At 40.2% G+C, this 1153433-nt stretch overlaps 7 protein-coding genes and 2 pseudogenes across 12 annotated transcripts; 2 read left to right on the top strand and 7 right to left on the bottom strand.

Moving 5' to 3' along the window:
• Nucleotides 1-2117, bottom strand: part of LOC107543265 (calcium uniporter regulatory subunit MCUb, mitochondrial pseudogene) — a 2207-nt pseudogene extending 90 nt beyond the window's left edge.
• A 51326-nt stretch (nucleotides 2118-53443) lies between these two features.
• Nucleotides 53444-104422, bottom strand: SLC16A9 (solute carrier family 16 member 9). Its single transcript, XM_087824144.1, has 6 exons — nucleotides 104347-104422; nucleotides 80618-80847; nucleotides 70046-70189; nucleotides 60764-60859; nucleotides 54910-55827; nucleotides 53444-54532 (listed from the first exon to the last, which is right to left on the bottom strand). The coding sequence occupies exons 2-6, from the start codon at nucleotides 80811-80813 to the stop codon at nucleotides 54354-54356; spliced, it is 1533 nt and encodes a 510-aa protein (XP_087680270.1). The 5' UTR covers nucleotides 80814-80847; nucleotides 104347-104422; the 3' UTR covers nucleotides 53444-54353.
• A 14642-nt stretch (nucleotides 104423-119064) lies between these two features.
• On the bottom strand, nucleotides 119065-128645 carry MRLN (myoregulin). Its single transcript, XM_016220749.2, has 3 exons — nucleotides 128562-128645; nucleotides 120955-121058; nucleotides 119065-119282 (listed from the first exon to the last, which is right to left on the bottom strand). The coding sequence occupies exon 3, from the start codon at nucleotides 119260-119262 to the stop codon at nucleotides 119122-119124; it is 141 nt and encodes a 46-aa protein (XP_016076235.1). The 5' UTR covers nucleotides 119263-119282; nucleotides 120955-121058; nucleotides 128562-128645; the 3' UTR covers nucleotides 119065-119121.
• An 11805-nt stretch (nucleotides 128646-140450) lies between these two features.
• On the bottom strand, nucleotides 140451-238877 carry CCDC6 (coiled-coil domain containing 6). Its single transcript, XM_087824410.1, has 9 exons — nucleotides 238545-238877; nucleotides 190081-190230; nucleotides 177615-177743; nucleotides 161900-162003; nucleotides 159788-159948; nucleotides 156836-156992; nucleotides 154209-154309; nucleotides 145738-145862; nucleotides 140451-144701 (listed from the first exon to the last, which is right to left on the bottom strand). The coding sequence occupies exons 1-9, from the start codon at nucleotides 238839-238841 to the stop codon at nucleotides 144507-144509; spliced, it is 1419 nt and encodes a 472-aa protein (XP_087680536.1). The 5' UTR covers nucleotides 238842-238877; the 3' UTR covers nucleotides 140451-144506.
• Nucleotides 238878-307842: 68965 nt separating this feature from the next.
• Nucleotides 307843-836891, bottom strand: ANK3 (ankyrin 3). 3 transcript variants are annotated; one of them, XM_087824408.1, is made up of 44 exons: nucleotides 836797-836891; nucleotides 765666-765704; nucleotides 491886-491987; nucleotides 491417-491515; nucleotides 491106-491204; nucleotides 486130-486228; nucleotides 481542-481727; nucleotides 479670-479768; nucleotides 464295-464393; nucleotides 454898-454996; nucleotides 449486-449683; nucleotides 447567-447665; nucleotides 444806-444904; nucleotides 442980-443078; nucleotides 439727-439924; nucleotides 438010-438108; nucleotides 437626-437724; nucleotides 430465-430662; nucleotides 425352-425450; nucleotides 422862-422960; nucleotides 422679-422777; nucleotides 421812-421907; nucleotides 417047-417119; nucleotides 416819-416881; nucleotides 405383-405436; nucleotides 398442-398565; nucleotides 393345-393447; nucleotides 379157-379263; nucleotides 373423-373647; nucleotides 370525-370679; nucleotides 354531-354742; nucleotides 352845-353052; nucleotides 351801-351897; nucleotides 350925-351153; nucleotides 350158-350283; nucleotides 349342-349464; nucleotides 347756-347837; nucleotides 335233-335307; nucleotides 331984-332115; nucleotides 330962-331105; nucleotides 327727-328432; nucleotides 325209-325587; nucleotides 314636-314713; nucleotides 307843-309293 (listed from the first exon to the last, which is right to left on the bottom strand). In XM_087824408.1, exons 1-43 carry the CDS (start codon nucleotides 836851-836853, stop codon nucleotides 314645-314647), a joined length of 5946 nt encoding a protein of 1981 aa, XP_087680534.1. In that variant the 5' UTR covers nucleotides 836854-836891; the 3' UTR covers nucleotides 307843-309293; nucleotides 314636-314644. The 3 variants fall into 3 exon arrangements, with proteins under 3 accessions (XP_087680534.1, XP_087680535.1, XP_016076238.2); XM_087824409.1 differs by lacking the exon at nucleotides 405383-405436 and having other exon boundaries at nucleotides 327727-328393; nucleotides 836797-836890; XM_016220752.2 differs by lacking the exons at nucleotides 405383-405436; nucleotides 416819-416881; nucleotides 417047-417119; ... (20 more) ...; nucleotides 765666-765704; nucleotides 836797-836891 and adding an exon at nucleotides 399850-400237 and having other exon boundaries at nucleotides 327727-328393.
• Nucleotides 335872-345484, bottom strand: LOC148091535 (ankyrin-3). The gene is made up of 2 exons (XM_087824221.1): nucleotides 345388-345484; nucleotides 335872-343727 (listed from the first exon to the last, which is right to left on the bottom strand). Exons 1-2 carry the CDS (start codon nucleotides 345482-345484, stop codon nucleotides 335872-335874), a joined length of 7953 nt encoding a protein of 2650 aa, XP_087680347.1.
• Nucleotides 466753-467364, top strand: LOC148091534 (hepatitis A virus cellular receptor 1-like; annotated as a pseudogene).
• A 27215-nt stretch (nucleotides 836892-864106) lies between the features above and the next one.
• Nucleotides 864107-875004, top strand: CDK1 (cyclin dependent kinase 1). 2 transcript variants are annotated; one of them, XM_016220840.2, is made up of 8 exons: nucleotides 864107-864208; nucleotides 866108-866169; nucleotides 868012-868168; nucleotides 869227-869350; nucleotides 870368-870538; nucleotides 872336-872499; nucleotides 872608-872749; nucleotides 874661-875004. In XM_016220840.2, the coding sequence occupies exons 2-8, from the start codon at nucleotides 866133-866135 to the stop codon at nucleotides 874757-874759; spliced, it is 894 nt and encodes a 297-aa protein (XP_016076326.1). In that variant the 5' UTR covers nucleotides 864107-864208; nucleotides 866108-866132; the 3' UTR covers nucleotides 874760-875004. The 2 variants fall into 2 exon arrangements, with proteins under 2 accessions (XP_016076326.1, XP_016076327.1); XM_016220841.2 differs by lacking the exon at nucleotides 864107-864208 and adding an exon at nucleotides 864682-864831.
• Nucleotides 875005-933537: 58533 nt separating this feature from the next.
• Nucleotides 933538-994839, bottom strand: RHOBTB1 (Rho related BTB domain containing 1). 3 transcript variants are annotated; one of them, XM_087824406.1, is made up of 11 exons: nucleotides 994745-994839; nucleotides 992611-992661; nucleotides 971012-971213; nucleotides 970364-970467; nucleotides 953314-953499; nucleotides 949753-950732; nucleotides 948071-948189; nucleotides 942057-942207; nucleotides 939058-939146; nucleotides 936308-936413; nucleotides 933538-935785 (listed from the first exon to the last, which is right to left on the bottom strand). In XM_087824406.1, exons 3-11 carry the CDS (start codon nucleotides 971201-971203, stop codon nucleotides 935616-935618), a joined length of 2097 nt encoding a protein of 698 aa, XP_087680532.1. In that variant the 5' UTR covers nucleotides 971204-971213; nucleotides 992611-992661; nucleotides 994745-994839; the 3' UTR covers nucleotides 933538-935615. The 3 variants fall into 3 exon arrangements, with proteins under 3 accessions (XP_087680532.1, XP_016076285.2, XP_087680533.1); XM_016220799.2 differs by lacking the exon at nucleotides 994745-994839 and adding an exon at nucleotides 993638-993799; XM_087824407.1 differs by lacking the exons at nucleotides 970364-970467; nucleotides 971012-971213.
• Nucleotides 994840-1153433: the final 158594 nt, after the last annotated feature.

Here is a 1153433-nt window from a genome sequence, read left to right as displayed (position 1 = left end):
TTCTTTTAACTTGTATTGCACCACATCAAAATGCTGTTGCTTTGATTTCTTATGAAAGAAGTGAAGAAAAAGCCTACTCTTAATAGCTGAGTAAGTATAATCCTGCCGATTGACTAGAAAGTATGCAAAAAAGACCATGGAATTTGCAAACGTGATGAAGTATGTAACTGGGTCCATGATATCCCAGGAGTACACCCACCAAGGGAGCCAGGCCAGTGCCCCGCCCTGAACCGAGAGCAGTGCTAATCCAGCCCACAGGACTCCACTGGTTTTGGCTGCTGAGCGAGTTTCAATTCTAGCTTTCATCTGTCCCAGGGACCGCAGCGGTCCTTTCAGGGGGTCAGTTTCCTCCAGCAAATGGTGCTCTCTCTTTTTCTGAAATTCTTCTAAAGGCAAGGCTGTGAACAGCCTGTGAACCAAGGATTTCACGTTTCCATCTCAGTGGTGTGCTCACTGCTCAGTTTTTCTTTCTTGGGGCACTGCACGTCATATGTCATTTTATTAATGACAAGTTTAAAGTCATTCATTAGCGAAGCTCCCATCAAGGTTGAAGTTGCGATCTCACTGCCATCTGATCTCTACTATCCTCCCTCTTCTGAGCCCGGCTTTCTGGCTTCCCAATCTCAGAGTCTGTTGCTTACGGACAAGCCAAACTGGTCTGTGTAGCAGGCTAATTTTTAAGTTGATAATTTTGCATGGCCTGCAAATGATGTTATAAATAGCAAATGGCCCTTGGTGGGCAACCACGGACCTTGCTCTTCAGGGTCAGTGGTTGCCCACCTTCCACTGTCCTACAGGACCATAGTGCCTCACCAAGAGGCAGCTTTAGTTTGGAGAAGAAATCAGAACCTGCGATGACTGGTAGGAATGGAGCCAATTAACAGCACAGCCTCGCCTCACGGGTTCCAAAGCTGAAATCCCTGTGGACGCTCCAAGCTTTCAGTATGAGGCAGCAGCTAGTACAGACCCAGTGTGTGAACTGTGCTTTACGTTCAGATCAATTCACCTTCTCCATGAAGCCTTAGCCCGATCTCTGAAATCCACATTAATCTCACTGTGACTGCCTTCCTTCCTTCGCCTTCTTAGATTTGGGGTGTACATCTTACCTACGGATTCCAGCTGTTTAGTGTGGCTCTTTGGGGGACAGAGTGGGAGAACATCCTCAGCTAGCGTGGGGCTTAATAGGAAAGAGTGCCATGGCTGAACGGTGCACTGGCTGCCCTGAGCCCGGCGGTGTGCTGCTACACTCTTGTTCCCCTTCCCTTCCCAGGGGGGAGATGAAGTCCTTCAGGCCAGACCATGTATTCTGCGTCTCCTGTTTTCTCCCCCAGCCCCCAGCACAGTGCTAGATACATTAATTTACTCAGCTTGAACTATCCCCACAAACTTCCCGCAGTTCTAGAAGCAGTGGGGCAGAGTCAGCAGGCATCACGTAAGTCTGCTACACAACAGCTATAGTCATCCCAGAACCTCTGAATTCGCGCTCTCTTCCTGGCTCTTCCTCTCTCCCACTTGCTTGCTCTCTGTGTTGGCACAGACGATTGGGCTGACAAAAACGACATACATTAGAGCACATTACCGTATGGTATATAATCAAGTGCTGAACTATGTGGCACAAATTGCAGGAATTCAGAGATAAGGAACATCAACATGTAGACATACTAGGTTTGTGAGTGGGTTCTCTTGTTCCTCTATTAGCCAGGTGCAGTGACAATTGCTCAAAATGATGGTGAGTCAAATTGGCACAGCCCGTCTTACGGCTTTTCCAGGCTCTTCCACTCGCAGCTGTGTATACATAGATGGTTTCCCCGTGTGCAAGAAGCAGGTCTTGCAATCGCAGCCACCTCCCTGAACCACTAAAGGTCAGGAACCTCCGTGTCCGGTTCCAGAATGCCCACTGTTTGATTAGCTTTTCCTATTCTAGAGCTTCATATACATGGAATCGTATAGTATGTGCTCTCTGGTGTGCAGCTTTAACTCGGCATTTGAGATTCGTCCATATCATAGCATGTTGTAGCATGTTACTCCTTTGTATTACTGAGTAGTGTTCCATCGTATGGATGTACCACAGTGTATTTCTCCATTCCACTCTTTGCAGACATCTGGGCTGTTGCCATTGCCTTCTGCCTACCCATATGGGCTTCCTCCTGTGATTAGGAGAATGGTCACTGGAGTCAAATTGACAAGGGTTAGAGCTACTTGCTGAGTCACACTGGGCAAGTTACTCAGCCTCTCTGATTCTCAGTTTGCTCCTGCAGGGGTAATAGTGATAATACCTTAGAGAAGAAAGCAGCTCTAAAATCAGACCTGAAACACAGTCAATGCTTAATAATATGAGCCTTATTTTTTTTTATGACCATTGTATTAGTTTTCTAAGGCTGCTATCACAAAGTACCATAAACTTGGGGCTTAAAACAACAGAAGTGTATTCTCTCACAGTTCTAGAGGCTACGAGTTTGAAATCAAGCTGTTCAGGGGGCCATGCTCTCTCTGAAGGTTCTAGAAGCAGAATCTGTTCCACACCTTTCTTTTAGCTTCTGGTATTGCTGGTAAACCCTGGAGTTCCTTGTCTTGTCGACACATCACTCTAATTTCTGCCTGTCGTTTACATGGTATTCCTCCCTTTTCTTATAAGGACACCAACCATATTGGATTAAGGGTCTACTCTACTCCGGTATGATCTCATCTTAACCAATTACATCTGCAACAACCCTATTTAAAAATAAAGTCACATTCTGAAGTTCCAGGAGGGACATGAATCTGGGGAGGTGGGGTGCTATGCAACCCACTACAACTATCTCCCCTACTAAATTACAAAAGCATTTATTTAAAGGTTTGTGTCTTATACAATATAGCTCTGTGTCCCTTGTATACACTCAGTGGTTAATAAATGTTCGATGAAGCAGAAATTGATAATGATGATGGATTTAGGTTGTATTTTGAGGCTAGGTTAAAAAAAGAAAGATTCAACAGCAGGATACAGCACAGATCTTTAGCTTCACTTTCTGTAGTTTTCACTGTGTCTTTTTGGAAGCTTTGAAGTAAAGAAACTAATACACTTCCATAAAAAATTGGCATTTTCATATAGCTAATCAGAGATCCATGTTGTTCCATTCAGGTTTGATTAAAAATAAAATTAGAAAAAGATTGAAAATGATTTTCAGATTTTATTCCAGCTATAGTAACACATTTCTTTAATATTTGTTCTCAGACACAACAGTACTATGACATTCTACAAGACCTGGCAAAATTTTCCTAGAGGAAGAAACTGCTGAAATATGCAAACACTTTCTCACATACATAATCATTGCCTTCTCAGTTCTTTAGTTAACAAGGGAAAAAAGATTAAGTTCCAATTCCTTGTTTATAGAAGGATAGATATAAATAGAGAATACATCTATTTAATTTCCTTTGTGCCTTCTCTGTTATTTATGTGACTTTTCTTTCATGACCTTAAAGTTGATAGGATAGAGTTTTTCAAGCAGCAGAATCACAATTAGATATAAGTTAGGTGATAAAGGCTCAGTGTTATTATTTATGATGCCCACAGGTAGGATAATATGAAGCCTGCCTGGTTTTTTCTAATGGTCCTCAATAACTTTTTAGGATGAAAAAGCTGCCCAATGGTGCTTAAAGATGCTGGGATATTAAGATTTTAGTGGATCAAAAAATATGATTAGTTTTTCAAATCTTCTGTCATGGATGGCAGTATTGAAACTGGGCTGTGAATACACCGAGGTGAGGCCACTATGCTAGTCCATGTTCCCCCAGTAGAGTTCCCAACCTGGAAGTAGTCTTGATATTGTTCCATCAAGCTCTCTTTCTCATGGTGGTCGGCTTGGTTCACCTTTGTGTCCACCAAGGAAGGTCACATTTTTTAACCACAAGTTCCTCTAAGATGGTGAAAGCCTAGCGGTAGGAGATACTGATCGGTTACCGAGGGGATTCTACATCCACTTCTATCAGTTTGCACCACATGAAATTGCCAATATTTGATGTCTTATAATCTTCATACGGTTCAACCTAAAGGTTCCGGTTTTCAAGACTTTAGGAGACACTTAGGTTTTGCTATTTGGAATTACTTCCATTTGCAATTTTTCTCCTTCATTTGTAACTTGAAAATTCCAGTTAGTTCCTAATGTGGGATTCAAGATCTGGGCATGTATTCTGTAAAGATAATTCTTTTCTCAGACTTAAGCACTAGCTCAAATCTCTCTCTCTAAAAACAAAAACAACCCCCCCCCCCCAATAAGACAGCTATTTTATAAACAGATGAGGAAGTGACTAGTGTATAAAATAACAATAACCTCTAGATGGCATACAATTTGAAGAAATCATAGACTTGATATTGAATATCTATTCAATCAGGACTTAATTTTACCTTGTCCTTAAAATATTTTAATAATGATATTTAACCAATAAAAAACATAGGGTTACACAAAAGAATACATACAACAAATAGCACATTTATTTTCTAGCTCTGCCCACAGAGAGAGCCTAGAAGAGTAACACCCAGGAGCAATGAGTTCATTCAGTATCTGCGTATTCCTCCAATACCCCGTGCATGACTATGAACTTCCGTATGTGTAGCTGTGGCCTAGAACACCTCTTTCTCACTTTCCACCTGGAAAACACCCCCTTCCTCCTGTAGCATCAGCTTCTGTGACTATCCCTCTCTCACTCCCCAGGTGGAAATGACTGTCTGCCCTTTCCTGACTCCCACTGCACTCAGTTTATTCCTCCACGGCAAAGATGCAGAAAAGATCGAGTTGTGCCTGCTGTCTTCTCCCTAACCCACCTTTCCTGTAAGGAGAAAGCCCAGCTTCTGGTCAGTTTACAATCAAGTCTTCTTCATGTGAAAGTTGGATAATGGAAGAACAAGAAACATGAAAACAATCAGAGGTTAAGCCAATCCATCTAACAAAGAGAGGAGCCAGAGGGACTGGACAGCAACCAGAAAGACTGCTGGGTAAGTTCCTGAGAGGGTTTAGTGGAGCTGGCAGTGAGAGAGGAGAGAGCTTTCAACATATGGTGCTGGAATAATGCAAAAAGGGTACCTCTGTGCCTTTAAAGCTACTGCAGGTGCGAGTTATATGGGGAGGGGAGGAAGCAGATGTTTGGTTGTGGTGTATAAATGGGATTGCCTTTGGCATTCTTAAAGAACCTTTCATAGAGTTTAAATTGCTTTTCAGTCATTCTATATGGAAGCTATTGTGTCTTTGAACATGACCATGCAGTGAGGCTGGGGCTTCATGCTAGTGACATCTGTCTTACAAGTCTTAGCAATTATAATCATATTTTCATGTCTGTTTTCTCCTGTCACTCACCCCCCTCACCCCATCTCCAGACTCTCTTTGAGAGCATGAACTATGCCTTATATATTTGTTTCCCCTGCTCCTATAAATAAGTGATTCACTTAAAATAGGATTGTTTCCTGAACCCTACACACAGTCCCCTGGTGGGTTCTGGAGGCATACAAATGAACACATAGGGAATGTTTAAAAGCTCTGGGGTCAAACGGGTTTGGATTCTAGTACCAGCTCTGCCACTCACTTTCTGCAGAATCTTTCACTCCCTAAATCTCAGTACCTTTACCTGTGAAATGATGGACACGACTGTACCATAATAATAGAGATATTATGAGGATGAAGTGAGATTACACATGTTAAATACTAAGCAGTGCCTAACACAAACATATATATCATAATATAGAGATAGAAACATAGCATATCTAAATATATTCAAATATACAGACATAGTATTCAGTTTTCATTTGGAACCTTCCCTTAGAAATATATTTATCTCTTCAATATGCATATATTAAATCTGGCATTTTCTAAAAAAGGAAGAAACACATCAACAGTAACACTCTCACAGTTATTATAAGTATGCTTAATTGACTGAAAGAGAGCATTGGGCACATGAAGCCTGAATGTATACATCGCTTTAAACTATTAATCTAACTCGTTTGCATCATACACGTATCTGTCAGGCAAAGGTTAATAGAGAGTTTATGAAATTCTGAATGCAATTAAGTCTCATAGGAATCTCAGTTGGAGGCCATGCCAGTTTCTATGGCAACCAAAGGGCTCAGGCAAGAAGTAGGGGGAAGGGGAGTTAATTTAAAGGCAAGATAAGCACATAAATATAGCTCTTGTCTACCTTTTCTTCTGAGCTCCAATAGCAGTCCTTGCTGCATTTAAATTATTCTACAAAGGAAAGTATAAATCATATTGGATTTTCACTCCTTAGAACTAAATACATTTTTGTAAAATGTTTAAAGGTGGTTCTGTGTGGGGGTTTTTTAATGTGTCACTTCTGTGGATATCCAGTTTAAGAAATGTGTCAGGTATGAGTGTCAAATTCTTCAGGAAAAATAGGAGAGGAGATTACAAGAACAAAACAAGGTGTCCAGGATGATTGGTGTACCCTGTGACTAACCTCATCAACACCAGCTAATTAGGTTTTACGATGTCACAAGTTGCAGTCAGGCCAAAGGGAGAAAGTGTGGTCACAAGCAGAGTTGGTTTTCCTTTCATGATTTTCACATCACTGAATTAAAGGAGGCTTTAGGAATCAACTAGTAGATAACCTTAATTTTATGGCCAAAACCACTCACCTTAAGAAATCAGCTCCCTAATTTAGCTGAGGATGTAAATACCAGCACAGCCATGGCTGGATCTGAGACCTGACAACAGCTCACTCTGCACTCTCCACACCACTTTCTCCATTGCTTCTTTCTTACATGCAAATTTTAGAAACTGTCTTGACCATTTTCCTTCCCAAGTGCTTTCTAACTGTTGAATTCCCTGATCTCTAGATTATTTCAGACAATCTGGCTTGTCTTGATCAACAGATGAATCTTATTTTGATACACTCCACCTAAGCTCTTAATCTGGTTCACATTTGGCAAGCAACTTCAGGTTTGCTGTGAACATTGTTTTGTGGAAGTTCTGCAATTACTCACCTGTTTTATGCTGACAGTCCAGCAGCTCCATGTTCATTGACAGCGACAAACACCTGTATATATTCCACATAGTCTGTGTAAGGAGAGCCTGAAAGAGAGAAGAGGCTGGAGAAATTCACACAAGAGCCACAAGATATTAATAAAACATAGGTGTCATGCCTGTTCCAAATCCAAGTTGTGAAAGAGAAATCTTACAAGTAGAAGTCATCCCCATGCTTTTAAAACTGCACTTGGACTGCACTCGTCATGGTGTTTTGAGAACCTCAAGGTTTTTTATATAGTAAAGGGGAATGCGCTGCGGAAAGAAAGAACCATCTGTGATAACAGTGGTCATAGTGAAAACTTCAGGCTCATTTGGCTGGATCCCCTCTCAGGAATTTCTCCCCACTGTCTAGCAGTTGATCAGCTCTGGTGAGACGGGGCTGGCTTGAAAAGCTTCTGCTCTTTTCATTAGCACCAACATCACAGAATGTTTAAGACTGCTATGGACACAGACAACAATGTGGTGAAGGCCAGGAAGGGAGGTGGGACCGGGTAGAGGGGGAGCAAAAGGGGGGAAATGGGGGACATCTGTAATAATGTTAACAATAAAAAACAAAAGACTGCTATGGGAACTTCAATGGAATGGACCATTCTTTGCCCTAGTTAAATTCAGAGTCTGGAAGGCACTTGAGAAATTTAGGAAAATCCGACTATATTGCATAGCCTCAGATTTTGATTCTGTAACATCAAGTTATTCCTTTGTAAAGGGAAGAGGAAATGGGATACGGAAAATAGGATAGCATTATAATTCAGCCAGCATTGTTAGAACAGTAAACTCTTGCTACTCTCCCAAGGCTTGTGTTACATAAAATCTGAAGTTTCTAACTTTGTTTCAAATAGATAGATTCAACAGTGGACAATTCATGGTGATCTCCCTGGGTCTCTGCCTCTGTGTAAAGAGAATGGTTGGTGCAAATGAGGGGACAGGTGGCTGACGACTGAATTCTCCATCTCTAATATTCTGAGACTGAGAAAGAATATCGAAAGTACAGATCAGATGCTGTATTTATCTCTACAAATCAACATTCTCTGAATATCTGTCTTCTCATTCATAAAGTGGAGATAATCCCAGCCCATCTACCTCACAACATTATTATGTGGATAAAGTGAGACTGTAACTGGAAGTTCTGACTTACTGTGAAACTTACTCTGGGTGTAGCAGCCACTGTGTTGTCCTGCCTCTACATCCTTTTGTGGAACACTTACCCACCCACAGCCTCTACTAAATAGGCAGGCATATTTTTTTCATGTGATCCTATTGACCTCCACATGCCCACTCAGCCCCAGCTAATGCAGAGGACTACCACTCCCATGCCTGGCCAAAGACCTGTGTGGTCTTACTTAAAATGATAAACGAAATCAATCATACTAATTTTCCCAGAGACTTGGACCAAGAAACATGGAAAAGAAAGTAGCATGTGAGTAGTGGGAACCATAGCTAAAATGTTTGAATGGACTGAGCAAGGTCAAGTTACAAGAAGCAGAAAGAATAAGGAAGGAGGAGTCAGTTGGTAGCTGGAGAGAAAAGAGACATGAGGAAGGTAGTTGAGTCCCACTGACAGCAAAACACTGGAGACCCAGGAGCTGGCATCACCAGGGCTGTCCCAAAGCTTACTGGAAATGTCCACCAAATCATGTTTATCTCATATCCTAAATAGTTCTTTATATCTCCCCCATTACTACCTTGGTCCATTACGAAAATTAATCAGTTAATTGGATCATTGGTTAATACTCTCCATACACATCATTTAACTTTTTTTTTTTTTTTAATTTTAAGAGTTATCTGAGCAAAAACCAACTCAAACTGGGAAGCACCAAACTAGAAGTGGTTAGGAGCTCTCTACCCACAGGATCTCAGGAAGAGATTTTTGCAGAGAAAAGAAGGAAGCAAAGTAAGGCAATTATTGATTGACTATAGCTTAAAGTTTAGTTGGCTGTTTGTAATTGGTTGTCCTTAGAGTTTTGATTTTGTAACCTTTGCAGGCCTAGATTTTGGTTCGCTTATGCAGGCAGCCACAGCGTTGGAGCCACATAAGTCTAATGGCCTCCTTGTTTAAGTAATTTAATAATTCCCCCCTTTTGATGATCCTCTTATATATGAGAGATTGACCAAAAATTTGGTATTAGAGCCATTCTCAGCCATGATCAGAGTTAAGTTGCTCTTATCTCGTTGTGATGTCAGATCCATGGAAGGATCGTTTTTGCTGTTCACCTTGTTCCTGTTTCCCCAAGCACAGTGAGACCCTCGGATGCACTGCTGATGGCTGCAAACACACATTTAAGACCTTTGAGGGGACACAGCACGCCAGGGAAACTGTAGTGATCATTATTAGGAGGCTGATAGCAAGAGATTGCAGTTTACTCTTTAGCCATGAACCAAACCAGTTGGTATCAAATAAATCAAAGAATGATGCTCCTGACCGTTTTAGCCAAGTGGCTTCTTTGTTAATTTCTTGTATTTGCTATAATACTGAGGTGTCCAGCCAATAACTAATCTAAAGCAATCCTGTTATCTAAAATCACCTTAATAAGGAAATCTAGGGAGTTTCATTGGGCAGCTATGGCCTTAGCAGTTGCTTCAGGAATAGTTGCCAAAGTTAAAGAGCATTGTCTTCCTGTCCATTAACACAGAGAGAAAGGAAGTAGCGAGAAAGCAAAAGGAATGAAGCTTTCAAATTGGAGGTGAAGATCTTGACCCATGATCTTGGGAGAGCTGTTCACTGCAGCTCTGCTTCTGCGGAGTAACCTCCCTAGTCCACTTAAACTTTATATCTCCAGCTAGTATATCGTTCCAAGAGCCTGGATGAGCCCTTTTTAACTGGGGGATGCAGACCCTGAAGTTTGGGTGCTGTGTGGATGGTGAGGAGGACTTGGTATGGTCCCTTCCAAAGAGGTTCAAGGGCACTCTTTGTCCTTAGTGATTCCAAATCAGAAGAGTGGGAGAAAATTAGAAAAGTTAGTTTGGGGACTTGTAGCCAGATATTTGGAAAAAAAGAGAAGAATCCTGGATTGAGTTTAGTTTACAGATATATAACAACACATCAAAGACATTGAACAGGATAAGAATCTAATATCCACAAGATTATGTTGTAATTTTCTACTGAAACAATTTTTCTTCTACAAGCACCCTCATTTCTGTCAAAGATAATCACAGTAAGGCTAATTTGTTTGAAAAATAAATCTAGTCTAATTAAACCTGGCCTGATTGTTTATATAAGTATAGCAAGAATAGCGATTGGTCATATAGGCTCTTTTAAAATCTGCTTTGTGCTCCATCTGCTTCCCCGGCTGAGACCCTCCCCACCACACCACACAATCCTTCTCAAAACTTAGCTCCTTTTTGCTATTTCACTTGACCATTGACAAAGTTTTATTAAGATCCCAAAGATCAGGATTTTAGAAATAAGGATTGCTGAAATAGCTGTGGCTCTCGATGGTATTTCAAAAGTAGAAACGTGCTGCTTGAGAGGCTTATCAAGACTCACAGAGCTTCTCTAACGCCAGGTTCCCCAGCCTGACCTTTCACTACTGAGAACACCATCCAGGGTTATCTGCAGGGGTTGACTTCTGTTTACATGTAGATAAAGGGTAATGAACAACTTCAGTTACTACAGCATTTATTTTCCAGTGTTTCCACTTCTATTGCTGTTTTTCTCATATCTTATTTTTAGTTTGAGAGAAAAGGAGATAATGACCATGAACTTTCTGATTTTCTGATTTGAATGCCCCACTCAGTCGCTGCTGATACATTGATAGTTCTTGGCTTTTTTTTACTTTTTTCTCTCCTTTTATTACTCTCGGGATGGTGACCCTCTCCCACAGTTGCTTCCATTTTCCTGCTTTCTCTATGTCACTCACACAACACACAAAGAGATGCTCTCACTTTGCTCTGCAATCACAGATTTGATAATGTACAAAAGATAAGAAAATGATGGTTCTCAAGACATTCAATATCAGGCAAAAAAAAAACCCAAAAAACAAAACAGTGGTACCAATTCTCCCAGTTTACTACCTGGGAAAAGTTTTCAGGCCACAGAGGAGGGAGGAAAGACTCAGATAGAGCCCAGCAATATCTATGAATTAGGAAGACTGAAGTGGGCCTGAGAAGACCAGGGCAGCTACAGTTTGCAAGTCACAGAACAAGACAGAACAGAGATACACACAGAGAGAACTCTAAGTACTTGAAGAGAGTTCCACTCAAGTGCCTGCTGAGTACTGATATGCACATGCATGTAGAAAATTATCTGAGTCAAGCCGTTCAGTCTACTTAGGTTTACATGATACTGCCAAGAAATAAGTTGGAAGAATTCAAGAGATATTTAAGACTAAGCAGGCTTAGTCCCTCAGAAATGTTTAGAGTTTAAGAAACAGACCTAGTTGGCCAGTTGCCTCATCTCTTCAAAAAAGCCTTAACTCCCTGAACTGGTGCTCTTCAAACACTGAGGTGTACAAAAATCACCTGAATAGTTTGTCTTCATTTGTTTCAGGCATGTTCATAAGTACTCACTGAAGCATTTTTAAGATGTCCAGACTCTCCCACTCAAATTCTACAGACACCACCGTGGTAGGGAGGTGGTAAGACACTCATTACCACCAGGTGCAGGTGGAAGCTCAAGCTCCCGGTGGCCTCCAGTGACCAGTGAGAGTGGAGGTACAGGAAGGGGTGCCTCGCTGCTGCAGGCTGGAGACACTCAGGTTCTCCACGTGGCTTCCTCGAACACTGACTGAGCACGGAGGGGGGAGAGCACCGCCCAGGTTTCTCTCTGTTTCAGGATCTGGACTAGGCATCGGGACGTTATTTAATCTCAGGAGATCCTGAAGTGCAGCTAAGGAAGATAACCACTGTGTTGCTGTTTTATTGTCTTCTACCTCAAACGCGTAATTTTAATCTACTTTCTTTAAAGAAAAACCCAATGTGTTTTGCTAATAGCAACAATGAGAAACTGCTGGAAGTAAAATATTGCCTTCTAGGCCCCCTTGATGCTAAGCTTTCGTCACCATTGTGGGATGTTAAACTGTCATAGCGAGTGGCCTCTCTAAAGCAGCCCTAAGGATCAAAGGGTTCAGAGGTAATAGTAAAAGATGCCTACACAAAGGAGTTGAAGTCAGTTGGCCACCAAGTTTGCTACAAAGTGAGCTTGCAGCTGGCAATGGAGGGGGTGGTCCAAATTTGTTACTATATGGATATTTCTGCTGAGGTTCCCAAATTAACATTTTTAAGTTACAAAAACAAGAGCACAGCAGCAATCAGGAGCACAATACTGACCCCAAGTGGAATGAAATGTAAATGGCACATCGATGTTCCTGCAGAGGTAAGAGAGCCACAGGTTCCTATGGGAAAGAAATGCAACCTTCAGGGCGAAGCTGCTCAGCTTTAAAGAGGATCGGAAGAAACGAGGGTGTTGAGTTATTTCTCTGTAATAAGTTTTGATCGTGGTGATTCATGAGAGAATATTTATTTTTAGGTAAATGCCCCACAAGGTCATCATGCACATAAACTCCCAACTATCCGGGTATATAGGTAAGGTTAATAATGTTTAGTTTGGGTTACAATCTGAATTTTTTTCTGAAAAACAAAATCAAATTCTGAGGAAATTCTCAATAACATGCTCTAAATGGAAATAAACTAATTGTTTACTAAAATATTTAAAAGAGAGTTTTGTCATGTGGTTTCTCAAAAATTTGAAACTCATTTCTGGGTTCACTGTTTATGAGTAGAGGCCAAAGAGCAGAAAATACAAGCACTCTGAAGGGGAAGGTGAGACTGGATGCTCCTAAGGCAAGTATTGGAGGCTGTAAGTCTTCCTGCATGTGCTTCTCCCACTCCTTCATTTGTCACCCAAATGTGTTCACTTAACCTGTGTGTAAGAGGGGGATGGAAATAATGGGAGACTTAGAAAGTGATTATATGAGCTTTTAAAATCACTCTGAAAGGCTGTCTCTGCGTCAGATTTAGCCCAGCCTATTGCTTGCGTCTATTTCTTGGGAAATGCTCTATGACCAATAAACTTTCCCAAAATTCTTTTCACCAAAAGCCCTGACTGATTTGTTAGCCCAGGGCTCCTTGAATTCACAAATATATGGGGCGGGGGGGGGGGGGGGGCACTGATCTCCAACATAACAGACTCTATAAATGAAGAGGGCAACTACCAGTATCATTTGCAGAGACACGAAGGGGATATTAGGTAAAGCTGGTGTGATGGAGGCCCTCAAAGAGAAAAGATTCCTGCTATAAACTCTCCTTCTTACCCAGAATGTAAATATTCTCATCATTCTGGGTCAGAAAAACAACATATTATTTTTAAAAATGCAAGTCTTCCTACAAAAGACATGACACAAATACAGAAACTGGACATGGAAAATATCTCATATCACACTCTGCCTTGCTCCAAACCAATTGAATCTGAGTCCTGGTACCCACAGCAGCATCAGCCACATGTTCTTGATGATAAGAATCAGCAAGGTACTTGCTAGATGTAGAAATTTCTATACCCCTCCACCCCCCCACCCCCGTGCCTATCCCAGACCCACCTAATCAGAATCTCCAGGGCCTGGGAATCTGCGTGCTTCACTTTGCCCCAGCTGGTCTAGTGTGGGAGACAGACATTGACTAGATAAGTATATAAATATCTAGCATCACAACAAAAAGAGAACAAGGAGTTATGTGGGCACCTGACTTGGTCTGAGGAGTCCAGGTAGGCTCCCCAGCAGTGTCTTTTGAACAGCCATCTAAAGATAAGTAAGACTCAATTAAGTGTTGTGGGGGGCGGAGGGGAAGGTAGGACATATATAGTTCAGGTATACAGAAAAAGTGCACAAAAACTCTAGGCAGCTTATAGTCTAATAACAGTAAAAGCAAAGCATGCACCTTAAACATTGGAAAACAAGGTAGTGTGTTTTAAGTGTCATGGAGCAAGAGGCTATCCAAAATGCAATAAAAATTCAGAGTCAGAATCGGGTTTGGGAAAGCATGGAGGTGTGGGTGTTGAGGGACTCAAAGAGATTTTCATCAGAGGTTGAGGCTTCTGAGTTGAAGGCAATGGGCAAATTGAGGAAGGGTACTGAATATCAGGCTAAGGGATCTGTTTCTCTCCTGAGTGTTGCATCACCTTGAAACTCCATTTCTGGTCTAGCCCTTGGAATAGTTTTGCCTTTTATCAATATTTTTACTTAAAATCTTCTCATATCTTTCAGTCTTTGGTACTTCCAGTACATTGTATAATCATTTGAAAAGATACAGTTGTGACAGATCTCTCACCAACTGTCCTCAATTTCCCAGGAAGTAAATTATGAACAGACTTATATGGGTGGATGTGTATCCGTGTCAAAGCGGTGGTATAAATGGCATTTGCTGGTTATTTTCCATTGTTCCCTGTATGTATTTAACTCGGCTTAAATTAACTATGATTTTATTTTCAAATTAGTGTTCTCAAAGGAAAATATATTAGATTGAGGCTTTTCATTTGGAAAAACATAATATTCTCATTACCATTTCAATGTCCACTTGGTTATTAAAAGCGATAATTCATGCTCACGGGCAGCAGCCTGAATCAAGGCCAATAACAAGAGAGCAGAGCATTGTTTAGGCTGCTAGGCTTCAGCTGCTAACCTCATCTAACCTCCTCGCCACAATGAGGGTCTATTTCCTCATAGTGCCCAGGCCAGGCACACAGATGCTGTTGAAGTTATCTGGGGTGTGATGCTGCTTACAATAGATTTTATGACTTCAGTGGGTCTCCTATTGTAGCTTAATTTAAATGGAATGAATGACTATTGGCTGAAACCATATTAATTTGCCTGGCTTTTTTATTTCATGAACAGATTCATTCAGGAAAAGGGTTTAGTTTAGGCATCTATAGTCTGGTAAAACTACAACAATTGTTATAATTTGTATAGAAAACATTCAACAATTGAAGTAGATCTTGGGACCAACTGCACCCTCTGTCCCTCTCCTGGGCCATCTGCTCTCATTCGTGTGTCACTATTTCTAGATATGTCCTCTGCCTCCACCCTCTGTCCCCAGCCTTTACAGCTCACCAAGTTTCAGCTTCCTCACATCCCATCTTGCTCAGAGCCCACCTTGGCCACAACTTTCTTCACAATCCTCTCGAAGTTCCAATTCCCGGTGAAAGGTCTCACTATCTTGTCTTCTAGGTATAAATTCTTAAGAGAATATGATTTGTTCAGCTCATCCTATTGTACCAAAGAAAAGTGAATGCCAAGCTGGTGTGACATTCAAATGATAGGATTTAGCAAGTAGCTCAGCATTTGCACTGAATAATCAGAGGCCTGGAGTTAACTTTAATTGCTGGGTTTTAGGAAGATGAAGGGAGAGAGGGGTTCAGACAACCCGGTCAGTGGGAGGTCACTAGGCAGGCTGGGGCAAGCCGTGATTTCCAAAGGATACAGAAGTATTTCAATATTTTAAGAGCCAACATGGTCATACCGATGCATACGGCTCTAAACCCTAAACCCCTGGGGGTGGGGAGGGACACAGACATGATATACACAATATGGCTATCTGAACAGATGGTCTGGGTTTAACTGGCATTTGAGGCTAGGTCTATCCAATACTTAAGAATATATTTGAAAGAGTTATAACCTTGAGGCCAGTAAGAACTTAAGTGTTTAACTATTCATGCTCTCCTACACAGAAAGGAGCCAATTAACTATTCAATGCATTGAGTCATACAACAGAGATACCAAGGTGTCTGCACCAAGCAGTTGGTGCCAGGAGGGCTTAAACAGGGCCCCAGATAAGCAGATGCCCAAGAATTGTGGGCTAGTACCTAGTTCAGTTTCCAAAAGAATACTATTAGCTGAGCAAAGCATAAGCATTAAATTGTAATATCACTGCAGGGAAATCCAAGACGGCAGTGGAGTAGGTAGAAGTTACACTCACATCCTCCCAAGTCCAAGCTGGAATTACAATTGAATTATAGAACCATCAACCTGAATAACCAACTGAAGACTAGCTGAGCAGATGTCTTATAACCAAGAAGAAGCCACATTGAGACTGGTAGGAAGGGTGGAGTCTCAAAAAGGACTGGCCCCGCACCCACTTAAGGTAGCTGTTTTAGGCCCGACCCAGACCTACTAAACCAGATTCTGCATTTTTAAAAAGCTACTTTGGAAATTTTTCTGCACATTACACTTGGAGAAACTGATGTAGTTCACAAACTAATAGCTTAGTCATCTGTCTTCCTTAGTATTGGTTTTCTTACCTGAACAAATGAAGTCCCTAATAATTACTTAGGCTTTCTGAGCACATTGCCGCTAACCCTCACAACAGCCCTGAAAGGCTGGTATTCAGATTCCCATTTTACAAGTCAGGCAACAAAAGCCAGAGCAATAAAACAGCTTCCCCGTTTGCAAAGTCAGCAAGCAGTCCAGCCAGGATGCAGACCTTCCCCGCATGACCAAAAAATATATACCTTTCACTTTCCACAATGCTGCCTCTCTCAGGGATCATTCAGCTCTTAGTCAACAACTGGCTTGGCTCAACTGCTTACTCTATGGACACACCAACCAGCAGTGAGTGTTCCATGACCTCTCTCCACTCTGCTCCAAAGAATCCCTTGCTCCTGCCCAGCTCCTCAGCTGCCTTGGTACATCCCATCTGCCCATCCCTGTGAGGAGGCCCCAGGCTTGTGTGACCTCGGATCAGCAGCCTTCTGATTTGCTGACCTGCCACGTGCTCTCTGGAGGGCTTCACCACCACCAGCTCACCACCGGTTACTGGTCACACTGCTCCTCTTCTGGTGAAGATCCAGCCTCACTTGAAAACTCCCTAGAAAGGGCCTGCCCTTTGCCATCCTTTGTTTTGTTTTGTTTTTTTAGCTCTGAGGGCACTCATAAAGCAGTTTCTCATTAGGGTAGACAGTCAGAGCCAGTTCAGCACATTTTATCAGTGCATCTGACCCATTCCTAGTGAGGGAGGAAATACTGACGCATTTGAAGCCCCATCACATGTCATCTAGCCGAACCTTTCATTTTACAGTGGGGAGCTTTGAGGTCCAGAAAAGGGGAAGTCTCTCTGCTTCCTTCTCATGGTCAGAAGATCTGTGTAATTGTTGCCCTGAGTCTTTTGAGATAAAATTTTAGCTCATCCTATTACATCCCGCAACGTTATCATTATTCATTTATTTTTTACATTCAACAATGACAAGAAACAAAACAAAAACACATAAACCCCGCAACATATCTACTTCTCCAGGAAGCCCAGAGAAGATGAAATAGAAGAGGGAGAAACAGAAAGATAAAAAGAAGGAAGAACTACAAAAAGAATCGTAAATCTGTTTTCACCAATTCAGAAGAAATGACGTTAATTAAAAACTTTCAATAGTAATAGTAAAAATAGCTACTATTTATTATAAATGTGCTATGCATTAGGCACTCTTAAGCATTCTCCAGCTATGACTTAATAATGCTGACAACTCTAATGGGGTACTCTTATCAGCCCCCAAAAGAGGAAAATGAGACTTAGTGGTTGAACGATTTACCAAAGTCAGTAAGAGAGAGGACTGAGATTCAAACCCTGGCCTAAAACCCACATTCTTCACCCTGAAGCCACAGGAAGCAGGAGCTTTCTCTCCATTTACCACAGACTCCCATAGGTGCCCAGGAAAGTCAGCTTTAACACGACCAGGCTGAGCCCAAGAAACAGCAGTGAGGCTGTAAGCAGGAGAGAGATTCAGTTTGAAATAGCTTGACTAGAAAGGCAAGATGCCCTCATCTCTTGGATTCTTGTGCTACCTTGGATGCTCTGGAAACACTGAACACTGTTCAACTCCTGCCCTTCCCCCTAGTTCCACATTAGCTGGTTGCTCACTATGTAAGGAGTCTGAGCCATCTTCATTCAATTTATTGCTACATTAGTCCCAAACCTGGCTACGGAAATACATTAACTTTTAATAACGTGCCTTCGATGACTTGCAGAAACCAGTCCCTGCCAGCTCCCTCTGGAATTTATCCTTGTGAATCAGGGAGCAATGGGGGAGAGTGGCAAATTAAATCTAGTGTCCTTCTGTGGCTGAGGGAAAGGAAGGAATTTGGAATTCTTGAGAGAACTTCTAAAAATATATCTAATGCTTAATCACCTGCTAGAAGCATATGGTAGTAAATAGTAACTTGTGAACAGGTTCCTTGTCTTTTCTCAAAATCCTGGCCATGGTACCAACTAGCATCAGGAGAAGGGGGAAACTTAGAACTTCTCTGAGAGTTACTCTTGCTGATCTCAGCCCTACTTTCTGAAGTAGGGAGCAATTTAGGTTCTATTCATTGCTGTAATGGACCTTAAATTAATTAAGGCTCTAATCATAAGGAGAGCCTGGAGAATCAACCCAGTTTTCAGTCAACATCATTACCATCAGCATCAACAAATGTTTACTGAGCATCTAGGACACTAGGTGCCAGGAACACAAAGAAGCCTGAGTCCCTCTTCCTGCTCTGAAGGGGTTTCGATAGAGAGAAAAGTAACACTTAGTAGAATTCATTGAAGATAAAAGGTGTTGTAGCCTACCTAGCTGGTACAGAAGGGTCAAGGGCTGGGAGAAAGCCTATGAAATTAAATGTTTGCTATGCTTGTTTGATTGATGATGGCACTCTAACAGTGCTTGCCTGAGATGTTTTCCTTCAGGACCAGAAGTTAAAGATAAGAAAATGCTAGAAACCGCCCTTGACCTGTTGGAAACTTCAGTGGCCTCAACGTGAACTTTTCTTATTGTACCCTTATTATAATACTAAAGTTTCTACCCAAGGTAAGGTTTCTTCACCATTTTCAGTACATGTATGTATATCTGTCCGCTTACTGTGCATGCTCACCCCGAACATACCTCAACGTGTTACGATGTAAGCAACTAGCCCTATAATACAATGTGGTCCTTTGTTCTCTGGGGAGCACTGCTTTAAGAACGATCCTCAGAGCACACCTATCTTTCTTGCTTGCAATAAAGTTCCTACTAACAAAATCAAGTTAAAGTGTTCTTTTGGCTAACACCTACCCGAGTCGCCAGACCCCAGTTCAGGAGATAAGCCGGGACAGCAAAGGAAAGCCAGAAAGAAGAGGCAACATGGGCAAAGGCTCAGAGGTCAGAACTCAGAGAGGATGCCTTGGGGGTAAAATTCTGGAGTGGGCATGGGACTTATACAGAGTGCATTCAGGAGGATCTCCAGTGGGCTTGTGCCGTATGAGCTAGGGGTCATTGTCTCCTCTCCTCGTCCCCACTGAGAGCGCAGGTCTTGTTGGCTCTGTATTTATAACATATCCATACTCCGATCAATTCGTACTAACACAACCATCTCCTGCCAGGGTTTCTTCTAAAATTTTCTGATGGTCACCTGTGCCTACTCCTGGCTCCCTCCAGCCCTTTCTCCACACAGCAGCCAGGAGAACTCATTAAATATCCACAGGATCATGGAATTCTTCTGTTCAAAAGTCCCTACTGATGTCTCATCTCACTCAGAACAGAGGAAAACCCAAAGTTCTCCCCATGATGCCACCCGATCTCACTGACCTGTCTCCAACTAGCCCCCACTCCCTGGATGAGCTCAAGGCACACTGGCCTCCTTGCTGTTCCTTGAATCCTTCAAGCACACTCCAGTCTCAGGATCCTGGAACTTGCTGTTCCCTCTGCCAAGGAGATTTCTCCAGACATTCCCAGAGGTCACTCTTTCACTTCTCTTAGGTCTTTGCTTAAATCTCCCTGACCACACTATTTAAAAATAATGCCTCACTCACCAACGGGACCCTCTGCCCATGTGCCCAGCTTTTACCATCGAACGTTTTATGTATTTACCCACAGACTATAAATCACGAGAGTAGGGACTTTGTTATATTCTCTGCTGTGACCCTGGGCCCCGAGAACAGTACCTGGCACACGTTAGGCCCTGAATAAATAATTGTATAAAAAAATCAATAAAGAATGAAAATGTTTTACATTGGTGGGAAACAGGATAAAGATTTGCAGGGCGTGCAGGAGGCAGCTGATCAATGATAACTCTCTCAACATTGATGTTTCTATCTCTCTCTCCCCTCTCCCCTCCTCTCTCTGAAATCAATAAAGATATACATTTAATTAAAAAAAAAGATTTGCAGGGATGGTCCCAGCCTAAGCAAGTCACAGGAGGGAACTGTGTGTGAGATGGGGAACAGATGGGAAAGAACAAGTCTAGAACATGGCAGAAAGTTAACATTAATGCACAGCCCAAAATGGTTGGGTTCAAAACAGATTTCTAATGATATACAGGGTGTCCCCCAAAATGTATACACACTTTGACAGCTGATAGCTAAATTTTGAACATGAAATGCATTTTAATAAACACTGCCTTTATAAGTATTCAAAGTGTGCATATACATTTTTGGGGGGACACCCTATATGTTGAGATGACTACCATCTAGATTATCAGGGAAGATTATCACAAGACAGGCATCCTAAATGGAAAGAATAGCATATGACATACATGATTGCACACAAAGAAACTAGTAGAATATTAATATTAGTTGCCCCTGGTAGGTGGAATTCTGGGTGATTGTAGTTATCTTCTTTACTTTTCTATGCTTTTCAAATTTCCTTAAGCATGAACCAATTTTATAAAAATAATTTTTTTTTTAAATAGAGAAAGATAAAGTCCTCTTTAAAGTCTTATTTTCTGTGTGAAATATGATTATTTAGAAAATGCCATATATATTTATAAATAAGCAAAGATGGGATAAGAGTTCTAGGAGACAAAGAAAGATTTTAGGACCTCTCCAAGAAGTGATTTTGAGCTAGATCTGAATGACCACATGAGCCATCCATAGAAGGGGGAAGAATTTTCCAAATTTTCCAAGCAGAAGAAATAACAAGTTCAAATACTCCAAGGTGGCATAAACTTGAAGTGTTTTATACTTAGCGAGCTTATAGGATCTGATTTACATGCTCTTTCTGCTGTGTGAAAAATGAAAGGAGTGGTGCGGGGGTGATGGAAGGAAGCAAAGCTAGAAGCATGGGGTGCAGTTAAAAGGGCTTGTACATAGTCCTGGCCAGTGTGGCTCAGTTGGTTGGACACTGTCCCGTGTACCGAAGGGTTGCCAGTTCAATTCCCGGTCAGGGCACATGCCTAGGCTGCAGGCTCAGTTCCTGGTAGGGGGCATGTAGGAGGCAGCCAATGGATGTTTCACTCTCACATCGATATTTCACTTTCTCTCTCCCTCCCTCTCTTTCTAAAAATCAATTAAAACAGGGCAAAGGGGGCCTCATATATAAAACTGAAAAGATGCCTTGTTCTGGGTTAATACCGTAGAGATGGAAAGGGTGGATAGAGTTGAGACATGTTAAAGACAGAGCTAACCAGGCTTGCTAATGGATCAATTGTGGGAGGTGAAGAAAAAAGAGAAATGAAGGCAATTACTGCCAAGTCATATGGAGTCTATCCTGAGCTAAGCCACCAGCAGCTTTGCATATGCATTAGCGTTCCAGTTAAAGCATGTCATTGAAACTCCTACATTATTACTCCAAAGAGAGGTACACTCCAAAGAGAGGTGTTGATTACGCACTGTCATCAAGTGTCCTTTGGGTGCTAAAGCACCACTGGGTGCACTGTGAGGCATAGTGTAAAAGAAATGGAAGGGGTGAGTCTTTTTATTTTGAAGTCTATGAACTTACATGTGAGGCAGGTCAAGAACAATATGACTTGATCACATGCTTAGCAGTGACATGAACAAACTCTGATTACTCAGAGGCTGATGACATGCTTACTGCAACTTCATCAAGAATTACAGCTCTAGTAAATTACACTCAAAAATCCAACTCTGATTCATAATTACAAGGTCAAAAAATGATCACAGTTAAAAATATTAATGCTTAAGTGGGAGTCAGTTTCATACGCCTATCTTTAGCCTCTGTATTCATATAATGGCATGTCACTCTGAGTGACAGGATCATCCGTTTATTTTATTCTAGGGCTGGCTTTACCCTGCACCAGAAAGAAAAGGCCATCTGAATGATGTTCACTTGTCACACACGTATTTTGAATTCTGTAATATAGAATAAAAATAAAGAACAGAGGGAAATATAAGAAACTTGCCTTCTAGGGAAGCTACCAAAGACAAATTAATGACACATTTTTTACTGATTAATCACTCGGTTCTGGAAGTTTTTACTTAGGCCCATAATAAAACCAGAGAATGAAAATAATTATCACATTTAGCTTTCATTTTACATAATTTAAACCTATTGAATTTCAACAAGCTTCAGCAAATGATTAATCAGTTAATAACTTTTCCTTCTCTTTCTCATGGTTAAATTATAACTGCTAATTTTCTTTTTCATATTTCATTCACCACCAAGAAGAATAAAAATTTGTTCTGTTGCCAAAGCATCTACAAGGCCAATCTGTTAATGACATCAGGAAGATTTCCTTCCTTGCAGAGAAATAAGTTGTAAATAGACTTCAAGGTCTGGAAGATCTAGGTAGTCCATTCTTTTCTCATCTGGGAGCTGCTAATGATGGAATCAATGCAGGGTAATGGTTAAGAACACAGGAATTGGAGTCAGATATTGGGTTTTAAACCCAGCTACTCTGTGTACTTAGAGTGGAACCACTGGGTTGTTACTTAAGCTTCCTCAGATGTAAAATGGAAGAATTCCAAAATCCAACCCACAGAGATCAAGTGAAATAATGTATGTCAAGTTTCGGGCACAGTGCCAAACACAATACCAAGTTTTACATTGGCCATAAGAATTACTCAAGAAACTCTCAAACTCTCTATATAGTGTACCATTACTACTGCCTTCTCCAGGCTACAGCAGCTCTTCAGATGCAGTATTTTCCTGTTCTTTTGTTTATACCTTCACTTATCCAACAGTGGTTTATTGAAACATGCTTACTGAACCAGCTACTCATACCAGACGTCGGGCCAAATGCAAAAGATACAGTCACAGATCATGTAAATGTGTTCTCTGCCCTTATGATTTGATAGCCTACTTATACTATATATATAATATAAATATAAGACAACACAATATGGTGTTTTCTTGGTGGGAGACATTCAGGCTGTAATTGGATCCCCTAGCACAGGTTAGTTTGAAACCTGGACTTGAGGGTGAGGGAAGGCTTTTTTGAGGACAATATATTTAAGTTGCAAATAACAGAGGAAGCAGGAGTAACCAGAAGGGACGAAAAATAGCATTTCAGGTGGAAAAATCAATATAAGCAAAAGCCCATGTTGGTGCAGCATTCACAGTGGTAAAAGTACAAGAAGAACATGGAAAAAAGGGCAGAGCCCGACCATAAACACACGTATTGCTTTTTCTTCCCAGTCACCACCCCCTCCTCCCACTCTACCTAAACGATTTTCATAGGAACAGCCAGAGTTCACAGACCCCATTCCCTCTCTACAGCAGGCTGGTCCAGCGCGGGCGGCGGGGCTGGGCCAACGACCACCTTCCTGCGGAACGCTGGCTCTCAGTGACAGGGGAGTGCTGTTCTTGCTCCGCTGGATGAAGCAGTAAGACGCACGCTCAGGAGCCGCCAGCTCGCGTTTCATGCCATACGGAGAAAGCCAGTCGACGGCAAGAGAAAGAGATGAAAACTCAGAGAAAATCAGAGATGGGAGGCAGAGCCTGAGTTTTGCTAGAGTCCCTGTTTTCAGCGGTTACTTCCTAAGGCTCAGTGGCAGCGCTATCCTTTGCATGGCTTGCTTTTCCCAGGAGAACCCCAGTATCCTTCCAATAAATCCCTCTTTTTACTTAACCTAGTTGGGATTGGGTTTTTATCAGCAAACAATTTTTAAGCAATGAAAAATACTGGAGGAGGAGACAAGATGGCGCGTAGGTAACCGCTGCCCCCGCCGCCTCCCGCAGCCACATCACAATCACAACGAAAATACAGAACCACCATCGCTCAGAGCCTCCTGAGACCTGGCTGCACAGAAGCCCCGCAACCAGAGGACTGAAGAAGCACCGAGACCGGGAGGAGGGGCAGAGACGCGGGCGGATCGGGGCTGAATGGGGGAGACGGGGCCTGGGGACCACCCCCGGTGCCACGGGGTAAACCCAGGAGGGAATCTCAGCGGTGGGGGTTTCCCAGAGGAGGGAGGGGTCCCAGCCCCACAGCAGGCCCCAGCCCAGGGCTCCAGGGCCGGGAAGAGACGTCCCCACAACTCTGGGCTGTGAAACCAGCGGGGACTGTCCCTGAGGGTCGCGGAGGCTGCGGGAGCCCCAGCAGCTCCTCTAAAGGGCCCGGCACGGACTCACTCGGACGCTCCCTCTGAGCCCAGCGCCGGGCAGCAGCCTGAAAGGACCCGGGACACTCGGGGAGGGACTAACCTGCCTGAGATCCGGGCGAGAGGCGGAGGGCGGCTTCCTCCCGGGCAGAAGGGCTGGCGGAGGCCATGGCTCCTGTGGCGAGTCCTCCTCGCACACAGCCGGCAGGCGGGCGCCATGTTTGAGTCGCCAGCACCTGACTCACCTTTGGCCCTGCCCCATGATTCCCGGAGGCCCCGCCCCTCCCCACCTCCAGGCTCATCCGGGCCATTTCCAGGGGCTTTTCTGTGCAAGTGGCCTCTTGAGCCTCATGCTTAGGACTTTCCTAAAATCTCTCAAACAAGCAGCAGCGGGCCCCACATGGCTTAGTAAGTGGCCCCAGGCCTGGCACTAGCGGCAGCTGCACTGGCTCATAGCTTGGCCTCTCCTGACACCTCCAAGCCCAGCACAAGTAGCAGCCAACTACGGTTTGCTGTGTAGCTCATGCTGGGTGGCCCTGGGCAAGGCACTGGCACAGGCTGACTTTGCACCTCCCGGGAGGCCCCAGAGACAGTGCACCTGGTGGTCAGACTCGACCACGCTGGATTACAACCCCACCACAGCCACCAGTGACACACTCAAGGGGCGCACTTGGTGAACACCAAAGCCCCACTGAAGTAAATCCTGCTCCATAGGGGTGTCTCCAGCACAGCAGCTCTCTGGCTGTAGTTGCAGCTGGTCCTCACGGCTGATTGGCTGGGGGGTCAGTTCCTCCCAACAGCAACCAAGGCTCAACTACAACAGGACAGTGCACACAGCCCACACAGGGGAGCACCTAGAAGGCCCAGCTCAGGTGACTGGGGAGGCTGAGCCACTGCACCCTACAGGACACCTACTGCACAAAGTCACTCTACAAATTCCAGGAGACACAGCAGCTCTACCTAATACATAGAAACAAACACCTGGAAGCAGCCAAAATGTGGAGCAAAGAAACACGTCACAAAGGAAAGAACAGAAGAAATCTCTAGAAGAGGAACTAAATGAAATAGATCCAAGCAAGCTAACAGATACAGAGTTCAGAATAATGGTTATGAGGATGCTCAAGGATATTAGTAAGAGTATGACGAAAATAACTGAGAAAATCAATGACATAATAAAGTACCAATTTGAAGTGAAGGCTGCACGAACTGAAATGAAGAATAATTTACAGGGAATCAACAGTAGAGTAGAGGATGCTGAGAATGAAATCAGCAATTTGGAACATGAAGAAACAAAAACCACCCAACCAGAAGAGCAAAAAGAAAAAAGAATCCAGAAATATGAAGATAGCATAAGGAGCCTCTGGGACAACATCAAAGGGCCCAACATTTGTATTATTGGGGTGCCAGAAGGAGAGGAAAGAGAGAAAGAAATTGAAAACCTATTTGAAAAATAATGACAGAAAACTTCCCCTACCTGGGGAAAGAAATAGACTTACAAGTCCAGGAAGCACAGAGGGTCCCAAACAAGAGGAACCTGAAGAGGCCCACAGCAAGACACATCATAATTAAAATGCCAAAGTTAAAGACAAAGAGAGACTCAAAAGCAGCAGGAGAAAAGCGATTAGTTACCTACAAGGGAGCACCCATACAACTGTCAGCTGATATCTCAGCAGAAACCTTGCAGGCCAGAAGGGAGTGGCAAGAAATATTCAAAGTGATGAAAACATGGAACTACAACCAAGATTGCTCTACCCAGCAAAGCTATCATTTAGAATTGAAGGTCAGATAAAGAGCTTCTCAGACAAGGAAAAGCTAAAGGAGTTCATCACCACCAGACCAGCACTACAGGAAATGTTAAAGGATCTTTAACAACAAGCTAATAAACAAAAGAATCTGATGAACTAAATAGATCTAGAGATATTGACGCATGTAACAGACGATCATATTTTAGAGGGAAGGGGGGTGGAGGGTGGGAAGAGATTAACCAAAGAAGTTATATGTATATATGCATAACTCATAAACACAGTCAATAACGGGGTGAAGGCCTGGGGAGGGGGTGGGACTGAGGTGGAGGGGGTCAATTGGGGGGGAAAAATAGGACACCTGTAATACTTTCAACAATAAAGATAAATTTAAAAAAAGAAAAATACTGATTTATTTTTCATCTAATTTTTCCACTCAGTTCTCAAAAGAAGTCTTATTATGTGTTAAGTTCATGGATATTCCTCATTCAATAATGAAAGTTAAATGATAGACAATAGAAAGAATTTTCCCTCCAGCCTGACTTATAAGAATGACAGAGATTAGAAACTATCTCTACTCCCCATCATCTGAGAAAATGTCTTAGGATGAAGTATGTTAGTTTGTGTAGAGCTGGCAATGAAAGCAATTCCTTAATTATCTGAGTCTTTGATGTATGAATTGGTTATGAGAAAGAGTGGATATTGATTAAAAGGCTCTCTGACCGCATACCATGTGGTTTTAATTTTCATTTCCCTGATGAATAATGAGGTGGAGTGTCCTTTTGTGTTTTTATTATCCATATACATATTCTCTATTGTGAAGTGGCCATTTCTCTATTTGTCTACATGCTTTTGCTTTTTTTTGCTTTTTATTGAATTTATTGGGGTGACACTGGTTAACAAAATTATACAGGTTTCAGGTGCACAAGGCCACAACACATCATCTGTACACTGTACTGTGTGTTCACCACCCCAAGTCAAGTCTCCCTCCGTCACTGTTTATCCCCCATACCCTTCTCCACTGCCCCCTTCGACAATCCCCACACTACTGTGCGTGTCTGTGAGTTCTTTCTCTGTCTTTTTAAAGACAACTTAACTAAACTAGTAAAAATCCCTCTTAAAAACTATTGTTTAATTCTAGGGTCATAAATAGAACAAGAGATTTGTAAGTTGAACTTTAAAACTAGGTTTTAAAATTTCTACTTCTATAAATCGAATTTTAATTAAAAAAAACTTTAAAAGGCTCTCTGACAAATTCAACTGTATCGATATCAGACATTATACATTATCAACTTTGAAAAATGAGTCTTGTTAGGAAAAGATTGGGAAATACATCTTAAGAGATTGACGTTCTGATAGGGTTTTTTTTCCAAGGATTCATAACCCTGATGAATGAATTTGCCTTAATTCTATAAAGATCTGTAAAAATTAACTTTCCAAAATGCTTCAAAATTGATTACTTCAATATGGAATTGACGGCACAATTCATTCAGAGAAGGAGAGAGAAAGTGAAATGTCACAGATTTTCTTCATCTGTCTGTCACCCAATTCAGGCTTTCACATGTTGTTACATTTAATCATAACAGTTCATTTATAGAGGAGGAAACTAAAGTTCAAAGACGTTGATCTGCTTACTAAAGGTTATTTAAAGTTTAAATGAGTAAGATATAGTCTTTTAGATTCCAAAGCCCACAGTTGATCAAGTTCTAATGATTGACAATTTCAATTCACCAATCATCATTCAAAATAAATGGGTCAGTGGCAGGCCTTCAAAATATTTAAAAATAAAGATGGTATAGTACTCTTCAGTAAAATGGGAAACCTTAAAAATGTACAGTTTAAAGGTGGCTTATTAAGAGTTATGATAATAAATCAGAAGTTAAGACCCCAAATGGAGTGAATATTTAAATTAGCAAATGATGACTTTTTTTCATGGAGGTATTGGTGTTGGGGGGGGAGACAACGTTCATGACAGTGTTTTTATTTTTATGTTTAACTTTTTGTCGCTTGTTTTGTTTTAGGTTATGATGTACGTTGCATTAAATCTTTAGGGGGCGAAGATTTAATGCTAACAAACCACAAGAACAAATGTGTCCACTCAGCTTCTCTTTTACTTCTGTCTGCTCTGTCTAAAAGCATTGTTGTCACACTGGGAAAGGGGAAACTAATATTGTGAAGAGGGAATTGAAGCCACAGATAGACAAGGAGGGTGTAAATAGAAGCCCAGGTACTCTAAATGAATTTCAAGCTGGACAAAGAACAAGGGCGGGAATCACAGAGAGAGCTGCTGTTGGTCATCTTCGAGGAACTGAGGCATCGGAGAGAAGGAAAGCATAATCATAATCTCCTTTCTCCTGAAATAAAAGAAAATGGATTTTACAAACTCTAAGGAATTTAAATATCCAAAGGAAAATAGAAGGCTTAATACAACCTACCATTGAGGCTAATGGATGTGTGACTGGCTGGGAGGTGACAAAAGAAATTGAACATGCCCGGCCGGGCGTGGCTCGGCGGCTGAGCATCGACCTCGGATCCAGGCGATCAGGGTTCCATTCCCAGTCGGGGCACATGCCCGGGTTGCGGGCTCGATCCCCAGTCGGGGGCGTGCAGGAGGGGGCCGATCAGTGGCTCTCTCATCACTGATGTTTCTCTCTCTCTCTCCCTCTCCCTTCCTCTCTCTGAAATCAATAGACATATTTAGAAAAGAAAGAAAGAAATAGAACATTCCTTTTCCTCCAGTTAACTTGACCTTTGTGCTTCATGAGGGTAAAGAGGGAGAAGGTTTCACTTGCTGTTTGAACACGAAGCAAAGATTTGGAGCAAAGATTCACGGAAGGGTCTGAGTTGAGCACCTGAAGCTCTCTGGGAGCTCAAGGATCACAAGCTTTTAGTCCCAGTCCTTGGTCGGTAAGGACGGAAGTGCGCCCGTCTCTGTGGGGGATCCGTTCCAAGGCCCCCGGCGCATGCCTGAAACCGGGACAGCACCGAACCCTATGTGTGCTATGTTCTTCCTACACATCCATATCGATGATAAAGTTTAATTTATAAATTATAGTCGCAGTAAGAGGTTAACAACAGTCACTAGTAACACAATAGAACAATGATAGCAATGTATACTACAGAGCAGTTCCGTGACCGTGGCCTCTCTCAGAATCCCTCGCTGTCACATTCACCCTTCCTGCGGGGCGGGAGCTGGTCCGACGCCTACCGGCCCGACCCTGCGAGGGGGATGGCACGGGCTCTGTGTCCTGGTGTCCGGCTACTACCCACCTTCTGGAAACACGTCCGAATGATCACCCAGCTGTGATGATGTCACGCCTTCCACCAACAAAGGGCATTTAATTTAATGCCTTTTCCACCTTAAGTAAGCACTTGGAATACGCCACAGCCGTAACTTTTGCAGCTTGAGGTGCGACTGCAAGTCTAGAACACGTTTCCTTTTCCTTCTCGCAACTTCACAGAGGACTGTCCTGCCCGTAGACCATAGCGACCCCCGCGCACGGGCTTTTTCTTTCCTTTCCTAGGGGACTCCCACCTTTCCACTTGAAGGAAGCGCCTCTCGGCTTCTCTTTGGCATGTTCCGATTGCCAGCGTCACGACTCTTGCGCGTTGGGGCCAACGTTAAGTGAACTCAGGCTCACCTGAACACAGGCGCTGTGACACCGCGGCGGACACCTGACAACCAGGACGGCTGCTGGTGACTAATGGGCCAGGGCGGCCACAGCCAACGAGGCCGGGCAAGGGGATGAGTCTCATCCTGTCCACTCGAGAGTTCACCATGCAGCTCAGAGGGGTTCAGAGTTTAAAACATATGAATTATTTTGGAACTTTTCCATTTAATATTTTTGGACCATGGTAAACTCCAGATAACTAAAATAGCAGAAAGTGAAGCCATGGGTAAGGGTGGATTACTGTAAAGAGTAGATAAAACACTTGAAAAATCAATTGTTTATCCACATATATATTTCTTCCTATTATGTGATATACATATATATATACACACACACATATATATAAATGTACATATATCGCACCTTTTGCTAAAACTACTTTGGATACTGAAAATGAAGGCTTGACATTTCCAGTACATGAATCTCCCGGCATTCTACATGGGAATATCATTATAAGTATGCGACAGAGCCATTTGATGTAAAATACCCCTGAAAGGAGAATTTCAGCAAGAACAAATTGTGTATGAACAAAATTAACAGGAAGATATTGCTGTAAAGCCACATGGCTTTTGGGTTCACCCCTCCAACAAGAGGTCCCAAGTCCTGTGTCATTTGTGCTGGTGGGTGAGACGTTTATAACGTGTAAGACAAATTCTGTTGTGTTCCCGCTTAATGCCGGAGAACTGTCAGCCCCATTTGAAGGGAGCCTGGAGCCTGACTCACGCTGAGAGTTGAAAATTATAACTTTTCAGTAGCACGTTACTCTTCATTTCCCAATTTGTTTGTAGAATTTTCAGACCTCAAGGCATTTTTATAGCATACATATATTACTGTAGCTACATAAAAGTCACATTTCATTCTAAAGTGAAATGGATGATAGGTAGGCTGTCATTTTCCACCCCTAAGAAAACAGATCGTGGAGCACGAGTTTACCAATATAACTTGAGGTACCCATGGAAGGGAGATAAAGAGTGGGTTAGCGACTATCAGAATACTAATACTAGCCAGAATCAAGAGGCACGGTTGTATCCCTAAAATTCACGATATGACCTTGAACATGTTCGTTTTTTTTTATTATTCATCTTTCTTTTTGATAAAATCGTAATGATATTCAAATCTTAGCCTGTCTCCTGGGGGAGTTCTGATGCCATAGGGCTGCGGTGTTCAAGCGATGAGCCACAAGCATTTTAAAACATGCAACACCTGACTGTTCATTCAGGACCACTGACCTCTTTTCCCTTCGATTGTCAGATTTAAAAGGGACAACAGCCAACAGGGCAATAACCGTCTGGTGTGAATGAACCAAAATTATACCTCTTTTTTATGTGTGAGGTCAGCAAAAAATGTATTTTTCAGTGTGCTGCAAGAGTTTTAGTAACTAGCTTATGTGTGCCGTGAGATGGAAAAGGTTGAATATCGCTGCTGTAGGGGGTGAGACCAGAGTCGAGGGAATCAGCAGAGATGCTCAAGGTCTCTGCCTATCCCCTTCCCTTAACTCGCTCATCAGAATAATAAATTTCTCCTTGGTGCTCCTATGGCTCTTACTCCATGTCTTGTATTACAATATTTTCTTAATGATCGTGTGTGTTGCTTTTATAATGACTTTTATTAATGAGCTTTGTTTTCTAACCACGGTCCATTTATAAATTGGAATCTTGGAGGAAAATAAATCCTGGAGTCAGCTGATGCAGAAATCCACTGGGCCTCTGATACCGGTGGCCATACTATGCCCAGATCTTCCCAAACTGCTGGGTTTGTCAACAGTGTGGAAGCTGGTGCCCCACACCCGGTGGTCCCTCAGTGTTTACCATTTCAGGCATGTCTGTCCAGTTTCCCACTGCCAGTGCCTGCTACTCTTTGCCTGGGGCCTTTCTCTGACCACAGGAACCTACTCTGCTCCCCCTGGGCAGACCAGAAACGCCAGGGAATGAACGCTCCCAGGACAGCCTCGACCCAGCCACTGACAGTGATGAACACCCCAACTCCGGCCTTGTTTCCAGACCAGAATCGGCTCTCAGATCCACAGTCAGTCGACTGAAGCCACTGACAGCATTTGACCTGTGATACCAGGGCCGGTACAGTACACATCGAATTGTCCCCCTAATCCCCCCGCAAAAGGGCCTACAGCCGTTTACCCACATAGTTGCACACAGAAGATAAGGGAATGACAGGTCACTTGGGGACTGTTTGGGAGAGGGCCTGAGGAAGTCGCTATAGGGCCCCCCGTTACAGTGGAGGGAGTGAAGCGGACACTAGGTGACAAGTGGGGAGCTGGCCCAAGCCTGTCCCTCAGTAGGTCATTTTCTCAGTTCCTTGAAACCAACTGCAAAGTGGGGACTGTAGCGCCTCCTTGTGGCTGGCTACAAACTTGAAATAGTGTGAGGTACAGTTAACTTGGGGCACAAGTGGATGTACGAGAGGCAAGAAACAATCGCAGAAACCACCGGAACCTTGCCCCTGCCCCCTTGACACTTACCATTTTCTTGGTAGTTTCATGTTCCGGTGCCAGCACCTCTCACTGTTGCCTCAGGATTTTCTCTGTCCTGGGGCTGGTGGGACGTGCCAGGGAATTAACCTACCCCCCCCCCCGGAGCACCCACCCACCCATGCGAAGAGGAATTGACGGGTAAATCCCCAGACCCCCCACTCCCCCCGTGAGATCTGAGTCACAGCTGCACGGTCTCCCAGGCTCCTCAGAGGGATTAAACTCTTATCTCTTCTCGAAAACACGTCCTTTCCTTTTGGCCGCCTTTCTTTTGTTTCAGTTGTCTGCTCTGCAGTGTTTTCTTTGCTCATGTTCCAAATAAATTAAATCCTTGACTCAGGTTTGCTTTAGAAGGAAATACAAATTCATCAAGGATGTGTATTCTGTTGACAACTGCAGAGGAAGAAATATTTACTGAACAACCTCTCTGTAAATAAGCAAATATTCATTCCTCCCCCATGCACGAACCCATTGTTTCCATCCCCCCTTAGGGGCCAAAAATAGCTAGTAGTTCCTCCTTTAGATCCCGAGTTTTCCTTAAAAACCTTGACGAGAGGGTGGGGGCGGCTATGGGATGCTGAAATTCTTCGTCAGGTGAAAATAATGTCAGCCCCGGCCGGTTTGGCTCAGTGCTTAGAGCGTCACCAGGCGGACTGAAGGGTCTTGGGTTCCATTCCCAGTCAAGGGCACGTACCTGGGGTGCAGGGTGGTCCCCGGCTCCGGGTGGGGCGAGGGGGAAGCAACCGATCGACGTGTCTCTCCCACGTCGATCTCTCTCTCTCTTTCTCTCTCCCCCCTCAGCCCTTTCTCTCTGAAAAGCAATGAAAAAATATTTTAAAAAAATAAATGAATAATTCTTTCCTCTAAAAAAATGAAAAGAAAATGTGGAAGTGAATGCATACAGAAAGGAAAGTGTATGATTGTAACGAGTGATGTTTACCCAGCACACCTGTCTACCAGATCCTCCGGAAAGTGCCTGGCAAGCATCATTTCCTCTTCTCCCAGCAGCTTTATGACGTAGTCAGGATTGTTACCCCCGCTTTACTGGTGAAAAAATGGAAGCACGAAGGATCCATGCAGCTTGGGTTCGAGTCTGGGGCATGGCTGCCTCGGAGTTCCATGCATACCCTTTCCCCTATGCTGCAGAGACTCAGTGAAATAAAATAAAACAGACTTGGTACATCTCCTAAGCTCATAGCTTAAAGCACACACCAGCTGTGCAATTCCCAAAACCAGAGCCACTAAAAGGCTGAGAATGAACACCAGTTGTGAGACCAAGGAGGAAAGTGTCTTAGTAAATGCAGTTCCTACTCACCAGGACTCCAGTCATCACCTGCACTGCTCGGCTGCCTGCAAAGCAAACACTCCAAGGTCACCCACGTGAGTAAACTGCTGAAAGTGGGAAAACAGGAAACTTGCAACGGTGCTCTGCTCAGATTTTCCTCTTAGCTGGAAATAGGCATACCTCAAGAAACTAGGGATAAAAATAAAGTGGGACGCCAAAAACATGATCCATAAGAGGAAACATTGATTTAAAGAACACTCAAAGCTCAACAGTAAAAAAAATTAGAAATAAACAATTAGAAAATGGACAAGTAGATATTTCACTAAAGATGACATACAGGTGGCAAATAAGCACATGAAACAATGTCCAACCTCATTAGTCACTTAGGGAAATCCAAATTACAATTCCAACGAGCTATCGTCACACCTATCAAAGGGGCTAAAATAAAAAATAGTGGTAACCCAAAATTCTGGGAAGAAGGTGGAGAAACTGGATTACTCATACATTAGTAGTGGGAATATAAAATGGTACAGCTACTCTGGAAAAAAGTATGCCAGTTTCTTACAAAAATAAACACGAACTTACCATGTGATCTAGTGATTACTCTTGGGCATTTATCCCAGAGTAACGTAAACCTACGCTTCTACACAAACTTATACACAAATGTCCACAGCAAAGTTATTCATCATATCCCCAGACTAGAAGCAATTCAAATGCCTTTGGCCAGCAAATGGTTAAACAAGCAGTGGTACATCCCTGTGATGGAGAAATACTCAGCGATAAAAAGGAGCGAGCTATTGATACATGCAACAACCTGAATGGATCTCAAGGGAATTATGCTGAATGGAGGGAAAAAAAATCCCAGAAGTTTGTATACTGTAGGAGTCCGTTTATATAGCATTCTTGAAGTGACAAAATCATAAAGAACAGATTAGTGTTCACCCTGAGGTAGGAAGTAGGGATGGGAGGGAAGTGGCGGTGATTATAAAAGCTCCTTGTGATGAAGCTGTTCTGTACCTTAACTGGGGTGGTAGTGCCACTATCCTACCCAGGTGAAAAAATTGCACTGACCTGAATACACACACACAAGTGCATGCGAAACTGTTGAAATCTGAATAAGGTCATTGGATTGTATCAATGTTAAGACAGTGTACTATAATGATGTAAGATGTTACCATTGGGAGAAGCTGGGTGAAAGGTATATGGAATCTCTCTGAAATATTTCTTACAAGCCATGTAAATCTACAATTATATCAAAATAAATTTAAAAAAAATTTTTAATATGGTGAAATTGGACCATGAAATGTATAGCAATTTTTATGTTTGTTTATATTGATTAAAATGGAGTTTTACCTTCAAAAAATGATGAGTGGGGAGCTTATTTACATGTTTATGCCAAGGTCGGTCAGTTTTTGTTTTTTTTAGTTTATAGAACAATGAGATCCAGCACTAAATTAAAACATACTGGACCTCCAACAAGAACTCTAAGTTTTTCAGACCTTACATGTCAACAGGGCATGGTGGACATGATCCTGTCATGGTCATTAGGAGCCTCACGTTCTAAGTCTAGTTTTGCCTGTAAATCTAGGCCAAGTTTAACCTTTAGTAATTAATAATAATACAACACAAATATAATTTTCTTTATAACATCAGTTTCTTTAAAACATCAGTATTTGGAATGTCCCTCCTTACTGAGTGTCTTAAAGTATCTTATTTAACTTATGACAGGCAGGAACAATTTTTCTCGTATTTCTCCTCCTAAACTTATATACAATGATCCAATCTTTTTTAAACAAATTATATTAAAAAAACTTGAGACATCTGTGCAAATAGCAAAATGTTCCCCAGCCAGAACCTCTCAAATCTCCTAGCAGACTTTCTCCCTTACATACACAGCTGATATTCCAGTAAAGCAGACTTTTCCCAATAACTCACTCCCTCTTTAGCCAAAATAAAACTCATTTATCCCAAATGACTATGCCATTAGAGGAACATTTGCTAGCTGTGTGCATTGATCTAACTCTACCTTTCAACAAGAGCATAGCCATGATTAAATAGCTGAGGAGGTGCGTGCTGACACAGCCTTGGAGTTTTCCTCTTTGGTGTGTAACTGGACAAAAAGATTACGAGCTTTAAAAATGCCAAACTGTGGCTTTATCTTGCAATTATGTTGCTGTGTTCCTACTCTCATACATATCTGACTGATACTATATTTTCTCTCTTGAGTGTTGAGTGGCAATATTAGCATGTGGTTGGTGGAGGAAAGGGGTTACATCTTGTTTATGACTTTAAATCAGATAGGCTTTAAAGGAACTTTGGGGAAAGAGATGGCCATTCCAAGCAAATATATGCAATGAAAGAGAATTTGGTACAAATCTTTTTGGATTATTGCCCTAAGAGAAGGTTTTTATTAAAATAGTTTGCAGCAAATCATTTTTCAGGTAAGAAAAGTTTTGGATTTGGGCAAATACCATTTGAAACTTTATAAAAGGTGGTAGATACAAAGTGATATTTGAAATAAAATTTAAAGATCAAAACAGAGCAAAGTAAGATTGTGAAGGACTATATAAATAGGCAACATTTTAATGCTACCATCATAAAGGGAATCAAATCTTTAAGTCACCACATAGGGTCTAGCGGGTCTATTTTTTTTTCTTTTGTGTGTGTATGTGTGTGCATTGTCCCGTAATAAGTCTATAATTTTGAAGCAGCCAGTACAAAGAAAAATAACTTAATTCAGAGACTAATGGATCCTTGTCAAACAATTAGTAGCAAATATTTGTCACCATTTTTATTTGCCTCTAAAAATACATAAGTAAGTAAATAAATACATAGGTGTCTCCATGCCACCAAACCCCCCCAAGAAAGTCAAGGCCCATTTGGGATTATTACTTCCTTGGCACAGGCTTCCCAAGGTTCAGCTATATATACACACACATACGTACATATGTATATTATATACAAATATATATCCTTTGTAATCAGGGAAAAATGCTATTTAAAACTAAATTATACAAAAGCACAGTTTTCATATGCACAATTTAGACTATGTAATCCCACAAAGCTAATCTTCTAAAGAAATAGCCATCGGAAAGTGACTGAATTGTCATATACCATGTTTTAGGGCCACCTAAGTGTTTAGTGTCTGTAACAGAACAGTTGTCCCCAAGACTCACCTGTAAGGTCTAATGCAAGATCTCTCCTGAACTCCTTGGCAAAGAATACACTTTTAAAATAGAGTTTACTTTTTAGAATAGCTTTAAATACATCCACCCACACACAGGTTCCTCTATTAACATCTTACATTAGGACAATTACATTTGTTACAATGAATAAACCAGTATTGATAGATTATTAACTAAAGTCACTGATATAGACTTCCTTAGTTTTTACCTATTGTACTTTTTCTGTTCCAGGATCTCATCCAAAACACCATATTACATTTAGCCCTTAAATCTCCTTAGGCCCCTGTTGACTGTGACGATTTCTCAGACTTTGTTTTTGATGACCTTGACAGGTTTGCAGAGTACTAACCGGGTATATTGTAGGATGTCCCACCATTGGGATTTCCCTGATGTTTTTCGTGTGATTTGACTGGGGACATAGGTTTTTGAGGGAGGGAAGGTCACAGAGGTAAAGTAACATCTTCATCACATTGTGTCAAGGGTATAAACTATTAACATGCTATTAACTATTGATGTTGACCTTGATCAGCTGGCTAAAGTGGTATTTGTCAGGTTTCTCCATTCTACAGTACTCTTTCCCCTCTCCCTTTCCACACTGTACTCTTAGGCAGTCACTATGTTAAGGAGTAGGGTGTTAAGCTTCACCTCCGTGAGGGTGGAATATCTACATAAATTATTTGGAATCCTTTATGCACAGGAGATTTACCTCTTCTCCCCATTTATTAATTTGCCCAGTCATTTACTCACACCAATATGGGCTGGTGGATATTTGCCTTATGTTCTGGGCTATAACAGAATGCATTTTTACAGCGCTGTAAAATATGTGTTCCAGAGGGAAACAGGAACAAGAGTTCGGGCCCTGCCTGGCTGCTGAAACAATCAATGCTGTTTATTGGAACAATTTCTTTCCATGTCCGGCTCTGTCCCTCGGATGATGGGTCTCCTGTTATGGAAAATAGGAAGAATTAAAAGGTAAATGCTGAGACCAGCCTTTCTCGTCTCAGCCACAGCTGATTTGTGGCTTCTGCCTGCAATACTCATTCGAGAATCACCAGCGGAATGATTAATCCATGAAAGAGTGAGTCTCTAAATCTCTGAAGGGGGCTGTCCGAGTGTCAGAGAATGTGGTAAAGAACATTTTCCCCAGGATGCACTGTGGTTTAGACAGAAGCCCTTATTTGGTATAAAACTCTTTCTCTTTTATTTTCCCACATGTAACCATTGGGTTATTGACTTTCCAGTAAAGGGGCAGAAGGCACACTTTGTAATTGAACTATGGTACTGAACTAAGAATCTCTCATCTATCTTGTGAAATTCGTATAAGCACATTTGGAGGTTTAGTTCATTACCAAAAAGACAAGGATCATTTGAAGCCAGGGGAGGGCATTCCTGAGACACAAAGCACTCCTCCAAGAGGGTCAGGACTGTGGGCAGGGACTGTGCCTCTCCACTGTGTTCCCCTCAGTACCCACAGAGAACAGATGATAAATAAATATATGGTGAATGAATTCATTAATCCGAAGAAAGAACATCAGGAGACCTGTGTGCCTGCCCTCTAACTAGCCCTGTCCTTGGGTGATCACGTTCTGACTCTGGGTCTCAGTGTTTCAGGGGCAGGGGTAGGGAAAGGCTGTTCATTCCAACTATTAAAAAGCAAAAGCTTTAAAATATGTTCCAGGAACCCTGCTGAGAAAATGCCTTTGCTGGGTGGAAGTGGCAGATTGATTACAATTGCATGACAGACACAGAAGATATTCGAGGCAGCCGCTTCTAGCAGCTGCAACAATTGCTCCTGAGATGAAAGGAAGAGTGAGAACAAATAATACAGCTATTTGTCATAGATATTTTTCTAGATTGAGCAGGATTGCAGGAAAATTGAGAATTAAACAACTGTGCTTTTCCATTCTCTCCTCTCTTTGTGTATTTGGTTTAATAATTTTGAAAACAGCCTTTTAAAAATAAGGTATTATTACAGAAACAGGACAAATGCATTGTAAAAAAAATAATAAAATACAAACAAGTCAAACTTTAAAAACACGTTCTTACTGTGCGGAGACCACCACTGCTAACACCTTAGTGCCTGTCATTCTGGGTCATTTTCTACATGTGTATGTATACATATGTGTGTGCTTAACTGAAATGAAGTCATATATAAATAATTTTTTTCAATCAATGATCTCTAGCTTTTTCAACTAATATTCAGACAATATCCATATTTTCCTGATTGACTCCAAAATGTCTTCAGCTGGTTTGTTGAAGCCAATATGGACAATGATGGCACTGTATCTTTTAATTTAAAAAATACATATGTTTTTATTGATTTTAGAGAGAGAGGAAGAGAGAGATAGAAACATCAATGAGAAACATGGATGAGCTGCCTCCTGCACACCCCGTGTTGGGGATCAAGCCCACAGCCTGGGCCTGGGCCCTGACTGGGAATCAAACCCGTGGCCCTTTGGTGCATGGACTGATGCTCAACTAACTGAGCCACACCAGCTGGGTGTGTCTGAATTTTTTTCCACAGCCTCTTTTACCCCAATTCAGTGGCCTCCTGTCTTGTGAAATAGGTGGCTGCAAATATCCTAGAGAATTTCCTGGCTTCTGGATTTGTCTTTGTTGCTCTCCTGCAATGTGAGTCAGCTGTCCTCGTGCAACAGAAGTTCAGTCTAAAGGCCTGATGAATTCGAGCTGCATCTCACCAGAAGCACCAGCACAGCACCATTGGTACGTGAAGCCTACCCCTGAATCAGTGCGATGACCGTCTGATATCACACTGTACTGTGAACCGTGAGGCCAAGAGCAGGCAGGACCCCACAGGGTTGCCTCCAAACCAGGAGCCCTCCAAGGCAGGAGCTGTGTCTGTTTGTATTTAGTGTCTGGAATTGCAGGTGCCTCCTGACCCTGTTGGAAAACGCTACAACACAGGAAATGATTCATTTGGGGACTGGGTGGAGAGGGTATAGATTGTTTCACCCAGTTAATTACAATCAGTGTTCCTTGCCGTAGTTGGAATATGTAGTCAGAATCCTGCAAGCAGATGTGCATTTCATGACATGGAAGGATCTCCACTCAGGGTCATGGGTCCCCAGGTCACTTGTCGGACACAGTCAGCAAAGCCATGCTCAGCCAACAGTTGTGCAGGGACCCTGCAGTCTACCCCTTCCTTGCTCACTGTCTCGTCTCCATTCCAAGCCTGTCTACCTACCCAAGCCTCTTCTCTCCTCAGTAGCCCCTGTTAAAACTTCCTCCCAGCTAAACCTTGGGAAATGTTAAGGATGAGGTAAATGTGTTGTCCCTCTGAGGTCTTCTCATGTGTCCTGGAGGAATGAAACCAAAATCTCAGAAGGCACAAACAGAGAGGGCGAGACCGAGGCTCTCTGGCTGCCTCTCAGAATGTCTCCTAAATCCACTTGGGACATAACAATGCCATTAACACTCTCAATAGGGCTGCAATGGACTGAATGTTTGTTAAAAATTTCATAGCAAATCTTAACCCCCAAAGTGATGGTGTTAGGAGGTTGAGAGATAGTCATGAGGGTGGAGCCCCCGTGTTGGGATTAGGGTCCTTATAAGAACAGAGCCAGCTCTTCCTCTCTGCTCTCTGCCATGACAGGATTCAAGAGAAGACAGCCATTCGCAAACCAGATGGCCCTCACTGGAACCCAACCATTTTGGCACCCTGATCTCAGACTTCCAGCCTCCAAAAGCATGAGAAAAACATTTCTGTTGTTTATAAGCCAGTCTATGGTACTTTGTTATAGCAGCACAAACTGACTAAGGCAAATGCCATGTAAGTGTTAGCTTCATCATCATCACCATCATCATCACTGGGGCCAGAACCAGAGTGAAGCTAGTGAGACACTCACGCACAGAGTCATTTTTCACCTCACGTAGTCCCAGCCCCGATTATCATCATCAGTGAATCCTCAGCATGTCCTACGAATCACTGAATCAGAAGAGGAAACTGAGGCACAGAAATTTCACCAATGGATATTCTGCTAAAGTTGCACAGCTAACGAAAGATGGATCTTGGATTTAAACTGGTGACAATAGTTAAACAGGTCCCCTAAGGTCCTTTCCCCAATTATATTGAGATATAATTGACAAATAGAAACTGTATATATTTAAGATCTAAAATGTGATTGTTTGGTATGGGTACGCACTGTGATATGATTAGCACAGTCCAGCTCAGGTCCTGATGTTGGGAGAATGGGAGCCTCGGGATATCGACTCCGTTCATCACTCAGCACAAGTACATCTCTGCAGAATTCTGACTTATTTTTTAATAGGAAATGTGTGCGTTGAAGCGGTCAGTCGTTAAGAATGATAAGTTAGCCAATAAGATTCTACCAGTGACTAACAGTGTGACCACAGGCAAATCAATTAGTAAGGAAATTGCAAACTCACACACCATCCCAGGGGAAGTAAATGATAAAGGGATTAAGGAATAAGGATGCAAGATAATGGGAATATATGAGGTTATGGATTTCGGTAAGGGTTCTGCCCCATCTGTTTATTTTCTTGTGTCATTTGCTTTCAACCTCTGCTGGCCAAATCGACGTGCTCGTTGGTGAAATCCAGCTGCAGGTTGGATTGCAGATCCGTGAAGTGAACCCAGCGGTTTCCAGGGTGTACCACTGATGGCCAGGAGCTAATTCCTAACTTGGAGCCACTGAAAACATTAACTCAACATTTTACAGTAACAGCAGTTGTAGAGGCCAAGCTCTCTGGTTGAGCCAAGTCATCCATGAAATGTGGACACAATTCAATTTAAATAATGGAACAGTAGAAGCCTGGATTTATGTTTCTGCAGGACTCTCCGCTTAGTTCAGATGGGACCCGCTACACCTCCTGATTTCTCAGCAGACAGTTCAGCCTGTAGGAGACATGCCATATTCAGTAACAAAGCTCATTTCCTCTTAGACTGAAGGAGACAGCAAAAGCCACATGGCCTTTCAAGGCGGCTAATTATGCTCAGTGATCCCAGGATGGATGCGGCCTACTTCTGGACTTTTCCTCCTAAACCACAAGGTGGTGCTAAAGCACAGAAAATGGTCCCTAAGCTTGAAGGCGACACCTGCCAGGAGGAGGGAAAAAGGAAAAGCCAAGATCTATTATCTCAGGTGACTGAACAGAAAAAGAAAATAAGAGCCTAGGAAGGGTCCAGCAAGGAAGGCCTCTGCTCGCAGTGAATTCCCACTTATCCTAGTAAAGCCACGGGGGCTTGGGTGTCAGGAGCTTGAGGTTGCAGGTAAATTAGGTCTGAAAATCCAAAGGAGCTTAAAGAGCAATTAAGTCAGACTTTGGTTTGGTAATGAAGCCAGCTCTAAGCAATGGGCCAGGTAATTAATATAATTGAGCTCAGAGCTAAAAAAAAAAAGCCACCATGTTTTTGTTGTAAATTCTACACCTCTTAAGAGCTGTGTGTGTTTACAGGCGGGATAAAGCAGTGACGGACACCCCAGGAAGATCCTGCAGGAAATTCTAGATAATTGGGGGGTCACCACCCCCAAAAGGCAGGGCTCAGAGAGAGAGAGGATAGCCCTCCCACTATCTTTCTAGACCTGCACCATCCCGTAGAGTATTCACAAGTGAATGTTGGGTACTTTCTGAATTGAGATGGGCTATAAATTTAAAATACACACTGGATTTCAAAAAATGTCAGTGATCTCATTAATCACGTTGTATATTAATTACATGTTGAAATGATAACAATTTGGATGTACGTATTGAGTAAAATAAAATATTAAAATTAATTTCCCTGTTCCGTTTTACTTTTGATAACAGAGAAAGTAAAATGGAATAAGTGTTGCTAAGAGAGTCATTTAAAATGGAGCTGGAGGCCATGGAGGAAGTGGGGCCTACGCGAGTCTCAAGTCTCAGTTCTTGAAACTCTGGTTAAGTTGCTGATCTGTTGCTAGACAGTTCCAGGCAGAACAGCGAACATCCTGGCCCAATGATTGTTGCGTGGACATATAGGGACTTCACTTTCTCCTCACCATGGTGACCAGAGCATCTGCATTCTCACCTTGAAAGGAGCAAATCCATTTTGACAATCAGCATAGTTTATTTACATAAAGGACCTAACCAGTCCCAGCTGACCCAGCAAACATCCTTCATTTACATGCAGGACCTCAGTGAGAACTGCTTCTCCTGGGTTTGCCCTTTATAAACCCTGTCTTTGTTCCCTTTGCAGCACAATTTAGGTTGCTACCTGAACCTGTGCCCCAGATTGTAATTTCTCCTTTGTTCAAATAAATACTTTTAATTCTTTATTACAGCCTAAACTTTTTAAAACACTCTTTTATTTGGTTCCTAAATTTTTAAAAATTATATATGTGGCTTGCATTGTATTTCTATTGGGTATTGGTGCTCTAGGAGCAGGGCACAAGGTAGTACCTTAAGATATTGAAATACTTCGATACCAGTGGAATGATAACCCATGGTCTTGGCTGCTCTGTCCCTCAGCCCTGAAGTGCCTGTCATACAGCCAGCTCATGGTAAGCCCCTTGTTCCCTTGTGTCCATCCCACCACTCCCAGAGTGGGCCTGGACCCATAGGAGAGTTGGCATTCTTGGCATCGGTGTTGGCCCCTGCAAATTCTCCATTCCCATCTGGCACCCACTTAGTCACCAGGCTATGGTTGTTGGTGAGAAATGCAGATTTTGCAGTGACTACCAGTGGTCAAATATTTTGCATCTCCCCACACCTATAAAGTTTGCACTTATCTCTATCATAACATTTATTAATTTGTGCTCTAATCGTATGTCAGTCTTCCCAAGTAGAATATGAGCTCATGGGTAGCAGAATAAATCCTTACTGGTCCTTTGTTCCCTGCTCCCAGTGCTGTGAACATATGAACATGTACATGTTGCACATATGTCCTTTGTATATATATTGGTTAAAGGAGAGAAATGGAAAAACTGAGCAGTGTGAGGAGGCCACCCAGGGACCCTATGGGTCAGCCTCTCACATCAGAAAGGGCACCGACTTCTCCCAAAGAGTTTCTGAGGTAAGTTTCTCCCTGGGGGTTAAGCTACTTGGGAAAAACAGAGTAGGAAATCTCTAGATCATTTACACAGTCTAGAAAACTAGGATCTAAAGTTAAACTATTTTGTCAGAAATCTCATGGCATAAAATGACTAAGTCACTCATTCTGTGCTTCAAGGTCTCCATCTGATTTGGTTCTTCAGACTCCCATTAATTCTGTTTCTCATTTGTAGATGTCTATGTCTCTCCAAGCTCTCATTTGACTTAGGAATTCCAGGATACCAGACAACTATGCTTTCTCCTCTCGGATTATAGCTCTTACATGATTTTTGCAGCATAGGCCTTGGAAATGAAGCCATTTTCACCGAGATTACTGGAAGAAGAGCTGATATTGCAGCCCTGGCTCAGCAGTGATGAGTCCCTTATCAGCGTGAAAGAACAGGCATTGGATTACTTGGCACCGCGGGGAAGAGCTAAACAGATCTAAAGGAATCAGACCTGTGGCCCAACATCTGTGAAGCCACAGCTGGGCTTTTACTGGTGTGGAAGAAAAGGGCTCTCAGCTCCAGGGCTTCTTCTCAACTCTCTAAACACAACTGCTGTGTAGGTGACAGAGTGTGGAGGGAATGGCTTGCCCATCGGAGTGCTTTGAGCTTCGTGAGATTTCCCGGACTCCGAGGTGCTACCACCAGGAAAAGAGGAAGATTTTCTCCTTAGAGGCATGGGCTATAAGAGTCAGGGGAAAAAAGTTCATTTGTAGTCTACCGTGTTCAGACACCGTAGTAAATATAGCTTAGTGTATAAAGAAGATATTATTCCTACCAATTCTCAGCAAGCACCTGTCAGGAAAGCTATGCAGGCACCCAGATTTCCCCTTTCCCATAGCCTCTCATTGAGAATACATTAAGAGGCCTATTGAGTCAGCCTCCTACATCTCTCATCCTCTCCTCCACTACAACTCGAGTATCTCTCATCTTCTTCCGGATTTGAACTGGCCTTTTACAGCCTCCCTGCCTCCAGTCTTGCCCCTGCCTCCTGCTGTCTCCTTGATATTGCTGCCAGAGGGATATTTCTGAAATGCAAGTTTGACCACATCGCTCCTCTGCTCAGAATTCTTCCATGGAGTGTAAAATGAAAAACTTGGAATTTCTTATAACAAAAAATTCATTTCTACCTCTCAACCCAGCATTTCTGCTTCTAGGTACTTCTCCCAGGAGAAATAAAACATAGTTACAAAAAGACTTGTACGGGAATATTCACAGCAGCTTCATTTGTAATAACCAAAAAAAAACCAACAACAAACCAATCTAAATATCCATTAATGGGAGAAAAAAATTACGAAATTGTGGTGCATTCATACTATAAAGTACTACTCAGCATTTTTTTATGAACTATTAAAAACAACAATATAGGGTAGACTTGCCAGATTTATCAAATAAAAATACAACTATTTCATGGGGCATACTTTTACTAAAAATTATTTGTTGTTTACCTGAAATTCAAATTTAGCATCCTATATTTTATGTGGAAAACTTAACATGGCTTAACCTCGAAAACATTATGTTAAAGTCAGATACAAAAGAGTAAATCCTAAATGATTCCATATATATGAAGTTCATGAGCAGGCAAAATTAATATTTGGTGATAGAAATTAGAAGTGTGACTCACCCTGGGGAGTGTGGATTGAGTGCAGGAAGCCTAAGGAAAATTTCTGGGGTGATAGAAACATTGGATGGGATGGTAATTATACCTTTACCAAAACTCATCAACTTCACACTTTATTTCAATTAAAAAACCAAAAACTATCTTCCATGGATTCTCAACACTTAAACTCCTGATTATGGCATATAAAGCCCCTCCTTTTCTTGCCATTATTTATCCCTTTATTCTCCCTTTATCCTTAATAAGTCCTACTGGCCCCCTGAGGTGGAACTCTCATTGTTCCAGCCTCAGCTTTGGCTCCCTCCTATACGCCGAAGACTTGCTGAGAGATTGAGACCCACTTTCTTCTCTAGTCCATGGAGCTTGCAGTCCGCCTCCATTTATAGCACTGTCCCCATTGCACTATTGTCACCGTCTGACCACACTAAACTGTAAATTCCTGGAGAGGAGGGCTGTTTCCTCTTTGTACTCATGTAGCACAATGCAAGGCACTAGTAACTACCCACAGATGAGGGAGCCAGTCATTCACTCCAACCTCTCTCCTAGGAGCTCAACACGTTCCCTTTTAACATTTTTTCAAATATAATATTAAACACATATGCACATATATAAAATACATTCAAATGGTCAGAAGAAAATGAATGAAAGGCAAGTATCCTTCATTCCCTAGTTGCACAGTGGCCCTAACCAGAAGCAACCAGATATTTAATTCTGGATCATTCCAGAAGTGCTCCATGCATAAGCAAGTATATTTTATGTTATATATCATGCATATATATCCCTCCTGTTTATATAAATGGAAATACTGTACTACCTATTCTCCGTTTGCTACTCACATTCCCAATTCCTTTTATATACTATTCTTTGCCCCCCAGAGGTGCCCCTGCTACCTCATTACCCAGGGTCCCTTGCTGGCTGGTTTCTACTTGGTTTGTCTAGTGGGAGACAATGGAAGGGGGTTGGAAGGTGGGAGGAGATAGAAGTTTGGGTATCTCTTCTTCTCTGCTTTGGCCCCCCGTTTCTGGTGGTAGCTGCGTCCCTCCACACCTATAGCTCCTGCATCCAGCCCCTACTCCAGGCCCCATCCCCTTCAGCCCCTCCAGCTCCAGGAATGTACCTTAGACTAGTTTTCCTGGAAACAGACTGAGATGAAGAGGTGCATGCCGATGGCTTACTGGGGAATGCTCTTGGGAGAGACACCTGTAAGGAAAGGGGAAAAACAGAATTGGCCAGAAGGAGAAGCTAACATGAAATACAGTTCAGTGAGGCCCAGCTGATGCTACAGGGAAGCTCTAGAGCTGGGATGGCCCTTCAGAATTGTGCTAAATTGAGAGAAGGGGGCTGGGCTTTTGTATCAGATAGTGATTGGCCATGGCCACCCCCCGGGGGGGGGGGGTGCAACCTGAATGAAGCTATCATGGCTGAGGGCAACCCAGGGAAAGGTCAGCTGTGAGCCAGCAACAGTTGATATTTCCAGCCCCTGGGAATGGGTGCATCTGCCCTGAAAAAGAGACCTGGGTGGAGAACCAGTTTCCACCAAAGGGTGGTAGTGGCTTCCCACTGGTGCTAGTGTCCAAGTGCCTCCGCCCACACCTCTGCACAGGGTCCATTCATCAAAGTCTCCACATTTGAACCATCTGGGGAAAACTCTGTTTCCTGATAGGATCCTGACTGCTGTACATACAATAGCCACATACCACACACACACCTCTGCACTTCCATTTAATGTCTTGAAACACATTCCATATCAGTGCATCTCAGTCCATCATTTTTTCCAATGGCAGTAATTCATTATATCAATATAGTATAATGAATTTAGCAAATTCCCTTCTTAGACACAGAAGTTGTTTCCAGCTCTGCTCTTACAAACAATGCTGCAATAGGCACTGTGTACACCATTCCACACATCTACAAGACTAGTATAAATTCTTAATAAGGAACCTTTGCTGGGTCAAAGGCTACATACATTCCAATTTTGATAGATATTGCTAAATTGTCTATGATCAGTTTTTTCCAACATCTGTCATCATGAGCACATGCGAGTGGCTGTTTGATTTGAGGGCTCCCAGGGGCGTGCTGTCCTCTTACCCTTCTCTTCCACCCCCCACATGCCTCTTTGGTACATAGTTTTTGTTGGACTGGGGGAAGGACACTAAGACTATGTGTGGTTTCATCACCCATTTTTTCCAGTATTTTTGCCTTTCCTTCATTTAAACTGCCTTATGATACTTGGCCGTCAGGGCTATAATGCCAGATACAGGAAGGATTTCCATCTAGGCTTTCTCCCGTCTGAGTTCAGGGTGTCCTTAGCAATTCCATTAAGTGTCTAGAGCTGGAAAACTAGAAGTTAACTTGGAATAATGAAACCTGTCATGTGTAAATGCACCTTGCTGCGTAATCAATAATCAGACCAGTGCCCTACATTCTGCAAACTCTCAGACACTCAACATGTGTTTGCTGCTTGAGGATCCTTGTGATCGCACCTTGATGACTTTTATAGGTATTTTAGCATCTTAAAGGAGAAATAATCAGCTTTCAGAAGAAAATCAGCTTTATCACCACCACCTCCAATTTTCCCTTAAATACCCTCCCATCCAAGCATAACATATAGATGTATTTCATTTGCTTTGACTAGAAACATTATTATGTGAATTGCATGCTCTAAAATTAGTTCTGGAACATTCTTGGAAATGCAAGCTAAGTTATATAATGTCAGAAACACAAAACGAAGGGCCACCACTCAATCTAAACAGCAAAAATAATGAAACAAAGATATCCAGCGCAGATTGATGGAGGTACACACCCACTAATAAATTTTTCTTACCAAAAAACAAAGCCTGAATGCAATGAAGACTTTAGATATAACTACCAGTTTCCCCATAATGCAAGGTACAAAGGAATATATTAAATGATGGGGGGGGGGAACAGGGGGCAGTAATCAGCAAAATCCAGAATGTGGTAAACTCTATAGGATAAATCTGTGGTTCACTTTCTAATATGCCACTCTTGGAAATGGGGGTTAAAAATAATTTCAATTTTTTTAGAAACTACATATATTATTTTTAAACCTTCCAACAAATACAGTTCACCACTAACAAAAAATGAAGCTCAGACAGTTTAACAAACCAAGCTGAGATGACCCATGTAGTAAGATGGTAACTGGAGAAGCTAGAAAGTCAAAGCCTCCTCTTTGGACTCCGGATCCCATGCCTCCTCCCTCTGTGCCAGGCTATTTTCTCGTTACCACCTATCTCTGATGTCCAGCCTGCCAGGCCCCAGGTAGTTACAACAGCCCTCGCTGCTCCACCAGATTTCCTGGGGACTATGCTCCTACTCACAGAACAGTCCTCAGTGGTCTGTGGCTGAGGACACAGACCCCTCTCCCTCTCCCTCCCAGCCCCCCAAGTTTTTTGGAAGCTATCTATTCCCATTTCCACTAGAACTGGCTCCTAGGGTTCTTGATGCTCCTGTTGTCCCCTTTCCTAGACTCATACTACTTCACAGGGCTTTGAGAGCAAGGCACAGACACAGTCTCTGCTTCTGCTAAAATGCCCCTTGGGCCCTGGCCAGGTAACTCGGTTGGCTGAAGCATCATCTGGACGCACCAAGGTTGTGTGTTCGACCCCAGGTCAAAGCACATAAGGGTAACAACCAGTGAATGCATGAATAAGTGGAACAACAAATTGATATTTCTCTCCCTCCCTTCCTCCCTCTCTCTCTCTCTCTCTCTAAAATCAATAAAGAAAAGAGAAAATAAATAAACAAAATGCCCCTTGGAAGTTAGAGTTGTTTTCAGTCTTGGGCAGAGGAAGGTCCCACATCTTACCTATTTTAATTGGACAAACCAACACTTTACAGTTCTCTCCAGGTACATGAGTTCACCTGACTGTGTGGCGACACGCTCATTGGCCTCAAATGATCTTCCCCTGAGCCCTCGAGCCCTTGCTCACACTTGACCTTCAGGCAGGTACATTTCCTTCAGGAGGGGACCCTTCTAGGCGCTTACAGTTCCGCCCTCCCGCAGCCTTGGACGCTGTATGCAGATGCTGCTGACCCTGCCCATCACCTTGTAGAGGTTGATATCACCAGTCCCACCTGCTCTCCTTTGTTGCTGAGGTTCTACAGGCACTTGGGCTATTCTTAGAAATGCCCTATTAAAGCTGTAGGAGTCTGAGAGTTTTCAGAGCTAAGCTGGAGAAATAAGGACTTGCCTTATCACAACAGGAACTTTTCCTGGAAGAAAAAACAGGCATATCTCTGTGGTTATGTAGTTTCAAGGTGACCTACAGCGGGACAGTACCTTGACCATAGTTAATTATTGCTTATTGAAAACAGCTGTTCACCAAAGGCTTCAGACTATCAGAAAAAACTGATTAAACTTTATATATATATATATATTTGTTTAAATATTTTTTAAATTTTTGCAAGGAGAGAGAATATAAGTCAACGATCCTTTAGGACAAGGAATGTGTGTAGGAAAAAGCAACTAATGTCACTGAGATGTGCTGCGAATAGAATCCCAGAAGACCTGGGGAGGAATCACACTCCCTCAAGAGTAAATCTCGCAGGCGTACTGGGAAAGCAGTGAGGGAAGGCCCCTGAGCTGAAGCCAATTAGTGCTCAGTGAACAAATGGGAACATTTTGTTTTCCACTCAGCTTCAGGCCTGCCTTCCACGAAGCTCGGAGGATGAGTTCCTGAGGAAAAAAAATAAAAGTTCAAATTCCCATGGCAATTCAATTTGCAACGTGGATCCTATTTGATCTGTGGAAGAACAGCAGGTGTTTTGTTTTGAGTCAGAGCTTCTGATGGCAATTCCAGAAAAAATGCGCTGAATCACGCCTCCCTAAGGATAAAAGGTTTTGTCAAGGACATGCTTGGGGGAGGGCTGGAGCTGTGACAGTTGTGCAGGTTAGGGGTAACAGAAGGCTCATTCCTTTTTCTAAATGAGGCCCTTCAATGCAAACATTTACCCTGCACCTGTGCCCAGGAACACTTGATAACTCCCTCAGGTATCGAGGAGCCCACATTAAAGACTAATAGCAAAAATACTAATAGCTAATATTTACTGAGCATGTGCCAGGCATATATGTGGGTTACCTTATTTAACTCCCACAATGCCCTTGTGACATGTTTTACAAATGAGGACATGGAGGCTTTGACGGGCTAATTTGCTCACAATCGCCCAAACAGGGCTACAATTTGAACCCAGGAATCACAGCCTTCACAAGTATGCATACTGCATCTCCAAATATTAACCTTGAATTCATAGATTTCTGATCATTTTACCCAGTTGTGGTTAAACTCCTTATTTAAAGAGGGACATTATTAACTGACATCCTTCAGACACAACTGGCTGTAGAGCAAAATGCCCCAAGATTGCAGTTTATGAAGGAGAAATAGTTTGGCACTGCTAATGTATATTGTGTATTTTACCTGTTTAATGTAATACTCCTTCTAAGCAAATGAAAAAAATGAAACATTCTTTCCTTAAAGTTAGAGCTTTCCTTTATTTCCTGGGATGTCCTGAGTTAAAATACTCCTATATTGATTGCTAGAAGTTGAGGCTCTCTGAGGCCTCAGGACTTCCCACCCAGCACAACAGGACTGACATACCATTCGGTCATGACCTCCCCGTGCTAGAACCGCTGGTTCTTGGGAATTGTTCCTTGAGGGGCCTTTAAAAGTTGGTGGCTGAAACTTATCCCCTGATGACATGGTCACCCTAGAGAAAATTAGGTCACCAACTGGCTGCTAGGAGGAAAGAGAGAGAGAGAAAGAGAGAGAGACTGAAAGGAGTGAGGAAGTATTGAAGTCAGGGAAGAGGGCCCCAACCAGGTTTCTTAGTTCACATCTTTCCCCAGCTCAGCCCCAGGCACTTGGAATATCTAGAAATGCCCTTTGAGTCACAAAAGAAGGATGGTAGTCTAATCAATATAATTTCATTGTGTTTTTAAAAGGCGAATTCTTAAGAAATAAGTAAGTTATAAATAATTATTTATATAAACATGACATCTCTATATACTAAAGGCTTGGCCTTAGCAGCAACCCTCCCAGCTAGGCCCTATATCCTAGCCATGTCAGAAATCAAACTTTTCTCATTTTGCTTTTGGAAATTACTTATGTTCTTCATGCCATGACAATTATGCTTCGAACCATACAAGGAGGATCATAACCCCCTCTCACAGGGCTATTAGTCGGGATAAGTAATATAATGGGCTTGGATTTAAGAATTCCATTAATGACTGAAAAGATCATCATTAAGAATTTTTTTTTAATTTTGAGAGTACGTTTATTAAAGAGGGGATGGTGAAACAAGGACGAGCTCCTATCTAGGATAGAAGAAGCCACAGGAGAGCACCTAGGTGGGGCTGCTTTGGCTCTCTAGAAATGTGGGAAAGAAGTGAGCCAAGGCGGGGCTGCTGTTGGCTCACTGGAAAGTCAGAGAAAAGGGGGCCTTGGAGACAGGTTCAGGGGGTTAGCCCAGAACCAGTTGTTGCTGTCCATTGGTCCCTTGGTTGCAAGTCTCGTGAGGAGCCTTAGAGTTTAGGAGAAAGAAAATTCACCCAAAAAGATTTGAGTGGGCATGCCCCAAGAGGGTGTACCAAGAATCTTGAGGAGGAATCTGTCCACTTTTACTTAAAAGGATTCTGTTGGACTATTACCTTTTTGGAAGGCAATGGTCAAAATAATGTAGCAAATTGACTTTTGCATATACTGATGTCAAATCATCAAATTCTGGAGAGTGAAGTAGGTGGCAGATTAATTTATGTTTTTACATTCAAGTGAGGTGTTCCTGTAGGTGGTTTGGACGTGGGGAGGGGCTGGCTAAGAAGAGAGAAAGCAACCAAAGTGATGCAAAACAAACAAAAATACTTTATTGTATCTTTAAATCCATTCCCTAGACAATGGGTAATGCACACACTGGATGACATCAGTAGACAGAAGAGACGCATTTGGACAATTATCAACATTGATGAATGTGGGGATGTCATAAAAGTTAAACCTTATCAGGTTCTTGGATTTCCTGAATACGATATTGGCAAAAAAGAAATTTCAACACAAAAACATTTCATTTAATTTTTTTTTTAATGTCACTCATTTTCTCTACCAACCTCGACAGTGACTAAAAAATGAGGTTCAGAAAACTTTCCAGAAGTCCGAGTATGGAGCAGAAGTCCAAGGCACTTTGGAGCCCCATTATTTCCTTATTGAGTAGGATTAACTCAGACACAAAACTCCCCGTACTCCAGGTTTATTGCATAGAAAAGCACTGTTTAGCCACCTCGGTGAGGTGTTGTGGGGATTCATGGTTATAAAGTGCTTCAGGTGCCTTAGGAGAAAGGCAGCATAGAAGTATGAAATAATCTCACATACTTCAAAAGAAATGAAAAAACAATTTTGGCACAATAGGAAGAGTGCCTCCTATTTAAAGAACCACACTTGGCTATTTAGAAAAACCCATCGCCTCAATGGTTTCTTGTTTGTTTGTTTTAGTTAAGAGAATAAATGTTTCTGTGTTGCCAGTTTTATAACAGTCATTCTCAACCCAGGCTATGTTATCAGAATCCCTTGAAGAGTCTGTCAAAAATATAGATCCTTGCTCAGCAGTTGAGCATTGACTCATAATCCAGTTCACTTCCCAGTCAGGGCCCATGCCCGGGTTTTGGGCTTGATCCCAGAGGGGGGCATGAAGGAGGCAGCCGATCTATGACTCTCTCATCATTGATGTTTCTATCTCTCTCCCTTCCTCTCTCTGAAATCAATAAAGACATACACACACACACACACACACATATGTGTGTGTGTGTGTGTATATATATATGTATATATGTGTGTGTGTATATATATATGTATGTGTGTGTATATATATATATGTATGTGTGTATATATATATATATATATATATATATATATATATATCCTTGGCCCATAGCCTAGACTACAGAATTAAAGTCTCTCAGAGTGGTTTTTTTTTTTCAGAGTGGTATTTTTTTTAAAAGGACCCACAGAGGATTCTGATGCATACAAAAGTTTTAAAAACATTTATTTAGAAAAATGTCAATTTATTAAACATTTATTTTCTTCCAGAACATTTTTCTTAATAATGAATGAAGTTGAATCGGGGTATCAACTTCTTATTGCTTTTTCCCCTTCCCATGTTCCACACAGACTCAGAGCATCATGCACACACACACACACACACACACACACACACACACACACATATACATTTTTAAATTCTGCCCTTGAATTAAAATGTGATAGTGGTAAAATCTGATAGTAGCAAGTAAATCAAGAAGATATGCAAGGACTTGCAATTTGTCCCCACTGTGCCCGAAACAAATGGATGTTTCCCATTTGCCAGAACGGAATGGTTAAAATATGCATTTCCAATTTGGAAATAGGTAAAATCAGCACTTCCTGGGAAACATCGGCTGAACGGATGCCAACAGACAAAAGTGAGCGAGGTTATAGCGGCCAACCATCAAAGAAAGGCGAGAGGGATGACTCCTCCGTTTGGAGATTGCCTGCATCTCAGCAAACACCTCATGCTTGATGGGCACCAAACATGCGGTGCTTCATCAAGGTAAGTAAAACAGAATAATGAAAACTGGTGACTGTGATTTAAAATGTCTTTAAAAAAAGAAAAGCATCAGTTTGCTCCACTGCAGCTCTTAATGCTGTTTAGTAACCACTTTCAGTTCTTGACTAGCTCAGAGTCTTCTATTCACTAGCTAGTCTAACCTAGAGAAGAGAGTGTTCAGTCCCCAGCGGCCGTCACAGGGGTCTCATCGCGCCGCCTGCGGTTGTAAAACAGAAGAGTCGCCTCTGGGTGTCTTGCAATGGAACTAACGGTGTCTGCAGAGAAATTATTTCTTGACACACAGAGAGTCCTCTGAAGGCAGTCAAAATTCTTACGATGTCAAGAACTCATGAATAACAGCAAAACAGAATAGTCCCACTTCTTGGAAAAAGAAAAAAGAGGGGGGGGGAAATATGGGAGATAGATGCTACATAGAGACTAGGATATGTCTTTTAAAAAAAGTTCATTCAGAGTCAGCCGCAGTGAAATTTCGCTATGAAAAAACAGTCTTGTACTGCCTTCCGATACTGCTCTAAACGTTAGAGGCGACTTTGTACAGAAAGGTTGCTGGAGCTGGCTTGGGGAGCTGCTTGTTGCACGTTTCCCAGGGGGGCAGGGATGCCAGCAGCAGGATAAAACCTCCCAGCAGGACGCAGATGCCACTGAAAAAAAACGCGATGTCATAGGTCTGGGTCCAGTCATAAAACCAACCTGGAAAGAGAGGGAGAAAAAGAGTGAGTTTGATATAAAGAGTATGCCTCTGAAGCCCATACTCTAATTTCATCAGTTTTAGGCACAGCTCGTATTTTTCATCTATTCTCGAAGTGGCCTACTGGGATAATTTCTCAAAAATTTGGACAAGAACAAACAGGCATTTTGGGTTCCTCCCAAATAAAGAATAAACACAAGTCCCTGAGCGAGAATCTTGGCTTTTCAACTATAGCAAAGCGATTCTGAATAAATCATGATCATGACACTTTCCATGCAGATTTATTTTACGCACATCTGTGCTACAATCTGAGTCTCTATGTCTGGAGAACTCACAAAGAAGAACAGTAAAATGGGTGACTTTAAGATAAACGTCTTACCAACAATTGGCGGTCCAATGCTATTTCCAAGTCCAGCAAAGAACATTAGTATCCCATAGGCATGGGCTAATTTTTCAATTCCCACAGTCTTCGTGGTCACATAAGGGAAAATGGACCAATTACCGGTGAGAAACCCTAGGATCCCAGAAAGGATCGCCAACATGATGTAACTTTTGGCAAACGGAATTGCACACAAGGCCAGGCCCATGAGAATCAAGGTAGCGATGTAAAGGTACAAGGTGTTAATCCACTTGAAGTCAGCCAGTATCCCCAGGAGGAGTTTACCAACTGCGGTCATAATGCCGATAATGGAAATCAGAGGCATCACGAACTCTTCCTCCTTCACGCTCGAGCTTCTCGCCACGTCTTCCATAAGCAACGAAGGTGGAAACCCTCCGACGTCAAAAAGGAAGATAGCGATGAAGAGAGCGGAGAAGACTTTGTTTCTGAACAGAGCCGCAGTTTCTCCACAGTAGTTTCTATATAACTGCCACTTCCTCTTGGCAAGCTGTTTGCAAAAATATGTCTGTTCTGCAACTTTCTTTTTGTACGTTTCGGCCTCCTTGGCGTGCGCCGCGGGCGCTGGGGCTTTGCGAGGCAGGCTCTCCCGTTTCCAGTCCCCGCTGGCTGACGCGCTCTTGTAGGTCTCCTCGCTGCCGTAGCTCTTTTCCAGAATGTTTATGTTTTCTTCCAGGCTCTTTTCTTTTTCATTGTAAATGGAGTATCTATGTGGTACATTTTCCAGAGCTGCTTTTTCAGGCAAAGGGCCATCAGAGGCCTGGAGGGGTCTCATTAGGCTGCCACAGGCCAGTATATTTAAGGCTAAAGCGCCCACGATCAGCAGGCACCCGTCCAGCCCATAGTACTCGATCAGCAGCCTCTGCAGAGCAGCGTATATAAAAAGTCCAACGCTTGAACCTGGAAAGGAGATGGGAACTGTTCAGTCTTCATCTCTTATCACACGGGGCTCTCAGGACAAATATCACCAGTATCACAATTCAATTTCTTTTTCACACTGGCGCACACCTGTGCCATCGCATGAAAATCGCAGCAAGAATATTAAAGGTAATGGTAGCAACAACAGTAATAGAAATACTGATAGAATATTTATTTTAAGGATGAGCATTTGTAGTTCCCACAGGGTTAAGCACTTTACATTGCACGATCTTGTTTGATCTTGATAATGATCGTATTGCGGAGGCCCTGTTATTATTGGGGATTGACACGTGAAGTGGCCTAGGGCTAGAAAGGTTGAGAAATTTGCCACCGGTCTCAAAGCTGTAAATGGCATAAGTAGGAGTCACATGCAATCACCTGACTCCTGGAGCCCATATTCTTAATAAATACCTTACTCAATCACTTTTTTTGCACTTATTATGTGCAAAAATATATAGCTCCATGCTATATATTTACTCCCTTTGAAAAAGCAAATATTTATGTTTTATTTTTTGAGATGAAGAATATATTTTTATTTTTATGGGATACTTGTAATGGTGTGATAGTTCAAATCCGTTGCTGAGTCACCAGAATAAATGATTCACGTTACTAAACTATGAAAGGAGTAAACTGGAATTTGATAGGGTATTAGAATTACAAAGTGTGCCTGTTGCACATCCTTACAACACTATAAATTCTCCAGGTTGTTTGTGGTTGTTGTTTTAGCATAGATCACACTAAACACACTGGAATGGCCATGGTACATCAGCCCATTAATTTGCAGTGTTCTTAAATGATTCTGATTTCAATTTTTAAAAAATTGACTATTTTAAAATGTAAATATTATTGGAAAATGTCATGTAAAAAAGCAATGGAGAAATAAATAGATGTGTTAAAAAATAGATAAATAAGTGGATCATACTTTTAAAATGATCTATATTAAATTACTTCACAACCCCAACAGGATGCCATGCTTGCAGCAAAAACCCATCTTACAAAAATTCTTATGAATGACCAATTGACTCTGTCTTAGACTCGTAAGAAAACATTTTTCTTTGGGACACTGTTGTCCCTTTCTAACATTTTTAAAGTTAACTTTTTAATCTCCCCCTGCCCCCAAAATTATTTGCAGGAAAATGTTAATAGCTCACATTAATGTAATAGCAGCTAAAATAATATTGTTTTGTGGCTAGTAAGATAGTATCTTCTTTGCTGACTATTGAAAAATAGTAAATAGACAAATTTAATCCTTTCCGTATCTTTTTAAAAGAGGCACATACTTCAAAAGTTAAAAGTACTTCAGAAAACAAACCGAAAGAATAGAAAATAGCACTATTTCATGCACTTCTGTACGGCATTAACCGCCACTCACTGTTAATTCACATTTTCGTCCAACACCATTTCTTTGTACAGATTCTAACAAACCATTAGATACTTAGAAATCCTCTTGGCGTTTTGCAAATTCTGTATTTTGACCTTACATTGAGGAAAATAAGCAACCTCTCCATTGCTCACCAGCCAAGGTTAGCTCTCATTATGAACTAAAAGGAAGACATTAAATCAGTTCAACCAAAATTTGCTGAACACCTATGATGTGCTCAGTCCGACAGTGCAGCACAGTCCAGTCACACATTAGGCGCTAGTTTCCTCAGCCTGCATCCCGTAAGAATGCAGCCAAAGCTTAGGAAGACTCAGGAATTCTTTCAGGCCAATAAAGAGCAATTCAGAGCTTTCTTGTGGAATCGTGTAAACTGAAAACTATAATTTTTAGTTTTCAAAAAGAAAACCCTCATTTAAAAATCATCAATGTAAAGGGTAAAGTGAAATAACAGATGAATGCTTCCATGCATGCCTAAATTATATATTATCACAAAGAGGGAAAATATTAATTGATGATCAGGGAACCTGAAATAGTAAGAGAGACACCCATGTTTTGATTAACTATTCATACCACGGGTCAATACTCTTTTTCTCTAAAGGGCCAGAGAGTACATATTTAAGCCATAGAGGGGCACACAACCTCTGTCGCAAATGCTCAACTCTGCCCCTGAAGCACGAATGGGGCCAGCGAAGGTCTGTAAAGGAATGAGCATGGTTGTGTCCAACACAACTGTATGAGCCCTGAAATTTGAATTTCACATAATTTTCCCATGCCATAAAATAGTCTTCTTTTGATTTTTAAAAACTCTACAAAAATATAAAAATCCTTCTTCGCTTGTGAGCTGTCCAAATACAGGCAGTAGTCCAGACTTGGCCCAGAGGCATCGGTTTACCAGCCCCTCCCTGTTCACCACAGAGCAAGACAGAGTCCCCAAACCTTCGCTTCATGCCCATGTTCCTCGCTTTCAACTAGGTCACAATATTTCAAGTATTTTCACTACTGGTTTCTTTTCAACTTTAAAGAAATTCTACTGTGAGTTATATTTTGCTTGTCATCTCTTTCACTGAAGTTGAATGAATATTTGTGTCCCCCAAATTCATATCCTGACACCTGGCCCCCAAGGTCATGGTATTAGAAGGTGTGTCCTTAGGGAGGTGATGAGGTCGTGACGGCAGAGCACTCAGGAATGGAATTAGTAGGCTTATAAAAGAGACCCCGGAGAGCTCCCTCTCCCCTTCTGCTATGTGAGGACACAGTGAAATGACAGGTTCTATGAACCAGAAAATGGGCCCTCACCAGATACCAAATTACCTGGTGCCTTGTTCTTAGGGTTCCCGGCCTCCAGAACTGTAAGAAATACATTCCTATTGTTTATAAGCCACCTACTCTATGGTACTTTGTTATAGCCAACCGAACAGACTAATACAGTGGATTCATGCTTCTCACCTAGCTCCCTGCAAGTTGAAATGGAAAACTCCTTAATTCTGCCCAATCTTAACTGTCCGTTGTAGCTCTGCTTCTGACTCAGTGTGCCATGGCCCAAGTCCTTATGCCCTCCTCTCTAGACTGAGTGAAAAGCAAGAGCGGCTCTCTCAGCATATAATTTTCAACATCTTCAGCAAAAATAAATCTGGACATTCAGGGAAATCTAGGTCATAATTATAATGACTCATACTTTTAGAACCCTTGCCATGTGCCTTACACAACAACTCTTTTAATATTCCCAACAACCCAATCTAATAAGGACTATTTTATTCCCATTTTATAGTTCAGAGAACTGAGGCTTAACAGTTAACAAAACAGTTAACTGACTTGTCCATCCCCAGGCAGCTAGTGCATGTGACACAGATAGGATTCAAAACCAGGTCTGGCTCCAGGGTCTGTGCTTGCTGCCAGTATAGTATCTCTACCAAAAAAATACATAGTATAGGTAAGATCTATTATCCTTTCGTCTGCCAGGCCTACTCTCACACCCCTTCCCACGCTTGGTGGGAAATCCTGTCAGGTTCTCGAAACTGCATTCCAACTGCTCTGGGTTTTCTGTCTTTTTCTTTCTCCCATTTCTACCTCGGCCATGCCCTATCTCTTCCAAGACCGTGATTTACATTTCTCACCTGGCAATGTTTCTTTAAACCACCTTGGATAAATAAATATCCAGCTAGATACAATAATTCAATCTGGAATCGCTTTGTTGCCGCTGGGTTGGCCTCAGGAACACAACATTAATTTGGATCTGTTGTCAGATATACTACTAAAGTTATTTGGCTTATCTGAAAGCCTGGCTTCCCAGGAACACCCACCATTAGCAAGTAGCATATGTAAACATACAACATTTAGTAAACTTGGCAGCTTTATCTCCTAAGCAAACTCATAAAATATTGGCTCCAGAAATTTTGATAAATTCCCTAAACAGCTTAGAAAAACATCCATCTGAAAAGTAAAACACCACTTTAAAATATCAGAGAGAGTCCAGAAACTTTTATATTTACATTTCTTATCCCGCAGTGATCATCTCTTGGCTATTAAATGAACAGCAAAACTAAACAGCCTGTCTTTGGAGGTGCACATAGGTCAGTGAGATGTCTTCATAAATCAGCCCCTTTCCACTTTTTTTTGTGGAAATTGTAAGTTTCACAATAAATGGAGGTCAAGAGCTATCAGCATCAGTCTTTCTGACAGTGGCCTCAGGGGTCTTCATTTCCCTTCCATTTCTTCTATCATTCTCAGGGATAAGGTGCTTTATGTATGTGCTCTCGGCAGCAAGGTTCTCACCAGCATGTGACCCCCAATTTACTAGGCCCATAAGCTTTCCTTCCTATATTATATTTGTGGGTGAAAAAAGGGCTCTATGGAAAGTAACCTCGCAGGATGATCTGATCATAAATTCCTAACTGGGCAGGTCGTGGTGGGTAGTCATTCCCCAGGCAGATAACTTTTTAGTAAAAGGTTTATTTTTGCCTTAAGCAAGCCCTGGCCATTGTTGCTGTGCCTCTCTCTAGATTAACACACCTTCACCCTGGCCCAGTAGCGCAGCTGGTTAGAGCGTCATCCTGATGTGCCGAGATTAGCACACCTTTGAAATTACCACCCTCCAGAGAACACGTAATCTTGATTCACTCTCCGGTGATCCAATCCCCGCCCTGCTTCCCGCCCCCCACCTCCGTGTAGTCTTTCTTACATTACCACCTTAATTTAAATGCATTAAAGAAGCTGCAACAGCAACAAAAAAGAGCTTCCCTGCATATGTCATCAGCTTGGCTCAAATAACCTCTTACAATAATTCTCTGGATGTTTCTTACATCAGCATATTGAACATCTAATGCCCCAGTTTTTCATATGTGTATCTTAGGCTTTTCTGAAAGCTACTCCATATTTCCAGCAGAAAATAAAATTTCCTTTTAGCACAGAGTAAAAATACTGTGTGCTACCTGAGTGGTAGTTGGGGAGTGGCTGGTTAAACAAATCTGTGTTTGATAACTTTTCACTTTGATTAGAAGGCTGAATAGTGACAATGCTGTACTTATTTTGAAAATGTACCTGTTGAAATCAGGCCAAGTGCAAGGCCTCGGCGGCTGTCAAAATACTGGCACGTAATGGTTACTGTTGCAGTGTATAATAAACCACATCCGAGACCTAAACATAAGAAGACATTGCATAAATTAATTACATATATTACTTCAATGCAAAAAGAAGAAAAAAAAGAGGAATAATTCCGTTCTGTTACTGATTGGCTAAAACTTTTCAGAGTATGAGTTCCTAGATCCCTTCAATGTTAGTTGTGCAGCTCCCATGGACACATTTACGTGGACTCAGTTGTCACTCTGCACACATCCAAAGGTCAGGGTCAAGTTGGAAAAAATAATCCAATTTATAAAGCATAAATGATTAGTGAAAATTTAAATTAAGACATTATGGGAAGGAGAGAAAATGGTTAAACCACACACCAAAGAGCAAAATTTAATTAAATGTGCCCATTCGATACCTCTGTCTCTCTTCTAAGTTCCTGTCCTTAGCATCGTGTTTTTCTCCTCTGTGTCCTCTAAACGATTTTATAAAATTCCTTTCACTACCCCAACCTAGTTTACTAGAGCTCACAGCTTGCACACCTCAATTTGCAAAACAAAGACCCTCTGTTGTCCTCAGATTAACACATCACAGTAAAATGTATACTTGTAAGTTTTTATCTTTTAGAGCTGCAAACTACTAGAAACAAAAAAAAGGAGCTATGTAATAAATCTGACGAGCTCAGTGACGAAAGTCACCTCACAAGGTGATCTGATCATAAATTTCTATTTGGGCTGGTCATGGTAGTAGTCAAGCCCCAGGCCTATAATTTTCTCAGTAAAACGTTTACCTTTGCGTGAGCCTTGCTGTTGTTCTCATGCACCTAGGTAAACACGTCTTTGAAATGCCAGAGCAATCCTCTTTTCCAGGCCCCTCCTTTTGTAACCACCCTCAAGGGAGCCCATGATCTTGTTGCCTGAATACCATCTCTATTTACTGTCACTGTTACGTGTTAACTATTCTGTGCCCACTAATGTAAAAGGAGCATTTATTTCTCCATTTTTTTTATCCAATCTTGGAGATTTCCCCAACTTGCTTTCTCCTACCTCCTTAATCTACCACCAATAGATGTCATGTAATCGTCCTTCTGTTCCTTCCTTTGATTCCAAATGCATAAAAAGAACTGCAAAACTGCCATTCTCAGGAGCATGTCCTCAGTCTATTGAGATCTTACTTCTAGGCATGTCCTCAGTTTGGCTCAAATAAACACTTCTATCAGTTTGGACGTTCTTACAGTGGCACTACCTTCCTTAGACATAAAATGTCATGATGTCTTTAATTTAGTTGAAGGCATCTTCACAAAAAAAGATGAAACAGATAAAATAAAGTATTACTGACTTCACTTTAAGTGGTGAGCACAGAGTTGTTTGCCATGCTGTTCTCTACTTCTCTGTAAATTTGAACTTCCCTTTCTTGAGACGCAAGGTTCAGCTTTTATCTCCGGATCTTCTCCAAGGTTGTTGTTTGTTCGCTTAATCTTTCCATCCCTATGAAGTACCTGATAACCCCAGTTTGTTTTTCATAAAATTTTCCTCTGGCCTGTAACCCATAACTTTTTGCTTTTCTTCTGTGACATCATCTGTTTTTGAGAATCACTCTATAGACAACACATAAGTTACAGTCTAAAAACCAATTTTTAACCATGGCCCATTAGGTGAGTTATTAAGATCATTTTCATTACTTTGAATTGCTACCTGTAATTAGAAAGCATACGTGGATTTAACAAATGTGTAACATAAACATTCTAGGAAATTCCCTCTTAAAATAACCCAGGACTCAGGTGATCACCTTTGATTGCATAAAAAGTCCTCTTAAAGAAATGAGATAGATTAAAAGAATTACACTTAAGTAAACCTTTTTAAACTAAAGCACCCTTTTGTATGAGTTAGGGAAGAAATACTAACAACTGAAACAGGAGTTGGGTTGATTTACACGATTGCATTACTATACATGGGACACTTTAAGACTTGTTTCTGAACAATTAGTTTTGTGAAGTCAAAAAAAAGGTCACCCTGTATTAGGACTATACTTCAGAAAGCTTTTGGAGGAGGAATGAAATTACTTTCCTGTGATTTGGCTGTCAGGGCTCTTACAAATGTTAGATATTTAGAGACGCATTAAAAAGAAAGGCCCAATTACTAAATGCCAGAGTAGAAAAGTTGAAACAGCAGCTTTTAAACTTTTAATTTTAAACGAAAAAGAAAGAAGTTTTGAAAAATTATTTTAAGGCCATGGATTTCAGATAAGATTCTCTCTCTTTTTTTTTAATGTAACATAAATTCGAAATGCCTTTTCTCTAACCTTTTTAAAAAGCAGCAGGTGGCATGAGGCCTCCCCACATCTGTATCAGGATGACCTTAAATCAGTAGTTATTAAAGAGAGGTCTCAAGAGTCCCTCAGATCTTTTTGGAGCCTGTAAAGTCAAACTGTTTTCACAGTAATGCTAAGATGTTCTCCATTTCCTTTTATTTATTGTGTTCACATTTCTGCTGAATGTGCAAAAGAGATGGTGAGTAAAACAGGGAGAGCCTTAGCACAAATCCTGGTATTGGTTCCAAATTTTACACCTTGTGTGCTTCACCACCACACCCTCACAGTAAAAACAAACAACATTTAAAAAAATGCTTCATCTGAATTACAATTGTTGCAAAGAAAAGCCACTTTTTTTTTTTTTAATATAACCCTGTTTGTACTTGAAGGAATATCTGAAAGACAAATGATGGTTACTCAGACTTGGGTATTTGGCAGATGTTTCCTTGAAAACAAATTAACAAAGGAAATAACTGACAGTCATTGTTACCAATGATAAAAATTAGAGCTCTCCAGAAAAAATAAGAACTTTGGAAATTTGTATCCATCACCATTAATTTGACGTCTTCCCAATACATAAAGACTTTCTGATGAGCCTACTGGTGATACTAACAAAAATGATATTTTTAGATGTTGTATAATGAAATGTGCCATCATTTTAAAATTCTTGCATAATTTAGCAAACCAGTATTTTTCAATATCAATTCATGATGTTACAAAATCAGGTTTGAATGCAGATCTATTCAAAGTACAGAATAAACAAGTTCATTTAATATAACAGAGCACAAAAGTCTATTGATATGGTATCAGGTTCCAAATTGCAATTAAGCTTCAGAAAACTGTCACTTACTGAGTGACAAAGAATATCTACAATTACCTGAAAAGGCTATGAAAATCTCCTTCATTTTCCAACTACATCTTTGTGTGAGACCAGATTTTCTTCATATACTTCAGTCAGAAAAACATATTGCAACAGATTGAGTACAGAGCAGAGGGAAGAATGCAGGTGTCTTCCATGAAGCCAAACATTAAAGATATTTGCAAAAATGTAAAACAATGTTGCTCTTCTCACTTACTTTTGTTTTGCTATGAAAAATAACTATTTTTCATAATAAATATGTTAACATGAATTAGGTTTGTTATTATCTTTAAATAAATTACTAAACAAATATTTTTAAATTTCTCAGCTTTTAAGACCATAAATCTTAACAGGATATATATCAATAAATGTAATCTACATATTCAAAAGCACCTTGGGGTCCTAAATAAAAGAGTATAAAGGGACCCAAAACTAAAAAATTTGGAAAACACTGCCTTAAAACATTCCCTGGTCTCCAATTATTTATTAGACTCCTACCAGTGAAAAAAAATTCTGAGCATCAACCTCCAGTATAAGCATAATAGTTTTAAAGCTAAATATCTGTACTGCTAACAATTCAAAGCCTAAACATTAGTAAACTTTCATTGTTTCCTTTACTTAAATAGGTAAAAACTAAATATACTTAATCGTCTAACATTTCCTTTTCACACCTTATGTTCCATTTCTCGCACCGCAGGGTGAGACCACAACTTCAGAGGCCCTATGTTCCCTCATCTCCTCACCCCAACCCAGACATCAAGCTGCTTATGACACCCACTGCCAAAACCATCACCCCCACCCCCCGCGTTTCTGCATTGCCACTGCCTCAGTTCACCTTCTCATCTTTTCTCATCTGAACTATAGCTTTTCAGTGTCTGTTTCAGCCTCTGGTCCTTTCTTCCCACCATTCTATCTTCTAAACTGCTGCAGCACAGTTCTCATCACATCACACTCCTACAATAGCGTGCATGCAAAACCCCTCTCTGCAACCATGCTTTGACGTATTTGCAAGGCCCGTGTGACTTGTGCATTCCTTAACCAGACGTCCATGAGAAGGCCGCATTCTACTTCATGCCTCTGAGCAGCTGAACTCCTGCAATGTTCTCTTCCCATCACTCTCAATCCCCTTGCAACCTGAGTCCTTCAAAGACTAACCTCAAGCGTAAATTCTCAAATGAAGCCCCTTTCAGCTCCTCTCCACCCCACACATACATAGCACACCAGCCCTGAATCTTGGTTTCAGTTTATTACTGCATTTTTTTTTACTGCGCTACAAGTTACAAACTTAAAAGCCTATTTACCTAACTAGACAGAGTTACCTGAGGGCAGGCTGTGTCTTACTCATTGGAGCATCCTGGTTCCAGGTCTGAGCCTGGTATGGAGCAAATGTTTTAAAAAATGTCTATTGAAGTTGCCATGAAAGGTGATGTTGTAGAAGTCAATTTATTGAATGGAAAGATGTGCATGACAAGTGTTCAAAATATATAAGCAGAATATACAGAACAATCATTTTATGTATGTATGTATACATATATAGTATTTATATGGGTATATAAATAAAATATACATATTTTTAAAATTGAAATAAAGTACCATAATATTGTAAAATGCATCTTTTAAAAAATGTTTTTATTGATTTGAGAGAGGGAGGAAGAGAGAGAAACATCCATTGGCTGGGGATTGGGCCGCAACCCAGGCATGGGCCATGACCAGGAATCGAATTGGTGACCTTCTGGTGCACAAGACAATGCCCAACCAACTGAGCCATACTGGCCAGGGCTATAAAATGTGTTTTAATCAGAATACATAAAGCAAGCACTTCTAAGAACTAGCATATGAATAAATAATCATGCAAGTGAAATTTTGATTTAGTTCTAGGGGACAGCAATAAAACATTTGAAATTGTGTACATATTTTGAAAAATGTCTATGAATTATTTTTTAATATCCTGTCATTATATACATATTTTTTCTGTGGAACTGAACAGACATCTATGGGGCCCTTGCATTTATAACATAAAAACTTCTCCCTGCAGTATTGCTTTCATGAAAATGAAACATTTCAGTAACAGTGCATTCTAAAAAGGCAGTGTTAAGAAGTGCTGAGCGGAGCTGCAGACTCCAGACTATGTGTGGGGGAGGGGAACCAACTCACTCAGATTTGCCCAGGACTTTCCCTCGCTTGACCACTAGAGGCCTCCCATCCAGGAAAAGTCCTCAGTCCTGGGCAAACCGGAACAGTTGGTCCCTGCAGTGTGGGGACCTGTCTCTTGGTCATTTGGGAGAATTCCTGTTCTGTACATTCTGAAACACGCATTTGAACAAATTCTTTAAATACCTGAGCCAGTATATCTTATATTCCTATTCAGAGGTTAGGATTGGCAATTGCAAATAGTATTCCAGAAATATCTATTCTTGGAAACAGGTAATATGCATGGTTCTTAAAAGAAAAAATACCCCAGCCCCAGTCAGGATGTGTGCTGGAGGCAACTGGTGGATGTTTCTTTCTCTCTCTCTCCCTCCCTTCCAGTCTCTCTAAAAATCAATGGAAAAAAGTCCTCCTGTGAGGATGCTTCGAAAGATAAATAAGGTTAGAGCATCCAAATAAAGGGTAGCTAAATGTTGGTTAGAGTAGCTAAATGTAGGTACTGTTATGTTTCTAACCTAAAACACCTGCGTGGGAAGTTTAAAGTCCAAGTAACTGGCTAGTTTTTTTTTTATTTTTTTTTATTGGCATGGCTCTACATTGTATATACTTAGCCTGAGTAACCCAAACATGACATTGATTGGTTAAGAGCACAGGCATAGGTTCAAATCCCAACTCTATTACTTATTGGCTGTGTGACTTTGGGAATTTGAGAGTTTACTTAAACTAATTTTTAGTTTTCTTATCTTTAAAACAATCTCACAAGATAATTAAAAGGGTTAAGAGATGTAAAAAAATGTAAAAGATTTAGTATCTGTACCTGGAACATAATAAAGTACTGAAAAACAGCTATTATATTGATACATTTTTTCACTTTTACCTGAGTATTATGGCATTATGTGGATATAACCTGAGACTAATTAGAAAATCATAGTTCCTTATTATAATTGAACATCCATGAGAGACAAAAGACTATCTTTAATGATATAACCGTTAAAAATCAGAAAGGGCGTATAAAACTCTCATTGCTAAAGCGAATATATAGGAAATAACCTTTATCTCAATTGCTAGAACTAGAGCAGGAGAATCAGATTTTCTATGAATGTGGTTTTTCCCCTCCCCAAGCTCAATGGCCTATGCAGATGTTACCAAGAAAATGACGGAAAAGAAAGTAAAATTTTTCCAAAAATCAAGAAGGGAATATTAAGAAAACAGTAATCAGGTGGCTAAATAACAATGTTTTGAAGAAAGAGAAGGTGAGAAATTGATTTGGAGTTCTACTTTTCAGGAAAGCAAAGAGAAATCATTGGGGAGAAGCTTGAGCAATTCATTAAGGGCACATTTCCTGCACCCCCCCCTTCCCACCCCACCTCCAGTTTCCCACCACACTTTCTTTTTCTGATGTAGAAAAGTTACTGAGAAAATAAGAGCCTGCATTACCAGGTTTGGAGGCATGGTTTACAGTCACTTGACAGACTGGCAAACTGCCACTTATTTTAGCTACAAAAACAGAACAAGATAACATCATACATTCAAGATGTTATTTTTTAAAATCTTGATTAAATGATAAAACAGAATTATGCCAATTAACACACTTCAGTATTCTTTTGATCTTTTATATCATAATTAAACACAATATGTAACTTCAATTTATTTTGTTATATTCTTTAATCTGTTAGATAAATATTTGTGATTCAATAGAGCTTCTTTAGTAGGGAAAAAACTGCTGCTGTGGTCTTGAATGAAGAGGTCAGAAAGAAATCCAAGGAGAAGGGAACAAATATGTATTAAGTACTTCTGTGTGCTTTTCTATATACATTATCTCATGAATAGTCACAATATCTCTGAACTTATAATAGTCTCATTTCATAAAAGATAAAAATAGAAGCCAGAGAGATTAAATAATTTTCCAAGGTCACAAAACTAATAATAATGATTAGTCTAGCTAATATGTGTTGCATTACCGCATCCATCTGCAAAACCCTATAGGCTGGATGCTATTATTCACTTTTAAAATGAGAAAACAAGATAAACAACTTGTCTGAAGACACACAGCTGGCAAGTGGATCTAATAAGGTTAACTCCACATGGTCTGACCCCAGAGCCTGCCTGTTAGTGTTTCCTCCTTCCCTGTGACATTCTGTCTGTCTTAAGAGCCCATTTAATTCATTCCTGACAAATGAAAATGCTTAGAATATGATTCTGCACATTGAACATTGAACATTCTGTTCAATGAATGTTATCATTAGACTGAATCTTTCCTGTGTTTTGCTAAGGAGTTCATAATACAGAAAGGAAAATGCGTTTAGACTGTGTAATAATTTCCTGTCACTTCCTTTTCAGTTGGATGCTCTACTTCAAATGGTGACAGAATGGAAGTGTCATCATTCATTATTATCTCATTTATTCATCTCACAAATATTCTATGAGCCCTATATTGTGAGGCGACTGATGAAATAAAACCACAAAGAAGTCAACCATGGAATGACTGTTAAGTATGTGCTAGCAAGGAGTAAGTAGCTCACAGGGCCCCAGTAATTACCAGAATGAGTGATATATATTTTTTATTAATTGAAATCCAACTCAAATCTTTTCTTTATTGTATGCTTATCTATATTTTGCTTGGCTTCATGTGGTCCCCACAAGACCTATAGGTGGTAGGTTGCTATGCCTGCCTTCTCAGATGAGGGGGCAATCACTTATGGGGGAAAAAAGGTGCTTGCTCAAGCTCACAGAACCTGTATCTCCTGACCCGAAGTCCATTGGTCTCTCCATGAGCTGACAATTTCCTATCGACAATTCAAAACCTATCGCCAAATCAGTCATACACATTCTCCAGACCTGAGCCTGTTTTCTGACCCAGAATCTATTAACTGAAGGAGAGGACATTGCAACAAACACTACGACAAGAGATAATTATACCCTGACTCTGTACTCAAAGAGAAACACGGCGGTATTTAGGTAATCCTTTACTGGGGTAAGTGTCCTCACTATGTTGCTCTGGTTGGTCATTTCACTTCCCGAGCTTCACCTTCCCTCTCTGTAGAACAGGTTCTCGTGAAGTTTAAATGAGATCAGGCAAAGCACTTAGCGCAGACCTTGGCACACGGTAAGTACTCAGTGAATACTAGCTGCTATGTTCCCTATTATTTACTATTGGGGAAATAGCCTCAAGTCAAAGAGGAATATTGGTAGTCAGCAAATTAGGCTCTTTCAGACACTAAGGAAAAACTTTGAAAGCTGGAGTCTTTTTCAAATTCCCTACCGGCAGCTCCTACAAATACTGAGTCTGGTGACATTTAACCTTGAATGTAATTAGTATAGTGCATCACAAAAGCAGCCCCCCACCCCCAAATACGCTCTCAAGCCCAAGCCCTCTACTTCCCTTCTGTAACCAAGATCAGCGTCAATCATCCCCACCACGCAGTTTTCTTCAATCTTAAAAAAAAAAAAAAATTATGTGCTTTACAATCTACTCTTTACTTCTGCTGTGATCGGGGTCCTGGTGACAGATGGTGTCAAAAAGCAGGATGTTTAGAACACATAAAGCTCAACACGGCCCAGCTTAACCGACCGATATGAAAGGGACCACTTCCTAAGTCAGTGAGAAGTGACAGGTGTCAGTCACATTCAAGTCTCCTACTCCCCCGCTCCCTGCTCTCTTTTCCTTTTGTGTGCTTTAGAGACAAGCGCTGAGTGAAAAACCTTCCTGCACCTTGAGAGAAAACATAACGTGCAACGTTAAAACACATTCATCCTTTCCGATATTTTGATTCACTGGTAGACATTTTACTAAAGCACCAATTTTTGGTGAAGCCATTGAAAGAAAATTATTACTAAACATTTTCACTTCTTAGATTAGCTAAATAATGAAGCTAACATTGGTAAAACAATGATTAATTCTTGAAGCTTAGAAAAGTTACAGTAACCAGGTTTCTTACCTACAACAATGCCATAGGAAAAAAACAGAAAGTAGATATTAGGGGCAAAGCCACTCAACATTAGGCCTCCGGCCACCATGAAGCCACTGAAGATCGTCACGGGTCTTGCTCCAAAAGATGAGACACAGAGGCTGCAGATAGGACCTAAAAAATAAATGAAACTTTCACTTATTCCACAATAATCACCTTTCACAATCATATTATCCATCCCATCAACACTAAAATAATAACGAACACCTGTGTATTTACGACGTGCTGGACACTATGTGCTTCATACAGGCAACCTCGTTTCATTTTCATCTTATTGCAACCCTGGGAGGTACATACTATTGTTGTCCTCATTTTTTGATACTGAAATTAAAGTGTGAGGATGGTAAGGTCACATAGTTAAGAAGGGGGTGTTCTGGAGTCAGACTTTCTTCAAATTTGAGCTCTACTACTAGCTGGTTCTTTGATCTCAGACAACTTATTTGATGTCTTTGTGCCTCAGTTTTTTCATCTGAAAACTGGATTAATAATAACAGCCCCCTCCTAATGTTACCGTGAGGACAAATTAGAGCACAGATGTGAAGCTGATCACAAGGCCCAGCACAAGCAAGTGCCCCATCAGTGCTCTTTCTCCAGCCATCGATGTGATTAACGGGGTAAAAACCCCCGAGCCCATGGTCTTAGCCTTCGTATTCTAAGGACTTTTGTCTCCTGCATGTCCCATGCACCTTTCTCACCCAGAGCTCCTCTCCAGCACAAGGCCTGTCATATAACTGGTGATGAAAACAGAGGTGCTGATTGACTGAATACAAACAACAGTGACCCTGTAGAGCAGGAGTGGGGAACTGCAGTCCGCGTGCCACATCGCTTGGTCTGGCCCTGCCAAGGCAACCGCAGGAAGGACTCGAAATTCAATAAATCTAGGAGCTAATTTTTAAGTTGATAATTTTGTATGGCCCTCGAATGATGTTATAAATATCCAAATGGCCCTTGGCAGAAAAAAGGTTCCCCACCCCTGCTGTAGAGGGAAGAAGTGGGGGTGAATTAGTTATTCTCTCCCTAGAGAATATTCTGGCAGGTGGGGCCAAATGGAAAAGCACCCTACCCGTCCAGGTATAGGCCTGTCTGTCCTGCTGTCCCACATTCCTCGTGTAACCTGGAATGTAGGGAAAGAAGCACACTGTTGACTGACAGGTAAAAGTGGCCATTACCTGGTCCTGTTCTATATATAGGTGGGCAACTTCTCATATAACAGCATTTAAGTGCTAGTGAAACTCTGTCCCATTAGCACTGTACCTGGAAAGTACCTACAAGTACAGAGCTTAGCATATTAGAAATAAAAGGATATTAAGGGTTATTCAACCCAATAGTCTCATCTACATGGAGGGATGTAAATGTGCTCATTTCATGGGTGTGTTCAGTCTATAAATTTTTGCTGGGCTATACTCTCATGACATACACACTTTTCTATATATATCTTTTACTTTAATGAAAAAATGTCAAATGGGGAAATGATGATGCAATCTACCCATAGGTTCATCGTTAGTAAGTGGTAGAGCCAGAATCCCCAAGCCTGGCATTCTCACCAATTACAGTAGTCACCCTTACCCATGGATTCCCTTTCCATAGTTTCAGTTACCCTAAGTCAACCGCAGTCTGCAAACATTAAATGGAAAATTCCAGAAATAACAATTCAGAGTTTACAAATTTAATTCATAAGTTTTAAATTGCATGCCATTCTGAGCAACATAATCACATCTCTTGCCATCCCGCTTTTTCCCGCCTAGAGCTGAATCACCCTTTGTCCAGTGCATCCACGCTGTATAAACGCTATCCGTCTATTAGTCACTTAGCCTCTTGGTTATCAGACCGACTGTCTCAGTATCGCAGTACTTGTATTCAAGTAACCCTCATTTTCTTAATGGCCCCAAAGCCATTCATATAACTTTTAATACAGAATATTGTTATAATTGCTCTATTTTATTAGTTATTGTTACATTTTACTGTGCTTAATTTAGAAATTAAACCTTATCATAGGTATGGATGTATAGAAAAAAACATGGTATCTATAGGGTTCAATACTGTCCATGGTTTCAGGCATCCAGTGGGAGTTTGCAACATATCCACCATGGGTAAGGGGGAACTACTGTACCAGAGAATCGTTTAAGTGTATATTTAATTTAAGACCAGGTTATGAGCACTGAGATAGCACATAGTTCTCAATACCTGTGACTCTCTCACATTCCTCTCTGGTCATAAACTGAAATGGCAGGCACCATGGCAGGTTCTCTCTAGTGTGAGCCAGTACAGAAGAATACACTGATATATTTATATGACAAACAGAGGGGAGCATTCTGTGCCAGTGTTTTAAAAGGAAAATCCATTTGAAATACCAAACTTTTCCAATAGTTGAGTTGTCCATATACCCAATGAGAAATACTTGGATACTTTAAGGATAGGAACAATTTTAAGGTTCAAATCTCATAAATGGTTGACACCATAAAGGCATGACCTTTCTCTGTTGTTTAACAAATTGTGTTGACATTGAGAATTAGTGTTTACATATTTAATAAGCACAGTGGAATTGAAATACAGAGATTATTACTGGCATACTTGAAAAGTTTCCAGTTTCATCCTCAAAGCAGGACTTCAAATCTACATTCCTTGATGCATCTTATTAACTCCATAAGGAAATTCAGAGTTTGGAAAGCTCAGAGTGGGGATGAAGGGTATAATTTTCATAGCATGTACAACCAAACCCACTGTTTTATAAAATACATAATTTATTATCAATTATGTTATAAGTTCTTAAATTATTTTTGCCTAATACATGAACTTTAAAAAAATTAAGCTTAAGGAGAAAATGAGTAGAAATTATTTGACAGATGAAAACAGCAAATTGAAAACTGTTTTTAAAAAAATTCTAGCCCTAGTCAGTTTTGCTCAGTGGTTAGAGCACTGGTCCATGGACTGAAGGGTCCCAGGTTCAATTTCAGCCAAGGGCACATTCCTCAGGTACTGGGGTGCATGTGGGAGGCAACCAATTGATGTGTCTCTCTCCCTCATTGATATTTCTCTCTCTCTACCCCTTCCACTCTCTTTGAAAGCAATGGAAAAAATATCCTTGGGTGAAAATTAAAAAAAAAAAAAAAAAAAAATTTACTTTCACACTGCCACCTGCTGCTTACTTAGAGAAAAGCGGACATCATTTAAAAATTTTTGTTTTTATTTAAGTGTAGTTGGTATACAATCTTATATTGGTTATACTAGTTTCAGGTATACAATACAGTGATTCAACATTTTTAAACCTTAAAATATGGTCATCTTACTAATTCTAGTAATCATCTATCACCATGTGAACTTATTACAATATAGTTGACTGCATTCCCCTTCTCCTTTTTACCCATCCTCCCACCACCCCCTTCTGGTAACCATCCCTTTGGTATCTGTTTTTATGAGTCTCTGTTTGTTTGTTTTGTTTTTAGATTCCCAATATAAGTGAAACCATATGGTATTTGTCTTTCTCTGTCTGACTTATTTCACTTAGCACAATACCCTCTAGGTCCATCCATGTTGTTGCAAATGGTAAGATTTCATTCTTTTTCATTGCTGCATTATATATAGCTCACATCTTCTTTATCCATTCTATCAGTGAACACCTGGTTTGCTTCCACATGTTGGCTATTGTAAACAATGCTGCAATGAATATAGAGGCGCATATATCTTTTCAAATGACTGTTCTCATTTTCTTTGGATAAATACTCCCAAATAGGTCATATATCTATTTTTAGTTTTTGAGGCATCCACATGCTGTTTTTTGCAGGGGCTGCACCATTTTTCAGTCCCACCAACAGTGCACAAGGGTTCTGTTTTCTCTACATCCTCACCAACTATTCATTGATTTTTTTATAATAGCCATTCTGACTGGTATGAGGTGGTATTTCACTGTGGTTTTGATTAGCATGCTCCTGATGATTAGTAATGTTGAGCATCTTTTCATATGTCTTTCAGCCATCTGTATGTCTTCTTTAGAGAAATGTCTTTTCGTGTCCTCTGCCCATTTTTTCACAGACTTTGTTGTTGTTATTGAGTTGTATGAGTTTCTTATATATTTTGGATATCAACCCCTGATCAGATGTATTTCATTTGTGAATGTATTCTCCCAGTTAGTAAGGTTGCCTTTTTGTTTTGTTGAAGGTTTCCTTTGCTATGTATAAGCTTTTTAGTTTGATGCAGTCTCATTTGTTTATTTTTTTCTTTTGTTTCCCTTGCTCAAGGGGACATGTCCAAAAAGATATTACTTAGACTGATGTTAGATAGTTTATTTCCTATTTTCTTCTAGGAGTTTTATGGTTTCAAGCCTTATATTTAACTCTTTAACCCATTTTGAGTTGTTGTTTTTTATATGGTGTAAGAGAGTGGTCTTGTTTTCTTTTTTGCATGTACCTGTCCAGGTTTCCCAACACCACTTGTTAAAGAGTGTATATTTTTACCTCCTTTGTCATAGATTAGTTGACCATATAAGCAAGGGTTTATTTCTGGGCTCTCTGTTCTGTTCCATTGATCTATGTGCCTGTTTTTGTGTCAGTACCATACTGTTTTGATTATTATAACTTTGTAGTATAGTTTGAGATCAGGGACCATGATACCTCCAACTTTGTTCTTCTTTCTCAAGATTACTTTGGCTATTAGGGGTGTTTTGGGTTTTCAGAAAAGAAAGATCATGATGGGCCAAGGAAGTGAGCCTTGAACTGGGCCATGAAGTTTGGTCTGTCAACAAAAGGGGTGAAAATACATTCTAACAGAGGGAACAGAACCCTAATGTGGTTTTCCAATCTATAATAATTATTAAATAGCTTTGGGAAAGAAATTATTCCCTTTGGGAAATAAATTAACTTTCATGCCCTTCTCTCTTCCAGAAAGTTTCAGAGTCCCAAAAGTGGAAGGACTGCCAAACCTGCTGCACTGAAGCCATAAGTACATATAGTGAGAAATAAAAAACAGCAGTAACCAGGATGTGTGACTGCAGCAGGGCAAGGATTTCCTAACAGAGTAGACTGGGCCCACAAGGGTCCCATGCCCTCCACCTATAATGCAGAAAGCTCAACAAAAGAGCAAGTTCCTCACTCCTTCCTCCTGCTGAGACCAGGAATTTTAAATCTGTCATCTCCCTGAGAAAGAGAAAGGCACTAAGGAGCTACACCCACTCAAATCCTCAATTCCATGTATATTATTGACTGCCTTGCTTGTTGGTTGGTTTGACAGTATTATGTAGAGATGAAGGAGAGCTTAACTAAAACCTGCCATTCTTCTCACCAATTCTGGAACTGCCCAGCACACTGTGAACTGGCCACTGTAACAGAATCCTTGTAGGAGGCAGAATTTCAGTCCTGCTTGAATGAATGTGTCCTAGCATTCTCAAATGACCATCACACCTTTCAACAATCACAATTGCTCTTTCTCCAGACAAATTTACTCTACTGAAATGCATCATCTGCAGTGCAGACTCCAGGCCTTTGCATACATGGACTCTGCATGGCCTGCCTTTTCCCTCACCATCCACCTTACATGGCCCATCCTCCTATGTCGCTCACCTATCTCTATAAAACTCCAAAGATTGTCTTGTCCTTGCTATTCTCCTTGTAATTTGGGATGTCTCAAATTATCAGTAACCTTTTTTTCTGTCTCTTCCCTGAAATTACAAGTCCCTTTAAAGCATGGATGATATCTTCTAGTGCAGAGGAGAGACTCTATGTGTGGGTATTGTGGTAGGCAGTGAGACAGACTCGAGCAGAGCAAGGACCATGGGTCAGGTACAGAAGGTCACCAGGGTGGAAAGCCCTGGGTGCCTAGCAAAGGACAATTGTAGGGTGGGAACTCACTCTCAGGGTGACCTTTCCTCCCCTAGCATATCGGTGGTCATGCCATTTGGACCCCCTGATCTTTCCTCCCTAGAGATAACATCTAGGCCCAGAAAAGCAGTAAAGCCAGACAAGTGACACCAAGGCTGACCTCAGGACCAGCTGCACTGAATAATGACCCCTGCCTTGGCGCCAAGCAATCAATCAGTGGAGACCCCAACCCTAAAAGAACACACCTAGAAAGCTGCTGAATATTCTATTGAGATTTTCCCCTGGGACAGCCCCTAAAATCTCCATCCTTAAAGCCCTTAGGACTGAGGAGCCAGCTTGTCTCTCTCCCAGGAGTAGGCCTGCACCTTTCCTTTGACCTTCCCCATGCCCCCAGGCACATTACCATTAGCTTCCTCAATCCCAAACTCCAAGGGCCCTTCTTTTACCTCTTTAACTTGTTTCCTAAGCCCATGTCTTCTACAAATTACTTCTTCTACCTCTGTGATTTTCCAAATAAACGTTCCCTTATATATTGAGTCTTGGCTCTGAAATCTTTCCTAGCCAGAACTCAAGTACTGAGGTTGCAGAACCCGGGTCCAGTCTGATCCCACCCGGTCTAACACCTGGTGCCCTTCCCACCACCTACAATAGGTATAATGATGGTGAGCTTGTTCTCAATGTACAACTCACAGAGGTACGCTCCTTGGTACCCAGCTTTTTGCATCCTGAGGGTCATTACCACAAATAATTCAGGCCAGGGAAAAAAGTATTTTCTCCTCAATTACTCAAGTTTCAAAGAGAAGGAATTACAATCATGAAGAATATGAAGTTAAGAATTGCATGTCTTTTCATAGTTCTAATGTGCTACTCTGAGCTACTCACCAAATCTAGGTTTGTCAGAGACAAGTGGTGGCCCTTAAATTCCAGAGGCTTAGATACAATCTTGACAAAGTTCCAGCTCTCTCTCCTGCCCACCCCCCTGGAAATGTCTTTGTCTTTCATCTTGAAGGAACCTGTCCTTTTGTAGATTCTTTGGAACTGCTTCGGAAAGTAATTTTATTTGTGGGTGATTGCTTCTCTACTAACCAATATTTGTAGAGCACATACCATATGCCAAGCACCATCCCAACTGTTCTACACAACAGTCATATAAGGTAGATACTTTATTGTCTCCAATTTAAAGATGAGGAAACAGGCTTACCAGGTTAGAAAAACGGATTCAGTTGCCACATCTTCTCTTAGAGAATGGGCTTCAGATTGGGTAGGTCATTTAATCTTGAGGACAATAATGCCCATCTCAGTGCATTGTTTTTAGGATCAACTAAGATCAAGTAAGTGAAAGTGTCTGATTTAAGCCAGGCACACAAGGGCACTTAGTGAACTTAAGGGACAAGCACATGAAGAACAGAATTTGTATGCTGCTGGGCAATTGTACTTGTTCTACTGTGCCTTATTCAATTATAAAGTTTCAGAGGTCACATCACAGAACTAGTCAAAGATGACTCCTACCGTGACTTCTCTGGACAAAACTGAGGAAAGAAAATAACTCATTTTTTTTCAGATATGATATGGCCTGCCTGTGTCATAATCATCTGGGGAACTAGTTAAAAGAAGGCTCCTGGGCCCACCCCCATTGCCACACCACTGACTGAGGGGTAGGGAATTGGCTTTTTAGATAAGCTCAAATAATGTATACATACTCCTGAATTTAAGAGCAACTGTATATATTTTGCATATATATGTAAAAAACATCTCTTATCAAATATAGATACGTATACACATATGTATAAATTATATTTTATCAAAAAGGATGCAAAGATACCCATTTATGAGTGTTTTTCACCAAAGCTCCACCAGAACCAGGACCATTGGACACAATTTATTTTTCATGATTTAAGTGGCATAAGCAGTGCCACACCTGAGCAGAAACATACAGTAGTTCCCTTTAAAAATAAGTCTAAGCAAATCATACATCAAGGAATTATCCAAAAGCACAATATTAAAATTTAAAGAGAGAGGGCTTAGTTTCCCAACTGAAAAGCACTTTGGGGGCTTTTAAAAATTCACATATCTGGGTCCCAGGGTAGATTGACTGACTTAGAATGCTTGAGGATCAAATCCAAGCAATTATATGCTGAACTTTTTCTATAGGTGATTCTAACTACCCCCCTGGTTAAGAACCACTGACAACCATTTGAGTCAACAACATGAGATACTTTTCCCATTTCCAAGGTATCAACCTGTTCGTTTCTCTGTAGAACAAAGTTTTCAACAAAATAAAGGGTTAATGTGGTACACACACTTGTAGACACCTCTTGCTAATACTATATTACCATAGTTTTCAGGATTTTTCCTTTAATTTATGCTATGAAGAGTCAAGGGAAGCCAATATCGCATATGTTCAGTGGACCTCAACCAAGTGCGCGCACACGCGCGCACACACACACACACACACACACACACACACCCATAAATGGTAGCTCTCCAGCTATTATTTTTTCCCACCATTTCCTCTGAACCCTTTGGTCTCCTTACTCTATGCTCATCTTCAAAAGCTTTGATTAGCTGGTCCAAATTCTTCTTCATCTAGTTGATGACATGAAAGTTAAGTGACCTTAGCACAAGGTCCCTCAGCTAAATAGTGGTAGAGCCAGGACTTGAATTAGTCTCTGACTTAAGATCAACACCCCCTCCCATCCCCACCCCAGTACTTGTCGTCTCCTCTGAACTTCAGTGGGTTCCTCTCTATCTCCAGTCTCAAGCAGGGGTGGCTTCATGGGCTTGTGACCTATGCAATTGCACAGGGCTCAGCTCTTAGCAGGGCCAAACACTTGATTGCTGTTCTGTTGTTGCTGTCTTGAATTCTTAATTTTTTTTTTAACAAGGGCCCTGTATTTTCATTTTGCACTGGGGCTTGCAAATTATGCAGCCGATCTTGCCTACAAGTAAAGGGAGCTTTTCCTGGCCCTTGAGACAGAGTGAACTTAGAGGAAGTACAGAGTTGCAGTTCAGTTTTCAGTCTCAGCGTCAGCTCTGACCACCAAAGTAAATTATATTCCTGTTTGACTTACTATTTGCTAATTGAATGGTGACTAACTGGAGAACATTAAAAAGTTATCTCCCCTTCCTATTAGGTCATGCTCTCAAAATCAGTACTTGATAGTAACATATAAATTATCATCCACTTGTACTTTGCAGATTTACAAACAATTCACATTTTCAAAAATGCTTTCAGATGAGATCATGGTAAAAACCCTTTCAAACAAATCTTGGGCAAACTTTTACTGTTTCTCTTGAGCTCATAATGATAACATAATTTTCATTTGTTTGGTTATGTTTAGTCATCTTATCTGACATGGATTGAGCACTGTTTTTCAAGTTTTGTTTTTGTTTTTAAGTTGGATGTATTTATTTTTTTACTTTATTTTTAATTATAGATGACATGCAATATTATATTAGTACCGGATGTACCACATTGTGATACAACATTTATATACCTTACAAAGTGATCATCACAATAAGTCTAGTAACCATCTGCCACTGTACATAGTTATTAGGATCAAGTCTTGGTTTTAATTTAACATCAGTGGGAAGCAACTGTTTTTGTTTTGTTTTGTTTTGTTTTAAGAAGTCCCCTTTAGGATACAGGAAAGACAACATTTTAAAAAAGAAATGGCTAATGCATTTTGTTTTCATGAAATTATTGTAGAGCTGAAAAATACCTTACAAATCTCCACATTTAATGTCCTTATTTTCCCCATAAGAATAGAGATTGTGATTTGCTCAACAAATCATGTCAAGTTGAGAGCACACAGGAAGAGACCCCAGGGCTGATGACCCAATCTAGGTCACCATTTTAACACACCTGTAAGCTGTGCCAACAAAGTTAGACTGATAATCACTAAATATTACCTCAGAGTTCAAACTATTACCCCAGAAATTGAAGTGTCATATGACTTTAAGTCTTAAAATGAAAATAAAAACTCTCCTGCTGTTCTCTGTAAAGATGATAGGAATCACTATTATATCAGATATAAACATTTATCAAGAATATTACTTTTGGAGACATTATATGAAGGTCACACAAAAATACATCACATATATCTTATAAAAAACACTATGTTAAAATCCTTACTAGCATCATCATTGTGAAGTGGGACTACCCTTTGCCATGTAAAATTCTTCTTATAAAGGTAAATGGCATCCAGTCATTCTATGTACAAGACTCTGAATGTAGGACATGTGATTTGATCACAGTGTATCTGAATTAGAGAGGTGTAATTATGAATCATATAAGAATTTCTTATAGGACTGCTGCATATCATTTGGTCCTTTGGTCACCAGCATTCGGTGGACATACTGAATCACTGCCCTCATTTCCCTGTATCATTCTTACTCATGGAACTGTGTTTCTCACAAGACTGTGAGCCTTTTAAGGACAGGAATGATGTGTTTGCTGTTCATCTTTTCATATTTGGAATCTAGCACACTGCCTAGCACATAGCAGCAAATAAATGAATAAAGAAATGAATGAATGAATATCTTATGGAATTCCTGTATTTTCACACAAATTTATTTACAGTGAAAGAGTTCTATAATCTCAATGAAGGCAAGAAAATATGTGTTATACTTTAAAAACTAATAACCTACTATGCCTTGTACAGCGTTAATGACGCAGCAAAAGAAATTAAGTGACTAATGAGTGAGGAGAGGCATCCATTTATCCACTTACTTGCAAGCAAGCCCACTCCACTTGCGAGGGACCCGACCCAGGCCGTTTTTCCTTTCCCTTCACCAAAGACATCCAGCCATTCTATGTATAAGACCCCAACCGCCACTGGGGACCCGTAGCACAGAAACTGAGTGAAGAAGGAGACCAGCACGATCACCCAGCCCCATCCGCCATCAGGTGACTTCTTCATTTCCATTGTCAGGCGAGATCAAGATGTTTCTATGCAGTTTCTTAAACAAAAACAAACAGAAAAGAAAGGCATATTTAGAGTGTGGTGGGGCACGGTATTTTGGATTAAAAATATCTTCTAAATTAAACCATAAAAGATATTTTCGAAAAATACACGTGAAAAAGCATAAAATATCACTAACATATCCAGTTAACTTTATTTTTTTTTAATTTATGATTTAAATAAGTGATGCATCCACATGGCTCAAAAAATTTTTTTTAATCATAAAAAAGGCAGAGGGTGAAAAGTCTCCTTCCCAATTTTATTCCCTTTCACCACATCCCCAGCCTCACCCAGCCACCGAAATCACTGCTTTTGGTTTCTTGTTACACTTTGGGTTCCCCAGGAAGCAGACTCTTAGCAAGAAGGAGGTTTACTGGGAGTGTTCGCTTCCTAAGCAAGGAGCAGAGAGCAGGGGAAGGTAAGCTGCCAGGCTGCATGAAGGAAGGGAGCTTCCCAGGCTGCAGTGAGCCCTTAGAGTTGCCCACCTGGGAGCTGGCCCGTGTGGATGACCCCGGGATGGGGGCCGCCCAGGAAGGGGCATGCATGACCTTCGGTGAGGGGCTCTCCTCCACCGAGGCAGTCAGCCCCCAGGGCGGTTGCCAGCGGAGGGCCATCTGCCATCAGCCCTTTCAAGGGCTGGGGCGAGGAATCTTTCATTTTTGAAGGGAGTCTAGAGGGCAACTGGCAGCACATCACAATGTCCACCAGTCTGAGTACCTTCCAGAGCTCCTTTAGCCAATACAAGCAAAACCAAGCAAATCACCTTAGAGTTCCCTCTTTTTGGACAAAAAGTACAAAATTGTACATTTTATTCCATACCTTGTTTTAGTCACTTAACACCCTTAGAGATATTTTCCTATCAATACTAGAGGGCATTCATATATATATACATACACACACACACACACACACACACATATACACATGCATACATATGGATATATACACACACACACATAGTTTATATATACACACACACGGTATATCACCATATCACTATATACTTATTTACTTATTGAAAGGCAAAAAAAAATTACAAGATTAAAAAAAATAATAACAACAAAGGTATACGGTCTTAATCCACTTATTTCCTGCCTAACTCCCGCATCTTTCATGGATAACCAATGCTTCTTGCCTTTTTTATATCCTTCTAGAGTTTATGCATAACTAAGTAACTCAAAATATAGATTTCCTTTATTATTTTACACAAAATAGCATGTTTACATACACTTGTATGTCTTGCTTTTTTTTTACTTAACAAATTAGTTTTTTAATCAGAAAAAAATTTTTAGTTTCTCACTTGACAAATATCTTGAAGACCCTTCACATCAATGCATGGAGACCTTCCTTGCTTTTTTCTTTCTGCTGCACTGTGTTCCAGGATAGGGTTTTCTCTGAACTCTTTAACCAGTCCCCTATGGCTAACAATGAAAAACAGAGCTCCAGTAAATAACCTTATATATGTGTAATCTTTTGCCCATATGCATAGCTGTTAGGTAAAACCCCAAAAGAGGAATTGCTGAGTCAAAGGGCATGTACATTTTAAATTCTAATTAGTATTACCAAATTTGCTTCAAGCAATTGAATCACTTTATATTATCCTCAGCAATTTTGAGTGTGTTGTAAAAATTTTGGATTTTTGTCAGTTTGTTGGCTTTAAAAGAGTACTTCATTATAGTTTTAAGGTGCATTTCTTAGCATTCTCTGAGTGTTGTGTGTTGCTTCATAAATGAAATGCCATTTGTAATTCCTATCTAATTCTTGGGTATATAGGGGTGTATTTCTGGATTTTCTGTTTTGTTCCACTGGTCTATCTATTCACTCACCACTACCACATTAATTTAATTACCAAGTCTTTTAAAAAATATTTTTTAAGTTATAGTGGGGCTAAGTTCCTTCTCTCTATATACATATTGCATAGCTTTTCAGTATTTCCTTGGCTCTTCTTGTTTATTTACTTTTTTACATAAATTTCAGAATCAGTTTGTCTGGCTCTAAAAACATCTGATGGTGCTTTTATGAGGACTGAACTACATTTACAAGTTGATTTAAGGAAAATTAATACTTTTATGATGTTGAGTCTAAGAACATGGTGTCCCTATCTGTTTGCTCAAGTCTACTTTTGTGTTTAAAGTTTTCCCCAACATTTATTTTTATTTTATCTTTAGATATTTTATCTTTTTTGCTAACCTTATAATTGGGGTTATTTCTTTGATTTTTCTGTTGATGTCTATATGTTAATTTCGGATCCCACTGCCTTACTAAATTCTCTTGCTTGCAGTAGATCTTTGGATGATTCTTTTAGGTATATACAATACACAATAAAATATAGTTATATAATAATCTACAAACTGATGGTCTTATCTCATTTTGAACTTTTACACTCCCAACTTCCTTCTTTGTCTTTGAACAGGGCACTCAGAATAATGTTAAATAATAAGACTGTACATCTTTGTCTATTTTCTAACTTTAGTTGGATTGTTCTCAAATGTCATGGCGCTGCCTCTGAGGCTTAGATGGGTCTCTTTCACAAAGTTAAGAGAATATTCATATTTTTCTATTTTTGACTGTTATAAAGAATGCTTACTACATTTTATCAACTGAATATCCAGTACACAGAGAGATGATAATGATTTTCTTGTTATAACTTTTAATGTAATAGAAGCTGTATTTCCTACTATTAAACTATCCTTGAATTATTGGATTAAATCTTCCTTGGTTAATGCACTATTTTGATTATGTCAATCTACTTGGGGGAATTTTTAAATTCATAAGTGAGACTTGTCTTTTTTAATTTTTAGGTTTGAGTATCAAAATGATATTTTTTAAAAATTTGAAAATGTTCCTTCTTTTTCTAAGTTCTGAAACAGTGTATGTGGCAATGTATGTGGAAGCCCAAGGCCTGGCAGCCCTGCTCCCAACAGTGCCTCCCACTTAACCTACATCTCCTCTATCTCTTACCCGTGCCAGGGTTATAGTCAAGTTCAGCAGAGTCATCTTTGCTCAAAGATTTTGTAAAGTCATTGCCTTGGTTCCATCAGATAATAGGAAAGGCATTAGGAATATAATTCTTCCACTCATGCACATCCCTAATTAGATGGTGAGATATATGGCCACCTTAGAAGAGTCATAGTTACACCCATCAATTTACTTAAGCTTCAGTAAACACCTTCACTTTGACATTCAGAGCTCTGGGCCAAAATCATGTCCCCACCTGCCATAGGCCTTTGTATAAGTAAGTTGAATATTTAGTAACTGAATATTCAATGTTTTAATATTTAACATTCCAATATCTAATAACCGAACACTGAAAGATGGCACAATCTGTGCTCAGAACTGTGTCTAAAATCTAGTCTCTCAGATCACACAATTGTGTGAGCAGACAGAATACTCCAAACTTCCAAATATTAAAATCCTTTGAGGTAGTTTACTCCCTCCAGTACTTACTCTGTTACAAAGTAAACAATATAATTCTGGTCCCTCTCATTAATTTAGTATACTTTGCAATTTTTGTTCAGAATCCCTTTTAAAGGAAATAGAGTCTTAGTTCCCTAAACTAGATAATGCATGAAAGCAACAGCCAAACATCTAATGAGACTAAAAGGTTGTGCAAAAAAAAAAAAAGCATGAGATTCTCCTTCATTCAAATCTTCACATTACAGCACATTAGGAAAAGTACACATTTACATAGGCAAAAATACAGAATCATGAAAAAGCCAGTATTTTCTGGAGGGAGGAGAGTGAAAGGGTGAGGAGAAGTATCTTCCTTTCCAGTTTTCAGACCTAAGTAGACAGAAATGCCTTTTTATACCAAATACCTTTTCCTTGTCTTGCCTTGCCTTGACTCGGGTAACATTTCAACACATAGGACAGGAGCCAGAAAGATTCTTCTCACATTGAATAGTCTGGAGAACAAACCTTTGGAATACAAAGCTCCCATGTGTATCAACTCTGACTAGAATGACAAGTTTCTATAAAGTGTTGGGTAACAGCTTCTGACATCGAATTATTTCATAGTTTGAGATACATGTAGTGTCAATAGAACATGATGGAAAATACCATTTTGTGATTTATTGTTTTCTATCAGGGTAATACCTTTCACCTGTAGTTTTCTCTATCCCTTAGATATCTCTCACTTGCTATTTCTCTGATATTCTGTATTCTGTAAGGTGATTTCACAAATAGGCTAGTTTTCATTTCCTCCCTTTTGTAATGGCGCCAGTTTCCTTTGGGGGATTTGGGTCATCCTTATAGGTTGATGGGACTATGAATCAAAGTTCTTTGATCCTGACCTGTAGAGTGGTACCTGACCCAAGCAAGGCCAGTAGGATCTCTCTCCTAGGACCTGGAGTATTTAGTAAAATGCTATAAGTAATGAAAGAAAAATATTTCAAGTTTATGATCCCAATAGTATTTCATTGAAGAGATCTTCTTTATTTCCTTCTATCTTGACTAGGGATACCCAAGCCTAGTTTCTCCAGTCTTCTACTTCATTCTATGTGCTAACTCAGTAAAATATTTTGCTAATTTAGCTGGTATTCATCTCTTTTATGTGCAAGAGACTAAACAAATTGTGAGTATGCAGTAATTTCAAGTTGATAATTTTACCTACTCATATCCCACTTGGTCCCAAAACATTAACTTGGGCCAAAAGTTAAGCTTTTGAATAGAGTCTGTGGCCACAAAATATGGAAAATATAGAAATGTCATCTTTTTTATTTTTCCTGAAAATTTCATTTTATTAGCTCTCCTTCTTTATATCTTATGATCAAATATGATAAATCTCTTTTCTGGCATTCTTTTAAATAAAAACTCAAAGTTAACAATTTCTATAATATTTACAGAAATGCAGCATTATAAAAGTAAAGTTTATTCAAAAAGCTTTTTGATCACTTATGATTTAAATTATATTACAATAGATATCAAGGGAAATCAGAAGAAATATGAGAAGTGGATGGCCCTTGGCCTCTAGGAGGTTATAACCCAGTCAGAAAGGTAAGATATGTGCATAAGAGATTATCTGAGGGAGTGCCAAAGATGTGGATTAGTATTAAATGTTTAGGAATCAGAGGGAAATGAAAGCAACCAAGAAAGGAGCAGGAGTGGAGGCCTCATGAAGTAGGTTAGCTCTAAAGAACACTGAAGAGACTCATGAAAGGGTGGCTCTGGCAAGGGGAACACCACGAACCTGGGTGTGGAATCAGATAGGCCTGACAGGCTAGGTGGAAAGTAAAGAGGGCAGGTCCCACGGGGTCCTGGAGGACAACAGGAGTAAGAAGGTATCGCTCTCAGATGAAACTTAAGAGGAAGAAAGTGTCTCCAGAAGCCCGTGGCTATAAGCCCCAAATAGAATTCATAGTTCCGTAATAAATCCTAGCGTTAATAATCCATTCACATTACCTGAGTGGTAGGTTTTTTCCTAAAAAGATAACAAGATATGTAAGTACCATAAAGTTTTTTTAATTTTTTTATTTAGACTAGTGTTCGCCCAGCCGGGCGTGGCTCAGCGGTTGAGCGTCGACCTAGGATCCAGGAGATCGGGGTTCGATTCCCGGTCAATAAAGATATTTTTTAAAAAAAAACAGTATTTAGACTAGTGTTCCATGACTATATTCAAAATTTTGGGCTCTTACTCATATAACTGTACGAAAATACACTTCTAGGAAACACAGACATTATAGTATATTCTAGTACACTCTTTGAGAATTTGGAATCTTTTAACCAGGGTGTTAACAAATTTGGACTCTGCATGACAAGACAGCTTATAAAACTCAAAATTAGAAACTATTTTGAGAGACCATTGTAATCTAGGGGCAAATTTGTCACATTACAGGGCCTAATGAGATATCACAAAATGTTAATTTATAATTTAAGTGTATTTCTTATCTTTAATTGAAATATTAAATATATTCCACATATTATAAACCTCCTTTGGAGAAGAGAGCATAAAATAGAAATAACTATAATAAGATAGTATTATTCAACATAATTTGGTTATCATTAGTATAAAAGATAGCATATCTCTGAAAGCTGGAATTTGCTGTTAAAGGAAAAGCAGAATTAGGCATTTTCCAAGACATTTTCTTCAGAAAATAAAAGGACTGTTGATGAAAAGCTTTTTACTCATGGTATAAAGCTTTTAAGCCCCAAAGGCTTAGGCTGCATTTAGTTCTGTTCAAATAATGCCAATCCTTTGTTATTTCCTCAACTCTACACTGGCTGAAAATTTCTAATCTCCCGGATATGGGATGTCAGAATTGTGTATTTGACATTTGTGGACACTGAATGTTGACACAGAAGCTTTCTGTCCTGGAAATGTGTACATATGTACTATACTACTGTGGCAAATTCAGATGATTTACAATTGTCTGATTTTATTTTCAGTTGACAGTTGTCTTGCCTTTGTTCCACCAACAACAATCATTCTTTAAAAAACCCTTTCTGAATGTTATCCATAAATATCTCATAAAAGATACATTTTCATTTGAATTATAGAAGGAGGTAAAAACAGTCAAGTTTTATTTGAATTTCAGTTGCTACCAAATTACCTGATGCTGAAGTACTTTATTTTAATCAAGTGCCTTGGATCCTGTGACTACATCTTAGGGGGAATATGGTTGATTTCCAGGTTGATTTTTGTCTTAATCTGGTTATCTGTGAGGTGTGTCAAAAATTTAAATTATACTGGGGTTCCTGACCTTCCTCCAGTTTCATTTATGGCCCTCTTATTATAGGGAAGGCTCCGACCCATGGGCCAGGATGTGGAGAGTTGAAACCCTCATCATACGTGGCCGGTGGGGATGAAGAGGCTGCTTGAGTGGTGGGAATGGGGAATGGCTGTTAAAGAGCACAACGTTTCTTTTTGGGGTAATGAACATATTTTAAAATAATTTTCAAATGTTTTAAAAGTAGATTGTGGTACAGTTTACACAACTCTTGAATAAAACCCACTTTAGTGCACATATTAAATGGGTGAATTCTATCGGATGTGAATTATATATAGCTCAACAAAGCTGTCAAAATAAAATACGTTCAAAAGCTACTGAAGATTATGTTTTGGTTCTGACTCCAATCTAGATAATAAATGTCATAAACTAAAAGGCCCACGGGTTCTGCCAGCAGCTCTGGCATTGGCTCTGCTCTCTCCCTGCTGTGACCTCGGCCCCTCCAAACATCCAGCAATGGTTTCCCGCCACTGCAGTTTGGGTAAAGGGATTCTGGTAATTGAGAAAAGATTCTTTGGGAATCCTCCTAAAAATCATTCTTTGGGTATTCTAATAAAAACGAAGATAAGCAATTCTTTGTGAATTCTAATAAAATATAGGCACACAAATATACTAACTATATACTGAAGTTCAGAATTCAAATGTACATTTCTTACACTTCCTTTCATGGGAGACAAGCGTAAGAGAGGTTAAGGGGCAGGTATGACTATCATAAAAGCAGAATCTAAGCAATGAAAACAAACATAATTTCAGGGTTTCTAGTGAAAACATAGGTGGCCTTTGGCTGCTTTATGTGCACGTAGAAGAAGATGTAAAGAAAGTGAAATGAAGAAAGCTAACAATATTTTCAATTGCTTTATTGCTTCCCGTTACTCTTCATTTTATTATAAAGATGAGAAAGAGAGGAAGAGGGGAAGTTTTCCTAGTATCTGGCCCTAGGACGGTAGGCACTGAGTAATGGTTAAGATCATGAGCTTTGATGTTAGATGTATATCTGGGTTCCAATCCGGCCTATGCTACTCACCATGTGTTTTTGGACCAAATTACTTAGCATTACTGAGCCTCAGTCTTCTCATCTATAAAATGGGGTAACAGTGAATTTGAAGTGCGAAGCTCAGTGCCTACCACACAGTGAAAAAGGTTAATATATGTTAGCAATTACTTTAATAACCATAAGGGACTTCTGGTAACTTGAAAGCCACTTTCTAAGGAGCGGTTACTAGGTACTCACACCAGAGTTCCACAGCAACTAGTTACTGAAACATTTATAAGTCTAGGGCTCCTAAGACTTTTTAATCTTTAGTTATTTCTTAATACTTAGAACATTTAAACCAAGAAATACTTAGAACATTTAAACCAAGATCTGAATACTGGCAGATCACAATTTGGAATGGCCCAAAAGAGGAGTTTACTACTAGGATTTGTTTTCCTTTCAAGTTTCAGGCTTAAGGCCGAAGCATTTTTCATGCATTAGGATTCCCAAAATTTGCATTTTAAAAGGACACCCTGTGATTCTGGCCCGTGCCAGCCACAGACGCACTCTGAAGAATGCTGTTCAACCACAGTGGTTCTCAACGCTGGCTGCACGCAGTCACCCGGGGAGATTCTAAATGTCCTGATGCCAGGTCCCCCCACCAGACTGCTCTTCATTGTAACCAGCAGCCAGGGCTGAGAGTGGCTGCCCTACAGGACAGACAAACAACTTCTGACCAAATGTCAAGTCTGACCCAGTGGGGGAAGGGACAGGTGAGGGAGGGAAGCAAAGGAGGGAGGATAAGAGGCAGGTGGGGGTCAAGCAAGGGAGGGGGACCTGGAGCAAGTGGGAGCTCTTCCCACCCACCCTAATGCAGCAGCCAGCACTTGGCTGTACTTTTAGCTCTACTTTCTCATCTACGCAGCCAAGGACAAAGCTTATTTGCCCCCAAATATCTCTATACATCTAGATTTCAAAGTGAAACAAAAGCAAAAATCCTTATAGGAGTGACAACCATGGCAAAAGTTATTTTCTTGATTTTCTATATAATGTTTGGGAAGACACAGAAGGGGATCATTCTCTGTGATACAAAATTTAAAAAATGATTGCACCCACTTGTCTGCAGATTTGCAAAAGTTTTTTTTAATGAAAATAGAAGAAAGTGGCGTAAGAAAGTATCAAACCACTAGAAAAAACAACTTCTAACATGCTAACGCACCTAAGTGACTCGGAAGGCGATAAAAAAGGAAGCACCTCTCCAAAAACATCAAACTCATACAAAACAAGAGAGCAGAATAATTGGACCTTCTCAGGAGAGCATGACTTTCATTTTCCCAAGCACCCTGGAGTGCAGAGCGAGAATAAAGGACTGGATAGTTGCCTGCTCCCGCTTCGCTGGTAACATTTGGCACTGTTTCCGCTGGTGGTGGCCATGGCATGACCCCACGCTTACCTTGATGCGGCAAACCCTCTAGCTGGTCTGGCTAGACAATGAGCTCAGCTTCTTCCTCGTGGCTCCAGAGAGACAAAGGACACACCATCGCCAGCCAAGAGAAAGAACAGTCTTTTCCTGCCTCTTTCCCGTTGTCCCAAACGGCCAAATGGCCAAGCCTGGGCACACTGCCTGTAGAGAATCACTCACCACCCACAGTACCATCCTTCTGCTGTAGAGCAGCCCAAGAAAAGACGCAGGGAGAAGCAGCTCCAAGAATCCCCAGGCAGTCAGTGCCAGAATGGTCACCCCATCTCTCCGGGTCCAGGCGACACGCCCAGCCAGCCTCTGCAGTCCCAGTAGAGCAGGCACGTCCAAACAAAGAAAATCCTAGTGGCGGCAATAACGTTGATCATGACGGTGATAATTATAATAAAGCTGTCAACATGATGATGGATTCACCTATTAATTTGTTCAAATAAGCAAAACCACCTCTCAGTTTGGGGAAGATTAACGGGGGAGAAGCTGGGATCTTTTGGAAATAGTATTATGTGGTCCCAAAGAACTGTCAGAACAATTTCCACTTTTTTTGATATGTCAATAGCTCCAGTTTCATACAAGTACACACACAGATACTTCTATAAATATGTGAAGACATATATTCTAGGACGTTTAGCGTAAGGGACAGGAGCATGGGCTTGGGCCCTAGATAACCAGAGTGCACTTCCCAGGTCTGATACTGGCCAAGAATGTGACCTTCATCAAGTCACTCAAATATCGCTGTGCCTCACTTTCTTCATCTATGAACTGGGGGAACAAGAGCACTTACCTCATCAGACTGCTGTGATGAGTAAATAAATTAGTTTACGTAAAGCACTTAGCACAGTGCCTGACACACACAAATCTCGATATAAATCATCATTAGGTTTTATTCTTTTAAACATAACTGATTGTTATAAAAATATTTTTTTATCTTGACATAGAAGCACTATCCTTATAAATACAGCTGACTAGACACCCATGACTCCCCTGCTTCCCTGCCACAATACTGTGAGCACACACGCACCATTTTTCCCAAATTCCTCCCTTAGGGGGAAAAAGAGAGAGAGAGAGAGAGAGATGGAAATGGCATTTTTCAGCATCCTGGATAATTTCCTGACAATAAGAAAATGTCAGCAAATAGAAAGAGGGAAGTCTCAGTAAGGAAAGCCCACAATGACAAGGACAGCCTGCTCTTAGGTCACCAAGAGCCTCAGGTCACCAACAGACAAGAGAAGACAAAGAGGCAATGAGGTCCAAACAAGGTTAGCTTTCATTTCCTTTGGGTTTGTTTTTTTGTTTTGTTTTTTCATTTTCTTTCTTCTTTTTATTTCCTTCCTTTTCAGCTCAACTCAGGAATCCACCTCACTTACTAGCATCCCTTTCCCAGATGCTGCTGTGCAGCTATTAGAGAACTTGTTGGTAGAATGGAGGTGAGAATTAATTATCAAAGTTGACAGGGGTGCCCTGGCTGGTATGGCTCAGTTTGTGGGGCATCGTCCTGTGCGCCAAAAGGTTGCCAGTTGATTCCCAGTCAGGGCACATGCCCTGGTTGTGGGCTCCATGCCCAGGATGTGGGCTCGATTCCCCGGTGAGGGGCATGCAGGAGGCTGCTGATCCATGTTTCACTCTCACATCTCTCACACCCATGTTTCTCTCTACCTCTCCTTTCCTCTTGCTCTAAAAATCAGTTTTAAACATCTTAAAAAAAAAAAGTTGACAAGGGCTACAAGTGAGGTGTTGTTGTTTTTTTCTCCAAATTATAAGAGAAAGTTTATTTAGAAAGTTACAGAGGTAGAAGAAGTGAGCCATACAAGAAATGGGCTCAGGAAATAAGTTACAGCAAAAGGGCCCTTGGAGCTTGGGCTGGGAGGGGAGAGAGCCTTGGGTTCAAATCAGTTACTTTATCTCTTACGTACTGCATGAAGTCAAGTTTGTCTTCACACTGTTCATACTCCAGTTTTCTACTCTTCCCCCAGTTCAAGGAGACCCCTTCCTTATTCCAAAGACTACTAAGCTCTTCCTTTCTAACTAGATCTCAAGAAAAGGTGGTAATTCTGTGTGCATCAAAAAAGCAAAAGCTTCCCTTTTAAGGTTGTATCTCCACAGGAGCATCCTTCTAATCATCAAAGGATGCACTAAGACCTTCAAGGGATTTCAAACACCATAGGAGCTTAAGAATGACCAACTCCTGGGCCCACCTAGACCATTGAAAACAGGATCTGGGAGGTGAGACCAGGTTGCTAAAGGGCTCGAGGTGATTTCAATGTGTGGTTATTGAGCAAAAGGACTGGAGTATACAACACAATAGACCATCTTAAATCATTGCACATCCACAGAATGAAAGACTTGACTGCTTTTAGTTATTTAAATTGATCTCTTCACCCACATCAATCAGGCTATGGAAAATATTTCAAATGTCCTTAAATCCCAATAATGATACCATCCTTTTTTAAGAATTCCCCAAACAGTGGGATTAAGAACATTTTCTAAGGATTAAATGGACTATGGCTTAGTCACATCTTGAAATAACTTTTAGTTACCATTTTTTATTAACATTTTCTATGTATCAGACACAGTACCAAGAACTCTTTTCGTTTTGTTTTTTGTTAATCCTCTCCTGAGGATATTTTTTCCAGTGGTTTTTAGAGAGAGTGAAAGGGAGGCGGGAGGGGAGGGAAGAGACAGAAATATTGATGTGAGAGAGACACATGGATTGCTTGCCTCTCACACATGCCCAGACCAGGGCTGGGGATCGAACCTGCAACTCAGGTAGGTGCCCTTGACCAGGAATCAAACCCTCGACCTTTTGGTCCACTGGCCGACACTCTAACCACTTAGCCACACCAGCCAGGGCAGTACCAAGAACTTTCAATTGGTATTTTTTGAAAATACATTAGTACCCCAGTGTCCACAGGCTACTTGCTAGATTCTATTTAAGGCTTTTTCCGTTTAATCCTAGGAGTTATCACCTAACTTGAGCTTCTAACTAATGACCCTCAAAAGGACGCACCCATGCACTTACTCATAGCTATTCTAGTTTTTTTCAGTCACTTTAACTGAACCAAACCCTCTTTTAGATTCCATCCCAAATAAACTTTGGTCAAAAAATGCCACTGTCATTGGCTGCATTCGTTCAACACCAGTGACGAAAATTCGCATGGACAAAAGTCAGCCTCTGCCTAACATCCATCCTGAATGCAGAGGCCATTCAAGGAATCAAACCTACCGTGGAGAAATATCCCAGACAAGGCCTCGTTATTTCTTGCGTGATCCCTCCTAATACTCCTGTCCTCCCTGTTAAATGGCAATTTAATTGATATCTAAGAGTCATAAATAACACTAATGCCCCAGCACCCAGTTGTGCCTAACCTTCAGACCTCACTCAGTCACACTACCAGAAAAGAAATTCTTGTCAGTTATAAATCTTTGTTGTGCTTTCTTTAGCATCCCTGCTGATCCTGAAATTCAATTCTTACTCCCTTTCACACGGAAAGAGCAACCATATACTTAGACAGCAATTCCTCAGTGCTACACTGAAAGTCCAACTTACTTTTCCTAAATTTTAAAGGCAGGTATTGCTAATATAAAATTTCCTGACCAGCCCCCCTCTACAGTGATGTGGGTGACCCCCTCCTCTGCTCACCCTCTGAGGAGTCATGGATGAAGACAGCCTCCACCTTCTTCGAGGGGGGAGCTCCGGAAACAGAGAGGGATGTCGACTTCTTTGGGACCCAAGATAAAAACAGTTTTTATGTTTTAGGACTCTTAGAGGTTATCCAATTATCTAAAACTTTAGTAATCCTAAAAGTCCCTGGACATTCAATGGCAAACACAAAAGAAAGTAGAGGTAACAATCTGGCTGACACTGCTGCTAAATTAGCAGCATTAAAACAACCTCAGCCCCTAACTGTGCTACCAACGGAAGCAATTAAGGTTTTAAAAGATAACATTATGAAAGTACATCATTTGGCTGTTCCACAAAATTTTTAAAACATGGTTAGAACAAGGCTGTAATTCTGACCCTAAAAGAACTTTATGGGTAGGTGGGAACTACCAACCACTTCTCCCTGACTGTATACAACATCATATATTACAATATGCACATGGCTTAACTCACTAAAACACTGCCAGAAAAATGGTTTTGCTGGGAGAAACAATACTACTGGGGGCCATCTCCAAAGATAGCTTCCCAGGTATACCAAAAATGCCAAATCTGCCCAAAGTACAACCAGGGAAAACTCATACAGGGATGGGGCATTTCCCTCTGCCTTTAGGGCCCTTTGAAGACTTGAAAATGGACTTTATTTACTTGTCTCCTTCTCACGGATACAAATCTGCGTTAGTAATGATTTGTATGTTTTTTCAATGGGTGGAAGTATTCCCATTCCACAGAGCCACAGCATCAGCAGTGAGTAAAATACTTCTGGAGAAGAAATTCTCTACTTGGGCAATCACCTCAGAGCTCCCTAGTGACCAGGAAACTCATTTCACAGGACAAATTATACAATCTGTAAGATCTGGCTGATTTTACAAATTGTGCTTATCCCTAGTCCTCTGGTCCTGTAGAACAGACGAATGGGGTAATCAAAACTCTGCTGGCGCCTGGCCGGGGGTGGTTCAGCAATTGAGCATCAACCTAGGATCCAGGAGATCGTGGTTCGATTCCTGGTCAGGGCACATGCCCGGGTTGCAGGCTCGATCCCCAGTTGGGGCTGGGGGGTGTGCAGGAGGCAGCCGATCAATGACAACTCTCTCATCATTGATGTTTCTATCTCTCTTTCTCCCTCTCCCTTACTCTCTCTGAAATCAATAAAAGATACATTAAAAAAAACAAAAACCTCCATTGGCAAAACTTGTAGTCTTTCAATCTGCCTTGGCCTAAGGCTCTTCCTTCGGTACTGCTCAACCTAAGATCTGGTCCCTTTGGCAAACATAGACTGCCTCCCTGGCAAGCACAGACTGTCTCCTTTCCAAATTATTACTGGTAGACCCATGAGATTTGATCAAGAAATATATGAATTTGCACTGCTGAAAGGAGACCTCCTGATTTACTGTAAAGAACTTATAAGGACTCTTAAGACTAACTCACAGTTCTTAAAGCAATCTTTCCATAGCATGCTCCTGGGAGACAAAGATCTACAACATCATGATCTCCAGTCTGGAGATTATGTCTATTGAAAATGCCTCTCCATAATGATGCTTGTCAGCCATGAAGGAAAGGGCCATATAATATGTTCCTACTAACCCTATGCTGCAAAACTTAAGGGTATTGACTCATTGATTAATGTTTCTCATTAAAAAAAGACACCCACACCTGAGTGGGCATCTTAGCCTACTGGAGGTCTTAAACTGAAAACCTCTACATAACCCAAGACCACCACTAGAATTCTCATTCTGGGATGGAGGCAGATGGCACCAGATGCAGAAGGCTCTCCCAAGACCCTGGACCAGGCCAACCATATATGCTTCCACCCAGCAACCCTTATACTTGATCTTCCCTTTGACCACCTTTGTTTCATTTACTGATTATATTCTTCCTTTTCCTAGATCTTTAGTCTAATTTCAAGATGAACATACTCAGATTATTATGTGTGCTTACTACAATGACTACCGTATTTGCTCTTCAACAGCCTTTGTTCCCACTATCCAACAATTATCCAACAGTGCCCACTCCACTGACTGTTGGATATACACACCTGAGCTAACCATACTCATGATGTACTAGAATTAGTGGCTTGGCCCTTAAGCCTTGAAAGCTTACAAACCTAAGGACACAACACTAAGGAGATTTTGTATTCTCAAACCTCAAAAAAATGTTGATGGAACACATGACCTTTCATCTATAAGGTCCCCCACAGGGATTACCCATAAATACAATCTGGACTCTTACTGATAATTTTTCTATCTGCTTTGAAGCTATAAACAGTTTAGGCAGAATCTTTGGTTTTGTCTCTTTAAACATGTGTAAATACACTCTTTTGTGTGATTCAGATGACCATGAGTTCACACCTCAATGGGCCTTGAGTGACTACAATGTTACTTTTTACGATGTCTCTCTGATGTGGGGAAATTCTGGAAATAATGCCACTCAACCCTGGAAAGCAGATATCCTTCTGCTCCAGAATACTAGTACTTGAGGACTAGATCAAAAGTCTGGTGTTTGGTGGAAAACCAATGAAATCTATCTCTTAGGGAATGCCAGCCTGAAAACTTGGAACAACAGAATGCTAATCTATCAATCCGGACCCAAATATATAGAAACCTCAGAGGCTCTTTTAATCACTCTCATGATAAATCACATGAAGACTTTAATGTCTTCTGCATTGGCATGATCATCCAACATATGGTGAAGATGAAGTCTCTGCCTCAGAAATAGGACTTAATACTTCCCTCAAGTTTGGATTGAAGGGCCTAGTTACACACTTATTTGAGAGCACCAGGTGTTTCCTCTTATGGAGGAACCAAATATAGGTCACCTTACCAATGGTAAGGCAGATGTGGTATTGTTAAGTTAGTATCTGATGCTGTGACCAAAAAGACTCTCCCTTCCTCTTCCATTATCCCAATCTAAGCTCTTTTGTTTATAAACTTCAACCAACATGAATCAAACAGAATTGGGATTTTGGGTATGGCCTTTTTGGTCCTCTCTCCTCCCAAGACCCCATAATAGAGGCTTTGGACATGTCTTTGCTAGAGATTTCTTCCCTGGGTATGGAGCAGCTGAATTTAAAAAGTTTATCAGAAATATTTTTATTCTTGTAGCACAAGCACTGACCACTACTACAACTGGTCTTGAAGAACAACAACAATCTGGGTGAGGTACCACTACGAAACTGTGTGGCTCTAGATGTGTTAGCCAACCAACAAGGTGGTACTTGTGCCCTATTGGGAGATGAATCTTGTTTCTATGTCAACAGATTGGGTAAAGTGATACAACAGCTTGAGATTCTAAAACAAAGTGTTAAAACCCTTGAACAGAAAGAGCATTACCCTATACATTGGGATTGGACAGACTTATTTAGCTGGCTGCCCACAAGAATAGGGGCCTGGCTTTGTTCTATATAATATAGGCTTTCATCATATTGGTTTTTGTGATTATACTGTTCACTACCTTAATTTGGTGTATTACCAGGTCCATCAAACAACAACTAACAACCACTACCGGAAGAAGGTAGCCTAACACCCAGAGATGTTACAACAGGTAAATCCAACTGAAGCCAGCTCTACAAAAGAACGTTCCATTTGAGGAATATGTTACTTAGTTCTGCTTCTGACAAGCCTCCTATTGCTCAGATGTGACCATAAGCTCTCCTATGGTACACTCAGGAAACTGCTTTCCCTCCTCTGTGGGACAGGACATACCAGGAATGAGCCACCCTGGCAATGAGGGATCCGTGTTGCTTTTTCAGTGATGGACCAATACTTCCTCATGGTTGATCATCAATGCTTTCTAAGAAAAAGTCTAGATCAAAAGGGGAAAATGGGAAAGAAAAACAGCAAAATGAAGTTGATATTGTCAAGAGAGCAATATAAAACAGATCTGGGAGGCCTCCAGGAAGCTGAGCTAATACACTCCCTCCATGTGAAACTGAACTTTTGAACTGGGCTAAACCAGACGGCTACATCCCAGTGCAGTTCCTGGAATGGAGCTGGCTCTGTATCATTGAACTCTCTATTTCAAAAAGTTTTTTTGGCCCTGGCCGGGTTGCTCAGTTGGTTAGAGCATCGCAATACAACAAGGCTGCAGGTTCAACCTCAGTCAGGGCACATACAAGAAGCAACCAATAAACGCATAAATAAATGGAACAACAAATCGATGTTTCTCTCTCTCCCTTCCTCTGGCTCTCTAAAATCAATCAATAAATAAAAATATTCTTTTCACCTAGCCATAGACACAAGCAATTAATCATATACAGCATAAAGAAAATTGGTTTGCCAGCACCAATCGCAGCTCTTTCAAAGCAACTTGTGTAATCCCTTTAGAAAACCCCCCTTCTTATGACTTTATAAACTCCGTTCTTTTCTTTCCACCTCAGAACACAGTTGGGTTCCTATCTGAATCTGTGTTTCTAGAACTGCAATTCCAAGAGGCCCCCTTAATAAAGCTTTTGTTTGCTTTGCAGTTTTTTGTCAAATTGATTGACATCCCTGACTCTAGAGCTTATAACCTACTTCCATCATTGAATCTGAAGGGCTAGCCAAATACATGTGTAAAAATAAAGAAATTGATGTTTTGAATCTCAATTTTTTACCAATATAACATTGGATGGGTATGTCAGATGATTTGATCAAATAATTAGCTGATTCTTTCAGATTAGATTTTAAATGTTAAACATCCAGAGATAGTTAACACACGCTCAGAGGTGCAAGGGAGGGTTGATTCATCCTAGGAGCCAAGACAAGAACAAACTGGCTCAGAACTGTCATTCGGAGCCTTTTGTTTGTCTTCTCCAAGTCAACTCAGTCCCAGTGAGGTATGTGGTTTCTCAAAATATCACTCTCGTTTTATTAACTGGGATGCTTCCTTCCCATTGTCAATATCTGCCCTGAGCTTTTCAGGTAGAGTCAGGCCCACTTGTGTGTAAGACAGTTCATTGACGTAAAGCACAGAATACATTTTAGCCAGTCAAATCCCAAAATTCCAGCTTTAAAAAAATTTTATTAAAGAATTTCACTGCATAGTTCTCTTTGGAGGCAGAGTTATTAAAAATAATTTGAGATTGGAATCTCGTGAAAATCCATTACTTTTGTTTTCATTTTTATTTTTGGATCCATATAAATGTGCTTTTAAAGAAAACTAAACTGCTGTACTAACAGGACTCATAAAAGCCAAGCCTTTGTCTTGTTCTCCTAGTCGCAACTCAAGGACATCCCCAGAGAGCTCTATGTTTAAGGCGAGAGACAGACTAGATGGTGAAATCTTGCCATGGTGAAGATGGTGGAGACTCCTTTGTCTTAGCACCATGAGTCAAGCCCATAAATACACCTTGCCCAAGTGGAAACCAGGATCAGTTCCTCAGCTCATTATCTCCTCACACTGGGGTGAGAAGGAAAAGCAGGAATGAAAATGTTTAGAGAAACAACTCCAGGTCCTGGAATTAAACCATAACCATACTAATTGCCCCTAAAAGGGATAATTAACACAAGTAATTAACTGCAAGTACCTCTGAATGCTGGCAACAGCATGGCCATCAAAAGAAGGCATCCTTTGACCTTGAAGACCTTGTAGATTTATCATACATAGTCCAACACATGACAAAGAGCTCCTCTAAAGTTATCATAATTTAGAAATGGTGAGCACTGGCATATGTTTTAGTAAAGGGGAAGAAATGGGTTAGAGATAAGATGGATTGAGTTTAGGATCACGGAAGTCTGAAGCCAAAAGAAATCTTGGAAAATTGTCAGTGCTCACATCAAATCTGATCTCTAGATCTCTAGAGGTATTTTGTTTGGCATGTCCAATTTTAATTTTAATTTAATTTTTAGCAGTTTTGAATGAATTTCCAATGTTTTAAAACTGGGAAGATTTTACAAAAAAATGTAAGTTTCCAGATTCTCTTTGAAAATCAGAAGTTCTGGCAACACTGGGCCCTCGTTTTTAGGTAACAATTGGCTAGAACTGAGTAACTTTGGCCCTCACTGAATGGGCATACTCTCTTCAGTTTATTCCACTCCCTAAGGTCTCCCTGACACAGATCAAGATTGACTCACATTTAGAGTTTCCCTGTTTCCCTTGTGCCCTCCTGACATCCCTCAGGCCCAATCTGCTTTGCTTACTTATGACGTCTGTCTCCCCTGGGTGAACCCTGTGAACGTGCTGCCACTGATCTTACCAACTCCTCAATTTCCTCATTTGCCTGAGGAAACTGAGGTCTAGAGATGTCATGACAGGGGAGAGACCGATATCAAGATCCCTTACTGATCAATCCAGCGAACAGTCACCTATTTCCAAGTCCTGCTCCCAGGTTCAGAAGAGAAAAATGGCAGAATTTGTAAATCATTCAGAGTCTGAGAATAAACGAAAAGACCTAGAGATTTAACAGAGTGAAGCATAGGCAAAAACGAGGGCCAGACATTTAGATACTAGTTGATTGGTATAACACCTCCCTATATTCCAAACTCTTATCCATGCTCCCTACACTGCCAACCAGGCCCTTGTTGCATCTTACCGCTGCTCCACACAACCGTATCCCACAAAGCTTGGCTTGAATTGTAGTGTTCTGGTGAAGAAATTCTATGATGATACTATCTAAACTGGTGTGTTCTTTTGCTTAATATGATTTGTATAATTTGTACAAGATAATGGGGCATCCAACCAGTTGTCCGAATACACACTTTAATATGTCATGTACAAACTAGTATATTTGCTATATCACTTTCAGAATAAATTAAGGTACATGGCAACACATATGGGATGCAAAATACAAAAAGATCTAGTGTCATTTGGGGGTTTATTGACTAATGAGGAGCCTATTTTAAAATGACACTCTTCCAGAGACTCTGACAGGTCTGGACTTTGTCTTTAATGCTGTCACATTCGTTAATGTTTTTCTCATCTCATATCCCGTCTTCTCTCAAAGAGCTTAAGAGTTTCTTTCGAGTGGGTCATAAATGTACAAGGTTGTATAATAGTTTGAACATGTGTTAAAATGTTGAAATGCGTGATTGTGCAAAGTAAAATTAATCAGGATGATGTATAAGTACAGCTTGATGACTATAGTTAACATACTATATTATATATATGCAAGTTACTAACAGAATAGATCTTAAAAGTTCTCATTGAAAAAATCTAATTGCATGTGATGATGGACGTTAACTAAACTTACTGTGGTAAGCATTTACACACACACACATAGAATCATGTTGTACACCTAAATGTAGTACAATGTCATATATCAATTATATATCAATTTAAAAAACACACAAAATAGTCAGAATGATGGTCATGAGGATTCAAAGAAAAACATAGAGGAAACGCTCCCCCTATAGGTAGCAGGCCCAATTTCTAACTACCATTAATAATAGTTATCATGTATTATGACCTTGTTATGTGATAGCACAACTGTTCAAAGGATAGGCTCTCAAGACTGACTTCTTGGGTTCAAATCCTAGTCCCATGATTTACTTAGCTGAGTAACCTTATTAAGAGTCTCAGTCTAAGATAAAAGTTATGCCTCCATGGATAAAATAAGGTGTGCTGGCTCACTTGAGATATCATGTTTGATAAACATTAGTAATAATAATAATAACAATTATTATTATTATTATTATTGGCCATTGAAATAGAAAATAGAAGGTGGCTTTACTCTGCATATTGCCCCAGGGAAGTAGAGATATTTTCCTACCTAAAGTTTAAATCAAACTAAGAGTTGTTATACCATAAGATTGCAGACCTGGGGGGGGGGGGGGGGAACGGAGACTAGATTTAAATAAAAATTAGATTTAAATAATGGGTCATATCTTCTGGAAAACTAACATCACCATACTATCGTTTCTAGAGATCAGATTTGGCCTGAGCTGAGCATGCCCCCAAAACTGAAGGCTATTCAGAACACATTATTCTTTAACAGTAACATTTATAGGAACGAAATACCACTGAGATTTTATCCATTTACTTATTTTAGGGGGAAGCTCACAAAATTGAACTTCAAGGTATGAACTACAGTTAAGAATGCTAACATTACCGGTGTAAATATAATAATGTTCAATGACATTTTAATTTCTTAGCATGGCTTGTCATGGTCTCCATAATCTAGCCCCATCCTATCTACCTTAACCTCCAGGCTCCAGCCACTCCAGCCACTCCAGCCTGCTCTTGGATCTGTGACCACGCCACACTTCCCAAACACCCTATTTCCTTGTCCCAGCAGGCCTCCACTCCACTGAGGAAGGCCTCTTCCTTCCTCGAGTCCCAGCTCACAGCTACACCCACCACAAAACCTTTCTTAGGTCTTAACCTTAAGTGAACCTCTCCTTTTCTCTGTCATTTCAGATCACACTGTTGATATCACTGCCATATGACCCTGATTGCACTATCTGGTATTGAAGATATTTGTAAACATGCCTATCTTTCCCCATAGGCTAAACTTCTTTTTTTCTTTTCTTTTCTTTTCTTTTCTTTTCTTTTCTTTTCTTTTCTTTTCTTTTCTTTTCTTTTCTTCTTTTTTTCAATATGTCTTTACTGATTTCAGAAAGAGGAAGGGGGAGGGAAGGAGGGAGAGGGAGAGAGAGAGGGAAACATCAATGATGAGAGAGTCATTGATCGGCTGCCTCCTGCACACCCTCCGCTGGGAACTGAGCCCGCAACCCGGGCATGTGCCCTGACTAGGAATTGAACCTCGATCTCCTGGATCCTAGGTCGATGTTCAACCACTGAGCCACGCTGGCTGGGCTGGGCTAAACTTCTTGAAGGCAGGGACCATGTGTTTCTCTCCATGAACTTAGTTTTAACTTAGATTTCAGTCTCATAATCCACAGGGAATATTTTTATGTTTACAAAGAACCTCTCAGAGAAAAGGCCAACTAGCTCAAAATATATACATTCTTCCAATTTTTAATTAAAGTCACTAGGTAATTTTTGGAAAGCTATAGTTATATAAGCAAGACACTGTTTCTTTTGTACTTTCCCCACTGTCCTTCTATACCCAATTGCATTCTATGAATTAAGTTCAAGAAATAACTCATTTAAAGAAAAACACTACAAAAGCTGGGGGTTCAAAACATTGGGGGGTGGTAAGGAAAGAAAGCCTACAAATCTGACCACATCTGTCTCTTATCCTCTAGTTCCAGTTTCATGACCAGATCCACCCTCGAAGCACCATGATCTGCCCTGATACAGATTCAGACACCAACCAGTGCTCACCATCAGCACCGTGTTTTCAAAGTCACAGTCAGAAGCTGGAAGAGATTTCCTAGTGTCCCGACCTACCTCCCTGTATCTTTTGTCCTTGCCTATATTTATCCTATTACTATGAAGGGTCCTTGTTACCCTACTTGCCTACACACAGAAAATAAAAAACAGAGAAGGATGCCCTTAGGCAGTCAGTTGTGCTAAAAGTACGAGTTGTTGCAAAATTGCAGGTTAAACTATTTTGTTTTTTAATTTCCATTTCTCGGGGCCTTAAAACACACACAACCATTTTTGGCAATGACTGGGGCACTGACTCTGTTATTTGCATTCACATGTTATCTAAAAGGAGGTGTAACTGTATAATGAATAATCCGGTGCTTTCACTGCAGAATCTTGTCTAGCTTCCTCAGTTTTCTGCCTGAACCAGCCAGAACAATTTCTCACACCCAAATCTAAGAAATTGTCCGGAGGTACCACATGAACACAATTGGATGGAACATCTGACTACTTGTGGGTAAATCTGCCTACGATCAGAGCTACTATCCGGGTAAATTCAAGATTAACAAACAAACAAAACAAAACAAAAACGCAAACTGTGACATAGGAAACTGGTCCAAAAAAAAAAAAAGTTATATTAAAAAACTTACTATAGGAGTAATATACTTAGTGTAAATCTTGCCTAAACTTCGGACTGACCTGTGCTGGACTAGACCTGGCATCCCAGGCAGCTGTGGCTTGTCTTTAATGACCCACTTTTAAGTGGCTGTCAGCTGTTTCCCGAGCTCTGGGCGCTGCTGAAGCCGGAGCAGTGACCCGGGGAGCCGCGGATGGAGCGCTCGGCGCCCAGTCCTCGCAGGTCCCGCTGGGCGTCCGGGGCCGGGCGCTGGTGTCTCCCCCCGGCCGTCTCGGAGGCTGGGCTCCTTCGTCCGCCCGGGCTGCCCCGGGGGTGCTGAATTTGGGGCGGCACAGCCCACGAGAACCCCGGGCGCCCCAGCTCCGACCCTCCGGGGGCACCTGTGCGCACGACCTCCAGCCAGGGCGCGCAGAGGCCTCGCGGCCCTCCGCGCCCCCACCCGCGCCCCCACCCGCGCCCCGGCGCAGCCTCGGGCGTCCGGGACCGCTCTCCACCGCGAGCCCAGCCCAAGGACACCGCCTTCCCCCCGGCACCCCATTTCCCTCCGGCTCTCCCAATTCCGTTCCAAACGCCACCCTCGGATTCCTGGGGCAACCTGCCCCCCGGGGAAACGCGCACCGTCCGAAAGGGCTGTCAAGGGGCGGGCGCGAGCGCTCCGAGGACACTCGCAGCCCCCCGGCTCGCACCCCAAACGAGAAGCCGGCCCCGAGCTGCTCGGCCGCGGTGACAGCGCCGCCGCCGCCTCCTGCTCAGAGCCCGAGGAGTCCCTTCTGGCCTCCGGGAGGCTGGCAGCACCGGCGGGCGCGGGCCCGGGACCCACCCGCGAGCTGCAGCCCTTTACCTGCGAGCCGGCCTCGGCGGGGCTCCGGGGCGGCGCAGGGCTCGGTGCCCCGGGTGGGCCGGGCCGGTGGTGCAGTGGGGACCTCGGCCGCCGCCGTCCCCTGCAGCTCCGGGCCTGCCGGGCGGCTATTTATCCGGGGGCCCGGCCCCGGCCCCGGCCCCGGCCCCGGCCCCTGCCGGAGTATTGGGCAATCGGTCCCGCTACGCGCGGCCCCGGGAGCCGCCGCCCTCTGCCCCCGCCGAGCTCCGCGGCGGCGGCGGCCACATGGAGGGCGGGAGCCGGCCCCTCCTCTGGGCTCCACCTTCCCTCTCTCCTCCTCGGGGAAGTTCTTCCCGGGTCCCCCCTCCACACGCACACCCCCCTCTCCTCTTTGCGGGGCACCCCGGCCAGTCTGAACCGGTTATGACCGCGGGTTGCTGGGGAAGGAGGCGGAGGCGGAGGCGGGGAAGACGGCGCGGAGCGCGGTGGGGGCGCTGCTCTGCTCTCGCGGCCCCGAGCCCGCCGGGGCCCAGGGCGGGCGCAGGGAGGGCGCAGGGAGGGCGCTGCCCCGGGCCGGGCCGGGCCGGGCCGCGCCGGGAGCCCCGCGGCGGGAGGGCTTGGCGCCGGCGGCCGGGCGCCCTCCCCGCGCGCACCCGAGCGAGCCCGGCGCCGCCGCGCCCCCGACCGGCGCGGGCCCGCGCCGGCCCTCCGGGGACCGTGCTCACGGGGGGCGCACTGGGGTCTCGGGGTGAATGCGACTCGCCCCCGACCGCCCGGGCTCCTGGGACGCCGGGGGCCCTTCTGGCTGGAGCTGTACACTTCGCTGGCGAAGGTGCCAGGGAAACGGGCACCAGAACTCCGTGCAGTTGGTGCTCGCGGGCAGTGCGCGGCGAGGATGCCAAGTGCTGTCCTTTGTGACAGCTCCACGGAAAGGAGGGCACCCCGCGGGGCGGCCGTCTGAGGACGTTCTGTCTGTCCGGCAGGTGGGCCGCGCCGTGGGGACGGGTCGCGGCAGGGGCGCCGCGGCGGGTGGGCGCCCCCACAGAGCCCCTGCGGCAGGAGGGCAGCCCGCAGGCGCCAGGCGCGCGCCTCGCCTCGCGTGGGAACCCTCCAAGGGAATGTGCGCCTCTGGGTTTCCTGTGTGTGCACCTATTTCTGGGAGCGGGCACCATACCTTCTACTAGCTTCTCAAAGGGGAGTGGGGCCACCCATCCCGGGACGGGAGTTCCCTCGTACACCCAGCGCTCTGGTTTTGACTTTCAGACCCTACACCTTGCAAAGGGTTGCTTCTGAAACCCAGATTAAGCTACCTAACCTTCCTGAGCCTCCGTTTTCTCATTTTGCCTGTGAAATGAGAATAAAATAAAATAATAAAATAAATAAATAAAATATAAAATTATATTAAATTAAAAATAGAATAATAAAATAAAATAAAATAAAAAACAACACACCTCTGGACCCTGGCCATGCATGTCAACTTTTCTTACAGAGAGGAAAAGAGCAGTTCATTACTTTGTTCCACACCATTCCTTTCTACCCAGCGTGCTGACTTTCAGGTTATGGGGGAGAGAATGGCCAGTGCTAGCTGATATTATTTTTTTTGTCCTAGGAGGGAGAAAGATTAGGGGGAAATTTTAAGTAACAGTAAGACTAAGAGAGGGGCAGTCCCAGGAATAGTTTCTGGAAAGAAAAATGAAAAAGTGATGCTGTCAACACCAAAAATTTATTTCTTAGAAGGGATACAATAGGCTTTCTCATCATGTTCTGTTTTTGAACATGATGGTTACTCAAGTGCGTTCACTTTGTAATAGTGCATTGACCTGTACATTGATAATTTGTGTCATTTTCTCTATGTTTCAGTAAAAGATATTTTTAGAAAGTTTTTTCTTTCATTCAGATACCCCCTAACCACCGGAGCAAATGTCCTCTTGATAGTTAGTCAAGCCAATCAATGTATATGAAGTTATAGTGGGGGGAGGGGGGGCGCAAGGAAACCCTGCTTGAAAATATTTGTGTTCACCAATTGGTTTCTGAAGTTGCCATGTACATGTTCTCATCTCCACCAAATTGTCCCACATTTCTTTTAAAGAGAGCATGTGGCCAGCACTCCATGTCTGCTCAGGCCAATCCACACCTACCGACTAAGAACTGAGAGGAGCTTATCCTTACACACAGCAGGGACCAACGACTATTTCCCAGAGGTCAAAACTCGGATGCCTGGGGTTCCAGGCTCAGTGTAAGGAATGAAGTGCGCAGAGGGGAGCCCGGAGAACTTTGGGAGCATGGGAGCTGGTTCTGGGGGCCGTTGGCCACGTGGCTTAGGGCACCGCTGCCAGGCTGGAATGTGAAAATTGCCCCCACCCCCTTGTAAAGGTTCATTGTTCAATCACACCTCAGCAGAGCATTCAGACATGCAAGAGAACACAGACATCTAACCCAACCCTGATGCTTTACCTATGAATGGAATTTGACCCAGAGGAGCTAGGGATGTGCTCCTGATCACCCCCCCACCAGGTGGAGTGGAGGTGGGGAGCAGGCTGGCAGAGACAAGACTAAAAACAATCTCCCTTCCATCCCGAGTTTTTACCCCCCATGACATGAGGATGCAAGATCTGCTTGCAAGGTGAGGTCAGGTAAGTTCAATATTGCTGGCCTTACAACTCTGTGCAGCCGCTGCCCTTTGGGCCTAGCTTGAGTCCAGAAGTAGATGTACTTTCAACAGGATGAAGTGAGAGAAAAAGGCTGGTCATCTGCATGAACCTCCCTTGGGAAGAAAGAAATCTGAGGGAAGGCATTTCAAGGAAGGAAAAAGAAAAAAAAAAAGGAGTTTGTTCTTTGCCTTGTATTATTATTATGGAGCATTTATTAAGAAGTTTGTGATTTGTGAAATAGTCTAAGGTCTTCCCTTCTTAGATCATTTGTTGCTTCAGTCTTTTAGCAAATAAGATGGAGAAATAACCCTGAAATTGCTGTGCAGCCCTCGTCGCAGCAGAAACAGGGGGCAGAGGAAGGCATGAGCTGATCAGAGGAGGGTGGGACATTTGCACAGCACCTGAGTTGCTGATCCAGCACCTGCCTGGCTGACCAGCCTTTCCTTTCCGACTTATACACCAGGGTAGATTCTTCCCTTTTGTACCCATTGTCCTTCCCCTGTTTATGAATGACAGCAGAGCTTTATAGGCACCACACTTTGAAATACAAATAAAGAAAGAAAATAGAATCTAGAGTTTTTATAGCAGTTAGCTCAGAGATCTAAAAATCATTCTATTAATTCCATTTCAGTTATTCACACTCTAACAGATAAAAGATCAGAAAATAATAAAAGTGGATAAATCATTCCCTCTTATGTTAGTTTTGTAGAGTTTTTGTTGTTGTTGAAAGGACAAATTTTCAAATGCTAAAAATGACCTTTGTTATTACATGCAGTATCATATTTTTACTTGCAATTTTCCAGAATATTGTTTCCTCTTTTCTTACCTTTGCTTTCCTCATAGCATTGGACTCAAGTGATTTTAACTTTAGGAGAAGGGGGGGAGAGAGGGATAAATGCTATTCTTTGAGCACCTGGTAATTGCCAAGAACTATGCTATTGCATTTATCCCTCAAAGCAGTCTTTTTGGTTAAGTATTGCTTTCTCCATTTTACAGATGAGGAAACTGGAGGTCACGTGCGATAAGCTACTTGCTGAGTCACCCAATCGATAAGAGATGGAGTAGGATTCAGGCCCTGGTCTGGCTGTGCCCTTCCCCTCTACCTTAGAAAACTGATTCAAGGCTGATAAGAGAACTGACCTTTCACATGTATTAACTCACCTAAGGCTCACAATAAACCTAAGAAGTGGGTGTTATTATTGTCATCAGCATTTTGCCAACAATCAAGATGAACCAGAGAGAAGTTAAATAATTTGTCCCCAACCACACAGTTAACAAGGATCAGGCTGGGGTTCAAATTCAGGCTTTCAAGCTACAGAGAACTGTGCTTTAAAACACCACTCTATTTTCTCATGAAAGTGGATATCAGAAATGTAAAATTACATAGAATGTACATGTCCCGTGTGTGTGTGTACACATATATACACTTTCTAGTTCACATTTTTCTGAGTTGCATTACACAGTTTCAAGGCCATGACCAAAAATAACTTACACATTCATGTGTACCAGTTCCCAAAGCACCCAATATATTTCCTTGTATAAGACTCATAGCATCAATGATGTGTTCATTGTCTGTTTGCCCAGAAAAACCTATAATTCCTGAAAGTAGATAGTAGGTCTGTCCTGTTCACTGCTGTTCTCTAGAGCACAATGAATGACCAAAGGAGCAAATGAGTGAATGCATGCTCAAACTGTCAGTAATTTATTTTTGCTGCAACAGATAATTAAATTCTTCAGTTGCCTTACATGGTGAAGGGGAGACAGCATGGCCTCTACTCTATGTGCAGGGTCTATACAGTCCAAAATTTGTGGACAGTCCAAAAACACTTTGCCCCATGATTTCACCAAGTAAGTGTTTATTTTTTAAAAAAATATGATTACCTTAGATCCATCCAACTTGCTGCAACTTTATTTTGTTGGATATAATTTAGAAAATAGTCTCTAACCCATGAAACTAAGTTACAAAGAAAAAATACACACTTGAGGGGAAAATGTAAAATCAAGCGTGTTCCATGAGAATTTGACTATAGACTGAAATTGATGCAGATGGAATCAGTCTAACAGGATAAATGAATTTTACTCAAGATTCAAAGTGAGAAGAAAGAGTGTGACTGGCCTGACTTGGGCAATATAGCCAACTCTCATGTAGGGGAAAATGGGGCACTTTGAGAGCTCTCATTGGGGGAGAGGTAATTCTCCAAAAGCAAACTGGGACGCTGACTAGACAAAACACAATAAATGTCCTCTACAATGGACACGTGAGTTCCCATCTCCATGTGAAGGCTTTATCCAGGAAGCAAAGAGGAGTCACTGAAGAATACTGACAGTGGGGTGATACTCTTGGACTTGTATTTCAAAATGATCACTCTTACAAACCACAGTGGAAGATTGACTGGGAGGGAGGTGAATTAGAAGGTTGATTTAATATCGGAGACAAAAATTTATAAAATGTAAAACCTATAAAATTATTAAAAGATAAGGAGACCAATTTGAGCGATTACGAAGTACCATGCAACTGATGGATTTTGGGATTGTTAAAAAGAAAGGTTTGGGATGTCTTCCAGGTTCCCCATAAGAGCTTGTAAAAAATTGCTGAGAATTAGGGGCATGTGCCTCACACTGCCGCACCCTCTAGAATAGCCCAAATTTCAAATACTATATCTCATTGTTCTAATAAAACATAAAAAACATTTAAAACACCCCGAATCTAAAATAAATCTCCAAGATAATTTTTGCAGCTGGAAATAGTGCAAAATTATTTTGTCAGACTCAAGTTTTCTGACTTGTGATTTCGACAATAAAATCATAGATGGGAAGACACATGCAACAGAAAAAGTGGGAAACCTATTCACTGCCAGTATTGTGAGTAGTGGTGCCTGCAAAGTAAATGCTGAAGTTGCACTAGAAACAGGCCTGTCCTAAACAAGAGGAACCTGGGTTGATTATTAGGTTAAAGAGACCTTAGAAGGAAGGGGCCAGATCCTTTGGCAGCACCAAGCAAATATCAATCAAACACCGGAGGTACAGCTGGCTCAGATAGAAGCATGCCAACACTTCTATTATCCACAACCAAATCCATCACTCTGTGCTTAGAGAAAAGTCATTACATTTCTAAATCTATAGTGGTATGACCCACAGTACAAATACTTGGATTGTGGCACCTGCCAAACGAAAGCTGAAGTAACTCTCGACATCGTGTACAGTGATAATTACGGGCATTCCCTTCCACTGCATCTGGTGGTCCAGACATGCTTAGAGGCTCAAAAGAGGCTGCTTCTGGGTGTTTTAACAGGCCAGGGATACTTTGTGCCTTGATTATTTCCATCAGCCACACATGGTCATGAATGCTTCTTTTGAGACTGCTGAGTTTGAATCAGTCTTAGAACCAGAACAGGCCTTGGAGATTAGCAAGTACAACCTCACACTCAAGGTAGCATTTAACCTACTAATTTTTCAGATGAAAAAACAGGAGTTTCAAGGTTGATTGATAAGAGGCAAAGGGAATAGGAGATTAAAGCGCACATCCCTGAAGCCAAGTCAGCCTATTAGTTTTGTAACCTTGATGAGGTTCCTTATCATCGCTGTGCCTAGTTGCTCATCTAAAACAGTGGGAGAGAATAACACCTGTGTCACGTCGTGGTTGTGAAGATTCAGTGACTTACTTTCATGAGCATACCAGAGATCCCAGTTAGGGTTCTGATCCTCCCTGTCCTGTGCATAGAAGAGAAAACTTCTGTCCATTGACAAATTTACAGTGATTACAAATGGTTGTCATCTATAACATTCTTCCAGGATGTCTTGTCAAAACTTGCATCTGAGTTCTTGAAATGCATTCAAGAAGAGTTTCTATAGCGACAGGCAGGTACAACAACCGGTCCGGGAAATCAACCAAGTCCTGCAACCAACAGTCTGAAAATTAGTCTTTTAACCAAGAAAACTTGAGTCTCAGTCCTCAGATGTGAATTTAGGTCCACCATCTGTCAACAATGGTCTTAATGACCTGAAGGGTTGGATTCTGGTTTAAGTGTAATTCTTGGACAAGCTATTCATTCAACTTTTCTTTGGCTGGTCAAGATTATTTTTCAACAGGTTCTTTAGCCAATATTAATACGATACACCACAAAAGAAATCAAGAAACAAACTTTGTTGTGGGGTGGAAAGAGAAATACCCAATGGAACTCCTATCGTGTGGAAAACTATAATCTGCAATAAAAATTCAATCTGCAAAGGGTCTGCTTGTGGGAAATGAGCTAGCTATAGGAATCATTTGTGCTACACAGCACTCCTCCAACCACACAGCTAATAAAGTGAAACCCCTACAACAGAAAACAGCAAGGAAATTATCTAGCACCTCGAGCATGCCTGGCTAGAGTAGGCATCCAATGAATGAATACTAATTGAATAAATCTTACCTCCATCAGTGAAAAAGTATCTCATGTTAACTTAGATGTTTATTACCTGCCCTAAGATGCTTGAAGGAAATTTGAGAAACTTCTTATGTAATTAATTTTTTGACATGAAATTGGGTAATAAGGAACCCAAATAATCAGCTGTGATTGCTAGATAGCATGGAGATTTAAAGAAAATAGATGAAGTTTGTTAAACTCAAATCAAATTAATGCTTTTATCTTTAGCCTTCATTTCATCACCTATCTACTTGACATTTGAAACTCTGAGGATTGTAATGATGACAAAAATGTTATTTTTCCCCTAGAGTTCAAGAGAAAAACCTTTTTAAAACTATAGATTTGGGGCAGTCGCTTTGTAAAATAATTTTCAGTTCCTCAAAAGGTTAAAAGTAGAGTTACTATATGATCCAATAATGCCATTAATGGGTATATACACAAGATAACTGAAAATATATGCCATCACACAAAAATGTGTACACAAGTGTTCATAGCAGCATTATTCATAACTGCTAAAAGGTGGAAATAATCCAAATGTCTGTCAGCCGATGAATGGATAATAAAATGTGATATATTCATACAATGGAATATTATTTGGCTATAAAGAAGCTAAATACAAAAGGCTATCTATTGTATGATTCTATTTACATGAAATGCCCAGAATAGGCAAATCTATAGAGACAGAAAGTAGATTAGGAGTTGCCTAAGGCTGGCAGGGGTTAGGGCTTTAAAGGACAGTAGGTTGGGAGAAAGTGGGGAGTAACTGCTCATGGGAACTAATGAATATGGGGTCTGTTTTGGGGATGAGGAAGTGTTCTAAAATTGATTGTGGTAGTGGCTGCACAGCTCCGTAAATATACTAAAAATAATTGAGTTGTACACTTTAAGGAGATGAATTGTATGATATATGAACTATATCTCAGTAAAGCTGTTATAAAAAAAGACAGCAGATACCATTTTTGCTTTGCTTATGGTTTTTAAAAAAATGTCCTAAAAACACAGCCTTTAATTTTTTTTTAAACATATCTTTATTAATTTCAGAGAGAGGAAGGGAGAGGGAGAGAGAGAGAGAGAGAAACGTCAATGATGTGAGAGAGTCATTGATCGGCCGCCTCCTGCAGGCCCCTGACGGGGGATCAAGCCTGCAACCCGGGCGTGTGCCCTGACCGGGAATTGAACCCCGATCGCCTAGGTCCTAGGTGAAAGCTCAACTGCTGAGCCATTACTGGCCGGGCAACACAGCTTTTAAATTTAACTAGTAGAATGGTGGAGCAATGAAGCTGCCTAACATTGTAACAGAGGGGCCCGACATGATCAGCCTGGAATAACCATGGAAAAACTGCACCCCCCGGAGAGAGGGCTCATTGTTCAACATAAGTCGTGATGTGCCAGCACAAAGGACACAGAACACCAGAGGTCCTCATATTCTTTTTGTATTCTGCCATGACAATGTCTCCCTAACCACCCAGGTCGTGTGACAAATGTCAGAGAAGTTACATAGATGCTGACTCGTATCAATCCTGAAAAATTAATGTCCATGTTTACTAAGCTGTAGTCACACAGGGCTTGCTAAAGTTTTGCTGAGCTCTCCCTACCTCAGGGCCTTTGTACCTGCTATTCTCTGCACCTGAAGCCCTCACTCTTCTCTCAGGTCTCTACCTCAGTGGCTTCTCACCACTCAAGCCTCTGTTCCAATGTTATCTTCTCAGGAAAGGTTTCTTAGACCCTCCTAGCTAAAAAGTACAGAACCCCTTCTCTCACTGCTCTGTTTTATTTTTGTCAAGGCGCCTAGCACTATCTGAAATTTTTATGTTTATCAGTTTGTTGTCTGCCTTCCCCATCAGAAAGCAAGCTCCATGCGGACAGGGACCACAGTATTTCCCTGTGCCTACAACACTACCAGACAAACAGAGAGTACTTGGTAAATATTTATTGAACAAATGATCTCAATGGTACAAGTCATAATTAACCTCATAAACAACATCCAAAAGGTCATTCTCTGTACCTGGGGATCACACCTTGTATAGGAGTGTAAGGACACTAACCCTCCAGAAATAGTCTGTAGCCAACTCCTGGCCAAAAGGGCACATGGCTCAGACTGCAAACCCAGTTGGCCACCAAGGACTTCCTATGCTCTTACATTAATCTTCCCTCTCATGGTCCCAAGTCAGATGGCAGAGTGAGCTCAGGGGCCTTTCCTGTGGGTTTATAAATAAGTCTGGACTCATTACTGATCCCAGAATGGCCTACATGGCAGCTTGCCCTCAGCTTGCTCAGTTAGTAGGACTGTTCCCAGTAAGGTCAGCAAATAACAGTCATGTAGAGAGCAACCCAGAACAACAACCTGATCTACAGGCCACACAAACACCAAACATTTAAGATCCTCTCTCAAACCCTGATCCCAGTTTCTACTGAAGCAGTTCTTCTCAATCATGCCCCAGAGTCAGGTTTCACTTTATTCACTGAACCCCTGAGTTTAGGATTAAGATGCTTCATTGTATTGCAGACTTCTCACCTTCCAAATGAGGAGCCAGTGGTAATTAACTTCTTGGGCTTGAGATGCGGTAGAGTGACTGAACGGTTAAGAACAAGGTTCTAGTGGCAGATGGTTTTGAGTGAGAGTCTTGGTTCTCTCACTCCCTGTGTCACCATAATCAGGGTGTCCTGTGTGAACTTGAGCATTTTACTCAGTTCCTCTGAGCCTGCACCTCCTCATCTGCAAAATGGAAATACCCCATAGATTTATTAGTCCAAATTAAGTTATGTAATGTATGCAAAACACTTAGTGCCATGCACTCCAATGAGGTATAGCCATTTAAAAAATAACAAGGATTCTAGCAGGCATTTTCTGACCTCTCCTCAAATTCAGAATAATCTCTCCAAGGGACCATAAACCTGCGAAGGTTGCAAGGCCACTTGAGTGGATACCAAGAAATTAATTGTGAAATGAACAGTATGTAGATCCCTGAACTCAGGCATGGCTGGATAGTGCATATCTACTAGTGGGGAAGTTAAGAAACTCGTCCAGCTCAGTAGCAGTGTCAAGATAACAGTGCATGTGGACGTTAAGTTCTATGCAACTCCACAAAACATTGGGTGTTTCATTAGGTAACACCCAATGAAAAATGTGTTACCAACCCAGGCTTCATATAATACAGACATGCCATGAATTTTGTTGCCATTTATGAAAACAATCTTTTCCCAATTCTACTGAAAGTAGTCACAGGTCCCTCACCTCACAGAGCTACTTCTGTCTCCTTGATATTTATAAGAACATCTTCAATTTATATGACTCCTTTCTGCTGTACATGTTCATGTAAGTTTCAGTCCAGTCCATTTAATAGTCACAGCATTTCAGTCTGATATGCCAAGCAAGTAGTATTAATGCCGTTTTAGTTTTCGTCTTGGTTCCACTTTGTTCTAACGCAGGAGGCGTATGAGACCCAGAGAGGTTAAGCAACTTGCCCGGAGGTCACGTAGCCGTTCAGTGGTCAGGTGGCAGCAGGAACATAGTCCAGTGAGCTTTCCTCCACATCAGTGCCCCTCAGACTATAGCATGCATATGAATCACTGGGGATCTGATTACAGCACAGTTTCTGAATTCAGTATGTCTGGGCAGAACTAGGATTCTGCATGTCTAACAAGCTCCCAGGAATTGCTGTTACGGGTAGAAAAATCCTTCTCGATACCCTCATGACACCCCAGGCACGTCCCTCCCAATACTGCCTCAAATGCAGCTGCAGCATGTGGGCATTCACTCATTTCCCCTCAACTAGACTGTGAACTCCACAAGAATAGGAACTGGCCTCTGTTCACTGTTTTGACCTAGCTGCCCAGCACCATGCCTGGCAAAAAGGAACTGAATGGACATTTTTTGAAGAATAAAGAAAAAGCGACCTATTTTCAATTACAAACCAACAACACTTGAATATGAAGACTCTTATTATTTATTGAAACAGAATATTTATCAAGGATCCTTTGTCATTTCAAGTCATATCATGATATCTAGTTGTTATTACCTGCTCCCAAAATAACACAACCAGGAGTTTTGCAGGGTCATCCTGTTTAAACCTACACCTCTCAAAGAACTGTGCCAGGGTCCAGTGCAACAGAATCACTCTTTGGGGCCAGTGGGATGTGTTGCTGTGAGGTCATTCTTTAATTTATTTATTTTTAAATATCTTTATTGATTTCAGAGAGAGGAAGGGAGAGAGAGAGAGAGAAACATCAGTGATGTGAGAGGGTCATTGATGGGCTGCCTCCTGCACGTCTCCTGCTGGGGATCGGATCTGCAACCCGGGCATGTGCCCTGACTGGGAATCGAACCCCGATCTCCTGGATCCTAGGTCGATGCTCAACCGCTGAGCCACGCCCTGCCGGGCACGTGAGGTCATTCTAAGGGTAAGGTAAGTGTAGAACAGGTGGGGCAAATGAGGCTCGCTAACACTCAGCTTGAAGGGAGCCACATCCCCTCTGCTTCCACCTGAGGATGCTGATAACACCGATGCACCACAGACTGCAGGTTTTCCCAGTGTCGAGAGCTGTGACATCCTCTTTACATGCCTGTAACATAGGCACGTATTTTACAGGTAAGGAAGCAGAGACATAGGGTTATTGCACTGTTAGAGGTGAAGCCAAGGTTAGGACCCAGGCAGGGTGGCTTCATAGCCAATGCTTCTAACCACGTTGTCCACTGCCTGGAAGCACACAGGGACAAGAAGCCATTGCCTGAAGACGGGAGTGGATTCACTCCCTGGTCAGTAGCCTGATAACAGGCTCCAACAAATCCCAAATAGAGGGAATTGGGGAGAAATGCATCTCATCAACAGGAGATGACCCATGTATTCAAAAGGAAAGGCCCGACAATACAGTGTAGAAAAAAATAGAATTTTCATTACAGCAAATGCTCAAGTAGTTTAATGCTGGCTCATGGTTAAATATCCAACACCACTAAAAGGTTAAGTAAGAGTCAGTTAAGTAATAAGTCTCAAAGGTCCCAGATTCCTTTCACACTTCATTAGGTCTCTTATGAAACCTTGCATTAATGACTGGGCAAAATCTGAGAAGATGGTCATCACATGGAAGAAATCAGGATTTGGTGAAGCATGTGTATCCAATGTAGAAAGTGAAAAAGTCTAAAGGACAGAGAGGCTGTTTTTCAAACTCTTAAAAAGCAGAAGTGCGACAGTTATATTTTAACTCTCTCAGCATGAGGAATCGAGAAAACGGGGAGAGAATGCATTGTCAAGTTGGATATGAGAAAAGGACAGCCTTGCTTATTATAAAATAGTTTTAAATGTTGAATAAGAAAATAAATAGGAGCCCGGCCAGTGTTGCTCAAGGGTGAGCGGTGGCCCATGCACGGAGAGGTCACTGGTTCAATTCCCGGTCAGGTCACACACCCAGGGCTGTGGTCTTGATCCCCAGCAGGGGACTTGCGAGAGGCAGCTGATCTATGCTGATGTTTCTCTCTCATCACTGTTTCTATCTCTCCCTCTCCCTCCCCTTCCTTTCTCTCTCTAAAAATCAATAAAAACATATAAAAATCAATGAAAACATATTTTTTTAAAAAAGGAAAAAGAGCGATACAGTAGTCCCCCCTTATCCATGGTTTCACTTTCTGCTGTTTCAGTTACAAGGGGTCTACATACTGGGATCCAAAAATATTAAATTGAGATTTCCAGAAGTAAAGAATTGATAAGTTTTAAGGTGCAGCTATTCTGGACAGCATGATGAACTCTCCGGTGGTCCTGCGAGGGACCTGAATCACCCCTTTGTCCAGCGTATCCCACTGTGTAAGCTCCCGCCCATTAGTCATTAGTAGCCAACTGGGTTAGCAGACGGACTGTGGAAGTATTGTAGTGTTGTGTTCACGTCACCCTTATTTTACTTAACAGTGCCCCCAAATGCAAGGGTAGTGATGCTGGCAATGTGAATACGCCAAAGAGAAGCTTTCGCTTAAAATGATTCCTTTAAATGAAAAGGTGAGTACAGTTCAATAAGCTATTTAGAGAGAGAGGGTGGGGGGGGACCACAGTTGTATAACTTTTATTACAGTATATTGTTATAATCATTCTATTTTATTATTTGTAATTGTGATTATATTCTACTGTGCCTTATTTATAAATTAAACCTTATCATAGGTATATATATGTGGTAGTCAGACAGACTTCAGCAGAGCAAGGACCACGGGTGAGGTACAGAAGGTCACCAGGGTGGAAAGCCCTGGGTGCCTTGTAAAGGACAATTGTAGGGTGGGAACTCGCCCCCAGGGTGACATTTCCTCCCCTAGCATATCGAGGTCATGTGGTTTGGACCCCCTGACCATTCCTCCCTAGAGATAACATCTAGGCCTCAGTTGTATTTCAGCTCCAGGCCCAGAAAAGCAGCAAAACCAGACAAGTGACACCAAGACTGACCTCAGGACCAGCTGCATTGGATAATAACTCCCTGCCCTGGCACTGACCAACCAATCAGTGGAGACCTAGATCCTGAAAGGACACACCTGGAAAGCTGCTGAATATTCTATTGAGACCTTCCCCTGGGACTGCCCCTAAAATCCCCACCCTTAAAACCCTTAGGACAAGGACCCAGCGAACTCTCCCTCCAGGGAGAACACCTGTGCCTTTCCCAGGCCCCTCTCCCTCTCTCTCCCCTCAGGCGTTACCATTACCTTCCTTACTCCAAAGTTCCAAGGCCCTTCCTTTGCCTCCAAAACTTGTGTCTTAAGCCCATTTCTTCTACAAATTACTTCTTCTACCCCTGTGATTTTCCAAATAAACGTTCTCTTATATGTTGAGTCTTGGCGCTGAATTCTTGCCTGGCCAGAACTCAAGTACTGAGGTTGCTGAACCCAGGTCAGGCCTGACTCCACTGGTCTAACACCTGGTGCTCTTCCTGCCAACTACAACATATATATTAAAAAAACATAGTATGTATAGGGTTTGGTACCATCCTAGGTTTCAGGTATCCATGAAGCATCTTAGAATGTATTCCCCACAGGTAAGGGGGGACTAATACACTAAAATACAGCCATAGGATCTTGAATAAAGCATTACTGTGAAAAAAGTTGAGCACTACAGATTGCTTTTCCCCACACTTGTTATTATTATTATTTACCTTTGAAGGAGACATGATATTACGGATTGTGAAGGCCCAAGACCTGGTCTCAAGCTTGCACAATTCTTCCAAGAGTCAGTTTCTTCATCTATAAAATGGTGATAATAAACACCTACCTCCTAGGATTACTAAGAGCCTTACATTAAATGACATATTGTTACCTACACATAGATGAAATGTGTTTACAAAAAAATAACTATAAATTATTGGTATATCATATGAAAAGATTGATCATGTGTTAAATCTTGTGTGTTGAAAATAGAACCATATGAAACTTCGCATAAGTATGCAGCCTTAAAAAATCAACTTCATGCATAATAACACCCACAGAGTTTAGTCAATTTACCAAATAACAATCGTTTTAAAAATCAGAAAGTTTTATGACTCAGTAGTGTAGACTTTGGGGTGGGTGGGAAATTCCACTTCAATTTATGGGAATATTTTATAAACCATAAAGTACTAAACAATACACAATATTTTTTTTTATTGTAATGTCCTGGTGGCTTCTCGAAGAATTGGAGATGTCATCAAATTAGAATCACTCAACACATTAAACTACAAATTTTTATTCACAGCAATTCAATTTGAAGTTTACTTGTAAAGTAAAGGAAGTCAGCTTTCTAAGAAGTTACAACAACATATATAATAGACATTAAGTCAACAAAGATAACAAACAAAATTTTTAGAAGTTTCCCCACAATTTCATCTTCCAGACTTGTGGGAGTAGTAGTAGAAATTAATATCCAGTTTTTAGACGTCATATCCAGAATGATCCTACTTCCTAGGGGAAAAAAGAGAGAAATATCCTCAAATGAACATACTTATAATTCAGATTTTTAAAAAACTCAGTCTAATATTTGTACTGTAAAGAAATAGTGATAAGGAAATATCTTTTAGGCAAGACTTGATATATTTGGAACCAACCAATGAACTAAAATGTTTTTACTCCTTACTGAATTAAAATATTTTTCATCCACTCATTTTGGCCACTTTATGCCATAATCATAGATTTGTTTATATGACAAACTTGCCTTTCTTTCTCTAAGAAACAGCCCAACCACTGTGTAAGGTATATAAATGTCTAACTGCTGTATACCTAAACGAATATAATATTGTCTATCAACTATAACTGAAAGATAAATTTTTACTAAAAGAAAAGAAAGCTCCCTTGAGCTGAACTAACAGCTCTTTTCATGTTATCAGTATTTATGAATCTTATCTGCTAAGTCATTTACATTATTTTACAATGGCATCAATGAAATTGTCATTCTTCCAACCTGTAACACAGTAGGTATTACCAGGAAATGAAAATTTGAAAACATGGAAAAGGGCAGGTTAAAAAAAATTTTTTTTAATTTTTAAAAATTAAACAACAAAAAGTTTTTTCATTTTCCTGATTTCCCCCCCCCCTTAAGATCCTCTCTCTCATATTCTGGTCATTTAATAAGACATCAATCACTTCATTTCCTCCACATTTCAGTGTTAATCAAAGTTTAAAAACAGCTGCAATTTCTTAAAGTATAATAGAATTTGTAAAAGTATTAATTTGTGGTCAGGTTAGCATACTGTTGGAGCATTTTACCAAAGGCCAGTCAGGTAGGGAGTCTAGAATCATTCTTAGCTCCTCTTTCAGGAATGCAAGGTCAAATAAGTAGCTTTCAGATACTTACATGAAAGATTTTATAGACACTCAACTTTAAATGAACATCAGTACTTTTAAAAAGTGGCAAGACTGGGGTAGTGCTATTTTCACTCAAAAACCAAAATGCAGCCCTGGGTGGCGTGTCAGTGGTTAGAGCATCGGCCCTGGCACTGAAGGGTTGAGGGTTCGATTCTGGGTCAAGGGTGCGCACCTGGGTTGCAGGTTCGATCCCAGGCCCCGGTCGGTTGGGGCACAGGCTCGAGGCAACCAGTTGAAGTTGTCTCCCTCACATTGATGTTTCTCTCTCTCTCACCCCCTCCCTTCCAATCACTCTGAAAATCAGTGGGAAAAATATCCTCGTGTTAGGATTAACAAAGCCAAACCAAACGAAAAGAAAAAAAAAAAAAAATGCAGGTTGAGTTTTAAGAGAGGAGAAAGAGAGAGGGGGACATAGATGAGATGAATGTAAGTGTCATTTGCTCCCACGTTTAGCCATCCTGAGTCATCTCTGTAATAACTCGCTCATTCCTGAAGGAAGGGACAATGGGCCGCAAATGACACAGCAACCCCCAGCGAAGTAAACTCCTAGAATTTCCCCTCCATCCAACAACTCCCTTTGCCTGTGTTACGGACACAAGGGGTGAGCATGATACACAGGTTTGCCAAGTGACTTTCTCTCCTGTAAGCTCAGCCCCCGGGTTGTTTCCTTTGTGCCCTGAGGGGTACCTTCACTTTTCTTGAACAGCAGGAGGAGGGAGACGCCAACAGGAAGAGACAGCCGTCAGGGTGGAAGAGAAGAAATGTTCCTCACCTGCTTGGGCCCCGGCTGCGGCAGATGAGGGCCCTCTGGTTTTCTGTCACTCTCGCTAGGACGAAGGGCATTCAGCGCAGGTGGTCTCTTAGCGACCTTGGTTCCTGAGTCAAAGCACATTAAAGGGCTTTACTGGGCAGTGAGGTCCGAGTCTGCATAGAGAAACTCTACAGTTCCTCTCAGAGATGATTATAGCCTGGCCTTTTGTAATAAATTCACTCTTTCACTAAAGAACATGTTCTTGTCTCATTCAGAGTGCTCATGAGAAACAGGAACGTGTGTGATTCCTGCTGGTTCTTCTCCTTGATGTTAGATCTGTTTGTAGATCTAAATCATTGAAAGGACACAAATTTACAAACACGCGCGGATTCTACTGTGGGTTAAAATGATGAGTTTCACAGCACTTTGATTTATATTAGCTAGAAGCTCAGTAATCAAGGTTTTTCCTCTGGGAATGCAGGGACATTCTTTTGGGGGCAAACTATTTAACAGCAGCAATTTTTAGGAAAAAAAGATTTGTCATTAGATAAAATATACACCAAAAATATAAATAAAGTTTTAACAAGTTAAGGACACTTCTGAAACATATATATATGTAGTATGACTACTTCAAGATTGTGGTCGTGTCTTGAGTTGTAGTATTTAAAAACCATAGCTAAAATAATATCACCCCCAATTTCTAATATAAGACATCATAGGTTGTTTCGGGCCAAATATATTTCATGTTGAAATTTCAAATGTTTGCAAAATAATTTCCCCTCCCATTTGTATGCCTCTACCTACCTTTTCCCCCTCCTATTTCCAGAAGAGCCTGGGAATCAATTTATTGTTTTATGGCAAAAACAAAACAAAACACACACAAAAACCCATGCAAAACAAATAAACAAAAAAAAAAACCACCCTATTATATAAAATTATTCCTTCTAAGACATAACCCCTTTCTCAGTTTCTCTCAACTCCTATTCCTCTTATTAGGCATGGATGCTTGGTTAAGACAAAGAACAGAACATACTTTGTAAAGTCTGTTTTTCAATCAAAAGATAAACACTTCTGATTGGATTCAAGTTTATAGTCTTAAACAGGAGTCACATTTCAAAAATATTTTCTTTTTTGACAAGAATGTGCTAATCCTACTTCTTGTTTCCATCAACATCTAATGGTCAAGATAATATTGACATAAGTTCCCTAGAGACACATGTTAAAAAATGAGACATAATTGAAATCTGTCCATTTTTGCTAATAGGTCACTTAAATAAAGTGTAATAATGACCCTTTGTTGAAGGTCTAGTGTGTGCCAGGCGATGTTATGAACGATCAGGTATGGACCAGCTTCCCAGGCTGCTCAGTATTCTATGTTGGAGCCTAGATACTGCTCACCTGGGACTCCAGTCCCCAGGTGCCACCCTCTTTCAACTACATGGATTTATTAATGTTTTCCAATAAAAAGTCACTTTTGAAAAGATCTGTATTACAATGGAAACTGTACTGAAATGGAAATATCCACATCTTAACGGCCACTCTTTTTCTTTGGTTCTGGCTCCTTTCTGCAAAAGGGAACTGCTGGTTGAACAGTGGGATGGACGGTCTTGCAGTTACTCCCTGGGACTGATGACCCTGAATTTGCCAGAATATCTTTACAACAGCAGTTGTTAAGTTATTCGCATCCAAACAATCTGCTTTTTGTAAATGGGACATTCACAAACCAGCACTAGGAGGTTATTCTCTAGCAAGCAGTCAGCTGAAAATACAGGGTTTTTTTTCATCTATTTTTTATTAGCTTTTACTATCTGCAGATTTATTCTTGTTTATTAGTAGTTCATTACCCACTCATCAACTTATGACTGACAAGTTTCTCCCCCTGACTGCCTTAACATTATTAGCTGGACAGACAAATAACGAGAATGCTTTTAGGACATGGTGGTTGAGAGATGGGTCTGGAATTAGACAGATGGGGTTTGACTCAAATCTGCCACTTGCCATGAGACCTTGGACAAGTTACATTAACTTCTGTGCCTCACTCAGCACATGTATAAAATGGGGGTAATAATAACTGTACGTCTTGGGGTAGTGTGAGAATTAAATGAGATAATACTTGTGCCTAGCAAGTAAACACTTAATAAGAGATGGTGACTATTAATATTAATTATCATTTAGCGTATTACCTCATAGGTGGTACCCTTTGAAGGACTCATTCTTTTGGGGTTCTTTTTAAGCACCTAAACATACAAAACCGTCACCCACTTATCCTTTGAAACCCAAAGTTACCTCCTCTGTGATCCATCTGGACTTCCTCAGGAAAAATGTATTGCTCGCTTGTCTGTAATGTATTGCAGCTCACTACACTGTCTTATGGTTGTTTGCATGTAGGACTCCACAGGTATTTGTTGTCTTCCTAGAAAGTGGGGATGGCCTTACTTATCTGGGACCCCAGTGCCTCATAATAACTGCATGGGAAGTAGAAGCTTTCTTGGAAGACTGAAAGTTCATTTTGTTCAAATGACAATTACAACAAGAAAAACATATACAAGGGTTGGGCAAAAGCAGGTTTACAATTCTGAGGACACATTATTTTTGTATTATCATTTCTTTATTAATTATTGTATTATTTACTTGTATTATTTGTCTTATTATTATCATTATTGTTTTGTATCTTTACTTATGATTTATCTTTTAGGTAATGATGGCTGGTAATTTAACCTACTTTTGCCCACCCCTTTATATTGTCTATTTTCCACAGCAAATATTTTAAAAATAAATTCCCAAAGTTGGGTGCTTTCAATTTGTCTCCATATGGAAAAAAGTTTCTTTCCCATAAACATTATATTCAATAAAGTTATCTTTTAGAAACTAGAGAAATCATATGGTAATTATGTCTTGTTGATGTTTTCACTTCTGTGGATTTTTTTTTTGCTTGTAATTAGGAAACCAAGTCAAGTTGTTGGAAGGGAACAAAAATTTGGCACCAGCCCTACGGGTTTTAGGCTAGGCGTGTCCTGTTGGGATGGCTACCGTTTCTATGGCATAACAGAGATTTGTCCCCTTAAGACTTCAGAAATGGGCACTGGTGTGGCAGGGCAGGAGGCAGGAACTCCTAACATTTGAGTAATTCAGAAGTTCAATGAAAAGTCAGGCCTATTTAATGGTAAGTGGATTTTTTATGTTCTGTAAATTTTCAGAATTTGAGTTCAAGATGCATTTTCTGAACTAATTAAGGCTTCATTTGATTCTCCCAAAGCTGAGTCATGTGAGGAAGGAGATGTAATGCACAGCTGAGAAATTAATTCATCAATCATATGAGCCTAGTATAGAGAAAGCTTGAATGAAAATCTGTTAAATGGCACATGGCTTTACACTTAAACGACTGCAGGCATGATTGGTGTACCTTGTTTCCTGATTAAAATAGGATTTCAAGGAAATTTTTCTTTGTCCAGCTAAGAAAAACAACAGCAGTGAAAACTCTGAAATATTATAGAACCGTTGGCCCTGGAAAAAACATTTAAAATTTTGTAAACTTCTCATCTGACACATGAGGCCCAGAGAAGTATAGCAAATTGTCTGAGGTTACACAGTTACTTTTCTTCAGAGCTACTGTCATAACTGCCTCAGCAATTTTTCAAAATTTCTGATAAATTGGATTCTGCATTTATTAAGATGTGGCTATTTGGAGATACTCTACCTTCATCATCTCCCAGCTTCTTTGATTCAAGCCAATCTAAGACAGAGAATCCATGATAAAGGAGGTCATAAGTGAAAGCTTAAAAAACTTGGCTGGGCAGACTCATGAGGCTCAGAACTTGACAAGTGGACTTCAACTGAAAAGAACAACCTGGGCTTTGTCACACATGGTCGGTGGAGTGGGGAGAGAATGGAGGTTTTAGGCCCAGATGGAACTGGTTTTAGATCCTGGTTCTGGCTGGTATTAGCTCGAGAGCCTTGGACCAGGCACTTAACCTCCCCTGCTTCCTCATCTGCAGAACAGAGGTGATACCTGTCTTACATGGGAGTTGAAAGGATTGTATTCATAACTACAGTTCAGAAGGGCCCATACGTGCTTTGATTTTAATCTCATAAAACCTTGTGAGATGAGTTATTACTCTTCTGTTTCCTTAGTTGGAGAGATGGGCCTATACATGCTTTGATTTTAATCTCATAAAACTTTGTGAGGTAAGTTATTAACACTCCTGTTACAGAGAAATTAAGTAACGCTATTCAAAATCACACACCAGGGATGACGGGGGATTTGAACGGAGGTCTGTTTAGCCCCAAATCTTAGTCATTGCAGTATCTCAGGACTGGGAAAATGTAAGATAAGGGCCCCGCATGCTGCCTGACACTGGATTAAACAGTGGGTGTTACGATGAAGCAGCAGAATCAGAAAGTCAGCAGCTTCCTTGCAGCCCAAGTACAGCTGAGAGAGATGAGTGATCAGATGGATGAGAGGGAAACCTGATTCTCCAGAGGGGTGGGGGTCCAGATGCCTGTGGAACCACTCTACTCCTTTTCTCTTCATCTGTACTGCTCATGCTTTCTTTCTCAACACCTGCGCGGTTTGGGCCTTCCCAAGCCATCTGTGACCATGCTTCAAATGTTTTAAGTAAATATTTTGGCCCTAAAATGAACTATTTTTCTACACATGAACAAACATCTCCTCTTAGCTATCCGCTACCAAGACTCCCAAAGGCTGAGATTTCCCGCTACTATATTCTGCGCCCAAATAGGAGACTGGGCATTGCCCTTTAGAAGACACAAATTACTCAGTTATGGGGCACTTAACATTAAGACATATTCTAGAACCAAAATAATAAAACTGTTTTCATACTTCTGCCCTGGCTGTTGTGGCCCAGTGGTTAGAGCCTCGGCCTGCGCATGGAAGGGTCGAGGTTGGATTCCTGGTCAAGGGTACGTGCCTGGGTTGCAGGTTTGATCCCTGGCCGTGGGGTGCATGTGGGAGGCAGCTCATTGATGTCTCTCTCTCACATTGACCTCTCTCTCTCTCTCCCTCCTTTCCGTTCTCTCTAAAATCAATGGAAAAAACATCCTCAGGCGAGAATTAACAAAACAAAACAAAAAAATGTTTTCAAACTTCTCCCTGGCAAGTTCCCAACCCTCTCCATGAATCACAGCTGTGGCGCACTCCTACAGGGCCAGGTGAATTGCCCAGGCCCTGGCTGGGCCCCGGTCCCACCAGGCTTCAACAAGAAGCACGAACACAGCAGTGCTGTCCAACCCTCACCTTTCTGTGGCCTGAGAAGTGGGATGGAGGGTGTTTGGTTTTTGTCTGCAGAATTCATACATCCAAGCAAGTGTCATCACAGGTTTGGGGTTGGTGAGTGGAAGAGAGTAGAGAATCTCTGGACATGTTTGAGTTCTAAAAAGCATTTGCCAAAATCTTTGGAGCTCTCTTCTTGGCCTGCAACACACACTCCTCTGCATAAACTCATTGGTGGTGATTTTTTATCCATTGAGGTACAGGTGTGATATCTGCAACAAGCTAAATGTTATTTGGAGTCAAGTTTAGCTGAGAAGATAGATAGCTAGGTTGGAGAACACCATTTCCAGTTAAATGAAAGTCTGTGACCTCTTTTTTAGGCAGAATTATTTTTCCAGCATTTAGCATAGAGCTTGGAACAAAATAGGTGCTCAATTAAAAAAAAAATGGAGTGGGGGAACATGAGGTATTACTTTAAGGTGTTGTTCTTCTATGCCTTACAAGCTCATTACTCAGGAGGTGATCCCCAGGAGGACCCCTGTAAATTACTGAATCGTTCTCCAAGAGTGTAGGACTTCCAAGGGGAAGTCTGACCAAAATGCTCATTTTTTATAAATAATTTTGGGTGTGAAGCCCTGTTGGAATATCTACAGTATCCTATCTGTACTTCTCATGTATCATGAAATAAGCTCACTTTGACTTGTATCATGAAATGTCTTCTATCTTCTACATTTAGAGCTTATGGACCCCTTGTTAAGTTAGCACTGTGTCTTGCACACAATGGGAATTAAATGAAAGTTTGCAGAATGAAAGCTTACAGAGAAAAACAAAAAACTCATCCTGTCTCCTGAGTTATAGGGACTCTGTGAGACAACCTTCCTTTCGGCCTCATCCAGACAGAGAATCAAGTCTAGCAAGGCGGCAAACCAGTTCTCTGTAACCATAACCCAAAGAAAATTTTCAGAATGCTGATTATAGTCAAGCAGATAAGTTTATGAAACAATAGCTTACACTTTGAAATTATTTTGCGAGGTTCCCCAGCATCGCTGCTCTTAGCTGTAGCCTAATGTTCTGAACTGCTAACCATTCACCACCCTTCAATGCTCCCATCCTCAGCACTCACATGGCCTACACCATCCTGAAAATGAAGTTATTAAAAACAGTAAAAGCTAATTATTGTTTCCACAGCTTAGGTTAATGTTTCCCATCAAATCTCACATCGAAGTTTCTAGGTTTGAATTTGAAACAAATGAGAGATGGTTGAGAAGATTCAGGTACTAGATTTATCTGGGTTATCCCTTCATAGGTTAGATAAATGTCTAATCATGGGGTTGTACACCTGAAACTAATATAATATTGTACGTCAACTGTAATTTTAAAATAAAAAGAATTTAAAAATTAAATTACAAAAAAAAGAAGTCTCAGGAAAAATCCAAATGAGGGATTTCTTAAATAATGTTACCATAGTTGGCCACTTCTATACATTGAGTAAACACCCTGTAAAACAGGTGATGACTGTCATTTCACAAACAAGGAAACTGAGGCTCAGAGAGGTTGAGTGTTTGTGTAAGGTCACACTGACTGTGAGTGATCCAAGCCAGGGCTCAGTACCAGGTGGCATCTGCCTCCTTCCAATTCACTGTAATGCCTCCCTTATACATTTTATCTAGATGCCTGACGCACATGGTCAAGGGAACTGAACATAAGTAACCAAGCAGAAAGCTTATCAGTTTATAGTCCTGAAGAAGGGCTGGAGAGTCAGGTTTCATCTCTGCTCATGGGGACCAAGCCGGGCACCAGCCGTTCTGGGCATCAGGGTCCTCCTTCCCAGACAGAAAACACAGTGACCTACTTTGCTGGACTCTCAGAAGCATTAAGAAAGGCTTCAAAGACAAAGCCTTTGGCTAAAATAACAAGAAGGCGATGAATCCGTGAAATAAGACAGGTGCCCTTTCTGGTCCAAATCTCACACATGGAAAAATGACAAGACCCGAGTCCCCTGTCCAGCACTCCCCTGCGATGCGTGCCACGCGGGAAAGTTCTCTTTGAAATCACGGGCGTCCTCTGTTTGGAGAGGAAACACGGGGAGGTGGGGATGTCGAGCACAGCCACAGGCTTGTGCAAGTAATTTAGGGTTCATTAATCCTTGCTTCTCCCCCTGCCTTTATTCAGCTAGAAGGAAACGGAAAGAATGGAATTCTAATTCATTAATTTATCTACTGTTCAGCCTTATAAAAATTGGAGAGGTGCTGAAAGGCAGGGAGGGGAAATCGGCTTTGTGACTCTAAGTTTTCACTTAGACTATTCTCTCTCTACCTGAAACAGACAAGAGTCACGGTAAACTTTCCTCCTATATCAACATTTTAAAATGCCATGCTTGTTAAAAACCAAAACTTACTGTTCAGGGGTTCAATAAGCGAAGTCCAAAGTCAAGGGGATGATCTCTGTCTTTTCTGAAAACACCACATGCTCTTAGGTGGATCGGGAGAGTCACTGGGCTGTTATTAATAACTGGCCTAGAGCTTTATGAAGAAACATGAGCCAGACCATTACGGGAGGAGGCAAGTGGAAAGCAATTGACAGACACAGGTGGGATAAATTATGGCAAAACTATACTTAGGCCCACGCGGGAGCTCAAATACCCCGGGAGGCGGGGTCAGCCCTTTCACAATCAATAGAGCCTGCGTCAAACACTGAGAATTCAACTCAACTAACAAAAACATCCTTACTCTAACTCTCTTGAAAAATGACACGACTCATTTAATGCTATACTGCTCTTTGTTCTTCTGAGAAATGCTTTCTCATGGATATCTGAATATCTTCTCAAATTTATACATTTTAGCTCTGTTTTCATTGACTTCCCCCATTTTTAAAATACAGGAACAAATGGATTTTCATTATCAGTATTTTGAGATTTGTTTGCTTGTGAGCATATCAGTGTTCCTCCCTTAGAGATCCCTAAACAATTCCTGGAAGGGTGCGTGTGCACATGTGTGGGTTGTGTGTGTTGGGGGCAGGGAGGTCGGTCTCGGGGACCTAGAGAAGTGAGGTCTGAAGAGCAGAAGTGTAATCCTGACCAGGCGACTGGTTTGCAGAGGCCCTCCTCTTTTGAAAAGCTGGATTTCAAAAAAGTCCAAGTCTATGCCTCTACTGTCCCAGCAACTGACATCAGATTGTTTGGACCATTAACAGCATGTCTTTAGGTCTAAACTATACTAAACACTGGCTCTGTACAAAGTGTTAAGAGAAAATTGATGATACGATAAAAGTTACTGAAATATATAGAGGTATAAATTGAAGGGAACAAATGCTTGTCATTCTTAGGGTCGCCCTGGCTCAGGCCTGGTAACTGCCCTTTTTTCCTTCTTTTTAAAGTACATCTTTGTTGACTTTAGAGAGAGGAAGGGAGAGGGAGAGAGAGAGATAGAAACATCCATGATGAGAGAGTCACTGATCAGCTGCCTCCTGCACGCCCCCGACTGGGGATCAAGCCCTCAACCCGGGCATGTGCCCTGACAGGGAATCTAACCCAGATCTCCTGGATCCTAGGTCGATGCTCAACCGCTGAGCCACAGCTGGCTGGGCTGCCCTTTTTTCAAACTAAACCCTTTTCAACTAACTGCTGGGGTTGGGGAGGCTGAAGCAATTGTCAAAAAGAAAAGTAATAAACCAGTAACCACCAGTTTAACAGATGGGTGAGAGTGAGAGGAACAGGGTACATTTTTTTAAATACTCTGATGAGTTAATATTTGTGAGTATCCACTGAATAGATGTATCTTTATAGAACATAGTCACATCCTACTGTAAATATATTAAGTTCATCATATAACACAAATAGAAATTTTTTAAAGATAAAATTGAAGGATAAATAAGCGTCCTCTTAGCACTACCAATGGGTCATTTTCACTGGTCCCTGGGGCCAAACACCCCTCTCTGCAGATGACTATGGAGTAGTTTGGCACCATAGCTCCACCACTTATCAGCTATGGTCGGTTCAACTGTGTCCCTCAAAAAGATATGTGCACGTCTTAGCCTGTGAATGTGGCCTTATTTGGGAATGCCATGTGACAAAGGAAACAGGCACTAGAATGATGTGTCTACTAGTCCAGCACTAGTCCAGGACTCTCAGGCAATTCTCAGACTAAGGCCCTCTGCTTGGCTTCTTTTCCTTAAATGTGATTCATAGACTCTCAGAAATTCCAAAGGACTTTAGCAGTCTCCTAACATGGCCCTTAGCAAATGAGGAGATAGGGGCCCAGACATCCCAGTGTTTGAGTTCTGTGGAGACTTCCTTGAGCCAGGCATTGTGGATTTGACATTCGTCAAGAACTCAGCCAACTGGGAGAGACAAAGAAATAGATGAACACACTCAACAGTGTCCCTAAACCTACCATGTCTTGGCTCTGAGTTTGCAAATGCCATTCCTTCTGCCTAGCAAACTTTTCTTCCCCTAGTTCCTCACTGTGAATTTTTTTCCCGTCAGTGGATTCTAGTTTCAACATTACCTGCTGTGGGAGGGCTTTCCCCACAATGGGGTCAGGACTCCTTGACCGGCATGTGTCCTCCCAAAGGGCCCTTAGCTTATCTTTCCTGTAATGATTCTTTGCCTTTTTCCCAAAGGAACAAGATCCCGAGGACCACTTCTAGACCTTGGTTTCCATTGCCTGTCCCATTCCTGACATAAAGCAGCCCCTCAGATATTCGGAGGTGTGCACAGAGCACAAGGGCAACACAGATGGGGGGACTGACTGACGAAGGAGGTGATGCCAGGCCCAAGTTAAAAGGGGAGGTAGAAATCTGCCAGGGAATCAGCAGGGAAAGGCATTCCAGGGAGACCCTTTAACAGGAGAAAGTATGGGATGGGGGGGGCAGATACAGGTGGGGCAAGCTGCATGTGGTTTACATTGTTGGGAGATAAACAACAAGGCAGAAGTGGCCAGAGATAAAATTGAGAGTGAGCTGGATGCATAAAAATCTTTAATAGTCAGCTTCATCCCTCCCCAGCAGTTTAACTCCAACCAAGTTATTTAACCTCTCTGTGCCTCAGTTTCCTCACCTGTAAACTGAAGATGGTAACAGTCATCCTCACATAAAGTTATTGCAAGGATCGAGTTAACATGCGGGGAACATCGAAAAGAACAAGGGTAAGAACTATGCAAGTGCTTGCTATTTTTATCATGTTAAACCCTTCACCCTATAGGCAAGATGGGGTTCACGGTTCTATTCTTGATGCAGTCAGCATTCCTTTAGAAAGATGTGTGGAGATGAGGTTAGTGGAGCAGGTCCAGGGCCAGAAAAGCAGCTGGATGCTATTTCCAACAACAGCCCGAGAGTGATAAGGACTGGACTGCCTTGGGGCACGAGTGGAGAGGGCCAACAGGCTTGAGAAGCATTTAGCAGGTAAAATAGGCAAGATTTAGTGCCTGGGCTAGAGCTGGGTGGGGAGAGATTGCAAGAAGTTCAGAATGCCGCCCAAACTTCTGGTTTAGGAAATTTGGGTGAGTAAGATAAAGAAAGACAAGGAGTTTGTGGGCACTCACTGCGTATCAGGCATAGGGCTAGGCTCTTGATGCCAAGAGATGCCGGTCCACGGCCACAGTGAGTGAGCAAGTGGCCAAGGGAGACTTGAAACACTGTCTCCAGGTGCCCAGTTTGTGCACTTTTCAACACACCGCACTGCAATCTGAGAAATGGGTCCTTCCCAGGGACAAAATTTCTGCCTTTCACATCACAGCTCTTAACCTATAAAGAGTGCCAACAAGGAAAATTCAGGCACTGAGAGATGGTGGTAGTGCAGGAGGGGAGTAACTTTTGAACTTCTAGTACCTTCCACACCAAAAAGAATAAAAGTCGTCTTACCTCAAGTTACTTCATGTTGGCAAATTCCTTCTATTCCGTTTATTTCGATGTCATACATATTATACAAACTCGAATACTTTGCCTCTCATGCCCATTTTTATTGCTGAAGGCAGATCTCTCACGTTTATTTCTTTAGCGTTGCAGCCCAGTACTGCCATTGAGTATAAGAAATGAAAAACAGCATCTCTGCCTCTGGCACCAGCCTCACAGCTAAAGGTGGCGGGAGGAAGTCCCAGCCATGGCTGCCACCCAAAAGAGGCTGCTGGCTGTGGGGGGAGAGCCTGTGGGAGACCTGCCTCCTCACTGCCTTCAGCAAGGACCAGTAGAGGTCTCCGTCCCTACTCTCTTCTGAGAGCTGCATGTTAGACACAGAGGCGGAGGGCGGGCAAGCAGGGGGAGCTGGCCCTGTGGACACAGCAGGGCGGGAAGGCCATGGTCGCCTCTGGCTCTCTCCCACCCGACGGTGACACCATCCTCATCGACAGCCTGGGAAACATTCCTGAGAAGCGGGCTCCTGAGGTGAAACGCTTGTGCCCCCACGTGCCCATCAGCCTCGTGGGCAATAAGAAAGGCTTGAGGCGAGACGAGCGTGCGGAGAGGGCTGGCCTAGATGAATCGGGAGCCCGCTCCACCTGAGGACGGCCAGGACACGCGAACCGCATCAGTGCCTTCAGCTGCCTCGCTTCTTCAGCCAAGACCGAGGAGGGGGTGGGAGGTATTCGAGATGGCTCCTTGGCTGGCCTCCAGGTCCCTGAGAATAAGCGCCGGAGGGGCTGCCCCATTCTCTGAGATACCCAAGGCCTCCCCTTGTTCCCCAGGGCGCCTCCCTCCACAGGGGTGCAGAAACACCCCCTTTCCCCAGCCCCACCCTCTTAGGGCTCCATGCCCAAGGCTCCCTTTTTCATTTCCCTCCAGCCCAGGAGCTGCTTCGAGGTTCCCAAGCCCCAGCCCCAGTGGTGGTGGCGGGAGGCCCTCCCTCACCACAGCGCTCTAGGAACCCAGGGCTACGCCCTGCACTCCGGAGGAGAGCTCTCCCACTGCTGGGGGGGTCCAGGGGCGGGCTCTGGGTCCCTTTGGCTTTTGGCCAAGTGTCCCTGGAGCAGCAGAAGGAAATGTTCCTCGAAGTCCAGCCTCCAAACATCCCTCCATAATACAGCTAAACCAGGATGGAGCCCATTCCTGTTGTTTCTTAGCAAAACCCACAGGGCCCCAGGTGGCTGCGGCTGTTGGAGGAAGGGAGACGCGCTTCTTGCAGGAAGGTTCATCCAAATAAAAGCAACTGGCTACATGCACCCAAGGAACTGCCCTTTGGTCCTTGATAATATTTATCAGGAAACTAACTTCCTGTCCTTAATCAGCCGAGTATTTTTAAACAGATGAGACTGGCTTGGACATGTCAGGGGACTACTGTATTAGAGGAAGTGACAAAGAACAGTCACCAAGCTGTTGTGTGTGCAGTGCCTCCCCCTCCCCCCTCAGTTCAATTTTGGCCCAGGTTCAATTTCTGGGCAAGTTGAAGGAAGGTTGTGTGGCTGATAGAGGCAGGCGGTGGAGCGTTCTGCCCAGTTTCCGGGCTGCCAGATATGTCATCACATTTCCAAGGTGAGAACTTGATAAGAAGACGCGCAGGAGTACAGTGCTCCAAATCCGATCAGATAAAACACAGAAAAATTCTGAAAGGTAATCTGACATCTTTAAGACACAACATTCACACACCACTACTGCCAAGAACAAGAAATGTCCGTTTTGAAGAATGTAATTGTCTTTTCGTAAAATTGCACTTTCATATTGCACAAGAAAAACTTAGGGATGTGACAAGCTAATTTGACACCTAACATCAGAACAGGCCTGGTGCTGTAAAGCCAGGGTTGCAGGAATGTACTCCGTTCCGAAAGCCAGTTTGAGTTCTGAAATGTTCGAAAACCGAGGGATCCACAGCCCACAGCTGGGCCTCAGGGTCCTGCCCTCAGCGGAAGCCACGTGGCATCTTCGACTTCCGAGGCGTGTTCGAAAACTGAAGCATTTGTTTCCAGGTTTATGGCGTTCGTAACCCCAAATGTTCACCCACAGAGACGTTGGAAAACCGAGGCACCACTGTATAGTGGCAGCCCTCATATGTTGAGGGCTTAACATGTCCTGAGCTCTACGTCCCTGTTGTAAGAGCTTTATAGATAGTAACACATTTATTCCACACACTCTACGAGGAAGATGAAAAATGAACTCCTAGTAACGCACACTACCTGAGGACCTCAGGGTCAGAGCCAGTATCTGAAATCAGGCACTTATGGCCTAGTGCCCATCCTCTCACCTGTGCTCTGAATACATTAGTAGCTACAACAAAAGCATGTTTTGATGAAGAGAAAACAAAAGAAGCCACACCTATCAAATGAACTGTTTACTCTGGTCTCCTTGTAATCAGGTTTGACAAGAGGGTAAATCTTGGGGCAATATAATTCTTAGAAACTGATTAACCTGCAGAGGTAAGATGAGTGTTGGCACCCGCCTTATGTACATAGGCTGGACTTTCCTTCGGAGACAGAAATGCTTATAGATAGTTCCTTTATCATGCAAAAACAAAGAGATGTAACTTGGTGTGGGCTCATAGGTATTTCAGGTCAAACCTGGCTCTGAGTTTGAAATGCGGGTATTTTTTCCCCTAACACTTGAAAGAACTCTCAATGCATAAAATGGGCCAATACCATAAATAACCTGCACTTTGTCTGAACGGTAATAAAACTTATTTAACAACTGAGGCTCTTGTTAAATCCACTTGTTTAAGGCACTTGTTTTCCTAAAGCACACAGAGAATAAGTAATACATAAAAAAATTCATTTGGTGTTTAATTGCTTTACAAATGAAATCACTTCTTTTCCCATCCAAGCTGTTACAATTCCCATTCCTCTTGATGGCTGCGTAGAACTGGTCTGAAGTTCCTGATGACCAAGGAAATCAAGGACCTCTTTTCAGATGAAGGTATGAAATTTGAAGACGGGGCTCCTCAGATTAGGGAGTGAAGGTGGCTGGAAATCTGGGCACCAGGAGAATCTAATCAAACTTGTGTTGGTCCCACGGCTCAATTGTCCTTGTCCTAAACTCTAACAGTGTCAAATGAACAAATTTTACCCTTGTAAAGAAGTTAGGAGGAGAGCAGAGAATATTACAGGTTTTCCCACCCTACATTCAGTTAGTTTTATTGAACCATTTGGTTTAACAGCCAAGATTATATATGTGATGATCCTTTTAGAGATGGAGCTCAGAGTATCAGAAATGTGCTTCTCACACCCATGTGGCCATTTAAATTTTTTTTAAAATATGAAACATCGATTGGTTGTCTCCCGTACACACCCCGGCCAGGGGTCGAACCTGCAACCTGGGCATGTGCCCTGACTGAGAATTGAACTGGCAACTTTTCAGTGCATGGGATGACACTCAACCAACTGAGCCACACCACCCAGGGCTAAAATTTTTTTAAATTTTTATTCATGAACAACCACCACTGAGAAAAGGCCCAACAGTTGAACCTCATATTTCCACAAAGAGATTGAAAAGTCAAAGTAAAATAAAGCCCAATGATTTCCTCTCCCTAATCACAATTTTAAACTCAGGTGTACTGATGGGGGTCTCACTCCACATTTGCTTAAGTATAGACCGTTTCTTCAGAAGCCTCACTACCGATGTACCTTCTTTGGGACTCATGAATTCACCTTAACCCTCTTATGATCCCAAAGTTTCATAAGGTCAACCCAAAACGTAATGACAACATTACATCTCAACTAAAAATTAGAACCCCATGGAACAGCAGCAATCAGTGGCCTTTACCAAGTGAAACGGAAGCGCTGACCACACCAGACCTGTTACCTGTGGGAATGTGTATGTGGCAACACAGAGGGAATAGGGAGAGAACATTCTCTTGTTTAACTTCACCAGGACATCAGTCACTCCGATCCAGCTGCCCAGAGTCAACAACTCATAAACCCTTAAATGTATGCTCAGTTCTGAACAACTTCTCACTGTATTTCTCATTTTGAAGGTGTATAAAACACCGGTGCCTTTTTACAAAAATTAGAATTTTCAATGGTGGCATCTCTAGCACTGTCCTTCCTAAGACTCGCTTCTTCTTTTCATTCTTAAAATCTCTTGATGCCCTCCTCTCCATTTCTAAAACTTTTATTAAGGAAATGTTAAACATACAGAAGTAGGGACTAGTACAACAAACTCTCAGGTATCCATCCCCTAATTTAGGGAATGGACATGTCATGTTCTTCTGATTAGCTGGACTTGTGCTAGGAGCTTCCCATGCAGGCCTCGCTCCAAACGGGGCTTCAATGTTTACCTCTCAGCCCCTTCTCCTTCTGCCTTTTCTCTTCCTAATACACATCTACAATCTCTAGCCATGTCATTCCTCCTTCATTCTGCAAATACCCTACGCTAGTGGTTCATAAACTCAACAAAAGCCTGCAGGAACCACACTCTAATCACTTGTGTGATGGGTGGAGTAACCACCCTGCTTGACAGGGTGAGGCCGTGTTGCAATCTTATTTTTCAACAGAAATTAAGAATCTGATTTTTTTTTTTTTTACTATATCTTTATTGATTTCAGAGAGAGGGAGGGAGAGAGAAATATCAATGATGAGAGAATCACTGATTGGCTTCTGCATGCCCCATCACTGGGGATTGAGCCTGCAACCCAGGCATGTGCCCTGACCGGGAATCGAACCTCCATCTCCTGGATCCTAGGTCGATGCTCAACCGCTGAGCCATGCTAGCCAGGAAAGAATCTGAATTTTTAAAAAAAATCAAAATCTCCATTTTTAAGTAAAATTTTCATAAGCTATAACTATGTGAGGTGATTACCTTATCATGGTAATCATTTCACAATATATACATATATCAGATCATTACATTACATACATTAAAATTACACAATGTCATATGTCAATTATTTCTTAATAAAGCTGGAGGAAGAAAAAAAGGAAAATAAAACGTTACAATTTTCCACCCTTGGGGAAAAATGTTTTTTCATGAACACTTCAGGCCAAACCAAATAAACGATGGAAAGAGGTTAGTGCCCGGGCCACCCACCTGTAACAGACCTGGCACAATGCATCACACCCCCTTGACTCACCGGATTTCACCAAACACTCATGCACCCCACAGCACCCCTCATCAAAGCCTCGGCTTTGCTGCCTCAGGCTTCATGGAAGTTCAAGCACAATTCAGAAAATCTGAACGTGGGGGTCATTCTCCCCACAGGCACTTCCCACCAACAGGCGAAGGAGTTGGTGGATCCAAGTCCCAGCGTTCCTGTCCTCTGGAGGGACAATTCTGAGGCCCCTTCTAAATTGTTCCTTGGGGAGACCCCATGGGACTGAGCTCCAGCTGCCACAGGCTCATCAGCACAACCTTCACTGGTCTCACTCCACCTTCTGGAATCACCTCTCAAGGAAGCTTCCTGCACCATGTCCTTGTCTCAACCTGTCTTCAGAGAACCCAGTCTTCACTTGGGTCCATGCTCTTACCTCCAGGTTCTGCACATGCTGTCTGCTCCCTCTTCCCTAACACTTTTCACTTAATTCCCACCTGTTCTTCAAGAATCTGCTTAGAGATCATTTCCTCTGGAAGTCGTCTCTGACCTTTCTTCTCTTCTTGCGCTGGGGGATCCTCTGCACTGTTTCCACAATCACAACGCTGACCACAGCTGTAAACTGAAAACTCCAAAAGAGAGGGGCTGTAGCAGGCTTGCCCTCCACTGCTCTCCCAGGCCCGTCACAATGGCTGACATAATTCGCGTTTTAAAAGTATTTGTAGGATGAATGAAATTATATTGCAAATAGTTAAGAATTTACAATATGAAGTCCCTAATACTCTCTATAAAGTGTAACAATATGTTCATTGGACCTTGATAACCCCATTCTCAGTCCTATTTTGTAGGTGAAGAAACTGAAGCTCAGAAAACTGGACTTAGACCAGACTTGAACTCACTGGACGCTTTCTACCTGGCTAACGTACACCTTGAGGCTTCAAACCCGACATTAAAGTGACTAATAGGAGTAGTAAGCCAGTTCCTGAGGTTAATAATTTCCAAATAGCGGTTCAATCCAGACAGAGCTGTCCCCAAGGGATGGGGGTGGGTTGTGGGTGGGGAAAAGTAGGTCGATGAGACTTAACTTGAATTTCTGGAGTTGCCTTTTAAAAGTCCCTTAGGAAACATTTAAAGAGCACAAGCCTAAATCAACGAAAGACTTAAAGCAAGTTCTTAAACACGATTATAACAACTATTTTCACATCTTTGTCTGCTTATTCTATCACCTGTTTCACTTCTGGGCTGGGTCTTTTTCTCTTTTGTTTTTAAAATGAAATATTTAGATCAATGACTAAGATCTCTTTTTGGGATAATTAGTAACCTTGAAGTTGCACTGTCATTAGTAGGGTATTAAAAATAAGATCTTTAGAAAAAGATCTAAATATATTTAGTTCAATTAGCATTCAATGCAATGTGGAATTAGGAGTGAACTGTAAAAGAAAAAAATCTAAGGGACAGGAAATACATTCCTCATGTCAATATAAACATCAGACACAAACCCTAACCGACCACGCACTGACTTCCTCCTCTGTTTCTAAAGAGAATGTTTAAAAGTTTGGGCCTGGATTAGACATTAGTGACTGAATACAATTGCATTTCCAAAAATTTTCTTAAATAGCCTATGTGTTACTACAAGAACCCAAACGTACTTCGAGTTTCACATAAACACAAAACATTTTCTAAACCAACCGATTCAATTTTAGAACAATGTGGACGGACACATAGCCTCTAAAGTTATTAAAAGGAAAAAAAGTGCACATGTACCTTAAACTTTACCTTCTTGTTAAAGCATTTTGTGTAAATCCTGTTTTCTTCTAGCTACCTGAATCAGAATGACTATCTCCGTTACTCAGGTCAGAAAACTAAAGCTGGCCGATGAAACTGACTTGAATTCAGACGTCCAGGGTCATTTCCTGGTCAATGTTTTGCATCAAGTTGCAACTAAAATCCAGCTCCCAGGAGAAGCATCTTGAGATTTTGGTCATTTCAATTTACCACGTGACTAACCAAATTTAAAACTCACTCCATTAACTGACAGTTAACATGGAATCTTGCTTAAGTCAAGGCTCACTCAAGATTTACTTAGCACTTTCACATAGAAAGGGGCCTAGAGTTCAACAGTTTGAACTCCTAAAATGGTATCACAACTGGGTTCTTGAAGACTATGCTCCCAAGACAGGATCCTGCTAAGTACTGTGTCTCCCCCTCAGGACGTCGACTCTTAACTGCTGGGGCCTTACTAAATGCAACTGATGAGCCATCCGCCCCTCCCTGCCCAACAGGTATAAAAATCACTCCAGTGAATGAATGTGGAAGGGACTTGTCTGTGTCTTATTGTGTGTGAGGAAGTGTACTAGAGGCTTCTGTCTCAATTTTCCCATTTTAGCAAGCTATATAGCATCCTTGGTACGTAGGTGAGGAACCTGAGTTCCGAGAGGTTAAGGCCTAGTGGAAGAACTGGTACCCAAATCTAGAATTGATTCAAACGCCATGCGTCCTAAAAGCAGAAAGAGGAAACCAGACAGATGGATCTGAAATGTTAAGAAAAGCTAGTATACCAAATATAATGTCCAAAGCCTGAAAAAAATATGGATTTGTTTATATGCCACATTTTGGGAATTGAGAGTAACTTTTTCTTTTTCAGAATCTCCTGGGTTTATAGTTTTTAATTGAAATATAACCCAGATAAGGAACAGTGCACACATCATAAGCATATAGCTCAATGAAATTTCAAAACCTCCACTCAGGTAACCAGCGCCCTGATTAAGAAACAGAACAAGCCCTGTCAGCGCGGCTCAGCTGGCTCAACATCAAGTGAGGTTGCCGGTGCAATTGCCGGTTTGGCTGCCAGTCGGGAGCATATGGAAGGCAACCAATCGGTTTCTCTCCCTCTCCCTCACCCTCTCCCTCTCTTTAAGCATGTCCTTGGGCGAAGAGTAACAAAAAGAGCAGGAAATAGAACAATACCAGCCCCTTTTGTGCTCTCTTGTTAAGTTTACCTTTCTAAGGTAGCCTTTAGTACAGTATTGAGAATCTGAGTTAGATATCTATCAGAAGCAACAGGGAGCCCGGCCGGGCGTGGCTCAGCGGTTGAGCATCAACCTAGGATCCAGGCGATCGGGGTTCGATTCCCGGTCAGGGCACATGCCCAGGTTGTGGGCTCGATCAATGATTCTATCATTGATGTTTCTGTCTCTCTCTCCCTCTCCTTTCCTCTCTCTGAAATCAATAAAGATATAAAAAAAAAAAAAGTTTCACACCCTTTAAAAAAAAAAAAAAAAGCAACAGGGAAACTGTTCATTTTCCGACTCAAAGACCAGAAATAAGATTTTAAGGCTCACAAGGTACGTTTTAAAAAATTATCTTTATTTAGGTTTCTGATTCAGCACATGTATCAAAGACTAATCAACATAAAGTAAATAAGACATTAATTGGAAGTCTTACATCTCTCTAAACTCTGACCAAGAATGTCAAGATTGCCACTATTACCAGAGCTCCAACCTAGTCAAGTTGTAGACAAGCTATCATGAACATACAGAGTGCACGGATATCCAGAGGCAAAAGACACGCTAGCATTTGGCTCTCCTCTCTTCCTTGCTGATGTCTTTCTATTTGACAGTCCACTCTTGCTTTCCATGCTCAGTTCCAAATAAAGTCCACAGCAGCCTCAGGGTCAACCTGACCAAATACTCTTCTGGAGGAATGCGTTCTTGAACTGTTGTGCCTGCAACTTTGTTTTCGCCAGGATTAAGTTCAGATCGAGATGTACAATACAATCTAGATGACGGTGCAGACCAAGTCAAGAACTAAAGTTGAGCAGTAACCCGAGTTAAGGCATGAATGCACACACGCACACGTGCACACACACACAGCACCCACGCTATCATGAACATAGGATTCCTCCCATTGCCTAAGAGAGGCGACCAGGGCTTGGCAGTTAACCACAACTGCTGAGCGTTCTGGAAAATGCTCCCCATACTTTTATGCTAACAGCTGTGTATGTTTTATTTATTTATTTTTTAATTGAGAAAAAAAAAAGAAACCTAGAAACAAAAAACCTAAAAACCCCTAATTTCTTACAATGGCTCTTGAGTATGGAACTCATGTAGCAGCGTCAATAGCTGGCTCTTTAATAATTTGGAAATAAAAGGTTGTTTTACTGTGTATTTCTTTGGTAGTCATCACTACAAAGTCTTCAGTGTTAGTTACCTATAAGACAAGTACTAAGACAGAAGATCAAGTTACAGAGATATTTCTTCTGTACTGATTAAGATAAAGATGTTGAGCTCTCAAAGCACAAATTACTACGCTTTTTCTTGTCTTACTGGGCACCCGCTACAAGCAAGGCTTCGTGCAGGAAAAGTTGTTCGTGCCTACCTAACAAAGTGTGATACATATTCTATTTTCCTACAATTGAACAGGTAACAAAAATTCACATTATCAATTATTTCAGGTCAAATCAGAAGCCAATTACAAAGGGGCAGCAGCACTTGGTGTCAAAGCCACATCTGGTCACACATTCATTCCATGGTTGTGGTATCTCAGGAGCTCAGAATTTAAAGCTCCTTTCAATCAGCAAAGGAGCAAGGTAAATGAAATCTTAAATACTTCTACCATCTGCCAAATTTCTAGAATTCTGTCTAAAATGCCAGCATGCTCTTGAGAGAAAGCAGGTCAGAGCCCAGAGAGGTGTCAGGGGTTAGGTAAGTTAATTTGGTTTCGTGTAAAAGGCATGGCAGCCGGGCAATGGATTACTTATCCTATTAGCAGCACAGTGGTAGCCAAGGGTCTCTCAGCAAGACAGGAAAATGAAGCTACTGAAGCTACTAGAGCTCCCGCCTGTCTTCGGGATGGCTACTGATTATACAAAGGCCTTAAGGGAGTCAGTCCCAAGAAACCCCAGGCAAGTGGGCAACAGGAATGGCAGTAACCATGTTCAGCCCCCATGAGAAACGGCTGAGGTAAGTCAGCTTCCCACTGGGAGGGAAGGGGGCTCTGGTCTCTCTAGGCTCGGGGTGGGAAATCTGCCTCGGCAGGCTTCACACGGGGTCATAAAACACTAAAAAGACATGTAACGGCATCAATTCAAAGTAGTAGTGTTTGTTCTATCAATTCTGAAGGTCTGCTGGGTGAGGAAGTTAGATTTATGGTGAAAAGGTGCTGTCTGAAGGAGCCGTGTTTTATTTTGAAATGAAATGACTAGTTCAGGGGACCCAGCACTACATTTCGGCAGAAGTCTGAATGTCAAGAACCTTGTCTCTAAAAGGCATTGATCAGGAACTGTTTGCTCACTCCAAGTGCTCTGTCATTCTCCACAGGGCGATGTTGTGACTTTTGTGCTTTCAGGAGGTAACTAAACTGACAGGAAGCAGAGGGGAGATCATTCCATTAGGGACTTCCTTGTTTGAGTGCAAGACACTAATCCAACAGCACTGAAGACTACAACCTTGTAGAAGATTCTTGTAAACATATACCATATTTCTCCTATTAGAAAAACCAAGAACTGTACCATGAAGGCAAGTGTTTGCCTGCTCTCAGAATGCCTTGGAATGGCAATGTACCAGGAGGGACAGTGAGCTGTTGGTGACATCCCCGGGTTTCACGTGACCCAGTCTAATCATGTTAAAAATCTAAAGCCTCAATAATAATAGGCCAAACTTCTCCTCCTATTTGAGAACTGTTCTATGATTATGTATATTACACACACATTATAAATAAAATTTATATAGATGTACAATTTCTTCCAAACAATTGAGGAGTGACATTCTCGGTTTAGGGGGATGGAAGCAGGAAGAGGTGAGGAATCCTATTGTTGCTTTTACTCTCAAGTTCTTAAAATGCTAGTCAAACACTATTATCCGACAAGACTTTTTTCTTTCTGTAACTCTTAAATATGCATTCAAAGGCAAAAATGGAGGTTTCTATACTGTACAATATTAAATATCTACAATGTCATGGTTCCTTATTTTTAGGAGTGTGTTTGATAAAGAGCTAGCTATTAGAGATGGTTGTCACAAAACATGGACTCTTAAAAATTACTGATAAATTAACTTTTAGTCCTCTGATTATATCCAACAGATACACATTCTCATCATAAAATATACATTCTCTAGTAAGTTATTTTCATCCACAGCATATATAAATATGCAAACACAGGTGGTAAAAATCACTTTACTACCAAAGTACAAAACAGTAACTGCTGAAAAGCAAAAATAAAGATGTTGCCATATTAAGAGTGACTCACAGTGTTCCACCTCAACGTGAAACCAAACGATTTATTTGTGCTAAATGAATGGGAATAATGTATTCAGAATATACTTCTTTGTACACACTGCACTTGCTTATACTGGGTGAAATAAGCAGTCATCAATACTAATGTGCTACTTTCCTCTACACCTCTTCTCTTTCTGCCAAGCAATAAAGTACTGTGTGGCTATTATGCCAAGATATTTCTATAATGTTCATTTCAAATAGTATCTTCTAATAATTTCGCACCTTTAAAATATTTGTTCAACTCTATTTCAGGGGAACACAAATAAAGAACGCAAAGGGAAGATAGCCGTTTTTGTTACAATCGCATTGCCTTCTGCAGCAGAAATCAAATAGCACGCTCTAATCAGCCATCGCAACCACGGTAGGAGGACAACATTTATGGACTCATGTGAGAGGGGGCCAGTTTGGGTAGATTAACATTAAAGACAAAGAAAGAATCACACTTTAATATACAATAATTATCCATCCCGCATAGGTGGGAAAGGTACAGCCACGTGATCCATCACTTTTGACTGTTTTACAAGAGACATGGATGTTGATATACACTGAAAACAACCTATAAAAAGCGTATCTGTAGAAAGCTCTATTGAACAGTGTATTGTCTTGGGCACTGATGCATCTAACTTCCCATTCTGCACTGAAAGCTAGATCTCCAAAGGTCTGAACTGTAGTGCTGAATTATTGGTATGTTTGGTAAACAACATGGCAATGGGGGGATAGTAAGAACAGCTCAGTAATTTTCTGCAAATTCATGGAAAAAAAATATAAAAAAGTTATCCCTTTTTATTTTACAAACCTAAAAGCCAGGAAAATGAAGCTCTGGGGCCAAGCAAAAAACTGCACACTGCTGCTGAATTACCAAACATCGAATAGCAGATGTTCCAGGCGGGGAATGGACGTACGTGTCGATTCAAGTAAAACACTGATGGAAAGGGTCGTCTGATTAGTGTTGTAACCCACAACACTGGCTGCGTCTCCAACGAACATTTACAACAATTAATAGTGAAGCCTAGATAACCTCAGTGCAAATCAGTCAGATCCAAATATGCCAGGGGAGGAAGCCTTTGGCATTGAGTAGACGGCTCCACTGTACGAGTCCCAACATGAGATTCAGACTAAGCACATGCATTAAGGCTGGGAGGAGGGGTGCACCGAATGTTGCGAAGGGGTGGGCTGCGTGGTGGCTGCCGAGGGGACCGTGGGCTGCATGGGGGGTGGGGGTGGGGGCGGAGGCGGCTGGACCGGGGTCTGTGTGTTGGGAGATGGAGGTGGCGTGGGCCGTTTGAATTTGTCAGGACTGTTGCTTCTCCGTGGTGAAGGCCTCTGTAGAAAGGACAGGAACAGTAGTCAGTTTAGGGACAGACAGCTCATTTCTACCACAGCCTGACTCAGAGCTGAGGCCAGTGAAATGCTGACCATCAAAGATAAGAAACCAGCAATTCCCTTATCTATCCCTATTGGTTTCTAAACGAGTAATGGAAACATAAATAGAGTTTACACCTACACCTATGAAAAAGCAAAATCATTATGTAACTTGCATTGACCAAACTAATGGACTTGTCCCCTATCAATGAGATGGTCCTGAAATTGAAACACAGCTGTCACATCCTCCCTTAAATCTGTCCCAAGTTCCTTCTAGCACTAAAAAGTTTTCAATATCCTGAAAGCTTAAGCTCAACCAAAACAGTTTTGCTTTTACATAGAGCCCATCAAACTAGCAGAACAGCTTCAGAAAGATCTTACGTGCTTTGGGATAAGTTTCTTATTTTAAAGATTCCCTTACTGGGAATACCTTCAATGCTCTCCTGTTCTCAAACCCCTATTAAGCTACCTTTCCAATTGTTCTATTAGTCAATGAAATAACCAGTTCTAAAGAAAAAAAAAATCTCCTGCGTGAGGTTTGAACCAGATGCATTTAAGGTTCCTTCTAATTTCAGGAGAAAAAATTCTGAGTAAAACTAGGAACAAGGTTAATTTCAGGAAGAATACTGAGGGCCAGTGAACTATGAAGGTGGAGACAATAAATATTTTAGACATTATGGCAACTAACAATAATTTGTTATGGCAGGGAGTTGGCCAGACTTCAATCAAGGTTTTGGCCAGAGTTCAAACTACACTTCACAAGGGCTATTTTTCAAAGAAAGCAAAGTTGAAATTTTGTTTCAGGGATGGAGTTTAGTGTCAACACCAGAATTCAATGTCAAACTTTCAGGAAGTCTCTATAGTTTTTAAGGTGAACTGATGGAGGGAGGGAGGAAGAAAGGTGAATGTCTAAGAGCATCGATCCTGGTCTCCTAAGGAGGACCAGTGATACCACCATCTGGAGTGAAGTGCTGCTTCCCAGCCCATGGAGACTTACTGTGATACCGTGAGATGCTCCCATATGCTGCACATGAAGACCCGGGGAATTGTAGTAAGACATTCCGGCTCTTGTCAGAGAAGTTGGTGGCGTGAAACCAACTGTGTGACTTGCATATGAAAGACCTGAAATATAACAACATTGTAAGTATTATTTCAAACTCAAATTACCTGGTGTTATCAACCGCCTAGGAAGCTTCAAAATGCAGAAGTTTTCAGTTACCCACAAAAATGAAAACAGATGAGAAGCATGGTGGGCTCACTCAATGGCCTGCTGGATAACAAGGGATGTAAAAGTCAAGTCCTGGAACAGAATAGAGCATCCAGAAATAATTCCATGCATGGTCAAATGACCTTCAACAAAAGTGCTGAGAATTCACAATGGGGAAAGGGCAGTCTCTTCAACAAGTAGTGTTTGAAAAACTGAGTATCTACCACACGCAAAAGGATACAACTGGACTACTATCTTATACTATACACAGAAATCAACTCAAAACGGGTTAAAGACTTGAATGTAACACCTGGAACTATAAAACCCCTAGAAGAAAACACAGGGGAAAGCTTCCTGATATTGGTCTTGGCTATGACTTTTCAGACATGGTACAAATAGCAGAGCCACAAAAGCAAAAGCAGACATCAAACTAAAAAGCGTCTGCTCCGCAAAGGACACAATTAACAAATGGTAACCTATGGAACGGGAGAAAATATTTACAAACCATGTACCAGGTATGGGATTAGTACCAAACTGTATAAAGAACTCCTACAACTCAATAACAAATAAATAACCCAATTAAAAAGAGGTCAAAGGACTTAGGCATTTCTCCAAAGACAACATACAAATGACCAACAGGCATAGAGAAAGATGTTCCACATCACTAGTCATCAGGGAAGTGCAAATCAAAACCAGAATGAGGTATCACCTTACACCTGTCAGGATGACTATTATAAAAAAAAGAAAAAGGTAAGTGTTTGCAAGGGATATGGAGAAGTTACAACCATTGTGCATCTTGGCAGGAATGTAGCCTTTGGAGAAGCCACTATGGAAAACAATATGGAGGTTCTGCCCAAAATTAAAGACAGCATTACCACACGACCCAGCAATTCTACTTCTGGGTATTTATGCAAAGAACTGAAATCAGGATATTGAAAAGAAATTTGTGCCCCCATGCTCACTGCAACATTATTTACAATAGCCAAGATCCACGTCCATCAACAGGTGAGTGACTGAAGAAAATGTGGCATATACGTACAGTGAAGTATTATTCAGCCTTTGAAAAGAAAATGCTATCTTGTTAAACAGGACATGAATGAACCGTGAAGATGTTATAAGCCAGTCGCAAAGAACAAGGAAGAGATAAGGAACTAGTCAATGGGCAAAAGTTTCAATTATACAAGAAGAATACGTTTTAGAGATATGCTATACAACCCTGTGTGTTATGCAGTTAAAATCTGTTAAAAAACAAAGTCAGGCCCTGCCAGGAGATATGAGGCAAAACCACTGTGTGCGTGTGTGCACATGTGTGTTGCAGCCATAAGGCAAACAAAAACCACCACAGAACTTTGCAACTTTAGCATATTCCATGAAGAAAACAAAAGCCCTATATATGCCAGTGGTTCCCAAAACAAACTGATATTTAAGAAAGAAACAAGCCCAAGTGCACTATAATATTCTACAGTCTTCATCTAGGACCTGAGAATTATCTCCAAAGTATTTTATAAATGCACATGCCCCGCCTCTCCTCATTATCAGATACTGCTGGGTTGAGGTCCCAACAGCTGTATTTTTCAACATTTCTAACGTGGTCATCACCCACGTGCAGCTGAAGCAGCCACGGACTTTTCTAGTGAGGCGATGGTCCCGTGGTCCAGGTCACCACTTATTTATCACTGCGTAAATGTGGCTATCTTCACATCTTTGCGTTCCCAGCATCTACCAGGTTATCTAGCACAGGGCAAGCTCCATATGAATGAATGCAATAAAAATGGAAACAAAGGAGGAATGTGGGGAGTTTGGATAGAGGTATCTATTGTCAATCACTGGGTACCTAAGACCAGCTGTTGGATGCCAAGCAACGTGAACTCCACTTACCTTTTTTCTGAATTACATAGAAACAAGAAGCTGTTTTGGAAGCTATCCCATATTGTCTTTGGGCTTCTGTGACTGAGATATGCAGCCACTAAGCCTACCTTTAGTTGTCTTGTCCCCGAATTGCCTGTGCCCTCCACATCTAACATGAAGGGTTCGTTTCATTTCTTATTTTGACTATCAATTAGCGCTGCTTTCTCTCTGAAATATTTCCATTTCTGATTGCGGATATTTGGTTCACATTTACAAAACAAAGGCCTGGGGTAAAGTACAAGGCTTTGGGAGGTAAGTGGCCATAAACTGTAATGTTTATTTGTATGGCAAGGACTTTGTTCAGCTGGGAGAAGGGAAAAAGAGGTTTTCTTTGAAGAGCTTTGGGGAATATACAATCCTAAGCCTATTTCTTATGAAAGTGATGAAATTTAAGAGAAAGGCTATGAAAGGGGATCCTTATTCCCAGATAGAGAAGCTCAGAGAGTTCAATTCATAATAACAAAAATAAGATATAGCCTATTTTCTAATATTACATGGTTATTTATTATTATGTTAAACTGCTAATCAAGAATCTTCAAAGTCTCCCTATTGTCCACCTAAATTAAAAAAAAAAAAAAAATTATCTTCTCTGGCTATTATAAAGGCCTATGCATTTGGTTCCAAACTATCTCCTGATGGTCAGTGGATCTCAAAGCCCTTGACCAACCCAAATCAAATGAATCAGAGTCTATGGGAAACAGGGTCCCAGGTCAGCAGGTGCTAAGAACCAGTGACCTTATTTATCACTCTTGATTCTGACACCCACATCTCAGTTCATACCATGCCCTTGGCCTGGGATACCTTCATTTCACCACAGGACTTAAGTTGAGTCTTCCACCCCCTTACCCCCACCCCTGTCAACCAGGACCTCACTCAGTCTTCTTAAAGAGGCAAAGAGCCAGATACAGAGTCTGCCATGTTATCTCAGACTCGAGTTCAGCCACTTGGTATTGAGTGACTATGGGCTTTTAATCCTTCAACTGTAAAATTAGATTATCGTAGTGACAAGGTTGTTGTGAAGATGAAATGAGTTAATGTCACAAAATACTCAGAGAATTCCTGGCACCAAGTAAAGGCTCAAAGTTTCTGCTTATGAAGGCCTCCCTCAAGACCCATCTCAAAAGCTCTCTAAGCTGGTAGTTCTCTGATGTTTGAACTTCATTTTAAACTACTTAGTTTTTTTAATTGATTATAATATATTTTAAAAGTTTATAATTCATAAGAAACTGCAAAAATACTAGAGTTCTCATGTACTCTTGCCCCAGCTTCCCCGAATGACATCTTACATAGCCACAGCACATTATCAAAACCAGGAAACTGACACTGCTCTAATACAGGCGACCAAGGTACAGACTGCTTGCATGTCACCTGTTTTTACTGTGTTCTTTGTGTGTGTATGTATGTGTACAGATCAATGTAGTTACATCACATGTACAAATTCGAGTAACTCTCCACAATCAGGACACAGAACTGTTCCATCATCACAAAGAAACTCCTTTGTGTTAGTTCCTTTAATCTTAACCCGACAAGGACTAATCTGCTCTCCATCACTGCATTTCTGTTATGTTGAGAATGTTACAGAAATAAGGGTTGCATCATAGATTATAGAACCCTTGAGATTAGCTTTTTTCATTCATCACAACACCCTTGTAATCCATCCAAATTAATTGCATGTGTCAAGTTAGTTCATTTTTATTGCTGAGTAGTAGTCCATGAAGTAGGTGTACTACAGTTTAACTACTAAACTTTTTAAGGGATATAAAATATATAAAATTCAGTTGGACTTGTACTAAGAGTTTCTTATTCTTATATTTCCCCCCCACTTCCCAGACCCTGGGGTTGATTACAAGCTCGGAGAGGCCAGAGACGGTGTCTTACTAACCTTTGTTTTCCATTAAGTCCTAATCATCATGCATCTGACCCTCTGACCCAGGAACATAATAAAGAATACAAATCCAAAAGACGACCAAACTGGGTTGAAACCGTCAACCCCCAAACACCAACCTACTTAAATAGAATACTATGGCTTCATGAAGCTATTGCTGGAATAAATTTCTCTCGCTCTGATACAGAAATGCATTAATTAAAGTAAAAATCTTGACTTCATTGTCCACAAGTGCAAGGCTGCAAATTTAGAAGATAATTAATTAAAAGCAATTCATGACAAAACAAAAACACAAAAAAACCCCACCACTAAGCAAAATGAAACAAGATACAAAAATGTATAATCCATATAAAACCAACTTCCTAAAGGAAAACTGCAAGAAGTAGGGGTAGAGAGAGGAGCCACTTGAAAACTAAAACGTTAACACCACTTTTGGATAAAAGGATTCTGGATGATTTTATTTCCACTTCTCTATACCCTTCTGATTGCCCCCAAATTTTCTGTGATATATGTTTGCTAAAGAAAAAAAAAGTATAAATAAACTAAAGGCAGACACCTTTTTTTTTTAGTTACACAAGTCATACATGGAAACACTGTCTTTGTAAAAATTCATACAATCCAGATATGATTTCCTCGGTAACTCTCGCTGACCTGGCTCCCTCGCCACCACTCCACCAAGACGGCTCTTTCTAAGGTCAGCAGTGTCTGCCTGTTGCCGGCGGCAATTACCACCACTCCTGATTTTACTTGACTTTGGAGCAACATCTCATGGAGCTGACCACTCCTCCTTGAAATGCTTTGTCTTAACTTCAGTAACATACTAACTTTCCTTTCACTTTCCAATCTTCTTTCCCTGCCTCTATATACTTAACCTCTATATATTAGAGTTGCTTCAGGATCAGACGGGAGGCTTTTCTCAGTACCCTCTCTCTTCTATGACTAGGTGCTCTCATCTAACTTCCGTAGGCTTTTGTAAAATATGTTTCTAATTTTAGAATCATTTTAGGTCTACAGAAAAGTGGCAACACTAGTAAGATAGAGTTCCTGTATACCCCACACTCAGAATCCTATTACTAACATCTTATATATTAATATACGGTACATTCATCACAACTGATAAACTAATACTGATACATTATTCAACTCAGGTCCATACTTTATTTGTATATCCTGAGGTTTCTAACTAATGCCCTTTTCCTGTTCCAGGATCCCATTTAGAATACCACATTATATTTAGGTGTTGTCACCTAAGGCACTTCTTGGCTGAGACAGTTCCTCAAATTTCCTTGTTTTTGATGACCTTGTCACTTCTGAGGTGTATTGATCAGGTTGTTTTTTTCCAAAAAATATATCTTTATTGATTTCAGAGAGAGGAAAGGAGAGGGAGAGAGAGAGAAATAGAAACATCAATGATGAGAGAGTCATTGATCGGCTGCCTCCTGCATGCCTGCAACTGGGGATGGAGCCCGCAACCCGGGCATGTGCCCTGACAGGGAATCGAACCCCCATCACCTGGATCCTAGGTCGACGCTCAACCGCTGAGGATCAGATATTCTTAAACAGACTGTCCCTCGATTGGGATGTGCCTGATGTTTACCACATGGGTAGACTGAGGTTCTGGGTTCTGGGGAGAAAGACCACAGAGGCACGCAGCATATCAAGGGCACATAGCACCAACATGACGTGCCATTGTCGATGTTGACCTTGATCGCCTGGCCAATGCAGTGTTTGTCAAGCTTCCCCATTGCAAAGTTACTCCTTTTTTCTCCCTTTCCACACTGCATTTTTGGAAGTCCCTAATGCTCAGCCCACACTTAAAGAGTGGGAAGTTACTTCCATCTCCTGAGGGTCGAGTATCTATGCAAATTATTGAAATTTTTCTGTTACCAGGTTTTTCCAGGTTCACCTTGTATATCCCCTGCCCCAGCCCTACAAACATCCATTTCTCCAAGGAGCCCTAGTTCTTTCCACTGGAGAATGGAATTAGAAACCATGGTTTAGGCAGTGGGTGTGCATGTTGCTAGTGGGGTGCATACCTTTTTCGAAACTTCGTTATTCTTCATCTCTGATGTAGGCACATTAAAATATACTAATTGGAAATGTCTCTTTCTTAGGTTGCATAAAATAATGGATGACCCGAAAAATAATTATTGAAAAGTAATACTTCCCCATGGATAATCTACATATACAAGTCCACATATAATGAATAAGAGGATCTTTCCCAAGTCCTAAGAAATTTATTTTTAAAATTGTGAAACAGGATTCAAATATCTCAAAAAGTTGATAAAAATGCATGATTAGCCAATATCAAATGCTAAGGGAGGGAGAAGAACCAAAGTGCTTAAAATGGAAATAAAAACTAGAGGAACAGCATCATTCCACTCAGGAAGTGATTAGATATTCTTATTTCTGAGAACCACAAACTCTTCCAACAAAAAATGAAGTGAAATTCAGGTTTTGCCGATGCACCATACATAGGACTGGAACGGACTAGAATAGGAGTAATACTGCTGCCAAATAGGAGATAAAAATCTACTTTGGTGCTATTATAGAACTTAAATAGGGTATGAATGTTCTCATTAGCCTGGCTGAAAGGAGAAAAAAAATCTAGATATTACTTATTACGTAGTTTAAGGGAAAACCAAATAGCCTATCTATACAAGCAAGCCCCACGCTACAAGGACAGGGTGCGATGAAAGTCACAATTATGAAAATGGAGTAAGACCTTCTTACAGAATATTTGTTATAATAGAAGTTAATATTGCCAAAGGTCTGACTTTTTTTTCAATGACCACAACACTATATTTAATGAACTGGAAACTACATGCCTCTAAAGATTTCTTTAGGTTTAAATAGTTAGAACATTAAACTACACATAATATGAATTAGCATCACCCATCAACCATAAAGGCTTCTTCCTAACTTATGCCTTCCCTTTTTAAGTCAATAAATCAGAAAGCAGAAAAGGCCTGTATCATGGTAACGAAACCCACATGCTATTTGGGGAAAACTGAGAGGCAGCTAAGAAGGGAAGCTTTGGGAGAGACTTAAATGCCACTGGAAAGTAGGAGAAACAGTTCCAGGAACATCCTTTGGGCAAGAACATGGGTGATGACCATGACATAGATCAAGACAGAGAGTCGTTTGGTTTGCAAACAGCCCCTCTTTATGCTGCTGGATGCCAGGGATAGCACACTGGCCCTGAGTGGACAAATGCTGCCATGCTTGGCTGTAGGACTTTCTCTGGATTTCATCTCTTTAAAAAAATAAATAAATAAATAACAGGACCATGGAGCTTGGCTGGATCCTAAACTCACAAAACCAAGCCATTTCTACCTCACACTTTATCTCTGGCTCCCTGCATTACTGCAGCATTTCCCCTTTACCAACCTGAAGGCATCCCTCGTTTTCAACTATTTTAACAGACAATAAATATGAGATGTCACCCTAACACTAGGCTCTTTTACTTACCACAAAACCTTTATTGTCGCCACCCTTCCAATCAGTCAGTTCACTTTGTTCTGCTGTGAAACAGCTTCTCCACTTTTCCCCACTACACACACACACACACACACACACACACACACACACACACACACCCATTTAAAATCTGTTTACCAGCAAGCTCAAGAAAAATCAGTCTCTTCGCTTCAGTGACAAGACTCGATCTTTGGCCTGCTACCTTCTCTTTCCTCCTCCCTCCACTCCACTCACCAACCGCCCACCCTGCTCTTTCTTTCTGGCTGGATCACTGACTTGCCCTCCCGGCCTGACAGCCCCATGCTGTGCTGGTACTGGAGCCAGAGACCCCAGGGAGAGAGTTTTTGGGGTCAGATAAAGGCAAGCACGCCTTTGACGGAGAGGCTTCTGAGGAGCAAAGCCAGAAGCATGGCCTGGCTACGACGCCCTAGTCCCACTCACGATCACTGAAAATATCAGGATATAAGAACATAGGCTTTGCAACAAGACATGCCTTTCCCCACCACTTCCCCTGGCCATGTGACCAGCAGCTTTGGAATGACCGCTTCCTCAATTTTAATATGGGAAAAATGATGCCTACGTTAATTCTTTGGCGAATAAAAATGAGATAATATAGGTAAAATATAATGAAAGAACCCATAAAAGACAAGCTATGATGCATCTTAAAAATCTACCCATGGTTGTGTCAATGCATCGGCACTAAAAATCAGAGTCAAAGACAGGCTTTTAAAAACAGTTTGGGGAGTTAAGTTCCTTTTAGGTTAAAACAAAACAAAACAAAACAAAAAAACCCTAAAGAAACACACCAGTTGGCACTATAACATTCAGGCTTAAAAATGATTAGCTAAAACTCAGTCTTTATAGTGATTTGTTTTTATGTTTCTCAAAAACACATCACCCCTCTCTCTGTTTACACGTTTATATGCTAGAAGGGAACGTATTCAGGATGCCAGAAACCAGTCCCAGAGGAGCGAGCACACGTACTCACCAGGTGATATAGGCCTGCTTGAGCTTGGAGAAGGAGTGTAAGGGATCGGGCTGGACACAGTGCGAGGTCTCAATCCTTGTGCAGACATCTCGTTAAAACACCTAAGAGGAAGAGGGAGAAGATCAGGACCACCTGCATTTCAACAGTTCTTAAGAGAGCCCCGATGAGAAAATGCCTGGGGCTCACATCTCAAGGTCCAACTCCTGAATGTGTAGAGAGCGATGCTGTACCTGGGAGACATGTATGAAATGGACTCCCACTGCTCGCTGCTCAGCAAACCTCTCTCTGGATGTCCTAGTGTCCTAGCTCAGGATGGGGACCTGGGGACGGAGCTGCACCACACAACAGAGAGGACCGGGCTTCTCTCCCTCACACAGAGCTATGTGGACATTCATTTACACTGTCCCAAGAATTACAGACACGTCCAACATTTAAATTGTTATTTGAAACAAAACTGAACAAGCCCTCTGAGGTTTATGTGATCAAATTAAAGCTTAAAGACATGTCTTCCTGTGAAGTGGATGTCAATCATTTGCAAGTCAAGCCTTCCTTGACAAAGCCACACTTTAGAACATGAGAAAAGACCCTTAAAAGAGGGCTGATGAGGAGAAATGTCTGCCTGAGACTTCCCAGTAAGCTATCCTCCAGAGGCCTTATGGCCAAAGGAAGGAACAGGCTGAGATCTGCACGCTGGGGAAGATCTCAGCCCTGATAATCAGTTCACGAGGGGAACTTCACTGTCCTTTCTGCGCTGGTTTATTCGGCTGGAAGAAAACCAGGCTCCTGAATTTGACGTGCATCTCTCACCTAGGTACCCCGCCACTGATTCTTCCTCTACTCTCCAGAGCAGCCACCACGGTGGCACCGGGCTGGACTTCTTATATTCTACCACCCAGTGAGTGGCTACGTTTTTAAGGTTTTTAAGGAATAAACACACTTGTGGACATCTGAAGTGACTATTTTCTCTCTCCCAAATGTGGCATTTCCAGTAGGGAGAGGAGACATCTTTATTAGGAAGCTGTACCCTGCCTGAAATAATCTGACGTATAAAAGATAAAGCAAACCTGGCCTGAATCCTGAATACCAGTTCTGGGTGAAAATGTTTATCTGGGAGCCTGAAGTAGCTTTAGCACTGTCACCATAGTTGGAAGAAATTCCAGAGCGCATGTGACTCAAGATCAAGCACAGGGTACCCTGTGTGTTAACAGACAGTCTGCTCTGTGTCTTAAGGTTGTTAATGAAGTAGTTAATAGGTATTTAGCACTTGGGTTGATGTCTTTTTTTAGCCAAATGGTTTTCAGAGGATAAGGATTTCAGAGAGAATGGGACAGTCAGAAAGAAATCAATGAAATTCGGACTTAAGAATGATAGTTTAATGATGCAAACTTTTGAAAAAGAATATTCTTTATTCTTTCCAAACGAGGAAGTATATATACAGATATTGTAAATAGGATGACCCATTACTCTGCTTTTACAGTATTTTTAAATTATAAAATTACAGACCTTCATTGCAGAAAATCTCGGACTTTCTGAAATGATCATACCACTGGCCACAGCCAATTGGTCGAAAGCCTTGTGAGCCCTCTGGATCGGCTCAGTAACAGAAATAAGAACAGAGTGCCTCTGTGGTGATAGTGCCCCTGTGTTCTCAAGCAATGTATTCAGACAGCCACAGCCTGCACAACTCATCACAGCACTAGCGGACCCTGGTCTCAGACACTGGCTACTCGGTCCTGATAGAGGGGCCCCTGGGGAAGCTCAGTCTCACCTCCCACACTGCGATACCCCATGTAAGGCCGGGGAGCCCCTGATGCAGACACATTTCCTTGCAGAAATGATCTGGTTCTGACACAGGCTAATTCCCCAACTCCAGGGTTTCTCTGCTGACTAAACAGTTTTTCCAAGTTGGATGTGTTGCTTATCTCAGCAATCACCTTACTCCCAAGTACAGAGGTGGGGTGGAAAGAGGAAGAGGGGAGGGGGAGGAAAGGCTGGATGAGAGAGAAGTGCTGATACCACTTCCTCTAGTTAACCAAAGGATGACTCTTATTTCAGCCCATTTCTCAGCGGGAAATCAGGAAGTTCCATGATACGCTTCAGCAGGTAAATGCACGGCAGTATTTTCTAAAAGTAACTGCAAAAAGGCTCCAAAGTTACTGCGTACGTTAAGGCAAGGCCTCGGGCTTTCAACACCTCCTGTCTCCTGCTGACCCTTTCAACCTGTGGATATGTTTCCTCGGGCTATTCCATGGCCAGCTTACCCGTATCTACGGCTTCAGATGCTCCCATACTTTAAACAGACATAACACAGGATTAGACAAATTCATCAACAAATGTGAACTCTGCCTCTCTACACCTAACCCCGTCTCCACACCTCTCCGGACCAAATAATTCTGGAAAGGGAATTTCCCCCCATCTTTTTGGGTTTAAGGAAAATGGTCAGTCTTCCTCATTTACCCCTTCTCAGCAGCCACTTGGATGCAGTGGTGTGCGTGATCACAAGTGAATGCTCAAGCCCTCTCCTTCCACATCTAACAGGACGTAAAGAGAGACCTCTAGTAGACTTTAAAAAAAATAAAGAAACAAAAAACCAAAACCAGAACACGGCTCCTCAGCCACGTGCACACCTCTCGTCGTCCATTTCCAGGCTGGACTCGCTCTCGGAGAGCTGGCGGCAGAGGGCCTCTCGCCTCTCCATCTCCCTCTGCAGCTTCCTCTGCAGCCTCAGGTTCTCCTCCCGCATGTGCCGCTCCTCCTCCAGGTACTGCGCCATCTTCTCCGAGTCTGAAAGGCAGGGCTCTGGGTGAAGCCGTGTCGAGCCCTCGCACAGCCCTCCGCCCAGAAGCTGGCGGTCCGGCTCCTCGCCACAGACGAGGACTGTTCCAAGACGGGTTCCCCCTCGCCCACACTTTAAATCTGGATTTAAAGTTTACCCCAAGCACCAAAGTCTACCAATGATCTGCATTTAGGAAAAAATACAAAAATCAGCGTTGGGAGTCTGGGCATCTTCACTCCCCTTCCTTGCTTAAGTGCCCGGGGTGGAGGAAGGGTGGGGGGGCAGCTGAGTCTGGGCTCAGCGGCTACCAGGGCTCCCTGCGTTGCTGGGGTTCAGAGGGGAGGCGGCCCAGCCAGGGAAACGGACCCAGCCCACGGGCTCCCCTCTGGGCAACAATCCTGCTGCCCCCACCTCCAGACACGGCGTGGCCGGTCACCCACGGGAGCCCACCAGGCTGAGAGCGCACCCACGCTGCGCTGTGGGGCAGGCGCGCCGGCAGCCGGTGTGCGACAACATGCTCGGTGTAGCTACTACTCTTTTTAAAAAATAGAAATTGACATAGTAAACAGCTTCCGTATTTCAAATAAGAATAATTTGAGTGTGTGTGTGTGTGTGTGTGTGTGTGTGTGTCTCACGACCAGGCTTTCTGAGTCAGACAGCACGTAAAGACCTGGATACGCACGCCAAGCTCTTGGGATGGCATCCTGTATGACAAACACCCCATCCTCAGGAGCTGTGTCATACAGAGGTGGCAACAGTAGGTTTACAGCTGTGATTACGTGAAACGGAGTTTATTACTGTGTTGTTGTTTATTTATTTGTATAATAGTTGTAAACCTAGTATTGCCCACTCCTGTGGGTCAAGGTCTCTACTACGGCCTTGACTGGAGCCAGGCTCAGCGAGTTGGATTCTCTTTTCCAGGAACCTGAAATGCAGAACACACATCTTCACGAGGCTCTAGAATCTCCTGCAGAGTCCCTGGATGGCAAGCCCACGTCCTGAGGTTATTCTGGGCTGGATTCTGGCACACCCCGGCACCATTCTAATAAACGGCATCACAGGGCCTTCCGTTCCTTTTCTGGTTTACCTCAGACAGAATCTGCTGTTACTAAGTAACCAAAATAACCTCCACACAAAACTCAGTGTCTACCCATCTTCCTGCTTCTTCCTTTTCTCTATCTTGGCCATGAATTTGGGAAAAGTGAAATCTCAAAAGAAAAGGTAATATCTACTTCTCTATTCTGAAAACTAGCTACACATTCAGAGTGGCCACGATCACATCTAAGAGAGAGTTCTGCAGCTTACTGCTCTGTATTTCCAGCCCATTCCAAACTTAAGGAAGGTGCTGAATGCCACATTGGCCATTTCTCTCCTACAAACTGACCCTAATTCAATTTCCAAGTTCATCAAGTTAGTGTCCGTTTTAAGCAACTCTACGAAGGTCTGGTATTTTAGCAAATAATGACTTTTGATGATAAATATGCAATGACTTCTAAGACGTCATCCTTACAGAATACATCAAAGCTCTTGACTATCCTTATTTTAAAAATTCAAATAAAACTATCAAAATTAATAAACACTATTATGTACACTAAACACTAAATCCCTCCGCTGTTTTCAACATAACCAAAACCCTGCTGTTTAATCCAGTTACAAAAGTCTCTTTAATTGAAGGCATGCTGGGAAAATATTTACAAAGCACACTTTTAATATAAATGATTTAAATTATTTCATCCCAAATATGCACGTGTGCAGCATTTTTCGCTAGCTCTACAGGAAGCATTAGATTGGCCCCTTGGAGAACTTATTGTTTCCAGAACCAGAAGGGCGGCTGTCAGAGCAAGTTGCCTTTCTTCTTCATAATAGGAAAGAAAGCTTCGCAGAACGGAGGATTCATAAGGCTTCAAAAATAATCAGTTAAGAGGGAACATTGTTTTTCAAAGGAAATGGCAATCCTCTCACATCTGGGGATATCAGCAGGGGGAATCCTTAAACAATAATCTACAGTCAAGAAAGTCCTTCAGCGGGAGTGATGGCTGGAAGACTTCCTGGCAGTTCAGCAATTAATAGAGAAGCCAGCCCTGGCCGCTGTGGCTTAGATGGTTGGGCCTCCCGTGCACAGAAAGGTTGGTTCCCAGTGAGGGCACATACCCCAGTTTCAGGCTCCATCCCAGGTAGCGGGCGTGCAGGAGGCAGCCAATCACTGTTATGCTCTCACATGGATGTTTCTCTCTCTCTCCCTCTCCTGTCCTCTCTCTAAAAATCAATAAACTATTCTTTTAAAAACAATCAAACAACAAAACAGAGAAGCCAGAGACATAGAGAAGGTACCAACCAAGTCCGACACCTCTGGGTGTTACTGACTCAGGCACAGAGAGATGGCACTCCTAGGGTGCCCTCTGCTGGCACACTGTCACCCCTGATCGCAAAAGAGTAGACTTACTCCCAGGAGTCAGCTCTTACCCTCTCTCACACAGAGCTCCCTAAGACTTAGGGGCTACAGCTTACGCGTCCCCTCTCTTCAGCCACCCTGCAATATTTAGTCTAAGAGACAGTCAACTGAGGATGACTTCCAATCAAAGTCCGAAGAGGTGGTTCCCAAATGATCCAAAGGTGACCTATACATTTTACATTCTCTTTCAGGTTTATGGTTAGAAAATACTGATGCCCAGACCCCACCCAAATCAATTAAGTCAGAATCCTTGATTAATACACATTAAATAGCAAAAGTCAGCAAAACCCTGTATTTGTTAAGTAGATTAACGTAGCAGACAGAAGACCAGTGACACCAGAGGTTACTTACGCTGTAACTGAGCAGCCCGCAGCTGCTTCTTCAGCCTCTCTACTTCATTCTTTAAAAACCGGATGTGGCGCATCATGTTTTCTGGAGAGTCGATCTCCATGGAGATTTCTCTAGGTGATGGGGGAGCTGAGACGGGCTGGTCTAATTTCTCCTGCAGGATTCTTTATGGAAAAAAGAAAAATTCCAACAATGAAAACCAGTTTGCCTCTGAAAGACAAAACAGCACACTAGCCGGAGTGTTTGTTTTAGCAGCAAGCCCCTGCAATGAATGAATTGCAGAACGAATTCACAGGGGTGCTTATCTCCTCTGCCCGTTTTACATGAACTTCTGGTCACCCTGACCTGGTATTCAGATCGAAAGGCAGAGCTGAAGGATCCACCCTCCATTTTCTTCCCTTAAATAAGCCACTGGTAATTAAGCATCCCTGGAAAAAATCTCTAACATTTGCTTCTAAATAGTCTGTCTGGCATACAGAAGGCATTCAGTTATCTGCTCACTGAAATGTTTGACATGTTGGTGAAGGATATGGAGAGACTAAAGGAATTTCACTCTCAATTCTTTTAATTGAAATTTATGAACTGATTGAAATTAATTGAAATTTATTAATTTTATAAATTAATTGAATTTATGAAATTTATGTACTATGAATCTCTGTGGACTTTGGCGTAACATAGAGACTCGACTTATAAAATTCCCTTCTGAAAAACCAATCCTGAGAGCATGGCAAACTGGCTGAGAGGCCCTTTGCTTCTGGCCATAGCTAAGGCAAAAAATTAAAAACAAAAAAATTATTAGGTTAATTATTGGGAGAAGGTAGTTCCACCTTCTCCACCAATTATTAGTTTGAAGCACATAAAATGCTTATTTATTATATTCAACAGCTTTTGACTTACAAAATGTCAATTTCATATTGCTCAACCCAATAATCTGCAATAATTTGGTATACATACACATATATGACCTCAACTGCGTCCCTGAAGAAAGACTGAATGGCAACAGATCTCCATGTTCCCTTTTATAGGATGCTGGTATTTTTGGTTTGGTTTTGTTTTTAACTTTTACCTTTAGGTTTGCCAATTGTGAATTAGGCCTGCCTTTGTTGAGTGAACTAGTATGTTAAATGTTGTTGTGGTCCTTACAACATTTATTATGTTAAATAATTTCTAATTCCATTTATTGGTACCACTACAATAATGCAAAACACAGCTGTTCAACTACAGCTTTAACTACTTCCCTATAGACACACAGTACCTCTATTTTCACTCTTCTTAACACCTGTGGTATGTTTCTATTTTGCAGATCTTGAGATGAACACAAAATGATTTATGGATGTTCATCCAAACCCAACACTTAGAGCAAAAGGACTTTGGTTAGCAAACAAAAGTTCCTGGCAAAGTAGATTAATGAACATTTTCAAGAAACTTCCTTTCTACACCCATCCATGCCCACACCCCCTGCATACAGAACTCCTCACCGTTCTTCAAGCCCTGCTCCAGCCACCCCGAAGTATGCAACACTTAGAAATAAGGACCTGACAGTATCTTGCATAGAGGGGTTCAAGAAAAGCTTGCTGTTGAATGACATTTCACATCCATGTACATACATTTAGTGCAAAGAATCCTAATCTTAAATATGTTCAAGCATTTCTTTACAGCAAGTGTTAAAAAAACTATTAGATGATAATTCTTCTATCAAAATCTCAGCCTTCCTAATGAAGTCCATTTTAAAGGTGTGTAATAACTAACGGCACAGAGTACATAAGCTATGCACTTGAGAAAAGAACTGGGGAAGCCAGTTCAATTGGGTAAAAAAGTTGAAACTACAACCATCCTTCAGAACAAGTTAAAGGTAAACAATAGCACCTTGGCTAATTTCTTCATGGCCTTTGAGAACCAAATGGCAATAAATTCTACTGGGACAATACGAAAGAAGTATAAAGAGGTGACCAACATGAAAAGAGGTCAGAAAGCTTTCAACTTTTTTTTCATTTGACAAATTAAATGACATGCATCAACCAAGGAATTAAACATCCCACTGTTACACAGCCACACCCAGAACAGCACCCTAGCCACACACACACACTGGTATTAAACAGCAAGACTAACACAAACCGCTTTTCAGCTTCAAGTTTATCCATTCTTTTCCAGAGACGATTAACTAGTGCTTCTTGTTCTTGTTCCAAAGTATTTTCAAGGTCAATCTTCTCTCTTCTCAACTAGAGGAAGGAAAAAAGTTTTACTGAGAATAGCAGGTCACTTAAACTTCATTAATCAGGCTTCTTGATTGGACCATTAGGACCTGTTTACTTGGAGAAAACGGCAAATGGCCAATTTTCTGGCACAGACACATTAAGTGCATCTAGTTCTTAAACTAAACTGAGAAAACCAAGACAGGTTCAGTGTCTGATGTTAAAGCTTAACTGCTATCTGGTACATCGTCTGTTTCGTCTTTATTCAAGGCACATGGAAAGTCTTCATGGAAGAGTGTTTGGAAGAGTTCTGCTTACTAGTCACACTAGGACTTACCTGAGTTTGCACCCCACCCCTCAGCCTGCCCCCTAGTTCTGCATGTAGTTCAACGTTCAGCCAAAAAGATCATATCAGTGTTTATATAAATAACCCAAACACCTGAAGACAATTCTACATACTGGTCAATGGGCGCACAGAAATGTGTCCCAAGATATAAAAACAGGCATAAAATGATCAACACCAAATTCACAATACTGATCACTTCTGGGGAGGTAGGAAAGAAGGGAGATTTGATTTGAGGGAAGGTATACAGTTGTGAAGAGAACCCCAAACAGCATTCGACTTCATATAAAGAAGCAAACTAGGAAAAACTCATTTAATCAATCAGTATTGAGAAATACGAAAATACTGAAAACAATGTCAGACGCTGGTTAATAAGGATGCAGCAGGGAACCAAGAAGTCAGAAATTTCTGCCTTCGTGGAACTTACATTTTAATGGCATCAAGATAGTAAATGAAACAAATTATATACTTGGTAGAGGGCGAAAAGGACACGAAGAAAAAGAGGGCTAGTGAGAAGAGAAAGTGCAATGAACAATAGGCTGCACACTGACAGGGAGAGGGAATGTGTTACATCACTTTTTGTACTTGTCTATATATCTGAGATATTAAATAACTTTAACAGGAATTTTCTTTAAAAAGAGAGAAAGGCTATGTTTCTGCCCCTACACTATCCCTGCAACCAAAAGCAATTCACCTTTTCCATCACTGAGTCAACAAATTATTTTTGATTGCACAGCTGCAAAAATGCCAAAGTGGCAGATTTCACATTTCCTTAGGAGGTCACAGAGGCAAGCTCCTCGCTGATCCAAGATCCCTGTATATGCAGTAAAGTGAGACCAATACTATGTATAAAATGCAGTCTCTTATAGCAACCAAAGTAGACTTTTCTCAACAAGCAAATGAGCCCAGATCACAGCCAGCTGAAAATACAGTTTCAAGATATTTTCTTTGCATGGTGGGAGGAGGGAAGAAGGGGTGGTGAGATGTCAGAATAAGTCAGATGCATTTTGTGCTGTGAAGCTGGGAGTAGACTAATAACGCACACGCGCTCATCAGAATGTTAAACAGTTCCTACCTGAAGCAATGAGGAAAAACCACGAAAAACCTCACAGAACTCCCATAAAATTTAGTGCTTCTGTGCCAACCACATTTTTGGCCAACCTTTGAAGTACAATTCACAGCCATTTTTTAAAGGAACAAAATTCTGAGAGATTTACTTATTAAGGGCCCTGTTCCTGTGTTTAACTAGAAGCATTACACAGGGTACTTGATAGGCAAGAAAAAACTCAAGCAAGGCCTCATTTTGTAGTAGAGAAACATGCTCAATTACTTCTCATTTTATAGTAATCATGCATAATGCTAATAGCTCTGAAAATCAAAAGCTAGACAAAGCTATCTTTGCCTGTGGATAACTTACCAAACACGTGGCTCTGGCAGGTGCTCACCTGCTGTGAGCATCAACATGCCCGTCTGTAAAATGAGAAGGCTGCCCTAGATGACTTCCGAGGTCCCTTCCAGGGCTGCCCATTCTATCTTTCTCTGTCGGCCTCAAGATGGCACCTGTCTTCAGTCTGAGCTAGCTCAGTCTCAGATGTTTAGATCTAGAAGCAGCGAGACAAATCATCTAAACCCACCCTTTCACTTTAGAGCTGAAGGAACCACTGATTGGCCTGAGATGTAACAGGCAAAGCAATAGCACCAGGATAGGAGTGGAAATCAGACACTACGGTGTCCAAAAGAGCTGGGTCCCGTCCAACCAACAAGTATAGAGGATCTTAAGGGGAAAGTAGGATTTGGGGTAAATTATGTTATGGTTTGTGAGTCTACCTTCTTTGCCAACAGTTCTTGGGAGTAGTAGCAGGGTAGGGGGCAGCTTCATGAGTCAGAGTATGAGGAAACAGATAAAAGAGGGCAGGACAAATGAGTTGAAAATGGACATGAATCTCAGCTTCTTCGGGTACCAGCTATCAACTGACTGCCCGCTTCAGCAAACCAAGGCTTCCTGGGGGTGAAACTTGGGACTGCTTTACCAATTTGCTCTCTTAATTTATTTCTATGAAGCAGGCCACTCAGGAGGCCCCAGCTCAGCAGCCTGGATTTGCGTGTTTCATCACATGGGCTGGCAGTGCTACAGGAATCCTCATTATTTAGCCCAAAAAGAACAGGGTTTCCTGTCTTGTTTCTTCAGCTTTAAAAATCTCAACTTTTCAGCATCGCTGAGTTCTCCTGGACATTAAGGGGCAGAGAAGTTAGAGGAAATGGCATTATTTATGATTATGATCAACTGCCCATTAAATTCTTTATCAGAGTTGCCCCTCCACCTCCTGCTCACTTAATTTCACAACCTATATATTTAGAGCCAAAGCACAGACACCAGTTCTGCCAATTCGGGTAGGAGAGTTTCAGTGCTTATTACATTGTCCTGATATGGAACAACATCAGACCTGGCAGTGTATGGTAAGTGTACAGGGTAAGTCAGAAATTCACGCTTGAATCACAACATCAGCCCAGTGACACATTGCTGTCATTATGCTGGTCTCTCTATCTGTAATACTCTGCCCTATTTCCTTCCCAATAATATCTGATGGCTTTTTAAATTTGGCGTTCATGCAATAGGCATCTGCTCATCCACACCAAACATCAGATTCTCAGGCTAACCCGAACCCCTCTGACTGCTTATTCTGGGAGCACCAATGGATACAGCAGATTTGTAGAACATACTCATTTGAAAGGCTGCTTTGTCATTAAGTCAGTTCAATGGACTGCCAAATTCTTCACTTCTCTTCAGTAGCTTTCCTTCTCATTACAGGTTAATTAACATCAGACCAAGAGTTCTTATTATAGTCCCCAAATAAATATAGAACTTCTTTCATGGATAAGTTTAGTGTATACTAATATAGCTGACTCATGTAAATTCATAGCCCTTCTTCTTGCCTGTGTCTTCTCAATGGGCAGATACTGACCTCCACCAAAATAGCAGAAAAAATAGCAGCTGAGAAATGGCTCCCAACACTATCAGATTTCTTTCACCATAGCATTTTTCCATTTAAAGAGAAGTGTGATGCTGGGGTGGAGGCAGAGGTTGGGGAAAGGAATGCTTGGTAAAAAGCCTACTGAGAACATTAGCCTAACCACTGTACTCAGCCACAGAATTTTGAAAGGTCATAGTGGATCTTTTCCATCTATTTTGAAAAGTGTATAATCATTTCTATGAGGAAATACATTTTGAACCCCAAACATGTGACTTGAAAAACAAATTTTGGGGTGAAGGGGATGAATGAAAAAGAGAAAGGGATTAAGACTGTACAAACTGACAGTTATAAAAAACAGTCACGGGGATGTCAAGTACAGCATAGAGAATATAGTCAATAATATTGTAACACTGGTGTCAGACGGGTACTAGATTTATCAGGGTAATCACTTTGTTAGTTATAGAAATGTCTAATCACCATGTTATACACCTGAAACTAATATTGTAGGTCAACTGTAATTGAAAAAAATTTTTTTATTAAAAAAAATAAAATTTTAGAAGGCAGCCCATTGCAACTAACCCAAGATAATACAGAGAGAGGCCCTGGCTGGTGTGGGTCAGTTGGTTAAAGTGTTGTCCCAAGCACTGAAGGGTCATGGGTTTGATTCCCCGTGAGGGCACAAACCCAGGCTGCAGGTTCGATTCCCGGTAGGGGTGGGTAAAGAAGGCAACCAATCGATGTTCTGATGTTTCTCTCCCACATCGATGTTTCTCTCTCCCTCTGTCTCCTTGCTCTCTAGAATCAATGGAAAACATATCCTTGGCTCACGATTAAAAAATAATAATAATAAATAAGTAAATAAATAAATAAGAAAAGCCCGTGGTGGGACTACCATATAAACCGAACACAGACACAAAGTTTGCTACAACATATAGTAAATAGCACTTAGAATGATGATGATATAAGGAGTGTACCTGATGTTTACAAAAAGAAATAGCAGAGTACTTCCTAGGATCTACATTAACCAAACTCATAGTTGGCTAGATTTTTTTTAACAGAAAGAGGCAAATCTTAAGAAAACAAATGGGTGATGGGGATTAACACAACAACCCCCCAAAACATTCTAGGTTAGGGAGTATCTGAAGACCATTAATAATTCAGCCTGATTTTCTATCAACTTATTATGTAATATCATAGATGTCCAAAGTGGTGACTCTGGAGGTATATCAGTATCATCTGGGAAAATAACAAGCACAATATTCAGAAAACGACATCAAAGTCAGAAAAATGAACACAGTTTTTGCAATGAACTGAATGTTTGTGCCTCCAACCCCTCCCCCCCAAAAATATGTGTATGCTGAAGCCTAAATCCCCATTTTGATGGTTTGGAAGTAGGGCCTCTGGAAGGTAATTAGGTTTAGTTGATATCATGAGGGTGGGGCCCCCAATATGAGATTAATGTCCTTTCTGAGAGTCATGAAAGACTTTGCAGCTTGCTGCTCTCGTGTGAGGATACAAGGAGAAGTAGGGAGTCTGAAACCCTGAAGTGGGCCCTCACTAGAACTACATCAAGCTAGCACCCTGATCTCAGACTTTAAGACTCCAGAACTGTGAGAAATAAATTTCTGTTTTTTATAAACCAGTATATACTATTTGTTATAACAGCTCAAATGGGCTAAGACAGTTTTGTTTCTAGTAAAGACGATAAAAGATCTTACCTCATTCCACCCTACTTTGCCAATACATATGAGTTAATCAAGGTTTTACATATATGGTGAGTCCTCACTTAACACTGTTGATTGGTTCTGTGACTTTAAGCAAAACAATGTAAAACGAAACTAATTTTACCATAGGCTAACAGATATAAACAAGAGTTAAGTTCCTACGGCATCTCATCAACATTATAAAGAACAGAGGTTCATCAAGGACCTGCTGAACATAGGAAAGAAGTGACTATAATAGGATTCATGAGGGAGCTATTGAAATATATCATGTACCACTGAAAAGAGATGAGAACAATGCATAGTGGTCCTTGCTCCGTGGCAAAGCCTTCACAAATTAAAGCAAGAGACAAGTAAAGCAAAACTTAAACACTGCCTCTGTTGGCATCTGTTCAGGTAATCGGTGGAATTTTGTGCAGCCCTGGCAATTCTCCTAGGCTAGAAAACATCTGACTCTCACCTTCTGGAACAAAATTTTAAGAAATCAAGCAGCCAATTTGTGTTACAGATGAGTTACGACAGGTGTTCACAGACCACAGAGTCCCTGAGGTACCCATTTGATTAATCAAGCTGAGGCTGGTTTCAGAATTAAAAACAAGTTCTAGGTCATTACCACAGCTTGTGCCATGCTGAGCACAGAAAGAGCCAATGGAACCTTGTCAGTGAAGGGTAAGAGGAAAGGAAAGAAAGGATGGTCACATTCAAGTGTAGGAGGTAAAAAATTACAGCTGAAATTTATCTATGTACCTCAGAAATATACTGCTAGAGGGAAAAAACATGCAAAAAGATTATAAAGAACTATATGTACAGCAAGATAAATAGGGCTGTCCTTTGGATGAAAGTAATCCGGGTGATAATTTATCTTCTTACCTTTTCCTACCCCCAGGCAATTTTTTAATGAAATTTACTATTTTTAATAAAAGAAAAAATGTAAAGACATCTAATCTGAAAAAATGTCTATTTCCTAATATAATTTAATAGTAATATAGGATGTTAATTTACATATATAAAATACAGAATGAGCCAATAACCTCTCAAAGGGTAAATAATAGTGAAGGCTTAGCTATCTGGAGGACTGAGAATTTTCCAGATTGCCCCGAGTTAAACTTCTTTACCACAGCTTACAACTGTTTTCTTCTCAAAACTTGTGTTCCTATAAAAATTAGATTTTTTTTTAAATGGATATAACTTCAGGACAACAATCTCCCATTAACATTAATGTGTGAAAATGACACTATTTTCTTGTTTACCAGCTCAATAAATTTTGCTTTTGTTCAATGATGTTGAGAAATGAAAGACACACTTATAATTACTCAGGTTTATATAGTTTCTGGACTTAAGTTTTCATCGCTTGGACACCAGCACAATATTAAACAAATTTGCATACTAGGTTTATAATTCTCAGGGACTTTTATCAAATAATTACTATTGGTGGAAAGCAGGTTTCAACATACGGGGTGGACATTCTTTTGCTACCATCAAGAGGGCAGCGGGGCCCGGCCGGGCGTGGCGCAGCGGCTGAGCGTCAACCTGGGATCCAGGCGATCGGGGTTCGATTCCCGGTCAGGGCACATGCCCGGGCTGCGGGCTCAATCAATGACTCTCTCATCACTGATGCTTCTATCTCTCTCTCTCCCTCTCCTTTCCTCTCTCTGAAATCAATAAATACATATTTAAAAAAAGAAAAAGTGCAGTGGAAAAGCCCTTGGGAAAGAAGTCATATTATTGTGTGTTACAAATACACGATTACATCAGTGACTACCATCTGTCCATTATTTAAAATAAGCTTCCTTAACAAAATAACATTAGGGAAACTTTTCTTGATGTGCTTTATCCAAAAGAGAAGTTCTTGGATAAAAGAAACCATTTCTTCCCAGTCGTTACCACACCTGTCCCACTGCCTTACACGGAGGCGTGAGGTTCCTTAGCCGTTCATTCATTTGCCACGGTTCGGCGAAGGGAGAATGCCTCTTCTAAATCATTCACCACATTCTTGTCTTGGTCATAAAGAAACAGGCTTTGTACATTTCAAAATTACAAGCAACTAGGGAGTCTCAGTAAAGTACCTCTGGGTTTTACTGCCCTTACTGCAGCACACCAGTGCCCTTCCCTGTAACAGGCAGTCTCCTCCGCCCACCCCCTGCGTGACCGAAATGCACGCTGTTGAACCATGATGAGGTTCCTCTTTACACAGGAAACACATTTTGAGTGTCTTCCCTGCCATCATGTCACATCATCTAAGAATTGATCCACGTGGCACGCAGTATCTAATGCTTCAAAATATTATCTGACAAGATGGCACACAGTGAGTTTTTGTACTTAATTGAAATGGGGTCTAAGGAAGGAATTCTAGGGATTTGGGCAAGGGGGGTGGGGGGAATCACATCCTGTGGAGAGTTATCTGTGTCCCTGATAGGGTTCAGAGTCTACTTTCAAAGGTCTGGAGTTGGGACCCCTTGGTTGGCTTCATGACATCCTGACAGCTCCTGGATTATAAAACAAATACACTGAAAAGTGAGCCTGCTGAAGCTTCGAGTACTGTGCATTGTCCCTAGTTTACCTGCTTCTAAGGTACCAAATCCCATTTACTTTTCCTTTATGCTCTGAGGCATTTTTCCCCCTTCCAAATAAACAGTAGGCAGAATGCTTGTATCTAAGCTTTTCAAGTTGCCCAAACATCCTCAAGGATTTGCTAGAATCAGATTCCCACCAAGCAGGCTTTGGGGTTTACTGTGTGCTATGATTATGTCTGGCTGTGCCCAGTGTAGCTCATCTGAATGTGCACACACAGGTTATTACATTTTACAAAAAAATTAAAAGCAGGGCATCAAATTATAATACACTACCGTTAAACAAAAAGAGCAGAAAGGGAGAGAAGAAAATGAAGAAAAAATATAAACAGCCATTGTTTGGGAGGTTTGTCGTCTAGGTAACGTTTTATCATTCTTATACTTCTATGTTTTCCAAATTTTCTTGAAAGAGCAATGGGTTACTTTCACAATGCAAACATTTAATAATAAAGATTCCAAGACTCCCATAACTTGAGACCAGTATTTGAAATCAAATGTCAAAGCATGCACAGTGGTCACTAAACTTCATCTCCTCAATGTAAGTGAACCCTCAAGGAACACGGTTGTTCTTTGAAAAAAATGGCACAGAGACACCAGCAGGTGCTGCTCAGAGCTATTGCCACAGACTTCTCCCTCTGCCGGGGGCCGCACGGGCCGCTGTTAGCATGGATAAAATTCTTGAAAATCCAGTCTGGTTACACTACCCATGAATTTAAGAAATACTCTGTTCCACAACAACCAAAATCAACCAAGGATGCAAACCTGAACATGAGCCACTGGCCACTCAGTTCACAGCTAAGTCACAAGGACACATCGATTATCTGTGTAACTCACTAGAGTCCGTCGCTGCAGCTACTAAACTGAGGAGCATCAGCACTGTACGCAGACAGATGTCAGTGTGGTTTGTATTTCGAAGGAACTAACTTCCAGACGAGCAAGGCAGCGCCCATCGTGTAGCCTTCACTAAGAACCACTGTTGCAGGAGCTAGAAACCTAAAACTTCCCTTTCTTCCTCACAAAACTTAAAATATATGCTTCCTTGATTCATTTTAGAAAAAAATAAAAATTAAATTTCGTCCTAAGGATTAAAACTCATCATTCTAAACGCCAGCCTCTGTGATTTGCTGCTTATACACGGTGAGAGACACGGGAGTAAGTGGGGGTGACCCCTGCAATGCCCCCGGAAGCCAGGGTCTGGTCAAGCCTCTGGTCAACTGATGCTGCCTACGGCTAAAGGTAACCACGGGCCCTGTCAGCACCGAGGCCTGCACAGCCCGCACAGCTCCACGGCAGCCTTCTGCATGACACTCGCCACCAATAGAAAGGCAAGCTTGTGCCCCCAAAGACACCATCCACGGACTGCCCCCCCCCTTTCCTTGTCTGCTAACAGAGGGGAGGGATTCAACTTCACATCTTCTTCATGAGTTTTCTGTTCTCAGAATCTCTACGCCATGCGGCAACTGCATTCACTTTTTATTGCATATCTCTTCTTCCATTTCTGTTCTCTCACAGCCCTGCTTCCCTGCAACGAGCGGGACTTAGCTCCGTCCAGCCCATGTGTATCAATTCACAAACAATTCACCCAAGTGCCAAGGAGCTTCGGGCACGTGGTCTGGGGAAAGGGGCTGCCATAGTAACGCTGCTCCTCTCCACCACAGCCCTGCACGGGGCATCTCTCAGCACCGTCCATGGGCTCCCTGGCCTCCCTAGGCCAGGCTCCATGAGGCCAGGGACCTTACTTAGCAGAGCTTGTGGCAGGTGGCAGGCACATAGTAAACGTGTGCACAATTAACGTAAGATGTGTGCCTGACTGCAGCATGGGGAACACGAACATCAAAGGGATGGGGTCACAGATGACATATGAGCACATAGATTCATAAATTAACAGATAACCAGGTGAAGGAAGGTGGCGAGACATCTCAGGCTCAAATAATGAGTATGCACATTTTCCCGGACATTTCTATAATATGTTATTTACCACATATAATAAGATTGTGTCATTTACCATAGACATTAGGTGGGCTCTTTCGTTATTAATGGCAGCAGCTACAATTTTTGGAGCTCTGATTAGATGTGAGTCACCAGGGACATGGCGGTAAGGTCAAGAGTGTGCCTTCCCTCCTTCACCTCACAGGGAATTTATAGGGAAGAAACAATTGTTTAACTTTTGCTAATTACTATTTGTGTGCCAAGTGTTACAAGAGAAGGACTGAAAGTTAGGAAATACTTTATAGCACAGACCCCCAAGTGGCAGGAGGAGAAAGGCAGGAAGACTAACAAGGAGAAAGAAAGTAGCCCAGGCAGAGGGGAAGCGGGTCCGCGGAGATCGGGGGCACGAAAGCACTGGGCACATCAGAGCATATTTTTCAAACTGCAGGTCACAACCCACTGCTGGATTGTGAAGTTAGTTGAGTCAGTTGTGGCCTACATTTTGCTAAAAATGAAATAGGATTGAATGGAAAATCAGTGCAAAGGACATAAGGTTGTCTGATGAAGCCTGTCCCAGTCACATATACAGTTACAAAAACATCGGTGCCCTGGGTTACCACGTAAACTTATTTCTGGCTGAGCAGCCCACACTGGAACAATATGCATGGAGAGTGAGGAGAGGCGCAAGGGAAGATTAATCCTCCCAACAAACATATAGGTTAGATACTGTGTCAGTTTCACAACAGAGATCAAACTGCTTGCCTGAGATCACCCAGCTTATCCAAATGCGAGGAAGATTTGAACCTAGAGAATATTGTCCCTAAAGTACACAGGCTAAAATACTCCCGGTACAAAGGGATGCTAAAGAGTGAAATTACCATTCCAGTCCTAATCCAACCTTTAGAGATGGGTACGTGTGGCTCTGAAAGGAAAGGACATCTCGGATAGGAAAACATACCTCAAATTACAGGAATAACTGAGAAAATGACACTGGAGGGTGTCTGGAACATGGCAGGCAATCCTGTTCATCACGTGTTAGCTGGATTACAGGACCAATTCTCTACTGATTGATTCTGGCATTTTGCTAGTGCACTACTTAATAAATGGTTAAGTATGTAGTGCACCTATTTACGGCTTCCGTTTTCTTCTTTCCCATAAGATAATTCTCTGAGCCAGGTGCACAGAGGGCCCTCATATCCCGAGTTGAACTCACTTAATAAGCTAACGTGTGCTTTCTAATGCTAGTCACCCTTGTCCAGAGAAGAACAAAAATCCTTCCTAGTTGGCAGAAACCATTCAGATCAAGATTTCTTGACACAGAGAACATTCCAAGTTCTAAATGTTCTTACCTCGGAAAATGTAAATATCAAATAAGTATCTCACAGTGAACATATGTGAACAGAAGTTTTCAATAAGGACCATCAGTGTTTGTTCAAGAGCGCCCAGTAGCACTGAAGTCATGCTGACTAGACTAAACCAGCTCATTAGACTAATACTATCAGTGCTGCAAAGACCTCATGATTTTACATTATTCTGAACATGCTTTTTTACATCTGCCTATAAATTGTCTTTAGGAGTTAAGCATTCAGGATGCTAAATAAATGGCCAAAAAGGTAGCTAAAATATTAAGAACTCCTTAGCTGTGTAATTTGAGGAATGCTTCTTGTTCTCTGTCTGGGTTTCCATTTCTGAAAAAGCAGTGTAAGCAGGTCAGGACACTTACAAGCCAACTTGGTCTATCACCAATTGGCGAGTCGCACCAAGCCGCCTCCTCTGCAGCAAGTTCTGGGGGAGAGGCAAGGGGAGCAGGAGGCCACTGTCCCAAATCCTGGGAGGAAACCTGGTGCCCCTGCCTCTGAATATCCTTGTGATTTCCCCATTGTCTCATGTCTCCACTAGGGTCTGGGGAAAAGGGTAGTCCTCCCTGAACACAGCCTTCCAGCTCTAAAATCCTATGAACTCATATATTGCAAAACACCAACAGAACAGCCAGGTATAGCTCAGAGACATTGATGATTATCAAGCTGCTAACATTCCCTATTTGAAGAATAAAAGGATCCCAGATTCTGGGTCAAAGAGAAGAAGAAATGCTATCTGACTAATTAAGTGTCCATGCCAAAGGCCTGACTTCTGGGGAGATAAACTACAATGAGGGCCTTCTGGCATGTGGGTTAGTTGGGGCCTACTTTGAAAAAAAAGCCCAAGACTGAGTCTCAAACCCCATTAAGTTCTGCTTTACAGAGAGTGGGCAGGTGCCTATTTAAAAACCATTACAATCCAAGCTACACCTTTAAAACAAACATGTTATGGTCAACACAAATCCCTGGTAGAAGGCCTTCCAATATCCCTTCTGCAGGTTCAACCCATTGGGTTCAAAATAAAGATTATTTGTAAATTAACAGCAGCACCCACCTCATGCTGAGTGTTTATATAGCAGGCATTTTGTGAATCACCTTGCACTCTCTCCCATTCGTGGTATCTAACACAAGTTTGCTATCATTGCCATTTTATAGGTAAGGAAACTGAGGCTCAAAGGTGAACCAGCTAGGACAACAGGATAGCCAAAGGCAAAAGAATGAATCTGGATCCCAATCTCAAACTATATATAAAAATTAACTCAAAATGGATCAAAGACCTAAATATAAGAGCCAAAAGTATAAAACTCTAAGAAGAAAACATAGGGATAAGTCTTCATAACCTTTGATTTGGCAATGGATTCTAAGATATGACACCAAAAGCAAAAGCAGCAAAAGAAACAGACAAACTGGACTTCACCAGAATTAAAAACTTCTATGCTTCAAAGCAAATTATCAAGAAAGTGGAAAAAAACACACCAAACCCCCACACACAGAATAGGAGAAAATATTTTCAAATGATGTATCTGATAAGGCACTTGTATCTAGTATAAGGAACTCTTACAATTCAATAATAAAAAGACCTCGAATAGCCACTTTTTGCAAAGAAGATATACAAATGGCTAATAAGCACCTGAAAAAATGCTCAACATCATCAGCCATCAGGGAACTATAAAACCACAAGGAGATACTACGTCACGTTCACCAGGATGGCTATAATCAGTATGGTGCAGCCACTTTGGAAAACAGTCTGGCAATCCTGGCAAAAGGTAAACATAGAGTTACCATGTAACCCAACAATTCCACTCCTAGGCATGTACCCAAGAAAAGTGAAAACAGATGTCCATACAGAAAATTGTATATGAATGTATACAGCAGAATTATTCATAATAGTCTAATGGTTAAAACAACCCAAATGTCCATCAAATGATGACTGGATAAACAAAATGTGGAACATCCATACAGTGGAACATTATTTGGTCAGGAAGGAATGAAGTACTGACACATGCTACAACATGGATAAAAACATTATGCTAAGTGAAAGAAGCAAATCACAAAAGGCCACATACTATACGATTCCATTCATATAAAGTATCTAGAATAGGCAAATATACAGAGACAGAAAGTGGAATAGTATTTGCTTAAAGGGGAGAGGGGACTGAATAACAGCTGAAGGATACTAGGTTTCTTTTTGAGCTGATGAAAACTTTCTAAAATTGGTTGTGGCTATGGTTACACAACTCAGAATATGCTAAAAAAATCAATGGATTATACATTTTAAATGGGTGATTTGTATGGTATGTGAATTATATCTCAATAAAGCTGCTACCAAAAAAGAAAGTAAGCTACGACATTAAGCAGAGGGAACAGGTTCACATCTGGTTCCTTACAAGTACCATGCCCAGGCCCTGAACACTACACTGAGCTGCCTTCCAAAATAGAAAAGACGGCTCTTCAGTCACCTGTCGAAATCCGCACTTCTACCAACAAAGCAGGTAGGGCATGAGGCAAATTGAAAAAATCACCTTCAAATAGCTTATAATTTGTCAGATAGAGGAGCAAGGGCATTTACTACACATATAATACAGATGATAATCCCAAGAGATGACCACAGAGAGGGTCAGATCACATCCATGAAAACATAAAGGAGATTTATTTCCACTGGAGGGAAGAAAAAAACACATTTCCCCTAAACACTAACTAAAATTTTTTATAACCAAACAAAATACGGAATAAAATCTGCAACATTTCATCATCCTGGACATATCCAAAACAAAGGGTTTATTTCTAGTAAAGGGTTATTTTTTTCTAGTAGCAAAGCACGTGCTTTATTTCTAGTAGCAAAGCACATATTCCACTGTAGAAATCCATTTCTTTACTGTTGCGGTCTGAAATAATAAAAATGCACTAAGTCACTAACTTAGAATGTATGCCTTGGACCTCATTTTAAAGGGGTTCAGTTACTGAAGTCGCCAAAGAGTCTTAAGGGGGTGCAGCAAAACCACCCTCTCTTGGGGGCTCTCAGATGAGACTGACCTCTCTCTGACGCTAGACCACTACCTCCCCCTTGTGGCCACCGCTACACCCTGGCAGTTACAGCCCTAGTCCCAAGGTCTCCTTAGGAGCCTGTGAACAAGAGCGATGCTGTTCACATTACTGACCACCATCCCTGTGAAGGCCCTGACCAAGTGAAGTTCTCACAACACCACCTACTATGAGAATTTCACTTGGTTAATTCTCTACTAACAAGCACCACTAACAAGTACTTGGCGTATCAGGGACTTAACAAGAATCTTCAAAGCTTTAACCTGAACAGGACTAACTGGCTATTGCCTATCCTGGGAATTAAACAAGTGACCTTTGGAACAAAATGTTTTTAAACTGTGTGAGGAAGAGGAGCCTTCTAAATTTAGATACTGCACCTGAATTCTGAAGATAAGTGGTAAAAATAGATTACTCTGAATATGTATAAAAAAGCGCCAACCCTTGGGAATGGGATAGAGGAAAATTTTTTAGGGCCATTATTCACAGTCATGGAAAACCCAGTAACGTTCGTCCCTTTGGAGTATAGGTAGGTACAAGGATAACACGCAAAGTCAGCCAGGTAACTTTCAAACAAACCCTGACCTCTCCTCAAACCTCACACTCCCATCACCATTCATTCGCAGGCACAATGATGACGCTGGAGTGTTCTAGGAACCAGTCAGCATGGACACATAGAAGGAGGCGCAGAGGGGCCCTAAAGGTGGGATAAATCAGACAACTTTGCATGGAAGGGTTAGACAAATCATCAAAATGGCAATCAGGATCCAAGTTACAAAGAACCGAAAGACATTATTCAATATATTGAATTTTACACGGAAACCAGCTAACGGTACACTGTGGTCAGCCTCTTACCTGTCTCAGGGGAAATCAAGTTTCAGGACACAAGAATGGAGGAAAAGCACCGGGGGGATGTAGGCCAGGGATTTACAGGTGATTCTGTCTGACACCCCAACCTGTGCGGACCAACAGCATCTGCCCACAGTTCTGGGTGCTGCAGTCTAAGGACCAGACTAGACTCCCACGGCAAGGACGTGGCCAAATACCAACGTCTGCCAAGGGCAATGGACAAAGGGATTGTGCGCTTACTGTCTACCTTTTCTACCTTTCTAAGCTGGTTACCATTCCTGATTAGTTCTTCCTTCTCTGTTTACAAGTGGAAAACCTGAGCCCAGAGAAGTTAATGAAGTTAATTCAAGGTCACAGAACTAGTTAGTGGCTGAGTCGGATGCACAACCAAGCCTCTGACTCCATATCTGAATCCACAAATCTAGGTGGGAGAAGACAGGGTTCATATAAAGTTACAAATAACTAAAAAAAGAATAATAATAATAATGCTAATGTTTGTTCTGAGAAACCTTGAAATAGAAGCAACACTGTCTCAGGAACTTTCACAGAAACTATCCTGTGGTTAAAAACACATTCTTCCCCCTTTGCAAAAAGGAACCTAATGTTTCCTGCATATAAGTCAGTACAACACAACACATCTACTGAAAGTTTATTAACTGAGGTCAGAAAAAGAGAAAGTGTGTGAGAGTGAGCAGGTGCTCTGCAGACCTTTGATGCCCGCTTCAGAAATGAAGTCTCCACTGTGGGAAGGGAAAGCTGAAAGATGTTTTTCACTTATATTCCTCGAGGTATCTTAGAGCCTGAAAGAACAGTTGATACGAGGAGGAAAAACTGAGGAGCGAGCTTTAGGTGCTTACCTGCTCTAATGTCAGCTGCTTAGAAATGGTGTCATTCTCCAGTTTTTTAATTTTCTTCATCAGCTTGTTCACCTGGAATTCCTGCTCCTGTTCCAGGTGCTGTTCCAGTTCGGCTTTCTCATGCTGCAACTGGAAAGTGGAAAACACACACATGCGGAGATCAACACGCTCAAAGCCGCGGGAGCCACGGCTCCAAAAGCTGGTGACACCGAGTACGAGACGTCACTGCGATTACGTTCCTCACTTCTGCTCACACTGACGTGGGCCCGGTAACCTGCTCCCCGCTGGCACCCTAACTCACAACCAGCTTACACTGCGCATACACGGGCTCTCGATTTGAGCCAAAGGCGGAGAGATGGAAGGGCAAATTCCTATGAGCATCAAACCGCGATTAAATACAGATCAACTTTATAAAACGCAGGCGGTTGCCTCTGTAGAGAGGAACCAGGAGGCTAGGGAATGAGGTAAGGAAGGAAGCTCACTTTTTAACATATAACCACAGGCATAAAAATTAATAAATTAAGAAAGAAATCTCGTACTGTCAGTTTTTATTAAATGAATTACACACTAACTCAGATTTATATAATGTATGATGTAGAGAGGGAAGAAATGTTAACAATTGCAACACATACTTACTAAATTATTCTGAATGCTATTTCCCAATGTACTAGAGAGCATGCTTTGGCAAAAATAAGTACAATTCATTAGCTTTCTATAATGAGATCGTGCATCACACCTCCTACCATCTTTCCTAAAAACCAAGGCGGAAAGCCTTATTTATGCAATTAAATAAGCTGAAAGAGAAAATATATATATATATATATTAAAAAAAAAAATTTACTCCAACCTTCGAAACTAAAAGGGAGAAACAAATCCAGTGGGCACATGACAAGAGGGGTTTTCATTAAGAACTATGCAGTTTCTGAAGTTCTCATTTTGGGGGATGGGGGGTTCCTGAACCACGGTAAGGACTAGAAGAAACAATGCCCACAGGGCCTGATGTTTTCAGAACCAAGGAGAGATGAAGTCAAAATTATCAAAGGACAATGAGCACATCCAGTTTTATTTAGTTTACGATGACGCTGCTCCCTAGTTTCACCTTCAAATCCATTTCTTTGGGCAGACGCCGTATACCAGGTTCTTCACCCGCGCTAGGCAGGCACGATCACCCCCATTTTATATGTCACAAAGTAGATTACTGGACCAAGGCAATTCAGCTGGAAAGCAGCAGAACCTGGGACCCAAACCCTGTTCTGAACACCACACCTGTGTCCTCCCACCGATCGAATCCTGAGCAAACCTAAGCGAGGTTGACTTCAGACTCCTCCACCCACTAATGCCTAGGACACGCTTGGCCTTGAAAAGCCAAATGATTAAATGCAAAAAAATGAGCCATCCTGGCTTGCCCAGGGGAGGGCTACATCTCTTTGTAAACTCTGCAGACAGTGTGATGGACAACAGAGCAAGCTCATCAGGACCTGATCAGCCTCAAAACGGCTACCTAACCCTCTCCACATTTGACAATTTTGGTTAAATTGTCTGAAAAGCATATATTTGATTAAAAACAATTTTTTTTTTTTTTAATTCAACATTTTCTTCTAACACTGGAAATGTTAACTAAATAGATGCTGGTTTTCCTCCAACTGTTTTTGATGTACAACTCCAAAAAGAAAAGCTGGTCAACCTTGCAGGGACCCAGAAAAAAGCAGATGTGAGGAGGTGCTTACAGTGACAAGTCTATTTTTAGCCAGCTCTTTACAACTCAGGTTCTGCAAGATCAAGCAGTAATTAAAAGAGCTAAGAAGAAGGGACAGAGAACAAGAAGAGTGCCTGGCATTTCAGACACAAAAAACCCAAACGGGAAAAATATGACTTATGAGGGAAAACCCCCAGCAAAACGTGTACATCTTCATCTATACTTTTACTCTTCACACATTATCTATGTGTCATTTACCTGTGGATACTATGCTAATGGTAGGTAAGATCTATAGTTAGTATATTATCCTTACCCTAGAACAGTTTATCACCACTAAGCTCAAATGAACTTGGGTCTTACAACCTTTAAATCATTTGCCAAAGCTTTTTTGTTGTAGCTGTGTTTTCCTCCAATATGTTTTCAATTGCTGCTATTTTTTAAAAAAATGTTTTTATTGATTCTAGAGAGAAGGGAGACAAAAACATCGACACCAACATCGATTGGCTGTCTCCTGCACGTCCCCTGCTGGGGACTGAGCCCCCAACCTGGGCGTGTGCCCTGACCTGGAACTGAACTGGGACCTCCTGGTGCATGGGTCTGCAACGCTCAACCACAGGGCACACCAGCTGGGCAACTGCAGCTATTTTTATTTGAAAGGAAACCCCCCCCCTTTTTTTTCCCAGTTAGGCTTCTGTCCTGAGGGAAATTAACACAATAAAGGATGCAATCTAAAGTTGAAAAATCTCTTCCCCAACAAACAGCATTTGTCACAGAATATTAATCTGAGAGAAGAGGAGGTTTCCATTGGCTTACCAGAAAATATTCCTATCTGGACAGATGGTCTCATACTATCAATATCTGATTAATAAAGTCTATAAAAATCTCTCAATTTTAAGAAGTTTTTTCCCCTCTCAAAAGCTATACCCCAAGGAAAAATTGACAGTAAAGCTGCTGTTACCAGAACTCAAGTAAGGTCCCTGGGTTACACTAAACCATTTGGAATATATCAAGTCATCCCGAGATCTGTTTGCCAAAAACTCGGTTTTCATCTTCCCCCAAAGACAGCTGAAACGAACAGCTTTGCTGCCTGGCGCGTCCTGCCATCTCCCAGGTGACATGCACTGTAGAAGCAGGGCATAAAGTTTCTGAACAGAACACGAAGAACAGAAAATATGCTTCTTCCTTGGAACAAAGAATCCAGCAATAAAAAGAGAAACACAGAAATACCCCCCACCCCTCAAAAAGCAATCGTGAGACGAGAGTTAAGATGAACAAGGGGGGGGGCAGAGCAAGGGAAGGGATCTTGAGGAAACTGATACCCATAGAGTTTGCCTCATTACGGTTTGCCTGAGAAAAAGTCAGAAACTGTTTGTGCTTTAAATAGATGCCATGCAAATTCAAACCATTTGGCCCCACAGGGCTTAAACCAATACCCTGAATTCACCTATTTTAATGCTGTAGTTCATGACACTACAAACAAAAACCCCAAAAGGAAGCCTAGTTTAGGCTGACCCAAGACTATCAGAAATGAACTCCAGCCCGGCAGTGTGGCTCAGCAGAGTGTTGACCTATGCACCAGGAGGACCTGGTTCGATTCCCGGTCAGGGCACAAGCTCTGGTTGCAAGCTCAATCCCCAACAGGGGGTGTGCAGGAGGCAACCCATTGATGTTTATGTCAATGTTTCTATCCCTCTCTCCGTCTCCCTTCCTCTCTCTCTAAAAACTCAATAAAAACATATTTTCTAAAAAAGAAATAAACTCCAGTTTCATCTCAGAGTAGCGCCTTGAATATGGGCGTAAAATTCAAGGCATGATTTTCAATATCTAATCAAAGGTCTTAATGCTTTTATGAGCAATTTTAAATCTTCCAAGGAGGTCAGAGATCCTGGACTAGAACAAAAATAATTCAAACTAAGGAGTAAATAGTCAAGCAAATTCTATTAATGTGTTTAAAATACAACTCATGTGTTTGCCTTAAATATACCAAAAGCAAAATGCTTGCTTAGGCAGATTACGCTTTTTTCTTTTTTTCAAAATCAGAATTTGCTGTAAATGCACTTTTTATAAAGTACATCTCAAACATTATAGAATAGTCTTATTTGTGCAATATATTGTTAACATTAACAAAAAAGGAAGCCCTGTGAAACTGAATCACATTACATAGCAGAGGATCCACTGCGGTACAGCACATTTTCACTGGAAGTAGGATTATATAAATAAAGACTTGTTCCTTCGGAATCAGCATGAAAAATATACTAACATAACTGAAAAAGCCATAAACAAAGATATAACTATAAATGTGTAAAATCCGAATGACTACTAAAACTTGGGGATTTTCTTACTGTATCTGATTATATGTGGAGTTCCAAAGCAAACTTCCAGCCCATTAAAAAATACAAGGACTGTATAGCATTAATTTGACCGAAAACATGCCAGCCATAAGCATCATTCAATCTCAGTAACTGTTGTCTTACCATTTACAAGGGCTTTCTGGAGACATTTCCGTGATCCAGTCCTCTTATATAAGAGTCTCAGGAACTCGCTACATTTATTCTGGACAGTTCTCTCTGGCAGGCGGAGGTGCCGCAGATCGTTCACCTGCGAGAAGCCCCGGAGGTGCACACGCAGGGGCCGGGGAGGCAGGCCAGCGCGCGGCCGGTGTGCCAAGTGTGTCTGCAAGTCTGGGCTGGTTGTCGATCCAGCCCAGGACAAGTGAGGCGCGCCTTCTGGCCACCAGCCTCAGGACCCAGCTTTCTCAAAGCAACTTGAAAATAAACTCAAGAGGCCCCTACCTCTGTTTTCACTCATCAACCCTCCTATTTCTCTCTGTGTACTAACCACAGTCCCACAACCATCTGCACTCGACCAAGTAAAGGCCACCATAAGACAATAGCTACATTAAGTCGTTGGGCTGTCAACAATTATCACGTTATTAACACAAGCTTTGAAGGGAAGTTCAAAGCTATCTCTCTGAACACTGAGTCTCTCGAAAGCCAACTTTTCACAACTGCTCTGCTGAGCAGCCTCCCACCTCACTCAGAACGTCAGCACTGAATGCCTGGCGGCCCACACTGATCCCCACCTCCTCCCCCGTTACCGGTGCCGTTATTCTCAGTCAACACTTCCCATCCCGCCCGCTACCCGATGGCACCCTCTTCTTTCTGTGCTCACACCCGTCTGGAGCAGGGCTCCCATTCCTCCTCACCGGGCCACTGCTGAAGCTCCTGCCCCATCTCCCCAGACCCAGCATCGGTCATCCTAGCAGACAAACCCTACCACTTCCACACCCTGCTCAAAACCCTCCTAAGGCTCCCTATGACTTAACTTGTTAGCATGGCGTTCAAGTCCCTCCACAATCTCGTCCCTGTGCGAGCTTCCAGGCTTTTCTCGTGCTATTTCCACACTCAGCCCAGGTGACAGTCTAAGGTTTGTAAACCTAAGTGCCTTCAGAGTCTAGGCACCTAGCAAACAAAAAATGGATGGGTCTAAGCACAGGGAGTGCTGGCCACTGCGTTTTTAAAGTGAAACCACCATGCTGGCCAACGCTTCTGGAGACTTCTCTGGTCTAAGGGCTTGCGGATGGCCAGCCCCGACAGTCACACTGAACTCCTCCCTCTGACACATGCTGCTGCACATTTCCTGCCCCCACCCCCGGTCACACTGTGTCCTCTGCCTAGAGTCCCTAAGTCCCTCCCTCCCTAAATTTACTGAAACTGGGGGATGGCTCAAAAGATATCTTCCACGGTGCCTTCCCACACACCCTAGCATAAGGAACACGCCCCCTCCTTTAAATTATGACAAGCACATAGTGTACCTAGTGTGCATTTTAATGCCTAGTTCATTGTTTTTTCACATCCTTTCTATTCTAAAAGCCGCTAACACTTCAAGGCACTAGTTGCTATGTACCAAGCACTTTATGTACGTCAATACACTAGATCACCATACACTTTCCAAAGGATGAAACCACATCCTTAGAGATGTAAGGTAACCTGCCCAAAGTCACACAGCTGGTAAAGGGCAGACTCTGGGTTAAAACCTAGGTCACTAGCTTCACAGCCTTTGCCCTCACCTCTGATGTGTGCTGGGACCGGCAAGCACCTGGGTACATTCTCAATCACCTTTACAGGTCTGCCAGCTCTATAAAGGGCAGTGACCAGGACTTAATTCTACTCCAGGGCATGTAGAGGACACCTTATCTATGCAAATACCCATTAGATAAACAATATCCCACTTCCTATGGACCATAAATAATATCCCACTTCCTATGGACCATTTTCCCCTAGATTAAGCCTCAGAATGAGCAAAAGTAGGCAAGCATGAAGAATACATATGTAGTATATATGTAGTATCCTTAGGTGAGTCTTACCATCACCCATATGTAATGTAACACTGCCAGCTCCTCCAAAGCCTTGTGTGTCCCTTCCTGATCATAGCCCCATATCTACAAGCGGTAATCATTCTACTGATTCTTAAGGTATTCACTTCCTTGTATCTTTTTTTCTTAAAAGAAATTTTATTGCCTATTTATTTCTAAACATAAGTTTTGCTTGATTTTATTTTTTGGTTTTGTCTACCTTCTGCTAAATGAACTTGTGATTTCATTCACCCATGATATTGAGTCTAATTGTGACTTCTATTTTTATTGCCTTACAGTATCCCATTGGTGAGTCTCACAATTTACCCACTTTATGAATGATGGGCATTTGGGTCATTTCTGGTTTTTTACTATTATGAGCAATGCCACAAAGAACATTCTGTTACACATCTGGTACACATGTGCACACATTATGGAATATATCCAGGAGTGGAAATGCTAGGTCACAATGAGAATTTCCAGCGTCATCAGACAATGCCCAAATGTTTTCAAAACGGTTGCAACCATTTCCATTCTCTGAGAGCAGTGCAAGAGATTTCCCTAGTAATGTCTTCTTGTACTTTATCTCACCTTTCCTGATTACTAATGGGGTTCTGCACTTTTTCATCTGTTTACTGACCACTGGCTTATTATGTGAAGAGCCTGTTTAAGGCTCTTGCCATTTTTCTTCTGTGTTGTGTTATTAATTTGTGGTTTTGTGTCAGTTATATGTATGTTGCAAATATCTCCTACCACTCTGGCGTATCCTTGCATTCTCTTTACATGATTTCCTATGATACATCTTCAGTTCTCTTCTCTAGACAGTACTCCCAAATTTGGGTCTCTCGCCCAGGCTTCTCTGCTGAGAACCTCTGTCCAGTTGCTTATCAGTTATCTCCACTTGGATGTCTAGACGTCTTGACTAAACTTCTGACCTTCATACTCCCAGTCTGCTCCACACTTGCTGTCTTTTCCATCTTACATAATTCTTCTAGTCACTGAAGCCAAAGCTGCTGTCTTCCTTGACACTGTCTTGCTCACACCCACTTCAAGGCATTAGTAAGTTCTTGTTCTCTGGCTGCACTTGAAAAGAGTTTCCAGGGACTGACATGGAAGTCTCCTTCAATAACCACGATTCACCTTTGCAACTAGAAATGAAACCTCTACTCTAAGTCAAACCCAGCTTCATCTAATTACTTTTACTTGCTTTGTCCCTTTATTGTTAATTTCTCACTACCTGCGTTTTCTCACATTTTGTCAGGAAGTCAGCACAAGAAGCTTCTAAACCCTTACTCCTGCCCTTACATTTTTGGGAGTCCGCGCTGGTATGTCAAATCTCACCACAATGTCAGCGCACGTGCACACACTTTGAAAGGAATTCAGTTATTTCTGAAGACTAAAGGAGGGCATCAGTGTTCTGTACTTTCTCATCATAATACACATTATGTAGGACTGAGAGACATTTGGCGTGCTACTAACATGAAAATTCTGGTTTATAGTTTGGCTTCTGGTGGTTGCAGTATTTAAAATGCATTAAAAACATCCCGGGAGCTCTTGGCAGATGTACCATGAATGTAATGTGTAAACCCCCTGCTCCATGAACAGAAACAAGGAACAAAACAAAGCTAAGAGTCAGATAATTTGGAACAAAAAACATTTAAAAATGAACCAAAAACACACAAAAAAACCTCCCAACTCTGCCCCAACTAAGCTATTAGGTAATAGCAAATTTTTTTTTGACCAAATCTGATAGCACCGAAAAACTAAAAGCCAAGATAGCCACTGGTCTAGCCACCCTAATGAAGAACATATTTCAAGGTCCCCTCCCCTGCCATTGGGAGAACCAAGTTTTCATCTGAAGAGATGCAGTGGCATCTTAGCCTAGGTGCCCATGAAATTAACACTTACATACATATATGTCTCCCGGATGTGATTTTACTGCCTGCACAGACAAAAATCACTTCACTGCCATCTTAATAACCTGGGTAACTTAGGAGGGGAAAAAGGCAGCCTCAGATTCTGGTGAATATGCTTGAGAAGAATGGTACTGGGAGTCCATGCTCACTTCTTATACCTGCAGACACATGCCTGCTACCCAGAGGCACAGCGTTTCTGGGGTTAGGGAAGCATTCATTCCAGAAGACCGAATCCATTTAGTCGGTATTGGAAGGAGAAACTACTCCAGAATTTGAAGGGGGGGGGGGGAAGCAAATGAATAGGCAGATTTGGAGACTTGTTAAAATTCTTCCTCCCAGGTTTTATTCCTGTGCTAACAGAGATTAAAGAATAATACACACTGCATGATATCGTTTTGAACTGCTTAGCTATGAATCGTTGGTAGAGGCAGCTTCAGCAGTGGTTTCTGCCCACAGCTTCTTTCCTTCCCTCTGTATATCATCTTTCTATAGATGCTAGGAAACTTCAACCACTTAAATCCCAGGAGGTATTCTAACCTCAGGCACCAAGCTAATAATAATAAACGTAAGCCATGCCACTGAACAAGAGACTCAGAAAACTTTTTTTCTTAAGCACTTTCAATCAATAATAATGTGTACCCCCCCAAAAGACAGGAGTATCATAATTTCTATTACGGCTATAGAGGCATTATTTTCTGATACCAGATGCAATTTCAAACTTGAATCAAAATTACAATGCTACCAACCCATTTATTATTGTATGATCTGAAATTTGAAAGTTGGGCTGATTGAAAAGCATCAGAGATATAAGTAATCCTCAGTACTCTTCTTACCTCAATCTTGTTCCAGGGTTTTAAAAAAAAGAAAACCATATTCATTAACTTTGGGCAGTGCTACGGTCGAGAAGAATGTAGGCAGCAACTGAGCAGGGTCCCCAAAGGGCAGGAAGTGAACTTGATGTATGAGGCTTACATAAAAGCAAGTGAGAAAATCCACAACTGCTCAAATCACACAGCATCTCTTATAAATTTTAATTACAAATTATGATTAAACTACAACGTCTCTTCAAGGCATTCCAGGGCAGAATTTAGTTCTGATGGAGGCTTGTGCTGAATTTACCAAAAGTACAAGAAAGTTCTTTATAGGACAATTTCTCACTAATCAGGTAATCAATCCCAGTCTGAGCTCAGAAGGATACAACAGATTTTTTAGAGAAGAGTTTCTCCAAAATGAAGATATAATTTTGTGTCTATCTATTGGACACATACAAAAGCAAGGGAGAAGAGCTGCATGTTCTCTTGTGTGTGTGTATATTTCAGTGAGCGTTAACATATTTGGAGGGGATTAAGCTATCTCCCAAACTTGATCTTCTAAAAGGGCAAAGAGATTTCCTCTCATCTGCACTTGAAGAGACTGGATTCAGTTTTTAAAGGTGTTAGATACCAGCTCAGTCAGCAAATGGGAAGGAAGGTATCTGCTCCATAGCAATAATCTCATTTTGTTCTCAGGCCCAAAGAATTCCTTTGAAATGCACATAAAAGCAATGCTCGATCCCTATGAGAGATAACAGCCAAAGCATCATGACAAAACCGAAACGGTTCTATAAACAGCCTCTCAGTGGCCTTTGGGTGAAAAATGCTGAACACTTTCATGGTGAACAGATCAATTCTCATTTTCAGTGACACCTGCAGCACGGTTTCTCTTAGCAGATTTTTCATAACAAAGTCCCATCCAGAAGCAAACATCCTAGAGAGCCATATTAATTACACAGTTGAAAAAGGCTATTGGCACCAATTACTCTAAAAACCTTTCAGATGGAGATCAGTTCTTCCACACTGGGTGGCAGAAAATGCAAGCCTTCCACACAGGACTGGTGGAAAGCTGAAAATACATACTGAGGAGACTGGGTCATGGATAACATAGCCAGCAGTCTTTCTTCCCTGCAGCTATCTGAGATCTCTCCAACTGGCCAATAGAAGAGGGCTTCCTGGGAATTTACCACAAAATGGCATGTAGTGATACCCAATGTCTAACTGAGAGATCACCTACTGTGCCACAGAATAGACACAGGCCCAGAACTTGCCAGACACCTCAACCCCAACTCCCTACCAGCCATCTCCTTTCAAAAGTCTCAGAACCAGAAATGGGAAATAACGAATTATTCATGGGTACAAAGTTTGTCTAGAAAAGTCCTGGGGACAGATAGTGTGATAGCTGCAGAACAATGTGAATGTATTTAATGCTCCTCCATCCTACATTCAAGAGTGGCTGAAGAAGCAAATTTTGTTATGTGTATTTTACAACATATGTACTTCCTAAGAACCAACCTAGGATTCACAAGGGATTATCTCAGAGACATGGTGACCATTCATTTGTCCAAATACTGCAAGTTAGATCACTAACAAGCTACAGGCTCACCTAGAGTTCCCTAAGCAATAGAATCACATCTTCATACTATTCTCTATGTTAAGACTCGGTCACATGAAGACTAGTGCTGTACATTATATATTATATATTACTTCCGGCAAAAAGAATCAATTGTGTTGTTCAATTTATGTTATTAGTCTCTTTAGAAAGATTCAATGCCCCTCAAAAAAATGTATTTTTAATATACGAAAGATCTTTCCTCTTAAGTAAAACTTTTTGTAGATATATGAATTATAAAAAAAAAGAAATCACTATATTTCTCAAGGTTACAGCTTTATTTACAGGATGCTCAGAGCTGAAATTTTAAGTTCAAACTTTCTTATGCCAAGTGTATTACTATAAATAACTCCCCTTTCTGTGGCACGTGGCTCTTATGTTTTCACTCTTATTTAGTATCTTATTTTAAATGTCCTTGGAAAGCAGGTGGGTCGCGATAAGTGAATGAGTGGCTGATTATAAACTATACACTATAGAAGCACTCACAGTGAAGATGAGTCTTCATAGAGAAAAGGAGCATGATCTGGCTACGTTTTGATGGCTTTATAATGTACTCTGGTCAAAGACTCCAAGTACTAAAACCCCTGCAAGTTGAAAACAAGGAATGCTTTTTACAGTGTTAAAAATTAGGACACCTGATTACATACCAAACTCAGAACAAATTGTAACTGCATCCTTTTAGCTTTAGAAGCACCATGGAGAATAGGTCATCTAAGTCTGCCAAGGTTCGAGACATAAACAAAGACCAAACTAACCTTCCCCCTCACTTTTTCTCAAAATCAGAACACACATGGATAAACAAAATGTGTCCGTGAGAAACTCTGCCATGAATCTCTGCTAGACATGAACACCCGGGAACCTCTGTTCTTCACATTCCGACAGCTGTCATATAAATCAAGTATTTTGCAAGACTGTAATGGCATCTTTCTTCAGTAATCAGGGAGAAAAATGATAAAACCAAGATTGAGTAAAAGTTGCCTGGACCACTGTACAGTTTTAACACTGAAGATTCCATACCAAAGCTTTGGGTCTTCTCTTACAGGATCATCTATGTTGGATGGTAAGAAAAGAATTTAGGAAGCTTTTTTTAAAAAGCTTCGAATGTCCTTTTATTATCACCTCACTGAAATATGTATGTCAACCAAATTAATGAACGAAACTTGTTAGTGATGCCAGTGAGTAGAAAAATACAAGGGCGTGTTCCTGCCTTTCACAGCCTTCTGTCAAAATGACCATAATGGTCCTCCTGGGGTAATTTTACCTCTGCTCACTCTTTTGGATACGCCGTGTTAAACAATAAAAACTCAGTATCCTACTAATTCTTAAGTTCATACTAAGGAACCCACAAAATGTTTGCCCTAAAGAAATTTTACTTTTGTACTTTACTAGTAAGCTTTGATGGGGGAGGGAGGGGCAGAAAAACGGAGGGGAGAGAGCCTTTGAACTAAAAAAAAAAAAAAGAAACATTTCTGTACATTTTGTGTAGTGTCTTTTATATACTATTAGTGATTAATGTTAAATTTTAATTTGTTTTAATATTTAAAATATTTACTTAAGTTTTAATATTTGTTTAGTAACATATTACTCACCCATTTTAACACAAGTGACTGTGTTTAATTTTAACCACGAATTATAAATTACCTTTGATTTTTTCCCCTCCAAATGGACATCTTACTTTATAGCCTCATCTTTTAGTACATTTCTGACTGCCAAAAATGTTTATGCATTCATTACAGATTCAACATGAAAGGAGGAAGAAATCTCACATTTGGTATTAATCCTTGTGTTTCCAAAATACTGCACACAGCATTTACTCCCATGCTGAGGCCGCAGGCTCCTCAGCAGTTTCTTGAAATGCTGCTATTTTATGTCTTACCTCCCCTGAGCCGATGAACTACGGGGCCACAATCTTCAGTATGACACTGCTGCCATCTTTACCAGGTATTTTTAATCTCCAAAGGCTGCTAGTTTACAACCTCATCAGCAAATGTTCTGAGCAAACAGCTCTATCAAAGCCATTTTCCCCTAGAGAGGAAAACAAGCAGGGAAGAGGAAAGGGGAGCACAGATAATTTACCTGCATCAATTTTCTGGAGAGCTCATTAGTGAGGAACTCTTCTTCCTTCTCGTAATTTACAGCAAGGGTTTCCTTCTCCTTCTGCAAAGCCTGAATTTTCTTGAATAACGTGTTACTGATGAATTCTTCTTCCTGCTCAGCCCTGGCTTGCTGTTAAAAAAAAAAAAAATTAAGTCAACAAAAAAAAACTCCAAAAAACATACACATGTTAAGGAAACAGGAAATTTACGAATTGAAATACAGTTCTTATTTCCAGAGAGAACACCCATTTTAATTAGAGCACTGTTTTTAACTGTGAACCTACACACCCCAGGAAGCCCAAAACAGAGGAACTCAGCAGCAATCCTACTATTATCCCAAAGGGCCTCCATCTACTATGTATGGTCCCTCTTCTTACAGTGATATTTCAAAGAAATTAACAAAGATTGTTTTGCAGTTTTTAGAAACAATCTCAAATCAATGGCCAGAATACACAAAGCGCCTTCTCGTACGGCAGATAAGTCCAATTCTGGGGTACGTGCATCAATTCATAACTATTTGCAAGTCACTACATCTCAAAAGTTTATACAGCAGGTCCTCACATAATGTTTTGGTCAAGACTGTTTCATCATAATGTTGATGAGATTGTAGGAACTTAACTTCTGTTTATATGAAATAACCTGTTTGACAGCAGTTCCAAGAACCTACCCACAATGTTTAGTGAGGACTTACTGTAATTACAATATCTAGGCAACATTTTTTTTTCTTTTAAACTGAAGCAGAGAATTTCAGCTCACTTTAAAAAGTAAAATTATGTCACCTCTCTAGGATGTTACTGAAAGGGTTTGGGCATGTCATTTAAAAAGCACTACCGATACACATGGAATCATTTACATGTTCACCGAGCGGTTACTGTAAGGCAAGAAACCAAATGGCTGAAAAGTAGTTATTGCAAAGCAGTAGGAATCCGGGGGGGAAGGGTAAAGGTGGACAAAAAGTGTTTCATTTTTTGCTTTATTTATTTCCCCCCTGGGAATTTTTTTGAGGCGAGGACAAGGAAGGTCGGGTATTACTGAAATTTAAAAACAGACTAAAAGGGGGTCAGGTATAATTCAATGGAGCTGAAAATATTCTTCTGTAGATTCCCCAGCCCCCCATCTATGTTTAAACAGAATAAACAGAAAAACCAACCATCCTTGAAGGAAATTAATGTTTTTCAGAAAGAAAGGGCTTGTTTCAGATGGACTCAAATGTATTCAAAGCACTTTTTAAACTGCAGCATTTCAATGCATTAATTCCCACTAATGCATTCTTGTTTCATCTGCCAAGTCAAGAGAGGGAAAGCTACATCAATTCCAAGCCGGGCCTAGCACCTGCCACTTATAATAGGACACGAAAGAGCACCTGCATTAAGCAACTACCACCTTTTATTGTAAAAGGTCCAACCGCCACTCCCAGCTCTGGTGGTTTAGATTTCTGTGCATATTCACTAGCTCCCCCAACACCCACGCCTTAACAGGCATGGTTTCTGGGAGTCCATCCTTCCTGTTCTCCATCACAGTGGCCCAGACGAAGCACGCCAGTCCCTGGAACTGCCTGCCAAGCAATTCTACAAAAGAGAGCCAGCCACATGCAGTAGTTAGACTGAAAAACACAGCTACATAAAAAGTGGAAACTTTGGGAGAAGCTCCAGCACTCTGTTCCTTTAAGAATCCATTTGGGATAGGCCAGGAGAGTTGAGCAATTAGGAACACATCACAGCTAATAAATTTTTACTTCCAGCCAAGAGCATCCACGGAGCAGTCCCCTAGGGTCCCCTGTGGTCCCCTTATACACTTCATATTTCGTCAGTGCTTCTCAATGTCTATTCTTTCCACTATGGTCAAGGAAAATTGCTGAGGATTGGCACTTCCTCTCCCCCTCTAAATTAATCCCCAGTCATCTTCAAACTCACATACTTTAAGATCTCACAGGAGCACAATGGGCAGAAATCCAAAGGATTTATTCAAAGCATATTTGACACATATATCCAAGCCCACAATCTGTTCAAGGTACCTGTTTTTCTGGCTTTGACTGGCAGTCCTATATGATTTAGATTCTGATTATTCTAAAGTTACAGAACAAAAAGGTAGAGAGGAACTTTAATGGTTTTGTTGGCGATTCTGCCCTTAGAATTCAAAAGGGTGTTTGCCTAAATTAATTTCATTATCGAGTCACACTCAACTTCTTGCAAGCTACCACCAGACATTTAATATTTTAGGAAAATTAAATCACAAGCAGTAAGAGAACCAGACTCGCAGGCTCCGCTGGCCACCTTCCCTTTGCACTGGGGCCTAGAAGTGAGAAGTTGGAAGTAAGAGACTAGCCCCTAAGACTGTTCATGTAGCTCCCACCTACTTCCCATTTCATCTAACCAAGTTACAGGGACCACAGATTTCAGTGAAATAGAAAATAGAACTTACGATTGCATACTTGCTATCAGTGGTGGCCGGGGGGGGGGGGGGGGTAGGGGAACAACGGGGAAGGACTGCTAATAATACAAAGTTTCTTCTTAGGATGACGAAAGTTTCTGGAATTAGTGCTGAGTTTATACAACCTTGTGAACATACTAAGAACCCCTGAATTATACACTTTAAAAGGGTGCATTTTATGATATATGAATTATATCTCAATTAAGAAAACAACTCTGATAATGAACAGGGTGAGTATTTCACAGAACACCTGGTTTCCTTTGCAATTCCAAACAAAAGACCTAAAATGGAGTCCCTTGTGATAAACCCCACCAAGATTTAAGTACTAACCCAACTGCCCTTCCAGCCTCTCCCAGGAATGGAATTTTAAAACAATCAATCTGGACGTTCCTAGCCTGGGCTAGTGAGGTAATCTGTAATCTGCCTGATAAAACCCGCAGGCTTCAGGAAGATGACTTTGCCTGAAATAATCCACTTTTAACTTCCTTGACCCACCCTCGCTCTGCCTACAAAACCTTCTGTTTCGTGCAACTCCTCCGAGCACCGTTCTCTTTACTGGATGGGTGCCGCCCAATTCACGGCTCGTTCAATAATTCAATTAACCAATTAGATATTTAAGGTGACTTGAACTTTTGTTCTTTAACACCAGGGACGGTGGCAAAATTTTTAAAAGATGGGGCAGAGAGATGAAGAGGGCTAGATCTGCTCTGAAAGTACCTTTAGAGTAAGGGGCATGTCACCAGTCTTCAGAGACGGAGGCCTTGGCAAACAAAATATTCGCCACTTTCAAATAGGCACTTATTTCTAGACAAAGCTCACTAATAAAAAAAAGTCATTCTCAGGACCCATGACTAACAGGAGGAAGCTAGTTAAACCAATCTAACTAAGAAGGGGGTTAACAGAGCCTAGCAGATTTTATTCAAGGCCTCCTTCAGCTAAGTGTTTGCTGCTACTTAGTTCTCACTGGGGGCTGTTATCCTGCCTCCCACAGCATCTAAACACCCAGAGAAAAACCGCCCATGGGGAGGGCAGGATTCCAGGTCCCCAAAACATAAAGCCCTAGTTCACCCCTTTTCCAATTGGTCACAGGTCATTTTAGGAATTAACAGCATAAATGATGACAAAAGACAAGATGCTGGATCTAATTATAGCCTCAGAGGAAACTGTTTTTAAAAGAACAGATAAGGTATACTGACAACCAGGAGTAAAAGTTAATTAGCAGAGTATGAGCCAAGCACCATAGAAATGCAGTAAGTATCCACTTTGATCTTGATCTTAGTCCTGACTTTTTCTTCCCCTAACTCCAAAAGAGGTCTTTTTATTTAAGCCATAAAATAAATTGCCTTTCCAATTTACAACCCCCCCCCCCCAAGCCAAGAACCCCAGGCACTATTTGCAACAGGTGCCCCTAACTGGCTATACCGTATGAAATCACCCATTTTGTCAGTGTATTTTCCTTTTAATCTGAAATGCTTAAAAATCTCAGCATGCCAAACACATCCAAATTCAAAGATAAAATTGTATTTCAAAAACTAAATAAAATTCTATTTCAAGGTTTACCTGTAACTCCATTAAACTCTCAAAAGAAAATATAAACCAAAACATTAGAAAATTTAGTGTTTTGCATGTCTGTAGATTGAAGATGGGAAAACTCTGGGGGAAATTTAAAAAAACTCTGATTATACGCTCATGTTCAATATGGTTCTAGTAGCTATGTTCAGAAATAGAGTGAATTTGATATAGTATCATTCACTTATTAGTGTCTGCTATTTTGCCCCTCACTGAGCAGTCGTAGCTCAATGTCTGCTGACGCAAGGGCTAGAGTATAAAACCTTTCTCCACCATTCATTCCTCATCCTACCAAAAATCCAGTGTAAAAAAAGGAGGGAGAAAGAAAAAAGAAATAGGGGAGGGGAAATAGGAGAAAGGTGCCAAGTCCACTGGAAAAAAATACAGACCAAAAGAATTATTAGAGAAAATTATTTGCTCCTGAGTCAGTACTTACTGAGGCAACCATACTCTAAACGAGCACAGTTTTCTGCAGAGAAGGAAAACACAGTTCATTCCGACCCACCACTATTATGACCAAGGCACAAATTTGATAGGAAATTCCAGTGAGATTGTTCAGTGTTTCTGTTCTTTATCAGTGGGGCTTGGAGATCATGGGTTAGTAGAGAAAGAATTCAAAAACTCTCAATAGCATTTCACTGCTGAGAAAATCCAAGTGCCAAACCCAAAATTATGTAGGATGATACAACAATCCATGATCTGTCAAGAATTGAAAAAAAGGGGAAAGCTTTTCAAAGCAAGAATTACAAACAAAATCGATTCGATAGCAGCCATAGGTAAATATCATCAAGAAAGTTCAAGTGACTACCAAGATAACACAGTTGCACTTGTTTAAAAAAAAATTCATTTTAAGTTGATTTCTAGCTTGCTTTAATACCAAAAAAAGTCCTAAAACTAAAATACCAAAAAAAAATAAAAATAAAAAAAATAAAATACCTTGAAGCTCTAATGAGTGAGAATCCAGGGAGGTTCTGTTTATTATTTAAATTATGTAAATTATTTAAATTTAGGAATATATTTAAATATAGTATTCTAATTACTTAAATTTACTATTCTGTTGACTAGTTACTTACAGTCCACATTTTCATGATTTTAACATCTCAGTGTGAAATAGCATCTAATACCAAATTAATACGAAGCAAGAACCACCCAACACAAAACCAGGCAACTGAATAAAATCCTGCTCTTTCTCCACTGTCACGTGTTAGGTGCACCACTGCACTACTGATTTTTCTGGAAGATGCTCAGAGTTCAGCAGAACTTGTACCTCTTACAGGATTAGCTAGAATATCGGTCATACCAATGGCTTTTAACACCATAAACCACTGTCACCATAAACCAGTGTCAGTATTGCAGGGATGGGTGGCACGTGATGCTTTCGTTTCTTCTAGTAGAAGTCCTAGGAAATTATTTCCATTACATGCCAGAGGATTACAATTCTCCATTTAGTCTACGAAGCACTAGGTGGTTTTGTGCTTCCTCCACATATTGCACACTATCTTATAGTAAAAGCAATTAAAAGTCAATAAGTGAATATATTGTTCACTGCATTCAGTATTGCCAGCAAATCACTAAGTACTCAGGGATCAGAGCAGAATCCTAATTAGGACTCACAACTGTGCTATTCTGCCCCAGATACTATGCCTAGGTCATTGTTACAGGACTGCTGGACAGGAGAGGAAGCAGCAGCAAAAGGTGACTTTCAGGACAAGAACTCAGAGAATCTTGATGTTAAAAACTCCCCTAACAGCTACCAAGTTTGTTTGAGCTGTAGTGCCTCTCAAACCAGCGTCAGTGAAAGACCAGTCCTCACCACCCATCTACAGTAGACCTATGCTCCTGTGCATGTGCTATTACACAAGGCTAGAACACAACTCTGAACACACACCTCACCACTTGAATTCACCACCCAAGCTACTCCACACCCAATTCAAGATGAATCCACTGGTCACTTGCTTGGACACAGAGCAATGAGAAATTGCTACCGAAGTTGCTAAATGTTTACACTGGATTATGAATTTATCTACTTGTGGGATGTGACAGGAGGAGTACCTGTTCATAGGCCACACTTTGAACAGCACTAGGTTGGGGAGGTTCATATATACCACCAGACTCTGGAGTCAGACTGCCTGGTTTACCAGGTGGCTGTGCTCAACTCCAGCTGTGTGACCCCAGAGGAGCTATGGGACCTCTCTGGGCCATTACTCTCTCCTCTTGTAAAGTGAAAATAATGGCACCTCCCTCTGGATTGGTTGGAAGATAAATTCAAATAATTCGCATGAAGAACTTATAGTACCTTGCATGAATAAGCACTCAAACAAGACAGAAAGGCTTGGAGACAGGGCATGTGTGGGGGAAAACAGGAAAGGCTTCTGGAGTCTGCCTTCATTTAACTAAAAGCAGAAGTGGACAGAATTATGGTACATCCATAGGAAAAAATATAGTGGAACCACTAAAAAGTATATGGTTTGTATGTACTGTCATGAAAAGATGTCCAGCAACAAATGGTTAAGTGAAATACCAAAGTTGGTTTGTGTGTGTGTGTATGGAGGGAGGGAGAAAAGATTCCATGTAGAGCTCCCAAACAAAAACCATACATCAAGGACACAAAACCACTACGATTAAGTTAGCAGAAACCACCTAGTATTTAGGATGCCACTCATACACTAACGACCCTACCCTCACAATCTGCAAAGGCTTCAGGTATTCTGAGTCTCATAAACCGTAAAATAATTTTATCTAAAACAGTACAAAGAAATAAAATATGATAAATGAGCAGCAAGAGACTACAACTGACCAGGCAGGTCTGAAAAAGAGAACTTCTTGAAATACATGACTAAATTCATCTTGCACTTTGAATTTCAACAGAAAATTCAACACAGCTGAATAACAAAGTAAGGACTGAATGAAAGACCTGAGAACTAATTCAAAATGTGGACAAAAAAACAAGATGAAAAATGTGAAAGATGTCAATAGACATAGGAAGGGAAAGGAAAAGATCTAACACACATTGAACTAAAGACTAAGAAGAATAAAGAGAAAACGAGGGAGGGACTATCTAAAGAGATGATAGCTGAGAATATCCAATCCTCATCTATACAAACATACACAATCTGAGAACATCCCAGAGCTAAGGAAAGACAGCAATCTATAGATACAGGAAGCTCAAAGACACGTTTTAATCAAACTGCACATTAAGACAAAATCTGAAAAACATCCTTAAAGAAAACACAGATGATCCACAAAGAAACAGACTGACAATCACTTCTCAACATCAACAGGGAAAGGAGACAGTAGAATATTCTTAAAATGCTAAAAGAAAACAATTGGCAAACTATACCAGGATATCAAAAAAAACTATTTTCCAATATAAACCAAAAATGGAGAGAGTGTATCCAACAGACCTACACTAAGAGGGCTTCTGCAGGATGGGCTTATCCCAGAAGAAATATCTACAATGCACACAAAAATAAGCAAATAAAATGAAAAAAATGTAGGAAAATCTAATAAACATAAAATCTAATAATTTGTGAGAATAGAACTGAAATACTGAACAATAGCAGCAGTCAAAAAGAATGATGAGAATTAAAATATTTTAAGATCCTTATACTTTCGTTAAAAAAATATCTAGCATATTACTTTTAAATATGCATGGTAAAATCTCAAAGATAACTAGTAAAAGGAAAGAAATGGAGACCTTCTAAACCAGTAGAAGAAAAATTTAACTTTAAAAGGTACAAAAAAAGAAAAAAAGATGGCAGAAACAAGAAATATATATTGATAATCACAATAAACACAAGTAGGCTAACCTAGCCAGATTGTGAGATTGGGGGGAGCGAGGCAAGTAACACCTAAAACATATAGACTAAGGGCTGAAAGAAAACTAAAAAAAAGATATACCACACAAGCAATAGCCTCCCCCACCCCGCCAAAAGGGGACAGTTATATCAGTATCTATTTTAAACAGTCTTTAAGACAGAACACATTTTTAGGAAGTTTTAGTCAGCATGGAAAGAAAAGCAAGAGTATGAAGACTGACAAGGAAGGAACTAACTGTCATTACTGGCAGCATTACTTCAAAACTGTAAAGTTACATTGAAAATTCAAATAATTAGGAAAACAAGACAAAGACGATGGAATTTTGTAAATACCAGCCAGAAAACTTTAAGACACCTAAGAATAAGTTAATCAAAAGATGTCAAAGATTTATACGAAGAAAACAAGTCTTGACTGAAATACAATTAAACAAAAATACTTCTGTAAAAACGCCAATTCTTTCCCCAGACAGTCCATAAACTCAATGTAGTTTAATCAAAATATCAACAGCGTCAACAAACTTAAGATGATTCTAAAATTCCCATTAAAGCACAAAGGCCACATGCTGTATGATTCCATTTATATGAAATGTCCAGCACAGGTAAATCCAAAGGGACAGAAAGTAGATCAGTGGCTGATCAGGGCTGAAGGCAGAGGGAAATGAGAACCGACCAGTAAATGGCATGGGGCTTCTTTTTGCGGTGATGAACATGTTCTGCAATTCAATAGCGATGATAGTGGCCTAACTTTACTAAAACTACTGAACTATACATTTTAAAAGACGGGGGTCTCTGGTGGAGACAGCAAAACCATCGTTCCCCAGGGCCCAGGCAGAGGCCCTGCTTCAGGAGGAGGGGTAGAAGCAAACGAGGTTTGTGTGTGGGGCAGGGGAGTAAAACTCTCCTCCCCAGGGCTCAGGGCACAGACCCAGTGCCTTCAGGGAAGGGGCAGGAAGCTCTCCTGCCCAAGACCCACAGAAGATTCGAGTCAGAGACTGGCCACAGAGGATGCTGGCAAGACCACACCTCCGAGGCCCAGGCCCGCAAACCCGCGGGGACTAGACGGGAGGAACCGAGGACCATCCTCATGGCCTATGAGGAGCCCACCAAGGGAACGGCCAACGGTGCTCTCAGGGCGAAGGGGCAGGGCGCGAAGATGCAGCCCAGCGCTCGGGAAAGCTAGGAGCCCACAGGGTGGAGCAAGGACACGCAGGCGGGGGTACCGAGGACCCACTCCAAGTATAAGACAGTAACAGCCCACCACTGGAGGAATTTAAAGCTTACAGTAGGCCCAGCCAGGAGTGGCTCAGCGGTTGAGCATTGACCTAGGATCCAGTTCGATTCCCGGCCAGGGCACATGCCCGGGTTGCGGGCTCCATCCCCAGCAGGGGGCGTGCAGGAGGCAGCCGGTCAGTGACTTTCTCTCACCATTGATGTTTCTATCTCTCTCCCTTCCTTTCTCTGAAATCAATAGATATATTTTTAAAAAATAAATAAAAATAAGTAAATAAATAAAGCTTACAATACAATGGCATAAATAATACCAACAACAAAACTCAAACCCAGCTCAATTACTTGATTAGACTGACTCGATCCCACACTAATGGCCAATAGAAAAAGAAACATACTCATTTCTGGGCATAAATACTATTTATCTCAGTCTTCTATGTACAATGTCTGGAGTCAATAAAAAAATTACAAAATCACAAAAATGCATGAACAGAAAAACCTATTATCCAAGAGACAGCAATCAACAAATGAGACTCAGAGATGATATAAATGTAAGGATGATTATACCATTATTTTAAAATAACTCTGAACAAAATGTTTAAAGGATTTCATGGAAAAGATAAACAACATGTATGAATATATGGGGAATTTCAGTGACGATGGAAACTATATGAGTAAATGGGAACAAAAAAGCCATATTAGCCCGGCCGGCATGGCTCAGCTATTGAGCATCGCCTATGATCCAGGAGATCACAGTTTGATTACCAGTCAGGGCACATTCCTAGGTTGCACACTCGATCCCCAGAAGGGCGTGTGCAGGAGGCAGCCGATCAATGACTATCTCATCACTGATGTTTGTCTCTCTTTTTCTCCCTTCTCTCTGAAATCAATAAATATTAAAAAAACACCCGTGATATTAGATATAAAAAATCCCTCCAATGGGATAATCAGTAGACTTGGTGTAGCTTAGGAAAGATTCATTAAATGGGAAGATGTCAATAAAAATTATCCAAACTGAAATAAAAATTGGGGGGGAAGTGAGAGGAAGCAACAGACAGATCATTAATGGAATAATCTCAAATGACCTAACAATGTAACTGGAATCCTAGAAGAGAAAGAGAGCAAGACAGAATTATTTGAAAAGGGAAAAGAATTTTCCCCAATTAACAAAAGACAACAAACTATAAATCCAAGAAGCTCGGCAAACCCCAATCAAAACAACAGAGAACAGATACATGCCCCTAACAATCACAAACTGCAGAAAAATCAAGGAGACACAGAAAATCTCTAAGGCAGCTAGAGAAAAAAAACACAAAAAGAGTGAAAAGGCAGCCCTGAAACTGCAGGAAACTTACAATACATGTAACAAAACAATGAATAGTATCTGAATAGATAAACAACTACTATAAAAAAATATAACCTCCAATAGAAAAATGACATAAGTAGGAATTTTAGAAAAACAAAGATTTTAAAATGTTCATAACAATCTCATAAGTAGTCAAAAAGGTGGAAATTAAGATGTCCATTTTCTCCACCTGAGATTGGGAAAAATTAAGAAGTCTGATAATACCAAATGTTGATGTGGATCAGTGAGAATTCTCATAATTCAGACACAAGTATGAATTGGTACAGTATTCTGAAAAATTAAATATTATTATACTCTACTATGTACCAATTCTACTACCAGGTATATGCCCTGGAGAAACCTTTCAACATGTACAAGGAGGCAGTTCACTGCATTCTTGTTCTTAATAAGTAAAATACGAGAAATGCCCCAAATATTTATTCAGAAGAGAAACAATACAATCACACAAAAAATTTAAAAGCAGTGAAATCAAAAGACGTACAGCTAAACAACATGAAGGAATCTAAAAAACATAGCACTGAGTGGGGGGAAAATGAAGCTGTACACATATTTTTATAAACTACAGAACAAGGGGTTACATTTGTAATATAAGAGATGAGGGGACAGGACAGAAATGAAATTCCTGGGTAGATGCGATGATACCAGTAGCATTCTTGTTCTGAAGTTGAGTGGTGGGAAGCCAGGAGTTCATTTTGTCATGTTTCATAACTTACATGTATTATATGGTCTGTTTATTATTTTTCTTTAATTATACAATAAAAATGTTAAACAATGGTTATATATCCATGGTGGCTAATCATTTTCCCTCTCAAGTTTGAGACATGCTACAACACGGATAAAACTTCAAAAACATTATGCTAAGTGAAAAAAACCTGGTGCAAAAGATCACATATTATATGGTCCTATTTATATGAAACGTCCCAAACAGATAAATTTAGAGACAGAAAGATTTGTGGTTGCAAAAGTCTTGGGGGAAGGGGTCTGGTGTAGCAGCAGGTAAGCGGGTAGGGGAATGAGGAGTGACTGACAATGAGCACAAAGTTTCTTTCTGGGGTGGTGAAAACGTTATACGGCTGTGAAAATGTACTGAAAACCACTGAATTGTACACGTAGACAGGTGAACTTTATGGTATACAAATTATACACCCATAAAGCTATTTAATAAAACATTCTCTCTCTAACAAGCATGTTTTTCATTTATATCAGAAATACCAATGAAATATAAAAATGTTAAATGGCCTTAGAAAGACAGAAACAAAAGACAGAAACAAATCTATAACAAAATTAAACATGAAAAAGCCCTAATTGTTAGCACTCTAACAATGAACTTGAAAAATAATTATTAGGCATGTCTAATATTTATCATTTAGATAAATTTAGAAAAATCACCCATTTTTCAAATACCTAGGTTTACTATGGTAATAGGCAGGCCCCAACTTATCAATGGTCTAAAGTTACAAATGCTGTAATTCACAAGTTGGTTGTTAGGATAACATTTTCTATTGCAACAACATAAATTGTGCTTCAACTCCCAAAGCCAGCTTTCAAAAACTCATTCATGTCATGATTTAACTTAAAAGAAGTACCCTGAATCTGACTTCGAAGAGCACAGAGATCCTATACAAGTAGGATGAGGGAAAACATTTCCCCCCACTTTAAGTATGGTGCCAATTCAAGGCACAGTTTTCAAAAGTTTCTTTGGTATTTTCTCATTTTTCCTCTCAGAATTACTTTTCTCCTATTGCTACACTTAGCACATCAGTAGTATACTCAAACTGCTCTAAGTCCCTACCCCCATATAGCATTAACTCCCAAACAACTCTTTCCCCAAAATGAATCATGCTAACTTCCTTCCCTGTGGGCTCTAAGTACCTGGCAGCCTTTCAGCTGGCATCTGAGAAGAAAGGAATCAGACTGATCTAAATTATACTAAAATGTGAAAGACTTTTTTCCTAATCCTGACTCTTTTTTGAGAGCATAGGCAGGCATAATAGGATCCCTGCCTGAGTGCTTTCATTCAGAGGCAGTTCATTCTATCAGTTATCTATTGCTACATAACAAACCATCCCAATACATAAGGCTTCAAACAACAATATATTAGTTGTCATCATTCTATATGGATTAATGGGTAGTTCCTTGCCCATTTCACTGAGCTCACTCCTGAGGCTGCATCAGCTGGAGGTTCAGCTGAGCTAGACCATCCAAGATAAAGAGAGTAGGAAACAGACTCAAACAGCCTCCCTCTCTGAATGGGAGGAGTAGTAAAATACTGTGCCTGTAATTCTCAATCAACCACACTCAACCAGGATACTTCCCTTTTTCAAGGCTTCTTCCCTTTTTCTGAAGGCACAGATTTCCTACAATTTCTCAAAGTTTTCCAGTAACTGATCAGCATGGGAGAGGAGCAACACTGAAGTATCATTCACACTTCAGGTCAAGTGTAAGTAGGAGGATTGCCTGAGTTGCTAATGACCAAATGAAATAGTCAGAAGCTTTTTTCTTTTTAAACTTACACGATATGTTGTAGTTTAGCAGTATATTCATACCGCTAAAACATTCATTCCTCTCTTGTTGACAGCACTGGAGAATGTAGAGTCTCAGAGTGGAGTCACAACCCATTTTCCCAATTATAAACACAGGAACTGCTCCTGCAGGGTCATGATGAGTAATCTCAGATTTATAAGCAATATATAAAAAAATAGATTGGCCAAAAACACATCTGTGTCTAACAGTCCCAAGCCACACATGTTTGTAAGAACAAGTGTCACACACTAGACAGAGATCTATGGATAGAAACACAAAGAGAAATGACCACATCAATGTTCTGTGGTGGAGAGTCACATCACTGATTGATGTAAATCACTGATTGATGTAAATCCCTGATCTTCACGTTGTGAAATTACTACCTCCTGGGTAATCTTGGTTCAGAAGCTATGGGGGAAGTTGCCCACTGCTCTTGGAAGATGTGTTCTTAAAACTGAGGTTTCTCTTTTTTTTTTTCCCCACAAGAAAACAGCCAATGCCACACCCTCTATACCTCTACCTACCCCCAACCACCCTAAAGTTTCTAAACCTGGCACTGGAGCAGTGACTGAGGCCTGAAGAGTAGGGATATGAAATGTCTACAGCTCTACCTGCTTGGAAAAATAAGGGTTACTGCTCAGTTGCCACAAGTACAGAGAGGAAGAGTCATGCAAGCACGTCATACTCCAAAGAATCAATAGAGGGCGCCGTGGTAAAGTGACCTCTGTGGAACAGGAAGGAGGGCAGGCTAACTACAGCCAAAGGACAGGAATCCACCTCTCCTCCCACTCTTCCTCCTGCAAGGTACATTCCAAAAGCCAGAGAAATCATGAAGGAACTTAAAAATGACAAAGCGAAACAAAAATTCGAGCAAAGAATAAACTCACTGGCAGTCAATTTCACCCTGGAGGTTAAGTTGATTGCAAATGAATATTACTCCAGATCAAATACTGGCCATCCACCATTCACCATGTGCCTAACTCGAAGCTTCCCTATGCCAGGAACCCTGAATTTCTAAACATGTCCCCACTACTGCTGACAGGGGCAGGAGTGAGCCTCAACACTACTCCCAGGAGGCACCCCCCCATCGGCTTCCCCCCAATAAGTTCTCAACCAGAACAGCTGACAAGTAGAAGCAGCCACTACAGTCATTAAATTTTTAAAATTTAATTCAGCACATACAACAGAGCATCTCCTACGTGGCAAGCGCTATGTGGGTATGGCAGTGAAGACCACAGACATTGTCCCTGCCCTGGAGGGGTTCGTAATCCTCCTAGCAATTAAAGGAAAGTAATGTCATTAATCCATACATTTAGCAACTGGCCTTGGAATGACCTGGGTTGCAGAAAATAGCCTGAAGAATCCAGCGATTTTAAATGAGATTAAGCTACACAGAAGGGAAAAAGCTAAATATTTTTCCCACCACAGTAACAAAAGAAATGGCTCAGCACATAGCACTCCTGCAGAATGAGCGTCAATGTTACAAATACACAAATTTTATGTTACATTATACGTGTGTATGCTTATATGTGTATGCATATATACACATACATGTGTATATGTGTGCATATATTTATAAATGGATATTTAACTCTATGGACTCCATTACTATAATAAAAGATAATGGCAGTCAATGTTTAAGTATTGACTGCATTTATGGACTCGATGTAGTGGGCTCTTCCACACATTATCTCATTTAATCCACACATTTCAGCCCCACATCATACATGGGGAAATGGCCTGAGAGAGGTCAAGCAACTTGCCCAAGGATCCAAGCGACTAAGTGTCAGGGCTACAAATCACACCTAAACCCTGGACTGGCTCCAAAGCTTGCAGTCCTCCTAGAGCCCCCCCCCACCGTTCCAGTTATAATGTCCTCCCCTGCCCAAGGGATGTAGCATCAGGCTGCAGAAGCCAAACCAACTCTCCTGCTACTACCGCCAACATTATCAGTGCTGTCACAAGCACAGTGCCTGAGCATCACAGAGCAGCTCTTCTTTGGGAGAAGACACCCTGTAATTTCCTTTCCCAAACAAAGTGGTGCTGGGTGACCGACAGGCCATCTTTATGAACTGCAAAGAAGCCACTTCTTGCTACTGCTATCACTGCTGCTGCAAGAAGGAGATCACCTATTTCCTGATGGCACACACAGTACCTATTGTTTCTGTGTGATGACAGCAAGCTCTGGCCATGTAGCTTTTCCCCACCTTCTCCCTCCTCTTTCAGACAGTGAATCAAGGTATACCTGGCAAGGGGAAGAAAAGACATGTCAAAGAGACCACGGGGGCAGGTCTGCCATAAGCAGACTAGTGAGAATATGGATTCAAGTCTAGAAAGAAACTGCCAATAAGAAAAGTCCTCCAATGGCTATCCACCATACTCAGAAATAGCGATGCCTTCCCATAATCTACCACACCTCCTATGAGTAAAGATTTATTTAACAGGGATATATAAAATAATTCATTATTGTATTGTGTACACACACATGTAGCTGAGAGGGGATGCCTTGTCTTCAAGGAACTCCCAAGCCCAATATCAAGATTGCATTAGCAGCACCTAATACTCATTAAAAAAAAGATAAACTATTGGGCCAGCTGAGGGGTGGGGCCCAGAAGCTCCGACAAGCAGTCCAGGTAGAGAACCAGAGCAGATGAAAGGCCACTGCACTGCCCATTGGGAGACCTCAGCTCTGGTCCTGGTTTTATGTTAACTCCTAATTAACCTCAGCAAGCTTCCTTCTTTCCAAAGCCTGCATTTCACCCTCTGTAAAATGTGAGATTGTCTAATGTCCTTTATAACACAGCAGCTGAAAAACAAACAAAAGTCATCTCAAGACGAATTCTAGAAAAACCTGCTGTCACCAGAGGACACTGAGCCAAGGAAGAAGGCCAATCAGTAGGGACCTGGGAACCAGAACCCACACCTCCCTCTTCCCCGCCCAGTGTTCTTCCTTCCCCACCGTCCTGCCCTGGGAGGTGGGGGGGAATCTCCCCCTGCTTTGAACTGCAATTCCTATGAGGTATCTGCCCAACTGAGTTGATACTGATATTCTCAGTAAAAGAGAATAGTCCTGTGATTAAATATAAGGGAATACATTCCTCCCCCAGGAGTAAACGGCCTCTGGGTCAAAGGACTTAGGTGGAAGGGAAGAAGTGAATTAAAAAAAAAAAATAGCTTTGTTACAGAAAGGTAGAAAACTCCCAAATACACTTTTTCAAGCCTATTATGAAAAGCACCACTAGCATGTTATGCACCCCTTCTAGAGTCTATGCTTATACATGTGACAAAACTGGTTCACTTTAGAGGCACACTGTATCCCTTCACCCCACTTATATTGTAAGTCTTCTGTGATTAAATGTTCTTCCAACCATTTTTGATGTCGCAAATACCCTATCTCACTGATGCGCCCAAACCAGCTCCCTGACATTCCAGATGTTTCCAATCCTTTCTGCCGTCAGAAGTGTTACAATGAACGTGCTTAAACAATGTCCGATACTGCACTAGCCCGAGGCTCTTCCAGCAGATTCCCCAACCTTGGGTTTCGGCATGCAGTTAAGACGTGCGGATTGAGGCAAACTGTGTCCTACGCTCACGGCTACAAAGCCGTGTCTGTTTCCCGTGCAGGCACCAGTGAGAAAGCGGCAGCCTGTGTTTCGTGTTCGTCTGCTCACTTATCCCAGGGCGTCTGGGCGGCTGGCCTCTACGTGACTTCCTACGGAAGCCAGCCATGATGCTTTGGGTTCCAGGGGAAGACTGGCTTTGTGATTTGGGGGCTGCTGATGTGTGGAGAATCTGTTTTTCTGTGAGGAACGAAGGAGAGAAGGTTTAACTTCTAACAAGGGTTTAACTTTCAGCATAGTTTCTATTCGGGTTGGACACAGGGATGCAGTGGTCAAACTGTATCACCTCCTTGATACCCAGAGCTGGGTCTGTGCATCCAAAGAGGACAACTTCCCCAGAAGGGAAAAAAGGGAAAGGGGATAGAAGCAGGAGAAAGTACACGAGTGGTAACTCTCCCCTGACAGAACTTCCAAGACAGCTCACAAATCTGCTGTTAGGAATTAAGGGGAAAACCTAGCACAGGTACCTCAAGCCTTCAAGCGTAAAGCCCAAATCCAAAAGCCTGAAAACCAAAAGCTGCAACCATCCAGCAGGAAGCCCACCAGCCTGACCTGCATTCATGTGGTGGCGAAGCCTGATCTGAAACCACCAAGCCCGTCTGCAGCTTGACTGACACACTTAGTGCGACTGCTCACACGTTTTGCTGGACTGCTGCTCTAACCCACTGGAAGTGCTATGTTATCGGCAGCGTGTGCTTAGGATTACCTTTCCATACCTCAACCCACTGTTCACTGAATTGTGCCCCCACACCTCCAAAGGATATGTCGAGGTCCTAACCCCAACTACCTGCAACTGTGACCTTATTTGGAAATAAGGTCTTTGCAGATGTAATCAAATTAAGATGAAGTCATCAGGGTGGGCCTTAATCCAACAGGACTAGTGTCCTTGGAAGAAGGGAAAACACAAGAGACACACAGGGAGATGCCATGTGACTGTGGAGGCTGAGACCGAATGCTGCAGCTGCATGTCAAGGAGCATCCGAACTACCAGAAGCTGGCAGATGGTGAGAGGACCCTTTGAGGGAGCATGGCCCTGCCAACCCCTTGATTTCAGACTTTCAGCCCCCAGAACTGTGGGAGAATAAATTACTGTTGTCTAAGCCACCCAGTTTGTAGTATTTTGATATGGCAGCCTAGGAAACTAATATACTGCCATTCTCAACACTAAAAAAACAAAACAAAAAACCTTCATTCTAAAGGTCTATGTAGCTGGCCCCACGGACAAGGAACTGTGCAACTGTATTTTAATGTGTCATTTTATTCTGCCTATTTCAAAGTAACTCTAGGTTTCATCCACTGTTCCTGGCAACTGATATTTATATAAAATTGTGAAGATTTTGTAATAAATTGTTTATGTATTTTAAAAGGAGAGGGGAGGGGAGAGAGAGAGAGAGAACACAGTACACATATTTAGACTTTAAAATTAGCAAGACAGAACAGATGAAACCATCCATCTTAAATGCTTTATATGAGAATAAATGTCTCCCATTTCAATGATGTTGAGGCAGGATTACATTTAAACACAAAACAGCTGTCAACAGGCAAAATGCTGCAAAATTAACCGTGGTTAGTAATTCAGACAGAACATCTATAGAGATTTTATATTGGAAAGGAAACAAAATGAAGGAAGAGCATGCGTGTGTACGGGTCATAAGTGTACATACTCATTTCCTTACTCGTTCATCTAGCAAATATACAACAGCAAACGGGTATGACATGCGCCAGAAGGCACAGAGAATACAATAAGGCTATAATGAGAGGCAGAACCTTACACTCTAACAGGAATGCTACGAAGGGACAAACTGGTCTCCTCCCGGTTCTGAAAATTTCTCTTTGGTGCTAACCTTGCCTTCTGTTCTACCCAACCGAGACTAAAGTTTCATTAATCTGATCTTTTTTGTCGAACATATTAAAATTATTTACTTTGAAACATTCCATTTACAGAAAAGTGGTCCATGAATTGACCAGAGATACACAGACATTGCCATAGGAAGGAGTTTGCTGAACTGCCATCCATACAAATGCAATCAATCAATTAATCAACAATAGGAGACTAGTGTGTGCAGAACAATGTCACTCCCTCCCCAAGAAAAAAATAGCCATGTCCTAAATCCAAGAACCTGTAAATATATTACTTTCATGGCAAAGAGGAGTTAAAGGAAGAGATGGAATTCAGGTTGCTAATCAACTGGCCTTAAAATAAGATTAAACTGGGGTAACTGAGGGGCCTCAATATAATCACAGGGGTCCTTTAAAATGGAAAGTGGGAGGCAGGGGAGGTCAGAGGGAGCCATCTGAGAAGGACCATGCTGCCATTCCTGGCTTTAAGATGGAAGAAGGACCACCAGCCAAGGAATACAGGCAGCCTCTAGAAGTCGGACAAGGGAAGAAAACAGATTTCCCCCCCCAGAGCCTCCAGAAAGGAAGGCAGCCCTGCTGCACTATGATTCTAGCCCAGGAAGACCTGTGTCGGACTAGAAGATAATAAATATGTGTTTTTCAAGCCACTTAAACATATGGTAATTTGTTCCAGCACAAACAGGAAATACAGGCATAAATGTTAATTATCCTAACAATGGAATGAATAATGATGTGGCTATAACTAAGAAAGTGACAACTGTCATAATATACATTCAATAGGAAAGAACAGGCTGGGACCCACAACATGATCCTGATTTTGCTTGCTAGAAAGATTCACACCAATCCTCGCACACATTAGAAATGACTAGGAGCACATAAACTAGAGCAACAGAGGTCATCCTGAGGGGCGGCACTAATGACACAGTGTCTCTGTATGGTGAACCTGTTCTTCAAAGTTTCTACAGTAAATAGTTATCTATCATCAGAAAAAGATGTTTGAAATCTGGCCGAGATCTGCTCATCTAGGGCAGCTAGGACAGGCTCCTCCCTCCTCGGCGACTGAACCAGGTAAGGCGTGGGAGAGACCAACTCTGAGGGGTGAGGAACAGCATGCAGACCAAAAAAAAAAAGGTTCAAAGAGCATAGAAGCTCAAAGTTTCTTGTCCAAATGAACTTCAAATCATGCCCCAGTGGAAAGGTACAAGGAAACACCAGTAGCCAGCTGAGGAGAGACTGACCCAGAGCCTACAAATATTCACAGAATAAGAGAGTAAAGAAGCCAACGTTGTTTAAATCAGTACTCTCTGTGTACTAGGTAGGTATAAACAGCTGAGCGTATGAAGTTAAATGTGAGTATGACCTGATTCTATGGTGACTAGAAGATGCGAGAAAGGAGGGGACACAAATCAGTCATTCCAGGTGTCATCCACCTGAAAAGTGCAAGGAGCACCAACAATAATTTTAGCTCAGCAAGGTGACCAGAAGCCAAACAACGTATTAAAAATATGAAATAAAATCATTCCTAAATATGAGAAAGTAAAATGGAAAAAAAAAAATTCTGACTCTCAATGGGAAGAATAGGGCACCTAGGGAAAAAATGGAGCACCTCTAAATCCTCAATGAAGCAAAGAAGTTTTAGAAGCCTCTCTAGAAGGTTAGAATAAAGAAATATATACTTTAATAAATAAATAGGAGATTTGTAACATAGCAATTCTCCCCAACATAAAATCCCCACAGGATTTAAAAGATGTGACGTGAGTGGGAAGGGGTTCATAATAGTCATGACAATTCTGAAAATGATGTGTTAGAACTTGCAACTTGCATATGGCACAGCAAAACCTACTGAAAAGTCATAATAAAACAGACTTATTAACACAGGAACACAGAGATTATGGAATCAAAAAGGAGTGCATATAACTAAATCTAGGTGTTAGGAAATTTCAAAGCATTTCAATGGGATAAACGGCCACATATTTAGACAAAAATAAAATAAATCAGAGCCTCAAGACACGAGAAGTACTCTGCCTAACAGCAAAAATATTTAGTTTCTAGCTCTTCTCTTTTTTTTCCACCCACTTGCACTGGTTTTAAGCTCTTTTTCAATTGATCCAAACATTCCTCTTCATCTTTTCCCCTTCCTGTTCTTGAACACTATCAGGTGGGATGCTGCCAGGTAAAAGTCACCTTTCTCACCAGCCAGTTTCACCTTCTGCTCCACAAAATCGGATGAGAGTTCATACTCCACTGCAGCTCACAGATGAGGCTACATTGACAAGCATGCCAGTAAGCAAAAAGCAGGTGCCAGAAATCAGAAGGCTCAATACTCTTAGACGAGAAAATCAGAAAAGCTTATGCTGGTCACGGCCCATCCCTAGCTCATGTGAAAGGATCGGGAGCCTAAGGTGACCCACAATGTGACCCACAAGCCCGTAACTCACAGCCGATCAGAACGCTGGCTCGCCTAAGTGCAAGCTTTCCGCTCAAACCCTGCTTTAAAAAGCAGTCACAGTGAGGTGTTTCAGTAGCTCCACGGGCATCCCTAGGTGAAATTTTCTTAAAGACACCCCCTTTCAAAAAAATCTTTCTTTGTGGGCCAGGCGCTGTTTCCCAATTGTGACTGCTCATTTAGGCCAAGCCAAGGAAGACAGGATGAGGAAGGGAAGAGGAAAGGGAAGGAAAGGAAAGATATGGCTGGAGTGCTCAGAGGGAAGACGTATCTTCTCGGCCACCTTGAATCCTGGTGAGAAGCCGGTACAGTATAAATTAGCTGACATCATCTGGTTCTGAGATCGAACCATTACATCACCAGGGGCCATTAAGAAATTTGGGTCACTGTTTTAATTACCCTTACTCGAGAGGTAAGGAGAGAAGGGGCAAGTGTGATTAAGCACTTGCCAGAGGCCCGTGTGACTTCACAAGGATTACCTAAAACCTCTAAAAACCAGTCCAGACTGGGCAACCCCAGTCACTAAGAAGCCTGAAAACAAGGATCAGAAGGGTAATGTCCTAAATATATTTCTGTTCAAATTCTTATTTAGTATGTTAAGAAATAAGTATCTAGTAAAGGTCAATCCTATTTTAAGAACACCCATATTATAAAGCATAGATTTGTGAAAAACAAAAGCCCAGAAATTTTCCTTATGAAAAAAAAAACAAAAACAAAAACAAAAAACCAGCAGCAGCCCCCAACATCCAGGAGCTGATCTGATGCTCACAGCTAAACCTCAATATTATTACAAGGCAATCTGACACTTACAGTAGGTCAGGCTGTTCTCCTCCAGGACACAATCAATTTCATAGAGCAGCCACAGCCAACAAGGTCACTCTGAGACCAAGACAAAATGAGACAAAACAAGATCACCGGGAAACCCACAAACCATCAAATATGCCCTATCGGGCTGCAATGAATGACTGCTGCTTCCTTACCAATTACAGCTTTCCTCGGACTCTATTCTGCCCTCCCTACAGATATGATTTATTGAGACACTCAGAGAACCGCCCTTACTTTTTGAAAACACCCATTCTAGAGAGTACCTGTACTTTTGGAGACCCTCCCAAGATTACCCAACCATAAGCCAGATCCTATAGCATAGTTTCTAATAGCCTCCTCCTCCTTCTCTCCACGCAGTGTTCTCCCTGGCTGCAACGAGTAATATACTCAACTTGTTCAATGACAGGTGTGTTCCTGGCGGTCTCCGGCTAAAGGGCACAAATTTCACACTGCAAATTTACAATTTCTTTTCCCTTTGAGATCCCACATATGCTTCCATTCTGATAAAACCAAACTGAACCTCATTCACAAACAAACTTTTCAGGATCCTGGATACTGCATAAACACATGTTATGTCTATAAGACAAAATGCATCTGGCAGAGACTGAATTCATCAAGATTTTTTACTCCATCCTTTTAAAAAATACTGAAGGCATTTCTGTTACTATATTGAATCCTTTATCCCAAGGACTCTGAAAATCAAGACAGTATTTTCTCCTATAGTTCATGTCATCTCATAGACTACATTTTCCAAATTCACAAGTTTTGAAGATACCAACTGTACAATAAGGGGACTTCACAGCCCTATAGTAAAAATGTCTCTTTGTAGACATTCTAGGTTCCAAGACTCAATCTCAAAAAGGAAGAGATCAACATCATCAATGAACCTCACAGACATAATGCGGGGAGAAAGAAGGTAAACACTGAAGAGGACATATGGTGTGATTCTAGTTAAACCAACTGGATGTCCTGCAATACAGTCTCTGTCCAGAGTCTCCTCTATACAACTTGGGGCAGGGTGGTCATCTCCGACGTGACCCGAAGAGATGGCACCGAGCAGATCAGCATCTGACTGACTCCTTCCACACTCTATCTCCTCCTTCCCCGACCTGGGTCATCTAGTCCTGTTCAGCAGGTCTCACCAGATTCCTCCAGCTACACATGCCTTCTGGCCATCTCCACGTCTGTTATTTCAGATAATACCCATCTCCATTCTCAAAACTCCAATGGCACTCTCTGTACCATGCCATCAATACCCCTTTTGTCTCTGCTTTGTTCTCACAGATGTAACCATTTAAGGGGTGCCCACTTCCCACTGATGTCCTGGCCCCAGGTAACGAAAGTCACACTTGGTCAGAGTGGGCAGCGCTTTCCCTAGGAGATTGTGAGGCTTGGGCCCTCCCCAAGAAGTAGACATGCACTAGAGTGTGACACATCCTGTAAGACTTCAGATGAAAATGTTTTTAAGATGAATATCAAGGCAGCATATTCAAAAGAAAAAAACAAAGTACTGGGGCTTTAGGTGGGGGAAATTCCACCTGCTTTGTCTTGGAGTCCCAGAAGGGGCACAGTGAGGCGAGACAATGATGACCCACTCCTCTTGTAGGGGCCACTTGAAGGCCTACTGCAACTTCAGATTCCCTTTGGGCTCATTTTTATATACCAATTCATTACAAAATTCACTGTTCTTTGCATAAATATGTAAGATTTTAAAAGAGGAAGAGGCATGAATAGTCAGGGGGAAAAATGTCTTATAGCCAAATAGAGCTAAAAGTTACAGATGCTAATCAGTAGGTCTTACACATTTTGAAATTTTAGTTCTGAGTGTCCTTCCTAGCAGCCGAGCAATTTTTGTTGTCCTAAAACTGAGGAGCTTTACTTGGTATTAAGACCTAAGAAAACGATTTCTTCTGAATCCCCATAAAAGGCACACTGTGTGACAGGGTGGACGTTAGCCTCAAAAATATTCTCATTCCCATGTCCCTGCTCCTGGGAGGTGTACACTGAATACTTAGGAATGAAGGGGCCTTGTATCTGAAACCTACCTTCAGATGGATGGACAAAAGGGAACAGAGAGAGAGAGACAGGCAGAGAGGAAAGGAAGGAGGGAGGGAGATGTGTGTATGGTGTGGGCATGATATGATGTGAAAAATTGGTGAATTTAGGTGAGAGTATAAGGGTGTTCATTATACTGATCTGCCTACATTTTAACTGAAAAACAATTTAATTTGGTAGAAAAAGGGAAAAAAAAGGATTCTATTGTTACCCCCAAAGCAGTGAGTAACAGGGATTCTGAAGAGTCATATCAAGTTAGTTAATCAGCTGGGTTCACTGCCCATGGTGATCTCTGGTCTCATTTCTCTGTATGTACTAGCAATGGCCCTCAGGATCCTAGTCTTTAAGTAAAACAGCACGTGTCTTTGCAGCAACCATATAACGTATCAGTTCTATAAAAAACTAAAAGTACAGCCATGGGTGAAATGTGATATTGGAGGTGGAGGAGACGGGGAACTAGGAAGGGAAATAAAGTCTCCCTTTTGTAACTTCCAAGTGAGATGAAGGCATCACTACCCTGTAAAAGATGAAAGGGTAAAAAACTAAGATGTTCTCAGATGTAGCACACGACTTAACTACCATGAGTGAGAGCAGAAGCAGTGCTAGTACCTCTCATGGGAGCCATCACCCCTACTCCTGAGGCTCTGTATTTAGAAATCCAGGCTTTCCTTTTTCTTCTCTTTGCTCTTTCCTATTCTATCAACTACACCCAAGTAAGCACAGGTTAATGATAGGGGGGAAAATCTAATAAATTTTTATTACAAGTTTACTCAAATTATAAAATCCTGTCCAATTGAATGATAATATTATAAGCTTATGTTCCTTGCATTGGTTCGACTTTCACATATTAAAGTGAACTCAATTGATTATGTACTTAATGAGGAAATCCACTTTACTCTAAAACTCCATAAAATATGTTGGAGAACATGGGCTAAGATTCCTATCATGTAAACTGATAGTGATCAGGGCAGAGCCTGTTTTAAGGAAACGGACTTATGTACTTTGTACACAGCATACACCACACAGTTTAATGTGTTGCCAGAATTCAAAACCCTCAACAAAGAGCCCCAAACTTTGAACAAATTTCCTAACATTTCCTAGGATTTTACAAAGACCATTCATTGCTTTGTGGGGTTTTTTTAATATATCTTTTATTGATTTCAGAGAGGGAGAGGAAAAGAGATAGAAACGTCAATGATGAGAGAGTCATTGATCGGCTGCCTCCTGCACGCCCCCTACTGGGGATCAAGCCCGCAACCGGGGCATGTGCCCTGACCGGGAATAGAACTGCGATCTCCTGGATGCTAGGACAATGCTCAACCGCTGAGCCACACCCAGCCGGGCAAGACCATCACCTTCTTATGTGACTTGAGGATGTGATCCATGCTAGCGAAAGAGAGATCTTTAGTGGTACTCCAAAAATACTCCCCAATATCTCCCAATTTGCAGATTCTTACTAAAAGGAGAGTTTGGTAGTAAAAATCATATATCTATCTTCTTACTGACTTCTATGTTATTTAGGCAAAAGAAGAGTATTCAACGATAAGAAAGCTCACTTAGTCCGGGGGGGGGGGGGGGGGGGGAGCAGGGGAGAAGCAAGCAGCATGGTAGTAACTTCTAAGGAAAATCATAAAATTCAAAACTCAGAGAATTAGAGATGTTTCTACCCAAAGAACAAAGAAAAGGCTAAAACAGACAACGGGTTTTATAAAAAGAAAGAACAACAAGTGAAGAGAAGGAAGACAATAAAAAAAATGACTTAATGCTGCCCAAATGAATATAAACAAGAACATTTAAAAATACATACTCCTTGAACTGGTCATTCTCTTCCTAGATAGTTATCCTATAGATAATACAAACTATTGCTAAGATTTAGGTTTTAAAAATTCTTAAAGAATGTTAAATGTGACTTTAGTTGTAGTAAGGAAAGACTGGAAACAACAGAGGAAAAGTTAAATAAAAACAGTGCCCGGCAGGGCATGGCTCAATGGTTGAGCATCGACCTAGGATCCAGGAGATAGGGGTTCAATTCCCGGTCAGGGCACATGCCCAGGTTGCGGGCTCGATCAATGACTCTCTCATCATTGATGTTTCTCTCTCTCTCTCTCTCTCCTTTCCTCTCTCTGAGATCAATAAAGATATGTTAAAAAATAAATAAATAAAAGCAGTGCCCCCGTTTCATGGAATACTTTATAGGGAGCCCTTCAAAACAATGAGGCCGTTCTATAACCACCGATAGGGATGAGCTCATGAGATGCGTTAAGTGAAACAAACAAGATACAGAAGAGCAGGTACAATGTGTTCCCATTTCTGTATTATTTAAGGGGGACAATATAGGCCCACCCTTGGACGTGCATAAAATATATCCAGAAAAACACTTTAAAATTTCCTAAGAAACTAGTAATAGTCGTTATATCCATGAAGATGAACCAGGGTCAAGGATAAGAGAGAATTGCCTTTCACTTTTATATGGCCTGAATTCCAAGTGCGCCAATTATTTAATTTTTAAATTTACCTTTCCTAAAAATACAAAACTACTTATGTTTTTCCGTTTTAAGATGGAACCTAAGCATTCTGTATTAGCGAAACACAAGCCTCAGATGATCTCCACAAGTGAGTAACAGAGGGCTCAGAACTGGGGACAAGAGATATGAGCAGTTAATAATATTTAATGATGGGATGGGGGAAAGAAAGAACACACAATATACACCGGGAAAAATGCCAGTAGCATATTCCTGCTCACCTTCTCATCTGCAGATTTAAGCCCACCAATATGCAAAGAGATGTTAACAGTGTTGGGCAGGAAACACGGAAAGAGCTCTCTACCTTACAAGTAAGCAAACCCTATTCAGGCTTCTGGTGCCCTCTGCAGACCCAGATCACACCCTGGATAACCCAATTCTTCTCTATTCACGGCCCTAGGCAGCTGATCCATGCAGGAGGGAACTTTCCTACATCTGACCCCAGCCTATCTAAGACTCTAATATCAATTGTTCCTCTTCACTCACTTTTCACCTCTCCTCTGGTCCAGCTCATTGGTAGCACCAATGAATCCACTTTCTCTTCCAGGGTCCCTTTCTACCCCCAAATAAGCAGCCAAGATCTGAAATGTGCACATCAAATACTTCAGGGATAACTACAACACAAAAATGCACAGGCCCCGATAAGGGAAGGTACAGAGTCTTTCTCTCATCCCAGGAACAGGTTAAAGGACTCGACATATTAGGGAGATGCCAAAAAATCCGGCTAGGACAGGAAGGAAGAAACCTATTTTGGATAAATTTACTGCATATCTACAGTCCTTCCAACTTCATTCCTTCTTCAATCCCTAGCCAAGTCAGGATGCTTAACAAGCAGTACATCTTTTTGCCACATTTGGATTTTAAAACATAAAAACTATTGGCAAAAACATATCCCAATGAAAAAATAAGAAGGAATGGATTAAAATGCCTTTTTTTCTCCCAGGCCAAATGTATTCATATGAAGAAAGTTCTAGATTGGCATAATCACTAGAATAAAAACCTATTCCTAATTTAAAAGCATTTAAGTTAGATGCTCTAATTACTAAAGGGTGTACAGAAGCTAAAGGATTAGAAGCATGGGCGTTGCCTCAGCAGATCCCACATTCTAGAAGACAGTCTTCCTTTTTGTGTGGTATTTTTAATAAATGTGACTCAACAAAATTCTTAAATGATTTCGTTTTTATACCTCTCACACAAGTCAGGAAAAAAACCACACATCAGAACACATTTCAATTTTTAGTGAGAACACATGTTTTCTCGGAAGAGGAGGTGCAGAGTACAAAGAACAATCTATAAATCAGGAGACCCGGGTTCAAATTTTGACGCTACTGGTTACCAGAGTGGACTTAAGTCATTTGATTTCCCTGGGCTAGCATTTGAAAAAAATATATGAACATAAGACTAGCAATAAATGACACCTAGGGTACTCTCAGCTCAGACATTTGAAAACAGCGAGAGAGAAAGCTAAAGAAAAGGTCTCTTCCCTTCAAATGGACGCCTTACATGTTTTACTAATGGTTCAGGGTTTACTCACAAGCTCAGTGGCATCAGAAAAGAGACTATAAACCCTGTCTAGACTGGCCCCACCTACTTCCAGATCCTTCCCCAGGCCATATCCAAATCATACTCTGACCACTCTCGTCTTTCAACTCCTGAAATTTACCATGCTTCTGCTGCTTTCAAGATTCTTGCAGGGCCTGTCCCCCTGGTCCAGAAGATGCTTGTACCAGTCCTCTGCATGGTTAACTTTTATTCATTATTCAGAATGATGGTGCAGCCTACTGTCACCTCACAGAAGCTGTCCCTGGCTGCCCCAAACTACCTCAGTTCCCCCTGGTCATATCCTGAGAACCAATTTGCATATCTTTCACAATTTTAATTTTGTAACCTGAAATTGTCTGCTGTCTATCTCCCACCTAACTAGAATATAAGCTCCAAGAGGCAGGGACCCTAGCACAGTACCTGTCACACAGAATATCCTCAGAAATGTTTGTGAGATCAACAAAGATGACTGGCTAATTCGTCAATATAGAAGAAGATTAAATTTAAGGTCCAGAGCTTTAAACCTATCTTTAAGCAGGAGAAATGGAAAATACTGTAGAGTAAAGTAAAACCACCAGATAAACTGAGTTGGAAACTGACCAGGAGAGAGAAACCATGCCAATTAAACTTAGGTCCACTTAAGAAGGTTCTGGAGAGAGGAAAAGGCTATGATAATAGTATCCAAAATGCAAGCAATTCAGTAATTGATGAATTTGTCAGAAGAGATGTACCTTAATTCAAGATCTTATATGAAAGATAAAGTGATACTGTAGAGAAAGATGAGGGAAAAAGACACCAGGAGATAGATGCGCTTCTAATATTCAGCTATGAATTCAACTAGTTTCATGCAATTTAGAACATCTAGCATCATTACTTCTATGATTTCTTCTTAAATTCTCTTAAAGGTGCTTCATGTCATTTAAACAAAAATACAACAGTAATCTGTCCTACATTGTTTTTTCAAAAGAGTAAATACATCAAAACAATATTTCCTGTAGATTATAAATGACGTTAAGAGAGCCTAAAGAAACTTCATTGTGGCTTAAAAATAACACCTAGAGCCAAGTCAAAAGATAAGTGACAAGCGGGAAATTTTTTGCAACTCAAAAGTGGAAAAAGGACAAGTTCCTGTAATACATAGAGTGCTGAGGAAAAGTGGATAAGAGAAAGACCAACATCCCAAATGAGAAAGACTATGAACTAGGCATTTATAGAAAAGGAAATACAAATGCCCTTGCAAACATGACAAGATGCTTACTCACCCACCCACCCACTCCAGAGAAATGCAAAGGCTACTCCAAGATGCCCCTTTTCAATTACCGGACTGGCAAAATCCAAGTTTGATAAAACTGTGATGTGGGGCCACACATACTCTTTCTCAGATCCTGCCAATGGAAGTAGAAATGACTAAAAGTCTTATGGAGGGCAATTTGGCAACATTAATCAAAGTGTGTACACACACACACACACACACACACACACACACACCCCCACCCCCATCTGACCCAGCAATGTCTCTTCTAGGAATTTACCCAGAAAGGCAGTATCTCGAAGTGAAGGAATTCCTCTGCAGTCAACTTACCTAGGTGTGAATTCTGGCTCTGCCACTCTCTGGGGTATAATTTTGGGCACATCACCCAATCCTCTTTGAGCCTCAGTTTCCTCATCTGTAAAACGAAGATCATAATACTGGCTACCTCTCAGGACTGATGTGAGGACTGAGTCAATACAGTGGTGCTTCAGTTTTCTAATGTCTCCGTTGACGAACATTTGGGGTTACGAACGCCATAAACCTGGAAGCAAATGCTTCGGTTTTCGAACACGCCTCAGAAGTTGAACTTGCCACATGGCTTCCGCTGAGGGCAAGACCCTGAGGCCCAACTGTTGGGTGTGGATCCCTCGGTTTTCTAACGTTTCAGAACTCAAACGGGCTTCCAGGACGGAGTACATTCAAAAACCGAGGGACCATTATATAAGGAAATGGTTTAAGAGATCATTAGCCAATGCAGTGTATCCCCTTAGAAACACACTCACTCACATACAAAATGACCCATGTTCAAGGTTACTGTAACACTGTTTGTGAGACTAAAGACTGAAAACAAATCTGATGCCCGATGGTTAGACAGCCACACAGGGGATTACTATGCAACTCTAAAAAAGAAAGAGGAAATAATCAATGTATTGTCATGGAAAAAAATCTCCAAAATATTAAGTGGGAGAGAAAACAACAACAAAAAATAAAGAATCACCTACACCACCTTTTGTGTGAAAGGGAAAAGGAGAGCATATCATGAGACATTTTTCCTATTCAAAAAATTCAATTAAGAAATAAAAGAAATAAAAGAACACTACGTAATTATGTGTCGTGATGCAGGTGTTAGCTAATGCAGTGGTAATCACCATTCTGCAATATATACAAGTCTGGCAAATCGACATGCTGTACACCTTAAAACTTATACAACATTATATGTCAATAATTTTGTTTTTGTATTTTTTATGTCAATTATATCTCAATAAAGCTGGGGAAAAATAACTAATGGGAAAAAAATAAAAAGAACATTTTAAAAAGGGCAGCACTTTTCTCAAGCCTCAGGTAAAAATAGTATGTTCTCGCAAATGTACAGACCACTGATTCCCAAACTTTGTTGCTGAGTCCAAAACAATTTAAAAATTACCTGGGAATCTAAAAAAAATACTAATGCCTGGCTCCTATCCCCAGACACTGAAGGATGTGACCCCAGGTATCATGACTTTTGAAGTTCTCCAGGTGACTGTGATGGACAGCAAAGTCTCCGAGCCACAGACCGAAAGGTGAAAGGCTATCGACAGGGGTTAAATTATACCCACAGAGAGCAGCTTTGAAAATAACCAATGTCGCAAGTCCCCGACTCAGCGGCCCACTTTCAACACTGGCTGACACAGGCCAATGAGAGCAAAATGACTAGCCTGTCCCTCAGAGGTCATTTCTACAACCAGGACAGTCCACATTTCTTTTCCTAGACTCATAAGTGAAGGGCTTGGCCCTCCTGTCCCAGCCCTCACTGAGGTTTCATTTCCCACCTGTACTGGCCCATCTTGCTCAGGTCCAGCCAGTATTTGGAAAACTTCTGGTAAAAGGAGACTTGCTACCTTTACCTCATGAATTACCGTCAAAGCTCCATTCAGTCCCCTTTTGTTTCTAAGGACTGAACTACCAGACCCGTTTTCTCTTCTCTGCCAAGGAGCTGACAGAGTGGAAAGAACCCTGGCCTGGGAGTCAGGCCACCTACCTTGCAATCCCACCTGTCCCATTTACCAACACTGTTCCCTGGCCAATAATTTAAAAGCATTTCACCTGAGCCCCAGATCCTTTCTTTGTAGGCAAGGCTCCCACTACCTACCCCACAGACTTGCTGCGAGGCTCAAATGAAATGCTGAAGCTGTGTATAGGTGATACACAGCTACGATTTCAGAGCTGAGGATTCTGGGCAAAGATGTCCCTTTTCTGCCTGTCCAGAAGACACAGTCTGCACACACTGCCCACAGCTTGCTGTCTGGTGCTCTCCAGACCTGCACGGCCTCACACACAACAGACCTTCCTGAAGCCCTTACACATGCCAGTCCATCTTCTTACAGCATAATTCCTCCAGGACGCTCATCAGATATTTCTCAGGTAAAAGCAAAAGATTCTCACTTCACTTCAGGTTTCCTTGAGGCCGAACTGTAAAAGCCAAGATTCTTGCCCCACATGCACAACCTGAGATTCGTACCACTGTGTATCGTAGGGGCTGGGAAGTCGGTCTGCATACCTTCCTGAGGGCAGAACCAGTATGACGGGGATGCCTGGGAGACTAGTACCAAGAAGCAAGGCAGAGGTTAAAAAGTCCCAAAGCCGGTTTGGTTCAGTGGTCAGGGTGTCAGCCTGCAGACTGAAGGGTCTCGGGTTCAATACTGGTCAAGGGCACATACCTTGGTTGCAGGCTCAATCCCTGCCCTCAGTCGGGGTGTGTGTGGGAGGCAACCAATCATGTGTCTCTCTCATCTCCTCTCTCTCTCTCCCCGCTTTCCACTCTCTTGAAAGCAATAAAAAAAAGACCCCCAGGTGAGGATTAAAAAAATGAAAGCCCCAAAGCATGCTGTCAGCACACGGGGGGGGTCTAGATCAGGGCACAGGAGTAAAGGCTTAAAGCAGAGGGAAGCAAGGACAACCTATTTGATTCCAGGAAAGTCTTTGCTGGTTATCTTTCAGACACAAATTCACTAGGGAAAATACAAGTATTTTTTTAAGATGTGATAATGGTATGGTCCTTGTAAAGTCCTTATCAGAGATGCAAAATGAACTATGGGTGAAGCAATATTAAGACTAACCATGTGCCGATAATTGGTGAAGCTGGGTGGTCTGCACATTCATTCACTCCACTTTTGTGTATGTGTGAAAATTTCCCTAATAAAAAGTTTAAACAAAACTATGTATCCAATTTCACAGCAGGGGAATGTGAGAAACATATTCTAACAGCACGATCATGTGCCAGACGTTTGGGGCTAGGAGACAAATGTCAAGCGCCATGATGTCACTAACGTGAGCAGCTGTTTCTCCCAAGGCATGAACATCTTCATCAGAGCCTAGGTGCAATGGGACCCAGGCACCACATGTAACTGTCACTGGCTTCGAACTCCTTCCTGGGGCTGGCAAGTCATCCCAAGCTGTTTACAACTGTTAAATGGCACCCTGAGGGTATCAGGGTGCAGAGCTCCCGGCCTGGCTTTCCCCTGTGAGAAAATTCAGGTCAGCCACAAAAGGCAACATGGATGTGGGACAAAGCATTCTGCAAAAGGGGCTCCCGAGGCCAAAGAAAGAGGGACGGGAGAGACCCCATGTATCCATGTAGCCAATCGAATGCTAAAAGTGGAGCCTGCTATTTCAAGCTGTCATGCCTTTGTCCATGCAGTTCCTTCTTCCTGGCGTGCCCTTCACTCACATCCGCTTGTGGGAATAAAAACCTACGAGTCCTCCAACACTCTGTCATCTGTGAAGTGTTCGGACCGCCCAGGCCAGACATAGTCATTTCATTTTCATTACTCCCTGAGCCAGTGCTGGGTGTGTCTGGCCCAAGATCCCTCCACTGATCTTCCCCTGCTCTGCAAGGTAGGGGTAAGCTCTGCAGGTTGCAACCTCCAGTTCCCAGAAGTCAGCTAAGTTCCAAGTCAGCCTGACCAGAGAGGTGCTGGCAAGAGCCCGGAGGATGGGAGGAGGGTGTTTCTCCCCTTTCTCCACCTCGGGCTGCTTTCCTATCTCAAGGCCCACCACTGTTCTACCCTTCTCTGGGTGACCCCTGCCCCTGGCCTCTGATACCACCACCTCCTCCCATTGTCCCCCAGAGGGGGTGTGGGAGTGGTGTCCTGCTGTTTTAAGCACCTGGGCTGCCTCAGTGCACCTGCCAGTGAGTTGTCTTCTCAGCAATGCCACTACTGGGATAACCAATTCCTTGGAGGACATTCTCCCTCTCACTTCACAGGGTTTCTGTTTTCCTGTGTGAACCCTGACTGGTCAACCATGGTGTGGTCACTGCTTTCTCACCTGTCTCTCCTACCAGCCTTTGAGCTCCTTTCACAGCAGGCCCTTGGCCCAGGGTGGGACATTCAGCTATTATTCATAGCCTGCCTTGCTCCTACCAAGGGCATCTCAAGCACATAGCTGGTGCTTAGTAGGTGTCCAAAAACTGCTTAAATGAACAGCAAGGAAACCTCATCATAAAGGTTAGAGAAAAGCCACAGGAAGAGAAAACTCTCAGAAACACCTTTAAGGGACAGAAGGACAATCCTTTTAAAGGAATATTCATTATAAGGATTCACCAGTCAAGACTCAGAGCAACTGCCCACATGATAGGGCAATGACTTAGACTATGAATTTTAAAAACCAACCAACCAACCTGTGCTATATTCTGAGCTTCAAGGAATGTCATAGAACCTCACAGCTGCAAGAGGTCACAGAAATACAACACAGTGGTTAAGAGCAGGGGACTCCAGAGCCAGGGTGCCAAATCTTGGCCCCAGCACCTACCAGCTGAATGACCCTGGCAGGTTAACGCCTCTGTACCTCGGATCTCTCAGCCTGTCAAGCTGCAATAACTGTGCCCTATGGTTTTGTGTCAAAAGCTAAAGCAAACTGTGCACAGTGGCTTCATTAGTCACTATCTGCAGCACAGCTCCAGGGATCTCAAACTCAATTGCCCTTAGAGCAGGAAGTGAGTAAGCATGTGATAGCCACAGAGGTTGGCAGAGGTGAGAAGCAACAGGCACAGGTGATGCCCAAGCTGGAGCATCTGTGCCTTTCCTAAGGCTCTCTTTTAAAGGTCTTGCCAAACCACTCACCTGCGGGCCAAATGCCAACTGCGAGTTTGCAATCCCTGAATTCTAAACAAGCCTTCTCAGTGAAATGAGAAAACCAAGACCCTAAAAGGATATGTAGGTGTTTGTTGCTTGGCTCCACAGGCAGTGAGAGACCAAAGAGCCCTGTTCTCCCTGTGCCAGTTCAGACTCAGAAGGAAACGAGAAATGAAACAAGAAGGCTGGCAACATGTGGCCAAATAAAGGAAGGCACCTGAGGCATTCGGTCAAAGATGGCCTTCAGAGAGGAAGAAATAAGGAAGTTGGTGGTGGAAGGACAGAAAAAGTGAAAGCAAACTGAGAGCAGTTTGAGAAAGAGGAGGTGACATCCTGAGAAGACCCCAAAGAGCCACGCTAAGGACAGGATGCTTGATCGGCTTTGCTACTGTAAGATTGGGTGGGTGGAATTCCTCTATCACTAGTGTGAGTGGGGTTTTTGGGGTGCCAACGGAATAAGCATTTCCAGAGGCCCCGGGGGACGGGAGAATGAGTGGTTTTTATTTGCGTTGAGTTACACCCCTCAGTTCCAAAGTCCCACTGCCCTTACACCAGTCCTGGAAGATATGCAGCTGGGGCTTTAGTAGAGCTAGAAGCAAAGCCAGCGTCCAGTGTCTGTTCCATGGTGGAGCTGGGTCCGATGCAACATCAGGCTAAAGTTCATTAGTCCACTGTGTGGAGCCCGCATGGCTGTGAGCCATGTGCAGAGCATGCGAGCCCTGCGAGCCAGGAGTCAGGCATGAACAGCAAGAGAAAGAGAAAACTCCCTTTGTTCAGTAGTTTAAATATAAAATCTTCCAGGGCCTGCAGTGGCCACACCTATTCTGGCCAGTGACCTGCCTTCTCCAGGACTGCCAGGTAATTACCTTCCCTCGTCACCCAGACCTTAGCGAGCATGCATCTATTGTCCAGTCCCTTCCCCCAGTAATCTGCGGGGAACAGGCATGGAGAATGTTAACTGCAGCTTTCTGGCAAAGCTGTATAAACATCATGCCTATATTATCTAGTCTCCCCTTTATTCCTTTCCTGTTAATAATAACCAGGTTATTAATGGTATCAGTATCACAAAAGACAAGAGAAAAGGAAGCAGATGGGCAGCAAGCAAATCCACAATCATTGGCTAAAGAGGGACGAAGTCCTGAATGCGTCCTGAGGGCTTTCATAAGTCACACCATTTATCCCCAACACCTGAGAGGTAAGATACCATGGTCCCTTTGTAGAAAAGAAGGCATGGTAGCCTAGGGCTCAGGTAAGCTGCCATATGATTACAGAGCTAGGAAGGAGCAGGACTGAGATTTTTAAAAACCCTATGGGTTTGTCTGTTTGTATTTATAAAATACAGGATGCCCAGTTAAAAGAGCATTTCAGATAAGCAATGCATAATTTTTAGTGTATGTATGTTCCATGCAACATTTGGGACATACATATACTAAAAAAAATATTCATTGCTTATCTGAAATTTAAATACAGTTCCTCATCCTGCGTTTTTATTTATCTGGGAACCGTATCTGGTTTCCAAGTCTCTCTCCATTACACCAAGTTCTTTCAAAGAACCCTGGGGTGGAAAAACAGAAAGAAGTTAATGAGTAAAACTGAAAGGAAGAGTAATTCACACAGATAGCCTAATGGAGAATGCTAATCTGCAACACGCAAAATTAAAAGCATAAAAGCAAAAAAGGTGAGCAGGGGAGCCCACAGGAATTTGAGAGCCAGAGAAACAATACACTGGACTCAGGAAAAGCAGCAGAGCCTACTGGTTTTTATTTGTGGGCTAGCAAGTGAATTCCAATTGCCTCATCACATCACCCATCAGGTGCCACTGACCCAGAGCTGCAAGGCTCTGGGCCAAGGAAGAACCAACCAAATAAGGGACTGAAGTCATTAGTGCTTATCTTCCTTACCTGAAAAAGAGTTCCATGGGAAGGCGTTCAAGGGAGCCTCGGAGGGAGGCAGAGAGAAACCAGACTCCTGGTAGTCTTGGCTATGGCCCCACCTCCCGGGTGGGCAGATGACTACGAAAAGGCTAAGGGCATTCCTGGGTTCAAGGTGGCTTACTTTAACTTATGTATTTACAATGCCAGCTGAGTCCCTGAATTACACAAACTGTCCTCCTTGCCCCCTTTCACCATTCCAAAAGACTTCACGCCAGGACAAGAAAACCACAACACCCCTAGTGAAAAGCATGTTCCTTCAACCTTCAAAGAGTCCCCAGGCTGCCATTTCTGTCACCAGAGAGATCCAGAGGCAAGAGAAAGAAAAGAGGTCACTTGGGGAGTCCCCTGCAAACAGACCTGCCCCTGGATCACAAGTGGGGCTGTCCTCCTGTCATTTGGGTACTGTAAAGGCATGCCTGCAAAGTCAGCCCATTTCAGAGATATGCATGTTCTGGTTTCTCTTCTTTAGACCAACAGTTAAGCAGAAGTGGTTCTTGTGTCTCAGCCACCACAGTCCACCCTCTGGAATCCACACCCCCATGAAACAGAGTCAAAAGTCACAGAACAGAGAACCAGGTTTTGACTGGCTGCTGCCCACAGTGCGAAAGACAGAAAACTGGGAGAAGGCACACATTGGCTCTTTTTTCAGGAAATAATGGAAAGAGCCCCGCAACTGACCCACAAGGGAAAAAATGGATCTTTTAGGAAACATGTTTGCCTCCGGCTGTCCTATTGCTTTTGCAGGGCCACACAGGCTGGTTCAATCCTGACTCACCAAACCCCAGGAAATCGGCCGAATTCCCAGGCCTCCCCAAGGCCCTGAGGAGCCAGGCTGCAGAGCTCCCCAGGCTGAGGTCTCGGAGAGCTTGGTGCCTGCTGCCTCCATCGCCCCCTCTCAGCTTTACCAGACCTTATTTTGCTGCCATATCTTATAAGATAATCAAGAACAGTTTTGATTTTAAAATACATTTTGAAGACCAACAGAAAGGGTTGGTTAGTAATACTCTTTAATATCATTTTCTACAGAAATAATAATTCACAACCGAAATACTTTGATGTGCATTGTCTCATTTGATCTTCTTAACAACAGTGAGATAGAAACAAGACTGGTATTAAGCCTAAAAGACTGTAGCGTTCTTTTTTTTAATAATGTTTACTCATTTTAGAGAGAGAGGAGAAGAAGAGAGACATTGATGTGAGAGAAAAACATAGATTGGTTGTCTTCTGTACATGCCCTGACCGGGAATCCAACCAGCAACCTAGGTAGGCACCCTGACCGGAATCGAAACCACCACCTTTCTGTGTACGATGCTCCAATGAAGTGAGCCACCCGCCAGGGCAAGGCTGTCCTTATAACGGGTAAGTCCTCCAAGGCTCAAAGGCCCTGATTGCAATTTAACTTGGCTAATAAGGTAGCCAGAACTTCAATTAACTGCAGCCCATGTCCTACAGGCTCTGTGTCCTCTGCTGTGCCACTCCTCTCACACTGTCCCAATGCCCAGTGATCAGCACTGAGGGGAGCAGTTGGGGCTACCCAGGGGGCAGAAGCTAAAACTGAAAACTCACACAGTGGACACTACACAGCAATAAAGAAGAACTACCCCTACATGCAGCAACACAGGTACTGTTGAATACTAGCAAGTGTACGAACTAGGAAAACAAGTAAAGAATCTAGACACACAAAAATACATTCTATACACAGCCACTTCTATGAGGGTCAAAAATAAGCAAAATGAAATCTGTAGTGACAGAAGTCAGAACAAGGTTACTTCTGGGGGGTAATGACTGAAACAGAGCACAAGGTAGCTTCAGGGGGATTGCTGGTAACATGTACCTTGAGAGGGGTGGTAATTAAATCCATTTGTCAGTTTATGGAGCACTTTTCAATAAATATGTGCATTCCAAGCTTGTGCACTTTACTGAAATAAAGTCCTCAAACTTTATCGAGCAGCTACTGGGTTAAGGATGTGGGGAAATGCACATAACCCTTCAAATGGCAGGCTTTTTACGTGCCAGTCACTGTGCAAGGCACCGTCAACACTGCCCGTGACCAAATCCCTGCCCTACATTCACTGCAACTTTCAAGAGGCTGCTGAGACTCCTACCCCTCATTTCATCTGCCACAAGGAGATAACTAAGGGTTGCTGTGGCAATGAAATGAATCCCTAAACGCAATGTGTTCAGAACTCTACCAGGCACACAGTAAGACTGTAATATGTAGCTATTATTATCATGGAGTAAGACAGATCATCTTACAGATGCTATATGACAAAGCATCGGTCTTCAAATAGTTTAGAAGGAAAACACAAATAAACATCTGCAATAAGCAGCCAGAGTGGGTTATTAAAATGCAGAAATGCTCCTATTGTTCCCCTATCCCCTCTGTCCCCTCCTCTGTAGTTCAGCCCCTGGATGGAACCTGGGAAACAGCCCACCAGACCTGCCACCCAGTCTCTGCTCCGCTCCCCAACTTCATTTCTTCCCACACATTCAGGTTCTGCACCTGAGTAAGGAGGCATGCCTCCTCTTGCCATGGCCCCCACACCTCCACTTCCTCTAGATCAACTTCAGCTTATCCTTCAGGTTTTAGCTTAACAATCACCTCACGAGAGAAAGCTCTCCCTGACTATGGTCCCAACTCCCCAAATGCAGTCTCATCCCAGTTCTTACATGTGGCACTCTGTCTGGCATACAGCAGGTGATCAATACATGTTTTTAAAAAATCCACTATTACCACGCAGGTCGAACTATTTTTAAATAGAGGTTATAACGTAAGTACCACCAAGAGACTGATTCCAGACTGGGATGGGAGCCCAGATGGCTGTGCTACAGAAGCAGAGGTGGCAACCTACTGGGGTTCGCTGGACAGGGGACAGGGGTGGAAGACACCAAGGCTCAAAACTGGAGGGAGACAGAGCCAGCAAGGGGCGCACAGGCTGTCCCCCAGGCACTGAGGTCACCCTCTCCATCATTGTTTCTTTTCTGAGGCTGGGAGTCTGCGGCCCTGGAAACACTCCCTGGGGCCTGGCATCCTGAGAATTTGCTGTGGTAATAGGGCAGCCGCGATCGCTCTAACTGAAGGAACAGAGCAGTGCAGGAACACCGAAGAGGAAAACGCCCACAACAAGATAAAGATAAAACTGCTCATAAATTAATCTCTATCCCACCCTCCCACAGGCCATGTAGCCTTGTGCTTCAGCTCGGAGGCCAGACCGGGGTTCAAATTCCAGCCACAAGTTACATAACCTCTCTGGGCCTAAATTTGCAAGTCTGTATTAATGGATAACATCAGTACTGATGACACAGGACAGTGGTGAGGATTACGTAAGAAGATATAAGCAAACCCCTCCCAACAGCGCCTGTCCCACAGTAGGCACTGGGAAAACACTGGCTGTTATCACAGCAACGCAAAATAACTTGGAAGCGGAGTGATGCTTGGAAATAAGAATTATTCATTTCTTTCTTAAATTATGGTATATGCAAAATGCTATGAAGGAAATTAAACGCTTACAGCGCATTTAAAAAAAAAAAAAGGCAACAAGCCCTCATTGTGGATTACTCCTTCCCAGGGTTCTGCACATCTGGGTGCTAACACTAAATGCAAATTAGAAGAAAAAAAAGGGGGCACCAAACCCTGGACTGGGGTGCTGTAAATGTCTGCTGAAGACAGCAAAGACCCAGATGCATGACAGCCAAAAAGCAATAAAAATTGAAGTTGAAGCAAGATATCAAAAGCACTTTAATTAAAATGCTTTAGGTCCAAATTCATAACTTTAACACCAGGGCACTAAAAAGCAGCTAGCTGCTTCTGGAGATGAGAGCATGTTTTTTCCTTCAAAAAACAAAATTTTTTTAAATCGCTCGAGATCGAGGTTACCGGGGACGGAGGTAGGGGAAAATGAAGCGTTATTGTTGAATCAAGACAGAGATTCTGTTTGGGGTGATGAAAACGTTTTGGAGATGGATAGTGGTGATGGTTGCCAACACTGTGAATGTACTTAAGGCTGCTGAACTGTATACTTAAAAACAGTTAAAATGGTAACTTTTATCTGTGTATATCTTACCACAATTTTTTTAATCATACACACAAAAGTCACTGACCCTATTCTCTAGAACCTAAGGTGCTTCTCGATACCAAGCTACATGCATTCAAGTTTCAAAATGATGTGAAATAGTTAATATACTTTCTAAAACATAGGGCACCTTACCAGGTAGTGATTTGAACCTCAGTAAGTCCAAACCTCAACTTTATGGCATATGTACTCAATTGTACTCCTTGGTTAGCCAAGACATTTAAATCATCTAGCTGATCTTCCCCCCTCAAATTTTAGTGTTACTATAATCAGGAGCTACTAAATGAAGCAGAGAAACAATGTTTTGACTCTCAGCAAGTGTTTTTGTTTAGCTAAATTAAGGCCTGTCCAATGAAGAACCAAACAACAACAACATAAAACCTCAATAGAATAAAAGTATTTGAGTTGGTATATTAGGACAATTAAAGAAAAACCACCACTTACATGCAAACAATTTCATGAGCTGAGAAGCTCTTTCTATAATTAAACACCAAATAAATTATTTTTCTCAAGATTTTAGCCCTTCTAATTCAGTCTCCAAAAGCTGATAACGCAAAAGACTCTGTTCACTTACTAGAGCAACCCATGAAGTGTTTAATGCAGACACAAGATTTCTAGGAACTTGCTTTAGCTCACCCATACCCCACGTTGCTCTCATTCTTTCACTTTCCTCTTTCCTTCTATGGGAAACTTTTTTGAATTATGACCTATGTCTGGCTGAATATCCCAACTCCGCTCCGCAGTACCGAGTGGCCTCATTTGATCCCTAGTGCCCCGAGATGCCCTGGAGGGTATTAACCAGATCACTCCGGACACACACCTGGCACCCAAGGCTGATTTGCTCTGGAACAGATGCGTGGAAGATTATCCTGTCAATCAACACTGCTTTAAAAAAAACACACACAAAAACTGGCATTTGAAATTGCCCATTAACTAGTATCTCTATTTTTAACATAAGAAGTCTTTGCTTTCACAGATTTCAGATTGAAGAAAATTTTGGTCCATTCCACAATATTCTGTGAAAGGAAAGTGGGTAGGGCCCAGGGAGTAATAGAAATAGAGGGAAAACCACCTAGATAATTTCTATCTACTGGCAGATGCAAACCATGACATTAAAACATCAGTGGCATTTCTTTTTCAATCACCACCACATAAAAATGAAAATTAAAAGCAAACAAAAGCCTCCCATGCCACCTCGACATAGACAAATTGAGCAACAGCTCTCCCCATCTCTGCCTTACAAAATACACTACAGGCTCATTAAACTGAGTGAGTATGAGAAACTGTTTCCCCCTACGGGTATTCACAAAACAGGTGAACTTCATTTCGGAAGGTGGAAGGTAATGGAGCCCTCCCCAGGCATCCCTGCAGGAGCGTGCCTGAACTTCTTTCTTGCTTCCACTCACATGTTGGTTAGCTCTGTACTTCACAACTCTGAGCTGGAAAGTGCTGGACAAGGGAAGCCGGTTCCCTCTACTCTAAAGTCCCTACAGCACCCAGCCCGGGCCAAGCTGAGTGAAAGTAAAGTGCAACCCTTGGTAGGCTGCTGGAGAAGCCCTTGCATTCCTTCTGAATATTTTGGAGTATCTGGCACACAATAAGCCCTTCATAAGTACTTGTAGGTTGAATCCTGCCTATTTCAGGGTGTATTTGTCACATAACTATTTTATGCCTTACTGAGGAGGCAAAGGGGGGGGGGGAATCACAGAAAATTTCCCAGCATTAACCATGTGAGTATTATAATAAATTTTAATCATTAAACTACCTCCCATGCATCAGATCTAGGGACCAATAATAAGGAAGGGGGTGAGTTAATCCTAAATAATCATCAATTGAACTATTAACCCCTTTTGTAGCATTCCCCTCCCTTGAGAACACCTATACAAAGTGAGTTTGCAATTTACTGGTATGACCAGAGGGATAAAATTCACAACTGTGGGCTTTAAAAGGTAAGAAAATTTTGACAGCCTTGGGGAAGTAGGAAGAAACACCACTCCAAGATCTTGATGATTAGAAATATTTTCCAGAGCATTAGTTTCCCTGTCAAGAAAATGTCAATCACCACCAAGCAGGAACACACTGAACCTGTGAACAATCACTTCCCCGGCTTTGACAATGATGCAATCTATCTAAAAGCAACTGCATTGTGATTGAAAACAAAAAGCAACACCTTACCCACCCAGGGAAAAAGGATGGGAGGGAACAAGGAAGATAACTGAGACTCCTTTGCTCCACCTGGCTGTAGTCTAAAAACTGAGATTAGCATTTCTACGTCTAAGTGCAATTAGCTCTGCAAGGCATGATTTAAGGAAGAAGAAAAAAAGGGGGGAAACACACACACACACAAAAACACACGCGCAAGTACACTGTGTGACGCTATAGCAACCTCCCAAACTCCAGCCTGCAGGCCACACGTGGACATCCACAAGGACGCAGCAAGTCTCCTGGTATTTGCAGATACTCCAGCGGGAGCTTCAGGTACTTGCATTGATACATCCCCTCCTACCACAGTCCAAAGCTGTATCCCAGAGGCGGCTGCGGGGCATTTCAACTTTAAAGAAATGCTTGTCACCGCCAGCAAAACTGAGGTGGCAGATCTGAACACTTCTAAAAGAGCCACTTCTTCCCCTGAGCCTTACTCAAAACCCTTGGAAAGGTGAACACTGTCCCCTTCCAAAAGGGAAATGTATCACAAACGTCTAGGTATATGCTACAAGGTAGCCTACAACATCACCCATGGTTAGGAGGCAGGGGCTTGGGGCACACACTGATTGCAGCGGTCCCCCAAAGTATACAGTGTATCCATTCATCCATCCAGTCAGTTGAACCAACTGTAGTGAAGATGGTGTTTGCTTGCTGTTGTTGAGGACACATGCAAGACAGTGACTCTACGAGCTTAGGTCAGAGACAGGATCAGCATCCTTGCCCCAGGCAAAAAGAGCAAAAACGCCTCATCACCCAGTGCCTCTGGAGTCAACCCAAATATTCTACCCACCCAGGCACTGAGGAATGGGGGTGAATAAGACAAGTTCTGCCCCCTACACACACATTTACACATCCACTGGGGGAGACCTATGTGATGGCAATGGGGCAGTTATAGATGGGTCTTGAGGGGACATGAATGGGCACAAAACCCAGTGTGTAGGAGGGGAGGAGAAGAACAGTTAAGGGCTCGAGGTACATCCTAGAGGACCCAGAGAAACCTGCCAAAATTAATTCCGGGAACTAGCAGTTTGAAGCACTGAGAGCTTCAAAAGGTGAAGGGTGTGCCTGTGAAGCGAGAAGGGCCAGATCACAGAGTCTGGTACACTACCAAAAGCTTACTTGGATCCAGAGGGCAATGGGGAGCCACTGAAGGTTTTAAAGCAAGCAATGCCTGCTTCGGAGTTTTGCTTTAGACCAGTCTCTGATCTTGAACAACAATCACCACAAACCAGATACTGGTGGTTCTCTGAACTATTCCCCATACCCAGCAAAATAAATATGAAGAACACTGTAAAAGGCTGTGACAACTCCTCTAAGGTTTTGTGTTTTTTCAATCAAATACAAATAGATTACATGAAACACACATAAGGAACCGACAAATGTGAAGAACTTTAACTGCAGAAGAAATCTAAGAGGCTATTCTTAGGAAGACTGAACTTGTGTACAATCAGACCTAACTGCGAGGTCATATTTTTCTCAAAGTTGTGTCTGAAGCTGGGTGTTTCTACAAAAACCTAAAAAAAAAAATTTAAACAGGAAACAGACACACAATATATCTCTTTATAAGGGTAATATTAATCTCCTATCTTCAGAGAATCTGCTGAAATGAAGTCTTAAAAAATGGAAAATGGTGTATTAGGATTCCAGAGTAAATAACCCAAAATCCACAACATTAACTATATGGTGGCTTATTGGATAATGAAGCCATTACATTGCAGATATTCAAAATAGTCAGGTTTTTCTAATCATGCCATACCAACATGTCTTCTACACTAACTTCCAAATACTTTTAAATTTCTGTAAACTTTTATAATGAAGGACTAATTTTATGGTTAGGAAGATACTTAAATACTAGTGATTTATAATAGGCTTTTTATTTGTGAACCAAGCACATGCTGAAGATCTGAACCAATCTAGAAAAGCGTACACTTTAGGGAACTAGCCATGCCAGGTGTGAGGCCCTGGGTACACTCCTGAGAATACCAGCAACTAGCCCAGAACTTTGAAGCCATCCAATTGCTGCCCACAATTGCATTTCCTCACCTTCCTCAGAGACCACTACTCCCGGACACCTCTCACTACAATGAATTAAGATAACCTCCAATTTTCACCCACAGTACCAAGCCAGATAGATCTAGCCTAACATCTACAAGCTACTCAACAGGGCAACCAGGCACTTGTTTTTTTGTTTATTTTTCTCAACTCCAAATAAGAAATTATGATATATAATCAGCAGCCTGGTTCCATGGCTGACTTACTGGGAGAAACTGCAGAATCACTCCCAACATTCCATTCCAAACCTCTGATTCCCAAATAAAACACTAGGGGAAAGCTCCATGTCCCGGATGTGCTTGCAGACATGGATGAAGGGCCCTGTACATCTGATTCTTCCCCGTAGATGATGTTTACCTCTAAATGCTAAAAACACATGTCCATGAAACCATTCCTGTATTAAGTGGGTACACTGATCAGAATAAGCATTTATATATAAAAGAGGCAGAAATAACCAATAGTTACAAGCTTCTACTGGCTTTTGGACTTGGCTTAAAAAAAAAAGGGAATAACAATGAAATACCACTACACACCTATCAAAATAGTCAAAATTCACAATACTGACAATATTAAATGCTGGCAAGGATGTAGAGCAACAGGAACTCTCTTTCCTTGCTGGTGGGAATGCAAAATAGTACAGCCACTTTAGAAAGACAGTTTGGCAGTTTCCTAACCAAATTAAAAGTAAAAAGTACTCTTCTGTACAATCCAGTGACTGTGCTCCTTGCAATTTACCCAAATGAGCTAAACTCTCCTGTCCACACAAAAACCAACACACAGATGTTTACTGCAGCTTTGTTCATAATTGCCAAAACTTGAAAGCAGCCAAGTCCTTCAGTAGGTAAATAGATAAATAAACTGTAGCACATCCAGATAATGGAATATTATTCCATGCTAAAAAGAAGTGAGCTATCAAGTCATGAAAAGACATGAAGGAAACTTAAATGCCCATTACTAAGTGATAGAAGCCGTCTGAAAAGGCTATAATAGTGTATGATTCCATCTCTGCATGACACTCTGCAAAGGCAAAACTGGAGACAATAAAAAGACGAGTAGTTGCCAGGGGTTAGGGAAGGATGGAAAGGCAGAGCACAGAGGACTTTCAGGGCACTGTATCTGCTCGGTATGATACTAATGGATACATGTCATTACACATTTGTCCAAACCCGCAGAATGTACAACACTGAGAGCGAACCCTAATGTAAACTATGGCCTTTGGGTGATTATGATGTGTAAGTGCTGGTTCACTGGTTATAACAAATGTACCACTCTGGTGGGGGATGCTGATAACAGGGGAAGGGAAGAAGGGCAGGGAGTACACGGGCGATTTCTGTACCTTCCAATCAATTTTGCTGGGAACCCAAAACTGCTCTAAAAAATGAAGTTTGCTAAAAACAAAACAAAAGAAGGTGCCTCTCTCTTCCAGGGTGTAGCTGATTAGCGATATACCTTCCTGATCATGTTCAGGGAAAAGAAAAAGACATCGATAATCATCTTTTGTGCTCATAAACATGATAATATTATAACTAGAGGAACTAATAAGAACCAGGGAGGCAAGTAATAGGATTATAGCTCCATCTTCACTTCAAATCAACTGAAAGAGTGAAAAATATAGAAAGGCCTCATTTAATTGAATACCTAGATCTTAAAACAAACTTCCTAGGCAGCTACCAGCAAGGGCTACGTTTAAGCTAGAGTTGTCAGGGGTGGTTGTTTTTGTCAAAGTTAAGCTGCACAACACAGTGTTGTTCAAGGGATTCCTTACATCCACAGACGCATTTCACGTAGTTTCACATTCTGGGTCCTAGTTCAGTTAATAAAACTTTCAAAAGCTTAAAGGAACCTCTTCTCTGCATTTGCCTTAGTAACACCTGCCAAGTACTCAAGAACCAGGTAAACCACAAGCACTTTTTTTTCTTCTCCCTGAATATATTCAGAGATTAAGGAAGAACTGGGAGGCTTCTAGTACTTGTAAGCTGTCATCTAAAACAATTTTTAAACTTTACTCATAAGGCCACAGAACATTTCACAAAGTACACTTGGTTGGATGTCAGCTTTGGTTGAGGGTAAGTGCTAAGAAATAAAGCCACCAACCACCTCACACACTCTTCAAGCCAAGTGTTCAGAAGGCCTCTGATCTTATACACCAGGAATGAACATGTTTGTCCTTGCAAAACCGACGTGTTTGTGTACAATTTACAGACCTACTTATAATACAGTCAAGTGTTAAACAGATAACCCTTTCATAGTATCTCCACCCCGCAATCTCCCTCCCAAACTAACAAAAACAGCCTGAATTGCTCACTGTATGCAAGAGGCTAGAGATTCTGTTTCATATAAGTTTTACTACTTTCTGTGGTTCACATTCTCCAAGATACTAACCCTCTCATTTACTAACTCAAACCTTAAATAAACTGCTTCCCCCAACTCTGCCCTCTTCTCAAACCCTCACTCAGCAGAGACATCTCTCTTGGCCAAGAAACAGACAGAGGAGGCTTGGAAGTGGCTGCCTATGGAAATTTCTCCCCCTTCCCACCAAAGGGGCACTTGGAGCACTTTACAGCTCCGATTCCATTCAGCAGGACTGGATCTGAGCATCCAAAGTGTCTTTCTACAATCAATTTGTATTTAGGCTGCCGATCATACTGAAACTTTGGTGGAAACCTGCTTTCTAAGCAAATTCACAATGCCATCCCGTTTCCATGCCCGAGCTAGCCTTGGGAGAGCGCACACACCTACTCCCACATTCAATCCGCTCCTCCACTGACGGCTTTCCTGGCCCAGGGGCATCCTAAACTTGCCCACTTCCATTTCCTCAGTGTGACCTTTGATCCATCCCCAAATTCCTCTCTCTTTCTCCACCTGAAGGTTCGGTCTAATCAGCTATTGTGCAGCAGCGAGGGCAATGGATTCCCTTGCTTTCTTAACGTTTCCTTCTCTGCTCGCGGCGGGGAAACTTCTGACCCGAACAGGGTGGTCTGCACGGGGACTCCGCGCGTTCACAGCGCGCCAGCCGGCAGGGGTGTTAGGCGACGGCGCCCGGGGTACTTTTTCCAGTTTTGTTTCGCCTCGTCACAGCTCGGGCGGACTTTCTAGACGCCTGCTGCCCGGGAGGGAGCTCGACACGCGAATCTGACCCTCTTCGGGGGAGCCAGGTGTTAACACAACAGTGTGCTCTCCCGTCAAGTATCTGGACTTAGAGCAAAATACCCCCAGACGCTTCGCCGCCAATGAAACCCACACACGTCCGTCCGCTCCTCCCGCTCGGCAGGGCAGCCGCGACCTCCTCGCGCCCGCTCCAGCCCGTCCAGGCTTCACGCCCCTCACCTGTCCCGGCCAGGGTCGGATGCCGCACCCACCGCCGCGCCGCCCCCGCCCCGCCCCGCCCCCGCCCCGCCCGGGAGAGGACTTCCGAGGGAGGCAGGAGCATCGGCCCCGGTACCCGCCCTTCCCTCCCGGTCCCGGCCAGAAAACTCCACTTCCCGGATTCCCGGCCACTCTCCCGCCCCCTCCCCGGGCCGTCCAGCTGGGGCCGTCCAGCTGCCGGCGGGTGCCCGGCCCAGCCGCGCGCCCCCCGCGCCCCAAGCCGGGCCCCCGAAACAGGCCCCCGCTTCCTCCCTCTCCCCGAGCGCAGGGCTCCCCGGGTCCCGGAGGCACCCCTCAGGCGTGCTAGGGCTGAAAAAGTCCCACCCCGCCCCCCAGCCACGCCGCCAGCCTCCGGCTCGGCCCGGGAGGGGCCTCCTCCCCAGAGGTGAAAAGGGAGCGCGAGTGGGTCGCAGCAGCAGCTTCTCCCGCACCCCGCGAGGGGCCTGCACCCCCGGGAAGGCAGACCCTCGTGGCCCCGCAGGGGCACCTCCCTCTCTCCCACCCTCCGGAGGCCGGCGGGTCTCGGCAGAGCGTGCGGGCTGCGGGACCCCGGGAACCTCGGGGAGGCCGGGGCCGCCGGGGCCGGGCACAGCCCCTCCCGGGCGCGGGCGGAGGTCGGCGCTGCGGCGCGCCCCCGGGGGCACTCACGATGGTCACGCTGGCTTTGCGCAGGTCGCGGTTCTCCTCCTGCAGCGCCTTGCACTTGAGTTTGTAGGTTTCCAGCTCGATCTTCAGCACCTTGTTCTCCTGCTGCAGCGAGGCCAGGCGGTTGGTGAGCTCCTCCAGGCGGAACGGCGAGATGACAATGCCCCCCGACTTCCCACCGCCGCCGCCGCCGCCGCCGCCGCCGCCCGAGGTCGACGAGCAGGACGACTGCATGGCGGCCGGGCCGCCGCTGTTGCCCCCCGCCCCGTCCGTGTCGCTCTCGCTGGCGCTGTCCGCCATGGCCGCGGCGGGCTGGGGGAAGTAGGAGGAGCAGGGAGGCGGCGGCGGCGGCGAAGGCTGGGCTGCGAATGAGTGGGCGCGGGGCGAGCACAGGGGAGCGCCGAGCTGGGCGCCTGGCACCAGGGCGCAGACTCGGAGCGGCGGCGAGAGAAAGAGAGGGAGCTTCCCGCTGCCAAGGGACCTCCTCTGCCAGAGAACAGAGACCCCGCCCGGGCTCGGGCAGTACTGCACGAGGCTCGCGCCGCCGCCTGGCGCGCGGCTAGGCCGCCCTGCGCCGCCCGCCGCGAGCGCCGGGGGCCCGCCCGCCTCCTGGCGTCCGCCGGCGGCTGGGGACGCGCGGGCGCGGCCGCCGCCAGGGAGCCCGGCGGCCTCCGCACCGGCTGCTGGGCGCCGCACGTGCGCCGAGGGAGGGCCTCCGAGCCCCCCGATTTAAGCCCAGGCCGCCCAGCCTCTTCCGGGCTCGCGCCCTCTCCTGGGGAAAGGAAGCCCGGCGCCCCCGCTAGCCTGGCAGGTGCTGGGGACACGTGGAGAGGTCAGCCGGTTCCGGCCGCAGCGGCCGCGGCCCCGTCTTCCGCCGAGTGTGTGCTCGTGCCTCCCTCGCTGTTTCAAACATCCACGCGGCCCTGTCGGTTTTATCTGAGCGAGCGTGGCCGGGAGGCGGTGGGGAGCGCGAAGGACAGAAGTTCCCCTGCGAGGAGAGGGGCGCTCCAGCCACAGGTTAACCTCGTTAGGAGAGATCTGCAGAAGAGACAGGCCGCTGTCTCCACTCCTCATAACCTCATAAACCACACTGTGCTCAGTTTGTTTAAACAAGCTGCAACTTTTCCTTTTTTTTCTCTTTGCATCTTGCAAACAATACCACGACATGTCACGCAATAGAGTTAAGACACTAACGTCTGATCCAAAAAGAAAAAAGAAAATGATAAACACTTTTTGTGGATTGAAAGTCATCTCTTTAAGTGCCAATTTCCCAAAGTAACTGCAGACGTAGCATTTTGCTATACAAAAATGGTGATTAAGTAGGAATATAACATAACCATCACCTTTCCTTACTAGTCCTGCCACTCCTAGAAAACTTTTATAGGTCAAAATAAAACATTAATTACTCTAATGTGGTCTAATTCAGGGTTCTAATTTTGAAGCATAAGACACTCAAAATCAAAAGGTTTACCCCCTCCCCCCCAAATAAAGACCTGCAGGAAATTGACCCAGCAGGTGAAATAATTCTAAACACTTTACACTGTTGACACAAAACAGCTTTCACTTATGTATAAAAATTGGAAAGTGAAACTGACCAGACTAGTTTTATTATCCAAGCTTAGTCAAGGGAAGAACAAACACATGGAAATAAAAAATAGGAAAAAAAATGTAAAATTTTTCTATTCCTTTGAACTTTTGGAAAAGTTTATAATGTGTTGAGAAAGATAAAAGAGGTGGGGAAAGGAATGACTTTTATTCCCACCCCTCCCTTATCTTTAAATCTAAATCTGATGTAATGATTAAACTGTTATTCAATAGCTAATGGAAACTGGTACCTCGGAATAAACTAAAACTCCAAGCTTTCCAAATGACATCATCTTTTACCAAGAGGACTACTTTTAACAGACAGCTCAGAAATGCCAACTGCAATTACATCCCAAATTTCTAGTCATTTTTTATTTTAGTCCTAGAGGACTTCTGAACCTACTCAATGTTGGGGAGCAGGGGGAGATTCATTTGCTCTTCAGAAACATAGAGCCAGTGTAAATAATTCTGTTAGAAGTGATCCAGTTTAATTTTCACTGAAACATTTCTCTCCCCAACTTTTCCTTTTGGGGAATCTGGTACGTGAGACATGCAGCTCGTTAAACTGGAACCGGCTTCTGGAAAACTCACTTGCTGGGTGAAATGGAAGAGTAAGGCTAGCAGGGAGTAGCCCCACAGGGGAAAACAATCTTAACAGCATTCTTTCCACTTTATTCAGCACCGTGATAGAATCTTAAAGGCCGGTCTGCCTTCCATACTTCACAAGTTTCTATTGTTCCCTAACCCATAGTATGTTAAAGCTTCCATGTTTGGAGTTTATTGCAACAGAAACATTCCTTCCAGGCAGAGCAGGGGGAAAGCTGGCTCAGTCTGAGCTTTATCACCAACTAAGTGCCTGGAAAGGCGGACGAGCTGATTCAAGTCAGCGGAGGGGTGGGGTTTAAAGGGCCTGGCTTTCTTAAAGGGCCCACATTATAGTAAGCATAAGAGTATATTGGTTTTGAACAGGATTTGGAGGAAAAGTGCATTTTGACATGGTACTTTCAGGCAGTAATCTTGTTTAGGAGACTTTAGGGGGAAAGCCATCTTCTAAAGCTTCCCTGCTGATACAGATGGGAATAAACTGGAGAATATTTTTTTCACTGTGGTTTTTATTGTTATTGCAAAGCAGAAGCGTATCTAATTTTCTACTTCTTGTAAAAGTGATTCCCTTTATAAACAGACCATTTATCACAACATTGGTTCGGTAATAGCATTACAATGGAAACACTAGTTACAAAACCAATAATATCATTATAGAACTCCTTGTCAGCTTTCTGGGGGGAAATGAATCAGAAGGATAAATGGTAGTGTGTGCTGCCTGGAGGAAGAAGAGACACATTTAGACAATCACTTCCATTTGAGAAATAATGGCATTTACCTTTGCCCTAAATTCAAGCTGTAAAAATGTAACAACAAAGAAAAGGAATACCTTAGAGCCTAATTGCAAGGCACAACATCAGAATCTTTCTTTGTCTAGTGCCATTTGTGCAGCTGATTTACTCTAGGGCCTTGGAGCTTTCAACAGTAAAATTAAAATAATGGCATGAATCATAGGGAAAGTTTGTTTAATTTTTAATGGCTATAAATAAATTGCTGTACATATCTTTTTACATCAATGTCTGGTGTAGTAAGTTTATTCAAACTCTGAATGGATTTGGTGGTTGCAGGACCAACCATTGCTGTTTTGAAAAGAATTGGAATGAGCCAAGTATGAGGGAGATATCACAGACTGTCAGAATGTGGATAGAATCATAGAAGCACGTGCCACTGTGGTGCTATCATTTCTTGAAAGATAGTTGATAGTGTTTATATAAATATACTTTTGATTTAGAGGCTGTGTCCAGTCCCTAGGTCTAGTATAGAGTTTCTCAACTTGGCATTATTGACACTTGGAACTGGAAATCTTTCTTTGTCTAGTGCCATTTGTGCAGCTGATTTACTCTAGGGCCTTGGAGCTTTCAATAGTAAAATTAAAATAATGGCATGAATCATAGGGAAAGTTTGTTTAATTTTTAATGGCTATAAATAAATTGCCATTTATTTGGGGGCTGGGGGGTTAGGGAGGGGGTCTGTTCTGTCCTATAGGATGTTTAGCAGTATCCCTAGCCTCTACTCACTAAATGCCAATAGCATGCCAACCAAAAAGGTGTCCAGATGTTACCAATATCTCCTGGGGGCGAAAATTCCCCTCAGTTGAGAACCACTGATGTAGTTGAACAATTTCTTTTGCAGGGCAAAAGCAAGGCCACTTTGGAGTGCCCCTTCTGGCAACACATAGATTACATCGCACTGAACCATCAAGAGAGTCTCCCTCTCATTTCATATTCCCAGTGTCAAGTAACCAGGAGATCCTCAACCCAAACAACCACATCCACACTTCCTACTACTGCTTGTCTTCAACCACCCCATTTATTTAATATGCATTTTCAATATTTCACACCTATTAATAGTCAAACTAGCCTTTAATCTGCAGCATCCCATCCAGGCAAGGGATCATGCCTACAAGATTAATTACGTGTCTCATCTCTATCTTCGTGTTTGCATTCACTCATCATTAGTTCACCGAATCAAGACCATTTCTACAAATGCTGCCTAAAGAAACAAGTCAAAGGCTAAAGTAAATCAGATGAGAATCAAGTAAGAAATTCAACAAAAACCAAAACATATGATTTACATGTCTGGGGATTTAGCAGCCTACACAACCTAAAACTTGTCTTGACACAGGTCATACAGAATTGCTGACCAGGAAATGCTTCTTAAATTCTACTAAATATACAGCAGAGCTTGAAAGAAAGTAAAGGGAAATCTCAGGCTCCTAAAGCAAGGAGGAAAACTGGAAACAACCCAAATGTTCACCTCCTATATAAATCCTGTTATATTCATGCAATGGAATAATATACAGCAATGAGAATGAACAAACTACAACCACCGTATGTGAGCTTATGAAGCACCATGAGCTTCACAAACATAATGATAAGCAAAGGAAGCCAGACACAAATGAGATTACAATTGAAAATTATAAAACACAGAGAAATAATCCATCTTGAACAAAAATTAGCAAACAATAAAGAACAGGATGGTATCCCTAGAACTTCAGTTAAGACAAATGTTGGCTACAAGATTCAGTATGTTTAAAATAACTAGAACCATAAAAGAAGGAATTGAAAGCATAATACAAAAAAAGCAGTCAGGTTTGAAGACAGAACAATCAAAATTACAAAAGAACCAAATAGAACATCTAAAACTTAAAAATATAGTAGGTTAAAACTAATTAACCAAAGACCAGGACCATATGTACAATAAAAAAGCTACCTTTACCTAGCTTGCTGCAGCAAAGGAAAATGTACATAAATACAATTGTGAGAGATTTATTATAGGATTTGTGCTTGAACTGAGTGATTCTAAGCAGGGGTTAAGAAAGCAGGGGTCAATTCTCTATCAGATGTTAAGAAGTGGAAGAAATTAGGTTATTGAGAAACAACTGAACTTCCACCTGAGCAGTTTTTCATTTTATTAAGTTAAATGTTAAAACCCTTAAGGAGTAAACCAGTGAGCAAACTGGACACAGCTGAAGAGAGAATTAGAAAGAAGAAGACAGATCTGAGGAAATTAGAATGCAGCACAGAAACATATAGAGATATAAGAGCATATAAGATACTATGGTATAAAATAACCAGGTCCAACATATGTCTAATAGGTATTCAGGAATTAGAGACCAGAGAGGGAAAATGAAGAGGCAATATTTAAAGTGATAATGGCTGAGAACTTTTCATAATTGATAGAAAATATGAATGGTCATATTCAGGAAGTAAAAAGAAAATGGAATAGGGTAAATAAAAGAACTGAACCAAGAGAAGTTCAAACATATACTGGTAGAGGTTCTGAAGGACAAGTACAAAAAATAAATAAATAAAACAATCTTATATAAAACCAGAGAGAAAAGAGAAAACAGGGATTACCTACAAAGGATATGAACAAATAGAGTGTCAATAGATTTCTTAATAGAAGAGACAATCAGAGAAAATCAGAATACACAGAAACCACACACATATACAAGATTATAGAAATTTGTGCAAATACATAAGGAAGCATAATAACTATAATTGAACCTACCTATAAAAACACAGAAATAATCAGACTGGAAAAAAGGAAAAAAAAACTATCCATATTTTTTACAAGACTATAAGGCATTAAACTAAGGACTTAAGTAATTTGAAAGTAAAAGAATAAAAAAAGATATACAGATACCTACCAAAAGAAAACAGAAAGCTGGAGAAGCCATATTAAAATGGGCCCCTCAAAGGAATAAAAATCTCTGTAAGATTTTTTTAAAAAATAGAAACATAATAATTAAAGGAACATATAACCAGGAAAATATAACACTTAAAATTTGTATGTGTCTAGTAATATAGCCTTAATATGTCTTTTAAAAATTAACAGAATTAAAAGGATAAATTGACTAATCCACAATCATTGTAGGTGACCACAGCACGTCTCTTTGTTGAAAGATTACACAAACGAAAAATTAAAAAGAATATGGAAGATTTGAACACAATTAACAAACTTAGACAAATGTGTGTGTGTGTGCAGCAAAATATATATGCACCCAACAATTATAAATATTCTAATCAGGCACACCATTTACCAAAACTGACCATGACCTAGGCCACAAAGCAGATCGCAACACAAAATATCCCATATTTATTAGATGCTAATTCTGTGCCAGGCACTGGTTAAATGCTTTATTGCTTCAGATGTAGTAAATTATTTAATCCTTTCAACAACCCCACTAGAATAGGTATTATTATTACGCTTGTTTTAAGATGAGGAAAGTCAGGCTAAAAGAAACTAAAAAAAATTGCTTGAGCTCATCAACTGATAAATTGGAAGACTGTGATTCATATTAATGCAATCTGCAGATGTGTGCTTTTCCTTTTTTACAGAGAAAATTTAAAAAGATGCACATAAGCACACATTCTCAACACCCTGAATTAATAAGTTTTGCCATTTGGTTATATTCTTCTAGTATTTTCTTTTTTTCTAAAAGACATAGAACATTTAAGGTTAAGTCTGTTTTAACTCAGTGTGATTCCCAGCCTCTTTTCCATGATAGACATATATTTTTCCAGTTTATATTTTATACATTTGCAGTGACACTTGCACTGTTAAAAATGTTTAATGTTGGTTTTGGTGAACATGTATATGCAAGTGTACACATATACATGGCATTAATTTTAACAGTCATATGGAGAAGGTAAGGAAGGGCATTTTTAGTAGGAAAAATAGCTTATAATATAGGCCAAAAAACAGTGAGAAGTTTAGTGAGGCCAGAGCATAAACTATATGACAGCAAGTGACTAGTGGTGTAAATGGAGACCAGATCTGAAGTTTTTTTTATGCCCTGGGAAGGGATTTGGATTTTTATCCTATAGGAAATAGATCAGAACAGTTGTCTTTTTCTTTCTAAGGAGGAGACTGTTATATTCAGATACTTTAAAGTAAAATGGAGACAGTGTTTCACCCAAAAATATTTTCCTATATAACTACAATACAATTATTATCCCTAATAAAATTAATGCTAATTGCTTAGTATTATATAATACCCTATTGATATCAAAATTTTCCTGATTTTCTCCAGCATATTTTTTTTATGGTTGGCTAATTCAAGCCATGATCTAATCAAAGACACATACTGCATTGCATTTAGCTCTGTCTCTTCAATCTCTTTTATTTTAATAAAGACCTCCCATCACTTTTTTCAGGTCATTAAAATACTGAAGACACTTGTAGAGTATTGCACTTCTAGATTTTCCCAGTCTTTTTTCTTTTGATATTGTCTTAACTTTTTCTCCTGCCTTTTGTGTTTCTGTAAACCAGTTTGTTGGTCTAAAACTTATTTACATTCAGGTTAAAATTTTTAGCAAGACTGTGTCATAGGTGGTTCTGTGTGCTTCACGTTGTAATACATCAGAAAGCACATAATGTCTGGCTGTTGACTGAAAATAGATGCTAAAATTAATCACAGAGTCAAAGCGATGGCATCCAGGCTTCATTATTGCAATGCTATGTTTTACCTTTTCTCCCAACAAATAACTGGTGGGATGATATTTTGGCAATGGATCCACCGTGTTCCTGTCTCCCATCATCACTCGGCCTAATGGTTTCAACATCCATGGATGAGCCTAGTTTCAATTAGTAATTTCCTTAAGGGTTGCAAAATGGTAATTGTCTGGTTCTGTCATTTTTTCTCCATCAATAAGCTGTCATCCTTTTTGTAAAGAAGAGCCTTTTCTCACTAGCTGAGACCAGTTGATTGCCCTGGTCTACACTTCCTACTGGAAAGGGGGGATAAATACTCATTATAGAGCAAACACTCTTAACAACCATGATCTCTTGCCTTTCCACAGAATCAGTATCAAGCTTTCTGATCATAATGCGATTAAATGAAATATTATGAATAAAATATGATTAAAATAATATAGATATAAATTTCAAATAATTGCTAAATAAACTGTATGAAGTGAATTAAATATGAAAGTTAACGTACATTTATAACAATAACTTAAAATCTTATCAAGCATATGGGATGCTGCTAAAGCAGCAAAGTAACAGACAAATGTATAGTAAGGCTCAGCAAGTAAAAAATATAAAGGGCAGCAAATACCTATAAGCAATTTTATGGTAAGAAAGAAAACATTTAGACAAAAGGTACAGTTTGGGGAGGAAAAAAAGTTTGCCAAAAACAAACAGAAAAACCTGAATGTAACCATTGAACAAATTCAATCAGAAGTTTAAAATGTTCCTCAAAAACAAAACAAAACAAGCCTCGCCCCAAGGTCTGAAAGCTTTGTAAGAGAGTGCTACCAAACAACCAAAGAACAAACAATTCCTGTGTTCTCCAAATTGTTCCAGCAAATAGAAAACAAGGAAATAACTCACAACCGTTTAGGACAGTAAGCGTGATACTAAAACCAGACAAGGACAGTGCAAAAAAAAAAAAAAAAAAAAAAAGAAAAAAGAATGAAAGTTAAAGGCTGTTAGACTGTTAACTATTCACCAGAATTGTTCCCTCCTTTTGAGGGGCCCAGAGACTATCTCCTGACCTCCCTTGCAGCTGGGCGTGGGCATATGACAGCGTTCCCCAGGGTGGAACAAAAACGGAAGTGATGCCCCCCAGTGCCACACAGGGAGAAAAAACAGTTTCAAGCACAGTCCTCCATGCTCTTTCTTTTTAAATGACTGACCGTAATGGTGATCCCCAAGGCCACCACAGAGCACCCCAATTCAAGGATGGTAGACCCCCTGTCAGCCTGGGTCCCTGAAAGACTACATGTAGGAAGGAGATAAGATACTTGCACCTCATGTAACTGACAAAGGATTAGTATCCAGAATTTATAAACAATGATACAAGTGAATAAGAAAAAAAATCCCGTAAAAAAAAGGCAAAGGACATTGATCAGACAGTTCAACAGAAGCAGAAAACCAAACTGCTAATAAACAAAGGGCAAAATTCCCAATTTCACTAGTAATAGGTGAAATCAAACACTACCACTGTGAGATATCCTTGCATAGCCTTTAAACTGGCAACAAAATTTAAATCTAACAACATCAAGGGTTGGTGGGAACATGAAGCAATGAGAACCCTCCTCTCTCATTCATTGCTCACAGAAGCACAAATGGCAGGACAATTTAGTAATATCTAATAAAGTTGAAAATGCACATTTCTTATAATCCAGCAATTCCATTCTTTAGTGTGCATTCTAGAAAACAGCCACACATGTGCACGAGGAGACGTTGACAAGAATCTTTGCGGAGTTGTGGGAAAGAGTAAAACATAGGAACAAGTAAATGTTCATCAGCGGCAGAGCGGATAAATAAACTCATTCTGTAAATCAAGGAAAATAAATTCCCTAGAGCAATATGTATCAACATGGATAATTCTCAAAAACATGTTAAGAGGAAACAAAACAAGCAGTAGAAACATGTACATAGGATACAATTTACATAAAGCTCAAAAGTAGGCCAAACAATAATCATTTGTGCACACTTACATATGTAATAAATATACAAAGGCATTTATAATGAGAAAAGCCCAATTCAAAATAGTGGTTGCCTCCAGGGAGGGAGGCAAGATAACAGAGGGCTTCTACTGTTTTGTAATATTTTATTTCTTTAAAAAACAAGTATATAAAGGATTGGATGTTAATGTAACAAAACCTAAAGATCTGACATGGCTGGATCACGCATGCCTGACTGTTTGATACTTTTTGGTATGTTTGAAATACAGTTGATCTGAATTACTCATGAATCCCATATTTGTGAATTTGCCTACTCCCTAAAATTTATTTGTAACTCCCCAGTCAATACATGTGTTCTGTGGTCTTCCGCAGACACACGCGGTGGGGAAAACCTTGAGTCACCTGACAACGCTTACTCCCAGCTGGGATGGAACAAGGCAACACTCTGCATTTCAGCTCTTCTACTGTAAAAAGTGTTCTTTCCGTGGTCTGTTTGGTGCCTCGTGTTTCGTATTTTTGTGCTTTTTGTTGATGGTTTCACTCTCTCAGATGACCAAGCGTAGGGCGGGCGTGCTGTCTAGTCTTCCTAAGCACGAGAAGGCTGTGATGTACCTTAGGGGGAAAGTAACGTGTGTTAGGTAAGTTTCCTCAGTCATGAGTTACAGGGCTGTTGGACAGGATTTCAGTCTTAATAAATGAACAACATATATTAAATAAGGTGTCTTCAAAGGGAAACATACACAAAACAAGGTTATGTATTGATAAGTTGATGAAAACATTGTGACCAGAGGCTTGCAGGAACCTAACTCTGTATTTTCCCCTGTGAGCAACGGCTCCTAATTCAGTGTTTGCTAATTCTCCAAGTCACTGTTTGCAGAGATAAAACAGACCATAATTACCGTGAGTAACAGGAGTCAACTGTATTGAATTAAAAATAATATGACATGTATTTCCAAGAAAAGTGCAGGCTGTGATATCTCTCTGATAAATTTGGAAAAAATGAAAAGAATGTAAACAAGAAAGAAAACAGTTTTCAGGATGAATCTAAGTACAGAATGATTTGGAGCCTATTTCCTTGTTCTAAGATGTATTTTTTTAAAATGTCTTTATTGATTTTAGAGAGAGAGGGAGGGAGAGGGAGAGAGAAGGGGGAAGAAACATTGACGTGAGAAACATGAATCGGCTGCCTCCTGCATGTCCCCGACTGGGGATCGAGCCCGAAAGCCAGGCTTGTGTCCGGACCTGGAATCGAACCAGCCACCTTTATAGCGCATGGGATGCGCAACCAACTGAGCCACCCTGGGAAGGCAGATGTATTTTTATAGTGCACTTTTTATACGTTTGAAACTGGGATGCACTTTATAATCTATGTGGTCATTTAATGTGGAAGTGTTTTTTTTTATTCCCTCAAAATGTTACTAAACTGATGGGCTGTACTTATTGATGGTGTTTTACAGCAAAGAAAATAGGGTCAGTCTAAGTAATTTTAATAAACTTTATTGATATTCCATTATTTCAAGGAAAGGCAGGCATGTGGCTGGTGTTTAAGAATGTGCCCTGAATGTTCCCTCTGAAGCTCTGCCAGTCTCTGCTCTACTTGGGTAGATGTCATTGAAATTCATCTTAGTGTTTCTCCCCTCGTCCCCCTCCCATGATGGCAGGCATAGGAGAAAAGAAGGAACGACTTTTGAGGAATAATTGTTTCAGATGAGAAAGGTTGAGGGATGCCTTGGCTGGTATGGCTTAGCAGGTGGGGCACTGTCCTGAGCACTGAAAGGTTGCCAGCTTGACTCCGAGTCAGGCCACATGCCGGTGTTGCAGTTTTGATCCCTGGTGGGGGGCGTGCAGGAGGCACTCAGTCGATGTTTCACTCTTACATCAATGCTTCTCTCTCTCTCCTTTCCTCTCTTTCTAAAAAAAAATAAAAAAATTTTAATCTTAAAAAGAAAAAAAGCAAGGCTGAGGGATGTGTCAGCAATGCAGGGTACCAGCAGTTTAGAGGGAGAGAGAAGTTTCATAAGGGGAGGGTGACATGCTATGAAAGCCAAGTCTCAGAAGGCACCTGGTTATACAATTTTTGAGTTTGGGACCATGTAAATGTTTTGCATAATTAAAAAGCAAAAGGTTGTAATTTAAAAAGTGAATTCCTAAAACTAAAAAACTAAAACAAAGGAATACAGGAATCCTCTGTATTGTCTCTGCAACTCCTCTATAAGTCGAAAATTATTTTGAAAAAAGTTTTTTTAACTAACTGAAATGAACTCAACTATATATCAAGTTGGTGGCACAACCATAGAGAGAAGAATGACCACCAACCTTTGGTAGCTACAGGTTCAAGGAGAACATGGAGACTTGCGAGATGGACCTAAACCCAACGGGCATTGTGGAATCTGGAGCCTCTGTACAGAGCTGGGAGACAGCCAAGTCCAGCTGAGTCCAGACAAGCACAGCCAAACCAGAGCCCTTCAAAGATGCCCTCACCCTAATCCCTGGACCTGTGAATATGTTACATTAAAATGGCAAAAGGGACTTTGCAGATGTAATGCAGATTATGGATCTTATAACAGGGAAATTACCCTGTATTATCTGGGTGGGTCAAATCTAATCACACAGCCCTTAGAGCAGAGAACTTTCTCTGACTGGAAATAGAAGAGATGTGGCAGAAAGGGAAGTCAGAGAGAGCTTAAGCATGAAAGTGATTCAACATACTGTTGCTGGCACTAGGAGAGGAAGGCCCATGTTCGTGAAATAGAAGGAGGTTTCTAGAAGTTTACAGTGACCCCATACTGATAGCCAGCAAAGAAATGGAGACCTCAATCTCACATTCACAAGAAACTAATTTATTCAACAACCTAAGTGAACTTGGAAGTGGAGTCTTCCCGAGAGCCTTCAGATAAGAGAGTCTGGGCAGGCCAACATCTTGTGTTTGCCCGTGTGAACCTGGAGCAGAGAAACCAGCCAAGCCAACTGGACTTCTGACCTACAGAACTATGAGATAATAAATGTGTGTTGTTTTAAGCTGCTAAATTTGTGGTAATATATTTTGGCAAGAATAGAAAAGTAACACACTATAAATCACAATATTTTGGCTGTGTATTCCAGGAGGGGTATATTTTTAGGCCAAAAAGAAGTACCATAAATGTGAAACTTCATACTGAGAAGTCTGATTTTTATTATTTACATTGGCATTATTATTTTGAAATGATGAACAGATTTATCAGTCATTGTTCCAGCAAGAAACAAATAACAGTCTCAAATTAAGATAATTTGAGGAGAGTTTAATAAAAACACTGCAGAAGTGTGACCAGAGTGTAAGGAAGCACACACAGAGTGATTCAGGAACCTACCACTCCTAGACGTGAAGGGACAAGGGAGTCATTCCTACAACCTATAAGGGGAGAGCTGTATGAAGGCAGCTACCTGATAAAACCAGTGAATATATATATAACGTCTTTATTGATTTCAGACAGAGGAACGGAGAGGGAAAAGAGAAATAGAAACATCAATGATGAGAGAGTCATTGATCGGCTGCCTCCCTCGCACCCCCAACTGGGGATCAAGCCCACAACCCGGGCATGTGTCCTGACTGGGAATCGAACCATCATCTCCTGGATCCTAGATTGATACTCAATTGTTGAGCCATGCCCGACTGGGCCCCGTGAATATTTTTGAATCAAAAAATGAGCAAATGAATGAATGAACTAATTACATTAAATAGGTCTGAAAAAACTTGACCATACAAAATGCATAAGCAGAAATAGAGATCTATGGATCTAATATGCTTTCTCTAACCTATTCCTGACTCCATCTTTATGCCCAGATATTTTTTAATTGGGTCTATTAGTCCCAATTACTCATTCCCCTCTAATAAAAATATACATCCACCCCTTTGCCATGTACCTTTGCAATGGTCTTTCTCCATGAGCAGAGTGTACTTCCTGTCCTATTGACATGAGAAGAACCTTTAAAGGTGTTTTCATGATTTGGGCTTAGTTTCTTGCTCTCCAGTAATCTAGCAATCAATGGTAGCTGCAGGTTCAAAGACAATGTGGAGACATGTGGAGTGGACCTAAACCCAACTTGCATTGTGGAGTCTGGAGCTTCTCTCTAGAACTGGGAGACAGCCAAGCCCAGCTGAGTCCAGCTGAGTCCAGACAAGCACAGCCAAACTGAAGCCTGAAGCAGAGCTTCTCAGCCAACCCACAAGCTCACTCACATTGACTCAGAAACATTGTACTGGAGGTCGTAGCCAGAGCAATTAGGCAAAAACAAGCAATAAAAGGCATCTGGATTGGAAAGGAAGAAATAAAAATATGTTTGTTTACAAATGAATTGGTCTTTTATATAGAAAACCCTAAAGTATCCACTAATAAATTATTAGAACTAATTTCAGTAAGTTTGCAGAATTCTAGGTCAATATGTAATAATCAGTTGTATTTCTATACACCAGTAATGAACAACCCAAAAATGAATCTAATAAAATAATTCCATTTACAACAGCATCAAAAAGAATAAATATTTAGGAATAAGTTTAACAAAAGAAGTGTAAGATTTATACACTAAAAACTATATCACATTATTGAGAGGACTCATAGAAGACCTAAATAAATGGAATAAACATTCAATTGATTAGAAGACAACACTGTTAAGATGGCTATGCTTTTCAATTGATCTACGGATTCAATGTAATGTCTAGCAAAATCCCAGCTCTCTCTTCCACAGAAATTGTCAAGGTGATCACAAAATTAATATGGAAATGCAAGGGATCCAGAGTACCAAAGAAGAACAAACTTGGAGGATTCACACTTCCCAATTTTAAAATGTACTACGAAACTACAGCAATCAGAACAGTGTGGTAGTGGCATAAAGATAGACTTATATATAGCTCAATAAATAGAATTTTCTAAGAGTCCAGAAATAAACCCTTACATTTGTGGTCAGTTGGTTTTCAACAAGGATGCCAAGACAATTCAATATGGAAAGAACTGTCTTTTCTACAAATAGTGTGGGGACAAGTGGATATCCATATGTAAAAGAATAAAGTTGGACACTCTACTTCACACTATATAGAAAGATTAACCCAAGATGGATCATTGGCCTAAATGAAAGGGCTAAAACTATAGCATCCTTGAAGAAAAAAAAAAAGTCTTCATGAACTTGGATTAAGCATTGGTTTCTTAGACATAATAACAAAAGCTCAAGTGACATAGAAAAACTGGAATTCATTAAAATTAAAAATGTTCATGCTTCAAAGGACACCATCAAGAAAATGAAAGATATCCCAGATGAAAGAAAATATTTGGAAAACATATATCTTATAATGGAATCTAACTAGAATATATAAAGAACTCTTACTACTTAACAATTAAAAGAAAATCACCCAATTAAAAAATGAGCAAAGAATTTAAACAGACATTTCTCCAAAGATGATATACAAATGGCTAATAGCACATGCAAAGATGCTCAATGTCATTAGTCATTAGGAGATTTCAAATTAAAATCATGAGATACTACTTCACACCACAAATAAAGAAACAAACAAAAATAGACATTATCAAGTGTTAGTGAGGGGATGGAGAAATGGGAACCTTCATACATTACTGGTTGGATTGTAAACTTGGCAGCCACTATGGAAAAAAGGTTCGACATTTCTCAAAATGTAAAACATATTACTATATTACCCAGCATATTTATTCCTATATATGTACCCAAGAGAATTAAAAACATATGGCCATACAGAAACTGGCATGCAAATGGTCACAGCAGCGTTATAAGTAATAGCCAAAAATTTGAAACAACCCAATGTCAATGAACTGACGAGTGGATAAATAAATATGGTATATCCATACAACAAATATTATGCAGCCATTGAAAGGATGGTGTTCTGGGACATGCTACAACATGGTGAATGTTAAGAACATATGCTAAGTGAAAGGATCCAGACAGAAAGGGCACACACTGTATGATTCCATTTCTATGAAATGTCCAGAGTGGGGAGATCCACAGAGACAGAAGGTGGGTTAGTGGTTCAGAGGACTTGGAGGAGGGAGAAATGAGGGATGACTGGTAATGGGTGTTGTTCAAGTCCACATATACAAAAAGGAAAGCTTACAGTTTGTTTATTTGTTTTTTAAATGCACGTTCTCATATGATAAACCAGTGATCACAAAGCAAGGTGTTGAGCTTTAATGACCATCTTATCAGGCTTATTACTACTCTGTCTTTTCCTTCCTTCCCTCCCTCCCTCCCTCCCTCCCTCCCTCCCTCCCTCCCTCCCTCCCTCCCTCCCTCCCTCTCTCCTTCCTTTGTTCCCTCCCTCCCTTCCATTTTGAACTTTTCTTTTCACTACAGAAGTTTTAAAACAGATTCAAAATAGGTTGTATAGTGACTTCCTTTGACTTCCTTTTTATTTGAGAAGCAATGAATGGTCACACAGCCCTGTCATCTACCTTTCAACAATTATTGTAATCCATGGCCAATTTTTTCACCACAGCCCCATTGATCCCTGTGTTAGGGATCAATGTAAATGTAAATGTAAAGACAGGATAAGATGGACAACAGATTTATCGGGGAAAATACCTCTGAGGGAAAGGGGCAAGGGAGCCAGAGGAGACTGGGAGAGCTATCAGACTGCAGTGCAAAGTCTAACCCCTGTGGAGAAGAGAAGAGAGGGGTGAAGGTTGGATAGGGAGTCTTTGACCTCAGTATGGTTTAAGAAGCTTTCAGCAAAGCCAATGGGGAATTCTTGAGCCAAGGTGACATGTCTTAAGAACTGGCCTGCCTTGCCTGGAGAGGCCTGGCTCGGCGGTTGAGCATGGACCTAGGATCCAGGAGATCGCAGTTCGATTCCGAGTCAGGGCCCATGCCCGGGTTGCGGGCTCGATCCCCAGTTGGGGGCGTGCAGGAGGCAGCCCGCCGCACTCAATCGTTGTCTGGGAACAGTCCTTGAGAAGCATGGCCTGCGTTTAAACTGATGACGAATCTATTTCAGAGCTCAGTTCAGGTGAAGGCAGTTTTCTACATTCATCTGGTGTTTTCACAGATACTATTGTACATAAACAAACACAAAATCTGCATTATGCTCAAATCGTTCCCTAATAAATCAACTGCATTGGAATAAATTCTCATTTTCAAAACAAGCGTTATAAGTAGAACTGACAGAACCGCAAAAGATATCTCCACCTCCCCTTCAAGTAGCACTGAAAATACACATCAGGAACCTAGGGGCGCCTGGTGAGTCGCAGGCTGCTCCAGGGGAGACTGGGTGCCTGGGGTGCCCCTGGGCTGGAGTTCAACCTCCTTTCCTCGATGTGCACGTGCGTGGATCAGTTTCTACATGTTTGTCGAGAAGAATGAGGTCGCATCAAACATCCCTTTGATAGTAGCTTTCGTGGTGAAAACTGAAAGGCAATTCTCTCGAGAAGTTTCTGTCATCTGGGGAGTTGCCGTTATCCTGTGATTCTTCAGGTTGTTGCTGTGAGCACCTCAGTTTCTCTTGTCTTTACCTTCCCCTCAAAGGGCATCAGTTTTAAAAGAAATTTTACTAAGGTTCTCAGGAATAGCGAACCACTTGGAATACACTATTGTATCTAAGAAACTACTAATCAGAATTTTTCAAGGCCTTGAGTTCCCTATTCCTTGCAGGGGAAAAAATGATAACATATACAATGTTGGCAGTATCAGTATAGCAATTCTTTAGAGTAGCGAATTTATCAGGAAAGTTCTTCAGGCTCGATCCCTGGCCCTGGCCAGGGTGCGTGCAGGAGGCAACCAGTTGATATGTCTCTCTCATCAATCTCTCTCTCTTTCTATCCCTTCCACTCTGCCTGAAAAGCAGTGGAAACAATATTTTACTTTTATTATTTTATTTTATTGTAATACACATATAATTTTAGGTCCCATACCATTCCCTGGAATGAATATTTACTGGAACCTATTCCAAAATAAATTTTAGAAACTGTATATTCTTTTCTACTTAAATTTTGATTTTTTAAAAACTATGTGAAGTGCTTAATTAATTGTTAAAGAAGTAATAGTTCACTTTTTAACCTTCACATATATATATTATTTTCCCCCAAGACTGTTTGCAATTTGGATTTTTAAGTAAGAAAACGTTATTGGACTATTAAAGAGCAATAAATATAATATAATTTTATGGGTAATAACTTTACATTTTTTGCAAATAAACCTCCACTTGTTCCAACCAGTTTTTGATCCCTTTAATGAAGGATATTATAATATGATCCTTAAAGTAATGTTTGCAGTAGTAATATATGATAATGACTTATTAGACACTTAATTACTGCTTTTTGAAACTGTTGTTGAAGATGGTGATTTTTCAGTTTAATTCCTATGTAATGACACAATAATTACAGAAATAAATTGCATTTTGTAGATGGCAATTAAAATTTTGTTTTCCTCTCCTTTTACTGAGATTAGAAACAGTTTCCTGCTTTTGGTTTTGAGAATTTTTACTCTATTTCAAAGAATAGAAACTGTCTTCTTAGTAAAAACCATTAAAAAGTCACATATTTTTAAATTAAAGGAAAGAATTAAGCAATACTCGACCTTTTTAAGGAGGGGATGTAGTTCAGCCACAGTTAATAGGATAAATGCTCCTTTACAAAAAATATCAGCTAATAAATATAAAAGAGATGATATAATTAGAATGCCAGAATTCTACATTCCTCTCCCCCACGAAATAATTGATGTAGGCAAGGGCCATCAGTTGGTGGGAAATAATTTGGTGGATGGTTGTTGAAAAACAGAATACTCTCTCGATGCCAATGCATTTACCTCAGATAAAGAGGAAAAGTATCTAAAGCAACCTAGTAGTCGCTACCATAAGTAGTCACCAAATTTAGAAATACAAATAGTGGCATAGACAGACATTGATAGGATGTGATGGGACAGGTACAATGCCACCTATGAATCAAATATATACGTTAAGCTAAAATTTGTAACTTGCACGGCCCAAAGTCTTTTTGTAAGTGAGGTTTTATTGAGTGAAAATGCTAGTCCAAAGACCGGTCTTGGGACGTGGAATCTAAACTACCAGCAGCACAGCTAGGTCGAAAAGACGGCAGGTCGGACATCCGAGTCTTGCGAGCACTTTCGTACACCCAGTCGGTGGGACAGCAGAATCCGCATAACAGAACCGCTCGCGTGGGTTAGCTGGGGCAGCAGCCGGAAAGCCCACACGTCAACCAGTGGGGGCTCCTGGAGTTAGACGGCGCCTGGCTGACATACTCTGCAGAAACAGCCACCTGGACAGGAACCTGAAACCCCAACAGACAAAGCAGGGATTGTTCCCTAACTGAGCAGCAGCCATCAGCAGCAGGCAGTTCTGTCCCTTTCTCTCATTCTCCAGTCTCTGTAATTTAATTTAGGACATTTTGGAATTTTTTCTTATGGTATATATGCCACAAATGTTTAACCCAAATTGAATGAAGACTTTAGATCTAATTTCCAGCTTATACCAAATGCAAGTGATAAAGGATCAAGCTGAACACACTATATGGAAACAAATTAAATCCAAAAGGTAGAACATTCTACAGCACAAGTGCCTGATCTCATAACATACTCAACATCATCAAAGAATTGGAACAGTATTCTAGACGAAAAAATATGTAAGAGCCAAATGCAATAGATAGGCTTGATTAGATCCTAAGTTGAAAACAAAATAAAGCAAGCAGCTATGGTACACATTTTAGGATTGTTAGAAAAATTTTTAGTTTTATCAGGTGTCGAATGACTTTAGGGTACTGGTGTTAATTTTTTGCACATGATATTGACATTGTGGTTATGTGGGATAATTATTTTTTAGGAGCTGTGCCCTTAAGTATTTAGAGATAAACTGATAAGTTGTCTGCAACTTCTTTTCAAATGGTTTAGCAATATATATGTGTATAAAGGTAACATATAAAATATATTTTAAAGGGCAAAATGTTTTTAAAATGCTGACTATAGATGGTAGGTGTTTGTCTGATTATTGTACACTCTTTCAACTTCCCTGCATATTTAAATTTTTTCATAATTAAAACACTAGTGAGGCGGGGAAAGCTTCAGTTTTCACTTCAGTGAGCTGGATGTTATTTCCTACAACTTTTATAACCATATCAGAGATTTAAGAATATGTAGGAACTCAGCAGCCCAGAGAAAAAGAGGAAGGGAGTTACAAGATTTAGTCTCTTAGTATCACACATACTATGGACCAAGCCTCTTGCATAGAACAAGAAGCCTTATCTGAACTGAGGTAGTTTCTTGAGTGCCATCTCAGGGCAGGTCCCCATAGGAGGAAAATAATTCTCCAAGATGCTAAAATTATCCAATAATATAAATAGACACGAAGGAAAGACAAGCTCAAGACTCTGAGATGTCATCTTCAAATGATCCACTTGCTGTGGGCCCTTGCTCAACTTGTGAGATATTGAGAATCCTGGCAGTTCTGAGTTGAGAGAAGCCATAGACATCATTGAAGCTTACTGAATCCCAGAGTGAAGAGATCTTGATCTTAAATAACATTAAATTGAGTCCTATAAAAATGCTGATATGTGGCCATTTCTGATCAAAAAGAATAGAAATTTGATGTGGCTCAAATTATTACTTGACCCTCCTCTGTGTCCTTGACAAAGGGTCACCCAGTCCTTCATATGCAATGGAAAGATTAGGGAAGCCCATTTCATTTTCAGACAGCCTTAAACTTGCCATTCTATAGGTAGCACTCTTTCTCCGTGGTCCGTCTTTGCCCTTGACTCTCTTCAAATTTTCAAGAGCAGTTGTCATGTTCTCCCATCGCCCCCTTCTCCATATTAAACGGTTGTGGCTCCTTCAGCCATTCCTCATTTGATACAATTTTAAGTTCTTTCATGGTCATCTTTGAATTTCCTCTGGAGTATCTTCTGTTCTTCAATGGCCCAGAGTTGCTCAATCTTGAAATTACTGACTTTTAAAAAAAATATATATCTTTATTGATTGCAGAGAGAGGAAAGGAGAGGGAGAGAGAGAGATAGAAACATCAATGATGAGAGAATCATTGATCAAGCCCACAACCGGGGTATATGCCCTGACCGGGAATCGAACCCTGATCACCTGGATCCTAGGTCGATGCTCAACCGCTGAGCCACGCCCGGCTGGGCATTATTGACATTTTGCATCAGATAATTCTTTATTATGAGGGACTGTCCTGTGCATTATAGGTAGTTTAGCAGTATGCCTGGCCTTTATGAACTGAATGCCAGTAACAAAACACCCCTTCACCCCCAGTAGCGATCAAGAAAATTGCCTACAGCCCGGCCGGGCGTGGCTCAGCAGTTGAGCTTCTACCTAGGATCCAGGTGATTGGGGTTCGATTTCCAGTCAGGGCACATGCCGGGGTTGCGGGCTCGATCAATGACTCTCTCATCATTGATGTTTCTCTCTCTCTCTCTCTCTCTTTCCTTTCCTCTCTTTGAAATCAATAAAGATATATTAAAAAAAAAAATTGCCTACAAATCTCCCTGGGGGCAAAATTGCCCTTGGTTGAGAACTATTGGTCTAGGCACCAAAGAATTTTGAACAAAGAAGAGATTGCAAATGTAAGAAGACAAACTTTCCAATTGACAAACAAGAGACCTTTGCACTTTAGGAAGAGTGGATTGCTCTGCATAATAAAGGAAGGACTATTTGTAGTTCCTAAGGGAGAGGATGAATATGAGAGCTTGGAGATGAAGCACACTCCCCCCCACTCCAAGTGATCTGTGCCTGAAGAGACCTGAGTACAGATATGTCTAACATAGGATTTTAGACTTCAAAGAGGCTTACTATATCCTGGAAAGCTTTGGGTTAGGTTTGTTAAAGAGAAAACCACAGGCCCAAGGGTGTCACTTGTGCTAAAGTCCATGATGCCAAACATAGATTTAATGCCTGATTTAATTGTAGTTTTGACCTCTCTCAGAAATCTAGTCTTAACCAGCCTGAAATTTTCTGGTCAAGCACCAGTGATCTGTCACCTGGGTCCTCTCCATCTGCCCCATGCCCAAAGGAAGAAGAGGCGATTTGAATGATAAAACCTGTTTGTTCCTTTACCCACCCATCCACCAAAATAAAGAGTTGTCTTGGTCTAAAAAAGAATCCTTTCTTTTCTTTTGCTAATAACTCCCCTATCACACCCTTCTTGCTCTAAAAACCTTCCATTTTGTACAACCCCTCAGAGCGCCCTGCTACTTGCTGAACGGGATGCTGCCCAATTCGTGAGACACTTAATAAAGCCAATTAGATGTTCAAATTTACGTGGTTGAATTGTGTCCTTTAACAGGTTGTATGACTTGTTAACTTAAAAAGGGCTTCAGTTCCTCGTCTGGGTTGTTGTAGAAACAGCTTGTGCATAATAGGAGCCTGGAGACAGTGGAATGGACAAAACTCTCGGGGAGGGTTTTAACCTTCCTTGAGATGCAGACGATAGATTCAAACAATCTGATGCGGTTCTTAAGAGCCTGTGAAATCCCAGCTGATGTCTGGGTGCTATGAATGACCTAACCATCAGAGCAGGAGAGGGCTATATAACCCTATAACCTCCCTTGTTTTGGACATTAATTATACCCTAGTATTTTCCTCCAAGCCACATTACACTGATGATTCCTCTGGGTGGGTGTGTGTGTGTGTGTGTGAAGTATTATTTAATAGTTAAAAGCACTGGCTTGAATTCGACTCCCTGAGTTCAAATCATGGCAGTGTCATGTTACCTCTGCCATTATGCTGTTACTTAAACTTCAGCAAATGTTTGCTACAATTATTTAGATGAATCTTTATTCATTTAAAAACATGTTTTCCTCCACATGTGCGAACTTTCACAATTCCTCATCATGGGCTTTTGTTTTTGCTGTTGTCTGGCTCTAAGTGCAGGAATTTACATTCATCTCTTGTTAGCTTCAACTCTTGGTGAGAGCGTGGCAGCCAGAATCAGGTAACTTTTGTTTCGATTTCAACTCTACCTACCTCTTACCAGAATTACATTTTTTTAAATGTGGCAAAAGACTAAAATCTGTGGTTTCAAGTGGGCGGGGGGTGGGGTGTAATTTTACTCCCCAGGCGACATTTGGCAATGTTTTGGAGGCCATAGCTAGTATCTAGTAGGTAGAAGCTAGGGATGCTGTTAAACATCTTAGAAAGCACAGGACAGCTCCTCACAACAAAGAATTATTTGGCCCCAAATGTTAATAGCAGTGACATTGAGAAACCCTGCATTAAGTTGCAAATGTCAATTGTTATCTGTTCTAGCTTCAAACAAGCCTGTTGAAATAATTTTGAATCCCAACTCTGACCTCTAATCTTTTAGTGTCTCTCCCTGCTTTAGGTTAAGCTTAAATTCGATCAGCGTGCCATCTACATCTTCACTCCAGTTATTAATAAGCATTGATAATGTCTAGGGATGGAGCATTCGGGCAGGTTGCGTGCGGCAGTGTGCGTGGTGGTTGAGCATGAGTGCACTGACGTGGATTCGCTCGAGCTCTAGGCCCATCTCTGTCTGCTACTAGGAGTGTAACTGGGGGAGTTATTTTATGAATGTGTGCCCCAGCTTCTTCATTTGTAAAACAGGGAAAGAATAATAATATTCCTATAGAGCCGCAGTGAGGATTAAGAGATTAAAGCAGGTAAAGCATTTAGTCTGGTGACTAAATAGCAAGTGTTCAGTGTTAACCAATCACCACCCACTAACTATTTCTTAGGTGTTGTTGCTCAAGAATTATATATCCCCTGCTCTGTTCCACAATCCAAACCATATTTTACCATTTTGTCAAAATAATAAATGTTATGTCAAGTGCTTTGCTGAAATCCTCTCATTTACGCATTTTATTAAAAATTAACTCCAATGACATTTCTTCCTTCCTTCCCTCCCTCCCTTTCTTTTTGCTAAGACCACTGTGAGTACCTCAGAAACCTGAGCTCTGATTACCTTGAAGGCTCACTTTGAAGTGACTGTAGATGCTTTCTAATTTATTAGTTGAAATTCTGTTAAAATTGAATGAGACAATGCATGTGAATCATTTATTCCCATGCTTGTCACATCCAGTGCTCTCATAAATCTTAACTCTTACTGTTATTGAAAACACAACAATTCATAGTTTATTTTTTAAAGATCACACATGGTCACAATGGATTTCTCAGCCATAGAGATGAAGGCTACCAGGACTCCTTTTGGGGGAGGTGGCCAAAATGCCAGCCTGAGTTTCCTCCTTGAGGGAACTGCTCAGTTTAAGAGTTCTTTAGGAAAGTAGCCAGGGAGTCCAAGGAGGGGATCAGGTGATCAGTGTCAAGAAATGGGGCTTGGATGGTGCTGGCCTCGGTGCCCTAGGGCCTAAGGAAGGCCTGGGCAATATGGGAAAGTAGTCAGAGCCCCACTCAAGGTGGAGTGAGAGGCCGGACAGAGAGCCGTGCAGCCCAGTGGTGAGGTGGAGACCACCCCCAGGAGGCACCGCAGCGAAGAGGCCGCCGGGAAAGAAGGCCTTGCACCTTGGGCAGGTTCTAGTGCCTCGGAGCTGACCCGCAGCTGCTTTCTCCTGGGTCCTGGGTCAGACAGTGGTGAGTCAATACTGTGCGTGAATGAATGTAGGTAGGAGTAAATGAGCATGCAGGGCTGAAACTCAAAGTGCAGGCGCATCCCCTGGGGCGCAGGTGTGCAGCGGGACCTGGCGGGCCTCAGGCCCTAGGGGCAGGTGGATGGCGCCTGGAAGCTTCCCAGCCCACTGAAAGTGCTGTGCCTGATTCTGGACTCCTAAAACGTTTTTTTTTTGTTTTTTTTTTGGTAAAATTCACATGGTATAAAACCATTTGAAAGTGTATAATTCAGTGTCATTAAGTATATTTACAGTAAACCCTTGATTTTGTGGACCTCAATTTAACGGACTTTGGATTTAATGGACTTTGGATTTAATGGACAAAATTTCCCATTCGTACATCAAATGTGAAAATTAACACCCTATTAATTTTAAAATACTTTTAACCAAGATTTGTTTATAATTAAAATAACAGGTTTTTTTGTTGTTGTTAATTCACTGTTATCTTTAACAAATTTTAGCGAATAGGCCATATGTTGGAAAAAACACTAATGATTTCGCTGACATGAATACTGTATTACATATCTACAACTATAGTCTACATACTTAAATGCAAGAGTCAAAACTCATAAACAATGTTCTGGGAATGATTAGCACCTGCTCGCACGGAATTGCCATGGTAATTGGTTCTGTTGACATGTGGCATGGAGCGACTTTCTGCAGCAGCTTTAACAAGGCTGATGTTCGGATATGTACTAAGCCAGGTCCCACCTGTGTGCATTTGTTTACTTGTGGTGACTGGTGAATGCACGTATTTACTAGACATACTCAGTATAAATGTATAATTACAGTAATACATATAGAAAACTTTTCTGTGAAATTAAACTTTTCATACATACTTAATTTTAATTACACAAACATATCTACATAAGTAAAAACAGGCAAACTAAATAATTTGTCACTTCATTAACATATGCATTCAGAAAACTTTTGTTATATAACAGGCTTTCAGCTTTAACAGGCTTCCCCAGCCCCCTTACCCAAATTAGTCTGTTATACCAAAGTTTTACTGTACAACCAATTTTTATTTGTTAAAGTCAATTTTAATAATAAAGAGCATTTATTGAATTCTTACCATGTCATAGTGCAGCACTAAGAATAAAATTCAAAGTTCTTACCGTGGTCTACAAATGAGTTGCTTTGACCTTCAGGAAGGATAGGACATATTCATTCTGTAAATAAGTATATATATTGGTGAGCAGTTGGTCTATGTGCAATGGGGAGAGTATCAGTCATCTCAGAGAAAGGGTGAGAGTGCCTTTTTACAGAGGATAGTTGCGTCTCATTAGGTAAAGTTCACTGTATGGAAGTTTATTTACACACAGTTATAGAGAGATGAATAGCTGAGGAGTGAAACAGTGCAGACTTTTAAACTAGGACTCTCAGCAGCCAATCTGTAAGATCTCAAAGGGCAGAGGAATATTTGAATCTTGCCATGTGTGGGCAGTCAGCAAAACCAGGCTGCAGGAAACTGTAGAAAAAGGCCTGAAGGAAGGGAGGGAACATATATGGGGAATATCCTGTGCCTTCCAGGCAGAAGAAACAAGTGCAAAGGCCCTGAGACAGGAATATCCTGATGTGTTTGAGAAATAGCTAGGAGCTAATGTGACAGAGAGGGAGCAAGAGAGGACAGTGAGGGCAGAGAAATGAGGGAGACTGGGAACACTTGTATGCACGCCACTGAAAAGATTTTGGATTTTACTTCAGGTGAGACAGGAAGTCATTGGAAGATTTGAACAAGGATCCCATTGTGGTGGGAGAAAGTAGACAGGCATATAGATGAAACAGGAATGGCCATGCCTTGAGAATTGTTAAAGCTGGGTGATGAATAAATAGGGTTTCATTGTGTTATTCTCCCTTCTTTTGAATTTGTTTAAAGTTTCCATAATAAAAGTTAAACAAACAAAAAAGAGCCCTTCGGCTGCTGTGTTAAAATAGATGGAAGAGGGGCACATGTAGAAGCAAAGAGCACTGGTTAGAAGTTACTTATCTAGGAGAGAACTGATGGTGGTTTGTGATGGATTCAAGTGAAGGTGCTGAGAAGTGACTGGTTCTGGATATATTATTAAGGGAAAGTAGAAAGGATTGGTTAATGGATTTGGATACAGGGTGGGAGACATACAAGAGTCAAGGATGACTGAGAACTGGAAAAAAAGAAGTTATCAACGGAGATGGAAAAGAATGAGGGATGCAGGGGAAGATCAAATGTTCAGTTTTAGTCCCGTAAAGTTTTAGATGCATATTAAAGTAAGTGCATATGTCAAGTAAACAGTTAAATGTAAAAACCTGAGGTTCAAGGGAGAGGTCAGGCTAGACATACAAATTTGAAGCCAGCAGTGTATAGATAGCATTTAAAGCCGTGAGACGATGAGATCACCAACTGTAATTCTCTAATATTCTGTGAGTTTTTTGAAAAACAGACCTCCTACAGAGCTCTCTCTCTCACACACACGTTGGTTCTCTAACTGTAGGAACCATAGAGTATCTGAAAAATGACTGTACTCAGAGCTCTGAGTGCACACATATTAATCACTTTTATGAGGGCTTCCAAGTGTCATTTAATAAATTGCGTGGTCCTCGGCCACACTAAATGGAGTCCATTTGTTCTGGCAGCATGAGAAGAAATAATTTTACATCTTGAAGGGTACAACGGAAGATAAATTAAGTCATTCTCTTTTTCAATGTCAGTAATCTCAGTGGTTTTATTGAATATAAATTGTTTAGTTTATTGATATGCTAGTCACCTTTCTAATAATCTGACAGTGAAAATGCCTATAATTATTTAAGCCAAAAACCACATGTGAGGGCTAAAGGGGTAAGATTGTGCTTTCTCAGTCTGGGCCTGCAAAGCATTGTGCTCCATGGGGTCTTCTGGCTTTTCCCTCACAGATATTTATAGTATTTTTCAAACTGGCTTATCATTATAATCACCAGAGGTGATTTTTGGGCTCCACCTTTAGAAACCGAGTCAGCATGCCTGGGGTGGAACGCAGGAATTTGTAGTTTTTAACTAGTACCCACGTTTGGGAAATACCGCTTAGCAGTTTCAAGATGCATTTTTCTTCTTTCTCTACAAGTGTGCTTCCCATGTCCCATTTTCCTGCCGAATTCAAGGTTTTTGTTTTGTTTTGTTTTTAAATTTACATCTACTTCTCTTTTACGGTGGGCAGCAGGGAACCAGAATCTGGGATGAGTTGGGGTGGGCTATGGAAGTACTGGCTTCAAGTAGTGGGGATTCTTCTACCCTGACCCCAAAGTCACTCTCAGTCTGGTCACTTTACACAAGGCTAGATTTGTCTTTGAATCTAAGCCTTTGAAGTTAGTAGGCCTCCAGGAGAGTTTAGATTTAAACATTATCTTAAGAGAAAAAAGAAGAGCCTTCTTGTCAAGTTGAGGCTCTTGCCACTATGGCACTTTGGAAGCCAGAAAGGATGGTTTCAATATTTCTAGAAGAGGAACTGGAAGGAAGACAAAACAGAATAATTTTGAGGTTTTTACTTCTTTAAGGGGCTGGGCCAGGTAATTCTCTCCCATTCAAGGTAATGAACCCCTTGAATTCTGTCTATGGACTTTTTGGGAGAGTCTGTGGACTTCATGCTGGGAATCTCTGCTCTAAATATATTTTCCACAGAGCGAAACTTTAAAAAATAGAGATCAGAGCATATTGCTCTCCTGTTAAAACTATCCAGGGGCTTCCTCTTGACTCAAAAGGCCAGACTCTTCTGACACTCCTCCCCACAAGCCCCCCATGATGTGTTCTAGGCTCCCCTCTTCAACCTCATCTCATAACTCTCTCCCCCCAGCTTCCACCATGCGAGAGCCATACTGGCCGCCTCTCTGTGTTTACCCTCAGGCCTCTTCTCTGCACTTGCAATATCTTCCCTCGGTCTTCACTGGGCTGGTTTTATCTTCACAGTTTACTCTCAGATATAATATTGCCATCTTATTTTCTGCATAATATTTATTACGAATTAGTATTTTTCTATTTATTCATTTGTTTACTGATGTAGTGTGGATCTCCTCTCACTGCAATGTAACCCGTGGGAAAAGGGATCTTATCAGATTCATTTACCAAGGAAACAGCTATGTTTAGAATAGTGTTTGGCCCAAGGTGTCCACTCAGTAAATGTTTGCTGAATCAATAAAAAAATAAGCAAGGAAGAAATTAGCAGGGTGAATATGGACCTAATAGATAAAGGTGGTTATCTCAGGGATGGGGTTGGTGAGATTGAAGGGGAGGAGGAAAGGCTTGCTTGTTTTACTTTGTACTCTTTCCCACCATAAAAGGTAAAAATGATTTTATTTCCTTTTTTATTTTGTATTTTCCAAATTTTCTAAAATAAGCATGTTTTACTTAGAATTCAGAAAAGTGAAATAAATATAAATAGTGATTATAGTTACTTATCAAAATTTGCATTTTTTGAGAAACTTGCCTTCACATTCTTGCATAAACACCATTGCTTTTGTTTTCTACAAAGGACCTAGTCATCTATTTTGGTGGAAAGCCATATATTAGAATATCTTCTGAATAGGTGTCTGTCTGTGTTTTCTTGGACATCACTAAGGAAAAGCCTAAGATTTAGATGGTCTCTATGGTAACTAACTCTAAGCCAAGATTGATCCTTGAGGATAACAACAGTGCATATTCCATCCAGCACTGGAAATTTTTTTGGATTTCCCCCAGGTTGGGAGCCTGCTGTATGTTTTGTTATCTGAGCCACAGTCTCAGGAACCTTTTTAAGCCAGGGACTTTGCTTTAGAAATGTGATCTGAATCCACACTGGAAACAAGCTTTCTGTAGTGAAGCAGCTTCCCCTGTCTATAAGATCCTGTCCCTCTTCACCAGTCTCTTCCTATCAGAATCTTACTTGTCCCTCTTCCTCAGATAAGAAGTTAAGTCTTAAACGACACGTGAAACTTAAATCCTTTACATCCTTCATTAGCTCCCTTCCATTCTGCTTTCTAAGTATGATCTTTACACATCTATTCTTCTGTGATATTGATGACAAAGACAAATGCAGACGGAGGAACATTAATACGGCGGTACCTGGGCTTTCGAATGTACTCCATTCCCGAAGCCCGTTCGAGTTCCGAAAACTGAGGGATCCCCAGCCCATGGCTGGGCCTCAGGACCTTGCCCTCAGCGGAAGCCGTGGGGCGTGTTCGACTTCCGAGGCATGTTGGAAAACCAAAGCATTTCTGGGTTTACGGCGTTCATAACCCGAAATGCTTGTCAACCGAGACGTTCGAAAACTGAGGCACCACTGTAAATGTGATGGTTAATTTTATGTGTCAACTTGACTGGGCCACAGGCTGCCCGGCTATTTGGTTGAATATTATCCTGGATTTTCCAGGGGGTGTTTTGGGCGGGTTTACCATGGGAATTGGTAGGCTGAGTGAAGCTGATTGCTTTCCCTGTGGGAGCCGACTTCATCCAATCAGCTGAAGGCCTGCATAGAAGAGGAAGGCTGGGTCAGAGGAGACTCCCCCTACCTGATTGCGTTCCAAGCTGGGACATACGTTTTTTTCTGACGTTGGACTTACACTGAAACATCGGCATCTCCTGGGTTTTAAGCTTGCTGCCATCTGAACTAGAACTACACCATGGGTCCTCCTGGGCCTTCTTAAGCTTCCCCCCCAGGCTGGAACTGCACCATCAGCTTTCCTGCATCTCCACCTGTACATAAGATACATTCCTGTTGGTTCTGTTTCTCTGGAGTACCCGACGGCAATAAATAAGATCCTATTATGTGTCAGGCCCTAGACTAGGAGTTGGGTTCCCCAGCTCTCTAGTTAAACAGACGATAGATTGACTTCAATGTGATAAGTACTCTGGTTGAGTCACATACCCCCAAAATGCCATGAGACCAAGATGGGGGGCTTGATTACATAAGGAATCGAGAGGGCTTCGCTTAAGAGTTGACAGGATCAGGATTGTGAAAAAATGACACCAGATTGGGAAGATTGGAGAAACTGAACTACTGATACTCTCAGTTATAATTTTGAATGGAATAAAAATCAGACACAAAAGAGGACATATGAATAAAGGCGCTATGGACATTTAAAGAACAAGCCCTTGATGCTGAGCTTGGGAGGAAAGTATTCAACATCTCATTACTCAGTGTAGGGTTAGCAATGGATACCTAGTGTATATGACACCCCGAGAGGATCATTTGTTGACATTGCCCTCCTCTAATTAACAATACCATTTTCAATAATAATGTAATAATTAGTAAAATTAATTATTTTCTCGATTTGTTCTTTAGGTGAAAAATAACAATAAAAAAGAATACATTTCAGTTTTATAGGTATTAAAATTCAGCAAAATACTTTACATAGAAACTAAAGTTCACCCTTATCAAAAAATTACACTTCACAGTTCACATAGTTTCATTGTTTTACATTTAACACACAAAAGCTCCTAATGGTCACATAGAATTATAGAATCGAAGTAACTTTTGTTTTTTGGTCTTTACAATCACTGTTCTATTGTTTTATTTTGAATTCACTGTTTAAATGTAGGAACCTGTAATACCACAGAGGTGGACACAACAATTATTCCTGAAGCAAGCTTAAATGGTTCTAAATTGTAGAGAACTCCCTCTCTGAAATGAATGCATATGGCTGAGTCTGTGTGCAGTGGGCTCATTGTAGAAGTGAAGTTCTTTGAATTAACTTTCACATAGAAAAAAATGCTTATTACAGAGAAAGTAATAAAGAGGTGCTAATTTAATACTTACATGTATTACTAAAATTCAACAGTGGTAGCAGTTGTTTAGAACAGCAGTGCTTAAACATTTTGTTCTCAGGACTTCACTGCATTCTTTAAATTTCTTAGCTCTTGGCTTTTGTTTATGTGTTATATCTATTAATATTTACCTATTAGAAATTAAAACTGAGGAAACATTTATATTTTTAAAATTAAATTTCCATCTTAAAAATACTTAATAAACCCACCACATATTAACATATATAATATACATTTATAAAAATAATTAATTTTCCAAAGCAAAACAAAATTTAGTGATGAGTGACATTGTTTTACATTTATGCAGCTGGAGTTTCACACATGCTTCTGCATTTAATCTCGTGCAATATCTTGCTCTAGTTAAAGTATATGAAAATAATCTGGCCTCACAGAAATATGTAGATTGAGAAGAAAGGTTTTTATTTTATTTTTAAAAAAATATATCTGTATTGACTTCAGAGAGAGGAAGAGAGAGAGAGAGAAACATCCATGATGAGAGAGTCGTCACTGATCAACTGCCTCCTGCATGCCTGCAACTGGGGATCAAGCCCACAACCCGGGCATGTGGACCGGGAATCGAACCACAATCTCCTGGATCGTAGGCTGATGCTCAGCCTCTGAGCCACACCCAGCCATGCAAAGAGAGGTATTTCAATAGCCTCTTTAAATAATTGTAGATATCCTTATTTGATACTACAACAAAACTTGACAAGAAGTAGTTTTTTACAGATTAGTTAAAATGTGCTCTGAAACCCTATAAACAAACCTTTTATACTGTTACATTAAAACCTATTGGCCTATCTTATATTCTGAATGAAACTCATGCATGACTTCAGGGTAGCATCATGCATGGTTGATTTGGAAAATATTCCTTTCCTGAGATAGTGCATCTTTTCTAAGTGCTGACACATTTCACTTTATAATAGGAAAAATATCTCATTTGTTAATATCATCACTGATCTCATTATTAGAGTCTGAGAAGCTCATAGTAGCCTCTAACATTCAGTCAATAGCTCAGATTTAAGGTAGCAAATGTTTAAGCTGTTTTCTTGGAAATGCCAGGCTCACTTTGTTCATTTTTGAGAACATGCCTGCTAAATAACCAGGGCTGAATAACTACAGTCTAACAGTTGTTTTTCAAGCGAAAATGGTGTTCCTTTTTTTCAAAAAAATGGCTAGATCAGCTCACAATTCAGTAATCACTGGAGTGCTTCTCCTTGAGACAGGAGAAGTGCTTTATTTCCATCTCATTATGCACATAAAAAAATGGGTGCACAAGGGTCAACATTTAGTAAAATGTTTACTGTTTCATTAGGGATATTCTTAAGTAAAGCTGGGTTTTGCTATTGGTAGCTTCTTGTGTAGTGGTGAAGATTACAATGTGAACTGGTATAATTTGTGCCACTGCCGTGGCTCAAGCTGAGAGGTAAGCGCTTTACTCACCATTGTTTCAGGACCATCGGGGCACATAGTCAACGCAGCGAGAAAGCCAGTCATGTTTTATGTTGCTATGAAAATATTTTTACCCCATAGACTCACTGAAAGGATCTTAGGTTACTCCGAGTCTGTGGATCATACTTTAAGTTCAGAACTTACACCCACAAAAGATGTTTTTTCTAGGTGAATATTTTATTATGATATTATTTAGAATTTCCAGCTCATGGTAATAAAGTACAAACTCATTTTTCGTCAGTTTTATTATTATTTTTACATTCTCCACAGACAATACACTCTTTTATTTCTATACCCAGGGCAGATTTTTCCACTGCCCTGCCCTTTGTATACCACTGTGTGTGTGTGTGTGTGTATATATATATATATTTTTTTTTTAAATGAGTTATTTATTAGATGTATTTATTATAAGTATTTTCTTCCAGTCAGTGGTTTGTCTTTCCCTTCTCTTAGTGGTGTTTTTAATGAACAGAAATTCTTTTTTTTTTTTAAAGAAACTTTATTTTAGAATAGATTTAGATATACAATAAAGTTGCAAAGATAGTACGCAGAGTTTTTACATATCTCTCACCCAGTTTCCCTAACAGTAACATCTTACATTACCATAGGACATTTGTCACAACTAGGAAACCCACATGGATACATTATAATGAACTAAACCTTAGACTTTATTTGAATTTCACCACTAATGCCGTTTTTTTCTGTTTCTGAATTCAATGCAGTATTCCATGTTGCGTTTAGCCACCCTGTCTCCTAGAATCGTCTGTTCTGAGACAATTTTTTAGCCTTTCTGTGTTCTGGATGACTTTGACAGTTTTGAGGAGTACTAGTCGGATATTTTGTAGGATGTCCCTCAGTTTGGGATTGTCTGATGTTTTACTCAGGGTTAAATTGTAGTTGTGGATTTGGTGGGGAAGGCCACAAAGCTGAAGTGCCCTTCTCATTACATCGTATCAGAGGTTCATGATGTCAGTATGACATCACTGGTGATGTTAACCTTGATTACTGGGCAAGGCTGAGTTTGCTCGGTCAGAACTGCTCAACATAATGTTGTGTTTATCCTTTGGTAGTTGTGGTCATTTCTTGCTTTATATATTTTGGAACTATAATGTTAGATGCATACAGTATTGAGATTATTATATCTTACTAATTAATTGAACTCTTTGTCATTACACAGTATCTATTTCTAGCAATATTTAAAAGTTTTAAATCTATATATTTGCTATTAATGTAGGCATACTGGTTTTCATTAGGGCTAGTTTTTTTCCCCTTACTGTATCTTTCCATTTTTTTCTTTTTTAGTGTTTTTATTGAGGTATAACTGACATATAACATTATATTATTTTCAGGTGTACATGATAATGATTTTATATTTGAATTTATTGTGAAATAATTACCACAATAAATCTAGTTAACACTTGTTATCATACATATTTACAATTTTTTTTCCTGTGATGAGAACTTTTAAGATTTTCCCTTAGCAACTGTCAAATATGCAATACAGTATTATTAACTATAGTCACGATGCTGTTCATTACATCCCCATGAATTGCTTATTTAATAACTGGAAGTTTGTACTTCTTGGCTTCCTTCGCCCATTCCCCCCCCCCCCAAGTCTGTCAACCACCAATCTGTTCACTGTATCTATGAGCTTGTTTTTGTTTTTGCTTTTAATTTCTTTTTAAAATTTAGATTCCACCTGTAAGTAAAATCATAGAGTTTTTATCTTTCTCTGACTGACTTATTTCACTTACCATAATTCCCTTGAGGTCTATCCAAACAAAAGGATTTTCTTTATAGCTGAATAATATTTCACTAAATATGCATACCACTTTTTTTATTCATTCATCCATTCATGGACACTTACATTGTTTCCATACCTAGGCTATTGTAAATAGTGCTTCAATGAGCATGGGGGTTCATATATCTTTTTTTAACTTAGTGTTTTTGTGTTCTTTGGATAAATACCCAGAACTGAAATTTTTCAGATCATATGGTAGTTCTATTTTTTCTGTTTTGCGGAACCTCCATACTATTTTCCATAGTGGCTGTACCAATTTATATTCCTACCAATAGTTCCAAGGGTCCCCTTTTCTCTACATCTTTGTCAACACTTGTAATTTCTTGTCTTTTTAATATAGAAACTCTTAATTTTAGTGAGGTCTAATTTAACAGTCTTTTATCATTTAATTTATTCATTAAATCAACAAACATTTATTGAAAGTCAGCTATGTTCTAGACACATTGTCAGGTGTTGGTTATTTAATAGTCAATAAGAAAAAAATAATCTCTGCTCAAAATCTAGCTGGAAGACACAGTGCTAAGCGAAACATTGTATGAGTAATCATTTAATTGTGGTTTCAAGCAAAGTGTCTAGTAGATATATATACCCATTCAATATCCTCAAATTCATTGTGCCAAAAAATGAAATGAACTCCTGCCAAATCATTTCATCCTATAGGGTTAATGGCCATTTCAATCATCCAAGCCTGGCCTCTCTCTCCGTTATAAGTCTCATCCGGTCGGTAACTAGGTACCCCATTTCTGCCTCTACAACGTGTCCTGTAACTGCTCTTTCCTCTCAGTCCCCATTGCTATTGTCTTACTGGCTACTGCCATCGTTCTTGCCTAGATTACTGCAGTTATCTATAACAGGTATTCCTAGTTGTAGATTGGTTTCTTTTCAATCCAGTCTCCATAATACCATCAAAATGATTGTTCTACAATGCAAATAGTATTTAATCACCCCACAAGACTTAGAAGATAAAATCCAAGTTCTTTACCTGGCCCTCCATGATCTGCCAATTGTTCTAGCCTTAATTGCAACACATGAAACCCACTTTCCTCCTATGCCAAGTACTTTTGTTATATATGGCTACATAACAAATCATCTGAAAACTTAGTGGCATGAAACAACTACCATTTAGGACCTATGAGTCCCAGGGTATCACTTTTACTGATCAGGCACGTCAATAAGGCCAGTCCAGAGGAGAAGGATTACACCCCCACCTCTCACTAGGGGGAATAGCAAAGAGTTTGTGGATGTCTTTAACCAACCACACCAAGTATCCCACATCTGCTGAACCACAGGTCTATTTTTACCCAATATCATTCCATTTGCATCTTCTCTAATTCCTCAGCTTGGCAGATTCATGCTCTTCCAGACTTAACTCTGGTGTCACAAAACCTTTCTTGAGTAGGAGGGCAACTGCATGCTGCTTTTTCCATGATTTAGCATGTACTGAGTGCAAGGCAACATGTCCTAAAAAAGAATAAACCAAGCCCTGGCCGATGGGCTAGGCACCTTCCAAGCAGAGTAATCCTTCTTCCTTTTGGGCCATGACTGCATATTATATTTATGCCTATATCGCATTTTGGGGCAAATATATATATATATATATATATATATATATATATATATATATATATATATATATGTATATATATGTATATATATATATATATATATATATGATTGCTCTGCTACTAAACTGACCTCAGATTCTTTGATTTCATCTAAATTCTCTCAGTTGCATGGAGCTCAAATCAGTGTAAGCAAAAAGAAAAACTATGTATGGGAGGAGGTCAAGCTTTATTGCCCAGGGGTCATGAAATTGATTTTTAGAAAGGGTGGCGTGATACTGGTATTTGACATGACTGGATCCAGGCAGCAAATGATGCCAAGTGGTCTCCCTCTTATCCTTCTTACACACCCTCTCCTTTCCCCCTTATCTCTCCCCTCCCCCTCATTCTCTTTCCTCTCTTTTCTCTGCCACCTTCTCTCTGCTTCACTCTGCGTGGTGGCTTCCTTCACTCCTACTGCAGACATTTTCCCTCCACATGATGAATAATTTGGCCAGGGTGGTATTAGATTTCCAGAATGGTGTTCCCAGAGGCAAATGACAGTCTTTCCTGTTAGTCACAGATGAAAATTCCTGAGGAGGCAAGGCTTTGATGGAAGCCAGGGGGTTGGCCAACCCTGTGGTGCTAGAGAAGGGCTTGTGTGTTATTAGAAAGGTGGTAGGGAATTGTCCCAGGTCAAAAACTACATGTAGGCTACATGATATTTGTCCCTGTTTCCCCAGGCCTCTGCTGAGTTATTGGCACACAGCAGGAGCTTCCTAAATGTTTATTGAAGGAAATGAATGAATGAATTCTTGACTTGAAATGCCTCCCTCTCTGCACAGGGATTTTTGCTGTTTAACCGCTTCATGCCCACTCTGTATGAGCCCACATTAAAGGTACTGACACATGAAAGAATATGATTTAAATACTAAATCCCTAGGCTTTATTTGGTTTCATCTTTAGTTTGGGTTTGCTAGGTCAAGAAAGGTATAGTAGGTGTGGTGCGTCCTAGTAAAAGATTTTTCAGGACATCTGAGTTTCAAGGTGAGTCAGTGCTGAGGTTGGGGCTAAAATGCAGCTTTGAGCCTCAGCCCCTCATCATTACCAAGCAACGTGTGCTTGACTTGAAAGCGAAGGCAGTGCCTGGTGACCTTATCTCAGGCAGCAATGTTGGGTCACAACCTTGGCCTGGAGCTTCCCAGGTGTAATTTGAAACCAGCCCTCACAGGAGGGAGGCAGGGACAGCCCGAGAGCCTCAAGATGAGTAGTTTATCGCATCCACTTGCCAAATCTTTAAAGTTTACGTAGAGGCCTTAACTGGGGCCAGTCACGTACACAGGGGCCCTTCACAGGGTTTAACCTATGCAGTCCAGATAGTCTCATCACCACATTTCTATCTCAAGGATGTGTCCTTGGGCAGCTTAGTGTGGGGAAGGCAAACAGACGCACATTCCAAGCACAGGGGAGGGGGTGTGGAGCCTCTAATTGCCAGGGGCCCTTCTCATGGGTCAACCTAGCAGTCACATCTTCTTGATGACCTTCCCCAACAAGCAGTCAATCCGCAATTCCTCCCAGAGGCCGGTGATTGAACAACAAGCTTTATGAAAACTCTTCTTCAGATTTTTTAAATTCACATTCACTGTGTACAGAGAGAGGAGAGGATTTCAAAGACCCTTCATCATTTCATTCTCACTAGAAGCTATTTCTTTTGACATTAGTAAGAAGAAACAGAATCTTATGGAGAAAGAGCAAGAAAGGCTAAATGATTTCATCCAATAGTAATTCTAAACCCATCATCCATGGCCTGGTTCATTTTCTTTTAGGACATGTTGCTTGTGCTCAGAAAATGCTAGACCATAGAAAAACAGGCAATAACCTCCTATTCAAAGAAGCATTGTACCACTGGTATTGCCACTGGGCTCTCACCTCAAGGGCTCCCTGATTCACTGATGACACTAGGATAGTGATAAATAAACCAAGTTCCTGCATTTAGAGCCCTTTTCTCTGACGGAGAACTCAATCAAACCTATAAACAAATACACACATGAGATAGTTTCCATTTATAATACATGCTGTAAATGTGATTTATAATGTGTTAAATGTGATAGGATTTAGGGCAAACTTTAGGGATGATGGTTAGAGAAGGCTCTCTGAAGAGGTGACATTTGAGCAGAAAACTAAATGTGAGAATCCATGGAAGAAGGAAGAGAAAATGCCAGAGAAAGTGAACTTGATGTGTGTGAGAGACCTTGTGAACTTGAAGGTTTTTGTGGCTGCAGTGTGTTGAGCTAGGGGGAGAAGGTAGGCAGAGGCCAGACCATGAGGCACTAGACCTTGTAGGCCAAACAGGGATTTTGTATTTTAGTTAAATTGCAGTGGAAGATTTAAAACAGATAAAGTATGTGATTAGATTCCTGTTCTTTACCTGTGCTGTCTAATATAGTAGCCACTAGCCTCATGTGGGTATTCAAACTTAAGCTGATTAAAATGAACTAAAATGTACTTCCTGAGTTACACCAGACACATCTCAAAGAGCCACATGCCTTTAGTGGCAACCCCATCAGACAGTGTAGATACAGAACATTCCCAGCATTGCAGGAAGTTCTGGCGGACAGTGCTGTTCTAGAGAGAGTGGAAATAGGGAGCCCAGTTAGGAGACTACTATTTTTGTTCAAGTGAGAGATATTGATAGCTTAGACTAGGGGCTGTAACAGGAGAGCTGTTGAAAAGTGATTGTACTTAGGGTAGAATTTGAAGGCAAAATTAAACAGGACTTGCTGAGGAGTTGTTTATGAGGGAATAAAGAAAAGAGATGAATTAGTTTTTGTTTGTAGGTCTGCTTTGGGGGAGGTAGAGGGTTAAATGTGTTTATATGCAGAAGAAATAGATCCCTGCTGGCTCAATGGGATAGAACTCATCCTTCACGCATAAGAGAGCAAGAACCTTTAAAAATCACATATATGACCCCAAAAAACCCCCAAATACCTGCAGGAGTTTGTGGGGAACTGGTGGATTTTGGAACCTATAAATACCTGTGATTGAAAGGTAAGTGGGATCTATTACTACAATGATGGGACTCATTCTCAGGGAATTCTGGTGACTTCTGAGTCCCTGCTGGGAAAATTTTCTGGGGCCCAGAGACTGAAGAAAGAGGCAGACAATTCCAGAATTAAGTCAATAATTTACTAAGGGAGGCCCTGTCTGGGCAGCTCAATTGGTTAGAGAGTTGTCTCAATATGCCAAGGTGGTGGGTTCAATCTCCTGTCAGGGTGCATACGAGAAGAAACTAGTGAATGCATAAATAAGTGAAACAACAAATCAATCTCTCTCTCCTCTCTCTAAAAAAAAGAAAAGAATTTATCAAGGGAACTTATTGGACAGAAGCAGTGTCTTGGATGGCAGCAAGGTGGTGGATGTACACTTCCAAAAGTGCATGGGGTTTCTTAGGTGTAGCCAAGTGGCACTTGTAGCCATATGGCACCTGCTTGTTAAGAGCTATATAGCCCAAGGCAGTAAACAACTTAATGTGCCCACTTATCTATGGAAGAATATTCCTTTCAGGTGATGTGGGCCCACCCCTCCTAGGGTGAACTGGTGGTTAGCTTGCTTCGTAAGATGGTGTTGGTCACATTAAATGCTGGGAATCATTTCACCTAACTGTCAAGTACGTGGATGCCCTGAAAATCTCATTTGTGATTTCAAAGAGAAGAACATCTTTTTCAAATCTGCTCCAAGGAATCTATTTTCTTTGTTGTTAAAAAAAAAAATTGCTTTATTTGCTTTTTCTCAAGTTGACAAGTTCAATCTGACACTGCAGGTATTGAAGGCCGTCAGCAGGAAAGACTTGGGTATTGGGAGACTGATTTTGCACTTTTCTGGGAAATTAGTAATTTGAAAACTGTAGGAGCAAATATTCCACTGTGGCTCATTGTTCCTGTTCATGAAGGGATTTATTTGTGGAGAATATGTTTGCACTGGAGAAAGATTCACAAGGTCAAGTCTTGAATGCTCAGTTGACTGCTTAAGGACTCTGTGATATCAGACAAACCTTTTACCATTTCTGGGCTTTCATTTTCTCCCCTATGAAATGGGATTAGATTGGGGCGGTGAACATACAATACAACATACAGATGGTGTATTATAGAATTATACACCTGAAACCTATGTAATTTTATTAACCAATGTCACTCCAATAGATTCAGTTAAAAATAAAGAAATGAATGAGATTATAAGTCCTTGTTCTGTCTTCCTTATGTAAATATTATCTGCTTTAAATGAGATGAAAATAATAGCGATAACGCCACTTGTCATTTATGGAGTAATTTTTATATGCCAGGCACTGTGCTAAGCAGTGTGATGAAGCTCAGATAGACACTGTGCTAAATAAACTCAGTGCCTTAAAACAACAATCATTTTATGATTCTGTGAGTCAGCAATTTGGGCTGGACTCAGCTGGATGGTTTTCCTGCTTTTCTCGCCTGCGGTCATGCATGTGGCTGCGAATTACCTGGCAGCTCTGATGGCCTAACTTGTTCCCTCCCATATGTCTGGCAGTTGGTGGTAGGTGTTGGCTGGTTGGTCTAAGGGGCCTCAACTGGGACAGCTCGCTTCCCCTCCGCTGACCTCCCAGCCCAGGGTGCTAGACCGGGCTCCGCGTGGGAGTTTCAGGGCCCGGTCCCCAGAGGTGACCGCAGCAGCTGCAAGGCCGAGTTCTAGGCTTGCAAGTCCTACATAGCACTTCCACCACCTTCTGTTGGTCGAAACAGATCACAGGTACAACCCAGACACAAGGGCAGGGAGGTAAACTACCTTTTTATGGGAGGAAAAATCACACTGCAAATGGGCAAGGTTCTAAGGATAGGAGGGGTTATCATAGTCATCTTTGTGACTGGCAACATACAATCTCATGCAATCTGCACAGCAACCTTGTTATCCTCATTGGAGGGTGAGTAAACTGAGGCACAGTGAGGTTGCATAACTTGCTCAAAGTCACATAGTCAATAAGTGTCTAAGCTGGGATATGAACCCAGGCAGCCTGACTCTAGAGGCTGTGCTCTTTTTTTTAATTATTTTTTAAGTTTTTAAAATAGAAATTATGATTAGAGAGATTACCTGTGTCTGCCTATGTCCAGTTCTCCCCTTATAGTTAAAGTAGGGCCATGGAGGCATTTTACAGCAGGTGTCAAGTCTTCATTCTCTTTTATCCCCTAATTCTGTTACCCTAGAAACCAAGGGTTGAAATAGTGGCTATAAGATAGAAGTAGACTCAATTGCTCAGCTACCATTCAAAAGGAAGCTTCCTTGTAGAGCTGCCAGATTGGCAGCAGAAAAGAAAGAAAATTGCATATGTTAACACTGAGATTTTGGGATTTGTTATTGCACTGAAGCCAATTCTGTCCTGACTAATGCAAACCTCACTGTATTTTTCTGCTTACAAATTCATAATCTTATAAAAGTTTTAATTACACAGGAAAGAATAAAGAAAAATTTAAAATCATTCCAAATCCTGTTACCCAGGGTCAACAATTCTTAATCTTTGGGTGAATATTACTCCAGATAATTCTGTGTGTAGAAAAATACATGTGTACTTTATATTTATATAAAAGTTCCACACTCTCTAAATTTCCTGGTAGCTTTTTAAAAGATCTTCAAACAACATAATTTCAAAAAATGTTCTTGGTCAAGTAATAGAGACCTATGTAGGAAGCTCTTTGAAATATATAACATACAAAAAGGAGGTTTTGAGAATATGTAGTGTGGTGTTATGAGTATGGGCTCTACCTCTGAGTGCTTGAAATCCCACCCTCACCCCATCACTGACTTTGAGAAAGTTCCTTTATTTTTCTGTGCCTCAATTTCTTCAACTGTAAAAGGAGGGTAAACATAGTACTTCACAGTGAGAATTAAATAAGTTTGTAAAACACTTTGCACAGTACCTGGCATATAGTGAATACTCAATAAATGTTAATTGTGCTACCAGGGTAGCAAATTTACCCAGTCCACCTAGATATACAAAGGAAATATAGCTTCTTTACTTCCTCTGAAAGATATTTCTCATACCCCCTGCTGGACTGGAAGAACCTATGTTACCTTTTGGTTTTAAAAGACTTCCAAGGAAATATAGGGTGCCCCTCCAAAAATGTATACACATACTTTGAATAATTATAAAGTCAGTGTTTATTAAAATACATTTCATTTTCAAAATTGAGCGATCAGCTGTTACAGTATGTATACACTTTTGGGGACACCCTGCATTTAGTCAATCCAAATAGTCCATTCTCATAATGGGGCTGATACTCCCTCCCCTTATCATTTCCCCCCAAAGATGGTTTAAAGAGAACCTCAGGCTCTCTCCTACGTATCTTTTACTCTCACACTACTACACACCCACAACACTTCTGGCAATAGACATGTAGGGTTTTTTTCACCATCAAGCAGTTGTCTGTGACACTAGCTGGATGTCTTACAATTGAACTCAATTCTGACGCTATCTACCTGAATATTCCACAGGTTAAGGTCTCAGTCCCATGAGACTGCCCCCCGTTCCTCTAACTTCAGATGCCAGTCAAAAAGTCCAGGTTGTCACCTGTGCCTCTGACCCCTTGACTGTAAATCAAAGGTTCCCATGACCCCCTCCTGGGTTCCATTAATTTACTGGAGCAGCTCATAGAACTCAGGAAAACAGTTAACTTACTGTTTACCAGATTATTGTAAAAGAACATGATACAGGATATGATGAACGTTCACATGGAATAGATGCATAGTGCAAGATACATGGGAAAGGGTGCAGAGCTTCATGCCCTCCCCAGACACCTCCATGTGCTCACCAACCTGGATGGTCTCTGAACCCCTTTGTCTGGGGTTTTTGTGGAGGCTTCCGCACACAGGCATGATCCATAATTAACTCCCTGTCCGGACCCTCTCCCCATTCTGGAGAATAGGGGGGTGGGGGGGGCTGAAAAGTCCACACTTCTAATTATGGCTTAGTCTTGCTGGTGACCAGTCCCCATCTAGAAGACCATCCAGAATCACCTCATTGGAACAAAAGACACTGCTATCACCCAGGAAATCCCAAGGGATTTAGAAGCCCTGTGTCAGGAACTGGGGTCAAAGACCAAATGTTAGAGCAAAAGATGCTCCTAGTTTTGTTACCGCTTAGGAAATTACAAGGGTTTTAGGAGTCCTGTGCCAGAAAGGAGGTCTGGGGAAGAGATCAACATGTATATTTTCTATTATCTCCCGAATAGTTTCCCTGGGTAGGAAAAAGCTTATGAGGTCTCTTAACTTGTCTTGCCCTGGTCTGGATGATTTAGTCTGCACTGGCACCCACTGCAGGAAAACTCATTCCATTTGATCTTTTGGTGAACAGTTTCCACTGCTGTCTCTGAGGGACTTGATATGTCCTCCAGCCATTGAAAGTCTTGACCTTACAGGCCTCCTTTTCCAACCTCCAGGCCTCTGGGAGTCCAGTGGTTCTCCCAGTCTCTCCCTAACTCTCCCTCACCAGGGCCACAGGAACTTTCTGGATCCTTTGCATGTCATGCACAGACCTTAGGGAGCAAAGAGCACTGCCTCTCCTTCTCCTTTGGCTCAACCCATCCACCCTAACCCCTTGCCAGAGGTTGACAGAGTCTCTTGCACTGAGGTCTCATTCTTGGATTCCAAATGGGGAGAGGGTCAAAACCCCTTTGAGTTTGGCTTTTTATTCCAACCTATGTTATAACCTTCTCCCCCCCAGGCCAAAGTCAGTTCACATGTCATGCAGCTTACTTTCCACCCACCCACCTTGTCTGTGATTTCCAGGTGTTGACTGGGACAGGCTTTCTCCTTCATCTCGTTGTCGACAGAGACTTGGCTTATACCACTGAGCTTCATGGCTCAACTTTACCAACAGAGAGGAAAACCTCTATGTGATAAACTACATGGCTCTTGATAGGAGAGATACAAGTCGGGTAACTCAAGTCAGGAACCAGAGTGAACTATGAACACAAATACACTTGACACTGTCTATCTGGAGATTGCCCCATTACAGCATATTTGTTATGTGGGAAGTGTTTATTTCTCCCTCAACGCCCTTCCACCTTTGCCACGGACTTGCGCTGCTTGCCCAATTCTGGGATTTGTAGCCGCTTTGCCTGTTAAATGACAGTAGGCAGGCAGTCCACCTGCTGTTTGCCTAGAATGCAGGAAATGAGCGTCATACCATATGGATTCTTTAACACCCACCCACATGGCCCAGACACAAGCAGCAGATCCTCTGGCAATTGTGGGCCACCGCTGGGGTGACTGCTTTGCTTTGGAAAGATACGTTTTTATCCCACTGATACAAAATTAATTTTTGGTATTTCCATTGTTTATAAAGTGACCCAGCCAATCAGTGTCCATAACAGCAGCAGCTGCATGGATAACGCGTCCAAGCAGCGGTGCTAGCTAACCTTACAAAGACTGAATACAAAAGCCTGTCTAGGAGTGAGGGCAGGGGCTGCCGCGAAAACCTCTCCCCATTGTGCTAAGGCCCCAAATATCACATTTTGGCATTTCTTTCTTTCAGTTAAAACACAGTTTTTGTGCCTTTAGATCAACGGATTTACCAGACAGTAGAAGAAACTAAGGAGTCTGGATGAATCTTATTTTTAACAAGCACTCCAGGTGATTAATTCTTTCTTGATGACTGTATATTACTTAAAAACAAGACAAAACCTGTTATTCATTGACTCGCCCCTTAAGATGAAATGATCCTAAGTGAGTCCGTTTAAGGAGACCTCATGGGTTATCTCTTTCGGCTGTGACCAGAAAGATCCACCAAGGCTCTAGGTATGGCATTTCTTAGCTCTTTTTCCTGACGTCACTGTAGCTCAAGTCCTTCATTATGTTTGAAGTTTTGCCAAACGAAAAAATGAAGGTCTGTGTCTTGGGGACCGAGCTGCGGAGCTGTAGCGGACTCTTGCTTTTTCCTTTAAGACAAGGGCCGTCCTGGAGATCAGGGCCCGCCCGCCCTCCGTGGGAAGCCGCCTCAGGCGGGAGCGCGGCCGTCGGAGCCCGGGGCTCCCTGCTCACGCTGCCATCCCGGGTGGGCCGCGCTTTGCGGGGGTGGCCCGGTCGCTGGGCTTCTGAGCCTTTCCTCGAGATTCCAGAAGGCAGCCTTCGGGTGCAAGTTCCAAGGTAAGGTTTATGTCATTTTTTTTGAATTGGTGAGGACTGTACTGAGAACTAGAGTCAGACTGTTTCGGCCTCAGGAGAGGCAGCTCCACACTTGTCCAAGGTTGAGGGCAAACCCTGGCAGGCTCTCGGGAGGGAGGTGAACGTAAAGGCAGTGCTGTGGGCAAGTGCTTGGGTTTAAAAACGTGTGGCTGTGGATCTCCTTTCTTACCCATAAGCTTTTCTCTGTCTGGTTGAAAATTATTCTTTCTTTCAAATGTTGTTTGCTCAGTAGTTTTTTTGGTTAATGTGTTATGAAAGATTAAAATGGTTATCGGGGAAAGAAAACCCCATTGAGCTTCAGTTCCAATAATCAAATCTCAAGTTGGGCTGCTAGGAATACTTGTGGCGTGCATCTTCGTTAAAGTAGGGGTTTCTAATCTCATACTGTTAAGCTAAGTCTTGGGGTGATCAGAAAAGGGGAGTGTGTGGGTATGGCTGTGTATGTGCTTGCAGGGTGGACACATTGCAGCAGCTCTAGATTAGTGGAGGCCAGACAAAGGGGGGAGGGACTGGGACAGATCTTTATTTATTTACTGTTACTGTTAAAATTTTCTTTTAAAATTATAGTTGACATACAATATTATATTAGTTTCAGGTGTATAACACAGTGATTAGACATTTATATAACTTATGAAGTGATTACCCCTATAAGTCTAGTACTCATCTGACACCAAACATAGTTATTGTGAGAACTATCAGCTGTACTTACTCCCTGTGACTAATTTTTTATCTGGCAGTTTAGACTTCTCTTCCCTTCACCTTTTTCATCTAGCCCCCCACCTCCTCCCACCCGCCAGCCACTAGTGTGTTCTCTCTATGAGTTTGTTTCTGTTTTGTTCGTTTGTTTTAGATTCTACATATAAGAGAAACCATATGGTATTCGTCTTTCTGATTTATTACACTTAGTATAATATCCTCTAGGTCCATCCGATCTAGTAAAAATCTCTAGATCTTTAAAATGATAGATACTAAAAAGTGCGAAGAGCCTCTTTTGTTTTGTATCTCCCCACCTCCTCAGCTTTGTCATTCTCCATCTGTGTTCCTTCGGGGACTTAACACAATTTTCTATGATTACATAACATTTATTAGTTTAATTGATTATATTCATTATAGTTATTCTGTTTATTAGCCTGCCTTCTCTAGTTCCACCTCTGAAAATGTATGTTGCCAGAGGGCAAGGACCTTACTTGACTTTATTTGCTACTGAATTCCTAATGCCTAATAGGTGCTCAATAAAAAATTGTTGGATGAATGAAGGATTGAATGCACTAAGCACTTCACATACATCACCTCTCAATAACCTATGCTCTAGAATTTGGAGTAGATATAGCCTTTTTAAAACAAGCTTTGTTGTTGTTGTTGTTATTATATATACTTAACAAAAATCTATGGTTGAAATCCAAGAGCTTAGAGTATAGCGTTTGGAATATGATCACCATGTAGCGCCATTCCATTACCTTTATGAAGACTGTATGCATTTCTCTGATAACAAGGAGTTGGAGACAGTCTATCAAATTTACACCCAGACTATTTTAGGAGGGCTAGTCTGCAGTCTGACCACAGCTGTTTAAATGTGTATGTTGTTTTAGTCTTCATTGTCTTAAGTCTAGCCCAGAGCTGCTCTTCTCTCCATCTGGACAGAATTTCAAGGTAAAAGATTGTACCAGAGCTCCCATCAAGGGCCAATAGCTCACCTGGGCCCGTTAGTGCTTCCTAAATAAAGCACTTGGGAGCTTTACAGCTTGGATATTGGCCTTAAACCTTTAAGTCTTGGAACAGGGAAGGTAGCTGAATCCAGTGTCAGGAAAACATGGGATATTTTTGGATGATATTGGTTCATAAATTTTAACCTTTCTTTATGACTGTAAAGCCTTTAAAAGGAAATCTCTAGGTTTTGCCCTTTCTGACTTTTACCCTCTGTTACAGTTTTGTTTTTTTATAAAGTACACTCTTTTGGAAGAGTATGAAATGACAACTTTGCATCCTCATTTTGATACTCTATGAAACCAGAGTCCTTATTGATAGATAGCATGTCCTTGCAAGACTGCAGTTTCTAAAAGAGTAAAAGGAATTATAAATAGAGTACATTAATAATATTTCTTTTCAAGAGATTTAGAAATAGAAAACTTACATAGATGCAAGCTTTTATTTTTGTTTCCTTTATCAGGTGTTAATTATTCTCTTTCTGAAATTCAGGTTTTAATTTATATGTTATCCACTAAGAGGTAACATGTTTTTCCTATTATATTAGAAAAAGAAAAGTAAGATAATATCAAAGACAGGATCTGTCATATGATAAGTGAACAGTCATATACATATACCCACATGTCGCTGGTGGTGGGGTGACTCAGGAAAACATTTTTGAGAACAAATTCTGCATAATACACAATAAGAGTTTTTCATAGAATTTTGGCCCAATAATTCTACCATTCATTGTGGCACTAATCATAATATTTGGGGAAAATAAAAATGTCCAACAACTGGAGAATATAAATTATGTATGTTGTGCAAATTATATATCTATTGGAAGGAATAGATAAAATTATACATAGAGCTGTTAAAGTAGATTTATGAAGATCAAGTATGGAGAAAAGTCTTTCACTTTTTAATATAAATGAAAAAGCAGAGAGGGAAGTTTTATCACTGTGATTCTAACTGTGGAAAAATATGAATATTACATGCAAACTAGAAGGAAATATGTACTTGTTTTATGAAGGTAGAATTAAATATATGGTCTGTGTGTGTAATAAAGTGCAAAAAAAATCTAAAAAGATACTGGAAGTTTATGTAATTTCTACGAAAAAAATTGGCAAAAAACTTTAATTAAAAACCTGAAATAAACAAATGACCATTGGTTACACAAAATATTTCACTGTTCAACTTCACTTATTCTACCATCGCAAATATTTGTGACCTACCTTTTGTATCTCCACTGTTTTTGAAAGCTGGCCAGAAATATTTGCAATTAGATTCAGTACTGTTCAAGGTGTATCCAACAACACAGTGAATAAAATGAGGGCCCTGATCACACAACTAGCAAGGGCTGCTGCACCTAGAAGTGCAGGTGGAGGCATGCTGAGAGATCAGGGAGGAGACAAGCGAGGAAGCAAACCAGTGGGTCTGAGACCAAAGCTGTATTAGTTGAGACTCTTGTTTGTAAGGGACAAAAAATAAATAAAAATTCAGAGTATATTAAGCATAAAGAGACTGATTAGCTTAGGTAACTAGGAAGTACATAACTTGTAGGAACTCAAATGACTTCATCTGCATCCTCTCTCCCCTCTTCCCCCCTCCTGTCCCCTCCCCTCCCCCCTCTCCTTCCCCCTTCTCTTACCTCTTCCCCCTCCCCTCACCTTTACCCCCTCCCCCACCTCTCCACCGAGCTCTCCACCTCTCTCCCTATCACCCTCTCTCCCCTGCTCACCCCTCTCCCCCCCTTTCCCCCTTTCCTCCCCTTTCCTGCACTCTGTTTCTTTATTCATCTTTCAGATGAACTTTTCTTTGTGCGTTGGCCTCCCTCTCTCCTCCTTCAGTTGGCCTTTCTCCAGGGGAAAAGCTTTGCTACAGACTGTCCCAGGTTTCTATAAGTCATCTTAGAGACCCCAAAGAATAAGAGCTCCAGGGCCTCCTTTCTTGTTGTATTACATGTGCTAGTGGTGACTGGGGATGTCTTATGCATGTGTGGTGGCTGCGAATTGTCCTTAAGAGAGAATGCCCCTGGCTGTGCCTAGGATGCTCAAAGTCAGGGCAACCTCACTGTCACTGATAAAAACACTGATAATAAGAATCTCTGCAAGGGGGGGGGGGGGATGGGGGACATCTGCATTAGTGTCAACAATAAAAAATTTAAATTAAAAAATTAAAAAAAAAATCTCTCACATCATTAGTGAAAAGTTAGCCCGAAAGTAATAGTGTTGTTGCAAAGCTCCCATTAGAAATAGTTGTCCTTTGAAAAAGTTTTGCTTGCTAACCGCGGCTCTCTATAAAGACAGAATTTCAGGCAGTGAAACAGAGTCCCATGAGCAAACCTGGGATGTGCTTGGGAAGATAAGCTCAGCTTTCTTTTGAACCCCTGATCCTCTGAAACCTTCAGTTCATTTCCCCTTCCTGCCCCTGCTGGCTCGCGGGGCTGGTTGGGGCAGTGGCTGTGTCTGCGCCACTTGGAAGCAGAGTGCTCACGAGGCGGGGACCGCACCGCATTAGTCATTTGTATCTCGGCTCTGAAGTAGGTCCGTTGTCTTTTCTCTAATGAGAAAGCATTTGTTCTCTTAGCATTCTGCCAAACTTGCTTATTCTTTCTCCTCCAAGCCTCGCCCGTGAATGTGTTCTAGGCTTTTGATCCTCAGGGGGACACAGAGTAGAAAGAAACCTTGCGGCGGGAAGAGGAACAGGTGGGAGCAGCTGGAGTAGAAGAGAGCCAGGCAAGGGCAGCCAGGGTCTGTACCGATGTCAGCAATTTTGAAATCACTCCATAATGCAGATTAAATGATCACGACAATGAGCAATCAGGTTCTATATGAAAGTGCACACATTTGGTGGCCCTCCTGACTTAAAGTTCTTCCCAGCAGGCTGTTGTGGGCTTTGACACTTTCATTAGTTGTATCCCTTGGGGGTAAGATATGGATGATTTCTTTTTGAAAAGGCAAAGGTACAAAAGTGGAGGTCATCTCTTATTCATTTTTGTACCTCTTGCACCAGCTCCGGTGCCCAATAAATACTGAGTAATGACATGGTCAACATTATCAGGTAAGAGTAGTTTGTTCACATTCAGCATTTTTAGAAGAATAATTCTAGTCATTCATTTAATCATTCATTCAACACACATTTCCTAATGATGAAATTAATAACTTTTAGTATAAATCTAGCATAAGTTAGGCAATGAGCTAAATATTTCATGTGCATTCTCTCAAACCTCACAGGAACCCTATGAGACAGGTACTGTCAGTATTGCCACTTTATAGGTGAAGAAACCTAAGCTTAAAGAGGTTAAATTAATTTCTCTATGCAAATAGCTAATAAAGGGCATATGCAGAACTTGACTGTACCTCTCTCTGATGCTTAAAATCTGTATTTTTATTTTTAAATATATCTTTATTGATTTCAGAGAGTGGAAAGGAGAGAGAGAGAGATAGATACAAACATCAATGATGAGAGAGTCACTGATCAGCTGCCTCCCGAACACCCCCGACTGGGGATCGAGCCCGCAACCCGGGCATGTGCCCTGACTGGGAATTGAACCCCAATCGCCTGGATTCTAGGTCGACGCTCAACTGCTGAGCCATGCCTGACTGGGCAAAAATCTGTATTTTAAATCCCAGTGCTGTTGAGTTGTTAGGAGATAATTTTGCAGTATTATATTGCATCACTTTCTTGTATGTTTTTGTTAAAGAAACTGGGATGTTTGTCCTGTAAACTTTCCCAGAGTCTGCATTTTGCTGATTACATCCCTAAAGTATCACTTATTTTCACCTTTCCTCTGTATTTTTTGTAAATTGGTAATCAGATATAGAAGCTTGATCAGATTTTGGCTCAATTTTTTTTTTTTGGCAAACCTACTCAAGTGGTATTGTGTTCTTCCATATGACAGGAGACATGGGATGGCCTCTCTTTTGTATAATATTAGCAGCCATTCATATTGACTATTTGGTTCAACTACTTTTTAGAGGTTCAGAATAGTGATATTTTTATTACATTGGTTACACGTATGTATGTATGTTTTGTGTGTGTGTGTGTGTGTGTGTATGTGTGTGTGTAAACCTCTTTATGTATTAGCTAGAATACTTCTAGAGAGAGAAACTTTCCTTCATCTGTTATTTGGTTACTTAGCAGTATACTTTGTTTGGGAGATGCAGGATGAATTTCAATTCTTTTTGGTATAAATCCAGAAGTGGAGTTGCTGGGTCATATGGTAGTTCTATTTTTAAGGATCCCTCATACTGTTTGCCATAGTGGTTGGACCACTTTGTGTTCCCACCAAGAATGCAGACAGGTTCCAATTTCTTGATTCTTTAACTTATACATTTTCAAAATAACGAGTTGGTTTCTAGGCTTCTTCCATGGTTATCAATTAATTGTTTTTATTATGATAATGAACTCACAGATTTAAATATATTTGATGGTTTTTAATCCACTATAGTTCTTTTTGTTGATAATAAAATCATCTCACTTTTGATTTGTCTGAGCCTCTCCAGGTTTACTCTTGTGTCATTTGGCACAACCCTAAGTAGTCTTTGGTAACTTCTTTTTAAAAAAATGTTTTTATTGATTTCAGAGAGGAAAGGGGAGAGAGAGAGAAACATCAATATGAGAGAGAGTCCTTGATCGGCTGCCTCCTGCATGCCCCTACTGGGGATCAAGCCCACAACCTAGGCATGTACCCTGACCAGGAATCGAACCATGACCTCTTGGTTCATAGGTTGATGCTCAACTACTGAGCCATGCTGGCCGGGTGATAATTTCTTTACTATTTTGTATGACAAGATGTCCCAGCTCATCTTTTAAAACTTCCTGACCAAACTTGGAATTGTCTATTTCTCTAAGGAATCCTGGTTCTCCTAAGTGGACAATGATATCTGGAGACTCCTGGCTTTTATATTGGTATCTAATTAATAAAACACACACAACATATCTCCTGCATGGATTCAACCTCTGGCTAGTCTGTTAGTGACCACTGATCAGACTTGAGCAATAGCAGTGAAAATTAAAAAAGGGATGGATGACAAAGATATTTCCCCCCCCAAATTTTCTATTTTGGTAAAATACACGACATAAAATTCATCATCTTAACCATTTTTAAGTGTACAGTTCAGTGTTATTAAATGCATTCATAACATGTAACTATTGCAACTATCCACCTCTATGATTCTGTCATCTTGTAAAACTGAAACTATACACATTGAACAACAACTCCCTATTCCCCCACATCCCCCAGCCCCTGACAAGCACCATTCCTTCTGTCTCTATAATTTTGACTAACCTAAGTACCTCCTGTAAGTGGAATCATGCATTATTTATCTTTTTGTGACTGGTCTATTTCACTTAGCATGATGTCCTCAAGTTAATCCGTGTCGTAGCATATGTCAGAATTTCCTTCCTTTTCAAGGCTAAACAATATTTCATTTACATATTACATTATTTTTGGTATAAATCCAGAACTGGAATTGCTGGGTCATATGGTAGTTCTGTTTTTAATTTTTTGAGGAACCTCCATACTGTTTTATGCAGTGGTTGGACGATTTTGTATTCCCACCAAGAATGCAGAAGGGTTCCAATTCCTTCACATCCTCACCAACACTTGTTACTATTCTCTCTCTCTCTCAGTGGGTGTAATCTGATATCTCATTGTAGCTTTGATTTGCATTTTCCTAATGATTAGTGATACTGAGCATTATTTTCATGTGCTTATGGGACATTTTTATATCTTTTTCTTCAGAAATGTTTATTGAAGGCCTTTGTCCATTTTTTGAATGGGGTTGTTTTTTGTTGAGTTTTAGGAGTACTTTATATGTTCTAGATATTAATCCCTTAGCAGATGTATGATTTGCAAATATTTTCTATATTCTGTGGGTTGCCTTTTTATTCTGTTCATGTTGTCTTTTGATGCACAAAATTTTAAATTTTCAATACGTTAAATATACCTATTTCTCCTTTTGTTGCTTATGCTTTTGATGACATATCTGAAAAATCACTGCTAAATCCAATGTTATGAAGCTTTTGCCCTATATTTTCTTCAAAGAGTTTTATAATTTTAGGCCTTTAAAAATTTTTTCTTTTAATTTATTGATTTTAGAGAGTGGCAGTGGGGAGAAAGTGAGGGGGCAGCTAGGTATATGCCCTTGACCGGGAATTGAACCGTGACCCTTCAGTGCAAGGGCCAGCGCTCTAACCACTGAGCCTGTTTAATGGGGCTCTGGTGGCACTGAGCCACCCTTTGTGCGTATCCTTTATGGAGCTGATTGGGTGATGCTCTGATGTGGTCTGAAGCCAGCCATTGGGTGTCTTGGTTCTGGAGCCTCTGAGGAGGGGTTCCAGTTCAGGCCAAGTTCAGCTACCATTTGTTCCCTATTGGCGCTGCCTGGTGCAAGCTCCAAAGTGACCAGCTTGTTGCTGCGTGTGCTAGGCTTGGAGGTGTTTGGGAGAGACTACACTGAGAACCTGATTGAGAGAGATGATGCTAATTGAGACCGGTTGCCACTTGTGCAGGGCTTAGCGTCACTGGCAAGAGGTGCAGGACACTCTGAGGCCAGATGCTGTTTGTTTGGGTTTTTTGGACCTTTGAGAGATTTTAGGAAAGTCAGCAGTGTGAGCCAAGGCGGGCCATTTGTGTGGAAGAGCTCATGGTAGCAGCTTGTGCTGGGCACGTAAGTTGGCTGGGGTGGTGACTCAGGGAATCACCAGTGCAGAGCAAAGGGTGTTATCCAGGTTAATGGTGAGTAGATATTTGGCACCTGCCCAAGCTTGGCAGCTGGGTTGGGAGAGGGCTCAACAAAGGAACAGTGCTGCCTGCCAGTGCTTCCATCCCCAGAGAGCGCCCAGACCCTTGCCCCTCCAGCCATAGCCCCGAAGTTAGTCAATTCAGTTCCTCCCTATATGTCCCTGGAGCTTTTTGAGCGGCTGCCGCTGTGCTGGAGGTAGTTTTCTTCTATACCTCATTAATTTTTTTAGTGTTTTTATTATAAAATGGTGTTGAATTTTGTCAAATGCTTTCTCTGCAGCAATAGAGATGATCCTATGTTTTTTTCTTTTCATTCTGTTAATGTGATGTTATTACATTGTTCAATTTTCATATCTTGAACGATCCTTGCAATCCAGAAATAAGTCTCACGTTGTAGAATTCTTTTTATATGCTGCTAAACTATATTTTCCAATATCTTGTTGAGGGTTTTTATATCGTTGTTCATAGAGGATATTAGTCAGTAGGGTTTTTTGTTTGTTTGTAGTGTCATTGTCTGGCTTTGCTATCAGGGTAATGCTGGCCTCATACAATGAATTAGGATGTGTTCCTTTCTTTTCAATTTTTTAGAAGAGTTTGAAAAGGTTTGGTATCAGTTTTTTCAACGTTTTGGTAGAATTCACCAGTAAAGCCATCAGGTTCAGGGCTTTTGCTATTGTTGGGAGCTTTTTGATTATTGATTCAATCTACTTAGTAGTGATAGGTCAATGTAGATATTCTTGTGCTTTCCTTTCCCTTCTTGTCCATACTATTGAGTATATTGGTTTACCCTTTACAGATTCAAAATAACAGAAGTTCAATCAGAATTAAAGTTTATTTGTCTCATAATGATACAATGGTAGGCAGATGGTCCTGGGTTTGTAGGCAGTTTTGTTCCTTGAGGATATCCAGGGACACGGGTCCCTTTTATTTTGTTATTCTACCATTTCCTAAGGTTTTATCCTGGTCCACATATTTGAAGGTGGCCTACCAGCAACCATGGAAGGGGAAAGGGGAATGAAGGCCAGTGACTCACTTTTAAAAAGTGAAGACGTTTTAAGAAGTTACATGCGTCATTCCTGCTTACATCCTACAGGCCAGTACTTAGGTCAGTTACACAGCCATGGCATGGTGCAAGGAATGCTGTGTTAATGTAATCGCTAGCTGGGCAGGGGAATTATAGTCCAAAAATATAGAAAGGATGAATGCATATTGGGGAGATATTTAGCAATATCTTCCACTCTTCTGGTTCACACCTCTCCCCTATCAAAAACATGCCTTAGAATGCTATTTAAGGGAGAAAAGCGAGTCTTTATTGTACTAAATGAGCCACATCAGACTTTGCAGGAAGGCAGTGTTAATAGTTGTGGAGTAGATCTGGAACATCCTCGGAATAGTACATAAGTCCTAGGAACACACCTGGAGGCGAGGGCGGTAGGTAAACTGGAGAGCTGCTGACAGCGAGATTTGGCTGCTTCATAAAGAACTGCCAAGAGCAAGCTCTTTGTCTAAGCCCTAGTCTAATTCTAACTTTAGGCCTATAATCTTTTCAAAAAAACATTTTGTTTTCCTTCTAAGGTTATAAACACTTGAAGTCAGTGCAAATATCCTTATTATGCAGGGAGAGTGCATTTTTTACAAATGACATTGTGCTTCAGAAAGCAAGTTCTCCAATGTTTGCCAAGGTAAACAGTTCATTTATTAGCCATAAAGAGCCAATATATCTCACACTTAACTAAATTTAAGTGAAGTAAGCTGAAATTCCTTTGTTCTTGCCAGGACTCTGATACGTATTTTCAACTGCTTTTCTGGGCTACTGGTATTTTGAGTGTATACAACTCTTCAAACTTGTTTGCTCTTGCCAGTGAAGCTCAAAGTAATCCAGCACATTAGTCTTCTATATCCATCCTTCACATATGGAAAGAGCAAGAAATCTAGAGAACATTTTTATTTCCTGAGAGCTTTATTTCTAGATCCCTTATTTTCTGTAGAATGAATGGTGTTTGATTTCCTCTAAGTCAATAAGAAATAAAGGGAGAAGTTTTGTAAATGATTTAAATGCTTCTAAAGCTGTGTTGTTGGCCTGCACAAAGGCGTGGGAAAAGAGGGCTGACTGGCTTGGGTTTGATTCTGACACTACTACTTCTTTTTAAAATCTTTATTTATTCTATTAAAAAATTAAAAAAAAAATTACAGGTGATAGTCAATATTATATTAGGTTCAGGTGTAGTGTAGTGGTTAGATATTTATACAACTTACGAATTGATCCCCTGATAAGTCTAGTACCCACCTGCATCATTTGTACTTCTTAGTGCCTTCACCTTTAACCCCCCCAACCCCCCTCCCATCTGGCAACCATGAGTTTGTTATGTGTATATATGAGTTCATTTCTGTTTGTTTTTTTGTTTTTTAGATGCCACATATAAGTTAAATCATACAGTATTTGTCTTTCTCTGTCTGACTTTTTTTTAGCATAATACTCTCTAGGTCCATCCATGTTGTTGCAAATGGCAATATTTCATTCTTTTTTATGGCTAAGTAATATTCCATTAAATGTATGTACCACATCTTCTTTATCCAATTGTTCATTGATGGACACTTAGGCAGCTTCCATATCTTGGCTATTGTAAATAATGCTTCAATGAACATAAGGATGCATATATCTTTTCAAATTAGTAAGCTGTATGTAGTAAGCTCCACGTAAATGTTAGCTTTGTTGCTGTTCTTTAAATATGTAATAGCCACCTGTGTGCATTGGACTTTTTGGGACTTTGACAGGGTAGGAAAGAGTCATTCTCCAGCCTGGGTGTTCAGTGCAGGCTGGAGTTCTGATGGGCTCCTGCATTTGTGGGGCAACATGGAGGCTGTTTAGAGGCCAGAGCTACACTAACTTTTTAATGGAACCGTTGGAGATGCATCTGAGAGAACCTAGTGCCACAAATTTTTGCTGAAAAAGAAAAACAAAATCTTATAATGAGAATATCTTCTTAGGGGCAAAATGCCACAAATGTGCCAATGGGAGTGATCCTAGAAAGAGATTCTGGTGAGATCCATTCAGCAATACATTTTTTCTTATTTTAAAGTCTTCAATTATTTTTTGAGTTTTCTTTCTTATAGCCTTTAGCAATATGAGCCCATCCTCCTTATGTTCATGATTTATTTTCCTTCATCTCTGAAAACCCTTCCTGGGATGAGGGGCTCAAACACGATGCATGCAGCTCTGCCTGTTAACAGGAAATACCAGATAAAATGTCCCACAGGGGACTCCTATCAAAGACTGTCTCAGGAAGATTTTACTCAATAGGCTGCCCAGATATACTCAATTCTTCTACACTCTTGCCTGCAATTTTCCCTGTGTTTCAAATTCAGCATCTTCAAGGACATTTAATTCAAGAAATGGGCAGCATTTGATTTTGGAAAACCTATTTTTAGTTCACAAAACTGTGTTGTCATTTCTTTTTTAACTATCTTTAGTTCTTCCCTTGATCCTGGAAGAAGGTGAAGATTTACTATCGCGTTTTATTGGTACTTTTCTCCATCACACAGATGATAAATTATTGAGAAGGCATTTGGTCTATAAAAGTCCATAAAAATGAAATGCTCAGCCCATCCCCTTCCAGCATGCTGCTTGGACTGGCTCCACCTGCTGTGAACGACTGGGGCCCTGCAGCTGGAAAAACAAAGCAAATCTCTTATACATTTTGGGCTTCATCCTGTGTAGGGGGATAGAGAGAAACAATGACCTGATAGATCACTGGCTCTCTGGATGCCAGTGAGGGCCACAGACACAGTTAACTCTTTTATTGACCCAGAAGGATCTTTTGTTCCTATGAGTGTTGGAGTTCGTAGGTTTTGTACATATATTTTAGTTGGTTCTTGTTTTGGACTCCAATCAGAGATAGTCATAGCTTTCAATAACTGGCAGGGTTTTCATTTGTTATACTTTACTATGGTCAATCTTAACCCTTGTCTGGGTCACATACTCCTTGAGAATCTGATGCTATGAACGCCCTTTCCTTTTCTCCCATCAACTGTGCTTATATACAAACACACAAAAGACTTCAGAGTTGTTCACGAATCCCCTGAGCACCAACTCCTCAACTCTTCACAGGTCCATGAATCTCTCCTACCAGATCATATTTTCTCTGTGTTTTTTAGAAGCATATGCTTGATAATATTGTAATTTATTTCTCATTCTTTCGAAAATAGAAGGTTCATTATTTCACTGAGACCTTGTCTTTTATGTGATGGTAAAATCAGCTGAGGTTTTTACAAAACAAGATTCAATTTTAATTTTACTTTAGGACACCCGTCTTTCTAAAGTCTTAACATTTTATAGCTCAGATTTAGAATCAGACATGGTGTTTGTGTTCCAAAATCTATAAGACTGTTTAAAAACTAAAATCCAGGAAATTCCAGGGTTAGTCTGGTTTTTGTCCAACTTAAATTTAATATACTTCAACTGACCTGCCTGCAGTATAATATAATGCCAGTTATTCTGTCCACCTAATTATCTTCTAGCACTATATTAAAAGTTTTATGAGAACCATAACTGGTCAGATATTTTTGGTGAATTGATGCTAGCTTGTTTGAACTGGAGGAAAGGATTCTTACTACCCATTAACTTCTACATACTTATGTTGACATTGAGAGGCTTGTAAGTATGGTTTCTAGAAGGTGCTTTGTCATTGGCAGGCAGTTATAGCTATCTAAATCTTGCTGCTTATTACCAGGCAGGAAGTATTTAGCCTCATAAGCGTCCACTTAGGTGCTTCATTCTTTGACTTAATGTTTTATGTCTGAGTATTGTATACTTGGCTGCCTTTAGACTCTGGATTCTGTCATGAAAATAGGCATCTGCTTTTTGCTGTTGCTGTGTTGATCTGTTACAGGCTGTCACCTTCCTCTCTGTCCTTGCTGTGAACAGTGTCACCAGGGCTTGCTGACCAAACCAGTGAAGGCTCATCCCTTAGTGCACAATCATCATAAATCTAATTGTCACCACTCTTTTGGCACAATCAGAATCTCCAAACAAGTCACTGTAGGAACTGTGCTTTGTGTGATGTCAGGTGGTTAAAATTCCAGTTTTCCATGAGCTAAGGATGTTTTTCTTTTTTTAATTTTTAATTTTACTGATTTTTTGAGAGAGAGAGAAGGAAAGAAAGAGAGAGAAGAATCAATTTGTTGTTCCACTTATTTATGCATTTATTAGTTGCTGCTTGTATGTGCCCTGACGGGGGATCGAGCCTGCAACTTTGGCATATTGGGACAACACTCTAACCAACTGAGCTACGTTGCAAGGGCTAAAGATGCTTTTCTTTTCTGTAGTTGAGTTGACTTAGTAAATCCACAGCCTAAGATCCAAGCCTTTGGCCTTAAGTAGATGTGAGTTTAAATCTCATCTGTAACACCAAATCTCTATGAGGTTTATCCAACCTGCCTTGTTGGGTTATTCTAAGATTGGAGATAGTATCTGTAAAGCACGTCTTAGGTGCTTAATAAATGTAGGTATTCTTATTATGATCCTTTAGCCATATCCCTATCTCTGAAATGCTAAAGGGAACCAAAAGATTTGATTTACACAAATGTAAAGTAGCAGAATATTTGTTGGACTGGTAGAGCCCATCATGGTAAGTGAGACAGAGAGAAGACAAGGACCTATGCCAACTGGAAATGCAATTCTCATTTTGGAACAGTACCTCCTTGGAAACACACAGTACAAACTTCTAAGGGCTAGATCATCCAAAGTGAAAGTTTCTGTTATTTAGAAAAGACTCAAGTGAGGTAAGGAGATCATTAGCTACAACTAGAAGTTCTCACTGGTTTTAAAAAGTAAAACTCCAATCAAATTGTATTCACTAGTGCAAATAGACTGCCTATGGTGGTTATAGTTAAGGAGAAAATGACTTCTTAATCTTTTGCAGCTTCACAGAATACAGAAGAAAAATGTTTTTTTTGTTTGTTTAGTTTTTCTGAGTGAAACTCAGCATAAAAAGCACAGCATTCTTATCAGAATTGTGTTCTAATTGAGGTTTAAGGTTGATTGCTTGGTCTTTGAGACTTTCATCTGCTTTGGAGAGCTGGAGACAATTTCTTTAACTTCCCACATGGAATTGATGCTGAGCAAAGACTTGTATCGAGGCCTCATTGGATATACTGTTCACATCATGAAAGGTGGACTCAATATCAGGCCTTGGAAAGATTTGGGGCTATACTTATCTGAACTTGCACATGAACAGGCTGTCTCAACCCAGTTCACTATGCCCCATATCTGGCAGAGAAAGGGGCACCAGGGATTCCTGAGGGCTTAAAAGTGCCCCAAAACTCTGTGGCCCACATTTAAATTAGGACTACCTGTTTTGCATTTACTATAAATGGGCTCAATAATACTTGTTAAAAATCCACATGTCTTCTTGAGAAACAACTATTTTATTTAGTGTTTGCTCAACTTAGTCTCCTCGGGAAAAGGAGCTCAGACCAGGGTGGACCGTTGAGTGATCTTGGCTGTAAATCCTGCCTCGCACTCAGCTCAGAGGACTGGGCTGAGGTGGTTTCACACAGGCCACTCAGCTGGCTCATTTCTGAAGAACTGAAATGCTGCAAGTTCCTGTCTGAGCTGTTGCAGGTGGCTTCTTTTCTTTCCTCTCACCCTGCTCTGTGGTTTACACTGATGCAAACTTTCTCTGCGGAAAAAGGGATGCTAATTTCCCACTGATTAGTGAGTGTCTTCCAGGATCACTGCATGTGGCTGCACAGGGCAGAGCTCCAGGAGGTGCTGTTCACATGACTACAGTGTGTTTGGAGCCTGGAATTGAGCATTGCCTGTCTTGCACAGCCATTCATAGAAGCCCTAATATCCACTTTAATTGCAGAGTGGCAGGGGTTTGCGATTCTCTTTCTTATGGTAATTGCATTTCAGATGTTAGCTCATTCTGGCAGGAAAGGGTAGTCTGGTCCTTGAATTCCTGCAGAACAGCAGCAGTCAGAAGTCCTTGCTCCAAGGTTTCTAGAAATTGTGTTATATCTGTTTTCCATGGCTGGTTCCCAGAAGCTTTGATCCATCAGCAGGAGTATAGTTCTGGCTCAGGGCCAAGCTGCTAAAATTTCGCAAGTTTCCTCATAGTTTCTCCTCACTGAATCAGTGCCCTGGGGGGCTTGGATGACAAGGCTCCTAAACTACTAGTTGACTGAGTTGGGATGGGAGATGAAGCAGATTTGATCTGTGATCAGAGCTGGTCCCAGGCAAGTCTGCGCTAGAACTGGTTTGCTTCCAACATCTCTCCATATGCTGTTTCAAACAGGGCTTTTTACATTAGAAGACACAGAAAACCACTCTAAAGGCTTAAGTAAAAATAAAGAGGTTATATTGGCTCATTTTACTGAAAAGTATATGGCTGTGTCTGGCTTCAGGTGCTTGAATGATGCCATTAGAACCTAGCCTTTTTCTCTCTCTTTTCCTCCTCTGCCTTCCTCTCCATCTCTCAGTTCTGCTTTCTTCTGTGTTGGCCTTAGTCCCAGGCAGGTCTGCATCTGGTGGTCCCCAGCATCCCCAGGCATATATCCTACGATTTAGTAGTTCCAGAAGTAAGGAACCCAAAAGTTCTAAAACGTTCTAAAAACAAAATAAAACAAAACAAACAAACCCAACCCAACTCACCCTAAACAAAAACAAAAACAAAAACAAGAACGTAAAAAGTCTGGATCGTGTCTCTATGGTCTGCTTTGGGTTATGGACTCATCACCAAGTCAGTGGCTGTAGCCGAGGGATGGAATCCTGTGATTGATCGGGCCTGGCTCATGTGCCCATATGGTGGTTAGGGAATGTCCATCCCAAACCAAGTAGACTCTGAGTGATGGAGGTTTAGTTCTCTAAAGAGAAATCAAGATCAGAAGGAGGAACATATGTCTGGGTGGGAAAACAATAGTCATCAGATCAGGCCTTTACCTCTCCCTTCCTGCATCTACCATACAGGGCCAGTGGGCTGGGCTTTTTTACCAGGGCTTCTATTTACTTTCGCCTATGCCTTTTCTGAAATACAGTTCCCTGCTTTGGGGTAGTTCCTACCATTCATTAAAACTGTTTATACTGCTTTTAACAAAATGTCTAAAAGCCTTATAAATAGCAAACCCAAACAAGCAAGTTTCTGCTTTCATATATAATCATATGTAATCTTTTGTCCCTCCAGCTACCCCGTGCACCAAGATGGTGGTTAGGTGGATTTCCTGTGGTCCTTTCACCTCTGAGAGGCAAAACCTTAGACTAGAATATGGGTTTTCTGATGACGCAGGCTAAGGCTCGTCCCACCACAGCACTTGAACTCAAGCACTCCTTACTTCTTGGAGAGATGTGGAGGATTTCACTGTAGTACCTTGGCCAGTAACGCGTCAGGATTTTCAACGTTGTATACTAGTGGTCCTTTACGTATAAACCTTATAAAACCGATCCAGGAAGATGAAAGAACAAATTCTAGAAGTCCTGTGGCCTGGGAGAGCCTTTTCAGATCTTTTCACACTACTGAGAATGAAAGAAATGCATAAGAGGAGGGAGAAATAAAAACATAGAAGAATGTAGGGGAAAGAATAACAAATAATTGAAAACATTTTTTTTCCTTTCTCCTTCTAGCACCCCTCTGCTCCAATCTCCTAAGGCCTTTTTAGTCATATTCCATGGTCTAAATTCCTTTATTTTCACACATCCATTGACTCTGCAGCTTTTCTTGTTAGTCTTGTTATGTGTTCTCTGAAGGTAGAGAGAAGATATAAACCATAAACATAAAAGGACACCTTCCATGGGGGAACCTTTGTATTTGGCAGATTGCCCAACGTCTACGCCTCCTCCTGTTTGGTGAGTCTGGTTGGAGGTGGGGGTTCCACCTCCAAATGTGGAAGTTGAAAAGGTTGGATCCTTCTGACCTCTGGCCACTAGGACACACAACTTGACCTCAGCCTGTAAGACCACCCCACCCAGATTGGTGTCACAAAGAAGGAAGGACTGTTTGGAGTTCACACCACTGCCAGCAGTGGTGGCATTGAGTGTCCCTGGCATTTGTTGGGTCTCCCTAACCAAGCTTCTCTCGTGACATGACCCCCGGCTCCAGTTCTAGCCTCCCATTTGCTCTTGGCTTGTGCCTGTTTTCAAAGCTCCAACATTTCCGAAGAGTCTGTGAGCTGTTTGACATGCTTCCAATAAACTCCTCCTTGCTCAGGTTAGCCAGGTGGATTTCCTTTGTTTTCAACCAAGAGCCCTGGCTGATAACCCTTCCTTGCAGCGTTAGAATAGTGCAGAGGAGACGTAGGCAGCCTTACCTGGCGGTGCTTCTTACCTTGGTGTCCCTCCTCCTCACTCTGTAGCTGTCACACCTCCTTTCACCTCCGTTTCAGTTCAAGCTACTGGATTAATTATGCCAGATGCTTGTTTTATATCTGGATCCTGCATAATCAGCTTTCTTTATAGGGGTTTGGCAAATGTGACAAACACTGGAAATCTCTTTAGCCAGAATACAAACATACCTAATATGTGATGCTCAGGGAATGTGTTTCCATGACAACGGGACATTTAGGAGTTTAGACAAATAAAGGGGTACAAACGTACTTGAAATCGTTTTTTTCTTTTTTCCTTTAGTACAGGCAATAAGCATGCCTCTGATTTAATACCGGCCCTCAGAGCTCATTTTTAGAAGTAAAGAAAAATGTACTTAATAATGAGGTGTCTTAAGCATTATGCATTTTCTAAGACAAAAGCAAATTCCTTTTTTCCTCCCTTTGCTGGGGGAAGTAAAGGTGGACATTTTCAGTTTCATCTTGTCAAGTTCTGACGAAAACAAACTTTGTTTATACTTCCAGGATGCCTTTGTCCTTCTAACCTCTTTGTTCCTTTTGCCTAGGCCTCCTTTCTTCACATGTTAAAATCCTACTCATTTTTCAAGTCCCAGCTTATTTAGCTAGTGTTTATTGAGTGTCCAATATGAGCACGACTCTCTGTTAAGGTTTCTCCAGTTTACTTTGTCAAGAGTAACCCTGAGATCGTGGTTGTAATGATAATGAAATAATGCTATTGACGATCATAACAGTAGCCAACGCATGTAGCATTTCCTATGAGTCAGGAGAGTTTTGTGCTTTATACACATTCACTTATTTAATACATAGCACCCCCATATTATTTTATGATCTGTTTATTTAAGAACATATCTTGGTTTCTGATGAAATTAGAGCTTTTGGAGTTTTGGGGTCCCAGCTCTTATTCCTTTTTATTTTTGATAAATAGCTGTATCTAGGAAGGGTATCTATTTATCTATCTATCTGACAGTGACTTGGACATAGTATAAACTAAATAAATAGCATTTGAGTTGAATCTGATATATACCCATACTCATATACACTCATACCCCACTTCCATCCCCTCGTGCAGATTTCCAGTGTTCCAGAAAAATCAAAAGAGCTGACAGTTCACGGCCTGCATTCCTAATATTTTGTTAGAACTAACTAACCACTGTGGTTTTAGTTGGGGCATGTGCTCTCAAGTTTTCCATAGTCCCCACTACTCTGTAGTGCCTTGCACCAGGCTCTGTAGTATCTGATTTTTGGCCCTTGTAAAGCCAAAGGAGAATTTAGATTCTAGCTACAGGCTGGCCCTGCCAGGGTAGGAAGAGCTGCAGCCACCATGCAATGTGGCCACTGAGGCTGCCTGAGCAGCTCTTTCCTGTTATTATTCCACCGGCAAGATTTTTGTTTCATCCAGAAAGATGGCTCATTTTTGTTGTACCAGTTTAGTAGGGACGGTGTTCTGCTTGGGTGATTCAAAGAGTTGTTGGGAGATCTAATGCTGTGACACATACCAGATAACTTTCACAACCTCCCCACCACATGTCCTCAGCTCAAGATGGAAAAACACCATGATGATAACTGACAGTAATGAAGCTTTTAGAAAATGCTGTGGAGGAGGAATTGAGTTAGGAAGCTCTTCTCAGCAGGTCGTCAAAGGGTGGGGGGCGAGGGGTGCACAGCAACCCTCAAAGACAAGCTGACACCTCTTCGAGACTTCACAGTGAGTCCCTGAAGATGTTGCCGTTTTTCCGTGGCATTCACGGCATTCAGATATATACTCTTCTTGCCTGTGCTTCCCTCTTAGCCCATAATTACTTAGTCAACAAGCTTGTGATGAATACACTCATTCATCAAATAGGTTTTGTTCCTGTTGGTACCAGGCCTTGGGCGAGACACTCTGGATGTAGCAATGAAAAAGGACCAAAGCTAGTGCACAAATGAACAAAAAGGTGTATTATATAGTAATAGGTGCTGTAAAGGGAATAAATGCGGTGAGGGGATGGAACAACTGGTCAGGGGTCGGGCTACTTTAGAGAGGGTGCGGAGGGAGGGCCTGACGCGGTGACACTTGGAGGGTGAGATGAGAGTTTCCCTGACAGAGGAGGGTACAAATGCCATGGGGACGAGATGAGGAACAACTTGGCATTTCTGAGGAACAGAAAGGAAGCTAGAAATGTGCTATGGAGAGCGCCAATCTGCAACGAGATAGGACCTTGCACCAGATGGTAGGTCTGTGCAGCATTTCCTTCGCCAGAAAGCCTTACTATATTTAAAAAAGAGTCAACTGAACTAAAGAATGTGCTTAGTAACACAGTCGGTTTACATTCTGGGTCAGGTTGTTTTTTTAAAATATCTCATTGCAGATAGGCACCAAAAATGTCTCAGACTAAGATGAGTCCACGGACTACACTTAATCACTGGTCTGGAATGCAGTGAGAGAAAAGTTAAGATGACATGTGGTCACAGAGGTAGGCAGGAGCCACATCAGGTCCAGGGGTACAAGTGAAGATGAACTTTTCACTAAAATGCTATAAAATGTAAGCAAAAAAGCCAATGATCCCTTTAGACCCTTAATGAGAGTTTCAGCATCTGAAATGGTACATAGAGTACAAGCAAGCTGCTTGAGGTGGGGATGTTAGGTAGGCCATCAGACTCACGCAGGAATTAAGTTATTGGCTTATGTACACCAGCTTCATGCTATGTAATTAAAAATCACACATCGGTAAATCTGTATAGCATGATCCAGGTATGTGTTCGTTCTGCAGATGCCAAGAGCCACAGGCTGCAGTCTGGTGGCCCACAGGCATGTTTTGTTTGACCCACACAGTGTTATTGGGGGATGTCTCCTGTACCAAGGAGAGCATCTGAAAAGTGGCAGGCACTGAACACACGTTGAATGAGACGGATGGATGGGTGGGTTTGGAAAACCAATGACCCATCTTTCTCTCGCTCGCTCCTTTATTCCCTCTTCCGCTTGGCACTGAGACAGGATGAAAATGAGGTAGATGTTTTACCATAAAAAGAAAGATGTTTTGCCATAAAAAGAAAGAACTTCAGTGTAATCTCATCCTTTCGCTGCCTTCTCCCTCTTCCAATCTGATGACACAGAGACTGAGAGTAGAAATGAATAAAGCAGATTGGGTGCTAGAGGGAACAGGAAAAGGGGGGACGAGGGTGACCAAGAAAACACATGCTGGTCCACAGGTGACAGGTGCAGTTTTGCTCCAAGGGGTTGTTATCATAAGGAATTTCAGAAAAAACATTGTCACTTCTTTAGAATTTAATGAGAACTCAAAATTCACTTTTCATCTAAAATCTCCTGATTTAAAAAACATGTTGGCCATCTGTTTTCAAACTCTGTGTGGTCCAAACAAAACATCTCTGCAGGCTGGATGTGACCCAGGGATTTCTAGGATGTAATTTCTGTACCTTCTGGTCTCTAATCAACCCAACAAACACTTAGCAACACCGAGGTGGGATTTTTGAGGTAGCCAGAGTTTTTAAAAATTTGGATTATCGTGTGTGAAGGAGAGGAGACTAATCTGACTCTTTCCCAGAGATTAGGGTTCATGGTGAGGTGTCCACGCTCTCGCCTGGCTTCTCAGTGGCCTGTCAGTGACGACGACAGTAGCTCATGGCGATGGGAACGATGCCCGATGCAGCAGCGTGACTGCTGTGCTGCTCGCTCATTCGGTATTGGGTATCCAAACCCAAGTATTTAAGATTTTGCAGCTAATAAGGGGATCGTGCAGCTGGAAAGGGCCAGTGGAAGATGGTGACACGTTAGTCCTCAATGAATGAAGTTACTAGAATAAAAAATCTGTGCTTTCCTTTGATGTCCAACTTGCTTGAGCCTGTGAGGAAAATGGTGCCTAAGATGGTGCACAGAGTAACACTTCCCATTGACGGTCCTTTGCCCTCTGACGTCTGAGTCATCCATTCCTGTAACTCAACGGATACTTACCGAGCACCTCCCGCGGACACGCAGCAGCCCAGCGCAGCCCCTGCGCCCAGGGGGCAGTCAGCCTAGGAGGACCTGGCGCTGTGCCTCACGCGCTGGAACTCCTGAGAAGCTGGCCGGTCCTCACCGCTTCCCAGCTCTCAGAACTCTGCCGCCGCCTGAGTTCGAGCTCAGGAGAGAAGCCACTGAGGATGGCAGGGAGCTCGCCTCTTCTCTGGGATGCGGACAGGGTGCTTTGCGGTGGCCCTGGAGGAAAAGCCCTGAGAGTGCTTGCTTCTGGGGTACGTCCCGCCGCCTTCATCTTCTCAGCATGTTCACCTCTGCCTTGCTTTGCAGCTCCTTTGGAACTGCTGAGGAGTTGCAGGATGTGGTGCTGGAAATGCAACCCTTGGGGGTATTTATTCCTTAACTCGGAAAGCTCCGAGGTATGAAGAATGAAATTCCTTCACTGCAGGGTCGCCTAGCCGTACATATCACTCCTGGCTGTCAGTCATTGCTTGTGGCAGATATAATGGTAAAGTTCACTTTGGTTTATTTAGAATAGTCTGCATTTAATTGCTAAAGGACTGAAAGCTATAGGACCTACTACTAAGGATGCTAGTCAGAGTCCATTCTGTTATTGATTTATTTTGTATTGGTGCACGGTGAGCTAGGTAACCACGTAAATTAATTATGCCACTGTCTTTTGTCTCTATTACTAAAAGAATTCTTTTAAAGTTTGGCTCAAATCTCAGTGCTAGACATGTTTATTTCTGGACTATCTGATCATAAATTCATGAGAGGAGCGCTGCCGTATGACTAGGAAATCACACACCTTTTAAAATGCTAGAATCAAGAACACCAAGACTCACTCAGCTTTTGGATCAGTGGCTTCTTCAGAGAATTATCACCCTGGCAATTTATATTTCTGGGCTTCTCACATATCCCTCTTGTGACCCGATGCTCATAAAGGCAAACAAACAACTTTTTTTATTTGCCCTGGAGAAAAAGCTCAGCCTTGATGGAACCCAGGAGGATACCAAAAGAACATGTTGGAACATCAGGATGCCACGGCAGTATTTATTAATAATTTTTGTGTTCAGTGAAGTGGATCCCCCTTAGAAATGGCGGAATAACCCTGCAGAGGGTATTGCCGTAACTTGGCAATTTAATAGTGATGATACATTTTAATTTAACGCTCAGGAATTTGGTAGGAATATAAAATAGAAAAACGGCAAATATCAGGAATCTATCATCATAGTTGGTGTTTTTTTATAGCAATGTCAATCAAGGCAAAGCTTAAATACATTTTATAAGCCAGCATATAGAAAACTAGATTAGGGATATATAATGCATGTCCCAGTGCTGGCTACTTCTCTGAGGAAATTTATGAACTCTTGCTTGACCTTATGTTTAGCCCATCATATATCCCTGAACTCAGAATTTCAGGGATACCCAGATAAGTACACTTCATCAAGTTTCCAGCTCAGGATAAACACCTTTCTGTCAAAGACAGTGAGTCAGAAATTCCTAACTCTTAGATGGGAAGTTAGGACGCCCGGATTCTGATCCTGGTTTTACAGAGAGGCTTTTTGGGCGTTTTTAAAAACCTTTCAGCGGGGTGGGGGTGGGGTAGGGGATGTGGTAGGATAATTTTGGTGCAGGGGGAGGGCCACAGTCCATATTTGGGATACCATGCAAATGCAGTCTAGCCCTATTCTTTATGCAAACTAGATTTTCTATACACGTGTTCTGCATTGACAACTCATTCCATCTGGCAATAATCTTTAGTGGACAAGTAATATGTGACACTGCTGAGTGGCTCTAAGCACTTGTTTAATATTTATACGGGACTATTACTACCAAAGACGGTACCTACCACCATAATGTGGTTTGAGGACTAAGTGATTTAATAAACGCATTAAGAACAGAGCCTGGCATACAGTGAGCATTCCTATTTAGCGATGGTGATGACAATGGCCACTGCCACCACTACTGCATGCCAGCCCTAGGCTAGAATAAATATAAACCACCATAGCCTCCGCCCGTTGAACTTAGGCAGTGGCCGACTGCAGGCTTCAGTGCCGACCAGGCTAGCCAGGGCACACTAATATAGTAAGTGAGGCTGGCTGTGGTACCTGAAGACCGCGTGCCTGGCTGGAGTGGCCAACACAGCCCCAGCACGTTGCTGCCTTCTGGCAGTGAGGCCTGTTGTTGCCAAATCTTGCTTTTCAAGAGAAGTTAGAAATTGGGGTTACTGTGTGAAATTTCCTAACTTCTAAGCACTGACAGTGAATGTCAATTAAAAAACAAACAATTACTTTGTGGGCTAAAAGCAGAGGCAAGCAGAATGGTTCCTAGAAGTGCCAGTTTACGGCTGCTGGACATGCTGGCTCTAATAGCCCCAACTCCCCACTTTTTGGGGGGCAGCCCAACGCAGATGTGGGCAAAGTTCATCTTTCATTTGTGGCTCCTCCATGTAATGCTCAGAATTTGTAGGTTGGTAGTTTGCTGGGCAGAACTGAATATTAGGGGACCATCTCTTTAGTGACCACAGAGGCAGAGGCACGAATAGGACTGGGGAGGATCAGCGCAGCCAAATGACAAGGAGTTAGACAGTTCCCTTTTGCCAGAGAACACAAGGACACCGCAGAGCACAGATAGGTGAAGAGTTTAACACAATTTATTTTATGTTTAAGTAATTGACTAGGTCATCCAGTGTATGGTTTTTCATACATATGTCATTAGAGCTATGTGTCCATGAATGCTGATTTTATATGAATATAATCAACAAATTAAAGAATTTCACCAAAACCCAAATAAAAATGCCCTTTAAAACACAGCAGCCTTATTAACCTAATATGACACTGCTAGAATGGTTACAAATGATTGGCTTACTGAAAGGTGTCTACATCTTATAGCCAGTACACGATACAGGAATAATTTTACAGCGTGCTGCCATTCTACTAGCTAAGGATTTCTGTTCAGTCCATTTTAAACACCCCTGACCGGGGCCTCTTATGAGCACCATCCACCTCTAAAGCGGCAAGCATTACCCCCTTTAAGCACTAACAGAGAGCATCCCCCCTCCCCCTAAAGCAACTACTGTATAGGTTATTTTTTTTTTTCATTTTTAGGTCATTTCATTGGAAAATTGGCAATAGCAACAAATTTTAGATGAAGGGCTTTTTGTTTACAGAGAAAATCTTCTGTGTTGCAGTATACTGTAGTGTTTGCAAAATTGGAAAAGATTTAATCAAAATAAGGTGATACACATGCATCAAAATATTAGTATTCTGAAGAAAAAATTTTTTTTTCACAGAACTACAGAATTCCTCATTTTGGGAATTATTTAAATTTGCAGCAGATTTTAAAGATTCGCTTTTTTAAAATCAAGCTAGCAGTTTTGCATATACAAACATTATAATTGCTAATATACAAGAATCAGTGAAGGCCCCTCACCCACCCAGAACCCCTTCCTCTTCCAGGGTGAAGTCCCTTGAGACCTCTAGTATGTTAAATGCATCTGCAATATTCTGTTTGTGTTCTAAGAGGCAGTGCCTTATCAACATTTATTCTATTTTTCTGTTAGAATTTATACAGTGTTATTATTTACAGCAAAACTATAGATGTCTTAAAAAAGAAACAAATAGTGTTTATACCCTGACAGTTTGGGTCCAAGAAAAATAAGGCGAGCTGTTGTGTATTTAGTAATTTCAGTGTTTCTCTGTGATTTCATCAGTCCATCTCCTTCTGTCCTTTCCGGAGGCAGGAATTTCTTCCTTTTGCAAGTGACACCAAAATACTTGAGATAAACTGTTAACAGCATGGCTTCTTGTATATACACTGCATTGCTAATTGCACACGTGCCAATCCTGGGAATGAAAGTGAATTTCCATGCTCTGTAAATTGGCTCATGCTAAATTAAAATCTGGGTGGTTTTCTTTTTCTTTTCTTTTTGTGTAAAAAAAATCAAATAAAAAAAAATCATGCCATTAATGTGTGGAAGCAGCAAACACACACACCCTTCTCCGTGAAATTTTACTTCCTGCTGACATGTCTTCCATGAATTTCTCAATACTGGCAGTAAAAACACATGATCCCGCATGATCCTGTGGAAAGACAGATAGTAGGTAATGAGTTTAGCTTTTTCTTTTCTTTTTTGAAAAAGAGAACTTGCCTAAGCCTTCCTTGCCATCCAAAAGAAAAGCCTCAGAGAAGGGGGGCCCTCTGTTTCCTAATGGGGTGGGTTAGCATGATACTTTGGATTCCGTCTATCTGCTAGATGCCTCAGAGGACCAAGGCCCCAAGGGGGACGCAGGAAAGCTCTTTGAAGGCAATGACCTCCTCTGGGTGATCCTGTGACTTCCGTGTAACTTTGTTTACTCTACTTGTGGTTTTAGAGTCAGAAAGACCCTCTTCTAAATCTGTCTCTGAAGCTCAGGTCTCTTACTCAAGTGCTCAGGAAAGCCCTGGGTCCTCTGGAGGCTGACAGAGGTGCTCTCAGATTTCCACCGACAGCAAAATATGAGGGGCATGAGGTTTTCATGGGCACAACGGGCCAGAGATATGGAGTCAGGATACAGCATCTCAGTCATGTCTGTATGTTTTATGTCTCTCCCCAAAATGCAACTCTTCTTTCAAAAAGGGAGGCCAGTGCCATTGCTTCATTACTATGAAATTGCTTTTCCATATGCAAAATAAAATGAAAGGCTATCTTCAACCATTGGAAAGAATACTTTCCCTTTTCCTGCCCCACATCAGTTATGACAGGCTAAATTAATTTTATGTGAGTTTTTTTTTTTTTATTGAGGCTCCACTAAGATTGTCTTGTCTTACAGGATAATCCCTTCATAAAGTATCTGTTTTACAGCCAGTCTTCATATGTCAAAATAAATCATTCCTTGGCAGAGGTTTTCATACTTCTGTGCAGTATGTATTGTTCTTGGTATGAACTTGTTCTCTATAAAACAAAATTTTTCCTACATCTAGTCCTTCCTCCTCATTTGGTGTGAAGGTGACAAACTTGAATGCCTGCCTGACAACAAGACAGCCCCTCCTAGGGAAAACCTGAGAAAGGCAAGAACAACTTTAGAACAGCCCTGTTCACTGACCAGTAAGCAACAGGCTGCTTTCGTGGGTCTAGGAGAAGCTTCAGAATTATTTCCGTCAAGGCCCCAAAGTGTTCAGTGACCTTGATGTTTCTGTATCCTGAACAAGTTTCTTTCCCTTTAGATGGATCACCCAGGATACCTTGGCTTATGTAAGCATGTTAGTACAGCACTTCCTCTGCCTGCTCTGCTGCGGCTCTGGCTTCCTTTTTTGTATTAAAAGTGCTACTGACCTCTGTGCCCCAGGTCACTAATGCTTGGAGCCAAGAACACCAAAGTATCAATTCCTTCTGGGGTGATTTCAACACCTGCCCCCTCCCATGACTCTGCAGAGGCTCCAGAGAAGGAAAGTGACTCATTTGGGCAGGCCATGTCCCAGAAGGTGTGCAAACCAGAGTAAGGAGATCAGGATTTTCTCACCTCTGTTTTTACATTATTCCTAATCTTCCAGGCACCAGGCTTCTTAGATGGGCCTATAATGTTACCCTAGTGCTCTCATGCTGTTTTCTTAGGGAGAATCCTCAGCAATTTTCTCTAATGGAATCCCCACCCCAGACCCCCATTTTTTACAGCTTAGTTGATACATAATTTACATACCATACAATTCATGTATTATAAATAGTTTGATAAATTTTAGTAAATGCATGTAGATGGGCAACCCAGTTCAACTTCTTTTGTTTTGCTTCATCTCTTCCAAAAACCACTCCAACTTCCAAGGTTAATCTTGCAATAAGAAGCAAGGTCTTTCTCTTATTACCCAATGCAAATGACTGTTATCTCTCTAGAAATAGTGGATATGTTTCTCTAAATCTTAAAAAGAATGCTATTAATTATGCCCATTTATATTCAGGTATGATTTGGGTGGTGGTTTTAACAAAAAGTTGGGAGTCAGTTCCCCTCATAAATCTAATCTCTTTTGTTCTCAATCATGCAATCAGAGGGAGTTGGCCCCAACCATATAAAATGCTGACGCTGTATAAACTGTGATAAGAGCAACATCTGATGGGCAGGAGCCATTAAGATGACATTTCAGAAGAAAGAGTCATCTTCTCTGTCTGGGTTTAGATAATTCCCGGTAGAAACATTTGCATTTAGGAATCTATCTGGCTTTTGCAGGCCTTTCAAACACAAAGGTAGTAGAAACCAACTCAGAAAGTTAGTCATTCCTTTTAGTCAATTCAATATAATTTTTTTTATTTTAAGAAACACTTTTAAAACATAGAAAAAGTTACTCAATGGATTTTCATGGCGGTTTATATTTCATAGATGAATGTTGTCCGTTCCACATCACATTTCAAGTCAACAGTATGCTTGATTTAGAAACCACCTTTCCTTATAGGTCCACACACCAGTGGCGTATAGCCCGTAATGCCTAGCTTAAAAAAAGAGGGGAAAAACCCCTTTAGCTTGATGTCTGAAATTCTCTGCAGTTCAGCCCAATGAACCTTTTCAGGCTTAATGCCCACTACTCTTCACTGGAAAGCTTTGTTTCCCACTCTCCAGTGGTTTTCACATTTGGGTGCACATTAACATTATCTGGGGAGACCAAAAAATCCCAATGTCCAGGCCATGTCCCCTATCAGTTTATTTAGAATTTCTTGGGGCTGGAACCCAGCATAAAAAAAAAAAACCAAAAAACTTTAAACACTGAAATCATCTAGAGGTGTTTTTTTTTAATCAAGTGTGATAGCCACTGATATGACAGCACTTCTCACTGAAGTTTAGTGTACATACTGATCACTTAGGGATTTTCAAATGTGGATCCTGATTCAGTAGGTTGGGATAAACCCAGAGATTCTGCACTTCTAACAAGACTCCCAGTTAATGCTGATACGGCTGGTTCACAGACCACACACACCAGAGGAATCTACAGGGTCTAGATTACATGTGTGTCATCCACACAATGGTGTCCAACTTTTCCTTTGCTCGTGACTTTGTATCCACTTATACTTCCCTAACCTTCCTCTATATCTAACTCCCTCTACCCTTCAAGTCTGTTTCAAATGCCAGCCATCTCCTTGAAAGGGCAGACTGCTCTCCCCAATGAGATCCACCTTGGCAGGTTAACACTCACTCATCTTTAAAGACAGCTCTGCTTTGGCTTAAGGAAAGCCTTTTTTGATAGGCCTTCCCTAGAGCCTACGGAGAACACAGAGCATTTGCTACTCTAGTCCTTCCTTTCCCATCTCTCTTCTCCTTGCAGGGTGAGATTTCCAGAAGGGTGGGGGCATGGAGGTTTTATTCAGGGTTGCATATCTAGCCTTTTCATTCTACGCCAAGTGAAAGGTCAAATATTTTTTGAAGGAATGAATACAATGAGCTAACTTTTTGACTCTGATAAAGTGTTGCCCTGGCAAGCATGGGCACTGTTGCCACTCGTGGCTTCCATATGGCTATGAGATCCTGAGCATTTCCCCCAGAGGCTTGGAATACAGCTATTCCACAGTTTTTTACAGTTATACCTGGGCACCTTCCCTTGCCACAGCCTCACTAGTCAGCCCCTTAATGTATTTGAAGAAATGTTTTATAGATTATGGCTACCTTAAAAACGAAATTTTGCTTTTTCTTAAACATAGAAACTGTTTTCACTATGTAGAGTACGAAGAAATTTACTACGGGTGGCCTTCACACAAACTTTGATTCAAAATTTGCTTTTAGGTCTTTAATAGTCATCAAATACTACTTAACTCTTACTTACATTAATAGTTAAGAGCTAGGTTCTGGGTAAGTTCAAATTTCATAGCTTTTGATCATCAGCTCTCAGACCTTGGGTTAAGTCATTTAACTTTCAAGACTTCAGTTTCCTCATTTATAAAAAAGGATGGTAGTACTTATTCTATAGTAGTATTTGGGGGATTATATAAAATAATATATATAATAATCTTACCTAGTACCTGTCATACAATAATCATTTGATAGAATGACTATTATTCATAAATTTTAGAAAGATAGCTTGGTGTAACAAAGGGACCAGGCAGAGTATTAATAATGAGCTGTGTGACAGCAGAAATGTCACTTGACCTCTCTGAGACTCAGTATCCTCATCTGAGGAAGTAAACAAAGGCTTGGTTGAAGGACTACACAAGAAGAAAATGGAAAAGCACTTCATAAACTATAAATCACTGTATACTATGTACAAATCTTTATAGTGATTTTAAGCCACTGGCTTTTTCCTTACATTAAAAATAGGATGGCTGTGACTTAAAGAAAAGCAGGTGCAGGGCTCAGATAACTCAAAACTCAACTGGTTCTTCAATGGGAAATAAAAATTTGATGTCACCATCTGAGACTCAGTGAGATTTGGCAGCATTCCACTTGAGTAGTTGTTCTGTTATTTAAAAAAAGGGGGGGCAGCCAGCAGGGCTATACAAATTCTCAATATATTTTCAAATTGATTTTTCCAGAGCACACATTCAGTGTCCTGGATTTCCAGGCAGTCTTGGACTCATTTCCTAGGTTCACTATGGAAGGTAAATACCACCCTGGAGAGTAAAATGAGGCTTGCAGTCAAATCACCATTCTTTCCGCCTGACACACACAGTTTGCTCTACACTGAACTTATTTTCATTCATATGAATTCTCCTACTGAGTTTCTCTCTCCTTTGAGTGGTATGTATAGCAAGTTAGCCAAGGCCCTGACAATTTCTTTACAATGTGGATTATTTGTAATTTTAAAGCCTCTTGTATATTTAGTGCCCAATTCATTTCTATGTTAACATTCTCTAAAGGACCCTGGATGCATAGCACTGTCATATAGTTTTTGGTGGCATTTATTCATGGATATTAGGTATATGTGACTCTAGAAAAATGGCTCAGCTAGTGTAGGTGACACTTCTGGTTCTTTCCCATCACCTATGACTGAATGAGATGTTAAACTTTACGGGACATGCTAAAGCTGACTGACCTCTTCCATTTTCATTTCACTTATCACTTAGAATTGCTTAAATAGACCAATTCAAGACAGCAAACTCATGCTTAGTGTTTTATTAATCTGCTACATAATGTCTTTCATCAAATTTAACTGTATGACACGCTCGGCCGGGCGGGCTCAGCGGCGGAGCATCCACCTAGGATCCAGGAGATCGCAGCTCGATTCCCGGGCAGGGCACAGGCCCGGGTTGCGGGCTCGATCCCCAGTCGGGGGCGTGCAGGAGGCAGCCAATCAATGACTCTCTCATCACTGATGTTTCTCTCTTTCTCTCAAATCAATAAAGATATATTAAAAAAAGAAAAATAATAGAGGCGGGGCAAGGTCTCAATCACTTCCTTAGTGAGGCCACTTACTGAGTGTCACAGGGAGTTAAGGGCTGCTGTTGACACGAGCGCGCATCACCGTGACTCACCGTTCGCTGTTACGAGTGGCCCTTCTTCTCCACGTGCCGGATTTCTTTCTTGGTCTTCACCTTATAACCTTCTCCCTGCTTTAAAAGGAACGCACACGTTAGGATTTCACAGCAGGAGTGTTCCTTATGAAGCAGTTCCCGCTCTGGTTCCTTGAGGCTGGGTTAGGATAAGGGAAACACAGTTTAAAGCACTTTGTCACTTCATGTCCAAAAATACAACCTATTGGCTTTAACCACACAGTTTAGCGTCATCCAGGCAAGCTAGAGAGCACCGTCAGAATGAAGGCATCACTGTACTTCACCACATAATTCAGGTTAGTGAGGGATCGAAAACAGGAGCAGCCTCTCCATTTCCTGTCGTGAGCTAGAAGAAATCATCGCTAAAGCTCTCAAGGCACCCAAACCCCAAATGTAAAAAATATTAGTTAATTATAATTTATGCCTTTTTAAGCGAGCAGCACTTTAAGCGATCTGTTGTAATGAGACTGAAAGTTCTCAGTAAACCACTAATCACAACTACCACCATGGAAATGCTGTGGATCTAAGGGACTTTTTTTTAAAGTTTAAATTTGTGGAATTACCACCCCCCTCCTTACTCCAGACCAAGCAGGCACCCATTTTCCATAAAACAAGACCTCTCTTCACCGAGCACCAGGGACACACTTCTCTGAGAGCAAAGTTTTTGAACAAATACTCAGCTTTTACCCTACTTATAATGGAAAACACAGTAGCCTTTCCAATTTTCTGATTGAGTCCTGAGAAATTTCCAGTCTTTTTCTTACGTAAACACAGACTATTAAAGTTTCTGTTTTTAAAACGAAAAGGGCAAAGTTCTGAGAAAAGGAAAGAAAGAAAAAATAAGAAGTGTTTTCTCTGGGAGATGGAGACCCCTGTAGAACATATTGCAGAGGGAACATGTATTGATTTGGTATATGAATCTTGAGCTTTTCCCCTTCCAGCATTCATATCCAGAGCACTGCTGGCTCCACCCGCGCCCAGGCCGGCAGGGGTGGGGCGCTGCCAGGGGGCGCGGTGGTGGCACAGGGTTTGACTTTTTCTAGGAAGCTTGAACGGGCATGTTCTAACCTCCATAAATGAATGCATCTCTCTGAAATCTCTGAGGGTAGTAAAAGTATATAATGTTAAAGAATGTTAGGAAGAGAAGTCTTTTCTTTGACCCTGATCAAATGCACAAGGTATGAAAAGCAGCAAACGCTTCGAGCCGCCACACTGCAGCCGCCAGCCCGTTAGCAGCAGGTTCTAGCGCGCTCACAAAGCTTCCAGCCTCTACTTTCTCTGGGCCGGGCCCTCTCCATTACCGCGTTGTCATGTTTTCTCTCTGGTGGGATAACGATTCGTCTTATCACTTTCCGAGTGATCTGTAGGAAGCAACAGTGAAAAGGAGAGATTTCCCTGTTTTCTGTTTCAAGAGGTGGACACTACAGCAAACACACAGAACGTCTACATTCCAAGAGAAGTATGAAATCCCAGTGACGATTACTTTTCTGGTGACGAGGGTGCCTTCTTCATCAGTAAATTGTTCTTCTGTGACAGATTCTCCAGGAATGTTTTTTGCTTCCTCTCCCTAAGGGATGTGCATAGAGATTAGCAACGTGCCGGGTGGAGGGACCTCCACACCACTCCATACACCACACACATGCTCTGCGGAGTGTTAGCAAAAGAAGGTATGAATTCTACTTGCTATTCCCGTGCAGGGGAAAGGCTGGCTCCACCGATGGTTATTTAGCAGTCAACAACACTCAAAGCATTAAGCCTCAAATATGTACAAGGGTGATGGTTAGCAGCAAGCTCCAAGAAGGAAGAATTTAAAAACACGTAACTCTAGAAGGGAGGGTTACACATTGCTTTACAAAGAAAAAAGTTTCATTGGTTGAAAAAAATTTAGCTCTAGTTAGATCATGTCACTTTCAGTACAACCCATTTTTATGGACTGCATTATGTCTAATTTGAATTAATATAGTACATATATACATTTTTTGAAGCACTGTGAGAAAGTTCAGGAAAATATTTTTTTTAAGACTGAGCCTTTCATAGGTCTTGAATGAGAATAGCATCTGATGAAAACAGTATCCTGAAACTAAGTACTTCCAGCAAAGGGATCCGATGTGATGGCTGATTATCTAATCTCCATTGCCACAGACGAAAAAAAAAAAATCAGTACAAAAGGAATTTAAGATAGTATCTTTCCATTAGTGACTGTTACCTGGTATAGTAGGGGAAAAACTGTCGGAAGACCTTCCTCTAGTGAATTTAAAAAAAATGGAATAAATTCTTTATTCTCCACGGTGGGCTCATATTTTCCTGCTCATAGGAAGCTTGGTAGATTTAGATGGCTCCTTAATATCTATTACTTTTCTGATTGTATAAGAAGAACCACCACTCAGAGAGCAAAAATAGGACTGTATTTGCAATACATGTCCTTCAGCACTGGTATTCAACTTTAGGTTAGAGTCACAGTTTTGGGGAACAAGGACAAACATCCTAAGTACAGACCTATTCTAGAGACATATTTACCTATTAGTCAAATTTTTTTGTTGAAAAGGTGACCTGGATAGTGCTACACAACAGGTAGAAAGGCAGTTTTGGTTTAAGATGACAGCATACAGACTAAACCACTACTGTGTTTTGCTAACAAAATCCTGTTTTCACTCTTCTTTCTTTTTACAAAGTGACTCTGTATTCTTATAGATTGTGGGCTCATAGGTCATGACATGTGACTTATCTTACCTCAATTAGCACAATTAACAGGAAGGAAACTGGAAAAATGTAGAGGTCTCATAACTTACTGCATGAAAATCTGCAATAAGTTTTTATAGGAGTATTATTTATACTTAATATGGTTGGTGTCATATTTGGAGAAACCACTTTATTTTATTTTCAAAGTAAAGATATAAAGATAGTAGGAAAGCTAATAAAAGGTCATGAAAGATTTCACTATAGTGTAAATATGAATAAATGAAATATTTTTGAGCTAACTCTGGGAAATGTCCAGCTCTTAAGCGTTAAGAGGATCCCAATAAAGTAGAATCCTGTTGGATATATCACGAATGGACCCTTTTGTGGTGAAAGATGCCATTTAATTTTTAAATTGTTTGGATAGTCTCTGAAAAACATGTCAAGTGGTATATTCATAAGCATATAGTAAATATATATAAGCATACTGATTTATATTAATAGCCTTAGAAAAAAGCAAAGCCCTACTTATAAGTAACAAGTCGTATAGGTTGTCGAAATCTACTCTGGCATTTTCTTTGTTTCCTACTGAAAATTCATACTGTTTATATATAATTAAAGGTATAGGTATATCACTTAATCTTAAATAGCCATTAAATATAGTCCATTAGTGCTTTAATGAAGACAAAATAACTTGTCTGATTATGTAAAAACTCACTAAAGTAGATTAGATAGTAAGGAGTCACAAAATACATTTAAAAAATCATCCATTTAAAATTTTCTCTCCTTAATGAGAGAAAATAACCTCCAATTAGTTTCTAAAGTTCTTGAAAACAGTCTGTGCTTTTAAGTAAAGACCCCCCCCCCCCCGTCTTATTGATGGCACTATTTTTGGCAACATCCTCCCCCCTGCTCCACCCCAACACACATTTTCTTTCCTATTTCAAAGGAAAATTACAGCACATATGGTGCTACAGTATCATCCCTGGTGGCACCTTAATGAAGACTAACTGTACTTCCCTTTAAGCCCTGCTGGAGAAGTGCATTTTATAATTTTTTATTCTTCTCTCCTTGAACTTTTGAATAAAGTGAAAGAATAATTAACTGCATAAAAATGTACCAATATGCTTTTATGTACACAACATTAAAACTTCAACTTTCCAAAAAATGGGGTGGATATCACATGTATGGCACACATAACTTAGCAAGTTACTAGGCAACATGTATAGTATAACCCATTTTTATATTCTGAGAAACCCACTTGCTAAGAATGCTGTACATGTGCGTATTGACATATGTATATAAAAACAATCTGAAGCTCATGAACAGTGGTTACTGTTGGGCAATGGAATGGGTAGATCAAACTTTATATACTTTGGAATTGCTTGGTTTGGGTAAAACATGCATATAAACTCTTACTCTAAAAATACCGTTGAACTCTACAGTGAAAATTCAGTTGTCTGAATCTTCCCAAACTTCTCCATAGTTTGGCTGTGAGTTGTTTTAAACATTTTACCTTTCCAATCACTGAATTTGCTGAGCAAATAATGTAAAACAAGCTCACAGGATTGGTTAATTTACTTAAACTGCTTTCAAGTATTTGAAACCACTGTGATATTGTCAAATTTTGTAGAAATAAATAGGAGTTTGTTAATTTGATTCACTCCTTAGCAACTTAAAAAATAAAGAGAAAATTATAAAATTACGCTTTCAACCCACTCATTATAGAAATGAAACGGCTAAGAAGACAGATTTGCCTAGATTTATGGTAATGGAATCCTGAGCACACCATTGCCACTTAAGTGGCAAACAGTATAAATATGCTGGTTTAGTCCAAGGTTAGATAGCCTTTATGAAGTAGGTCGAATTCCTAGCATTCCAGCTCCATCAAATAGTTTTCAGGAAAGATAGCCCAATATTGCCCTCTTCTATGCCACTGGGAAGATCTAAATGGCCAAGTGTCTAATTTAGTCTAAGAAAAGATATTTCTTTTTTGTTTGTTCTGGAAGAGAAAGATGATACTGTGGAAAAAGCAAGTAGAAGACACTTCACTAGAGGGCTAGAGATTAGGTTCTGATCCCAGGACCGCTTCTGCCCTGCTGTGATTCTGTATATATTAACTTGTCTCCAATCCTCAGTTTTATCATCTAGCAAAAGAGGCGACTTTAGTACTGATGACCCCTTTAGGGTTTACTATTCTCATTTTATGGTTTTGACAGCGATGGTTCCCACATCACATCTGCCAGATACTATTGTAGTTTCAAGCTCTTTTACATTAGAAAGATACTAATATAGCAGTAAAGAGAAAAGCAACAGAAGTGTGACCCTTCTCAACTGTCCCGAACATCTGAACAGAAAAATGTTAACCTGAACGATTCTCTTATACGTAACTTATAGTTTCTTGTTATACCTATAGTTTCCAATGATAATCACAGCTATTTAGCTTTTGATTTCTGTCACATATAGAAGACATTTTTCAGAGCTTATTGGAGTGATCCTGGTGCTTATACAGTGCTTTCCCCGCTGTAAAACCCGTTCTCTGACAGTTCCACTCAGTCTCCCTAGAATTACACCGACTTCAAGAAGCAGGCGTCTGGGGAGAACACCAACTCCTCGGTTTTATGAAGCCTACACCATCATAGTGTATTACGGTCTTTTAAACTTAAGTTCTTAATTAAAAAGTTAATGTATACAATTAAAAGTTAAACTCAGATATGTAGTAACTGTCACTGGCTTGGGGGGTGGTGGTGATGTTTTTATTGGTTTTAGACAGGGTAACATTGCTCTATCTTCTGCCCTCCCTGTTTTTTTGCAGGATTGTTTATTTCCTTCTGTCCTATACAGGTGTACAGTTGTGAGAATGTGAAACACAGTTTTTCCTGTATTATTATTTATTTGTATTACAACTGTGAACCTACTTTTGCCCGCCCCTCTATAGAGGAAAGTCAGCCTCCATAATGGGCAGCTGTTATACAGGAATAAGGTGGGCTTGGGTGCAACACGAGTGTGTCCTGTGTTAAGCAGAGAAGCGTGTTACACTACGTTTGGTGTGCGTTTCCTGGACGTGCCGCTTCAAAATACCGTTTCTCGAAGACATCGATTATGGGAATAGCAAAGCCTGAGCCCACAGTGTGGCTTTACCTCCTTTGGAAAACTGAATTCTTTCTTTCCTTTGATTCCAGGAAGACTTGGGGAGCGATTATGGAGAGCAGGCTGAATGCTTGCCAATGTGCTGACACCAATAAGGAGTCCGGCCTGCCTGCATGAAATTCTCAGAGAAGTGGTCCGCCCTTTTTCTTGAAAGCTCCCTATTGAGCTCACGGTTGATTGGGGGATAATGTAAGATTTACACAAGGACTGATCTTCTTCTCTAATGTTTCCTGAGTCTTTGAAAAACTGTACTAGGGCAGAGTTTCTTCTCTTCTTTCATCTGATCTACATGGAAAGTACAAGCAGCAGGATTAAGAAGTTTTGGATACCTAAGCCAACGTGTCTACTCCCTGTTGGGTCTCCCGATACTTTAGAAATGGGTGATAATTTGATAAATGGTTTTCAATAGATATTTCCCTTCCTTTCTAGAGCTGCCAACCAAAGAGCCTCAAGTGATGTGGACCACAGCCAGAGGACTGTGCATGGAAAACAGCTTCCTAGTTCGCTGCACTCAATTATTTTAACATCAAGAGCGATCTCTATAGATAGTAATAAAGACAAGCAGTAGACTGAGAAACACTCTGCTGGACCTTATCATGTATAAGGTCAGTGCTTCAAATGGCCTTTGTTGGGGAAATCAAGATTTATTCAGTGTTCAACTGTGCTGTAACAGGTAAAAATTATACTTTTCACTTCCAGTAAAAATTGCTTCCCATACTTGCACACAAAAAAAATCAAGGCTGCATTTTTGTCAAGTTAAAAACCTATTTCATTTATTGGGGCAACACTGATTAATAAAATTATATAGGTTTCAGGTGTACAATTCTATGATACATCATCTGTATATTGCATTGTGTACCCACCACCTAATGCAATTAAACCATGTTACCCCAATAAGTTTATTTCAGAAGTTTTTGCTTGATTTACATTATGTCACATCTTTCCAGGCTGTAAGACCAAAATTCTCAGTCACTGATTGATAAAGAACTAGTTTTCACTTAAAAACTGTTAAGGCAGTAGGAATTTGAGGCTGAGAAGGAAGCCTTTTAATTTTCTTAATCTCTTTCTTCATCTTACCTCATTACAGCCCCTGAGATTTCAATTGGACATTTCATTTGACACGGACTACTTTCTCACCAAGATAGAATCCTTGTTCACACGTATAACACTGCTCCAGGGAAAGCAGGATACGAGTCCCAAGAACTCTCCGATAAAATCCAACTGCCACATGTCAGACACAGGCCCAGACAGCTACGACCAAGCAACACGACTTTTTCCCTTTGGTTGTTTTTATAAGCTTCCAAATGTGCAAACAAACATAGAGGGAGGCGTTTAGTTATCAAGCATGCTGAATTTTCAAAACCACAAGAAAAGACTGTCTAATAATGCAGCAAGGCCCCGTAACGATCCGGCTACAGGATACCTTTATAATCAAACGCCGGCGAATAACTCGGGTAGTGACTCTCCGTTCCTCCTCTGAGCTTGAATCACTCTCACTGTTTTTCAAGTCCTGATAAATGTATTTTTAGCATAATTTTACCATCACATTTAAAATAAAAGACATTCTGAGAAGGGAAATCAAAAAAGAATTACTTTTACTTGCTGGTTTCCCCACTCTAAGGAAAATCATGTGTATTTGTGAAAATGTTTTTAAGTTAAAGAAAATTTTGAGCAGGATTCTAAGTGAATTCACTCTATGTATGTATATATGTTTACATATAATTAATATGTACTTAATTACTTTGATTTTTACCTGTATATATTTATGTATAAGTATATGTAATTATTTTGATCTTTACTTGCATATGTATACATAAAGACCAAGGTAATTAAGTGATAAAATTAAGGGATATTAAAAATAACAATTATTGAGACATTTTGGCATTAGAAAGTAGATGCTACTACTTATTAGTTTGAAGAAACACTGGTATTTTGGCTTCTACTTAAATGTCATGGTGAAGAATATTTACTGAATGATTTTATTCCTGAATTTTAATGATGGAATTCTGAAAATAATTCTGGTAGCCTCAGAGTTAGAAGCTATAGTTAATATCCATTAGAAAAATCAATGGCAGTATTGGTAACAGGGGGAAAAACCCCCAAGTAAAATGGTTATGGGAGGTGTAAATGCTAGCTAAAATGATTTATGAAATATTAGTCAAGTAGATAATAAAGTAGGCCATTTTCACCAAAGGTAAACTTAAATATATAAAACTATAATGTCGTCCTTAACTTTGTAGGAGATTTCACCTGAACAGAACATCCTTCTGAATAACACGGTATCAGATGGAAACAGTTTTCGAGGTGCTTACTCCGTGCAAAGATACTGGCTGCTAACTTTCCTACTACTTTTAAAGCTTTTTAGAAAAAGGACCATTAAAAACTCAGGACACTTAGAATGACCTAATATTGTGAAAGGAGGCCCTGCAGTGTTTCAAAAAGGCAGAAAGACAAAGGTAAGAGGAATTCATATTGTGAAAGAAAAGAAGTACTAATCAGCATTCAGGGATTAGTAGATTAGATGAGGCAAAGGGAGAATTCTACAATTCTGTATATGGTTAATTCAGGTAAACTGGGGAACAGTTTTCACTTGGGTAAATGTAAAAGCAGAAGAACAGATGCTAAAGCAAACACTAACAACAAATCTAGATGGTAAATTATATCATAATCCATCAAGAATCATCTGAGAGAACAGACTCTCACATAAAGAAAAAGTGGCCACTTGGCCAGTGTTTTTCGTTTCCACTCTCTGCCTGGAGTCCATGCTAATCTTAAGGTGAAGGGTAGACAGAATGTGGTGGTAGGATCTCATCAGGATTCCTTTCAGAGAATTCTCTAGGACTTGGTAAACAGGGTTAACTAAGAGGCCAAGTGGAATTTTCTCAGTACTCCTTGCCATGGGTCACTACATGGGAAGAGGTGGAAAATAGCAGAATTTTACCTTGTAACAGCAGACAGTCATCCGTGTAAGAGCCGCACCCGGACTTTTGACCTGATTATTTAGGGAACAAAAAGGGGGCTGTTTTCTGAAATCATACATCAGGTGACTTAGTTGGTTGCAAGCCACAAAAGACCCAACCTGAACATCTTTGGATTTCTTGTGAGGTCAGGCTCATATCTATCAGAAGCTTGAACTCCGTTATAAATTTTTATGTAATAGAGTAGGACCAGTGACCAACACCAAAGGCATAAATTCATTTTCCAAACATTTTCTAGTAGTAATTATTTTGCATTATTGATGAACTCAACTAAGTTTCCTTTCAAGGTTAAGAACTTTGTTTTTAAACCCTCTTTATGCCTTCTCCCTGGTTCCCCAATAGCAAATCTGTACGCACATGTACACAGATGAAAGTGCTTATTTATATTTACAATTTGATTTCAGAACTTTCTATCGATTTTGATAGGCTTTTGCAGGATAAATTTTCATAGTTAAAACATCTGTATGTTATTGTTCTCTATATTTTGTGTGCTCATTTTAAAAGGGAAAATTCTACTCAAAGTCACACTGCTTACATATACTAATAGTTAAATAAAGACAAAAATTGATATTCAAAACCACATTTGTCAGGAAGGAAGTGAAAGAAAGACCTGACAATTTTTACTTCCTCTCACTTTCCCTCCTAACAGGCAGAAAAATGGTCAAAAGATAGTCTGCAGAAGGGAAAAGGAGAGGATATGATTAGTAGATAAGCTGACAAATAGCTTCTGAGTGATTGGGAGTTTATACACCTTTTTAAACCTCAAATTAATCATGCACTCATTATTTGACAAAAGACTTTTTGCTACCTGAAACATTGTGGTGGATCGTAAGTAAACTAGACATTTTAGGGAAAATGGCAAGTGCTACTATTCCAAAGATATAGAACTCTCAATCTATGTCTATTGCATAGTTCATGAAAACACATAACATTTGAGAGCAAAAAAACAAAAATGTAGAAAGTAAAGCTGCTATTTATTTTCTTACATGCGTCTGAGTCATAATTTCAATTTAACTCTTTAAAATATCTAAAAATGATAAACCTCAATGAATAAAATAAAACTATTAGATGGTACCACAAAAGCATACACATACAGAGAGCAAGCAAATAATTCTACGGTAGCAGGTTTTAAAATTATTAAAAACAAATATTAAGATAATTACCTACTTAAGATATAAAAATTATTAAAATGATACTTCTAACTTTAATTTTCTAAATGCTGTCAACCAATAGTGGTATATACCCACCTCATTTTAGGCTTTCAAACTATGTTTCTTCAATTTTTGAGAACACATTTTCAGACAACAGACCTTACAAGGGTAGAACTTTTAGATAAGTTGCATGCTATGAACCCTTTAAATTATGCAAAAAGAACCAGAAAAGGTAAGAACAATTACCCTCCTTGCAGAAGAAAGAAGATTGGATTGGGAGTTAGGAAACCTAAATCCCAGACAAAATAATACTGGATCTTAAATTAGTTACTTAACATCTCTATAGTTTTTATCCCTCCTAAAGCTAAAGAGATGATTATTTCATTTTTCCTACCCTATGAATGAAGATAAGGTCAGAGAGCTTATGTTTTACTCAGAACTTCCTTTACCCCCAACATCAGTGTTACAATTTTCGATCACGCATTTATAATATGGAAATAGTCAAGAACCTTGGGTCAGATGCTCAACATTAACCAAAAGGGGCGAAGCATCAGTACTTTCAGTTTAAAGGACAGCATTCTGAAGAAGTAGATGACGTACCTTTGGCTCAGACCCACTGGACCCCTCTTCTTCGTGGAGGTTAAGCCTCGGCTTGCCATCTGCAGGAGAAGTCCTACTCATCTTTTTCACACTGACAGGCACACAGGGTTTAGGCTCCTCTAGGACAAACTTGCTGGTTTCTTCCAGAGATTTCTGATATGCTGCTAGGGATGATGCTGGTTCCTCAACACGACCATATCCGTGTAGTTTTGGTTTCAGAGCTTCCTTAGTACTCTGTCTCCCGACATCATTTTGGGGTTCTGGAAAGTAAGATTTCGTCTTTGCTTCTGGAGCGACTTCTGCATGGTTCCCGTTTGCTTCAAATTTTCCAGGTTCTCCTTTGAGATATGAGGTAATGGAATCTCTACATTGGTCTGGGCTGCAAAAGGTAAAACGTAGAAATTTAGAGTGGTGACACGTGGCTGAAAACGGGACTACATTTTTAACAGCTATGCTTTGAACTGTGTTTGAAGGCAAAATAGAAAGGCCTGAAAACTCTGGTCACTGGATTTCCAACTGTGAGGGGCAATTGTGGATCTGGGTGTGAGGGTGGAGAAGTGCTGCGCAGGCTCCAGGGAGCCTGGCGCTCCAGCTCCCAGCCTGGCTAGCTGTGCTGTTGTTGTGTTTTGTTCTCATTGCACGTCTATAGCCACTTGAATTCTGTATCTTAACAAGTAACCCTGAGCGGTTCATGGACGGCTCAGAGTTCCAGACCCACTAACCTAAAACAGGAGGATATCTGAACATGCTTTTATACTGCCAGTGAAAAAACTGCTAAGTGAGTTCCTTTGATGAGACCTCTGGCATCCCCAAGAACCCCGAATTCCAGTCTGTGTGTTTCCAACTGTGTCACCTTTACTCGGCTCTCATCTTTCTATGCCCCTGACCTCTGCTGACACTCGCTGGTGATCAGGGTGTTGGTGCTCACCCACTGCTTCGCCTTCCCGTAGGACTATTTTTCTTTCAACTATGAAAAATCTTTCTCTTCCAATACTTTTAAAATTGACTTCTAATTTTTACTCATTTCAGCATAGGCTTTTATTTTGTGGCTTGTATAGTTTTTAGTGTCTTTGCTTATTACCTGTAGAATTCTGAAGGCAATAACTAATGCAGTTTTACATGTAAGTAAGTATATCTGTGTTTATGCTTATAATCAAATTGATTATCTAAACAGTTATAAAAAATATCAATGGCACGCCCTGTTCTGTAGGTGTAAGGACAAACATTCCCAGTGTATTGTGAAGAACCTACAACATAACTATTTTTAAGTCTGTGTCCTGATATACAACTACAAATTATGTGACTGTATCTGAACACAGACATCCAAATTAGTGCTCTTTGCAATTGTCTCTTTGGTGAGCACTTAATTCATCGATGCTACCCTTCTGCAAAATGAGTTTTGTAAACTCCACCTTTGGGAATTTTTATGGAGCAAGTGACTAAATGAACATATTAAATTTGGTTATGAAATAATCTGTTGGGTTTTTTTGGCATCCAACTTAAGTTTATCATTAGTTGCCATTGAAATAAATTTTAGTCTGATGTGTGCATAAAAAAATAATGCCAACTATTACTAAGAGACTATTCGCACCAGTCATTTGGTGTGGATGCTACAAGCTTTCTTTTTCAATATATAAACCTGTTTGAGGAAAGTAGTCATTCTTATTTTTAAAGCTGATTAAAGTGACATTCTTGCAGCTTAGAAATTCATCCAAAGTCACAAAGTGCAAATCTAATGATGGTGAAATTTGAAACAATGTCTGTAGGACATTAAGCTCCCCCCTTTCTAGAGTAAGGCCACTATAAAAAGAACCAGATTAATAATTAGGCAATTATATTGGGTACAAGCAAATTTCTATCATGGCAATATTATTTGGGATAAAGAATTACATATACTATATTGCAAAACACTCATGTAGAAAAAAGGATATTATATAAAATGTGTTTTTCTTAGTATGGTAGGAAGGCAAATGACTTTTCTTTTTCCTTCTTCGCATTTTCTACGTTAAGACATTTAAAAAAATGTACGTGAAAGAAATCCACCGAAATTTTAATGGTGGTTATTGCTAGATTGTGGGATTGCACTGATCTTTTAAAAATCTGTATTTTTAAAATTTGTATAATAAGCATATGCTTATGTTTGCAGTCAGGAAATAATAGAAATGTTTATATTTCTTTAAGAGACTTGGAATTTTATCGATTACATTATTCTGAATGAGCATTAATTACTGGGTATGTGAAAATAATACAAGTACTAAACTAGAAAAGAGTGGTCTTCTGAAGTAAAAAAATACATAAATCTTTGGCATGTATGTAAAACTTTTCGCAGTTCACTTCAGGCTGCCAATAGTCTGAAGAATTCTATCTGAGCTTAATGTAACTTTCCCTCTCCAGATTAGCAGGATTACCCAACCTTTGGAGCATGCACTATCCCCACAGTGGGATGGCCGTGCGGAAAAGCGCCTGTTTGAAAGGGACTGTTAACATGCGACCCGATCGGTCCCCCGCGGCCGCGTACCTGTCGTCCAGCCGGTCCAGCAGCGCCCCCGGGACTCGCCGGGCCGGGCCGTCGGGGCCGCCGCCCGCCTCGCTCTGCCAACCTGCAATTGAAGACATTGCCAGTTCCGCCTGCCGCACGCGCTTAAGAATGGCCTGCACTTTCTCCTCCGTCATCTCCTCGGACACTCCTTCCTCAAGCTGAATGTCCTCAAAGAGACATCGGAGCTGTTCTTCTGTCACCTCCTCATCAGGACCAGGGGTTGGTTCCTCCTGCTGCTCAGAGCTTACTCTCATCTCCCTAGCCTGTTTCAGTGGCTCCGCTGGCGGGGCATCTTTCGGGGCCCGGGGCACGCGTCCAGGCTGCTGCGGGTACTCACTGGGACACACACTCGCCACCTGGCTCCCGCCTCTACCGGCCGCTTCGGGCGCTTCTGCGACAGGCCCCGCGTCCTCGAGTCTGCTGTCTTCTAGGGAGGTGTCTTCTGCAGCCACGACCGGAGGCCCGGCTGCCGAGAGCTCTGCGTGTCCCCGGGGGGGCGCGAGCCCGTCACTCAGCCTACTGGGGGTCCTAAAGGGGGACTCTAGGCTAGAGCTGTCGCTAAAGTAATCGTCCTGCTGGAAGGGGGTGGGCGGCGGGTAGTGCAACCCTGTGGGGGTTTCCAGCTCCGCTTGAAGGGAAGGGTAACCTGGGGAAGACAGCACATCGGACTGACTGGACGGAATGACTGAAATTATAACAGGTATGAAAATGCGATGAGTTACAGACGCGTAAATGTATTGCTTTAGTTCCGTTAAATGTAACACAGCAAAATAAAAGACGAGTGCAAACTATAATAAAATAGAATATTAATTTATAGATGATCAGGTTTGGTAATTCTAATACAATAACTTAAATATAGACTAATTTAATCCAATATAAAGTTATTTGATATAAGATACATTTCTTCCATGGCCAGATTTATCATCTTTCAACTTTTGGCACAGAAAATCCATATTGTGGACTAAATACGGCAAGCCACAAGAAATCAATTTTTATAATTACTTATAACTTATTTTAAGAACAGTGCATACGAGCAATTCTACCTGACTCTTAATTTTTACTTATTTCGCGTGAAATTAACAGCAAAGAAAAATGAATTTAATCTTTGGAAAGAAACGATTATTAGATTTTGGAGCAGTAGCACTGAGGGGGGGGCGATTTAAAAAGCAGATAAAGGCGAAAAGACTCCATGTAATCTTCAAGTGTCATAATGTGTCAGATGAAAGGGCTGTGCGCTACATGGACGTTTTGGTAAACTTGGTGAGAGGGGTCCACTCAGGACCATGAATCGAATGAAGAGAAAAAAGAAATGACACACAACAGAGACAGGAGGAAAACCATTCGCAGAGGGCTGAATATTCACAAGGCTATGAAACACGGAGGTTTATTTCCCAGGTGACACAAAGGGGACGGAGGGAGCAGGTGTCATGTTTTAAACTGTGCTGCAGGGACTAAGGGAGTATTTTTCTCCTTGAGCAGAGAGAGAAGTCAACACCAGTCTGGTCATGGTGAGGAAAGGAAGTTTAAAGAATTTCAACCAAGAGGAGAGACAGGAAAAAAAAGGCAACCCAGCCCATTTTCTGAATTATTAGTCTACAAAACTAATGCCTAACTTTTCCATCAGTCCATTAGATAAATACCAACTTAACTTTTATTGTGAATTCAGATCACTATAGGTAAGAACATTTTCCTATTGCAATCTCCTGTAAACCAGAATCTTGCTGAAAAGCTGGCTAAGATTAGCTGAAGTTTATCATCTGCACAAGTGAAATTATTTCCTATACATATTCCCAAATTTCCCTAAGAATTTTTAAAATAAGGAATATAAAAAATGAAGATGTAGCAACAAAAAGCCCCTGTGAATTTATCTAACATTCTGATTTTAAAATGTTAAAATTAAATGCAGCTTTCTATTCCATTGACTACTGCCATTTTTTCTGGTGATCTTGTTTATTAGAGCTACTGTGCTTAAAATTTTCCCCCAATAAAGAATATTAAAAGATTCTATAAACTATAACTTGGCGATAATTCATAATTTGATATAACGGTGGTGTGTCTTTAGTGCAAAAAGAGTTTGGTTACCAATATATGGTTTCACAAATAAGATAAGGCCTTGAAGAGAGTTTTCCCCCAAGGCTCTATGTTGTTTATAAACTTAAAAGAAACCACTTTTGCCATTTTTACCCATCGTGTGTATGTTATGTGGATAACAAGGTGTGCTTTAAATTTTCTGTCGACTTTGAGGTCTTCCGTCACATAATATGCAGAATCAGAAGTTATTGATTCTTGTTGTTCTAACTTTGCCAGTTTAAAACTGGAAAAAGAATTACCATATTTTTATAAACTTGGAATAGTGGAAAAATATCCCTAGTTCTTTTTGCCTCTGCACCATCATTTGACATTTTTTAGTCAAAATTCATTATAGGAATAAATTCCATTTCTGAAGGAAGACTAGCGTCTTAAAAAAATATGATACTTGTACTTTTCTTAATACTTTGATGAAAAAAGCCCAAGCTTACATAATGAAGGAAAGATTACAATATTATATAAATTGAGCTAATGTAAAAGAGGAATTATGTTACTAGAGATCTATGCTTATTAATTAGAAATTATGCTGCCTTTTATAAATTATAGATCAAGTAGGGTTTTTTCAAACAACAAATAGCACACGAAGTTAAAATAATGCTAAACAACTAAAACACTTTTTTGAGTGATACATTAGATGTTTTCAGTACATGCTTAAATACTTGGTCCTGAAACAGTAATTCAGCATTTTACTTAACAATTTGTATACTACATGCTTAAACTTGACCCAATACTTTACTTACTTGGTATAACAGCTCACAATTTGGTTTTATCTACACATAAACAAACTAGTTCACTAGCTTTTAAGGTTAATGTAACAATGACAAAAGCAAGGCATTCTCTAGATAATAAATTTTTCCCATTCGGTCACATAAAATTATATTTGAAATAGGATTCTTTCAGATAACTTATGCTTTCACACCTCATTATTTATGTTCTACATAACAGACATTTATCATTTGGTCTATCTGAGTATATATTTGCAGACTATGGCAGAGAAAATGCTGTGAAAATGAGAAATTAAGTCAAGCAAATCACCATTTAGTTGGTTTTAACTGACTGCCTTGTTTTACTACACTTTCACATTTTATCAAATTATTAAATAAATATGAAAACAGAACTCAATTACCATCAACAGGGTCATGGAAAACATTGTTCTCATCTGCAAAACTTCTGGTGCCTGAAATATTTCCATAATCAAATATTGGTCCTTCTAGCAGAGTTACTATATCTATTCGATTAATTTTTGTCAAGACCGAAGTTAAGGCATCCGCTGAAAAAGGAGAAAAGAAAGGTTGAAAATCCAATGAAATGATTTTCTTCCTGTCATCACAATATCCACACAAAGGCATGGCTTTTGCGACCCTGCTGGCATTTTAGCTCTTCCTTACAGCAGCTCCAAAAACCTGCCACTACAGGGAAGACAGGCAAGGGCCTTAAGAATCACCCTATAAAGCTGTTTGGTGACAGCAACGTTCATTTCATTGTAAGATGCAAAGCAGATGAGCCTTAAAATAGCTAAACTGAACTCCTTTTAGTTATAAGGAGATCTAATAAAATTTTCAACACCTCCTCCCCTTTTAGACTGTCAAAATAGGTTCCCCTCATATTTGATGCTTAGCAATTTAAAGACTGACTAAGGTCAGGCTGACCCAGGCAACCCCACAATAACTTATTTCACATTGTTGTGGGTTGGCACTGGTCACAGCATCCCACCCCCAATGCCACCCACGACAAAACAAAACCCAACAACAGAGAGAATTCTGTCACCACAAACCAAACTGAATAAAATGATTTGATCCCCTAATTTGTTCCTATTTCTCTCTCTCTACCTCCCTGCACGTCCATCTCTGACCACAGCAGTAACTTCAGAGTGTTTGCGTACCACTCTGTGATTTAGAAGCTAGATTTAAATGTTCACTTCTGATGGTTGCAGAGAGAACTACACACAAAAATGCAAAAAATTCCCTAGCCTTTGCTTTCTGAAAGCTTCCTAAAGATAGGTTAGACTATTTGCACTAAATTAAACAAATATAATTTCAAAAGACTTGCTATTACTTTATGATTACTCTGATTTTATTAACAGTAGGCTTATTGAAAATACTGGACATATGCAGTTTTGAAAGTTAAAGTAATATAATTTCAGCATACTTGTAGCATTTTTTCCGTCTCTGGTAACCCATTTTTTTAATAACATGAAGCTTTGAGAAATTAAAGAATTTGGATTTTCCACACGTATTTGATTGATTTCATCCACTGAAAAATTCAGTTCCCTTGCCAGTTCTGTAGAAAAGAAAAAGAGTTACTAAGATTTCGTATTCTACTTTTATCACACATATTTTATAAAAGTAATGCTCAACTGCAACAGACAAAAAAAAAAAAAAGGAAAGGAATTTTACAGTAAAATCTAAGTACAACCTTGGGCAATAATCTTTATATACCGAATTTCAAAGAAGTAGTGATTATACACAGGCTGTGACTTAACTTTTACTTAGTTACAATTAGATTCCATTTAAAGATTATATAGATTATTGATCTGTACAAAGAAAATATTGCTTGACTCTTAATTCAGCCAAATTATTATTTCAACTTGAGCAAACTTCATCCAAGATATGTAGAGACACACAGTTCATAAGTATATGGCATAGGAGATGCTGGTGTTTTTCCCTAGGCCGTCTTCACGAAGCACATCTTCTACTCACTTATTCTACTCTAAATGCCTTCAAGTTGCATGAACTCCACTTTGGAGGCTAAGTGATGACTCCAGGTCACTGTCTATGATATGCTGCCACTTGTGTAAAAAATAAAAGGGAGATGGCTCTGTTTATCTAGATGTAAATACTCAGTCTTGCTCCTGAAGAGTGTGTCTTTGGAAAGATACATATGAGTAGTAGTGGCTGCCTTGGCAGAGGGAAATGGAGTCAAAGATGAGAAGATTTTTTGTACAATTAAATGTATCAGGTATGTAGTATCTTAAATAATTATAAAAAGTAAGAATGGGAAAAATATCCTTCCATGGAAAAGGAGTTGGTCAAAATTCTATCCTGCTTAAGAAATATTTTTAAAATATTGGCTATTTTTTATTCGATCAAAAGTATATATATATTTTACATCAGTATTATTTTGTATTGGTTTCAGGTGTATAGCATAGAGGTTAGACCATCGTATTTCGGCACTTTGGCAAGATGCATTCAGCATGTCCTTGACGAAGTGATTTTACTTCTAGAAATCTATCCTGACAATACATAGGGTTGTACGCAATGATTTATATATATGAATGTTCATTGCAGGCTTGTACTACTGAAAAACTGAAAACAATGCAGGTGTTGAACAGAAGGAGAGTTAATTAATGTAATGCAGTGGCGTGCAAACTGTTTTGATCACGAGCCTTGCAAGAAATGCATTGCATATCATGGTGTTGATATAAATGAAACCAGATCTTTATGGAGCAAAACTAGCCTAATACATATAATACACAGACATCTTCTTTGCCATTCTATTCCATTTAAAAACAAAACCAAAGCGTGAATTGATTTCATGACTCACTAGTGACCCAAAATTAGAGCATCATTGTAAAAAGTATGTCTATTGGTTGTTATTTTGTAGAAATTACATAATTTCAAATAAAAACCCAGAAAATTGCATAGTGTATATAACATTTTAAAAAGCTTTTCATAAAAAAACAAAGTACATTAAGATTACTTAATGGTGGTTCTGAGGGACATATTTAAATTTTGTTCTTCTAAATGCTAATTTTTCTAGTAATCTTCATTTGAGCATATAGAAATTTGAATTTAAAAAGTTAAAGCTGTTCTTCATCTCTCTGTGTTTTAAGAGACACAACCTATTTACTGCCCAACAAGTTCTCATATCCAAACTGTATTGTTTGTTTAGAGAGTTGATGAGAGCAAAGACACACTGTTGCTAAGAATTTTACCATTTTATGGCTTTATGTCTGGGCTATTCTTGTCACATCTTCTCCAAAGATTTACTCTGACAAACAGAGAACCAGATTTGCTTATGGAAAATCTAATAGTTATAGGCATAACACTGCAAAATCAACATTGGCTCCAGTATATTTTCAGATTACAACTCCTATGGTAAAATAGAAATATTATTTTAAATTTTATATTAGCAAATTATGTTAGCAAATTAACATAAAATACGAATTGTTATTAACTCTCAAAAACCTGCAGGGGATTACGCAGACCATCTGTCTCTTCACAGCTCCACTAGGCTCCTGGATATGAACAGTATGTCAGAGCAAGGACTGGGTGGAAGGAGGAGAGTTTTCTATGTAAGGGGGAGGGACTTATGGCAGTCAGAGGAAAAATATTTAGATGACCTTGTTTGTCATAATCTAGTTTCATGTTCTCTCTTCTAACAGTATAGATAACTGTTTCCTTGAGTCTAGAATGTATGTCACTGATATGACAATAATTGACATTTTCAAACTATTGTTTTTATGGCTGTGCATTAAAAAAAAATACACGCAACCTACAAAACTTAAAATTTCTCTGATTTGTGTGAGATAGCATTTTGGAGGCCCAATTACTATCAAAACTCCAAAGAAAGACTATCCAATTGACACAGAACCTTACCTTCATCTTTAATAAAGAAAAATCAAGCCAAATATTCCTTTTCTACATACTGATCATAAACAGTTTCATTCATTTCACAGACCCTAACTACTTTTGTAAACTGGATAGATTTATTTGTGTATCCTATTTTTAAAATTTTTAATTCAAAATTTAAACTTACTATTCCTTTGTTTTCTTGCTTATATAATTATTGAAAATGATCCTTATTTTACATGATCAAAGTGATATACGATTTCCTTTGAAATAAATATTTGAGCATAAAACTGAGCCCACTTAAAACTATCAGCTAAATAAACATAGATAATATGTATATATAATAAAAATTATGAGGATGACTCATAAATGATGAAAATTTGTTAAACCTAGGCATGGATTAATTGAACTGTTGCCTAAGAGAGCTGCTCTAAGGGCATAAACCACGTCTAAAATTTTTGAATTACTTAAAAGTCAGAGGCCTTAGCTATGTTCTTTTATGCCACAAAATAAATTTCCTTAGATAAAAAGTTATCCTATATTATCAGAAATGGCATTGTGAAGAAGGTGCTTAAATTCAAGGTAAAATAAAATTTAAATTTCTATTCAGTGAATATGCATAGAAAAAGCCTCAAAAACCAGTACACAAGTGCTATCAGTAATTATCTCTGGGTAAGTAGAATTATGGGTGATAACATTTTTTACTCACTGCTTGTTGGTTGTTGATTTTGTGTGTGTTTTGTTTGTTTTTTACATTGAAACGCTTTTGAATCAAGACAAAGAAATGAAGGGGCTATTTGCTTCATTTGGGAGTATACACACTTACCTGTCCAACTAAGTCCCAGGTGATCAGCTACTATTGCCATCCTGATATCTGTCCGTTCACATGGACTCTGTGGACCTACGATTTACAATTTCTTAATTAAAATAATCATCAAGAAAAACAGGACACTGGAAAATTGCTTTTAGCAGTACTCAGATTTTACAGAGAGACTAATGCTAACACTGTACACTTAGATGTGTCCTAATCACCTACATGAACACTTCTCTTTGCACATGACTCACTTGATTTTCACCTGCATCAGGCCAAATGTCAGACTACATGGATGCTCAATGTAATGGAACTGAACATGCTGACGAGCTAGCTACTTTACAACAGTTACAGAAGTGTTGGGTTGGTGGAAACACCATGATGGGATTTCAACATCTGCGCTTTTACTTTGACAGAATCATATCCATTAGCACATTAAAAAAAAAAAATAGTTGCTCATCGTGAATGACACCGATATCTTCAGCATGCTTCCCTAGCTGTCTACGGCGTAGTTTGGTTAAAAGGAAGGAAGAGGCGTATAGAGACAGCACATACAGATGACAATGACAGAATGAGAAACTACGGTTAAGTCACTCCACAGGCAATCACAACAGTTCATGCACTAGGCTCTACGAGTTGGAAAGTGTTTACAAACTATGCTGGTTCTCCAGGGGGTGAGCAAGAGCGCGCTCGAGAAACCTGACTGCCTTCGTTCTCACCAGTCCTCCTACTGCTCCTTTGCTCACTGCCGGCCTTTTCCCTCTTTGATTTTAAAGGCGCTGCCTCTGTTTTCTTATCTCTAGCGGACTTCGTGGTAACTGAAGGCTGGCCACCCCGGGAGCTCTCGGACGACGTGTTTCTCGAGGCACTGTCTTCCTCATCGGACAACTCACACTGCATCTTTTTTTCTTCTTCAGAGAGGCGGTCCACAAGCTTTAAGGTCTCACCACTAATGCCCTTAAAATATTCAATGGAATGTTTGCACACTTCCTTAAGCTGACTTTTCCTGACTTTAACTGTGGTGGTGGTGGTGGTGGTGGTGGCGGTGGCGGCACTGGTGGTGGTGACACAGGTGGATCTTACCTTTACTGGTAGCTTGGAGGGAAGTTGTTTGGCCTTGTCTTTCTCTGGCTGCCCTTGCTTTGGTGGGGTGCACGCTTTTCTAACTGACACTGTGTGATCCCTGCGTGTGTTTTTGACTGGAATTCTGGACTTCACGTCTACACATGAAGAAGAGGGAAGGGTTCTGGTTTTCCCAGATTCACTAACCTGCTTCACTTTACTCGCTTTCATGTTTGGCATATGATCTGGTGGGAAGATATCTTTGGATGAAGTGGCCTTTATGGGAAGTTTGGATTTTCGCCTAATCCCTAGCGATTCCTTTGTCTTTTGCTGCACTCCGAGAACTTTCTGCTTATCTCTTACACAGTGTCCCTGCAGCACCCCTGTCTTTTTTCCTGATGAGCTTTTCACTGGATTAGCTTTCTCTGTGGTACAAGTGGGTGCAGAATGTTCTGTCAGAACTACATTACTTGTCATGTGATCTGTCTGGATAGTGGAAGAATCCAAATTGTTGTTGTTATTAAAGTTATCTTTTTGAAAATCATGTTTCTCTTGGGGCCTAGCGCCCACATGGCTATCGGCTGAATTTGAAACCACTGTTATAGTTTCATTCTCTAATCCCTGACCACTGGTCATCGCAGTGTCTATCTTATCTGTGACTTCTCCAGGGCCTTCTTTCTTCATGGTCATGGTGGACGCAGAAATTCCCATTTTTATAGGCGTGCGCAACTTGGGGTCAACTTTCAAGGCGTGAGTGGCTGCTGCTGACTTCTCCAGGGAGCCACTACTGGATGTGCCTTCCTGACACTCTCCGCTGGTCGGGATGCGGGGGTTAGGTTCGACCGCAGGTGCCTCTACATTTCTCTCTAGATTGGTTTCTACAGTGGTGTCCCCTGACTGTGGCTGTGGGGTGGCAGTGACCATACTTTCATCCCCTTCCCCCTGGTCCCCTGACTTCCCTTCAGAAGTATGCTCACCAATCTGGAAAAATTGGAGCCTCTCTTCAACAAAATCCCTCTTGCTCATGTCAATTGCACCACTGCGAGTCATCTCAAACATTTTTCCTTCATGAAATGGGAAGGGGTTAGGCTCACTAGTTGGGGTACTTTCATCGGTTGGCGTCCTGGCTGGCGTTGTATCGGGGGTTGTTGCTGGAGAGCGGTCTTCCGCAGCCAGGCCAAAGGGCTTACTTTCATCTTCCCTTGATTTACTGTCAAAAACATCATCATCCCCTCGGTTATTAGACCAAGGGTCGAAATCTAGACCTTTGGTAGCTACCGTTTTAAAAGGAGTGGCAAATTCTTCATCTACTTTGTAACTGAAATAAGTATCCGGGAATACCGATCTGTCAGGGTGCCTGCCTTCTAGGGTGAAAAACTGGGCCCCTGACTTCTGATCAGTCTTATCAGGAGTCTTTTCCGATGAAGAGCATTTAGAAGGTGGCTTATCTTCATCCGGTCCCACCCTTCCCTCCTCCTCGATGACTTCAAGTTTACTTTGGCTAAAGGAGCGATCGGCTGGCTTGAGGATGCCCTCTGTGTTCCAGATGTCTTTTTTAATTTCCACTGTCTGACTTGGGAGTTTAGAATCGCTCTCCGTCAAGCCGTCATCTTCGTCTTGCAGGTCGTAGCCATCGAGAGAGTCAATCTCTGTGGCATCTGTATCATGGGAAAACTCTGCCGTGGTAGCAATGGAACACTCTGTGATGGACTGGTCATTGTTCCCGTTCTGGGCAGTTTCATTCTGAGGCGAATCAAGGCCAAATTCATTATCTTTTCCAGATCCGTTAGTTTCTGATTCTTTCTGGCTGGAAGCCTTTTCAGCAGAAGCTTTGCATTTTGCCATTTCTTTCTGCTCACTGTCTGCTTCCTTTAACTTGAAGGTGTATTTTTTAACTGGAACTGGCTGATAAATGGATTCGTCATCGCTCGAATCACTGACGTCTGCCCCAGGAGGAACTGGTGAAGGTGGCTGCACTCTGATGACCGGCTCGGCCAGCTGGTACTTGTCACGCTCATCCTGCAGACTGACTTCAATCATGCCGACCTCTCTTTCAGGCAGGTAGTGATTCTTATCCGACTCCATCTGGTCTGCATCCAGCGGCGGAGGAGGGGGAAACTCGATATAGGCAACTCTGTTAGTTTTGGGTCTTTGGTTAGAGTCTTTGCTCGCGCTCTTGGGCGTTTCGTGGGCGCCTACTATCTCCTCCACCGTAGTCTGCTTTAAGGACGACGACCTGCCCTGCTCTTCCTCCTCAGATTCCTCGGAAACCTCGGGAATTGGGCTGGGTTTACCTGGTATATAAGCTATGAGCGAGTCTGGTGTCTTAGACGTAAACTCATAACTCACTTCCTCTGAACTGGGTGTTTCTGGGGTTAAAGGGCTTTTCCCAGAGCTGTCTAGAAAGGACACTTGCTCTAGAGTGTCATCTTCTGGGCTACCTTGGGGAGAAGGAGGCTGCTTTTGCTGTCTAGTCGTATAAAAGGTCCCCCTGGTCTCTTGCACTGTCTTACATTCCTGGCTAATGATTTTTTTTACACTTCCCTGCTGTATCTCCTTTTCATATTGCTTCCCCACCTGTACGAAACTGACATACACAGGGAGCGTTTTTATCTCCTTCCCTCCCTCTGTCTGGGCTAGTGGCGCAACTCTTTCCACCCCATCCATGGGGCTGTGGTCGAACCCTTCGCTAGAGGGAGATTCCTTCCCGGGGCTAAAGTCTAAAGAATCGGGAGACTTGGTGGGGGAGGTTTCAGTTTCATCGAGAGGCGGGCATAAGCCCACATAACTCTGATGTTTGGAAACTTTGCTGATTTCTGAATAGGTAAATTTTTCGTCTTCTAGAGAATTAAAGCACTGTGTTTCAGCCGTCTCTTTACTGAGACTCGACTGGGGTGACTTTGGTGATAGTTCGTGCTTTGGACGCGGCGACTGATCGCCAAAACCATCGGGGATACTAGAAGACGGGGTCCTCCTCTCCTCGGTCACTCTGACCGGGATGTGCGACACCGCCGAGCTCTCGCTTCTCCTGGGAGGTTGATCCGGAGCTCCACCGGGACGGTCCCCTTCTTTCACAACATATTCCCTGTATAAGACTTTTTTGGAGGGAGATTTTACAGTCATTTCCTTAATTTCTGAGAGAGAGCCATTTGTTAACAATTTGTGTTCTCTCTCAGTCACAGACAAAAATTCACTCCTTTGATCAACAATTTTACTCTCAGGGTGACCAACGTGATTCTCTCTTACATCATGAACAAGTACATGCGAAAGCTTTTCTTTCCGCGACTTATTGTTAGCGGCTCCAGAACTTTCCCATGTTCTAAAGACCTTTTTGTCCCATGGTCCCTTAGTTGCTAAATCTGAGGTGCCATGACATGCCAAGTCTTTAGCCTGCTGCTCAGAAAAATAATCAGGCATTGCTTTACTTGACATCTCAGTTCTCTGCTTTTTCACATCATCAGAGCCAGAATCATTTACAACAATTTCATTGCTTTGCTCATCTTTAGCTTTTAATACCATAAAATCTTTTTGGACAGGTACACTTTCATCTGAGAGGTCTATGGCCCTCTGCTGTTTTTCTCTAGCGAAAACTTGGTAGACAGGAAGCTTGCTCTCCTGGATTTTTTTAACTGGGATTCTGGACTGGCCATCTGGCTTTTTGTCCTCTTGAGACATGTCCTTACTTTTGGCCTGTGTGCCTTGTTCAAATTTTAATCTAATGGAACTGAGTTTGGATTGTTTGAGCTGAAAGCCAGACTGGGGCCCTTCTGGTGCTCTGCTCTGTGAAACACTTCCCTTGGCTTCCTCGCTGGACTTGCCATCCTCGGTCTGTTGGGAAAGAGCCTTCTTCTCCGGGCTGCTGGGCAGACTGGATGCTTTCCTGTCACCGGCTCTGGGGAGGCCCTGTCCGTCACGGCCATGCTGCCTTGCCTTAACCCACTCATCGTTGGAGGCCAACAGTTCCGTCAGCAGTGCTTTCTCAGGGCTGCTACTGGTAGAGCTTTGAGAAGAGTATTCTTTGCCGTTTCTAGGGCGTGCCTTTTTCTCTGGGGACTGCAGTTCATCATTGAGCTTTTCGGTTTTGTCACGAAAAAACTGTGACACTTCAGTCAGTTTTTCTTCAGCTTCCTTCACAGTCCTGTCCACCCTATCTTCATACATCAACTTCTCTCTACCTCTGTCTAATCTGTCCTCAGTAAAGCGCATCCACATGGCATGTTTTGGGCTACTAACATCGCCAGAATAGTGCAACACTGTCACTTTATCAAAATGCTCATCTTTAGACACTTTACCTACACCATTTTCGGACACATCTTTATAGATTTTGGAGAGGATTTCTCTTTTGGGGGCAGTGACTACTTTTTCTCTGGACCGCTTATCAGACCCCTGTAACTCTGAGCTAGGGGGTCCTGCATGGTCTGTGACCGATTCCTCAGTATCGGAATGAGACACATCTAGCTTTTCTGACAGAAGCATTTTCTCAGCAAACCTGTAAGACTCCCCTCTTAGTTCTGACAACTCATCGTCATGGTATTCTATTGAGTGTTGACTCAAAAGCTTCAATGTTTTATAAGAGTCATCAGATATGAGTTGAGCAGAACTAGGGCGGCTATCTTCTTCTTGGGACACAGGAGTGTTTACTCTGGAAGACTCCAGATAAGAAGGCAAGGACTCTTCAGCAGTAAGTTCTTCTTCTTCTTGCTGACCCTGTTCCTCTGAACAAGGAAAAGCATCGTGTTTTTCTGGCAGAAAATCTTTTAGGTTAACATCTCCCCGGGATAAGTCTTTCTGATATACATACATTTCCTTCTCTGGATGCTTTTTGGTTTCTCTAATAATGACTTCAGTGGGCTCAGCTTGGTTACCTTTTTCGATGTGGACTTCTATTATACGCTCCAGTTTGGGTTTCATTTGGTTGTCCTTCTCTGCGTGCTGGGCTGCGGTTTCAGCAGCAGACTTGTGAGCATCTGGGGACACGGCCGACTTATGTTCAAACAGACCTGCCAGTTCTTTGGAAGGGTCCCGCCCGGACTGAAAGGCCTTCATGATGTCGTGGACTGACATGGTCTCTTCAATTCTCTCCGAGGCGCCTTCGCTGCCTGGTGGAGGATGGTACACCGTTCTGGTGGTTGTGGTTATGTGAGTCTCTTCTTTGACACGCATGCCTTTGCTCAAAGCTCGACTGTGGTCGTCGTCGTCACTGCTGGCTTTCATTTGAAACGCTTTAACTTTGTCTTTAATACTAGAAGTGGTGGGCTTGGGTTCTAATTCCATGAACGTAGGTGACGGTTTGGGTGACGTGGGTTCCTCTAGTTGGGGCTGGGGAGCCTCTCCAGCCGAGGGCTCATAGCTCCTGATAACATGAACCACTTCAGTCCTCGTTTCTGTAATGACAGGAGGGATGGGGACTTCGTGAAAAAGCGGCTTAGGACCAGTGCTTTCGGCGCTTTGCGGGGCCGAGGGTGTTTTTTCACTTCTTGTTTCAAAGCCACTGTCCGACAAGGGACTTTTATCTTGGTCGTGCTGAGAAAAGTCGTCTGGCGACTCTAAAATAGTATCTGTTCCAAAAAAGGAATCTGCCATTTTACACAATTCTTTCTCGGAGGTGGAAGGCCTCATGGAGGCCGGAGGCATCTTGAGTTTGTGGTCCTGCAGGGCAATGGCTGGTTTTAAAATTCTTTTCTGTCTCTCTTCACCATCCTTCTTTGCATCCTCAAACTTGTACTTTAAGTTTGTCAATGAGCTACTCCCAATATCGTTTGTCAGGTAATCAATGACCTTGGTCAGGTTGTAATCCTTTTCGGAGGCAGCTTTTGCTTTCACGTGCACTCTCTCGGGCAGAGTTGGAGAGTGGCTCGCAGCAGCCTGCTGTCTTGCTTCTCGAATTTCTTCCGAACTAAATTCTATCCAGTCGTCCTCGGGAGAGTGTCCTTTGTCACTCTTTGGTGATTTGGGTGGTCCTTTATTATCTACACACACGTCTTTTTTGAGGATTTCGCTAACTTTCACTAAGTCTTCCTTCACTTTCTCGACAATTTTGAAAGGTTCTTCGTCGTCCATCCTCCCCTCCTTGGGGAGGTCGGGCTGGAAGGGCTTCTCCTCGGGCACGTCCGTTTGCAGTATCGCCGTCATGCGCATTAGGTCCTCTTTCATCTCAGCCACGTCTTTGAGTATCTCCTGGCTGGAAGATAGAGAAGATGGTGCGGACAACTTAAGGGCAGAGGGTGCAAGGAACAAAGATGACTTAGCTGGAGAGGAAGTCCGGCTGAAGTGGGGCTGGGGACGTGCCTCCGTAGTCAATGTTTTCATGGGGGACAGCAAGGCTGCCGCCGATTTTGCAAGTGAGTTAGAGTCTGGGAGTTTCTTTAATGCTGGTTCGGGCAAAACATTGACTACAGAGTATACTGGCACTGTTATTATTGATGAAGTTACAGATGAGGTAGTTGCAGATATCGACGACCCTAGGGATGTATAGAGTGCACTTGCGGAAGGAGTTCTTAGAGACTGAAAAGCTGATGGTGCTGAAGAAACATAGGACCTGAGTGGGGAAAATGGCATTGCCGTCGTGGTAGAAAACACTTTCTCAACTGTGTCCGTGGCTGCGTTCACCACAGAGCTCACAGAGTTTGTAGCCGTAGAAATTTTTTCCTGTAACGTGGCAGTGGCTTTGCATCCATTAATTAAAGTTGAAGATGATGGATATTTCAGAGGGGAAATAGATCCATTGACCAACGCTACCTCTGCATGTCCAGGCATCTGCTTCACGGGCGATGAGAGAGAAGAGGCCGCGGTAACTTTAGCTGATGAAATGATATCCACTGCGGACTTAGCCGGAGACACCACTGACTTTAAAGGCGAAGATATTAGCGGCGCTGCTGATGTGATAATTGACTTAAATGGCAAACTCGAGGAATACATATTAATGTTTGATTTGGGGGAGGCAGGGGGTGTCATAGTAATGGATGATCTCTCCAAAAGAGACCCTGCTGTAGTCACTGGAGAGGTTCGCGAGGAAAACGTAGAATTGGAAGCCAGCCCTTTTAAGGGCGAGGCCTCCCCCACTGTGGGAGCTCTAACCAGGGTACCAGAGGAGACTTGGATATTGTACGGAGATTGTGACACCACTGTTTTTATGGGCGAAGAAATTGTCCGAAAGGATCTAATGGGAGATGCCACGTCACTAATGGATTTAACTGAAGATGTAGTTGACGCGCCTAATGTGGATTTGATTGGAGAAGGAGTCGAAACGGACCAAATTGATTTTAACGGAGAAGCTGATGGCGTATTAGAGGAAGAACTCGATAAGGAAGTGAAGCCTGACTTGGCTGGCCCGGGCACTGTGATCGGAGCTGCTGTCCAGGACTGGTATGGTCTTGTAGAAAAGAATGGCTTGTATGAGTAAGAGGTGGGGAGGGATCTTGTTGCTCCTGCACTCCGTTCAACTGTTTCTTAAATTTTAAAATGAAATCAAACACAAAAATCAACGAAAATGGTTGAGAAACAGAGAGACCAGAGAAAAAAATTGGTCAGTAAACTTTGAAATATTACAAAAGCAAGTACAATTGTTTGCATGATTTAGAATGGAAGAGGCAAAAGGAACAATTAAGCAAAAGAGGGGGAAAAAAAAAGTCTGCAGACATAACTAATCCAAAGTAAAAAAAACCAACAACACTAAATAAATAAAAAACAGAGCAATGTGAAATGAAAGACAGAAAAAGCGCGTCGCAACCCAATAGGCCAACAATGAAAAATAAAAAACACGAGGAAAGAATTAATGATAAAACATAACCACAATGGAAAACTGTTCCCTTACTTCCTATTGACTTTCTTATGTGCTGGCTTTGAAATATCAGTAGCCGTTCTGTTTTGCCTGTATAGGTTCATGTTTGTTTTGTGCAACCATATAACTCTCATTTTAGCAATTTCTGATGTTCCCTCGCCTTGAACCTTTTGGGTGATACAGATTGCACCTACTAAGAACCATATCAATGTGTGTAGCTATACATTAAATATCTAAAAGTCTTTTTTAGAAAACCACTCAAGCCTAGTTCATGCAGAATCCAAAATAACTTTTAAGTGACAGGCAACTGATGTGCAAACTGTGAAGCCACTCGATTTTAAATCTGTATCTTCCATGCACAATTCGGTTATGCTTCACACCCATAAAAAGCCAATAAGAGCAAGAAATTTTCTGAGTCAGAATTTTAACAGAAAAAACAAAGAAAAGGAATGTTTGCATTTATCTTTTCCATGCAGTATATTCCTTTTGATGAAAAAAGAAAATGTAATATGAAATGATTTTAAAATGCATGTGTACACACACACACGGGGGGAAAAAAACAGAAAATATGGTTCATGGTTACCATAAGCAAGCAAAGCAGCAAAACATTTTTATCATGCGCAATATATCACGGCAAACAAGCCAATGAAGTAATACAATTTTTATGCCATAGTATGCACAATATATAAACTTTAAAAATACTTTCACAAGAGCATTGAGAAAGAAGAGTACACTTTTTCCATGAGATGTGAAGTCTTGGTACCTTTTGAGATTTTAGGAAAATATATAATACTGCATATTAACGATACTCTTACATATCCATGTCTGGTGTTTTCATTATGGATAAAAGCACACAGTTTATCTCATATTTTTCATAATCTATTATACTTTCAATTCTCAAAAGGTATCACGGGGAAAATCTAAAAAGCACATTCATATTTTCAACACCCCTTATTTAAGTATCTATGGTGGGATTCAGCATTTTCCTGTATATAAATATGTCAGTGGCAAAGGTACCAATTCTGGTGCCTTCCAGGAATCTTCATGGGACTCATGGATACTCCAAACACTGGAGCAGCCATGAGGCAGGCCTAGCAAAGGTGGATTTACTATCAGCATTCTTCTGGCAATGGGACAGGAAACACACAAATGAGGTAAACACACACACTTAGTCCTCTCTACCTCCACAACTCTACCAAACAAACCGAGCCGGTCACAGCGATGTGCAGTGCCTGCCGAGGGCTATCGTGCATGTCAAAGGGGAGTAGTCGCTCTCCCAGAAAGCACTGGCGCAGAACAAGAGTGAACCGCGAAGGGGAAATGAGCACCGGCTTCAGCTTCATGCTCCTCTGCAGGCTGCGCTGGTGCCATCGCTACAATCAGCCCTGAATTAGCAGCTACTCCCACAGGGGTGAAGGTTTTCATGCCTAGTGTACATTTCAATTCAAACATTCCGAACCTATCCTTTTCTAGGCTGACATGTTATTCGAAGGAAAAGTGGAAGAACAGAGGAAAACCCCACTCATTATTCCTCCTAGCCATAATTCTCAATATTATATCACTTAACTCTGTTAGAAAGGCCACATTGCAAATGGAAGATTTGGGGATTCCTTCAATTCAGTGATTTGGGCTCAGTCCCCCGTCTCAAGAGAATTTCTCTTTGTAACTACCAGAAACTGCCAAAGCATCTCTCCTTGACCACTGAAGGCTGGCTCCATCAAACAGAGAAGTCTTCTGAACCACATCTATGGCTTTAGACCGTGCCCAAAGCAGCCAACCTACTGCTCAGTTACATGTTACGCTTCAATGACACATATTTTTGTGGTGCCTTTATAACAAAGGCCGTTTCTGGATATCAGGCACTGAATTACACCAGAATCCCGGGGGTGGTGGTGGTGGTGCAGGGACAGTCAGAAAGGATAGGGTGGGGAGAGGGAAGTTGCATTCACTTGGAGTTCTAACACCAATTCAGGGGCCATGACATTTCCTTCGTTTTCCCTTAGCCTCCCCTTACTCCTTTCCATTCCTCTGTTCACCGCCCTTCTACTCTCATAAAACAGAGAAAAGCATCCTCTCTCTTCTATCAAAACTCAAGGAAGGCAAGCTACATACACCTTAACTGACTCTAACCAAAACGTAGCAACACTTTCATAAGTGGGGAAAAATGCAATTGACTTAACATTTACCTGACCTTACAACTCATACTTCCCCCAAAACAATACCTTAGGGACCAGAACCAGATGGGAGCTCGCCTGCCCGGAGTGCCTCTGGCCTCAAGAAGCTGGTTCGCGGAGCCTGTCCAAAACTTAAGGATAGTGTCTTGGAGTCGCAACCAGCTACCCAGTGAGAGTCTTAGCTGGGGGGCAGAAGAGTATTCCAACGAAAACTTCCAGGAGACACCGTTACTGAAAAACCATCCTGCTACACACATACCTTTCCTGCTTTGTAGCACAATGGGAGTTAATTTCAGCCTTTATGGTTCTGAGAGGATTTAGAGTATTTATGCTGGAGGGAAAAGCTGAGATCTGGAGAACACAGTCATGCGTATCGCAGGGCTTCATTTCTCTTGTTCCCTGTTTTGTGTCTGAATATAAAAGCTTCCCTAGTAGTCAAGGAGCTAGACTCCAGAAGATTATGCTAAGACCATCAGAGCTAAGGAGCAGTATCTGTGGCCACACTTTAATATGTTGGCCCCCAGAAACAAGGATTCAGGAAAGGGGAAAATCCAAAGTTGTGGCTCTTACTGACAAATTTTCAGTCTTCCCTGAACTCAAGTCATTGTGGGTAATGGGGAACAGCTAGAAATGATGCGATAATCTGGAAATAATTTCCTGTATAAATCTTTCTCTGATGGTTAAAGTGGCACCACTACATCAATCAAACGCAGTGTTGTTCTCATAGTTTTGGCTCCTGTTGGTGAAAGGGGTTATCTTAAGGACTGCAGTGAGCACCAGAGGTGATAAATATAAGGATGTGGGGAGGGAAAAGCAGAGAGAGAGAGAGAGAAAGTGAATGAACATGACTGAATGAATCTATACCTTGATACTTGCAAACCAGTAAACAATGAACCAAAACAATCACTGAGAGAAGAAAAGAGTCTAACCAGTGTAGTGAAGACCAGCCTTAGAACGTATTTCATAAAGGGCAGGGGGAGGGAGACAGACAGGGAAGGAGGGGAAAGAGAATCAGTAAACAAGTGCTACTCTAAGGAGGCAGGAATATGTAATTCTTTCAAAGTGGGCAGAAAAAGATTCAGGATGAAGATACAGTGACCTACCTATGTTAAGAAAAATGAGATGACAACTAAAGTCACTTATCCTTTCTACCATCCCACATACAAAAAATAAATATTTTCTCTTTTGATCATAGATTTAAAGCAACATCAGTACAGCATTATCTACTAGCATAGTTAACAAAGTGAAATCATGGTTTTTTTAAAGACAAGTAGTAATAGGTGATTCTAAGCGATAATGGTTAATGGTGTTTAAAAAATGTTTGTAGCTATGATCTAGGGGTGTTTGTGCCTCGTATCTTCAACTCTGTACAATATATCACTTAGATTTCATGATAGTTTTCTTGTAGGCAATTTTTCTTTTGCCACTGGGTTTTCAAATGACCCCCAAGTTCTGACTGTATAGAAAAAATGTCTCTTCTTATAAAAATCGACACAGATTAGTGAACGTGTTAGAAACTCACTCATTCCAGGCTCAGTCAGGTAGCTGTAGCGCTTACGTAAAGCTAAAGATGCAAAGCTCTGTCGTCTATCTGCTTTCTCGGCCTGAAACGGAAAAACAAAGAAAGACTATATCCAACACCCTTGTGACATTTTCAAACTTTAGAAACATTTTGTAGGATGTTACGTTGATAGCTTGCTTGTCCTTATTTTTCTTCCTATGGAATTTCCTCATAAAAATGTGATTCTATAACCCCACCCCAATATCTCAAACAAATAGCCATCACTTAGCAAATATATGAGCACCAACACAGCAGACTACAGGGAACTACAGATAAAAGACGAGCATTACGGAGACTTCTGAGGCTGAACAGTAAATTTTCTCCAGTTCGTTTGTCCTGAGAGTACATACATCACAATGTACACTCACTCTATGTGAGTACATTCCAGGAAAAAAGGCACACAAAGTTTATCATTCTGATTACTGCTGCTGTTTCTGTATGTTAATAGGCATAATATATAGATGAGAAGATTAAAAAACAGGTTAATGGTTTTATTAGGAACCAGGTTACTGAGTCTTAAGGCTGCTGATTCTATTACTGAGGTGTGAGTTTTAAAAATCCAATTATCATCTACCTTGGAGAAAAATTAGGAGATAACTTTTAAGTAAAAATTCATTCAAAGCTTAACTGAATAACTATATCCTTAAAAAATGGCCAAGATAAATTTCTTTAATAGAATATAAAATATCAATAGCCATTGAGCACATATTTTACATTACGTCAAACATAAGTTGATTTGTATAATAAAATTTTATATATTACCCATGATCTTGATTATAACAGTTGATACCAGGTGAAACTATGCACAAATGTATATTTTGATACATGCCAATCATATTTAAAAATGTTTAAAGGTCTTTAGTTTGTCTTTTTAAATCATTATTTTGATGATGATTTTACTGAATGTACTGAAGTAGTCTCATGTGGATGAAAAGTGAACTATTCTTTCAGAAAATATATACCCTTTACTCACGTAAGCTAAAAAAATACAACACGTTTCCCACACTTCAGCCCTCTGCAGCTTTTTAGAGATTCAATGTCTAGTCTATGTCTGGTAGAGTAAAAGCAGAAGTGTTCATATTACCTCATCCTCTTGGTCTGACTCTGTCTCCTTTTCGTTCCAAGATGCATTGCAGAGACAAGGAATATTATAATGGACAGCGGGAAAGAACATCGGGATATGAAAAGGACTCAGTAGGGAGCACACAATGCAAGCTGGTTTAGAAGGCAGAGCAAATCAAAAGAAGCCACCAAAACGTATCAAGAACGGCACATCCATGGCAGATGAACGTGTGATGTCCTTTGAGAGCATACAAGTCTATGAACTGCCAGCAGAAGCAGAAGCAATAAACAGAGGACCCCAGCATACGAACCATAGGAATCTGACACCACAGTAACAAGACCGAGCCCCTCGAACACGGAGACCAAGAGAACTTGAGTGTCAAGAGCTGTCACCGTGTGACAAAGCATTCCTTAATTGCATACCAAGGGCGCACCTCTTCAAGGCCAGGGAAAGAAAGCTCAAGTAAACCAATATGAAAAGATACCTTTTTATGTGCTGGCAGGGTGATGTTTAAGTTGCAAACAGCTGTCTGAGGCAGTCCTTTTGTCGTCTTTGGTTCTTTCAGAAAAGACAGACGGCCACAGGGCTCTTGGCTGGTGTCTCTAATCTAGAAGAATTTATATAGTAGACAGTTATAGACTTTTCTAGATTCCTGTCTTTATAAGAGTTAAGCATGGTTGTTTTGTGGAAACCGTCAAGAGGCAGGACAAGTAAAGGGAAAACATGATAAAAATTACATTTCCCCCCAATTGGTCACATTTAAACTCGGCAAGATCGAGAATGTCTGATTCCTAGTCTAAGCACAGGATTGTTGTGTCTGGGTTAAATGCACTTTCTTCCTGTCCAATTTAAATTTCTTTTTCTCAAAGCCTCAGTTTTAGCAACAATAATAACAGCAAATAATAATGACAGTAAGATAACTGCCCTGTGTCCTTCTGTTCTCTGAGGAGAGAGATGGTCTTTCCAGGAGGCCCCTGGGCTCCATCAGAAATGAAGGTGAATCTTGAATACTGAACTTCGCTTTCATTCATCATTTGATCCTGAGCATTAACCAGATATGAGGCATTTTATTATTCTAAGAGTGTTTGGCCTTACAAACACTTGCTTAAACATAAATGGTTATTTAGCTGTTTCAAAGGTAAAGATTTTTAATGAATTACAAATCTTTCCTGGCTAGAAACTACACTTGGGTAGAACTAAGACAAAATCTGACCTTGTTCCTATGACTTCAGGTTTGGTGGGATACTTCAAATGGAATAAATTATTAGAAAATTCACAGTCTCTGTTGAAGATGATTTACCTTGATGGAAAATGGCAGTCTATTTTCTTTGAAAGCATAAAAGTTAAAAACAAGTTGCTGTCCTCCTTTGATAAGTGGAGCCAGATTTCCATAACAATCAACATAAATAGGCTTTCCTTCCAGAACCTTTTAGAGTAAAAGAAATATATAATTTAATGTTAATTTTAGTTAAAAGAATTTTCAGATTTTAACTCATGTAACATTAATAGAATGACATGTTTCTATGTCACACTTGTCTCCTTATTAGGAAATTACTTCTATGGTTCTATTTGTCACAAAGATAACTCTTTTGGCTCACAATTCAACAACTGTGATTAGAAACCATATTATGAACACTATAAGACAAAATTAGAAATTTCTCTTCTAGCACCTTTAAACATGTTTAAGAAAGTATCTGACATCAATCAGATAGACTGTGAAAGGTTTGTGTTTTTTTACTCTTAGATACTTATCTGACGGCTAGGTTTGAAAAAGGAAGATCATAGTAATGTGTATACACAGACAGTGGCCGTGAAATTAAGATGAACTCAAGGAGCTCCAGGAAAGTGGAAACCATGACTTCGATTCATTAGTAGTACATTTTAACCAACTAAGATATAACCTCAAAAACACTTAAAATAATTTGAGAATGAGTCTATATTACATTTTTTAAACAAAAACTAAAACCAATAATATATTTGATATTTATAGTGAGCACTATTATGGTCTCAAAATAAAACCCCGTATGTGGGGAATATAATCGAATGAACTTGTTCTGAACAAGGTACCTCAATATCTTTGCTTCTTGCGACTTCCTCAAAATTCTCTTGCTGCTCTAAAGTTTTGTCCACTTTGTCATCTGTCATGCAGAAACATCGCAGGGAGGATTCTACAGGATCATTCATTTTGGCAAACACAACAAACTTGGCCATATATGGAACACATATTAATTCTCTGTATAGTTGCGTGGCTAACCCCACCGTTTCTAAAACTTGATGGCAGTCTGCAAGCCAAAATCTGATAAAAAGGGAACCAAATCAAAATAAAAACAAAACGTTAAGTATGAAAATGAAGTGATTTAAACGCCAAATCTTAAAAAAATTAGAGTATAAAGGGAACTAAACCAAAACATCGACTTGATCATCAAACAAACAGCAAGATGTTCACTCTGTTTATCAAACACAGAAAATGCTAATATTTTTTTCTTTTACCCGTAAAATCCTTGCTCCTTCCAATGGTAAAGTAAGAGATTAAAAACTTCAACAGGAGTAGAAAGGAAGGCTTATCATGGGCATGTGTAAAATTCTTGTTTCCCTCTAACACATACCCATGATAAGCCTTCCTTTCTACTCCTGTTGAAGTTTTTAATCTCTTACTTTACCATTGGAAGGAGCAAGGATTTTATGGGAGAAAACTCCTATAAGTATGAATTAAAGTTGCTAAGAAATTTTACTGGAAGAATCCAGTGTAGCACCTTAGAGCTTCCTATGAAAACTGGGCTAAATGACTTATCCCAGTGAATTTTAAAATTTCTGAGTTAGATCTAACTTCACCATCAAAATTGTAAAAAATAACCATACTGATACTGAGCACAACAATTTTTACTTTCCAAAAGGTAATAAAACTAATTCCTTACTGCATTTGGGAATCCTTTATTTCCATACCTGGCTGAAACATTGGTTGTAAAAGAGACACAATCCTTTATAAATGTCAAAGGAGTAGTTCCTGTGATGTCTTCCCACTGAGCAGGTGAGGTGCCCCCTAAGAACAACAGCAGATATGGTGACTTTCATCATGATAGATGCTCCTTGTAACATCTGTATCTTTATCCTGTTCTTCCCGAATTGCCAGTAACTTGCAAAATGTCAACACTTTCAATTAACGACATGTACAAGTGGCAGTTTTCCTCTCTACTCTCCTTTTATACTTTTACTGGCTTATAGGGACCTCCTTGTAAGATATTACTAGATTTTTAAAAAATTACTTTTCTGTCTGGGTACTAATGAATGCATTAAAATTAGGCTAACTAGTTTATAAGTGGATTTTATAATTGCAATTTGTAAGTGCCAAGATTTATTGTTTCAGATAGACAATATAATTATTTTATTTTTTAATTTTGAAAAAGGCAGTAACTATCAAGAAAGTTAAGAAGCAACTCATTTGTACTGCCTGAATCATTTAATTTCCCAGGGAAAAAGGGTGAATCTGCCATCAAAATTATTCTTAAAGACAAAACAGACAAACAGACAAACACAACTGCCTTGGACTTTCAGTTAAAAATCACATTAGACTGAAAAAAAAATGGGAATTGAGCTCTGGATTCCAGGTGCTTCTCATAAAATGCATTCTCCCCAAAGTCCGTCTAATTTCCTGTCATCTAAAGGGTGTTGCTAGGTCCACCACCTCTGTCTAGGTCATGAGAGATTACCTAGATGCTCCAACAGGTTCAATAATATCTCAATAACTTTAAAAGGGCACTATTATTAATATTAAATTTAATAGCAGGAAAACTGTTAATGAATTTTAAATGATACATAATAGCAACATCTTGAAATGACTACAGAGATAATAGAAATGAGGTGATGGACAAATAAAAATGTTTTATTTTTACTCATGCTGGCATTGACGTTTCAAAGGTTTTATGTTTTCATACGGAATCACTGCAAATGCAAGCATCAAGAGCAAGTACAGCAAAAACATAGCCAAACCTGTAATGCTGCAGAGAAGGCGCAGATTGGGTGTGGCGTCCCCCTTGTAGCCGTTGGATACGCCTTCTCCCGAGGGCGGGGGCACCGGAATGGTCATTGTGATAGGTTTATGGAATTTCCTTCTTCTTGGTTCCACAGTGACAATTGGGCTAAACGTTGCTTTGTTTCCAAGGATCTTTTTCACAATTTCATCTGGAACAGGCTGAGCCTAGAGACAGAGAAAAGACCTTAGAGGAAAGTGGACATTTTTTATCGCATTGGAAAGTTGACTTTTTAAATGGGAGGAAATAACCAAAAACACATAAGTAGTAAATGTTTTTTTCTTAATCCCTTCTCACTATTTCAGGAAGGCGTAAAGACAAACACACAAAACAAACCCAACACAGTAGCAGGAACCAGCCAGCCTGAGCATTTCCTTAATGTAACCCAGACAGCAGGAGCTTGTGTGACAGAGAGCGAGTCCCATCTCACAGCAGAGACGAGCCCTAGTCTAATCCACAGTAAAGGACGACAAATGCTGCGTCCAAGGTATTTTAAACCTATGCAGGACATTCAGTGAAACATTACACAGGCAACTTGCACCCATGTAAAAATCGAGGTTTTCAGAGTTAAGCAACAAAAAAGCATTCATGATTTCAAAGGATTTAAATTCTAGTCTCCCAAGCTTAACTCCGTTTCGTTCTCTTTGCCGTTTGGTAACATGCTCCACATGGAAGAGCTGAAGGGAACTTCCTATCGCCGGAACGTAAGGTGGTCTCTCCAGCTAGTGTTTACTGAAGCCTTCCCAGGGCTCCGAGTGCTCAGCTCTAAAAACCCAACTCCTTGGGCAGGAGAGGCAACGCTCAGTTAAAATAGTAAGCACTCTATTCATTAACAACACAAATTAAGTTATTTCTGGCTATTTTCCTTATTCAGTAAGAAAAAAAAATACTGGTTAAGTACTGGTTCAGTCTAACTGAAATGAATAAATACATGAAAGACCCCCCCTGCCAAGATTTCCAATCAGCTTTCCAAGCCAAAACAAGGCCCAACTGGTTTGGATAAAGCCCAGCATTTACTTAAACCGAAATGTGAAAGCTTGCAAGTTTCACTATGACTGATTTCTATGATGTGGCATGTTATAGACCAAATCAAATACAGGTTGTTTCTTTAATGGTATATTTGCCCTTGGATGCTTCGGCTGCTCCACATACTGAGACCAATAACCTGTGGTTAAAAAAAGTGATTTCTCATCAGAAATCAGGTAATACTTTTATATAGAAAAACCCTGCCCGGCCGGTGTGGCTCAGCGGGCTAGCGTCCACCCATGAACTAGGTGGTCACGGTTTGATTTCTGGTCTGGGCACATGCCCGGGTTGCGGGCTCGATCCCCAGTAGGGGGCGTGCAGGAGGCAGCCAATGGAAGTTTCTTTCATTGATGTTTCTATCCCTCTTCCTTCCTCTCTTTGAAGTCAATAAAAACATATATATATAAAAAGAAAAGCCCTAAAATATGTACCTTGTTTAATAAGCCACTAAGCTAACTTGTAATTAATGCTTTTCATTTGAAATGATTAATGATTTCCCCAAATGATCTAATGCTGTAATTAGCAACATCATCAAGATGAGTTATGACAACTGTTTCCAGAGCGGAACATGCTCCCGTGTCCTCTACATAAAGCAAGGAGAACTTTCTGTGAATGTTACCTGGAGGCCCACTCGAATTCTTTTGGTAAGAGCACCCTCTGGGAATGATGCCTGGACCAGGGGCACAGTGGTGCTGCTCAGAATCCCACCTTCAGGGCCGATCTGGTTGCTTTCCTGCTTAATCCGTGAAACGACTGCAAAATACTGGGGGAAATCCTTCGTGATAATCCTGCAGATGCGCTTCTTCCCTAACTCTTCTGGGCTATCAAGCTCTGAAAAGACAAATGAATGAAAAAAAGCCATGAGAATAAATCTGTTTCCACAATACCTTGAAACAAACTGGTGTGTTATTTTGATAGTTAAAATTATTTATATTCAGTAGTCTAAGCAGAGATTTTTTTATGATAAAGAGAAAACTACAGTGACCTTGAAATAATATCAAGCTTTGCAAGAATATTATAAAGCTATTCATACACAGTATTTGTAGAAAAATATTTCTACTGAAGAGGAGCAAAATCTTCAAAAACTGGCATTTTACTATATATGGGCAAATTTCTATCCTCCAAAAGGGACACTTCATTCTGTGATTATTTACATCATCTCCTCTCAAGCTGCCAAAAGTAGGAATGACTCAGAAAAAAGTAGGGCCCCACAAGAAAGTGAACAAGAATGTAAGTATGTCTGAAAGGCTCTAGAACTTTATTTGAAAGCCTCTTTAAAATGTTTTTCAATTACCCAAATGGTCAGTAACATCACCACCAGTTCCTGTCTTCCACAATGGCCCTGCCACATCCTAGCTACACGTGGACACCCCTCTCTCCTCTCTGTCCTGCTCCAGCCCTACTCCCCTGCCGTCCCAGCTCCCGGGAAGGGCTTACAGCTTGTTCACTCCTCCAGCCTAACAGCTTTGTCGCACTTTCCTTTGTACTTCCCATCTCAAGGTGAAAGTCCCTGTGATTCTCCGTGTTTTGGAAATGGCTTGCTCTCCTGTCACCCCCCTGTTCGGGCTTGCCTAGATTACGGAGACCCCCTCCTAGCCATCTCCCTGCCACGCGCCTCTCCTTACTCCAGCCTAGTCCATCCAGCAAGAGGCACCTTCTTTCAAAAGCCAGGTTTTATGCGGCTTTGGTAGGTTCAATTGAAATAAATGATTTAAAAAATCATATGAAATAACAATTTTTTGAGACTAGCCAAGAGTATTCTGGAAAAGTAGATTTGTGAGGGAGAATTTATCTTATAAGATTTAACAACTTACCTAGAAGTATCATAATAAAACAGTTATATAGAGAGACATATAAAATTATAAGAAATATGTATATTAGATAAATAGGTCAAGGGACAAGAATAGAGAATTAAGAAAGAGATTCAAATTTATATATATATGGTACATATACACACATGTAACATAGACACATACATAGTATATATTTAAGTCCACATCTACTTTTATATATGCATTATATATTTAAATCAATATATTTAAATCAAAGCCATATATTTAAACTTCAAAATAATCGTTTATTTAAAAGATGGTATTAACATAATTGAAAATCTATTTGGAAAAATGAAGCTAAATCACTACATCTTATATATAAGTAAAAATCCCAGCTGCACAAGAGACTTAAGTACTTAAAAAAATTTAAAATATTACCAAAAAAAAAAGTCAAGAGAATATGTTTTAGCCTGTTTAGAAAAAAGTTTCCTGCCTAAAACTGAAAACCCAGAAGCCTAAAAGGCAGTTTTGACTATAAAAATATAAAGCTTTCTATGACAAAAATAGTAAACTTGAAACACGAAAGGTAGAGTGGCAAAGATAATGAACCACACACCCGACAAATAAGGGATTAATATGTCCAATACCAACGGCAGCCACAAGTCGGTAAGAAACTGAGAAAGCCAGGAGACGTGGCAAAATGTTATAAACAGGCAATTCACAGAAGCTGAAAAATGGCCAACAAACATATATTAAAATGCTCACACTTGATAATTGACATAAAACTACCAATTTAAAACAAGATCAGATCTCCCTCCACACCAGCCTCTTTGTAAGATGAAAGGCTGATAACGTCTTATCCAGGGAAAATTTTCGGAAAACAGGTGTTTTCATCACTGCAAGTGGGGTGTGAATGGCGATAATCTTTTGACAATGTAATTGGGCATCATCTATTCAAAATGAAAACGCGCCTATCATTGGGCCCAGAAATCCCATTTTCTGATCTTTCTTATAAGCACACGCAGAACAGCACTGCTTGCGATGACTAAAGCCTGAAAGAGCCTGAGTGCCCATTGGTAAGGGAATGGCTCATCCACACTCTAGACGTTCCTGCAGCTGGTAAACTGGACGATCCAGGTTCACGCATTTGCCAAGTATTTACCGAGGACCCACCATGCGCAGGCACTGGTCTAGCCACTGCTCACATGGGGAGCCCTGCAGTGGGGTGGGGTGGGGGGGGAGGTGGGGGGTGGGGGGGGGAGGCGGGCACACACCACTAAACAAATATGGAGAAAGTAATCAATGGAGGGCAGGAAATAGAACGTGAACATGGAGGGGGAGAGGGAGGAGAGCTTCTTATTTGAATAGATGGTCAGGAAACACCTCTCTGAGGATATGACGTTCGGGGAGAGGCCTGAGTGAAGCGGGAGCCAGGCAGGGAGTGACTGAGCAGTAGAAAGCTATGAGAGAGGAGAGGAAAAATGACAGCAATATGCATGGTAGGACCCTTTTCAGGGGAAAATGTAATCTGCTCATTTGGATATTATTATAAGAGAAATTGGTAGGAAAAACACTCAAGGCCGTTAGCACTGGCTACTCCCAAGGGGTGAGAAATGGAGTTGGAGGTGAGCAGGTGAGAAGAGGGTGGGGTACAGACAGTGCTACCTTGGGGCTTATACAGCTGCGGTAGTTTTACTTGCTGCAAAATAAAGGGGAAATCCCCAAACTTGGGGGGGGGGGGCTGTGGTTTTGTTGTTGTTTGCTACTCACATGAGCCTCTCTTCACACCCCTGATACATACATCCCACGTGCTACCCTCACTGATCGGTGACGATGTCTGCTCCTTGATCAGATACGGAAGCCTGAGGTATGGCTTCTACTTAACAGAAATTTGTAAAATGGTAAAATGGATGGTTAGGCGATTGGATCAGAGGCATCTTCTCATTTTACAGATTAACCACCAGACTCTGACACAGGAGCACCAAATTAACAGTTGACTGGTGGAGAAAATAGGGTTTAACCCAGATCAAAGGTGGACCTGGAATTTTGGTCTTTTTTGTTACTAACCATTTCTTTCCTCTATGCTCTGTCCAAACCTAAGCACTGAATCTAATAATCTTTACACAAAGGTGTAAAGAATATTAAAAATGTTAGTATAGAAAAACAGGAAGGAATCAGTTTTGCTCAGGAAAATATTCTGGGGAAGTTTTCACCTATTCAGGAATTGACAGAAAATAAAAGGTCCGTACACAGCAGATACATTCCCTACCCACGATTTGGCTTATTTTAAAAAAGTCTCCATTCCCCAAGTTCATAACTCATGCTGCAACTGAGAAAGTTCTGGTAATTTGCTTAAACTGCTATGCAGTACACCATCATCTGCTAAGTAGATTTTTTTTTTTACTTTCTGCCTCCAACGTGTGATTATGTTCCTCTTCGGAAATGGCTCAGGACTCCACACAGGGCAAGCCATTTAAGAAGACCCTGTTATGAAATTACATCCTTCAAACAAGTCAGATTTCCTGAGTACCTGTAACAAGCTGTGTAGCTCTGAGTATGACATTTACTCAAGATCAATCTGGCCCGGCCAGAGGGCGCGAGGCATCTTTGGGGGGACACTTCTGAGCCGCCGGTGTGTGAGTGCTGTGGGTGTGTGCACGTGCATTTGTGGGGAGTTGAGGAAGAGGCGGCTGTGTCGCCCCTGGAGACGGTAATAACAATGGGTTGGGGAGAGCCGCCACTTTGTGTAATGGAGGCCGCCTGGCCGCCTTCATGCTACATGACCTTTGGTAAAGCATTAAAGCCACCCCACATACAAGTGGGTGTGCACATCTCAGATGCGGCAGATGAGAGGTAAATGGAGAAGCTCAGATTTCTAACTCCACACTTATCTTTCAGGATTTGCCAATGGTTCAGAGACGCTCTGTGTTGTAAGCACTTTAAAGATTTTTAGCAATTCTTCTGTCACCATTAAAACTTGCATATTGATTGGCCCTCAATGTATATTTTAATAGGGATTTTATAGATAAGCCTCACCCCAAAAGGAACAACCAATGTGGCGATTTTAGGTATTAGAGTCGCCATGCACCGTTCTTTAAATAGAATCACGAACACATTCGTTGCCTCTTGAATTATTCAAGATTCCCAGGCCTCTGTATGATGAAATGAAGAAAAGATATCTTCCCTTAACCAGGTTATATTCTGTTTATATGTGTACTTAAAATATTTTAAATGTTTTTTTTCTGAAAATAAAAATAGAAATGTAATTTTTTTTAAAAATTAAATATTGGTTTAGAAAAAGGAGCATAATTTCTTTGGTGGGGGAGGTAGGAGAGGGTATTGGGGGGATAAATGGTGACGGAAGGAGGCTTAACTTGGGGTAGTGAACACACAATACAATATACAGATGGTGTATTATAGAATCGTACACCTGAAACGTATATAATTTTAATAACCAACGTCACCCCAATAAATTCAATAAAAAATAAAATAGAAAAAAAAAAAGCATAATTTCTTCAAGAGCTAGAGTTGGATATCTGCATAAGTAAGAAAATAAATGATGTAGAGAGTAGGTAATGTGAGGAGGCAAGAGGAAGAGGTAAACACCAATTAGTAAAGTCACTATGGAATTCTTATGACCTCAAAAATCTATCACAAGATCTTATTGGCTATCAACAGAACAGAGGTTAAATAAACTATGATATAGCCCTACTCTGAAATACTGTGCAGTATTAAAAAGTGAGGTAGGAGTATATGCTGTGATACATAAACCTCGAAGGCACGTTAAATTATAAAGTCACACAAAATATAAAAATTGACTAATCACATCTTTACATGTCTGTGTAAATTCATATAGTTTACATAAAAATTAGGGTAGGGGAAAAGAGAAGAGGAAGATTATAATTCATATTATAATAAATGTATACACATGTATCATTACATGGGTAATAATACTACCATGCTAGTATTAATAATATAATACACACATATTAGCTATTAGCATTTTAAAGTTGACTTAACTCAAGCACATTTTTTTCTCTGTTTCTTGCTTTTAAAAAAACAAGCTGACTCTTCTTTCCTCTCTCTGAAATCAATAAAAGATATATTTAAAAAACAAAACAAAAACAAAAACAAGCTGAAACAAAAAAGTGAAATGACCTTAGCTGAAAGTCTGAAATCAGGTAACTAAAGACTCAGCTGGCTAAAAGTTGCAGGAGGGAATGGAGAAAAGGCTCTGGCACTCAGCTACTGTGAGGCCCTGACTTGTGGCCATGTTACCTGGCAACCTTACCACAGGGCTTTTATTCTACTTAGAATTTTGATATATTATTATGGTGTATTAAAATTAGATTTTCTTTGTATAAAATGTAAAGTAGCCACAGTAAATTACATTAAATTAGATAATGTTTGATATTGAGGCCTGGCTCATTGTAGGTGTTCAATTAATATCCATTGAACAAAAAAATCAAATGGAAATTAATAAGACTCATACTTTTCATACCAAATAACTGAAATAATTCTTTAAACTCTTGCTCTAAAACAGGTGCAGTAGTAGAGACTGGTTATTGTTTATTCTTTCAATAGGTTTTTAAATAAAAAAATTGTATGTGAAAAAATGGATCTAGTCTTCCTGCTTTGTATCCATAATAAAGTCTACTACATCCATGTGTTAATAACTCAGAAACTAGTTTAGTTAATGGATGTTTAACCAAACTGAATTAAAACCTCATGAGAATATAAAACTCTTCTGATAATTCTGTGATACAATCTAAAAAGGCATCTTGAGGTCCCTTTACCCATGGGGGATAAGTTTCCAGATCCTTTTTCCTATTCATACATACCTATGGTAAAGTTTAATTTATAAATCAGGCACAGTAAGAGATTAACAATAACTAATAATAAAATAGAGCAATTAACAATATACTGTAATCAAACTTATGTGAATGTGGGCTCTCTCTCAGATAACCAGTCCCATAACCAAGACGGCATTGTGACTAAGGGGTGGATAACATATACAGTGTGGATGCACTGGGCAAACGGATGATTCACATCCTGGTGGGACAGTGTGAGTTTTTTTTTTTTTTAAATATATCTTTATTGATTTCAGAGAGAGGGAGGGAGAGGGAGAGAGCGAGAGAGAAACATCAATGATGTGAGAGGGTCATTGATCGGCTGCCTCCTGCACTCTCCCTGCTGGGGATCAAGCCTGCATCCCAGGCAAGTGCCCTGACCGGGAATCAAACCTCGATCTTCTGGATCACAGGTCTATGCTCAACAGCTAAGCCATGCTGGCCAGGTAGACAGTGTGAGATTTTATCATGCTACTCAGAATGGCATGCAATTTAAAACTCGTGAACTGTTTACTTCTGGAATTTCTCATTTAATATTTTAGGGTTGCAGTTGACCACAGGTAACTGAAACTGTGGAAAGCAAAATCATGATTAGGGGGGACTACTGTATCAGAAAAGACAGATTTCCAGGCAAACAGTAATAAAGTCTGATAATGTAAAAATGGAACAACATCAGTGTTCTTTCCAGGACTGAATTTATATGCATTCAGATTTTAAAATGCTCTATGACTTAGGCCAGAAGCAGCAATTATCAAGAATCTTTGCTTTGCTCCCACCCTTTCCACATAGAGGTAAATCCAACACGATTATCTGCAGCACAGATGTGATGCCTGTATCACATTCATACTCACCGCGAAGCCAGCTCCTAGTGCAGTGTACCCCAAAAGGCTAGATCCCAAGCAACACCCGTGCTACATATTAAAAGCACGGATTCCGAGGTTTCTCTCGTGGAGATTCTGACTTGGTCAGCCAGGGGCGGAACCTGAAAATCTGCATTTAACATTCAATCCTGGTGACTATGACTTGACTGACACATTTGGAAAGTAGACTGTCACCCTGTACCTGTCCTTACAAATTCAGAACCCAAAGTATTAAAAACACAACAACAGATCCTATAAAAAACAATTCAAGGATGGTTCGGTACAAGAAGAGGAGCTTGTAGGGTAATAATAAATGCCCATTATTTTTAAACAGCTTTATTTTTTATTGAGGATACACTAAACCACTCCATAGCTATACAGTAAATGGAGAAAAGGGCATAAAAATCAAGAGCTTCTACCTTTCAGGGTGATCCTTAATGCCAGAGAATATGAAAGGAGCCCCTTCCCTCTTTTAAATTGTTATTAGTAAAGTTTTCACTCCCCCTTCCAAAAAAAAGAGATTGAAGGGAAGACAGAGGTGAGCTCTGAACAAGGTAGTTTGTCCAGGAGAAGGCTAGAATTTACGCCCACTGAAAGTCTACTCTGTGGCGGGTCAGCTGTTGGACCTACGCAGCATTATGGTAGAGCAGGGGTCTGAGGGTCAGAGGTTACATGACGCCCAAATTGACTTGGCTGGTCTGCCTTAGAGCTGAGATTAGAAACTAGGTCCAGAAACAGGGCTGGGGAGAAGGGATGAAGTCATAGACATGTTGGTAAGTGGATGAATAATGGATAGATCTGCAAATACTCTGGTCCAAAGGGGGCCGTGCCTTCTGACTGGTCCACTCTATGAGCAGAAAGGCCTGATTGCAGCGGCACTTCCTGCTACACAACACACAGAAGCTAATGTTCTACAGCTTTCTTGCCTCACTGATTAAGGATAAATTTCTTAAGCACCTTGTAACTCATTTAGTTTGTATTTGTAAAAGGTGGGGCTGCATTGTCTGCAACTGAGATATTTTCAAACAGAGCAGTAAGAATTATAAAATGCTTTGCAGATATGAATGGTTATGGAGATCATACTACAACGAAGCATAAATCACAGAACTGAAGTCATGTTCCTACTAAACGAGTTAGTCTTAAAGCTTTCAAATGATCATCCTGATCAGTTTTGCCTTACGCTTACGTATACATGACTAAATGCCTCAATAATTTGGGTAAATGGGGCCATGACTCTTTTGCCTATATCAAATTTGTTTTCTGAAGGCCCTTTGTGACCTGGTCATAAGGAGGAGAGCCTCAAGGTTTCACAAAGGGTGAATTCTATATCTAGGGTTTAATTTCTGGTCAGGCCAATGCTCTGCTCAGCTTACTCCTCTAAGAATGGAATATCTGATATTGAGGGGCAGGAAAAAAATGGAAACTTAGAATGTTAGAATTCAGCCCTGGCCAGCGTGGCTCAGTTGGTTGATGGTCATCCCATGCACCAAAATGTCACTGGTTCGACTCCTGGTCAGGGCACATGCCCTGGTTGCGGGCTCAGTCCCCAGTAGGGGGCGTGCAGGAGGCAGCCGATCAATGTTTCTCTCTCACATCAATGTTTCTCTTTCTCCCTCTCCCTCCTCTCTCTCTAAAATTAATAAAAACATATTTTTTAAAAAGAATGTTAGAATTCAAAAGGGCAAGCTAACCAGTATGGGTCTTTGGAAATCCCACTGGTGACAGGTGATTTGGATTCAAATCCAGCTCCCCAACCAGTAAGCTTGGACCTTGGATAAGTTCCTGAACTCTGAGTCCTACATTCCTTGCCAATAAGATCAGGATAAGAAAAGTTTCCTCTGGGTGGACAGGACAAATAAATGATCGAAAATCATCAGCATAGTTCTGTTCACATAATAACTTAGGTTATATATTCTTTCTAAGGCCACGAGGATGGAGAGGAGAGGCAGAGAGTTGGTGGTAGTTCTAAGCTTGGATTTTTTTTTTTTTTTTTTAACTATCACACTATCCCAGTTTTGTATGTCTACAGTGTATAAATCTGAATTACTATCACTTTAATTTCATTCCATTTTTTAAAGGAAAACTTCACCAGGTACAGAAAACTAAATATCAGATAAATTGAGGGAAATAAAGGAAATAAAAGATAAATCTATAACATTCAACTCTAGCTGTAGAATATACAGAATAGAGCACTTGTAATAAATTCACTGCACTATTTCAGAAAATCACTGACATTTCTTTGGAATTAAAATTCAGCTCCACCTGAATATGCAACTTTTGTACCAAGCCCACCTAAGATGCTACAGGAAAAAACACACATCAAAAGATATAACCTGATCTTCCTCCCTCAAAGTAAACGTAAGAGGAATCTTTTCTATTTTTTTCAACTTTTAAAAGAATTATAGATTCATGGGAAGATGCAAGGACGGTACAGAGAGGTCTCATACAGCTCTGTAATTTTAGTAACTTAGCTTATATTCTTAACCAAACCTGGAATCTGCTTTAAGTCCGTGTGGATCAGTATTATTTTACATCTTTACCCAAGGTAGGGCCATCTTTGTTATTCAGATATGCACAATGTATGAAGTGCTATGATGCAGAGTATCTGGAAAAAGTGATATACCTGTTTTTCTTTCTCTCCAGTTTTAGCAATCCATATAATTTCTAACAATCATATATCTTAAAAGTTAGAAAACTAATTTTTAATCACCACGTGCCTTTCCTCTGTCCCCTGGACCTCCTCTCCCCATCTGGTTGTGGCATCCCTTCCTTTAAATAGTTGCTTTCTCTCTTGGGTCTGGGTCTCTGAATTACTATCACCAAAAGCAGGAGCATCACCAAAAGTAGGGGCATCTGCCTGGGTACAGATCATTCATTTCATTCATTCAACAAATTATGATAAAGTAACAGCACTGTGCCAAGAGCTGTTACCTGCACTGAGCATAAAGGCTCAGTCCACGTCAGAGCCAGTCCCTGCCCTCATGGACTTTACAGTCCACCACGGCAGAGAGCAAAGTTCAAAACTGCTTATTACAGAAGAAGACAGGCCGGGTATTGTGTATTACTAGGTGGGTCTAACTCAGCTGGGGTTTAAGGAAGACTTCCTGGAAGAAGAGAACTGAGGGAGCAATGTAAAAGCAAGTTAGTATTATGTTATGGTTTAATTAATAGTTTTTGGTATGCTTTTTTTGGTACCCCAACCACAATTCTGAGTTAAGTTCAGTTTTGACTCTTTCTCCAGAATTTTTCAAGATTGTTAACAGATTTCTCCAATAGGTGGTGCTGTGTACAACATAAACCTACAGATTTCACTTCTCATTGCTCAACGGCTTCTACAATCTAACTTGACACTTTAAGATTACTACTTGTCTCATGACTGATAAATTAAAAACAAGCAAGTTCAACTGAACTGAACCAAAGCAGTAATTTTTAATGGAGAAGTCTGTTTCTAAAATATTGTCGATATAGTTAATCAGTCATGAAAAATTTAATTTCTGTTACATAGCACTGTAAGTATCAATTTTCCTTTCCTGACTCCAATTACAATAGTATAATTTATTAAATCTAAAATGTAGTATCTTAAAATCTCATCTGCTCTCATCTGAAACTTCAGCAGTGACAAGTGAAAAAATATTTTCTTAGAATTATAACATTGTTTGGAGAACTTCAGCAACATTTTGTTCCAATTCAGTGGCGGATTTTAAAATTATAGCATAATTCATATATCCTCAAAGCATTCTTGAGATACTAAGGTAGCAATAATTTTGATTTTAAAACCTAATAGATGTGTAAGACAAAGTCTACACACTGTCCAGAGCAGTGTTGTCTAAAAGAAATATAATGCAAGGCACATATGTAATTTTAAATATTCTTATTGCCACACTAAAAAATAAACAGGTACAGGTGAAATTAATTTTTACAATGTTATATTTAGGCCAGTATATCCAAAATATTACCATTTCAACATGTAACCAACATAAAAGTTTTTAACAAGATATGTATTTATATTGGGGGGCTGTACTAAATCTTTATATATCTGGTGTATTTTACATTTGTAGAATATATATCTCAGTTTGTACAAGCTCCCATTTCCAGTGCTCTATAACCACATGTAGCTAGTGGCTACTTTATTGGACAGTGCAGGATAAAGCATTTCTCAGTCTAATCAATTTTTAAGTTAAGATCTCGAAGAAGGAAGGATTCTCCTACCAATAAACACTCCCAGGTCTAGCATAACTGCAAACTACAAAACACCCCTTGGGGTCTGACTTTGGAGACACAATTTTAAACATGTTTAACTGAACTCTGTGAGTTTAATTAAAGTACGGTTTTAATTAAACTTCAATCTGGTGTACTTTAAAGATGACGTTTTGGGGGGGAAGCAGAACAAATATTTTCTGTTTTGCAGTATCTTTTTCTCGACTGAGAAAACACGAACTGACAAGTGCTAGAACAAGATCTGTGTCTGCTGCCAAAGGGAGAAGTGGCTCCTGCCACACGATACCTTGGTGGTAACAGCAGGTTCTTCACACCCAGACCAACTGCCCTGTGTCATTCTAGCCTCTTCCCAGAGTAGAGCTTTGCTGACACACCTGCTGCATTAGCATAACCACAGATGCTCCGGCTCTGGGCTTGCTGCTGACAGAAATAATCCTTAATTCCACCTTATTTTGCAATGACAATATCCTTTTGAGTCATACATGACCTGAGAGGGTTACCTGGTTAGTAATGGAAAATTTAAACAGCGGCTGACATTTATGTAACATTTTTGTTCCACACAAAGGACTTTCAGAGGCATCCTTCATTTGAGAACATACAGAGGCAAAGGAGTATTGCAGAAAACCAACTAGAGTTAGAGTCAAAAGGCCAGGTTTTGGAAGTCTCAACCTATTTATTATTTCCTGAGAGGGTAGCGGTGATGGGATGATTGTCACCACTATCAACTGTGACCACGGCTTCTACCGGCCCTGGTGGTGTCTGTGTGATTAGAAAAGGGGCCCACTAGGGGTGGACCCAGCCCTGCAGGGACAGGGCTTGGCAACTAGACAGTAGTTTTGAGAAAATTAGGCAAGAGTGCCCCCCTGTCCTGCAGGCAGGCCTCAGAGCATATGGCCTGGCCAAGTGGGACAGGCAAGCCTGCAGCCCCCGCTTGCTCTCCTGCACAACTGTACATGGCAGCCGTGACTACACACACTGACTGCGTGCTTCATGTATCAGACGCCCCGCTAGGAACTTTGCCTCGATTAGCTCATCTGTTCCCCGTTAGTTCCCTACGAGGTATCCTCGCTTTAGAGATTTAAACCAGAGTTTAGAGAGATTGGTCAGAGTCATACAGCTAGTGAAGGGTGGAGCCAGGATGGGGATTCTGGTCTATGTGACGTCCATAGATCATGATCCTAACAACCACATTACTCTGGGCGAATTCTCTTCCAACTTGAACTTGTCTTTCCCTGGAGTTATTCTAACCACTAAATTTCATTTTGCACATGGAAAATTTTTGCAAGTTTTAAAATACTATAGAAACATAATCTAATCAATGATCGAAAGGTTGGCTAAGATGATTTTTAAATACTTGGGTTATAAATGAAGCACACAGATGAGTTATAAAGTAGCATGTAGAATTCATTTATGAAAAAGAGTTTAAAAGGAAACATTTGCAATGACAGGTATTTTCAAGGGTCACTTGCCATAGGTGACAGATAAGGCTTAATTGTTATGAACTGGGACAATTAATATGTTAAGTAAAATAATAGTAGAATGATTTCTTTCTCTTTTTCTTTAAAGTCTTGAGTGATCTGGTCACTGGTTTAGTGGTTTATTTTATTTACTGTTTTTACCCTGGTAATTAACAACTATTCAAGAACAAAAAAGGGACAGAGCTGAGAGGGCGGAGATAACATAAAACCTCCTACATGGTGTTTATACAATGTATACATTGTGTTTCTCTTTCCTAGAAAACTGACTAGTTGGACCTTGAAGGGAAAAGAGGGTTGCTTTTTTTTTTTTAGAGCTAGATTTTTATTTCTGCCTGCCTGTTTTTACAGGGGGGATGTTCCAATAAGAATGAAATTTCTTTGGGAACAGGAGAAGAATGGTGGCAAGAGGAGCTTGAGCTTGGTATGGAATCTGATCAAAGGAGGATCAGTTATAAAAGGTGTGTAGTGGTTCCTTCATTATTGTTATTTTAAAATTCAATATGTGAAGAAAACCACCGTGCCTTGAAAATGTACGCTGCACTGGCTCTCCAGTGCTTGATTCTTTAAACCTGGAAGTATTTACATTTTCTTTTAATTGTCTAAAATGGAACCAAAGTTTATCTGGTCTTTAAAAATGTAGCATAGACACTCTATCTACTATTTCCAAGATAACACAGGACCCGGGACAGAGGGCTATATCTTCATTTCTTTAAAACATCTTAGTATGGCAGTGTTTGGGGAATCATTTGTCTAGACAAAGATATGACTGATTCCTATTTGAAAATTGGTTTATTAAAAACAAAATAAAGACATATCAGCATGAAATCATGGAAGTCCATTCCATACAAATATTTTTAAAATTCTACTTCTGCCTGATAGGACGTACTATAATTTATACTAAAAATAGAAGCAAAATATATTAGAATGTTCAGTGTTTTTGCTAGAACTGCAGTATCCAATGAGGTAGCCACTGGTCCCATGCGACTATTTAAAACTAATTAAAATTAAACAATTCAAAATTTCCTTCCTCAGCTACACCAGTCACATGTTGAGTACTCAAGAGTCGCTTGTGACTAGTGACTGCTGCTGGAAAGCACAGTATCCGTATTTCCATCATTGTGGAAAGTTGTACAGGACAGCACTGTCTTAGAATATTCAATATTCTTGCTAGAATATTGTTCCTTTCTCAATACTTTTCTCAAAGTAAATGCTTCTCTTTAATTTTTTTCCCCCTGGAAATTAACTTTAATGAAGTTGGGGTAGAGTCAAAAAACTAATGAGAACTTTCCTCCATAAAGCTACATCCTATAATGAGGTTCCTCCTTCTGCCCACTCACCGGGATTGGGGGAGTGTCTAAATCACCACTGTGCCTGACCTGGTGACTCAGAGGTGATTAAGACATGTGCCCTGCCCTCAGGAGCTTACAGTACCGACCAGCTATCCATTAAAAGCAGAAAATGCTGTCCAGTAGATGCTACATTTTAAAAATTAGTAGTCAACATTAGCATTTAAGAAATACTGGTTATATAAAAATATTTTAATTTTTAGATTTCATTTTTCTTAAAACAACAAAAACAAAAAAACCTTCTATGGAAAGCCCATTTCTCTTATTCTCTCCAATTTTTATTCTGAATTACCTGTGTTCTCTTATTATTTTCAAAATGCTAATTCAATTCATTCTCTTAGGATTTATTCTTTTTAAAACTTTTGATTGTAAATTCTTATAAATTTCCTTCTAAAAGAACGACTGTATTTCATGCTTTATAAGTTAAGGTAATAAAAATTAGAAATCTTAATTACCATTGCATGTTCCTATCCATGTGAAATCATTTGAAGTTGGAGATGGTATGTGATATATCAGTATTACGTACAGACATTTAAAGTATGGTCATTAAATATATCACATTTAAAATGGCTACATTTCTGGACATTTAAATCTACAAGTTTGTAGGAATTTTCCTCTTTAAGTTTATTTTGTTCTCCACAAGATACACATTTCTAAAATAAGGGGGATACAGTTAAACATTTTTGAAAACAAGTAGGACTAGGTTTCAGCCCGGTGATGCTACTTAGCTGGGGTAACCTTAGTTACTTGACCTGTCCGCACTTCAGTTCCCTTACCTATAAAGTGGGATTAAAACTTCCCACTTCGCAGCACTATGCTTTCATTTCAAATATTCTTATATGAAGACAGTTATCAGTGCCTCACAAATGCTAGACACTCAACAATCATTAGTTTCCTCCTACCTTGCTCTAAAGACACGTTGAAATTCTTGGTTGGATGTAATTTACTGTGTCTTATACGAAACCTTTGGTGTGACAATTTTTTAGTCTATAGAATAATGAATATAATAGCGACAACAGCTGATATTTACCAAGGGCTTACTAAATGTGACAGGGACTGTATTTCATTCATCTTCACATAATTACTTTTTCTTAACGACAACCCTATAAAGTAAGGAAGGTAATCCCCATTTTACAGAAGTAACAAAGGCTCACAGGGATCAAAGAACTTGCCCATGGTCAGCCCTCAAACACCCTTGAGTCTGTGGAGCTCCTCTGTCCACACTCTGAAACCGGGAGAGACTTTTCTGGAAGCATTCCAGAACTGAGTGAACGGGACACTCTGAGTGAGTTTTAGGGTACAGTGTGTGAGTTGTCTCTCCAGTAAAGCTGTGATTTAAAACAACTGCTGAATCTGTAGTTATTAGGAAGTCCGTACAAGGTAAAGGTTGGCTTTATTTTTATGGTGAGCGTCGTCTGTAAAACTGCATCAAGTACCTACTCTTAAAACAGGCCTATTCCCAGTGTCTACTCAGAGAAAACGCCATGAGCGAGGGCCAGCCAGCCTGAAGGTGGCGAGGAGGTGACACGCTCGGCTATACGTCGCTCTCACAGGCCAAAGACTAACACACTCAAGTATCAGGCTCTAATGATTAGCCTGAAGCGTATTTTTTAAAAAACGGATTATAGCTCCAGAGAAATTAAAAATTCATGAAGAACACTGAAAGAACCTGGGAGAAAACCGAGATAAAAGAAAGGGTCCAGAAAGAATACTTCCAAAAATAAGATGTAAATGTATTTTCTTAAAAATGCTCCGCATTCTTTGCATACCTCCCATTATTATCTCACCCCTCCTCATACATTTTTGACTTAGAAAACTTTCTTGGGTTTTGGAAACATTGACGTATGTGATGAAAGGCTGAAAGAATCCCAACAGTACTTATATATGAGTATTATGGGGAAAACGTTTGTTAGATTAAAAGGAACTTCATGCCTTAGACGACAGCAACAGCAATAAATGGTGAGGAACCTGATTCCGAGCTTGACATACAAATGTGTGAAATGCAAGGACTGTTTCTTTTAGTCAAGTTATTCCTTTGATTTTTTTTTCCCTGCAGAGATTTACAGAAACAAGGAATCATCATAATTACCTTCATCCATGCCATTGAGTAACTCAGTTAAATCTTCATTTTTACTGTCAAACTGATGTTCCTTCCACGTTTCTCCATTTTCACTTCGAAGGACAATGAGTTCTCTCTCTTTTTCTCTCATAGACCCAAAGTGAGGTATTTCCACTATGACAGGGCTGGAAAAAAATCCACATTATTTTGGAATCAAATTAACCATATTTATAGTATCATACTTTAAAAAAAATGTCTCATTAACAGTATTCATTTGAAAATCAGAGGTGCCACTAAGGTTGGGAATGATTTCAAAGCTGCAGAATCATTTGCTAATTAATAATATATTAGAAGCTTGAAAACATGCCATCATTCATTCATTCATGGACAATTCTTGAGGACCTACTGTAGGTTAGGCTTTTGATTTAATGGGGGAGTGGGGAGTATTTAGCATGTATAAAAAGAAATTTTGATTCAAGGAATTGAAAAGTATAAAAATAGACCATAAGAAAGTCGGTCCATTTTTAAAAACACAATAGGTATATTATATTATACAAAATGCTAATGATTTAAAAGGACACGGTCATTTCTTTAAAAAAGAAATTCTGTAAATTCCCTATTTTAAAGATTACTGATTTTGCCCCCCTTAGCAAGAAAACAGTCAATATAACAATCCACTCCTCCAACAGTCCGTTTCCATGACTTTCTCAGCCTATGCAGTTAAGACAGTTTCTCTGATTTTCAATTTGTGAAACGGTAGAGGGCAGCTTAATTCCCTAGCTCTAGTATACCCTGCAAAGGAATATTTAAATTTTCTGGAAAAGCACTTGCACTTGCTGGTTTGAAATTATCATATCACAATCTGTTAACTTGTGACAGTGTCCTTTTGCAAAAGAATGGCTGCAAATTGAAGATAGCCAATCACGCACAGGAACAATTTTGTCAAATATAAAAATAGGATAAATGCTACAAAAAAATGAATGGACGTAAGCAGAACACAATCACATGCAGTTCATGTAGCTGGATTGTGCAGCTTTCTTGTGACATTTAAGTAGACAGTATCGTTGCTCTACAGAGGCTGTGTGTAACCTCACCTCCTCGCCGTGTGATTATGCACGTGTGACAACAGAAGGTAAAGGCTTAAACAGGGGGGAGCACAAGAAGGGACAGGAGTTGTAACAATCAAATAACAAAATAAAAACACGAATATCTGATGTATTACAAATGCCCTCACTTAAAACGGGATGACAAATATGATTTTACTTTGGGCAAAATAATTATAATTAATTCAAATTAAGGATTTTAAAAAAAGTTATGCCTTTATTTTCTGACAGGTAGAGGCAAAATCTCCTAACACTACTCCTAGTAGTGTTAATAACTTCAAGTTAAGTTATTTACCATAGTTCTTATTTTTAACCATAGCTGGTGATTAGATACTAAATCTTTTTTGAGAACTAGATACAATCTTTGCAGGTTAATGTATCAGATACTGTCTCTGTAAATATTCGAGGAATGTGACTTTGTGTATGACACTCAACGTCACTGGGGAGAAGATATGACAAGGATCTCTGACCAGGGTGAAAGCCAAGCATAGCTTCTCATGACAGGTTTCTTCATGCAGACTGCCAAGGCACATACACCAGACAAGCGAACAAATGACAAACACCAACACATCAGCTTAAAATAAAACAAAACAATTCAGTAGACTATTCTATCTGTTGCTTATTTGGTTTTCTTTCCCTATCTTGTATTCCCAATATTATTCAAAATCAGTTTACTTATTGATCACTTTTCCTTCTCAAAGCCCATGAAAATTACCCAGTACACATAAGAAACTTTTTAAAAAAAAGTAACTCCACACACATACAAATACATATATACACACATCTCTCACTAATAGTAAATGTTGATTCAAAGCCTGTAAATACCTTCTCCTATACTGGATTTCAACGAGACTGTCAGTCTGTCTTAAAAGCTATCATATTCAGTCGAAACATTTCAAATTAAAGAAAGGCTTGCAAAAGCACACAAAAAAATTATGAAAGCAGAACGCTTGCAGTGAATTCCACATGCTTGAAAAGCACAAGAGAGGGAGCGGTGCTACATTAAGTCAAGCCACTATGATTTTTTTCTTTCTTTCAGTGACACACATCAACTGAAAGCTTTAACAACTGGAAAAAGAAAAATAAACTTAAGACCATGGGTATGACAGAAAAAAATTGAAAATGGAAAAAGAACTGTAGACATTCTGTATCTTGTCTATGAAGAGCCTACCCAATAAATTTTGTTCCTTGAGGCCCAAGCTGCAGGATTCGGCTAACCAAGCTCTCACCCTCATTTACAGGGGGAGGATTGGTGGGAAGATGCAGTTTACTGAATAACATCCATGCAGCAGGAAGAGAAACGAGAAGGGGAAATCGTGAACACACTGTCCGTCACGACAGAGCCTGCCTGATTTGCACCCAAGTGCCACCTCAGAAAATGAAATCAATTTAGCTTCTCTTTTTGTGAAATACCATATCGCAATGGATTGTTTCCCCTAACAATGATCTTTATAAAAGGACGTGTACCCAAAGTAGCCATTTATTCCATTTATTCCATGTGGTGATATAATTCCAGCATCTGTGTGTTTCTGCTAAGAATGGTGCCTTGACCGCTGGGGGGGTCGGGGTTCCGTGCACTCACTGAGCGGAGAACATGCTTCTCGGTTAGTAAAAGCTTTGACCGGCAAAGCGAGTTAGGGCAGGATCAGCCTATGAGCTTTTCACAGAATTACACAGCTCTGTGACATCTGACACTACACAAAAGGTGTCCTCAAGCCAAATGGTCCAACTAAGCAGTTTTAAGAGTTAACTTCTTGAGTTAAGGGTAAAGAAAATCAAAGGTGTGATTATGAGGGCCAAGATTAAAATTGACAAAATAACTTACCCTAAAAACTGGGCCCCTGCAGGACCCATTTCTACCAGCCTACTGGCTAATCCCTCTCCTTCCACCATGGGGGGCGGGTTGGCCAGTTTATGTCTCTTTACCAAGCGGCAGGTGATTCGGGTGGGGGCCGTGCACTTGCGGGGCGGGATGATGATTCTCATGCCGTGGTGCCGGCTTCCTCGCATGGAGCCGCCTCTTGCGTCCACCATGAAGCTCACCAGGAACCTGCGGGGAGAAGACCGGAGGCCCCATCAAGGACAGAAATAAGCCATCTTCAGGAGTAGGTTTCGAAATGAAATGTCCAAGTTTAAAGTGACAGACAATGTAGCTATCATTTCCTCTTTTTAAAAATAAATTGGAAGTAAATACGGTGGAGTCACATCAAACATGCATTTAACTTGTGAACTGGCCAAAAAGTGAAACAAGACAACTTAGTTTTGGTGCAACGTGGCCCCCGGAGAGAAGCCGACCACTTTGTCAGGGGCTCAAAGGGAAGGAACAGTGACTGTTCCAAAGTTGGAATAAAAACTGGCTAAAGGACTCGCATGTATTTGAAAACAAAATGCAAAACCACTGTATGTGGTCTCTTGTGGGTGGTTTGAGCTATACTCAAGGATCATTTGAACTATAAATACTTTTAGCCATTTGCTGACTATGGAATCTCTTCCTGACAAGTAAGATGAAACTCCACAGTATGTCTTAACATGTACAACTCATAAAATGAATGTATATTTAATCATACCAACACTCTAATTTTTACTATCACAAAGCAGAATATAAAAATAAAAGCAGATGACTAGTTTTGCTAAGGCAATTTTGATGGACAGGGATTTAAGCATTTCAATATAAACCTGGCTTTAAAATAACCTACATTTGAGTGTTTGTACAGCAATACAAACATCATAACTTAGACCTCTTAGAAAATGTCTCTAAACTATATTATTCTGTGATTGGTCTTTATATTAAAGCTAATGAGAAAAAGATGAAATTGTAGAAATGTAGGTATGAAAATGTAAAGAAATTAATCGTGCCATATCAGGGTGAAGGCACATCGCAATTTGTGATTCCTGTCGTGTCCTTGGCAAGTCCTCCCACCACTGCCACTGCGCTGTGAGGCACTCTGGTTGACATAAACAATCCAACGAGTCCAACATATGGAGGACTGCAGGTCAGACAGGCGAAGAGCAGCACGGACCCGCGCATTCTCACTTTCACATGTGAAAGATGTGCTTGTTACTGGAACAGCACCACATGTGGCTGATTAGAAAACTGTTTGAATACCTACAGTATTTTAGGGAAAAAATTATCCCATCCATCAAAATCCTCTATTATTTACTCATCTAAAAACAGTTCTAACATCCTGCAAATAGATTTTAGGACTCTGCATGGAGGTTCTAGCTGGGGACCCTTTCTTAAAGAGTTAGCCTCCTGACCTTGGTAGAGCAACCTCTTCGATAAAGCAAATTGACTTGCTGTCCCCATGGACAGAGACATCTGGGGATCATTTTTCAGCCAGTCTGATTTTCAGAACTCACTCTGGTCATCAGTGAGGTGGAATCCACTTCACACCCCTTTGCTCATTTTGGATCTAGCCATTTTCCTCTGGGTTAATTTATGTTTTTTATAACATTCTACCTACTTTGAGAGACTGGGGCCACTATGACATTGAAAGTAAGAGGGGAAGAGACGGACCCCCTCAAAAAACAAAACAAAACAAAACAAAAACCAAAAACACTCCTTCCTAGTCAAAGACAAAGATACGTGTTCACCTGTACAAGTGCCTAAGGATACAAGGCTCACTTGAACCTACTCTGGGGAGCCTACATTTTATAGGCATTTAAATGTTTAACAACCACTTTTAGTCAGTAACGAAGACAATGTGGCAATGAAGTCTAGGACAGAATCTGATCTTTCCCAGCATTTAGTAGTTAAAACCAACTTGTGATTGAGAATCACAGTAAGAGAATGGATTAAAAAACGGTTCAAGATAAACTCTGGGTTTGAAAATTCAGTTGTGTTAATACAAATAAACACTGGGGTGTTTGCACTGAATGGACAGTGTTTGCCCTGGCAACAGGCAACCGAGTCTCAATTACAGAGACAGTCATTCAGATCAGGTCTGCCTTGTTCACTGCTTCCCCTGCAGGGCTGAGCACAGTTCCTACACACAATAAACATTTACTGAACGAACAAATGAACAAAACTATTTTGTTGAGCGTGCTTAGAAACAGCCTTGGTCAGACTTGGTTACTAATATTTATATAAAACATTTGTAGCTGAGCAGTCTGAAGGTAATGTAAAAAGGTAATCGGTGTCAATATAAAAATATCCCAGCTACAAAGAATATCAGCACCAAACAGAAAAAACATGACTTAGATTTTAATGACAAATTGGAAGAGTCTCTTTGTGCTCTGATAGCACCCAGTGCAGAGCTGGAGCTCATGACCAATCCTACATTGTGCTAAGGTTTTCAACTTTCTAGAGCCATCGGACTGAGGAAATGTGGGAGTATATGTTAAGTAGGATATAGGTTCTATTATTCAAAAACATTATGAACTATAGTGATTTGTTTTCTAAACTCATTCTTACCTATTCTGTACACAATAAAATTCCATGCAGTATAACTTACAGAAACAAATCGAAAGGTGATGTTTAATTGTATGTGTTGGATCTTATTAATATATATTTTTTCACATTATAAGAAATAAACAATTGATTACATTAAAAAAAAAAAGGTGTTTCAAGGAAGCAGTACTATGAAAAAACACACACACAAAAAAAACCCCCAAAATGATAATTGTTCCTTTTTGATCTAAAGAACTTATTAGTTGATTAAATCTAAGGTAAGATAAAAAACCTCAGTTATTAACATTTAAACTAAAGCAGGAATTCTACAAATGATCCTAAAATCAACACATGAATATTTCTAGTTTTAGGAACAGCGAGATGACAAATGCTACAGACACTGACACAATCTAACTGCGGGGGGGGGGGGGGGGGAGGATTCACATAAATTAAAAATACAAAAAAAGGATGGTTCACATAAAGGACACAGTTATCACCTTGAATCATACTGAGGAAGTGGAGAAGAATAGCTGCAAAATAATTTAGAAAGCAAATGGGAAAATTAATGTAAGATCATTAGAAGCAAGCAACAGAAAATGTCAATGATAAGCGAAAGAAAAATAAAAACTGTCAGAACATGAAACCGAGGCATTTGGCATTTGTGGGGCCCCCTGGGAATGTACCTGCTGCACATAAGCTACTCCACAGACCTGGCGTAGGTGAACTACATCCCAGTATATACCACGTCTGTATTTTTCTTTTCAAATAAGCGCATATTAGCTGCCATCACTTCTGCTTTCCTGCATATGTCTATCGTCTTTAATAAATTCAAGGAGGAGATAATTTGCATATTCAAATCCTTCATCGTCTCCAGTGTATGGGAAAGTTCTTTTCTGACTGTATTATCCTGTGCTCCCTCAACTTCTCAGTTTAATAGATCAAACACTAGTACTTTTCTTTCCTACGAGGAGATTTGTAACATAGTGGAAGTTCACCACGCTTGATTCCAAGAACTCTTCCATGTGTCTGCCCACCGAATGTATGCCAAGTATTTTATATTTTCCTCCTCAACTCTCACTGTTTTTGCTCTTGCAGTTTTAGACTCGTATATTATCTAATATAAATCGTGTGAATATTTTTAGCAGTTTAATAATTACCATTACTATAATTGAAAGTTTTTCTAATTTAGTTAAAGAAATATAATGTTAATAACTCAAAGACCACCATGTAGTGTATAGTTTATAAAGCACTTTCGTGTCAATCATTTCTGTTCCAATGACATGCAGTGACTTGTTTTTCAGAACTGTGCTGTTCAGAGCTACAGCTCCGTAAGGATACTATAGGGAACCTGCAGCATTACTCTGAGTCTCAGACTTTTCACCTGTAAGATGAGGAAAATGAGTGAAACTTCTCTCACACAGTCATTGAAGGTTTAAGTAAATATTAAAGAAGATAATACATTTAAAACATTTAGCACAATGCCAGGTACATGAGCACAAGGTAAATGTCAGCTATTACAATTTATTTTAATTAAAAGCAGCAGAAAATACTTCATGTCATACATATGGCAACTACAATGTTAATTATTGTTAATTTATTTAATTCCAAATGAATCAGCCCTTGTCCTGGATCACAACTAATTTGTGTCCTAAATGCCAATTTCAGAGGTGAAAATACCTTGAAACCATCACTACCTGAATGTGTTATTTCTATTCCATTTGTAGGAATAACACTTATTCCAAGTTTTAATTACCTATAGGTAAAGAATTCAATTATCTAAAAATACATTGATTACCAATTCAGCAGTCAAAGCAGTTCAGCTTTTAGCCACCAGCTTCAAATTTTGCTGACTGGTGGGGCAACAATGAGGCCTGTTTGTGTGGTTCTCACCACAGCACTTCTCGTGGACATACACTGGTACATTAACTTTTTAAAAGTGGATTTCTCTATATTCTTTTAAAAACCCACTTCCTTTTTCTAATTGTAATTTAACACAACTTAATTATAGTTTCATTTCAGAAATGCAGAAGGCACCAAACTTGATCTCGAGGTCTCAAGTTTATATTTTCTTTTCCAACGAAAATCACACAAAAACAATCATTTGTCAATCTATATATCATATGAAAAAAATATAAGAACACCAGAGTTTACTGCTTATTTAAAAACTAAAGTTTTGAGTGAAATTCTTCTATCATTGGAAGCAAAGCACCTAAGAGTCAACCTGAGACAGCATAGGGAAGTGAGCCTGGGAATAGAAAATACCGGGCAGACTAGGTGGTTGGAAGGAATTCCAGATAAGCTGACTGCAAAAATATCACCACCCCTCCCCTCTGTACTCAAGAACCAAGAGGTCTTTACCTCCCTTCCAGCTGCTGCTTAAACTACATGTGCCCTTGATCAAGCTGTGACTGCACAGGACCTTCCCGGGGGGGGGTAGTGAGCAGTCCGCATCTTGCTCTCACAGCAGGCAGCTGGAAAAGGAAATCCCCCCAACCCTGAAATCGAGAATTCCTCCAGCCTGCCTTTTTCAAAAAGCTGCCCACTTTTTCCCCAGCTTATAAAAGAGCCGAGCAGAGCCAGCTCCCAAGTCAGTTCAGAGGACCTTCCTTTCCTCTATGAGGCCTGCCTCGTGCTTGAGCATAAGCTTAATAAAATCTGTCTAGAAATGTCTCTCAGGTTTCCTTTTGATTTCTGTCTTGGGGAACCCCAGAACCCCAATGCTGGTTAACAAAACAATGAGGTAAATTAATAGAAATACCTATATATTTATTCTTTTATTAGAAAGGAAAATCAGATACTTAGGAAAAAACTTCATTTGACTAAAGTAAAATGAAGAGAAATGGCTATATTTAAACTCTTTAAATTGAAAAGGAAAATTAAAGACCTAGAAATGTACCAGCATAGCCAGGAAAATTTTAGGCACCATAACTTTAATGAATTGCCTTTCTAACACTGTGTTTCTCTCTATTAATAAAAATAGATATAAAAATTTGCTTAGAAAAATGTTTACTAATGATTTATAAATATGCCACATACACTCACTAATGAAGTCCTATAAAAGATCAATATTTCATACATATGAAGCTTGTCAATATGAGTTTATAACTGCAAATATTAAATGTAATGTGAATTTAATAGGACAAAGAAAAGTGACTTTTGGGGTACTTACCCAGAATGAACAGGACTTGAAACAAGATTGACGTTGTCCAAGGTGTCTGCAGCCCAGCTATAGTGTCTAAGAGAATCTGAATCGAATTCTCTTGTGAATGTTAGATGCTGAAAAATAAAAGGGTAGATTGCATCAGGAACCACATGAGACCCTGGCTTCTCTGCACTTACAGAAAACCTGAATGTCTCTATCAGTTCAGGTGGCCTAACATTCAAAACAATTTTCATACACTCCACTACAGGTCTACATTGATGCTTCAAGAATTAGAAAATAAAGGTCATTGATAGGCTATGTTATTTCAATCTTTTAAGAAAGCATCTTGAGTAATTGGCATAACAAGAGAAATAATTCTAACCATGATTTTAAGCACTTCAACACATCTTTAAATTAATCCTATGACAATTGTAAAACTCTTTCCCAAATCTCAAAATGAAAATAAAACATTCAATCTTGATGACTTCTATCTCTAGGTGGGGCAGAGTAGCCTGGAGCTGCTGCCAAGTCCACCAGATAAATATGGAAGTCATCTCTGAGTGCAGCAGAGAACAGCTGAGGCGTGAACCAGAGGAGCTGGACTCTGGAGAGGGGAAGATCTTGAGCAGTCCAGCTGACTTTTTGTTGCCATTTTTAACTTGGGGGCATTTCTCAATGACCAGTGCAGACAGAATTTGGGCTTTTGTACCTGCAGGGGCCACTGCTGGGGGACAGAAAAATCAAAGGAGTTTGGTGGCGATTTGGGAGGCCTCCAGCACACTTTCCAGCAAGAACACTGGCTGAATTCTGGGGCTGTGCAGAACAGGAAGCTGAAAGCCTAACCAGAAAATTTCTGAGGGGCACATGGAGCTTTTTGGCAGTTTCATGAGAAATAGATTTAGAGTTTGGGACTTGTCATGGAGGAGACTTGAAAATCACACCAGAATTTCAAGTCAAGACCGTGAAGGGCCAGGGACACACCAGAGGTCGTCTCAGCTGCAAACCAGCCTCATTGCAGCAGGCTCTTGATAGGATTAAATAACCAGCCACCACTGCTTGCCAAGCAGAGGGAGGGTGAATCCTCCGAGGACTATAGCAGCATCGGGCGTGGCGTGTCTGCATCTGTTTTACACATCATGTCCAGCATGCAGGAAAAATGTGCCAAGAATGGCCAGAGCACATGAACAAAAACAGGGGAAAAACACACCCAGCTACTATAAACAGACTCCCAGGTCATCCTACATTTTGAAATAAGCTAATAAGAACTTTAAATAACTATGATTAGAATGTTTAAGATAATAGGGGAAGAGATAGAAAAAAGAAAATAAGACAAAGATAACTGAACAGAGTGCTGGAATATATGCGAGAAAGAATCAAATGGGCATCTGTCCAGTTCTAAAAACAATGCCAGTTCTTGACTAGACACAACAGAAAATGGGGTTAGTCAATTGGAAGCATAAATGGAAAACTACACAAAATGAAGGATAGATTTTAAAAAAAGAATGGAAAATATGGAAAATAGTATGAGACATGTGCAACAGTGACAAATATTAATATAAGTGTCATTTAGAAGAGGAGAATGAAGCAGAAGCTATATTTGAAGAGAGAATGACTAAGAATGTTTTAAATTTGATGTAAGATATTATCCCCCAGACCAAAAATGAGATCAATCTCAATTTCTGTCCTGTTAAAAAGAGTTGCTTCCTACTGAAGCTCCATCAAATGACAGAACTCAAAGAAAGTAACAAATGTGAGAGCATTAAAGTTGAAAAGAATGCCTAGAAATGAGGGGAAGATTGTTTAAAGTAGAAAATAGTACAGAATATAGAAGAAAGCAGAAAATCAGCTCAGGAATTTCAAATTCCACCCCACTCCCCACCCCCCAAAAAAACACAGTTCTAGAAAAAGAAAAATAGTAAAATAGAGAAAGAAATCAAAGAAATAATGCAAGAAAATTTCCCAGAGCTGAAGACTGAGTTCCCAGAGTAAAAGGACTCACTGAGCGACCATCACTATAGAGAAATATAAACCCCACTGTAGCACATCATGATGTAATTTCTGAACTTTAAGACACAGAAAGATCCTTCAAACTTAGAGGAAAATGGTCACAGATGGCAGGCTCCCACCAGACTTTAAGAGCAAAAGCTGAAGGTAAAGGCAATGGAGCAATCCCTTCAATGTTCTCAGAGGAAATGATTTTCAACCCAGAATTCTATAACCAGCCAAACCAAAAAAATAAGAAGTATAAAAATAGAATTAAGAATAGAATTATTTTCAGATACGTGAAACCTCAAAAAAGATATGTATCTGATACACTCTGTAAAGGAAACAACCGAAAGATGTACTCCACCAAAATGGACTAAACCAAGAAGTAAGACACAGGGTCTAACACAAGAGCAGGGAATTTTCATGGTGACGACGGCGGAGGAAGCAGGACTCTGTTACAGTGGCCCACAAGGAACGTGACAACTAAGAAAGCTCTAGGAGAGATGGATTAAGTAGACGAAATTTACAGAACACCTAACAAGTGTGAACATACTGAGAGGAGATTTGCACAACTGGGGAGGAATTTGTAGGCTGCACTAGTGATTTGTACAGAGACCACCAACCAAAGGAAAAACCTCAGGGAAAGCAAAATACTGTGCCAGAAAGAAAATGCAATCATAATATACTTCACATCTGTAAATAACATTTAAGTAGGCATAATAATAGGAGCGCTAAACACATACTGGTATAACCAAGATAAAATACAGCTGTTCAGGGAAAATTGGGGAGATGGGAAGTGTGCATGGTGAGAGAGATGAGCTATTTAAAAAATTAGAGCTTCATCTTCCATTTTGGTGAGTCAATAAATAATTCCTGAAATGGGGAAAAGCCAACAAGAAGCAATGTACATATTATTTAGAGGCATGAAAGCCTATAATAAGTCATTAGAAGGTACACTAAGCAGTTGTCTCTGGAGAGAAGATATTGGGGGCTAAAGGTTCATACAGGAATTTTTTTTTCCACTACTGAGTATGTCTTGTAAAATGGCATGACTTTTTATTTGTTTGTATAACTCTGATAATAATAAAAGTTAAATTTTAAAAATTACTCTGAATTACTAAGATTTTTAAAAAAGCCATGAAATCAAATTGAAAGAAAATATTTGTAGAGCACTTAGGTGCGAGTCACTATCCTATCTAGATCCTAGGAAAATGCAGAAATGAGTGAAGAACTGCTTTCTCTGCGTTCAATGAGAGATGACACATCCCGTGGATGAATGTGCGATCAGTGGTGTTAATGGGAGTCCGCAGAACCAAAGTCCTAAACCCAAAAGAGCAACATATCACTTCAGAAAATCCCCAAATTCTAAATGGGTAAACCAAAGATTAGGTGTCAATTTCAGTATGGCCTTATTTACCAATTTTATTGACTTCTGGAGACCCCAACTAACCAACCTTCAGAATAGGGCAAAATATTTAATATAAAGTGGGCAGTGCTGCTCATTTTATTTTTTAGCAAACTACAACATCTGTATTTGAGACCCTGAGGTTACTTTTCACTAAGGACCCATTTTAAAAAATGTTCTAATAAATAAGTAATATCACTCTTCTTTGGTAATTACAGTAAGTTATTTACCTTTGGCACTCTTAGAAACACACACTGGTGACATTAATTATTGAAACAATGAATTATATCACACGAAAAGGTATCAGCGCCGCCATGCAATATTTATCGAGGCCAGAGTATGCAGGCACACTGGGATCCCACATCCCTTCGAGGTATTCCCAACTCCTTTCCTCTCGCAACTCTTTGCCACTCACTGAAAATTCATCATAGCACAGACGAACAAATGTAGAATGAACAAATATACTTGTTCAAACAATCAGCTCTATGTCCCAATGTTTGTCCCAGTTATTTTCCTTCATAGAGGTCTGCTTAGGTCTATGGGCAGACCTAACAATTTTAATAACTCAATACAGACAAAATGCTCTTCTTACAGTGCATTCATCTAAATAAAAACTAAGGTAATTCAACTGAACCTATGGTCTTTACAGAAAGAGAATGAACTGGTAGTGTCATTTCCAACCTACCTATGTCCGAATAGAAGTGTCTACAGATTAGGGTTTACGGAAAGCTGAAATGTGAAATTTGAACTGTTTACTAACTGCGATAAACAATATGCATTTCCAAATGTGCATGGCACCATGGTACCAACAAAAAGCCCCCCCCCATTTGGTTACTGAACAAATAGACATTAAAAATGATAAATAGGACACCACATGTGATGATGGTTTAAAAAGATGAAATAGAGTTGGCTCTTGAGTTTCCCACAGCAAGTAGGGTGTTCCCAGGGTTTAATGGAAAAACTTGGCTTTGAAGTTTAGTCACAGACTTGGATCTGAAAATTGCCTTTGCCACTTGCTAATGGAGAACACTTCTTCCCCACTCCTAAGTTTTCCATTTTGGAATGGCAACTCCATTGTGTGACTGTGGGCCTCTCCCTCTCCCTTTATATTCCATTTGGCCCTTAAAATGTGGAGTGATTTATCTGAGCGGCAAATTTGGGAAAGGTAGCTGGGAAGGCTCTGCTCAGAGCCAATTTTCACCCTCTCGGGCCTGAGCTTGGTCACAGAGCACAGAGACCCTCCTCTGCTCCCTAAATCCATCTCTGTGAGGGGTACGCCTGCCCTGGGCCGGTGATGCTGGCCGCTGGGTAGGGGGACTGCCAGTTTCGCGGGTTTAGTTGGCAGGCCCCCTTAGCTCAGATACTAAGCCAGCCCTCAACTTGGCCTCCATTGGGACTAAAGAAAATATTTTGCTTTTGACCGTTCCTTATCTTTATTTATTGAAAGCCCCTTTGGAGATGCCCAGCATTACTTGTGGGTTTTATGATCCTTAGCATATTTCTTAACTTTTCTCAGTCTGCTTTCTCATTTTCAAATTGAGGTTTGGTTGATATGGAGATTAAATAAAATTATACATCAAAAATCTGGCACCAAAGCCAGTGTTGGCCTGAAATTATAATGTCTTCTTATGTGTGTAGTAGTTTCTACTTTTCAAATGACTTTTGTTTATAGTAGTTCATTTGTTAAAATCTGGTAATCTGTTAGGAAAATACAGCAAAACAAAGGTATTCCAGTGTCAGCGTTGATCATTTACAGTTTATATACCAAATCAGCAGAGCCCATTCCGTTAGAAGAATGTGTCTTATCAATGCCTAGGTCTTATTTACTGACTCAAAATGTTTACATTCCCATGTTAACAGCAGTATCACTAGACCTTTCCATTCATTTGTTCTTTGAATCCTCAGAACCCAGAAGCTCTGAGAGGTAATAGTATACCCATTTTACAGATGAGGAAACTGAAGTTCAGAGAGACTTCGAACATTTGATAATACAAGGTCAATACCCAGCATTGGGTGGCTTTAGTAGAACACCATGCTAAGGGAAAATTCATAATGACTTAGTAAGACCTTATACTTCCATGTCAAAAATGATATAAAAAAGCACATCACTTTTCATGTTGGCAGTGATGCCAAGGATACTATTAAAATCAAAATGCACATTATTCTATTGAATCCAAAGCCTGACTAATGATGATATCACTGTCTAAAAGAGCTTAATACTTTCCAAAAATAGTTTCTCACTAGCCCTACTCATCAGAGGAAAGAAAGCAAGTACACACTGGCCTTACAAATGAGGACACACCCGAATGCCCAGGCATGGAAGAAAAGAAGCAGGAGACAAGAAAGTATTTGCAAGGAAAAGAAAGAGAAATCTCATTAACTCCAATATTAGATGATTCTCCAGGTTGCTCTCTGTCAACCCCCAGTGTTATATGACACCACTTAAGGTTCTTGTCTGTGGACTCTGATGCCCCTGGGAGCCAGTAGTTAACTGGTGGCCTTGACAGGGCCATGGCAGGAGGAACCCACGTGGGTGTCAGTTCCCTCAAACAAAGATAGATGACTTGGGCTGCATCACTTCATAGCCCAGTGAATGGAACCTCGTTGCACCTCCATTTCTGCATTAGAGTAATGGGTAGATAATATTAAGTGCCCCAATTCACTGAGAAAATGGAATGACTCAAGTAATATGAGAGCAATTTGGAAATTCTAAATTGCTATGCAAACAAAAACACAGATAATAATCATGCAAATACTCCCAGGGTGTCCTTTTTTTAAAAAAACAACAATGGAAAATAATTTATTTCTTAAATTTAATAATATTCCAGCCATCCATGTAGCTTTTTAGGATACCATATGTCTTATCAGACTATAGAGATGTTAATCCCTCCAGGATTAACAAGCAAAGGGGTATTTTGGCTGTGATAAATACTTGTCCAAACATCAACTCTTCCTGAGGTGAATAAGCTTTGCTCAGGTCTGCCGTTTTCCCTTTATTACAGTGGCCCGCGCCTTAGGGGCCAGCAGTGCAACGGGCGCAAGCAGCTATCAGACTTCAATTCTATTCTCAGCTCTACCATCTCATGCCACCTAACATGACACTGGGCAAGTGAAATGCTCCTCCCAGCCCCAGTCTCTTGGTCTGTAAGGTAACAATGATAACAACTAATCCACAAGGTGGCTAAAAGCACGAAATGAGAAGATCCATTTAACAAAATGCTGTGGCAGGTACAGCACTGTCTTGTAACTATTGTGATACACAGCAGATATCGAGTGAAAGAAATGGCAAACTGGTACCAAAATAGAGAGTAGGTCTGTTTGGACATCCAGCACAACTACTTGGAAATATTCCTTTAAGAAATGAATGTCATCTTTAAAAATATAAGTCATTAGGCTTTTGAATTATCATAGTCACAGAGAACAGAATGGTGGTTACCAGAGGCTGTGTGGTGGAGGAAAAGGGATGATACTGATCAAAGGGTATAAACTTTCAGCTATAACATGAAGAAATTCTGGAAACTCAGTGTGCTGCAGGGTAACTGTAGCTAATGATAATGTATTATATACTTGAAATGTGCTAAGACAGTAGATCTGAAGTGTTCTCATCACACAAAATAAGTGATAACTATTGAAGGTAATAGATATATTAATTAGCTTGATTGAGGAAATCATTTACAATGTGTGTGTGTGTGTGTGTGTGTATATATATATGTATATATATATATATATGTCAAAACATCATGTTGTACATCTTAAAAAAAAAATGGATTCCATAAAAGAACACCCGATTCAAGCAGCAAAATAAAGTAAAACTTAAAGGCTTACTAAAGCAGTTTTTTGTTTGTTTTTTTAAGTATCTTTTTTTGAAGTGAACTGTTATTACCTCTTAAGACCTATTTGAGACTACTAGACCAGAATGAAGCTGAGTTCTTTGGGACTTCCACATCTGATTGATTTCAAGATAACTTAGCTAACAACTTCAACAAAATAAGGTGAATCAAGGTCAGGGTGGACGCCGAGAGTGTTAAAACATCAACATCCCGCTCAAGATGTCTAAATGAACAGTACCACCTTAAGTCACAACACTAACTTCTCTTCCTTAAAAAGAGTCTGTAATCTTGCTGACCAATCTGCCAGAAGTGTTGAACAGGTCACCTGAGTAATGCTGGCAAAGCACTTTGAAGAGAAAAAGCAGCATATTAAATGTCAGTAGTCAAAGGTGCTTATCTTCTAGGGGACTATCTTGAGCAAATCTTTAATCCCAGGCTGGCTACCTTCTGCCACCATGCACATTTTTGAGAGCCCCTTACAAATGAGCTTAACTGAAAGAAATGGGAAGGTAAATCTGCTGATACAGGGGAAGGGGATGTGTGTATGGGGTGTGGGGTGTGTGGAATGGGGTTGACAGGGAGAGGAAGAAACCTATCAGCTTAACCACCCTTCTGGATTAGGCATCTTCTCCCTTTCTATTACTGAGATCATTGAAAATTGCTAGTCTTAAAAAAATAAATGTGTACTTTCTCCTGAAGAAGCCTCCAATTTGCACATGACTTACTAACACATCAAGTAGTACATAACAATATATGACTAAATTATACATGAGATCATCCTCACTTAGCCTCAAAATAGGCCACGTCTAACCCAAAGGATCTGGAATCCTAGGCTGTGAGGTAAATGAGAAGAGTTATAATGTGACAGTTGCCTCCAGGTACAGGAAGGCTATAATAAGGCCTCCAATATTAACCAAAAATTCCCCTCCACAGTTACCATTCAAATAGCCAATGCAACTGCACGCTGCTTTAGTTAAACCTTCTAAACTGGTCACCCTTTGAAGTCCGGCCACTTGTCCTCTTAGGCATAAAACCCTTGGGTCAATCTAGTCTGAAAGGGAAAGTCTGCAAAATGAAAGCAACCTAATCAGAGAGGGAGAGGGCTGGGCAGCTGCCCCATTTCTCTCTTTTCATTGACATATGCCCCTCTATCAACAGGACGGAAAGGAAATGGAAGGTGCTCATTCCTTAGTGATCGGTTGGCAAAGAATGCCTTTCTAAAAGTTTTTTGCTTGCAAACACTCACGCTTACCCCTATTCTCTTAAATCACAGCTCATTTTCTTTTTGTTTTGTTAAAATTAGATTTATTTCTAGAGAGAAAGCATAAAAGAATAGAATCTCAAGGGGGAATGGCATTTTAAGATGCTAGAAGATTATGTACATTGCCCTTGGTATGTGGTTGTTCATACCAGGTTTGACAACCACCAATAGTGAGCATATTAGTGAGGACAGAAACCCAAATTATGCCGGCTTAAGACACCATCTCCCAGGGGTAGGCGGGGATATGGAGATTAATTTACCTGTTTATACAGTGAGAAAGTCTGGGTGATACTAACTATAGGCGTGGCTGAATCCAGCCATAGCTCAAAAGATGATAGGAATCCTTGGTCTTCATGCTCCACCACCCCCTTTATAGCTTTGGGTTCACATCATCTTTATAGCTTAGCAACCCCCCAAAGGCTAAACAAAGTCTCAAATTTAAGTCTCACTAGACTGGCTAAGATTTTACATTTCACCCTAATGTAATTACTGTAATCCAGGAAAAGGAATGCTCTGAAAGGCCAGTTTGGAGGCTCATCCTTGGATGAGAGGGCGGATTTCAACCCCTTCTAAACTACATTGACTGAGAAATGGGTGAGAAATGGGGGCAGAGGTTTGAGCATCAGATCCTATGGCGGCCACCTAAAGAAAGTGGAATTGGTGCACGCAGGCAAAAACAACCAGCGTCTGTAAGTGATTTCTGCTCTCCTCCCATCTTTGAATAACTACCAGAAATCATATTGAATTAAATGTTTCTGCGGGCAATATACATCCCTTGGCCTTACAAATACTTCTAGGGTCATTCAAAGGAAGTTTAATTAATTAGTTAGCCTTCAAAATATTCTTAGACCACTATCATGCCTTCTACCTCATATCCATGTAAAGGTTAAATATTTCCATTCCTCTAATGATATCTTATATGCCGTAATTTTAAGCAGACTCATTTTCTTCATAATTTTCATGACTTGTTGCTGAATATAAGCTGTCAGTTCCTTTTAAAGCGCATTAAATAAGAACTTATTATTAAAATTAGAAATAAGCATAATAAAGAACACATGTCTAAACAGAATCTTTCATGCTAAAAATGGATAAAGATGATGGTACCACACCCACATATATATATATATATTTTTTTTCTTTAATAAGCATGTGTAGTTTTTTAAAAATCCTCACCCGAGGCTATGTTCTTTTTATTAATTTTTTTTTTTTTTTTGAGAGAGAGAAAGGAAGAGAGAGAAACATCAATATGAGAGAGAGACATCAATTGGTTGCCTCCCCTACGCGCCTCAACTGGGGATTGAACCTGAAACCTGGGTATGTGCCCTGACCGGGAGCCAAACCCGAAACCTTTTTGGTGTACGGGACAACACTCCAACCACCGGAGCCACCCGGCCAGGGCGGTGCCACACCCAGAGTAAGAATCCCAACAAGTGTGAAATCCTGGAGGACAGAGAGGAAAGCTCGGGCTCTTTGCTGGCTTCCTCCCACTCACTCGCGCTGGGCCGTGCAGATGTGCAGTGTAACTGTGGACGGGTGTTCAAAGGAGGCAACCTGGAGCCAGATGGCCAGTGTCTCGGCCATTTCCAGCTGTGTTCCCTGGGGTGAGTTACTTAAGCTGTCTGTACACTTCAGTTTCTTCATCTTTTCAGTGGAGCCAAGAAATTCTCTCATAGGATTTTTGTGAAATGTAAATGAGTTAATGCTGGTAAAACTCTTAGAATAGTGCCTGGCACAGAATAGAAGCTCAAAATTAGCTGTTTTCACCACCATCACCATAAGCATCACCGCCGTATTTCCTGACGTTTATGGCCTCTCATGACCAGTACTCCGCTGATGTAATGGGGATTGGCTGACCTGAATCATGCATAGCAAGTTAAGCCATACCAGACAGCGCTTTCAATAATTAAGTCAGAAGATATGACAGAACCAATCTATTCTATTCATCTTAGACAACTGGCCTTCAGTTTAGGGTCATCCCTTTTGTCTATTACTGCCTACTTGGAAAGGAATGCTTCCAAGAACAGAGAGATGTTGCTCCAAGGCTATGTGACATGTGCAAATCTGAGCTCATAAAACAAACACATTAGACGTTGACTGACCAACACACAAGAAGATCCCAGGCAGAGTGCTTTAAGTCAGTGATTCCCACTTAGAGGCGCATTCCACAATCACCTGTGGAGCTTTAGAAGAAACGCACACGCCCAGGGACCCAGTCAGGGAAATGCTCATTCTGTCAGCATCTTGTTTTCCAAGCAGCCACGGATGATTCCAATGTGTGCTCCCACAAGGTAGGGGGTTTTCAATTCTGGGTGCATTGAAAAATGCAATGCCTAGCCCCGCCCAGGTCCACTGAATCAGAAACTGAGCAGTTGTCTTTGCAACAGTTCTCTAGGTGCTTCTCATGAGTGGTCAGGACTGACAGTCACTGCTTTAAATAATCAGATCTTCTGACAAATGCAAGATGTTATTTATTGACATATAACTTTCAGAAACATATCTACAGGTGGCTCTTAATTAAAAGGTAAAGGAGAGGTGAAAGAATAGGCAGTTCATAGATAACCCTACATCACAGTCAAAAAAAAAAGAGTCCACTCTTGACTGGGGGGAGTTAAGTGGTTTACAGACTAATCCTGATTAGGGCCCAGCAAGGACCGAGGACAGGCTCACTTGTCCCAACTCCGTTCCCCAGCCCTGGCCTCCAGCACAGGTGGCGGGCCTGTGGGAATTATCCCGGGTCTCAACTGTCCTGTAACTGTGGTTAATATGCAAACTGATTAATCATCAGCAGGATGATAACAAGGCAACGGCCTTGTGTGGGTGAGGTCTACTCATGTTGAAAAAGCTCGCGGAGAGTTAATTTTTATACATTTTCCGCCTTAACTGGTCAAGGCACCTTTGGGCAATGACAGGGCAGTTTTCAGTGTGACAGTAAGTCCTGTCCCACTGCTCTGGGAATTCTAAGCACTGAAGACCGCTGGCATGCGTTCAGCCAAAACCAATACTGTGGGGGAACTCCGTTCTGAAATTTATATAGATTCCGAGGCATGAGAGGCATAAACTAATAATTTTGTACTTAAATTCTAATATAAAGTGTGTACATGAACTGCTCAAGTAAACGCTGCTCATTAGCCTCGCACAGTGTAACTGGACTCTTCCCCCTGAAGGCCTCTTGTGAGGAAATTAGCCTTTTCTCTCTCTTCTGTAATGAATGAGACACTAGAGACTAAATAGGTTAATATACCTCTTTCAGAATTTGTCTTCCCCTTTCCTCCAAGCTTTTATTTTGAAGGTGTTCATACAAATAAAAAAGTTGAAAAACCGGTATAAGGAATGCCCATATACACCCCACCTCGGTTCAACACTTAACATTTTGCCACATTTGCTGTTTTTTCCCCTTTCTTCACACACATACACACTTTTTTTTTTTGACTGAACCACTTGAAAATAAACAGCTGACTTAATAATGACTTCATTCCTGAAAACTTCAGCATGCATACCCCTGAAATGGACACAGTCCCCTGTATAGCTTCAATACTGTTAACACTGCTAAGAAAATTAACAATTTCCTAACAGCATGGCCAGTACATTTTCAAATGCGCCCCCAACTGTCACTGAGATGTCCTTATGCCTTTCGTGCTTTTCTTCAAATCTCTGGTGAATTTCTTATGAAGGTGTGCGGCCAGGAGTGAGGTTATATGCTCACTAAACAGGCTCTTTCCTCAAGGAATGCTTGTCAGGCCGTGGAATGCTCTGTGGTCATTAAAGGAAGCAACTCCCTGCTTCTGTAGTTATCAGCTTTAGGTTTCTTTGCAAAGGTCTCAAGATGTCCTAAACCCTCCGACCCCTGCCTGGTCAACAGAAGGGTTGTGACATCTGCAGAGGGGCTTTTGAAATGGAAGCAGCAGCAAACTGAACAAAAGAACATCGGTTTTACCTCAACACTTCTCTTTAGCCTGTATTTCTTTTCACAAATCCTCATTGTGAGTCAATGCCGCCCCTCTGCTCTACTTGAGGGAGCAGGTCTAGGTAGAAGCTAATAGAGGTAATAGTGTGAGAACCCTCAGAAGTCTGTCTGTAACCTCACAGCATCACAAACATTTACATTTTACTTTAAGGTGGAGGCACAGAATTTGGGAGGTAGTGTAACTATGGCAGTAATAATGGTGGTAATAGTGGCGGAGGCGATGGAGGCAGTGGAGCGGTCACAGTGGTGGTGGCAATAATGGTGAGGTTCTGGTGGTGGTGGTCCCCATTTCAGGTCCTTGCCCCAAAGCAAATATATATTCAGAAACATAAACCATAATTAGGTTCAATCAAGGATTTGCTATTCCGATACAGAACTAGACACATGTTATATATAAGAGAAAAATGTCACTGATACCCAAAGAATATCTTTTCACAAGTTTTGTGGGGTTTCTTTAGGGCATTGAGAATAACAGGCATTTCTACACTTGTAAGTATTATCAATATACCCACTAACAACTCATTTCAATCGGGAACATGAAGAGATCAGGATTACCTGACTAGGATAGCGACCACAGCCAACCAAGCAAAGAATTTAGAAAATCTCAACCAATACCAGGGTAACACCTTACACTGAAGACCTTAACTTCGTTATTTGAGACAAGTGGTTTTTTAGTGTTAATACCCACTTAAACCATGACATGCTATGGCACCTGTAATCATTCTACAAAGGGTGTTTTTGCCTGAACAAACACTGAATAGCCACTGTATTCACCCTGTAAGGTCTGCTTGCTAAGAATGTTCTAGAGAGTGTAGAGTAATAAAATGTTTATTGTAGGTCCTTGTGAAGTACAATGCACATCTGTGTGCCTGGAAATCAGCATCTCCAGACACGTGGGAGTCCCAAAGATCTGACTGTCTGCTGCTTAACCTCTAGCTTGGTGATAAGTGACTCTCACTTATGTATCTGCTCCAATTTACATTCATTGTGCAGCAAATAAGTCCAGCATCATTTCACCAATCATTTATATTGTTCAAATATTATAAGCCACCATCAAAATTAGTTTTATGGTCCAGTTTCATTCATCATCACATCAGGAATGCAAATTTAAAATCAGGTATTGTGTGTATCTAGAATAATGAACCATCCTGAGCCCATATGCAGCAGGACTATGTCGCTGGGACTTCTTGTATTAAATCAATATCTATTCAACCACAATTATTTAAAAAAAATTGCACAAACACCAAATGAACTTAGTGGAGATTCTGGTAGAAAGCAAAACACCATCACATCTTGAAAAGGCCTATTTCAGGCAGCTTTGAAACTAAGGGATCAAAAATATGACCAATCTATAATCTTTAATTACTTGCTAAAAACAATTCTAGCAAATTTCAACATGCATACAAAGTTTAGCAAAACCAAACATTCAAGTGGATAATGTATGCAACTTTAGCTACCCATTATTATTAACCCTTTTTTTCAAAAATTAAAATAGATTTCACCTAGAAATGAGAAAAAAGATCCATGCCTTGCCTAGGACTTTCTGAGTTTCTCGCTGTGGGATTTTAGGGACTCACCCGAAAAAGAGAGGGATCTTTCTGTTTATGGCACAATTGATTTTTTTCTTTAATTGGCAGTACAGGAAGATTTACAAATGTAAAATCAAACATTCAGAAACACAGTTTTTGTTGTGGGACAAAGATTTGGATTCAAACATACAAGTAAAAGTTTAACAATCAAAGACTATTTTAAAAAGAATGCCTGCCTACCTGCTCTTTGGATGGCACAAGGAGTTCTTCGATCATCATGCTGTCCCGGGCATAGGAGCTTCTGTTCAGGGTGTAAGACCTATCCGAACTGAAGGAGCGGAGGCTGTTGTATTTACAATTAACCATTCAAGAGTGGTAGATGATGATGAGATGGAGAAAAGAAAATTAATGCATGCAACTTTAAAAACAGGCAAGGTGGCTAAAAATATCAACCAACGTTGTTTTTGAAAAGACATCGTCAAAAAGAAAATCCCTTTTATTTGAGGAAATCTCTTAAGCTTGGGCAATCTCATGATCAGGTTTTGTTTAAAATCAGGCCAATTGGTGTTAAATCTGTGAGAAGGTGAAATGCACGAAAACTTTGGATGTTGCATGGTGACAGTCGAACCAACAGGACAACTGAGAAGAACCAGATGATTCCAGATAATCTGATGACCTGAGAGATTTTTCTATGGTAAGACCTTATGTTAGGGTCTCCTCTCTTTCTGGTCCAAATCTGTCTAGCTTGCACTATTATATGAAATTATGTCTGCTATAAATGGTTCTGTTTATATGTCTTTGGGAAGTAGATATGAGTTTAACATATCGAGAGGTTTAGAGTTGCTACTCATGGAAAGCATCAAGTAAGTAAGTAGTGTTATGAATATACCCTACATGATCTTCTCCGCCAGCTTGCTGGCCTTGAAAATTCTAATCCCATGTGTGGTTATTCTTTCTTCCCTTGCTCTCCTCTTTGCTTACGTGCTCCTTCTACCTCTCTCCTTCCCAGCCACTTTCAAACCCTCTACACAGCCCCTGAACTTCCCAGAGTGCAAGCTTTCTTATGTCTTTAAGTGCCACTCACCACACTGATCTCTAAACTAAAAACCAATAGGAAACTGGGGGGTGGGTGAAATGTTTGAAGGTGGTCAAATGGTACAAAATTCCAGTTATAAGATAAGTAAGTCCTGGGGATGTAATGTACAGCACGGTGACTATAGTTAATAATGCTGTATTGTATATTTAAAAGTCGCTAAGAGAGTAGATCTTAAAAGTTCTTATCACAGGGGAAAAATTCTAACTATGGTGGTGATGGATGTTAACTAGAATTATTGTGAAAATCATTTTGCAGTATATACATATATCGGATCACTGTTTTATATCTGAAACCAATATAATGTTATTTGTCAATTACATTTCAATCTTAAAAAAAAAAATGCAATAGAGAAGGGACCCTGGTAACCCTGCACGTGTCCATGTAGGACACGCAGGTGATCTGAGCCTTGGCAGGAAACCTTGTGATGCTACAGGAACACAGAGGATGGAGGCTTGTGGGGAGCGGCTTCAGGCCATGTCCCACATGCCTCCCTATCTCACCTGCCATGGTGGGCTGTTGCCAGGCAGCATTTCACTGCCTCCTGAAGCTTCCTACCCAGCCCTCCTTGCAAGAGAGTGGCAGAATATGGAACCACTGAGCTGCAGCCTAGAGCTGGCTCTGCAGCAATGGGGCATCCCACAGCTAGTGAGGCAGGCAGACAGCCCCTTTGTTTCGGTGTTACAGTTTTTGGAATGGGGAACAAAGGCCATGGCAGTTGGCATCCGTCACTGCCTCTGTAATTAATAAACTGTCTGAATGTAAATGTGGCTGCTTGAATCTTTACCAGTAGATTCAGTCAGACTCTGGCCTTGGCCTTGTGTGTACTAGACAGGGGAAAGAGCAAAGCAGAGGTAAATGCAGAATGACTTTTTGCTTTGCACAAAATGATTTCTTTCCCCCTCTGCACTGACTATACTAAAGGTTACCCCAAAGTGGGTATTTTTACATTAATATGCAGAGGCCCTTGAATTACAGGTATTATTCGAAGTGCCTACATAAATGGGTAGGTACATTCTTCTAGGATTAGAGCCTTAGCTTTCACCAGAATCTTAGAGGGATCTCAGACTCCAAAATGGCCGTTAAGCAAATATTTACAAAGCAACTACTATGAGCTAGTCAAAATATTAAAAACAGGATATAGAAGCAAAAAAAGAACAAGCATTATCCATGTACAGAGGAGCTTCCCTAGGAAATCACGTGACCTTGAACCCTTGCACAGTCGGGCCTTCTGTGCCCAACCATAACTCCTAACTTTTTCTCCCCACCCTTCATTTCAGTTGCAAACATTTCTTTGTTAGTCCTGTTTCCAGTTGCAAACATTTCTTTCTGTTATTCCTGTTTCTAGCCCCCTTACATTCTCTCAAGTATGATACAAGCCTCCTAAACGCCAGAATACTCTTTCTTACTCTAACTCAACACTGTTCAACAAAACCTTTTGCGACGGGATTGTTCTAAATCTGCACTGTCCACTGCAGTGTCCCCTGGCCACGAGCGGCCACCAAGGACCTGGAGGGGGGCCAGGGACTGAAGAACCGAACTTGTAATCTTATTTAATTTTAACTGGTCATCATCTAAATAGCCCTGTCGCCAGGGGCTACACTATCAGACACTGCAACCTCTAAGTACTCATAGCAAGGCTCTGTTTTGTCCCAGGGATGTGATTTGAGAGGCTCACTCGCATCAGACTTTCATTCCTTTAAGCTGCGGTTCCTGCGGTGTAGGCTAATATTGGTGGTAGGTGGGAAGAGCTTTACTGCAAATGTGGGTGAAGACTTAATAGTTTTAAGAAAGAATTACATATTCATTTTAATTTCACTTTTTAAATATATCTAAGGTGGGTTGATATATTTTAGACATCCTCTGTTTCTTTTAACTTATATAGGCGTGCCAACTGCGGAACAAAGCCCAGATTGGGAGCTATCAACGGAAAGGCCTAAAGACGGCTTCGTTTTATACATCTAAAGTCCTTACTCCTGAATGTTCCAGACCGACTTACATCAGGCAGATGGAGCCAATTAAATCCATCAAGCTTCACTGGGAATCCTTAATACATCGAAGTAATTTCAGCTACTAAAATTAGACAGTGTTTGCATGGGGATCTGGAAAGCATTAAATTGTTTTTAACTAAGGTCAGCTATATTATTGGTAGCCATCAGTATGCCCTAAGTGTTAAATAGAGGAAGTGTTAGAAAACCACATGCCTGAGAATTCTTAAAATGATACTCAAGTGCCTAGCACAACTCAAATAAAACAGCAACCAGCAAACAAACAGCTCTTCAATACTTTTTCTTTAAGTCCGGTGAAATTTCTCCAGTTACTTCATGCACTATATGAACTTTGTTAAGGGAAAGAGATTCCTTAAGTATTCAGTCTATTTTGCATGAGTAACATTTCTTCTCATACATTTAGTTACTTGCTAATTTCCTCGGAATTGCAAAAACAGGTTGGCTAAAGCTGAGCAGAGGGAAAAAAAAAAAGCACGTGGCAGAACAACACAGCACAGCACATCACATCACATCACAATGCAGAGGAAAATAAAACTGAGAAAGTGAGTGAGGGCAGGGCAGAGAAGCACTGGAAAAGTGCCGTTTCTTACCTGATCTTGGGACTATTTTAAAGTATTTTTTAGAAAAACAGAGGAGAAGAAGAAAGCAAAAAAAAATCAGACAGGGAAAAAAGAAAAAATGTTATGGTTGAATGAGTTACACATTTAATGTATTCCTTTTTAAATGTTACACTCAGAATATACGTGGCAATACTTAAGAATACCTGAAAACATATTGGATTTATGATTTATTTTTATATTTGCCTCTGAGCATAACATGAGTTGCCAATGTAAAAAAAATGAGTTACATATAACAGCAACAAATAATAATAATGGTGCAATCAAAACCAGAAGTGTGAATACCTTAGAATTATCGTGGGAAAAAATGATGAGACAATATTCTCGTCTCATCACTTACTAGATGTCAGCTGCTATGCTTTTCTATACACAAATGAGTAATCCACAAAATGTTACCTTTAATATACTATTTTAGGAAAAGAATCAGCTAGTTATTGGATTACAAAAGCTATTAAATCTTTAAATAGAATTTTCCCTTGAGATCCTTTAAGATTCTGCAGATTTTCAGTTATAACTTGTTGCTACCCATGGTTACAAGAAATATCACATATTACAAAAAATTATTTCCCCTTCTGGTTAATGACACCTGTTACAAGAAGATTTTAAGGCCTTTTATATACTATATATTTATAAAGCAAAAATTCTACTAAGTTACATGAGGTTCCAAATTCTGTTAAAAATGACTAACCAGAAAACACATCAATTCAGTATCTTAACTGGCCGCATAAAGGATACTGGGAATTAACTCTCAGGTTTACTTTGTGGGAAGTGCCATTTACTCTTAGTCAATGAAACTTTTTACAACAGATACTTAAACTATAGGAAAATGTCCCCAGGGCTCTGGTTTAGGTGGTTTAATTATTAGCTTTAAAATAACTTGACTGTCAGCAAACAAGCTGTTAATCCAAACAGGAAAAAGAAGTCCCCAAATTCTGGACAAGGTCCTGTTTCTTTCAACCGGCGTCAGATAAGTTTGAGCCAAGGTTTTCCACATACCAAGGTCTTATGCTTTAGCTGTAAGGACTGGAGTTGCCACCATTCCTGCCTGTGACTCCTGGTAAGTCACTGTCATACTCCTAACATGCCCCTTGTAAACAATCGAATGGGAGAATTTTAGAACAGATACTCAAATCCTTGGCAAGCAATCCTAATAAAATATAATTTTTTTAACCAAAGATGCCATTTTAAGTCTCAATCATGAATTATCCTTTCAGGAATGAAGAGAGCACAGTGATCAATCAACACAAATATTTCTTACTCTTTGGAAAATAAGATTTTTCTTTCACTATAGAACAAAATTTAATTTTGAACCATGGAACCCAGATCGGTTCTCCCAGTTTTGTCTGTGAGCTCTTTAGCTACTATGCTTGAAGCATGACTGGGGGGGGGGGGGGGGGACGACGACAAACAATTAACACGTTCAATCACATAAAATTAAGGACTGAAAACCACAAAAGAAACAGCGGGGCACGTACGCTGGAGTGAAGAACATTTCACCAAATTCATGTTCTCATCCAAAGAGCACATTTGGGGACAATGGTGAAAATGAAAATGATTTTGGTGTATGACAAATCATGGCTGTTTTAAATTACCTATGAGAAACACAACAGTAAAATACCTGGCAGAACGGGCCCCGAGACTAAAGCCCATGTAGCCCTCGGCAGGCAGGGAATCATCGCCCAGTTCCTTAAGGTCCTGCGGCCCAAGATACTTGTCAGTGTCCCCTGTCATCGCATCTTCACCTGCGGAGGGACAAAGCAAGCCGAAATCAGAAGCTTCCCTTTTGAAAACGTGTCTGTTGTGGAGAAACCCGATCACCTGGTTGTCAGCGAATCCCCCATCTCTCAGTCATCGTCTCCTGTCCCCTGGATAATATTTGTAACCGCCGTTTAGGGGGGGGAAAGCATAAGCAGAGGTTAGCTCGGGATTTCCAGAGTGAATTTAAGGAGCAGGAGAAAAAGCTGCTGGTGTTAAGTATCAATTTTCAAACATTTCCCCTACAGTATCTCCTTTCTCCCCCTCAAGCCCCCATCTGCTAGAAAGAAGGACCTTGGATGTTAATTCGTTTCCCTGAACTCACTGTGATGAGGCAGCTTGTTTGAATGGACGGAGGGGCAAAGCCAGAACCACCTCTTCTTTACTGTCCAGGAAATGATCCGGGGAAGGAAGGGGCTTTTGCTGAAATGGTCTCACACCCGCATTTCAGTCTGGGTGGGGCTTATTGAAGAAACTAGCAAGTTACTTAATCTGAACTATTAACCGCTCAATTGAGGGCCCTTGAATCCCATCAATTTTCAACTGTTTCTACTATCAAACTAACAACCCAGTCCTGCTGCCCGGCTGCCTGAGCCCTACTCGGAAAGTAGCTCTTCCTTCCATAGAGATCAAAAGGGGGTTTCAGCAGTCTGGAAAAGGGGCTACATAAATTGCTCTTTAGCCATCTATACAAAGAGTTAATCACATAAAATACTTTTACTAGCTACATATGCATAACATGACCTCACACGGAAAAACCACATTCCAAGAGTGACGGGGCAGGTTTTCCAGATGCCTTTTGCCCTCTGGGACGGTTCCCATCCTTGCAAAATACAGCACAGGCTATGGAAAAAGTTCCTTCCGCAAACAGGCAAACTCTATCTCCTTTTTATGACTCTCATTCTCTTTCTGGACACAAACTTGGCCGGCCACGTGAGATTTCAAAAGCATGTATGTTATGTTTTCTCAAAGGTAAGTGATTCATCCGTTCCAGCTCTATTTTCCAATTCCTTTCTCAGTACCGTTTATACTTTCCATTCATTTAAACTCAGGAAACCACAAGAGCTCATCTTTTAAACTACCAATCAAGTCTAAAAATACAGTCAACTACTGTTTTTGCAAATGTAAAAACTACACAGATCACCTTTCTTCTGCGACCCAGTACCAAGAGATTATTTTAAGTGACTATTTACAGCTGGGCTAATTCGCACGAGCGCCGCAGTTGAGACAAAAACAGTGCACACCAAGTACAACTTAAAGAAAGGTCTTACTCTGTCGCAAAGCCATTTCCACCAGGCCGGGCTGATCAGACGTTTCCCTGAGGTTTCCAGGAATTCCTTAACCAGTGATTTAGAGTCTACCTCCAAATCAGCCCAAACAAACCAATCCCTGGTTGTATCCACCGTCTTCACCACCACCGCCGGCTTCCTCTCAGCATCTCCGTCTCCTCGTAGGCAACTGAGGAATTACACATCTTTTCCTACTCATCAGAGTTCAAAGATTTTCAATATTTCAGACAAAAAAAAAATACACAAAACCAAGAACAAAACCTGGCTACTCTAATTGAGATTAAGATCCTTTTGATCACTGCGCAGACATCCTTTTAAAGCGCCTTCTGATTGGATTAAAAACTCCTCTGGCAAGCCTCTAGCAAGACCGAATGGTGACATAAATGCGAGCCCTGAGTTATTTGTATGTAAATATGAGGGCAGCTCCAGTGTAGACTTTCGGTAATTTGATCCCAGTGCTCGGAGCCTACCCGGGTAACCGAGACAGCCTTCCACAGAGGGAGAGCCAGGGAGCAAGGTGCTGCGTTTAATTAGGGGGTGACTCTTCCTCCACAGGATCGAAGAGCCGGCCAACCCAGGTAGAAGAAAAACAGAAGAAAACAAAGAAGCGGCCCAGCGGGGAGTGGCAGGGAGCTGCAGGCAAACTTTCAACTTTGTTCTCAGCTGGGAACACCGGGAGCCTCAGTTATTTATGGTCCCTGTCAGGTGGAAGGAGGGGAAAAAAAGAGAGAGGGAGGGCCTGCCCTTGAGATGAAGTTGTGCAACTGTGGGGCAGAGGGAAGCAGCAGTGGTTCCCATCCCTCTCCTAGAAGCCCTCGAGAACGCCTCATCATCGCTGCTTTTTAGCAGGAGTTGGAGAAGTGAGACCAGCTAAGCCAGTGGATATGCTGCTTTATTTTTGGCACAGGTTGTTTCAACTCTAATGCACTCAAAGAAGCTAACTGGCTCTCCCTCTTGGAAGGTCTCTGGAGAGAGGGGCAGGGGTGGGGTGGGGGTGGGGGTGCTAGAAAGGTCTTGCTGCAGTGGGTAGGTGTTTCCGTCCCTTTGCTGTTACACCGTTTCCCTCGCTCTGGGACTCCTGGCAGCCTGCACAGCTGCTCCACCCTGTTTGTGTTGGCAGCGCTGGGAACAACTAAGCGGGACCTCTGCACCCTCCATCTGGGTACACTGCACAGGCTATTTCATTATGCTTTTTCAGAATAAATGGAGACTCAGGCTAGAAAGTAAGTAAAGGGTTTGAAACTGTCCTGCTGAAGGAAGTGGTCTGCAGCACTTTTCATGATAGTGCATCTATCTCTTGGATTGTTATGTAAATATACAGACATTTGAATCTGAAGAGCTGACAAAGTGGGAAACAGATTTGGTTTTACTGGAGAAATGCATAAATAACTGTATCAATGAATGACTCATGGAATAGTAAGAGGATATGACCCCTGGTGTTTTAATATGACCAGCCTGGCTGTAATCAACATTGTAAATACACAGAAATAGAAGGGAAGACATTTATAATGCCTACTACATATTGAAAAATATTCCCAAGAGAAAGAATGATTTCCAACCCTGTAGAGAATGGAAGGGAAAGTCATGGTTAAAATGGAGAGAATGTCTAAAATGTTCATCTGTATTCCATGACTGTCTCTCAAAGGTCCTCACGGGGACAGCAAAGAGAAGGGTCCCTCCTCTTGACTTTGTGGTCAGCCTCTCGCTACTCCTTCACACCCACCTTGCCCTGTTAGACAGAATTCCTGAAAGTCTTTTAGACTTTGACCCACTGCATTGAGTGCACTCTCTTGATGGAACCTTGACCCTCTCCTGCATCAGAGTAATTTCTCCAATCCCTGACTCTTTCTAGAACTCCTCCCACCCTCACTCATAATCTTATGTGAGATGTCCCTCCTGTGGGCTTCCCTTATCAGCGTGTGTTGTCAGTAGAAACATCTGCTTTGTCTCTCCCACTGGATGGTGAGATACCCCAGATTAGGAACTGAATTTTTCATGGACCTGGCATATTGTGAATACTTCGTAAATATTTGAATAAATGTTCATGATTGCTTTTATTAAAGAGGTTGGTGGTTTTGCTTTCTCTCCCATCTACATTCCACAGTCACTTAGCACTCTTTGGCATGCCAAGCTTGATGACTGTTTGGTATACATACAGTAAAATGTCAATAGACTTCAGTTTTCATTCCTCTTTACCCATCCTTCTCAGACTTCAGAAATGGTCACTATGAAACCAAAAGAAGCCTGGGGTGGGAGTGGGAGCTGTCAATACATTTGGTCAAAGATGAATTAAAATAGCCTTATGACATTAAGTAATTAGGCAGTCACCACTTCAGAAAAGTGAAAACATTTCTTACAAGTTAGGGAATTTAGAAATAAAGGCAATGGTATTATTTTAATGCAGTTTTGCACAGTAGGTGTTCTGGATTAAAATCCAAGTTACACCATTACTGCTTTGGTGATCTTTGGAACACTCTTTACTCTGAGTCAGTTTCAACCTCTACAAAACTGGGATAATAACTCTGCCCCCAATAACCTCTTGGGGGGATTAAATGAAATAATGCACAAAGTAAAGGCTTAATGAGCCCTAATTGTTACTATTATTCTGTAACACAGCCTTCTCTAGTGCCCAAGCATCTGGATGTATGAACTTATATAGTTAGCATTTAAATTGCTACTGTTTATACTGGTAAGGGCAAAATCCAACCATAGCAGCAAATTGTCCCTGCTCCCTACTGGCCAACACAGGGCCTGGCTCATCATAGGTATTCAACAAATATTTCTTGATTGAATGAATGAGTGGACAATAATAATAAAGCTAATTCACGTTCCTTTCAATAAATACAATATTCTATAACTACTGTATAGTACAACATAATACTGTCCCAAAGATTAGAAAGGAATGAGATGAACTGTGTTGAGTGACTTATTAACTGCCTCTAATTCATTCTATAATCCACAAAAACTTTGGTAAGTGGCAGCTTCTGACCAATACTTCTTATATAAGTGAGTATAAGCTAACAAAGGTAATTCCATTAACGGACAACACCCACACAACATCAGATATATTTAGTTAAAATATACACAGGGGTGGGCAAAAGTAGGTTTACAGTTATAATACAAATAATTAATACAATAATTAATAATAATATGAGTAAACTGTTTTGTGTACTTATAACTGTAAACCTACTTTTGCCCACCCTTGTATATTACCAGAAACACAAGTTTTCACTTACTAAGAAGTACTTGAGTGGGTTTATGTTTCCTAGAAGTGTGGTACACTGGCTTGACTCTTGAACAATAAAATGCAGGGGAAGTGATTCTGTATGACTTCTGAGTCTGAGTTAAAAGAAACCTTACAGTTTCTGCCTCAGTCTCTTGGAACATTTGTTCAGGGGGAGCCAATCCCAACGTAAGACATTTGGCTGCCCTGGGACCACCATGCTCGTAAAGAAGCTCAAGAAGCCACAAGAAGCCACATAGAGAGAGGTATCACAGAGAGACAGAGACGCCCAGCCGGCCCTCAGCTGCAGCCATCCTGGATGAGAGGACAGACCTTTGAATGAAGATGCCATATTCAACATCCTGCCATGTTACTCCTGCCTCAGCTGCTATTTGACTGTAATCTCATGAAAGATCTCAAGAACCCAGCTGAGCCCAGTCAACTCACACAACCATGGGAGATAATAAAAAATTATACCCCTGAGTTTAGAGATGGGTTGTTACATTGCAATAATTAGTGGAAACAGAGTGGAATGAGAAATGAGAAGGTCCATTTCTCAATGAGAAGGTAAGCCAGACAAGTCACACACTGGTTGCCTAATGCGTCCCTAATAAATTAGAGTTAGCTCCGTAGTGCATTATATGATTAGGGCTGACAAAGTACACTGGTGAATGCCACTAGAGGCCTCATCTTTTTAGTATTGATTTTATGTCTTTCAAAATTAGAAGCACTGGCGTTCTTTTTGTTAATCCATCTCTGACAGTATAACAACAAAGGCTGGAAAATGTTTAAAGAAAAACACAAAACACCTCAAATCTACTTTGATCCCACCTTTAACCAAATAACAAAAGCTGCTCAGAGGCTGTCATGTCCCAGCTATCTCCCCTTCCTATTTCTCCTCTATCATGACCAGGTTAAGAGAAGAGCTTTCCCGTACCACAATCAAACTTTCAAAGATTCATACACTTTGTCTACCGGGAAATAATACAAAATAGAATCAAGGACAAAGGAAGACAATACGCACATTAAATGATTACCAGGACTCTGGGCGGTCAAATATGTGAGCCCTCATTCCTTTTTCGATTTCATGTCAATGGCCTGGTGTTAGTACCTAGTAGGATACACCTAACCCAAAGTTCCTTGCAATCTTTCATTATGTCCACTAAATATCCTTTTCAGGCTCAATAAAACAAACAGTTCTTGTCCTAATATTTAGAAGTGTTTCCATGTCCTAGGAGTTCTTTTTTCTCTTTTTTAATTTTTTTGCATGCCATTTTCTTCTACTCTTTTCCCCCTTAAGCCCATCACCAAGGAATACTTTTTTTGCTTTCCCAGGGGTTGAAAATTGCTTTCCCATCTGAATGGAGACTAGAATCATAAAGTTCCTTAAGGTAACTATACCAAATTATATTGTCAGAAACTTTGCTTAATCCCTCTGCTGTGGAATGCAGAATCTCCCCAAGGTATAAATTTTGTAACATTATAAAGTTGCAATTAATAGTATAAAACACCTTAAATGATTAATAGAAGACCTCCAAATTAAATGGGATTTTTAAAAAGTTAGATTAGAAAGAATAAAGAGGAACTCAGTCTATATACTCCAGTGATTTATTAGGAGTTGGTTTCTTACTGGAACTCAGCAAGGAGTCTTACAGGTAAACAGTTAATGATCAGAATTTAAAAGATTTAAATTTACTATACTTGTTCTAAAAAACAAAAAAAAAAGAGTGATTTTTTTTTTTTTGATCATCACAGAGCAAAGAGAGATGAAAATTATTGAGAAAAGAAATCCTTTAACCATTTCTTGAGTACATTATAGAATAGTAGAATGAGATCACATCATTAAAATCAACACTACTATTTATTGAGCATTTACTATGGTCTAGGCACTGTTTGGTGTTTTACAAGTATTATTACCTCATATAATTCTCACAATAACATTATAAACTAGAACTGCTATCTCCATCTCAAGATAAAACCCAGTTCATACTGTTAGAGTAAGATCACTTAGAATATGGGGGAAATCAAATTCAAAATCAGCTGGTTTGACACAGGGCTCTATTTTTAACTACTGCAATATGGTATGCTATTGAATACATTCTATGAGAAATTAGTAACCAGATGTAAGCTCCTTGAGAGCAGATTTTTTTTTTTTTTTCTATTTTGTTTTCCATGTCCAGAACAGTGCCTGGCACATAGTACATGCTCAATAAATGTGTGCAATGAAAGTCAGTGATTGCCTTTGGAAACGGCAACTATATTACTGGAGCAAGGAGAAGGAGGGAGACTTACTTTTCACCAACAACTCTTGTACCTTGGGAATTTTATACCATGTGCATCTATCACCTATTCAAAAAACAAATAAAATTAAAACAAAACAAAACCAAACACAAGGACTGCAGGTAAGTCATTAGGCTGTGTGTTTCATACACCTGAAAAGGTATTTTGACATATAAAGATCTACCAGGTAGATACTATGATGTGTAGGTGTACCTGCAAATATCTGGCAACATGGAGAAGAAACTCAGTATTTTATCATATTCAACCTTACTTGCATCTTTAAGAAATGGGAGAGAAGAAAGGAGCGGACAAGGCAGAAGGAAGGAGATACCCGCTATTTATGTACTTCTGCTAGCTTCCCAGTGTTCTAAAGCAGTGGTTCTCAACCTGTAGGATGCATTAGGGTCACAAGTTCCCAAGTGGATCTGACGCTCCTGATCTAGGGACCACACTTTGATCACCACTGGTCTAAAGGATCCTTACAAATGAATGGCAATTAACTATTGGCAGTATTTATTCTACAGAATTAAGTATCTATTTTCCTGGTGGGAATTACTAAAACAAGTAAAACATCAGCTTCAGCAACTGAATTCAGTGAATCTAGTGGAGTGTCTCTCAATTTCAATGCATGTGTCACCTGGATACCTTGTTAAGATGCAGATTCTCATTCCACAGATCTAGGGAGACCCTGAGATCCTGCGTGTATAACAAACTCCCAGGTGACTGTAAGCCACACTTTGAGCAGCAAGACAGAAGAACACTGGGCTAGGACCTATGTTATGAGTAAAGCCAACTAGTGCCTTCGACGCACATAGTTTCTAGTAAAAGAGTTAAGACCAGGGCACAAACAATAATACAAAACTGTGCTACTGCTCCTGCTGGCTATAATTTCAGTGCTTGTATATGTGCTAGACGCTGCTGAGAACTTTATACTTTATATGCACGTCTCATTTAATCCTCAACTCTGTGAAGTAGGCACTCTTATTTCCCTTTTATTGGTGGAGAAGCAGACTCATCGAGGTTATTTTGTTTAAACTCACATGTCTAGTTAGTCATAGAGTCTAGATTAGAGCCCACGCAGATTGCAGAACCCAAGCTCTTCACCACCACACCACAATGACGAATGTACAAGAGAAATTATGAACTATTACAAGAGCTCAAAGGAAGACAGCATCCCATTTGATTGAGGAGATCAGGTGCTGCTGAATGGAGGGAGTGTGAGTAAAGACAGGGAGGGAGAAAGGAGAAAAAATGGGAAGTTGGCCATTCCCACCCAGAGAACAAAGCATGAGAGGGAAAGCGTGTGAGAATGCTCAGAGGAGAGGCAACTGAGTCGTAGGAAATGGGCTGGGTGGGCCATGTTTTAGGGTCCTTGAAATTTGATTATAGAATAACAACTGCCATCCAAGTGACAAGTGACATATATATTCATTGGCAGGTAAAAATGCAATTATTTGCTCACCTACATTTCTTTTTACCTGAAGACCCCAAATCGCAAAGCTCTCCCTCTTCCTCCCGCTCTGCTCTCTAATTCTCATGCTGCAGAGGAAGCAGGGTAGGTAGGTGTATGCATTTGACAAAAAAAGAGGGACTGCCATTTACTGAGCACCTACTATATGCCAGTCACTATTCTAAATGCTTCATAGATTTTATTTCTTTTCATCTTCACAACAGCTCTGTGTGGTATTATTAACCTCTTTAGAGGTGAGACAAATTAGATGCAGTATGTTTTGTTTTTTGAAGGTTCAAATAAGGAACATAAAACTGTAAATAGTTTTGAAGAAAAAGTATTTTCCATCAATTCAAAACCTTAATAAAAATACGTTTATCTCCACTAATATTTACAGAATAAATTTTTGTCATAGAGAATCCAAATGACTATATTTGCTCCCATATATTTTCCCTCATTCCCCTGATATTGGCATTCTCAGAAAAGCAAGAAAGCAGGAGTAGAAAGGAAGGGGGATAAGACAGTATTAGGATGCTGATTCACTCCAACTTTAGTTCTAAATGTCTAATTGTCACACAATAGTTAATGGGAAAATCACAGATCTGCACATATTTCACCTTGCAATTTGCACTTGAAATCAAAAACTTATATTAAGCAAGGCCTCCAGTGAATGTTCTGAGAGATGGATATGAGGAAGCTGGGGATGTGCAGATGACGGAACTGTGCCCTCTGCATCAGAGGCTCATGCATTTAGCACAGACACTTGTGTTTGGCTGAAGGCCCGGAAGGTGCTCATGACTCCAGTACCTTCTGAGATGGTTGGAGACTCAGAAAGAGGCTGATGGCCCCACGCCCAAGGTCAAGAATGGAGTGAGCACTCCTGCCCCCTGTACTCTCCCCCTGCTCCCCTGGCAGGAAGGAGCAGATGCTCCGGCCTCACTTTACCACTTGTTTACTAGTATCTCCTGGCAGTAGTGGGGTTCTTTCAAAACATAAACTAAATGCTGGAAGATAATCTTTTCTTGCTTTCTTTCTCAAACATGTGAGAATAAGGGGGTAAGCTGAGAAAATGTTTAGATGAGCAATGAGTGGAACAGGTGGTCCTGAGAAGACTGAAGAAGTGTGTGTCACATTAGGGGACTCATGTGCCTCCTGTGGGAGGACCGTCCTCTGCAGTATTTCTTTCCTTTCCCCAGCTCTACATGCTCAGATCCCGGCTTCATAGGTGGCCAACGAGGAAGGAGGCTTGAATGGCAACGTGTGCACATCTCTAAAGAATAGCAAGTTGTTGTTACCCCACAGAACAAATGACTCTTTTTGCTTAGGCTGATTTTTCTTTTTTAAAAAGAGAACAAAAGTTAAATTGCTTATTTACTCTTCAACATTGTTCTGTTCTTTGTGGCTAGATGTGCTTTTAAAAGCTGTATAGCAGTTTACTACTCCTTCCTTCAGACTAGATATAGTTTCTAAAGCAAGCATGCATGACTCAGGGTTGGAACTTTTCCAGACCCAGCAATGAAAAATGTCCCCTGTGCTCTCGGTTGGGTTAATAAACAAACCCATCCCAGGAAAGAAAAAGAATTCAGTGTCTTTCCTGGGAAGAGGTGGAAAAAAGACAATGTGGTGATAGACGCTATAATTTTTCAGATTCTTTTCAATATTCCTTAATCCTAATCCAGAAATTCCCCTCAGCCGTCGAAATAAGATTAGACGGTCCACTGGCTTGGTCAAAAGAACATCTAAAGGAACAAGGGAATGCAGCTAGGAAGGGGTGCAAGGTTACTTACACCCTTCTGATTATCTAAAATCTATGCCGCTTGTAAAGGAGACTAGGTGATGAATAAATTACGAACCACACGGCCCTGTGAAATCAGGCACTAAAATGTTGCTTCTTACTTGCAGAGAAAATAGGTAGCTAAATTCAAGGGGGCAGCATCCTGCCAAATGGCTCTTTCTTAGCCATTCGTCTGGGTTCAGCTCCATATCCAGACCTTCTTAGTCTCGGCGCCTCTTTACTTAGGGGCATACGGGCCGCATGTGCAAAACAGGACCAGGTGCACCGTCTCCGGGTGCAAAGGAGAGCCAGGGTTGTGTACGCTCTGTGGGCAGGGTTGGGGTCTTCTTCTCTTATATCCAAACTGCCTTTCATTGTACAGGGCAATAAACATCCATATTGGGGGTTGTTTTATATCCCTGAGCTACAAGATGTGTACATACCCACTCTGCGGTCCCCCCTGCACCGCTCACCCACTCCTTCCCCACACCCCGTTCCTCTTGCATGTCAGTGTGCCCCGGGTTTTCTAGAACAGCTTCTAGTCTTCCCCACGCAGGCCGGTGAGCGCTGGGCTCTGCTGTGGAGGACTCCGCTTCCCTGTCTCTCACACTTGGACCAAAAAGTGATCTGAACCTGGATCACTTCTTTCTGATCCCCACCTTCTACCCCCCAAAAGTTCTGTTTGGCCAAATTTTATCTATTCCTTAAAATGCTTCCTTATTGAGGCCTTCGGTAATCTTTTCTTCTTTTGGATTTCCTTGTTGCTTTATCTATCCTTCCCTTACAGCATCTCACTGAATAAAAAGTGGAAGCAGAAAAACTAACTTCAAATTCCAATTTCCTTGGTATGTGAACCTGAACATATATCTTAAACTCTTGGAGCCTCAGATTCCTTAATGTAAATTAGGACTAATAACACTTTAATTTAGGGCTGAATGTAAATTAGGGGTAATAATGGTACAGATAATGCTCTCAACCACTTTGACAAATTAAGCTAGATAAGGCACCTGGTAACTAACGTTTCTGAGATCTCTGGGATCACCCCTTCATACATTATCTCATTTAAAACATCCAATAATCCAATAATTGTGGGACTCTTACATAAACTATCAGGCACCACGGGAAGTTAGAGTAGAGGTTAAGGAAAGGGGTTTGAGTATAAGCCCTGTACTGATATATTATCTTGATCAGGTTTCTTCCCCTTGATGGAACTGACTTTCCATCTAGAAAGTGAGAAAATCAATGGCTCTAACTTAGAGGATCACTCTGAGTGTTAAGTGACATAATGCATGAAATGTATGTAGTTTAAGACCTTGCCCATAGAAAGGGCTCAATAAACGGTTAAGTACATTGTTTATGATGTTGAGAATGTTCATTTATAAGGAATCCTGTGGAGGCACAGAGACAGTAAATGTGTGGAGTCTGACCAGTAACTCTCTCATCCCTGAATGAAGGCCTCTGGCAGTGATAAAGACAGCTCTGCTCCCCTGGGGCTAACAGTCCAGTTTGGAAGGAAATAAACAAAACTACTTACAAGTTGTCAAATTATAGTCCTGGGACAAATCCAGCCTGCACTCCTATTCCTGTAAATCAAGTTTTATCACATAGCCACACCCATTTGCAGAGATTTTTGTCTAGTCTGCTGTCGTTGAGTAGTTGGGAAGACCATGTGGCCTGAAAATTCTAAAATATTTACCATTGGCCCTTTATAGAAAAATGTTGCTGTCCCCTAAAGTTTATGACTAATACATTGAGATGAGCATAAGAAAGAAATAAAAAATGTGATTGAGAGAGTAATGGAAAAGAGGTAGCCAGGGGCCACACCACATAGGACTTATCAACCTTGGGAAGGGATTGAATTTTATTCTAACTCTGATGTAAAGCCTTGAGAGATTTTTATTTTAGTTGTGTATTTGTGCTATTTTGGGGGTGTACCTGTATTATTTTGGGGGGATGACTACTTTTATCATGAAAAACAGCAACCACGCAGATGACTACATAAAATGTAAATGTACATTTTAACAAATTGTTATAAAATAACACCATCCAGGTTAAGAAATAGAACATCATCACTTTAGAAGCCTCCCACACCCCCATCCCAGTCACAGCCTTCTCCACCATCAATCACTTTCTCTATGATATTCTTTTCCTTGCTTTTTAAAAACAAAACAAAACAAGGCCAAAAAAAACACACCCTCACAATATACTTTACACTCCTAGCTGACTTTGATGAATTTTGTCTGTGCATAATCCACAACCCAGAAACTACACTCCTAGGTTTATATCCTACAGAAATGCATGCACATGTGTGCCAGGAAACATATATAAGAAGATTCGTAGCAGCTTTGTTTGCAAAAGCCCCAAACTGGAAACAAGCCTCATTCCCATTAATAGTGGAATGGATGACTTAATTATGGCATCAGACAATGGGCCATTACACAGAAATAAAAATAAACTACAATTACATGCAACAGCATGAATGAATCTCATAAACGTAACTCTAACTGTGCTGCGGAGGGTTTTAAGCTGGGGGACGGAGTAACATGATGCAATGTACGCTCGGGAAGATTGCAGAGGGTGCTGGAAAGGGCCGCCGGCAGTCAGGATTCTATGGGAGCAACGGCAGGGGCGGGGGCCGGATGAGGGGGGTGACCTTGGGGATGCAGAGGAGGGGAGCCGAGATGTATTCTGGAAGTAGAACTGATAGGACTTGTTGATGGACTGGATATGAGCAGTAGGAAGAGAAATTACACCTAACGCAGGTTGTGACTTGGGTGATGGACCTATTTACTGAGAGGGAGACGGTAGGAAGAGATACAGTTTTGGAGGAGTGGTATGTTTAGGGCGTGCTGAAGTCAGGTATCTGTGAGCATCTCAATGGAAACGTCAGGCACATAGCTGGGAAAGGAGATACTGTGAATGAAAATCACTAAACAATTCCAATTCCAAAGAAAGGCTACCAAAGACAGGATGGCCTGTTTTAGAATAAAGGCCTTGGTCCCATTCCACAGATCTTTCTCTTTAGCTGGAAATTCTTTTAAATTAATTATTCTTTGAGAAGCAAGTACACCTTGGGGCAGTCATTATAAAGCTGTTTATCAATTCAGTACACAGCCTGGGGCTGTCTCAGGGAAAACGGGTTTAATGGAGGGAAATAGGAACATGGCAGGCACATTTTCTCCATTCTTCCTGTTTCCAGAAATCTGTAAAACTATCCTTCCCTGAGTATTCCTCCACTTTGATGCAACTGACCAAGCATGTATTGAAGGTCTGCTGGGTGCCAGGCAGTGTCCTGGACTTTGGGGACACAACAAAGAATAAGGTTTGGTCTCTGCTTCTGGTATTTCATTCTGACTTTATCGCTAGGAGTGGCATGCAATTATATAAAGTCTATTTGAAAGGTCAGCAGAGAAATATTAAGCAAAGGGCTAGAGGATTTAAGAGGTATTTGTACAAAGAAAACATTTCAGGTGAAGAGCAATTTCTGCATAACCACCACCACTCCCTTGGACCACCTGGGGGCAAGCTAATCTCCAAGGCCTCTTTCTAGAGCTATAAAGCTAAAAATATAATAGTCTGATTTATTTATTGGGATGACAAGGAGATTAGGATAGCACCAGCATCCCAGGCATTTGGTGAGGAGAGGGCCTAAAGGTGCCCTTCCTGGTGCCCTTCTTGATTTCTAGATTCATATTTCCCAAAGTTATTTCTCCTACTTTTTTGAGTTTCAGATTATGCCAAGTAAAATTCTAGTTATTCTCTCCTAATTGAGAATACTTGGATATGTTGACTAAAGTGACTTGCTTTTGGTTCTTAAAATCCATTCTAAATCATGCTTATATTTATTTTACTTGAACTTGCATCTTGGTTGGCACATTTCTTTTGCCAAAGTGGCTGGACGAAGGTATATTTCTATTGTAGTCTCATTAAGGTCTTCAAAAGACAATTCTTATTACCTTGTGATAATTTTGAAGAGCATGATTTGTTCCCTTTCCTGAACACAAATTTTTTAAAAGAAGCTTAAAAATACATTCTTGGATACTCTCTATAAGAAAACAGATCACGTTAGAGTATCAGGGAAAGATATCATCTAAAACCACAGACTGTCAGATCTGTCTCTTTGCCTAGCTCTGCCCCACAAGGATGTCACCTGGTTGGACAAGCCACTCAACACTGATTTGGGCGTTGCTTCCTCACCAGGATAATGGAGACCGTGAGCTACATGACACTGACCCAGCCCTTCCTGTTCTTTGAAATCTGTGGATTTTAATTTGCTGTGGCTTCTACTCAATTTGGCACCAAGGTGAGCTGAGCATGACTCTCCTCACCTCTCACGTCATTCTAACATAGGATGAAATTTTATTACTTTATCATAGCTCAAACTCATATCTAGTTAAATTCTACCACACGCGTAGTCTTATTTTTTATTTTAATATTTAGTATCTGCATTTGATCCTGAAGAGATTTTGCAGTCCTATCAAATTGGTAAATGTTTAAGAATTAAATAATTCCTCCCAGCAAGAGTTTGCTCACCCAGTTGTCTCAAATCTGTTCAGTAGGGTCATATTTCAGAGTCACCTTTTTAGTTTTCACTTTTCATGGCCTAATTCCATTTCTCATTATGTCCATCTATAGTTCTTTAAACCTGCTACCCAATCCAGTAGAATTACACAAGCTAAAATAACATTTTATACATGTAAAAAAATTTACAAAATACATTTTATAGGAATTTCTAATTTAAAAGCTGCATTGAACTAAAGCTAACTGTGAAATCTCTTGGGAGGGAACCCTGAATGGAAGACAATTTAAAACTTAATCTCAGTTTTCTTTCTCCCTCTCTTTCTTTTCTCTTTGTTATTTTTCTCTCTCTCTTCTTCCCCCCTCCTTTCCTCCCACCCTCTCCTCTCTCTCATCTTTTCTTTCTTTTGAATTACAAACTGAATTGTAAAACATAAGAATCTAACTGCACTAGAACCCAAATATTAATATTGTATGTATATTAACTTTAAGGTATGGAACATTTTCTGGGAAAGAAGACAGTGGGGCATGGAGATACTTGTGAAGCAGTCTAGCCCTCGGAGGAGCTCTGTTTACCCCCTTCCTGCATAATGTTTGGGCTTAGAAAACCACCCTGGATAAGGGGCTGTATCTCCTTTCCTCCTGCTGCTCTGCTTTGCGGAGACACCATTCTTTGTTCTATTCTGTAACTTGACTCCTTCGTTCCCCAAGTCATTGACTGATAACATTGTCTAGACTTGTTTTCCTTATTTTTTTTTTTTTTGAGAAAGAAATCCAAACATTCTTTCTCCTATACTATTTTCTCAAAGTGGACCAAGGAAAGAGCAAAAAAGAAAGAAGAGAGACTCCAGTTCTGTTAATATTCGCTCAATTTTTATAATTTAGAATTACAGTGATATTTCCCCATATTACACATTCATTTCTCTTTTCTTTCTTGAGAAAAACTGACAGTGTATATTGCTATTATTTTTATTTGCTTTAAAAAGCTGCTGCTGTCGTCAGTACCCTGGGATACCAGTGTAATGATCTCTTACTAGATCTTGCAGAGAGATATCTTCCCAACATGTGGTTTCATGGAAGTAAACATTTGCCACAGTTCCCAGGTCTTATGAAAACAGGCAGCCCCAAACCCAGGGAAAGTGGCGAAGTTCTGGCCAAACTCTCAGGCAAATGAGTCAGGAGTAAAAATTATCATTAAGGTTATAGGGGCCTTTCAGAATTGACATTTCAAAATAATTTGTTTGGGGATTTGGAGTATTATAGAAATGCTAGTTTCTGCAGCAAAGAATGATGTATTCCATGAGTGGGGGAATGCGGCTCACTGGAGCTCATATAAGCAAAATTTAGGGACATGAGCTGACAGTAATATTAATATGACTCGAATTAAATGTATATTACAATCTCAAATGTATCTTAATCTTCAATAACAGATTTTTAATGAGAGCCATGGACAAAGCAATAACTCTTCTATAGTCTGCTTGGATCACACCACATCTAGAATATTGTGCTTTGCTCTGGCCACCTCCATTCGAGATGGATTTCCCCTACGCATATTGAAATGTGCATGGAGATTGAGAATGGTGAGGGAACAGTGGAAGGAAGTGGTGATGATGTGCCTAGAGGAAAAAAGACTAAGAAGAAATATGAAAACTGCTTTTAAATATTGAAAAGATTGTCAGATGGAAGAGGTGGATTTTGTTCTAAATAGTGCCCAATATATCAGAGCCTGAATCAATGAGCAGAAGCTACAGAACACTCAATAAAATGAAGAATTTTTAAAGTCAGAGTTGTTCACAATGGAATAGGCAGTTTGGGAACTGGGGGGTTCCTATCATTTGAGATATTTGGGAAAAGGACCTTCTAAGCAGAGGACTCTATGGAGGTAATTCCAGACAGTTGTTGGTCAGGTTGAGTGACCTTTAAGGAATGCCTTTCGACATTAAATTCTACAACATTATGAAATCAAAAGCCACTTGAATCCAACAGCCCACGGACACACCCATAGAACAAGGGCAAATGTGTTTAAAGAAAGATGGATGAAATGAGAATTAAAATTTTCTTATTAATTTCAAATTATCAAACTGAGATAAATCTAAAGGAAATGATTTTCATTTCTAGTTAAACAGCTAGATCAAGTACCTTCAAATTAAGAGATTCAAAATTTCTCCTTTTTTGAAATTATTTGGTTAGCTACCCACATGCATAAGGCTATTATATAGTCCATTCAAACTTGGCTTCTCATCAACGTGACTATTTGGGGATATTTTGTTAAAGACTAGAAAAATTTTAGGTCTGTGATTGTCATATTATATTTCATAATAATTTCATGTGAAAAACACTTTTGATGTCATGGGTTGCATGTGTACACATCTATGTGAGATAATTTTTCTTATATCTCTTGCATATCAGAAATTACTCAGAAAATGTGGCATAAGAAGGCATTGAAATATAATATGACAGGAAAGCATATTACTCTTAAAATCCTAAAGATGATACAAATATTATCTATTTGGGGACAGAATGGACATAAACATAGCTGATGTTATAGAGGAAAAGAAACAGAAATGAATAAAGCCTTTAACATTTATCAAAACAACATTTACAAACAACGAGACAGGTCCATCCAGGTCCTTAATGACCACCGTGGTGTTAGCTCTCTGGGTGTGTGGTCCCTGCCACACACTAACAGGAGGCAGTCATTGGACACCAAAGAGTTAAAGTGACTTTGGATCAGGTAGACTTTTCTACTATTTAGGTTTCCAACGAAATTTGTGCAATTCAAAGAAGGAACCAATAATTAAAATAGCGAAGATTACCTAAAGGCAGAGAAAGACTAGCAACACTAAGACTGATGCAGGAGAAAAGTACATGGCAGATAGCAAATGGAGGGAGCAATAAGACAGAATGCAGTTTTGGAAAATCAAATGATGCAAGAAAGAAACGTAAGTATAATATAAATTCTATAAATTAAACGTTTAATTATTTCAGTAAAGTTCCATGATTTGCCATCTTTATTATATGCATGGTAAAAAATGCCAGTTTTTCAATGAGCCTTTTAAAGATGTCATTAATTAGTATAATCTATATATATATTATGACCTGGTCAAAGGTATTGATTTTTAAGTAAGGCAGAAGACAAATAGTTTCTTTTAAGCACATGAAGTATAACTACGATCATTTACATTTTGATTCCTTTCATGAGTCAATATTGAAAATTTATTATTTTGAAAATAATTTTGTTCAAGTTGAGTTTCATTATTAGTTCAAGATCAAAAGGGGCTTTTACTACAACGCTTAGGAAAAAATCTTAGAATGGGAAACTGATCCCTTATCTATAAGGATACCTTCTCTTGTTTATTTAAAAAATATTTTAGCTATAAGCATTAATCGGTTTTCCCTTTCAAGATTTTCAGATGTACAATAAAAACACCAACTTCCTGCTTAATAGAAACAAATAGAAAGAGACTAATCCAGATAATTAGTGAGACTTGTATTTTCAAGCTGAAAAATGGGTTCAAGAACTGATTCAAGGAGACACAAAGAAGACAATCAGTAATATCAAATGTGTTGTTTAAATGACACACAAATTAATAATCTCAAGATAAAATGAAAAGTTAGTAACTCAAGGAAGTGTTACATTTCAAAGATAAGAAATGGAAGATAAAGATGGTAGTTAAGTTTCATCACAATAAAAATTTGCAAATACCTTCTTCAACATCTGAGATACATTCGCCATCACTGAGCATTTCAGGGGCGTTGGCTTTACGAACTGCATGATTTAAGTGAACAGCGTAAGTGTGTGGAAAAAGCATACTTTTGATACCACAACAACACAGTCCAATGTTTTTTCCAAAAGCATGTTTGCAATGAATTTTCTTCAGGAAACAAATACACAGACACTCAATTATTAGGAACTCAAAGGAGGTTTTCATACCTTCATCATCAGACATATCGAGGACTTCATTCATCGTTTCTGGAACATTCATTTTGTGCTTCTCCGTGACAGTCTAGTGACAATAACAAAAAAAGGCAGTGACTTTAGTGTAAGGAGAGTGCGTGTTTTAATGAGACTGTATTTCTTTCTAAACTATTTGGTTTGTTATTAGCTGACTTAGGTATTGCTTATTCTGAAGCCCCACATGTAAAATGACACTGTCCTTCAGGAGCTCTAAAGCCCTCACTATTTACACGGCAGAGAACAAACACAAGCTGAAACAACTTCAGGGACAAAGCACACCAGCTACAAGATTTAAGTCCCCAAGAAGGCTTTCCAAAGGAAGAGAGAAGGGAGATATGGCCTATACTTTTTCTATGCTTTTTCCTGGTCTGATGAACGTGCCACCTCATTCTATTAAATGTCTTGGTTTAAGATAAACCAAATGAACGACAAGAAATACATGTCTTCACTACTTGTCAAACCAGCCATTTATTTTGTCTTTCCCACCTATGTGTACATCTTAATTCCCAGAATAAATCAGTTTTAAGATTGCCTCATTTACACAATTTAATGACTATATATATGAAGAAAATATTTTAGAGGTAATGCATTTGCAAGAATATCTTAACCTCTGCAAAAATTTTAAAGAAGGGGATAGTGCAGAGAAAAGGCCCTACTGAGTCTCTCACCTGCTCTGATAACTTTTTCCCTGTAGAGACTGTACCCCCCCAAAGACACTGACAGTATCGCTTGTTAGAAAAGCTCAGCGGCTTAAGGGTTTCGTTTCGAAGAGTCCTCTTTTAATTCCGATCACAGGAAAGAGGACGGAACAAGGGAAGGCATTCGCTTAAGGCAACTGAAAAAAAGCTACGTGCTTAAAATTAAGAAAGTAAAATCCACAGTTTCTTATAGTTCTTACAATACTTGGTAAAAGTGATTGCACACCCTGTCCTCAATGATCATGTTGAAATACAGCCCTATTTGGTGCTTCTTCCAGCACCTAATGCTACAATTAAGCATTTTTTATTTTTATTTTAAAAAAATTTTTATTTTTATTAAATATATCTTTATTGATTTCAGAGAGAGGAAGGGAGAGGGAGACAGAGAGAGAAACATCAATGACGAGAGAGTCATTGATCAGCTGCCTCCTGCACGCCCCAGACTAGGGATGGAGCCCGCAGCCCGGGCCTGTGCCCTGACTGGGAATCGAATCGCGATCTCCTGGATCCTAGGTCAACGCTGAGCATTTTTTAAATTAAGCTTTTTATTTTAGGACAATTTTAGATTTACAGCAATGTTGTAAAGAGTTCACCAAATTTCCCCCATTATTAACATCTTACATTATTAGCATGGTACATTTAGCACAATTAATGAACCAATGTGAATATATCCTCATCAATTAAAGTCTCTATTCAGATTTGTTCCGTTTTTGCCTAGGGTCCTTTTATCTGTTCTAGGGTGGCATCTAGGATCCCGTATCATCTTTAGTTGTCATTCCCCTCTTGGCTGTGAGGCGTTCTCAGACTTCCCTTGTTAGTAGGAACCTTGGCCATTTTGAGGTGCACTGGTCCGGGGTATTGTAGGATGTTTCTCAGCTGGAATCTGCCTCATGTTTGCCTCATGATCAGACTGAGGTAATATGGTTTCGAGAGGAAGACCATAGAGGTCAAGTGCCATTTTTATCACATGCCATCAGTGTCGACGGTAACCTTGGTCACCTGGCTGAGGCAGAGCCTGCCTGGTGTCTCCACTGTGAAGCGACTCTATCCCCTCCCAGCCCCCTTTCCACCCCGTTTCCTTTGGAAGGAAGTCACTATGTTCAACCCGGACCTCAGCAGTGAGGAATTATATTCCACCCCCACAGGGTGAAGTATTCTCAAAAATGAGTTGGGATTCTTCTGCCTGAGAAACCTTTCTTCCTTACTTATTCAGTCATTTATTTATCTCTGTGGAATGAGGGCTATTTCTTTTATACTTTGCACTATACTCCAGTACTATTTGTTTTTGCTCAAATTGTTTCAGCTTTCAGCACTGGGGACTCTTTCCGTTGATTCCTGTGTCCCTTTGACATATCTCCACCATTTTGTGTGTGTGCTTATTTATTTGTTTATTTGGGTTGGGGGGTGGTAGAGGGGATTTCTGTATTATTATTATTTTTGGCATTACCAGATGTTCCCAGCTCACCTTGTGTATTTCCTACCCTGGTTCTAGCTGGATTCAGTCATTTCTCCAAGGAGCCCTGGTTCCCTTTATTAGACAGTGGGATCAGAAACATATTTCTGAGTGATAGATGTACTCTGCTCATTGCTACTTAGGGAACTGAGTATTTTAAACACCACAACTTAAACAGCTTCATTTATATCTCTTGAACATCAGCTTCTAGATAGTTTTCTTTGCTGCTTCTTTCTCAGAATTGCAACATCATACATGGTGCTCCTATGGAAGATGCAGCCTTTTTTTAAGGTATTTTTAAAAACTCAAGTCTACCTCTGGAGACCATGGGAGCCCAGTAACTGTCTGTGCAAAGGTCTATGTCTGGTGGAGACAGTGCTGTGTTTAGTGAGTTTAAGATCACAGACTCCACCCTGAATGGCGTCAATCCTCCTATAAACTGGATTACATGTAACTGCTATAGCAGAGGTGACAGGGTGGTGTCTCAGCTTGAAATAGTGTCTCATGTAATCACAGTGCTGGGCTAAGTCTTAGGGACTTGGATGGGCTGTTTTCTAATCAGTGTGAGTGTTCCACGTGGTAAGAGCCTCATTTCTTCCATTAGGCCAATGGAATCATTCCTGTTAGCATGAGTCCTGTCTTCCTTCTCTTGAAGAAACCAAGCTGGCTGATGAGGTTGAGAGTGAAATGGCTTAGCCCCCACATACCTTCTGTCTTTTGCAGGAACCTGTGCCTTGAAATCCTCTTTCAGAAGATTTCCTGAGGCTATCATCTAACTTTCTCTGTCCCTAACTTTATTTTCTCCTACAGTTTCTTTGGTATCAACAAAGCATGTGGAACTTTTGGACTGGGTGACAAAGTCAGTTACATTCAATCAAATAAGAACTATTCTGTGAGTTTCCATTCCCATAGAATTCTATGTATTTGCTGCAGTGACTTCAAATCTTTCGTAGCCTGGTGGCACTTGGCCACTGTTTACCATCTTCTCCTCCCTCTCATTCCCCACCCTACAAAGAGCTATATGAGGTGTCTACAAAATTAAGGTTATTAACATTATTTAAATTCCTTTCTGGAGAATTTAGTAATAAATTTTAAGATAATGAAAAAATCAAGAGGTATGTGAAAGCAACATGTGGGAATTTATCTCCTACACCAACTATATCTTGAAGCTAGAAATGTGCCTGGAAGAGGGAAAAGGAGGGATAAGTGGCGAAGGAAGGAAACTTGACTTGGGGTGGTGAACACAGGATACAATATACAGATGACATATTATAGAATTGTACCCCTGAAACCTATATAATTTTATTAACAGTTTCACCCCAATAAACTCAATTAAAAAAAAAGTGCCCTGATGAATAATAACCATCATGTTAGTCCATTAAAACTATTGTTTTCTCTTTTACCCATTACCCAACTTCTCTCTTGTAATCAGGAGGTCTATTATTTAGTTTCTAAAATATGTAGATAGTCAAATAACTCAACCTGCAGGTAGCTAAAGAGCCCCTCAACTTATGTGTTTTATTTTATTTTATTTTTTCATTTTAGAGAAGGGAGAAACCTCAAGAAACATCAATGTGAGAGAGCAACATCGATCAGCCGCCTCCTGCATGACCCTTATCGGGGATCAAGCCTGCAACCCGGTGACCTTGATTGAACCCACGACCTTTTCGTGCACAGATGACACTCAACCAACTAAGCCACACTGGCCAGGGTAACTCATGTGTTTTACATGAAGCACTGTGTATCCAAACTATTTGCAGATGCTAACTGTGCCTTCTTTCATGTTGGAAGGTGGTAGATGAGAATAGGAGGCCGAGATGGTATTCCAAGTGTGTGCTTGTGTGCTGAGTCATGTGGTCAGGAATAACTCAGAGAAGGCTTTGATTTGGTGCAATATGTGCTCTTGATTCCAAACTTACCAAATTCTGATGCAGTTCAACCAGAAGGGGTTAACAAATGACTTATCTTAGAGGTTGCAGCTTGTAAAGACATATCTGATGCAATAAGGCCTCCTGATAAAGATTTACTTTAAATTTTAATAAAGCAGCTATTGCTTTCCCTGTGAAAACGCCAATATGTGAACAGAAGAGGAGTGACAGTGGTGGTAAAAATCAATGTGATCCTATCTCTAATGTTTTATTTTATAACAATCTAACTTTTTATAATAATGATAATGGTATATCTATTATCACTTGTGAGTTAAAATATTTCAAAGAACCAACTCAGAATTTTCAATTTTCTTATATTGCCAAAGAAGGATGTTAAAACATTTCTGCCTTCATTTTGTTAGAACTTTTCAAAATATTCAAACGAATAAATAAATAAATAAATAAATGTAGCTTTATATGGAACTAAAAACTCCATAGCTACTAATGCAACTTTTAAAGTGGTATTTTTAGCGTTTTAAAGTTTTCTTAACAGTGGAGATGAGAGGGTTGCTATGCTGACTGCCAACAATGAGGTGACAACATCTGGGAACATGGCTCGTAGTCTCTGAACAGAGGAAAGACAGTTCATCTCTGACAAGCCCAGGAAAAATCCACTGCCTGAGAAGTGGCTAAGGTAGCCAGGTCGGGCATCCACTACTCACCGTGGTGGTAATGGTCTCCTCAGTCACCACCTTCAGCGTGTCCACCACTGAGATGTAGCCAAGCCTCCGGGCAATGGCCAGGGCAGTGTTCCCATTCTGGCAAGAGGGAAACGTGGACAGGGAGTTAACAAGTCATCCACGCGTCTCTGCCTGTATGTTTCCACGTGGGTCACCCATACAAATCCTAAAGCGAGTGTCTCACCAGTTCCACCCCATTGTCACATACAAAACGCTGTTCCATCAGAGACAGTTGGCATGAAACCCACCTAACCTATTCCTATGCATACAGCAGAGTCTGAGCTGCTACAGACAGAATCCAAGAAGTTCCACTTTTTTTTAAAAAAAACAACACATTTTCATAGATTTCAGGGTTTGAGAGAGAGGAAGGGAGAGTGAGAGAGAGATAGAAATATCAATGACGAGAGAGAATCATTGATCAGCTGCCTCCTGGCCCCCTACTGGGGATCGAGCCAGCAACCCGGGCATGTGCTCTGACTGGGAATGGAACCCTGACCTCCTGGTTCATAGGTCAACGCTCAACCACTGAGCCATATTAGTGGGGCCCAAGAGGTTCTTAATGTCCTAAGTAATCAAGAAAAACAAATGTATATTTCTTCTTCTTATGTACTTCCTACTAGGTGACAAAGCAATCAGTAGTTTTTAAATGTGAAACACTAATCACAACTCTCTCTCTGGACAGCTCAGAACAATATGATGATTGTCCTTTCCCCTTCATTCTGCTGAATGCTTGCTCATGCCTATTAATGGAAGCAGAAAAACAACATTGGTGCACAGTGAAAAATGTAAGAAGAGACTAGTGCCCGGGCCCCTCGCCTCCCTCTTCCCTGGCCCGCCCTTGGCTCTTACCACAGTGAGTTCATTGGGGGAGGCGTTGTTCTGAAGCAAGACATTGATTATATGTGTATGTCCTTGTTGAGCTGCTTGATGCAATGGTGTGTACCCATTCTGTAGAAGGAGGATGGAAGAAATGACTCATTTCCTCGGACAAAATTGATGATTTTGGTGGATACGAAGGAGAAAGGAGTTTACCTTGGTTTTGGCATTAACTTTTGCAGAATGCTGCAGCAGGAAATTAACAATCTTGATGTTTCCATAGTGGCAACCCACGTGGAGGGGGGTGTATCCCATCTGTAATTACATATTTTTTAAAAGAAGCATCACAAGTATAATTTTAGTAGCAGTTATCCTAAATAGAAGCAAAACTGTCATTTAACCTTTCTTTTTGATCTGACAAAAATAGTTTCTCCCTATAAAAGCACAAAAACAAAAAAACACCCTGGATAATTCTCAAAGCTAAGTCTTAGGTATAAACAATAATACCACCTCAGATGTAAATAGTTATCCATATCACTTCCCCAAGTGCTCTTTCTTGCATTGGCTCATTTTATTCTCATAACAACTTCTCAAGACTGGAGGGAAAGATGAAGCGCTTGACAGCCTAGAGAGACTGGTTCAGCGGCTTCTTGTGGAGCGATGAGAAGAGTGTTTTATGGAAAGACTTGGACTAGAATTTATTGAAAGCTCTATTCTCTAAAAGTGTTAAATCAAGGTTAAAAAATGAAGTGGCTGGAGGTGATTCAAGGCAGTGGGTGATCATCAGAATGCAAGACAGAGATAGAAGGGAAGGAGAGGGCAATACTAAAGCTGAAGAGGCTGTTGCGAGTTCAGGAGGCCTGAGAAGTCCGAACCTGACCCAGGTATATTTGCTCTTGTTCAAGTGCCCTGCCTAGCCAACTACAGTACCACAGCTTGAAAACCGCTGATTTAGGCAAAGCAATGGGTTGTTTCTCAAATGAATATCAACGAATGCCTGAAGGGTTATAAATTCTATTAAAAAATATATAACATGTATGTGTGCTCTAGACAATGATTTATTTATTTATTTACTTATTTATTTTTGAGAGAGAGAGGAAGGGAGAGGGAGAAAGAGAGAAACATCGATCAGCTGCCTCCTGCATGTTTCCTACTGGGGATTGAACCTACAACGTTGGTATGTGCCCTGGCTGGAAAAAAGAGCAGGTAACCTTTTGGTGCATGGGACGGGACATTGCCCAACCAACTGAGCTAGCGCAACAATGATTTTTAAAAATAAGGATTTTCCAGATACCTTTCTAGATGGACACATTGTAATAGACACCACTACACAATTAAGGGACAGAGAGATGCTTTCCTAAGCGCATCACTTGTAAAGGTCAGGAGAGACATTTACTTCAAAAACATTACAAGTGCAAAAATGATTACCGACTGTGATCTGAGTTGGGCTGGGTCAGGAGGAAACCCTGGTAGAGACCCAAGACTCTTAGTCTGAGGGGTCATGTGTACAAACCGGGAGCAGAAGGTGCACAGCACCCTTTCCCCTCCTTCCAACCTGCCCTTGAGAATCACTGCCATACCTCTTGCTGCTGTTAATCCTCACCTGAGGATACTTTTTCCATTGATTTTTTGGAGAGAGTGGAAGGGAGAGGGAGAGACACAGAGAAAGAAACATGGATGTGTGAGAGACACATAGACTGGTGGCCTCCTGCATGTCCCTTGACCGGGGCTGGGGATTGAGCCTGCAACTGAGGTATGTGCCCTTGACCAGAATTGAACCCGGCACCCTCCAGTCTGCAGGCCAACACTCTAACCACTGAGCCAAACCGGCCAGGGCTGCACACCTTTTTACCTGGCTAATTCCTGGCGATACTTCAACATTATCAATACCTTCACTATCTGTTCATACACCTCAGAATCTATATTATACACAAAAATCTCTATATTCACAATATTTAACAAGCATTCGTTTTTATGTCCAAAATGTGACACATAGAAAGAAGAGTTATATTTTAGAGTAGATAAAGCAAGTTTGATATGAACAGGTAACAAAATTAAGCACTGAAAGAAAATGTTCAGGGAAATGAGATTAATATGAAGTCATATCTTTGATGATGACACAAAACATCCATTTTTTCTTATCTAAGCTTAAAAGTGTGTCATTAAGTGAAATAAATCAAATTTTTTTCTGTTTTGAAAAGAGCTATTTTGGCAGAGAGGGAGAGAGAGGGAGATAGAGGGAGAGAGATCAAGACCAACACCACACACACCATAATGGATTTAGCAAGTAGTAATAGTTGAATAAAATTTAATTTATTCTTTTTCATAGACTATGCCTGCACAAAGTTAGAGGTCACAAATTACTGATTTTTTTAATATGCATTTTTTACATCAGTCACAAAAGCTAAAGAAAGGTATAAGCTTTCACACTCTGCCCTTGAAGGGCTGATGTGTTGTAACAGGACCAATAGCATTAACACAGAAGAATATTAATATGCAGCTGGGATAAAATACCCAGGCCATTAAAGATAAAAGCATCTGGGACACTAGAATCAGAGACCTCAGTGTCCCTTGCACAGATATGCACTGGAAATACTATATATAAAATATATGATGGAGGGTTGGTCCTTCCCCTATAAAACTGCACTTGCTTCCATACAGGGGCCACTAAAGGACACTTTGTACGGGCGCATTGTTTTCGTATACCTTTGTCTGGGCGTCCACGTGAGCCCCTTGGTTGACGAGGACTTCAGCCACATTCACTCTGTCTTCTTGAGCAGCCAAATGGAGTGGGGTCAGGCCACTCTGCAAGAGTCAAAGGACAGTCACTTTATAGGAGGGGATGCAGGACACAGAGGCGTGTATGAGAAGCATTTCATAAATTCCAGGAGAAAAAGCCTAGAATTTCTATGTTAAAAAAATTCTAGAGAATAAATGTGCACATTAGCAGTGTGCCAACAATGTTATCTACAGGTTTAATGAAAAATTTCAAACACTCAAAGTGGAGGGAAATGGACTGAACTCTGTACTCATCACAGACTCAGCAGTTAGTGAGTTTCCCTGCACTTGTTTCACTCGGCCCTATTCCCTTTCTTCCCCTTTGCACAGAAATTTAAAGCAAATCACAGACACTATACCGTTTTTCCTACACACTTCAGTGTTCATCTTAAATATGCGAGTTTTTTCAAAATTATGCTACTTTAATACATTACCAGTGATAATAGCTTTGGCGAAAAAAATAAAATAAAAATCATTTGTAAATTGAAAATTTACAAGTCATTTGTAAATATTATTGATATACAATATTTTCTCTATTAAATATTAATACTCAAAACTGACAAATACTTTCTGTATGTTGCTTCTGAGTAAAGATGGCCTGTGAAATGTAATATAAATGCTATATTGTGAGAATTTCCAGGTCATTTGGATGGTGTATGGGTTTAATAAGACTAAATATTTGAAACCGACTGTAGCACAGAATATGCAGACTATGTGGTTGTTTTGATGGGAAAAAAAATTCCTAAGGCCATGCTCTGGTTTAAAAATCTTTGCTGTGGTGAAGTATTTTTCTCATAAATAATAACTAAGAGAAAGTGAGTTTTCGTAAGTGCTTCTAGATTATTTTCTTTCATCCATTATGAACACAAAAGTTAATATCTGGAGGCTTTCTTTCTCCCACTCTGCCATCAGTGCAATGAGAATATCAGCCTGTCCTATTTTTCAGAGAAACGTACTGAACCAAAAGCAGCATCAGGAAGGGTTCAGAACCCTCTACAGCAGCGATTTTCAAGCCTTCTCATCTCACGGCACATAAACTAATTACTCAAATTCCACCAAAAAATGTATTATACTTTTTGCTGATCTGACAAAAAATTAGGCATAATTTTGATTCATTCACACAAGACAGCTATTGTTGTGTTGGCTGTTGTCATTTTTTAATTTGACAATCTAAGGGAATAGAGGTCAGTGCCCCTGACTAAATAGTCAGATATTGCATGTTTTAAAAATCCTTGTAGCACACCGGTTGAAAAATCGCTGGTGTAGATGCTGCACATTATATATTTAGAGGCTACTATTCTGTCAAACAAAGGACTCAGAAAGGGTAATCCGCTCTTGACTTTTTAATAATGTCTATAGAATTTTGGAGGAAGCTCACTCAGACTGAATTAAGGGAACAAGTGAAAAGGAAGACTGATGCATTCACTTCAACTCCAAGAAAAATAAGCCAGGGCCCCAGTGGCACCACCCAACACTGACATCACAGAACAATGTTCCATGTTCTACTCTAGAGGAAACAAATATTTTTACCCGTAACACTTTGTAAAAGTGTCACGGTCACCTATTCTAAGTTCGAGACTTTTCGGAACTCTGGAGAGACTTTACTGGGGTTATCAGCACACTTTGGGACATGCCCCCTCTCCCGTGCTCCCTCCAGGTTCACGCGCTGTGGGTTACCATCTACCTGTGACAGGCTCACTTCCGACGTTCTCAGGCTCCCCCCCCACCCCGCCTCACAAAGGGCCTCATTGTTACATTTATGTGCACACCTGCTCTATAAAGATCATCATAATCCTGCATTTCAACCCTGTTTTCTTGTCTGTCTTCCTCAAACCACTGTGAGCTTGTTGAGGCAGATATTGTATGTTTAATCTCTATATATCCAGTGTCAAGTATCCAGCTTTTAATCCATCTACTAATTGAAGAAATCAAAGGACAAAATCAAATATCTTTTGGGTAAAACAGAATATATTCAATCAAGAATATTTTATTTTTATATTCATGATTTTGGTTAAAAAGATTAAAAAAAAATAACGTGATGGTTAAACAGCTTTGTTTAAGCTCAGAAGCGATCTGAGCTTTCATGGGGTTTCAACCATTGCTCATTTTAAAAATGGCATTTATTAGAAAAAGAGAGACCACCACCAAGTTAAAGTAGCAACAGCTCTGTTTAATATTCTGTTTGCTTTATAAAGAAATATAGCTACTTGTGGTCTACAAAACCCATGTGGGAAAATAGCAACATCAAAAGCAAAAGCAAAGCAAATCAGACATTAGCACTTTAGCAGTAACTCAAGCTCATGGTCTCCTTTCCTTAAAACTGCTGGGAGCTGCTGGTTTCTAATGAGGAAAGAAGAAAGTAAAACGATGAAGTGTTTAGTTCACCATAAATTTTCATGAAAGTTAATTTTTTAGTTAATATTTACTTTTTAGCAAGGAAATGAAGTCCAGTGCTAAATGGGAAGATGGGATGGATAGGTGGGAAAGACTGGAGGGACAGTAACTGATGTTTAAAACTCTGGCAGCTCAGGAAAAACTGACAGAAAAATTCCCAGAGCTCCCTAATGGATAATAAAGTTCTGTTGATCATCTGCTTTCACATCGAGCTTATTTCATATTTTATACAGAAAATTGTAAGTGAGAAGGGAAGCAAAGATTTACAAACGCCATTGTACTAGGCAGTTTCTTGGTTCTGCGAAGTTCTTGAAAGTTCCTAACTACCGTGTGCTAATGGTAAGCCAGCTGACCTGCTCTTTAAAATTTCCTTGTAAGTATCTCTGCTTATATATATTCAGGAAGGTGGCTGGTGGTGTATTATGTATGTCTTTTGGTCTTCAGAATTGCCTTATTGATGTCCATCCTACCAAAGCAATCACTGACAAATTCTTTCCATAGTATTTCAGCCTAAAAATATTCCATGACTCTAAGGTGAAAAAAAATGTGCGTGTGTGTGTGTATGTGTGTGTGTGTGTGTGTGTGTATATATATATATATATATATATATAGTAACAACTTGACTGGAGAATTTTAAAGAAAAGAAAAAGTCAATTACACTGTATTTTGGTATCAAACCTCCTTAAATGTTAACCTGTTAGCCAATTGTTAAGGTCTATGTTGTCTTTGGGAGAGTTAATGAGATACAATATTCTGGGTTCACAAGAGAAAATATACTCTAGTGGATTCCGGAATGTGCTTTGATTTGTGAATGCCAGGATCTCTACCTTGTTTCGATAAGTTGAATTTTGCAGCAAACTCTTAGAAGCCTGGTTTATATACTGGTATTGAACCTTAGAAAATTCAAAAGCTCAAACAAATCCTGATTATAATAACTATTTGAAATTGCTTTGTGATTCCCATTAATGTCAAGACATACATTCCTAAAAGGGATGGTTAAAAAATATGAGAAAATCAAATTGATACACCAGACAAACATGAAATGAAAAAAGTGTTTGCTCTGTAATGATCAAAAAGGATTTTCAAGATACCAAAACTGCATTCCTTGGTCTCTTATGTAAGTCATTTGGTCTACAGAATTTGTTAAATTACAACCTTGGGAATTCAGATTAGTGCAGAATAAGCTTTTTTCGAAACTGTGCAAAGTCCAAAATGAATACGATTATTTTTTTCCACTTAGAAGGTGTTGCATGTTATCTAGTTAATCCCCATGACATCTCTGTGAAGTAACTGCTGTCTTTATTTACAGAGGATGAAACTGAGGCTCAGAGAGCTCACCTAACATGCCCAAATGACACATCTCCAGTAAGAGTCAGATTTAGGGTTCAAACCCTCTGATTCTGAAACACAGGCCACATATGTTAAAAATAAATTACTTATTTGTCAAGTTAAAACTATTCCTATGTTGAAACTCTACTCCAATATCTGAGCTACAGCCGAGAAATGCCACAGCTGTGCCATCACTAACTGGAGAAGAAAAGCTAAATTCCAGGGAGTTTGGATTATCAAGAATTTGGGGGCATTCTTGCAGGGGGTTGTGTTGCTTGAAGACTTACAACATCCGTCCCATGTTCTGGGCAGATCTCAGACTCAGGTATTCTTAAGATGTCAGCCAGCCCTAATTCTCTGATATATGCAATGATACTGCAATAGATGCCTCTGGTCAATTGGGGGCTAGCCCTTTCTTCTCTAATAATAGGAATGTCAAATATGAGGACAGGACTTTGAAGAATTTTGGGAATAGTCTTTACGAGTTCCTCGGAACTGCAACTTACATACGAAGACTAAACGTGTAAGTAACAACCTTTCCAATCTATTGAATCAGAAGGCTACTTTAAATTTCTGTTGTTAAAATGAACTCTCTGAAGGGAAGCACTGCTTCCAATTTCTTCTTGTAAACTAGGACTTAAACTGGGACAGGCCAGGCGTAGGTGCCCAAAACATGTCTGTGGAATGAATCAATAGGCTACCATTTACAACTTCTTACTGGCTATACTCTGGTGAAGTGACAGTGTTGCTCTTTGAATTAACTTCATAACAAAACTTCATGTTTTTATTTTCTTTAATCCTTACCCAAGGATATTTTTTCCATTGCTTTTTAGAAAGGGGGGGGGGGAGAGAATCATCGAGAGAGAATCATCGATGTGAGAGAGACACATCGATTGGTTGCGTGCCCCACAAGCCTCGACAGGGCCCAGGGATCAAACCTACCTGCAACCGAGGTACGTGCCCTTGACCGGGAATTGAACCTGTGACCCTACGGTGTGCGGGCCGATGCTCTAACTGCTGAACCATACCAGCCGGAGCAAAACTTCCTGTTTTTAGATAAACTTTGTGGACTTCATTTTCATGACTATATGCTACTCAAATGTATGACTTTGCAATTACTGACCTACCATTCTCTCACTGTTTGAACAGATTGCTTCCAAGTTTTTGCTATGATAAATAACACCTTGGTGAACATCTCCTTGCAATATTACACCTTACACATTCTATCTGACCCAGATTTTCCGTGACTTCTTAATGACCTTTCCGGGGAGCGAGGTTTTGTTTTATTGCATACTCTTTGCAGAAGGTAAAAGGTTACCTTATTGCTCAGGTTCACGTTGGCATTTCTGCTGAGGAGCAGGGACACCATGTCCACGTGTCCCTCCTGAGCTGCAAGATGGACAGAAGCAATTCCTTGCCGGGTAACTGCGTTTGCATCAGCACCATATTCCAGCAGAGTCGTCGCTATGTCCATCTGGTTCTTTTTGGCAGCGATGTGCAGTGGCGTATAACCATTCTGTCAACACGAATCACTTGATCACATGCCCAGCAACAAGATAAAAATGTGTGCAGTACATTGTGAAGTAGTACACCTCCCTTTCTAGTGATTCCTTTGATGGTTTAAGAAAAATCATGATTAAATAAGCAAACACTGGTAAATCAAGCAGTGTCATTAATGTAGTGCTCTCACGTCTCCCACATCTACCAGGGAAAGTAGGATACTTCTAAACAGTTTAATACAAGAGTCAGAGTACCACCAGTTTTACAAAAGGAATATAGGGTTTCCTCTTACAGGTAGTTATGTTAGTAGGTGCTCAATAATTACTTGCTTCATTTAAATTGGGGGTGAGAGGAAAACCTACCAGGAAACAACAAACAATATGGGACATATTCAGGTCCATTATTCCACCTTGAAAATCCCTTTGATGGCCATTTATTGCTTACATGTTGAAATTTTTAATTTTCCTGGTAGTTAAGATGCTATAATCTACCCCTATTTGATGCTCCGATTGCCTCTTTCACAAAACTCCAGTCTCTGTGCTACACTTCAGCTGCGTCCATCTCCAGAACAACACTGCTCATGTTTCTGTCTTGCCTACTCTACCAAAAATCCTCTTTCCAAACATGCCCTCTGGGCCAGCACCTATCAGTTAAAGATTCAGTTCAAGGGTCCCACCCTCATGAAGTCTTTTACTTCCCTCTCCCCTCCTACACCGGTTCCCCACTTGGCTGACTCCAAAGTCTGGGAGATATTTAGTGTCTATCTTAGATATTTAGTAATATCTATTATTATTTACATATGTGTCTCCTCCTACTAAAATATAAATTTATTGAAGGCATGTGTTGTGTTGTATTTGTCTTTGTATCTCTAGTATCTCATAATGACTGGAGAATCCTCAGAATTTGAGTCAAGCTTACTAGAGCTTTGAGAATATTCTCTGATCTTTCTCTTGGCTGACCCTTAATACTCAGAGGAAAAGGCAACCCAAATTCCTTTGACAAATTATTAATTAGCTGTGCCTCAGGAGCCTTCAGAGTGCTCTGCCCTGAGAAAGAAAGGTCCCTTCCCTTAGGGGACCTTGTCCTGCTCACAGTCATTTTTTTTTTTTAAATCCTAATCTGAGGATATTTTTCCCATTGCTTTTCAAACAGAGTGGAAAGGGCTGGGGGAGGGGGGAGAGAGAGAGATAGAAATACTGACATGAAAAAGAGACACATTAATTGGTTGCCTCCCACACACACCTCAACTGGGGCTGGGGATCACGCCTGCAACCGAGGTATGTGTCCTTGGCTGGAATCAAACCCAGGACCCTTCAGTCCGCAGGCCGACACCCTAACCACTGAGCCAAACCAGCTAGGGCACACAGTCATTTACATTACATTTTGACTTGAACATGAATCTGACTACATAAAATATGTCAATAAAAATTAGACTAATTTCTATAGACAAGAGGATTTAGAGAAAAGAGAAACAGAATCCAAGGATTTATAATTGGGAATATGAGCCAAATCCAGACAGCGGATCAGCTGCAATCTTTCCAAGCCACGCGGGTGCGTCAGAAACAACACAGAAGGCAGCAGGTGCTGCCCCGGTGATCGGCCGGCCTACTGCAATTAACTCGCATATTTAAGTCACCGGCATGTCTTAGCAGGAGAGCGTTTCGCACTTGACAAATGCTCTTTCCGTAATCGATTGTAGAGAGGTAATTGAGACTATTGGGTACCAACCCCTGAAAGTGGAAATGCTACTTCCAGACTCTTCTGAAACCAGCCCCTGTCAAACGAGATGAGCCAGGGTAGGAGACAATTTTATATCCCTATTTTTAGTTTTGACCTATTGCCATGTGGAAGCTCCAGCTGACCTGGGAAGCATTTGGCCCTGTGCTCAGACACACCCTTCAGCAATGGACTTCAGAAATGAGAGCTTTGGACTGAGCCCAACTCTAGAGTGAGTGACAGGAGGGAGTGGTCACCCACCCCAAGCCTGCATTAAAAGGAAAATTCACAAAGAAGTGCTGAAATAGGAAATCTGATTAGTTCATAAGCCTCAGACCAGCTAATAAGAGTGGCAAAGGCAAGATAGAGTTTAGCTTCTTATAATGCACCTTGTCATTTTTTTAAATTGCTTTTGCTACTCATATAACCTTCAAGTTGGTCACTTCTCAAACCCTAAAGGCAGATTAGTATCCTCTGAGATGTGACAATCCTCTTGACTACTTATAAGTTCACCAAAAAAAATCCTAGATTCTAAAAATACGAATCTAGAGAAGCTCTGGCATCTCTGTCACGCAGGCCAATTCCAGACACATTACTCATTACCACTCAGGGTTTACCTGAGCGCCTTACCTGAGATAAGGAAAGAATAAATCAAGGGGAAAACAAATCATGGTATTATTTTAGAATGGAAAGTTAATCTTGAAAGACTTTAGAAACATTTCAAATAACAAACAAATAGCTCATCTTGAGACCTATAATGGGATTTTCTAAATTTCCTTAGTGTTAGACAGCCGTGAGCAGAGGCCAGGTACAGAAAACTCAGGTATGGAGACTCAGCAGGGCAGAAAGCCCTGGATGCCTAGCAAGGGGCAAAACTGGGAAAACAAATACCTTGTCCCCAGGGTAACCTATCCTCCCCCAGCATGTGGCTGGTCATGTGGTTTAGACCCCCTGAGCGGTTCCTCCCTAAAGATAACATCTAGGCCTCAATTGTATTTCAGCTCCAGGCCCAGAAAAGCAGCAAAACCAGACAAGTGGCTCCATAGCTGCTCAGGACCAGCTACATTGACTAGTGACCTGCCCTGGCACCAACCAATTAGTGGAAACCACGACCCTGAAAGAGCAAACCTGGAAAGCTGATGAATATTCTATTGAGACCCTTCCCTGAGACCCTCTCCAAAGATTTCCACCTGCAAGGAAGAGATAAATATGCTCAGGACAAAGGACCCAGCTCACGCTCCCCACCAGGGGAGCTGCCAGTGCCATCTCCTTCCCCTTTCTTCCCTCCGAGGGGACCCCACAAGACTTGAAACCAGGGGAGCAATGGGCAGTGGCAGCTTGTCCTGGGCTTACCCCCCGAACCTATCTCCAAGGCCCCCTTTTTCTCTGACTCCTCGGTGATCCAGAGCAGCCCAGCCCGGGCTCTCCTGTTGCTTCTTCCATGAACCTTCCTTGTCCCACTGTCCTAAGTATATTTTTGCTGCCATCAGAGACCCAATACCCTTTGGCTCAGTGCTGTGTAGCCTTCCCTTTGGGTATCCCCATCCCCACCCCCTTTCCTTAAATAAATTCAATTTTTCTTTATTCACTGTCTGAGGTGGCTATTTAGCCTGCCTGTGCACCCTTCACTTAGTTCTTTCTAATTTCTAGAAAGTACAATGATTCTTACCTGCCACACTAGAGGAGACAGGTGCATTTATTAGAAGAGAAATAAAGTAGTGAGAGATTCAACTGTAGAATAATGTCCGTATTTTTTCCTCTTGATGTAGAGGACAAAGCATATCATTTCAAGAGGAAAACAAAAGCAAATGTAATTTTAAATGATCGGAAGTAATATATTTACATCACACTTTCTGCTTTTCCCCCAAGAATTTCACAGTCTTTGCTGATTCATATTAATAGATACATTGTACATTTTATGGAAGAGATCTGACAAAGAATAAATTAAGGCTCACTATCGCTTCCACAATTAGTGCCCAGGTTGTGCCTAAACTGAAGCCAATCCTCCTGTACAGTATCTGCCTCCGGAAACAGATCAGGCTACAGTGGATTATACAAGCCCATCTACTTTTTAGGTAGCCCCACCCACATTACCTAAAATCACATCATGGTTCTAGGACAAGTATGGCTAAGAAAATATGCTGTCAACCCTAAAAAAGAGAAGAAAGGGCGAGAAGAAAGCATCACGTACTCTAAGAGCGAAGAATGTGAATTAAGAGTTCACATCGTCACTGTTGTCATATCCACATGCTAATCGTGCCCTATTGAGCCCTTGTCCCTCGTTTCTCACTAGTGCCAGAATTCAGAAATTCCTGAGCTCCCTGGAGAAAGGAGGTTATTTGCCTACCCTATCTCCATTCTCCCTCTTTCCTGAATAAATGAAACTTTGGTGTTGTGTCCAGACCAAAAAAAAACTACATTTCCCAGCATCCCTTGCAGAAAGACGCGGCCAATGAAGTGTCAAGGGAAATGTGTGGGTGGAGCTTCCAGGAATACACTACTACAGCCGGTTTTTTCTAAAGGGACCCTGTGGACCGAGCAACAAAAATCTCTGGAGGGAAAAATCAAAAGGCTGCCTACCACCTGACTTTTATGACATGTGAAAAAATTGACTCTCATCAGTTTAAACCACTGTGCTAGGTCTTTTTCCTAGCAAATGAAGACAATCCCTAACTGATAAAACTGCCTTTGCTCAGGATCAAAGTTGAAAAAAACGCTCCTGACCAGGATCACTGCCCCGGAAAGTGGGGATAGTTGGAAATGAGGAGAGATGGCATTCCAGGGGCTCTTCTGAAGGCCACTGTGCTGCGGGAATGAGAGTGAATGTCCCTTTAGAAAAGCTCCTGTTCAATTGACTGTAAAAGCTTTGCCCAAGGCTAAAGGACTGTGCTAAGGAGTTAGTTCAAGAACTGCTTCTTAACTCTTTGTCAAAGACGGTTTGCAGTTACAAAACCATGAATACAAAGTCTTGTTGGACAAATTTAAAGCTAAAAAATCAACTACAAATATGTCAACTATTGACTTAAGAGTCATTTATGGATGGAAAGGTGGATTGGATTCATTTTGTTGCACTTATTTTATAACACGTGTTAATTCTAAAGTGCTTGGCAATAGCTGTGTCAAAATTATTGCCCTCATGTGAGAAATAAATAGTTCACTTATTAATTATTTACTATCTACCAAGAATCTACAACATTAAAAAAGTCACCTAGGCTGAAAGGGAATAGTAAAATGAACTGAAATGAAATGGACAAGAGTTAAATTTCATTATAAATTGTTATTGTTTTAAAAATTGTGGTAAAATATACATAACCTAAAACTTACCATTTTTAACTACTTTTATTTTATTTTTTATTTTTTTAAATATATCTTTATTGATTTCAGAGAGAGGAAAGGAGAAGGAGAGAGAGAGATAGAAACATCAATGATGAGAACGTCATTGATCGAGCCCGCAACCCGGGCATGTGTCTTGACCGGGAATCGAACCCCAATCTCCTGGATCCTAGGTTGACGCTCAACCACTGAGCCACACCAGGCCGGGCTACTATTAAATTCATTAAGTACATTCCCATCTTTCTCCAACAATTAGCATCACCCAGCTCTGAAATGAAACTGTACCCACTAAACATCAACTCCCCATTTCCTCCTCCCCTCAGACCCTGGCAACCAGCATTCTACTCCCTGTCTCTGCATTGGTGGCATCACACCATGTCTGCCCTTTGTGTGACTGGCTTCTTTCTGTTATCATGTCTTTGAGGCTCATCCATATTACAGCATGTGTGAGAATTCTCTCCCTTCTTAAGGCTGAATAATACTCCTTTGTATGAATAATCTACATTTTGTTTATATAGTCATCCTTCAATGGACATTTGGCTTGCTCCCGCCTTTTGACTATTGTCAATGCTGCTGCTAGTTTTTCTTTCTCTTTTTTTTAAAAATATAGTTTTCTTAAAAGTCAAGGCATGGCTTTTTGGTTACAAAGAATGTCAGAGTCTGAAATTACAGAAGAAAAGCTGCATTTCAATGCAAAGCAAGTTTGAGGGCTTGATTTTTTATTTTTTTTTTAAATCCTCACCTGAGAATATTTTTTTCCATTGCTTTTCAGAGAAAGTGGAGGGTGGGGGGGGAGGGAGAGAGAGATATCAATGTGAGAGAGACACATCGATTGGTTGCGCCTGCAACTGAAGTATATGCGAAGTGAACCCTGGGACCCTTCAGTCCGAGGGCCGACACTCCAACCACTGAGCCAAACCGGCCAGGGCAGAGGCTTGATTCTGAATGGTTGATTTCATGGGGTATAATTCTGGAGAGGATGGGGCAGGTAATGTTTGAGAAAGACATAAAACGAGGTTCTGAGGAGAAATTCTTGTCAAAGATAACATATTCTCTAAATGAAAAAGGCACCTAAAACTTGTTCTCTGAAAGTATGCAAAGTAATCTAAGACAGCCCACGTTCATTGACCTGTGTGTACAAGAGGTCTGATCTAAACGAGTTTAAAGAAGAGCACGCAGCTTCCCCAAAGTGGAAGAATAAAACAAAGATATAAAAGAGCATTAGGGATGCTAAAAGTTGCTTCAACCAATAATATTTAGTGAAAGAAATGGACAGCATTTACATTGTGGTTGGATCATTCCAATGTTCATAGCCACTTGCTCAACAAGAGAGAACTTCCTCAAGCAACAGAACTCTATTCACCTGTCTCTCAGTGAATGCTTCTTTATAACTCTCCTCTCAAAATCCAAATACCAGAGGGATAAGAAAGCCATAGACTATGCATCTCTTTTCTGATAAATCTAGGTTGTCTCCTGGTAAAAAATGCCTTAACAATAAGAATAATGATTCTCTTTAGCAATATTCAAAACACATAAGCAAAACCTCCCAACTTATTTTATTAAGCACAAAATAACTCAAAGGCACTGTTTTATGGCCTGGAAAAATGTAACATATATTTAACTTTGACAAATCAGAACTTTCTTACACCCTCAGGCTGCACTTATGTTTTTCATCTCGCTAGATGACCTGAGCTTCCTTTCCTCCCCAGGCTCCAGGATGTCCTGGATTTTCAAGGAAAATTGATTGACAAGTAAATATTTATTGAGCATCTACCACATGAGTTGACTAAATAGACGAAGGCACAGATTTCCTAGGAGCTTATATTTCAGTGACTTTTAGAGGGTGCTAGAGGCAACGCAGAAGTGGAAGTGCATGTAGAGATGATGGACACTGCCCGTCAGTGTCCTCATGCCATCGAGTTACAGGTACCTTTGCAGCCGCATGAGGTGAGGCTCCTTGGTCCAAGAGCAGAAGGGCCACTTTCTGATTATCGTAATGTGCAGCTACATGCAGTGGAGTTAGCCCGCTCTGAAAACACGTGCAGAAACAACAGCCAGTGTCAACAGTGTCTTACCATCGGAGGCCTACGTTTAGGAGATGGGATTAGACTGTATACAACACAGGGTGTAATTTACATTCCAGTTTCCACAACACTTGGACCCCAGCATTCACCTCCTATTTCCGAAGTGTTCATGTCCTATGAGACTTAAATATGGTTGTTATAATTGAGGTGGCTGTTGGTGAATATTAGCAGGTGCTTGTTTTGTTACCAGGGAAGTGGCCTGTTACACAGGGTGGCTGGTGACCTCATACCTTCCCAGCAGCATCGGGAGACGCGCTCTTCTGCAGAAGGAGGTTGGCTACTTCGAGCTTCCCATATTTTGCTGCCACATGAAGGGGAGTAAATCCTTTCTGAAAAATGAAACAAAAGTAATGAACAACAGAAATGACACAGAGGCATCGCTTTTCTGGGATTGATCAGTTATTGTAATGATGAGGAGCAGTGAAGTCTGCATGTAAGGACCAAGACTGGCAGGTAACAGAGTCCCCTTTCCAACTAGAAAGAGCAGGATATTTCATTTTCCTCTGCTGACTGAGCCAAAACAGGCCACTGATGCTGTGACTAATCGGTCCTCAGACCAGGATGAAGTTGGAGAGCTGGATCTGGGGCTTATTCTAGGGCCATTTGGGGATTTCACATTGTAGGAAGAACAGGTTCCAGAGTCCCAGATGCAATTTGGATTTGGCAGGCTTAGGAACATCCAGGGCAAGTCTGGACCTCCCATAACCTCAGACTGGAGCCTTTCTCTTCCCCTTTTGCCATTTCCACATGTATACACATATCTTTCTGTTTGTTCCAGGCTTCAGGTTCTCACACACAGGTGAACTGAATGATAATACATGGTTCTAGCCCAATAAATATGTATAGTTGGACATTGAGGTTGAGTACTAATCTCCCTTGCTTTCAACTCCTACAAGAATCTGTGTATCAAGCAGTCAGTTAGCAACCACCCTTAGGAAGGGTGCCAAACATGAGACAGAGACTGCAGGGTCATCAACATATTTGACATCATGAGATTATAGTCAACTAGAGCCAATGGGCAGCTGCTTGGTGGAAGAGCTGGGGCACTCAAAACCCCATACCCATTACTCTGTTTCATACACTGAACGAGATCCAGAAACTTACATCTTAACTCTCCTGAAGAGACTAAAGAATCACAGGGAATGAAGTTTGAGGTAGTAGTCATTTTTTTCAGATACTTTGCCAAGCATTTGTAATTATTGTAATTATCTTGTGCATTGATTACACATTAATGCTTCTTCTCTGCACCCAAATAAGAGAGTGCAACACCATTTCTAGCTAAGATATGCTGTAGGCCAATTAATCTTCCTATTACACCTCTAAGGTTTATGTAGTATCATAAGAAAAATGAGCTCTAAAATTTGCATTCTACATCTGCAGAGCAACTGTGGAATGTTACCCTTCTAAGGCATCAGAATTGAGATTTAAAAAAAAAAAAAAAAAATCAAAGCAGGAATCAGACAAGACTACACTAACAAAAGCAGCAACAACAAACAAAAATAACCCAAGAAAAATTCTCCTCCTGATTTTAAAGTATTATAAAGTATTTAAAGTATCAACTAACTGAGCTTTGATAATGCGGTTTGTATATGTGGCCTCAGCCAGAGAACTTTCTGGATGCGTTTTTAAACCACCAGTTAAATCTATCAAATAACATGCAAGGAATATCTGACTCTAGATATCAGTAAGTTTTTCATTAGAAGATAATGTACTGAGAGGCTTAAGACAGACAAGCCAGACACACAGATACACACATAAACGTGCACATACCCTAAACTCTTGTCCCCCACTCCAGGGCTTTGCTGACCATGTTGTGACTACCCTGGGATCCCAAGTATAGATGATGATACACAGCCTTTGTACCTGTTACTGGGAATAGGTACTAAGGAATTGTACAGAGGATGTATTTTGGGGGACAGAGCAGGATTCCAAGACTTGCTTTCATACCTTTGTTGTTATAGATAAAGATGCTCCATGATCCAAAAGGAATGCGGCCACATCCTCATGCCCCTCTCGGGCTGAAAGGTGGAGTGGGGTGTACCCAGAAGTCGTGGCTGCATTTGGAGATGCTCCTTGCTGCAACAGCTGTTGTACTATATCTGCCTTCCCCAATCGGGCAGAAATGTGCAGTGGGGTTTGGTCATCCTAAATGGCGAGGCAGAAATGCAAGGCTGATTAGCTGAGAAAAACAACGGTGCCCTTGTGAGACATTTAGCAAACTGCTTGGTATCAGAGGCTCAAGTTCAATTCTTTTACTCAGTACTAAAAAGAATCTCATTTACCTTTGATTCAAGGTTCAGAAAGTGGAGATGGTAGATCTCAGCTCCTTAAATACCCTTCTACTGAACCATTAGCATGAAAAGTATGGAAGACAGTTCTATCTAAAAATTATTCCCATTACCACCTGCCATACTTTATCAGTTTTTAATGTATAACGACTTCTTTTTTGGGGAGATAAGGAAATGTATCCTGGTAAATCTAAAATACCTGGGAGGGATATTATACTTCCACCAGTTATTATGCACTTATATGGAATAAATTTTATCGGTGTTGCATTCCCACTGCCAAAGCTGAGGGAGAGGGGGCAATATAGGGCTCTTCAGGCACCAGCAAAGCGGCTCCCAGCCAAGAGGGCCGGTGGGGGCTGAAAGCCAGCCTACCCTCTGCTTGCCAAGCTGCACATCCTGGCACAGGCTGCATGTGCCTTGAGTGGAGGGGCACCTGGTACAACTCACCCAAAGGCATGAGGCACTCACTGAGCCCTGCACCCTTAGGCCCTTCTCCCCAGGGCGAGGGGCACCTATTCCTCATTTGCCCAAAGATGCCCTAGGTGGTCCTCCGGAGAGAAATCCCCCACTCGAATGTGAAAAAGTTCAGGTAAATACGTCGGGAAGGCAGAGAGAAGGGGGCACAGCACAGGATACTGCTTTGGAAAGGTAAGTAGGATGAGAGTCCAGGTCAAAAAAAGGGGTCAAAAACGAGGCCAAAGCAAGGTCAAAACTTTCTACTGTGTTACTAGCAGGAAGCACAGGAAGCGTTAAGGGAGATGCCACGAGGAAGAAGAGGAATACTAAAAAGAGAAAGAGAGAGTTGCCGAAAGAAAATTTCATAAAACTCTACATCCGCCATCACCATCACTAGACGTGTACTGAGCCCCTCCCTACATGTCCCAGGCTCTGTTCTAAGTACTCCACCTACATTACTTTTTTAAAAAAAATATATCTTTATTGATTTCAGAGAGAAGAAAGGAGAGGGAGAGAGAAATAGAAACATCAAAGATGAGAGTGTCACCAATCGTCTGCCTCCTGCACGCCCCCGACTGGGGATCGAGTGGCAACCCAGGCATGTGCCCTGACCAGGAATCGAACCCCGATCACCTGGATTCTAGGTCAACGCTCAACCGCTGAGCCACGCCCAGCCAGGCTACATTACTTCTTTAATCTTCACAACAATCCTATGAATTGCAACTATCACTATTCTGCTTTTCTATACAAGGACACTAGAAAAGGAAATGTGGCATAGAACTGTTAGTTAACCTGCCCAATGTTGCGCAACTAGTACGTGATGGACCAAGTCCAAACCTGGGCACTCTGGTTGAGGTAGACAGGCTCTTAACCATGATGCAAACTGCCTCCTTAATGAAGTGATAACTATAAATCCTATCCTCAATTTCAATTTGTGGGTAGAACCCTTCCTTTGACACAATGCTTGATATATAATAACAAACACTCATAAATGTGATGTTTCTTGTAATCCTTCGTACAGTACAGTTTAACTTTCCCATTTAACTGATTAAGTAGATTAACCGATATCGTCTAGATCAAGGGTCAGAAAACTACAATCCAGGGCCATATCCAGCTGCCACCTGTGTTTGTCAATAAAGTTTTATTGGGACTCAGTCATGCCCATTTGCTCATGTACTGTACTGTCTGTGGCTGCTTTTACTCTATAGTGGCTGAGTTGAGCTGCAGTGACCACACTGCATCCCTTGAAGCCTAAAATATTTACTATTAGGTCCTTTACAGGTAAAGTTTGCTGACTTTTGTTTCTAGATCTTCTATAAAATCTACCAACTGGCGCCAAAGAACATTGGACACTTGAGGTTTGTGGTCTGCTACTTAGAATGTCACATGCAGACCTCATGCTAACAAAGACCTAGTGATGTTTATTGCCACAGTAGTAATGATCACACTAGTTACTTTACTCATTTGTACTATATGTGCACTAATTACTTAAATTGTACAACAAATAACATGTTAACAGATAAAACCTGAGTATGAAAGAAAAGGCTTTATTTCCCCTAAGTATACTGAGTTGAAAGCTTTGGAAAGCCTTGATAGATGTTGATAAAAAACAATTGGGTGAGTCTGCTGAATACACTGAGAGAAAAGTATGAAAGGCTGGAAATATTCTGCACTCACACTGCTTCACAAATGTTTGTTTCCTCTCGGCCCAAACTAGAGACTACAGATCATGGAAATAAATAGCAAATATACGTTTATGTATCAAAGGTTAAAATTAAATGAGTAAGGCATTTACATGTTTATTGACAATTCCTGACCTGAACTGCCATTTTGATGAACCAGAACAACCACACATCCCGAACAGTGACAGGTAAGTTGGTTTCTTCTGGGGACTGAGCACTGGGCAGAGAGCTAAGCATTCAAATTTAACCCTGAAGTTCTTTTTCTATGCAAAGGCAGATCCCTGAAGTAACTCTGACCTTAGTCTCAGGGGTTATGGTTTCACAGCTTGTAGAGAAAAAGTAAAAAAACTTCCTCTTTCCCTTTGTGGCTGTGACAGCTGACATGCAAGTCAACCAAAAGAGCTCAATTATGCTTCCGAACTGTGCTTGTCCTAGAAGCTTTGTGCATAAGCTCCTCTCTATAGAGTGCAAAGAACTCTGGACCAAGTCTGGGTTTGTTTCTTAATCTGTCCAGGACTAGCCATGTGCCAAGGACACAAAGTTCCTCCTGGCACAGAGTGCCTGCTCTATTTAATTCCGTTAAATAACTGAAAGGACAAATGTACAGGGAAGGGATTTTTTACAATATCACTTGGGTAGAGACTTTTTCCACTGGAGGTTGTCCACTACTTAAGAAAAGTATTCTTGGAAGACAGCATGCATATATTTAAGGTTTTATTAAAATCAAGGGTTCTTCCCTCAGCAGCAAACGCTTTCATGTATTATTGCACATACCTTAGCTTTAGCTTCTACCTGAGCTCCGTCTTGCACCAGATACCGCACGACTTCGGCTTGGCCGGACCGAGCTGCCATATGCAGCGCTGTTTCTCCTCTCTGGGGAGTAAGAGGCAGAATAAATTAACTGCAGCTCTGAAGAAGCGTGGCACATTGTATTTGCATAAAGTTTATGATGTAGGCTTTATATTTTTAATAAAAAATGTCCCAAGAACTTCCTTATTGAAAACGAGGAGAGACAGGAAATGAAATACACAAGAATTTCAGAGAAACCTGACGCGTGATGGAAGGGCCGGGGAATAACCCTAGGGAGCCTAGTCATCAACAGTGTCAGAGGTGCCGTTCAATCACTCGCAGTGTGGCCTCCTTGAGGGCTGAAAGGTGAATGCTCACAGGGGCCAAGGCGGGTAAGTGAGTGGAGGGGGCAGGTGGGGAGTGCTCAGGAGAAGAGCCCAGGGCCTGCCCGAGGGCGGCAGCCATGGCCTGACATCTGCAGGGTGCCAGCCATGTCGTGCCACACCTTCCTGTTCAAAAGGAGCGGCAGCCTGGATATTTGTGTACACTTGAATGCTGACCACAAAATCAGAACTGAAAACAAAACAGAAACCAAAATGCTGCATGGGCCACACAGACACACGTGAGGGCCGGACTTGGCTTGTTGGCTGTTGGTTTGCATTCTCTGCTTTATCTCACCAGATCAGCATCCTAGTCTTTGGGCATTTTCCCAATGGGTCATTTTCTTTGCCACTGAACTCCCCACACCTGCCCCTCCATTTCACCAAGGAGACTTTAATTCAGGTTATCTCTTCATTTATTTACCACCACCACCACCACCAAAATGGAACAGTATAGAAGACATGGATAGATAGAAACAAAATCACAAAAATAAAATATATTCTCTCACACAAGTGATATATAACAGACATATTTCACACAAAACCTGCTAATGTGTTTACTGGAACGGCTTCAAGGATGTAGTTGACCATATTACCTAGAGTTCTCTACACGAAGGAAAAGCTTCTCTCCATGGTGTTAGCACCAGGAAAGAATGTACTTCAGCTGAGAAGCTGCTCTGTTTCTATCTGTGGATGTGCTTATTCTGGTTGCTAGTAGAGAGCCTTAGCCGTGTTGGTCGCACACCCAGGGAACTTACGGCTTGCTCTTTCTGTGCCAGAATATTGCTAGTTTTATGTTTACTTCTTTGGGTTTCGTGAGTCCAATGAGTGTTTTCATGCTTGTGGTCTGGTGTGCTAATATTACTGTGATGCCAAACTTAGCCTGTAGAACAATGTCGAATGCCACTTGTGGATCTAGGGTGATCAGTTACTCTTGTATTTATTCTGAAGTGAGTCTCATGGTTCTGCAGAGTGATGCTCAGTGTGAGAAAACGGCATCGTCTCTAAACTGATTCCATGGGTTTGCTCTCCATGGTCAAGCACACTATAGAGAGAATACTTTGAAGATACTTGAAATCACAATCAGGTAGTGTTTGAACCACCTTCTCAACATGCAACACTTCTTAATGCTTCTATGGCAAAAAAACAAAAAGTAAAAAAAAACACTCACCCTCCATAAACACCTTACTTTTAAAAGCATAATATTCAGAAGTAATGTATACAGTACACAAATCCTAACAATTAATGACCGGCTAGTGATTGAATGGATGTTACGGAAACCACAGGTATTCTCTAATTCTGTCCTTTTAAGTAGTCAAATTAATGGTAATTAATTCACATATACCAACAACAAAAAAAGGAGATAAAAGCAACCTTTTCCAGCTTCTTAAATACTCACAATTGGCCCTTCTCTGCTAAAAGAATACTTACCACGTTGGTGGTGTTTGGTGAGGCTCCATGATGCATTAGCTGTGACACGATATTTACATGCCCCATAAAGGCAGCAACGTGGATTGGGGTAAGGCCCGACTGGGGGAAGACAAGGGAAAGTTTGACTTGTCTTATCATAAAAAGGGTTTCTCTGCCTGTTCAGTCCATCTGCCTCCTGCCATCCATCCGCCTACCCACCTATTTTAAGATAACCCGTTTATTGATCGGATGAGAAGACATCAGATATTCACCACTATGCCACAGAGTCTATAGGGCAAATACATCAATACATACTTACCATTTCCCTAAAGCAAGTCCCATGACTATGAAAGGCCTATGTAATAGTCATTTAAAAAGATTTATTTCGCACATTTTATACAAAATCTGTGAAAAAATTAAAGAGAAAAAACTTGAAGGTTTTTTCTCTTTGCTATTAAACCTTCCTTAGCCATATGACTATGTGTGTGGGGGGGCGGTGGAGTGTTAGTAAAAAGTTGACTTTTATTTCAAATCCTATTCTGGCCTTCAGAAAGAATTCCCATGCACTCAGAATAAATTCATTACATTACATATGAAAGAGCATGGAGACTAATATACAAAGCCATCCCTCTAATAAATGAGCAAATCAACGTTAACAGTCAAATTATTTAATTTTTAACAATATAAGTATTATAAATTAAGGTGATATAATTAAAGCAAATATAATGGTCAGTAGACTAGACCTTCATTTTTAAGTTTGGTTCAAAGCCTACACACACACACACACACACACACACACACACACACCCCATAACACTTCTGCTTTTTATATGAAATGGTTCCCTTTTTAATTTTTCAGAATGTAATTCCACTTACAACATGAACACCCTAATTTGGTAAAAATAAGTAAAATGGCTAGAAAAAGCTGACTTGATTTTTTTTTTTAAAAGGAGAAAGATAAAACAGATCTCAACAGAAATTTGAAAAATGTAAAAAAAAAAAAAAAGGAACAGTAATTCTCTAGGGTATAAGTGAGGTAAAAGACAGAAGAGGAAGAATTCTGGTTTCCCAGACTTCAAGTAGTGGGAACTCAGGAAAAAGGAGACTTTTGTTGTAACTTGGAGCCTTTTTTCCATCAGCAGGGGGAGCAGTCAAAACGTGTGTAAGGTGAAGCCCTCATGCTGGTCTAAACCGCTTTTTAGAGCTTGTGGGAGCACGGGGATGGCAGTGGAACCTTCTCCTCACCGGCTGACATCTATGGACATTTATTCAAACATCAGTCAAAAATCTACTTCTATTTCAGAGAGCGTTCTCATCTTTACAAGGGGTTGCACTGAGAACAAACTTATTATTTTATAATTAAAATAATACTATGAAGCCATAAGACTGATAAGAGTAAATCAATATTAATATTTTCAACCATTTACTATTTTAAAAATCGTGAGTGTTACAAATCAAGGCAAGTATTTCATTTGCAGATAAGAGACTGAGGTAATATAATAATCACTAGGCTAGATCCCAATTTTTATGTTTGCTTCAAATCCCACTGTCTCTGTTGATGCATTCAACAACCTTTACTGAATGATCTCCTATGGGCCAGGCACTGTGGGCACATAAACACTGGTAAGACTCCTGCCTGCTCGGAAGGAGCCTGCAGTTTCTAGGGGGCAGGGGGATGGTTGGGGCATAAGTAAACCAGCTGAATAAGTATTTTTTTTTTTTGGTTTTTTTTAAATATACCTTCATTGATTACAGAGAGAGGAAGGGAGAGGGAGAGATAGAAACATCAGTGAAGAGTGTCACTGATGGGCTGCCTCCGGCAAGCCCCCTGCTGGGCATCAAACCCACAACCTGGGCATGTGCCCTTAATGGGAATCGAACTGAGATCTCCTGGATCATAGGTCAATGCTCAACCACTGAGCCACACCAGCAGGGCTGAATAAGTGCTTTGACGGAAATATGCTCAGGAGTAGGTGATGGTCCTGGGGGTGGGGGGAGGTGAACAAAAGGGTGTCCAGGATAGGGACATGTTGATGGCTAGAATCCATGGGGACCAGCGTGCTAGGATGGGGCGGGGGATGGGATGAGTCTGGGGGGTAGATGCCAGGATTTCTTTGCTGTGTTGAAGGCTCAGCCCTGATCCTGAAGGATCTTTTTTCTGAGTTCTGTATTGGTTTGTACAAAAGAAACCTAGAGCTAGTCCTTCATTAACTTCAGCAACTCTGTATTTCATTAACTCTGAGTTTTTAGAGCGCAATCCTCAGTTTATGAACAGGGGTTCTATTATGCAGGGTTTCTCAGCCTTCACATGTTTCACATTTTGAGCCAGATAATTCTTTGTAGTGGGAGCCAATCCTGTCCATTGTAAACTGTTTAGTACCATCTCTAGTCTCTATTCACTAGATGCCAGCAGCACCACCCAGTTGTGATAACTGAAAATACCTCCAGACATTGCAAATGTCCCTTGTGGGCAAACTCACACTTGTTGAGAAGCCTTGCATTTTAGGATTTCATATAAATCATGCTTTCAGTGATGGAGTCACTCTCCCTGGAGCATGAAGCTGTGTTTGGGGTTATGCTTCCAGTCAGTGATGTAAGTGCACTGATCCACTCACACTCGTGTCTGCTCTCCTCAGGACTGGCAGCCCCTTGGGTGAAAGGCTCAGAAAGTCTGTGGCAATCACACGCAGCAAAACTCGCTGTCATCGGGTGACACTGGGACTCCAGCTGTGGAGGCTATCCTTTCAGTACCCGGGGTCCCGAGAAAGCCTACTCCTCTCACCTCGGTTACAGCTTGGATGGATGCACCGTGTTTCAGAAGGAGTTCCATTACTTTAATTCGATTCTTCTTGCAGGCTATATGAAGAGGGGTAAAGCCATTCTGCAAGGGACAAAGAAACGTATTTACTGGACTGCATTCCATTGAAATCCAATTCCACTGAGTGTGGTAAAATATTTCTGCTGAAGTGATGTTGTGTAAAGATTTGGAAAACAGCAATAACAACGTGGTGCTAAACAGAATGTAGATTCTTTCCTGGAAGCCCAGGTAGTCTAGATGGTCCTAGGAACACAAGGTGCCCTGGTAATTGTGAGTTTTTGGTCATAGTCCCTGGGAGCTAAGGCAAAATGGTCATACTATTCCCTTAGATAATTTCATTTTGGAATTAACACTTCCAAATAATATATCCCTCCTATACCTCATTTCAAACACGGACTAAAAATAGCTGACCCAGACACTTGTTCTCAAAGGCAAAATGTCACCAATGCCTATTCTGACTTCTCTGCTACATTTTAGGGCAACTACAAGATCAGTTCTAGAACGTTTTCATTCCCTCCAGCTTCAAGATTCAAGTAGGTGCTTAATCCAAGGAAGCAGAAAGTTAAACAACCCAACATTACTTGGATCATTTGGTTTAATATTTAATCTGATAAAAGAACCTGCTTTTCAACAAATCACCTACCAAATTTTAACTGCCTCATAATTGAGACCACGAGTATATTTGAGGTGCCACGGAGAACTATAATATACCGAGGTCCACTGTAAAAGCTTCAGTCAAAGTTGGAGCAGGTGCTTCTATGGACACTCTGAGACCATTTACCTGGCCATAGTCCATGCCAGGACGACTGGCTACAGCCTTTAAGTGTTGTGAAATCTTCAGTCGGAGGAAAATGACAGTGAGAGGCTACACCCTGTTTTAAGGTGTGTTTTTTTCTCGTATGGAAAATGAGTCATGATTGCTAATTTACTTTTCTCCCTTCTCAGAATTTTAAGATATGTTTGATATACCCGACAGGTCAAGAGCTCTTGAAATGCTGCTGAGAAAAGCTCTTAGGATTACTATGGCCACGGAGCTGCCTGGGCTCTGAGGGGCTCCTCTCCCGTCTCCCCCCCACTCTGCATTTCAGAGCCAGGGAGCAGGATCCACTCAGTCAGGGCGACCGCAGGCGCTGCGAAGGAGCAGGGGCCCTTCCCAAAGCGCTTGACTGGATGACAGCCTTCACCTCAAAATTACCCGTACACTCTCCGGTTCTCCCTAGCATTTGGTGATTTAGTTTTTCCTAAACATGGGTGCTTATTCTGACCTAAATTTAAACAGCTTACTAAACTGGGACCATTTATTTTTCTAAGACAGCAAACACCATCCTGCTGAGAAAACCAAACTATAATACACAGCTAAGGGTTAAAATAGCTAATTGTCTCAGGAGTTAAGACTACAGACTAGACCAAAATTGAGCTTTGTGTCAGTAGGAAAAGGAGGTGGCAGGCAACACGTCATTAACTCACATGGTTAATGTAAAATTTTAGCTCATACATTCCTAGACTTCCCATGGTCAAGGTACAGTGTTTTGTTTGGCCTCAGAAGAAACTTTTAATTCACTCCATTATAACTTTACTTACAGTAAGATAAGATTGACCACCTCAGCCCTTTTATACCTGTATCGTCTTTGGGTTTCATTTACATAAGAGAGTTATTAGTGTGACCCTAAAGGGTGTTAACGATTGAACCCGATAAGCGTTGTTTATGATGGAAATAGGTTTTATAGATTCCCCAGAAGTATATTTGAAAAAGCTGATGAGAAGGTCACTTTATTTCATTAGACCTCCCATTTTCACCTCCTCAAAGGCAATCCCTCCACACACACAGGTAGCACATTGTCCGCGAGGCAACAAAGGCTGGGCCTGCTGGCTGAGCCACTCACCAGGGCCTTGGCATTGGGGTTAGCTTTCTTGTCCAAGAGAACCTTGGCGACTTTGTAATGGCCGCAGTGGGCAGCCACGTGCAGGGCGGTCAGGTAGTCGTTGGTGACGTCATCCACAGGCACGTTATGCTGGAGGAGGAGCTGGACACAGTTTAAATGATCCCCTTGGGTGGCCATGTGCAATGGAGACAATCCATTCTGGAACACACAAGAAAATCAGAGTTTATTGTTTTACCTTTAATAAAAAATGTGCCAACACAAGATACAGGACAAATATGAGCAGATAAAAAGTCCAGTTTTTCACATGGAAATACTTTCCATTTTTAAAAAGGTTTTGACAACTGTTTAGAACTACAGCTACTTTTAAAACAAGTCCTCTAACTCCTTATACGAACAGAAACAAATTTTCAAAGATAACTTCTTTTTCTGATTTAAAAGGTATGCATTGCACTAAAATCCATTATTTACTGCATTCCCAGTGAATTGGTATTCTTAATTTTGAAGGCTAAAAAAGATAAAACAAAAGCAGGAACAGATTGGTGTTCATTAGACTAGTTTTTATTTTGTCCCACAAGTTACTAATACTTGCTATTCAATACTGCACTGATTCGGTGAACTTAAGTTCTGCTTACAACACATTTCATCTCACTTCAATGTTGAGAGGAGAAGTCTCTCCTTTTCCATCAATCTAGTGCCCCCCTGTGTCTACGGTGAGGAAAGGCAAGGCACCGGCCAAGCCACTAACTAACGCCTGCCTCAGCCAGGTTAAATCGATTGGGTTCATGACAGTTAATTATGAGCAACAGGAATGAATACAAAATTCACTGGGTGAGCTGAGAGAAGACATGAATGGGTTCAAACATAAATAAAACCTTAAAAAGATTAGAGTGGCACTTAGTATTCAGTACATGTTTCCTAATGAAGGCAAAAACAAGGTATTAAGAAGTCATTCTGAAACTAATGTAATATTGTACACCAGCTGTAATTTAAAAATGATTAAAAAGTAAGATGCTAGTCTTTTCGAGCATGTTTCCTTTAAATATGTAAGCAAATTGGAGGAATCTGGGAAATTCCTAGAGAATCCAACGATCAAGGAAGGCTCTGTTAATTACTGTAACATAATTTAACATATTTTAAGGGGGAAAAAGTGACAGAAAATTCAGCCTCCAAAAAAGTGATCATCAGTAAACTTTGAAAATAATGATACGTTAATTCTGCACTGATGAACCAAGTATTTCTGAATCTAGGCCAAGTTATTTCCCCTAATTTATCTATGAATAACATAAAATAGAAGTTCAAGATAAGAAAAAAATGTAAGCCTTCCCCGGCCACTCTCATGACATCATGCATGCACTGCCGTGTATTTCAACTATTTGTGTTCCCTGACAGCAAGTTCATGGGTTATAATTTCCCCATATTGGCCAGCAGAGAGCTTGCATGTATAGAAAGAGCTCAATAAATGTTTATGTAAATTTAAAGACTTCATACAATGTCCGTCAGGATACTTCCGCCTAAAAAATACTCTACAAACACTTTGAACCAAAGTAGAAACTAAGGTGCAAAAAAGGATGGGAATATTTCTCATTTGCAATACTGCCACCCCCGACCGAGCATATGCACTCATTTATTTCCTGCCAAAACAGTCCTTTGCTTTATGTTTTGACACAGTCTTTGAGGGAAACATGCAGTAAACAAAAAAAAACAAAATCTGAGAGGACAAGTGACTTAGGGAGAGTGGAAAAGGAATGTCTGTAAAAGAAGATTTTGTAATGATACACAAAAATAATGATACATGAGCGGGTAACAGGCGACTGGGGAAAGACAAGAAGAAAGTAAAGATCATTTGCCTTGTGGAGAGGGGTCTTATTACACATGGCACCTTCGTCAAGCTGAAAATATGGATCCATTGTGATGGGTTTTCTTAGTTCAGAAAGATGAGTCTTGAAGAATTAGACAGATGGTCTTAAAGTTAGGAGTGCACTTATTCACTTAATAGTTATTCAACAAATATTTACTGAAGGTCTACCATATGTGTTAGGCACCAATTTAGGTGCTTGGGGTACCACACTTAATTAATCAAGGTTCTTGCTTTCATTTTAATGGAGAGAGAGAGAGAGACAGCAAACACGCAAACCGACAAAGAAGGCCTCTGAGAAGACATCTGAGTTGAAAATGTGTCGAGGTTGCAGAGATCTGGGACAAGCTGAGGGAATTCTGTCTAAGAGAACAGGAAATGAGAACAAACTTGGTATATTTTAGGATGTGAAAGAAGGCTAAGGCTAGTTGTCTGGAAGATGGTAAAGAGCCCAAAGAGAGGAGATAAAGCAGAAAAGTGAGTTTATTTTCAGGACTGGGGGAAGCTTGCAGGTAAACATGGTAGACGTGAGGTGTGTTTGCCCATCTTTTCCCAAATGCTCACTAATGCTCAGCATTAAAGGATTTTGAAAGGTAAAATCCACAGGGGCATGTACCTGTGTGTGCATGCACGCACACACTCCCACATGGGAAAGGAAACTAAAATAGATGGGCAATGTCTACAAAATTAGGAATATGGAAAGAGAAGTGTGTAGCTTATCCAGCAGAAGACAGGCCGAGTCCTAAGTGTCTGCGGAGAGGTATAATCAGTGGTGTGCTGATAAATGTTTAATAGCAGTTCTTCAGAAAAGAAAGCCCTGACACGCAGTATCTGCCAGTCTCCTTGATGGAAAGACCTACAGCGACCAGTTTCAAACTATCAACATAAAGCTAGTGGATATGGAGCTGGGAAGAGATGTACACAACAGGCTCAACGTCTGGCTCCAGCATGCCACTTGGTGTACTAAAGACCCCTGATTTACCTCTCAACTGCCCCAACGGCAGGGGCTATGGACACACAGTACCTCGAGAGATAAAGATGAGGCTTAGTGCCCAAAGTAGGAGAAGTTCACCTGTGTACAGAGCTGTCGGCTCTCCAGGCCCTTCCACCCCAGCAAAGCCAGATGCCTGCCCCCTTGTATCTTGCAGGAAACCAGAAGTTTAGCCTCTGGAGAAAGTGAACCAGAGAAACTGGATGCGGGGGCCCAGGGAGAGCAGAGAGCAGTGGTGAGGCTCTGGACTGAGAACAGATGCTCATAGTGTAGGTGTATGGTGCCTACGGTTAGACTGCCTGGGTTCAAATTCTTGTTCTGCCACTAGCTGAGATAGCTTGAGGAAACTACTTTATTTCCTTGGGTCTCAGATTTCTAATCTTTAAAAAGGGTATAATAGTAATATTAGTATCTTATAGAGTTATTGTGAGGATTCAATGGGTTAATATATGCGGTGCTTAGAACCCGGTATGCAGTAGTCATTCTATAAGTATCAGTTATCATTGTCATGATTAAAGTATGTATACAGGACAGGGACACTGACAGGCCCCTTTCCTTTTCCTTACTATAAACCAGCAATTTTTAACCGGTGTGCCACAAGAATTTTTAAAACATGCAATATCTGACTATATAGTCAGGGGCACTGACCTGTTTTCCTTAGACAGTCAAATAAAGAAGTGACAACAGCCAGCAAAACAATAGCCATCCAGTGTGAACAAATAAAAATTATACCTATTTTTGGGGTCAAAATTGGCAAATATATTTTGGCATGCTGCAGAATTTTGTTAATTAGTTCACGTGTGCCAGGAGAGGAACACGGTTGACACTCACTGCTGTAAATTCTTCGCACAGGTGTACACTACAAAAGGTTGGAGGATTTGTCTCTCAAAAAAAACCAGAACTTCCTGGGAAAAGGACACCAAATCCTGACATCAGAGGACTCCCCCCAACCTGCCAGCACCTGACACGCCTGAGCAGAGCTCGCCTACACTCAAACCCTAGCGCCCGAGACTTCGGTTGGGCATAGACATTTGTGAGAAACCCCCACCATGAAAGAGTGAGCCAAAGCCAGCAAGTGAAAATAAGAAGCCTGAGGAATGGTGGACATATAAGAGGCAGAAAAATTACATTAAAGAAGCTACCTTCAATGTTCTCAGAAAGGTAAGATAAAATATTGTTTTCATAAAACAAAAACTGGGTACTTGAAGAAAAGAAGCTATCAGAGGGTGAGAAAATGTTCCTGAATATTCAAAGCACAGAAGAAAAAACCAAGGAGACTTCTCAGGAAAAAAACAAATCCAAATAGATAATGAGATGAACAACAGGAGAAAAAGGAGGAGACAATGGTTTGATTTTTAACTCTGCCTATATTGCTTCGATAAAATAAAAATGAATTTTAAAGAGAGCAACGGGAATTAACCAGAGGGTTTTTAGGCAGGAGGTTGACATGATTTGGTTGACAGTTCATATGGCCACTCTGACTGCAAAATGGGAGCTGGATTGTAAAGAAGCAAGGAGAGAAATGGGGGATCAGTAACGAAGCTATTGTGGTGGTTCAGCGAGAGATGCTGGGGCTCAGAAGACAGCAGTGGGTGGAAAGAAGATAGACATGGACTATAGGAAAAAGAACGAATAGGTGGTTTACATGAGCAGCACTCAAAAGGCCCAGATGTCAGCACACACAATAAAAAACTGTGACTGTTTAATTCTGCAGAATGATACCTCTGGCAGTTTGCCCACTGAAACTCTGCCTTTCAAATGACTGGCGGAGTGGAGACCGCCGCATCCCTGTCTGTCTGCACTGGACACACCGATTAGTGTGCAAACAGGAGCAACATGCACTTTTGTTGTTCTGGAAATGTTTACAGATTAAGGCTCTTTATAAAGCTTAATAGAGCTTCCAAAATCATCTATTAATAAAAATAGTAGTGATTATGAGATAGTTTCAAAGTTTATTTACAAATAGTCCCCTTTTCAAATAGTGTCAAATGGTTTTACCATTAAAAAACCTGGAAGACACTTAGTAAAACAATTTTTCCCCCCAGGCAATCCTCTTGTTCTTTTCAGGTATGTGTCCTTTCCCTGTGGCACCAATCAAAGGGCAATCTTTCCCAAGTCTCCATTCTTTATCAGTCAGATGACATCCTTGGCCTCTTTGCTAGTCTGTAAACTCTCAAGAAATAAACCAAGAGGCTGAGGAAAGAGAGTCAGTACCCAGACTTCAGAGAATTTAGATCTTATAGTCTTTCCTTCCCCAACAAGCTATCATTTCTGAGCTACGACAATTTCGTAGAGTAAAATCAAGCACTAAGTGCTCCTGATAAAAAAGAAACCCACACAAAACAAAATACACACAAATGGCCTTGTGGTAGTGTTTCATTTCTAAAGGCTTCATAAACCCAAACTGAGTTTGAGGTTCTGCAAAGATTTGATGAACACAGACACTCTAACTGCTAAATTGAAACGATGGCATTTTCTACGTAATTCAAAAGGCTGGGTTAAATAACCAGTAAAGGAATTCAAAGCTAAATACAGCCTAAGACCCCAAAACTTAGGAAAAAAGTACCTTGGTTTTTGAAAGAATGGGGGCAGCTCGATCGAGCAGCATTTCCACCACCTGCTCATGGCCACTCCTGGCTCCACAGTGCAGCGGCGTCAGACCGTCCTGTTGAGCAAAAGGCAACACCTTCAATTAGCTTCATGAGAGTTTTTATAAATGCAGAGTATTTCTTCAAGATTCAGTGCATCATCCAACATGCTGTGGACCAGTGAGCTTCAAGCATTTACTTACACAGCGGGTACAATAATTTCATATTTTAATGAGAACTAAATTTTTTCTAAGGTTTAAGTAGTTGCAAAGTGTGCAATTTTCCACATAGTAGGATACTAACATTTAAAGATATAACTGTTCAACTACTCTTGAATATCCAATGGAATCTAAATACTCTAAGTAAATTGATATCCACCATTTAAAAAATACACAAATAAACTTTGAAAATAGGAATTTGTAATAGGAATTTTACATTGGCCATTTTTTCCTCTTGCATTTATATTTCTATACCACTTCCCCCACAATTTTATCTTAATGTAATATAATTTTATGCTTGAGTGTTTTTATTGATTACCATATTTCTCTACCATGAAAATATATAAACTTAAATTTAAAAAAGGTTTATAGGTTTCCTGAGAACATAAGCTTTAAGTATCAAAAAGAAATCTCCTGATTGAAATTATTATAATTATTCAAACACAATTGATCAAACATCAAAAATACATTATAAATTTTATGATTATTAAACAAGGGTGACAACTTATTAAAAATTCCTCTCTTGATGAGATATATTTTTTCACAACTAGTTCACATATCTGCTAATGAATATTACCTATTGCTAAAATGGTTTAGCATCAATACGATCCCAGTTTTTGCTTTGATAAATGTTAGTGCTCAGAAATCTTATCTGCATACATAAGTAGATGGAGTTTTGTTACAGCATTATCACTAATTCTCTAAAGTCCTTCTGAATTACATGCCAAAATCACTTAATAATCTTTCACCAAAGATTTTTTTAATGATCCATCGTAAGACAACTTCATTGAGTCCTTCATTTTTGTTGGCAGCAGAATTTGTAACCATCCAATATGCAGAAGAGTATGTTACCCAATCATCACAGTCATGTAGTTCTTAACAGGACATCAATATTTTGAACCTTCCCTTTACCCCTTTCACAATCCCTTCTTCACCCTCAAAGGTTTTTGCACTCTTGGCGAGAGTTAGAAAGTTAGACCCTTCTATCAGAAGAGAACAATTGAATTAAAGAATAGGTGGGAAAGGAAAATTAGCAAGGAGTTAAGGAAGTGCAAAGTCATTCACTTTAAACTATCTAAGTGGCCCTAAACCCTACGGAGAACTTTTCATACCCCAGCTTATCTATTCCCCAATTTGGAGATTCCTGTGGTTGACAACACCTACCCCACGGGAAGTCACATTTTCCAAAACACATCAAAATGTGATTCACTGTATTCAAACCACTTTCTAGACTGTGTAAGCAGTTCTTGAAAGTAAGCCCAATTATCCTAATGTATAATCAATCCTATTTCTAAACTACTAGCTAAATCTCTATAGAATTAAAATTCCTTAAACACTGAGCATGTTTAAACAGTCTGCCTTTTTTGCTGATTTAAAACGTTTGCTCTTATAAGCCAAGGTAAAGCAACAGAGCAGTCTTTCAAGTTGGAAACAGCATTTTGTTAATAAAATAAAATCTGAGAACAAATAAAAAATGCCATGCAGTCCAAATGTTTTCCCAGTAATGTAAACCTGAAAATACCTGAAGGAAAAATAACAATAGTCACATTTCCCTTCTAACAAACAAAAATATTTCACATTCTCAATGCGATTATCTTTTATGAACTTAAAAGTCAAATTTGTTTCTTTCATTTTTGTCATAAGTAGGCTCTAAGATGTGACAGAATATGTGTAGACATTTTCAAATTATGATCACACAGGAAAAAATTTTAACCCAACTCATTTATCCTTGAAAATAATCTTCCCCAAAGCAAAATGCTACTTATGGAATTCAAAGTATTTGGCAATCTAAGAACAAAATCTCAGCTCCTTAGTCTTTTGAAATATACCGTTCCTTATAGACATACAGTTTGACTGATTTCATCCATAAAAATTGTTTTTTTAATTGTGGAAAATTTCAAACATATTTCAAACTAAAGTAGACCAAACAGTGTAATGAGCTTTTAGGTATCTGGTTCTCAGTGTCAACAATTGTTGCCTAAGGATCAGTCTTGATTCATTAACATCCTGCCTGGCTTGTCTTCTTTCTTATATTATTTTGAAGTAAATCCAAGATATGGTATCATTTTATCTTCACAACTGCCCCTGATGGAAGGTATAACCTTCGTTTTATAAATGAAGACACTAAGTTTCAAAGAGGTTAAATTATTCATCCAAGGTCACACAATTCAGAGCCAGGCCAGCGCTGACTGTGAGAGGCAATCGAGGGATGTCTTGGGAAGGGTTATTAAGACAAAGACCCTCTACTCAAACTTTCAGCCACTCTTAGCCTTCCTTGATCCACATTCTCAAGCTGCTACCTTCGATCTTTATACTTTTTACTTATTAAAAACGTATAGACTCTGGAGACTCGGTTAGGAAAAGTGACCTGTTTCATCAGTGGGAGAGCTGTGAAGTGCTACTGTTCCAGCCACTGTTCCTCGTATCGCCTTGTTTCGATGATAACGTTGGCCAGCTCCCCAAGAGAACTTCCTAGCTGAACTGCAAAAGAGCTACCTGAAGCACAGCGCTTTCAACTGTAGCTTTACTTGCAGTATTTTTAACATTGATTACAAGTGGCTGACGGCCTTTGGATCTTCTGCAAATGTCCTCTGGCACTTTTCAAAGGTACATGGCTCTTCAAATAGCCAGGATCCCCGCAGGAAAGGTGTCACGACTGCCTGGCTCCCAGGCGGTGCCTGCCAGGCTGTTGGGACCTTCACAGGTCAGTGAAAAACTGGTATCTAGAGTTAATGTAAGATCTTTAATTAGCATCACTGTTTTCAGAGTCACTAAGATGGAGACAATTCCAGTTGATCCAGTGAGACTGAAAAGTACCTGCCATTTAGTGATTCACACTTATTTCATTTAAAAAAAAAAAAGAGGGAAACCAGCAGGCACTGACTACTTAATACCTATCTTGGAGGAAAAAAAAATTAAAGTATTTAAATTTTGAATTAATTTCTTTGGCTTTGAAATAGGTGTGACTTATCATTCACTTTCCTAAAGCACTGTTCTGATTTTAATACCCGTGCGTTCAAAAGATCTTCAATATCTATCTCTCATGCCTCAGGCAAAGTCTAAATTCCTCAGGTTATCATGGAAAGTCTTCTAACAAATATCAGTCCCTGCAACCCTTGGCCTGCCCTATTCCCTTCACATCTATCTCCAATTAACAAACTCCTTTTTGCAGGGCCTGGCAAAGCTTACCATTTTCTTGTCTTTCTGCTTTCCCCACACTACTTCATGTACCTGGAAGGTTTCTTTACACTTTCCCCAAGATCCAAATCCCCACTGTTTCCAAGTACAGTGTTTCTTTGAATCTTGTTCCAAAATCAGGCATAACTATTCTACCCTTCAGGATGTCTACCTTATTTTATCTGTACCACTCTGGGGGAACCTATAGCTTTTTACCTGGTATTTTAGTTATTTTTGGGCATGCTTCTGAGGACAAGATTAGTTGTTAAAAGGAGATTTAAATCTCAGAAAGAAGGTAGCTCAGTACCATGTCCATGAAAGTTGCTTCACAAAGTGACCGAGTGAATGAATAAACATAGAGAGTGAATAAGTGGGTTTTTGGTTTAGTCTTTTAAAAATGTTTTCTAGTTAGTTGGTTAAAAATTGGAAGAGAGAGAGATAGAAACAGCAATGGAGAGAGAGTCACTGATCGGCTGCCTCCTGTATGCCCTCGACGGGGCATCGAGCCTGCAACCCAGGCATGTGCCCTGACCGGGAATCGAAAAAAGATCGCCTGGATCCTAGGTCGATGCTCAACCGCTGAGCCACACTTGCTGGGCCCCAAATTCCTTTTCTTGTTTCCCTTTTTGTTTAAGGCTAGACTCATTTTATACTTCAGAAACCCTATTAAAATAACTTGTCTTACCTTCCAGAAAAAATAAAATTTTCAATAGATAAGTGACTTGTAAATTGGGATTAGACTAAAGAATATGACTCAGTCTTTTTAGCTCTTAGATTAAGAGAATAAGAGAAATATCAGAATATTTGCTTTAAATAAGATATTTTCCTTTTTTTAATTCAGAATAATATAAGTTTTTCTAAAAAAGAGCTACTGTGAATATTGTAGTATTTTACAACATAGCAGTGAACTGTTTACTCCTTTCCCTAAAATTAGATCAATGTATTTTCTAATACAAAATAAGGATTCGTATCTGCTCTCAACCCGTAGAAATTTACAATTAATATACAGTGTCACCTAGAATGGGTCCTGGTGCAAAAAGCAGTTCACCTGCACACAACAGCATTGACCTCCGTTCACAAATGCTTGACAAAGGCAATTCTTGGGGCTCAAGGGAGGCTGCCTCAAGAAAGGCAGCATATGCATTTAGGCAGGAGAGAGAGTTGCCATAGTAACAGTATGGGAGGGAAATGAAATTGCATGGAGTTAGTAATTTTTTTCCAATTCCCCTGATTTTTAAAGCACTAACATAATGAACAAGTATTCCCTTGGGCAGAATTCTGAGGCAAGGCAAACTGGCTCGGCCGGAGCTCATATTTCATTTCGGTGACAGCAATCTTATTAGTGAGGTGGGGAGCTGCCCGTTACGGGCTGGACAGAAGGCTCCCTTTTGTTAGCCTAAGAGCATAACCTTGCACACTCAAAGGCCAAAAAGACTTTCTTTCGCATATGGTTTGTCTGAGAAGTGCGGAGCAGGGCATCAAGGCATCACACCTAGGAATACTGAAGCCAGAATATGTCCGTAACAGGTTGAATTCGTTCAAAGCCCAAACTGGATTGACACAAATTCATGACTTGGGAAATACTGTCAAAAAGAGCCATGTTTATTTTGATTTATAGCCTCTGGTTTCCTTTCTTTTCTTTCTTCTAAGCAAAAAACTGAATCTGGAGAAGAAAAAGGAAATGAACAGAGAGAGCTCTGTGGACATATACTTTTTCTGTATCATGGATGTAAGGCAGGACGTGATCTTTAATTGAAAATGGAAAACAAAGGAAAAGCAGGCAGTGCTCTGGAGAGGAGAGTTATGATGACAACCAGGTAAATTAAAGAGCATCGATTATAGTCTAATAGCTTTTCTCACATCCGTGTTTTTCACTAAACATTCTGACTGTATCCTCACGTTGTGTGTGTTAGGCAGTTGTAGATTTGGCCCTAAGAGGAAGGGAAATAACATGTTTTGAAACCCCTCTACTGTCACAGGCGCTTTATACTTGTGATCTTCCTGAATCTCTACAACTGGTGAGAATGGATGGGAAGTTCATTTATAGATGAGAAAGCTGCTCCAGAGGATTAATGTCCCTACCCGAGGTCACATGCAAGTAAATGCTTGAGATTAGAACTTAACCTCAGGCCTGCGTCCGTCAAAGGGATTGGATTCCTTCTATTGTACCATGCAATTTCCTTTTCAGATCAAGAATTCATTTCTGCCACTTATATATAAAGGAAAGAAAGATCTCTTTCTAATTCCCTTCCTTGTTGGCTCTGGCGGTGGGGGTGCGGGTGTTGGGAGTGTGTAGGGAGCAGGGAGGGACTCAGGTGGCTGGAGTCTGTGAATGTGAGTATCTGTGGGGCACAAACTGGTGAAATCTGCAGGGGTCCGTGGCAGCTGTGCTGGCCAGTGGTTACTTCAGGGGAGAAAGCTGCTGGAGTTCTCTGCAGAGCAGGTCACAGGGAACTGCTGTCACCCGCTGCATGGCTGATCCTGCAGGCCCTGCCCTTCTTTCTGTTCCTTCCCATCTCTATTTATCTTGGCTTTGCCGGTCTCTGGGTGTGGGGAAGCCGAATGGGTTCTTTGTGAGGTCCCCTGAAGGCTGAGGAAGCTGGCCACTCTCCCATTTTCCCTTTCTTGGTGAGGGGAACTCTTTCTAGCTGCGGAGTTCCCTCTTGGCGCTGAGCAGTGATGGTCTGCGGGACGGGATAACAGAGGCAAAATGAAGCTGTCACCCTGTCCTTTTTGTGCATATATTTCAAGTTTTTTATTCCACGGTGTCACTCTAGTTTCTTAAGGAGACTCCTCAGCTCTCCCACAGCTGTTTTTGTTTGTGGATAGCTGCTTAATTGATCTTTTTGAGGGGGATAGAGGCTGGGGTCTCCTACTCCATCTTGGTGACATTGCCCAATTACGTGTCATTGTGGCTTTCTCAGTAACTAATTATTCTTAAAGTTACAATATCCAGTGCCCTACTAGCTGGGAGAGCTTGTGAAGTCATTGAAGACAACTTCTCTGTAATGGGTGGGAAGGTAAGATGCAGGAGGGTAAGCTTTCCCAAGGTCACAGTTTTGTCACTTGAGGGTCACACTTAAGACTAGAGATCAGGCATGAGGGTCAAATAAAATTCACTCTCATCCTGCTTTTCCAGCTGGTAAGCGCTAGCTCAGCTCCCACCTAAGTTACTCTGACCACCTTTCAGGTTACTTCCTAGAGTGGAAGGGTCCTTAGAGCCTGCTTTTAAATGGAATCCTCTATTAGGTCAACAACCCAGCAGGGAACAGGGCAAGGGAAGAGGTCCCTTGGGGTGCCGGCGTCTGAGGCGAATCCAGAGATCTTGATTCTACAGGGGGATTGGTGTGCACCAGGTCTGATTCTTGATGCAACAAGGGAGCCCCAACAGAAGCATGTACCTTGTAGGAGGGAGATGGGTAGATAACAATATTCTCTCAAGAGCCACCAGTTTAAGTGGTTAAACTGCTTATTTATGAAAAATTTTGTTTTCTGTTTTTAGGCTTGCCTCCAGGGCCTCCTGACCTTTTAGCTGCCTCCCTCCCTTTCAAGCCCCCACACCCGATCACTCAGTTATTTCAGCAAGCGAGAAGGGAAGCTTTGATGGGGAGACCACAAAATAATTCACATATTTTGGGGATGTACTACATTTCTCCCATACAGTCTGCCAGGAATTCAGTCTGCGTCTGATCGACATCCCATCCCCACCCCACCCCACCCCACGCAGGACAAGAGAATGACAGGCTCTTCTGTCCTCAGGTTCTCCAAGTCTCCGCCCACTCACACGTCACTCACAGGACACACGAGGAAAGTAAATCCAAGTCACAACCGAGTGGGTCCTCGGAAGGAAACTACGTCCTGTTTACAAGAAGAGAGCCGCTCAGAACCGGGCCGCAAAGCGCCGCGCAAGCCCGGCTGCACCATCAACTCGCCTGTGTGCGTTATTTCATTTCTGAGACTTGCACCCCCAGAGCGGCCGGTGTTTTCCTCCCGGCCCTCCCCTATGGCACCACACGCCCCAGAAAGGTGGGGCAGGGTTCCCTGGGGACCCTTTTGTTCTCTCTCTGTGCCAAAACCAGCAAGTGTTCGATGAATGATGCAAACTGACTGACAAGTGGTTGATGACTGTATCAAGAGAGGGAGAAATGAGGTGATTTCTAACCCACACACCCACTAAAACCCCAGCTGGACGTCCAGATACATCTCTTCAAGCTTTTCTTTCCTGCGTGACGGCAGCTCCCTCACTTCTCTTCACAAAGATTCTGTTTACAAACGATGCCTCAGCTCCTGTGATGAGCAACCCTGACCCTTTCATTCCTTCCAGCTTCTTTAATAGCCTACACTTAGCAGAAGACCCCTGGCACTTAAAGCAATGGTTCTAGAATTCTTCATCTACTGCAGATTGCTTCTTATTAAATGATGCAAAGTCAGTTCGATTTCCTTTCCCAGTCAGACAGTCCTTTTTAGGTCAACCCTCATCTTTCTTCACTCCTTTCTAAAAAGCTTGTCCCTTTCAAAATACATACATGGCTTTCAGGTTCAGTAGTCATCAGGAAAAAGAAGTCTGGGTCTCCTGCCAAATACCTATGGCTGGGCTACCTTAGGGCTAGAATACAAGAGACAAACTACCCATCAGCTTCATGAGGGCAGGGAAGTTGCCTTGTCTTGTTCTATCACCCCGCTAACCAGGCCCTAGTTGGCACTCAATAATCATTTACTGGTTGAGTGAATAAATGTACGGAATAAATGACATAGTCATTTTAGGAGCTACAGGAATCAAGTTCAGGTTAGCAGGCCAGTTTTAGAAACATGAAGATCAGGATTCTTGAAAAAGAGGAAGCACAGGATTGTGGGAGGGACAATTACAAGACAGGGAAATCTATCCAAAGTCCTTAGACAGGTGGATGTCTATGGCACGACCATCTTTTTTTTAGTCTGGCTCTTGCTCGGATCTTGTAACAAACGCATGAAATGTTGAAATAAAATGCCTTGGTTAGAAGTTTAATGCTCATGGGACTCTGAGATATACTAGCAATGACTGGGATTTATTTCTGACTGACTTTATACCTCAGAGTTTACAAACATTAGCTTGATCTTATGACAGTGCTGCACCATCACCACTGTCTTTATTTACAGAGAGAAATATCATGCAGAAGGTTAAATAGCCTACCTAAGTCAACTAGCTAAGTTCAGAATCTGGGATTCAAGCTTGATTTCAAAGTCTCAGTTCTTTCCTCACTCACAATCCATCACACCAAAAAACCAACCTGCCAAACACCTAGCTAGGCAGATTTAAAAAATTTTTAGTTGTAAAAGAACACAATATAAAATAATATAAAGTTTACTTCTTAACCATTTTTAAGCATATAGTTCAGTAATGTTAACGTCAATCACATTGCTGTATAACATCTCTAGAACTTTTCCTTCTTGCAAAACTGAAACTCTATACCCACTGAACAACTCCCCATTTTCTTGTTCCCTAGGCAACAACCATTCCCCCATCAATTACACTGGTAAGTACCCAGAAGTGAAATCGCTGGATCATATGGTAATTCTATTTTTAGCTTTTTTGAGGAACCTCAATATGGTTTTCTATAGCAGCTGTACCATTTTACATTCCTACCAGCGGTGCACAAAGGTAGATAGGTTTGTTTTTAGGTACATGTTGGTTTTAGTCTAAAATGGACTGAATAGTTAAGCCTGCAGTGTCAAGCAGTGATTAAATTCTTGAAAATTTAACTCAACTAAAACTCTAGGCCTTAGACCTTAGCTTCTATAATTAAAGCCATACACATATTAAAGGTTTATAAATATGGATTATTATCCCATTTTAAGGAGAAGAAACTTAGCAGTCATTTTCCAAGAGATTATAACAAGTGAATGAAAATAAAGCCAGTGTTGAGGCAGTGTAAATGCATTAGGAAAAGTATTTCTACTTCCTGAAAATAAAGATAAGCATGTACATAAACTGCACTCTTACCCTCGTTTTGGCATCGATTTTAGCTCCTCGATCAAGCAGTAGTTTTACCATATTGGCATTTCCTCTTTTTGATGCAACATGTAAAGGAGTGATGTCATTCTGTGGAAGAAGAGAAACAAATTACAGTTTGGGTATCTTCAGTTCAACCAAAATATTGCTTCCTAAACCACCCCTAACCAGTCTTTATTATTTTTCTTATTTTTAAAAACACTTTGAATAGTAGGCTTCTAACATTTCTTTCTGATAGTAATGACTTCGGAAGGACCCCCCTCCAAAAAAAGGGGCACAAGTTTTAAGAGAGCTCCTTTGTGGGGTTGAGTCCCAGCTCATTTGTTTTATTTACCTGAGGAGATTGATGGATGATTTTTTTTTGGCTTTAAAATCCTGCATCTTTAAGTCAATGCATTTTCCTACAAATTTGTGTGATACATATTGGCTAATGAGTGGTTGACCAGAGAGCAGCTGACTAAGTCAGTCCAGACTGAGTTCAAGCTGTGTCATGTTCCTCAGAGCCTTCTCTGGGTTCAACTGAGCACAAGGTGTCAAAGGGAGACGATAGTAACACACTGGAAATCTGTCACTCCTGCACAGTCACAGGACTTCCCATGTATGTGGGGCTAAAGCGTGTTCACAGGCATTTGTAAGCAATATCACAGAAAGTTGACTATGCTTTAAATTACTACTGTGGAGAAACAGCCCTAATGCTAGGACAACCTGAAATTCCAGTCATGATCTAGAAGCCATAGTTGTTTCTCTATACATCTTCATAGGTGCTATGATTGTTTTCAGACTGCCAAGGAAATATGTGTGTATTTGGTGAAAAATATTCTCTTTCGGTTCCTTATTCCTGTGAAGCAGCAATATGGCTTTAAGAGCTGTTTTTCACAAAAATCAATTACAGGATAAATGAACTAGGCTCAAAAGGGGTTATATTTTTGTTGTTTTATAGCAGGTACAATATAATTGATACCAGGTATTGATCATTTCCAATGTGCTGGGCACTGTGCTAAACTCTTTGCTAACTCATTTAATTCCCATAATCCTCACAATATCATACACAATCAGAATTATATGCCCATTTTACAGATACAGAAACAGCTAGCAAAACCAGGATTCAAATTAAAATCCAACACTTAAACTCATGGTTTGAAAAAACACTTTATAATAAAAATTTTCAAACAGGCACAAAGTTTCAGAGAAAAGCATAAAGAGCATCGCCCTGATTTAATAACTATCATTCTTTTGCTAATATTACTTCATCTTTACTCCCTATTTTTTTTCTTGAAGGAGTTTAAGAAGAGGAGAAAAAATTATAGAAATAATTTTATTTCATCCACAAATACTACAATTTATAAAAATCACAGTACCATTATAACTAACAAAATACAAATAACTTCATTAACACCAAGACCCTGTCAATGTTCAAATTCTCCCATTATCTCCAATTATCTTAGTTGGGTTGTTCAAATTAGAAGAAAGTCTACATCTAGGTTGAACTGCCCCTTAGGTGTCTTAATCTCCACAGGTGCATTACTTTACCTCTTTTCCATGTCCATATATTTATTGGGGGAAAAACCTGGGTAATTTATTGTGTAGAATTGTCTACATTCTGGACATGGCTTACTGCATCCTCTTGGAGTGTTGCTTAACGTGTTCTTTTTTGCCCTGTATTGTCTATAAACTTTTCTAGTTCAATGCTTTTAGCCATTACACTACCATCTGAAGAACTCTTTATATCCCATTATTCTTAGATGCTAAAGTATAAATCAATAATAATTCATTAAATGAAAGAATCAGAAAAAGACATGAATGAAACAAATCTGTTTTGGTAAAGCTGGTGAGAAGTGGATGGGACTCATATCATTACTCCAGACCAGGGAGAGCCAAACTTTTCTACAAAGGGCCAGGTAGCAAATATGTGGCTTTGTAGGCTATACAATCTTTATTGCAACTACTCAGCTCTACAATTACAGCACTAAGGCAGCCATACACAATATGCACAGAAGTAACAGTGGCTGTGTTCCAATACAACTTGACTTAAGGAGCACCTCAGAATTACATGTAAATTGTAGAACAACCATCTCCGAGAACCACCTGAAGACTAGCTGAACAGAATTCCTGTAACTAAAGATATAAAGGAGGAGATGGCATGATACTATCATGCATCCTTGTGTAGCCTTCGCAAGCCTCATACTACTTTGGACAGATACTGTAGCACCTCAGGTACAAGTGAGTGGAGTGATGGGTCAGCATGTCACACCACCCTGTACCTCCTCAACAGCTAGTGAAGTCACAACCATGTGCTGGGGCTGTGGTTGGTCTCTACGCTCAAATCAACTCATTGGGACTCATGGATAGAGTCACCTTTCAGAAGAATAAGCCTTATAAGCTAAAAGGAATCATTTAGAAAGGGAATGTGTCTTTAACCATAAAGAATGCAGCCCAGTCTTATAGAGGCATGCATTGTTGCCATGTTAAGAGCTCAAGGTGGTTTAACGATTTTAAAATCAACACGTTATTAAACATTAAGCCAGCTCCACCTAAGGTCATCAGTGTTCCAACATCACGTGGGTTCTCTACCTCTGTAGCTACAATGCCAGCGCTCATGCAGAATGTCCTGAGAGAAACTACTGCATCTTCTCCAATGCCGACAACAGAAACCCAGCCTCTCACAATCGCAGGAAACAAATATAACCAGTTCAGCACTGAACTCTTGCCCAGCAGATGCGGGAATAGCCTGGGGCACAGCCTTCAGATGGCCTCTCGCAATGCAATGGAACTCAAGCGAGCCTGGAACAAAATCCATGGATGAGCACCAATCAATGAGGCGCTTTACCTTGGAATCTCCATTACTGCTGTGATATTATTGCTCACTATTTTGCCTGACATAATTACCAAAAAAAAGAATTTATGCACAAGAAAAAAGCTGGTAAAAATAGGCAAGTTTTCATCAAATGACCCTAAGAATCGAACTTTGCAAAAAATAGCTGCAGTGTGCTACCAAGCAGATGACAAAATGTACTTTGAGAACAATCTTTACAGGGTGCATTAAGGCTCAGTGGCGCTCTAAGGCTTTATGCTCTTGACTGCAGAAGACAATGACCAATTACCATGTCACAGTTCTTTTAAGCTCAAAAGTGAAAGATAAAGAAAAAAATCTTGCGGGTAGCCAGAGGAAAAAGGACATATTTCATGTAGGAAAAAAGGTAATACTGTAATTACAGGAGGCCGCTCATCAGAAATTAAGCAATCCTGAAAACAAACAAGTGACATCTATACATACTGAAAATAAACTAATGTCAAATGAGAATTTTATTCCCAGTAAAATTATGTTTTAAAAAACCAAGGAGAAATAAAAACTTTTAAAGATAAACAAAAGCTAAGAAAATTCATTGCTAGCAGACATGCAATAAAAAAATGTTAAAGGGAGGTCTCTGGGCAGTAGGAATATGACACAAGATAGACACTGAGATCTACACAAAGAAATAGAAAATGAAGGTGAATATAAAAGCTAATTGTCTAAAGCAAATACATAAGCAATAAATTATGGGGTTTACAATATATGACAAAGTAAAATGTAAGATGCCAACTGCTTGTAGATGGTGGAGAGGAATTAGAACTCAGGCTCTCACACTGGGTAAAGGGATACAACATTAGAAGGTAGAATGTGATAAATTAATAAGAGGAAATATGATATATTAAGACTGAGATATAAGAGAACATGAAAAACATGCTCTCATTTTTATACGTAAGTATATGTGCAGTTACATTCTAAAGAGGCTGTGGAGACAGATACTGACCCAAATGTTAACAATTTAACTCTTGGTGGAGATTGCAGAACATTTTTTGCTTCTTCATGTTTTTCTAAAAAATTTCTACGTGTTTACTTGTACAATGTACAGTGAAAAAATGACTATATTTCTTTTTTTGTTATGACTAATTGGCAGCCCACCACCACCGCTTCTGTCTCAGTTCTCGACATTTGCATTCCTCACTCTGACAGCCACGGAGGGGTTTTACCTGCTCATGAACTATTCAAGTCTGGAGATATCTTGAAGGTAAATATATATTGCTAATTTTTCCCCATTAATGTAGAAAATTAAGTACAACTAAAGTTAAAGATCTATACTTTCTTTCTAAGAAGAAACTTGGATCAGAAGAAAATGAACCAGAGTTTTAAAACTAACCTGAATTTAGTGAAAACAGAAGTAAGCACTACTCTAATTTTGTATAAGTCAGTTTTGAGTAGAATATTTTTTTCTTGTACCAAAGATATAACATTCAATGTAATGGGGTACATTAGCATTTTGGAAATTGCTGTTTTTTAACTGATGAGAACCTCTGAATTCATTCAGTCTAATTATCTACTATACAGATAAGGAAGCAACCAGGGAGGTTAAGTGATTGCCTGGAGTCACAAGGGCTTGAATCTTGGCCAAAACCCTGAGGTTCCCAGTTTCCAGGCGTTGCCCTTTTCATATCACTAAGCTCTTTGGGCTTATTTAAAAATCACTGTGTTCAAGTCATACAGAGAAAGAAAAATGCCAGATGATTTCACTTAATAAACAAGAAAAACAAACAAGCAGAACAGAAACAGAGTCATAGATACAAAGAACAATTTGATGGTCGCCAGATGGGATAGGGGTAAGGGGGATAGATGAAAAAGGTAAAGGGATTAGAAGTACAAATTGGTAGTTACAGAACAGTCATGGGGATGTAAAGTACAGCATGAGGAATGCAGTCAATAATATTGTAATAACTATGTATGGTGTAAGATGGGTTCTAGATTTATTGGGGTGATCACTTCGTAAGTTATATAAATGTCTAACCATGGGGTTGTACACCTGAAACTAAAATAATATTGTCTGTCAACTGTACTTGAAAAATAAATTAAAAAAAAAGAAACTCTAGCCCAGTCGGGCGTGGCTCAGCAGTTGAGCATCAACCTAGGATCCAGATCACAGTTTGATTCCTGGTCAGGGCACATGCCCAGGTTGCAGGGTTGTGTAGGAGGCAGCCGATCAATGACGACTCTCTCATCATTGATGTTTCTATATTTTTCCTCTCTCTGAAATCAATAAAAATATATTTAAAAAAAAAGAAAAGAAACTCCATACCATTAATTAGTCACTTCCCATTCTTCTTTCCCCCCAGTCTCTGGCCACCACTGATCCACTTTCTGTCTCTATGGATTTGCCTATTCTGGACATTTCCTATCAATGGAATCATATGTCACCTTTTCAGTATGTCTGTCTTCTTTCACTTAGCATAATGTATTTAAGGCTCACCCATGTTGTAGTATGTATCATTACCTCATTTCTTTTTATGAGAATGTCTAAGTTTTTAATGCCTTAAGGAATCCATGAAATACATGTAAACAAATGATGCTATTAGTAAGAACTGGGGATGTCAAACATATAACCACAAAAATTACAAACAATGGAAGATAATAAAACACTCCAGCCTTCACAGTCTAACACACAAGTAGGGCTTTTCTTAAAGAAAAATTCAACCTTAGATGATCTATTATTACTAATACAAGTATAAAATAAACTCAAACTTCCCTTATGCTACAGCAGTCATGATTAAGATGACCGCCTTTGTTAGTAAAAGTCCACTTCCCTTTTCATGAGCTTCTAATTAAATAGTTCTTAGACAAAGTCTTTTTCCCTTCTCCAGTTGTACTAACCGCTAGCTTATCCGACACCAACTTTTCTCTCTCTGTGCTTTCTAGATAAGGAGATTAAGTCCACACAGGTCTTGCTGAGACCGATGAAGGAACTGATGTGACTGACACTTCTTCAACCTCACTGCCTTCCCAGGGAGACCACCCAATCCCATCTGATTAGACACGTGATAGCGCTGGGCTCCCCATACAGCAGGAGCAAGCGCTTGGATATTTGATGTCTGTTGTGAAATTGGGCTCTGAGTATTTGATTTGTTCTGCTCTAAAAAAACCCCAAGAGGTTTATTTATTTTCTCTTAAGGATAATATGAGGCTATTTATCATTACTACTGACAGAGGCTTTCACTTGGATGAATAGATGATAGCTCATCAACAATTTAGATAAGGCACTGTCAGGTCTCCCTCTAGCTCCCACAAGTGATTTAGCAGCGAGGGAAGCCATTTAGGGTAATATGCCACACCTCCTTCCCCCCCAGCACAGCCTGGGCTCTACACACAATGCCAGCTGCCACCAGGTGGGCAGGGAAACTGGGAGGAAACTGGTCTTGGATCTCTTCCCCCAACTACAAACTCCTGCTCTACCTTTGCACTGTTGGATGTTACACACTGGTTTTTGGAGATATCTTGTCCAGTGGTATTCAATATATGCTTTAAACTGAAAAAAATGTTTGTGATAAAATACATATAATAAACTTCCACCTTGACCATTTTTAAGTAAACACTTCAGTGTTAAGTACACTCACTTTGTTGTGTAACGAAATCTAGAACTCTTTTCATCCCGCAACACTGAAACTACACTCACTAAACAACTTCCCATCCCCGTCTTCCCCAGGCTGTGACAACCACCATTCTACTTTCTCTCTCTATGAATCTGGCTATTCTTGGTACCTCACATAAATGGAATCAGAGTATTTGTGCTTTTATGACCAGCCTAATTCACTCAGCATAATGTTCTCAAGTTTCATTCGTATTATAGCATATAATAATTAAACTGAAAGGATTATTAAACATTCAATTATAAAGTAATCAGTTGCTTTCTATACATTGAGAGAAGTTGTTTTAAAATGTTTATTTAAATGATATAACCAAATGATATTAGATTTCCTGTAATGTTTCTAAAAATGCTGTAATTTTAAAAAGTCTACCCCATTTTTTAAACACTCTTACTATAAAAAATTCTTAACAAAAATAGTAAGGGGCTTTACAGTGATACATTTTCTACACATCTATAGCATTTCTGATAAATCCCGGACTAAATTCGTATCGGAGTTGAATATTTGTTTCCCCTCCAAAAAGTAAATCACTCCTGTAGGCTTTTGAGATGTCAGCTTGAAACTGTTGGTTTCTCAGGTATCCTGCCCTCACTTGGTCTTTGGATAAATTAGATTCTTGCTGAAGTTTCAAACATGTCAAAATGTGTAAACGATGTCTTTGAAGTTTCTAAAGACAGGTTGTTTGGAAAAATATAAAGTTGGTCTGGTGCAAATTGCCCTGTGTGTGTGCAGCGCACCTGTCCTAGGGAGATGGAGCTGCTCTTCCAGGGGCCATGTAGACCCCAGCTACCCAGGGGCTGATACCCTACCCTCAGCTTCCATCGGGCACAGCTGCATCGGGTGACGGTCGTGCACGGAGGAAGAATCGAATGAGCGAAAAGATCTGGACTCAGATTCCTGTTCTTCTATTTTACTCTCAGCAGGATCTGGGACAAACAGCTTCTTGGGATCTCAGTCTGCTACTCAGTAAAAATGTCTCTTCTTGTGAGTCTCAAGTGATGCAAAAGTATTTTGTAAGCTCTAAATATGATGTAAATTCAAGGTTATAGTATGAAAGATTTATAAACATAAAGGTAACTGTTATAAACAAGTGAGTATTGAGATTTCTATGGTTCAATAGGGAAAGATTTCCATAGCATGGCCTCAATGTTTTTTAATCCAGCCTGATCCAGAGAAGCACCTGAGGAACTTGGTAGAAACACAGGTTGCCCCACCCTAAAGGAACTGAACCCAAACCCAGGGGAATGGAGGCTGCTGGCCAGCTGGGAAAAACTGGCTGAGAGGCTCAGACTTGGAGGCCACAGAAAAATTGTTTTTAATTTTCAAACTCAGAAAGACTTGCTCCTTTTAGAGATGAGCCTGCTTTGTCTTTCTTACCAGAAAAATATATGTCTTACCCTTTGCCATAAGGCCATTATGTTTCTAAATATCAACAGTCCATATCAAAACATGATCATTAGGGATGCAAAATGTATGCCTAATAGAGGTAAATAATAAATAGAATGTAGTAGAAATGTGAATGCAATATATTTTAGGATGAATTTGATGATTTGTCAGTTTTTAGATTTGTTATTTCAATTAAAATGTTCTTAAATGTGTAACAGGATTTCTTACTAAGTAAGAAAAACCCCTTTAAAATCTTTTTAAAAATGTCCTTAATTCATGTTGCAGTCCTGTTGCAGCAGAGAACAAATAGCAAGCGGGTACAGGCGAGGCTGCTGTCAGTTCTGTTTTCCCTGGGATGGCCTGGATTAAGTCCAAAGCTCAGTACACATCCCCTCCGATGTTTCTATAGTATGAACTGCACAGTCAAATGTAGTCTATTTCACTTTATTGTTTTCATTGTTATATTTTGCTGTATTTACTTCGCTATTTCTTAGCTCAAGCTCTACTATCTTATAGCTGTGCGGCTTTGCACAAGTTATTTAACTTCTTGCTTCCTAGCGTAAAATAGAAACCATACTCACCACAGGATTACTGCGAAGAGTAAATGAAATAACGTACAGGAAACTTACTATAGCACCTGGTTATAAATGAAAGGTATGACCTAAGGGGGTTTGAATTTTGTGTAAGTTTTGTCCACCTCATAGTTCAAGGTCTCAGTAATACGGGCTCCAAGGAACCTCAGGGTCTTCTAGCCCAACCACTCTTCAAGTCACATCACTGGGGAAGCTCGATGCCTTGGGGAACCACCCCAGACTGAACATGGACTTCTGGGCCCTTCCTCCCCATCCTGGGACATCCCACCTCTCTATAGCTTGGCTGTAGAGAGGTGCTCAATCTGTATGATTCAGTGCAGGAACTGGTGGCATTGTGGTTGGGACACTGTTATTTGCATTGCTGTTCTACTGAGAACTGGAGGAACGAGGAGGACTCCAGGGAAGTCATCTCTGAGGAGAGGAGCACCACCCCAGGAGTGGGACATGCTTCTGCTCGCCCACAGTTTTTGTCCCTGTGCAGTGGAGTGTGCCACAGCTCACAGCCACGTCTCCTCACTTCCCTTCACACACATGTCATCCCACGTCCCCACTTACAGACCTGCAAGGACTTATGAAAACAGAGGGCACCATGGTGGTTACCAGGGGCTGGGAGAACCGGGGGGTGCTGTCTAAGGGTACAAACTTGCAACTAGTAGATAAGTAAGTCCTGGAGGCCTAATGCACAGCATAGTGATTACAGAAAACAATACTGTGTTATAACTTCAAAGTTGCTAAGAGACTGGATCTTAACTGTACTCAACACAAAAAAAGAAATAATTGAGCGATGTTAAAGTGGTGTTAGCTCACAGCACTATAGTAATCTTATTGCAATGTATAAATGTATCAAACCAATATGTTGTACACTTCAAATTTACAATGTTATACATCAATTATATCTCAAAAAAAGGAAAAAATCTGCAATGACTCTCTTCCACCTGCAGTCATGGCCACTGCCCTCAGCCCAGTCCCAGGGCCGGACTCACTGTTTCACGTCCAGTCTCACTTCACTTGTGTAATTGGCTTCTCTCTCCATTTCTTGGAGTTGATTCTAATTCCTGTATTTTCATCACAGCCTAGCTTTTCAATTTTTTTTCCCACCATGCTATTCCACACTGATCTCCTACCTGAACTTGTTTCCTCAGAACCTCCTGCTTTGATTTAGGACACAATAAATGACCGTGCATGTGTCCCAAGTTCACTCCTTTGCAACCTTTTGCTTCTGCCAAGTCCCAACCTCTTCCCTCTAGGGGCCCCTTCACCCTTCCTGCATATTCTTCAGACCAACAGGGAGAAGAGCAAGATTTTCTCATGGAAGAGACCGCAGTGTTCAAGAGGGGCCAGGGTGCATCTGAACGGATCCCAATGCACCGTCTGGCAGCAGTGTGTGGACAGTGTTCCAGAACGTTCAGCAGAGGCGCACAGCAGTCCTTTGCTGCTATTTGCACTCACGGGAGGAAATGAAAATTCTACAGCTAATGAATAATTCTCTTTTAAAGTGCACATGAATAAAGCAAGCTCTGCCAACTCTTACCTTAATAGAACTTAACTTTACAGAGCTGCAAAATGGAGTTTACTGGGGTCATTAAAAAGTGTTCTCAGAACAGCAGTTCCCTAGAACAGCACTGCAGGAAGCAGAGCACATACAGAAAGAGGAAAAGTGAAGCACAGAAATGAGCACTTTCCAGGTCCTATGATTTTTTACAGGAGTTCTTTCTGCCTCAAACAACACCACATTACTCGTTTCTTAAAGGCTCACCCCCTCACATTGACAAATGCTACTGCAAGCAATGTAACTGCAGTATTCGGGGAAGCAAGGTTTCTGCTCAGTTCCAGAAATACTCTAGAGCCCTGCCACGGTGCCACCTGCTTGACATGTCGCACTTTACAGGTGAATGCGTCTTATAATGAGGGGTCCCCTCCTGGATGAAAGCAACAACTACCACAAACATGGCTATGGCCATTGTCCCTGTGTTATGGGTCAAGCACTGGGCTAAGCAATTTATAGAGATGATTTCATTCAGTCATCTCAATGGTTATGCATTAGGTATTATTATTGGGCCCGTTTTATGGGTGATCACACTGACGCATAGATGACTTGTCGAAGAGGACACTGAGTGAGTGCAGGGCCAGTGCGGGACTCCAGCCAGCTGAGTGAGATGCTGTTTGCTCTGACATTGTACTAGGACTACTCTCTGCTGTGAAAGGCAAGGGAAGCCAAAGCCTCCTCCTTCACTGTCCGACACGTGTGGTCAGGCAGAGGAGAAGGGGTTGTGCTGACTGAAGTCTCTCTCATCTCGTTATTAGAAAGCTGCAGGCCATTTGATGAAGGAACTTGTCCTGGACCCCATCAGTGACTGATGACACAGCCAGGGTGAGAGCCAGGGGTCCAGCCTGTGTCTGAGGGCTCTTCCCCTAACTCCTATGCTACGACTTAGAAACATCACCTCTTCAGGTGAGGGCCAACACAGATCCTGCAACACGGAAAGATGTTGGTGAGTTCAAATGCACTTACAGGTTCTAAGGCTGAAATATTCCTTTAAGATTACATAAGAGAATCTTCTTTGATGTGGCAACCAGGGGATGAAATGCAAAAGGCAAGAATGAGAATTCATGGCAAGCTTAGAGCGAGTTCTTTGTAAAAGGTACACCCCCCACCCCTCTGCCCTCCACTTCCCGGTTCTGTTCCTCCTGAGATGTTAATGTCACTATGGCAACAAGAATATGGTTAATGCAGTAGCCACATAGCTACTTCTACTTTCCCATAAATCACACCCTTTGCTAAGGCTCTCAAATTCCTGTTTTCATTCTGAAGGAGAATTACAGAACCCACTTTAAAAACTGTCTGTCTTGAATGCTGTGGAGCCTTATACGAGGAGATAAACCTATGTTTGAAAATTTGTGTCAATTAAAATGAATGTATTTATGCGTGTGTTTTGTCTTTTTAAGGCCAGATATCTAAATGTTAAGAAGACTATGATAGGTTTGTCATGGCTGGTTTTGATTTTCTTTCTTTGCTTTATTGTATTTTATTTAAAAATGAATTGCATAATGAGGGGGAAATATTTTTTAAAATATATTTGCCACGTCACCACCACACAAACCTAAGTAGAGTCTCCAGAAGCCCTGCATCCTTATAAAACCACTACAAAAGTCAGCGGCACTCATACTGAAGTGATGCAGGTCTCTTCTCCACGTTTGAGCAGCTAGTGTCCTTTCTAGCACCCTCTGGTGGTGCCCTTGATCAGGTCTTGATAGCCCACGTCTGAGGCCCAGCTTAAAACACCCTTCAGTGAACAAAGGTTGGTATCAGCCCTTAGTAATTAGCCCTTTGTTCTAGACTTGTCTTCCAGGGTTGTCCACACTGCTGAAAAACAAGTCTTAGATAAACTTGCTCTTGGCATCTGACATTCAATACTAATGTTTGGTGCACTCATCTGAAATTCCTCTATTCAAATCCTGTCCTACTCTGTATATTTTAACCTGTAAACTACCTGAAGTCCTTCTGGAAAAAAATGAGGTATAGTACTCAAACACATAAATCCCTAATCTTTTTAGATCAAAACCAAAAAATACTAAATAACAACACTGACACAAAGTTCTTATTCAATTATCTCCCCCCAAAGGGGAAGTTGAATATTTTAGGAGAGAAAGGTCAATGACAAGAGTGAAGATTAAGTTAGGTGGTCCATTATATTTGATGAAAAAACTCTTAGCCAGCAAAGTATCAATCTGTCTTCTTCAATCAATACAAGGGACTTTGCAGGCATCCACATAATATAATTTGGCCTTTAGTCACTCCAGTGCACAAATGCTCCTTACTGGCATGATAATCAGTAGCCACTCTGGTGTGCCTTGGTTACCTTCTCTTCCCCAAGAGAACAAGAATGATTTGCTGCGAGCAAGGGTCATGCATAAATTCAGACAGTGTCAACGCCATCTCAGCAGACTCAATTCAAAGAATGAAGAATGCTGAGGCTGCACTGCAGCATTCAGCAGCTACTCGATGAACGCCCTGCAGGGACCCGTGAGGCTGAACAGGTCTTCATGGATAACCCAGAAGGACATACTTAAGATGTCAGACAGGATACCTTACATATACCTAGCAAAATGACAATACGAAAATAAAAGCTGACATCATAAAAATCTAAGGAAACGTGTTAATAAAACAGATCACCATGGTATAAATCAGTGGCCATAATTGCTACACAAGGGTGTACTTTCTCCACGGGCTAGAATCTGCTTTATTGCTGCATAAATTAGCTAGGCCTACAAAGATGCATAGAAAGCCCGTTTTATTGTGCACTCCCTTTAGTTGCACTGTGTTTATTTCTGCCTCGTATCTGCTTTGGAAATGCAAGTCTGCTGCATGCAGGAAGTCATTTCAGAACCCATGGCCTTGCCCCATTCCCCAGCTCTGTTTGCTAGCAGGTAGCCATTCTCTAAGCCATGCCCTCCACTCACAAAGAACTACAGGACTGTATCTGCCCTTCTTCAGTGATCTGTCACAGCCAGGTAAAAGAAATCATAGCCCCTAAGACAAAGGTTGCTGTTGTTTATCTCCAACCATTTAATCAGTATCTCCATTTCAGCCTGGTTCCTGAAGCCTATGATTTGCAGCTGATTCTTAGCAAATATAGCTTAATGATCCTCCATTGTTCTGACCAGGTAAAATCTGATCTCATCTGTGTTCAGGGCATCTTACTTTTTCACCTGCAATTTGTCACATTCCTGAGGGCTGTGGCCTGGAAAGACTCGTAGGAAAGGAGAGGCCTCTGTAGGACAATGGTATAGATGCTGGATTATTATGGAAGAGAATTACTAGAGATTTGGAACCAAAATGGATTTCTTAAGCTCTTCACGAAGACCAGTTCTTCCCTGACACCCTAAAGCAAGTCATTAATCACCGACCGCAGAGGGAAGCACAGTGCGGGCAGCCGGTAAGGCAGAATCAAATTCTACCACAGCCTTTGGCACAGAATGCTATTAGGCCTCTTTAATTAGGAATGACTGGAACAAATGCTTTCCAAACCAGTACCAAGTCCGAATGTTAACATACAGGGTGTCCGAAAAAAATGTATACACACTTTAACAGCTGATAGATCAATTTTGAAAATGAAATGTATTTTAATAAACACTGCCTTTATAATTATTTGATGTGTATGTATACAATTTTGGGGGGGCACCCTATATTTTAAACAAAAACACAATGTGATTATTTTAAATCTTATATAGCAACTCAGGCAAAATTAACAACATTCGTCTGAGGTCTCCACTGAGGTTTAATCAATAAACTAGCACCATTTGTAATTACCACATCATTGTTTAATGTAAATGGATGCCTTGGAATTGCTTGGAGTCTGAAAATACTGTAATTTGCCCCTTTACATTGCTTAAACCTTCTCCCAATCTTCTTATTTTCAGCAGCATCAGGACATTTCTGAACAGTGGCACACGGCAAACTTCAAACACTACCCTGACATGAATTTTCCAAATGTCCTAATTAGAAGATGTGACTCAACGAGGTTCTCACCATACTGTGAATTACAGAAATAAAACCGGAACAATGCATCTCAAAGACAAGAATTTCAGTTTAAATACTGACACGCCTGGTTTATACTTCCCTTAAAGAGGTGCCTAACTTTGTCCTTCAAAATGTTAAAGTAGGCCTCAAGGTCTGCCTTGTTGCCGAATCCTAAGGATGCAGCTAATGCAGTAAGAACAGGGCTCTAGAGCGACATGAGCTGACGGGTGCTCCCGAGTCATTTAAACCATAAAGGCCTTTAGCAAGGCAACGACGACAGGATAGGAAATAGCTTTTATATTAGTACAACCTCAGCTCTTATTAATTTTGATTGGACTAATAAATTATAAGAATAAAAAGAAAAATGAACTCTGAAAGTCACCTAAGGGAGACAAAATACTGTAAAACAGGAATGAGTAACACTCTTCTAGATATAAAGATAAATGAGACAAAAATGCTTAGCCTGGAGTCTTGAGTCTTCCACTCAGTGACTTCTCTAAAGATATTACCTTTACTGCTGCTACTATGCTGGTACTAGTCTTATGCCCTATGTCCCTATGTGATCTAGTCCCATTTCTCCTCTAACAAGGGAGGGCTCAGCAAAACTAATACCTCAAATGCTATGTTTCAAATCAGCGCTGCTGCTGTGGGTGATGGTGTACCAGACACGGCCAAGTGCTTCACACGCAGTCTCTCTCTTTAATTCTCACAGTGACCCAATGAGGAGGCGATCACATTATTTTATTATTGTTTAACATCATAATTCACATGATTTTATCTTACAAATGAGGAAACTGGTGGACAGCGAGGAAAATTAAAGCCAAAATTTGAACCCAGGGAGACTGAGTCCCGAGTCCACACGAAGCCTAGCCCTGAACCAGTTTCTGCATTCAGAGCACTATTACTTTGTTCAAATGTCTGCACTGCTGTCCAGGGATACACACGAGGCTAATTCCTTTCTACGTGAGTATGAGCTTACTCAGGTTACAGGATCTTCTTACTCATTGTGCATGTTTGTAGGGGACAGAAGATAAAAGCAAAAGATGGTCTCTATTATTTGGGTTCTGAAGTTCGGGCCTCATCCAGATACCCCAGCACATCCCTACCCGTAAGGTCACAATACTGGTATCCGGAGCCCTATTGGTTGCTACTTGACTGATTTCGAATAGTCTCGGAAATTTCAAGTTGGGGAAATGTTTGTAGTTTCCAGTCATCATTACTTGAATCACATCTTCCATATACTCACATATATATTTCTCACCCCCCACCCTCATCTTGGTTTACTTTTTCTGCTAGGAAACAGGCGCGCCTGCTTAAAAGCAAGACAATCTGTATCCGTCCCTCCTCATGCTGGGAAAGGAAGGCTGAGAATCATTTCAAATGCTTTAAAGGCACGTCCCAGGACAGCGCTCTTACCCTTGCAGTGAAGTCCACAGCAGCCGCTCGGTTTAACAGCAACGTGGCTACATTGATGTTTCCATAGTGAGCAGCTATGTGGAGCGGAGTGAAGCCACTCTGTAAAGAAAACACAGCAAACGTTCAATTGCTTCCTGCTGGCCCCCGTCTGACATGTTAATACCCAAACCCTGCCCAAATAAAAATGAGGAAGCAAAATATGCTGAGGTCCACATTCCATTCGGTAGTAGGTTTCTTTCAGAAAGTTAGTGCCAATTGCTCATAGGGTTTCAAACAAACGCCAAACTTGTAGGCAGAGCAATAGCCAGGAAGGACCCAAGGGTGGAGATCGAGCAATTTTAGTAAACCAGTAGCAGTACACAGAGAAGCCAACGTTTCAGAAAGTTGGAGATGACAAGAAAAATCTTTATAGCTCATAGAAAGTTCAATTAGTACCAACTGTTTTATAATTGATGACAGAATTGTCCATTGATACTCTGCCAAAATTCGATTAGTTTTATATATTCACGTAAGATCAAATTATAATGATAAAAGCAATTTTGGGGGAGAGGTGCACTACAATGGGTCTTGTGTAATGGGTGATTGCATTCTATAAAGAATCCACAAGTTGGTCTCTTTATTAGCAAATGCCTATTCAATAACACATTTTTCTGGATTATTCATACCAAGGTCATTTTACTTCCTTAAAAAAAAAAAAGCTAAAACATGCAGCGATTCACTTAGTCCCCAAAGATTGAAACCTTACAGGAACTAGATGCATTTCTAAATTGTTAGCAAGCTTGTAGCCATGCTAGCTATCTTACTGACTTGTGGAAGGGTGGGTCATATTGGTACCGTTCTGAGGTCACTTCCATTTTGCTGACACCACTGAGGGTAAGTGTCATGCAGAACGCTACAGAATCAGTCCTAGAGGAGCAGAATGGCAGGGTTGTCTGCAGCTTCAGGTAGAGCTGATCAGCACCTAAAGTGTCAGAACTCTTCATCTCACACACCCTTAAGTCTCAAGGATTCCTCTCTTCCTTTCAAAGACCGGGGTCAGCTGCAGAAAGCCCTGGTAATCAAACTACTATCTTCTCTGGCACATGCTACTTTGGTGGCGGGGGTAGAAAGCAGGTATCTAGCCTACAGGAGGCAATGCAGAGAAGAAGGGAGAGAAATGAGGCCGCGGCACTAAGGCATGGGAAGATGATGCAGACACAGGTTATATGTACATGTATATAGATATGTACCTCTGTTGTTCTATTCACCACCATCTAGGTTAACACATTGGGAAGCAAAAGGAGGAAAAAATGAACGGTTAGTTGGCCATCGGTGACATGGACTGCAGAAAGCTCGCGGCGGCTAAGTGAGAGGGTGAAAGCTAGGATGGACGCACAACAGGCACAGACGGAAAGCAGGACCGGATGAGGGCTACACAATGGCCTACTCCAAATGCCACGTTTCCTGCCGAGACTCTCCAGTAACACATGTCAGGACAAAGGGAATTTTTGGCTGGGCCTCTGGCCGCTGGCACGCTCTCCACGGCTGGTCAACGCTCAGCGCGTCGCCCGTCATCTTCCATACCAACCGGGGGGCGATGTGCACACGCTGTTGTGAGCGTTTTGTAATTGTTCACCCTGATGTCTGAGCTGCAGTGTTAAAGTCACCCGAAGTACGTTAAAAGGGAGGAAACGATCAGGCTCACACACAGCGATTTCGAGGTGGCCTCCCTGCCAGCACGCGCAGGGCTTCCCGCTGCCGAGGCCGCGGGACGCGCCCCAGCCGGCCGCCTTAGGCTCGGGCCTTACCCCTTCGGGCGAAGGTGCCAAAGGGGAGGCCGAGCGGCTGCGAGTTAGGGCCTGACTGCGGGACGGCCGTGCGCCCGGCACTCACCTTTGACTCCACGTCTGCGTTGTTGTCGTTCTGCAGCAGCAGGGCGGCAGCTTTCGTGTCGTCTTTCCGGGCGGCGATGTGAAGGGCCGGGAGCCGCACTTTTCCCTTAGTGTCGTTTTCTAGCAGGAGTGAAACTACTTGATCGTGACCTTGTTGCAAAGCTACTGCCAGCGGGGTGAAGCCATCCTGTAAATAAGCGGAGGGGTCACAATTGGTTCCCGTGCATATTTTCCTTGTGACTAACACGTAAGGTGATCAAGTGACCGAGTGTCAAGGAAGCATACAGGGGTCAGCAAAAATAGTTTACAGTCATGAGTTTATTTTTGCACTATTATTTGTGAATTATTTACTTGCATTACAACTGTAAGCCTACTTTTGCCCACCCCTGTATATGTGAAAAGACATTTTCACATATACATATATCAAAGCAGAAAATAAGAAAAAATGTGCAATAAGTTTATGGGGCTTTCTTTCTGTTAAAAAGTGATGTACGTTAATTGGCTACATTTTGAAAATACACAAAAGTACTACATAAAAATTAAAAAATGCCATAATTTCAATATCCATAATAAAATCTCAATGAAAACAACAACATTTCAGGTTACATCCAGGCACAATTTTCAAAAAAGCTCATTTAAGCAAGCTATAAAAATTCCCACTGATATTTATTTTTATTCTTTTCTTTTTATTGCTGACACTATTACAGACGTCCCCATTTCCCCCCAACTTTGCCCACCTCCACCCAGCCCCCTTCCCTTCCCTCTGGCCATCACCACACTGCTCTCTGTGTCTATGGGGTATGCATCTATGTTCTTTGGCTAATTCCTTCACTTTCTTTCATCCAGTCCCCTCTCTTCCCTCCCCTCTGACAGCTGTCAGGATGATCCATGTATCCATGCCTTTGTTTCTATTTTGTTCGTCATTATATTTTGTTCCTTGGATTTCCACATATAAGTGAGATCATACAATACATACAATATTTATGTTTCTCTGACAGGCTTATTTCACTTAGCATAATACTTTCCAGGACCATCCATGCTGTCACAAAAGGAAAGATTTCCTTCTTTTTTACAGCTTCATAGTATTCCACGGTGTAAATGTCCCACAGCTTTTTTATCCACTCATCTACTGATGGGCACTGGGTTGTTCACAGATCTTGGCTATTCTAAATAACACTGCTATGAACATAGGGCTGCATATATTCTTTCAAATTGGTGTTTCAGGATTCTTAGGATATAGTCCCAGAAATAGGATTGCTGGGTTCCACTGATACTTTAAAATCAGGGAATATGCACGTCTGGTTCATCACTGTCCCTTGTTGCCTAGCAGATACCTGGTGCTAGGTATCTGTATGTGTGAATTAATAAACTGTAATCACTGCTGTTTTAAAAAAGGTCTACATAAAAGACTCTTGGCTTCTCTGACTAAAGAGGGAAAAAGACACAGGGACCATGCAAAATATGGCTAGAATAAATTCAGACACACACTTATTTGTATATTTGGTGTTGCCCTGGGACTTGACAAAGAGGAGACAGCTACAGCTTTCTCTGTGGTTAATTTGTGGATAATCTAGTGTTGTTGACTGTAGAATGAACAGCACAGAGGAAAATCCGAAGGCTGGCTCACAAACTTTACTTCTGAAATGCTTTCATTACCATTTACTCAAAAAATATTTAAAATTTATTTTTACTAGAGAATTGGCAAGTAAATTACTTAATCCTTTATTTGGGTCATGATATGTTATTTCTGTAGTCCTTGTGGTACAAACTGAGGACTACTCTCATGTAGTGTCTTGCTGGTCTTTCTAAAAGGCCCCTTTCCTCACTCTTTCCCTTGCTGGAAAGCAGATAAGGCCTCCTACCACGTATTTGACTAAATGCAAATCAGCACGTTTATATTCAAGGATGTGGACGATATTGGCCCTGAAGCACCGAAGGGACAATATCGCCCAGGCTCCTCTCATGTAAATCCTTTCGTCCAGCCTCCTTACTGACTGTGGACATGCAGACCAGTCCTGCCCTGGCCTCCAAACTCGGGCTAATTCCCCCGCCCTGACGTGCCCTCCTCTTCATTCTGCACATAAAAATTCTACCTACTCTCCACGCTTCAAGAGCTGCTTGCAGTACCACCCACTCTTCTCAACGTTTCCAGAAATGCCAAGAAAGGAAAGGAATGAGCATTCATGTAACCAGAAGAGTGTTCCAGGCGCCCATAACTAAGGTTAACGGAGCAAGACTGCAACCAAGATGTCCCCAAAATGGTATCGCTGGTTCACATTAAGAACATGAAGTTCAGAATGTAATTTAATGTTATGGGAAAAGTAATCTATATAACCATGTAAATGTGTGATCTCATTTTCATAAAGATAACTATGTGTGTATTGTGTGTATGTACCAAAAACTGGGATGAATAAGCAAAATGTTATCTCTGGGGAAAATTAACAATGGCTTTTTCCCTATTTTTCCTTTTTATTGTACTTTCTCATTTATGCACTATATTACTCCTGCAATAAAAAGAAAAATGCCCCTTTTAAAGGGTAGAGTACTAAAAGGAAAATTGTGTATTAAGAGTTAACATTGCATTTCATTTTTAAAACCTGAACAAAAACTAAGGGGTGAAAATGACAGCCCACCTCCATTCCAAATCAAAATTAAATGGCTCCATTTCCACTGGTAAACACAGGGCCCATACATAAAGAAAACTACTTTGCACCAAAAAATAAACTGCAACCGAGATGGTTAGCTTCACCACCAAGAAGGTGCTGCCTGCATGAGCCGATTAAAGACAGACACAAAGATACCAGCTCTAAGGGGTTAATTGCTCAAATCCACAGCTGCAGAGTTTGTGTCCAAACCAAGTTTAAATAGTTTGGTTTGCTCTGTGCGCTTACTCTGAAGGAAAAAATGGGACAGAAGCTGCATGCGAACCTTCACTGCCTTGTCGAGTGTCCGGCGCTGTGCTTAGTAATTACTAGTGAAATAAATGAACAAATACGGGGTGGGCAAAAAGTAGGGTGGAAAGTGAAAAGTAAGGCTCTGTAGGACATTTTCCTGTGTCAATACACATAGTCTTGCCTCATTTTTAATAATGCTGAATAGTATTTTATTGTGTAATTATAGCAATATTGATTAAATAGGTTCCTAGCTGGTGCATATTTAGGTTCTCTCCAGTTTAAAAAAAAGTATTATTAATTATGTTGAACTTCTTGCATTCTCCTCATACCTGTAATATGAATTCTTAGAAGTGGAACTGCTAAAATTAAAACGCGTGAAATATTAATTTTTAAGAGTTACTGCTAAATGTTCTGCAAAAATGGTGCAGCCAACTGTTAACTTCAAAACTGTAGGAGAGTTTCAGTTTCTTCGACCTCACATTTGCCCCTCAATTCCTGGGTTTAAGAATAGACCTCATTCTTTATCTGATTAATAAATTCATATTTCTTTGACTATGAATGAGGGTGAGATATTCTCACACATTTATGGTCATTTGTATTTCTTTTTGTGTGCACTGCCTCTTCATTTATTTAGAGGTTTCCCCAGAAGGCATGAGCTCGAAAGCAGGATGGGGTTACATGCGATTCCTTTCTTCCTAACTTTCTTGTGCCATTCAGGAAACACATCTGAACGCAAATAAGAGCAGAGGTATTATGACAGGGATAACCCTGCATCATCTGTCCTAATTAATTATTTTGTTAAAAATACAGAATACCCATATGTTGTTCCTTTATTATTGGCAATAGATTTCTAATGATACACTTCATAAGGGATCGCAATCTTTCATCCAAATTTGTTTAAAAAATAAGCTGTATTACCTAGGATAGTATGAATGACTTAAATGCCTTTTTATTTTAAAATTACTTTTCTATTCAAGACCGCAAAGATTTTTTTAAATACCACTGTAATTGAATACTTAAAAATGTACACTAGTTTTATTTGAAAGTATTAAATCCAATTAGTTAACTTTAGAAATCTATAAATTCAGTTCTTATTATGCAAACTTAAATTTGGAAAAAAAACAGATTTAAAACATGTTTTATCACAAAAATATTTCAAAACAGTGGCTGCCTTTGAAGCAAAATTATAAAAAACAGAAAAGTATGTAAATATTAAATCAATACCGCAATTATAGGGTAGGGCTAGACATTTAAGAACAGAAAGGGTATCTATGCAATGGAAAATTCTTTAAAATTAAAAATAGACTTTCTAATGTACTTATAAAATGTATTAACCCACAACTGCAATTTAAATACCAGTGAGATACATTTATTTATTTTATTATTTTAAAATATATATTTACTGATTTCAGAGAGAGAGGAAGGGAGAGGGAGAGAGTTGAAACATCAATGATGAGAGAGTCGTCACTGATTGGCTGCCTCCTGCATGCCCCCCACTGGGGGTCGAGCACGAAACCCCAGGCATGTGCTCTGACCGGGAATCGAACCTCGATCTCCTGGATCCTAGGTCGATGCTCAACCACTGAGCCACACCAGGTTGGGCATGAGGTACATTTTTAAATGTTATAACTCTGGGGTTTACAAAATGCTCTATAAACATGTAAACTTCCTCAGGAAAGAACCAAAGTGTCTTACCTCTGTGGCTAGGCTCTGGCTTGCACCATTGTCAAGAAGAAACTTGACAACTTCCAGGTGGTTTTCCTGGGCTGCCATATACAACGGCGTGAACCCATTCTGCAAAATGAAAAAGAAAATGTTTGAGGCTTTCTAGAGCCGATGCATTTTTCCACTGTACTGATAACATTATACATTTCAGGAAATGCTCACATATAATCATTTTAATAATACTTTAATGTAGACATTCATATCTATTAAAAAGCCTAAGGACAATAGTGTAAGTAGAATTTATATTATAAATATAATTCACAAGCATACTTCATAATTCATAGTTTGAAAGTCTAATTCATATGACTATATCCGCTTTAGATAAGTAAGTACATTTACATTCATTTAACCAATTAATTGAGTGCCTAGCATGAGTAAAGAATCTTACTAGATGTCAAGAGGATATGAAGAAAAATACATTTGACCATTGTAGTTCCCAAGTGTTACCTATTTAAATAAAAGCCATAATACTTTTACATAAAACTAGGCATCTGAAATAGTTCTTACTTTGAAAACAATTTATATTAATTTCAAATGACTTCACACTTACCATGGACGGGGAGACTTAGAGCTAAGGAAAAAACCCACCAATTTGTAAAAGGGTATGTGTCCTGACTGGGAATCAAATCAGCAACCTTTTGGTGCACAGGATGAGGCCCAACCAACTGAGCTGCACTGGCCAGGGCTAAGAGTCAAGTTTTAAGAAAAAAATTCCAAAATAGATGTTATTCTCTCAGACATAAATATCAACTAGATAATTTATGTCAGTGGATTCTCAGTTTCAGGGCAAAGGTTTGCCATAGTTCAAGATTACCTAAGAAACACTGGTCTACCTACAAATGTATGGCTTCTAGGCCAATGTACATCCGCTGTTCTTGAGCTTACCTTCCAGAACCAAACACTTTATGACATACGAAGAAAATCCAAAATCAGGCACTGAGATTTAGGGGATACTACTATTCTTACAGACCTGGAGCTTCCAAGGAGTGATTCTTAAGAAGTCAACTTTTAGATCATGCCACGGCCTTTTTACAATGTCAAAGAGTGAAATGTATAGAACTGGAATTACTCAGAAATAAGATGTAGACAAGAGTCAGAGTAAAATGGAGACATGAATAAACATTACAATTCCTCTCTAGCACAGAGGTATAAGGCAAGGAATTCAATGTGTTGTCATTGGACAGCCTACAGATGACATGTTTTTCTGTGAAAGAGCACGTGAATTGGGAGAATGGTCAGATTAAAAAAATGCTTTAAAAAATATATACATATTTTTATTGATTTCAGAGAGAAAGGAAGGGAGAGGGAGAGAGTTGAAACATCAATGATGAGAAAGTCATTGATTGGCTGCCTCCTGCTGGGGATTGAGCCTGAAGCCCCAGGCATGTACCCTGACTGGGAATCAACCCATGATCTCCTGGATCCTAGGTCAATGCTCAACCACTAAGCCACGCCAGCTGGGCCAAAAAATGCAATTTTTTTCTTAAGAGAAAAAAGTTCACCACTGTTCTTATATTAATTTCCTAACTTAGGAAATTTCCATAAGAGCGAGCTGGCCAAAAAGGAACATATGGGTGCCCCATTTACATTTTCTTTTCTGTAGCAACAATCAACACAATTCTCAAAAGGCAGAGCAGCTTAACACTGAGCAAGTACGCTCTTTAATGTCTGATTTTACCCAATATCTTCAATACCTTCTGCTCTGAACGTTGATTGTGGTGCTATCATAAACATGGAAATCTGAAGACATAATTTTATAGATAGTACTGAGGCATACTGCCTAGTACCCACCAAAATAAACTAAACTAAACTAAACTAAACTAAACTAAACTAAACTAAACTAAACTAAACTAAACTAAACTAAACTAATAAAATAAAAAAGAAAGTCCTCCTGTTTTTAATTTAAGGGCTGAAACTTAATCCATGAGACTTTCGTATCCATTCTAGTTTCCTAGAGCCAGTCTTTGTACATCGTTAAGTGCTGCTCTTAATTAAAACATTAAGGGCACGGTGATCAATTTGCACTGATTTACATATAGAGGTGAGCTATAAGGTCAAAGATCAGAGAGGCTCTCTCTGGACTACTCCCATTGTTTGACTTCATCAGGACCTGATGTCCCCACAATCGGAAACATTAAAAAATACAGAAAGACCATGGAGACACTGGTTTAATTAAAGAACCTTTTCTTTGTTAGCACCACTATGAAAACTTGTTCTTTTAGAATACTTTGGAAGATAAAATATTATTTGAAACATACTTTTGCTCCTTTATAAAAAGACTTGGCTTCTTTTGGTGACTTGTAGTATAAAATAAAGACAGAGAAGAAGAGAACAGTGAGGGATGTCATTTGACATGGCAATTTCACCTTGCTGCTGTATCTTGTACCAAGTATTAAGGACTTATTCATAGTAGAGTTCTTTAAATCACAATTTATTCAGCCTGATTTCTTTCTCAGGGTAGACCTAAATGATCCCTGGAATGTTAAGCAATATAAGAAAGAGTTAACTAACTTAAGACCTAAGATCAAGGCAATGACAAGAATTAGTTTAAAATAATATGTACAAATTCTTACTTTACAGAGTCTCAGTTTATAAGATCAGAAGTTGATGCTGCCCAATGTTTTTATTTTCAAGGTAAGAAAATTTTATATTTAAGGAAGGTCAAGGATTCTCCTTGCGCTGTTTCTTACTGGCCATTAAATATTGCCTAGAGGGTAAAAATTTCACTGAGGGATGCTTTCTTGAATATTAATATTCCTGGGCCATTTTAATGTGTTGCCACATAAATGGAGTTTAATCTAATTTCCTGGCATTACTGCTTGTTTTTTAGAAGAGCGCCTTCAGAAAATTTTCTACCAGGAATTCTCATGGAAACTCCATTCGGCTGCATGGTCATCTCATTAGTTATTCTGCGCACGCAGCAATGCGGTTCAGAAGGCATATGGGGACAGGTGTCCAGGGAAGGGAGACATGCTCTCCTGTGAACCGTGTACGGGGGTATGCCAGGCACAGCTGCAAAGGACAAGGAATTCTGCAGCCTGTGCTCTTCTCCTTCGCTTCATCACCACGAGGGAATGTGTACAAATTGAAATCAAATCTGGTTAGGATTCTACTTCGACTGCAGCTTCTCCCAGGCATTGCAGCGAAGGTTTAAAACGATGGCTGCTCTACAATGTCAAGAAAGTGTGCGATGTTTAAAGGAAGGAAGGTGCTTTTTCTCCCCTTGGGGGAGGTGGAGGGAAGGAAATGAAATGGATTAGAGTTTTTCCACGATCTAAGAGCTTACCGCCAGTTATTTCCCAGGAAAAAGTTATAAGGGCATTTAGAAAAATTGGTTTAAAAGCCTGAGGCTTCTCTTGTAGTCAGCTGGTCTGCACCACTCTCAAATTACTATATCGTCAACATTCAACTTTTTAACTTTCCTTTCTGGAAAAGCGTTAATATCCCAAGTGAACTCTCATAGGGAATCAGAATAAGTGGTGTAGACCAGGTGAGAAAGGTCTAACCACAGGGAACTAGAATGAAATTTCTGGTTCTTTTCCATGACGCTGATATTTAACAGCATCAGAGTGATCACTGCTATGGCCATAGTAACAAGGGAGGGAGTCACTGCCATTCTGTGGAATCATAAAATACAGGAGGCTCCTGTTATCCAAAGATAATCAGCAATAAAAAAGGCGGAGGAAATCAAGAGCACTTAAAATGGGGATCAAAAGGAAATGAAAAAGTTTGAGACCTTCTCAAAAGATAAAACTAGAAATTGTAAAAGCAAGTTTATATGATTTAACAAAATGTAGGTTAAAACTGTGTTCATATATGAGATCTCAGAATGAACAAAGACTAAACCAGATACGATTTTTGTAAAGAGAAAGTGTACTTTTCCCTAACAAAATTATCTGATCGCTTGACATCTTTCACTTTTTTTCCCCACGGCATATGCAAGAAGATAGTCATTTTGCGAAAGTACTTGAGAACCAAAGGCCTCATCTAATTTTTGTGTGTCATTTAATCATTTGATTTTCAAATCATTCTTATTTGAAACATCTATCAGAAAATCATACTAATATTTCACATACTGCCTGGCTGGATACTGCCAGACAGCCACATATCCACAGTGTAGCTGTACACCCAGCAATTCTTCAACATCACTCTCCTTGGCCTCATAAAATCCTGTTCCACCTTTTGCAAAACTTGCAGTTTTGTTCTGTAATCAATTTGTTCAACATCCAACACCCTGGGGTAGACTGACAAACCAGGATAGATGTCAGCCTTCAACTGGAAGGAATGTCTGAGAAGAGACCAGCTTCAAAAATGGTCAGGTCCTTACTGAATATTTGTGTTATGATGACTGCTTTCCTACACAACCTCATGTCTGTACTAATCATACATAGATGGATGACTTTAAAAATTAAATCTCTACCTCTCACACATATGTATTGCATATAAGAATATACAGGGTGTCCTAAAAAATGTATACATGCTTTAACAGCTGATAGCTCAATTTTGAAAATGAAATGTATTTTAGCCCAGCCGGGCATGGCTCAGTGGTTGAGCGTCGACCTAGGATCCAGGCGATTGGGGTTCGATTCCCGGTCAGGGCACATGCCCAGGTTGTGGGCTAGGCAGCCGGTCAATGACTCTCTCATCATTGATGTTTCTATCTCTCTCTCTCCCTTTCCTTTCCTCTCTCTGACATCAATAAAGATATATTTAAAAAAAAAAGAAAATGAAATGTATTTTAATAAATACTGCCTTTATAATCATTCAAAGTGTGTGTATACATTTTTTGGGACACCCTATATATGAATTTAAATAATCTACAATATATAACTATTCATTAAATATAGCTCTTAAGTATTGTATTCTTAGAGGATATATGAACCAAGCAAGCACCTGACCCCCAAAAAAAAAATTTGTAAATTATAACACAATAATTGTTGGTTTACCTGAGATTGTGCATTGACATTGGCTCCATTTGTAACCAAGACCTTTACCACCTCTGCTTGCCCAGCCAAAGATGCTATATGCAATGCTGTGTTTCCTTTCTGTAAGATGAAAAGGCAAGATACATCAGCATTCCCATCTTTCTCTCTGTGTTCCGACAGTTTACAAAATATTGAACCCCTCTGTTATAAGGTCTCCAAAGAGGACGAAGTTAAGAAGTATTTCAAGAGAAACATGCTCCGATTCTTATCGAGAGCTGACTCCTCGCTGAATTTGGCAAGCGGCATAAAAAACATTAATGTGCGATCCGTACCTTTGTAGCCGCATCCACATTAGCTTCTCTTCGTAGCAGTTCAGAAACAACTTCCACATGGCCTTCTTTGGAAGCAAGGTGGAGCGCGTTCAACCCATTCTGAGTGCAAGCGAAGGGAAAGTTTACTCAGCAGTTGAATATAGAGCAGTCAACAGCCTCCCGAGAGCTCAGAAGACAGCATCCCACCAACAACCACGGAATTGGCAATAAAAGTACTTGAAAATTAGATGGGCTGTTCTAATATCATTGCTTACTAAATTTTAGGAGTTAATTACTAAAGGATGCATACCTACATTTCTGATGGTCATCTCACAAAACAAAAATAATTTGATAATTCAAGCTGGTAAACTTTAACAGAAACACTGGCAAAAAGAGAGGTGTTGGTAATATCTAGTGAGAGATTTAAGGAGTTTAAAGTCTGGATTTTAAAAAATTAACTGAAAAATAAACAACAGTAACCACATCTCACCTGATTGCAAATGTTGATGTCAACTCCGTTTTTTATGTAGTCGAGGGCTTTTTCCAAGTGTCCAGCTCGAGCCGCTCTTAAGTAACTTGCGTTGGCATCAGACTAAAATAAAAACGAGGAACATTTTAATGAAAAATGAGACTAATATGCATTTTTGTAACTACTCAGTTTATAGTGCAAACGTAAAAACAAAAGAAAATAGATTTTTAAATCGAACTACAGGCATACCTCATTTTTTTGCTTTTCACAGGCATATTTTTTACATATTAAAGGCAAGAGCTTCCACGAGCAAAAATATTATGACTCACTTTACTGCAGTGATCTGGAACCAAACCCACAGTATCTCGGAGGTGTGCCTGTACTGTATTTCTGACATGTACATACTAATGAAAGGTCTTTGTAAAGTCACCAGAAAAAAGACAAATTCTTTAAAAGTTAGTTTCAAGTGTACAAAGTTACCCCTGTGTGATATCATAACTGATTCTGAACTGAAAGAGGAAAATTTCCATAATGTGTAGTTACCTTCAATCAACATACAATTTCCAGAGAGTAAAGAGAAATCCGGTAACTTCCTGATGGTTACATTATGAAAATTTCCCTATTTTTTTTATACCAGAAAATTTAACATCTATTCCATTCTTTTGTAATTGTCACAACCAATTTTACAATAGCTTCACGAATATATTTAATGTTATTACACAAGTTTAACAGGAACTTGTGAGTAATGACGTTCTCTTGGATTTTCCTACAGATTGTATTTGAAAATCATTTATAAACATCTACACAGATTGTGTGCTTTCCATATATTTTCAAGCTAGTAATGCCACAGCCTGGAGAAAACTCTGTTAGAAGCGTTAGCAAATAAATAAATACACAAAAATTTTAAAAACAAAAACCAAATCTACAATTCATTCACTCAAAATTTATAACTCTGAACTGCTACTAAACTCTCATACCTACAGTTTCGTATTTGAAACTACCTACTATTGAAATCTTTAATAGAAAGAAGCCAGTGAGACGAGAGCCTACAAAGTGGGGCTTGCACGATTTCTAAAGGAGTCTTGTTCAATGGAGAAGAATATGGAAGATTTTCCCAAATGGCAGCCCAAACATCTCGTCACTGGTTATAAACGCGATCGTGCAGGGAATGGCTTCAAAGAGGCAAGTGTCTTATCAGCCATGTGGCAAATACCTCCTTCTAATTTCCTGCTCTGTCACGCCTTCCCAGACCTACCAGAGAGTTTAATTGCTCAGTGCACCCACATCATTACTTTCATAGAGCTCTCTTCGTATTTCTCATATAGCATCATAGCTTTTGGTACACCTGTCCTTCCTCCCTAAATTGTAGGGCCTTTAAGAACAGCAGAGACAGATTGAGGGATAGGTAACTGGAAAGTGGCCAAGAAGCCAATCTTTGAGGAATGCTAATTCATCCCTGGAAATGTCATTTAGATGAAGGAAATTCCATCCTTTAGAAGGGTCTTTAATTCTTGTGTGGGTCAATTTAGTAAGAACTGACTTGCTCTGGACCTCAAAGGAGAGGACACTGCCTCCAGGGTCTCCATCCTTCCTAGTATAATTGCACTACTGGCATTTTAATGTGGATAATTTTCTTTGATGAGGGGGACAATCCTGTTTGTGTCAATGTTTACCAGCATCCCTGGCCTCTACCAACCAGGTACCAGTAGTATCCTCTATTTTCGACAACCAAAGATGTCTCTGGAATTGCCAACTTGCCCTGGGGGGGGGTGGTGCGGGGGAGAGGGGCACAAAAGTCTTCCCAGTAGGGAACCACTGCTCTGAATAAATAGCAAATGAATTTATTTAAAGACTGTAGGACTCATAGGCTTAAGTCTTTGGACAGTCTGGATTGCCACATGCCTTGACCTAATACAGGGCAGTGACTTTATGTATAATATTCATCTTTCTGTTTCCCCTGCAACTAGAAGCATCCCTAGCACATAGCGGGTGCCTATAAATGTTTTATAAATGAAAGAATCAATAAATAAGTAAACTGTGTGGAAATAATTGTATTAGATAAGATATTGCCTGAAATAATAGAGGAAGCTTTATTAACAACAACAATAACAACAGCTATTTAAGTTGAGAATCTGTTATGATACAAAGCTGAATCCCAGAGATTATAAACCAAGACACTGAGTTGGGTGTGGGGGACACATATAGGTATTGATAAAATAAAACTGGGATTCAAGTCACACATGTACATCATGTACTCAGAGCAGAGGGTTAAGAAAGAGAACAAGAGGTTCAAATCGGACAAAGGACAAACCAAATCTTCTGGGAATCGAAAGAAAAAGAAAACAGTCTTTAAAGAGGTTTGCTCCTTGAGAAGATTAGTTTTTTGTTTGGTTTGTAAGTTCAGTTAGAAATGAATTAGTTATGCGAGGAGGGCTCATTGTACCATAAAATATCATCTTCTTTGTGCTGCTCAATGACTTATCATCAGCAAATTTGCCCTGAAGGGCTCTGATGCTGTTCTGGGAACAAATGACATCAGTTGCCTGGATACTTCAACTGCCAGAGATAACAACTGTGAGTAGAGCATCCCAAAGTCCGACTTTTGAGTACACAAAAACAGCAGCTAGAGAAATTGCAAAAGAGGTTGATAATTCAGATTTATTGATCCCAAATCTGAAATCGTTTGGCAATTTCATACACTGTCCATCGCCCTTTCAAATATTCTCAAAATTTTCCCACCTGAAACTCTAAAGCAAAACAAAATAGGAACGATATAAACCAAATCTTCTAATTCAGTGGTTCTCTACCTATTTGGAATTAATTTCTTTTGAGAATAACAAAAGATATCAACAAACCCCTCTCCTTCAACAATTGCACATATATGCACGTACACACTCCAAATCTGCACAGACACCCAAATGTGCATAGGTACACACAATTTGCACACTATTTCATGAGGCTCAGGGCGGCTCAGTCTGCTTGTGGAGTCAGGTACTGAGACCACCTGCCCCGATGATAAAGAATTCTCTGGTGGATACCTTCACTATGTCCACTTCAGCCAATGACCCTAGAATCAAATAATTCTCAGAAGTAGCTAATTTCACACCTGAGAAGATTAGGAGGAAGAGAAGGGACAACAGTTTATTTTCTTCACTTGCACTTTCATCAGACCTCTGCTACATACAGACATGCTTCACATGCCAGTGCATGACCACCGAACACTTCATGCTTCAAAGACGGGGAGGGAGAGGGAGGAAAAGCTAATGCAAGGAGAGGGGAATAAAATCGGATTTGAAGAAAACCAGCAACTTAGAAAATGAAGTTAATAATGCCCACAGAAAAACCACCAGAAGAAGTTCCTCCTTTCCCCCCAACCACCTGCCAGGAATGTAGCCCCCTGGTGCTTCCACGAGTATGTGAGTATCGATGACGGGCTAGTCGGGCCAACATCTGGCTGTGTGGCTGTGAGCAAACCAGGTGTGGTACAAATTGGGACTCACTCGCCTTCGTCTCACTGTCTTACACTTTTCCAAATCGTGCTGCTTAAATGGCAGAGTAAATAATGGATTCTTCACTTTTTTTCAAATTCTGCCTATAATACCTATATTTTTTTATTTCCTTAATATTCAAAAACATTGTGTATTCAGCTCAACACCAACGAGCTCTATCTTCAAGTTGTCATTTCATCAAATAACTGGGGGCAACTCTTCAAAGGTTACCGCCTGTTTTTCAATCTGGAGCATTCTATCAAAACAATGCCTTTTTAAAGCCAGTTGTAGACAAATTATTATGGAAGGAAATTAGGTCCCATGAGAGGTTGAGCTCCACTATGTGGAAAGTCATACAGAGAAGGTCATTGCCTAAGGACGGTTGGCAGAAAATGAGTTCAAGCAGGCCAGTCAGCGCTTTTTATCCTGAATGATCAAAATCTGAAGTAAGAATTTGGAAAATGAAAGTGTCTTTCATCATTATTTAATATCTTATCTACTTAGTCGTTTTACTAGACAGGAAAGAAATATGAGCCATGTGAGCTTTTCAAGGAAATAACTTCAAGGAGAGAGTTAAGCATTATTGTGAATTAATCTAGTAACAGCATTTCCACCTGTACTAGAATATTGATTTTATTCAGCACAAAATAAGCATCCTGAGTGGCAACCTCAGTAAGAACTAATACTTCAAACCTCTGAGTATATGCTATATACTATTATAAGTACTTATAACTCAATATATATTAAGTAAATAGTAATATAATTAATTGTATAAGTCCTTATAATATTTCTATGAAGTAGTATAGTAGATTGAATAGTGTCGTCCCCCCCCAAATTCCTGTCCATTTGGAACCTCAGAATGTGACCTTATTTAGAAATAGGATCTTTACAGATATAATTAGTTAAGATGAGGTTACACTGGATTAGAATGGGCCCTAAAACCAATGACTGATGTCCTTATAAGACAAGGAAAAGATAGACAAATACTGAATAATTATATTGTACACCTGAAAATAACATAATGTTGTATGTCAATATATCTCAATTAAAGAAAAACATGAGATGACACACAGACATAAGAGACCATGGAAAGATGGAGGCAGGGACTAGAGTTATGTTGCCATAAGACAAGGGGGCACCAGAAGCTGGAAGAAGCAAGAGAGAATTCTCCCCTAGAGCCCCTGGAGGGAGCCTGGCCTGCTCACACCTTGTGTTTGAACTCTGGCCTCCAGAACTGTGGGAGATTAATTTCTGTTTTAAGCCACCTAGTTTGTGGTGGTTTGTTATGGCAGCCCTAGGAAACTAATACAAGCAGGTACTATTACTAGCTCTGTTTCACAGATGAGGAGACTGAGCTTTAACAAGGATGAATGACTTTCCGAGGAATAATAACAGTCTGACTCCAGAGTCCAGGCTATTCATCGCTGCTCTAGGAAAGGACTTAATAAATATTGACCTATAGTTTATATTCAATAACTCTTGGTTCACTCATTCATCCATCTTTCATTAATCAGCTCATCCACCCAACCATCGCATTAAATATGTAGGTACTTTCAAGTGTATCCTCTCTAGACCACAATTCTGTAACCAAATTCATTTCAAGGCTCAAGACTAGGCTGAGGATTGCCAGCAAAAATGCAGGTTAGAGACTCAGAGGGTAGATTCCAGTTCCATTGTTTCTAAGCATCAGGGGGCACTCTGTCGCTCATTAATATCTGACCCACCAATCCTCTAACCTGTCTCCTTTATCTCATCTCCCCAACTATCTGAGAACCCTGGGAGGAGTGAGACAATCCTTCCTAGAAGCCTTAGGTTCCTTTGGTGTCCTGTACTCTGCCTACCAACATACTCAGGTGTTTCTTAAAAAAAATCTTTCCTTTTTACTTTTCTACCTAGCACCCCCTGTAAATGACTATCTCTATTTATCAAAGTAGTGGACTGATTAATAGGTCTGTATCCCAGCTACTCCACTTACTAACAGTGTTACCTTTGGCAACTTTCTAAACATACATGTGCCTCCGTTTCTCAGCTGTCAAATGGGGATAAAGTAACTGACTGTTAGAATGAAATGAGATAATTCCATGTAGGTGATTAACAGTATGAGTGCATTGTAAGCACTCAATAAATGATGTTATTTTATTTGTAAATTATTTTGTAAACATCATTTTGAAGAACTGGTTTAGGCTCACTGCTTCTAAACCCTTAATACCAATTCATATTTGAGTCTCTAGCCATATGGCTTTTCTTGCTGGTCAATAAAGTCTCTGTACAAAATCACCAATGACCATTTGGTGCTAATCACTACACTATATAATTTTAAGTGTGTTCTCTCCTAATGTTGAGCAATTTCACAGCACCAATCACCTTTTCTTTCTTAAAAATCTTCCCTTTAGCTTTTCTCATCTCTTGATTACTCCTTTTTGTTTCTCTTACTGTCTCAACCCATAACTGGAAAATGGGCCTTTTCCATGGTCAGAGCTCACATTTCTTTTCTTTCTGTGCTCATTCCCAAACTGACTTCACTACCATGACTTCCACCATTCTAAACCCACCATTCAGTATCTACATTGCACCCATCTGTACTCAAAACATTTCCACTTCCATGCCCACAATTCACTCACTGCAACAGCAACATAAATGTTTAATGAGGACATGTACAATATCTGTCACTGAAACTAAGAGCTAACAATAGAGATGTGAGTAATTAATTCCCTTGATTTCCTTATTTCGACGTAAAGGTCCCAAGATTATTTTAGACACCCAGGAATAAAACTTTGGTGTGAGTCTTTGATTACTATTTTCTCCTTCATTTCTCCCCCTCAAACCCTCTTCCAGAAAGCTTCATGCAAGCATCCTATTAAATATTCTGTCCCTGGGGCTTTTGTAGTTTCCATTCTCCTTTAAAAAAGTATTTATCATAATACATATCATACATACAAAAGAGTATATAAAACATATATGAACAATTTAAAGAAAAATCATAAGAGAAACACACACATACCCATCAGTCAGCTCAAGAATGAAAGTTATGAGTAGCTTTGTAGATACCCAGTGAGCCCTTCCTTGACTGGCTCTCCAAAGACATCTTCTGTTCTAGTTAATCATTCTTAGGCCTTTCTTTATAGTTTTAACATTTGTGTATACTGCCCTAAGCTAAATATTATGTAGTTTGTTGTTTTAGCACTCTGTATAAATAGAAACATACATTATGGATCATTCTGTGACATGTTTGTTATGTCTAATGCTGTGTTCCCGGGCATCATCCATGGTGACATGTGTAATGGCAGTCACTTATCATTGCCGCTTGCAAAATATTCCATTATGTGAATAACACAATCTATTTATCTCTGTAGAGTGGATGGATATTTGTGTTGTTTCCAGTTTGGACCTGCTATGAACCACGCTGCCTGCCATCAACATTCTGGCCACTAGTCCTGGCACACACAGACAACACTTTTTAAAAATAGGATCTTAAATTCTGGGTCATTGGGTATGTGCTTATTCAACTGGACTAGTTAATGACAAATTTTTTTTTTTCAAAGTGATTGCACCAACTTATACTTTCTCTGGTTTGTGATTATTGCGAGCTGATTTTCCTTAGAAATTAATCTTTAGGAATACTTTCAGGCCAGGATTAACATTGCCATATTCCAAAGAGAAATTTATGATTGCTTTTGCCAGTTGCCTAGTGGTAGTATAAACCCCAGATTATTTGAAAAGCCTTGCCTTGAGGGTTTGGAGGCTTTAAGACTACACAGACAAATTTAGACTTCAAGCTGGTGTAGATATGAGGGATTCCTTGTGGTTACAAACACTCAGGGGAGAATTTTTTCCCTTCCATCTGGTGACAACTTGAGACAGTCAAGCTTTTGCTATACTCTTCTCTGTGGTGAGTTTATTTCCTGTTAAACCTTAAGGAGGCAGCTGATCAATGATTCTCTCTCTCCCTCTCACATCCTCTGTCCGAAATCAAATAAAGACATATTTAAAATAAAAAAATAAAAATAAATAAATAAATGTTAAATGGCTTGACCAAGGTCACACATAATAAATAAACAGCAGGGACTGAAACCCATAACTTCTTGACACCAAGCCCAGTTCCTTCCTTAATACCAGTGGTTCTGTGAACCCTAGGATTCCAGACTACTGGGATCAAGAGGAAGGCTGACTAAGCAGTGTTCCATATGTCTACCTTCACTTTCACCCAGGTAGATCTACTTTTATATGTTTAAATATTGGCATTTGATGACGTGCTTCATTTGTAAACATGTTTCTGCTTTTAAACCATAGTATTCAATCACTGTTATGGCATAGCTTCTGAGGCCCTTTAAAACCTCCCCCAAATAAGCACTTCCAGCCAGTACTAAAACATGAATTCTGATCTTAAAGGCAATGCACATGGCTTATATTATTCCTCAAGGGGTTATTTATCCACAGGCCCCATAATTTCCTCACACTGTGACTTCACTTAGGACACCCCTTTGACAGTAATGCTCACCACCACTACTTGCTCCCTGTCACCCCCTAAGAGAGTCACCATTAAATCCTTAGTCCAACTCAAATGTCACTTCATCTTTTATTTTCCCTGATATACACTGGACATGACCCCTTCTCTCTCCAGACTCCTACAGCACTTGGTCTGTTCAGCTTAGATGCCAGCTATCTCATCAAGACTGGACTGCAATCTCTTAGGATAGGTCCTTGTCCTGGTCAGGGCTTATTTTTGCATAACAAACTCTCAGTAAGTGCTGAACAAAGAAATGCTGATATCCAATGCATAGTCCAATCCTTTAACCATCCCTGGAGAAGCAAAACCTTAACTAACTTAACTGGTAACAAGAAAGTCTGCTTTGTATCTTCTCCAGTTTCTTCCTGTCTCTCCTTTCCCCTAGAGGATGACAGAGAGGAGTTTAGTGACAGAATTAAGAGTTCTTCCAAACTTCAGGAGAAGATAAAGGAGTGGGTCTGAGTCTATTCTGATTTCTTAACTCATTTTGGGCACACAGCTTGATTTTTTAACTTTTAATATGCTTGCTGGGATCACCTATGGAATGACGCCTTTGTTTCAGCAGTAACGGACAGAAAGAATATGCACATAAGGTCTGCTTTCTGTTGTGACTAATGAATCACAAGGCACGCAAGTGTCCTGACACAATCACTGGGCACTTGTAATTCATGATGCATTTTTCATAGATTGCCACATATTCATTCTCACAAGTCTGTGAAGACTGTGCAGTTAGCATCTACATTGTACAGACTTGGTAACTTGCTGAAAGGAATTCTTGTAGAAACTGGCGGAGCCAGGATTAGAACTCATGACTTCAGCATGAGTTCTGCTCTTAACCCCTACTATCTAGTGCCTTTCTTGGCTAAATGTTCCAGAGTGCTATAAAAGAAGAAAAGGAACTTACATCTGTTGAGTATAGAAGACAAATATCAGCAACATTTATTTAGTGCAATCAGACAGGCAAACACTCTGATAGGTATACTTTGTATATATGAACTTAACAGTCTCCAACATTTGATATTTTAAAAGAGAAAATAAAAGCTTGAGAAGAGGCATAACTCCCACAGATGGTGTTACAACTCAGAGAAGCGGTCTCGTCTTTACATCCCACCTTTGGCAAATGGACATACATTTATGCAGCTGAAGGTAAAAATCACATGTTTAACAAATGTGTACCTCTATGATTTTGGCTGTTAACCATTTTTAAAAAATTAACCAAAGAAATAGTGATATAAGTTTTGCTCTACGAAAGGCCTCCAATTAATCATGTTTTCTACTTCTCAAGAAGATTCTAAGATACCTCTAATAAAATTTCTTTCACTAAAAATTTCCAGAAGCATTTTCTAGGTGGTCCAAGATCAAACAGACCACACTGCCTGGTTTCTGGTCACATATCAGAAAATATGGCCCAGGAAGGACCCCAATTTTCTGATCTTCTCACATTGGACATGTTCATTTAAATGAGAATGGCCAGTACATCATCGCAGACATATCTGGAAAGCATCAATCTGTTTTCTTGAATCCACATTCTAAACTCCACTGAGGTGTGCTGAAAGTGAGATCACAATCTGGATCTTGTTGTAATAAATGACACATCTTTCCTAAAGATTCAATTAAAACAAATCTTCAAAGTGGATGCTACATGGTTATTCCATTGCCAGGATTAAGGTTCACATTCACTAAAAGGGTTCACTCGAGCAGTGACGCAGAGACGTCTGCTTGGCCTCTACCGTGAGGATGCAGTGACTGGAGTGTGATTTTATAACCCAGCTGTGCAGACTGGAATCAGCACGTGAAATTAGAATTCATAGTAGAGAAACCAATGGAAGTTGGGAGAGTCCATGTAGGTCCCATGTAGGCCCACTGGGAAAAGCCATGTCTGCATCCTGGGTATAGCTAAGGAAACAGCTAGCAGGAGGAGGTAGGACTAGAAGAGGGGACTTAGTAGAGAGAAGAAGGAAAGTGGGTGGAGATGTTGAAATGAAAAGACTTGAGGAGTGGTGAACAGACAATCTCTACTGAAAAGGAGAGTCACCTGGGAGGAAAAGGAGAGGTTCCCAGAAGGTTTGGAATGGCAGATAAATCTGATTTAACTTCACCATAAAGATACCAGGAGACAGTGAAGGGTTTTGAGGAATGGAAGGAAATCATTAAATCTATATTTTAGCCCAATTAATTGATAGCAAATTAGAGTGTGGAAGGAAATGGAGACAAAGATCTGTAGGTCAATGGCGGTCAATCCACCATGCCTCCAGCCCCCCCAACCCCGGGAGATTAAACAACAACAGCGACACAGACACGCAGGCCCGACCCTCAGAGTCCCTTGGTCATTTTGCTAAAACAAAGCTCAGGGGATTCTAACGCGAAACTAGAGGTGAGAGCCACTGAACTAGGGTATTGTAAAAACAGGGCTCTGCATGACATGGAGGTTTGGGGGGGACGGCAGGTGGGATGGAAGAGAAAGAAATGCTACGAGAGGCATTTTGAAGGTTTGCTGACAGACTTTTAACTTCAGGGAAGAGAATATTAAATTCTCAAGTCTCCATTTAAAAATTTTGTCTTTCATATTTGCCGTTCCCCACTTTCGCTTACTCTTCAATGTGTCCCCACCTCCCCTTTAAGCAAATGTTACAGCCAGAAATCAAAGGTGTGGGGCTTTTCTTGGTAACATTAACCATTAATTTTTTGACTCAAGTAAAACAGATTTGTAAATTACTCTCAATCAGAAAGAGGAATTACACAATAGGGGGCCTGCTTATGAAAACCCTTAAATCCTCTATGGCACTGACCATTAATTAGTGATTTCAATGCCAATTTGTTTGAAATATAAATGGAGCCGCTTTGCACAAATTCTCAAAATCCAACAGTGGTGTGTGTTTATTTGGAATAAAATAACTTTCAATGAAAAAAAGGCAACTAACTTGAGAGAGCCTGGGGCAATAAATGGATATTTTTCCTCCCACTAGACTACAGCAGAATCACTGCTTGTATCCTGGAACATGTTCATTCAGATAGAGCTCATTCAAAGTTGCCAGATATTTTAGAGTAAGATATTGTGCGCAGATATTTTATAGATATCTTACACAGTGATCTAATATCTGACCAATTTCAAAAGAATGCAACCAATTGCGCAACTCGGAACAACTGTGACATTCATGTAACAATCTGTCTCCTGTCAATAAAATCCTCAGATCTTTAGGAGGCTGTTCCCTGCCCCCCTCATCCAAAGGGGTACTAAGTCTTTGTTAGCAAATAGACCTTTTTTAGGTACGAATTCAGGGGTGGGGTACAGAGATCTTAAAAAAAAAAAAAAAAAGGAATTTTGTGTGTTTTTTGCATGGCAAATGCTTGAAAAAAACTTGAGCCCTTTTAGTTAGGGAAGGCCTTGGGTTTTTAAGATTTTATTATTATTTTTAATTTAACCGCTACTCAGTTATTGGGAAACAACCAACATTTTCCACCCATAAAGCAGTAAGAAAAATACTTCTCAAGGCTATCTTATCTGTAATCATCACTGTGAAAGTCACTCACATTCAAGGGGCTGCCTCCACTGATTCCTGCCCATTGCTACAAGGCTGTCTTTGTTTGTAGGGATTGTGCTTGGAAGTAGCCTCAGTTCATCCCTGAAAATGAGGTCACTGCCCCCTAACACATGTTAGGCATGGTTAGCATCTTGACACTGGGCCCTTTGCCAGAAAGGCCCCTGTTGCTACACATTTCAAACCTGCGTGATGTCTGCACTCATGGCCCCTCTGAAACGGAAGGCAAACAACACTCCCATCTTTATCTTTAAGTAGAGGGGAGTGGGAATCGGTTAAAAAATAAATAAATACCGTTGCTGGTAGGCTTTTGTTTTTACAAAGGCAGTGTTTTTAAGAGATTTGCTTTGCCATACTGATAAACACCCCCCTCATCAAGTCTGTCTACTGTGATCTGGTTTACGTCAAAAGGAATATCCAGAGTCCAGGCCCCTTGCGATGTCTTTTCTCATCCAGATTTCAGACCCCTCAGCATTCTTCTGGAGACCGATTAGAAAGAAAAATAAATACAGAGAAGAAAGATGTTTCCCATAGGAAAAATAAAAAGTGCATGTTGGGTGGTGGTGTTGGGTGGATGGGTATTTCCAATTATTTCTCAACGTAAAGTTGATTTTGTTCAGCTACAAAACAGGATTTATGTGGGTCTGTCTGAAATTTTCTGAGAACACAAAGTAAAATTTTAAAGAGCCAGTTTCAGCTGCCTCTCAAAGGATATAAAACCATATATATCATGGGAGGAGAGCTATGTATGTCTAATAATATGAGGTCAAGAGAGTAATCTTTTGCCCTCATTTGTCCTAGCGTGGGGCAGAGTTTCAAACCATTTGGACTTAAAAGTTTTGTTTTAAAAACTTTCCTCACGCTATAGAAGTTGCCAGGTATCTTAGTGTGCCTTACAGATTATGTCCTAACACTATTACGTGTTTGGTAGAATGCTGTAAATGATAGGAATGGAAAGATTCGATAGAATTAGAATTCATGTAGAATTAGATAGACTAAATGACAGATGAGTCTCCTTCCCTGAGAAGCTCCATAATATTGTGCAATGTGAAAGTACCTTACAGCTAGCTAATGGTAAGTAGTGTATTTCCCGAATGAGCAAAAAAGAGAAAGTGTTAACGAAAAGTTCTATTGTAGCCAGGCTACTTCACACAAGAGGTAGAAAGAATTGCAGCTCTTCATCCAAAAAATATTTTTGAAACTTAAATGAAAACAAAATGAACTCTTTTACTTTCAAGGAATTTTAGGACACAGTGAGTTTGTCTTTACTTGCATAAGAGTGAAGTTATACAATGGGGACACGTTTTCCTTAACATTTGTAATACACTGATCCTCGGTTATTCTGAAATGTAAAGGTCCAAATGCATAAGCCTGGAAAAGCAGGCACAGGCGGAGAAATTATGTCTGAAAGGATGTTTTGCAGGTATGTTCATTGCCAGGCTTGCTGGAAACCTCCGCTGAGTTTGGACACGTTTCTGGTTACCTCTTGGGACAAAGAAGCACAGGGGAAATGCTGTACATCACTTTGGAAAAAACAAGTCTCTTCGCAGACGTCTAGGGGCTCAGCAATTCAGAACATAGAACAGCCCTGCAGAGTTTTCTACTTTTTTCTATCTTAATCCATAAAAATGGAATATTAATATGAAAAGGCTTTAGCCCTCTTAATTATCTTTATTTTAGGAAATCATTTTCCCTGTTGAGGTAAAACAAGAATGAAACTGAGGACTGCATAAAGTTGTTAGCAGTTGGTGCTGGCCTGTGACGGGGCAGTTTTGCGGATGACAGGGTCTCCGAAACGTGACTGAGGCCTTTGCTATCTGTCAGGCAGAAGGCGAGTGCTGAACAAAACTGTAGAGCCCCCGGGTCTTCAGCCTCATTTTCCATGATTCCTTTCTCCTTTCCTCCTGTGCGTCATTGGGCTCATCTGTCTCCATTACTGCCCCCAGGAACATGGCCTGTAAGAAACTCTGTGGCTCTGCCATGAAGGAGGCCCCTCTGAACACTGAATGCAGAGTCGGGACTCCACTGCTCATCCGAGGCAGCGGCGGTCTCAGCCCAGCAGGCTCTCGGCCCTGGAAGGGTCCATCCGTCGACACGTGGCCCACCGAGGGCGCCTCCCCTTTCTGCTGCGCCACAGCATCGGGGAGACGCACTCACTTCAACAACACTAAGTGATCTCGGGGATCACAGCCCTGAACCAGTAAGCTGGTAAGCGAAGATTCAGCACAGTGATACTTACATCTTATTCTTAACATATAAATTGCTTTGAATAAACAACAAAACTACGTTTCTATTTTTTATACACATCTTTTGTTGAGGTGTGTAGAGATCCACACAAATCATCTCTATTTGTATAAACAGGAAACTAGCAAAGAGAGGTGTAATTTGCTAAACTAGTTAGGAAATAGCTAAAAAATAGAATTTGGGATTTAATGTTTGTCCCAGTACCTCTGGGTACGAGAACAGGGATGAACTGTTCCAGTGAACATAGGGGTACATATCTTAGTGTTTGCATATTTTTGGATAAATACCCAGAAGCAGGATTACTGGGTCATAAGGTAGCTCTATTTTTAATTTCTTGAGGAAGCTCCATACTGTTCTCCATAATGGCTGTGCCAATATATAAATCCACCAACAATGAACGAGGGTGCCCTTTTCGCCACATCCTCGGCAACACTTGTTGTTTATTGATTTATTGATGAAAACCGTTCTGACAGGTGTGAGGTGATATCTCACTGTGGTTTTAATTTGTATTTCCCTGATGACTAGTGATGTTGAGCATCTTTTCATATATCTATTGGCCATCTGTATGCCCTCTTTGGAGAAATATCTATTCAGGTCCTCAACACCAATTGAAAAAGATACATGTATCCCTATGTTCACTGCAGCATTATTTACAATAGCCCAGATATGAAAGCGGCCTAAGTGTCTATCAGTAGACAAATGGATAAAGAAGATGTGGTACATATGTACAATGGAATATTACTCAGCCATAAAAAAGAATGAAATTTTTACCATTTGCAACACTATGGATGGACCTAGAGGGTATTAAGTGAAATACATCAAACAGAGAAAGACCAATACCATAAGATTAGTATTTGTAGAATCTAAAAAAACAAACAACAAAACAGAAACAAACTCATAGATACAGAGAACAAACTGATGGCTGTCAGATTGGAGGGGTGTTGTGGGGATGGGTAAATAGGGTTAAGGGATTAAGAAGTACAAATTACCAGTTATAAAAACAGTAAAGCACAGCATAGGGAATATAGTCAATTATATTGTAATAACTATGTATGGTGTTAGGTACTAGACTTACCAGATGATCACTTCATATGGTATAAATGTCTAAGTACTATGTTGTACAACTGAAACTAATATAATATTGTATGTCAACTAAAATTGAAAAATAAAAAAAATTCAAGAATGAGTAGTCCAGAATTTTATGGTTTGAACTAGTAAAAAGTACTTAGCCAAAGGTTTTCCTGCCTGACTCCTAGGCTGAATGGGACTTCCAAGGTCAACTGGTCCCACCTCTCTTTCCCCCAAATACTATCCATGTAGTAACTCTCCCTGTACAGTAATCCCATGTATCCTGGGGGAAACAACATCTAAACATTGGGGCCCATGACTCACCGATGAAGAGGTCTAAAAACAGATAGCTTTGCCACTTAGACAGCAAATAAAGTTGCTCTGAGTGCCCAGTGCAATATTATTAGTCAAATTTTGAGTCTGTGGGTACCTTTGTCTATGAAACAAATACTAAGTTTTGCATAGCTTGGCTAACCAACAACAACAAACTGCAGAGTTCCTTACAAATGTACTTTATAATACTAAGATATTGCCACTTATCACTTAGGAAGTGCATAGCAGTTACTTCTGGCATTATACATGGCGGATTATATAAAACATGTCAACTGCTTGGGATTCTTCCATTTATCTGGTATGTTATGAATCAGAACAAGGATGTCAGGGCTTCACGCCCAAGGATCCTTATTATGTAGGAGGTATTGGCGTAAGTCCTAAAATATTTAATCCAGGGAACTATTCACGATTTAAATATAGCAGATGAAAACAGCGATAAGCTAAAATTGGTCTAGGTATCAGGAGAAAAGAGAAAGAATTGACTTAAGTAGATAAACACTTTCCCAACAGGTTTTTTCCCCTTTTTTTCTTTTTGAGATCAGGAAATACATAGCTTGGTTTTTAGTGTGGACAGACAATAATGCGAACATAACTAATTTCTTCTAACACATAAATATACTTCATGGCATGGGAATCAGTCAGGAAATCACAATACACTGGACTGAACTTCCTGGTCAGATAATTAGAGGCTTGGGCTTGAAACCCAGCAGAACTGAAGGTGAGGCCCATGGCACCAGAGGGAGAGGGGGCGGTAGCTAGTGAGAGGAAGGGTTCTTGCTTGTATCGTCCTAAAATGCTGTGTGCCAGCTGGTGCGGCTGGAGCCTTGCTGGTAAATGAAACTATCTGCCTTTTCTGGGGGCTTGTGGTGACAATGTTCCATACTGATTATTTTTAAAACCAACTCACCAAAATGCTATTGCTCTTTCTATTTAAATTGTTCATTTCTACCTGAGTAGCTATGTTCAACAGAGGGATCTTAGTAGCTCTTGGTGAAAACATAGCTAAAGAAGTTCCTATTTGAATGAACAAAGAATATATTCAAAAACAGATTAGGTCACTAGTGAAGTCAGAGACAGGTATACAGATTGACAAGCTGATTCGTGAATTTTAAATAATCTTCAAGCAACATTTATATTTTTCCTGGGCATGATTTATAAATAGAAGACTTAACAGCTTTACACTGAATGCAATAAAATGGAAGAGAGAGAAAAAGAGCATGTATTGCCCAGATGCGCAGAAGATATTTTTCAAAGTACAATGAAAGCATGTAGTAAAGATAATAATGATGTTATTTTATTATATAAAATAAAACATATAAGAGTAGACTTTATCTCAATGTTGAGGTAACCACTGGAATATGTACTTATTAGTAGTTAAAACATGGTAGGTGACTTTGAAATACCCGCTATATTATAGTCTTACAGCTAAGGCATACTACAAGGATCCTGGGAGTCAAGGCTCATATCTAAGGAGCTGCCCTTCATGTATAAAAATGAAGGTGCTAACTTAGGGTTAACATGCCATACATATTTTTTAAGTATTTAAAGAGACAAAGTGATGGGTTAGTTTAGATCTATCAGAAAGTCAGTATAATTTGATGATTTCAGAGTTCAGACTCTGGAGCCAGAATCCCTTAGTTCAAAACCTGGCTCTGCAATTTACAGATCACATGACCTTGGACAAGGTACTTCAACATGCTGTACCATAGTTTCCTTATTTGTAAAATGAGAATAGCAGTAAAAATTAACTTATAGGGATGTTGGTAAGATTAAGGGAGCCACTATATGCAAAGCTATTAGAAATGGCCTGGTACACAGCTGGCCTTCAATTAATAGTATACCTTATGATCAGTTAAATATTTCTTAAATTATTATTTTTATCTTGCATAGCTATGGCTATGATCTTAAGAATCCAGTGAGCATAACTGGTCACACAGAGACTGAACTCATGAATTTGACTTTAATCAATGCTCTCAGTAGCTATGCTAAATAAGGCCAGGGAATGTTTGCATTGCCATCTGTGTAGAACAGTGGTTCTCAAACTTGTCTCAGGAATCCCTTTATACTCTTAAATACTATTGAGGATCCCCAAAGAGCTTTTGATTAAGAGGGTTATAACTATTGTTATTTCCTATATTAGAAGATAAAACAGAATTAAACAAATATTAATTTGTTTTAACATAATAACATACTTATTACACAGAACAAAAATATATATCTTATGAAAAAAATATTTTTCAAAACAAAACAGAAATGGTGAGAAGATTGGTATTGTCATATAGTTTTGCAAATCTCTTTAATGTCTGACAATAGAAGACAGATTCTCATACCTACTTCTACAATGATTTGTGACCATGTATTGTTTTGCTTGAAGCATGTGAAGGAAATCTGGCCTCAAGTAGATGATGATGTTAGAAAAGGAGGGACCTCACAGGAAGTGGGGTACTGTGGAAGGGTCTCAAGGACACTTAGGGGTTCATGACCACACTTTGAGTGGCTGGTCTACAACCAAGTTATCAAAGACTTACCTCATGGTACAAAGGCCCACCACCTCCTAACAGAATGATTTAGGCAAGAGCCATGACGGAACAGGAAGACCACGTCTAAATAAAAGCATTGCTGCTGTTTTTTGCAAAGTACAGACCAGGATCACCCTAATCGCTGCCTGTTTATTGCCTTTCTGGCCCCTTGCTTCAGCGCTCTCCCTGATAGGATCTTTCCAAGTGGCCTTGTCCACACACTCCAAATACTTTTCCATTGGATAACACTGTCCTGGGAACCTCAATTTAACATTAGTGGAAGTGACATGTGAGAAATAAACACATCCCATTGTAATTGGTCCCGCCATATCAACAAGATAGCATAAAAATTCTTTATAGACAACTTGTCATTGTTGTGTAAACACAACTTTAGATACAAATCTTGTATTCTGGGAAACTTCTACACTGGAAAACAATCTCATTTTGGTTACTAAAATGGAATGTTAATTAAGTACATTTTTTCTGTTTAAAATATTTAACAATATTTAAGCATTTTAAACCATTCTCTTATTATATAAGACTAAATGGTGGCCAGAAGGCTAAACATTTTTTAAAATCAAACCTCCTAAATATTTTGGCTCCTTTTCAGCTATATAAGTAATTCCAAGTTGCTACTGAATTTACTTGCAACTGAATTCAAATACTCTTGATGAGATGCTTAAAAATATGAGAGGCTGCACTCTAAAATTGAGGATTTGTTTAAAAATTCTAACAAATATTTATTGATTGCTTAATATGCACCAGGCTCAGGGGATCAAAAGATGACTAAGACACAGTCTGTGTTTAAAAGCTATAGAATTCAAAGTAAAATTTTGCTTATTGACGCAAGTGTTTTCAAACTATAATAGAATAACCATTAAATTACAGAAACATATAAGTCAGTAATGTATCAAAATGCTGAGTCAGAGCACAATATAATCAAGAATTCAAGACTAAATAAACTGAAGCAAAGCAATTTCAAACATTATTTGACTTTTTATACTTTTTCAATTGGTCACATCACTCACTTGTCACTTGTCCAAAGAAAAATGTCATTTACTTCTCAAAATTATTCTCTGGAAATGAGTATCTATCATGAATGTCTACATAGATCTTTATTTATAATAGTCAGAAGTGGCTCTTAAAATAATGAATTTCTTCCTGTGGTTTTATGCTTAATAAATGATTATTTAACAACCGTAGGTATCTACCTGATAGATTCTAAAATTTGTTATATAATCTAATAATAAATTTATCAGCCGTCTAATTAGAAGACAGTTTAATTTTTACTACTAAATTTCACAATATATTCTGAGGACAACAGTGAAAGAATAGCAAATATTTGCATTAAGATAAAGAGTTGAATAATATATTTTACTTTGTGACTAATTACTGTTCAAAAGATGTCACACTTAGGTTTTAATTCTCTTTTGTCTTATAAATATCCCTTCAAATTGATTATCAACCAAATTTTTAACTGAGAGGAGGTCGTATTTTTGTATTTTCACATAGAAGAAATAAAGTTAGTTGATAAGTCAACATCATACTACATAATTAAAAATTTCCATTTCAAAACAATAAATTACAGGTAGTCTCAGCAGCAAAAAGAAAGTGTTTCCTTGAGTTTGACTATATAAATTTCCCTACTTGCCCCCCCACATCTTTAAGTAAAAATTATCGACAAGAAAATTAAGGATTCTCCCAATAATTAAATATTCATTTATTAATTGATTACTGAAAACCAGACATACAAAATAGAACACATTTGAGTTGGAAGATAGAAAAGAAATACTAAGATCTTTTATTTGTTGTTATAGAGTACTTTTACAAATAAAAATAATTATTTTTTAAAAATTAAAAATAATTCCCAGCTTATCTTATCTTTAGCTGCCTCAAAAATTGTATTAATTTTAGCTTTCCTCAATATCAGAGTCTAGCTTTTCTTTTTCTTCATGAGGATTATTTAAGAATTCAAGTTTAAGAGTTAATTTTTCACCAATCATTTATGGCAGAACTAGTTCTTCCATAAAGATTTCATTATTAACCAAGGAGACTCTCTAAAATTGGCAAAGACACAGACACATCTACCATTCTAGAAGGTCTGTGCTGCAAATGTTTCACAATAACAAGTTATAAAATCACTGAAAGCTTCTTCCAAACCACAGACTAAGCTAACCTATAGACAACCTCTAAACAATACTATAGAAACCACAAGCCAAACAGGAGCAGCAGGAGGTATTAATGATCATTTGTGAAAACAGTTATCTACTATACCCTCCTTACAAGGATTTTATCCATAGTCCAGCCCCTGCAGATAGACTGCTCGGTCTCCCATTCAAGTCAGAGATGGAATCAAGAGAAGAATAATTCATATTCATTGTCCAGCTAAGCCCAGCACAGCAACAGTGTATGCTACTCTATTGTGACGGGACTTCTGTGTGATGTGTCGGGTCACTGCCCTTCCAGAGTCACCGCTTAGGGCAGAATAATTTCAGATCAGTCTGTCATTTTATTACACTTTTTTTTTTAAACAGCATGCCCACCAAAACAGAAAACGCTGCACATATGGGCTGAGATCAAATGCTTTCACCACTTAGTTGATATATTCTGACATGAGGCAGAAACAACATGCTCTGCTTTTATTTGAGCTTTCCTTTCAGATCTCAGATTTTCTTTTTTAATTAACTAATTAATTCATAAAAAGCCAAAGCTTGTCAGGTACATTCTGCAAGATTTGTTATATTTGTACTTGGTTCAAAACTTTCTAGCTATTTTTCAAAGCCAAGCCTCACTAGGCAATCAGCAAATGTCATTATGATTATATGTAAAGTTGCAGTTCCACAACTAATGGAACGGAATGTACATCCAAAATTCAACCTTCAACATAGCTCACGGTTTTCGATGAGTGAGTCGATTATTTTTAGAGTGACTTAATATGATTTTTAGGACTCATCTACCAATATACTTATATTAATAGTATATTATATTTAATATTATAATTAATGTCTGGGATTCATGGACAATACTTTTATCTTATTTATGAATCTCAAAGTTTAACCTGCAAAGGCCTTTCTCTGAGGCACAGAGATTGTTTGCAAAATCTCACTCACATTAAAATCTTATAGATGTCTACTCTAGAATACAGCAACATTCTGGAAAGGTCATGAATAAATATGCTTTGCTAAAACATGAACCTATCTCTAAGAATACAAAGATTAAAACTGAATCCATTTAAAATCAGGTAACCCTAGGAAATGACAGTTCTTTCCTCAAAACCATTAGCATGTCTGCCGACCTGATGTTAGACCTATGAATGTACTCATTTCTTATATCTCCTCCTAGTTATTATGATGATTTCACTAAAGCTTGCTTACAAAATGTTCATTTTATGCTCAAGATTTAATATATTGTGTTAATAGCAAATAATACATAATACATGTGTGTTCTCATAGTTAAACTGTAATAACTGAAGATACAGAAACAAGGTATCACATGAAATTTTGAACTATGCCATAATCTAAATAGTGTTCTATGAATCCCTTAGAATCTAACTTCAAAATCTTATAAATATAAAGCAAGTATTTACTCCTATTTCCCATGTAGTAACCCTTAAGGGGGAAATAGCTTGCTATGCTGATTCTGTAAAATTACTAAACGAGATAACCTATTTATATCTATGTGCAAATCTATTAAAACAAGAATAAAATGATTTTCTCCAACCTCTAATTACATTGTCCATATACCATTTACATGATTTCCAAAACAAATTTTAACTGTATGGTGTTTTCTCTCGCCATTCTAAAATTCCATATTCCCCCTTGCAATTAATATACCAGGAAAGGCTGAGTTTTAAAAGCCTGCAGATTTCTCTTGAGCAAAGCGGGAAGACTTAAATCTTCCTACATTCTTGGGTCCACTAGGCCCACCCTGTACCCCGAATCACTCACCATCTGCTTGCATTTCATTAAGCATCCTCTTAAGACAGGCCTGAGCTGAGCACACTCCAAATGACATCAGAGGCAAAAACATACCTAGAATCCAGATCTGGGCAAAACAGAAAGAAAGGACAGCCCACTGTCCCCCACACACTGAACTCAGGCGATCCATGGTGCAGACAGGCTAGCTTCCTTCCTATCCGGCAACAAACATTTTTTAAAAGGTACAACTAGCCAGACCAAAGCAGCACTTCTATAAGGAAAACACATTTCATTCCGAAACTGTAAACGCTTACTTGTTCTGGGAAGGTCTCTCCCTCTTCCACTGCCATTCTGTGTGGCCAAGTATGAAACCTGATAACTCAATTAGTTAACACTTTGGACAGAGCATCGAGTCTAAAAATATCTGCCTTGGGGAATGCAAAGGTTTCCCCTACCTCCTAGTAAAGAGGTAGAAGCTGATCAGAGTTCTCTTAACTCTTTAAGGGGGAGTGGAGCAGACAAGAGTGTAGAAGTTGCCTTACAAATAACGTGGCACCTCCCAGAATTCCCCTCTGACTTACCATATTTGTGGCCTCCAGTCAAGCTCTGTGTATTCAGTCATGATATGGGGAATACCGAAAATAGCAGGGCAATCAGCTGGAAGCACACCCTGGCTGCTGGGAATCACTCATGAAACCAGCTTTTGTCATTCCGCTTATCAGCACTTTCCTCTGTGTGCAGGCTCCTCTGACATTCCTTCAAAGACAATACCACCATTTTCTCTTCTGCCTCTGGACTCGTCAGGCCTGCCCTTTGCTAGTAGGCTTTTTAAACAGAATTTCTTTCACTACATTAGCTTTACTACTGAATATGTGTACACAGTGACAGCATGCTAGCGCCAACGAGAATTACCTTTCCAAGCTGATTTGTCATCTGATGATCCTTTTAAAAATACTGCACTATACAAAACTCATGTGTAAAAACCAGAAAAAAAATACCATTGAATGCTTCTGGTCTGTTATTTGTTTATTTAACTAACTGAATTCAGTGTTTCAGGTTTTGGGGCACATAATGCTTAGGCAACTTTTTACTAGTCTTATAGTTGAGTTCAAGAGTCAAAGTCCAGAAAAACCCATCATCGCAAGAAATTGCAATTACATTTTACTTAGGACGGCGCTAACCAACAGCTCCCTCAGACCTGCAAGGCTTCAAGGGATGTGTCCATGGTGGACTGAATTTACCTCGGGGAGGGCTGGCATGTCAGTCTATTCATTCAACACACATTTACAGAGAGCCTACTATGTGCCTACTCTTGAAGGTGCTTGGATGGGATGGGCAGAGAAGGACAATAAATAAAATAGAGAAAAATCCCTGCTTTGATGAAGTGCTTATGCCAGCAGGGTGGGGCAGTCAGACTACCAGCCATAAACATAATAAATAAGTTATTGCGTACGATCAATACTATAAGTGCTGTAGGGAAAATACAGCAGAAAAGGGGCATCATAAGTACGTGTTTAGGGAAAAAAATAAGTATGTGTTTAAGAAGTGGGTGGCAAAGCTTAATATTAATAATAATAATGTCTATATTATTATATTGAACCATAAGAAATTGCCATTTTTATAGGTCAAATCCACATGCATGCCAGCAATTTCATATGGCCCAATCTAATAATATAATCATATATTAACATATTATTATTAGTTATTAAGTACTCTGCATGCAAGGCACTATAATAATTTCTTACATATTTTTGTTGAGTCCTCACAGCTATCCTGTGAAGTAAACTTTATCTCCACACTTGTGAGATAGAAAGTAAAGTTCAGAAAGCTTAAGTAACTTGCTAAGGTCACCAGCTAGCAAGTAGTCAGGATTTGAATTGAATCTAATTCTATGATTCTAAAGGGAAGTTCACACACTGGCAGCAAATAGCAAGTACATGTTTTACTGGACCTCATTGTGTTTTAAAATATATTAAGTGCTGTCAATACTTAAAAATTGAGAGACTTCATACCAAAATCTAGAGTTCCTGTTCAAAAAAATAATAACACAAGGAGCTGGCAACTCTGTGCCCATGTTTCTGTTGGGCCGCAGCGTCCTGGTGTTGGGGATGGCTCCTCACCTCAGCCCTCAGTCTCCACCGTTTCTCCAGTCTGCTTCACTCCTTGATGTCAGGTTCTTGGCTGCCCAGAGGTATCTGAATTTGGGCCTCTGTCCTCCAGCCTGTGCTTCTGACCATAGACACTCTAGCAGTGACTCCAAGACACTCTAGCAGTGCATGTGACACCCCAGCAGGGCATGTGACACTCTAGCAGGGGTGCTGCATTGCTCTGAAATGCCTGGGGGAGTTTGTTCACTTTGGACTGTACATCTTCTCCCCCTGCTGCACTCATCCATTTATATAGTCACCACATATGGAATGAGCACCTAGTACGTGCTGGAAACAAGTCTTTGGCTAGAAAACCGGGGAAATGATCACCCTGTTTCTGGACTGGCACAGTGAGATGGAGCCAGAGTCACCTCTGGAACATAGCAAGTCTGATCTGCGTGCTGCAGACATGAGACGGGTGGGGGACAGAGTCAGACGGGGGAAGGTCCCATTGGCTGATGCCCTGGAGAAGGTGAGGCTTCAGAAATCCTCCATCCCTGGGCCCAGGGTTGCCAACCAGAACAAACTCTTCTTCACCCAAACCCTGGGCCACACCCCAGGCCCAGCTCTTTCCTCTGGGGTTGTAGACCTCCTTCCAATGACATATGCCATTTTTCTGGTCCTCTTCAAGGCTGTCCTTTATGTCTAGTGTTAACCACACCTGGTTTTATTAGAATGTGCGGAGCCTAGAAAACCAGGCCTGTGGATCTGCTGCTCGGATCCCATAGGCAATTCCAGAAATCAGAAAGCAAGAAGCCCACTATCCCCCTAGCTCTCCCCTAAGGAACTCACGTCGGGGTTGAATCATGCTTACTGGCAAGGCATGGCTTCCTCACATCTAAGTTAGACTTCTCCCACCAATTTCTTAATCTTCTGTGTCCATATTCAAAATCATTGTTGAGTTATCCCCTCCCCTCCCCTCCAGTCTTCTCTTCCCTACGATAAATAATCCCAACTGGTTCAACCTTTCTGAGGGGCTCTTCAGAAAAAAAAACTCTAAAATTACACTAAACAAGGAGAGTAATAATTCCCATAATTGTGTCTTTCAACCCACCCCCGGCCAGGACATTTTGTTTCCCAAACTTTCGTTGCTCCTCTCACAGGTACTGCAGCTGCAAAAGGAAAAACAGACCGAAACTAACCTCCGCACATGGTGAGCACCGGCTGATGTGGGAGGTTGGTGGAGCCTGAACCCGGAGTCTGGAGGGTCCCGTGAAAAACTGAGCGCTCCATAGTGGGACGCGATGTTCTCATGAAATGAGGTAGGAGATGGTAACAAGTGTTTCCTACCTCGAGGAAGCCCAATACTTAAAAATACATTTTTACACACAAGATAAACAGTAGAGTAAATCACAAGCTCAGAGATAATTTAATCAAAGCCCATTGTTTTAAAGATGAAGAACTGGAAGCCTGGAGTGGTTCCATGGTGGCACACGGTGAATCTATGATGTTGCCGTGCCTAGAACTCATGATAGTATTTCTTTAACAAGCAAAAAGGCTTAGGGTTTTACACAGCGGCTTAATTTACAAAATGAGATTCTATTTGTGATTTTCAAGATGCTACAAGACTGCTCAAGGAAGGAGGGCAGTGCTCATGAAGATGGTATGAGCATCGCTTCGGGTATGTATCATTTGAGGGCTCAGACTAAGGAACATAAATTTGCACCAGGCTGTGTAAGGAAGAGCCAGCAGCTTAAAGCAAAGCCTGGAGAAACTTTTCTGGACGGATCTTTAAAATACAGAGTGGCTTAGATGGCCTTTTCCATCAGCCCAAGTTGCCTACTAGGAGGAACCAAGGATCTTGTGTCTGCTCGTGCCAAGCCACCCTGGATCATGAGCCAAGCAGCTGGGACTGGCGGTGAAGGTACCTCTGCGAGCAGGGGATGAGGTCTGGGCGGTGTGGAGGGCGGTGTGGAGGGCGGTGTGGGGGGCTGTGATGGGGGGGTGCGGGGGATGTGGCCTGCTGTGCCTCCCTCCCAACAGGCTGCTGGCCCTGAGTGTGAGATCCTCCACTCGCTCCTCTGGCTCTGCCCACAGGCTGTGAGCGTCCTGTGCTGTCTGAGTCTTCACCTCGCCAACCTCTAACCAAGGGCTCCACACAGTAGGAGCCCAACAGATGTTTCAGGGAGATGGGAGGAGGCCCAGAGGACCCCAGGAGAGGTGGTAGCCTCTGCATATTCAGTAGACTTCAGAGATAATCCTCGATGTCAGGAACCATTTCAAGGAAGAGGAAGAGAGTTTTTGTGCCTGTGCTGAAATAGTTTTGAAATCCCACTTCTTCACAAATCCTTTCAAGACTCAGCAGACAAATGCCTGAAGAGCTGCCCCTCTCCCATCCAGTCCAATCTGAAGACGGTCACCCTCAAACCAGCTTCTTCATTGTGAGCCTGTTTGCCTGGAGATGGTGCTAATATCCCGGACAGGGGGGTCTTCACGCCACCCAAGGGCCAAAACTGATCTGCTACAGCCCGTGTACAAAAACCGGCTTTTACATTTTTAAATGATTGAAATAAGTTAAAAAATACTACTACTAGTCTGTGACAAATGGAAATAATATGCACTTCAAATTTCAGTGCATACATATAAAGTTGTGTCATATGCTGTCATAGGCTTACTGTATGGCCAAAAAATCCTAAAATACGTAGTATTTTCCCCTTTTCAGAGAAAGTTTACTAACCCCTCATCTATTGCCAGGGGTTTGGAGCTTGTGTCCTTATGACGCTTTTATTTTTCGAAAGACAGTGGCGTATCCTGTGTACCTAGCATGCTGTCTGATCCCTGAGACTGAGAATGACAACCCCACAAAACCCTAGTAGGATGCATTCATCCATTAGTTTTATACAATGTAAAATACCACTTTCTTCTCATGTAATAACGTGAAGTATTAATATTCTCTCTCTCCTCTCTGTGTCACACACACAACACTGAGGACCTAGATTCTATATAATTCTGTTCAATATTGAGCATAAACATAAAATATTTTTTAAAAGGAAAACATAATGACGGCATTTACATCCCTGACGTGACTCCTGAAAACTTGTAGTAACAAAGTGTACTCTTTCCCTCGTTTCCCCCCTGCTTTCCAGCTGAGGCCACGACACGGGCATTATTCTCGGGAACACATGGAAAAAGCAGCTCATTGAACTTTTAAGAGGGCAAATGAACTAATCTACAAGGGAGCTTTCAAACGGCAAAGTAATCTGGATTGGCTGTTCTCAATATTTTCCATATCTCCACCAGGGCATAGTCTACTCTTTTTATCAGCAGAGACACAAACAAGATAAAGGGTAAAAGAAAAGTTTAGAGGCCCAGTTTGGACAGGAGACCCTTGACATTGGAGGGAACCTGACCTTGGATGGCCCCTGTGGGGTCCATGGGGTCAGGGACTGAATGTGGTGGGGGTAAGGAGGAGACACGGTGGTCAGGGGAATGGTCCCCCCTCTCTTTTTTCTCCATTTCCAGGAACTCAAGCCTCCACCATCCAAAATCTAGCAATACCCTATGTAGGCGAGGACAACCACAGCCACCTCGGGATTACCTGTAGTAAAACAACGGATTCTTTTATGAGAATGACCAGTTCACTGAACCCTCAGGAGGCCTGTTTTATTCCCAACAGAAAGTAGGTACAACTTCCTCTTGAACTGGATGCCTGGGAGACTTCTTCCATCAGGGGCTGCTCCTCCCACTGAGTTCACAGTCTCTTATCCTCATCTGCACATACCCCTGACTCCCAAGCCCCACTATCATACCCTCTCAAAATCTTATATTCCAGGAGAAATGGAATAGATGGACTCATCATAACCCCCCTCCCTCCTTCCTTCCTCCCATTTGCAACTGGCTCTATATGCAAATGAGGCCAGTAGAATAAAGATTCTACGTAAAGACACAAGAGAGCAAATGATGTGCGGTAACAGTCTTCAGCACTTCACCTATATGTGTTCTCAACAGCTGCACACTTTAGAGCTAACAGATTATAATGGTGCTGTCCACTAATGTGAAGGTACACTGGTTTTCATGCACCCAAATCGCATTGAGGAAACCAGGTTATTTCTGGGTTACCAAAGCTGTGTTCAGGGTAGCCTGGAGGAACTCGATGGAGGATATTTCTGCATTATTTCATATATTCTTGAATATATAAACATGAAGCATGCAAAATTCAGAACTGATTATGAAATGATCACTTCCTCCCCCTCCTTGCCAAAGGGGCTCCATGAATGTAAACATTCTGAGCTAGATGAAAATGACTACGATTCTGCTGTTGTGCATAATTGGGGCTTGAGATTTTGCAACTGTAATGAACTCGGGGGGGTCTGGCTGGCCTAAGAACAACACCTTTAAAGAGGATGATTTTACAGTTGTGCATTCTTAACACTGACACTCTCTACTCCAGGGGGGTGTCCAGAAAATGTGACACCAAATACACTTCCAAAGATGAACTAGAAGGCTGGGCTAACCCGCATGGGTTGTCTTCTCTGCATTCTGAACACTAACATACTCTGTCTACACTTGAGAGTGAAAGAAAAAAAAAAAGTTGCAGAAATGTACCAACTCTTTAAAAATTATCTATTTAAACCACCAGAAAGGAAGAAACTAGAGGTTAGAAATGGAAAGAGGACTTCTGCAAAGTCAGTCACCCGACAATCCAGCAATCAGCAGCTCCTAAACTGTGTTTTCTCAGGCAGAAATCAGTTTATCCAATTTCTTTAAAAATTCTTACAGCATCAAGTTAAAATGTGTGCATGTAAACGCAAATGCGCACAATGACCTAGGCTTGCAGAAATCTTCTAACCGCTATGCTCATTCTGGGCCTGACTTATGGATGACAGATTTTCATCCACACGTGAAAGGAACTAAGATCCTTTTTCCAGGCATTGATTTTGTAACACACACGCGCACACACCCATTATTATGAGACAGGTTAAGTGCATAATTCTTTAAAGAAAACTAGGTGGACAACACTATTAATCAAGAAAATTATTCTTTGGAAGAAATGATGCATGCTTTGGAGACATTAGGGGAAAAAGTAAATACTAGTGTAATATGAGGAACTAAAAATGCATCTGTCAACAAAAGTTCAGGAGATAGAAAGAAGGCAATTTAATAGATCAATGTGACTAAGTTACTAAGAAGCAACTGTAGATTCAGGAGCTCAGATGCCTCGACCTGCAACCTGACTGCTGTCATGTTGAGCCCCAGGTTCTAACATAAGTAACTCCCAATGTCTACAATGTATAGAAGTGATAGAATTATTGAAGCCATCTCCTCCCTGCTGAAATAATTTTTCCCCGGAAATTCAAAAAGGGGGCATAGCCTAGTGTCTCCCCACATCATTCCCATCTGCAATGTCCTTTGCTTCAACTCTGGAACTGAAAAGATCGAGCAGAGCAAGTCACATGACGGCCTGCTGCTCTGCAGAAAGGTCTGGCGTGTGTCATGTGTTTTGTTCTAAGGGGTGAGAACACTTAATGACTCCGGCCCGCATTCCAAACATCTTTAATCTCTCTCAGGCCACAGAGGATGGAGGGGGTGGGGAAGCAGCAGTCAGTTATCAGAGATGAGAAAAAGAACTCCTCTCATCAAAATGCCAGACCTGATGGAGAAGGGCCGTCTTGTAGTGGTGGCTGTTTCATTACAAAGACTTACGGACACAACCTGCTACCTTATCTCCTAAACCAGATAGGGGTTCTGTTGGGTCCTGGCTCAAACACAACATGCAGCCAAAACAACACATGCATGAACTAGGAAGAAAGGGAAGATCGTTTATTCTCACATGGGCACTGCTGAAATGGCAGTTGGACAAGAATGCAGCCCCTCAACCTCCTAGGGAAGGGGGAGAGGAAAGTTAACCATTACTGAGGCTTTCTTCTGGAGCCCGGCATGGAGCTGAGGACTCTGTATTTCAGAGTTGGAAAGAACAAATCTCATTCAAATTTTTTTAAAAAATTTATTTTAGAGAGAGGGGAAAGGGAGAGGGAGAGGGAGAAAGGGAGACAGAGGGAGAGAGGGAGAAAGAGAGAAACATTGATCAGCTGCCTCCTGCATGTCCCCTACTGGGGAAAGATCTCAAAACCCAGGCATGTGTCCTGACCGGGAATCCAACTGACAACTTTTTGGTACATGGGATGACACACAACCAACTGAGCCACACTGGCCAGGGCGGAACAAAATCTCTTTATCCATATAAAGGTGGCTAAAGGATGGTACCTGGCACAGGGTTTGGCACAGAACAAGCCCTCATTAAGTATCTGTTAAGTGATAGAAGTATCTACTCCCTATTGATATATTTACTAATGGTCCAGAAACGCAGAAGTGTGGATGATCTGTCCCCACACTAAAGGGGCCTATGTAGGCAAGGAGGGCACAGACCCATTGCCTAATGACCTGGTCACACCACAGAATTCACATGTAGTCTCCAAAAGGCAAACAAGGAATCTTAGGCCTAGGTGGGGCCTCGCATACAATAGGAACCAGTTTTCCCTGAAAATAAACCCATATAGGAAAAATGACTTGTCGAAAGTAACACTGCTCACTAGTGGTTTCTGCATCTTCCTTCATTAAAACCCTCATTAAAGTTTCAAAAAAATTTTTAAATCCTAATTTATTGAGAACATTCACATAGAGAGGTTTCACATGGAAAGCCAGATATCTACCTCTTCTTAAAAAATCAGATGTTTTAGCAAAACCAGCCCTTCATTTCCATATGGCACAACCAGCTGAGGCTGAGCCAAAGCTGTGACCTTCAGCTGGGTGTTTTCTCTAATCCCCCAGCCTGGCCTTGGTAGACAGTGGACTTTGCAGCTCCATGATTGACAGCCATCAGCGAGGCCCACATGAGAGCTTTGAATCCTCCCCTGTAGGTAGAACAGACGTGGCTGGGTTCTTGTAGAATCAGTCTTGGTAGCAGTTAATCTTCAGGGACAGGTGTCCTAGAACCGTCGGTACCTCTTTCACTTAGCACAATACCTGAACCACGCTTACTGACTGACCAGAATGGAACTGAGTGTGCCCAGTTTGGAGATGGCACTCGCTGCCAGGCCCTGGGGCCGACGGGAGCTGTGGCTTTGTTAGAGTCAACACTTACTCTTGTGGAAATAGCCTCAGGAGACTCTGGAGTTTCAAAGTTACAGGAAGCCAGTGCCTTTTGAGTAAGATGTGAGTTATCGGAAAAGAAATAAGCATATTTCTGTGAAACAACTATATAAATATAATATCGTAAATGATAGTCAGGATTGAAAAAAATGAGCCTCACTTGACTCAGGTGGATAACATTTTGTGCAGGGAGGAGGGAAAAGTGCTGACTTCACTCTGTCATTAGTCATCCTAACCACAGGCAAGGGTAAGCTGGAATATACAGCTTTTCTCCTGCTGTACACTGCTTATCTTTTTGCCTGTCCTCTGGAGCCATTAATTTCCTCCTGAACTTCTTTATCACTCGATTTTCTTGCCTCTTCAATTGGTCTTTCTTTAACTTTGGCTCTCCCCTTGTGGCTCAGCACCTCCCGAAAATATTCCTCCCTGTCGTTTCAAACCACCCTCATTAAATTCAGCTATCACAATGCACTCAACATTGACAGAAATGTTTCTGCAAAAAGTAAATTCTCAAAAAACCCCTCAAGAACAGTTTGACAAATGACAACGAACAGTTTATAAATCACCTCTAATTGATCCAGCATCTCAGATGTTACCTTATCAGAGAAGTCTATCCTATACGTTTTAGCTAAGAAATAAAAATAAATTAATATTTTAGAAAAGCGCCTCCAGCCCACTTTACCCATTACCCTAGCTCCTGGCTCGGTTTTTCTTTTCTTACTGGCTCTTACCTCTGTGTGGATTGGCATGAATCTCTCTGAGTTTATTGTCTGTCTCCCTGCTAGAACACAAGCTCCTCCGGGACAAGAAGCTGCCTGTTGGTTACTGCAGTCTCTCTCACATCCAGATGCTCAGTTAATCATGACCAAGTGATTGAATAAGTAACAATTACTTTGGTGGAGATTCTCATTAGGATATTTTGAGACAATCAAGTTAAAAAGCCAAAGCTTTCAAGTTGTCAAATTACAAAGTTTCAAATAATATCTAGTTAATGTGTTTAATATAGACAGAAATATGTAATGCTAGGGATAGTAACTGAACACTTTGTGATATATTCCAGGCACTGTGCTAAGCAGTTAATTTTTCCAGTTAATTTTCATAACACCATAAGTCAGTGTTACTCATTCTTTAAGGGAAATGTGCAGTCTTTTAAGACTGTTATTCTGGAGAGAACCTGCAGAGAACTAACCCCAGTAGGAGTTCATGACATTAACCATTAAAATAGCAATTTTTTGATAGTATTATGTAAATTGGGCCAGGTCTGGGCCAGGCAAGAAGTGCAAATGAGGGCACAGTCCTGGGTGTATGTGTCACATGAGTAATACATGACTCACTGGGAAAGGGATAGGCAGATTTCTGGGGAACGGTCACATGAATATAAAACTATAAATGCATAACCAGGACTGAACACGAGCCTCGCTTTCCTGGGGTGAATAACATTTTATACAAAGAGTACAGGCCTTGCTGACCAAAGGTGTAGGCTTCATTCATCTCAAGGAGGCAGGGTCCACCCGGCTCAGACTGATGGGTCTTCTAATATTTCAAGAAAGGTGGTAAATCTGGATGTTTTTAAGTGCAGCTCTCCATTTTTCATATATTGGCAACTAATTTAAAAATTGGAAGTCCACTATGAAGGACAGATCTGAAAGGAAAACACATGCTCCAGACCTGAGGGCCGCGTCCAAAAGCTACATGATTTTAAGTCTAAAGGTAAAAGTCTTCTGCTGGCTTTGACTTCTAAAGCCACACAATTATAGAAGCGTAGCGGGAACGATGATACGATTCACTTACTCTTAACTTCCATTAACACAGAATCTTCCAGTTTACAAATCCCATCACCCATCCTTTTCACGTTTCGTAGCGTGGCTTAGCACAGGATGCGGGGCTGCGAGAGGACACTGCAGAGTCTTACAGTCACACTGGGGCCCGAGGAAGGGGGAGACAAGACATCGGTGCATGAAAAGCTAAGGGTATCTATCAATTCTTTGTCTGATAAACAGAATAAACTCCCCACTTGGCATTGTTTTTATACTATTTCCTAGGACATTACATTATGTTTTATCTAACTCGTTCGCAAAGTATCATTTTTTAAAACTATAGAATGTCTATTATAACACATATCACTTCACTGGGGTGCACAAGTGAAATACACAAGCAGATTGCTTGTGTGAATTCAAGAGCCCTTCCAGATTTCTGGCACCGAACCCCTGGAGTCCATTAAGATTGCAATAATTCAAACACATATTGATTAAAAAAAGTAAAAGCAGGTTCCAGAATCACTGTGATTTTGCCAGAATCACTGTTAGAAATGAGTCATTTGTAAAAATACTAATTAAAATAAAAATGACCTAGGAAGTTGCCTAATCTAGCCACCTGTCACTGTGAAGAGACTGTTTGGAACAACTTAATTTGGAGATTTAGTTCCACTTGTTTAATTTGTTCCACGGGGTTTGGGAAAGCTCTAAAATGAAAATAATATATGGTTGCCTCCCCTGCTCCTGGTCTAATCTCAGCAACCCATGGCGGTCTTCCTGAGCTAGGAGTGAGCTGGTCCCATTCACCACCATTCTCCCCCTACCTAGCACGTGAAGGTTTTATTTCGGGTGTTCCAGGGAGATTCCACCAGTGGATATTACGAGCAAGAAGATAAAAATTCACAATATTCCGATGCTTATATTTCAGGAGGGTTTCAATCTCCCCAGCTTTCATTCCATGTACTCAGGGAGACTAAGTCTGATGGAAATGTTGAAGAAAAGCTTTTGATTTCCTAATTTATTCCAGTCAGCACAGTACATAGGATTTCTTGAGTCCCAGGGATCCCTCAGCATCGAAAGACTGCTGAAAATGGGGTCCCCACACTGCAGCTTCTGTGGAGAGATAGGGGGGATGTGAGAATTCCTGAATTGGGAGAGCCATGAGGATGTGCTCACGAGCCCATGGATTCTTCTCAGCTGCCATTAAGCAGGCTCTGGGGCAGGCTGGTACTTGACCCCATGAAAACTGTTAACTGTGAGGGAGAAGAAACAGAGCAAGAAAAGCTAGGTAAGCTGATGATCCCTTAGGCAAACTAGATGCCCTCATAAAAACGTAGTAGCAGCAAGTGTCATGGTTTAGTGTGTAGGCTCCAGGGTTTAAACCCTGGGGTTAAAGTGTGCTCTGACCCTTCCTCACTCATAATCTTGAGCAAGTTACTCAGCCTCTTATCTTTAAATGAGGATAATAATAGTTTTACTTCATAGGGCTTTTACAGGGAATAAAAGTTAGTGTACATAAATATATGTAACACAGAGGTTAATTAATATATATGTACAGTAGGTATTCAACACATATTAAAGCTGTAATTACCATTATTGTTGTTTATAAAAAGAGAAAAGGCTTTTAGAATTATCCTATTAAAAACAATACAGCCTTGTCTCCTATATAGCTTTATCATAATGTAGCTCATCCATCCATCCATCCATCCATCCATCCATCCATCCATCCATCCATCCATCCATCATCATAGGGACTTAGATTTGCACATGACATGGGAAAATGTATCCATATTATGTGCATGGCAACCTTTATGGACCACCTGAGAGTGCTAAGTACTCAGAGAGTCCTACCCAGGCCACCTTCTTTAACCACCATCCCTGTCCTCAGCATCCCCCATCCTCTGTATTTATCTTCTACCACATTATATAACTTATCTTCTACCACATTATATAACTTATTTTTTGTCTACTCAAAAAAATAGTTATTCACTAAATTATGTTTGACTTAATACAGCATTTCTATAAAGTAGGTATTATGATCTCTGTCTGATAAATAAGTACATTGATGTCAAAAAGAATGCCTGAAACAAAATCACCAGCTATATAATAGGCTGTAGTTATGGCCCCAAGTATCAACTCATGAAAAAAATAGTCATACGGTCATAAAAACAATACATAAAAGCTTCAAAGAAATATCATTCACCATGCCAAGTTTATACAAATAATTTACCTTGGACTGTCTAAGCCTACTTCATACTTTTAAATTCTAGTCTTCAAACTATCTACTAGACATCCAATTTTATAAGTATTTTTCTAAAGTATCTTTCTTTACAATTTACATTGCATTATACCCCTCTAAAAATTTAATAGCTTAAGTCTAAATTTCCAAGATAAGATCTTCAAATCAATGATAACAGATAATGGGATCGACTTTGTCCCACAAGCCAAAGCCCACACAGCTCTGAGTTACTGTTCATCCTTTATGACAATATACAAGTTGGCTCAAAGAGAAACTCTATGGCAATAACTAGACCAGGGAGTATTAACCTCAGGGGCTTTCTTTAGTGGGTCTCTGCATGCCAGAAAGCAGAATGCAAATTGCTTTTGTGTTTGTGTATATGGGCACTGGGGAGGGGTTCATAACTCCAAAAATCAAGAACCATCACTCCAGGCGCCAGGAAGAAGGAAAGGTTGACCCCTTCGCCACTCTGCCCCCCTTTCAAAACAATGTCTCTTAATGCTAATCGTGATCTGACACTTAAATACCTGGTTTAGAAAAGTACACAACACTGTGATAATTTATAGAAGAAAACTTTCCTCTGACTAAGAAATACTGACAATTGGCATTTAAGATCAGTGTGATCCTGAGTAAGAAGCCACCAATGCCACCAAGTTCTGAAGAACACTTCACTAATCAGCATCACGGCCTCACAGAGCCCTAGGTACTCGGCAACCAAGGCCTGCACTCCCGCTCCTTCACCACAGAAGGCTGGTGACCTGGAGTTCTTAACACAAACCATTTCCGATTCCTTCAAAATATTATCAGACCGTAGAGTAAATTCCTGCCTTTGGGGAAAAACACACACTATATATCAACTGTCAGGATAGTTATACATTGACAAAGGAATGTTAATAGTTTCCGAGACTTTGTTACATTTATTATTTCATTTGATCCACACTGCTACCTGAGAGATAAGGGACTCTGTGCAGGTGCTGTAATCCTCCTTAATTGACTAGGAAACCAATGCTCAGAGATATTTAAAACCTTTCCCCAGAGAAAGTGGCTGGACTGGATCTGGGTGGGCTAGAACTAGGGCTTTTAAGTTCTACCCTCTGCATGTTAACACAGTCTCCCATTATAGTAACGGAAGCAGAACCACCCAACAAATGACAGATTGGGGAAAAACAATTAAATAACACTGTAGAATGTGTTATAATGAAATATATCTTCCATTCTATACCCAATATCTGGTAAATTAACATATATTTTTCTTACAGAAAATCCAGCTTGCCTTAAAGCAGAGTCATTTATAGATTCAACAAGTAAACCAGACATCAGGCATGTGCTCAGTGCGGGCTATATGGCGAATGAACCTTGCTTCCAAGGAGCTTACATGCTTGGGGGATATATTCCACCCACAGTTGACAACATCTTTGGCGACATAGCTATGCTATGAAGAAATTTTTCTCTACTTGGCTACAAAAAGCTATGATCTACAGATTTCAAAGAAAAATATTGCAGCATAGTATTGAGTAGCCTGAGAGTTCGCCATGATGTGTGTAAATCATGCCCATTCACTGCTGCTGCTGATTCCTTGTAACCTCAATAATCCATTTCCCCCCTCAACTCTAGATCAGTGTTTCTCAGACTGGTGCTCTAGAGGAAATCCTGGAGAAAAGGGACATCATTTTCCCTCCACCTTCGATGCTTCCTCCTCATATCGATGGTGCCTACTAAAAAAGGCTCTCCCCTTCCTTAGGTGACTTAAAGTTTCTCTCAGATTCCAACCACTTTCATTCCTGGAACAGCAAAGGAGCTGAACCCTGCACCTACCCTGGTGACAATGGCCCTACTGCCACCCGCAATTTCCCTTCGGAGTGTCCTAGAACCATCTGCACGTCTTTATCCTGACTCTGCCCCACCTTCAAGCAGAAAAACACAAGACTGGATGAAGAACAGAAGCCCACACTCCAGCCCTCGCTGGGCTTCTACTCAAAGCACCAGCTTGTCTAAAGGCTGCTGTGTGCAGAGCACTGGGGAGTCTTGGTGGTTACAAAGATCTGAAGGGAACAGACAGGATGTGGCAAAACCTGCCCAGGTGGCACGCTCCATCTATTTTGAAGGGCAGTGTGAGTTGAGAGGAAAGGCTTATTTGTCACACACAATGGGGAAATACCACTGAACAGGGTGTGCTCAATCTGTGGGACACAACCCCCTACTTCTCTCTCCCCACCCCATTAGTGCCATTTTAAACATTAAATGTGTAAAGCATTATACAAACATAATAATGATGTTATGAAAAAGCACAGCTTACATCTTGGAACTTACAGTGTAGTCTGGAACACACGACAGGTAAATATATAAACCAACCCGAGCAGGATATTTCACACCTACTTACTCTGGGCCAGGGACTCCACTCTGAATGCTGCATCTATTAACTCACTTAATCTTTACGATGACCTCATGAGATAGGCACTTCCATTAATCCCATTTTGCAAGTGCAAAATCAAGTTGAAGAGGTCGAATAACCTGGCCCATGGTCATGCTGGTCATGACCAACAAAGCTGAGACTCAACTCAGCAGGCTGACTTCACCTCTATGACGCCCTGCCTCCTTGGTTGCCCCTCATTAATCATCAGGGTCACGAGGACAGCTCATTTACTAACCCTGGGAGTAATTCACTTATTCAAAGTGATCCTGGCAATTGCAAATTTGTTTTCTTTTTTTTTTTAAACAAATAGGTGTGTTCCTGTGAAGCTGAACATGTAAAATTGCTGGGACTGTAGAGATGGGAGGAGACAGGCTTCATTATTAAAAATGATTCATTAGTCATTTGATCTCCCCATCTTGGCAACATAGCATCTTACTGTGTTAAGATCTGAGTATAAACCATGGGTATCTAAAATCCCCAGAGGATTTTTTTTCTAATTGTACAAATATCTCAATAACAAAGATGCTTTGTTTGGTAAAAAGTGCATTCATTATCTTCAAGCATTTTATGTAGTATCTTTCACCCTTTTATCCCCAAAGCCTTTTCTCATTAACTGTTTTCTTTCAGCATCCATGCAATTCATTCGGCAAATATTTTTTGAGTGTTTACTATGTTCCAGACTCTCTTCTAGGCACTGAGGGTACAATAGGAAGCACATCAAATGAATATTTCTTTCCTCACCGAATTACATTAATTGTCTGGAAACAAACAATTAAAGAATATTGAATATTATACTATACTAGAGAGTGAAATCCTTAGGAGAAAAACAAGGGGCTGAATTTTGAAGGTAGATCTGCTGACTAATTGTGTATGAGGTATGAGAGAAAGATACCATTAAGAATTCTGACAAGTAACTGGAAGGATTACTCTTTTACTGAGACAGGCAAGGCCATGGGAAGAACAGGTTGGAGTGAAGATTTTGAGCTTAGATTAGGACATGTTAGCTGAGATACCAATTTGACATCTGTCTTAGTTTGGGTTTCTCCACGAACAGACCCTGAGACACGTATTTGAATGCAAGTAGTTTATTTGGGAGATAATCCCAGGAAACATGTAGGGGACTGGAGAAATGAGACAACTACAGGAAGGACTCCCTACAGAGCTAGCACCATGGGTAAATGGAGCTCAGTCTCTCTGGGAAACTATGGGAAACAGAAGATAACTCAGGATATACCTCAACGCAGGGGCACAGAGGTCCCTAAAGGAGAGGGAGCTGGAACATTTATCCATTTACCTCCATTAGTCACTGGTTAAAGGGCACTCCACACATGGGCCAAGTAGGCCACAGAGGCTCTGGCAGACAGAGAATGTCTTTCAGCAAAAGTCATAGGTATTTGCAATTGGAAGTCAGATCATAATGCATGGAAATCATTAAGTTCTGAAGAAATATGGATACACTGTCCATCCTATCATGCAAATGGAGGTTTTGGGTAGGTCACTGGATATACATGCCTGGACTTTGGGGAAAATGTCTGAATGGAAATATAAATTTGGGAGGTATCAATATATTGAGAGGTTTTTAAAGTCATGAGACTTGATGAAATGACCAGAGAAGAAGGGGAAACAGAAATGGGATGTCATCTAAGGACTGAGCGCAGAGGTACGCCAACATTTAGAAGCTGGACAGATGAGGAAGGACTGGCCAAGAGAATGAGAAAAAGTAGCCATCAAGGTAGGAAGAAAGCCAGGAGAGAGGTGTCCTGGAAGTGAAGTGAAGAGAGTGTTTTCAAATGTGTGAAATGCCAGGTCAAGGAAGATGAGGGCTGAGAATGGGCTTTAGGATTTAGCAATGTAAGGTCCTGTCCCTGCAAGAGCAGTGCTGGTGGAGTGGTAAGGCAGAACATCTGTTTAGAGAGGGCTCATGAGGGACAGGGAGGACAGTCGTGGACAGTGAGTAGAAAGAACTCTTCAGGAGAGTTTAATCATGAAGGCGGACAGAGAAATGAGCTAGTAGCTAGAGAAAGACAGGGGATAAAGATAGGATTCTGTTTTTTATGAAAACTGAAATTGCACATGAAAATGATAATTGGGACTACCCACGAGAGAGAAAAAAAATTATAACAGAAGGAGGAGAAACGCTAAACTGGTGACCTAGAGCTGGTAAGAACAGAAGGATCTAGTGCACACAGGAAGAGTATGGCCCCGACAGGAGCACTGGCAGTTCCTGCCAGGACAGAAGGCCAAATACAAGCAGTAGGTGAGCAGGTGGGGTGGGCAGGGCTCCCACGGACAGCGCCAGCTGAGGCGCATCTGGTTCTCCACTTCAGAACTCTGCTCAAGGAAACCTATGGAGGCCTCTGTTGCCAAGACAAAGTGTTTCCTCCCTGAGGATAATGTTGCCCAAATTCTCTCCTTCCATGTCTGTTTTCCAGCGACAACTTTACTATTGGGCTCTCATCAGCTTATGGAACTTTGGGCTGGAAGGAGCCTAAACAAGGTTGTTCTCAGTCTCTCTCTCTCACATAATCAATGTAATTCTTCTATAACATTTGCAAGAACTGGCCTGTCAGCTTCAGTTTCAAATCTTCCAGGAGTGAGGAACAGACACTCACACCTTCTAAAAAAAAAATTAGAGCTCTCATGTTGGCTGCCTAGGCCATATAATCACTTCCGAGCCACATAATTTCAGAGTGTCCTCCATATCACCAAACAATCCACCAACCATGATTACCTGACCATTAAAGATGTGGGGTCAGGGAGAGGGAAGACCTCATCCACTGTGCTTACTACTGGACCCACAGTTCTGAGAAGAGCGCATAGTAAGAGCCCCATAAATATTCAGTGAATACTGAAGTGAGAAGCCTCCCGGCCACCTCTCAATTGAAGTGGATATTTCTGCTGTTCCACAAACACCTCATATTCATAACCTATGCTGCTTCCTAACAGCACCTGGATTCCCACTTGCTTTAACTTTCGCTCGTTGTTATTGCCATTACTGTGCCCTGCTGTCCCAGGGAAAGGGGTGAGCGCTGGAGCCAAGCTAGGCCGATCAGACGTTTCCTCCCTGACATGTGAATGTCAGTGACAGAGTCTTGAGTACTGTTCGGCTTCATCCATTTTAGCAGAAGAACCCAGACAAGTCCACCCAAGATACGGATCCTGTCATCCCTGCTTCTCGGACCTTATTCCTGCCCATCACAGAGGCATCCAATGTGCACCTATATCTGGTCTTCCTCCCTTTCTGTGCTTGTGCGAGGATGTCATCTCCTGGCAGTTGGGAGGAGACAGATGACTAATTTTGGCCAATGGGTTGTGGGTGGAAATTACACACGTCATTTCCTGGCTGGAGAGCCTAGTTGCCAGTACAAGACTCTCCAGGGCTTTCTCTCCTTGCTGCAATGGACTGTAAGCACTGGGAAACTGGTTTGGAATAACTCTAAGGAGCTGATTTTCACACTCGCTGACCCTGACATGTAGTATGAGCAGTAAACTTTTATTGAGTCTCTGCTGTTTTCAAAGCCTGGTTCTCCAGTCCACTCCTAGAAGAGAGCCCTGCCATCTTTCAGTAAATTACCTTTTGCTTAAGAAAGCCGGAGTTGGTGTCGGTTTCTTGTGTTGCAAACGCTTCCATATGTCATTTCACTCAAGATCAAGGGTTAAGTTCTGATTACTGCCTTGAAAAGTTTCTGCCAGGATCCGGTGTCTTACCTACCTACTTTTATTTCCAAATCCTCTATCCTGATGAGGTTATCCTTGCTTTTTTCCCTTCCCATCATATCTAAGTATTTGGACTAGAGAAAGCATTTCCCCCCACTCCAGTCCCCTTTCCAGCTCAGAGAGGGCTCCCAGAATCATTCACCTACCACAGCCACCTGTTCTCTAAGGATCAGCCAAATCACAGGACCTCCTCCCTCTCCCTGACCCTGCTGCTGGTGCTGTTCAGTTGCTCATGTGAACAGGTAGATACGGATGGCTTGTTGTCTTCTCTCCCTCATTAAAAAGTAAGTTCATCATGGCAGGGACTGCATGGATTTATTTTTATCTGAGCATGTAGCTTTCATACAAATATTCATGGGGTGGGGTGGGAGAAAGGGGTGAGGCAGGTCAATTGATTTATTGTGGGATTAATGGAGTATAAGATGTCAAGTCATGATCATTCTCATGTCTATGCCTATTTAACAGACGTTCAGGGCTGCTGATATTCAGTGCATATAATGGATTTAGTAAATAAATATTTAGGGAGTTCATGTCCTCTCTCTTTTCAGTTAGGGAGGAGGCAAATAATTTTCTCTTAGGTAGGATGGCAAGCTCTAATTGTTTTTTCTTAGTAAGTGGATAGATACAATACATATCAGTGTGTAAATTTAGAACAGTGGGATGGTGGGTAAATACTGCCTTATATAAGAAAGCTTTTCGTGTGTGTGTACTGACTCCCACATTCTACTAATCTTTTTTGTCTCTTTATAGTGAAGTAAAGCAGTCCATAAAAGTTACACAGTTTTCTAGACCCAGAGGCCCTCACCACCCCCTTTAATGGCAGAGGAAAGAGTGAGTGTGAGGATACGAGAGAGCGCTGTGGGCCTTCTTGGAAGTAAAAGAGGTTGAAAGGCTGTATTGCCTTAACTCATACAGTCTCTTGGCTCTTCTATTTGTCCTTTTGTTTGATATACTTTTAAATCTAAAGAGCATCAAAGGTAAAGGCTAATAGATGGCCCTGGCTCTGCCCCTCTCCAACCTGGTGGATTGGCAGAACCAACTGGTTGGATTTTAAAAATATCAACTCTGCAGGACCACCCCTGAGGTAGTCTGTTGTAAGGGGTCTGGCAAATTGTCTTTTTAACAATGTTTTTATTGATTTGAGAGAGAGGAAGGGAGAGGGAGAGAGAGAAACATCGATCAGTATGAGAGAGAGACATCAATCAACTGCCTCCTACTGCGGATCAAGCCTGCAACCCAGGCATGTGTCTCAACCTGTGACTGAACCTGCTACCTTTTGGTGCAGGGGACAACACTCAGCCAACTGAGCCACACCAGCCAGGGCAATAAATTGTATTGTTAAAGAATTCTTCAGGTAACCTGGATGCTCAGCTAGGTTTGCAAACAACTACGGTGGAGTGCAACTGATTTATTTTCAGAACAGTGTGTGTTTGATGAATTTGACTGCAAAGCACACTAGGGATGATAACAATTAAGTGAACCCTTTAGTGATTTTTTTCCTTTAAAAATCTTTTCTAAAAGGTGCAATTATTTTCAAATTTGTCTTACCTATGCAACTTTAGGCTTGAATTTAAAATAGATATTTCTAAGGTAGGAAACAGAAGTCTATGCAGCTGTGATACTTTTGAGAAGAGCAGTTGATGAAACAATGAAAGTGAATGCAACAAGAAATGAAAGTCTCAGTGACATTTTTTGTTGTTAATTCTCACTTGAGGATATATTTTTCATTGATTTTGAGAGAGAGAGAGTGGAAGGGAGGGACGGAGGGAGAAAGAGAGAAAGAGAGAGGGAGAATATGAGTGAATCATCAATTGGCTGCCTCCTGCCCCAACCGGAGGGTCAAACCTGCAACCCAGGTACGTGCCCTTGACTGGGAATCGAACCTGAGACCCTTTGGAGCACAGGCGGGTGCTCCAACCACTGAGAACACCAGCCAGGGCTCAATGACATTTTAATACTCTATATCTCTTCTATAGCCTTTTGAAGTCAATTATAAGGCAGTGTCAAGTTTAGGTCATGGGACAAAGATTGAGCTAAAAGCGTTATTGCTAAAGAAATAATACTCAATGTGGATGATTTACCAGTAAGTGTTCACTGCAACATTATTTACAGTAAGGAACAACTAGAAGCAATGTCTAATAACAAAGTAGTCATTAATAAAAGGATTATATCCCTGTGGTGGAATATGTTGCAGGTATTAAATCAGTATTTACAAAAATGAGAACTACTTCCATAAGTTTTGTGAGAGTTAAGATGTGGATAAAGTGGAGGAAAAAAATCATACCATGAAGTTAAAACAGCCTCATTCAAAAAGGTCACTGTAGCTACCATGCAGGTCATTCATCAATTCATCCACTATGCTTGTGATTCAGAATCTGTTTCCTGCTCAGCTTCCACTGTCAACCCACACAGGTCATTCCTTTCAATAAACACATTAGCCTGTCCTTGAGTCAGCAAAGGTGAATAAAGCAAATTTATTTTTCCAAGAGATTTAGAAAATAAGAGTTTATATTCTAAATTAAAGTACCCTATTTAATCACTAGTGGCAATCAATGAAAGCTGAAGAGTGATGAGTTTATTCAGATATGAATGTGAAATGCAGGTTACTTTTGCAGAGGAACCATGTTAAAGATGGTAAATAAAAAAAGAAATTGGCTCATCTCCCCTTTCATCTCAGATGAGACCACTATCTTGTTTTTTGTAAACTACAGATCTAGTCTTTTAATAGAAGAACTTACATTTGAAGAACTTACAGCATCAGGACATTTATCCATGTAAGTAACTCAATTTTTTGCCGTTGTTGAAGTCTAAGCTCATTTTTCTATTGAGCTAAGCTCAGCATAAGTGGACATGATCTAGTTACCATTATCCTCATGATTAAACTAATTAAGATAGTCTTCTATCTCTGCCATTATAAATACATGCAAATGGGAATGTTTCCTTAATATTCTTCTGCTCTTAAACTGAGAAAAGTATAAAGAAGGAATTCAGGGATTTATTCAAAATGAGTAAAGATTTCCTGTTAAAAATATTTGCAGCTTAATTATATGCATAATATTTTAATACAATATGGAGAGAAAATGAAACACAATGCTTTCCCTTTAGAAACATATTCAATCAAATACATATTCATCTAAAGCGAGAATAAATTTTGCAAAGGTTGTGCCTGCAGATAAATGTTGGCTCTGCTGCTCTGATGTAAACATCCAGTACATAGAGTGGGTATTTTTTTCTAGCTTTTAGAATGATATTTACTAATTACTGCCATTTGTACCTCTCTGTAGACACCTCACAGTTGGCCCAGCTAGAGGAACACATGGAGGGGGAACAGAAGGGAATGGCAAGGCTGCTTAAAGAGGCAACTGTCAGTGTTGCCACATTTGCTTGGCAGGAGCTACTGAGGATCCAAGAGGAACACAGCAGACACTCAAAAAGACCAAAACCAAATATATAAATAAAAACACCCTACTCTAAATTTTAAACCATATTAAATAAAGGCATTGTTCTAGTTTGATATTTATTTTCTGCAACAATGGGTCTGAGGCTGTTGGCTGTGTGCTGCCTCTGGGGTGTCTGTGAAGTCGTTTCATTTGGACCCTCTGAGAATCAGTGCTTTAAGATAGTATCAGAGAGACCACTGAACTGTGAAAAGTGATTACAGAACAAAGAAGAAAGATCTGCAGGGAGGATGCACAGAAATAAGAATGAACGGCACCATTCCAGTGTCAGAATTGAGCAAATTTTAGGCTTATCTGGCAGGGTCTACTTGAAGTGTAGACTCATACATATTTATCCTTTCCAGCTGCTGATGTAGCAAAAATATACAACTTTTAAAGGCTCTTTAGTCTTTTAGTTCTGATAAAGAACCGATATGGGTCTTATGGACATTCATCTGTAGTCCTCAAATCTCCATGGTATGTTCAAAGTAAATGTTCCTTTCTTCTCTACAGAAAAGGCCAAACAAGACACATATATTCTGCTGTTCTGAATCTTAGGTGCTGTTAATTTCTAACTACACTGTTCTTTTCTTTATTTCCATCAATTGCCCACTAATGATGTATATAATACGTATTATTTAGCTATGTTTTGTTTCATTTCCTAGCTTAGTGCTCGCTGGAACATCAAGAGACAGCAAAAGTTAATAATAACCTATAAAAGGTTAAACAAGCCAGGTGATAACAATTAAGGTCATTTCTACTAGTATTCATAGCTCATACAATTTTGCAGTCTTAGGTTCGTTGGGTACCAATTATCTTGAACTCTGTTACCTAAATAAAGAGGTGTTGTTGTTTTTTTATCAGCACTTACCATTAACATGGCTTCACAAATTTATAGGTTGACCACATTAAATTATCTTTATAATTTGTTAAATTTGAAAGGGCACTTCAGTGAAAAATATCTCCCCTGATAAAGAGGCTCTATATTAAATAGCATCCAAAAGCTACCACAATCCTCCCCTTGTTACTTTACTAGTTTAGTTAAAATCTTCCTTCTTAGCACTCTCCCCCTGCTTCCTTGGCTATATGCCAAGTAGAGAAGTTTAAGAGGTAAAACAATTTGGCCAATCCAGGAGCAGGTTGGCTGAACTGGAAAGAACCCAGTTCCTTTCCTTGGAAGTTCTCTAATTGGTCCGCAAATTGGTAGGCCAGGAACTCCCCTTGCTCCTGGAGGAGCAAAGGAAAGCAATGTCCCCACAAAACTCTGTGGCAGGTTTTTAATGTCAGATGATAGGTTTCAGAAGTCTTTTGTGATGCAGTAAAATTTTTCTTATCTAACTTATCTTAGGAAAAGGGGAACTGCTTTATCCTAAAATTGAGAACTGGGCTAAGACCATCCCCTTCTAGTGATAAAAACATGTACAAGTTAGCATTTTATGGGTACAGTAATAATAATCTAAACTTGAGGGTTTTTTATTTATTGACTGGGACACCAAGGGTCAGGAGATTCATGAATGCTAAAAATGTATGTACCAAGTAGGTGTTAATGTATATCTGGGGGTGGGAGGCAGAGTCTATTGCTCTCATCAGATTGCCAGAGGCTTGAAATATTAGCCTTATATGACCTTAAATTCCCACTACTAATGTCACTTTCCAGGAGATGCTTGGAGTTTTATTAAAAATAAGGTCCTGGGGATTGCCCATTTATTAAAACATTTGCCAACTTGAGAAAATGGGACTTTAGGGAAGGACTGTGTGTGTGTCTGAGGGTTGTTAAGGAAAAAGAGCACATTCTAGGGTACAGGATGCTTCTCCAGTTGGCTGTAGGGTCCCTGGGCAGCCAGGACGGGCAGTCAGGACAAGCATGTGGCTGTGGGTATTGGGAGAAGTGAGGGCTACAAATAAGTCTTAAGGACACACTTGTCTATTTCACATTCAACCTCTAAGCAGCTCAAAAAAGAGAGTGTTTTCTGGAAGGAATAATGCTGGTGTGGGACATAAAACACACACACACACACACACACACACAGAACAAATGATTTCTGCATAGAGGAGGGAAATTTTTGATAGCACTTCAACTGAAAGTTGGCCTCTTCCAGGTAATCTACAAAATTCTGTCCCTTGCAATTGAGTAAAGTCAGACCTGGACCATTCCTGCTGTTTAGCAAAGAAAACAAAGAGAGTGGGTGCACCTAAATCCCAGCCTTTACAAACAGCTGTAGAATAGCACATAAGGGCCAAGAGTCAAGGCAATGAAGACAGTCCTTGGAACTTAGAATTTTGAGCAATTACAGATGCAGTGATCAGAATTTTAACGAACCCCTCAGTCTTAATTCAGAAACTAACCTGCATAAAATGAGCTGGCATGGAAAGACACCATCCACGTGACCACTGCCATTATTTCTGGAAGTAGTATTCTAAGTAATTTGTACCATTTAGTTCATTAAAATCCTTTAAAATCCTACACATTAGGTTCTACTATTATCCCTAATTTCAAAGTGAGGCAAACAAAGCATAGAGAGGTTGAGACACTGCCTCAAGTTGCACAGCTACCTCTAGGTGGCAGAGATCGAATGCAAACTCAGGCGCATTCACAGAAGCCTAGAGACTAGAATTTTAAAGAGCAAAAACCCTAAGTGCCAACTATAGCAGAAAAGCCCTGACAGAAAAGAAAAGAGTATTCTTTGGACTTTGAAGGTTGATGAAGTGATCATCACTTCACCAGTGGGTGCATTGAGAATATTAACACAGTTTGGGGGACAAGAGAATCTGGGAGCATGGATTAGGCAAAAGTCACACTGGGTAGGTTGGGGGTGAAGACTGTATGGAAAGTGCAAAAAAATGAGGTCAAAAGGAGAGAGGGAGGCACTGGGCAGGGGACTTGGGGCAACCCAGGCTTAATGTAGGTGGGAAGAGAATTGGGCATACTTGCAGGGGGATGTGAAAGAACCTGAGGAGGGGAAAGTTTAACCTGTAAGAGTGAGAGGGAATGCATGAAAACCCAGGACACCACTTTCTCATATTGTATCCCTTGAGTCAGTACATTACGGTAACTGATAGTTCACAACGGAGAACATGAACCATAGGACCAATATACTATCCTGCCAATGCAATTTCCTGAGAGGACGTGTTTACTTTTTCTAGGACACACATGCACATATACATCAAGAAAGCGCAATGCCAAAATGGTGATAGTAGTAGTAATTTCTGACTTGGTGGGATTTGGAGAAATTTATATATGTATTTTTAATGTATATAGAGTGTCCCAAAAAGTGTATATACACTTTAATCACTGATAGCTCAATTTTGAACATGAAATGTAGTTTAATAAACACTGCTTTTATAATTATTCCAAGTGTGTGTATACTTTTTGGGACACCCTATATATTTTTTAAAAATTAACATATTTTAAGGAAAAAACTGACTTTAAAAATTTTAAATGCAGTTTGCTTAAGAAAATTGTAAATGAACCGCTTGCCCATCTATTGATAACAACTGATGCTTTCAACCAGCCCTAGAAATTGGCTGAGAGCCCCCCCAAAGCACAAAATATGTATGCAATGAGAAAAGTCCCCAATGTTGAGACAAAAAGAAGGACTCTGCCTTGGACCAGTGGCCTTGCATCTACAGTCTTGTCATAGTCAGGTAGATGGGCCATGGGCCCTTCCCTCTTGGTTTTCAGGGACATACTTAAGAAGGCTGAAGAAAGAAACTGCCACTTCAGTGACTGTCATCAAGGAAAACCCTCTCAAACCACTTAAAGAGAACCCCCGTGTGTTGCCAAGGACCAACATGCCCAGCGGGGGCCCTCGGGGACGCCGGTCAGGCGCTGTGGAGACACCGACAGATGAATAATTGTGTGAGATGGACTTTCCTTTGATGGTGAAACAAGAAGGCAACAATGAACTTTAAAGTCCTTCAGTCTGGCTGATGGAATAAAATAGAAAGTTCTCATTCCCACCCTCACCCCCACACTCTTTATTCTCTCCTACCCATCATGGTATTTCATATCTTCCATCCAGTCTTTTCCTTGCCGCCCCCGCCTCTCTCCATTCTGTTTTCTGAACGCTCTATTCTTGTCAAATGCTACCGTCCAAGTTCCCTCTTCATACACAACCCCTTCTGTTTTCCTCCAAACATCACATTTTCCCACCATTTCCTCTCCTTTTTCAACCCCGGATTCATACTTCCAATCACTGCATTTTGTCTGGGCCAGCTCCCTGAATATTTTCCCTGTTTGCTACGCTTCCCCTCTCACCCCATCATCTCTTCAACTCTCCCCCCGTTTGTGCACTTTGCCTGTTTCCCTCTCACTCTCAGCGACGTCATACTTGGCAAGCACGAAGCCCCCCCAAACCGGGAGGGCTTGATGGAGTTCAACAGGTACCCACTGAGCACCGCATACACATCAGGTAGGCACTAAGGAACAGAAAAACTGAGAACAGCGGTGTCCCTGCCTGCACAGAGTTAGGGACACAGACCACCACGTGGTCCCCACGCGTCATGGTAAGGGCTAGCAGAAGTATACATTCCAGGAGCGGCACAGCTGCTAAAAGTAGATTGCACGTAACTGCCAGTGAGTAACACAATTTAACCTTTTGTATTTGACCTTCCATACAATATTTTGTTTAGCCCCATTTTTTAACCTGAATTCCATAGTTCAAAAATGCTTGAACTGCTGCTGTAACTATTAGGAAGAAGGCGGATGCCTGACCTCTTCCACCTGTGAACCAGGGTCACTGACTGTCCCCTCGTTTCTTTCTTTCTGAGTCTTGGGTTCCACTTCCCTGCACACTGAGGTTCATTCAGTGCAGCACGTGATAGGGCACTGGCTGGCTCAGACACTCAAACACAGTGAATTGGTATAAAAATGGGCAATCGGCTATAAAAACCTTTACTACCCAGGAGGCATACAAATAGTACTCGGGTCAACTCAGTTCTTACACCACTGGTTCTCAAATGTCCATGTGCATCAGGATCTCCTGGAGGGCCCACGCTCAGAGGTTTTTGTTCGGTCAATTCAGGTTGGGGCTTAAGAATGTGCATGGCTACCAAGTTCCGAGATGATGCTGATGCTGCTAGTCCAGGGACCACACTTATATAATTGATGTTAAAAGAAAAATATGCAACAAATAACCTCCTTTCTCAAACTGAACAGCTTATAGAATCCTTTTGTTACTGTTGCTCTGTAATATCAATGGCGTCAGGCCACACACGACACATCAACGTGTGAAGCAATGGGAATGCAATGGTGTGTGTGGTGTCATGGGGTCCCAGTCAGTCCTCGTGAGGTCTACTGCCCATTTCATTGTTTAATATGGTTAATTTATAAGGTAGGGGACCCTGGGCTGCAAGTTTCCTATCCTTTGGTAAAATCTTTTGGTTGCTAAATCCCTGATATAAGCTTGCTTTCTGATTCTTCCTAAAAATTTCCCCATAGAAATTTAATGTAGAAAAATTTTAGTTATTTGAAGGTTTTGTTTGTTTGGTTGTTTGTCCCTAAATAAATGAAAGCCATATTTGAGTCTGGAAGCCATCAAGTCTGGGGGAAAGCTCACAGATGTTCGGTGAATTTTCAAAGACAGAGTCAGTATATATCCTCCAAGAACAGAGTGAAGTGGAATGTGTGCTTGTTTCTTTTCTTTGTTCATGCAAAAATAGGTTTGTTTGCTCGAAAAAAATTTTCTAGCATGATTAAAAGGTTCAGACATGAAGTGGTACGTTTTGAAAGTGCTGCGTAGCTATACAGCTTCCATTAACATCTGTGGGAGTTAAAGCCTCCGCATTGCTGTGAAAATGTAATCTACTCAGAGGCCAAGGATATTTCTGGGCTGTGGCATAAAACGAAAACATTAGCAGAGAGAGAAAGCCCGGCGAGCCTTCTTTGCATCCCATGACTTTCCTCTTAGGAAAGATGCTACCTCACGACCTCTACCCGCACATGCTAGTGGGAGCTCCTCAGCAGCCACACTTCGACTACAGGCATGTCACCATTTCACATGCCCATCTGACCACAATCCCCTCACACAGCCTTTGAGGCAGCTAGCCTGTCACTTAAAGTAAGGATGGGCTTCTCATCTGGGCAGGCTGTGTGTTAACGAAAAAAAAAAAAAAAAATCAGATTGACCTGGGTTTACATTCCAGCTTTATCACGCTATCACTTAGGGGCCATGAGCCTTTCAGAAAGATTTTCTTCTATAAAATGCAAAACATAATATTTATCCTACATAGTTTTTGAAAATATTCAATGAAATAAAAAACCAGAGTAGCTCTTCTTTAAAAAATATTTTTTAAAATCCTCACCCGAGAATATGTTCTTATTGATTTTATAGAGAAGGGGGTGGGCAGAGAGAGAGAAACATCAGTTGCCTCCTGTATGTGCCCTGACTGGGGACTGAGCCCACAGCCTTTCTGGTGTACAGGACGATGCTCCAACCAACTGAGCCACCCGACCAGGGCACCAGAGGAGCTCTTCTTACTTGTCCAGACAACTTTCTCCTTCCAGGGCCGAGGTGAGGCTTCTGAGGGCAGGAAGCATGAGCAGAGGAGAGGTGAAAATACCAGGGGATCTAGAAGTAGCAATAATCGTAGCAGTAGCAGCTAGAATTCAACACACACTCACTGTTGGCCTGTCCAGTGTGAACAAACCTGATGACTGTGTAAAATGGACAGAGATGCTCCTTCCTCAGGAAAATGTGCTAACTACACGTTATCTCTGAGGCCGACGAGGGGACTGAGTCCTTCTGGGGACGTACAATGCATAATCTCACGGAGTAAGCCGCGGCCCTGCCTAGCCGCTCCGCAGGCCTGTGTCACTGAGCTCGCTCACGCGCGAGCCCACGCGGGCTGCTCTCGCTGTCCTCCCCACAGGCCAGGGAGGAGACGGCAGCGGCGACGGCCAGCTGCTCTGCTTTGAGTGGCCAGCACCCAGGAGCGCCGGGCTGTGCCAAGCCTGCGGCGGGCCCTTCCCGGGCGGCAATTCACTTTACCCTCACGTTGACCCTGTGAATCGACCCTGCTGCTCCCATTCTGCTGATAAGAAGACTAAGGCCTAGGAGAGTAAGAAAGTCGCCCAAGGCTTCGAAATGAACAAAGTAGGAAACCTGCGACTGAAACGCAAGATTGTTTGGAACAGAAACCCTAAGTCATGATCCCATTCTGTCGGCTTCTTGCCCCTTCTGGGGTCTGCTCTTAGCCACTCAAAACCTGCCTGTTTCCTCAGTCATGACACCGCTCCTGAGAATTTTGACCTTTCTTTTCACTCCACCCTTGACATGGCTACTCGCCTCTATTTACTTTTGTTGCTAAACATCTGGGAGTCTAATTTCTTTCTATTTTTTTTATAAGGAAATTATTTTTTAATATATCTTTATTGATTTCAGAGAGAGGAAGGGAGGAGAGGGAGAGAGAGAAACATCAAGGATGAGAGAGTCATGGATCGGCTGCCTCCCACATGCCTCTGACTGGGGACCCAGCCTGCAACCCAGGCATGTGCCCTGACCGGGAATCGAACCTCAATCTCCTGGATCCTAGGTCGATGCTCAACCACTGAGCCATGCCCCGCCGGGCTAATTTCTTGAGAGCATGTAACAGACCAATGGAAGCCAGCAGGAAGGGTTTTTGAAATGCAAATCAATTCCTTTGGTGATTAATCATGTTCTGCTTCATGACTGCTCATTTATCTTTTGGCTTACCTGGGTTACCTCTTCTGTGATTACCTCAATTTCTGCATTCATGGCTTGTCTCCTGATCAAGTTTTTCAAGGGCACTAACCAGGTTTTATGTTTCTTTAAAGTCCTCCCAGCATTTACCAGTTAGGATGCACTGTTAGGTGATACGATTGGATAATACCAGAGGTTCCACTAAAATAACCTCAATATGACTATTTTGAGCACTCTCCAACTCTGAAAGGACTGTATTCATGGTCCTGTCACATAGTATGCCTCTGCTTTGCACTTTATGGACCTATATGTATGTCCACTTGTTCCCAAATAAAAAGCGAACATTTGAGTGTGAGGATAATGCCCTGTTCATCTCTGTGCTTGGTGTGGTGCTTCTACACAGAGAAGACACCGAGTGATTGGTTTTTGAATGAATGGTTACACAAAATTCTCAATTTAGTCAAAGGAAACAGGAAGTGGTCATTTTAAGTTTGTTCTTTTTTTTTTTTTAAATATATCTTTTATTGATTTTAGAGAGGGGAAAGGCGAGGGAGAGAGAGAGAGATAGAAACATCAATGATGAGAGAGTCATTGATCGAGCCCGCAACCCGGGCATGTGCCCTGACCGGGAATCGAACCCCGATCGCCTGGATCCTAGGTCGATGCTCAACCGCTGAGCCATGCCCGGCCTCGCTAAGTTTCTGTTCTTGAAACAGTCACAGTTGTTAAACTTGAGCATGCATCATAACCACCCAGAGGACTTGTTGAAACACAGAGTGCTGGGCCCACCCAGAGCTCCTGACTCAGTCTGTCTGATGTGGGGACTGAGAATCTCTATTCCTAACAAGTCCCTGGGCGATGCTGATGTTGCTGGTCCAGGGACCACGCTTTAAGAAGCATTGCTCTAGGGCAAGTCCCAGTTCTGCAAGTCCACAGACCTGGGCTTGCATTTTTTGGAGTAGTTGCTCCTAGCTGAATATGTAAAGGGGCAGAGTGAGAGGCAGATCCCGATAACCACTTCGTTCTAAATCAGCTCCACCAAAGCAGACCTTGCCTGCCCTTCACTGCCATTTCCTCCTAAATTACCTGCTGTCAACATCCAAAACCTAACATGCAACTATTTGTACAGATGAAAAGAGGGCATTCCAAGCAATCTTTGAACACGTCTTAGGTGTCTAATATCATGTCCACAGCTTTATATTCCACACGGAAGCCAAGACAAATGTGATTCAGAAAGGTTCTCCTGTGGGGATAAAAAACCAAAAAATGAAACTAAAACATAGCTAATGTAGCTATTAAGCCAAACTGTCCTGATGCCAAAGATGGTATGTGAGAGTCTAGATTTGATGGGAGATGTGAGGAACAGAAATAAACAGCCCAACAGCTACAGTCTGAGGAGCACTGCAAAGACACAGGAAACAGATCAAGTGGTCGCCACCTCCATGGCATTTGCGTGGACACAGCCCGTTATTACAATGAATGCTGCACTTAAAAATGTCATCATCCCCTCCAACCCTAAAAATATATCCTTTATATTCGATAGAGGTACTAAGCATGGAACTTAAAGGTCTTTAAAATAATTTTTTATATGAGAAATACATAGCTACGCTATCTGACCTCTTTACCAGTGTATAGTAGAACTTTGAAAACAGAGTTAAAAAATGGATGTTCAGTGGGAAGTGGTTCCTTTCTTCCTGTTTTATAGCCATGAAAGTATCTGCAGACAAGTGAAAACAATCTAATTTACTGTAGACTTGCAAATTCAAATGAAATGCCTGGTTAACTCTGAAAAATGAAAGAGATTTAAAGATATGTGTGCGCACACAAAGAATGAAAAGTACACATACATCATTTTGCGTTTCCTCATTCTCAAAAGGCTAGTAAAACTGGATATTTGTGTAGGTGGGACTTCCCCAAGGCGCCCTGCTTGTAGATGTCATTCTGTGTTACCCATTTCTCCTGGCATGAAGCTTTAAATGTGAATCGGGAGTCTACAGTGTGAAACGATGCCCAACTAAGGGTGCTCCCATGTGCCTGCGCCTCAATCAAGCATTAAATTAGATTCATTGTGCTATTTTTTTATTACTATAAAAGCAAAAAGCATTACAAACATTTTGAAAAGTGAATAGAGTCCAATATATCACTCCCAGCACAAATAATCATTTTGATGTTGCTCATTTTAGACTTTTACCATAAATGTATGTGATGTATGTATATATGCACATATACATATGTATACATACATATATGTACTTATAGTTGCTATACTATATTCTTACTTATGTTTTTAAATTATTTTTTCAGTGTTTATCTTGTTGGCCATGTCAGTTACTTACTATCAATATTTTGCTAATATAAAAAGTGTTAAATGAGAATTTTTATACATGTAATTTTCCCCTTTCTTTTTGATTTCTTTCCTTTGGTTAGATTCTCAGAAGTAAGTTTTATTGGATTAAAGACTATGAAGAGTTTTATGGCTTTTGACACACTATAGCAAATCCATAATAGCTGAATCATATCCATTCGGTGTATGACTTCCGTATCCAGATCTTTTAGAAAGTGAAGAGCAGATATAATGTCTATACCAAAGCACCAATTCATCCATTCAACAAACATTGAGAGTCTATTCCTCAGGCATTGCTCAAGGCCCTCATGGACTTATGTTCTTGGAGAATATATCATTAAAAATCATGAACCTCATATTCTTGATGAAAATACCCTTTAATAATGTTTGTATCTCACGCCTTTTCTGTAAAGTACACTGGGGGCAGTGTTCAGCGAAACCTATTCTAACCAGTGTGGTCCCTTATCAACTAGCAAATCATACTAGGAGCACAGACTAATCTGAAGGAGATGCCAGGAAGTCCAAACACTGGTTCAAAAATAATGAAATCACTCGCTCAAATTTGGAAGTTTAACACGTAATAGAGGTGGCATTTGAAGTTAGTGGATTATTTATAATAATTAGGTCTAGCCCACTTGGCCATTAGGAGAAAAAAATTAAGCTAGGTCCCTCCCTCAATCTTCACCTCTTTATAACATTTAGATTTCTTAAAAATTTATGTGTCTAAAATAAAACCATAAAACAGCTAGTTGAAAACATGGGTGGATATTTTAATTGCTTTGAAGCAAAGCATTCTTAGCAGGAAACAAAATCCAGAAGTCATAGAGAACAGAGTTTGTACATAAAAACACAACACTTCCACATGGCACACCAAACAGCAAGGCTTAAAAACGAACAGACATGAAGAAACAGAATCACCTCACACGGCAAAGGGCGGCCATCCACACGGCAGGAGGAGTTCTTACTGCTAAGGAAACCCCTCCAGTGCAAGATGATGCAAAATTACTCAAACGTATGTCCTGAAGTAAATACAAACAAAATACGTTTTTGCCTATATTAAGTTGGTAAAGATTAAGAATATTGATAATAAATATCCAGTGTTGAGGATACACATTGGTAGAGAATATATAAACAGGAGACATCTATTTAGGGAGCAATTTAGCAGTAATTGAGATTTTAGAGAACATAAACTCTCACAAACTGGAAATATATATGTGAATATATATCCATACGAAGATTCTCTCCCCCTCCCTCCTCCTTCCTCCCGCCACCCCCTCCCGAGTAAGCTGTGCTGCCTCAGCCTCTTTGCCAGAGGCCCAGTGTAACAAACTCCAATTTACTGATTATATAGACGCATTCTCCTGGAAAACACTGGTGGGTTGAACTACTTGGAGAGCAGTTCTGGCTCTCACTGACCTCACCCTTTACTCAATTGCTATTACATCACATCACCAGGCCCCGATACTCTTTTATTGTCTTCTAATGATTTCATACAATGAATCTTTTAAGCTACTTGAAACTATCTATTCTCTTGTGGTTGTTTATACCCACCCAGTACCTAACGCAATACTGGACACACTAGATACATGTTCACTGAATAAATATGCCCACTGGCAGGTGCTCAAAACCTCATAAGTTTAAAATCTTACTATTTATATCAGGTCCCACGATTATAAACTGTAGACAAAAAGACTGCACGTTTAATCTCTTTACCTTGCCTCTTGTCAAGAAGGGTTTATGTGGATATTTTTAAGAGAACAAGGAAACATTAGCTTCGTTAACACTCTGCGTACTAAAAAGGTTAATTTCACTGCCATGAAAGCATACGGAGATAGTAGGGTTTTCAAGCTTTTGCTTGTGTATTTGTCTTCTTGCTTGGCCATGAGTTCCTTGGGATGGGACAGCTTGCCTAAATCTCAGAGCACATGCCCAGAAACTTGGATCAAATCCCAAGACAGCCGTGCTCTCGGACAAGTCAACTATTATCACCTAACCTCTGTTCCCTCAGCTGTAAATGGGGATAGAACATCCCATGGGTTATTATAGGGATGAAATAAATTAAGATCTGTCAAAGTGCTTGGCAGTAAATGGTGAATGAATAAATGAATAGTTAAGTTCCAGATAGATGGGTTGACGGTATTATAAATCAGTTCCTTGTTTCACCAGACCTATGTGCAATGATGAAAAAAGGTATACCTCACACCAGTGGCTGCCACATTTTACTGGGCATCAGAATTGTCTTGTTAAAACACAGACTGCTGGGACTCATCCACCCTTGAACTTCTTATTTAGTGGATGTTGGGTGAGGCTTGAGAGTCTGTATTTTCATCAAGTTCCTTGGCGATGCTGATCCTGCTGGCTTGGGGACCAAGCTTTGCGAAGCACTATCTTAAACATTTAATGATGTGTAACTACTTTGAAACACAGCTTCTTTTTAGCCTAAGTGAGAAAGGGGTTCTGAGGTTTCAGATGTGACCTTGAACTTGGAAGCCCTGCTCCCTCAGTCCCCTCATCACCACTGTGTTTTGCTTGCTTCCCTTGCACTGGAGGGGTCAGCCAAGAAACGGTTATGTTTCCTACACTGATTTAGGGTTCTACATTGTTTCTAGCCTCATCAAGGAGAGGTGACAAATTCTTTGAAGGGCAAAAAAGGAAGTCTCCATCTTTCTTGCTGTTATTGCCCAAGCTAAACCGTGCTGAGTATGAGGTCTCTGTCACCCCCACTAGTCCATTCTGAGCATGGGTGGTACAGAAACCTATGTCACTGGGAGTTAACTTTTCATGTGACTGTCTTATCTGCGGTATGAAAGAACTAGCCCCCAAAGTAACTGGTTGTTTCAGGAAGTATTGGCATTTGACAACTTCCAGGAAAAAGTAGGAGGTAGTGACTAAGGACACAGACTTAGGGGTAAAGCAGACTTGGGTTTGAACTTCAGCCCTGAAACACATTAGCTATGTGACCCAGGACAAGTAACTTAACCTCTATGAGCCTCAGGCTTCCTAGCTGTTAAAAAGACACATCACCCTTTTCAGAGAGCTGGACACTTTAAATGGAATATTATACTTCAAGGGTTTATAATAGTGCCTGGCACAGAGAAAAGTTCCTGTGCTATTATTATTAGTAGTAAAAGCAGTATTAAGATTTGTGAGATATTATATTTCTATTATATAGAAAGGGTGCCTCTAAAAGAAAATAGGCTGATTTCATAAGCCTTACAGGAGATCAGGTTATAGTAGTTTCAAACATTATATAGGCCCACGATGCCTGATACAGTTTAAATATACATGATAGGTTCTCAGTAATAGGATGGTGAGTGAGAGGAACATGGATAAAGCTGAAAGATCTGCTAAAAGATCTCAGAGTATACCTTCTAAAGACAGAAAGAATGCTGAAGGAATGTGCACATTTCTCAGATGTTTTCAGTTCTCTACTGTCATTTCAGTCTCCCCAGCATGAACTGGTTTCTGAAGGAGTCTTGCTCCAGGACTAAGTGGTGACAATATGGGCTCCCGAGAGAAACACAGAAAAAGGGAAAACACCAACACAATGTAGCTGAGCAACAGTTGCTTTAAGGAGAGAAATGCAGAACATTTTTGGTGCAAACTGTTTGGTGTTACATTGGCCTTTTATTGGCCACTTGAACTTCAACCTTTCATTTCACTTGTGATCTCATGAATTCAACCCGAGAAATCAGAAAAAAGATCTCTTTCTGCAAGATGTCTGCCCAGACAGTCTCAATGCTGGATTTCATCAACGACTGCAGAAAGAAGTACAAAGGCCTCGTGTGTTACAGCTCTGGCAGGCAAGTCAAAACTGAAGGAAATATCTTTCAGTTCTCATGAAAACAGTAAGCAAAGATTAGTTAGGGATAACTGTTTGATGCTAACAAAGATAAATGCTCTAAGGAAGATAAATGCAACAAACAAATCCACGAAATATTCGGTGCATCTAAAAATCTACCCCCATGCACTTTTTTAACACATGGAAAACCTCCACAACATATAATCCTTCCTCTTCACTTACAATCAGTGCTTCACATAATGATGGACTCAAAATAGCTCAGGTTCTTTGGATATAAATAACTCAACTCACCTTATCAGCTCAAGGCCCACATAAACCCTAATTCTTTCTAAATACAAAGGAAAAGGGGAGAAAAAAGTAAAAATAGTAGCAATCATTGGAACAGGAGCTAGAATGAGGGTGGAAGTACAGATTTTCACCCTCTCTGTTCTCTCTTTTAATTGGCACAAATACTCATGGGAAAATAAGCTTCCAAGCAACATGGGTCTCTGGACAAGTCACATTTCCCAGAGATAAGTGGAGACCTGGAGGGCACAAGTGATAAGACAAGAAAAAGCAAGAAAGGGAGGAGGGGGCGGAAAGCAAGAACCCTATCCGGTTAATAAGCATTTTCCTGGAAACAAATGGAATAAGACACAATGGTACTGAGGCTATATACCTAATAAGTAGCATATCTATTATTTACATTCTTTTCAAATTGATTGAAAATCATACTGCTGGCATATTTATTCAGCACTATGTGCAAGGTGTTATGCTAGGGAGAGTGAAAGATGGATAATTCCTTGTTTTTATTTTTAACGAGTTTATAATCTAGTAGGAGATAAAACAATGTACACAAATATCTATAATATAATATGCATAGTAGGGTACATAGTAAACATCCAGTAAATGACAGCTGATTATGGAGCTTAGATGGCAGCTAAAGGTTCTGGCTTTAAGAAGAGACTGAATGAATATGAGGGAGAACTCTAACCCTGCTCCCTCGCCCTAACACTATCCCACCCTATCCCTTTGCCCTAACACTATTCCTACCCCTTGACTTGGGGTGATGCACATACAATACAGTGTACAGATGAAGTGTTGTAAAAGTGTGTACCTGAAACCTGTATAATTTTGCTAACCAGTGTCACCCCAATAAATTTAATAAAAAGGAAAAAAAAAAAAAAGGGACTGAAGCAAAGAAAGAGGTATGGCTTTAAAAGACTGTGGTCAAAAAACTTTAGAGGAAGAAAAGATCTTCACTACACCCTGAGCAACCAATACAGGGTCTTCTAATTCTTGACACGTCACAAATAAAGCGAGACAGGAAGATATTAAGTAATTTGTAGAAGCTATTCCAAGTTTGTCTCCGAGGTCATGAAGCAGGTCCCCTCGCTGCTCAGGCCAATCCTCTCAATCCTACTTCTCCAGGAAAGAGACTAGAAATTTAACCGGGAGAGTCTCTTGAGCCTCAGCTCAGATTTCTAAAGAAAAAAGCAGCTGTGGAAAGCTGCAAATGTTAACTGTTACCTAAATAAAAGGCAGAGAAGGTTGGAGGAACAGGGAGAGGAGAAAGATTACAGTGCAAGCTGTTAAAGTCGATCAAGAAGGGTCTGCTGATCAGAAGGGTGCTGGAAGGGTCTTCACGGCTGCAGCAGGCCCTCGCTTACCAAGCTGGGCTAAGATAATGCTGCTGCTTGCCCACCCTTGAGTTCCCCTGTGTCCTTCCAAACTTCCCAGGGCCACTGACCTGGCTGGGTTCCAGGGAGAATAATTTAGCTCCAATTACTTAAGCTGCTTTATTGGTTTCACAGAGAAAATCCCCTAAATCAACTTTCACAAAAGCAGACAATGCCACGCAAAGGGCACAAACGTATTTCCTCAAATGCTTTTCTTTTAGAAACAACTACAATTTAAACAACAAAAGAGGCCAGGCTGCCTTCTTTCAATTCAGAGGAAAACCCCCAATCCAAACACTTCCCACAGTTAACAGGACCACAAACCTTTAAATATAAAAGATGCGGTTAAGGATTTAAGACTCCGAAGGGTTTTCTTTGGGACCATCAATCAGAAAATAAAACAATGAGGGGGCAAGTCCTCGGTTACCCTTCCTTTTCCATCCCCACCCCCAAATCTGCCAATAACCAGTAAATAACTCCCCAGATGCACGCTAGTGGCAGTCACCCAGAACGTACATCTGCTGCGTGTATGAAATTTGCTTTGACATATAACTGCCAAGTACAGAATTATTCACTTCAGTGCTATCCCAGACTGCTCTGACCAAGGGCAGGAGCATTTGGGAATAAAAAAGAGAAAATAAAAGACCCCCTCCATTTGCATCTTTTAGTCTAGGTTCTTTTGGGAGAACACAGAAAACCTACAGACCATGTCAAAGTGTTAATTTCCATTTTGAACCTTATTGCCTGGAGACTTTAGTGGAAAACTGTGTGGCAGGATAAGGCAAAGAGGCAGCTAGCTACAATTCAGGCTCTGGAAAAATCAAGGTGAGTCACAGGCCGCTTAGAGGGTTGGGGACAGCTGCTCAGGCCAGCATGGTCCCACAGAACTGCTTACTAAGCAAGCATCCGGAATGAAAAGCATCCCCATTACTTTAAAAATTGCTTTCTAACAAGGATTATAAAACAAAAGGCTCAGATACCAATGCACTAAAGGCACCCAGAAGTGCATTTTAAATGAAAAATAATACCACTCTAAAGTACAGGTGCACACTGGCAATTTATTTCTCATGATTCTGAATTATGGAATTATGAGTTAAAATTAGTAGCAGACTGATAAGAAGAGTCTGAGTAAAAAACTCTCCCAGTCCTGATATAAAGCCCTCACTTAAGGTTTGCCTTCAGACTTCATTCACACACCTACACAAACATAGATGCTCATAAACTAGGTAAAGGAAGAGTCCACATTTAGACAAATGCACATAGTCTGATTTCACAGTAACTGCAGGACTCAGAAGTTCAATTTAGTGAGCAGCTGTGCAAGTAGGGCACCCATCCCAGGAAACTATGGTGTCTAAGGCACCAAAGGCACAGGTGAGAACCTTCTTCCTACGATGTTCTTACAGAAGGACCCCACATGAGACTGCTCCCAGAACTCTTCCAACACTGGCTTCTCCCTTCCTTTTCAAAGAGGGTGGGATTATCACCAAGTAGAAATATAAATTTATGAACCATTAACTTTTCCACTCAACTAAAATTTCTAAGACTTGAATGTTTAGTACTATGTTGTATGTACACATGCACAGTGCATTGAATTAGGCTCAGGTTTAGCTTAGGTAAACAGACCTGGACTCTTTTGATAGAGAGCAGAAGGAAAAAGAGAAAAGATGAGAGAGAAAGAAAAAAAGAGTATGAATAAATGAGTGAAAAACAGGAACTGTGGCTCTTAGATCCCTAAATTCCTTTAGTCCACAGAGTTCTCTGTAACCATTATAATATTGGAACGTCTAATTAAATATCTATTTACTTAACTTTATTTCAATATAAGCTTCTTTCTGAAAATTCTCCTTGATTACCTTTGCCCGACATATCTGAGCTCTCATATTCTTTATTGTCTACAGGGTTTCTTGTCACACAATCTTCCCTTTATCATTAATTTTGCTGACTGATTAATACAAACTGAGACTACTCTCGTGGGAGAGAGTTGTCTATTTTGAAGATGTTACATGTGACAATACTTTTGAGCCACTGCCCCCAGCTGAGCAGCCTGGGCAGAACATGCCCATCCCTCGTTCTGTCCTGTGCATGTGCCCCTGTTTGTTCTGGGGGGAAAGGGAGATCGGGAACATTCAACATCCACTGAAAGAATGCAAACATCACAGGGCAATTTTTGCATGAAGACCAATTCTAAAATAAACACTGTCTCAGAAACCTACTGTTTCGCCCCACGAACCTTTGAACTCGTTGTCTCTCAGGATTTTCTAGGGAGATCCCAGCCTGTTAATTTTTCCCAGCGGATGTCAGCAGGCAGAGCCAGGACAGCCACGTGCACTGCGGTCATCAGCAGCTCCGCCTGTGACCAGGCACCAAGAGGCTGTGCTTGGCTTATGCATCTCCGTGCCCATGTGCAGTCCATGATGTCATGGAGACTGTGTTGTCTCCTGCCGAGTATTGTATACCGTCTATCGAAATCTAACAAATCACCCAGTTTTCAGTTCCATGGCACCTTCCACAATCAGCTGGACTTTAACCACTGAGCATTGTGTGAACTGTGTATTGTTCAATGATTGTGAAAATAAAGCGTAAGGATTTAAGACTTCTCCCCTTCCCCCAAGATGAAGGACCTACTTGTTAAGAGAAATGTGAGAAGTGATTTGAGAAACCTTTAAACAAGAGTGCTTTAAGCCTTTTAGATAACTAAGTGGTTCTCCAGGAATTATGTGTGGTTTTAAAGACAAGAGATGGAATATATCTTTACTTGCTTGAAAAACTGTTCTCACTAATGAACTGCTTTCATTACTACAAAAACAACACACACACACACACACACAAACAGACACACACTATCTTCAAACTCAATAGAAAGCTGAATTTGACTTTGGTTCTAGTTACTTCTCATTAAGAATTTACCAATATTATTTTTTAATAACACTTTTGAAAGAAATTAAAATTAAAACAGCAGTTAGGAAACTCTGCCACCATTTCTCCTGCAAATCCCAGAAATAAAGAGCATATAACATAAAAATAGCTCCTTGCCCCAGTTCTTCTTGGCTCTTGCCTAGATACTGATAAAAGAAAGAACCGTGGTACAAGTTGGGTGTTTAATGTTAATTCTTTGCTTTTATCCTATTTTAGAGGAGTTCCCCCTTAAAATGTGGTTGTAGAAAAAGTAGAAATTTTTGCCCTAGTCGCGTGGTTCACTTGATTGGAGCAGCATCCCTTGCACCAAAAGGTTGCAGGGGTTGGGTCCTGGTTAGGGCCCATACCTAGGTTGTTGGTTCGATCTCAGGTCGGGGCACATAAGGGAGATGGCCGATTGACATTTCTCTCTCTGCTCTCCCCATCCCCTCTCTCAAATTAATAAAAATAAAATTGGAAGCTTTTAGTGTAATACAATTTTATCTTACGCTGATGGATTTTTAAGTAAAAAATTCCTTTCCTTTTACATTAATTTTTAGATACTATGGTTTTGTGTTATTTAAAGAGAGAATTCCTTATTCAGTAGGACCCTCCGACTTAGACCCATCCCCAGGGCCTTAGCACTTGCTGTTCCTTCTGCTTGATAAATTCTCCTTGGAACAAACTTCCTTCTAATAATTCAGATCATAACTCAAATGTTATTTCCTCCAACAGGCCATTCTAGAATCAAGACATTAGATCAATTCTGCTTCTTTAAAATTTTCTTCTGGGGCCTTTTCTTCTCAACTTTCTAAGGAAGTTACTCGGTATTCCATAGAACTGATGTATACATTTCCCACTTGAGTCAATCAGAATTTTGCTACTAACAATTATGCTACTTAGAAACTAGGAGGGCAACAGAAGCCTATAAGCCAATTGCTCTTGGAAGTTTTCACCTATACTTTTGGTCTTCAGTAATAGTAAATTGATATGTTAGAATTTCACAGAGGAATTTTTAAGTCACTTCTTCAAAGTTTCCATAGTGAATGCCTTATTAACTGGAATGTTCAGGGAATGGAATTGTGGATTGAATTTTTGGTTTAACTCAAGACTTTTCATAAAATGTTTTTTGTTTAGCTTTTGATGTTGAAAATATTTCATAAATGCATTGGTCCACCTGTGTTTCGTATAGTTCAGCCACTTAAGGTAAGAACTGGCAGAAGTTAGTAAGTCGTGCATATTATACATTGTAATAGAATAAGCTATGGGGGAAACGAAAGCAATATATTCCAAGACAAATTCTGAAAACTATTCTTTACAATGTATTCCTGGTTATAGTTCATTTAGTCCTGATTTCAACTCTTGTGAACACAAAGAGAAAATGATCCATCAATTCAGTTTACTGTTAGTCTGGTCCTGGTCAGTGGAGGTTTCACATATGGTACCTCACACTATTTTTCCATTACTCTAAGGCGTATTTTGTGAAAATTAATATTTTCTGGTTATACAACAAATATACACATACTCTTTAAACAACAAAACAAGGCCCCCCAAAAAACTTAAAGTGAAAAAATTCACCCCCTAGAGATAACTATGGTCTACCATTCTGGTGAAAAGACATCCATCCATACGAGCATAGTTGCAGTTTTGTAAACCAAGAGCCTACTTAATAGACCCAGCAACATTTCTATGCTATTAGGCTATCCTACCTGATCATTTTGAATGCTTCCCTAGTGTTCCATTATTTTTTTAACCCAACACCTAGTGATGAGTTGGAAGGTGTCCAAATTTTATCATAAAACACCACTATAAAACCCTAAGCTTTGCACATACATCTTTGCACATTTGTTTAATTATCTTCTCAGGAAAAATTCCAGGAAAGATAAACTATACTTTAAATTATATGGCCATTTAGACACACACAGAGTATGTCCTATGAATAGATACTTTGTACATTTTCTCATTTCAGAGAACTGTGCTGATTGGTATGCCAAGGTAAGATTTATATCATCCAGGGACCAAATGACTAGCTATTTAAAACTGTGTATAAAAATTCTAGGAAGGCAGACAGCCTACTGTCCCAAACTAGAATATTTCTATTACACCTGAGCCAGCAGGGCTTTGGCCCAAAGCTCCCCGTAGTACCTTAATGAATACCAGTGGTCAGGGTTGTGGTTTCACATTTCATCAGGGGAATGCCCATGTACAAGGCTGGAATGTCAGGTGGAAGTGAGATTTCCTCCTTCAGCACTTTCCATTTACCTCCAGCTGGCTTCAGGCAATGTCCAGGGGCCGGAGAAGCACCTCCCCCCGCACACATTCGTTCATTCTTTTAGCCAACCTTACAGAGCATCATCTCTTGGGTACTGCATGTGAGCGTGCTCTCCGGGCAAGCTCTGCATGACCAGTCTTGCTGGCCCAGGTGGGTTCACCGGGAAGAACTCTGCCTGAGCAATTCAGGGAAGTCTTCACACCAGGCAATTAAAGTAGGTCCTGCTAGGGTGGGTTTGTTGGGCTACTGTGGACAAAGGGAGACTTGCTCTCTGGTTGCCCACTGGCTATTCCCCTCACCTTTTGCTGCCTCCGAAGCAGAAAAGCTGACGACTCCCTTTTCTAGCCTCTCTTGCACCTGAGGAGCTGGAAGATGCAGCCTGGCCAGTGATATAGCAGTTGGCGAGGGTCTCCTGGGAAGGCATTTGTTTTAAACCAGATAGTTCATATCTTGTTCTTCTCTTTTTTAATATGTTAAAATAAACTTATAAGCAAGGCAGACTCCATTTTCAAAATGAAGAAACCACATCCTGATACTAGCTGATACACCTAGAATATCTTATATTATTAATAACTAGGCATCCTAGGTGATAGCTTCTGGAGTCTTCCCCTTCCTTTGAAATTATGAAGCAGGGGAAATTATCTTAGCTAGATAACATCCTGGACAATGGCTTGGCAGTAGCCATTATATTACATTAATATGTATTAACTCTGAATGAAATTGCCTTTTTCTGATAAAAGCACCGAAGTAGCTGGTCCTACTCTTCATTTTTTTTTTTCCTGAATGCAGATTTGAGGTACAGAGTTAGGTAACCAAAGTGTGAAGGCCAATATCACTACATCTCTGAACTAGCACCAGCAGCTCTCTACCTTCAGACTGCTTGTCTTGTGAGAAAAAAAAAAACCACCTTTCTTTGTTTATAACACTTTTAGCCAGATATCCTGCTGTCTGCAGCGGAAGACATGACTAACCAGCATATCTTCCTCCAAACAAGATGGTCTCTTGATAGAGGCAAGAAAATCAGTTGTGCGTAAGGGCCAAGATAGAGCACGAAATGAGGGCGACTGCTGAAGGCGTCAGGTCTGGGCAACATCAATAACTCTCTTATGTGTTCAACATATGGCCCCTTCAAGCTCAGGAGCCATGGCTAAGTTTACGGGGCGACATTTACCCCAAGTGTCAAGGCCTGAAAGGGATATGAGTGTATGTTTGATTGGAAAAATATGTTGACACTCAATGAATTAAAAATGATGTCTTCCTGAAGACACAACTTCTTAAGAGAAAACAACAGCATCTGGACTATCATATATCTTGGCCAACGGAATGTTCTAAAGGTAAGATTATTCAAGGATGCTCAAGTGATCTAGAAATAATGTACAGAGGTGTCTCATGAGAAGAACTCATGACAAAAATATGTACAACTTGTTAGAAAACTAAGACAATGAATATGCCGACTGTTGTATCAGATGGCCTAGTAAACTCTCCCAAGGTAATGAGAAAACAAGGTTATCATTTTAATGTGGACATTTTATAAAATCATAAATAACTGAAGAGGAGCCATGTGTTTGGAAGAAAATAATAACAAAAACAATGAAACATAAATACAGAGATGTTTCTTTATTCCCACAGGGTGAGGGACAATTCCTCACAGGTGCTATTTTGGGGATCTATTTCTCTGGAGCAATAGTTGAAATATTAGAAATCAGTGGTTTTCTAGCTCACTGATTAGGGCATCGGCTATTTAAGAATCGATCTTAGCTTCGATGTTTTATGTCAATATCAACTCAGTCTCCGTGTGTTTACGGCGTGTTACGGTGACATTACAACCACATGAATTGGCCTTTTGGTTACTTGTGAACTGATTGACGGGAAGAAAAGAACAAATGCAGGATGTGCGAGTTACGGGAGGAGGCAATCCATAAGCGAAGAACGAAAATGCCAGCAAGCATCTGAACGCTCACCTGCACTCAAAAGAAAGCACTGCAGACGGAAACAATGACACGCGAATGTTGTTCACTACAAAATGGCCAAGTGACGTGAAAGTCAACGCCCAACGCTGTAGAGGGTGAAATAAGGTCAACATGTTGCAGAAGCGCAAACTGGTTTACCTGGCATGGCAAATAACTAATAGCAGGCTTTATCATCAAATCAGGGGAGTTTCCCTTACTCTTGGTTGAGTCCCCATATAGGAGATACACACACACACACTACAAGAATATTTCAAATTTGGGCCCAAATACTGTTCCTTTGTCTCAAAGCTTAAACAGATCTCTAGAGAAATGCTGGGGATGCCTGTTTGCCTGTCCCCGGGATGCCCATGTTCATATGAGGATGTTTCTATGCCAACACGTTGAAAAAGGGGTGAAAGGCAGGAGGCAGGGTATCCTGGTATGGATTTCAAAAGAGTCACCTGGTGGTTAGCTGACCTTGAACAAGTAGTTTAACTTCTTGAAAGTGAGAATGTCCTTTTCATAGAGTTACAAGGATCAAATGTGATAATGTATATGGAAGACCTTTGAAAATAACAAATCAATACACATCTTTTGAGGCCTCAAAACTCTTATTTTTTCAGTTTTCCTCTTCAGTGTCCTTCGATGTCCCTCTCAAAGCTCTGTCATATCCTGTCCCTTCAGCCAGGGACGAACCTGCGCTAATATCCTTTTTATTCTTACTAAATTTACATAACTATTCCACTGCGTGGACGTTTTATTTTACCCTCTGCATAAAGATTCCCCCCCACGCCCCACCTCCACCAATGTTGTTCCAACAGAGTAACCTTATTAAAATTTCTATTACACTTAACTGAGGCAGAAATGCCATAAACTTGAAGTCTTCGGGGAGAGAGCAGCAAGCACTAGAGCCTCAGATTCAGGATAGAAGCCTATTATTTAGATAGATGGCACAGACCGCCTTACATAACCGTTCCAACTAAAGGGAGCTTAGCGTGACATCTGAGAGAGACTTGCTCCTAAAAGAGTTTGCTTCAATTTTTCATCAGGTTGCCTTTATAAAAAATTGAAACAGAATATTCTCCAGGTGGGGGAGGATCTTTTGCTAAAAAGATCAGAATTTACAATTACTTTTTTAAATCACCATTTTAGGACGCTATGCTTTCTATGTCTACAATGTCAAGCAAGTGCTTGGCTTTGAAATTAGGGAAAGAGTAAAATGAATTCTCCCTCTAGCCTGAGAAGGAGGTTTCCCCCTTTACATGCCTCGGAATGGCAATTTCCCATTATTAAAAGCCTTTGCCCTTCAGGCAACGGAGAAACAGGTGCTAAACCGACAAGGGGGTGGCTCTCTTCTGGACTGATCGCCAGCACACTGTGTAAAAATGCCTTTTTTCGCTTCTCAAGGTGATGAGGCCGGTGGGGTGACGAAGGGAGACCTACAGCCGAATTGCCGTTCGCGGCCCTCTGCTGCACTGCAGATTCTCTCCGACCCAACCCCCGTGTCCTCGGTGACATTTAAGTACAGAAGGCGAGCTTTCCTTTGAAAAGAAACGCAGCAACCCGAAGAACAGATGAGCAGATCGGTTGTTTTAGAAATTAAACAGCCACCGATGCTGCTGCTGGGGGTCTCCAAAGTTAAAACGTTTCAGTCCCGGGTGGTTTAAAAAGATGGGGGTTGGGGGAGGGGAAGACTATTTCGGATGGTGGGAGCCTGCTGTGAATACAGATGGAAGCTTTATGCTTTGCCTAATGCTTGTCTGTTTTAATAAAGAGAATAAATAAGAACAGCGGCACAGTCTCATTCTACACTCCACGTGTTGCAATATTGAAATAAAAGTAGCCCTCTATCCTGGAATCTTTTATCTCTCCGCATCGTTTAGTTTATTCTGACCCTGGCTCTGAAATTTACTTAACAAAAAAAAGGTATGTTAGCTATAAAAGGAGAGAAGAGGAAATCTCTAGGGGCAATATGGAATGTTCCACACACACACACACACACACACACACACACACACACACACACACACACAGTCTCCAAGGGAGAAACAGAAGTACCCCGGTTACTATGAGAACCAAAAGACATCGCGTCCCCTTTGGGGCAATGGTACCCAGTCCTGGAGAAGAAATGGGTGCGAGACCGTTTCTCCTGGTACCCCCGAGGCCGGCAGCGCCGTAGCAAACACTGCTTCTCTACGTTCAGGGCACAGACTGAGCTCTTCACCTCCACCCGTGGCATTTATTGATCACCCTTACTAAATTCCCATTAGTCGGTCATTTATTCTACTCTACACAAAGGGTATACACACCATACAAAATCAAGGTAACATCATGAAGCAGAGCTGGCACTTTTCAAATAGAAGTAGAAATGATAAAATAGAGCCAAATTAAAATACAACAAGAAATAAATAAATAAAAAGATTTCAAGCAATTTTAACTTGAAATCTTTTTCACAGGTTGGAAAGTGGACCTGTTCCTCTTATAGTAACAATTTGACACATAGGATGTTCCGATGTGTTTTAGAAGCAATACATAAAATTCTATGTGGTCAAGTTTTAGACCCCCATTCTCTGCCTGTGCATGGACTTCGGTATGATTCCATAGCGGGGAAAACTGCTAAAAAGGAAATTCTAGTTTTAAAGATACTTCTTTGACATAGGAGACTCTAAGGTTGAGCGATGGTGCTGGAATTCCTTCCACTGGTTGCTTCCAGTGGAGGAGGGACGCTGACTGCGAAAAGGCACAAAGGAACTTGGAGGGGCAGCGAGATGTGATGTATCTTGTTGGGGGAAGGGTTAAACAACTATCCTTTCTCAAAACTGATTCAATATACACTGAGGATCACTGCATTTGACTCCTGTAAATTATAATACAATTAAAAAGAATCTCACTGGAATCATTAAGAAATATGAAGACTCTAAACAGCATTCTTTTCAGAATTTTCTGGACATATGATTGTAAGGCAAATAAACAAAAAGAACGGCCTTGTGTTGAATATTTACATAAAAGCCTAGGGATTCCTAGCGCCACACTTTACTAAGACATTACCATAAAACGTTTATTGTTATGAGATGAAAGGAAATGTCGCTGAGAATGCAATTACCAGCTCTATGTTAAACTGCAAGTTCAAGCTAAAATTCTGGGCCAGGCATTCCTGCCACACTCCTCATAATGACACAGGGGACCTTGGGACTTCCCAGATACATCTGAAGTAAATGTGCCAGCTGTGGTCTACAGCACAAAATATCGAGTCTAGGAGGGCTTCTCTCTATAGAATATGCATGTGTCTCATTTTATTAAAATTGGATAGCGGACCTCAAAGACAGATACATCAAGACAATTATTCTAATATAAAAGGATTCCTTGATATTGAGTGTCATCAGATATTTTACACCTATCCAGGGAACTTCCTGTTAAACAGAACTATGTATCGCATCCAACAGTAAGACACCTGTTTTATCTTTTAAAAAACCAACAAACTGTGAACTGTTCTCTCCTATTTTGTCTACTTTGACTCTCAACTAAACTCTTATTAGATTAGATGTCTGTTTATTTTTGCTAGAACTAATAATGGAAAATACTGAGACTCTACAGTTGTCAGGCTAAGGAAATTAAAAACACAGGCAGACATACAAACACACATGAACACAAACATACAAGAAGAATTAGAAAAAAATTAATCTCATAAATTCTGGGATAATGACATTCCTTACTGGTAATTCAGGCTTTCATATTAAAGCAACACTTTTCATCAAAATATTATGTATGCTTTTCAGGACGTGTTTTATAAAAGCTCCGATGAGTGTATTAATATTTTTTGCAGAATTCTTTAAAATGAAGACCCGAACATGAACTATTCTTTCAATAAAAGCACATTTCAGAAAAGTTAAATCTAGTGCACGCTGTTACAATCAGTTTGTCAAATTTTCAGACTATTCTTATATCACATTTGTAATCATGCCCATTTTCATAATGAACACATTTGTAAAGAAAAAAATCTATTAAATTATTTTTCAAGATACTTTTTTTCATTTCTCTAAACTTCTGAAAATTAAACTTTTAGAGCTATTATGGGAAAGAAATGGATTATATTAAATGATCATGAAGATTACTGTGGATGATTTTCTTCTGTTTTTCTACTTCCCTCTTTAAAAAAAATCACTATAAATATATTGTGCATTAACTGGAAGAATACATTAAACATGTCACTGTGTAAAAGGGTTCATTGTGAATGTAAGGAATACTTATAGTACATGGGAGAGCCGGAGTATGACATCACGGTTCTTATCACGAAGACTGTCATAAATCTAAATCTGTGATGCCTTTTAACTAGCACTTCTAAATTCATCGTGCCCAACAAGTGACAGCTTAGACAAAAAGCAATGGCTTCAACACTTCTCAAAATAATCCAGTAATGATTCTCCAGGTTTCTAATTTTTCAGCTCAGTGCATTTCTGTTCTCCCAGGTGTTCCAAGAACAGAGCTTTGGCATTTTTGAGCTAGCACTGAAAATCCAAGTTAAAAGTCAATATAAAGTAACGTTTTTTACTTTGCAAAAAATATCATTAATAGTTGACAGGAATAAGGGAAAGCAGAAGGCAGGGAGGGAGCACGTCTTATAAAAACGTCAGTCAATCCCTCTGCATTCCTTTCATAATAGAGGAGGAATCAGCCTCTCAGGTATTCACGTTGGATATTTCTGACACATCCTTCTTGGCTCCTTCCTTTCTCCCTCCATCCAACATGAAGCCATCACGTCCAATCAATCGCACTTAGGAAACTTTTGCTGTGTTCTCTCCACCATCTGCTCACATGTTGGTCTCTAGGTGCTAGCTTCAGTGTCCCCATCACTCCACCCTCTGCCCTGGTAGGTGAGCCCCTTCATATGGCCCCCATTTCACTTTATATACATTTTCTATATCAACTAGAGCAGGCCCTTGGATAACGGTGTTTTGTTCAACCTCAATGAAAAACACACACACGTTCATTCTGGCTGGGGCCACTGTGTGGGGAGTTGGCACGTTCTCCCCATGTCTGCACGGCTTCTCTCTGGGCACTCCGGTTTCCTCCCACATCCCAAAGATGGGCCTGTTAGATGGATTCTCGTGCGTACATTGTCCCAGTCTGAGGGAGTGTGGTTGCCGTGAGTGGCCCTGCGAAGGGAGGGTGTTTTGTCCAGGTTGGGTCCTGCCTTGCACCCCGAGTTACCAGGAGAGGCTCCAGCCACCCATGACCCTGACCTAGAAATCAGCAGGTTGGAAAAGAATTACCTTGTTTTTATTCACCTTTCTGAAATATATATGTATAGCCCACATTTATTTCACTGTTTATGATTAGAAGTCTTTTGAGTCTTTAGTTCTTTCGTTCTTTCTATGTTCTTTTTATGCCTCTATTCTTGGCTAATTCTCCTATCAAAATAATTCCACACACTTTAGTTTCTAAGGATTCAGTCCATAAAAGTTCATTTCTAAGAAGCCAACTGTTTACCTATTGGTTAATCTGAAATATATTTTAAAAAAAAATCAGCCTTTGACAGAGTTTAACACATTACCTAATCTGTTGCTGCCTGGTATCTAATTGATACTGAAGCACTGTCATCTGTTCTACTGAATTCTAGTGAATATTTTTGTGAAAAAGAAGAAACGAAAACAGAAACGAAAATGGGAGGACAGAAGCCATGTAGAAAGAGACAAAGAAGAATATAGGGCATATGATTGGTCCTTAATAATTACTTAGAAAATAATTTCTAAGTGTAAGGGATAAAATAATGGGAGATAGTACCATAGAGAACACGAAAGATAAATATTAATGGGGACAAAGCTTTTGCATCTTTATAAATCTATGCTTAGCTGTTGTTTATAAATGTTCCGATGTAATTATCAATTAGAGAAATGTATATATCTCAATGCCAAGCAAGACACAAAACTATTAAGGATGAAATCCACATACAAAACAGAAACAAAGGTCCCATGAAAAGGGACTGAACCCTGAGTTCTCCCTAAAATCACTGTGACCTTGGCCTCTATTACCAACTGTGGCAACAGCTAAGGCTGTGCTGTATCAATATGTTAGGAGCTGGACCATCCACACACACAATACTATGTCAATTTGGGACACCGCCTGATGGCGAAGGGGGACACTGAAAGGTCTCTGCTACTATGTCCTATGAGAACGGTCTAAAGAGACAGGGAACATTTAGCTTGGGGAGAAGATGCGGCACTATCTTCATCGATATAAATAGCTGGCATATGGGTGGACATAACAGGGTGCTAGATTTAGTCTCAAAAGGAGGGAGTATATTCTAACAACTGGAACTGTCCAGAAATGGGGCGGGCTATGTTTAGAGGTAGGACACTTTCAAACACAGGTAATTCATAAGCAGAGACTGACAAGTCATAGAGCTCTTGTCAAGGAGAGGAGGGATCTGCAGAGGACCCAGCTCGGTGACCTCGAAGGTCCCTTCTGCCTCTAAGATTCCATGACTCTAGACACTCTTTGGGAATTTTCCACACAACTCTGCCCTTCAAAACTGATGTGTCTGTCCGTTACATAAGTCCTATAGGTTCAAATTCAAATTTCTACAGCAGCTCTTCTCTTTTAAATGAAATCATTCATTTGCTTACTCTAATGAAGTGATTGCATCATATATTTTAAGCTGCAGTTCATAACAGTCATTAGTGATACATTTAATATAATTTGAGCAATTGGTGTGAACATGGAGGCAGGATAAATAGAGTTTTTTCACCCAGTATTCATGGTAAAACAATCTGAAATCGTGTGTGTTATCTCAATCATGTAATTTGAGTAAAATGTGATTCTCCTGTACGTAGAGCATTTTAGTTATGTAGTTTTGTAGTGGCCCCCATCAAACCATTTCCTAATACAACATTGGCAGATTCCTGCTGACAAAGACGTGAGAAACTAAACTAGAATTAAGTTGGGAAGCAGTAAGTTCTTTCATGCCTGTTTGTGCGCAGTCCCCCATTGCCTGCCTGGGGGCAACCAGACCAGGGGGCCTCTTGAGGGGTAAAACTGGTGGGAGATGGAAGTGCTGTACCCTTGGCTCAGGTTGGGTAGGTGGGAGGATGAGACTGCTTCGGTAAGTTAAAGTTCAGAATGATCAAAACAAGAAGGCAATTTGAGAACAACCAAAACAAAAATGAGTAAGACACACGGTCCAGGGAGTTAAAGAGCCAGAGAGAAACAAGCAAAGCAGAGTAACTAGGTCCTCAATGAAACCCTACGTAATGAAGGCAGGAACTGTTGCCCAAAGCTAAATTTTATGTACTTTCCTATCCATGCCATGGCATGGCACGTGGAAGGGTCCTCTGTGCTTAAACAATCAAGAGATGACAGAAAAGTTAGGAAGAAATAACATCCACTGATAACACTGGAAATTAATAAATGGCAAGCGGCCTCCTAGAGGAAAAAGAGTGATGTCATAACCAGAAATGGAAGCCAAGGTCCTCAAAGGAAGCAAAGCGGGGAGAATTTGAGAGAGAGGTGGCATAGAGGACTTCTCACTTGTTCAATACTTTGCCTCCCCCGCCCCCCTCACCATGTTCCACCAATTTGAACAGGCCCTTGAGGAGAGGGGCAGGGTCGCCCAATTTTAGCACGAAAGTCCTGCATTCTGGGAAACTGTTGAGTCGTGGACTTAGTAGGCTGACTGGTCACACTATCCCTGGGCCCACATGACACAGCCTCTCCTCCTGCCCGTTGAGAGCCACAGTCCTAAGAGAATCTCAGGTGAACTAATGAAGAGTGGAAAAAAAGCTAAGAGCTGTGTAGCCACCGTCACATATTCATTCAACAGGACAGTGCCAAGGGGCCCGAGAATAGGACACACCAGAAATGCAGAGCGATCCTGCTCCAAGGAACTGGTAATCCAGTGGGAGCAGGAGGGAACTACTGGAGATGGGAAGGGCTCTCTACCACGGTCAGGATCCTCAACAGAAAACAGACAAGGAAAACGCAGCTGAAGAGGCGAGCTTACGGGCCTTGCGAAGATTCAGAATCAAGACTTGTGACCTTTTTCATCTCTAAATCTTCATATACAAAAGACTATAATTCCATGCACAAAACCTTGTTTCCTAAGAAATACAAATAGTTGTAAACGGTCATGGATAGTGAGGGGGAAAGAAATTGCCCTCAGCGGAGTAAACCAGTGTCTCAGGTGGGATCAGATGAGCCCTAAGAGCTGGAAGGAGTGGGGAGAGGGGTTACGACAGGCAGAGTGGCACAGAGAACAGCGCTGGGAAAGCAGGGGACATTCTGGGAAGGGTGAAAGCGGAGTATTCTGACTAGAAGTAAGGCTAACTGGTGGACCTGTGATAAATGAGGTGGTAAATGCTGGCTCTCGCTTGAGAATGGAGAACCTCAAGTGCTATGCTAAGGAATTGCCGGAAATAAGGAGAGCGGAAACTGAGCGCACCATGGTTTAGGAAAAAGGGGAAGCCCCATCATCTTTCATGTCATTTTTCTCAACAAAAATGGAACTAAATATACAAAAATGAAAGATTAGCTGGATACATTTTGGTACATCCATGACATAGACTACTACAGATTTTTTAAAAATAGAAATATATTGATTGCCATGGACATGTGTTCATATTTTATTGTTCAATGGGAAAAAATGAGGTTACAAAACAAGAGGCACCACTATTATCTCACCTCCATTAATTTTGGGGGGGGGAAGGAAAGAATGACGGGGGGGGAAGGAGAGAGAAAAAAGGAAGAGAAGGGAGAGAAGGGAAAGAAAGTGAGGAAAGAAAACACTACATATATACAGAAAAGCACCGGAATAACCTATTTCAAAATGATAGCAGTAATGCTTCCTCTGGGTGATCTTCGCCTCCCTGTGTTGAATGTTGTGCCTACAATGGACATCAATTATTTACACGGTGAGAAAAACCAAGGTAATAGAACTCACAGAATGCCCGAGGATATGACAAGGAATCAAGCAGGGAATAAAAGTGACACAACAGGTATTAATACTGTCACAAGCTTTGAAAGAAGTCTTCTTTGATTGGACAGTGCTATTTAGCAAGAAAACCTGTCTGTTTGTGGTTTGCCTATTTCTCTTTAATTGTCCCTGGGAAATGCATAGCACAGACAGCCTCTGAAGCACTCTTGGGAGAGCCACCAAAACTGAACTTTTGCTGAGTGGTTTCCTCCAAGTGGCTTTTACTCCTATAGGAGCAGTCAAGGAGCAGTTGCCAGTGGGAGACCTTTAATGGGAATGCAAAGGTAAATCCATTGGCCTCTCCAGGGGAAAAAGGACTGGTTTTCCCTCTGTTTAGAAAATCTATCCCAGGGACGCCTGCATTGGAGGTGGGGTGCTGTGGAATAGGATAGAGCTATATTGAGTGATCTTGGGAAAGCTAGGGCCCCTCCATAGGACCCAAGCATACTTACGCCTCATACCACATGCAATGCTGTCTCTGTAAACTACATTTCTTCCTAATAAAAATGAACAGAAATTTGGCTCTGGGCTTAACTGTCTTAATTGGAATGAATATATATATATATATATATATATATATATATATATACACACACACACACACACATGTATATGTACATATATATAAAATGCACACACATATGTATATGCAACACATAGGTATGTATATATAATTATTAAATTTTATATAAATATATATTTTTTCTCCATACACACACATATTTTTTTTTATTTTTTACCTTCTATATGTAATTAACTTCAGCAAATTTACTTTCCCCATTTTAACTGATAATTCTCACTAAATATGCTGAGCATAAAACAAACTCTCATCTCTTCCAAACGGACAAAGGAAGGAAAGAAGTGGGGAAGTGGGAGGGATTAACATTTGTTGAATTGCTGCACTGTGCTGGACGCTTCAAGTTCGATTTAATTTTGTCTTTATAACATCTCTTTGCAATAGGTGTTGCAATGAGGACACAGAGGCTCAGAGTAGTTATGTAACCGATTTGTGGCTACACAGTAAAGAAGTGACAGTGACAAGACTCAAACTCAAGCCTGTGTGACTCTGCAGCTCTTACCCTGGCTCATTCCAGAGCCTTCAAAATCAAGTTTCCTATTATTTCAGAACCCAGCAGCACTTTAAAAAGAGGGTGGATTAAGCCCCATGCGCAGGCAGATAGATCGTATTAATAATTTAGGTTCTGCTAAAGCTGCAGAGAGGCTCTAGGAAAGCAGGTCAAAGCCAAGACTGCCAGGTGCACCTAAGAACACCCCCCCTTCCTGATACGCGAACAAAAATCCTAACGAATCCGCCAGAACCCACAAAGATAATGCTTATCACATGCCAAATGGTTCATAATTATTTTAATCTTCTTCCATGGAAATTCCACGGAAACACATGATGTAAAATCAAAGTACAGTGGCCCAGAGAAGACGAAACTCATCCCTAGGAAACTTGGAGATAGCCCAGGCTACTGATTTGCACACAGTGGAGCAGGAGAAAGCCATGCTGCCTTAACCACAGGAATGAGCGTCTGTGCAAAACCAACACCAGGACTCATGTTAGGCAGGGTCATAACACAGTCAATGGGGCAAACACATATTTTAAATGTATTCACGCTCACCCTCAAAGATCCAGTTTCAGCTCAGATGAACACAATCAAAACCCTTGAAAAGAATCACAGACTGGAATTGGGGAGGATTACCAGGATAGCTACTTCTACACTAATAAAGACAAGTGAGTGTCTGAATTTCATATGCCTGAATGACCAGTATTAATATATTAATTCTATCTGGAATAAATGTGGATGGAATAAATGTGCATAATGAAACCATTTACCTTTAGATGGCAAAGAACGACTCCAGCTGAGGAGACATAGTAAAGCAAGGATCATTAACAATGGCCATTCTTCAAAGGAAAGAAATTAATTGTATTCAGCATTTTTCAACATCAATATGGTTATCTTCCTGTTATTTAAGGGAAGGCAAATGTATTTTGAGTGTTGACAGAGCTAAGTAAATATGTTCATTATGTTACTGAATCAGGCTGCAGTGGCCAGGCCTTTGCACAGAGGGGCAGCAGGTCCTTACAGAAGAGGGAAGGAGCAGTGAACAATGTGGGGATTCAGTGGCCTCAGAACCTTCCAGCACATCCTCTCTCCTTTACCCCTAACCAGCCAGGGAAGAGGAATGTGGCCAGAAATTATGAGGCTGGACATTTTGGGGATTTACGAATTAAAAACAAAATGCATTGTTTAAGGCTACGGCTTTGGTAAATGCTGCTTCCCTAGACTATTGTAAATCCACAGTGCCAAAGTCAATTATGATCTCTTTGTACCTGATTCAAAATTGCTCTGTGCTTTGCAATAATACTTAACATCCCCATGAAACATTTGAAGGTGAAAATGTAGAGCTTAAGTCATGCATCATTACTTAAAAAGCATTTCTCATCTGGTATTTATCACATGAAACAAATGAACAATAACAATGGTCATGAAAAAGGCATAAAAATGATTTTAAAACTGATCAGAAAATAATGAAAATAAAAGCCCTCTCTAGGTGCAAGAATCTTATATGACCAGTAAATAATCTGTAAGCACTTGTAATCTGTAACCAGTGAAATGAGGCAGGTGGGAGAGAAGCCTTAGGATTTGATAGTCATGGGTTCAAATCTGCCTGTTTTTGCTCACTGTTTCTGATAAATTCAAATTCTAAGCCTTAATATTATCATCTGAAAAATGCAAATAAAACCATCTAATTCAGCGGGTTCATTTAAGTATTAACTGAGATAACAGCCGTTGGAACCTACCAATTATTTTACTTTAAACGGACCCTAATATTTGCTTGCAGGTTTCCTATTGATTCAAACTGAGACTCCAATTTTTACCAACTCCTGTCCTCAAATTAAAGTTCTTGCTCATTGTTTTTATTGTCAAGGGGGGAAAAAGAGCATTACTTCATAAGGCCTAAGAGACCTTTCCTATCCTGAGAATGACTAAAGAATTTTAACATTTTGCTAAGTGAAATACGCCAGTCAAAGACAATTATACGATTTCACTCATATGGGGAATCTAATGAACAAAACGAACTAAGAAGAAAAATAGAGACAGACTCATAGACAGACAGCAGGCTGACAGCTGGGTGGAGGGGAGTTGGGGGAGGGTGTTGAGCAATAGAACAAGAAAGAAAACCAGAAAAAATTTACGGGCATGGACAACAGGGTGGTGATTGCTGGAGAGGGTGGGGGAAGATTGGAGGGGGGGTTAAGGGGTTAGAAATGGTCAGAGACTTGACTTGAGTGGTGAACACACAATACAGTGTACAGATGATGTGTTGTAGAACTGAAACCTGTATAATTTTGTTAATTAGTGTCACCCCAATAAATTCAATAAAAAGGAAAAAAAGGGTTTTAACATTTTGTCTAGTTCATCAGCTGAAGAAGCTTTTAGATGTTGGTGTTAATTTCTTACTATTCTACAAATTGCATTTTAATTTCTAATCTAGGTTATGAAAATTAGTCTATTTTGAGGCCCTCAGTGAGTTATTTAATAAGACCGGCTTCTTTCACATTTTTCTCATAAAAACAATAAGTATGAGATGGAAGGCATCAGCAAATGTGTGGAAATATACTTATTTTGAAAACCGATAAATCAGCCAACACAAAATATCACTGCTTATCTTAAAAAAATATAAACATTTTGGGAATTACTTATGTTCACATTTCTTTATTTTACCATTAATATGATCATGATCCTGTTAAGGTAGGATGAATTTCAAGTAAATATGTGAAGTGAAAGTGACTTGGACTTATTTATTATATCCAGCATTACCACCCTCCTACCATGCCCCATTCTGTACTTTCCTTTTGAGGGGGAAGAAAGAAATCGCAAGGATTCTTTAAGGAATTTTCTAAGGGCAGAAACACCAGCATGGCATTCCTCGGCCCAGGAAAGATCCATCTCCTGGAGCCCAGTACTCCGTGCAAATGGTGCTCTCAGTGGTGACTTGGAGTGATCGGGTCTGGGGGGGAAGGAGTGACCAGTGAGGAGCAGGGGAGTAAACGCAGGGCTGGAAGTCAGCGCCCTGGGGCTGACTTCCAGCCTTACTTACGCTCCTGGTGTAACCTTGGGCTCGCTGAACCGTTCAGAGCATAACCTCCCTAACAGAACCGGGACACCACCACCCACGCATGAAGATTCAAAGCCACAGTCTACTTAAAGCCCTCGGTACAGTGCCTGGCCCACTGCTGTCCCTCGACGGATTCCAGCTCAATAAAGCAAGCCTGAATTCTCCATATACTTTTGCTGTTGGGTATCTCGCTGCACTGTTCTTTAAAAAGTGGAAAATCACAGAGTCTACACTAAAAATGTCGAAGAAGAGAAGTCCAGGTTTCAGGTTCAGTCCTTCTGTTTGGTTTGGGGTGAATGCGAGCGTTGAAACACACCGATAACTCTAAGGGGCGGCTGTGGAAGTGGCCCGAGTTAGGCCGGGCGGGGAACCTGCTGTGTCCGCTGGAAACTGCAGAGGCCTTCACAGTGGCAGAATGAGCGGGGAGGGAGCCGGGGTGCGCTGGTAACAGGGCCATCAACAGGCCGCTTTGGGTTCTGAAGCCGGGTACACACGGTGATAACCCTACAGGGGTCAGGGTACGCACTCTTCTCTGTGTCCCCAAGTACCCTGAAACTAACACCACCTCTTTAGTGGTCACGCTACCTAGAAAAGGTGGTAAATTGGTTAGTAACAATATATCTACCTATCCTGTAGACAGCTATACAGGTAACATTTTGTTTTTTCAGCAATTGTAATATAAAACCTATGCAGTGAAGATTGTTTCACTCAAACCACACTGGGACTTCCCCCCCCATAAATATTTCAATGTTCATGTCCAAATCTGCAAATAGTTTGTTTAAAAAATTACTCAATACTTCTTCTATCTGTAATATGGTTCTTAAACTTTCCCCAATGCCTCTCTGGCTATCCTTTAACTACTGAGAGAAGCTAATTAATAATAGTGTTAATGAATGGAAAATGTATTTAACATAAGAGTCTTCAGGAGTATTTCTCAAAATGTCAGATTTAATTCCCTGAAGGCTGTGGAAGTCTGCAAAGAGGTGAACTGCAGGGCTCAAAGGACTGCTTAAGGATGCCAGTCTATTAGTAAATTTTCATCAAATAATTTTCTCTGCTTAGTAGGTCTAAAAGTTCTTAAAAGCATTTCCTTGTTTTCTCAGTTCCTCCACCTCCTTGTTGGCTTGTCACTTGATTACACCTGAGAGCCCACACTATAAGGAAGGGAAGCTAGAAGCCCTTGCTAAGTACTCCCTCTATGCCTTTATAGTATTTCTACGCCTTACAATATGTACGCAAGTAAAGGATTAATATTCCCATTTGACCAACATGGAAACTGAGGCTCAAACTAATGAGTTGCAGCTGCGATATGAACTCCCCTCTAGGCTCAAAGCCCATTCTTTCCATTATCATGACTGGAGCCCAGTAAGTCCTCACTTAACATCATCATTAGGTACTAAGACTTTAAGTGAAACAACATATAAGGAAACCAACTTACTATGAACAAGAATTAAGTTCCTCCGGCATCCCATCAATGTTATAATGAAACGATGTTATCTGAGGACTCGCTCTATTTACCTCTCTTCCCATAACTTTCTCCTTATTTTGTGCCTGTTTCATTAATGGTTTTTAACCCTCTACTAAACAAAATTTACCATGTTTTTATAACCTCTTCAACTATATAGACCTCTTAGACAACTGTATTTCATTAGGATAAAATAATGGTGTTCATACTATTGAAGTTACAAGGTTTTTAGGGGTACCTACAGTAGATTATAAATGTTTCAGTCACTGGCTTCCAGTTGCTAGAAAATCTTGGACTCCCTTCCTTCCAACCCTCTCGGGCCAAATTCTCCTCCCCGTTCCTTCCCATGCAGTCCATGTTTCCTTTTCATGTGGTGACGGTACTAGCTGGCCTTCATTCTGCCAAAAGGCAAGCTACAGACCTGGCAGATATAAAAGTTAGTCTCTATTTTACCCACTTCAATGGGCTTTATCTAAATTCAAAGAGAACTGATGATATGATCTTACTTAGTAGAAGGTTACCTATGACTGAGAAATAACTTACTGAAACAACTCGATCTAAATGGAAATTTATACATTTTATAAGTAGCTGCCATATTCGACAATGATGAGCCATCCCATTCCATGGCATCCCAAGCAAGGGACTTTGAACCACAGAGGCCTTGGTTCCAAGCCCAACCATTTCTGTGAATGAGGCGAATTACATAACAAACAAACTTGGGCAAACACCTCTGTACACATGTATAACACTTTGGCATAGTGTTAACATGAATTCAAATAACGTGAGGACTATGAAAGGCACAAAGGAGGTCCACAAAAAAACATTTCTTTTTTTCTTCAGCCCTTCATCCCTAGCTATGTATAGTACAAGCAGAATCCAAAAGAGGGCAGATAGATGGGCCTATAGGTCCCATTCTGTATATTACCAGTCCCAGAACAGTGACAAGCACAGTGAGGGGCACAATACGTTTTTTACTAAATGAACAGATGCAGGTAAAATGAAATAATTAATGCAAACTGCTCTAATAATATAACTAGAAAGAAAATAAAGCACTGCCAAATCTTCGTTTTCCTTAAGCATAACTATGAAAAGATAACATTTTTCCATACTGAGATTCAATAAAACACACACATGTACACACATATACAGTATCATTTTGCCAGAAGAAAATGAAGAGACAATAGGTCATGGGCCTGAAGGGTAATGAAGAAACAGTTCAGTAGCTACAGTAAGTGATAAGACTTACACAAACTTTTAAAATAACATTCAGACATTAATAATTGTATAACTTATACCTAACAAGATCTTACACTGGTTATAATGGTAATTGATCAAGATCAAGAAAGTGTTAAGTGTTTATAAAATGAACATATAACCTTGTTGAGAAAAAATGTACTATGATAGTAACAGAGCACAGAGAACCAACCAGCTGACAAGTTTTATTTAATTGCTTTCCTACATCTAAATATCATGGAACATCAAAGGACAAAGGTTTACAACCATTCCTATGATGAGCTAAGCCTTCTTCCATCCATCTTCTTCCAAATGGTGGAAGAGTGGAGACAGGGCATCAGCTGGATGTACTCCTAGGGAGCTTACAGGCCTGGCTTCAGTGAGTTGACTTGTTGGCACAATTCCTGGAGGCTCAGGATGAATACAGTCCATTCATTCTTCTGTTTATTTGTCTTTTTATTATGAAAGTCAACAACAGCAGCAACAACTACCACTATATGGCCCTTACTTTGTGCCAAGCACTATCCTGATGCTAATTCATTGAAATCTCATCACAACCCTGTGGCTAACTACATACTATTATTATATTCATTTTGCAGGTTTTGAAAAGACTTAGGCACCAAAAGGTTAAATAACTTCCCCAAGGTCACACCTGTTAAGTGGCAGCGCCAGCACCTGAACTCACATAATCTTAGTCTATAGTCTAAGCTCTTAATCATTACATTATATTGCCTCTCCCATCCATTCATCCGTCCGTCCATCCATCCACCCACCCTCCCACTCATCTGCCTATTCTGCAAGCTCGTTGGGTAGTAGGTGATTACAATACCACCTCCCTCTCAAGGAGCTAGCTCATAGTCTCTTGGGTGAGACACACATGTAAACACATAATTACAGTGTAAAATATCAAGTATGCTGATAGACTCCAACTCTCTAGGGAGCCCAGTTTCTCTATGTGCTTGGCAGAGCAGGAAACCGTAGGTTCCCTTTATCTCACATGGATCCACACAATCCTCTCCCCCAGAAGTCCAGCTGCTCAAGTATAAAACCTCCCCCTGCCTGACATCTTACATCACAGGTGTCAAGGTACCTAGGTAAGTAGGCATGGGGAAAGCCTACAGGCTTCTACAAAATGCCAGGAAATACCGAGATCCTCTAGCAAGAGATACTACTCAAAAGCTCACATCTCCTGAAATCTGTTCTAAAATCCTTAAAATGCTTTAATCCTAAAAGAGACTATTAGAGTTTCATTACAATAAACCCAGTGGTTAAATACAGATTCCAAAGTCCAATGACTCAAGTTTAAGTCTTGGTCCACTACTTACTAGCTAGCCGTATGATCTCAGACAAGTTATTTATTCTCTTTAAGCCTTGGTTTTAGCTATGAAAAATTGGGATGAAAATAACACCTGCCTCCTAGAGTAGTTGTGAGGGGAAAAAAAGAATAATCCAGGGGAATCACTCTGCATATTGCTGGTAGATAGCAAGCACCTAACACTGTTGGGTGGTTGTTATAGCAACATGTCTCTGTGGGCTTGAAGTTCTGGTGTCGGTAATTTTTAAATTTTACTTTTCAAAATAAAGAAAATAAATTCTTAAGGAAAAACATTAAAATATATTGAAGAGGGTAGGACAAACAGACACACTACCATACTGGGCTACTTGGAGATAGCCTGTTATTCAAGGTTTCATATGTCTAGGAAATAGCTTATCATGTAGAAGACTCTCTGAATCAAACTGACTTTGATGTATAGCTGTGAAAATATTAACTATATACACCGTACATTATAGTAGTTAAGACTACAAGCTAGAGAGTTAGGCTATTCAAATTGAGATCTCAGCTCCACCACTGATTACTATGGGAACTTTGAGGAAAGAGCTTAAGTGCTTATGCCTCAGTTCCCTCATCTGTAAAATGGGGATAATAAAAATACTTTCTTTGTAGGGTTATTGCGAAGACTAAATGGGTCTCCACCTACAAAGCAATTTCAAACCCTATCTGGTGTGTTTTAAGTGGTCAATAAATGTCCTGGGAGAAAAGACATGAGTCTAGGAAATTTAATTCCTCATCTTCCGCTTCAAGCCAGGAATTTGGCAGTTACCCTAGAATCTGATCTCTCCCTCTCACATCCTACATACAACCGATTGCCAAGTTCTATTGCGTCTTCCCCTAAATGTCTCTTGTGTGCGACACCCCCTCTCCACTGGCAGAGTCTTTGCCTGGGTCAGACCCTCAGCATTTCTGAGCCTGTATCACCATCGCCACTTCCCGGCCACTCTCCAAGCTGCCGTCTCCAACACGGATGCTTAAGTGGTGGTTCTAAACCATAAAGCTATTTAATCTCCTCTCCCTACCACCCCCATGAAGTCAGCGCGAGCCTCTCCCTCATTTGGGCAGGATAATCCCAACCCTGTAAAATGACCTGGCCCCTCACTACTTTTCAGCCATATTTCCTGCCATACACCCAGTCCCCCCTTTTTCTAGGTATTCCCAAACAATGTTTGTTTTCTCCCACCAATGTTCCCTCTACTTCCATCACTTCAGGAATGGGATTCCTGTCCTTCTTTATCTCATCCACTCCCCCTCTAAGGCTCAGCTTCACTACAAACCTCCCCTGAACCCCTGTGAGTGGAACTGGGAGCCTTTCTGTGGGCTCCTGTAGCTCCCTTTCCCTACTCTGTGTAGGGAGTTTAATGGTGCACTTACCCTTCCCCTCGCCTTGCAGGGAGCTACTGTACTGTTACCACCATGCCTGTTTAGCTTTGTCTCCAGCAATGAATGCAATGCCTGATCCACAGAAGTCGTTCAATAAATGTTTGTTGGAAAAGTGAAGCAATGAATATTCATTCCTGCTCTGTCACTGAATAGCCATATGAGTTTAACATCAATCACAGAATTAATAGTCATTTTATCCCAGTATATCCCTGTGTCAGTCATATACATATAGAAAGGGGAACTCCATACATGTTTCCTTTTTTAGTATAAATTTCCTTAGGTCATCTTAAAGTTTGTATGACAGGACATCATAAATATATACAAGCATACATGCATACATAATAAAAACCATTTATTGAATAAATTAAGGTGAATTATCCTAAAAGTCCTCACTACTGAAACATATTTTAGTTTATGTAAACAGGGCAAAACATGTAGGTAAATGGCACAAGAAGCCAGTGGCAACAGGGGAAATGCAGGGACTGAAGAGCGTCACTTCTAACCCTCATGGGTTCATGGTAGCTTGGGCCACCTACTGGCCAAGACCTGTTGGCTGGGACCCTATAGGAGATATAAAGTGTTCCTCTCTGCAGGCTGCTTAGTGGGGTCATGGATCCAATATTAACCCACCCAAAGTCACCTAACTTTGGCATGCCCCCCCGCCTTGCTGCCAACCTAAGCAGCCCATCAGGAAAGGAGAGTGAAAGGGAAAAATATATCAGGAACAGGGAAGACCAATGGAAAGGGAGATCTATAAATGCAGATACTAATTGAGACTTTTTTCTTTTTTTTTTTTTTTTTCTTTTTCCTTCACACCAGAAAAAGACTAAGGGTTCATCAACCTAGGTGTATTTCTTTTCAACAAACAAAAAGATCTCCTTTGTCTTGACACTATAGTTGTTGTGCCAAGAAGAAAACATCATTATTAAATTCCTAGAAGTCTCCTACTTTTTTTAGGCTGGTAATCACTTATTCATGGTTATCAATATTCCTAACAGACCAAATGTGTAACTCACTGGGTTTTAAAAGAAATGTGAACTCAATGCAGTTTGGTTATAATCCTTACTAACATCCCATACTGTATGATGCTGTGTCATGTAGCTACAATCAAGAGAGGTTCATCTGGGGCTGACTCAAACCTGAGTGCAGGGAAACCATGAACCAAATTTCTTCTTTTATAAATTAGACACTCTATAAGTTTTTCCTAAGCTTTTCTATTTTGTGATATTATGAGAGAACTCACTATTACTTTTATGTAATTAAAAGATCCTAGAAGATATTTCTGCATATGAGCAAGAACGTCTATCTCAATATCTAAAAGCAGCTTTTGCAATTGACATGGGGCCTACAATAGGGGCGAGCAAGTCTCCCACAAGCTTTAATTACGATCTTAGAAAAGGGTAGGAAAAAGAAATGCGAAGTTGAAACAATTCCCTTCGTAGGGAAAAAGCGTTATATATGCTATACCACTGAAAGAAATCGAGGGTGTATCTTCCAAGTAATTAAATCTTAACTATGTACACAAAAAGGAGTCCATGAAATATCCATACTTCATTTCACTGTGATATTAAATCTTCTCTAATACACATAGCTTTGATAGGGAATATAAGTTTTATACTGTGCTAAGGCTTAAAGTACAACAGCAATGAACCTGCTATCTGGTGGGCCACTTTTTGGATCTACTCAGAGTGTCCTGAGAACAAAACACTGAAATCTGCTCGCACACTGACAATAGCGATATTGATATTTCTCCATGTTCCCTTCGGTTGCTAAGAGATTGACATCGGACAGACTCTGTTGTACTCCTAACAAAGCATTTTGGTCCACAGAGCATTTGCTTCAGCTCAGCGAGTCCAGAAACTCCGTTTGCCTCACCCCTGTCCTATTTTGCTTCCAAGTCAAACAGGGGCCCAGGCACAGAGGCAGTGGCCTTCACTGCTACTAGGAAAACTGCTGTACATCACCCTGGCTCAGCGAACCACTCTTATAGAGTACTGAGAGTAACAATGACACTGTATCTTCACACAAATAGATGTACCTTCCCCGTGTTTCTTAGAAGCCAGTTTATCATGGTGGGGGTGGGCAGAGGTGCGTGGAGAGGGGCAATTATAGTGAGCTGCCCACAGACAAACCTAATACAATACCATTAGACCAGAGCCTAGCAAAAGATTGCAATTTCATAACGGCCCCGCTGTGTACGGCTTTGAAATGTGCCTGCGCAGAATTTCCTAACCCAAGTTCGTATTTTTGTGAAAATATATTCAAGAAGTTTATTGACAGGAGTATTGAAGTGGGAACTATCTAAATTTAACATCTTGCAGCAAAGCAACGGCAGCCCTCCAAACTCAATCTCGTAAAGTCTGCCATGTAACAAAAGGCAGAGGCGTCCTCTATGGATCCCAACTCTACAGAAAATGGCAAAGGCACTAGGCATAGTCACGGTCACTCCTGAGAAGGGAGGGGTGCATGGGGTAGATGAAATCTGCGTGTCATTTGGAAAGCACACACATCATTGCTCAGAGCCAATGAAGATTATCTTTCCCTTGGGAATTCTCACAAAGAGACATAAAAATGCTTTATGGCCTGACTTCTGCATGCAGATCACAGAGTTTTCATCAATTTTTATTAATCGCTATGGAAGAACAGTGCTGTAGGGCCTCTCTCCCGGGCCGGTACCTAGGAGTCATATTTAAGGGCAGAGCCAATAAACACTCAGTAAGTAATCAAACACCACTGACCTAGAAGATTCCTATTTTTTGCCCTGCCTGAGAATATCAGTAGGAGATGATCAATGTCCACGCTCTGACTGAAAGCAATCGGTGCTGAAGGGAGCCAGTCCCTGCCATGTCATGGGAATTCCTGCATTCAAGTTTATCACTCTCACCCGGCAGAGAAAAACAAGCCTCTGTGATCTCAGCTGCATTTAACAAAAGAAAGTTATTTCTAGCAGCTTATTTTCATTGCACAACCTAACGAAAACCACCACACAGAACTAAGAGGCAAAGGGGGGGAGAAAACGCAAAGCAGGAAATGACTTTTTCGGCTACATCCTTAAGGGCGCAGACCTGCCTGAGCCACACACGCATGTGACACAGTTCTAACACAAAAGCACCCTTTCCCCCAGACAGACCTCTAAGAAGTACAAAGCGTGGCCACCGGCCTCTTCCTCCAACCTAAGTCACCGCAGCCCACTTAACCTTGACTGGGCTGGGAAGAAACTACTTTGAGCTGCCCTGCACACCTTTCTGTGTCATGGACACATGCCGGCGCCCGTGTGGAGGGAAAGCACCCCTTCCTTCCGCAGCAGCACCGCAATCACCCCACACAGGGCACAGTCTCCCCTCACCTTGCCCATCCTGTGGCAGGGTGGGCCACGGGACTGGTTCATCTATTCCCAATTTACACACCCAATTCACACTCCACGCAGCACAAAAATAGCCCTTAATGCTCTAACGGATGCCAGGAAGAGATTAAAACAGAAAGCAGCCAGGCAAGGTCTGTGCCCTGGCACACATAGCTACCTTTTTCTTCCGATCCCGGGACCGTTTGCGATGTTTCTTTTTTTTCTCAGTCTCTTCTTCAGCATTGATTTCTAAATCCCTGTTTTTCTTTAACTGTGAGGCGGCATGAGCCATAATGCATTGAAGAAGATCCTCTCAAGCACGCAGGGCTTCCTGGTAGAAGGTGATATCCTCAGGCGCCTCTAATCGGGTTTACAGCAGCATTCCAGTCACTGGAGAGGAACCTTCGACTGGGAGCAGGGAGACATTCAAAATGCAAAGATGCTGTAGACGCTGAAGCTTTTAAAAACCCAAAGGACGGCTTCCAGACTTCATCCTACACCTTCCTCTACCTGCACCTTTCCGGGAGGGTGCAGCCATTGTGATGCATCGACGGGAGTGAAAAGACAGTGGGACAGAGGAAGCTGTATTATGGCTGTATCCCCTGCCACCAGCTGGAAGTGTCTAAGTGATTCCTCGGAAGGGGGAACGCTGCGAAGGATGCTTCTCCGGAGGGAAAAAATCAAGAGTCACCACACATGCAGGAGCAAAAATCCAGCGCTAATTCTGAAAACCTATTTTAGAATCCTTCGGGAAAAAAGACAAGGCTGCAATCTATGCATCACCACTAGATCTGCACAGAGCATAATTTAACCCGTAACAGAATGGAGCAGTTCCTACTTTAGCTCAACTGCTGATGGTGACAAAATATATAAAATAAGATTTCACAGAACACACCAAATTTTGCAAGGGAGATCCTGACTGCATTATAGGGAAAACAATGCATGCATTGCTGGTCTCCACAGTACATCCTTTATGCTGAACTATCAGCCTAAATGCATTTTGTGGGATAGGACTACAGAAGGGCCTGTTGTCTTTTAAAAACAACATGCTGATTACAACACATCATACAGAAAGATGTGAGCACGTTGGTGTATGGAACAGATGCCTGATTCATAGGAGTTCCCCAGGACTCTCCTCTCATGTGGTCCGAGGGTCAGAGAACGGGGGATCTGGGCTGTAATCAGGGTTTCTGAGTCGTTGAAATGTTGACTGGCTTTCATGATGGGGTTTGCTTCAATCACCTTACTATTTTTGCCACCTGAGTCCTCAATGACTGCAGCCTCTGAATATTCATGATGTGAAGTGAAGCGGCAGCAATGCACAAGGCCTGCTGGGGTATCTTCTGCTAGGATGCATGCACTGGAAGAAATTTAATAAGTCAGGGATTACACACACACACACACACACACACATGGTATTCACACAGCTTCAGCAAGAAAAGGCTGAAATATCAGACTGGACCTATGACATTTGGGCCCCGGTAAGAAACTCTAACATTAACCAAGAAAATGAGGGGAAAAGAAGATGATGCCCTGTTGGAAGCACATACACTAAATCTTTTCAATACCCAAAGTCCATAACTTTGCGGATCAGTGCATTTGACTTTGCAGGGCTGACGGATAAAGTGTGTGAAGGCCAAAGGAAAAAGTCCAAAGGCATCGTGTGAGGATGTGGGGGGTTCTCTGGAGCTGCTGATCACCTGCTTCACAAAGAGCCCCAAGTGTGAGTGCCTGCAAACAACTACGGGCTGTATTTCTGATTTGGAAGGTATTTCCCCTTGTAAGGTGCTTTACAATCTCTGCCAGGCAGTGAGGGGAGATGGGAGGGGAAGGTACAGGGACCATGGCCATTCCAGTGCTACTACAAGGGGACTACACGCTCCTCTTGGGCCTCATCGTGAACCACGTGAAAACCACTCTGGTCAAACAGTTTCCTGAGGACCTACTGTGCGCACCGGTGCTCCTGTGCTTACTTCCCCACAGAAACACTCCAGGAAGAAAGCATTCCAGGAAAGTTCTCCATTGCCTATGAAACCAATGTTGGACAAAAAGGAGGGGAATGAAGGTGCGGAATTAAATGAAACTCAGATCCAAAGGCCATAAACCATATTGGGATCTTCATAATAAAAGTAAGTGTTTTTCTACCAGGATTTCTTATTGTAAGAGTAAGAGGATTGAGAAAAGAATAAATAATCAAAACTTTGGTATGCTTTCTTTCTATATAAAATCATCCGGTACTTTTGAGGAACATTCATATAATTTCCTTCCTTATTTTCAGTAACTTGTAGAGGACAGCCAGCTAAAAAACTGGCTGGTTTCCCACTGGCTCTGAACCTTCTTTTTGCTTCCTTTATAGGTGCTGATATTTTAAAACATATTTATAAGTACGCTTGATCAAGGAACTTGTCCATCTGAGGCTGGCATTGATCTCTACCAGCCAAAGTATAGTTGGAAGTTAGGAAAACAGGCCACAGGTATTTTTCAACACACTTCTCTTTAGAAGAATTCTTTACCTCCCTAAAGTGTTCAGAAGTTGAGAACCCATCGCAACTTCTAAGCTGTCATAATACGAATTTTTTTGTGATGTTGGATTTTGCAGTATGTCAGTAAGTGATTAACCCTCATAAAACACAGCTTGTTTAGGTTTTTTCTTACAGAGAATGTGGACCTTTATCTTCTATTTTTAAAGCAGAAGAACTTTTAAGAGTGCCTCTGACGCAGAAGCTGGCCCTGTGGGTCTGGGATTGTGACTGAAGTTGTGTTACTAAGGTCTTAGCCTCTTTCTCCTTACACAGTGTGCACCCTGACAGGTAACTCGCAAGCTCTTGGCATGCTTATTCTCAATATAAAGGCATTTATGCAAGAGAGCCACAAATATTTTCCCCTTCCAAACTGAACTGACAGTTCTGCCAATAATTCTAGAATGCGAGCCCTTTATAAAAGTCGAAACTGAACCATAAAAAGAACCTTTAAACACTTTATTGTTTGGTTGAGGGTTTATAAAACTTTTCCACGTAAGTCTCAAGAGTCCACCCTCTCCTGGGAAATTACAGAATTAGTACCAATTTTCAAAGTAAAACTGACTGTACAGCTGTCTGAGCAGGGGGCACGTGTCTGACAGTAAGGCGGAGGAGCTACAGAAATAGCACTGTAGCAAGCACCCCATCTGAAGCAAGGTTCATTTGGCCCAAGGGTCACCCCTACACAGGGGAACTTCCCTAGTCCTACCCCCTGACACTGGCCATGAGGGTGTAATGGACGGGACTTGCACAGGATGGCGACGGCCTATGCATGGAATGTCAGAGCTATTGAAAGTTAAGGAAAAACAGTTCGTAAGCCACTTCTCTCGAGAAAAAAGAAATCTGTTCTGGTTTTTAAAAATGTTCCAGGTACAAGAATTCTGAAACCATCCTTTTGAAATAAATGAAAAAAGTGATCTTTTTTACCAGCTGCAGAAGTTTTTCTTTGGGTAAGTCCTATAGGGAGAGCAGTTATGATAAATATAACAGCAGAGCTGCTCGGCTGAAATGAAACAGTGGTGCCCTAGAGCCCCAGCTTCCTGGCCCCCCGACCCCTCCTCCAGAAGGTAATTTGGGTGAGCAGTTTGAAAACCAGCACACGGCAGCAGAGAGTCCTGGTCTTCTCCTTGCTTGTAACTTTGTCACCAGAAGTGACATCAAACAGTGACTCCTCCTGTTAAACGTTTCCTCATGATTTTGTCCAAAATAATTCCTGATTTCTTACCAGAAGCAACAAGTTTCATTGAGAATAGTTCCTATCTGTGCTGTATGATACCATAAAACTAGTACAGAAAAGTCAAAATCACTTCTCAGCTTGGCATCTAGAGCAATGTTTACACCCCAAATAATTTCTAACCCAGGAATCAACAATTTGTGACTAAATATTCCACTGAAAATAAACCAATTCAGTTCACTGGGATGTTTTACAAACTTCAGAGACAACAGCCAGGGGAATTTCCCCCTCAATTGCAGCATACACCTGGCCAGGATCTTAAGACAAACTTCGACTATGACTTCAGCCAAGTAATCACTTGACTACTCTCGGTTGTTGTCATTTTATATTGTGTCTTCATACTGCTGAGCTGAGTCCACACACAAACAAGCATTAATATGTGTGATTTCTATGGAGATGATACTGTCACTTGGTAAAGTTACAATAGCTGTGCCCTTTGAAACGATAACACATCATGATGCAGTGGAAAATGGGGAGTGCATGGAGAATGGAGTGTAAGCAGCAGGAAAGATCGGGAAAAGAGCAATGGTGCAGTGTGCCAGGGAGGCTGCACCTTCCCAACCCCGCCCCCGGCTCTGGGTAATGAAGAAAGTGCATGTTTTGATGGAATGAAAACTATTTTGTGCTGCACCCACTTCAGTTTTCCCAGAAGCAGAGCAGCCTGCCATAGGAGACAGTCAAAATATTTTTCCTTCACAAAGAAAAACGGATCCATCGTCATTTCGCTAATTTTGGCATCCCAGATAAAGATGTCATCGAGAGAACCTCATCGGGCTCTGAACACGTGGGGAACAAGCAAGCAAACAAGCGGTAAACCTGTCAAGGTTACAAATGACAAAGAAGCACCCTGGGAAATTCTCACTTCATAGTCACGTATTATTCTTTGTTTTCAGATTAGACAAACGAAGTCCAAAAAAGGGGGGGGAGGCTGTGGCTGGCAAACCCTGAGGGACTGGCGGTCCTTCCGCCTTCCTTGCGGGGCGGCACCTTTGGATTGATAAGCACTGGCCTCGGCGCCGCGTGTCTTAGCGGCTGGCCTGCCCTCCGCCCCTGGGGCGGGCTCTGCCCACCCGGGCCCAGGCCCCAGCATTGGGGAGCCGGGGGGCCAGCGGCCCGCGCTGCCGGCGGCCTCTGCGGCCTCACAGGAGCGCCCGGGGCAGGCACGGGGCGGCTGCCCGAAGGTGTCTCCATCGCACCCACTGGCTGGGCAAAGGGGAATCCTTCGCCACCCACGCAAGACCCCCAAAGGCACATCCCTGCACAGTCTGACCCCAAAAGGTGGACTCACTGTGCCTAGCAGAGCACGGGGAGCAAAGCCTGCACCAAGTGGTGGGCAAACGAAATGTATTGGACAAGTCGTTTCCTCTCCGGCCCGTTCCTACAGGAGGGAGCTGGACACGAGGACTTTGGAGACAGTCTCCCATGAATAAAAATGCTGTGATCTGAGGTGACAGAAGGCTGTAGGTGTTTGGAAATAAAGGAAGAAGTATAGGAAAGTTTATTTAAAAAGAGTTTCTAATCTGTGCCGGTCAGTACAGTAGCCACCAGCCTTACTGAGCTATTGGGCACTGAAATGTGACTAGTGTGGCTGCAGAACTGAGTGTTTGATTTCATTTAATTTAATATTTTAAATTTAAAAACAGGCTCAGTTGAGATACTGAAACATATTAAAGTGTGTTTGGAACAATTTGGGTTTGTGAATCTATTTTTTCAAAATTAAATTTTATGAAGTAAAATATAGATAAGGTATTTACCATGAAAATTTTTTTTTTCTTTTTAAAATTCTTTTTTATATATTTTATTGATTTCAGAGAAAGGAAGGGAGGGGGAGAGAGACAGAAACATCAATGATGAGCCATTGATTGGCTGCCTCCTACATGCCCCCTGCTGGGGATCGGGTCCACAACCGGGGCATGTGCCCTGACTGGGAATCAAACCACAATCTCCTGGATCCCAGGTCAATGCTCAACCACTGAGCCACACCAGCTGGGCTCCCATGATAATTTAGCATCCCAGTTGAGATATAAAATACACACTGGATTTCAGGACTTAGTATTAGAAATGCAATGTAAAATATCTGTTATAATTTTATATACTGACTCATGATAAAATGAGACTATTTTAGATACATTCAGTTAAATAAAATATATTAAAATTAATATCACTTTTTAAAAAGCTTTTTAAATGTAGTTATTAGAAATTTGAAATATGTGTGGCTCACATTTCTATTGGACAATGCTAGTCAAATTAACAAAAAGAAAGCCTCAATTTTCCAGAAATGATCTTTCTGAAGGCAGATGATTCTGCATTATGAAGTAAATGAAGCCCCATTCATGCACTCACGAACTCATTCACTCACTCACTCTGCTGGTCACCATGTTTGGCACCTGGGACATGAGACTTGGCCCCTGGTCTCAAGTAACCAAAGGGACAGAGAGATGAGTAAATCAACAATGACAACACACGTACAGGTGCTTGGAACCTATGCAGTAGAATGAAATGGTCAGCACTAGAGCAATGCTTCTGGGTCAGGGATGAAGTCTTCCCCATCCATAGAATTTCAATTTCACAATTCAACCCCTCATAATTTAGTCTGCCTGGCCAACTGTTCGTGCACTGAACAGGTCATGTGGAATTCCACTTATGGCCTAGGCACTGCGACAGGTGCTGGTGATTCAGGGGTGAATGAGATGGACGAGGCCCCACTTTCTGCAGCTTCCAATCTTCTGAGTAGAAACCAGGAGGAGTAAACAAGTGAACAAAGAAGAAGATAATTTTAGGTAGTAGCAAATGTTGTGAAAAACATAAAGCAGTATGATTGAACGGAAAGTGACTAGGTGGGGAACAATTGCTCATGGACGTCGCTTCTTTCCAATTTTAGATTTTCCAGGAAAAGTAAATCAAGATAGTGACAAGCCAATTGAGTTGAGCCTCCCATTCTATTAGGGTAGTAATTCTCTCCAAATAGTCCTCTAAACCAAGGCACAGATTGCAGTGGCTGACAGTGAGTGTGAATGGTTCTCATGCAATGTGCTCAATTCAAATATATTTATTATCACAGATAAGCAATAGATATGCTCTTGTATCACTCATTTCCTAGACTATCTGGTTAATTATAACTTCTATTACCTTTTAACTTATAGTTTAATAACTCTTCCAAAAGATTGATGGAGTACGTCCACCAAGTAATAGAATACATTTTTCTATGTATCTTGTGGACGTAAGTCTCATTTCATACCAAACATAACATATTCCATAAAATAATATGCATTAGATATTCCACTAAATGCTTATTTAATTATTTTTATTTATTGATTTTAGAGTGCTCAGTAGAGAGAAAGAACAATTTTAAGGAGTGCAGCTGATTCCGTAGCTATTCCATTTGATGGGCATCTGTCCTGCAGTGAGCCTCCAACAAGACCATAAGCATGATATTCTCCATGCAAAGCACAGAACATCTGGTTCACTATGTTCTATTTCCTCCCCTGGGGTGCGCACAGGACAGAAGAAGTTGTTGCTGTATATTTTAATTTACTATTATACTCTATACATGACCTACTAGATTACTTCGATTCCTTTGTAGAGGCAGGCACAGGAATAAACAAATATTTATGGTGTATCTACCATATTTATAATACTGTGCTAAACCTAATGGAAATTAAAGAGAAAATGTATAACCTTTTTTAAAAATATCTGAATCATGATTACAGACTTACATGTTTCCTTTGGGCATTATTTCATTAAAAGAACTAAACTTGGAGGTTTGTCAATAGTTAATGAATGGTGCAAATTTCAAACAATTATCTGGCAATTAAAGATGTGGAGGCTACGGCCAGAATGAGCTTAGGTCTCTAAAAGAAAGTGTCTGCTCTGAAGGAGGTGGAGTGTCCTTTGGGAAATGTAAGATCGGTTTGCTCCCGTTCTTCCGCCCCCATCCCTCCCCCCCCACACACACTGAAGTGCTATTCAGAGAAAGGGAAAGGCCAGATGGTTTTGAGGATCAGCAATGAGAAAAGGCCCAAGTTTCACCTCAAGGTTGTTATTAAATTCTAGTGCAGATTGGCAGGGATACAAAATTTGGGCCATCTGAGAGCTCTTCGGGAGTCTTGGTCCGGTTCCTAATGAGCAGGTGTTGACATGGAAAAAGCTGCCTGTACAACGGTGCCGCAGGCACGGGGCTGCTTCAGTGGCCGAGGCGCGCTGACCCTTCCCCAGCACGGCCTCGCACCCAAGACACTAACACGCGCTCACCTCTGCACACCCAGCCATGTTTCGTGCCCACCTGCAGGAGACCAGCAAATCAATCAATAACACGCTAAAATTGATCGTGATCTATTCTGCAGCTGTATTTTTGCCCCACTTTAAAAATTCTCATTTAACTTAAGTCAAACTTAATTTGGGGCCTAGAAAGTTTCAGTGCCCCCTATAGACATGTTTGTGCATTACAGACTGCAAACTACATAAACCATTTATTAAACGGAAACTGGCCTGAACAGTCTACCTAATGAGAATAAAAGATACAGCAAAACTTTGAATACAGGGTTTTGTTTTGCAGCCATGGTACTAAAATCTGGTAAAATGTGGCCAAATTCTATATTCCACCAGTGATAATAGTGGTAACAGTGGGATTAACTACATAGAAACGCCCCTTTACTCCAGGCGTGTAATGTATGTAACCCAGTTAGTGAACTCATCAGTTATACTGGCAAGAGAAGCACAGAATTCTGGCTAGTAGTCTAACACAGATGCCATACCTGTTTCTATTTTTAACAATAATGGTCCAGCCAACTTTTTTTTAGGACTCCAGAACTCAACTTATAAAAATAAGAATGCTAATTCTGTTTCCAACCAATAGTTTTACAAGTTTCAAAAACGTTTTCTGTACACTCTTTTTTACTATAAGGGTGACTTTAAAAAATAAAAACCTCCCAGTCGGGCGTGGCTCGGTGGTTGAGCGTCAACCTAGGATCCAGGCGATTGGGGTTCAATTCCCGGTCAGGGCACATGCCCAGGTTGTGGGTTTGATCAATGGCTCTCTCATCATTGATGTTTCTATCTCTCTCTCTCCCTCTCCTTTCCTCTCTCTGAAATCAATAAAGATATATTAAAAAAAGATAAAAATAAATAAAAATAAAAACCTGATGTTTATTAAAACAGAATTTCCCCAGTCTTTATGAGTACCTGTGAATGTTAACTACAAAAACAAAATTCCTAAAGTAACTACTGAATTTTACAAGGCCATCTTCTACTGTGATTGCAATAAAACCGGTCTTCTCAGAAACAGATCATCTCGAGTTTTTATAGAATTTATAAATCTTGACACCCCTTATTATTTAGAGAGTAACAATAAAAATACAAATTATTCTGAAAATTGTGACTGTACAGGGATTTTTTTTTTTTAATCCTTACCCGAGGATATTTTTTTCCATTGCTTTTCAGAGAGAGTGAAAGGGGCGAGGGGAAGAGAGAGAGAGAGAAACATTGACTGGTTGCCTCCCACACACGCCCAGACTGGAGTAGGGCTTTTTTAAAAGTAATTTTTAGCCCGGGCTGCGTGGCTCAGTGGTTGAGCATCAACCTATAAACCAGGAGGTCACGGTGATCCCCAGTAGGGGGCGTGTAGGAGGCAGCCGATCAATGACCCTCTCTCATCATTGATGTTTCTCTCTCCCTCTCACTTCCTCTCTCTGAAATAAAAACATGTAAAAAATAAAAATAAAAAAGGATTCTTTATTTTTTTCTGTCATGGATAAAAAAACAGAAGAATAAAAACCATATTGCCATTACCTCACCTCTGTTAGAATGGCTATTATAAAAAAGATAGGAGTAACAAGTGGCAAGGATGTGGTGAGAAGAGAACCTGCATGCACTGGCGGTGGGAATGTAAACTGGTGCAGCCGCCATGGAAAATAGTAGGGAGGTTCCCCCCAAATTAAAATAGAACTATCATATAGCCCAGCAACTCCACTTCTGGGCATACATCTCAAGGGGAAAAATCAGTGTCTCAAAATGATATCTACAGCCCCATGTTGATTACAGCCTTATTTACAATAGTCAAGGCAGGGAAACAACCTAAGTGTCTATCACTAGATGGAGGGATAAAATAATGCCATATATACATACAATGGGATGTTATTCAGCCACAAAAAAGGGGCTTTGTGACAACATGGATGAACCTGGGGGGGCATTATGCTAAGTGAGTTAAGTTAGAGAAAGGCAAGTACTGTAAGACATCTCTTATATGTAGAATCTAAAAAACCCCTGAATTCATAGAAACAGAAAACAGATTGGTGGCTGCCAGCGGGGTGGGGAGGTGGGGTCGGGGTGGATGAATGGGTAAAGGTGATCCACAGGTACAACCTTCTAGGTGTAAGATAAATAAGTTATGGGTATGTAATATATAGTATGGAGATTATGTTTTGTTTTTTAATTGAAATCATAAAACCATCCCACAAGAGATACTTCCCACCATTTGGCTTCACTGGTAAGTTCTATTAAACATTTAGGGAAGAAATATCAATATTACACTAACTTTCTTAGAAAATAAGAGGAACAAGGGACACTTCAACTCATTTTATGAGAACAGCATAACCTTAATACTAAAACCTAACAAAGAAATTAATAACAAAAAATACAGAATGATATTCTTCATCAAGACAGATGCAAAAATGCTTTGGAAAATATTAGCACGATCAAAGATAGCAATAAAATAGGGATTATCCCAAGGAGGCAAACTTGGCTTAACAACATTCAGGAAAACAAATCAATAAAGACAATGTATCACTACAAAAAATTCCATATGATTGCTTCAACAGATGCAATTTAATTGACAAAACTCAACCTGCTTATCATATTAAGAAAAAAACAGAAACACCTCACCAAATTAGGAATAGAAGGAAATTTCCTCTATCTGATTTTAAAATGTCTATGAAAGACCTGCAAAAGCTATTATTATACATAATGGTGAAATACTGAATACTTTCCTACTAAGAGTAAAAACAAGGTAAGTTGTCCACTCTTACCACTTGTATTCAACATTATATAAAAGATCTTAGCCAGTGTATTAAGACAAAGAAAAAAATCATAAATATTAGAAGGAAGAGTAAAATTGACTCTGCAGATAATATGATTATTTACATAGAAAATCCTAAGGAATTTACAAAACTCCTAGAACTAAGTGAACTTAGCTTGGTTTCAGGATATAAGATTAATATACAAAAATTGACACTATTGTATATGCTGGCTGCAAAAAATTTAAAAATAAGAAAAATCCACTTTTAAAAGCACCAAAACCCATGATACTTAGGAATAAATTAATGAAAGACATGCAAGACCTCCACATTGTAACCTACAAGTCACTGCTGAGAGAAATTAACAACAATCTAAACAAACAGAGATATACCACATTCATGGACTGGAAATTCCAACACTGTTAAAATGTCAAGTTTAATCAGGTATTTAGATTCAATGAAATCCCAATCATAACTCCACCAGTTGCTGGTTGTTGGTTGGTTGTTGTTTTTAAAAGACAAGTTTTTTCTGAAATTTGTATGAGAATGTATAGAACCTAGAATATGCAAAGAAATCTTGAAAAATAAAAACAAAGTTGGAAGACTTACAATACCTGAATTTAAGATTTACTATAAAACCACAATAATCAAGAGAGTACGGCACTACTGTTAAGACAGACTAACAGATTAATGGAACAGAAATACACCTACACTTACATCTTTGATTCATTTATAATAAAGACACAAAGCAATTCAATAGGGAAACAAAGTCTTATGAACAAATTGTGGAGAACTGAATACCCATATGGATAATAAAGAATGCCTACTCCCACTTTACACTCTACACTAAAAGTAATTCAACTTTAACAGACACTTACAAACGGCCAACATATAGAAAGTTGTTCATCATTACTAGCCATCAGGGAAATGTAAATTAAATCCACCATGAGATACCACTACCATCTACCAGAAAGGCTAAAGCTAAAAAGACTGACACCACCAAATGTTGGCAAGAATGTGAGACAAACAGAACTCTATTGTTACTGGAGTTGTGAAACTGTACAACTACTTTGGAAAAAAAAGTTTGGCAGTTTCTTGTAAAACTACTCTATGACCCAACAGCTACTCGCAGATGTTACAAAGGGATTTAAAAAGCCTATGTCCACAAAGGCTTGTATAAGAATGTTCCCAGCAGATTTACTCATAATAGCTAAAACCTGGAGACAGCCTAGGTGTCCATCAGCACTCGAATGAATAAACAAACTGTGGTGCATTCATACAATTAATATTACTCAGCAACAAAAGGCAACAACGTACTGTATGCACAATGACACACTGAATTCAAACACATTATGCTGAGTGATCAGACCAGCAGCTGCCTCTGGAAGTAGCCTGCGGTGGAAACCCATTGAGAAGGGACATGAGAGAATTTTCTAGGGTAACAGTAATATTTTATATCTCATCAAGAGTCACTTGTAAAAAGTCATCAAATGGTACATTTAAGTTTTGTGCATTCCATTATATGTACTTTTTACCAAAAAAAGTAAACACATACTGATCTCCAGTTAATTTTACTGATGTCTATATCTTACTTTGAAATGCATAAAAGTAAGATGGATTGATGGGTAGATAGACTGATAAATGGATATAGACAGATAAATAATAAAACATATATAGCAAATGTTCATCATAAACTCTAGGTGGTGGGTACATGGGTGTTTATTGTACAATTCTTCGAACATTCCTGTACATTTGAAAATTCTCCTAATGGCATGCTGGGGGGAAAATGAACTGATATTACATACTAGGCCACTTTTGTTTCCATACAATTTTCCTATCCAAGAGATTACTTTCTTACAACAACCCTGTAAAACAGGCAAGGCTGGCGTCATTAACTGTGTCTTGCTGCTGAAGAAACTGTCTCGTCAAGGGCCTTGCCCAAAGCGTCTGCGCAGTACATAGTAGACTAGTAGCTCAGGAGACATCCGCTTTTTCATAAAGGGCCTGGCAGTCAATATCTTAAGCCATCTAGTTCTTGCCACAATGACCGTACCCTGCTTTTACAGCATGAAAGCAGCCACAGACAATTTGTAAAGAAATGACCGAGGCTGTGTTCAATAAAACTTTATTCACAAAAGCAGGGGCCAGGTTTGGCCTGTGAGTTATAGTTTACTGATTCCTAGATGATAATCCTGGTTTTCTCACTATAGAGGTTACAGATAGAAGAACTGACTATAGAGTCAGATAAACCTATGATTTATGTACCACATGGGTTTGTGTGACAATTAAATTAGATAACTCCTATAAAGTAAGTAGGACAGTGCCTGTTTTATAGCAGGTATTCAATAAATGGTTTTTGTTTGTTTTTTTCATTACCTTGCTTTTTCTCATTCATTTTGCCACTACACCTCATGACCTGGATGAATTATAACAAGAAAATAGCTGCTTAATGTTGCTCAACAAAATTAATTAACCGCAGTGGACCTTTGGTTTAGTAAGTCTGTAACGGTCCCAGTGTAAATGGTAATGCTTGATTTTTCCTGCATTTTCTAGGCTAACTTTCAGATAGAAATTCATTGAGAGCTCCCCAGGTTTCCTTCTGTTATATCATGTGAAGGTCCCAGTTATCTCCCTCACTCCACACTGGAGAAAACAAATTGGTAAACTCCTGTTTTGGGGTTTTACTCTCAGCCCATTTCTCTAACCTGCATGATTTCATTCACTTCTTGATATCCAGCTGTCTCCGGATCCTAAGTCCCACCAAAAATCTAGCTTTTTCTTAAATGGTCAATGTTTGGCCTCTTTTCAAACACTATAATGCAGCTGAGGCAGCAAAATGCTAGTGATAATTTTTATTTACTCCCTTCTACAGAATTATGAGGATGCAAATTATTCAGCCATCAGTATTAATATATCAATGGGCAAAGTTGCAAGGGTATATAGTCAACCATTAGGTTATAAGGGAAAGGACTTATTTTACCTTCTTTAATAGCTTACAAAGTAATACCTTAACAATAACAGATCCACTAAATGAGCACTTATTATGTGCCAGCCACCTTTTTTTTAACCATTTCATTCATTCATCCTCATATTCATCAATATGTATAAAATACCTACTGTGTGCCAGGTTTTACATAAATTACCTAATGAATCCGTGCCAAAATCCTGTAAAGTACGTGTTAAAATTCCTGGTTACAAATTATGTAAAATGAGCCTAAAGAATTATTAAATTACTTTCTCAATTTTGCATGCCTGGGGATTGGCAGAGCTACTACGTAGCACAGATCTAGCATTCTGGGGATGTTTAATAAATATTGTGAATATGTATTTGATGTCACTTGTTTAATGTGTTTCTGCACTGCTTTGCCCTTCCTTTCTCGGTGCATTTGTCCTGTGGCAGGACTGAACCAGGAGGTTCACTCCCTGTGACCGTCCCCCATTCCTCCCACACTGCTGCGAACAGTGGAGGGTCAATAACTTCTGCTGATTCTTACCCTCAACCCCCACGACCATCTGCTCAGGCAACTCATCTTCCAGCACCCCCTACGTGATGTTTTCTCACTTTATTCCTAGCTTCTCCAGAACTAATCTGCCGGAGACAGAATCAGGGGCTCCCTCGCCTATGAAACATTCTTTCCACTTTGAACTTTGCCATTATACTTGACCAATCAGCTATGCTGCTCATGATTTCTGTCACTGTAACAAGAAAGAATGACTCTAGGCCAGTGACTGAACAGGAAACAGAACATCAGGCTACAAACTCCTTTAGGGAATCAAGTGCAAAGAGATGCTTCCTCCCAGTGCATTCCTCCTACAGCTGGGGTTTCTTCTCTTTCTCTCCCCCCTCCCCACCCCTCCTCGCCCAGCAGGCTTTTCTACTAACTCCGCTTCTTCTGAGTACACACTCCACCTTCTCAGATGTGCTTCTGAGATCAGCTAATAACACTGGGTGCATTAACTAATTAACAACAGTGAGGAGTTCAGAAAGCAAACAAGCATGGAGCAATGCTATTATTACGTGGCTCCTGCCCGACACTGTTGTCCTCATTAAGCAGGCAGGGATGTCAATGTATCTAGGAAGAAATGCAAAGTGAAATCCTTACTGCAAGTTGCCAGCTGGGTTCAAACGCCTTTCCCCTGAAATTACAGGCATAGCTACTGCTGCAGTGAGAGTTGCAGATGATTTTCCTTTTTTTTTTTTTCCAGTTTAATTTTTTTTTAAAGTCTCCCCTCACTACCGTTGCCATGCAGCCTCATTTTGCATTGCTTCAAAATCTGGTTCATGAAACTTCCCAAATACCAACTTCTCTAGCTCTAGAAAGACCAAGAGAAAATGACAGTATTGTCTTAAGGGCCTCATCGCGTGGTATGAGTGGCTCCTTTCTGAAACACACTCACTGCAAACATCCCTCATACATCACATTGCAGAGAACATCGGTCTACTTGCATGCTACTCTAAAAAAAAATGACAAAATTCTTTTCTGATCAAATAAAAGATGAACATAGGAAGGCTTTGACCAAATTCCTTTCCATTGGTTGTTTATTATTATTATTTAAGAAACTGAAGCTTAGGAAGTAGCTTTTATTTAAAAACCTTTGGTTCCCTCCCTGTCTCCTTTGCAGACCCAGCCTGCTTTCCTGTTGAACATCAAAACCCGTCAGGTCTCCATCCTGGGCCTCCTCCTGTCCCTCTGTCCTCTCCGCCTAGGCCATCTCAGCCACCCCACAGCTCCAAGTACCCCTGACATTAGGTGACTCACAGCCCAGACCCGTCTTCTGAACTCCCGAACCACAAATTTCAGCTGCCTATGACATCTTCCTTGGATGCGTCACCAAAGTCAACGAGGTAAACACAGAGTATGCCCCCAACGACGTGCCTTGGCCAAGTGAATGTCCCCACCATCCGCGGGACAGAAGCTCCTGCTTCCTCCCTTTCCCCATGGGCCACGTGTCCTGGCCCCGCTCCCCTCCCAGCTTCGTCTTGCACAGATTCTTCTCCCCCCCGAAGATTCCTTCCCTTGTAGGTTTAACAGTATCACACACCTCCCTTCAGAGCACTGGGAACAGTTTCGACTTTCCATTTTGGGGGTGTGATTATCTGATTGACGTCCGCCTTCCTTACACTGGGACGCAAGCTCCGTGGGGAAGCGGCCACGTCTGCTTTCGCTCACCAAGGCCTGCGGCTGCACAGGGGGCCTCATTACAGATTGCTGGAAGGAAGACAGACAGAGGAAGGGAAGACGACCCCAAGAATATCTGTGCTTCTCACACTGTGGCCGGTGTGGCAGAGACTGGCTGGTTCTTTCCCACACGATTTCTACTTCTGCGCCGGGTGCGTATGGTAACTGCCTTTCCAAGCCTCCCCGAGGCTGCAACAAGCCAGGGGGACTGAGACGAAAGGGGTGCGGGCTGATGTGATATATGGCACCTCCGGGCCAGGCTTTAAAAACTTCCCACGGAGTCTTTGTCGCTCTCTCTCCCTCTCTTCTAATGGCTGTTGACCAGCTACCAAGGGTGCAAATGAGGGACTCCAAGGCCTGGTGAATGGGGTGCCCCAAGGTGGAAGAGCTGAGATTCCATATAACAGCACAGCCCCTCCACCAAGCTACATCGGGCTCTCACGGGAACCAGAAATAAGCCTTGGTTGTGTCATGTTTGAGGGTGGTTTTAGCAGTTTAGGCCAAACGAAGTTATAGAGATAAAGCAGCCATCACCCTTTGTCTATGAATTTTCTTATGCAGATCTTTTTTTCTCACTTAGACAACAGGAACAAAAGTTACACTAGCTATGTTTAGAGCTCAGAAGGTAAACAGGTTTCAATCTGAGATATACAGCTGGTTAGCAAGAGCTGTACTTTCTGGTTAGGACAACCTTAACAGAGAAATGTTCAACTTCTCTGTGCCAGATAAAGTTGTGCTAGTGAGGATAAATACAGAGATGGGAGAAAGCAGGTTTACAGTTGTTCATATGGAAAATAATACAACAATAATACAAGAATAAACTCTGTGTTCTGTGTACCCACAACTGTAAACCTACTTCTGCAAGCCCTACTTCTGCTGGTTCTTTTGTGTGTATGAGACAAGAACAGCAATAACCCTCCAACCGGTGCTCCTAGTAGAGCACACTGGGGGAAAAGGGACCTCTGTGCATAGTGTTTTCATGGAGATAAAATCATTTAATATTTATAAAGCATTTATATCTGTAAGTGCTATGCTGTAAATGTGTGATTTAAAAAAAGACTGAGACAGAGCAATTAATTTCAGCGGTGTACTGCTTACTTATAACGGGTCCTACAGTTTTTCTAGAAGTAACTACTTCTGAATCTATGACTTCTGAGCACCATACCAGAGGCAAGAGATAAGAGCCCTAAAAATGACCCTGGTGAGAAGGTATGTGGGGAGAGTCATTTCTCACTGGCTGCTCGTTAGGAAGCATTTGGGGAGATGCTCATAGCCACTAGATAGATAGATTACACAAGTGTTAAAAATCACACTGTCAGCTACTACCCAGCTACTGGGCAGGTTGAGCCAGAACAGCTCCCCGAGAGCTGACGGTGTCTGTCATTTTCACTACAGTATTGCCATTGCCAATTATTGCACCCAGTACAGAGAATATGCGCAACAGATATTTAACTGATATTACCTCTCTAATGACAATCAAAACTTTCTCTTTAGAATTATGATTATTTTAATGTGCATATCTTCTCTCTCTCATTCCCACCTAGCACAATGTCATATACGGAGACTTGAAAAGAAAAAATGGAAAGAATTCATGAATCAATAAAAGGATGAATCATCCATGAAGTCTACACATTAATAATCTTTCCCTCCAATTTGTAGAATAGTAAATCTGAGTTTACAAAACTCAACCATGAAGTACAAATAATTATCACCCTTCTATGATACTAATCTTGAGCCCCTTTATAAAAGGGGATTGCAACAAGCCTAGCTACTTATTTCTCATTAAAGTTTTATGTCCTTGAATGAAGACTTTATTTTGGCCAATTTACTAAAATGGATGTTAAGTTCATAAAATAAGTCTATTTCTTCTTCTGACTTTATGCCACATAGTTCACAAGCGAAGAATTCATGATACGTGAAAGAGGTGGCTACCACATTGCTTTATGTTAGTACCTGGAACGCCTCCATGCCAAGTGCCTCAGGTTAAGCTCTACAGAATAATTTTGGAAAGAAGACAGTTAAAATATTTATTATACTGACAAGCTTCTCCTCTAGCTCCTAGGAGAGTTACGAAGTAATTTCTCTTCTCTTTGGAAGCAATATAAAAACGTATAAGACTCTTAACTTGAATTCCAAAGCAACATTGTTTGCTATCAAATATCACATTAATGTTTGGGAAATCTAGGAGATTCTGCAAAGTGACATAATTATGCGATTTTATTTCAGAAAAAAAGAGTTGGAAATGTTTTATTAAGAATGATGTAGAGTATTTAACAAGTACTTAATAAATTAAGATATACTCAAATGCTATGTAATTCCTAATAAAAACTGAGCACAAAAGAAAATGCTGACGTTATAATATAGGAACAATTACTCCACCCCAATTTTTAAAACATTTGGAATCTGAAAAAGATGGTTTTTGTTATTCCCACAGCAGAGAAACAATGGCATTTTATTTTATAAGCATTTATGTTTGTCGTGTACAACATGCTTACAAGAGATCTGCTCTGCTCAATATATTCAATCCTGTTCTCAGCAAGCCCCCAAGTCTACCCCCTGCTGGCTGGGCAGGGACACGCTGAACTGCGGCCTCTTTGTTTCCTTAGTGACTGACCGCGCTCCCAGTCTCCCGTGGAGCAGACTGCGGGACACGACGGGAACGCACAAGTCCTGAGCATCTCTCAGAAGTGCGCAAGGTTATTTATATAATAGAGATCGATCTTCGGTGCAGTTCAACAAACACAAGGCATAGCCACAAATAACTGCAGTAAAAGACAAGGTCTTACAAGTAGTTACAAAAAGAAAGGCTGGTCCAAACAAGGAGCCGTAGGATCTCTGAGGGAGATCTCCTTTGGAGATCGGGAAGAAAGCCACTGGAAGAAACGGGCTTTGGAGAGCACATGGGGTCGACAGCGACGTGCTCTCTCCTACAGGCAATGGACGAATGGAGAAGGGCCGGCGCTGTAACGCGGGCACAAATCGTAGCATCGAGACTGTGTATGTCTAACAGGATGTAAACGAGACTGCTTCGATTTCCTCTTGGCTGAGGGATAGGAAATCAGTGGCAACCCCTCCACCTCCACAACCACCTCCAGAGGGAGGGACCAGACGCCTCAGCAGCGTTTGCAGAGTGAGTGAGAGCCAGTTTCACGACCTTACTTTACTCATTACTGCCAATTCTAACAGTTTAGAGGGAAGACGGGTGAAGAGCAGAGAGGAACCATTTGACGACGTCCGCACGCTGAGTAACCCGCACCCGCCCACGATGACCGGGGCGGAGGCAGGGATCCCTCTGGAGTTCCAGGAGCGAGTGACTCTCCACGGAACAGGCTGTGGCTGCGGATGGGAGACGGCGCGCAGTGGGAAAGACCCAGGGCACACTGGCAGCTGCCGCTGACGCCCGGTCCCACCCGCAGCAAGCCCGGGGCCCAGGAATTTCCTGCGATCAGCTGTGGGCCGCGGGCCGACAACAGCCCAAATGACTTCGGGAAGGAGCAGCGTGCCTGCTGCCTCCCAGAGGCCGGGAGCGAGACGATGGGAGTGGCCAGCCTGTGTCATGGGAAGGGTGGGTAGGAATGTTTTCAGAGGGGGCAACGTGCCTAAAAACCACAACAGAGGCAGCTCTGATCACCCGCAAAACACGAAGAGAAGAACCTTTCATGGCCTCCAAAACAGCCAGGCGGAACTGCCGCCAGATTACCTCGGTGCTGGTCCCCGCCCCTCCTCCGCCACCTGCTCCAGCCCCGGAGTGGCCACGGGCGAGGCGGGGAGGGAAGACGAATGACAGTGAGACAGTGGGGACAGCCCCCCACTCCGGTCCCCTGCCAGGAGCTTCCAAAGAGGCTCGCGTGGAAGGAGGGAAAAAACTAACTTTCAATAAAGTTCCACATTTTAAAATTATTGAATGAACCTGCTAATTTCCTAGATGAGAATATTCCTGTGACAGAGACTGACCAGAGGCCTTTTGCCAGGTGAGAGTGACCAGAACAAGTCACGGGGCTGGTCCTAACACGTCCCCAAGCAGCGAAGGCATCAGCCCCTCAGTAAGGATTTCAACGAGCTGCAGAAGCGCAGCACAGCGTTATTTCTGACTCATGAATCTCATTTAAACGCTGGACAGAGTTTGTATTTTGGTTTCTATTAAGACCAAAAACAAGATAAAAACAACCATTACAGGCAATTACATGGATAAATCTTAAAAACATTAATGTTGAACGTAAGAAGCCTCATATACACATCTGTAAATATACTAAAAACCATTGAATCTGAACTGTATGTTATGTGAATTACACCTCAACACAGATGTTTTAAAATGCCGGACACAGCCCGGCCGGGCGTGGCTCAGCGGTTGAGCGTCGACCTAGGATCCAGGCAATTGTGGTTCAATTCCCGGTCAGGGCACATGCCCGGGTTGTGGGCTCGATCCCCAGTCGGGGGCGTGCAGGAGGCAGCCGATCACTGACTCTCTCATCATTGATGTTTCTCTCTCTCTGCCCCTCTCCTTTCCTCTCTCTGAAATCAATAAAGACATATTTTAAAAAGTAATAAAATAAATAAAATAAAATGCCAGACATAAAAGAGGATAGCAATATAATCAATTTCTACGACGTTCTAAAGTAAAGAAAGTTCAGTATCCACGGTACCTGGTGGGTAGGGGCGGGGATGGGAGGCTGACCGGGAAGAGGACCTAGGACAATTCAGGTGTGACGGGAAAGCTCTGTGTCTGCGCTGTTCAATGCAGTAGCTATATGTGGCTATTTAAAGTCATTAAAAATTTAAAAATTAAAAGTTCATTTTAAAAAATTTTTATTTATTGACTTTTAGAGGGAGAGAGGAAGGGACAGAGAGAAAGAAGGAGGGAGGGGAGAGAGAAACATCAATTTGTTGTTCCACTTATTTACGCATTCGTCGTTTTTTTCTTGTATGAGCCCCGACTGAGGATCACGCCCGCAACCTTGGTGTATCAGGACGACACTCTAACCAATGAAGCAACCTGGCCAGGGCACTAAAGTTCACTTTCTCAGCCACACTATCCACATGTCAAATGCTCAGTCACACCATGTGGCTAGTGGCCACTGTGTTGACAGCGCAAAATAGGACATTTTTTATTGTAGCAGAAAGTTTCATGGGGCAGTAATGTTCTACATCTTGATTTTACTGGTGACTACGTGGGTCCTCATGTGTCACAACTTACAAACCTTATACTTAAAACTGGGTATGTTGACATGTATATAAATTTTACCGTAATAATGTTGACTTACATAGTTTTTGAGAGAAAATAGCCCTGATGATAGACTCTTGTCTGAGGTTCAGAGGGAAGTAGACGGGGTGAAGAGGGGTGTCTGAGAGAAGTGGCAGGTAGGGCAGATGTCCAGAGAAGGCAGGAGGATTTGATGTAGGGCACCTGGCAGCACACAGCAACTAAAAAGAACTGCATTAAATGAATAGAGGTGATGGGCAAGAAAAAGTTGGAGACCTACAAGAAATCTCTAAGGAACAGGCATATACAGAGGGGAAAGTGGGTTCTGGAGGAAGATATTAGACATAAAGGTCCTAAACAGTGAGTCGAAGAGAAATGAATCACTAGGACAAGATTCAAGTGGTTTGAGAAAGAGCAACTTCAGTGGGGCCAGGTGAGAAGACTGAGCGCCTCCAGGCTCAGGAGGGAAGAGTCATAAACCTGGCCAGGGCCTGAAACCTGGTATAAAAACATACAGAAACCGATATGCTTGTTCAACTAGTTTAATAGTACAGACCTGGTTCCTAGGGACATGGGAATTCTGCACAGGCTGTGTTTTATAGAATTAGTTTTGAACTCAAAAGCACATGTCTGAGCAGGCATTCTCTGAAGGAGGCTGTGACCGAACAATGGGTCCAGAAAAAGAGGTAAGTGAAAGGTTGATATGCCACCCACGAAGTGGTCAGCACCCCGTACAAAGACGGGATGAAAACCACAGACGTTCATGTGGGTTGCGAGGGAAAGCTTGTTGGTATTAGTAGAAGGGGAGAGAACAGCAGTGGATGATGCCAGGACAAGCACCAACAGAAATGAATCAGGTGCTACTCCTCACAGAGAACTTTGGGGAAGAAATGTTAAGAAATGAATGCCAGTGTCTTTTTCTTAAATACCATAGACCATTCTCACTTGCCTGGTCAACAGGCACTCAGGTACATACACTGTCAAGATAATAACAAATTTCCATTTCCTAATTACAATGGAAAGGGTCTTTTAAAAATTGCATATGGCCCAGCTGGGCGTGGCTCAGCGGTTGAGTGTCGACCTAGGATCCAGGCGATCGGGGTTCGATTCCCAGTCAGGGCACATGCCTGGGCTGCGGGCTCGATCAATGACTCTCTCATCATTGATGTTTCTATCTCTCTCTCTCTCTCCTTTCCGCTCTCTGAAATCAATAAAGATATATTAAAAATAAATAAAATAAAAATTGCATTGTTTAACCAAACACACAATTCTGTTGGCCTAAAGTGAAAACACTTATTTTAGTCATTACCTGCTATTTGTGAGACCCGCATCTAACTAAAAAGCAAGGGCTGGTGATTTTTACCTCTGGAAAATTTCTTTGGTCTGTTTCTTCTTCAGTGATCACAGCCACTGTCTGACCCATCATTTCTGAGATGATGAGGACTACTGTGGGAGCCTCCAAGCTGACCTTCTTACCTCCAAGTCCCATCCTCCTGAAATGCACCCTCCAGGTCACACCAGAATGCTAGGTCTGAGGCTTAATTCTGGCCAAGCTTAAAGCTCTCCCCATTCTTTGAGTCTTGCTAGATCCTCGACAAACACACGTCATGCTGATTCATGCTTCTTAGCTGTCACTATTTCCTTTGCTTCTGCCTAGAACACCCTTCCTGTGTCTCATCACATGAGAAACTTCCCCTTATCTGTTAAACCTGAGCCCAGGTGTCATTCCTGCAGAAGCCTTCCCTCCTTGAACCTCCAGGTTGACTGGGAGCTCTATCTCTGCTCTCAATGCTGCACTTAGTGCAATGTTTACATTATCTGTTCAGATCTGCTCTAAAATCCTTGAAGTAAGGACATGTGTTATTGATTTTGTAACACCTAGTACCAAAACTGATGATCTAAATATAAGAAAATCCAAAATAATAATAGTATTGTCAAATATTCTAAATATAATAGAAATTAGGTTGCCAGATTTAGCAAATAACATAGAGGGCTCCCAGTTAAATCTGAATATCAGATTAAAAAAAACATAAAATGTTTAGTATGTCCCAAATATTGCATGGGACATACATACACTATGGAAAATTATTTGCTATTTATTTGATATTCAAATGTAACTGGGTGTCCTCTATTTTACCAGCAACTTTACATAGAAATTTTCAGAGAACTTAAATTATTTTAGCCCTCTTTATTTAGGGTGTCCTTTGCAGAGGTATGAAGCACTCTTAGTTTCATTAATTGATTAAAACCCATGCTCCAAATCCATACTTTTATTGTCTTTCAAAGGTAAAAATGTTAGAACTGTATTTATAATTTTTATCAGGAGAAAGGAATTCTCTTGTTTCTAATTTGAAAAAACAAAGTACAAGTTTTAGATTAAAATAAAAACTCTGAATTTCATTATTTCAAAGAGCTAATGTGTGAATCCGGTCTATTGGATGTATGCATCTGTGTTCACAAGTGAAGCTTAAAGTTTTAGAAACATTTATAAATGCACCACAAGCTCTAAAAAGCAATGGATTTCACAGAAAAAGTACTGACCCAGGAGTTTGAAAACTTCAACCCCACCTCAGCTTGAAATGTGAACTTGGGTATGACACATAACTCATTTTTCTCATGTATAAAATGAAGAGCAATTTTATACTGATCTCAAAGGCCCCTTCTTCCAACTCTAACAGTCTATCACTGTAGGCAGCCAAAGCCATGGGGAGTGGCAGGAAGGAATGAGCTTGGGCTTTGAGTCAGCAGACCTGGGTTCACTCTTGAGCCTTCCAGGAAACTTTTGTATAAAGTGTACCTGTGTCCAGGCCTGGACAAAAATCTCCATGCACCCTACTCTCTCCGTCACTAGCTTCACATTCGTACTTGGGCTCAGCTCATTTTTTGCTAAAATAAGACATGACTAAAGACAAGGGAATGTCAGAAACAGAAAGTTTGCATCAGTGTGTTGGGTGCCCTCTTGACCTGTACCATCTAGGGGGACACAGAGACCCTTCTCTTGCCTCCCAAAGCCTGCTTTCTGATTTCTGGTTCAAGCACCTGCCTTTTAAAAAAGAAAACAGGCTTCTGGAAGGAACACCTACCTTCTGGGAAGACCACACTTTCACAGGCGGTAGGCCTCAGTAAGACCACAGTATCAGAACACAACATAATAACCCCAGTATTTATCCATGAAGGGCATCTTATTACATCTAATCTCTGAGCCTTGCCTTTCTTTCCTCTATACGTTTTAGCACATATCTTCTAACAGCCATGACATTTGCTTTTCCATTAGGATTTCATTCTCAGAGATAATAAATGGAATAATGACCTCTCACTAACAAAATCTGAACATCTTTCAGGGACAGTATCCGACTAATATGTCCACCTTGACACTATTTAGCAAAATGCTCTACTGGCTGCTCCTGATGGTAGGAGCTGCGTGCACCGGAGCAGCTCAGTTCGTGCACTGTAGGGTAGGCCTAAAGAGTAGTCGAAGGGAGTAACTCAAAGTGGTCGGTTCTTTTTTTTTTTTTTTAGTATCACAGAGGTATATTTTATACCCAACTTACTAAATGTCCATGTGAGGCTGTGCAGACACAGAACAAAATGCTATACAAATCACTCATACACCAGCTCTTTACTGGGAAAACACCATGTTCAAGGAATGATCCATGTTAAGAGCCTGGGTGCAAAAAGTTATTTGTCCCCATAATGAAGAGAGTGAAGAGAGCAGGAGCTTTATGAATAAGCGTTAGGAGAGAGGAAATGACCCGTTTTATTCCCACCATCTTTGCTCTCTGGAGTGTGGATGCGACAGCTATGGGTGCAGTTCCTGGTCAGCTTACTGAATGAATTCAGTGAAATTCTACCCAGCACAGACCAAGTAGATGCTCCATAAAGTAACAAAAATGAAGAGTATGTTTCCACTATAACACTGCCTTGTATTAGTCTGGGTCAAAATGAACTGTTATCTAGTATCTCTTTTTCCTCTAAATGAGCAGAGTTTACACAGATTGTGAGGTATAAATAAAACCATAGCAAGCTTTAATAATGCATCTGGCCATCTCCAGACAGGAATAAAAGGTTCTAGTACGGTGGTTCCTCAATAAGTTTAACATAGAGTTACCCTATGACCCAGCAATTCCACTGTTAGGTATATACCGAAAAGAACTTCTTAAGTTATATAAATGTCTAACCACTACGCATACACCTAAAACGAACATAATGTTGAATGTCAACTCTAATTTAAAATTTTTTTAAAATAAGTAACAAATAAAAGCATTTGCAAAAAAAAAAGTAAAAACAGATACTAGTATATGAAATGTTCATTACAGCATTATTCACACTAGCCAAACGGTGGAAACAACCCAGGTGTCAACAACAAATAACTGGATAAACTGTGGAATAGGCACACAATGGAATACTATTCTGCCATAGAAAGGAAAATTCCGACTCATGCTACAACATGGGTAAACCTTGAAAACATTATGTTCACTGAAATAAGCCAGATACAAAAAGACAGTATTTCATTTACATGAAGTATCTAAAATAAGCAGATTCATAAAGACAAAGTAGATTAGAAGCTACCAGGGTGTTATGGCTAAATGGGTACAGAGTTTATGTTTGGGCTGATGCTAGGGTTTGGGAAATGGATAGTGGAGGTAGTTAGACCACAATGTTATTATACAGTTGACCCTTGAACAACACGGCGTTAGGGACAACGACAGCCAGCATAATTGCAAATCCGCGTATAACTTAAGTCTGTGCCTCCAAGAACACAGGTTCCCAGCTGCCACTTGACCTTGGAACAATGCTGGTTGGAACTGAGTAGATCAGTTGAAAAAAAATTCACGTATAAGTGGATCTGTGCAGTTCAATATTAGTTGTGCAGAGGTCAATTATACTTAATGCCACTGCACTGTACACTTTAAAAAGGCTACAATAAGAAGATGTATTCAATGATATGGTGTGGGGGGGTGATAATCTCTCAGCACCCCATGCAAACTGCAGTGAAAGCGACTAAGAAAGAAGATGGCTTGTGCCACCTGCTGCCCTGTGAGACTGGAGAAATCCGGTCTTGGTTTCTGACGGGGAATAAAGTCGGGGGCAATGAGCAGAGGAAGCGCACTTCCACAAGTGGGGTTCCACAGACACAACAGGGATTTGGCCCTGTGACCTCCCCTTTCTCCTGAGTAGTTCCCCCAAGCCCACGCTCTAAGGGGCCAGCCAAGTGAAGCCCGAGTTCTTCCCTAGAGCAGACAGGAATTCCAGGAGTGTGCCAAGCAGGCACAAGAAATCCTAACAGACCTTTGAAAATACATTGTTAAAATCCAACTACAATCTTACATTGTAAACACAGCATTTGTGCCAAAATTCAAACTTGGTCTTTGTAATCAAACTGCATCAGTCAGGTCTGTATTTTAAACCTACAGGCTTCAGTTAACTCAGGGACCACGCTGATGGCCAAATGGAGAAAGTTTACTGAAATGCAGCTTTTGTTTGAAGGGCTCAGATCCAAAGTGGATTGTTAGAAGTAGGTAGTATGTATTATAGAATTATACCCATATAACTGAAACCTATAATTTTATTAACCAATGTCCCCTCAATAAGTTCAATAAAAAGGAAAAAAAAAAAAGAAACTGGTCATGCCGTATTAATAGTTACTAGGTTTCTCAATTTTTAAAGCTAAGACTGTTTCAAATTCTACTTTTGAATAAAAAAATAATTTTTTAAGAAGTTTCTAGTGATACACAGTAATATTGAATGTAAACTGTAACTGAAAAAAATTTTAATGAAAATAAAATAGAACCAGACAGTATAAATATATAGAGGGCTTGGCCCTGGCTGGTTTTGCTCAGTGGTTAGAGCACTGGCCCACAGACTGAGGGTCCCAGGTTAGAATCCGGCCGAGGGCACATACCTTAGTTGCAGGCTCCATCCCTGGCCCTGGTCGGTGTGCGTACAGGAGGCAACCAATTGATGTCTCCCTCTCACATCAATGTGTCTGTCTCTTTCATTTCCACTCTCTCTTTGAAAAGCAATGGAAAAAATATCCTCTGGTGAGGATTAAAAGTGATAATAAAAAATATAGAGGGCTTGAACAAAACTTCACTGCAGACATTAGAGCAGGGTTTTGGAAATGGACTGGGTTTTGGTGATGAAGAAGCCATTTATATTCAGATTCTGATCTATAGTTGGAGTATTTTTAAAATGTTGACTTTGTTTTGCCTTTAAATTTTGAATAACTTCCAATAAAGTTCCCCCAAACAATTCTACCTTTAATTATACTTGGCTATGGCTTAGAGCAAGGGGTGAGGTACCTTTTTTTCTGCCAAAGGCCATTTGGATATTTATAACATCATTCGCAGGCCATACAGGATCATCAATTTAAAAATTAGCTATGAAAAAAGCTCCTAGATTTATTGAATTTCGAGTCCCGCCTGTGGTTGCCTTGGCAGGGCCAGACCAAATGATTTCAAGGCTGTATAAGGCCCCAGGATTGGATGTTCCCTACCCCTGGCTTAGAGCCACAGAAACCTGGTTAATTAAAAGCCACAAGGAACATACATGCATACATTGATACAGACATTCATTCATTCACACACTTATTCATATCACTGCCAACAAGTATATCTGTTGGAACCTTCTCTCCACAAATTTATCCTGCTTTTGCGTGCAACCAGAAATGTAAATTTCAATTGACAAAGACTGTTCTCAATGTCGGGTAATTTGCTAAGATATTCAGACCCTATATCGCTACCCGAGTCAGTTGAAATCATTATAAATATCTGCATAAAACTTAAGTTTTCAAGGGCAAAATGTAGAACATCTTTTTGTAAGATTCTTATCTTTTGTATTTCCGTTCAATTTGAATTCAGCAACACCTTATTTTATTCATTTCTAGGTCACAAAGCTTGAGCAAAACATTTATTTTTGCCTTTCATTAATTTGCTTTTTCCCCTCCTAATCTGTACTGGCTTTTGTAGAGCTGTTGCAATAAGGAAAGTTTTAAAATGCAAATAGGAAGTAGATAGATTGCACAAACAAAGAGTGCTGCTCAATCTTTTTTAAAAAAAGTTCTGTCAAACAATCACACTAACAAAATAAAAAGCTCACTCAGGAGTAACTTTCAGAAACTTTAAAACCCAAAGACTTTGTCTCACCTTTCACACACATGGAGAAGACATTATATGCCAATTAAACCAGAGCATATTCTCTCCAAGGCATCTTATAAAGAGGCCCTACTGACATTTGGGGGAGGACAATTTTTTATTGTGCAGAACAATTCTGCGCATCGAAGGGTGAAGGGTTATTACTATCCCTGACCTCCAGCTAATGTCAATGATGCCCCTCCAGGCACTGTGACAATCAAAACACCTCCTAATGACTCCCAAAGACCTCTGGGGAGGTAGTATTAGTCCAGATGAAAACTAATCTAGTGAAATTCTCCAAGGTCTATGTTCTAAATATATTTGTGGGGCAAGAAAAGGACCGAAGAAGATAAACGAGTCCAAAAACCTTGGTTGTGGTCTATTTCCATCTCAAGTATCTGCACTTGACCTTTCCTTTATCACTGACAAATTTGGAACGAAACAGAAAAGGAAAGAAGAAAGTGCACAGCTCCGAGTCCAAAAAAACAAAAAATCTTAATTCAAGCTGGCATAGAGCAGAAGGGAATTCCTATTCTGTAGTAGTGCTTCTTGGTCTGTTGCTTTCACAGAACACTCTAGTCCTTTATTACCAGAGCTTTTAGTAATCAAACTGCAGCGATGCACTGGTTCGCAGTGTCAATCATAGTGTCTGTGGTGGTTGTCCCAGTCTTCATATAGACACGCTTCAGGCCTAAGTGACTATCTGACGATAACTGCCTTGATCTCTTATGTACCAACAAAGCAAAGTTTCTGTATATTCCAGGAAAAACACTATCTCTGCCAACGGCTTCATGTTGCCAAACATTTTATCTCTTAACTAAGAGCCAGTTGGTCCCTCTTCTCCATTGCATTTCATGACCCATTAAGCCAGTCAGGATGCCACCAAGAGGCATTTTAGTGAAGGCATGTAGGCCCAGAATATACATTTCACATGATGATCCGAACTTGGCAATGAAAGGCTTACAGTAGACTTCTATAGCACTGGTTGTAAATATGACACTACCACCCTTTCATAAAAATTACCTCTCATGGTGGTTTTAAAGAAACAAACTTTGATGTTCATGCAAGCAGATTATTGTTAGCAAATACGTATTTCTTCCTTGGGAGAAATCATTCCAGATTTCTCCCAGGATTTTTACATTTTGAGAAGGTGTGGTGGATTGCTCAAGCTTTTTTACAATTTGAGAAGCTCAAGACAACACAAGTCTGATTTACAGGCTTGGTCAAAAGCACTAGATTAAGTCTTTCCTGTGAGTGATTCATTATGCTTAGGGTGACCACACATTCTGGTTTGCCCAGGACGGTTCCAGTCCCATCTGTTCTCTCGATGTCATTATTAATAGCACTCCTTTCCTTCTCAATAGGGTGATCAATTATATGGTCACTCATTATACTCAGAGTCACTGGGAAATAGATGACAAAGTCACCAATAAGAGGATCTAGAAAACTCATTTTAGGGGGATAAAAGCAAGTCTTTTTTGAAGGTCTTTTGGCTTTAAAATAGTTTAAACAGTGACTTGTCAGTATACCCAAAGGAAGTAATGGGCCCTGTCTCAGAAATAAAACTAATCAAAAGGATCATAAGGAGAGGATTCAAGTCAGTTCCACTCAACTTTGTTGAGCATCTACTGTATTAATATTCTGGACTTTAGAGCATAAGGAAAAAAGCTATTATTCCTATGGTTGGGTACCTTAAATTCTGCTCTTACAATTTAGTGAAACAGAAATTAAAGCAGAGCGTTGGTATACAGTGTGGTATAGCAGTTAACATCCCCCTTCCCTTGTAAACCTTGGGAAAGTTAGTGAATGGCTTTCAAAATGAGTTTTATCATATGAAAAATATAAATAATACCTCTCTCAAAAGTTCATTGATTCATTTCAACAAGGCTTTCCTGATTGTTTTCAACATGCCAAGTACGAGGTCATTACAGGGATTAAAGAGATATTAACACAGTGATGACGCATGATAAACAACGCAGTTTCAAGATGTTTATTATTTCAATGTATTCAGTGTATCATTTCAACTATAGAATATCTCGCATGAAAGGATATATGACCCTGAAAGAGGAGCGCTTCCCAGAACTCGAGATGGGAAACAGATACAGTTCAGAGCTGAATCTTCAAGGATGAGTAATAGTTTGCATGGTCATGTTAATAATAGAGATGAGAGATATCCTGGCAGAAAGAATAGAAGAAGACAGAAATGGTGATGTTTCATAGGGGGCTGTGGAAATACAAGTGAGGTGGTAGGTGGTACATTTCCAAGTAGGTGAGTGACAAGAAAGGAAGCTGGAGGGCTGGGTGGAGACCAAATGATGGGGTCTCTGCATATCCAGCTAAGAAAGTTGGGTTGTTCCTGAAGGCAAATCGGGAGCTACTAAGGGTAAATGACATAGACTCATGTTTTAGACCAATACCTCTGGCAGTGCTGCAAAGATGGATTTGAGTTCTGAGGGCAATAACCGAGGCAAGAAAAAGAGAATGGAGGCTACAACATTGATAACACTGCTCAGTAAGTGTTGGGAAGTAGCACTGGAATATGTAGTGATTCTGTTTCCCCTTTCACACCTGTTTTCAAGTCCTGTGTGTTTAAATAATAAATTCCTTCCAGCAGTCATGGTCATTAGTAAGTAGGAAGAGTCGTGGGTTCCATTTCGCTTCTGGGAGAGCCAAGCTCATCCAACACTGTGTTCTTCCCCACACACCTTTAGTCTTGGCTAAAGCCCTGGCTTAAATAGCCAACCTTAACAATAGTCACACTCCGAAAATTTAAGTTTTTGTTCCTGATGCAGGCTGTTGCCTTGGTTAAAACATACATAGCCCGTAGATCATGAAAAATGAATGAAGTTAAGGTGGGCCCCTCTGGCATACAAGGAAATGACTGACGTAAGTCAGCAAAAGCCACACAAAGGACTGGGTCTTGGGCTTCAGTTCAAATAGGCTTAAAGGTCAAAGAGGGAGAGGAGGAAGGAGAATGTGAGTTTCCAGGGTATCAGGAGACACTGGGTTTGTTTAGTCTTTACTACTGACCATGTGACCTTGTGGTCTCCGAGCCTCAGTTTTCCTATCTGTTAAAATGGGGATAATCCTAATCACCTTATAATATCTTTCAGCTCTGTAAGAAAAAGAAAAAAGAGCAGACACTTTTGTTGGACTAAGAACAAATCTTAGAGATTATCTAGGGAAGTAAAAATACTTTTAAAAAGTTTGAAGCAGTATGCAAATGTATGCCAATTTTAAACTAATTTTGTTTCTCTTTAGTTAATCTGTATTTTAAACCTGGCAGCCTACCACATTCTCTAACCTTCTACACATTTGCTTTCTGCTTCCAGGTGGCCAATAAAACCCTCTGTATCACAGATGCTTTGCTCTCTCTCATGACCTAGTTCTCTCTCCCATCACCTTGCTTAAGCAGAAGTCTGTGTTCTATCCCACTTGCTCCCACAGGTGTCCGTATATTAAGCTGCTACCTCCAGTTGTGACATTCTCTTCTACTTTTCACAATTTAGTGACTATACAAAGCCTCCTGATGTTCTCTTTCTCGTCTCAAAGGGTATTATGACAACTAGTCAAAAGCCAAGACTATACTTAAATTTTTTTTAACCCCAGTAATTTAGATTTAGCTTATGGGAAGGACACGTAGTGGGTCATTCAACAAAGCCTTGTTCAAAGTTTCGTTGAATCATCCAGATGATCAAATCTGTCCCCGTAGTTCCACATGATGTTGAAGATAAATGCTAATAGGTAAGAGGTGCTTTTAGCTCTTGTAAGAAAGAAACTCCATCAACCCAAGAAATTATTATTTCAACTGAAAGGCCATCAAGCAACTTCCCACAATTACTTATTTATAGCTTTAGAAGCTTTTAGCAAAGCAAAAATCAACATCTTCAATTAGGTCACCCAAGTTCTACATTTATGAAGAAAGCCAAGATGTAAAGGACAGCTGATGCTAACAGTACCTGTGAAAAGCCATAGGTGTCATATAACCATATTAAGGGAGAGGCCGCAGTTCAAGCAAAATCATAATGACCGACTCCCAGAAAGGCTCAATTATAGTGAATCTGGAGCCTCAGTTTTCTCGTCTGTAAAAATGAGAGGGCTGAATCTGATGCTCTGAGTTTTTGTCAAGCTCCATGCAACCAGACGGGCAAAACACTGATAAAGAATATGTTAACTCATGGAAAACTAACAGAGCATTTGATGAAGGTCATTCTGAGACTAATCCATTCTCAGGGCAATATTTATGCCCATTATTTCAATGTAGGCAACCAAGTCAACAAAACGCTACATCTGAATCAAGTAAGCAATCAGAGATTATTAAAGAAGGCAGCACTAAACATTTCTTTCTGGAACAAAGGCACTGAGAAAAAGACAGACAGACACATCCTGACTCTGGCCCGTGCATCTGTGGGCATCTGATGGGAAAGTCTACGGCAGTTCATACCCAGAATAAAGTAAACAGTAAAGTGAGCTTTCCTGACATTCTTCCTGATAAAACCATAAAGATAAGAGAAAACCACACAGTTGTTATTTAAAAGCACTTTTGTATCACTAGATCTGACATCAAATGGCACTTCAGAAACAAGTCTGTCAAATGTAGAGCCAGACAAAGCAAGAACTTCTGCAAATGCACAGAACAGGTCAGCATCGCCCAAGTTCCTTCAGGGAAGAAAGTATTTGCATAAGCAGTTCGACCACATGGTTACTAGTGAGGATCTTAGGCCTCAGCTTCCAGGCACCCTTGCTTTTCTCTCGAGGTGGCGGCCAGCACTCAGCTCAGGTGGCAGCCAGCACGGCTTGTCGTCCCCAGAGCCAGAGCCCACCTCAGCAGCAACCAGCTACATCTCCCTTCTCAACTGCTTTGTTTCCCCCAAAACCCAATTCTGAGTGGCTGAGTTGCATTCTCATGTAGTGAACCCAGGCCATGAACTCTTTTTTTTTTTAATATATCTTTATTGATTTCAGAGGAAGGAAAGGAGAGGGAGAGAGAGAGAGAGAGAAACATCAATGATGAGAGAGTCATTGATCAAGCCCACAACCTGGGCATGTGCCCTGATCGGGAATCGAACCCCGATTGCCTGGATCCTAGGTCACGCTCAACCGCTGAGCCACGCCCGGTTGGGTGTGGGCCGTGAACGCCTGATAGCTGTTTGTAAAGTCCCTCAATAACCTGTCTGGACCATTACTGAGTTAAACAAGCACGTGGAAAAATGAAGTGCGAAGGCTGAGGCTGCCTGGAACACAGGCGACCGCGAGGAGCACAGCGCCGTCGGGCCCGGAGTGGGGGGCCAGCCCTGCATTTCGTGCTCAGCACCCCTGGGAAACACGCTTAGCTTCCGTAAACACGACTCATCAATTCCAGGGAGCTGTGTCTTGCTTTGGTGGCTCAGTGCCAAGACATAAGCCTCAAGAAACCATTTATCTAAAACATTCCCCAAAATGAGCTGCTCCCCACAGTTTCCTCACTCCTCACAATTAATTTTAAGTGACTTAATTGCCTCATCACTATACTGGACTGCCATTTCCAGTGGTGCCAAAGTTGTAGGAATGACTCTACAACCCCGGGAACACGGACTTACTGGCAATGTCATGTGACACTTGTTTCCAGAAACTCCATCAACGTTGAAATCACATCCTGTGACTTAAGAAGGGCCTGGAAATAAATCAATAGTATTCTCTCCCTTCCATATTCAATAGGAAGAGCTGGGTGGTTTCCAACCTAGTTCCCATGGGCACAGGATGGGCTATGACACTTTGGAAAACACAGCTGCTTGAACTAAATAAGTGCAAGCAAAGGAGAAACTCTAACAGGGAGGTTTTCCCTGTTTGGAAAGAGGAGGACATGTCTTAACTTGCCTTCCATATTGTGACAAAGGCAACTCAACACCAATTCCCATCCAAGCCCCAGGAACAAGCACTGATCTTTATGTTGGAACTTCTACTTGTGTTCCTGGATAATAGAACTAATGCATTTGGCAGTCCAGAAGTTCAGTATTAATATGTCTGCCATTCCACTGCCAAAAATTATCGTGGTTACAGAGCCCCATCTTCACGTAGGAATTCATGTGGTTTTGAAGTTCTGATCCTGAATCTCTGTGGTCTATCAGATCCGACTAGTTGACAATCATTGAGTCAATTGCAAACATTCAAACTTGAAGTGTGTTTTCCCTCTTCCAAGCAGCCTACTGTGTGTTCCTACATGCTTCACTAGGAGAAAGTAAGCGAGGAGTGAAGGAGACTTAAGTAATGGAATGTTGAATAGAGGGAAAGACAAGGGGGGAAAAAATCAGGGGAACTACTCCAAATAGAGAAGGGTGCCCTCACTCCAAACAGAGTGGATATAGTTTTCTTTAGAAAATTCTTTATACAATAGTATTTTAATTCTGTAGGGAAAATAAAGGAAGCATAATTTTTAAGCTTCTAAGTCAATGTGCCAATGAAATGGATACGAACAGTCAAGGCTTACTTTGGTTTGTGGAAGAGCCTTGGTTTGGGAGGACAGTTCCCGGTTTTGGCCTTGGCTTTACTTCCAACAGACAGAAGTCACTTAGCCTCTCCCTAGCTAAGTGCTTCCTCTATAAACGGATAGATTTAATGCCCTGCTTTAATCACAGGAGTGTTAAGGGAATCAAATAAGGTAATAGATGCAGATTTTTTTTGAAAAACCAGAGTACCATAAGGAAATATATTAATAGTATACATTATTTAGCATTTCATCACTTTTGAGTTAAAATATGGGATGAAATGAAAATTAAAAAACATACCACACATTACTTTGACCCTTGTATTCTTTTTCTCAAAGGCAAAACAAAAGTTTGGAGACTGTTAATCCTACTTAGCTGTGAACACTAGTAAGAATATGCTTATCCTATGTGGTTCCAGATCTATTTATGTACAAGTCATTAACAATCATATGAAGCCGTAGTTTTGGAAATTTTGCTTGAGCATCTTATCTGGTCCATAAGAATACAGTGTACACTAGAAGAGCTATTATTTCAAGTTTTCCTGACCAATGCATTTGACTAGCATCTTTGATTGGGTCAAGAGTGGTCAATGGCTCATAGGCTTTGAGGTCTGAACAGAAGGTTTTGACACAACCAGAGGCACACTGCCAAGAGAATAAAGAAGGGAGAACTGAGATGTTTAGGTACAGGAGTGCAAGGAAATACCACATGAGAATTCATTGATAGGCAGTACATAACACGTAGACTCAAGACAGTCGAAAGACCAAAAGTTGTCATTTCCTTAAAGATGACTGAAGTGGGTAGGACAGGTGGTCCACAGGAAAGCAAGAGAGATGGCTAGCCGCCTGCTCATGGACTCCAAAATGACCAGTCTGTTCTCTCAAATCTATTCTGGCAGAAATGAGGTAATATATAGGGTGACTGTAATCTGTTTTCAAAATTGGGACACTATTGAGAGTGAATGGGGGTGCTACCAATAAATACAACAGGACAATAGATGTAAACAGAGTTTGCCCCGCAACCCAGGGGTACAGTCATCCTACTTACGTGTATTATTACTGTTTTGTTGTGCACCCCCATTCATATATTGAAATCTAATCCCCAAAGTGATGATATTTTGAGATGGGGCCTTTGGGTGGTATTTAGGTCACGAGGGAGGAGCGCTCATAAATGGGATTAGTGCCCTTATCAGAACGGGCCAGAGACCTAGCTTTGAAGAAAGAAACTGACGAGGACACAAATAATTGAAGGATATACTATGCTCATGGATTAGATGAATTAATATAGTTAAAATGACCATGCTACCCAAAGCAAACTACGGATTCAGTGCAATCTCTATCAAAATACCAAGACAACACCCGCAGAACTAGAACAGATAATCCTAAAATTTATCTGGAACCACAAAAGACTCCCAATAGAATAGAAACCCAGAAATAAACCCTTGTTTATATGGTCAACTAATCTATGACAAAGGAGGCAAGAATATGCAATGGAGAAACAATAGTCTCTTCAACAAGTGGTGCTAAGAAAATTGAACAACACATGCAAAAAAGAAATAAACTGGACAAGTCCCATATACCATATGCAAAAGTAAACTCAAAATTAATTAAAGACTTAAATGTAAGGCCTGAAACCATAAACTCCTATAAGAAAATGTGGGTAGTAAACTACTACATCTGAGTAATATCTTTTTAGATATGTCCCACTGAGCAAGGGAAACAAAATAAAGAAATGGAACTACTTCAAACTAAAAAGCTTCTACACAGTGAAGGAAACAAACAAAACAAAAAGACAACCTACTGAGTGACAGAATATATTCAAAAATGACATATATGATAAAGGGTTGATATCCAAAATATACAAGGAACTCATACAGCTCAATAACAAACAAATAAAACAATCCAATTAAAAAATGGGTAGATGACATCTCTTCAAAAAAGACACAGAAGGCCAATAAGCATATAAAAAGGTGCCCAACATTGCTGAACATCAGGGAAATGCAAATAAAAACCACAGTGAGATACCACCTGACACCAGTCAGAATGGCTGTTATCAGAAAGGTCAACAAACAGCATGCGTTGACCACGACGTGGAGAAAACGGAACCCTCGAATACTGTCAGTGGGACTGCATATTGGTGCAGGCTATGGAAACCAGTGTGGCGATTCCTCGAAAAACTAAAAATAGATCTACCATATGACCCAGCAATTCCACTTCTGAGTATTTATCTGAAAAAAACGAAAACACTAATTCAAAAAGGTATATGCACTCCTATGTTCATTGCAACATTATTTACAATAGCCCAAATATAGAAGCAACCTAGCTGTCCATCAATAGATGAATGGATAAAGAAGACGTGGTAGATATAGACAATGAAATATTACACAACAATTAAAAAAAAGAAATACTGCCATTTGCAACAACATGGATGGGGCTAGAGGTTATTATACTAAGTGAAATGAGTCAGACAGAGAACGATATATACCATATGGTTTCACTTGTATGTAGAACCTAAAAAACAAAAGAAATGAACAAAATAAAACAAGACTCAGGTATAGACACCAACGGGATTGTTGCCAGAGGGGAGAGGAATGAGGGATGAAGGTGTATATAGTCAGTAATAATGTGATAAGTTTGCATGATGACAAATGATAACTAGAATTAGTGGGATGGCCACATTACAAAGTATAAAAATGTTGAATCACTATATTGTATACCTGAAACTAATATAACTAATATAAAGTTGTATAGGGACTCTAAGTAAAAAAAACCTCTCATTATTTCTTGATTAAGTAGCACAGTTTTACCTTTATTGGTGAATAATCCATCCTGATTTCAACACAATATATATAGATACATGTAAGAGCCCATGATGTACGTTTTCAAAATTTTCTTTTCATATGTGTGACTTTGCTGCACTCCACATTTGCAATATTGGGGAGCAGTCCAGTCTAAGGACTGTGCTGTGGGATTACTGGGATGTGACCTATCAAATCACACGTTGAACAATGCCCATGAACTCCCAGTGTAAAGAACATCGGTGGGTATAAAAAAAAGCCAAAAAATTTTATACTGTAAGTCATCTCCCATCTTGGTTTTACTTAAAAAAGAAACTGAACCTAGTTTACCATGAAGTCCTAGTTCAGAAACCAGTCTTTCGTAGGTAGCAGGCCGTGTATGTGTGCCAGCATGCTCACCTGGAATAGAAATTTAACAGTAAATGGCTTGCCTGCACTGCCACCCTGTGGAATATTCAGAGAAGACAACCAGACTTGAAAGCATGACTTGGGAACACCACCAAAAACCACCACTCCCAACCCGCGCACTCCGCGTCTCATTCTACAGTACAGTACAGTAAATGCGTTTTGCAGCTCAAGTTAAATGGTGTCAGAATTATACATCTGAGATGACTTTACGCAGAATTTCTGAGCATTCTCCAAATAACTGAGGACTCACTGACGCTCCATTTTCAACTAATGTAAAAATTTGTTTCATGTGAACTTGTGTTCCTTTTAAGCATGTTTAATTTTTCCCCCCAAGTAGCATTTTATGTAAACCTCTGAAAAACTGTCCCAAGGAAGGAAGTGAGGGGGCGCATGAGGCAATGAACTATAGTTTAGCCTTACTGGAAAGCGGCTTTCTATCACCTGGATTCTGCACCTATTCCTACAGTTCAGCCTCATTCCTAAGAACTATAATTATAATAGTGATGCTGGAATAGCACAGGAAACAAAAGCTTTCACAGAAGTTCACAATGGTTTGCTCAAGATTTTCATTTTAACATGCTGTTTTCTAGTATTATAAGACATTATAGGACTATGGGTTGATATTTGTTTTTTATGTTGTTTGTTTGAATGTTTATGTTTGAAATTTGTAAATAAATTTTCTTTTCCTGCTGGTTTGATAAAAATGATGTCTTATATTGGAAATAATGAACCACCTATCAAAACGCAACAACAAAAACCAAAACCATAATTGGTGTCTCAAGAAACAAGTTTAGTTCTGTCTTCCTATTAATTTTACTTTCACCACATTTTATTTCCTTGTAAAATATTTTCTTTGGATGAACTCTAATCACCAGAGACCTTCCTCAAAAAAAATCTTTCTTGGGTATAAATTCTAGAATGTATCAAAAAAATTCTCACAACTCGGTAATAAAAAGATAAATGGCCTAATTAAAAATGAGCAAAGGATCTCAATAGACAGTTCTCCAAAAAATATCTACTACAAATAACCAACAAGCACATGAAAGATGCTCAACATCATTAGCTATGAGGGAAATGTAATCAAAACCACAATGAGATACCACTTCACATCCCTAGGATAGCTAGAATCAAAAAGATAAACAGAACAAGTGTTGACAAGGATATGGAGGAACTGGGACCCTCACACGTTGCTGGTAGAAATGTAAAATGGTGCAGCCACTTTGGACAACAGTTTGGCAGTTCTTCAAAAAATATAATGGAGTTACCATATGAACCAGCAATTCTGCCACTAGGTACATTCCCAAGAAAATTAAAAAACATACTTCCACACAAAAACTCACTCACAAATGTTCACGGCAGCATTATTTATAAAAGCCACACAAAGTGGAAACAATCAAAACATTCATCAACTGATAAATGGATAGGGGGATTGGGATATATCCATATGATGGACTATTATTCTACCATCAAAAGGAACAGAGCACTGATACATGTTGCATCATGGATGAACTTTGAAACACTATGCTAAGGAAAAGAAACCAGACACAAAAATACACATTTTATAATTCCATGTATATGAAATGTGCAGAATATGCAAATCCAGTGAGACAGAAAGTAGATTAGTAGTTGACAAGAGCTGGAGGAAGGGAGAAATAGGGAGTGACTGCTAATGGGTATGAGATTGGGGAGGAAGGGATAAAAATTATCACCCTGCAATTATATAACGGTAATGATTGCAGTTTCGTAAATATACTATTGACTATTTGTCCAATGATTTGCAAATATATCTCACCTCTGTAGATTGTCTTTTCACTTTCCTGATGGTGTCCCCTGAAGCTCAAAGTTTTTAATTATGATAAGTATCATCCATCTATCTTTTCTTTGGTTGCTCCTGTTCTTGGTGTCATAGCAATATAATCAATCTCAACCCACAAATATTGTGATGGATTTAAAAAGAAACAGAACCACCAACACTGCACGGGTGCACGGTATTGCGGAGAATCTGTTATCGCACAGGGCCTACTCTTTATTCAGTCACATGTAGACTGGGGTCAGAGTGCACCATCCTCATCAGCACCCTATGTTCAGGGTTTCCTTCCTTAGCACATGCTGTTCCTTCCCTTCACCCGGAACAGTATTCCTTCTAACACAACCTCTGTTTCATGGAGCTGCAACTGACTCCAGACATTTGTTTAGGCATGAAAAATTCACAATTACTATCTAAAAGTGGCTGAAAGCAAATGCATTCTTCAGATGCATCATGCCAGGGAGACAGTGCCAATCGGAGGAAGTGAGAGTCCTAGGGGACTCAGCAGTAGCCAAACAGCAGATGGAGCAGAATTTCAGGGTGTCATATTTTAAGGAAAATTAAAAATTGAAATGTAACTCGATGCTGGTGAACAGGAGAGTAAGGGGGCTGGAGAACACAGCAGAAGATACTTCTTGGAAGAAAAGGTACACAGTAGAACTTGCCTCATTTAGACAAAGGGCTGCTATGTGGGAACCTTGCATTGCTACAGGGACCTGAAGGAAAGCCCAAGGACAGAAGTTACAGGGTTACTGACTCGAGATTTGATATAAAGAAAAGCTTTCTAGCACAGTGCCCGAAACCTAGGAGGGGCTCAGTAATTTATTAAATAAAAGGAGGAATGAACAGACTCAAGCTTCCAAACTGTGCCAATGGCTATCTAAAGAGTGAATGAGTTCCTGTTCCTGGAAATACTCAAGCAGGAGATGCTGGAAAGGATTCCTGCTTGGGGTGTAAGAGGCAGAGGGAGCAGGGACAGGAACTTATTAATCTCTTGTCCTAGAACAAGTACTCATAACAAACTTATGCTTTAGATCTCGTCATGCTTATGGTCCTATCAGATGGAGAAACATGCTTAAAAGGATTAAGTATCTCATCTGGGACTACGCAGAAAGTGAGATTTGGTTTAAGTTTGTCTCCAGAATGCACATCTTCCCATTGAACCACACGGTTGTGAAGTTTTTATAAACTCCAAGATTCCTGGCTTCTCTTAAAGCTTTGATCATTACGATATAACAGCAAGGTGCTATTTACCACTTTTTCAAAATAGAGAACCTGAATTGTCTACTACAGCTGAGAGGAGACCGAAACCGACCGTGGCCAGCAATTCACAATGACCGCTTTGTGTCATTACTGCGCGGACCTTCCACCCCCTAGTCCCTGGATTAGTGCTTTATGAACGCACCTCGCGTAAAAATAACTTTCGATACATCGGGTTGTTCTCCTCCAAAGGCAGATGCACGTATGTGTGGTCGGGGAGTGAGGCTGGAATAGCGGGAGGAGGGGCGTTAGCAAAACCCAGGACTCTCCTTTCTGAAATAACAGGGGTCCAACCCTGCCTGCCCTTAGGCCTACATTTAAAGGACAAGTAACAAAGCTCCCCGAGATTTATTCCTTCAACTTCCTCCTCTACTGTACCCCTTCCCTTTACGTACCTACCCTAGTTCCCAACAGTCCAACATCTGGCGCGCTATTCCTTGAGCTAAAGCAACAAAAAGCCTACTTTAAAATGCAAGGTAGGGGGAGGAAGACGGCAAGCATGGCTTCATAAGCCATTTTCAGCCATTAATGACCTCGCAATGATCAGTCTGGCTGCCTGTTAGATGGAAAAAAAGTACATTTTTAAGAGAGGAAGACCAAATAAGTGCCTAGTAGTCCTCCTCAATAGAGTCCTGAGCAGCCAGCAAAAATTGCTCAGGAAGGAACTGGTAAAGAATACGTGTGATTGTGCTAATTCACCGTAAGGGACAATGCATCAGAGCTGTGGGATCTCTCCCAGGGTAACGCCTGGCTCCGGATTCCTCCAGGAGCAAATGAGATGATCATTTGCTGCTGGGAATAAGAGAGTGAGAGAGACCATTGTAAAGGGTGGAAAATTCCTCTGGCCATTGAGAATGAGCATATGTTCCCCAAGCCCCTAAACCAAATGAGCAGAGTCTGTCATGCCCTCCAAAAGTCTCAGCCTCTCCAGGATGGGGGAGCCTCTATAATTCTAGCGTTAACAATGGTATTTAAGAAAAATAGTATTTGTTTTTCTTATGATCCCTAAACACCAATTTAATCAAGGAAACAAAGACCTATTCCAAAGCTGGAGGAAAAGTTAGTATTGTTTAAGTTTTTGAGAGATGATACATTACTAAGAGCTTTTCAAGGCTAATTTTGAAATGCCTTGACTTTCAGACACTGAGTAGGATCTGACTCCACTGTAAATATGGCTCGATGTGGTGGCTTAGTGTAGCTATTTCTACAAACTGCTGGGGAAGGGAATGTCTTATTTGTCAAAAACGCTACATTAAAACCAATTGTTACACAGATAAAACATAACAGACCTTCTGTGAGAACTGTATTTGGGGTTGTAAAACCCTGGAACCAGGTGTCCTGGAGGGTTATTAAATGTTAGGCCCTTGTGAGCCCCAGGGATGGCATCCAGTCTGGGATAAGAAGAAATACTAGACAGAGGTGGTGCTCAGGATGGTAAGTTGTAGGTCTGATTCTGACCATAACTTGCTGTGCAGCCTTGAACAAGATACCTCACCTCTCTGGTCTTTAGCTCCCTTCTTCGTGAAATAAGAGCACTGGTTCCAACGACCTCTGAAAGTCCCTGCAGCTCTGACCATTCATGATTATGTTTCAATGTTTCCTAAATTCCCACCTCAGCTGGACATCTTCCTTCTAGCAGCTGAACCACCTGTGTGAAAACCTAAGCAAACTGTAACAAATTTCACTTCACAGAAAAGGATCAGTTAATTAGCACATTCTGAGCACCCAGTTTTTCAGCCCGAACCGAGTCCACGTCAGTATGTCCTTCCCTGCTGAGCGCCCCCAGGAACCTCCCAGGTCACACAGAGCACTCAAGCTGTCAGCAGGGGATTTCTAAGTTTGGCTGCTCCAATAATTTATGCCTCCCTTCCCCCCCAAAAAATCAGTAAGAGTAGAAGGAAGATAAAGAGAGTAACAACTTAAATAATGTTCGCCCGATTGTCCTGGAGAATATGTGGAGTTTCTGGAACTGTGGGCTGGAGACCAGCTGTAGCAAGTTCCCAGGGAAGGGGCAGCCTGGGAAACAAGGCCGATTTAGATGCTCCCTGGGACACACACTGACCCAGGGTCTCCAAGAGCGGGGAACAGGGATCTCACCGTGCGAGTTCCCAGTGTTGAGACCTGTATGTGGCAGAAAGCGCATACATTCCCTCCGAGAGCCTACATTAACGTAGGAAGCAGCGTGCGAGCCGCAGGCAGCCTCAGCGACTGGAACCGACATGAGGGGCAGTGTATACAGGAAACGAAAAAGGGCTGGTTCTCCATAAACTGGTTTAAAAAAGGTACTGAGTTAGAGGAGCTTGTGAGAATTGGAGTGGCCCTCATGAGACAGCTCTGAGCTGGCAATATCGATTTAAGGGTTATTGCCTTTTGGCAGAAAGCTAGGCAAGAAAGGGATGGGAAGAGAAGCAGAAGGTTGGAAAAAGGTTAGAAAGATATTCACCAAAACATAAGCAGTGGCCATGCCTGGGTAGTAACAGATTGTAGATGATTTCTCCTTTCTTTACAATACCACTCCTCTGTGTTGTTTGGATTTGCTTTTCAATGAGCATTACTAATTTTATAATCATTAATCAAAGTATCACTCCGTGACTAATGTAACAGAGATGAGGAAAACTGCTTTAACAAAAGTCTGAGAACAAATAATTTCTTGAGAATTGAAAATCCAGGATTGCTATCCTAGTATATTTTTAAAAACATTTCTATTTGAAAGCATTACTTTTATTATTGCATAATGAATACATACAGTGAAACCTCTCATTCATGTTATCAAAAGCTCTGGATATTTTGCTAATAAGTGAAGTTTCTGCAGCTTAATTTCTACTTCCTAAATTGAACATTTTTCTCTCAAAAATGCTTTATGTAGGTCCTATGCATATACACAATTGCAATGGCATGAGAACCCCTAGAACAACTTATTAAGTACTTAAACTTACTAAGGTTTAGAAAATGTTTATATCCAACCAAAGTAAATAAGTAAAATATAATACATATTAATTTTATATTTGTAGTAAGTACACCATCAAGGTCTCTATGAATTCCTGACCGTTTGTATTCATTTGCCAATCACAACACTTTCCCCTAGTGTCCAACTGATGGCAAGGCACAGAGGTGGGGTAACAAAGGACAGGGTGAGAAAACGTGTGTGTGTGTGTTAGAGGAGCACAGGGAGGTGAGGTGGGTCCATGCTGTCTAATGATCTAGATGAAATGCTTAGCTTTTTCTGCTCTACATCTAATTCCTTACTAGGTCCCTGAGACAACGATGAAAGTGAAACGATGAGATTCCAAACAAGGCTTTAAAAAAACAGCACACCACAGATTTCCAAAACTGCCCTATCACGTCTTTCCATGTTTACTCCCAGCCTAAACACTAAATATGATTTCAGAATCTCCATTACATTTCACCCAGTTTACTTCCAGTTAAAAACATTATCCCTTCTGGGGGAGATTGCATGAAGAGTAGATTAAAAAGAAAAGCCTTTGAAAATGCAAGGAGTGTCCTACAGTGTCCCACTGTGATGCTGACAGATGCTTGGGGGCAGCTGTCTTGGTTCAGTATCGTCACAAAGCCCTGCTCAACCTGAGATTCTCCCTGCTCCTCCAAGCTCTGCTTAAATAGCGGGGCCACCTCATTCCTTCCTTCAGCAAACATCTTCCGACCCCCTGCTACGTTAGGAAAAGTGGTCACCACCACTCTCCTGGGTGCCCACATCTATCTCAGGGGTTCTTATGTCAGAATATACTCAACCTTACATTTCCCCAAGATACCTTAAGTCCCTCAACTCACCTTCATTTAACCAGGGGGCTACCCCACTATTGCTTATGCACTGACAGTTTGCATAAAAGTGTCAGAATTTTTAATTAAAACATGAGAAAAGATACATATAGATTTCAAATGTTATTAATTTCCTTCTTGTACCTTGTATCCATTTATTGTGTACTGAAATTCTGGCAAATGATATGGTATCAGAACTAAAATATTTAGCTCTAATATACAGCAAAATTGAGTATTACTGAATATAACATAATTCCAAACTGATCTCCAAACTTTCACATTTGAACCATTCACAGGGCATAATATGGCTTCTCAAGATACACACACACAGAACCACACTATGAAGGTCAAGACTATTAATAAAGGAAAGGAGCAGAGACCGGACAAGAAGTGGCTATTAGCACTTAAAAGCACAAAGTAAATGTTTTCACTCCCTTTTCCACACTTTAATCTCTATTGATTACAGCCATAAATTATGTTTCATCTGAAACACAGGGCTTTCCTCCTCCAATGTTCAGAATTTTAACTACATTTCTTTTTGTTGTTAATTTATAACTTGTCACTAGAGGGAGTGGTTGTTCTTTTTCTTTTTAAGCAAGTTTCTAATTTCTAAAAACAAGACAAAAAGCCATTTTCTTTAATATGCTTAGCATTTATTAAAGTTTTAAAATGTGAATATGTTATAAAGCTCGTGGGTGGCCACATGGTACCTGAAGGGCCTTCTAATTTTCTGTGTTGTTTTGGTTACAATTTTGTGGCTACTCCAGTTGAATTCAGCACAACCTTAAGGCTGAGAAATTAAATCTCTAATGACTTTTTATGTATTTTCACTGTTTTGAAAATGAATCCCTTCTGCTAGCGTCACAATTGTGTAGCTGTAAAAATAAGATAAGAAAAAAGCGGTGTTCGGACAGCTAGTTTTACCCTCTAATAAATTTGATTTTCAAGCAATTCTGGAACCAAATTAATGCAATGTTTCAGATTATAAAATTCATATGGAATTCCATGTTTAGAAAAAGATAAAACATGGTGGTTGGCCCATACTAGGATTACAATATGTATTAAGCTGACAACCCTGATTTAAAAAAATTCAAGGGTTCAGGGTTAGTCAACCTCTAGTCCATCCCCTCCAACTTCTACCTTATTACAAAACAAGATCTGAACTTCAAGATGGAAACACCATTCTTGCTTTTACAAGTCTGGCTACTAAGTGCACATATCTTCAGCAAACAATAACAGCGGCAAACATGAATTTCTGGATAACTCCCAATCAGAATAGCAATCTCAGCAATGCCCCGTAGTTCTCAAGCTTTTTGGCCCATCCAGGTTATCAGGGAAATTTTTGAAGGGGCTGATGCAAAGTTATATCGTTTCTCAGACCTGTCATTAGCACATCAATCAATGACAAAAGTACATTGAGAGTGGACAGAGGCTCTCCCATATGATCACAGACCATGGAGGAGAGCTTGCAAATTCAGAGAACCAATGTGCTTTATACCTGCCTGATGCAACCACTGACAGTTATCAACATTAATTTTCTTCATTAGCACCGTTCTTAAAATGACAACGTTTGTTCAGAGGGAGGAGGAAGGGAAAGCAGAGGCGATCTGTGGCCTGCAGAAAAACCCCTCTCGGAGCACAGCACAGCGAACCTGCCAGCCTGCGCCAGGGCGCTCAGATGCCTCTTAACAATGGCCAGCCATTAGTACTTTTAAACCCCGGAGGCTTTTATGTTTCTCAACCGAGGAGAGGTGTATTTTAAAGAACAATTTCCCCTGCCTGCTGTGAAGGAAAACATTCCCAGGAAGCAAATTTCTCATCCATCAGAACAGAATGCACCCACCCAGGGCCCACTGAGTCTGAGCAAATTGCATCTCAGGGGCGCTAGGCTGGGCCCTGGGAGTCCATTCATCTCCCAGGCTTACGCAGCCCTACTTGTGATCAGTTAGCAGTAATTCTGGGTAGCGTCTGATATTCTCGGCATGCTCCCCTATCTCTTCATTTCTTAATTCCTACAATTAGCGTGAGTTCCCAGTTTATAGATGAATTAGAGGTTTAAAGACTCTTGGATGACTTCTTTGGGTTCGGAATGACATTCAATGACAGATCTTTATCAAAACAAAGCATTTTCTTCCCCTTTCTCTCTCTCTCTCTGTCTCTCTCTCTCTCCTAGCTTGTTCTTTTGAGCTTTCCCCACAGCCAAGGGCAGATAACATGTACAGGCTCTTGAGCCTGATAATGTTTTTCAAATAGCAATGCCAAGGTTGTTTTAAAAGCAGCTCTATGGGAAAGAGGCTAGGACACAGCAAGGTATTTTTATGTTATTAAGACAAAAGCCTTACCCCCAACTGCCATAATCAATGAAAATGCCTTTGAAAAAAACTGCGATAGGGCACCCAAGAAGCATCTGGAAGTAATGTGCCACCTAAGGTTAGATTACTTAGCCAGTCAGTCTTCTGTTCTGTCCTCAGGTGGCTCTGTGTCTTGTATCTGAGAAGCGGCACGGAAGCAGGAAGTGTTTGCTTAAAATACAAACCTTCCTGAGCTAGCAAAGGTAACAGGAAACGAATTCCACAAGCGACAGGAAATACCAGGGCAGTGTGAGACCGGGCAGCCTCCCAGTGCCAGCCGCTCTGCCAAGTGCCACGACCACATCACAGGCGTCTGTGCGGTGGCTTGTCCTTGCGAAGGAAAACATCCCCTCGCGAGGGAAAAGGGAGACTCGCCTGTTCAAAGGCTGGAGGGCTGCCCCAGGTAGGAATAAAGCCACTGGGGGAATGAGGCATTTCGCTCTAAAGCATTCTAAAATGTCACAGCCTGCGTGATGGGGGAGGGGGTATCAGGACAAAGGGAGAGTAGAGATAAAGGATCAGCACCAAGGGCGTTGAAGAGGATGGGGATGGTCTGGGAAAGGCAAAAACAGAAGCCTGCAGACCGCTGCTGGGCAGGATCCCTCCCGGCCAGGAGGCGTACACTTGGAAGGATGCTTAAGTTCACTTACTTTCCTGTTCAGCAGCAAGCAGAGGGGCCTGTGCTGCCCCGGGAAAAGCATCCGGGCCCTGTCATCTGTGTTAACTGAAATAAATGATGGCTGCCTGTAAAATGAGCACAGCTGGGGATTCCGAAGTCGCTGTGAGACAAGGGGTTCCCTGGGCCAAACGCATCACGCGCAGATTTCCACATTTCATGCCAGAAAATTCCCGACCTTGATTTAAAACTAGGCTCTTGCCATCCAGCTTATTCCTGTAAATGAAATGTGGTGGGGATGGGGGTGAGGCTAGCAGTGGGGAGACCTAGATAGGTGACACTGCTTGAGAGACTTAACCTTGCTGGGTCACCTACTTTAGAGGGTGATAGCAGATGATTTTAAGGATCTTTAACATCTTTAAAGCTCTATGGTTTTGTTCTCTTTAGAGGAACAATAGTAATATATATATTACAGGGACTCTTGATATTGGCATGTGCTCTGTAAATGCAAGAGCAGCAGATGGACCCCCACCCCCACCCCAAGGGAATCCTCTCTGACATCCGCTACAGAACCCATTAATTCGCAGCCTAGGAGTTTACATAGGACTCAGTTCCAGGCACCTAGGAAATCCAGAGAAGAAATGGCAGGAAATACCCCCTGTAGCCCTCTGCAACTGCTAATCCAAGACAGCCAGGAACACAGTTTAGGCTCTGTGCCTGCAAAATCAGGCAGATTTGTGATGTTTCTGGGGTTTGACAGAGAAACTTAGAGCACTGAAGAAAATCCAAAATAATTACATGAAACTATGGCACTCTAGAGAAACATAAAATGTCATCATAACATTTTCAGAATTTATTTCTTCATTGGATAGGCAGGAAAATTAGGGCTCTCACATCTTGTCTTCCCTTCTGACTCAGCTGGAGTGTGTGAGAACTCCTCTGGCACAGAAACAGAAAGCAGGGAGGCCAGTGGATTTATTTACTGATGTGTATTGTTGCTACATTTTCTGTTTTCTAAAAGATTTGACCTATTTACACAAATCATACATCTTCTTCCCTTACTACTTGCCTCCTGTGATAACCTGGCACAGGAAGAATGGCCAAGTCTTAGCTACCTGCTTTGTATAATTTCTCTGCTCATCCATTTGGAAGTGACTCTCCAGCCCCATGACCTCAACCTGCTCCTTGAGGGGAACTGGGGGATTCTAGCCTGGCCTATTTTGTGTTTACTGGAAGCAGCCTTCTGTCCTACAGGAAGAGAGGAATTGATTACTAATTCCTTTGAAATATCTTCTTTTGAGCTGCAGCTCCCCTCCAACTAAGCAGACATAAGATTTATTGTAACTGATATTCACAGATTATTCTGAGATAATACTTTGGCCAAAGGCTTCAGCCGTGTTCCAGGACTCCCTAGATGCCCGACCTTTTCACAAGATGCCAATTTGACTGACTACTGACCTTTATCCATCACAAATGCCTAGTCTCAAAGAGTCAGTGAAATGACCAAAAGGCAAATTTCAGAGGAAGTTAGGGGCATGTGGAATAGTCTCTGAATTATCATGTGTGAGCCCTATAGTAGGATAAGTGTAGACATCTATGAATATATAAATTCAGGCATAGTAATGCAGCAGTAAGAGTTCCCAGGTCCTAAGAAACAAGTCTACATTTCCATAGAAATATAATGGAGCCACATGTACAATTAAACATTTCCTAGCAGCCACATTAAAAGGTAAAAATACATATTTTATGTAAGCCAATATATCTAAACAATACTATTTTAACATTTTCATATCTAAAATGTTTTTTCATACTAAGTCTTTGAAATCCCACATGTGTTTTACACTTCTTAATTCAGGCTAGCCCCATTCCAAGTGTTCCGTGGCCACATGTAACTAGTGGCTGCTCTTGGAGGGCAGAGGTCTGGAATAGGAAATTTCATCTTATTCAGGAAAAAATTTCACATAGCATTTAAGAATTCAGGCTGTGGAATCAGACTTTGGGCTTACCTACTAGCTGTGTGACTTCAGGCAAACTACTCATCTTTCCAAACCTCAGTTATCTCTAAAATGGGTCAATAATAGTCCTTGTTTTATGGAGTTGTTGGCACAAAGAGAGAGTGATGGCTGTTAATGCTATTCATCCCTTTATTCTCCTTAATTTAACAAACATTTATTGAACATCTCATATGTAGTAGGTACTGCATGAATCTGCTTGGACTGCTGTAACAAAGTACCACAGGACTGAGTAGCTTCAACAACAGACATTTATTTCTCCCAGTTCTGGGAGCTGGGAAGTCCAGGATCAAGGCGCCAGCTAATAAGTTTCTGATGAAAGCTCTCTTCCTGGTGTACAGATGGGTGCCTTTTCCCTGTGTCCTCACATATCAGAGAAAGAAAATGAGCCCATTCTCTGGTGTCACTTCTTACAAGGACACTAATACTATTTAGTATATATCCTCATTTAAGCTTCATTACCTCCCTATAGTCCCTATCTCCAAATACAGTCACACTGGGGGGTTAAGGCTTCAACATATGAACCGGAGCAGGGGGAATGGTCTTCAGTCCCCAGCAGGTGCTATCCGGTATAACATAACTCTACAGAACATGCACGATTCCTTTGGCCTCGAGGAACTCAAAATGTGGCAGAAGCAATGCCTGTTCACAAAACTAAATATAATAAATACCGTTGAAAATGCTAAAGTAGAGGTAAAAACAAAGCGCAACAGAGGTACAAAGGTGGAAAAAATTCAGTGGTGTGTTGGGAACCCCTCCCCCCCAAAAGCTCTCATTTGTAGCTTTTGCCAATTTCCATGATGTAAATATTCCCACCATGGCTGATGTCAAGCTGCCGGAGTATTTCTGAACATTTAACACTCGGCATTCAGCTCTCTCTAGTGAGACTGAATTAGCTCCAGCACACTCCTGGAGAACTTCAGCTTAGGGAAAGAAGAGTTAGGCAAAGACGTGGTATTTCAGCCCGGCCTCGAAAGATAAGTAGGAGATGAAAGAGAGCAGAGTGAAGGGGAAGATCAAGTGCGAGACGCTAGGAAGGATGGACGTGCATGATTCAAAAACTAATCTCTTGGGGTTGGAGTATATGGCAGGAAACTATCTAGAAAGATAGCTTAGGATCAGATCAGAAGGGAGACGGACTACAGAAATAGCAGAGGGGCTTTCTTCTATAAAACAGGCCACTTACAAAGGCCTCTAATCGGGGAGTAACAAGGGTAAAATGTACACTTCACCTCTCAGAAAACACTTAGATGTGCATTATCTCACCCTTTCCTAACACAGACCTGTGCCGTAGGCAGGGCAGAAATGACCACCCCTGTTGTGAGTTGAATACAGAAAGGATATGTCCGCTTAGACCTTCGGAATGGGACCTTTGCAGATGTACAGTCATGCGCCGCGTAATGACAGGGATCTGCTCTGAGAAATGTGTCATCAGGCAGTTTTGAGTGTGCGATCACAGAGGGCGACTACGCAAACCTAGAGGCACGACCTTCTGCGCACCTCGGCTCTGTGGTATATCACCATCCGAAACACCACCCTGGGGTACATGACTGTAATTACGGTAAGAATCTTGAGACGCTATCAGCCAGTTTGTTGGGTTCTGAATCCAACAAACAGTATCCTCGTAACAGACAGAAAAGGAGAAACGTAGAGACACAGAGAGGGAAAGGTCACGTGAAGGTACAAGCAGAGGCTGGAAGGACGCGACAATAAGCCCAGGAACGTCAAGGATTGCCAACCACCAGCAGAAGCTAGGAGAGAGGTGTGGAGCGAACGGAGTGAATTCTCCCTCAGAGCCTCCACGAGGAGCCAACCTTGCCAGCTCCTTTATTTAGAACGGATTTGTGGTAATTTGTTACGGCAGCCTTAGGAAACTAAAAAAAAAACCTCTAAAGGGAGATGAGCCTTAAGTTAAGGCTTCAGAGAGGTGAAGTTATTTGTTCAAAACCACTGGTCTAGAACTTGGGGAGGCTGGAACTGGGTCCCATGTCTCTTAGCAGCTGGTCTAGTGCTCCGTCTGTTATTTCACACGGCCTTGCCTTTCAAAGGGCACATGGGTCCCAGGAAAAGTGCAAAGCTGTGTAATCCTGCCTCATGATGGGGAGAAGTCAAATGTAAACTTCACCTCCTGCACTGAATATCGAATCATGCTTTTTTCTCTTTTCCTCGTTTCCCCAATTGCCTGCACCCATGAATGGTTTATGAGCACCCAGCTCAGCTCAGTCTGCTGGCTCCCCAGCAGGATCAGCTGGCCCTATGGTAGTGTTGGGCCTTCCGGCAGCTCCAAGTGCCGTGGCCTCTGGGCTGTTTGCTCTCATAACTCATACTCCGCTGCTGTGTGCGGAGTTGCCCTTCAGCCATACCCGAGAGAGAAAAGTCACTTAAGGAACTGAGTGATTTTTGTCATCACTGAAGGATTTGACAACTTTGTCCCAAGGGTTTCTACCCTCTTCTAGGACACTGAACATATACTGGGCAAGGTCACATATAAAAACAATGGCGTATCACCAGCACACGGGTTTTAGGCAAACTTTCTATGCCTTGTTCCATAAACTCTGAAGAACTTTGTCTTCTGGGGTTAAGGGTGGGGACCAGAATAAATTCCTGTAAATCTATTGAAAATGTTATCTTTAAACTTACAGAAATCTTGATAATCCTGGGGCCAAGAGAGGTGACATCCATCCTCTAGCAGAATAGGCAATGCAAGCCAGCAGAGTAGATTGATCAGCTCGGAAACACTTCTTAGCCACCCTTTTCAAGGACAAACTTCAAGGAACTGTTTCTTTGCCATTGAGGCTGCCAAGAATGTGCCCTTATCGATCTCGGTGAAACCACTGTGGCTACAGGTACCCTCAGCACTGACAGTTCTTCTATTGAGGTTTCCTCACAGCAACCAGTGTTGTTCCTTTGGGATGAAAGTCTGGCAGGATACAAGAATGGCTGCTCAATGCCAAGAGCAACTTCCAAAATGATCTCCAGTGAGCATCGGAAATACACCAGGTAACCCATCAGTTCCTCTTACTGAGGACAAGACTTTCCTATAGACGTCTACATTTTGACATAGGTGCTAACAAGAATGGCAACTTAAAACTCAAAGACTGGAATGCAGGAATGGCAAAGCTACTCCCAAAGGACAAAGCAATGGCCAATGTCCCAACCAGTCTTTTCTGTGGCATCTTTCAAAAGAAAACACCACTAACAAATCACCCATTATACTCTTTCAGTATTCATGATTCTCTAGACTCAGTGAAATGAACGGGGACCTCAAGGATCCATTCCTTTGCCTTCAATATCTCAAATGTCTTTCAGGGAGGGATGGGCCTCATGATAAGCCTGCTTAACATCACCCAACAGTGATGAGCACCAAATGCAGTTCACTAAGCCAAACTTCTCATCTTAAATCCCTCAGAATTTTACAAAGATACCTGGAGATTCACGCTCAATCCAAGTATATAAAGTTTTATAATTTTAATGAGGTTTTCAAAGGTTATACTTTTGATCTAAATTGGATATAGGTCACTTGAAGAATTAAGATGTCTCTTCTCATTTAATTTCCCCTTTTACAGGTTTTTGTCAGGAAGGGTTGTTTGTTTTCTGACTACTGGAAAGTTTCACATAAGCTAAAATCAAGGAGTTCAGGTGTTTACAGCTTTTGGGGGGGGGGGGGGAATGCCATCACATACATCTGGAGACATGTCCTGTGGTACCCAGGGAACTGTTAGCCACATCAGTGAGGTGTCTGTTCTGTTTCACACAGCAGCAGGAGGCCGAAAGAAACTTGGCAAGTCAAATTTGTTTGCTTCAAAGAAAACTTATGAAGATTATCTCTAGAGAAAGTGGCACTAAATAATACAGAACATGACGTTTAGAAACAGGAAGACTTGAATTTGAATATTGGCTCCTGCAATTATTGGCTCTGAAACCTTGGGCAAATTGCTTAACTTGAGTCCATGTCCTCCTGTATAAGGTATCAAGAACAACATGCAATACAAAGTGGTTGTGAGCATCAAGTGTATACAATCTTGGCAAAAAAGGCCAGCACACAGTAGGTGCTCTTTTCCCCCTCTCTCACTGCTCTGTCACAGATGCTCAGAGAATGAATTCCTATGACCTACCTACTTCCATAATCCATTCCAACTCCTGAAAATTAAGAATTGTTTAACTTAAATACATTTTCCCAGCCATTTAAATTGTTCTCATGATGTTCTCCAAGGAAATTAAGATGTTTCAGGTTTATCTCTGTGTGCTGCTACCAAATTCTCCATGTCTTAGAGACATCAAAGTGAAACAGAAAATGACATTGGGCTTTACATTGGATCTAGAAGACCTACAAGAACAAACAGCTGAATACATGTTTAAGAAAATTAAACTTCTCCCTTCTATCTTTAAATAGAAATTTAAACAGGAACTTCCCAGATTGTGATGGTTTCTGAAGTAGTTGTAACATAATTTTTCAACTTTTATGCCTAAATATTAGCAATCATCTGGGATATTCCCATTAGCACTGATTGATGAGAACCTGGTTATTGTTGGTGACCAGACACTGAAAAATAAGTGAAACATAAATTTACAGCCAGGCACTGGGCTGGTTATAGGTTTGTCATCACTGAAGACTGACAATGAGCCAAAGAGCTGGCACGCTTTCTGTCTTATATGCATATCTGGGCTTTCTACAACCATTTTCACCCACCATTCTATTTCTCTTCTTTTTTTGGAAGTGTGGATTTAAGTTCACGAGGAACTGGATAGTTCCTTTGTATTTCTGTCCCATCCACAAAATCAGAGTGGCGGCTGGAATCAGAACTGCTGGAGTGTTGACTCCGGTAGAGCCTCAAGGCCTCATCTTTGGGTGCCATTGCCCCCCATCTGCTCTGACAGTAACACGTATGGTTTTGTGTGTGCTGGGAAACGAGAGGGGGAGGAACAGCACAGTCCACAGCAAGCCAGCAGGGGTACAGCAGAATCTGGGGGACACTTTTCTCTTCTTCCTACCCACAGGCTGCCCGCGGGCCCTTCCCTTCAGTTCCTGTTAATGCCAGCCCAGCCTCAGGCTCTCTCATGTGTCCCATGGCTTTAGAGCCCCGTGAAATTGTAACCCCCAGTTGATAAGGACAGGAAGAGCACTTCCTTTATAATGGGAAGGAGGCCAGGGAGGTCGGTTTACAGGGTGCCCCTTGCCAAAGAGGAGCCCCATTCAGTGCACTTGATGAAAATAGGCCACCCCTGGCTCTGCTTGAACTAGGACATCCTGGAATGATGTTTTTATTAAACACACAAAAGGGTTCCCTGTTCAGCTTGACTGTACCTGAAAATCAAAGATAAAATAATCTCTCTCCCTACTTGAAGTTACTGGAGCTCACAAATAAGATTTCTGGTCCCAAAGCACTAACTGAATGGACTGCTACCAAGAAAACTCAGCTACAAAACAGTCTAATGCTAAGATGGAAAACCTTATACTGCACTGCAACCAGGTTCTCAAATAATTTCCTTTGAAATCACTCAAAACACACTGAACAAGTGGGAACAATAAAGCCACACTCTTAATTTGGAAATGTCACAAATTATTGTGAAAACTGCATTTCTGCAGCAATAAGAATATTTTTTGGTGTGGTGCGTACACATATTTGTTTTGTTGTTGCTGCTACAATGTTTTTAAAGCAATGTAACCATTTTCAAACAAAATCTTAATAAAAAAAAAACAACAAAAAACCCAGATCATAGGACAGATAAAGAGGCTTTTAAGTATTGAACATTTTACAAAACTGAATTTTACTTCCCAACTTACTATCAAGTTAATTAAATACGAATGAAGTTGCTTTGATTTACCCCCAAATTTCAAACTGAGCATTACAAACAATGTTTGACCCAGCATTCAAATTATATCTGTATTTTTTATCATTGCACGGTACCAGAAAATGCTCAATTAATACAAACAAGTAGTTTCAAAATATAATAGTTTTTATTTTTCACCCTGTTAAGATATTCTCCAATTAAACATAGATGATACAAGCTTTATTTAATGTATGCACAATATAATTCAACCAGGCAATCAAAGTTAATGCACTAGAGGGCTTCAATGTGTTAACATTTTGTATTTTATAATAGTTTTTATTTTTATTTATTTATTTTGGTTTTATTTTGAAGATTTTTAATTGAATTTTTAGAGAGAGGGGAAGGGAAAGGAAGAGAGGGAGAAAGAAACATCAATTGGCCATACCCTGCACGCCACCACTGGGGACTGAGCCCACTGCCCTGGCATGTGCCCTGACTGGGAATCAAACCAGTGACCTCCAGCATGGGGCTATGCTCAACCAACTGAGCCACACTGGCCAGGGCTCATCGTTTTTAAATAGTTTATAATCGGTCACTTTGAAACTACTATCTTTATTATTAAACACAATTTAAAATTTATTTCCTTTACTTTGCCTAAAAATAAAATCATCTGTGCATATCACATTCAAAAATTACTCTGACTTTAATATAATGTTTAACTCTAATTTTAATTATGTACCTGTCTCCTTGTTATATATCCTCTAATTCCCTACAATTGAGGCAATGTGATTCTATCAACAGGTTGACCCTGTCTGTGGCTCTGGAAGCTGAGTTGACAGGCAGTGTCAACTCAGCCTTGGCTGCTGCTCTAAGAATGAATCCTTCTTAGATCTTAATGGGGCCAATTCTTTTCCCCCTCTAACTTCCTTTAAAAGTCACTCCTCTTGGGAGACATGATGACAATATGGGTGAGATCAACTGCACCAAGGTTTTTAAGAGTTCCTTCCTCAATCTATCTAACCAACACATTTTTAGACAAAGGTGAATCTACCTTACTAGCAGCCTAAGCAGAGAAAGCCAGGTCTTCACAGTTGGTTTGGCTCAGCGTGTCTTCTTTATAAAATGTGATGCAGGCAACATAATTTGAAGGTCTGTATTAAAAAGCCTGAATTCATTGCCCTCCAAGTAGAGGAGAATACCTGCAATGGTTCCTTGTAAGAGCACACCCTTCTTTCCTGCACCGAATCGGGGAGTAAAATGCCCATGAAAGCTGACAAAAAATCCAGTAAGGAGTCAATCCACCAATGTCCCCTTTGGATCAACAAAAATAGCTCCCCTTCCTCGGGAATTCTGGTTTACTTTCTTGGAATAAATCACTGAATTTCCTACCATTAAGGGAAAAAAATATCCCATGGAGCTTTAGTTTCTATCTCCTGTATTATAAAAACAATAGGTCTGTTTTTCCCCTGTGTCAAAGAAATTAAAATACTAATCAATATTTTTTCCAAATACCTACTTCCTAGCCTGATGCCATGGAGAGAAAATAACACTTTTCAGTAAGTTTTCCATCTTCACACTGCCTTCCCACATCACTCACCTAACCGATCTAACCAGGGGTCAAACTATAACGTGATCAACAGGTGAGACTGGAACTGATCATTGTAGTTTTGACTACATGTCTGTCTCCTTGCCACGTATCCTTCTGCTTCCCTACCCTGAGGCACTGTGATCATCAATAGGACAACCATGTAGCAGGCTCGGGTACCCTTGGACCTCATCAGCCAACATCAACTTAGTCTAAGCTGCTGGCCCTGCTTTGATCCTTTACACAAGTTTCCCCAAAACTGAGTCATGCCCTGTGAGAGTCAACTCAGGAATTGGCATCTGACTCCGCAACACCAGTGCCCAAAACTAGGCCCATGCTTCTGGCTGTCAGGTTCCTAAAGCGAATCAACCTTAGCCTGTTCTTCAACTGCCCCCTACCACTCAATAGGATTCCTCCTCCTGCTCCCCTCTATCCTGAGCCTGGTCTTGTGCTAATTTTCCTACCTGGGTCTTCGACTATCAACTCTAGTTGGAACTATTCTATTCCAGCCAACAGGCCACATACTCCCGGAGGCAATAGCTTGAGGAAGGAGAGTACCTGTTAAGAAGTTGGACCTGGGAGAAAGCACAAAGAAACAAAAGCCTGTCTACCTTGGCCTTAACCATGGTGAGTCAGGAACACTCAGAAGTGGCTCCTGGGTAGAGGGAGACAGGACAGTATCCCCTGCATAGAAAGAAGCTGAACATGTGCAAAGTAAGAGCTAAACTGCGGATACTGAAACGGAGTGGAAATGAGAGCAGCAATTACAAAAGGCCTACAAATTGGCATGTGCAACAAGCACTGTCTTCACAGTAATGAAAGTCATCTTCATGATGGAAAAAACCTTTCGGACTCACCATGCTAATATATGGATATTGAAGGAAATGGGCTGAAGGAAAAGGTCTGCCAGTCCTCAAGGAAATGGGCAAATGGTAAAGTCAGGGAAAACAGAAGCCTGTTAATATGTTTTGAAATTGTGTTTTTATAAACAGTTTTCCTCTCCCTGGGCATTTAGCAAATTCTAATGGTCTCTGCTATATCAATGGAACCAAAGGTAGAGGGTCATTCCCTATTAGACCTTCAGTCATAGAATAAAAAGATTATCAGTCTCCTTGGGGCAGGATGGTGGCTGGGGAACACAAAGGGAAGGAGCTTCTCATGGGGAAGGTGAAACTGGGAGGAAAATAGTTAGAACCTCATGGTTTCCTTCAAGAGAATCTCCTTGAAGGTTCTGGGTTCTGTTTTACTCAAAGGAAGCAGCTCTCTTCACATCTGCCTAATCTCTGGGTCCTCACTGTTCCTAGTCTGCTGCATCCTGCCAGCAACCAGATGCGTCTGAAAGCGAATCAGTGGTGGGAGGCAGTGTAATATAGTTAAGATGGGATCTGGGTGAGAAACAAGCTCAATGATGGGTCTGTTGTGCTATTTCTAATGTGGCCTTGGTTAAGTAACTTAACCTCTCTCTATATAGTCACATATATGAAAGAATATATAATCCTTTTCATAGGGTTCTTCCAAGGATTAGAAGAGGTAAGGGATGGGAAATAACCTTTCAAAGCACACAGCATGGTTGCTATTATTTCCCATATGTAAAAATGTTCCAGGCAATTTGTGCTATTTGGTGCAAAAAGCACCTTCTCTGAACTGACATCCTACTAGTAAGGAAGGAAATTTCTAGGAAACGGAAGTGTACTCCCTTCTGTTATGCTCTTCCACTGATTTCATGTTGCTATCTAAATAACTTGAGAAAATGAAATTCACTAGCATTCCAAGTGGTCCATATTTTATAATTATGCTCCATAATTCCCCTTAAAGGAAGATACAATTTAACATTTCCTAGGGTCTACTATGTGTGTGGTACAGTTTAGACCACTGTGATGAATAATGATAAGGTACCCACCCCCTCAAAAAAAGGGGTTCACAATCTAGAGAAAGAAACTGACAAATACCAGCTGATTATGACGTCCCCCTCAGGCTGTACATTACAGCACCTGACCTGAGAAAATTCAGCAAGAACACAAGGAAGAAAGACTGGTTCTGTCCTTTGGGATCAGAGGAGATTAAAGCAGAAAGGTTACTTTTTCCTTGTATTCTTGCAATATTACTTTGAATGAGTAGATGAAAGGGAAACAGAAAAAAAATAAGGTTAAGTAAAAATATCTACCACATAGCAATGGGTAATCTAAGGGAATGGTAACAAAAGTTCCATGAGATACCCCAATCATTTCACTGGAGTTTTGCCTGCATGAAGATGAAAAATTGGCTCATGTTTTAGGGCCTATGAATAATGTAGTGAAAGTTAAGCCAATTATTCATACCCAAAAGACCACAAGGAGTTTGGGGATATGCAGCTCCTTTATCAAAGAGATTATCCTTAATGCTACTGGCCAAAAAAAGAATGCAGATGACACATTTTTCTACTTAAAATATGAGTGGGATTTTCTTATAGGGAAAAAAAAAGCGAACTAAAAAGTACCACAGCCCTGGCTGGGTGGCTCGGTTGATTGGAGCATTGTCCCGTACACCAAAAAAAGTAGCAGGTTCGATTCCTAGTCAGGGCACAAACCTAAGTTGCAGGTTGGATCCCCAGTCAGGGCGCATATGGGAGGCAACTGATCAATGCTTCTCTCTCACATCAAGTTTCTCTCTCTCTAAAAAATAAAGTACATAAAAGTGAATTATGGTGCTTATGCCATAGAGAGCTTAAACTGAAAAGTACTCATTGTTACCTAGGACAATCATTTGCAAGGAACAAGTATATTCACTTTTCTAAGGACAGTTGTGCTATATAAGCAATATAGGATTCTGTTCCTGTCACATTTAATAGACTTGTAAGTCGCTTGGTCTGAGTCAAAAGTTTTTGCCAGCTATTTTCAGCGTCTCCTTTATCTGAAAGCTGTCCACATCTGTGATAAACAGCCTCTCTCTTCAGCCATATTCCTCACTTCAAAATCCCGTAAGACCTGGCAGGTCTGAGAACCACCACGAGGTCCTGCACTAACAAACTTCAGCCTGACAATCACACCTGGATGAGATGACCGAGGCCCCCTGGACTTCTCTAGATCCTGCAGCCTCAGCTGTTCGCACTTTCCTGGGACCTTTCTCTGCCTTGTTATGATCACCTGCTTTCCATGCTGAAGCACTGCTCTAGGTCTTTTTCTGACCGATTGCTTCTTTTGTCAGCTCTAATTAATGATGCATGATGGTGTTTAAAATGGCCTCCATAGTTTTCCCAGTCTTTATCACCCAGAAAGTAAAATGCAGCCACTTTGTGGAATATGACCTTAATTAACCAAAGTGATCTTAGATCAATCACCCTGAATTTCTTCAACAGACTGTCCAGGTGAGGACATCCCCAGTGATGTGCTGCTTTTAAAAACCTACACACATTCTCTTAGATGTGTTCCCAGTTAGTCTTGGTCAAACGCCCTGCCCTTGTGTCTCTGGAACATACAACAGCTCCGGTGGCAGCAGCTTCAAAAGTGAAGCCAAGTGTATGAGACACAAGCCTGAGAGAACTGAAGCTCAAAAGAGCAGATGGCAGAACAGTTTTTATCACCCCTGCCCTCTGACCTCTGACATGAGGTCTAAAGAGAAAAGCCAGTGCGGATTACGTCACCAATTCCTCTGAACAGGTCCACGTTGAAATCCTCTGCTCCTGAGCTCAGCTACACATTTGCTTCACAACAAATGTGAGTTATCTTAAAAAGAAGCCGAACAGCAGAAACACCTAAGCTGCTAATATGTAGGCAATCACTTCTCATCAGGAGCGAACCAGCTGGGAAATAACTACAATTCTCCCAGAGGCAGAGGCAATGATTCAGCAAACTAGAGCAGCCCGAAAGGCAATATTTGAGAAAGCAAGACTCATTAGAAACTCAGGGAGAAAATACAGCTTTGCATGGTACTTACCTAAGCAATTCAAAGGCACAAAGAGGCACAAGAAGTACTGTTAGAACAAAGAAACAGACACATCCCAGCTAGAAAAGGCATGGTTTTTGAGAATTACTTTCAAACAACAGCAACAGCCACCACCAACACGACCACTGGCCCATAAAAGACATCTGGGTTATTTTATCACTTATTCTACGTGAATACAATTAATGCAAAACTCTTAACTAATTTTCACAGAATTAAAACTGGCGTCCACAGGTGGTTAGAGACCTATTGTTCAAAACACAAGAGAGATTACAGAGTTTCAACAGATATGTTATTTTTTCCTATGTCTCTTGAATGTGTCTTAAAACAGAGAAATTGTCTCCTCTGGCAACTAAGTTAGACTGACTACCATTTCCAGGGTTTTCCAAAGGTCACTGTTCACATTTTATGCCACTGGATTATCTATTTTGTATCATTTTATACCCATATTTACATAGAATTTATATCCTCACTAATAGTTTGAAGTTTCTAAGAACTGGAGGTAAAATGTCTTAGTCCTTTCTATTTTGAAAGTATTACCCCCAAAAACTGTACCTCAGAGTCTTTGTTGTCCATAATCCTAACAATCCTTTTTAGTCTCATATTTTCTATGTCAAAGACAGCAACAACACAATGGAAGCAGACCTGTAAGTTTACAAGTGTGGATGAACATCCAAATTACTGCCAAATCTTATTAAAATGCAACTCTACAGCATAACTGCTACATATAAATAGGATATGGCTTCATTATAATACCACGCAAGTTTTTGAGTGAGGGAAGATTTGAGAATTATTCTAACCAAATGCTCTCACTTCACAAAGACACTGAAGTGCAGAAAACTGTAACTTCTAGTCAATGACTGGCTGGAAGCAGGGACTTGACCTGAGCACGGGTCACAGACTCTAGTGCATGCCCATTTTTTAAAAATCCTCACCTGAGGATGGAACCTGCAGCCTGGGGATGTGCCCTGACCAGGAATCAAACCCTCACTCTTGGTGTTTGGGACGCCGCTCCAGTCAGCTGAGCCACCCAGCCAGGGCCTGCACGCCCACCTGAACTGAGAACAAACCTGCCCTGCATGGTCCCACTGGGCTTTCTTGTGCGGCTCCCCTTAGAGGCACATTCTGCTGACATTTCACTCAAATGAAGGCCTGGCTTCCGAGCCCTGCCCCATAGTGTACATCCCTTCCCTGACGCCACTCCTCGAGGAAGGGACTCTTCTCCAACCTAAGTATCAGTGAATGCTACACTTCGCTACGTCGATATACTGCCACGAATAGCAATTAAAATAACATATGCTAATAAACAACACTTTACAGTTACTAAAATAAGAGTCACCATAAAAATAACAATCAAAATGACAGTTTCAGTGCACAGGCTGATTGCCCATGGGTAAGAATATCCGAGCATCTGTGATGAAGAATTTCACCTGCTGCTGCTGCAGACACATCAACAAAGCAGGGAGAATAAAGGCTGTCAGCCAGGGTGGGGCTAAGGCGTGTATTTAATGTGAATTCTGGGTATATAAGACATCCTTGGGTAGACTCACCAGTTTAGGTGTATGTCCCAGCTCTAATATTCCATCAAAAACTACAGCAAAACTCACCCGACTGGGCGTGGCTCAGCGATTGAACATTAATCCAGGATCCAGGAGATCGAGGTTTGATTCCCTATCAGGGCACATGCCCGGGTTGTGGGCTCGATCCCCAGCAGGGGGCGTGCAGGAGGCAGCTGATCAATGACTCTCTCATCATTGATGTTTCTCTCTCTCTCTCTCTCTCTCTCTCTCTCTGTCTCTCCCCCTGCCTCTCTCTGAAATCAATAAAGATATATATTTTTTTAAAATTACAGCAAAACTGTCCTCAGGAGAAATTAATCAGTAACTTGGGGACTAGTTAACACAGGGCAAGGATAACTATTATTCCAGAGTTTGAAATTACTCCCTTGCAAGCTCAGATTGGGCAAGGTCAAGAATCATGCAAATATAAATTCACACATTTCAGTTCTGACAGAGTAAAGACATTAAAGTGAAAACAGCCTCTCTCACCCTCTGTCACCAGGCCAGTCCTGGCTGCCCATCTACTTCAAGGTGGAGAAGAGGGAGGCCCTTCAGAACACGACTCAGAGGGAAAAGGAACCTTCAGTGGTTTGGGTTCCCAAGGAACCAGAAGACAAACAATGAAGGTGCAGGTTTAGGAATGGGTAGTTGGGCTGTACTCAAGAAAGTTACCATAACAAAAAGGAAATTTACAATACTATTTAACAAGGAGGGACAAAATGGGAAGATTTGGTCAAGGGCTTACAGAAATCAGTGCTTTTCCATGACTGGATGGCCAGGATTCTACATTCTAGACCAGTCTGTTAATAAAATTTTTAAAAATATAAGAAAGTGTTCATGCACACACAGAACCCCAAACTGTCAAAAGGAGAAGACTCGTTTTAATGAAGTTTCTATTTCTTGTGAGGAAGTCTCTAATATTCTGATTCCGTATAGACAATCTAGCCTAATATTTTTTGGTAACATCCCAGGAATAGTAGTAACCCAGAAGACTTTTCCTTGACAACCCTGAGCATAGAAGTAGGCATGCTATCTCTTCTCTAAAAATGTTTACTGCCTTATATATGTTTACAATAACCATCCAAGCATCTGTCATTTCTTAAAGAGCCCTCAGATAAGACCTTCAATCATTTCACCATTTTCTCTTGTTTTTCCATTTTCATGATACTCTAAATGTGGTCTGATCAATCAAGAGAGAGAGGTGGGCAACCATATCTGTTACTTCCTCAGTGGGTTTATAATTATCTAAAAGATGAACAGACTCACTGGTTTTCTACCTCAGATGTGCAATGAAGTCACCAGGGGAGACTTTTAAATATACCAACACCTGGGCCTCACTCTCAGAGATTCTTAATTACCACCCACATAATCCTAATGAGTAACCTAAGCTAAGAACTTCTGCCCTATATTCTTTCTAGGTACAAGAGCTAAGAGAATTTTCTTCTGAACTTGTTCCACAGATTTTTCTTAAACCTTACATTTATTTCTACCAGTTCCTTTGATCGATGTCCATATCTTGTTACAATATTTTTGGCCATTCAATGTATTTTCTGCCCTTCCAGATTCTAGGGGACATGTACAACAGAAGTATTTTGTTGACATTTAATTCTGGCCACTGACAAAACATGGTGGCTAGGTTGAGACCCAAGACAATCCTGTGGCACGTTTTTCTAACCTCCCTATCATTTTTAGGTAGGATAATTCAACTATTTATCATTCTTGCTCTTCTTAGGATTTCTCCATCTTTTCCTTAAGGATACCAAAAGTGACCTTATTGAATATGCACTGAAATTCCCTGATCTACAAGCCTAACAACGCAGTCAAAGGAGAAGCTAAGGAAACTGATGTGGCAGAACTACTCCATTTCATTTCCAGCTCTCATAGTTTAATAATCTTGCTTTTAAAAAAGCCAAATATTCGGGAATTTTCCAGATTTCTTTCATACAGTTAATAGATTTTCTTTGCAAATACCTTCCATTTTCATTTCTTTCTGGCCCTAAATTTAATGAACAAACAATAAAATAGACTCAACTCTTCCTCCTCTGGAAAGATTGTATATTTGTTTGGAGGAGATGAGCTCTGCACGTATGCAGTGCTCCACAGGGAGTGATGGCTTCATTCCATCAAGGAGACATTTTAATTCTCTTCACAAAACAAAGATTCCCTCTTCTTTGCCAAGAAATGCATTCCACTAAAACTTTGAAATGGTCCAGAAACACAGAGAAGATTAGTGTTGTTTAATATGGAGAATTTATCTCCACTCTGTATTAAACTTTGCACCTCCCTTGTAGAGACTCTAAGGCACACACTAAGGAAAAAACAGCTAAAAGTCTACTGGGAGATGTCAGTGCTAGAGGTTGAGTGTGCTAATTGCTACTTTTCATTAGGACAACTTATAGCCTGAAGCTAATCAAGAGGTGAGCACAATATGAGTTATTTACTGGGGAAAGAAAGTCCTATGTTTGAGGTTACTAGGTTTAATTTTTTCTGTTTTGACATTTTTCATTATAAACATTTCTGTTCACTTCTTTAAAATGTGGTGCTTCAAATTAAGTACTTTTTCCTTAAATACTTTTTCTGGAAACCAGATAGTAGTTGAAAAAGAAATAGTCTGATAATTATTCCAAGATTTAGGTAATAATTGGTCAAAGAATCATAAAGTCTTATTTTATAAGGACAGGGAGATATTCAGCCTTTACAAAAAGAATCTGACTAAAGCATCTTAAACATTAACCAAAAGTGATCCACATGCCTAGAGAACACTTTAACATAATGTACTGAGGAACTATTCTTTGCTGCAGTGTCTTTGATTGTCTTTTTCTTTTAGCATATGCGCATGGAACATTTTTGCTCCATTTCTCATCTTCAGAAACTCAGTATATCAGTAAACTTACCTTCTACTTTGTACCCCACAATGTCAAATTGCCTCATGGCAAATACTCAACAACATCACAAAAGAAATGTCACACAGTTTGGCTGCTATGTGTAGAACTAATTTTAAACCCATGCTACTAAAAAATGCAAAATCTCCACCCTAAAACATTAAAAAAATTAATGCTTATAAGACTACCTTCTTCACCTGCTGCAGCTCATTCTCTCTCTAGAAATCAATGACACACCCTACATCTGTTAGGCTCTCTAAAGCAAATGGTATAGAGCTCTATTTTATTTTATTTTTATCATGTTTCTATGGCAAACTAGAGTCTCATGAGAAGTTTTTCATTTACTACTGAGACCTATGTAGGAGTTTCACTAATGAGTTACAAAATTCCAGGAAGCATTTGAAAGAATATTTCCCTTGGGTCTAACAGGGAAGAAACTAAATTACTGGACCCTACATGAGCCATAAAAATTCCTATGTGTTCTGTGCAAAATTGCACAGCAATATTTATTGTTTCCAAGTAACCTGGCATAACATATCCATATCTTCTCACTCAATATCTAGCAAGAATAAATATATTCCTGATCAGTCATCATTTATTGTGTCCATAGAGCAGGAATCTGTTGAGAGCAAGAGAAAAGAAAGACATTCCTCTGGAAGAATTTTGGGACATAATTAAGCCAAACTCAAATGAGCCAGGGAGTGAGTAGAGGGAGACAAAGAGCCGGGCTGCTTCTTTCCCCTAGGCCAAACATCCCAGGATTCCAGGCAGAGATACCTATTCGCAAATGATTTCTGGAATTCAGTAGCAAAACTTGACAAAATGCTCTACAGCATTGGAAGAACTAGTGGGAATACAGTTTTTAATAGGAAAAAAAAAGATGACAACTTAGGAGAAAGGGTTAGGGTATTTCATTAGGAAGACTCAAGTAATATGTAAAATTCAGTTATTTTCCGGCTATAACAGAATCCAGATATTAAGTAAAGTTGAACACAACCCTAGAGACCAACTCATCTGAGTCCTTATTTTATAGATGCATTGTATTATTTTTTAAAACCAAAAATATTTCCCCCCAAAATCATGTAAAATATCTTAATACTGTTTCTTCATAGCAGAAGAGAACAGGGAATTAAAGAAAATGGAAACCAGTTTAAAAGCAAAAAACAAGAAGTAATTTTATTTCTTGGAATTCTAAAAAACTATTTACAAATACACATGCTGGGGAAAACTAATAAATACAGAGTCACAAATCAATGAAAGACAAACTGTTTGAATTCATATATATACAATGTTGAAATTAGTTACTAAGCCAAAGTCAAACTTAAATAATTATATTTACAGATAAAAATGTTACATATTTATGTAATCTAATACCTTACATACCTAAAATAGATAATGCCCATAATGTTGTGGGGACACTCTCATTTGTGAGTTAAGCAAAACGGACTTTTGTACATATTTCTGAAAGAAAATTAGGAATAATTTGGCTGTACTCTTATTTAAATATGACTGATACTCTACAAAATCTACATTTCAACTGAAATAATAAAATCACACTATAAAGATCAGAGTGTCTCTCTTCCTATTCCATTCCCAATGGTCCCCTAACCAGTCTCTTGCTTACTGTGGTTATCAATGCATCTACAAGGGTGTTCTAGCCTGGTTTCAAATCCTAGCTCTGCCACTTACTAGCTGGGTGAACTGTGGCAGATTTTTCCTTTAAAATGGAGCTAATGATAAAGGCAATATTAAGGTGAGAATAAATGAGACACCACAGCTAAAGCACTTCATCATAATACTTTACATGACACAGTAAACACTGGCTAGTATTTGATATTATATGCTGTACATTAATTAAAAGAATGTGAAAGTGAAATACTAAAACCATCTTGTCTTGATCAATACTCTTTTAAATATTTATCTGTGGTCATCATCCTATATACCACTTTTAACTCACATTGAACATGAGCTGGGCATAGTATTTATGTCCCAACTGTGTGCTTTTATTAATATTTTAAAACTGGCTATCAACACGTTATTAGCAAGTCACATCCCTTCATTAACCAGGTTGGAAAATGAACCTGTGCCAATGAAATCAATTCTCTGACAATGAGGCACCATAGGCATTGAGCTTTACAAGCCAGACTGAACAGTCACCGATAAATTCTACTACAACCTATTTATTTGCGTGTGATTTCTTTCCCCAAGCTCTTAACTTTATTAGACTCAGTGATATGGAGAAGCCATCAGGGATCATATCAGAGTTGAATACTGTTTTCTTTTTATAGATAAGAAAAGAGTTATAATAATCCTTCATATCATTGTGCAAAGTACTTTGGATTTTCTTTGGTTTACCAACCAGTCAAGTCAGAAAAATTATAGAAACGGTGGGATGTTAAGCACGTGGCATCAAGGAATGTGTGGTGCTCCAGGGGAAATGTGCGTGCTCGATGCTTCTGTTTAACTGGGTAGGGATTAGTCAGGCTGGGTAACTGTCCTCTTCAGGGGCTGCATTACACAAGCACATAGTAGGGTATCTGTTTGGTAAATTAAGTTAGATAATTATGACAATAAATAAGCCACAATGTTTTCTTGCAAGTCAGTATTTTCTTCTACCCTGCAATAGTTTTGCATTTTCCAATAATATCAATGAAGGCCCATGGTTAAGCAATTTAATAACCATTTTTTTGGGGGTGGGGGGAGAACCACAGCAATTGACTGTTTCTTAATGTACAGCTAGACCATGTCAGAATTAGTTCATCTGATAAGGAGAAGTGCACATTATAGAAGTTAGGCTCTGGAAGGCATCAACCAAGTGGCCTGCCATGGTAAACACCGATGTCCACCCGGGAACAACACTCAAATCTCTACGCCACAGAAATCCGACCCTCAAATGAGAGCAACAGAGAGCCACAAAGACTAATGAATGGGAGGGGGAGAGACTAACAGCACAGAGTAGAGATGTCCTCTGATAATAAAGAAACTGTACAGAGGAAATAAAAATGTAAAGTGAAAAAATACATAGTTGGTAGAGTTAAAAACAGCCACCCTTCCCCACACTCCCTAAACAGATCCTTCTTTTCATGTATTTTTCCTGATTGCCCCTCCTTTGACTTTCCACAGCAACATATCTTTCATGTCCTGGAGCCCTTATTTCTGAACAACACTAATTTTTTAAAACACACTGAAATAGAAATGTGACACTGCTCTAGGCTTTTTTACATGTGTCATCTCATTTAATCCTTACCAAAAAAAGACCCCCTACTGACAAAAAATAATAAATACAATTAATTTAGGAATTTTAAATACAGGGAGAAAAACGCAAAATATAAACCACTTAAGCCCCTATCCCCCAAGGAAACTGTGTATAGTCATTGAAAAAAATCCATCTATATACATACATACATACACACACACACTTGGGTGTAGGTATATATATGCATAACCTTTTTATTAGTTATTAATTTTACATAAAAGGTATTCTGTGTAAGCCACTTGGCATCTTGCTTTTATTCACTTACTACTATATGCTGGAGATATTCCCATGCAGATATAGTTATACTTTCTAATGGCTGCCCGGTATTAATTTCATGAATATAACGACATTTATTTAATATCTTACAGGAAGACAAAGCTGAAATGACTATCTCTGTACATTATATTGGGGCTTCTTTTTACGAGGTTGTTCACTAGATAATTCCTAGCAGTTAAATTGCTCTAAGACTATCTACGTTTTGACTATTGAAAAAGTTGCAAAATTGCCTCTTAATCATGTTAGAATAATTTAAAACTCCCATCAATGGTATAAGAAACTACCAGTTTTCTCATAATTCGTATACATCAAAATACATTTTTTTTACCCATGGCCTGACAACAGGATACATTTCTAAAATACTGAACCAGAAAACAAGGCTGCTAAATAAATAAGTCAGCTGAGGTGGAAGCGTGACTTATAAATGTCTGTCAATGTTGCTTCCATTAAATGGTGCCCCCACTGGATACTGGAGCTTTCCTGTACTGTTAATAAAAAGCCTCGAGAGAAGACTTACAAAAAGTAGCCAGTCTTCCACAGTATTAACATTTGATAAAGAGTCATTATCAGTAAAAAGCCCTTGTACTATCAGAATTTATTTCAGAGAAATTTAATAGAAGTTTTAGAGAAAGGGGAGTTAAGATCTTATCAGATGAAGTGGCTTCTGGCTCAGCATTTCAAGTCATGCTTACGACAGATGTCAGTGAACAGAAGAGACTAACAGAACAACCTTCAAGCAGATGTACATGGTTAAGCACGATGGAAATTCTCTTTGTAATTACCAAGCAGTGCCGAAATCTCAGGGTAGTATTTTGGTATTGATGGTCCTTATGCTATCACTTGAGATTAATTCAAGGCAAGGAAAAATATCTAGTGGTAATTTATACCACCACATCGATTTTTCCAGTAACAACCCACCTCCAGCCCAGACCTAAAACAAATAAAAACCTGATTTCATAAACATATAGAAGCAATCACAAAATATTGTGATGCTAAATAATTTACTATATTCATTAGGAGAATTCGAGAGAATCCTAGTGTGCTGGTAGAAAGATTTCTGTAAGTTCAGGAAATGCGTTGCAACATTTTGCAAACTTATCAGACCAACCAATTAATGTTTCTCCCCCTAAAATACTTACTTGGTGCCTTAAGGAACATCACTGCTATTTTCAAGAGATTGGGTCATGTAACTGCATATTCCTTGAGGGGGGGGCTGTGTCTTACTCTTTCTCTGCTACTCATATGACCCCTGGAGCATGACAGGAACTCACTAAGTATCTGATGAATGAATAACTCACCATTATAAGGTAGAAAACACTAAGCTTTTAAATGTATCCTACATTCGTAAAATCATAGCATTCATTGCTGATGAAGGCAGTATCTCTTCTACACTGTGCATGTAAAGCTCTGGAAAGCAACTTGAAAACCCTGATAACAGGAGCAAGGACCATGCACCAAGCCCATGGCACACCTTCGCCAAGAGTCACCCCCTCCCCACACACAGCTGTAAGGTAGGTATTATTTATACACACGTCATAGGGCGCACAACTGAGAATATTGTTAGCACAATGAAACAATACTTAATGATGGCAGTAAATGCTCACAATCTAATATCAAATAAAAAGAGCAGGATACAAAACTGAATATAAAAAAGATTTCAGTTTTGTAATACCCACATTCACACTACTATTTCAATGGACAAAAATTCTGGAAGAAAATGCTTAAAAAGTGATTTCTGTCTGAGGAATGGGATTGCCACTCATTTTTCCCTTATATTTCTGTATTCTACATTTTTACAAATAACTATGAGAGAGACAATATTGATTTATTTTATAAGGAAAACCAGGATACAAATCTACTTTCCAATGTCTCAAATTTTCCAGATACCTAAATATTTTCTGTCTACATACTAATTCTCTATTCAAATACAAAATATAATCTCAGGGTTTCGTATTGACTAACGTGACTCAGAAAAATATTGAGGCAGTAATGCTCTTGGCTCAAATGTGACCCTATCACAAAAATAACAAGGATGGTCCCTTCAGAACCAACACCGCTTTCCCACTGTGTCCACACAGGAACGCTCGGTGGCAGACTTCACTGAATGAATCACTGGAGGTGAGGTGACCGGAGTAGAAAACCCAGGGATAAATGCAGACACCTTCCTGGAGCCCCTGTTTAACCCAGGGAGGAATGGGCCGTAAAGGCTTCACATAGGATCCTTCTCACAAACAAATGCTGATTTAAGATAAAACAGAATGCCAAGTTTACATGATCTTCTAAAATAAGAATTCCTGAAATCTCCAAGGAAATTTAAAGCTTACTAAACTTGGGGATGGACAGAAATTCACTATTCCTTAGGAGTTTTTCAAAAAGTCAGGAGAGTGCAGGAAAGAAAGAATACTCTCCCAGAGAGGGTGGCCAAGCACAAACTTCTTTATGGTGACCCAGACCCACAGGCACAGTTCTGATCTTTAGGGCATCCCAGTTATCGGGAGGGGGGCCAACGTTTCTTTAGATGGCTTACGTCACTCGGAAGGGAAGGCAGCCAACGAGGGTGGGAGGGTCAGGAACTGCAGGTGTGATCAAATGAAACATTTCCCAGCTTTACAGTAAACACTTCAGAAATGTGCAATAAACAGTGAGACTGACTAGATGATTTCAAGATCTAAGTTCATATTCTGGCATCCAGCAATGGGCTTTCAAAGGATTTCAACCTGAATTTTTTTTTTTTTTTTTTTGGTTAAGAAACAATGTGACTTAATGAGAGGCTCTTTAAGATTTGGGGCAGGGGGAGGGGTGTCCAGTATAAATTTAAAACCTAATTATTATGTGTGCAATTATTCTGTTTTAAAATATTCCATGCTCATTTTAAAAGAAACATGTGTGTCTGTGCAATTTTTTTAGCATATATATTCTATATGATTAGTAGTTATTTGGAAGATTAATCTTTTCTTTATAGTTTTCTGCATTTAAATTTTTCTAAAAGGTTTTCATAGCTAAAATATCTAAAAGAGAAATTGTCCACCACATATATTGTTATTTACAGTTATTGCTATATAACCCCAAACCTGCATTGTCTCATCCACTGAAATATATGCCATCTGGGAGCTATCATTCAAATCCAATTAGAAATTCAAATAAAAGTGTATAAAATGTGCCCAGCCAGCGTGGCTCAGTGGTTGAGTGTTGACCTAGGATCCAGGAGATCGAGGCTCGATTCCCGGTCAGGGCACATGCCCGGGTTGCGGGCTCGATCCCCAGCGCAAAGCGTGCAGGAGGCAGCCGATCAATGACTCTCTCATCAATGATTGTTTCTATCTCTCTCTCCCTCTCCCTTCCTTGCTCTGAAATCAATAAAAATATTTGTTTTAAAATGGAAAAAAAATGTATAAAACGTGTTGGCAGCACTGACATATTCAAGGGTTCTCAAGCACTATATACTAATGCTGAATGAAAATGTAACCATGGATGCAAACCTTAACTTTTTTTTATAAAAGCTAAAGGACACCACTGATAACCATCCTCCCTACCATAATCCTTATCAGAAAAATACACATGGGATAAACTATGAAAAGACGAGCTCTACCATCTCTCCACTTTATATAAATCCAAGTTGAAAATAATAATCACACTGTAACTATGGTTACCAATTGTAGATAAGAGTTGCATTTCCTGTTTGCTGGTGTCAGCTGTGTCCATAAATTTTGGCTTCTATTTTCACATCAGCTCTATAGACATGTTTTAGTTCTATTTCAGAACTGAGTGAAGAACTCAGGTTTTACCTATTTAAGAGACAAAGTATCTTTATGTCTATAATATGCATTTTTCCTAGACCAAACAAATGCATATGAAAAACTGTTTTTAAAAAGAGGCCATATAATGCTCAACTGGAACAGGAACAAGACCTTGCAAGGCTGAATACTCAAATTATATAAAATGAGCAGCCAAATGAAACAAGGGAAGTACATCAACAAGACCAGTGAGATATCGAATGCTGACTCCAGTTTGGTCACTTCAATCTAAAAGAAAAAAATGCATCCATGTAGAAAGCTTTCAGCAAGCTCAGGAAACTTCCAAGTAAAAACTGCCAAAATGACTGGGAAAAACACACACAGATATGCAAAAAATGATGGTAGAATCACTCTGCAAACCACTTAGGGAAGTCTAAGTGTATATCCCCATTCTTTCCAAAATACAAAAACAATAAGATTAAGAAAGGCTGAAAATGAACAGGTTGAATCAGTTTCATGCAATCTATAATTATCCCACAGGAAGGACATCCGGGATAATATGAAGGAAGTTAAAAGCTGTAAAGTGTAAAGCTCACACTCTATAATTATGTAAGAAATCAACTATCATTACCCACTAAGTAAAATGTTCTTTTAGTGAGAAAAGAAATACCTGTTTTCTTTGGGGAGAATCAATTTATTATTAATCCCAAAGAGACGAGTTTCTCTCCTGCAACGTAACATTTAGGACAGGAGATATTCTCAAGAATCAATCTGTAAAACATGTAGCACCTTCAGCAAGTGAACCTGGGTAGGTCATTAGTCTCATCTAAAGGGGTCCTTTGCATCATCCGATTAAAAGTTCAAATTCAAAGCTTTAGAAAATTGCCATTTCCCATGTACTCTCTGATTCTCTTAGGAGTCACACATTCTCAGCAATGCTAAAAAAAAAATTCTGTAGCAAGAGTATAGGTTATATGGTAGAAGATTTTACACAATGGTAAAAAAAAAAAAACACACGAATGGAATCAAAAGAAACTAATGACACTTTGTGAGATTACCATTATAGTGCTACATTTCAAATCCAAAGCAAGATTTAAAGGCAACTGATGATTGAATAAATAAAGGGTAATTATTTCAAATACAGGGTGTCCCTCCAAAATGTATACACACCATAAATGCAGTGTTTATTAAAATACACTTCATTTTTAAAATGCAATAGAATCTACAGCTATCAGTTGTTAAAGTGTGTATACATTTTTCAGGACACCCTATATATACAGATCATTTTAATGATATTAGCAAATTATTTGAGGACAAGGGAAAACTGTACAAGAAGAATATCTTTTTTGTACCTTGACAAATAATTTTGTTAGTCTGATAAGGAAGGTGAAAGAAGAAAATTATATTTTGAGCTAATTATTATCATTGATGGGACCACTCTTGTTAAAAGAAGCAAAACTTGATAAATATGTTTCTTAATACAAATGACAGAAAACCAAATGGCTGCTGTGTGTTAGTGGTTAGGAGCACAGGCTTTAGGGTCAGAAGATCTGATTTACAACCTCTCTGAAACTTCATTTGCTGATTTTTAAAAGAAGGATTATAATACTTACCTTGTAAGGTTACTATGAAGTCAGAATAAGGTAGCATATGAGGAGTACAGAATACTGTTCTTGGCACATGAAAATGGTTGTTTTTATTATTATCAATATTGTTGATATTTCCTAGAAAGAATAGCTGTTCCCAAGCCACTGTTGTACCTGTGTAACCAAATATCTCTAGTTATCTGCAACTAAAGCCATATCCAAGATTTATTTTATTCACCAACTTTTAACAAGTTGAAGTAAAACTGATTGGTTATACTAGAAATTGATTGAAATAAAAACAGATCATGGGAACTGAATGATTTTTCCTTCTTACGAAAACAGACTATATTTTGAGAGGATGTGCTAACAGCTTCATTTTGGGTTTCTGAGAGTTTTAGAAATCATAGAATCATAGTACAGAATTATCAGCCAGCTAAACAGTTTTCAAAATCATCGAGTGAAATATATACCCTTATTACAAGGCAACAGAGGAAATGAACAGCCCCAAACAGATGGGGACATTCATATTTAAGAATCTCTTTATAGACTAGTGACAAATATGAGGACTTTGCCAACTATGTTCATCAAAATCATACCCTTTAAGTCTCAGTTCACATATCATCTCCCTAAAGCCTTCTAATATACAGCCAAAATTAACTGCCAGAATGTCACAACACTTTTATTTACTTACTACACATTGACTTGTGTTCAACATTTGGGTAACAAGTCTTTTTCTTGATCTTTTCTACATTATGTACAGTAACTATTCAGTCCTTGGAGGTTAGCAACACGTATGAAAAGCTGGAGGGCACATCCTGGGAGAGACAAAATTATTGTTTAGGAAATGTGGCTTCTCCTGAGCACTGACACACCAGTATTATATGAAGAGAGTGAGTCAAGGATTACTCCCGAGTTCCAACGTAAGCACCAAGGGAGGATTCTAGAGCAGATTTGGGGGATGATGATGATTTCAGTTTGGTCAAGTTCAATTTGAAATGGCCATGAGAGCTCAAGACCTATTAGGTTCACAAGGAGGAATTATCAGCATTTATTTAAAGCTATGGTGACAGATGAATTCACATAGAGACGATGTTTAGAAAGGAGAGAGAGGAATGAGATTTGAAAGAATTAACACCTAATGGACAAGATTACAAAGTAACCCAACTTGTAGACCAGAAATTTGGGAACATTCAACTCCAATCAGAAGAGAAAAAAGAAACAAGGGTGTGATGGTTACTCAATTTCAGCAAAATTCAAATCCATGCATTTGAGCAGCTACCACTTATTCAATCATTTAGCAAATATGTAATCGATAAGCACTTTGCCAGAAACTGGAAATACTATGATAAAGATAGTTAATATAAGAAGACGATGGACATGGAAATAAGACAGGGGAAAGTTGACCACAGGGAGCTCCCTGGTCAGGCAACTTGGATATTCAGTACTTTCGGTAGTTCTGTTTCTGAACAACAGATGGTTTCACAACTTGGTAATACCAGCCAACATCATTCAACTGTTCCCCCAACCTCTGATAACAATGGCCTTCCCAGGTAAATTTTCCTTTGCACAGAAAACAGTTGACAAAAGTTTTGGATCCATTCATATGTCTCATCAGTCACTGTCATATCGGTTTCTAGATCCATCAGCGTTTTGTAGATTTGGTTTCTTACCATCAGTTCCCTTGAACTAGATAGACTGTCAATAGACTGAGGAATGAATGATTCTTCTGGACTCCCATGCACCAGATTTTAGAAGCTAATGACCTCCCTGAGGAACTGCCGTTTTGTGAAGCTCTGCTTGTGTAGGCATCCAATCTCACTGGTTACTCATCTCTAACTATGAAACTTTCCTTTAAAGGTTGCTCAAAGTGACCTTGTTAAGCCTAAACAACAGAGGATATACTATTTGCCAAAGAGTGGCAAGGAGTGCTTTATTTCTAAATACTGATTTTTCTAGCTGCCTATGTCTAATCCCAAGCTGTCATGAGGAGGATTTTTGGAAATTCTACAGAAAGACTGGCACAGGGCAACGTGAGCACATGTTTTCAAAGTGATTTCATTGTATCTGTCAGCGTGGCTAATATCAAGACCTCTAGCCAAAGCCATGCCTTATATTCTGCTGCCTGGCTCTTGAGTGACATTCCATAGTTTCTGTTGGCTACAAACACAAGCCGCATCCGATGCTCCTATTAAACCTGAGAAGAAAAGCCACCACAACATACTTCAGTTCGCCTCCTAGCACAGACATCAAGCATACTGGCTTTATACCCAATGCGCTGCAAACACCTAGGGTTTCCCCGGAATTGGGGTTTAGAGTACACACTCTTTGAAAGGCAGTCCCTTAAAAAAGCATGTACCAGAAGCAACAGTGGACACTGCTATAAAATCCTGGCATTACTCAAAAACTAAAGTCAGACTAAAGTCCTGGCACTGCTCTCCTTTTCTGTTCTTCAATTTGCTGATTTCCTCCCACTCCCCACACTGCTCCCTTCATTCTGAAAAGTAGTGCCTTCTGTCATCCCGTTACGCCTTCACTGCCAACTCCCACTTATAAGCCCTGCTCCCGTGTTGTTCTCTGACTCAAATGGTACAGCTCTACCTGCCCAGCAATAATCACAGGATGCTGGAGCCAAAAGCATCTTCACCACCACCTATTCTAAACTCCTCCTTCACAACAGAGGACGGTGGTGCCCAGAGAGATCAAGCCAATTGCCTGAGGTCGGCAAACTAGTTCTTGGCAGAACCCAGATCTCTTGATTTCCAAGCCCAAGGTACTCCCAGTTTTTCCTTCACCTAGCCCCCAACCATTTTTAAATACAGTCTCCTTCATTGGATTTGCAGTGTTCTCAGGAACCTAATCAGAATAAGCACAACTACCCTCTACCAATATCTAAGGTATCTCATTTATTAAAGGGAAGTAAAAACAAAAATACTTAAGGTTTTATCTAAAAGAGATGAGACTAATCCAAAGAAAATGGAAAAAACACATACAAAACACAGTGCAACACATATGTGACAGAATCAGGATCACTGAGAAAAATTAAAGAATGAATCACAGGATTATCCTAAATTGATTGTCAAGGAAGGACACACAATAGCTATTTCTTTCTCGTGCTTAGTGCTAAACTGTTGGGTACATGATCTTGTTTCATCCTTGTAACAACTGATAAGAAGCATTTTTCTATTTTGTAGATGAATAAACTGAAATTTGGCAAGCTTATGTATCTTGTTAGTTACAAGAAAAATGTTAGTGGCAGAGGTAGGATTTGAAGCAAGGTCTGTTTGACGCCAGGGCCCAGCCTTTCCATCATCCGGAAACACAGTCTCTCCTGGGGGGGAGGCAAATATTAAAAAAATCAGGACTCATGGTCAGCAAAGAAACTTCTGCCTTAACTTCTCTATCGCAAAAAGTTAATTCTGAAAATAATGGACATACCTAAATAACATTTCCAAAATATTTTCACAGGCAGTGTTCCATGTAATTTTTGCCAAATATATAACTACGGTCTCTAAAGTACAGGCCTGTAAGCAGCAGGATGTCCTGTTCAATTCCTTGCCCATGTTTTGCTTTCTTCGTGCTCGTGTCCCTTCAAAGATAATTTTCAGCATCCTGAGAAAGAGTGGATAGAGCTCTGACTCAATGGGCTCTGCTCAGCCCTCTTTATATGCTTCCAGACTCAAGTTCACAACCAACGATGCTAACTAGGGAGGTGGTAAACATGTACAAGGCGTTCAGCAGAGACCTAAGATGGGCAAACTCAGAAAAGAGATGGCAAAGAAAACGACAGTGAGAACAGATAGTAATGAGAAACTACTGTAAGCGACGCCTGCGACAGCCCGGCTTCCGAAGCAAAGGGCACAATGAGAGTAAAACTTATCAAATGATTAATAAAAGCAAGAAGCCAGTCTAGAGGACTCACTGTTCAAATCTTAGCTCTTCCAATTGGGGAAATGTAAATGGATGGGTATTAGATGATAGCAAAGCATTAATTCTTATAAAATACATAATAATGGATTTTAAAAATAATGTAGTTTAAGCCCTTAGCTGTTAGATATACATATGAAAATGCTTATGGCAAAATAATTGGATGTTTGGGGGTTCTGCTTTCAAGCATTCCAAAAACGAGTAAGCAAATAAAAGCACGTTTGATAAGGAAGACAAATCAGGAGTGGCAATGAAATGATAATTGATAAGTTGGATGACAGGTAAGCAGTGGTTCACTAGATTATTGTCTCAAAAAAAAAAAAATAGTCTAGGCTGTTTATTATCTTAGAGAATTAAGTAAAGGGCTTAGGGAACACACTGAAGGGGAAACAGGAATGTTTAACTAGTTGAAAGGAATTCTTTTCCCCTGATGACTCAGTATTACTACTGTACAAATAAAAACACAAAATCCAAGGCATTTCCAACTATTACACAATGCACCACAAAATTGAGAATTTCTGATTTCTAACTGTAAATTAAGCTTTTCAGAAATAACTACACGGTTATATTTAACAATTCATTTAAGATGATTCCAATGTTACTTTCTCCTTAATTTTGTATCAAGTAAAATAATGATTTTTGAAACTATACACATACATTTTTACATTTGTAAAAATTACATTTTCGTAGCTATCATTGATATTGTTAGATCTGGTCATATAATCACCAAGAGAATCACCTAAGAAAAATAATGGAGAGCCACCAATTTCAGAAAAGTAGTCTGGTAGAAAGAGCACCAGGATAATTGAAGAATTAGAAGACGTAGGCAATAGTGATGGATATAATTCTTACTATGTAAATTCAGGCAAGTCACTCAACCCTCAAGTCCCAGTTTCACCATCTGTACTAAGACTGGATTCCATTACATGCCATCCAAGTTTCCCTTGGTTCTAACATCCTACAGGCTGAAATCTGTTTCTCCCCATGTCTACACCTGTTCAGGAACCCAGTGCTCACCACAGATTATGACACCTCCAATTTTAGGAAGTCTCCAGGTCTCAACAAGTCTAGCTGATGGAACAGCAAAGAGAAGTCTATTTCTGGCCTTTCTCATCGGATATGAAAGCAGCTAAGCAAACAGGCAGGGAATCTTAGAGCCCTGTCCAGGTCACATGGAAGGGATTATCCTCCGGGAAGAGTGTACAATCTATTCAGTTCTGTAAGAGATTTGTAGAAGGGGGTTCTAGGGACACCAACACCGGACACAACACCTCTGGGGAAGGCAGGAGGCACGCTGGTGGGGAAGACGCTGATCTCACCCTTGAGCACAGCTCTCTCAGGGTGGGCAAGGTGTCCCCACCTAGTAGTCCATAGTCCCCAGGAACAAATCTGTGCGTTTGCTGTGCTGATTTATAATTAGCTGTGTGAGCTGCTGGGGCAGAGCCTGTGGGTTTTGGTTCATGGTGTGTCTCCAGCATTCAGATTAGTGGCTGACATTCCGAACTTGTGTTTGCTGGGCGAGTAATGATAACAGGATGACGTGGAAAATGTGAACATGATCGGTGCTTTGGGGACATTCTATCTAAAGCAGCTGCAAATTTTAAGTAGTAGACTTAAAAACTGGCTTTTGGATACTAAAGAAGGAGGAGGGATGGGAAAGTTATCATTAAGAGTGAATGTAGGAAGAGGGAAGAGTTGGCAAAATGAAAAGGCAAAAAGAAGAGGAAACCACTGAAGCAGGAGGGGGCACTTAGAGAAAGAGGGCTGCTCAGAGATAAAAAACAATTAACTTCAAAAGAACGGAAAACTTTATCAGGAAGAGTGGTACTCCAGCTGTGCAAACTGGCAAGAGCTTTACCCCATTCGAAGCAATATTGCTGAGTAGAAATTCCCTGACATTGATATAAATCTGTGCAATGAAAAAAATAATTACTTAATTCTCACTTATACTCTAATAAAAAGAATTGTAAACAAAAGTTGCTTACCAGTTTTAAATACAATATTAAGCCTCAACTAAAATTTATGGTTAATAGTAATGAAAGTCTGATCAAATTTTATAAGCTTATTTGAATTTCAAACATTGATTTTATTCGATTTTATTCTGGATCCATTTGCAGTCAATGATTTATTCTTAAAATACTCTGGGCCATGGAATGTTAAGAAAAAATTTAACAATATATATATATAAAAGAAACTAAATAACTTACTGATGTATTCTTGTGTCTTCCCAACTTTTGGTAGCGTACACAATACTACAGCTTTTAAAAGATGCCTCGCAAAATAAACTTTAATTCCTAAAAGTTACCTGGCAAATGTTAATCTGTATAATTATTTATAGTTTTATAAACAAAATTAAAATTTTCTTTACTAAAATTCCATATGATTGATGATCAATGCAATTTTTTTTTTTTATTGGAGAGAAAGAAAGGAGAGAGAGAGAGAGGGAGGGAGGGAGAGAAAAACAGAAAGACAGACAGAAAGACAGAAAGACAGAAAGAAAAAGAAAGAGAAAAAGAAAAGAAAGAGAAAGACAGGAAAGGAGGGAGGGAGGAAGGGAGGGAGAAAGGGAAACATCAATTGATTGACTAGGGCTCGAACCCACACCCTGGATATGTGCCCTGACTGGGGAATCAAACCTGCCACCTCTGGTGTATGGGATGGTGCTCCAACCAACTGAGCCACATTGGCCAGAGCAATGCTAAATTTTTAATTTGTGGAACCACATGTATTTATTCTCAAATTTAATAATGCAAATACAGGATGTCCCCCCCAAAAGTATACACCCTTTATATCCTTTAACAGCTGGTAGCTCAATTTTGAAAGTGAAATGTACTTTAATAAACACTGCCTTTATAATTATTCAAAGCGTGCGTATACATTTTTGGGGACACGCTATATATTACTTGCTCTAAAAATGACAGCTATGAGCAGTTAAGGGGAAACACACACACACACACACACACACACACACACACACACACACACAAAAAACACACCACTTAAAAAACCGAATTCTTCAGAGGGGAAAAACAACCTAACTATGTAGTGAGAAATCTATACTGTAAGTCTTGGCGACCCCGACTGTATTTTATTCATCCTGGAACACCCAGAACACGTGGTGCTTAGCAGCACATCACCTGGAATCAACCGATACGCGGCACTGAAAGAAAACAAACAGGAAGAGGTATAAAAAATAAACTCACCCAAGAAAAACATTAGACATTTCAGAAGCAATCTTCAAGAAGAAATCGAATACCTCAGCTAACCATTTTGGCCCAACTCTTCATTAGCAAAGACTAAAGCAAAAAAGTTTCCTAATACCAGGAGGAAAGAACAAACCAAATAAGACAGAAAAGGCACAAACAATAGTTGAACATCATAGATGGACAGGACCTTTAATAAATTAACAGGGATTCTCGAGCTTTAGTGCACATGAGAGTCCCTGGGGAGCAGAGGGAGGAAAGCTTGATAAAGTGCAGATCTCCATGGGCCAGCTGAGCAATTCTGACTTGAAAAGTGTATTAGGTGACCCCCAAGAATCTCTGGAAACTGGACTTAAGGTATGCATTATTTAAACCAATTCCCCCAGATAATCCTGATACTGTTGGTTGGTGAATTATCCTTTGAAAATCCTGGGCATCTAATCAAAAATTTTTCTTATGAGAAAAAGTATACCTAGGAACAGAATTCAGATATTGAGTACTTTTTTTTATTTATTAACCACACCAAAGAAAGTATGAGGGTGGAGTGGGAGAGAGAATTAGAAACAAGTTTTAAAGCATTCAACTTTATGAAATAGATAGCATCTGGATTGTTTTGCATATCAGCAAATTAAAACGTTTGCCAAAAGTAACTCAGTTTAAGAAAACCCATTAGGCCAAGTTTTCTTTCACTTCAAAGTATAAATGCTCAGGCGAGTTTCCACTCGCCGCAGAAGAGGAGCGGAAGGTGAGAGGAAAGGACTGGTGAGAGCAGAGCCATAAATCAGTCACCGACCAAGAAAAAAGGTGCATCACACTTTGGACGAAGAGCTCCTCAAGAGGCTGAGAAATGTTTAAGAAACAGGTTTTTTTAAATAACAGTCTTATTGAAATATAATTCACATATCACACAATTCTCCCATTTAAGATGCATAATTCAGTAGCTTTAGTATATTCAGAGAATTGTGTAACCATCACCACAGTTCATTTTAGAGCATTTATCGCACCCCCCGAAAGAAACCCCACACCCAGTCATAAACACACCTCCCTCCTGCCCGCAGCCCTGGGCAACCCTGAATCTACTTTGTCTTTATCGATTACCCTACTCTGGATATTTCATGGAAATGGAGTGATATAATGTTGGCCTTTTGTGTCTGGCTTCTTTCACTTAGCATTAAGTTTTCAAGATTCATCCACCCTGGAGCATGTAGCAGATACTTCCTCCCTTTTTTATTGCCGGAAAATGTATTTTTAAACCAAATATTTAGAAAGGAAGAATTCTTATGCACACCTTTATTTATTCATGTATCAGACTAACATACCATATGCTGGAAGCTATTAAGTTGCTGAAATCAAAGAACAGACCCTATTTGATATAACTGAACAGTACCAAACATATTTTTGGCAACTTTTGTTCATATCTATGAATAGACTCAAATCAGAAATGTATATTATATACTATATTTTTATACTGACAAAATATATTTAATAATTTATTCTAGGCAAAATTATAGCACCCATTATAAATGACAACTTCTATGATGCCCACAGTCCATAATTTCAAGAAGTTTATAATGCAAAGGAGGCAAACAACATGCAGGGTAAGCAAGTATGGAAATAATACAGTAATTAGTAGAATAATACAAGAATAAACTTTTTGTGTTTCATGTACTCACAATTGTAAACCTACTTTTGTGCCACCCTGTATTTGCAGTTACCCCTGTGCTGAACTATCCACTAGGATCAAGATGTTCATTAAGGTGCAGTGAGTTTAATCACTGATATAGCAAAATACAAATTCTGAAGGGACAGGGACATTTTACTTATTTATAGATAGATACCAAGCACTCAAGGCCAATAGACTAAAAAAATAATAAAAATCAGTTTTTAGGTTGTTATTATGTTATATATTATATGTTATTATATTAGTTATTATGAATTTTTTGTTTTTTATATAACTGTCTTGTGAAAATAACTTACATTCATTTTAGAAGCATGAAAAAACAAAAATTAGATTAAAGTTATCCAAGAAAAGACAGCTAATATTTAGAGCATATCCTCCTAGCCTTTCCTGTGTATAAATAGGTATATTAATTGGTATACTGCATATATAGTTCAGGTCACATTTCACCATTGCTTTTCAATAGAATTAATTTATATATACATAATTTAAAGGCCTTCAATATTTCATGAACAATACTTTTATAATCTGTCACATGATCTTATTCATAATATATGTATAATATACAATATATACACAAGGACCGAAGGAAAGCATGTGCTTGCAAATGAAATAAATACCAATCTTTTAAAAAAATATCATAACTGCATTAACGAACTTCCTAACAGCAACCCTTTATAGATAGAGAACAAAAAGCTCTCTTATAATCGAAGCTATGCTCATGTGTACTGGACAGGGCAAAAACATTCACTCATCAGTGCCCAGGGCACAGTATACCAAGGTGACCTCAACAAGACTTGCTTTGGCAATCCCAGCCTCTCCTTTCTCCACTTTCCCTCCTAGTGTGCACCCCTACTTCAACTCTGGCACCCAATGCTCCCTACTGCTCTCCCTGACTGAAATCAGAGAGGACATATAGGATAATCCTGGCAGGAGGCAGCAGCCTCGGCTACTTAACTCATCACAGTTCTGACACCTTAGATGAATCATTTTATCATTCAAAACACAGCCGTCTCAGCAATAAAAATGAAAGCTCTCCACCAGCGGTTCTCAGAGTCTTATCCAGATCAGCATTGTCTACGAACTTGGCACATTCTCAGGTTCTTCCCCAGATCTACTGAACCAGGAAAGTCTGGGGTGGGGCCCAACACATTTGTTTTAACATGCAGCATGCTTCTGATAAAGTTTGACAACCACTGCTCCACACTTCCTCAAACCTCCTGCACCCCGCCGCCTCCTCTACCCTCACTATGAACTGCTGTCCTGGCTTCCTCCTTCTCAGGGGGAAAAAAATTAAAAATCAAGCAAATAGGCCTTGTGCAGACTTGAACCAACAGAACCACCGTCCACCATCAGCTGCAGCTATATACCCTGCCTTACCCATGACCTTTCTAAAGCCAGTCCCTCCACTTGGGCACCTGGACTACTCATGTACATCACTTCACTAGTTCTCCACTCTTTTATTCACCAGTATTTTTTCTTCAACCGGATCATTTTCACTAGCATACAAACTTGCCGATAGTTTTCCCATCTTAAATTCCTGTTGACCCACAGTTTCCTTGCTAGCTACTGCCACCATTTAAAAAAATAATGAGGTATGATTAACATACAATAAAATACACAGGTTCTAAGGGTTCAGGTTAGTAAACTTTGATAATTTCCGAAGTCCGTGCAAATACCACCCAAAACAAATTGTAAAAAGCAACTCCATCACCCAAGAAATTTATTCCCTGCCCCTTTTCAGTCAACTCACTTCACCCACTCAGGTCACCACTGATCTTAGAGAATTATGATTCATTTTGCCTGTTTTACAACTTCATAGAAATGGAACCACATAGTATGTACTCTTTTGTGTCTGTTCTCTTGCTCAGTATAATGCATTTGATATTCAATCCTTTTTATTTTTTATTGCTGAGCAGCATTCCATTATATGGATACACTCTATGTTTATCCATTCACCTGTTGGTGGATATTTGGATTCTTTATATTACAACTAGGGCTACAATGGGTTCTTTATATTATAACTAGGGCTACAATGATCACTCATGTATAAGTCATTTTGTAGACTGATTTGCATTTGGTACAGAAACATACACAGTGAGGAACCTGAGTTACGTGTCCTGAATAAATCAGACTGTTTAAGGTCAAATCCCAGTGTCACTGAGAGCCAGGGCAGGTTGCTTTATTTGCCTGTGCCTGCCTCACCTATAAGACAGAAATATCATAGTGCCTACCTCATAGTGTTTTTGAATGAATTAATAAAAGCACTGTTCTGAGTGTTTTACACTATATACATTTACTCTATATACTTGGTACTATATATATATATATATTTCTATGTACCAAAATATAGATTAGTCTTCCTCATCATTACATTTTCATAATCCTCAGTTTTCCTGGGGATGTAATGACAGAAGAGTTTTCAAGTCTTTGAAAAGGGGATGAGTGAGCTGAGACATAAAGGATAAATAAAACAGCATAAATACAAGCATTATCAGGAACAGTTCTGCACGACTGGGGAAGGTGGGGGAAGAAAAGCCAACTGAAATGCAAGTTTCGGAGACAAGTGTGCTAGGAAAGGCAGGGAAGGAGATGAGGCTAAGATACAGATCCTGGCATCATAGGAAGGAGCTTCACTTGACAAAAAGGAGCTGCTGACTATGGTGGGAAATATCATGGCCCGATGTAACTCTGAGAAGCTGACTTGGTGGATGTAAAGAAGCAACTGCAAGGGGGAGAAGCACGCGCTGATATGGAGAGATCAGTTAAAAGACAACACTCATGACCAGAAATAACAAGAGCCAGGAGGCAGAAGCAACTTGGAAAGGAGAAGACAGACCAAGAGGAGCTACAGGAGAAGAACCAACAGAATTTGGTTACTGACTGATGGAGCGGTCAAAGATGACACCTGGGGTTTTGGCTTAAATGACTTGCCAAGTTGGAAGTAGAAGAGTTGGGATTTTTAGGTAAAGATAAGCTCACTTTTACACTATATTGAATCTGAGACTTGGCTGGCAGTTTCAAGTTGAGTTTTCCAGGAAGAAATTTGATGTACAGATATAAAATCCTAAAAATATTTTGGGTTCAATAGACAATGTGGAAACGACCGCACACAAAGGTGGTAGTTCAGCCACAGGAGTGGATAAAATTACAGAGAGTATATACAGAGAATGGAAGTGACTCTCAAACACAGTCCTTGGAAACATAACTTTTTTTTTTTTTTTTGGAGCCTTCCCCTCTGAGATTATAACATTTTAAAGTTGGCAGAAAAAGAGGATATTAGATACCAGCATCTATTCTACCATGCTATAAATGATCAGAACATGTCAATCATGATAGTTTTATGTTCCCTGCTAGTAACTAGAATAGACATGGACCTAATCAAGGTAAAGGAGGAGTACAGTGGGAGATTTCTGGGAAATTTTTCCTTGTTTATATGAGAAGAACATGACCTTTATGAAACTGCTGAACTAATATATCAACCAGGTTTGAAGTCTGTCCTACTTCTGGGCTTCCCGTTATGTGAGAAAATAGCTGTCTTTAATGTGAGAGCCAGATGAGTCAGGATTTCTATCACTTGAAGTAGAAAACACCCTGACTGATAAAAAGTATCCGTACCGGAATGGCAGGAAATCACCAGACTGGAAATAGAAAGAGTGCTATTATTGAAATCAAGGGTAAAAACTTCAATATGGAAAGACAAGCATCAGAGATACATTATGTGATCTATGAATAGAGGTGTATATACATACATGAACATTCTTTACATTGATATAAATTTCTGTATACCTCAACATACATTTTCTCTCTCTCATTAAAAATGCATGATTCAGAATAAAAATACTAAATATTTACTTGTTCTCTCTCCAAAGTCTAACCTGATGCCTGGCATATAGCTTGCAGTAAATAAATATTTGTAGGATGAATGAAAACTGGTTCCAATAAGGTAAAGTGTTTTTAGGCTTCCTTTAAAAAACTTGATCAATTTGATTTTCAAATTATTTACAATGGGAGATCGTCTCTCAATTACATTCAGTAAATACACACTTTAAAATGTAGAAATCTTGACACTTGTGAGGACATATTTTGATATTTTTAAATTTCAGTACTTAAAGTTAATATTATGCATGATAGAATATAGATTTGATGGCATAAATATAAAGATATAGTACACCCTAATGCAAAGAGTGACTTTATCATTCTAAAATACTGCCATAGAATAAGATGAATTGTACGGGGATAGGCACAAATATTTTTTAGCTTGGATAACTCTAGCTTTCCAAGTAACAGAAATCCAGCAATGCCTCTTCCACCAATGGATCAGATTGATAGCTGAAGGCAAGAAGAAACATGGTAATTCTCACTTCTCATTCTTCTGTAAAAGAAGAACCACTGCCTCCTCCAAGAAATGTGCAAAAAATAGCAAAAAGTTCAGGTTAATAACAAATGGCAATTGCCTTGTAGTGTACACCAATGGGGCAATTTTAAGATGTTCCACCCAAAGCTTTATACAGCAAGACTAACACTTTAGGGTCAACATCCTATAAAACTATACCAAGACCGCTGAGGTTGAGGCTCATGCCATAGCTGTAGAATCTTACTACCCAAAGTGTGTTCCACTGACCAGCACCATTGCCATCACCTGGAAGGGTGATGAAAAGCAGATTCGTGGGCTCTGCCCAGGCCCACTGAGGTTTGAGAAGCACACTTATAGAGCGAGTATTCTCCATTTGGCCTCTTGCTTAAATTCTCGATTGAAATACAGAGCCCGTGACTCGCGATAGCTAGTCCTGTAATTCTAGCGCAGAGCTTAACTGTTCATTGTGCACAAAGGGCTCCGGCAAAGAGCAGAAGGCCAACAGTCGATTCAAGGCCAGACGATGACACCACAGCTGCCTTTTTATTAAGTACTGTGAACAGCACTGGATGTAATTTTTAATACTTAGATTAGAGAGAAAATTTCTATAATCTTACTGCAAATTCCAATATAAGGGGTGGAGGGAGAAGAAAAAAAAGTGCAATTACATAATTATAACATGAAGTGAGGCAAAGAGAGTTAAAAGACATCAAGCCCCAAGCAGAGAGGCAACCGTTAGTTATGAATTCTTTAGAAGACTCCCAGAGGCTTGTCTTTAATAATTAACTTGTCTTTGCAAATCACTATTCCAAAAGGCATTTAATGGGTGGTTTTGTAGCTGATGTAATCTAAATGAAGGGCAGATCCACGGTGTATGCATGTTTCCTTCTTTTTATTTTCTTTGCCCCATCCCACCACCCCGGCCCCTAGATTTCAAAACTAGGAAAACTGCCTGCTCTTATTTGGTATGTCCAGGTTCAGCATAGCGACTGGCACGTAAAGGAGATCAGTGCTGAATGAGCGAATGCACGCAGACAAGAATGGTTTTTTGCTTTTCTCAATGAGCAATGTAACATTCACCTACTAAAAATGTCCAGTTGATTAGCATTTCAGCCACCTATTTAAATCAAAGGCTCAGGTCCCCTTCGCAGCTTTAGACAAACTGCTCAGGCGATTCCAATGCACAGCGAAGTTGGAAAAGTTCTGTCCTAAATCATAATACAAAGACTGACATATGAAACAGTAAACTCAGTGAGACAAAATTGGGGCGCTATAAATCAATAACATTTCACCCGGGTATCACAGGCAACAGGGCTTTCAGCATCTCTCAGTAGAAGAAAATACTTTTAGAGGTTTTACCTGCAGTTGGGTCTTCCCCTTGAGAACACCCATTTTCCCGTCACACTGCTGACAACCACCCACAGCCCCTGCACCTCCACAACCTCTCAACCTCCTCTCTCCTCCAGCGTCTTTCCCTTCCCATCCCCACCTCTCTGCCCCCAGGCCTGTTTCTCTCTTTGAACTACCGGGTGTGTCTCACCTTCCCTGTGGGGTTAGAACAACTGCTTCTCACACACCCCTGAGCTTCTGGAGCTCAAAGAAAACTCCCAGTTACAAAGCACTGTGCCTCTGATGTGCAGTCCTTTAAATATGTTGAATCTGGGTATAATACTGCTTTAAAAAGAATGGTTTGGAATGAAACTGAACATTTAAAGTTAGCTTCCTTTTACAGTTAACAGTAAGTTTTGCAATGTATGCATTGACTCCTGTTCAACATTCTACCCCATTCCACCATCTCTGACCGACTTTCACAGGGAGACTGTCATTCAAACAGCTAGTTGGCATTGTATGCCATTAAAACACCAAATTTTGATGTGGACAATACAATATATTTGTAAAAAGATCAATATGGCCATGTTAAGGATAAAGATATTAGAAGCACTTCACACTAACCCAATAAAAATGATTGGTTTCGATGAATGTACCCTTGTATCTAGTGATTAATTAAACAATCCAGTCACATTATCTTCAGAGTACGGGAAAGTGGCAGTTCTTTTAAGCACTGCTCATTTATTCATTGTTACAGTCAAAGTCCCTGGTACATTGTCACCCAGGATTCTGCAGGGGAGAAAAGACAGATTAAGATATATTCCTGCCCTCACTAGGGTCTAGCTGCCTAGATCTGCACACAAATTAATTAGTCGGTATCCTGGTTACTTCACAAAAATATAAAGTCTCCCTCAAGAAGGTCATGAATAAAGCCATACCAATCTTTTCTGAAAAGTCACAGAAATCTTGTTTATAATATACCATGCAAGAAGAAATTGACGTAGCTTATATTCACCTGCATTTGGGCACCTGTGAGGAACAATTATCAGTCTTCTATAAAATATATAACTTATAGTGCCAGTTACATATGCAACACATTTTCATAAACAGTCGAAAGGAAAAGAAAACTTAATGTTAAATCCTTTAGAAAACTATGCACAATTCATGAGACATTATGAAATGTCAAAATCAAGAAGTCAAACAAATCTCCAAAAAACATCAATTTGGTTTGACCTTTTCTGTCCAGATTAAAATGTGAGAGACATGGAGGGAAAATACCACCTTAAGGAAGGTTGCTTAAAATGAACTGTTCCCCTAAGACTAATACATCTCCCCCTGGTAAGCTCAGCCCGCAGTGTGCGGGCATGGCTCAGAGGGGTAGACCCTGAGGGCATCGAAGCATTTCCGAGGGACTAGTTCAAAGGCCGCAAAAAGAAGAGCTTGACTAAGTTTAATGGAATGTTTTAAGCTCATTTCCATTTATTGTCTTATCACACAAAAATCTCAAATACACACAACATATAAAGATTTGTATAATTAACCATCCCGTACCCATTACTCAGCTTCACTGATTATAACATGACAAGCTTGTTTCAGCCAGACTGCTCACCATCCCTCCCACCCCCATACCCTCTAAATTATTTTAAAGAATTCAGAAACATCTCTTGGATACATTTAGGCTGACTAAATGCCATCCATGATAGAACAGACAACTATGGCATTTATCAAAACCAGAGAGCTTGATTAGAGTACCCGAATTGCTGCCACCCTCTTACTTTTTGAGATATAATTGACCTAACATTAGTTTCGGGTACACAACACAATGATTTGATATTTGCATACGTTGCTGCATACTTTATTGACTAGAAAAAGCCAAAATATTAGCTTGGTTGAGTTACTAATAATATGTAGCATTATAGGTACGGTTGATGTGTGTTGAGTGACTAGAATAGTTCCAAGAAGAATGATCCTTGACCCCAACCATTTCTCCCACCATGTCATCCCCCAAGTATGTCTCCTTAACTAAGTCGTCACCATGACAATTATTCACCAGGGTTTTGTGGACTGTACTTTGGGAGGGGATAACATACTGAACAGCTGCCAATCATGAATATCCAACTTCTAATTAGTGTTTTGGTTTTCACTGGAGACGGCAAGCTAAACATGAAGAAACAAGAGTCTCCACCTGTAGGAGGAACCGGGAATACTATATCTGAAACCGACAACCAACACAAAAGCAACTGGGATAATGTTTTAAGTACAGATCCCTGGGCTCTGCCCAATACCCATCCACTCGATCAGAATTTATACTGGTAAGATCTAGGAATCTGCATTTTATCACAAGTACATCTTTCCTTGAAGGACTAAAATTTTCACCATGAAGCCTTCCTGTCATATACACACATCACATAGCACTTCTTGATTAGATAACTGATTTTGGTAGTTTTATCCCTCAATTAAACAAATATTACTAATTGAAAAATACTACCTACCTTGAGAGATGCAAATAAGCCATATAGGTATTCTGCCTTCCAGGACTTTATAGTCTCAATTATGTGATGATTATACATTGTGTCATTAAAATGTAGAAAAAAAGACACCATCAAAAAACAAAGAGACATCCAATAATATTGTAATAACTATGTACGGTGTCAGGTGGGTACTGGACGTATGGGGAGGGAACACCTCATAAGTTATATAAATGTCTAACCACTATGCTGTACACCTGAAACTAATATAATATTGAATGTCAACTGTAATTGAAAAATAAAAAATTAAATACATCTTTTAAAATGTTAAAAGAGAAACTTTATATTCAGACGTATGCTTTACCTAGAAAGGAATTCTCTACAAGCCCAAATCAATACATTTCTAAGCATTTTGATAAGCCAAGGAGGAAGGGGGTGGGAGGACCGGGGCTGAGAGCAGACAGGAGGTGTGGGGAGAGGACAGAGTTAGGTAGCAGTGCTGAACACTCATTCTCAGTTTGCATCCTAGTAGCATGCAAATTATATAACAGGGAACTCACTTTCTCAGGCAGAGTAGTACATGTTTCTTTTCATATTACAAACCACAGTGCTACCGAAAGAGAATATATTTCTTCATATAAGGGGCAGAGCTTAGAAATGGAAGCAGTCCTTGAAAGAGAACACGTTTCAAATGTTCTCTTAAATAACTGCAGAATATCTAAATTCAACCAAAATAGCAGAACATGCTTTATAAGTTTTTACAAGCGAGAAAAGTCTTATCTAAAGTGACAAAGCTGTCTGAAGCCTCAAGGATGAGCTGACAGTAACCAAGATACCTGAGCTGCAGGGATGGTTTAGGTCACAGCCATAATTGAAACTCTCAGAACACAAGATGCAAACACTTACTGTTCCCTCATGATAACAGCACATTAGCAAACAGAAGCCAACAAGAGGCCCCTTGATTGATAGGTTCCAAAATCAGAGAGTGCATCTGGCTCCAGAGTCAGAGGGACCTGAGCCATATCCTGGATCTTCCATGTTCTAGGAGTATGACTTTGGGCTCAGTTTCTACATCTGTAAAATGGGCTAATAATGGCACAAACTACATAATTGTTATATAGATTAAATATCTACATAAAACACTTGGCAAAATATTTGAAAGCTCTCTGGTTAGCTCTATGTTAGAACTACAACTTTAATAGTTAACCGTATGGATTTGTTAGGAAAAAAACCAATTACATATGCATACTTAAATATGTAGCCTTATACATGTAACTTTATATATTTGAAAGTTTATATTCATACTTATTGATGTAAACTAACAATCAGCAAACAGGTTGATTGTGCTTCTGTTGACATGTTGGTCTTTAAACTTTTTAAATTTAGTTTTATTAGGGAATTTTGGCATACAAAGAGCAATTTTTAATGAACTATCTATCATTTGCTAAAGGGAGTACGATTTATAAATATTTCCCTGCCAGGATTTGCTATGAAGTTCATAATGAAAGGAACAACCATTAGTTAGCATCAATAATAAAACAGCAGTATTATTTATTGATCATTTCCTAAGTATCAGAACTATAAGCACTTATGTGGATTATCTCAATAAGTCCTCATAACAACTCTATAAGACCAAGGTCCATTATCGTTGTTATCACCATTTTACAGATGAGGAAACTGAGGCTTCTCAGAAAGTCAAGTAAATATTCTCAGGTCACATGTACAAGAGCAGTGATTTCAGTCCACCAATGTGAATCTGGAGCTTTTTCTCTTGCCCACCAACCACTACTGGCTGAAATCCAGGACGGGAGGGAAGTCAGTGTCTCTATGCTCCTAACCTGCTGTTCCTTCCATGTGCCATGGAGCCGGGCATAGGCATCATCACTATAATTCAGTTGACAGTCAATAATCCCATTTGCTCTCACACTCTCTTGTGGAAATTCCCCCACCTCTACAATGGGACTAGGTCTTCACAAGCTGCTCCCCAAGTTTCCAGAGTCCCAGGCAATTATTTCCCAGATGAGTTGTCCATCCAAGGTCAAAACATTCCTTGGATGTTGCCCACGGGGACCATCATCTTGCTTAGAGAACATCATGTCATTATTTTTCCCAGATAATGAAATATATTAATTCCACTCTAATATACATTTCCAGAAAGCCCATGAAGAATGATCCTAACAGTGAGAATTTCACACTCTGGGTAGAAGTAGATGAGATGTTGAATTAAATCTCAAAATATATGAGGAAGAAAATGGACATAGCCAGGTCTGTAAGCAAACTGAATATCATCATGTTTCCTGTGATCTATTTTATTCCTGAATGACATGTATTAGATGTTTAACCAAAGCCTAAAAACAGGATCTTTAAACATAGTGATGGGAGTAAAACCTTAATTGGACATCAAAGAGCCAAATGGCAGGCCTGCATCACGACAAGCTCTCCGTAGCATGAAAATACCTGCTCACAACAAGGCTGTGTGTGGGCAGCAGGTTCAGTCCGGCTGGTCATTTACGGTTTATGACATATGGGAAATGCAGAGCGCTTAAGGTATCTACTTTGCTTCTGGTATTTCATGCACCTATTAACTGAAGCTGACTATTCACTCTAAAGAATTTACTTACAATAAAGAACTAATGTGCAGGAAAAGGCATTTTTTTCTGGAAAGAAATTACTTTTGAATACTGCAGTAAGAAGTCCATTTGAACAATAGAGTAAAATGAAGATAGTTGTTAAACAAATATGGTTGGGATACTGAGAGAATCTATTAAAGCCTCACCTATGAAATACATTCTTGTTGAAAACCTTAAAACTGAATACAATCAATCCTTTAGGTCCAAATTCTAGTTTACAGGAAGTATGAGGGATGAAGGAAGAAATTAAAGGACACAACTAAGATGAAATCAGAAAAATACAGAATATAGGCTATGCTATAGGACACCTGACCAGGTTTTGTCAACAAGTCGATGGTTTGAAATAACATTTAAAAAGGAGGAGTAGAAGGTGTTCTAAATTTTAAAAACCTTAAGTGACATAACCAAATGCAACAAGTAGAAACCTGTTTGGACAAACTAGTTTAAATATGGGGAGTTTGAATATAAGTTAGGTATTAGAGGGTATGGAGGGATAATCAGGAATCTTCTAGGTGTGATAATATTGCAGTTATATAAGAAAATGTCCCCTGTTTTGCATGCACCGTGAAGTATTTAAGGGCAAATGACACGATGTCTAAAATTCGTTTTAAAACACCTCAGCATCCCCCGTCAAAAACAAAACAAAACAAAATAACAGCAATTATGGCTACAGGGTGCTGATTGTTAAATATGGGATAATAAGATTCATTAGATAATTCTCTTGTAACTCTTCATATTCGCAGTAAACCCCCAAACCCATTTCCTCAGAAGAGCACAGCAGAGCAGAAAAGGGCTGGGTGATCACTTCTTGTTTTCAAATGTAAACAATAAAACTGATGCTCACTAGCAAAGAAAAATGTGCCAATACAATGACTTTTCCATACATTAGCATTATTTTAATAAGGAAGGCAGTGTCCTGCTATAAAAGCCACCAAAATGACATAGCTCCCACGTGGAGAGCAGCTTGGTCACCATCAGCACCATTTAAAGGACTGGCAAGATGACACACAGGACAAACAAAACCACTCCGGGAAATTCCAAGTGGCTCTGGAGAGCTCACCTGACATGAACAACTGGCTATTAAAGAGAAAGACATTGCAGGGGCATCTTCTAGGACTTAACAAGATGATATGTTGTGAACCATATACTTCAAACATAAACACAGTTTACCGCGTATTTTAAGTATCATCAAGCATCTCAGAAGGTTTCAAGGAACCTCTGATTTCCCCAAGATCAAAGGCTCCAGGTTTCAGCAGCTCAGTGCTGCGGACATGATTTTGCTTCTACTCAGAACTGTAAACTTTTGTTACTAGGAAAGTCCCAGTGAAATTTGAGATACTGGTGACTGATAATATGACATTTATTGGCTCAAAGCATAATGTTGATAGATGTTTATTTCTGATGAATAAACTACTCATGAAACTTACAACATACAAGATTTAAGAGCCCAGAAGAAGATAACGTGAAGGTTTCATAGGTCTGAGGTTCATGCCCAATTCTCTGAAGGCCTCATTTTGAAAGTTCTATTATTATGTCTTTTGTCTTTTTTTTTTTAAAGGGCATATTCCATTAGCAGTAAAAGTAGTTACATTGCAAATAAAGTAGGAAGGTAGCATTCTACTTATAAATCATAGCTCCCCTATTTGTGAAATGTAAAAGAAACATTTAATTGAGAAATAGCCACCATCATAAAATGATTTCTATACACATCCACCCAGCATTTAGAAATTGGCTGTTTGCAAGTGTCAGATGTATGAAACTTGGTGCTTTGAGAGAGAACTTGTTTTCTATTACAATAATCCCCCTCAAAAATTAATGTGTCACAACAGCATAACAATAGTTAAAAGAATCATTCTCAAATACACAGAATCTACAAATAACCTCTTAGGAAAAATAAAATTAAAATAGGTCACCATTTGGAATGCTCTTAACATGGAGCCTCTAGAGTAAAATTTCTAAATATAATAACGATACTTCTATTCATTTATCCCAGATGGAACAAATGCATCCAGGTACTTTCTATGTCAACTTGAAAATACGCTATGACTATTAAAAAAAAATACTTCTATGCAATAGATTTTTCAATAATAAATGAAAACAAGCACAGCCAATCAACAGAAACAAAAAGCAACCAACAATTTATATTTAAATATAACTTTTCTAGTCTAATTTTTAATCATTCAGAGTGAAAAAATAATCATTCTTAACATAAATAGCCAACTAGTAAACTGAATCCCGAAATTCAAAACAAAACAAAACTGTCACTAGACTTTTCACTTCTAGAGAATTAACAACAATGGAAATATTTAAAGGATTTAGCTATAACAATCCTAAATTATTAAAAAGTTCCTGAATAGTTTTAAAAGTCTGTAATGACATTGCATCTCTTCAACAGTGAATTGAATAGGGATTCACATTCCTATTTAGCTTAAAATGCTTTTAGATTTCCTTCTATAGATCTAATATTTGAACATCCACATAGTAAATACAGTCTTCAAATATTTAAAAAGGAACTCCAAGTACCCTTCTTTGATTTAGAACTGTGAATTCTAAAAAGATCTAATAATACTCTAGTCCTTAGGCAACTATTAATTTAGAACTTTTTAATGAGGGTGGGACTCTTCTCTTTCAGCCTAGAGTTTTTCTTTTCTCTGAGCTACAGAGACCGTTTCATGATCATCACTATAGCACCACAATATTCTAAATTTCACTCCAAACTGGCTAGATGTGAAACATAAAGCACCGTGATGCGGATTCACTTAAAACACCAACAATGCCAAATGATTTCAGGCTTTTGGTAAAAACTGTCCTCCAAAAAGCACATCCAACAGGACTGCAAAGTCAATCTCACTTTTATTCTTTTAGCTGAGCCAACGAGAGATGCTTATTAAACCACCAGAGCCATTTTTGCCGGGAAGAGGGAGAGTGGGAGTAGGGCTGCCCAGCCTGACATCACGAGGTATGAAAAAAATGGACAACACTTACCATCTCCCTTAGAACACACACTCCAACAGCATCCATAGTACCTGCATATCAGTATTTTTCTAACTGCCCTCTTGAGTTTTAGTCCATCAGATGGCAACACGAGTAAAAGCCACACGAGAAGCATAATGAACTCTGCCCAATGCCACGTCCACTTACCTGCAAAAGGAAAAGCAAAGATTTAAAACGCTCTAATCATGAAGGCACAATCTCCTCACATCTCTACTAATTAGCTTTGACTTAAAGCAGATTATGCGATCATGGAAAACGACAAATATAACCCGTGGCCTTTCATAACACTGTTTAGACACAGAAGTTCCCTCTTGCCATCAATAAACTATGAATACTTTAACAGGTACAAGTTAACTGGAGGCAGAAGTGGAGTCGGTCCTTTCTTTTATGAGTTGATAAATAATTCCTTTACAGTGTACCGAAGAGCAGATGTGACAATAAAACAGGCAATAGAAATAGAAATCTCTTAGGATCTTGAGGGTGTTTCCCCAGAAAATGCCTAATGATGGTCATTAAATCAGTTGCAGCTCTTTCTTTATAGGATAAAATGCTGCTAGTTATTGCTGGGATTTTGCCAGTGATCTCCTAGGCAACTGACAGCTACAAGAGCCATAAATAGAGCAGCGAACACCATCACTGTTCGCTACGCTGAAGTATTCTGCCCTTATATGCTTCAGGGTGCACACTCTCACAGGTGTGGTTTAGCATGAGCATTCCTCTTGTCCCAAAGCACAGGAAATATCTAAATACTGACACACCAGGGACATATAACTAGAAGAAAAAAAAGTAAAAGTAAACATAAAATGAACCATCTCTATATCTATATCTACACACCTAAAACCATAATGCGTAATATTTTTTAGCTTTTCTCATGCGCCAAGTACCAGAGCATTCTACATGTGCAAACTCATTTTAGTTTTTTAATTTAAGTATAGCTCATATACAGTAGTTTGTTTTATTAGTTTCAGGTGTACAATATAGTGATTTGCTGTTTTATGCCTTACAGTGTGATCACCCCACTAATTCTAGTAATCATCTGTCACCGTGCAAACTTCTCACAATGTTATTGACTATACGCCCCTTCACCATTTTCACCCAGGCCCCCGCTCCCATCACCTCTGGCAACCATTCCTTTGGTCTCTGTTTCTATGAGACTGTTTTTGTCATTTTGTTCTTTGAACAACTCTTTGAGGCAAGAACTAGTATTATTCTCATTGTCTATAAATCAGGAAGTTAAGAAACTGGCTCAAAGCTACATGGCCAGGAGTGACAAAGCTAGAATAAAGATATGTCTTCTTTGATTATTGCCAACTTAGAGTACACAGATTTCGGAGTCAAAGCATCAAGTTCTTTCCCTCATGCCGATCATTTTGACACATGACTGAAAGACTGAGGAAGTCTATAAATGCACACTTCAAAACACACATCAAAATGACAATAATATGGTTTTACAGCTGTTTTCTATAAGACAGAAAACCATTCCCTTAGAATAAATTAGTAAAAATAAGAGCCCTGTCCCAGTTGGGGTGTGTGCAGGAGGCAACCAATCAATGTCTCTCTCTCACATCGATGTCTGTCTGTCTGTCTGTCTGTCTCTCTCTCTCCCCCTCCCTCTCCCTAACCCCCACTCTAGGGTGAGGATTTTAAAAAAAATAATAAATCAGCCCATATAAATTATCTGCATTCATTAAGTTTAACACAGATAAATAGGCAGGTAGGTAGACAGATGTTATAATTAGATACAGCTTATAAATACAGGGTGTCCCCAGAAAACATATACACACTTTAATAGCTGCTAGCTCAATTTTGAAAGTCAAATGTATTTTAATGAACACTGCCTTTATAATTATTCGAAGTGTGTGTATAGATTTTTTTGGGACACCCTATACCTGTATCTCAAGGCAAGTAGCTCTTGAATACACAAAGAACTTTCCAGAGTGAAGACTTGGAAGGACAATATATTCCTTTGAACGTGCTGGCTTGTGTGTGGTTTTTTTCCTTCATTAATCACCTTCTCATTGAGGCCAATCATAGAAAGGATCTGTGTCAATTAATAGTCACTGACTACCTAACATGTGACAAGTACAGTGCTAAGTGTTTTCACATATGCTAGCTGAATTTACTTTAGTAAAAATCCTCTTTAAAAGATGCGATTCCTATTTTACAGATAAAGAAACAGACTTAGAAATCAGCAGGCCCAAAGTCAACATGCCTATTCACTGGGCTGCTAGCCCAGATCTCCGGAATAGAAGACATTTTTTTGACACCTGCTTCCATAGAACTGCATCACTGATCATCTCCTCTTCATATGGATAATGTGAGATATGTGCCTGAGTGGAAATATTTTAAAGGGAGAAGCATTCATCAGGCTCAGTCACCTTCTTTCTTATGATTTACATTTTAGATCTCTGTCCAACACATATTGCTTGTTCTGGATACCACCTGAGCTCTGGAGATAAATTCAGCACGTATATTCATTTACAAACCAGTTTCAATTTAAATGGAAATGACCAAATTTGTCAAAACTGTTTCTTTTCTGCCTTAAATTTGTTAGCAAGAGAATGCTAACCACTGGGATGGGCGTTTTGTTACCACAGTTATAACTTTTAGTTGTTGGGGAGTTACAGAGGGCATTAGACAAGGAGTCAGACTAAAGAACAGAGGAAGCAGATGCAAAAATTGTTTGTCTGAGAATTCCACAACATTAGAAGGTAATGATTGTGGTAGAAAAACAGCACCGGTACATGTCATTTTTCCTACTAATAAAGTCCATTATAGAATTGCATAATAAAAGCTATTAACAGCTAATGGTAAAATAAATGCTTAATGCATTTTATAGAAAATTTCTTTAATAAAGGAACTATATGATGCAAATAGCTATTGATATGTCTCAGAAAATTATTTTCAAAGCACTTACAGATGACTGCATATGGCCTCCAGTTCTCATTAGGCACATTCATTCAGAGACCAGACCTCCACTCCAGCAGAATACTGAGATAAACCAAGTTCCCCTCTCCAGCCCCCCTGGGCCAGACTGCCTTCCCGCTCTCCCTACCACTTCCCAGCCCTTCACTCAACCTTCACCGGAACAGAGGTGAAGCACATTCTTTTTAATGGCAGGAGACTTTGCAGATTGAGTAGTATACAGAGTCTTTTCCTTTCTCAAGGGGAATTCAAATGTCCCTGATAGTGACAAAATTTCTGAGTCACGTAAAGATCTCAACCACCCATGTAAACAGATCTCAGGCATAGGCCCATTGAGTCAAGATGGAAATAGCCACCCTGGAATCTATATTCTGGAAACATCAGCCGCTTTCCATAAAGTTCAGGGTGAGCAACTTCACTGTGGGAGACACTCAGGGAATCACCTTTCATGGATGGAGATACGGGTCACTGGTTTCAGAGAACTTTAATCTTTTCCATCAATTAGAAAAGAGTACAACATGCAGACATCGATCCAGGTCTACTCTGTGCATTAAAAAGGTCATCTTCACCTCCCCAAAGACAGGGAAGCAAACAAAACAAAACAAAACAAAACAAAACAAAACAAAACAAAACAAACATAAAAGATAGAACTGAATAGGGCCATTTTACACCAGTTGTCTTAATGTGGTGACTGCAAACCAACACTCACGCATAGCTTTGGCTCTTTTAGGTCCCTACTCCAAGCAATGCAAATACTCCTTAGAATGTGTTTTGAACTAAAGAATAAAGAATTCTGAAAGAAAATATTCATCCAATTAGTAAAAAAACCCTACTGGTTTTAAATGTTAAAGTTACCACCAAATGGGAAAGTGTCATGGTGTATAGGCCAGGGGTTATTTTCACACTGAGGAAAGAGCAAAAAGATTTTCCACAGGAGAAAAGAAAATTCTTAAGCAAAATCAATTATTCATTGCAAGGCAAGGCAAACGATTTAGCTGCGGGCCTAGGATGCTATCAATGATTTCCTGGCTTTAGACAGTCTTAGTCTCTTAATTTAATGGGAGGATGATTCTTTCAAAGATTTCTGACAACTTGCAAAAATTGTTCTTGAGGGAATAAAATTTTGTATAAAAATATTACTAACTATGGTTTTGAAGCAGAGCAGGAAACTATTAGGCATAAGAAAACTATTTCTGTTTATTATTTGGAATATATATATTAATGACCAAGTAGAATTAAGTACTACAGGAATAGCTGGGAAATTGTAGTAACGGTAGGCTATACTGGCGGGACCACCTAGGAATTCACCTGAATTAAAAATGAAGACAGTAAGGAGGAGCAATTATTTCCGTAATTTAAAAGACTCATATTTATTAATTTTCATTGAAAACCTGTGCTGAGGAATTTTCTAATCATAAACAACCTGAATGTCAAGAACAGTAACGTCATCTCAATTCAAGGGAAACGAAATGACACATCAATGAAATCTGAAGTATGAAGGACATACTTCTGTTAGTGTTTTTCTCACTAAACCATGTGTCTGGCTCCCTCATCAATTATTCATTGCACCAAGGGAAACCATTTAGCTGCGGGCCCAGGATGCTACCAATGATTTCCTGGCTTTAGACATTCCTAATCTGTTAATTTAATTATATAACTTATTTAAGAAAAACACAGAAAATAAATGAAAGGTGCATCTAATGAGCCACTTCTCTCAAATATTTCGTATAAAAATGTCAAAACATATTGTGAAGAGCTGTATCCTTGGCTGACAGCACTAACTAGATCTCTAAATGGGCTCTCAAACAACAAGATTGCTAAATATTTTAAAAGGAAAAAAGACTACTGCCATTAGATAAATGTGAATATGTTGGGCTTAAAAACTATAATAGGTTTAATAATAAATATAAATATTAGATGAATACCATTTATTCATTCAAAACATTCTGACTAGGCACCTACAATAGGTAATGTATTATGCTAGACATGCTGGGGTGATGCAGATATGAATACTTCTAGAAGGTAGCTGATATCATAGGCCAAACAAGGGCAGGAATGATTAAATTAACTTATCAACTATTCCCAGTTTTCTTATTACTCAGGGTATAAAGTGGGACTGCAGGAAGCATTGGCCATAAATCTTCCCCAGTGGTTCCAGCCTGTGCACATTAAGCAGGGCCTGGTCTGGTCTGGTCTGGTCTGGCTCGAAACGAAGATGAAATTAAGAGTTTACAAGAAGTGATCTATCCAAAGAAAAGGATCATCATGCTCACATTGGACCTTTTCTGGCCCACCAAAAGAAGGGATATAATTTTTCACAATAAATTGGTGACAGATAAAGTCCAGGGTAGTACTTAATTAGTTAATTTTAATAAACTGCTTTGATGTAATTAAAAATCATTATTAAAAATAGCAGTGGCTGGGCCCGGCCAGGCGTGGCTCAGCGGTTGAGCATCGACCTAGGATCCAGGCGATCCAGGTTTGAATCCTGGTCAGGGCACATGCCCAGGTTGCGGGCTTGATCCCTGGTTGGGGGCGTGCGGAGGCAGCCGATCAATGACAACTCTCTCATCATTGATGTTTCTCTCTCTCTCTCCCCTTCTCCTTTCCTCTCTCTGAAATCAATAAAGATATATTAAAAAAAAAAAAGAGTTGCACAACTTATATTTCTAAAAAAAAAAACAACAACAGTGGCTGGGACTTAAATGAAGCTGTGTGTATCCCAGTGGCTCACAACCAGCAGGATATTTTAGAACCACCATTGAGCTTTATCAACACCAAGTTCTAATCTCAAAGAAAATGGCTACAGGATTCGTGGCTACAGCACTGAAACGTGAGCAATTCCTCTTTCCTTATACTGTCTTGCTTAGGGTTAGAAGTCAAAGAAAGCGGCTCAACAGAGAAAACCAGAAGTAGACCAATTGTCAAACACTGAAAGCTAAAAACCTGTCATTGTGTGAGTAAAAACGACTCATTCCACTGGCATCTGTAGGACCAAGTATGTGCCAGGCACTGTGTTAGTTCTGGATAAACACCAGTGGATGGAGTAAGTATGTCCTCTGTCTTCAGGAAATTTGCAACTAATGGGGGAGCAGAGATGACATAAAGCAAAGAAACCAACAAATGGGCCAATCAGTTCCAACTATGCTCAATCTTTGAGTGAAATTCACAAGCAGGGGCAGGGTAATGTGATAAATAGGGAACCATGACCAAGAATAATGGGGAACCAGGGAGGGCACCTCCTTGGGGTGGCCGAGGAGGTGACAATGTGATCGGTCACCTAGATTCAACAGTCAAAGAACTCAATTCCACAACACTGAAGAAGTAGAGAACACTTTTTTATCTTAAATCAAATGTTTACAAGGGTGTCTCTAAAAAAATATATCATGTACCTTTTGGCAAAAGAGGAGGAAAAGATACTTCTCTGAGAATGTCATATGACAGAGGGGACAAGTATGGAGAGCCAGCGCCTGTTCTGGTAACTCTCATTTTATCTTCCATCCTACCAGTTTCACAGGTGAGGAAACAGGATCAGAATCAATCAGGCCCAAGATTATGCACGGCGGGCAGACTCAAAGCCTGGAGAAGCTCTATTGAAAACTCCTTCCACTGAGTATGTTATCCTGAGGTCTACAGTCATCACAGAGGTATAAGAACAGCATATCCTCTGCCCCCTTTTCAGGAAAGGAAATTTCTGCCTTGTGACCCCCTTTAGTGACAGCTAGACTTACATGCTTGGCATGCTGGTGCCTGGTGGAGGTAAGTAGAGGTGGTGAGAAAAGATCTGCCTGAGCAAAAGGAACATTATTTTAGTCTATAGGAGTAAATTGCTATAGTCTATCAAAATATTATGCCCTCGGCTAATCAAAGTCCAACTTTGCAGTAAGAACTACAGACATAAGACTAGTGAGAACTCTGCTGGAAGGGAGCTCCGGAGCAGTGAGTAATCAGAATGGTGTCAGCAGCCCTGGGTTAGCCTCTGGGGAAGGAAACATGGTGATTGGGAACAGACGGAAAGCAGCACCTGGCTTTTACACACACCCTTTGTACCCAGCGAGTGTTATGCCACAGGTATTGGCTACCTGCCCCAAAAGCTAAATTAAATTTTGTAAGAGACAAAAAGACAAAGGAAGTTCCTGCAACCTCAGACAAGTCATTACCTTCTTAAGACTCCATTTTCTCATTTACAAAACTTGCCTCTCGGGATTGTCGTGGGGATCACACAAAATTTTACGTTTGAAAATACTCTGTAAATTGTAAATTATAAACCCATGTAAGAAATTGTTTTTAACAAGAAATGGGTAAGACAAGAATAAAGATGACCCCCAGGGGTACACAGGGACCAAGCACTGGAGACCCCCTCCCCAATATACAACAGAGGGGATTGGTTAAGAGCAAGGCTAGGAACCAGAGACCCACTGTCTAACCTCAAGCAAGTTGCTCAGCTTCCCTGTGCTTCCATGACCCACCTCATTGTGAGTATGAGAATAATACTGTCTCGGGGAGGTCATGAAGCCTAAGTGGCCCAATTCATTTGCTTAGAGAAGTCCTGGAATGAAGTAAAACTTAATAAATGTTGGCTATTCATTGGAGTAGTCAAAATACCTTAGAGGTCACCTAAGCCAAATCTGAATCTAAAGCCTGAAGTAAGAAAGAAATCACCGAAGAAATCCCATATAGCCAGAAGTTTCTGGCGCAGTCATCAAATAATTTATGGAAAATTCACTTACTTTTCCTAACTTCAATTGACATGGTGCATATCAGCAAATATCAAAAGGGGGGAAAATAGCAAGTTCCTATTTCCCAAAAGATGAGACACGCAGTGGGATGCACCAGGAGGCTGTACTGTGGCTGCTCCGGACGCCACTGGAACTGGGTTCTTTAAGTACTTAGGCGTATGCACTCAGCAGGCTTTCTCACTTACCCCATCATGAGAATCACCTGGAACACTTGTTGCAAACCTAGATCCCTGTCCTTACCACAGAACCCCTGAATCTGCATCTCCATGGGACAGCCCCGAGAATGTATACGCCAGGTGAGTCTTACGATGGGGGCTGCTTGGGATACGCTGCACACAGAGGCCTAGCTGACTACTAGGGAAAAGTCATCATGTGGGTACCATTTTCTCCTCCCTTCCTACCCCCTGCCCCCTCCTTGCTTGTGAAACCATTCTCTACAGCTTTCTAGATAAACACACACACGGATTAACTTTAATGACAGAAAGACTATTTTCAGCCAATGGCTTGAATACCAATTGGCTGAAGGAAACAGCTTTTCATTAGCCAAGCCACTGTGCAAGTCTGGTTTATACAATGCCTGTAGGTATTTGAATACTTTGTAGCCAATCCAAGAGGACACAAGGCCCCAGGCCCACTGCTTCTGGGAAGCACTGGATGGCTTTCCTGTCTCAGCCTTGGCTCTCTTCCCAGCCTCCTTTCTGCTGAGTTCCCTCCTGCCTTGGGGATGGAAATTTAAGGTTTCTCCCCAATTCATCACAAAAGCCTTTCCTGTAGATGCTGGAGAAGGCAGTGCGAGAATCTTACCTTTGCTTCCCCCTTGGCTGTAGGCGTAAGGACAATAAAGAAAAGCAAGACTACAGTATCTAAGGAGCTGAGAGGCACCCTTGGCCCAGACCCAATGCCCTGGGTGAGACTAAAGAATGACAAACTCCAGCAAAGAGACTGGTAGCTACCTGTGAGCCTCGGGGCAGTTTTTGTAATACTGACAAGCCCTGCTGTCTATCTAGTCACCAAAACACTCCCAGAGTATCTTACATATATAAGGCTCCAGGCAGTGGCTCAAGGAAATTCTATAATCCATGTTCACACAGCCCTGCACTGAAGGAGCTTAGTCCAACCACGGCTGAAACATTAAGGAAAAAGAATAAGGGAAGGTGTGTTACAGAGGTTTGGAGCAGGGAGAAATCTCTTTCCACTAAATTGCAAACATCTTAGAGAAATTGATCTTGCCCTGGTGTATCATTTTACCAATAAGGAAAGTTACATCTCACTCTAAATGCTGACGTTTCTAAATGGATTTTCAGAGAAGATAAGAGACTTGACAATTAGCTAAGAACAAGCTTGGGCATTGTCTCCGGTTTTCTAATTCTGTATGTCAACAAATGTGTATGCAATACCTACTATGTTCTAGGCACTGGGATACAGAGTAAAGAAGACTGAATCACTGCCTTTAAAAAGCTTATATTCTGGTGTTAATTTTATGATACCTCTCCACAGTTAGCACAAAGGCAGAGAATCATAAATACCCCTGGGAAATATGGATGACATCAAATTACATGTAGAGTGGCACGTTTCAAATTCTCTGAATTCACATCGGACCCAGAAATCCTAATAATTTTTCCACTTTGCAATTTTGTCTTACATGTTTTCTTTTCAAAATTTTATTCACAAGCTAGCTCAACACTGTATTATGAGTGCTATGTTTCAGCAGCAAACCAGCCATTATTTTCTACAAAATCCATTACTTTAAAAATAATAAGTAGTTTAGCAAATACAGCCAAGTTTCATCTATTTGGGTCAATCTACGTCAGGCCCAAGAATAATCATGCACTTACCATTTTCTCTGTAAAACAGCTATAAAAGGATTATTTTTCTTCTTTGTAGGAGACCGCCAATATGTTTACATCTCCTGAGTTCTAATGAATCTTCCTTATGCATTAAGTCACAGTATATTATTTTAAAAACTAATTATGTCATACTGCAAATAACTTTTCAAAATATCTAGTACAGTGACTTCCGTTAGATAAAAGGAATGCATTATACATTATATAATGAAAAAAGCCAATGTGTCTATACAAAGATGTACTCTACTAATCAGCCACTAGCTAATCAGTGTCCTGAGTAGAGTAGACTGGGGAAAATCATACTTGTATTAAGTATCTTAAGAGCTTAAATAAAGCCTGAAGTTCTGAGGTTAAGATCCTGAGTGCAAGAAATGATTAGCAAATTCATGACAAGTCTGATTAAACTTCATTTGTAATTATGATGAGTTAAGCTTGCAAGATCTCAGTTAAAATTGGAGATCAATGTGAAACAGTGGCTGTGGCATTGGATATTGTGTGGAATAAAGCACTAAGTCACTTTATAACATCTTACATTTTAAAGCATCATTCATGGTTTCTTACAAGCCACGCAGGGCCTAATCTGGAATCACTTTTTTCCTTTGTAATGTAATTGATCAAAGCAGTGAGAAGGGCTGTCTTAATCTAAAGATGGTCCTACCCCAGAAAGTAATTACAAAATTTCCACATTTCCTAAATCACTTCCAAAACATCACGGTTTCCTGAATCTCTGTATCAGGTAATCAAAGCTAGCAAAATACCTACCTTGCTTCCAAATTAGAATGGCAGCAAACATAACTTCAGGAATAATTTAAAGTGAAGGGGAAAAAAAAGACCAGGTAACCATTGCTACCTACCATCAAAAGACTAAAAATAGCATGGCCTAAGAAGTTTTTCACTTTGAACACAATTTGATTAATCAGAGTGGTAAGAAAATGTCAGCTCCATGGGGATTTGGGGAATGTGTGCAGTTTTCTGAAATAAACCACATGGCTAAAAATCAATGCAGTTCCTTGCAGCTGAGCCCAGCTGAAGGCCATTCATTGTCCTTACCTAGTTTCCAGGAGTCCCTGCCGCCTCAACCCACAAGCTCCTCTGTTGGGCCAGGTGTTTCCAATTTTATGCTTAGTTTAAATGCCAGGCTGGGGTTGTTTCCTGCCGACACAGGACCTCATAACGGCTCTGACACAAAGGGACTGCTAAGGCTCCATATCAAGACATATTTTTTCAGAAGCAACGCATGTTTTTTGGCCAGATTTCTGCTTGGATCATGGGCTCCTTACTCTCTAGCCCCTTTGTTAGATTCAAAGTTTTCAGCTCCTCTACCCAGTATCCCACAACTGTGGTTTGTTTAAATCTTTGACACTTGACTTTCCATCCTTGGCCCAGGTTTTGCATTTATGCCCACTGTCGGGCTCAGACCTGAGTTCCCACTCTAAACTGCTGAGTTCCAGATCCTCTGGTCCAGGATAACCAGAATCTCCTAATATTCATCCACCTCATCTGGAGGACTGGGGGCTCTGAATCCCACCCACTAGATCAATTTTTCTCATCTGTTAAGTGGAAATAACAATGCCCACTTTATATACACTCACAAGGCTTTATTAGGATGGCATGAGTCAAACATAATCTTTTCAAAGATTAAAATGATGATTCTTAATATGAATATAAATAAACATGTTTCAAAATTTTCATGAAAGTTATTAAATTCATGAAGGAACCAGTAAGATATTATAAACAGGTCAAAGAGCAGACACATATACAAATAATCTAAAATGCTGAAATGAATTAATAGATACTAAACCAGTCTCTTCCACAAGGAAGATGGGTTGTGTCAACTGAGTCTCCATAAAACAAAATGTATTTGCTTTACTCTCCATTTTCTGCAACCTGTGTTAAAGAAAATGGAAGACACACACCTTTAGAGAATTAGAGAACTCAGATTAATACAGTAGGCATCATCTAGCATTCCACTGAAAAGACAGACAGTAGTCTCTTTTTGCCCATCACAAAGCCTTTAACCATGTTGCCTGGGGTACACATAAGTAAATTTGTGCAAAAGAGCTTTGTGAATTTAAACATTTATTTACCCAAACTAATTTATCAGACATATGTTTTTCTATTGATAAAAGAATGTGGTCATGTACTCTTTTGTCACCACTATAAAAAAAAAGTTGCAACATTATATAAGACAGTGCACAGGACCTACCAGGTGCTTAACGAATGGCAGATATTTAAAAACAACACACATGTACATGTGCACACATATGTATAAAATACACTGGCTATTCAAAAGGTATGCAAGGCTTTTGAAACTTAGTTTCCTTGCTTTGCAATAGACAGAGTCAATCGATTGTTCTCAGAGAACTGTAAGGTGGATTCCCTAGAATGATTTCATCAATGTTATCAAAACAGTGAAATCTGTAGCAACTTTAAAGACAGTATCCATCTCAGCCGAGGCAACTGTAATATATAACATTATTCCTAACACTGATTCTATACGTTGGAGTCCCTTTTATTGTGTGTTCCATCAGACAGACATTCTTTGAATTTCATGGTGACTCATAAAAATGTCTAAAAATGAGTCATAAAAAGTAGTGATCATTCCAGACCATTGTGATAAAACAGCTCTTTAATGTAATATGCTTACCCATAAAGAATTTGAAACAGGAAAGTCATTGTTACAGGAATACATCAGAATCTTTCTAAAGAGGCTGTTAGGAGATAAACAACCAGCTTTTTCCCAATGCCGAATTAATGTTTTCTTCAACAGATTTCCAAAGAAATTATGTCAATGCAGTGGAAAAGGGATGAGAGACTTGCAATGGAGTATTTATAGAAAGACTAATATAAAGAAATAAAGAATGTAGATTGGTAAGAGTGCTATTTGTTGTTTTTGCTTTTGCTTTTTTAAAATATGCTCATGGGAAATATGCAAACTGAACAATTAGTGAGTCTCCTTTCCGCACAAACTCCAAATCCCACCCAAGGGGTAAGTACTAAACATTTTGATACATCTCTCCATAAATTCTTTTCTGGATGTGAGTATGTGCGAATGTGTGCACACACCTATATACATATAACATTATCAATATCTTCCTTTTTCACTTAAAGATATTGAAGACTTTTTACATAAAGTGCTAGACAAGCAATTACATTTAAAAAGAAGTTGCAAGAAACAAATTATATTTAACTTCTAAATCAGTGGCTCTCAGCTCTGAGTGAAAGTTGGAATAACCTAAGGACTACTTAAAATATACTGATGTTAGAGACCTACCCCAGATCAGGTATCATCAGCATTTTTAAAAGCTCCCTAGGTAAGTCCAACGTTTATTGCTTACATGATGTTGATAAGCACTGAATCTCTTCAACAAGCTTCATAAATCAATGCACATCATGCAACCATATGCAGGAGTTTTTTCTGTTGTTAGTAATCCACACTCATTGCAAAAAAAGTAAAGAATACAAAAGAGAGGGGTGTTCAGAAACGCCCACACTAAATGAATTCTTAATAAATACCATCTGATAAAGCAACAATAGTGTATGATCCTCCCTAAGAATAAGAAACTTAGGGAAATCAGATTATCTTAAAAGTTGTTATTAAGAGAAAAGACTTTCCTCGATTCAAAGTCCTCAATTTAAGCAGAATGTCCTCTGGAATTCATTCAAAAGAGCATTTATTGAGCAGCTACCTTGTGGTTCATACTGAGGATAGAGAAAGGAGAACAGTCCTTGCACTTCGTAAGGTCACTGTCCAGTACAGTGGCTTCTAAAGTGTAATTCTGCCTGCTAACCCCTCTCTTCAAATGCAGCCTAAAAGGAAGCTCAATATCCAAGCCTTTGTGGGGGAGAGATGCTCTGAGTGAGGTGGGAAACAAGATTAGAGCCCAGATTACTACATGTCTACCCTACAAGAAGCAGCCAGCCACAGAACCCCTAACTCTTCCAAAGTGCACAGCGTAATACACTAGCCTAGTAAATCAATGGCAGTCACCTCAAACTCTAGAATTAAACTAACGTCTAGGGCAGGAACCTCCATTGCGGGATACATACAAAATGATCCACAGGGACACAACAAGAAAATGTTAAAGCTCTCTATATAGTAACATTAATAGCCTCTTTTCAAGCTATTTTGTGAATGGTATAAAGTAAATAATTTATTGGTAGAGTAGTTCATTCACACAACTTATAATTACACATATTATATTGAAATGTATGAAAGTGCCACTTGTGTAAATAAAAATTAATGGAATATCAACAGTTGCCTATGGTTCCACTTACTATGTATAACTAGGAATTGTGTGCAGTTTCATAGGGTTCGACCTGTATATCCGGCTCGCTCAACCTCAGCCCGATCAACATTTTAGGCCAGACAGTAATACACCCCCTCCCCAGTTGCAACAAAATGTCTCCAGACATCGTCGGTTGTTCCCCAGGGAGGTAAAATCACCCCCTGTTGACAATCGGTGCCATATATTGAGAACAGTGCTGATTTTTCACTAGTAGCGTGAGGAATCAAAAGCATAGGGACACCAGGGCCTGGAGAGCAGGAATGGTCGCCGGCAACATCTGCAGCAACGCCAAGGTGCTAACCCTGTATGGACATGTCATGAGCTTCTCATCTGAGCCATCTGTTAAAGAGAGGCCAGGTTCATCGTCACCGTGAACGCCGTGACCCGCCCCTGAGGGTACTCATGGCGGCGCCCTGCTAGGCGCAGGAGGCCTGTGCAAAGGCCCGGTCACAGGTTCATCGTCACCGTGAACGCCGTGACCCGCCCCTGAGGGTACTCATGGCAGCGCCCTGCTAGGCGCAGGAGGCCTGTGCAAAGGCCCGGTCACCGGAAACACAGGCAGCTGCTCTCCCAGCCAGACGGGGGCAGACAAGGGAGAGGGAACACACCCGGGAGGCTCCAAAAGCAACAGCCGCGGGCAGGCCAGCCAGCACGCAGCGCCAGGCCTGGGCTCTTCCCCAGCAAAGGCTCCTAACCCGGGTCACAAAATGTTCCCAAATGCTTAGTCACAAACACGATGAGGTCGCACTCAGGAGCCAGCGCACCGACTTCCCAGATGCACGGGCGGAAGGGGCTGTTACTCACAGACTGACCTTCCATGCACCACCCCCACCCGCACTGAGGGAGGTTTAATCAATGCAACCGATTTTTGAAAATTAAGATTGATGATATAGGGGCTCATGAGCACATGCTCCAGGGTATGTACACAGATATATCCAGTGCTAACTGAGCTCCCTTTCCTCCTTCCAAAAGCAAAAATGGCAAAGTTCAAACATGTTCATTTACCCATGTGGTCTGAAGGTGCATGCATTCTTTTAAAAATATGCCTAAAAAACATCAGGTAACCAGCTTGTAAGCATGAACTAGTTCATCTTGGTCCCCCTTAAGCACTGGCATATACAGATGTGACAATAGGCCAATTAGACAGCGTCAGGATCCACACACACACACCAGCCTGTGACTTTCTGAACAGTGCACAGACACGTACAGATCCGTGACAGGCATTTTTGAAGTGCTTACTTAAAAGCCTCAGAATTCACTTTTTTCCTCAGGCGTTAATATTTTTGGGTATCGAGTGGGAGGAAGTGTGGGAAGCAGGGAATTCTCAAAAGGAACTGAATAAAAGCTGGCATTAGATAGGAGCCGGGGTTCCCCCGTCCCACCTCCTTGCCTCTGAAGGGGAAGAAAACAAAACTTGAGGCACAAGAAAGCCTGGCCCTGGCCTGACCCCAGGGCAGACCAACCTTTGCCAGCACCCTTGCACCCAGCCCCCAACGCAGACAGAAGGACCCTCACTGTCCAGACAGTGGCTTCTTTCCACTAGACCCTCAGAAGGTGGGGACTTCAAAGGAGGTGTCGGGGTCTCCCTATTTAAGCTAGGTCATGAAAGAAAGCTCACTTAAAGGACCATAAAACATTCCTTTGTCCTTTTAAAAAATGTGTAGCTTCCAGAGTTATTTAAGCAGGATTTTGACTGTTCCGTATGAGCGAATAATGAAGAAACTCAACTTTAATTTTATTTTAATTAACTCTTAACTAGAACTTACCGCAGGCAGGGCACTGTTTTAAATGCTTTATAAGTGCAAATTCCATTAATCCTTAATTTCATTAATCCTCACGTGGGTGCAAACACACACACACACAAACCCTTATAAGGTAGATGCAATTTGTATCCCCTGTTTACAGGTAAGGAAACTGAGGCACGGGGTCTGGCCAGGGTAAGGCATGTGAGACACAGTGCATGGCCCCTCCGTAAATTCTGTGCCCCAGGTGCCTCACTCGCCTCACGGACATTGCGAGCGCTAGGTCTGGGATTTGAACCCCCAAGGCCTTGGGCACACCGCTAACCTGATTACCGTCAGGAGGGAAAGCACAGGGTGCTGGAGTTAGGAAGAAATGAGTTAGCACCTTATGTCCACTATTTACTAGCTGTAAACCTCAAGTTCCCTGAGCCAGAAGCTGCTTCTGTGAAAAAACATGGTATCTACTCGAGTGTTACCTCCCGACGATTGAGTGTGAAAACGTATTATTCAAAATGCCTGGCCCCAAGGTGTACACAATAAGTGTTCCTCTCCACCCTTCTTTATCCACTAACACTCTTCATATTTAAATGGCAATTTTTAGAAATTAAATTTGTTACTGGTCAAAGCAAAACTTTGTTCTTGTTTATTTAGAATCAATGGGAATGTAATTATTGGACGCCAGAAAGTGATCTCTCAGGGAGCTAATGGAGAGTAGAAGGCAATTTGCTCAGACATAAGGTGCTTGGACGTGGGGTGTCTGCTTTTTGGTTTATTTGTGAACTCCTGACTGGAAAGTGAATTACGCCCACCAGGAGGAGGATGCTTAAATCAATTATGGGACAATCATATAAGGACTACTACACAGCCGCACACAAGGAACCTGCGAGCCCCCCATATACTGAAATGGAAAGAGTCACATGAGACGTTAGGTAGTAGAGCAAGATGCGGAGCAATGAATGCTAGCATTTTAATTAAAAAGGGGGTCTGCAGCCTGGTCAGGGCTGCAAACAGTTCTTCTCATCCCCCAGAAAAGTCATAAAATAGAGTGTAACATGTAGGAGTGTAATTTTAATCCCTTTTGTTCCTCCATCATTTCTTATACATGAAGTTGACTTTTGAACTCCAAAAGTTGAAAACCCACTGCTCTCATCAGCACAGCTCTCACCCACCCTGTCCTTGCTACCCAATCTGGGCTGGGCTATGAGACCAAATGGGGATGGGGAGCCCATTTCCCCACCAGGACAGGGCTCCATGCTCCCCATGCTAGTCTCTTGCAGGTCAGGGTAGGTGCTCTCCTTATCTCATCCAATCAAACACTCACACATATCAGTAAGTGCTTCTTCGTAACTAAAGGCAAAGCTAGAGGCTATTATGGCTAAGTAGCATCACAGAGGTGAAGTTAAGACATTTCTGTGGGTGCTGGGGGGAGTGTCACTGACATTGGAGTGGGCGGTGAGGGGGAACAAAGCACAGAATAAAACTGAATTCGTTTCTGATGCCATTATTTGTAATGCATGTTATTTTTCATAAGTTGGGCTGTATTATGTTTCAGAAATGGCTGTGGTTGTTTTAAATTCCAAAGATGAATTTATAACATTAGAAATAGCTGCTGGAAGAGAAAAAATGGCAAGGAGAAGTTAAGTTGTTCACAGGCCCCTTTATCCTGCTCTACTTTTATTCACCTAATTAAGAATTAGGTTCTTAATAATTAATTAAAAGAAAATTCAGTGACTTAATTAAAAAATCATTCCATCATCCATTCAAATGTCAACAAGATTTCTTCCTGTCATATAACAACACTGGATATATGAAAATATCTAATAAGAAATTGAGTTCTTATTTGTTATATTTCAAGCCTCATTCAAATTAGTTTCTTTCCTCAACTTATTTTTCCTGCCCCAACCCACCTGAGGTTTTATGACACATCCTATTGCTATGGAAGTGATTCTCAGGAGAGCCATATTAGAATCTCCAGTTGGTAAGAAAAATCACAGCTCAAATATTGCAAAAGAGCAATATTTACAATAGAGTGCTGATCTGTATAACTGGAAGAGAGAGAGACATCTGTGGCTCCTCCTCCACGTGGGTAAGTAATAAGGAATACACGTCAATTAAGGTGCAATGGGCAGTAGGCCCTGACTGGATGGATGGGCTTGCTCACCAAGTCACTTGCTTCTGCACACCAGCCTTCCAAAACTCCCATCACATCCATGTCTCAGCAAAATTATAGATGATTCTGGACCAATCGGGAAATGCTTGGACTATGTTATTAAATCTGCAAAGGTCAAGGGTCAACTATACAATGAAAAATAAATGAGTGTTTTAAATTGCAATAACAAGTCAAAGAAGTCTTCAAGACGTATACTTTTTTCTTACTTCAAATTTGTTCAAGGAGTCCTATGGATAAAATATAGAAGCACTCAAGAAAAATAATACATCTCATTATAGTAGGTCAGGGCATTAAATTTGCAACAACCTAAATGTCCTCCACGGTATATACGAAGTTTCTATTTCTCAGGAGCTTGTCAGTTCCAGCTGAGAGTGTGATTATTTAAAAAAATTCTAAATAAGAGCTAATAGTATATTGAGAAAACTGTCATTAGTCTGAAATGATAGCCATAAGCCAGCCCTAACAGTTAAAATGACAACTTCCTGTCTTCAAGTAGAGAGAAAATACATGTGTCTTATTACAGCAATTGGCGAACTACTGGTTTGTGACAAAGTCCCAATGCTGTAGGATGGAAAAATACTTCCCTAGTCTTCCAGCAATGGAACAGACTCCGAAAAGAACCCCAGCGGGATCAACCAGTGTCAATCAGCCCCCACTGCTCAGCCTTCATAGATCCTCAAAACCAAACCCAGTTTCATCACAGCTGGGTGAACACCCACAGGACTGCTGGAGACTGGCTGTGCCCACCGTGGCTAGAGCAGCAGAGCCGCTACCTTGCACACATGCCTCTTTTTGTCAAACCACTGAGCATCACCACTAGAAATATAGGTCACTACAGGCTGGTGACCTTAAATCATAGCACGCGTAGTTTTAAAAACGACAAAACCTTTATTGGGCTCTGAAGTTTGCAGTTTCACAATCACTCGGTGTCAGTGGGCTTTTAGATTTAACCCAGATACTAAATTAATAAACTGTGTGAGCCATATCCAGACTGGGAGATTCCTTACTTTCCATTTCTCTAGTTTATTAAAAGAAGACAATAAGGTCATCCAAAATTTCTGATTCAGTGATATCCACCCAAATTTCTCTCTCTGGGTACAGGCTTCCTGACCCCAGAAGGCTCTGAAAGCCCCTTTATCTGAGAAGACCATCATCATTTTCGCTCTGAATCCTAAATTGTAATACTGATTAGCAACATGTAGTGGAATAGCATGACATGGAGCCTTTGTTATAAGAAAAGTACGTAGTCTCCACATAACTTAGCAACAAAGAAAAGGGGCCATAATTTCTTGGCTTGATATTGACCTGACCTCAGTTAAGGCTGCATGGAGTCTGCTCTAGACCCTGTATTCTTAGTGGGTGATATTACCCCCACAGGGAAAATACCGGTTCTTGGGGGGTGGGAGGTGAAACAATCTTACATCTAACACATTATGTTTGTATATAAAGCATGGATATATAGGGCATGTAAAGAGATATATAGTATATCTATCATATTAAAATTTCATGGGTGGGCCCAGCCAGCGTGGCTCAGTGGTTGAGCATCCACCTATGATCCAGGAGATGCCGGTTCAATTCCCGGTCAGGGCACAAGCCGGAGTTGCGGGCTCAGTCTCCAGTGGGGGTGTGCAGGAGGCAGCCGATTAATGACACTCTCATCACTGATGTTTCTATCTCTCTCCCTCTCCCTTCCTCTCTCTGAAATCAATAAAGATATATTTTTTTAAAGAATTTATGGGTGGGGCAATTAGAGAAAAAACAGTGTCTAAAGAGGCTCCTTAGCTGGGCAATGATGAAAAGATGGTTGGGAAACACTGCTCTAGATGTTGGCAAAGCAATTGTTTGAAACCTCCAGCCAAAATAATCACAATTATTATTTTGAAAATAGCAATTTGTTGTTGGTTAAATTCAAGCTTTCAAAAACAATAAAATTATTTCTTTTTGATGAAAGCCACTGTAAATTGCAATAAAGCAGAAAAGAATTCTATAGGGTTACAAATATTTTACAACATGCGTGCTAGGAATGACTGAAAACTACTTTCAACAAGCTGGTCATGTCACTTTCCGGGAATTCGCAAACTATTTCTCTCTCTTATTCAACCTATCACAAAATATATGTAATTATCTTCTGTCAAAATCTGAATCACAGATAATTTTGTAATTGCTGAGGGAAATTTTAACAAATTTATTTTAAAGATGTAATAACCTGTACCCCTCTCATTAAACTCCAGAAAGTTCGTTTGGCAGAGTAATGCACAAATTTCAAAAGCATGCATGAAAAATTGAACAAGCTGTGTACTGTTCAAATGATGTAATAGCAAAAATGAGACAAATGCCACCTGCAACTTCTCTGCTTTCCCCCTAAAATGGTTTCAAACAAAATTCTATAAGCTAAACATAAACATATTTCCCTCATTAAAATATTAATAATAGGGTGAGTTTCTATAGCATTTCATGTTCAAAGAGAGGGATATTCATTTCTGAATATCCTGAAACATACCCCAAATCAGTTTATGCACAAAATACCCTTTCCTGGAATTTCCTCATGCCACTTCAAAAAAGATGAATTATATAAAGAAAAAATGTCTACTTCTGCCATTGAAGATATGGGTAAGCAAAAAGCTTACAACCAGCTAATTATGGGTCACAAAGATTTGCACAACTGAATCTGTCTCATTTCTAAAGACAAGTCATGTCTCCTTCCTTCCAGTTTGTTCTCTTGAAGTCATAGCCCATCCGAGAATTAAAGAGCCGAGAAGACAGACATGCTGGCCATAAAAATCTTCTAATTTGATTTATGCAAGAATAAATTATGCTCACAAAAGGGAACTGGCACTCTTCTAAATTAAAGTAACCCCAATAATTACAATCAAAGTTCTTCAGTTGGCTGAAACAAAGCCAGCAGAAGCATTAACCTAAATGTCTGCTTCAGCAAGAGCCAGAAAATGCTAATGTTGATATTTAGCTTCAAGAAAAATTATACAGAAAAAGAAAAAAAAAGGCACACAAAAAAATCACATATCAGTGAAAGGGTTTGTAAGAAATTAAAATCTGGGGAAAAAGACTTTAAATTCCACGTTCAAATAAAGAAGAGTTTTGTTTTCATTATGGGGCTGTCATTTTGTAGAATAAAAACAGTTATTTTACTTTCTGAAATGGAATGTTAGAGCTATTCAGAGTTTTAATGGTTGACATAAGATTTGGGGGAGGGAATTAAAAAGTCATGTGTTAAACAATTCAGCAAATTAATATGATGTGAATCTAGTTTTAGATTTTTTTATTTGTTTCTTGGGCATGCTGATTATTTTAAGATTATGATAGGAAAATACTTTTAAAGAGAACAATGAAGATGATCTTCAACTGAGGAACCTCAAACCACCCCATGCACAGAAAATAGAGGAAGTTATGGCATTAAGTAGAATTTCTACTATGTAAACCACCAAATTAATCAGTCACTCTTAAGATATATTGTTGTATTATCTTCATAATGCCCCAAGTCACTGGCCTAAATAAAAAGTTTGCTTTTGAAATTTACAAAAGAAAATGAAAATCAATATATGTTATGGAAATAAAATGTACTTATGACTTTCTATTTTATGAAAATAAAGTATTGCTTAAGTGGAATAAATATTATTGAACAGAAATAAAAACTTTATTTACAGAAATAAACAAATTCATATTTGATTTTTAAAAATATGATGAAATTGTAATTACATTAGCTATATGATATAACCTCAAATAAAATCTGAATTGTAAGCCACACTTAACATCATGGCACAAACAAGGTGACATTCATTTTCTTTTGTGTCACCATTTCATTTGTGTATAGTGACTAAGATGCTCCCATAATGTGTGATTCATGATGAGTCATTCTTACAAAGGAATTTTAAATGTATTAGCGTAATAAATAAATTTAAAAATTTTTTAAATAACAGTAAAGAATCTGCACCCATCAAAAATACTTTCAGATAAATGCTATTTCACTCTGAACAGGACAAACGGAGTTATAACTAATTCTGTGTTATTCTTTAACCATGAGGCCACCAACCATGGTCTCATATTTGTGTTGGGTCACATGTCCTTTGACAGTTGTTTTTAGAAGTGGAGTAGATATTTCGGGATGATGATTGAAATTAAGTAAGGCAAAGAGAAGGAACCAATGGTGAACAAGAAAAACAGATAAGGGGAAATTTACTCTATAGAATTCCAAATTAAAACAACCTATTGTATGCCACTTAAGAAAAGTCTTGTACACTATACTTGTCCTATGTCTAGTATACAAGAGTCTTAACGGCCAGCACCTCACAGTGATGGGTTTGTCATCAGGTCTTATGCCACAATGCAATATCTTTTGTTTCCTTAGAAGAGGAAATCATTACTCACATTAGTTCCCTCTGACCAAAATACTTCCCTTCTGGCCCCTGCATTGCCTCTTCAAAGCCTACTTCTTCATCAAACCTTTTGCCTTAGCCACTTCCTTTGGAAGTTTATTCAATTATTCAGTCATTCATGTATTTAGTCATTCAACAAACATCTACATAGTCTATTCTATATGCTATAAAATCCACTAGACACCTGGCCAAATATAAAGAAGAAAGGTTCATATACATTTAACATACAGTGTGATTCTGCAGTTACTTTTTGAATGTAACTTTTCCATTTGTATTTAAAACTTCCAAAGGCAGGAACTGCCCTCTTCCATATAGCAAGTAGTAAATATATATTTACTGCTGGGTGAGACACATATCAAGAGTGTACACTAGAACTACTTTTACAATTATAATCTCTGTGTTATAGTCATTAAACAAGTAATTTCTAATAGAAACATTTAACACATGCATTTCAAGTTGGTGTTTATTGTTGGTTTTATACATTTCACTGACCCAAGTTATATCCATAAACTTCCTTACACACAACACAGTACTCTCTGTTAACAGTGAGTGAATGAGGAGCAGCAAAAGCTGAATGAAGGAAGATGCCAGTATCACAGCATTTGTCCTCTGGTAATACATCTTCAGAGATCCATAATCAAGGAAAGCATTAAATAGGTGATCAATACAAACATAAAACTAAAACTTTATAATTGCAATGTAATTATACTGACACTATATTAAAATAGAAATTTATGAAAACATGACACTATTAGAAATTTTATGTATATAAAATGATTCTACAGGACATTTTTTTCTTAAATAAGTGCATGCTATACTACTACTGATTTATTTTTATTTTTTTTGACATGGTTCTTTGCTTTTGCCTTACTAAGAAATAGCACCTGTAGGTCTGAACTAAAAATTCCCTGTTAACTCCAAAGAATTAGGACCTACGAGATACTGAGATTGTCCTTAGCATAGGAATCAGCAGAATGAGATCCATTGTCCACTAGGTGTTTGACTTTGCACAAAGTATGCAAAGTGCCTACTGTGAACCAAGCACTATTTTAGGCCCTGGGATTATAACCATTAATACAGTTATTCCACAAAGCTAACATTCTAATGGGAGAAAAAGACAAAAGTAGTTCAGTATCAAGTGTCCTGAAATGATAATGCATGATCATGAGAGGGAAAGTCAGGCGCAAGGGGCACATTCTGGGTGGGTGGGAAAGTGCTCTAAGAAAGAAACATCTGAGAATGAGGAAGTGAATGATAAAAGGAAACCTTCAGGAACGCTGATGCTCCTTCACCTTAATTCCCTATCCCAAGAGTGGACACATGACTAAGCCAAATGATAAAATATTCTGCCTAGTAATTTGGAATCGGAACTTCAAGACTATTATCTTTTCAAGTGCTTGAACAAAGCTGTGCTGTAAAGGTGGCCTGGGGTAGCTTGTTTCTACCTGATGGGCCAAGACCATTGATCATCCAAAGAATGAAGAAGATGAGCACGAAAAGAAATGTTCCTGAGGCGATGGAGTGACCTCAGTTCTACATGGCTTTCCAACTCTCGGCTCTCATCTCTTGAGGTACAGCTGTGTTTTAATACCATGAGATCCATGAAGTCCATCTGGAGCCTTCAGATAAATTCTTTTGCTTGCAGTAATCTGAATGGGTTTCTCTTTCTAAAATCTGGTTATTACAACTGGGTTAAACTGCTATCCTAGTTCTATCTGGAAGTACATTTGGAATCCAGTTATCAAATTAATCCTAAACACTGTCAGCTATGGTGAGAAGGTACATGGGAGGAAGATGGATAACAGTGAGTCGAAGGGACATCATGGTGAGAGATCCACAAAGGTACACAAAGCACAGCTTAGAATTTCTCCAAATTCAGAAGATTGAACACACTCCTGCATCACTGAATGGAGAGTTGGCAGGACCTGTCACCAACGTGGCCATTGGCTTCAGGCTCAATCTGGTTTCCTAAAGTAACTCTACCTTTGAAAAACACGTCATGACAGTACTAATTCACTCATTTTAAAGTCTTTAGTTTTTTAATGTGTATATCAAAGTTTCACTCCAAGCATATTATAGAAATATTTGCATGAGTCTGCATCCTTAATGAACAATATTTATTGCAGCGACTCTAATAGTGAAAAATTGGCAATAACAGAAATATACATCAAAAGGCAATTGGTATACTAAAGTACGGTATAGTCATAATGAAACATCAAGTAGTTAAAAAGTAATTAGCTTATTCTATGTGTATTGGCATGCAATGGTAATCAAATTATACCAGCAAACAGAAACCAGAAAGCTTCAGGAAACAACATATAGTATTATCCTAGGTTCAAAAATAAGTACATATGTGTGTGCACTTACACATGTAATCAGAATATGCAAAGAAAAAATCTGTCAGGCTCTCCTCCCAACTCTTCATTGAGGAGACTGTGTGAGATTGGGATTAAAGGGAGATTTTCATTTTCTGATCTGTTGTTTTCTACACTGTTAACATTTTTTACAAATATGCAACACTCTTCTAATTAATGAACCAGTAAAGATATTACACTCAATCATGCCCGTGCAGAAAATAAAAGATATGTTCAACCATATGAAAATGGTAAGCAAACTCACAGATTTAGAAATGTGAGAGGATATATTTTTTTTCTTTCTGTTTTAAAACTGTACTACAGTCCAGTTAAAAAAAAAAATTCTAGTGATTTTACATCTTGCTCATAGAAGCTGGCAGTTTTAGAAAGGCAAAAAGTGCTGGAAGTGCTAAAAATAACACGCATACCACCTCAGCACCCAGCTTTCATTTAACTCCCTTTGCTATAAATATCTTAAGAAAAACACCCCTACTCTCTGGAGTACTCCTAACAGTGGCTGGAGAGGAAGTCGCACCACTTTCTAGGCTAGAATATGGCTTTGGCAAAGGAGGGAGCTCCTCTGGGGGAAGGAAAAACGGGGTTGTCATAGCACCATGCCAGGCTTTCCCAAAAGGCTAAATTGGGAGATCACTGTACTCGGGTTAAAAATAAAGCAAAGACTTCTTCAGAAACAGGTGACTGGGGTTTTGTCTTATCTGTGAGGATGCTTCTGTCTGGCACAGCAGGCGGAGCTCATGCAGGAGGCTCCCACCCGCGAGCACACAGCACGAAACCCTCCTTGGCGCCGAGCCGCCACAGGCTAGCGTGCGCTTCGTCTGTAAACACGTGTGCGGCCCACTTAGGAACGTGACAGTCGTGCCCAAGCAACGTGCTCTCACTTCCCCTCAGACACGTGAGCACCACATCCCAATTACCAACTGTGTGGGTGGAATGTTTTGGTTTTTTTGCTCCCCTTCCTGTGAATTTTGGGCTCATCTGATGGAGCTGAGAAAAAAATACAAGTGTCCCTCCCACCCCAGCAATCGTCTGGCTCTTTTCTTGTGTCTGAGGTCCGCATGGGAGATACAATGGCAGGAATTTACCCTAAAATTCTACCTTAATCTCACTAACTTTGGGCACAGCATTTCCTTCAATACACCAACCAACATGGAAACAATGCGAAGAATATTTGGATTGGCTGTATTGTCTCTTACAAGCAGTATTTCTTTTCTTTTCTTTTTTCCCAATAAGATAAGCCCCACCGCTGTATTAAGTTACAAAATACTTCATAGCCTGTGTGGATATAAAAAAGGGAATGAAAACCACACAAAGAAACCCAGAATCATTTTATCTATAAAATCCATTACTTACGATTTCAAGACACCCAGGGTAATGCAATGCATGTTCCTTCATTCTGTCCTTAACTAGTCTTTGGATGCGGAGCATTAAAATAATTAGATAACTAGAGAATAAAACTGTCTTTTCAGACTCTGAAATCTTATCTTTCTAAAGGTTAAGATTCTCATTCATTCTCTGGGAGTTCCTTCATGGAGCTGAGAGCCCATTTAGAACCAGGTTGAGGTGTGAAACACTTCATTCCCTTTTACTGATGTTAATGGGATTTAAACTATGGACGCCAGAAAAATGTAGATGGAATTTGTACCCCATACACTCAACACCATTCAACTTGCCCTCAGTATGACCTCGTTAGCTATTACTGAAACTTTATCCAGTGAGTAATCTTTCTAGTAAAAAGTTGACAACAAATTTTTTTTAAATGTCCTGTTTTAAATAGTCCGTGAGGAACTGTGCTATTTGTATAGCTTAAAATCTTGTGAAACTAGGAAATGTAAATGTAACTATAATGACATACATTTTTCACATGGACAAAAAGTCTAACAACACTCCGTAATGGCACAGCTGTGGGGAACCCCCCCCCCATATATCCCATACATTATTGATAGGAAAATATGGGATAAAATGAGAAGTGCCCTGTGGGGAGAAATTTGACAATAGCTATAAGATGACAATGTTTACATCCTTACATCTTTTGCTCCCAGAATTCCATTTCTAGGGATGTATTGCACAGACACTTGGACACATAGGTGCAAAGATAAATGTATGTTTACTGCAGCACTATTTGTAAAAGCGAAAGAGCAAAGCTGCACCATCAGTGGGTGAATAATGAAAGTACTTGAAGTAGGCAACTTCCATATAATGAGACAAGCTGTAGCAAAGGACAGGTATCTTTATGTGAAAAACACAGGTCCAGGAAAAAATGCAGACACTGATAGAGACACACACATACATACATTTGAGTACACACAGACTGCCTTTGGAAGGAAACTGCTAATAGTGCCTGTGTCTTGGGAGCAGAATACCCTTATCACCATGTATGTACCCATTATTTATACCATTAGAATTTTCACATCAGGTACGTGTATTACTTATTCTTAAATAAATGTTTAAATCTCATAAAATTTTATCTAAAATTTCCAATCATTAATTCAACAATTTTCAGTTGTTAGTTAATTGTTACTATGAATTCCATTTTCTCACGATGCCTACTTTCTAATACCTACTTTATTAAAACTATTAAACCCTTCAAAGTTCAGTTCTAATTCCAGCTTCAGCGCAGAGCTCTCCCCCAGCCACTCTACCCAGACTCAGTTCTTATTTTTTCTAAACTTCTATAGGACATAGAGTCTATGACTCCATTTTGCTTCATATGCAACTAGGTCTGTTGTTATTGTTGCTTAATTTCTGATCCTCTTAATAAGAATGGACACTCCTTGAGGGGAAGGGCAATGGGGTGCGGGAGAAGGCTTTGTCTATGCCCCTCTCTGTGGCTTGTGACAGTGCAAAACATACAGTATACTCTAGACATGTGTAAGCTGTATGCCTGGGAGCTAACAGAAAGCAAACTGTATTGGGTAAAAGACAATCTCCAAAAGGCAACCCAGAGCATGGGGCAGGCATCAATACATATCCATATACTTTATTCTATGAGCCTACTCAATGTGTCCTGGCATGGAAGAATATTAGTCTTGTAATATTTCAACCCTTTCTGAGATATTACCCTTTAATCATAGACTGATTTCAATGACGTTAGATTAAAATTTAAAAGTAGAATGTAATTACAATTTCTGAGAAATTAGAGTAATGAAAAGATGATTATTAAATCCTTAATGTATAAACTAAGACTATAACGTTCTCACCTGCCACCCTTACCCCATCCCTGCTTCTTTCAGGACTTCAGCTGAAATACTGTTTCCATTTTTCTCTCACATTTAATCAACATTCATAATCTTCAGCTCTGACAGGTTAACAAATTCCCCCTTTAAAAAATAATGACTTTGTACTGAACTTCAAGTTATCTCTAAATGGCAGTTACAAATATGAAAATATTATTAGACAGCTCACTCTAAAATGACAGACTTAGATTTCTATCTAAAACATAGGCAAATGCCAATATAATGTAAAATAAATACATTGCTACCATTTCTTCTCATTTATAAGGTTGTCTAGGTCATTTTGTTTGTTTTAATGTATAATACTGCTTATCCTAGGACATTTGAAAAAGTCTAAATATTCATTACAGATATACAAAGTTCTATACAGCTTGGTCTCAATAAGCAATATTTTTAACACAAAATCATTTAAAATCCTCAAGGAATTCTGTGATAGATGTGCAATTATCTAACTTTCTAGTGAATTCACTATTATAGGAAGTAATCTTTTTGAAAATGGAAAAAAGTACCATGTTATTTTGGCTAAGATTGTCCCTTCTTGACTTTTTTCCCCCAGAAGGTTCTCTTAATTTACCTACAAAGAGCTATGCTTTTAAAAAAAATTAAATCCCCATAATCACTGTATAAAAGAAAAGTCACTAGCATGATGAATAATGATGGTATTAGGATGGGAAGAGGGGAAATCAGAGAGTAAAGGAAAGCTACAGTGCTGGAAAGGTGATCAGCAAGGTCAGATGAAACTAAGTGATACAAGGAAGGGGCCAAGGTCAAAGGAACTAACAGAAAAGGGAGATTAGAGAACTAGCGGCCTCAGGAGCTACCAGTCCAGGGATAGCAAGTTCATCTCGTGTCTTCGCTATGCATCTCTGCAGAGAGGACCAGCATCTTTTATTGAACTAAATGTTTTTTGAGGTGCTTCCCAAACTGAAGCTCTATGGTTCTAAGTCAGATGAAGAAAAACAATATATAGTTCTAGGTTGCTAGGGTTTCTGGTGAGTTCTGTGCAAGTGTTACAGACCCTGGTTACAAAATCTGACAAACAAATATTCAAGAAGCATTTATAACTACAAATATGTCAAGGAACGTTCTCATAATTAGGATTTTCGAGGGACTGAAAGAAACACCAGATTTAGCAGATAGCACTCATAAAATCAAGTAAAGGATATTGTATATCAGAGCAAACTCAGGAGGTCAAAGAACAGGACAGATATAGGGGAGCACTATTAATTAAGAACTAGGTATATGATATTATATACTAGGTAGACTTGCTCATATTAGGACATTGTACAACAGCCACATCACCTCAGTTTATACCATTAAAATTATACAAATGGCACAGGCCTTGGTCTGTGCTATTATCCACTTATAAGATAATGTTATAGTGAGTTTTCATAAGGAGGCCTCAGTGCAGAAAGAAATAACAGGCTCTGCAAACCAACAGCTGAGCCTTGCGATGTCTTCCAGGAAGGACGGCTTTGTTGCAGAAGGCAAAAGATAGAACGGGTAAAATAAGTAACATCTTGATAGGCGTTTTATGATTCACAAAGTATCTCTACATCCATAATTTCAGTCACCGTGCAATATGACTGCAACCCTCAATTCCATTTCTATCCCTCTGAAAGCAGTTGTATCTCTCTAGAGCTTCTGCCCGAACGTAAGAGGATCCAAGGAAATGACGGCCCATTTGAAAAGCAAGGAAAGCACACGGAGCTTTGTTCCCTCCGGGGAAACTCTCATATTCTAGCATGTTCTGTACTGACTGTAACTTTGCAATAATTAACATTCCCTTCCACTCGGCTGCCTACTTATTCCCGCACTGTCTTCATTCCCTTTCGACACGGGGCCACTCCTGCAGCAAGCGACTGAGCTGAGTGCCAGCAATGCAAGCACAGAACGCACACAGGAAAAGCAATAATTACCGCGCGGAACCCACGGAAAGTAAAGGATCCCATCAGAAGGAAAGATCAAGGAATGGTACACCAGAGAGGCACTTGACCTGGCCCATCCTCACACAGCGCTTCCCAGTGCCAGGTGGTGTTAACTCTAACAGCCCTCTAAGGGAGACACCACCCCCACTTTACTGGAGATAAAACTGAGTCACAGAGAGGGGGGAGGTAGCTGGTCTAAGGTCACACAGCTGGTAAATGCCACAGCCCAGACGTGACAGCAGGCATGCTCTGAACCACTGTACATGCACATACTGCCTTTCTTATGAGTTTTTAAAAATTGAGATATAATCGACGTATGACATTGTATTAGTTTTAGATGTACGACATAATGATCTGATGTATGTGTATGTTACAAAGCAATGACCAGAATAAGTTTAGTTAATACCCATCACCTACACATAGATACACTTTGTTTTCTTGTGATGAGAAGTTTTAAGATCTACTCTCTCAGCAGATTTCAAATACAGAATACAGTATTGTGGATTATAGTTACCATGCTTCACATTATATCACTTATTTATCTTATTACTGAAAGTTTGTACCTTTTGACTTCCTCACCCATATGCTGCCTTTTCTTTGTTATATTCTTTATCGGTTCCATCAATTAAATTCTTTAAACAACTTTTGCAGTTAACCAGAAAAATAGATATACATATACATACAAATATACATATAACGTATATATACACACACACACGTGTGTGTGTGTGTGTGTGTGTGTGTGTGTGTAGAGAGAGAGAGGGGAATTGCCCTTATTAGGAGATTAACAACGTGTTCAAGAACAGGAGAAAGCAAAAAAAGTGAAGAAAGTAAAAAGTACAAAGTAATAGTTACAAAATAGTCATGGGAACGTAAAGTACAGCACAAGGAATATAGTCAATAATAAATATTGCAATAACTGTGTATGGTGGCAGGTGGGTACTGGAAATATCAGGGGGAACACTTTGTAAAGTGTATGAATGTCTCACTACCATGCTATACACCTGAAACTAATACAATACTAAATATAATTGAAGAATAAAATTTTAAAAATATCTTTAAAAAGAGCATGACAGAGCAAAAGGCAGGTTTTTATCTATTCAAACTTTAGAAAATACTATAAAATTATGTTTTAGGAACTATAGTCAATAGGAAAATGTGGAGCCATGTCAACATCACAGCCGTAGATTTTATTTAATTTCTAAGAAAAAGACAACCAATATACAAAAATAAATTATTAGTAATACTACAAGGCACTGTGAAAGGGAACACGAGACAAGTCTGAAATGGTGAATTGAGTACAATTTGCCTTATGGAGGGATTCTTATTATTTCCTAAGAAGAAAACTTCCCAAAGTATTTGAAAATATTCACAGAGGACATTCACAAAATCCAACAATAATACAGAGTTTCAGGTAATATCAATCTACCTGTTTTATATAATCCATGAATCCCAAAACCAAGTCTCATACGCATTTTCACATATCTCCCTAACAACTTTAAGTCTAATCGTTCAAAATGATTTATTAACATCCTTCCCTTATAGACTTAAGTAGTTAAACATATTGTACCAATTCCCACTGATTGTAAGGTTTTATCACTCCATTTCTCATATGCCTGATTCTTAAAATTCTATTCTATAGGATTATTATGGTAACTCACATTTATACTGTTCTTCTACAGGACACATCCATAATCTCATTTAATTCCTGTAACATTTTCATGAGGCAGATAAAACTTCATCTTATCCCTGTTTTTTACAGATGAGGAAATCAAAGCTGAGAAAGTTCAGGACATTCTATCCTCAGAATTTATAGCTTCTGCTCCTTTAATCCACCCGTCATACCCAAAGCCAAATCACACACATAACAGAAAACATGTTTGTGAGATTTTCTAATTACAAAACCATGAGTACTCTAAGTCCAAAATAAATTAAATAAGGAAGCACGTCTTTATTAACAATCCTTCTGAATAATACAATTCTTTAGGAAATCAGCTAATCAAACACTGCCACACATACGATCAAGAGTGAAGGGCTCATTCAAAAGCACACACACAGGCCCACATACCACTACGGCGGCTGGTGTGTACACAGAAACATCGTTTACCAAGAGATGTTACACAACATAAGTTTAAAATATTTAACAAACTTTGCAATAGATTTCAAAAACTGTAGCTATAACATTAATAATAGTTGGTTTACGGCTTATGATTCGATAATGTCAACATATTCTGGAACGTCATTAATGTTGTCCTTACTACTCATTTTCTATGGTTTAGTGCTTTATTCTTGCTCTTCGAGAGTGTAACTTCTATAATGACAAGATATTTTTTTTTTTATCACTAAAGTAAGTGCCGTTCAAAGACCAAAACTCCTATTTCTCCATTGGAGAAGAGACCTAATACTTTTCCCTATGGTACATAATTAGTTGAATTAATGCTTACAATGTATTTTAGACTCATTTAAATTTTATTCCAGGCACAAAGGAGATTAATCTGTCCAGAATTCTGGGCAATTTGGCCATTTCATTTGGATTCTACTGAAAATTATCACATTTCTTATTAGGACAGAATGAAATTATATGTTGAAGTTTTTTTCTACATCCAATCCAAATATTCTTATCATTTGGGAATATAAATACAAGAAAAAATAAAAACACAATACATACACAGGTGTCATTCAAAAGCAGTTTGATAAAGATTTACACCATGAAATGGCTTCAAGGCATGCTAGACGGTTGAGTGAAAATTGTGAATTCTTTATGGGATCACTAGGTGGCATGTTACTCTGGGCTGTCTGCACAGGTGCCCACAGGGAGCTGTTATCAAGGTGGTAGAGGACAGGGGATGCCTTTAAAGACATACGCAAGAGTGTTCACTATGCTTTAATAAAGAACCTTTATTTGTGTTGACATGAACTGGAATTATTAAAACTAAAACAGCAGAATCACTCAGTAATCTGCTATAACTTATGAAAAAAAAAAAATTGAAACTAAAAATCACCATAGTAAAATCATGTGTGAACTGCACCATAACCTTTTTCTTAGTAATTACAGGATTATAAAACATTATATGTGTGTGTATATAATATTTAACACATATTATATAAATATATCTTATATACTTATATATTGCATATTTTTATTTTTTAATATAAAAACATTCTTGTGTTAGAGGTTGGATTAAAGTAAGACACATGAGCAGCTTTTTCTTTTTTCTTAAGTAGCTTTTAATTATATCATTAACAGATTCCAGTAAGTAACAGAATAAGAGGTACCTACTTGGTATAAGTGTATTCTGAAAAATTTCAGGCTAATACATCATTTTTATAAAAAGGAAAAATACGTGTGTATAGAGTTTTCTAAACAGTCTAGAAAGGATGAGAATTTCTAGAAAATCTAAAATATAAAATAGGATTTTTTACATGTTTATATAGCTTTATTTTATTTTTTTGCTTTCTTGTATTTTCTGGTATATGGAGAACAAATTGTATTACATGTATTCTTAAAAGACAATAAAATACATTCTCTAAAAGATAACCAAAACAAAATGGCAGACTGAAAAATAAGAATATAAACATTTAAAAATAAATGATTATTTACTCTGCCATTATGTGTCCACCTTTTATATCCAGCAGAAAAGCATAAACATAGAATATTATAGCAGCTCATCTGTCTTTGGAGAAGTCATTATTGTAATGAAGTAAATTTTACTTTATAACTCTGGCATTTTAATAAACTGGGGAGCATTTTGCTGGAGCTTTCATTTTTTACTTATACATTGCATGTTATGTCTTTCATATTTCTGCTTAATATCCTAATCACTTTATTGCAAATACTGTTCAGTGTCTCTTCAGGAGTAAAGTCACATCACTTCAGTATATCTGCAGTTTAAGAGAAGGTTTAGTAGTATCTTTATCAAAAATGTTCTACACACACAGTCAAATATTTTCTATTCTTCAATCACATATTTATTTTTCCAATATCACGATACTGGTTCTCTATATCACATGATAAATTGTCTGGTTTGGACTTCTTGTTTGCTTGTATTTTCAGCTTAACAATATTTAATATGTGAACTGAATATTCAAGGACATCTAACACTGTAATACTTTTAAATTGTGCTTTGAAAATGAAAATGTATGGCCAATACATTCAATAAACTGATTAAAATAAAACCATGTTTAAAATAATAAGAATCAGATTTAAAGAAAAAGATAGGCCCAGTGGGTGTGGCTCAGCGGTTGAGCGTCGGCCTAGGATCCAGGCGATCGGGGTTCGATTCCCAGTCAGGGCACGTGCCCGGGTTGCGGGCTTGATCTCCAGTCGGGGGCGTGTAGGAGGCGGCCGATCAGTGACTCTCTCATCATTGATGTTTCTATCTCTCTCTCTCTCTCTCCTTTCCTCTCTCTGAAATCAATAAAGATTTTTTTTTTTCTTTTTAAAGATAAGGCTATTATTGATGAAAACATATTTACAGAAAGAAGCGATATGAGAGCCAACTAACTTCCAGACCATTCAATTATATTTTTACCTTTGATTCAATTTTATTTACAAGTTGAAGTTGGAGTACACTGCAGACCCCTGGGCTGCCATTTATGAAGTGAAGTGAAAGAACTTGGAAAGAAGGCATATATAAGAGTACTGAGTTTCTAATTTTAGTCATAAAAACAAAAACTGTTTCTGTGCTTTGGATTTTAATTTGAACAGTTAATTATTTACTATTGTATTTCACAATCTAAGATGCCATTGATTATGAGATGCATCATTTTTAATATAACATAAAGAAAATGACTGTCAGTTAAGTTATAACACAATGCATTATCAAATTAATTCTTCTTGAAAAATTTATTTAGACTCACTGATACATACACTGTTATCATATATGACTCACATGCACATGAAAACAGGGAGATACACTTGAAATAAACAGCTTAAGGTATTCTTAAAACTTCTGCACATTCACCGTCTTACTAGTTCGCATTGCCAGTGCTCTGAGTTAAATCATCAGTGCGTTTTCACAGGCAAGACCAATCTCTGCGCCATCGAGATGGTAGTTGATACAGCATCTTTTAAAGTGCTCCACAACTGTCTCCAGGATTTTCTCCCAAACCACTGCTGCTCTCTCTGCAAATTCCTCCCTCAAGGGAACATAAATGGTTTGTTGACTAAAAATCTGAGACATTGCAGTCATGTCATCCGGAATAACAACCAAGTCTGCTCACACAGGCAATGACAATTACGTCACAGCTGCTGTCTGGACAACAGCAAGGATAAGGCGTCAGGGATTGCAAACGCACCCCCACCGTAGAGACATCAAAATGTATAAGACAGCCTGTTGCTTTGAACTGATGAAATACAACATTCATATTCATTTGTTGTTAATCTGCAATTAGAAATAGGAGTCTTTATGTATCTCCTATCCTATAATTTAAAAATCTAAAATAATTTTTGTGCTCTCAACTAAGTATTTAATAAGATTGAATACATAACACTTTTTAAATATCTATGTCTAAGCATTCACAACCAACTAAATACACATATGTTAGGTTTCAACAAAATGCTTTTATTATAACAATAAATATAAACATCACCAGCTTTAAAGTTTTATATATAATAATGACATAGTACAAACATGCTTCTGTTAAGGATCTTGGACACCTTGTGAATTTGGTTTGGCACTTGAGCTAAAATAGATTTACTTGCTACAACTATTCATGTGTCAGTCATGAACTGCAAATATGTGAGATTTGAGCTCTTTTTATAAATCTAGTTTGCTACAGAATCCTAGAAATTTGCTGTATGTAGAAATAAAGTATAAAGCACTGAAATATTTTGCTAAATCTACCAAAGCAGGTATTTCTGCTTCCTTTACTTCATGTTAATACCAATTAATAAATTACTTTGACTGAAATGTAATTACACTGCCTAAATGGAAAATTTCCTTAAAATAGAGAAGTACTAAGGGTAGGAAAGAAGAAATTGGGCTTTGGATTTGGATAGGTTGCAATCCTGAGCTTGCCACATCTCACAGGGTGAACTTAGACACTTTTGTTAGGTCAGGCTTCATCACTAGTGAAATAGAAGATGACAATTAGTTTGCTGTGGAATTTTAAAAAATGAAGTGAGGGGTGTAAATCTCACAGACTATATCTGGTACAGAGCAGAGATTCCGAAAATGCTAATTTCATCTTCTGATTCACAATACATTTGTAATAAAATAAATCCCTGCCTGACATACTGATTTGGAAATCTGAAATTTCAGCCTCCATTAAAGCTCCTGAGCACCTCAAGTGTCATCCTGATTTTCCCAGCTACAATCTCTCTATCACTCCTACCACCTGAAATGACCTATTCTGTGCTTTGAGAAACACGATGTATAAATGCTTATTAAAATCATTTTTCTGATGGGCCTTGACTGTGGTGGGGGAGGGGTAAAATGTGATATCAGATTTTGAACAATCAAAAGAGTAAAAAATTTGTATTAAAAACCAATAAAATAAAGGAAGACAGATTTACATTTGATAAACATTTATTACAGTTCTAAGGTTCTCCTCAGAGAGAAGTGAAGACAGTAACCAACCCTTTATAACACAGCAAAAAAGAGGTACAAATTTGGGGTGCAAGAGACTGTGCTGGCTGGCTGCCTGTTTGCTTGGTTTGCTTAGGTCCATGCAATGTTTTTTTAAAAGCATCAATTAGTTTTAATATTTCAATATCAAGAGATTTCACATAGAAATCTAGACTTCCAGGTGTTCTTAAACAATTGCTAAAAATGGCGACCAGGTCCAATTTATTCATTTGCATTACTTTTCAGGCTCTTTAATCATATGAACTTGCCACCCTCTGGTTCCAAGCAAGCTTTCTCCAGAAAAGTCTTTTCAGATGACCGAGTCATACACCATAGCACAAAACACACCCTTAAGCCTGTGTCCTTACTGGTCTCAGGTTATTCTTTGTTGTTTACATCTATTACCCTTTCAAACTACATCACTCGGAGCTCTTCCTCTAAGTAAAATTCTGCAGTCGTCTTTGGGTGAGATCATGGTGTCCCAGGAGCAGGGGCAGGGCGGGGCCCTTGGAGCCAGCACAGTGCGTTTTACTATGAGTTCAGGAACCCGTGGGTGATTCTGCCCGGCTGCAAACTGGTGGCGGCTCAAGGAGAGTCCTCAAGTGCTAAATCCTAAGCCTTTCTTCCTTGGAGTATCTTTCTACAACCAATACCTGCTTACTGCTGACCAGCTCGAGGACCATGAAGCCAAAAACTGCAATGACATGAGACTTTATAGTTCAACCAAAGGGAGTAAATGAAATTTTAAAGTACACAAGCCAACAAACACCATGAACTTCATTAAAAAAATCCATACCCAATAGACGCTCACATCTTCCATGATATGTGTCAAGGTGCATTCCAATGTGGATTTTCTCCTACGTCGGTTTATTAGTAAATTTATTTTCCTGATCAAATCAACCATACTTTACCATCTCTCTTCATTATACTACCTGATAATTAGTTTTCATAATTACTACACACTTTTATAAGTTATATGTTATGATATCATATAATACACTTGTATCATGTATATTATAAGAGATTCAGGGAAAAATTACAGGGGGAAAGAAAATACCAAAGAGCTCTTAAGTTGATTCTCTAATCAAGAATATTTCCAACTTCTGCCCTGGCTGGGTGGTTCAGCTGGTTGGAGCATTGTCCAGTACACCAAAAGATTATAGGTTCAATTCCCAACTAATCGATATTTCTCTCATCTCTCTCTGTCTCTGTCTCTGTCTCTCTCTCTCTTCACCCCCCTCTCTCTCTCCCTTTCTCTCTTTCTAAAATTAATAAAAACATATCCTCAGGTGAGGACTTAAAAAAAAAGAATATTTCCAACTTTTCAATTTTGTGTTTCTTTCATTTTTAAATAGGACCTGAGTCCAAAATTCTTACAGAAGTGGGTAGAATATTAAAAAAAAGATGATACGGAAATAAATTATGACATCTTCTAATTGTAAATAAATTTAAAGCAAGAAATTTTAAGGAGGCCACATTTTATTGGAATATATACTCTTAGAATTGAAATTATAAAAATTTTCTAGTTATAAATAAGTTTAAAGCAAGAAAAAATTGAAAAGCATTCGCGTATAAGAGCTACATTGCATTTTGAATGGCTTTCCTGAAGTTATTTCTAAATCTATGTGGTAATATTATTTTTGCCCAGTGGACAGTGGAATAAGTTAACTAATTGCACATTTTCATGAGATTAGGTACCATCAAAAAAAAAAAAGAAAGAAAGAAAAACCTACCCCCGTAAAAGAAATACAGGAGCTGAATACCTCTGGAATTTTCCTGTTTCTTCTGTAAAGATCATGTGACCCATAAGCAAATACCTTTCCAATACTTTTTTCTGCAATGTCTACCACAGAGCAAAGCAGTTAATACTTGTTTATTTGGATGTAAACCTTCTTCTTATTACAATCCCATATTCAGTAGCTCTTAAGGGAAACTCTCAGTGGTGCAGCTCACCTGGTTTTGCCCAAAAAAGCTGACCAAAAATAGTGGCTACAGTTGTCAGTCACAGGCTACCTGGTTCAAAAACCTCTCTGTAACACTGCCCAGGGGCATCCTCTCACTCTGGATGTTAAAACAGGAACAGCTGAGAATGATTGAAGTTCCACTATGAAATGAGAATTATATACTATTTGCTCCACAGTGAAGTTAACCATAAACATACGCAGCATGGAGGGCGTCTGATATTTTAAGCCTCTAAATCACTTCTCTCTGGGAGAAACCTTAAGCCAGATGTGGCTACATGCACCATCTATTTCTCTGGCCTTGTGAAAAGACCTGAGTTCATTTCATGCACTCTGCTGTGGGACAGTCAGTGTTGAGGGATATAACACACACTGAAAAGTCTTCTCAGGGCAGCCACTGTTGGAAGTTGATATTTCAAGTAAAAGTCCTCGTCAGGAATATTACCGCAATAACTTTAATTTTCTCCTATGTGCTAGGAGAGAGCTGCTGTCATTTGCTAAAAGCCCACGAGCGGCTCTTCTATTTGTATTAGGCCAAAGTCACTGTTCTTCTCCATAAACCCCTTCCCACCATCTCCATCTCTTTATATGAACACACACCAATTTTCACTGTATTTTACCCAGAAAATTAAGGAATAATATATCATGTGACCGGATAATAGGAGAGAAACATAAATACGACAAAAATCACACATTATAAAAACCAATCAGAGGAAAACTTCCTGACAGTTCCTCAAAAGGTTTTATAATGTTTATAGAATTACTATATCACCAAACAATTCCACGCCTAGGTATAAACCCCAAAGAACTGGAAACAGATGTTCAAACTAAAACTTGTCCAGGAATGTTTGCTGTAGTCTGTTCACAGCAGCTGAAAGGTAGAACTATCCCAGTGACCTCAACAGAAGACTGGATAGGCAAAATGAGGAATATCCACACAATGGAATATTATTCAGTGAAAAAAAGGGAATAAAGCACTGAGACATGCAACAACATGGGTAAACACTGAAAATATGGCAAGCGAAAGAAACCAGACACAAAAAGACACATGCTGTATAGGCCATAAACTATTCATATGAAATATTCAGAAAAGGCAAATCGGTAAAAAAGCAAGCAGATTAGTGATTGTCAGGGGCTGGGGGAGGAGAGAGCCTGGAGTGACGGCTTAATGGGTGTCGGGTTTCCATTTGGGGTGATGAAAGGCTCTGCAACTAGATAGCGTTGATGGTTGCACAACACCGTAAATGTCGTTAATGCCACCGAATTGCACTTTAAAATGGTTACAAATTTTATGCCATGAGAGTTTTAGTGCAGTAATAAAAAAGGTCAAAGATGTAAACAATGGACAAATTGTTTCTGAAGGGACTTCTATGAAAACACCCAGAAATGAAAGAGACCAAGGACTTACTTTGCCATTAAGTAAGGTGTTCTTTCTAAAACTACTTTAAATCCCATGCTTTAAATTCAGAATGTTTCGTGTGGTGGTATTGTTAAATATAATAACAGAATGGCAATTGAGATTCTACTAGAAAGGGGGAAATATTAGCAAAGATTCTTTGTTTTCTCTATACTTCAATTATAAAAATGCAAGAACTGGAATGCACATTAGTAAATAAGGAGTCTGTATTGTTAGAGAGAAAAGAATGTCAGAGATGTTGACTAGAAGATGACAGCTACAAAGAGGAGGTTCTCTTGGGCCTCTGTCCCCCTTCAGCAAACACACAGCACTGCCCCAAATCTCACCCACTGCACTATTGCTTTGAAAATGTGAATTCAATATTGTTGGTAGAAAGTAGTGTCTTAAAACCCCTAAGTGTCATATCAACTGGTTCAACTACTTTCAGAGATTAGAAAATGTGGCGTTTCAGTTCAATATCACACAGGTAGGCTCACTAAACCTTTTCTATATTTTTATCTATTTTGTCATAAATGTTTTCAATGTAAATATCAGCTGATTTTGAATCAGATGTTCCTTCTACCACACCGCCTCTGGCTGCCCTTACACCAGAGCCAAGAAGAAAACCCACAATGCGTCGTTGTTTCTGTATCACTCTGTTCCACCTCATCCTGAATTATTAAGTAAAACACAGAGTGAAATGATTTTTTAGAGCACAAATGCAAGAGTGAAACATACACTATTATGCTAATATACTAATGTTAATAGTTCAAGTCCTGCCTGGCAGGTACCGTAAGAAGTTAACATTACACAAATATATAATAAGCTATCTCTGCCAATTTTTATGATTATAATGCAGTATGTTCCATAAATTTGTTTCTAAATCAAAACTTTACTAGAGATAAATACGTAATTTTCTAAAACAATTCAAAAGATAACTTCACAGACTGTTGTATTTGGAATATGAATTTTTAAATTCCTAATTAAAAAGGAAGGAAGTCAACATTACACATTAATTTTACCACCATGGAACAAGATATTCTGATTTGTAAAGAAGGAAAGAGAGCAAGTGTCATATTCAAATGATACACAAAAACTCTGATTCCGGTAGACAGTGAACTGTAATTATATCCTCAAATTTTTCTTTCCTTCACAGGTAATAAGTAGTACCAACACAAATCTTAACCAATGCTTTCAACAATTTTAACAGCTACTCTATACTTTGTGCCCATTTTTGTTTTGGCCAAGAGCTGTGTTAGCCACTTAACATACACTATTTCTTATCTTCACACTAAACATCTTCATAAGCAAAATACCCCCATTTTACAGCCTGGGAAACTGGGGCTTAGAAAATTTAAGTCACTTGACTAACTTTGAATTAACAAGGATTCAGACTGTGGTGTATATGATTCCTTTTTCTGCTCCTGCCAGTTCACCATGCAGATGACCTTCCTTTGACCAAAGTCCATGAATTTTAGGAGAACCTCTACTTTAAAGATTACAGAAAAGTTTTAAAAGTAGAAGATAAAAGGCATATGTTGACCCATTAATTCAATGCAGCTACATTAGTACATACATCTATTTTCTAAAGACAAAACTGTAACTGCCATATATATCATTTATACAAAGCACTGTATACCATGGGGCCTAGAGTTTACCTCCTAAAAGACCTTTAGTATAGAGAGAAGGGATTGGTTTAAAAGCATTTGATCAGGTGGACTACTTAGAGAAAATCAGTCATTAATTTAAGCAATTAAAATGAATGTTTTGTAGTTTTTATACTGATAACATAGAGGACCTTCTTTCATTTTTAGAGCTTTGCTTTAAAAATCCCCCAAATTACCAAAATGCTATGAAAGACAGTGAAAACTTCTCAAGTACTAATGTGTTGCTCCAAGTTACCAATAGCTATTTCATCAGAAACCATATCTAGCAAATTTTACCAAAAAGAAAGAAAGAAAAAATGATGGAATCATGGAACCTCCTATCCCTATTCTAATTTCATAAATTCCCTGTCCATTTTTTTTTCCTAATTCTAAGACATAAAGAACATTGGAGGAAGATGAGCCCTGCTAAATAGGCCAGAACAGAGAACTGGGAATATCTGAAGTCAAGCTGTTCCCTGTGCTTCTCTATTTGTCCAAAACAACAGATTGAGTGAAATAACCCCACATGTACAGCAGGAGGCAACCCATTCAGTTTCTGATAAACATCTCTGGGGGGGCAACGGGGTGGGAAGGTATAAAATCCGAACTGTGGCTGCTTCTGGTTTTTAAAAAGAGACTTTGAAGTTATTCATAAAAACATGGTGGGCAAAAGTAGGTTTACAGTTGTTCATATGTAAAATAATACAATAATTAGTAAATAAGAATAAACTCTGTTGCAGGTACTCACAACTGTAAAGCTACTTTTACCTCACCCTGTATTTAATGGAATACATGATTCACTTAATTGCCTGTAATTACATACAAAATCTTTTTCATTACTATTCAGACTGCTGTGGCTCAACTCCTGTGTTTTGATGTTTGTTCTATGTTAAAATGAGCTAGGTTAAAAATGGTGAAACCGTCAGCTAAGATAACATGCTAATGTTCCAAAGAGATTTTTTTAGTGGTGAAATCACTGCATGTAAAGACTGAATACACCAGTATCATGAAAATAACAAAGGAAACTTACACAATGTTCCCAAATAAATTATCTAGAGGTTAAGCTCTGTCAATGAATTAGCTTGGTTTGCTATAATTACTGTTTAATTTTTCATTAAGTACCCACAAAATGCTGACATCAATTATGACACAATGCTTGGAATTATCGAGCCTATATTTTAAGACAATGTATATTTCATAGGCTGGATATATTTTATTCACAAAAATTATTGTGCACAAACATTCAGTTTCTACTGTGTGTCTTTATTTCATATTTCTAATTTATCAAGTAGACTGTGTATGAGGGGGAAAGTAATTGTTAATTAGAGGCTTAAGAGATGTGCATTTCTGCAAGAAGTTTTTAAATTCCTCACTATACTTAATGAGTAGCACTGAAGGGAAAGTGAAAAGTAGAATAAAAGTTCATTATTCTCACAAGTTCACTGGGTATTATATAGTTCAGATACCATGTATCCCCAACTGAATCCCTAAAATATTGTTTCCTACCCCTAAAACTCACAAAATATTGACAGAATTCTGAGAGGAAAAAGACATTTGAGATCTGTGTGTAGAAATCTTCAAAGTTCATGCCAACTGGGAGAGTCTATTAAAGTGATGTTGAAACTTCCTCAGGACCCAAACATCGCAGGGCCTTTTCCCAAGCTGTTTCTTCTGTCTAAAATGTCATCTTTCCAGCACTGACCACGTTCTTGTTGTGCCTCAAAGGTCACCTTTTCAGGGAGGCTTTTCCGCCACCCTAGCTCTAGGAGATGCCCCTTCTATGAGCTCTAGTCTTTCTCCATTACAGCAGTCTCTTGTGGAATTTTTATGTTGACTTATTGCTAGATATCCACTTTGTATTTTTATTGTCTCTTTTGGTCCTTGATAAATCCCTTGTACCCAGAATAGTAAGTGCTCAAAAAATATTTGTTGAAAGAATAAATGGTATTGAGGCAGAACCAAAATGATGAACAAATCCATTAAATAACTTTGCATGATTATACTTTACTTTAAAACACACACATACACACACACACACCCTATCTCATCTGTTGTGAAATACATAATTTAAAAGTCTAGTGAGTTGGGAGTGAAGGATGAGAATTTTGAGGCTGTCTATACAGGCAGCAAGCATTTAACAAACTACTTAATTATGTTCTGAGTTTCATAATCTAAACTGTAATAATAGTAATGAAACATCTTAAACAGCATGATTTAAATATGCTTTGTTCCTATTACTTCCTTGGTTTTGGCAGGACCAATGGATTTCAATGACTAATACTATAAAATTAATAAAGGAAGAGAGAAACTTCTAGCCCTTAAGCGATTAAATAGCCACGTAATGAATTATTTTATGTTTATAATTTTGTGTAACAGAGAGAAAAAATACAATAAAAAGTTTTTAAAATAAGTTATATAAAAATATACCCATAAACGCGAATTTTTATTTACGATAGATGACAGAGAAAGTAATTTTATGTGCTAATTGTGGAAAATTAATTACCCTTCATGTGATTAACATTTTCTTGGCAGTTAGGCACAATGATTCATTCAAATGATAATTTCCCCAAGGTTTCTGTTTTCTTTCAAAAAATATATACCTGAGTTATTTTTGTGACCTCATCAAATGAACAACAAAAATTAAAAACTTCTAAACAATACATTAGGATCTTTTGATTTTTGGATAAGCCACAATTCACTACTTTAAAACAAACAAACCAGAAAGCCAGGCTTTATAAATATCATCTTCAAAACCACCCTGTCCAAATGTTCAGATTTATTACCAAGCAAACCAATATCTGTTAGAATGCTTCTGGAAATGATTTTTCCTACAGACTGAAAACTGCATTATGGACCTTGGATACAGCGCCTGACATTACAGAGCACCACTTGACCTGGAATTTATTAAGGGCAAAACCAAGCCCTCTCACCCCAGGCTAACCTTCAGTCACACTAGCTGGTCACCAGTCCCAGCTAAGAACTCAATATAGATTCATAATCCATTATCTGAAATTCTAGCAGCCAGAAAAGCTTTGGAACTCAGAACTTTTCAGATTTAGAAGGATATATGCCAATATTATGGACATCTCCAGAAGTGCCTGGGGACAGCATTCCATGAGAAAAGAATTTCTACTTCTGCAACAAAACATAATTAAAACATAGTGTGTATACAAATATTCACACTAAGTAAAATAAATAAAGACTATAAATAGCTTCACATAAGGTCAGAACAGGTTTTGCTGCCCAATGAGTTCAAGCTGGGTCAGATTTTGCCGCCAAAGAAGTTTGGAAAAATAATCAGGTTTTGGTTAGGATTTTGGAATTATGGAGAGGGGATTTCAAAACGGTGGAATATCAGTGCCTCGCTTTAAAAGCCATGTTTAAAGTTTGTGCCCCAAGACTGCTATACATTAAATAAACTTTTATCAAATTTCTTCTGCCGTTTTTTCTAACACATAATTTGAAGAAAATCTCAGGGTAAATCTGCCTCACTAAGTTTGATTTTTAAAAGGTAGTATTATGTTGAGAGTCTATTATTTATGAAATTCTGAAATCAAGAAGTAATCTCCCAGGATCTCTTAATCTATTTGATCTCTCCCTACAAAAAGAAAGTTCCAAACCCACGAACACCCTGTGAAAAGACAACATGTAAATTCACATACTAAAATAAGCAAACTCCAATACAAAATTCAAGAAAATACCATTACAGTTATTGGAGGAGTCAAAACTACTGCTTCATGGACATCTAAACATAAGTGCCTATTAACTAGAAAAGCTGATTGCATTTGTAAGAGTAAGATTAACAACCAAGAGGAAGAATAACAGAGAATTTTAAAATCTTTAAATTACTACCTATGTAAGACTTAGAGAAAAAGTACTTGACAGTGACGCATACAGAAAAACAGGAAAGTGTATAAAAGCCACTTGACCTGGAGCGTCTCATTAGCCCCTCAGAAGTCCCAATGCGCTGGACGTGCGATCATGAGCAGTGAGTGACAATTTAAATAACTCATCCTGCTCACCAACAAAAGACTTGGAGAGGTTATCTGAGAGCAAAGTGAGCAATGTGAGCAGTGGACAAACACACAAATGAAAATCAGAGGGCAACACATGTGGCGTGTGCTCAAGGTGCACCAGCACCATCATTTAACGAGGGCACCATGTGCTCCAGGCACCCTCCTCACAGTGCCTGGAACCAAAGAAGAACGCAACAGTGAAACCCCAGCACTTACGGACCGATGTTAACCCAATACATTTAACTTACAAAAATTAAAAGAAGAAAAAGAAACTCCAGCAGCATTAGGAATATTGAATGAAAAGCAGAAATGGACATTCATTGGACTCTCCCTTAAATAAAGAAATATACATTTGGGTAATTTAAGCTTTATCAGAGTATAAACAAGTACAGCTCTCACACATAAGGCAAGCACATGGGAACAGAGAGAGCCAGAGATATTAAGAGAGAGGAGAAAGGAGGGAGGGAGAGACAGTGGGGTGGGGAGAGAGGGCAGGAGGAAGGGAGGGATAGTGGGACGGGGAGGCAGGGAGGGAAGAGCAAAAGAAGTCAAGTCGACCCTCAGAAAAAAACACAAACTATCTTAAATAAAGTAACATATTTTGGATTCTTTGGATGAAAAAGGCAACTGAACTGAAATGGTGAAAATGCCTTTACTGAAGTTTCCTAGAAAATAAGAAAATTCACTGTTTTGGGATTCATAATCCAGCAGGGTAGAAATATCTAAGTATTTTTTCCCAACCTGCCACTAAAAAAAAAAAAAAAATCACTGAATGAAACACTCAAGGGACCAAGTAATCACTGGCAATGAAACTATATGACATATATTCCTACCAGATGGACTGATGATGTAAAATAATGACCTAGTATCCCTACCAAATACTAGGGATGTTTTTCTGAAGGCGAATCTGATTTGGATGTTCATCTCCTCAAAGCCTTTTGTTGAGTGGCAGGACAAAAAAGAGATCTTTTGCTCAAACTCCTTGAGATGGTCCTGGTCTTTTTCTCCATTCTTGCATCCTGGCCATAATACATCTCTATACTCTACACTCCAACCACACAAAACAATGTTTAGGTTCCTGAGCGAACGAGGCTGCTTCAAATCTTTCTCATCCCACACTCTGGGTGTGGAAGGATCTGACCCTGGGGAACGCCTGGGAAACATATCCTTGTAACATCAGGTCAAGCATGCCTTCCTCTGTAGATCCTTTAACATCCCCCTCAAATGGAACATACCACTCTCTTCTCGCTGTCACTGATGGAGCTTGAATTCACCTTTATTTGGTACCCTGAATGCTTTCTGCATGAAATGGTTTACCGTAGCTGGCTCTGGCCCAGGAACTGAAGGCTCTCCACTCCATAGCATCCGCTGAATAACTAAATTAATTGCAAGGACTTCAATCACCATCACATGTTTTATTAAGCATCTTTAAGTTGGGAACCTGGACAGCACACCCTTCTTTGGCTGCTCCTATGGACTAAATTGTATCCCTCCCCCAATTCATATGTTGAAGCCCTAACCCCAACTGTGAGTGTATTTAAGAGATGGAGCTTTTGGGGGTAGAGTTCAATGAGGTCATATGGGTGAGATCCTAATCTAAGAGGATCTAGTGGCCTTATAAGAGGAAGGGAAAGAGTTATTTTCCTCTCTCCACTTGCATATGCCGAGGAAAGGTCATATTAGCACACAGCGAGAAGGCAGCTATCTACAAGCCAGGAAGAGCTCTCCCCGGAGCCCAACCATGCTGGTACCCTGGTCTCAAACTGCCAGCCTCCAGAACTGTGAAAAAATAAATTTCTGTTGTTTAAGCTACCCAGTCTATGGTATTTTAAGCCACCCATCCTTAGCTATGAATCCAGATGCTAAATAAATACAATCATTAAGTGTCACTTTTTACACTTAAGTTTTGTTGGATTTTTATTTTACTCTTGTAATACCCCTAGTAGCAGTACCAGGTATATGAACCCCATTTTACAGATAGTTTGATCGCCCTTTCAAAGACAAGATAGCAATTTAGAAGCAGGACTAGAGTAGAACAAGTCTCCTGACTTTTAGTAAGTCCTTCTTGTGTAACCAGAATAAGGAATGAGAAATAACTGCGAGACGTGGACATACACACACATCCTTTTCACATTCCAGAACAAGATACAGAAATTATTAGAAGAAAAACATTTCATAACATCAATTTGAATCCTTGTATTTCTGAGCAAAATACAAGATACTCACTATGTGCTAACAAAGGAATAACACAACTGTTCCATCACATTTACCTCACTGACTCCAATATTAAATACGTCTCATGAGAGACGTTATACCCAAATACCCTAAGCATGTGATCTATTCTGAAAACACGCAACACTCATACATAATTTTTTCTAAATCCTTAGCCAAGGATATTTTTTCCATTGCTTTTCAGAGAGTGGAAGGCGAGAGGGGGAGAGAGAGACAGACAGAGAAACCTCGATGTGAGAGAGACTCATCTATTGGTTGCCTCCCACATTCACAGACCAGAGCCAGGGATCAAGCCTGCAACCGAGGTATGTGCCCTTGACCAGAATCGAACCTGAAACCCTTCAGTCTGTGGGCTGACGCTCTAACCACTGAGCCAAATTGGCCAGGGCACCCATACATAATTTTTAAGGCAATTTTGAGATATATTCCTACACAAAAATAATCCCACACTTATTTTATATCAAAATAATTCCATGAATAACTAGAAAATGCTTAAAATACCTGGGGAGCTTGTTGCCACAGAATTTGGTAGGCTGCATAAATTCCCCACCAGTAATGCTTTCATTTGACCACACCCACCAATGCTGCATACAGTGTAGGTCATCTGGAAAGACCTTCTGAAATATTTGATTGGGAAGGACATGGAATACACACACCCATACATACACATACACAGATATATATAGATACGTGTGTATATCCAACAAAAATATTATATGCTTTATCTAATAAATATGGGAAGGAAAGGCCTATTAATTTAAAAGGTATCTCCTACTTGATATATATCTGCTCTAACACTGAAAATTATTGGTGTATTCTGGTGAGTGAATGGTAGAGATAATTCAATGAGATACATATTTAGTGTCAACTGCATACAAAGAGCATGCTGAGTGCCTCCTGATGTAGATACCAGTATGTTCGACGTGGACAAGAAAATAGAGCAGGTACATGATAACTTGAAAAAGAATTGGAATGTGTCAAGTGTCCTGACAGTATAAGGCGCTGTGTCACTCCAGAAGACTGACTGAATTCTACCTAGGGTGAATGGACAGATTGCAAGAGGGCAAGATCTGGGGTGGACCTTCACAGACTGGTAGAATTTCACCAAGCAGGCTGGCATAGAAATGCTTTTTTCCATGGACAAAGAACAAGCATCAGAACAAATAGATTCATTCATGGACTGATAAAAATTCACTCTGGATGGAGTCAGTTGTGAATGAAGTAAGTGGTAAAGGGGGAAAAGCCTGGGATGTGGGTTCACGTTAGATTGTGAAGGGCCTCGAGCTCTGTGGTCAGGAATTTGGCTTTCACTGAGCAGGCAGTGGGGAGTTTGGAAGGTAATGGGGCACTGTGTGATGGTGAAGGATTTCACAAAGAGTACCCTAGCAGCAATTGGGAGAGTGTGGAATGGAAGGGAGAAGGGGTTCAAAGCAACTGACTCAGTATTGTGTTCTGCGTAGGATAACTTTATAGGAGGAGAAATGGAACACAGCTGGGGAAATTTCAAAGAAGAGAGGGAAAAAATGTCCATGTTAAAGAATTTCACATAAAAGCTCAGTGATTTACAGCCAACCCAGCCACTGCTCACTTTAATCTGGAATGCACTGTCGGGGCTCATGATGTCTGTCTGGGCTCCCCATGACACTCTGTGCAGAATCATGGTGGAGTCTGTCAGACACTTCAGGCCGTATCTCATCAGCATGAGCAAAGCTGACAGCTTTCCTTGAGACCAGCACCACTATGCCAGGCATGAAACAAATCGTTTGTGCTGTGCAACTGTGGCCTGCTCCCCTGGGAAATCAGAATTGCACCTTTACAACATCATCAGCCCCTGCCGAGACAATGTAGAAGAAGTCAAGGCTGACTTAAAGCCCGTCTACACAGCTTCACCGTCTGTGGGATGTTGAACCACTGCCCCAGAATGCTGGCTGTCCTCAGGGTCTGTTGATAGTGGCTCCTTTAAGAACACCATATTCAAATGAGTCTTCATAAATAATAAACAGATTTGAAAATATTTTTAAATGCTGACCATTCAATAAGTGGTAGAAACCTTTATCTTCTCTACTATGACCATCCATTCTCTATGTGTCCATTGACTGAGCATACATTACATTGGGTCAAGGAAGCATTTTCAAGAGTCACAATTACATATAACAGTCCTAGAAATTAAAATGTAATATCTGAAGATTTTGATTGTACATTAAAAAATATAGTACACATTTTCCTTAAGTAGCTATGAAATACATAGAACCCTATTTTAAGGATTTGTTTTCCTTTGTTACAGATACACAACTGTGTTTGCCATTGGTGGCACGCCCTGTGGAAGCCAGTCTAAACCACAATGAATAAAAAAGGCAAATGCCAGACCTAGGGAATTACCTCCCCCAACCCCATTTCAAAATGTATTAAAAAGTTAGGAGCACATTTTAAGACACAGACATTCAAGAAAACCGAAATGAATCTACAGGTTTACAATAATCATCTGTTTATATTTTGAAGACTCTTCCATTTACATGGAAAACAAAATTAATTTTATAAATTATAACGAACAAATTAGTCATACAGCTGTACAACTGCAGAGCCGATTGCAAATCTGAGATTTGTCAGCCATAAGCTGATCAATAATTAAAATGGAGTTCACCTCCATGCTGTGATCTTAAAGTGTAACTACAGGTTTCCCTAAGTTTGCCTAAAATATGTGTTACAGCTAAACATCTATGCCATAATAATATTCATTAGTAATTGTACCCTGTTGATTAACAAGCATTCTGGAAAATTTAAAGGGGGAGAGAAACACACCCACCCACATAATTAAGACATGTGTTTACTTAATAATCCTGAATATCACTATGAAAAACAGCACTTCAGTGAATCTAAATGACTATACTTAACGGTTTAAATATTTTAGAAATGTATCCGAGTCGGGATGTTTTTCTCCAACACAGAACACACCCATTAATAGACCAGGAAAACAAAAGCATTCTGATTCTAGCAGCTCCTTAAAATCCAGTCTCTTAACAATCCAGCCTGAAGACCGCTTCCTCCCAGAGCCAGAGAACAATGCAGGGAACATGTTGCTCACTCATTTCTTACCTTCTTTCCTTTCCTTTTCCTATGAGCAGGTTTTGCATTTTTCTCCTTTGGTTCTTCACTCATCTTTCCTTTAAATCAGGTGAGTTGATCAAAGACAGGAGATCACCGCCCGTATTCCAACATCCGAAGCCACGACAGAGTCAGAGCATTTAGACCAAAGTCCATTTACGGGGCTCCCCAGGCGAGCCGCCCCTGCTCACGCCCAGCCTGCCGCTGTCAGCGAGGCTGCTGATGGAGCCCGGCTCAGCGTGCCTCGCAGGAACTGGGTGTTCTCTGCATCAAACAGTCAGTTATTCCTCTAAGAAAATCAGTGTGTTAGCCTTTCATTTTGGACTAATCATTGCCCTGAGATAGGATCTTGACAACACTTTGTTGCTTGTTCCTCCACAGTGATCCCAGCCTGTAAATGGAGAGAGAGAGAGAGAGAGAGAGAGAGAGAGAGAGAGAGAGAGAGACACACACACACACACACACACACACACACACACGCACACAGAAATAAGCCACAGCCTGCTGACAAGTCTCCGAAGCCTTCCCAGAGGCTGATTTGCTGCTCCTCGCAGGCTGGGGAGGCGCATGTAAATTGCTCTGCCTCCCATGTGAACACATGTGTTGAATACATCAGGGCATGCCAGCGGAGGAGGCCGTCGGAGTGATAAAAGATCGGGTTACTGGCTGGTAAAAAGCACTCCACCACTCAGACAATAAAAGAGCTCCAGTACAGCTAGAGACACCGAAGATTATACTCGCTCCATTACTTTCTTTTTTAGGCGATAAGCAGAAAGATAGGCAAATTGCCAATTTCCAGCTAAAGATTTCTAAGGAAGGGCTAATTCCAGAAGGCCCCATAGCTAATTGCTATCATTCGTATTTAATCATCGGTTTCCTTCTATGAATCTACCAACTAACCAACTGACCCATCAACGGAACAAACCAGAAACCCTCCAGAATATTCAGGAAACACTAAGAGCAAGGCAGAAGAAAAATTCTGCGCTTCTTGGCTGTGTTTGGGGCAGTGCCACTCTCAGATGAAGGTGCACACTCCACACTTGATGCCACCCTGAGACCCAGGCTTCAGGATGTCCTCTGGGTATTCGTGTGTGGTGGGGCAGGAGGGGGATCACACCCGGGTGGAAACTCCCTTTGAGGGGTTCCCGTCAGAGGCTGGTATTGCCATCCGAAGCTGTCACTTAAGCCTGTCTTGAAGGGGGCCAGGTAGATTCCGAGTCAGGAAGGAGCACGGTTCTAAGAGCGGCCCCAGGCAACCACCAGCAAGATCAAAACAAGTCTCTGCGCAGATGACTGACACGGGTGTAGAGAGGGAAGCGTGGACAGGTGGAAAGGGGAGAAAAAGGGGGAATAAAACGGGAGAGCAGGGTCAGGTCCACCCTTAGGGGCCCAGAATCCAGGAATAAGTTGTGTTATTTCCTCACTCTAATATTTGTATTCAAGAGGCATTGGGTTAAAATTAATATTAACATTTGCATTCAGGAGAAATTGAATTAAAATAATATAAAGCAGAGTCTTTCAGTGAAAAAGACATGACAAGGGCTATTTTTCAGTGATGTGCGTCGAAGGATTTAACACTCTTTTGACAATATTGAGCCAAAAGGACAGACGTTTATGCTAAAATGTTCCCCACCCTTTACCTATTATAAAAAGGGGGTTTGTGTCCACAACATATACAACTACTTTCCTTCCCCTACCTCTCAAACCAGTGCCCCAGACAGGCCTGAGTGTGAGGGGTGCTTGAGATGGCTCCCCCATAGCCAAGCAGGCCAGGGCCAGGGGTGCGAATGACCCCGCAAAGAGCTAGGTGGCTTTTACGAACTGTGGGTTGGCTGCGGGAGCTTCTTTTCCACCGTGAGCTTCCGCACTACTTAACTGAAACAACACACATCGCAGTACATCTGCTGTGGCCAGAAGTCCAAATGGCGTCAGGCATCTACTCTCAGCTTCCAAGTTTCGGTTCAGACTTTAAACTGCTGTCTACCCACAGTTCCCATTTTCTGCTGCTGTTCCACAGTGTTCCTCTCATCTTGCAATAAAAGGTAGAAAATCAGAATGTAGCAGAATAAACCTTTCAACTCCCTCCAGGGTTCGATCTTCCTCATGTTCAAAACACGGGGAAACCTGGGGAACCAGCAGCACCTTTACCACCTCTATCATTCCTTTACTTGAATGGGATCAACCTGGGTTTGTTAGCTGTGGCCCTTTCAAGGAACAAAGACAAAGTAGGTGCTATATACAAATTCTATGGAAGGTAAAGGAAGTGAGCAGGTGGACTGAGTCAGACTATCCAAGTCTTTATTCACTAGTCAAGCAACAGAAGCAGTGCCTCCAACTGTAGCAGATCCTGATATTTTCATTACTAGTGTCTAAAAAATTACTAAGTCGAATCACCTCCCAAGAAGTCTTTGTCAGCTATTTACTGAGTCACCATAGAATGTGAGCCTATTTTCTTCAGAAAAATATCAAAGGTGTATAGAAATTGAGACTAAATTTAGCTTATTCATGTAAAAATTTGCAAATGAATTAGGATTATAAAATATACAAAATAAAACTAACAGGGAAATGTCTGGCCAAGTACAGAGCAAAGAATGTGTTTGGGGGAAATGTCATTATACTTACTTTTTTAGACTATAGAAGTGTGTTTACATTGATGAAAATTTTAGGAAATTGGTGAAATAAACTGGAATTGACAGGACAGGAATGAGATCATGACTGAAGATAACCGTCTGCCCATTTCTTTGATAAAGCATGATCCTGACTGTATTCACTTATGTAGTATATACAATGCTCATATTATAAGCTAAAGTGCTCTCTGCTGGTTGGATGGAAAAAAAACAGGACTTTTAAAGAGAGGATTAGATGACAAAATTCTACAAATGATCATTTTAGGAAGAAATTATCCTTACTGATGAGGAACTCATAAATCTGACTGAATATACTTCAAGATGTCACATTATATAATCGGATCTGACAGAAAGCCCAGTTTCAGAAATTAATTTTAAAATGTCAAAGTGTATACTTAAGTAACAAAATACATAAGCCATTATTTAATTATAAAAGTATGTGATGTATAACATATTTTATGTTTATTTACTGTAACCTGTTAAATTCTAGACCTTTTAGAGTGAACAAATTATTACATCTCTAAGAGTCTATAAGGCAAAAAGTGTTTCTGTGTTAGAATTGAGGGCTTATGACATCACAAAATCAATATTCACTTAATTTCTAAAAATATGAAACCTTTTCACTCTATAAAATTTAACATCAAATTTCATTTAAAGGCTGAAAATTAAAACAATGTAGACTTAATAGAAAACCTATACTTATTACTGTTTAATGGTATTTCTAACACTTGTACTCTAGAAGTACGCAATCACAGAAATACTGATTGTTTTTAATACCCAAAGGTGTACCAATGCATTTCAAATTAAAATTGCTCTGGGTAAAAGAGTAATTGGATTGATCTAAAAACAGTCTAGGGCTGATTACTTGTTCCCAAAATGTTAAATGTTAACTACTTTTCAATGGCAATCTCTTTTTCATCCAAATTATAAAATTCCCCCAGCCCTTGAGGAACTTAAATTTAGCCTAAGAAAAAAGTTACAAGCAAAATACACTGAAATTACCAACCTGGAAACAAAACTCTCTTCTGTCACGAAGCCAGAGAGGAAAGATAACTGGATTATAATGCTCCCAAGCATGACTCCGTAGAACTGACCGCCTAATCAGAGTTTACTCCAGATAGAAACGATCATAAACTAGTTGATACAGATCTACTGAGACAGTTCTATTTTTAAATTAAATAACTCGCATAAGAGGACAACAACCAGGGCCAAGTTCAGTTTTGTAGAACAGATCTATTTTTAAAATGAAAGTAGCTTACCATAGGACAAATAACTAGGCTAGGATTATCAGGAAACAATTTTTAAAAAATATATTCAGCATTAAGTTCATTTGAAAACCCTAACACTGAATATAATTTCTGGACAAAACTTAAAGTACAACATTAAAGGTTAAAAAAAACAACACTTTCCATTTTGGTTCAGTAGAAATGCCTATATGAATAGGCAAATTTTATTTTTAAGGCTGGGACGTCATGTACTTACTGTAAGTTACACGGCTAGTTGGCAAGCTGAAGTAGTTCTAAATCTAAATTATTCCCTGATACCATTCATTAGTCCTTAATGTTTAAAATACTTGTAAAGTTAAAGACAAAACTACAGGCAAGTTAGCTGCTTTCCTGCAAATCTCTTCCGAGAACCGAGTGAAACACTGAGATGTTCTCTCTTCATCCACCTGTGGCCCAGACACCTCTTCCCTGAGGCCACCCGGCCACTTACAGAACCTGGGCCCAGGAGCAGTTCTAGTGACTCCTCTGAAGGGCTTTCTGTCCACTACACCCGGATCTCCCAGAGAGGATAACGTGGAACCACAGTGAGGTCTGAGATAATATTCAGTGGTGAGCATGCTCGTGTGCATTTGCCTTACATCAGAAAAAATATATAACTAGGGTTCATTGGGAGCATCTCATGGAACCTCCACTGCGGGATTTTAGTATTTCCCTTGCCCTGCTTTGCGTGAATGTCAGCAGAGGAGGAAACAGGAAAAAGGACATGACAGAAAATAGGTGGTTGCTTCATGAGCCCAACTGACCCATCTTCATCTCGCAGATCTGGGGTTGCTAAGGATGGTCCTTGGGTTTCTTCCACCATCAGCACCACGCCTGCTTTATCTTCCCACTCGCCCCGCTGCCTCATGTCCTGGAGCCACTAAACTCCTGGGCCACCCCAGTGATGACGTATAAATAGGAAAAGTATCATAATGTAGTTTTATGTATCAAAGCCATTACATTTTATACAACGCCTTGCCACCTCTAATGTAAGTGAGAACATCTGAAAAAACACGCTCCATGTATGCAAGCTTCAGCCTTCTTGGAGTTTTCATAATGAAAAATGACACACAGTGACATGGGTACATCTGCTTAGAGCATCAAACCTCAGCCAAGTGCGGGCGTGAGGTGAAGTAAAATGAGACTGGGAATTGACTCGATTTTCAGCCCGTTCTCAAACACCCACATGATGTTTGCCAATATAATGGCCATCGGTACTACTCATTAATATTTTTAATAGAATTTCCTACACCTAGCTTTGCTCTAAGCAACATTATCTGTGAAATTACAGGCTTGATGAGCTAGCTCCATTCTGACCACGCTTCGGTACCCCGAAGGCAGGTCCGTAGCAGGATTTTCCCATTTTGTTCTGAGTGTTCTGTCTTTCTCGATTATTCAGCCATGTGCCCATTAAAATGTAATGATATAACCACAGTAGATCAGTGAAACAGGGAGAGACAAAATGTTCAAAAAGATATAGCCTGTAAATGGGTGATGTGTTTTTTGTTTACTTTCTTCCCTAAATCTTTGCATGTTCATCAGTATGATTTTCTTGAGCAGGGTAATTTTCTTTCACTAGGATAAGAGGCCTTTAGAGGCCTGGTGATATTTACATGCCAGATACCCATCCTCCTGTGAGGTGACCCGCCTGATGAGTCATTCCTTTGATCTTCCTTAAATCCATGAGTTTTACTTAACAACAATAGAGATCCTAAATGATTTTTAAAAGAACCATGGAGACAGATTCTAAAGACATTACTTTGCTTTGTAAAAGACAATCTCCATCAAGGATAATATTAAAATGATTAAGAAGTATGATGCTTATGTTTGGATCCACACCCAAATGACGTCAGTAGTTCTGCTGGGTTTTCTTTCATTGTGAAAATACCATGTAAAAGACCAGATGCAGCTCTATTGGTGTCTTTTTTCATCAAATGTCCACAGAACTAGCAGTTTATCAACTCTCCATTCAACCAATATAGAAATATTGAGACCCTTATTTTTTCACCTACTAAAATAAAAGAGATTAGGGAAAAAAGATTTTTTAAAACTTTAACTTAAGCTGGTTCTCACAGTATATTAAAATTGTATATGAATGTTAATGCTACCTTGACTGAAACCATCATGAAAGTGACAAGCATGTCTGTATACCTCCTGTTTGCTACCTCATTTTGTTTAATAATTGTTGACACCAATACCTGACATCATGTTTGTGGAGCAGGACGGAGAAGGAATAGACTGGAGAGGTGTTTCTAGCAGCATCAATCAAAAAAGTGAAGGGGAAACTAAAATGAAAGAGGAATTGGTGATTGGAGCAGAGAGTCTGTGAGATAAAGATCATGACAGCTGTTCTAGGCGCCTCCTGCCTCACCTCCATCCACATACCTGTAAACCCCACGATCAAGACAATATTGGAATTAAAGCCAGACCTAGGATCCAGCCAATGATGTTTTCATCAGGCCATGATGAATCCTCATATTAGTTGGAAGTAATTATAAAGTTAAGGTAATATCCTTGATTTTAAAATAAGTTTTTATTGATTGCCACACATACTCTGGGTCTGTCATGGTCCTTTACCCATATTCCTCCAACCAAATAAGTGAGAACACAAATTCCTCTTGAAGTGAGGGATCGCAGGGAACGTCAGTCCTGTCACAATCCTCCTCATATTATTTTTGATACTGATGCTTTTGACACAAAAATACACCTCTAATTTTAAAGGGTTTGTACATTTAAGACATAGTAATGTGATTCAGAACATCATGTCGACATAAGCAATAAGAATAGCATTCCTCCAGGGTTTATCACTCACCATCAATCTAAACATTCCTCAGCAGTGTATAAAGACGTGTGCTCACTCACACCTTCAACAACATAAGTTAGCATCAGTCTTTTGTAATATTTGCCAAATTGACCGAGTAAAACTATTATCATGCTGGGTTTTAATTTGCATTTCTCTTTTGGTAGAAATGTTGAATCTCTTCATGTTTACTAATCACTTTCATTTCTTATTTTGTGAATTTTATTTTCATCACTGTACTCAAGTCTATCAGGATAATTAGTGAAGATGAATTTCTTTGTAGATCTAAGAATCAAAGACTGAAAAACACACAACCTCTACTCTAAATCAAAATGAGAAATAAGTGATTAGAAACCCACAACTAATACCTAAATCAGTTTCTAAGAAGTCCTATTGAGATGACAGCCAGCATACACACCATTTTTTGGAATGCCATCTTTAGTTAACTGAAACCCAGCATTGCAATAAATAAACATGTTTAAATTCTGCTCTTTCCTAACACTCTCTACAAAAGAGGGTTAATAAGAATTTTTCCGTCTGAATTAAGGTTGTGCTGACACAATTCATCTATATAGCATGATTCTGCATGAGAATTTACTTATTCTCTGGGATTATTCACTACATCTTACAAAGTTATTAAGAAAGCACTCCAAATAATTAATCTCGATGTGCATGCATTCTTTTTTTAAAATTTTTTTATTGATTTTTTTTTCTTTAGAGAGAGAAAAAAACACAACAGTTTATTTTTCCACTTATTTATACATTCATTGGTTGATTCTTGTATGTGCCCTGATGGGGGATCGAGCCCACGACCTTGGCATATCAGGATGACGCTCTAACCAACTGAGCTACCTGGCCAGGGCACAGGCACTGTTTATTATTCAGCTCTTGTAACAGTCCGTAAAACAATTTCCACAAGTGCAAATTCAACTTTTACACTGACTTTGACTTAAAAACTAAAGATACGCTCATCCAGAAAACATCTCCAAATAAGTAGACAGAACACCTTCACAGGGAATGTGGCCTAACCCATCTGATCAGGCCTTTTCCAGGCTTGAGAGTAAAAAAACTTCCCAAAGAAAGACTCCAAGCTTATCTCCCCTGCCTCTGTGGCAGAAGATAGAGTGAGTACTCAAGGGGGTCACATCTACATCCATGAAAAATTTATCACCTTCAGAAATGTTATGCTCAACTTTATAGTCCAGTACAACATTCTGAAACTTAATAAATTACGTCACCTCTAAGATCCTGGCACGATGCTTGTATCATGTTTTGTGTATATCCAAAGCACCAGCACAGGGCCTGGTACAGAACAGGTGCTTCATAAATAGCACTTGGATTAACAAGTGACAGAATTATGAAGCCCTGCAGCATGCCGGACATTGTCCTACACTTAAAGTGCTATGCTATCTAAAATTTGCAGGCCTATCTTTACATTTTGATGTGGTGGGAAAAGGGCACTGACACAGAAATCCCAGCAGGCTACTTCCCACACAGCATCAAAATATAAAGATAATAGATTTTATTTCCTCAAACCACCTCTTTCCTTAACTTTGGCCCCTCTCGCCCCAAGTATGACCCCACTCACCCATTACCCCTCACTAGAAGTTCAGAGATGGTGAGAGGAAAATTGGGAACCAATTTTCCCAGGGGACAGTTATTGGTAAAAGTTTTAAGCTAAATATTAAATGGCTAATTACTAAGGCTATATCAAAACCACTATGCCATCAGTGTGTCCTTAACATTTTGATATAGATTTGAAGCAGGAAAATGTATAGAAGACACATAACAATATAGGTTTTCTAATCTATACCTTTTTTGAGGCATTTTTACTGAAGTACCAATTGTTTCCTGAATTTTCCTTCCTTCCTTTCTTTTTTGAGCCTCAGTGATGCCCTCATAGAGTTAGACTTAATCTTTTATTCCCAATTCAGTTTGAAAATTTTTCTTGAAGTCTCTAGTACTTGCCAGGCTAAGCTAAGGGCTAGAGGGGCAAAGACTGTCATGGCCCAGTCAGGCTGCTCACTGTATGGCCTCCAGGTCACTATGTGGCTCTGGGCAAGCCTCAACTCTTTGCTGTCTTGGTTGCTGATTCCTAAAATGAAGAGGAGTTGGATGTACCACATGATGTCTGAAGTCATTTTTTAGTTCTAAAATTCTCTAATTCTATAACAGTCTCTATTACAGCAGCTAGCATTGTCCTAACGAATACAGAAGTTAGTACCTTCAAGTGAGGGGCTGCCATAACAAATATCTAAAATTGGCCTAGCAGTCAGGCAGCAGGCAGGAAGGAAACTGATGCTGGAGGCCGGAAACCTGGAGATCATTGGCAGTGGCAAAATACTTGGTAAATCTCACCCATGGTAACTTGAAAAGCAGACTGCATGCTTGCTGTGCTGGTATGTTTTGCATGTGTTGGTAATTATTGGCAGCATTGAGCAAAGTTACAGAAGAAAGAGATGAGCTTAGGTAAATATTGGGGGGCAGGGGATAGATGAAGTTCAGAAAGAATGGAAAAGCCAAGTGTATAAAGACTCCAAACTGTAAAAGAGGAGACAAAGAAAGGTGTAGAGGGACAAAGTCCCATTAAGACTCAGCCTTGGGGTAACAATCAAACTAAAAATATGGTTTTCTTCCTACTACTGCAGGTGGCCTCTTAACAGCACCTCCTAAATGAGAGATATAGCCAAAGGAATTGAGGAGCAAAGAACACAATGTTTGACAGTTATATCTTGACAGACCTTCGCATGAGGTTACTGGCATATGGAACTAACTGGAAGGATACAGACCATGACCCTACCAAGGGGTTTTGAAAGAACTGTATTGCTGTTTTCCTTAAAAAAATAAAATAAAAAAATTTGTATCGCCAATGTTACCTTCCAACTTGCAAGAATAGGAAGCAGACTGCAAAAATTTTTTAGCTCCCAAAGAAAAAGAAAAAAAATTTTTTTTAGCTCCCAAGGATGGCATAGTCTTCAACTGCCACTTCAAATGTGGACAGGTCCGAAAACGAATAAGGACAAACCTTCCAGAAAACACAGGCAAGGGCCCATAGAAAGCAATGAACAGGGAATTGCTTATAGCAAGTGAAAGTAGAATTCAAGTCTAGTCAAATAAAATAACTTCATACAGAAGTAAGTCAATTCCAACCCAGACTTAGCAAAACTTATCAAACTCGATGCTTTAAGAATGCAAGATGGGGTGGGGTGGAGTAGGTGAGTGTTACATTCACCTCCTCCCAGGACCAAACTAGAATTACAACTAAAATATAGAACAATCAACCTGAATAACCAACTGAACATCAGCTGAACAGAAGTCTCATAACCAAGGATATACAGAAGAAGACACACCAAAAGTGGTAGGAAAGGCAGACACACAGAAAGGGCTAGTCCTACTCCCAAGGGCAGTGGCTGAGGTCCAGGAGGGATATCTCAGCTGCAAAGATTCCCTCTGAGGAGCATGGGGTGTTAATCCTACTCCAGGCTCCCCCACCCACACCACCAGAGCTAGTAAGAGGCACCCATGTACCATCTAGCTGAGAAAATCAGCAGGGATACTGTTTCCCAGGGAGGGAGGGGTCTGCCAGGGACACAGGCACCCTTTTTAAGGGCCAAAGCACAAAATCTCATTCCCAGCCACTCACCTTGGGCTCGGGTGAAGGGAGGGCAGAGTGGACTAGAGTTGCATAAGAAGAGACTGGGGTTTGTGGTTTGGGGGAAACAGCTGAAAGGACAGCTGTCAGGATCCCTGTGCTAAGTCACTCTCCCACACCACAGACACCATCTTTCTTGGTTGCAGCACTCCACTCTTTATGGCATCAGCCTGGGAGAATGCCACTCCCTCCACCTTCCTGTAAGCCTAAAGGGCTCCTCCCCCTCATGGGAAATCCACTAGCCCAAACCTCGTGACTCCCAGGTGCCCCACCTTTCTGAGCTCCAGCTCCAGACAGAATCTGAGATAAACCGAATTGTGTGGCTCCAGGATGGGGGCCATTTGACCCTCATAAGCCTGACTGGTGCAGAGCCTTCCCTTCACATGGCCAAACGTTGGTCTGTTTGGGCATGATAAACCTTGCTGGCCTCACCCTAACAACTCCCTAAGACTGAGCCCCACCACAAAGGTCTATGGGCACCCAGCATGTGGCAGCTAGACTTCGTATACACTGGGACTTTTGCTGAGTGGCCTCAGACCCAGCACTAGCACCGAGTTTGAACCTGTATCAGTCTAGTAAACACCACTTGCCCCTACACGATCACTCACTGAGAATGTACATCATGCAACTTGAGTATCACCATAAGCTCTTTTAGTGACTGAGCCTTACAGGCAGCTGGCAGGTAGAGGCAGGTGAAGGCAATTCCCGGGGTGCCTTGGGACTTTTGCTGACCTGCCCCTGGGCTCAGAGCTGGTGGAAGCCAGTCTTGGTGCCCAGCTTGGTCCTTCCCATGCATACCAAGGCCCAATAGAGGAAGCCACAAACTGTGGATCGCTTTATAGCTCCAAATAAGTTTCCCAGAGCCAGTCACAGGCAGCATCTGGCATGACCTGCACCAGGTCCCTCCCAAGAGGTCCCAGAACAGACACACCCAGTGGTGTACAACCAAGACTGTTTCACTCAGCAAGGCAATTATTTAAAATTGAAGGAGAAATAAAGAGCTTCCCAGACAAGAAAAAGGTAAAAGTATTTATTACCTTACCACCAAACCAGTATTACAAGAAATGTTAAAGGGTCTTCTTGAAGATGAAGGAGGGGAAGGGAAAGGAGGCGAGGAGGAGGGTGTTGGAAGACTAGGTGAAAAAATGAAGGGATTAAGTAAAAAAAAAAACCCAAAACTTATAAACACAGACAACAGGATGGTGATTATCAGAGGAAAAGGGGTGAGTGTGGGGGAGGGAGAAGAGGGTATAGGGGGGATAAATAGTGATGGGAGAAAACTTGATTTTGGGTGGTGAACACACAATACAATATGCAGACGATGTATTATAGAATTGTACACCTGAAACCTACATAATTTTATTAACCAATGTCACCCCAATAAATTCAATAAAAATTAAAAATAATAATTTTAAAATTTTTCACCTAATGTCAGAGCAGAAAGACCTCATAATGTATACCTGACAATCTTCCAAAATTTCTATGGCTCGGTAATCTGTTCCATCTCCTTCTGCTATTTTCCAAATGGAAGCGTTTACTGTGGTTACACTGACTATGTATATTCATTTGGGGTGGGGGAAAATGCTATACTTCAAGCTGGATACAGTAATTGACTGAGACTTTGGATTGTCTCTTTAGCGGAAGTTGCAAAGAATATATAATTTTGGGTGGCAAAAGAGTTGGTCTCTGGCGGACACAGCTGGAAGTTTAAAGAAGCTGTGTGCTCTGCTACCCTGTGGAGTTGCCTGGCCTGGGGCTACCTCTACTACCATGTTGCCTCGGGGGGGTCCATATGCTAGTCCTCACTAACATCATGATTGTAGAAACTGTGTGTTGCTTTCCACTTTTCCTTTTTGCATCACCCATCTCAAAGAAGAGAATGCTGAGGCAGGAGGGTTGTGGGAGCTACAGGATGAAAAGGTTCTGTGTCCCAAACCACTGCGTGGGGACTGCCTGCCAATGTATAAGGTATAGATAAACTTGTCCTGAATTAAGCTGCTGACATGGGGCTCCTTTTACTAGAGTTTTCCTAACTAATACAGACTTCAGATTGACAATTCCTGAAGCATAAAACTCAGGTGCTCAGGTGTGTTCTCTAAGTACCATGTATTCACTTAAAGGTACCAGGACTCCTTGGAGAAGTGACTGACTCAAGATTTGGGGCAGAGAAATGTAAGATGAACCTGAAACAACTTGGCATCTCATCCATCAAATATGTTTAAATCCATGAGTTATAAGAATACTAAAAAAACAAACACATAATTAATTTTGGAGGATACCCGAGGGAACCAATTAATTTGAAAACAACTAAATAAAAGCAAAGAATCAAATATTAATCCTGTCATTGCTATAGAAACTAAACTTCAAAGAAACCAAGCTCTTTATAAAGAAAAGCTTTTCTCTACAGAAATATTCCAGCTAATAAATTAAGAAGGAATGGCAGAATTAGAATATCATTATTTTGCAATGCCTAATGAAATGATGGGTCAAAGCAATGAGCACCAATGGCTGTTAATAACATTAGCTGAAAAGCGAACGGAGAACATTACAGCGGATGAATGTTTCAGGCTGATGACGCGTGGACATAGTCATCAGCGTTAACATTAAGGAAAAGAGAGACAGCCAGACGTATGCGCTTCCACGAGAAAATACACAATAGCACCCAGGAAATATTCTTACCAAAAAATTAAAAAAAGAAGAAGAAAAGAAATGAAGCCTGAATCTGGTCAGAATTTCTGACTTAACTACCATCTTATAAAAAATACAGCAGATAGAGGCACATGATAAACATCACAGGAATGCAATCAGCAAAACCCAGACTGTGAGAAACTCTACAGAAGAAATTACCTGGTTATTTCAACAAATGTATCATAAAGGGGGGGAAAGGAGAGGAGGAAGCCTGTGGATTAATCCTACCAATCAAATTATATATATATATACATATATATATATATATATATATATATATATGTATATATATATATGTATGTTATTGACTATATCCTGATCCAAACAAGCTTACTATTAAACAATGACAGTTGTGGAAAAATGACAGTTATGAAGATTGACTGGGTGTTTGAAGATATTAAAATTATTAAATTTTAGGTATGACATGATATTTTATTGAAGATACTAGAATTCCTACTGGTGGATCGTCAATGATTCTGGAATGGTGCTTCCATGTAATTGGGGATAGAGTTATAAATGAAAATTAGCTATTAGTTAACTATTGTTGAAGCTGGGCTAAAGGGTACATCAAGGGTCATCATCCTGTTCTCTCTAATTTTGCATATACAGGGTGTCCCAAAAAAATGTATCCACACTTTAAAAGCTGATAGCTCAATTTTGAAAATAAAATGCATATTAATAAACACTGCCTTTATAATTATTCAAAGTGTGTGTGCTTTTTTGGGACACTCTATATTATGAATTTTTTACTTTAAAAAAGTCCAGACAATAAAAATATGATATTCATTTCATATGACTCCTTAATAAGTCTAACCCAAAAATTCAAATGCCTAATAAATTAAATGTTTGTGCTTCTTCTATATGTAATAGCACCACATATTTGTGGTATGTATGATGCTATAGTAAACCAAAGTTATTGACAGACTTCTAAAAACGTTTCAGGTGGCACACTGACTTGGATCATTAACTATATAGATAACAACTAAAATCACAGAGGACGGTGGCATGAAGCATGATAAAACTGGAAACAGATAACATGAAAAAAGAGAGTGCCTTTATCTCCACACAACTGACTTCATTCCACAGGAGACCATGTAACTGGTTTAAAGGAAAACAAAGAGATGGACACTGCCATTCAGAAAGGAAAAACTCCTGTAATTTCTCCCTTTTGATAAATATCATGTTCTAGCTAAAAGGTCTCAGATTTCATTGAGAATTATAGATAATTTACCACACTCATTTTTTAAAATTTAGTATTTCAACCAGCTTCCTTTTAGCATCTCTCAATAGCTGATTTTCCTCCCAACCAATAATAACTAAAACTATAACCTTCCTTTAATTTTCCTCAGTTTAGCTCTTCCCTAACATTGTTAACAGCTGCTTGGATGCCGAAAATAGCCAACCTGTTCTTTGACCCAAAAACTCTTTTTATGTTTACCCTGGATGAACTTCATAAAAAGCACATGTTGAAAATGCATGGTAGATGACTTTAATCCATTCTTTCTCTTTCTGTATTTCTCCTTCCAGGTGAGGAACTGGGCAGAGTCCAAAGCTGTTGAAGAAATAATTTGTGGCTAACTCTTGGAATCCAATAACATAATTTAGCCCTGCCCTGTCCACGATGGTAGCCACTAGCCACATGTGGCGGCTGCATACTTGAGCTGTGCAGAATGTGAATAGGGATGTGCTATGCGGGTAAAACATATACTAGACTCCAAACACTTAGTGTTGAAAAAGGGTGTAAAATTCCTCATCAATAATTGTTTATATTTATGATATGTTGAAATGAATGATTTTCCTCTAGATACATTAGATTAAATCAGATACATTATTAAAATTAATTTCATCTCATTCACTTTACTTCTTCATAAAGCTACTAGAAAATTTAAAGTTGTATGTGTGACATTTGTGGCTTACACTCTATTTCGATTGAACAATGCTGATTTAGTGTTGGAAGATTTTAGACAGGCTAAATTTTAATGCATTGAGGACGTTAGGATAGGAGGGAACTCAGATAAGAAAAACAAAAGAACAAGTTTTATATGCCCAGCATTTTACCAACAAAGCTGTCCACTACTCTGTGTCCTCTAACAGTGGCCAACTAGCCACTTGAGGACAGGGACAGCATGTCCTGTAAAAATCAGCCTAGTGCCCTGCTCAGAGTACATATTTAAGAAATATATGAGGGACAGATGTACTCTTAAGGAAATGAGCAGCTAAGATCATCTAATGTGGATGATAAAAGCATTTACATCTGGTGTTACTTACTCTTTGTTTCTATAATTTAAAATTTATAAGCTTTTAAAAATATATTAGCTAATATTACTCAATGCTCTCTGTGTGTTACAGGTATTTTCTGATTACATCCACATAACAATTCTCCAAGACATGCACTATTTCCTCCATTTTACAGATGAAGAAACAGGGTTTAGAGACATTGATTGAATGAATTCTCTAAGGTCACAAGACTAGTAATCAACAGAGCAATGGATGTTCAAAGCCAGGCTCTGGCCTAGTTCTTGGCCACCTGCAATACTATCTCTCAAATCTAAGGCTCCAGAGTATACGGATAATAAGTAAAAAGTAATAATAAATCACCACTGTGCATATGCAACACAAAAAATTAACATAAACAGCGAGGCAGTTTTCCATCTCCTTTAATCTTGGTTTCTTAGTCATTTGCCAGGAACGGAAAGCACCGCCTCCCCAGAGAATACTAGCCATCAACCTATTTAGAAGAGGGAAAGGAAAGATTATTGTATCATTTCCAGCCTCTTCTAGGATGGAGAGAAAGCAGATTCCCTTTTTAAGAACTACGTGAAAAGAAGATTGGCCTAATAAATAAAAATGTTGGTCAATTCACACAAATAACTGGGAACTGAGTATTTCAGATTTAATGGTTCTATTTTACTATATTTTTAAGATCAACTTTAAAGTGATGAATAACATTAATAAAAGTTACATAATCTTCAGTAATATCATAAATACAGTTCATGTGTCTCCTGTCTGGCCTTCCTCCAAAGATTTTGTGGCCATTTAGCAGATTTGGGCATTGGGGGAAGGAAAATATTGGGCACTGGCTATGAGTCAAAACGAATTCTGAGCACAGATCACTGCAGTCTAACACTCAGGAAGGAGGCTTCTGAGATCAAGTTATAAGTGAAGTTTTGACCCAGTCTACTTCACGTAAGCCCAGGGGCACCTCAAACCCATGCTGTGGTTATTTCCGCAGTTCTTGAGTGCAGACAGAATTAGAGATAATCCTAAGAAAAAAATCCCACTGAACCATGAAATAAGGATTATTTTGGAAGGACCAGCCAACTGGAAGCCCTTCGAGCTGCTTTTCCCTGTGATCAAAGTGATAACCAAACATCCCTGAAAGAATGGCAGAGGTTAAGGACAACATAGAACACCTGAGAGATGCAGACATGGTAATTCCTAATACGTGCATAGGACAAACGGATCTTGAAGAATAGCAGCAAATTATTATGTTTAATCAGGGCAATGGACTTCTACCTGCCATTCTGGATATGGTCTGCTTACAAGAACAAGTTGATTCAGCCCCTGGAGCCCACTACGCAACAACTGACCATGCAAACGCTGGATTCTACAAAGCAGAAACGTGAGCAGCAGTCTGCTTTACCTAGTAAGGATGGCCCTAACACCTTCTGTGTCTTGCCTTAGGATCACGTCTATTCTTTGGCCGGGTTCCACCACTTTGTCTGTAAGAACTCTGACCACCTTGCAAAGCTACAGGCTATCACAACAGCTAAGGAGATTGCTGACATCATGCTGAGAGTTCCTGAAGGCCCAGCAGTTAGCCCAGATGCCTCCCAAAGCCTGTGTGCCGGAGAGCAAGAGATTCAACACGGAGGGGCAGTGGCAGGCTATTCGCAGAAATGGCGGTAGGGTTTAGTGTCCAGCAGTGGTCATGGCAGTTCCATTAGTGAAGTCCCAGCCAGACATTTTCTGTGGCATGACGCTGGCTATATGACTCTGCTTGCCCACGTTCCTCTACTTCTACCATAACTCCAAGTTTTGTTCCCCAGGTTTCCATGCTGTTCTGCAAGCTGCCTGATATCCTTTGATAGATTATTTTTCTGCATGTTAGCTGGAAGCAGTTTGTCGTTTGCAAACAAGAACAATATACTAAATGATTTGAAGTTATAGAATGTACAGGGGCCATGAACCAAAGGGAAGCACAAAGATGACTGTGCATTGTGTGCCTCAGTGCACGCCATATTCAGCCAGCATGCAAAGGAAGGCCCGGAGAGGTTGGGGTGGAGTCAAGTGAGTAACTGAGTGGCTGAGTTATTCAAAATTTGGATTAAAGTACTTCAAGACAGGTAAGAGTTTGAGAGTGTTTCCTTCAAATATTCCTTCCAACGGTTCTGGTAGGCTCTCTGGGCCATTGGCTGCCTAAATGCTAGAAGACCCTACAGCTTAAGGTAAGATTCCACAAGGGACCTAGGGAAAGTGCTCCCTAACCTTCTTTCCAGAGGCATAGATCCCGATGGAGAAGGCGCAGGAAGAAAACAAGGGGCTCTTTTCCCTTTGCTTCCCTCTCTTTGGAAGCTACTTAGCATTTCTGTTAGTCAAGCAGGATGAATGAATCCCATGTCTTTTTTTAAAATCTTTATTGTTGAAAGTATTATAGATGTTCCCTTTTTCCCCATTGATCTCCTCCACCCCGCATCCGCCCTACCCCCAGGTCTTCCCCCCATGTCTTTGCTGAGATCAACATCATGTAGAAATCTTTAAAGTTGCCAAGGGCCACAGCAGTGCCTAGCGAGGTAACTATACTTGAAGTAAACACAAGAATTAACCCTAAGGAGTTTTACGCACCTATTACTTAACTCTCACCATTATAGTTATGCCCAAACCTAAGGAATCGATGACAATATTTTTCTTACCCTTTTAAAATATTTTCTGCCTATTGAGCAGTCTGGAAGTGAAAAACAAAACAAAACGTGTTTTAATCAAAACATGTGAAGTCCTGCCTTATGGAAAATGTTATTCCTTGATCTCCTCCCAGGGTGTCTGGCCTGGATCTCCAAGAACTCACTGTAAAGGGAATGAGTACTTGAGGGTACTGCAGAATAAGTGTGAAATGCAGCTTTAGGGAAAACGGCAGCTCCAAATCTTTTTCACACAGCAAATACAAGTCTTTAATACATAATCAGGAACAGGAAAATGAGATTTTAAAAATCATAATGTTTTAGGTTCCTCTTGCTTTCTGGATTGTTTCTCAGCCTTCGGCTAAGATCAAGTGTGCCTTTTGGGCGTTCTCACTGTTTACACAAGTGTATATTCAGTTCCTTCAGGATCTTTCAGGCTGGATGGCCAAATTTGGGTTTTCTACAAGAGAATTATGTACTAAAAGTAATTTTCATAGAAGTATTCTAAGAAAAATACCTTTGTTCAAGGGAACTGTGATGAATTCCAGGTTTTCCTCACTCAAGTTTTATCCATTTATTTTCCTGCTGACATAAAACCTAGACACTGAATAAAACAGGGGTGTCTCCATGGATTTCTGTGAGTGAATGCCTGTAACCTTTGACTCAAAAGCTATTACAATGAAAGCACTTACTTATACATTAAAGATAGATGACCTGGAACCAATATCTACTTTCCACATGCTCTAAAAAAACAAATGTGGGTAAGTCATCTGTAGATATGGTCTGAGATTTTTTCGCTACATCCTGGCATGGGTGTATATAACTAATATCCATAGAGGACACTTAAACAACTCAAAATTGTCAAGAAATTACCTATTTTATTTGTATATGAAACATGAGAAAAATCTAAAATAATCAGTTTCTTCTCCTCTTCCCCCACCTCTCCCCAACCTGCCCATCTACCTATATAAAGCTTCCAGCCTCCCTTTCTGTCTCTTTCCCTATAATCCTCTCAATCTTTCTACAAAAGATAGTTAAAGCAGAGGCTATAGCTGTGGGAAGACTCATACAACTAAGGCTAATTCCTGGACTATAGCTTTCACTTCTATCAGGCTAGGCAACATTTGATAATTCAATGTCTTCTGCTCAGTTCTTTTGATGCTTTTTTAGAAAATAAATCTATTTGTCAGTTAAAGACCAACCTTTTCTAAGAGATTGGATCACAACATATACCTGATTTTCTTCAGTTACTTTTTCTCAAGCATATGCTATTAAGTCATTTGTTATCACACATTTTGCAATGTTATTATAAAACAATGTTATTAACTTAACCATGATCATACTTTTTGCATTTTACCTATAGAATAAAGATATATGCCTCTTCTGACACAGATATATATCTGTCACAGTAATATGTAAACAATGCAGAGACTTTTTTACAGATCTTTGACATTTTTGTAGCTGTATTTTATCTGCAGACCATTTACATTGATAGCAAGCCTATTTTTATTCCAGGTATACCTTTGCTTGGTCTAGGATGGCATAGCAATAGGTTCACTATGAACAGGTCTTAGAAGCTTACAGGGTTAGTCCTTGATTTTGCCTGAAAAGCACATGCTCTTTGGCTTCTTTGCAGTCACCTCACAGGGAATAATAATTGCTCCTCTTAGGTAATCATTTCAATCATGGGCTGATTCTGCCTGAGTGGCATCCTTTAGATGGTTACAACTTCCAACAATCTCTGGTGTCTGAGGGACTGGAATATTCGAGAGAAAGGAATAAAATGTTCAGACCTTGATTTTAAGCATAGGGCCTGTCAATTCAAACCCTTGAAAGATCAATTTCTTTTTTCAAAATGGCAGGTGAAAGGGCTCCATATTTCCCCCAAGATATTGCCAAGAAGAAAGTCAAAGAACCTAAAAGGGAAGAGAGGACAGATTGACAGTTCATGCTGAATCTTTCCTTTCCACACAATTCTTCAGCGTGAGGTTTTAAGCTTTTTAATATTCCTAACAGCATGCCTGCAATATCATGTACAGCATCCCTGCTATGAGGCTTAGTGAGAAAAAGAGAGAAATTTGAGAGAAATACATGGATTTTACCCGACATGAATAGGACCATAATGCAAATAAGAATATAACACTTCTGGGATTGTCAGTTTTGCACGTGACTTTGTCCTACATACTGTGTGTTCTCTTAATAATTAGATAGTGTGAAAATGTTCAGAAGGAAAAACAATGCTTGAAATAGATCTTTAACAGGCTGTGAAATGGCTGAACACTCAACATAATGAAACACCAAAACTGAAATTAAAATCTGCCTCCAAAAATCCATTGTTATGATTATTAAAATAAGAACAATATTTTATGTGTCAAAAATGCTTGTTCTAATCAAACATGGAAACAGACTCTTTCACAGTGATTAGCTTAGTGTGGACACAAAACAAACTCATATTTTTTATGTTGTATCAAAAATAATTTTCCAGATGATCTATCTTTCAAAACCGATAGGGTTTTAGAACAAAATGATGACAAGTTCCTACAGATTTTTCTATTGGATGCTCTAATGGTCGTAATATAAAGTCAACAGGATATAGAACATATTTCACTTTAATCAAATGCAATATACAAAAGTAAAACAGTTTTGAAACCAGTAAAATACAGGAAGACTAAGTTTAAAAAATGAATCCATACCATATAAAAGAACTCACTCTAAATATGCAATTCTTCCTTTCAAAAACAAAGTGATTTAAATGTATTCTTTAAAAATCTTATTAGGATTCCTACCACTGAAATGAGCCTCTAAATATAAGAAAATGGAATCATTAATTCAATTGTTCATTTAGAGTTCTAGTAAACCAGGAGACTAGAAATCCAAAACTTAGGTAAGATATATAAGAAACCAAGTTTTTAAACAAGTAAATCATAAGAGAGACTATTTACATTAAAAATTGACTCTATGTCATAGAAAAGAATTCACTCTGGATATGGAAATTTTCTGATTAAAAAAATACAGCCACTTAAAATGTGTCCATTTAACATTCATAATATTCCCCTCCACCAAAGTAGGCCTCCAAATGTTAGAAAATAGAAACATTAAAACATTTAATTGCCATTTTACAGATTTCTAGACCAGGAGACTAGAAACCCAAAAAACTCGTCTCAGAGATGTCTATCAACATTTATCCAGAGAAATCCTTCGGAATTATTTCTCCTGCCAAACATGTTCCTTTTCCTGATTTTGCAGCAATCAAATCAGGAATTGCAAATGAGATATGAAGCACATAAAACAGATCACCAAGATACCATTATGTGAATATAGGTTATGTGACTCTATTACCTTGTTTGATTGATTTAAACATACATTAGTCATCTGTGTACTGTCAGTGTACAAATACGCTGTCCATCCATGTGACTGTATTGGTTCGGCAGCCTCTCTGTTCAGGGCACTTCATGAGCTGCCTGGTGGCCAGTAAAGTGACAGGTACAATCCCTGGCTATAACAGAGGAGCCAGAATGGGTGCTGTCATTTCCCACCTCCACTGCTTTCCACCTGTTTTAATTCTACACCTCCCCCAAGAATCAGTTTAAATGCCAGATTCCATGGAACTTCTCATGCTGGACTGTGGCCTACTGTGTGCCTGCCTAGCATCTTGTCTTCTATCTTCTGGGCAGGCACAGAAAGGACTCAAGATAGAACATGAGCAGGGCTTTACTCCACAACCAGGCTGAAACTCCTTAGAAAAGGACTGCTTCAATGCCATCTTTATATCTATCATAGCACTTTCTACAGGGCTCCTCTTTGCTCGAGTAAATTTAATCAAGGATCAACCTAATTCAGGATGGCAACTTCTGATTTGTGCTACTTTGACAGTCTCCTTGGGGTACGAGAACCACAATTCTTTCTTAAGCATAACAAAATAAAATATCAAAACATTCCTTATAAGGTCTGAAGCAATTTAAAATTTATTTTTTTCATAATTCTTAAAGTATATATTTTAAAGTGGTTCACAAAGCTTGGCTCCTGTCTCTAGACTTTACTTACTGAAATACTCATAAAACTTTCAGTGAGATGATACTACAGAATATTCAACATATGAGTTAATTATCTTCCAAATAATAAATTTGGGCAAAATTCTTTGTTTGAAACTAACTTATGTTCTGATTTCAACTTACAGCATATTATTCTCTAAAAAACAAACAAACAAACAAAAACCAGTGATGCAGAAACATCTGGTACACTGAACAAAAATTAATTATTATATTAAACTACTACAGCTATACCCACCTAATAAACGAAGAAGGACCATAGATAGTTAACACATCTAGAACACCCATTTGTGACATTCATCATTAGGTGGTGCTTTATAAAAGTTTATTAGAGGCAAATAAACTTTCCCTTCTCTATATACGTCATCAGTTCCTTAGCAAACCCTTATCTCTAGAATACAAAAATAAAGTATCCCTGTCTTGACTACATTACTCAAAAATATTAAATTGAGCCCAACTAAGGAGGTTTCTGTTATATTAACAGCAATGTTTCTTCACACAGCAAAAGAAAATAATACCTTGAAAATTTAAAACAAACCAATTTTTATAAAATTAAATTCCATTTCCTCATAAAGTAAATTGCTGCACTTGATATCAAAGTCAAAATACCAAAAATGTGACTACATTTATTCATTCCAAAGAAGCTTTGTCAAACCCTTTATCAAAAAGCATTTTACCTGAGAGTAAAAGCTCCAAAATGAAATTTTTCTCAGCGATTTCAAAGCTAAATATCAATATGATGTAAAAACTTGCTCTGTTTCACTGAATATTACAATCATTATGACATGAAAGCAATTCACAGTGACCATTACATCAAAAATATTATTACTATTATGAGAATTTCTGGAGTAATAAAGATCAAATAAATGGATGATTAACTCTCCTCGTTTGCTATTAACCCCTGAGGACAAATTCTCACTGTTGTGGGCTTGGTAGTTATGGTAGACTTATTAGACAATAAAAATTAAGAGCTCATTTTTTAAAAAAGATCTCATTAACTTGATAAACAAGTTTCCTCTTACATCATGATGCATAGATTAACTTATATGGACATGGCTTCCTAACATTCCTAGTATGTCCATGTCAATATTTGATACCACTCTTCTTTTGTTTATTTTTTATTTTTTTAAATATATCTTTATTGATTTCAGAGAGAGGAAAGGAGAGGGAGAGAGAGAGAGACAGAAACATCAATGATGAGAGAGTCATTGATCGGCTGCAGCCCGCAACCCGGGCATGTGCCCTGACCGGGAATCGAACCCTGATCGCCTGGATCCTAGGTCGACACTCAACCGCTGAGCCACGCCCGGCCAGACTGATACCACTCTTCTTTTAAAGCATTATGGAGAACAGAATGCTGATGACACTTCCCTTTCTTTTCTTTTTTTTTATTCCTCGCCTGAGGATATATTTTTCCACTGCTTTTCAGAGAGAGTGGAAGGGACAGAGAAAGAGAGAGAGGGGGGAGGGAGGAAGAAACATCGATGTGAGAGAGACACATGGATGGGTTGCCTCCCGCATGAGCCCCCACTGGGGCTGGGGATCGAGCCTGCAACCCAGGTCCGTGCCCTTGGCCGGAATCAAACCTGGGGCCCTGCAGTCCACAGGCTGACGCTCTAACCGCTGAGCCAAACCGGCCAGGGTGAAGATACTTTCCTTATGCCAAACTTTTCTAGCATTAGATTCGCATGAAAGGTAATTATATTTGAGGCAGTCTGTGTGGCATTCTTGCCTTCCCTTTCTTGTTGATTCCCCTGATGTAAAAATTTAATCCAATTCATCTACAAATGCAGGCAGCTCTATCCGTAAACTACATATACCCCAATCTGTCCACTTCTGTCCCCTAGCCTGAGCCATCAGCCATCTCTCACACGCACTCTTCCGATGGTCTCCTGACGGGCATTCTTACTTCCAGGTGTGTCCCTTGCAATCCATTTTCCACACAACTAAAGGGACTTTTAAAACACATATAACAGATCATGTCACACCCCTGCGTAAAACCATCCAAATACAACGTAACCCTGCTGGGAAGCCCGGCATAAACCAGGCCCTGCCTCCCTCCACAGCCCCTTCACTGCTCCCCGTCCACCTCGAATTCCTGGAACTCACCAAGCCCTCTCCCAACGCCAGATTTTGCAGGAATGCTCAGGGTCCGGTCCTCCTGAATACTCAGGCTTCAGTTCAACTGCCATCTCCTGAGGACTTCACTGGCCACAAAACTGAAAGCATCCCCTACGTAACCATCAGGACCAAGTGATTCGCTAGCACTTCATCCTGGTTATTTTCTCCAAAGCACTTATCACTCTCTAAAACGATCTTTTCCATTAATCGTTCATGTGTGTATTGTCTGTGTCTCCCACTGTAAACATGATCTGTCTCACGTGGGGCACCTCATTTGTCTCACCACCAAACCATAGCCAGAACACGGCAGAAGCTCAGTAAGTATCTGTAACTGAATAGGGTGCTCAGAAATATGAGAGAACATACTGAAGTTTATGTTGCAAAGTCATATGTAGCCTTTGATAAGACAGCAGCATCCTAGGTACAAGTGATTTTACAAATGTGGCTCCAGTGGCCTCTTTGGTCACCTGAAGCAAATAATTTGCTGTCAGGTAAGCAGCTTAGCAGCTATCATCTGTGAACATCAACAAGGCCAACAAAGCTGTACATTGTTTATTTTCAATTCAGCTCTCTACACAAGCCTAACCAAAACAAAAACAAAAACAAAAAAACCTTAGGAAATTATAAGCAAACAAACAAAAAGAGGTCTCTGGGCAGCTAAAAGGAGGTTTCCCAATAGAAAACAGAGAGAGAAAGGTTAGATTTGGGGAGGCATCTTTTAGAACTCTAAGTCTGGTTTTTATTGTGGGGGAAATTAATAGAAGTCAAAAATAGACTTTTCACATGTCATGTAAAGTCCAGTGGAATACTGGACAAAGCCATTACACACACACACACACACACACACACACACGCAGCATCCTCCTCTCAAGGAAGTGCAACTTCAGTCCCACTCCTGAAGTGTGGGCCGCACTTGGTGACTTTTTTCCAAAAAGACGAGTAGGGAAAGGGAGGAAAAGTAACTTTCTAGTGCAGAACCTGGCAGACACTACCAGTGCAGGCGGCGGAGGTTAGCATCGCCTGTGATAAGCCATGCTGGCAGCATGGGCTCTTGATGCTGCGGAGAGGGCACTTCACCTCTGTGGCCATGTTCCCCCAAACCCAAAACCCCAGGCGAAGCAGGAGACAAACTCAAATAAAGGGACATTCTACGAAACAGCTATCCGCATTCCTCAAAACTGTCAAGGTCATCGAAAACAAGGAAAACCTGAGAAACTATCACAGGCTGGAGAAGGCTCTAGGAGACAGATGACTAAGTGTAATATGGACCCTGAGACAGAAAACAGGACATTAGGGGAAAACTAGCGGAATCCAAATAAAGTGTGGAGTTTATAGTAAAGTGCCAATGCCTGTTCGTTTTGTGCCACCATAATGGAAGATGTACCATGGCGATGTAAGATGTGTACAACAGGGGGCTAGGGGTGGAGAATAGGAACTCTGAACTATCTTTGTAATTTTTCAGTAAGTCTAAAATTATTCTAAAATAAAATTTTATTTAAAAGAAGGCAATACTATATGGTATGACCTCAAAGATGTATTATTTATTGATAAACTCAGGGTGAAGAGGAATACATAGAACATGCAATCATTTCTGTATTAAAAAGACTACACATGTGTGTGTAAAACTTGTACACGCATAAAATCTCTCTGCAAGGATGAATCTACTATTTTTATATGTAAAACATTACCTCTGGGGAGGGTGACTGGATGGCCAAGGTAAAAAGAAGCAAAGAAGATCTACTTTTTCCTATACCTACACTTTTATAGCTTTAAGATTCTACGTAATGCTCACCTATTACCTATTTTTAAAAATTAAGCCTGGCTAGTGTGGCTCAGCAGTTGAGCATTGACCTAGGATCCAGGAGATCGAGGTTCGATTCCCAGTCAGGGCACATGCCCGGGTTGCGGGCTGGATGACTAGTTGGGGTGTGCAGGAGGCAGCCGATCAATGACTCTCTCATCATTGATGTTTCTCTCTCTTCCTCTCCCTGAAATCAATAAAGACATATTAAAAAAAAAAGTGTTAAAGATGTCCCTGATGTCATCCCACAATCATGAGCTGATAAGGGCCTAAATTATTACTGTTTTGCATATAAATATGGTTCTTTGAAATAAGAAATGAAGCTTTATGGCCTTCACAACAAATCTGTAGAACTAAGTAGTGATAACATGCTAAAACAATAATAATACCACTAACAAAGGTCTTACTAAGTGTCAGGCATGGCTCTGAGTAATATGTATCTATCAACTCACAATTACCTATGAAATCAGTGCTTTTATTTGTATAAAAGATTTTTGATATTACTGGCATTATTCACTAATGAGTTGGGCATTTCTCCTTGTCCTCTTACAGGATGTTTAGATGAAATTTCTCCTTTTAAACTATGGTTTTACTTCTTATGCTTCTTCAATAATATCATGAAAGCGTGACAAAGGGCCTTCTGTGAAGATTTGTCATTCTACCCTATTGGTAATTAGGCCACATGGACAATATACATGTCTGAAACTCATTTGTCTCTGCTATTCTACATTCTTAATATAGTTCAAGCTATCTATACCAATTGGAATATCGCCAAGGATTCTAACCTCAGAGAATTTACCATCTGGAAAGATTATATCATAACCTTATATTAATACGATGTTTTACTTTTCAAACAATTACTTTTGTAAATTGGGATTTTTTAATTGGGGTATATGGACCCTCTCCCTCCATGTTCTGTGGATAGATTCTGGATGGGGAAATGTACATCTTTATTTTCACTAACATCTAACTGAAATGTAGCATCTCCTTGGATTATAAATATAGAAATGATGCAAGCCACAGAGCATCTGCAGTACCTGTGACTTTGACACCGTAAGTTACTTTCCTATCACACTACAGTTCAGCAGATATCTCATGATATTGCTTAAATTCATCATGACTTCAATAATACAGCTGATATTAAACCCTCTGCTAGACCTTATTACTTAATGCATTAAGTATATCTATTTATCACAGTGTTTAATCTTTTGATAACTATTTCAATATCATTAACTTCTATAATATTTTATTTTATGTATTTAAAATTGTCTTCTGAGAAAGGGTTCACAGGCTTCATAAATTGGTCAAATGTTCTCAGAAAGGTCAATGTGAGGGTTTAGCATGTAACAGGAATGCATCTGCCCCACTTGTCTTCAAACCAATGAAGGACGCTACTCAGCAAATGTCTGTGCATTGAAGAAAGGAAAGAAGTCAACATCCTTACTAATGTTTTACGTACGATTTAAAATAGTTCACTCTCCACTTTTCTACAAAGAACTCAAAGGGAGTGTGGAAACCAAGACAAGGTACCAGGCCTTTTTCCAATAGTCATTGGCACACTGACACCTCATAAACAAAACCCCAGCAAGGACTAAGGCCAGGACTGGAACCCCACTTGCTTTAGGAGGACACGGATGGTAAACATAAGCTCATCATGAATGCTTCGAGTAGCTCTGTCCTAGAGTGTGAACATGGCCTCATGAATACAATGCAAAACAGTGACAAAGATAAAAAGCAAATGTTTCCTCCACAGTAGGCCAAATTATGAGGGGAAATGCAAATGATAATGTTTACATGCAAATGTTATATTCCTGAATTTCAAAAACATTTCTATCTTCAAATAATGTACATAGAGAGCCATTGGCAGACCAAAAAAATGCCAAGTGCTATTTTAAAGCATAAAAGCTAAGGATTGCAATAATGAAATGTTGATTATCATAAGAAATTCCATCAAATGTGTTACTAAAATCCATAGCCAGTGGCTATAGAATTGTATGAATCAACAGCACAGTTAAATCATCAGAAAGGAGAGTGAATTTCACGAGATTTTCCTAGTGAAATCATGTTGGCTCCTAATTATCACCATTTCCTCTTAGTCATCACAAGCTATTCGTTCAACAACCTAGACTGAAATGTTGCCAGATATCGACAACAAGCTCTCGGATACACAGATTCTACAGTCCATCGCTTCCCCCTGTGGGACACAGGCAGAAGATCTGCATCATTTTGTTCCTCTCATATCCCCTTCTGCACCTGTAAGAGAACTGAACAGTTCTGAGGCACACCCCTCAGCCTCACTCCATAAACACCAATGCATAATTAAAAATGGGTCATTGAAAATATGAACACTGGTAACAAGCCTTTGCCCAAGCACTTGTTTAAAAGCTGATTGATTAGTGTTTCAAAGACAGAATGTGTGAAGGTCCAGAGGATTTACATATAAAAGTTGGCTCCAAAGAATTCTGTCAGAAAAAAACCCCATTACAAAGTTTATGATCTTCTATTCAGAGATGACTTCGGAGGACAAGAGAGGCGAAGGCGGTGCAGGTCCAAAGCCACTGATTTATGTCAGAGAGGTGCACAATAAAGACCAGAAGTAAAAGAATGCAAAGCTACATGTATGTTTTCTTAATCAAAGAGAGGCTGACAAAGTATGTGACTCCGTCATGTTTTTATAAAAACTGTTTTATCTGCGTCAAGGCCTAAATGCAACGCCTACTGCCTGTGAGGTGGGGCTTACCTTATTTATTTATTTACTTACTTACTTGTTTATTTAATTAATTTTCTAGTAAGATCAAACCGAAGTGCTTTCAACAAATCAAGTAAAGTTTTTCTGGAAAAGGCATTTCTATAAATAAAAACTCCCCGAATGATGTAAATACACAATACAAAACACAAGAGCTGATTTTTAAAAATACATAATCCAAAGAAAATATTGTCTCTCTCGTTTGATTGCTGGTTTGTGACAAAGCTTGTGAACTCCTCCTCCGGTTGCATAGCAACCAATTTGAGCAGCAGTTCTAGCCTGTAAGAAATTTCCATGTCAGAGCTGTGGAAATAGAAGCTAAATACTCAGTATATTTTTCAAGGTTACCTATATTTGCAAAAGGAAAAAGGAAGATGGAATAATTTCCTTGGGGTTTTTAGAACCAAAAATCTGGAAGGAAGTTCTCTAATGCTTTGAGCCTCTCTACAATAATTCCTCACCACCTATACTCTAAGTAGACAACTCCCACATGGGAAAGACAGGCTCTAACACCCATAGGAAGTGCACTTTATTGAAACAAAATAGCCACGCTCCATAAAACGAAATCACTGAATTCAAGAGTTAGAAGGCAGACAGACAGTGCCTTCCCTCCATAAGTACCACCATCATAGTCCACGCTCTATGCTGTCCCCAGGATTGCTATTGGACAGAACAAGATTTATTTTAGGTTTTGCTGCCATAGTTTTCCAATAAACAGATTACTATAACTTATTCTTTTAGTATCTTTCACCATCTCTGAATATGGCTGATAGTACTGACAAGTCCCTAAAAAGAGTGATTCATTTCCATAGAGGCTCATCTTAAAAGCTTGAGCCTGGTAAACAGAATCAGTAAACTTACTGGCATCAGCACAACTGATAGGACAGACCAGCTTTCAGTCTGTCTCTACCCAGGTTGCACAGAGGAAAAAATAAACACCACACAGTATTAGGTGTGATGAGTCCAGACCCAAAGGCTCTTAAAGATGGGAAAAGCAGAGGTCTACAGAGAGTGAGTCACATGCATTGGTGGGCTGCTGTTAGTTTTTCTACACTTAAGTTACAGAGTCTATCCTTTTATGTTTTATGTCCAAGACACCAAAGAACAGGGCTTTTTTCTCACAGTGAAATGATGTAAATGGAGCATGTGTTCTCTTAAATAAGTGAGTTGGATAATGGGACAGTGGAAAAAGCACTGGACCAATGTCTGGGTTCTAGTCACAGGAAGGTCAATCATGGGACTTTGTATAAGTCATATAAGCTCAGCTCTGTTTCTTGATCTCTCGAATTAAATTCAGATGAGCTTTTCTACCCAAGAATGGTCCAAAAATCAAATAATGTCAAATAAAGTAGCAAGAAAACATATACAAACTTTTACCAAGAACTCTTTTGGATTTTGCCCACTTCTTACTTCCACAAGTCATGCTGTAGTATTGTCATACTGGTACTGATTATCTCCAGTCTCCAAATTATTAGTAGAGCGTAACACATTTCAGCTTATTTCTGTCTCTATAGAGTGCTTGAGAAAATAAAAAATGAAGCCCTATCATTAGACTTTAAACCAGCAGAAAATTTAGCACTAGCTGCTGATGGGCAGCAATACTGATAATTAGAAAAGGAACATAGAAAATGAAAGGCAGTCATACTCCTGTTCCCTATATTCCTGATTTTTAAAATGATGCATTTCTTAGATTTTCAATGACTGAATTTGGACAAAAATAAAGACGATTATAAGTTGGGCCGGGGAACATTTTCTTTTAAAATACTGATAATAGCACAATACTATATATTATTCAAAAGCTTTTGATTAATCAAATTAATTGGTCTCGTGAGAAGATTTAGAAAAAGTACACATCACCTTTTCTAAAACATATATTTCTATAGACAGAAAAGCCTTCCCTCATTTGGGGATTAAAAATATTTACTTTTTCATTAAAAAGCATGCCTCGTATATGAAAGCATTCATACACGTATTAAATTAAAAGTGAAAGAGCAGTTGTCAATTTTAATGTTAGAGACCGTGGAGTGTTTAATAGCTGATTAAGGTACAACCTTGCTAGGCCTGTACTCGTGACCTGTCAGCCACTGTTTGGGCACATTTAACAGCATTTGCAGAAACTGCTGAGTTTACTTAATGAGGCAGGCAGGTAAAAAAGGCCAGTCTTCCTCCGGGAGCACGGAATTCACAGCAGAGAGGAGGCAGCCTCGGAGACGGAGCACTGCCCTCTCCAGCAGAGAAGCTTGGCCGCCACATTAGTCACTTCAGCCTCCTCCACAGTTTCCAAAGCATCACCTACGTCACGACAGTCATGATCAGTGTGCTGGAATCATCAATAGCCAAGACTCCCGGGAAAATGTGACTCTCAGCTCACTGCGCCCCAGATCCGGCAGGAAGAAATCTTGCACAGAGCAGATGCATGAATACACCCAGCAAGCTGTTGTGTATGGAGCTCAGTGTCTCAGCTCACGCAGAGGTATCAGAACTTAAACCTTTATTTGAAATGGAACAGATATAGAACTGTAAAGGAAACAGAGTCTTTAGATGAGGAGAGGCTTATTAAGTCAATCTTTCCCCCATATACTTGCATTCACTGAAGGCAAGAACTTACGGAAAGCATTCCCTTCCAGGTCTAGATGCAGAGAACTAACATGTGCCCAGCGATGCCCTGTGCTAGGCACCATACTGGGCGTTATTAACACTCCCAGGAGGTAGGTATCTTATCTACTTCAGAGATGGGTAACCAGAGCTCCGAGAAGAAAAGTGGCTTGCCGTGGGACCCTCAGGCAGTGAGGGGTGGGACAAAAAGTTGAGTCTGCATCAAATGGACTCTTGGGCTCATCTCTTTTTCCTTACACCACACACGTCCTCCATCTCTCATTTTAAAAAAGACACAAAATCTTACCAAGAATGGCTGAATCCAACCCAGAACACCTAAATCATTGCAAACGGCTGCCTATTGAATCCTGCAAACTTTCTGTTAAAGAGCAACATATTTACATGCCAGAAGGTTTTAGCATATGTTCTATCTATTTTATTTCCAAGGACCTATCAGCACAGTGCCCAGGAATCCTGACAAGGCTGACATCTTAACTGCTGACTCTTTTCTCAGGAAGTTATACTTGCCTTGAATTATAGCTGGATATTCAACACACTGGATCAAAGTTGAAATAAATAAATGAAGTAATAACTGTCACCATTATGGCTTTAGTAGTTATGAAGCAATTCAAGGGCATGTTAAAGCATTAGTAGAAGGTAGGAGGGATTAGAAATCAGAGAGCTGAGATAAAGAGCAATGCAGTGTCCCCAAACTGGAGAACAGGCGTGGAGAACAGGGAGAGCAGACACTTACAGCTGAGGGGAAACCAGCCTCGTACAGTTCTTATTGTCTGCAGCAGCTACTGCTGAATTCCCCGGGTGTGGCCAACCCTGGCCAGTACTTGAATGTCACACCTGAAACTCTGAACATTTTCCTGCTCTCCCTGATTCAGAATCTAATGTGTCAGCAGACAGCACAGCCCTGGAAAGAGCATGATTCAGGGAATCATTTGGATCTGGGTTCAAATCCGAGCTCTGCTATTTACGAACTATTTCATGTCTCAGTTCCCCCATCTATAAATTGGAGGTAATTAAACCAGTCTCACACAGTCACTGGAGAATCAAATGAGTTAACACCATGTAGCACATAAAGGCCACTCAATAAATGTTAACTCCTTTCCTTTCTTTTACTGCACCATTCGAAGTAATTAAGTATGAGCTGGCTGGTTATAGGCTCAAAGACAAACCATAATCAGCCACATCAGGAAGTCTTTTTCTCTTTCCTGAATCTAAGAAAGAATACATATGTGTCCTATTTTCTTTAAGGCCTGAGACAGAATCACTTTTTATTTCAATAACCTCTTGAATCGGGAGTTACAGACTGAGCAGTGGATGATATGCACTATGATATGAAACATAGCTATCCCGGATTTATCTCCTTAGCTGATAATTCAAAGCCCCTGGCATGACTCTAGCCTACATTTTCAGCCATATTTACCACCTTTTGATTTTTAAATAAAAAATATGATCTGAAATTGTGCCCAAACATATTTTCTAAAAATTAACAAATTTTAAACAATTCTACAGTTACCAGTTCCACCATAGTTAGAAAATAAGTGTTTTTGACCAAATTTTTAAATGAAACTTTGCGAGTTAAACAAAATAAAAAGAATTAAAAGGCAAAGGAAATTTTGAAAAATATAGGGTGTCCCCAAAAATGTATACACACTTTAACAGCTGATTTTATTACATTTTGAAAATGAAATGTATTTTAATAAACACTGGCTTTATAATTATTCAAAGTACATATATATATTTGGGGGGGACACCCTGTATTTGTTAAAAGACTGATAATCTTAATACATAAAAAGCTCATGTAAACTGACAACAAAACATTAATACCCTAATAAAATAATACCCAAAAATATAGATAGACAATTCACAAAAGAAGTTAAATGTTTACTAAGCATGGAAAAAAATGTTCTATATCTCATTAGTGATCAAAGAAAAGCAAGGATGAAACTCTTTTGTAGAAAGATTCTTTTACTGAGTACAATTTTTATTGTTGGTCTCTAAATATATTTTTACAGGAGGGAATAAAATAGATTATCCCTCCACCTTCACGGAGATAGTAAACACCAGTATCAGCTGTCTGGGAGAAAACACTGTGACGTTAAACTTCGTTTCTGAAACCTTTAGCAACTTTGTAGTGGTTCTGAAAAACAGAGGGACAGTTGAGAAATTAGATTTTCTCTTGAGCAGAAGGATAGTATCAGCTGTGAGAGCATGAGATTTACCATTTCTGGTTATGGATTTTTTGGTCTGTTGAGCCAGAATTCTAAGCTCGTGGGTTTGAGCTGATGTCAATTACTTGCATGTCACAATTAGATGTTAATTAATTAATGACTTGACATTTATAAGATGATTTTTAATATAGGTAAACTACATACTTTTATAATTATTCTTATTAACCAATTATTTTTTAATCTTCCAACTCAGTCTCTCAGTCTCTCTCTCTCACACACACACACACACACACACACACACCCCTAACACATTTTTAAAGGGCCTACAATAATATTAGTCTCTTTAGAACAAAAGCAAACACGTCTTCTTTGAATGTCAGAGAAAGATGTTTAGGAACTGATATTCCAAAGAAAATGGGACTCTTCTTTCTACTGACATTCAAGAAGATTCCCCGTGAAACAGCAAAGAGGAAAGAAAGACCCGTCTGAGCTGTCAGATCCACCCTAAGACGAAGTAAAATGAATGACAGCCGATGCCACCAACCAGGGAGAGGACTCTCGCGTCTGAACCTGATGTCGGCCAGAGTCTCCGCCTAAAGACCTTCAGGGCATCTGCCCCCTTTGTGGTAGCTCCGATTGTTCTGGATGTAAAGTGAAAACAAGCCTTTGTCAGCAGCAGGAATCATCCTATTTTCAGGCAGCCTCACTGTAACCCACACCCTTCAATCCGTGAGTCAGCTCCGCGGGTTCTTAGGAGGGCACCCTCAGGGTTCAGACCGCGCCTCGCAGGATGCGACACTGTTTCCGATCGCTCCGTTCTGGAGTTCAAGGACAAAGAACCCTATCCGAGAGGCCTGCGCTTCCTTCATCCTTCATATGAAGTCAACAGGGCATCCTGACAGCACACCTATCTTCAAACGTCAGGTGGCCTTCAGAGGCTTTAGATCGCAGGCCTGCCTTTGGCACACGAGACTGGAACAGTGGCCTCGGCTTCTTAAACACTGCCACGTGATGCGCGTTCTACAAAAGCACCTGATCAGCGCAGTGGGGGGAATGAAGAATCAGACAGAATAAATGGGTTTCCTTCAACTCCTCTCGCCGTTAAACTAGAATTCATGCGAGCCGCCCCCTCCATTTGTGCCCTCTGATGTCACATGCCCTCACCTCTGCCCGGGGGCACTTTAATATTCTCACTGGGTGAGAGATTCAATAACAAGGATTCTGTGTTGCCTCCGAGGCCCCAGACACGGTTTGGCTGGCAAGGTGAGTAGGCGGCTGGAGGAGCTGCGGTGGATGCCAAGCCGTGAGGGAACTCTTTGGAGTTCAGATCTCTGACTTCTGGTATTTTCTTTGAAACTGGGACAAGGAAGAAAGAAGGTGAACTGAGCCGACAGTCCAGTTTTCCAAAGCACCATGGCGGTTATGTTTATATACAAACCAGACAGACCAGAAGAGACACGCCCAAGATACCGAAAGTGTAAAGCAGAAGCAAGCCTTCACCTTGGGGATAAAAGGCATCAGCTCCCAGCCTCTTCTTGCCCGTCGGTGTCAGTCGCCCACCTCACTGAATGGGGGTGTGGGAGCCCCCCGAGGAGCCATTTCAGCCTGCATTCCCAGCAGCTGCATTCCCGTGTCTCCTGACCCCGGGGACAAAGGAAGCACTTCAGTAAAGACAGCGTTTAAACCACATATAAAAGATCGCCACAGAAGTTGGCATAAGCCCACATTCATTCCAGAAGCTCTTTAAACAGCTAAAGGCTAGATACAGGAGTTGATCAAATACACAAATACATGATCAGAACAGAACAAGGAAGTCCTAAATCCACACACGAAGAGCTGTTTCATTCTCACATAACATTTCAAAAAAATTAAATACTTGAGACAACATATATTTTTGTTCATCAGAGTATTGGTGAAATCCTCTTTTAGTCATTCTAAAATGGTATCAATTATTAACTATACTGGACTTAAAATTCTAAAGTGTGGTCAGAAAATGCTTTTGAGCAACCGCAGAATCCTCGAAATACAGTCAGGAATGGGAGCAGCTGGAACATGCCCATCTCTGTCTTGATTCTGCCATTGTTATTCAGATAACCTCTAGATTTTTATTTATTCAACTACATAAAATGAGAGTTCGGGATCAGACATATAAAAGTCTACCTTAGCTTTGAATTATGAAGACCTCTGCTGAACTCTGGGTAGCCACTAACTAGATCTATGCTCTTGGCCCAATAATTTAACATAGGGATCAATTTTTTAACTTTAGATAATAAAGATAGTTACATTTTTACCCCTTAAAATGTTTGGAAAAGGAAATATACCCTAAAAATGCAAACATTCTTCAAAAGATCAGACATATTATACATGGGTAAGATGGAATCAAGTGTAGGACTCAGATGAACCTGGTTTTAGCTTATCACTAATGACACAAATAACACTGACCAGCAACATTATATCATTACAGAGCCTGGACCCCGCTGGTGACATGATGAGAAATGCCTATTAAACCAAAGTAAAAATCTCAATAGACGACATTATCACTCTTATTAGTAGCTCGTGACAAAAAATCTGTATTCTGCTAGCATTTCACTGAATAACAATTAAAAAGTAACATGATTTAAGGAAAATAATTCAAATGCACGTATAGTTCAAAGAATTACAGTAGTGATATGTATAAAAGAAGAAAAATAACTAAAGTTTTCCGAGATAGAAAACAGAATTATGTTAATTATTATTGGGCTTAGCCATATGAAATAGCTGGTGTTGGACTATTTCTGCTGTACCAAAACGGCAATCTCACATAATTCAATCTAAGCCTTTTCCATAGATGTCTTTTACTGTAACCCATCATATTTCTACATGTGAATCTATACATATGAATGCAGAAGTCACCTTAGAAAAAACAACACTAAGCCATAATAACATGAACTGTATTATTTGATATTTACTGAGCTCTTCTGTCACTGAGTTAAATCTCACAGCAAATCTATGCAGTAGATCCTATTACTAATCCATTTTCAAATGAGCAAAACAAAGCATAGAACAATTCAGTCCCTTGTCTAAGACCACAGAGCCCGGCAGAGTTGACATTCAAATGTGCTCTGGCCTAGCCCTTACCTTAGCCTGCCAGGGAAAAGGACGGCGACCTCCCAGGCTAACAGCAGAAAGAGGCGTGGATGTTATGGGCATAAGGAAAGATGAATGGCGGGGACTCCGGGCAAATGGGAAAGGGAGAGGGAGAGTGGCAGCATTTACTCATCACTGTTGACCGGAAAGGCACCTGCACAGACCCCTGAGCAGAATCCCTTCAAGGTGAGACAGGCACATCAGGTCATCGTGGCTACAAAGTCTCTCACTATTAAAATCATCAAACTGGCTCTCCTTGCTCTGATTCCGGATCTAGAAGCAAATGACTGATCATGATTGGACTTCCATGTAGGCTTTTCTTTTTTTTCTTTTTTTAATATATCTTTATTGATTTCAGAGAGAGGAAGGGAGAAGGAGAGGAGGAGACAGAAACATCAATGATGAGAGTCACTGATCGGCCGCCTCCTGCACACCCCCGACTGGGGATCCAGCCCGCAACCCGGGCCTGTGCCCCGACCGGGAATCGAACTGCGATCTCCTGGATCCTAGGTCAACGCTCAACTGCCCAGCTTTTCAAACAGAAGAAAGAGAACGTATCAGTGAACCAAACCAAGCATTTGGTTTTCATGGCCTTATAAATAAAAAAATTGATGCTCTATCAGTCTCCAGAGGACATGGCTACCCTTACGTGCTATAACATCAACCACAAACTGTTCATCTGAGGACCAGATGTGCCATATAGTGAACACCCTCCAGTAGCCGCTCTACCATGAGCATGTATCCAGGTGGCCAGGTGGCCCCACTAGGCAAATCTATAAAAGCCTTCCAATTGTTCTCTAATAAAAAATAATAAACTGGTTAAAAAGTAGCATCTCATATAAAAATTCATTGTAGTCCATGTTCATGATTACAACAAAGAAGGGAAACCAAAAATAATATATTTGATTAGCTCAGTGTAAATTTTCTTTACCTTTCTAGAGCTTCGTGAATAGTAGGATCCGTAGTCACCCTAAAAACAAAGAAACAGACATTTAGCAAACATGAAAGAATGTGTTAACAAATGTTTATTATTAATGGACTTAAAAAAGCAGAAAGTGCTTCGAAAGGAAACACAAAGAAAAACAGGAAGCATGATGGGTTATAGTAAAAGAAGTCTGCAGGCCCGGCCGGGCATGGCTCAGCAGTTGAGCATCGACCTGGGATCCAGGCGATTGGGGTTCGATTCCCAGTCAGGGCACATGCCCGGGTTGTGGGCTTGATCCCCAGCAGGGGGCGCGCAGGAGGCAGCTGATCAATGACTCTCTCATCATTGATGTTTCTCTCTCTCTCCCCCTCTCCTTTCCTTTCTCTGAAATCAATAAAGATATATTTAAAAAAATAAAAATAAATAAATAAAAGAAGTCTGCAGAAAATGCTTAGATAAATACACAATAAAGAAATGCTCTGACATATGCATATCAAATCAGTGGCATTGATCATCTTAGGTAGAACTTTTAAAAATGAGTTGTGCCAAATACACACAAATATGACCCTGAACTTAAAAATGAATACGTCAATGACATAGAACTCTCACCATTATGATAAAGATAATGCAAAAACAATTTTCCTCTGGGCGAAAACGCTGGCACTGTAAAACATTTGCCCAAACCATTCTCCTTCACAGTTATTATGAGAAGCCCATTTTCTCTCCCAAACTTCATTACCTTAAATATTGCTTATCGAGGTCCAGAATAACAAGGCATGTAAAAGCCAAAAACCTGATTATGCAAGAGATGATATGGTACCTATAATTTTATTAAGGAATAAATATAAGAAACTAAGGACCACGATGAAGGTTAGGGCTGACTTTCTGCTTTTACAACAAGCTAACTTTATTCCATCTGGGGGAAAATACATTTAGCTCATTGTTTATTAGGACATAGTAATATGTGTAAGATGTAAATTATTCCGACTGGTATCAAAGTTTAAATACACAGAATGTGAAGAAAGGAAAATTCTACTTTGTACCTTTAGCTCTAAAGGCACTTGCATTAGTTAATTCAAGTCGACCAAAGCTATATAAATTGACAGCACAAAAATTATTTGATCTTGTGAGCTTTTATAAATCCACTAATAAATCATAAAGAATTAAGTCTGAAATTTGAAGTTTCTACTTGAGGTTCCGATAAAAAAAATAGAAGAAAATTAACATATCTGAAACCTTACTTTATTCTTAGTATCTCAGCCATATTTTCTTATTTAACCATCACAACAACTTCTAAAATGGTAACTTTAATAACCTTTTCTAACCATAAAAGCAATACATCTTCATTGTAGAAAATATGCAAACTATAGAAAATAAAAGCCAATCATGATACACCACTTAGAACAAAATTAGTATCTTCTGTTGTTCCCTTTCAATATACAGGGTCACACACATACATGGTGTTTTAAACAAGATTAGGATTATACCACATATCTAATATATCTTGCCTTTTTCTCTTAACAATGAATCATTTTTATACATAACAGTCATTAACAACACAATCTTAATAATTGCACCCTAATCTTCATATTCACAAGGGAAAATCTGTTTAAGCATTTCCTAATATTTATTATTTAAGTTGTTTTCCTTTTTGTCTAATACAGCTAACATTGTAATAACATCCTTGTACAAAAATCTTGACATTTTTTTCTGCTAACTTCCTTATGTAAAATTCACCAAAATAAAATTTCTGAAGAAAAGGCATAAACTTTTTCCACAGCATTTGTTTACAGTCTGCCCATGAAAAGGACAATTAGCAGGGTAGCTTGGATCCTATGTCTCAAACGTTCACAAATGTATCTTAACATTTTCATAAAATACCTTTTATTTCATAGTGAAAATGGTCTCTACTTTTAATTTTCATTATTTTTTTTCTTATTATTACTTCTGAACAATTTTTTAAATTTATGGTGATTATCCTGTTTATTGCCTTGACCATTTTTACTTAGGAAATTTGTGGTTTTCTTATTGATTTGTAAAATTTCTTTATACAATCAAGATATTAATAATTTGTATACCAAAATTATATAAATATCTTCATTTGCCTTCCTAGTCTGTTACATGCACTTAGGTTTGGTTTCTAATGGTTTTTGGTGTACAGAAGTTTAAATTTTATATAAACATATCAATAATTTCTTTTGTTTCTTGTGTGGTTTCTATGCCTAGAAAGTTCTTCCCCAGTCCAATTTCAATTAAATAGCAAGTTATATTTTCTTCTACTTGCCTGCCAACCCTGCCATGATATTCTACCCTTGGCTCCATTTTTTTTTCAATCTGTGTAGAATTTTTTGTAGGTATGGTGTCAGATGAGTAATTAATGTGATTTCTGATAACTCAGCCTTTTACCCAACACAACTGGTAAAATCACTTATTCCTTTATGGTTCATCTGTATAAGATTCTCTTTGAGAGCCACTGCTCTCAGGTATAATTTGAGCTCTAATGTTAGTTTTGACAACTGGAGGGTTTTTTTTTTTTTAGCTTCTCTAAGTCTTAGTTTCCTTATTTGTGAAATGGGGATAAGAATACCTGTCTTACAGTTTTGTTGTAAGGATTAAACTAGATAAATTACAGTAAGCACTGAGCTCATGCCTAGCCCAGCACGCGTGCTCAGTAAGTCAAGGGCTGGATACCAGATTCAGGGCTATTTCTCCTCTTCTGATCCATCTGTTAATTCTTGTACTCATATAGTGCAAACTTGATAGAACATATACTATTTGTTAGAAGAAAATCTCCAACTACTTTTTCAAAATTTTTCTGGCTATTCTAAGCTGTTTGTTCTTTGCAAGAGCCCAGATCACTTTTCATTTCAGTTACTCTTTGGATGCTTTTTTCCTCCCACAATTATCTCTTTCTCTCTCTTTTCGGCATGCCTTATTACACAGCCCCAAACTTCCAAAACAGTGTTTAAAAACGATGGTGAACACAAATAGCCTTGTCTTTTAACTGATTAAAATATTAAAGATTCTAGGGTCTCATCATTGAGTTAGAGTTGGCTATGGGTTTAAAACAGGTAGTCTTTAGAATACTAAAGAAGCATCCTTATAGTCTTATTTTTAATTCTTTTTATCTCCATCCCACAGAGGAAACCAAATTTTAAAGGCTATATGAGATGCTCAAAGTCATACCGCCAGTACATAGTGGGGCCTAAATACACACCCAGGTTGTCTGGTTTCAATGCCTTTTTTTTTCCCAATGCAACCATGCTACCAACCTGTAATATAGTCAGTCTCCAACCCAGCAATATGTTTTGTCCCAAACTTAACTATATAAATTCATTTAGACTTATGAAACATCTTACAAAAGCAGTATAATAAAGAACGGTTAATTTCTCAGCTGATGTGAAGAAAAGTAGATTATCCATTATTATCTGCAGAAATATTTCAGTATTTATCAACGTTTGTTGAGAAAAAGAATTTAGTAGGAGATACCAGAGACAATGCTGGGGCTCCTCCCTAGTCATCTCCTAGGCAGAGAAAACAAAGAACTTCAATAACTTTGGTCCCTGGGGGCACAAACCCTGAGGTAGAAAAGGATAGGACTTTGAAGCAAAATAGAAACTCTTGGAGGAAGTTAGCAGGTGAGGCGGAGATGGTGGTAAAAAGTAGGGTAGAGGGATCAAGCCAGAGCAGAGGTTTAAGTGGCACCTCTGACCTCTCTCTTCTCCATAGGCCCATCAGGGCTGAGAGTGCCTGCTAGAGTAAAAGCTAAATAGAAATAAGACTGGCCCATATACTTTCCTTTTCATGGCCACCAGCCAAGCTCTGATTCAAATTTTTGCCCTCCCTCTGACCATGAACTTGCCATTTTGGAAAGGCAAGTTTCCCTTCTATTGGCCTGGTCCCAAATAACATTTCTTTCTCTGCTGCTCTAGAATAGTTTAACTTTAGCAAGTGTTGAAAAACTGACAAGAAATTGTAGATTTGAAGAAAGTTTCAATTTCTAGAAACCTCAATCAAAGGTGACCCTAGTGTTCCTAGATGGAGCTGTCCAGGCCATAGACTTTCTCTAGGTCAGTTCTGCTGCCTTCTCAGAGAGCTCCTCTAGGAGCCAGTTTTCTCCCTTCTCTCTAACAGAAACCCCAGATGCCCCTCCCAACCTTCTCTGTACTCAAACGAAAACACACAAAACATACTGGTCCTACCACCTCTTCCTGTACTCTTCCCAGAAAAGGTCTGAGAGTCTTGCAAAGACCTCATCTAGATGACAAAGATTTGACCAGACTCATCCACACCCATCTTTTCTGGTAACCAGCCTCACACCAAGAGCCTCCAACCAGGTTCCTCCTCCCCTGTTTTCATTCTGCCAAACAAGTCAAAATCATATGCTGTGAAGAAAAGTGATATATTTAAATAAAATTAGAATAAATTAAATAGAATTAAATTAATTATAATTAACTTTGGTAGAATGGAATTTAAATAGAAAATATCCTATCTCCTTTTCTCTTCTCACAGCCCAACCATGTATCCATGGCTCCATTGAGAAACAAAAAGGCTTAGCTGTTCACTCTTGATTTGGCATTAATAAAAATGAAAGACACAATCACATGTCCAGGGGTTTCACATGTTATATTATTGGTCCTACAAAATTATCCTATGAGAACAGCAGGGAAGACATTAACGTTGTTATTTTATGAAAGAAGAAACTGATGAGCAAAGAAACAAGCAAATTACCTAGAGTTGTATGCTCAATTAGTGGCAGCAACAGGACTTGAATCCAGGGCTGTTGTTCACAAATCCAAAATCTTCCTGTTCCCTGATACTGACTCCCACAGTCTTTAGAACCATTGGTTACCAAACTTGTATAATTCTATCAGAGCCACAGAGGCAATCATGCTTTATTTCTCAGCCATTGTTCACTAACAAGACTATTCTCAAGTCCAGGGGAATTACTTTAAGACTGTCTCACACAATTCTTGTTTCTTCCTTGACTGAACAATCTCTTAAGGTAACAAGCAGGAAAATATAGGTTATATCATGCCTGAGCTTACAAACGTAAATATGGAGTTGTCTCTCTCAGTGTAAGGCATACTGGAATCTTGCCTTACAGGGTGGAGGAAGAAGGTTTAATATGAGAGAAAAGAGAGGGCATAGAACTGAAGTTAATGAATTCTAGATTATTTTTGATACTGGAACCACAGGACCCAATCAGAGCTTTTAGGTTAGATTCCCCCAAATCACTGACCTATGAACAGTGCTATGTGTTACAGACTGACCCAGAAACACAGTACATTTATTTGCTCACATGAATTCAGTTCTTTAAAACACAACTAAATCCTAAAAATAAATTCCCTAACCACCCCAGCACACTATGGATCCTAAGAGCACCCATAATATTCACTTGGCACTTATGTACAGTAGAGAAGCCACCATTTTAACATGTTTGTTCTTGTGACGTTAAAAGTTTGCTGGATCTTCCCTCAAAAGAGAGGAATTAAATTCTGCATTTATTCTGTCCCTGCCCATTTCTAGGTATTATCTTGGCCTCTATAGGGCATCTAAGGCACAATCCTTACTCTTAGGGGGGTTGCTGTCTATAAAAGGCAATGAGATATGAACAAAAATAACTTCGATGCAAGGCAGAGCACAGCAGGTGTCATGGGGATGCACGAGGAAAGGTTTATCTAAAGAGGAATGAAATAAATCTGTTTTAAGCAATTAAGGCCTTGTGATACTGGGGCACTTGGATGAGACCACAAAGATTTTGAACAGACAAAGGAATTTTAGGTTGAGAAGACAGCAGGAAAGACCAGTTAGGGAAACATAGGGTGATTCTGTAATTCGGGATCACTTTATTATTTTACTGGTTTATGTGGCCAAGGAAAAAGTATATTTATAATCAAAACCACCTGTAAAATCTAGAATATAGGGACAAAAGTGTAACAAGAAGACACGATAGGTTGTTGAACAGGAAAGTGACATGACTAAGGCTATTTATTAGAAAGATTTAGCCGGCAAGAGCATGTTCGATGGAATGGAGAGGGAAAGACATAAGGTAACTCCACATGGAAGTTTAACCTTGCCTAAGAGAAGTCTAGCTTTTGCCCTCACTCCTGGGAAGTGACCTCTAAGCCTTTGGACTATCCTGGCTGATAAGAGTGACTTTGTTTAACACTGGGGCTTTAGGCCACACCACAGAGGCTATGCTAATGTGATTTATGGGGGGTGCTTGTAGCCCCAGGGTATCAGCTCAGTCTCAGGAGGAACTGAAGACTAAGGTTAACCATGAGAGCAGTCAACAGTGTCTTTATGACCAAACAAGTCAACGTGACCCAGCTTCAGTGGCTCAAGTGAGCTCTATGGTTGGCAGTACTCCAGTGTGTTGTAACACATGGTTACTGGGAAAAGTAAAGATTATCTGCATGACTCCACTGGGACAGGGCGATGAAAGCGCAGCCCGTGGAACTATTCTGGACCCTGATCTATGTGCCTCTTCCCTTGATTGTTTCAAATCTGTGTCCTTTCACTGCAGCAAAGTGTAACAGTGTGTGTAACAGCTTTCAGAGTTCTGGGAGTCTTTCTAGTGGGTGATCTTAGGAACCCAAACTTGCAGCTGGTTTCAGAAGTGAGGGTGGCCTTAGGAACTTCAAAACTTTAAAACAACCAACAAGAACACGGTCCATACGACGCAGGGGAAAATTATGGTAGCCTAAAAAAACAGTGGTGGAATTGAAGAGCCACGAATGCCGGAGCTCTACAAAGAAAAACAAATAAAAATGGATGGAGACATAATTAGGTATAAGAAACTAAAAAAAAGTTAGTCTGAATTTCAAGAAAGCAATCAATTAAATTATCAATAAATAAAAATTGAGAAACCAGAAGGAAGAGCTAGTTTGAGAAGGAAAGCGAGGGGAAATGGGTGAAACGAGGTCCCTGGGTGCCTTCAATCCCCTCCTCCATGTGCATACATACCAATGCCCCCAGTGAGAGGTGGACTCTCGCTTCTCTCCTTGGATCTTGTTTGGCCAACAGAACACAGATAGTGTGCCCACTGTGGTCCTGGCCTTGAAGAGGGCAGGCAGGTCCCACTTCCTGCCTCTTGGCACCTGAGCCTCCATATAAAACAATTCAGGCCACTCTACTGAGACAGGCCACAAGCTGGAACACTGAGGCATCAGACGTGTGAATGAAGATGCCGCCACAAGCAGGCAGAGCAGTGGGGCCTTTAGACGACTGCGACGGCAGGGAGACCCCAGGCAAGAACCCCTTGGAGGCAGGAGAGGTAATAAACAGCATTGGCTAAGTCACTGCGCTCAGGGGTGGTTTGTTATGAAGAGATAATTCAGTTGCAAGATAGTAAATATAATTCAACAAAATCATTTTCCCTAGCTAATCTCTTTATTTAGAAAGTATACGATCTTCCAAGACAATGGAGGTGGGGAGTAAGAAATACAACTCATTAAATCCCCAGATGGCACAAAGAGCTTGAGAACATTTTGCTATGGCGCTACAGATGATCGGGATCAGTTTATTTTCCAAAGCACCTCATTTCTATGTAAGGAGCCCCTGAGGATAATATGCTCAGTCGGGTCTCTGATTATACCTGATCACCCTCCCGTCTCACTTCCTATCTTCACTTTTCCGGCTTATTAATATCTTTACTCTAATCCTGGTGGATAAATTGCTGGCAAGCTTGCTTAGTTCTGTGCTATTTGCATTCACACTAGAAAGGAACACTCATGCATGCACACACACACACACGAGCGTGAACAGATTAATCCTTTTCTTAATTTTTATTTTGCTATGTTAAAAATCTTTCAAAAGAGTCCATGATTCTGTAAAATTATGGCATTTTGGTTCCAAAAACGGAGACAAAACATTGGTTAAAATAATGCCTGAGGCATAAATAGGTATTTTTAAATGCTGAGTGAATAAATAAATAAACAGGCAGTATCGTGCAAAGTTTATAATGACTGTCAGATTTTGTATGAGTACATATAATAGAAAAACAAGGGTTCTTACAGTCATATTTTGGAACATGGACCCCCTCAGCAGACGAATACAGCCTCTGGAGCCCACCTCTAAATAAGGCTTTTAAAGGCATAAAATAAAATAGGATTGCTAAAGAAACCAAACATAGTAAAACATAGTTATCAAAATGTTTTCTTAAAACAAATTTATGATAAAATAAGTGCTTCTATGTTAATGCATTAAATTGTACAATCTAGTGGCAGGTCTAATAACAGCTGTAATTTTGAAGTAGTTATGAGTAGAAATATCTCAACAATTGAACCATAACATAAAAATATTCATAATTACTATTGCTGAGAAAGTCAAAGGTACAGCTAATACCACTGTGGTTTCTTACCTATATTCATAATTAAAGGAAAAGCTGGATTTTGACTTAAAGATTACTAAAATGAAGTGATTTTTTTCACATCCGAATTCAGGGGCCTTGCAAGTGCTACTCATGACCAGTAGGTTAAAATCCCCTCAGTAAAGCATTAGACAAGCCTCCTGTTAATTATACTAATTGCACAGATCTTCCAAAGCACTGAGCCTTGGTGACTGAGACATTAATAACCTGGGAAATCTCAAAAGTAAGAGGAGTCACTGGTTTCAAGAGGCAGTTGGGGATAGGGTTAAGGGGTCAAGTGGGCGAGATTTAAGAAGTAAAAGGGTTTGGGCCACATGACCATTTGAGGTTGTAGCAGGGTCCACAAGTGTAAACACCAGCATAAAGTCAGACTGACGACCAGCTGTAAAGAGACCAGGATGATGACTCATTTTCAAGACATCCACGTAGAAGTAAAAGTGACAGGGGCACTTATAATGTCCAAAGATTGAGCACCTGAATTAATCTGAAATATAATTATATTACTTATAAAATTGTAGAACACATATAATTAGGCGAGCAGGGATTTAAGTTTCTCTTTTCCTTAAGCTTCTTTCTCCTTGGCCTTTGCACCCTACACTCCCCTTGATCCTGGACGAAGCAATGAAGGAGGTGACAGAGCTGTGAACAACGGGTTAAGATACCACCTTATCGAGACATCGCCAGATGACCAAGAACAAAAGAATGAGGTCTGCGGACTTCCAGGACTGCACAGAGCTGCATTCCGTCCCCAGCCGCAGTTTGCCCCATTTCCCCGCATAACCCTAGGCCTCGGGCCACTCCTGAAGGCAGGTTTTGGATGCTCATATGCTCCCTGTCTTCTTGGTTGGCCGGCCTTCTCAATAAAGGTTTTATATAATTCAACCCTGTCTCCACTGAATTGGATACAGCGACAGGCAACCCGAACCCCACCAGGGTTTCCCGGTGGCAAAAGTGGGGCCATGAGTTTGGATCAGGGAACTTAAACAACTACAAAGATAGGACAGAGAAAATCCGAGCCTTGAGATTTACCAGATTTATGGGGAAAGGTAAAGGGCTGAAGAAAGAAAAGTTTGAAAGCAATGAACGAGAAATTATAAATGGTTCATTCATGCAGTCTAGGGCCACAGGAGATAAGAAACGAGAGAGTTCGAATCAAGGCTGTGGATTAGCTATAATACTGAATTTAAATACAGAACCTTATCCATTACCATAAAAGGAATTTAACTATAGCAAGAAATTATCAAATCAAACTGCAACCTCTAGAAAAACTGCATTTATCTTCAGCTAAAGTTTTCTGTTAAGTATTGACTCAAAATCCATCAAAGGGGGGGAAAGCAGGTAAAGGAGGTAATATACCATGATAAAAAGTTCTATGGGAGCTCATTACCTTCTGCACCTGTACTGTGCTACCAAACACCTCTGTACAGGGACTAAAGGACTGAAGATGATAAAGATTAAGGTTAATAAATCCTTGTTGAGCCTGAGTGGGCTTTCTAGCAAATGAAACTTTGGTATATGTTATAAAGGCTACTAATAATATTACGCCAATGTCTTGCATGTAATTTTAAATCTGAAAATAATAAAACAAGCTCGTTCTTTATGGCATTGCTTATCTGACTTCTTTGGCATGAGTTAATCTTTGACTTGGTCTGGAGTTTGCCCTCTGATCAGCTGTCATCAGCTGGGTGACTCTGAACCCCAACCTTCCTACTTTTATCTACTTTAATTAACATACATCTAAATTGCACTTTCTATGTACCAGGTCTTATTCAAAGCACTTTACAAATGTAGGTCCATTTGATAATCACAACAACCTATAACATAGTTACTATTATCCTTCATTATATGAATGAGGAAACTGAGACCCAAGAGGTTCATTAACTTGGTGAATACCACAGAGCTAGTAGCTGACCAAGCCAGGAATCACAGGTAGGCAGTGTAACTCCAAAGCCCATGCTTTCAATCACGGCATTCTGTTCTCCACTGCTCTAAGATATCCTGTGGCAGGAAAAAGAAATGCACACAATATTTTGAATGCATTCCCAAGTATTTAATTTTATTCTCTCTCCAAACTCAATACTCCCTCCTAGATTGATAATACCCATTAAGTTACTAATTCGCTCATCTGTAAAAATACAAGGACTATGTGTCAAATGCCATTTACAAAAGAACATCATTGTTCGTGAACTCTACAGCCTGGCCATCCAGAGTATTTTGTTGGCAATTTTACTTGAGGTTCCTCCTTGCAAGAGTGTTACTTGGTACAGTAACGTCATAGATTAGAAATCAGCTTTTTAAATGTTTCTACCAAGCTCTACATACCCCCTCTATCTAACTGCACTTGATAAAACTCTGTTTGTTTTTACATTTTTCTGTCAGCTGCCCCATGGTTACCCAGGCGCAATCATATGCTTGCCAGTTGTCTAAAGTTGTGAATGATGACCCTGTGATTCTACACTGAGCCTCTCCTCTTCCATAGAAGGGGTTAGCTTCATATGTCCCATGAGAAAAAGCTTCAGGGGACGATTGCTGTTGAGCTACCATATGATACAGCTTCAAGAAAACAAAAACAGGAGCCCCAACATGTTTCCACAACTTCAGAGAGGGGCTTGGTGATTGTCTTAGTCCATTCAGGCTGTTATAACAAAATACCACAGGCTGCTTGGCTTGTCTACCGCAAACATTTCTCTCTCACAGCTCAGGGCTGGGAAGTGAAGGTCGGGGTGCCAGCCGATTTGATGTCTGGTGACAGTGTCTTCTGGTTCATAGATGGCCATCTTTTCACTGTGTCCTCCAATGGTGGAAGGTACAAGGGAGCTCTCTGGGGTGTCTTTTATAAGGGCACTAATTTTATTCTTTTACAAGGGACCTAATCACCTCCCAAAAGTCCCACCTCCTAATACCATCACATTGGACATGAGGTTTCAACATATGAATTTAGAGGGGATAAGCTAAAACTGTAAAACTTGAAGTTCACTCTTTCTTTAATCTCATATAAATATAGACCCAATTTGCTGAATTATTATAACACTTTTTCTGCTTGCCTCAGTGACAAAATGATGATGTGTCACTCTATCACGGTAAAAATAAGGAAGGTTATTTGTAGACAACCGACATAATATGCCTAACATTTCTAATAGGTTAGAAATTTCCAAATGATTGCTAAGGGTTGGAAATAGCAAAATGTTTTTGAATAGTATGTTTAAAACCTTTCTTCAAACAAGGGATTTGCCATTTTACTGAAAATAGTTTCTCTACTTTTTTTTCTTGCTTTTGTAAAGCTACACTGAGCAATGAGTCACCAGGTGATTTCCTTTATTCCTGAATTCCATTTCAGACACAGAAAAAAGATTCTTCCTCCTCTTTGTCTTTTCACATGTACCTGGGCTGCTATTGTTCAAGGTCAGGAAGGAGCCATGGTTAAAACAAAAACCTCCGTCGATTCGGCAAGGAGTGTTATAATATGGGAGTTTATATGCACGTCGAACATTTAAGGCAATTTAAAATTTTAGTATCTCCAGAGATCAAATTAAATGGCTGCTAAAACTAAGCTTTCAGAGCAGCTCTCATTTCTATAATCTATTTGTATAGAGGGTAACAGGCATCATATTTAAAATATCTGTTGAAGATAACTAGGGAATTAAAATATCCTGTTTGTTTTATTTTTCATTATTGAACTCCTAAACAAATATCATTCATATTTACTATCATCTCCAGCTAGCTAATATTGAAAAATACATAATGGCAGGCTGTTGCCATGGTAACTCCTCCACAACTACACATTTTCTATGGCAACCCAGGCCCCACGGAATACTAATGAAAATCCATAGCAACAGAGTTAAAGAGGTTATGTCTGGAAACAAAAAAGCTCATGCTGCATTTATTACAAATGCCTTTGTGTATTTTATAAACGATACCCGTGTTCAAAGACATATAAGCTAGAAAATATAAAAGGCATATTTGAAATATTTTCTGAAACAAAACAAATGCCTATGGTATTTAAAGAATTCACATTAATGTATTATTAAACGTGAAAATGTGTAGCTCATATTTTAGAAATACAGAATCATAACTTTTTATAAGAATGGGTGCATATTTTCCCAGTTGCAGAAGGCTTACATGTAAAATGCAAAGTGAACCCTAGAAGCAACTAAGGCATGCTTTGTTTAGACCTCACTCCTTCCCTAGCTCTAATTCTTTTCAAGAGTTCCAGCTGTGGACCTTGATCACTTAACCTAAAGCCTCGGGCTCTCCTTCGCAAAAGAATGCTATGCTTAGAGGACACTAAAGCTTCTAGGTTCTCTATTCTATCACTTGCCAGCACATGAGTGTGCACAAAACCTTCCATCTGAGTGTCAGTTTCTTATCTGTCAAAGGGCAGATAGGCGCTCCCCCTCATTACCAATTTGCTACAAAATGTGCTAGACATATAGGAGCACTCTGGGGGGAAAACTGAACTTAACTGTCTTAGGTAAGAAAAAAACTGAAATGTTCCTCTTTTTATTTTTATTTAAAAACAGGGAAGTTAATATAAAGACCCACATCGCCCGGCCCGGCGTGGCTCAGCGGTTGAGCATCCATCCACCTATGATCGAGGAGATCAAGGTTCGATTCCCGGTCAGGGCACAGGCCCGGGTTGCGGGCTCGATCCCCAGTCGGGGGTGTGCAGGAGGCAGCCAATCAATGATTCTCTCTCATCATTGATGTTACTATCTCTCTCTCTCTCTCCCCCTTCCTCTCTCTGAAATCAATAAATATATATATATATTTTAAAAAGACCCACATAAAAATCTATGCACATTACAAACTATTTTGACATACAATTATTAACTGAGCATCTACTATGCTGCCAGTTGCTGGTGTTAAAGCAAAGAACAAGACAGGTGAATCCCTGCATTCACAAAGCTTATGCTCCAGCAGAAAACAAATAAAATAAACGAACGATGACTCGGAATCGTGGAAGTGCCACAGAGGAAATCATTGGAGCGAGGTGATTCATTAGAAAGGATTTGTGAGAAGAGACGGGCTGGTCTAGGCCGAGCTGTAGATCAGCCCTCCCGGCGGAAGGAAGAACTAGAGAGTGAGGCTTTCGGGGTGCGAAGGGCCAGCCGTGGAGACAGTCCAGGGACGGATCGTCGAGGAGGGGGAACGGCCGTCACAAGACCTCAAGGCGGGAAAGTGGTTAATGTGTCGGCAAAACAGCACAGAGCTTAGTGCGGCTCAAGGATAGAGAACAGATGACGTGAAAACCAACAGGCAAGCGGGACGGAGGCGAGGCCCGGCGAGAACACACGTCGCTGCCGGTACCGTGGGTCTGACCAACGAAGGGACGTGCATCTGTGACTGGACCGGACAGGGACACCAGCTAGGGGCTGCCCACGCTGCCCAGGTAAGAGACGATGGCACGACCTGTGCTGGGGAGAAGCAGCGGGCACAGCAAGAAATGCACACAGACAAGATGCTGCATTTTGAAGAAAGAGAACACGGGGTTTGCTGATGTCATTCTTCCTCACAGCCAGTCCCCCACCATCAATTCCCACCTTCGAACTCTGGATCTACCAAATTAGATATTTGGCTCAAATAAGATGAGCTTTCTTTTTTAAAACACTATTTAAACTTCGTATTATATTTCTTTATAATTCATATATTACATATTCATTTAGATGAAAGCCAAATGAATTGTTCCTACAACCAGCAAGACACTGACCCTTTAATTATGTTTTCAATCTCTTCTAATTTATTTATAAGACAACACTTACATAGAGTACTTAAAATTCCATATTATGGTTCAATAGTGTTCAAAACATTTGCTTTTTAAAAACCTCTACTGTTAACAAAAGGAAAAGATAATAAAAGGCTTAGAAAAGCATAATGTAAGACAGTATATTTTACTTTAAGGCTACATAATGTTGTGGTAGTTAATTTTTACTATAGAAAAATGAAAGCTATGGGAATTTTAAGTAGTTTAAGTTTGAGGTTATCATTTTTATTACTTATTTCCAGATAAAACAGTGTATATAGATTCCATATTAAGCCCAATTTAATAAATTCAAAAAATATATATTTAGAAATTTAATATTATTCACATTGGTTTATCAACAACAAAACCAAATGAGATTAATAACTAGATCAAATCCATTTTTAACAGGTATGCAAAACAATGCAGTCATAACAATATCATTTAAATAATCATTAGAATGCCCAGTGAAAGAACAAAATATAGCAAAACTTAATCCATTTTATTTCATGCAATAACTGCATATTAAATAAGTGCTGAAAATATATTCTCCCAAACAGAAAAAAATGTAGTCACAAAGACTCCTTTAAGTGTTTTCAAGTTCTATGTGATGGCTAGGAATAATTTATTTTCTTATGATAGATTGCTGGAGTTTTGTTTGTTTTTTTTGCAAGCACAATGAATCATTATATAAAATGTTAAAATTAAACACTTATTAATTCAAAGGAAATACTAGTGACTAGAGAATTTCAAAGCATGTAAACTTATGAAATGGACAAAAACATTTAAGCAAATCAAAACAAATGTAGATTTGGATACAAACTAAAACATGGTATAACCTGTTGCTTTAAATTTTAGCTGGCCAATCCAATAAAATGGAACAAGAGAAAAGTGATTGAGCTGGGGTGGTGATAGGCAATAATGTTCTAGCTCTGTGATTTTCTGGGGAACTATAAGTGATATTAATAAACATACAACATGGTATAAAAACATCACTGGCAGACCAATATCCTAAAAGTCCATACCAACTGAAATATCCAGATCTGATTCTATCTTTCTAATTTTAAGTGCTAATTTTCTCTTGAGTTGAACCACCCATGCTTTCCACTGACAGTTGGCTATTGTTTTTGCCTAACAAGTGTTGCCAATGCTTCCTGCCTTGAGGTCAAATACAAAGGAGAACATAATTTAACATAAAATGAGCAAAGAAATAGAACATAAGTCTCATGGAACTTGAATAAACTCTAGTGTGTTAGAATCTAAATAAGAGATATAGATCTCAATTATAATACAATCTGTCTACATCAAGTTCAATTATAACTATTTGAATGGGGAGTGGTTATTTGCAATTTATTCACTCATTTTGTGTAACAAGCTGTAATAAGCTTTACAACTAATGAACAATGCAGAATCTTTGAAATTACTTTGGAAGTTTTTTGCCTGCTATTCTGTTTGGAATTTATTCGGTTGGGTTGAAATTTCTACAAGTATATGATAATTCAACAAAAAGAGGGAAATAGTACAAGATTATCAAGTATTCCAAAATTCTCCAAAGGGAAATAAAACAATTTTAATTTATGATTTACATCCTGAGTAGAAAAATCAGCTAGTAAGAAATCTGATCACTTGAATGTTAAATAAAGTTTTATTATAATTTTGGGAGCTCAGGCTTTACTAAATAATAACTCAGGGCTCATACATTAGGTATGTTCCAGGCTCCCCAACTCTCTACTCTATTCCACACCTATAGATACAGCCTGGGTGGAAAGACCTTTCGTCATTCGAAATGGTGGCCAAGCAAAATTGTGTTCACCTATCATAGAGAGTAGTCTTTCTGAGAGTTTCTCAGATTCTACATCTCCTGACTTTCCTGTAATTTTAATAAATTCCAGGAACTGCAGTCCCAGCACAAATCACATTAGAAACAGTCAATAAAAATGTGAGAGCAGCAAACATATCTAATGGAAACTCTATAATATTAGACAGAATGCTAGAAGTATAACAATCTAGGGCCACTCCTTTTAAGGACTGGTAAATATAACCTCATCAATAGTTACTGAAATCAGTTTATAACTGATTTCATACCAGTGGCTCTAAGTCATTTGTAGGGGATTTCAATTATGTTCTCTATACAAGTAGTCTCCAAATTATGAAGGGATATTTGCCCAAAATTCAAGCACAAGTCTGTTATTTAGGATTCAAAATGCTCCTGATCATTAAAAAATATGTATTATAGTTTAGACCCAAACAGCACACAAAGGCCAATTTAAACCAAAAATAACTGAAGTATCAGATTAACAATACTTTAAACAAAAATTATAACACACAGTCTCAGAGAACTTTTTCTCTCATCTCACATTGCAAGACAACTAAAAGCCTTAGAATTATGGCCGAAATAGAAAAGGAAAGAGGCCAGGGATGTCCATAATCAGGATAGCCATTCTGATTTTACCTTTTGTAATCTGAAGTATGTAAGCACTTAATTTAACTATATTCCTAATAAAATATCAAGGTTAAATATCTGCTATGTATCTAAGATAAATGAAAAGTAACCAAATATATTTGGCTCAGAAATTAAATTGACACATTATGGTAAGAAGGTAATTAGGTAAAAAATTAGAATTGTTATTAGAAGTTTCTGGGCCTGGCGGTGTGGCTCAGTGGTTGAGCGTCATCTCATGCACCAAGAGGTCACTGGTTAGATTCCGGTCAGGGCACATGACAGGGCTGCAGGCTCTACCCCCAGTAGGGGCATGTGGAAGGCAGCAATCGATGTTTCTCTCTCATTGATGTTTCTATCTCCCTCTCTTTTTCTCTTACTCTCTCTCTAAAAAATCAGTAAAAGCATATTATTAAAAAAAAATAAGAAAATAATAGAATTTTTAAAAGTTTTTGGTAATATGGAAACTTAGATCTTTCCAAACTATAACTAAACATTGCTTTGAACAGGAAACACAAACTTAATTTCTATATATAAATGAAGGAATTTGGTTTATCCTTTAACTTTTTTAAACCCTTGTTTATATACTCAAAGTTTAGAACTAATAGAGAATGTAAAGATTGTTTCATGAATCAAGAAGCAGAGGCCCAAAGAGCTAAGTGACTTTATCAAGATCTTTCAACCTATTAATCACTCAGAAGGCTGGAAACTAGGCCTACCTCCAAAGTCCCAGCTCCACTCAACTGTTCATGACATTGTTCCACTTCCTCCCTTTTGTGCGATGGCTAACCTTTACTTAAAACACATTTGGTTTTACTGTACAAAACACCTACGGTTTGCTTTTGTTCTAATGAAGCACACAGCAAAAAGGAGACCTTCACCCCAAGAGAGCCTGCGTTAGTAAGCTCTAGCCTCAAAAAAATATTCATCCAGGATAAAGAGCAGATCTTGGGTTCAGCTCAACGAAAACTGCTCCAGGCAGGGCTGTGCCTGCACAGAGTGCAATGGATGCTGCTCAGGCGACGTGAAAGAATCAAACCTAAGGGATTTACAAGAGCAGACAAGGTCCCAACCTGCTCTCTTAAGAAACAAGCAACAAAAAAGGGTTGCTGCGGCATTCAGAAGCTGAGAGTTAACTCTCACGCGAAACAGGACCCATGGCATGAAAAGTCATTGGAAACCTTCCGAAGGAGTAAGAAAACAAAGCCAATGATAAGAAGTTCAATTTTACTACATATAAGGGAGTCAGCAGAGCCACTAACTGTAGAGCACTGGAGAGTGCGTCACTTGCTGAAGGCCATAAAGAATCCTTCACTGTCTGCTTTCTGCTCCCAAATGCAGCTTTATCTCCCACTACGCTCCCACCCTTAGAACCAGCGGCACCACCCCGTGAATACATCATCCTGCTTCACACTTCAGTAACCTGAAATATCCCAGTCGCCCCTGCAACGTTTTTCTCTCTTTGACCTTATTACAAACTGCTTATCCTCAAATATTTAATAAAAACTTCACCTTCATGGGTTCTTCCCAGGCAAAATCTGCTCACCTTCCAAAATGTATCGTACTCTGGCAATGGGTTTGCGGTTCCTCCCTATCACTCACCTCTGAGCCCTGAGGAAAGAGGCTATGCTTTATCCTTCCTGGCAATTGACCTCACACTGCAATCGCATTCAATATGTGTTCACACAAGGAATGAACTAGATAGTGTCGTTGAGGGGGTCGCAAAGTGAGCACTCTCACACAATGTCGGCGGGAAACTGATACAACCTTTCCAGAAAGTATTTAGCAACATATTTGTAGGGTATTAACATTCTTAAATTTTTCAACCCAATAATCCCACTTCAACAAATATATCTCAGATACATAACTGAACATATAAATATCCAAAACTGTTTAACATAGCCTTCTTTGAAATAGTAGAAAACTTCAAACATGTATAATATCCTAAAAATAAGGGAAGAGTTTAATAAATTATGGATCATCCTTAGGATTAAAAAAAAAAAAGGTCATTTTACCCATTAACATGGGGGAAATTTTTATGATACAATATTAAATGAAATATATATTTATAAAATGAACTCAGATGTGTAAATTTTTTTATTTCTGTTTCTACACTTAAAGGACTAGCTGCCCATAGGAATTTATTTTCTTCTGTAAACTGGACAAAATATATAAAACAATGTTTTTCAAAGGTTAGAAAGTAATGAGTGCTGAAATATGACCCCTAAGTGAAGGGAGAAAAGAGTTCAGCCCTACAATGGCCCCAACTCAATCTCTGGGGGCACTTTCAGCCCACAGTTCAGGAAGAGAGAACCAAAACACAGCATAGCTGTCTTACTAAGTGGAGAAAACAGACAGAATTTGTGGCATGAATACAAAGGGGAGGGGGGACTACAAATTTGTGGTATGAGCACAAGAGAGGAAGAAGCTACACAAAAGACTCCAGAGATCTGCAAAGTGGTTCACTGATTCTTTAATGAATACAGATATGTACATGCATGGGGTCAAATTCCCTGAGGTGGAAGAAAGAGCCAATATGATAAAAAATTCCTAGAGCTTACACAGCACTAGAAACAGCTCATGCTCCTACCAGTCAGAGTAGACAGCCCTTGTAATACATGAGGCATTGGGTAGAATTCTCGGGACTGTCATGCCATAGTAGGTGGGACTAAATTAACCCAATAATAAAGGCAACTCTGGACACACTCTAACAAAACTTAATAGCAATCTCAAAAGATTAAACTGATCTGCCAATTACTTCACTGCATGACTGAACAAAAAACCCAACCCTTTATTTAAAAAATACAAAAATAGCCTGGCTGGTGTGGCTCAGTTGGCTGAGTTTCATCCCATGCACCCAGAGGTCACCAAGTCGATTTCCAGGTGAGGGCACATGCTCAGGTTGTAGGCTCCATCCCCAGGAAGGGTTGTGCAGGAGGCAGCCAATTGATGTTTCTCTCCCTTTCCTTTCCTCTCTCTCTAAAAAAATCAATAAAAACATTTAATTAATAAATAAATTAATTAATAATAAAAAATACAAGAATATCCAATAGTCAACAATGTAAAATTCTTGATATCTGGAATCTAATAAAAAAAAAAGTAGCAGGCATGCCAAGAAGCAGAAAACTATGACCCATTAACATGAAAAAAATCAATCAATAGAAACAAACAGCAGAGAAATTAGCAGACAAAAATGTTAATGAAGCTATTGTAAACATTATAAATATTCTCAAAGACATAAAGGAAGACTTAACCATAAGAAAGAGAGAAATGGAAAAATATATAAAGGCCCAGATAGAATTTATACAAATGAAAATATGCTAGATGACTTCTAGAGTCAAAAATAGGCTATATGCTATTACAAGCAAATTAGACATTGCAGAAAAGATCAAAGGACTTGAAGACAGAAAGAGCAACTATCCAAAATGAAGCATAGAGAGAAAAAGATTGAAAAATTAAAACATCAGTGACCACTGAGACCGCATGAAGTCGTCGAACTAGAGTTTCAGGGGAGAAATACAAAATATTTAAAGAAATAATGGCCCAAATTTTTCCTAATTTTATACAAACTGTAAGTCTATAGATTTTAGGTGCTCAACAAATCTCAAATAGAATAAACATAAAGAAAACCACACAAAGACACATAATCAAATTGCTGATAGTTATAAAGTGATAAAGAGAAAATTCTAAAAGCAACCAAAGGTAAAAAGGCACATTAAGCACAGAGACACGAAAATAAGAATACAAGGAGACTTCTTGCCAGAAACTAAGCCAACAAAAGACAGTATAATGTTAGCTTCAAAGTTCTGGAAAAAGAAAACTATTGACATAGGAGTCTATACTTAACAAAAAAAATCACTAAAAAATGAAGCTAAAGATGTTTTTAGATAAGAAAAAAAAATTCATCACCATCAGATCTTCTCTAAAAACTTGAAATTTAGATCTAATCAAAAGAATGAAGAATGTCCAAAGTGGTAAATAGGATGGGCAGAAATATAAGAGTTAACTTTTAAAATATTTTAATGTTTTAAAATATAAGTGACTGTTTAACATAAAAATAATAATGATGTAGTGTGGGGTTCATAACATGTAGAACTACAATGTATGACAAGAATAGCACAAAAAGTGGGAGGAATAAATGAGAGTAGACTGCTATTGGATTCTTGCACTGGTAGTATACTGCTATTTGAAGATATACTATGATATGTTAAATATGAATATATAATCCCTAGATTATAATCACTAACATAAGATAAGGTGAAACAAAAAAAAAGAGGTATTTCTAAAGAGCTAATAAATGAGATAAAATAAAATCTTAAAACAGATACTCAATTATCCCCAAATAAAAGAAGGTAAAGAAGAAAAATTTTCAAATAAAGTCAAATAGTTAACAGATAGCAAAATGATACATATATAAACCAAATCATATCAATAATTATATTTAATGTAAATCACTTAACATTCCAATTAAAAAGCAGAGATTGTAAAGTTGGGTGAAAATATAAGAGTCGACTGTATGGTCTCTATGAGACACCACTTGAAATTTGTAGACACAGGTTAAAAGCAGATGACAGGAGAACATATACCACGTTAACAATAACCACTAAGGAAAAAGCTGGATGTGCTACATTCATATCAGAAAAGCAGGCTTCCGAACAAGTAATATCGTGGATAAAGGCAGACATTTTAAAATGATAAGGAGTGAATTCATCAGGAAGATACAATAATCCACAAAGAGTAGGCATCCAATAGCAGCTTCAAAATACATGATGTAAAACCAGATAAGAACAGAAGAGACCCAGGAAGTTCCCACTACATCATTAAAACACACACATACACACATGTAATATTTCCTAATGGTAAGTGTTTTAAGTCTAGACGGTGAGGTTAGAGGTCAGTATTATCCCCGAAAATACTTTTTTCTGTATTTGCAACACTTTCTTCAACAAGCACCTAGTAAATGTTAATAATAATGGTGTCCTGGTTCCACCTTGCTTTTGTCTCTGAGCCCTGCCTGGATCTCGTAACAGAACCTTCGTATTTGCTCTGGAAGCCAACCTTTCTTGCACAGCGGGGCTCTCAATTTGAGGGCCCGCACCTCTGCCAGAGCAATCAATGTCACCCCGTCCCTCTAGGTCTAGACCCAGAGATGAATCCACAGGTGGACAACAACCCAAGCAGAGCTCATCGGGCTCCTGTGGATTTATATGAATGCTGGAAGATCTCCATCTGAGGGCCTACTAATCCTGGACCAGCAGGGACCCCCTGGCCTTTCAGGGAGAATGCCTTCCTGGAGCCAGAGCCTACCAACAGGGAAGCTGTGTGAGAAGAAAAGAGAAAGAAACAGAGAAGTGACAATACTATTTGAGCCCCTGTATCCAGCTACGCCTTTTAAAAAGTGCCCTCCTGGACCTTTCCGTTATATAAGCCAATTATTTTCCATTTTTGTTTAAATTAATTGAAGTGTGCATTCTGCCAAAGGAAGCCAAAGGAACCCTGGCTAATACAAAATAATGTAAAAGAGTGACTTCAGCTAACTTCTGTTTTGCTCCTCGGTATTTTTCTTTTGAGAAAAGAAGGCTAAACATAAAATGACGTCCCTCTTCTTGGTTTTGTCTGCGCCCAGCATGCTGTCACTGGGTTATCAGGCATGGCCAACCTCTTGAAATAAGCTCCCGGAGAAAATAAACCGCCTCCAGGACGTACACAATGGCACTAAACGTAAGGAGAACACGGTACCCACCAAAACCAATAAATATACAAGGGAGTCTTCTAAATGTCATTTCAGCCTTTAAAATGTATTTCTACTCATTTGCTAAAATGCTTTCATGTAGCATGAAACAAGTTTTTTAAATATTTTTCTATTACAGAACTATGAAGTTTTTTTTCTCCATATTATAGAGATTTCTAAGTAAATAGTACATATGCTACTAAATAGAAGCCAGAGGGTTTGGAATTATTCTCTGAACCAAGTGAAGGAATAATTATCTCTAAAAGTAGCACATTTCTTTATGGGGCAGAAACTGTAACAAAGATTTGTGAGTCTAACCATCAGAACAGGTTCTTAAACACCGCAGCCTGGTTTAGGAATTGGTGACACTGTTCTTGGGAAATAGTTCTCCATGAGCCACACAATGACCTTTTCACTTATTCCTTTCCTTTTCTACTAGATTAGAAAGTAGAAGAGATTAGGTATCTTATAAAAAAGTACAATTGTGAGTAACGTAGCCGGGAGATACTCAATACCTATTAGGCCGACAGGAAATTTTAAAGTCAGGTGGAAAGTTATCCAAGAAAGTTGGTTTAGGGGGAAAAAAGTGGCCTCAGATTCAGGCCTGAATTACTGCTGGATTTAGTTTTTTTAAAAATAATAATGATGAGTCATTGCTGCTTCTCCTTGCTGTTCAAATTTAGACACAAACTGTAGGTATATTTTTAGAAGTAATTGTGGTCTATGAGATTGATTGGGACTAAACCTGTATTTGCTTTAATAATGACAGGGCTTTCATACAACTATCTTGATGCCGTTTTCATTTTATTTTAGAATACATCTGGAAATGTGGGCTAGGATGTATGGAATTGTCATATAGCTTAGGTGAAACAAAAAATAACCCTTTTTCTAGTGAAGTTTTCTTGAGGCAATTTGAAATCCTCTTTTATCATCTAATTTATACTGTCCTCAGTCATGGACAATTGCAAAAAAACACAAAACAAAATAAAAATTCGTGGTATGTCTTCTATTTTTAAAACATTGATATTTAATCCCTCCCCACCTTCCCAAAAAATCACTGTGCTATTTCTTAAAAATACTCTTGGTATTCTAAAAAGTTCATTTTGACATGAACAATTTTAAACAAATTTCTAGTAACAATTTTCTTATAACAGTTATCTGTCTAATGAGTTGATCTGTAATCTATGACAATGGAAAGCTAAGCTTTAGAAATCAAAAGTGAAATGTTATTAAATGTTTACGATGTTTATACTAGCCCGGTCTGTTCTGGGAACTCTGCTGAGAACCAGGATTCAACAGAGAACCAGGTAAAAGCAGCTTAAAGTCTAGGAAGGAACACACGATTATATAAAATTTCAGGTGTTGAGCTGTGGCAAAGGTACTGAAATAAATGGCACATGAAATGAAACTTGTCACAGGAGGAGGACTTGATATGGTCTGCGGGGACCGGGGAAGAGTCCTTTAGGAAGAAGCTTTAAACTCACACTTGGCTGGGGCCCAAAGGAGAGGGCCAGGCCGAGAACAGGACCTGCTCCGGTGTCTGCAGGCAGGTAGCCAGGGCTCCTGTGGAAATGGAAAGGCTACCGTGGCTGGAGCTCAGGGAGCAAAGAATGGCTCAGGATCGAGCTGAGAAGAGAGGTGGCAAGAATATACGGTGAGGCGACAGGGCTTGAGCCTTTCTTTAATCTTAAAAGCAATAAAGAGCCTTGGGAGTGTTGCCACTAAGAGAAGTGGGATTGCTTTTGCGAGTCTTCTGAAGAAATGAGAAGGGGGCGGTGGAAGGTTAGTCTGGACATAAGAAAAGCAGCTGAGAGAGGCTGGCGGTCCAGACGCAGAGGCCTTGTGTCTTGGCCTCGGATGGGAGCCGCAGTGACAAGAGGGGTAGGTGGTTTGGTTGAGGGGCATGAGAGAAAGATGTCAGAGTTGACGGTGACCTCAGGAGCCTCAACATTCAGCTCAGACAGAAGAAGAGGGGGAAGTTAATGAACACGAAGGAATGGCAAATAGGAAAATGTAAGCTCGGGGACCCCTTGTGGGAAGTCGCTGAGAGCAAGGAAGTGTGTCCCTGGGACTGAGCATCACGGAGATCCCTGGTAACCTTGGCAAGAACAGTTCTGGTGACTGATGAGCGCAAAGCCAAACTGATACAGGGTCAATGGGAGGTGAGCGGTGTAGACAAGGGCAGGCAGACAGCACTTCTGTCGCGTTTGGCTGGAAGCAGAGGAGAGATGGGGTAGAAGCAGAACGTAAAAGGCTCACACACTGAAGTTTCCAATATACAGTTATATTATGCAGTGGGTCACAGGGTGTATCTGCATGGGTGTCTTTACAGACTATACAGGATGTTACAGGACCACATTTTGAATAGAAAACATAACAGTAAAACATTCTAATTATTTTTGAGCTAACACACTCCTGATCAAGTAGCTGAGCAATTATGTGCCTAGCACTGCGCTGAGCATTGTGGAAAGTAGAGAAAAAAAGGTACAATATATTATTCCTAACCTCAGAATGCAACACCAATACATACAGCAAAATTAATGTCATACAGATGACAAGCAAGAAAGAAACTGCTTGCTCAGAACTCACTTAAAAGCCCTTTGGTTGTTGATTAAAAGGTAGTTTTTCTAGCCCTGGTGTCATCCCCGACACCAAAAGACTGCAAGTTCATGTCCTGGTCAGAGCACATCCATAGGCTGTGGGTTGGATCCCTAGCTGGGGAGTGCACAGGAGGCAACTGATCAATTGATGTTTCTCTTTCTCTCTCTCTCTCTCCCCCCCCTCTCTCTAATATCAATAAAAGCATATCCTAGGGTGAGGATTTAGAAAAATGTAGCTTTTCGAAATGAAGTATGATGTCATTTTGCCTTAATAATACCAAGTTGCAGCTGCAATATAATGCTTTTTGTACAGATTTATTTCAAGTACAACACCATGCTGCCATCTAATGGCTGTTCTGAAAATTTTCTTTAACAGTTCTTAATTATATCACGAGATTATATCACTTAATTATGTCACTAGATAACTCCCTTTCCTGTTCATTGGGACAGTAAAATATCTGATAAATGCCATATAACAAAATTTAAACATAATACAAACATTTATAGGTTACAAAAGAAGCTCAACTTAAATAAATTTCCAAATTCATACTGTCTAAAAACAGTAAACAAACAAACAAACATGAAAACTGCCCCAGCTGGTGGTTCAGTTGGTTGGAGCGTCATCCAGCACCGAAAAGGTTGTGGTCCAATTCCTAGTCAGGGCACACACCTAGGTTGCGGGTTTGATCCCCAGCGGGGGCACTTATGGGAAGCAACCAAACAATGCTTCTCTCTCACATCAATGTGTTTTTTTCTCTCTCGCTCTCTCCCTCCCCTCCTTCCTCTCTAAATTCAGTGAACATATCCTCAGGTGTGAGTTAAAAAACAAACAAACAAAGCCTTACCTTTGTTATCACAAGTTTTATAGCAGTACTATGTAGACTTTGAAAAGGAAGGAAAAAATATCTCTCTACTACTGTCATAATGATCAGTTGCACAAAGTAACAAATTATGGGACAAAAATATGTCAAGCTCATTATATATCACAGAATAAAGGAAAACCTTTCCCCTTTCCATTGAAAACAGGTTTTAGAAATTTTAAAGAAAGAAAGAAAGAGTTTGCCTTTACATTGCTGCTGGGAGGCAGTTCTGTTCGTTTCCCACTCCAGATACAGCTCCCATCCTTATTTCCAGTCTCCACCTGCTCCTGCTTCCCCCAACCCAGGAGAATTTGCTAATCATACCGGCCAGAGCCCAGGGCAATCATAACCAACCAGGCTGGGGTCCACGTACCTGAAGAAGGTAGAGCCAGGCCCCCACATCTCTTTTCTTGGTTCCGTGCATCAGCGAGTCCACCGGTACTCAGCATTCTTCTTGAGAAATGGACGTTCCTGGCCAACTTTCTATGCAGAACCACCAACTAACCCTGCTGGTCCCAAGACCCAGACTCCGACAGTCTCCCAGTTAAGAGATGGCACCTTGCTTCTCAGATCATCAACTTTCACACATATGCTGTCCCAGGAACTCTATGGGGACGGGTGAGTCCTGCCATCACATATCACCCATGTAATTATACATCAGGAGTGAGTTCTAGGGACCTACTGTACAACATGCTGCCTATATTTAACAATAAGTTATTAGGCACTTAAAAATTTGTGAATAGGCCAGGTCTCATGTTAAAGGCTCTTACCACAAACAAAAGCAATGACAAAGGATACCACAAAACTTTTGGAGGTGATGGAAATATTTATTGCCTGAATTGTGGTGATGGTAACACAAGGTACACCTATGTCCAAATCCACCAAATTGTATACATTAATTATGCACATTTTGTACATCTATTATATCTAAGTAAAAGCTATAAAAAAGTGCACTGTCAAAAAATAAAACCAAAATATATTTTAAGTACACTGTCTAAAGTTCTTTTAACAATGTAGTCATTTCACCATAGTAATCATTTAACCTACTACAGCACAGGTAATGTCAATATTTTTATAGTAATAGCATTTTTCATAATATCCTAGATAAGTCTCTTAATGAGAAATACCAGAGATAAGAATTAATATAAAAGTTCCACAAGGTCAATGAATTGCTCCCCAAATCACAATGTGATGTGAAACGCATTCAGCTGAATACACTTGGTACACACCTTTGAAACCGAAGACTTGGTCTCCCAATTGTTAGGCAGGGGGCTTTATTTAAAGCAGAGGCTTTCCAACTATAATCTACGGAGCTCTAGGAGCCCCCCCGGGTGCCTTATGGGACGATTTCCAGCCACCCCGCCCCAGCTTCAGACGAAGCAACTCCAGTTTATAAGTTTTCATGCTGTTTTGTGTTTTATCTGATATATCCCACATAAGATTTCTCGATGTTCACAAATACTCCATTTCTCTTCTGTCTAGGTTTTTGATAAGATTGTATCTCCCTGTTCCCTTTGAAGTTAGGTGTGGCAATGGGACTTGTTTCAGCCACCGTAATGTGTCGTCTTCAGGTGGAAGCTTTAAGGGACAGTTCATGGTCTGTAACCTTCCCCTTCCTTTCCTGCATGGAAGCACATATCCAGATAAAGTCCCCATCACCCTGGGTCTCTGAGTTTCTAGAATGAGCAGGCATCTCCTGTCATACTGTTCAGACAGTATGAACACAAAGTAAACTTTGGTGGAGCCTGGTTGGGTGGCTCAGTTGGTTGGAGTGTCATCCTCTACACCAAAAAGTTGCAGTTTTAATTTCTGGTCAGGGCACATACCCAGGTGGAAGGCTCGATCCCCGGTGTAGGAGGCAGCCAATCGATGTTTCACTCTCACATTAATGTTTCTCTCTCTCTAAAAATCAATAAAAAACCTTTAAAAGAGAGAGAGTAGGAACAAAGGCTAAAGAGACTATTTTAAATGAATCCAGTAGAACTTTTGGATGAAATCAATTAGAACATATCCTAAAAGAATATGAATTATAAACACATCAGAAAAAATATGAACATACTTTTCACCTCCTTTTTACTGTTTTAAGTTTATTTTGAGAAAAATGAAGAAAAAATAAAGGATTGAGAAAACCGATGACATGCTAGCCAATTTTAATTGTAGGATTGCCCTGCAATGAGAAGGAATCCAAAATGCTGTCAACTGTCCCAATGATATATTGAGATATAAAGTTAATGTGTGCTTAATTCACATCTGACAGATATATCTGTTATGCAGTAACAGAATTCAAAAAAAAGACATGACATCATAGAAATACACAACAAATCCTTTATCAATCTTTCTGCCACAAAATTCTGCTAAATTTGAAAAAAATAAAAGCTGAATGATTCCTAGAACCAAATCTAATTTACTGGTAAATACATATATATTTATATCCACACGCTCATGAATGTCATCACTTCATAACATATACTTTAAGTCATTGATTAACATAAATATATAAAGTGTACTGACAATCTCCTCAAACAAGTTGTAATTAGACTACACCCCTCTACTAATTAATTCCTTCCAAATGTTTATATCTATGTTTCCTAAACTAAAACATAAATGCACCATCCAAGGGGATAGGGGCCTGTTTTGTTTTTACATTATCCTGAGTCTCTAGAGCGGTGTCTAGCATATAGCTAGTGCTCAAAATAATATTTATTAAGTGAATGAATAGATTTAGAATATATCCCACTACTAAACTGGCCCTTCAGCTAAACTATTAAACTATTCCAGGTCTCTCCTCTATGTTTTATTCATTTGGTCACTTGGAAATTTACAGAACACCTGTGTAGAACCTCTTGAGATACACAAATAAGCCTGACATAAGGTCCTTGAAAAACCCTGAAGGACACTCTAGCTGGGGAAATAAGTCAAGTGGAGTCATGCAAGAGTCTATGCTAATGCCAAGCCTTCCTGTCCCCCTCCTCCTTCCAGCAACTCTCCCCGAGCAAGTGACCCCCAAATAAATGAGCAATCTATGTAAAAATATGTTTACTTTGCAAATAGCCCACATTCTACACCTCCCCCCAAGCCCCCATCAGATTGCTGCAATTAAGCCCTTCTTATGCATATATTCTTGGCCACTGGGAAGCTTAAAATTCTGACTCAAGACATTACTATAGGCATCATGTGGGGAAAGGGCACTGGGCTGCCGATTTTCCTAGAATGGTCACAGGAGAAGCAGAGACAGTCCACTGAAAGGGTTCCCAGTTTGAAGCTATTGATCCCTGAGGCCCTGTCCCTTGCTTCAAACCATACAGCTCTACCTTTACCTGTGTCACTGGGCTCAACTGAAAGGAGAAAACATGAAACTGCCAATCGATGACTTTATTATACATGAATTAATCAGGAGCACAGAAGTAAAACAGAGGTGGTGACAGTGGTCCAGGGCTGGAGAGAAGCCCCCGGGGTTTTAACCCTGAGTGTCCTGACTTCAGTAAGGGGAGTAAACCTTTCAGTTTCCTTATTCCCTGTATAGGTCTGACATTATCAGCATTTCTTCCTACTTCACAAGGCGTTAAACTACTCAAATGGGACCTCTATGTAAAAACAGCTTGAAATTGTAAAAATACTACTGAACATAAATTATTTTAATTCTTTCAACTTAAGAACGTGGCACATGGCCCAGCCTGACGTGGCTCAGCGGTTGAGCCTCGACCTAGGGTCCAGGTGATCGGGGTTCGATTCCCGGTCAGGGCACACGCCCAGGTCATGGGCTCGATCAATGACTCTCTCATCATTGATGTTTCTGTCTCTCTCTCTCCCTCTCCTTTCCTCTCTCTGAAATCAATAAAGGTATTTTAAAAAAAGAAAAAAAAAGAATGTGGCACATGAACTTATTTATCCAAATCAATACATAAAAATTATTTTTGTATAGGGCTTTTGAATGTATAAAGAGCTTTGAAGATCATATCTTATTTATCCTTGCAAAAGTAAGCAGCGAGGTAGTTGGAATAAGGCAGATGCTACTATTTAAAATAAGGAAATGAAGAGGGATTGAGGGGCCTACTCATAACCAAATGCATCTTGGGTCATCTGCCTTTTAACATAGTGCTCTTCCCCCACTGCACTCTGCCTGGCTCATGAGGCCAAACAAACTGCCGTGCTAGGAACATACGTGCAGTCTAAGGCTCACACGCTCATGCAGCTTCCCATGGCACTGTCAGGGAGGAGGGCTGCCAGAGGAATGGAGAAGCACAAACACTGACACGAACTCAGCCTAAAATCCAATCAAGCACTTCCAAGGATTTCGAACCTTGACGTTTGGGATTAATAAATGAGAAGAGTTTTGTGTCAAATTTCTTGTACTAATACTGGCAAGTTAGGGCAAAGTACAAAGGCTTTATTATGGCATGATTTTATAATTGCCTGAAATGACAGTTCTCATCACATTTTGTGAAACAAAGGAGCCAACAACTGAGAAGCAATGACCTTGTGTTAAATCTAAGATACAACCAAAGATATCCAGATAAAGGTATAAAGCAGAGAGCATTTGATAAGGAAACATTTAATCAAATGCGTTGAGAATCGGTCACCTTGATACACCAGATGGTCCTAGTGTAAGCTTGTTTCATGCAAAGTTAGCCATTTAAAGTCTCAAAACACAGAGAGAAACCAGAATAAATTAGCTTAAAAGAAACCCCTGCAGGCCAAATGGTTAGCTGAATGCTCAGAATTCAGACAGCCCAAAATCTAAAAATCATTGACTCCAGGATCTACTTAAAAGCCTAAAACTCAAAATTCCAACAACGACCTCCATGAATAAGGTACCTGTGAATATTTTCAAAAGGTGTTACAGAGATATTTGCTTCATGCCAGATATATGATAATGTTTAAGAAGTTGAAATATTTTCCAAGCCACAGATGCCAAATGTTGATGAGCAGAATGTAAGAGGAATAGAGAATGAGGAATTTAAATTACTTTTATATGCAATATGCAATTCACTTTAAAAAGAATAAGCCTTAAGACAATCGTAGTGATACTGTTGTAATTAGCTGGTTATTAATAATAGGAAAGAAGCAAAAGGGAAGCCAGACATTATTAGCATGCCCATCTGGGCAGCTTCACCAGGAAGCTGCAATTTCACACTCCCCAGGGAACCGCCAGTCCATTCCCTGCAGATCACTGGGGGAAGAGACTAGACAAAGGGGAGACAGACACATGCACAATGAGTCGGGGTGATATAAGGAAGGTCTTTGCTGCCAGTTAAACCTGGGAACAGAGATCATTGACTAGAGGGGGTGGAGCCACTGCAAGCCCATGAGAATTTGGGGATACATAATTGCCCAAACAAAAGAATTCCCTCTCTTGGCTCTTGGCTCTCTTGTGGTTCCCTTGCATTTGCTCATGTCCCTAGAGGCCACATGGCCCATGGCCCATGGCCCTGTGGACTCCACATGCAATGGGCTGGTGGACTTCAGCAGGGAACACAAACTAAGCTACCCTGATGCTAGATTGGACACTGCTCCAACATGGAATGGAAACTGAGCAACAGCTTAAATCCTAGCCCTGCTAAAGGCACAGCTTTATGTGATGAAGGGAAATGGGACCTCAGAAACTCGGGGGTGCAATTCCGCAGAAATCAAGCTTTCTGCAATGCCTCATCCTCCTACGGAAGTATCAGAAAATTCCTTTTCTCAGGATATCGCAAGAAGCCCACAGCCCCTGGCAACAGGTGGGAACACGGAGAGCTCCCCACAGATAACAACAGAATCAATGACAAATTTTTATGGAGCCATGTCACAAAATAGGAACATGGGAAGTTTTTCTTATCCAGAGGGAAGAGTAAGAATGTTGACTGATGCCCTAGTTGTTGTCCCAGCCTGTCCCCTCATCAATAAAATAAGAAGAAAGCTGCTTCTCCGAGGACTGCTGGAGGCTACAAGTCACTGTAAGAACTTATTTTTTAAGTTTATTACTATTTAAAGAAATAGGAACAGGTAGTACTGTTTTCTCTCACTTTTTTTTTAACTACTAGAGACAGCACAAAACAACAAAAATACCAACTGTAATTCTATTCAAAAAGCATTTCCTGAGAATGTAAAACATGAACAAAATCAAAATGTGTTGATTCTTCTTTGTGCCCTCAGCAAACAAGAACTCACTGCCTGGCAGTTAGCAGATGCTCATTCAATACTGTTTGAACAAGTTCTTCAAGACATGAACTCTTTTCTTGAGACCATCACATTGTCACAGTGGGAAGGGTACTGCTTCAGACAAAACACTCATTGGCACTTGACTGTGGGTAGTGTCTTCGGTGTTTAATATAAACACAACTGAAGTTCTGGAAATTTATGAAAAATGAAGAAGCTCTTCTATTAGGAGCATCTTAGGATATTCTGGAAAAACATCCAGTTTCTGATCCTAATCGCTGTGTAATTTCTCCTACCAACCCAGGAAATCACCGAAGACAGCAGTTATCCACTACCAGGTAACAACACACTAGAGCACTTGGATCAAATACTTTGTTACCAATAATTAAGTCGTCAATTTTTTAGTGATTACTTTTTTAAAAAATAAATGGTGTCCAACTCACACCTGTTAGGATGGCTAGTATAAAAAAAAAAAACCAATAGCAACAACAAAACAGAAAATGTTCTGACAACTGTTGAAGATGTGGAGTAACTGGAACCCTGCCACTGCTGGTGAGAATGTAAAATGTTGCAGCTGCTACGGAAAGCAGTATAGAAGTTCCTAAAAAAAGTAAACACAGATTTACCATAAAATCCAGCAATTTCTCTTCTGGGTGTATACCCAAAAGAATTGAAAGGAAGATCTCGAAGAGATATTTGTACACCATGTTCACAGCAGCATTAGTTACAACAGCTGAAAGATGGAAGCAACTTGAGCATCCACTGATGGATAAACAAATAAAATGTGGTACAAACATACGATGGAATATTATTCAGCCTTAAAAAGGAAAGAAATTTTTGACACGTTACAACATGGATGAACCTCGAGGACATTATGCTAAGTGAAATAAGCCAGTCATAGAAGGACAACTATTAAATGATTCCACTTATATGAGGGAGGACCACCCCACTCCGCTGAGTCAGACGTCAGAGATAAAAAGGAATTCCCCAGTTCCTACTCAGAGGATGTAGAAGGGTCGCCTCCTGAGTATTTATAGTCAAACAAGAATGTTCTTAACTACAAATTTAAAACAAATGTGTTACAGATATTGTTGAATTCAATAACACATTAGCATCTTCAAAGCAATTTTTGCTGCGTAGAATGATTCTTACCATTTTTTATAGTTTAAAGGAGGAAACCAAAGCAGTAAAATAAAATAAAATGTCATAAAAATTAAAGCTCTCAATCTGTGAAGGCACATCAAAGTCTTAGGTATAGGAAGGTGGAACATCTCCTGGAAACACCTTTTAAGGATATTTTTATGCTTTACAACCCTGTCATTTTTTTGTTTTCTGTTATAAACTAAAGTGTCTTTCTCAAATTGTCTCTATTTCTTCCACTCTGATTCACGTTCCCACTATGACTCCCTCCTTTTTCATTCTTTCCTTTCCAGTGAGTACATGGGTAGACTGGGGACATCTCCAAAGCCTCAGAGATGGGGTTCAAACCTGTAGATTTGTGTTGCGACATAACATAGTGAACCATAGGTCCAGTTTTATCCCCATGAATTTGTATTCGTTTCCCCTATTCTGGAATGGCCCTGAACCTCTCTCCTTCTTGGTCAGGGAAGTACTTCTCAATGTTTAGCTTGTGACAGAATCACCTAGGCTTGTTAAAATAGACCGCTGGGCACTACCTCCCAGCTGGAATACAGTAAGTTTGGGTTAGAGCAAATAAAGCTGCATTTCTAACAAATTCCCAAGTGGCACTGAGGATGCTGGTCTGGGGATCACACTTTGAAGACCTCTGCATTAGGAAATATGCTCCATCCTGCTCTGTGGCCTATTCCAAATAACCCCACTTCGCTTTCTAAAAAGAGAGACAAGAAGGAAGCTCAGGGAACATAAATTCTCACTCTCCTCCTCAGCAGGATGGACTATCCAGAGAAGCCAGAAATAACTCATCAGATTAACGGTTTCACTTAAAGACTGGCCTGCCTTCTCCCCCAATTACTGATGATAAAATTAAGATTCTGAGTAGACAAGGTGTCCCTGAAATGTAAGAACTACTTAGGAAGTAACTATTCATAGGACTGGGGACCACGGCAGTGTGGCATTGATTATAGTCCTTAAGGGACACGGCAATCCAGAGGCCAACCAACTCACAGATATAAATAAGTACTAGCTTTACAATATAAAGAGCTGGTGGACCGTTTTACATCATTGACATCAGAGGGTGGGCACTTCTGGCTTCCAGGTGCCAGAAATTTTTAAATTATAGGGATATTACTCATTCCTGTTGGACAGAAGAAATGTGGAGAGAGCTCTGAGGACCATCCGCTGTAAAAAACAGTTTCAAAGCAGATAACACATCAGCCAGACGCACCTTGTCGCCATCAGGAAAGTTTTGTCCAAGATTCTTTAAAAACTCTTTAAATACATGAAATGATGTTGCTATAGCTTTGGGGGGGTCAACAATTTTTTTTTGCTTATGATTTCCTGGTTTCAAGAAGGAGTCTAACTGATGCGATTGGTGTTGTGGCCACAGTCATGTCAAACAAGTTTTTCTCCTTTCAGGTCCTGGTCGAATCTGTTGTACTTGTGAGTCACAAGCAGAGAATAATACTTTTCTGGAACAGTTTCCTCACAGTCATGCCCACTTCTGGTGATTGTCCAATAACTTGGCAAACTATGCTTTTGTTCCCAAAGCCATCCTGCAGCCTCACACTAGCAGGCGGCAGCTTAAGCTCCCTTTATGGGCTCCATCCTGAGGTTTTGGTTTTCCTGAGGTACGCTCAGTTTTTCAGAGGCTTGCACACTATATCCAGCAGCTGGGTGCTGTTGGGTCCCCATTTCACACCTGAACCCATCCCGACACTCCATTGAAACATTTTCCACCAGTGACCTCCAGATTTCCAGGTCTACTGAGTATCTTCCTGGCCATATCTTATCCATATCTTGTCCAACCTTGGACAACTGAAACATGCCATCCTGAAGCCCTGCCTTCCCAGGTTCCCACAATACTGCACCCTCTGTCATTTTGCTCTGTTGATATCACCTTCTCCATCGAACCTTTAAATGTTAGTGTCCCTTGGGGCAAGGTCATGGCCCCCTTCCATTTCCTTTCTCTACTCTTTCCCTGGTGATTTTGAACATCCCTATGGCTACAAACCCAATGGGTAGGCTCTGAATTCTTGAAATATATATCCAACTGCTTACTCGAAGCCTCCCATAGATACCTCAACCCTCACATACTCGAAACTAACCTCGCAATTTTCCCTCCACGCTCGCTCCCTTGTTGGTCTTCTTCATCGCCATAAACTGCACCATCATCCTCAGAGTGACTCAGCTGGGAAGCCTGGAGCGCCTTCTCAAACCCTCCTCCTCCTTCACGCCTCCTGGTTGCCGAGACCTGTAGAACTGAACTCTGACATCTAGTCTAGATCTATCCGCTCTACCACCACGGCCACTCACCTAGTCCAGCCCATTATCTAGTCCCTGAACTACTGCAACAGGCTCTGCTGGCCTCCCTGCTCCCACTGTTTCCCCCCACAAGCAATTTTCCACCAAGGCGAGAGTATTATTTTATAAAGCATCATGTTGCTCCCTGGTTTTAAACCCTTCAGTGACTTTCCATTTGTCACGCAGGTTATTGGTTGCCTGACCCACCATCCATTTTTCCTTCCACTAAATAACAGGGACATGCTATTTAGTTGTGTGTTCTTCACCCAAAATTAAAGTTTACACTCTCTCTTGAAGGCCATACAACTCAGTTCTGGTCGATTGGCTCAAGCCGGAGTGTTGTGTGGGAATTCTAAGACAGCTACTTATGAAAACTGATCAGCTGGGAGGAGGGGAGGAGGTCCCCATCTTGCCCTTGACTTCCCTCCTTCTTCTGGTCCAGAGCAAAGATGAAATGCTACAGCTGCAGCAGCCAAATTAGACCACGAGGCAACCTTTAGGATGGAAGCCATGCGATAGGACAGTGGAGCCAAAAATAGTTGAATAAATAAATGAATCAATAGAAGCCTCAGTCTTAGATTACCCTGGATTTCCTACCATGAGACTCCTTTCATAAGAGAAAGAATAAACTTTTATATAAATCACTCTATTTTGGGGGGTGGGAGGAGGTGGTATTCAATTACATGTAGCTGATTTAAAAGCAAATATACCATGGCATTTATATTAAAACTCAACTCCTTATGAACCACAAGGCCCTGCATGATTTGGCTCCACCTTACCTCTCCAACTATGCCTCACCATCTTTTCTAGTATATTTCAGTCACACTGGCCTCCTCTCCATTCCTCCAACAGGCCAAATGCTTTCCTTCCTCAGGGCCTTTGCACAGGCTCTTCTCGTGGCTGTTCCTACTCATCCATCAGCTTAAAGGTCACTTCCTCTCAGAGGTCTTCCCTGGTATCCCCACCTACGTGGGTCCTCCTGGTTATATGCTAACTCTTCACCTTGTTTGTCTTTGTCACAACACTCTTTGCCTTGAGAATATTCTTTTTGCCACTGAACTTATACAGGTGCACGTGTGTGTGGTCCCCTGGCTTGACTATAAGCTGCAAGGCCAGGAATGTGTGTCTGTGTGCCTCTTGCTCATCAATATCCAGTCGAGCATCGGATTCTGTGAAAATGAGGCTAAGTCATAAAACACACTGCAGGCCCCAGCTTACTCCGTCTTGGAAGCCAGCTGCCATGTAGTGAGGGCACTCAAGCAGCCCAATGGAGAGGTTCACATTGTAAGGACATTCAACACCCTATAAACTCCTGTCCATCCACATGGTGAGGAAGTACAGCCTTGTGCCAATGACCAGCACTAACCTGCCAGATATTGAGCGGCCTACACCCAACCAAGTTTGCAAACAAATGCAGTTCCAGCTGCCATCTTGGCAGCGACCTCATGATGGATCATGAGCCAGGATCATCTAGCCAGGGGATTCCTGGACCCCCAGCCCACAAAAACTGTGTAAGATAATAAATATTTATTGTTTTCAGCTGCTAAGTTTTTCTGTAATTTGTTACTTAGCAATAGACAATGAATGTGCATTTCACTCATTTAAATTTGGTAATAATTGTGTTTGCAATTAGATAATGACACCTATCTAAAACCTGGAAAACTTGGAAGAGTTCGTGTGACAGGGTGATGAAATAACCTGACATTTTTAAAACTTGTGCTGCAAGCATGTTTTGCTTTAAACAATTTTTTTCGAATAGGCATAGAAGAGAAAAGGCACTCATGAGAGTCTACAAAGTTCTACCCCTCCTCCTCAACAAGCTGAAAAATCACAAGAACAGGAAATAACAGAGGATCTGACTAATTTTGACCTCTCCTCAGAAAACTTTAAAAAATTTGACTTTTCTCACAAGTGTCCAATGTGAAAATAAAGATTTTGAAGACAAACGCATTTAATAAACTCTAACCTTCCTTTGACTGCTACTCTTTTGACTCCCTTTCCTTCTGTATTATTCGGGTGACCCTCCTTTCTCTTCTCCCATGTGGCTCCAAAGGTGGAAGGAGGAATCCTCAGAGGAGTGCCAGAGAATTAGAAAGCTGAGTTGGAATCAAGATGACTCAAGGGACTTGGGAGTATAAGTCACACTGCTTAGACTATCTCTACTCTGGGCACATAGAGTCTTGCATGGTCAAGTTCTATTCACTGGGTAGAAACAGCATGGGTTTGAGACAAAGTCGTACATAGTCATAAATGTTGTTTGGTGACCAGGAGAGTCCCCCTTGATTGTGTGTCCCAAACTCAAACTCCATGGGCTTATTCTCAGAATATGAGAATTTTTGTAAAAATTTTTAAATTTTTTGTCTTTATTCCAATTACAAATTTTTCTTTATTAAGGTAAAATTTACATATGGTGAATTATAATTTGATGAGTTTTGATAATGTGTGCACCCATGAAAATAATATCAAAATCAAAATATAAAAAGTTTCCATCATCCCATCCCAGAAATTTCTGTTTTCCCCTTTCAAATCACCATACTAATTATAATTTTAAGAAATTAATACAAATACCTTCTGAATCATCTCAATAACTGTCTCATAACTGAATACAATACCCACTGTAGGTTCACATTCAAGTTGACATCAGGTAGTAATATTTCCAATATTTTTGAGCTAACTTAAAAAAGAAAAAAGCATAAGCCATACCTTTAAAACCTAGTAGTACGGGCATGCTGAACTCAAAAGCAGCCATGCCACGATGGCCGTGACCAGTTCCACATCTGCGTTGGAAGCGGCAAGTCAGCAGCAACGTATCCTTATCATTGTTTGTGTCACTTTGTTTGTGTGGGGTTGTAGAACAGTTCTGGGTTTGACGGTTGCACAAGGGTCAGAAGCATAAAGTGTTCAAACCAAATTTTGTGCTTTTACATATTTAAGTAATATCGAATTTCAAAACAATTAAGTCAACAATGACAGGCCCCGGTAATTAATTTTTCTTTTAAAATGAGTCATTACATTTGAAAAACACTGCTTTAGTCTACAAATAGCATGACCCGTTTTCTTCCTCCTGTCTTCTCTAGCTGCTTAAGCCTAATTCAACCCAATGTACCCAAAAACATCTCGGCCCACACAAAATGTCCTTCTCTAAATTCGTACAGCAGATAGTATAAGTTTTTGTTTCCCTGATCATTCTTGGCTTCTTTTCAACACTTAAATTCTATAACATGCTCAAAATTGATACTCAATATTTTTAAATAAATGCAAAGTAGTCTGTAGAAATAGAAAAATAACATATACTAAATAACATAGTCTAAATTGGGGTACTTAATTTCTGAAATTAGACAGAAATGGTGTCTACATATAGGACAGCGGTTCTTAAGCCAGAGTTGATATGTATACTAAATTTTGTGTTTATAAATATGTATTTTTCTCAAGAAAGTGTCCATAGCTTTCTTCAGATCTCAAATGGAACTACAGTCCCCAAAATGGTAAGAGACCATAAGGATCTGAAAGGTCAATTAGCTATAACATTTCTCTATACATCTGTGGTCACCATGCCCATGAACATAGCCAACAAAAAAGTTGAAATGTTGAGATAATGGGAGGGTGAGTAGACAGAGCCCATATTTGAAACAGTAATCTAAAAGTTAAATTGCACCATTTACATATCTAAACATAGGTTCACCTAAAAAACAAAGAACTCATTGACTCCAATACAGGGTGGTGAAAAAGTACATTTACAGCTGTGAGTATGTGAAACACAGAGTTTAATCTTGTATTATTATTTATTAATTATTGTATTATTTTCCATTCAAACAACTGTTAACCTACTCTGTCCCACCCTGTATAATGAGACACACACAGTGAGGCCTTCAAGTGGAGGGAAAGCTAAGACTAAAAAGAAAAGAGAAACTATATGTATTTCTAGTTATATGGAAGTAAAACTATCACTTTACTTCTAGATTTAAATCAGTACATGCTACTGTCCAAAGACATTTGTATACATTGTGTCATTTAAATGTTTAAAATTTACCAAACACAGAAAATGTTTGGTTTGGAGGCTGCGGCGAAACAATTTTTACAAACTAATTGTAAATATTTCATTCCATTTTCCTGCTCAAATAAACAGCTTACAAAGTTGTAACCTTACCATTTCAGTGTTCAAGAAAAAAGTGTACTTGGAATATCTGAATGACTTAGGATTGGAAATAGTTATGGAGGATTTGAAATTAGGAACGATGACAGCATCAGCCTTTTCAATCGGGCATTAAGTTTGGTCTCCAGAGAATCTCAAATTCCAAGCTGTTTCTCACAACCACACCTAGAGACTGAATCCCAAACTAATCCTTTCCCAGCTATCAAAAAAAAAGAGACCCAACACTATTAGGTTTTCCTTATGCGATGAAGCACAATACTCCTTCCAAATGCCAGGCTCTGCTAGACTTCTACTGGTCCTTTGTCACAGAAGCTAGATTGCATCCCAGCTGCCCAAATCCACTTGGACTGCCCTACTTACAGACAGTGCTTGACCACACTAGGTTAGCAAAGAAATGGAAACGAGGCAGCTATCCGTGAGCTAGTGGTTTTACCCTCAGATGGACGACAAATGATGTAAAGCAGAGGCTGAGAAAAAGACAATGTCACTTGAGAATAATTTCTTACTCTCCCCATCAAGACAAAGGCAATAATAAGAGCCCAGAGAGTTCATTTTAATATTTCAAAACCATAAAGAAATTGCATTTTAAAGTATTTTAAGGTTGCAGAACCTACAAGAAAGTAAATTGGTAAGGTTTTTGTGTGAATTAAATTGGCAGCTTAGCGAAACAAGATTATCTCACACTGACAGTGATACTGACTTTATCATGGGAAAAAATGGGAAAACAGATGATTACTTAAGAAACAATTTAGTGGGCAAAATTTCAAAGCACTGAGTCAGAATAATAAAAATACAAATGTCTGGAGTAGCCTTAGAACCACAATGCCTAAGTGCATATAAGAGGATCTATTTAAGCAAAGCACAAACATCTTATGTAGCTTAAACACTGAATGTGGCTTTCTTCTTCTTGGAATTAATATATATATATATTTAAAAATACTTAATTTACCAAATGCTTATTCACTAGAATATATAGTCAACATCACTGCTAAATAAAATCTACAAAAGCTATCATGAATAATGCTATCAGGCTAATAAACATTTATTATTTTATTCTGCTTTATTTGATATTTGTGTAAATTACTCATTTACAGATTACTGAATAATAAGACAAAGTTAAAGACACAATTAGGACTTCGGTTTCATAAATATAAAAAGGCTTTGTGGAGGTTGAATCGGGGTCCGCCCCCCATGGAAGTAGGTTAATGAGAAGAGGGAGTCTAAGACTGGGTTTTAAAGGGTTGGGGCGCTGATCACAGAAAACAGGTTGAACTGAAAACAAAGGGCGGAGATCACAGAGCAAAGGGTTTGGGAAACTGGAGAGATGGTCGGCTGGTAAGGAGAGTGTTCCAGGTAGGAGCTGCAGGGTCCCCAGCGTGACACAGAGTTAAAACACTGTCTTCGCATTACACAGCCAGGGAGGGCAATGAACTGATGAACAAGTGCCGCAGTCGGCACGCATGCTGGAATACCCCAAATGATGCCTGGGTCAGGGCGGACAAAGAGCTTCGAGAGAGGAAATGTTCCAGTGGCGGGCCTGAGCAGAAGGGACACACCACAGGAGAAGACGGGAGTGCGAGGGCCGGGAAGGAGGCCGTGGAGCCAGCATGTCACCGACGCAGTGGGGGAGGAGTACTGAAGGCCTTTTAAAGCCAGTAACCCCCTGCAGATGTCCCTAAATATCTAGCCCATGCTCTCCTGATTTTCTTCCTGACTCCAGCCTTGCCTAATCTGTTTTCTAGGAATGGCATGGTACTGGCATTTCCGAGAGATCTCCTCCTCTTTTCACTCCACCTCCTCTCCCTCTCACAGTTCAGCTACCGTGTACGGGCATGTTTCCCAAATCTATGGCCGTGGCCTGCATTTCTTTTCTAAACCTCAAACCACTGTTTCTCCATTTACATGTCTTGAAGGTGCCTCAGACTTAGCATGACCAAAACTGCACCCATCTTCCCCCTGCCGAGGCGCAGCAGGGTGCACTGTTTAAGAGCCAGTATTCTGGGCTCAGGCTTCCTGGCTGGAACTCTAGCTCCTCCACTTTCTGGGGTGGAGTATTCAGCTCTCCATGCCTCAGTTTTCTCATCTATAAAATGGGAATCAACAGTTCCTCCTTTGTGGAACCAAGCACAGGCCTCCTTGGCAAGGAGCGAGTACTAGGAGAAGCCGAGCCAACAGCACCGAACTTGCTATTTAATTGGGGGCTACTTGCAGCCGCATCACTCTCACCATCTGACACAGTAGCGTACCCTGTCCTTACCCCGAAAAGGGGCAATGAGCTAAAAACAGATTCCTGAATTTCACTCTGAAGATACTTTACAAGTAGGGTTTCCTTTTGGAAACACATAGTTTGCGTTTTTCCCCAACTTCGCCTTAAAAGCCAGAAAGCTATCAAAAGGGCAAAATCTACCAGACTGCTCTCCTTTTATACTTTTCCAAAGTCCTTTACAGTCGTTTCTTTATATAGTTTCCATAAGCATCAGCTTCATTTTCCAAGTTAACATCTTGAGGCTCAGAGAATAAAAGTGGCCGAGCAGGAACTTCCCGCTAGGTCTTCAGTCCCCGGGTCAATGCATCTTGCTGTGCACGGGAATCACACAGAGACACTTCTTTCCATTACAAAAAATAAAACATGATGCATTTATCTCAGATAAGCTTACTCTTTAAAATTCATGGAAGTTCCCGAACTCCCTAAGAATACTTTTAAGTTACGTGTACTGAATAATTCTTGCTGGTGTGTTTGTTTAGTCAATACTAACCAATAAAACTATATGTATTAAGCCATTACGCGGGGTTCAAGTAAATGTGCAGTTATGGACACAGCAAAAATAAAGTATTAAATAAAGAGAGAACTTAAATTTGAAACTGATTTTAAAACGGGGTGGGGGGGAGAATGGGAACTAACAATTCCTCTCTTGAAACAGAGGGAAGCAGTTTGACAAATATAATCACCTTTACTGTTAGTTAAGACTCAAATTCATTCTTATCCTACTACTCTCCTGGCAGGACAGGAAGCTCAAGGTGTTAGGAGACGTGGCACGGTTTCTCATGCCCGGCCATCCATTATTAGAAAATGCTTGTTAACCTTCCAGAGTGAGAGTGTGTTTTCAATCATTTAGATTTTTCTTGGCAAGGCTGCTCCGAGTCCTTATGGAGAAAGTCAGAGGCTCCATCCACTTAGATAAGCCACAGCTGCCTTAAGAACACAAAAAAGTTCTGTCATCTTGAGGAACAGACACACACATCATAGTCCTAAGTATATTGCTTGTATTCTTCCTTAATGCAGAAGTTCAGAGGTGGGTCTGAAAGTCTAATCTGTGTATGATGCATAATAACCACACACCCTTTCAAAAACCAACATCAAGGAAAAATGGCCAAGAACATTCTATGTTGAATTTGTTTCATTTCCTTTGATGAAAGACCCTGTAACCACACCAACTTTAGTCTAAGAGGCTTTAAAGTAGAGTCAATCTTGTCATTAGCATTTTCTAAAGATCTACTGCATGTTTACTTTATAGAAATGATCCACACCATGGCAATTTCAGCTCATCTGGCATACGTTATTTGTCATTGAAAATGGGAATGGAAAAGGAGTGCCTGGAATGACAATCTACAGAATTAAGAGCAGGGCTAGATAAATGATGCAGAGAGGCAGAAGTTTCATGTCTGTGGAGGTGAATGTCGGAACTCGGAAAGTCAGTGATTGAGACCTGTGAAGGAGAACATGTAAAGAAAGAACAGAAGCTTCTAATGAAGAAAGACATAAACCCACCAGTTAACCACATCTGCTCCAAACTTATAAGAATAAAAAGTAATATATAAACAAACTTTTTAAATAAAGAACAAATAAAATTATAGACCAATCTTCATATAAACAAAGCAAAAAATTTCCTAAGTAAAAATTTTCTCATAAATGAGAAAATCTAATAGCATTATCAAGTCTCCTGGAATTAACTTATAAATTCAAAACAATTCCAATCAAAATGAAAATAGAATTTTTCATGAAAATTGACAAAATGATATCAAATTTTGTAGAAGAGCATGAATAGCTAAAACAATTTTAAATAATGAGAGAGAACTGGCCCTAAGATATTAAGACTACTTACTAAACCATAATATTCAAGAAAATGTGATATTCAAACAGGAATAAATGTGCCACTGAAACAGACAGAAAGTCCAGAAACAGACCCAAATATATGTATACATAGAAACTTGCTACGTGGCCATACAGGATTAAAACAAATGAGGGGGGAAACAAACAAGGACACTGGATAGAAAAAATATACATATATATCATCAAATCCCAACTTTATTCCATAAACAAAAATCTATTCCTGATGGATTAAAGAATAAAATGTCAAAAAGAAAAACTTTAATACTTTTAGAAGAAAATTGAAGAGAATATATCTGTGAACTCTGAGTAAGAAAGGATTTCCTAAGCATTTCTGAAGTAATCTCAGAGATACCTTGTTAAGTAAAAGAAACAAGATGGGGGAAGTGTGTATAGTATGCTATCATTTTTCTAACAAAAGGGATGGATATATATACGTGAATATTTGCCAAAAATGGCCTATTAAAAAATAATGAAAAGGTTAAACCATAAACTTTAAAAATGGTTAATTAAAGGGGAAAGAAAAAATAGAAGGAAGACAAATAATTTACATAATTATACAATCAAATTAAATTTTAAAGCAAGAATTCCTAAAAATCAAAAATAAAATGAAACAAATAAACTTAAATGTGTGGCCCCTATCATGACTACACCAAATGATTTAAAAACAAGTAATTTGTATATCCAAAGTGAGATATGCACCAAGACCAAAAAAAAAATGGGGGGGGGGGACACATTGTGCAGTAATCATGTTGTTGACTGTAATACTGGTATTGCTATTTTGAGACTGTTGAGTGTATCAAGTCATGCACCACATGCCAACATTTCAGTCGACAGCAGACTGCATATATCACAGTGGTCCCATTATAATGGAGCTGAAAAATTCCTATCATCTAGTGACTTCATAGCTGTAATAACATAACATCGTAGCACAACACATTACACACGTGTTTGTGTGATGCTAATGTAAACAAACCCACTGCACCCAGTCCTGTAAAAGTACAGTACGTACAATTATGTGCTTTAGGTAATACTTGATAGTGATAATAAACAAGCGTGTTACTGGTCTATGTACTTACTATACTATATCTTTTATTATTTTAGGGTGTACTTTTCTACTTATAAAAATATGCTTGCTGTAAACACTCTGCTGTGTTATGCCATCAGCAGCCTCACACATCTCGTGTTTCCGGGTGTCTCGCCTGCATCTCTCTCTCTGGTGCGTGATTTAATCTCGTGTTGTTTTGTGCAGTTACATGCTGCTGTACAGCCTGTGGCCGATGAGCAGTAGGCTACCCCACGCAGCCTACGTCAGCAATGTTCAGCCTTTCTCATCTCGTGGCACACATAAGCTAATTACCAAAATTCTGCGGCACACCAAAAAGTATATTTTTTGCCAATCTGACCAAAAAAGACATAATTTTGATTCTTTCATAAGAGATGGCTATCATTGTGTTGGCTGTTGTCATTTTTTTATTTGACAATCTAAGCGAAAAGACGTCGGTGCCCCTGACTAGTCAGGTACTGCATGTTTTAAAAATTATTGCGGCACACTGGTTGAAAATCGCTGGCCTAGGTGTTCAGCAAGCTATACTTACCTAGGTTTGTGTAAGTACAGTCTATGATGTCTGCACAAGGACAAACAGCCTAAGGGTGCATTTCTCAGAATGTATGACCTTCCTTAAGTGGTGCATGACTGTACTGTGAAGTAAATCAAAAGAGTAATGATTTGGTATTCTAGCCCAATCATTTCGGGGGCCTACAAAACTAATTCTTCATGAGAAAAAAAAGAGTCACAGATATTATAGATAGGAGACATGTGAACTAACTTGTTATTTTGAATACTTCCTCTATGAACTGTACCAAATGAGAAGCAAATAGTGGATGTGAGGATTTTTTTCTTTATAGGAGTATCTCTGCTAATAAAAGAAAATGAATTATCGATTTAGAAAATAATAATGAATTCTGGAATCAGAATGCTAGTTTGCACTTCCAAAATATTAGTGGATCTATTCATTTTCCCTCAATAAGAAGACAACCAAGCATTCAATATTTTGCCTCCACACAAAACATACACAACCTATTAAATTATATAAAAAAAATCTGAATCTGATAGCGCTTCTAAGTCCAACTACCATTTTACATTTTTAGTTCTGAGCTCTTCTTCAAACTATGATGCTATCAAGTTTTTTAAAATATATACTGTAATTTTATTATGAAATATTTCACCAAAAAGTATAAGAAATAATAGAACCAATAGCTATGGATCTACCACCTACTATAAAATATAAAATATTTAAAATGTAATGCTTCCTCGGTTATATTTTCCCTTCTGTCCACTACTCCGTATCCTCTGCAAAGGTAAACACTATTTTGAATTTAGTGATGAATAATCTCACATGTGGGAGCTAGTCTTTAAAGATAGCCCTCTAATGGGTGTTCATGCCCTTGTGTAGGCCCTTCTATTGGAGTTGGCCCTAACACTTGCTCTTGATCAATAGAATATGATGGGACTGATACTGTGAAACTTCCTAGGACAGGTCATAAAAGCCTTGCAACTTCCATCTGGGTCTCTTGGAACATTTGCTCTTTGGTCACTCCTTTTAGCTACTTTGTGAAAAGCCCTGACCTCATGGAAAGGCCATCAGTAGGCTGGGCTCTAGGCTGGAAGCCAGCATCAACATCAACTGTCAGCCACCTGAGCCAGTCATCTTGGCAATATGGTGCCGTTGAGCCTTCAATGACTCCAGCCCAGCCACTGTCTGCAGAAGAAATTCCAAGAGAGCTGAACCAAGTCTACCAACAGAACCACAAGAGAGAAAGGGGAAAAAAGATATTTTAAGCAACTTTGCTTAGGAATGATTTCTTTTTATACAACAATAACCAGAACACTACGCCTTATACTTTTACCACCTATTTATAAAGTATTTTAAAGGAGCAAATAGTCATAGTAAAAATATCTACTATTTATGGATACCTTTCTACCACTGTACTTGTCATAGAGGTGAGATACCAGACCAGGGGTCCCCAAATAGCAATGCATACACAAAATCTTTCTGATTGTACAGCCAAAGAAGCTAAGAATAGGTTCCAATTTCTAAATGTGGGAAAAATTTTTTTAAAGACGATTTTATGACCCATGAAAAGTATTTGAAATTCAAACTTCAGTGTCCACAATAAAACTCTACAGAAACACAGGCACATCCATTAATTTATGTATTATCTACGTGCACTGTCTGGCTGTTTTCAACGTACAACAGCAGGGATGAATCGCTGTGACAAAGACCCTTTGGCCCACAAAGCCTAAATATTTACTATCTGGCCTTTTGCAGAATAAGTTTGCTGACCCTTTGCCATAAACTTAGTTACCAAATGCACCCCACAGAGTAGAGAAACCCATTAATGTAGATACAGAACAATATATAGGAGACTTTGACCCACAGGAACAAGGCAGAGCCTAACCTTTAAAAAGCCATCAAAAACAAAGTCCAGCAAAAAACAATCATTATCTTGCCACCAGACAAACTAATCAACAGAACAAAAGAAAGACTGGGAAAAAGGGAGAAAATGGTTTCCACATCACTGGAACTCATTACTCATGCATGGGAAGATGGTAGTTAAAACCGGTCCTAAGGAGTGTGTTCAGTAGGGCTTCCTCCCAGAGTAGAAAAACCTCAGACTGAAATGAGGTGAAGAAAAAAGCAAAAAGGAGATACACTGGAAATCAGTTCTATGCAGAAAACATTTTAAACATGCTTTCTAAGTTATAAAAAATGACAGACGTATAAAGTACTTTTAGTACAGGCACTATCTTTTTTTAAATATATCTTTATTGATTTCAGAGAGAGGAAGGGAGAGGGAGAGAGAGAGAGAAACATCAACGATGAGAGTCATTGATCAGCTGCCTCCTGCATGCCCCCCCCTGGGGATGGAGCCTGCAACCCAGGCATGGGCCCTGACTGGGAATCAAACCGCGATCTCCTGGATCCTAGGTTGGTGCTCAACCGCTGAGCCACACCAGCTGGGCAGCACTATCTTTAATACCTGACTGCTGTTCACCATTAAAGGTTGACATTTCTCATATGAGCTCTTGTGAGGTCCAAGCAAAGTTCCAAAACAGTGTTGGTTTGGGAATTAAACCTGTAGACCAATGAATCCCAAGGAAGTGAAGGATGTTGTAAAAATTTAAAATAGCGACAGCAATGGGTTAAAAAGTAAAATACTATTTATTATCTCTGTTTTCTTGAGGATTAGCAAAGTTAAGTGACTCTTCAATCACAGAACTAACATGTGGCAGAGCCTGGCTTGAATCCCAATCTGATTCCAGGGCCTATGCTCTCAACCCCTACACCTAACTGCCTCTCCAAAAATTAACTTTTGAAATGTCAAGTAAGTGTAAGCCTAAAAATATGGGGGTTAAATCAAAATTAAACATTGTACTGTTAAGAAGGTTTAGTCACTATACTAGGTAAATGTCAATTATAGTATTTTTATCAATTCATTTCACATAATATTAGTTTCTCTTTTTACAGTATCTCAATTTAATACCCGTTGGAATAAAATAAACCTCAGCTCCACAATGCATTTTAATCAGTGCTGACTGACTACTTGGCCTGCATGAAGAGCAGCAACCAGCATAGGCCTAAACTCTGAAAGAAGTTTAATGTAATCACAAAAAAACAAGGTTCCAAAAAACAGAGCTTCTAGAGTAAAAGACCTTTATCCTGAATCTCAAAAGAAAAATAACCTCAAAAAAGCAATAGGTTATGGTGGTGAAGTGAGAGAGATCTAAAGAATTTTAATAACTTTGTCCTCTTGACCTTTTCCAACAAAGAAACTCTACAAAGAGGAAGTAAAAAGGTCATTTGAGGAAATGAGTGTGAATGAAAGAAGGAATCCAGATGCATCAGTTATGATTCCACCCAGACTTCGAATTCATTTTAATTTGGGGAGGCAAGAGGGGGGGTGTAGTTAGCAACTCAACAGGCATTTTCCCCCGCAAAATATGGAAACACAGAACACAAAGCATCCCTTGGAGCAAGCAGCACCTGTACAAGCACAGGGATCACAGGCCAAAGCCACCACCAGCGCTACCATGGAGCACAAAGTTTCATCTCTGGCAACATTAGTACCTTCCCAGCTTTGTTTTCTACTAGAGGCTCTGATTTTCAGTTTCTGTAGGAGTTTGAACACTGCTTCACTCTTCCTCATGTTTTAGAGAGTAGTATGGATAAAATTGGTTTAATAAGACTCTAGGTGTTCATGGACTGAAAATGCATTTTTTTCTACAGACTTGTCCTCAAGATTGTCACAATTACTGCCATTGATTCTGGGGAACAAATTGTTCAGGTTTCTACACTTAATTTAAAAAAATCAAGTCAAATAGCTTGTAGAACACATAATAAATACTTAAAACACAATAAACTCAGGTCTGTAAACTAGTTTGCACTTATGACTCACTGGAATATTTTGAACATAGTTTGACTATATATTTGAAACTGAAGCAAATAAACACTTGTAATACTGGAGAAACATAAATGAAGGCAATATTTATAGGAGTATTTTTGAGTGTGACTATATACATATCAAAACATATGTGTGTGTCTTCATATATATATATGAACACTTATATATGTTTCACACCTAATAATAATATATAAGTATTCCTTCACTATAAGTTCTAGGAGCTCACAATTAATATTTAATATGTCACTTTCACCCTAACCTTCCAGTCAGTATCAGTATTACAAATACACAAATTGGATCATATAAAATCTAATTTAGACTACAGAGGTTCTAATATGAAATTTAGCAGGCTATATTAAATTATTTTACTTTTGAAATCTGAATCCTCAAAAGTTAATAGAAAAACCTTCATTTAAAAGAGGGCATTTTAACCACTACCTTAAAGCCCAGGTTTTCACATTTCAACTGATTTAAGTGATTGCTTACCTTGAGATAATACACAAGTATGAGGCAGGTATGTGAAATTAAAGTCTCAATTCTAAACTTGATGAAGTGATTTAAATCTAAAATGACCACACACACACACACACACACACACACACACACAATAGCTACAATAATTATTAGAATGTGACAGTATTGCAGATATCCTGACCTGGGCTGGCATAGCAAGTTTTCCTGAGACTTAACAGAGCACAATTCTAATAAACCCAGACATGACTAGACGTGATTATAAAATTTAAAATGCCAATTAAATGATATTCAAGTGGATTACACAATAATTCCTGTGCACATTGTGAGTTTCCAGGAAAGCTAGCCACTGTACATACATTTCATTGTTGGTGTTTCCTTTTCCAGTCACTAACTCCACCCCAGAAGCTGCATCATATCTAACTCTAACCTTGCCAAGACTTGCTCATGTCTAGAGTTCCAATAACCTGCCACAGGTGAATTTCCCATCTGCCCCAAGTTCCTTTGCTGCTAGTATACCTGAGAGCCCAGCCTACCTACATAGGAACGTACTCTTTAAAATCAAAACACGAAAAAGGAGCATCATTTGATGCATTCCATGTTTTTAGGATTCCAGAGGTATAGCAACAAAGGTGGGGAAAACTCCATGGGAAGGATGGTTCAAGACAGGAACTCACGGGGAAGAGTGATTTCAGATAAGGCCTGAAGAATCAGTAGAGCTGCAGAAGGCAGCGCTGGGGCAGAAACTGGACTTTGCAATTAAGAGATAACGGTGTGAGCCAACACCCTGGGCAGGCGCTCCATCTTTCCTGATGCGAGCACAGTGACAGGCAGCACTGATTTAGAGCGTCCTGTCTTAGACTCTATTTTTAATGCTTTCTGTGTATCGATCATTTAATGCTCATAGTGACACTATGAGGGTAAACTGTTATCCCACTATTGCAGATGAGAAGCTGCAGTACAGGGACAGTAATATCCTCACAACAGTGTGGCAACTGTGGGGGTTCAGAACAAGCCACCCCAAGATGTGCCTCAGATCTACAGTAAGAAAGGATGAGTGCTAGAGAAGAAATAAATTAAGGTGAAATAAAATATTTTACTTTTCTTATGCTTAACTTATCTAATAGATAAGATCTGTTCAATAACAACTCTTGTTCAATAATAATAGCCACGATGTATTTGGTGATTACAGATAAGTAAAATGAATTACAACAATATTGTAAGAGATGACAGGGAGGAACTGGAAATCCTCTGTCATAAATTAGTTGTATTATTTCTGTAGTAATGGTGTCATTTGAAAGTAAACTTAGATTTGTAATAAAATGATAATACAAACTACAGCACCACCAAAAAGATTTTTAAAGGAGCATGATTTATACATTAAGAGAAGAGAGAAAATGGAATCATTTAAAAAATTAAAGCCTGAGAAGGCAAAAAATAAAGTAAAAACAGTGGAAAACAAAAAAGAAAGAACAGAGCAACAAATAGAACATTAAAAACTATGGTACATACTATTAACCCAACTACATAAATAATCACTTTAAACATAAATGGTCAAAATACACAAATTAAAAGATAGAGACTCTTAGATGCATTTAAAAAAGATTCAACTATATGTTGTCTACAAGAATCCCACTTTAAATATAAAGAGACACATAGATTAAAAGTAAAAGGAAGCAGTAAGATATAGCATGCTAACATGAATCAAAAGAAAGCTGCTATAGCAATATTTATTTCAAAAAAAGCCTATTTCAAAGCAAGAAAAAATATCCTAAAGAGGAACATTGTGCCCTGGCTGGGTGGCTCAGCTGGTTGGAGCTTAGTCCCATATACCAAAAGTTTATGGGTTCAATCCCCAGTCGGGGTGCGAACAGGAGGCAATCAATAGATGTTTCTTTTTTGCATCAATGTTTCCCTCTCTTTCTCTCTCTCACTCTCTTCCTCTCTCTCTCAAATCATTTTTAAAAATAAACATAACTTTGGATTTAAAAAAAAAAAAAAAGGAGCATTACATAACAATTTTATTTATTTTTTACTTATCTTTATTGTTGAAAGTATTACAGATGTCCCCCTTTTCCCCCCATTGACCCCTTCTTCCCCTCATTGGCCCCCTCCTCAGGATTTTACCACACTATTGTCTGTGTCTATGGGTTATGCATATATGCATATGAGATCCTTGGTTAATCTCTTCTGCCCCCCCTCCCCCCATATACATCAGTCTGTTGCATGCTTCAATGTCTCTGGGTCTATTTTGTTCATCAGTTTATTGTGTTCATTAGATTCCACATATAAGTGAGACCATGTGATACTTGTCTTTCTCTGACTGGTTTATTTTACTTAGCATAATACTCTCCAGGTCCCTCCATGCTGTTTCAAAGGATAAGAGATCCTTCTGTTTTACAGCTGCATAGTATTCCAAGGTGTAAATGTACCACAGCTTTTTTATCCACTCATCTACTGATGGGCACTGGGCTGATTCCAGATCTTAACTATTATAAATTGCATGGCTATGAACATAGGAGTGCATATATTATTTGATTGGTGTTTCTGACTTCTTAGGATATATTCCTAGAAGTGGGACCACTGAGTCAAATGGCAGTTCCATTTTTAATTTTTTGAGGAAACTCCACACTGTTTTCCATAGTTGGCTGCACCAGTCTGCATTCCCACCAACAGTGTAAAAAAACAATACAAATGATCGATGAATCTAAGAACTGGTTCTTTGAAAAGATAAACAAGATTGATGAACCTTTAGCCAGACTCATCAAGAAACAAAGAGAGATGACTCAAATAAATAAAATCAGAAATGAAAGAGGCGAACAACCGACACCACAGAAATACAAAGGATTATAAGCAAATACTTTGAACAATTATATGCCAACAAGCTAGACAATCTGGATGAAATGGACAAATTCATAGAAAAATACAATCTTCCAAAACTGAATCAGGAAGAATGAGAAAACCTGAATAAGCCAATAACAACTAATAAAATTGAAGCAGTAATCAAAAAACTCCCAGCAAACAGAAATCCTGGTTTGGATGGCTTCACAGAGAAGTTTTACCAAACATTCAAAGAAGAACACCTACCCTCCTCAAACTATCCCAAAAAACCCAAGAGGAAGGAACACTTCCAAGCTCTTTTGATGAGGCCAGCATTATCCTAATTCCAAAACCAGCTAAGCACACTACAAAGAAAGGGAATTACAGGCCAAAATCCTTGATGAACATAAATGCTAAAATCCTCAACAAAACATCAGCAAATCAGATCCAGCAATACAATAAAAAGATCATACACCATGATCAAGTGGAATTTATTCCAGGAATGCAAGACTGGTACAATACTTGCAAATCAATTAATGTGATACATCACATAAACAAATTGAAAGACAAAAATCACGTGACCATATCAATAGACACAGAAAAAGCATTCGACAAAATTCAACACCCATTTGTGATAAAAACTCTCAGCAAAGTGGGAATAGAGGGATCATACCTCAGCATAATAAAGGCCATATATGACAAACGCACAGCCAACATCATACATAATATTCCCAAAAGACATAACAATCATTATGTGTGTCTTAGCAAAATGTGAAATTATATGAAACCAAAACTGCTAGAACCACAAGGAGAAATAGGTGAATCCACTATTATAGTGGAAACTTCAACACTCTTTTATTAGTAATTGACAGATCCAGCAGGCAAAAAACCAGTAAGGACACAGTTGAACTAAACAGCACCATTAAACAACTGGATCTAATTGCCATTTGTGGAATACTTTATTCAACAACACGAGAATACACATTCTTCTCAAGGTCACATGAAATATTTACCAAGATAAGTCACATTCTGAGCCATAAAACACACCTTAACAAATTTAGACAAAAGAAATCATACACCGTATGCTCTTGGATATTGAATCAATAAATAATAACCTTCATAAACATAAATAATTTATAACCTTCCAGAATGGTTCACTGGTGACATCTACAAACATTTGAGAAAAAAATGATATCAATTTTCTACAACTCTTCCAGAAAATATAAACAAAGGGACTATTTCTTAACCCATTTTTGAGGACAGCATTACCTCAACACCAAAACGAGGCAGAGACATTAAAATGAAAGGAAAACTACAAATCAATATCTCTTGTAAATATATATATATATATATATATATATATATATATATATATATATATATACAAAAAAAACCAACAAAGTATTAGCAAATCAAGTCTAACAATGTCTGAAAAGAATTACCCATTTCAACCAAGGGAGCTTTATTTCAGGTATTCAAGGCTGGTTCAACATTTGAAAACAACTGGATACATCACATTAATAGGCTAAAGAAGAAATTCATATGTTCTTATCAATAGCTGCAGGAAAAGCATTTGAAATAACCAATGCTTATTCATGATAAAAATGTCAGCAAACTTAAAATGGATGAGAACTTCTTAGACTTGATTTTTAAAATCTATAAAAAATCGACAGCTAACATCATTCTTAATCGTGAGAAATAGATATTTCTCCATAAGATCAGAAAAAAGGCAAGGATGTCCGTTCTCACCACTCCTTTTTAACATTGCACTGGAACTCACAGCTACTGTCTTTGTGCACAGATGACATGAATTGTTATATAGAAAATAGCAAAGAACAAAGAGACAAACTGGAACTAATAACAATTATAGCAAGGTTGTGAAATACAAAGTAATTACACAAACTTTTATTGCTTTCCTATATACCAGCAGTGAAAAACTGGAATTTGAAACTAAAAATACAATATCACTGGAAGGAAGGAAGGGAGGGAGGGAGGGAGGGAGGGAGGGAGGGAGGGAGGCATAGACTGGAAGAAAATACTTGCAAAAGGTATATCTGGTAAAGGGCTTATATCCAAAATTATATAAAGAATTCTTAAAAGTAAGCAATAAGAAAACAAACAACCCAAATTAAAAATGAGCAAATGATATGAACAAGCACTTAAGCAAAAATATACAGATGACAAATAAGCATATGAAAAGGTAATCAATATCATATGCCATTAGGGAACTGCCAATTAAAACAACGAGGCCAACTGACGTGGCTCAGCGGTTGAGCATCGACCTATGATCCAGGAGATCAAGGTTCGATTCCTGGTCAGGCACATGCCCGGGTTGAGGGCTCGATCCCCAGTAGGGGACGTGCAGGAGGGAGCCATCAATGACTCTCTCATCATTGATGTTTATATATCTCTCCCTCTCCCTTCCTCTCTCTGAAATCAATAAAGACATATTTTAAAAAGCAAACAAAAAACAACAATGAGAAACCACCACACACCTATTAGAATGGTTAAAATCCAAAACACTGACAACACCAAGTGCTAGCAAGGATGTGGAGCAACAGGAGCTCTCACACTGCTGGTGGAGATGCAAAATGGTATAACCACTTTGAAAGAGTGGTAGTTTCTTACAAAGCTAAAAACAGTCCTACCATAGGATCCAGCAATTGTGCTCCCTGGTATTTACTCAAATAAGTTAAAAAATATGTCTATACAAAACCTATAAAGCTGTTTAGAGCAGCTTTATTCATACTTGCCAAAACTTGGAAGCAACCATGATGATCTTCTGTAGGAGAATGGATAAGCTGTGGTGAATCCATACAATAGAATATTATTCAGCACTAGAAAGAGATATGCTATAAAGCCATGAAAAGACATGGAGGAACGATAAATGCATATTATTAAGTGATAAAAAATAAATAAAAGCTAGTCTGAAAAGGCTGCATACTGTTTGATTCCAACTCTAGGACATTCTGGAAAAGAGAGAACTATAGACAATAAAAAGATTGGTGGTTTCCAGAGGGTTGGTGGAGGGGAGAGGGGTAAATAAATGGAGCCCAGACGATTTTTAGTATCATACTGCAATGAAGAGATACAGACATTTATACATCTGTCAAAACCCATACAACTGCACTGCACAAAAAGTGAGCACTGATATAGATTTCAGCTAATAATTATATATCAATATTTAGCCATCAATTGTAACAAATGTACCATGTTAATGTTAGGGGAAACTGTGAGTAGCGTTTGTACTATCTACTCAGTTTTTCTATAAACCTAAAACTGCTCTAGAAAATTAAGTCTATTCATTTGTTTTAATTTGGTGCTTGAGCAAAGATGGTACTTTATTTGCCATTTTTTAGGTCTAGGAATGAGCAGAGTGTCTGGCAAAAAGAGGTGTGTCAGTGTTGGATAAAGTAAAGGTTATAAGGGATAAAGTCACGCAAGCTCTGAAAACACACAAGTGCACACACACATACATCTGGAGGTGGCACAGTCACATATTCAAGAAGCTTTCACAAAAGAGGTGACATTCAAAGACCAAGCATAAAGTACAAGAGACCTTTCCTGGGGAGAGAAGGGTGGATAGAACATACAGAGAACAATTTTAACAAAAGCACAGAGGCGGAGGGGGGGGTTAATGGCAAGAGAGCAAATTCTGGGGAACTTTTTGTTTGGATTTCCTCCCAAAGCTGGAACAGTTATTTAGACACTAAAATTAAATAGCTATATTGACAGTTTACAAAATTTATTCTTAAATGGTAGGTTTTGTATATTTGCACCTCTGTTCTTACACGAATGATATGATTTGTTTATATGACCTTTCTTTTCTTTTTTTTTTTTTTTTATTCAAGCTTTGCAATGGCTTTTAGCCAAAAGACATTAAGGTCTTGATTTGAATTTGGTCACATTGAACAAATTAGCTTGGCTCTATTCCTTGACGAAAGACTGTATCTGTGCAAGAAAAAACAGAAAAGTGTACATACCAATTAGAATAAATCTAACTGCAACATTAGAAAATTTTCTTCAGATGTTAAGTTAGAAATATATTCTCCCCTGAAGGGCCATACGTTATCACTACATATAATACATATTCATGTATTCAGGTTTTTTTCATGCACCTGTTACAAGACATGAATATTACATCAAAATAATCTCTCAAGAATCATTAATATGATAGTCCATAAAACTCTGATTTTAAAACCAACATACGAGAAATTTTGATAATTCTAAGTGCTGAATTTCCTAATTTTTTTGCCATCTCTTAAGGAAAGCTGATTAAGGGAGCGGGGAAAAAGTGTAACAAAGTGATTGCTGCAGACCAAGTCTCATAAAGAAAGCAAGCCTTTGGAGAAAGGAGCTTTGCGTTGCCAAAGTAAACAGGCGCTAAACCCTGCTAAGGAGGAGCGTTCCCAGCAGGAAGGACGAGTCTGTGGCTCTCCGGCCAGGGGAATAAGTCTCCACCTTCCACTCAAGCCGTGGATTGGCCCCTATATTCTCTCACAATCTCACATTCGGCGATATTAAAGCGAAAAATTTTCAGAACGGAGATTTCCACATTGAATCTCAATTTCATACCAGAATACACACTGTCACCAGAAACATAAGGCATATGATGTAATGTGAGTAGTTGAGCTCCCAGGACAAGTAAAAAGACCAGAGACCAACAATACCTGCTTATCCAGTGAGTGATTTATAAAGCTGTCAGATATCAGTTTCTGGATTTTATCCCTTGAGGATTTCTTACACATATGTATGTTTATTTTTTTATTTTTATCTTTTTATTTTTTAATTACAGGCTACAATATTATATTAGTGTCGGGTGTACAGCATAGTGGATATGCATTTATATACCTTACAAAGTGCTGCCCCCAATGACTCTAGTGCCCACCTGGCACCATACATAGTTATTAAATATTATTGACTATATTCCCTGTGCTGTACTTTACATCCCCATGACCATTCTGTGACTACCAATTTGTACTCCTTAATCCCTTCATCTTTTTCACCCAGCCCCCAAAAACCCCCTCCCATCTGGCAACCATCAGTTTGTTCCTTGAGGATCTTTTTTAAAAGCTAGTATTCCATATTATACTTTTACACTGATCAAAATTCATAATCACAGAGTAAAACAAAGTGAGTCCACTTTTCACCCATCCCAGTGAGAAAGGTAAAGAAAAAATCAATAATACTGTGCTGTGGGGATTCAGGAAATGGCCCTTCTGTACACTGCTGGTGAGATATAAATTGGTATAACCTACCATTTGAAGGAAGATTTGGCTGTCACAAAAAGAGGGATATAAAAATGCCCACATCCTTAGTGCATGTTCCACTCTGGCAACATATTATCAGCCCTGCATGGGTCGTGGAATTGAGCAGCTACTATCTCTTCAGCCTTTACAGCAATGTAGAAGAGCCTAATGTGGCCGCAGCCCCACAGCAACACCTTCATCCAGCAGCAGCCTGGCCCTTTGACCCCAGTGTGCCCTGGTATAAAAAAGGTTCAGAAGCAGAGTGACTGACATCTCTATATTAAACATGTATTATTAATGCAGTGAAAACAACAAATATACAAGAAACCTTTAAACTCAGGGGAAAAAAGAACTTACTATGGAACCAAGCACTGAGTGTTTCAATTTAGTACCTGCAACAACCCAATGGTAGGTTAGTACCATTTATTATGCCCATATTCCAGTAAGCAAACTAAGATACAAATCAACCAGCTCTAGTGATGGAAATGCAGATTTTTCTGCACATTGCAAATTTTAAACTTCATATTTTTTTGTTGATGCCTCAAAATTCCCACAGTCTGTGGATACTCCACCCAAGCATACCAGTGTGATAATGCTGGTCCCTGCCACAAGTTCCCCTTCCTCCCCTCCCCTGACTGTGACCTAGCGACATTCAAACACACCAATGTGATATGCTCATGCCTTGGGTTTAAATGAACGTAATAAATCTTTTTCACTTTCATGGGCCTCGCTGTGGTGTTATTTCACACCCACATCCAACTGATCACTAATAAAATCCATTTTTAAGTAACAATTATTTCATACAACACAGTCTGACTTTAAAAGCACTTCACCTTAATTACTACTCTATGGAAAGTATTTGCGATGAATAGTTTGAATGAAAGTTACTAAGGGAGCAAGAGACTGATATCAAAGGAATGGGATTTGCATGATTTTTTGCTTTAAAAAGATAAAAATAGTATTAAGTATTATCATATATGCATACCTTTGCCAGATTTCTGACACATTTCTAGTATCATATATCTACATCTTACTTAAATATAAATATATTTGAAGGTCAAAGTAATCTCAACACTGCTCTACAGGAGAACATGTTGGCAAACGCTGTCCAACTGCTAAGTAGCTTTTTGTTCAACAGCTATAAACTGAGTCTCAGATGTGCTAGAACCTAAGTGTGGGGAGGCAGGCAAGAAAATGGAGAAAAGGCATAAATATTCCCTCTAAGAGCCCACTGTCTAGTTAGTTAAGGAAGACAAAGTAATTTATAATCCCAAGAAAATGTGGCAAATGCCATGACAGTCAAATGTACTTGAAGTGCTACAACACTATAGAAGATAGAGGGGCTGTCACTATCTGCAGAAGTCTAGGAAGGCTGCTTAGAAGAGGGGACATTGGAGCTAGGTATTAAAGGATTTGCAGAGATTTTCCAGGAAGAAAAAAATGAGAACAGCACTAGGAAGAGAAAACTTATACAAAGACACGGAAGAATGCAAAGGCACAGTCCATTTGGGGAAAGGTTTAAGAAATAAGTATAGCATGGTGACAAGATCAGATGTTTCAGAAAAAACAAAGGGTAAAAATGGTAAGTTGTACCGAGACAAGATGGTATAAGACCTGCACAACCCTAAGATGTTTTGACTTTACCTTACTTATAATGGATAACAATAAACAGTTTTTAAACAGAAGAATGACATCATAATTTTGTTTTGTAAAGATCTGTGGGGAGGTCAGCTGTCCACTGGGAGACAGCATAGAAGCAAGGAGACAATTTAGGCAACTGTTCAAATGGCCCAGGTGAAATATAATAACCAAAATCAAAGCGCTGGCATAGAGTGGATGAGATGGTTGGATTCAAAAGCCATGTGTGAGTAGAACTGAAAGTATTTATATTACATGAAAGAGGGCGAAAGTTCTCATTAATGACTCAGATTTCCAACTTAAGCAATGATCACACATAAAAGGCTTCTTCAGAAATCCATGTAAATATGCTTTAGGTATTTACTCAAACCTCCAGAGTCTTCATCAATTCCTGGGAAAACCTACAGCATAGAAGTAGCTCACTCAGAGGTATGCAAAATGACATGTACTAATTTTAACTGACAGCCTCACCACAGTTTGGATTGCAGAACATGGAGAACCTTTAAGCAGGTAGAAATCTTACCAGTTAGGAGGATATTTTGTAGAAGTGAAGATATGCCATCAAGTGTGTATACATCCTAAATAACAGGTTGAACCCAAATTTCCTAACTCAGAGAGCAATTCATCACACTGATTCTTCAAACACCTGAAAAATTCCAGGCTGATCTGTTCCACACATTGAGAGATTCAATGGAGACTTAATTGGACATTCACGTCAATCTAAGTCATGCCATTTCAAACCCCATAGCAGCTTTACAATACGATCAGACTTGGCAAAAATGCATCAATCAAGAAGCTACAAGGAGATTTTAACCATTGCTTTTGTACCTTCTCTGTTGGTTCCAGGAAACAAAAAGAGCCCAGTTTTCTAGCATACCTAATACTTTAATAAGAGTCAAAGTTGCCAAAACCTCAAAGAGATGCTAAAACTCCCAAATCTTAAGAAATAAACTTTAAATCCCCACTGAGATATTAATGGAAGAAGCTATATTAGTTCAATACAAAAGCTATCATCCTGAAAAAGAGCAGTACATTTAAAAATAATATGTAAAATACCACATCAATGTGTTCATAATGCACTAAGCAATTTGAATTCAATGAATTACTTAATCATACAATTTGACCCTCTGAGAGGAATAAAGTAGGCATATCACTATCTTCATTTTGGTAGATGGGGAAACTAAATTGCAGAGCAGTTCAAAAATCACACTTATGAGTCACATTTTCACATATCCAACTCAGTCTGCATCCCTTCAACTAGATAGCAAAGACTTCCTTTTCCTACTGTTTCATTTAAGTTGTTGAGGAAGATAAAACATGACACTAAAATCGATTCTTTGTTGTCAACATTTTATTGCATGGTGCTGCAGATGAAACTCTGACACAAGAGCCAGGCCTTCCTCTGCATATTACAGGGTGAACCTGAATCTCTGGTCTGCACAATAGTCACAAACTGGTGGACACTGGGATCACTAAGGGTGCAATCAATTTCTCTCCAACTCTACACCTATCATTAAAATAACTCTGTGACTTTCTTGTCCTAGCACAGTTTGCCTACTGAACACCACCAGCAACACCTCTGTGTTGTACGGATACTTTCAAAGGTTGATAAATTCACAAAGGTTGAATTTAACCATTGTGACTTTTTTAAACAGGATAGCTGTTGTTACAAAAATGTACAATATGTACAGAAGATAATTATAACCATCTTACATAACTATCATTTCAGAAGGATCACAAATAGTAAGTAGAAAGGGAAGGCAAATTAAAAGGCAATCTATTCAAAATGATGGTCAAAGCAAAAGTCAGAGTGATGTGGGGCCAAGAGCCAAGAAATGCAGGCAGCTCTAGAAACTGGAAAGGCAAAGAAAAAGATTCTCCCCTAGAGCCTCCAGAGCGAAGTCCTGCCAGCCCATTGTGGAATTCTGACCTTCAGAACTGCAACTCAGTAAATCTGTATTGTTTTAAGCCAAAAAAACAAAACAAAACAAAACAGGGAAGTGATCTATTATACTTCAAATTTAACTTGGAAAACAAATAATACAATAGAAGGGGACATACCTGCAAAAATAACTACACATTTAGATCCTTTAAGGATAATATACATGCAGATAACTATGTCTAGATATAAGAAGATACTGAGCACCTTCTGAATCTATGAAATATGATAAGGATAATTCAAGTATCATTTTAGAATTAAATATTTAGTAGACTGCATTCTAATTCTGTAAAAACTAATAGTACTATATGACACATCAGTGTCTATTATCCAAAATGTAAAAATTTAAAGGAACTTAATTTTTAAATCATACTAACTCAAGTGTACTGTACTGTAAACCTTTTAAAAAGAAAAAGATGTTGCTCTCTGTGCAAAATTTAACTTGAGACTTTAGAAACCAAGCCAAATTTTATTTCACTCGGAACATCTGCCACCTTATATAATAATGTCAGGATCTCTTTGGTTAAGCCTAGAAGTAACAGAGTCGGTCACATAAAAGGTATTCAAACTATATCAAGTAACAGTGTGTTATTTTGTTTTGCTTTTTAACTTCACCATTTAGAAGGCTGAGTCAGTGATACCTACTGGGGCATGCCACATTATCATTATGTTCCTTATTTATTTATTCCTTTTTATCTCCGTAACCTACTCCTGAGCACTGGGCCCTACAGGCAGCCACTCCAATGTGCTTAATGAGTGTTTCATGTAAGTGTTCTTACAAGGTGCACACTATGCTGTGCCTATGAATTTTTAATTCACATAGAGAATACCTAGATCCCACATTTACGTTTTTCACCAAGCACTATATTCTTAAGATCCATTCATGTTGCTTTTATCTAATGTGTTGTTTTTAACTATAGACAGACAACTTCATGATTTGTACCCACCATTCGAGCTCCACCTCTCCCAGAAATGGTCACCCAGATACCTCCCCTCCTCCTCTCATAACACAACAATGAATATCTTTGGACAATCTTGCTGGGGAACCTATAGAACACATGCCAGTGTCCACCTGCAGGAATTGCTGAGTTATAGAGTAAGTAACTAGTTAATTTGAGTAAGTAATGCCATATTGCTTTCCAGAACAGCTGTCCGAGTCTATGCCCCCACTAGCCACACATAAGGTTTCCTATTTATTCTTTCATTTGGCTTTGCCACTTACTAGCTCCATAAGAACCATGAACAAGTTCACCTCTGAACCTTGCTTTTCTTTTCACTAAAATAAGACTACTCCAGTCAGCAGATATGGTTATCGTAAGACACAAATTTAAAGAAATAACATGAAAATACTTTAAAAACATAGTTGTTTACAAATATAATTTTTGTTCTTGTGATAATTTCTAATTTTTCTCCACCCCACCCCACCACCAACCAGCCAAATGAAAGGAGATAAGTAAACCTGAAGCTTAGAAAATGTAACTTTCTCCCAGATAACCTAAACATTGAGGGAGATTGGAATAGAATGGGGAAAATGCTTTTTCTCCTTTTTTTATTCATCTCTGCATTTATTTAATCAAATATGCTATTAAGGACTATGTAAGGGACACTCTAATAGTACTAAAATATAAAAATTTGCACAGCAAATATGCACATGGTACATAAGCAAATTTTCCATCTAGACCTTGAATTTTGTACATAAATTTTTTAAAAATATGTTTTTATTGACTTTAGAGAGAGAGGAAGGGAGAGGAAGAGAGAGAGAGAAACATCGGTGTGAAACAGAAACATCCATCAGTTGACTCCTGTACACACCCCAACTGAGGAACAAACCCACAACCCAGGCACGTGCCCTGACCGGGAATCGAACAGGCAGCCTTTCGGGGCATGGGCTGATGCTCAGCCAGCCGCGCCGCACCAGTCAGGGCTGGACATAAATTTCATTCCTGGATGCGATTACTTCAAACATGGTAGTTTCTGATACCATAGAGTAACAGTTCCAATGTATTGAGCACCTACTATATCAGCACATCCTGTATATTTCCTCAAACGCTTAAAACAATCCTGCATTTTTATTCTAGTTCCTCATATGAAGAAACAGACACAGTTAAGTGATTTGCCCAATGGAGCAATTAAATGGTAAAACCAGAAAACCCCAGTACAGTCTGTTATTCTAAAGTCCAGGCTTCCTCTTTCCATTCCACTTCATTTCCTTTTAAAAGATATGTTTCAAGATATCTTTAGTAGAGGGCACAGTATTGTAGGAGCTCTAAGGATATAAACAAAATACCACAAAAATTACAAAGATGCAGGCACAGATCAATAATAAACACTACTGTTTATTTAATATTTATTATTGTCAAGAGCTTTATGTGCATTATAGTTCTTATGAAAATATTGCAAAAGAGGTGTCCTCATATCTATTACAAAGGTGTGGGAACTGAGATTTAGTTTTCCAAGGTAACACAGCTGCTAACTAGTAAAGCTCAGACAAAAACACAGGTCATCTTAATTCTAAAACCATGGTTTTGACTGTAAATGACAACTAGTTTGAGGATAATAGAAATGTTCTAAAATTAGATTGTGGTGATGATTTTTCAGCTCTGTAAATCATACCAAAATTTATTGACTCATACACTTTAAATGGGTGAATTTTATGTATATAACATATCTCAATAAAGCTGTTAAAAAAATACTTATGGTTTTCTCTAACTATACTTTCTTTTACAAGCTTGTAAAATCTTCCCTAACATCAATGTGTTTTTTTTTTCAATATCCACCCTTCATCCATAGTTAAAATCATATTTTCAAAAATTATCAGATTAGTACATGCCAAAGGAACAATGCTCCCCCCTCCACCCATGGACTTTCTCCTTCCTCCCATTCTGATCTGAGTCCATTCACTCTTTAGAGATGTGAGGTAAGACATGAATAGTTTGTTGTACAGTTACACATACACTACCTTTTGACCCTACAATCCTACTCCTAGGTATTTAACCTCCCCTCCCTGCAAAAGGAGAGGGGCTTATATGTGTGATAAAAGATATAGACACAAATATTGAGAGCAGCTTTATTCATAATAGTCAAAAGCTGAAAACAATCCAAATGTATGATGAATGGATGAACAATCCGTGGTACATTCATACAGTAAAATACTACTCAGCAATAAAAAGAAATAATCTATTAATATCTATAGCAGCATGGATAAATACCAAAAGCATTATGCTGAGAGAAAGAAGCCAGGCACAAAAGAAAAATACTGGCAAAACTGATCTATGGTGAAAGAAATCAGAACGGTGGTTGCCTGATAGGTTGGAGGGAGCTGGGAAAGAACACAAGTGAACTTAGGATAACAAACATTCTGTTGGGATGGGGTATAACATTTATAAAACTGTAGAACTGTACAGTTAAATCTGACCAATTTTATTGTATATAAATTATAAATAAAGGTGATTAATAAACATGCACACACAACACATACAGAAGGGGAAGAAAAATGTATTATGCTCTACTTGACCTCCATAGAAACAAGCTTTTAAAAATCCTGTTCCACCGTTCTAACATCTAATAATTCCCTTACAGACCTCAGTTCTCTCATTTCTAATCCACATAGCTGAGGATCTACTTGGTATTTATTTTGTTCTCAGTGGAAAAAGAGCTAATCAACCATTCCCGGTACTAGACTCCTTTCTTTACTTAGAAGCTCATTTAAACAGTGGCGGGGAGAGGTGTGGGGAAAGGTGGAAGAGGGTATATGGGGATTCAATGGTGATGGAAAAAATAATAGCAAAATAAAATAAAGGGAAAAAATAATAAGCAGCTTACTAGACTCTGACATTTTGGAGAGTAAAAACTAATTCATATTTACCTGTGCTTCTCCATGTGTGCCTGATATCTGGTAAATGCCAAATATATTTTACATAAATTACTGTTTCAACTAAAAAAAGTGCAGTGCATCTCACTATATGTAAGTGGTGTGAGCTAATACCCGCTTGCAAGAAAGAAATCATGGGCATCTCTTCCCAGCTCCATATTTCACCTCCCATTGGCAGTTTGAAATCAGCTATGATGGAAATATTTTGTGACATTGTGATTTATACTAAGAAATATATACTTAGTCTTCAACCCTGTTCATGACAAAGAGATCCTAAAACCCTTGGAATTTCCCAAGTGATGAAATCAGCATAGGTGTCTTGTTATGTTAATGAGGTGACTTTTGGCTGGGGCATGAGAATAGAGGCTGACAGCCAGAAAAACTGTGTAATTAGAGGGTTGTAACTTTCAGCCCCACCTCCTAACCTCCAGGGAAAGGAAAGGTACTGGAATTTGAACCAGTCACCAAAGACTAATGGCTTAATCAATCATACCTATGTAATAAAATCTCCATAAAAACCCAAAAGGACTAGGTTTGGAGAACTTCCAATTTGGTGAACACATGGAGATTTGGGAAGACTGGCATACTCTGAGAGGGCGTGGAAGCTCTGCACCCCTTATCCCACACCTTGCCCTATGCATCTCTTCCATCTGGCTGTTCTTGAGTTATATCCTGTTTATAATAAACCAGTCATCCAGTAAGTAAAATGTTTCTTTGAATTCTGTGAGCCACTCTAGCAAATTAACTGAACCTAAGGTGAGGGTCTTTGGAACCTCCCATCTATAGCCAGTTGGTCAGATAGAAGCACCTGGGATTGTGACTGGCATCTGAAGTGGGGGCAAGAGAGGGACACAGGCCAGTGTTGTGGGTGGGACTGAGCCCTTAACCTGTGGGATCTGATGTTACCTGTGAACAGACAGTGTCAGGACTGACTTGAATGGTAGGGCACCCAGCTGGTGTGGGAACACTGCTGGCTGGTGTAGGGGAAACCCTCCCCCATACACACACTGTAACTGGTGACCAAAATTCTTATATTTACACACAGAAATGGATAAATGCTGTAAAAGTGCTATAAATTAGGCAATTTTTTGAGAGCCAATTAACTAGCATAACATTGATCAGTGTTCAAGTATCAGCTCAAACTTACTGAGATGTCCTCTTGCTATTTCCTCATAAAACTAATAAATTTCTTATGTTGTAAGATGTCATCAATTGCGAAAAAGCACAATTTCTTTAAGATAAGATTTTCAGAGAAAAACAAATCATTTTAAATGAACAATATAAAATAAACTTACAATTTCCCAACATTTGGAAAATTATCCTAACATTGGGAATGCCAAAATACGAGGGGGGGTGGAATGCTTCTAAGAATCAAGAAAGTGTATCACTTTATTACAAATTATTTGTACCTAGCATTTTTTTAAAAAATTAACCACAGACTATATTAGCTTGGAATAAACTTTAGTAAACTCTCTCCTTTTTCCAGTGGAGAAACTGAAGCCCAAGAGGCGGTAAGAGTCTGAGGTTACAGATCTAGTTTAGTCAGAGAATAGGAATTCCATTCCTGGCCTCCTGATTTCACATCATTACTCTCTCCATTACTCAAGCAGAGATGCGTTCAAGTCCAGTTTCAGCTCTTACCAAATTGCAACTTGCACAGCCTTCTTGAAGCTCAGTTTCTTCATGTGTAAAATGGAGTGGGGTAATAGCACCTACCCTACAGTATGTTTTGAAGAATACAGTCTCTACCATGAGAGGCATACGAAATCATGGCTGTTGTTATTAAATATTCATATGTCTTCTCTATCCAACTGGATTATGTAAGGATGCTTATTTGTAGCATTGTCTGTAGGGGCTAGAAATTAGAAACAAGCTAAATGCGTATTAACGGGGAAATTAGTAAATAAATTATGGTCTATCCATACTGTGAATATTAGGCCACCATTAAAAATAATAACTAGGGCAACTTTCCAGGCAGTTTTCTGAGCCTTTCTGCTCATGTTTTTATTCTGTGGCACTTTTCAGTATAGAAATTAGGAAGTATAAATCTCTCTACTTCCTGATGTACCTCTGCTTAAATTCTTAGGTGCTTTGTCTACAGATTCTCTCTTGATTATATAGTAAAGCCCAAACTAAATTTGAGCACATGATCAAAGGATACCAAAGTTCAAGGCATAGAAAAACATCTGGTGCTGACTCTCTGTGAGTCTTGTACTATGTAAACTCTGTGCAACTTGGATTATGAACATTGTGAAAGTAAAAACCAAGACCGTATACCTGAGACTACCTTTCACATGACAGGAGCTCAAAAGTTCTTGTTCAAATGGTTAAATTTAATTGCCAGGTTCTTCTCATCATTGACTCCATCATTCATTTGGCAAACATTAATTGAGGGCCTACTGTATGCCATGCCCTGTATTTGATGCCAAAGTCAAAGTTACACCACCGACCTGCTTTTTGCCAGATTCCATATAAAATTCCATAAGATGGGGAGAAGGAAAAAGAGAATCCCCACACCTATATTGCAGATCCTTGGCATCAAGCCTGGGCATTACCCAGAGAAGTTGCACAGTGTAGACATGTAATTCAATGCTGGAGGGACAAAATAGCTACTAATGAATCACCATAGCTATCTTGAAAACACTCTGGAAAATAGTCTTTCCAATACAGCAACTCGGTTCTTTATTTTACAGTGGCATTTAACTTAACTTCCATCCTGCCTCTTTCCTCTACCAGGTCAGGTCCAAATAATCATGATGTACCCAAAAAACAAAATTTATATTAGGGCCAATTTTTTTCATTATTTCCCTTTCCTTAATATTATCTGAAAATGGCAGCAACCAAGCATCATCTAATGAAAGACATGCCAAAATAATTTCTGTCAAATTTTAAAGCTTTAACTCCAAACACGAGTTCACTTAATCTCTATTAATAGACATTATAAAAACTAAAGATAGTTTATTCTGAGAAAAAATATTACCGTCTACTCAGATCTGAAAACATATAACTTTCATGTGACTGTTTTCTTCTTGCCCAACATAAGATACTTGCTAATTAATCCATACAGGACCTTCCCAAGAGAGAAAATTCAGGAGTAGCTTATATAAAACATCAAAGAATTTGGTTCTATTTGGGTGTTTCTGATCTCACTCCCATAGTCAACAGAAGCCTGTTTGGTTCCAGGAAAAAAATCTATGTTCTATTGAACAGACAAATCCATCTGAAGATATAGTTTGCTCTCTTTCAAATACACTGGGACAAGTGTCCAGGGTGTATTGCAACCATGACTACAGATTTTGAAGATGTTACTATATCCTTTAGAATCCAGCCAGGAAAAAGATAATCAGACACTGCACTTAACTTTGACAGAACTTTCAATCTATAACTAACCACATCTGGGCTTCTTGTACTCAAAAAAACCCCAAATATTTCTAATAGGAACTAGACGGTATCAAAGTAACTTTAAAATTATATCATGAATAGGAAGCAATTTTAAGTTGTTTTTATATGTTGACATGATGAAAATGAAAAAGCAATTAATGGGTCTATTGTTCCAGGTACCTAAAGCACTAGCCCAACATCTCATCGTCCTTCATTTACAAGATCAACTGGTACAGTTATGTGAACAAAAAGAGCACAGTCAATACCAACAGGGAAAGGTTACTTCAGATCTGATTAGATCCTTAGTAACCTTGATCTTTTCAGAAGGGTGGACTTTACTAAGTTTGGAGACAGTGTAGCAAGATTAAACACTCTAATTAAAATTCATTAACTCAGAATTCTTCTGGTGTAAATATATCAGAAAATTGGTCTCACCAATTTCAGGTATTCAGTTTATTTTTTAAAAGTAAAAATGCCATTTACATAAGCTAGAATCTCACATGATCTCCGATTTGGATTTTAATGATTTCCTATAATTACAGTGACACATTCTACAAAAATATTCAAATAGTTTGTGCATTAACAAATGGCTAACTTATACAGAAAGAAGTTGCTAATTGCAAATCAACCTAGGAACAACCCCTGAGAGTCCAGAACAATTATATTCTTTTCAATTACCAAAATATTATTTTAGAAATGAGCACACACAATTGCTCTATAACTCCATTAACAATGTAAAAGGGAAAAAAAGTTTTAATATAAGTAAAGGAAAACCACAGTCCTCATGTAACTACCACCACAAAAATGCAAACAAGTTCAGAATCCACAATGTTGCCTTGGATTCCAAAACACACCACTGGTCTTCATATTGTCTGAAGGACATTGAGCTGCATTCTCTACTACAGAGCCTAACACATTGCTGTGCAGATTACGAAACAGATATTTGTTTATGCTTTAACAAAGAGAACACTGAGAACCATCTTAAATGGTCCATCATAAATAATCATCTAACTATAGTCCAGAGTCACAACTCATTTATCCTTCACTGATTTAAGAACTAAGAGAAATCGGCATTTCTAGATATTCATAGCTGAGTAAAAGGTAGTCAATAAATTGCTTTATTTCACTTTTTGTTTTAGAGCTGAGGCTTTAGCTTTACATTCACTTTCAATATCACAATTTGCTTCCTTGAAAATGAACCCTTTTGAGCCCAGGTCAGCAGATTATGAGGATGCCTGAACTGCTAAGGCAGTGGCAATCTATGTCCACTCAGAGACTGGCCCCTGTAGTCTTCCTTCTCGGGCCTACTTGTGATGGCCTGTTCCTCCTGGAATAAGGCCTGGTATAACCCTAGGATGACTCCTGAACCCTGCCTTTAAAAAGAAAGCGGCCTCTTCCTAAATTACACAAGCCACATATTCTCAAACAAGCAAAATTAAAATTCAGGGTCAAGGTGGCAAAAAAGCCCCACCAAGTAACTTTGTCAAGACTTGAGTCTCTTTTGAAGATCTCCCCTGGATTCCCCAAGAATTGTTAGAGATGACAACTAAAGGAAAGACATGATCTGGGCTAGGAGATGTGTGTGTTTTAAGGGCAATTTTACATTATTTAAAACTAGGTAAACTACTGTTAAGGCTTCTCAAACGAGCCTCATTTTTTAAAAAATATTTCCCTTTTTTCTAAAATAGATAACACACATGGTTTAAGGCAAAAAACAAAGAGCAGGTATGTGAAAGTAAGGCTCCCTCCCACCCCTCCCCAGGTCCCTCCCCAAGGACAACTGCTGTCTCTTGCACTCCCTTCCCTGCACACGCAAACACATGCGAGTGTTTTAAACCAATTATCCCATATTATACAAACAGTGGCAGCTGCAGAATTGCTACTAAACGCCTCTGGGCTTAAAGGTGGCCGTCTGCTGGGGGGTGTGGGATGGAAGGAAGGATATTTATTGTAGAGCTGGGTTCTGCACATCCTGCACGCGGTTTTTACTTCGTGCGTGTTTCTCTCGCATGCCTATGGAAGGGGCTAGTAGGGGAGAAGGTAAACCCACTGCAAGCACCCCCTGGCACGGCCGCTACATGCGCACTGCTCTGCACTTTTTCTGTGTCCCAAAGTTTATATTTTGTATTTTCACTGGGTTAAATGAAGTATCTCGAGTCACCATAATAAAAAAACAAAACAAAAAAACAAACAAACACCTAACTCTGTAACTCTGAAGGTAACTTTCAGAACCAGGTGATTTTCTTCCTCCCCGCCAGACGCGCAGCCCACTCGGGCCGTGCCCTTGGGAGAGGTGCCGCCTGGCACGGGGTTCCAGGAAAGAGCCCAGCACAGAGGAGCCCGAGGACGGGCCCGGGGGCGGGGGCTTCTCTCCTAGACCAGTGTTTCCAGGCAGAGGACACGTCCTCGGGCCTCCCTCCGCCGTCGGGGCGGGATGCTCGGCGCGGGGCCGCTCTAGGAGCTCGCGCCTCCGCGCGCAGCGCCAACTCCAGCCCAGCGCCCTCGGGCGCAGGGGAACCGCACCTCCCGCGGGGATCGCGCCCCCTCCGCTCGCCCACTCGGCGCCGCCCGGCGCCCCCAGAAAGACAGGGTCCTGGGCAGCGCCTCTGCGCTCCCACGGCCCCGGAGACCCCCCAGCCCGCCGGGGCCTCCTGCGCTCGGCCATTCCCCGCGCGCCGCCGCGGGGTGGGAAGCCACAGGTAGGGGGGCGCGGCGCTCACCTGCGCGGGAGGAGGGGTGCCCTCGGCGCCGCCGGCCGACGAGGCGGAGGAGGCCATGTTGTGGGGCGGCCGCGCTCCCGCTGCTCCTTCCAGGAATTCCGATCTCCCCTCCCCGCTCCGCGCCTCCTGCCCCCAAACGCGGGACTTCTGCGGGAAAAGTTCGGCTGCGGCTCCGGGACGCCCAGCGCGGCCCCGCGACGCCCGCCCCGCGCGCGTCTCCTCTCCCCCGCCCCCGCCCCCGCCCCCGCCCCGCCTGGGCCGCGCCGCCCGCCAGGTGCCCGCCCGGCCGGCGCGCGGGGGGCGGGCCCGGCTCAGGTGCGGGCGGCGGCCGGTCCCCGCGAGCGCGCCCCGGAGGCCGGGCCTGGGGTCGGGGCGGCGGCGGGCGGCGGGCGGCGGGCGGCGGGCGGCGGGCGGCGGGCGGCGGGCGGCGGGCGGCGGGCGGCGGGCGGCGGGCGGGGGTTGCGGCCCGGGCCTTACCTGGGGCGGGGCGCGGCGCAGGTGGCTCCGGGACCGCGGGGCGGGAGGGCGAGTCCCGTGTCCTGCGGGCTGCCGAATGCGCCACCTCCATCAGGACGAGAGAAGACATCATCATATTCCCTGATTATTGGATTGCCTGGGGCTTAGTCAAGCCTAAGTGAATAAAATCATCTTTGGCAATTTTGCTTTTGTTTTTATTATTATTATTAATCTATAGCATCCGACCTCTGCAGAAGCACCGTTTGCCAGGTACACGGTTCCTAGCGTCCCTCCCACCCTACCGATGTCCCAGCAGCACCTAGATCGCCTTGGCTACCTGTCCAATTAAAAAATAAAACTCAGGAGCCATCTGGGCTGTGAGGTAGGCACTGAGCCTGATCCAGCAAGGAAACAGGGGACAGGACCTCTTGCTTGAGTGTCCTTGTTTCTAGGAGCTCAAATGACAAGGCTTTGCGGAGCTCCTGGCCTGGCCGAGGCGGAGGGACTGTTGGCTTCAGCCTGCTGCCCCCTCAGAATTTACTGATCAGGAGGGGGTGAGGGGGAAGGTAACTGCCCCTCACAGAGCGTCTCCCAAAGGGAGAGCTCTCACTGAGTCACGGGAGGTGCGGTTAGTGGGCACATGGAGTAGGGCCAGGGCGTTAAATGACACCGAATCACACTGGCTAGGAAGGTATTCCCTTTTCAATTCTCTTTCAATTCTAATTACAACAAGAAGAACGTATTCTCTCTCACTCACTCACTCACTCACCCCGTTTTCTCAAAGAGCAGGCTCCAGGCTCAAAGCCCTAGGTACGCGCTGGCATCTAACTACAATTTAGAGCATTCAGTTTTTATTGTTCAGTTTCACTGTTTATTGTTAGTGTTGCTTCCACGTGAACGCGTGTTCTCTAGCCATGGTACAGATCCAGTTTCCTTTTTAAGCAACTATATGTAAGGGTTTGGGGTTTTTTCCTAAATTGCATAAATAAAGATAGTAATAGTTCAGATGGCACTAAGGAAAAATTCTAGAGGTAGGTAGGGAACGACTGAAATATGGAAAACTGACAATGTTTTAGTCAGCTAGTGGCCACCAAAGGCAGAATAACTCCTTCAGCAGAGAGCAGTGAGCTAGCTGTGCCTTGGGTTTAACGCCCAGCTGACTTCCTCCATAAAGCTGAAATAACATTTCTGGGGCATCAGCTCTGTGTTGGGCTCCGTGCTAAGCACTGTATTCATATTATCTCATTTGGTCCTCACAAGATCTTTGCAGGGCAGGCAGCACAATCTGGAAACTGAGTCTCAGGAACCCTAACTTGGCCGAGGTCACTATTAAAGGACCGATGGTTCTAGAGTTTGAGTATTCTTAACTTGAGTTTTAAAAACCACTTCAGAAATTAGCCAGTCCAAACCCCCCCTGAGATTTTGTGTTAAATTCTGTGTGCTGTTTCACGAGGAGGAGGTACATAGTTTTCATCAACTTTTCAAACAGATCTAAGTCCCCAAGAAGTTTAACAGCCACTGTTATTGTTTACAACACAGTCGTAAGCCTTGGATCGTAAGGCCCATGGGGGCAGATGCCCTGTCCTCTTCCACTTCCCCTGTGCCTAGCCTGGCACTTCATCCCCTCAGCCACTCAGAGGCATTGTGTGAAGTAGACAACACAGGCTACAAGAGCAGGTGGGGTGGCTGGGGAGAGCATCACCTTAGTAAATCCTACACAAACACAGGTATTTTACAAGCCAGCTCCCTGGCACTGACTCCACTATAAGCATAGCCTTAAACAAGTGGCACGCCTCCAATCAAGTAGACAATAAAGGGAGGGAAGTTCAAAAGCTCTACAGGAAGGTAGTGCAAGAAGCTGCACCTGGGAGACTGCCCAGAAACACATGCTTTCCTGCAGAGCTATTCCAGTCCAGTGCTTATCTGGCTGGCTTTTTCTGAGAAATACTTGTGCTTAGGTTAAAGACACTTCTCCTCCTGAGACAGGCTGTAACACAACCAAAAAAGCTGACTACAAGTCAGAACTGGGCATCTGGCAGCATCTCCCCTGCCTTGGAAACCTAAAACTAAACCAAAAACCTTTCCAGGCAGCCCATACCTCATGACTGCCTCTAATTTTCCTTCTCTCTGTTTGTCCTTTCACAGCCGAGTATCTAGAAAAGGTAGTAGTCAACACAGCGCCCTTTCTCACGCACACACTCCTTTCTTCATAGTAATTGGGACTTTGCCCCTCCTCAGCGATTAAAACGATTCTCAAATAACAGCTGGCCCCCTATTTGCCACATCCATTAGGGATTTTTCCAGACCTTATCTCCGTTGAGCTTCAAGGGCACTTTACGTGGCTGTTAGTGAACTTCTTTTCCCCTTAAGTATTTTCTAGGACCTTGACCTGAGTCTTTCTTACTTCTCATGTGATATTTGTGATCTCATCCACATTATGGCTTCAGCTATCACGTAACAACTCCCAAATCCAACTACAGCTTCCCTGAGCCTCAAATCCATCGTTGATGTCCAAATGGGATGCCAAGCAACACAGACCTCCAAGCCAGAGGAAGAGGCCTGAAGGTCACGAAGGACGGGAGACTGTGCCCCACTCCTGCCCAGTCCAATCAGATACTTAGTCCAAAATCATTCCTTAAAGTATCTCTAAATTATTCTGTCTTATCCATCCCCACTACATGCCTGCCTTTGACTTTCTGATTGCTGTTGTTTACTGAGCAATTACTATATGCCAAACCATGTCGACATGCATTTTCTTATCACGTCTCATCTAAACAATTAAAATCCCCTCTTAATTTTGCGTAGTGCATTAGCTCTCTCATCTAGTAGTATGATGTTTCATGATTTCAAATCTATTCACATCGCTGCACAGTTAAAATCTTTCAGTAACTCTCCTTATCCTTCAGGGTAAAGGTTAAACTTAGCAAGGGCCCCTGCCCACTGCTTCCAACTGATCTCAGCTCTTCTCCATCAGCATTTCCATGCCCTGCCCCACCTGTCTCAGGCACACCGTACACACAGCCCTTCCAAATTGCTTGCAGCTCCCCCTGAACACCAAGGCCGCTGCTTTCACATGGGCTGTCCCTACTAGAAAACCTAGAAAACCTCCCCATCCTGCATTTCTCTGTGCAGATGACATCTATTCACCCAGCAAGGCTCCATTCAGAAAATGCATCTGTATGGAAACCCTCCTGCCCCCCTTACTGTTAAGATGTGGTTCATCGCCCTTTCTTTGTCCTTCAAAAATACCCTACAGCCTACCTTTAATTACTTAAAAGAACGGGTCCACACTTCTCTGCAATTTAGAAGTCTTAAAAATTACAAAAATGAACAACTTAAACCAAATTGCTGTGGGCTATTTATAGTCTTTATTCCATTTGGTGTGAATACTCATGTTTTAATTATGGGGTACTGCCCCAGGCGCTTTTACGAGGGTTATGTAATACACAGAGTGTGCACCATATTAATGTCATAAAAATTCAGAATTGTGAAACATCTGCCTCCAGGGGTTTCACGTAAAGGATATGGACCCATATAACCATTGCTCTTCTTGTCTGTCTCCCCTTGAAATGAGAAGCTTCTTGAAGCCTCAACTGTATCTTTTTCAGTCCAAATACCCAGTATCTAATGCATTGTCTGGCTCAACAGAGGTTTGCTGAGTAAATTAAGGGTATTTTTATGAACTTGGACCAAATTTCATAGGACTGACTCCCAAGGTCGAAACCTGACACCTCTCCTGCTTCCCGCGTGGCTCTCCCGCCTCCGGGCTGCACCATACTTTGCTCGCACATCACATTTCTCACTGTAGAGCAATTGTTTGCATATCTGTGTCTCCAGTGAGACAGAGCAGGTTGAAAGCAAAGATGATGTAATCTTTGCATTTCCGGCTTCACAGGGCCCAGCAGTGTCAGGCACATTATATTCTGGCTCGATACCTTTTATTGAATGACAGAGGTAGACAAGAACAGAAGGGGAGAGAGGGAAGAAGGGAAGATATAAAGGAGAAGTAGAAGAGGTCTGGGGGAAGATCATTTCATCTGTATTTAGAGGACTCTGATATTCTAAACTCAGTCTCTTCACAATATTTGTCATATTAGCAATTTACCTTATTTATTTATTTATTATTTATTTATTTATTTAAATTAATGTACTTTTTATCTAAACAAATTTATTTTTAGAAGAAACATTGTCTTACAGTGTTCATGGGAAGTCACATTCACTTGCACTAAGGAAAAGGAAATGGGTTAATTCTTTGTTTCATTCTGTGCTCCACCTGAGTCTGTGTCTTTGTTCTTAGCAGGTGCGAAGGGGGCATGAACACTGGCACTAGATGCAAACTTTCTTCTCACTGTTAACAAAAGGGTGGATAATTAATATCAATATTATTTAATGCCCTGTTTTAAGCCACCTACTATTGTCTCAAGAACTACCAGTAGAAGGAGGATTGTATAAACTTTCCTTTTTCCCTCACTCTGCTTCTACATTTATAATATTTCTCCACAACTTCAATTAGACACTCTATTTTTTCCAGAGTAGTTTCCACCTGAATGAGACTCTAACTCACGATTATGTTTAAACAGTAGGAATTTTCCACCTGACCATTAGCGCGAGAGAAAAGCTGATTTCTTTCATGGTGTCTATAAACTCTGCAATGGACAAAGAAACAAGAGTTAATACAGAAAGTTTTCACCTGTGAGAAAGTTTTCTTTAATTTCAGGAGATTATGGTTAATGAATACATGTTGGTTTCATAAAATAAGAAAGTAACAGAAAAGCACTTCTCAAATAAGAGAAATACATATTTGGTTACCACTACTCATGGGGACTGTGATTGTATATAGAAATATCTCCCTTAATTTGTAAATTTTGTGAGGGAAAACAGCTCACCAAGCATAAAGTTGAACCAAAATGTTTTCTCTTTGTGGCTTTTGGCCTTTCTCCCCATTTACGGTCTCAAGTGGGTAGAAACTCATACTTCTAAATATACAGTAAAGATGATGGCTTAGCAATATTTTTATCAAGGTCAACTGGAATGAGAGTATAAAGTTTATTTATTGAGTAAGTTTTGCAATCCCATGTAGAATATGGTTAAACAACTTATTTTAGTGTCTACTTCTCTTACTTAATTCCTTAAATTTCTTTAACCTTTGAAAGGAAATAGAGATTATTCTGATATCTGTCATGGAATAAGAAACACCGTCTGACTCAACCTGTTTGAGATAACTAATTAATGATTTTAAAAACTCAATCACAAAGTAGTTTATGGAATAGGATAATAAACTTCGTAGTAATAATGAACTTCATAATTATAATAAACTTCATAGTAAAGTTACAGAAGAGAAAAGATCAGTACGGTGGTCTACTTTATCACCAGTTTGATTACAATAGCTTTTCATCAATTCCTCTTACTCACTTTAGTCTGGGATTTCAAAAACATATAAAGTGATGATAGCATGAACAATAGTAATATCAACCTCAAAAATACACTTAAAAGTTAACATAAAGCAGAACTAACTAAGCAGCAATGGGAACTAAATTGGTAACTTTCAGTCACATATTAATAAGGAAAAGCTGGCTTTCTTTATTACCCTTGCCTGCATTCCCAGTGAAAGGAACTGTGTTGACTCTAGTTAGGGTGCCTACGAAAGAAAAAGGAGAGACTTTGTTTTGTTCATTGGCATGGAATCTAAGGCACAGAGGGAAAGGAATAAAAGAAAGTGACACCTTGCCGGCTGGTGCGGCTCAGCAGTTGAGCATCGACCTAGGATCCAGGCCATCACCCTTCAATTCCTGATCAGGGCACATGCCCGGGGTTGTGGGTTCGATCCCCAGTAGGGGGCGTGTGGGAGGCAGCCGATCAATGACTCTCTAATCACTGCTGTTTCTATATCTCTCTCTTCCTCTCCCTTCCTCTCTCTGAAATCAATAAAGACATATTTAAAAGAAAAAAAAAAAAAAGAGAGAAAGTGACACCTTGAGACAAAGTTTGGGAGAATAAAGAGAAACAGAGACTTTCAATTAAAATAGTTTCTTCCCTCTTGTTTTCTTTACCCTCCCCTATTCTGATTCTGATAAACCAGAACAAGGCTTCTTAATTCATATACGTTTTCATCTTTGTCTGAACAAAGGGAAAAAGTAATCGTGAAGTTCTTTGACCCAGTCCATGCACGCTTTGCTCCCAGCTCCAGTGGAATTGCCTGATTCAGTCTTTGTGCTTAATATACCTGTTTCTACAGCCTTGAGTGGGACTTCTGCACCTAGAATTCTAAGTGTCCACCACTATGCAACACAGGACCTAGGACTTCCAATCTGAGCTCTTAATTCAAATTGGAAAAAAATACATAAATTAGATTAAAAAAATAGAAACACACCAACACAACTCCCCAGTTCTCCTCCCAAACGTACCCTTAGAAAGTACCAAACATTTCTGGGCAGTGGATATCCTGTAACTGATCATTTTACTTTGCCACACTCTTCTCCATGTCCGCTCTCTCAATTACAGTATATAGCTTGCTTAAATTTCACATCGAAGGTTTTGGAGAGCCATATGAAATTCTTGTGGACACTCTCAGGATACTGATACAACCGTAATTAGGGATCACTGGCTCAGTAAAAATTGATAACTGGAAAAGTGGCCTTCATAATCTTCAGCCCAGCACTACCCTTCTTTATATTATCATTGCTTTCCCTTCTGAACACATACCTCTGGTGCTTGCAAATACAACTAAACACGTTTCTATGCCCCAAAAAGGTGCCATACCCAAGCACCATTCACAGCACAGTTATAGTAGAATTGAATATTGATATTAAATGTTTTGGCAGATGGCAATTAAGGCCCTAAGAAAATCAATATTTTGTTTAGTGTTTCCTGCAGATGGAGATAAAGTGCCTTGAAGAAAGAGGAGAAGGTCTTTCTTTATTTTTTCGGATACTCACACAGTCCTGTAGGTCTTGCCCATTAGGAAACATTAAACTCTAAGTTCCATGAAAGCAGGACAGTGACCTTCTTTTCTTTTTATCAATATGTTTTTTAAAGAGAAAGAAAGGAAGAAGGAGAGAGAGAAACATGATCCACTGCTTCCTGCACCCACCTGCCCCCTACTGGGGATCAAGCCCGCAACCGGGCTTGTGCGGTGACTGATAATTGAACCGGTGACCTCTAGGTGCATGGGAGGACACTCAGTCAACTGAGCCACAGCGGCCAGGGCAAGGGACAGTGACTTTCGTGTTTACCATTGTGTGTCCCAGCTCCTAGCATTGATTGGATCTAGCACACTATTGATGCTAAATTAATATTTTTTGACTCCCTGACTGGATCCTGTATTTTATTTATGGCTCTTCCAATTTATTGATATGTATCTTTTCCATTACTTATCCTCTCTTACACTGAATTTATAAATCTATTGTGGATTACTTTAATAAAATTATTGATGACTAGAATGGAAATATAAATGTTACATGACATTATTTGTTGGTTTATGTGACAATGACTTTTGACATTTATTTCAGTTGCCTCCTTTTATGAATCACCTCTTTACAGCTGGGGCTTTTTCTTTTGCAGAGCACTTGAAAAATATAGCACATGCCATGTCATTAATATTTCTCCAAGCGCACTGTTATAGGCCATACAGTTTCTGTTAACAACTACTCAACTTCCCTACTGCCTGATGAAAGCAAGCCAGCATAACTGATGGGCACGGCTACGTTCCAATAAAACATTCACAGAAAAGAGCAGTGGGCCGAATGAGCCCTAGTTAACTGGCCCCTGATCTAGATTGCCAGCACCCCATCCTTGGAAGAATGTCACTTAGTATGTGCTGAGCACTCTGTTTTACATCCCTTAATCCCCCCAGCAAGTCTCCAAGATGGGTATTATTATCCACTTTTTATGGGTGAGGAAATCAGGGCTTAGCAAGCTGACTTGACCAGCTTTACCCAGCCATGAGCCAAGTAGCCAGGTCCGCCTGTGCGACAGTCCCACCTTGTGCAGAGGCCACCGTCTCTCATCCGGAATCCTGCCATCGCATCGTAAGGGATGCTTGATTTCCTTCCCCCTCTCTCTATATAATTCCCTCTTTCCATAGCATAACAATGGTTTTTTTAAACATAAATTAGATCACATGACTTGACTGCTCAAAACCCTTCGGTGCCTTTTATTGCCTTTGGAGTAAAAATGAAAATTTATCCTGCCTGCAAGCCTGCTGTGGCCTGCCCCTGCTCCTCTCCGACCTTACCCCCTTCCCGATTCCCAGCCTGCAGGCCCCAGCCCACCGCCCAGGCTCTGCTCCTGAGACTGCCCAGGCCCTTATGGCCTTCCCTCTGCCTCTCCACTTGATGCTCCTTCTGACTAGAGCATCTTCCCTGCTCTTCCTCCAGGTCTTTCTCAGTCACCTCCTTTTTGTCAGCTAGGTCTCAGCCTCAAGGTCACTTTTCCCCAGAAGACTTCCCTGATCCTCCAGTCTATGCTTCGTCAACAACTTTTTTTCTCTGCATAGAGTGCTCGTTAATATGCAAGTTTTCTCGTCTATTGTTCATTGCCTGTCTGCCCCACTAGAATGCAAGCTCCACAGAAGCAGGGATCTCTACCCCTCTTGTTCACAGACATATCATTAGAATAGTCAATAGTACTTGGCATATAGTAAGAATTCAAGAAATATTTATAAATACCTTCTGAATGAATGTTGTGTAACAAAAAATTCCATGTTCTTCATCACATTTTACTGCTTCTCAGGACTAGCTAAGGCTATTTCTCATGAGACCTGTCATAGCAGTTGGTTGGGGAAGCATTTGGTTTGTGTTGTTCCAGCCACATCCCTTAACTTTTAACCCCAAGGACATACAAAAATAAAATACACCAACTATGTGTGGCCAGTTAGTTCAATGACCAAACACGATGCTCTGCTCCATTTAAAGTGATAGCCAGATCTTGATGTGGCTAAAATTCTGTTGTTTGAATAAACAGTCTTGCTGAAGTAATTTGATTCTTAGAACACCATTCCTCAAAGGTCTCATTAAAATTAAAAAAATGATGGTCCAAAGGGGAAACAACTTTTATTTCACACCGAGTTCAAGGGAAATCAACAGGAATTTCCCCATAATGATGCCCTCCCATGATAAAGGTCATATAGGTGTTTCTCCTCTTAACTAGATTACAAATTCTTTAAGAGTACAGACCATGTTTCTTTGCATTCCCATGATGTTGAACACACAGACATTTAATAAATACACAATGTCTTAAATAAAAATAGGGGAGGCAGGAAACTGTGGAAGTGATTGGTTTAAAGGCAGGTGAAAGGATTCTGAATTCTGAGCCTGCTAAAAGGAAGCAATAAGTGTTTGCTTTGAAATACTAAAGAGTAGAGTTGTGGGAAGAGGTTAGGATTAGGATTTAGAAGAGCTACCCTGAGGCCTTAATACCTAAAACACTTTCAGTTTCAGTTTCCTTCTCCATTAAAAATGAAAAGGTTTGAACTATGTGATCTTTAGGATTCTTCCAATGCTAGCATTCTATGATTCACCAAGGCTTTAGTCCAAGCAGCCAAAAAGGTAAGCCTGAAAATCAGTTAAATACGCCACATTGAGGCACACCATTATAGAAAAAAGAGCAACCAGATTTTTTGGAGATGCTTGGGATGTGTGTTCTTCATTCATTCACTTGTTCATTTGTTCATTCATTCATTAAAAAGCTATATTTTTGAATTCTCACAGGTATTTTACTAGATGTAGTGAAAGGATTGAATCCTAGGAGTATTTTTTAAATACCTAGAGTGTTCTGAGCATTCTAGACCGATAGGAGGGAGTGCAAGAGGCTTGGAGTATATACGCCTGGTTCTAGTCCAGGCTCTGTCTCCAGCTTCCTGGGTAAGAGCTGATTCTGGGCACACATCTGAAAGGCCTGGCTCCTCCTTCAGAGGGAGCATGGCTTTGCTCACACCGAGAGCATCCTGACCACAGTCCTCAGAAAGAAACATTCCTAACTCGGTGCTCCAAGGGATCTGCCAAGTTTCCTTTGCCACAATGTGATGGGTCAGCCGCAGCACTTTCAGATATTTAGACGCATCCTTTCTCTAAGTCGACTTGATGACATGAGAACATTGAGGACAATCTTGCCAATGAATGCCATCAAACATAAGACTATTTCTGATTAGACACCGCAGAAAATTGAGAATGGTTTTCCCAAAATAGAGAACATGGTGAAAATGTAACTGACATTATCAATAATTAGTACGGAGCCAAAATAAACTGTCTAAACAAATTTGAATCAACCTAGAGAAAAAAATTGAATTATCTTTCCATTTTCTATACAGAAAATATTACAAAACTGCTGTCAAGTTAAGCTCCCCATGAAATCTGGGTCTTGCCCTGGGTATATCACTGTCAAAGGAGAGGGATATAGGAGAGGCAACTATCAGTACGATTAAGGAAGGCTTTCCCAAGTGAGTAGGATGGGGCCTGGGCATTAACGGTTGGGTAGAATTCAGAGGTTGCTAAGTGGATTCATAACTTAGGAAACACTCCATCTTCAAAGGCATGCCATTGCCAGATGGTTGTCCCCTAGAGGGTCATATTCAACTGCTTGGTCTGGGGTCAATGGAGAAGGGTGCCATGATCAACTGTTGGTGCTTGTGACAGGTCAGAGATGAGGGTAAGGGACCATGTGTGTCACATGCTCGCTTCACTTGCTTGGAGCTCTCAGAAACCTGTTTTCAACATTATAATATGAACATGTTGGCCCAATTCAAATTTGTATTCTCACATCAAATTGCCTTCCTAAGTTATGCCAGTGCCAAGGTGTGCTAGTAGCAACAGGGGAGAGGGAAATGAGAAAGGATGTGTTTTCAGGAGACGGTTCTCTCACTTTTTCCCCAAATCCCACAGCCCTTCAGCTCCTCTGCTTCTCAGACAACAGCATGTTGAACGAGAGGATGTGGAGGCTTCTGGGATGGATCAGGGCAGGCCCAGAGGTCTACATATGGGTCATCAAGGGAGGAAGAGAGGGAATCCGTTTGGCAGGGTGCTGGATCTAGGAGAGCCTCTCCACCCATATATTTCCCCCAATCTTTCCTCTTTAACAGTGGCTTCTTTATATTTTCATTTCTAGAAACAATGAGATATGTGGAAAGATGGAGTTGAGGAAGCCAAAGAACAGCTGTGTGGTTTTGAAGCTCTTCGGGGACAAAGTGTATGGAAAAGCCAAAGGGACTGTCTTCATTTGCTGAGCCCTAGGTCACCATGCCTGTGGTTTGCTGAGCTCCGTGTACTCTCAGGCTGGCAGCTGTAGTCATAGACATAATGGCATTAATAAAAGCTAACATTAATTAAGATCTTGCTGTATGCCAAACACTACGCTAAGTATTGGGGTACATTTTCTTGTGGTCAGAGACAATGTAACAAAAGAGAAAGACTTCAGCACCAGGCAGACCTTGGTCTGAATCTGTGCTCCATCACTGATCACTGTATGATTTGGGTTAAAATAGTTTCTCTTTCTGACCCTCGGTTAACTTATGTATAAGAAGGTATAATAATACCCACTTCCCATTGTTGCTGTGGTAACTAGAGATACTCTGTGTAAAGCACCTTTCCCATAGTAGGTCTTTGTTATGATACTATCTGGGCCACACAGGCCAGTGTCCTCACACCTGATGGGACATGGATCTAGGCAGGGTTCTCAATGGGGGCCATCTGTTCCCCAGGGCATATTTGGCAATGTCTGGAGACATTTTTAGTTGTCACAACTTGTAGAGCTGCTATTGGCATTTAATGAGTAGAGACCAGGAGTGTGGCTGACCCTCCTACAGTGCATTGGACAACAGTCCACAAGAATCTTCTGGCTCCAAGTGTCAATAGTGCCAAGGTCAGGGGAAACACTGCTCTAGGGTAAGGTGTCCTGACAGCCCTCATCTCAGGCACATATTAGGTATCAGTCTTCCTTGTGAAAACCTCATGCTTTCAGGCAGCAAAATTATACCTTTGAGTCAGAGTGACTGGGAGCAATTATAAGTGGTTGGGAGACCTGGGGGTGCTGACAGACAGTTAAAAACTAATGGATGGACTCACAGAAGGGAAATCAGATAAACAGGACAGACAGACAACACCCAATTTTCTCCCTCCTGAGGACCTTGGTGCCCTGAAGTACAGATACCTTCCTCCAGCTCTGTTCTGGTGTGTGGACAATGGCTGTCTTCACATCAGCAATTCCAGTCCTGCAAGGGATTGGTGCCAGAGGATACATATAGCTTTGGGATGGGAAATGTACACTTTAACCAACCACTCCGACTGTCAAATACAAATTACACCCGTCCTGATCACCAGCACCGTTTCATTGGTTAACTAGCAAAAGTAAAACCTATTCATTATAAAAAGGAGCCCTGTAATGTACTTCCCCATGACCTTGTTCAATGAGAGATCCAAGAGGTTAGTATTTTCCACTTAATATGTGCCAAGAATGAATTGTGTATTTAACATAAAGATCTATCTACTTCCTGCCCAGAATTGCCCACGGCTACCAGATGTTCAATTAGGAGAGTTTTCTATTCAATTCACTAAAGGTAGAGAAGAAATAAAAATCTGACTTTACTCATCTCTGGTACCCTTTTCCCCAACTGCTCATACTTAAATATAATCCCCCTTTTTTTGTTCACTCAACTGGTAATGAAGATGTAAAAAATTTGGAGGTAAAATATAAATTTTTTTTATTACTCTCTTGACTTATACTGCTCTTCTAATTAGAGTTGGCTAATATTTCTAAATTTGTCTCAATTTTTTTAACCCATTCATTAAAATTATCTGAATTTAATTAACCTGTAATTAATTTCTCTACTTATTCCTTCATTTATAAAGCAAAGTGGCTGAGATTTAAAAGCAACATGGTATGGCTTTTATAAATTAAAACAGTTGTAGGGTTTTTTGGCTTTGTTTTTGGTTTCAGTTGGGTGATCTGACTCAGTTCTCTTTCAGAACATTTTCCTTCCTGGAACCCCAGCTGTTCACTTCTTAGAGCACTTGGAGAAATTTTCCTTTGGCCTCGGGGCTTCTGGAGACCATGAAGAATGAGCTCACGGACCTCCCTATTTTTAAAGAAGCTTTCAGAATTAGAAAGAAAAAGTGCTATGAATATACTTGGTCATATATTTATTTGATCTGATAAAATCACAAGGGCTACAATTCACTTTGGATAAACAATAGATATACTTCGAAGCTTGTTAACTTTTTTCAGGTCACTGAGTAAGAGGAAGTTACTCTGACTGAACAAGGTTACTGGAGTCAGTGAAAGGAATTCATGTGCCTAAGCCAACGAAAAGGGAACTGGCCTAGTCACAATTACTGCAATTATTGCTAAGAATGTCAGAAAACAAAGATGGGATCTGGAACAAGACTTAGTTTCCTACTAAACATGACTGTTCCCTTCTTTCCTGATCTTGCACATCCATGTAGGTTTCCTTGTGTGCGCACACACATGTTTCTCTCTGCACACAATTACTAAATCCCCATTCTCCAGACTACTTTACTTAGCTGATCCACATATAAATTATTAGGATTCTCATCAGAGAAGTCTTTTCTTAAAATTGTATATAGGCCTGCCTTGACATCAAGGTCCTGTTATTAAAAGTATTGCCTGGTATATCCTTCTGTCCACTCCTTACTCTCAGTTTTATTTAATCCTTTAAAACTCAGCTCAGTTGCTGCCACCTCCTCTAGGAAGTCTTCCAGGATGCTCCTCTCTCAGTTGGAGAGAGCTGTCCTTCCTCCCAGCTCTCTGGTGACATGTGCATTCCTCTATCTCTATTGTAAAGGTGTGGTGACGGGGGACACATCCATCCCTGCCTTCTTCCCTGGAGTATGAGCTCTTTACAACTGGGTTTCTAGTATCTTTGTACAGCCAGTGCCCAGGACAAAGCCTGCTATATGCTATGCACTCAAGACATGTTTCATAAATTTTCCTTGACAAGCTTTGGGATAGAATGAAAAATGGCTCCTCAACTGCATAGTACAGTAATGCATGACTGTCAAAACTATGGATTCACAGTAATGTCTCATTAGATAGATATTCCCGAGAGGCGATGTAGAAGGGAACCAAACAACATGGTTAGGCACTGCCACGCTAGATAATCAATATTCAGAGAGCCACTAACGCTCCTCAACTTCTACTTCAGCTTAAAACAAATGTATTCATTCATCCAACAAGCATTTAGTTTTGTGCAAAAATGCAGGCACTGAGTTAGTTGGCAGAGATCCAAAAAATAAAAGGAGGGCTGGGGGGGCCAAAACGGTACAGCTATCAAAGCGAGATAAGAGCCCAGTGAAGGTGTATGAAGTGGGAGAGCACACGGATGAGGTCATAAGCCCTAGCGTCAGACTGTCCAGGTTTATGACTTGCCCTCCCTAACCCTCAGGATCCTTCCCTATAGAACGGAAAGATGGTAACTCCCACCTCATAATGTTCTTCTGATTATTAACTTATGTAATCTTGGTAAAGTGCTTACAGCAACGCCTGGGACACGGTAAACATTTCATAAACCTCAGTGCTTCCACTGCCTCAGTGGTACAAAATAGGGAAGGGTCTCTTACTTCATGAGCAGAGAGTGGGGCAGGGAGAGGTGGGTTTTTAAAACTGTTGTTTACTTAATAGATAAAAAATTAGCCCGTTACTTAACCATATTGGAAAACAAAATGAAACAAAAATCGACTGTATTCTCAAATGAACGTTTTGGTGCATATTGTGCCACAATTTTTGTTTGCATATACAGAGATCATACTATACAAACTCTTTTGTATCTTTTTCCCACTATTACTGTCAATACATGTGTATTTACATTGTAACTGTGAACAGTTCCATGTATTGAATGTGTTCTTATTTATTTCTAGAAGGTAGCAAATAAACAGCAACTCTTAAACTTAGCTTTATTTTATTTTTTCAATAGACAAAACATTTGTGTATTTTAAATATCAAAACAATATAAAAATTATAATTCAGATATCTTGCTAACACCCTGTCTTCATTCAGCATCTTTCGCATTTTCTTCTATCATAGGAAACCATTTTAATTAGATTATTATGTAATTTTTCAATGTTGTTATATAAATATTAGCAAATACTCCATATATAGTCTTTTTAAAAACTTTCTATTGTTTTCTTTTACAATTTATATCCAATATTATTTTGTATTCGTTTCAGGTGTATAACATGGTGGTTAGACAATCATATACTTTACAAAATATTCCCCTTGATATTCCAGTGCCCTCCTGGCACCACACATAGTTATTGCCATACCATTGACTATATTCCCTATGCTGTACTTTACATCCCCGTGACTATTTTGTAACGACCAATTTGTACTTCTTAATTCCTTTACCACTTTCTTCCAGTCCCCCAACCCCCTTTCCCTCTGGCAACCACCAGTCTGTTCTTTGTATCTACGAGTCTTTCAATTTTGTTTGTTCATTTATTTTGTTTTTTAGATTTCACATATAAATGAAATCATATGGTATTTGTCTTTCTTTGACTAGGAAATCAGGGGTATTCATTCACTTAGTATAATACCCTCTAGGTCCATCCATGCTGTCACAAATGGTAAGTTTTCATTCTTTTTTCCCAGATATATTCTTATTTTTCCCATTTATCACATGTTCTGCATCTTTTATTTCCTCTCCACCTTTCCACCCGCTCCTGCCCCTTACTTAGTAATGGCAAGGACAGGAAGAGCAAAACTATGAGCAGGCTGCTTGGATTGTTCCAAACGCATGGCAGACAGTGTCTACCATTTCCCCGGTCTAGGGCCTTGATTTCTGAGGTATCCTTCTAAACAGAAACATGCGAGTAGGTTATGAGAGACATTTATTACCACATATTTTATTAGTTTACACTGACCCTGAAACCAGAAGCAGTGGGGAAAAACAGGTGTGTGGTACCAGAAAGCTCTCCCAAGCACAGGATGAAGTTAATCCCGAATATACATAAACCACTTTCTCCTTCATGACCTCATTCTTTGTTCACAGCACAGACCCATCCACAAATCACCCCCTGACTTTTTTCCAGAAAATGCTAAGTAGTGCAAAAATCCCTATTACTGTTTATTTTATTTGCATTTTGGTTTTCTCGTTATGGTATAATTACCATAAAAGTGATGATCCCATTGCCAGGTCAACCAAGATCAGATAATGGACAATGAAACTTTAATCGTTCTATTTCCTCTCCCTGTTTCGCCTTCCTCTCTCTCATGTTCTAGCTGACCTTCGGTTCCTCTTGAAATTACTGAATATATTGCTCCCGTTTCTACCAGCTAAACTTGAAATCTTTCGCCTCCTCTTAGCCAGAACATTGCTGACCCTTCTCAATCAACCAAGTGTAGATAAAGCAAGTAGACATGGCGCACAGACAGGATGCAATATGATGTGTTTAAAAAATCACAGGGTGTTTGACTCTACTGGAACACAGAGTACAGCACTGGGAATATTAAGAGACGGGACAGATCAGATAGGCTGGGGCTAGACTGTGAAGAAAGTGGGCTAGTTTGCTAATAGGTTGAGGTGTTATTATCTCTGTGATGGAAGCTACTGAATGATTTTAAGGGAAGTAATGACATGGCTGCGGAGATCGAGGAGCTACTGGAGAGAGGACAACCCGCTAGGCCGTTATTGAAAGCAATAAGAATTGACGAGAGCCTTAAGTAAGAGAGTAGCAGTAAGAATGGAAGTAAAGGAAAAGGTAGAATGGACATGACTAGTTAACTGTGGCTGGGGAGGAAAATGGTCGGTCAAAATCAACATTGAAACTTCTGGAGTGGCTGAAAATGGAGAGACTGTATTTGATGGAGGAAGATATGTGAAATTAGACACCTGTGGGAACTCTAGGTGGAGATGTCCAGTAGGTAGGAAGCCTGGAGCTCAGAAGAGAGGTGAGAATTGCATACGTGCATTTAGTCATTACCATTATACAGGTGGTAGCTGTAACTTTGGGGTTCAGTGGGACCATGCAAGGAAAGAGAATAGAGTGAGAAGACGGTGCCCAGAATGAACCCCTGAGGACCATGATGGAGAGAAAGAAATCAACCAATGAAGAGATTGAGGAGCAGAAACCATAGATGTTTATCATACTTACTCAGCACTCAGTCGGGGACGGACTTGGGCTTTTCCCAGAATGTGAAGCAGGCAATACATCCAGGAGAATAGACGCTCACAGTCTAAAATAACCAGACACCTATTTAGAAAGAAACACAACACGTGATTACAGATTTCTTCAGAAGCAGTGTTAGAACAATAGCAAAGAATTCGGAATGAGCCCAAAACACATACTAAAAGAGAAAAGAAAAAATATATTAACAGTATTTTAAAAAGAAACTATTTTAAGAACAACAAGTGAAAAAATAGTAATGGGCAATATGCTAGAAGAAGTAAGTAAGATGCAGTAGGTGAAATAAATACAAAGAGGATCCAGCTGAGGAAGTAAGCATATTGGAAGATCAGATTGAGGGATTCTCAACAAAGGGAAAAAAGCAAAAGAAAATACAAAAATAAAACTAGTTGATATGAAAAAAGTATAACTGCAAACACCTGAGTAAAAAGAGTCATCAAAACAGAAAAATAGAAATAGGGAGGAGTATTTGAAGAAATAATGGAGATAAAAATCTTCAAATAAAAAAAAAGAAAAGAAAAACCTAGAATAAAAATAACTTATAAAGCCCCAAAAATAAGAAATGAGAAAAAATACTTCACCTGAATCTATTAAGTGAAAATTTAAAATATCAAATCAAAAGGAAATTCTAAAATCTTGCAGAAAGAGTAAATATGTTCTTTTTTAAAAAAGGTAAAGTTTTCAGGACCTATAATATTTTATTCGACTGTAATATAAAGGTATGGAAAAAATACTCTCAGGTATAAAAGGCCTCAGAAAATTTATCATACAAAGACCCAAATTGTGAACAGTTTAGATAATGTATAAGTAAAAGGAAACAAGTCTAAAAAGTATGCAAGATATATAAAGTAAAAATCTTCAAATAATTGGTAAAGTTGGCTCTTAAAATATCTGTATTGGTTTTCTATTGTTGCTGTAACAAATTAGCACAAATGTAGTGGATTAAAGCAACACAGATTTATTATTTTATAGGTCTGTAGGTTAAGAATCCAACACAAGTCTCACTATGATGAAATCAAGGTGTTAGCAGAGCTGCATTTGTTTCTGGAGACTCTAGGAGAGAATCCATTTCCTTGCCTTTTCCAGCTTCTAGAAGTTGCTGCTACTTTCCTTAGTTCAAGGCTTCCCCCCCCCCCCATCTTTAAAGCCAGTAACCTTGCATCTCTCTAACCATTCTTTCAGACAGTCATATTTTCCTCTAAGTCTGACTCTCTGACTTTGTATTCCACTTTTAAGGATACTTGTTAAGGACAATTGGTTAGATTGAATTAGATTGGTCACCTCTGGATAATTCAGGATAATCTCATCTCAAGGTCCTCAGCCTTAATCACTTTTGCAAAGTCTTTCTTGCCATGTAAGGTAACATATTCACAGATTCCAGGGATTAGGATGTGGACATCATTGGGAGGCCGTTATTTGCCCACTATAATTTCTGTATAGGAGAGAGAGACAAAGAGAAAGGGGGGGGGGGGGGGAATGAATACCCATAGATTCCCCAAATTTAATATTCTACATATTAAGGGATGTGAGAGCATGCCAAAATGGCAATAAATATAATAAAAGAGGATTAACATAAGCTCTGAAAATGTGGTACATATTGAAATAATAAACTATGGTTAGAAATAAATCCATATATTAATTATTACAATAAATATAAATGGACAAAACTTGCCAGTTAAAAGAGATCATCACATTGTATAAAAGCAAAACTGAATTATGGAAACCTTATTTAATCAAATCTAACATATCATAAAATCTAAGATGTATATCATATTCTGTAAATGTAAGGAAAAGAGAAATGCTATCAATTAAATTATGACAATAGCTTTTTGATCACTTAGACTTTATGCTGGTTTAAAAAGCTCTATTATATTTGTTTAGACATATATTTTATCATATATAACTAATAGGCACATATAAAAGGTAAAATAGAGGCAAAATAAATTGATTAAAGTGTTTCTAAAATTTCATCCATTCAACTCTCATAAATCACTTTTTCATTTGTCAGTATCCAGGCAATATTATTGTTTGTGGCATCAAGAGTATTGGTGACTCAGCACTTCCTAAAATAACCCATAAAAAACCCTAAAAACCACTGGTTATTGCATCAGAAGGAAGAGGTAATACAATAAGAGTAGAATCAATTAAAAATAAAAAGAAGATATAATAGAGAATGTTAACAAACCAAACATCAGTTGTCGAAAAACCAACAAACAAAATAGACAAAACTCTGTCAAGATTATACCAGAAAAAAAAGAGAAAAACCACAAATAAGGAGTAGTATTAATTAAAACTATAGAAATACTGGATATGTAAAATGTTGTGAGAATGCTAATATAACCTATATGCCAAGAATTTGGAAAATTGGACCCATGGACAAATTCCTGGACAAGCATAATTTAATAATCAAATCCCAGCAGAGTATTAACTTCCAAGCTCACTCACGAACAGAACTAGTTCAGTACTGACACTTGGCAGGAGACTTAGCTCCTCACCCTATGTGCCTCTCTATCCAGGGCCTGAGTGTCCTCGGGGCACTGCATGGGCGGGGGGGGGGGAGGAGGGGGTTAAGATCCATCTCATGAGCATAAGAGCATCAAAGAATTTGTGGGCATATCTTTAAAATGGAAACAGTTAAAAGTTACCAGTTAAATGAAGCGGGCAATCTGCATTATGTCCCTCTTGACAGAATGCAACGTGAACTACACAACCTCATTATGAAGTATACTTGCTAAACATGTTTGAGCTGAATTAATCAGGCCTCTAGACCTATAACACCCAGTTACAGAAGATACTGTTTATAATGTAGGAGATACTGGAACAAGGTAAATGACACCATAAAGAAACAATAAGATGTATCACATGGAAACTGTCTAAAAACAACTGGCTTTAAAAATAATACCATGAAAAACTAAATAAAACAAAAGGCAGAGGATCTTTAATAATAGATTAAAGAGACATACCAAACATAATTCATATATCTTTATTGTATCTCAGATTTAATTTTTTAAAAATCTACATAAAACATTTTGGGGGAAATTATGGATATTTAATGTGAATAGGATATTAGAGAGTGTTATGGAATTGGCATTCATTTCCTCATAATGGTGTCATAAGGGTGTTTTGGTTAAGTAGGGGAATGTGGCCATATCTTTAAAATAGAGAGTTCTGAAGAGATGCATGGTAAAACATTTGGGGTAGTCATGATGTCTTCAATTTATTCAAGAATGGCTAGGAGGGGGTGAGGGAGAGAGAGAGGGACGGAAGGAGGGATGAAAGGAGGGAGAAGATAAAGACCTGGGAAATTTGACAAAATAATAACAATTGGTGAATCTAGGTGAAGGGTATATGGGTTTTATTATTACTACTCTCAACTTTTTTTAGGTTTAAAATTTTTAACTAAAAAGTTGAGGGGAAATACACACATATGCACACTCTAAGTCTGTTCAGATAAGACAAAACTGAAAATGCAAGCAAAGGAATGATGACTCCGGATGGCAGTTAGCTGGGGTTGGGTGGTGGCGGAATGTGCCCCTGCAAAGAGGATCACACACCTAAGTTCTTGTTAAGGCCCCAGTTTTAATGTTGGGTGTGGTTTCATGGGCACTTATTACATTATTACTATAAATTAATAGTTGTATGACTAAAGGTGGCCATAAATGCACAGATGATGAGAGTGTGTCAAGATCCAAGGATTATGTTAATCCATTTCTGTGTTCTTAAGGCATCAGCAGCCTCTTCCCACAAAAACACTGAAAATAACCATATATCTTGATTGGAAAATTCTACTAATGGGAGAAAAGCTGGACCTACAGCTATTTGAGAATGAGCTCTAAATATTTTCATCCCTTTCACCTGAAACTAATAATTGTGTTGTTCCAAGAATAATGAATAACTCTTAAATACTCTACTGTTAACCAGTGATTCAACCTTCTTATTTAAAGCAAACGATACACTTCTGTTCTTTAAAGAAACACTAGTGAGAATGAAATTATCATTAAGATACATAGTATAAGAAGACTTATATTTCCAATAATTTATCATTTTAATGGAGTGTCATTTATTTTGTTGCACGTAAGTGGAATGTTGCATGGTGGTAGAGAAGCTGGGCTTTGGAGTCAGAAAAGCCCAGATTCAAGTCTCCATTCTGCCTCTTACTAGCTGTTTGACACTGGGCCAATTATTTAACCTCTCTAGATCTCAGCTTCCTCCTCTGAAGCTGGATCTTCATCAATAGGATTGTGGTATGATTAAAGATAGTCCATTTGAAGTGCTTAGCACAGTTCAAGGTGTAAGTCTGGATGTTACACAAGGTAGTAGTAGCTGTTACTACTATACTGAAACATTTAAACTGATTTACTTTATCTATTTATCTACACACACATACACACACACACACACACAATTTCCTACATACTGACAAGTTACTCTATTTATTATCAAAAGCTGAAATAAAGCAAATACATACACAAAGCTCAGGAATTGGGGGGAATGTAAACACTAAACCTTCTTACCATTCTCTGTGTTCCTCATTAGACGATCTATAAGGCTTCACCAGCTCTAACATTTTACTATGCTATAAATTCTATGATTGTTGCCTTTGCAAGTGTTTAGAAGTTATTTTAACAAGTTAAGGTAATTGAAGAGACTTATTCTGATTAAAGGTTGACTATATAGTGATCTTTGCATTGTGAAGGCTTGAAAGTGTTAAGTGGCAATGTCTTGAAACTGTAAGTAAAAATGTTGTCTGCAGTATATTTCCCCTTTGGTGTGCGGTTATTGTAAGGACAACATAAAAGTAGTTGGATGATGATGTTTTTAAATAACCACACATCCTGTCACACTACTAGGACAGTTCTGTGCCTGTTTCCTTGTAGGGTAATTCATGTTTTTCTAACCTTGCCATCACAGTGCATGTGTCTGGGATTGTGGTATTTGATTAAAAGAAATACCACAATTACCATTTCTCTACTAGACATATAGGTTGGCTCTAAATATTTATTACCAAAAATGTTGTAATAATTTTTTCAAGTATATGACTTTTACTTATTATTTCCTTGTGATAAGAGAATGTTTTTAGGATATTAACTGTAAATAAACATATGAAAGTTAAGATTTTTTTCAACTTTCATTGTCTAACCAAGGGTACACACTAGAATTAACTTTTACCAATCTTTCTCCTTTTTCATTGTTTACTTTAGACAATAAGAGACTTGGATATAATATTCAATTTAAAAGAAGTTTCCATTCAAGGCCATAATAAGACATTGGCTATTTTTAAAAAGGCTAAATGCCAACTAGTTTTCTGGTCTCACTAATTCAGCTTTATTGACTTCTAAATATGAATACCTTGAATTTACTAACTTGCCTAGAGTTACAACCCACTAAATGTACTTGTCATATTTTCTTAGCTATGGAATAATTGAATTATGCTTGCAACCATTACAAAATATAAACAAGAAAAAAAAAATACTTGGCTTGATACTTGGATAGTAGCAACTTCGTCAATTTTACTAAGTTGTCTCTACTACCCTCTAGTGGAATCATAGTCATACTATTCTTACAGCATTGCCTCCAGATCTCATTCACACACACACACACACACACACACACACACACACACACACACACACACACAAATGTAGATTTATAAATTTCAGCTTTACAGAGTTGGTCCCAGCCTTAGATATTATGGACTCCTGGAGGAAATTGCCTTTTAACTGGCTTTCTTGCTCCTCTCTCTTCCAACACTAATCATTTCTGGAAAGTACTGCCAGATTAATCTGTTTAAAGGGAGAATGTGATCCTATCACTCCCCTGCTCAATCAGACGGGGAAGCCTTTAGTCGTTCCCATCTAACTGAAGTGCTGCTGGTAAACCTCCCCACAGTGACTTCCAAAACTCTGCACAATATGAATCCAACCCTCCTTCCCACCCTTCTACCCCTTAACTCCCTCTCCCCGCTCTAGCCTTCAGGCCAATCCCACCGCTGGACGTTCTCCAAATACGCCTCTTGTTTTTCCTCTTTCTGCCAAGAATGCCACCCACCTAGTCATCTCCACCCCACCAACTTCCTTCTTCCATTTCTATTTGCTGAATTATATCCATGTTCCAAGAATTATTTCAAATACACCCTTTGTTCAGCTTTACCAAGCTCCCTTTATAAGTCCCACGTAAACCTGGTACCTCTGACAATGCTGTTCCCTTTGCTGTTCCCTGACCAGGCTCCTCTCCTTCAGTTCCCATTCAAACTGACATCAGCTTTTCTAGGCAACCCAACAGAAGGATCACATCATGGATGAAGCCTTAGCTGCCTCCTCCAGAGTCCTTTTTCCCCCATTCTGTGACCCTGCAGCAATTCATTCAAGTCTCTGTTCTGGTGCCTACCACCAGAGAGAGCTCTTTTCCTGAGTGATAGATAGTGATCGATTGGGAAATGAAGTGCTTACTGTGGGCTAGGCATTCACCTAAGTAAATGTTAAATGCATTACCTCATTTTATGCTCAATAGGACACAATTAGATACTATTATTATTGTCGTTTGAGTAAATGAAGCCCAGAGAAATGAAATGACTTCCCCAAAGCCACAGATAACAGCAGGAGCCAGGACTTAAAAGGATCTGAGCCCAGACAGTCTGTGGACCCTGAGCTTTTGCCTCCCTTCATGGCTCAGCCATTCCAGAAGGGCTGTTTGTCAGGACAGCACTGTTCGACTCTCTCCCCTCTTACCTCTCATTTTGGAGTCTGTGGTTTGAGATTGGCTGTGGAAAGAATCAAATACGATTCCTGGGATAGGAAGAAGTTTTGGTTTTGTCTTGTTGAATGAAAATGTCTACTTTCCTCTTTAAAATTCCTTTCTTTGTACATGCTTCCCCATCTGGACTCTGAAGCTTACGAAGGCGAGTGCTTGGCCTTCCTAATGTGATCAAATCTTGTTGAAACAGCAGGTTGAGTCTTTCCTTTCTTATCTGAATGTGAATCACTTTACTTTGTATTCCTATAATGCTTAATTCAAAACACCCTCTGAAGGAATGCATTTAATTAACTAGATCATTAGCACAAGAGAGGCATAATCACTTGGTATATATTTTTTATTTTGCCCCTCCTCTCAAGCTCAATGGGGACAGATAGTCTAATTCATCTTTGTCTCTTTAGAGGCCCCCAAATAATGCTAGGTGAACAGAGACATTCAAATATTTGGTGAGTGGGACTGATAGAGTTTAATTTTCTGTCTCCCTTCAGTGTCACATCACTGGAAGGAAATGATGCATGCAGCCAGGAGTCAGATCTCTGATGCTCACAAGGAGGCCCTCAGACACTCCAGGACACTTGAGGGCCTGTCTCATTTTTGAGGAAAAAGTAAATTATGTTCCATATTATTTAAGCAGTAAGAGGATGTGATTGTAATTTTGCTATTTGGAATTTGTCATTTATAGTAAACATTTAAAATGAAGCAGAATACTTCATAATAGGAAACCCCAGGCCTATATCATTCCAGATGACAGTTCGTTGAATTAAACTAGGACTTCATTTGTTTAACACCATTAGCATACAAACTTTTATGTTAATTCTTCAGTTTACTGATTAGAGATCTAGTCATAATCCACTGCGAACCCCCTTACAACAGTATTTAGGGTTCTTCAGGATTCTGACTCCAAACTCTCTTCCCTGCTTCACCCTACGGACCTCCTGCATCCTATGATGGACACATCCTGAATTACTTGGACAGGCTTAGAGCTTTACCCATGTCATTTCCTTTGCTTAGAAGGCCCATCCCACAATTTTTTTCTCCATTGTTTGTTCAAATGTTCACTCCCTCTGTTTGAATTAGGAATTTCCTCCTCGGTGTTCTCCTATCACTTCATAGCATGTTACAACATAAGTGCCAGAACAGAATTCTAAGAAACTGTTTCGTTTACCCACCCACACCTACAATAGGAATTGTATCTGAATCATTTTTCTCTCTGTCAAACACAGCATTGCACTTTAGAGACACTGAATACAGGTGGACCCAAAGTGTAATAAATCGTAGCATGTATTTACAATAACACCTGAAACTTCAAAAACAAAGATAATTGAGTTAAATTTTAAAATCTAGCATCACAGCTGTGGAAGCTTGTGGTCTTTTTTATGCTGAATGTAAAGTGGATATAATGAATTACTTCCTGTTTTTAGATGATAGAAATTAAATCTGTTGTTTAGGCCTCCCAGAGAGAAAGATATGTATTTATATGTACATTCATTAAAGTCAGTTCCTTAACTATCAGGGAATAGTCTTTCCTAGAGCATTTCTCTGGGGCTTTCAGTTTTTATTTAAAATGTGAATTTGGGATTTAAAAAGTAAGTTTTAAAAGTTATTAGGTTTAGACAGAGATTTTCCAGACTCCTACTTTCACTATGAATGCTCTGACTCTGTCACCAGGAGTATAAAATTGTTTGTGCCACATATAGGTCCAGGTGACAGATGCTACTCATTATGTATAAAGGTATTAAACACCTAAAATGAATGTGATATACTAGTTCTATTCCTTACCCTAATCTGGGCCATCTAATACGTATTTGTAGAGGCCACGCCACTCAATCTTTGTTCTGCATCCCTTGAGTGTCAGTGCAAAGAGAAATCTTTACTAGGGGACACTTACTATTTGCAGCTATTTTACTCTTTTATTTTCTTCAAAATTTAATCATGATATTCAAGTACAGAAGTCTCTCTTAAGGATATGGTAGGGTGCAATGAAAGAGTTTTTGACACTGCTATTTAAAGTATAATTTAGATCTCTTTTTCTTCCCTAATAGAATTGTGAATTATTTTGTTTTAAAGGACATTTAAAATGCTGATATGAAAATATTTTGAAATTTAAAAAAAATGTAAAATTTTGTTTTTTATTTTTAAATAAGTAAAATTTTAAATAAATAAATAATAAAAAAGCGAGGTAAAAACAAAGTGTGTTTATATATATTACATATATATACTTTACATTGTCAAGGATGTCTTTGAGTTTCCCATTATCTTCTCTTTTTTAAATTGAATTTATTGGGGTGACATTGGTTTGCAAGACCATACAGATTTCAAGCGTACACCTCAATAAAACATCATCTGCACACTGCATCATGTGCCCATCTCCCCAAGGAAAGTCTCTTTCCATCCCCATTTCTCCTGCCTTTGCGTACCTCCCAACCCCCTGTCCCAACCCCCTTCCCTCTGGCTATCACCACACCTTTGTCTGTGTCTATGTGTTGCGTATATAGGTTTTTTTTTGGTTCCGTTATCTTCTTAAGGTAACTGATATATGCTCCTTCGGCCCAGCCCGAAAGTCATCCATTTAGAAAATCATAAATAGACAGGAGCTTTAAGCATTATAAGTGAAAGTAATGGAATCTGGACTGAAGTATAGTATCACTTTTGTGATGAGTTATTTGTGTATACTAAATTTTAATTGTGCTAATATTGGCAGGTGAAAAAAATCAACCCAAAACGAACAGTAGAATCCTGGTGACTAGAAACAGTAGGACGACTCTCTCACGGGAGAAAAGACAGCGCTTGCGCACAGACTCAGTTGGCGCCCGCCCTCCTGCCTTTTCTGCAGCCGCCGTTTTCCTTCTCTTTCGCGCTCTAGCTCCAGGGAAGCCCAGCCCAAGCGTGACTGGGCTCTGATTGGCTCCTTTGAAAGTCTACGGGTCACCTGATTGGTGGATCCGCGACCCTTTAGCGCGGCGAGTTTGAAACTGCTGGCACTTAGCTCCAAAGCTGGATCTGGGAGGTTAAGGACCGCGCGACGCCGACTTGGTAGCCTCCGCCGCCGCCTTCGCCGCGGGCTCATTAGCCGGGTAATGGCGCTGGCGTCAGGGTCATGCCTGTGGGGGACACAGTGGTTGGCTCGGGGCCTCGGACCGGGAGTGCTGAGGCGCCGGGTGGTCATTCGGGCCTGGCTGGGCAGCCGGGGTCTGCGTGGGGCCAGGCCGGGGAGGCTGAGCTGCCGCCTTCACCTGGAGCCCCGGGTCCGAGCGTGTGAGCGTCGCCGGGCGGGCTTTAGGGGGAGGCGTGGGGGCGCTCAGAGGCGGCGGGTTACTCCGGGAGGGCTGGGGCTGCCCTGGCGTCGGAGGCGCCATCTGGTTCGCGGTCTGCTGTTGCCAGGAAGAGGCTGCTCACCTGGCCAAGGAGGCCTTCGGGTCACCAGTGAAGCCACGTCCGTGCTTTGTCCCGACCGCGCCGAGCGCTCGCCCGGTGCCAGGTCCGCCTGGCTCCCGTGTGCGCTCTGCCCGGGGTGGGAAGCAGACCGCGCTCGGCCGGCGCCCCCGCCAGTCCTGAAGTCCAGGCCTTCGGGGAAGCCCATCCGGAGAACCAGCTTGTGGGCCTCGGACCTGCCTCTGTGCCCATGGCCTTGCCCACCTAGAGCCTGTGCGAACATTGCAGCCGAGGCCTAGGGCCAGAGGGAACCTGGAATTTTTTGGTAATGTTATATACTGTGCAATTAGCAAAAACTGGTAAACTAAGACTTGCCGAAAGATAGATACATATGTGGGTTTTAGTATCCTTTAATCATTTTTTATCTAATAGTAATGTGCACAACATTCCTCTCCTGAAGAGCTGGACGTCTGTGGGTGGGAGGGTGAGCCACTGGTGGTGTACCCGCTGCCCTGGTGCCACAGAGCCCTGGGGGCCCTCAAAAGGCCTGAAGCCCGTCCGTCCTTTACTTAGCGTTGTTGCCACAGGAAAATGGAGGAAAGTACTTAAACCCAGCTTTGAAATGGAGTTTTTAGTTGTTTGTTCAAAGTGAGCTCAACAATTTTATTGTGCATTAGACATAGTAAATCTGGATATTGAAGAGAGGAATCTATCTTAATCATCCATTGCTATTTCATAAAATTAATTTTTCTTTTTAAGATTGACACTCATGGACAGTGATATATATATGATCTTATCAGTGATGGCTGTGTTAGAAGCCCAAAGCATAATTACCTTAATTTTCTAAAGTTTCATTGGAAAATTGACTGAGGCAGTCTTGAGTTGTCAGCATTTCAACTTTTTTTTTTTTTTTTTTTTTACCATTCATTGTGACTCAAGTATATGTTTCATTTTTTACTTTGTTCTTGAGATTGTATTAGGGTATAATGAAAATTTGTCTGTGTGGAATTGCACCTTTTCTTTTAGGTGATACTTCCTACTCTTTCAAAAAGTGCCTCAACAGTCTTGATCATGTTTGTGTGACTCCTGAGAACAGGAGAAAGATGAAAACTCACTTGAGCAAGTTTAAACATTTATGCTTTTAACAATATTTCTAATGGATGAGCAATGTGACCATGTTTTAGGTTCCTACTCATGTCTTAAAATTATCTTCATAAAATCATGAAGCAGTAAAAATTCAGTCAAATAATATTTGTTGAAATATCTGAGTATAACTCTGGCACACAATGGTGTTCCTTAGAAGTGTTCCCTAAGAAAACATACTTCTGGTGTTTCTTTGGGAAGGATAGATAAATTGATGTCTGAATTTGGAGGTTTATTTGATTGGAAGAAGCTAAGTCACTGTTGTAAGAAATTGTAGGAAAGTCTTACTGCATGAGTCCTTTCCCTTATAAATATTGTTTTAATATAACTAATATTTATGGAAAATTAATACTGTACTAGGCACTGTGGAAAATGCTTTACAACTAGTATCTCAATAACTTAAAACCACCCTTTGAATCAGTGGCATATAATCAAATCATTTTTTCCTCTCATTTTAGCATCTGCCATAACTATTGATTGACTATGGATGACTATACCAAAATAGAGAAAATTGGAGAAGGTGAGTGCTTTTTCGTATAAAAGTTTTAAGTGATTTAATGATGCTATAACATCTGTGACATGAAGACATGTAAATATTTATTAAAATCTAACCTTTAAAGTACCTTACACTACTAACATGCATTAATACATATATTCTTTATATAACTTAAACACAAAAGTATCAAAAAATGTTCATATTTTAAGAGAACTGAAATTATTCAGATGACTACCTGGCACACATCTCTCCCCAATAATCTTATGTTCTAATACTAAACAATTAAAACAGTATTCCTATTTTGATAAGACTGTTGATGTCTTGTATATGTGTTGGGAGAATTTAGAGCAGTAGAATTATGTTAGTTTCATAATATACTTTTAGTTGCCTACAATTATTTTTAAGATGATAAGTATTTTTACCTAAATTGTCTGAACTGGTTTCAATAATTGACTATTAAACTAATTTAAATTTTCTATTTAGTTACCCTAGGTTGAAATGATCTGTCATATGTACATGTTTAAGCTATTTTAAAGCCAATATATAATCATTCGTTCCCTATCTGTAGTAATTTCATTAGAGTTTTTTAAAAAGTTCATATCTATATGGTATAAATGAGGGATAAAAATATCCCTTTGACTGTTCCTCCTTCCCCAACAGAATATCATAAGTTTTATATATGGGTCTTGATATTGATATTCCAAACTCTTCAGGGACAAATGATACAACTTAAAATAATTTGCTACTAGAGTCCAGTTCCTATAGGCTCTGTTTGAGGAACATCTTCAACTACATTTTTAGTGTGCCCTAACCCCTTCTTGTATAAGGAATACTACTAAAATGCCAGGAAAGGAATACTGGAAGGAATCAAGTGTGATAGTAATGACAGGTTTGGGTGGTGGTGGGGTTGGAGATGCAGTCTTTCTTTAACTTAAAAATTTTATATGATTTCTTTTTTCTGGAAAAAATAAACATTTTATTACACCCATTCAACTATACTAATTTTGCTGCTGAGTTAAAAATAAGTTTGATTAGCATGTCTAAGGCAGATAATTTGTTAGTGGTTCTAAACCTTTTTTGAAATACCTTTTCTACGTTTGGAGAAAGTGATAAAAGCTATGGAATAAACGTTCTCCCTAGAAAAATACACTCTAATCACTTTTGAAATTATACTGATGTCAGAAAAATAGCAAAAGCTTTTTAACAAAATTTTATATATCATTAAGGGGTTCAAGTCTTCTCTAAAATATCCAAACCTGGTTTTAAAAAGCACTTATCCAGGGGAATAAGTATATCATGTATATGAACTTGATTTAGCCAAGTAGTCCAGCTCCCTTATTGCCATTTCCATTCCCAGACCCTTTATAATGACATTGTTGCTTATTATTTGAAGCCCCAGCATCAGAATCCATGTTCTCATCTTCTGAATGGGTACGAGCCTTTTCTACTATGTTGTAAACAATGTAACCTTTATTAGACTTAATAAATATTTAATAAAATATTTTATCCCCATTCTTTTCTGGATCAGAGTCATTGGCTATTTGAAATGCATATAGCGCCATTTACAGAGTTTTCTGAAAGTGTCACAGTGACTCCTGTTAGTAATAGTCACTGAGTCCAAATCTTTACATTGTATTATGTGCTAGAAAATTACTGGTAATTTCAATGTTTAGAAAACCTGTGATGACTACATGAATTTTATTTTTCAGTTATAGACTAACAGTAGGTTGTTGTTAGCCTCAGTTTCTTTTTGGAAGTGATGAGGGTATAATTGTGACGAAGGTAGTACTTCCTATCTGGACATTAAAGTCTTGTTTAGTTCCTGGAGGGATGTCACATAGCAGACATTTACTTTGTCTATTTCAGGTACCTATGGAGTTGTGTATAAGGGTAGACACAAAACTACAGGTCAAGTGGTAGCCATGAAGAAAATCAGACTAGAAAGTGAAGAGGAAGGGGTTCCTAGCACTGCAATTCGGGAAATTTCTCTATTAAAAGAACTTCGTCATCCAAATATAGTCAGGTACGGTATAATATCTGGATTGAAACCATTTTCTGCACTCTATTTAAAATTTGCTTTTCAACGTGGAAATTTTTATATTTGCTTAATTTTTGTGTAACGCTGCTGAGTGGAACAGAACCCTACTATTTTTGTTAATTGACAATGCTGGACATAGGAAAAGTAGGCCATTAAAGCAGGAACATAATTAGAGGAGCTTGGTCATAGAGATTAATATTTGGGCCTGAAAGATCAAGGTAAACTGGCCTTGGGAAAAAAGGAAGATCTTTTCACTGAGCTGTGTCAGCTCTCACGCAGAGCTCTGGTCCTTAAGATCCCTTAATCAGAGCCCTAAGGCAGCTAGGTCAGATGAAAAAGAAAAGTTTTTTTTTTCCTTTTTAAATATGTGGGCTGGTGTTTTGGGGTAGGTTGTCTTTCTAAAGGTCCGAGTTAGGACTTAATTGAATTTGGGCGGGACTAGAGATAGCAACTATTAAGGTCAGAAACTACTTTACAATTTATTTCTATAGTTTACCTCAATGGAAAAATAAGCTCTAAACAATAAGCAGTCAGCCTAGAAATGCCATTATGGAATGTAAGTGGTTTGACAGCAACTCCTGTATAATACAACCTAAGTTTCAATTGCTGCCCCAAGATTTCTTTCTCAAATTTGTATTTAGCACTACGAGGGAAGGTGTTTTTTTGTTTTTGTTTTTTTTTAATATATCTTTATTGATTTCAGAGAGGGAGAGAGAGAGACAGAAACATCATTGATGAGTCACTGATCGGCTCCCTCCTGCACACCCCCGACTGGGGATCGAGCCTGCAACTAGGGCATGTGCCCTGACTGGGAATCGAACCCCAATCTCCTGGATCCTAGGTTGACGCTCAACCTCTGAGCCCTGCCTGGCCGGGCACGAGGGAAAGTTTTTACTGCTAGGGAAGCTATTCTCTTCTTTCCCAAAACAGTATGTATTTGTTATCATAGAAAATATCTATAGCTACTGTGAAATATAGGGAAGTCATTTTATGAGAGAGGTAAAATATTTATTAATTTTTCACATAATTGTTTTATTTTTTAGTCTTCAGGATGTGCTCATGCAGGATTCCAGGTTATATCTCATCTTCGAATACCTTTCCATGGATCTAAAGAAATACTTGGATTCTATTCCTCCTGGTCAGTTCATGGATTCTTCACTTGTTAAGGTAAGAAGTTTGCCTAATATATAAGTGCTTATTCACTGCTCTATATAGTGCCTGTGTTTTGTGGGAATATGCTTGGGGAAAGTGTTAGAAAGTAGAATGAGGAAGTAAAGAGTATTTCATTTTCTTCCCACAGTCTAGGGTTAGATTGTTAATAGTTACCATTTTATTACTAGATAATGCTTCTAATTATAAAATGAAAAGTGATGTCCAAGATAACATTAAACTAATAACTGTTAGTAGTAATTGTTGGAAACTAGGATATTCTGGTCTTTAGTTGACTGTCAGATATTATAAAACGACAAACACCTAGGGCAAGGCGGTGGTAGCAGGTGGTTTTATTTTTTCTGGTTTTAACTGTGTTTTGATCATTTATTGTAGACATTATGTTCCGTTAAACTATAAATGTATACACAATTGTTTAAAAGTAGTGAAGTGTATAAAGTAAAAGTGTCTTATCCTTATGCCAGTTGAGCAAGGCACTCTTCCAGGTGTCTTATAAAACACTTAACTACTAAACAGCATTTTCTGATCATTTTATCTATTTAAATTTAATCATAATATTCCCTTTGTCATTTCTTTTGGAATCTGACCAATGTCTCCAAAGAGGAAATACATATGTAAAGATAAAAGATAGAAATGAAAAAGACCAATTTTATTCAAGATAGAAATAGAGTTGCTATCAGTGTATAAAGCAAAAGTTTAGGAAACTCTATAGAAAACTGTCACTTAAAGAATGAGGGACCAAAAAATAAGTAAAAGAAGACAAAATGAGTCCATATGGTCATAGACGTGCATAAGGTGACTATCTTTGTCTTAGGTGTACAAAAGTGAAATATTGTATATAACTGGGCTTTTCAACTCTCAAATGCTTGTTCGTCTTAAATGGCCTGAAAGCTTTTTGGTAGTTAAATTATTTCCCTGTATTATAATTTCTTTCTACAAAACAAACTCACCAAGGTTATTTAGAAAATCATTGCGTGCTATGCAGTTAAGCTTCTAACATTTTTCTTCTTCCAGAGTTATTTGTACCAAATCCTACAAGGGATTGTGTTTTGCCACTCTAGAAGAGTTCTACACAGAGACTTAAAACCTCAGAATCTATTGATCGATGACAAAGGAACAATCAAACTGGCTGACTTTGGCCTCGCCAGAGCTTTTGGAATACCTATTAGGGTCTATACACATGAGGTACGGAGAATCGGGTGGTTTTGGTGTTTTTGAGTATGTGTGATTGCTGGATTATCTTCTATATTTGTTCTTTAAATCAAGGAAGAAATGCTCAAAAAAGATTTCCACTCTGCTGTATCAGTTTATTGCCTCAGCTCTGAATTCACCCTTCATTGCATGCTACGTGAAAATGGAGCTAGAACCTTTCAGTATTTTTCCTTTGCTATTGAGTGAGATGTTATACTTTGTCAGTAGAGGGTGCTGGAAAAGCACTGCAGGAGGAAGGGGTTAGTTTTTCCTTGCTGTAGTTTTTAGTGTTCTCATTATTTCTTACTAGCCAGTCTTCATTATTCCAATCCCCTGTTGTAGTTAATAATCCTTTATATTAAATTTTCCCCATTCAATCACCGGGTGGTTTCTGTCTGTCTCCTGATTGGGTCCTCTTTGATGCACAATCAAATTGGTAAAAAACTAGTTTTGTTGCTTAAGGGGTACTCTTCCAGATACATTTAGGAGCTACTAAACAAAATCATGTTTCATCTGTGTATATTGGTGACTTGATATTTCATTTGTTTTGTTTTGAGGGAAAAGGAAAGTTGAATTGTGGTGTGTAGGATTATAGCATGTGTTGCTTAATGTCTGGGATATGTTTTGAGAAGTGCACCTGTAGGCCATTTTGTCATTGTATGAACATAGAGTGCACTTATACAAACCTAGGCAGTATAACCTACTATGTATTTAAACTATATGGTATAGCCTGTTGTTCCTAGGCTACAAACCTGTACAGTATGCTACTGTGCTGAATACCTTAGCCAATTGTAGTACAATAGTATCTAAGCATAGAAAAGGTGTAGTAAAAATACACTATAAAAATTTTAAAATGGTTCACCTGTGTAAGGCACTTAGGGAGCTTGCAAAGTTGTTCTAGGTCAGTCAGTGAGTGAGTGGCGAGTGAAAGGTGAAGGCCTTGGACATTACTTACACAACTATAGACTTTATAAACATTGTGCACTTACTGGCTACACTAAATTATTCTTTAAAAGTGTAGTGTTGTGCTATGACATTAGGATGGCCATGACTTCTAAGCGGTAGGAATTTTTTTGCTCCATTATAATCTTATGGGACCACCATCATTTATACCATCCATTCTTAACTGAAACGTTTTTATGTGGCACATGTCTGTATTGAGAAACAGTCTTCTCTAGAGTTGTCTACCCTTGGGCTCAAAGACTGTTCCCAAATGAAACCTTAAATCGTTGCTCATCAGGTTGGATGTCTTAGCTTCTTTTTACTATCCCTTTATATCATTTTCCCATGGTTGATGCCATTGACCTCATTGACTAAGTTAGAGTGATATTGTTACCATTGTGGTAAATTATATATACTAAAATAATAGATCAGCTCTAGACCACTAATAAACTGTTATATGACTTATTCGTGTTTTTATCATGTAAGTAGTACATGCACTTTGTTCAGTGTCACCCCTAAATCCATTACCCACCATCAAATGTTTTTTTAAATTTTTTTATTAAAGCATTAAAGCTATCTTAACTTTTTTGATCCACACTTTATTGATCTGAAAAGCAAGAAAAGACTGGGTATTCTTTTATCTGTTTTCTTTCCTCCAGTAATGAATAGAACTTAGAAATGAAATATTTATTTTCCATTTAGTATTTTTGTATATGGTTAATTTTTAAACAATATTATCAGAGGCAATCATACAGCCTCTAAAGGACAGTTCTAATGAAATATAAATGTGTACATTTAAGTAATTTAATACACTATATTTACTCAGTGTGAAAATTTCCTTTGTAATAGGTGGTAACACTTTGGTATAGATCTCCAGAAGTATTGCTGGGGTCAGCTCGCTATTCGACTCCAGTTGACATTTGGAGTATAGGCACTATATTTGCGGAATTAGCAACTAAGAAACCACTTTTCCATGGGGATTCAGAAATTGATCAACTCTTCAGAATTTTCAGGTAGGTTTTTTTTTTTTTACTTAAGTTGTTAAGAACTTTAAAGGCAACATGAATATAATAAGATTATATTTATGCTTTAATAATTTTTTGTTTTACTTTGGCTTGTAGAGCTTTGGGTACCCCCAACAATGAGGTGTGGCCAGAGGTGGAGTCTTTACAGGACTATAAAAATACGTTTCCTAAGTGGAAACCAGGAAGCCTTGCATCCCAGGTCAAAAACTTGGATGAAAATGGCTTGGATCTACTCTCGGTAAGGAGTGCCCTTTATACTATCATTGATGATTCTGAATGTAGTCCTTTCTTTTATCTGGGACATAGGAAAAACAACATTTAGTGAGTTAGGCAAATAACTATTATATCTGTTATGTTTATTGTATTACTAGCTCCATTTCAGATACCAAGAACCCTAGTAGTTTTGAGAGGAGAATTAGCATTAGTTGTTTTCATTATTTGTTGTTTTTGTTTTTCTTTATCTGATAGACAGCTATAGATACTGTATAGGGAAGGTCAGGGTTAATACACCTTTGTTTAAGTTTCTGACTTGGAGCTATCCTTTCTAGCTCCTTTGTCTCATTATTTTACTACTTTTTAGTTTATCCTGGTCACTGGTGTTTCTCTTGTTGCTTGATATTTTTAGTTACTAAAGCCTTCTACTGCATCAACCCCTATTTCTTACTTTGTGCCTTGTTTGCACATCGGAAATGTTAGGAGAAGGACTGATCTATGTTTCCCTTCTATTACATTTCCATTCCCAAGTTTTCTTTAGAAACAGAACAAAAATGCTGTTAGGATAATTATCCTAGGCCTGCTTCAGGAAGTTTATTTTAGATCGTCATTTAAATATTGAGCTTTTAGAAGGAAGTAATTTTTAATAAATCTCGGGTAACTTAATTCCAGAAAAAAATAATGCTTTGGCAGGTTATTAAACAAAGTCAAAAACAATCTGTTGTTCTATCATCATGTAAGTCTTCTAATTGGTCTTTGGGCACTTTCATACTTTATAAATCATTGTGCCACCAAATTTGGCTCAGATTTCCCAATTGTTTGCCTTGAACTCCCAAGTCCTTTACCTGCTATTCAGTATTTTGTGTACCAGTATTGTTGATTTGGGATAAACGACCTTCCATATTCTGGGCCCAGTCTATCTTTTTAACTTCTGTTATTTTTGAATACAAAGAATTTCACTTCAGTTAAGAAAACAAAAATCAAATACTGTAAATCAAATACCTTGGACCATCCTAGTCCTCTGCCCTATAGATGCCAGTAGCACATTCCCACCCAGTTGTTAGAGCTCAAAATGTCTCCAGACATTGCCAAGGGCAGACCCACCCAGTTGAGAACCATTGCTGTAAATAAAAAATCAGGCTTGGTTTTAAAATTAGCTTTATTACTCCCCTCTCATCTGGCCAAAATACTTAACCTCTTTGAGCTCCCATGTCTTAATTTGTAAAATGGAACTAGTATGTACCTTTTGTTGTGAGGATTAAGTAACATGATATTTACAAAGCACTTAACATAGTGCTCAATACATAATAAGAGCGCAGATCATGACTAGATACAAATATTTCTTGTCTGCATGTTGATTTGATTTTCTTTAAGATAAAAATTTAAGGTCAATATTGAACTTTTCATCTTTTTCTGGTGATGTAAATTAATACTAGCTTGTCTGACTCATTCATTTTAACTCATTTTAACTATGTAGCACATCACACTCTGTTTTGGTTTTTATTTGGAACTTACTGGAAGCTACATCAGAAACCTCTATAATGTTGCCACCATTTCAAGAATGTTGTAAATAATTCAGGTGGCCATCTAATTCTCAAAGTAATTATAATTAAACTAGATATCTTTCTTAAATGTATGTCTTGGTTTTAAAGCTATCTCTGAATGCTCATGTCTTAAACTATAGTTTATAACAAAAAACGGTTATCAAGATACCTTAAGGAACAGGTTATTCTAGAGCTAGAGGGTGAAGTATAGTGGATGAGATACTTATGTGGTTTGGTATTGAACTAATGAAACTGTTCATTTAGTAGATTTTTCAGTAAAATTAGCTTATGGCTTACTAGTAGAGAAGTTCAGGCTTTCTGGAGGTTTTTTTTTAATGATTCATTGCTTAAATAAATAAAAACCTTTTTTTCTTTTTATCTTTCCCATCCAGAAAATGTTAGTATACGATCCTGCCAAACGAATTTCTGGCAAAGTGGCACTGAATCATCCGTATTTTAATGATGTGGACAATCAGATCAAGAAGATGTAGCTTTCTGACCAAGAGTTTCCACATGTTGTTTCAAGAACAGATATATTTTTACTGTCAACTCTATTTTTGTTTTCTGTATTTTTGTTTTCTTTGTTGTAAAACTTAAGCTTGTACTTCATCTTCTAACTTCAGAGTTGTAACTTAATGTAAATATTGTTCTATATGAATTTAAATATAATAATTCTGTATATGTGTGCAGATCTCACTGTTAACTATTTGTTACTATAATAAAACTATAAATCTAATATTGGTGTCAGGAATTGGGGAAAAAAATGAGTTAGCTTAAATCATATCAAACCTTATAGCAGTCCAGTTTTTCTGTAGTTGGAACTACTGCAATTCAGGAAAGTGTGCTATTTAAGTTTTGAAGTTCATAATGCTTTGAAGTATTTGTATGCTCTGGATGTTAAAATTTTGTTAGTTTCTTGCCATGCGGTAACTTATGCAATCGGCCTAAAGATGAATGTTTTTCTACTGGTATTGCAATTTGTGATCTAAATGTTTAAGCATTCAGAATGAGAAAACTGCCTGGATTTGAGAAACAATTCTAAATTTATAGAGGTTTTCAGTAAGTTTTAAAACTAGCATTAGGGTATGCCAAAGTTTTACTAGATTTTACAGTTAAAGATCAAGGGCTGCCCATAGCAGGAAAGTTTAGAGAATTTATGAACTATCCTATTTTTAGGTAGCTTATGAAAGAGATTTGTCCAAGTGAATTCTTATACCTTGGTCAGGGGTAATAACTTTGCAAAGGAGTTGCTCATCGCAGCTTTCAATTTGCAAATAAAGTTTTTATTAGCAGCCTTCTTAGAAGGTTCAAGTATTTAGCTGAAATCATTAATTTGGGAAATTAAATTGTTTAGTAATGCTGCTCATTATGATTCTTACTTATAAGCAGCCTAAGTTAAATGATTTGTTATAGCCAAGAGAAGTGTCTGTATAAATAGTTTTGTCATTTTTAGTGTGCTATCCTTTGACCATATAGCCTCTATTTTTCCTCCTGATTACCTAAGGCTAGAACAGGCATTCCTGTGTTACTGATCCTGTTGCCTAATTGATTGGATATGTAATAGGTGATGTATAATCTATGTTGTTTTGGAATTTTTCCACTCTATAGGAGAAAGTGTATGGGTGACTTTCTTTGGCAGTGGGACTTATGAGAGTTACGGTGGAAGCTAGCCTACAGTAAGAATGCATACCCTTGGAGATGGAAGTCATTTGGGGTCATAATGTGGAGAGTTCTTAGGAATTTATGGTGGGAATTTGGTAAATGGCAGGTCACACAAAAGATTTACTGGACCCTTGGCCAGTGTGGCTCAGTTGGTTGGGCATAGTTCTGGGCACTGAGGGGTTGCTGGTTTGATTCCCTGACAGGGCACTTGCCTGGGTTGTGGGCATGATAACCCCGTAGGGGCAGGAGGCAGCCTATCGATGTTTCTCACATCCTTGTTTCTCTTTCCCTCTCCCTCTCTAAGAATCAATAAAAAATCTTTAAAAAAAAATATTTAATTGAGATGGGGAAATGGCATATCTACAGACATGTGTTTTCTTAACCTATGAAGTTAAATGACGTTTTTCAAATTGAATTGTAACCCCCTTAGTAGTTCAGAACCAGCATTAGTCAACAGCCCTCACCTTCCCCCCACTACATGCAGAATAGGAACTATCGGTATATCTGATAATTATGTCTTGGTACATATATATAGATACATGGATGTTACAAATGCTTGGGGCCTTGTGGATTTGCTAGAAGCAGCACGGAACCTCACCGTTGCTCCATGGAGTTTAATTTGAAAAGTCAATAATCAATTTAGAACCCACTTGGTGGATGAGCAATGAGATGGTAGAACACTCATCAGTTGCTATGAGGGACCTACTTCTGCACATGTTTGTCCTGTATAAAGTGTTTATATGTCAGCTTCAGTGACGGTAAGCTACTGAACTGGATCCTCATGCATATTTTTAAATTGGCTTGTGCTATGGTGCTTCTGATTAATGCTAAAATGGAGCTTGTCTCTGGGCCAGTAGTTCTTAAATCTGTTCTGCTCTAGAGGCACCAGGGACTAACACTGGTTCTACCCTGAACAATTCTGGTATTGAAAATCAGGAAATGTATTCCAGGAAATTTTTTCAAAAGTTCCCCAAGTTGATTCTGATGTAGCCCAGTTTTCGCCATTTGGTGGTTAAGTTTAACACTTAGGCCTACGTATAGTTTTACTTGTCTTAAAACGTCATGACATCATGCAAGATATTTAACTTGTTCTATTTCTGTTTAGGCCTACTGCAGTGGGAGAGGGCTGTATATTTCATCACCAATATAAGACTCATATGCTTGAGCATACACTGAAAATTGCTCTACAGATTCTCCCTAGCTTCTAGAGGGTTTTTAAAAAACTATTTTAAGTATATATGCAGTAATGAGGCAGAGAAGTTCAGGTGCTTGAGGAGATGAGAGCTCTTTTGGATGGAAGTAGGTTTTACATTACTTTCGCAAACCATGGTTCATAACAGGTAAATTTCAATCTCCCTTGAAATACAGTGGTGCCTCGGTTTTCGAACGTCTCCGTTGACGAACATTTGGGTTTATGAACGCCATAAACCTGGAAGTAAATGCTTCGGTTTTTGAACATGCCTCGGAAGTCGAACATGCCACACGACTAGTGCTGAGGGCAAGATCCTGAGGCCCAGCTGTCGGCTGTGGATCATTGTTTTCGAACGTTTCAGAACTCGAACAGGCTTCCGAAACGCAGTACGTTCGAAAACTGAGGTACCGCTATAGTTGCCACATTCAAATGAGTCAGTGAGGACAGAACAAAGACAATTAGTGATACTTGTGGAATGCGGAGTGAAGAGAGTAGTGGGTATTGTTTAAAATGGGTTTGCAACAAGATGGATAGGTGTTGAATGACTAAAGGGAAAGCCAAGGAAGGAGGGATAAAGCATGAAAGATCCTGACGAGGGAGAGTTCTTACTGACTTCAAAATAGCATTTAGGAAAAGGAGACGTTGGGATAGTAATGGTATTGATGAGGATTGTAATCTTGGGCATTTTGGAGAAGGGGGTGAAGTTTAATGAACTATTGGGAAGGAAGAGTAGACATTTTCAGTCTGTCATAGTTTAAGTATCAAGTTTCTAAGACCATAAAACTTCAGAAGAAATGCACTGAGAGAGACTTGCTTGTTGAGAGAAGGTATAATGATAGCATTCCTTTAGAATGCTGAAGGCCTGTGGTTTTCAAACTTGTTAAAACAGATTTCTGGTCCATTTCCAGAGTGATTCAGTAGGCCCTATGTGGTCATGAATATGCTTTTTTAACAAGGTCCCAGGTGATGCTAGTGATCCAGGGGCCAGAAGTCTGGAGAACTGAACAGAAGCTCAGTCAACTTGTTGGGCTTGTAGAGGAAGCAAAGGTGCAGAAGGCAAAACTGACCTAAAGTCAGGCATACATTTAGAGGTTGAACTGGAACTTGAACCTAAATCTTACATGGTTAGTGTTGAGAACAATAAATGTCATAAAGATTCCAGGCTTTAGAACTGGAGAGACGGCTTGGTTCCCAGTTCTGCCATTTCTGTCTGTAGCCTTCAATAGGTCACTTGGTGGCTCTGAGTCCATTTCCTCAATCGTATAATGGAAATACTAAATAGGATTTATTATTTATATAAATTGGATTGCTATGAGGGTTGCCAGGCATTCTGCATATATAGGATGTAACCTATCAGGATGTCCTAAATGTCTTCAGTGTTTCTCTGCCACAGTAATTGGTGCTTAAATCTGTTAAATTGCAACGCTAGTTGAAGAGTATAGATAAAGATCCTGGCACATGGCACACGGTAAATTTGTTCTTTAAGCTCTCATCACTTCTTTCTGATTACTTCTTAAAGCCCTTCTTTTATTTTCTCCCTTACTAAATTAGTCCAGTGAGGGCAGAGGTCGTGGTTTTTATTGTTTGCTTGTTTTTAATTTTAGTTTTCAATTCAGTTTACATTCAGTATTATTTTGTATTAGTTTCAGGTGTACAGCAGCATAGTGGTTAGACAGTGCTATACTTTACAAAGTGGTCCTCCCGATATTTCCAGTACCCGCCTGCACCACACATAGTTATTTCAATATTATTGACTGTATTCCCTGTGCTGTAGTTTACATCCTCAGAACTATTTTGTGACCATCAATTTGTCCTTCTTAATTGCTTTGCCTTTTTCACTCAGCCCCTCAACCCCTCTCCCCTCTGGCAACCGTCATTCTGTTCTCTGTCTCTATGAGTGTTTCTATTTTGTTTATTTTACTCTCTAGATTCCACATATAAGTGAAATCATATGGTATTTGTCTTTCTCTTTCTTACTTATTTCACTTAGCATAATACCCTGTAGGTCCACCCATGCCGTCACAAATGGGAAGACTTTATTCTTCTTTATGGCCGGGTAATACTCTTGTGTAAGTGTATGTACCACAGCTTGTTATCCACTCATCTATTGATGGGACTTGGGTTGTTTCATATGTTGGCTATTATAAATAATGCTGCATTGAAAATAGGGGCGCATATATTCTTCTGAATTAGTGTTTTTGGGGTTTCTTAGGATATATTCCCAGAAATGAAATCACTGGGTCATAAGGCAGCTCCATTTTTAATTTTTGAGGAAACTCCATACTGTTTTCCATAGTGGCTGCACCAGTCTGCATTCCCACCAGCAGTGCACGAGGGCTCCCTTTTCTCCACACCCTCGCCAGCACTTGCCATTCTGACTGGTGTGAGGTGATACCATGTTTTGATTTGCATCTCTCTGATGATTAGTGACCTTGAGCATCTCTTCATATGTCTATTGACCATCTGTATGTCCTCTTTGGAGAAGTGTCTGTTCAGCTCCTCTGAGGGGTCATACTTTGTTCTTTACAGCCCTTGGTGTAATACCTCGAGCATTAGACATGATGCAAGTCCTTTAAGGTTGCCCAAAGGTAGTGGCCCCTCACCTGTAATAATAATCGAACATCACTAGTAAGCAGCCACTGTACTTTATATCCATTTCTTGTCTCTTTCCCAGCACCCTTGTGAGGGAGAGGGCATCTGTCTTACAGAGGATGGAACTAAGGTTCATAGAGCTGAAGAACTTGCCAAAGGTCACAAGGCTGGTCGATGCCAGAGCAAGGACCTGCCTGGGGCTTTTTTACTTCAAACTCTTCTCTTTCCATGGTGTCATGTTGGTTTCCAAGATAAATCCATAAAGAAAACACGTGTTTAGTTTTAAAAGCTTAAGAAGTAAGAACTGAAGAAGATTGGCAATACTAGAGCCAACACAGCCCAGATGCAACACCACAGGCCTGCAGACCCCATATCAGCACTGACGCTCCTGACTGTTAATCAGAAACCTCCGCCTCAAGGTTGAAAGGACCAAGCCACCAAAGTAAGAGTTTTCATTACAGTCCATTTTCCTTTCCCGTTTTAGGTAGCAATAGCCCCCTTTCATTTGGGCAACTTCATTACTGCCTGTGGTTCTCTGGGGTTCTTAATTCTGGCTCTCCAATTCTTGTTCAGGAGGGTGTCCCAAATTGGATCAGTCACAAAATACCAGAACCCAGCAGCAGTAATTGGTTCAAGCAGTGGGCAAATGACCTAAATGACCCACCAGGGTCCTTCTTGCTATAGAAACCTTGACAGAAAGAAGTCCTCTTTCTGTTGATATTGCTGAACTGGGATGACATGCCTGGAAGCTTGTGACATCTCTCCCACTCTGTGGAGCTAGCCAGGCCGAGAAAGTGACAAATAGAGAGATTCCTGGGAGCATTATGTCACTGCTTCTGGTCCTGAGGCCATGGTTCCTGCAGTACTGCCTCAAAACTTGGGAGCTACCCGGTATCCCTCATAGGGGCTGTGTTTTTTTGTTAACCTAGTTAGAATTGGGGTTGTTTAAACCTCAGAGTCCTAACCAATAAAGCTGTGAATACCAAGACAACAATTGGATAAATAATTTTAAAGCAACACTCAATTTAAGAGCCCTTCTAGTTATAAGTTCTTACATAATGAAATATCTTCCTATCGTTCAGAATTACCATTTTCAGAGGGGCGTCTAGTGTTGGTTGTGTCAAACGGTACTGATAAAAATATATCATATACCTATTGGCTTTTCAAAGAACCTACAAACTTTTGAGGAATGTTTACATCTCTCCTCTTTACCAGGCTGGAGTAGAAATCCATAGAACACACTTATCCACAGGCAATTATTCTTGCCCTTGATATAGAATCTCAAAACCATGCTCTACTTCTCTGTTAAGGAAATAATGCCATAACAAAAGCAGACGGTATTTGGAGAATCTATTTGCTGATGAGTGTTAGGAGATCTTTATATTCATAAAGAGCTTCGTAGTAATTAAATAGCATATGCTATTTCAGTAGGCAGAAGCTTCCTATGCCATAAAAATGCTCTTAACTATAAAACAACAAGAATAATTACGCCATAACACATTCTTTATAATACAGAGAGAAAGGATACATTTCCCAGCTGAGCAGAGCCATTTGTCTCAATGGTTCTGGTATCATGACAAACGTCTTTATGTGCAAGAAAATGTGTGTGTTTCATGAAGTGCGGTCGCTCTTTCTAGGATCCAAATGGGAAGCAGAGCATTTGCTCCACCTTAAATCTTCTTGCTAGAATTTGAACATAGCTTTAAGAACACTTTGTGGCTTCTCCTTTGAAATACTTTCCCTCTACAAAGCACTAATGGAAAATGGCTCCGAATGTAAAAAGATTGCATTTCCCCAGGCAAGCACAAAACAGTGTGACCTGCCAACATCCATCTGAAGTCCCTTGAACTGGATGACAAATGTCATGTCATTTATCTGTTGGGAGTTCTTAATTACCTGTGCTCACAGAAGGTCAGAGCTGCTTGGCTAACCCCAAAGAGCAGACATCTCACCTTCCTCGCCCCAAATTTTGGCATTCCCTTTGTGACCCTCCCACTTTTGGCAATAAATCTTATTTCCTAGTTAGTGAAATCATAAAATCTTAGAATTGAATGGGATCTTGGATATCGTGCAGTTCAATCCTCATTTTCCCAAGGAGCAGCCTGGGATTTCTGCCACAGAGTGAGAAATAGAACCTCAGTTTTCTGACATTGGTTTGAAGAGATTTCTATTCCTTCAGGTTGATTCTGATGGTGAAGTTGGACATCAATAATGGAGTCCAGAAAGAAATTATGTATTGTAAGGATAAAATATTCAGGCAGGAGAGAACCTAAGTAGTCAGGAGAAAATAGAAGTCAGATCAGAGAAAGTTGCATAGATTTTTCAGTTCCTAAGAATTGAAATAGCCCACAATGCAAGCAGCACACATGCAAGCCAAAATAACTACATTATAAGGGACAGGTATTGAGTGTGTTCTTTACAAGAGCAATAGCAGTTTCATTCTCTACTTCCCTTTAGTGAGTAATCTGGAATTTAACTTGGATGCCGCAGGTATTTTTTAAAAGCCACATTAAAAAAAAAAAAAAAAAAGAGAAACCCCAAAGAGCAAACTGTCCATCTGCAATTTAGTTTTGTGTCAGATAATAAACACTGTGATAGGTAATATTACATGTTCCTATGGTGTCTGGTACTGTATAGCTAATGTATGTAAAGGAAAAAGGCAAAGAGCTCAACTTTATCTCATCTTTTTTCAAGAGAAATATGTGTTACCATGTCTGGAATATTTCCTAGCATGGCCACAAAGCAAGGAGTAAACACAATAATTCAGCACATCTAATGGCAAAAAATTAAAGAAGTATTCACAAACAGAACATTGGACTTCTGAGCAGATGTTTATTTAAATACAAACAGCAACTCCTGCTTTTCCTGTTATCTCCGGTGATGTGATGCAACGTTTTTACCAGAAGAAGCGCTTTTTAAAAACAGCCTTCCAGGGCGAGAATAAACAATACTATATTTGGCAAACAGCTGCTTTTGGAAAATGAGATGTCAGCAAAGCTGAATGTTGTTTAAAGAAAACTAATTATCCAGCTACCTTTGACTTGGATCAGAGTAAATGAGGCGCTTCCCTGTTTGCACTGAAGTGTTTTGTCTAGGATTTAAATATTAGGTATTAGTCAGATATTTCACTTCCTCTGTTATCTGCCATGTGAAGCGAATGGATCTGCAGAAGTATTGCTTGTGTTTGATGTCGCTGCCCAAACCACTCTGGGTGATCGGGTGCTGCCCCAAGCTCTGCCTCTTTGCTTACTGACCATCCACTGTTGATTGTGTTCAGTTACAGAGCAGTGTGTTTATGGTCACAGGAACACCCAGATAACCTCGTGTCACAGAGTGTGGTTGCATTTGTGTGATTTTAATTACCAAATAGCAAATGATATAAAGTTCGTAAATGATGCCTTGTGTAGAATTGGGAATAATGCCATTGCCCTCAATTTTTGAAAATTTGTTTGCAGGCTGGCGAGCGAGGGAACTGTAGAACTGGTTTATGCTATTGCCCAGGGCTCGGCTGGTCAGACAGAAATACCTGCATCCCTTGGTCAGTGAATTGTGAGCCAGGCCATGGGTTCCCTGAATTGGAACTCCCTCAGGTGCCTGTGGTTGTGACTCTGTACTTATTTGAACATTTTCTCATTTATAATTGGAAACATTTTTACATTCTGAAACTATCTCACCTGAGCACTCATTAAATGGGGGTGACAGTGCTAGTGCTAAAAAATAGGCCTGAAAACTGGGCATTTTAGAGTGAACTTTGGATGTGCTTTCATGTCACGAAGGCTAAACAAACAGCTCCCATGGCACATTTTAGAGAGTGTACTCCATAAAACATTAATGATAATCTGGAGAAAGTTAAAAGCAGTACTCAAACAAAAATGTACAATAGTTATAGCTTTTGAGGAAGCATCTCTCTACACTCACTTCTGTGGAATAATATTGAGTTATGTAAGTTCTTCAAGAATACATGGGTGGGCAAAAGTAGGTTAGAGTTGTGAATGCATGAAACAAAGAGTTTATTCTTCTATTATTATTAATTATTGTATTGTTTATTTGTATGACAACTGTAAGTTACTTTTGCCCACCCCTGTATATCCTCTGTATAAAATCCAGCGTATGATTTTCATATAAACAGTTATTAGAAAATAATCTAGGATAAGCACAGGGTTAATGAGTCTATAAATATTTGTTCATCCAACAAATATTTATTGAACATGTATTATGAGTCAGATGTTGTGCTAGGATGTGAGGACACACTGTTCAATCAAATAGAATAATAGTTCTTGCCTGGTAGACTTTACTAAATTCCTCATAGAGAAGGTGGATTATAAGCAAGTCAATAAACATAATGGGATGTTAGGATGGGACTCTTCCTGCTTGTGTTGACTAAGTCCAATAAGATACTTATCAGTTATCAGAATCCCATATCTGATATGCAGATTTACAAGGAAATGGCTCTAAGAACCTGTCCCACAACTCTTAGGCCCAGGATAAATTATACAATTTCCAGGGCCCAGTGCAAAACGAAAATGTGGAGCCTCTTATTCAAAAAATAAGAAATTCAAGACAGTGACAGCAGAAGATTAAACCAAGTGCAGGGCTCTTAAAGGGGGGAGAGGGGCAGGACATTGGGGAGGACTGTGGTTAAATGCATGACAAATATCTTTTTCCATTCTTTGTCTTGTTTCTGTTTTTCAGTGGTGTCCTCTCACGGATAGAAGTTTCTAACTTAAATGTAGTTCTCGCATGGTTGTATTGTTTCCCTGAGTTGCACGAAACATTGCTTATGGGACAGGATCCACCATTTGTGAGCTAAGTTGTGTAACCAGATTACCTACATTGACAACCTTTAGCAACCAGGATTCCCTGGACAGGGCATGGGCAGGGAAGCGACCTCATAGCTGGCTAGTCAAGGAACCACATGTCAGCATTTCCCATTAGAACAGGTGGATGGACTCGAGAGAGAAAGTCTGAGGCTCTAATTGCTGAAGGTCCTAGCTGGGAGCAAGGAAGCTGCATGGCTTCGTGGTGGGGGTGAGAGGGAGGCACCTCCCAGGCTTTACTAGCCCAACTATACTTCAGACTCGAGGGAACGCAAGCCTATAGCGGGAACATGTTTCTTTTGGTTGAAACTGAGCCTAGTTTGGAAAGTTTATTGGACAGGGCGAGTCCCTGAAACGTAACCAGGTGTGTCCAATATGGCCAACTGGCAACCAAGAGCCATGCTGGGCTGGAGCCGAGAACACACAGGCGATGTGCAGTGAGAGCCTCGCGCTGCCACAGGAAGCAGGTGAATCCCAGCTCGAGGGCTCAGCAGCGAGGAGCTGGAGCTCAGGGCAGCCTGGTGCTCCCGCTGCACAGCGCTGCGCACCCACCTCCCCGCGGGCAGCACCGCTGCGACTGCCCCCCGCCCCAGCAAAGGTCGCCGCTCTGCTAACACGTGCATCTTAGAACAGTTATCGCTTGAAAATGACATCTAAAAATTCAAATGATTAACAAATACCAAAATCTTGCTTCTTTCTTTCCCTCCCCCTTTGGGTTCCTACCTCTCCCTCCCCTCTCTAAGATTTCCTTTACAGAAATTTAGCAGATATGAATATATGTTGTTATACCTCCCTGTTTGTACACAAAAATAGCATATTTCACAGATTTTTTTTTTTTTGTAAACAACAGATCTAAGAGATGTTTGAGCAAGAATTTTTAAATCAGTTTTTAGTTTTATTAGATATTTCCTATGCATTGACTCTCATTTTGATAATTTTTTCTTTATTTCCTACCACAATTTAAAAATTTTCTTAAAAAAGTCTATGGTCAGCCATCAGTCCAAGTAAGATGGATATAAACAGGGTGAATTAAAAAAAGAATATTTCAAAATCAGAAAAAAGAGATTATGATGTGTTTGTTGAAAATTTTGAGAACAGAGAAAAGCACAAAGGAGAAAATAAATTTAATAGTAATTCTACAACCCAGAAATATTACAGTGATAACCATTATAGTGTATAGGATTCAATATTTTATGTATTACATGTCCTCATATATTACAGGTCCCAATAAAACACAAATACAATTAGCATATATGTTAACTATAAAGTGGAAAAGCATTAATACTGTGTATTTACCATAAAATCACAAATGTTCAAAATCCAAGCTCACTGGTGACAACTATGTGATGTGTTGATATGTTAACCTGCTCTCTCTCTGTATCTTATTTTAAAAGGACTCTTAAATAGAGGCACATATTGATTCTGTGCCTAGTGTAAAGAATTACATCACCTCCGTATTTAGTTCAATGCATTTCAACAAGTATGTATTCACTGCTTTAATTGTAATAGAAATCCCCTACGTTTATATACAGTACCGCTGTTTGCAAAAGCCTTGCTTGCTCCTATGAACATCCCATTGAGAGAAGTAGCACTGTTCTCATTGGCTGGACGAAGAACCTGAGAATCATAGAGGTTAAGTGCCTTGTCTAAGGCCATCTAGATAACTAGGTAGAAGAGTTGTAGGTTTGGCCCCCAAGTCTGGTTCTCATTTTACCAGAGCATGGTGAAGATAGAAGAAGGAACACCCTACATTCCCAGGCCTCTTTAGGTTTACATTGTGGTTGGTGAGATGAATCCCAAAACGATTAGACACCCAGATAAGGCAGCCTAACAGAGGTCAAGATGATCACCTCATCGGACCCTGTGCACACTCTGTTTAGCCAGTTTCCACCACTTCTCCCTGTTGCCTCCCTCGGTGCCCGCTTAGACCTCAGAGTTCTTTGAGGAAGAGCTCCTGATGAGAAGTTAGAACCTGAGCTGAGTTGTGGTCCTGGGAGATCCAGGCTGTAGGCAAAGCAGAAGAGGTACACACCTCCAGCAACGGAGATGTTTTACAGACAAGTGAGAATTGCACCTTAATTGTTTTTTTTCTGTGTCTTAAAAATGTTTTTCCCATATTCATTCAGTTGTGCAACCATCTCTTCATTCATGTTTGAATTCAACAGGCGTCCCTGGGGACCCAGTGTGTCCTCAGTGTCCTAGGGTACCCTACTAGCCCTAGCGAAGGACATGGTAAAGAAAACATGAGTTATCCCCTAAGGGACTCCATTTCTTCTGGTTACTCAAGCAATAGACTTTGAGTGAAGCATTATTAGATAGCACACAATCCACACTTCCAACTTAGGCACAAGTGGAGGACAGCTCAATTAAAGTGTCACTTAGCTAAAGCATGGGCCAAGAGCTTTTCATTTCATTCTGACACCCCAGTCACTCTTGTAAAGGCCAGGTGTTTGTTCTAGGACCAGGATCGAAGGTGGTGGTGTCCAATGTGGGGGTGTATAAGACAACCCATCTGGGCACAGGAAGAAAATATTTCTATGTATCCTTATAACATTTCTTTTATTGGTAATTCATTTTACATCAGATGTGTAATATGTCAGTATTATATACATTAGTGCACATATATACTTTATGAATCAATAAATACACGTATGTTATATGCTCAGTGAGGTAGGCAATCAAGAATGTGGGCTTCACGGCTCTAAAGCTGCAGCTACCCTGCCTCTCCTCAATGGTATAGAAAACTCTGCTGAAAGGCTCATTTGGGAAGCTTTCCAAAGTCATTGGGTTCAGATTTGGCCAGATGGCTGAGGAGAGAATTATACAAGGTCTCCAGGGTGGTAAAGTTCAAATAAGGTCCCACAGACTGTGCCAAATCTTTTCTCTAACACAGACGGAGGAAGGATAAATTTCTTTTTAGCTGAATAAGACCTCCCTTCCTGAGTTTTAGGAGCTAACTTTTTCCTCTCATACTTGGAGAATCCATTTGATGTTTATTTGTTGGTAGTGTTCTTCTCCAAAGATATTTTCATCTATTTTCCCAAATAAACGCCATACTTTATCAACCCATTCACTCCTTCCTCACTCTAGGTGGTGTTGGAGGGGCATCACTTGGGGTCCTGAGTCCCCATCTCTTCTGTCTGCCGGACATTTACATTTGGCAATAGATGTCTAGCGGGATCCCCCATTTGTCAACCCCAGAGCGTTCTACCAACTTTTCTGAAAAGTTTAATTTCTTCTCATTAACCCAGTGTCTGTGCCTCGAACACTCTGCCCGCTTTCTTGCCCATCAGTCCCTTCTGCCATAGTGGGTTTTTGGACTAAAGATCATTTTTCAAGTTCGTCTAAGGGTTCTGTTTTCTCGTGCTGCCTCTGCTCGCACATCAGGGGTATTATTAAAGTCACTGATAGTGTCTGCAAAATATGGGTTGTGTTTCACTAAAAGAATTACTAGTCTGTGATTATTTGAAAAGTACTTAGTTAGGGAATGTGGATTGTGATTATTTCAATTGCAAAAAGATGTTCAAATGACAGATTCATTTTTATCTTCTTGATGTATGATCAGTTTGAAAAAGTTTCAATTGTGTTCAACAGTTCAGAAACCCATCTGTAGCGTAATGTGAATTTTACTTAAAGTATACCTTTCCTCCGGGTCAGGCCTTTGCTAACATCCTGGCTCAAAGTATCTGTGTATAGAGATGGGATTTGGAAAAATTACTCATCTACATTAGAAATAAACCAGGAGACACTGGCAGACACCCACATCTGGCTTCAGACAACGGCCTCCTGGAGGGCAAAGGAAGGCTGTCAAAATAGTTTTTGGGTTGGCCATTCTGGGGGATCTCTTCTTCCAAAGCAAATGAGGAATTCCTGTCCTTGATAGTAAAGTATAATCACATGTGAATGACATTTATAATTAGCTTGGGAAGGCTAAACACTGTAAGAGACAGCCCCTGTGATATATAATGACACAAACACCATAGAAATTTATTTTTTTCTCTGATGACAGCAGGATGGCAGGGCTCTCCTGCAGGTAATGTTTTAGGGACTGAGACTGACAACGCTCTACCATCTTCCACCCATGGTTTCCAGAATTGCCCCAGAGGCACCTTCATTCCAGCCATCCAGAAGGCTGATAAAAACATGAAGGGATGTGCAAGACCACATCTGGACACAGCACATCTGTCTCCTCACATTCCATTGGCTAGAACACAGTCATATGACCACACGTAAGTGCAAAAAAGGTAAGGAAAGGCAGAATATGTGTACCATGCTCTGCCATCAAATACTTGCCATTTGGCTCATGGAAAATTTTATTCCAAAATCCCCCTTTACAAATAAATCAGTGAGATCAATTGTGTATTCAGAGGTAGCTTTAGGGTCCCTTTCCTAGGTGTGGTAGGTGCCCTAACATTTTCTAGAGGATGACAAACCTCTTCTGATAGAGTTAAATGGCACAGTGTGGATGTGGGTATTTTGCGAAAGGTTTTGAGATGGTTAGTAAATCTCCACTGGAGGAACCAGTAGGGGTGACCTTTCTGGAACCGTACTCAGGAATGCAGCATATCTCTCTCCTCACTGGAGCCTGCGATCCGTTTTCCCCGAATGTTTGAAAAGCTGACAAACACTGCTTTTTCACTTGATCAAGGGAAATTTTGGTCTTATCTTTGCAAATAAAAATAATTCTTCCACTGAAATCGCCTACTTGTTATTTGGAAAGACAGCAGGGATTCCTGAGCAAGAAAGGCCCAGCAACCTGCCTCAAATATGGGCCATTAGAGGTTTGGGCCAATGCCTGGAGGCTTTCATCTTTTGGAGAAACTAATACATGGGGCATCAGCTGAGTTTCCATTTCAGTGCAACTTAAGCCTGTGTGATAAAGGCAGCCGTGTTCTGCGAACCTTATATTACATAACCCTCATGTGATCCAGGGTCGCTATTTATAGTTTTCCATTGTGTGGGCTCTGGAATGGGTTACAGGGATGCATCTTACTTCTCCAGCCTCCCAGAAGAAGAGCAAAATGACTCTGCATTTATCTTGAGCTTCCACTTGGCCAAGGTCTTTCAAAACCGCTTTTATTGTCAAAAATCACTTTGGCTTATACCTTGCCCTAAAGTTCATTTGTTCATTTATTCACTCACTCAACAAATATTTAGTGAGTTCCTGCTAGGCACGGGGGATACAGAGCTGAATAAAACATACCTGGAGTGGAGATGGGGGCTGAAAATACTGATTCTAAAACCCCATCCCGGACCAATTAAGACACAGTATCTGGGGGTGAGTTCTGGTCATAGGTATGTTTGTAAAATCTCACCAATTGTCCAATGTGCAGGGGGGCTGAGCACCACTAGAATATACATAATATAGATACTGAAGCCAAGGAATGTATTGAAGAACAGTGCAGGGAGACCTGGAAGTTACCTGACACAGAACGAAAAATAACTTTGGTGTCTGATCGATCTGTGGTAGAATTTCGGCCTTTCTACCTTTTTAGCCTGTGTGATACTAGACAAGCATTTAACCACTCTGAGCCTCTGCTGCCTCATTGTAAAAATGAGGATAGGGACAGAGAAGAAACAAGATGGCGCGTAGGGAGCAGCTGCCCCCCCCCCCCTCGCCTCCCGCAGCCACATCAACATCGCAACTAAAGCACAGAACCACCCTCGCTCAGAGCCTCCTGAGATCCGGCTGCACAGAAGCCCCGCAACCAGGGAGCTGAAGGAGCACCGAGACCGGGAGGAGGGGCGGAGACGCGGGCGGATCGGGGCTGGATCCGGGAGATGCGGCCGCGGGCCCACCCCCGGTGCTGCGGGGAAACCCGGGAGGACATCTCCTTGAGGGAGGTTTTCCGGAGGAGCGAGGGGTCCCAGCCCCACATCGGGCTCCCAACCCAGGGCTCCAGGGCCGGGAAGAGACGTCCCCACACCTTTGGGCTGTGAAAACCAGCGGGGACTGTCCCTGAGGGTCATGGAGGCTGCGGGAGCCCCAGGCGCACGGACTCACTCGGACGCTCCCTCTGAGCCCAGCGCCGGGCAGCGGCCTGAAAGGACCCGGGACACTCGGGGAGGAACTAACCTGCCTGAGATCCGGGCGAGAGGCGGAGGGCGGCTTCCTCCCGAGCAGAAGGGCTGGCGGAAGCCATGGCTCCTGTGGCGAGTCCTCCCCGCACAGCCGGCAGGCAGGCGCCATGTTTGAGTCGCCAGCACCTGACTCTCACCTTTGGCCCCGCCCCGTGATCCCGGAGGCCCCGCCCCTCCCCACCTGCAGCTCATCCAGGCCATTTCCAGGGGCTTTTCTGTGCAAGTGGCCTCTCGAGCCTCATGCTTAGGACTTTCCTAAAATCTCTCAAACAAGCATCAGTGGACCCCATACGGCTCAATAAGTGGCCTCAGGCCTGGCACTAGCGGCAGCCTGCATTGGCTCATAGCTTGGCCTCTCCTGACACCTCCAAGCCCAGCACAAGTAGCAGCCAGCTGCTTTAGCTGCAGCTGGTCCTCACAGCTGATTGATCTGGGGCTCAATTCCTCCGTCACGCCAACAGCAACCAAGGCTCAACTACAGCAGGACAGTGCACACAGCCCACACAGGGGAGCACCCAGCTCAGGTGACTAGGGAGGCTAAGCCACTGCATCCTACAGGACACCTACTACACAAAGCCACTCTACAAATTCCAGGAGACATAGCAACTCTACCTAATACATAGAAACAAACACCAGGAAGCAACCAAAATGTGGAGGCAAAGAAACATGTCACAAAGGAAAGAACAGAAGGACTCTCTAGAAGAGGAACTAAATGAAATAGATCCAAGCAGGCTAACAGATACAGAGTTCAGAATTTTGTTTATAAGGATGTTTAAGCATATTATTAGGGAAATAACTGAGAAAATTGATAACATAATAAAGTACCGATTTGAAATGAAGGCTACATGAACTGAAATGAAGAATAATTTACAGGGAATCAGCAGTAGATTAGAGGACGCTGACAATAAAATCAGCAATTTGGAACATAAGGAAACAAAAAACACCCAACCAGAAGAGCAAAAAGAAAAAAGAATCCAGAAATATGAAGATAGCATAGGAGCCTCTGGGAGAACTTCAAGAGGCCCAACATTAGTATTATTGGGGTGCCAGAAGGGAAGAAAGAGACCAAGAAATTGAAAACCTATTTGAAAAAATGATGACAGAAAACTTCCCCTACCTGGGGAAAGAAATAGACTTACAAGTCCAGGAAGCACAGAGGGTCCCCAACAAGAGGAACCCAAAGAGGCCCACAGCAAGACACATCATAATTAAAATGCCAAAGGTTAAAGACAGAGAGAGAATCTTAAAAGCAGCAAGAGAAAAGCAGTTAGTTACCTACAAGGGAGCAGCCATACGACTGTCAGCTGATTTCTCAACAGAAACCTTGCAGGCCAGAAGGGAGTGGCAAGAAATATTCAAAGTGATGAGAAACATGGAACTACAACCAAGATTGCTCTACCCAGCAAAGCTATCATTTAGAACTGAAGGTCAGATAAAGAGTTTCACAGATAAGAAAAAGCTGAAGGAGTTCATCACCACCAGACCAGCACTGCAGGAAATGTTGAAGGGTGTTCTTTAAGAAGAAGCTAATGAACAAAAGAATCTGATGAACTAAATAGATCCAGAGACATTGACACATGCAACAGACGATCATATGTCAGAAGAAAGAGGGAATGGGGGTGGAGGGTGGGGAGAGATTAACCAAAGAAGTTATATGCATATATGCATAACCCATGGACACAGTCAATATCGGGGAGGGGGTGGTAGTGAAGTGGAGGGGTCAATTGGGAGGGGAAAATGGGACACCTGTAATACTCTCAACAATAAATATAAGAAAAAAAAAGAAAAAGAAAAAAAAAAATGAGGATAGGCCTGGCCGGAGTGGCTCAGTTGGTTGAGAATCGTCCTGTGCACAGAAAGTTTGCCGGTTCGGTTCCTGGTCAGGATACATACCTGGGTTGCAGGTTTGATCCCCTGTTGGGGCACATACAGAAGGCAACCAATGGATGTTTCTCTCTCACATTGACCTTTCCCTCTCTCTCCCTCCCTTCTCCTCCTTACTTCCCTTCCACTTTCTCTAAAAATCAATGGGAAAAATATCCTCAGGTGAGGCTTAACAACAACAAAAAGAAGGTACTGATAATTTTCACACCTAGGATTGCTGTGAGTGTTTAATTAAAGTGCCCGGTGTACAACAAATCTCAGTAATTTTTGTTCTTATTTGGAACTTAGGAGGAAATTTCAAGCATAAAAAGGTGGATAGTTAAAGATATGAGTATGGGTCCTAGCAATTCTCTCTTGCTGCCCAACTGGGAGAAGCCACCATATCTGAGACCTCAGCTCCATATGATACATCTTTCTTGGGGAAAAAGAAATAATTACTTTTATCTTAAAACTAATGTAGTGCTGGCCGGTGTGGCTCTGTGGTTGGAGCACCATCCCATGCACCCCAAGGGTCACGGTTTCGATTCCCGGTCAGGGAACCTACCTAGGCTGCAGGTTCGATCCCCAGATGGGGGGTGCCTGCCTGAGGCAACCAGTCAATGTTTCCCTATAGAATCAATGAAAAATATATCCTGAGGATTAAAAACAAACAAAACTAATGTAAATATGTTGTTGATTAGAATGCCAAATTTGTATCAATTAATTAAGATAAAAATGAAACTTGATATGTTTTGAAAAGACCCCCCCCTTTTTTTTGAGGACCCATTAGGGAATGCTCAGGCTCCTTGAGGGTACTGTTCATATGTCTCTGCCATTAGTGTCCTCTGGCCTTTGGGTAGAGAGCATAGCCTTGAGCATCATGAAGTTCTGAGTGAGTTGGGACATTCAGAGGCCAATCCTTCTGGATATTTAAGTAACCACTGATAGCATTTTTTCCAGTGATAGACTATAAGCATATATTCTTTCTTTTTATTTGTAACACAAATGATAGCATATTCTACACATTGTTTTAAGCCCTGACATTTTTTGGGGGGAGGGGGTCTATGGATGGTTTATTATGGGGGTAAAAAGGAGCAGAGAGAAGACCTGCTTTTCTATGGACTGCTGCCCAGGAGCTATGGGTCCCACGTAAAACCCTCTCTTACAGCCCACACACTGGCTCTGGCCTACAGAAGCCCTGAACTTTACCTTAACAACATATCTTAGAGATTATCTCAACCCATAAAGAGCTTCATCCATTTTTTTTTTTTTATAGCTGCACAGTATTCTTTTATGTGGACATATTATAATTTATTGAACCAATATTCTGTTGATGTTTTCAGCCTTTTGCTATTGAAACATTGCTACCATGAATGACCTTGGACATAAGTCATTTTGCATATGGGAGCATCTTTTTCTGTACATTTCTAGAAGTGGAATAGCTGGTGAAAGGATATGTGCATTTATAGACTGCCCTTCACAGAGGTGGTTCTAGTTTCCACTTCCACCAGCAGTCTCGCTACACCCTCACCCACACAGTCCTCTCTGAAAGTTTTATTTCTGCCAGTGTGCCAGCTGCAAAATGATACTTCCTGATAGTTGTAAAGTGCATCTTTCCAATTTTGAGTGACACTGAACCCCTTTTCATAGGTTCTAAGATTCATTTGTATTTTCTTTGTTGGGGAGACGTGCTTCATATCATTTGCCTGTTTTTCAACTGGGTCATTGGCTTGTTTCTTGTTGAATCTAAGGAATTCTTTATGTTTAGGCCAATTAGCGTGGTGTCTATTGCAAATATTTTTTCCTTCCAGTTCTGTCATTTGCCTTTGATTTTTTTTCTGCAGAACATTGTGATGTCTGTGTTTTTTGTGTGTCATAAATATAAAGATATTCTGCACTGTGAGATTATTAAATAATTGTCCCATGGTTTCTTATATCAGTTGTAATGTGCTTTTTTTTTCATTTACATTTTTGTACCACTTGGAATTGTTCCTGATGTAAGGTGTGTGGTATGGGATCCAACATTAATTTTAGAGGGCCATCAGTTGTCCTAAAGCCTTTAACTGAATAATCTCTTTTTTCTCTGTTGATTTCAGATATTATTCTTCAAGCTACACTAAATTTATCACATACTAAATTTCCATATGTCCTTAAGTCTATTTCTGGACTTTCTGCTCTTTTTCATTGATTGCTCTGTCTGTTTATGTATTAGTCCTACACATTTTTAATCACTTTATAATAGGCTTTAATTCCTGATTTGGAAAAAATCTGGCGATTTGCCCCCCGCGAATGTTCTTGATCCTTTTGCTTGTTTATTCTCCCACCTAAATTTTAGAATCAACTTATTTAGTTTAAAAAGTTCATATTCTATTGGCATTGTATAACCCACTGATTAATGTGCAGGAGACTGGTGACTCTATGTGTGTTGCCTTTATAATTTAGTGGTCCCGGTTAGTGTGATCCCACGGATGTAAGGCCCCCACAAATATCGCCCATCAGATATAACACTGCTGTGCCTTTGGGGTTCAGGGAGTGACAGAGAAGAGAGGCAAGCAGAAGTATTTACCACTCTTTTCTGCGGAGCAGGGCAGAAAACCTCCCCTTCCAAGGAAACATGAGGGGGTGGTGGGGTGGGTAAAGGTGTTCAGCGTAACTGTGGATTTGAGGGGAGCCTGCCAGGGCTTCCTCTAGGATACATGTCAGTGGCTCTTAAAGGACTTTGGTCTTTATAGTTCAGGGGGTCTGGGACACTAACAATGTGTGTGGAGTATTTTATCTGCTGAAAGGGATAGTGAGAGACAGTGTAGAGTAAAGGGCATGAACCCAATGGGACTGAGTTTAGACCCCAGCCCTGCCAGTTGTGTGACTTTGGGCACTTAGTTTCTCCAACTGTCACCTTTCTCACCTTTAGAAATACCTTGTAGAATTGTCAATATTAGAATTGATACATGTGAAGATTCTAGCAGAGCACCTGGCATACGTTAGGTACTGAATATACAGGCACACATTTTGCACCCAGGACCAATTTGAATTACCTTACAGTGTCTCCGAGGAGGCCTTGGCAAACCTCTCCTGTGGAGAGTAGCACCGTACACCGGAGACAGACCCCGCTTCCTCAGATCCACAGAGAGGGCCCCTCAGGCAGGTCAGGCCTCTCTGCTTCAGGAATTCCAAGATTTCAGCTTGTCCCAATGACTTTGGCTCTTGGCCTGTGACTCACTCAGGTTCCCTCATCTCAGTGCATTGCTATCTATGCATCACACTTTGCAGGATTTTTTTTTTTCATGTTTCCGTGTCATCCGGAAATGGAGATATTTTACATATAAACAAATAGAACCTTGATCCTTAAAAATAGTCCTGAGTATTTTTCTGATTAAAATTGTAATATAAGCTCATTTAAGAAAAAATAGAAAATAGACAAAAACATATCAATATTAGTTATAATGTCATAAAACAGAAACTGTTCCTTCTGGGATTATTTCTGCCTAGACTCTCCTCCACATGGACCTTGAACTTGACATTTGCATCCATACTTGTGTAGACATTGGTATTGTATAGAATCATACCATATATATAACTTGCTCTTTTAATACTGTATCATCTTTCTTCTATGTTTTCCAAAAGTTCTGGTAAGAATAATTTTTTATTGCTGCATAATTTTGGTACATTTTTCTTTTAAAAGTCAAGAATTATGCAAGCATATTTTACCTCCATTGACACTAGTTAGAGAAAGAAAATAAAGATTGGAGGGTCATTATTTATATATTTTCATTTAAATATTAAGGGAAGTAAACAAACCATCAGTTTCTGAAAGCTGAGAATCAAAATAATAAATGAAAGCCATTTAGAATTACTGTTGCTTGTCCCTTTCTCAGGGAAAAAAATTTAAATATTTTTTAGTTGTTACTGAGTAATTTGCACAACTCTATTTTTAGGAGGGATCCAATAAAAAGTCAAAAGCAAGTTATTTTCTTCCTTTCCTTTCCAGAACACAGAGTGCTTATTCTTTCTATGGGGGCAAAGTTGAATATTTTCTATAAAGAAATCAACCTGGAAATCTAGAGTGATTTTGAGCCAAATGGTAAATAAAAAGCAAATAAAGTAGATCAAGAAATCCTTGTGGGAAAATGATCACCTCCGTCATCCCAGCATGACCACTTTTTTCTGTGTTTTTGGTGGTTGACCACAAGATGTCACTATGGCATCTTAAATCATAATAATCTTGTAGCCAGCTGGGGGTGGGGAAAGAACAGAAAAAGAAACAGTTTTGTGCAAAACGGGATAGGTTTTTTTTGTGTGTTTTTTTTCTTTTTTTTTTCTGGCAGGCAGCCAGGCTAATAAAAAATAATTTTTTAAAAAACCAACACTATGAAGTGAAAAGGCTTTTAAGAAACATCTGCAGAGTGAAACTGTTAACTCCAAAGAAGTCCGACATCATATTTATACTGTATAAATTAAAATGGAAAATGAAAACCCATTTGGGCCAATGTGCAAAATCTCCAAAGCCTGAGAGAAATACTTCTGAGATCAATCCATTTTCAAAACGATGGCATTAAATATGGAGGGTGTAATAGCTGAAAACAGCCAAAACCCCTGCTCAGAGAGGCTTCAAACAACCAGTTTCCAAAAAACAAATATTGTTAATTAACCAAATTTCCCTTCAGACTCCAATTTTAGGGGAAAGAAAGAAATCATTTTTTAAAAATGCAAGTTTCTCTTGTGTTTCTTGGGCATAATGATTTTCAGATTGGCTAGCACAGTCTGCAGGGGCCCCTCTATGGGACACATCTGCAGGCCCAGAGATGAAAACTCGTGCTCTGGATCATGATTCTGAAGAACTAAAAGTTCCTGAGTCGTCCAAAAAATTGTTTTTATTTATTTATATTGAAAGCAAGAAAGTGCTTTAGAAAAGCAGCCATATACACAACGAATCCTTGGATTTGAACAGCAGTCTATTGGATGGTCTGCCCAGCTCCCCACCTGCATACAGGTGTCCATATACATTTCTCCATCCACATGGTCACACTGTAACTGGCATGTAATGTAACTCACCCAGTGTTCTTAACAGTGGCTGGTACTTGACCAAAATCCCTTTTGCAGGAACTTGGGTTTGAGCCAGTGGAGCCTCTCTCCAGATGACTGGACATGGAAACTCAAGAGCTCCTGGTCTCTATATTTTCCATCTTGCTGACCAAGAACCTAAACACGGGTCTGCAAGGACACCTAAAAATGAAGGCGCCACGGAGGAGCATTGACAGGGAGGCATCAGGTATCCAGTCTCAACTGGTCCTTGAGGCCCTGAGTCATCTACTCGGGTTCTAAGACAAAGGCTTATATCCTCATAGTAAATAATCATTTTCTTCAACCAAACCACTCGGGTGCTTGCAATTTATTTGTTTTTTTGAACAATTCCCCTGGCTTGTTGAGGGATAGTGAGAATAACTAGAAAGGCCTCAAGGAATGCTCAGTGATCTTTGGGTAAGCTGAATCTGTTTATTAGAATTCTAAAATCTCACTTCCCAAAATTTGTTCCTTAGAACATCAATTCTGAAAGTGTTAAGAAAAAAACCTAAACTGTTCCAGAGTAAACTAAATTTGGGAAAAATGCAAAAGATATCTCTTTCTAAACAGACTTATAGTTTATGTTAATACATTAAAGGCTCTGACAAGTCCCACAGTAAAGAAAGGATTTAAATTTGTTTAGCCCAGGATTTTCCACATTTATGTGATACTTTTTTGGAGGGGCTAGATCTTATTGGTAATATTTCAGAATGTCATTTAAAGTATTTGTTTAACTTTGTTTTAGAGCCTAACTCAGTTTGAAGTGGGCTTCCCTTGGGAATTTTGGTAAGAAAGGCCCTGGAAAAATCTCAGTCTTCACCCTCCTACCTCATAGCCCTTAACTAGTCAGGCAATTAACCAGAAGGCTAGGGAACAGCCCAGACATCCAGTGCTATGGGAGAGAGTGCCTTATGGCTCCTCTTGCAGCCCCTACATTTCCCAGAGTCCTGACTTGGTGCCTTTTTCAAAATATAATACAAAGAAAAATACATAAGTCACAAGTGTACAGCAGTGAATTGTTACAAAGTGCTTCACACCCTCCTGTAACCAGCAGCAGTTCAAGAAACATTCCAAGCTCCCAGATGCCCCTTCATACCCCTTTTCAGTCACATCCCCACACAAGGGTAATCACTATCTGACTTTATGCCCCCTTTTTCCAAATAAATAAATATATCCTGGAAGACAGGGACAGATCCTGACATCCTTGGATTCCTTCAGTGTCCAGAGTAGGACTTAGTGAAGGATAGTTCATTGGGCTCATCTATAAGCATGGACCACAAAAGCACAAGTGTCCATCAGACTCCTGTGCAGGGTGGTGGGAGAGTACTGGAGTCAGACTGCCTGGGTTCAAACCCTGCCTCTAGACTCCTACCTGTCTGACTATGGGCAGTCAATCCTTAGGGACCTCAGTTTCCCAATTTGCAAGATTAGCCTGGATTATTGGGGCAGGCCCAAATGCTATCGCAAGTACTATCTGTATTAGAGAGAGGCAGAGAAAGAGTTGAGGCCCACAGGCAGAGGAGGTGATGTGAAGGTGGAACAGAGAGAGGTTTGAAGATGTTGGCCTTGAAGACTGGAGTGATCCAGCCACAACTTAAGGAATGCTGGCAGCCACCTGAAACCACAAGAGGCAAAGAACTGATTGTCCCCAGAGCCCACGGAGGGAGTGTGCATCTGCCCACACCTTGATTTGGGCCCAGTGAAACTGATTTTAGACTCTGACCTCCAGAATTGTGAAAGAATAAATTTCTGTTGTTTCAAGTCACCGAGTTTGTAATAATTTGTTATAGCAGGTGTGGGAATCTAATACACTTACCCTGTGATAGGTGTTGGGAAGAGAGCAATTCAGGGGAAAAAAAATCCTTCGTGGAGCTTTATATTCTAATGTGGAAGAGACAATGAACATAGATACACAGATGCACAATCTAATGTCTGATATGATACTCTCATATACTAAAAATAAGGCAGGGTGGTGGACCCCAGGGAGCCTGAGAAAATGGTAGGGAATGAATTGGGCTGGGTATGCAGGGTTCTGCAGGTGGTGCAAGGTAAGGGGTAAGGGCTTTGTATTTCCTTCTAAGTATGGCTTTGGGAATTTTCAATATGTTTGGGAAGCCAGTGGGTCCCTCTTCAAGTTGTCCTAGGAGGGTTTCTGGACTAGGGTCAGTTGAATCTTCCTGCACTGATTTAGCCCTTAATTTTATTGTTTCAAGAGATTTCTTTGCCTAAATTTTAGTAGCCTTACCCCAGGTTAGATTAACTGATGTATAAGGCTCTTGCTCATCAAACAAGAAACCAATGCTCACAACCCCTTCCTGACCAGGCAAGCCACCCCACAGACACCCACGGTGGCATCTCCGACAGTGGCGATCCTGCCCAGGGCCACTAGAGGGAGGCGGGCGAGGCTACCTTGGCAGAACTGAAATGTTAAGAAGGCTCAGGGTGTATTGTCTTTAACAAAACAAAACAAAACAAAAAAAGCTTCGCTCACTCCCAGGATCTGCTTCTAATTATACGAAGGGCTAGACTCTCAACCACACGCGTTTCAGCCAGCCCTGGACGGCCCAGGCTGCTTTTTCACCCACAGGGCGGTCGAACCGCAGGAGAGGCACTTTCAGACCAAAGAAGTGGAAGGAAGAGCCGCTGATCCGGGGTCTCACCCTCTCTGGGGCACAGGGGCCTCCTGGAACCCAGGGGCAGCTGATGCCCACACCCCTGCCAACCGCCTGAGCTCCCGGTGGCTAAAGCTAAGATTTGGCGCAAATGTCTTTCTAAATTCTTCGGAGAGTAATTTCATAATTGCTCCTTTCTCTTCGTGTTCAGTGTTAAGAGGCTGGCAAATGGTCCTCTTCCCCCCCCACACATCAAAGTAGAAACAAAATAATGTGGAGTTCATGTAATAAAAACACCTATTTCAGTGGTCTAAAGGCCCTTTTAGGAAAAATTACAATGGGGGGTAAATTTTAGAGGCGCTTTTAGCACATACTGTTAATGCAATATAAGGATATCATAGTAGCCATTGTAAGAGACAATTTTCCCCCCTCCGTTTAGTTCTTTTAACATCTAAATCCAGAAGCTGAAGGTAGAGTATCTAGAAAGTGGTTCACTCATTTAGTAAACTTTATTTCCATTTTAACTGCTTATTTTCACATAATTCCTGACTAACAGAAAAGTTGCACAGATAATGCAAAAAAAATTCTGAATTTCCTTTGACCGGGCTCCTTATATTAACATTTTACCACGTTTTCCCTGTTCTCTCTCTTCTTTCCTTTCTCATATTGTTTCCTGAACCATTTGAGAGTTACAGCAGAAATTACACTTTTCCTCTATTCACTGTATAGTTCCTGAGAACAAGAACATTCTCTTATGTAACCTCTGAACAATGGTCAAAATCAAGAAATGAACATCAAGACTATTGCTTTCTAATCTACAGACGTCATTCAGGTTTTTCTGATTGTCATTAATATTTTTTTATAGTAAGAGAAACTGTCGGATGGCATCCATTTCTTGGTTTTGCTTTGTCTTTCTTGACATTGATGTTTTTGAAAAATACAACCAAAATATTTGGTAGAATGTCGATGTTGGGTTTCTCTGATATTACTTCATGATTAGATTCAGGATGTGCGTTTTTCTCAGGAATACCATAGAAATGAAATCGTGTCTTTCTCATTACATTACATCAGGAAGCACATGATGTTGACGTTGATCTGTCCCATCGGTGGTGGTATTAACTTTGAACACTTGTAAGGTGGTAGTAAGCTTATTATGAAAGCTATAATAACATATATATTATATGTTAGCATATATATGAACTAAATATAACATATAAGTTAAATACCATATAAGCTAAATATAATATATGTTAAATATCATATAAACTAAATATAATACATAAGTTAAATATATAAGATAGAGAATATAATATAATATAATATAATATAATATAATATAATATAATATATAATAGGAAATGTGCTAGGCTAGTTGTTCTTAAATTTCCATCTCAGGAATACTTTACACTCTAAACAATTATTGAGAGTCTCCAAGAGCTTTTGTTTACTTCAGTTAGATCTGCCAATATTTACTGTATTAGGAATTAAAACTGTGAAATGAAAAAATATTGACATTCATTTATTTAAAAGTAACTATGATAAACCTGTTATGTAATAACATGAATAATATGTGTTTTATGAGCAGTAACTATATTTTCCCAAAGAAAAAAAAATTAGAGACTAAAATGTCATTGTTTTACATTTTTGCAAGCCTCTTTAATGTCTGGCTTAATAGAGAGCAGCTGGATTCTCATATTGGCTTCTGGAGTCGATCTGTTGCAATATGTCTTTTGGTTGAAGTAGATGAAGAAAAAAACACATATCTATTACATGTGAAAACATACATATGTCATTGGAAAAGGAAGGGGGATTTTAATAGCTTTTTCAGATGATTATGGACAATCTTTGATACTATACGAAACCCCAATAAGTAATAGTTTCTAAAAGGTTAGTTGCAAAGTAAAATCTGAAACCATATCAAGGAACATTTTGTTTTCTGTTATGTTAAAATCCACTGGTTTACCACAGACTTTGAATGGTTTTTCCCCCCATACATGATTTTGTGCGTATCATGCACCAGCCGTTTGGAAGATATTGGCTCCCTGAGTTAAACATATCTTACGAATGTCGCCACCCCTAAAAGTCACATTTGTTGGTATCACCATTGAGCTCTTCTGAAAAGTGTTTAGATATTGAGAACCTGTGAAATTCACAGCGGTGGATACACATTTGTCAAAATTTGAGTTTTCCCTTAAAAGCTCCAATTTTTATTATTGGCAACAAATATTGTCCATTGTTTCCTTTGAACTCACAGGTTTGTTTTGTTTATTTTGATAAAATGTCCACTAAACTCCCAGCTCTGAGTGCCATAGTGTGTGTGTCAGCTGTTCTTTCAATTAAAGGTGGTGTTACATAACAACAGCCACCAGCTCAGCGCACAGCTCACAACCGAACCAGTGCTTTCCTGGGAGAGTAGTTGTACTTCGTTCCCTGTGCGGCCGAAGTGCTTTCTGCATGCTCCCTATTTATCACACAGAATACTACAAGACGAGAATTCACTGATTTAATAAAATTAATGTGTTTTACTGCTTAAGCAGTCAAGCATTTTTAAAAAAAACTGCATATTTTTAAACCCAAAGGGCATAGCATTGACGATTACAATGACTAGCAGTATGGTATGGGGCTGCTTACCTTGATTTGTGATACGGTGCCAGCAGTTTCATACATCATTGCTTCAGTAATTCGTGCAAATGTCAACATAGTCAAAAAGGCAAATGACATCTTAATGTTACTATAATAATACTCTGACCTAAAAGTATCTCAGGGACTCCCAGGGTCTAGGGACCACACTTTGAGAAGACGATGAAACACAAGCGTCTACATCAGATACATGTTCTGTCCTCTATGAACTTAACACCCAGCTGAGCCAGCAGACCAGCTCACAAGAAGCAGGTTGGAAGAAAAGTCTACAGGTACATATAAGTTATTGGCAATATTTTAGTTCTTGTTTTTAATCATGTGTGCGTGGAGTTTGGTTATATTATAAATCCGTGCTGTCCAGTGTGGTAGCCACTGGCCACATGTGACTACTGATCAGTTGAAATGTGAGGAGACCTAATTAAGATATGCTTTACATGTAAAATACATACCAGATTTTGAAGGCTTCACATGAAAATAAAAAAAAAAGGATGTAAATATTTCATTAATAAGTTTTATATCCATTATATGTTGAAGTGATAATTTTTTGGATATATTGGGTTAAATAAAAAATTCAAAATTAATTTCATCTGTTACTCTATACTTTTTTAAATGGGGCTACTGGAAAACTTAGAGCTACGTGTGTGGTTTCCGTTACATTTCTACTGGGTGACACTTACAAGTAAATACACAGATAAGACAGAATACTGATTATAAAATAGGGCCAAGCATAGACCAGTGATGACAATGAGTTGCAAATCAAGGACTGCTTTTAACCAATTCTGTGCCTATGAGGTTAAGGGCAATAAAAAAAGAAATTTATTTAAACAGTGTGGCAAAGGTTATTTAAATCATGTGATACTCAGGTTGCTAAGACAGCACAGAGGAGGGGCAACTAAGTAAGTACTGGGGAGGTCACATAAGGACCTCTTCCTAGAGAAAGGAATGACTCAGTGGTAACTAAAGGAAAATTAGAAAATTTTCAGGTGAATTAGGTGCAAGTAGGAAGGAAGGAAGAGGGTACTCCAAGGAGAAGGAACAGAATTTGCAAAGACTCAGTGCCTGTGCTCAGAGCCCATTTGGAGAACTCCAAAATTTATAGGGACTATTATAATACTGTTACATTGCCATCTGCAGCTATTTACATGAAACTGTGTTTTCCTTGAGGCATTTGTATATAAAAGAGAAGATTTATTTTACTTTCCTGCATTTCTCAAGAGAATCATGAATTTTAAATTATATATTTTAAAATCTGGGAAACATCCTGGGCTCACGCTAAGAGATACTTCGGAATAACTATTTAGTTTTATAGGCACACATGGGGTTTTGCTTATCCACGTCTTGCCAAAAATGTGACCTTTCACGTCCAGGATAGTAAAAACCTGACTCCATAATACATAGAGCTGCACATAGCTTTCAGCAAGAGGGAAAGTAAGGAAAAAAAAAAAGTCTGCAAAGACATAAAAATGATATTATGGTTAATTTTGCAATGATGTCACATTGATATTATGGTTAATGCCAAATTGAGCCGTGGGACCCCAGAGTGTCAGGACCTTGATAATTATCGATCTTCTAGCTTAATTGCTTCCATGTCAGTTGAGAGAACAGGCCCTGGTGAAGGTGGAGACAGCACTTAAACTAGTGGTTGGATCTCTAACTTGACTTCTCCCTCCTCCTCTGATGAAAATGTGTCTGAAATGCTCAATCTTTCAAGAAACTGGAGACTAGAACACCTTCTGTATGAACATAACATATTCAAACCCTAAACCAACTACCTGAGCTCCCCAGTTGACCTTCCTAACCATCTCACTTGGCCAGCACCCTACAACCACGGTCCTATTCTCTGTGCTTATTTGTTGATGGTCCACTGACATGAGGGTAGGTGCTGTGAGAACTGGGGCCTTATTGGTCTTGTTTGTGTCTGTAGCCTCAGTGCCAAGGACAGCGTCTGGCACACAGGGTGCTCAAAAAGTGGTATTACTCTTGTTCTTGCTGTTTACCTTACCATGTCCTGCTTGACTGGAGACCTACCCAGGAATTGTTTTACTGAACATCATTGAGAATGAGAATGTGATAATGATAATAAGTGAGGCAGGATAGTAAGAAGCTAGGAAAATTCCTTGGCAAGAGGAATGGGGAAACCAAGACAGACACCTGATTCAAACTGGCCCCATTCAGCGCCCGGACTCACTTGCCTCCCTCTCCCTTGGACGATCACTCCCTTAAGCATTAAGCTCTCAGAGTGATGAGGTTCTGATCAGCATCAAATAATCTTAGGAACAAAGCCTCGGGTCTGTTGGCCTCAGAGACAAGGGTTTTGGGTCAAACTAGAAATAACATCTAGGCTTCAGGTGTGTTTCAGCTCCAGGCCCCGAAAGCAGCAAAACCAGATGAAGCGACTTCATGGCTGACATCAGGGCTCTTCTTTTGCCTTGGTAACTTGTTTCCTGAGTCCATGCATGCCAGGTGGCTCACTTTTTCTGCTTCAGAGGCTTTTTTTCTGAAGGGCCAAGGCAGCCATGCCTAAGATCAATTCTCCTTCACATTTCCAAACGGCCGAGGCAGCACTGCCTAGATTCACTCCTGTTGTTATGATCCTGCCTCTTCTATTTTAAGCTCTTCCTTTGTTTTGCTGTCCCCAGCTTTAATAAATGTACTCTCAAAATAACCTGGACTCATATTGTGAAATCTTTCCTGCACAATGTCAAGAACCAAGAGCCCACATTGCCATTAACACGAGCACCTTAACCTGGGTGCTTTCTGTTCCCCAGGAAGCTAAAGGAAGACAAGACTTAGCTACCATCCTACCTGCTTGCTACATTGGAAAAGCAAGTGTTGGGAATAAGCGCTATTCCCCATCTCTCCAAGCCCCTCCTGTCCTCTGCCTCAAAATAATTTCCATGGACTCAGTGCCTCCTCTGTGCTGTGCTGGGCACTTCGCAAACATCACTTCTAGCCTTTACAACAACCTTACAAGATGTTGGTTATTACTATTGTCATTGCTTCCACTTACAAAGGAGGAAACTGAAGCCACTTACTCAAGTCCATGCTGTTAGTAATAATGGACTTAGCTGGGATTTGAACCCTGCTTGGGTTTTACCCCAGAATCTCTGGCCTTCCTCTTCCATCCACAAGTAATCAGTCTCAGCTTCTGGGATGCTGGCAGCTGGAGGGGGAGAATCAGTGTCTTTGGGGCACCTGGAGAGAAGTGAAAGTAAAGAGCAAGAAGTGCCCGTGGCCTTTAACTCTTCCTGATCATGTGCCATGGGCCTGCCCTACATTAAACACATTACTGGTGCATCTCAATTACCTGTGGATAGGATTTTTATGAAGAGAGGAATCTCAGGCTTGGAGAAGTCACAAACTTTATAATTTTATGCCAGACCTTGGAGCTAGTGAGTGGCAGAGCCAGAGTTTAGACCGAAGGCAATATGCACTTGTCTCTTTGATAAACCATGCCAAGTTGCCTTCCAAGGGACTTGCACCCTTTATCTTCTTTATCAGCCCCACCAGCTCTGGACCAAAGTGCCTGTTTTACCATGGCCGCATTCGCACAGCTCAATATTATAAGGCCCCCCTGCCCTTAACCACGGCATACACTGTCTCCAAAGGACAAATTAATTTAATAGCTGTGTCAGTCCAAGGAAAACTTAGTTGCATAAGAAAAGGTCAAAAGCTTGACCTGAGTCAAATGTCTGGCCAGAAGTATAAACCAGAAGCAAAACGGAACGTACTTGATAATTAAACTCCAGGGAAACAGTATAAAGACATTTATGCCAATAATTGAGTTCCCATTCTGGAGTGCCTGGGTTTCTAAGCTGTCTCCTTCCTCTGTAGAGAGGGGAAGGCAGTTGAATTCTAGGAAGTGCCACCGGACTCCAGCGCAGACAGGAAGCCTGCTGCCTTCCAAGGGACAGACTGCTGGACCGGGCTTCCAAAGGCCCCCTGAGCTCACACGGGATAAAATCGCCTTTTCTCCTTCTGACTCTCGTGACCTGGTTGAGTACATATTTCTGGGAGCTTGTCAAAATAAAAAACAGGCAGGAACCGGCTTCTTCATGGGTTGTAGAACGCACAGGAGCTCAAAATGAGGGCATGGGTAGTTCTGAAGCTTCCAAACAAATGCACTGAGCAATCTGGGTGATTCTGTTTTTTCCTTAATTCTTTTGGGGATAATATTTTCCAGATTTTTTAATAGGGAGCATGTATTACTTTTACCATCAGGAAAAATAAATAACATTTATTAAAACGATTCTTTCTCTTTTTTCCCCCTCCAAAACAATTCTTTCAAAACAAGCCAGCAGCCTTCTATGAAATGAGACTCAAGGACCCCAGGAAGTTTCTGGTTACCCCAAGGCCATCCATCAGCCTGTAGTTCCCGGGAATATTGCAGATGCAAATTATGTTTAGGATGAGCAAATTTCCCTGTCTACCTATTGCTTCCTAAATCTGGCTCCAGCAGGTTCAGTAGGGATTCCAGGGAGAAGGGAGAGGCACTATAGGCCTGAAGGGGAAGGGGGCACAGGGAGGCAGGATAGAGGTAGGTAGGAGTGAAAAGCAAGTAATACAGAGCTAAGGACATTCTTTGACTTCTCCAGATTGTCTGCAGCTAGCCCTACACGTCACAGTTGAAAAGAATCTAGAAGAGAAAATCTTGATTAAAAATGGGTTGGTGAACCCTCACTGCTGGTAGCAGCGGAAAGCAGTCCAACCTGATGGAAGTTTGGTAACACACATGAAGATTCTAACAGTGTAATCTTATTTTTTGGAATTTACCCTGAGGACGTAGCTTGAAGTATGAAAAAAGTTGTTTACTAAAAGATAATTGCAGCATTGTTAATCTGAAATATAAGACATAACTTAAATGCCCCATCAGAGGGAACAAGTCATATAAATTAGGGTACATATATATAGTGCAATATTATGCAGCCATTAAAAGATTCAAGTTAAATTTTAAACGGGAAGCACTGTGCAAACATGATTTACTTTATGATTAAAATTATGCAAAAATATGCATAGAAAGAAGACTATAAGGAAAGATACTAAAATGTTAAATGCTAGTCTTTGGATGGTTAGGATTATGAGAAATTTAATATTTTTTCTTCTTTCTAATTTTCTGTAAGTATGAATATTTTAAAATTAAAAAGATATACTTACCTAAACACATTATTAGTAGATAAAGGATTTGGCTTACATGTGTAAGGGCAGTTTTTAATTACAAACTGTATTATGCTACCCGATGCAGGTAGCACCGGTTAGGAAAGTGAGCTAGAGGTGAGACGGTAGAGAGAAGTAAGGACGACAGGGGCCAGTGGAGAGGGCCTCCCACACTCAAAGGCTTTGGTCAAATCTTATCATTAGGCTCTCTGTGTTCCAAGATAGGTTAGCAAAATGGATTTTCACATAAACAGTCCACATTGAAAAAATATTGTCAACTAATTTAAAGTTTTCAAAAGCATTGTAACTTTGGATCAAAGAAACCCCACTGGACCACCACATTACACCCGAAGGCCGCCTATATGCAACTTCTGTCCTTGACTGACAAAGCATCTAGGAATGTGTCTAATTGCAAAGTGATGTGATAATGATGCTTCTCTTGCGGGTTTATTGAAAGCATTAAATAAAATTTGGGGTACAAAGTAATTGGCAAAATGACTGCTCTTAATTGTTATATATTGGTGATAAATTTCATCTGCCAAGGGTAGAGGTAATCAGAGGGCGGAGCCACGGACTGTGCAGGGAAAAGTCCAAGAGAGTTTCCAGAGGTGGTGATGCCCGAGCATTGTTTTTTATAACAGCTTTATTGAGAGATAATTCGTACACCATACAATCCACTCATTTAAAGTACACATTCAATGGCTTTTATATATTAATAGAGTTGTGCCACCATCACCACAATCAATTTTAGAACATTTTCAAACCCCCTCAAAGTAATTCTGTACCCATTAGCCCTCAAGTCCCATTTTCCCCAACCCTTCCAGACCTAGGCAACCACTATTTTACTTTCTGTCTCTATAGATTTGCCTATTCTGACTATTTAATGTAAATGGGATCTTAGAATTTATGGTCCTTCACTTAGCATAGTGTTCTCAATATTTATGCATGTTACAGCATGTATCAGGGCTTCATTCCTTTTTAGGTTCAAATAATACTCCATTACATGAACATATTGTAACATTTTCGTTATCTATCAGTTGATGGACAAATGGGTTGTTTCCATTTTTTGGCTACTACGATAAAGCTGCTATGAACATTCGTGTACTTTTTATGTGGACCCTGTTTTCATTTCTCTTGGGCATATTCTTAGGAGCAGAATTGCTTGGCTATGCACTAAGTTTGAACAATAAATAAGGTTTTAGGCTGAAGGGGCAGGGAGATTCAGAGGAGGGTGAAAATCTGGGTGGGAATTGATAGGATATTTTTATTTTGACCCAAACCATGGTGGTATAAAATAAAAAGAAATGTGCAGGAAACTTCAAGCAGTTCTATGTGGAGAAAGTGAAGAGGAATAAGGCTAAAGAAGAAAGGAGAGTTGAGGCCACGGCGAGGCTTTTTGGTCTACGCTTTCCCCTGGGGGTACTAGGGAGCCACTGCGTGGCTGACAGCAAAGCAGAGGCAAGAGCGCTCTAGAGCCAGTGAAAGAGGGACTTGGTTTCACAACTGAAATCCTACCTGGCAGGCCGCTCTGGTCAACATCTTGCTACTTATAAAGTCTTTTCCTCTTCAGAGCTATCCACATTAAATATTTGTACTGGCTTTTTGCAGCCAAACTAATGTAATATGGATTCGTGTTATGTGATCTATTTATAACATCACTAAGGGGGTTTTAAAGATAAACCACTTTGTTGTCTTAAAGACATTGCAAAATTGGGTGTGACTTATTTATGTTGGTACCAAAATGTGTTTGGATTAAGTGTGAAAGTGAGTGGGCCAATTCGCTTAGATTATTATTTTTTTTCCTGCAGTAAAGGATTATTCATTTTCACCAATAAAAAGTATACCAGAATTGTGATTGAAACGGAGAAGGTGACTCACGATTTGAACTTGAATCTTCGGAAATGAAAATTCCTTCTGTACTGGTAGCTCTTAACAACAGGATATTCAGAGGGTGTTCCTTGTGTATTGTAGGCTGAAGGGCAAGAGCCTAAACTGAGATGTTGTCATTCAGAATGAATATTTTTTTGCCCCTCTGCTATGGGCATTATTAGACATTATTAAGAAGGCTGTTGCGTATTTTCTCTTTCAAAGCTGTGAATATCAGGCTGCGACTTATTTTCTTCCGAGTTTCATTTGATATATTTTCCAGTTCTTTTCCTTTGAGAGCCTTCAGAAATAATATTTCTCTGTGCTGATTCCAAAAAATTGAATTTAAATCTGACCGTTAAAACAGCTTGTAGCTGCTTTTTAATTTCCGTATTTACTTGGTAAACAGCAGAAGTGGAGCAATATGAAAGGACTTGGAAAAGTTGTCTGAAGCATTCTAGTTTCCCTTTAATATATTGGATTTGCTTCCTCCCTTTTGAAATGAAATACAAGTTGGGAAAGTTTAAAACGCTACAAAAATATATTCAGTCCCCAAATACAGATAGAATACCTACTGTGTGTCAGACACTATGAGAGCCTGGGGGGTGGTAAGATAGCTGAAGTAAAGGTCCCCTTCAGAGGTGCTCACTAGCTCCTGGAAGAGATGAGAAACGTACACACATGGCTCTGCCAGGAGACAGAGGGGGACAGGGCCCAGGAGCGGCACAACTGAAGTGCATGGGGTGTCGCCTATTTCAGTGGGCGATGTAATAGGGTTGTGCAGAAAGGGGACCTGTGATGGAATGTTAGGAAGCCCACATAATTTCACGGGCTTCAGATGCAGCTAATTTGAGGAAATAGAACAAGAGATGGGTAGAAGCATTTCCCTGGGGCCTAAAAGTTGTTATTCACAGAGCAGATGTTTAGAATGTTCTTTAGTGAATATAAATATAGTTTTGTGTGTGTGTGTTTGTGATAAGTGGAATCCTCTCTAAACCATGGGGTCCAGAAGAGGGGTGCCTCTTGCCTCTGGGAAGAAAGAGGTACCTACATGACCACCACTCTGCAGCCACCCAGCACACCCGGTCCTTGTCTTCTAGATACATTTCCCTTTCCAGGGTTGGGGGCAGGGGGCTTGAGGTAGGGAGAGTTATGACCGACAGGAGGTGATCTTTCTCCTCCCTCTTACTGCTCTCAAAATCTATCTTTTCTCTCTCTCTCAAGGACTAGGTGTATCTCTTTAATGACCTAGGCATTTAAAAGAACTGACTTTAGCTAGCTTCAGATTTCTGGGTAGGTGGTGAGGAGACAACCTAGAGGCAAGGAATTGGGAAGGGTTTGGCTATCTGCTTAAAACAGGTAGAGGGAAAGTTACAGGAAAAACTAACAAATGGTGGGAAGATAAGTTTTAATTGTTACCTTCAGCCCCTGAATTAAAATAAGGGCCGTTCTGGAAATCAGGTTAGAAAAATGGAACAGATATTGGCGATAAAACCTGCTAGTCCTATCACCTGAGAAGATACGGCTTCAAGGGCCATGTGACAAGGGGTGGGGGTTGGGGCGGAGATTAGTAGGTCTTCAGCCCTAGGAGAGAGCTGTTCCCAGAAGCATGGAGTGGCAGTTTGTCTCCAGGACAAAAGTACTGTTAAATAGACAGTGACTAACCAGCCGGGTGGTATTTTAGTAAGCTCTGCATGAAAAAAGGGGATGTTTTGCATCAGATTGAGCATGTATAATTACCATATAGGTTAGAGAGTGGTAAAAAAAAAAAAAAAATAGGCCCAGAGGAAAAAATATCAAAAGTAAATTGTAATTTTATGTTGTGAGCTAATTGGAAGTTTTAAATGGCAATTGAAATCCTTTCTGGGCCTCAGGGAGATGAGGTGGCCTTCTTCGGGATGTTTGAACTTAATTACCAGGTGCAGCAAAAGCAGAATGGATTTTATAAAATTACTTAAAATAATCATGTTGGGCACCAGAAATGGTTATATTTATCTAAGGGCCTTAGCACAGCTTTCAAGTTGAAAGAGAATTTGAATCATTGAAAATTTAGTAGAATTTTAATGTGTCTACAGGTGAGTGAAAGAATGTTTGAAAAATGTGTTCTGTACCCTTCCCTGGCCAGGTGGCTCCGTTGACTGGAGGGTCATCCCATACAGCAAAAGGTTGCTGGTTCGATTACCTGTCAGGGCACATACCTAGGTTGTGGGTTCGATCCCCGATTGGGGTAGGTATGGGACTCAACTGATTGATTTGATTCTTTCTCTCTCTCTCTCTCTCTCCCCCTTCCCCTCTCTCTAAAAATCAATTAAAAAACATCCTCGGGCAGAAATTCATTTGGGTTTAAAATGTATATGGAGCCTGGCAGGCGTGGCTCAGGTGTTAGCTGAGCATCGACCTGTGATCCAGGAGACAGCCCATCAATGACTCTCACCACTGAGTTTCTCTCTCTCTCTCTCCCTTTCCCTTCCTCTTTCTGAAATCAATAAAGATACATTTTTTTAAAAAAAGTATATGGATACTTTGTTATATTGGTACTTTGACAGCAACCTTTTTATGTTCTTAAAACTATTTTTAGAAGGAAAAAGTAATATAATAACATTACAAACTTTTAGGGGAAAAAAATCATCTACAATCTTACCAGCCTACTATAAAAAAACTTATCTTTTTATAATCCTCTGTGGGCATATGGTTTTCATATTGTTATGCAATTTTGTATCATGCTCTTTTTTTTCCTTATTATAAAATAAGTTTTTTCTTATGTTGCTACATATCCCACATTTTAATTTAAAATTTTAGCGGTGGCATGGTATTCCTTCTAGGAGATGTGCCAAAACTTACTTAACTGTTGCCTGTAGGATAAAACATTTAGATTTTTTTTTTGCAATTTTGCCATTAAAAATAAAAATACAATGAATATATTCATGTGTAAAGTGCCCTCCTTCATCTCTTGTTCTGGTTCCAGACTTTCAATTATTTCTAAGAAGAGGAATTAATGGGTGAGAGAGTATAAGACATTTTCTTGGCTCTGAATATATATTGTTAAATTGCTTTACAAAAGCCTTGTTCCAATGAAATAAAATGCTACAATATATTAGACCAATAAGCCATTGTACTCATCAGCATTTTGTCTTTCTCCCTTCTCTTTCTTGCTAATTTAGTTGTTCATAATATTTTCTTATAATCCTTTTCTATTTCTGTGGTGTCAATTGTTCCTTCTCTTTCATTTCTAATTTTATTTGTTTGGGCCCTCTTTCTTGCTAATGTAATAATAGTCATCTTTAATATGTGTTTCTTTATTTGTGAGCAGAGCTAAATATTTTTGCTTATGTTTGTTGTTTATCACGCTCATTATATTTAGGATTTACAGATCAGGGGGGCCTAAACTGAATGGATGACAAATTCATTACAAGTTCCTGAAAATTTGTTAAAAGAAAGTAATTATCCTCCCAGTTTAAGTGAACAAAATTTTTTACTTACATTTGAATTAGAAATGGAATATTTTTTAATGAAGGCAACTGTTGTCTTTGGTTACCTCATCAATCTCAAACTAATTTCCCTTAAAATGTTAATAAGGATCCACTGAAAAGAGTTCCATAATCAAATAAGTTGGGAGACAGCACTCAAGCGGGGATGCTGGGAAAAATAAGAAGGGTCCCTCTGATCAACACTGAGAGCCTGCACAAACTGAATCCTATAATCTCTTATTCCTAGTTTGTAGTATTCCCAAAGTGTTCCAAGGGGACCGGACTCGAGCTCTTCCTGGGGCTTTCCAAAGCATATTAGCAGGCTAACAGCTCTGTGATGTCCTGAGCTAAATAAATCTGTTTAACAAACCATTTGGTCAAACTATTTACATTTTCATGGATTTGGTTATGAGAGGAACCTAGGACCTTCTTGCCTTTGAAAAGAGACATGTTTCCTCCTTTGACTCAGCTCCTTTCTACCAAAGCTAAATAATAGCAAAGAGGGTTGGGGAGCAGGGGGTGCTTATCTGGGTCTTAGGGAGAAGACTTCACTGCCTTGGGCTCGTGTTTTCTGGACGTTTTTGTCATTAAATTGTAAGTTCTGTGGCAGTGGTGGTGGTTGAAGATGGTGGGGGGGGCATCATAATATCCACTAGAGATGTAGAAGAATATCTTTTGGATATTTCTTTCTTTATGTGTTTTATGATGTATGTTTATAATAAATAAACTTGTATCAGGGGTACATGCTCAAGGATACCAGTGATCTAAAATGGCTAAGATGAGATTGTGAGCTTAAAAGGAAATAGCTAAAGAGGCTGTTCATTTATTTATTTATTGAAAAACATTTTTCTTGAGCAAATACTGAGGTTATTATAACAAACAAGGGTTCCTAATTTCAGATCAGAGGGACAAAACAACTTCTGGTACCTCCCATGTGACGAATACAGCTTATCAGACAAGAGCACCGGGGTGTAAAGCATACTTTCACCTGGAGCTTTCTCTCTGCTTATGTTCATCTCCAAACTGTGGTGGCAGCAAAGGACTTGTTAGGAATGTGGGGCTGGTATTTTCAGTCCAACTGTTTCTTTCTATGGCTTTCCTTATTACAGACACGGCACACAATATGCTTGATTCTAAACCTGTGATTCTCAAAACTGGGTGCATTTTAGAATGAATCCAGCTAAGAGGCTCATTATATATAAATTGTCTAGTTGATTTATATCAACTTGGGGTCGTGGGATGGTGTATTCATTTGCTAGGGTTGCTGTAACAAATGGAGTGGCCAAAACAACAGAAATCTATTTTCTTACAGTTCTGGAGGCTAGAAGTCTGAACTGTTGGTACGTCTGGTTTCTTCGAAGGCTCTGAGGGGGACTCTGAACCATGCTGTGCTGGCAATCTTTAGCATTCCTTGGCTAGTAGATGCATTGTTCCCATCTCTCCCTTCATCTTCACATGGCATTCTGTCTGTATGTGACTGTCTCTGTGTCCAAATTTTCCCTTTTCATAAGGACATCAGTCATATTGTATTAAGTTCTACCCTAATTACCTCACCTTAACTTCACCAGCAGCAAACACCCCTATTTCCAAGTAAGATCACATTCATAGGTACTGGGGGTTAGGACTGTAACATCTTTTGGGGGACACAATTCAACCCATAACAGATGGTTAATGTGCTGGCAAGTGGAAGGATGGCTTGACAAATGCCACCATGATGTACAATGATTTTATACTACAATGTTTTATATGTTAGGTTCTATCAACCTGTTTCCTTTAGAGACCGTTTTCTTATATATATAATTCCAGTCTACTTATTTAAAGACTGGGTATTGATGCGATTCCAAATGACGACTATCCAAGGGCTTCATGGTGGCTGAGCTCACTGCTCCTACGTAACAACCTTCGTGGAGAATGGAGTGTGATCATTGCGGGGGCACGTTTCTGATCAGGGTACTGTCAGCCCAGACGATACCGGTCCTCTCTAGGTCCAGGCAACTAGTTCTGATAGCCTTAAATTTTATTCCTTGAGATTTATCTACCCCTTGGGAGAATTCACACGAATTGCTTCAACTTCCTCTATTCTGGCTTCTAATTGCCCCCCGACTTTCTGAGGCTTCATGACATGCTTGAAAACAGAAGGGAAACAGATGCACAGAATGGTATGTGATCTGATAATATGGTTTTTAAATGCTGCTTCACGGGTTTCGGGCAAAAGAATCTCTGGAGGGAACGAAAATGCTGATTCCCAGGAAAATGCTGATTCCCATGGAGGTTCTGATTCAGAATGCCTGGGGTTGGGCTCAGAAATTTGTGGTTCAAGAACCAGTATTAGGAGATGCAGCTCACTTATCTTCTGCTTCCTGCTTAGCTCTTCCTAGTGAGAGAAGCCATCTGTTGCACTCTGGTGAGGGATTCTTTCTCGGGCCTTCTAGAAGTCTAGGTTCTAGACTCCAAGTTGTAGAAAGAGGTGAGAATTCCCAGGGTGGCAGTGTGGTGCAATGATTCAGAGCCTGGGCGATGGATTCTGCCACTGACTAGCTAGGCGACCCTGGGCTTAACTTCTCCGGGCTTCAGTTTCTTTATCTATAATGGTAATGAGAGCTACGTCATAAATTTGTAAGCTTTGAATGAGTTTCTATACTCATAGTACTTATAATAGTGCTTGGTGGATAGCAATCTCTCATATGACCCACATGTGACTTATGATTATCTCTGCTTGGTGAACTAGTTCTTACTTTCTTTGGTCAAGGTGTCTCTATTTACATTACATGTTTTCTGCATGTATTTTTATGCTCTGAGAGAAAGTGATAGACTGGATTAAAAATTAAAACATAAGCTAAAAAGCTTCCTGGTCTATGTTATCAAAAACTTTGAAGGCTATTCTCATGGGGAGTGAGAAGGGGGCCAGAATCATTGCAAGATGAAGTTTACGTTTATCCCCAGGCCCTCAGGGCCTTGATGGAACTCTGCCAGGGCTCATTTCTAAAACGGACTCCCTGACATGACCCTGTCAGCCCCAGGATGCCTGGGCCAGCCCTGCTGGTGCCTGGTGTGGACTAGCAGCTGCTTGCAATTTTGCTGTGTTCTCCCTGCTACAATCCAAGTTCTGCAAGGACAAGAGCTCTACACAGAACTGCCCCCAAGTGGTGGCCTCCTTCTTTGTCCCACCAAGTAGACTCCTCCTGGTGGATGGGAGGCCTCAGGTGCCAGAGTGGAAAAAGTAGCACAGCCATGTCCCTGTGCAGAGAAGCTTGTCTGGTCACAGTTTAAAACCTTCAGGAGAATGAATTCTTATTTAGCAAGAAAAAAAATTATTGCAAAGATTCTTAAATGAGGGTTACTGACATGATGTTAAGGAGGGGGTTTGCAGAATTGGCCCCGACGGAGGGTGATGAAGAAAGGAGTGGGAGCCCTGGAAGGACAGGTAACCAAGGAGAGCCGGAGAAGAGCTGCATTTACACTCGGTATGTGGGTCAAGCTGACCCTGCTCTCCCGAGGGAAGCGGAGACAGGGGCGGGTGTGAACGTGTGGCAAACACAGAAATAGAAGTGGCTTAAGCCAGTGCTTCTCAGACTGCAACGTGCACACCAATTGCTGGGGGAGGGTCTTATTAAAATGCAGCTTCTGATTCAATGGGTCTGGGTGGGACCTGAGAGGCTGCATTTCTAACAGGCTCCCAGGCGATAGCGACGCTGCAGATCTGTGGACCCCACTTTGAGAAGTGAGGGCTTAGGAGGCAGAGGGGACACAAACGGGACTCTGTGGGCTGAGAGGAGTGCAGTTTACCTCGTTGTCTGAGCACATAGGTCAGCTGGGACTTCCTAGTGCTAGAAACTCTGATCGGGTAGGAAGCCATCTGTTTACAGCCAGTAGTCATATTTGGGAAGCTGCGGGTGTGGCTGAGAGGAGATCAGGATTTTGAGTTGTGTCTACTCGGGTGTGGATCCCTAGAGGCCTGGTATTTATTTTTATAGGGGATGGAGAGGCTTTGAAGGGCTTAAGCTTCTCCTGGTCAACTCCTTCCTTGGCCTCCTGGCTAAGGGCCTCATTCGTGCTTGAGACGTGGCCAGCCTTCAGTAGAAATGGCCCATTGCCACCCTCCTGGCCACTGAAGGGGGATGTCTCCTCCCGAGAACTGTTTCCCAGAAGGGAGAAAGGTCTGAAAGGCCAGGCCTCTCGCTGCGGTCAGGGTGCCCACTGGCCCCTCCCTGTCCCTTTCCGTAACGAGGCTGGCATTCTGGTCTAGGTACCTGGGCCCTACACCCTCCCTCCTCAAAGTCTGGTCCGCAGACCAGCAGTGTCTGCATCACCTTGTTAGAAACACACACTCTGACCACATCTCAGACCTTCGAAATCAGAGTCTGGGCTTTAACAAGATCCCAGGATGCTGTGCGAGTTTGAGAAGCACTGAATTACATAACTCTCCCACCAGTCCCTGGAAAGAAACTCATTCAATAAATTAAACACAAGCTTACACAGTCTTACTGTGGGCCTCAGCATTCTGAGGCCTTCCAAATATGAACTCTGCTAATGACCCATCAGCCACCTCCCTGCACTCTTCTCTTGCCTGATGCCTGTGTCGGGGTCACCCTGCACTGTCTAAGAGGGTGGCAGACACCCTATCACATGGAGCCCCCGCACTGGCCTGGCCAGCTGGGAGATGACTGGCACCTCTTTCTGGGGCTCAGCAAAAAGCAGAGCTTAGTGCTGAATGGGGGAGATTCGTATGTGAGGGAGCATTCTACCTCGAATACTCCATCCTAAGCAAGCTTTCTGGGCTCTGACAGTGATTGTATTCCAGAAATGGGGTTGGTAGGTTGGCTTCTACCCTCTCTCAAATCTTTAGAAGGAGGGGAAAAAATGTTTTTTAAAATCAGGTCAGGCCTACAGGGTGAGTCTCTGGAGGGGAAAGCCTGAGAGGGCCCTTCCAGCACCTCGCTCTCAGGGTGGGGGACTTCCCGTTGGCTAGAGCAGTGGTTTAGAGCTTGGACCAGAAGAAAGGCTTCCTGGGTTCAAATCTGTATCCTGCCACTTGCTAGTGGTACGGACCTTGGATAAAGGTCTCTGTGCTTCAGTTTCCCATTTGTAAAAAGGGGGTGGGGGGGAGTGATATAACATACCTACCTTTCAGATGGGTGGTGAAAAATTAATACATATAATGAACTTAGAGGCTGTTAGCAAGTGTTACCTTTGTGGTGGTTTTGTCCCAAATCAGATTTAACTTCCCCTCTCCATATCCATACAGGGTTGGGTGTCTCACTCATCAGTAGGGCTAGAACCATGCTGGGGGATTCCAGGGATCCCACAAAATTTGGACAGGGGATTGGTAGCTTTTCTAAGTGAAGGGGGCTTCATTAGTTTTCTATTGTTACTTTAACATATGACCACAAAGTAGCGATTTAAAGCAAATTTACTCTTATGGTTCTGGAGTTCATTAGTTTTGGAGTTCATAAGTCTGCAATGGAGTTCACCAGGCTAAAATCAAAATGTCCACATGGCTGAGTTCTTTCTAGAGGCTCTGGGGAGAATTGACTTGTTGGCCTTTTCCATTTCTAGAAGTTACCTGTATTCCTCAGTTCATAACCTGTTCCTCAAGCCTCAAAACCAACAGTCTAACACCTACCAACCTACCTTGTATCCCCTAAGACCTCTGCTTCGGTCTTAACCTCCCCTTCCCTATCTCTCCCTTCCCTGCCTCCTGCCTTCACCTATGAGGGCACTGGTGATTACACTGGGCTCACCTGGATAATCCAGGGTAACCCCCCATCTCACAACCTTTAACTTAATCACATCTGCAAAAATCTCTTTTGCCATGTAGGGTAACATTCATAGGTTCCAGGAATATAGATGGGGATATTTTGGGGAGAGAGGCATTAATCTGCCTACCACAAAGGCTGAAGAGATTCAGCAGCAGCTTACTTTGCCAAGTAAGTGAAAAAAGCCTGTGTGAATGCTCAGAAGAGGTTGGTAAGAAGCTCTTGGTAATCATAGGGCACTACCATTATTGATACTGGCATTTATTATGTGCCAAGCCCTGCTGTAGGTGATCCCATAGTTGTTGTTTTTATAAGCATTTAATTTGCACATTAGACCATTTTATAAATGAGGAAACAGAGAATGGGAGAGATGGGGTCACTTCTTTAGTAGCAGGGCTGGTATTTGAATTCAAATGTGTCTGGTAGGAAAGCCCATCTTCTTACCACCACACCATGCATTTTATTAGAAGTAAACCAAGCCCAGTGAGGCATGCCCATTCAGAAAGCTTAACATCCTCAATGGAATCCATTTCTACAAATATTGCTTAAATATTCCTACAGCTGGGAGCTGGCCAGAGTAGAATTTGGCAGTAGCCCTTAGAGTCCCATTACCCAATGCGAGAGAGTGTGATGGGAGGAAGTCTCGGATTGCTATGGGCCCCCTCTTGGCCTTATCTTAGAGGTCCATGGTTTCCAAGGCAATGCAGCCCAGAAACCCAATGCCCTGCACTACCTGGCCCAGCTTGATGCCCAGCCAAGTGTAGGGTCCTTTTGGATAAATAAATGAGAGCATCTTATAGTGTGCAAACCACTCCACAGAATTAATTCTGTGCCTCTGACAGCAAAGCTTTGGCATTAACTGTAATTGAAAAAAATTTTGTAAATAAAAAAAAAAAGAATATTGGACGAGTTCAAGAATAGTGGAGATTACACTAAATGGCAGGAGAGAGGGGGACATGGTTTGGCAAAAGTGCTGTCTTGTTATCAGTGGGATATTAAAGGATACAAACAAACTTGGGCAGAGACCCTCCCTGATGGGGTTGTGGGCAAGGCAAAAGCCCGGGGGTGACTGTGGCGAAGGTGCTATTGTCAGCAAGGGGCAGTAGGAACCATGGAGCTTCCTTAGGTGGCTTCTGCTGGAGCAGTTCTGGAAGAGCCTAGTGAACAAATGGGATTGTGGGGGAAATGACAGAGAAGCTAACCTCTGCTTAATGAGCAAAAGAGCTTTCCAGAAACTAGAGCTGCCCAAGAATGGAATGGGCCAAGCAGTGAGCTCCCTGTCTTCAGCATTATTTAAGGAGAGGTCACAGAGATTTGTTAGGAAGCCTAGAAGAGTGCCTACTAAAACCTTGACATCCCTCACTTGTGGGTTCAAAGAAGGCCCATTAGCCTTTAAGTCCACATTCGATTGATTTGTGTCACCTATAGAAGCCTTCCAGATTATTTCTGGGAGTCCCCAGGTGGTTCACATATACTCACAGTCCTCCATGTTCTTTTGAATTGCCCTGCTTGTTGATGTCGCCTGCCTACCAGTTGCTCGAGGAAGGCATGTCATGCCCATCACTGTTCTTGGTGGACTCCATGATTACGTAGCTGATCGCCAAGGCATAAACTGTTGGGGAATGTTTAATAACTAGCTCTCCAGGGAAAAAAAAGAAAGGCTGTGATTTGTTGTGTTTTCCAATTTCTGTGGTGTCAGTACTCCCACCATGGCTGATTGCAAGCTACCTACACGTTGTCAACTGGTTTGCAAAATTCCTGCAAATTTAAGAATTGATTTTCCTAAATAGGCATTGGTAAGCTTCAACACACCACTGGGAGAAAGTTTCCATGTCTTTCTGTTTGTCTTTCTGCTGCTTGTGACCAGCGTGCATTAGGGAAGCAGCTGCTTAGTTTCTGCCCGTAGCACCCATTTCCATAGGGGACCAGACCAAAGTTCTTAGGGCAGGCTGGGGGTTATTGTGCACTCCTTACTTCTTACAGCCACCTTAACACAGTGTTGTCTTGACTCCAGGCATCTGGGTGCTAACTCACCATTTCAGGAAGAACCTTCCCTCATGCACACCACTTGTGCAAAGAGGTACCTCACAGAGTCTCCAGATCCTCCCTCAACTTTCAGTTTAAGCTTAGCTGGTTTCCTAAAGTGGCTGATGAGCAGAATTTCATGTGGAGCCTTAAAGAATAGAGAATCCTAGTGTGCCCCTTTCTTCAGCGATTCTGACTTAGCAGATAAAGTGTGGGGCCTGGAAATCTGAAATTTTCGAAAGTTCCCTGGCTGATTCTAATGGTGAGACATGTTTCAGAGTCACCATACATCACTGTTTTGGGAAGGAGGTTAGTTAGAGAGTATAACCTATTCATAGCCCTTCCAGAAGAATCAAAGCTATCAGATCTGTTTCCCAATGGGGGTGATGCCTTAAGGAGGGGAGCAGTGAATCCAGGGGATATGACTACCCCTTCTTTCTGCCTGCGGCAGAGCAGGCTTAAAGAGCCAACAGTGTACACACCACAATCCCAAGAGAGTGACTAAGCAGGAGAGTGGCAGTTGCCTAAATTAAGTAGCTCTGAGCCATGTGTTATTAATGACCATCACCCAGTGCCAATGTTTTGCGGTTGGATGTTCCTTAAGCTCTTCTAACTCTGCCCTCCTCCCTCATCTTGTCTCCCCAAGTCTTCCACTCCACCTTGGATCCCTGCTGCAAAGCTTGCTGCTCAGAGGCAGGCCTTGTATACTAGGTGTCTCCAGAGGGCAGAGGAACTTTCTTCTCAGCCTGGCTTAAGAGAGAATGATCTTAGAGACGGGCAAAAGAAGATAGGAAGGGTGAAAGAACTAAGGTGGCTGCAAGAAGTAAGGAGTGCACAATAGTCTCGAGCCTGCCCGAAGGACTTCGGCCTGGTCCCCTGTGGAAAAGGGTGCTATGGGCAGAAACCAAGCAGCCGCTTCCATAATGCCTAATGCAGTGGGAAGAGAAAAGGAGAGGCCCGTGGAATCTCACTGACATCTACGGTTCACTTTTGATAACAGTGGACACACCTGTTTTGTTATTTCCTGCCTTGTTGCCATAATTCATGAAGAATGCTTTCTAATGGAAATGCAATTGGTTGTTTTCCTGGCCATGGCGACTGGAACTGGGGACTGACGTGAACCAAAAGGCAATGGTCTTGGGGTGAAGGAGGTGGGCTCTGATCAAGAGAGGTGTTCTGTACCTGGCGGTAACAAACCAACCTCACTAAGTTCTCTCTGGGAAGTATAAATGTAGAGTGGACAACGAGGTTGGTGCTTCTGTGTCCCTTCCTAGTGGCTCTGAGCCCACCTTGCCCCCAGAGCTGGGAGAATTAAGACTTGAGATGACTGCAACAATTTCCCTCCTACATAGGACGCCAAGGACCCTTCCAATAAACCCTCATTGCTGTGATCTGTAGGCTCTGTCTATAGTCCTGCCTTGTGACCGTGAGGCACTTGACTGAATGATTGGGGCTTCACTTCCAGTTTTAACTCCTCATCGAAGTATCAGGATGTCAAACATGACACTCTTAGATCCCCCAATTTCACAGTGCCCAAGGGCATGTTTGCCTGGACTGGGGAAGGGGAAGTCTGAAACACTTCGGAGTCTTCACCCAAAGTGGCAACCCAGGCTACAGAACCTGCTACACCTAATGAGGATTAGAGCAGCGATGCCATTCATGACTATATACAGGGAGCACTGCATGCAGGAGGAAGGCTTAGGGCTGGGGGTGGGGTTAATAGTGAATGGCTGGGTAAGATTCTCACCAGCCACCTGATCCCGCCTTCTCTGAGGCCCAGTGTGCTCTGTGCCATACATGCTGGCATTGATTCCCTAGGATCTCTTACTGGGTGCACACTGATGCCTCCTGAAAGACTTGTGGTTGGTTTACATCACCTCTAAGTTCCCTCCCATCCTCCTAATTTCTGAATTTGCTGCCAAGACACTTGAGGGCAGGGTTTTCTATGTCCTTGTTATCTCTCCCAATGAGGTGTCTTCTAAACAGGGGTTACCAGAGAAATACTGCCTCCAGCTGGCCTCCTGCCTCTGCAGAAAACAAAGATGCAGCGCAGAGCCCACGCCTGCCAGGCTCGGGCTCCTCCGTTACCCACACCGGCAGATTACAACACGGGTGAACTTTGGACGACTTTACAGTCCCATCACGGGGTAAACTTTAGCCAGCTGATGAAGTGGAAATGAGATGCACATTTCATTCAAAGGACCCTGGAACCTAATACTGTGGCTCTGGGCACGCAACGATAAGAGGGCTTTGTGGGTGTGAGACCGTTTGCAGGTATGGACTCAGCAGGGAACAGGAGGGTTATATTTAGTATTAAGAGGATATTACGGTGGGCAAGATGGAGAAATACCTGAGCAGAGGGTCAAACTGGCCTTAGACTCAGTAGCCTCCACTAACTGTGGCTTCCACTAATTCTCTGGCCCTCAGGGTCCTCATAAATAAAATTTTGATTTTATATAGTTGAAACTATCAGTTGTTTCTTTTATTTCCTGAAGAAAAGTGCTCAATGATTGTGAATGTCAGGGTTTCCTGGTAAATCAGATTGGAGACATTAGCTGGGACCTTGGTCAAGTCAGGGCTTCCTGCTGCTTCGTAGCCCCTATTTGTGGGGAGCTGTTGGGTGGCACAGTGGGTGCAGGAAACCCAGCTGGCTTTAGGAAGGGGGCTGTCACCTGCTCTCACCTCTGTTGCTCGCAGAGAAAGAAAGGCCCCTGAGAATATAGTGGCCTCCAGGTTGCCTCTTGAAGTCCTGACTCACAGGTTCTTTCTGTCGAGCAGGGAATATCAGAGAGTCCTGGCCCTTCTTGCACTTCCTTGGGTCAGGAAAAAGAGAGACTGAGCAACCCTGTCCAGTGAGGATCATACTCCCATCACCCAGGTCATCCCCCGCTGTTCTGTTGGGGAGGAACCAATGGGGTAGATGGAAACTCTGGAGGTATTGCCCCAAGACTCCACTATCATGGAGAGGGATGTGAAAACTGCTGAAATACGGAAAAGGGGGCTGAGGCTTCCCTTCTAGAATCACTGTTCCTGTGGCAATGAAAATCACAATTATACTATTGTGAAGAACTTTGGGCTCAAGGTATTTGCAAGTCTGGCAATTGGATGGCTCCAGGAAACCTACTGGATGAACACCCTTTCCAACACCTGTCTCAGTTATAATGTGCCATGTTTCCATTCACCTTGAGTGACCTGGATATCAGTTCCCGTTGAAGTTTGCAAAAGCCAAGGGCAGAACATCTGGAACTTTATAGTGCCAGGTGCCCAAGAATACATATGAGTTAGTGATTTTGATAAAAAGGGACAGGATGCCTGGTTTTGGGAAGGTTACCCCGTGGGAAGGGGGACATTTTTCCTTACTAACACTCCCCTCCTCTGGCTCTCATCACTGCATTGGGGCCTCCTAACTGATATCCCTGCTGGCCGTTTCTTCCTACTCCACTCCTACACACACAGCTCCTTAAAATCAGAGAGAAAGAGTAGCTAGACAGTGGTTGGAGTGCAGCCAGGTTGGGGGCTGTTCAGAAGAACAATGACTTTACCTAGAAACCATCAGGAGACTATTTTCAGAGAAGGAGCCATGTGGGAGGCCAAGGCACTGCTTCTTGCCTCTGATGCTAGAACAGACAAGTGAGCAGGATGTGTGTAATTATAGAACTTCAAGGCTGAATTTTTTTCTAACTCTAAGCTGAGATGGCTGGTTCTAGTTTTAACATGAACCCTTTTGGTCTCCTTGAAGATGACTATACAAATGGATAGACACTCAAACAGGCCTATGTGGTGGACATCCAAGGAGAAAGAGGGTTGCTTCTTGAAGCTTTGTGGTCCTGGTGCAGTGAGTCAAACAGTAACCAGGGAAACCACATCTCCCTCTTGAGGGAGAGCATGTGCAGAGACCACAGGTCAAGGACACAGCTAGCCTACAAAAGGCTGGTCAAGAAGACCAGTGGGGCTGGAATACAATAAGCAAGGGAAGGAGTGGCAGGGAAGCAGGCAGGCAGGGAGTCAGGGCAGGTCAGATAGGACAGTTCTCAACCTTCACCCACTCATATTAGAATCACCCATATGCTCTGAGAGCAGATATCTGGGCACCACTCCCTCAGGATTTTGTATTGACCTTTAAGCTCTCTGGTTCCTCCATAAAAAAAAAAAAAAAAAAAAAAAAAAAAAAGTTGCTGATGCTGCTATTGTTGTTTATGAAGAAATATTCATTTTTTGAACTTTTACTTAACTAAAGGCAATTAGTTCAAAAAGCTCAGACCTTCTCTGGAGAGTTTGTATGGGGAAAATGAGAAGATATGGCTTTAAAAGATGTTGTTTCTTACCTGGGTGATCCAGAGGAAAATACCAGAACCTCACTGGGGTCAATAATCTTCAGAGTTGAAGCTGCTGAAACATGGTGGCTGCCCACTTGTAGAGGTACTGTTTTAATGACCAAGGGCTTGGGTGCAGTGGGTAGAGTTCCTGTCTAAATGCGCATGGGTTTCAGGCAAGAAAAATCAAAGAACAGTCCTGGCAGTAGCTTTGCGTGTGAAAGATGTCAAATAGTAAAGTAAGTGGCGTGAGAGCTTTTTCTCCTTGCTCTGAGCCCTGACTCCACCTTTTCTCCTTTGGAGCATAGACTATCCTTCATTGCCTCTCTATCTCATTTTACTCCCGTCACCAACCCAAATCCAGCTCTGGAAAAGCATCCAGCTCCTTCACTCTAAGGTACTGTGGCAGATGGCAGCAACCCTGTCTCCCATTCCACATGGTCTTAAATGGACCTTGACACTGCTCCCCTTGAGTGGTGGAGTCTGTGTTCTCTCTCCTTGGACTGACCTTTGACTGCCTCAAATAACAGAGTATACTAGAAGTGACACCATGTGATCCCCAAGGCTAAATAAAAAATATTCCATGTACTTCTACCTTCTTCTGTGAGGACACTCACTCTTGGAACCCAGCTGCCATTCTTTAAAAAAGACTAAATAAGCCCAGGCAGAGACCCGATGGAGAAACCCTATATAGGTGTTCTGGTCAACAGCTCTACTGAGGTCTCGGCCAAGCGCTGGCATAAACCAACTATGTGAGTGTAGATACCTCCAGATGATTCCAGCCCCTAGCCGTTTAGTTGCCTCGGCCTCCAAGTCTTAGCTGAGGCCCCCAGCCATTGTGAAGTAGACAGAAGCCGGCCCTGCTGTGCCCTCTCCAAATTTCTGACTGACTCACATAACTCAGGTCTCTAATCAAATAATACCTCCTTAGAGAGGACTTCCCTGCCCACTTTTGTCTAAAATGGTATTTTTTAACATTTTTAACATTTGTCTCTACACACAGGTTTTTTTTCTTATGGTGAGAATTTTTAAGATTTTCTCTCTTAGCAAAGTTCAAATATACAACACAGCAGTATTAATATAGTCACCAGGCTGCACTTTACATGCCCAGTCTTATTTATTTATAACTGGAAGTTTGTTCCTTTTGACCACCTTCTCCCATTTTGCCCTAAAATGATATTATTATTTTTGTCTCCTTCCTTTTATCCTTCATAGCTATCATGTGATAAAAATACATATTTGTTTGCTGGTTTTCATTGCCTGCCGCCCACAATGGCATATAAACTCCATAGTGCTAAGGACACTGGTACTTAGAAAAATGCCTGCACATATTTGACAGGGATCTGTGTGATCAATATCTGTGGAATGAAGAAAACTTGACAGTTATGCTATTAGTTCATCCGTCCAGAGTGATGTCAGACGCTCTTTGCCCTGGAGCCTGGATGATTCCTCAGAATAACTTGCAACACAATCAGGCCTTACCGACCCGAGCCAGCAGATGAAATGAAACCTGTTTTCCGTACCTAGTCTCTCCCCTTAATTTTGGCACGCTCACTTATTGTCTTGTTGTTATCATTTGGGCGTGTCCAACCAGATACTAGATGCTCTCTAAGGCCACAGACTGGGTCTCATGCTATTTTTAGCATATAGCACAAGTTCGGAGTCCTAGAGGAATTGAAATGACCTGTGATAATCTTCAGATCAACCCTTTGGCAGGGCAGAAGGAAGGCTACATCAACCTATGATCACAGAGCTTCAAAAGATAAGACAAAATATAGCAGGTGAGGAAGTTAGCTCCGATGCCAGAAATCTGGGGTTATAAGACGTTCAGTGTAGGATTTGAGCAGTGGACCTTTTCCACATATCCCGCCACAAAGCTTCCCAGACTTTCATTTGCATCATCTACTTGCATGTGGTGTGATGCTCTTCAAATGGAATTTCTCGGGGCTCGGCCTGGAGACAGGGCTCAGGCTTCGGGTAAGGGAGAGCGTGGGATGGAAACGAGCCAGATGTAATGCAGCCCCCCGGACTTGAAAATCAAAGCGAACCTGTTATAAAATGGGAATGGGTGGTCTGTTTTAGGGGAGAGAAAATCTGGAATTATCTTCAACCTGGAAGGCCCTGACTTCCTGGGTAGATTTTGGGTCAAGACACTCTCAATAAGAAGCATGTTTTCATGCCTGTCACTTGAGGGCCTTGCTCATGCCCAATGTTTTTAAAACAGGAGAGATATATTCTAATTGGTTATGAATGCAATCATTTCTGCTTCAGGGCACGCAGAGTCCAGAAGAACATCCCGGCTGAAACAGAGAGGAATGCCATTTTTGGAAAGAACTAGTTTCAACAAAGATTACCATCACACATGGAAACATCATTCACCCCTATTATCAATATATCCATCACTGAGAAACAACCCAAACTATGAAAACAAAAAGACACCCCACTGGCAAGAGTCAGATATTTACTCCCCCATCCTCACTCAGCGAGTTGCAAGAAGATATATGGGTCAATAAAAGGATTCTTTTCTCTGCAGAATTGTCTGAATAAAACCAGAGCAATGCTCCGAGGGGAGATGCTGCCCTGTGGCTGCAGCTGGCAGGGGAGCCCAGCCTGCCAATTTATTAAAGCTAATACATTTATTAGTTTTATCTATTAAAGCTTGGAGTCCGGTCTAGATCCCAATGCTTAGGCTCTGAGCAAGGACGTTAGGTCCTATGGCAGGCTAAATAAAAATCAGACAGTGAACACCATGGGTATCAGGCTGTTGGTACTGAAGGAAAAATTTTTGAAGTTTGCCTTAAATCTTTAGTCTTTGATCATTTATCCTGGACTGACTCTGTGTGTGCGTGTGTAGGGAGATGGTGGAAGAATTGAGGGAGAATCAGAATTGCCATCTTGGGCCTTTTTCAGAAATTGCTTGCATCTATAAAATTTCAGAAATTGCTTAAGTCTATAAAATGCTGTGTGGCAGAAATTTGTTTAGGTGCAAAGTAAATCATTATTAAATTTGTTTTGCACAATCTAAGGAAAATGCAATGATGCCTTTTCAAGTAAGGTCTTGTGTACATTTTTGGAAGGATGATTACGTTTGAGATTCTACGATTTTGAAAAGTCGATCAAGGTGAATTTATTGTTTAATGTTCTTCAAATTGATTTCAAAGGCTTTTTTGACATAGAAGCAAAGGAGGGTGCAATGTTTTTCATCCATATTTACTCATCAGCACACAGAACTTCCATCAGTGTGTCTCATCAAGTAGTATGGGTTTTTTTTCAGAATTTCAAAATAGAGGTTAGTGGGCAGACGAATCTGTGCTCCTTCCAGATGCTCCTGGGTCCTTTCTGCTTTTCTGGGTGTCCTTCCTGGCTTCTATGTTCTTACGATTACCTTTAAGAGCCCACATCTGTGACTCGTGTTAAAGGATTTCCTGCATGCTACTGGAGCCACTTTCCTGGCTCTCCAAAGCCAGAGAGCCTAACATGCCCACAAGTTTACACTTACTCCCTACCCCTCCTCTGCCTGGAGCACTTGGCCTTTGACCACTGGTGCAGGAATAGGAAAATATCTGAGGTGTAGTTTAAACTCTAGAGCGAACTCTGAGACCGGCCTGAGAGTGGGGTTGCCTAAACCACACCCCTGCTTTGCTTCTCACCTTCCCTTGTTCATCTTACCTGAGGGCACTGCCTAAATAAATCACTTGCATATGAATCTTTATCTCAGTGTTTGTGTCTGGGGAACCCATTACCTTCCCCATAAGGTAATGCTGTGGGGATTAAATAGGGAAATGCATATAAAGCATTTATTATAGTGTTTGGCCACAATACATACTCAAAATGTTAAATATATTACTATCATGGTTCTCACATCAGTTTTTTGGACTCTGATAGATTGGTGCCAAGACTTGGAACATCAATCCATACAGTTGAGCACAGTGAAGAAACATTTAACTGAGGCCGAAAGAGCACATGCAAGTGTATCTTAACACACCAAGGCCTCGCCAACCCGGCTATCCATGCAGACAGAGCAAACTGAGAGCAAGGCTAACCAGCAGCACAGAATCTGCTGGGGAGAGAGTCCATCTTATAGCTATATATTTTTTAAAGATTAGTAAGCCCATTTCTCTAAGAGTTGGAAATTTCAGATGTTTGGCCATTTACTATTACTACTTATTTTTAAAGAAATCTACAGATGTATAAGTCTTTCAGATATTTGGCCACGGTGGCAATGAGGTCCAAGGATCCCACTGGGGGTAAGGCTGGGAGAGAAATCACAGCGGGCTGAACACCCTCCACCCAGTGAATTAGGTGGTGTTGCTCTGCGCTTTACCACCCGGAGCAGGGAACTAAGAAAGAGAAGCTTTATATTCATGTTGATATGATTCTACAGAATTCAAGAGTCATAAAGAATCTGAACGACTCTGAGAAAATTTGAACAATCTATAGAATTTGTACTGGCAAGTTACTTTTTCTTTAGACTTTAAATGTGAAATAACAGAATTAGAAGGCAGCTTTCAATGGATGTGCATAAGCTCACTAGGGATTTAAGGCAGAAAATTAGGAACCTTAATATTCAAGAGGTCCTTGAGAAGCCCTCTTGTCCTCTCACCTTTCATGAGGGTCAGGTCACATAAAATACCAGCATCAGATGGGATTGACTAATTCATTCCAATTTTCACCATAACAATTTTCACCATCAAGAAAGTCTCTTCAAACCTCTAAGGCAGAGGGGAGTTGCCCAGTGTCTCCTCTTTTTGGCCAGAGGACAGACTCTGGGCTGGGCCAGAACCTTTCAGATTCTTCACGACTTAAATTCCATAGAATCATATCAACTTAGTGCTGGCAGCAGGGAAGGATTTTCATCACAGAGCCCAGTCACCAGTGAGTTCCCATGCACGTCCATCACCCCAGGACGCTTTCATTGTGTCCCTCAGGAGCAGGACTTGGAATCCGTTTTTTTTAGATCTTGACCCCAGGGCATGTACCAAGTTCACTGTAGTGCCAGGGAGTGGGAATTGACTAGTGGGTTTATCACCAGTGGAGTGGGAGAGTAAAATGTAGAAGCAATTAAGGAACACTGAGCAGCCAGGGGAAAAAAAGGGCAAGATGCACATATTGTAAATGGCTCTTTCCAAGATCAGTGAGGAGTATGAAAAGCGGAGAGAATGAAATTTATTATGCAGCACCATTTGTGTGTTAAATTCTCAGCTGAGGATATGTTTTTACTGACTTTAGAGAGAGAGAAAGGGAAAGAGAGAGAAAAACATTGATGTGAGAGAGAAACATCGATCGGTTGCATCTAGTATGCACCCAGACCAGGGATCAAACCTTTAGCCTCGGTATATGCCCTGCCTGGGCATGGAGCCCGCAACATTTTGGTGTATGAGATGACGCTCCAACCAACTGCGCCGCCCAGCCAGGGCCCATGCAACAGCATCTGAGCAATGACCACACACATGAAACAACACAGTAGAGGAGGATACCCACACATTTAAAGGCATACATTGAAAATACTATGGGGTTGGATAGTATGGAAAAAGGGAAAAATAAAAAAGAAAGGCCTTTCTGTACTAACGGAAGAAGACAGTGCTGACCAGTGAGAAGCATTGAAGAATCCGGTTAACTAGGCTCTGCAATTAATCTTCAAGAAAAATAAGAAAAAAATGACCGAGAGCAATGACCAAGTGAACCAGAGGCTCAGTCAAGTGTGGCCTCAGGGTGGCAGCCCTGTTCCCCAGAGACAGTGGAGGCCCAGGGAGTGGAATGGCCTCTTGGAAAGCGCTGCGCTCCTCTATCCTTCCACCACCCACCTGCCTTTTCTCTCTAGCCTATTTTTTTTCCTTTTACTTAGCCAAAGCTCTTAGTATCTAATTTTGCATCAGTTACGAAGCACTAAGCAGCAAGGTTGGCGTTTGGTTTAAGGGAACGGCAGGAAAAAAACCAACACTGTTCTATTTTGTGACCTGCAGCACTGTCCTCTCTTGGGTTTCTTGCCTTGCTAGTCAACAAGCTTAGTACACAGGATGGTTTACTGAATGATACTACATGCCAGGCACTGTGCTTTACCTAAATAATCTCACTTAGTCTGCATCAAAAACTCAGTGAAACCTGTTCCCATTTTTTAGATGACTAAAGCTTAGAGAGGTGTATCTTTTCACACAACAGTTAAACTTAACACTCCATGGAGATTATCACTCCAATTGAGATGACGGTGAATCATCAAACCGAAAGGATGTTTTTTTTATGAGATTGGGAGAAAATAAGAAAAATGCCAAAACTTTGTTTGGCATCCAAGCAGAGAGAAATAAATCAGGTCCTTTCCTCATTGAATGCCTGCAAAAGATAACCAGCCTTGCCTTCAGAATTGAGAATGTCTTCAGACTCAAAGAATTTAAATACTTCTTCTATGGGCCACCTTTGGGCATGACCCATTTCATCTCCATTCTACTGGAAATCCATGTCAGTAAAATGTTCTATTTCTAGAGAACTGGTGAGTCGCTTCATGTATCCTACGCTGTTTCTAACGCTTTCATGTCTGTGCATGTGTGACTATTATGGTTGATTGATTTCTACCCAGGAGTTATCTGCTCTTAAATGATTTCCCTATTTTGTAGACTATAGTCTGTAAATCTGTAACTGATGAGGCACCTGCCCATAAACCCAGTGAAAAATCAGGCATCTGAATGGCTTAAGTAAAAATGCCCACGTTAGAGGTACTATCAGCACAGGGTGGAATTTTCAAATGTAGCCAAAGGGAACAGCGTTGCTTCTGAAGCATTGCTTTGACAGGAGGTCAGCAGTGTTGCCACCCCAGTGCCTTTTCATGTTGCATATATCACCTGCCTAATTGGAAATTCAAGAGAACAAAGTCTTCATCTGAAAATAAATTAAGTCATGAAATATAGAGTAATCTCATAAATTAGCATTTTTAAAAGGAAGAGAGTACATCTGTGGCTCAGAGTGCTTCATTCTGCTTCCATGGTTTCTGTCAGTGACCCTTCTTCCTCTTTCTTTTAATTTTTTAAAAAATTGCTCTTAGCCTTTTTTTCCTTATGCTGCTTTTTGATTACTTACACGCACATGCACACACAACAAATACAGTCTCCCTGGCTAACTTCTAACTTTACATCTTTTACGCAATAGTCACATCCTTCTAGGAAAAAAAAAAAGGCATTATTCAAGAAAAATTCAACCCAATTCAAGAAAAACCTTGGTCATTCATTCCAGAAATGCGAAACTCATAAAATAGTTTCCAAACTTGGGATTCACTTTGCTTTTTCCTCTAATTAGTAGACAGTATTCTACTTAGTTAATGACACCGTGATGAAAAACTGAATTTTGACAACTGATTACCATAGAATGGAAGCAAATGTAAAAGAGATTTTAGAAACATTGGATTCTTGCTCTTGAATGTCCATAATGAAATTACTTGTTATCTTTAAACTTGTAGGATTTATGGTTCCTATCGTGCCAATATAGGGTTGTTGAAGTTCTTGGTGATTTCCCAGGCATTGCTCTAGGAGAAACTTAGAAGACAACTTTCTATCGGTAAGACTCCACTGATACGCATTATGTATGAGGTGCATCCCCAGAGGTGCATGGGAATGTGTTGGGAATCTCACTGCCTTTTTCTGCAGTTTTTTTGCTTTTTTTGGGGGGGGGGGTCAACTCCTTTCCATGGAGTTTTAGAGAACCTGCCACTCAGAAAAGTCCCCCTATGAGATCCCATTGGAGACTACTCTTCCCTCTGAGCCTGGGTAAAGATTACACCACCCAGAGGTGCAGAAATTGTTTACACACTTTCCTAAAGGCTTTCTCAGATGTGCTTCTGAACAGACTGATTTTCATGAGCCCACCAATGCAACCTTTCACTTAATTTCTGGCAAATTGCCCAAACCCGGGTTATAATAAGTCCATTAGAGTAGAGACATCATTTGTTTTTTTCCCAAAGCTGCACCGCCAGTGACAAAACCATATTAGCCAAGAGCAAAGAACCAGACCACTCTTTTGCATCATGGCTGGCAAGACCTAAAACAAAGACGACAGTTGTTCAAGCCTTCGTGTTACTGGAGCACACACAACCCCTGTGACCCAGCACCTTGAAAGTTTTTAAAAAAGTTATCAACATTACATTCATGATAATGGTAGTCCTTAATAAAAACAACTGAGGCATATTATAGCTAAACAATTTTATTGGCTTTTTGTGAAATAAAAAACACAAAACAAACCACCATGGTTAAAGGCCATAGTCAGCGTCCACCAAATGAACCAGCCACTTGGTCAGAGTAGCTGATAACAAACACTAGTGGATATTATTGCTTATACCCCAGGGTCATTTATACGTCCATTATGTTTTTGGCAAGATTACAATCAAATGGGAGCTTTGGTAGCGTAAATTCCACTCTGACTACACACTGAAAACTCAGCCTCTACCATTTAGTGACAGGATATATGCCATTTCTTCCTGAGTCCTGACATTTATCCTTTCATTCTGTCTCCTTTCTCCTTCCATTAATGATTCACAACTCAATCGACGGAAAATTAAAGCAGATGCATTTACAACCATCCATCCATACTCTATTGCCCCCTCCCTTGTCGTGAAAGGGCGATGTATTTTGGGGCCTTTCCAAACTCTTGTATCTGGTGTGTTTCCCTGTCAGTAATAAATGCCCATCAACGATCTACAGAGATTTTTCGAATGCACATGACTGTCAACATTGGGGTTTGGACTCAACTGCCTCTTTCTCAAGTTCTGAAAGCTAGAAAAAAACCCACACACACACCAAAAAACAAATCCACAGCCTTTAGCATTAGTAAGTTGACCTCTCAACAGAATAAGCCCAAGTTTCCACTATACAGCATCCCGTGGTAGGAATGGAGCTGTGGCCTTAAAATGCACTGTATGAGTGCTGTAACCTTTTAATTTACAGAGAAGCAAGGATTGACTGCCTTCTGAAAGCTCCCCTGCTCAGTCCTTTCTATTCTAACACTGAAAACTCAGAGTGACAAAGGGTCAGAACGAACTCACAATAGCACCATTTCCTAGACTCTTGGAATAAGATTCCTGTCTGCATTGGAGAATACAGGGACCCCAGATGACCCAGCCTCCAGCTTTGCGCCTTCACAGGCCCCCTTGTGAAGGGGAATGGTGGGTTCTCTGCCTTCCTTAGCCTATTTCTGCAGCAACATGGAATTTCCCTGGGAAGAGTTAAAAATATATCTTCAAAATGAAGTTGGCCACAGGTGAGAGACCTGAGGAAGCTTGTTTCTGGTGGTGAGATGTGACAAGCCTGCAGACAGTGGGACAGAGTTCGGGGACCCTTGCCCTTATCCAACTAGATTCAAGTCAGTAGAGAATCTGCATGCAGAAGCATGGCGAGATCAGGAAGACTGGGACACGAGCCCTAATACAGCGATGCAAACACCAACACTCATGGTATCTTTTGTATTCAGGTCCACCAGTGAGTCTGCCCTGAATAATGCTGGGATTTAATAAGCCCTTCTAGTGATTAGAAAGATTATCCTCTTGAATCTAGACATTTTAAACAACAGAAGGTTTGATATCACTATATTTTACATGGCACATATAACCATATAATTACTAGCACTTACACGGCAAATATTGTAAATACACGTTCTTGGAGTTGACTTGGTAATTATACCAGTGTTATTCGGCAGAACAAAGATTAAACACTCTCTAACTTGCACTTTGGGGAATTTCATTCCAACCCTTTAGTTCACAACAAAAGGCTAACCCTCTAATTACGTAGTAACGCTCCGTGATCGTGTGGGCACGGAGAATCACAGGGCGACTTCATGGTTAATTTGTGGCCTGTAAAATAAAGTAATACATAGTATTTTCATTTCAACAAAATACAAGAGACCATATAAAAATATTTTCCAATTTGGAATTTGAAACATGAAAGCTGGGTTGTTGTTTTTTTCTTTTTCCTTTGTATAAAAAGAAACGGAAAAAACAAAACAAAACAAAAACAGACTAAGGTTTATTAAGCCTTCTAACAAAACAACAACACGTAAGTGTAAGGAATGCAGTGAGCATCGTCAGCTTCCCTTTTCGTCCAGGCTCACTGATGGTGAGCTTGTGCTTTGATCCCAGCCAGATAAATGCACAAAAGTGGAGGGAGATCGTTGCCTGAACCTCAGCTACGGCTCCTCGCTAATGACAAGCCCAGCGGCACAGCAGCGCTTTCAGGGGGCGCGTCGCAGTTCTCACGTTTTCTGCTCTGCCTCCTCAGGCGACCGCAGGGGACGAATTCCAGAAGCACCACTTGCGTCTCGAGTGATGCTTATTCAGCGCGAGGTCTTCCTTCTCCCGCTCCCTTTTCACGCGCTGGTAGTGGTCCTCCTCCTTCAGGTACCACACGGGGGGCCAGCGGTGGCGCTCGAAGTATTCCTGGTTGGCTGGGGAGGAAAGAGGGTGAGGGGCCGAGCGTGCCGGCTGCTCCTTCACCCAGGGCTTCTCTGCGCTAGGTTCTCTGTTTAATGCTTACCTGCAGCCTGACGCGCTGGGACAGTATTAGGACCCTTTGCAGATTGTGGCCCTGAAGTTCTGAGCGATGGAATCACCTGCCCTAAACCCATGTAGCTGGGTACAGAGAACCGGAACCCAGGAGCACTTGATTCAGAGTGTAAGCTTGCTCCTGAGCCTGCCTCCCCAGACAAGGCTCAGCTGACCACCTCAGTGTGCTCTGTGGCAGGGCCCATGAGCCCCGCTCCCCCCAAGCCACCCCCCAAACACAAAGGCCTCCAAAGAGAATTCCCAACCTACAATCCCTGTGTCATGTCACATGGGGAGGTGACCACCAGCCAGTCAGCAGGATTTCTCCACGAGCTGCCTCGCGGCCCATGTTCCTTCTCAAGGGCAAGAAGGGTATCGACTCAGAGGTGATAAAAATTGGATGAATGGGGACCCTGGAATCTCACCTGCAGATTTCGATTTGATCTCCTTGCGGAACTTGGAACAGACACTGTTGTAGTTGGTGCAGATGTGGTGTAGACACCAGGCGGCCAGCTGGTGGGCATTGTGAAACTGTAGGGAAGTGACCAAAAGTAGGTCAGACTCTTTTTTTTTTTTTCTAAAGTGGGGCTACAAATAAATAGGAAGTCACTATAGGGGTGCAAGAAATAAAGGCCCATATACTAATTCAGTAAATACTTTGTCTTGACTTTGGCTGTGGTTTATTCCAGCCAAGTATAGCGTTTGGCACGCTCCTTCCTTATCCCCTGTGATAGGTGCACCGAAAATAATCACTGTATCAGATCAGGAGTTTAAAGTATGCCTTGCCCTGCCACTGTCCCCCACCACCTGGCCCTCTAGTGTGATAAGTAGCTGTGGCCTCTGGACGGCACCAGCCAACAGCAGAAAACAGCGATGTCATCTCTGTTTAAGGAAGCCTGGGCAACGCAATACTCCGTGTCGCATGTCAGAGCTCAGCTTGCTGGGGCCAAAGATCTGAAAGAGGAGACTGTGGAATGTGTGACTGTCCTATACCTGTCCTTTGGTTACGTAAGAAGAGCAGGCGGTGTGGGCATGATGGGAGGGATCCGAACACTCCACCCCTCCTTTTTGAGCAGGTGTTCAGGGAGGTGGCGCTGAGGTAGCTGTGACTGAAAAAGACCTGATGCTCAAAAATTGACAGTCAACTCCTCATTCCTTCCCTAAATTTGGCAGGGCTCCTCCCATCCCTCACTGTTTTTGTCTATACCCTTTCTCAGGCACCTATTCTGTTTATTGCTCTTGAAGTTTCTTGGATTAGACAAGACCCTGAAACCTATTGCCTTGGCTTCTTCCGGGGCGCACATGGCTCTGGACAAAGGCCAAGAGAAAAGCCAAAGTCCTTAGAAACTAATGCAAGAAACTCTGTTTTTGAAAATCACAACCTCAAAATCATGGACAATTTTAGCTGCTGCTTCCAACTTCTTTTAGTATTAGATTTCTTTCTGAAAGTAGGATTAAGATAGTGGTGTACGGGGTATTGGTTTGTACCTGCTCAGGAAAGTCATTTGTGGGTATTTCTTCCTTTCTCTGACTTTAGTGACTTCATGTTGTTAAAAGTGGCCAGATGGGAAATTTACACCACAGGAATTAGAAAATGCAACAGATCTGGGTCCCACCCACCTGTCCCCAAGACGATCGTTAAATACCAGCACACTGCTGTGTAGCATCTAACGAATGAGCTAAGATTTGAGAGATTCCATCCTAAACTCTTTCTCCCAAGGCTTGTCAGAGCTCAGCATTAATCATATTATTTCCTTGCAGGGTATATGTATGGGCAGGGTGGGGGAGGGGACAGGGCAGGAACACAAAGCAAATAAATAGACACAACTACAAATCATGACCTCAAGAGGGCTGGCCCTACATGAAATTCTGGGTCATTTCATCTTCTTTAGGGCAACTACTTATTGGACACATCATAAACTGTCTTCCAGGCCTGTTTCAAAAGACCCCAAATTCTAAGTCTGGACAACCAAGAGGTCTTTGCTGATCCTACTGCAACTGATTTCTGTTTCCAGTTTCTATTGTAACCCCTATTAGGTTGTTTTTCACAGTGGATTTTACCAATTGGTGCTTGTGTCTATTTTTTTCACTTGCCTATAATTGCCAAGGGCAGAGAATCTACCGTTTGGTTCTACATGTCCTCTTGTCTAGGGTGATGCCTGGTATGTGGGAGAAAATAGCAAATCCTTGGTCAATGTTAAGTCGGACTGAAAAGGCTGCTGTAATGCTCTATTCCACCTTTCCCCTTGTGAATCAGCCAGTTGGAATGGCCTGAGGAACACCTGCTATGTGCCTCCCTCCTCTCCCTGAAACCACCTCCTCTCCCTTGATTGAGAAACACCAATTTAAATCGCCTGACCCGTACGCCACTGCCCTAACTGAGAGGGGAAACAGAGGAAGCCAAACCCAATAGGCTGAAGAAAAGGCTGACAAATTTATTCTTAGTTCCTTCAGAGTGTAAATTCATTGTCAATAAGTCTATGCCAGGGATGAGATAATCCTGCACATGTGCCCTGCATAATGAGAGGGCTTCCACTCTTCAATGCTCTTTCTTGAACTTTCTCTCCCACTTGATTCTCAAAATAATCTGTGAGAATAATAGAGTATGAGTTACCATTCTCATCTCTTATAGATGAGGCAACTGAGGCAGGATTCAGCTCTGTGCTTGATTAAGCCATTCAGTGACAAAGCTGAAGCTGGTTCTCGGGCCCTCCCTAGAAGAAGACTGCAAGTGTGTACTGGGGTGACAGAATCACAATAGCAATACTAACAAATACTGCTTTTAAAAACCCAGGAGAGCTGCAGTGCAGCGTGGGCCTAATGGGACTTCATGGAATCCCAGAAACTGATCTTCTTGGCCAACATGTGTCCAAGAATTTTAAAAAGGAGAGACAAAACCCTCCCCTAGCACACCCTGAGTTGTTCTCTTGCATGCGAATCTGGTGCCTCGGGGGACAATGGGGTTGGTGTTGGGGTGAGGTCCTTGTTGTTTTTTCAAAGGAAGCCCAGCAGGGTGAATGGCGCATGAAACGTAAAACTCTCAGATCTTCTCAGTGAACACAGGGGGCCTCAGTGACTCGGTGGTGACATCTTTATTTAGACAGATGCAACAGTGGAATGTTTTATCAGCATTAAATGAACACACTTAAAAGGTGAAAAGCAAATTGTTACAAACCTGGGCCAACTCCAAGTAAGAGAGCACTTCCCCATCAATGCCCACGCCACTCACAGCGGCCTTGGTCAGCTCCTGCACGGCGTGCTGCTCTGGGGAAGAGGGAACAGGAGAAAGTTAGATGGTCCCCTACAGGCAAGACGTCTTGCCTGGAGGGTTGGGTCTCAGGCCCCCTAAGACGGGAGCAAGTATGGAACACAGCTCTGGCAGCCATCGCAACTGATTCTAAGGCCCATTCCATGTGCGACCTTTTAGTACAGAGAGTTTTGTCTTCTGCCATTGTACCGGTGACGCTGGGGACGCTGTCTAGTATGGGAACTACAGGCCATGAGACTATTTAAATTTCAATTAATTTAAACTTAAAATAAAAAATCCATGTCACGTCCTTAGCCACAACTAGCCACTTTTAAATGCTCAATAGCCACATGAGTATTGGGCAGGGCAGACACCAAGGGTTCCCATCCTGCAGAAAGTCCTATCGGACAGTGAGTGCTGCTCTAGACAGTCCAGCAGCTTCTTAGAATCCTCTAGATTCTCTAATATCTTCCTGCTTGACAGTTTCCCCACTCTCCTCACTCCAGATCTCAACATTTTGTGACAGTGGAGAGACTGAGTAACAGGAATGAGTCCATATGGGGAATTAAAAATGTGAATGCATATGTCTGTCTCACCAGCTGCAGACAGGCCACATATTGTTCAACCCCTTAGATTCTAATGACTGGGGAGACCGTCAGCCAGACGTAACACAAATCCAGTTGGGAGAGCCATTTCTGCCTGGGAGCTGTGTCCAAGGCTTCGAAGCTGAATTTAAATTGTGGTTCTGAGACTGAGCCATCCCACCTCCGTTTAGGCTGCCACCTGCCTCCGGGAATGACAGGAGCCAGTAGTCTGGGCCCCGCATTTCTAGCTCTTTGATGTTGCTGGTTTTTTTTCATCTCGATCATTGCATCTGTTCCTCTAATCCAGTATATTGCTGAATCACGCTAACATTCTGCTCTGGTTCTCCATACCTGTTAGTCAATACGCCTGTATCCGGTCAACATGTTACCCAGATGGCAGAGGTTTCTTTGTCACCCCCTTCCTCAGTTAGCTTGACAAATAAGAGCTATTTGGAACTAAATTTCCCAGAGAAGTCATGGCACTTTTTAATTTAAGGCAACTGCAACATTTCTTGATATTCATTCAACACTTCGGCTTGCAAAGCATTTTCTCCCCAGAAACTGATTTCTAAACACGATTCTAAACACTCTATACTTACACTAAACAGTACATACCAAACAGTATAAATGATTGGAGGAGTCATTTTAGGAAGCCATATACTGTACTAAATAATTATAATAGTAATAACAGCATTTAATAACAAAAGCCAACATTCAGAGAAGTCTGTGGTTCAGAGGAGAGGGTTTCTTTGGGTCAATTTCTTTCATGGCAAAATCAGTCCCATGTTTCCATCGTCATACTTAACATTTAATCAAAAATGGTACTACTTCAGGACTGATCACAAACCTTGTTCCATGGATTTGGCTCAAAATTGCTTTTGGCTGTTTAAAAAAAATCAAATTTATCTTCAAGGGACAAATACTTATAAAAACAGTGACTAGTCAAATGGTTTGGAACTCATACTTCTGCAAAAGGAAACTGACCATCACAGCTTCCTAGAGTTACTATTTCAAAAAGCAGTATGTACTCATTTAGATCTATGATGCCAGGTGTATTGATTAAAAAAAGTTTTTAAAAAATCAGATAGCAATGCTTCCACTATCTCTTGCTTTCTCACTGAGGAAGAAGGAAGGGGAGGGGAGGACTCTGACCTCCTGTGGGTTGCATGTAGTAGAAATGTTGAGTACAGAGAAATAAATCTCTTTCCTAAAGACATTGCCAGAAAATTAAGCACAGACATGACTGGTTGGTTTTCTCCTATATTCATTTTCATTCATTTAATGATTTGACAAATATTTATTGAGAACCTAATATCCTCAGGCACTTTTCTGTGTGCAGAGGATAAGCCAGTAAACAAAATAGACACTATCTCCGCTTTCACCATTGACACAAGTCAACTAAATGCAGTGGTAAATGCCCAGATTGCTAACTGACACTGCAGGGGAATAAAGCTGAAGGTTTAAATGTAAGCAAAGGTATTTGAATGCGTATATCCTACTTAGACCTGCTTCAGCTTACCAGCTGAACACATCTACAAGTGATACATAAGATTTTGTCAAGTTAAGCCAAATCTCCCTTTTTTTTCTTTCTCCCAAAATGATCTTGACAATGTCAGAACATTTTCTAAAATAGCTTTAAGAAAACCACTTACATAATGCTGACTAGGACCAGGCACCGTTCTAAGGATATAGATAGATAGGTAAATAGATAGATAGATAGATGATAGATAGATAGATAGATAGATAGATAGATAGATAGATAGATAGATAGATATGAAGATTAACTCTTTAATCTTTATAACAGCTCTATGGTAGAATGTTAACATCTCCATTTTAAAGAGAGTAGGAGCTGAGACAGAGCGGTTAAGTCAAGTATGAAGTCAGTGAATGCTGGTGTCAAAATCTGAACCCCAGCAATGTGGCTGAGTAGCCTGTGTTCTTAACCATTGCCTCCTAGTGCTTCTTTCTTAAAGACTGTGTCTGAGCACACATTATGAAGATAACATGCATGCAATAGTGTAATTTCAAATTCCATGGTCCACAGATGAGGCAGAGTGCATGAAGCATGGGCCATGAGGGGACCAGCCATGCATTACCCATCTTTTTATATTTGCATCACCTGACGGGGCCTACCATAAAGGAGGTGCTTAAAAAATATTTGTTGAATTGAGTTGGGATGTCCGATGCATTTCATCAGTTCATATCATCCTGTACAAGACTGTCTTATACTGCGTGGTGATAAAAAAAATTGATTTTTATTCCCTGAAAATCTTTTTTTGTTTAAATGTGATTTTGATAAATATGACAGTCAGACGCCGCATGGCCTCCAGTCATCAGCCTTACCTGCAAGTGCAACCAAGTGTGGCAGGCAGAATCTGTTTGCCAAGGCAATTAATTCCAGTGGGTCCAGGTCCAAGTTAGGTGACAACTGCTTGGTGTAGAGATAATCCAACACCGCCTGCATTGACATCTTGTTTATGTTTGGGAGGTACACCTGAAATGGCAGTTGAAAAGCTAAGTTCTGATGAAGGAAGCAGTGGGCACATTTTCAGGCTATACTGCTTATAAATATCCCAACTGTGCGATTTGATATCGGCGAGTCTGGAACACCTGCTCTGAGGCTGTGTGTAGAAGTCATTCACTATTTACGGCTTTAAACATAACAGTTTGATTTGTAGATGACAAAAGAGTGGGGCTGCCTGACAAAGCCTGATTTGGAATTTTTAAATGGCTATTTGGATTCATAAATCATACAAATGGGCTGTAAATGTATGATGACATTATGGGCCCTCCTTGCCAAGTACCTTATAATACTCTATTGTGAGGAAAGAAATCTCCTAGCAACATGACAGGTGTTGGGGGGAGCTGCAAACCATGCTGTTGCTGACACACAGTACAGCCCAGCTCTCTAAGATGTCAAAACAGAGGCTATGCAACCACTCGAGTTGCCACAGTGACTGGCTTGATTCCAACATCCTATCAATATATGCTAATACAATTTACACACTTAATTATTTTTCCTATGGCACAACCACATAGATTCAGAACTACTGGAGCATTACACAGGTGTCAGTAGATTGAGAGAATCCAGAGAAATCCTCGCCTGGGCTTGGGGGTAATAGCTGGCTGGCATGGTGAACTCTGTCTTGTAGGCGTCCCCTAAACTCCCTCCTGAGTACCGGTCGTTGCCCAGATGCAGGCGTGCTGGAGTTTGCTCGGGAGCCCGGGAGTTCTGGATGGCTGGGCGCGGATCGATGGAGATCTGTGCTGCACAGCAGCTATTCTTCGCTGCAGGTCTCTAACTGGGTGAAATGGGCCCTAGTGTTTGCTTTTGAAATGAGGAGGATTATAAAAATTAACCTTAAGCGAAGGCCTCCTATGCACAAGATACTGTGCTAAGCTTTCCACACGCAATCACCTCGGAGGAAGAGGTGATTATTGTTGTTACATTATAGGTAAGGAAATTGAGGTTTAAGGAGGTTAAGTTCCATAGCCAAGGTCACAGAGCTGGCAAGGAGGAACTGGGATTGAACCCAGGGAGTATAATTCTAAAGTCTATGTCCAGAACTTCTGTGCAGTGCTAGAAACCCCTTGTGGCAAGCTAACAAAGGTTGGGTTATAGTACAACAGCTTTCATCAATAGTTTTTAAGAACTGGATTTCTGAGTTCAAAAGGATGAGCAGGTATAAACTTCTTAATCCTGGCACTTAATAAACCTCTCTACAGCATATAAAGTTATACATCTATACTTATATATAATTACATCTATATATCTATTTTTGCACTCTCTGTCTCTGTCTCTCTCTCTCTCTCTCTCTCTCTCTGTATTATGCCCAATGCATTCTAGTGGTGTGGTTCCCAGAATTGTTTAAGCTAATCTCAGAGAGGGAATATCCTTTCAGACAGAACTTCCCTTTAATGTATCAAAGGAAAGGCCCCGAAAAATTCCTAGAAATATTTAGAAAATTATCGCCCCTCCTTCAGATACAGTTAATGGAAACAATTACGTTTTCATAAATAAAGTGTGGGGCTATTACCATCCATGATTTTAACAAGTGTGACCCTTTCAAGTTTCTAGCACAACCTCTGCAATAGATAGAACTTGGCAAGTAGAAACTATTACTAATATTATTTTAAAATAAAGAAGACATCGTGTTGCAATTAACTGCTACCCCAGTGACGCGAACACTGGTTGTAGTTGTGTGCGTGTTTACGTAGACATGTTTATGTATACATGCATTTACCTTATACAGACATGAATTTATTTATAGCCACTCACTTGTTTTTGCATGTGTGAGCACATGGCAAAATTTTATTTCTCTAAAGTGGTGCTTGGATCACTACAATTTTCTAGATAACGGAAGGCTAATTAATTTGTAAAACTTTAAAATTGCAGCCATTTTGATGGTGAAAGTACAGTGCACATTTTATAAAGTGCTAAGTGCTACAAAGTGTTAGTGGCTGTAAATATAAAAAGTCCCAGGGCTTCCTGTGAATCCCTGCTCTCTCAGGGTGGAGGATGTCTGCTGTTTCTAAAAATAAAGGCTTGAAGGACAGGGCAAGAGGCGGGGGCAGGCCCAGGATGTCACTGCAATGCTGTATGACATTTGACAAACCATTCACCCTTTATGACTCTCGGTTGCCTCATCTGTTACAGGGGAGAAATTTGGAATTGATGATATCTGAAGTTTTCTCTTCTGTACTGAGATCATGGGTTTGATAATATTCAGATTACTTTAGCAGTTCTTTAAAATTTAATTTAATTTTTTTATAAGAGTGTGTTCTAAGTCATGGCAAAATAAGCATCCTAAATAAAACAAATTATTTCTGGCAGCAGCAGATGACAGATTCTAGCAAGCGGCTCCAATACTCTCAATGTCCTTGGAGTGTTGTTCTGACATTAGTAATCATTTGTGACCTGCTGCTTCCTTCTTGCTAATATATTTTTTGAAGTGATGGCCCTTTGTGTACAGTAATGTTAGGAACTTTTGGAAGTAACTAGCAAATAAGAATAAACTAAAATAAACTAAATAAACTAAAAACGCTTTCAGAGCACACATTTTTTTCCTCTCATGGTTCATTTTTGTTTTTAAGCCTGTTTCTGTGATTTCAAAATTTATAATGAACTGTATAACTATGGAGAGACCATTTTATAGAACTTTAAAAATAATATAGATAAAGCTATATAAGAAATGGAATTAAGAATTTTGCATTGTACCTGCTTGATGTAGCTTAAAAAAAGAGAGTAATAAAAGAGAATATAATGCTACCCTAAACAGTGTTCCATGCTCCAGTTTAGTTGGCTTAAAATTTTAATTGTGAAGGTCAGCTCAGACTATTAGGCTGATAATTACAGACAAGACTTCCAGAGAATGAGAAAGTATTGTAGACCCAGAGCATTGCCTTCTACAACCCGGGCATGCATTTTTAATAAACCACTTGCTGAGTACCTCTGGGGAGAGAATTATGCTTACTGCTGTATTAAAAGTAATGAGAAAAATATAAGTAAAATAGTGTCTTCTTAAATATTAAATGACAAAAAAGTTAAAGTAACATCAATGGGCATATTTTATTCTTTTCTGAATATGCATGTGCACCCTATTAATGCAAATAAAATAGGCTGAATTTTGTAGGGGAAGTCGGACTTTCACAAGACAAAACAGAGTTAAAAGGTGGCCTAGAAAAGACAAATCCCAAGTGCAAATATGGACCCAAGTCAACTGTGAAGCGTTTACTGGGCGCTTGAGTTGCTCTTCCCTTCTCTCATAGACACCTCTACCAGGAAGGGAACTGGGGGCTCTAACTTAGGGCTTTCAGGGGACAAAGACCTTTAACTCCTCATTGGAAAGAATCCTCTAGGGTAATAATGGTCACTAGTTACTCTTGAGCGTTTGTATGTTCTGGACACCAAATCCGATGCTTTACACATGTACTCGCATGCCTTGCATGCCCTTTGAAGACAGTTCCCTTGTTGTCTGATATCCCCATTTTACGGATGAGGGCACAGGTTTAGAGAGGACTGGTGGCTAGCCCAAGGCCAAGCTGAGACAGGAGTTCAAAACTACATAACTATCGTAGTCTATACTACAAATAAAGAGAAGGGGCAGGAAAGGGTGGAATGTCAACTGCTCACGGCATTCTCCATACATTGGCTAGAGGAATTTTGGCCCAGACCTTTGCTTGGTTCCAGGGTCTTCATCTTTTGAGCTGGGTTGTATGGATACGCACCTATTATTAGCCTTAGCTACAGCTCTAAGTGGTAAATGACCTTCTCTTTCCTGGGAGAGTGTTCAACAGGTGGCCGCCTCCAGGAGAGGCTTCTAAACAGCCACATACACATACGGGCACATTCACATTCCCCTATTTGCTGCGAAGTTTTTATTTTGGTCGCCTCTCCTGCACATTTTAATCTGGAGACAATTACAGTCCTTTCTGGGAAGGGATAAAGGGGATTAGCATTTGTGAGGTCAGCTCCCACTGTGTCCCTCTGTGCCTGGGTCCCTGACCTTGATCAGCTTCTCTCTGCCAGGTTAATCGCAGGCCGTCTACACCACCGTCAGCACGCATCTCAGTGAGCTGAAGAAATAAGGGCAGCGAGCCTCTGGGCTCCTTATCTCTAGAAAGTATTAAAGTCGGTGAAATGCCATTAGGATGAAGCTTTATTAATCAGTGGCTTCCTCACATTTTTTTTTTTGGAAGTAAGAGGCAAAGAATATCAACACTGCTGACATCGAAATAAGACTAATGACAGCTACTGTGTATGTAAAAGTTTATGAGGTGCTTTGCAAGTATTCCTTCTTATACCTCACCAGCACACTGAAGGTTATCATGACTTCCAGATAGGAAGACTGGAGCTCAGAAAGGTGGTTGCTTGTCCAAGGCCTCATAGCTTATACAGAGAGGAGCTGGGATGTGAGCCTCACAGCTCCTTCCCTGGGCGGCCTCCATGAGCTGAGGCAGTCTCAGTAATAACTCCCCAAAACACCTCTGAGAACACAGGGAAGTTTTCATTTAGTTACAAGTGAGGAGCTCCTGATTTATAATGGCTGATAGACACCAGGAGAGGTCATCGGGATAATTCTAATGTCTTTTCTCCAAACAGCAGACAGTTAGTTGGTTTAGTAGCAGCTGCAGTTTGTTCTGGAAGCAGAGGGGTGGCCCAATGACCTCCACAGCCCTGGCCATGCCCAGCTTGTGATTCTAGGATTCTGTTTCCCTACTTGGGGATGCAAATGCAGGCTCCTAGGTCACAATGGGAGTGCTCAGATTTCTGGTGTGAGCATCTCTTTTGAAAAGTTGGCCATTGTTTTCTGTATTTCTTTTTAAAATTTGGAGAGTTGCTGAGATAAGCAAAGCAAACCTCTTAGGACAATAAACTTGATGGGGTGTCCCCATGTTTTTTTTTTAAAAAAAGATGGTCAAAAAATACTTGTAAAACACAACAAAAATGCTTGCTCACCTCTAGACTAACGTTAGAGTGTTTGAATGAAATTCTTTCTTTTTTAACAGAGTTTGTAAAAAGATGAAGGTATAGGGTCTTCAAGATACAGTTTGCTCTGCTCTAAGAAGATCCCTCTTTTGGGAAAAGGCCAGCATCTGACAAGCAACCCAGGGGCTTCCACTAGACCCAGTGTGTTTAGGTGAGTAACCATTTGCTTTGCTACTCTTTTGCTACCGTTGACAAATCCCCAGAGAAGGCAAGTCAGGGTAGAGCCTCAGGGAGTGTCATAGCTCACGGGGACCTCAAGCGCAAGCCAGTGCATCCCTTATCTTGAAGATGAGGAGACTGAGGCATAAGGAGGTGACTTCCTGAGGTCTCCTGTCCGGTCAGGGCCGAGCTGAGCCTAGCACAGAGGTGACTGAGGAAACATTTCAAGGCCTTAAACTTTGGGAAGACGGGCTCTGCCCCTCTTGTATGCGCTTTTGATAGTATCTTGTCTGGAGATGTTTGTTACAAAGTACAGCTAATCATGTTTTCAGGGAAGAGGAGAGCTGTGGGGATGAAAGGATATGCATGTAAAGTGCTTGGGTGCTCACACATAACAAGTGAACAATAAACAGTGGCTCCTCACAACTGCAGAATTAAGAAGAGAGGTGACCTTTCGATCCCGGGTGAGGGCACATACAACAATCAACCAATGAATGCATAAATAAGAACAAATCGAGATTTCTCTCTCTCTCTCAAATCAATAAATTAAAAAAAAGAAGAAGAGGGTGCCCTAACACTCAAGCACTGCCTAAGGAACTGTTTCATGCAAGGAGTTCAAGAATCGAGGTCATGTGGCTAATAAAACACTTTATGCAAATGCACATGCACGTTCACGAAGACACACGTGGGCTTTTCCGAAGGCACGCACCTCACTGTTGGCGCTTTCCACAAACGACCCCCCGAACATGGCGGCCATCCACTGGCAGCTACAGATCAGCAGCGGCTTGTGGGCACCGATGGCTCCATCATCCAACTTGAACGTCACATCTGCACGGGGTGGAGGAAACACCGCCGTGAGCCATGGCCCGGCTGAGCTGCGCCGGTACTCGCCCCCTGCACCCCTTGTCCTCTCTCGCAGCTTTACCGGGTGCTTCGGTGCCAGCGCCCGCCCGGGGCACACGCGGTCGCCGTGCCCGCCAAGGATGAAGGAGTAAGCATTTACACGCACTGGCACCACGCACATTCTCTGGACCATACAGACACAGAAAGGAGAGGAATGTTCTTTCCTCTCCATTATGAATAATTTCAAACAATTACAACAATGGTAAGAATAATATGACAATTCATTTATCACGCTGTTGGTATTTGCCATGTTTGCCTCAGCTATACGCATATATACACTTTTTTATATGTGCGTAGACATTTTTAACAGATAATACACTTTACTCTAAGAGTTTCTAAAACCATACCATTATTACTCCTAAGAAAATTAAAAAGAATTTCCTAATATTATCCACTATTTAGTTCATATTAAAAAATTTCCAATTACCCCTAAACTGTACTTTATAGCTCTTTTCCCCCTTAAAGGGAATTCAGCTGAGGCTTCCCCACTGTATTCGCTCAATATGCTTCTGCAGTAAGGACAGCGTGACTTCATCAACTTTGCTTAATCTGCTGCAGGTTTGAACATTTTTTTTTCTTCATTAACTTTCAAGACTGCTTCTGTACCATGATGGTCAATGTTTGGAGTAAATATTACTTGTCAGCTTTAAAATTTATGAACAGACTCAGTAACCACTTACTAAATGTACATAATCGTGACAGGCATTATGAAAGATAGACACAAATGAAGTCTATAGATAAACAGAAGTCAGGAAATCAAGGCTTAATAATCACCCCCCCCCCCCCCAGAGGACAACTTCAGAACAAAAACAGTACAAGCCTGTAAGATAGGAGAGGATGGGTATGTAGCCCACCTTGGATAGAGGCCATCAGTGTGCTTAAGCAATTATGTAAGGACATTGTGGGCAGATAAGCATAGTTGCTAAAGACAAAGAAAGAACCAGAAAGGAGTGTGAGAACAAAAAAGAAGAGGGGGTGGGAAGAGATGAGGCGCCCCTGCTGGGAATGCAGAGGGTCACCAAAATTGTCGCAAGGACTTCAGTGGCCTCAGGACAAAAGGTCACTGAATTTTGTCATGGGTGTCTGCTAAAGGGTCAGTGGAGAACAGATTTGCTCAGGAAGGAATCCTGAAATGAGCATCAAGCTGACGGGCTCAGGTTCAGGAGTAACCTGACATGTCCTTGGAAGCGTTGTGATATCATGTCACTGCAGGGGAGAGCTTGGGTTCAGATCCTGGCTTTACCGTTTACTACCTGTGTGACCATGGGCAAGTTACCTGACCTTCTCTGTCCCTGTTTCCCCATATGAAAAACAGAGGTAATAATATTTAGCCCTTAAGTCTGATGAGAATTAAATAAGTACCTGACACATGGGAAAAATAAGTACTCATACATGTTAGTGACAGCTACCTTTCCCCCGCTCATGTCTGCTGATGTCTGAGAGCACACAATCCAAGGCATGCACGACCTGGCCATTGGCCCCACTCACCTGAGAACGTCCCCTTGCTGAGACACTCTTTTATCCGATTGGCCTTCCTGACGTGAAACGCTTTCGTGATCTCCTGGTTCATGAAGGCTTCCTTGTTCATGATGTTTTCCACCATCATCCTCAAATCAAACATCTCCAGGATCTCTGCGATCTGAGCCAGGCCCACCAAATCTTTTTCTTTTTCATCCAGTTGCCCCGTATAGAGAAACTGGAGCAGGGTCCGGAAAGGGCCCGGCTGGACCGATGAGTCCATCCTGACCACGGTCACGGGGCCCAGCCGCTTGGCAATGGGGTTGACTTGCATTTCCTTGTGCATGCCAATAAACCCCTTACTCCAGCCGGCCAGGGCCTGTGACTCAGGGACCGAGCCCTCGCCGGCCGGCTTCGGCGTCTCCTGCTGGGACGGGCTCTGGCTGGAGGAGTCCCACAGGTGGGCCCGAGGCGTCCCTGGGGTGCCCTCCTCCTTCCCCTCCTCTGAGTCAACGCTCAGTGCCCGCCCCTGCACATCCCGGCTCTGCCCCTCCTTCCCACAAACAACTTCGCTCCAATTTGGGGTTTCTTCACATTCCATTAAAAAAAGATCATAGAACTTGGAAGAGGAGGTAGCGAGGTAAATTCGGTGTGCAAAGATGTGCTCCTGGTCCTGCAGGACGAACAGGACGTCGGCACACAGAGGGTTGTCCAGTAAACAGGCGGCTTCGCTCGTCCCCGTGGAGGGACAGTCTGGAACCTTGATGACCGGTGGAGGGGCTTTTGGAGGTAGGAACGGTGCCTGAAGCAGAGGTTTCTGAACCTTCTTTAGGTGGGATTTCCAGAACTGCAGGTGCCGGCGGGAAATCAGCGCTGCCCGGATCGCATTGTCAAACACGTCCTTGATTCCAAACTGGTCAAACACGCTCGTCTCGTAGTACGGGATGCCCAGTTCCTTTGCTACCTCTCGGCCTTTCTCAGGGGGCAGAATGTCCCCTCTCTTTATGGGCCTGAAACAGAATATTTTAAAAATTATCATTGGCTTTATTTTAGGGGGGGAAAAAAGTAGTAGCCAAGGTGTACCTAAGGACCTAATTGAATTATACATTAAAAATCCTACCCAGGCTTTTAATAAGGCTCTTGAAAATCTACCAATCTCAAGTCTTTCAAATATAAAAGACTTAAGACTATAGGAAAAAAATGCTTTCAGTAGTAACTACAATAACTGAATTAACAGCCATTTACTAGCTATTTGATCCTGGGGAAACGACTTAATCTCTTTAAGCCTTGGTTCTCCCGTCTGTAAAAGAGGAAATAAGTAGTACCTATATCTTCAAGGGCTGTCGAGAGGTTTAAATGAGATAATACGCTTGACACAGTACCGGGTCCGCTGTGCTTGGTAAATGCTAGCTGCTGTCACCATCACCATCATCATCTTCATCATCACCGCCTCCTGCTGAAATTTTGCTTTATAACTTTACAATGAGTCCATATTCATCTTCTCATTTGAGCCTCACCATAACCCTATGAGTGTTCTTTTCATTCTACGTTCTGCAGAAACCGAGGCAGAGAGTTTAAAGGGTTTGCCTACGGTCACATTTGCAGGTTGCTGAGATCTCCGCTAAGCAATTAGAGTCTAGAGCTCCCTAGCTCCAGACCAGTTCAGTGGCCCCCATTCAACGCTCTTTATGTCTTCGGTAATTAGGTTTGTGAATCTTTCGTATCTTCCCCCCTCTCTTTTCTTCCACACTCTTTATTCGGGAAACCCATCACCTTTTGCTTGGACAAGGGCACTCGTCTCTTAACCGGTCTTTCTTCTGACTCTCCACATTTCAGCCCACAGTTCTCACTCCTGCATGAAAAATCCTTACGTAACACAAGTGTGACTTAGCCGCAATTCTTTTAAAAACATTTCTTCTGGTTCCACAAAGCTCATGGAATAATAGAGTCGACATCCTTTGGGCCGGCACATGAGACCAATTTACCTTCTAATCAAACCCAGGGAGGCCAAACATTTGGAAGCAGTTTAATGGAGCAGCTCTGTGATCATAGTAGGACCACAGCAAAGACACAGATGGATCCCAGAACACAGGTAAGATGTGATCCGCTCTCCTCGGCACAAACACATGCTTGGTTTTGAGACAAGCTCTTAGGAACTGATCTTTCTAAGTACGTATTTGGCTTCCAAGACCGAAGGTAATGTGTATGACAGGCACTAGTCTTAGGGGAAATAACACTGAGTGGAATCTGGATTTGAAGACCCGGATTGAAAAGAGGAAAAACTGTAGGATGTCCCCAAAGTGGAAAAGTATAGGGAAGAAAATGGACCGTCCAGGTTTGTTCCTGTGGGCATTTTGTGCTCCTTGTTCTGGGACGGACTGGAAATCACCAACTGACGACACTTTTCAAGGTTTAGCTAGGTTATCACCTCCTTTATGCAATCTCAGCACTGCTCGATAGAGGGGCCTGTCCCCCCCACCATCCTCTAGAGCTCTGTAACTCTCCCCAATCCTCCGCATGGCCATGGCTGTGAGGCCTGGTCACCTTAACCTGTTCTTTTCTACAGGACGTTCTGAGGCCGGGCAGTCTCTTATTCACCATGTGTCCTCTTTGCCTCTCTGTGGCTTCTAATATTCAATTCCCAGTCCATGCATTTAAGAACAGAAGGACTGTGAAAACTTAGCATGGAATGTTTCCAGAAAATGTATCCGAAATGTACCCAGAATATCAGAAGTTGTCTAAACAAAGTACCATTTGCTTTTGCTGTGAGAGCAGAAAAAATTGTATGCATATAAAATTTTGTAACAAGAGCATTAGCAAACATTGAAGGAAGGGACTAATAAATATCAGCATTTTGAAAAAGATATGCTCTCCAGAAAAAAATGTAGTGAAGCATAAAACACACACAATTATTTTTTATAAAGGGGATATTGAAGGAGCATAAGTTGTTGAAAACTCTTAATGTATTGTCCCCCCAAAATTGGTATCCACGTTTTAGACAGTGAAAAAAAATCCTCCTTCAAGTTGATTTTTAAACTTGTGACATTATAATCGCTAGAGACATTTTATTTTATTTCCAGTGGAGACATTTTAAAAAGTGTTGTTTTGCAACTATAGTTCCCTATGATTTTGAAAGCTGGACACTGGCATTTTAGGAATGAAACACTCTCAGAGGTTGGACTGAGGCAAATGAGAAGATTAAACCCTTTGGATATGTGTATGTGTATGAATCTCCCCAAACTGGGCAGATCGCTCCATTATTTAACTTTATCATAATAATCATAATTTCGAGGACGACATTATGAGTAGCTACCATTTCGTTTAATACTTTACAAATTTCAAAGCACTTTTCCATACACCATGTCATGATTAGAGAATTCACTTCAAGCACTGGCCAACCCTTTAGAGAAATGGGTTTCTACCTGAGAGGTGAGCATGAGGAGGGTCAGGACACACCCCTCACCATGAATATGTTGACTGAAAGCGTAGGGCTGGCTGCTGGGGTCCCAGGACCACCACATTGCAGAACTCTAGGCTACCTCTAAATGTTAACTTGGCCAGCACAGCGAAACTCCGAATCCCTTGGCTTACCTTGCTAAAGGGCGTCGGGCTCGATTAACAGCTTCAAGATCAGCGTAGCGGAGATCCAGCTGGCAGCCAACTAGGACAACAGGTGTGCGGGGGCAAAAGTGCTTGATTTCTGGGTACCACATGGTTTTCACGTGATTTAGGGAGTTGGGATTAGCGATCGAAAAACAGAGGACCACAACATCAGACCTAAAAGGAAATCACACAAAAAAGTTGTATTGCCTTTAAACATCTTTTTTCTTTTACCATTAAGGTTCCTCCCCCCTCCCATCCATCTACTGCCAATGATCATGACAAAAAAAAAAAAAAAAAAGACTAGATCTTAAACAACATCTCGGAGTCATGCAAAGAGCCCGATAAGCCCCCACGGCCAGCCCTGACAGCCCATATTGCCCTGCCGAATGCCTGTGTGTTGACAAGTTTCCAGTGACGTTACTGCACAGTATAGATGGCGACCCAAGCTTGACTCAGTCCTGGAGCCACGACATGCTGAACTATTTCTGTTCATCGCAAGAAATAGTTTCAAGATGAAAGAAAATAATACAAACTATCTTTTCCCAGTTAAAACATAAAGGTGGTGATGACTGGACCCAATGAGAGAAAGCGAACAGTTTAAACGTTACTGAAAATGTAACCGGTATTTGCTGTACAAGGTCGGCAAGTGCACAGAAGGATTTCTACCCTTCGTCCCACTTAAGCACACGCATGGAGAACTTATGTTTCTTCATCTGCAGGGATTTTGACTCCTCACTAGGTATAAGGTAAGAAGGTCATATGCAACATAAAACTAGCAAGGGTTAAATGGATGGCTGATAAGATAGGGAAATGTTGGAATGTTATTTATTCTCGGTGTTATTTATGACACATAGCAGGTAGATGGGGAAAAGAAAAATTGCTTTATAGTCAATTTTGACATAAAGATCTTTCATTTTTATATAACAACTTACCATTCTAGAAGCCAAAGAACTGTCTTACAAAACAGTTGTGCCATTATGGTGTTTGACAGATAGTCGTTAAAAGGTATCGTTAAGAAGAATTATAAACTATCATTCTAGGATAAAGTAGGCTGAATGATGACTTTAAGAACATCGAGGCAGAGGAGTATAAGGAATAGGGAAAGCTATGCCCAAGGATTCAAGACCGTGTGGCAGCTAAAATCAGAAGTAAACTCTTACAATTTTATTAGATGTTAATTTATTGCCTTTATTGTTACGTAATGAGAAGAACCAACTTGATGAATCAAAACACTATCCTTAATTTTTTAAATTTTTTTTAGCTCAAAATGAATGAAGGAAAATTTACATATGTTGGTAACTGGGAAGCAGCTAGTTCAAAGAGCAGGAGCTCATGTTCCATGGGGACCAGAGACATATGCTGAAAGCTGAGCAGGAGATTCCAGGGTCCAGAACTCAGCAAAGTAGCAGGAAACAAAATAAATATCCAGAAAGCAGTTGCATTGTTAATACCAATAATGAACTATCACAAAGGGAAACTAAAAAAGAAATCCCATTCACAATTGCTTAAAAAAATACCTAGGAATAAATTTAATCAAAAGACCTTCTTTTAAATCATTAATGAGCTTCCCTCCTACATATCAATAAAGACAAATAAATATATCCAGGCAACCATAAAATTTCTAAAAATAATCAGTGGTAATGCAGAAAACTGTAGGGTGCTTACATTAAATGTAAATTACAAGTTAAGTCTTTAAATTTATACACACACACACATACATATATATAATATATATAAACTGTAACAGACCACAGCAAATATAGGGGAAAATCCCGAGATTAAAATATTTATAAATCATAAAAGAGGACCTAGGTCTCAAAGTAGGTGAATGCATTAATCTGCATGTTTAGAATGTCCTTGAAATAAATATATTATCAAAGGTTCTTGGATACTGGAAAATATAGTATGTGTAAAAATATTCATAAATATATAAATGAAAGGGAAGCATGTCCTGTCTTTGGGATTCTGATTTAGTAGAAAATTCAGTGCACAGTCTTAATTCTAATGAGCATAAATAACAGTATCCAGTAAGGCCAAGAGTGCTTTGAATTTTACATTTTTTAGGAGCTGAGTGTTCTATTATTCATAATCCTATTTATATAGGATATCTGATGTAGCTCTGCTGTAAGCTTCATCCTGATCATAAAATAAAGCCACCATGAATTTTGGAACAGTGAGAATAATACGGGAATATCTGAGGTTTGATATTATACAGAAAGAAGTGAGGAAATGTATTTAGCACCTAAAAGTGGAATAGTATGTATTTGTATAAAATTGTTCTAATTGGTGCCTTCTATTTCCACATTAAGGTACGTGGCTATAAAGGAACCCATTCTCAGAGTTTAATTTATATGACAGACATGTAGCTAAATGTCAATTCCGTTATCTAATTTTATGATACAGCATGTGATGTTTTGAAATCAGAGCTGGCTCGGTTGCCAAGGTTACTGTGATAACACTCTTGCCGCTGAACACATACTAGTTACTCTCCAGATGACCTGTAAACAAGTACAGACAGGACCTTGGGGGCTGGAAAAAAATGGAATCTCCTGATGATAGCAGCACAATGCCATCCCACAATACAGATTCGGAGGGCCCCACTTCTGTGTCCCATCCATATCGCAGTGTATGAAATGCTGCTGGAAAGCTCAAAATATAATTCAGAGCTCGGTAAATATTTTGCCTCAGAAGAATGATAGTTAAAGAGAAGAGATTGTACGGAAAGGAGCACTACTTCCGAAGCTAAAGTGATTTACTGAGTCAAAATTCTATTTGTATCCTTGGAATAAAGTTATTTTTTCTTTTTTAATGCACATCTATGAGAATCTGTCCCCATGACTTCACATTGAAAGCGGTTAAAAATATCATATTTGCTTAAATGTATTCAGTTTAACCCTTGTTGACTTAATATAATTAAGAAATTATAATTATAATTAAGAAATTAATTAAATATAATTAAGAAATTAAGAAAACACTGTGTACAGATTACACAGAATCTTATTCCTTTGGACTGCAATATGCATACAGTGCTCAAAATCTGATTTTAACCAAGAGGCCTGCATCAATGGAGGTGGTGACAGGGCCGTGGGAAGATGCTGCTTTAACACATTCCTCCTTATCTCAACCTTCTTTTCTAATTCCTCATGCTCAACACATCAGTATCCTCTGTGACATAAACACCTAGACAAGCAAGCAACTATTTTGAGAATGCCATTTATTCCCTCTAGATTTTGAGCTATGTTTTTTTACCTGGTCAAAGAAGGCACAAAACCTGCAGTGAAGACAAGCTCCAGCTTTAGGCAGAATTCCAAGGAACTAGAGACATTAAATAACCTTTAATCAAAACATCCATTCCTGCGTGGAGACTTCAAAGTCGGACACGAGCATGTGTTTAAAAATGCCATTCCCACGAAGGAGAAAAAGAAAAGGGCCACCTCCAGCGTGTTTACTTCTATAGCTCTGCTACTTTTCAAAATTAAACTTATTTATTTACTTTTACTCGGAAGAGCTGAGTTTAAACATAACTGGGGCGGGGAGGTGTGATGAGGACATTCGCACATAGTAGGCAGTAGGGTTAGCCTAGGAATGACCTCAGGGTTCCGATTTCAGCTCTAAGAAGAAGCTGATGGGATTTACATGGAGCCCTACAGCTATTTGGAGTAGAAAGCAGAAGAATTGGAGAATGCAGAGGCAAAGCACAAAGTAGACAAAACTCTATAAACTCCAGAAGTTGAATATTGAGAAGGGGCAGGGAGAAGTTTGGAATTTTTTTTTTTTTTTTTAGTGACGAGGTTAAGCAGCTCTATTAAAGAAAGCCAGGATTACAAAGGACTTGAGTGTATAATCTCAGTTGCTTGCCTATAAATGTTTACGTTTTGGAGAAAATGTGATTTCTTGTTCCTAAGGCAAAATATCAATATAAATGTCTCACTAGGGTACTAGCATATCAAGTAATGCCCATAAAATGTTTTCATTAGGTAAGTGAAGAACAATCCAAAGTAAATCTGTACGTTGAAACATTGTGAATTCCCAGTTTCATGGAGGGGTAGGAGGAGGGGAGGGGATCAGAAAGAGACCTAGTCATCCAAAAATGCTTGAGCTGACAAAGCCAACCTCAGTTGTATCGGGTTTTCTCCAGGTATTAAACAAACAAAAAAGCATATTTTTCCAGTGATCTTTCAAGGAGAACACTGGCCAAAGATAGCATGTGAAAAGATTGGCAAAGATATTTGGGTAACGTAAGGAGTGCGTGCAAAATCTTCTGATGGAAGATTAAAGGAAAAAACCTGAAAAAAGTGCACCTTATCCACATATCTTGGCCTGAGCTAGACTTTGAACAGCAAATGCCACACACGTTCTCAAGGCCTTTCTTTATAATCTCTACAATCGAATGTAGCAAACATGGTGGGAAAAGACCAGAGGAGCAACAAGAAGCTGAACTGCTTTTCCAATCCAAAATGCCAAATTCATCCTTTGAAGAAATGTCTGGAAGGGGTAGATGATCACTATCAAAAATTGGTCATTAGGAATGAGTTTTCTAAGCTCTTTTCTATCACAAAAGTACTTCTTGCCTTCCCTTTTCTAGTCCCATCTATTTCATTCCACCACTGTTCAGCTAAAGAGCTGTGGGGCTTGGGTTTTCTTATCTGGTTAAGTTGAAAAAGAATCCTTAAATTATCCTTTATCCAAGAGCCTGCTACAAGGCTGATCTGATGGTCAATGTGAAGGATAGTGGAGTCCACGCAGTATTCCTGACAGCTGTGAGAGGGACAACCACAGGCTCTTCTCCACTGTGCCAGTTCTGGTTGGGTGTCTTGAACTTGGTGACTAAAAGAAAGCTAACAATTATATTAACCTGAGTCTTGCCTGCAAGTGTCTCCTTTTTAACAAACATTTTAAAGCCTTTGCTCTATGGTACAATCCCACCTCTTTAAAAGTCACTATTGTCTATTATTATTTCTTTTTTTTCAGTAGAAAGCCCCATACTCTCTTTATGAGTAGAGCTCATGATCACATTTTCATGGGTTTCTTTTTGTTATCCCCTGTCGGCAAAGATTCAAGTAGGAGTCTCTGACCTCCACTTTTGGGGCTTCAAACTTCCTCTCCCTCCCACCTCCCAAATAATCGAGGTAAGCTCTTTACGGAAACATTTTTGGAACCATTCATGTCAACAATGCATCTTTCATGCATATAGTCTGACAGCGCTATGCAGACAGACAGATCAAAACAGCACAAAACAGCTGGGAGCATGGCAGAGAAAAGAAATGTGTAACATGGGGCTTGGGGAAATTTTAGTAGGGGAGCAGCCCAGTGGTGTGTATGAGATGCGGAGGGTTGTCGGTGATGGGGAGCATAGCCGCCGGGAGATGAATGGCTGTGTAAGCTCAGACTCATGGAAGATGGAGCGGCCTGCAGGGGAGTGCCTGGCAGGGCAGCACCATGCAAGCCCTGGAGGTGAGCAGAGAAATCAAGGTGATACTTTACCAAGAGCAGTGAGGCTTCTTAAGTACAGATGATATGTGGGGAAAACTGTGAAAACACCCTGAAATATATTCAGATTTGGGAATGATTAGCATGCATAACTATTTCTTCCAAGCCCCTAACTGCATGTTTAGTAGGAAGCAGCATTTTAAACCAGTCATCCCCCACCCTCCAAAAATGGGACCAGAGCAATGCACACTCTTATGCAGGAAAGCCATAGCCACACCCCAACCAATGCCACCAAACCCTAAGATAAATAATACTCAAGTCTTTAAAATGGTTGGTTTTACCATCATAGTACAAATCTCACAGGGAGCAATGGCCCTACCCTAGAAGGTGGTTGGTTTTCATCCAAAGGAAACTGGCTATTTTTCATTTGATATTCTATTTCACATGCTCAGCAATCTAGGCTCCCTTTAGTATATTCTTACACCTCACACAATCATCGGAAAAAGTTGAATGCATGTGAAATTGAGTGAGGCACAAGTAATTTGTTACAAGAAATAGCTTAAGCAATGCCATTTAACTCCTGGTCAATGAAAGCAGGAAGCACTGACATAAAGAAGGCTTGATTAACAGAAGGTGAAACTGTGGTAATAAATGCCCTCCCTGCTCCACCTGTCATTCTCATTTCTCTTTGGCTTTCCCTGAAGCTAAATGACTGAGTAACTTCCTTCCTACACTGTTAATGTTTTCTCCTGAGAGCAAGACTAGCTGCAAATAGAAGAAAGGCTCTGTGTCAGCTAGAATGTCAGATGGGAGGTCTCTGGGATTAACCTCCCTGACTCTTCTGAGACAAACAAGCAAGATCATTCTACCACAATAAGAAAGGGAGTTTAACCTGTGCTGCTCAGTAATCCTCTGTGAATGGACAAAGGTACAAGAACTTGTTAAGACACTTATCCAATATCAATAAGCAATCATTTTTTTCCAGAAATATTAACTGATAACCTGCTGTGTACCAGGCAATCTTCTAAACGTTGGGGATTCAGTAATTAGTTAAAGATGCAAATTGCTGTCCTCATTGGGCTCATCCTCATCATAGAGAGGCAATAAGCAAAACAAACAAAAAAGTAAAATATGTAGTATGCTAGGCAGTGACAAGTGCTAGACAGAAAATAAAGCAGGAAATGGGGAAAGAAATACTGGGGAGCAGAAGGAGCAGATGAAATGTGGCAGTGGAAGGCTTTACTGAGAAGGTGACATGTCAGTAACGACCTGAAGGAAGTGAGGGGGCTAACTTGCTGATACCTTGAGGGAGAATATAGTAGAAGAGGAAACAGCTAGTGCAAAGGCCCCAAGGCAGAGGCATGCCTGGGATGTTCCCTGAGGGCCAGGGGGAACACAGCAGGAGCTGAGCTCAGAGAGGCAAAGCTCAGGGCCTCTTACTTCAAGTGAGCTGATGAACCATTAGGAGTTTTTGAGCAGAATTACATGATGTAATTTGTGTTTTAAATGGATCATCCCACTGCTATAATGAGGAACTGACTAGATGGTGGTGGGGGAAGGTTGTCAGGAGGGATAAGACAGAAGGAGGGGACCAGTTATGAGAAAATATTGCAGAGGGAGAGGATGGTGACTTCGGTCTGGGAGCAGATGGTAAGAAATGGCCGCGTTCTATATCTAAGTGGAAGGTAGAGCCAACAGGGTTTGCTGATGGACCAGGTGTGGGATATGACCAAGAGGAGTCGAGAATGATGCTTGAGTGCTTGCCCTGAGCAATTCTTTCTTCCCTGTTCTTTGTACTGACATCTTCAGTTCAGCATTTCTAACACTGAATTGTAACTATTTACATGCTGTCTTCTCCACTATACTGTGAGTTTCATTTTTAGAGATTTTGTTCTGTTCCTATTAGTTTCTCTCCCATTGTACACAACACAGCATTTGTAACAAAGAGCCCTTCAATTACTGTTTATCAAATAAAAAGCCTTATAGATGTTGTAGGATAAAAAATACAGATGCCAATATGTTTGCAGACTCAGAGTCTGAAAGAAATGAATTTAGGCCTAAAATAAGTCAGGGGATATGTTAGAATTTTAATAAAGACTGAAAATAGTATGTGAGTTATTATATTTCTTCAGACAATTATTGCTAAAAGACAGCAATATAATATCACTGGTATATAGCAGAGATTAAGCAGGTAATATAGTTTTTAAATTATCTGAATTTATCTAAAAAGTCCATTTAACCAATCTAATTGGATACTTTCATAACACCAGAATAATAATGGGTTAATGATCGCTTCCAGGAATTAGATTATCTCCAGAAGCAAAGGAAATGTAAAGAAATAGGCAGGCTACTTTCAGAATTCTGGGTTAGTTACACAGAATTAAGGCTTAAGGGAACACCTTCTATTTCACAGACCATCATTAAAAAAATGCCAAAAACCAAATTAAAAAATCACTAAAATAGAAAGATAGCCAAGGAGATAAGTTTAAAAGAGCATTTGCTAATTTGCTTTATCTTTCTTTAATTCAGTGCTTCGTTCTTCTGACTATTCTCTATATACTATATGTTGGTGGCAGAGGAGTTCTGGGGAGAGAATAAAGATAGAATAATTGTGGAAATCTAATGAATGGCCAACATTAAAAGTTACTGATAGACTGTTGTTAAGATTCACTAAGAAAAATATTTGTTGAAGTGTTCTGTAAACTGTAAAGGACCAATTATTGTCAGACAAATACATTTATGCATTCAAAAGTCACCAGTGATATATATTATATATTGCAGCTAATAAGAATGATAGGACATTCTCATCAAGAAATCTTTCCCTTTTGGCTCACCAGCTCATGTCCTTTATTGACATAGACTTGCTGAAAGACGGCAATAGAATTATCCTTTGCAGACGCCGCAGAATTACTCAACAGTCTCTTTTTCCTTACCACCTAATTTAAAAGGGAAAGATGTATGGACTGAAATACATTTCTTCATCAGAAGATTCCAGTATAGAAACATCACAAACTGATGTTTTCTCTTCTTCCATGAAGAAGACACTTAGGTAGGTTTGACCCAAGTTGTCAAACTTGTAGTCATTCAGCAGTAACAGAAAAAAGGTAAAAAATAAAGGAGGCAGAACACAAGATGTTAATATATTGAACAGTGCATGTGTTCTTCATTCTGTTTACCCATCTAGTGGCTTCATTATTCATACTTCTGTAGCATCTTTTAGGTTCATCGATGCTTTTCTGGGTTGAACCACAAAGGACCCTTTTCCATGATCAGTGTTTGGGCAGCAGCCTGCATTCCTCTAGGTCTAGGAACATGAGTGGCTCCAGTCATCAATCAAGCCCTGTTGCTATCTCATTTGGCACGGCTTCTTTCCAATTCCGTTCTGGGGACAGGGCTGAGTCTGGCAGGAGAACCTGGCTCTTGGGATATTTGTCTTCCGGTTACAAGATGTACCAGTTCAGAGCAGGAAGGACAGTGTGGGACAGCAGGCAAAGGGGGGCGCAGAGCATGGCACAGGCGTATTTTCTATGTTCCAGGAGATTTGGCACCACTGCAGTCTTACGCTTTTGTATACAGTCCATAAATTTCCATCACCTTTAATTTTATTTGCACGCATTTAGAGTAGTGTATTTTTGTTTGTTTTGGACAAGCGCAAGGCAGTAATAATCCTTCTATTGTTCTACTTAATGTCTCATCTTTGGGCAAATGCAATAATTACATATATAATTATTTTTGTAAGTGATTTTTATAAAGATCTTGGAAATGATACCCAGAGGAGAAACAACCTATAGTTGGAAAAGCATTAGTATTAATACAAGTAATTCTCTGTTTAATAACACTCATTCAAACAAGTCATTCTAAAAAATATTTACAAATCCAAATATCTGAGGAAAAAGGGAGGTTTTGGAGTTGTGGCTGACTGCGCTTCCCTCCTTTTTCTCTGGGCCTCACAGCTTATCTTTTCATTTGCTAATTCACTGAAGAGAGGCCAGGCACCAGTATTTTCCATCTCTGTTACTTTCAGGTTGTTAGTGATTTGTTATTCTTACTTTAAAAGTGCAAATATAAAATTCGACCTAGTGAAATAATCTGGTGTTTGTTATAACGTTTCCTCCTAAGTGCCTTAGAAGATACTGGCTTGCATAAGATTGATCGATAGATTTATGCACCCCTTCAGCTAACATTTATTAAGCTCCTGCTAATGAATACCAGGCCTAGGCATCGGGAACATGGAGCAGAAAGACAAAATTTCTGTTCTAAAGATACTAGGAATAATAGGAAAGGGGGAGTGGGAGAAGGAGATTAAGGAGCAATTTTCAAACAGTGGGATCATGGCTGCAACAGAGATTTGCAGAAGTATTTTATGGGAACATAAGGAGAGCTACTTCACCTGGATTCTGAAGGTGACAGTGATGAAGAGGACTTCTGCGAGCTTGGGACCCTTGTTCTAAATTCTCAGAGTATTAGTGGTAATTAAGTAGGTAAAGAATAGGTGGAGTAGGAACTGTAATTTTTCTGTGTGGATGCAAAGCATGTTTGTGGGCAAGAGGCAAGAGAGGACGGGAGCAAGAGATGAGGCTGGAAAGGCAGGCTGGGACTCAACTGGAGAAACTAGTTCCACTCTGCACCTAATGCCCAGCCAGAGTGACTGAGTACCAAATGGAAAAGGTCATTTGTGTACCCCCAGAGGTTACCACTGCAACCTCCAGTTCCAGAACAAACCCACTAGGAAAGACAAAATTGTTGCTATTTGATGGAAACATGGAAAAGGTTCATGGAGCGTGGTGTTCTCATTTGGCTATCACAGGGTACCTGGTCAAGCTTATTTTTCTTAGAAAAAGATACAAACATAACCACAGACAAAGACATAGGCTACTTGGTCAGACTATAATCCCCACATCTGAGGACTCTAGCTCTTAGAGGAGGGAACCAGCATGATTTTGGGACAATTTGATAGTGTGCCATAATCATTAGCTTTGAGATTCTAGAATCATACCGTTTCCCATATTCTGCTATTAAAAATCTGGTCCTATTCCACTCCCCTCCCCCAAGTTCACACAAATGATTATGTTTTCAATGAGAACTAACTTTAAGTCCTATAAAGAATTAAAACACTTATTGCCTACCATGCAAATTTTCTCACATATCATAAGACTACTTTTATGCCCATAAAATATTTCTATTTTTTAAAAAACTTTGAGATTCAATTGAAATACACTATGTACCCAATACTATCATCCCAATCAAGATAACAAACATCCATCACCCCCCAAATTTCCTTGTGTCCCTTTGTAATTTATTCCTCCCTCTATCCTGTTTCCCAGGCAAGCAGTGGTATACTTTCTATCACTATAGATTAGATTGCATTTTCTAGACTTTTATAGAAATGGAATCACACAGTATGTGTTCTTTGGTTTCCTTCACTCACAAGCTCTCTCTCTAATCTTCCAGAGATTCCTCCCTTTTGGCTGAGGTTCAGTAGAGAGCGTCATGATAATTCCATAGCAGTATTTACCAAAGCATAGCCCGAGGACCATCTCCCTTATAATCATCCAGAACATAGCTAAAATTTGCTGATTCACCTCTCGCCAGGACTCTGAAACCAGAATAACCAGTGTGTTTAGGCATACTCAAGTATGAGAACTAGCAGTTTTAGTTTAACCTCTTAGGAAACAACTATTCCTGTCCCTTACTTAATCCAACGAGCTGCTTTTCTTATGTCTTTCTACTGTTTTCTATAACCCAGGCAGGTCTTAGTCCTTTATGCCACAGCGGTACACAGAACTAAATATCTTTAAGACATAAGTTGCAAGAATTTTCCTAGATGCCTTTGTACCACACATGTAGAAATGTGGTTTGGATTACTTTCCCATAAAGAACAGGTATTGCTAACTTTCGTCCCTTTGCTACCTTGATATCAATTTATAAATTCCACCATTAGGGCCAAGTCTTGGGTGAACAGAGTTTAGTACTTGCCTCAAGTGCAAAATTTACAGAGGTGCCAAAAAATCTCAGTAATCCAGATGAAACATATCTTAAAAAAAGAAAATTAACGGGAAAAAAAATCCATGATAATCAAAATACCAAAATTTTCAATAAAGTCAAGACTAGTAACAGTGCCATACTGAGCCTGAGGCAGAAGAATAGAATCAGTAATAGTGCTCCTATCTTCTAAAAGTTATTGTTATTTATATTTTATGCTCGAGGTGGAATGGCTTACTCACCTCACCCTAGTCTTGGCCCTGGTCCACCTCCCCTTGATATATTTCTCTCAAACAGGCTTTTTGCCTTCCTGAAATCATCATTAGAATGTTACTTCTGGCTCAGCATTTAGAATGTGCCATGAGCGTAAGAGCTACTTCAAAATACTCTATCTGGATGCATTAGTTGTTTCTGACGTTTTCCCTTGCCATTAACCACATGTATAGCCAATCCCAGGCAAAGACATGAATACTGGTCACTCACAGTCCTGAATTTTTTAAAGGGCCTTAACCGAGCACTCAAAATGGGATCTGTTTGTGCTGTATCTGATTACATGTGCCTTCAATGTGAAACATCTTATCTAAATAGACACGCTGAAACCATGGCTCTGATTAATGTTACCATTTAAAACATGTACTATACCTTTCATAGGAGCTAATAACATTTGAGAAAAATCAGGGTGTAAGAATAATTTATTGAATAAATAGATTCCAATTGGACTGAAAATATGCTCAGGGAAAGTACAGTGGTTCTGCATGCTTCAGTTAAGTTTGGGGGAGGAAGCAGGCCATATAAAGTACAGTCATCCCTCAGTACCCATGGGGATTGGTTCCAGGATCCCCGTGGATACCATGATCTGAGGGTGTTCAAGTCCCTATGTAAAATGGGGTAGTACTGTATATAACCTATGTATATGTCCTTCAGCATACTTTAAATAATCTCTAGATTATTTATAATACCTAATGTAATGTAAATGTTTGTAAATAGCTGTTATACTGTATTGTTCAGGGAGTAATGACAAGGAAGAAAGGTCTGTACATATTCAGGACAGACACAACCATCATAGGCTTAACTACATGGTACATGTCAACAACAGCATTAACATTTCCCCCCCAAATATTTTCAATCCATCATTGGTAGAATTTGTGGATGTGGAACCTACAGAAATGAAGGGCCAACTGTACCCAAGATTCCTACTCCGTCTCATATAATTTTTACTGAAAGTGAAAGGACTCGTGCTTAGCTACTTATGGATGCACATAAAGAATTAAGCGATTTGCTATGTATAAAAACTTAAGAGCAGTAACGGAATATTAGAACTGGTAACAGATGGTGAGTGCTGGTCTTCAGTGTCCACAAAAAACAGCATACGATTTAGACTGCACCAAGAATAAATGTCAAGTAAGTTTGTGATCAATCATCGTCAGCCACAAAAGCATGGTGGAAAGGGGAAGATACAGGCTTTGGAGGCAGACAAAACTATCAGGAACAGTTCTGCTCCACTCTTTCCTAGCTGTCTGAACTTGGCCCCCTTCCGTGCCTGTTTGCTCAACTATGAAGAGAGCCTGCTTTGCAGGGTCACCACAGGAATGAAGTGGGACAAGATTTGTACAGCACCTATCACAGGCCAGGCTCATGGGGAGCCCTAGTTAAACCGTAGCTGCTGTTGTCACCACAACCTCCAGCACCACAGGCTTTATTAAGTGTTTGAAGGTTATCTGACCCTGAGACAGATCAATGACAGAGGTTTCCAAGGAAAGGAAACAAAGAATTTGTAATTATTTATGTGTGGTGTGACTATCAGAGAGGAACAGAGGGGCCTAGATGTCCTGTTGAAGGCAGAGCCCATCCTACTTGTCCACATTTTCAGTGCCAGGTACCTAAGTGTGAACGTTCCATTCTTATAACAGTTCCAGGGAAAAATTTTGAGTTGAGTGATAGCCCTTTAAAAAGAGGCTCTTTTCTTGCCAAAAAAAAAAAAAAAAAGAGCAGCTGATCACAGTCATGGTTACTATGTACAGTTTTGTTCTTGACATTTTAAAAGCTACAGAAAAGAGCTTCCAAAGTTCATCCAAAAGTGGATAGAAAGTAGGTGGTGGGGAGACAGGCTACAAGAGAGTTGGAGTCATCCGATCCAGACGAGGAGGGTTCGACAGATTTCAAATGTGTTAAGTGTCAGGATGCTGAGCTTCTCTGCTACCTTCCCTCTCCAGTGAATAGAAGGGCTGCTATCAATACTTTTTCTTGGATGGATGATTTCCCTTTCTGAAGGAAAGAAGTCAACCAGATGACCCTTTGAGATCTCTTCTAGTTCTAAGTCTTTGCACAAATGTGAAACAGCAAATAGACGTGTAGCTCATCAAGGTGGAATGGTTTTCACTTGCATCCTGTTGAAAATGAGGTGGAGGTAGCCTGAGGTAGTAGAAAGAGTGGGAGCCAGGAGTCAGGCAGAGCTGAGTTTGAATCTACCTCTGAAACTCCCTATTGGGCAAGTGAAAGAATGCAACTTGATTCAATTGTATGTAGCATGGAAATAATCTCTGCCTCCTAGGGTTCCTAAAAGGGTTAACTAAACTAATGTTGGCAAAGCACTGAATATTTTGACTGGCACATTATAGGCCTTGGATAAATTGGAGCTATTATTATAGTTGGCTAAAAAATAAATGGGCTGAATAGTTGACTATCTTAAAAAGAGCAATGCCATTCTGGTTATAGCTGTACCATGCCAGGAAAACTGCAAATTCAAGTTAGCAGACTGACACCCCCTTGGCCCACAGGATCCACTCTGCAAACTAGAGCTTGTCCATGACAAAGAGATGTTTGAGGGGACAAATTATTAACTAGTTTGGTGCTAAGGAGCAGAGGAAACTGAAAGTGAGGTCTAAGGCATCTTAGTAGGAATCTTGCTCTCTCACCGTCACCACTAAAATCAAATGATTATTTCAAAAAGGTTTCAAACACATTTCCAAGTATAAGGAATATATCACATCTCACTGACTTTTAAATTCACACCAATTACAGTCAAAACATCAGTCAAAAAACAGGTTCGCAAACCAAACTGATTGTCAGGATTGTCAGGAACTGTAATCAGGACTTTTCTCCTTCACGGATGATATGAAGCTAAAAATGAAAGTCAAAGAAACTCAACAGCTTTCACATAGCAATGAAATGCAGTGGTCAAAGCCCTATACTGAATAAAAGAAGCTCCTACTACTATCAGACTTTCCCACAAAATGTAGTTTTTTGGTGCTACATCGATATGGTATTACATTTGTAGCATTTACAGAAAGATGCTGGAGTCCAAGACAGAATAGCTCTGGCGTGTGCTCTTTATCAGGGGAGGGGTCTGTGGCGGGACGCCTGGAGGCTGCGGAGAACTGGAAAAGACAGAGGAAGTACAAGGTGCGAACATGCGCATAAAGCGAGGCCCACGGAGAGCTCAGCCAGAAACACGGGAGTGTTTCCTGAAGCCCCGTGTGTCGCGCTGAGAAGCACACTTGGCTCGGAAAGCACGTCCTGCTTCCATCAAAGGGGGACCTGGTTACAGTTGATAGACCCAAACACGACAGACAAGGGAGCAGAACAATGCACTTTGAACTGCTGGAGTCACATGAAAGGGCAGCTTGTTTCTGTTGGTGAATAAGCACAGGCATGACGAGTGGTAAAATGACTCCAGATACATCAGGGAGCTGGGCGAGGCCCAGTGTACACGCCTGTCAATATCAGATCCGTGAAAACGATTGTGCCATTAAATCAATCCTAAGCAGGAATCTCACACAATAATAAAGCAGCCCTTACATGACCCAAAATACAACTTTTACATTGTGGACCCAAGTTAAAATTCATTATTTCAAAAGCATAAATTTCAAGTGGCAACAAACCACTGAGATATTGAACCACCCTCTAAAAGCAAAACCCGATGTCTCAGTAAGCTCACAGCTAAGCCCATCGTTTTCACACTTTTTTAGAAGTGGGGCACATATAAACAGTTCTTTGAAATCTACCATGTCTATCCTTATTTGCCTTAAAGTCATCATTTATTATGCTTCCTTAAAACTATAGATATTACAAATGTGATTGCATAGTACTTATAAGCAGGTTCATTATTGTGTGCATGTGAGTGTGCGTGTTTAATAACTGCACAAAAGAAAAAATTAACATGGCAACTAAGATAAAAATCAAGAACATCATGGAAAGTAAAAAACCAACAAAACAGGAAGTTAAGGAGAAGAAAAGCATCTGTGACGCTAAATATTACGTTCAAAAGTCCTTGTTACCAAAAGTTTCTGTTACTTTTAAGTTTTACTCCCATAGGCCTCTTTTTGAGTCCCCTTGAACAAACCTGTCTAAATTGCAGATTCTTTCAGCATGTGAACAACTTCCCAGGGGTTTATTCAGTATTTGAGACCACATTGGACAAATGCCAGTAAGTGTGCTCAGAAGCTTGCAGAGAGCCACTGGCTTGAAGGGATAGAGGGAACTTTCTGAAATGCTTATCTCAATACCAAGGAGTAATGCATGTGTTTGGAGTAGCTAAATAATTCAATCATGTGAGTTAACATCCTGTTTGATGTTAACAAGTGGCAACTGATCCACGAGACTTAAAGTCTAAACTTAAAATGAAATGTGTTAATTTACAATTAAGGGGTAAGAAAATCTCCTTATCTGGATTTTGATAGCTATAACACATTCTCTACGATAGACCTGAAGGAAGTTAGGGTCACGAAAACTCTTTTGGAGTTATGGCTACAAGAAGTTGCTAAATATTTTAAGGCAATTTGACCATGTTCCTACTCATACTAATGTTCTTCCAGATTATGCTTCCCTTCCCTGGAACTTTCCCTTCTTTCTTTTCTTTTCTTTTCTTTTCTTTTCTTTTCTTTTCTTTTCTTTTCTTTTCTTTTCTTTTCTTTTCTTTTCTTTTCTTTTTTCTTTTCTTTTTTTCTCTTCTCTTCTCTTCTCTTCTCTTCTCTTCTCTTCTCTTCTCTTCTCTCTTTCTCTTTCTTTCTTTTTTTTTTTTTAAAGAAAAATAGATATTAATGCTTCAGTTCATTTTGGAAATGTGCCTTGTGAAGGACTTTGGAGATATTTTTCTTTCTTTTTAAAAATGACCTTCACATAAAAGTAATAAACTTTTCAGATAACAAAGCCCAAAGCAAATAACATCTGACTCTGCAAATATGGTCATGAAAAGACCAAACAGACCTTTAGAAGTGGGGTGGTCACGTGCTAAGAAAACCTAAAACATTTTAACAGAAGGCAAATAAAGTGTTCTTCATGTTCTTCAGGAAAACAGCAATCAAAGCAGCCCAAGGCTGAGGGCACAAAAGAATCCTCCCGTCTAGCAAACATCCCCGTTTAACTAGCACTTGGGTTGTTTTTAGTCAAATACTTCCTGGGAGGAGCAGAGTGGCCAGGCAGACTGCTTTTCTTGACAACAGGAAACAATGTCATTTTGGTTGTTTTTGTGTGCTTTTTTCTTTTTTTTTGGTCTTTTCTTAGACACAGTGCAGAACCCAACACATTTCAAGGCCATATGATGTGGTTTTTGTTGATTTATGAAGCAGCTGTGGGTTTTGGAAAGGAAACTATTCAAGATCAACTGCGTGTGCTAGTCCTGGTTTACCTGCCATATGCAAAGCGCCGGTCTTTGTGATGATCGCCAAAAGTATCCCAAAGCCTGAGAGAAACACTCACTTCATCAACAACATCCCGGGAACGTTCCAAGACCTGGGAGAGAGAGAGAACATCCATGCTCAGTGCCACCAAAGGCTCCTATGAGAAGGAGTCTGGGTCAGCACCCCTCAATGCCCACACGGCTCACTTGCATTTAGTTTTCCCATTACACCTAACAGGACTTAAACTAAGCCTAATTCTCTTTCTGGAATCACTTGACTCAAACATACCTCATACCATAGCCATACTCCCAAGTTTGCATTTTGCCTTTGTTTTCTCTTGCAGTGCTAAAAATGTTAATTTTATTTCCAATGCACAAACTGCCCCTCCCCCTTTTATGAGAAGACTGGCAGTAGCCTTGGCTATTGTCTCTCAGTTGGCTGGGCGTCTGTCCCATGCACAGAAAGGTTGCCGGTTCAATTCCCGGTCAGGGCACATGCCCAGGTTGTGGGCTCAGTTCCCTGTAGGGAGTATGCAGGATGCAACTGATGGCTGTTTGGCTCTCATATCGATGTTTCTTTCTCTCTCTCTAAAAACTGATTTTAAAAAAGACTGGCAATAGTAATGATGTGCCTTAAAGAAACTCTGTACATCTTACCTCCTGGCAGACCCGGTACTGGTCAATTGCCCACACGGTTGGTACATGAGTGGCCAGCAGCTGATACTGTGTTAGTGTCGTATTACATGCTCTGGCACAGATCAAGCGTGTCTTCCCCACGGCGTTGTCTCCCACGACCACACACTTGATGGTTTCAACGTTGGGTCTTTCGTAGTCCATGTCAGTGTCCATCTATAAAACTCTATAGGAAGGAGTAGACAGCACAGTGAGGACACCCAGGCTTTCAGGAGCAATCAAAGACCCGAGGGGTTCTGGCAGTTTTCTCTTTACCCAGGAACTGCTTTGGAGGTGCCCAAGCATAAGCAAGAAGTTTGGAAGTTTATACTAAGCCCAAGTGAAACTTGAGTTTTCTTTTTATATCTCACACAAGTAAAAAAACACTGGGTTGTTATTTTGACCCCAAACGGTTTATTCCGGTTAACATGTTATTTTCTCCCTTGGTTTTCTCTAAACACAACCTGCCTACTGGAGATCCATCCAGATGAGACAGGATGGCTGGAATACGTTTATAGCTCACTAGCTACTCATTTTGATCCCCTGAAGAGACTCATCCCCTGCAGGTTTAGCCTTAGACATGAGGGCATAAGCTACCTTGGCAATACTAGTGTCCATACCATCACAGTCTTTCAGTGACCCAATATCTCCCATTGGAAAGCAGTTTTCTATAGGTTCTCAGCTCTCATGGTGACTTGGAGGAGACTCCCAAGAGTAAGCAGAAAGCACTACCCAAAATTACTGACGAGTAAATTATAAGACTGAATTTTGATACAATAATAAAATTAACTTATATTTATATTTCTCCATTCATTTATTTTATTAATCAAATTCATAAAAAATATATTCCCAAGAGGGGCACCATTAAGCAATATGATTTTTTATTTTCCTTCTTTCTGTGTTTTCATCAAGAAATCTGGAACATTTGGAAAAGAATGATTTTACTAGGATGAGGAACTACTTTGGAATCTTCCTGAAACCATCAAATAAGGTTTAAAGAGAGTTGCTGAGTTGGGGGGTCAAGGGGAAGAGGAAGAGCTGCTGCCAGCTCTGCTTCCCACAAAAGGCGGAGCAGACTGCTTCCTAGCAGTGACCGGATGGATGCCAACCATTTTATGATTTTAAGATGTAAGATTTCAATGAATTTGAAATTGACCTTTTGAGGAAGTCTATTGTTAAACTGAGAAAACCAGTTAGGTGGTCACTTTTAAAGAATCAATAATGGTTTTAATGGCCATAATGGTAAAGAAACTGTAGAAGCTGATACATAATGGGGACTCAGTAAGCGTTTAATTCAACTGATTTGAGAAAAATGACCATTTGCATAATGTGACATTATCAGTATAGAGGGAGAGGTAGAAGGAAAAATATTAAGAAGAAGGCTTTTTCACAGTTGGGACCATCTGAACATGAAACTGCCTCCTGTAAAACCATCAAAGGAGGTGACAAAACAGAGGCCAGAGAACCAGTTGATGGGAATGGAGAGATTCAAGGAACAGATGTGTGAGAAGGTTAGGATCTGATCTGTGATTCCTACACGGTGGAGAGAATTAACATAGATAGATACCTGCCTCTCGCCAGCAAATGCTGTTCTGAAGGTCTCGGGTGGAAAAAGAATCTTAAATAAATCTCCAGTTATGAGGATCAGCCAGGTGTGGTAACTCCTAATATTTATCTCTTTAAAATTTAGCCTTAACCTTCTATGGCTTTACTAGTTCCCTACTTAACAGTGTAAGATGGCAAAAGCATGACTTTGGCATTAGATCAGTGGGTCTTAAGTAGCCAGCAGAGAACATTTAGCAATGTCTGGAGACACTTTTGGTTGTCACATGGGGTGGTCACATTGGGGGAGTGCTACTGGCTTCTAGCGGGTAGAGGACAGAAATACTGCTGAACACAGTGGAATGCACAGAACAGCCCCCACGACAAAATGTCATAGTGCCGAGGCTGAGAAATCCCTGCCTTACATGGATGTGAGTTTGAGTCCTAGTCCCCATTTTCCAGCCATTTGACTTGGCAAGTTATTTCCCCTTTGTGAGCCTCAGCTTCCTCATCTGGGACGTAAGGATCCCCTAAGGTGGTTGTGAGGATTAGGCAAACTGATGTTTTCAGTAATGGGTGCTGTACCCAACACACTGATGACTTCAAAAATTATAATCATGACACTGTAGATGACTGCCTTTATGTGACAATAATATTGAGTCAGGTAGAAGACCAGAATTAGATGCAAAACCATACACTTGATAATCACAAAGACCTATAGAAGGGAGGCTTTCTAGTAGAGCAATTAAAGGGTAAGGCATTGAAAAACAAAGAATATAAATACAAGATGGAGCACAGGTGACCTTATGCAGAGAAGGCAGAAAAAGTTCTTGGAAGGGGAGAAGCACACAGGTAATTAAAAGATAATAGAGTTAGAATGGTCGCTTAAAAACATTTTTAGGAGACATTCCTAGATTCTAGATGAGAATGGTAACACTTTTTAACAATCTTTGGTAAATTTCTGGTGATACTGGCATGGGATAGCCTGTGCCAGAAAACCAGGTTCCATTTGGATCCTTACACTCTGGAAACTGAGATATATTATTTTGAATGTCGTAAGTGGTGGAAAACCTTACTCGTTTGAGAGTGAGTTACATTTTATTTTTAGATAATTAAAAGTCATAGAGAGCCAATCTCTAAAATTTGGGGAATGCTTGAATTTAGTCAAAATCAAGATATGACACAAAAAATATAGAATTGGTTTCCTTGTTGGCTTACAAACTAGCTCTGATAGCAGCCCCCAAAGAGGAATCCCCCTGACCCAATAATCTGAAACATGGCAGCTTTGGTGGAATAGCTGTGTGGCTTTTGACAGGAGACTACTTTGAGGTGACCAAAGCCCTCTTAGTTTTAAATGAAGGCTATGGTTACAAAAATATCATTGCTTATTTATAGAAACATCTCATGTGCAGTCCTAAAAAGAATTTCTGTGTCAAAGGTGAGAATAACATCTGTGAGTCGTCTAATCTCTAGCAATCTGCTCAAAACTGGAGTGACTGCCAAAGGTGCTGAACCTTGTGCAAAGGGGATAGCATGTAAGGGAAATACAAGGCAGGGCAGAATTAAAGTTATAGCCCAGGCCACTCATTTTAGACATGGAATTTTCCAGAATGGTTTTCTGGATTTTCAAATACTGAAGATCTTTCCTTTTGGGTAGAAATTTATTTTGTCATAATCTAAGAGAATTTTAAGGGTATGAAGTCAGAGCAAGGGATGTAAACTCATGCTACACATGTATTGTTGTAAACTGTTCATCTGTTACACAAACAAATGAGCATTAAATTATGGTAGTAATTATGAAAATATGCAATTTTATTTTCCTTTACTTTTTATGGGCTCTAATTTATTCATATCTGGCACTCTTATGGTTGAATGAGCTCTTGGGACCATCTGGATAATGACTATCTGGTTTCTGATCTTTATTTACCTAGAATGAGAGTAATACATATCATTCATTTAGCACTGTTAATAAATTTCAACATCATAAATCCTGCAGATCTATCCCGATACGCGTTTGCCTTTAGATACATATCTGAGGAGACAAGGACAGTATAAAAGAAAAAGAAAGCCTAGAAGAACTGACATTGGTGACCTGTTACTATGGCAGCTTTGTAGTCTTCTTAGTCAAAACTGACTTGAACTTTGTGTAATACTTTTTTCATTGAATCCTCAGGATATAGATGCTGAAGGTAAAAATAACTGAAGGATCTACCTGTGCACTCTGGAAATCAGAATTGGTATGTTTATTTGGAAACTGATGAGAGAACAAGACAATGTGGAGGCTGGAGAGCAAGGGACTTGGTGAGGTGGTGCAGGGTGGCTGCTGCTCCGGGTGCTAGTGCCCACCATCCACAAGGCTGACTTAGAACACAGTGGTCGTGATCTCCTGGCTATCAAATAACCCCATCTGGCTTGATTATCCCACATCAGCCCATGCCATTATTACTGTCATCTCCTGAACTTCAGGTCCCTCCTCCACATTCACCACCAACTTAGCTTTCTCGTGTGTCCACAGGATGACGCACCCCACACCCTCGCCTCACAGTTTCTCTACCTCTTCAACGCCAGTGATATCTGCCACACTCTACTTACGTCATTCATACTTTTGGTCATGTGCTGCCATCCAGAAACATTTTACCTCCGAAATCTCAAATTTCAAAATCCTACCCTCAAAGCAAAAACTCCTGTCTTCAAAGCTTTCGCTAGATGAGATATTGTCATCACTGCAGCAACTCCCATCAAGATATGGAATCTATTTCCCTTCCTCTTGAAGTTGAATTCACCTTGTGACTACTTGGCAGGACTCAAAAGAGTGTGGTGGTGATGGCATGTGGGTCCAGAGTCCCTGTACCTCCACTTTCATGCTGCTGGAATGCTGTCCTGAGGCTGTGATCTAAGGAAGCTGGCCCAGCCTAGCAGACGGCGGGAATGCACTGTGAGAACCACCAAGGCAGCCTGCTGATGACTTTACCAAATGCCATACAGTCTGAGGCCATCCTGGATCTTCTCCAGCCATCTCTCCAGTTGAATGTAGCTTTATGAGGGGAGCCCAGAAACCAGTCCAGGAATCATGTAGCCAAATCTCACAGAATCATGAGAACAGATTGTTTTAAGCCACCAAGTTTTGGGTGATTTGTTATGCAGCAATAGTTAACTGAAACATACCCATGGAAAAACTCCAGCATACTGACTCCCCCCCCTTTTTTTTTAAACCATCAGGTTAGAGGCCCATAATATTGGGGCCTGATATGGATGAGTGATATTTTCCACCTCGGGTTGATGGATCATGCCAACTTTTCACCATTACCCTCAACACCTTGTACTGCATGCGTGGAGGCAGAAAAGCAGTCCCTCAAACATGCCCTTGTTCTAATTTCTGGGACCTATGAGTATATTCCATTATATGGCATGGGGGAATTAGGGTAGCCAATGACATTAAGGTTGCTAATCAGCTGACCTCACTAAAAGGAGATTATCTTGACTTATTAAGGAAGGCCCAATAGAGTTACAAGGCCCTTTACAGGTGGAAGAAGGAGGCAGAAGGTCAGAGTCAGAGAGAAACATGAAGATGCTACACTACTGGCTCTGAGGATGGAGGAAAGGGACATAAGTCCAGGAATTTGGGTGACCTCTGGAAGCTGGAAAAGGTAAGGAAACAGATTCTCTCCCAGAGCCTCAGAAGGAACGCACCTTGCTTTTTGCCCATTGAGATCCATTTCAGATTTCTAACCTCTTAGAAATGTAAGATAATAGGTCTACGTTGTTTTAAATCCCACATTTTTGGTAATTTGTTAGAGCAGCAATAGGAAACTAATATAGCATGATTTAGCCTCAAAAAATGGCTTTCCCAAATTCCAAATGTTTGCTACTTTTGTTTCTTTATACATATCATTCCCTCTGCCAGCCTTCTACCATTCCTTGTCTGCCTGGTAAATTCTATCCATTCCTTAAAGCCTTACTCAGATATTACCTCCTCTAAAACACTTTCTTAGCTACCCTGCCTCCACACAGACTAATCTATTTTCTCCTATGTACCAATAAATGGTTCTAGGAGAAGCAATAACAAAGACAAACACACATCCACACTCATTTTTTCCTATATTAGCAAATCATGGAATGGAGGTTTGTGAATTTTTTATTTTTCCTGGGCTGTACCTGTAAAGTGCCCATCTCATGCACTTAATGAGTCATTAAGTGTTTCTGGGGTGCTACTCTGTGCTGAAGTGCTTGCAGTATACAAGTATGCAATGCCCCTCTTCTGTAAAGCTTTCTCTGACTGCCCAATCTGGGCCATAGTCCCCCCAATTTGTGACTGTCTGCTAGGGCCAACCATGGGTGCAAGAGGATATAATCAGATATGACCTTAGCTGCCCTGGTCTCCTCTTCAAATCATTTCCCTTCCTATGGTGGTGCCTCATCCCCTCCTTCAGTCCTTGAGAAAATGGCCCCCATGGTGTCCTGTTTCTCTCTTAAGAAACAGGCTCTCAGGAGTTATCCGACACATTCACTCCTTAAATCACACCATGGCTAGATGACCATCAAAGAGTCCTGTCCCCATACTTCAATAATTCAGGGGCACTGTGGCTGATGAAACTCAAGATATTCCTGCTTGCACCTTAGTATAAGGCCACTATTTGAATTCAGGTGAAGTGTTAGTCTCTTCTAACATTAGAAATTCAGATATTAGGGAGAATGGGCAGAAAAATGTTTATCATTTGTCTAAGACATCTCATTAAGCATCTCCTAATATGCTCCGAATCACCCTACCATTGGAATATGCCACTTCTTACCATCACTTTTGCTGTGTTTCTTGTTATATTTGCTATTTTAATCAAGGCACAGTGAGCAATCTGCTTAAAGACAAAAATCTTAAGGCCCACAGGGTGACCTTTGTACTTTTAGCTCCGTTCAGCTGTTCACGTAGACAGCTTGAACAATGCTATTGCACAGCCACTAAATTTTCTTGTCCTTTCAAAAAGCACATATTTAACTTGATCATTAAAAAATACTAGTGGAACAAATTTTAATGTATTTGAAGAGTTCACTCTGAAAGAAAAACTGAGAATTTTGTATTACTGATGGAAACAAAAGGGAAATGTTAAAAGTTGCATAATAATGATAGCCAACAGCCAAGTTTCAACTGCAGATTTCATTACCCTGAGCTCTTAATCACCGGTCCCAGGCAGGCAGGAGCTGCTTTATGCACAATGTAAACATCTCCACTGGAAGGGAGGGTGGGTCCAGAGCTGGGAAAGGGGCAGGCAGGGCCGGGCTGGGCTTTCCTAAATCAAAACTTCACAAAAATATAGCTCCAGGATTAAATTACCTTTTATCATTCAAAACAACACAATTTTTTTCAGTTGAAAGTTTTGATTAAAACAGAAAAGAGAGGAGTTTAAGTAACAGAAAGGACACTGCATAGAAGTCCAGGAACGCAAGTAACACAGAGGTGCTTTTTTTCAAAATACCCACTCACTATCCTGCCAGAGCAGGATAATGATAATGGAGGAACTACACAAGCTCATGCTCTCTCTATTTTTTTAAACTCAGTGTCACTGGGGGAAGTGAGCCAGGCTTAGAAATAAACTTTCTGTCTATCCACTGCAACTTAGTAAATTCTGCCCCAATTGAAAAATAAAGAAAAGATAAAAAAATTAGCTTAAAAGGTGCATAAAAATTCCAGGATACTTTGTAAAACCACCAAAAGTAAACTGTGTACTACGTTCTAAGCACAGTCGTCTGTCTACTTCCATCTACAAATATGCCACGTAACCTCTCCTTGGATGACTTTGCTTTTGCCATTATTTCTGCTCAAATGCCCTTTCTCATGCTCCTGATCCTGGACTTGTCCTCCACCTGTAGGACTCAGTCCTAGTTAAATAGAGACTGAGCACTAGTGAGTGCCTGGCCTACAGGCGTACAGTAGTGAACAAGCCAGTTCTTGCCCTCATGGACCTCAGAGTCAGGTGGGGAGAGACAACTAAACAGGTAGATGTAACCACACACCTGATAAGTTCCTTGGAGAAAAATGAAAGGGTGTCATGGGTGAAAACGATGGGCAGGGGCTTGCTGGGAAGTCAAAGGCAGCCTCTAAGAGGAAGCCCCATTTTTCGGCTGTCAGGGGAATGAGAAGGACCCAGTCATGAGACGGGAAAGGAAGCAGGCCCAGAAAAGCTCGAAGGAGGGGAACTGATGAGAGGGAAGGTTAGAAAGGCAGGCAGGGTGAGATCATACCCGGCCTTTCAGGCCAGTCAGGCGTTTGGATTTTATTCTAAAAGAGAATAGGTGGATTTAAATAAATGGATTTATTCTCACATCAGTGAGAAGCCACTGAATAGCTGTAGGCAGAAGAGTAACAGGTTCTCATTTGCTTTTTATAGGTATCACTGAGGCTGCTGTGTGGAGAACACATTGTGGGGAATATGAGCAGTGGCAGAAGGGCCAGGTAGGATGCTCCGAAATTCTCCGGGAGAGAAAGGATGGCGGCTTGGACCAGGGTGGAATCAGCTGAGACATAGCAAAGTAGACAGGCACAAGTTACATTTTGGAAGAAGATGCACTTAAAACATGCTTCCTTTATTCTGTATTTATCAAACTCTGCATTGTAATATTGACAATCATGTTTATGTGTATTTTGTTTTCATGCCACTGGATTAAAAATTTTTGACAACTGAAACTGTTATTCATTGTTAAATCCTCAAATCTTTTCTCAGTGCCTTGGCCTTATGTGGCTTTCAATAAACATTAATTCAATAGAATATAAAAGTACAGTCACTCCACCCTCCTTAGGGAAACTTCCACCTGGGGCTGGCAAAGAACTTGCACTCGGCTATCTCTAATGAATGATCATTAAGCCCATGGCCTCGAAAGCAGCAGCATGTGGCTAAGCCTGCAGTCAGCGAGAGGAACACCTTGAGGGACATCTGTGTGACTCATCATGAGAGCAGTGTTTGACAGATGGCATCACACTAGCCATGGCTCCCCATCAGGAAAAGCATCAGTAACCATGGGAACCACCAGGGACCAAGGACCAGGCCCCTTCACCAAAAGGAAAGGAGGGGGCAGGAGAGAGCCCCAATATAGGCTGGCTGGAGTGGTTTAGGGCCAAATGTGATTTAGAAAAAGGAATGTGATCATTTATTATACTCTAGTGCCTAGAGCCAAGTTATGAATCTTAATAACATTTACATATAAGGGTCTCACAAAGTTCTCACCTGCTTTTAGACTTTAACATCTTAATTCAAGAAATTCCTAACCCTTTTTAGTGAACCATTACCTGGCTGGAAAAAAGGGTTTGGGAGGCACACGTATCCACTACATATGGAGGACAATTTATAATCCAAATGAAAGTGAGTCTTGAATGAGGGAGATCAATCTGTGCCTAAAAGAGCCACAGCACAAGAGGCAATTAGCTGGACTTCAAGGCAAGATAGCATTGAAAGAACAGGCGCCTTGGATTCCCCTCTACCCACATCTCACTAAAATTAACTTTATTCTATACAGATAAAAGACTTCACAACACTACCAGAAACTCAGGAGGAGTAATCTTATACCAGAAATTCAAAGGGTTTCTGCCAAATTCCTTTCTATGGAGCCAAGAGAGAAAGCCACTGAAAACCAGCAGACTGCCCATTGCCATAGGGACCAGTTTGCCTGGGCGGAAAGTGCGATGCTCTTTGACACAGATGCCCCTGAAGTGCAATAATGAGAGCTGGCCTGACTCGGGACAAGGGTGGAAAGAGTAGGTTGTGGGGCCACTGGAAAGCCATTAGGAAACTGACATGTCAGTGACTGTCCCTTGCTTAGAATGGACCAGACAGATAGCACTGAGCATGGAAAAGGCTTAGTTTTTGCTTCCTCCAGCCTGCTCAATCAACCAGGCCATTTCAGTTGACATTGCAACAGGAGTGATGGATCTTGTGGGAGGGAGTGGGGTGAGGGGGTGCAACATCTTCAGTGATGACATTACTCACCAATGTCCTTATCTCACCTTCAAAAGTTCTGCCAACCTGTACCACACTGAATAGCTTCGTTTGTGCACTCCAGAGCTGGGTGGGTTCCTGGGTCACTAAAGACCCTACCTTGCTCTCTGACAGAGCCTAAGGTTATCCAAGCATTTGGAATATACTTCGATTTTTGTCCAGCATGAATCTTTTCTTATATGAATGGAATAAGCAGAGGCCATTCAACATATGGTCTGTTAAAAACCCTGACATATAGCAAAGCACAGGCAATTAGATAAAGTCACAGAGGAAAGGTCTACTGAAGTAGATATGCTATAAGAAACAGGAAAAAAATTTAGAGAAGAATCTGATCCATGTCCTTGATCATGCAAAAGAAGATAATGCAACTATATAAACTAATAGCCGTTGAGGCTGTAAGTGGGCAAATTACTTAATCTCTCTAAGCCTTATTTGTAAACTGGGGATAATTACCTCCCGAAATGGGTCGTTGTGAAGATTAAGTTAGATAATGCTTGTAAAATATTTTAATCACTGTGCCTGCCATGCAGAGAAGGCTCAATAAGTCTTATCTATTAAGATTGTCATTATTTAATATTGTTTATGCTGAGCTTGCAATAATATAGAGAAATGCTACTGTTTTGCTATTAAAAGGAAAATGCAGGCTAGTAATCTGAACTTTAGTTGATGACAACTACATAAAATAAGCAAATATGTGTAACTTGAATAAAATTAGGACTTTTCCCTCATTCTTTCACTGGAAGTACCATCTCAGCACAGTGGCACATCTGAACTGTGGTTTACATAATACATCAGGCATCTGGCAGCAAATTCCTAGAAAGAGTTCCACGTCTTATGGCAACTGCTCAAATCTGTGTCACTGGCTCTCGGGACGGACCCCGGATCTTTTCCCTTCAGGTGCTGCTTCTTCCCCTCCTCCAGCTCCGCCCATTGCTCTCTCTTCTCTTAATTGCATTTCTATCCATGATTCCCCCTAGCCAACTAAATGGATCTTCCTTGGGACCCACCCTTTTTTGGGGGGAGGGGGAACGGGTGCGCATTAATATGTGAATACTTGTAATTTAATAATTGCGTCTCTTTCATCTAAAGAGAAGCAACACCAACTTCTTCCTCCTGCAACAACACACGGAGGAAAAATGGAAAGGAGATACTAAACAGATAACAGTGACTGCGACTAGAACTTGTTGCTGTTTTTCTATTTTCCTTTGGTTTCCAAATTTTTTACAGTGAAAATATATTACCTTTCTTTGGTAAGTTGAGATAAAACCCACATGCCATAAAACTCCCCTTTTTAAAGTGTACAATTCAGAGTGTTTTATTATATTCACTAAGTTGTACAACTATTCCCACTATCTAATTCTAGAACATTTTCATAATCTCAAAAAGAAACTTTGTGCCCATAAGCAGCCATTCCCGTTCCCTGTCTTCCCAGCTCTGGAAACCACTTTCTCTCTCCATGGATTTCCCTATTCTGGATATTTTTTATAAATGGAATTGTACAATATGTGCCTTTAGTGTCTGGCTTCTACTTAGCATGTTTTCAAGTTCATTTGTGTTGCAGCAAGTGTTAGTGCTTTATTACTTTTTATGATTGAATAACATTTTTAGATGTATTACTTCTATAATGGGAAACATATTTTAGCTTTAAAAAAAAACTAATGAGCATGTAAGTGTAACCCTTGATTATTAATTCTAAGGCTACAATGATATAATCCAAAAATAATAAATGATTTTTGATGATACATATATTATTTTTCAAAACCACATATTTATAAAGCATAGTGAGGCTGTTAAACCTGCTTTATTTTCTGACTCAAACTCTCAACTAAAAATAACACAGGAATTTAAACGATATCTTGCTGAGTATCAGACAAAAATTGAATGATATAATGAGACAGGTGTGGACACCCAGGACACATACCTACAATTCTACTTCAAAGAGAAGATGAAAAATTCTTGGCTTTTAAATTTTGAGTGTTCAAAGAGAATACTTATAGTACTGAAATGAGCAATTTTAAGAAAATTGTTTGGAAACATAGCACAGGGACTACTGTGTGGCAATCAAATGAGAGATGTCAAAGCGTGGATCAATATAGTATAATTCAGCTTTATATTTATTAAGAAGAAGTTACTAACTTGTTTGTAAGCAAGTGTGTTTGTGTAGTTGCAAATCACAAACACATATTGATATACACTCAGTGTGAAAATTTATGTTATAATCTTTACCTGGAAAGGCAGAATCTACATGTTTTCAGTTATATAAGAGAGAGCTTGGGCAAAGCTGACTGCAGCTAGCTCATATAAAGAGTTCAGTGAAAAATCAAACTCTATAAATAAATGACTTACCCTGGACATAAAATATGAAGCATTTCAAGCGCACTGAGGGCGCAGTGGGGTGGTGAACAGAAGTGGAATGCTCATGGTCTTGATTTAGGTGCTGGTTACATAGGTAGGTTTCATTTGCAAAATTTCATCAAACTGTACACTTGCGATCTTGACACATTTTGCTATGTATGTTGTGCTTCAATAATTTTTTAAAGTTAAAATAGCACCAAAGGACTCTCCCTACACATTGATTTTGGAGGACTTGTGGTCCTGATGTGGGTGAGCCTTTGCTAAGGGCTGAATCTAGATGCTTTGTCAAGAATTAATAATTAAAGTATTGGTTGAGTCTTTAAACAGTCAAAGTTGTAAGTGCTGTGTAAGAAAGCTAATATCCAGTCTGTAAAAAAGACATGCTTAAAAATCCATCCTTATGAAGAAAAGTCTCTGTAGTGCTCTGTAGCCACTTGCTCATTGAAAGCATTCTCTAAAGATGTCCCTGGGTCAGCTTTTGTAGTACCAGAGAGACCACTTGCTGTGAAACCTTCATATATGATGACAATCAAACAACTGCATTTAATCATTGATGAGACTACAATATGACAGTTGGGATTAGGTTATGCTCTGATTGAAGCAAATGAGGAGAACTGTTTTGTTCCCCCTAGAATTTCCTAGCAAAGTTAGTGCATAAATGCAAAAGTGCTCGTGGACAAAAACCAGACTCCGTAAAATCTCATATTTTATTTAAGGTTGTTAGCTGACATCAATATAGATTCTATCTACTATTTTCAGAACATGTTCCTATACCTTCCACCTCTTGGTAGGAGTTATTACATGAAAGACTGTACATTTTTAAAAAGCAGGATGAGGCACTATTTATGAAAAGGAAGATGATCCCATTATTCAGGAGTGCAATTGGCATTCAAAAGACTCTAAAATGTCCATAACTTCCATCAGTTTTAAGATTTTATTCCTAGAAAAATAATTAGAATATACAAAAGGATTCCACTAAAATAATGTTCACCATATCACTACTTGCGGAAACAATTTCAGAAATGCAACTACAGGGGATTGGTTAAAAAGCAACAACAATAAATGTCCATATCATGGGAGAGTATATAGCCACCAAAAATGTGTTATAGGAGTACATTTATTGTTACAGTTAGATATTCATGGGAAATCTTTAAAGAAAAAAGATTACAAAAATATTTATAGAGTAATACCATTCCTTAAAAATTATGTGCCTAAACATACACATGGATAGACATATATTAAAATATGAATGCCAACTACTATTATAATTGATTTTACTATTTTTCATATCTATATATTTTTCATATCTATATATATCTACTATTATAATTGATTTTACTATTTTTCATATCTATATATATCTATATATCTATATATTTTACTATTTTTCATATCTATATATTTTCATATCTATATATTTTTCATATCTATATATTTCATATCTATAGATAACTACTAAATCAAGACAGTAGTTATCTCCCTTGGTTTAAAAAAGCCTTCTGGGTGGTGATATTCTGTTTCTGTATGTAGGTGCCAGTTACGTGGGTGTGTTCAGATTGTGAAGATTCTTTAAGTTATATACTTATGATTTGTATGTTTTTCTTGAAATAAGGTACACTTCAATAACATGTTTTATATTCATATTCCTGGGCCCCAGTGCAGATCTACTAAGATTGTAGGTTATATAATTCCTGGGGTGTTCCAATGTACAGCAAGGACATGTGTTCTTTTGTAACAAAGAATTTTACAAAAAAAGTGAGGGTGGGAAGTAGAAAACCAGGGACTAGAATATTCTTTTATTCTGTGGAATTAATGTCTACTCTTGACCTTCTCTCTATATACCTTGAGAGCTGTATGTGAAGTGCCTTTCATATAGTAGGAAATAGCCTTGCTGCTCCTGGAAACTTTCTTTCACTTCTGAGCAGGCATCCCACTTATCATCAATATCATTTTAGAACTCGGGGTCATTCAGCTCCCTTGATTTATGTCAGAGAAGAATCTAACATCTCAATAGGCCCAAACAAGAAAACCACACAGTCACTTGGCCTAGAACAGTGCAGCAAAAATCCCCCTGCTGAACAAGGGGGGGTAGGAACAAGACAATGAGATCATCTCCTTCTCCAATCTCTTCAGATCAAGTCATCTGACTTTGAAGGATTTCAATTCTCTTTCAGAAGAGAGTCCTTAGTCTACTTCAAATAAACAGATTTTTAAAAATCTGAAGTATTCTAAGGGTTCACTGTTGATTTTTGTTTTACACTCACAAAGGGAAACAATTTCCCTTCTTTGAAGCCTCTTTCTAGGAGCCTTAATGATCAGCTGCCAAATTGAGCCTTGGTGCATTTCCACCATGCCTGTTATTCCTGCATGCTATTGATGTGAGGCCAAATTTCATCTCTGTTTAGAGTGCACAAGAGCAGATGTCTTGATAAAACAGGAAGTTGGTGAACCTATACGAGAAGAGTCAAGAGAACATAGTGTACTGAAAGGAAGCACAGCTTCATGGCTTACGGTACTAAAATACATTCACACAAAAGAGTCAATGGCCTTGGCCATACTATATGAGAAATAAAAGAGGGGAGAGGAAGTGTAGAGAAGGCAATCAAGACATTGGCCGTTCATTAGAACCATTGGGGGACTTTGCTCTGTTTTAAATATTCCTTCTTTACAAGAATGTTCTTGGCAGCATTATTTATATTAGCCAACAACTGGAAACAACTCATCAATGGTAGAATAGATAATAAATAAATAAATAAATAAATAAATAAATAAATAAATAAATAAATAAATAAGAAATTGAGATCTATTTATAAAATGAAATATTACACAGCACCAAAAATGGATGAACTGCTGCTACATCTCACAAACACAATATTGAGGGTGAAAAGCCTGACACAAAATAGATTTTGTGTCTATAAAAGCTCAGAATCAGGTTAAACTAATCTATGGTATTAGAAATCAAGACAGTAGTTATCTCCCTTGGTTTAAAAAAGCCTTCTGGGTGGTGATATTCTGTTTCTGTATGTAGGTGCCAGTTACGTGGGTGTGTTCAGATTGTGAAGATTCTTTAAGTTATATACTTAGGATTTGTATGTTTTTCTTGAAATAAGGTACACTTCAATAACATGTTTTATATTCATATTCCTGGGCCCCAGTGCAGATCTACTAAGATTGTAGGTTATATAATTCCTGGGGTGTTCCAATGTACAGCAAAGGTTGAGGATCACGGGACCAGATAATCTACATCTAGTGGTGTGCTGGAGCCAGCCACTGTTAGTCCATGAGAACCAGCTGTTAAATTTTTAGGATTTTTGCAAGCCTGTTAAAATAGGGTCAGTATTAAAAATTAAATTATATAAAGTTTTGATTAAATACATTATACTAAAGGAAAGGTAGTAAACACTCAAAACTCATCATTTACTATTTATTTTACTACATTTTACTGTTGTCTGTATTTTTGAGGTTATTTATGCAGATTTTGTATGCATGGTGGAAATACTGTATAGTGGTGTGTTACTGTTCTGTCTCTCCCCAACTCCATGCTCAGTCACAATGATAGCTTGAAACTGGCTATGGTGGGAGTATTTATACCACAGAAGTTAGCAACTACTACGCAATAGCTTTACTGGTCTGTTGACTGTCTTAAGAAAATGATTAAAAAACGTTAATGATGCAAATTCAACTTAAAAATGTGTTATATACGCGGCCGTTACATTGTGAACAGTACATTTAAGGAAATACCCTTACAGTATTTAAAAGCTATTATCTGGTTTAGTAAAGAAATCATTCATATTTTGAACGAATGTATACAGATCTGACATATGTCTTTGTTGTTTCAACTTTGTCTTACTCATTAACATAAAGGAAACTATCAGCCAACATTTACATGGTAATTACACTCTACATCAATTGTATCCTAGGTAGGCTTTGGATAGAAGAGTTCTTCAAAAACCAACAAACATTCTGTGAAACCCAGTGGGTTAAAACGGAATTTACAATAAAGAGTATTGTATATTTTATTATTATTTGTAAATTTTATGTTACACACATTCTTTATGTCAGTACAATTTATAATCAACTTATGTATGCACATAAATGCATTTTTTCCCCCCAGAGAGCTGGCTGATTTACCAGCACACCTCTGCCTACATTCCTTCCATGTTTAAGATTCCAGTGCTCTCTATTATGATTTAAGAAGCAAGCCATCAAAATAAGGTGGGAGTTTAGGGCCTGTAAGGCATGAATTTTAGCATAAGCTATAGTAACGAGTACAGTTTAGAACCTCACTGCTCAACATGTGGTTCTCATACCAGCAGCACTGGCATCAATGGGAAGCTTGTGAGAATAATCTCCTGTTTCACTCCAGAACTCCTGAGTCAGAATATGCATTTTATCAAGGTGCCCAGGAGACTTGAATGCACAGTAAAGTTTGAGAAGCACTCTTTTAAAAGTGAACTCCTTGGTATGAACTGAAATTTACACAACCAATTTAAGATTAATAATAAGGTTAGGGAGAATCTAGCAATTAGTGATCGTTAAGCATCTAGAACCAGTTTAGCGCGTCACAGCACTGGGGTAAATACATAATTGCTAGCCCTAAACCTGAAGGAAAGGACCTACATCTTGCAATATACATTTGTCAAATATTAAAAGGGAAACTGTGCCACTAGGAACATAAAGGTTATTCTAGGCCACTTGAATTATTAATTTAAAAAGGGGGGGAAAAGTACAAGAAAGAAAAAAATCACAACAGCAGCTTTCCTCCATGAACGTGATGAACAGGACACCGTGCCATAACTTGGCTCCGAAAATTCAAAGCAGGGCAGCAAGTGCCACATGACAAAATGTGGCAGCTGGGGAGAGGAGTGTGATGAAACACTTCCCAGAGATGTAATTTAGGCCAGGGTAGTTATCAAGTGCTGAGGGCAAAAGAGGGAAATTGTAGTGCTCATGCTTTTCCTACCACTATATCAGTCAGCAACACAGAACAAAAAGAAAAGACAGGGCCGGCACACAGAGAACACTCAATGCTCACATTAATTGAAATGATGGCAGGAAAGTGTCACATATTTTGAGACGGAAAGCAAAAGTGTTCTACTGGCAATAATATTCTCTGGGAATATTTCTTAGTTACTTGGTTGAAAATATTGTAGTTGCTTTGAGATGCAAAGGTCTATGTGGAAAACACGTTAGGTACTTAAACAGTGTCTGGAAGGAAATGAGAGCCACAAATCTCCAAGAGGAGCTTGGGATTAGTTGCAGCAGAAACTGGAACAGCAAAATAATTCAAGTAAACTCTGGCAACCCTAGGATGTGAAGGAAACAAATCAAACGTAATTGCGACGGGGCCACTGGTACCCAGAGAGACCATCGTGCCTGTTTTTGCCCAAGAAAAAAGGTTACTACAACCATCCCTTGCAATATCAGAATTCAAATGACTCCAGTACATTTGGGGGTGAAATGAGATCACTGCCCTAATGTGTTATATAACATTTTCCCTTGAAATAATCTAGGAAGGTCAAAAAGAGAAAGGGCCTTTATTGAACATCTACTATGTGCTCGACGTGTAATTTTATAACATCTTCATAATCCTCTGGGGGAGGTGATACCATCCCCATTTTACAGATTAGCAAAATGAGGTCCAAGGAAGTATTTCAGCAATGTCACATAGTAAATAAAAATCTGGAGCTCCACAGACAAAATTCAATAGCTCCTTACGTGATTAAAACAGATTGCTCAACAAAGACAGCTTGGCAGGGATCAGAGTATGGGGCTGTTATGTTCTGAATAATAGGAAAGGATTGCTCTATATCGACATCAATAAGGTAAGTGAGAGCTTTCCTAATATCCAACATATCTTTACACTGCTGGATCCTCTTATTGCCCATTTCTGAATGCATCTTTGGTTTCAGATATATTTCACAATGATAGTTGTAATTTTGGCTAAGTTGAGAGGACTTAGACGACTTGGCATTTTTCTGCCAGTGTTATGTAACAGAATTGAGCCCTGGGCTGGGACTTGGAAATCTGGGTTCCATTCCAGATGTATCACTTATTAACTATGACAGTGGGTAAGTTATACTACTTCTCTAGGTGGCAGGTTTTTCATCTACATGAGGTTGGATTAAGTATCCTTAAGAACTTTTCTGGATCTATGATTCAACCCTCCATGACTCAACTGTTTAAGTTAGAGATTTCCATCAAAATATATTAGAGATGACCTGAAGAGCTAACAAATTTGTTGAGACAAGCCTGCTATGTGATTCAAATTACATTAATTAAAAAAACAACAAAAAACATCAGCAAGAGTAACCTGGAATAAAATGTCGTTTTTATTTCTAGGTGTTCCTTTAAAACAAATATATATTCAAGTTCTTAGATCTGGGTGAAAATCCATGCTCTACCTCCTATTAGCTCTTTTACTTAACATATCTAGTTCCATTTTTTGCTTCTGTAAATTGAAATTTATAATGAATATTAGCTGTAATGTAGTACAGTGTCTGGCATCTCGTAGGAGCATAATAAGTGCTGGTTATTGTTATTTCAGTGGTCATTAGGGGTTGGGACTATGATTGTGTAACAACTCAAAGGAAATTTCTCCCGTGGGATGGAACTTGAGATGGTAACCTCATTAGCACTGGGCACTTGTCATGACCATGTCTGTGCAATAAATAAACTCAGGTACAGAATGAAGCAATGTAATTGCTTCTTCTGGACCTATTAGCATCTCTCTTTTTTTTTCTTTTTAACTTTCTAATTCACCTCTTAGTGGATAAACCCTTATCAAAGTATTCAAAGAGAAGAGTGTCCTTGGACATTTGGAAAGCGTGCTGTCATACCCACAATTCATTTCAGTGTTTTTTTGCCCATTGCCCAATTTCTGCCCTATGTGCACAGGAACGAAAGACTCTAGGAAGAGAAGAAGGCGACTCACTTTGTTTAGATAATAAAAAAACAAACAATTCTGATGCTGACATATAACTAACCATCAAAGCTTTCCCTTTCCTCCTCTCCTCCCCCGATACTCACACACTCTGCCACTTCCTGCCGCTTTCTACATACACCACTTCTTGTGACTTATTTTTATTTCTTTCTCCAAGTTTCTTTTTGGTGTTGTGAGGTTGGTCAAGGCTTGGATGGAGAAAAGAAGATGAACCCAAGAACCAAATTCAAATCACCTGAACTCTTTGAACCAACCCCATTACATGAAGCCCAAGTGAGACCTCCAAATAATGAGACTGAACTGCTTATTTTCTAAAAGGAAGACCAACAGAAAGATTAAAAAAAATAAAATTCTGTTTTATACACATAAATTTCCTGAGCAAAAAACGCAGTACAATTTCAAATGTTTCCAGCCATGTTTTGAGATAAGTTGAGCATATTAACTACAGCTTTGTGAAGTCCAAAAAAGCAATGACTGATAATTATCATTAGAGATATTACACAAATTCTAGGATCTTTTGGTGCTATCAGAGTATAATTTTTTTTAAAAAATGTATTTTTTATTGATTTCAGAGAGGGGAGAAGGAGAGAGAGAGAGAAACATCAATGAGAGAGGTTCATTGATCAGCTGCCTCCTACACACCCTGACTAGGGATCGAGCCCACAACCCTGGCATGTGGGAATTGAACGACAGTCTCCTGGATCCTAGGTCGATGCCCAACCACTGAGCTATGCCAGTTGGGCTAATTTTTTTTCTTTTTAAATAGAGTATGGGGCTGTTATGTTTGAATAATAGGAAAGGATTACTCTTTAGGTAATTGTAGGTTTGTAGTTTTTATACTGATATGCTTATGACCAAATATCGGTTGATGCTGGGGTTTCAACCTGTAATGGGATCTTCCCAGTATAATAGTGCTCTTATGACCTATTTTGAAATGATCCACTATATAACAATTTATACAGGACAAAGCTGTTATGGGACAGCTTATAACTACCCCTTAAATGCTTAAAAGTATTTCTTAACTAATTAAGCTTTTAGGGCTATTAGCTTGAGTTGGTAGTATCAGTACATTAAAAAAAGATAAAAAGATGCTATATCAAGGTTTTCTTTAGTAATCTGTTTCCATTTCTTTTCTTTTTTATTACCCCTTTATATAATACTCTCTAAGAAGGATTAACAACTGTTACAAATTACTCTACAAAAAGTAGGGAAAAGGGGGAAGAGAGGGCTATCAACCAGGCAAAAACTGATAATTTCTTACTTAATCTATAAATATTGGCTATTTTCAGGACTTTGGTTGGGATTTATCTTTTATGTATCCAAATCGATTACATGGCACATTTCAGACAAATTGAGGTTTGAAAAGGAATAGAGCCCGGCCGGGCATGGCTCAGCGGTCGACCTGGGATCCAGGTGATCGGGGTTCGATTCCCCTTTAGGGCACATGCCCGGGTTGTGGGCTCGATCAATGACTCATCGTTGATCTTTCTCTCTCTCTCTCCCTCTCCTTTCCTCTCTCTGAAATCAATAAAGATATATTTTTAAAAAAAGAAAAGGAATACAGTACTTTTAAGCAACATGCCAAATTGTAATGCTTTCTCAAAGATGCTATGCAGATTCAAATAGCTCACAATTTTGTTACAATGCTTTTCTGAAGCAATAACACCTTTGAGTTTGAGATACTGTAATTTAGTGGTTCTAAATGACTGCAAAGTCTCTCCCTGTTAAGTTGAAATTCCACATTCTGTCTTTTCCTAAACTCTCACCCATTTATTGTCTATCCAAATAAAATATGTACTGGATTTTATTTTCCCAATGACAAAGTAATCCCACAGCAAAGAAAATGCTGAACTTCTCGTAAATGTACCAGTGACCTCCCATTTGGCCTCTTGGTATGTCTCATCTTGATTTACTCTCAAATTTTTCATACAAGAATGTTTTCAATCTTACCTTTTAAATCTGTTTGTAAGTTCCTCAGACCAGAGATCTCATGACAAAAACTTACTTAAATATTTGACAGTCCCATGCCAGAAAGTAGACATAAATATTTATTATTTCTGTTTTATGTTAGAAAATAAAATTTATTTACTTTTTTGTAACAGCTGTATAATATCAGCTGTAATTACCACGTAATATTGGGCAGGTCACTTAATTTTTCTTGGTCCCAGTTCCCCTATTGGAGAATATTTTTTCCATTAGAGTTAGGTTTTAGAATAAGATATAACTTTTTTTAAAATCCTATTTCTTCTATTTACTAGAACTAGGAATTGAACATATTATCTAAACTCTCTGAACTTCCAATTCCTCCCCTGTTGTTTGGGGATCAAGAGAGTAACTTCACATTACAGGGTGTTTTTTAGATGCAGAATGAGAACATAAAGGTAAAGAACGCTTATATCAAGTTTCTTCTAGCTCTAGAGTGCTAAGATTAGGATAGAAGTAAAACCTTAATTATCAAGCACCCAGATCTTCTCCAGTATCCTCAGCTACCGAGGCACCACTTTTACTACCCCTCTGACCCCCCTCCCCAAAGTCTTATAAAGGACAAACTGATTCAAGTTCCACTTTAGTACCATTTTACTCACAGAGTAAATAGAATAATGTTAACAATCCTTGAACCTATGATGTTCATAAATGATTCCATTAAAAGATGACAAAGACAAACTGTTTTAAGACAAACTAAGTAACCTGTTCTAAAATGCATGCTCAGAATTAGACACAAGATGTAATCTGTGGTCACGGGTTTGTACAGAGACACTAACCTGGCTTGCTGGAGGTGAAGAACCCAACACTCTGCTCACAGCTGGACTTACCTACATAAAAGAGAGAAATACTTTATAAATCCTATTGACTGCTTGTCAGGAGCACATGAGGAGCCACTAACAATTTCAACAGACTTTGTTTTCTTTTTTCCCCCCAAAAGGGGCAGCATCTCCTTTACTTTTGCTAGATGCCAGTGTTAAAGTAGCATTTCTTTGGGTCAAATACATTCTGAAATAGCTAAGTTAACATTTTGTAGCATTTGTTAAAATATACTTCTGAACATTTGGGGATGTTACAAAAAAAGCATTTGGCCACAAACCCAAGGATAGGAACAAGGAAAGCCTTACAGGCATTTTACAATATAGAAGTCATAGAATAGGACATGCTATTCCTCCAAAATAATATTTTTAGATAATATTGTCATAAGCAGAAGTCCAAACGGTTCTGTTTTTTTCCTAGTAAATGATATTTCGATAGTCAATAAGCTGTGTTATTGAAGCAATGACACAGAACTACCTGTTTCTATTTCCACCTCTTGATTACACACAGACTTTCGTACTTCAGTTTACACTACCTTCAAAGTTTCAGAAAATAACAATCTATGCGCAAGTTTAGAAGAATACTGACTGTGATTTTATTGCTTCCTAATTACTTTTCAGTCTCCCACATTGGATTGGACTGGTTAAACCCCTTTCCCACTAATATGTCCAAATACGATCCAGGAATCTCAGAGGAAACCTTGTTTAATGTAATAATTTACTGCCCACTCCACCTGCAGAGTAGTATGCAGATGTTATTTACACTGAAAAGAACCTGTGTTTATTTTCTAGCAACCAGAGACTCTCTTAGGCATCTACAAAGTTATTGGAAACTAAATGTAATTCCAAATTTCTAAAGTGTTTGTAAACAAATTTTGTGTATGTTTGGAAAAGCCTAGAGCCCTCCTGAGATCAAACAAACAGAGACTATTGGCTATTTATATCTGCTGATAGTGAGAGAAGGTATACAAAGATGAAAACTACTGACAGCAGTATTTTTGCAGTTCAGAGAGGATACACAGTTCGGTATAGAATATTCAACACAGCCCAGCTGGGGGTGGGAGGGCCCTCATCTGGAGAAATCTCAAGTTGAGCATCTGGCTGGGGTCCTCAGAGCTGTGTGAACAAGCGCAGGCGGGAGAAGTTCAAAGCCCAGGAGACTCTCGGTTTTCCTAGATGTTCCCAGGAAGGTCTGGGCGCCTTTGTGTATATCTCAACCTTCATGCATTTCTCCCCCCAGCAAATGTGTACAGTCAGCTCGAAAGGCACAGCTTGTGTGCTGACGTGCAAAGCCAAGTCAAAACCCTGTGCCTGGCGCTCCCTTCTAACTTTCTGGCTCGTCCAAGTCTAAATATTGACATTGCTCCTCAGTTGAGATGTTTGATACTGCCGGGGGGAGCAGGGGCACAGCAACAGTAGGGTCTGATGATCCAGTTTTACGTAGCTGTGCCTTCCTCTCACTTCTTTCTCTGGAGAGGAGGCTGGATTCCCTTGTCTGCACACTGCCCCCCCCGCCCCCACCCCGCCGCCCCCCCACGGATCTCCCCGAAAGCTGAGCACCGGGAGGCCAGGTGGGAGGTCCCGCAAGCCCCGCGAGGCAGCTCCCGCCGTTGTCACAGCAACTCACAACAGGCTCCACGGACACGGCTGGGGGCGGGGGCGCCAAGCTGCGGGCTGCCCCGCCAGCTCTCCTGGGGGTGCGAGGGCCAAAGGGGCGAGCGTATCCCCCCTCGGGACCTCGGGCTCCCCGTCACTGTCCTTCCAGGGAAAGGAGCCCCCTGTGGGCGCGGCACCCCCCTCCCTGGCGCAGCCAGCCTCCTAAGGGTGCCTGTTGTTCATTTTCTCAATTCCAAGTTAGGGGTGCGGCTGTGCGGGCGCTCCTAGAAATCTCTTCTATTTCCCTCTGACGGGAGGGTTCCCGGCCTCGCGGAGAGGCCAGGGCGGCTCCGAGGGCAGCTGGGTCCCGCAACTCTCTCTCGGGACGCTGCGGCCCGGGGCCCCCACATGCCACCCGCCGGGGCCGGGGCGCTGGGGGCTCCGCGGCGGCGGCTCCGAGAAGTTTCGTACCGCAGCGCACTCACGACACAGAACCTACCCTGAAGCCGAGCGAGACGCGAGCTCTCTCCGCCTTCAAGGGCTGGGGGGAGCGGGGGCCCCCCGCCACTCAGCAGCGGCCACGACTGCGCGCGGTCGCGGGTGTGCGGGGCCCCTGCGCGCGGCGCGCCGCCCGCCGCCCAACTTTGCACAAAGGCAGCATGGCACTGCCTCGCCGGCGGGCGGGCCGGGCGCGGCCGCGCCGCCGGGCCCGGGGACACAGGGGCTCGCCCTTCCCCCAGCCCCCTCGGCGGCGGCCCCCACCGCGCTCCCGGGCGGCCCGCGCGCGCAGCGGAGCTCCCGGCGCCGAGCTCTCCGCGGTGGCGGCCGCCGCTCGCACTGTGACGTTAGCAGCCTTCGCGGCTATTTATATCCGCACGATTGGATTTCATTCATGAAACCGGGGCCTGGTGCGTCTGGCGTTGGGGCGCTGGCGGCGAAGGCGCCTCGGCTTTGCGCACACCCGGACCCGGCTCGGAGGCGGGTCGCCCCGGACCAAGGCGCGCAGAGCGCGGGGACCCCGGCCCCTCGCCCCAGCCGCCGGGCGGGGCGGGGCGGGGCGGGGCGGGCGCCCGGTTCCCCTCCGCGACGTCCCACCCGTCCCCGTGCAACTGCGGGCCCTTTGTCCCAGGCTCTGGAAGAAGTAAGTTGAGCCACTAACCGGCTGGGCAGCATGGCTGGCTTTCCCCTAGCAGCGGACCGGCCGCGGACTCCGAGGGAGGACATGGGCTTTTGTTTCCACACCGAGCCGGCTGCTGACTAAGGGCGGCGTGAGCCCAGCCCCCCTCCGCGGCCGCTGCACGTGCCGCCGGCTCCCCGTTACCTTCCAGGGTGAGGGCTCTGGGGACCCCCGCGGGGGGCGCAAGGACGCCCCCGCCCCCCCGGCGACGCCGGGAGGGTGACTTACAGCCTCCAACAAAGGGCTGAGTGAGGAAGGAAACTGAATTCTGGTCGCTCAGGGGTTGTCAGAGTCCTTGGGAACCCCAGACAGTCCCCCTCTCCTGGTGAACTCTCTTCACTCTGCCAGGCTGACTGTGACCTCTGAGGACAGGACGGGGGTATTTTTTCATGATTTAAATAACAAGTGTTTAGGGTGCCTACACTGTCAAGTTCTAAGGAGGTGACAATGGACACAACCAAACTGGTCCGGCCCTCGAAGAGCTTTGGGAGGGCCTGCTAAAATTAGTGTGCCCAAACCCCTCACTCCCAGCCTGGGGAACAATGGCATTGCTGTGTTCAGCTACCTTAAGGGATTTATTCATTTAATGAACCTTTATTGAGAAGGCTGTGTACCAAGGGCTGGGGATGCAAAGATAGCAACAGTGTGTCCTTGGTCCTCAAGGAGCTCTCAGGTAATTTGTTCTCAGGTACTGAGGGCTGGGAAAAAGGAGCCAGACTTCATTGCAAGGGCTCTCTCTTTGCCATATCCCCCAAGAAACAGAACACCAGGAAAAATCCTAAAAGTAAACAAACCCCTCAGTCCCTCATGGTTTTCTGCCAGGAAACCATCCTCTGTTTCCTAGATGGAATACTTACTCTCCCTTCCCAGGCTTCCCAGATCAGATTCAGTCCATTGGGTATCCCTGCTCTTCCCCACTTGTCCATAGTTCCTTCAGAGACAAAGGCTTGCCTGGGGATCTCTGAATATCCCAGACACTCTAGAATATAGTGAAATTCAATGGTTAGTTGGTTTGTTTTTTTGCAAGGAAAGGTATTAAGGGCAGCCTGATTTGTTTAAGCCATCCTCATTGAACTGTCTTTGGAAATGGAATTATCAGTCTCTAATCTTCTCAAACTACCTTGGAGGCTAAGAAATAGAGTAGAAATTCAAAAGAAACGGGAATCAACATGTGTTGCAGCCATCATTTGTGGCAGGCAATGGGCTGGAAGGTTTAAAACATATTTTCTCAATTAATCCTTACAACAACCTATGAGGTAGATGCTATTAATATCATAACCATTTTATAGATGAGGCAACTGAGGCATGCAGAAGTAAGTAGTCTTCTGAGGTTCTGACAGTTGCACTTGTACCTGGGTCAGCCTCTGCCAAGGCCTTATTTTATCACTAACCTGCTTTCTGACATCCTTCCTTTTCTGTTTCTTTCATTTCCTCAGTAATAAATTTTAAAAAATTACGTGACAGGCTTAAGCAAGCTAGGACCAGAAAGACACCAACATGAAGACTCCAGTTGACAGGCTGTCATTCAGATGTTGTCTTCAACCCCCAGGTGGCACTGAGGCTCGGAAAGGCCTTCCAAAGGATGCTCCTTTGACAGGGGTAAAGAAAAAACAGTCATCATGAAATTGCCCAGTTGGATACCTAAATCTGAGGGAACCTGACCAGAAAAACTTTCAGGAAAATAAATTGGTGTAAACAGTAATTAAGATAGCAGAGGAAAAGTCACTATTCCATAAAGTCCTTCCATACTAGGGCAGTGATCTGAGAAAAAGGTTGCCATAATTATGCTATGTAGCTCTCCAATTTTACACATGACCCCCACCCCCCACCCCATTCTGGAAAAAGTAGAGAAACTACAGCAAGGAGTACAGACTCTATTTTGCCAACAGGAAAGGAAAGAAAAGGAACACTAGCAAACTGATCTCCAGAATGTATCCCTGTTCTTGTTATTACCACAAAATAACCCACACTTGTATACTAAAATTATTGTTTGCTAATAAAATCAATATTTGCTTTTAATAAATATAAAGATGGGTATTTAAGCTTAATTAAACCAACACTGTTTATTTAAATACTTTCAGGATTATACTGTACAAAAGTAGGTGTAAAAAGTTTTAACTAGCTTTTATGGTAAATATTTACCAAAGTCACAGGATTAAAAAAAAATCCCCGCAATCAAGATAGAGAACTGTTCCACTGTCACAAAGACACTTCAACGTGCTACCTCTTTGTAGCACCACCCCAGCCATTCATCTGTTCTCCACCTCTGGGGTTTTGTCATTTTGAGATTGTTATATAAATGGGAGCATACAATACATAATGTTTTAAGATTGATTTTTTTTAAAAAAACTAAGCATAACGCCTTTGAGGTCCACCCAGGGTGTTGCATGTAGCAGTGGTTCATTCCTTTTTATTGCGAAGTAAATTGCTATTATACCAGAGCATGTTCATCCATTTACCCACTGAAGGATGTTTGAGTTCTTCCCAGTATTTTGCTATTGTGAGTAACAGTTCTGTAAACATTTGTATATAGGTATTTGTGCGAGCATAGGTTTCTATTTCCCTGGGCTGAATGCCCAAGAATGTGATTGCTGGGTCATAAGCTAAGCAGCTTAAACTATGTCCCGGAGTGGCTGTGCCATTCTACATGCCCACCAGTAAGGTAGGGGAGATGTAGCTTCTGCCCATTCTCACTGGCATTTGGTATTACCACTTTTTTTTTTTTTTTTTTTTTAATTTCAGTTGTTCAATAGTTTGGTAGGCACCACCATTGTGGTTTTAATCCGCCCCTAATGGCCAACAACGCTGAACATCTTTTCACGTACGTATCTGCCATCCGCATCTCTCTGCTAAAACATCTGTTCCTGTCTTTGGCCTATTTTATAATTGGATTGTTTATTTTTCATTTTTTTACTACGAAGTTTTTACAGTTTTCTAAAGTATATTCTCGGATGATAGATTTTTCAAATGACTACCCCGAGGTAACTATTTTCAATTCAGTCGCTATTTTTCGACATTTCTATCGCCATCAGTTTAATAGAGAATATTCTCAGGTAGTTACGTAAAGCACACTTGAGTACTTACAGAAAACTCCTATAGAGAGGGTCTTTACAATAGTATTTTATAAACCAGCACTTTGGGGCTGGCAACCGACGCTCGAGCCCAGGGAACACGTGGCGGCAGCCCCGGGAGTCCAGTCCTGGCTTCTGCGCATGCTCAGGCTCAGGCGCACGCGCAGGCGCAGGCGCAGGCGCAGATGTGCAGATACGGCCTCCAGCTGCCACGGCGCCCCCAGCGCCGCTACAGCCGCGCGCGCCTGACGGGAGGACGCCCTGCGCGGCCCGTCTTCCTCCTTGGACCCTGATAAAGAGGATTCTTCATCTTAGGTGGCGACTTTCAGGTGTTCCAGACACTTTATACCGCCAGCGTTTGAAGACGTGGACGATTTAAGCTCACTTTTAGGCCCATTTTTAAGCACAGATGTGTCGGGTAGCAAGATACTGAAAAACCAACCTCGGGCGAGGATTCCCGGAGCCGGCCCAGCAGCCCGCTCTTCGCGGTGCGAAGCGGCCGGGGACGTCGTCGTCGCCGACGTGCTGACTCGCAGTTCTGGGGCCTCTGGCTTTCCCAGAACCACCCCCCGCGCTGCAGAGCAGAGTGGGGCCCCGGGCGCCAGGCGGGAGCCGCGGGTCGGCGCGGGCCGCCGTCGGGTCGTCGTGCGGCCGCCTTCCGGGAGGAACGGGGCCTCCAGCCGCCAGCGCCGGGCCGCGGGGCGCGCGAGGCTGCCTGCGGGCCCGGCCGACGGCGACCGAAAGGGAAGGGACCCCGCTCTGCGGCTCCTCGTTAACGGCCAGAAGGACAAGGCCTCATCTTCCCGGCGCCCCTGCTTCTCCCGAACTCTCTTGCAATTAGGACCTGTAGTGTTTCTGCCGGAGGAGACGCTGCGCGGCCGGGCGATGCGGGGCGTGCCGCCTGGGCCCCTGCCCGGCTTCCATGTGACCGACCAACGCCACGGGTGTCCTGAGCGCCGTGAGTCCTTTCCCGTCCGGACACCCCGGGCGGAAGCCGCGCTCAGGGCCTGTCCCGTGGGAAAGCGTGAAACCGCCTCCGCCCCGGGGCTCCGCGGGGTGGGGTGCTGGCCGCTTTGGGAATTTATCTCCCGTGTTATCATCAAGCCGGCTCTTGAGACCCCTGAAGCTCCTGTTTTCTGTGCCCTGTTCTGGGGTAATCCGAGTTACTCTTGGCCGTGGGGGTCAACTGAGAGAGACGCTCTTTACCTGAAAACTACAAGTGGAGGTTAGCTCCCGGTCTGCGGTTTTTCGTCCCGTTATCACTGCCAGTCCTGATGTAGTTTCTAGAAGCTTTTTAAAATAAATACTTAAAAGAATTTATCTTAAAATATATATATATTTAAAGGCGCTTATAGGTGTTGATAGCCCACGAATACTCAAGCTAATCTGAGGGATCCAATCCTGGAATTTCCCCACGAGCATCCGCTCAAAGACAGAAGCATTCGACACGGTGTGGTTTTTAGTCGTTAGTTCTATGAAGGCAACACATGCTTTTTGTATTGGAATTTCTGTTTTACTGGGCCCCAGCCGATATGGCCTTTGAGTTGGAAATTGACAGAAAGGTGCCCTTTTCTTATAGCATGTTAAGTGTGTTTGTGCAGATTTGCGTACAATCCTTTCTGGACAAATCCATTCATGAGGTTTTCTGTTTGGGTGGGGCGAGTTTGGTAAAAATGTGATTTTGCAAGCTCCACAATTCTAACTACATTCTTCTTCCTGTCGAAGTCTCTTTTACCAAGATGGCAGTGTCCCACTGGCCTAAGTCAGCACGTGTAAGAGGGCAGCAAACAGCTTTTATAGTCATCTGTCTGGCTTTGACGAGTATGGCATTACTAATTGGAAAACATGTGTCACACCTCTGGAAAGAAGAAAAACAACAGTCTCATGCACAATGTGTACTTTTGACTTTTTTTAAAAGTAAAAACACGATTCTGTACTGGAAAAAATCTGCATGTGAAAGGAACATTTGTTTCAGGAATAAGCTACATTCCTAATATTTGCAAAAAGTGTTAATGCTAGACTTCAGCTTTACCTAAGTAAAAATAAATGGAAAGATTTATGAGTTATAGTATGTTTAAGGTTATCTTGCCTGGCCAATGGTTTCGTAGAAAAAATACAAAACTGTTTCTCTTTGTGAAACAACTGGAAAAAAAAATTCCCCAAACACACATTAAGGGCCCACAGGGCAGTCGAAAGCGCAGAAAAATGGGATTGTGTTTTGGCTATCCCACTAATTTGCCATGTCATTCTGTGCTAGTTCCTTAATCTGTAGCAACTCAGAGTTCCATATGTGAAATGAGGACAAGAATAATAACTTTCTGAAAAGTTGTTAAGAAGACCAAATGAAATAATGTTTGTGGAAAATGTCCTGTAAAATGTGAAGCTCTGTACACACTGGTAAATGTAAAAATGGACTTATCATGAGGCCATTTAAAAGTAATGTGCAGCACAAGGTATCATTTGATTTGGGAGTACCAAAGATCAATCATCCCCACAACGCATCCCCCAAATGCTGACTGTAAGCATTATACATAATAGCCTCCATCAGATTCTCTCTGTAAAGTAGAAAGTTTAGTATTTGAGATTTTTGCTCCGCCAATGACTTGCAATTGCTGCTTTTTCTTCCATCTATAGAAATGAGCTAAAGTACATGCAGAAACTAGAAAAATAAATGGACTGCGCACACCTATACACGCAGCCCATTTCAGAAAAATAATTCCACCTATGTTCATATCATATTTTTCTGCTTACCAAACACCTCTAATATACATGTCACTTAATCTTCATGACAGCCTCAAGAATATTTTCTCAAATATGAGAGATGGGGAAATGAAGTTTCCTAGAGGGTACGTGACTTGCTCTTATGTTAGCAGAGTGGAAATCAGAATTTTACTTAACCCAGAATTCTAACCCTGATCTTCTGATCATGTGGATGTAAACATTCTGAAGTAGATTAGTGCACAGTACACTAACATATGAATAGGTACCACTTTAAAAAGAGATAAATATTTTAGAAACTCCAGTGACCTGGAAAGAGACGTGCCAGTCAGTCCCCAGAGAGAAGCTGAATTATGAGGCTTTTCTTTAATTGGCATCCCTCCTCCTTTCATAATGGTTCCTTATCTAAAAGCACAGAGGACCTGAGTCAAGAACATCTGACGCAACACACACAATTGCAGTCTCTCCTTAGCTCTGTAAATATTTGTATTTACCTTTATATGTCATATGACCTCTAATTTACTGCTTGGTAAACTCCCCTTTATGGACAAATAGTTAACTGCATTGCAAGTGAATGATATAAGCAGTTAAACACGTCAGATCTATATTGAAGGAGCATAATCCTTTAGTTTATAAACATAAGCTGATGACTCCTAGGGGTCAGATACAAGATCCCACTTCCCATCATAGCACCAGTCTTAGAGGAAACTGAAGTTTTGGTGAAAGACATGGAAGTGTCACTGGGTTTTCATCCACGCAGTGCCTTGAATAGCAAGAAAGCCTAGAGTAAATGGTTTTTAATAATGGTAAATGACAAAACTTTTACAAGACATCTTAGTTACAATTCTTCTAGTAATTTATACAGGCCATCTGTGTTTGACTTATGACAAAGCTACAATTTTAAGGGAAAGCTATGCTTCATGTTTTTATTTGTTCCACTGTAACCACTGCCAGAATTACATTGACCATCCATGAAAAGACACTTTGAGATCATGAAAGTGTTTTGCAAAGAATAAAGTATAATGAACAGGTAAGGTACCTAGTGTGGCTGAATAATAGTAGTAAACTCCAAGATCCCCACCTGACTTTTTAATCTGTAATTATACTGGTTAATATTTTAGTGTTTAGTGTTAACAGTGTATTGAGCAGGGTGCTAAATGCTTTCACACTCACATTAAGTCTTCCCAATGACTATGAGGAAGGTAGCACTATCGCCCCTACTTTATGGATGAGGAAACTGAGGACTAGAAAGGTCAAGTCACTTGCCAGAGCTCAAATACCTATTTAAATATTATTCATTTTAAAGTAGGAGCTCCTCATAGGGGGAAAAAAAATTCTACTTCCATGTAATTAGCACTTCATATTTGCGATTCCCTATTCATTCAGTTAAAGTAATGCTGATTACAGTACATAATATCACACTGTGTGATTAGAAGACTAATGGCCTATAGATCCTCTTAAATTCTGATATCACTCTGTTAAATTACCTTTTTATATTTTAGAAACCTCACGTAGGTCAAGGGTCAGGTAGAATTGAAGAGAGTTCATCTTCATGAGATAACAACTTCAGGACTGGTAGGATCCCTGACAAGCTGGCTAACTAACACCTGAGCGTCATTGGTCTGTAAGTGATAGCACCTCACTAGCACAATGTCACAGAAAACTAATAATGGGATCTCTAATTCATTCCTTGATATTTCCTTAAGAAATTAAATTATTGCTCCATTTCCTAATGAAACAAGTGGGATACTACAATGGTTTTACTTTGTGCCAGCAATGTCAGGTTGATGAGATAAGAGGTGCAGAAAAAAACACAGCCCATTTGAACAGATGATGTGATTATGAAGTTTGATTTAAATACATGGGCAGTATGGGTAAGGCAGGGGCTTAGGCTCCTTGTAAGTGTATCATTCCCAGTTACTCAAGTAAAGAATATCCCTTGATGCTCAAACATCCACATCGCTCCAGAGGAGGAATAAGCTAGATACATAAAAACCCATTAGTTTAAAAGGATGTGTCTGTCTTCCGAATTCTTGGCCAAACCAGAATCCTTGTTGAAGACCCTGGGTCCCTGACTCCTTTCTCTTAAGTTACATGGCACCTGAAGAAGGGACAATGGTATTTGTGTGACATGGGTACTAAATATGACACAGGAAACAAAAAGAAATACCTAAGTGACTTTTTTTCTTAGCAGTTTTCAATACTCCAAACCAAACAGTACTTTTTTTGTGTGAATAGTAAAGGTGATATAACATTTACCATGAATATAAATAGTTCTGCTTTCTATAAAAAGGAAACTGTCAAAACGGTTGGTCTTATGAGCATTACTGCTTGAACTATTGCTGGGCTTGATGTTTCTTCTCAATAACACATTTGAGGTGGCTAATGGATGGAAAAAAAAGCACATATATATGTATAAGTATACGTATATGTACCTCTTGAACAATAGTTTATAAATAGAAACATATAGTCACACAAAGACAGTGTGACTTTGTGTGGAATTCTCTTTAAATTTGTACTCTTGCACACTATAGAGTAACTGAGACATTGGGAGATATTGATGTGCCTTCTAAAGGTTTAACATATTCACTATAATTTAAGCTTTAAATTTATTTTAATGTATCTCATTTTATTGTGACTGTATTAATTAAAATGGTAAACTTAGCTAAGTCTATAATTTAAAACACCAGTTTATCACTTTTTAAAAAAGTTGAATTTTTTGGCCCTACCAAATATAGTGAACAACAATAAAGATAGCCTGGTTGTGAGTCTCAGTATCATCAGCTTGAGAGTTAGGTAATGAGAACTCAAGACTGACAGTTATCAACTCCTTGTGGGAGAATTTCCTTGGGTGTGTCAAGTCGCTTCCTTCAGCTTCCTCATCTGTGAAATGAAAGAGCTCATATTGGAATAAAAGTTTATTTTAGTCTAGAGTTCCAGAGCAATTACACTATTCATGTTGAAATTATTATAAGAAGAGCAAAGATACAGTGGTCTCAAAAACTGCTTCACATTTCTACATTTCTATTATGAAAGATTTAAAAAACATATTTGACAAGCATTGAATGAGTTCCTTCCATGTACTTATGACTGAATTAAGCTGAGTTTCATTAATTGCTTATGGATGCCTCTCGTCTGGCTTGGAGTTAGAGTTGCCAGATAAAATATAGGACACCTAAGCACATTCAAATGTCCCATGTGATATTTGGGGCATACTTATATTAAAAAAATTATTCATTCTTTGTCTGAAATCCAAATGTAACTTGTATTTGGGTTTGCTATTTTCATTTGCTAAATTGGGCAACCTGGTCAGAAAGGGTGAAGAGAGGGGAGAAAGATTGGGTGAAAGGAAAGTAGACAAGCATTTTCGGAATTATCAAATAGTGAATTAGATAGTAACTAGAGAGGTAAAATAAATTAGTCAAGTAGGAGTCCCCAAAGTATATTCTGTTGGACTAGCCCAGTGTGAAACTCTATTAATAGAGGAGAATAGACCTTCATTTATTTATAAGTGGTCAAATAAATTTTGGAAATACTTTATATTGTATCTTCTTCTTAAATGAAGTTATACTTCTGATTGGATGACTTCTCAGGGCATTTATATGTGAAAGGAAATTATGCATTTATAAGAAAGAAATAGTCTTGTTTCAGGCTGCCCATACTTGACAAAATAACCTTTCTTTGTGATCAACAATCCACAGTGTTCCACTGAACACACTTTGTGAACATCAGAGTAAATAATATAAAAGCAATGTACTGATGGATTAGTCATTCCAAACAACTTAACATGGAGGCTTCCTTTTGATTGGGAAGACATGTGGATCATTGTGGTCAATTATTCAAGGAGTAGCTGCCCTGAGCTATCCCAAACCACAGATAATTTCCAGCTATCTTTACATAGCACAAATATGCTCACTTAAATTGCCAGCCTGGTATATACCAGCAGTGCTGATTATAAAACACTGTAATTAGTTAGGGTAGCCTAGGAGCAGTGACCCAGTATTAGAATGCATTCTCTTACTCTAAATTTGTGGTCTGTAACTTGTCAGTGATAGATACTCACACAGGTCCTGTGTTTGATACAATGGAAACGAGAACTCATATGCACAAGTTGTTTGTTGTTTGAAAAAGAACAGTCACTATTGAAAATTAAGTGTGTGCTATCACAGTTGATTAGATATTTTTCATTTAAACATGTTATTAAATTCGTAACAATTTTTAGCCACTAATTTTCTTCATGGACGTAATGAACTGCTATCATGTGGGATTCTACAAAAGTTTTACAGTTGGGCCTTATTTCTTAATAAGCTGGTAATATTCTTCTGAGTGCGGAACTGGGAGCAAATAAGTGAAATGATTGTTGTTTTAAGCCTCCAAGTTTTGGGTTAATTTGTTATACAGTGATACATAAACAATACCAGATCTATTTTTTTTTTTGGAGGAGGCATTCATTTATTTATTGGTTTTATAAAATGGTAACAACTTTACCATGTTATACTCTTCCTCTTCCCCCAGTTTTGTGTTGGTGGACACATACATTCTTTCAATAAATGTTTGCCAGGTACCCCTGCTGGGTGCTATTGGGCCCTAGACACCCAAAGATGAGAAAGACTCAGAAGAGCTCTCAGCCTCATGGAGGAGATGGAAATACTCACACACAGTATCTGTTTTGTGTGCCAGAATTTGTGTGCCCAGTGCAGTGACAGCACAGGGCAGGGATTAACCCATTCAGGTAAACGGGTGGGGGACAGAATCTTCCAGGAAATGTCCTCAAAGGAGCATTGTTTATGTTAAGCCTGGAAGGACGAAAGGATTCTCCCAGGTGGAGAATGAGAGGTTTGGAGAGAGCATTCTGTTCTGATGGAAGAGCATTAGCAAAGTTCTGACAGTATGAAAGAACATGATCGTTTTGAATAACTAAAAGCCTTGTGCAGCTGTGTACAAGGTGAAGTGACAGATATTACCCAGCTATCCATGGAAACAGAAGCCTTGAATGCTGTTCTAATGAATTTGGCTTCAGGGCAAGGTGAAGCTATCTGAATAATTTTTTTAAAATTGTACTTAAATTTAAGAGTAACTTACATATAGTAAATGTCCAATATCTTAAGTTCAATGACTTTTAATATATGTAAATACCTTTGTTACCACCACCCAAACCAAGATGAGGCCAGCATAACACTCATGACAGAACTGACAAGGACGCCGGGCCGGAGTGGCTCAGCCGTTGAGCATTGACCTGTGATCTAGGAGACCGTGGTTTGATTCCCAGTCAGGGCACATGCCCGGGTTGTGGGCTCTATCCCCAGCAGGGAGCATGCAGGAGGCAGTTGATCAATGACTCTCTCTCGTCATTGATGTTTCTATCTCTCTCTCTCCCTCTCCCTTCCTCTCTCTGAAATCAATAAAGACATATTTAAGAAATATTTAAAAAATTAAAAAACAAAAAGCATAAAAAACCTGACAGGGACATCATGAGCATAGACACATATCCTGAATAAAATATTAGCAAATAAAAATAGTATTAGCAAACCCAGCAATTTAACAAAGGGAAATATAGTAAGGCCAAGTTGTCAGGAATGCAAGGTTGGTTTAACATTAAAAAAATAAGTAATGTAAATTACCATATTAGTAGAATAGAAAACCATATGATTATCTCAATAGATACAGATAAAGTGATTTATAAAATTCAACACCCATTTGTGATTAAAAACACATCACACAACAAAACTTCTATTTAAAGCAAGGAAAAGGCATGACCAGATCAGGGCTGTTTAAAGCAGAAGGCTTTTTAGGAAGCAGTCACAGTTCTTAGTCTTAGAATAGGGGCTATAGTATGACATTCTCTGGGAAAAATTTCCAGAGATAGAGAAGAGAAAAAAAATCCACAGAAATCCAACTCTACCATCTGAGGAACTCTGCCAAATCCTGACTGACACTAAGTGAGCAATAGATTCATTCCAGACCTCTTTAAGAGCTATGCAGACAAGCAGGACTCAGACAGGGTCCATTAAAAATGTGATTGCTCTATACATCACAGGCAGCAGTGATAATGGATATTACTTACATGTCTCTGGCTGCCTTATGCCGAGAGAGAAATGCAACAAGATGAAGAGCTGAACAGCTTAGGCCTATAGTGACGGCTCACGGCAATGAAGACAACTGGTGGAAACCGGAGCCCTGGTTTTGTCTGCCACTATCCAGCTATGTGCCCTCTGAAAAGACAGGTTATTCCACTGGGCCTCTTTCTGTATGTATGAAATACAAAGTGGATTAGACTAGAAGGGCCTTGGAATGAGTCAGATCTGGGTTTCAATTCTGGCTCTAGCCTTTACCATCTATGTAACCTGTGCCTTACTTTCTATGTCTGTATAATGGAAAGAAACCTCCAAGTGTTTTTCTGAGATTAAATCATGTAAGGAGAGTGCTTAATACATTCACTGCACATATTGAACACTCAATAAATGTAGATATTATCAATGGTTATAAGAATTAGCTATAAGGCTCTGAAATGCTATAACGATAAATCATAGACTAGAAATGCTAATTTGTCCTGACATGGAGATGTTGTGGAAAGTTTTGAAATTCCGTATATCCTGCCTGTCATCACAGGTGGTACTGTAAGAAGCTTGATAATTTTAGCAGGAAGGAAAACAGAAGGGTAGATATTTCTTCATGATTTAATCTTGGTAATGTACCAATGATTTCATTACCATGTGCAAAAAACTGTGATGACATTTCTTATACTCTGATAAGTACTAAGTGAAAATTTTAATTAAATGATGCGTCCATAGAATTTCCATAGAATGTAATTAATGTGACAACCAGAACCCCCTATTGATTATACTAGTAAATTTAATCAAATAGTATGTTTGTCTGAATAATCCAACAGTCTGACGTCCACAGCCAGACATGTGGTTTTTGCCAGTTGTAAATAAGCGCTCACAGGAACAAAGTACCCCCTTAGAGGACTGGAAATTTAATCATCTGCATTTGCAACATAACACAGTGTATCAAATAAATGACTGCTTTTTCCCAAAGTAATATTTATGTATCTGAGACTTTGAACTATTTGTTTGGACCAAATATTTAAACTGGAAGTACTCATGAGAGAGGTTTAAATGATTTTACTTTTTGTATCATGCCCCCACCATCTGCTGCTTTCTTATTTACTGGCTATCATAGCTCAAGTCACGAAGAACTTGTAATAAACTCCAGTTGGATTGCATTTTTGGTGGCCTTTTCGGCAGTATTTGCAGGTTGGCTATCCCCACTGCCCTGTACCCTTTGGTGCCCTTGACTGCTGCTCCATTGCTTAGCACCTTTAATACCTATGAACTTGTCATTACCACTTCAGGAAGATGCCCTGTCGCCTTCATGTGGCGAGAGCAGGGTTATAGAGTCTTTTTCAGACTTCATCCTGTAGCTTCTTTGTCTATTTATTGACTTGGGGTTGGGTTTGTGGGTAGGGGAGTCAAAACTCCGGCCTGTACCCAGAGTCCATTGTGCTTTACTCAGGCCTACCATTCTACCAACCAAAGGAAGAGGGATGGGTGGCCCTCATTCTCAGAGGGCCCTGGGCTGGCTTCCCAGATTGCTTCAGTTGGTCCTCCATTGATGTTCGGAGGAGACTGAGACTGTGCCATGCCATGCAAATTGCACTCAAAACAGAGAGCCCACACCAGCATTATTTCCAACATGTAGAAAACCCTGTATCCAATGAAAACATACAGCAGTGAGGCAAAAGTCAGCACAGAACTGTGCAACAGTTTTAAAATAGAACAATTAGGGGAGTGAAAGCCCCATCTAGAATAAAAGCCCAGTCTAGAAATGCATGGGAAAGAAAGTGCATTTCCTGAAGGCAGTGTGGCTTTGAGCTGGACAAATCTGGGTCAGAAACCTGGTTCCATTGCTCACGAGCTGTGTGGTTCTGGATGCATTATTTAACCTCTCTGGGACTCTGCTTTCTCCTCTCTAAAAAGGAGATCTGTGTATTGAGTACATTGCCTGGCACATAATAATAGCACCATTCTGTATATGTCCCATCAACATATACAGAGGCTGCTTCATATAATCGAATGAATGCAGTAAATGTAGTAAATATCGCCTCACTAGAATACAATGCAGATGCAGACTCAGAGTGAGGAGACCTTGTCTGAGAAGGATTTGGCAAATTTCAAGCTATGTGACCTTGGGAAACCCCCCCAGGCTCTCTAATTCTTAGAAATGTCTGGAATGGGCTTAACTACACTCACCTAGGATCAGCATTGCTGTGTGGAGGTGCTTTACAAGCTCTACGTTCTAAGCAAGGTAGGTTATTATTCTACTGATGTGTTATTGCAGTACTATTAAATGTGATGATTGTTTATAATGTTTTTTTTAAAAGAAATTGACCATTTTTCTGCCCCTTCAGACCTATTGGTAGAAAAGTTGTGAATGGACACTTTCAAAATGAGCCACATGATAGGAATGTCTGCTGATTATAGAGCTTGAATGTAGTCAGTGGTCTGTCATTCTTTGTTGGAACCAACAGTAAAATCATCTGGCTGTGACTTCCAATATAACAGTTCCCAACAGGGAAAAAGAGACTCTCCCCTTACAAATAATTTATCAAAATATACACAACGGTTGCAGTTTCCTTTTAAATATAAGCATACAAAAATGGCAGGAGAAAGGAATGACTAATGTCTGACAGTAACCATTTCGTAGACTCATCTCAAACTGCAAATGCAAAATAAAGTTAGGAGTAAAAATTGGCTTTTATACCTACTCTTTCCACAAACAATACATGTGTATTTTCCATTTAGGGGAAATTTCCACACCTTCAGGAAGAAGCAAATTATGGAGTGGCTTTTTTCTTCCTCTCATAAGCTGTCTTGTGTAAATGTCTAAGTCTTTTTCAAACAGTCATAATTTTCTATTTTCTTCTAAAAAGCGATCTACTTGACAAGTACTTAGCAGCTCATCTGTCCTTTGGTAAAGCCTTAAGATGATTTACTGCAGCCCTGGAAATAACGGTGGGCTTAGTCCTATCTGGGAAAATAGAAATAAATAGTAGTTTAAAAAAATGCAATTGTAATAGTTTGTCCCCTCCCTGGATTGGTCCTGGCACCATAAACATTAACCTGTATACTGACAATATTGATTCTGCTGCTTTAACTCTTTAAAGCAATGCTACTGAAAATACCCACCATTTATAATATACTTAAACAAATATGTCATTCCTAATTCTAAAGTTAAACCATCATAAATGATTACCAGCCATATTGTTAGTACTGAAAGTCCATTTTCTACCATCTCAATAAAGTCTTGATTGTAATGTAGACCATGGCTACAGATGTGATGGCAGAATTCCCCCGGGAGGTATTGCAAATATGTATAATTTCCAGCCAAAGCCATCTGCATAAACAAGCAATCACATAAACAAACCACACCATTTGGTTTGACCAAAAGTTATGGCAGGAATGTTCTCACAGCCACTCGTTGCTATGCAGGTAGACAGACATTACCCTCTGCCTCACACAGAAAACCCCAAATGGCTCAGTAAATACTGACTGAACTATAATTCTGACATCATTAATCTTTTTCTTCATATACTTGAGGTTTGCCTCTCGTTCCCAATTTCACAAGGTAAAAATGAATAAAGTTTAATCAGCAAATAACCCGAATACAATAAAAGCGATCCTGGAAGATAAATTCACAGGTATTGTAAGAGGCTTTTAGGGCAGCCTTGCAAAAAAGGCTCTTTTGAAAGTTGCATCCTTTGCATAAAAATGTCTGTGAGCAGAATAAAATATTTAAATAGCGACATCAACTAAAATAGAAAACCTCAGCATTAGAAAAGCGCTCACTCAGGCTCTCCCTTCCTATTTATGAAGCTTCCTGTGGTTCGTCCTCACCTTTGAAATACAAAATTATGTGTTCTGTTGGACCGGGACAAGATTTTTGGACCTGTGAGCCTCCAAAAGAAATCCAAAATATTTATAAAAGGAGCAAAGGTTTTTTTTTTTATGTTGCACTGCTACCAAAGTTAACAACTAGTTGAGTATATTCCTATGTCATCCTTCCCTGTATCGTGCAATTTAGTATCACTTTCTTTTTAAAAACACACACATCTTTATTGATTTTAGAGAGAGGAAGGGAGAGGGAGAGAGAGAGAAACATCAGTGATGAGTCACTGATCAGCTGCCTCCTGCACGCCCCCGACTGGGGATGGAGCCCGAAACCCGGGCATGTGCCCTGACTGGGAATCGAACCCCAGTCACCTGGGTCCTAGGTCGATGCTCAACCGCTGAGCCACACCTAGCCAAGCTAACATCACTTTCTTAATTATAAGCTTCCTGTAGTAGTTTCTTTGTTCCTTACATTATCGAATGTAGTAATATAATGAGTATCTTACACATTAGGTAACTCCTGACTGAATAAGTGAATGAGTTAATATGCATTCAGTAATACTATGGATTGTTTCAAACTGACAAGGGAAAAAACTTTGATTTCTTTGTCTTGACACAACTGACACATCATTTTCTACATCAAAATGCATGAAAATGAATGAAAAGAACCAACTAGTGTGTGTGTATTATGTGATATACACAAACAAAATATAATCTTCATATAATGTTATTTTCTTTCAATTTCCATACAAATATACTTAATTTAATGTCCTTTTCTAATACTTGGTAATTTTGCTAGTTTGGTACTCAGAAATAAACGTACCATCGCCCACTTGCTTACAGAAGACAGATCTGTGAGGAATGGTAAAGGGACTGGAGTGGGGGCTGACGCCAGAGAGCACACAAGGCTGACAGAAAATCCTTTCCTGTGTAATCCTTTCCTGTGTTTTGGGTCACCACTGCCCTCTAGGGGACACATGGAAAATTTGCAGAGTCTCCCAAACATCAAGAAATTTGAGAATTTGGAAAATTATCTGGTCTATGCAACTTTTATTAAGGAACAGAATTAAAAACTAATTAAAATTACTTCCAGGATAGCTGTATTATCCTAAAAAATCTTTACTTGTGTGCTTTTCTAGGGTCACCTAATTTAGAGTCACTCTCAGAAGATAAAAAGTTCTTTATTTTCTCTGTCCTAATTTTCCTGCAGTATTTTAAACATGTTATTGCTTGTCTTATTAAGGAACAGCTGCTTACTCTGACTAATATCTTAGTCACTGTTTATACTTTAAGCTTTCAGCTTTCAATGCTCCAGAAACTCCAGCTTCTTCCAGTATTTCTTTATAAAGTTAATTTGTACAGGGGAAAATATGCAAACATTTCCAGAGTTGCCAAATTGTTACTCATCTCTGGCCTAAGAAACTTTACTAATTCAAAGTGAGGAAGAAAGATCCACTTGCAATTTTTACCTGATAGATTAAATTTAAAATACTCAACGGTCGGTCATTCAGGTGTTGTTTTGTTTTTTTTTAATATAAAACTTGAAAAATTAGTGATAATATATGTTGTAACCCTACGTTATAGGCAGGAATTAATTTTCTCTTTCACTTCTAAAATCTTAAAGGAGAATTTAAATCATTAATACTAACATGAAGTTTTTGGAAATAAATATTGTGCCTTAAGAGAATTTCATGACTCTAGGGTGATATTGTAGAAGAGTTACTCGCCTGTTTGTCCATCTCTTCAACTTTCGTTGCTATTCTATTACTCATTAGATACTATATTAAGGGTTCCTGGTGTTCAAAGAAACTTATCATTCAGTAGAGAAGATAATTAGTATTACAGTGTCACATTTTGCCCTATGTTATGTTTAATTTTATTTAACAAATATTATTGAAATGCTTAGTTTTTGTTATCTATTACACTTTAAATATCTTGAAAAGAGGGAGTTTATTTTGCTCATCTTTGTATCATCAGTATCTTGAATAATTTAATTTCTCAGGCCTAATAGTAGTCCTAAAATTGTGTGGTGTTATTGTCTGTTTGTAGATAAAATATTCAGCAATTTATAAGCTAGCAGATATTAGAGATTTAAACCCAAGGATGTCTGCATCATCAACAATATGATTCCTCTATGCTTATGTGCCTAGCATAGTGCTTGTCACATAGTAGGTGTTCAATAAATATTTGCAAAGAAATTAATTGGTGTGCTCTTTCTAAATAGTGTATTATTTGCTTTCATATTATCTCAGGTCCTTCAAATTATTATGTTTGGTACATAATAGGCCCTCAATAATTAATTGTTGAATAAATGAATAAATGTAGATTTTAAGTAAATCTCCTTTGAGTATTTTTTCATTACATTAATTCCTATGGTATATTGGTAATGCTAGAATAAAGTCTTAATACTAAGTGAGATGTGTCTTATGAGATACGTAAGTTTTGATGGTAGCCTCTAACCAACGGTTCTGGAATTCATTTTCCTCTAATCTCAGGACATATGAGATAGGTCATGGACCTGACTTATTGGCAATTTCATTGTCCAAAAACTTGAGGAAATTTATGGGGGAACTGATATTGAAAAAAAAATCAAATTCCAACAAGGGGGAATTGGTTGACCACATTGAAGCAACGAGAATTTTATAGAAAATAAAAACATATTTTTAAAAATTGTGATGGGATGGGGGGTTCTGAAAAATATCAGACAGATATGGCAAATTTATGAGAACAGATTTTTAAAAGTTCAGGAAACAGATTAGAAGAATTCTATAGCATGAGAATTTGAAAGGGAAAATATCTTGGAAAGATTGAGAAGTTTGCAAAAATTCTAAATATACCCCAAACTTCATTTTAAAAAAATTCTCACCCGAGGATATGTTTTTATTGATTTCAGAGAGAGAGGAAGGGGGCGAAAAAGCGACGTGATTGGTTGCCCCCCATACTTGCCCTGATCTGAGATGGAACCTGCAGCCTGGGTACGTGCCCTGACCGGGAGTCAAACCCGTGGATTTTTGGAGTGTGAGGTTTGGCCATCACCACCTTCTGCTTGTTACCTTTAGAAGCTCTTCCACCTGAAAGTCTCCTGTCCTTCTGACTTAAATTTCCTTCAAGAAGCTGATGAAGGGAGAGGTATACATTATATTATGCTAGTGGACCACCACAGGGAGATAACTTGGAAAGGTATTAAACGGGTGGCATGTGGTCAGATGTGGGAGTGTGTCTTGGCCCCATTCAACTTTCTAATGTAGTGTACAAATGAATTTTGTCTCCAGATACACATAGTTTCTGTTTCAGATTTTTAAGACATGAATATAACCACCAAAGTATAAAATTTTGTGTGCTCTGGATTCTTAAACATAACAGGGTACCTCTTATGTTTTAGATACTGTGCTAATTCTAGAGATGACGAGTACACCGAGGACCCTGCTGCAAATGAAAGCAACTGAACCACTGCCGAACATCTCTGAGGAACTGTGGGAAGCAGGGGAGGTGTGTATACAGGCAAAGGATTGGCAAATGTGAATGTGATTTTAAAAGGGGGGAGGGAAGCAGTTTCTCAAAACCTACCTATCAGTGGGCCTCACATCAGTCATGAGAAGGCTCACAATTGGGCTCCAGACGATTCACCAAGGAGCAGATCACATAGATGAACATCATTTCCTTCACTGAAGGGGGTTACTGGGCTAACCAGTGGAGGTAATTAATGTATCTGGACTTCTACAGGATATTTGTCAAGGCCTCACAAAGCATCCCAGTGGCTAACATGAAGAAATATGAGCTAGAAATCAAGGGTGTTGGCAATTTGTTGAATAGCCACACCCAGAGGATGGCAGTGAGTGATCAATGGCTGTCTGGAAGGACGTTTCTAATGGTGGTGCCTCAGTCCTGTTACTGTCAACATTTAAAAAATAAATAAAAATTAGGCATTAGAATGAATAGAAAGCATGCTAGTCAGGTTTACCAGTGCTCTAAGTTAGGATTTCACTCAGTGAGACGGCAGAATTAGAATACACTCTCCATTCAAAATTGGGGAAAAAAATGAAGTTGGTGAGGTGCAACAGATTTAATGAGGTAACGTTAATGGAAATAAATGTGAAGTCTATGGAGGTCCAAAACAAAAAGATAAAAACCCAATTGCACAGGCACAGGACGGGGTGCATGGGACTCAGCTTAGATATTTAAGAAGCACTCAGGAATTTCAAGTGTGACTTTGATATAGTTGCCACAAAAGCAAATCCAGTGTTAAGAGAAAGACAGTGCTTGGAATAAGGCTGCTCTTGCTAATTGTGTTTTGTCCTGTGCAGGTCAGATTATACTCTGAGTTTGCAAAATGTTAAAAAAAATTGGAGCATAGTCAGAGGAAAGCGACTAGACCATCGAAGGAAGGAAACCCGAGAGAATGAGGAAGTATTGGAAAGGAGCCTGTCATTGTCAAAGAGGAAGTAAACATTTCATTAGTCCAAAAGTGTGCATCTAGTGCCAATCAGTGGCACGTATAGAGAGACGCATTATAGTTTGATTCAAGGACTTTCTATCAACTGGGACAGTCTGATGCTGGGAGGCCAAGAGATTCCTATCAGCAGTGGGTTTCGGTATCACTGCAGTCGTCAGAAGAAGATGGGATCATCACTCATGACCTCTAAGGCTCCCTTCGACCCTGAGAGTCTCCAGTTCTGGAGTTGTTTACTAATCACTTACAATGACATTGACTTACCTCTTTTGCATCATAACTTTTAGGCTGTACTTTTAGGAATTGTGGAAATGGAGCAATAAAGACATCTCTCCCCCTACCCCAATGTGAGAGCAGACTTTATATAACACTTCATATTTACCCATCTCAGTTCTAATGTCAGCAAGGAAAGACTAGGCAAACTGGGGCAACTGCTTCGTTGACACAAGGCCAACCGGGTAAAACCATCACCTGGATGCATGTCCAGTGTGGTGTCCAGTTCTGTCTGGTGGAGGGATCATTCAGGGCTATGGATGAAACTTGCTCTCTGTGCTGTCATTTAGCAAAATGCCATTATGGTCAGTGATTATTTGCCTATAATAGATCAACCTTTCTCTCAGTGCTATAGTAAAAACATGATTGTTGTTGACAATTCTAATTATTCCATAGCATAAAAAATGCTTCCCAGTTTTGAATACAGTGGGGATGAGGTGATGTGAGTGATAGTCACAGTTTATATTTGGCACGATAAAATGCTACCCTCTTTAGGTATATAAACCCATCATTTCAACCATAACACATTCAAGAGACAAGGAATATTAATAACATTCTTTCTTTATAGTGCTTTATATCAAATATTTGCTGATCAATACAAATCAGATCTGTATTGAATATTAACTCTATATTCAATGGCTCTTGGTAATTTTCTTAAGTTCAATGGTGCCCATTTACCTGAGGAACTAATACATTTTTTATAAAAATAGTTCACTATGAGACTTCAGAATCATTTTTGACCCTAGCATAAGTCTTTTTGCACTTACAGTACACAAAATAGAAAAGTTACTGAACAACATAAAAGTTAAATATTTTCTAACAATTCTAAGCTCAGAAAAGACCTTACATAGCATTTTTTTCTGCTTGCTTTACATTTATATTTGTGTCACAATACAAATAGGGCTTTTACGTTCAAGATTAATGCTATGGTTTTCTATGTTCATTTTATATCATCCAAGCTGCAGTTGGACCAAGCAACAACAACAAATAATCAACCAAATGCTGAACAACTCTTTGTAAAAATATTCATGGACACGCAGAGTCAGTATCAGAAAAAAATGCCCCAGACTCCATGAATAACTCACCATTTTTATTTTGGTAAAACTTCAGAGAACTGTTGTGATGATTCAATATAAATAATATATATAAAGCTCTGCCAGGAATTAGCTCAAAGTAGCTAGCTTTTATGGAACATTGTTATCATTGCCATTATTAGCAGAAATAATGTAATTAAAACAAGATAGCACCTGAATCTGTAGTCAAGCAGATCATCCATATGCTATGTGAGAGATCTGTTTTTTACTTTTTATCTGAAGTTTCCCATTGGTTCAAAAATAGCTGATTAAAAAACAATGAAAACAATAACCTAATTGTTACACCTTCAGGTATCATCATTGGCTTACTACACAGAGTGAGCAGTGGTGGATTAAATGGCAAACTCAAGAAGTGCTTAATCTAACTACTGCTAATCTTCATCAAACAGCCTTGCCCGATGTAATTTGCTCTATGGCAGCCCTGCTCCGAATGTAGCCTCATTTGGAAGTAAAATGTCCACTGATGCTAACAAAGCTCTCCTGCTTACACAGAGTAGAAGGCAAGAATGATTTCAGGTTTAAGAAAGTAAGAGTTTGCGAGTCCCATAACCACGCCTGTAGGAGTAAAAGTTTCCAATGCAGAGCAACAAAGACAAGTCAAGAAATAAATTACATATCATTACGTAGCATGCATGCCAATTTTTCTTTTATGATCTTCTTTGGATTTAGTGATTCAATATGGGCTGCCTCAAATATAAATGTTAGCAATTGTCAAGAAATTACTTCCAAGAAAACAAACAGAATCTTTCCTCCATCAAAAGGTTTTCATCTGTTACACACTCTCGTATCTTGGAGCAGATTCGATTTTAGTGTTTGGAAAAAATGAGATGCGGGAAGCTAAGATGATCACCAAAATCACAGGGCGGGGGAGGGGATCATCAAAAGGTCATTTAGCTCACGTTCCTATCTCCATGCAAAGTAGCATCCGAGAGAGAAACTTCAGGCTCTTGAAAATTTTCAGCATAAACCGCGTTTGAACCTTATCTGAGTTAGCCCTGTTTTGTTTGTTTTGTTGTTGTTTTTATCAAGAACTTCATTTCTGAAGGAATTTTGAAAGAATTATGTGGGGGTTATATCACAGCAACATCAGAGCTGCAATGAGGAGGACGACACCCTTTGGGTTTTATACTCGAAAGAAACAACCCTGATACCTGCAGAGAGGTAGGGCACATTAGGGAACACTGGGCTGGAAGAAACCTGGAGGCCTGTGACAATGGAGGAAAGAAAATAGATTCAGACCACGCGTTAAAAGAATTAAAAGTCAAGAATAAGGCACATGGTTTGGGATGATACTACTTGCAGAGGAGAAGATATGGGACATTTTGGAAGAGATCTGACTCAGGTATTAGAATTCATTCAAAGCGAGAAGCTGTGCTAAACACAGAAATGAATTTCTGTTTAGGTTATAAAGTATTAATCTTCAGTGATAATCTTTTCTTATAGAAAATGTCCTACTGTTTGAAGTAGTTTAGGTAAAATAGTTTACTGGGTGATTGAAGGATAACCTCATTAAGTTAAAGCTAAATGACTTAATAAATGCTGTTTAATACCTATAATTCTTTAAAATGAAAAAGAAATAATCTCCAGGATTTTTTATGTCTCCACAACACGAAATGTATTACTCCTAATACCTAACATGTGAAGCCAAGATACAAACTATTTCATCCGTGCACCACTAGGCTTCTAATTAGTTAGGAGTACTCTCACCTCTGGCCCAAACAGCTCCAACTAAATAGATTTAAGGCCTTTTCAGATTAGTTTTAGAAAATATGAAGTATACTTGGAAACAATTAAAACCGTATTTCAACTAACAAAATGTAATCATAGGAACTGGGCTCATAACCAATTATATAGCCATATCAAATAAAAGAGATATAAATAGATAATAAAAGACAATTATAAAACTGCTTAATAACATTCTTTTTTTGTGCTTTCCTAATTGCCTGATAAGCAGTATTTATTGAATTCTTAAGTTCACTATGAGCAGATATCTTTATGTTGCATTCATTTAAAAATCAGATTCCAAAAGATGTATATAAATAACTAAATTATCAGATAGTGTTTCCCGCCATGTCCATGGAGATAAGATTGCCAGTTACAGAACACCCATTTCTTGGGTGTGAGATTTGGGTTTAGACTTGTTTAGAAGAAATAGCCAGTAGGACTGGCATTTGTTCTTGAGCAGCCAGAGAACTTCTATCTGCTTCTCCTATTCAGGGCCTGTTGCTAGTAGTAGATTCAAAGTAAAGACACACGTTTTATTTGGAAGGACATCGCTCAGACCTGAGTTTTAATCTCATCTCTATTACCTTCTGGCAGAGTGAACCTGCACAAGTAGCTTTCTTTGTCTGAGGACAGTGTAAGACCATCATCATTTCATACAAGCATTAGTTCCCTTTCCTGTGGGGTAGGGAAGGCTTTGGATGGCATGTATGGGGTGGCTGTATTTTATAAGCAAATATAGATGAGACATGACTCCCTCTAGTCCTATGCTCCAGAAATGGAATTTCTTCCTCTGTATGTGTGGCTGAGAGTTATATGACTTAAAAATGATCTCATCGACAGTATTTACATTAATTAAAAAGCTTCTTTATAGCATAATGCCAATGTTTCTTCACAATAAGAAATCTGTCCATCAAATTAATGAGTTGTATTGACTACTGTATTTTCTCCCTGTAAGTATAGACATATAGATACAAATATAAGTATATGGGAAAGGGAGTTATAATCAACAGACTTATTAGCTAGTGAATCTGGGTTCAGAACCATGGGAATAAGTTGGAAAGCGTAAATGGCTGATGTTTGAAAACCATGACAACCTAATGGAGTCTTCTCCCTCAAGGTTACATTTGCTGCATGGCCCAGAGACCTGTCTTCTTGGGCCAGGACCTTCTACCCTGTCCCGGCCCCAGATTTGCCCCTTTGAGTGTTCCTTTTCTGTACCAACTTGTGATGGACAAGAATACTTACCTGTAAGAGTTTTCACTTGCAAGACTTTTGAAGTTACATGTAGATTAAAAGCTGAAATTTTAAGATGAAATACTTTTTTATTAGTTACCCTGGAAATGGTGGGTAATAATGGTGTGAAGGCTGTACTGACTTTGTCTGTAAGCAAGATTGAATTTCAGCAGCTTCTCCATATGCAGTTTTGAAAACTCAGGAATACTTGATTTCATGTATGTTTTTTTCTTTGAAAAAGAATACAGTGTTTTTAGTTAGCATGCACATTATTTTCTGGTTTTCCCATGTAAGAAACCCTCCTCGACAGGTTTCTTTTTGAAAAAAGCTAACAGAATTTACATAAGAAGATGGCAATCAATGAAAACAGAAACATCATAATAACGGATTCCGGGATTACAAGACCGAAAACCTGGGAATCAAGCCCAGTTCAACATTTACAATAATGAGACGCTCGCTCGCTTGTAGCCCCTGTTCCACGAGGGCTGCTGGAAAAGCAGGGAGCGTAAGGGGCTTATCTGGGCCTCTGCCCGTTTAGTTCATTGTTACACAGAAAGTGATATAAATTCAGTTCTCCTGTAAGGCTATGTAAGGACATGGCATTCTCAGGGGAAAATGATATACACCCAATTTAGAAGTTGTAATATGGGTCAAATAAATGTAAATGAGAATAATAAGTGCTGTTGAAAAAGTCTGGACTGGAAAAAGCCCTGGGGTATTAGATACTGGAACAATGGCATACAAGGGAAGCTATAATAGCATTTTGTTTGGATAGTTTATTAGTTGGAAGGGTTTTTAAAAGAATAAAATTTATATACTTCATATATTAAGTTTATACTCTAATATTGAAAATGTTTTTTTGATTATATGTGTATTTTTCTATTTTTATAACAGAGAATACAATGTCTAAAATCTCCCAATTTATATTTAAGGTATATATATATATATTATATATATATATAATATATATATATATATAAATTATGTGAAAATAACTCATAGTACCCATTTAAGAGTCAAGCACATATAACTCTGAGTTAGAAAACTGCACATTTAAGTGTTGATTCCTTTTATAACTGGTCTCTTAGCAAGAAGCCCGAGGAGACTGTTTCAGTGACATTCCTCTGTAGTAATGCTCCTTGCTTTTTGTTTTTAAATTATTTTTAGAACTTCTGTGTCCTGATTAAGTAGATACTGTACAATGGATCCTGTAGCAGATCACAGAGATTAAAGAATATTACTTCATAATAGATTGTCTTGTTGGTAGATCTGATGTAATGGAATTTATATTTTAGTATGTTCAAAATTTTAATAATAAATTTATTTTCATAAAGTTCTTGTCATAGCACTTTCTGGATCTATAAGTACTCTCCTGGTTTCAAAAATACCTTTTAATTTTGCAAGAGACAATTTCTGGATTCTGGAAGAGTTTAAATACCCAGCACGCACAATGTGTTTTAAATCATCTCCTTTGACAGCTAAAGTGCCAATATTTAGACTTTATTAGAAACTTTGCCTATGAACTTAGGGCAGGAACTCTTTGCAATGAATTTTTAAAATCTCAGTTTTATTGCCCAAATTTAAGTGTCATGTGATCAATAAATGAAGGAGAATTATATATAATACATTATAATCAAAAGAAAGAATATAATACATTATAATAGAAAGAAAGAATATTAAAAACTAGACTGCTAAAATGACTGAACTTTTTGGTGTTTTTGCCCTCGGAATTATAGGGTTAGGGTAGTAAAATGATAGGAGAGGGGTATTTTGAGAACCTTGGACACTCTGAGAGAAGCAGTTTTACTACCAGCTCAGTGGAGTGCAATGTGGAGAAACAATGCAAACAGTAGAAATGCAGGGGACGTTGCCCTTCTCATTAAATCTTAACCCATCACTTATGTGTGCAGGTTAGTTATACTTCTCTGTACAGGAAGCCCCAGCAACTGTCTTACTGATGCAAAGCTTGATGGTGAAAACAAAAGGAAGACATGAAGGCGGACGAAGAAAGGAGGAAGGAAGGAGGCGGCCGAGGCCAAAGCCCCACGCAGGCGGCTCCGTGCAGGTGTAAACGATCACGTTTGTTTACCCTTCCTCTCTAGCCAAGTGTAATTATAAACCCTTTGCTTCTTTTAGTTTACAGTTAAGATTTTAACCTCTGAAAATCTCAGCACATCTTTTCTGTATCACTGGACAGGTGCCATGTGGTCATTTACTAGAAGGACCATTTCTCGCCCACAGGGACCAGAGGCAGGAGAAAGAGGGCTGATTTAAATACCCTAGCTCAGAATTTACTGTGATTTAAAATCTCTGACTTAATGCTGCATTAACTACTGGTGGCTGCTTTACTGCCTTTAAAACATGCATATATAATTGGATACTGTAATGCTTTGCGGGTAAAATAAATACCAACTCGCACTAAAATAAATACTCTGCGTGATGAAGTTCATGTAGACATAAATTAATCATTTACCAGTTAACCAATATGCACAGGAAAGAAATGGATCACTTATTAAAGGTTGCCTCATCTATAACATGGGGAAAATAAAATGCGGATATATTTTACTGTGTTGCTGTGAGGGAAAAATATATAAAATTATTGCTAGCAGTTTATAAACCATAAAATGCAGTATGAACATTAAATTAATAATATTTGTACTAATTCAGATTCAACACCCTCTGCATTAAATATATCTTTTTGTCTATTGGAGCATACACAAAACCAAGCCGAGGCTTTTTATTTCATTTTAATGGTGTCTTCGGAATTCTGCAAAGCATCACACAAGTTATTGGTTACATAACGTTAAAAACTTCACAGCGACTCACTCCCGCCATTTCTAAGACAAAGTTCTTTGCTGTTCACACACCCAACCCTATTTTTAAAGTCTACTCCCAAAGGGCTTTGTGAGTTTCACTTGTGTAGACATAGCAGTTATGAAGGGAACATGGGTTTGAATTTTTTAATCAGGCAGAAGTTATTAACATGCTCTATGCTTTGGTTTATTCTAAGTTATAGATTGAAATAGGGAAGTAATATTAGATTGGGGGGGATATGTTGGGTCTCTGCATATTGTATCAAACTGATCTGCAGTGTAAATCTTCTGTGTTGGGACACAGCATGGCCTGAAGCAGCAGATTCTCAAGGCCACCATGCTGCTCAGAATGTTAAAGGCTTTGGAGATAAATCAAGCTTCTGTTTTTCAGCTTAAGTCCAGAAATATCGTTCAAGGACACCAGGGGGAAATAAGCAAAATAGAACATAGTTCTATAGTTCCTTTCTTCTTCTACTACTTTTTAAAAAATGGACTCTCATTATTTAGAAGACCAACTTGTTCAAAACCTGTAATCCACTCAGCACACTTTTAACATTGTCAATGTCCCTTTGACTCTCCATGATAAAACACGTCTGATGTTTCTCCACTCACTTCCTTTTATAGGGGCCGTTAATATAGAAATACCTCCTCATCTTGATGAAATGATAAATGACTGACTGGAGATGTGTGAAATATTGCCAGACCTCCCCTATGTATCATGTGTCACCAGCAATTATAAACAGGGACTAATCTTTGGTCATGAACTATATTTATGGCTTTCTTGTCATCAGAAGGTAGGTATTTTCTTGAATCAGGTTTAAAGCTCTAATATTTATGCTAGGAACATGTGTGCTAGAAAAAGTGTACCTAGGTCCAAAGGAAAACGATCCTCCCATTTTATTTCATTTAACTATTTATAGAGCTTGGCATTTCCATCTCTATCAATCTCTTTTTTTGCATCAGGATTCACCCAGGAGTGCTCCGATCTGGAATCTAATTTATCCCAGTCAGTTCTCCATTTTGGTGATAACAGTCTCCTTGTCTGATGGGAAAAGTAATAGGGAAAGGAATACAGCTGAAATGCAGTCTTATCCCATTAAAGCTAATCAGTGATCAGAAGGAAGCACAGTGAAATTGTTTCTTCCCTCCCCTAAATCCAACCAGGGGCAGGGGGAACCAATGTTTTTGTAAAGGAACTATAATGAGGGCAGAGCACAAAGAAGATAAAACTAACACAAGGCAAATTAAGGCTTTGAGGGAAATGAAATAGAGTCAATAAGGGTGTAATTTTACACAATTTAATTTAATTTAACTAATATCTATGAGGTATCTGCTAGATACCAGACACTGGAGTAGTTGCATGGGATACACTAGTCAAAAGTAACAAAAACCACTGTCCTCAGGAGCTTACATTCTAGTTGAGGGAGACAGACAATAAATAAATGAGTAAATTACATAATTTATCAGAGGGTGGTAAATATGAACAGAAATAAATCAGGGAAAGAGAATAGGAATTGTGGGAAGGGGCTGCATTTTTAGAAGGGTGTCAGTGAAGGTCATTGAGAGGTTGACGTTTGAGCAAAGACTTGAAGGAGATGAGAGAGCAGCAAGCCGTGTGGATTCTGTGGGGAAGAGTGTCCCAAACAGGAAAGGCAAATGCAAAGGCCCCGATGGCAGACACGCCTGGCGTGCTGGCAGCACTCTGAGGAAGTTAGTGACCGGACTGAAGTGAATGTCGGACATGTGCCGACCGTGCTGGGCTGAAACATATATGCCCTTGAGGACCAGTTAGACTCTAGCCTTTACTCTGGCTCAGACAGGGAGCCACTGGAGAATTTTGAGTCAAGGAGAAAAATGACCTGACATATATTTTATTGAAAATAGGCTGCAGTGGGCAAGGGAGAAGAAAGGAGATAATTTAAAATGAAGAGGTCAAGCCTGGTTGGAGTGGCTCAGTTGGTTGGGTGTTGTCCTGTGCACTGAAAGGTTACCAGTTGGGTTTCCAGTCAGGACACGTCCCTGGGTTTGGGGTTCTATCCCCTGTTGGGGCACATATGGAAGGCAACCTATTGATGTTTCTCTCTCTCTCTCTCTCCCCCCCTTCACCCTCTCCCTCCCTGAGTCCCTCTGTCCTTCCGTCCCTCTCTCTAAGCTTGTCCTCTGGTGAGGACTGAAAAAAAAGACAAGTTCAAACTATGAGCCAGAAATTAATGAGAGACAATAGCTTAAAATTATATGCAAACACAATGAAGTTGTAACTACACAAAGCTAAAACTGGTTGGAGGAGAGAATTCAATAAAGCAATCAATTTTATTTCCACAGGACCAAATGGTAAGTTTGAAACCATTTTAAACTAAGGATATGAACAACCAGTGATTAAAAAAACACACAGACAAAAACAACTACTAAGGTTTGGGAACTTCAAACACCTATTGTTAAGAAATAGGTGAAAAATCTCCCTTGGTAACATGGTCCAGGTTGTGGAATTAAACAAGTGCCTCTTAGGATGTTGAAATGGTCTCTTCAGGTACTTTTTAGTTCTTTGCTTCTCAGGAGTTGGAAGTTGGGGAAATTTGAGTTAAGAAGAAAGCAAACTATCAAGAAAAATGAAGGAAGCCATAGTTTGGGTTAATCATAAATGTTGTTATTGTCAAATAGAAAACTTTGAATGATGGGAAGGTTAAAAAAATAATTGGATCTTCTCCAGGGAACAAATAAAATGAAAAATAGAAAAATACTGACAGAAGATGAATTTAGCCTTATAGTCAGCCTTTCTGGCAGTTAGAATGATTAGGTTATGAAACAGCTCTCCCCATCTCTCCTGAGCCGTTTAGGTTTAGAACAAATTGGGCCTGAAATAGTGTCAAAATTCACAGTAGGAATGCCCACTCAGAGCACCATTCCTCTCTCTGAAGTAGGTTCTACATTCATCTAGGGAAATTTCTATTGAATTATAATTAGGTGGCTAATTAAAAAGTGGATTATCAGCTATATTAAAATATTCTAGAAAGATGTGCACATCATTCAATCTTTAATTTAGGAAATCCACCTTTTCCTTAAAAAAATTCCCATTGGGAAATTCCATGTATAACATGTGCATTTTCTTTTTTCTTCTGAAATCAATTTTATTGAAGTAAGTCTAAGGTTTTTTTGTTTATTGAGGCAATGGAAGTAACTTGAGTGTCCTCTGCTAATACAAAGTACCCACACATTGTAATTATTCTTTCCAGTGAGAACGCATGGCCATGATAAACCCCCAAGGCAATGTAGGGTCCCCAGAAGAAATAATACTAATAATGAAAATAATAACTGTGACCATTTATTCACTGCTAATGTACAGGGTTGGGAAAAAGTAGGTTTACAGTTGGGGTATGCAAAACACCAAGTTTATTCATGTACTATTATTTCTCAATTATTGTATTATTTTTCATATGAACAACTGTAAACCTACTTTTGCCCCACTCTGTATGTCAAATGCTTTATGTCTCATTAAATTCTCTCAATAGCCCTATGAGGTAATTTTATGTCTATTAAACAGATGAGGAAACTAAGCTTAGAGAAGTCAGGCAAATTATCCAAGGTCACATAGCTTGAAGGTTATAAAGCTGAAATTCAAACTCAGGTCTGTTTGACTTCAAAAATTTTGCATTAAACAAGTTTTCCATCCTTAAAATGTTTTAACATTAAGTTAAAACTATATTGTTGCATTGAACTGGTTTTGAAATGGATAATATTCATGTACCCTGTAAACAGTTAATCAGTATCTTATATGGGCCAGACCATATTTCCTAGCTATGTGTACAAATATCAGTTTACTTTATAAAGTAAGTGATCATCAGGAGACTCCTGAACCATTACTAACAGCAGAAGTTAAAAAGTAATAGTCATCTGTACTGTAAGTTACTTTTTATTTGTCTTTTACTATTTTCTAATTTTTAAGAAGGTACAAATTAAATGATAGCCCATGAACTTTGGCACTATTCTATCTATGAGTCTGCTAGACTAGTGAAGTATTAAGTGGGTCATTTCATTCCTGAAGGCACTTAAAAATTGGCCACCCCAAGAGATGACTTAGCAGATAGGCATGACTAACTATGCCAGGGTGGGCTTACTAAATTGCATATAATATTAGTCAGTTCTCATACCATGGCAGTGATTTGGAGTTCCTTCTGAAATAAATGATGACAATGACCATGTATTTTTTAAATTTTTTATTAAAAATTTTTTAAAATTGATTTCAGAGAGATGAAAGGAGAGGGAGATAGAAACATCAATGATGAGAGAGTCTTTGATCAGCTGCCTCCTGCACGCCCCCTGCTGGGGATCAAGCCCGCAACCCAGGCATGTGCCCTGACCTGGAATCGAACCTCAGTCTCCTGGATCATAGGTCAATGCACAACCACTGGGCCACGCAGCCCAGGCAACCATGAATTTTTAAAAATATCTGTTGAAGGCCTACTGTGTATCTGTGTGCTTATTACATACATTACTTGACTTTATTCCAGGGTTTCTCAGTCTTGGTATTATAGACCTATTGGGCCAGATGGCTCTTTGTTGTTGGGGGCTGTGCATTTTAGGAGATTAGCAATATTTCTGGCCTCTACTACCCAGATGCCAGTAGCACACCCACCCCCTTCAGTAGCAACAGCCCAAACTGTCTTCAGACATTACCAAATGTCTCTTGTTGGTCAAAACCGCTCCTAGTTGAGAACCTCTTTTATTTTCTCAATAACTCTAAGAGGTTGGTACTATTAGACTAATAACATTACTGATGAAACTGTGGCTCCACAAGATTTAAGTAAAATGCCTGCAGTCTCACAGTAAATTACAGAGCTGGAATGTGCATAGGTTGCCTGCGTCCTGAATGCTGTTACTGTGGTTGAAACACACAAGAGAAGATCTGCCCTCCTTCCCACCCTTGCCACTGCTCTATGACATCATAGGGTTGGAGCAGTGGGAAGGAAGACGGGGTGCACATGACACAGTGCACAGAACTTTTTTGTATCATGGTCCTTTATTTGACAGATTAATTCCATTTTAATTGGAATTCTGGAAACTAATGAAAAAATTTACAAGTGTTAGATGGTCTATTCTCAGGGTTTTTGAATGTCTGATTTAATTTTAAGCAATTAGCATGCCATTATGGAGGAGAATTATGTTGAGAATCAATATTACACTAAACACTAATATTTTATTCAGTATTAAAAATTTATACAAATGGTAATACAAGTATTTTATTCCTACTTTCTTTAAATGAGAAGAAATGCTTCCTTAGGGCGATCCCAGCTCCAAAGAAAATGTTATCTTCTTTGAAGACTGTTGGTATTATGCTTTCCATAGATCATTGCTTAAACGAATCAATAAGATTTAACTGAATGAAATTTGTTTATTTCTTTTTAAAGTGTATGATTTTTTCAGCATATCAAAAATTGTTTTACATTTTATAGCTATATCTCATGTTAAAGTGACAACAAAAGTACATTATTGTCCAATACTGCTAAAAATAGGACAGAATAGCTGTTATAATCCTGATTTTAGGATATTACTCCTTCCCTTCCTTTCCTCCTTCCCTGCCTCCCTCCCTCCCTTCCTTCTTCCCTTCCTCCATATTTTTTTTTTAAAAAAATAATCTTTATTGATTTCAGAGAGAGGAAGGGAGAGGGAGAGAGAGAGAGAAACATCAATGATGAGAGAGAGTCATTGATCGGCTGCCTCCTGCAGGCCCCCTGCTGGGGATCGAGCCCAAAACCCGGGCATGTGCCCTGACCGGGAATCAAACCTGGATCTCCTGGATCCTAGGTCCATGCTCAACCACTGAGCCACGCCCAGCCGGGCCTAGTTCTTTCTTTTTTCTTGTTACTCTACTTTTCTTTGATTCAGAGATAATCTTGGGCAGGAATTTGAACCCAAATGTATCCAGATTCTGCATTTTATAACTTCTTTGCAAACAGGAACTAATTAACGTAGATAAACTAAACTAGATAAACTAAACTAGATAAGCATCGAATAAACTAAGCTGGATTTCAAACCTACTTTCCAAATTGCGTCCCTGTGTGCCTTTCCCAGCATCTGGCCTGGCTGTGCTCTCTGATTTTAGACTCTGGGCCCACTACATGGACCCTATGCTGCCCCCCCCCCCCAATTTAGCCTGTCTCTCTTCTTCTACAATCCTAGCTTCAGTAGCTTTTTCAAGCTTCCAAGCTAGGATAGCACTGAAGGATTTCCATAGCTTGGATATAATGCAGGCATTTACAGTTTTTTATTGCTTATGTACTTCAATTCCCAACTTCTCAAATATTTGAAAACTATGAAAAAACTATACCTTCTATAATATCAATAACTTTGTCAATCATCGTACTCTGTTCCTCAGTACTAGACATGTTTTACTCCATATTTTAGAGATCTCCCATTTTGGTTGGCCAGATCAGTCAGTTAATATGCACATACCTTGAAAAAACTGTTCTTTAGGAAAAGGTTGCTTGAAATTCTAAAGGCACTATTAGAAATTAAAAACTGCCATGCAAAATCAAAGCAAAAAATTGTTGAATAAATTAAGCTAACTGAATATTAGAAATTGGTGGTATGTTCAGCATAATAATCACCAGTACAAATAGAAAAATTTAAATTAAAAAAACCCCAACATTTAATGGGTTGACTCTTCTAAAATATTGATTGGATTTAAGAAGCATTTTATGCATGTGGCTATTCTGAAAGTTCTTTTAAAAATGAAAGACCAGTGCCTTAATGAGAAGTATTATTACATGAAAATATTTGAATCTGGCTTATGAAAAATAGGACTTGAGAATTTAAAATGTGTGCATAAAATGCAAATGGATTTAATTAACTGAAAACCCATAAGACAGAACTTCTTCAAATAAGCAATTACTTTGGGGACTAATAGTGTAAATAGGATCCTGATTCATTAGCCCAAATACCCATATGAGAGAAGGATCAGCAGATTTTACCCTTTACGTTATTTATGCACACATGGTAATATCTCATTAATTTAGGGCTTCAGTACGTTTAAAAAAATCTTTCAATAGTTTGTTCATGAGCCGGGCTGACGTTTACCTTTGCTTTGCAAACACGTTTATTTATAGGTAGATAATATATGGTGTTTCAAACATTTATTTTCAATCTTATGTACACTTTTTAGATGCAGAATAAACTATTTTCAGTGAACCTCGGGCACTTTACAAGCTCCTACATACATCTAATCTATATGCTAATAACAAAATGTTCATATGATTTATTATAACAGGTCTCCTTAAGGATTTTCTACTTTGTAATGTTTTGTTGAAGTTACTGTATGTAGTTTAAAGTAATAAAAGCCACATTTGTTTAAAAGTTATCTATAATTCAGCCTTCCCACAAATTCAGATATGCCCACCTACCTAATTCGTTAGAATAAATGAAATTTTACAATATTCACAGTTACACATATATAGAGAATTTTTCTCTTAAATATGCATTAGACCATATAAAGAAAAAATAAAATACAATGAAGAGTGAAAATAAATGTTTTGTGGGTAGACAAAGGAGATGAACTGCCTCAAACCATTGTAAATCCTTTAGGCACAATACTCTGGTGAAAGAACTCAATATGGGGCCCTTTCTTCAAAAGCTGATTTTGTTTACTTGGGATGACTCAGTTTTAATCACTTGCAAAATGATAATAAGTTTTTCCTATTAAAGGCAGTCAGTCCCTAGGCCAAAAGGAGTGGAAGCTCCAAACTAGGACATCTGGGAGAAGAGAACTGCTACCACACAGCAATCTGGCATTTCTAAATCACCCTTGTATATGGCCATGGCTTTTAAGAGTCCATATGTCCATTTTCTGCACAAGACGCTACTACTGTGAAAGTTAATGAATGGAAACCTCACTTAAAGTAGAGTCCAGAGGCCAGAAGAGGGAGCCATCATTTACTACCACTTCATGTCAATTATAGACCCCAACAGGATGTATCCTCAGTTACACCTCAACAGGAAGAGACACCCACAAATCCATACTATTTTACAACTCTGGCAGGAGGCAGGAAGATTTCCTTCCTTCACCACTCAGTCACCCCAATGAGAAAATGTCACCATCCTGAACTCTTGCTTTCCTCCAATGATCTTTCAAAACAGCCCCTCCCAAATTCCTCCTTTTTCTCTATAAAGCAATGTTCCTCTCCTTTGCTGGTTGGACTTGCCTAGTTTTTGCTGTAGCATGCTTTTCCCCAATTGCAAGTCTCTGCTATCCAAATAAAACTGGTTTTATTTTTTTAGGACATTATTAACTAAAGAATTTTAGAAGTGTGTATAAAGTGGGTAGATGAGTTATGTTATTTTGATGATCAAAACCAATATTTAGGTCAAAATGACTCAAATTCTAAGCCAGATAAAATATATTAGACTAGAATTTATAAAAACCACAATTGAACTGGAAAATGGAATAGTCCCCTTTTTTAAATGAAACATTTTGAAGACAAATGTAGATATTATTCGTAAGTCATCTTCACACAAGAAGCATTTCCATTTCTTTTGTAAATATTGTGAGAAAATTGGATGTAGGGGAAAGTCAATTCTGTTACCCAAATCAGTAGTTACTTACCATAGAAAGAGGGAAAAGAAACTTCAATTCCATTTTCATGACTTAATCAAGAATACTTGATGGAAGAGGTCTCTTTCATGTGCTTCTTCCTTGTTACAAAACCTGGGAAGGAGATCCAAGCATGGAATGTTTCATTATCAAGAAGAAAACTCCTCAAACAATACAAGTTTCATATGTCAGTGATGATTTCTCTTCTGAATGAGAGCTATCTCGGTCAACTGTATGTTATTTACAGGTCAGCCAGCTGCCCACAAGAGTTTGAGCAAGAAAGGCTAAAATGATTACTGCCATCAGAGAAAAAAGTCCTGGGGTCGAATCCTCCTCAATATTTGTCTGAGTGAACTTTAAGTCTTTTACTTCACCGAAGGTCAGTTTCCCCATCAGATGGGAGATATGAAACCAGCTACTCAATGGACTGTCCTGATGATGAAATGATATGATGTGTGGAAAGACATTTACTTAACAGTAAAAGTAGTTGTTTATGGTCTGACTCCTTAGCTTAAGAATTTGAGGTGGCTTCCAAATGGAAAAATAATGAAATGTGAATAAAAATAAGGAAATAGAGTTGAGACTTTAAAAGGAGGAAGCATATATGTTACATATGTTGGTCAGTTGTTGAACTGATTGAAGCTATAATTTGGATTTGAATCTCTTGGTAATTTCAATAAAAGGAAAACTTTTCTATAACTCCTATTATTAGAAAGGAGAAAATATATCACTCCCTCTAAAGGAACCAAGTATTTTTATCTTTCTGATATGAAATTCATAGAAAAAAAATTTTCATGTCAAACATGTTACAGAGAAATTGAGATAAAATGGACTATTCTGCCTAACAAGAGTGGGACTGACTACCTACTAGGGAAACTGAAGGGTGAAACAGTACTTTTGCTTGGAGGCAGTTATTATTGCTATAAAGCTTGTATTTCTCCTAGAGACAAACCTGAAACTCAAATTAGGGAAATGGTAAATATAAACCCACCTACTCCCAGTTAGCAAATCATCCAGCTCCCTTCCCTTGTGCCTTCCTAGCAGACACCTGAGGAGCTTCTTTACTTAAATCACATTCTCAGTAGAGGAGGAGTTTCCGAATAAGTCCCTGACTGCTGCTAATAGCTAGGGGCCAGAGCTGTGTGGGTGAAGCGCGATGCAGCGGGGTTGTGGGGCGGTGCTCACAGCGCTCTGCCCACTTGGCGGGGACTTTCCAAAAGGGAAAGAGGGAGAAAGGGAACAGAAGCAGCCAAATGATTATGAAAATGCAACAAACCACAGCAGGAGGCCTCTTCCTTGGAATCCACGTTTTTCTTGAAATCTCACTTCCAATTTCCCAAGAAATGCCTCTCAATTTTCCTCCTCCGGCTCCTTTTCTACCTCCCCTTACATGTGGGCCTTCCTCAAAGCTCTTCACTTGGCAACAATTTCATTCACACCTATGGTTTAGTTGTATCTTTTGACATTTTTCGAGGCTAGATCCTCAAACTTCCTTTTTTCCCCATAGATAAACTCTCCCTGGCTTGAACCCTCGGTGTCATCTTAATTCTCCGTCTCCATTACTGCCCATCCCCACAACACGCAGGTCCACTGATTGCGGTTACTTTGCATACACAAAGCTCTGTTTCCCTTTCACACATCTAAGGCCATTGTCATATCAGAAATTCACCATCCACCATCTACCATCAAGGCAATGGCCTCCCATCTCATGTGCTCCCTGCTTCCAAACATCACTTCCCAGCTTTCCTGATGATTTCAGTTTTCTTCCTAAACCTCATGCTTCTTCACCTGCATTAAAAATTCTAACAGCGCTCCAATGCTTGTAGGATCAAGTCTGAAACTTCTCAGCAGAACTTTTCTAAGATCTGAGACCAATACACATGATCACTTTCCACATAACCTTTCTAATAATACTAAACCATTTTCCCTCCCTGTCTCTACTCCCTGCAAAAGCTGTTTCCTGCCACCAGGACTTCGGTTAATAGCTTTCTTCTGTTTGAAATGTTCATCTTTTAACACCCAGTTCAAATACCACCTCTTTCAGGGATCATCTGGAATTCCTGAGGAAGAATTCATTGTACCTCCTGCTATATGCCCAAGGACGCTTAACTGTACCCTTGCTGCGAAATTCTCATTTCTATAACTCTGGCTCGAAAAGCTTATAATATAGTATGGGAAACCTGCTTTATTTAAATTTCTGACTTCCACAGGGTAATATTCAAAGCCTGAATATTGTGCATGGTCTATAAATAACAGAAGATTAGATGATTTTAAGGACGCCATTCTAGAAAATGTTTTCTAAATAAGCGACAATAGCAAGACTGTTCAAATTTGAAACACGAAGGGAATGAAAGGAGAGAGGAAGAGGGAAGAAACCAAGTACAGATGGATGTGTTATTTTTCTCTTTTATTTCAACACATATCTGTTTGATGCTATTATAAAAATTAAGGGTTTACGTCTGAGGAAAATGTCGCATTTGTTTTCATGAGTCCGGTCACAAAATATTTAGTTGTTATGCATCTGAGATTACCACAGGAAACGGACTTCATGGCAGATCTCCCACTGAGGGTGGAAAATGTCTTCTTGCTGCCTATCCTAGTGCCCGACACATGTAAGACAGTTTAATGTTTGTTGAATGAATGAGTGCTTGCTTCCTCACTTATCTCTCTCCCAGCTGTGCCCCCCAGTCTCTCCCTCTTGACAGCCAGACTATGGCTTTATTTTCTTACCTGTTGGCAGCTCACACGTCAGTCCGACCCCTGCCTTACCGCATCGCCCCCTCGGCTGGGATGCTGCTTCCACTCTGCCACATCTGGGCACACTCACTTTATAACCGCTCCCTAGACAGTCGTACCCATCTATGCATCACATCGATCCCAGCCAGACAGGTGAGTGCGAAGATGAGTCACAAGCTCACCTCCAAGCCCCAGAGCTCTCTGACAGCTCCACACCCATGATCAGGCGACTGCTTGCTCCGCCCCGTGATGTTTGCGAGGCCTCTTAGACTCATCACATCCCGCATTGAGTCTCGCATTTACCTTTGTAAACGTGTCCTTCTTCCAGTGTTCCCTGACACTTCCTCAGAAGATGGCTCATCAGTTTTATCTCCTGAATCTATTGGCTTTTTTAGAGATCACCAACATCTCATCCTCCGACACCGAGGGAAAGCTACCGGTGCATCTCTGCTGAAACAGTCCAGCTGCTCTACATAACTTTTACCCCTTGCCAACCAATACTCCGCGTTATAGCCAGAAATGAAATATAGACTTGATGATGTAACTAACTACAGTACCCCCAACCCTCCCCAAAACACCCCATCCTGCTTACTGGTCCTAGGAGAAAGGCATAGTCTTTGATATGGCTACAAAGCCTTGCATGGTGAGGACCCTGATTACAGCTTCCCATTCAAGGTGTTGACTCGCTCGGGCACCTGGCCTGCCTTGGTCTCACCCTGCTTTCCATACGTCGTGGCTTTCCCTTACCTACATCGTGGCTTCCGCCTGTACTTGTCTACTTGGCTCCCATACATTATTTAGATCTCATTTTCTAGACCCTTGTATTTCTCCTTCGTAGCACTTAGAAGAGTTTCGGTTCCGTACCTATCCCTACCATTCTTCTACTGTCTGTCTTCCCCATCAGGATTTAGGCTAAACGAGGGCAGTGAATACCTGATGTAATTCACTGCATCCTCTCAATGCCTGGCACATAGTGAGTCCTCATAAAGATGACTTCGTCGGAAGCACGGGTGTATGAAATGAACATGAAAATAAACAGATGTAAGTTCAGTGAGAAAAATGTAGCCTTAGTCTACTGTTTAAAAATTCTAAAGGTGAGCATAGTGTTGAGATGAGTACAAGAACACTAAGAGCTTTTGATGGATTTAAGAAATTAAAATAGGAGTGAGTCCTTTCTCTTCGAGATTCAGTAGTACATGAATGGGAATGATAGGAATTTTTGTTAAATGAAATTTTTATCTGGGCTGAAGCAACTGGTTTTAGCATATAAGATATATGCTAAAATATTAAAGTAGCATTTTCAACCCTATACTTGCCATTTTCGCCACTGCATATATTGAACAAGAGCCATTGCAAGGAGAGGAAGATAGGATTAGGACTAGAGACATGCTGGGGAGACAAAGGAGAGAACAGATTTAAAAAATGTTTAAGTCTCTGGATTCTGGATATTCTGCTGGGTATGCTTTTTTGTATGCTTGATTCTAAAATCCATGCCGTTACACAAAATATAATTGTCTCTGCTTCCATATGGTGACAGAATTCTAGCAACTGTATCAGGATCTCAACAAATAGAACGAAAATGTTGCGTAAGTTGTTTTCCCTCAGTTAAATTACAAATACAGACCCCCCAATAATGATAACACCGATTTTGTAAATTAGAATGGACCAGTTATAAATGTACTCTTGCAATTATGAGAGTAAAAACATTCCCACATGGAAATAAGAGATGCCATCTGATTTTGATTTAACAAAGGGGGGAAAACACATTCCATTTAAGAATGACAAATAAAGCTGTCAATGTGATCCATTTATAGCTCCTCAGAGTATGCCTCAAATCCACATAATGTTCTGAGAAGCTAGTTATTGTATTTGCTCCTTCAAAGAGAGAAGGCAGAGAAGTCCCCGATGGACTTCCATCCAAGGAAACTAAGGTTAGCTAGAATAACATGCATTAGTCAACGTCCTAGGTGCATACCCCTTAAAGGGGAGAATGGGAGCTTCAGGCGTTTCATTTAAATAGTGTGTAACAATAGAAAAACTAGAATGCTGCAGGGAATAGTGGGGTGTGAACAAAACGTATTGTCTTCCTTGTGCATCCCCTGCAACCCTCCTCCCCCGAGTTCTAGGAGCTTCTTACTGACCTGACGAGGCCTCTTTCTGCCAGGCCTACTGCTAACAAAAATCAGAGCCATAAGATCTTAATTATAAATATCTAAAGTGGCATTTTTAAACATTTTATTATGCGTTATTTCAGGCTTAGGTACTAGGGCACTTGCTAAAAACAAACATTGGAAATAGAGTCTCCATTCCTTATCGCTATACCCAAGTTTCTCTCTTTTAAGAGGCAGTTAGCTATTAAATACATGTCCCGTACATATATTCATATGCAAATATATATAAAATATGACCCCTTGTAAGCCATAACTAATTATTCTAATTCTCCTTCACATTGGCTGCTAAAAAACTGAGAACTAAATTTGTTACTATCTTCTAGCAATAGTGTTGAATTTCGTGGCATGAATTTTGAGTATGAATCTCTTTCCTGGCTCCATCTTATGTTCTTAGCCTTAGTTTTTACTTTGACTCATTTTTGCATATCTTTTTGAAATATATTTTATATTGCTATATGGTATATTTTTTATTAGTCTTTCTGTATAAGCCTAAATCATTTCCAGCATATAAATAAAACATACAACATTTATAGGTAGGCTTTGTTTTCCTTAGGAGGACTGCAGAATTTCCCAAAATAACATATAATTTAGCTCAGTATTTCAGTTTTTTATTTTTATTTATTTATTTTTTTTACTGCTTATCTATTTATACAGACACATTTTGGGCTAGGTTTTCTAGCCTGAGGTCTGTGGACTCGCTCAAATTATATGCAAAATTTTGTCCATGTAAATATATATTAAGGAGGAGTTTCATGATTCTAACTCAATTCTGAAAAGTCAGTATGACCCAAGAAATTAAAAATTACTGATTTACAGTGGAATAATCCCAGAAGACCAGATTTTGATTTTTTGACATTCAACTAATTGACAAAATATTTATTAATTATCTGCCACTATATAGGTACTCAGAAAAGAGCAGTAAACATATAGAGTTGATCTCTGACCTCAAGGCACTTCTAGTCCAATGGAGATGACTAGACAAAATATACAAATAAAATAATTGGATGGTTATGTACAGCAACCAAAGAGAGTAATGCAATAGAAGGTTAATGGTATTGGGTGTTCAGAAGACCTGTCTGAGGAGGAGTCATCTTATCTGGGCCAAGCAGGTTTGGAGGGAAGACTATTCCAGAGAGAAGGACCAGCTAATGCAAAGACCGTAATGGAGATACAAGCCTGTCATAATCTGTAGTTCATCTAGAAAACATGAATGTTAGATCTCCAAATCTGTTTTTCAAATTCATTTTCAATACTTCATTCTAGAAATATCAGACTAATGGTATTTTGCATGAAGGTTAGATATATTTTCTTTGCTTTCATTTTCTTTGCTTTTTTCTTTTAAGTTTTATTTCCTAATGTGAGGGAAAGGTATCCTCAAAAAAAGCATCTGGTATATTTTATTATCCATTAAATTCATTTAATAAATATGTGAATCTATCATCTTTAAGACACTGTGGGAGATGCCCTCAAGGCACTGAGCTCAGACCAAATAAAATATAACTGCCATATATGTAACCATTATTATGTACCTCTCAGCCCGGACAGAGTGAGTAGCTTGAAGAGCCAGCCCCTGCTGACCACTGCAGCAGATGACCCTAGTGTCCCCAAGAGCTCTGGCAGTCTGGAATCCATGGATAATATGAGAGTTCTCTATTGTGACTGTACATTTGGCTTTGCTACAAGGAAACAGATGCCCATCATACCTCGTAAACCAATTTTGGTCATTTCTATTTGCTAGATTTAAACACATTGAACTCCTCCCCCCCCCTTTTTTTAAACCCTCTTAAGAAAAAGAAATCCTCATACACTGCTGGTGGGAATATAAACTGGTACAACCACTTTGGAAAACAGTATCACAAAATTTAGAGTAGAACTACCATATGACCCAGCAATTCCTCTTCTGGGTATGCGTATCTACCTGAAAAATTTGAAAACATTTATTTGTAAAGATATATGTACCACTGTGTTCATTGCAGCATTATTCATGGTGGCCAAGACATGAAAACAGCCTAAGTGTCCTTGAGTGGATATACATAAGTGGATAAAGAAGATGCAGGACATAGACACTATGGAGCACTACTCAGCCATAAAAACGATGAAATATTGCCATTTGCGACAACATGGGTGGATCTTGAGAGTATTATGCTAAGTGAAATAAATCAGATGAAAAAGGACAGGAACCATATGATTTCGCTTACATGTGGGATATAAAACAGAACAACAAATGAACAAGCAAAACAAACACACTCATAGACACAAACGGTATGGTGGTTACCAGAGGGGAAAGGGAGGTGGGAGGAAGATGAAGAGGGTAAAGAGGGACAAACAGATGGTGACAGATGGACACTAGCCTTTGGGTGGTGAGCACACAATGCAATATTCAGATGATGTATTATAGAATTGAACACCTGAAGCTTATAGAACATTATTAACCAATGTTACCCCAATACAACTAATTTTTAAAAACTCTCTTAGAAAGAATCTAGGAAAATTCAAAACATAACAAAATTATCACTGGACCTCAGCGTGAGATCTTCAGACTATTTGACTGAAAAATCACTAAAGGAGTTTGTTAAAAAGGTAGCTGTTTGGGTGTAATCTCAGCCCTATTAATTCAGAACTGTGCGGAATGGCTACAAGCAATCTGGTTTTTTTAAAAAAGCCTTCAGGTGATTTCTATGTCCTCTAAAGTTCAAGAATTTCTTTCTTTTCTTTCTTTCTTTTTTTTTTTTTTATGAGATGTAATACTCTAGCAAGGATTGCTCTCTAAGTTTAAGAAGAAAAGTTATTTTAGTCCTTATAAACAAGCCATCATCATTTGGAGCTCAAAATATCAATTATCCTTTAAATGTATCTTGAATCTATCACACTAGTATTAAATGCTCTGCACTGTAGATTTTCCATTTGGAGCTTCCAAGCATTTAAACAGAGTTGGTAAACTAATGATAAATATTAAAAGGCTTCCCTGATGGATCATTAAAATGGTAAATGAATCATTGAAATTTATAGAGGCCATATGAAATTTAAAATAAATTTATCTGACCTAGGATGGCCTGCTATGTACTAATGCTGCTATTCAGCATGGGTCTGGGAAACCTACGACTCTTTGGAATTATTGAAAGAGAGCATCACTGTCCAAAGCTCCCTACTCTTATTGCCTAGGTGGTCCCCCAATTTTTTATTCCGGGTGGTGAAGAGAGTGCTGGTCTGGAAGTCAGGAGGCATAGGTTCTATAGTTTAGGTTCTATGTTTTTCTGAGCTTTAGTCTCCTTGTCAATAAAACAATGGTTTAGATCATGAATGGGCCTCAATCGATCTTCCAAACCCAAGTTTCTGCTATTGTTTTGAAGTCAGTTTTCCCAGCTGTAAAATATGGGGGTTGGACAATGTGCAGTGTGTCCATTTGTCCTATGTGCCTGAGGACAGCCCTGTTGTCTCCAATATTATTCTTGGATCCCCATTCATAATTCAAGCTCGCTCTCTCTAACAGTTTAAGATCGGTGACACTTCATTTAGGTTATCCCAAAAAAGGGACAATATATTGCCACATGTCTTTATAAGAGATTCATTCAACATATACTTATTGGTCACTTAGGCCCTGGGAATACAATAATGAAAAAGACAGAGCGAGTTCTGGCCTCATCCTGCTTGCAGTCTGATGGGGGGGGGGGGGGCGGGGGTTATAAGTAAAATAACTGCAGCTTGTAATCAGTGTTATATGGGATCACTAAGGGCTGGGGTAGAAAATAACAGAAGCCTAAAAAGTGTCTGGGAAAAGCCCTTGGAGGAGGTGATATTTACTTGGACATAAGGGAATATGAAAGATAAATTAGAGAAGTGGCTGGAAGGAAGGGCAGAGGAGAGTCTATTCTGAAATCCTGTGGGAGGAGCAGTTTATGTGTTTGGCAGCCAGAATCCTGAGTTCCTTCCATCTCTGGGAGTTTAATCCAAATCTAGAGAAAGGAAGTGAAAGGCCCAGAGGGTTTAAATGTGGCCCAGTGCCTGGCATATCATAGCTGCCCCATAAATGGAAGCTCTTGATATTTCACCCAGTGCACTTTCATCCATACCAAGCTGTTGGAACATGAATAGGGCAGAGGTTAAGTCACTTGGGTAAAGGGAGTGGTGCAGAGGGGAAGTTCTGGAATGCAAGGCCCGGCCTGTTGAGCAGCTGGCCATCTGAGGGTGCTGATTGGAGGAAATGAAACGAAAAGGCCACTGAAAGTGGGAAGGCGTTGAGGGGAGGCGTCCCCAACTTCCTGATTTTGCTAGTGGTGAATGTAGAGTTGTTTTCATAAAACAGAAAAGACCAGCCATAGCAATATTTATCCTTACATTATCATATAAGAAACAGGTTTTAGTCCAGGAGACCAGTAAACAAAAGAATGACACACTTTATTAGTAAATACATGCAAAGAAAAGAATGTGATGTTAACGTGTCACTCAGTCCACTGGGAACAAACTAGTTCAGTTGTCTGCAGGATATTAAAATGATTGTGGGTGTTAAAGATGCTAAAAAACCGAGGCCATACTATTGGAGGAATGAATAATTTATCAAAGTAACTATGAGGATTTTCTTCATTGTCTATGAACAAACCACAGATTGAACTTCAGCCTTAAAATACCAAGAGGCGTATTTCATGGATTAAAGCGGACAGCCATAAGGCTAGGCTGTTCCACAAAACCTATTTGCCCTCCCTGTAGACTCACCCAAAACATAAGGGAATATTTATGGTTCAGGCACACACAAACCAAGGCTGACTATTTCTTAGTTTTAGAAGTTCACCGGGTCCCTTTTCCCCCAGCCATAAGGTAAATGCCATTCCATATATAACTTTTTGAAATGCTGCTTACTTTATGATTCTCTGCCGATGGTGCCTTATGGGAGAAATTTTATTTCAAAGTTTCACAGGATGCGAATTGAACTCATTACTTTACTCCAAACTCATTGTTTAATTGACAGGAAACATGCATTCTAAATCATCTTGTATGCATGGCAGAAGCAGCTACATAAATTTAACAATGAGTGGATTATTACTATTTAGCATATTTATGGAATTTTATATTTGGGAAACATTTTACAAATCTTTTATTAGTTAATCCTTACACTTCCGAGTGCGTCTGACAGGTGGTAAACAATGCTTTGGGTTTTAAATTGCCAATACATGAAAACTTCAGTGGGGAAAAAAAAATCTACAGCATTCCTCCTTGCTCCCATACTTGCCCAGAGCACATTTCTGAAATCTTTTTCCACTCACCAGAGAACAAGGCTAGAGGCCCGGGGAGTGGGTCACAGCCATCTGAAACGCTCGTAATAAAAAGGGCATATCCTGGGCTCTGTTCCAGGTTAGGTGGCCTACACCAGAGGAGACCTCGCAAGACACCCAGGTGATGTGACAGGATTCCCAACAGAGACGCATCCTAGGAATGTAGCCCCCCCAAAGCCCATAAAGAAGCAGTCAATTTTTCCAAAACTTCACAGTAAACTTCGTTTTCAGTTCTAATGATGCCATCCCTGCTGGATCCATGATCTAATGACATCGCCAGTTATTCTCTTAAAATGCATGCACGTCTATGAAAACAATAAAACCCAATTCAAACTGAGAGAGTCTGTATTTTCCTTAAAAAAAAAAAATCCGCAAGTTTTCAAGACTAAGCTCCCTGGCACAACACCCACTTACCCACGTCCAAGTTTTTAAGAACCCTCCGATGGACACCTCTCCCAGGCGCCAGAAGGTACTGGAGAGCAGGGCACAGCGCGTCTTGGGCTTGACCCAGACCTTTCCGTCTGGGCCTCAGAGCTACCGAACCAGAGGAGCCGGCACGGTGGCCTGAGGGCTGGAGAGGCGCGGGCGCTGCCGCCTCCTGGGGACCCCAGCCCGGACCTGTTCTGCCCGATTCTAATCTCCTCTGGCTGAGGCTACTCTGTCCCTCTGATCCCCCAGGCCCCGCCTCCACCCGTGTGTGTGTGTGTGTGTGTGTGTGTGTGTGTGTGTGTGTGTGTGTGTGTGTGAATAAGATGACTATGTACGTTTTGGACAGTTAGGAGGGTGCAGAAAACACCCACAGTATTTTGGAGCCAAGCCCCTCTGGGGCCCTGCGCTTTCTCAGAGCTGCTGGGCAGCCGCCAGGAGGTCACTGTAAGGTAACCAGGTCACCTGCCTTAAAGGGGTGCAAAGGGATTGCCTGGGCCTAGTCTGTGAATAAGGGGTGTGGGTGGAGGTGCACGGAGGGGCCCCACCATGCCCCCGCCCTGTGCTCCCTCCCCCACCCAAGCCGAGATCCCGCCCCTCCGCGCGCCCCCCCCTACCTGGGCGCCCTGGAGACCCGGGCGCACCTGCGCTCTGTTTAGCTGCAGGGCTGGTGCGAGGGCTCCGTGGAGCCACCGGGGAGCGCAGGCAGCCCTGGGCCAAGCCCGCTTCCCCCTCCGCGTCGCCCCCCCCACTGCCCACCTCCCCGCCCCCCCCCCCCCCCCCCCCCCCCGCAGCCTCGGGCTGCCTCGCTCCCCCCGGGGCCAGAGGCCGGGGCCCCTCCGCACCCTCCCCGCGCTCCGGAGTCTGCGGGCGGGCGGGGCGCTGGAGCCAAAGCCTCCGGAGCCCTCCGCCTCCAGGCCTCCGGGGCTGTCACCCCACTTGCGCGGGCCTCTCTCCAAGGACCCCGAGGCTTTGCTGGCTCAAGGGACCCCACCCTCCTCCAGGCAGGGCCAGAGGGACGGCGCCCCAGTCTGGGTGTCTCCACCACCCACCTCTGGGACTGGTGGGGCGTCAGGGGGGGGGGGGGGCGACTCCTTCCACAGATGGAGGCAAAGTCTGGGTCAGGTTTCTGACGGTGTCAGGGGCCAGCCTTTTCTTGGAGGGACATTCTCCAGCCAAGAGACGGACACTCGAGAGATTGCGTCCGCGAGTTCTGCGGACATCACAGACGGCACAGCCCTGCAGCTCGCGCAGCCCTTCGCCAGGCCCTGCGGCCTCCAGCGCCTTATCTGTCGAAGCCCTGGCCGGGGACACTGCCCAAAGGCAGAGGAACTTAGTATTATTATTATATTTAATAATAATAAAGATGCTAGAAACCAGTTAGCTCTGTCCCAAACTCTCAGTTTGGTCACCTCTGAATAACCCAGCGGTCAGGGTTCCTAGGCCAGCCCCGACCTTGCACATTCCTGTCTTTAGAACTACCCCTCCCGCTTCCTTTCCATTCCCCCCGAAACGTGAAGGAGGGGAGAAAATGAAACGTGACAGAATCAGTTCGAAGAGCTTTTAACAGCTGGTATAAAAGCTGTTATGACCTTCTAGGAGCTCACATTCTAATGGGGGAAAGAGCTGCTAAACAGACAAGTACAGACATGATTAATTGCACCTGAAAAGTTGTATGTGGAAGGATGGAGTTCTAGGAGAGGGAGGACCCCCTCCAAGCGGTGTGACTTTTAGATTCTTCTTATGTTTTGAACCCTAGGATGCTGCTGCTGTATGTATGTGTGTGTATGTGTGTGTGTATATACATACATACATATATATACACACACACATATATATATATCTACCATCTTTTTTTTCATATCTCATATCCAGTCCCTCAGGTAATCCTGATAGCTCTAGCCCCAGAAGGTGTATCAAATCTAACCTCCACTACCACTCTTCCAAACCAGCATCACCCATTTGGGTTTGGATTTGTGAAAAAGCCTCCAAACTTGTCTTCCTGTCCTCAGTCTTATCCCTGTGGTGTGTTACCCATGTAGGATTTAGGGTGACCCTTTGAAAATATAGGTGTTAGCTCATGTCAGTTCTCTATTCAAAAACCACCCAAAGGCTTCCCGTTGCAACAACATGAGCTTGACCCTAGTCACCGAGGCCTTGCTTCCTGCCACCTCAGTTCTCTTTCTTTCTTCCCCATCGCTCCCCCTTCCCACACTCTGCCACGGCCTCTCTGGCCCTTTGGGCCTTTCTGCAGTTTTTCAACCATCATTCTACTACTGCCTCTTGGCCTTTGCGCCTGGGCTCTCTTTCTTTAAATATTCAGGGGTTTACATCAGTTACATCAGATACTTACTCTCTTGTCTTCTTTTCAGAGAGGCTGTCCTTGACCACCTATTCTAAATCAGCTCCCTCTCTGAACTCCCTCTCTCTGTCTCTTTAATCTACTTAAGTTTTCCTTTTAATATATGCCTTCATGTGTGCACACCCCCCCACCCCCCCCCACTCCCCCCCCACACACATAAGCTCATTGTCTGCTGTCTACCCCCTAGAATGAGAAAAGCAACTTGGTTATAGTACCAGGCGCACAGAAGGCACTCAATAAATATTTTTTGAAGGAAAGCGTATAAATTATGTTATGGACTGAATGTTTTCGCAAAATTCATATGTTGAAGCTCTAACCCCCAATGTGACCTGTATTTGGACAGTCTTTATGGAAGTAATTAAGGTTAAAAGAAGTTATAAGCTTAGAGCCCTAATCTGATAGGATTACTGTCCTCATAAGAAGAGACACCAGGGAGCTCGCTGTAGTGTTGAGAAAAGCCCTGAGAGCACTGGGTGGGTAGGCACAGGTGTCTGTAAGCCAGGAAGCGAGCTCCCCTGAAACCAAATCTGCCAGCACCTTGGTCTTGGACTTCTCAACCTCTAGAACTCTGAGAAATACATTTCTGTTGTTTAAGGATCCTATCTTTGGTATTTTATGGCTGCCCCAGCTGACTCAGACAAAGAAAGGGTTTAGGCGCATTCTGCTCTGATTCAGTGTGGCTAATCATTTCAAGATCACTAATGTGCAAGATGGTGAGACGGTGTGACCTTTAACCAATGAACAATCTTGCAGCACCTTTCAGAATAACCGAGGCTTGAAGATTAATCTTATCTGGACCTGAGAATGGAATGAGTGTGCAAGACAAGCAAATGTCATTTACAACTTTGTTGTTGTTTGTTCTGACTTCCTGCCTGAGCTTAGAGGAGAAGGAATGATCCAGTCACCATGGGAAAAACGTCCCAAGAGAGCTCAGCCTCTAAACTCCATAAAAGTCCCCTTTTTTTTTCTCCCTTTTCATCTGAAGGACTCATGCTGATGTGTGCCTAGAACACAACCATGGCCCATTGGTATTCAGGCAAAGTATCAGATGGTTCAGATAACTGGTTCAGTTACAACTGTTTATACTCTTGATTTCCAAACAAGGCTCTGGGGATTTCCAAAGCAGGCTGTGGGGAATAAGCAGTAGAACATCCATTTATGTTATTTTACTTAAAGTGACCCTAAGCTCTTGCAAATATATAATATACAGACTGTTACTAACACTCTCATTTGCTCATAGGTCCTTTGGTCTCCTGTCCTCCTTTGCAGAGGTGTCTTGAGGAAATACTGCATGATCCACAGCGTGGAGGGCCTAACAGGTGGTTAATTGGCTTAAAAATAAACTTCTTTTTTGTTGTGTTATGTCTTATTGATTTTATGTGTGTTCATTAAGGATTCTATTATCCAGTTTTAACCAAACCAGCAGTCTCAAAATGGAAAAGTGGTTTAAAAGGATTTCTGTAAACAAGATAATACTGATAACACAAGCATAAGCAAACCCCAGGAAACTGGTGGAATTGAAGTTTTTGCTACTGTAGTAAGAATTCTTAGCCATATGGGAGGTTAGCAATGCTGATGATCTATTTAATTTAGTCTTACAAGAAGTCAGCTTCTTCCTCCCATTAAAATAAACAAGAAGACATATGAAATATGGCTTTACATCCACTTTTATTAACAATGAGCTTTGCCTTAAGGATATGTTGTATTTTTAGATATAGGCTAGTGATAATACTGTTGCTGGAGGATTGGGTGGGTGGAACTTGGTTTTATAATGATATCAACATGAAGCATTGTAGCTATCAAGAAAATAAAATAATCGATTTCATCATTAAATTATTTTTAACAATTTTATTTATGTGTATGTTTTATAATGTATGATAGTATGTATAATAAATGATCTGATTAATATTAATAAAAAAATAAATGTTGGGGATATATACTGAACATTTTTAACTAATGGAATATCCTGCCAGAAAAGTTTGGAAACACTGTTTTACGTACTAAGGATAAAATAATTTATTGAAACCCCAAACCCTAGTCCTGAGAGATAAGAACAAATAAAACTAACTTTTTAATCAGAGAATACCTATTCAGGGTATGGATTATCCAGTAACTTTTTATGTCTTTCTTTTCTCTTCACTTGTGATGATTCCACAATTTCAAGGGAAATAAGAAAAGAAACCTTTTTAATTTACCTTGATATTTGGCAGAGGAGATTTAACCTGCCCCCCAAAACGAGTTTGGGGTCAACTTAGGGGTACTGGTAACCTGCTATTCTAGTTATGAATTACTACAGATGGTGACAGTATGACTTTATATTCGTTCTCTTCTTTAAATCAGTTGACTCTTATTCTTGCAATGGAATGTACTCATAGAGCCTGGGACTGAAGTAATAGTAAAACACAGTCAAACTCTTCTCACTGCTCACGCATAAGGAACGCTTGCCCTATTTCTTTTCAAGCTTTCATACACCTTCCCTACTCTAAAACTTAACATGTTAATCTGCAAGATGCGCTTATGCATTTTTTATTCTTAGGCCACGAACATTGCGTCCCAAGTGACATCAGCATATCTTTAGCAGAAGGACTCCAGGCTTAGTTCTATTTTCTTAGATGAGGGTGATCACACCGTGCCATCTGGCGGGTGAAGGGAGACTTGAACACAGTCCATTGTGTAAATGAAGAAGCTGAGGCCCAGAACAAGCTGCTGGCTCCTGCAAGAGCTGCTCCCAGGCTCCAGATCTCTGACGTCTCACTCTGAGTCCTTTCCACTGTGGGGTGCTACCTCAGGGTGAGCTTGGGGAGAATGCTGTTTTTCTTTGAAAGGATGAACTAGAGAAAGTAAGATACCTTGGCTTTGTCTCATGTACCCACACAGGGTGTCTCCCTCAAAACGTCCCCCCAAACTTTGAATGATTATTAAGTCAGTGTTTATTTCAGTTCATTTTCAAAATTTAAAAGAATCTACAGAAATGAATAATTTTTTTTGGTCAAGGCCTGTTTTCAAACAGATGACGGTTCTGGTCCAGGCACTGCTGAAAACTGGAAGCAGTGGAATCGCAAACATCAAGAATCGCTTTGTTGGGTATTTGTGTGCCCTCAATTTGTCAACTGTTGCCAGTTTTGTACCGTAAACTTTATCTTTTATATATCCCCACAAAAAAGTCCAGTGGGTAAATTTTCTTTGTTCAAAGCTTAGTCTGGCTTCACTCGTTATTTCTAATCAATTAAACCTGAAAAGTAGTGAAAATAAAGTGAATTATCAGCTGTTAAAGCGTACACACACTTTGAATGATTATAAAGGCAGTGTTTGTACTTCAACTGCATTTTCAAACTTCCAGTAGCATTTTAGGATGAATTTCCTTGCAGGGGTGGGGAACTTTGTTCTGCCAAGGGCCATTCAGATATTTATAACATCATTCATGGGCCATACAAAATTATCAACTAAAAAATTAGCTATGAAAAAAAGCCCCTAGATTTATTGGATTTTGAGCCCTGCCTGCGGTTGCCTTGGCAGGGCCAAATCGTATGATTTCAAGGGCCGTATTCGGCCCGCAGGCCTGACGTTCCTCACCCCTGGTTCAAAGCTTAGTCTGGCTGAAAAGAAAGAAATATCAGTTTAGCTATCAGCTGTTAAAGAGTGTATACATGTTTTGGGGACACCCTGTATGTGTCAGGCAGCCCAGGGCATTTGAATGCCCCAAGTAATCCTACCCCAAAGGATGTCCATGAAGGAAAATGAATCATTCTTTCCTAGAGATTTGTTTATTTTGCTATTAATAAAGGGTGAGAGGAGGCCTTATAGATTATTTTATTTTACTCCTTGCGGGGTCACAGAATTGAACTTACCACTAAGCCACTGCCGGCTACCATTTTCCCAATTAGAACTTTAACCTTAACAACAACAACAAATTTTGGTAATACAGTCCTAATAAAAATTAAAAAAAAAAAAGAATATCAGTAAGAGGCAGGCAGAATGCTTTAAACTACTTGGTGGGGATTATTGGTTACTACTTAGCAATATCTACTTAGCAATAATATCCAATAGTTTGGCAGGAAATTTTCAAGGAAAGTGATGGAAACCTAATTTTCTGAGGTACATAAAATAGGATCAAATAAAATGCTGAAGAGTGTATTGTAAAGATAATCTAGTTGCCCAGATGGCCTTTCCTTAGTTACAGTTTTTATGGCTCTCGAAATGTGAGTGTTGTTTATTCTTTTATGAGAAAATAAAGATTTTCTTTTTCTCAGGGGCATGAAGTTACCCTGCAGTTTAGTTGTTCAAATGCTCTGAATACTTTTTTGTCTGTTGCATCTAGGACACTCTTATTTATTCTGGAATGTACCTTAGTTCTTGTGTTTTCCCCCTACATTTGAATGTCTGGCTCTAGACTCCAAAGTTTAAACTTGTTAGTTGTATTTCTCTTGCTATTCCTGCTGAACTAGTTAATATTGGATTTTACGGCCAGAATTTAAGGAAAACATTGCAATGATTTGATTATAATCTTATCTCTCTAACTTTGATGGTTCCCCTGCTCTGAACTTTGAAACCTGCAACAGGGTAGAATATTTCTGAAAGGAATTTGGAGATTTATCTGTAGTCCCTGTGAATGTGACTTGCAAATTCTATAACCAAATCCTGTGCAAAGTTTTATTTAATTTTCTTATTAGCAAAGTCTCAGGATTTGTGAAGTTCACATTTTTATAGTACCATGCCCTCTGGGTTTTATTACAAAAGGAAACATTGGATGGCAAAATGCCATCTCTGTAAATGTCTGTCCAGATGGATGTTGTACAAGCACCTCATCTATTTTCCTTCCGTAAAAGAAGACAAGTCCTTGATTACAAGGATTCTGTCCATTTCTCTTTCTCAATATGCAGTGCTTAATAAAATTATTTTATGGTTGTAATGTGTTCATTTTCCACCTATAACATGCTTTGTAAGTAGAAATTGTAAAGCCTGGGATTTACTGCAAGGGCTATCTTGAATTCTGAGACCATAATTTCAGATTGCCAACATGAGAGGGGATATTTCACCTTGGGAAGGTATTCCTAGCCTGAAGGGCTGACACACATAAATACTGTTAAATTTTAGTAAATTAAAATCTGATTATCTCCCATGAACTCCATTGTTTCCTGCAGTAGAACTGATTGCTGAAAGTGCAGAGAATCCATTTACTTTTAGGGGTTTGTGCCTTGACCCTTTGGGGTACCCTGTGCATTTATATCTTTCTAGTCTGTCTTCATAGTCATTGTTAAAAATGATGCCTTCTCTGTGCTCTAAAAATTTTGTCATCATATTACTTCCCTCCTCAAAATGTGGCACTCATTGCACCTGGAATTAAACTCTAATTCTTAGCAATCCAAGTAGGTCCTGTAGGACTGGACTCTGCCTACCCTTTTCATGTCTTCTACAAATCTTCCCCTGTGACACTAAGCTCAGTGACACTAGATCACTTTTTGTTTCTTGAGCACAGCACCCTCATTCCCGACCGTGCACCTGTGAACTCCCTCATTCTAGAATGTTCCTGGATTTCCAAGTGAGTGGCTCCTTCCCAACATTACTCTCTTCATCAGCCATCTGATGGCCACCTACCCTTTCAGTCCTTTAACCCATTTTGTTCCTTCATAGCACTTGTCGCTTTCAGAAATAATATTATTTAGTTGTATATTTATGACATAATCTCCATTGCAATGCAATGGCTATGAAATTAGGGACCGTGTCTGTATTGTTCACACCTGTATAACCTTTATTTAGCACAGAATGTAGAACAGAGTAGGTGGTCAGTAAATATTTATTTTTAATAAAAAAAGGACTTAGTATAAGCACTTGTTAAAAGCATAGGATTGGGATCAGTGATTAAATCCTGGCCTCTTGCCATTTAACCTTTCTCAAGTTCTTTGGTTGCTTTAATAACAATAAGGTGACAAAAATATTTTTCAGTTAGGTCTATTGCGGCTACTAGTTGAGGTGATGTATGCAAAGTGCCTATCGTATGCCTAATACAAGGCAACTGCTCACTGGAAGCTACGACAGTTTTTCTTCAAGACAGGAAAGGAATAGGATGGGCTAGAGGCCAAGTATACTCTGAATTCTGGGGGTGTGCCAGGGGTCAAAAGCCAGGAAGCAAATTCCTCGATCAGGTTCAAAAGCACAGACATCCAAAGTTCAGGATTTGGGTTGAGCGGGCGAGAACAAGCAGCAAGGAAGAAACAAAGACACAAGGCTTAAGACAGTTGTTGGCGATGGGTCAGAGTGCCCTGAGCAAGGCTAGAAACGGGCCGTCTTTATAGCTGAAACTTGTATTACTTTGTTGGTTAATATTTCAGTATTTTTGGATATTATAAGTATCTCATTCTAAATAATTAAAAAGAGCCTAATTTGATTATTTTGTAAACTATCCTGTTTTATATGTATTATCCTTCCAGTTTCACCCAGAACCTTGAAGGCCAAATAAACCTAATTTGATCACTTGATGGTAGTTGGTCCTACATTAATATAGGCACAGTGCTCATGCACTAGTAAATAATGGGCCAGAAAACTCTGTTGAAAACAATTTAATCTCTGATGGTTAAAAAATAAGCAAGAAAATGAAGGGACAGTGTAGTAGTCATACAAAAAAAAAAAAAAAAAAGGTAAAACTTTATTGGAATTCCTTACACATATTTATGGCTTTGCTTTGCCATGTTGAATTACATAGTGGGAGAGGGGTCAGGACCAAATAAGGTTTCTCCAGTGTTTGGGCCTCCAAAGGTTTTAATCCAGTCCTCTCTAGACATGTTTTAGAAAACAGGATCGAGGATTTTAGATCTCAAATCTCAGGACCAGGTCCAAATTTTCAGCCTCAAACCCTAAATAACTTTTCCTTAAAACAAAACCAACTGAACAAAGCCCAAACAAAAACCACACAACCAAGTCTTTTCTGGAAGGAGTGTGTGTGGTGGTAGTAGTGGGGAGGATGTTATAATTTTAAAATCTTTGAAAAATCTCTAAAGTAGAGAAAAACTGGAGAATTGAAAAAAAAAGGATATTCTAATTCCTGATGTCATTTTAGAGTATTCAATAATTTTTTTATGCATTTTTTTTTTTTTTTTTTTTTAGCCTAGTAGTAATCTGTCAAGCAGAGGATCTGGACTTGTTCTGGTTGTTTTTGAAGATAATAGTAGTTAGGATAGATTAGGTTAGGTTATTCTGTGGTAACAAACAATCCCAAACTCTCAATGATTTAACACAATAAAAGTTCATTTCTTGCTCATGCAAAGAAAGACCCAGTGGTTTTAGATGACTCTTGATGGCAATTGTCCTCCATGAGGTGACTCTAAATTCCAGGCTCTTTTTTAAAAAAGTCTGTTTTTATTGATTTTAGAGAGAGATGGAACCAACAATGAGAAACATCAGCATCCATAGGCTGTCTCCTGCATGGCCCTGCTGGGACCCAGCCCGCAGCCTGGGCATGTGCCCTGACCAGGAATCGAACCAGCAACCTTCTGGTGCATCGGTCAGCACTCAACCACTGAGCCACAGCGGCTGAGCAGTCCAGGCTCTTTTGATCATGTGGCTCTGCAATCTCATTTCAAGACCTCCCTGACTGCTGCAGTGCAGAAAGGGAAACAATATGGGCCCTTCTCTTAGCCCCGAGAAGTGCTACTCATTTTTCCCACTTACATTTCATTGGCTAGAACTACTCGCATGGTCCCACCAACTGCAAGTGCCTTCGTAAGTAAGGCTTTCCATGTGCCCTGGAAGGAGTGAGGCACCTGATGTTAGTGTGGACTAGCTATGTATATTATTCCCTGAATTTAGATATTTGTTTAAAGAAAGCATTTATCTCAGAGTTTAAAATTATTCTAAATGGGGTCTTGACACATATATAGGTTTGTAACTGGTAAAATGGTATTATTGGCTGCTCAAAGATAATTGGTGACTTAAGGATTACTCAAGGATTGCACTAAAAATACATTCTTTTGGCAGATGTGACATAGCCAAGTGTATTTTCATAATGTCATCTTACTTATGTTCTTTTGCTTCCTTTAGAAAATTGGTTCTGTGTTTGCTGTTTTGTCTAACCTCCCAGTGTTGCAGTGGCTCTGAAAAGAGTAGGAGACTTAGGCGATTCCAGTCTACTGTGGCTGAACTGCGATGCTGCCCCGAACTCAGAATCCAGTGTGCCAGGAAAAACCGCAGTTAGGTTAAACCTTCTGAAATCAGTGATATTTAATCCCTTTTTAAACTTAGAAAAGTAGCAATAGCAATTTCATGTGGTTCAACCTTATACTTAATAACTCGGATATCGACATTTCCCTTATTTTACCTGTTTGCCTGGTGTAACCCTAATTGAGGTCTTCTAATAGAATCTTTGAGTTTATTTCAAGTAAGGGATTTTGTACATAGAAGTTTACATCATTGTTTTTCCCCAGTCTCCTCAACCACGACCAAGTGATTCACAACACGGCACGTGGTTAATTTTAGTGAATTATTTAACAAGTTAATTATCCACAGTTTCCTCAGAGCATGTGATCTTCCTTGGGTCAAGTCGCCGTTGCGCATCTTTTAACTGCATGGCTCATGGTGATGAAAGACGCTTGCTTTCATTCTTCAGTCCAACCCCAGCTTCGTCACTTTATAACAATACATCAGGGAAGGAGAACCTGTCATTTAAATTCTTTTTGTTATTTTTTGTTGTGTTGTAAGGTCCCTGAAAGGTGACAAGCTGCAGTACCTTTCCTCCCCAGCGGATCTCTTTTCTAATTATGAGCATGGCTACCATTTATTGAACACATGCCTTGTTCCCAACATTAGGCTAAATCCTTTACTTATATAACTTAATCCTCACGACGACTCGATTAGGGAGAAACATAATGACGTCTGTTTTATGGATGAGAAAAACAGGATTAATGAAATTAAACCACTTACTCGAGGCCGTGTATCTGGTAGGTGGCAAAATCAGTGTTGGAACCAGGTTTCATCTCTCACAGACACCAAGTTCATAACCACTTACCGGTAATGTTACCGTTGCTCCCTTTAGTCTTCAGTTTCTTTTAAGAAGCAATATGGCTCTTAAAAATATACTCATGTAAAATCACCCTTGTACCCGAGTATCATTTCTATTTCAACTGAAGGGAAATCTTAGTAGACTGGTTCTGCAAACCAAAACTACCATAGGCCTCAGAAGGTCTGAGTGCAAGGAATTCTAAGTGAAAAACTGAGCTCTTGGTTCTGATTGCTCCACCTGGATTTTTAGGTAATAAAAATAGGCTAAGAAACACTTAAAATATTTAACCTTTCTTAAATCTAGGTGTTGTGAAACAGGTGCCTGTTTTATTATTTTCGTAATTAAGAATGGATAAAATAAACAAAACAGTCCACAAGATAAGCTCTTTGAGGGCATATCCCATAGAGTGTGCCTCATGGGTCTTGAATATGACAAGCCCTCGGTGCGTTTCTGATGTGTCAATGAGCAGTGGCTTTGAGGTGGATCACAGTGCACTGTCTCATTCTACAGGCTATTTGGGTGAATTCTCATATTCTCAAAGTACTTCTTAGGTTTTGTAGTTTTAAAAGCAAGGAGTATTTGGCTCTTAAGTTTTATATAATTTTGGCTTCAGATCATAAAACCAGGAAATATTTCTTATTTGTAAGCTATCTTTATTACAATAATATGTTAGGCATATTTTCTAAAAGGCTCATAGATCCTTTAAACTGTCACAAAGAATGTGGTTTCATACCTATTTTATGCACGTAATCCTTATGAATGTGATTTTAATTGCACTATGGCAAATGGAAAATAATAAAGGAAACAACGAATGTCAGATTTTCCACATTTGCTTTTTTCTAAAAATCAATTCATAAATGGATGTAATGTAATGTGAATTACAAAGATTTAATCAAAATCTTTGTGGTTAAATTTACTTTTAATCATTTTTGCCTTATTATCTTTGGCAGCTAGAAAATCTTTGTTTAATCTTTGTGAAAAGAAATTAAACTTTAAACCTTATACACTAAAAAACTGCTAAGGTATACAGTTAATAAGCTTAAGTATAAAATTAATCAGTCAACACTAGCAAATTCACGGTTAGAAAACTATGCAGATAATTATATAATACATTATGCTCCCACTTTGACATATTCTGTTTGATAATTTTGAAGTAATAATGATTCATTATATTTTTGATAGCCTGTAATTCTTATTGCAAGTATTTCAATTTGCACTCTCTATATGCATTTGATTTTAAGACAGAATTTTAAAATGCTATGCAAACTTGAGTTGGGAGAAATACTTATACACATATGAAAATGATGGTATCTTCCAAAATCAACAGGCTCATCTTCTCCCCCAAATATAATAATCTGGAGTGAAATTGCCTGGGTTCCAGTTCTAGCTTCATCGTTTATTAGCTGTAAAGATTTGAGTAATTATTTAACCTGTTTAAATCTTTAGTTTTCTCATCTGTAAAATGGGATTAATTAAAGCTTCTACCTCATAGGATCCTTGGGAACATTAATGACACCATCTATGTTAACACATTTTGTGCTAACACAGTAACTGGCATATGGCAAGTGCTCAATAAATCTTAGTTATTATTTTTATTAACATGACAACAATTTTTTAGGAGTAAGGGATAGTCTGGTTTGTTTGAAGTTTATTTAGACATAAATTTGTCCATGTTGATAATGTAAGACCTAATAAAGCAAATATAAATACAGTAATGGTGTTCTAACAATTATGGTTTATTGGTAGCATTTCTAACAATAATATAATAAAATACTGCTTATAATAGTGAAGACCATGAACAAATCATATTTGTAATAATAAGTATAATTATAATAGATTAATAGCATACTTAGAATTGTGATGACTATTTAAAAACTGAGTCAGAAAATATTAACATTATGTATGTGTTAATCTAGATTGTTTATGCCAATATGAATGTGTGAAAGTTGTGAGAGAGCGATCAAGAAACTTATGTTGCCTGAAAAAGAGAACTGCATGTAGGGAAAGCATCCCTCAACCAGATAAATGTATATGGCTGAGGAAAAAAAGACACCTTCCTAAAGTAATACGCTGAAATCACATGATAAGTCAAAAGAGTGCAGGACATTCCACTTGGACTCAAAATTCTGTTGCTATTCCGTATTGTTCAGAGTGGTGTACTATTAACATTTGACAGAGTCTACAGATGATTTGTCTGCAAGGCAAGGGGAATGTTTCTGCCACCCACTGGATTTTATATGAACTGAAACCATGCAAATACTACAACTCTACTGTGACTTTTGTTTTTGGAACTGCAACTGAAGTATGAAGGACTCTCCATGCTTCTTCTCCTCTGTGAGATCTTTTAGATTTCATTAGACCTACCTATGTTACATTAATTATGAACTGGCCATATATGAAGGAAAATGAAGTGATTAAGGATGAGTGGTTTTTATAGGGGTGAGATTTTGAAATTCATAAAGGGTAAAAGGACAGACATTCCAAATTTTATCATCAGAGATAACCTGTACCAAACCTTTTTCCCTAAAAAATTAATTTGTTATGAAATGTATAATTTACATTATATGGCCACTATTATATTGAAACTACTCTCCTTTAAATTCATTTAATTGGTTAAAATTGATGGAAGACCCTATAAGTGCAGTGAATAGGTACAGAGTGGCAGGATGAATCAGGCATAGATCTTGCTTTCAGAAAGTTTATGGTCAAGAAGGAAGGTTAATAGTGTAAGATTATGCACACATATGAGGCCCTGGACTCTCCCCAGCACCTCCAGCAAAAAAAAAAAAAAAAAAAAAAAAAAAAAAGTATAATATTAGGCTATAAGAGATGTACTGTGAAGTCCATTAAGCTGTAAACAAGCAAAATTACATTTAAGTGCTAGCTCTCCTGATAAGGTTTAGGATAATGATCTCTGGGCTATTTATAGAGATAATGTAAACTCATACACTTAAGCTCTTCTTACTATTTTGCTGTGGCAATCATCCATCCATCCGTCCATATATCAAACATTTATAGAATGTCAACTCTGCCAGGCACCGAGCCTATAAAAATGAATTAACCTTTTATGGAGTTCACAGTGTGGTAAGGAAGACATCACATTTTAATGTAGTTTATTTTCTTGTCTCAGTGCTAAGACTGAAATCCCTGCCAGGTGTATAGAGGTAAATAGATGGAAGTTTAAGATATAAGCATAATAATTATTAATAAGATTGGCTTAAAAATTAACAATTTAGAAATGCAGAGTTTTAGATCTTTGGGGTCATGAAGTTGATGTCCTACCTTTTGCACATGAAGAAAGGCTCAGAGGAAATAAACGATTTGCTCAAGATCACATGGCTTATTGGCACCTGAACTGAGAGTTGGTTCTTTGAGCTCCACTCCGCTCCTCTTCGGATCAAGCCCAATGCCTCAGGAGGGTTAATAGTTAATGTTTTATGTTGACCCAGAGCCAAAGATAACAAGCACAAATTGCTGTTTAAAAAGGAAATAAATTAGTGATATGAGTAGCTTAATGGCAGGTACCAGATTAGAAGTAGATTTACTCTACAAAGACCAACATAGGAATTAATGCAGTTTTATGAAGATATCACATTACAAGTTAGGGAGTCTTTGATATTCCACATGACTCTGATGTGAATGCAGAGAGACATTTTATAGACAATTAAAACATGTAAAAGGTGGGGCAGATTCATAAAATCCAAAAGGAAAATATCCATTCCCAAGTAATGGTGAATATAACTGGAATCTGAGTCCTTTGCAATCTGATATTCCTGCGATAAAGATGAAGTGAGCTTTCAATAAATTAAAGGTCTTTTCTGGCCACTTTTTTTTTTTTTTTCTTTGCTGGATAGGAATGTATCAACAACTGCTACTGAAATAATATTAGGATTCTAGGATAGTCTGCTGTAATAGAACATTCTAGAAGCATGACATCTACTCTGCCATCAACTAGTTATTGATTTAGGACAAGTTACTAACCTTTCTGAGCCTCAGTTTCCTCATTGATACAATGAAATACAATGAAATATGGAATTTAAAACCACTTAGGATTTTTTCCAGCTTTAAAATTCTATGTCTTTGCAATAGATAATACTTGCCTATTCAGAAAGTGTAACCACAATGGTTATCTGAGCTTTGTGTTCCACTTAATATGCACTGGTAAATAAAGTTGCTGATAACTAGGAATACAAAGAAAAGTGATAGCTCACTCATTTTAATGAGAATGCTGAAAGCATATGTAATGGCTTATTATTAAACTATTCCACTAGTGGAGAAATTGGAAATATCACAATAAAATTTTTCAATTTTCCATTTCAGTAACTTTATTGAGTTGCCAAGGCATATAACAACAGCCAAAGTTGATACATTAAATGTGGATGTTTAAGAACAAAGTTAATATGTGATATTATTGTTTCTCATTTTAGTCCATTTCTGCCAGCCTTCTCCGGAGCTAAATAAATCTTCTTTCTTACTCACTGCCAAAAAGTGTCTTATTATTTCTGATAGTTTAAATATTTTTTTGCCTAATTCTTTATTCTTTATTTTTATGTAAAAGTAGTAAATCACTATAGATTTCGGCTTCGTCCCTGCCAAGTATAATACAATGTCACTATTCCCTTGGTTTCCACTGAGTCTGTCTTCTGGTTTCTATTTTCAGTTTATGATCTTTGTATCTATATTTGGTAAAAGTCTGCTTATGTTTCTCAAATATGATTTAAAGCAATCTTTTAACAAAACATTTCTGAGTGGAACCTAAAGCAACCTGAATTATTATTATAATTTTAGATATATGCTTCCCGAGAAGGCAATATAATGCTTTATTAAAGGACAGAGTTGCTTTTGGGCTCAAATATTGTTACATTTTATGTATTTATTTTATATTTATTGATATTTTCATCCTTTTCTTTGGTACTAATGTTGTTGTAGAAGCAGTCTGCCTCCTGACTCAGATTCCCCCTTTGTGTTTCCTGCCAGAACAGATGAAGTTCCTTCTCCTGGGCTCCAGCCCGTTTTCACCATCAGCTGTGGATCTTCACTCTGGCCACTAAGGGACTTTGACTTTGATCACATTCCAAAGATCAGGCAATTGATTAGCATGAGCAATATTGTTAAGAAGTTACACAAAGAGCTCATAGTCAGTCCTATTATAACCTATGTTATAACAATTATACCGGAAAAATTCTGAGTAGATGAGTCTGATCCACAAGGAGACATGCTCAGTTAACTCTAAGGATAATCACAGACGACCTGGATTTTTTGCTAGTATTTGGGTAAGGTTCAGCTATATTGGCAACACTGTTCAAAGAAGCAATGTTCTTGCCTGGCCAGGCGTGGCTCAGCGGTTGAGCATTGACCTAGGATCCAGGTGATCGGGGTTCGATTCCCAGCCAGGGCACATGCCCGGGTTGCGAGCTGCAGCCGATCAATGACTCTCTCATCATTGATGTTTCTATCTCTCTCTCTCCTTCTCCTTTCCTCTCTCTGAAATCAATAAAGATATATTTAAAAAAAATAAAAACAAAGAAGCAATGTTTTCTAGTGGGTCTCAGTGGTAGCTGGACTGGGGGTGGTTTTGCTGTCATTGGATGTCATCTGTGGGGTGTGTGACCAACATCACTTAATTTAGAGAAGGAAAGCTCCTCACCTCTACAGTTAAATTATCCTGGGGAGCAGCAGATATCATTAAATTGCCTGGAAATCAGGTGTTTATAAAGAGTTTACGGCTGGGTTATATATAGAAAGTGAAATATTGACCATTTTAGGATAGATATTTGGAAGAGAAATTGTAGATGGAGGAGGACCAGCATTTGATGCTGCAGAACATGTTTGGAGAGAACAGCCCCATCCTTTAATAAGATCAGCCAGGCTTTGCCTTAGGGGCCAAGATGGGCAGAGATCAGAACCACCTCCCAGAGCTCCTTTGCTTCAGCCTGCGTGGTGGAGATCTGCTTCCTGCAAGCTCACTGGGTGATTTATGTCTAATTAACCTCTCAACCACTTTCACAGTGTGAGTCTTGGATCAAGGGTCCCATCTTTTCTATTCTTCTGTTATTTTACTCAAAGCCTTTGCCTGGAGAACACACACCTTTCCTGAGTCTGACCAATAATAGCTAATTCCATCCTGAGTCTGACAGTCATGTTTTACATTCAACATGTCAGAAATGTTTATTAATCATCTAACTGTAGTAATTAGAGATGCAGAGGTGAACAAGAGACAGTCCCTATCCTTGAGATGCTTCCAGTCAGTCTAGGGACTAAAAAAATGTAACTAGGAAATTATAATAGTATGCACAATACTGGGGTAAGCTTGAGCACGTTATAAGGACCCACTGGAGGAGCACTCATCTCATCACTAGGCTCTACCAAACAGCTGAAATCAAAGAAACTTGCTTTGTTTCCATTTCTAAAAATCGCTGTCATCAAGAGCACTATATTTGGTTGACCTAGTTCATCATTTTCCAGTACATCTTAGATGTCTTCTTCCATGACTCGTAGACCAGTGACTAAGGTGTATGCAGCAGTCCCATACTGTAGAGGCCTCCTAGTTCACAGAGTTCCCCTAGGTCTACTTACCCTTTCTGCTCGTTACACTTGATTCCATCGAGGACTGAAACTCCTTGATAACAGCGAGTGATACTTTCTTTCCTGAAAACTTGAAAAATATGATTGGAGTCATACAGACATGGAAAAAAAGTTGGAATCTTCAAGGGCAACCTCCAGAGAGGGGGTCCTCAGGCTTCTGCTGCTGGGGTTCCCCAAATCTTAGCTCTGTTCTCCTGTTTCCTGAGACTTGCCTGTTCATTACCTTTAATTCTACAAGAAACTCACGTATTCTTCTAATAACTCTTTAAATGCTTAAATTATCCATTCTTTTGTGTGCTTGTAGCCCAAGAATGCTTATGATGTGTTTGCAGATTTATCAGTTTTTATCACCTAGAAAAGCTCATTACCTATGCTCAGGAAATGCACACTAATTCTCTTGTTATTGACTGAAATGCTATGAGGAATGCATTTGACTTCTTACAACTTTATCTCTCAGGCAATCACAGTAGAATTGATATCTCAAAGGTCAGCTGAAGAGAGAAATGGTATCAGGACATCTTCTAGAGCTTTCTCTGCTCCTCTCTGTAGAGACGCTGCCTTACTCAATTCAAGAGTAAAGGATCTTTGGGAGAAGAGAACTCACTCCTCATATTTTTCCAGTCCAGTTCCAACCAGGACTCTCACTCTTAGTTCTGAAACTGATCTGTCTCTGATGTTTGCATTACTGGTCCAGGAACCAAGCCCGCACTGACTCCCTGTGAAGCCAGTCAAGCCCTTCCCATTTACTGGAACCCTTCCTGTTCTCCACTGTGTTTTTTGTTTGTTTGTTTTTTTAATATATCTTTATTGTTTTCAGACAGAGGAAAGGAGAAGGAAAGAGAGAGAGAGACAGAAACATCAATGATGAGAGAGTCATTGATCAAGCCCACAACCCGGGCATGTGCCCTGACAGGGAATCGAACCCTGATCACCTGGATCCTAGGTTGATGCTCAACCGCTGAGCCACCCCCGGCTGGGCCTCCACTGTGTTTTTTGAAGTCTGTCTTGCACCTGTGTACATGGGTTATTCCTATGAGATGGTGACTATCTGTGTGGATTTTGATGTGGTTCTCCAAGATGATGCCTCTAAAATCACCCTTCCACTACAGCTTATTACAACTGGCACAGTCTCTTTTCCCTAATCTAGACTACAGGATACCACACCCTAACCACCACACAGCAGCTGGACTGCCATTTATTCAAGTATTTTAGTGTTTTTATATAAACCATTAAGCTGGAGATTTTCTAACTATCTGAATCATTTACATCTGGGCAAGTCTTCAGCCTTCTTCCACCAAGGAACTTTCTAATACCACAACAGGTCATAGAGATTACACTATGTGATTTTGAAATTAATAGCATTTAAAAATATATCAGTAGTTTCTAAAATAATAAATTTAAAGCCCTTTCTTGATATGATATTATATAGAAAGTAAAAAAAACAAAGAACAAAAAACCAAAAACCCAAGAGTGGAGGTGGAAGCCAGGATGGTGGACTTGGCTAAAGCTTCAATATTTGGTGTTGCTCTTCTTTTCTGCTGCCCCTTTGTGAGCTTCCTCCAGCTGAACAACTGGGGGTTACCTGGAGTACAGTTTGCAAACCACTGGTCTCAGTATCATTTGCTTAGCATTGAATCAGTTACTGTTTTTTGATGTTTCTTATATTTCAGCCACCTTGTTACCTTTTGCATGGCTATTTAATTTTCCAAGTATATGTTTTGACTTCTCCACTAGACTGTAATCTTCTCAAGAGTAGAACGAGTGTCTTGTCTCAGAGAGGAGCCAGATCAAAATCCACATAGACTAACTCAGTGTTCAGCTTGTGAAAATGGCGCTCTGTCAGTAATTACTGATGCTGTCAGATCTCCAACACTCAAGAGAGGAAATCATTCAGAAACCTGGGCATGAACAGGTAGTAAGTCTGAGCTGCACAATCAGGTGGTAAATTGGGCTCTTGTTCTGTAAGGTCTAGATACCGACCCCATGCTGTTGACACTTCCAAAAAGAATGCCATTAGGCACAGTGATTCAGAACAGTGTGTTCTTTTAATTGATGACAATGTTTACTTGATATAACTGGATTGATATGCTCATAAAAGACTCAGAGTATGACTCCACCTATTTATTCCAGGTGTGACTTTCATGTGAGAAAAGTTTCAAATCACAAAAAGTTTCAAGTCCTATCATAGAACACTGTTCAGCAACCAAGAAACCAGAAAAAAAAAAAGGTACGAAGCCCTCTTATCGAAGTTAAGAATGTGACTAATTATATGGAGAATGAATGGGCAATATTATGTGCTACACTTCAATAGTCAGCTTGGGAGGAAATTTTTCATTCTGTTCATTGGTGTTACCACTGATTAATAGCCAGCAAGACTGAAAAAAATATATTTGTATCCACAGTAGTTGGCTGGCTCACATGATTGAGTGTTATTTATCCAACATACGCTATCTGATGATGGTTGTATTTTCCAATATGCTTTGTAATCAGAAACCACTTGTTTCTCTCAATGTGAACTACATGCTCTATAAAGGAAGAAAAAGCTTATATGATATCTACTATAGAAAGGGGATTCTTTAATTAATATCTATTTTAAAGCTTTGATTTGTTATTTCAATAAAGTTAAAACTAGATTGAACAAGACTCTTGAGAATATTTAGTAGTGAGTGACTATTCAGTGACCTCCTGTTGCTTAAAAATATCTTCATATATCCAAAGTCTAGGTAGTACAAGGCACTGGTATTATTACAGAGGAATTACACTCTCCTGGCCTTTTGACAAAGGCTTCTTGGCAGAATTTTTGAATCTAATTTCAACTATTAATAATATAAGGTATGCATATGTTCTCCTCTCTGAAGAGTGTCTCCACGCACACGATCCTACTTCTCTTCTCAAGTACCCTATACAGGAGAAATGAACAGAAAATGGTTGTGATCCTTTTGCAGTTGGAGCAACTATAGAACAAAGAAGTGGGTGACTTGCCACGTCACCAAAGGATGGGGTTGAAATGAAGATTTCTGGTCTTCTAGCTCAGTGCTCTATCCATGGATTCTGTCTTGCTTTTCAACTGTCATCACTCCTGATATCTGAGACACACTTCCATGTATACTCATGGATCACAGCACCAGTGACTTTCATGGTGTGTGTGTGTGTGTGTGTATGTGTGTGTGTGTGTGTGTAAGCTTTCAAAGGGGATACATCAGAGTTTTGGTGGGGTTACTGGGTATAGTTTTAAAGTGCGCCATGAAGAAGTTTCCAACTCTTTGAAACTCATGGGTAGTACTAATGTATTTTCTGTAATTTTTTCTAAATCTTCCCTTCTATAATTCCTCTATCTCTCCCTGGGAGTCCAGAAATCTTTTACTTGGGAAGTTAAACTGCTTCCTCATTAGAATTACTCTTTGTATAATATGTGTTGGCTGCTTCATTTATACAGCGAACCCTTTGTGATATTGATCATTTTTGGTTTGGTTCAAAGCCAGCCTGCTGCCTGTTGAAACCCAACCTCTCTGTCCTGACAGCTTAGGTTTTTTTTGACTTGGCTCCTGATGTATGTGTCTCCACAGCCTTGAAAGAGCACAGTGTGGTCCTACCCTGTCTTCCTCTCTTTCTGCTCGCTCCTTGGATGCTGGCTCAACCAACCAAGTATTTCCCATGTAGTAGTGATTACAAGGTAGCCCAGTCTTCTTGAGGAGGTAGGCTGAGGGTGAGAGAGGATGGAAGAATGACTCTGTCCATTGCTAAGACAACAATATATCCTTTTGCTTAGGACAGGACATGCCTCGGCGGGGTATAGAGACTCTACAAGAATATGACTGGATCTAGAAAACTGTAGGAAGGTGTAAGCAGAGCTGTGGTGTGTGTGGTCTGGGTTAGGGATGGTGAGCAATAGGGTGTCATATTCATTGTTTGGTACCTCCCAACACCCAGAGGAAAAACTATTTGTAACTGTCAGAAACATGATAGACTCATCAAAAATACATGTAATTATTTATTCATTCAACAACTATTTGTTGAGGGCTTACTAAAGTTAGTAACACATACAGTGTGCTGATGGTGTGCCAGGAGGTGTGTAGAAAGCTTTGCATCCATTATTTCATTTAGTCCTTACAACAACCCGTGAAATACATCACTATTTTGAAAGTGCAAGTTGATACTCCCGGAGGAAAAGTAAAATATGCGAGGTTGTATAGCTGGTAAGTGGAAGCTGGATTGGAATGCTTGTTGACTGACTCCAGAACCCCCCATATTTAACCACCACACTCCATTACTAGGGGCTCTACACTTAGGATACTCCAGAATGTAAAGGAGTATCTGCCTTTGTAAGACTTCCCAGTTGTCTTGATTACTTCTGGAATGTCCCAGTTTTAGCATTGAAAATCTCATATCCCAGGACACCTCTGTCCAGGAAAACCAAGACAGCTGGTCACCAACACTACTAGTGCACATCTGTATCTCCTTCAGGCATGGAGATGCTTGTAACAACTACATCCAAGGGATCAATACCTCCCCTGACAAGTTAGTTCTGCAAAGCTTACACTGAAGGGGTTCAATGGCATGGAGGAGCCCAAGACTCTTTGGAGTGCACTTTTCAGCTTTCCTAGCTGCCTGTGGGGGTATAAACATAGCACAGAAATGTGGTTCCAGGACGGAGAAGACTGAATATGGAAAGGAGTCAGGGGGAGTCTTTTTCTACAATGCAAAGCACCCAAAGACATAGGCTTGGTGACAGCTGCAGAAAAAGGAAAGGTTGGAACCATTCAAAGATGGGAAAGAAAATGAAACTGCTCATATGGAAATATTACATACGCCCTGTGATTAGGACTTCAATCTGAACTACGTTAAATCTAAATGCAAAATTGCTATGGAGAGATCAAATGATATATTAGTTAAAAGAGCCCCCAGGTGGTCACTCCTGCTCAGTTCTTCTTCGAGCTCCTGTGAGCTAGTGTCCCAGTTTTCTGTGTAGCTGATTACACATCCCGGCCTTGGAATCACAGGTCCCCCATGACCTTGTGGCTGATGCTGCCCTAGGTCCCCAATACCCTTGGCAGCAAATCATGAACTTACCTCTTCCAGCAGTCATAAAGTGCTCGAGCAACATAGCTATGCACTAAGTCACGGACATAGGTATTTTAAAAATTTTAACCTTTTAAAGACCATAACAGAGCTTTTAGAGATGGAATTAGAAAATTCTCTGTGATGAGTCTTACTCAGTAGCTGACAATTTCATTGACTCCTTGAATCTTGGGGATACTGTGCTTTTTCAGGGGGTGGGGAGTAACTGAAGCAATAAGAAAAGCAACTATACCACATATTAAATTTTGTCTGTCAATTGCTATAATAATGACATAAGTGGGATGTTGTACTTGATATATTGGTGGAAGCGTCTTACATAGGATAAAAAAGTAGGCAAGGCAAAAAAATGAGTAAAATATATTAGAATCAGTATAACTTGAAATCCCATAGGAAACACTAAAAATGTTGATTACAGGTATTTAACTACTTTTTTGAATATTATATGTGTTTATAACTAGATTAAAGCATTCCATGGTACTTTGCTCTTGACAGAGTAAATATTCCTTAAAATGGTCGTATAAAGAACAAAATGAAAATCAGCCAACCCAAACTCCCCAAATCTTTTAAAAAAATCTGTTAAATCTCATCCAGTACCAATTGCTATAAACTTATAAATAAGAGAAAAAAATTTAATGAACTGATAAATTTGGTGAATTGACTCTGCTTAATTGATTTTTCAGCAAAATGAACTATGAAGACAAGCCTAATTCCCACAGGTCTCCTTTTTCCAGCTTCCACCTGAAACATGTCATCTCAAATGGGCATTGCACGGGAACTACTAAAATTGTCTGGTATTACCAACCCAGGAGGGGCATAGATACCTTTCATTTTAGACATGCTGGCAATTGTTATCTCCTTATGTGTTCGCTGAAGGAAGGATGTGAGCTCTCTCTTTTTTTTTAAACATATATCCTTATTGATTTCATAGAGAGGAAGGGAGATAGAAACATCAGTGATGAGAGAGTCATTGATTGGCTGCCTCCTGCACGCCCCCAACTGGGGATGGAGCCCGCAACCCGGGCATGTGCCCTGACCAGGAATTGAACTGCAGTCTCCTGGACCCTAGGTCGATGCTCAACTGCTGAGCCCTGCCCGGCTGGGCTGAGCTCTCTTCTCTACTAAGTCTTCCATGCAGCTCCCCAGTATGGTCTTGGCTGTGCTTTCCCCATTGGATACCCTTCCTTTTTTCTCAACTTTGCTTCATTTCTTCTCTTCTCTCTTAGTCTAATTCTCAATTCATTTCTTTATACTTCCTTCTTGTCCTAAACACGTACCCACACTCATCCATCCTTACAAACTCATTTGCTGGCTCTCCACGTTCCCCCGACCACACATCATGCTCCTTGCCATCTTGTTTCTCTCTGTATCTTGAAAATGCTTTCTAATATTCACTGTTCAGATGAACTGTTCTTATTAAATTCTCAACCAATTGCAATTGGCTTCCAAAATTTCACTCCACCCACGGAAACTGTCCTTAATATTATCAATGATTTCTTAATTTCCAAACTCTGTGACTGTTTATTGGTCAACATCCCTAAAAGCCTCTATGTAACATTCAAATCTCCTTTCCTCTCACAGTTGTCTTGCCTTCGGTATGGCTGTCCCTTATCAGTCTATGTTGTTGGATTTTCTTCCACAGTTCTCTTAGTGTAGAGCGCTATACAAATGTAAGTGGGATTATTGCCATTGATTTATTGATACTGAAGTTCAAATAAGGGACAGGAGGTTTGTTTTCTGTATCAAGAAGGATACATGTGCATGCACACACACAGTCAAGTAGAAGCCAGTTACTCAGAATTCTACATAGAATTCTCTTCCCGACCCCTGGTGACTTTGTCAGCACTCACAAAGTAAGCAGAAATAATTACGTTATAGCCTCAGAAACACCATGGGGCCTGGAATCAGGAAAGACAGGGTAATGAGAAGGCAAGCTGTGAGTTTCCTGGATTCTACAGTGTAATTGGCTGAACTGTGTTCCCCTCGCCAAATTCATATGTTGAAGTTCCAATCCCTAGCTCCTCAGAATGTAACAATATTTGGACACATAGTCTTTAAAGAGGTGATTGAGTTAAAATGAGGCTCCTAGGATGGGGCCCTAATCCAATAGGATTGATGTTCTTATAAGAAGGGGAGGAGACACTAAGGGTTCATGTGCATAGACAGGGACAGCCACCTGGAGAGGCCTGCAAGAGGATGGTCATCTGCAAGCCGAAGAGAGAAGCCTCAGAAGAACCCAAATCTACTGACACCTTGATCTGGGACTTCCAGCCTCCAGAGCCGTGAGAAAATAAATGTCTGTTGTTTAAATCACCCAGCCTGTGGTATTTTGTTTCAGCAGACATGGTAAACTAATTAATAAATGGAGGAAGCTACATTCCTGGATAGTCAGTTAGACACCTCAAAGCTGAGAGGCTCATTGGTAAAAGGGATTGCACCGTAATAAGGTATTCCTGCCTGGAGTAAGAAAAACAAACAAAAACAAAAACCAACCAAAAAACCCCACATGCTTTCTCATGAATATTTCCCCCCAATCAGGAGGTTGGAATTTTCTATTTCCAAAAGAGTGAAGTAATTCCCCTCGACATACTCTTTGCTTCTTTAGTTGGAGCCATTAGCTATATATAACTTTCACATAAAGAGAATTCTCTGTGGCAGTGATATAGCAAATTTCAAAATTTGTTTCAGCAAAGAGCTAAAAAGCATAAGAAAACAAAACAAAAAATGCCTGGTGTTTGAAGAGCTCACATCCCTTACTCTGGAAAAAAAATTTATGCAACTCAGACAGGTTTCCTGCATCAGGATTTGTGCTAGCTTCAACAGAAGATATACTAAAATTGGAATAGGGTTTTAAATTGGTTTCATGACAAAGGCTATAAATTATACTAGGTGACTCAAATTATTCATGAGAGAGAGGAGATCTTGATTTATGCACTAGTTTTGTGTAAATTTCATTTTTGTAAAGTAAATCACTTTTCCCGTTGACTCACATTACAATTTGAGATACACTTTATCTTCTTTTTCTGAGTAATCTTCAATTGACAGAGGTTTTTTGCACTTCCATGCAAGCATTTAATGACCTAAATGCAAACACTTAAGTGAAGCATAGCTATCTACAGAAATAAAAGAGAACCATGTATTCACCCAACACACCCACCAAACACTTACCAACTAGTTGGCAGGGACTGTAGATTCAAAGACATGGACTCCTTAGCTTCAAGATGCTTATGTTCTTTGGTAGATTGAAAAATTCTTTTGAGACACAAATGATCAGTCCCCAAATGCAATGCTTCATAATATGTACATAATGGTTGCTCTTAAAAATTGAACTATATGACACTACAAAGAATTTTGTCATTGTTTGCTCAAGTAAAATTGATGTCATGTGTTCACCAGCATTTCCATGACCATTTTATTGTATTGAGATGTCAGGGATTCTTAACCTGGGATCTTTAAGACGTTCTTAAAGTGCTTATGGAATCATGTAAAATTCTATGTAAAATCAAATGCATATGTGTACATGTGAATTTTTCTGGGGAGAGAGTTCATTACTTTTATCAGTTTCTTAAAAGGTTCTGTGATCTTAAAAATGATGAGGATAAGAGGCAGTGAGTTTATTGTCTCAGTCCAGTTTCCACAGACGGTGTTGTTTTGAATCTAGCTTTCATACAAGTAAGCAGTTTTTTGTGGTGTTTTTTTTTTTTTTAATTTATCTTTATTGTTGAGAGTATTACAGGTGTCTCATTTTTTCCCAGTTGACCCCCTCCACTTCACTCCCACCCCCTCCCCAGGCCTTAACCCCATTATTGACTGTCCATGGGTTATGCATATATGCATATAACTTCTTTGGTTAATCTCTTTCCACCTTCCACCTCCCTTCCCTCTTTCCTCTGAAATATGATCATCTGTTGCATGCGTCAATGTCTCTGGACCTATTTAGTTTGTCAGATTCTCTTGTTCATTAGCTTCTTCTTAAAGAAGACCCTTCAACTTTTCCTGTAGTGCTGGTGTGATGGTGATGAACTCCTTTAACTTTTCCTTGTCTGAGAAGCTCTGTATCTGACCTTCAGTTATAAATGATAGCTTTGCTGGGTAGAGCAATCTTGGTTGTAGTTCCACATTTTTCATCACTTTGAATAATTCTTGCCACTCCCTTCTAGCCTGCAAAGTTTCTATTGAGAAATCAGCTGACAGTCGTATGGCTGCTCCCTTGTAGGTAACTAATTGCTTTTCTCTTGCTGCTTTTAAGAGTCTCTCTTTGTCTTTAACCTTTGGCATTTTAATTATGATGTGTCTTGCTGTGGGCCTCTTTGGGTTCCTCTTGTTGGGGACCCTCTGTGCTTCCTGGACTTATAAGTCTATTTCTTTCCCCAGGTAGGGAAAGTTTACTGTCATTATTTTTTCAAATAGGTTTTCAATTTCTTGGTCTCTTCCTTCCCTTCTGGCACCTCAATAATAAGAATGTTGGGCCTCTTGAAGTTCTCCCAGAGGCTCCTATGCTATCTTCATATTTCTGGATTCTTTTTTCTTTTTGTTCTTCTGGTTGGGTGTTTTTTGTTTCCTCATGTTCCAAATTACTGATTTGATTCTTAGTGTCCTCTTCTCTACTGTTGATTCCCTATAAATTATTCTTCATTTCAGTTCATGTAGCCTTCATTTCAAATTGGTACTTTATTATGTCATCGATTTTCTCAGTTATTTCCCTAAAAGTCTGCTTAAACATCCTTATAAACAAAATTCTGAACTCTGTATCTGTTAGCCTGCTTGGATCTATTTCATTTAGTTCCTCTTCTAGAGATTTCTTCTGTTCTTTTCTTTGTGACATGTTTCTTTGTCTCCACATTTTGGCTGCTTCAAGGTGTTTGTTTCTATGTATTAGGTAGAGCTGCTATGTCTCCTGGAATTTGTAGAGTGGCTTTGTGTAGTAGGTGTCCTGTAGGGTCCAGTGGCTCAGCCTCCCCAGTCACCTGAGCTGGGCCTTCTAGGTGCTCCCCTGTGTGGGCTGTGTGCACTGTTCTGTTGTAGTTGAGCCTTGGTTGCTGTTGGCGTCACTGGGAGGAATTGACCCCCAGGCCAATCAGCTGCAGCTACAGCCAAAGAGCTACTGTGCTGGAGACACCCCTATGGGGCAGGATTTACTTCAGTGGGGCTTTGGTGTTCACCAAGTGCGCCCCTTGAGTGTGTCACTGGTGGATGTGGTGGGGTTGTAATCCAGCGTGGTCGAGTCTGACCACCAGGTGCACTGTCTCTGGGGCCTCCCGGGAGGTGCAAAGTCAGCCTGTGCCAGTGCGTTGCCCAGGGCCACCCAGCATGAGCTACACAGCAAACCGTAGTTGGCTGCTACTTGTGCTGGGCTTGGAGGTGTCAGGAGAGGCCAAGCTATGAGCCAATGCAGCTGCCGCTAGTGCCAGGCCCGGGGCCACTTATCAAGCCATATGGGGCCCGCTGCTGCTTGTTTGAGAGATTTTAGGAAAGTACTAAGCATGAGGCTTGAGAGGCCAATTGCATAGAAAAGCCCCTGGAAATGGCCTGGATGAGCTGCAGGTGGGGAGGGGCGGGGCCTCCGGGAGTCACGGGGCGGGGCCAAAGGTGAGTCAGGTGCTGGCGACTCAAACATGGCGCCTGCCTGCCGGCTGTGCGGGGAGGACTCGCCACAGGAGCCAGGGCCTCCGCCAGCCCTTCTGCCTGGAGGAAGCCGCCCCTGCACCTCTCGCCCGGGTTTCAGGCAGGTTAGTTCCCCCCGAGTGTCCCGGGTCCTTTCAGGCCGCTGCCCGGCGCTGGGCTCAGAGGGAGCGTCCGAGTGAGTCCGTGCCGGGCCCTTTAGGAGGAGCTGCTGGGGCTCCCGCAGCCTCCCTGGCCCTCAGCGACAGTCCCCTCTGGTTTCACTGCCCGAGGTTGTGGGGAAGTTTCTTCCCAGCCCTAGAGCTCTGTGCTGGGGGCCCGATGTGGAGCTGAGACCCCTCACTCCCTGGGAAACCTCTGCCACCAAGATTCCCTCCCAGTTTACCCTGTGGCACCAGGGGCTGGCCCGCGGCCGCGTCTCCGGGATTCAGCCCCATCCGCCCGCGTCTCCGCCCCTCCTCCCGCTCTGGGTGCTTCTTCCTTCCGCTCCTGTGCAGCAGATTTCAGGAGCTTCCGAGCGATGGTGGTTCTGTGTTTTAGTTGTAATTTTGATGTGGTTGTTGGAGGCGGCGGGTACAGCTGTTACCTACGCGCCATCTTGTTTCTCTCTTCCAAGTAGGCAGTTTTGAGAAAATAAACTGCAGTTATTAGCCAGGATTCCTTTCTAAACGCGAAGCATTTGTTACGCACCTAACGTGTTCATTGCATTGTAATAGGCCTTGCGGGGTCAATAGGCTATGTTGAGATAAAGCTGAAGCAGCCACAGCTTCTTTCATTGTTAATTGGCTACTTGCCTTGTGGTGTGGGGATGGGTAAAGCTAGCTTAGAGAACTAGGACCAGGATGGACAGTTTCCATGAGCAGCTAATAGCTCCATCAGGGCCTATATAATATTTGTGCAGAAAAATCCCATTAAACATGGATGGCCAGTTCTGTAAGGGAATTTTTAAAATATTGTGCCAGCCTGTAAGTAGTAAGCAAGTTACTCACTTGAAATGCTTTATTGCATGGAAAGATTACTAACAGAGAGTAGTTTCCATTTTCTATTCATCTTTTTCCTCATTATTTCTCTTGGGCTAATACTGTTTAGACACAATGAACACATTAATAGTACCCACCCTTGAATGCTCTTTAGAAAAACACAAAGTATTTATTGATTCTTTATGGGTTTTTATACCTAATGAAAGCTAGTTAGAATCAACAACCTTAACAGTAATGTGTTGTATTCTCCCTGCTGCTAAAAAGACAGCAGGAAAACATGTTTTTAAGCAACAGAGTCATGCTGCAAGTTAGAAGTAAATGAGCACTTTCCAACAATAAGATCTGCTAAATTACTGCATTTATATCCTTTCCTTAATCCTTATTATGACGATCACACAATGAAGAATATCTCTGTATAATGAAGACTGTTGCTGACTCGAACATGATCATACAAAGCTGGATGCCATCTGTTAGAATAACGTTAGAACCTCTAATTTTACAATTGTTGGGAGCCCATCATTACTTTTCTATTTATTTAAAATATATATTCAAGAACCTAATGCTTCAAGCTTCATAATAAAGCTATAGTGATATGTTCTACGAAAACATGTCACTCACTACACTTTTCTTTGTGCTTGTCAGGCAATGTCTTTTACAAGGGAACAAAGAAAACCTCTAATATCGAATACAAGACATTCAGAATGTAAAGAAAACAGGTTGACAAAAATAGTCTATCAACTGGCTGTATTGTGAGTTCTGGTGCACGGAGTAGATGCTTGGGTTCCATTGTAACCTTGGAGGGTTTTGGATGTCAGAGAATTTGTTAGTGTTGTAGTATCTTGGTCTTGATTTTTCAGGTAGTGTGAGCACTTTCACCCTTGGCCCTTTTCAAGCAACTGGTGACCCCGAATACATGACAGAGAGACAGAAGCTCAGTTATCTCAGAGGACCTAGATAAATGAGAAGTATTTGTTGAGATCCAGGGGCCTTATCCTGGTGCTGAGTATAGCTTCTGGCTAACAGAAACCATAGAAGGCTGATTTGTCAGCTGTCTGAAGGGGACTCTCTAAAAGCTCAATTCTGCTTGGCCATTTGGTTTAAAAATATTTTTCAGTTATGAACACAGCTTGAGGGATTAGAGAGAGAAGTGGGTGAGAACTTCCATTCTTTGGCAAACAGTCTCAGACCCAGAAGGCAGGTACTTCAGCATTTTGCTCATGGTCACACAGACCTGGGGAGTAGCAGAATTGGGATCAGAATTGAGGCCCACAGGACTTTTACCCCTCTATCACTGCCTTTGTGAGATGGTGCTAAGTTAGGTTCCCAGACCCAATTCCAAGGCGGTAGTGGGGTTCCCCCTGTGCCAGCAAACAACTCTGATACCAGCAGTGTCTGAGAATTCAACTCAATTTTGACACTCTCTACCAGGAGATAGCGTTAGATTCCACAGGTTAAGAGTTTGGTTCTACAAGACCGCCTCCCCCAACCCCACACACCCCTTCATACTGCAGAGGACAGCCTCAAGCCCAGGCTTTCCGTGTTTCTGATGAACTGGCTACAGATTGGAGGTTCCAACAACTACCTTCAACTAGGAATGCCAATCCCAAGTCCTGGTTGTTACCTGTACTTCTGACCAACTGGCTATAAATCAGAGGTTCTCACAACCCCCTCCTTGCATTCCACTGATTTGTTAGAACAGCTCACAGAACTCAGAGAAACATGTGACTTACAAGATAATTGGTTTATTGTAAAAGGATATAACTCAGGAACTGCCAGATGGAACAGATGCATAAGAGGGCAAGGTATGTGGGAAGGGGTGTGGAGCTTCCATGCCCTCTCTGGGTACGCCACCCTCCTAGCACCTCCACATTCTCACCAATCCTGAAGCTCTCCAAACTCTGTCCTTTTAGGTTTTAGTGGAGGCTTCATTACATAGTCATATTTGATGAAATCATTTGCCATTGACAATTGCTTTAACCTCCAGTCCCTCTCCCCTCCCTGGAGGTTGGGGGAGGTAGAGGCAGATGGGTAAGGACTGAAAGTTCCAACTCTCTAACCATGAAGTTGGCTCTCCTGGTAACTTACCCTTAGGTGCTTCCAAAAGTCACTTCATTCACATAACAAAAAATACCTTTTTTTACTCTCAATACTTACCAAGAATTGTGGGCGAATGACCAAATATATGTTTCTTATAAATCACAGTATCTCAGGTGCCTATCTCCAGGAAATGTCATTCTATTTCTATACTTCTGAGTAGAATAAACCATATCCTCAAAGATCTCCAGTCACAGGATTTTTTACAGCACATATGTGGGGCCCTGTAACTACCAGTTGGACCATCTGACTTTTATATCAACTCTCCCTTCCTCGTCTCTTCTCCATCGTTATTTTGTAAGTCCACTTCCACTTGTCTTGCCTTTCTTTCCCAGGCTAGTCAAGAGAAATGAGTAAAGTGAGATGAAAGAAGAGCTCAAGGTACCAATTTAATACCTTTGTTCTCTTTTTCAAATTTTAAGGGTGAAGATTTCAGAAATAAGGAAAACATTCAGGTTCTCTCCCTCTTGGTTATAGACATGACTCCCCACAGCTTAGCGGGCTGGCCCCATTGCTGAAATTTTCCCTGTTTTGGTTTCTTCATCTCTGAGATAGAGATAATACTGTATATCTCAGTACAATGGCAAGGAATTAACTGATAATTGTCAACATTTTTTTTTTCTCGGCTGGATGTCATAATTCCTCTGTATATTAGGGTGAGTTACAGCTTAAAGAAAACAACATCATCTGACAATGCCCGAAAGAAATGTATTCTGTACAAAATGCATTTTTTTACACTTAGAACTTCTCACAAAGGCTGTTATCTTTCACAGCCCTTCTGGTTGTGGAGTTGAATTTTCTAACCTGTCAGCTGTGTGTTCTGATATATAGATGTCCCAAGAGCTAGCATGGTGGCAGAAAGGGGAGAAGGGTTCAGGGGACATGGAGGGATCACCAGTAAATACCCTTCTCGTGTTCTGGGATGGCTTGGGTTCTGGGCAGTCCATCACCATCCGTGCAGAGCTGCCTCCCATTTGGGAATATTCTCAACAGTTCTTAGTGGCAAATGTTGAGGTGGTGAAATATTACAGTATACACGTGCATTTATTTTTCTAATATTCTTTGCTTCTCTGGTGCTGTATAATGTCTTCCCTTCTACACTGAGCATTGGTTCCTGTTGCTCATTTGGCACTGCTGGCTTCATAAATAAAAATTTTATGGTTTACTTCCTTGACTCTATCTTAAATGCTTCCCACTCTGTCAATTTCCCATGCATTTTTGAGCTGCAGCCAGTTTTCTTTAACAAGCTGTAAGTTCCTTCACAGTGTGTTAAAAACTGCTATTTCTTTACTGCCGTCCAATAGACTTTTATCAATATTTCAAATCTTGTGATCACCAAGTTGCCCAAGAATAGCATCTGCAGTTAAATTAACAGGGATAAAATTACAAGATCTATCAATCTTCATGCTTCGTGATGTAAGGAGGTCATTAACTGAGGTCAGGAGAAACTTTCCCCTGACAGCGAGCTCCTTCAGAATTAGTGCATTATGGGAACATTTACAAATTAGTCTCATTATACTTAGGAGCATCTGGTATGAACCCCTTGTCACAATCATGATTCTGGGAAGGCAATTAATAGGTTCCTGTGAATTCTCAGTAACCTCCAACCTCATTTAAAAGAGAAATTTGGATGAATTTCTGCTATTTCATCCAAAAATACTTTTTTTTCCCCTCCCTCCTCTCCACAGTTGTTAATCCAGTGGCCAAAAACTCATCCTGCATTGTGGGTCTTGCTATAATTCTGTAAGTAAAGTCAGTTAGCACAAGGTGACAATGCCATTACTTGATGTATGTCCCATGCCTTCCCACTCATTACTGGTCAGAGGCACAGAATGCTAGAGCTGGGAGAGACAACAGAAGTCATTTTCTCCAGCATTTTCCAAAGCACATTCTCTGGCGCACCATTTCTGTGCCATACCGTAAGTGCAGCTTAGGGGAGGAAAGATCTGTGGTCACATCACTGGTTCACACAACTTCTCAGAAACTTTGGATCTCAATTGGGTTGGATCAATGGGTGATATGAGTAGGAGTAGGGTGATGTATTTTTTACTCTGTTTCCTCCTTGCCATGGTTGCCTCAGGCCGTCTCCAACCCTCCTCTGAAGGCCACAACTCCTTGTCAGATGGCCTGCTCCATGTACCTACTCCCTGTAGCTAATTGTTCTGGAATATGGTTCTGGGAGCCACTGAATTCTCTTGCCCTTTCATATCTAAGAGTAATAACAAGACCCCACTATTGCTAGTCCTAGAATGCTGAACTATCCCTTTGTTTCCTTATACCCTGTCCATATTTTATAAATAATTCCTTTATTAAATTCTCTTTAAATGACTCACTTTGAGTGTCCCACCTGTTTCTTGCCATGACCCTGACTGGTATAGTCATTGGTTGGTCAATGCCATTTTGAGGTTAGATTGGCTTTTGCCCAAAGTATGACATGGCTTTGTAGGATGCTGTGAGAGCAAACAGATCCTGCAGTTTAAAAACTTCTTTGTCAGACTCCTGGAATGGAAACCAAGTAGAGGGACCTCAGATCTCAAGCAAGGCCAATAACACTGGTAATTGGGAGTAGAAATTTTTGGCCAGCTTAACTCTGGACTAGTGACTCTTCAGTGTGGAAGCTCATTTAAGATAATTATGTTATAATGCTTTGTCAAGTGAGAGTTTCTTGTCTTACCATCATTCTGAGGGTGGCAGAAATAATTGGGGACCTAATTGCCTCTAAAGCATCAAACTTTTAGACGGGTTTTATATAAAAGTTAGACTCTAAGGCAGAAACATCCATCTATAGGCAGCATAAGAGGGTAGGGGATGTATGATAAGCTCCCCTCCAGTCCAGTCTCTTACTTTTAGATTTGAGTTTACTAGTTGCTTGGTCCAGGCAGCATTTGACAGTTGACTTGGAGTGCTGTAACATGACTCTCTCCTTCAGCAGGAAGACAGATGTCTATAAGGTCTTGAGGCTGGACTCACCTTCACAGAATATGCTAGAAGCATGTTCTATAAATAATCCTGATCCAGAATCTGTTTTCCTGAACCTACAACTGGACACAGCTTCAGGTTAGCCCGAAAGTTGTTCCAATTAGGTGATTTGTCCAAACAATGTAAAGAGTTCTTTAATATTCATTTATTCATTCAGCAAATATTTATTGACTTCTACTATGAGACAGGTACTGCACTTAGTGCTAGGGACACTGGTCAATAAGTGCAGTGCTTTCATGAGGAGAAGGTTCTAGTGTGACAGAAACAAGCAAGAAATAAAATAATTACAATTATGATGAATGCTATGAAAGATATAAGCAAGGAACAAATAAAGAGAGAATGACAGAGAAGAGACACTGAACTTTAGATGGGGTACAGGGAAGGCTTCCGAAGTATATAGCCATTAGGCTCAGAGGGAAATGATGAGAAGGTGCCAGCAAGGAAGAATTCTGCAGGCAAAATGCACGTACAAAGGCAGTGAGACTGGCAAGAACCTTTGAGGGACTGAGGGACTGGGTAGGAAGCAGCAAAGGGTATGGCCTGGAAAGGCAGTGGGGAAGACTGTGGCTAAACTGTCTGGGTTTGAAACCTGGTTCCAGAACCTAATGTGACCTTGGCAAAGTCCCTTAACCTCTCTGTGCTCAGTTTCCTCTTCCGTGTAATGGGGATAAAAACAGTATTTATCATTCTTAATATTAATTAAGATTATTAAGTATATATCTGTAAAGTCCTTGGGACTTTGCACATAGTATAAGTACTCTCATAAGTGCTGCTTATATGAGGTCACATAGAGAGAGGTAAAGAGTTCCAGAACATGCACAGGATTTCATACAGAGAAGCAAGCCACAGCTAAGATATTAAAAAAAAAATAAAACAGAACAGAACAATTTTTTTCCAAGGTGCATCACAAACTTACGCCTGATGATGAAATGTATGGTGTATAAGGTACCAATTTATTTTTAAAGACAAGCAATGCCTTCTCACAGTCTTTGGAATCCATCCTGGGCAAACGGGTCCCTCTTTTGCCCTCTCCCAGCCAATAGCCATTCTGGCATATACAGATCATTTTTCTCAAGGAGATTTGAAAGAACAGAAGTACGAGGTAGTGTTGATTATTTTAGTGAGTGTACCATGCCTGTCATTTTATCCTGCTTTTATGCCTCATCAGAATTTAAAACTATTTTTAGATCCACATGGGATCTGAAAGGACCGTGGAAAGAATAATGCTGGACGAAATCTCAGGCTCATCGTAGCTTGGATGCCAACAGGGTTCACTGCAAGCCTTTGTGCAAGTCCTTTATGAGTGCAACTTACAAGCATATTTTATTTTCTAATTCCCCCCACATTTTGAAGGGGGGAAAACCCCCACACTTCATATATGTCTCTCCATACAAAACTGGAAAACAAGATGGTGAGGGAGACAGAAGATAGAGAACATGTCCTCAAGTCCTCTGTTCAGAATCTGCTCTAGAGAGATGGAGGAACCAGAATAAATGTTTTGGTGAAACTTTCAAATGTGGTTGCACACCAGAAGCTTTCCAAAGCCTTTCATTTTTCTTAGAAGGCTTTTTGCTCATGGTCCTAAAAAAGTTGTTCCCACTGCAACATTACCTCTTCGCAATAGATTTCAGGATTGGTGTGTATTCAGGCATACTGCTGGATCCTAATTCAGAACCTGGGATGAATGGTTTAGAATATTGAATATGACACTCTTTCCAGTCTTGGCCAAGAGAACACACTCTAAGGGCCTTGACCAGAAAAGCCAATTGGAATAAATAGAGTTCAAACAATGCCTTTTAGTGTCTTGCATTTTGAAAGTGCATGTTTAAAACAATAGATGTTAGAGATAGGCCACATTGTCAGGAATCAGTGACCGAATTTCTTAAGTAGTTTTTAGGAAAACGGGGGCAAAATGTAAGATTAAATAACATGTTAAATACTGAGGCTGACAAGCTTCTTGGTTTTGCACACAGCCAGCCAGGATGCAATGCACTAGTTGGCTGGGTCAAACAGAAAGCCTATAAAATTGTATTCTTTAATGTTTTCTAATCTTATCTTTCCTCTTTACTCGCCCATTTTATCTTGCTGTTGTTTCCCTTCCTGCCTACAGTGTTCTATGAGGTCGGAAATGAAACAATGACCATTAGAGGAAAGGAAATATATTTTAAAGCACTTACCTAGTTTTAGCTTACATTGCTGACCTCAGAGAAGAGGGGTAAAGTTCACAGGTAATTGCTTAGCTGAACTATTTTTATTTTTTTTATAAGCGAATACAATGTCTTAGTAATTCACATTTTAGATTTTAAAAAACACTGTATTTTAGGATGACCAGCTATCCTGGCTTGGCTGGGATTGAGGGCTTTCCCAGAACATGGGACTTTCAATGATAAAACAGGGACAACCTGGGCAGTTGATCACCCTAATAACACCTTGATACCACAGGATTTTTTTCTCACCTTCCTTTTCCCTCCTGGTTTTCCTCAGATCTTCTTGGAAGCGGTTTTGCCTTAGTTCCATTTGTTTTAGGGTGTGGGAACTCTGAGCAGGTGTTGTTTCTCTTGCCTTTACCCATCTAGTGCCCTGCCTGTCAGGTCAGTTAAATTTGAGAATCATTACAATGAACATTTCTTACAGCAATTTCATATTTCCCCAATTTTTTGAAATCACAACAGTTCATACAGGCACCAAAGGCAGGTATTATTAACACTTGATCAATAAGAAAACAGGAACTCACAGAGGCTGCTGGTAGCTTCCTGGGAGGTTGGACACAACTAGGCTCCAGCCAAGGTCTGACATTGAAGACAGCGGCCCTTTCATTTCACAATGCTGAGTCTTCCAGATTTTTGTTGTCATGGACAGTTGGAGGAGAGTCTCAGGATAAGAGTCAGAGCTATTTCTGGGGTTGGTAAATTGGATAGTGGAAAAGAACATTAGCCTGGAAGTCATGAGACTTGGGGCATACCTCCAGGCTCCAGCCTTATAAACATTTTGTCATTGGACAAGTCCTCATAGATCTGTGCCTTATTTCCTTCATAGTATAGTGATGAGGTTGGACTAGATGGATTTTAAGAATCTTTCAAATTTTAAATTATATCCTATTTCTTCTTCATTGCCTGCTGCCCCTTTCAGATCTCCTTGAAAATCGTTTGAAAGTATTTTACTTGGATCTAAAGCTGGGGGATGATGGGAAACCCATAGATGGTTTATAGCCATACTGCCAGGATTAATGGTCTAATCAGCTCTATAGAGCATCTCCTATGTGTCCCAGATCTCTACCTTTTGGGGACAACTCTCTTAGGAGGTTTTAGCTAAATGACCTCTCAGTCACACCTCTCAGCATGGGGCCCATTTGTTGCAGTTTAGAAAGAAAGGGAAATGAAGAAGTTGGACATAAAAACCAAGAGCTACTGCCTTCAGAACAAAATGGAAGGTCCATGTCCTTTGCTATCATGAGTTGGAAACTGCAAATTTAGGTTAGATATTCCACCTATAATATAAGACCTAAATTCTGAGTGAACTGGGGTTGTATATGCTTCTTAGAGCTAAACAGATCTCTACTGAGAAGCAATTGGTTCTTTCAATACACTCCCAGTAATCTCTGTCACTCAAAGAGAAAAGTTTATGCTAGCGAAATATTGGTATATAACAGAATACAGTACTAGATCTTTAGTGCAATTTGTAAGTATGAGTTTCTATAATATAACGTTTAAGGGTTTTCTAAAGAAGAGTTTGCAGAGCTCCAGAAAGGGGGAATTGGGATAATTGCCCTCTGACCTCCATTCTGAGGCATCTGTTAAAGGAGGCAGGGCAGTAACTCAGGGAAGGAGACACCAAGGCTTCCTTGAAGCGTATATACAGTCTACACAATTCAGTCTCCATAATGCAAGACCAAGGTGTTGTGATGGTGGGAAAGTGGGGCCCCTTTCCACAGCATCTTTTACGATTGTTCTTGATGTTCATTTTAAGGGACTTCTGGTCCCTCCTCCCCCAATCCACTGCAATCAAATAAAGTGCCTGCCACTCCCTCCCAAATCCCAACCTCAATTTAGTGCTTGCAGAGAAGTTTGGAATAGTTACTGAAAGTCATCTGTGGGTGATTGATAGATTGTGATTTAAAATTGAAGAGAAATAAGAAAAGTGGTTTGGTAGATCACAGAAGGTTGTCAGGCATCTTGGATGGCATGGGTGTCTTGGGGCCTGAACTTCCCTAACAGAGAAAAATCTGTTCATTGGGTCAACTCACATAATTAGACAATGAAGGAAACATCCCATCTCTTACTCTGAATCCATTTGGATTTTGTTGTTTATTGGTCTAGTCAGCCCAAATTCTCAGAATTAGAGCCAGTACTAATTAGAGAATACTGTTTGTGTTTCACCAATACACAGATATAACATTGTGCTTCACCAATACATAGATAAAACAATTTTCATGCCCTTCCCTGCCCACCTTCACTCCTAGAATTTCATGGTTCACAAACCTCTCCTCTAATTGCTGAGGCAGAGGTTCTTGCTAAGCAATGAGCCATTTCTCAAGAGCCAGACTGAGCAGTTTGCATCAAGGCCTTGGAGGGGACGTCACTGGAGACCTCCAAGCTATGTGCTCTGTTTTTGGAAAAAGAGCTGCAGTCCAAAGCCCAAAGCTACTGCTATTGGAAGGTATGAAGACATTCCCTTTGGAATCTCAGCTAAACCAGTAGTTTTACTTTCAGAAGCCACTTCAGGTCATCCTTCAGGTTGACCTTCAATTCATAAAAAGAGTTATTCTCTAGTCACATAGAAAGGGTTTAGTGACTAAAAAATGATTCCCAATTTTGCCATTGCCCCAATGATATCTGATGGAGAATAGATTTGGTTGGAACCCAGGGCAAGGAGATTCTCATTTACAGAAACATATCATTTATATTTCAGGATAAAAGATAAATTATCATCTTCATCTAACCCATGGGTACCTAATGATCTTAGAAGTCTCAGATTTCCCAGGCCTCAGATTCTCCACAACAAGAGTACAGTATAGCCTCTTCTAATGTGTGGTCACACTTAGAATTGTATTGCATTCATTGATTGAGGGGCTGCTGTGAACTAACCCTCACAACAAATCTAAGAGCAGGTCCTTTTATGCCCTTTTTACATGAGAAGAAACTGAGACTTAGAGTGTCAAGGTTGTATAGTTGAAGATCATACAATCTTTAAGGTGAAGCTGAGATGATTTAAACCCAGATCTCTTTGCCTCACAGACCTGCAGTGTTCAGCTGTCTCTCTAAGGTAATTTGAACCACAAACAAAAATGCTTGCTGAGCATCTAACAAATGTAATGAGTAAGGTGGAAGTTCAATAATTAAAAGGAAGAGGTGAAAGGGGAAGGATTAAGAGTTTCTTCCTCCTTTATACAAATGAACAGTATCTAGTAACTATGCTGCCTGAGGGCTAACTTGTACCCCCGATTTGTCAAGTGCTTGATGGTAGTGATTACATTTCTCTGAGCTCACTCCTCTTGTGAGCCATTGAACAATAAACAGCCTATTGCTAAGCGAAATAAGCCAGTCAGAGAAAGACAAGTGTCACATGACCTTACTCATATGTGGAATCTAATGAACAAAATAAACTGATAAACAAAATAGATCCAGAGACATAGAAGCATGGAACAGACTGATGAATCTCAGAGGGAAGGTGGGAATGGGTGGTTGGGTGGGGAGAGATTAACTGAAGAACTTATATGCATATATGCATAACCCATGGACACAGACAATAGTGCTGTGAAGATCTGGGGGTGGGATGTGGAGGTGGAGGGGGGTCAATGGGGAAAAAGGGGGACATCTATAATACTTTTAACAATAAAGATAATAAATAAATAAATAAATAAATAAATAAATAAATAAATAAATAAATAAATAAATAAATAAATAAATGGTTGTAGGGGACAGCAGAAAATAGTGGCAAAGACATCACACCTCTGCTGGGAAATCTTTTTTGCTTGTGCTCTCTACTTTGGGTGAGGATGACAGAGGATACCATAAGTGACAGGCTCTGGATATGAGGTGTGACGATGGGAGCTTCAATCCCCACTCTGTCTTACACACTGGACATCCTTGGGCAGGTCCCTCAAATCCTCTGAGCTTTAGTTTCTTCATTCTGTATCATGGACATTATGTCACAATTTTATATACAGAGAGTCTTTGAGAAGATTAAATGGAGTAATGCATTAGACAGTTCATAAAACAATGCTTGGTGCCTGGTAAATCCATTATGGAGCCTAAATAATACTTCTGGTAAATGTTGTGCTGTAAATGTAAGCATTGCAATGTCCGGTAAAAACAAACATCTGAAGTCTGCTCGCATTTCAGAGTTTTGGGGCTTGCTTTTACCTCCTCCTGGGCTATTTTCTCAGATCTGTGTCAAGTTGCCATATCTCATCAATCAGGCCTCAACTTAAATGTCACCTTGGTTTAAAGATCTTTCCTGTCCACCCTATCTAAAGAAAAATGTCCTGGCACAGTGTCTTATTTTATTACCTTCATAGCACTGTTATCTAAAATTAATATTTTACCTGATTGTTTATTCTTCCTTGCCTCTATTGGGGCGCAGGTTCCTTAGGAGTGGGGACTTGTCTGTTCTGCTTACTGCTAAGCAACCAACACCTAGACCAGTGCTGTCCAATGGCGACAGAATGCAAGCCACATGTGCAACCTAGAGTTTTCTTGGAGCCACATTGAAAAGTGGTGAGGAAAAAAAATTTAGATAATGCATTTTATTTAACTCAGTATATCCCAATTATTATCATATCCACATATAATTAATATAAAATCACTGAGGTTGTTTTGCATTCATTTTTCATTCTAAATCTTCATACTCTGCTGTGTATTTGACACTTACAGCACATCTCAAGCCCTCTATAGTGACATGTGTCTTGTGGCTGCAATGTCGGGCGGTACAGACCTAGAGAATTAGCATGCTCAGGTATTCAACATTTGCTGGAGAATATGTGTGGTTTTCCATCTTTGTGTGAATTGCTCCAAGCCCCCTTTCCTTTTAAATTAAGGAACTTTGGAACTAGAATGCTAGAGATCACTTATGCACTTCCTCACATCATAGATGAGGAAACTTCGACCCCTAGAGGGGAAATGTTAGTTTCTACATTGTCTTACTCAAGGTAAGATGCCTTCTTATAAGAAAGTGGCAGAGCCACTCTTATTTGAAACTAATTGCTCTTTTCAAATATGCTGATCTAGAGATTTAAAAAACACTCTCTGTGATCTATCCTGCATCATTTCTTTCTGAGCATATCAAATGATTATATACAGTACTCCTTGACATAAATGGGTGTCATGCCCAGAGTTTGGCATCAAACAAGTGATCGCATTTTTCAGTTACCATTGTTATGAGACGCCTTTATTCACACCTTGCTTAATTAAATCGTTTAATCAAAATCAGTCTGAAAACTTCTTAAGAACTTTGGCTTTAGCTTTAAAAAACAAGACTATTCATTTTCTTTCCCAGATTTTACATTCCAAGATGTTAAAAATTCAAATGCCATTCACACACCTGCAGAGCACGTGGCCACCTTACTCACATTCCTTTCTCTCTTGAATCACTGGAAAGAAAGCAAGCAGCCCCTCGTGCGATGGCATGATATTGATTAACATTGTCTACAGGAAATCAGCTCAAGACAATTAATTTTTACAGTGCCAGCCCTGTACTTTCAAGCATTCTATTAAAATTATGCATTGTTAATTGATACTGCTGGGAATTAGGAGCAAAGACCAGTTTGCCAGAAAAAAGAAAGCAGGGCACAACTCTGTTGCATATTCATATTGACTTTCTACTTAATAATCCAGTGGGGAGGGGAAATCAGAGCTGTGATCTATCCAACTCATTATAGATGAAAAACGATGGCCCCTTTCCTTTTATTTTTAAGCCATGAACATCAGGGATTGTGTTCTAAGATAATTAGTTGTCATTTCTGCCAACTGCGACATGGTACATGCTTTGTCAATCTTCCACTTTTGAATCTCTAGGGGCAGATAATACCGAGTCCCTACGCTGCATTGTGTTGGCTGATTTAATTCTCTTTTGGTATCTACTTGTATCTCTAGAGCACTGGAGAACGTGGCGTTACTGCCATCTTCCCTGTGCAGTGTCTGGGGAATGTGGCTGAAGAGAGACTTGCACAGCCGCTGCACACATCTCCAAGGCACTAACCAAAATATGTTACAAAACATGATCAGATGGAACATGGATCCTAGGAGTGCGAATTTCCTTGGCTTAGAGAAAAATCATTCTTTGCTTAAGAGCCTTCAGTTATTTTTGATTTTATTTTTCAATTATAATTTACATTCAATATTATTTTGTATTGGTTTCAGGTGTATAGCATAGTAGCCAACCACATACTTTACAAAGTCTCCCTGCCCCCCAGATATTTCCAATACCCACCTGTTAAAGCCTTCATTTAAAACACTTCAGCAAACCAGAAAAAAATATATCTCTTAAAAATTGTGGAAGTGGATTGAAATCCTGGATGCTATTGCTGAACTAAAAATGTCTTTATTTTGAGTTGGGCATTTCAGTTAGTTGCTTTAGATTCCAAGCTTTGCTTTTTCCATTTGAAAATGATTAACTTCTCATCATTTATTGATTATTTATTTGAAAGGAACCCTCTGGTCTCAGTGAGAGTGAAAATTCAGCATGAAGGTGGATGAGAAATGTAACTGAAGAGGAATCAGCTTTGGACACCTGGCAATTTAGAGAGTGCTCCTTCAGAGGCTATTTAGGGGGCCCTTAAGGCTCCAGACCATGGAGTTCTGTGGACAGGGACCACCCTCCCTACTCCATGCTAGTTATGTGATCTTGGCCAATCTCAGTTTCTCCATTTGTAAAATTGGGATCATTTTGGCCCCTATCTTAAATGGTTGTAGGGGGTTTAATGAGAATATACATGTAAAATTTCTGGTATATCCTAAATGTCCAATAAACATTAACTACTATCACCTTTATTACAATTCTCGTTGAGTAAAAAGTACCTTAATTCCAGAGTAAAGCAACTGATATTTGTGCACTGAAGTGACTGTATATTTCTAATATATTACTATGCAACACAGGCCTTTTGCCATTTTTTCATATTCTTAATTTATTTTTAGTACTCGTATATATCGAGTTTTGAATGTGCACAATATTTGAAAATAATAAAGCCATACTTTAAAGCAATTTAAAATGTGGCCTTCCACGGACTCCTTGGCTTTCCCATCCCCAAATTTCTGAGATTTTTAAGAGACTGTGTGATTCCATGTCCTCCCAGAATGACAGCTCTATTATAATTGCAATATAAGGGTCAAGGCAGAATGTCACAAGTTTGTTGTTGTCTGCAGGCTCAATCCAAGATTCCATCTGCACAATACCATGACAACCAGTTAGAAAGAGAAAAATTTAGTTAATCGGGCAGTTGTTTTAGCTACACGAAACCAAACAACTGATTTCAATCTTATTTTCTTCTGCTTGGTTGCACTGATGAGATTCAACCCGTAGTTCTGACATCATGTGTGTGACCTAAATCACATTCTTGTACGTTCTGGAAATGGCTTTAATTGAGTATTTAATGGAGTATTTGCTTCATTCAAAAGACCTTTCTTTGCACATGTGTATGTGAGGAGAATTGGGATCCAGTGATTATGTGTGCTCGGAGGGGCTCTGCTTCGGTGTTGGTAATTTAAAGTACTTTTCCTATGGTTGGGTGGGGGTGGGTGATTTTAGGTCAAGTTCCCCTAGAGTAGTTTCATGGCAAGGAAAGCCTGTTTTGATGATGGTTTTTTGTGCATATTTATTTTTTGTTTTAAGTTCTACCCAGATCTACCCACAACTGTTTGCTATGTATCATGTGAGATAGGAATGAGTGTTCTGAAGTTAAATAGATGATGCTGAGTCTAAGAGGAGAGACTCTTAGCAAGATACTTCTTTTTCCTAAACTTCTGTTACCTCATCAGTAAAGTGTATTTTTTTGGCTAGAGGAAAAGGAGGCAATTCAGTGGCTATTTCTATTTTTTCTGTGCTCATACCAATGGCCTCAGCATGTAGAACAAACATATAAATTTATTTTCCTTTTTAAGTCTTCTGTTCAAAGGGAAATGGAAGCTGCTAAACAGTATATTTTTCAGTTAAAAAATGCTCATCTACTCTTCTTGTGCTAGATATTTGAGTTCCAAGAAGGATTCCACATAGACCTTCTAATCCGGTGAGAAAGAACTAGTAGTAGTGCTTCTGGGAATGGACTGAGGAATGACACTGCTGTTCTCTCCCTACATCTCCAGGATTTGGTGGCAATTACAAATGGCAACTCAAAGCAGTTTTCCAAAGGCTGCTTTAACATGAGCCAAACAGTCCCTGTTTGATTTGGCTGTTTACTGTCATTCTTACATGAAAAGAAAGAAATGTTTGGCAAGAATAGACTTCAGAATGCTGCCAAAAGGGAGCTTCCAAGGGTCAGTGTGTCACTGGGCAGTCGTTCAGTCTACCAGGGGAACGTCACTTAAACTCTGCTTGAATAGTCCCATTTCCCTGCAGATTGCATTTCTGGTAACAGTGGTTTATATTCACACTTGGATTACAGGTGCATTTACACCCTTATAACCATTTTAACTTTTTATTGCTAAATAATTTCAGACTTACAGAAAAGTTACACAAACAGCATAGAGAGTTCTCATTACCTTTTCCTACATAGCATCGCGTATCACCATGGACAACTGCAGTCTTCTCAGTTCCATACCTATTATGAACCTTGCAATATTATCAGTAATAATATTCTTCATTCTTTTCAAAATCCTATGAGTAGGTAATGGGAACAGTCCACCTGGGTGCAGGCCACAGCCAGTGAGTGCATTGTAAGTAGAGAGTTTAACACAAAATAAAAATGACTAAAAGTCATCAGTTTGTTATTAGTACTATATACCAGCAATTGTAAGGATTATCAGTGGCAAAGGATTCTCTTCTGTGGGGGACTGCCTTGCCAATTTATCACCATTTTGTTTTTCATCCCAACTTTATTGAGATAATATCTCATTAAACATTATGTAAGTTTAAGGTGTACGATGTACTGATTTTGATAGTTATATATTTAAACATGATTATCACCTTAGTGTTAGCTGACACCTCTTTCACATCACAAAGTTACCATTTCTTTTTCATGCTGAGAACATTTAAGATCTACTCTCTTTGTAACTTTCAAGTATATAGTATTAGATCTTGGAATTTATTTATCTTGTAACCGAAAGTTTGTACCCTTTGACCAACACATCCCCATTTTCCCCACCTCTCAATCCTTGGAAACCACCATTCTAACTCCGTTTCTATGAGTTAGGCTTTTTAATATTCTACATATAAGTAATATCATATGGTATTTGTTTTTCTCTGTCTGATTTATTTCACTTAGCATAGTGTCCTCATGTTCCACTTAAGTTGTTGCAAAGGGCAGGGTTTCATTTTTTTCTCATGGCTGAATAATTTTCCATTGTATGTATGTATGTATGTGTGTATGTACATGTGTATGTATGTATATCTCATATCTCCTTTAACTGGGCACTTAAGTTGTTTCTATATTTTGTTAATAATGCTGCAATAAACACAGAATAAAGATATCTCTTTGAGATCCTGTTTCCATTTCCTTTGGATATTTACCCAGAAGTGGGATTGCTGGATCATATGGTAGTTCTATTTTTAAGATTTTTGAGGAAACTCCATGCTGTTTTCTATAGTGGCTGGACCAGCTTACATTCCCACCAGCAGTGTACAAGGGCTCCCTTTTCTCCACACCCTCACCAACACTTTTTGTCTCTTGTCCTTTTGATGACAGCCATTCTGACATGTGTGGTTTTGATATATATTCCCCTGAGGATTCGTGATGATGAGCATCTTTTCATGTACCTGTTGGCCATTTGTGTGTCTTCTTTGGAAAAATGTCTGTTCCCCTCATCTGATTTTGGATATTAACCTCTTAAATATGGTTTGCAAATATTTTCTCCCATAACAGAGGTTGCATTTTAATTTTATCAATTGTTTCTTTTGCTGTGCAGAAGATTTTTAGTTTATGTAGTACCATACATTTATTTTTGCCTTTGTTGCTTGTGTTTTGGGTGTCATTAAAAAATGGTCGTTGTCAAGGCCAACGTCAAGGAGCTTTTCCCCTATGTTTTCTTTTAGGAGTTTCACAATTACAGGTCTTATGTTTAAGCCTTTAATGCATTTTGAACTCATTTTTGTGAGTGGTGTAGAATGGGGCTTCAAATTCATTTTTCTGCATGTGGTCATCCATTTTTCCCCACCACCTTTTGTTGAAGAGATGATCCTTTCCCCATTGAGTAATCCTGGCTCCCTTGTCAAACATTAGTTGACCATACATGCAGGGGTTTATTTTTGGGCTCTCAATGCTGTTCCATTGGTCTATGTGTCTATTTTTATGCTAGTATCAAACTGTTTTCATGGCTATAGCTTTGTTTTATAGTTTAAAATCAGGAAGTGTAATACTTTCAACTTTGTTCTTCTTACTCAGGATTGCTTTGGCAGGTTGGGGTCTTTTGCGGTTCTATGAAAATATTAGGATTCTTTTTTTCTACTTCTGAGAAAAATGGGAATCTTGATGGAGATTGCATTGAATCTCTAGAGGCTTTGGATAGTATGAACACTTTAACAATATTCGTTCTTCTGATTCATGAGCAAAGAATATCTTTCTATTTGTATATATATATTTTTAGACATTTATATAATTTATATAATAAATCTAATACCTACCTGACACCATACATAGTTACTACAATATTATTGACTGTATTCCCTCGGCATTACTTTACACCCCTGTGACTACTTTGTAACTACCAATTGTACTTCTTATTCCCTTCACCTTTCCACCCAGCCCCTCACTCCCCCCTCCCATCTGACAATCATCAGATTGTTCTCTGTATCTATGAGACTGTTTTTGTTAATTTATATTGTCCTTTAGATTCCACATATAAGTGAGATCATAGGGTATGTGTCTTTCTCTGTTTGACTTATTTCATTTAGCATAATACCCTCTAGGTCTATCCATGTTGTTGCAAATGGTAAGATTTAATTCTTTTTTATGGTTGAATAATATTCCATTGTATGCACATGTACTACATCTTCTTTATCCATTCATCTATTGATGGACACTTAGGTTGCTTCCATATATTGCCTATTTTAAATAATGCTGCAGTGAACATAGGGGTGCATATATCTTTCAAATTAGTGTTTTGGATTTCATTGGATAAATTACCATAAGTGGAATTGCTGGGTCATAAGGTAGTTCTATTTTTAATTTTTGAGGAACCTCCATGCTGTTTTCATAGCCAGGTGCCCTGGGGATCTCTCTTTCTGGCATTGGAACCCTGGGCTTGGGAGCCTGGTGTGGGGCTGAGACTCATCCCTCCTCAATGGGGACCTCTGCAGCTGAGATAGCCCTAAAGATTCTCAAACTCCACACATGGGTGTGGGACCAGCCCCTTTCACATTTCTGCCCCTCCTACTGACCTCTTTATATCCTTAGTTATAGGGGTTCCTTGTTCACCTCAGCTGGGAACGTGCGTGGGCAGCTGAGGTTTTTAGCCCACTCTGTGCATGTACATACATGTTCACACAGCACCACCAATATGGATTCTGGGGTAACAAATACATTTTAGCAAGTGGGTAAATTTGCAAATACAGAATCTGCAAATAACGAGGATTGATTCTGTGTGTATGTATTATGGGCAAAGGGAAAACAAAATAAAATCAATCCCCAAAGCTTGGTGACTTCTTCAACTTCACAGGTGCATGGGAATTGACAATCCTGAGCTTGACATTTTCCTCAATGGGGGGACAGGTCCTATTCCTATTACTTATGGCAGCTACTAGTCAACATTTCACATGAGCCTCCAGGTTTTTTCCCCTTCTTTTTGTTTCCATAGGCTCTGTTTCGTGGAAGAAGCTAGGTGAGTACACAGTGACCAATATTCTGGCCCATAATAGGTAGGCATTGTTGAAACAGCTGAAGCAAGCCTCCCTCCTGCCTAGGGCATAGATCTTAAACGCTAACTGCTAAGAGCTGCCTGAATTGCCAGACCATCTGCTGTTGAATTATTTAGTCAAGCTACCTAGGCAGGTTTTGATCTGTTTCATTTTTTTTGTCCTATTTTGTGACATTAAAAATATATATATTCTGCTTGAATCATTTCTATTCTTGTACATGGCTTAGTGACTCACCTGGTTCAGGAGGGAAAGACCAAATCATGTGTTCCTATGAGGGGAAAAACCAGTAGAGAGGAACATGGGTGTTCATAGTCACCCATATTGTGGGTAAGTAAAATTGTGAAAGCGGTCAATATTTGGTAAATTTATTTCAACTGTGTAAAATAAATTTGCAGCAACAATGTACTTTTTTTTTTTTTTAAACCCCCACTGACTAATTTATTTTGAAAATTGTTTTCTGATTCAACCTGAGTATTGCCACAGAGATGTTGGTGTTTTCTGATGCTGTGTTGAGGAGGAATAAAATATAAGGAGGATGGGAGTAGAGGGAAAGCTAGCATTGTCCCCGAACCTTCTTCAACTTATCTTCCATGAGTGAAGGAGAAGTGTTGGGAGAAGCTCTGGTTGAGAGCTGGTCCTGGTTCTGGGAGGACTGAATACATCACCTTAGATGGGTCTTAAAACAACCTTAATTCTTAGTGACATTAGTTTTTGGATTAGTCGGGACTTTTTATTTTTCAAATGGAGATAACCTATTGAAATGATTTTTTTTTTTTTTGCCTCCAGGTTTAGGTTTTCTTGAAGTATTATTAACAAATAAAAATGGCATATATTTAGATGTTACAATGAGCTTTTTAAGGTATATAATGTGATGATTTACTATACATATGCATTGTGAAATGCTTATCACAGTCAAGTTAATTAACACACCCATCACCTCACAGTTACTATTTGTGTGTGTGCATGTGTGTGTGTGTGTGGTGAGAAGACTTAAGATATACTCTCTTAGCAAATTTAAAGGACAGTATTATTAGCTACAATCACCATGCTGTACATTAGATCTCCAAACTTATTTATCTTATCCATTTTCCCCATTCCCAGTTGCTGTCAACCACCATTCTACTCTCTGGCTCTATGAGTTCAACTTTTTTAGATACTAAATATAAGTGACATTATGCAGTATTTGTCTTTCAGTGTCTGGCTTAGTTCACTTAGCATAATGTCCTTCAGGTTCATCCATGTGTCACAAATGGCAGGTTATTCTTTTTATGGCTGAATTATATATATATATATATCATATCTCCTTTATTTATTCATCCATAGATGGACACTTTGGTTGTTTCCATGTCTTGGGTGTTGTGAATAATGATGCAGTTAACATAGGAATGTAGATATCTCTTTGATATTCTGTTTTCATTTCCTTTGGATATATACCTAGAAGTGGGATTGCTGGAACATATATGGTAGTTCTATTTTTAATATTTGGAGGAGCCTCGATACTGTTTTCCATAATGATTGTACCAATTTATATCTCTATCAACAGAATACAAGAGTTCCCTTTTCTTTACACTCTTGCCAATACTTATTATCTCTTGTCTTTTTGGTAATAGCCATTGTAACAAATATGAGGTGATATCTCATTGTGGTTTTGATTTGCAATTGCCTATTGATTAGTGTTGTTGAACATCTTTTTATGTACCTGTTGGCCATTTATATTTTGTTTGAAAAAAGTGTTTATTCAGGCCCTTTGCCCATTTTTAATTGGATTATTTGTTGTCATTGTATTTTGCAGTTGAGTTGTATGAGTTCTTTATATATTTTGGATATTAACCCCTCATATGTATAGTATGCAAATACTTTCTCCCAATCTATAATTGCTTTTTCATTTTGTCAATTGGTTTCTTTGTTACACAGAATATTTTTTTAGTGGTTTGCATAACAAAAATGTTCTGTGTGGGCTTTAGGTATGGTTGGACCCAGGGCTTCAAATGCTGATATTAAGGGTCAGTTTCATTTTCTCATTCCCTTAGTTCTGCTGTTCTCCCTATTGGGTCTCCTCTTGTAATACCAAATTAGTTTAAATACTAATGTCACAGCAACTACATCAGATATGAGTTATTTTGTTTTCCCCAAATTTTATAGAAATCACAGAATTCAGTTTTTTTTGGGGGGGGGTGGGGCAGGCACTTATCTGTGAATCAGTCACCAGAGTCTGGGGAATGTGAAACTGTGACAGGATGGTTATCTACCACATGACCACTTGTGGAACCAAGCTAGAGTTGGTGCCACCTGGATCATCTGAAATAAGAGTAGTGTAGGGACCTTTCGTCAGGGAAAAATCAGAGTGCTTTCATCAGAAAAAAAGTAAATGAGTGCTGGGCAGGAAAAATAAAAAACTAATCATTTTGGATTCATTTAAACCATTGACTGTATGTTTAAATTAAGATCATGGATATGGAAATTCTTTGAAAACAACACATATAAATGTAATATATCCTTATTATTTTGTGTAAATAGCATACATTTGTTAAATATGCATATAAGTCTACGTATATAGAGCTAATGCCTACTTGTTCACCAGGCATTATATAAGATATCAAGGTGAATAAGAAATAATCCTTGTCCTCAAGGAACGTAGAATTTAGTGGGGGATGTTGGCAAGTAATAAATAATTAACTGAAACATGAGGCAGGAGTGACACAGGGTATGTGGTAAAACAGCTGTAATCGATAAAAGCTACAGGAACTGTCAAGAAGACAGTAAGACCAGCTCCCACCAGATTTATGGCTTAAAACCAGCAGACAAGCTCAATTGAACATGGTGACTAATTTCACTTTACAGTAACCCCTAACCTCGTTATAGGCTCATTGTAAGACATTAGCATGTTAAACAACACACCTCTTACCATCGTGATCGTAAACAGAAACCCAAACATGGACAGAGAATGGCCAAGGGAGCTCTTCTGAGAAATCTCCACTCTTTTCCCAGAAAGATCCTGAATATTCCTCCCTCTCATTGAATGCCCTGACCCTTGATTAAGTAAAACTCAATAAAAGAAAAAAATACCACCCACAGGTGGCTGCTGGGTCTGTGGGGTAGCCCATTCTCTCTCTCACTGCTTCACTAATAGAATCACTTTTAGTTTAAACTCTGTGCTGACTTGTATTTGAATTCTTTCCTGCCCCAAGCCTGGAATCTACAGTGGATCCCAGACCTTTGGGTCTCTGGACCCCCAGGACGCCGGCATCATGAGGAAAGAGTTGCTGACCAGCAACATGTATGGGAAAGCACAGAATGCTGGGATATTTTAATTTTGAGCAAAGGAAGTTTAGGACACGAATTAGTGCCTTAGAGAAAGCAGATGATCTCACTGTTCCTGAAGACAGCACTGCTAAGCCTAAGGGGCCGGAGGAAAGAGGAAGAGAACAGCACGGTGGGAGATAAAGAGGCTAAAAATGAGTGGAGCATTCCTGTGAAAAGGGAAAAGCAGCGCTTGGTGGGAGTAATAATGTGGAAGGCTTATTCCTCGTAGTTTTCAACCCTGGTTCAGAATTAACTGAGGGCATTTTAAAACAGGAAGATAGTGTTCCTCCCTTGACCTTCAGAAGCGGAATCTCTAGCCAGGGCCCCCAGACATGCTTGAACCTGTGGACATGCTCCACCTGGAATTTTGAAGTGCATGACTGGTATGATTCCTTGAACATTCATAGAAGAGTGTTTGCTAGTACATGGCCTGTTTATTTCTCTCTCGAAACATTTGTGATTCCAAAGTAAAACTTTGCTCTTTATGTGTTAAATTATGCTTTACACTCAATAACATTTTATTTACATTGAACACCAAGGTTGCATAATTTGAGGATGGAAATAAGTCAGTGTTGAAATTTGAATTGTTCCTTAAACCTGCAATTGAAAAGAATTTATATGATATCATGGTCCATTAATACCTCATTTATTAAGATGTCACTTAGCCAGGCATATCAACTATTAGGAGCTCAGTTCAGAAACAGGGAAGGAGACCTCTGAGAAGTTGAAAGTGTGGCTGTAATTTCCAGTAACTAAAAATCCTTCACTTTACTTTTGGGAGAGTCTTTAAAGGTTGTTTTACAATCATATCACATACACACACACACACACACACACACACTCACTCTTCTAAAAATCTAATCTATTTGTCCATAGCAAATTAGAAATAAGGAATCAGAACAAGAGGGATATTGGGTTAGCTGTGAAAGATTACTAAAACCACCAGCCTGAGATGGTAACAAATAGCTGAAAATTAAAAGGAGACTAAAAAAATCTATAAAAAAACAAATAAAAATGCATAGCAATATTAGGATACTAATACTATCACGTACACACATGTTCCTGTTAGGGGCCTGTGTTATCAAGAAACTCTCATGTTCATTACCTTCTGTTTCAAAAAGCAAAAAATGAGTCATGCGCTTCTGATATATAATCTTATAAATTATATATTTTACTGTAAAATTATAATTTATATATATTTTTGTATCACATAATTTACATACACATATATATGTACATATATATGTTTTTAAGAAGCTGATGCTTAATGGAGCAAATTTTAGTTATTTGGAAAATTCATTCACCTGTAACTTACTATTATTCTCTGACTCTGTCTGTTAAATGAGATATTATGGCATTTTGTGATTTAATCTGCTGAGATCTGATATTTCATATATGAAGGAGTATGGCTAGGAAAGGAACTGGTAGACACAATTTTGTTTTGTTGGTTAAGATTGTTTTCTAGCACACCAGCACATCAGGAACTGGTTTAATCATTTTTTCACCACCAGGGTCATTACTACTAATGAAATGTGCTTCACATTTTGTCACAAATGTTTCTTTCTGAGCATGGAAATGCCTTTCTTCATGATGCGAATCTGAGGGTGTTGGGGTTTGGACCTCAGTGGAGACTTGAGCTGAGGCCAGAAGGTTTCTTGGGCATCTAAAGTCGTAACCTGGCAGAGATCACAGGGTCATATCCCAGCAGGCCCCGGACTGTTTCTTCCTGTCTGCTGGAATCCCCCATTTCTTCGAGTTTGCTAAAAATGAAGCAATACCTAGCAACAAGCCCGTGGTTACTCAAATGGGGTTATAATTTAAAGGTCTTTGCAAATCTCTGTGTGATGAATACAAGCAGACATTTCATATTCAGTGTGTAATGATAAGGCAGCTGTAGACTGTCTGACATTTCTGTAGGTGGAGAGCGAAAGGGTCGAATTCCATCCAGATTCTTGTGCAGTGCCTTTGAGGTATACATTTAATTATAGTCTCCAGTCAGGTGTGTTAACATTCTTGTTGTAGGATGACTGTTCATTGCTGGAAGAATGGTGAACTGGATACATGTATATGTTCTATTTTATTGTTATTAAAAATTAAAATAACTTCGTTAAAGGATGGATAATATTGACTCCAGTTAAACCTTGGCTCACCTCTAATTTGACTTAGTGTTTGAAATTGACATTCTGGAATATTTTGCAGAGAAATAAGTTATCTTGATTAATAGAAGGCAGCGGCATAGCCGATGCCTTTCCTTTTGCCTCATACAAGTCTGGTCTTGTAGAGAGGAGGTGGGACAGTCTTCATTAGCCTGAAATTAGTTTAATTCCAGATTTGATCTCCTGCCTTCAAGTGTTTTTTTATTGGCATAATAAAACTATATTTCATTATGCTAAATATAATATCCAGTTTAAGAATAAATATATCAAGAATGGATTAGAAATTTTATCAAATATATTTGAGCAGGCTTTTAGATAATTATAGTGTTGTGTTTTTTAATTATTATTAACCTTTCAGTTGTTAGATTGAAAGATCTATGAGCCATCTTACCTTTTTAGAATAAAAAGGGAACTAAGTTTATTTTCTGGAATCACAAATATCTGAATATTTTCTGTTTAAATCAGTGAGTGATTTTTTAAATTTTGGAGTTATTTTAGCCATAAATGTCAATATTATGACTTCTTTTTTATTAAATTTATTGGGGCAACATTGGTTAGTAAGATCATATAGGTTTCAGGTGTACTTTTCTATGATACATGATCTGTATATTGCATTGTGTGCCCACCACCCACAGTCAAATCATGTTCTGTCATCACGTATTTGGCCCCCTTTACCCTTTACTAGCCTCCTACCCTGTTCCTTCTGGTGATCACCTTACTGTTGTCTGTGTCCATGAGTTTCAGTTTTATATCCCACACACGAATGAAGTCATATGGTTCATAGTGTTTCCTGAAGGACTTATTTCACTTAGCAAGATATTCTCAAGGTCCGTCCATGTGGTTGCAAATGGCCGTGCTTCATCTTTTCTTAGGGCCGAGCAGTGTTCCCCAGTATACATGGGCCATGCCCTCTTTATCCAACTGATCTTCAAGTATTAAATTGGAAAGTTCCTTCAGATCTCAAGAGTGAAGAGCTTATCATCTCAAACGTGTTAGTTCACCAGTGACTGGGCTCCTTTTGGAAGATGTTAATAATAAAGGTCAAAAGCTTCTGTACAAATAGTCTTCAAAAAGCATCTTCTCTTAATCAAAAATGTCTCCCCTGTGGTTTAGCAGATGCCAAGGACCTGAGAACTTTAAGACTTCGGAGATCACTACCTCCTTTGCAGACCTGCCCAGTTATTCATATTGCCCTTGATTTTCCCAACACACATTAAAGGGTGAAGAAGGCCCCAGCGCCAGCAGGTGCTCAGAGCCCACGTGCTTTGTCCCTATTGAACACGGGAAACATCAATGATGCCTCGTCTGTTTCTTCAAAAGCAGTTTTTAGATCCGTTGTCAGATCCTTCAGACCTTGTGGCTTGCATTTGGGATCTGGGATAATGGTGTGGCGTCAAAGATTCACTCTACAAACAAAAAAAGATATTCCAAAGTGGATGTTTCTAATTTAGAAAAAGGAAGGCTTTTCTGGAGGAATGAGGAAGCATTTGATTTTTCTGGCTTTCATCCTTTGCCACAGATGTACTGCTGAGGCAGATGAAATGCTTTGTTCCTCAGGCACCGACATTACCCTTTAATGACAAGCCATTAACTTTAGTTTAAAAGTGATGCTCCAGTGAGAATGAAGGAGATGGAGCGAGCATTTCCTGTAATCTCATGTAAAGAACTCAGGATTCAGACCTTCAGAAGCAGGCAAAGCAGAGGGAGTAAATTCACAGTAGATCTTTTAGAATAGAGGGTCAGGAACTTTAACTCCTATGGGGGCCTAAACAGTAAAGGAAAGAACATAGCTGACCAGCAAAGGCCTAAGCAGGTACCTTTTGAGTGGCGCAGAATGTGAACTGAAGGTGACACATTGGGTCTAAGAGTCAGCTGTTCAACTGCAGCCAATTTAGACTTCACAGAAATATGGGGCACAGTGATGCTCAACCTACGAAATATTTGCAAAAGAAGATAAGGATTCACATTATGTAAAATTTCCCCATATATAAATGCTTGTCCAGATGGATAAAAACATTATGTGGCCAAGTTGAACATGACTGAGGTGGAAATAGGTCCATGAGCTGCCCCTTTGTACCTTCACGTTTAGAATGTCAATGTTCTCACACTAAACTCAATGTCAGGTTAGTTATCACATGGTCAAGTAAGCATACTGTAGTCCCAGAGAAAAATCCCATGCATATAATATATTTTTCCTTCCTTCCTCCCTTCCTCCTCCCTCCCTTCCTCCTTTCCTTCCTTACTTTTTTATAAGGATACAAATGGCCACCTCATAAACATCATGCATGCCAAGAAAGTAATTGCCCCAGCGTTCATGGGGACAGTACTGAGATCCAGAACTCAGGAATTGCAGCATCTCTCTCTCTGTCTTTCTGAGGATATATGGTCTTGTGTTTCTGCCTTTCCAGGAGCATCCCTCCACTTCCACTGCAGACTGTCTATTTCCTCTGTATATTTCCGGATGTTGCAGCCTCACAATCTGAGGCATGTGCGTGGCTTTGGTCAGCCAAGGGGCTGACTCTGGCCCTTACACTACGTGACTTTTTAGCTCCAGACCCTACCAATTAGTAAGGACAGTTTCTGTGTTTCAGTCTAGAAAATCTGATTGGCTGAGCCAAGCCTATGTATGTATTGGTTCCCTTTGGATAAGGAGCCTTTTGCTGGTCCAATCAGCAATGGCAGGACAAGGATTGGGGTAGGCTGAGGCAGAAGGGAATGAAATCTTCTAATAGGTCTATGAGCAGGTTAGATTAAGACTATGGGCAGGTTAGACTAAGACAATAGGGGAAGTTAGGTGTGGAAGCAGATTGATATATACTACAAATATTAATATTACCTTTTTAGACTTTTAATGTTGACATTAATATGTGATCATCAAAAAGAAGTTTGAGAAATTCTACAAAGGGTAAACATAACAAAATCACCCACAATCTCATTACCCATAATCAAATGCAAACAATTTGGTATATTTACTTCAGGTTTTCTTTCCTATGTATAGATCTCAAAATTCTATATTTAATTAGGAATTATCCTGAACAGATGTGAATATGCATATTCATTTCTTTATTATTTTGGGTTAAAATGAACTTTAATAAATTAAAATTTTTAAAAATAATACATTTTAATACATTTTAAGAAAGACAACAATATACATGGCCTTTCATCTAGTAATTTTTTTATTTAAGGATTTACTCTGAAGAAATTCTCAGAGATGTGTACAAGAATATATGTGTAAAGGTATTCACCAGTGCATTATTGATCATAAAGAGAAATGAGAAACACATGAAATATCCAACAATAAAAGTAATTAAGAGTATAAAACAGGCATCAGATGGACTATTTTGTGACCAATAAACAGTTTTTGGAGAAATATATATACTGAAGTAAAAATGTCCACAATAAATTGCTTAGCAGTTTACAAAATTATATGTGCAGTGTAAGCATATTTTTATATAAAATTATATGCCTATTAAAAGAACTTGAAAGAGATTCACCAAAATGTTCATAACAATGATTATCTCCAGGTGATAGGATAATGAATCCTTTTCACATTTTGCTTTTCAATATTTCCCAATATTTCTGTATTGAACATATATATCATGTGCAAACAAATAAACCCAATACACACAATGAATAAAGAAATGAATTTGGTGGCATAAAACTGTCTGAAAATGAAAAGGAAAATTATAACAAGAGAGATTTTAGCAGCATCTAAGCTCAATAAAGGAGAAGATTGACATAGGCCTCCTTGATCAAAACTTACTTTAGGAAACTGTCCCACTATGCTAGGAAAATCCAAAATGTGTGCACCTCCTTCCTTGCCTTGTAAGTGCATCATATGGAATTGAAATGTATCTCCCTTTCTTTGATAATTGAGGTCTTTCAAGTTCTCATTCTTGGATTTTTTTTAACCCCCTGAGAGTTTTTCTCTTCTTTTCTATACTGAAAATAATATGTCTACATTATGCAAAATCCGGAACATATTAAAAAGTACAAAGACGAGGAAAGAATGTCTCCTAGTTCTACACCTACAAGGTTACATTTCTGAACCTTAGTGAGTCCAGGGAGATTGATATGAGCCTACACTGGGCGTGCTTGGTAACTTAATCTTTCCGCTAGATGAGCAATGGAGTGAGGTGTTTACATGTTTCCTTTCTCCTTTGGGGTAAAAAAATGCAGCAAAACAACAACGGCACCAGTAGCAGCAGCAGCAATTCCAATCGAGGACTCTACAACACTGGAGTCTAAGGAATCAAGAGTCACTTCATTTGTAATAAACTCAGCATATTTTCAAAGTCTAAACACTGAACATATCTTCCTGAACGTATCTGATTCTGCAGGTCAGATGAGATTATTTGCCTTATTTGTCTCTACTGCTTTGTCTTTAATTTGGATGTAGATTGTGATCAAACAGGTAAATATGGCTTTTAAGGATTTTGGAATGACTGGGCAGTGGCCCCCCGTGAGGCCGCAATGCTGAGAATGTTGAGCAACCACCACAGAAATACAAAGGCAGAGACAGCCTCTCAGATGGTTTGAGGCTGAGGTACATGGGTGCTACTTATTTTCTTAACATTGCATTAAAATTAATGTATATATTTTATGTTACGCTCATGGCTTAAAACGTCAAACAGTGTAGAAACACTTGGAAAAGCAATTAATTCTTGGCTTCTGGTTATTTCCTTACTCCAGTTACACTTCTCAGAGGTAATTACTTTGTTTCACATTTGTCTATCCATTTTTTTCAGATAAAATGCTCATATGGCTGTTGCTTAATTTATCAGTATTCTATTATAATATATAAAAATATAGCTTAATAATACTGGCCTGTATATTTCCCCCCTCACTTCTATCCAAAATCATTCTCAGTTCCTGCACAGGTCATTTTTGCAGCTAGCAACAACATTCAGCCACCATTTCTTGCTGCATCAGAATTGATAGTATTTACTGACTTCTTACTATGAAGCTAAACTATGAAGCTAATGACATCAGGGTTCCCATACTCTCCTCCACCTCCATCCCCACTTCAAATCCCATTTTATCCTTAGTCAGTCACACTTACACTGGTGAGTTTAAGAATACATACATTCTGCTCAGTAATTATAGTAGAGTATTCCAAAACTTGTCCACAACTTGATTTTAATAATTGGAGATAAAGATCATTTATATTGTTTAGAAAAGGCATAACAGTATTTTCTGTCTCAGTGTCTTTGTCCTACTGTCTGGAAGACTTGCTTGATATTACAATGTATCTTGATTTTTTAAAAATTTTACAATTTTTGGACTTCTGAGAGCTTTTTGGGGTCTTTGGTACTTAATTCATAACATCCTCTTGTTGGTTTATGGTTGCAATGTCTTTCCAGTCCTCTCTATGAAGACCAGTTAGAAGTATTTTTGATCTCTTTCTCTCCCTGAAATAACCAATAGTTCAGTTTTTATTTGTCTATTGTCTTAATTTTGCATGTTTCAGCTTTTCTTAGTTGCCATCATTGGCGGCATTAAACAACTGACTTGAACCTTGTATATGTCAATGGGACTTGGTGAAGGGGAAGGACTCCATATGGAGAGAGGGTGGGAATCAGAGATTATGCCCTGGTGCTCCTGGGTACCTAATGGTGAGGGGTTTGCTCAGAGGTACTAATTTCTACGCTGACTGCCATGCTTCTCCCCAGGTCATTTATTTAATACATCCAGAGGATATTCTTTTTTTTATTTCCCCTGGGGGATAAATATCTCACTTTAGAGTGGTCTGTCTTCAGATAGGCGAGAAGAACGTTTTCGGTTCCCCGGTAGACTTTCAGTTAACCCTCTTTTCAGGCCTATGCTTTGCGTCTGTCTTCCCCCAAGCCCCTTGTTTCTGAGTCCTCCAGGGCAAACCTGCTCTCTTGTTGATTGCTGTCCATTTGTATTCCTAGCTGTGGTTTTCCCCACCTTTCTCCATCAGGATCCTTCAACTGTTTTGTTGTGATGCACAGAGTTTATGAAATCTCTCGCTCACTGGCGATTCCTCTCTCCTTCCCTTTGTTGTGGTGAGTTTATATCGAGCTCTTCTTTCAGTATCCATATGCTGGTGTCTCAAAAGGGAGAGGAGAGAAATGCAGATGCCATATTGAGGTGTAAGCCACCACTGCACTTTCAGCTAAGATATGTCCTGGGCTCTAAGCTCAGGAAGACCAGAAGCTATCAATATCCTAGCAAGATGACTAGAAACCAAAGTTAATAGATACATACGTTTTATAGAGAGTCAGGCTTCCGAATATTTCCCCAGAAGAAAGAAGAATATAATTTTTGATTGAGTGAGACAAGACATTTGTTGGATGTGAAAGGTGGGGAACTGTGATTTAGAAATTCACAGTCATGAATTCTATCCAGCTGATGCATTCGGGAAAGCAATCGCTGACAATTGTGATGTATGCTGCAGAGCAAAATTCAATGGTCATTGGTGGAGCAATGCTTTTAACAACAGAATCAAGTGTTTTTAATAGGTTGTTGAAACCAAGAGAATAAATACACTAGTATATACTAAGACTTAAAAATGTTAAGAAATATCAAAGTTTCCTGACAAAGAGAATTAGGGACTCAAAATGTGCACCATTGATGCAGTGGATCTTCTAATAGCCCCTTAGAATTAAATTCCCCCATAAAGAAATAAAATGGCTTCTTCTACACTGTAGAGGGCTACAGTTTACAAAAGGCAGACCATTTTCGCAAGGCATGTTCCAAAAGAACAGACTGGACCTCTTCAGTTTACTTTAACTATGCTCTTATTTTTTACAGGACATTTACATTTTCTGCAGCCAGCCATCATTTTCTGAGCATCTACTTTATCCCAGCACTGTACTAGATACTTTGCATATACTGTATTACTAAGTATCTAGTATAACATATTCCTTTTCAATGTATCTTAATAATTATTAGTAAAATATTAATGCTGTATATTTATTTATTCATAGAATTTGTTGGAAATCCAATTAACAATCTCATTCTTTCTGATGATCAAACTCTTCACAGAGCACTCTCTAGCTGTCTGCACGAAACGAAGGTGTATAAAGTACGAGCAGATTTTGTCGAATGTCTGTTCCCAAGAGGCCTCACATGTGCACAGAATTTTTACATAGACTTTTATGCACTCTATCATTTTCAAAATAGGGGATAACTATTTTAGCATTACAAGTTGGAAGAGTTATACAATCACATTTCAAAAATTAAGAAATAAATGCCAAGAAAAACAAATTATTCTTAAAGCAGCCTCTCCTTTTCATCTTTTGGTGCTGACATTAGAGTTGATAGGTATGGCTTCACGTGATGTCTGTTCAGTGGCAAGTTTGGTCATGTGATCCCGACCTAAACATTCTGGAACCTGAGAACCACACCCAGATGTGTTTGGATTTAGAATCTCCCCAAACCCTTACAGAACAGATGTAACTTTACCTGTTTTGCAGAGGGTGAAACAGAAGCCCAGAGAAGTCAGGCACTTTGTCAAGGGCCTCAGTGCTAACCAGTGATGGAGTCAGGATTCACATCAATGCTGGTTCAGCGACGGATTCAAACCCAGATCTGGGATTACAGAACCTAGTTTTTTTCACTATCCTGTCTGGATCCACCAGACATGAGGCTATCTGAAGCCATTTGCCTCCTTAAGAGGCCACTCAGTTTATTTAACAAAAGGAAGGTAAGGGAAAATATCTTATTTTTATGATTGACCCTCCAAAAGTATTCTTTATATGCCTGCCTGGTGGATTAACTAATGAATTTCAACATTAGCTTCCCTTCCCTTAGAGTCCATGCCACATAAGAAAGATAAGCCAGTGAAGCACTGGTGATGTTCAGAAGAAATCTTTTATCAAAATACTGAATTACGATGGCTATGAAACCTGCCTGTCAGCATTTTATAAGCCACCTAATTTGAGCAGAAGCATAGACACGTTATAAGTATTTGCCATCAGCTCAGCTGAAAGGGTGGCCATATACTTTTGAAATTTTTGTTTGAAAGCCCAGAGTTTGAGCTGTCAGGGCACATCATTGCTCTGCTATGGAGATATTCTTCCATTTCCATTTTTCTGAGCATCCCTCTGTTTCTCTGATCTCCGGTTCTCTTTCTTTCTGAACATCTTTGACAATGTAAAGATTTGTACAGGCCAGTCCAGGCAGAACACTCCAGTTCTCCTACTGACACTGGATGGCTCTCATGGTCTACCATCACATGGCCCTCATGGTCCTCAGTCCCTTTGGCCGAAGCATAACTTTGCAACATATTTCTTGTGCTGGGGCATTAGATGTGTCCTCTCATTCAGGCACATTGGCCTCTCTCCTCCACGGTTTTTAAGCTACACCTTAACACAGAATGATTTCTTCTTAAAATACCTTACTTTCAATAGTTCTACTTGTTATTTATTTTTTTGCCCCTGAAAGGCTGTTCCTGGTCTTGAAAGAAAATCTTAGGTTTACATTAGGTGTGCTGTTGTATAATAATTAAAGCCGAACGAAGGGCCTAAAGTAGTTCTCAGCACAGAATTAAGCCCTTAACAAATGTTGGATTGCTTATTTCTCCTACCAGGTTCAGAGGTTCAGATACTATGCTAGGAGTGTGTGTGTGTGTGTGTTGTTGTTGTTGCTGTTTTTGTTTTTCAAACATGTTCAGAGCTCAGAGTAGTTCTATAATCATCTACTGCCTACCTTGCACATATAGGGGGCCCCTGAAATGTATACATATATATTTTTGGATAGCTCAATTGATGTTTTTTTCTTTTCAGATTTAACCCATTGGAATTAATAATTACTCAAAAGTGTGTATACATTTTTGGGGACACCCTGTGTATATATAACAGAAATATAACATATTATATATATAAACTGAATTTATCTTACATATAATAAGCTACTGAATAAATGCTCTTCAGTGGGGCTGATCTGAGTCTCATGTCCCTCCTCACAAAGTTGTTGGTGGTGATAATCCTTTAAAAACATGACGTAAAGAGGATATGGAACGGATGAGTGCTGGTCCATCCAGGTCCTCTTTAGAGGTGCGCTGCATCTCTTCTAGCATGAAGACGATCTGACCTGAGATTTCTGCTTCTTCAAGGCTCTTAGGACTAATGGATGAATGTTGTTAGATTTTTCTTAGGTATGTGACCAAAGTATAGTCTTTGAGTAGTGTATTTGTTGCATTAATATCTATAGATTTCTAACTGATGTATAATAACACCTATTAGTAGAGTGGCTGTGAGTATTGAGTCACCAAACGTAAAATACCTGAAGGAGTGCTTGGCATCTTGGAAGAACCAGGCGAGTGTTTGGACTCGGATGTTAGAACTTGCATTTGGATTCCAGCTTGGCCACTTTCTGGCTATGCCATCTTGGCAGGTCCTGGTGCCGCAGTTTCTGCATTTATAAAATGGAGATAGCAATAAAATTACCTCATAGGGTATTGTGAGAGTAAATGTGTTGAAGTATATAAAATGTTTCAAATGTCATCCTGTACATAAAAAGCACAATATGTTAGTTATATTTTATTAGTAGTTCTAGAATTGCTGTTATTACGGAAAGATTTGCATTTATCTATGGAGTCTGAGGAACATTCCTCTCCCTGACCTCTCTATACCATCCTTACCTCTGGACCCCCCTATGAAAACTACCCTTACCTTACTCGATAGGCTCAGGAAATATATTTCCTAGCTGCACATTTTTTGCCTAGCCTAGCTGTGTGTGCTTCGTGTCGTAGACCCTCTCTTTGCCTTCAGCTCTTCTCTGACAACTGCAGGGACTTCACTTTTTGGCTTTTCCTTGCTTCCCAGACCTGTATTTACACAGAAATGTTTCCTTTTGCCCCTGTTATTCCAACATCATGTACTTCCATGTGTGATACTGGTTGTCAGACTCTGGCCTGGGAGACTTCTGGACCCCTTGTTGCCTCTGATGAGAGGTGAGGAAGGGTGGGGCAGATGGATGATACACTTTTCAAAATGCTGGCTGCTTGCTTTTTGCTGACCTGGGGGGTCCATCTTTGTAACTCAAGAGGTCTTTGTCTTTTGTCTTAGCTTTGCTTTTTTTCCTACCCTGGTCAGCATTCTTTGCAAGCTGTTGCTATTCGAGGGGGGATGTTTTAAACTCTCTTTTGCAGAAAGACTTACTGACTGCTTGGGGTCCAAGTGGAAGGTGGCTTCCTCACTATTCAGCATAATAAGCTTCCTGTGTAAACCTTTCGGGAACCCCTGGCGTTACTCTTAGGTCATCTCATGTGCAATAGGATATGAGCTACACTTTCAAGTGTTGTCACAGTCCACACAACAACTACATGAAGTATTATTTACTACTTAATGGATAAAGAAATGAAGGATCGTACTAAGAAGACTGACTGTGTGACCCAGCCGGTGTGGCTCAGTGGTTGAGGGTCGACCCATGCATCAAATTGCTGGTGTGATGCCCTGTCAGGGCACATGCCTGGGCAGCAGACTCAATCCCCAGTAAGGGGTGTACAGGAGGCAGTTGATATGTGATGTCTCTCTCTCTGATATATGATGTTTCTATCCCTCTCCCTTCCTCTTTTTCTAAAATAAATAAAAACATATTTTTAAAAAAAGAAGACTGTGGTCACCACTGTATTTTCAGCTGCCTGAGGACACTCCTCGGGGCCTTTTTACCAGTGTCTGAAATACCTCCTTTCCATGATCCCTCCTAAACCCACTAGATGGTCAAAATGCTCACTTTCAGCTTTTTGGAGAATGGCTCTGGAAACAGCAGCTTGGGAAGAGGCCCCGAACACAGTCATTTTAAACATTCACTTATAGGGAGTTGCTAAAGCAAGTGATATTAATATCTGTCCGTTTTTCACAGTTACAGGAGAGTTGGAAAATAAATGAGAAGTGTTTTTCTCTTCTCCATCTTCCAAGGAGCAAACAAGCTCAGACTCCCAGAAGTTGCACATTTCTTGGTGTCAGGGGGAAATAACCAGTACATTGTTTTTAAAAATCTAGATTCACTGAAGGGATGGATCATATGAGAAGGATGAGCCCTCCAAGGACTGGAGGAAATAGATGGGACTTGACCCTGGAAGGAGAGAGAAGGATTTCCTCACTACCATCCCACGGTGGTGGCACCCCAGCAGGGAATGACAGCATAAATACCTGGAAATCTATACACTGGGTCCCAGCCATAACACAGGATCCTGTGACCAAGCTTGGCAAGAGGTAGGGGAAACACTTGCTTTCCGATGGGGTGTGTGTGTATGTGTGTGTGTGTGTGTGTGTGTGTGTGTGTGTGTCAGACTTTGAGCATCTGAAAGATAGTCGTGAAGGTCTGAAGGCAAGTGGCCTCTTTCCCTAATGCCCTAAATGTTAATGGTTGGATACACCTTCTGAGACTATCGAATAACCCTCAGGAGAGAGGGAGGGCCTTCGTAAATATTTCAGAGATTCAGTTTATCAGCGCCGACTAGTGAGGGGCTTAGCACCAGAGTAAAACTGATGTAGAACAAATAAAGTAAGGTGACATATATTGCTACTGAGTGTCAGGCGTATTGACACCCATTAGACATCCATCAGTAAAACACAGCCGTTATCATTTGATTTTATTATTCTATACAGATTCAAACTTTGTTCTGGAATCGAGGGCCGAGGGAGTGGGGAAGGAAGGGAGGGTAGAGAATACTGTGAAGGAAAGCAGCTGGGAAACCAGAAGGGAGGGAGAGGCAGGTGTGTGCCAGGGCAGGGAAGGGAGGGGGGGCAGGCCTGCTGGTAGGCTGAGCTGGGGGCGGCCCTGTGCAATGGGGTGCTTGTGTGTAGTAGTGACTAGGGGTATTTACAGCGGCGGGCTAGGAAACTGGAAAGGCAAAAGTCTTGGCCTCAAATTCTAATTTGGAAGTGGTGGAGAATTGCCATAGTTGTTCAGGGCCAGGCTTTCTAGGTTGCTCACGATCCGAGGTGTTGAGAGACATGATAGTTGGTCATGGCCCTCAGCCAGCAGCACGGTGCTGCAGCTTCATGGATGCCTCCAGGCTCTCGACAAGTAAGAAACAGGAAGACAAAGGTAACATCTTATGGAGAAGTTGATCTGCTTTGGGGTGCCTGCTGGGTTCACTCTTTCTTCTTTTGAAACTGACCCCTGTCAAGAGTGTTTGCCTAAGCGATGGGCTATGGGCCTCATGATAGAGCCATCTCTCCTGTTTCCACCCCTGCCACAACCTCTTGTATCAGAGATACACCTACTTTGTCAGCTACAAACATATTCTCTGTCTTGTGAGTCTGGGGTGAAAGACGCAGGGAGTGTATTCATAAGGTACATGCTTGAATACAGAAATCACACAGCAAACAGGAGCGCAGGGATGGGGTATGTGTTCAGCCACGTGCCTTGAGTAGAGAAAGCCAGCCCCCAAAGGGAAGTAGGTCAGGGTAAGGGACAAGCAGACAGAAGGAGGGAAGAGAGGCCAGTTGGCTTCAGAGAGAGACTGAGAAGCAGAGTAACTACTGTGGGTAATCAAAAGACCTTCCCTGAGTTTTCTTCCTGTCCTTCTAGTTGTCCTCCTTGAGTGGGCATCTGTTGCTTGCAATCTCTGATGAAGAAGAAAAGCTGTCATTTAATGAGTGGGCTTTATGAATAGGAGACTTATGGAATATGGCTGGCTCTGTCCCAGGCCTCTTGCAGGTGTGCAGAGAAATCATGCTTGTGAGGAGATACTTTAATCACAGGGAAAATAAATGTTTCTTAAGCCAAATTTTGATGTCGCTCACTGTGCCAGATGCTCTACAATCTCTTTTACTTAATCCTTACAAAACCCTGTAAGTTATACAATTAGTATCCCCATTTTACAGATGAAGACCAGGTGACCCAGAAAAGTTAAGCACTCTTTCATTTTCTTTGAAAGGCCTAGGATTCAAAATTATATCACTTTCTTTTCCATTCTGCCATGCTCTCTCATCTGACTTCATTTAAACTGGAATATTGAAATTTTTTCTATCCCCATGGTATTGCTTTAAAATTTTACAGTTTGCTAGCCTTGATAAGTAAGTAGGGGCTATTTTTGAACTTAGAAATGTTATGCATGATTCTCTGGGAACTTATGAATAATTTTTATCTGCATTTCTAATCTGGGACCCTCAGACTCTGAAGCAGTTCTGCACTGTTGAAACCAAGGAGATTCAGAGGACGCTAAAGGAGTCCGGGCGAATTCAAGAGGAATGCAGAGCGATTATTCAGAAGAGCCCAATAATTCCTTCCAGTGGATTATTAGCTGAGTAACTCTCAGGAGCCACTTGGCTGGCCATGATTATATAACTTAAGAAATTACTGGAAGAATGTAAGACATTACTTACGAGACTTAAAATTTAGAGGGAAAAAATTATCTTGGAATCTGCCTTGAGGGCATTCTGAATAGATTCCAGGCACACCATACTGTTCTTCACTGATTGATGTTCTGTTTAGTTAAATCCTGCTGTTTCGCAGTTTCAATGCCATCCAATAACTTCATAGAAACTCCCAGAGGCAAAATTAGCATCTGTGCCCTATTCTCCATCACCTTAAAGAATTATTGTTGAGGACTGTAAGATATTGTTTTAGGGAGTTATGAGATACTTAAATCTCTTTCAATCAGAACTTCCTCCAATTCTGAAGGATATTTTTAGTATATTTTAAAGGAAATGTCAGATGGAGCTTAAACGAGGAATAAAATTACAGTACTTAAACTCTGTATTGAACATGCTCTTAATCTCTGAAGGATGCTAAATATCTGTAGATTTCAAAACATATTTTTCGCTTTGATGCAAACTCTAAAGCCTGGTTCCTATGGTTTTTGATCACATAACACAAATGGGGAGGCCTACTCAGTTAAACACAGCTATAAATGACCCTATTAAGGGATGCTCATGCAATGTAGGCTCTGTTTATTATAAATTGCCCAACAGATTTTCAGTTGGAACCCTCCTGAGAGAAATCCACTCTCCCATCAGATTTTCATTAAGATCTATTTCCCTGAACCTCTGTCTGTTACTCTGCTCTTGGAATGTCTTGAGAATCAATCATTCCATTTTATTTGCCTGAATGTCAGGCAAATATAAAAACACATGACCAAAGGTTTGTGATCAGTTAACCGTAACAAGCACACCTGATACTTGTTTTTGTGTGGACTTGGCTTTCGGTGACTGAAGCAAAACATGCTCGTGGTGCCCACTTCATGAGAGATGTGAGGACTACAAGTTGGCTTAGTTTCTAGCAACTACAGGCTCTGTCGTGTAGTGATTATTTTTCATAAATTTCTTCCAGGGTCAGAATCATTACCGCGATTCTCTGTAGCACTAATCTCTGAAAGTTAATGCTATTTAAGTACAGACGCAGACTAATACTGAATGTGCTGGTCTCTCATTCCTAATGCTTCTCTGACTCCTCTTCAGTGGGATATAATTAAGCATGGATGAGAACCCTGAAAAAGATGGAAACGTTCACATGAAATATTTGAAAACAGGAAATATTTGAAACAGAATCTTCCTTTTGCAAGATTCCTAACACCCTTTGGCCTCTGAGACTGAAGGTCAAAAATTTTATTTATTTTCCTTTTCCTGCTATTATAACTAAAATTGATTCAAGTATTTGCCAAGTATAATTCGGACTTTCTGGTTAAAGGCCAAGTTTTCGCACTAAGCATTATGAATTTGCAATGAATTCATAACATTTAGTATTCATGGTAATAACACTGATCATTATGAAAAGATTTAATATTCATGAGGCTTACACTGCTATTTTCTCAGGTGCCATGATAATTTTTAATAGTAATTCAGCATTTCTTCATGGACAGTTGGCATAATAGAGTGGCAGGGCATTAATACAAATTTTAAAATCTGATCTTCCATAAGAGCAGTTGATCAGTATTATTCCATATTATTAAAACAAGCTGCCTCTGTTAAGTGATTCTGAGAAGTCATACAAATCTCCCCATTGAGTGCAAACTGATGACTGGTGCAGTTCACAGTTTAAAAGGGCAGGGACAACAGAAATATCTGCAAGTCCATTTTTGGGGGTAAAAAGTACTTTTAGTATTTGTGTCATCCTTGGCCTTTGTGTCCTTAGATTTGCTTTTTACCAACATGTACACTTCAGAGTATTTTTTTTTCCAGTACGCCATCTGTTTCTTTGCAATTGGGGATGGTTGAATAATTTCCTGAGGAATTGCTGACAAAATGTGGCCCAGGAACAGTAATCCTGCAGGGCCAGACTTCTCATTAAAATTGCTAAGCTCAGCTGTGTTGAAGCAAGCTCTTGATTTAAGGTGATCACCCTGGGCCACCAAAGGCCAGGGACCAGCAGCTACCCATTTTTTCTAAAAATAGAACAGTGAAATATATATACATATTGTACATGGTCCCATGCATAGGACCATTTAGGTGGGAAACCAGTTAGGTCACATGTCCTAAAGGGATTTTTTTTTTTGGGTCACTTCAGTAGTAGTGACCGTCCTTGTTTACCTTTGCATAGTACCATCTCTCACTTTCTGAGAAGACTGGGTGGTGGGGGTTGCATCTCACATTGCATCTATTTTACTCCCTTTTCTTTCTGAGTACACAGATGAACTGGGATATATATTTACTTTTCCGGAATTTTTCATGATTCTTTTAGCAGAGCCTGACCCTCATCTCCAGTTGCTCGGGAACTGCTGAGTAATGGAGCAGGAGGCATCTGGAATCAGCAAGAGTCCCAGGCAGGACAGATTGACATATGGACTTTACGTGTATATCACCTCAATGTCTATAACAACACAATGACTCAAATATTATTATTTTTCTCATTTTACAGATGAGAAAACTGAGTCACAGAGCATTTAATAACTTGTCCCAAATTACACAGCTAGTAAGTACTGGACCACAGATTTGTACTCTATTGCCAGTTTTCCTTGTCACCTATAGAGAGCATAAATAGTCTCATAGTCTTATAGCCCAAGATTATGTGTGTCCCCAAAATGTATCCAACCGATCATCAAGATCAGATGCATCGGGAATGTTAAAAATAAATTCCCTGCTCCCCACCTCAGACTTACTGAATTAGAATCTCTTGGTTGGTGGGTGCCTGGAATTTTTAACAAGCTCCCCTGATAATTCTGATGCATACTAAAATATGAGAACTACTGTCCTGCAGCATAATAAATGTTATTTAATTAATTGGCTTATTAAATATTGAACAGTTAAAGTCATTATAAAGCTAAGAGTAGAGTTGGGTGAAATTAAAAGTAAAAATCTGAAGCTATGGTGGAGGTGGGGTGGGGTTGAGGACCAATAGAAAGAGACCAAGGCAGGGACTCTCTTATATGGAATAAACCACAGGAAGGTTTGGTATCAAATTTTGGTACAGTTGCGATGATGACCTTAAGTTAAGTGAATCCTGTCTGAATCCCTTGTTTCACATTTCAGCTGGACCAGTTGAAGGGTAAGCTCAAACCTTCCGTCTGCCTTTTTCTGCAGTTTCTTACTTCTCTGGGACAACCAGGAGATGGGGCAGCTCTAATTTGTTCCTATAGTGCTCTAAATACAAGGGTTTGTAATAAGGAGGTCCTTGTTCCAATGACATATTCAGCATGTTGTATTTCTGCTCACTTTCTCCTTAAAAATTTGACTAAATTTGGGATGAAGTCTCTCAAGATACACCTTAAATAGAATTTTCCAATCAGTCATCTTTGAAGTGAAAAGGGGGGTGTTTAGTTTTTATAAATTATATAACACCCTGGATTGAACTTGGTAAGGTTTGCAAAATAGAACTGTTGAACTCATCAGTTTCTAATAACAGATTTGAACTGACTTTAAAAAGGAAGAGGAACAGTATTTACTATAAAGGTACAGGGCTGTCTCAAGGAGCCCGCAGGTGGGAGTGCTTACAGGCTTTAGGATGCAATTGGACACCTAAGCAGTAGTTCCCAGAACTTTATTTCTATCTCCAAAGTTGCTCCATCCCTCTGCATCCCTCTTCTATTTCTTAGGCTGGTGGAAGGGGACCATCTCAGATCACCATCTAATGACTCAGACTGTTTCTTAGATTACATTCCCAATTACAGGGGTAAACAAACAAATCAGTCTAGCTTGGAATAAGTCCCACTGCCTATCAGGTATGTGTAGGGTAAGGGGATGGAGCACGTGGAGGAGCGTCAGACATCTAGTAGTGATGAGGGACTAGGAAGATATTCCAAAAGTCAACACAAGAAATGAACAGAATGCATTTTTTCAATGACTCGAATCTTGCTTTCTCTCCGGGTGAGAGCAGCATGAGAGATAGTGATGGGGCAAGGAGTACAGGAAACAGCTTTGCAGAGAAAAACCAGAATGGAATGGGCCCTCCAAAATTTGGTAGCAGTTTCCTTCCTCCCCTTTAAGGTAACTTCTCCTGAGATTAAGCCATACTAGATAAAAAAACAAACAAAAACCATGTTAGCTGTGAGAAGTATGGATTTAAATGTAACACATCCCCCCAGTTAAACCTCAATGACACAATATTCTATGCATAGCTTTTTACGCATGACTTAATTTCATCATCTTGAAGTAATATTCATCAAGAGTATGGAAAGAGTAGTAATGTTTCCAATTTGACATTGAATCCGGTGGTGAAAGTCCATGCCTATTTCATCTATAATGACATCTGGACTTGGGCTCTTTATGAAGTATTTGTTTAACAGAGAAGAAATAATATTTGATGGCAACTTCTCTCAGACATTTCCATAAACCTTAGTGGTTAATTCTCTTTATAGAGCAAAGATGAAAATTAATGCTGTACCATTCAGACAATCCCAGCTGCTGGTCTCAAAATACCAGGACCTCTCTGGTATGTAGCCCTCATTTGGAGGGAGAAGAGTAGTGTATTTTGGGATAGCTTTAATGGCTTCATTCAGCGAGTAGTTATTGCATATGTTATAGGTTAAAAACTGGTGACCTGTGGGCTGGACTTGTCTGCAGTATGTGTGCATATATGTGTGTATGTGTGTTGCAGGGGGAGGGAGGTAGGGAAATATATTTATATCTACATAGAGAGGGTTTAAAAATGTTTAGTTAGTTGCCAACATTTAAAGGTTAGGAGATTTCACCTAAAAATCCAGATTTCCAGCTTTACTTGAAACATCAGATGTGTCAGCATTAAGTTTACATATCTACAAGGTAAAATTTGCTAGAATTCTGAATGGATAAAGCATTGGAATTAACCATTTATAGAGAACATTAACAGAATGTTTCCAGTTGCCTTAGCTCTTGGTCATTGTCCTATAGGGCTGAGTTATTGGCATTATTTAAGTTCATTATGTGACTTTTTTCTCAGACTTGTCTCCTCTAAACAGGAGATGATTTGGCAGGGAGTTGGCTTGAGCTCAAAATTGGTCATAAATTCATAAAATTGCCCCCTCTTTCTACATTTGGTAGCCTTCCAAATAATTATGATGGAGTAAATCTTTCTTCCTAAATCTTCCTAGTAGAGTAATGGAGGAAGTTTGTGGGAAGAGGTACATGGAGAGGTGGCTGAATGTGTCCGATTTTAATATTTGGAGGCTTTATCCACATGGTCCTCATATCTGCTCCACCTGCCAGCAAATTGCCCATACTCTTGAAATTTGACAGGGGTGTTAACTTAAACTGGACCATTTTACAGATTCCTCAAGTAATTTGCTAAAATCCACCATGGGTTCCAGAGGAATTTAAGTCTTACTCCCTCAGTAAAGTATTTCCTGTCTCTACCAACACAGGGTGAATTCACCCTGCTAAACTCCTATCATAGTCCCAATTTTACCAGTAGTTCCCAAACTGTTATGGATTGAATTGCTTTTCTCCCCACCCCATTCATATGTTGAAGTCCTAACTTCCAATTTGGCTGCTTTTGAGACAGGACTTTTAGGAGGTAATTTAAGGTAAAATGAGGTAATAAGGATGGCACCCTAACCTAATGGAATTGGTGCCGTATAAGAAGAGAAAGAGCTCTCTCTCTCTATGTCCATCTCTATATTTCCATCTCCATCTCCACCTCCACCTCAATTGCTCTCTGTCTCTATCATCTCTATCATCTATCTCTATCATCTCTATCATCTATCTCTATCATCTCCATCTACTTCTATCTCTATATCTCTATCTCTATCGTTATCTCTCTATCTTCTTTATCTCTATCTCTATCTCTATCTCTATCTCTATCTCTATCTCTATCTCTGTCTCTATCTATCTATCTCTATCATCTCTATCATCTATCTCTATCATCCCCATCTCCTTCTATCTCTATCTCTATCTATCTCTATCTATCTCTATCTATCTCTGTCTCTATCTCTATCTCTGTCTCTATCTATCTCTATCTCTATCTCTATCTCTATCTCTATCTCTATCTCTATCTCTATCTCTATCTCTATCTCTATCTCTATCTCTATCTCTATCTCTATCTCTATCTCTATCTCTATCTATCTCTCTATCTCTATCTCTATCTATCTCATCCCTCTATCTCATCTCTATCTCTATCATTTCTATCTCTATCTCTATCTCTATCTCTCTCTCTCTCTCTCTCTATCTCTATCTCTATCTCTATCTCTATCTCTATCTCTATCTCTATCTATCTCTCTCTCTATCTGTCTCTATCTGTCTCTATCTGTCTCTGTCTATCTCTGTCTATCTCTATCTCTATCTATCTATCTCTATCTCTATCTATCTCTATCTCTATCTCTATCTCTATCTCTATCTCTATCTCTATCTGCTATCATCATCATCTCTGTCCGTGCTTCTGTCTCTCTGCCATGTGAGGACACAGTGAGTAGGCAGCTATCTTCAAGCCAGGAAGAGAGCCTTACCAGAAATTGACCATGCTGGCACCCTAATCTCAGACTTCCAGCTTGTAGAACTTTGAGAAAACAAATTCCTGTTGGTTAAGGTACTCAATCTATGGTATTTTGTTATGGTGGCCTGAGCAGACTAAGACACAAACCATGTTCAGAAAAATATTGGATGTTAATAGTGTTCCAGTAGAGGGAGGAGTAGATGGTCAAGTAACATTAGGAGGTACTAAATTAAGTTAAATAGGATTCTTTATCATATGACTTCTCACACCTTTAATTGTTAATGTGCATTATCAATCTTCAAGGGAGATATTTTATTCAAGATTTTCTAAACTTATTTAACTGTGGACACTTTTAAGAAATACATTTTAATATCTTGAGCAAAACTAATATTCTACATGGCATAATTTAGAAAATGCATGTACAGTATATTAATCTGACCATTTAAAATTGGCTTATGATATCTCTTAGATAGCTTAATTGTATACTTTTCTGTCATCTGTCTATCATCTACCTATCTATCATCTATCTATCTATCTATCTATCTATCTATCTATCTATCTATCTATCTATCTATCTATCTATCTATCTATCTATCATCATCTATATCTATCATCTATCTATCATCTATCTATCTATTATCTATCTATCTATCTATCTATCTATCTATCTATCTATCTATCTATCTATCTATCTATCTATCTATCTATCTATCATCATCTATCTATCTACCTATCTATCTATCATCTATCTATCTATCTATCTATCTATCTATCTATCTATCTATCTATCTATCTATCATCTATCTATCTATCTATCTATCTATCTATCTATCTATCATCATCTATCTATCTATCTATCTATCTATCTATCTATCTATCTATCTATCTATCATCATCTATCTATCTACCTATCTATCTATCATCTATCTATCTATCTATCTATCTATCTATCTATCTATCTATCTATCTATCATCTATCTATCTATCTATCTATCTATCTATCTATCATCTATCTATCTATCATCTATATCTATCTATCTATCTATCTATCTATCTATCTATCTATCTATCTATCTATCTATCATCTATCTATCTATCTATCTATCTATCATCTATCTATCTATCATCTATATCTATCTATCTATCTATCTATCTATCTATCTATCTATCTATCTATCTATCTATCATCTATCATCATCTATCATCTATCTATCATCTATCTATCTATCTATCTATCTATCTATCTATCTATCATCTATCTATCTATCTATCTATCTATCTATCTATCTATCTATCTATCTATCTATCTATCTATCATCATCTATCTATCATCTACCATCTATCAACATCTATCATTTATTTAAAATTTCAGTTCACAAAAAATTAATCAGGACCTATTGAGTGTCAAGCACTGTCCCAGTTGATTTCCCAAGTCTATGTCCCTTAGTCAGCCTAACAACTACATGATTACTATTTTATAGGTGATGGGACTAAGACTCAAAGTCATTAGCCCAAAATTATGATTAGCAGAAAAAATGAGTTGGCCTCAATTTTAAATCTATGCTTTTGCTTTTTTTCCATCCCTTCCCTCACATGCCCAAGTTCACAGAGATAGAGATGTTGAAACTCAGAGAGCACATAGTTATTCAAGTGATGGTCTTGGTTTCACACCCTGGTTTAGCCTGTGCTCTTTCCACTAGAACATGTATGTTCTAGGCCAGGGGCTTTTCATGAGCAAAACCATGGAGGTGGAAAAGTACATTTAGAGACAAACCCATTTGGCATAAATATGGATTGTGGAGGGAAAAAAGGTAGCAGGTGAAACTGGAAAGGTAAGCTGAGAATCGATTATGACATTTTTGAACATCATGTGTATTAGTTAACTTTGTTTGCAGCAACAAACAAGTAGAAAATTGCAGTGACTTACTACAAGAGATCTTTACTTATTGCTCATGTTACTTGAGGGCTGCAGGGTTACTTGAGGGTTGTCTGTAGCTCTGTTGGTTTTGACTTGGTTTCACTGAGCTCCATGTGTCTTCTCATTGCCAGAGCCAAGTTAAAGGAAGAGCCACTACATGTGAGATGTTCTTATGATAGAGGCTTAAGAATAAGGGTGTAAGCAATGCTCTTAAACCCTCTTTTAGAACTGGCATGCTGTGTCTTTTACCCACATTCCATTGATTAAAGCAAGTCACATGACCAAGTTGTAAGTAGAGTTTCCTATTGTGTATATTCTACTTGGTGGCACTGCAGAATCACATGGCAGAGGGTATGGATAGATAATGTTTTTATAGGGAAGGAGTGAATAGTTGAAACAATAATTTACTGTATCATACTTTACAGTTTTCAGACCTCTTCAGAATTAAATCTTAACCTAAAATCTTGACTCTGTCATTGGTAGACGACTCTTGACGCATTATTGGGAGGCAGAACTAATTCTTCTTAAGCTGAAAAAGTGGGTGTGAGCTATATGTGAGATAGAGAGTTATGTTGTACAGTATAGATGTATTGTTTTTCACTGCAGATTATAGTGGGTAGGCAAACTTTTGTGGTAGAATGGGGCTGTTCGTCCTTTGATCACCTTGGTCTCTTCCCATTCTCATACTGGTGTGAAGGGGTTGTTTAAGCATAAAAATCTACTAAAGTTATATCATGGCATGCTCTCAATGTTAGTGAGAGAGGAATTGGGTTATCTTATAGGAACTCCAATCTAAGGAATGCACATGTCCAGCTTCATCTTACTGGGAGTAGCACAAGAACCTGCCTCTCTGTCCTTGGACAGAAAGATAGCAGCAAAATGAACCAGGACTTTGGATTTAAAGCTGAGAGATTGAAAAGGAGGGAAAGAGGCCAGGAAGAGGAGACTTGGACATCCATGCAAGATAGACATAGCAAGAACAAGAAATAAATGTTTTGCATCATCCTATGGATTTTGAATTTGTTTACAATCAACCAACAATAAGATGGTTTCTTTTGGAGTTGCATGCCCTTCAAGACATTGTGCTTAAAAATGTCAGGATTATGTACTCTAGATTTTTGACCATGGATTTCAGGTGGAGAAGAGACAAAGGGGGATAAAAACTGAGGAGCTCTCTTTCAGACTTTGCAAAGTGGTAAAAATTGCAGGTAAGCCTGGAACAGTGATTAGGAACCTCTGGACCTCCGGTTAGGAACCCTCCTGGGAAAGGGACTGATTTTAAAGGTTTGTCTGCCAGGTCCTCAGCCTTTTGGTGCTGGTGCATTCTTCCACACATTTCTTTTGAGACTAGAAGAACTGAGGTTTAAACAGCCTTTTGTGTCTTAGTGTCTTTTGTTACCTAGGTCACTGGGGATCCTTTCAATTGTTAGTTAAAAGCTTGATAACGGTGTTCTGTTATGATATAATTAAATATTTGATTAATTGCTTCAGCCTTATTCCACAGAGTATGCAGTTTTCCTGAATCAAAGAGTTTGTCTCAGCACAGTGTCAAAAAACATGAAGATTTAAGGCTCACCCAAGCATCAACTCAGAGCTAATGCACCTGCCCTGACTCTTGAGGCAGCTGAATGGTAGGATTAAACAAACATTTAAAGAAGGGGGGCTGCTGATACTACTGAACAAGAGTAATAATAAAACATGTTAAATATAGGAGAATACAAGCTTACATTTTTATATCTGTAATGTGTACTCTGGCTCCTGTCTTTGGTCTTCCCTCCTAATGGAGGGAAATGAGTTTTAACCTGTAAGAGCGAGGTCAAGGTGTTGAATAAACTTGGATGCAGAGAAACTCTTTCCTCCATCACGAAACATTTACTAATCACCCTTTGTGTCCTAGACACATAAAAAAAAGAGTAAGATTGCGTTCAAGGTGCTCATGTTCCACTAGGGGATATAGACCTTTATAAACTATATCCTTATATAGATAAATACTAATAAATTCAAAAATAGAGGGATTATTGTTAATGTGGTTGGGTTAAGACAGGAGTGGGAAAGGAAGGAGGTTAAGAAAAAACAAATTCTAAAATGATTTTTTTTTTTAAAAAAGAGTTTCTAAAAAAACGCTAAATGAAAGGGGTGGGAAGAAGGAAAGATGTATGAATAACTCAATGTCAATTTCAAACGCATGCCATTGTGACCGGCCTTAGCATTAGCTCTGAGGGGGGTGCAGCACCTAAAGGTCAGAAGATCTGAGTTGGAGGAACTGCTCTGCTGCTCCTGCTCTGTGTGACCTTCATCGCCTTCACCCAGAAAACTGTGACAAGGGGTAGATACCGGAATACCTGCTTCTCTTTTTATACTATCTCAAGGGACATCTGATTGTCCATCTTCCAGTTTAATGAAACATACCATAATAATTGATTTTGGAAGTAAATTTACTCAAATTTGTTATGTTTCTGCACAGGGATGTGGGTGAGCAAAGGCATTATACTTCAGGAGGAAAAAAAAAAAAGCAGCCTAATGTTGCTTCTATTGCCAAAGTCTCCTACAAGACTTCAGAAAAGAATTTACAAACCAAATACCTGAAAGGTTTCATAATATATTTTATAACATTTTATTAGAATGATAACGAGTATAGAATTAAAAGAATGAAGCTTTTTGGCAGACTATGGGACATTCACCTAAGAATAAATTACTTTGGAACTTCAGTTACTTTTTAAATAGTGTTACCAGTTTTTGCCTATGGCACAGTGCCAAGCAGTTACAAAAGATGAATTATTACCCACAGCTCTTATCATTTTATCTTTTTTGTTGAATTAAATATGGCTCTAATCTCTTTATCAAGAGGCATAAATCTAGATTGCTAAGTATTTAGTCCATTGTAGCTTATTTTTTTCTGGTACTTTAAAAAAGGCAACTCTATGCCATATGCTGTGCACCAGAATGGCTGTAAATAATCATAAAATTAAATGCCAGAATTTACCACTACATGTGGTTTCTCATTAAGATTTGATGTGGCTTCTCTAAACTGGAAATGGTTGAAGGGTTGATTCCTTGTATTATCAAGCTGTTTTCTGAGCTTTCTTGCTGGCCCACCTACCTGGGTATATAATTAACTTTAGCTCTCAAAGGCTTCTGGTAGATTGGGGCTACATCTTTAGGAAAATAAGAGGTTAGGCTCTGAAACACATATGTTCTGTAGGAATAGCAATTCCAAAGGATCTTTAGTGGCTGTTCCCCAATATGATGGCGACCATATGTTCTGGATATTCCCTGGCAATCCTATGTCATGTACCCTGATGCAGGGCTTGGGAAATACAGCCAATACCATATGTAACACTTACTAAGTAGAGAGAACAGATCAGGCTGCTATTGCTAATGAGCTAAATGTTTTTTTTTAGGTTGAATCCCAAACTAATCCAGACTGTATCAGTCATTATTTTAGATTCATGCCTTTAATTTTCTTCTTTAAATATTATCATATTTTAGAGAATTCGAAATTTCCATATAGAGAAGACTGTGGTCTTATAACAACAAATCCATTTAGAGGAGAGATTATATAAATTAAAATTAATATGAGTTAGACTATATCTATTTTTTAGATCTATTCCTTTCAAATGAACTGGTGAACAAAATAGATTCAGTGACATAGAAGCATGGAACAGACTGACAAATCTCAGAGGGAAGGTGAGGGTGGGTGGGGAGAGATTAACCAAAGAATTTATATGCATATATGCATAACCCATGGACATAGACAATAGTGTGGTGAAGGCCTAGGGTGGGGAGTGGGTGCAGGGTGGAAGGGGTCAATGAGGAAAAAAGGGGAGATCTGTAATATTTTCAACAATAAAGATAAATTTTTAAAAATATATAGTCTTCTTTAGATATTTTTGCATTTTAGAGATTAAGAATTTCAATATAGAGACGACAGTGGTCCTATGTTCGCAAATTATGTAGAGAAGAGATGTTAGCAATTAAAATTAAACTTTTCTGTGTATTTTGTTCTGTTATCATGGTAACAAGTAAAGATCAGCTCCACTGAGCTGTGTATTAAATTTTCATACCTCCTAATTGATTTGGTTTCAGTTCTATCACCAAAAATGATAGGGATAGATATTTCAATAACAAATATATTTGAATGTCATTTGCTATTTAGGGTTTTGTACTAGGGATGAGAGCACCCAAAAATAAATGTCTTGGCTTTTGCTCCAAAGCAGATCAAACTCTAGCAGTTTGAGAAGAGGACAACATGTGGTTAAGTGTTAGGAGTCAGACAGATGTGGCTTTGTCACTTATTAGATGTGTGACTTGGCCAAGTTAAATAACTTCCCTTGAACCTCAGTTTTCTCGTTTGTGTACTGGAGAAAATAATACCCCACAGGTGGTTGTATACATTGAATGAGGTGATAGTGAAATGCTCAACAGTTTCTGGCACATAGTAATTCACCAAGCATTGGTAAAAGCAGTAGTTATCATTATAGTAATGTAATTTCTGTTAAATTGATCAATGATATTTGTCAACATCAGGCCATGCTACCACTCAGTAGAAGGGATAGGAAGTGTTTGCCTTGGAATGCTCAGTGTTACATGAGGATAGGAATGGAGTTGAGGTGTAGCAAGTGTAACACAAAATTGCATCTCTGCTTCCTAATGATTGACATCACTAATTTCTAGAAACTTTATTCCTAAACATTTCTCTTAGTCTTTGTCCTGCTCTCCCCACATCCAGAAGTACCCACCCCCATCAAGAGTCTATGCAGCGTTCTACAGTACTAAGGAATTGGTCTGATTGTTGGTGGAGTTGGTCTTACCCCAGCATCAAACATAAATTTAGGGACCAGAGCCAAGAATAGGGCAGAAGTACAGAAAATAACTTTTTCTTGATTTTAAAATTTCTTTATGTAAGCAGCTTTACAATGTAGTAAATTTTTATCACATTCAATGAATTGGCTTTAGTGATACAGCTAAACTTAAATGAAGTAAGTGCTGTACTGGAATATATTGGTTGCGCTGAGTATGGGCTGTCTATGAAATGTACCAACATAAGGAAAAATAAAGGAGAACATCTGCATGAGGTGGAAAGCTGAAGTGTCAGGTGGATAAAGGGACATCCAATCTTCCTCAGAAAAAAAAACAAGTATCCTTACTTTAGCAGAATCTAAGACCCAGAGTTATGATCAGAAGAAAGGTTGACTGTATACTTATTCCCCTGATTTATTTCCTGAGAGACTCATGGTCTTTTTTGGGAAAGGTCTTACAGACCATTTAGTCCAGTTCTTTTCAACATTTTTGCTTTAAAACTATGGCAAATTTTGTTGATATGAAATCCTCCATAGAACCCATGTGTTATGAAATAGAAAATAACTAACCTATGTGGGTGTGGACATGGAGACTTAGAGCCTGCCTGTTTGGGTTCCCACCTCCCCTGCTCCATTCATGATCTTTGCTTTTGCAGTGTGTTCATTCAGGATTCCCTAAGGTTTTAAATACCATAAACTATGGTGAGCTCATTGAGCCCTTTATTTTTATATATGAAGAATCTTAGACCTAAAAAAAGAAAATTATGTTTAAAATCATGAGCTAATTAATGTCAAAGTAGGTTATAGAACCTAGGTCTCCTAACATTCAGGCCATTGTACTTCCCTTACAGGATGCTACCTCATTCAGCTTATGTCTGTTTCCTTCAGGAGCCTCAGTGGAGAGAAAATGTCTAAGCATAAAGGATGCTGCTGCTACTGTTACTACTTACTATTTCTTTTGCAAAAATGGAAAAAGGAAAACAAATCAATACATCAATGATGAGAATGTTAATATAATACATATGTATAATTGGAGCCTATGTGCTTCTCTCTTCATAAACACATTTTTTTAAATTGGCTGGATTCTGATTGTACCATATATACATATGAAGGAGAAACTTCTTCAGTTAATGAAAATGATTAACTGCATATATCCTTTCAAAAGAATATTGACTTTAACTACCTCATTATAAAGGAATCATTCCATGCTGTCCTTTCTGAAGTTGATTATGTGGCCTCAGAGGATAACAGAAGAAATGAAAACATTTCTCGCCAGGCACTTATGCCAAATGTTATAATTGAAGAAATAAAAGAAGGCAGTACAGTATTGAATATTGAAGATTAGGCAATACTGCTTCCAGCAATATAAAGTAGTGACATGTATTGTGAGGTCAGTTAAGAGATTATGTTGAGTGATTGGCTTTTATATGTGTTCATCAGCATATTTGTTTTCTATTGCTGCATAAGGAATTACCAAAAATTTAGCATTTTACAATACAAATTTATTGTATTGCAGTTTCTGTGGGTTAAGAATCTAGATACAAGTTAGATGGGTCCTCCATTCAGGCTGAATTTTCCAGGCTGATTTCACCAGGCTGAAATCAAGCCGAGACTTGTAGTGTCCTTGGAGCTTACTGGTTGTTGGCAAATTTATTTCTGTGGTTTTATGACTGAGGTCCCTTCTTTCTTGCTAGCTGTTGGTTGGGAACAGCTCTCAGCTCCAAGAGGCCACCATCCTTTTGCAACATGGCAGTTTTATTTCTTCCCGGCCAGCAGAAGAATGTCCCTCTGATGTTCTTTTAAAGTATCCTCTGACTTGGTTAAGCTCACACAGGATAATTGTCTTTCTGATAAACTCAAAGTCCACTGATTACTCAATCATGGGTGTGATATCTGGTCATATTCACAGGTTCTGTTCTTCCCTTTCTTATGGGGAAGCTGGGAGCTATTCGGGCTTGTACACCAGGGAGCTAGAATCATGGAGGCCAGCTTAGACCCCTGCCTACCACATTCAGATATTGTATTACTGCCAGAGTAAATGAACATTAGGTAAAACGATCAATTAAAGCAAGTTTGTTCTCAAAATCTTCTCATTACCCTTAGGAATATTTTGTTTACTCAAAGGAATAAATTGCAAAATGATTTTTTATTTTATTTTTTTGTGTGTGGAGGAACGTTGCAGTGAGAGAGGAATTAGAGGAAGGCCCACTCTCAAACTATGAAAGACCTACTTAGAATACAAAGTTTATCCCTTAGCAGATTTCTCAAAAACAGGGAACTCAATACTACAGTAGCAACCAGTTTGTTAGCATTGAAACTAGTTTTCTTCCAAGTCTAATTGTTATTATCATTAGCATTTTTGAAAATAAGCAAATAGAAAATGTCCTCCAGAGTCAAGTTTCAGGGTTTTACCATATCTATTAATGCAATTCAGATTACCAAGTTACAGGGATAAAGCCCAAAAGACTCAATAACTTTATGACTAAACACTCTGAGTTTTAAAAAAAGGAGGGGAGGATATTTGGCAAGAGTGAGTCATCAGTTAAATTATCCATCAAAGAATAATTCATTGTGTTAAAAGATAAACTAAGGCATATTACAAATTTTAAAAGTTTTTTTGAGCAAAAATAAATTTGAGTTGGGCAGCATCCAATCTAGCAGATAGAAAGGAGCGCTGAGGAGCTGTACAAAATGAAAGACTTTAGGAATTCCAGTCAAGATGATGGAGTAGGTAAATGCTGTGCTGGCCTCCTCCTATGACCACATCAAAATTACAGCTATAGCCCAGCCAGTGTGGCTCAGTGTTTCAGTGCTGACCTATGCAACAAGAGGTCACTGGTTCAATTCCCAGTCAGGGCCGATGCCCAGGTTTCGGGCTCAGTTCCCTGTGGGGGGTGTGCAAGAGGCAGCTGATAGATGTTTCTCTTTCATCCATGTTTCTATCTCTCTCTCTCCCTCTCCCTTCCTCTCTGTCTAAAATCAATAAGAACATATTTTTAAAAATTGCAGCTATATTATAGAACAATCAACCTGGAGAACCATCTGAAGACTAGCTGAACAGAAGTTCCATAATTAAGGATATAAAGTAGAAGACGCACCACGACTGGACTTTTTAATGCTATTTAATAATACTTGAGAATTTTCTGTATAAAGAAAGGCCTTGAACACCTGTTGTTAGTTACTCTTGAGTACTTTATACTTTTTGTGCCTATTGTGAATGGGATATTCTCATATATTATATTTTCCAATTCATTATTGTGAGTACATATATAGTACTGCTATTGATTTTTGTATGCTCATCTTGAGAAGAGAGCTTTTAATGCTAACTTGCAATTAAAGAAATAAATTGGACACTCAAAAAAGAAACAGAATGACTTTTATAGGCAGAAGGGAGTGGGAACAACAAAGTTACACTAGGCAAAAAAGTGATTGGATATTACAAAGTCATTTTCCTTCAGGGGATGGCAGGTGCCTATCAGGCAGATGACCTAACTAATGCTGATTAGGAGATTCCTGATCAAGCAGTTTAAGATGCCATTTTAAGAGGGTCAAAACTGTGATTAAATCTTGGTTTGGTGACATGGTGGCTTGACATAAGAGACTCCATTTTCGGCCTGTTGTCTTGTTTTTAACAATTGTCAAAACAGTTTTGGCTTTGTCTCATAAAAAAAGGAGTCATGTAATTTCTGGAAACTTTCTGTTTGATTTGGTTTCATGAAAAATTACTTCCTACCCATTTCAAATTTCCCTTAGAGTTTCAGGTTGAATCCTTTTTTAATAAACTCTTTCAGATTGTACTGTAAGTCAAAAGCATCTTCGTGGAACTGTATCTATCCATTTCAGTAGAAAACGTTGGTGAGCTTCTGTGGATTGGGGTTAAGTTCAGATTGGTTACAAATTCTGAGACTGTGGTTTCAGGTTAGAGTACCAGCATTTGGTTGGGTTGTTGTACAAATGCTTGTGGGTTCAAGGTTGCCAAAACTGCTCTCGTGTTTTAACGAGACACAGGTTCCTGTACACCAGGATTTTGATCTTACCCATAATTCTGCCATTCTTTGTGACTCCTATGATCCCTTAGTACTTACTACTTATAGCACATAGTGTTTTTGACCATTGCTGAATGTGGTCCCACATTCTAGTGCTTTTAGTGCCCACTGTCCCATGTAGAGGAAAAAATGGAAAGCTTGCGATATAGAATAAGAATTATGTCTCTGTGTTAACGTTGTTGCTCTCTCTCTCTTATTCCCCCTTTCTCCCCTTTGGAAACAACAACAACAACACTCAGACAGAGGACTGAGAAAGGAAAGGACTTGCTCAGACTCAAGAATCCAGGGTTAGGCAGAGCCACAGATGGAATTTGTGGTCACCAAGTCCCTAGACTTTCCCAGAAACAAACATTAATGACAACAACTATGCTGCAGCTTCCTGGAGGACCCAAAGGCCAGCTACAACATTAGGGATTCAGATTTTTCTAAACAAGGCTTTGGGGCCCAAGATTCTTAAAATCAAGGGGCTTATGACATCTTTCTGAAGATGTTTTCTCTCCCTCCCTTCATTCCTTCCTTATTGATGGCAAACATTTTATAACTGTGCAAATAACTTAAGTGATGAGTGATTCTGATAAGGAATCGTACTCACCCTTATAATGATCTAGCCATGCTCAGTTGTTTTAATAATTATGGCCCATGTTTAAGTTATTTCAATGGCATTTGCATTGTTTTCTATAGGTACGATACCTATTTCTAACAGGCGGTATATCTAGAGTGAATTAGTTCTAACTGTAGTGATGTGTACTACTGAACTAGCTTTTAAACTGTCAACCCATCGTCATACAGACACAACCTTAAGGTGAGCAATGTGCTAAGCGACTCTGACAATTTGTGTCGGGCCTCAGAAAGGCAGTGAGGGGTAATTCCTGCAGCTGCTCTTATATAGTAAATAATTCTACTTTCCCTGCTCTTTGGATAAAGTGACCGTGTTTCAGAGAAAGTGGTATGAAAGGATTCTCAGCATTGACCACGTGTGAATTTGAGAAAAAGTGCATGGCTCATCTTTCATTGCCATTTAAGAATTTACAGCCAAATTAGCATCATGATTATATCTCAAAAAAGCTTTGCCGAAATAACAAAATAAAGAACAAAATAAACTGATGAACAAAATAGATCCAGAGACATAGAAGCATGGGACAGACTGAGGAATCTCAGAGGGAAGGTGGGGGTGGGGGGGGTGGGGAGAGATTAATTTAAGAATTAATATGCATATATGCATAGCCCCTGGGCACAGACAATAGTGTGGGGAAGGCCTGGGGAGGGGGCGCGGGAGGGGGCTGAGGGTATGGGGAAGAAGGGGTCGATGGGAGGAAACGTGGACATTTATAATACTTTCAACAATAAAGATAAATTTAAAAATAAAAATTAAATTAAAGTTAAAAGCTTTGTCACCAAAAAGATTATTATTTTCCTTTAAAGTAGGCAAATTAAGCTTTTAAATTCAGACAAACCTTTTTTCTATCCTATTCAAAACCTTCTGAAGAGCTTCCTGATGTCGCTGGTGCTGGGAAATTTAACTCAGTTAAATGCTTAATACAAGAGTTGAGTTTTGAATCCACATTGAAGTGATGCACTTTACAGAGTTCATAGAGTAATTTCAGGTCTGTGGCATTACCAAAGAGTGACAGGATCTTAGCCGAGAATGGATAAATCAGCGGGGCCCTCTTGCCAAGACATTCTCTTTTCCCTTACTTGATTGTTTTCTTCTAAAAAACATACACACACAAAACCCCACAAAAAAAACCCCAAAGCCTATATTCCCTGAAGCATTACCTTCTGCTAAAACATTGTTTTTAAAGCTTAAGTTTTCCTGTTTCTACTACTTTCTAAACCCTATGGTTCATAGTAATATAGACTATTTATTTCAAATGATGAGCACTGTCTATTTCAATGACCCTCTGGAAAATAACTCTGGATAGGAACTTGGACAAGTATAGGAACAGACAACAAGGGGTTAAACCTAGGACACAGGCCAACTCTCATAATTCTCATAATCGTATCCCATAACCTTGGGTCAGAGGTAAGAACATATGACAGTGTCATGGGCCTCTTCTCCCTCACAGCCACCAGTTACTAAGTCTTTCTGCTCAAGAGGATGATCTCGCACCAGAGTGTTCTTCAGCTAAATCTATATGCTTTATTGCTGGAGCCTCCAAGCAAACAATCCTGAAGCAAGAAAATTTACTCTCTTAACTATAACAAAGTTGTTCTGAATTAGAGCAGTGGAATTGGCACAACAACCACAGACAAAAATTTTGTGCCCCCCTTTCTGTTTTGCATTATAAATCTGTGCATGTCAAAGACCTTTATGCTTATACAAAAAGGATGCTCTTGACTTAGTGTCGGTAGGACCTGTACTTTTGATGTCTCCCACACACTGCGATTCGGGTTATCAGCGTTTACTTAGAACCTACCTGACACCATGACGAGGGCTTTATGAATAGTCCTCACTTCTAGGAACTCACATCCAGCATAGCAACAGCTATTCTTGCAGTTACAATGCGATACTGTGAGTGCCATTCAGCAGAGACAGTTACAAATAATACAGAATGCTAAAGAAATGGAACGAGTCAAGAGTAGGTTCACATGCAAACAAAAGAAAACCCAAGTTATTTCTTTCTTACGTGAACAATTTTTGGAGGTAGGCAGCCCTGGTTGCCTGGAGACTCTACAATCCCCAGGAACTCAGGTTCCCTCTACCTAGTTGATGATGTTCCAGCATCATCAACCCTTGACTCCCGCCTCCTGGTCTAAAATGGCTGGTCAGGCATCAGTCATTAAGTCCATGCTGCAGCAAGTTGGAAGAAGGAAGGAGTAAAGAACTGCATGCCCTGCTCTGTGTGGGGACCCTTCCTAGAAATAGGAAACAGCACTTCTGTCTTCATCCTTTGCACCAAACTGTGGTCACATGGCTGGCCAGACCTAGCTGCAAGGAAGGGTGATGCAGCCTTTATTCTGGGAAGCCTTGTGTTCGCTGCAACCCCCAAATTCACTAACTGGTAGGAAGAGAGGATAGTTATTGGAGGAAAATGGGTATTTTCTGCCTCAGGTATTCAGATAAAGAAGAGAGAAGTTTATCTGGATAGAAAAAGCAGGCCTGGAAGGCTTCCATGGAGGGGGTTATATTTAAGCTAGGTCTCGGGGGAAAAGCAGGAGCGTGTCAAATAGAGAATCAGCGGAAGCATTATATAGGCAGAGGGAGCAGTAGAGGAGTTTGTTTTCAGGAAGCAGCCAGCCTGAGTAAGGGATGGAGTCGGTCACCGCAGGTCAGGAATGGCTCCTCTCTTTAGGGCTGACCGGGAGCTCAGGAAACATTGCACACTGTTCTCAATATCTGAGCTACTTTGTCTCATCACATATATCTGGCTGCTAAGGACTGAACTATTACATCATGCCCATAGAATTGATTCCCTGGCCCGAGGAGATAAACCAGAAAAAATACTGCTATGAGAAATGTCTGGGATCTTACTACCTATGTTTTCTTCCAGGATTTTTATGGTTTCAAGTCTAGCATTTGTCTTTAATCCATTTTAAGTGTATTCTTGTGTATGGTGTAAGGAGGTGGCCTAGTTTGACTTTTTTTTTTTGCTTGTGTCTGTCCAATATTCCCAACACAATTTATTGAATAGACTATATTTATTTACCCCGTTGTAAGTTTTGCCCCCTTTGTCAAATATTAACTGATCACAAAGGGTTGGGTTTATTTCTGGCCTCTCTATCTCTCTATCCTGTTCCGTTGGGCTATGTCCGTTTTTATTACTTATGCCAGTATCATGCTGTTTTGATTACTATGACTTTGTAGTATAGTTTGATTTTTAGAGCGAGATGGAGAGAGAGAGAAAGAAAGAGAGAGAGAAACATTGATGTGAGATAGAAACATGGATCAAGCCTGCAACCCCAGCATGTTCCCTGATAGGGAATCAAACTAGCAACCTCCTGGTGCATGGGACAATGCTCATCCAACTGAGTCACATTGGTCAGGGCTTGAAAATTAATTTTTAAAATATATCTATAGAAATTATTTCCTGTGTGTATTAAAAAGTAAAATCATTTGTTAAATTAGAAAAGATACTTAGAAATTTGATTAAATCTGATTATGACATGTATCAATATCAAGTGTGAAATAATCATCTCTAAAACCTTTTACCCCCATGTTCATTTACTAATAGGCATCATAATACCATAACATCATGCTTAAAACAAAGAAACACTTAGTCCTGAAACTGAAAAGCGGACAACACAGGATTGGCAGTACAGCATAGGAATTATAATAATAATAGGAGCAGATACTTAGTGAGCACTTGCCCTGTGCCAGGTATGCTTTTAAGCATGTGGCATATTAACTTAATCTTCACAAACTATTGTGAGCTAGGATTCTATTACTCTCTCTAGTTTTATAGACAATGATCTGAGTCTCAAAAATGTTAAGTAACTTTCTCAAAGTCCCATAGCTAGTATGTAGGGAAGAATAGACAAACCCAAGTAGCCTGGCTTCCTAACTACTCTACTAGGTGACAACAGGGAATTGGGCATGAGATGGACCCCAGCTCCATGGCTAACTAGAGATAAGACTCTTGGGAAAGCTATTTTATTCCTCTGTGTCTCAGTTTCTCAGTTTCTATGAGAAGCTATATGTAAAAGATTTAGCCTGGGGCTTGGCACAAGGTAATTGCTTAATAGTTAAAAGGTTGAACAACACTGAGTCATTAATTGTGAACACCAACCATAGTTGGTCCTTAACCATACAAACCAAAAGACAGACCTAAAGCTATTTCTGACATGGCTTTAAATTCTCTTTCAAAAGAGTAAAATCTCTGCTACCATTCATTTACCCCAGTTCTCTGAGGTCTGCCTCTCTGCTAGTTCTTGAGTTCGAGCTGCTTTTTATAGCCATCTGCTGCACTGTTGTGTAACAATAAACAATAGCCTCCTAAAAATGTTTACAAATGCTTCTTACATTAGTGCTGTATATTTTTTCATTAAGCTGTGACATCGCCGTTGAAAAATTATTTTAATCATTGCAAACTGAATTACATGAGGAGAAAGCATAAAGAGATAGTACTTAAAAGGCTGAATGTACATTAATTGCTTCAGCTAATGAAAGAAACATGACTTAGCCAATGCATACAACATGAATCCGGAGATGCACGGACAATTGACTGCGGTAATAAAACAAGTATTAGTGTGTTACATCTGAAATCCTCATTATGCTTCACGCTGCAGAACCCGTGGTGTACCTGCTGTTCAGTGCCTGCTCCCTCCTCTTGACACGGCGAGCTAATTATAGCACAGGGCCGGGTGAAAGCATGTGACCTACGTTTCCACAGTTAGGGGACCTTCAAACACCCTGCGAAGTTATGTCTGGTGACTCTTTTTCTTTTTTAAGCTGATGAAAGTAGGTGTTGGTCAAAATGATTTTGGAATATCCAATGTTCCATAGGCAGTTTTAATTAAAATATGAATTATTTAAATATGCACACACTATATTTCACTTACATTGGGATCTTGTTTTATCTCCCTTGGCTCTATAAACTAGTAAATTATTAACTCAAGGGTCATTTATGGTACAGTGTTCACGAGGCTGCCCATTGATATTTTGGGGGGGGGTCTGTCTTTTCATTTCATGAACCTTAAAGTAAAGATGATGATAAAGGTATGGCATTTAAGAGACAGAAAGAGAAGTGAATGTCTTATTTTTACTGTTCATCTAGAATCACATAGTAATGAGGTTATGTAGCTTATAAACACGCTGTATTAACCTACAACCTTCTGTTCATAGACTAAAAATATCACTCTATTGGGACCCTCAGTAAAACTTGATACAACTTAAGTACCCCCCCCTTTTGAGGGCAAGGGTAATACTTCAAAGGATATATAATTATATGTAACAGTTGGCTTAATCTAAAGTTATTGTTTTTCTAGATGAAAATCTCACCCTTCAAGGAGCTTGAAATGCGGCGAGGGAGATAAACAAGAAAGTAGCCAATTTTAGGGGGCTCGGTAAGTGTTTCAGTGGCGTAAGGAAGGGCAGCATGGGGAATGTGTTCAAGGATCGTCTAACCCAGTCTAGGGTGTCATAGGGCTGGAGGAGACAGTATCTAAACCAAAACAGGATGGAGAAAGGAGTAGCAGGGACATTCCAGTTTGGTCTTCTGCTCTTGGCAAAGAGGCTGTGGGTCATGAGGGTAGGGATAGGGGTAGGAGAGGGGTGGGAAATGTTAGGGGTGGGAGAGGTCAGAAGGTTAAAGAACTTGTAAGGTATATTTTCAGGTCTTGAGGAGCTTCTAATATAATTGAGGAGATAAATGATAGCAGAGGATTTTGGTAATAGAGGAAGACCAGAGAAGCAACTTCCTAAGAAGCCTTCGATTAATTAACAATAGAGTAATGCAGACTCACCATGTACAGGATTTCTCTGGCGAGTGTATCTAGACTCTTCCTTCAATAAAATTCTGTGATCTATGATTTCATTCTATAGTGGGAAGAGAAGGCTTCATGGAAAATCTAAGGATTCAGTTGGGCCTTGAAAAACGGGTAGATTTTAATCACATTTTATTTTGATATAATTTTTAACTTTCAGAAAAGTTACAAGCACAGTATGACAAATCTCCTTATACTTTTTCTAGAGTCACCAGTGTTTACATCTTGCCCCATCCACTCCTTCTCTCACACACACACACACACACACACACAGATATTTCTTTCTGTACCAGTTGAGGATAAATTGGAGATACTTTGCTCCTTTACTCCTAAAGACTTCAGTTTGTATTTCCCAAGAAGAAGAAGGTGCTGTTATATAATCACAGTAAAATAATCCAACTTACGATATTTAATAATACTGTTATCTAATCAACACTCCATAGTCAGATTTTGTCAGTTATTTAATCATGTTTTTTATAGGTTTTTTCTCTCCCAGTGCAGGATCCAATGCAGATTCAGTCATTGAGTGTAGTTCTCTCTATAGTTGTCCTCTCATTTTAATAGTTCCTTAAACTTTCTTTGCCTTTCTTGATCTTGAGATTTTTTGAAAGGTACATGTCATTTATTTTGTTAAATGTCCCTCAGTTTGGGTTTATCTAATGTTTCTTTATGATTAATTTCAGTTTATGCATTTTTGGAAGAAAGAAGTTAGGCTGTATCCTTAGTGCATCACAGGAGGAGGCACAAAATGTAGGTTTGTCACACTATCAGTGATATTAACAGTGATATTAACAGTGATCTAGGATGGTGTCCACTAGATTTGTTTACTGTAAAATTATTAATTTTCCCCTGTGTAATTCATAAGCATTTTGCGGGGAAATACTTCGAGATGTAAATATCATGTTCCTTATCAGACTTTCATCTGATAGTTTGAGCCTCCATTGATGACTTTCTAATCCATAACTGTTTCTGCCTTTATATTGCTACATCTATATTACTATAGGGAGAGCTTTTAGGGTTCCCCCACCTATGAATTCCTTTAGTTATGTCATTATGGGCTCATTTCTTTTTAAAAACAAGTTATAACCCACTGGTGTCATTATTTTGATGTTCAAATTATCTCTGACTTTACCTCTGGAAATTCATATTAAAAAAACCACGAGTCCACACTGACAATGGTACGTTCTAGTTGTTCTTGCTTATGTATTTGTAACTCAATAGAAAGAAACCTTTCTCAGAACGAATGCATTTTTAAAAGGCAGAGAGAAATAAGAACGTTTTTCTGACCTTGAAGAATCCGTGAGACATCCAGGTGGAGAAAGGTCTGGATCTGAATTATTTCTACCAAAGGAAAAATTGTCCTTAGCTTATTACATTTTATAGAGTGGCGGAAATGCTAAGAAGGCCAGTGTTGCAGAATCTGCATGGGGTTAGGGCTTATACAGTCACGAGCATGCCTCCCAGTTTCCTCACAAGGAAACCATCAGCTCTGCCTTCATTGCAGGCGGGGGGAGCTCCCTCTGTGCAAAGTGCTTGTATGGGTTTTAATAACCCCTTGCCTTCAACATCAAGATATTTAAGGCTGACCTCTTATTGAACTTTTTGTGGTATAAGGGTTCTGTACCAGAGACCATGGACTTGGCAGTAAGTTCTGTAAAACAAAAACTCTCCTAAAAAACCCCAAAACTTTTCCAATAAATTTTGATAAGGAGTTCATCCGTCAGGTTAAATGGTAAACCTCTTCAAAACGTAATTGCTGAGACTTTGTTCAAGAGTCAAGACATTTCTTTTCATGACCTGTCTCCTTTTATACTCTTTCTAATTATGGGCAGACATTATAATGTGAGTCACTGTTGAGCAAGATTCTCATCTTTATTATTTTTTGTGTGTGATCCATTGAAGATGACTCGGGACTGAAAAACCAGGTGCCAGGGTATTGGATGACTGCGATTTCTTTTCAGCATGTGGTGAAAAAAGAAGATTTCAATTTTTTTTTACTAATGTGCGTGTGGGGGAGAGGGGGAAACAATATGATTCCGAATTAGGCCAATGGCTATTTACGTCTCATTGTTGGAGAAGGAACACTGAGTGCTAGACGAATAAATTCTCTCAGCCTAGGGACGCAATTCAGTGTCAAATGGAGAGAAAATTCTCCCTCTTTCAAGTGAATAGTAATTGCAGAATATAAAGCTTTCACAGATACAGGCCCAAAGATACAGGTTGTTCCTTATGGAGTTAGAGAATTCGAAAGAACCTAACCAGGTTACAAGAGGGTCATAAGGGTCGAGCTAGGCCTAAAAATATCTGAAGCAAGGAAATTTAACATTCCCATCAGGACTAACCCCTTTCTTGCCTTTAATGGGAAGGGCAGGACCCAGGTTGGCAGAGGGCTGGCTCCTGGAAAAAATATTTGGTCTGTTCAGTGAAGCATCTTTCTGAGCTAGATTTTTCCTTATGTAAGAACTAGTTTGGGGGGCTGGAGCCAGGCTAGGCAATAAGTAAAGTGGGCACTGCTCTATGTTCTCTGTTCCCCTTCTCCCAATCTCACTCACCAACTCCTCAAAGCCTGATGTTCCATTACCGCGGGGCCCCTCATTTGTTTCATAATAATTTTGTAATTCAAAAACCAAAATAATGCACATAAAGCACTTAACACGGTGTGTGTCACATAGAAAATATTCAGTGTTTAGCAGTCATGATTATTTTTTGGAAGTTACAAAAGTTTATTTACAAAAATGGATGTTAGAAATGTCACATCATTTTCTTTAGATACAATTAAATTTAGCCTCAATTCTCCTTCATGCTGGTTGGCAGAAAATCTACTATCAGTCATTATTAGACCATCCCCATCTCAGTCCTTGGGGCCCAATAGAGAAAAAACTAATTATCTGAGCATACATGGCTACCTGATGTTAAGGGACCCTGGGCACCTCTGCTTTGTGTGGTCCTGGGGACTCTGGAGCACACCTTGAGGCCAAAGGCCCAGCCTCCTGAGGGACAATTATTAGCACCTCTCTACTGAAGTCCCACACTCTCTCCATTGTGTGAGGGGGGCTCAGAATCTCTCCTGGTCTTGGGGGTCTTCCTCTCTTCTGCTGTTTCCTTCTCTCTTCTTTATCACGTCGTGTTTGCAAAGGCTTTCTTCTCCCTTTACCCTATGGTAGGGTTGCCAGATTTTGCAGAAATAAAACAAGTCACTTAGTTAAATGTGAATATCAGATCAACAATGAATAAACTTTTCAGTATAAGTATTTCCCTTGAGTGTTTGGGACATAGTTACACAAATAAACAAATAAATAAACAAACAACTGTTACTTATCTGCAGTTGATATTTAACTGGGAACACTACATTTTATCTTGCAACTCTACCCTAAGAGTTACTGCTTTTGAAAGACCCAGGAATAGAAGTTGTATGAGGTATTGGGTCTTTCAGTGCAAGTCTTCAGTGGGGTGGAGAGAAGACAGCTTTATAGACTCAGAAAGGTACAGGGAAAAACCCACCACGGACACGCACAAAATAATATCTATAAATAATCCTGTTACTCTCATCATTATGATCCCCATCCTCACCATTCCCCCTGGTGATTTGCTGCTTAAGAGTCAGTCCCCCTGGGGAAGGCAATATTAACGGATCCTGTCCTAAGTACAGTTTTAACTAAGATAAAGGAGAACAGGAAACCAGGAGGCACAGGACGTCTGCAAGCTGAGACGGGGACAGGAAGCGGGCGCAGAGGTGCAGGAAAGGCTAAGTCATACCTCACAGCTTCGCTGGGTGGCCCGATGTGAGCACCACGGGCAGCCTCGCACGGCAGGCTGCTGCCCACCGATACCCACCTGGTACTCCATTCAAGCCTCAGCGCGGTCCCCGCCACCACCAAGCTGTGTAGCCTGGGGCAGGTCCCTTGACTTGTCTCTACCGCTCAGATGTCTCCTGTGAGTTTCACACCCAGATGTTCTCCTGAATGTGTCATAGGTACCCCGAAGCCGACGTGTGCCAATGTGAGCTCACCCTTCTCTCCAGACCTGCTCTTTCTGTCCTCTCTGTGTTAGTGCAACGCGGCTACCATCTTCCCGGGCCTCTCGGCTCCACACCTACCGGGCATCCCACACTTGGCTGCCAGTCTTATCCCTGGTGACTGCCAGAGTGGGTGAGGTTCACCTGGCTGGCTAGGCATGTGTCCCTCGCCCCATCCATTGCTGCCAAACGCAAGGACCTTCTCAGACAGGAGAGGGACCTTTCCTACTTTTCCCAGGAGGGCAAAGTCACTCTGAGGTGACTGGAGAGAACAGGAAATGACTCTGTACATTTGGAAGGAAAATTGAATTAAATACACTCTGGACCTTTTACAATGATGTTGTAATAATCCATTCTACCTTCCTTTTCTTTTCTTTTTTTCCCCAAACATTAAGGATTGAATTTGTTTTTATTGAGATATAATTGACATATCACATTATATTAGTTTCAAGTGGACAACATAGTGATTCGATATTTATGTATTGTGAAATGATCACCACGGTGATCTAGTTAACATCCAGCCTCCCTTGGCTTTGAAGTGACTTGAATGAGTCTCTGTTCCTTTCTATCAAAACAGCTTAGCAAACAGAAAGTCGTTCTACTTTCTTTTTCTCAATGGACATATTACCAGGAGATGTTGACTAAAACTAGGGTGGCAGGATGTTACACTAGGGACTACTTACACCCTGGAAGCTTCTTGGGGTTTTCAGAACTGAAAAAAATGTATGTTAGAATATGCCACAATGGCAATTTCCTCAATAATACCCCCATGAGCAGAAAGTTATTTTAAATATATCCATCGAGATTAGAGTCTAATAGAACACGGTGAGAAGGCATCTGAAAATAATTAACCAATCTTCTTTATTCTTGAAATCGCTTCTCTTACCCAGGAACATGGAGGAAAGAAACCAAATACTCGAGGAATGGATGAGAAAGCGCAAGACTACTTCATGGTTCCTGCTTTGCAAGACAGGAAAACATCCTTCCTACCCACATGCCTTTTGCTTGCTGTGTCGCAGAAAGGTAGATGGCAAAAGGCAGGAGGGAAGGCGGGGTCATTAGCCATGTTTAAAAACTGTTAAAGTGTTGGGAAAGGGGGTAAACATCTCACCTTAATAATCCCAGAGAAATACAACCTAAATGAAATCATTTCATGATGGTTTGGGATCATTCCAGCCTAGTCAACAGAAGATTCAAAATGGCCTGTGACAGGGAATTTCATCTGTTATGAAATCATCCTGGGGGGCACCCCCCCCCCACATAAACACTGACACACTATAGTTTATGTTTTTATGTATATAAAATCATACGTGTTTAAAATAAAATATATGTTACCGGTGCTCAAAATGTAAATTTTTAACAGTCCCTAAACAAAAATTAGATTCAGAATTAAGTTTGGATCTGAGCCAGCTGTGCTGTGCCTCTGATAGGACTTGAATATAGAAGTCAGGTGCTTTCTGTCTTTTGAGTTCCACAGAAATCCAGTCTGTGTGTATATCTGTGTGCGCACATGCTTATGATTCTTTTCTTTAGAGTTTGCAATCACCCCACTTTATCGTGCCTCTCAGATCTTTAGCTAGAAACGTAGTCTGGAGTTGATAAATGCCGTTCCACTGCTGGATCATAGCCAGAGCTGATTGGTGAGTTTAATGAAGCTGTGCCTTAAGAAACTGTTTATTGAGTGTCTGCTAAGTGCTAAGTACCTTCATGATAATCTGCTAGTTCAGAATTTTTCCACTTTACAAGTAAGGAATTAAGTTAAGTCTTTTACTTGGAGTCACATCTGATCTCCAAATGACTAAACTGGAGTTCGGGTCCATAGCGTCAAATTGGCAAACCCCTAGTCTTTCTGTGGTAGCGATGACACATGTAAGTGTTTGGAACAGGGGCTCTGGAGCCAGACTGAGTTTCAATCCGGCTTCTGTTGCTTTCTAGCTGTTGTACCTTGGGCAAAGCATACAGCCTCTGAGGTTCAGTTTACTCATCCATAAAATGGGAATAATATATAGGGTGTCCCCAAATATGCATAAGTACTTTAACAGCCGATAGCTGTAGATTCCACTATATTTGAAAATGAGATGCATTTTAATCAATGCTGCCTTTATAATATGTATGCATTTGGGAGGACACCCTATATAATAATAATATTAATAAGGTTGTGAGAGGATTAAGTCATACAATATGTATAAAGGGCCTGCCCCATCCACTGTAAGACCCAGCCCATACTGGTGTTGTCATTATGGCTATTCTACACTTTGACAAGGGATTCAAGTGTTGACTCTCTCCTGGCCCGCGGAGATGCTCGCTAACCACCATTTAGCCCCATGGGCTGGTTGGTTCACGATTAGCAGAGACCATGTCACACCTTCTTTCTTCTCTTGCCTCTACTTGGGGAGGGTCTGGGGTACAGATGCTCATCAAACTCAGACAGTCAGGATTTCTCCCAAATGTTTCTTAGGCTCCAGGGTGTGTGTTTTTTTTTGACAAGCCCATGTTTACTTTCCAGATTATTTGGGAAAACCTGCGAACCTGGTGTGAACGAAATGGCTTTTCACTTAGAATCCCCTCATCCAAAATCATGGATATATTTTCCTCCTGAGAAGTATAAAGTATTTGAATCTAATGTCCAAAGTACACCTTCTCCAAATGCCTCCCACCGTGGTGCCTAAGTGTGGGGCTTTCCACCTCGAAATGAGGTCATATAGATGCGATTATTCCCATCCTCAGAGTGGACTCCACCAGGCTCATTTACAAAGGCACTCAGCTGTGACTTGGCCACTTAAATAGCCCTGTTGTCAGAAGATACTCCTTGCTGCAGCCATTTACCCCCAGGACTCATGCTCATGTTGCAGAGAAATACAAATAAATACAAGTACGTTCTGCACCAGCGGTGTTACAGGGCTATATTTTGTCAGTTATAAATTATATCTGGTCTATGGGTGGGAGGGAGCCAACACTTCTATAGCCCATGAAAGAATTTAATAAGAAATATTAGACCCTCATAATTTGGGAGTCTCATATGCCAGTTTTATTTTGTTCTGGCAGATTTTAGAAGCAAGCAGTTCTCTGGATGCCTAAAAGTAACGCCTAGGACTCTGTTTTTGCATATTTAAGCTATGCATTTAGATACAATTCAAGCATTCCAGGGTGTTAGCGGTGTTTACAAAGGAAACTGCTGGAGGCAAATTCAGGCAGTTCCTTAAATTAATAATGCTTTTGTTCGCAGTCCAATTTTTCCATCCAGTTCTGCTACAGCCAGTATTCATCTTCTCCATTTATTCAGGGCATAATGATGACAATTTCCATTTACACATTGCATTTCATCTGGAAGCCCCGCCCTCTCCTCTCTCCCCCCCTTTCTCTCCCTCCCTCTCCATCACTATCTGCCACCTTCTGCATGGCAACAGAAAATGCAATCGGCAGCATTCACTCCTTGGTCAGTGAGGAGAAGAGACACCCCAAAGCAAACACCGAAAGGAGGCTGAAAGAAAGACTGGAGAGGCAGAAGGACACTCAACATCTTGTCCTGTTTGCTTAGAAGAAGAGGGGCCTGCCCCAAGGAGCAGAGCGCTCTTCCAGCGACCACGCCTGCACTTTTGTAAGGATAAGTGATATATATAGTGGCTTGGAACTAGACAGACCCGCCTTTAAGTGCTTGACCTATTACTTTCTAGTTTAGTATCTTTATTCAAATCATGTGACCTCTTTGAGACTTGTTTTTTGCATCTGTTAAAGGGATGTAATAATTCCTACTTTCCCAGGTTGTGTGTGTGTATGGTATGTAATAAGGGCTTAGTATATGATTACCAGCATTTACTATTTCTCATTATCATAGTGTTGCTCTAATTATTACTGTCACTGTCACTACTATCAATACAGTTGCATCTGATGGAGGCTGTACCCTTCAAAAGGGTACAGCAAAGGCAGAGGCCTGACTCCACCTGCCTTGATTTTTAGTCCCATCAATGGAGACAATCTTGAGTTTTATACAAAAGAGGGGGGGATATTATCACCCACAGGCCTAAATTACAGCACACCCTTATGGGCCAAGGAGAACATGTGGTGTTCCTTTGGCATGGGCCCTAACAAAAATACTTCAAATTTTAGTGTGCAAGAAAATCACCTGGAGGAATTTTAAAAATACAGATTGCAGGGCCCTGTCCTACAGTGTCTGATACAGGAATTTCGTGGCTTAATAATTTGCATTTCTTGTAGTTTCCAGGTGGTGCTGATGTTGCTGGTCCAGGGTCTATACTTTGAGAGTCCCTGCTCATCAGGTGGCTAAATTATCATTTTGGAAACCATTAACAGTCTGATCTCCAGAGGGTGTTTTGTATTTGGGGCCCAGAGAGTCCAGAGGATGCTGGGGGCATTAAAGGTGAAGTCAGGACTAGGCTAAGCGCCTGCAGAAGCTGAAGACTGAAGGGGAGGGCAGGTGTCAGACCCCACGCCACCTAGTGCACAGTCTACTGGGACCTTTTGGCTTAGGGTTTCTCTCCTTTCCCCTGGTCCTCCTGGCTTCCTCACTCGTTAGGAACCTATAGGTGGCATGTGAGTGGGCCTTGGGGACGGCAGGGCAGGGTTCTCTCTGCTTCTGGGGCCATTTGGGGGCTCTGCCCTTTCAGCCAGGCCTCCTCTGGGGGCCGAGAGCAGTTCCCTCCTGCCCACCTGTCCCCACGGGCCACACTGCCCTCACCTTTTAAAATCCTTGTTCCCTTCCTGCCCCCTGTCTACAGAGCTGGGTCTGTGAGCAGCCTTGTGCGTTCACTACACCTGTCCTTTCTAACGTGTCACCTTTAATTGTAATTACATCTTGAAAGTCACTTAATAAAGAAGGAAAAACTAGGCCAAAAAAAAAAAAAGGAGAGCCTTGTGGCTTTCCTCTTCTTTCCACCAAGTCACCTCCAGGTGGGCCTGATGAAGGGCCATGGAAAGAATGTCTCAGGGAGTGGAAACAGCAAGCATAATGGCCTGGAGGCTAGATCAGAGGAACTCAAAGCAATTCAGTTTGGCTGAAGTCTAGAATGCAGAGAAATTCTAGTTTGAGAAGATGCTGTGGATAACACAGCAGAAGTAGGTCATGAATTGGACTTGATTCTAAGTACTATGAGAAGCTACTGAAGGGTGTTAATCAGGGGAGTGACACTAGATGCTTTGTAATGTGAAAGGCTCACTCTGCCTGCAACGTGAGCAATTGGCTGGAGGGGCCTGAGCCTGGAGACAGGCAGACCAGAGAAGCGGCTGTTCTAGGTGTCTAGGCGTGAGGCAATGGTAGCCTAGACTACGGTAAAGCAGCGGAAGGAAAAGACTCCTTGAGTCCTAATTTTGCTGTAATAAAGTTATTGAACCATTTCTGTCATTTATTCCAGTGCTTCTCTCCCCACCCCCAGTGGCTCCCATACTTTAATGTGCATCAGAATCACTTGGTGGGCTCATTAAAGTACAGATGGCTGCATTTTAATAACAGAATTTCTGATTCAGTGAGTAGAGACATGAGCCTTAATTTCTGACAAGCTCCCAGAGGATGCTGCTGCTGGTCCTGGGACCACACTTTGAGAACCACTGATTTATTCCTGCTTTTTTATAAAGAGGATTATAGCCTTGGGCCTTTCCAGATAAGCATCCTCTCAGCTTTTGGTAACCAGCATCCTGGTGGTAAATAAAACATCGAATCTATTCGCTAAGACTCTACTCCCCAGGATCTGCCTTAGCTCACCGAGCTCTCTCTGGCTCAGGTAATTTGTCTTCATGAACCATCAACCTTGCCCTAACTTTTCCAAAAACTACTTCCTCTCAGGCTTCACTTGGCTTCTACAGCAAGTTGAACCCACTCATCCCCAAGGGATTCTAACAAACTCTCTCTGGGTCAATTCCCTGAGTGATTGACCTGAATAACCCAGCATGCCTGTAATGCTTTATTTATTCAAAGATTCCGAACTCTCCTACCCCACAATCCTATGTTGAACAAGGACAGACCAAAGAACAATTATGGGTTAAAAAAAAGTTTCTTTATTCCACAAGTTGCTTCTTTGTTCTTCGACTCCTTCCATGTTTCTGGAACTCTCACAGATGGCCTTTTTATTTTTAAAAATATATCGTTATTGATTTCAGAGAGAGGAAGAGGGGGGTGAGAGAGAGAAACATCAATGATGAGAGAGTCCTGCACGCCCCCGACTGGGGATCGAGCCCGCAACCTAGGCATGTGCCCTGACTGGGAATCGAATCACGATCTGCTGGCCCAGCTGGCCAACCTTTCTTGACTTCAATTTTGGCAAGCACCCTCCTGGCCCATGCAGGAACACATTAAATATTCTTTGATGATGGTAATAGAAAATAAAAACTAACTGCGAGGTTGCCGTCCTGGTCTGTTATTAACACCATTTCCCTCCTTCAGAAGGATTGGCAGAGTATGTATGTCATGGGCCTTCTTTCTTTTTTTAAATTTTTCCTAGGCCAAATCATTGCAGTCTAGGCTTTTTGCAGCTTGGAATATCTTGCCACAAAATTGTTGTTGTTACCATATCTACTGCAATGAATGTATATTCCTACGTGACCCCCAGAGACATGAAGGCTACTGTGATCTCTGCTGTACCTTCGGCTCCCAGTAGGATCCAGCAACTTGCCACACAGTGACTTTTGGGCACGAAAATGGATTCCTGAAATCGCTCCTCAGGCATTGGTTAAAAGGTGAAGGAGAGGGAAGGGAAAGAGCCGCAGAGGAAAATAAAATGTTGGTACTTTGTGCTGTACTGCAGTCCAGGTTGGTTTTTTAGTGTCACGGAGGGGAGAGACTAAGATACCTGAGCAGAGAGAGAAATGGGGGGGCCCTGCAGGGGCAGGTGAATTCAGAACTGAGCCTGAGAAAACATCACACCATCCGTTATAATGCAATCCAGTTGTTAAGAAGGAAATGAATGAGAGAACTGACAGTGACAATCATTTTACATCAGAATGAAGACTAGGTTCAAGAGTCCTTCTAGTTTCTGGTATCACTCATTATACAATGTATTGGTGTGGTCCCTCAAGTGGAGTTTGTAAAACAGATTACTTAAAGTGAATCTAATTTTCCCATTGATTTCATTATTATACTTATTTTTCAATGTAATTTTATAATATAAATGTATTTAAATATCTTCATATGATATATACTTAAATATATATTTATACTATATAACTATATTTACACCATAATATATATTTATAAGTGATTCTTTTATGTAAATTATTTTAATAAGTTATGTAAGTCATTCTAATGAACTATGTGAGCACTTTTGATGAAGAAGGGGTCAAGTTGATGGCTAGTCCTACAGCATGCTGGATATTTTAGAGAACTGGTTGGGATTTCACTTTTCACATTTTCCTTACTTTTGTTCCTACAACCTGATCCGTTAATGAGAGGATTTGTTTTTCTTGTCTATAATTGATTGAGGCAAGAAATGTTTATTTCATACTTAGAAGTCCCTTCTTTCCATATTTATAATGCTCAAATTTAATCTCCTAATTTTTGGTTTAATTTCAGTATATACTTTTTTTATTATTAATTTGGCTTGCACAAGTTTGAAATTTATGAATTTCCATTTTCAGATAGGGCCACTTTAAAAAAAATAAAATTCAGTCACAAAATTTTCCAAAATTGGGTTGTGAAATGTTTGTTCATTTAAAAGAACAAAGTTACTTTAAGAACTTAGAAACTCCAGTTAAAAAAAAGAATTAATTGCAATTTCAGGTAATATCACTACAATGTTGGCTGAATATTTGTTGTACTAATCAGAAATACTTTCTGTAAGGGTCTAGGAGACAGCATCTTTAGTCTAGGTCTAATTATCTAGACTATTTGAAGGTAATAAAAGCATATTAAAGTGATTTTTTTTCTACTGTGAATTTCCCCCAATTCAGTCTGGCTTTTTTCCCCATTGCATCTGAGTTAGAGAGGTTTGACTGTATTATATAATACAGTATTTAGTAGTCCTAGTTTACAATATTACACTTCACCAATAGGTGTCACTGTCTAACACATGATATATTCAAACAAAAAAAATTCCTATGTATGTATTTCAAGGTTCTGTAATCCTAATTAATTCCATACTTTATCAGTGTGGAAGAGTTGAAACTTTGAGCATCAAGTTTCCTTAAAACAAGGACTCCAGAGGCTTTTGGGGGCTGGGGAAGGAAGCAAATTATGTATAGAATTCTAGTGTTATAGCTGTTTCAGGGAGAAGTTAGGAGAGACGCACAGATTTGAGCTCATTGACATTCAGAAATGTTTCACCAGATCTGCCACCATAAGTAACCTTTAATGATTGCTTGTTGTGGCTTACTTGCTATTTATTTATTTATTTATTTATTTATTTATTTATTTATTTAAACTCAGCCAAAGCCTTCAAATAATAATGGAGAATTAATTAATTCAAATTCTGTTCCAAGCGGTGACCAAACTTTGGGGCTCAGAAAGTTCTTGTCCTGCTACACATAACTGAGCCAGGTTACCTCAACTCAAGGTTTCCATCTTTGTCAAATATCAGTAGCAAGATGGACATATGTTCTTTGATGAATAAAGGAGTTAACCTTGAACTTGACAAAACAGGCAATATTTAAGGATTAGAAAGAGAAAAGGGAATCACTGTTGGGTCAAATTGTCTGCTTGAAGATTTGAAGGCCTAAGTAGACTTTCTTCTGGATGATCTAAGAGGAAAGTAGCTTTTTTACAGTTTTAGGGAAGCTCTTAGAAAGTTTATTTTTCTTCAGCTCCTTTTTTGAAAAAAAAAAAAAAAAAAAAAGTTATGGAAGTTTTGAACATTCACACAAAGTTAAAGAGAATAATATACTAAACCTCCATATGCTTATCACCCAGATTCAATTCAACTTTTATCAGCATATGGCCAGGCCTTTTTTATTTATACTTTCTCTCCCATGCCTTAATGCTACCTAGTGGATAATTTTGAAGTAAATGCTAGTCATGATATCACTTTACCCCTAAATATCTCAGTATGTATCTCTAAAAGACAAGGACACTATTTTCTTAACCACAGTTATAGCCCCCCCCCAAATTAACACTATTTCTTTAGTATCATCCAATATGCTCTCAGTATTCAACTTTCCCTATTGTTCTATAATATTTTAAAAATTAAAAAATAAAGATTCAAATAAAGTCCACTTATTGCATTTGGTATTTCATAATACTCTTTTAATCTGTATTAATTTCCTCCCCCTTTAAAAAAACACACCATTTATTGGTTGAAGAAATTAGATCTGGTGTCCCATAGAGTCTCCTACACTCTGGCATTGGCATATTGCATCCCTGTGGTGTCATTTGACGTGTTCATCTATCCTTTGTGTACTTCCCCAAAACTGATAGTTGTATCTAGATGCTTGATCACATTCAAGTTCAGTTTTTGGTAAGAACATTTTATAGGTGCTGCTGTATACTCACTAGTATATCACATAAGAGGCATATGATACATAACATTCTTCCTTTATTGTATTTTATTTTACCTTATTTTTTATTTTTTGTAATGTTAAGATTGATCAGAGGGTTCACATGCAGTCAGCCTGATTCATGCATCATTCCCCACGTGGTTTTAGCAACCCTTGATTACCGTTGTCTGTGAGGAACAGAGTGAAGAAATAAAATGGAGTCACTATAGTCAAGCTGCTAAATAACTAAAATCAAGTAGGTTGAGGCATGAGGAAATGATTCCATTATTGTTTTAAGTAGCCTGGAACTTACACTTTTGAACTTTCCAGTCCTGTGTCAATGTCTGGATATACAAGTCAGACCTACAGATACTCGGCTGATTACTCCATGAAGGACTGAGGAAAGAATGTCCACGTACGCAGGCTACCTGACATGCCTCATCCAGACCACAGGCCACCTAGAGGATTACCACCTTGGACCAACCAAAGGCTAAGAATGCAGGGCTGATTCTTCTCATAGTACCTTTCACTATGAGAACTCTCAGCCTTTCTTTTTTCTACAGGATATTCTAGGTATTGCCTAGTTGTGTTTTTGGTAGGCAAACTCTAAATAAATCTTTGTAATTTATTGCTAGCCAAAGCTTCCATACTTCTTTGAGCTTGTTTGACAACCAGAGCTCTAATTTAATTAGGGGCTACAAAATATAGATATGCTAATTTAATCAATTCTCCTGTATTTACTAAGTGGAATTCTTCTATAAAGAATAATTTTTCCTTGTCAATTATTTGACTACCTTGAAATACAGTTAATATAAGAAAGGCAGGATAAATGCTTGATTTCCCCAACCCCTTTATTTATCAAATTTCAGAATGAAAGGTTGGTGCTCTAACAACCTTCAAATGGAACTAATGAGACTTTTTTAAAATGTCATTATGACCTCATATATTTAAAAAACATATTTGATGTGTTTTAATCTAGTATTAGTTATTATACGTTTTGATGCACAAACTATTTCATCTTTGGCCAGTGGGAGTCCCTTTAACTTGGCTCCTATTATCTCTTGACATAACACCAGAGAATGTGGATAGCTTCTTTGCTTTCCAGTCTGAAAGGATGTTCCAGGTTTATATTGTGAATTTATTACACCAGACTTAGGATCAGGCATCCTAAGGATGTCAGGTTCTTCTCCCTGGAAATGGTAGTTAGAAACCACAATATGGACACAAGGGGCACCCCTTGTCACTGAGCTGGTTATTGCTTCCAGACCTTTTGTGTGAACAGAGCTAAGTAATAATTTTTTTAAAGAAAATGCATAATGAATATATTGGACTTTTGATTCAAATACAAATCTACAGATCTCATTGACCTATATTTCCTTTAACTATGCTTTAGGCTTTTATAAGACCCAGCTTAGGTAAAATTGAGTTCATATTTAGTTTGGGTTTAGTCAGGTATATTTATGTGATTTTGTAGTCTCTTTGGTGTACTTAAGCTATTGCTAGCCATCAGTGTATGAATTACTTCTGTGGTTCTTGGAAGCAGAGACATGTTGATACTGGAGTAAAAACTAGACTTGCAATGTATGGAACATGAAGCTGATCCCTGGAAAATTCTCCCAATAATCAAACATGTTTAATTGTTAGTGGAGATATAGTTCTCATCAACACCTAGTTAAAATGAAAGTGCCCTGCTGTCAGGAATTTATTTGATAATGCCATATATGCAAATCAAAAACCAGTATACATTTATGAAAAATTTATGGTAATCTCGCCAAATAGAATTTGTCAAAATTTTCATGTTTGTAGGTGCAAACTTAACACAGGGCTACAAACAACAGCAAAATACTTTTGTGAAGTTGCATATTTTATGCACCCCAGTCATCAATAATAAAAACAATTTTTTGATATATCACTCTAGAAAATATTAAATTAACTTTCTGTTCTCATTCCAGAAAATTGTTCTTATTTGAAGAGATAAAAAATTGCAACCCAAACTGTACAGGTTAATATTATAAAGGATCTTAGACAGTTAATGAATAAGATTTTTTTGGATTGTATGAAAGTTGAGTATTTGCCAACTATTTAAAACTTGTTTGTTATTTTTTTCTTAATCTAAACAAATATTTGCTTCCATACCTACTTTTATATTCTTAATTTGATTCTTAATTTTTTAAAGTAAGCCCCTAAAATTGTAGAAATCTTAGACCCCCACCCTCCAATTCTAGAGCTGCCAGGTGCTGGTTGTTTTTTATTTAACCGCTTCCAGTTCTAGCCTGTCTCTGCCCTACCCTGTGCTATGGGACCTCTACAGTTTGCCTTAGCTGAGCTTGTGTGCTCTGTGGCTTCCACGTGGATTTGGCCAATGAGAGGTACCAGCTGGAATTCAAAAGGAAAGAGAAAAAAGGTATGACTATTTACTCCTTTTGCTTCCTTCCTGTCTCTCACCATAGTTATAACAGTGAATGTGCTTCTCTAAGGCATCAAGACTTGGTGGAAGGCTCCGACTCATGGTTTTAGCTCTTGTGGGGCCACAGGTGCACCATTTTCCCCGTTTTCCCCTTCAGGCCCTGGATGTAAAGACATTCTCCAAGATGCCTCACCATCCTTGTTGATTTCTTTAATCCTGTTCAAGACTTAAGTGATAGTTCCCTTAATAAATTCTTTTAGTTAAACTTTTTCAAGTGTGTCATTTGTTTGCTGCTGTGACTGAGACAGGTATTGAGGTTAAGCCTGAGTAGAGAAGCTGGAATAAGGAATTAGCCAAAGTTATTGGCTCCTTTTGATACACATTGTATCTCAGCTTGCAGTTCCCTTTTTGTCTGAAAGCTGTGTTGTATCTGGACCCTGTTCAGGGCCTGGGACTTTTAGGCAAGGGAGGGATCTCTTGTGCTTATGTTTTAGGGCACGCCACATACCTACTCCCTCTAAGGGCATTCCTTCTCTCTGGGGGTGTCAACAATGTGTAGAATAGGAGTCTTTGATTTTCCAAGATACCTATATTCTGTCCTTTCTCTAGTGTTTAGAATTATTCCCCTTTTGCTGCTTGCTGCTCCCATAGGTGCATCCCTCTCTTCCTTTCTCTATTTCCTTTAGCATAATATCTGAAATTAGTTTAGGCATTTATTTTATAGAGAGAGATTATGAGTTCAAGTAACTCATGTATCACATCTTGTAAAAATCCCTGAGGCAAAATGCTGAGATGGGTCAAAGGAAAAATTCAGGGAGAATCACACAAATTAAAGTTATGTTATTATGCCCCTGGACCACCCAAAATTGTTGCCAGGTATTTAATAATGTGATACTAAGTGTTTCTTGAAGCCTACATGGGGCACATCTTGTATGCTTACTTTCAGATTCATACTCTGTCTTTCTCTGCTCTGCCTTCCATTCCAAGAAACTATATTTCTCAGGCCTCAGTTTGGTCAGTGGACACACTGGTATAAAGCAGAGGAAGCCGGATTGTCCTCCTCTCCTCTCTGCTTTTGTTGGCATCTCTGGCAGTATCTCTGTGCCTCTCCTATGGGTCCCTATCCCATAGCTGGAAAAGGTCTGTCTTCATAGTGCCACCGGAAAGGCCCTCTAGGATTCCAGCTTCTACCCAGTGACCACAGCTTCTGGACATAGCCTCCTCTCCATGTCCCTGTGGCTCTAGGGTAGTAGCAGTTTCCTGTTGTTGCCAATTTCTGGGATGCCTCGCCACCTCCTGCTTGGCTCCTTAGTTTTCTCATCACTTATATAATCATTTCCCTAGATTGAATTCAATCTGTTTGAGATACCTCAAGTGGTTTCTGTTTTCTGATTGAAATTCCAATGTTATATTATGTTTCTGTTCAATGAATATTTGTTTTTAGCTCCCATCTTTGTCAAAGATTGCTTGTATGTAAAAAAGAGCAACCCAATCAATTAATCTAGTTTAAGTAAAAGGAGATTTATTGCAAATATACATACAGAGCTCATGAAAGCCAAGATTTATTGTCAGTATATAGAAAATGAGATATGTTCTACTTTCTACTCTGGATAGGCTTAACCCCCAGATGATATTATGAATAAGTAGATTAAACTAAGCCAGAGCTAACTATTTTACTGCAACCTCAGGTCAACTTATACAATGCTCCTGGAGAAAACTTTTGCCTCCTTTAATTCCAAGGTTAGTTTCAAGCAGTGTTCTTGCCAATGGGAAAAATGTGGTTATAACTACATGATTTATTATCCACTTAGACTTTACCAGAGACAGTGGGGGACATAACAGGTCAGTGGTGCTTAGAAGACTCCATAATACAGGCTTATGTTAATTCTCAGACTTTAAATTCTGTTGCTTGCTGACATTTTTTATTCTATGTAATTAACTCCTCCAATGCTTCCTTCCAGACTTTTTCTATTTTATTTTCTTCTTACTTTATTTTCTTGTATTTTTCTCATTATAATATCTTATAAAAGGGCAAGAAGCTCTACATCCCAGACAAAAAGAATGGATTATGTGCCACCTTCTAGCCCATTTGGCCAAACTCCAGCTATAATTATGAAGTCTCACTTCATTTTGTGTGAACATTGTCCATTTACCCTCTTATTAGTTTCGCTATTTCCATAAGGTCTGAGGAACTTGAAAATGTTCCTCAACTTCACTGAATACACACATTATTTTTACTGTACCTTCTTCCATGTAATAGCTTCCAATTCTGATCTATAATGCTTTCTCAAATTATGTCATTGGATGGGCCAGAACCAGGGCAATCCTAAGGGCAACAGGGGTCTGTGGTTTTCATTGCAGTGACCCACCATTAATGTGTCTCAGCTCCCATCTGATTCTAGTTCTGTCTCTTAGTTTAAAGATTTGATGGAATGGTAGTAGACAGCCTGAGATCAAAGGCAACCACTCTGCCCTTGTCTCTTAATTTATACCTAGTTGGTAAGGGATTTGATCATGATCTTAGAATTTTACCTATTTCTTCTTCTCCAAATCATGAGTATTGACTTTTCTTCTCTATAATTTAAGAAGCAAAAATAACAATACCAACACTAGTCCCTTCAACAAGAGAAGTATTATTACTTTTAATAAAAATGGGACTTATTACAATGAAGTACCATACACTTCAGAGAATGTATAATTTCAACTTAGCTAACTGTCACATTATTACTGACACCCTCTCCATTTTCAACTCTATTGCACAGTGTAGTTGGTCTAGATATGTCTTCCAGAATGCTGCCAAGAAAAGGAATCTAGGTTGCCTCTGTTGGGGCTGACCTGTGGATTTACAATTCCTGAACCCATAACAACCAGTTTGTTTAGGTTTGTTTTGATGTTTTACAGAACTAGAAAGCTGCCAATCAAAATTACTGCTGTTCACTTATTCATTGGTCGGGCCACTCGTGTTAAATAATTGCACAACCAATCACTAGTAACTAAAATAAGGGCATTGAGGCCTACTAATGGCTGAACCACAGGTAGCAGGAAAGACCTGGAAATAGCTGCAGTTATTGAACTTCAGTAAGCATCACATGTGGACCAGGACCCAGGCAGTGGAGATTACCAAAGAACAAGGATCTAGGAAAGGCAACCTCTATGATTGTAGCTTTTGCTGAGTTGCCACCCTTTTTAGTTTGAGAACTAGGCCACTTTCCAGGTAACAAAAGCCTACTCATCCTATCAGGGCAAAATGACCAGGTAGAAGTGCTATCCTAAACATTTCTAATGGCACAGCCAAGCTTGTTTGTGTAGTAAGCAGTTGAATGAATGGGCTTTGATGAAACATTATGCAGAAATGAGTGGTGTGTGTGTGTGTGTGTGTGTGTGTGATATGATTTTCTAAAAAGAATTTGTAAGAGTAGGAAGAATAGAAACCCTTCCTACCTAAACTGTATAGAGTAAGGTCCCTTTCTTACCTACTGGTCCCACCCACAACGTTGAGGCTGGAATATGACCAGAAGACGAGTTATAGATCAGAGAAGAAATGGATTATGAACCACAGGACCTTATGTGTAAAAATAAAGGAACAATTTCTAGATAACAAAATACACTACAGGCATATTTCTGTAAGATATTTTGACTGAAAGGAAAGCCTCCTTAAAAATCAGCTTGTTGGAGTGTCGGCCTGCAGAATAAAGGGTCCCTGGTTTGATTCCAGCCAAGGGCATGTACCTCAGTTGGCACGTGCAGGAAGCAACCAATCGATGCGTCTCTCTCACATCAATGCTTTTCTCTCTTTCTCTCTCTCTCCCTTCCACTCTCTCCAAAAAGCAATGAAAAAAATATCCTCTGGTGAGGATTAAAAAAAATAATCAGCTGATGAGCCTCATTAAAAGCCAGCAGTCAGGGTGATTTCAGACAGGATCTGAGGATTCTCTTCATTCTTTTCACTGAGTAACCAAGAACCTAGTATGTAAGAAAATGGAAATTTAGAGCCTGTGAAAATCTTCATAAAACATAGAAAAAGAAGAACCAAAGACTCTGAAAGCAAAAACCTGAATCCTACTAGGGCAGAGATGTTTCACCCACCACTTGCCTAAAGGTTGCCACCAGCTTCTTATCAAGCAGAACTTGGACGTTGATATCAGATACCAGATGCATAATATTTATAGTTTGTGGGAGATAATGATGCACAATTTTCCCATTCCCTTTAGCATTATTTCCTACATGGGTTCAGACATTTGTGATTTATTAATTTTATTGCCTTCATAAAATCCTGAGTTAAAATACCCATCCAAGTGATGTTGAAGATAAAGATCAGCCCCAGATGATCTTAGGGGATTTCCGTGAAGAATCTGCTTCTCGAAGTGCTAAGGCCGGTTTGGAGAATCCCACTGCCAGTGCTGCCAGTGTGGTTTACTTTAGGCGAGGGATGCCAGAGTCACGTACAGGAATCAAAGGAAAAACAAGTTTCTATTAGAACGCATGGCTAGAAACAGCTGTAAGTTATAGCAAAAGGATTTGATACTGGATGTGTTGCAGCTGAAAGATGGCCACACATAAAGAGGTTATCTGTGCGTCGTACCCAAAAGAACCCAAATCCATCACTTAGGATATGTGTGACCTCAGACTG

This window comes from Miniopterus natalensis, chromosome 14, assembly GCF_054644295.1.
Source record: "Miniopterus natalensis isolate mMinNat1 chromosome 14, mMinNat1.hap1, whole genome shotgun sequence".
NCBI lineage: Eukaryota > Metazoa > Chordata > Mammalia > Chiroptera > Miniopteridae > Miniopterus > Miniopterus natalensis.
Note: the sequence above shows the minus strand (reverse complement) of the source record. Positions and strands in the feature narration are given on the sequence as shown.

Coding starts and splice junctions, on each gene's coding strand:
- SLC16A9 (XM_087824144.1), bottom strand. CDS start 80,813: ATGGAAATGAAGAAGTCACCTGATGGCGGATGGGGCTGGGTGATCGTG. Junction 70,190..80,617: donor TGGAGTGGGCTTGCTTGCAA/GTAAGTGGATAA, acceptor TTTATTTTTTAG/GTCCTATCTGCAGCCTCTGT. Junction 60,860..70,045: donor TTCCTATGGCATTGTTGTAG/GTAAGAAACCTG, acceptor TCTTATGTTTAG/GTCTCGGATGTGGTTTATTA.
- MRLN (XM_016220749.2), bottom strand. CDS start 119,262: ATGACGTCTAAAAACTGGATATTAATTTCTACTACTACTCCCACAAGT.
- CCDC6 (XM_087824410.1), bottom strand. CDS start 238,841: ATGGCGGACAGCGCCAGCGAGAGCGACACGGACGGGGCGGGGGGCAAC. Junction 190,231..238,544: donor GCAAAGCCAGCGTGACCATC/GTGAGTGCCCCC, acceptor TTTTTTTAACAG/CAAGCCAGGGCTGAGCAGGA. Junction 144,702..145,737: donor GAGCATCTCACGGTATCACA/GTAAGTCTCCAT, acceptor TCCTTTCTACAG/AGGCCTTCACCACGGAGAAG.
- LOC148091535 (XM_087824221.1), bottom strand. CDS start 345,484: ATGAAAACCTTCACCCCTGTGGGAGTAGCTGCTAATTCAGGGCTGATT. Junction 343,728..345,387: donor GGAGCATGAAGCTGAAGCCG/GTGCTCATTTCC, acceptor TTAAAATTTAAG/AAACAGTTGAACGGAGTGCA.
- ANK3 (XM_087824408.1), bottom strand. CDS start 836,853: ATGGCCTCCTCCGCCTCGTCGGCCGGCGGCGCCGAGGGCACCCCTCCT. Junction 449,684..454,897: donor CCATTCTTTCAAAAACCAAG/GTACTTTTTTCC, acceptor TGTGTGTTCCAG/AATGGATTGTCTCCATTGCA. Junction 335,308..347,755: donor CCTGACTGAGCCTGGAATGA/GTGAGTTTCTAA, acceptor TGTAAATCGTAG/GTCCACAGAGTCCATGTGAA.
- CDK1 (XM_016220840.2), top strand. CDS start 866,133: ATGGATGACTATACCAAAATAGAGAAAATTGGAGAAG. Junction 868,169..869,226: donor CGTCATCCAAATATAGTCAG/GTACGGTATAAT, acceptor TTTATTTTTTAG/TCTTCAGGATGTGCTCATGC. Junction 870,539..872,335: donor TTAGGGTCTATACACATGAG/GTACGGAGAATC, acceptor CCTTTGTAATAG/GTGGTAACACTTTGGTATAG.
- RHOBTB1 (XM_087824406.1), bottom strand. CDS start 971,203: ATGGACACTGACATGGACTACGAAAGACCCAACGTTGAAACCATCAAG. Junction 970,468..971,011: donor AGTACCGGGTCTGCCAGGAG/GTAAGATGTACA, acceptor TCTCTCTCCCAG/GTCTTGGAACGTTCCCGGGA. Junction 935,786..936,307: donor GATCAAATCGAAATCTGCAG/GTGAGATTCCAG, acceptor TTTCCTCCCCAG/CCAACCAGGAATACTTCGAG.